The 859088-nt window shown below is 38.1% G+C and overlaps 13 protein-coding genes across 25 annotated transcripts; 6 read left to right on the top strand and 7 right to left on the bottom strand.

The window, feature by feature from the left end:
- Positions 1–31040: 31040 nt before the first annotated feature.
- On the bottom strand, positions 31041–47347 carry LOC106084678 (F-box only protein 33). Its single transcript, XM_013248553.2, has 8 exons — positions 47228–47347; positions 46139–46616; positions 36929–37084; positions 36766–36870; positions 36133–36637; positions 35994–36068; positions 31829–32065; positions 31041–31758 (listed from the first exon to the last, which is right to left on the bottom strand). Exons 2-8 carry the CDS (start codon positions 46276–46278, stop codon positions 31618–31620), a joined length of 1359 nt encoding a protein of 452 aa, XP_013104007.2. The 5' UTR covers positions 46279–46616; positions 47228–47347; the 3' UTR covers positions 31041–31617.
- A 2011-nt stretch (positions 47348–49358) lies between these two features.
- On the bottom strand, positions 49359–57885 carry LOC106084677 (serine incorporator 3). 3 transcript variants are annotated; one of them, XM_013248551.2, is made up of 7 exons: positions 57708–57885; positions 56921–57476; positions 54026–54135; positions 53778–53961; positions 53389–53595; positions 50016–50166; positions 49359–49941 (listed from the first exon to the last, which is right to left on the bottom strand). In XM_013248551.2, exons 1-7 carry the CDS (start codon positions 57741–57743, stop codon positions 49803–49805), a joined length of 1383 nt encoding a protein of 460 aa, XP_013104005.1. In that variant the 5' UTR covers positions 57744–57885; the 3' UTR covers positions 49359–49802. The 3 variants fall into 3 exon arrangements, with proteins under 3 accessions (XP_013104005.1, XP_013104006.1, XP_013104004.1); XM_013248552.2 differs by having other exon boundaries at positions 50016–50154; XM_013248550.2 differs by having other exon boundaries at positions 50016–50175; positions 57708–57884.
- Positions 57886–63374: 5489 nt separating this feature from the next.
- On the top strand, positions 63375–64423 carry LOC106084682 (probable prefoldin subunit 2). Its single transcript, XM_013248557.2, has 2 exons — positions 63375–63587; positions 63658–64423. Exons 1-2 carry the CDS (start codon positions 63457–63459, stop codon positions 63956–63958), a joined length of 432 nt encoding a protein of 143 aa, XP_013104011.1. The 5' UTR covers positions 63375–63456; the 3' UTR covers positions 63959–64423.
- Positions 64424–65615: 1192 nt separating this feature from the next.
- On the top strand, positions 65616–67779 carry LOC106084675 (tyrosine--tRNA ligase, cytoplasmic). The gene is made up of 4 exons (XM_013248547.2): positions 65616–66038; positions 66112–66917; positions 66982–67308; positions 67370–67779. The coding sequence occupies exons 1-4, from the start codon at positions 65838–65840 to the stop codon at positions 67614–67616; spliced, it is 1581 nt and encodes a 526-aa protein (XP_013104001.2). The 5' UTR covers positions 65616–65837; the 3' UTR covers positions 67617–67779.
- Positions 67780–69848: 2069 nt separating this feature from the next.
- LOC106084676 (probable glutamate--tRNA ligase, mitochondrial) lies at positions 69849–72351 on the bottom strand. Of its 3 annotated transcripts, none has more exons than XM_013248548.2 (9): positions 72206–72351; positions 71911–72151; positions 71436–71846; positions 71271–71378; positions 70938–71055; positions 70720–70880; positions 70508–70656; positions 70296–70444; positions 69849–70239 (listed from the first exon to the last, which is right to left on the bottom strand). In XM_013248548.2, exons 1-9 carry the CDS (start codon positions 72309–72311, stop codon positions 70111–70113), a joined length of 1572 nt encoding a protein of 523 aa, XP_013104002.2. In that variant the 5' UTR covers positions 72312–72351; the 3' UTR covers positions 69849–70110. The 3 variants fall into 3 exon arrangements, with proteins under 3 accessions (XP_013104002.2, XP_013104003.2, XP_059216498.1); XM_013248549.2 differs by having other exon boundaries at positions 72237–72321; XM_059360515.1 differs by having other exon boundaries at positions 70720–71055.
- Positions 72352–73072: 721 nt separating this feature from the next.
- LOC106084671 (elongation factor-like GTPase 1) lies at positions 73073–678796 on the top strand. The gene is made up of 6 exons (XM_059360514.1): positions 73073–74178; positions 74240–74906; positions 75532–76598; positions 76667–76780; positions 604415–604599; positions 678265–678796. Exons 1-6 carry the CDS (start codon positions 73257–73259, stop codon positions 678451–678453), a joined length of 3144 nt encoding a protein of 1047 aa, XP_059216497.1. The 5' UTR covers positions 73073–73256; the 3' UTR covers positions 678454–678796.
- On the bottom strand, positions 80504–277465 carry LOC106084686 (uncharacterized). Its single transcript, XM_013248563.2, has 5 exons — positions 275148–277465; positions 118938–119089; positions 110818–110896; positions 86122–86272; positions 80504–81562 (listed from the first exon to the last, which is right to left on the bottom strand). Exons 1-5 carry the CDS (start codon positions 276609–276611, stop codon positions 80751–80753), a joined length of 2658 nt encoding a protein of 885 aa, XP_013104017.2. The 5' UTR covers positions 276612–277465; the 3' UTR covers positions 80504–80750.
- LOC106091327 (uncharacterized) lies at positions 473051–473822 on the top strand. The gene is made up of 2 exons (XM_013257811.2): positions 473051–473157; positions 473228–473822. Exons 1-2 carry the CDS (start codon positions 473107–473109, stop codon positions 473798–473800), a joined length of 624 nt encoding a protein of 207 aa, XP_013113265.2. The 5' UTR covers positions 473051–473106; the 3' UTR covers positions 473801–473822.
- On the bottom strand, positions 485192–486045 carry LOC106091325 (uncharacterized). The gene is made up of 2 exons (XM_013257810.2): positions 485906–486045; positions 485192–485837 (listed from the first exon to the last, which is right to left on the bottom strand). The coding sequence occupies exons 1-2, from the start codon at positions 485951–485953 to the stop codon at positions 485307–485309; spliced, it is 579 nt and encodes a 192-aa protein (XP_013113264.2). The 5' UTR covers positions 485954–486045; the 3' UTR covers positions 485192–485306.
- Positions 490908–491659, top strand: LOC106091328 (uncharacterized). Its single transcript, XM_013257812.2, has 2 exons — positions 490908–491039; positions 491105–491659. The coding sequence occupies exons 1-2, from the start codon at positions 490965–490967 to the stop codon at positions 491618–491620; spliced, it is 591 nt and encodes a 196-aa protein (XP_013113266.2). The 5' UTR covers positions 490908–490964; the 3' UTR covers positions 491621–491659.
- Positions 500674–593049, bottom strand: LOC106091329 (protein giant-lens). 5 transcript variants are annotated; one of them, XM_059360516.1, is made up of 5 exons: positions 591583–593049; positions 583943–585232; positions 505033–505688; positions 504745–504916; positions 500674–501967 (listed from the first exon to the last, which is right to left on the bottom strand). In XM_059360516.1, exons 2-5 carry the CDS (start codon positions 584522–584524, stop codon positions 501755–501757), a joined length of 1623 nt encoding a protein of 540 aa, XP_059216499.1. In that variant the 5' UTR covers positions 584525–585232; positions 591583–593049; the 3' UTR covers positions 500674–501754. The 5 variants fall into 5 exon arrangements, with proteins under 5 accessions (XP_059216499.1, XP_059216502.1, XP_059216500.1 ...); XM_059360519.1 differs by having other exon boundaries at positions 591730–593049; XM_059360517.1 differs by having other exon boundaries at positions 592619–593049.
- A 4892-nt stretch (positions 678797–683688) lies between the features above and the next one.
- On the bottom strand, positions 683689–809640 carry LOC106091324 (proton-coupled folate transporter). Of its 5 annotated transcripts, none has more exons than XM_059360779.1 (6): positions 794006–794200; positions 793103–793244; positions 789517–790314; positions 684513–684851; positions 684060–684394; positions 683689–683994 (listed from the first exon to the last, which is right to left on the bottom strand). In XM_059360779.1, the coding sequence occupies exons 2-6, from the start codon at positions 793118–793120 to the stop codon at positions 683847–683849; spliced, it is 1638 nt and encodes a 545-aa protein (XP_059216762.1). In that variant the 5' UTR covers positions 793121–793244; positions 794006–794200; the 3' UTR covers positions 683689–683846. The 5 variants fall into 5 exon arrangements, with proteins under 5 accessions (XP_059216762.1, XP_059216763.1, XP_059216764.1 ...); XM_059360780.1 differs by having other exon boundaries at positions 793103–793155; XM_059360781.1 differs by lacking the exons at positions 793103–793244; positions 794006–794200 and adding an exon at positions 809266–809640.
- Positions 809641–823391: 13751 nt separating this feature from the next.
- On the top strand, positions 823392–853755 carry LOC106093459 (protein scarlet). Its single transcript, XM_059363479.1, has 7 exons — positions 823392–823875; positions 844141–844190; positions 844289–844425; positions 845823–846788; positions 846850–847091; positions 849040–849140; positions 853548–853755. Exons 1-7 carry the CDS (start codon positions 823505–823507, stop codon positions 853721–853723), a joined length of 2043 nt encoding a protein of 680 aa, XP_059219462.1. The 5' UTR covers positions 823392–823504; the 3' UTR covers positions 853724–853755.
- Positions 853756–859088: the final 5333 nt, after the last annotated feature.

Here is an 859088-nt window from a genome sequence, read left to right as displayed (position 1 = left end):
TCCATGTACTCTTGTAATCAGGGTACAGGTCGCGTTTGTTGTCCGATTTTCATAAAATTTTTGGTCCAAGGACGAACGCTATTGATTTTGAAAACATGATTTTGAAAACACGCTCCACTCCGCATGGAGCGGAGTGGAGCGTGGAGCGGAGTGTATGTACCATAGGATAAGTGGTACATACACTTATTTAGCCATTCCATTTGCATCACATCGAAATATCAATTTCCAAAACTATATAAGTTGATATATTCTTGATCGTCGTAAAATTTTAAAGCGATTTAACGATGTCCGTGTGTCTTTTCGTCCGCCTGTCCGTCAATTGTAATCATGGTACAGCCTTCCAAAAAATTTTTAAATTGAGCTGAAATTTGGCACAAATTCGTATTTCATCCATACACAGGCTTGTTCTTAATAAGGCTAAATGGTACCATATTTGGGTATAGTTGCTGTATAGACCTAATAAGAGCCTTGAGCCCAATGAAGGCGCATTTATCAGCCGATTTTGCATCGATGAACTTGATTAATTTTTTGACGATGAAGCTCCTTCAAGGGTCAGTGTTTATCGATCCAGGACCAGTGTTTATCGATCCAGGACCAGTGTTTATCAAGGTCGTAGTTCACTCCAAGACGAATGTCGTAAAGTTCGTCCAAAATCAGTTGTTGTTCCAAAAACCATTGATACTGCCCGGACAACCTAGAGTCTTAAAATTTTTCCCACGATTTCGTTACCACCTCAGCTCTAACCATTTCAAATTTCAAGAAGATATCGGGTAGAGATATCTCTTTGAAGGCATATTTTTTACGATTTTTTTTTTTTTTTTGTTTTCTCCCACTGTGCATCGGTGTATGTGGTCATTTTTTTTTTTTGAAGGAAGAAGCCACCACTCAATACTTATCTCAAAAATTTCATATCAGATTTGTGATTCAATCTCAAAGAACTTTAATTTAAGTCCCAGATTTTCCATATCAGCCTATATGAGCGTTTGGGTGGTTTTTAGGGGTTAGGGCACCTTCCCCGACTCTCCCTTCATTACAAATTTGCGTATTGTGCTCCCAAATACCTTTTATATGGGTCACATATAACCCGGTCAATGTGAGTATTGGAGACGTAACGTATAACTCAGTTTCGTGTTCTATTTTAAAATACCTTTTATTTGAGCCCCATATTGCAATGGTCAGCAAATATGTTCTATTTGGGGAGTGTTATGGGAGTGGGGTGGTGCCATAGACGCTTTTTCCCGAATTTTGATATCAGATTCGTGCCCTACTCCCAAAAACCTTTCATTTGAGCCCCATATTGCCATGGACCATAAATTTGTCCTCTTTTGGTGGAGGGGCGGCCCCCCAAAAACTTGGTCTCTCATTTGATTATCAGATTCGTATTTTACTCGCAAATATCTTTTATTTGAGCTCCATATTGCCATGGCCGATAAGTATGTACGACTTGGGGTAGATTCGTATTTTACTTTCAAATATCTTCTATTTGAGGCCCATGTTGCCATGGTCGATAAGTATGTCCGATTAAGGATCAGGGTGGTCCCCCAAATACTTGCTCCCACGATTGGATATCGAATACGTTGTCTACTATTAAATACCTTTCATTTGAGTCCCATAATTGTCGTGATTGGTCTATATATATATATGGCGGGTTTTGAGGTGGGGCAGCCCCCCTAGGTACCCCACCCAAAATTTTTGTTTTAAGGAAACTATGATAGAGCACACACAATTTCGCTTAAATTGCACCGACCATCTCTGAGATCTGGTGAAATCGGGGTAAGGGGAGGGTCCGCCCCCTTAAGATATCAAAAAATGTAGTACCCTATTTTCAAATTTTCAATTTCAAATTTCAAGAAAAATCGGTTGAGCCGTTTTTGAGTCTATACGTAACAGACAAACAAACAAACACAAATTGATTTTTATACATAAGAATTCATTTTATTTGCAAGACCTTAAATGCTTTGCTTATCATTTGTAATTTGTCCCCTGCCATATTTCTAGAACATTAGATTACGTGAAAAAAGCAAATATTAAAACCTATCTAAACAAAAATCCATTTTATTGGCATTTGGCGTCAACTGCCGTGCTAATGGTATCCTGGCGCCACAATGTCTTCTTGGTTTGTTGTCATAAACTTTATAACAAACACCATAAGAACGAACAACAGTTGTCTGCCCAAAGTGGTCGTAAAAACCCAAAATACAAAAAAACAACATCTCTAAATAATGCCACCTAAATCGCCACCTGAAATATTTCACAACAAATTTGAGGGAGCAACGGATTTACCCAAACCTTCACCTTTATGCATCGTTTATAATGAAATGATGGCGGCTTTGTATTACAAAATTATGTAATACCACATGATAGAGATAAAAAGCGAGGGAGAGCGAGAGCATAAAATTCTAATGTTTCTCTTTTTGCCAAGAACTAAAATATTATAGGAGCTTTTTTTCAAAAGTCCTTGAACCCCTGACCTTGCTGCGTTTAAACATCCTGTATACACAAATGCGTTGAGGCAAGGAAAAGCTACGTGTTCAGCTGTCTTATGTAATGGTAAACAAAAACAATAACAGAGCCTGATGGTGGTGACCAGGAAATATGCGTTACGTCAGAGCAAAAGTTAGCACAACCCGCATTACTTATAGATGTACGAATGTATATGCCAGCCCCAACAGATGGGATTTAGTTAAACCGTAGTTTAGAATAACGTTATTCACAAAGTAAATACCAGCACAATACTCCCTCGTATTTTAACTTCGTCAAGGCCATACACCACATCATGACCGCCTACTGAAAAAGTTAAAGAAAAATGGTCAGATTAGCATTTAATTGATTTCTTTTATATATTCTTATGTATTTAGCACAGTTCTTGGAAGTGATAGCAAAATGACATGTACAAAATTTCAGCCAAATCCGATAATAGTTGCGGCCTCTAGAGGCTCAAGAAGTCAAAACCCAAGATCGGAATATATTGGAATCTATATCAGGTTATGGACTGATTTAGACCATATTTCGCACAGTTGTTAGATGTCATTTCTCAACGATATGTGCGAAATTTCAACCAAATCGGATAACAATTACGCCCTCTAGAAGCTCAAGAAGTCAAATCGGGAGATCGGTTTATATGACAGCTATATCAGGTTATGAACTGATTTAGACCACACTTGGCACAGTTATTAGAAGTTATTATTCAACTATATGTGCAAAATTTCAGCCCAATCGGATATGAAATGCGCCCTCTAGAGGCTCAAGAAGTCAAACTATATCAGGTTTTGAACCAATTTGAACCATACTATGTACAGTTGTTGGAAGTGATATCAAAACACCACGTTCAAAATTACAGCCAAATCGGATAAGAATTGCGCCGTCTAGCGGCTCAAGAAATCAAGACCCAAGATCGGGTTATATGGTAGCTATATCGGGTTATGAACCGATTTGAACCATACTTAACGCAGTTGTTGGAAGAACTGTTTTAGACCACACTTGGCACAGTTATTAGAAGTTATTCTTTAACTATTGCATATGTGCAAAATTTCAGCTTATATGGTAGCTATATCGGGTTATGAACCGATTTGAACCATACTTAACGCAGTTGTTGGAAGAACTGATTTAGACCACAATTGGCACAGTTATTAGAAGTTATTCTTCAACTATATATGCAAAATTTTAGCCAAATCGGACGAGATTGGATATGAAATGCGCCCTCTAGAGGCTCAAGAAGTCAAGAACCAAGATCGGTTTATATGGAAGCTATATCAAAACAAAGACCGATTTGAGCCATACTTAGCGCAGTTGTTGGAAGTAATACCAAAACACCACGTGCAAAATTTCAGTCAAATCGGATGAGAATTGCGTCCTGTATGGGCTCAAGAAGTCAAGATCCAAGATCGGTTTATATGGAAGCTATATCAGGTTTTGAACCGATTTGAACCATACTAAGTACAGTTGTTGGAAGTGATACCAAAACACCAGGTGCAAAATTTCAGTCAAATCGGACGAGAATTGCGCCCTCTAGAGGTTCAAATAGTCAAGACCCAAGATCGGTTTATATGGCAGCTATATCAAAACATGGACCGATTTGGCCCATTTACAATCCTAACCGACCTACATTGTTAAAAAGTATTTGCGCAAAATTTTAAGCGCCTAGATTTACGCCTTCGAAAGTTAGCGTGCTTTCGACAGTCAGACGGACGGACGGACATGGCTAGTTCGACTTAAAATATCATGACGATCAAGAATATATATACTTTATGGGTCTTAGACGCATATTTCGAGTTGTTACAAACGGAATGACGAAATAAGTAAACCCCCATCCTATAGTGGAGGGTATAAAAACATGTCATCAATAGAGATGGACGATACCTTTTGGGTATTTACCCAGTAAATGGGGTAAATTGGGTAAATATCCGGGTATTTACCCATTTATACCCAAAAGCTGGGTATTTATAATTTTGCAGATATCTTTGGTATAAAAACATTTTTTGATGTTTTCGCATTCTTTGTATTTAAACCTGATTTCATTTTCTGATCCCATAAAATCGGATTTTCGTTATATGTACCCGCTATATAGACCGATTTCTAGACTTAAAGTCTTGAGGCAATGAATTCTGGTAGACCCCTACCCATTTCTGTGAAGTGTGGTTTAGATCGGACTATATTTGGATATAGCTGCCCTATAGACTGACCATCCGATCTCCCGATATAGGGTATTGAGGTCATAAAAGATCCATTCAATGAAATTTGTCATAGTCTGTTCTGATAGACCCCTACCCATTCCTGTAAAATGTGGTCCAGATCGGACCCTATTTGGATATAGCTGCCATATAGACCGATCTCCCGATATAGAGTATTGAGCCCATAGGACCAGCATTTTTCATCCGAGTTTGATTTCTTGAGGTCGAGTTAGAAATGAGATATGTCAATGCAGTTTGGATTGGCGTGCAAGTGCAAGAATGAAACTAAAGGGTGATTTTTTAGCTATTATCTTTTTGGCAACACTGGTTTAAACAACTCACGCACGTTTCGTGTTTTGTTTGACTGTCAAAAATGTTCAGTTTGGACTATATTTAACCATGAATCGTCTTTTAAACGTACAAAGCTTGCAAATTATTAAATTTTATTATCAAAATGCGTGCTCTGTTAAGAAAGCTCATCGCGCACTTCCCCCATTCCATCGACGAAGCTCATTTTCGGCTCAATGGGTACGTAAATAAGCAGAATTGTCCATTTTGGAGGGTATTGCAAGAGCTACCAAATGCATTCAGAAAAAGTCACAGTTTGGTGCGGAGATAGGCTGGTGGCAACATTGGACCGTACTTCTTCAAAGATGGTGCGAATCGTAACGTAGACTATTAGAATATTTTTGTTTCGCTATGTCAAATGTCAATGGACGCATTGGAAGAACATATTGGTTGCCCAAAAAGTAATTGCGGATTTTTTAAAAGAAAGTAAATGCATTTTTAATAAAACTTAGAATGAACTTTAATCAAATATACTTTTTTTACACTTTTTTTCTAAAACAAGCAAATAACAGCTGATAACTGACAGAAGAAAGAATGCAATAACAGAGTCACAAGCTGTGAAAATATTTGTCAACGCCGACTATATGAAAAATCCGCAATTATTTTTTGGGCAACCCAATATTAAAGCATTTATTTATTCATGAGATACTGGCCGAAATGTTGGAAAGAGTATGCCAAAATTGAACAAAACGGATGGATCATTTCAGGCGGGTTTTTTTTTAACTTTTCTAAGTTCATAAAAAATCCATATCCGTCTGTCTGTCTGCAAGCCCTAATATTTGTCCGATTTGGCTGAAATTTTGCATTTAGTGTTCTGTTATGACTTTCAACATCTGTGCGAAGTACCGTCCAAATCGGTGTGTAATCTGATATAGCTCCCATATAAACCGATTTCCAGATTTGACTTCTTGAGTCCTTACAAGCCGCAATATTTGTCCGACTTGGCTGAAATTTTGCATGTAGTATTCTGTTATGACTTTCAACAACTCTGCCTAATACGGTCTAAATCGGTTAAGATCTCTCTAGATTTGACTTCTTGAGCCCTTAGAAGGCGCAATTTTTGTCCGATTTGCCAGAAACTTTGCATGTAGTATTCTGTTATAACTTCCAACAACTGTGTCTAGTACGGTCCAAATCGGTCAAGAACCTGATATAGCCCCCATATAAACCGATCTCCCGATTTGACTTCTAGAGTCCTTTGAGATCGCAATATTTGTCCAATTTGGCTGATATTTTGCAGGTGATATTCCGTTGTGACTTCCAACAACTCTGCCTAGTACGGTCCGAATCGGTCAAGAACCTGATATAGCTCCAATATAAAACTCACGATTTCACTTCATGAGCCCCTGGAAACCGAAGTTTTTTTTTGATTTGACTGAAATTTTGCACATGTGTTCTGTTATGACTTCCAACAACTGTGCCAAGTTTGGCCCAAATCGGTGTATAACCAGATATTACTTTCTTATTTACTTTAATTGGCTATGACAGAATATTTGTTCCAGTAGCCGAACGTAGAATAGTGTTCCAAGCGCCTTGTTCTTCTGCGCCCATTCTAAAATCTCTGACACTAAATTTCGAGGTGTCTCCCACCACTTTCCATCGGGCTTTTGGTCTGTGTCCGTGTTTGCCTTCAAAAGACTTCTTTGCTGGAGCTTCTCTATCTATTCTGAGGATATGACCTAGCCAACGCAGTTGTTGTATTTTGATACGTGTAACTATGCTATCGTCGTCATACACCTCGTGGTTCATACGTCGCCTATATTTTCCATTATCGCAAACTGGTCCATATATTTTACGAAGAATGTTTCTCTTAAGTCCAAAATACCATCCAAAGTACCGTCTCTTTGCCAGTATTATTCTTCGCTTAATCTCAAAACTGGTGTCATTCGTTTCGGTTATGGCGATGACGAGGTAGATAAAGTTACTAACTGTCTCAAAGTTGTGGTTCCCAACTTTCTCCATTTTGTTTATCTGCTCAGTGGTGCAATGCTTTTTGGGAGTTGAAACCATCCATTTCGTCCTATCTCCATTTACTGCCAGACCCATTTTCACTGACTCTGTTTCGATTCTTTCAAAGGCTGCAGTTACTACTTCCGGTGACCGACCTATGATGTCGATGTCGTCGACATAGGCGAGTATCATGTGTTCTCTTGTGATTAGTGTGCCATAACCAGATATAGCTCCCTTATTTTAGCAGTATTCATGGTGGTGGGTTCCCAAGATTCGGCCCGGCCAAACTTAGCACGCTTTAACTTGTTAATTGTAAGGTACTTGATTTATTTATTTATATATAAATATATATATATATATATATATATATATATAATTCATTCAGAATTCATGGTGGTGGGTTCCCAAGATTCGGCCCGGCCAAACTTAGCACGCTTTAACTTGTTAATTGTAAGGTACTTGATTTATTTATTATATATATATATATATATATATATATATATATATATATATATATATATATATATATATATATATATATATATATATATATATATATATATATATATATATATATATATATTTATATACATATATATATATATATATATATATATATATATATATATATATGGGGGTATACTAATTTTGTCATTCCGTTTGAAACACCTCCAAATACACGTCTAAGACCCCATAAAGTATACATATTCTTGATCGTCATGACATTTTAAGTCCATCTACCCATGTCCGTCCGTCCGACTTTTTACTTTCGAGGGAGTGAAGCTTGAAATTTTCCACAAATACTTCATATTGGTGTAGGTCGGTTGGTTTTGTAAATGGGCCAAATCGGTCCATGTTTCGATACAGCTGCTAAATAAATCGATTTTGGGTCTTGACTTCTTGAGCTCCCAGAGGGCGTAATTCTTATCCGATTTCGCTGAAATTTTGCACTTATCATTTTGGTATGACATCCAACAACCGTTGAATGGACTGTGGTTATGGATATGGTTGCCATATAAACCTAACTTGGGTCTTGACTTCTTGAGCTTCTAGAGGGCTCAATTCTTATGCCATTTCGCTAAAATTTTATACATATCCTTTTGATATGACATCCAGCCACTATGCAAAGTATGGTCCAAATCAGTCCATGTTGTTGTTGTAGCCACATTTTCATGTGGAGGTGGCGATACTCGTCATACTGCTGATGTGAGCAAGAACGTTCCGGTCCAAAAGATCGATCGCCGCGGGAACAATGTGGCCATTGGTTATTTAAAGGCACCAAAAACTCGCCTCGCCATATCGAACATCATGGGCCGGTGCGGCCCGGCCTCCCACTGAGACTCTCCACCATGGTAGTTAGTAGCACCAGATTTCAACATAAAAATATACAAAAAGCCACATGGCTGTCACCCGATCAAAACACGAGGAACCAAATTGATAACGTTGTAGTAGATGGAAGGCATTCATCCGGCGTGTTAGATGTACGATCGATCCGTGGAGCGAATATAGATTCCGATCATTTCCTTGTTGCAGCAAAAGTTCGCACTCGTTTGAACATGGCGAAGAAAGTACGATCTGACACTGCACGGAAGCTGGACAGTGAAAAGCTGTAAACACAACAGATGACAGCGGCATACTCCACTCGACTGACCCAATTGCTTGATGAAAGCACTTTACCGTTGATTGTCCGCGACTGTCGTTGCAGCTACTCTATACGCAACCTGTGAACGCTTAGCTTCTTATGACAGCAATGAACACCACACAGACCGGACCTCAATGTTCCAGCCTGTGTGTTGCTCATAGCTATGCCATAACCTGATATAGCCGCCATATAAATCGGTCTCCATATTTGACTTCGGTCTTCCATATTTGACGGCGAAATTCTTATCCAATTTGGCTGAAATTTTGCATGTGTCGTTCTGGCATGACTTTCAACAACTATGTCAAGTATGGTTTAAATAGGTTCTTAACCTGATATATTGGGTTGCCCAAAAAGTAATTGCGGATTTTTTAAAAGAAAGTAAATGCATTTTTAATAAAACTTAGAATGAACTTTAATCAAATATACTTTTTTACACTTTTTTTCTAAAGCAAGCTAAACGTAACAGCTGATAACTGACAGAAGAAAGAATGCAATTACAAAGTCACAAGCTGTGAAAAAATTTGTCAACGCCGACTATATGAAAAATCCGCAATTACTTTTTGGGCAACGCAATAGCTGCCATATAAACCGATCTCCCAAATTTGAATTTCTGAGCCTCTTGAGGGAGCAATTATTACCCGATTTGCCTTAAATTTAGGAGTTGATATTTTGGAGGGGCCTGCCAAGAGGCGCCCTGACCACCTAGGGCCTTGAAATTTTACCCACAATTTTGCGCTAACACCTCAGCTCTAACTTTTCCTAATTTCAAAGAGATATCTAGTCCCATTCTCACACACCATATTTTTAATTAGTTTTTTTTTTTTGATTTTCTCCCACTGTAAGTCGGTTCTGAATTTGCAGACTCTAAGAAAATAAAACAACTGTTTAATTTTGAATCTTTTCCAATTTATTATGTTTGACTTTTCGAAAAAATGTTCTTTCGTTTGTTTTGTTTTTACTACATTATTATATTATTAAGGATTATTAATTATAATAATAGTCATAATAATAATAATAATAATGATGATGACATAGTTTTGAATTTCATGTATGCTTCTTGAATCATTAGTAACATTTAGTAATTGTGTTTAATTAGTTGATAATATATACTAATAATTTTTTGTATTGGTTTTTTTTTCACCATTAAAAAAAAGGGATAAAGCAAAAAAAAAAAATTTATTGCTAGACATTTGTTTTATTAAGCATTTAAAATAAAAAATAAAAAATCGTAGGAAAATGAATAATTTCATACATTTTTGTTAATAGTTAGCATTATCTATGATACAGACAGACATGCAGCAAATGTATGCTTTGATTTGTTTTGTTGTATTTTTTTAAATAATTTGTTTTTCTTTTAAGATTATATTGGTATATGGCAAAATTGTTATATAATTTGATTATTCATTAAGACCTTTTACATTTGCTTATATGGAGACTACTAAATTTTACATTTTATGTACTCGTAGTGTTTTTGTTTAAATTTTAAAGAGTGTCTTATCATCTCTCTGAATGATTGTGGACAGTTTGAAGAAGAAAGAAGACATTCATAGTTGGTTTGTTTTTGTTGTGTTGTTGTTGCTGTTGTGGTTGTTTTTGTTTTTGTCTTAAGAGATGCAATTGTGGCTAATAACACTAATTACCATAATAATTGTTTTTTTTTAATATATTTTTTTATTACCATTATAAGAATAATATGCTGTTATTAGCAGTACGGAGTAGAGTATATATTACGAATAGTAAGTAAGTAAGTAAATATTTGCTAAGAGAATAACTCGTTTTGATGTTTTAAAACAATTTTCTTTGTTTGTTTGTTTGTTGGTTGGTTGATTGGTTTCTTAAACACTTCATTTGCATTTTCTTTTTTGCTTCTTGGTTTGTTTTACTTGTTGTTTCTTTTCTTATACATAAGGAGCGATTGTTTATAGGCATTTTGTTTGTAATTGTTTTGTTTTTTTTGTTTGGTTGTTTGTTTGATTGTTAATATGTTGTTGTTACATATAGTATTCTTTTTTTTAAATATCATATATTATGCATAAGAATGTTATATACCTTATATCCAAAATGATAAACTTTTTAAGTTATATAAAAAAATTTTTACTTAGCCAAAAAATCTGCTGTCTAGAGTATGTTTGTTCTATTTCATATTTCTATAGTTTGGCAAATAAATAATGAATGTCAAAATTTCGAATTTGCATACAAAGTCGGACTCCTAGACTGAAAGGAAACACTTCATAGACGGAATGAAATCTTACATTAATGCAATGAAATTTGTCATTGTTTTGGAACCAGCAGTAAAGCTTCATTGCATCAATGAAACAAGTTTCATTCAATCAATAGAAAATAATTTATTTTCTTTTAAAGATCTTTTCTAATAATAATTTCTTTGATATTTGTTTGAGAAACTGAGATTTGCCCAATCTGATAGAGGAAGAAAGTTAATATATTTTAGAAGACGGAGTCTGAACGACATTTTTATATTAGCAACATACATCTTTGGAATAATCTAGCACACGATATTCAATGCATCAGCAACAAGATTACATTTAAAAAACGGCTTATTCAATTGTTCTCATAGTTAACGGATATAAGTGTCTCAATTAATTAAATTTAAACATGTAAAAGCGTGCAAAGTTCGACCGGGCCGAATCTTATATACCCTGCACCATAGATCGCATTTGTCGAGTTCTTTTCACGATATCTCTTTTTAGGCAAACAAAGGATAGAAGTAAAGAATTGCTATAATATTGGAGCTATATCAAGTTATGATGCGATTTGGACCATAACTGAATTGAATGTTGGAGACCATAGTTGAAGTCAATTTCAGATAATATGAGTAGGAATTGCGTCCTTTAGGGGCTCAAGAAGTGAAATAGGGAGATCGATTTATATGGGTTGTTGTTGTTATTGTTGTAAACACATTTCACCTGGAGGTGACGATCCTCGTCAAGCTTCTGTAGGTGAACAACCTTGTTCGAGCCCAAAGGACCGACCGCCGCAGGAACAGGTTGGCCATTGGTTATTTAAAGGCGCCAATAACTCGCCTTGTAATATCGAGCATCGTAGGCACTCAGTATTTGTGCAAGAGCCGTTGCCACCCGACCTCTCACTGAGACTCTCCACTTGATACCGCTGATTGTGTGCGACTGCAGTTACAGCTACTCAGGTTGGAGCATTCCACTATCCGCAATGGATGGATGGATGCGCCGGATAGCTTGCAGCTACCAGATCGGTCTATATGGCAGTTATATCAGGTTATGGATCGATTTGAAACATATTTGGCACAGTTGTTAGAAGTCGTAACAGAACACGTCATGCGAAATTTCAGCCATATCGGACTAGAATTGCGCCCTCTAGTGGCTCAAGAAGTCATGAATCAAGATCGTTTTATATGACGGCTATATTAGGTTATGGACCGAGTTAAACCATACTTAGCACAGTTGTTGGAAGTCATTATTTAACCCGTCGTGCAAATTTCAGCCAAATTGGAAGGGAATTGCACCCTCTAGACGCTCAAGAAGTCAAGACCCCAAGGATGTAGTGCTTATAGATATTCGTCTTAAATCTTTGGATGTCAAAGTGGGTTGGAAAAACATTAGCCGGAAGTCTATTCCACATACGAACGGTTCGGGCAAAATTAGAATTCTCTCTATAATGCATTATGCGGTCCGCTGGCCAATCAATAACATCGGGTGTAAGTTCCAGGAATGTCTAGTATTCCTGACCTGACATACATCCTTACATCAGGAATAAGAAGACGAATATCAGACGAACACACACCATGAAAGTACCGATAGAACAGTGCCAAATAACCCACATTGCGACGATGAAGGGAGGCAATAGAGTTGGATATCCCACTGTACCCAATTAACGCCATTGCTCTCCTCTGTACACGGTCCAATAGCTTGAAGCTCCAGCCCATACATGTGAGTTGTACTCCATTTTCGGCCTTATGAAAGTGGTGTAGATGTTGAGAAGATCAGACGGAGCGAAGTAATTCTTACACCGTTTATGGAAGCCTAAACACTTGAATGCTTCTTTTGACACTTCAAATACGTGTTTAGCCCAACAGACATCATTTTGTATTTTCATGCCCAGAACATCAAGAGCTTCTGATTGCTCAACATCTACACCGTTGATAGATAAAGATGATCGTAATGGGTCAGCGAATCATTTGTGTGACAACAAGCAGCAATGAGACTTCCGTTCATTAAAATCTACTCGATTCATTCGACCCCACTCAGAAATGGCCAGCAAATCCTGACAGAGTGTTACGTTCATAATTCGCCTACTGTCTTCAATCTTTCGAAGACTCGGCCTATGGTCGACTGACAGAGATTACTGTCACCTGCAAATGAATAGATCAGATTCGATGTCTGACCCAACAGATCGTTAATGAAAATAAGAAAAAGAGAGGGGGAAAGGACGGAGACCTGGGGTACACCTGCGGTCAATTTATGAGAACCCATCTACAACAACTCTTATAGTGCGATCTTTGAGCGCAATTTAAGAACCCTAAGCTTCATCAATTGAATTGGCTATATCGCAAGCTTAGCATAGCTTGAAAGTTAAAGAGAGTTAATTGTTCTTTTATATATTTCTAAAATCCCAAGCCATTTGTATTTGAGCTGTTACAGTTGTTGAGTTATAAGTCTCTTAAAGAGATGAGAGAAAGAGATGCAATAGACAGCGCAAGTTAAAAAAAAAAAACATGAAATGAAAATTATTTTGTTTTAACTGTATGCCATATTTTTATGCATAATATATGATACTACAAAAAAATTTTATAAGTGTATGTATATATACAATCTTCGATTTATACCTACTTGTTGTTTGCTTATATTTTAAAGTAGTTGTTGAATAACCTTTCACATTATTTTCCCTATAAATTATGTATGTACAGCTTTAAACTTTCCTTCAATTTGCTTTATATTTCCCTGCTATGAGTTTTGGATAACAATTTTTGGATGTTACTGTTATTTGTTGTTGTTTTTTTGTAATAATAATTGTTCTTTAAGAATACATACGATACAATTGTTTTTAAATATGAGATGTTTGTTTGTTGGTTGGTTTGTTGTTCTTTTAATATGTATATAATAGCAACAATTTGTTGGTTTTTGGGGGTTTTGTTTTTGTGATTTTATTGATGTTTCACATGCTTATTAACATTGTTGTTGTTGTTGTTGTTGTAATTTAATATCACAGTTTTTGTTTTTTGTAAAGGATCCTCATTATTGAGATTTCATTTCAAAAGAGAAGCCCATTTGTATTCTTAGGTGTTTTTCTTTACATTTTCTTCTTCTTATAATTGTTGTTGTTGTTCTCAACATAGTTGTTATGTTTTTGTTTAAGTTTAGAAAATACATATTACATAATAGTCGTTCATACAATTTCTTCTCCTTTGAGTTTTGTTTTCGTTTTCTTCTTTTTTTCTTTGTAAAAAATGTTGTTTGGATATTTTTACATAAGACAAGTGTTTTTTTTTTTTTTTGTAGTATACAGTTCTAGTTTCAACTTGATTGTTTTATTTGAAGTTATAAAAGGAGTAGCTAGTAGGTTTTTTTGTTAAAATTATATGCTCTATAAGAAATAAATAAAGAATAATTTAGCACAATAACAAAATTATGGAAGTTTCAATTATTTTATTAATTGATTCAGTTGAAAGAATGATTGATGCAATTGAAAGAATGATTGATCCAATTGAAAAAATAATTGATCCAATTGAAAGAATGATTGATCCAATTGAAAGAATGATTGATGCAATTGAAAGAATGATTGATGCAATTGAAAGAATGATTGATCCAATTGAAAGATTGATTGGTCCAACTGAAAGAATGAAAAAATTATTGATTGAAAAAATTATTGATTCAACTGAAAAAAATTATCCAATAGAAAAAATGATTGATCCAATTGAAAGAATGATTGATCCAATTGAAAGAATGATTGATCCAATTGAAAGAATGATTGATCCAATTGAAAGAATGATTGATCCAACTGAAAAAATTATTGATGCAATTGAAAGAATGGTTGATCCAATAAAAAAATGATTGATCCAATTGAAAGAATGAAAAAATTATTGATTTAACTGAAAAAAATTATCCAATTGAAAAAATGATTGATCCAATTGAAAGAATGATTGATCCAATTGAAAAAAAAAATGGATCCAATTGAAAAAATTATTGATGCAATTGAATTAATGGTTGATCAAATTGAAGAAATGATTGATCCAATTAAAAAAAGGTTTGATTCAATTGAAGGAATGATTGATGCAATTGAAAGAATGATTGATCTAATTGAAAAAAAGGATTGATCCAATTGAAAGAATGATTGATCCAATTTAAAAAATGATTGATCCAATTGAAAGAATGATTGATGCAATTGAAAAAATGATTGATCCAAATGAAAAAATGATTGATCCAAATGAAAAAATGATTGATCCAATTGAAAAAATGATTGATGCAATTGAAGGAATGGTTGATCCAATTGAAAAAGTGAAAAAATTAATAATTTCTTAATTGATCTAATTACAAAATGAGTGTTTTTCAAATACTTCTTTAATACTTTAACTCTTAAGCAAGGCTACCCCAAAAATAAATTCAAAATTTTGAATGTATCTAGAACCAATACTTGCTCATCACAGATGTTAGTTAGATATAAGTATGTAGTATATAGGTGTCCTTTTAAACACTTGCTCATTATTTCTATTTGTAGTTCAAATAGCGTTGTGATTATTAAATGTTAGCCCTCTTTTGTTAGCTTGAGGTTTACAACAAAATAAATTCTTAACTTTTCAAAAGAAAAAAATTCTTTATAACATTTCTGAATTTATCTAGCAAATTAAAAAAAAAAAAAACAAAATATTAACATTTTTTGTTTGTTTTTCAATAAAACTATGTAGTTTTTTTTTTTTTTGGTTTGTAAAAATATTGTTCTTGTGTTTTTGTCTATGTGGAATGAATAAAAATAAATGGCATTCAGTACTAAAAGTAAACAAATTTCCAGATTTAATTTTTTTGGATAACAATTTTTTTTTGAGATGATTTTTATGATCGTTGTTTTTAAATATTCTAAAAAATGTGTGTGTTTTATAGGTTGTTATTATAATTCCACGTTTATTTAGAAAAACAATTTTTACATTGATATTTATGGCATTCAAGTTTATTATGATCTTTGATATAGGGTTGGTTTTTCAACTTTGATCACAAGGATATTCATTGTGTTTAAATTAAAAAAAAAAGGAAAAGAGGTTATAATGAGAAGAGTCTGCTTGGGTTTTCCTTTTTATCTGAAATAATTATTTTTTTTTCAGGAGTTGATTTTTTTTACTTCAGACAAAATATTAAAGCGTTAATTTTTTATTTTTTTTAAATGCCTGTATAACATTTTTTATATAATCTGTAGAATGTGTAGTAACATATGATAAATAATTAAAAAAATATATATAGAAAGAAACGTATGCATACAAATAATACATATTGCAAATTTTGCCCATGAATGAAATTCCACTAAGGAACAGTGACAACTTCTCACATATCAATGAGTGCAGTCCGAATCAAGTTAAGGCTCAATGATAACCGAGTCCGAACGGCGTATTGCAGTGCGACACTTCTTTGGAGAGAAGTTTTACATGACATAGTAGCTCACAAATGTTGCCAGCATTAGAAGGAGAAAACCACCGCTGAATATTTTTTCTGATGGTCTCGCCGGGATTCGAACCCAGGCGTTCAGCGTTATAGGCGGACATACTAACCTCTGCGCTACGGAGGCCTCCAAACAAACCATATTAGCTCTTTTTTATACCCACCGCCATAGGATACTAATCTAGTCAATCCGATTGTAACACATTGAAATATATATCTGAGAGCTTGACTTGTATGACATGTGGTTTCAACCAGACGGTGCCACATGCCACACGCGTAACAATGGAGGCTTAGGCGAAAGGTTAAAATTTTCTTCGATGCCCATTTTTTTTGGGTCCAAGAGTATTTTCCCTCTACCAAGGAAGGAAAATATTCCAGCCTAAAATCATTGTAGGAATAAAAACAGAATCTGTTTTCTTTCTGCCTTTGGAGAGACTAAGTGTAGTGAACTCTGGCAGATTTAAAAAGTTCCACAGGCTGGAACTTTGAACCCCCACTTGTGTGGTGTTCACGGGAAGCTTAGGTGAGCGCTACCGTGCGCGTCCACAGGTTGCGGATAGTGGAAAGCTTGGTTTTTATGCGGAGTAGCTGCAAATTTCCACTCGAAAGCGCTGACTGCGGTTTTAGTTAGGGGTCAGATGGCACTGACTCTTACTGAGTGCCTATGATACTCGAAATGACAAAGCTAGTTATTGGCGCCTTTAAATAACCAATGGCCAACGTCAGCGTCTGTTCTTAGGTTAGAGGCGGCTGGAGGCGATCGTCGGATCTTGGAGCAAACGGCACGCGACACCCAGGGATACATGTGCAATCCAACAAAACTAATGCGGGGCGCTGGGGCAGTAACTCGCTCTCGTGAAATTACAATTACTCTGAGTAATAATAAAAATAAGTATAAAAAAACGGACCCCCCTAACGTTGATGACATACGAAAACGAGAAAAGCCCATGATTTGCGGATCTGCACAAGGTTTCAGACAAGGAGACAGCCTTTAGTGTGATCTCTTTAATATTCTGCTAGAGAAGATCATATGAGATGCAGATGTGAATACATATGGTGGATTAAGGTGTGAGGGTGCCCTTCGCTTCATGTCTATCGTGTACACTCATTTTTAATGTGGCTTGCTGCTGTTCTCTGCTGTCAACTAGAGACCATGTCTTTAACTTACAAATCAAATCATGCTCTTCCAACGTAATCTAGCCTAACCATCATGCCTTCTATCGCAATAATGTTCCATAATCCTTGGTGTATATAATTATGCCTATTTGTATTCATACGTTAATTTGCGATGGGTACATACAATAAAATTAAAAACATAAAATTACTAATCTATAACAACACTCTTATGCTTAGATTCTTCTAAATTTTTGGCTTGTGATGCTAAACCAGATCACCTAAATTGTTGCCATCCCCTATACATTGCACAACATCAGTCATGTCATTCTGTTTTAATCGCCATTGGTCTTGCAACGTTATTTGCGTAATTTGTTGTTGTTGTTGTTCTTGTAATTTAAGCCTAGCTTTTCTTGTTAATTGGTTGTTGTAAGTTTTTTAATTGGTTGGTTGATTTGTTTGTTTGTTTGTTGTTGTTGTTGTGCATTTTCAGTCTTACATTGCATTGAAAAATTTCTATTCCTTAAGCTGTTGTTGCAATTATTTTGGTTTAACCAAATTCTGCTATTATAAATATTTGTGTTTTTGTTCTTGTTGTTGTTGTTGTTGTTTTTGATTCCCTATGTGTTTCATTTAATTTTCAGTTGTTGCTTTTCCAATAATTTTAACCTTTTATTTAAGAGTACAACTTCTTGTTTTTCATTTGGGTTTTTTTTTAAAGGGAGTGTTCGGTTGTACTTTGTTTGTTGTTGTTGTAGGTTTTTCGTTTTTGCTAAGAAAGAAATACTTTAAGTTGTTCAGGTACAATGGTGTTGTTGTTGTTGTTTCTTGTTATAATTAATTTACGTTGCTGCAGTTGTTGTTGTTGTTTAAAAATATACATAGATTCCCTATATCATGCAACAAATAACGTTGTTAGATTGTTTTTAATATCGTTTTGAGATCGTATTTTGTATGGATTTTTACAAAAACAAAGAAAAATTGCATTGCCGTACGGTTTTTTTTCTGCCTTGAAGTAGACAATTTGCTCTCTCGATAACTCGCTCTTTGTACAATTTGCTCTCTGAGTAATATTTGACAACTTGTCCCCTTCATATTAGGGCACCTACACATGTTCAGTTTTTCTTGTAGGTTTAGTGCTTTCGTTATTCCTGTGCTCCCTCCAAACATTTGGAAGTGACTTTCTCACTCCCTCCCAGAATAGTCACTTTTTAGGTCCTTTTGTATGATAGTTTGTAGAGATTTCAAGATTTACAACAACAAAATACATTACTGTCGGAATTCTATCATTCATGTTTCGCTAATTAGTTTCTCATAAACAACTGTTATTGCTACAAATTTAAAAATAGATTTTTTGTTGTTGTTTTGGACGCTAACTCAAAAAACCCCAAACAAGAGAATGTATGTTAACTTAGCCCTATTTAGTCACTCATGGGTATATATCGCCAAGTGGCACGTTTTCTCCCGTACCGAGACACTAATTAGAGTAAAAAATGATATAGCCTGAGATTGTTTCCAACTTCCTTGAGTGCAGATTTAGTGACTCGCACGATAGAAAATGTTTGGAGGGCTACTGGTAATAAACAGAGGAAAAAAACAAAATAGCAACGTTGTTGTAGTTGTAGCAGTGTGTTGTACACTATGGCAACGTGTGTTGTTATAGCTGTCATAATACGAGACACAGTTTGGCCAAGCATTTGTGGTTAAACTTCCTGTCTTCAGATTAAACTAGAGGTTGTCATCGGGAAATCCCGTCCCGGGAATTCCCCCATTTCCCGTCCATTTTACATTACCGACTCTGATCCCGGGAATTCCCGGGAAAAATCAACTGAAAAACAGCCATAGCTAATGAAAAACTATAGTTTTGTTAACAGCTGATGCCGGCTACTGATACAGATAGTGTGTATAGGAACGTTTTACCCAGGAAGCGAAGAGGATACCGCAAAACCAATCCCTGACAAAGGTATATGTTGGCCTCTTGGTCAGAATGAAGTTCAAGTAGCAGTACCCGACTGAAGAACAACAAGGCAGCAGGAGCCGATGGGTTGCCCGCTGGACTATTTAAGACCGGAGCGATACTGATAAGGCGTATGCATAAGCTTGTCTGCGCGATCTGGTTAGAAGAATGCATACCCGACGATTGAAATCTCAGCATACTGTGCACGGGAGTACACAAGAAAGGAGACAAAACGGGATGTGACACGAAACTAGTGGGATACGCTGATGATGTGGCGCTCGTTGTCAACCAACCCACAGCTCCTGTAATAGAAATAGTGGTTAAGGACTACGTGTCAAGAATTCTCAGGTGGCTTACATCAAAAAGGCTGACGCTGGCTGCAGAGAAAACAGAAGTCATTCTTATAACGCAGAGGTGTAGATTGGTGGATGGGCACATTATAGCCAAAGAAAAAAACCTTAAACTTAGGAGTTATGTTAGATAGCAAATTGTCATTGGAACCACATGTTGCTGAGATCACCGAGAAAGCATGAAGTACATTAAGAAAACTAATTAGGATTATGCCCAATCTAAGAGGTTCAAGTCAGACAATTAGGAGGTTGATAACCACGGTTGCTATACGCTGCGCCAATCTTTTTCGATGCCATAGCAAACAACAAGATAGTATCAAATTTGTTGAAAATAGTACATCGAACGTATTCACTAAGGGTTACGTCTGCATATCGCACGAAATCGAACTGCATTATCGGTACTTGCGGAGATACCAGCAGTGCCACTTATTCTAGAGGAGAGAAAATACATATACGATCAGCGAAAAACCCTAACTGGCGAATACAGTAAAAGAGACAATTCAAGGCAGATACACCTTTCGCATCATCTCATGCATTGAAACGTAGTATGTGAAATTTCTTGAAAGGTAGAAGAAAGTGTAAACACACAACATTGGGAAAGTATTGGGTATAACCCCAATTTACCTACGCTAACTGACATGGGTATACAAGACGTGATGGCTAAGATGATGGAAACACATGAGAAGTGGACCGGGGACCGAATTACCGCATACGTGAACGATTAAAATCGTTCGTAATCTCTCTGTTGTGAATTATGTATCTTTTTATTGAACGGGACTTTTTAAATTTTAAGATCGCGAATGTTTAAATCAATTATTATTAATAAGAACATTGACAAAAAATAAGATATACAAGTGCTATTACTTTTATTAAATACGAGTTGAAATTTCATTGGATATGAAAGTGCACTCGATCACGTATGCGGTAATTCGGCCCCAGGTACGTAGCCTACATCCACGATGTAATGGCAGGAAAAAAGCCTTACCAAGGAGTTCGAACACCCGGAGTAATGCGAAAGCGGTCCCAGGTTGGCAGTTCCAGCATAGGACCACTATTGATAGTGCGCTTTCATTACGTCCATTGAAAAAAACTGAATTATTATTCAGTGGATTAATATTTTTCAAATTTGAATCCTCCAAATCACAATCTGAATCTGATTCTTGCTAAACTAGTGGAGGAGGGTTTATGGGGTCATATGATTTGCCGGCCATTCGCCAAAATTCGGCAAAAGGGCCTTACATCTTAAAAAAAATCAAATTTTGCCAAATAACCGTCCATGAACTCCATACGCCTTTTTGGAAAAAGAGCCGCAGACTCAATGTTTTTATTTTTTTTTTGAAAATAGCGCTGGAGGTGAAAAATGTTGTCAATAAAATCGCGCAAAATTGTTCCTCTTTTCATTAATAATGTAATAAGGCTTTTCCGCGCATTTTTTGATTTTTTGGATAAATTCTTCCAAAATGTGGCTCCAAATTTTAAAAGGCCCTATCCCCAACACAATTTGTGACAATTTTTAATTTACTTTTTTGTCATATTCGGACTTCATATTCGTGTTCCTGGGGTAATTTTAAGGGAACGCTTTTTTACCTTCCCTTACCCTAATTTTCAGAAGCGCCAGATCTCTGAGATGGGTGGTGCGATTTAAACGAAATTTTGTTTGTTCTCTTTAAATAACCTAAAACCAAAAAATTGGTATTCAAGTTTTGGGTCGGATGCCTAAGGGGACCGCCCCCACCAAAACCTACGAAACATATATATAGACCAATTATGTCAGTTTGGGATTCACATAAAATGTATTTGAGAGTAGAAAACGAATCAGGTGTCCAATTTTGGGAATAAGTGTTTAGGGGTCCGGCCCCTCCAAATCGGACGTATTTACCTATCGTGGCAATATGGGGCTCAAATGAAAAGTATTTGGCAGTAGAGCATGAGTTTTGATGCTTTGGAGTCTTTCGAAGCTAGTTGTCCTATTCGAGAAAGGAAATCAGTTCAGGAAAAACCCTGGATGAACGGAGACATTCGCAACATTGGGAAAGAGGTTCGCAGACTTTATAACAAGACAAAGCACTTTAGTCATGTTTTCTCTTAGCCAATTTAATTAAAGCAAAGACTTTAACAAATAGTTTAAAGAGAGTATAACAGAAAATTTTTGTTTTTTTTTTCTATATTGCTATTTAGTTCAAGTTAAAGAACTTTGCTATAACTGTCTTACTTATGCTTTTATACAAGTTAACACCAGACACCTTCTCAAGTGCAAAAGTCGTTGGAAAAGAGAATCGAAATAAAGTAAATGATTGAATGCTGACAATATGTCTGCACATTAAGCGTGTGGAACTGCCGTTCCCATAAAATAGTATAGCGAACGGATTCCCGGAATTATATGAGGCGGTCAAGTGCATAGTTTTTAAGAAATTATAAGAATTGTAATAATTATACAGTCAGTTCTACTTTTCAAGTTGATCAATAAAGAAGAAAGATCGCTACCAAAAAAAAAAAAATTTTTTTTTTCAATAAAAATCAACTTTAAAAAAGTTGATTCACACATTGTTCAAATACACTCTATTTAAATTGTGGTTAAACCACCATAAACTTTTGGTAGTTGGTTAACAGTAGGGCAATGTTTAATTTTCTTTGCTTGGTAAAAAAATTCGTACTGCATATTTCTTTCTTCATATTTCATTCTATGGGGGATTGCTTTTCATAAATATCACAATAGCACACACACACTCTCTCATGCATTCTTGTATTTTTTTCTTTTTTTAATTTAATTTCTTATAAAAAATACTTTTCCAACATTTCTTTTTGACATATAATAATTAGCATACTTCTGGTTGTAGCGTTCCATATAAAAAGAAAACATGGAATTGTTTTAATGTGTGTTTTTTTCCTTCTTTATATGATTTTTGGTTCCATAGATTTTACCTTCTGTGTTGGTTATCATCAGATTTATGTTGTTTTCGTTTCGTAAATCATAATATATAACAAATAAAAAATCATTTAATAATGCCTTTATGCATAAATCACAATGTTTTAATTTTCCAACATAACAAGGATGCCTTAAGTTTTGAGCTTGTTTTTGATTTTTTTTTTTGTTTGTTTAATGATGGCTTTTATTTGAGCTAAAACCAAAAAATATTACATTTATCTCATAGTTAATTCTATGGTGGTAGATGATTATTTTTTTATATCGTATATGCTATGCTATGTTGAGTTTCCAAAAAAAAAAAAAAGAAATCTTAGATGTTGATTGCACAGGAAGTTTATTACTAAATAAAGCCTAGTACTGACTTCGATTGTGCGGAAAATGTTGCTAAACCTCAATTAATTTTTGAAATCTTACAATTTTTTCAACAGTGTTGCAAATTTGTTTAATTGTAACTTTTTTGTTTAATTTAACTTGGTAGAAAACAGCTGTATGTTGACATCATTGTTATTATATGATAAAGGTTTAGTATTGAACAGTAGTTGGATTTTTGAAGCACTATCCCACAGACCATATAGCATTATGGATCTGACAACTCCAGTATATACCCAGTGCATGACACGCGGTTTAAGCCTCCCCAACTTCTGCTAATAGCTCTCCTGCAGGTGTCTAAGGCAAGAGTTGCCTTTCTCTCCTTTTCCAAAAGGTTGGTGTTGGAGTTCAATTTCCTGTCCAACAAAACACCCAGATAGTGTGTGCTTTCAGTAAATGGCGCATTCTCTGCTCCCAAGGAAACAGGTGCCACTGCAGGAAACTTGTATCTCTTGCTGAGATTGTTTGACGTGTAAAGCGTTGTTTTGGTAGAAAATAGTTGTATGTTGACATCATTGTTATCATATGAATTCATTTTTGAAATCTCACAATGTTTCCAACACTGTTGCAAATTTGTTTAATTGCAACTTTTTTGTTTGACGTGTAAAGCGTTGTTTTGGAAGAAAACAGTTGTATGTTTACATCATTGTAATCATATGATAAAGGTTTAGTATTGAACAGTAGTTGGATTTTTGAAGCACTAGGCCACAGACCATATAGCATTATGGATCTGACAACTGCAGTATATACCCAGTGCATGACACGCGGTTGCAAAAGGTTGGAGTTGGAGTTCAATTTCCTGTCCAACAAAACACCTAGATAGTGTGTGCTTTTAGTAAATGGAACATTCTCTGCCCCCAAGGAAACAGGTGTCACTGCAGGAAACTTGTATTGTATCTCTTACTGAGAAGAACTACTTCTGTCTTGCACGGATTTACACCTAGACCACTTCGCTGTTGCACGTAGAGTTTCCTGAACGTATATCTCTTAGAGTGCTGGGAAACTTTCCCCTAACCGCAATTGCTACGTCGTTAGCATACGCGACCACTTTTACACCTTTTTCTTCCAGAAACAATAAAATATTGTTAATGGCTATATTCCAAAGTAGACGATACAGTACACCTCCCCGAGGTGTTCCCAGGCCTGTCGTAATGCTTCTTGTAGTAAGTGGGTTAGGTTAGGTAAGAGTGGCAGTTCTTTACAGACTCAGACAATTTCAATGATACCACAGTAGCGACAGACCAAGGCTTCTGGCGGGAATCGAACCCATGACCCCTGCACTGGTAATCCAAGTACGCTACCAACTCGGCTACCGGGGCGGCCTTTAGTAAGTAAGTTGTTAATAAACTTTCTTACGATAATGTTCATGATGGAGAAAGTAAAAGATATTGTTGTGGTGCTGATATCGGGGGCAACGAGGAGTGCTCCAAGAGCAGTACTGAATGTGATACTTAATCTGAGACCTTTGCACTTGTACATGGAGGGCGTTGCGTTGGGTACAGTCTTTTGACTAAGAGAGCGTCAGGAACTCGCGCTCTTCGGATTTCGGCATTCATTTGTTCTGCGGTAGGCCGATGGCGTGGGACGACTACGTAGCATTGACATTGCCGGACTGATCTTTCTTAGATGGCGACTTTGAGGTAGCTTTGGGCTAGCTAGCTCTGGTCCCGCTATATACACGGATTGGTCCAAGTTGAATGAGGATGCTGGAGCAGAGGTTTTTTTTCTGAATTCCTAGGGATTAGACTTCTGGTCGGGTAAAGTGTCTTTCATATCCCTACTATCTTTACACAAAAAAGTAATACAAAATGATTTCTTTTGTATTACTTTACTTAGTACTGCTTATTTGTAAAAACTTGGTAGTAATTTCGCAAAAGTTTTTTTTATAGGGCGTTTTGACAGCTGTTCGCACGAAAACTTGAAGTCAGTACTAGGCTTAAGGAAAAGAAGAGAAATGGAAGAAGAACTTTGCAAACTAAATCATGTGTAATGGTGTTATGTTTAAAAACAAAATTAATTATTATTATATAGAATGTATAAACTAAAACAAAGCCGTCGTTATTTAGCTTGTTTCATTACGATACACTGTTGAAACACTTGCGGAGTTGTATTTGATCTTATTATAAATAGTAATAATATTAACAAACAAATTTAAAATTTGCTGATTGCTATAACAAAATAAAACAAGTAAAAAGGCGTTAAGTTCGACCGGGCCGAACTTTGGATACCCACCACCTCAGGTATATATGTGAACCACCTTTCGTCAATATCCGTTGAAAAATTAAAGCCTTATGCCCCATAGCAGCTATATCGAAATATGTTCCGATTTGGACCAAATACTAATAAGTGCAAGTCATTGTTCAATTGTGTATAACAAAATATTGGTATTTTTGGTAGCTATATCTAATAATAAACCAATCTGAACCATATACGACACGGATGTCGAAAGGCCTAACATAAGTCACTGTGTCAAATTTCAGTGAAATCGGATTATAAATGCGCCTTTTATGGGGCCAAGACTCTAAATCGAGATATCGGTCTATATGGCAGCTATATCCATATCTAAATCAATTTGGTCCAAGTTGACGAAAAATGTCCAAGGGCCTAACACAACTTACTGTCCCAAATTTCGGCGATATTGGACAATAAATGCGCCTTTTACGGCCCCAAAACCTTAAATCGAGGAATCGGTCTGTATGGCAACTGTATACAAATCTGGACCGATCTGAGCCAAATTGAAGAAGCATGACGAGTGGCTTAACATAACTCAATGTCCCGAATTTCAGCAAAATCGGATAATAAATGTGGAGTTTATGGGCCTAAGACCTTAAATCGGCGGATAGGTCTATATGGCAGCTATATCCAAATCTGGATCAATCTAGGCCAAATCGCAGAAAGATATCGAGAGGCCTAACACAACTTACTGTCTCAAATTTCGGTGACAGGAGAATAAATGGGCCCAAAACCTTAAAAGTGAGAGCTCAGTCTATATGGCAGCTATATTCAAATCTGGACCGATCTGGGCCAAATTTAAGAACGATGTCGCAGGGCCTAATACAACTCACTGTACCAAATTTCAGCTAAATCGGATAATAAATGCGCCTTTTATTGGCCTAAGACCCTAAATTGGCGGATCGGTCTATATGGGGGCTATATCAAGATAAAGTCTTATATAGCCCATCTTCCAACTTAACCTGCTTATGGACAAAAAAAGAATCTATGCAAAACTTCAGCTCAATATCTCTATTTTTAAAGACTGTAGCGTGATCTCAACAGACAGACGGACAGACATGGCTAGATCGTCTTAGATTTTTACGCTGATCAAGTATTTATATACTTTATAGGGTTGGAAAGGGATATTTCGATGTGTTGCAAACGGAATGACAAAATGAATATACCCCCATCCTTCGGTGGTGGGTATAATGACAGTTAAATGGAGAGCGATTTTAACGTTTGAGATTATAAGAGAGCGAGAGGAATCCAGTATTAAGAGCTTGTTTTTGCCTAAGTTGTTTTATACATTTTATGGTTTTTTGCATATGTATTGGTATTTTTTGTTCTTTTCTTATGTATGTAATAGTTCTAACAAGAAGTTTTCATTTGCTAAAATAATTGTTTATTGCTCTTGATCATTTCCTTCAAAGTTTAAAGTGGTCTTTCTCTACTACCTCTCTGCGTGGTGTGTTGTTGTTGTAGTTTTGTTTGTTTATTCGTTTTTTGTTTTTGTTTCTATGTAAGATGGCTTTCATTTTTAATCACAGTTTGATGTTTTTGCTTGTTTTTGTAATTAGTTGTTGTTGTTGTTGATTTTTTTTTAATACAAATTTAGTTTGTTTTTGTTGCATTTGTTTGTTTGTTGGTTGGTTGTTTTCTTTTATTTGTTTTTTTTTATAGCAGGTTTCACAATTTCGCCGTTGTACGCCACAATTTGTGAAGTGCTTAAGTCTTTTCTTCATAATACATTTCTTACAAAGCTCAAATGTTGCTGGCTGTTTGTTTTGTTCTTGTAGCAACATTTGGCCCCTGGGTTTTGTTTTGTTATTCAGGGAAGGGTTTGTTGCTTGAGGAATTTTTCATTGTTTGTTTTTGTTTTTGTTTCTTTTAATAAAATTCTATTATCTAAGGTGTTAGTTACTATTGCTAAAAAAAAGGATTATTTATGTGTAATAGAGTGTTTCTATTTTCTATTTTCTGAGTGTAATAAAGTAATGATTTGTATAAAAAATTAAAATATTTTTTTTTATTATTTTCATAATGAGGACTGCGTTCGTTTGCAAATTTTATCGAAGCTTTATTGGTTTGTTGATTTTATCTGATCAAGTCCATTATTGGTTTGTTTTTGCCATAAATATATGTATGTATACCTTTTTAAGCATCATTTTTGTTTCTTTTCATTAGAATCCAGTTCTTGTTGTATCACACAATGCCAATAGAAAATTGCATTTTTATAAAGTTCAAGGAATGGACTTGTTCAGTTCTTAAAGTTTTCTTTATCAGTTGACATTTCTTGTAGGTTTTGTACACAATCTTATAGCCTTCAATGAATTTCAAGTTAGTTAATGTGATAATAATATATATCAACTTTGAAAAAGTCAACGTTTTGCATTGTTACCAAACACAGTCGTAGACTGGAACCCGCAAGGACAGCGAGGAAAGGGCCGTTCGAAAAACACATGGATCCGCTGTACGAAAAGAGAGTTGGAATCAATCCATATATCGTGCAATCAAGCCAAGTGTTTGGCCAACGATAGAGCTCGATGAAGAGACCTTGTCGATGCTCTATGTTCACACTCAACAATTTACTTTATATATTTAGGATATACCGGTCGCCTCTCTGCCTCCGATGGTACATCCAATGTCAAGATGTAATTGTATCGCAATTTTAATAGCTGTAGCTCTATCCGTACAAAATGAACATTTTGAAAATTTTAGTGCCTAAATGTACGATTAAAAAAAAAAACTCTAGTCGGCCGATAAATACTGTCAAGAAGTAACCATACGCAATTTTGAGGTCTTTAGCTTAATCCGTAAATAAAGTACCATTTTGTACGTTTTAGTACCTAAATGTACAAAAATCAAAACAATCTTCCGATCATCCGTTACATACTGCCAAGATGTAGCTGTATCTCTAATGTCACAGATGCAATTCAGTCTGTAAATAAAGTTCCACTTTGTACATTTTAGTAACAAAATGAACGAATATCTGAAAAAGCATCTGGTCACTCGGTACATAGTGCCTAGATGTAACTGTATTCAAAATTTCAGAACTATAGCTCAATGAAGGTGCCATATTGTACGTTTTAGTACCAAAATGTGCGAAAATCAACAAAATCTTCTAGTCGTCCGGTACATACTGCCAAATACGGTACTAAACGTAAGTTTTCTCCGTTTCCATTATATTTTTCATACTTTTTCTATCTACCCTCTTTATTTCGCAACAACAATTATTCAAATTTCGAAGTTCTAGCTCTACCCGTTCGCTCCATGCAAAGTTCACCTATTTCGTACCATTTTGTTTTGGCATCCGAATTAAGTTTGCCATAGTGTAAGTATATTCCAAAATTTAACGCTCTACTAACAAACAAGGTACCAAAAAGTACCAATTGCGGTACTAAACGTACTAGTTTTCAAACTTCCGGTACTATTTTGGGCAATTTTCGTCACCAAATCTTATTTTTTTTTTCGAGACGCTCTTTAATTTGAGCCCACAATCATAATTCTAGCCCATCCGTTCGCGCTGGGTAAAAAGTCAACATATCGTACTTTTTAAGTACCTAAACGTACGAATATCACAAAACCCCGTCTTATCGCGCGCCTGTGACCCAAGACCAACATTCGTGCCAAATTTCATGACTCTAGCTTTAGCCGTTTACGTTGGAAGTTGATCAGTTAGTTAGTCAATCAATCACGCGTTTTTATATACAGAGATAAAATTTCCTCGAAATTGGACAACTGAATCGAGGTTCAGGCGTAAAAGGTTAAAATTGTGTCTTTAAAAATATTTATTGTAATTTGTGCATAGAAAAAACGTTAGGAAAATGTTGTTAGGAATAGATATGCTTAATGAAGACTTTAAAAATATTTATGCAAAATTTAAACTTGTGGTAAAAAAAAATTGTTAGATTGTCTTTAGAGAGTTTTTCGCTGAAAGTTAATCCTTAAAAAAAATCATTAAAGTGTAGTCATTAGAAAAAATTTAATAATTTTTTTTATAAAAATTTTATCAATTTTTGTTTGTTTCTCTTTCGAGACGAGCTCAATGATCGGAGATGCAAATGGAAAAGGGGAAAGCCAAAGATAGCAACACACACCAACCACTATGGGACGCGTTTCGTCTTTGGTTAGAAAACTTTTCAACCATATTAGGTATGATGGCTTCAAAGGCCTTGCGTTGGTATGTTGTATTTGAATCGTATTAATAGCGAAAACGCATACAATTACCTCATTAACCACGCTCGACAACACTGCTTATTAGCTGTACTTTTCCCAATGCATATATTTTTGTGTAATGGCAGACATTCTTTCTGTGACAAATTACACTTCTTCCGCAGTACACATGATTTTTTGTGCATCTGTTGGAAGTTGTATTGATGGCTTCGAACGCTAAGACAACGGCAATGGCTGTCGCTGGTGTTCCGTGTGCCCAGGTTCGAATCCTGGCAGGGCTCTGCCGAATTTTTCATTTCACAAGTTTTTTTTTTTGCCTGTTATGGCGAAGATCATGAAATTTTTACAATTTTTGTTTGTTTCTCTTTCGATACAAAAAAAAAACTTGTAAAATGAAAAATTTGGCAGAGCCCGGTCAGGATTCGAACCTGGGCACACGGTACAACAGCGGGAGCCATTGCCGTTGTCTTAGCCATCGTTCGAAGCCATCAATACAACTTCCAACAGATGCACAAAAATCATGTGTAGTACGGAAGAAGTGTAATTTGTCACAGAAAGAATGTCTGTCATTACACAAAAATACATGCATTTGAAAAATGAAAAATTTTGTTTTTAGAAAGAAATTTAAAAAAAAGTGGGTCCGGCCCGTACTGATGTTTTGTCATAAGAGAACATTACGCTGAAATTTTGTCTCCAGAAAAATATCATTAAATTTTTTTTGAGAAAAAAATTGCATTAAAATTTTGTTTTTACTAAGAAATTCATTTCAAGTTTGTCCTTAAGAAAAATAATTTTAGGGCGGCCTCAGCAAAATGTTGTCTTTGTAGCATATTATAATTATGAATTATGGCAGCCGGTTGTACGTACCGGATTGACCCGATGAAGTTCTTCATCGGCAAGGGCTGCCGCCTCGGTGTATAACACTGCTACAACAACAACAACATGAAATTTTGTCATTATAAAAAATGTTTATGAGAATTTTGTTTAGAATAAATTAAATAAAATTTTTTCCTTTAAACAAAATCATTTGGGGGGGGGGGGGGGGGGCAAGGGCCGGAGCTGCGTCCCTGGTTCCAGCCTATGTGGTTCTCATGGTTGCAGTGAGTACTGTAAGTGCCTAAGCCAAAAATTCTATGCATACCCTGGCAGTGTAGGTGCACCCACTATCTGCGCCGCCGTGAAATAGAATCACACCTGGATATCGTATGGATAGTAATGTTAACCACTATTATTTGCGGCTTTGATACAAGGACCGGGGAGGTGGGGCTCCGGCCCGAGGGCCCCACCCCCTACTGGCTACGTCCCTGGTTACAGCCTATACTCACTTAACCACTAACGTTAACCACTATTATTTGTGGCTTTGATGCAAGGACTGTGCATTTGATATTTGAATTTCATTTTTATTAAACGTTTGCTGTTACACCATGTAACAAGATCTGTGTTTCTGTTTGTGTATGTTTTTACACCTTTTTACCAAGAAACCGACCAATATACCGTCAAAATTTGAACAGCCCTTTAATGACATGGTTCCACTTGCAATGCTTGTTTCTGGATTCTGTTTTGAAATTCGTATAGGCTACTCGTAGGTTAGATATAAATACACAGAATTTTCCATATAATGTCAAAAGATAAAGAAACTTATTTTTGTTTTGATTCAAATTTAAATAGAAATAAGAAAAAAAAAAAACATGTATATTGTATATATAGACTTAAAACCCAAACATGTTTATATAATTTAAGAAGGGGAAAAAATTAATTAAAAATATATCACTGTCATGCGATTTGTTGTTTTTTGTTTTTGTGTTTTTTCCTAAAACATAATATAACAATATTTACCCATTTTGTTTTAAAGTTAATTCTTACAAAATTTCTTGTGATTTTTTTCTTGGTTAAAAATCTTGCTGTTTTTTTTTTTTTTGTTTGGTGCTGCATTTCACAGATGTCGATGAGATTTAGTATAAGGATCAGCAGGCTCACGTTCACGTACACTTTGCATGACTATTCGCTGTTGTATGGTATGGTGAGTGACGCTTTGTTGTAGCTGTAATGGGATTTCCGCTTAACTTGTTCATAATTATTGGATTAATGTGTATGCGTGTAATAGAATTGTAGAGATGATTAGTTTTAGTAAAGAACTAATGGCTTTCTTTGTGTAAAATTTCCATTTTTTTGTGTTAAGATGTTTCTATAGTTTATCTGCTTCATTTTGTTGCTGCTGCTGTTGTTGTTGTTGTTGTTGTTGTTTTATATTCTTTTTTTGTTTCGTTTCTAATTAGAAATATCACGTCTTATGAGATCGAAGACATATTCATCACGCACATCATCAGCGACTGGCATATAGCCAAGGGCTGGATGCATATTATTGAGATTAAATGGTTCCCATTTTTGGCCTAATAATGTATTGATTTCCTGTGAATTAAAGTTCACATATAGTTGATCATCATATTTATATTTGAATAGTGGTAAACCGAAACTCTACCTCAATAAATGAATCCATGCTGGCTTCATTGGGAGTGCTGTCAATCATAGATACCTCTAAACGTTTTAAGGTACGTCCGCGTAGACGCGAAATGCCCACTATATTATGGGGATCCAACACGTAGCCATGTATGACGATTTCTTCTAGGTTTTTGCAGCGCCATGACATCATTACAAGTGGATCCTGGCCGGTACGTAAAAATAAGTCCATTGTATTATTATCGGAATGTTTATAGGCCTGCGAAATAAAAAAAAAAACAGAAATATACTCATTTATTAAAAAACAGAAAGAAACTAGACGTTAATAAAACCCCGGGCCCGTACGGCATATCAAAAAGTGTTCTTCGATCCTCGCTCGTCCATTATGCAACCTTTTTAACCTTGCCTATCGTGCGGGAGTCTTCTCGGCGCGTTGGTAGGTTGCGAACGTTCAGCCAATATCCAAGAAGGGTGAGGCAAACAACCCTGCGAATTATATGCCAATTGCGATATGCTCCGCTCTCTTCAAGGTTAATCACCATCTTGTGAGGTATTTAGAGTCTAATGGGCATCTTAGCGACCAACAGTATGGATTCCGCAGAAATCGCTTTACGGGCGACCTCATGGCACTTCTGTCGGAACGTTAGAGACGCTCAATCTACCAGTTTGGCGAGAGTAAGGTTGTGGCTCTGGATATCTCCAAAGCATTTGATAGGGTCTGGCACGGTGGACTACTATCAAAGCTTGTCGCAAGGGTGAGGCAAACAACCCTGCGAATTATCGGCCAATTACGATATGTTCCGCTCTCCCCAAGGTCATGGAGAGCATGGTTAATCACCATCATGTGAGGTATTTAGAGTCTAATGGCCTTTTTAGCGACCAACAGTATGGGTTGCGCAGAAATCGCTTTACGGGCGACCTCATGGCACTTCTGTCGGAACGTTGGAGTCGCTCAAACCACCAGTTTGGTGAGAGTAAGGTTGTGGCTCTGGATATCTCCATGGCATTTGATAGACTCTGGCACGGCGCACTACTATCAAAGCTTGTCGCATTTGATGTCGGTAATAGCTTCGTTCGATTTATTTCGCTTTCTCAGAGATCGCACTATTCGAGTCGTTAAGATGGGTTCTCATCCAATGAGCATAAATTGACCACAGGGGTATCCCAAGGCTCTGTTCTTTCTCCTTCTCTTTTTCTTATTTCCATCAACGATCTTTTGGGTCAGACATCGAATCTGATCTTCCCATTTGCGTATGACAGTAATCTCTGTCATTCGTACTCATTCGACCATAGGCCGAGTCTTCGAGAGATTGAGGACAAGAGGCGGGTTATGGACGATACACTCTGCCTGGATTTGCTGGCCATTTTTGAGTGGGGTCGAATGAGTCGAGTGGATTTTAATGCACGGAAGACTCAGTGCTGTTTGTTGTCACACAAACGATTCACTGACCCATTACGACCATCTTTGTCTATCAACGGTGTAGATGTTGAGCAATCAGAATCTCTTGATGTTCTGGGCATGAAAATACAAAGTGAGGTCCGTTGGGCTAAACATGTATTTGAAGTGTCAAAAGAAGCATTCAAGTGTTTAGGCTTTCTTAAACGGCGTAAGAATTACTTCGCTCCGTCTGATCTTCTTAACATCAACACCACTTTCATATGGCCGAAAATTTGAGTACAACTCACATGTATGGGCTGGATCTTCAAAATCATCCCTGGAGCTATTGGACCGTGTACAGAGGAGAGTGATAGCCAACTTTATTGCCTCCCTTCATCATCGTCGCAAAGTGGGTTGTTTGTTTGGCGCTGTTTTATCGGTACTTTCATGGTGTGTGTTCGTCTGATATTCGTCTTCTTATTACTGATCAGGGATACAAGACATTCCAGGAACTCACATCTGTTTGTAATTGATTGGCCAGCGGACCACACAGTGCATTATATAGAGAATTCTTATTTCGCCCGAACCGTTTGTATGTGGAATCGACTTCCGGCTAATGTTTTTCCCAACCACTTTGACATACAAAGATTTAAGGCAAATGTCAATAAGCACTACATCCAATTTCGTGCTCTACTCCCAAATACCTATTATTTGAGCCCCATATTACTGTGGTCGGTAAATATGCCCGATTTAGGGGTGTTTTGAGGATGGGGCAGCTCCCCAAACACTTCACTCCATATTTGAATATCAGATTCGTTTTCCATTCTCAAATACCTTTCATTTGAGTGTCATATTGTCGTGATTGGCCTCTAAATATATTTTCTGGGTTTTGGGGTTGGGGCAGCCCCCCTAGGTACCCCATCCGAAATTCGCAAACCAAATTTTTGGTTTTAGAAAAGAGAAAAAAATGTTCGCTTGAATTGCACCACCCGATCTATAAATCGGACTATAACCTGATATAGCTCCCATTTAAACCGATCTCCCGATTTGACTTCTTGAGCCCCTGGAAGTCTTAATTTTCATCCGATTTTGCTGAAATTTTGCATGTATGGTTCTGTTATGACTTTAACCAACTGTGTCGATTATTGTTCAAATCGGTTTATAACCAAATAAAGCTCCCATATTTTAACAGAATACAAGTCCGGCCGAACTCAGCACGCTTTTACTTGATATATATAAGATTTTCTCGAAATTTTATTTTCTAGAAAATTTCATCGAAATTTGATGTGGTTTATGTGGCAATTGTATCATAGATGCATTTTCGCTGTTAATACGATTCAAATGCAACATACCAACGCACGGCCCTTGAAGCCATCACACCTAATATGGTTGAAAAGTCTTCTAACCAAAGACGAAACGCGTCCCATAGTGGTTGGTGTGTGTTGCTATTGGGTTGCCCAAAAAGTAATTGCGGATTTTTTAAAAGAAAGTAAATGCAATTTTAATAAAACTTAGAATGAACTTTAATCAAATATAATTTTTTACACTTTTTTTCTAAAGCAAGCTAAAAGTAACAGCTGAAAACTGACAGAAGAAAGAATGCTACAGAGTCACAAGCTATGAAAAAATTTGTCAACGCTGACTATATGAAAAATCCGCAATTACTTTTTGGGCAACCCAATATCTTTGGCTTTCCTTTTCCATTTGCATCTCCGATCATCCGAAAGAGAAACAAACAAAAATTGTGAAATTTAATCGTCAATATTTTATTTTCATCGAAAATTTCGTCGAAATTTAATTTTCAACGAAAATTTCTTCGAATTTCGATGTTCACGAGGCTATTACTGAAAGAAAGTAAGAACGAGGTCAGTATAGATATTATACGACTACGAGCTCACTTATAGCATGTGTAGGGCAAGATGATGAGACGTTGGAGCATTTCCTTTGTCATTGCCCGGATTTCGTGTCTAACAGATACCGGTACTTAGGTGGGGACACAATAGCCGATATGAACCAACTTAGAGGAGTGGCATGGAAAATAATTAAGGATTTTGTAAGTAGCACGGAAGTCCTAACTTAGATTTTCTTTTTCGAGGTAGCTTTTTTTTGTATTTAGAGTGCATAACAAGCCAATTACTAGCTTAGGTCTATGTCCAAAGAGGCATGAGCGGATAAATATCTGCACCATCTTTTCAACCAAAAGTAACATTCGATTGGTCATTCAGCTCGACTAAAATACACACATGTATGATTAATTTGTAAAGAAAATTTCGTCGAAATAAGATATTTGAAGACATTTGATTTTCAGAGAAAATTTGTCGATTTTTGATTTTTATGGTTGAAATTTTAATTTTCGTCGAAATTTGTTGGACGAAGAGCAGCATTTCGAAAATAAGTCATCAATTAAAATCCTGTGAAAACGTTAAGACAACACCCTAAAACACTATACCAAAAGGTCAACTATGCGCCTAGAAATCAGAAATTTGATTTTGTAGATTTTGTGCAAGAGCTTTTACAAATCTTCTTCTTCTTTAATTGGCTATGACAGAATGTTTGTTCCACTAGCCGAACGTAGAATAGCGTTCCAAACGCCTTGATCTTCTGCGCTCATTCTAAAATCTCTGACACCAAGTTTCGAGGTGTCCCCCACCACTTCATATTTCCAAAGGGCTTTTGGTCTTGCCGGTTTGGTCTTCAAAAGACTGCTTTGGTGGAGCTTCTTCATTCATTCTGACAACATGAGCTTGCTTTTACATATATTTGGTGAAAAAACCCGTTGTAGGTTTAAGCTTCACAGAACATTACTTACGGAATCAATCCATTGTATACTTTTCAAAGTGGCACTGTTATTAAGTGATATCCAGTCCAATGCTTCAACGTTCATCTAGGAAAGATCAATATTTTAATATATAACTCATTGCAAACATGTATATGTTTAGTATACTTACGTAATCACAAAACAATACTCTTAAATGTGTTATGGGCATATTCTGTCGCAATATGCGCAATTGAAGCACTTCAACGGCTTCAAAGGCATACACGAGTGTTACAATCAACTCGAGATTTGTAAAATTAGCCGAAAATTCGGCCCATGCTCTTTCAGATATGCCGGCATGATGACGATCCAAACCATGAACACAAATCAAGAATTTCTTTAGAGGCAAAAATTTCAATACATGCAAAAGCTCTTCGTTGAGAGTATCATAATCGAGTGAGAGCACTTGCAGTGATGAACATTTCTGTAGGAGGCTATTTTCCATTGGAAACATGGGATAGTGACTAGGATCATATTTGATGGAGGCCAATGTTAGCTGTTTTAGGTCTTGAGGCCGGCTCAAAGATTTCAGGAAGTCTAAACCATAGTATGTTAAAGCTTCAATTGCACCTAAATCCAAAATAATGCAAGAGGTCTTCTTGCGATTTAAAAATACTTTCAATGGTTCAACAAATAGTCTGGAAAAAGTGGGAAGAAAATCAACAAAATTAGTCAAAAACAAAATCAAATCCAGAAAATATACCAGCCATAGACTTACTGAATTGCTAAAACATGATTTAAGTACAAAATTTCATTTTTTACTTACTGTTCTATATCGACTAGACCTTCTTCGCTGATATCACCCGGTGGCATTAAACCAACATTATTCGTTTGAAAACGTAAACCTTGTAAATTATCACATCGTGCAATTCTTTAAAGTGTATATAAAAATGAATCAAAGAAGACGTTAGAAGTTACAAAATAATTACCTATATAAGATGCGTCGTATTTTTTCAATGTGGAACACATTTATAAAATCAAAAATTATAATAAGCTCCTTCGTCAGATTGTAGAGAGTATGGCGGAAAAATTTACACTGACGATCGTTGTCAATATTAAGTTTAAGTTTAAAATTTACAAAGAATCTGAAAAGATATGAAACAAAGATTTCGTATAGATGATTATGTAGATATGTAATCTTATATATAAAAATCAGATGGATCAGAATAAAAATCACAGATGGTGCATAATGATGCGACGTGGTGAAAAAAGGGTCATACATTTTTTGATATCTGAAGGGGGAGCGGACCCTCCCCCTTATCCTAATATTCAGAAACGCCAGATCTCGGAGATGGGTGATGCGATTTTGTGTGCTCTCTTATAGTAACCTAAAAACAAAAATTTGGTATTCAAATTTCGGATGGGGTACCTGGGGGGACGCCCCACCCCGCAAAACCTACAAAATATATATAGACCAATCACGACAATATGGAACTCAAATGAAAGGTATTTAATATTAGAAAACGTATCTGATATCCAATTGTCGGACTAAGTGTTTGGGGGACCACCCCAACCCCCAAAACACCCATAAATCGGACATATTAACCCACCATGGCAATATGGGACTCAAATGAAAGTATTGGGTTGCCCAAAAAGTAATTGCGGATTTTTTAAAAGAAAGTAAATGCATTTTTAATAAGCTTAGAATGAACTTTAATCAAATATACTTTTTTTACACTTTTTTCTAAAGCAAGCTAAAAGTCACAGCTGATAACTGACAGAAGAAAGAATGCAATTACAGAGTCACAAGCTGTGAAAAAATTTGTCAACGCCGACTATATGAAAAATCCGCAATTACTTTTTGGGCAACCCAATAGAATACGAATTTGCTATCCAAATGTGGGACCAAGTTTCTGGGGGACAATTTGGGACTTCAAGACATTGGAGCTCGATATTGATTGGCGTTTTTGGGGCCCATACCCCAAACCGGACATATTTGCTGACTTTTGCAATAATGGACTTAAATGAAAGGTATTTGAGATTAGAAAACGAATTTGATTTTAAATTTCGAGGCCAATGCCAATGTGGGGTTGAAATAAATGAGCTTAGTGTTTGGGGGATCACCCCACTCCCCAAAACACCCCTAGATCGGGCATATTTACCGACCATGTCAATGTGGGGCTCATATAGAATTGATAACCACTTCCGGGACTAATTTTCTGGGGGTCTACCGCTTTCCCAAAATAGACCACAAATAGCAATTATTTACTCACCATCGCAATATGGGGTTCAAATAAAGGTATTTGGGATTTGAATACGAATATCCAACTGTGGGACCATGTATTTGGGGCACCGCTCTTTCCCCAAAAACCCCCCAAAGGTTAAAAATTTGCCGACCATGCCATTACGTGGCTCAAATGAAAGGTATTTGAAGCTGGGAAAACTAATTTGATAACCAATTTTGGGGGCAAATGTTTGGGGGATGCCTTATCCTATATACTCTACTTAAACCAATGGCAATATGGGGTTTAAATAAATGGTATTTGAGACAAAAACACGATGCTGACATTTTATTGAGGGCCAAGTGTCTAGGGGACCACGTCACCACCGTAAACACTCCTAAATCGGACATCATGAGAATATCGGGCGGAAATAAAGTCATTTTAGAAAGACTTTGTGGGCCAGTAAAGATCGTATGGAATTCAGATAAAGGCACTTATATAGTAATATTGTTAGTCAAGCGATATGTATATAAATACTTTTTTCGTAGCATGGCCACAAGGTCACAATTTATAAAAAATTCGACATCAAATGTTGTATAAAAGTGATAAAACATCCATTGCTGTCACGAGAAGCTTAGCTGCGAGCTACCACAGGTTGCGGATAGTAGAATGCCCCATACGGAGTAGCTGCAACGGCAGTCGCTGAAAATCAGCGATATCGAGCGCAGAGTCTCAATGAGAGGTCGGGTGGCACCGGCTCTTGCACAAATACTGAATGCCTATGATGTTCGATATGACAAGGCGAGTTATTGGCGCCTTTAAATAACCAATGGCCCGCGCCAATTGGTCCTTTAGACCGAAACGAGAACTTGCTCACCCACAGGAGCTTGACGAGGATCGCCACCTGCACATGAAAATGTGGCTACAACAACAACTCATGCAATCCTATGAAAGTCGGTTGTACGTATCGGATTGGCCCGATTGAGTCTTTGATCGGCAAGAGTTGCCGCCTCAGCGTACAACACACCGCTACAACAACCCATGGCAATGCCATGGCAGCCGGTTGTACGTACCGGATAGACCCGATGGAGTCCTTCATGGGCAAGGGCTGCTACAACAACAACCTTAGGTCATTGTGTGTTGCTCTAACAATTAACAAAGTGTAGGAAAGAGCATACATATTCAAATAATGTGTACCGCAGTGCGGTGAAAAAGGGGATGGAATGAAATCCGAGTGCAAACAAGAAAGAAATGATGCTAAAACTAACCTTTCTCTTAAATAAGGGTACCAAAGCTAGCCTTTCTCTTAAGAAAGAGTACCAAAACTAAGCTTTCTCTTAAGGAAGGTTACTAAAACTACCCTTTCTCTTAGAAATGGGTACTAAAACTACCCCTTCTCTTAGAACTAGGTACAAAAACCACCCTTTCTCTTTGGAAGGGGTACAACAAACATCTTTTCTTTAAGAGAAGGGAACTAAAACTACCCGTTCCCAAGAGAAAGGGTACTCAAACTACCCTTTCTCTTGAGAAAGTTACTAAAACTACCCTTCTTATTGGGAAATGGTACTAAAATTACCTTTTCTCTTATGAAAGGATACTGAAACTACTTTTCTCTTGTCAAAGAACAAACATTGCTCTTGGGAAAGGGTACTAAAGCAACCCTTTCTCGCAGAAAAGGAAACTAAAACTGGATTTTCTCGAGATAAAGGTTACTAAAACTACCCATTCTCTTAAGAAAGGGTACCAAAACTATCCGTTCTCTCAAGAGAAAGGGTACCAAAACTACCCTTTCTCTTAGGAAAGGGTACTAAAACTACTCTTTGTCTTGGACAAGGGTACTAAAACCACTCTTTCTTTTAGGAAAGGGTACTCAAACTACCTTTTTCTTAGGAAAGGTTACTCAAGAGAAAGGGTACTCAAACTACCCTTTCTCTTGGGAATGTTACTAAAACTGTCCTTTTTATTGAGAAAAACTACAAAAACAACTAAACTACGCTTTCTCTTGGGAAAGAGACTAGAACTACCATTTCTCTTGGAAAATGGAACTAAAATTAGCATTTCTTAGGAAAGGGTACTAAAACCACCCTTCCCTTGGGAATATTACTAAAAGTACCCTTTTAATTGGGAACGGCTACTAAAACAACTAAACTATTCTTTCTCTTAGGAAAGGGTACTAAAACAACCCTTGCTCTTGGGAAAGTGTACTGACGGGCAAAAAGTTTTAAGCCTAGTACTGGCTTCGACTTTTGGCGCGAACAACAACTGTCAAAACGCATTTAAAAAAATGGCGACGAAGGAAATGCCGAACCATCCGTAGAAGTGGTACTGATATACTAAAGGGTGATTTTTTTGAGGTTAGGATTTTCATGCATTAGTATTTGACAGATCACGTGGGATTTCAGACATGGTGTCAAAGAGAAAGATGCTCAGTATGCTTTGACATTTCATCATGAATAGACTTACTAACGATCAACGCTTGCAAATCATTGAATTTTATTACCAAAATCAGTGTTCGGTTCGAAATGTGTTCAAATTTTGACAAATTTTGTTCAGCGATGAGGCTCATTTCTGGTTGAATGGCTACGTAAATAAGCAAAATTGCCGCATTTGGGGTGAAGAGCAACCAGAAGCCGTTCAAGAACTGCCCATGCATCCCGAAAAATGCACTGTTTGGTGTGGTTTGTACGCTGGTGGAATCATTGGACCGTATTTTTTCAAAGATGCTGTTGGACGCAACGTTACGGTGAATGAACACATTTCGAACCGAACACTGATTTTGGTAATAAAATTCAATGATTTGCAAGCGTTGCTCGTTAGTAAGTCTATTCATGATGAAATGTCAAAGCATACTGAGAATCTTTCTCTTTGACACCATGTCTGAAATCCCACGTGATCTGTCAAATACTAATGCATGAAAATCCAAACCTCAAAAAAAATCACCCTTTAGTATGCTGAAGAAAATTCTGGAGGGCTACAGATTCTTTGGGGGTGGCTGAACCCCCCCCAAAAAATAGCAGCTTGTAAAGGCTCAATAAGTCACATCTGGAGATCGGTTTATATGGGAGCTATACCAGGTTCTAGATCGATTTGGACCGTAATTGACACAGTTGTTGGTAGACGTACGTAACACCATATGCAAAATTTTAACAAAATTGAACAAAAATTGCGTCATGTAATGGCTCAATAAGTCAAATCGGGAAATCGGTTTATATGGGAGCTATATCAGTTTATACACCGATTTGGACCGTAATTGGCACAGTTGTTGGAAGTCGTACATAACACTATATGCAAAATTTTAGCCAAATCGGACTAAAATTGCGGCTTGTAAGGGCTCAAGAAGTCAAATCGGGAGATCGGTTATATGGGAGCTATGAAAGGTTATAGACCGATTTGAGCCGTACTTAGCAAATATTGGAAGTCATAACAGAACACTATATGCAATTAGAGCCAAATCGGACAAAAATTGCGGCTTGTAAAGGCTCAATATGTCAAATCGAGAGATCGGTTTATATGGGAGCTATATAAGGTTATAGACCGATTTGGACCGTACTTGGCACAGTTGTTGGAAATCATAACAAAACATCATGCATTTTAGACAAATCGGACAAAAATTGCGGCTTTCAGCGGCTCAAGAAGTCAAATGGGCTATACCACCCACGTTTAGATATAGCTGCCATATAAATCGATCTGGGATCTTGACTTCTTGAGCCCCTAGAGGGCACAACTCTTATCCGATTTGTCAGAAATGTTCGTGAAGTGTTTTATTATTATATTATCCAATTTAGCGGAAATTTTGCACGTGATGTTTTGTTATGACTTCCCACAACTATGTTAAGAATAGTTCAATTCGGTCCATAACCTGACATAGTTGCCATATAAACCAATCTGAGGTCTTGACTTGTTGAGCCACAAGAGTGCGCAATTATTATCCGATTTGGCGGAAATTTTGCACGTGGTGTTAAGTTATGACTTCCAACAACTGTGTTAAGAATAGTTCAAATCCGCCCATAACCTGACATAGCTGCCTTATAAACCGATCTGGGGGTCTTGATTTCTTGAGCCACTAGAGGGCGCAATTATTATCCGATTTGGCTGAAATTTTGCATGAGGTGGTTTTTTTATGATTTTCAACAACTGTGCTAAGAATAGTTGCAATCGGTCAATAACTTGATATAGCTGCCATATAAACCGATCTGAGGTCTTGACTTGTTGAGCCACTAGACGGCACAATTATTATCCAATTTAGGTGAAATTTTGCATGAGATGTTTTGTAATGACTTTCAACTGATGTGCTTAGTATGGTTCAAATCGTTCCATATCCTGGTATAACTGTCATCTAAACCGATCTGGGGTCTTGACTTGCTCTGCAGGGAGCAATTCCTATCCGATTATAAAATAAAAATATAAAAGAATATAGTCTATTATTCCTTCCATACCATCCCAGAAAATCCGTGAAAATTAAAAAAAAAAATCGGTTAGCCGTTTTTGAGTCTATACGCAAAAAACAAACAAACACACATTGCCTTAAAAATTTTGGTATATCTAGTTAAAATTAAGAAACAAATTGTAAGTCATTTCTTTGTTCCCATCATCGACATAAGTCTTTACTTGTTTTTGCGCATTTGTCAACAAATTCATTAATGGCATCATCATCACCACCACCATCATCATCATCGAAAAAGTCGTCTAATTGTCTTGTATCAAATATTGGTGTTTATTAGGGATGATCGAAATTTTTTAAGTGTTTCCTCATTTTCTAGACAGGGGGTTTCAATTGTAGTTTAAAAAATAAGTCCTGGAAGATGTTATTGATTTAATTTATAAATTTGCTGACTTCTTAAGCAATCGAGAATATAAATTTCAAAAACAAAAAAAATTAAACAGTTTTCTTAAACTTGAAGAAGGCATAGGCTATAAAAATATATTCCTTACCTATGGTCATAGTTTTTCCATTACGAAAATTATATGTTGAACATTACAAGTGGTGTTTCACATCCCGATATAAATAAACGTTAGTCAACGAATGTATGTAACAAAATAAAACAGCCATAAAAACATGAATGACCTTGAAATATAAACAAAAGCACACGTACAAGAAAATTACGACTACAAAGACATATTACCGCACATACTTGTCTGCAATGACAAGATTGTGGTTGGGGGGGGGGGGGGGGATGTAGTGTGTTAAAAGTGAATGAATGAAAGAGAAATTTGTTTAGAAAAGAATTACAAGTTTAGCAACCAGCTGCTTGCTGCCCGTTGTCTGTTAGTTTTGGAATACAATTTTCGTTAAAAAAAATTACGATATTTGAATTTAAAATGCTGATATTTAAAAAATTTTATAACAACACAATGTTTTATAACAGTTGAAATTGGGTTCGGGTCTTTTAGACATCATAGTCATTTAATTCAAAAACGCAAAAAATGGACCTATGATATGAAGAAAATATTTTTCGAAACTTTTGGTAATTGCTATAGCTACATTTGTATGTAGAGGTAGCGATCCTCGTCCAACTTCCTAGGTGAACCATCTTATTCCGGTTCATTGAACCAATCGCCGCGGAAACGGTATCACCATAAAGGCGCCAATATCTCGCCTTGTCATATTAAGCATCATAGACACTCAGTATTTAAGCAAGAGCAGGTGCCGTCCGACCACACACTGAGACTCTACTCGCTATCGCAAATTTTCCACTACTGCAGTTGTAGAATGGAGCATTCCATTATCCGCAAGCTGTGCACACGTCAGGTAGCTATCAGCTTAGCTCCTCGTGTTTACGATAATCACCATACAGACTGAAGCTCAAAGTTCCTGTCTGTGTGGTGCTCATAGCTATCTCGTTGCTATCCTAATGTAACGGTACAAAGAATACCTACAAACCAATCCACCACTTTTCCACAGCGATCGATCCCATGGGCCAGACCTATCTTGCTCACCTATGGGAGCTAGACGAGGATCACCACCTTCATATGCGAATTTTTGTGATGACGATAAAGTCAAAGAATAAGTCTAAAGAATATTGAGGCAGCAGAAGCCGATGGATTGATAGTAAAGCTGTTTAAGACCAGATGCGTTATGGCGATATAGTGTAATACATCAACCTGAATTGATTGGTAGGGTGATGACTGTTTGACTTTTTTCCTCAAAAATAATATGAACTTTTGCCTATTAATAACTAAAACTATGTTTATTCTATTTAAATATTGAAAAAGGTCACGCACAAACAACTTTTGTGAAACATTTTTAGTTTTTTCTTTCTTTTTAAACATAAAAATCCAAAACTGGTAAAAGTGTGGTGGCTTATAACCTTTGCGAAAAGCCACATAACCAATGAACAAAATTAGACATTGATCATAGAAATCCATGAGCATCTCTCGTATTTATGTAAAATTAAATGAAGGTATCTCCTTTTGAATTGAATATACAGTGGTGGTCATATAAATAGGTACACCGTTTTTAATTTTGAAAAATTTACGTTTTATTGAAATTAAATAATAAAAACATAATTTTTCATTAGCAATTCCATACATCATGATCAGGCAAATGTGGATTTAAAAAAATATGGGCGAAAAAGTTGCTGAGTTTTTAAAACAAGAAAAACTATTTTTAACACCACATTTCTTCCCGAGACAATAACAAATTCGTAATGGCTATAATTCTAATTTGTGGAGACAGTACACTTCTTTGAGTTGCCCATGCTAACCACCTGTGTAGTTAATCTATAGATATCATGGTTACGGTAACACGTAATTCTCTTATACCCACCATAGAATGGGGATATTCTAATTTTGTCGTTCTGTTTGTAAAACCTGAGACCCCATAAAGTATATATTGGGTTGCCCAAAAAGTAATTGCGGATTTTTTAAAAGAAAGTAAATGCATTTTTAATAAAACATAGAATGAACTTTAATCAAATATACTTTTTTACACCTTTTTTCTAAAGCAAGCTTAAAGTAACAGCTGATAACTGACAGAAGAAAGAATGCAATTACAGAGTCACAAGCTGTGAAAAAAATTGTCAACGCCGACTATATGACAAATCCGCAATTACTTTTTGGGCAACCCAATATAATCTTGATCGTCATGTCATTTTAAGTCGATCCAGCCATGTCCGTCCGTCTGTCTGTCGAAAGCACTTTTTATTAGTGTAGGTCGGTTGGGATTGTAAATGGGCCAAATCGGTCCATGTTTTGATATAGCTGCCATATAAACCGATCTTGGGTCTTGACTTCTTGAGCCTCTAGAGGGAGCAATTCTCGTCCAATTTGAATGACATTTTGCACGTGGTGTTTTGGTATCACTTCCAACAACTGCGCTAAGTATGGTTCAAATCGGTCTATGTTTTGATATAGTTGCCATATAAACCTATCTTGGGTTTTAACTTCTTCAGCCTCTAGAGGGCGCAATTCTCGTCCGATTTGACTGAAATTTTGCACGTAGTGTTTTGGTATCACTTCCAACAACCGTGTTTAGTATGATTCAAATCGGTTCATAACCTGATATAGCTGCCATATAAACCGATCTAGGATCTCGACTTCTTGAGCCTCTAGAGGGCGCAATTGTCATTCGATTTGGCTGAAATTTACAACGAATTATTTCATGACCTTCAACATAACTGTCTAACATGGTCTGAATCGATCAATAGCTTGATACAGATCCCATTAAACCTATCTCTCAATTCATTTGTGGTCCAAATCGGACTATAACTTGTTTTAAACTGTAATCCTATACATTTTATATTAAGTGTGCATTTCTGCGCTTGCTATAGGTTCAAGTGTATGGGTATATTATAAACATTCAATCACTCAAACGATTTTCAAGTTTTTTCATTTTCCATGTAACCATACATTGATCACAAACGAAATTTAGTTTTACTACACTTTTGCATAACAGGTGCTATGTGATTAATTGCAAGCTAGATAAATAAATAAATCTAACTATATTAAAATGTCTTAAAATCATTATATCCAACTTACCTCTTTTGGAATATTACACTACGCCAATGCTTACAGCTTTGGCTGGCATTTAGACGATCATGTGGCTCCAAGTATTCGTATATCTGGCCAAGTACCAATGATGGCAGTTCTTCCCATTTTGCCGAGGTACGACGATTCATATCCAACAGCGAGGACAAAGGGTTGTTACACACACTTTCCGGAAGCTTTCAGGCTGCCAGCCGAGTTAGTTCAATCGAAACCCGTAAAGCTTGCTGTTGTGTGCAAGAGCACACAATCGTGCAAAATAGCTGCTGCAATATATTGTTGTAATAAGCTGTGCTTAAAATAAACAAGTTCTTTTTTTGTGGATGGAACAGCCAAAGTTTTTCTTTGCTTTTAGACGTTTTAATCTTAAGTTTCGGTATACATATATAGTAATTCGCCTCAAAGATCTTCTTTCAATGTATCTTTATTCGTTTATTGTTAAATGATTTTGTAGTAGTTTTTAGACCTTTTTCTAAAGTGAAGTACAAACGTATGTATATAGCATTTGTTGTTGTGTTTTGTTGACCAGAGGTGACAGATTTAAAAAACAATGCAATTTTTTAACACCTCCAACAAAATACAATGCAAAAAGCAACAGCGTCGCAGTATTAAGCCAGAACACACAGCAGCGCAGCAGCAGCAGTAGCACCAGTTGTGACGTGAATATTGACAGGTCGTGGTTGTTGCCAAACAGAAACGTCACAGTAAAAGTTGTTTTTGTTTGTTGTTATTTTTGTGTTTTTTTTTTTGTTGGTCGTTTCAGCCCCAAGCCCCACAAACAGCAGGAACAAAAATTATATGTATTTACGCATATATTCGTATACACATATATGAATACAGCACAGTCAGCAATCAATTGATGTTTTTTAATTGTTATTTTTCCAATAGAAAACGTTTGCCAGATATTGAAAAAGCAGGAGACAAAGACAAATGTTTTAAGAATTATTAGCAATATATATAAATTTTTACTATTAAGTATAGAGAAAAAGTTTTTTGGTTTTCATTTTTTTACAAAAAATTTCGATTCATTATTAATTTTGTCTTCTTTGTTCAAAAAGGCAATGTCACCTTTATTTGCCATACCTTTCATTTGTTTTTGTTTGTTGTTAATAGACTTGTCTTGTAGTCTTTTGTTTTTTTGAGTAATATTAACTTTCTTCAAATTAAAAATTTACTTGTTTCGTGTCGTATTGGGTTTGTTGTGATGTGAGTATCGAGAGTGAATAGGAAATCGATAAGATATTAAACGATTTTTTTTATAAGCGATTACCAAAAAAACGATAGTCCAACAAAATCGCACAATAGGGGTGTCGATGCAGAATTTATAAGAAGTTAAAAAGTTGTGGTCATTATACATTTATCGATATCATGCAACAACTTCTAATTGCATTGTTTGGCTTTGCACGGTTTACAACTAAAATAAAACAACTACACTTACATGCCATATAGCACATCTGAATTGTACTATTTCTGTGTTAAATTTTAGTCCTATACAGTGCAAGTCAGATGTTCTGGATAGTTCAAAGTTGTACTGGTAAGTTAACGATATGAGGCGATGACAGATAATAAGAAATAATTAATCGTTATTTGCGCTATATGGTAGTCAAATAAAACAGCATATATGGGACAACAAAATGTCATTCAATCAAACCTTCCACAGAAAGAAAAATGTTAATGTTAATAAATGTCATAACATTTATGAACAAAATGTTTAAATACGTCCCAATGAAACTTTTCATAAATCTCAATTCAATGGAACATGTCAAAAACTATAAAATTTGTGCAAATTTGAAAATCTGCATCTGTTATAATCTTCTCCAACAGGATATTAAAGAGATCAAACGATAGGCTGTCTCATTGTCTGAATCCTCGGTTTGGTATTAAATGGTTCGGAGAGACGCGGATCAGCAAGTGTCATTCTGCAGAGTCTTATTAATCACAGACATGGCTTGAAATACCTTTGAACGTAAAGGAATATTGAAGGCGGCTTTGCAGTCAACAAAGAGATGGGAGGTATTGATTTGTCCTTCTCGGGTCTTTTCCAGAATTTGGCGAATATCTGGTCGAGGTTGGATTTACCAGGTCTAAACCCACATTGATAGGGCCCAATTATCTCATTGACTTTAGGTTTTAATCTTTCACACAGTACGGTTATATCTGCCTTGTACTTCTCTAATACATCTGCCAGCGCGTATACTGCACCTTCTCTATAAAGAGTGCGGACATGCCAGGTGCAGATCCGCAAATCATGCTGCTTTTTTCGTTTGCGTGGGTCGTCAACGTTGGTGGGGTCCGTTTTTACTATTCCTTTGTTTTTCATAGTAGTTCTATGTTTTCCGGGGGCGGGTTACAGGCCCAGCGCCCCAACCGCATGGGTTTGTGGGATTGCATGTATCCCTCGTTGTGGCGAGCCACTTGCTCCAAGATCCGAAGCTCGCCGCCAGCCGCCCCTAACCTGGGAACAGACGCTGATATTGGCCATTGGTTATTTGAAGGCGCCAATAACTTGCCTTGTCATTTCGAGTATCATTGGCACTCAGTATTTAATTAAGAGCCAGTGCCACCTGACTCCTCACTGAGATTCTCCTCTCGAAAATCGCTGACTGCCCGCGACCGCATTTGCAGCTACTCCACATAAAAACGGAGCTTTCCACCATCTGCAACCTGTGCAGGCGCCCGGTAGCTTTCAGCTAAGCTTCCCGTGATAACGATGGGCACCACACAAGTCGGAGCTCAAAGTTCCAGCCTGTGTGGTGCTCATAGTCATCTCGTATCGGCCGAGATACGAGATGATGATGACTATCGGCCGGTACACTACCTGGTAATTATGTCATGATACTCATAAAATGTTTTCAGCCACTTTTCCATCTATTTGTGCCACTTGTTCAAAAATACAACTATGTAGCGATTAGCTATTGTTTGTCGTCCAACAAATCGCATAAAAATGCTCAATTTTTCGAAAAAAGTTTTTTTATGTTTATGAAATATATCACTTAAGTATTTAAATACCCACCACCGTAAGCAAACATTTATTCGAAAACCTACAAATACATGTTCTGTAGATCGTAGATCGATTTTGTGAAGTCCGTTCCGTCCGTCCAAATTTGAATTTGGGTTTTTGGTCACGAAAAGTCTCGACCTAAAATATAAGACTGATTTAGTGGTGGGAATCTATATATATATTCCACCCAGTACAATATGCGACTCAAATATATATATTTTTATATATAATTTTATATATTTAGAATTTAAAAACAAAAGTGAAAACAAATAAATATACAAAGTTACTAATAAATTTTAATATTATTGAGAATTTCTGTGGATTTCACAAACTATCATAGCTTTATCTTTAGTACTGTATATTTAGTACAGTATTGGACTACAAGAATTTGATTTCCACCATATATTAGAGTTATTAGAAAAAATTAAGTGTTTCCATACACATATTTATATATTGTATTTTTATTATTATATACTACGATATATGTAAGCAAAGTGGCTTGACTTGAAGTATTTTTAATTATAATCCATTGATAATAATATCCTTGTGTATGGTATATTTGTTTATGTTTATGTTAATGTCGTATTATAATAATACTCGTTAGAGCTATAATTTGGAATTAAACCACATCTATTTGCTCGAAACTTAACTAGCTTACTAATTGAATTCTCGATTGGTTAGTATGGCGGGTGCTACTAAACTCCAACCATATATGAATATACCCATCCAGCTGGAAATTATCTTTATCCACATGGAGGCAGCATTGGCATTAAATAATTCAATGTCTGAATTTGGCCTGAAATTTACATACATAGATGTTATATAAGCAATTAATTGTTCCAAAAACGAGTTAGAAGAACGTCTACTTACTTGTACCAATTAGTCAAAGTCATCATCACATACAGTGAAGCGCATACAAAGACTATATGGAACATGGACCATGAATATGTCACTCCTTCGGATTCGTTATCTGCATCGGTTTTGCCATTGCCACCACCTGTCTCTGCATCTGATAAAACTTCTGTTAAAACTATTATTGTTAGCATTACATCAAGTTTACGTTAAAATATTATACATCAATTTAATTTTGTTTTGTTTAGTAGATTGTGAAGAGGTTGGCAAAGTGTATTGTAGTGGCGAGTTGTCGTATTTTATCACCATAATATCACAAAAGTATATATTTACATAAAGAAATGATAAAAGAAAGAAATAATGTTGTTAGTAACAAATGACCAAAAAATTGTATTGCTAAATCAATGAATGCCATGAAATTGTATAAACTTTGGAAAAAAAGTGCAATCAATGTTAACTCAAACATTTAAAAGCTAGACAAGAAAAGCGCTAAGTTCGGCCGAGTCGAATCTTGTCAACCCACCACCATGGATTCTGATAAAATATGGGAGCTATCTTTAGTTATAGACCGAATTTGACCGTCCTGGGCGCAGTTGTTTGGAGTCATAACAGAACACTATATGTAAAATTTCAGCTAAATCGGATAAAAATCCCGGCTTGTAAGGGCTCAAGAAGTCAAATCGGGAAATCGGTTTATATGGGAGCTATATCAGGTTATACACCGATTTGGACCGTACATGGCTCCGTTGTTGGGAGTCATAACAGCATATTATGTGCAAAATTTCAGCCAAATAGGATGAAAATTGAGTCTTCCAGGGGCCCAAGAAGTCAAATCGGGAGATCGGTTTATATGGGAGTTATATCGGTCCAATTTGGACCGTACTTGACACAGTTATTGCAAGTCATAACAGAGCACAGTTTCAGCCAAATCGGACGAAAATTGTGGCTTCCATGGGTTCAAAAAGTCAAATCCGGAGGTCGGTCTATATGGGAGCTATATCCAAATCTGAACCGATATAAAGTATATGTGCAAAATTTCAAGCGGCTACCTCGGCCGCTATCGTGATTTCGTCAGACGGACGGATGTGGCTAGTTCGAGTCAGAGTTTCCAGACGATCAAGAATATATATACTTTACTAACCGAACATGGCCCGCTCCGCTGCGCCTTTTTTAACTCCCTAATATCTTTTTAGGGTGGAGACACTTCGCCCTAAATGCGGATGTCGAATTCGTGCCATCGTAGCCTATGACGCAGACCGCGTTCGAATCTTCCGAGAACATCGGACAAAGCGGTGTTAATCCCCCCTTTAATGTTCGCGACATTTCACAGTTAAAATGCCATGCATGGTCATTAAAAAGAGAGGTGTCGCACTGCGAGACACCGTTCGGACATGGGTATAAAAAAAGGTCCCTACCATTGAGTTTAAACTTGAATCGGAAAACACTCATTGATGTGTGAGAATTTGCCCCTTCTCGATTCCTGGTGGTTATGTTCTTACTTAGGGTAATGTTCTCATTAGGGGAAGAATGGCACCTCAGACATTTCGACTCAAATATGGATATTAAATTCGTGCTGCACTTTCAAATCCCTTTAATTTGAGCCCCATACTGCCATGGCCGGTAAAAATGAACCGTTTGGAGGGTGTTTTGGGGCTGGGGCGGCCACCGACACTTTGCACTGAAAATAGATATCAAATTCGTTCTTTATTCCCAACGGAAATGAAGTTCAGTTTAGGGGGTACTTTAGGGCGTACCCCAAAACACTTGGCTCCAAAATTGGATATCAAATTCGTTTTCTACTCTCAAATACCTTTCATTTGAGTCACATATTGTCATAATGGGTCAAATAAAACATTTGACGTATCTTTAGGAGGAAAAGCGACACCTAGACTTGAACGAAAATTTTAATGTCATATTCGTAATTTAATCCCTAATACCTAATATAGCCATGATCGGCCAATATGCCCATTTGTGGGTGGGCGACCCATAATGTTATATGCCATATTTGTAATCTACTGTCTAATACTTTTCATTTGAGTCCCATATTGACATGAACTTCGAATATATCTGTTTAGATAAGTTTTGGGTTTGGGGGATCCGCTGGGTACTTGGACCCAAATTTTAATACCATATTCGTTTTCTGGCTTCCAATACCTTCCATTTAATACTCCTATTGTGCCCATCGGACCACTTTCGGATATGGGTGGCGTTTTTGGGGTAAAGGGGAGGGTCCGCCTCCACCCGATATCTAAAAATTATATAGCCTATGTTTCCTTCCAGACAAACGTACACAATCTATGAACATTTTAAGAAACATTCGGTTCAGCCAATTATCATACTGTCATAATGGGTCTAATGGCGTTTTGGAGGGGTGGCGATCTGATTTTGTATGCAAGATATGAAATCTTATATGAAATATTGTCCCGATCGGTCCACTCTTGATTTTGGGTTGTATTTTGGGCTAAGGGGGAGGGTCCGTCCCCCTTCCGATACCGAAAAATTATATAGCCAATGTTTCCTTCCAGACTAACCTACACAATATGCGAACATTTCGAGAAAATCGCTTCTGCCGTTTTTCAAAGTATAAGGAACAAACAAACCGGGTCCCATATATCCGTGATTGGCTAAAGTGTTTCTCTTGGGCGTTTTTGTGGGGGTGGGTTGATCCCCTACACTTTGACATGTATTTGTATGCCAGATTTGTTATCTACTCCCGCATACTTTTCATTTGATACCCACATTGTGCTTATCGGTCCACTTTTGATTTTAGGTGATGTTTTTGGGATAATGGTGGAGGGTCCACCCCCTTCCGCCTATTCCTATTTCCTGACCATATTCGTAATCCACTCCCAAATACCTTTCATTTGAGTACCATATTGTCATGATCGTCAAATAAACCTATTTTAAGCGGTCCCCAGGTACTTGGACCCAACTTTTATTATGAAATTCGTACTCTACTCTTGAATACCTTTCATCCATACTGTCCCGATCGTTCCACTTTTATTTTTGGGTAGTACTTTTGAGGCAAGGGAGGACCCACTCCCTGCCGATATCAAAAATTTATATAGCCTATGTTCCCTTCAACATAATCGGTTCAGCCGTTTTTGAGTCTATACGGAACAAACAAACACAAATTGAATTTTATATGTAAGATGGGATCCTAGATCAATATTTCGAGGTGTTACAAACGGAATGACCAGATTAGTATACCCCCATCCAATGGTGGTGGGTATTTAAAAGGAGTCGAATATAGTGCTTGGCAGGATTAATATGAGTTAATTATAAATGTATGTTCAAGAACGTGAAAATTAGTATGAGTTAGTTATTAATGTATGTTCAATGAACGTCGTGACATAAGCTTTAAGCAAGTGTTATAAGCGCAAGAAATTACCTCTTTTTTCGCCATCATTGTTGATTTTTGAGACCTCAACAGCTGAACTAATGCAATTGTATAGAATGCAAAGCATCCAAACAATTAGGCCAATAATGTTGGTGGTATCAAAGGTTACCTTTGAATGTGGTGTAGGAGGGGCCACTGTGCTGGTGACACTGGCATTGCCTTCAATAATTCCAAACATGCCGGGATTGCATATCTTTTCTGTTAACAAAGACAAAAATATTTTCGAAATAAAATCATAATTTTTTTACAAAATTATTGGTGTGTTTCATTTTAGTCCTATCTAGTGCAAAGTTGTTATCGATAACATATAATAACAAACGATTAATCGGCATTTGCACTATATAGTACTGAAATAAAACACAGCATATATCAAAAACAACCTGGATTATTGGCTACAGCAGACCAAGTCAAATAAATTGTGTACATTGTCACCAATGAGCTTTGCAATAGACCCGACTGAGGCAATCGCTCTTGCACCGCTGGCAATACAGATAAAATGCTAATCATAATGCACAAAATCAAATTGATTGAAATGAAAAACTTGTTCAAGCCGCATCCATCGCTCTAAAAGAATAAATATTTTTTTAAAATTAGATAGTAGACAGATGTATCAAAAAAGTCAACTTACATGCGTGAAATATACATAAAGTAGTGAAATTCCAGTAATCGACAAACCATAACTTAATAGAGTTACGAATACCAATGCATAGTAGTAACCACGATTGTTTTCAGCACTATCTAAAAAGGCAATTATAGAATTTATATTAAAATTGGTTGTTGTAGCAGAGTGTTGGTTTCTATGGGAGCTATATCAGGTTTAAGACCGATTCAGACCAAATTTCGCACGTATATTAGGGGTCATAGATGAAATGATTGTGCAAAATGTCAACAAAATCGAATAGGAATTACGCCCTCTATAGGCTCAAGAAGTTAAATCGGGAAATCGGTTTATATGGGAGCTATACCAACTTAAAGACCGATTCAGACCATATTTAGCGCGTATATTAGAGATAATAGATGCAATGACTGTGCAAATTTTTAACAAAATCGAATAAGAATTATGCCCTCTAGAGGCTCAAGATGTAAAATCGGGAGATAGGTTTATATGGGAGCTATATTAAGTTATACACAGATTCAGGGCAAACTATTGGGAGTCATACAAGAAATCATTGGGACTATATTGGGAGTCATACAAGAAATCATTGTGCAAAATTTCAACCAATTCAGATAAGAATTGCGCCCTCTAGAGTCTGTTTATATGAATTGGGCCCTCTAGAGGCTCAAGAAGTCAAGACTCAAGTTCGGTTTAAATGGCAACTATATCAGGTTATGAACCGATTTGAACCATACTAAGCATAGTTGTTGGAAGTGATACCAAAACGAGAATTGCGCCCTCTAGAGGCTCAAGAAGTCAAGACCCAAGATCGGTTTATATGGTAAGGGTTACCGCCTCAACACACTCTTACAACAACAACAAACAATTCGTAATTCAACATTTTTTGGTTTTAATTGAAATAATGATTGATTTTTATATGAAGATAAAATTCTTCTATTGAAAAAATTTTCAAAAAATTCAATGACCATTAGATTCAAAATTATTTTAGATTCAATTAAGAAATTTAATTGAATCCATAATTGAAAATGGCAAAAATATCAATCACGACTGTAATTGAAAACAAAAATAATAATCAATTAAAAAAAAAAATATTGAATCAATTAATATATTCCAATAGGATTTATTTCATGTACTCGACCTATGTTTGAATTATTAATTTTTTAATCGAAAACAATTTTATTTTCAATTAAATTTTTAAATGAAAAATTTTTTGCGATATTTTTTTTTCTGTGTATATAAAGATTCCGCCGGGGCCTAGCGCCTTGTAGCATTTGACGTTGCCAATGGCGTTTATTCGTGTTACATTGTAATGGTTGACCATCGAATTTGAGATTACGCATTGGGTGAATGGCTCCCCTTCTTGCTCTTTTTATCTCGAAATTCTATCGTGACTTTACAGTACCTCACAAATGTTGTCAGCATTGGGAGGCGGAAATTTGTCTGATGTACCCGCCAGGATTCGAATCCAGGCTTTCAGTGTCATAGGCGAACATTCTAAGCTCTGCGCCACGGTGACAAATCATACAGAAAGAGAAAGAGAGAGAGAGAGAGGGAGAGTGAATATCACTTTGTACGATTTCCTGACTTCAACAGCGAGAAAACTCTACCCAATATCAAAAAATTGGGAATTACAATACAAGAGTCGCCAGAGATAGAATGTTGGTCAGGTAGTTAACCTCCGACACATTCAAATTTCTTAGCATCAATTAAAAATTTAATTGAAAATAAAATCGTTTCGATAACTTATTTATATCGGCACTTAAGTTCTCAAACGCTCTGTCTAGCTACTCAGCAACTTGTAGATCTAAGGTGGTTTTATTTAACTGAAGTAGCAATTGGTGTGGTAACTGAAGCCGTTCCAATCGGATTTCTTTTGATTGATAAATTTAAAACCAATAAAATGTCGGACTGCTAGGATACACCATTTAACAAACCAGCTGGCGCAATAGATAAAATCCAAAACTACCGTGACGTGTTTTAAAGTCTCCCAGTACGATTTCAGAAAGCGATTATAGACGGACAACAGGCGACTGACAAGCTTATAGCCTGAGGCACAACTACCAACCGATACACGGTCTCTATCACGACGTACGTCTACCCCCATACATTTCAGGAGTGGGTCATTAACCCGAATCGCCGTGGCAACACACAAATTTTAATGAGTTTTTCCAGTTTTTTAACTATGAAATTACGAGGGATAGACATTAAGATGTATGTCTGCATGTTTTTGATAGGTCAGAAGTGCGCCTTTGCAACAAGTGGTCTTTTGTCAGGGTTGGAATCATTCATTTTGAAACTTACCATAAAGTTTCAAGGCGATTCAGGTTGTCAAGAGCAGGCATTACCTCACCTCCCCTGTATTACACCTATAAACTCAATACCTCTATTCTTAGATAGCAAATTGTAACGGTCTTAATGGCAATTGCCCTTTCGAGGGTGTTCGAAGACAGACAACACCTTTTTCTCCTAGGAAAATGTTGATAGTTTTTTAAAGGCATGACAATTATTTGGCTATTGTCTTTCTTGAAAGGGTACTTTTCCAGGGCCCATTTCCCATATCTCCTTATATATATTTCCACATTGTCTTGAAAAGGTATTCATTTTGTCAACAATCTGTATTTCAATCTGCTAATTTTGAACTACGTCTAATTTCTTTATACTTTTTACCTGAGTAGAATTTCAGTCTTTGAGGGTTCAAAAAGTTCAAATGTCAAATCTTAACAAATTTTGGCATTTAAAAAGATTTTGGATGTTAAAAAACCATTTCGTATGTTAGAGTATTTTTACGACTATTGCCAATACCCTTTTCTGCATATTGTATACTGCGTTACGTATTCACTTAGCGTTGATAAGCATATACATGTGTATATTATTTTTCCATATTATTTTATATACCTATATACTTACCAATCCAATTTTCTGCCAATGAATGAGCAAAATCCACAATTATTATCAGTTGAACAAGAATAAATGCCAGACCACCTATAAGACCGACCCACATCATTGCCGGTCCAAATGAACCATCTGGAATGAAAATTGCTCCAATTGTTGCGCCCAGACAGATTAAGAATTTAAGTCCCCAAAACTCATTTTGTATATGAGAACGAGGATCCCTTGAAGTCTTCACCCCCAGCATTATTAAAGCCATAAGCATAAAGAAGCACGCCAAACCGAAACATATGCGATATACTGCCATATAACCCAGAGCATATTCACAATCCAACTGTAAGGAACCTCCCGAAAAGACATCGATGGCTTTTGAACTGGTAGATGAAGTGGAATTAATACAGAAAGGCAGTTTCTTTAAAGTTCCTTGAAGGCCAGGCGACAGAGCTATTGCTCCCAAGATAGTGCCCACAAGCAACATGAAAGCATACATGAAACGGGAAGAAGTTGAATTTTTGCATGATGGACAGGCGCTACAGCACATGGAAGCTGCTGTTCCCGTACAACACAAGGCACACTGAAAAGAAAGAGATACACAGTAGTAGCATGAATACTTGTTGTCACTGACTCATCTTCACTTTGAGTGAGATGTAATTTAATTATACTGTCATTTTAACTGAGTTATATTAAGCACTTATTGATTTTTTCTTGTCTTTGTCTTTTTATTGTTATGACGCAAAACAGATACATTCTGTATTGACATATGCTACAAATTTTCTTAATGTATTTTTTCTTTTCCATTTCTTACCTGTGCCGCGGAGCATAAACCCAGAACTGCTCCCATTCTTTAGATATTTTTAATGCCCTTTAAGTATGGAAATATGGGTTGATGTCTGTAAACGAACTACGAACAATATTTTAAGTACTTTGCTGCTGATGATCCAATGAAAATCGGGAATAAATAATACACACAAAACAGAAAATTTAATCAGCTGTTTTGGAAATGACATATCCAATGTTGTCAAACAGCAGAAATTGGCCATGATATAGCGTACACACATGACAAAAAACTAATTCTTATGCGGAGGTTACACGGTACATCACACTTATTCGTCGTGATTACTTGTTGACATTTTTTGCCAAAATAATACATAGATTTCTTTCTTCAGGGGCAAGGCGGATTTAAAAAGGTGGTCTCACGCGTACAGCTGTTACCAGCCGGTCAGGTTTGACGGTATTAAAATGATAGATTTTTGTTTGACTTCTCTTTGTTGTTATCTTCTTTCTCGCTTATTCTCTGCTTATGTACCCACACGCACACAAATTTGTTTGCGTGTGTTGGCAAAACGACGATCAGCTTGATGGCAAGATGGCGGATTGCACCAATTATTTGTGGTTGTTGCATGACATAACTACCACGTACATCTTGGGTTGTTGTACAAAGGAAACCACCTTCAATTGTATCGTTCCTTACTTTACTTTAATTGACTATGAAAAAACATTTGTTCCACTAGCCGAACGTAGAATAGTGTTCCAAGCGCCTCGATCTACTGCGCTCATTTTAAAATCTCTGACACATAGTTTCGAAATGTCTACCACCGCTTGATCTTTCCATCGGGCATTTGGTCTTCCCGGTTTGCCACAGAGTTTGCCTTCAAAAGACTGCTTTGCTGGAGCTTCTTCATCCATTCCGACAACATGACCTAGCCAACGCAGCCGTTGTATTTTGATGCGTGTAACTATGCTATCGTCGCCATACAGTTCATACAGCTCGTGGTTCATACGTCGCCTATATTCTCCAGTTTGCGGTCCATATATTTTACGAAGGATCATTCTCTCCAATGCTTCAGAACCATAGAACAGCACGGGTAAAATTAGTGTCTTGTATAGTGTAATCTTCGTCTGTCGAGAGGTGTCCTTGTTTCTAAACTGCTTACTTAGTCCAAAGTAACATCTGTTTGCCAGTATTATTCTTCGCTTAATCTCAAAACTGGTGTCATTTGTTTCGGGTACGTTGGTGCCGAGGTAGATAAAGTTACTGACTATCTCAAAGTTGTGGTTCCCAACACTCTCCATTGTCCTTATCTGCTCGCTTGCGAAGGCCTTTTGGGAGTTGAAATCATCCATTTCGTCTTATCTCCATTTACGGACAGACCCATTTTCACTGACTCTCTTTCGATTCTTTCAAAGGGTCTTTTCCGAGATTTGGCGCAGTGTGAATATCTGGTCCAGAGTGGAATTACTAGGTCTAAAGCCACATTGAAAGACCCAATTATCTCATTGACTTTAGGTTTTAATCTTTCACACAGTACGCTCGAGAGTATCTTGTATGCGATGGGGAGGAGGCTTATTCATCTGTAGTTGGCACATTCCGTCTTGCCTCCTTCCTTTTGTACGGGACATAGTATGCTGAAGTTCCAATCATCGGGTATGCGTTCTTCTAGAAAGATTGCGCAGATAAGCTGATGCATACGCCTTATCAGCGTAAATCAGCTGACGGTAGTCTTAAATCCCGATTTTATTCATATGAGCAAAATAGTTGCGACATGTCACTGCGCCAATACAAATTTCGCTTTAATTAATTTCATCGAATATTCATATAGGCGCGTATTTATAAGAAAAAGTACAATATACATGAGAATACGTTCTATTTGTATTTGATGTATTTACATAAGGAAAGTCTTAAAGATACAGAAAGTGACAACATATGTGTAAAAAACAAGTCGTGTAATAGCGCCTTGATCGTATAGTTTACAAAAACCTGGCATATTGTAATTTCAATACGCTCATAGATAAATTATATATAGATAAAGAATTTGAACTTCGCACATAGACTCCTTGGTGGCATTTGTGAATATAGATAAAACCCCGTTTATACTATTCAATAAATCCGGATTAAGGCTCTCGTCAGCTGATTTCATAAAGGGAAAACAAATGATCGAGCCATTAAATCCGGATTTACAGAGCAGTGTAAACGGGGTTTAGGTTAGAATTATTATAAATATGCATTATTTCCTTTCCCGTGAAGGAATCTATGGCGTAATGCACGTATATAGAGTTTCGGCAGTCGTAGCTTCCAATATTTCTTCCCTTTTTGCTGTAAATTTGATTTTTTTAATCTTTTCGACAGAGCTGCTTGCTTTGAAGAAAAATAAAATATACACCATTCCGTGCAGTATAGACCTATCTCGCCTGCGCTTGACGCTAGTAACCCATACATGGAATGTATGGGGGTAGCAGTCAGGTCTGGTACTGCCGAGATAGAGATATACAACGTGTATATACCGCCGGTTGGCAGCTGTGCCCCGATTAATGGCCAGGCCTACATCCCCGACATAAGTGGGTTGCTATCTGGCCATGGTCGTCTGGTTCTGGGGGATTTCAATGCACATCACTCGTCATGGCATTCTCCCCTAGGCAACGACCAGCGTTGCATAGCTTTGGCAGAGCAGATAGATAGCTCCACGTTTTGCACGGTGAATGAGGATGCCCCCACTAGGATTACGAGGAGGTGCAGCAGCTCGCCAGACATCTCAATCGCATCCCCTGATCTCCTGAGTGACGTATCCTGGCAAGCCGTCATCTCTTTGGGGTCAGACCACCACCCCATAATCCTCACCATCGACCGACCACCCGACTTCATAACCTCTGAGCGCCGAACGTTCATCAACTACAAGAAGGCCAATTGGACTGGCTTCAGAGAGTATACCAATCGCCGCTTCAATGAACTGCCACCCCCCTCTGATGTGCTTGTGGCCGAGAGGAAATTCCGAGACATCATCAACGCAGCAGCCGCTCGCTTTATACCAGCCGGTCGAATACCGCAAGTGCGACCCAATTTCCCGGCGCAAGCAGTGGTACTCGCAGACGAGCGTGATGGGATTCGTGCTATGGACCCCGCTAACCCCAGAATCAGCGAGCTGAATCTGGAAATAAATAGGGTAGTCAACGAACATAAGCGGAATTTGTGGCTGGAACACTTGGAGCAATGTAACTTAGGCACCGGTGCAGGCAAATTGTGGGCCACTGTTAAGTCTCTCTCGAACCCCGGTAGACGGGACGACAGGACCTCAGTCACTTTTGGCGAGTTAACCGTGACTGATCCGAAGAGATGCGCCAGGTTGTTCAACCGTCAATTTATCGTGCATCCCGAGAGAGACAGGGCAAGGAGGAGAGCCATTCGCCGCATTCGTGGTCTCCGAGCCGATGAACAGCCATCACAATTTATCGTGGGCGAAGTTACGAATGTCATCCGTGGCGCCAAATCTTCCAAGGCGTTGGGCCCCGACGGAATCTCTACATTGATGCTGAAGAATCTGGATTTACCTGGAGTTGAGTACCTTACCACTGTCCTTAACCTGTCATTGAACACTCTTATAGTTCCCGATGTCTGGAAAATGGGCAGAGTGATCCCGCTACTGAAGCCTGGTAAAGACCCGAGTTTTGGGGAGTCGTACAGACCGATCTCCCTTCTCTCACCAGTGGCTAAGACGCTTGAGGCATTACTCCTCCCGAGCCTCGTAGGAGAATTTCCATTCGCCGAGCATCAACACGGATTTCGGAGACTGCACAGCACAACAACAGCTTTGCATGCCATCACCACACACATTTGCCGTGGCTTCAATCAACCCAGGCCATGTGATAGGACGGTCCTCGTGGCATTGGACCTATCGAAGGCATTCGACACGGTCAGCCATGCCAAATTATTTGAGGACATCGCCAACACGTCCCTCCAGCCAGGCCTTAAACGTTGGGTCGCGAATTATCTGTGTGGCCGCCAGTCATTTGTGGAATTTAGGGATAAGAAGTCAAAACACCGTAGAGTGAAACAGGGAGTTCCCCAAGGCGGGGTGATATCTCCGGCTCTGTTTAACCTCTACCTATCCTCCATCCCACCTCCTCCAGACGGCATAGAGATCGTATCATATGCGGACGACTGTACGATCTTGGCATCAGGCCCCCCACCCATTGATGACATCTGCGATAGGTTGAACGTCTACCTCAACGAGCTTGCCTCATATTTCGCTGCAAGAAATCTGAAGATATCCGCCACCAAATCTTCAGCCACACTGTTCACTACAAATACGCGTGAGGTGAATTCTGAGCTGACTGTGATGGTCGATGGAGAATTGATTCCGACCATCAAGTGTCCCAAAATACTTGGCGTCACATTTGACAGCTCCTACACTTTCTCCCCACATGCCACAGCAATCTGCAATAAAGTCAAAAGTAGAAACAAGGTCCTCAAGTCACTCGCTGGCAGCACTTGGGGTGCAGACAAAGAAACCTTGTTGACCACGTACAAAGCAATTGGCCGGTCTGTGGTAAGTTATGCAGCGCCAGTGTGGTCACGTCAGCTTTGTGAACGCAGTGGAATAATATTCAGATCTGTCAGAATGCCGCCCTCCGAACTGCGACGGGCTGCCTCCTTAGTTCTCATGTGGACCACCTCCACCAGGAGACAAAGATCCTACCAGTGCGAAGACATAACTACATGCTGTCTAAGCAATACCTTTTGGGCTGTTATCGCAGAAATCATCCAAATCATCATCTTGTGGATAGATACCCACCGCCCAGAAGCCTTAAGGTAGATCTACATGATCTAGAGCGTGAGGTCCAGCGCTACAAGAGAGAACCTCTAGATCAAGCGGCATATCAAGCGGGTCTGAACAACATTCATGCAGACACGGTAGCAGACGCGTTAACTGGCTACCGGGTGAATGTAGTCCTTGGAGAACGACCGCCACCCATTGCACCCGAAGAAATCGACCTCCCCCGGCAAACCAGAGTGATTCTGGCTCAATTACGTTCCGGCAGATGCAGCCGCCTCAATTCCCACAGAGCTAGGATTGATGCCGACGTGCAAGATGTATGTCCCGACTGTAACCAGGGACCGCACGATACACGTCACCTGTTTAACTGTCCGGCCAGACCCACTCGACTCAGACCCAGATCCCTGTGGACGCACCCCATCTTAGTCGCGGAGTTCCTGGGTCTTGACACTCAACAGAATCAAGCAGACGAAAGATAGTACACAATAAACTGCTACAACAACAACAAAAATAAAATAATTGTCCACACCTATAAGCTTGGCATTTGCTGTAAAATTTTGAGAGCACAACAATTTCTCTGTTATTTCTATGCTCTGCTCTTTGTACCATAACATAATTACCAGGTAGTGTACCGTAAACAGCTGAGTACAATTTTTTCTCGTAAAATGCACTATCTGTCTGCATTAAAGTTAAGAACCATAACACACACAAACATCGCAAAATGGCGCTAACTAGTCCATACACAAAATCAGCGTTGCACTAATGACTGATTTTGACGGTGCACTCAATATTTTGTTGTTGGGCAACTGCCACTACCTGTAAATTAATATATTTTGCTTTGTACGCTCTTATTTAAGTTCAAGCCTCATTGACATGTGCGCGGCATCCGTCGGTCTGGCAACACTGGTTTCTTTATGACAATTGATTCATTGTCTCAAAAGGAAAATAATTTGTATTTCTGATCTGCTGTACGTCTTACATCTGTTATAAATTTTTGGAAATACAATGAGTGGCGACCAGGTAAAGGAGTCCAAAATGAACGAAAAAGTTGTGGCCGAATTTCAACAGCTCCGCAACGAGCAAAGAAATCTCGTTAATAATCTGAACACTCTGGAAATGGATATTAAAGAGCACAAGTGAGTCTGCCTGTTGTAAACATAACATAACCTCAATGTTTATCTTATCCTGGGCCTCTTCCTTTGGCAGAACTGTGATAGATACTCTGAAAACTGTGGATCCCGATCGAAAATGTTTCCGTCTCATCGGTGGCGTACTCTGTGAGCGAACTGTTAAAGAAGTTTTACCTCAACTAATAGAGAATAAAGATTTCATCGAGAAGACCATAGCATTAGTCACTGAAGATTTGACCAAGAAGGGCCAACAAATTAACAAATTCAAAGAGGAACACAACATTAGAATAAGAGGCGAACAATTGCCCGGCGAAACATCAAAAACACAATCAGATGAAAATAAGGCAGAAAATCGCAATGTCTTAGTTTCCAACTGAATAAACAAATTCTCGGATAAACACAACAATACAAAATTCAAACGAATGAAGGGATTTGTTAAAAAACTAATTATAAATTTCATAACGACAAAGAGCAGGCCTGGATGCCTTCGTTTTTTCTGTTCTGAATTGTACTCAACAAGTTCTGGTACTGTTGCCAATTTATCCCTTTAGTGGACTAGTTCGTTCTGTAATACATCGATCGAGGTGATAAAGCCACAACAAGAACAACTCATTAATTAACAATATTTTTATAAATTACATAGTATTTAATCCTTTCCCTTCGGTCGTCTTTGGTGACCTCTTATGTACACTAATATGTAAAAGTAATATTAGTTGAAATAAAAACCAAAAACATCCTCATGTCTCCTCTTACCGAGTTAAAATGTCGAAACAGGGTACTTAGTTTCCCTTTAGTAATTTAATTTTAAGCTTTATTTAATAAAACTAAAATACTTAACACAATCGAATGGGATTTTGAGAGCAAATTATGCGTGGCATAATAGATTTTATAAAGCAAAGATGTTATTTGGAGTAAATCGACGCTTAGTTTGCATGAATTAAATTCGTGCATAGAGAAGATAAATCAAAGAGTAATAAGATGCAGATGAGAATTGGAAAACATTTCCCGCAAGTATTGGTCTTTGTTAATAGTGGAAAGGAAGATACTTAAAACTTATTTCTGTCAAAGGCATTTATTTTGTACGGCGTAACCAGGTGAACATACCTCACCGGATGCAAAAGGATGGCTTGTTTGTGCATCACAGCCGCACTGAGGACAACACCATCTGATGCACTGAATTTAATGCTACATCTCGTGGCTACCCAAATTGCAGCGACCTCCGCCGTGAGGTTAAGGGAGCTTTCGCATTGGTCATGGTGGCTATGGACACTGTATAATCTTTGATACAATATCCGATGTTCCAGGCAGTGTGGATTACACATTACCTGAGCCGCTTTTTGATAAAAATTACTGTACCACTATTCCTGATAGAACCGATGGGAACTAAGATATCCCTGGTAACAGAAGTGACATAGACTTCTATACGGATGGTTTGGTTGCTTTGTACGATGCCTAAGTTACATTGCTCTACGAGTTTCATCCACAAATTCCGCTTATGTTCGTTGACTACCATATTTATTTCCAGATTCAGCTCGCTGATTTTGGGGTTAGTGGGGTCCATACAACGAATCTCATGCACTCCATGTAGGGGTCACACTGCGAGGGAGGCGCAGGCGAGATGGGTCCATATTGCACGGAATGGTGTATCACAAAGGCTTCTAATGTTTTTTAAATGGCTGTTCGCTACTCACCAAGATGTGCTGTCTGAGGCAATGGATTAGCGTATTTTCACATCTTCTATAATGAAGGTTACAATCGAGGTTGTCTAGCATCTAGCATCCATGCCCTACGTGTTTACCTCAGGAAATTTGGTGTGTTTTAAATAAAATAAACGGTTAATCGGATACTAAATAAAACAAACCAATTGGCAACACCGCCTGCGTGTGGCATTTATGACAGCTGTTTTACAAAATCAGTGTTGCCAGTAGATTAAGCTTAAGCGAAGTTATAACATCTTTCCACAATTGCTTTGTTATCATAAATAAATAAAAATCTTATCTCTAACCATTGATTTCATTTATACCATTAATTTAATATCTCTCGTCGGTTTGTTATATACCCTTATCTGATGAAGTTATAAATTTTAGGTCTATTTAGTCCGTTTTGTACAAAACCTTCTGGCAACACCGTTTAAGTGCATTTCTTTAGTCATTCCTTTCGCTATAGCTGTCCACGTTTTCAGAAGTTGTTGGTCGGCCAGTGGTCCGCATAGATCTTCATATTTTGAACTGTTTAACAAAAGAAAAACGCGACAAAATGAGCGACCTATCTCTGGAGCAGAAGAAATCTCTAATAACCCGCAATCTCCAAGAAGTTTTGGGCGAAGACAAACTTAACTCAATCCTAAAGGAGAGGGATTTAAAGATTTACTGGGGCACTGCAACAACTGGTCAACCACATGTGGCTTATTTTGTGCCTATGTCAAAAATTGCCGACTTCCTTAAGGCAGGATGTGAGGTAACTATTTAAGTGGGATTAGGCCCAAAAGTGTGGTCGTGGCATATTGATTTTCTCTGCGTCTCTATATTAGGTCACTATTCTTTTTGCCGATCTTCATGCCTACTTGGATAATATGAAAGCTCCTTGGTCTCTGTTACAATTGCGCACACAATATTACGAAGCGGTAATTAAGGCAATGTTATCTTCCATTGGGGTGCCACTGGACAAATTGAAATTTGTGAAGGGCACCGACTATCAGCTGTCGAGGGAATACACACTGGATGTGTATAAACTTTCGTCGGTGGTAACACAGCACGATGCCAAAAAAGCTGGTGCTGAAGTTGTTAAACAAGTCGAATATCCTCTGCTTTCGGGTCTTCTGTATCCCGGACTTCAGGCTTTGGATGAGGAATACCTCAAAGTTGATGCTCAATTTGGTGGAGTAGATCAAAGAAAGATTTTTACATTCTCGGAAAAATATTTGCCCCAATTGGGCTATGAAAAGCGTATACATTTGATGAACCCCATGGTGCCCGGTTTGGCAGGTGGTAAAATGTCCTCCTCAGAAATAGATTCCAAAATAGATTTACTCGATTCGCCCGCAAATGTCAAAAAGAAGTTGAAGAAAGCTTTCTGCGAGCCGGGCAATGTGGCCGATAATGGTTTATTGTCTTTTGTCAAGCACGTTCTATTCTCTCTGTTCAAGGAGGGTGAGGGTTTCGAAATCAACCGCTCCCCAGAGAATGGTGGAGATATGACATTCAATAACTATGCAGATTTAGAGCAATATTTTGCTGAAAGCAAACTACATCCGGGAGATCTTAAAGCAGCTGTTGAGAAATATATCAACAAACTATTGGAGCCCATACGCAAAGAATTTGAGAAACCTGAATTGCAGTAAGTTTAAATATAGGAATATAGGAAAGTTAGCATACCATGTATCTATACTCTCTTTGATTAGAAAATTGTGTGCAGCTGCTTATCCTCCTCCAGCTAAAACGAAAGGACCAGTACCGGCCAATGCTGGCGCTCCCGAAGAGGATGGTCCACAGCGTTTGGATATCCGTGTGGGCAAAGTCATTGAGGTGCAACGTCACCCTGATGCTGATACATTGTACGTTTTGAAAATTGATTTGGCAGAAGATCAACCACGCACCATTATCAGTGGTTTGGTTAAATTTGTGACTGTCGAAGAACTTGATCAACGTTTGGTAGCAGTTTTGTGCAATCTTAAACCTTCCAAAATGCGTGGCATACTTTCTGAAGGCATGGTTTTGTGTACTTCAAAGTGAGTTTAAACATTTTTTTTGGCTTATGCTACGATGCAGTACAAACATTTTCACTTACAGCGAAGACCACACAGTGGTGGAACCCATTATTGTTCCTGCATCTGCAGCTCCAGGCAGTCGTTTGGCATTCGAAGGCTACAGTGGCCAACCTGATGAACAATTAAATCCCAAGAAAAAGGTTTGGGAAAAACTATCAGTCGATCTTAAGACAAATGGCGAAGGTGTTGCTGTGTGGAAGGACAACTTCTTATTAACACCCGAAGGGGAAAAACTTACAAGCAAATTAGCTAATTGTTGTATTAAATAGATTTCATGGCTTCGAAAAACACAAGTCGGCCGGGGCATTTAATTTATTTAATTTTTTTTTTCTAATTTATTTTTTTAACTCATTTACAAGTACGCACGAGTATGTTGCCTATAAATAACGATCAAAGGTTAATAAAATAACTGCCTTACAAAAGCCTTTTAAAGAGTATTAAATATTATTTATTTTTGTCAAGGTAGTTTGATAAGCGCCATCGAGGAGAAAATTGTGGAGATCAGTATGTAGCCCAAAGTTCTTAGTTATGTGCATAATGAGTTTTACAAGCCTTGTGCATTTTGTAGAAACAATATCCCCAATTCACTGAACGAAAAACTTTGGGAAAACAACCTGTAGCAGTTCGTAGAGCAGCATTCAAAGCCAAAATTGGTGCTGCATTGTTTACCACCGATCAATTGTTTAATAAGCAGTCAGCAAAGTTTTTTTTTTTCATCCCAAGGGCTGCTGGCAAGCGATTTTAGGGCCTTGTTTTTACCCCTGCATTTGCGAAGGCTGCTTAATGTAACACCAAGTTTAATGGAATAGTTGGAAATCGTTACACTCACTCTCACATTCAGTTGGCAATTATTGAATAACTAGCCGAACCGGGTCCGCTCCGCTGTGCCTTCTTTAACTCTGTAATATCTTTTTAGGTTGGGGACACTTCACCCTGAATGCGGATATCGAATTAGTGCCATTGTAGCCTATGACGCATAACGCGTTCGAATCCTGGCGAGAACATCGAACAAAGCGGTGTTTATCCCCTCTTAATATTAGCGACATTTGCGAGGTACAATGCCATGCATGGTCATTTAAAAAATTTTCCCCAAAGAGATGTCGCACTGCGGGACGCTGTTCGGACTCGGCTATAAAAAAGGATCCTTATCATTGAATTTAAACTTGAATCGGGTACTTGGACGTACATTTTAATACCATATTCGTTTTCTGCTCGCCAATACCTTTCATTTGATACGCTTATTGTACCCATCAGACCACTTTCGGATATGGGTGGCGTTTTTGGGGTAAGGGGAAGGGTCCGCCTCCACCCAATATCTATCAATCTATGAAAATTTTAAGAAAATCGGTTCAGCAAAGTATCATATAGTCATAATGGGTCTAATGGCGTTTTTGAGGGGTGGTTTGACCCCTTATATTTCGATCTGATTTTGTATGCCATATTCGAAATCTAATCCCGAATATCTTTCATTTGAGCATCATTATATTGAAATGAACGTCCAATATGTCTGTTTGGGGGAATTTTGGAGTTCGGGCGGCGCGATGGGTACTTAAACACAAATTTTGATACCATATTCGTATTCTATTCTCCAATACCTTTCATTTGATACCTATATTGTCCCGATTGGTCCACTTTTGATTTTGGATTGTGTTTGTGGCATGAGGGGGAGGGTCCGTCCCCCTTCCGATACCGAAAAATTATATAGCCTATGTTTCCTTCCAGACCAACCTACACAATATGCGAAAATTTCGAGAAAATCGGTTCTGCCGTTTTTCAGTCTATACGGAACAAACAAAACGAGTCCCATATATCCGTTATTGGCTAATGTGCCCATTTTGGGCGTGGTTGTGGGGGTGGGGTGACCCCCTATACTTCGAAATGAATTTGTATGCCACATTCGTTATCTACGTCCGCATACTTTTCATTTGATACCCATATTGTCATGATCGCCATACAAAACTATTTTAAGGGGTTTTGGTGCTGGGGCGGCCCCCAGGTACTTGGACCCAACTTTTATTATGAAATTCGTACTATACTCTTGAATATATTTAATTTGAATCTCATATTGTCCCGATCGTTCCACTTTTAATTTTGGGTAGTACTTTTGGAGTAAGGGGGAGGGTCCGCCCCCCTTCCGATATAAAAAAATTATAAAGCCTGTTCTTCCCTCCTGCCCATATCTGTAATCTACTCCCGAATATGTTTCATTTGAGTCCCATATTGTCATGATCGTCCAATAAACCTATTTTAGGGGGTTTTGGGGTTGGGGCGGCCCCCCAGTTACATAGACCCTTTTAGTTGAGACCCATACTGTCCCGATCGGTCCACTTTTATTTTTGGGTACTGCTTTTGGGGTAAGGGGGAGAGTCCGCCCCCTTCTGATATCCAAAAATTATATAGCCAATGTTTCCTTCCAGACCAACCTACATAATCTGTGAAAATTTCAAGGTAATCGGTTCAGCCTTTTTTGAGTCTATACGGAACAAACAAACAAACACAAATTGAATTTTATGTATAAGATATGGCTTAAGATTTGGTGGCAGATTTACTTATTTATTTGCTCAAATATTAGCCAAGTCCTCAGAACTTATTTGACTAATGGATGTAGTCCATTAGTCAAATAAAGTTAACAAATTATAAAAAAATTTTTCTTAATACAAATATTTAATAATGGATGAATTTCACGTAAAAGCTTGGCTCCAATCTAGTGTTGTACATCGTTTTCATGATAAACAACTTGAAGCTATAACCAAAATAATACTTTTAGCCTATTCTATCTCCTTTCTTCATATTCCTTCCATCGGCATCTCCCAGAACTACAGCATCAGAGAGTCTTTGCAGTGTAACACGTTTACCTAAAATTTCCATCATTTCAGCAACACCAGGGCCCTCCTAAAATTCAAAGAATTAGAAATATTTTGTATAAAATACCGTGAAATCCTATTTACCTTTAAGCCACTTAAGGCAGACCTTAAGCACTTCATAAGAGTGGGGAACTTAACATTGTTTTGTTGGCAATAATTCTTCAGTACACTATTTAAATGATCCTTTTCAAACTCTTCTTTCTCCAAGGACTCGATAAGTGTTCCCATTTGTTCTAAAAATAATTTGATCAAATTTTCTTTGAACCGCCTTATATTTTGTGGTCTATTTCATCTACCTTTTGTAATAGCCTCTATTTTATAGCTTGTTGGCTTTACCCAAAGGAAACTTAATTTTGGTGCTGTCAAATCTTTGATAAATGTCAGGCGCTTAGATGACCATTTGAGAATGTTTAATATGTGTGTAGAATTAAGATCTAAATTAGTTCTAAAAAAATACAAAATTTTGCAAACAACTTCTATGGAATGAAAATGTTTTGACAAAACCTACTCTGTGGGATAAGTTGTTTTCACTAAATGTTGTACATTTTCAACCAATGCCTCTGTTGAATCTTCTGAGTTCAGTAAATCTATTATTTGCAAGCGATTAAATTCATCCAGAAGATCTGGATTGAGGCGACTTGGATGGGAATTTACATTTTCAATGGTAAACTGTTGATGAAGTTTATTAAAAGTTAACAAAGTTAAAGTCTTACAAGAAATGTATACCTTTTCTGATAGTTCCCCTAAAGAGTACACTTTTAGTTTTGTAAACTGTTCATGGGGGAAACCTCCGCCAGCTGACACCACATAGTTAAGAAGTGCTGTTGGAAAATAGCCCTTTTCTCTGAAACAAAAAATATATTATTAGGGGAATGTATAAAAGCGGAAGCGTAAAGCAAAATGCATCTGGAACAGTGGAGGGCAAATACACACGCACTATTGCACCTATATGTGTACCTTGTGCACAAAACATAAGCCCATGGGCTTGAGAAGAATAGAATCTTGTGGTGTTACAAATGACGCAAATTTTATAAACTCATCCTTAGGTTAAGGGATTACCTGAAACTCTTTATGCCAATATCACCCTGACGCTTGCTCAGTTTAGTGCCATCAGCATTTACCAAAAGAGGGAGATGACCAAACTTTGGGGGTTCCCAACCAAATGCCCTGTAAGAAAATTTTTACTAAATCCTTGCAAATTGCTTGTGGTATTGCTTACCCTACCTATATAAAAGTAAATGCTTTGTTGTTGATATTTGCCATTCAACACCACGAAAAACATGAGTAATAGCCATCATGTGGTCATCCACTACATTGGCAAAGTGATAGGTAGGAAATTGATCTGATTTCATAATAACAGGATCACCTTCATTTTGGCTAACATTATGATGAACAGGACCATAAATCAAATCATTTAAAGGCTCTTCATAGTCATTTAATTTGAAGCGTATACAGAAAGGAGCAGACTTTCCTAAAAGCTCCGCAATTTGTTTTTGGGAAAGATGGCGACATTTATTGTCATACTTGGGAACTTGTCTTGTGCGCAAGGCTTCTTTTCTTAGTAATTCCAGCCTTCTTTCCGTACAGAAACAGCGATAGGCGGAACCATTCTGCAACAAGGTTTCAACATGATCTCTGAAAAAAAAAAATAATGAGCAAAACAAATACCAAGGAAAATAACACAAAAATGTCTACATACAAATATAATTTTGTTCTTTGGCTTTGTATATAAGGGCCGTAGGATCCTTTAACTTTGGAGCCTGGTCCCTCATCGATTTCTATGCCAGCCCATTGCAAATCTTCAATAAGGCTTTCCATGGCTCCTGGCACAAGACGAGTTTGATCTGTGTCCTCAATGCGCAGCAGAAATTTTCCATTTTGATGTCTGGCATACAAATAATTGTACAATGCCGTACGTAGTCCTCCCAAATGCAAATGCCCTTTGAATATCACACGGTTATTTATTAGCAATTTAAGATATTTTCCATACTTACCCGTTGGGCTTGGAGCAAATCGTACTCTTACCTGGGTGGAGGCATATCTTTGGTAAACAATTTGTTTTATAAAACGTAGACTAATTGAATTTTTAAGTGATAACATAATATTTGGCAAACAATGGTACAATCGAAGAATTTTTAATAACAATAATCAGCTGTTTAAGTTATTGAAAATGAGAACAGTTTCATTTGCCGATTACATTCACAATAGCGGACAATCGCCATTCACAATATATGACCAAAAGAAACGGTTTACGGTTGCTTCCAAAAATAAGCAGTAGTAAGTAGTTTTTTAACTTATGTTAGAAAAAGTACGTCTTATGCATAGTGTGATTATTTATAGGCCTGATGGCTTCGCATTGCATGAAATGAAATAAATAAATAAATAAAATATGATATCGAGGCGGATTTAAAAAGGTGGTCTTACGCGAACAGCAGTTAACAGCCTGCCAGATTTGACTGTATTAAGATGTCAAATTTTTGGTTGCATTTTCTTTGTTGTTAACTTTTTTCTGGCATATTCTCTGCCCATGTTCGCACACGTATACAGACGCGCACACAAATTTCTTTGTATGTGTCGGCAAAATGTCGATCAGCTTGATGACAAAATGGCGGATTGCACCACATGATTTGTGGTTGTTGTACGAATGAGACCACCTTTAATTGTTTCGCCATGTGGGCTTCATCAAGTTTTGTGAATATGGACGATATTGTTTTGCCATATTTCCTCATGTGTGTATGACCCTTTTTTTCATAGTTTCTTATTGGAACCTCCCCTATGTTACGAAACAGCTGATGGCTAATAAGAAGCGAAACTGTTCCCCTCAATTTTGTTTATGTCTTATTGTGACTGATTGCGAATTTCACAATTTCAGTAAACAAAACAATCAACACGTGCAAACAAGAGCTTTATTTTCATTCCGGACTAAATTCGCGGCAAATTTACTTCGCGTTGTTGATTTTTTCGGGCGCGTTTCGAGTTTTTTTCTACCGTCGATTTTTGGTAAAACATTTTATTGTGCTTGCTAGTGTTAATTATTCGAAAAAAATGCCGGTCGTAGATCCTTCAAATTTAGTCAAACTGCAGAAAAACATTGAACTTGTGCGAAACATTTGCATTTTAGCCCATGTCGACCATGGGAAGACCACCTTGGCTGATTCATTGGTGGCCAGTAATGGTATTATCTCTCAACGTATGGCTGGAAAACTGCGTTACTTGGACAATCGTCAAGATGAGCAGGAGCGTGGCATCACCATGAAGAGCAGCAGCATTTCTTTATACTATCAAAGTTTGGGCAATAATGCAAAGGACTTTCTCATAAATCTTATTGACTCGCCTGGCCATGTGGACTTTTCCAGTGAGGTGTCTACTGCGGTGCGTTTATGTGATGGTGCCATTGTTGTGGTTGATGTGGTAGAGGGTGTTTGTCCTCAAACACGGGCCTGTTTGCAGCAAGTCTATGTCGAACAATTGAAACCGGTTTTGGTGCTCAACAAAATCGATCGTCTGATTATGGAGAAGCAAATGACACCTTTAGATGCCTATTTTCATATACTACAGGTGCTGGAGCAAGTCAATGCTGTATTGGGTAGCATATTTGCTTCAGATGTCCTGGCAAAAGAGGACATAACGCACAAAGATAATTACGAGTCGGCCTTGGAAGAAAGTGATGACTCCACTCTGTATTTTACACCGGCATCGGGAAATGTTGTGTTCTGTTCGGCCTACGATGGCTGGGCATTTGGAGTACGGGAATTCGCTGTTACATATGCCGAGAGATTGGAAATGTCGGTGCAAGATTTGGAACAAGTTTTGTGGGGTGACTATTACTATCATGCAAAGAAAAAGTGTGCCTTGCCGGGGGCTCAGGAAAAGGCCAAGAAGCCCATGTTTGTACAATTCATATTGGACAACATTTTCAGTCTATACGATACCATTGCGATACGTAAGGATAAGGATAAGATACCAGGTTAGTGGTGGAGTTTTTTCTTGTCATCAAATCACCATCATCAAGTTTGGCTTAATTTCAGTTATTGCCGAAAAATTGGGCATCAAGCTACAAGCCCGGGATCTGCGAGCTGGCGATGCCAAAGGTCAAATTAAAACTGTGCTAGGACAATGGCTACCCATTGATCGCTGTATATTGGAAATGGTTGTTCGCCATGTACCTGCGCCCAACACCATAAGCGATGAACGCGCTCAACGTCTCCTCTATCCCGAAAATGTAGATCTCAATACATATCCCCCCGAATCGTTGGCCTTGAAAGAGGAATTTAAACGTTGTGAAGCCAGTTCCGAAAATGTTGTTGTCTTTGTATCGAAAATGACTCCGGTTCATGTGCAAAGTTTGCCTCAAAATAAACCTAAACGCTTAACGGAAGAAGAACTACAAACGCGGCGCGATGAAGTGCGTAAACGCATTGAGGAACGTAAACAATTGGCCACTCAAATGGCGGAAGGGGTAGAAAATATTACCACAGGTGTGGAGCAAATGTCTGTGAAAGAAATGCAGCAAGCTGAGGAGAAGGAGGAGGAGGCACAGCGCAAAGCTGATGGGACTAAGGCTGAAGAAGAAAAATTGGAAGAAGAAAAATCCGATTTTGTGTTTGTAGCCTTTGCCCGTGTTTTCAGTGGAACCCTAAGGAAAGGCATGAAATTGTATAATCTGGCACCAAAACATGATCCCAGAAATGAAGAGTGAGTATGCTTTCAAAGGATCTAAGGTCCTCTTTAGTTGTTGTTGTTGTAGTCACATTTTCGTGTGGAGGTGGCAATCCTCGTCAAGCTCCTGTAGGTGAGAAAGCTCATTTCGGTCCAAAGGAGCGATCGCCGCGGGAACAGAGTGGTCATTGGTTATTTAAAGGCGCCAATAAAGCGCCTTATAGGCATTCGGTATTTGTGTAAGACCCAGTGCCGCCCGACCTTTCACTGAGGCTCTCCGCTGGATACCGCTGATTGTCCGCGACTGCAGTTGCGGCAACGTGTGGATGCGCTTCCAGCTAAGCTTCTCGTGACAGCAATGAACACCCCCCAGATCGGAGCTCAGTGTTCCTGCCTATGTGGAACATTGGGGTCCACCCTGTGGATGCGCCCGGTAGCTCTCAACTAAGCTTCTCGCGACAGCAATGAACACCACACAGATCGGACCTCAATGTTCCAGCCTGTGTGGTGCCCACAGATATCCCGTGCCAGGACTTTCCTCTCTAGTGTTTTCTGTTTCCTATATTGCGGTCAAAGCAGTTTGATTTTGGCCTTTATATCTATTTTTTGGATTGTTTTTGAAATATTTTAAATTTTTCATTTATTTCTTTTTAAATTTCAGCTCCATTTCCTTGGCCTCCCCCCATATTAGTGAAGTTACTGTTGGCGATTTGTATCTTTTTATGGGTGGTGAATTGCAAGCCCTGGATGAAGTACCCGCCGGAAACATAGTTGGCATTGGTGGTCTGGATAAAGACATTTTAAAATCGGGCACCTTAAGCAGCACCATGTATTGCACTTCCTTTAGTGAAATGAGCATTATGGCTACACCCATATTCCGAGTGGCAATTGAGCCCGTCAATCCCTTAGACACAGGGAAATTAATCAAGGGTCTGAAACTACTTAACCAAGCTGATGCTTGTGTCCAAGTTTCGGTCGAACCCACGGGGGAACATGTTATCGCTACCCTGGGAGAAGTTCATGTTGAGAAATGTGTCCATGACCTGCAGGAAAACTATGCAAAAATTAAAGTGAATGTCTCCAAACCCATAGTATCATTCCGAGAAACAGTGGTACCCGAGGCCACAGTGGATATGGTAAACGAGGCCATTGTCAAGACATCGGAAGACAAGGATATTGCCAAGAAAATTGCCACCATACAAACCCTTAATAAATTATCCAATATACGCGTCATTGCTTTGCCTTTGCCCCAAGCTGTGGTTGATATCTTGGAGAAATATCAAACATTCTTCAAGGAATTATCCCTAAGCTCTGCCTCAAAATCTTCGAATTCTTCGGAAAAATTTAGAAATTTGCAACAACAAATTAAGTCACAACTGGTAGCAGCCTTGAAGGAATTCGATGCTCAAGGCTTGACAAATTTACCAGCTGCACAGCTGGTGGATCGTATATGGTCCTTGGGACCTCGCCATTGTGGTCCAAATATTCTGCTTAATCTGACAGACTATGAACATCCTCGCATTTGGTGGGACTTGCCTAAAACTAATGAGGAAACGGTGGACGATGTTCGTCGTGATTACAACAGCTCATTTGTAAATGGTTTTCAATTGACCACCTCCGCAGGACCTTTGTGTGAAGAACCTATGCAGGGTGTTTGCTTTATGGTTCTTGAATGGTCAGTGGATACCAGCGAAGATTTGAATTCGAAGGCTTATGGACCTTTTTCAGGTATGTTTGGATAGTTTGGTATTTTTTCTACAGCTACTAAACTATAGGAAATTTTTGTCTTCTTTTAGGTCAAGTTTTAACTGCCTCCAAGGAGATATGTCGTCAAGCGTTCCAGAATCAACCTCAACGTTTAGTCAGCCCCATGTACAGCTGTAACATTGTGGTGAATGCTGAAGTATTAGGTAAGTGTACTCTTTTTGTAGTTTTTACTAAAGTCGTATTGAATATATGGGCAATATATGGAGGCCATCGTAGCGCAGTGGTTGACAGAGGTTCAATCCCTGCGTGAAATCGGAATAATTTTCAACGGTGGTTATGCCCTTACTAACACTTGTAACATTTGTAAGGTATCCTGCCATGTTCAAACTTTTCTACTAAGTGGTGTCGCTAGGAGGCACGTCGTTCGGACTCGGCATATGTCCCTTATCATTGAGTTTAAACTTACATCGGACTGTATTACTCATTGGTATGATAGAAGTAATTTTTGTTCTTTAATGGACTGATCATGGAAAATTTAGTTCTTGTTGTTGTTGTAGCAGTTTTTTGTGTTCTATCTTTCAACTGCTTGATTCTGTTGAGTCCAGATCCAGGAACTCTGCGACTAAGATGGGGAGGCGTCCAGAGGGTTCTGGGTCTGAGTCGAGTGGGTCTGGCTGGGGAGTTAAACAGGTGACGTGTGGTCTCTAGTCACAATGGCGACATACATCTTGCAAGTCGGCATCAATCCTTGCACTGTAGGAGTTGAGGCAGCTGCATCTGCCGGAACGTAATTGAGTCAAAACTACTCTAGTTTGCCGGGGGATGTCAAGGAATTGTTTCATTCTAAATGTAGATTCCCAGGCCCACTCTCGCCCCTAGCTTTGATCCATCCGTGTAACATGATCTTTCAGATGGCAATACTAGGGTTCCGTCAATCCAAGTCTGTGGCGCTGGCAGCAGTGCCTCGCACTCGACTTCAAGGTCCATCTCAGGTATCCGATCGTCGCCTTGATTATACTGCCATGAGCGATGGTATGAGCTGCTCCCATCTTTAATCCATTCTCCCACCGCCTTAAATCTCATAGCCGAAATAAAGCTAGCCCCTTGCAATTTTGCACAAATACTTCTTATTAGTGTAGGTCGGTTGTGATTGTAAATGAGCCAAATCGATCCATGTTTTGATATAGCTGCCATATAACCGATCTTGGGTCTTGACTTCTTAAGCCTCTAGAGGGCGCAATTCAAATCCGATTTGACCGAAATTTTGCACGTAGTGTTTTGATATCGCTTCCAACAAATGTGCTAAGTATGGTTCTGTTCATAACCTGATATAGCTGCCATATAAACCGATCTTGGGTCTTGACTTCTAGAACGTGTAGAGGGAGCAATTCTTATCCTATTAGGCTGAATTTTTGCATGAAGTATTTTGTTATAACTTGCAACAATTGTGCGATATGGTCGAAATCGACCTACAGCCTGGTATAGCTTCCATATAAAGAGAACTTGGATCACGACTTCTAGAGCCACTAGAGGGCGCAATTCTCATCCGACTTGTCTGAAAGTTTGCATGAGATGTTTTAGTAAGACTTCCAATAACTGTGCAAAGTATGGTTCAAATCGGTTCATAACCTGATATAGCTGCCATATAAACCGATCTTGGGTCTCGACTTCTTAAACGTCTAGAGGGACCAATTCTTATCCTATTAGGCTGAAATTTTGCATGAAATATTGTGTTATGACTTGCAACAACTGTGCGAATTGTGGTCGAAATTCGTCTACAACCTGGTAAAGCTGCCATATAAACCGACCTTGGATCTTGAGTTCTAAAGCCTCTATAGGGCGCAATTCTTATCCGATTTGACTGAAATTTCGCACGTGGTGTTTTGATATCAGTTCAAGCATCTGTGCTAAGTATAGTTCAAATCCGTTTATAACCTGATGTAGCTGCCATTTAAACCGGTCTTAGATCTCGACTTCTTGAGCCAACTGTGTGTGTAAGTATGGTTTAAATCGGTTCATAACCTGATATAGCTGCCATAAAAACTGATCTTGGATCTCGACTTCTTGAGCCGCTAGAGGGCGCATTTCTCATCCGATTTGGGCTGAAATTTTACATGAGATGTTTTGTTATGGCTCTCAATAACTGTGCTAAGTATGATTTAAATCGGTTTATAACCTGATACAGCTGCCATATAAACCAATCTGGGATCTGAACTTCTTGAGCCTCTAGAGGGCGCAATTTTTTTCCCATTAGGCTTAAATTTTGCACGAAGTATTTTATTATGTATTGCAAGAACTGTGCGAATTATGATCGAAATCGGTCCATAACCTGATATAGCTGCCATATAAAACGATCTGGGATCTTGACTTCTTGAGTCTCTAGAGGTCGCAATTATTATCTGATTTGTGTAAAATTTTGTACAACGGCTTCTCCCATGACCTTTAGCATACGTGTCCAATATGGTCTGAAACGATCTATAGCTTGATACAGCTCCCATATAAACCGATCTCCCGATATGGCTTCTTGAGCCGCAAGGCGCAATTCTTATCCGAATGGAGTGAAAAATTACACAATGACTTCTACAATGTTCAGCATTCAATTCATTTATGGTCCGACTATAACTTGATATAGCTCCAATGCATAAAAGTTCTTATTCATTATTCTATGTTTGTCTAGAAAGAGATACCGCGCAAAGAACTCGACAAATGCGATCCATGGTGGAGGGTATATAAGATTCGGTGCGGCCGAACTTAGCATGCTCTTGTTACTATTCCTTACACGTACACTGAGGAATAGTAACAAGAGCATGCTTAGTTCGGCGGGGCCGAATCTTATATACCCTCCACCATGGATCGCATTTGGACGCACCCCATCTTGGTCGCAGAGGTCCTGGGTCTTGATACTCAACAGAGTCAAGCAGTCAACAAAAGATAGAACACAATAAACTGCTACAACAACGACAACAACAACAACTATTCCTTATTGTTTCTCATAGTTTTCCGGGGGCTGGTTACTGGCCCAGCGCTTCAACCGCATGGGTTTTGTGGGATTGCCGCACATGTATCCCTCGTTGTTGCGAGCCGCTTGCTCCAAGATCCGACGCTCGCCTCCAGCCGCCTCTAAACTTCTATCATTTGTTTAAAATAATGTAAAAATCTAGAATCAATTTTTATTGCATTTTTATTAAAAAAAAATCATCACTATATATAAATAATTTATTTATTAGACAAACCAATTGATTTTTTTGTTGAGGGAAATTTTGCCACTTTGCTTAATGCTTAACTGCGTTGAAGACCAATAGATATTAAATTATTACCTAATAAATGCCGCTTAGAAATATTTTAAAATAATTTCAAAATTTTAAATTTTGTCTACTTTCAATGGGGGAGGCATCCGATTGCCCCTGCATAGACGATGTATGTGTAAATGTGTGTGTGTGTTTTTATATATATATGCATAAATTACAATTAATTTTTTTTTTTAATAATAGTTTTTAATAAATAGCTAATTAGAATTAAGAACTAGACAATTATATATAGTACTTGTGTTAATTTAATTGATTTATATATTTTATTTTGATTTTTATCGATTTAAATGCACACAAATGAAATTGAACAAACGAATTAATTAAATAATTTAGCAGTGTTTTTGTTGTTGATTTTGCATATCCTGAAATCTACAGAAAAATGTGGCTACTATGATTGTGGGGAAAAAAATAATAAAAACAAATTATTTAATTAATTCATTGTTGAATAAATAATTTAGTATTTTTATATGGTGATGTATTTTGTTTTTACAAAACAAAATACCACACATGTAATTGCTTACAAGGTAACTTATAATTAGAGAGAGAGAGAGTGTGTGTGTGTGTGTGTATAAGAACATCCTCTGAAGGACATTTCCCATGGAGAGTGTATGTTATGCAAAAGAAAAATTAATATCATTTATTGTCTTGTCTTGTCCTGTTCTCTTTCGTTTTCAGTCGCTGTATTTTGAATTCAATTACATATCAAATTTTGCAAAAATTATACGAGTATATATATAAATTTAAAAAAAAAAATAATATCTTAATTTTGTTGCCTCTTACAGTAGTTGGAAAGGAAAATCTATTTTATTACTACCTACACCCCTGTGTCTATCTAGTACATAGTATGTCTAGTGTTGCCCCTTACTTAGTCCCACACCAAGGTTCGCTCGAACTCCAAGACACGATCCCAAGGGAATTCCGGCATATCATCGCTTTCTCCCTCAATTGTGTTCTCAGCTAAGGAACGTTTCTCACGTTTCAGCTCCTCGGCCACTTTAGTGGTATCCTCACTCAATGTGGTTCTGGCCACCTCCTCACTGGTTTGTGTTGAGGTATTGATTAGCAATTTATTATCGATTTCCGTGGCTGCTTCTATGTTATCGGCGCCTTCTCTTTCATTGTTGCGTCCATAACTGCCGCCGGGGAAATTATTTATGGATACCGGTTCGGGTCTATAGTTTTGTTTGTTACTGCTGCTAAAACTAGAGCTGCCTATACTTTCGGGACGATTTAAGTACTGATAGTTGGCCTGTGATCCAAAGGAATCAGATCCATGATAATTGCTGCTTGTAGCCGAATTGAAGCCGGCCAGTGAGGATTGCGATCCCGACGAGGAGGAGGAGGACGACGACGACGAAGAAGATATGCCTCCATATGAAGGTCTACCATAGGTGTCTTTAGAACCTCCATACTGTTGAGAGGAAGAACCTCCATACTGTTGAGCTGAAGAGCCTCCATACTGTTGAGACGAAGAACCTCCCCCTACATTACTATTCGATTGTTGACCATAGGAAGTCTGTGATCCCGGTCTGTAGAAGGGTTTTTGAAGTTGATAACGTTTTGGTGGTTGTGCCGAGGGCTTGCGTACCGAATATCCTGGTTTTACACACATCATGCCAAAGACCCGAATGCCGGGTACACTGGCATACGTAGGTTGATCATGAGCCATGGGACCCTCTGTAAAGAGAGAAAGGTAAAATTTTTGAAAAACAGAAATCGATGGCAAAGGATGATTTTTTAAAGAAATATCAAAACAAAACATGTAAACACATACTTAGTTCGGCCGTGCCGAATCTTATATACCCTCCACCATGGATCGGATTTGTGGAGTTTTTTTTCCCGGTGTCTCTTTTTTTTATCCAAACAATGGAAAGGATAGGATATGCTATTGGGGAATGTTGGAGACCATAGTAAAAGTCATTGTGTAAAATTTCAGCCAAAATTTCACCCAAATCAGATAATAATTGCGACCTCTGGTGGCTCAAGGAGTCAATACTCCTGATCGGTTTATATGATAGCTATATCAGGTTATGGACCGATTTAAACCATACTTAGCACAGTTGTTGAAAGTCATAACGAAACACGTCATGCTAAATTTCAGTGAAATCGGATAATAATTGCGCCCCCTAAAGGCTAAAGAAGTCTAGACCCCAGATCGGTTTATATGACAGCTATATCAGGTTATTGACCGATTTCACCCATACTTGCATAGTTGTTGAAAATCATTACAAACTCATACAAAATCTCAGCCAAATCGGATAAGAATTACGTCCTCTGGTGGCTCAAGAAGTCAAAATTCAAGGTCGGTTTATATGGCTGCTATATTAGGTCATGGACCGATTTGAACTATACTTAGCACAGTCATTACGAAAGACCTCATGCAAAATTTAAGCCAAATTGGATAGGATTTGCGCCATCTAGTGGCTCATGAAGTCAAGACTCCAGATCGGTTTTTATGGCAGCTATATCAGGTTATGGACCGATTTGAACCATACTTGGCACAGTTGTTGAAAGTCATAACAAAACAACTCATACAAAATCTCAGCCAATTAGGATAAGAATTGATTCCTCCAGTGGCTCAAGAAGTCAACATTCAAGATCGGTTTGTATGACTGCTATTTCAGGTTATGGACCGATTTGAACCATACTTGGCACAGTGCTTGGAAATCATAACAAAACACATGCAAAATTTTAGCCCAACCGTATAAAAATTGAGACCTCTAGATCCAAGATCAGTTTATATGGCAGCTATATCAGGTTATGGACTGATATGGCCCATTTACAATCACAACCGACCTACACCTATAAGAAGTATTTGTGCAAAATTTCAAGTTGTTAGCTTTACTTCTTCGAGTTTTAGTGTGCTTTCGACAGACAGACGGACGTACGGATAGATCGACTTAAAATGTCATGACGATCAAAAATATATATCCCTTATGGGGTCTGAGACGAATATTTCGAGGAGTTACAAACAGAATGACGAAATCAGTATACCCCCATCCCATGGTGCAGGCAATAACAAGCAAACACGTACTAAGTTTGGCCGTGCAGATCTATAGATACCCACCACAGTGGATCCCGGATCTCCTAAGCGACTCACAGTCGGTTACAACCGAAACAATCTAGTACAATTATGCCGTGTGAAGACCGATAGAGATATCTCTTTGAAATTTGGAATGGTTAGAGCTGAGGTCAAGCGAAATTGTGCGCAAAATTTCAAGGCACTGGGTTGTACGGGCGCCTTTTGGCAGGCCCCTAAATTGGTCACCTCCGTATTTCGAAAATTTGTTGGGGCTGTCAAATCTTTGTTTGTGGTCCTGTTTCTAATTTTTTTGCTGGATAATTTGGGAATAGTACCATAAACGAAGATTTGGCAGCCCCAACATATTTTTGAAATACAGAGATGACCAACTTTAGGTTCCTGCCAAAAAAGCGCCCGGACAACCAAGGGGGTTGAAATTTCGCAGACCATCTCGCTAGCACCTCAGCTTTAAACATTCCTAATTTCCATCCGTTCACACACGGCATATTTTTTACTATTTTTTTTTTCGATTATCTCCGACGTATTCTGGCAAGCAGTCATTTGATTGGGACCAGACCACCTCCCCAACGAACGACCACCCGACTTCTTAACCTCCGAGCGCCGGATGTTTATCAATCAGAATAAGGGCGATTCGGTAGGCTTCAGGAGTACACCAATCGCCGCTTCAGTGAGCTGACAGACCGCTCAAATGTGCTAGATGTGGAGAAGTTTTATACCAGCTGCTCGAATATCCCAAGTGCGGCCCCATTTCCCGGTACTTACCAAAATTCAAAGAGATTTCTCCACCCGTTCTCACACGGCATATCGAAAAAACTAGTAAATTTTTCGATTTTCTCCCACTGTGTAAAGTATCCTGCAAGCAGTAATTTCTTTGGGATCAGACCACCTCTAATTCACTATCGACCAACCACCCGATCTCTGAGCGCCGGACGTTTATCAATCAGAAAAAGGCCGATTGAGTCCGCTTCAGAGTCTACAACAATAGCCGCTTCAGTGAGCTGACATCCCGCTCAACTGTGCTAGTTGCCGAGAGGCTTTATACCAGCTGATCGAATACCCCAAGTGCGGCCCAATTTCCTGGTACTCGCAGACAAGCGCGATGGAATTCGTTGCACGGACTCCACTAGCCCCCCTAGCAATTAGCGAGCTGGAACGGTATTCAACGAACATAAGCGGCATTTGTGGGTGGAACACTTGGAGCAATGTAACTTAAGTACCGGTTTAGGCAAATTGTGATCTGCTGTTATGCCACTCTCAAAGTCAGATGGAAGGGATAACAGGACCTCAATCATTTTGCCGACATTACTGTGACTGACCCAAAGAGATGAGTCAGGTTATTCAACCGTCAATTTATTGAGCATCTCGATAGTGACAGGGCTAGGAGGAGAGCCATTCGTCGTATCCATGATCTCCAACCCGAAAGACAGCCATCACAATTTACCGTGGGCGAAGTTACGAATGTCATCCGTAGCGTCAAGTTATCCAAGTACAGCTGGCAACATATCGATGGCGCTATCGATATTATCGATATATTATTTTTTTATCTAAATATCGATTGATATTTTTCCTATCGATACTATCGGCAAAGTTACATTTTTGCAAAATGGAACAAAAATAAGCAATCCGCCACTGCGCGCAATTTTCAACCGATTGGGCTAAAATTTTGTACAATGATTTCTCTCATGACTTCCAACTGACTTTTATTCGGTCTGTGCATTGATATTGCTTCTATATAAATCGATCGAAAAAATAGGTGATGGGAAATAAACGATAATATCGATACTATCGATATTTATTATTAGAAATATCAAAAATATCGAAGTGATGTAGTGATAATCGATAGTTTGCCAGCCCCACCCCAGGAATTTTTCTCCAAATTTGGCCCCCAAATAATTGGTTCGATTCGTGTTCCCCTATGTCCATTTGGGAGAGTTGTTTTGTGGGAAGGGCGGGCCTTCAAGGACTTTTCCTTAAATTTGGATAACCAATTCGTACTCCACTATTCTCGACAATTTTTCATTTAAGTCTCAAATTGTTCCATTCGGCCTACAGATATTTGGTTTCCACTATAAATATTATTAGATTCGAACTCTAAATCGAAAGAACTTTCATTTGAATTGATTGGTCTAAATTACAGTGAGGTGGACCGCCTCGCCCAAAAATCTGTATGTAAACATGCCCGTTTGCGTAGGGCTTTCCTTGAGGTGGCTTAACCACTAATTTTCATAACAAATTCTCAAATAACGAAACATATACACAACACTCAATAGTTACTTAAATAAAGGGTGATTTTTTTGAGGTTAGGATTTTCATGCATTAGTATTTGACAGATCACGTGGGATTTCAGACATGGTGTCAAAGAGAAAGATGCTCAGTATGCTTTGACATTTCATCATGAATAGACTTACTAACGAGCAACGCTTGCAAATCATTGAATTTTATTACCAAAATCAGTGTTCGGTTCGAAATGTGTTCAAATTTTCACAAATTTTGTTCAGCGATGAGGCTCATTTCTGGTTGAATGGCTACGTAAATAAGCAAAATTGCCGCATTTGGAGTGAAGAGCAACCAGAAGCCGTTCAAGAACTGCCCATGCATCCCGAAAAATGCACTGTTTGGTGTGGTTTGTACGCTGGTGGAATCATTGGACCGTATTTTTTCAAAGATGCTGTTGGACGCAACGTTACGGTGAATGAACACATTTCGAACCGAACACTGATTTTGGTAATAAAATTCAATGATTTGCAAGCGTTGCTCGTTAGTAAGTCTATTCATGATGAAATGTCAAAGCATACTGAGCATCTTTCTCTTTGACACCATGTCTGAAATCCCACGTGATCTGTCAAATACTAATGCATGAAAATCCTAACCTCAAAAAAATCACCCTTTAGATATGACGCCCTTCTAAACCAATCACCCAATTTGAATACTTAAGCCCCGTAACTTTTAATTTTTGCAAGGAAGTTCTTTGCAATTTGATTTATTTTCTATGAAAACCACATTCTTTGAAAACTTTTGCGATTTCTCGTTACGGTAAATTTGGAAAATATTTTCCCACACGAATTTGTGAAATACCAAAGAGTATCACTTTTTTTTAAACAGCTTTCATGGATAATCTAAGCCTAACTCCCAGCTAGACTCTTAGAATGTGCTGTAAAAGTGAATATGTAGACTCACAAAATCTAACACTTACCCATTTTAAAATGATCCGGACATCTGCATATGACCAAATAATGCGATTTGCCAGTACGTGTGTTCTGCAACGCCAACAGCGACCAGTCTTTGGGTGAACGACACTCGCGCATTTCTGTGGTAGCCTCACAGGTTTTGGCCAAAGTTATAGCCTGCAATGAAAGAGAGACGGAGGGGAAAAGGAAATAAAACAAAATGTGGAAATTTAATATTTTGCAGTCATGTCACACACACACACACACAAACAGCCATACATACAATGTAACATAAGTTTAGAAAACAAAAAAGCTACAAAAACAACAAATAAGCGAGCAGTACGATAAGATGAACGTCATGTCATTCGTCTGTTCAGAGTTTCGGGGACAAAAGTGAAATTAACATGACAGCTTCTGTTGTGTCTGCCAGTTTGGTTGACTTGACTTGGCTTTGTTTTGCGTTGTCTTCGAACGATCGGTTTAAGAAGAAGCTTATCTGAGAGATTTTGCAATTATCGCTATACCTATCATAGAGCACTATAATCGTAGCATCTAGATACTTGTTGGGCATAATAAGAGTGCACAGTGCATGGGAGCATGTAATGTTTAATTAATAGCTGAAATGATGGAAATCATTTTGTTATTGTCTAACCGCTTCAGTGCATTCTTTTGATCTGTTTTCCTTTCCTATAGACTGAAGAATATATTTACTTAATCACGTTTGGAAATATTGATCGTAGATCTTGCTTATCATGACACTGTAACTCTATGTAGCGATGTGGGTCCCAACGAATAAAGCTATCCCCTCCAAATTGTGGACAAATATTGGGTTGCCCAAAAAGAAATTGCGGATTTTTAAAAAAAAAAAGTAAATGCATTTTTAATAAAACTTAGAATGAACTTTAATCAAATATACTTTTTTTACACTTTTTTTCTAAAGCAAGCTAAAAGTAACAGCTGATAACTGACAGAAGAAAGAATGCAATTACAAAAAAATTTGTCAACGCCGACTATATGAAAAATCCGCAATTACTTTTTGGGCAACCCAATATCTTGCAGTGATGTAGGTCGGATCATGTTAAGACCATAGACCATGTTGAGTTATTTTCCCATGAAATCGATTTAGCTATTGAGCTCTTTGATATTTTAAAGGGTGACTTTTTAAGAGCTATAGGAAAGTTTTTCGGAGAAAAAAGCACATGAAATTCAGAAAAATTCATGAAATCTTTATTTGAGCCGATAGTATGGTCCATACAATTTAATGTTTGAAGTATATTTCATGTGATTGCGTCTCAAATGGTCCATCCGTTTAGTCCAATTTTGGCATACTATTTCCAACATTTCGGACGGTTGTCTTCCAAGCGGGCTTGTCTGTATAGATCTGAGCTTAAACAACGCCCCACAAAATTGCACGATCTAGGCGGTCAATTGATCGCTCCCGAACGTGAAATAAAATGTTCATCGAACTCGCCTCTCAAAAAGCCCATTGTTACGCGTGCCGTGTGGCATGTGGCAACGTCTTGTTGAAACCACATGTCATGCAAGTAAAGCTCTTGCATTTTGGACAGAAAAAAGTTGTATTTCACCAGAATGTAGCGCTCACCATTCATAGTTACCTGACGATTCGCATCATCTTTGAAAAAGTACGGTCCAATGATGCCACCAGCCCATAAACCGCACCAAACTGTGACTTTTTCTGGATGCATGGGTAGCTCTTGCAATGCTTCTGGCTGATCTCCACTCCAAAATCGACAATTCTGTTTATTTACGTACCCATTGAGCGCCCGATGAACTTTCTTAACAGAGCACACATTTTGATAATAAAATGCAATAATTTGCAAGCGCTGCTAGTTTGTTAGACGATTTATGGTTAAATTATAGACTAAATTGAAGATTTGTGACAGTGAAACAAAACACGAAACGTGTGTGAGCTGTTTAAACAAGTGTTGCCAAAAAGATGATAGCTAAAAAATCACCCTTTATATCTTCTTATTCATCTTGAGAATCTAAGTCGATTAAGAACCGTCCCTCCGTCTGTCAAATGCACGCTAACTTTCGAAGGAATAAAGTCCGGCGCTTGAAATTGCGCACAAATACTTCATATTAGTGTAGGTTGGTTGGGATTGTATTGAGCCATATCGGCTCATTTTTTGATATATCTGCCATATAAACCGATCCTGCATTTTGACTTCTTGGCCCTCTAGAGGGCACAACTCTTATACGATTTGTATTAAATTTTGCATGAAGTGTTTTGTTAGGACTTCCAACAACTGTGTGAAGTATGGTCCAAATCGGTATATAACCTCGTATAGCTCCCCTATAAATCGATCTCGGATAATGACTTCTTGAGTCGCTAGAGGGTACAATTCTTATCCGATTTTTATTCAATTTTGCATGAGGTGTTTTGTTATGACTTCTTACAACTGTGCGCAGAGGTTAGCATGTCCGCCTATGGCGTTGAACGCCTGGGTTCGAATTCTGGTGGGACCATCAGAAAAAATAATTTTTCAGCGTTGGTTTTACCCTTCTAAAGCTGGTAACATTTGTGAGGTACTATGCCATGTAAAAATTTCTCTCCAAAGATGTTTCGCACTGTGGAACATCATTCGGACTCGGCTATAAAAAGAAGGCCCCTTATCATTGAGCTTAAACGTTAATCGTGCACTCAGTGATATGTGAGATGTTTATCCCTGTTCCTTAGTGGAATGTTTATCGGCAATATTTGCATCCTGGATCATGACTTCTTGAGTCGCTAGAGGGCGCAGTTATTATCCGATTTGGTTAAAATTTAGCCTGAAGTGTTTCATTTTGATTTTCAACGACTATGGCAAGTACGGCCATAATCTGTTCATTACCTAATATACGCTAGAGGCGTCGTTATTAAACGATTCGGCTGAAATTTTGCATGAAGTTTTTTGTTTTTATTTTCAACGACTATGGCAAGTACGGCCTTAATCTGTTCATTACCTGATATAGCTCTCATATAAACCTATCTCCCGCTTATATTTGTACAACGACTTCTTCTTTCATGACCCCAAACATACGTGCCAAATATGATCTGAATCGGCCCATAAACTGCTATATCCCCCATATAAACCGATCTCCCGATTTTACTTCTAAGGGCTCTTTAGGGCAGAATTCTTATCGGATAGTTTCCAACATTTAAACCAAATATCGTCCAATTCGGTCCATAATCTGATATAGCTCCTTTAACTTAGCATTTCTTATCCATTATCCTTTGTTTGCCTATAGATACCGGGCAAAGAACTTGACAAATGCGATCCTTAGTGGAATGTGCTCTTTCCATTCAAATGTTCAAAAAGTTTCAAAACAAATGCGAATCAGCTCAAGCCATTCAAAATTTCAAAAGGGTAACCCTATCCGTTCTTAAATGGAAGATTTTTGACTAGTTTCGATTTCATACCATAGTGTGTCTGACCTCATACCCCGCTGGGCTCCGGGGTATGAGGACTTTGTTCTTTTCTTCTCTTGTGGTCGCGAGTCCTTTAACGACACTTCTTACTTTAAATCTTCCGTACGTTTTTTTGCTCACCCTTCCACATAATTTTATGTCTATCCTATCCTTGCGCCAACCCTCACCCTATGCCTATGCCTACGTCTACACTAGCACTACCACTAAACTACCACTTCCTCTACACTTCCACTACCACTACCACTACCACTACCGGAACCGGAACCGCATTTACCCGGAAGTTGTTCACCACATTTGCTACCGCGTCTGCATGAATGTTGTCTAGACCCGCTTGATCTTGAGGTTCTTTCTAGTAGCGCTGAACCTCTCGCTGTAGATGATTTAGATCCACCTTAAGGCTTCTGGGTGATGAATACCTATTAACAAGATGATGATTTGGATGATCCCTGCGATTACAACCCAGAACGTATTGCTTGGTAGGATCGCATTGGTAGGATCTTTGTCTCCCGATGTAGTTGGCCCACGTGAGAACTAAAGAGACAGCCTGTCGCAGTTCGAAGAGCGGCATTCTGACAGATCTGAATATAATTCCACTGTGTGTCACATAGCTGACAAGATCACACTTGTGTTGCATAAGTGTTACCACAGACCGGCCAATTGCCTTGTACGTGGTCAAAAGGGTTTCTTTGTCAGCTCCCCAAGTGCTAGCGGTAAGAGACTTGAGGACCTTATTTCTACTTTTGACTTTATCCCAATTTATGTGGTATGTGGGAAGAATGTGTAAGAGCTGTCAAATGGCGAACTTAAAGGTTGGAATCGTTTCTCCATCGAGCTTCACATTCAACATTCATTCGTATTTGTAGAGAACAATGTGGCTGAAGATTTGGTGGCAGATATCTTCATATCTCTTGCAGCGAAATCAGAGGCAAGTTTGTTCAGGTAGATGTTTTACCTATCTGGGAGCCTGATGTCATGATCGTACAATCGTCTACATATGATACGATATCTATACCGTTTGGATAATAGGTAGAGATTAAACAGTGCTGGAGATATTGCCCCGCCTTAGGGAAGTCCCAAGGCGTGGTCTTTTCAATCATTCACTTGGTTACAAATCCTGGCAGCATTTTTTGAGTCCTTCGTTTTTCTTCTGACTAGTGCTGATGAAATTTGTGAGAGCCACATATATTTAAGGCCACCGCGGCGCAGAGGTAAGAATGTCCGACTATGACGCTGAACGCCTGGGTTCGAATCCTGGCGAGACCATCAGAAAAAATTTTCAGCGGTGGTTTTCCCCTCCTAATGCTGGCAACATTCCTGAGGTACTATGTCATGTAAAACTTCTCTCCAAAGAGGTGTCGCACTGCGGCACGCCGTTCGGAGGTCCCTTATCATTAAGCTTTAACTTGAATCGGACTGCACTCATTGATATGTGAGATGGGCAAATTTTGCATTTTTGGTTATCCCCTTACTAATGCTGGCTACATTTGTAAGGTATCCTGCCATGTGAAAACTTCTCAACCAAGTGTTGTCGCTATGCGGCACGTCGTTCGGACTCGGCATGAAAAAGGAGGCCCCTTATCGTTGAGCTTAAAACTTAAATCGGACTGCACTCATTGACTGAGAGAAGTATCCCCTGTTCCTTAATTGAATGTTTATTGAAAAATTTTATTTATTACATATATATGTAAAACATCTCGACGAAGAGATGTCGCTTAGCGGCAAATGGTTCTCTCATTAACATATAAGAGAAGTCTCTCTGTTCTTAATGGGATAGTCGTGCCAAAATTTGTATTTCTTGCAGAAAATTGGTATAGTTTTCATGAGTGTCCTTCAGTATCCTTTTTGGCAACACTGTGCGTTGACATTACTTTTGTGAGCTGTTGTTATTTAAAAGCTCATGTCCCATCAGCATTATCATTGTAACGTAGCAGTTGTCGTTGTATATGGTCACGTTTTGATAACGATCGCTTGGATATCATCTAGCTCGATTTTGTATTGGTGAGATGAGATGAGTTGAGACGCATTTCTAAAGTTGAAGGCTTAAATGTCATTAAAAATACCGCTAATCACGATTTTAGCCACTAACTTGGCCTGGGCGCTTCATTCGCTTTTAGTGTACGTATGGTGGTGATTGCTTGCCTACCCAGCAAGTAAGCGGCTGTCTGTCTGTCTTTCTACTAGGATGATATCTAGTTTGTTTGGCCAAAAACCTTAACTTTATTATTTGGCTTTTGATATGGGTTTGTGTGTAGTGTGTGGTTGGTTAGCTGGTGGCCTTTGTTGTTAACCACAAACGTTGCCAAAAGCATTCATTACATTCAGATTCTAACATATCCATCCAAACATCCATCCATCCATCTGTCTTTCTATCTATTCTGCCGCCAGGGGCAGTCAGCAGGATGTCTGATTTAGCAGCCCAAAACTAAACTCAGTGTATGTTTCTATTGATTTGCAAAATCTCTTTATGGAGCTTCAATGGATGGTTTTTGTTTTTTGTGGTTTGGCTACCTTTTCACCTCTTTTTTTTTTTGGCTTTGCTTTGCTATGTTCGTAACTTGGGGGTCATTTTGGCTGATTTAATTCACTTTGTTACATTTTGTAAGCGAGTACGGTGTACTAAGAGTTTTCCATGCATTTTCCTTTTAAGGCCTAGAATTGCCTTTGACAAACGGTAGACTTTGAATTGTCATTAATAGCTTAACAAATTGGCGTTTTTGTCTGTCAGTTTACACTTTTTGCCTGCTCGGCTACCAGCAGCAGGCCATGTATGCCCCAGAACATGTTCATGCCATGCCAAAGTATCTAACTGTCTACACTCGTCCAAAACTATTTGGCCTCAAATCACAATGTCTGTCTGTCAGTCTATGCGTCCGTCCGTCCTTGCGTTTGTTCCAGCCATAGTCTGCTGTTGTTTGGCTATTTGGTTTCGTTGTTGGCCCATTCCGCAGTAGTCTGTCTTATTTATGTGTCTATTATGGCTTTTAGCCATATAATTAATGCCAAAACACATACTGGCTAAATCCGTTTTAAAGGATAGCAGCAAGAAACACAACAGGAGGGTGGTTAGAATTCAGTAACCCCCACTCCCCCCCCCCCCCCCCATGGATTTGCATTGAGCTTTTTGGCCATTGTTGGTTGTTTTCATCGCCTCCATGTGATGGTATTAGATCTAATACCTAACGGTTGTTAAGTGTGCTATAATTAGATCCTGTTTCTGCTACACAATCAGCAGCATTCGCCTCTTATCTCATGTTGAACCAGGTCATAGTTATGGCAACACTCAACAGTGCTTAAACATTTCCAAGAAAATAATGCAATATTAAGTTTTTGGTTTTGCCAAAGAAAATTGGTGTTAAAGTGAAGTAATTTGTCATGTAATTTAATGAGGGGAAGAAAAAGGCTTTCCTCGCTTCAACAAAAGGATTTAGTCGTCTTGGTGAACAAATGAAGTTAAATGGCATGGCGGGAAACTAATTTTGCAATTGTTTGCCGTTGTATCCTGAAATTGGATTTTTCTTGGAATTTAAAATCTAAGAAAATCACGTCGAAATTTGAGTTTGATGGAAAATTTAGCAATATTTGGTTTCTAAGGAAAATTTAATTTTCATAGATCGCGGCCTGTATAGGCAAATACGCGCAACATTCATATCGGCAAGATTTAATAAAAAAACCAGTAAGGAAAGGCAAAAGTCGGGCGGAGCCGACTATATAATACCCTACACCACTTGGTGTACATAGTACTTTTAATGTGTAGAACTTATCTCGAAATCTAGTCTGACTCTAATTTGGATACCTATTGAAATTTCAAATAGAACCTTGTAAGATTATAAGATTAAAAGACTATATCGGACAAAAGATATATATGGGAGCTATGTCTTAGTCTCGACCGATTTGTATGAAATTTTGCATTCGCATTGGGACTTTAAATAAAACAACTCGCGCTAAATTTTGTAGAAACCGGGCCAAAATTGTGCCTACTACAGCCTTTAAAGTCCAAATCGGATGAAAGATATATGTGGGAGGTATATCTAAATCGGAACCGATTTTTATGAAATTTTACACAGATATGAAGACATCAAATAAAGCACCCCGTGCCAAGTTTGGTAAAGATCAGACCAACATTGTGTCCGCTACAGCCTTAAAAGGCCTTTTCGGATAAAAGGTATATATGGGTGCTATATCTAAATTTGAACCGATTTTTATGAAACTATGCAGTCGTATTAAAATTTCAAAGAAAACACTTCGTGTAAAATTATGTAAAGATCGGACCAAAATTGTGGCTGCTATAGCCATAAAATTTCATATCGGATGAAAGTTATATATGGGAGCTGTATCTAAATCTGGACGGATTTTGCCGAAATTTTTGGGCGGACCCTCCCCCATACCCAAATTTTCAAAAACGCCAGATCTCGGAGATGCGTGTACCGATTTAAGCGAAATTGTGTACGCTATCTTATGGTACTCAAAAAAACGAAATTGGTATAAAATCTATTGGTCAAATAACCTGGGGGGACGCCCCATCCCAAAACCCACCCGAACGGACATTTTTACCGATTGGGATAATATGGGTATCAAATGAAAGGTATTTAAGAGTAGAGTACGAACTTGTTATGCAAATTTCGCTCAAAGGGTGCGGCCCCCCCCCCCCCAAAAAAAAACCTCAATAGGACTCTTTCACCGCTTTGGGCAATATGGGTATCAAATGATAGGTATTTAAAAGCAGAGTACAAATCTGAAATAAAAATGTATTCCTTGGTGTCTGAAGGGATAAATTTTTATTTCAGAGTCCCCACCCCCCCAAAACCCCCCGTACGCACATGTTTACCGATTGCGACAATATGGGTATCAAACGAAGGGTATTTACGGGTAGGGTACGAACTTGGTATTCAAATTTCGCCCAAAGTGTATAGGGCGTCCTCCACCCCCAACTGGACTCGTTCACGGATTTGGGCAATTTGGATATCTAATGAAAAGTATTTAAAAGTATAGTAAAAAGCTGATATAAAAATGTATTCCTTGGTGTCTGAGGCGCCCCTACCCCCCAAAAAGTAAAGAAGATTGCGGATATGGGCAAGAGGGAAGAACAGGCTTTATAATTTTTTGGTATCAGAAAGGGGGGCGGACCCTCCCCTTAATCCCAAAAACACCACCCAAAATCAATAGTGGGCCGATCGGTACAATATGGGTATCAAATGAAAGGTATTGGAGAGTAGAATATGAATATGGTGACTTGAGTCTTAATACCCATCGGGCCGCCCTTACCCCAAAACTCCCCCAAACAGGCATATTGGACGTTCATGTCAATATGGGTCTCAAATCAATGGTATTCGGCTCGGTAGATTACGAAGCTGGCATATAAAATCAGATCGAGGCATGGAGGGTCACCCTAACCTCCAAAAACGCCCCCAATGTGAACCAATCATGACTAAATTGGATTCGGTTTGTTGTTTGTTCCGTAGACTCAAAATCGGCTGAGCCGATTTTCGTAAAGTTTTCGCAGAATGGTCTGGAAGGAATTATTGGAATTATGGGGGGACCCTCCCTCTTACAGATAGGCACAATATGTGTATCAAATGAAAGGTATTGGAGACTGGAAAACGAATATCGTCCAATATTTAAGTCCAAGTATCCAGTGGGCCGCCCCAACCCCAAAACTCCTCTAAACAGATATATTCGACGTTCATATCAATATGGGACTCAAGTGAAAAGTATTCGGCAGTAGATTACAAATATGGCATAACAAATTAATTACAAATAATGGGAGGTCGCCCACCCCCAAATGGGCACATAAGCCGATCATGGCTATATGGGACTCAGATGAAAGGTATTTGGGAGTAGATTACGAATATGACATTTAAATTCGCGTTCAAATAGGTAAATTGATCCATCATGACATAATGGAATTGGGAGTAGAACACGAATCTGATATCCAATTTTGGAGCCAACTGTTTGGCCTAAAACACCCCATAAACTGAACACATTTCCAGCTATGGCAATATGGAGTTCAAATCTACGGTATTTGGGAGAAAAGAACGAGTTTGATATCCACTTTCAGGGCAAAGTCCCGGAAGCGTCTCCAGCTCCTAAGCACCCTTCAAGGGGTTAACCTTTCGAGGGGTTCATATTTACAGGCCATGGCAATATGGGGCTCAAATTAAAGGGATTTGGAAGTGCAGCACGAATTTGATATCCACATTTGATTCGTAATATCTGAGGTGCCATTCGTCCCCTTAAAAATACTTCTCACTACCCTAATTTTTAAAAACATCAGATCTCGGAGATCAGATGAGTCTCTAAAAACGAAACATGTTTCTATTGTTGGGATCAGGTGCCTTGGGGACCGCCCAAAACCAGCCAAATGGATACACGAGACTTTAGAGCTCAAACGAAAGGTGCTTGAGAGAAGAGCCATGAAGAGCCATATTTTTGGGGGAGCCAACATACCTTCCTAATCGGACGTATTTACCGTCCATTGCAATATGTGACTTATATAAAAGCTATTGGGCAGTAGAGTACAAAATTGATACTAATTTTTGGGACAAACACCCTGGGGTCGACTCCACCCTCAAACAGAACTTATTTACCGATCATGCCGATATGGAGCTCATATAAAATGTATATGAAAGTAGAGCACGAAGCTTATTTTTATTTTAAGGGCCAAGTGTCTGGGTGACCATCCCACCCCCGAAATATCCCGTAACCAGGAAATATGTAGCAAAGTGCTAATATAGGGCTCAAAAGAAAGGCATTTGGGAGTAGAGTAAAATTTTGCCCATGACCCGAGCAGGGGCAAATTTCTCACACATCAATCAGTGCTTTACGATACAAGTTTAACGCAATGATAAGGAACCTTTTTTAATAGCCAAGTCCGAACGGTGTGCCGCAGTGTAGTGTAGACGGACGGACATAGTTCACGATGGTGCCGATAAGATAAAGACACCCAATTATCGAAACGCGTCCACCAGTGGGGTGACATGTGTGCTGTCTTGCCTGAGAACTGGCAATTTCTTTTTTTCAAGACTCATTTAACAATCTCTCCTTTGGGTGTTGCATTCGCTTGGTCATTAAGCTCGACTTGAAAAACAATCAAACAGAAATTGAGTCGCATGACAGGCTGTTAAAAAGCCAAACAGAAGAAACAAAACATATTTCGACAAAATTTTCTTAAAAAAATATTTCGACAAAATTTTCCTAAAACTAAAATGATGACAACATTTTTTTTAAATTTTTTTTTTTTTTTTAATTTTTCCAAGCTTTATTTAGAAAAGAAAATCGTCGAAATTTTATTCTAGAAAATTGATTTAAAATTTAAATAAAAAAAAAATATTGGACATTAAAAGAACACATTTTTTAAATTGAATTTTCATAGACCGTAGCCTGAATAGACAACAAACGCATGCGCGCCTTTAATTGCCACACAAGTCTTCACTTGCCAGTCCATTTAAATTGCACATTTCAAACATTTTTAAGATATTTTTCTTGTTGTGGCTTCACTGCCATTACACCGCTTAGAAATTAAGAAATTATAGACTTTGTTCAACTACAAAATATTTGCAGTGAGCAAAGTTCTCACTAACTACCACTCCCCTTTTCTACTTTTCAACTAGCTTTTGACCCTTTGAATATTTCATTTTGAAACGTCATCACATCTGCTCTGCTTGCTCTTGCAACATCAGTGTTTTCTTTTATAACTCAATTTCAAAGCAAGAAAATGGAATGACAGTCAGACAGACGCCCAAAGTCTAAAGGGTCAACATATACATATGTTAGCGTTGATCTATTACACCACATACTTTGTAAGGCTTACTCACTCCTGCGTATGTTAGTTATGACCATGGACGATTACGATTCCTGGCTGATAGGAATGCATGCTGCTTATATGTGATGCAAACATGTAACACAAATGCTTAGAAAATCCTAACCAAAAGTATGATTTGAAAAAATAAAACATCCAAAGCTGTTAGTTCGAGTAACCATACCCTCCAGAGGGTAACCTTTAAGTAGTACAGAGTGAAGTAGAAAAAAAAAAACAAAAACAATGAAATTGTGAAAAAGTGGAAGCTCTATACTTAAATCATGACTAGGATGTCATGACATGATATAGTTATGGAATCGTTGCTTACTAAAGGTATGCTATTCTCGCAATGCTTTTAGGCAAAGCAAAAACTAGAGAAAGAGCATACACTGTGAAACTTTTGCCTAAGGTAAAGTTGTGAACTGATAAATAAATGTATATGCCAGGCCGAATCTTATATTCCCCTCCACCATGGATCGATCGCATTTGTCGAGTTCTTTTCCCGGCATCTCTTCTTAGGCAAAAAAGGATATAAGAAAAGATTTGCTCTGCTATTAGAGCGATATCTAGATATGGTCCGGTTAGGACCACAATTAAATTATATGTTGGAGACCTGTGTAAAATGTCAGTCAATTCGAATAAGAATTGCGCCCTTTGGGGGTTCAAGAAGTAAAATAGAGAGATCGATTTATAGGGGAGCTGTATCGGCCTATAGACCGATTCAGATCATAATTAACACGTATGTTGATGGTCATGAGAGGATCCGTCGTACAAAATTTCAGGCAAATCGGATAATAATTGCGACCTCTAGAGGCTCAAGAAGTCAGGACCCAAGATCGGTTTAAATGACAGCTATATCAGGTTATGAACCGATTTGAACCTTATTTGACACAATAGTTGAAAGTAAGAATAAAATACGTCATGCTAAATTTCAGCCAAATCGGATAGGAATTGCGCCCTCTAGAAACTAAAGAAGTCAAGTCCCCAGATCTGTTTATATGACAGCTATATCAGGTTATGAACCACTTTGAACCATATTTGGCACAGTTGGTGGATATCATAACAAAATACTTCTTGCAAAAATTCATTCAAATCGGATAAGAATTGCGCCCTCTAGAGGCTCAAGAAGTCAAGACCCAAGATCGGTTTATATGACAGCGATATCAGGTTATGGACCGATTTGAACCATGCTTGGCACAGTTGTTGGATATCATAACAAAACACGTCGTGCAAAATTTCATTCCGATCGGATAAGAGTTGCGCACTCTAGAGGCTCAAGAAGTCAAGACCCAAGATCGGTTTATATGGCAGCTATATCAAAACATGGACCGATATGGCCCATTTACAATACCAACCGACGTATGAGAAGTATTTGAGCAAAATTTCAAGCGGCTAGTTTTTCTCCTTCGGAAGTTAGCATGCTTTCGACAGACAGAAGGACGGACATGGCTAGATAAATTTTGCCCCATGAACATTCCACTAAGGAACAGAGGTATGGGGCCTCCTTTTTAATGCCGAGTCCGAACAGCGCACAATGTTTGCCAAAATCGAAAATGAAAACAGTTATGAATTTTTTTACTAATCTTTAAAAAAAAAACTCCATTTTGTAAGAAATTTTTTTCCGGCTCCTTTTTGGAAACAGGACTAAAAACTCCTTTAAATGAGGATTCTAGCTTGTCAAAATATTCTACAAAATTTTTTCCGGAAAATTCTACTTTAGTCCCCTGAATACACCAAAACCCAAAACTTAACATAAACACCGGAAATCAGCAAAACCGAAAACACAATTCAGGGATAAAGTCGTAAGTCGTAAGTAAACGCTTTTAATAGGCTTAAGAACTCAAAGATTGGTTTATATGAGAGAGTCATATTAGATGTCACTGTGCACAATTTTAGCCAAATCGGATATTAATAGCGCCCTCTGGAGCCTAAACATGATAAATGGGGGAGATCGGTTTATATGGGAGCTAAATCAGCTTATAGACCGATTTGGACCATACTTATGGTAGTTATTGAGCCTCTTAGCCGATGTCATCAAGGGTGATTTTTTAAGAGCTATAGGAAAGTTTTTCAAAAAAAAACACAAAAAATTGAGAAAACTGCATGAAGGAGGCCACCGTAGCGCAGAGGGTAGCATGTCCGCCTATGACGCTGAACGCCTGGGTTCGAATCCTGGCGAGACTACCATAAAAAATTTTCATCGGTGGAAAAAGTATGCCAAAATTGGACAAAGCGGATAAAGCATTTTAGGCGCAGTCTCGGTCATCATATGTACCGTACTATCGATTCAAGTAAATATTTCATCCAAATGCAAATTTTGCCCATGAACATTCCACTAAGGGGCAAACTTCTCACATATCAATGACTGCAATGACCGATTGAAGTTTAAGCTCAAGGATAAGGAGCCTCCTTTTTAAACGAGTCCCAACGGCGTGCCTCAGTGCGATACCTCTTTGGAGAGAAGTATTTCCCCTGTTAAGGGGATAACTACCGTTAAAAAATTTTTTTTCTGATGTTTACGCCGGGATTTGAACCCAGACGTTTGGTGTCATAGGCGGACATGCTTGCCTCCACGCCACGGTGGTAAACATTTACAGAATTTAAATTTCAGCGAAATTTTCTAAAAAAATTAATTTTGACGATTAGTATTTTTCCAAAAAAAAAAAATTAGTTGTTTTGAAAATTTTTCAATAAAAAAATTTGATAAACAAAATTTGCATAAAACAAATTAAAAAAAAAAAAAATATAAAAAAAATTAAAAAAAACTAAAAACATTTTTAAGAAAAAAAATTTTTCAAAAAAAAATATTTTGAAAATTTTTCAAAAAAAAATATTTTGAAAAATTTTCAATAAAAAAAAATTATAAACAAATTTTTATAAAAAAATCAAAAAATTTTTACAAAAAAATTTGTCAAAAAATTTTATAAAAAAAGTTGTTGTTGGCGGAATTTTTAAAAAATTGATTTTAAAAAAATTTGTTGTAATTTTTTGAGTTTTTTGTATGTTTTGGTTGGATAGGTTGTTTGTTTGGCTCAACCGATTATCTAGAAATTTTTAAAGATTGTGTAGGTTAATCTGAAAGGAGCAAAAGACTATATAATTTTTGAAATTGGTAGCGGGGCGGACCCTCCCCCTTACCTCAACAGCACTGTTTATTCATAAGTGTTCCGATCGGGACAATATAGGACTAAACTGAAAGGTATTCGGGAATGGGTTACAAGTGCGATATTAAAAATTGGGTTCAAGTACCTAGGAGGCAGCCCCGAGCCCAAAATACCGTTCAAAATAAAAAAGGACCAAGCGAGATATTATGGTACTCAAATGAAAGATATTCGAGAGTAGAGTATAAATGCGATATTAAAAATTAGGTTCACGGACCTAGGTGGCAGCCCCGAGCCTAAAACTGCCCCAAATAGGCATAAAGGACGATCATGTCAATATGGAACTCAAATGAAAAGTATTCGGGAATAAATTATGAATATGAAATTCAAAAGTCCAAGCAAGGGGGGCCACCCTACCCCCCCTAAACCCTTCCCAAAATGGGAAGATAAACCCATCATAGGAATATGGGGTTCAAACCAAAACCGTTCTAAAATTACCACTCAAAAGGGGAACGGTCGGAACAATATGGTACTCAAATGAAAGATATTCGGGAATAGAGTACAAATACGATATTAAAAATTGGGTTCAAGTAGCTTGGTGCCCGCCCCTAATCCAAAACCGTCCCAAGTAGCCATATAGGACGATCATGTCAATATGGGACTTAAATGAAAGGCATTCGGGAGTAGACTACGAGTATGACATTGAAAATGTGGCCCAAAGTAAGGGGGGGAGGTCGCCCCAACTCCCTAAACCTCACACCAACCCCCCACCACACTGCACCGCAATTACCACATTGAGTGGTAGATGCTTAAGAAGTCAAATTTGAAGATCAGTTTTTATTCCAGCTATATCAGGTCAGATCTGAAGATCGGTTTTTATCACAGCTATATCAGGTTATGAACCGATTTAGATGATAGTAAGTTGTTGGAAATCAAACCAAAACACTTAATTTCAGCCAAATCGGTTAAGAATTGCGTCCTCTAGAAGCTCAAGAAGTCAAGATCCAGAATCGGTTTATATGGTAGGTTATATGAGGTTGTGAATCGATTCAGACCGTACTGGGCACAGTTGTTGGAAATAAAAAGAAAACAATTCATTCGGCCAATTCGGTTAAGAATTGCGTCCTCTAGACGCTCAAGAAGTCAAGATCCGAGATTGTTTTATATGGCAACTATATGAGGTTATGAACCGATTTGGGTCGTTCTTGGGACAGTTCTTGGAAATCAAAACCAAACATTTTGTACAAAAGTTTATCCAAATCGGATACGAATTTGGCCCTCTTAAAGCTCAAGAAGTCAAGATCAGAGATCGGTTTATACGGTAGCTATATGAGGTTATGAACCGACAGAAACGAAGCACAGAACATTTCATGCGAAATTTCAGCCAAATCGGATTAGAATTAAGCCCTCTAGAGGCTCAAGAAATCAATATTCGAAATCGATATAAAATGCAGCTATATAAGAAAATGGACCGCTATGGCCCATTTACAATCCCTACCTAACTATTGTACATTAATAAGAAGCGTTTGTGCAAAATTTCAAGCGCCTAGATAAACTACTTCGAAAGCTAGCGTGTTTGCTTTCGACATACGGACGGACATGGCTAATTCGACCCAGAAAGTCAAAAAGATCGAGAATGTATAAGCTTTTTTGGGTCTCTGACCAAAATTTCAATGTGTTACAAACGGAATGACGAAATTACTATACCCCTCATCCTATAATGGATGGTATAAAAATTGGTATACAAATTCGGGGTTAAATGTGTGTGGGGGCCACTTCAAACCCAAAACCTGTTAAAGACTAATCACGGCAATATGGGACAAATCTGAAAAGCAATTTTGAAGGGTCGAAGGCTGCCATACCCCAAAAATGGACATGTAGACCAAACCTGAAAATATGAGTTAATCAAATTACTGGTATTTAGGATATAACGAATCATGGAATTATTTGGGTACGAATCTGGCATTCAAATCGAATCTATTATCTTCTTATATATAAAAATCAATTTGTGTTTGTTTGTATGTTTGTGTGTTCCTTATAGACTCAGAAACGGCTGAACCGATTTTCTTGAAATTTTCACAGATGGTGCATAATGACCCCGTGGTGAAAATAGGGTACTACATTTTTTGATATCTGAAGGGGGGATGGACCCTCCCCCTTACCCTAATTTTTAGAAACGCCAGATCTCGGAGATGGGTGGTGCGATTTAAGCAAAATTTCGTGTGTTCTCATATAGTACCCTAAAAATAAAAATTTGGTATCCAAATTTTGGATGGGGTACCTAGGGGGCTGCCCCACCCTAAAACCTACCAAACATATATTTCGACATATCACGGCAATATGGGACTCAAATGAAAGGTATTTAGGATAAGAAAACGTATCTAATATCCAATTGTCGGACCAAGTGCTAGGGGGACCACCCCAAGCCCCAAAACACCCCTAAATCAGACATATTTACCGACCATGGCAATATAAGACTCAAATGAAAGGTATTTGCGAGTAGAATACGAATCTAATATCCAAATGTGGGACCACGTTTCTGGGGGTCCCCCCCTTTCCCAAAACACCCCCCAAGCAGGACTTATTTACTGACCATGGCAATATGGGGCTTAAATAAAAGGTATTTGAATGAAGAGTACGAATCTGCGAAATATGGGACCAAGTTTTTGGGGGCCGCCTCTCCCCAAAAACATCTCCCAAAGGGGACAAATTTACGACCATAGCAATATGGGGCTCAAATTAAAGGTCTTTGGGAGTAAAGCACGAATTTGATATCAATATTCGGGAAAAGTGTCTATGGGGCCACCCCACGCCCACAACACCACCCAAATAGTAAGCATTTTTGGACTATTGCAATATGAGGCTCAAATAAGAGGGTTTTTAAAGTAGAATACGAATCCGATATATATTTTCAAGGCCAACTCACTGAGTGGCCGCCCATCCCCCAAAACACCCCCCAAGCCGGTCATGTTTGCCGTCTATGGAAATATGGGGCTCAATGTGGCTCAATGTGGGAGTAGACCACGTATCTGATATCAACATTAAGGGCCAACTGTCTAGCGGACGTCCCACCACCATAACAACCCCCAAATAGGACGTATTTGCTCACCAAGACAATTTGGGTCTTAAAGAGAGTGGAACTAAATATTCATAGTTTTTAGGGCCAATACCCCAAACCGGACATATTTGCTGACTTTTGCAATAAGGAGTTTCAATGAGATTAGAAAACGAATTTGATATCCAATTTTGAGGGCAATGACAATATGGGGTTCAAATAAATGATATATAGATATATGAGAATAGACAACATTGCTGATATATTTTCCGGGCTTAGTGTTTGGGGGACCACCCCAATCGCCAAAACACCCCTAAATCGGGCATATTTACCTACCATGTCATTGTGGAGTTAAAATGAAAGGTAATGGGGGGTAGAGCAAGAATTGATACCCATTTTCGCAAGAAGTGAGATCTAAAACAGCAATTTTTTAGTGACCATCGCAATATGGGGCTTAAATAAAGGTATTTGAGAGTAGAATACGAATTTGATATCCAAATAAAGGACCATGTATTTAGGGCATCACCCCTTTCCCAAAATACCCCTAAAGGGAAAAAATTTTCAAACATGCCAATATGTGGCTCAAATAAAAGGTATTTGAGATTAGAAAACGAATTTGATAACCTATTTTGGGGCCATGTGTTTGGGGGACGCCTCATCCTGTAAACTCCTCTTAAGCCAATGGCAATATGGGGTTTAAATAAATGATATTTGAGAGAAGAGCACGATGCTGATATTTTCTCAGGGCCAAGTGCCTGGTGGACCACCTCCCCCGCTAAAACACTACTAAATCAGACATCATGAGAATATCGGGCTAAAATGAAGTATTTTAAGAATGGAGTACACCTTACATCCAAATTTAAATTCGTGGACCAATAAAGATCATATGGGATTCAGATAAAGGCACTTATATTGTTAAACTGTTAGTCAAGCGATATACTATTTTCGTAGCATGGTATTTCACTAAAAGATCTTCAATTGTCGAAAATAAATATTCCAAAGAAACTTTTGTTTCATATAAAGTAAAAGAAGGCGCAGCTGAGCGGGCCCGGGTCAGCTATTAGTAAATATAAAAAAAAAATTGATTTATACTTGCTGTCCTGTGTTTTGGGTTTTATGCTTAGGAATGAAAATGACATTTGCGTCCCTCCATCCCCCAAGTATGTATATACGACATGCCGATACAAGTTGAGTACATCTCCCTAAGTTAGGGAGTCATTCAACTGGTGATACATTATCACACCCTGGTGATTTAAATGAGTCGAATATATGATTCGCCACAAGATTTCTGGACTCTGCCTCAATTTTTCTAGCATTTCTGTTCTTACTCAATTTTTCTATCGTATTTTTTTTTTTACTTTTGAGTGCAACACATAATTTTCCCTTTATCCAATGCCCGCATTCGAAGTTCACCCCACAGTTAAGTTATGCTATAATAAAACATCATTTCATGCCCTCCAATGCTTCTAATATGTATGTATTTCAGCTATGATGTTGCACAATTATATAGGGGGGTTTTGCTGTCAAAGATCAGCAAAGCAAAGCGGAATATGTGCAGAAACCAACAGCAACGGGTTTTCTCCAATGCAGCCGCATGACAGTTCAAAGTGGAACCACAAGAATCAAGAATTCCAGATATCCAGCTAGCTTTTAAGCCATAGCATCATCACAAAGCCAAGCAACGGCATCCGTCCGTCCATCGTTCCATGGGTTGGTTGTCTTCCTCTTGGCCACAAATAGCAATTTAATGGATGAAATGGCAAGCATAACAGCAGCTATGACTTAACCATGATGCCATTCTTACCGAACTAAATAAGTGTTCATTTGATAATTGACTTATTCTTCCAAACAACCAAGCAACTATTCATGGCAATCTTCAGCCATTTCTGCTTGTGTCCAACATGAGCTTTATCTTCATTTTCGTTTTGCTATGGTCATGAAGTTGCCAAGAATGTATTTGCAATTTGCAGTGCATTCTATGGACGCTACTGTGGTCCAATGGTTCTAGATGTCATACTACTGCTGGCTTTATCCCTCCCTGCTCCTTTACAAATTTGCCTTAGCTCATTCCTAAGTCGATTGTTTTGTTCCTAGCTTGTCTTTCCTTCATTCCCGACTATCAATCTTAAATCCAAAGGCGAAGGCGGGAGATGGTGTATGTGAAAGGACAGACAGATGGATGTACGGAGAGAGGGAGGCACGGACATAAGACATATCTTTCCTTGTTGCTTGAGATTGCTCTTGTTCATATTAGTTTCAAATTTATTTTATATCAACTATTTAGTCTCCTTTTGTTTTTTTTTTTTGGTTCTTTTTTTTTTTGTTTCCTCTGAAAATTGAACATCTGTTCTACTCTGTTGCCTTCATCTCTAACAAATGTTATGGAACCGCTTGTAACATTTTATTTTGACAGTTCCTTCCAAAGACGATGTGGTAGGAAGCTTAGGAAAATCTAACCAATTTTTTATTTTTGTCGACTTTTGTTGAAAGAGTGGCACAAAATGGAAAAACTCTTTCATTGAAGTACAAGGATTATGCGAAAGAACGTTTAGATTGAGTTGGATATTATTTGCTATGCTCATCTGTGCCACATATCAATCGCATTTTTTACTTATGGTCTGTCATTATGTTGGATATAAATTTAGTTGAGAACTGATACCTAAACTACTGGGAAAGCATGGGGAGTTCAATCAAAATGATAGGAGATAGTTTTCTTTAGAAATGATGTGATGGGAGGGTTGAATAACAGACACAAATGTATAAAAAAAGGATAAAAGGGTCTTTCTCACTCTTTTTTTTGTCAGTTTAGTTTTCTTTTTTTATAAATCGAGGTATCGATTGAAATCTGTTAAAACCTATCTGGCCGAATTTTTTACATGGTGGTAAGAGGACATCTTATATGGTTTCGAGGCAGTGGTACTAGTGAAAGAAGACGAGACAGTACTTGGAGTTTTCGAGAGAAAGATTTTTCTTAAAATGTATGGACCAGTTTGCGTTAGTGGAGAATATAGGCGTCGTATGAACCACGAGCTGTATGACGACGATAGCACAGTTGCCGAAAAATGCAAATTTTGCCCATGTACATTCCACTAAGGAACAGGGGCAAACTTCTCACACATCAATGAGTGCAGTCCGTTTCAAGCTCCTTTTTATAGTCGAGTCCGAACGGCGTGCCGCAGTGCGACACCTCTTTGGAGAGAAGTTTTACATGGCATAGTACCTCACAAATGTTGCCGGCATTAGGAGGGGAAAACCATCGTTGAAAATTTTTTTTTTTGATGTTCTCGTCAGGATTTGAACCCAGGCATTCAGCGTCATAGGCCGACATGCTAGCCTCTGCGCTACGGTGGCCTTCATAGTTACACGTATAAAAATACAATGGCTGCGTTAGCTAGGTAGTGTTGTCAGAATGGATGAAGAAGAATCATCAAATCAGTTAGGTTAGAGTGGCAGTCTATTTTCTAAACTGATTCACTTAGACTATTTTAGTCTATTGTGATACCACAGAAGCGACGTATCAAGCCTCCGGTAGGAATCGAATCTACGACACTCTCACTGGTAATCCGAATAAGCCACCAACTCACCTACCAGGGTTACATACCAAATAAACAGGATAAAAAATCAACCACTGGCGTCAATTTAACAACACAATATTGAAGCATTTATCGTGAAAAACTGGCCGATAGTGCGGGACACACATAAAGAAGGTGTTCTCTAGTCTCTCCTTCTTCGATGTCCTGCGAATAGACTGAAGGTTGCAGAAGCTGTGCTGCAAAAGTCGTTGTTGGCAACCTTCAGTCTGTCAGCATGTTTTCCGATTAGACAGTGACCTGTCATAACAGGCACAATGACTGAGACGTGTTCTAGCCAATGAGGGCAAAGCGGTTAACCTCTTCTAGTCATGATTCGGTCAAATAGTTTTGGAATGCCCATTGCCGCCTCTTTGTGACCATCTATCATTCGTTGTCCTTCGGGCCTGGTGGGATGTTTAGGATAGTTTCTAGTCTGGCACCATGCAGGCTGGAACATTGAGCTCTAAATTCTGTGGTGTTCATTGCTGTCACAAGAAGGTTCACAGGTTACGGATAGTGGAATGCTCCATACGGAGTAGCGGCAACGTCAGTCACGGACAATCACCGGTATCCAGCGGAGAGTCTCAGTGCGAGGCTGTGCGGCACCGGCTCCTGCACAAATACTGAGTGCCTATGATGTTCGATATGACAAGGCGAGTTATTGGCGCCTTTAAATAGCCAATGGCTAACCTGTTGCCGCGGCGATCGGTCCTTTGGACCCGAACGAGTTTGCTCACCTACATGAGCTTGACGAGGTTCGCCATCTCCACACTAAAATTTGGCTATAACAACAACAGTCAACTAAGCTACAATGCATCGAATGCTCAAGTCCCGCTATTTGCATTGGGAAATTAGACTCAAGGTTTCGTTTGTTCTCCAGTGGAATTGCAAATGCAAACCTATGAAAACTTTTTCATTAGATAACATTTTGTTAAGATTTTGTCTTTAGAGAATATTTTATAGAAATTTTGTCGTTAGAGAAAATTTCATGAAAATTTGGTCTTTAGAGAAAATTTCATGGAAATTTGATCTTTAGAGAAAATTTCATGGAAATTTGATCTTTAGAGAAAATTTCATGGGAATTTAGTCTTTAGACTAATGGAAATCAGTCTAGGACACATAGTTTTGGAGATACAGCATATTTAAAGTTTTCATAGCAAAAATTGAAATTTTTACGTATTTTCGATGAAATTTTGAATATTTTTGATGGAGTCACGAAATAAGCACCATTTCCCTCTATGACGCATAGTTAAGGAGATACAGCCATTTTAAAGTTTTCTTAGTGAAATTTCGATTTTGATGAATTTTTGACAAATTTTTAATTTTTTTGGCGGAGCCTTGAATTAATACCCATTTCAATCTATGACGCATAGTTTGGGAGATACAGCCAATTTAAAGTTTTCATAGTAAAAATTCGAATTTTGATGGATTTTCAATGAAAATTTTCATTGTTGAAGGAGCCATGAAATAAAGCCCATTTCCATAGTTAAGGATATACAACCAATTTAAAGTGTTTTTAGTGAAATTTAGATTTTTGGTAGATTTTTGATGAAATTTTGAAATTTTTGATGGAGTCTCGAATTGAGGCCTATTTCAGTCTAGGACGCATAGTTTGAGAGTTAAGCCATTTTAAAGATTTCTAAGTGAAAATTCGAATTTCGATGGATTTTCAATGAATTTTTCATTTTTGATGGAGTCACGGATTAAAGCCCATTTCCCTCTAGAACGCATAGTTAAGGAGATACAACCAATTTAAAGTGTTTTTAGTGAAATTTAGATTTTTGATGAAATTTTGGAGCCATTTTAAAGTTTTCATAGTAAAAATGTTGATGGATTTTCAATGAAATTCTTCATTTTTGATGGAGCCATGAAATAAAGCCCATTTTCCTCTATGACGCATAGTTAAGGAGATACAACCAATTTAAAGAGTTTTTAGTGAAATTTAGATTTTTGGTGGATTTTTGATGAAATTTTGAATTTTTTGATAGAGTCACGAATTGAGGCCTATTTCATTCTAGGACGTATAGTTTGGGAGTTAAGCCATTTTAATGTTTTCTAAGTGAAAATTCGAATTTCGATGGATTTTCGATGAAATTTGGAATTTTTGATGGAGTCACGAATTAAAGCCCATTTCCCTCCATACTTAAAGAGATACAGCCAATTTAAAGTTTTCTTTGAAATCTCGATTTGTAGTGGATTTTTGATGAAATTTGGAATTTTTCGATGGAGTCACGAAACAAGGACCATTTCTCTCTAGGACTCATAGTTAAGGAGATACAGCCAATTTAAAGTTATCTTAGTAAAATTTAAATTTTTAAGGGATTTTTGGTCGAATTTTTCGGTGGAGTCACGAATTAGGCCCATTTCCCTCTTGGACGTATAGTTTGGGAGATACAGCCAAATTGAAGTTTTCATAGTAAAAATTCGAATTTTGTTGGCATTTTGATGAAATTTTAAATTTTTTGATGAAGTCACGCATTGAGGCCTATTTCAGTCTAGGACGAATAGTTTGGGAGATAAAGCCATTCAAAAGTTTTTAAAGTGAAAATTCGAATTTTAATGGATTTTCGATGAAATTGTGAATTTTTGATGGTGTCACGAATTGAGGCCCATTTGCCTCTAGGAAGCATAGTAAAGGAGATACAGCCAATTTAAAGTTTTCACAGTGAAATTTAAATTTTTGTTGGATTTTTGGTAAAATTTTAAATTTTTTGGCGGAGTCACGAATTGAGTCCCATTTCCCTCTAGGACGCATAGTTAAGGAGATACAGCCAATTTAAAGTTTTAATAGTGATATTTAAATTTTTGATTGATTTTTGGTCAAATTTTGAATTTTTGGCGGAGTCACGAATTGAGGCCCATTTCCCTCTAGGACGCATAGTTAAGAAGATACAGCCTATTTAAATAAAGTTTTCTTGGTGAAATTTGAATTTTTGATGGATTTTTGGGAGATACAGCCAAATTAAAGAATTCATAGTAAAAATTCTAATTTTGATGGCTTTTTGATGGAGCCACGAATTAAAGCCCATTTCTCTCTATGACGCATATTTAAGCAGATACAGCCAATTTAAAGTTTTCATAGTAAAATTCGAATTTTTGATGAATTTTTGGTCAAATTTTAAATTTTTTGATAGAGTCACAAATTAAGCCCCATTTACCTCTAGGACGCATAGTTTAGGAGATACATCCAGTTTAAGTATTCATAGATAATATAGATAAAATTTCCAGGAAATTTTATCTTTAGAGAGCAGAAATCATCGGTTAAGAAATGCGTCCTCTGTAGGCTCAAGGAGTAAAGTCGGGAGCCGGGAGACAGATTATAGACTGATTCGGAACATATTAAATACATCTGTTGAAAGCAATGGGAAAAGTCATTGCCCAAAATTTCAGAAAAAATAAAATCGGGAGATAGGTTTATGTGGGAACTACATCGAAACATTTACCGATTTGCCCCATTCACAATCCAATCAGAAATTTTCCATGAGTAGTTATGTATAGGACTGCTGTTGTCTATGTAGAATTCTGTTCAGCTATAATCGTTGATGTCTTGCACTTCACAAGCTCTCAGGGCAAATTTTTCCCGCGATTTTAATGAAAAGTTGATTGATTAAAGTTGATTTCTATTTCTATACATTGAATGGAATTCAACATGATGGGTAATATTAGACTAATCAAAGTTCAGTTCTTATAGCCTCATGTTACTCCGTTTCCATGACTTTTAAAGTTGCTGTTCTTAAATCTTGCATTCTGTTTTTGTTACACTTACCTTTTTCTTGCCATCTCCTACCAGTTTTGTTGTATGTTGATCATCTTCATTCAAACTAGCCGAACAGGGATCCCGATATCTGCAGGACATCATGTCATGAAAAGAAACAAAAGAGAAAACAAACACCAAAATAGCAAGTGAAAGGCATTAAATTTGATTAAGCAAAAAAACAAACAAATAAAACTTCAATGTAAACAACACGGACCAGGCCAATAAAGCCATTCATAAATAATTTCAATATTGTATTAATAAAATTAATAAATTCCTTTTAGGCTGGCAATGCACTTTCCATGCTCATGCCATTAGCCAACTAATCCTCCATTGCCCAGATAATCAAGCAATAGTAAATAAAATGAACCATAAACATAACCGCAAAGCATTTGAAAGGAGTTTGAAAACAAATCACAATCACCCATTATATTGAAGAGACGTGATTCCATCACTTTGAGGTTGTTGTTGCTGTTGCCGTTGCCGTTGTTGTTTCTGAATCTGATGGTGGGATAAATCTATTCATCCATACCATCATCCATCCATCATTTTGAGTGCCTCTGACTGAATGTCTGTCCCTGTATGTGCGTTTGTTTTGTCCGTCTGTCTGCCCGTCTGTCTGTTTGTCTATATGGTTTGTTCGTTTATATGCGGTAAACCAACGTATTCATCATCGGTGGGGAGCAAACCTCCAACTACCAACAGTGAACAAACGCATCATCAGACTTTCAATTTACTGTAAAACAAAATCTGTGGTTTTGTAAATCCTCTCAACACATTTTCAACGATCCGAGGGGGACGAGAGTGAGGTATAGAAGTAGGAGGGCTTTTATGGCCTCCTAGAATATGATGAGGAGGCTTGAAATGTTTGAACAAAGAATTGGATTGGTTTTAAAGCTTCAAATGGAATAATAGTGGGTAGGAGGTTTATTTGTTCGCTTAGTAGTCTTTTGAGCGGAATAAATGGTTTCCGTTTAAATCCAAAGTTGATGCTATTGAAGATTATTGTCATTTTACACCTATATATGATAGATTTTGTTAGAGTATCTCCTTCAGATGCAGGATTTTCAACACCAACAGAATCTCTTAAGGTTAACATGCAATTAGTTGTTTTAGTTATTTTTGAGAAAATATTTAAACTGCAATCTTTTAGGGAGACTCAAAATCATTTAAGAACTAAAGGGTGATTTTTTGGCTATCATCTTGTTCACAACACTGGTTTAAACAGCTCACGCACGGTACGTGTTTTGTTTCACTGTCAAACATCTTCAGTTGGGTCTATAATGAATCGTCTTACACACGTACAACGCTGGCGAATTATTGAATTTCATTCAAAATGCGTGCTCTGTTAAGAAAGTTTATTATTCTTCCGTTGAGCGACGTAGCTCATTTTTGGCTCAATGGGTATGTAAATAAGCAGAATTGTCGATTTTGGAGTGAAGATCAGCCAGAAGCATTACAAGAGCTACCAATGCATCCAGAATAAGTAAAAGCGTGCTAAGTTCGGCCGGGCCGTATCTTATATACTCTCCACTATGGATCGCATTTGTCGAGTTCTTTTCCCGGCATCTCTTCTTAGGCAAAAAAAAGGCTAAAAGAAAAGATTTGCTCTGCTATTAGAGTGATATCAAGATATTGTCCTGGTTGGACCACAATTAAATTATATGTTGGTGCAAAATTGCAAATTTTGCCCATGAACATTCCACTAAGGAACAGGGGCAAATGAGTTCAGTCCGAATCAAGTTTAAGATCAATGACAAGGGGCCTCCTTTTTATAGCCGAGTCCGAACGGCGTGCCGCAGTGCGACACCTCTTTGGAGAGAAGTTTTACATGACATAGTACCTCACAAATGTTGCCAGCATTAGGAGGGGAAAACCACCGCTGAAAATTTTTTCTGATGGTCTCGCCAGGATTCGAACCCAGGCGTTCAGCGTCATAGGCGGACATGCTAACCTCTGCGCTACTGTGGACTTATATGTTGGTGACCTGTGTAAAGTGTCAGCCAAGTCGAATAAGAATTACGCCCTTTGGAGGCTCAAGAAGTAAAATAGAGAGATGGATTTATGTGGGAGCTGTATCAGGCTATAGACCGATTCAGACCATAATAAACACGTATGTTGATGGTCATGAGAGGATCCGTCGTACAAAATTTCAGGCAAATCGGATAATAATTGCGACCTCTAGAGGTTCAAGAAGTCAAGATCCCAGATCGGTTTGTATGGCAGCTATATCAGGTTATGAACCGATTTGAACCTTACTTGGCACAGTTGTTGGATATCATAACAAAATACTTCGTGCAAAAATTCATTCAAACCGGATAAGAATTGCGCCCTCTAGAGGCTCAAGAAGTCAAGACCCAAGATCGGTTTATATGGCAGCTATATCAAAACATGGACCGATATGGCCCATTTACAATCCCAACCGACCTACACTAATAAGAAGTATTTGTGCAAAATTTCAAGCGGCTAGCTTTACTCCTTCGAAAGTTAGCGTGCTTTCGACAGACAGACGGACGGACAGACGGACTGACATGGCTAGATCGTCATAAAATGTCAAGACGATCATGAATATATATACTTTATGGGGTCTCAGATGAATATTTCAAGTAGTTACAAACAGAATGACAAAATTAATATACTCCCATCCTATGGTAGAGGGTATAACAAATCATAGTTTGGTACGGCTTATGGGTTGGTGGCATCATTGGAGCGTACTTCTTCAAAGCTTATGCGAATAGTAACTAACTGTGAATGGTGAGCGCTACCGTGAGATGATGTCCAACTTTTGTGTGTCCAAAATGCAAGAGTTTGACTTGCATGACATATGGTTTCAACAAGACATGTGGTTTCAATCCATTTCCGGCAGATCTCTTTCCCGCTACTTACGACATCCAGAAATTCAAAGCAACACATTAAATTATATGGACCATACTAACGCTCCAACTAAAGATTTCATGCGTTTTTTTCATGAATTTTATGTGCACAGGGAATGGAAACTCAATACAACCTAACGAACAGGAACCCGACGATGGAACTATTACCGACTTTATAGAGATTCGGAAGACTAGGATAGCCAAAGAACCTAATACAATGACATAAGGCAGTGTTGTCAATGCAATCTAAAGAACAGGGAGCAGACGATGGGAAAAAGTGCAACATAAGGACCATACAACAGGTTCAGAGAGCATGTTGTCTTGGCATAGGCGGAGCGATGAGGACCACGCCCACTAGGGCACTGAAATCTATTCTAAATATTCGACCCATTGACATACAGATTAAGTGTGAGGCAGCCACTGCGCCTATGAGACTAAGACGATGGGAGAATGGATTGAGGATAGGACCAGCCCATACCATCGCGGTATAAGCGAGGCGACAATAGGAAAACTGGGAGGAGGGGAAGAGGTTTCCGATCGGATACCTTAGATAAAACTAGAGGTAGAATGCAAGGCACTGCTGCCAGCGGCACACTCTTGGATTGGTGGAACCCTAGTATTGCCATATGGAAGATCATGTTACACGGATGATTCAAAGCTAGGGGACAGAATGGGCCTGGGGGTCTACATTGAGAACCCAGGGTCTGAGATCTGTTTTAGACTGCCTGACCATAATACGGTCCTACAGGCGGAGATTTGGGCGATCACGGAATGCGTGTGGTGGTGTGGTGCTAACGCGAGGACGCCGAGTGTTAACTTCTTTACGGATGGCCTCAAGGGCAATAACAACCAGGGCTGTAAAGTCACCGACAGTCTTGGAGTGTAGGAAGGAGATTAAAGCTTTCTCTGAGGATGCCAAAATCCGCATCCTTTAGGTGCCGGGCCATAACAGAGTAAGGGGGAATGAGTAAGCAGATGATTTGGCCGTCAATAAACTTGGTTAACATTTCGGGTCGACACACTCCGAGTTAAGGGCGTGGATTAGACGTGGGCTATCGGTAGGATGGCGAAAATCCTTTGAGGGGATCCAGATCGTAAGAAGACAAAGCTGTTACTGAAAGGAAGTGAGAAGGAGGTCAGTATAGCTATTGGTATCATAACGGGACACATAGGACTAACAGCTCACTTATGTAAAATCGGTGCGGTAGTGATAGCATCTGGAAGGCATGCGGGGAAAATGCCCGGCTTTCCAACAGAAACCGGCACTTAGGCGGGGTTACAATACAAGACATGAACCAACTTAGGGGCGTGGCATGGAAAACAATGAAGGATTTTGTAAGTAGCACGGAATTCCTAAATTAGATTTTCTTTTACGAGATTAGTTTTTTTAGTATTTGGAGCGCTCAATAAACCGTTTACTGGCTTAGGTGTATGTTCATAGTGGCATAACATCCGCATCATCTTTTCAACCTATCCTATGTGTTTTTTTGTAAATCTATACATATGCAAATGCAAATTTTGCCCATGAACATTCCACTAAGGAACAGGAGCAAACTTCTCACATATCAATGAGTGATAAGGGGCCTTCTTCTTATAGCTGAGTCCGAACGGCGTGCCGCAGTGCGACACCTCTTTGGAGAGAAGTTTTACGTGGCATAGTATCTCACAAATGTTGCCAGCCTAAGCCTAATGGAGGGGAAAACCACCGCTAAAAATTGTTTTCTGATGGTCTTGCCAGGATTCGAACCTAGGCGTTCAGCGTCATAGGCGGTCATGCTCTGCGCTACGGGGAAATAAAGTACGTCAATAAAGTGGAAATATGCCTCAAAAAATTTATCCCACAATTAAATTTTAAAAGTTTGGATTTACGTACCCTAATACCAAATTGGCCCCAATAACTGACTGAAAAAGGCCCCAAAAGGCGAAAATAGGCCCCAATAGTTGTTTTCGTTCTTCACGCTCCCCCAAAAAAGGGGCATATTTTCATTTTAGTTCTGGGGCAAAATTGTATACCGCACTTTCAAATGCTCTTCATATGGGTCCCGTACCGTCCCGGTCCGCTAACATGTCCTCTCGGCGGCCTAAAATAGGGGCACTTTTTGTACCCATCACCCAAGGACGAGGGGGTATATTTATTTTGTCATTCCGTTTGCAACAAATCGAAATATCCATTCGCGACCCTATAAAGTTTATTTATTCTTGATCATCGTAAAAATTTAAGTCCATCTAGCCATGTCCGTCCGTCTGTCTTTCTATTGAAATCACGTTGCAGTCTTTAAAATAGAGATATTGAGCTAAAATTTTGCACAGATTCTTTTTTTTTGTCCATAGACAGATTAAGTTTGAATATGAGGTATATCGGACTATATCTTGATATAGCCTCAATATAGACCGATCTGCCGATTTTGGGTCTTAGGCTCATAAAAGGCAAATTTATTATACGATTTTGCTGAAGGTTGATGGGCCACTCGACCTTCTTCTTCAATTTAGCCTGGATCGGTCCAGATTTGGATATAGCTGCCATATAGCCCGATCTCCCGATTTAAGGGTTTGGATACATAAAAAGCGCATTTATTGTCCGATTTTGCTAAAATTTGGGACAGTGAGTTGTGTTAGGCCCTTCGACATTTTTTTTTAATTTGGCCAAGATCGGTCCAGATTTGGATGTAGGTGCTCGATATAAGGTCTTGGACCCATTTGTTGTCCGATTTCGCTGATGTTAAGGACATTGAGTTGTGTTAGACCCCCCGATATCCTTTTTGAAGACGGTCCAGATCAGTTCAGATTTTTATATTGCTGCCATATAGACCGATATCTCGATTTAAGGTCTTGGCCCCATAAAAAGCGCATATGTTAGGCTTTTTGATTTCCGAGTCCTATATTTGGATATAGCTGGCAAAAAGACCAATACTGAACCAAAATTGAACTGTGACTTGTATTTATTAGTCCACTAAATGTTCGTGCCAAATTTGGTCCGATTCGGACTATATTTCAACAAAGCTGCTATGGATGCATAAATAATGCATTATTCACCGGATTATGACGAAAGGTGGTTTACATATGTACCCGATATGGTGGGTATCAAAAGATCGGCTCGCCCGAACTTAATGCCTTTTCATACCCACCACCATAGGATGGGGATATACCTATCTAGTCATTCCGTTTGTAACACCTCGAAATATTGCTCTAGGACCCCATAAAGTATATATAATCTTTATCGTCTGGACATCCTGGGTCAATCTAGCCATGTCTGTCCGTCTGTCGGCATCACAATAGCAGTCGAACGCGAGAAGCTAGGCGCTTGAAATTTTGCACAGATACATAATATTGATGAAGTTCGTTGGGGATTGCAAATAGGCCATCGGCCGGTTGAGATTTGGATATAGCTCCCTTATAAACCGATCTCCCGATTTGACTTCTTGAGCCCTTAAAAGCCGCAATTTTTGTCCGGTTTGGCTGAAATTGAGAATGTAGTGTTCTGTTATGACTTCCAACAACAGTGACAAGTACGGTCCAAATCGGTCTATAACCAGATGTAGTACCCATGTAAACCGATCTCCCGATTTGACTTCTTGAGCCCCTGAAAACTGCAATTTTTAACCGATTTGGCTGAAATTTTGCATGTAGTTTTCTGTTATGACTTCCAATAACTGTGTCAAATACGGTCCAAATCGGTCTATAACCTGATATAGCTCCCATATAAACCGATCTCCCGATTTGACTTCTTGAGCCCTTACAAGCTGCAATTTTTGTCCAGTTTGGCTGATATTGAGAATGTAGTGTTCTATTATGACTTCCAACAACTGTGCCAAGTACGGTCCAAATCGGTCAAAAACCTGATATAGCTCCCATATAAACCGATCTCCCGATTTGACTTCTTGAGCCCTTAAAAGCCGTAATTTTCGTCCGGTTTAGCTGAAATTGAGAATGTAGTGTTCTGTTATGACTTCCAACAACTGTGCCAAGTACAGTCCAAATCGGTCTATAACCTTCCAACAACTGTGCCAAGTACAGTCCAAATCGGTCTATAACCTAATATAGCTCCCATATAAACCGATCTCCCGATTTGACTTCTTGAGCCCTTACGGGGCGCAATTTTTGTCCGATTTGGCTGAAATTTTTCATGTGGTATTCTTTTGTGACTTTCAACAACTGTACTAAGTACGGTCCAAATGGGTCTATAACCTGATTTAGTTCCCATATATACCGATCTCCCGATTTGACTTCTTGAGCCCCTGGAAGCTGCAATTTTTGTCCGATTTGGCTGAATTTTTGCATATAGTGTTCTGTTATGACTTCCAACAACTGTGTCAAATACGGTCCAAATCGGTCTATAACCTGATATAGCTCCCATATAAACCGATCTCCCAATTTGACTTCTTGAGCCCTTACGAGGCGCAATTTTTGTCCGATTTGGCTGAAATTTTGCACGTGGTATTCTTTTATGACTTCCAACAACTGTGCCAAGTACGGTTTAAATCGGTGTAGAACCTGATATAGCTCCCATATAAACCGATCTCCCTATTTGACATCTTTAACCCCTTACAAGCGGCAATATTTTCCATTTGGCTGAAATTTTGCACGTGACGTTCCGTTATGACTTCCAACAACTGTGCCAAGCTCCCATATATACCGATCTCCCGATTTGACTTCTTGAGCCCTTCCAAGCCGCAATTTTTGTCCGATTTGGCTGAAATTTCGCATGCGGTGTTCTGTTGCGACTTTCAATAACTGTGCCAAATAGGTTCTAAATCAGTCTATAACCAGATACAGCTCCCATAAAGGTCTCTCGATCATCCTTGTTTGTTTCCTAGAAGCTTTAATTTCTGCTGGTTTGACAGAAGTTTGTCATGTAAAATAAAATTATGCCCTTCAACTAAATTTATTTTTTATAAATTTTTGCAGAATCCATGGTGGTGGGTTCCCAAGATTCACTCCGACCGAACTTCGCTTTAACTTGTTTTACCTAGGTTATGTAAGGTACGATGAAGTTCGATGAGACTGAAACAATTGTGACATCACAGGTGGCCACAGACCACAGCCTCTGGTGAAAATTGAAACCAGCATCCCGACCCCTGGATTGATAATCCGAGCATGCTACCAACTCAGCTTTTCTGCTCTAACAATCCTGCCAAAATATGTCCCAAGATAAGCCTTTATCTAAAGAAATTTCAAAAAAAAAAATTTTTTCGTCAACACGGGCTCTCCCTCGTATTGACAAGTTTTCTTTATATGGCCTAATCGGCAAACAAAACTTACCTTGATGGACACGCACACAGCGGTTGGGTGTAATTCAGACGCACATAGACCGCATTGCAGACCTGTTGAATGGCACATTCGGGCAGCAAGTAAATGTGTTGATTGTGTGGATAGTAGTGATATTTTGTAGGTTTTGCACCACTTATTGGCTTCTGCAATGAAAGTGAGAAGAAAGACCAAATGAAAATAAAAACGTCAATGCACATTGCAACAATGAAAGGAAAAGTTAATAAAGGAGAGAAGAAAAAAAAACTGAACTAAACTGGACTGGACTTTAATAATAAAATTTCCCTCGTCCATTGAGGTATGACAGGCGATTGATTGAATTGGCTTTTTATTAACTCTTCTATTTTTTTATTTTTAAATTTTTAATAAACTTTTGTTTACGTTGGTTGTTATATTTTTTTTTGCTTTACCCATTCTCCAGTGACTTCACAGTGAGTGACCAACTACGATGGTGGATCAATTTTCATTTTCAATTTTCCAACTAAGATTCCATTGTTACTGGTGGCTGCCACCAAAGAAATTATTTGCTAAAGTGTGTCGCTGGTGTTTGAGTTTTTCATAGTCGATATGAAATACCATGAATTGCAAGGTTTTTATTTAATTTTCTTTGCAGGACTTTATAAGGTCGGGCATTGTTATTGAACTGTGTAAACGACCACCCATATTAACAAAAATGTCCATATTTTTTCCTAAAATCAATCGATAAACGAAATTTTTAATGGAAACATACATTTCGTGGAAAATTTTATTTGCAAATTAATTGTTGATGGCAGTTTGAAAGAACAATCTCGATGAAATTGTTGTATACAAGTTATCAATTAAAAAGTAGAACAAGAAACAAGTAAAAACGCTTAAAATGTCCCGTGCCGAATGTACACAGATTTAGGTTACGTTGAAAAGAGGGTGCAGATATTAATCCGCCCCATACCTAAGCCAGTAATTGGCGTTTTGTGGACTCTAAATACTTAAAAAAGCAACCTCGAAAAAGAAAAATCTATGTTAGGAATTCCGTGCTACTTACAAAATTCTTAACTGTTTTCCATGCCCCGCCCCTAAGTTGGTTCATGTCTGGTATTGTAACCCCACCTAAGTGGAAATGCTCCAGGGTCTCATCACCTTCATCGCATGCCCTACACATGCTATCACTTGCCGCACCGATTTTACATAAGTGAGCTCGTAGTCCTATGTGTCCCGTAATGATACCAATAGCTATACTGTGCTCTTTCTTACTTCTTTTCAGTAATAGCCTCGTCTTCTCATGATCTGGATTCTCCCATAGGATTTTTGCCGTCCTACCGACCGTTTCGCTGTTGCACAATGTTGCATGCCCATTCGTCACCCACGCTTTTTACTCGTACTGCGTCGACCCGAACTAAGTTTATTGACGGCAGTTCTCTGGCCTTCACCGGCAACTCGTCTGCCTTTTCATTCCCCCTTTACTCCGTAATGGCCCAGCACCCAAACCATGCGGATTTTGCCATCCTCAGAGAAGGCGTTAATCACCTTCTTACACTGCAAGACTCTCCGTCACCTTACCCTCCTTCTTACGCTGCAAGACTCTCCGTGACCTTGCCGTCCTGGCTGTTATTGCCCTTATGGTAATTTTACTGTCCGCAAAGATGTTCACACTCGACGTTCTAGCGTTAGCACCACACCACTCACGCATTCCGTGATCGCCCGGACCTTCGCCTGCAAGGCCGTATTATGGTCAGTCAGTCTAAAACAGATCTCAGTCCCTGGGTTCTCAATGAACACCCCCAGGCCCACTCTGTCCTCTAGCTTTGATCCATCCGTGTAAAATGATCTTCCAGATGGCAATAACTATGCCGCTGGCAGCAGTGCCTCGCACTCGACCTCAAGGTTCAGCTCAGTTATCCGATCGGAAACCTCTTTCCTTCCTTCCAGCTTTCCTATCGTTGCCTCGATTATACCGCGTTGGTATGAGCTGCTCCCATCCTCAATCCATTCTTCCATCGCCTTAAGTCTCATAGCCGCATTGGCTGCCTGACACTTAATTTGTATGTCAATGGGTGGGGTATCTAGAATTATCCCTAGTGAGCGTATTCCTCATCGCTCTGCCTATGCCAAGACAACATGTTCTCCGAACCTGTTATATGGTCCTTAAGTTGCACTTTTTCTTCATAACACTTCACTAAACTACTGAGGTGTATGTTAGTATCGGTCTAATCACGCTCATGTAGAGCCAGTGGACTATCCTCGAATTCAGGCCCCATTTCGAGCCTACGGCCCGTCTACATAATGCCCAATATCTGTGAGCCTTCTCAGTACGCTCCTGAATGTGACACTTCTAATTAAGTTTCCTGTCCAAGTATTTGACCTTGTCTGATATCGCAGTCGTCTTTTTGAGGAAACGTGGTGCGTTGAATTGTCCCACCTTCGTCTTCCTCGTGAACAGGCAGATTTCAGTCTTCTCTGGGTTAACATTGAGACCTCTGGGTCTAGCCCAGTCATATGTCATATGCAAGACCCTTTCGGCCCTTCTGCATAGCTGGTTCGGATGCTTACCTCTTAGGAGTTTTAAAACATCGTCTGTGTAGCAGACGGGCTCAAATCCCTACTCAGTCAGCATCCGTAATAGGTCAATTATGGTGCTCACCCATAGGAGTGGCGATTAAATGCCCCCTGTGGCGTGCCTTGTGCCACTTTCCCCCTTACATATATGCCATTGGACACACAATTTCTCCACCTGTTCCTTAGCATATGGTTTATCCTGTCCCTAAGGACTGGGTCCACCCGGTATTGGTCTAAGGATTGGATCACTGCGTCGGTCCGCACATTGTTAAAAGCCACCTCGATGTCAGTGCACACCGCCAGTGTTTGTACGTTTCTGCATCGAAGGTTTTGTTTATGCACAATCTAGTGCAGGGCAGTCTTCACCGACCTTCCCTTGACATAGGCATGTTGTTTGTATTTAAGCAGTTCGCTGGATGTCCTACTCTTTATCAGGGTATTCACAATACTTTCCATGGTTTTGATTAGAAAGGATGTAAGGCTTACAAGTCTGTAGGCTTTTGGTGTCGCATAACTTGCCTTGCCGGGCTTAGGTGTAAATACCACCCTTGCCTTCTGCCAGGCTTTCGGAGTACACGCAAGTCCCAGGGATGTTGTGAAAATATTGGCCAGGTGGGGCTCCAAATAGTCTGCCTCTTTCTGTAGTAACGCCGGAAATATTCCATCAGGTCCGGGTGATTTAAATGGTTTGAAGCTCCTCAAGGATTACCTCAAGGATTATGAACCTTCGATCAACCTCATTATTTCAAGATTCCGGTGTCTCTGTGAGTCCCGTCGTATCCTGTGGAAAATGGGTTTTCATCAAAAGCCTCAACATGTCCTCCGTTATCTCTGCTTTCACTCCTATGTCGTCTACTAAAGTTTCAGTTTGGACATGGGTTTTTGAGAGAAACTTTTTTATTTTGGCGGCGTCATTAACGTTATCGACCTGTTCGCAGAAAAGCTTCTAGGAGGCACGTTTTGCCACTCTGCTTATCTTATCCCTGTATCCCTAGAGGCCACCGTAGCGCAGAGGTTAGCATGTCCGCCTATGACGCTGAGCGCTTGGGTTCGAATCCTGGCGAGAACATAAGAAAATGTTCATGGGTGGTTATCCCCTCCTAATGCTGGCGACATATAGGTGCTACTGTACCATTCTTCTTCACAAAGAGGTATCGCACTGCTGAACGCCGTTCGGACTCGGCTATAAAAAGATGGCCCCTTATCATTGAGCTAAAAAACTTGAATCCGTCAGCGCTCATTGATATGTGAGAAGCTTGCCCCTGTTCATGGCAAAATTGCATTCCTTGAGCCGTGTGTAATACACATCGAAATAACCTTCCGCTTTTTTCGACGTTCTCTGTTAAAAAGTCTGCCGACTTCTTTCCCAATATTGCGAATCTCCCCGGTCATCCAGGGTTTTTCTTGGGCTGATTTCCTTTCCCGAAGAGGACAACTATCTTACGACCACCAGTACAGTCGTAATCCTGTTGACATTTTCGTCAATGTCTTTTATGCTTGCACAATCTACATTGTCTTGCCCAAGTCTTCTTCTGAGTAGCCTTCCGAATTGTAGCCAGTTGGTTTTCAACTTATTCCGGAAGCTTATCGGATTCGCTGTTGGCCGTGCTACTCTAATGTAACGATGATCAGAGAAAGAGTGTTCCATGGAGATCATCCTATCCTGAACCTCATCGATTAGATTTTCCGAACATATCGTCACATATAATACCTCCTCCCTAATCCTATTAACAAAGGCAGCGGTGTTATCAATGTTGAGTGTTATTAGGTCGCTAATATTCAAGAACTCCACCAGGGCTTGGCCCCGTGTATTGGTGTTTGTAGTACCCCACGAAATGTGAGAGTTCGCGTCGCACCCTATTAGTACCTCATTTCCTATGGGTTTTGTTTTCCTCACCAGCACTTGCAGCTGCTATGTGGGTGGCGGTGTCAGAGAGTCGAAACGCAGAGGGAGGGAAGAGACCAAGGATATAGTTTCAAAGCGCCTAGCTGCGCTGATCCGCATATAACATTAACATCGTGCCAGGAAACTTTGATGCCAAGATACACACAAAAGTATAATTCATTGCCCCCAAACGCACTTTTCAACATCTAAACTTCTTTTATGAGAAACGTTGTGACTTTGTTTACCATAAAATTGCAAGAATTTGTGACGAATACAAAGGGCTGGAATTTCTTGATGGAGCAAAATACTGACGAAACAATTAAGCGCTGCACAGTGGGATAAAATCGAAAAAAAAAATAGTAAAAAATATGCCCTGTTAGGACGGGAAGAGATTACTTTACTTTTTACTTAAATTTGCTGAGATATAACGTTTGCCCCATTAGCCGAACTCAGAATACCCTTCCAAGCGCCTCGATCTTCTGTGCTCCTTCTATAATCTATGACACCAAGTTTCGAGGTGTCTCTCACCACTTGATCTTTTCATTGGGTCGCCCCGGTTTGCGTGTACCACCGTGTTTGCCTTTAAAAGACTTCTTTGCTGGTCCTTCTTCATCCATTCGGACAACATGACCTAGACTTATATATATATATATATAAATATATTATGAAGAATCTTTCTCTCAAACACTCCAAACATTGCCTCGTCTGCTTTCACAAGTATCCATGCCTCAGAACCACATGACAACACGGGTAGTATCAGTGTCCTGTATAGTGTGATCTTCGTCTGTCGAAAGGTGGCCTTGTTTCTGAATTGCTTACTTAGTTCAAATAAGCAACTGTTTCACAGTATTATTCTTCGCTTTATTTCAAAACTGGTGTTATATGTTTCATTTACGGAGCTGCCGAGATGGATAAAGTTGCTGATTATCTCAATGTTGTGGTTTCCCACTTTCCCCCTTTTTATACCCTCTATCATAGGATGGGGTATACTAATTTCTTCATTCTATGTTTAATTCCTCGAAATATTCGTCAACAAGACCAACATACTGCTCTCCTCTGTACACGGTGCAGTAGCTCCAGGGATCTCTCTGGATGTCAAAGTGGGTGGGAAAAACATTAGCCGGAAGTCGATTCCACATACAAACGGTTCGGGCGAAATAAGAATTCTCTCTATAATGCATTGTGCGGTCCGCTGGCCAATCAATTACAAACGGGTGTGAGTTCCTGGAATGTCTAGTATCCCTGACAAACATCCTTACATCAGGAATAAGAAGACGAATATCAGACGAACACTCACCATGAAAGAACCGATAGAAGAACAAAGGAGGCAATAGAGATGGATATCCTACTGTCTTCAATCAACGTCATCGCTCTCCTCTGTACACGGTGCAATAGCTCCAGGGATGATTTAGAAGTTGCAGCCCATACATGTGAGTTGTACTCCATTTTCGGCCTTATGAAAGTGGTGTAAATGTTAAGAAGATCGGACGGAGTGAAGTAATTCTTACACAGTTTAAGAAAGTCTAAACACTTGAATGCTTCTTTTGACACTTCAAACACATGTTTAGACCAACGGACATCACTTTGTATTTTCATGCCCAGAACATCAAGAGTTTCTGATTGCTCAACATCTATACCGTTCATAGACAAAGATGATCGTGATGGGTCAGCAAATCGTTTGTATGACAACAAGCAGCACTGAGTCTTCCGTTCACTAAAATCTACTCGATTCGTTCGACCCCACTCAGAAATGGCCAGCAAATCCAAATAGAGTGTATCATCCATAACCCCCTTCTTGTCCTCAATTTCTCGAACACTTTACCTATGGTCGAATGAGTACGAATAACAGAGATTACTGTCATCCGCAAATGAGTAGATCGGATTCGATGTCTGACCTACCAGATCGTTGATAAAATAAGAAAAAGAGAAGGAGAAAGAACAGAGCCCTGGGGTACAGCTACGGTCAATTTATGCTCATTGGATGAGAACCCATTTACAACCACTCGTATAATGCGATCTCTGAGAAAGCTGGAAATAAATCGAACGAAGCCATTACCGACACCAAATGCGACAAGCTTCGATAGTAGAGCACCGTGGTAGACCTTGTATATCCAGAGCCACAACCTTACTCTCACCAAACTGGTGGATTGAGCGACTCCAACTTTCCGACAGAAGTGCCATAAGGTCACCCGTAGAGCGATTTCTGCGGAACCCATACCCTTAGAACCCTTAGAAAGCCATTAGACTCTAAATACCCCACAAGATGGTGATTAACCATGCTCTCCATAACCTTGGAGAGAGCGGAGCATATTGCCGATAATTCGCAGGGTTGTTTGGCCGATAATTCGCAGGGTTGTTTGTCTTACCCTTCTTGGGTATTGGCTGAATGTTCGCAAACTTCCAACGCGCCGGGAAGACTCCCGCACGGTAGGCAAGGTTGAAAAGGTTGCGTTATGATCGAGCAAGCGTCGAAGAACACCTGCTCAAAGCAAGTGTTGATATATGCCATCCAGGCCCGGGGACTTTTTTACTTCTAGATTCTCAAGAACCCTTTTAACTCCACGGGTTCAAATAAATATCTGGGGTCATGACACCAGATACATTTTCGATTAAGGGGAGTGGTTGATTGCTATCCGGGTGGGGAAGAGTTCCCTGCAAATATATCAGCCAACAGGTTAGCCTTATCAACCGGGTCAGTGAACGTTTGATCATCCTTAACGAGAGTTGGAATAGATGAAGAATTACCCTTTACCCTTTTCACGAACGCGCCTAAGCATATTATCCGTTTTGCAATTATTATCCGATTCGGCTCAAATTTTACACAAAGACTTCTACTGGGGTCTCCAACCTTCAATTGAACATATCGGAATGTATAGGAAATGTTGAAATATCTTTGTAGGTGTAATTTGTCCTTCTCGGGTCTTTTGTAGGATTTAGCGCAGTGTGAATATCTGGCCTAGGGTGGAATTACCAGGCCTAAAGCCGCATTTATAGGACCCAATTATCTCATTGACATTAGGTATTAATCTTTCACACAGTACGGGGAGGAGACTTATTCCTCTGTAGTTGGCACATTCTGTCTAGTCTCTTTTCTTGTGTACAGGTCATATTGGGTTGCCCAAAAAGTAATTGCGGATTTTTTAAAAGAAAGTAAATGCATTTTTAATAAAACTTAGAATGAACTTTAATCAAATATACTTTTTTTACACTTTTTTTCTAAAGCAAGCTAAAAGTAACAGTTGATAACTGACAGAAGAAAGAATGCAATTACAGAGTCACAAGCTGTGAAAAAATTTGTCAACGCCGACTATATGAAAAATCCGCAATTACTTTTTTGGCAACCCAATAGTATGCTGAGGTTCCGATCATTGGGTTTGCTTTCTTCTAGCCAGATTGCGCAGACAAACTGATGCATACGCCTTAGCCTCCGGTCTTAAATAGTTAAACGGGCAACCCGTCGGCTCCTGCTGCCTTGTTGTTCTTCATTCGGGTCACAGCTACTTGGACCTCATTCTGACTAGGAGGTAAACATTCTATACCACCTCATTCTGACTAGGAGATAAACATTCTATACTAGGAGGTAAACATTCTATTGCACCATCAGGGATTGGTTCTGCGGTATCCTCTACGCCGCCATCGTCGGACAATAGCATTCATAGCGTCATACTAAGTTCAATATTTCCCAAATTTAGTTCATTTTAACTAGTGTTGAGGTTTAAAATTTTTATTTTGATAAATATTTTGATTTCTTGCAAACGGATTGGCGATATTAGAATACCCCATCCAAAGGTGGAGGGTATACAAATAATTCTTTTTAAGCTTAAATAAGGCACTTAATTTTTGTGATGTTCTAACAGAGTTCAACTGTCTTTTTCTTTACAGGTAAGCAGACTATTTTGAACATATCGTTACTTTTCAAGCCTTCAACTGTGAGTACATCAAATTTAAATGCCAATGTATTCAAACCAGCTGACCTCAAGGGATTCTTTCAACCCTAGAATGGCTTTTTGAAAATAGATTGTACTTTAAATATTGCAGACGTTTTTAGAAATTTAATTTTTCATGCAACTAAAGAGATCTGAATTTCACTAATAATGTTGATACGTTTGGTTTTCCCCATCAAAATCATTTTCCTAGACCAATGGTCTATGCTAAGTCATATTTAATTTTTCAACCCACAAATTTTCTTTGGTCACTCTCCTGAAGTGCAGGGGAAAGTACTTTAGGTACTTCAGCAATATGACTGATTCCCGGTGATGTACAACATTCACTGTTAAAAGCAGACTTTTACTTTTTGGTGTATAAGACAAATGTGTGTCATACACGAATTATTTTAACATCAGCACCGCCACCACCATCATCATCCTCATCATCATTAATTTCAACTCTCAAGGATCGTTGAGAAGTGGGATGAAGTCTCGTTAAGTGCATCATTCACTTTTACTGCAATACGTAAAAATGGATGTTGCGTTGTGCTGCCGCTGTTGCAGCTTTTGATTCTGCTACATCATCCGCACTGGAGTAGTGAGACACACAAAAACTTCGCTAATGTCACATATTCGCGGAGAAAACATCACGAATTGCATATTTAAGTGACGTTAGAGCTGAAGAGTTACTTTGACTGTTAATATGGCTCTGTGCCACATGCAAAGGTTAAAGTTCATGCCAAGCTAACTGAGGGGAAATAAATGGCTTCCTTCACTTACCCATGCTGGCTGTTGTTGGATTGCATTGAAACGTACAACTCGTTTTGGAACATAAAAGGGGGCTTGGAAGTTGTGACAGAGATGGGGCGAGTCTTGGCAAGTTATCGCGCACAACTGTTTTGTGCTCTAACGATGTTGCTAATGTGTAAACAGATACTAGAGTTACTCCTACTCCTACTCCATTCTTTCTTTTTATTTGTCGATAGGAAAAACAAAAGTTGTTTTTAGGGAGTGTTTTTTTTTTTGTTTTTAAGAGGAGACTTTTAAAGAAAGGTAGGTTTTCAAGGTTGCGAACTTATTCAGTCCTTTACAGGACCATCTAAAAATATCGCCTTATGCATTGTCAGGCAAAATGACTCACGTTGGTTGACCTCTGCATAATTCATACGATGAGAGGGGTTTCCAAGACAGAACTCTTGGAATTGTGGTTTAACTGAATTAAACCCTTTAGAGATGGTAGGACACCTCACAAATGTAGCCAGCATTAGGAAGGGGATAACTACCGTTGAAGAATTTTTTCAGATGTTCTTTCCAGAAATGGAACAAATGCGTTCAGTGTTATAGGTGGACTTGCTAACCTCTGCTCGTTTCTAGCTCTAATATATATGACGTTACCGTAATGTTTTCTTTACCGACAGACTTATGTTGTGCGTGGGTCTTAGAAACTGTTATCAGTCAACATTCACTACTTCTAAAATATTCGTCAATCCTAGAATAGTTCAGGTTGAAGGGGAAGCCTGCAATCGGACTCACATAGAAATGGGTACAAAACTTAAGCTTTCCCTAAGGAATGTGGGCAAAAACTACCCTTTCTCCAGGGAAAGGGCACAAAGACTACCCTTTCTCTAAGGAAAGGGTACAAAAACTACGCTTTCTCTTAGGAAAGGGTACAAAAACTACCCTTTCCCCAAAGAAAGGGTAACAAAACTACCCATTCCCTAAAGAAAGAGTAGTAAAACTACCCATTCCCTTTGCCTAAGGAGAGGGTACTAAAACTACCCTTTCTCAAACGAAAGGGTACCAAAAATACACTTTCCCAAAGGAAAGGTATTAAAATTACCCTTTTCCTAAGGAAAGGGTATTTAAACTACCCTTCGGTATGGAAAGGGTACTAAAACTACCATTTTCCCAAGGAAAGGGTATTCAAACTACCCTTCCGTATGGGAAGGGTACTAAAACTACCATTTTCCTAAGGAAAGGGTATTAAAACTACCCTTCCGTATGGAAACGGTACTAAAATTACCCTTTCCGTATGGCAAGGGTACTAAAAATATCCTTTCTGTATTGAAAGGGTGCTAAAACTACCCTTTCCTTTAGAAAAGAGTACCAAAACTACCCTTTCCGTACATTATGGGTACTAAAACTACCCTTTTCGTATGGAAAGGGTACTAAAAGTACCGATTCCCTAAGGAGAAGTTAGTAAAGCTACCCATTCCCTAAGGAAAGGGTAGTGAAATACCCATTGCCTAAGGAACAGATACTAAAACTACACATTCCCTTAGGAAAGGGTACTAAAACTACCCATTTCCTAAGGAAAGGGTAGTAAAACTACCCATTCACTAAGGAAAGAGTAGTAAAACTACCCATTCCCTAGGGAAAGGGAGGTAAAACTACCCATTCCCTAAGGAAAGGGTATTAATACTACCCATTTCCTAAGGAAAGGGTACTAATACTACCCATTTCCTAAGGAAAGGGTAGTAAAACTACTCATTCCCAAAGGAAAGGGTAGTAAAACTACCCATTCCCTAAGGAAAGGGAGGTAAAACTACCCATTCCCTATGGAAAGGGTAGTAACACTACACATTCCCTAAGGAAAGGGTAGTGAAACTACCCATTCCCTAAGGAAAGGGTAGCAAAAATACCCATTCCCTAAGGAAAAGGTAGTAAAACTTCCCATTCCCCAAGGAAAGGGTAGTAAAACAACCTATTCTCTAAGGAAAAGGTAGTAAAACTACCCATTTACCAAGGAAATGGTAGTAAAATTATCCATTCTCTAAGAAAGGGGTAGTAAAACTACCCATTCTCCAAGCCAATGGTAGTAATACTACCCATTCCCTTTGCCTAAATAAAGGGTACTAAAACTCCACTTTCCCTTAGGAAAGTGTAATAAATTCCCCTTTCTCCCAAGGAAAGGCGATTAAAAATGTTCTTAAACTATTCTTTCCCTAAGGAGGGGGTAGTAAAACTACCTTTCCCCAATGAAAGGGTAGTAAAACTACCTTTTCTTTAATGACCAACCGACCTACACTAATAAGGGTACTAAAACTCTCCTTTCCCTAAGGGAACGGTACTAAAACTGCTCCTTCCCAAAGGGAATGGTAATTGTACTAAATCTGCTCCTTCCTTAAGGGTAATGGGACTTAAACTTCTACTTCCGTAAGGAAAGGGTACTACAACTACCCTTTCCCTTGTACCTTTTCTCTAAGGAAAAGGTGCTAAATTTCCTAAAGGTACCCTTTCCTTAAGGAACGTGTACTAAAACTACCCTATATCTAAGGAAAGGGTACTAAAACTCCCCTTTCCCTAAAGGAACAGTCCTAAAACTTCTCTAAGGAAAAGGTGCTAAAACTGCCTCTTCCCTAGGAAAGGGTGCTAAAACTGCCTCTTCCCTAGGTAAGGGTACTAAAACTACCGTTTCCGTAAGGAAGTGGTACTAAAATTACCCTTGCCCCAAGGGAAGGGTACGAACAATAACTTTTCCGGTAGGGAAATGTACTAAAAAAACCCCTGCCTTAGGTACAGGTACTAAAACTACCCCTTACCTACGGAAAGTGTACTAATACTACCCTTTCTCTAAGGAAAGGTTACTGAAACTACCCCTTCGCTAAGGAAAGGGTACGAAAACTTCGGTGGTTATCCTCTCCCAAAGCTGTTAGTTACTATGACATAAAAAAACTTCTCCCCAATAATTTGTTGCACTGCGGCACGTCGTCCGGACTCGGCTAGAAAAACGAGGCCTCTTATCAGTGAGCTTGAACGTGATTCAGACAGCACTCACTGATATGTGAAAAGTTTTCCCCTGTTCCTTAATGGAATGTTCATGGGCAAATTTGCTTTTTTACTCATGCCATATATAGGGGAGCCAGTAAGTTATGAGATTTATTAATTTCAAGGCTGTCTTCTACTGAATCTACAGTAGTATAACAACTTAAATTTTCTTTCCCACCCTGCTACCATAAACATGTGATATGACACCTCTTCATAAACCATTCCGCTTTGACAGTTTATGCTTTTACATGAAGTTTAAGACTGACATTTGCATCGCATCTTCTTTTAAGATGCAATTTTCATTTTGACGTTGATGATGAAGCTAAGAAAACCAAAGTTTAAAATCGTGATACTTCGTTTCTTATCTTAAGGAAAATTGGGTAAAGAAACTTGATAAAGATTTAAGATTCCATATTATATTTAGTAGATACCTTGATGTTAATGAGGTGAAACTATTATAAGAATACAACAAACAGAGATCAATAAACTCTGTAATTCATTAACAACTAAAGGGTAGAAAAATAGCCAAATATGGAGTTGTCTTTACAGAAGATCAGAAATGTTCTTTTTTTTATTTAAAAAAAAAAAAAATGCAGTAAAATGATTTTTGAAAAGTTATCTTCAACGAATTTTTCTCTCAAGTCATAGCTTAAAGGTAAGGTTAGCTTTAGGTGGCAGTCTGCCATCAGACTCACTTTGACGTTTTCGTCCATTGTGATACCACAGGAATAGAATAAGGAAGATGCCTTCTAGTTCCTACCGTTGAACTATCGCTTTAAAAAGCCCAGTAGCTTGCGAATGTTCACATCCGCTAAATCTGAAAGGTTCTGAAAGAAATGAGAACCTAAAGCGGAACTCCTTCTAACTGCTAGTGCGGGACATACACACAGAAGGTGTTCTATAGTCTTTTCTTCCTCGATGTCCCTACGGTCGTTGCTGGCAACCTTCAGTCTGTCAACATGTTTTCCGATTAGACAGTGACCTGTCATGACGGACACAATGACTGAGATGACTGTTCTAGCCAATGACAGCAAAGCAGTAGATCTCTTCAAGTCTAGATGAGGCTACATAGTTTTGTGACCATCTATCATTCGTTGCCCTTCGGGCCTGGTCCTGGAAACTTAGCTTACATGTCGCCAAAGGCATACCCACAGATTCCAGTGTCCCTGGAGTGTGTAAGGTAGTTTCTAGTCTCGCAAGCTCGTCTGCTTTAGAATTCCCGAGGATATCTCTGTGGCCCGGCACCCAGAACAGGTGAATTTTGAACTGTTCAGCCATCTCGTTGAGAGATCTGCGATAGTCGAGGGTGGTTTTTTTTTTTTTGTTCAGAAATACATTCTCCAGGGTTTTAATGGCTGCCTGGCTGTCTGAGAAGATATTTATGTCAATCGTCGTAATGACATATGATATCTTAGCCATTCCACACCTCCCTAATTGCAAGGATCTCTGCTTGATACACACTGCAGTGGTCGGGTAACCTCTTCGATATGACCAGTTCTATATCTTTAGAGTACACCCCAAAGCCCACCTGGTCGTTTAGTTTGGAACCCTTCGTATAGAAGTCTATGTAACTTCTGTTACCAGAGATATCGCAGTTCCAATCGGTTCTATCAGGAATAGTGGTACAGTAATTTTTATCAAAAAGCTGCTCAGGTAGGATGTGATCCACACTGCCTGGAACATCGGATATTGTATCAAGTATAACACAGTGTCCGTGGCCGCCACATGAGCAATGAGAAAGCTCCCTTAACCTCACGCCAGTGCTTCCAGCAATTTGTCTAGCAAAAATGTCCAGAGGCATAAGATGTAGCATTGAATTGTGTGCTTTAGATGGTGTTGTCCTCAGTGCGGCTGTGATGCACAAACAAGCCATCCTTTGGACCCGGTTAAGTATTGAGCAGTAGGTGTATTTTTGAAGCACCGTCCACCAGGTCACTACACCATATTGCATATAGGGTTTGACAACTGCAGTATATACCCAATGCATGACACGCAATCTAAATCCCCAACTTTTGCCAATGGCTCACTTGCAGGTGTATAGGGCAAGAGTGGTCTTGAGCAGTTGGTTGATTTTGAAGCACCGTCCACCAGATCACTACACCATATAGGTCGTTATAGGTCTGACAAATGCAGTATATACCCGATGCATGACACGCGGTCTAAATCCCCAACTTTTGCCAATGGCTCTCTTGCAGGTGTATAGGGCAAGAGTGGCCTTGAGCAGCTGGTTGATTTTGAAGCACCGTCCACCAGATCACTACACCATATAGCATAATAGGTCTGACAGCTTGTATCTCCTGCTGAAAATAACTACTTCTGTTTAGCTTATAAATCAACATCAATTTGTATATCGTTATCTTTCTGTCTGTAAAAAATACAATTGCAACTTTTCCAACTCTTCATTCAACATATTGTTGAACATGCCATTCTTTGGTAAAACTTTATTTAATTTTAATACTCTTAATCACCAGCAAAAAAGTAAGCAAATCCTCTCTCTCTTCGTCACCCTCTTTATTGCTGGTAATGTGGAAATTGACAAAATAAATCTGATTAATTGCTACTTTACGGCATACAACAACTCCCCAGCATACAATATCTCATTAGATGTCATTCGAAATAGTTTCAAATCGATTCGCATCGCATCTGAATCGCTTCAGATTTCAATATGTAAATTATTGGCCGTCATCCACGTTCGAAAGGAATGCGATACCGCCACACCGCGCAAAGGCACACGCCAATTCAGAGGCTATTTAACAGCGTTTGCAGCACGAAACGAAATGAGGCTAAATTGTAATGGTATTTAATCCATTTCAAAGAGAAAGCTCTTCAAATCACCAATGCAGAGACCCATAACAACGGAAATTTTCTATAATAGTTGTTATAATTTTCTTTTGTAATTTAAATAAAGATCGAATTGAATAGAATGTTGAAAGAAATATAGCAACCACAGGCAACAATGGTTGCTAATCGACATTTTAAGTAGTGGTGATGGTCTGATTAATGCTACAACAAGAATAGAGAGCTTAAGAACATAGTCGCATGGAATTTCCAATTTTAACGGTATGCCCGTTGTTTGCTGGCTGCTAAATGACCAACCTCATTTAGGTGATTGGTCATGCAGTAATTGTCTGTTTAAATTGAAATGATGACTTTTACTGTTGTAATGGTTTCTTGGAGGTAAGGAATCTCAAAAATGTCATTTTAATGCGTAGACTTTAGATTAATTTTTGAGCCAAACTAAGGGAAAAGTTAGGTTATAGTTGGAGTCTGTATTTCAATAAACATTAACCAGTCCAAAGTGTTATGGGACGAGATCGGAAGGTGTGTCCATTTGAATAAAAAAAAGCCAAAATATTGGTTAATGCTCACATTAAAAAAAATCAAGTAAAAGGGTGCTAAGTTCGGCCGGGCCGAATCTTGGGAACCCACCACCATGGATTCTCCTAAAATATGGCAGCTATATCTAGTTATAGACCGAATTGGACCGTACTAGGCACAGTTGTTGAGAGTCATTACAGAACACCATATGCAAAATTTCAGCCAAATAGATCAAAAATGGCGGGGCCCAAGAAGTCAAATTAAGAGATCGGTTTATATGGAAGCTATATCAGTTTATAGACGGATTTGAACCATACTTGGCACATTTGGTGGAAGTCATAACGCAACACTATGTGCAAAGTTTCAGCCAAATCGGATGAAAACTGAGGCTTCTTTACGCATTCGAACGCTATCATGATTTCTACAGACGGGCACGGCTAGATCGACTCAGAACGTCGAGTCGATCATGAATATATATATTTTATGGGGTCTTAGAAGAATATTTCGAGGTTTGACTCGGTATGACTGGATAAGTATCCATCCTATGGTGCTGGATATAAAAAGAGATAATTGTCACAAAATATGGATCCAAATGAACCATTGGAAAGAAACCGAATTTATGAAAAAGTAAAAAAGGCGTTAAATTCGGCCGGATACCCACCACCTCGGGTATATATGTAAACCACCTTTCGTCATAGTCCGGTGCATAATTTATGCCCCCATATCAGCTATATCGAAATATTCTATGATTTTGACCAAATTCGGCACGGACATTGAGTGGTCTAATAAGTACAAGTCAAATGCAAATTTTGCCCATGAACATTCCACTAAGGTACAGGGGCAAACTTCTCACATGTCAATGACTGCAATGACCGATTCAAGTTTTAAGCTCAATGATAAGGGGCCTCCTTTTTATAGCCGAGTCCGAACGGCATGCCGCATTGCGACACCACTTTGAAGAGAAGTTTTACATGGCAAAGTACCTCACAAATGTTGCCAGCATTAGGAGGAGAAAACCAGCGCCTTTTTAAAGCCGAGTCCGAACGGCGTGCCGCAGAGCGACACCTCTTTGGAGAGAAGTTTTACATGGCATAGTACCTCACAAATGTTGCCAGCATTAGGAGGAGAAAACCAGCGCTGAAAATTTTTTCTGATGCTCTCGCCAGGGTTCGAACCCAGGCGTTCAGCGTCATAGGCGGACATGCTAACCTCTGCGCTACGGTGGCCTCCAATATAGTACAAAAATAAGTACAAGTCATTGTTAAATTTTGTCGAACAAATTTATTGGTCTTTTTGGTTTCTATATTCAAATATAGACCGATCTGAACCATATGCGACACGGATGTCGAAAAGCCTAACATATGTCAACAAAATCGGATTATAAATGGACTTTAATGGGGCCAAGACTTTAAATCGAGTGATCGGTCTATATGGCAGCTATATCCAAATCTGAACCGGTTTGTGGCAAATCGAAGAGGGATGTTGAAGGGCCTAAGACAAAATGGGTCTTTTATGGACGCAAGACCTTCAATGGAGAGATCGGTCTGTAAGGCAGCTATATCCAAATCTGGACCGACCTGGGCCAAATTGAATAAAGATGTCGAAGGGCCCAACACAACTCACTGTTCCAAATTTCGGCGACATCGGACAATAAATGGGCCTTTTATGGGCAAAAGACTTTAAATCCAGAAATCGGTCTATATGGAAGCTATATGTACGGATCGGGGTCAAATTGAAGAAGTATGTCGAGTGGCCTAACGCAACTTACTATCCCTAATTTCGGCGACATCGGACAATAAATGAGCCTTTTATAGGCCCAAAACCTTAAATCGAGAAATCGGTTTATATGGCAGCTATATTCAAACCTGGATTAATCCAGGCCCAATTTGCCGAATGACATCGAGGGGCCTAACAGAACTCACTGTCCCAAATTTCGTCGACATCGGACAATAAATGCGCCTTTTATGGGCCTAACACTACTCACTGTCCCAAATTTCAGCAAAATCGGATAATAAAGGGTGATTTTTTTGAGGTTAGGATTTTCATGCATTAGTATTTGATAGATCACGTGGGATTTCAGACATGGTGTCAAAGAGAAAGATGCTCAGTATGCTTTGACATTTCATCATGAATAGACTTACTAACGAGCAACGCTTGCAAATCATTGAATTTTATTACCAAAATCAGTGTTCGGTTCGAAATGTGTTCAAATTTTGACAAATTTTGTTCAGCGATGAGGCTCATTTCTGGTTGAATGGCTACGTAAATAAGCAAAATTGCCGCATTTGGAGTGAAGAGCAACCAGAAGCCGTTCAAGAACTGCCCATGCATCCCGAAAAATGCACTGTTTGGTGTGGTTTGTACGCTGGTGGAATCATTGGACCGTATTTTTTCAAAGATGCTGTTGGACGCAACGTTACGGTGAATGAACACATTTCGAACCGAACACTGATTTTGGTAATAAAATTCAATGATTTGCAAGCGTTGCTCGTTAGTAAGTCTATTCATGATGAAATGTCAAAGCATACTGAGCATCTTTCTCTTTGACACCATGTCTGAAATCCCACGTGATCTGTCAAATACTAATGCATGAAAATCCTAACCTCAAAAAAATCACCCTTTAAATGTGGCTTTTATGGACCTATGACCCTAAATCTGCGGATCGGTCTATATGGGGGCTATATTTAGATATAGTCCGATATAGCCCGTCTTCGAACTTAACCTGTTTATGGACAAAAAAAAAAAAAAATCTGTGCAAGGTTTCAGCTCAATATCTCTATTTTTAAAGACTCTGGCGTGATTTCAAAAGACAGACGGACGGACATGGCTAGATCGTCGTAGATTTTTACGCTGATCCTGAATATATATACCTTATAGGGTCGGAAATGTATATTTCGATGTGTTGCAAACGGAATGACAAAGTGAATATACCCCCCTCCTTCGGTGGTGGGTATAAAACCTTGAGCTCAAGATACCAAAGACTCGGTTTTCAAAAACCGAACTGATCACCCTAGTATAGTTATATAAATAAATTTAGCCCTATTCAACGATTTGATTTATTCAAGTTCTGCAAACCTTCAAAATCATGCAGACATGACCTAAGTGAGGATTTTTTAGCACAATCAATGATAATGGGTACAAATGATTCATTCCGATGGAGTTTGGGCGTTTCAATTTGTTTTTTATAGCCTCCACCATAGGATGGGGGTATATTATTTCGTCATTCTGTTTGTAACACTCGAAATATGCGTCTGAGACCCCATAAAGTATATATATTTTTGATCGTCATGTCATTTTAAGTCGATCTAGCCGTACGTACTAGTACGATTCAAATCGGTTCCTAATCTGGTATAGCTGTCATATAAACCGATCTTGGATCTTGACTTCTTGAGCCAATAGAGTGCGCAATTCTCATCCGATGTGGTTGACATTTTCCATGAGGTGTTTTGTTATGACTTCCAATAACTGTGTTAAGTATGGCGTAAATCGGTATAGAACCTAATATAGCTGCCATATAAACCGATCTGGGATCTTGACTTCTTGAACCTCTAGTTTTTTTTATTTTTTTTACTTCTATGGGTATCTTCCAGCTAAGAATGGCTTAAAGCCTTATGCTTATATCATGGAAATTTCATTGGTACATGATTGGATGGTTGAATGGATCTAGTTCCCCTTCAAATTTAAATGATTTCTAACATAATGACCTGATGAGAGCTATCAGCCACTGTTTGTTTATTTTTCCCATCCATTACCAGTCGTTTACGCTTGAACAGAGACCATGAAAATGAAGTTGATGGAATGGTGTAAGATTAGTACAAAATGTCGGATGATGCATTGCAGATCAAACACTATGCGTTGATTACTCTTTATGTTTATTTTTAACTCAGTTTCGCTTTCATTTCTTTATGAGAGCTAATTTCCTCTTTCCTTCCCCTCGATTAAAAAAAAAAGTGAAAAAGAAAAAAATTATAAAATTTTGTTTAATAGATAAAAATAGCCACGAGCAGTGACAATTGCCGTTGGTTGGTGTTGTTGTAGTTTTTGTCAAGAAACAAATTGTCTTGAGATTCTTTCCCCATTTCACTTTTGTGGCAATTTGCTCTCTCATCCATGCCACCACTTTCACATTATTATGGTAATTTTCGTTTGTTTTTGTTTTATTTCTTCTGAGTGTTTGTCACTTTTTCTTTCGCTTGGATTTGGATTTAAGGCCTTTGTTTTCTTTAGCTTTGGGATTGGAAATTTGCCACTTCTTGTATTGTGTTTTTTTTTTCTCGGCTTCAAACTGGCTTCAACCATTGCTATTTAATTGTCGGTGTTGTGTTTTTTTTTTTCTTCTTAATTAGATATGTTCTGGTCGGTTTTATTAGTAGTTTTTAGGTTTCTGGTCTGGTTTCCCCTTGGGTGTACAAAAACAAGTGAATGGGCCAATTACATGATGGATGATAATGATTTTCGATTTAGGACTCCACCACAAATGGCTTCAATTAATGCCTAATTGAATTAATGCGTAAAATTTTATTGTTCGGATTTATTTTCTATTGTTCGACGAATAGGTGATGGATGGAATGTTAGATCGGGGTGGGTTAGCTGGGGCGTATTATAATGCAAATGAAAGTAAAACCTTTTAGCTATGGAATGTTATTTTATGCAACACAGACTCTTGGTAATGTTTGATGCGCTTATGAACTCAAAGTATTGATGAAATAGTCTTAATGAATAGTCTTTATCCGCCCCATGTCATTATGGACATACTCATAGTATGTCTCAGTAATCGGCTTGTTCTAAATACTAAAAAAAGTAACCTCGAAAAAGAAAATCGAGGTTGGGAATTCCGTGCTACTTACAAAATCCTTAATTGTTTTTCATGCCACACCCCTAAGTTGGTTCAGGTCTAGTATAGTGTCCCGACTTAAGTGCCGGTATCTGTTAGACGCGAAAGCCGGGCAATGACAAAGGAAATGCTTCAACGTCTCATCATCTTTCCCGCATGCCCTACACATGTTATCACTTGCCGCACCGATTTTACATAAGTGAGCTCGTTGTCCCATGTGTCCCGTCATGATACCTAAAGCTATACTGACCTCTTTCTTACCACCTTTCAGCAATAGCCTCGTCCTCTCACGATCTATGGCCCCCATATGATTTTCGCCATCCTACCGACCGTTTCGCTATTCCACAAGGTTACATGCGCATTCGTCGCCCACGCCCTCAACTCGGTGCGTCGATCCGAAAGGCTTGGGGCTAATCAAGTTTATTGGTGGCAGCTCTCTGGCCTTTACCGCCAAATCGTCTGCTTTCTCATTACCTGTTACTCCGCTATGGCTCGGCACCCAAACGATGCCGATCGCGCCATTCTCAGAGAAGACGTTAATCTCCTTCTTAGATTTCAAACCTATTCGTGATCTTATCGTCCTGGTTGTTATCACCCTTATGACCTGTTCATACTCCACGTCCTCGCGTTAACACCACACCACCTCACGCATTCCGTGATCGCCCGGATCTCCGCATTATGGTCAGGCAATCTAAAACAGATCTCAGTCCCTGGGTTTTCAATGTAGAACCCCAGGCCCACTCTGTTCTCTAGCTTTGATCCATCCGTGTAACATGATCTTTCAGATGGCAATACTAGGGTTCCGTCAATCCAAGAGTGTGCCGCTGGCAGTAGTACCTAGCATTCGACCTCAAGTGTCGTCTCAGTATCCGATTGGAAACCTGTGCTATTCCTTCTAGGTTTTCTATCGTCGCCTCCATTACACCGCTATGGTATGAGCTGCTGCTATCCTCAATCCATTCTCCCATCGCTTTAAGTCTCATAGCATTCCGGGATCATCCGGATCTCCGCCTGTAGGACCGTTTTAAGATAAGGCAATCTAAAAAAGATCTCAGTCCCTGGGTTCTCAGAGTAGAACCCCAGGCCCACTCTGTTCTCGAGCTTTGATCCATCCATGTAACATTATCTTCCAGATGGCATTACTAAGGTTGCGTCAATCCAAGACTGTGCCGCTGGCAGCAGTGCCTCGCATTCGACCTCAAGTGTCGTCTCAGGTATCCGATCGGAAACCTCTCCTATTCCTTCCAGGTTTCCGATTATATCGAGGCGACGATAGGCTGCTCCTATCCTCAACTCATTCTCCCATTGTTTTAAGTCTCATGGCAACAGTGGCTGCCTCGTTCTCAATCTGTATGTCTATGGATCGGATATCTAAAAAGTCTCTAGGGCCCTAGTGGGCGTGGTCCTCATCGCCTATACCAATACGACATGTTCTCTGAACCTGTTGTATTATCCTCATGTTGTTTTCTCCATCGCAGTCCTCCAAACTACTGAGACGTAAGTAAGTAGTGGTCTTTTCACGTCACTGTAGAGCCAGTGTATTATCCTCGGATTCAGGTCCCATTTCGAGCCTAAAGCCCGTCCACCTAGTGCCCAATATCTTTGGGCCTTCTATGCATGCTCCTGAATGTGACACTTCCAGTTCAGTTTCCTGTCAAAGATCACTCCTAACTATTTGGCCTTGTCAGATATCGAAATCGTTTTGTCGAGGAAACTTGCTGCTTCTAAATGGCCCACCTTCGTGATCCTTGTGAACAGGCAGATTTCACTCTTCTCTTGGTTAACATTGAGACCCCTAGGTCTAGCCCAGTCGTGTGCTATCTGCAATACATTTTCGGTCCTTCTGCATAGCTGGTTCGAATCCTTACCCCTTAGAAGTATTATAACATCGTCTGCATGACAGACTGGTTCAAATCCCTCCTCAGTCATTGTCCGTAATAGGTCATTTAAGGTGGTCGCCCATAGGAGTGGCGATAAAATGCCCGCTGTTTGCCGCTTTCTCCCTTGTATTTCTGTCATGGGACACACAATTTTAACCACCTGTTCCTTATCATATGGTTTATCCAGTCTCTAAGCACCCCGTCTACCTGATACTGAACTAAGGATTGGATCAGTGTGTCGGTCCGCACATTATTAAAAGCCCCTCGAAGTCAATGCATACCGCCAGTGTTTATACGTTTTGGCATCGAAGGGTTCTTCTATTTTATGCACAACTTCGGGCAGTGTCCAATGACATTCCCTGTTTTTATCTGTTTTAAATGTTCTTCTCTTTATCATTGTGTCCACAATACGTTCCATGGTTTTGAGTAGAAAGGACGTAAGGCTTATAGGTCTGTAGGCCTTTGGTGTCGCAAAACTTGCGTTGCCGGGCTTACGTATAAATACCACCCTTGCCTACTGCCGGGCTTTCGGAGTATATGCAAGTCCTAGGCACGCTGTGAAAATAGTGGCCACATGGGGCGCCAGATAGTACGCCTCCTTCTGTAGTAACGCCGGAAATATTCCATCAGGTCCGGTTGACTTAAATGGTTTGAATCTCCTCAAGGAATGCTTCACCATAAATTCTGTAATGATAAGCCTTCGATCAACCTCATTATTCCAGGATTCCGGTGTCTCCATGAGTATTTTCGTATCCTGTGGAAAGTGGGTTTTCATCAAATGCCTCAACATGGCCTCTTGTCTTTGCTTTCACCCCCATATGGTTTACTAACGTTGCGCTTGTTGCTAAAGTTAGTATAACATAGAATATAGGAACGCAGTTGCAAGCATATTTCATGTGTCCAAGGGCACCAAAACTATATTCTTGACTTCTTCCTAATTTCGGACTCCAATAAGTGTGAAGTTAATAATCTTGCAAATTGCAAATTTTGCCCATGAAAATTCCACTAAGGAACAGGGGCAAACTTCTCACATATCAATGAGTGCAGCCGATTCAAGTTTAAGCTTAATGATAAGGGGTCTCCTTTTTATAGCCGAGTCCGAACAGCATGCCGCAGTGCGACACCTCTTATTAAAGGGTAACTCGTCAACAAATATTCACTGAAATGATTGGTGAAAATTGTTTTTTTTTTGCCAGAAACCAACCAACCACTCCCCTGTAATTGATGGGGTGTTTAGTTCGATGCCTCAGACATTCTTTCGAACAAAAAGGATTCTTGCGGATCTGGAAGTAAATAAAGGTATTTGGGAGTAAAATACAAATCTGATATCCACTTTAGGGATCAAGTGCACGAGGAGGGACCACAATATCCGCGAAATATCCCATGACCGGAACATTAACCAACTACTGAAATATGGGACCCACTCAAGTGGGAGTAAAATACAAATCTGACACACAATTTTGTAGATCATGTAAACTAACCATGACAGTAAGGGGTTCAAATGAATTGTGTTTAGGCGAAGAATACGAAAACGAATGAAATTTTGACTTAATCTATTATAAAGGTTTTTCCCGTAGGGACTTTGCAACTATGAATTTATTTCATGAACGGACTCTTAGACTTATCTTTGAACTATCACTAAACTCAACATTATCATCATGGTAAAGTAAACGAACGAACAATCTCTGCAAATCATAAGAATTTACCAACGAAATTCGGTATCGGTAACTGTTACTTTAAGAGCAAAATCAAAACAAAATCATCTTTAATGACGTAGCTCATTTTTGGCTTAATGCGTTTGCTGGTTTGTTTAATGGTTTAGTGTCGCTTACGAATAATATTGTTGTTATATGTTGGCTTGCAAATAGTGCCCTTTAACAACAAATTTTTACTTTGGGTCGTTGAGATTCTAAATATATTGTTGCAGGAAAGTTAACAAATTTTGTCGTCGATTTTTCGGCAAAAGGTGTTGGTTTTCAAAATTATTTTTATCTGTATATTTTCATACATATGACACTCGTTTATATGACAACTTTATTCGAATTCGTTTATATGACAACTTTATTAAAATTTGTGTCTAATAATTGAATTCAAAACCCACTATGCCTTAGTGCAGTCGAAAATTGAATGTGGTTCACTGCTTCTTTTGCCATTCCTCCTTTCTACTCTGAAGTTCACCTTGTGACAACTATGAAGTTACTGCTTCTTTATTAGATTGAGATTCTAAATATATTGTTGCAGGAAAGTTAACAAATTTTGTCGTCGATTTTTCGACAAAAATTGTTGGTTTTCAAAATTATTTTTATCTGTATATTTTCATACATATGACACTCGTTTATATGACAACTTTATTCGAATTCGTTTATATGACAACTTTATTAAAATTTGTGTCTAATAATTGATTTCTAAACCCACTATGCCTTAGTGCAGTCGAAAACTGAATGTGGTTCACTGCTTCTTTTGCCATTCCTCCTTTCTACTCTGAAGTTCACCTTGTGACAACTATGAAGTTGCTGCTTCATTATAAGCTTCTATTCTATGATTTTTCTTCTTCCAAGCCTCTAACATAACTCATCCATTTTGTTTGGGGCGTTTATGTTCCCTGATTGCTTTTTACTGAACCATTGCTGCGTAGGTTTTGCTAAAGTGTCTATTTTTCAAAATTTACAGTTACCCCATAAGTTTTCCAATATTTGCCATTGCAACTCATATACCAATGGGTACGCATCTCTATGGCAACAAAAAGTGGTTATGAACTACATAAACGCTTTAAACCAGTCAAGCATGAAAGAATGTTGCAATATTGCATTTTTTCTCCATTTCGATGTAATCAAGCCAGCCAACTACTAGCAGCAAATCAACCAGGGGAGCCTGCCATCAATGTCATCATCATTTCTAATGTGCGTTCTATTAATTATTGGCTTAAAAATAGAATTTGCTGCTGGAGATGCTAGAGGGTCTTTGCAATCAGAGGCAGTTTGAATATGATAGGCCATGCTATTACAGTTGCACGATGTTGCCATACTTTTCTTCTTGTTGTGGCAAGTGTGTGCCTGTGTGTCCGTCCACATGATGATGACCATCAGTTTTAGACCAGTCAGCTTAGGAGTGAAGACGACAGGCCTGACATCAAATTCGAAATATTATGGAAATTAACTGAATTGAAACACTTGTCAAGTGGCTTGTCTTCCTAGAGTCTCGACATGTTTGTACTTTATTTCGGAGGCGTTCAGTTAAGTCCACTTCAATAGCATGTGGTTGGTGTTGGTTGTGGTTGAGCCGCCACATATCGGTCACAAAGCTTAAGGCTTTGTAATATGTGCGTGCTATCATCGTCATCATCATCACCACCATCACCTTCATCTGCAGTAGTTGAGGTCAGAGTTGCCACAGAGAAAATTGTTCATAAAAAAACAAAATTTGTGAAGAAAAGAACAAAAGTTGTGCAGAAACTCCGTGGTGAACAAGTCAATTGTCGCAATAAAGCCATAAACCCAAACATCGGCGATGTTTAGAAATATTGGAAAATCGAAAGATAAAACAAGTAAAAGTTCGACCGAGCCGAATCTTATATACCCTCCACCATGGATCGATTTTGTCAAGTTCATTGGCCGATAACTCTTTATAGACAAACAAAGGATAATGGATAAGAAATTGCCATGCTATTTCAGCTATACCAAGTTATGAACCGATTGGGGCCAAAAATTGCGTCCTATAGTGGCCCAAGAAATAAAATTGGGCGATAGTAACCTAAAAACAAAAATTTGGTATCCGATGGGGTACATAGGCCCCCCCATGCCCCACCCGTAAAAACTATGAAATATATATATGGACCAATCACGACAATATGGGATTTAAATTAATGGTATTTAAGAGTAGCAAATATATCTGATTTCCAATTGTGGGACCAAGAGTTTGGAGGACCACCCCAACGGCCAAAACACCCCTAAAACATTTTTATCGACCATGGCAATATGGAACTCGAGTGAAAGGTATTCACAAGTAGAATATGAATCTGACATCCAAAGTTGGACAATCTAGAGGTCCATTCCTTCCCCGAAACACCCCCAATCTGGGCTTTTTTACTGACCACTGGCAATATGGGGTTCAAATAAAAGGTATTTAGGTGTAGAATACGAATCTGATATTAAAATGTGCGACCAAGTGGTTGGGGAGCCGCCCCTCCCAAACAACAGCCTCCAATGAGGACAAATTTACGACATAGCAATATGGGTCTTTAGTAGTAAATTACAAATCTGATATCAATATTCGGGACAAAGTGTCTGTGAGGACACCCCACCCACCAAACCGAATATGTTTGGCGACTATAGAGATTTGGGGCTCAAATGAAAGGTATTTGAAGTAGACCACGTATCTGAAATCAACATTTGGGTCCAACTGTTTGGGGGACGTCCCACCCCCACAACGACGCCCCTATAGGACGAATTTGCTTACCATGACAATTTGGGTCTTAAAGAGAGTGGAGCTGGATACTGATTGTTTTTAGGGCCCATACACATACCGGACAAATTTACTGACTTTTGCAAAAAGGGGTTTAAATGAAAGGAAGAATGTGGGACCAAATGGTTGGGGAGCCGCCCCTCCCAAACAACACCACTCAATGAGGACAAATTTACGACCATAGCAATATGGGGCTCAAATGAAAGGTCTTTAGTAGTAAATCACGAATCTGATATCAATATTCGGGACAAAGTGCCTGTGAGGGGCCACCCCACCCCTCAAACCGAATATGTTTGGCGACTATGGAGATTTGGGGCTCGAATGAAAGGTATTTGAAGTAGACCACGTATCTGAAATCAACATTCGGGTCCAACTGTTTGGGGGGACGTCCCACCCCCACAACGGCGCCCCTATAGGACGTATTTGCTTACCATGACAATTTGGGTCTTAAAGGGAGTGGAGCTGGATACTGATTGTTTTTAGGGCCCATATACACACCGGACTAATTTACTGACTTTTGCAAAATAGGGGTTTAAATGAAAGGAATTTAAGATTAGAAAACGAATTTGATATCCAGTTTTGAAGCCAATTGCAATATGGGGTTCAGATAAATGATATTTGGGGTTCAGTACGATGGTGATATATTTTCAGGGCTAAGTGTTTGGGGGACCACCCCACTCCCCAAAACACCCCTATATCGGACATAATTACCGACCATGCCAAATTAAAGGTATTGGGGAGTAGAGCACAAAATTGATACCCACTTTCGGAACATATTTTCTGGGGGTCTAACCCTTCCCCAAAACATTTGCAGATCATGGCAATGTGGGGCTCAAATTGCAGGTATTTGTGTCACGAAATTCATACCCACTTTCGGGAGTCCACACTGGGGGTCCCCACCACCCTACCGACTCCTAAAATACCCATGGAATTATCGAGCTCAAATAAAGTCTTTTAAGAATGGAGTACATCTAACAACCAAACTTAAATGACCCTCCGAGCGAATTTATAAACCAATAAATATAATTTGGGATTCAGATATTAAAAATTTTGTTTGGTAAGGTTGATAATAGGGCGCTGATAATTATCCGCCCCATGTCAAGCCAGTAGTCGGCTTGTTGTGTGTTCTCAATACTAAAAAGTAAGTACGAAAAGGAAAATCTAAGTCAAGAACTCCGTTACTTACAAAATCCTTAAGTTGGTTCATGTCTGGTATTGTGTCCAGTTCATGTCTGGTATTGTGTCATGTCTGGTTTTGTGTCCCCACCTGTGTGCCAGTGCCAGTGTCTGATAGCCGCGAAAGCCGGGTAATGACAGAAGAATTCTCCAATGTCTCGTCATCTTCCCCACATGCCCTACGCATGCTATCACTTACCGCACCGATTTTACATAAGTGAGCTAAGAGTCCTATGTGTCCCGTTGTGATATCGAAAGCTATACTGACCTCTTTCGTACATCCTTTTCGTAATAGCTTCGTCTTTTCACCATCCGGCTCGGAATTTTGTCAAGATTTGATTTTTGTACCGGCCCGCTTCACAGAACCTTATTTCATTCTCTTATACCTCTTGTTTGAGCCCCATATTGCTATGGTTGCTAGATATGTCCGGGTTGGAAGTACTTTGGGGATTGGCTTCCCGCTCATACACATACTTTTGAATATAGCTGTAGGACTCGTGCTCTACTCTGAAATACTCATTATTTTTGGGCCCCATATTACTATGGTCAATAAATAAGTCCTGTATGTTGGGTGTTTTGAGTTTGGGGTAAAGTTCCAGACACTAAATCCCTAAACCAATATAAGATTCGTACTCCATTTACGTTTAATTTGAGCACTATATTTGCATGGTCGGTAATATGTCTAATTTGGAGGAGGGGTGGCCCCCATACGACATTGCATATCAGAATCGTTTTCTATCCTCAAATACTATTCGCTTGAGATCCATATTGTCATGATTGGACTAAATATCCCTGTGGCGGGCTTTTTGGTTGGGGCGGTCCCCCTAGTCACCCCACCTAAATTTTACATACCAACTTTATGTTTATATGCTACTATAAGAGATCAAAATACATTTTGATGCAATCGCTCTACCTATCTCTAAGGTCTTGGGATTTCGAAAATTAAGTTAAGGGGGAGGGTCCGACCCCCTTCGGACATCACAAGTCCATCTCTGAAAATGTTGTTAATAAATCACAAATTTGACCTTTTAATTCTTCAAAGCGAACAAAAAAACTTGTATGTAGGAGTGAAAAAGATAGGAAGACAATTAATAGAACCATATATGAAGTAAAAAAATTGAAATGTTTGTCGATTGGTGAAACCAACGTTGCATTGAAAAAATAGTGGAGAATACTTTCACGTTAGTAAGTGCTGCCTGGTACAGGGTACACTATGCGGAACATACATACAGACAAATAAACACAGCGTGATTTTTATACCCTCCACCATAAAATGGGGGCTATTCTGATTTCGTCATTCCGTTTGTTACACTTTGAAAACTGAGACCCAACAAAGTCTACACATTCTTGATCGTCTTGAAGTAGTGAAGCACAACTTCTTTGAGGGTAGGTCAGTTGGAATTGTAAATGGACCTATTCGGTCCATGTTTTTGATACAGTTGCCATATAAACCGATACTGGATCTTGACTTCTTAAGCCTCTCGAAGGCGCAGTTATTATTGTAAATGCTCCTAATCTGTCCACGTTTTTGAGACAGTTGCCATATAAACCGATCCTGGATTTTGACTTCTTGAGTCTCACGAGGGCGCAGTTCTTATTTAATTTGGCCGCAGTGTTATTTTAACTTCCAACAACTGTACCTTGTATGGTCCAAGTCGGTTAGTTACCTGATATAGCTCCCATGTAAATCAATTTCGGATCTTGACATCTTGAGCCGCTAGAGGGCGCAATTTTTATGCAATTTGGCTAAACATTCGCACGAAGTTCGTTGTTTAAGCTTACAACAACTTGCCTTCTATGGTCCAAGTCGGTTAATTACCTGACATAGCTCCCATATAAACTAATCTCGGATCTTGACATCTTAAGATCATGGGGGCGGGGGCAATTATTATCTAATTTTGCTAAAATTTTTCATGAAATATCTTGTTTTAAGTTCCAGTGACTGTGCCAAGTATGGTCCAAATCGGTTCATTATCTGATCTAGCTCCCATTTAAACCAATCTCGGATCCTGACATTTTGAACCGCTAGAGGGCGCAATTATTATCCGATTTGGCTGAATTTTTGCATGAAGTGCTTTGTTTTGACTTCCAAGAACTGCCAAGAATGGTTTAAATCGTTTCATAACCTGATGTAGCTCCCTTATAAACCGATCTCTCGATTATATATCTTGAGCCTCTAGAGGGCGCAATTCTTATCCGATTTGACTGAAACTTTGTACAACGAATTATTCATTGACTTTAAAATTAAGAATTAAATATGGTCCGAATGTGTCCATAACCTGATATACATAGCTTCCATATAAACAGATCTCCCGAATTTGATTCTTCATCCGATTTGGTTGAAATTATGCTCAATGAATCCCACTTTGGTCTCCAACAGCCAAACTAAGTATGGCCCCCATCGGTTTATAACTTGGTATGGCGCCAGCAGCATAGCAATTCTTATCCACTATCCTTTCTTTGCCTATAAAGAGATATCTGGCAAAGAACTCGACAAATGGGATTCATGGTAGAGAGTATATAAGAATCGACCCGGCTGAACTTAGCACGCTTTTACTTGTTAAGATGTTCCCCAAATTTTAGTTGTATAGACAATATTGCAAAACTTTATAATTTACAAAACATTTTGTATTGTAGTGAAAATTAAATGGCCCGGTGTTCAGTGATACATCCTTAAGTGTTTGCGACCCGCTTTTGCCATGGTCCAAATTTAAAAACAAAAACTTAACTCTAAAAATCTTTTAAAATTTTTCTTAAGTTTCGTATTCCACTTTCAAAAACCTTTCGTTTGACTCCCTTATTGTCCCAATCGGCTTACATCTCCGTTTATTGTTAGTTTATGGGGTTAGGTAGCCCCCTGGTACTTGACCCCAAATTTTTATATAAGTTTCGTATTATGATTCCGAATGTCTTTCGTTCGAATTCCATATTGACCTTTTAGTCAACATTTCGGTTTGGGCGTGCTTTTTAGGGGTGGTACGACCCCCTGACACTTGGTGGAAAATTTTTATAACAAGCTCATACTCTACTCGTAAATACTTTTCATTTGATACCCATATTGTCCCAATCGGAAAACATGCCCGTTTGGCTGGGTTTTGCGGTGGGGCGTCCCCCCAGATTATTTGACCACAAAATATTTCTTACTAACTTTATGTTTTTGGGTTGCCATTAGAAGGCACACCAAATTTCGCTTAAATTGTTGCAACCTTGTCCAAAATCTGGCGTTTTTTACAATTAGGGTAAGGGGAGGGTCCGTCCCCCACCCCTAAATTTTGCAAAAATTTTATTTATACAAAAAATTTTGCCTATATATTATTTTTAAATTTTTATGTGCATCTGTTAAGGCTGTTCAACGAATTTAATTTTCTATAATTTTTACAATTGTTTTAAAGTGGCAACCCTGGCAGTTGCTTCATTTAGTTGAGGTCTCCTATCATCATATGTTGTTTGAGGTTTGAGGTCCATTATCTTGGTGTCTTGCCTGGGAATTGTGTACGCAGAGTGTTTTCTTTTAATTTGTCTAATTTTGTGGCCTAGTCCATGTAGTGTTGTTGCTGCAAGCCAACATGCAACATGATGTGGTTTTTGGAAGCGGACGATGGGGTTGCCTTACATGGACCATCCATCACCTATTATGCCACGCATTTTCTAGGTTACCATCGTCGTCGTCATCGTCATCATCGTCCCACTCAAAAACAGAACAGGCCAGGTTACTGGTGTTGACGACAATGATCATGGCGATTTTCCTAATGATGTTTAAGTGATTATGTAGAACAAGAGGCCGCCGCAACATCATCAACATGCATGTTAGCTATGTGGCAACATCTACTTAGACGATGATTATGATGATAATGGTCATGCCACCCCACAACCACCTCCATCGTTGCCACCATTTGAGACAACATGAAAGTAGTTCATCTAAAACCAGTTAATGAATGCATAACACACTCCACAAACATTCTTCCATTATACGCCTGCTCTGCTTGTCCGTTTTCATCTCCATCTCATCATCATGGGAGTGCTTTGTATGGAGTGTTGCACACGAGTGAAGCAGGTGTTTTTTTTTTCATAAATCCTCAAAACAAATAGAAATCTGAAAGTCAATGGGAAGAAAATATTTGTTGGTAGATTTGTCAGTTTTTTTTTAAATATGCAAATGCCTGTGGAGTGTCGTCTAAGAGGAGGGGAGTGGGAAGCGAAGCGTCTACTGAAGTAGTTTAGAAGAAAGATCACTACGATATTCGCGTTCTACACGGGACATGAGAGGGCATGTGGGGAGGACGAAGAGAATTCGGAGCACTCTCTTACCCATGCACAGCTTTTGCGAAAGTAAGGTTCTAACGGTTACTTTCTTACTGTATCACTGTGGGGCGAGAGAGAATGAAAGGAAGAGACTGTCGCAAAATATTTAAAATCTATTTAGAGAAACACCCCTCGGTAAGGCGAAGCGTCTACTGAAGTAGTATAGAAAAAAGATCACCACGATATTCGTGTTCTACACGGGACATGAGAGGACCACTCGACTGTGGAACACTTTGTATGCCCAAGTTCGGTCTTTGTGAGAGAAAGATTCCATTAACTGGGATCGGACATAATACTGAATTGAACTATCTAAGGTGTCTATCACCAAAGGATGGGGTTGTACTAATCTAGTCATTCCGTTTGTGTGTTACAAACGGAATGACTAGATTAATATATTATATAATATATTTATCTGTGACCTGATGAAGTATATATATATATATTTGATCACCTCTATATTCCAAGTCGAGAAAACTACCCTTCCCTTCCCTTTACCAATGTAAAGGGTACTAAAACTACCCTTCCCCAATGTATACGACACTAAAACTACCCTAACCCGATGTAAGCGGTACTAAAACTACCCTTTCTCAAAGGAAGGGGTACCAGAACTACCGTTTCTCACAGGAAAGGGTGCTTAAACTACCCTTTGCCAATGTAAAGGGTACCAAAACTACCCTTTTCCAAAGTGAGGGATACTAACAATATCTTTTTCCAAAGTAAAGGGTACTCAAGCTATCCTTCCGCAAAGAAAATGGTAGAAAACTAGGGTAATAAACTTACCCTTTCCCAAAGGAGAGGGTACTAAAACTACCCTTTCTCAAAGGAAAGGGCTCTAAAACCACCCTTTCCCAAAGGAGAGGGTACTAAAACTACCCTTTCCCAATGGAAAGGGTACTATAACTACCCTTTCGCAATGGAAAGGGTACTATAACTACCCTTTCGCAAAGAAAAGGGTAGAAACACTACCCTTTCGCAAAGAAAAGGGTAAAAACACTACCCTTTCGCAAAGAAAAGGGTAAAAACACTACCCTTTCACAAAGGCAAGGATACTAAAACTACCCTTTCCCAAAGGAAAGGCTGCTTAAGCTACCCTCTTCCAAAGGACATGGTGAGTAAACTACCCTTTCCCAAAGGAAAGGTTACTAAAGCCATCCTTTTCCAATGGAATGGGTACCAAAAACCACCCTTTAGTAAAACTTTCCTTTCCCAAATCACGGGGCACTTAAACCATCCTTGGTAAAAGCAAAGGGTACCACAACTACTTTTTCCGAAAGGCAAGGGTACCAAAACTACCCCTTCCTAAAGGAATAGGTACTAAAACTACCCTTTCCAAAATTAAGGGGTTCTAAGTCTTCTCTTTTTAAAGTAAAGGGTATTGAACCTAAAATTTTCCAAAGTTAAGGGTACTGGAACTACATTTTCCGAAAGGCAAGGGCAACAGAACTACTCCTTCCCAAAGGAATAGATACTAAAACTTACCTTTTCCAAAGGAAATGATACTAAAACTACCCTTCCTTTGGGAAAGCTAATAAAATTATCCTTTCCCAAAGGGAAGGGTACTAAAACCACACTTTCTCAAATGCAAGGGCTCTAAAACTACCCTTTCCCAAAGGAAACGGTGCCTTTCCCAAATTAAAGGGTACTAAAACTACCCTTTACCAAAGGAAAGAGTACCCAAAGAGTTCCCAAAGGAAAGGGTACTAAAACTACCCTTTCCCAAAAGAAAGGGTACTCTCTCCTTTTCTAAAGGAGAGGGTACGAAATCTACCCTTTTTCCAAATGAAAGGGTTACCTTTTTTTGCAAGGAAAGGGTACTAAAGCTACCCTTTCTTCAAAAAAGGGTATTAAAGCTATCGTTTTTCCAAAGGAAAGGGTACTTAAACTACCCTACTACCCAACTTCTACCAAAGGAAAGGATACTACAGCTACCCCTTCCCAAACGAAAGGTTAAAAAACTTTCCCAAAGGAAAATGCACTGAATCTACCATTTCTCAAATGAAAGGGGCACTAAAACTTTCCCAAAGGAAAGCTTACTTAAGTTACAGTTTTCAAAAGGAAAGGGTGCTAAAACTATTCTCACCCAAAGGAAGGGGTACTATTGGGTTGCCCAAAAGTAATTGCGGATTTTTCATATAGTCGGCGTTGACAAATTTTTTCGCAGCTTGTGACTCTGTAATTGCATTCTTTCTTCTGTCAGTTATCAGCTGTTACTTTTAGCTTGCTTTAGAAAAAAGTGTAAAAAAGTATATTTGATTAAAGTTCATTCTAAGTTTTATTAAAAATGCATTTACTTTCTTTTAAAAAATCCGCAATTACTTTTTGGGCAACCCAATAAAAGCACCCTTTCCCAAAGGAATGGGTAATAAAACAAACCCTTGCCAATGGAAAAGGTACTATAACTACCCTTTCCCAAAGGCTAGGGTACTAAACCTACCCTTTCCCAAAGGCAAGGGTACTAAACCTACCCTTTCCCAAAGGCAAGGGTACTAAACCTACCCTTTCCCAAAGGCAAGGGTACTAAAAGTAACCCTTCCCAATGAAAAGGGTACTAAAACTACCATGTCCCAATTGGAAAAGGTACTAAAACTACCCCTTCCCAACGGCCTGGGTATTAAAACTAACCCTTCCAATAAAAAGAGTACTAAAACTACCCTTTTCCAAAAGGAAAGGGTACTAAAATTTCCCTTTTCCAAAGAAGTGGTACTAAAACTACCCTTTTTTCAAATTGAAGGGTACTAAAAATAGCCTTTCCCAATGGAAAGGGTACTAAAACTAGCCTTTCCCAATGGAAAGGGTACTAAAACTAGCCTTTCCCAATGGAAAGGGTACTAAAACTAGCCTTTCCCAATGGAAAGGGTACTAAAACTACCCTTTCCCAATGGAAAGGGTACTAAAACTACCCTTTCCCAATGGAAAAGGTCTAAAAATTACCCTTTCTAACGGAAAAACTAACCTTTCTCAATGGAGATTGTACGAAAATTACCTTTTCCTTTGGAAAAGGTACTAAAACTATCCTCTTCCACAGGAATGAGTACTAAAACTACTCTTTACCAAATAAGATTGTACTAAATCTACCCTTTCCCAAAGTAAAGGGTACTAAAAATGCCCTTTCCCTAAGGAAAGGGTACTAAAACTTTCCTTTCCCAAGCAAAACGGTACTAAAACTACCCTTTGCCAAAGGAAAGGGTACTAAAACTACCCTTTGCCAAAGCAAATAGTTCCAAAACTACCCTTTCCCATAAGAAAGGAAACTAAAACTTAACCATAGGAAAGGGTAGTTTTAGTTTCGTACTACTACTCTTTTTGAAGGTAAAGGGTATTAAAACTTCCCTTTCCTAAAAGGAATGGGTACTAAAACTACCCCTTCCCAAATAAGTTTGTACTAAATCTACCCTTTCCCAAAAGGAAAGGGTACTAACCCAACCCTTCCCAAAAATGGTACTAAAACTACCCTTTCCCAAGTAAAGGATACTAAAACTTCCCTTTTCCAAGGAAAACGGTACTAAAACTACCCTTTCCCAATAGAAGCGGTCCTAAAACTATCCTTTCCCAAAGCATAGGGTACTAGAAGTATTTCCCAAAGGGTACTTAAACTACCCCTCTAAAGGAAAGGGTACTAAATCTACCCTTTCCCAATGGAAGCGGTCCTAAAACAACCCCTCCAAAGGAAAGGGTACTAAATCTACTCTTTCCCCATGGAAGCGGTCCTAAAACTATCCTTTCCCAAAGTATAGGGTACTAGAACTATTTCCCAAAGTAAAGGGTACCTAAACTACCCCTCCAAAGGAAAGGGTACTAAAACTAGCCTTTCCCAATGGAAGCGGTCTTGAAACTACTCTTTCCCAAAGGAAAAGATAATGAAACGACCCTTCCCAAAGGCGAGGGTACTAAAACTACCTTTTCTCAAAGAAAGTGATACTTTAAGTACCCATTCCCAAAGAATAGGGTACTAAAACTGCCCTTTTGCATAGAAAATGTTACTAAAACTACCCTCTTCTAAAGGAAATGGTTCTATAGCTTCACTTTCCCCAAAACAGGTTTTAGCACCCTTTTTGGTGCTAAAGGAAACGGTACTAAAATTACCCTTTCCCAAAGCAAAGGGTTTTAAATCTACAAAAGGGTACTAAAACTGCCCTTTCTAAAGGAAAGGGTACTTCAACGCCACTTTCCCTAAGGAAAATAACCCTTTTCCCATGGAAAGGGTACATAAACTCCACTTTTACTAAGAAAGGGGTACTGAAACTACCCCTTCAATGAAAGTGGCACTGAAACTACCTTTTCTCAATGCCAAGGGTACTAGAACAAACCTTTTCTTACGGAAAGAGTTCTAAAGCTACCCTTTCCCAAGGAATAGGGTACCAAAACTACATTTTCGCATAGAAAGGATTCCTACAACTATCCTCATCCAAAGGAAAGTGTACTAAAGCTTCGCTTTCCCCAAAAAAAAGGGTACTAAAACTACATTTTCCCAAAGTAAAAGGCTTTAAAACTACCTTTTCCCAAAGGAAAGGGTACCTAAACTACCCTATCTTAAAGAAAGGGTACTAAAACTACACTTTCCCTCAGCAAAGGTCACTAAAACTACCCTTTCCTAAAGGAAAGTATACTAAAGCTGCCCTTTCCCTACATATTTTCGTCCTTCTCTATATTCTAAGTCTGTGCTACTGTCGAAATCACCATAGCGGTTGAACGTAGCGAACTTGAAATTTTGCACTGATTGTTCTTATTGATGCAGGTCTTTAGGTATTGCAAATGGGGAATGAAGATTCAAATTTGGATATATAGCTTTCATATATGGTGATCCTTCGATGTCAGTAAAAGGTTATTCGCAAAAAATCAAGCAAATTGAAAAAGCTTTTTATATATTTTTCTATAATTTCGAACTATATTTGAATATTATTTCTTCAACATCTATTATCAATGATTAATAGCTTTCATAAATGTGGTTAAAATTGAAAATTAAAATGAAATGAACATTTAAATTAAAGTCAAAAGTTAATTGCAATATTTTCCATTTACCTGTGGAGGTATTTTCATATCCAATCTTATTTTTTAATATTTTTGTTTTGTTTTGTTTTTGATCCCTCAATAATTCCCCAGAGATTGGGAAATGTACGCATGGAATTCCAATTATTTGTATCTTTTGTTTTTGTAATGATTTCTTTGCTGGTGCTTGCCCCACCCCAATTCGCAATTTTCCATTAAAGCTCAAGACCTTTGGAGATTTATATCAGTGATACCAACGAATTCTTTCTTACCTGCAAAAAGAAAACAAAGAGAGAAGAAGAAAAATCACAATTAATTATTGGTTTCTTCCCACAATAGTTGTTTTACATAAAAAAACACACATTTCTCAAGTTTATGGCCAAATGAAACTAAGAGAAACAACAGCTCAAGATGAAAATTAATCAACTTTCACTGAAACTAAGATTTTCATGCTGACGACGTTTATATCTGGGCTTTGGCTTGTACTGCCATCGCTCATAATTATCCATATAATCAGGGAATTAAAATTTGATTTGCTTTTCATGTCGTCTGCAGTAGAGACGTTTATGGTAAGACTTCATAATTGGTAAGGGGGTATAAGTTACACTTGGGATGGGGATGGGGAGTCTACCGAATTATGTTCTCCTTTCAGGGAAAATGGGATCGTTTGAGGCGTATCTTTGAAACGCCTCCTAATGGTGCTGCAGCAACAACTGGAACTGGAAATTCACTTTTGTGTTATCCCATACACTGCCATCCATTCATAGCTGACAACCTGCATTTTCAAACAGCGGCATCTGATAGTTTTGTTCTTTATCTTAATAACATACTATTATGTTAAGGAATTTTTCTATTTACTTTGAATTAACTCTGGGAAAAGATTAAACAAACCAGAATTCTATTCTGCCTTAGATTTGAAGTACACTTGACTCATCTGTTGATGTCATGGTTTCTGGGTATTGCAAAATGAAAGGAATTTTGCGATAAGCATAAAGAGTTGGACAATGGACAATAATGGAAGAGTTCAATATCATAGCTATTGTGAAGTTTTCATTATTTAGAGAGAAATATTTTGATTTGTTATGAAAACTGAATTAGAATTTGATAAGAGATTTAATTAAGATTTGAAAAAAAACTGTCACTGAAACGACAGGACCCACAGAAATGGCCCACTCGATCAATTTGTATGATGTTTTTTTTTAGAAGGGAATCTACATTAGCAAAAGAAACAGGAATTACATGGACATGGTAGTAAGTTTGCTAAACTTCATTTTAAAAACAACTCTAAACCCCAAATGATTATAAGTTGTGGTATGAGTGCAGTATGCCGTAATAGGTGAGCGGTATGCTAAATCCATACCATAACAGTTATACAGGCCGACTTACTTAAACCGAAACCTTTCGGGTCGACGATGTATGAGTTAAGGGCGTGGGCGATGAACGCGCATGTAACACTGTGGAACAGCGAAACGGTCGGTAGGACGACTAAAATCTTATGGGAGATCCGCATCATGAGAAGACGAGGCTTGGGAACCAACCACCATGGATTCTGGTAAAATATGGGTTTATATCAGGTTATAGATCGATTTGGACCGTACTTGGCTCAGTTGTTGAGAGTCTTGAGCCGATCTGGCTCAAGAAATCAAATCGCCAGATCGGTTTATATGGGAGATATAGCTGGTTTTTGACGGATTTGGAACGTACTTGGCACAGTTGTTGAAAGTCATAACAGAACATTATGTGCCAAATTGCAGCCAAATCGGATGAAAATTTAGTGTTCCAGGGGCTCAAGAAGTCAAATCGGGAGATCGGTTTATATGGGAGCTATATAAGGTTATAGACCGATTTGGACTGTACTTGGCTCAGTTGTTGAGAGTCATAACAGAACACAATGTGCCAAATTTCAGCCAAATCGGATGAAAATTGAGGCTTCCAGGAGCTCAAGAAGTGAAATCGGGAGATCGGTTTATATGGGAGCTATATCAGGTTCTTGACCGATTTAAACTGTACTTGACACAGTTGTTGGAAGTCATAATAGAGCACAATGTGCAAAATTAAGCCGCGTTTATTATCCGATTTCGGTAAAATTTGTAACATGGAGTTGATTTGGGTCTCCCGGCATTCGACCCCAATATGGTCCAGATCGGACCATATTAAGATACATCTGCCATCCAGACCGATCGGCCACTTTAGGGTCTTAAATCAATAAAAGCCGGATTTTTACCCGATTTCGCTGAAATATGAAACAGTGAGTTGCTGTGGGTCATAAGAGAAGTCGTGATTGCGACCTCTAGAGGCTCGAGAAGTCAAGATCCCACATCGGTTTATGTGGCAGCTATATCAGGTTCTGGACCAACTAAAATTATATTTGACACAGTTGTTGGAAGTCATAACAAACCACTTCTTGCAAAGTTTCAGCCAAATCGGATTAGAATTGCGCCCTCTAGAGGCTCAAGAAGTCAAGATCCCAGATCCGTTTATATGGCAGCTATATCAGGTTATGCACCGAGTTTCACCATACTGAGCACAGTTGTTGGAGGTGATACCAAAACACTACGTTCACTTAAATCGGACGAGAATTGCGCCCTCTAGAGGCTGAAGAAGTCAAGACCCAAGATCGGTTTACATCTTGGACCGATTTGAACCAAACTTAGCGCAGTTGTTGGAAGTGATGCCAAAACACCACGTGCAAAATTTCAGTCAAATCGTACGAGAATTGCGCCCTCTAGAGGCTCAAGAAGCCAAGACTCAAGATCGGTTTATATGGCAGCTATATCAGGTTATGGACCGATTTGAGCCATACTTGGAACAGTTGTTGGATATCATAACAAAACACATCATGTAAAATTTCATTCCAATCGGATAAGAATTGCACACTCTAGGAAGTCAAGACCCAAGATCGGTTTATATGGCAGCTATATCAAAACATGGACCGATATGGCCCATTTGCAATCCCAACCGATCTACACTAATAAGAAGTATTTGCGCAAAATTCAAGCGGCTAGCTTTACTCCTTCGAAAGTTAGCGTGCTTTCGACAGACAGACGGACGGACTTGGCTAGATCGATATAAAATATCACGAAGATCAAGAATATATATACTTTATGGGGCTTAGACGAATAATTCGAGTAGTTACAATCAGAATGACGAAATTAGTATACCCTCATCCTTTGGTGGAGGTTATAAAAATTTTCAGTTGTGGTTTTGCCCTCCTAATACTGGCAACATTTGTGAGGTACTATACCACACACTGTGGCACAGTGGCACGCGGTTCGTTCTGGGCTTTATAAAGGAGACTTCTTACCATTGAGCTTAAAAACTTGAAACGGACTGCACTCTGTGATATGTGAGTAGTTTGCTCCTGTTCCTTAGTGGAATATTCAAGGCCAAAATTTGCATTTGCATTCGAGTTGCTGTGGCCTTCCCGTCATCCGACCCGAATACGGTCCATATTTCGATATAGAACGATCTGCCCATTTAGGGTGCCAATTTCATAACTGCTGCATTGAGTAACCAATTTCGCTGAAACTGAAAACAGCCTCCCGACATCCAAACTGCAAAATATTCAAATCAAACCATATTTTGATATAGCTGTTATATAGACCGATCTGCCGATTTTCGGCCTCTAAAAGCCTCACTTTTAATGCCGGATTTCGCTGAAATTTAGAACAGTGAATTGTACTAGGTCTCCTGTTGTTTGAACCACAAATGGTCTTCATAGGACCATATTGCGATTTAGCTCCCATATATATATTGACTGATTTGCCGACATTGGGTCTAAAATCCGTATCAGGCGCATTTATTTTTCGTTTTCGCTGAAATTTGAATCGTTGAATTGGTTTGGGCCTCCCGGCATTTGACCCCCAACTTGGTCCAGATGGGACCATATTTAGAGAGAGGGGGAAGTTTGTCCCTGTTGCTTAATGGAATGTTCTTGGGGTAGTTTGAATTTACCAGTTCGGACCACATTTGAATATAACGGAAATATAGACCATTCCTACAAAGCCGCCTTTGATACTCCTTTACGTTCAAAGGTATTTCAAGCCATGTCTGAGTTTGGTATCCCTGCAAAATTAATAAGATTCTGCATGATGACACTTGCTGATACGCGTTCTTCAGTAAGAATAGAAAAGTTTCTCTCCGAACCATTTAATACCAAACGAGGTTTCAGACAAGGAAACAGTCTATCGTGTGATCTCTTTTATATTTTGCTGGAGAAGATTATACGAGATGCAGATGTGAATAGATATGACACACTAATCACAAGAGAACACATGCTACTCGCCTATGCCGACGACATCGATATCATAGGTCGGTCAACGGAAGTAGTAACTGCAGCCTTTGAAAGAATCGAAAGAGAGTCAGTGAAAATGGGTCTGGCAGTAAATGGAAATAAGACGAATTGGATGGTTTCAACTCCCAAAACACCTTGTACAACTGATCAGATGAAGAAAATGGAGAAAGTTGGAAACTACATCTTTGAGATAGTCAGCAACCGTCGTAACCGAAACGTTTGACACCAGTTTTGAAATAAATAAAGCTGAGAATAATACTGGCAGACAGATGCTACTTTGGATTGAGTAAGCAGTTAAGAAACAGGGCCACCTCTCTACAGACGAAGATTACACTATACACTACACTGATACTACCCGTGTTGTCATATGGTTCTGAGGCATGGGTACTTGTGAAAGCGCATGGGGGAGTGCTTGGAGTGTTTGAGAGAAAGATTCTTCGTAAAATATATGGAACAGTTGAACCATGAGCTGTATGACGACGATAGCATAGTTACACGCATCAAAATACAACGGCTGCGTTGGCTAGGTCATGTTGTCGGAATGGATGAAGAAGCTCCAGCAAAGAAGTCTTTTGAAGGCAAACACGGTGGTACACGCAGACCGGGAAGACCAAAAGCCCGATGGAAAGATCAAGTTGTGGATGACACCTCGAAACTTGGTGTCAGAGATTTTAGAAGGAGCGCAGAAGATGGAGGCGCTTGGAACGCTATTCTACGTTCGGCTAGTGGAACAAATATTCTGTCATAGCCAATTAAAGACAAAGAAAGACCGTTCCTCCAATTTAGGGTCTTAATACCATAAAAAACGGATTTTTTTGCCCGATTTCGCTGAAACTGTGACTTGTATAAGAGTTCTCGGATATAGCTATGGATATGGTAGTGAGGTGATAATAAAATGAGATGATGAATATATCAATGGTGGTGGGTTCCAAAGGTCGGCACCGCCGAAAAAGATTTTCAAAATAGTTTCATTAGTTTCAATTATCCAAAAGCGTCTTGGCTATAACAAGTGATAATCTTTTATTACACCTTAACAGTCGTTCCATTATTAATAAATATCCTCTAACATTCCTAGCAGCACTGCATTTAAATTCACTATAAGGTCTGTGGACAGTTCTTCTTCGCCCAAATTACCCATTAATGTGAAGAGATTCTTCATGTCTACTCGAAAGAAATGATTGATCAAACTTTCATGCATTCTAGTCGAAGTGAGCTACAAAAACTCTTAGCTTCACTTAACCTTAATGACTTATATTAAATTTTCTCCCCTCTCCTTTGTCATGCAATCAAACATCTTCACCCTAAGGGAAACTACTATCATATGTTAGAAAATTGTTTTTCTACTTCAGAGCTTTGTAATTAAGTTTTAATTTCTTAATGTACGACTACTACGACCAACATTCATGACCATCATCAGGGACAGAATCCACTTGACCAAGATCAATGGAAGTTTTAGATTTCCCCTTTTTCCCTTCTCGTAATGTTTGGTCTTTAATGTCAAGAAAAACTTTACACTTTTCCTTGAAAACAGTTGAGTTTTGTGAAAAAAAAGTCATAATGTCTTCTTTTGTTGCTTTTTGCTCTTCTCTGTGTTCTAAAATCAAACGGAAATGCAGTGCAACATGCATCGTTTGTCTAATGTGCCATTTGTGAGTTGTAAGTCCGGACCCATAATCAAGTCATGTCATGTCATATTGCCCTCATTGAATGGAATTTACTATTAATTTCAAAATAATTGTTTTCCGGGTAATTATTAGGTTTATTACACGCTTCAAGTTTATCATCTGGCAACATTAAATGAAATCGGAGACAATCAAAATGAGAAGATAACTAAGGAGGAGTTTGGAAAAGAGAAGAAGATAATACAGGTCATTTGTTGATCATAAATTGATTTTCATAGAACTTATTCTCGAATTTTGTATTTCATAGTCGATGACCTAGATCCGAAATAATCAGAAAAAAGTATATATACATTAGGGTGGGGTGATTTGAAAATCTTAAGAAGCATTTTGCTCTTCTGATTCTTGGGAATTTTTTAAGCAAAAAAGTTCACTATACCATTTTTTGAATATTTGACTTTTGAGATTTTTTTCCTTCCATACTAATCGCCCCATCCCTATAAAATATATAATTTTTTCATACAAAATTTTGCATGAACTTGATTTTCCTACACAATTTTTTTTTGAAATTCTTAAGGAGCCTTTTGCGTTTCTGATTATTGGGATTTTATTGACCATTATTGACCACTAGACCATTGTTTGGGTATTTTGACCTTTAAGATTTTTTCCCTCTATACTAATTGCCCCACCCTTATATATATATATATTTAATTTTTTCATTGAAAATTTTGTATAAACTTGATTTTCCTAGACAATTTTTTTCTAGTTTGGATTGCAAAGAAAATCTTAACTATAAATATTTATAGAATTTTGCCTTAAAAATGTATTTTAATAGAAAACTAGCTGAACCGGGCGCTCCGCTGCTCCTTCTTTTACAATAATGAAATAAAACTTCCCTTTGAATAATTATTTCGACAATTAAAGAGCTTTTGGTGGTGTGGAGCCTTAGAAACCTGGTCCCGGATATGAATTTCATGCCCTACTCCCCAATACCTTTCATTTGAGCCCCTCATTGACATGGTCGATAAATATGTTTGATTTGGGGTGTTTAAAGAGAGGGGAGGTCCCCCAAATGCTTAGCCCTAAAAACAAATCATCATCGTGCTCTACTCCCAAATATAATCTATTTGAACACCATATTGCCATTGGCCTCAAAATTGGATAACAAATTCGTTTTCTAATCTTAGAAACCCTTACTTTAATCCCCTTATTGCAAAAGTCAGTAAATATGTACGGTTTGGGGTATGGACCCCAGAAACTGGCAATATCGAGCCCCCTTTAAGACCCAAATTGTCATGGTGAGCAAATACATCCTCTTTGGGGGTTGTTATGGGGTTGAAAATCCCTTAGACAGTTGATCCCGAATGTTGATATCAGATTCGTGGTCAACTCTTAAATACCTTTCAGTTAAGCAGCATATTTCCATAGTGGGCAAACATGTCAGGTTTGGAGCCACTCAGTTACTTGACCCTAAAAATATATGTATGTCAGTTTCGTGTTCTAATCTAAATACCTCTTGTTTGAGGTTAGCAAATACGCTCTATTGGGGTGGTGTTTTGGGGGTGTGGTGGTCCCATAGACACTTTTTCTCAAATTTGATTCGTGCTTTACTCCCAAAGACCTTTCATTTGAGCCCCATATTGCTATGGTCGTAAATTTTTCCGCTTTGGGGGTGCTTTTGGAAAGTGGTGGCCCCAAACACTTGGTCCCACATTTAGATATCAGATTCGTATTCTACTCGCAAAAGCCTTTTATTTGAGACCCATATTGCCATGGTCGGTAAGTAAGTCCGATTTAGGCATGTTTTGGGGTTTGGGGTGGTCCCCCAAACACTTGGTCCGACAATTGGATTTCATATTACAAATTTGGAAATTTTGCCCATGAACATTCCATTAGGGACCAGGGCAAACTTCCACATATCAATGAGTGCAGTCCGGTTCAAGTTTAAGCTCAATGATAAGGGGCCTCCTTTTTAAAGACCAGTCCGAACGTCGTGTCGTAGTGCGACACCTCTTTGAGAGAAGTTTTTCCATGGCATAGAACCTCAAAAATGTTGCCAGCATTAGGAGGGGAAAACCACCGCAGAAAATTTTTTTCTGATGGTCTCGCCAGGAGTTGAACTCAGGCGTTCAGCGTCATAGGCGGACATGCAAACTTCTGCGCTACGGTGGATTGGATTTAATATACGTGTTCTAATCTTAAATACCTTTCATTTGAGCCCCATATTGTCGTGATTGGTTTATATATATATATATACATTTGGTAGGTTTTGGGGGTGGGGCGGCCCCCTTAGGTATCCCATCCGAAATTTGAATACCCAATTTTTATTTTTAGGTTACTCTAAGAGAGCACACGAAATTTCACTTAAATCGCACCACCCATATCCAAGATCTGGCGTATCTGAATATTATGATAAGGGGGAGCGTCCGCCCCCCCTTCAGATATTAAAAAATGTAGTACACTATTTTCACCACGGGATCATTATGCATCAATCCGTTTAGCCGTTTTAGTCTATAAGGAACACACAACCAAACAAACACAAATGGATTTTTATACCCTCGACTCTACGATATTGATTCGTCATTCCGTTTGCAACAACTCGAAATATGCATCTAAGACCCCATAGAGTATATATATTCTTGATCGTCATGACATTTTGAGTTGATCTAGCCATGTCCGTCCGTCCATCTGTCGAAAACACGCTAACTTTCGAAGGAGTAAAACTAGACGCTTGAAATTTTGCACAAACACTTCTTATAAGTGTAGGTCGGTTGGGATTGTAAAGGGGCCAAATCGGTCCATGTTTTAATATAGCTGCCATATAAACCGATCTTGGGTCTTGACATCTTGAGCCACTAGAGGGCACAATTCTCATCCGATTTGGCTGGAATTTTGACTTCCAACAACTGTGCTTAGTATGGTTGAAATCGGTTTATAACTTGATATAGCTGCCATTTAAACTGATCTTGGGTCTTAACTTCTTGAGCCAATAGAGGGCGCATTTCTCATCCGAATTGGCTGAAATTTTGCATGAAGTATTTTGTTATGACTTTCAACAACTGTGCTTAGTATAATTGACTTCGGTTCTTTACTTGAAATAGCTGCCATAGAAACGGATCTTGGGTCTTGACTTCTTGACTTCTTGAACATCTAAAGGGGCCCAATTCTTATCCGATTCGGTTGAAATTTTGCATGAAGTGTTTTGTTATGACTTCCAACAACTGTGCTAAATATGGTTGAAATCGGTTTATAACTTGATATAGCTGCATTATAAACCGATCTTGGGTCTTGACTTCTTGAGCCACTAGAGGGCGCAATTCTCATCCGATTTGGTTGAAATTTAGCATGAAGTGTTTTGTTATGACTTTCAACAACTGTGCCAAATATGGATCAAACCTGTCTACAACCTGATATAGCTGCCATATGAACCGATCTTGGATCTTGACTTCTTGAACCACCAGAGGGCGCAATTCTTATCCGATATGGCTGAAATTTAGCATGAAGTATTTTGTTATAATTTTCAACAACTGTGCCAAATATGGATCAAACCAGTCTACAACCTGATATAGCTGCCATATAAACCGATCTTGGATCTTGACTTCTTGAGCCAATAGAGGGCGCAATTCTCATCCGATTTGGCTGAAATTTTGCATGAAGTATTTTGTTATGACTTTCAACAACTGTGCCAATTATGGATCAAACCAGTCTACAACCTGATATAGCTGCCATATGAGCCGATCTTGGATCTTGACTTCTTGAACCACTAGAGGGCGCAATTCTTCTCCGATGTGGTTGAAATTTAGCATGAAGTATTTTGTTGTGACTTTGAACAACAATGCCAAATATGGATCAAATAGGTCGACAATCTGATATAGCTGCCATATAAGCCGATCTTGGATCTTGACTTCTTGAACCACTGGAGGGCCCATTCTTATCCGATGTAGCTGAAATTTAGCATGAAGTATTTTGTTATGACTTCCAACAACTGCGATTGATATGGTTCAAATCGATACATAACCTAATATAGCTGCCATATAAACCAATCTGGAATCGTGACTTCTAAAGCCTCTTGACGGCGCAATCCTTATCCGATTTGGCTGAAATTTTGTACAACAGCCTTCAACATACGTGTCCAATATGGTCTTAATCGATCTATAGCCAGATACAGCTCCCATATAAACCGATCTCCCGAATATGCTTCTTGAGGCCCTACAATGCGCAATTCTTGTCAAATATACTTTTTTACACTTTTTTTCTAAAGCAAGCTAAAATTAACAGCTGATAACTGACAGAAGAAAGAATGCAATCACAGAGTCACAAGCTGTGAAAAAATTTGTCAACGCCGACTATATGAAAAATCCGCAATTACTTTTTGGGCAACCCAATAAATTTAATTGAAAAAAACAGTTTTGTTTCCTCCAGCATAATTTATGACTCTTACAACATTGTATCCTCAAAATACATATTAATTTTCTTTTATTACGCCTAACGGAAAGTTCTGTGATGGCTATAATATTTTTTGCGCAATCAATTAACAGCGAAAACAGTTAGAATAAATGTTCTGCCATGCCATGGTGGTATTCAACCAATTTTTGATGCCCCCAAGGTGCAAATGTAACAAAACGACTGACAATCAGCAAACTACCAATCGAATGGTCAGGGCCATGGCAAAATGTGCATCATTGTATCCAATTTAGTGCATATGGGCTGTGTTAAATGCGACGGTTGCGTATAGGTACACTGAAAAAAATGTTAATGATAATGCAAATTTGCCCATGACAATTCCAAAGGAACAGGCCAAACTTTTCGCATATCAATGAATGCTGTCTGTTTCAAGTTTCAGCTCAACTCTATAGCCGAGTCCGCCTATTTATAGTCGAGTCCGAAAGACGTGCCGCATTGCAGCACCTCTTTGAAGAGAAGTTTTCACATGGCTGCCATAGCATTTTTTCAAAAGCCTCCAGCATGCTGGAGGTGATAACCACCGCTGAATTTTTTTTTCTAATGTTCTCGCCAAGATTCGAACCCAGACTTTCAACGTCATAGCAGGACATGGTAACCTCCTGTACTAGGGTGGCCTTCCACTATGACACTAAATTCAAGTTTTGCTCTATAAATTCAGAAGTTTCTGGCAGATTGCTTAGACTAAATTGCGCATAATTTTCAGGTTAAATCCTTTGACATTGCGGACCTCTAGCAAGAGTTCGTTTAGGCAGTTTCCATTTTCACTTAGGTTAGGTTAGATTGAAAATAGGGTACGGATATTAATGCCATTATGGACATACGGCTAAGCGATTAAACGATCTCAACTAACCTCAAAAAAGATAATCTAAGTCAGGAATTCCCTGCTATTTATAAAATCTTCAATTGTTAGCCATACTACGTCCCTGAGTTGGTTCATTTTCATTTTTATGCAGAATTTAAATTTGTGACAAAATTTACAACGAATTTGCCGCAAAAAGTGTCCGCAATCGATCATTCAGTTAAAAGTTACACAGGTTAGAAATCAAAAAATGTGAAAAAAAGAGAAGCCCGGACAACATTGGGCCTTAAATATTGCGTATGATCTCGTCTACCATTTAAAATTCCAATGTTTTTTTCTGTTCTCGCCCACTGTGCAAGGGGTCATCATCTTCCCCGCATGCTCTTAACATGCTATCACTTGCCGCACCGAGTTTGAATAAACGAGCTCGTAGTCCTATGTGTCTCTTTATGATACCAAAAGCTATACTGATCGCCTGCTTACTTGGTTGGCGTTATAGCCTCGTCTTCTCACGATCCGAATCTCCCCAAAGGATTTTCGTCATCCAACCGACCGTTTCGCTGTTCCACAATGTGCAAGGTCTCATCATCTTTCCTGCATGCCCTAGACATGCTAATACTAGCTGCACCGATTCTGCATATGCGAGCTCGTAGTTCTACGTGTCCCATTATGATACCGAAAGCTGTACTGACCTCCTGCTTACTTGCTTTCAGTAATAGCCTCGTCTTGTCACGATCCGGATCTTCCATAGAATTTTCGTTCTCCTACCGACCGTTTCGCTATTCCACAGGGTTTCATGCGCATTCGTCGGCAACGCCCTTAACTCGGACTGCGGGTTAACCAGAAGGCCTTCACTGCCACATAGCCTGCTCTTCTATTCCTCCTTACTCCGCTTTGGCCCGGCAACCAAACGATGCAGAACGTGCCATCCTCAGAAAAGGGGAAAATACATCGTTTCAATGTTTATGACAAATAACGTAGGTCGACGGCCTAGTACCAGTGTTAACATAGAATAATAATTGATATGATTTAGTTTAGAAACTTTGTCCCAGGTCGTCCATGGCTCCAGAATTATGACAATATGAATCTTGCCCTTGCTGATTTTCTCCATCAGAGTGTGTGTAGTTGCCTCTCTCCGGTGGAGGTTTATTTGGATGACCTCAATCATTGGTCCTATAGTAAATATACATTTTGGGAGTGGGTGATGGTCTCATCTTTTGCTCCCTTTTTTTTATGCTGCATTAGATTTCTTGTAACTGCACTGCCTTAATGTTTCAGTATTAGGTTTTTTGCCTATCCTAGTCTTCTGACTCTTGAGAACGTCGGTAATGGTTCCATTATCGGGTCGTTAGGATGTATTGAGTCTCCCATCTCTGCACTGCTCTATGTTCTAATATTAGGATCTTTACGTGTCATTGAGCTTAAACTTTAATCGGACTGCACTCATTGATATGTGAGAAGTTTGCCCCCGTTCCTTAGTGGAATGTTCATTGGCAAAATTTGCATTTTGCTTATCCTGATGTTTCGTGTCTAGAGTAAATGGGTTTCTTGGTATTAGGTAATGGTCTCATCGTCAGCTCACTGTTCTTTAGGCTGCATTGGGTTTCCTGTCATTGTCCTAGTTTTCCCAATTGCGAAAAATTCGATAATGGTCTCATCGTCTTCTCCCTGATTTTTAGGCTGCGTTACGTTTTTTGTCACTGCACTGTCTGATATTTCAATATTAGGATCTTTGCCTAATCCTAGTCTTCCGAATCTTGAGAAAGTCGGTAATGGTTCCATCGTTGGTTCCCTGTTCTTTATGCCGTAATAAGTCTCCCGTCCCTGCACTGCCCCATGTTCGAATATTAGGATCTTTGCATATCCTAGCTTTCCAAGACTTGAGAAAATGGGCATCTTGGGGGTAGGTGATGCTCTCACTGTCGGCTCCCTGTTCTTTAGGCTGCATTGAGTTTCCTGAGTTTTCCCTGAACTGCCTGGTGTTCCAATATTAGGATCTTTGCCTAATCCTGGTCTTTCGAATCTTGAGAAAGGCGGTAGTTTAGGCTGTAATGAGTCTCCCGTCCCTGCACTGCCTCATGTTCGAATATTAGGATCTTTGCCTTATCCTGGTCTTTCGAATCTTGAAAAACGCGGTAGTGGTTCTATCGTTGGTTCCCTGTTCATTAGGCTATAAGTAGTCTCCCGTCCCTGCACTGCCCATGTTCCAATATTTGGATCTTTGCCTATCCTAGCTTTCCAAGTCTTGAGAAAATGGGCATCTTGATGGTGATGTTCTCACTGTCGGCTCACTGTTCTTAAGACTGCATTAAGCTTCCCGTCCCTGCACTGCCTGTTGTTCCAATATTAGGATCTTTGCCTAATCCTGGTCTCTCGAATCTTGAGAAAGTCGGTAGTAGTTCCACCGTTGGTTCCCTGTTCATTAGGCCGTAATTAGTCTCCCGTCCCTGCACTGCCCCATGTTCCCATATTAGGATCTTTGCCTATTCTAGCTTTCCAAGTCTTGAGAAAATGGGCATCTTGGGGGTAAGGGATGTTCTCACTGTCGGCTTCCTGTTTTTTAGGCTGCATTGAGTTTCCCGTCCCTGAACTGTCTGGTGTTCCAGTATGTGGAACAGTTCAGCCAAATGCGATGAAAATTGAGGCCTTCAGGGGCTCAAGAAGTCGAATCGGGGGATTGGTTTATATGGGAGCTATATCCTAATCTGCTCATTTGCAATGTCCAACGACCTACATCAATATTAAGTATCTGTGCAAAATTTCAAGCGACTACCATTGCGCGTTCGACCTCTATCGTGATTTCGACAGACGGACGGACATGGCTAGTTCGAGTCAGAATGTCGAGACGACCAAGAATATATATACTTTATGGGGTCCTAGATCAAAATTTCCAGGATTGACTAGATTAGTATAGAAAGGAGGTTTCTTGTCATTGAGCTTAAACTTGAATCGTCGGAAGTTTGTCCCTGTTTCCAAGATCTTATCTCATAAGTCTTGTTTCAAACAATCTGAGCCTATATTTGAGGACAATATTCTCAAAAGGGAAAGTTCCCGTGAAATTTTTTGTGAAGACGAAATTTTCGTAGTTTTTTCGCTAAAGACAAAGTATCCAAAAATGTCATGTAAAGAGACATTTCTAAGAAATTTTTCAAGAAATGACAAAAATTTTTTGTTCAGTGCTTCATACAAAGTTGTCATTATAAACCACAAATGGCATGGCTAACACCACTGATAATGTCGACTATGACTATGACTATGCTGCTGACTGGCAATGATTTTGATGCAGAAGAGATGCACTGACATGCCAAATGAGTATGGGAGATGTAGCGGAAATGCCATGCATATATTCTACAACACCAACATCAATCCCAAATGAAGTCGACGATGATAATTACTATTTAAAATGTGGTTTTGTACCCACCATCACCACCATAACAAATCAATCAAATTCAAACTCGGACTACTGGTGGAAATTCCAAATGCAACAGCCGGTGGTGGTGCTGGTGCTGATTTTGATACGATACTGATGCCGAATCAACAGTAAAGTCCAAATCAAACGAAATCATTGTAATTAAAGAGAAACATGGGTAATACATAATTGATCCATAGAATTTCATGTCTGCAATAATTGGGGTTTGATACACAGGCAGGGGGGATTGCAGATGGATTTTGAAGCCCAACATGCAACAAAATGTTGCTATGTTATAAAGCTGCTGTTGATGTGGAGCACTGGTGCAGTAGGTCTTTGGTGCATAATGAATCATAATTAAGATGTACATCATAATTAATGAGAATTTAAATAAAGACATTCACTGGGCAATGCATATGATGTGTGTGTGTGTAATGTGATGATGATGGCCAAAGATGTTTGACTCCTTAGAGCCGGTGGGGAATGTAAGGTATTATAACCATAAAATTAAAAATGTTTAGACATTAAATGGTAGAAATAATTTGATTAACATTCTTTAATGTGTGGAATACTCATTCAGGGGAAAACATCGATTGACATACACACGAGTCGCTATGCAGATGGGCACATTAATTTATATGACAGAAAAATTTTGCCAAATGGATTTTTCTTGACTTGTTAACGCACCAAATTTTCTTATTGGGAACCTTTTTTTATATTCGCGAATTTAGTCAGTGATCGTGGGAGCCAAATTTCTAGAGTATGCGAATGCAATGGAACATGGAATGGAAATCATGTCATTTAGAAATTAGTAACATGTTGTGTTTTGCCCGACAGTGGGCAAACGCCTAACTTTAATTTACTTGGCTGTGGCGGAACATTTGTTTCGCTAGCCGAACACAAAACAGATTTTCTAGCACCACTTCTGCGTTTCTTCTCCAACTTCTATAACTCGGCCAGAACTAGAAACAGTTCATACCATCGGATACCAGATAAGACGATGCGAGAATGGATAGGGGATAGAAGCAGGTTATACCATTGCGGTATAATCGAGGCGACGATGGGAAACCTAATGGACCACGCCCACTAGATCACTGGAGACTATTCAATATGTCCAACCTGTCTATGGGATGTCCAACCGCGAGGATCCACTGCGGCTATAAGACTTAAGGCCATGGGAAAATGTATAGACGATAGCAGCAGTTCATACCATCGCGGTATAATCTAGGCGACGATGGGAAACCTAGAAGGAATGGACCACGCCCACTAGGGCACTGGAGAATATTCAATATGTCCAACCCATAGACACACCATGACGATCCACTGCGGCTATAAGACTCAAGGCCATGGGAGAATGTATAGACAATAGGACCACTTCATACCATCGCGTTATAATCGAGGCGATGATAGGAAATCTGGATGGAATATAAGAGGTTTCCAATCGGATATCTGAGACGACACTTGAGGTCCAGTGTGATGCACTGCTGCCAGCGGCACCGTCTTGGATTGACGAAACCATGAAGAAGATCATGAAGATCATGCTGCGCAAATCGATCAAAGCTCGAGGACACAGCGGACCTAGAGGTCTACATTGATAATCCAAGGACTAAGATCTGTTTTAGACTGCCTGCAGGAAGAGATCCGGGCGATCACGGAATGCTTGAGGTGGTGTGGTGTTAACGCGAAAACGTCGAGTTTAAACATCTTAATGGACAGTAAACTGGCCATCAGGGCAATAACAACCAATACGGTAACGAACAGTCTTGGAATGTAAGAAGGAGATCAATGCCTTCTCTGAGAATGGCTGGCAAGATCCGCACACAGCGAAGTAAAGGGGAACAGCGAAGTAAAGAGGAATAAAAGAGCAGACGATTAGTGAAGGCCTGAGGACTTCCATCAATAAACTTGGTGAACCTGAAGCCTTTCGGCTCGACGCAGTCCGAGTTAAAGACGTGGGCGACGACCGTACATCTAACACTGGAACAGCGTAACGGTCGCTAAAACGACGAAATCCTATGAGAAGATCTGGATTGTGAGAAATCGAGGCTATTACTGTAAGGAAGTGTGGAAAGGTGTTAGATTAGCATTCAGTATAATAACGGGACACATAGGACTACAAGCTCACCTAGGCAATATCGGTGCGGCAAGTGATAGCATGTGTAGCCGTGCTTTCGCGGCTAACAGACACCGGCTTTTAGGTGGGGACACCATACAGACATGAACCAACATTGGGGCGTGGTATGGAAAACAATTAGGGTCTTTGTTAGTAGCAGCGAATTACTGAATTAGGTTATCTTTAGTATCTGGGGCGCACAACAAGCCGATTACTGGCTAAGGTGTATGTCCATAGTGGCATGGAGCGGATGAATATTCACATCCCCTTTTCAACCTAACCTAACTTTACCAACAGTTTCCCCAATAAGCAGGTACTTCAACTAACGTGTCCCGGAAAAAAGGGCAAAAAGCTAACTCTTCCCCAAAGAAACGATACCAAAAAATAGTAGAAAAACTAACCTTTTTCTCAAGAAATAGGAATACAAAATCTAAGCTTTCCCCATGGAAGGGTACAAATACTAGCCTTTACCCAGGAAAAATGTAAAGAACTAACTTTTTCCCCAAAAAAGAGTAAAAAACTACCCCTTTCCACAAGAAAAGGGTACAAAACTATTCCCCAAGAAAAGGGTACAAAAACTACCCTTTCCCCACGGAAAGATTACAAAAGAGTACTAAAACTTGCTTTTCTGAAAGAAAAGGGTACTTTAACTGCCCTTTCCCAAACGAAATTGTACTAGAACTACCCTCTCCCAAAGGAGGGGAAAGTGTACTAAAACTACAAAGGAATCGAAAGGGTACTAAAGCTACCCTTTCCCAGAGTACTGAAACTACCCTTTCGCAAAGAAAAGGTAACCATAACTACCTTTCTCAAAGGCAAGGTTAACAAAACTACCTTTCCCAAAAGCAAAGGTACTAAAAATAGCCTTTCCCAAGAGAAAGGGTACTTTAACTACCATTTCCAAAAGGGAAGAGTACCAAAACTTCCCTTTCCCAAAGAAAAGGGTACTAAATCTTCCCAATACCAAAGGAAATGGTACTAAAACTACACTTTCCCAAAGGTAAGGAAAGGGTACTAAATCTACCCTTTCTCAAAGGAAAGGGTACCAAAACTACCCTTTCCCAAAAGAACGGGTGCTAAACTACACTTTCGCAGAGAAAAGGGTACTAAAACTGCCCTTTCTCCAAGGAAATTGTACTAAACTACCCTTTCGCAGAGAAAATGGTACTAAAGCTGCCCTTTCTCCAAGGAAATTGTACTAAAACTACCTTTTCCCAAAGGGAAGGGTACTAAAGCTTCCCTTTCCCAAAGAAAAGGGTACAAAAACTTCCCTTCCCCAAAAGAAAGGGTACTACATCTACCCATTCCCAAAGGAAAGGTTACTAAAATTACCCTTTCCCAAAGGAAATGACACTAAGACTACCCTTTCCCAAAGGAAATGACACTAAGACTACCCTTTCTCAAAGGAAAGTGTGCTAAAACTACCCTTTTCCAAAGGAAAGAGTATTAAAACTTCCCTTTTTCAAAGGAAAGGGTACAAACTAAACTAAAACTACCCTTCCCATAGAAATGAGTACTAATGTTACCCTTTCTCAATGGAATGGGCACTAAAACTACCCTTTCCCGTAGGAAAGGGTACTAAAAACACCCTTCCCCAAAGTAAAGGACACTAAAACGACCCTTTCGCAAAGGAAAGTTTACTAAAACTACCCTTCCAAAAAGAAAGGGTACTAAAATTTCCCAATGGAAAGGGTACTAAAACTACCTTTTCCCCTTCGAATGGGTACTAAAATAAAAATTTCCTAAAGAAAAGGTTACTAAAACTACCCTTTCCCAAAGGAACGGGTACTAAACTACCCTTTCGCAGAGAAAAGGGTACTAAAATTGCCCTTTCTCCAAGAAAATTTTGCTAAAACTACCCTTTCCCAAAGAAAAGGATACTAAAACTACCCTTTCCCAAAGGAAAGGGTACTAAAACTACCCTTTCTCCAAGGAAATTGTACTAAAATTACCCCTTTTTAAAGGAAAGGGTACAAAACTACCCTTTCTCAAAGTAAAGTATAGTAGAACTTTCCCAAAGGAAAGGATACTAAAACTGTCCCAGTGAAAGGGTACTAAACCTTTCCTTTTTGAAACGGAAGTCTTAGTGCCCTCTCCTTTGAAAAAGGATAGTTTTAGTACCATTTCCTTTGAGAAAGGGTAGTTTCAGTAGCCTTTCCCAAAAGTAAAGGTGATAAAACTGCCCTTTCCTAAAGACCAAGTGTAATAAAACTACCCTTTTCCAAAAGAAAAGGATACAAAAACTACCCTTTCCCAAAGGACACGGTACTAAACCTTTCCCAAAGGAAAGGATACTAAACCTTTTCCAAATGAAATGGTACTAAAACTTATCATTCTCAAAGGAGAGATTGGTAAACCTACCCTTTCCCAAAGGGAGGTGTGCTAAAACTACCATTTCTCAAAGGAAATGGTACGAAAACTACACTTTTTCAAAGGAAATGGTACTAAAACTACATTTGCTCAAAGAAGTACAAAGGCTAACATTTCCCAAAGGAAAGGGTACTAGAACTACCCATTCCCCTTTGAGAGACTTTGTGCGGTTCGGTCGCTTTCGGATCACCAAATTGTATATTGTGCATAGTAAATTTTCTATTTTTATTACTGTTCTTTCTCTACAAGTGAAGTGCTCTCGTTGTTTTACAAAAGAGCTCTTTTTCGAAACTTGAATTGAAAAGAAGTTAAAGCAAAATGCCCCGCGCTGCCAAACCTTTGGCGCGCCCAATGGGGAGAAAAACTTTAAAAAGACAAAAATGTCGTTCAGTGCCTTTAAATATTGATTTCATTGGTGCAACATCTTCATCTTATAACAGATATGATGAACTGTCCAGCGTTGAGGACATGGATGAACCCTACGAATCTAACATAAATACGGTAGAAAGTCCGTACAAACCCCCTCCGATCGTAACTGATATTAACGTTCCACTACGAGAGATTCAGCATTTATTGGGCAACGACTGCATCTTTAAACGTACTTCGATTGGCGTGAAAGTCTTTCCCCAAACTAAAGATAAGTTTAAATTTTGTGTCGAAGCATTAAAAGAAGCTAAAATAGAATTTCACACCTTTAATGCAAAGGAAGACAAATTATACACCACTTTTATCTACGGCTTACCACGGATAAAGACTGATGATATCATTGCCGAGTTACGCACTTATAACTTATCACCTACGTCTGTGGAAGAAGTAAAAACTCGATACAGTTCTGAAAACGACGCCGTCTACAGAGTTAAATTTGAATGCAAGTCATTTACTCCAAGCTCGTTAAATAGCATTAAGGCTATATCCAATGTCATTATTACTTGGAGAAAGCAGAGACCCAAGAATGGTAACAAGCCAACTCAGTGTTGGAACTGCTTAATGTACGGTCATGGTGGACAACACTGCAACCGTAAACCTGCATGCATGACTTGTGCCAATCACCATCCAACGAAAGATTGCCCCTTTACGCAACACAACAAGAAACCAGCAGTATTCACTTGCTTTAATTGCCGAAAGCAGGGATATGAAAGAACCGATCATTCGGCAAACGACGTAAACTGTCCACTTCGCTCTCACTATTTGGAAGTTAGAGCAAAGGTAACCGCTGCACCTAGAAATAGAAATACGAGACCTCAACGGACTAACAACAACCACATGTCAACACCTGCAGCCCCCGCTCGGCATACCGCAATCGGCAATGCATCCCAACAGCGTGGGAACAGTTCTTATGCTGGAGTGACACGCAATATGAACAGTGATCTCTTTGATATTGATGAGCTGTTCAACATTTTCTCATCTGCTCTTGATGAACTAAGTCATTGTACAACAAAAATTCAACAGATACAAGTAATAATGTCTCTTATAAAGTACGCCCATGACATTCGATAACTCGTCGCAACTCAATTTACTTCACTGGAACGCTAATGGCATTACTACTTACACTCTTCAAAGACAACTAGAGAATCTCTTAACAGCCAAAGACATACACATTGCATGCTTAAATGAAACCTTTCTCAAAGAGAATCACAAGACTTATTTTAGAAATTATTTTGTTTATCGCAACGATAGATTAGGATGTAGAGGGGGAGGGGTAGCCCTTTTGGTTCGTAAAGGCCTTAATCATTCGCTGCTTCCAATAACAAAAACTACTATAGTTGAAAACATATCTGTGGATATTATAATAAACAGAACACACGTTATAGTCACCTCAGCATACTCCCCCAAATTCAGCAGGAATTTTCGTAATGACATTTCAGCCTTAACACCATGCAGCAGGGATTTTATTGTTCTTGGTGACCTCAACGCCAAACATGTTTCATGGAATTGTCGAAATAATAACACATCTGGTCTTGTGTTGAACGATTTGCAGCAAAATTCAAATTTCTTCGTATATTATCCTTTAAACCACACACTATACCCCCACCAAGCAAACAGACACGCATCCACTGTAGACATTGCACTAAGTAACGTTACGGTTCCACTTAGGTTGGAAACTTTGGACTACGAACTGCCGTCAGACCACCGTCCGATTGTATGCTCAATACAATGCCCGTCTATTCTTTCTAATGATTCAAATGCTCATTCGAATAAGAAAACTAATTGGAAAAGATTTAAAAATATAATAGATAGAAGCATCGGCTCATCTATGACCATATACACCAGCAAAGAGTCAATTGATCATGAAATTGAAAATTTTAAAAATCTTCTTATCTCTGCGAGGAACAATTCTACAATTTCGACTGTAGTCAATAGAAGCTGCTCCTTGCCAAATCATATCTTGCGTTTGATTGGGCAGCGAAAAAAGTATAAAAGGAAAGAACAACGCTCAAATAGTGCCCAGCAGATTCTCTTTTACAAACAATGTGTGAGTTTTCTCTCGCATTCTATAAACAAAAGAATCAACGATGAAAGAAATAGGAAATGGAGCAGCCTATTAGAAAATCTGAGACCAGGAGACAAAAAATTTTGGAGTCTAAGTCGCTCATTAAGAGGTAAACGCCGCCAAAACATTTCCCATTTAATGGAAAATAACATTAAAGTTATCACCGACCCTGAGAAAGCGGAACTACTGGCAAAAACTTTCATTAAATCTCATACATTAACCTTAAATTATTCTGACCCAATAGATTCAACTGTGGAATCTGCCGTTGCTAATATTTTGATTGAACCTCCAAACAGTGAGGATATAGTTCCGGCAGTTATGCCTGAAATTTCCTTTATTCTATCATCATTAAAAACTTCAAAGGCACCAGGATTTGACGATATATCTAACTCTATGCTAAAAAATCTTCCCATTAAAGGTGTCAAACTATTGACTAACTTATTTAACAGCTGCATTTCACTGAATTACTTTCCAAAAGATTTCAAAAAAGCTAAAATTATTCCGATTCGTAAACCGAACAAACCAATCCATAATGCCTGCAGCTACAGACCCATTAGTCTTCTGAGTAACATTGGGAAGATATTTGAAAAAATAATATTTAACAGACTGAGGGAATTTACTGCAATGCATAATACCATAACTGAAAAACAGTTTGGTTTTAAAAAAGGCCATAATACGGTTCATCAGGTTGGCAGAATTAAAAACAGAATTACAACAAACAAACGTTTGAAGAAATCTACAGGAGTAGTTCTATTGGACATAGAGAAAGCATTCGACACCGTGTGGCATAGGGGCCTCCTCTACAAATTACTGTCTGCAAATATTCCAAGATATATTTGGAAAATCGTCGCAGATTTTTTAACCAATAGGTCTTTTGCTGTTTCAATAAATACGAGTACCTCCTCGTTTAAGAATTTACCGGCTGGGTTACCTCAAGGCTCCATACTTTCCCCCATTCTTTACTCTCTATATACGTCTGATTTTGTACCGCCTAGAGAGGTAGATGTTGCATACTATGCGGATGATACTGCCCTCATATCCACAAGTAAACTGACCAGTGCCTTGCTCAAGAAAATGGAAAGAAGTTTTATTGCTTGCAGTAAATATTTCTATAAATGGCGAATTAAAATTAATGATCAAAAAACGCAAAGCATAATTTTTCCATGGAACAAATCACCCAAAAGAGTCCCATCAAGACAGCTACTGTTAAACAACAACTCTATAACCATTCAGGACGAGGTTAAATATCTTGGTGTGATACTGGACAAAAAGTTAACCTTTCGGCAACATATCGAAAAGTCCTGTGAAAAGGCTGTTAAAGCCTTTAGAGCTTTATGGCCTTTGCTAAACAGACGTTCATTACTAAGTCACAAAAATAAAAATCTGATATATAAATGCGTTATTAGACCTATCATTTCATTTGCATCACCCATTTGGTGCAAAGCTGCAAATACACACCTTAAACGTCTACAGATCATCCAAAATAAATGCTTGAAAATGATTAATAACAAACCATGGCATCACCCCACCACACATTTACATAGGGAGACTGGATATGAACTATTTTCCTCATTTATACGAAGACTCAATGAAAACTACTTCGAAAAACTATCAAATACTCCTTATGAAATACTAAGAGAGTGTAATGAAATATCTTAGATAATAAACGTAATTTACCAAACTAAAAATATAGTTAATAGATAACTATTTTATGAATAATTATCCTATACTCTATATTTTTAATTTTGTTTGATATCTCCTTTAATAAAATTTCATATGAGGTTTTTTCGAATCCTTTTTGCCTTAAAATGATCAATTGTAAAAGTAACATAAATATTAAAGTAACTCAATTGTTGAAATATCATACTGATAAAACTCAAACATTAGCCTATAAGTATCTTACCCTAGAGATAAAAAATGTTAATTTTGGATAAATAAAACTGAAACTGAAACTGAAACTACCCATTCCCAAAAGAAAGGGCGCTAGAACTACCCTTTTCCAAAGGAGATGGTACCTAAACTACCCTTTCCCAAAGGAAAGGTTACCAAATCTACCCTTTCCCAAAGGAAACGGTATTTAAACTACCCTTTCCCAGGGGAGAGGGTACTAAGACATTCGTTTCCCAAAGGAAAGGGTACTAAAACTACCCTTTCTCGAAGGAAAAGTTGATAAAACTACACTTTCTCAAAGGAAAGTGTACAAAAACAACCCTTTTCCAAAGGACATGGTACTAAGCGTTTCCCAAAGGAAAGGATACTAAACCTTTCCCAAATGGAAAGGTGCTAAAACTACTTTTTCCCAAAGTAAAGATTACTACAATAAAACTACCCTTTCCCAAAGTTAAGGGTGCTAAAACTATCCTTTCCCAAAGGAAAGATTAGTAAAAATACCCTTTCGAAAAGGGAAGGGTACTAAAACCATTCTCTCTTAAAGGAAAGATTACTAAATCCACCCTTTCCCAAAGGCAAGGGTACTTAAACTACCCTTTCTCAAAGGAAAGGGTACCAAAACTACCCTTTCTCTAAGGAAAGTGTACTAAAACTGCCATTCCCAAGTTGTGGGTACTTAGTATACCCTTTCCCACAGCGATGGGCAGTTGTTATACCCTTTCTCAATGGCATGGAATGGCAAGTTCGTTTACCCTTTCGCACAGGAATGGGTACTTGTTATACCCTTTCCCACATAAATGGGTACTTAGTTTACCCTTACTGAAAGAAATGGATGCTAAGTGCATACCCTAACTGTTTCGTATACTGCCATTTTCCAAACAATGTTGATGTTTCTGACATCCTATGCTTTAATAGGATATACCCCAAATTAATTTTTTGATTAAATTTGCTAAAGTTTTTTGCATTTCCTAGAGAAAGCCTGAATTTAATACCTTACATATGTGGCTTAGTGCAAGAACGATAGAAGAACCCAATATTCCAATTACTTCTCTACAGTTTTTTTTTATTCACAGAGCTATTAATAATGAAATTCGCCCTCCCCATGGCATAGCGATAATTTAAGTTTTATTTTGAAACCAACGATCCAATGTTGTCGTCCACCAAAGAAGCAACCAACCAACTAACCAATCGTTTGGGGTTATTGCGGTGCCAACACCATAGTCGGTTGCTAGCTGTTTTTTTTTTGTCCTTTTGTTTGGACCTCTTTTGGTATGGTGCGCGTTCAACCACATAAAAATACTGCATCTTCTGCATCCTGCATCCTTGTTTGCATGGAACAGAGTGTTGTAGTCGTTGTCGACAAACATCGATTTATTTGTGTGTGAATTTTTTGCTTTACTTAATCAACACTCGGGATATTTTCTTTCAATATATTTTCCTTTGCAGTTTTTTGGTTTCGGTGAGTCTCAAAGAGGGGAAATTGATACTTTTCATAGAGAGAGAGAGAGAGAGAAAATGAATGAAAAGAGAAAATGGAAAATTGAAAATATTTCTATAAGATTAAAGAAACTAGAATAGAATACTTTGTAAAATGATATTGACATTATAGAGGAGCTAGAGGACAAAGTCAAAGGTAAACAAAACCCCAAAGAGGATATTAATCAGGGGATTGAGGGTATAAGATAAGCAACTTTTTGTTATTAAAATTTTATTAGGATCGAGTTTAAATTGTTGAAAACCAAGTTTGAGGAAAATTTGTCAATTGCATGCAGAGTCTTATTAACATCGTAAGCAGTAGAAGTTTGTGGCCCCCTCTTTGTTTTCCTTAAGTGGAATTGTCTTCAGCTAGCCTTAAATGTTTCCAATCCACATCAATTGTTGACTATCACTAATTGATGGCCCATAATAAAGATGATGGTGATGGAAATAAATCTGACACCAGCTGTCCATAAAAATGTTGTAACATGGTAACCTTTCCTTGGCATTTATGGCGTCCGTGATTGCAATGCTTGTTGCTACCTTGTCTCAGGGACCAGCATATGCACCAAAAGCACTCAAAGTGGCAACTTAATCACAGGCCATTTCTTATGAATGTCTTAGTGCAAATGATCCTTTCTTCGTTTTTGCTTAGCCCCAAACACTTTATGGGAGAGGTAACTTTGTTTTTTTTTTTTTGTTATTAATGTTCGATGATCACGTTCCATAAGGTGTTAGTTGCTATGGCGTTGTACACTGCCAGTGATGTGATGATGCTGATGGTGATGGTGATTTTTCCCAACCCACTTCGAAAAGGTGTTAATGTAAACATTTCGATGTGTTCAAGAAAAATTACCCCATTTTAGCATCACCATTTACAGCAAAAGAATTTATGGCTTAAATGGCTGGTTGTCCGGCTGTTACTGGCCAAGCAACGTTGACAATCAAATGGGAGTTTACCTCATAAAAACTGCTTAGGCCGTTTCCGTTTGTTTTTTTGCCTATTTTTGATATTGATTGCAGAAAAACTTAGGAGTTTGGCATGCAAAAGCTTCCATTGTACCTTCTGGTGCTTTGTGGTTGGAAACTATAAATACGTTAATGGTTAGTACGCAAATCTCATATTTGTCTCTATTATACATCTTTTCATCGCAAAGGCCTAAAGTGATCAAGCAATGACCATAGAGTTGTTGAAGGATTTCCTTTTTTACATCAGGCAGCAAAGCAAAAGATAATTAAAGCAAGTAAACACCTAGACCTTAAATAGGGAGGGAGGTATATATGACAGCTATATCGAAATATGATGGACCAATTTGGACCATATAGGGCACTCATGTCGAAGAGCCTAACACAGTTCGCTATAACAAAATTCTGCGAAATCGGACAATAAATGCGCCTATTATGGGCCCAAGACCGAGGATCGAGAGATGGCTCTATATGACAGCTATATCAAAATCTGGACCGATCTTAACCGTACTGAGAACGAATGCCGAGAGGCCTTCCAGAATCCACTGCGATAAATTTCAGCGATATCGGTTAATAAATTCACCTTTTCTGGGCCTTAAACCTTTAATCGGAAGATCGGTCCATATGAAAGCTATATCCAAATCTGAACCGATTTTGGCCATATTAAACAGGGATGTTGAAAAGCCCAATTCTTCGAATTCGGGTAATAAATGCGCCTATTATGGGCTCAAGATCTTAAATCGAGAGATCGGTCTATATGGCAGCTATATCAAAATCTGGACCGATCTTAAACATACTGGGTACAAATGTTGAGGGGCCTTACAGAACCCATTGTGATAAATTTCAGCGACATCGGTTAATAAATTCACCTTTTATGGGCCCAAAACCATAAATCGGAATATCGATATATATGGCAGCTATATCCAAATCTGGACCGATCCAGGCCATATTAAACAGTGATGTTGAAGAGCCTTATTCAGCTCGCTGTTCCAAATTTCTTTGAATTCGGTTAATAAATGCATGGTGTAAGAACTCAAATCGGGAGATCGGTCTATATGGCAGCTATATTGAAATATGGACCAATCTGGACCATATAAGGCACGGATGTTGAAGAGCCTAACACAGCTCGCTATACCAATATTCTGCGAAATCGGACAATAAATGGGCCTATTATGGGCCCAAGACCTTAAATCGGGAGATCGGTCTATGTGACAGCTATATCAAAATCTGGACCGATTTTAACCATACTCGGTACGAATGTTGAGGGGCCTTACAGAACTCATTGTGATAAATTGCAGCGATATCGGTTAACAAAGTCACCTTTTATGGACCTAAAACCTTAATTCGGAAGATCAGTATATATGACAGCTATATCCAAATCTGAACCGATCTGGGCCATATTAAACAGGGATGTTGAAAATCTCAATTCAGCTCGCTATACCAATATTCTGCGAAATCGGACAATAAATGGGCCTATTATGGGCCCAAGACCTTAAATCGGGAGATCGGTCTATATGACATGTATATCAAAATCTGGACCGATCTTAATCATACTCGGTGCGAATGTCGAGACGCCTTACAGAACGATTTGTGATAAATTTCAGCGATATCGGGTAATAAATTCACCTTTTATGGGCCCAAAACCTTAAATCGGATTATCGATATATATGACAGCTATATCCAAATATGAACCGTTCTAGGCCATATTACCAGGGATGATGAACAGTCGAGTTCAGCTCGCTGTGTCAAATTTCAACCAATTCTGTTAATAAGTGCGCCTTTTATGGGTGCAAGAACTTAAATCGGGAGATCGGTCTATATGGGGCCATATCCAGATCTAGTCTGATATAAAGCATCTTGGAACTTAACCTGCCAAAAATAGGGCCTGTGCAAAGTTGCATTTCAATATCTCTTTATTTTTTTAGCTTCAAACGGATTGGTACAGGCGTCACAACAACCTCGGAAGGTGTTGCCAAGATACGGGACATGAGTTTGGTTGTGGATTTGTAGCTTATCAGAGTCTGAATAACCTTGTCTCTATATTTACTCCGGAGGCTACCGCAGCGCAGAGGTTAGCATGTCCGCCTATGACGCTGAACGCCTGGGTTCGAGTCTTGGCGAGACCATCAAAAAAAAATGGTCATTGGTGATTTTCCCCTCCTAATGCTGGCAGTATTTGTGAGGTACTATGCCATGTAAAACTTCTCTCCAAAGAGGTGTCGCACTGCGGCACGCCGTTCGGACTCTGCTGTAAAAAGGAGACCCCTTATCATTGAGCTGAATCGGACTGCACTCATTGATATGTGAGAAGTTTGCCCCCGATGCTCTCCCACTGTTCAACGCCTATATTTTCCATTAGCGCTATGCAAATGCATATTTACCCATGAACATTCCATTAAGGAATAGGGACAAACTTCTCACATATCAATGAGTGCAATCCGATTCAGCTCAATGATAAGGGGCATCCTTTTCTAGCCGAGTCCGAACGGCGCAGTGCGACAGCTCTTTTGGAGAGAAGTTTTTACATGGCAGAGTATCTGTAAATGGAACATTCTCTTCACCCAAGGAGACAGGTTCCACTGTAGGCAACTTGTATCTCCTGCTGAAAAGAACTACTTCTGTCTTGCACGGATTTATACCTAGACCACTTTCGGTAGCCCATTTTGCTGTTGCACATAGAGCTTCCTGAAGTATATCTCTTAGAGTGCTGGCAAACTTTTCCCTAACCGCTATTGCCAAGTCATCAGCATACGCGACCACTTTTACGCCTTTTTCTTCCAGAGACAATAATATATTGTTAATGGCTATAGTCCAAAGTAGAGGAGACAGTACACTTCCTGGAGTTGTTCCTCTGCTGACTCATCTTTTAAGATCCACAGATTCCAAGCCTGCCGTAATTTATCTTTTAGTAAGTAAGTTATTAATAAACTTTCTTACGGTAGAGTTGATCTCCCTCTATGTAGCCGACTGGAACGTGTAGGCCTGTTTCAGTGGATTTGTCTTTATTATATGCATGCTGCCGCCGCGACAGGCGATCTCCAGGGATATTTGCCCTAAGATATGTTTCTATCAACCTATCATGAGCTTTCAGAGCCTCCGCATATATTTTACAAAGAATATTTCTCTCAAACACTCCAAGCACTGCCTCGTATGCGTGCAAGACTACCAAACATAAGATTATGAGTACAATCCTTTGCGGCACCAAAATTATTAAATATAAGTAATAGTAGAGTGACAGAGGAAAACCCGAGAGCAGCAGTACAACGAACGAGACAAAGCAGCGCGAGCCGTACAAAGAAAACAAAAAAACCACCAACCAAAGCAAAGCACATGCGGTAGCGCTGTTTTAGATGATTTTTTGCTTTGCTTTTGGATATATTGTTGTTGTTATATGTTGGCTTGCAAAGATTGCCTTTCAACAACAAATTTGTACTGTGAGCCGTTGAGATTCAAAAAAATTGTTGCAGGAAAATTAACATTTTTCGTAGTTGTTTTTTCGACCCAAGTTGTTGTTTTCAAAATTATTCTTTTCTGTGTATAGACAAATGATTTTCAAAAAACTTTTCCACATTAACTTATTTATTTCTTCTCTTTTCCAGGTAAGTTTTTCAATGAATAACCGATTATTTTTCGTAAGTATTCCATAAGTCATATAACTTTGTTTTTAAGCTAGACATTTAGAAATATTCAGGTGTTGAGGTATATATTCTAAAATATTTTTTGTCAAAAGAGTTTCCAAGTTATTGCTCGATGGTTATTTTCTACTTTTGACTTAGGTCAGATTGAAAAGAGGGTGGGGATATTAATCCGGCCCATGTCACTATGGATATACACCTAAGCCAGTAATCGGCTTGTCGTGGGCTCTAAAGTCTAAATAAGTAAGCTCGAAAAAGCAAATCTAAGTCAGGAATTCAAAATTCCTAATTATTTTCCATAACACGCCCTTAACTTGGTTCATATGCCGGTGTCTATTAGCCGCGAAAGCCTGGCAATGACGTACTCCCTCTTCGTTTCTTTACAAAAGCTTCGCTGACTTGGCATTCCTCATCGCTTAAGCCACTTACCCTAGTCTAAATCTAAATTATTTAGCCTAGGCTAAGTACTACAAAGACATATCAAGTCGATTCGATAGACCATGAACCTCTAGCATCCTTCTTGTGACCATTACACTTATAGAGATGTTCAACATTGCCTATGCAAAATGCTTAATGCTCTATGAATGATCAGTTCAATGGTGAATTGATGAGGTGTTCTGTAACTCTCGTACCATTTTTATCAAGATGATGTTTTTTGTTGTTGCTGTGGTTGTTATTGCCGAGCTGATGGGACTAGCGATAGTGTTAGAGGTGTAGGCCACAACCATGGTGTTGTGTTTTTTTTTTTTTTTTTTGTCTTTGGTTTAGGCTTAGTGGTGTCTTAATATATCTTGTACAACTTTGAGCATGTTTGATGACCATGACTATTGTTGGAGCAAAAAGCTTTTGTGCATACCAAATGTGGTCAAGGAAAGCAAAACGCACCATTACTGGTGCCGCCAAGTAACCCAGTCCTGCTGAACATGTTAAATTTGAGATGTTTGATAATGCTGACCATGACTATGTCCACAAAAAGAACAAAAAAAAAACAGCACACACAACAACGCCAAGCATTACTTGGACTTTGTGTATATGATGGTCTCTCTTTTCGCCTATCATTATGACTTAAAGGATTAAAATCGCCATCACATGTAATACAAGGACCAGGGATTAGGCAGAAATTACAAACATTTATTCCGATCCATATATGTAAGTAACACCCAAACAGCATGAAAAGTTTCGTGATTCTAATTATACTATGTATTGGAATAACCCAGCAAACATTTTTGGGGGGAAATTAGTAAAGTAAGAAAAATTAGAAAAATAATGAAAAATCAAAAAGTTCAATAATAAAAAGAATAATAAATTAAATTTTAAGAAAACAATAAATTACAAAAAAAGGAAAAAAAAACAAAGAATAAATTAAAAAAAAAAAATAAAATAAATAAAAATAATAAGAAATACAAATTTAAAAAAAGGTATTAATAAATCAAACATAAATAAATAAATTAAAAAAAATAATATAAAATAAAATATAATTATAAAATAAAATATAATAATAAAATAAAATAAAATAAAATAAAATAAAATAAAATAAAATAAAATAAAATAAAATAAAATAAAATAAAATAAAATAAAATAAAATAAAATAAAATAAAATAAAATAAAATAAAATAAAATAAAATAAAATAAAATAAAATAAAATAAAATAAAGTAATATAAAATAAAATAAAATAAAATGAATTAAAATAAAATAAAATAAAATAAAATAAATTAAACTAAAATAAAATAAAATAAAATAAAATAAAATAAAATAAAATAAAATAAAATAAAATAAAATAAAATAAAATAAAGTAATATAAAATAAAATAAAATAAAATGAATTAAAATAAAATAAAATAAAATAAATTAAACTAAAATAAAATATAATAAAATAAAATAATATAAACAAAATAAAATAATAAAATAAAATAAAAAAAAATTAGAAAAATAAAAATAATAAATGAATAAAAAAAATAGAAAAATAAAAATAATAAATGAATAAAAAAAAATTTTAAGTATAACTTGATAAAAAAATAAATAAATTAAAAATAAAAAAAGCGAAAAAAAAAATATAAAAAAACTAAAAATTTTAAAAAATTACAAAAAATAAAAAACATATCTTATATATAAAAATCAATTGTGTTTGTTTGCCAGTTTGTTTGTGTGTTCATTATAGACTCAAAAACGGCTGAACCGATTTTCTTGAAAATTTCTCAGATGGTGTATAATGATCCCCTGGCGAAAATAGGGTGCTAAATTTTTTGATATCTGAAGGGGGGGCGGACAAGGGGGAGCCCTTGCCATTATTTTCAGAAACGCCAGATCTCGGAGACGGGTGGTGCGATTTAAGCGAAGTTAAGTGTGCTCTCTTTTATGGTTACCTAAGAACAAAAATTTGGTATCCAAATTTCAGATGGGGTACCTAAGGGGACCGCCCCACCCATAAAACCTACCAATCACCACAACATGGAAGGTATTTAAGATTAGAAAACGTATCTGATATCCAATTGTCGGACTAAGTGATTGGGAGACCACCCCAACCCCCAAAACACCTCTAAATCGGAAATATTTACCGACCATGGCAATAGGGGACTCAAATGAAAGTTATTTGCGAGTAGAATACGAATCTGCTATCTAAATGTGGGACCAAGTTTATGGGGGTCCACCCCTCCCCAAAAACACACCACAAACAGGACAAATTTACAACCATAGCAATATGGCGCTCAAGTAAAAGGTATTTGAGGGTAAAATAAAAATCTGATATTCAAATGTGGGACCAAGTTTTTGTGGGGTCGCCCCTCCCCAAAAACACCCCCCAAAGAGGACAAACTTACCGACCATAGCAATATGGGGCTCAAATGAAAGGTATTTGGGAGCCAAACACGAATATGATATCAATATTCGGAAAAACGGGTGTATGGGGCCACCCCACCCCCTTCTCACCACCCCAATAGTACGTATTTGCTGACCATTGCAATATGGGGCTCATATAAGAGGTATTTTAGAGTATAACACGAAGCTGATATATATTTTCATGGGCAAGTCACTGACTGGCCGCCCCATCCCCCAAACACCCCCCAAACCGGACATGTTTGCTGACTATGGAAATATGGTGCTCCAATGAAAGGTATTTGGAAGTAGACCACGTCTCTGATATCAACATTCGGAACCAACTGTCTAGGGGGCATCCCACCCCCATAACAACCTTCATATAGAACGTATTTGCTCACCATGACAATTTGGGTCTTAAAGAGAGTGGAGCTCGATACTGATTGTTTTAAGGTCCCATTCCCAAACCGGACATATGTACTGACTTTTGCAACAAGGGGTTTAAATGAAAGGTATTTGAGATTAGAAAACGAATTTGATATGCAGTTTTGAGGCCAATGGCAATATGGGGTTCAAATAAACGATATTAGAGAACAGATCATGATGCTGATATATTTTAAGGGCTAAGTGTTTGGGGGACCACCCCGCTCCCAAAAACACCCTTAAATCGGACATATTTACCGATCATGTCAATGTACGGCTCAAATGAAAGGTATTGGGGAGTAGAGCACGAAATTGATACCCACATTCGGAACAAATTTTCTGGAGGTTTATCCCTTCCCCAAAACATCTCACAAACAGCAATTATTTACTGACCATCGCAATATGGGGCTAAAATAAAGATATTTGGGAAGCGAAAACGAATCTCTAGGTGTCGAAAATTAATGTTTAGAGGATAATTTGGTTCCATATAAAGATCACGCAGGGGAGCGGGCCCGGTTAAGCTAGTAAAATGCAAAATGCAAATTTTGCCCATGAACATTCCACTAAGGAACAAGGGTAAACTGTGAGAATCAATGAGAGCAGTCCGATTCAAGTTTAAGCTCAATGATAAGTGGCCTCCTTTTTATAGCCGAGTTCGAACGGCGTGCTGCAATGCGACACCTCTTTGGAGAAAAGTTTTTACATGGCATAGTTCCTCACAAATGTTGCCAGCATTAGGAGTAGAAAACAGCTCAAAATTATTTTCTGATGGTCCCGCCAGGATTCGAACCCAGGCGTTGAGCGTCGTAGGCGGACATGCTAAGCTCTGCGCTACGGTTGCCTTAAGCTAATAAAAAATAAAAAACAAGTAAAAGCGCGCTAAGTTCGTCCTGCCGAATCTTATATACCCTTCACTATGGATCGCATTTGACCAGTTTTTGGCCCGCAATTTCTTTTTAGGCAAACAAAGGATAATGGATAGGAATTGCTATGCCATTGGAGCCTTATCGAGTTATGGTCCAATTCGGACCATAATTGAATTTAATTTTAAATACCATAGTAGAAGTCATTGTGTAAAATTTCAGCCAATTTTGATAAGAATTGCGCCCTCTAGAGGCGTAAGAGTAATAATCGGGAGATCGGTTTATATGGGAGCTATATCAAATTTTAAGTCGATTAAGACTATGCGTAGGATAGTCGTTGCGAGACAAAAGAAAACACTTTACGCAAAACTTCAGCCTGATCGGATAATGAATTCGCCCTCTAGAGGCTCAAGAAGTCGAGATCCGAAATTGGTTTATATGGCAGCTGTATCAGAGAGGGAGGTCGGTAGATGTGTTGGCTATATCCGATTAAGGACCGATTCAGACCATATTTGGTGCGCATGTTAAAGGTCCCTGGAGAAGTCGTTGTACAAAATTTCAGCCAAATCGGAGAGGAATTGCGCGCTCTATAGGCTCATGAAGTATAATCGGGAGATCATTTTATATGGAAGCTATATCAGGTTATTTAGCGATTTGGACCATAAATGGGCCATATCGGTCCATGTTTTGATATAGCTGCCATATAAACCGATCCTGTGTCTTGACTTCTTGAGCTTCTATAGGGCGCGATTATTAGCCGATTTAGACGTAATTTTGCACTTGGTGTTTTGGTATCACTTCCAACAACTGTGCTAAGTATGGTTAAAATCGGTACACAATCTGATATAGCTGCCATATAAACCGATCCTTGGTCTTGACTTCTTGAGCTTCCCTAGGGCGCAATTCTAAACCGATCTCCCGATTAGATTTCTTGAGCTTCTCGAGGGCGCAATATTTATCCAATTTGGTTGACATTTTACACTGGTCGTTTTAGTTTGACTTTCAACCACTGTGCCAAATATGGTCTATATCGGTTGATAACCTGATATAACTGCCATAGAAACTGATCTCCCAATTTTACACTCTGAGCCACTGGAGGGCGCAATATTTACTCGATTTGCCTGAAATGTTGGAGGTGGCTTCTATCGGTCAATAACTTGACCAATATATGTATGTAGTGAAGAACTTGGCCTAAGCGATCCATGGTGGAGGGTATATAAGATTCGGCCCGGCCAAACTTAGCAGGCTTTTACTTGTTACAATTGTATTGTTTGATGCATTATAACAGTAGGTTCTGGGATTCCTCTGTAGGCACCCTTACGAGGACAACATTCCTTCCTAATGTGCTGCAGATGTTACCATATTCAAATAACGTTGCCATATTGAACGATCATTTGATTTAAGATCTTGGGTTCAAAATCGACAAACGTGACAAATTTGATCCCGGTCGGATTATTTTTGGATATAGCTGCCATATAGACTAATCATCTGATTTATTCAGGTATGAGGCTGATAAAAGCGAATATTTGACTAGACATGAACAATTTTTTGGCTTATTTTCCAACAAAATTTTGGCATTTTTGTTTTTGCATAAAACTGCCTCGATCTCGAAAGTGTAGCACCACTTTAACAGATACGTTCACTGTAACTCCAATTGTTTTCAGAGAATAAAGACAGTCTTTGATTAGTTTCATATTTCAAAACCTTACCAAAATGTTTACTGGGTTATATATCTCATCATTAATTCGCCGCTTGTTAACTTCAACAAACTCACGCTGGTGTGTGAGTAGAAGGTTACACAAGAGCCTTTCATTTTCGTTTTCTCCTCAATTTATCTCGAAATGTCCAAATGTAAGAAGGGCACAAAATCGATTGTCAGCTTTGTGCTGAATTCTTGAAAGATTAAGTTGTACATTAATCGTGCGAATACATTGCAAAGGATGGTTTTGTAGATGGGACGAATCCAACTCTTCTACCACTCGTTAATTGAAGAAGTTTCACCACATTCTTTGCCATACATTGTATTTGATGTTTGGGTTGTATGTGAAGGAAATAAATTGATTGTTTTCCCAATACTCCATGAAAGATGGATGAATGACCACTTGATTGGATACCATTGGAATTGTATTGAGGGTGTTTTTGTTGCAGTGCTTTTTTTTAGTTTTTTTTTTTTTTGAAACGCTAACTAAAAAAATGTATGTGGAATCCTAAATTAAATAAAAGTTGATTAGTGCTGCCTTGGGTGATTTTTCTCACCCCAAACTTTGAGGAAAGTTATGGATTACTTGATTTTTTTCTGCGTGTGGGCTGAACATCATGGTGTTAGGTCATGGGGAGTGGGAAAATAAGACGAGAGCTTAAGGATATTATAAATAAAATAGTACAAAAATTTTCTCTAAGGACAAAATTTCTATGAAATTTTCTCTGAAGACTAAATTCTATGAAATTTTCTCTGAAGACTAAATTCTATGAAATTTTCTCTAAAGACAAAATTTCTGTGAAATTTTCTCTAAAGACAAAATTTCTGTGAAATTTTCTCTAAAGACAAAATTTCTGTGAAATTTTCTCTAAAGACAAAATTTCTATGAAATTTTCTCTAAAGACAAAATTTCTATGAAATTTTCTCTAAAGACAAAATTTCTATGAAATTTTCTCTAAAGACAAAATTTCTATGAAATTTGCTCTAAAGACAAAATTTCTATGAAATTTTCTCCATTTTCCATGAAAATTTCTCTAAGGACAAAATTTCCATGAAATTTTCTCTAAGGACAAAATTTCCATGAAATCTTCTCTAAAGACAAAATTTCTATGAAATCTTCTCTAAAGACAAAATTTCTATGAAATTTTCTTTAAAGACAAAATTTCTATGAAATTTTCTTTAAAGACAAAATTTCTATGAAATTTTCTCTAAAGACAAAATTTCTATGAAATTTTCTCTAAAGACAAAATTTCTATGAAATTTTCTCTAAAGACAAAATTTCTATGAAATTTTCTCTAAAGACAAAATTTCTATGAAATTTTCTCTAAAGACAAAATTTCTATGAAATATTCTCTAAAGACAAAATTTCTATGAAATTTTCTCTAAAGACAAAATTTCTATGAAATTTTCTCTAAAGACAAAATTTCTATGAAATTTTCTCTAAAGACAAAATTTCTACGAAATTTTCTCTAAAGACAAAATTTCTATGAAATTTTCTCTAAAGACAAAATTTCTATGAAATTTTCTATAAAGACAAAATTTCTATGAAATTTTCTATAAAGACAAAATTTCTATGAAATTTTCTCTAAAGACAAAATTTCTATGAAATTTTCTCTAAAGACAAAATTTCTATGAAATTTTCTCTAAAGACAAAATTTCTATGAAATTTTCTCTAAAGACAAAATTTCTATGAAATTTTCTCTAAAGACAAAATTTCTATGAAATTTTCTCTAAAGACAAAATTTCTATGAAATTTTCTCTAAAGACAAAATTTCTATGAAATTTTCTCTAAAGACAAAATTTCTATGAAATTTTCTCTAAAGACAAAATTTCTATGAAATTTTCTCGATATTTCTAAAAAACTCCCATGAAAAACTTCCAAAAGGAACAAATGCAAATTTTCGCGATACCAATGGTCAAGGAGGACTTGGATACCCTGCAGTCCAGTTTATACTATCATGTCGTTTAATAATTTCCCCTGAGAACGGCATCCACTTTGCTGAAAATTTTATATTTTGGTAGATTTGAGAACATAAGCCATTTGTGACTTATTGCTGAGGTACCCTAGCACCTCGTTCGCGACACCGATGGTCTGGGAGACAATGTGTTTCTATGGTAGCATTGAGTATATATATTCTTGATCGTCATAAGATTTTAAGTCGATCTAGCCATGCCCGTCTGTCTGTCCGTCCGTCCGTCTGTCTGTCGAAAGCACGCTAACTTTCGAGAGAGTAAAGCAAGGCGCCTAAAATTTTGCACAAATATTTCTTATTAGTGTAGGTCAGTTGGGATTGTAAAAGGGCCATATCCATATTAACCTATCTTGGATATTGACTTCTTGAGCAACTGGAGGGCGCAATTTAGCTGAAATTTTGCATGAGGTGTTTTGTTATGATTTCCAGCAACTCAATTAAGTATGGTTGAAATCGGTCAATAACCTGAAATAGCTGTCACATAAACCGATCTGGGATCTTGACTTCTTGAGCCAATAGAGGTTTTATCCGATTTGGCTGAAATTTTTCATGAGGTGGTTTGTTATGACTTCCAATAAGTGTGCTAATTAAGACGCAAATCGGTCCATAACCTAAAACCTGTCGTATAAACCGATCTGGGATCTTGACTTCTTGAGCCACTAGAGGGCGCAATTTTTATCAGATTTGGCTGAAATTCGGCATGAAGTGTTTGGTTATGACTTTCAACAACTGTGCTAAGTATGGTTCAAATCGGCCTATTACCTGATATAGCTGCCATACAAACCGATCTGAGATCTTGATTTCTTCAGCCGCTAGAGGGCGCTATTTTTATCCGATTTGGTTGAAATTCGACATGACGTTTGGTTATGACTTTCAACAACTGTGCTTAGTATGGTTCAAATCGGCCCATTACCTGATATAGCTGCCATATAAACCGATCTGGGATCATGACTTCTTGAGCCACTAGAGGGCGCAATTTTTATCCTATTATGACTTTACTTTTATTAAATATGGTTTAAAATTTAGTAAATATGGTTTAAATTGGTCCATAACCTGATATAGCTGTTATATAAACCGATCTGGGGTCTTTATTTCTTCAGCCTCTAGAGGGCGCCATATAAACCGATCTCCCTATTTTACTCTTGAGACCCTAAAGGGCGCAATTCTTTTTTTTGGATTTGGCTGATATTTCACACAACGACTACTATGGTTTCCAATATTCATTTCAATTATGGCCTGAATCGGACCATAACTTGATATAGCTCCAATGGCATAGCGATTCTTTTATCCTTTGTTTGCCTAAAAAGAGATACCGGGAAAAGAACTCGGCAAATGCGATCCATGGTGGAGGGTATATAAGATTCGGCCTAGTCCAACTTAAAACGGTTTTACTTTCTATTTATGTTTTATTTGATTTTAGTTTAGAGTTTATTTTATTTTGAGTATTTCGTTTCATTTTATTTTATTTTATTTTATTTAATTTTATTTAATTTTATTTAATTTTATTTAATTTTATTTAATTTTATTTAATTTTATTTAATTTTATTTAATTTTATTTAATTTTATTTAATTTTATTTTATTTTATTTTATTTTATTTTATTTTATTTTATTTTATTTTATTTTATTTTATTTTATTTTATTTTATTTTATTTTATTTTATTTTATTTTATTTTATTTTATTTTATTTTATTTTATTTTATTTTATTTTATTTTATTTTATTTTATTTTATTTTATTTTATTTTATTTTATTTTGTTTAATTTTATTTATCGGTGTCTCTTAGAATCACGCTACAGTCTTTAAAAATAGAGATATTAAGCTGAAACTTTGCAGAGATTTTTCTTTTGTCCATAGGCAGATTGAGTTCGAAGATTGGCTTTATCGGACTACATCTTGATATAGCTTTCATATAGACCGATCTGCCGATTTAAGGTCTTAAACTCATAAAAACCACATTTATTATCCGATTTTGCCGAAACTTGAGACAGTGAGTTGTGTTAGGCCCATCGACATCCTTCTTAAATTTGGATCAGATTGGTCCAAATTTAGATATACCTGCCATATAGACCAATCTCTCGATTTGAGGACTTAGGCCCATAAAAGCCACATTTATTATCCGATTTCGCCAAAATTAGGGACAGTGAGTTGCGTTAGTCCCTTCGACATCCTTCTTTAATTTTGACCAGATTGGTCCAAAGTTAGATATAGCTGCCATATGAGCCAATCTCCCGATTTAAGGTCTTAGGCCCATAAAAGGCGCATTTATTGTCCGCTTTTGCGGAAATTTGCGACAATATGTGGAATTAAGCCTTTTGACATCCTTACTTTATTTGACCCAGATCGGTCCAGTTTTGGATATAGCTGCCATATAGACCAATCTCTCGATTTGAGGTCTTAGGCCCATAAAAGCCACATTTATTATCCGATTTCGCCAAAATTAGAGACAGTGAGTTGCGTTAGTCCCTTCGACATCATTCTTAAATTTGGACCAGATTGGTCCAAAGTTAGATATAGGTCTTAGGCCCATAAAAGGCGCATTTATTGTCCGCTTTTGCGGAAATTTGGGACAATGCGTGGAATTAAGCCTTTTGACATCCTTTCTTTATTTGACCCAGATCGGTCCAGTTTTGGATATAGCTCCCATATAGTCCGATCTCTCGATTTAAGGTCTTGGGCCCATTAAAGACGCATTTATTATTCGATTTCACTGAAATTTGGGACAGTGAGCGGTGTTAAGCCCTTCGATATCCTCCTTGAAGATGGCCCTGATCGGTCCAGATTTGGATATAGCTGCCATATAGACCGACCTCTCGATTTAATATCTTGGGCCCCATTAAAGGCGCCTTTATTATCTGATTTCGCTGAAATTTGAGACAGTGACTTATGTTAGGTTTTTCGACATCCGTGTCCTATATGGTTCAAATCAATATTGAACCAAAATTGAACATTGTATTTATCAAAATCAGTGCCGAATTTGGTCCAAATCGGACCATATTTCGGTATAGCTGCTATGGGTGCATAAATTATGCATTTTTCACCGCATTATGATCAAAAGTGGTATATACCCGAGGTGGTGGGTATCCAAAATTCGGCCCAGTATTAGTATAATTTTTTCCCTCTTTCAAACCAACATATAGCCATACGAAAGAAAATAAATTCTCATAATAGGCCATCATGGTAAACAATGAAGTGGAGATTTTTATTTTACCGCATAAATGAATATACAAATTTGGCCATATCCACAATCTGCATCCTTCCTCACTCACTTGCTCGTTGGCTCGGTTTTGTGCATAGTCAGTTCCCCAAAGTAGTTAGTGTCGTCTATCATTTTGTGAAGCCTTTAAAAGAAAGATTCCAACAAATGGTGGAAAAGGCGGTTTATTTTCATTTTAAATTTGTTTTTCTTTTTTTTTGGTTACTTATTCAAAAGTAGAAATCCATAATTTCAGAGTTTTGGCATAAATTTATACAAATCGCAATTTGATTGATGGCGTTTTGTTCAATGTTCTGGCCACCACTTGGTTGTTTATTTTTTCCACAAAAAAAAAATTGAAAGTCAACTCGGCGCATAGAGAGCACTGGTAGCAGTGGGGTAGTTAGTTTAATGCATGCCAAACGAACTGTTGCTTCTGTAAAATCAGAAGATTTATATGCACCAGCAACCGTGGTATACATTTAGTGGATGGCTAGTGGTAACAGCTATGATCAATGCAGAATGTCCAATATTTGTAAATAGGCTACTGGCTGGAGATGCTTCACTTTGGGGGAACCATTCAGGTCAATTTGTAAACCATGGATGTTTAGAGAATCATACTTACTCACATATTTTAAGTTGGTATTTACCTGAAAGATAGAAGAAATGAAAGGTTATAAGTACTCGAAAAACGTTGATAAAAAATCTAAAAAAATTCTAAAAATCTTATAAGCCGTGAAAATTTAAAATCTCTAAAAGCCAATTTTTGTGAAATTTTTTATATAAAATGTTTGCTGTTCATTTGTTTTTTGGCTTTGTTACAGCCGATCACGTGCATCACTTTCACATCTAAGTGTATTTGAGTCTAGCTTTAATGACCAAGCCAATGCTACTCAACACTTTTAAATTAAAATTTCGACAAAATTTTCTATGTAAATCACATTTTGATGAAATTTTCTATGAAAATTCAATTTCCATGAAATCTTTATATATAACAAATAAAAGCGTGCTAAGTTCGGCCGTGCCGAATATTATATACCCCCAACATGGATCGCATTTGTCGAGTTCTTTTCTCGGTATCTCTTTTTAGGCAAAAAAAGGATAAAAGAAAAAAAATTACTATGCTATTGGAGCTATATCAAGATATGGACCATAATTTGATTTGAATGTTGGAGATAAAATTTCAGCCAAATCAAAAGAATTGCGCTCTTTAGGGGCTCAAGAAGTAAAATGCGGAAATTGGTTTATAAGGGAGCTGTATCAGGCTATAGACCGATTCAAAACATATTTGACACGTATGTTGAAGGAACGTGGGAAAAGCCGTTGTACAAAATTTCAACCAAATCGGATGATAATCGCGCCCTCTACAGGCTCAAGAAGTCAAGATCCCAGATCGATTTGTATGGCAGTTATATCAGGTTATAGACCGATTTGAACCATTTACGGCACAGTTGTTGAACAGCATAACAAAACAAGTCATCCAATATTTCAGCCAAATCGGATAAGAATTGTGCCCTCTAGTGGCTCAAGAAGTCAAGATTCAAGATCGGTTTATATGGCAGCCATAACAGGTTATAGACCGATTGCAACCATACTTAACGCAGTTGTTGGAAGTCGTAATAAAACACCTCTTGTAAACTTTCAGTCAAATCGGATAAGAATTGCGCCATCTAGAGGCTCAACAAGCCAAAAACTCAGATCTGTTTATATAACAGCTATATCAGGTTATGGAGCGATTTCAACCATACTTAGCCCAGTTGCTGAAAATCATAACAAAACAAGTCATCCAATATTTCAGCCAAATCGGATAGGAAGTGCGCCCTCTAGCGACTCAAAAAGTCAAGACCCCTGATCTGTCTATATAACAGCTATATCATGTTATGAACCGATTTCAACCATACTAAGCACATTTTTTGGAAGTCATAACAAAACACCTCATGCAAATTTTCAGTTAAATCGGATAGAAATTGCGCCCTCCAGAGGCTCAAGAAGTCAAGATCCAAGATCGGTTTATATGACAGCTATATCGAAAAATTGACCGATATGGCCCATTTACAATTCCAACTGAAGTATTTGTGCAAAATTTCAAGTGTCTAGCTTTACTCCTTCAAAAGTTAGCGTGCTTTCGACCGACAAAAAGGACGAACATCGCCTTAAATGTCATGACGATCAAGAATATATATACTTTTTGGGGTCCTAGACAAATATTTCGACGGAATGACGAAACTGGTATAAACCCATCCTATGGTGGAGGGTATAAAAATCAAATTGTATTTGTTTGTTGTTTGGTTTGTTTTTATACCCACCACCATGGGATGAGGGTATACTAACCTTGTCATTCCGTTTGCACACCTCGAAATATTGATCTGCGACCCCTAAAGAATATATATTCTGGATCGTCTCGACATTCTGATTCCATCTAGCCATGTCCGTCCGTCCGTCTGTCGAAATCACAATAGCGGTTGAACTCGTAAAGCTAGCGCCTGAAATTTTACACAGATACTTACTATTGATGTAGGTTTTTTGGGAATTACAAATGGGCCATATCGGTTCAGATTTGGATATAGCTCTCATATAAACCGATCTCCTGATTTTACTTCTTGAGACCCTGGAAGCCACATTTTGTGTCCGATTTGGCTTAAATTTAGCACATAGTGTTCTGTTATTGCTTCCAAGAACTGTGCCAACTACGGTCCAAATCGGTCTATAACCTAAAATAGCTCCCATATAAACTGATCTTCCTATTTAACTTCTTAAGCCCCTGGAAGCCACAAATTTAGTCAGATTTGGCTGAAATTGTGCATGTGGTGTTCCGTTGTGGCTTCCAACAACTATGGCAAGTACGGTCCAAATCGGTCTGTAACCTGATATAGCTCCCATATAAACCGATCTCCCGATTTGTCTTCTTGAGCCCCTGAGAGCCACAAATTTCGTCCGATTTGGCTGAAATTTTGCACATAGTGTTCTCTTATGCCTTCTAACAATTGTGTAAAGTACGGTCCAAATCGGTCTATAACCTTATATAGGTCCCATATAAACCGATCTCCCGACTTGACTTCTTGGGCCCTCACAACCCACAATGTTTGTCCAATTTAGTGTTCTGTGACTACTTCCAACAACTGTGCCTAGTACAGTCCAAATCAGTCAATAACCTGATATAGCTCCCATGTAAATCAGTCTCTCGATTATCCTTGTTCGGTTCCTAGAAGCTTTTATTTTGCTAATTTGACAGAAGTTTGTTATGTAGAATAAAATTATGCCCATCAACTAAATTTAGTTTTTATAAATTTTTAGCAGAATCCATTGTGGTGGGTTCCAAGGATTCGACCCAACCAAACTTAGCACGCTTTTACTTGTTTTGTCTGTACCGTATAGACTCAAAAATGGCAGAACCGAGTTTTTTTGAAATTTTCACAGATGACGCATAATGATTCTGTGGTGCAAATGTGGTACTCAAATTTTTTGATATTGGAAATGGGGGCGGACCCTCCCCCTTACCCTAATTTCCAGAAAAGCCAGATCGCGGAGATGGGTGCTGCGATTTAAGCGAAATTTTGTGTGCCCTCCTATAGCAACCTAAAAACACAAATTTGGTACCCAAATTTCGGATCGAGTGACTGGGGGGGCCGCCCTACCCCCAAAGCCCATCAAATATATATATAAACCAATATGGGACTCAAATGAGAGGTATTTAAGAGTAGAAAAAGTATACGATATCCAATTGTGGGGCCAAGTATTTGGTAGACCACCCTAGACCCCAAAACACCCCTAAATCGGACATATTTATTGTCCATGCCAATATGGGGCTAAAATTAAAGGTAGTTGGGAGTAGAGCACGAAATTGGTACCCACTTTCGGAACCAAGTTTCTGGGGGTACAACTCTTCCCAAAAACAAACCCCTGAACTGGGCTAATTTACTGATTATGGCAATGTGGGGCTCAAATAAAAGGTATTTGAGTGTGGAATACGAATTTATTTTCTAAGTGTGGGATTTGGGGGGTCTCCCCTCCCCAAAACACCCACGAAAAGTACAAATTTACCAACCATAGCAATATGGGGCTCAAATGAAAGGTATTTGGGTGCAGAGCATAAATGTGGTGAGCACATTTGGGAAAAGTGTCTATGGGGCCACCCCACCCTCATAACTCCACCCATATAGGAAGTATTTGCTGACCACTGCGGGCTCAAATAAAAGATATTTTAGAGTAGACATTGAATCGGATATACATTTTCAGAGCCAATTCACTGAATGACCGCCCTATACCCCAAAACACACCCCCTTCCCCAGAGCCGTCTATAGAATTATGGGGCTCAAATTAAGGGTATTTGGGAGTAGAGCTCGAATCTGAAATCAATATTCACACTCATAATAACCAATAAAAAGTATGTATTTGCTCACCATTACAATTTAGGACTCAAAGAGAGTGCAGCACGATGTTGATAGTTTTTAGGGCCCACCCCTCAAACCGGACATATTTTCTGAGTATTGCAATAAGAAATCCAATTTTGGGCCATGTGTTTGGGGGACACCTCATCCCATAAACCCTCTTAAACCAATGGCAGTATGGGGTTCAAATAAATCATATTTGAGGGTAGAGGGGCCACCGTGGCGCAGAGGGTAGGAGGACACCGTGGCGCAGAGGGTAGGAGGCCACCGTGGCGCAGAGGTTAGCATGTCCGCCTATGACACTGAACGTCTGGGTTCGAAACCTGGCGAGACCATCAGAAAAAAAATTTTCCCCTCCTTATGCTGGCAACATTTGTGAGGTACTATGCCATGTAAAACTTCTCTCCAAAGAGGTGTCGCACTGCGGCACGCCGTTCGGACTCGGCTATAAAAAGGAGGACCCTTATCATTAAGCTTAAACTTGAATCGGACTGCACTCATTGATATATCTGTTCCTTAGTGGAATGTTCATGGGCAAAATTTGAAAATTTTTGGGTAGACCATGATGCTTATATGATTTCCGGGCTCCTCCCGTACCCCCACCACCATCGAATATATTTACCGAACATGGTCAAATGGGGCTCAAATGAAAGTATAGCTCGAAATTGATACCCACTTTCGGGACCAAGTTTCTGGGGGTCCACCCCAAAATTTTTTTTGACTAAACTTGCTTTGGAGATCATTTTTAAAGCAATTTTTCCCCCCAAAATCACTATCCATTCATTTGAAATAAATCCTTTACTTTCTCTTCACTATTGTCAAACCTGTGCTACTTTATGCACGCACTGCTGTTGTATTTTTGAGGTGGGGTACAACGATCATTGGCTTATTCCATAATTCTGCATAAACAAAGAGGCAAATAAGTTTTGACCATAAAAAGCTGTGCATGGCCATTTTTATCTGCCGAAACGGCCGCCGTGGTACTTTGCATTTTCACATTTCCATCTTTAGGTTTTTTATGTGTGTTTTTTTTTCTGTTGACTTTTGTTGTCGTTGTTTGAGGCTGTCATACAATGTGCGCATAAAATTTAACATTTATGAGATTGCATCTGACCCTAAAAAGACCAAGGGGGGGGGGGGACATGGCCCCTCTGTGACCATGGCCATGGCAATGACAATGTGTCCATCCAACGCCAAACTCCTACATGTGGAAATGCCGTCGTTTAAGTGGCAGCATTGGTGTTGGCGTTGGCGGTGTTGAGTTGGTGGCATTGGTGGAAGTAAAGCCGGTTACGTTTTTTGGACTGCTGCATACTGGCATTTAAAATGTGGCCCCATAACAACAAACAAATGAAAATATTATTTATGAGGAAAAACTTGCATTGAGAAATTGGAATTGTGACCAGCATTTGCGAAATGTTTTTTTTTTACCCAAAATAAATACCAATAGTAGGCAAAGGCAAAGGATGCTGCCACTTGGTAAGCCCCTATTTTTCTGCAAACTGTGAAGAGACATTCTAGTCACATTCAAATTATAAATAAAAATGCCACAATGAAGGAAATGAATTTGGCTTAAGTATTTTCTTCAATACAGCAAGAAAACATTGCAGCAGCATGGGGGATTGTTGTAGGAATAATAAAATCTTTGATTAGCAATTATAATCCTTGCACTCAAAGAGAGGTCAAGGCACAAAAAATATTCCAAGCACACAACTACGCAATACAAAATGATTTGAAAAATATTTTCAAAGAATTTTTAACATGCTTATCTGAGATTCATTTCAATAATTGATTTTCTTTTTCGTAGATATTTTTGTAGATGATGAAATTTTTGAATAATTTTTTAAAAGATAAAGAATTTATATTTACCAGCTGGACAGGGCCCGCTCCCCTGCGCCTTCTTTCACTCTCTTATTTTATGTGAGCTCTTTACTAATACGGTCAGGAAATAAGTCCTGTTTGGGGGGTGCTGGTATGTCCTTTTAAATATTTTGCCCCTATGTGGATATCATATAGGTGCTCTACTCCCAAATACCTTTCGTTTTGGCATTATATTGCTATGGTGGGTAAATATATCCATAACTAGCCGAACTGAGCCCGCTCCGCTGCGCCTTCTTTAACTCTCTAAAATCTTTTTAGGGTGGGAAACTTTGTCACGAATGCAGATATGACGCTGAAGTCGTTCCAATCCTGACGCGTACATCAGACAAAGAGCTGTTTATCACCTCTTAATGTTGGCGACACTTGCGAGGTACAATGCATGGTCATTTAAAAAATTTTCCCCAAAGAGTTACACTGCGGGACGCCGTTCAGGATCGGCTATAAAAAAAGGTACCTAATCAATGAATAGGAAAGCACTCATTGATGTGTGAGAATTTACCCCTTTTCGGTTCTTGGTGGTAATGTTCTTCCTAAGGGTAATGTTATCATTAGTGAAGGAATGGCACCTCAGACAATTCGACTCAAATATAGATATCAAATTCGTGCTGCACTGCCAAGTCCCTTTAATTTGAGCCCCATATTGCCATGGCCGGTAGATATGAACCGTTTGGAGGGTGTGTTTTGGGGCTGGGGCGGCCACCGGCACTTTGCACTGAAAATAGATTTCAAATTCGTTCTTTATTCCCAAAACACTTGGCTCCAACATTGGATATCAAATGTGTTTTCTACTCTCAAATACCTTTCATTTGAGTTCCATATTGTCGTAATGGGTCAAATAACTCATTTAACGTATCTTTAGAAGAAAAATAGCCACCTAGATTTGAACGCAAATTTTAATGTCATATTCGTAATCTACTCCCTAATACCTTTCATTTGAGTCCCATATAGCCATGGTCGGCTAATATGCCCATTTGGGGATATTTGGCGGAGGGCGACCTCCCATAGTACTTTTCATTTGAGTCCCATATTGACATGAACTTTGAATATATCTGTTTAGAGGAGTTTTTGGGGTTGGGGGAGAGGGGGGGGGGGGTACCCGCTGGGTTCTTGGACCCAAATTTTAATACCATATTCGTTTTCTGGTCTCCAATACCTTTCATTTGTTACCCTTGTTGTGCCCATCGGACCACTTTCGGATATGGGATGCGTTTTTGGGGTAAGGGGGAGGGTCCGCCTCCACCCGATATATAAAAATTATATAGCTTAGGTTTCCTTCCAGACAAACGTTCACAATCTATGAAATTTTTAAGAAAATCGGTTCAGCCAAGTATCATATAGTCATAATGGGTCTAATGGCGTTTTTGAGGGGTGACGTCACCCCCAACACTTCGGTCTAATTTTCTTTGTTAGATTCGAAATCTACTCCCGAATACCTTGCATTTGAGCCCCATGTTGAAACGAACATCCAATATGTCTGTTTGAGGGAGTTTTGGGGTTGCGGCCGCCCGATGGGTACTTAGACTCAAATTTAAATACCACATTCGTATTCTACTCTCCAATACCTTTCATTTGATACCCATTTTGTCCCGATCGGTCCACTTTTGATTTTGGAATGTGTTTTTGGCTTAAGGGGCAGGGTCCGTCCCCCTTCCGATACAAAAAATAGCCTTTGTTTCCTTCCAGACTAACATGCACAATATGCGAAAATTTCGAGAAAATCGGTTCTGCCGTTTTTCAGGCTATACGGAACAAACAAGCCGAGCCCCATATATCCGTGATTGGCGAATGTGTCCATTTGGGGTGTTTTTGTGGGGGTGGAGTGACCTATACTTCGACATGAACTTGTATGCCAGATTCGTTATCTACTCCCGCATACTTTTCATTTGATACCCATATTGTTCTTATCTTTGCACTTTTGAATTTGGGTGATGTTTTTGGGGTAACGGTGGAGGGTCCGCTCCCTACCGTTATCAATAAATTATAAAGCCTATTCATACTTCCTTACCATATTCGTAATATACTCCCGAATACCTATCATTTGAGTCCCATATTGTCATGATCGTCAAATAAACCTATTTTAGGGGGTTTTGGGGCTGGGGCGGCCCCCCAGATACTTGGACCCAATTTTTATTACTTAATTCGTACTCTACTCTTGAATACCTTTCATTTGAATCCCATATTGTCCCGATCGGTCCACTTTTATTTTTGGGTAGTAGTTTAGGGTAAGGGGAGATTCCGCCCCCCTCCCGATATCAAAAAATTATATAGTCTATGTTTCCTTCCAGACCAACCTACACAATCTGTGAAAATTTCAAGGAAATCGGTTCAGCCGTTTTTGAGTCTATACGGAACAAACAAACAAACCGACAAACAAACAAACACAAATTTATTTTTATATATTGGGTTGCCCAAAAAGTAATTGCGGATTTTTCATATAGTCGGCGTTGACAAATTTTTTCACAGCTTGTGACTCTGTAATTGCATTCTTTCTTCTGTCAGTTATCAGCTGTTACTTTTAGCTTGCTTCAGAAAAAAAGTGTAAAAAAGTATATTTGTTTAAAGTTCATTCTAAGTTTTATTAAAAATGCATTTACTTTCTTTTAAAAAATCCGCAATTACTTTTTGGGCAACCCAATATAAGAAGATGGGGGTGTTTTTCGGGGTGAGGTGAACTCCCAAGTATCCGATTCGTACTCTAGTCTCAAATACCTTTCATTTGAGCCTAATATTGTCATTATGGGATTAAATTTCCATTTTGCGGGCTTTGGAGGTGTGTCGGCCGCCTTAGACATCTCACATTTATAGCCCCCATATAGACCGATCTGCCGATTTAAGGTCTAAGGCTCAACAAACCCACATTTATTATCCAATTTCACGGAAATTTGGGACAATGAGTTGTGTTTGGCCACTCGACATCCTTCTTTTGGCCCAGATCGGTCCAGATTTGGATATAGCTGTCATATAGACCGATCTCTCGATTTAAGGTCTTGCTCCCAATAAACCTACATTTACTCTCCGATTTCGGTAAAATTTGGTACATTGAGTTGTGTTAGACCTCTCGACATCCTTGTTCAATACGGCTCAAATCAGATTTAGATATAGCTACCATATAGACCGATCTCTTGATTTAAGGTCTTGGGCCCATAAAAGGTGCGTTTGTTGTCCGATTTCGCTAAAATTTGGGATGTTACAGAACATGAAAGAACATTTGTCGCATTAGCCAAAACTTTAATAGCGTTCCAAGTGCCTCGATCTTCTGCACTCATTCTAAAATCTCTGACACCAAGTTTCGTGGTGTCTCCCACCACTTGTTCGTTCTATCGGGCTTTTGGGTGTCCCGATTTGCGTGTACCACCGTGTATGCCTTCAAGAGACTTCTTAGCTTCAGCTTTTTCTTGCATTCTGACAATATTATCTAACCAATGCAACCGCTGTATTTTGATGCTTGTAACTATGGCATGCGTCGTCATGCAGCTCGTGGTTCATACGACGCCTGTATTGTCCATAAGGCAAACTGGTTCATATATTTTACGAAAAATCGTTCTCTCAAAGTCGCTAAGCACTGCCTCGTCTGCTTTCACAAATGCCCATGCTTCGGAACCATATTACAACACGTTTTCTTTTAGTTTCTTTTATAGTGCAATCTTCGTCTGTCGTGAGATGGCCTTGCTTCTAAACTGCTTGCTTAAACCAAAGCAGAATCTGTTTTCCAGTATTCTTCTTCGCTTTATGTCATTCGTTTCGGTTACGGCGGTGCCGAAGTCGATATAGTTGTTGACTATCTCAAAGCTGTTGTTCCCAACTTACACCATTTTCTTTATTTGCTAGGATGTACTCTTCTCCGAATCATCTTAGACTTAGGGTATTCATACTCTACTTCTTCATACCTATAATTTGATACCCATATTGTCCCAATCCTTAAACATGCCCGTTTGGGTAGGACGCTCCCCCCAACGTTTGTGCTTATTATTTCTTTTTTTTTTTCTTTTAACAATTATATGTTAAATTTTGCTAAAATCAGTGTGACTCTCTGTGAGTTTTGGCTTACAGAAGGTAATGGGGTGGTCCGCCATTATTTTCATAGAATAATACCCATATTGTCCCAATCGTTCCCGTTCGGGTTGGACGTTCCCCCCAACGTTTGTGCCTATTTTTTCTTTTAACAATTATATGATGATTTGGCTTATAGAAGATAATGGGGTGGTCCGCCATTATTTTTAGAGAATAATACCCAAATTGTCCCAATCGGTAAACATGCCCGTTTGGATAGGACGTTCCCCCCAACGTTTGTACCTACTCTTTCTTTCTATCTGTAAGATCTGGCTTATAGAAGGTAATGGGGTGGTCCGCCATTATTTTCAGAGAAATACTCTCTGTTTTTTATTTTCACAGAAAGAATCCAACTTTTATTTTATAGCTATTTTAGTGTTACCACCCAATCGAATCCAACACAAGACCTGTTTTGGCTTTTTGGTAAGAAATTGAAGATTTTCGTTATATGTTTTGTTATTTCATAAAGACTACATTGACAAGATATCCATTAAATGTGGGTTGCCAATAGCAAACATCATCAATGCACTTTTGGCATGTATTTTTAAAATTTCCAAAGAAACCCAAAATCATTTTTCATATCTCTTGTCATTTTTGTTTTCCTTTTTCATGCGAAATAAGGGGTGTGTATAAATATTGCATCTCTCCCATTTGACTTTCCTTTCCGTCTGTCCTTGAGGAGTATTTTGTGCTGTCACTTCTTGTTTTTTTTTTGGGTGGGATGAGCTGCCACAAAGTTTTGGCCAAAGAAGGCGTTAACCTGTAGCTCTATAATTTTTCCCACTTCGTTGCATTCGGTATTTCAATAACGATGATGATGCTGCAGCTAACATCCTCAGTGTGAGTGTGTGTTTTTTTTCGGGAAGAAGAGCAACCAGTATTTTGCAATGAGAAAATATGTTTTTTTTTCTACATTTTCCCTAGCTTGAGTTTCAATAAGTTTCATGTTAACATTCAATTACAACTTTCGCCTTGGAAAAACTGCAATGCCAGTGTGCCACACAAGTCGCAGGTGTGTATGTTGAGCTTTGCTCAGAAAAAATTGATGTTTTCCTTATGGAACTTTGTCATTTGAAATTGAAAACTTCGAAGGGTATAAGGATTCTAAAGGTGACATGCAATCGTTGCAGTATTTAGAGCGTTTTGTTTGAGGAATAATGGCAGAAAAAAGAGTGTGTTCTTTAGTTTCAGGAACAAATGAGGAGAAATGTGAAGATTTATGGATTGTCTTTCAAAGTCTAAAGAAGCGTAAGGAAACGCTGTCAATAGTTTTGCTGATATGTTGAGATGTAAAATGTTCTAAGAGAAATACTATGATATTTTATTGAATTAATCGGGATATTGTCGAAATAATTCACTTAGTTTGGTATTACAAAACGTGTGTTTTTGTAGTAGCAAAATTTAGACAACTTCATCCTTTGGAAAATTTCTCTGAAATTTGTCTTTAGAGAAAGTTTCACTGAAATTTTGTTTTTAGAGAAAATTTGACTGAAAATTTTCTTTCTTTCTGTGGGGAAAATTTCATTGAAATTTTGTCTATTGAGAAAATATAGTTAATGGGGTTTTAGACCAATATTTCGATGAGTTACAAACGGAATGTCGAAGTTAGTATACTCCTAAATCTGCCTTTGAGAACAGCAAAAAATTCACAAAATAGTTTTTTTTAATTTTTGATTTCCAAACTGCATAATTTTTCACTAAATAATCGGCTTTGGACCCTCTTTGCGGTAAGCTCTTTCTTAATGTTGTCGCCCATCCAAATCATGCTTCAAAATGAAAATAAAACCACAAATGCCTTGGAGGCCATCGTAGCGCAGAGGTTAGCATGTCCGCCTATGACGCTGAACGCCTGGGCTCGAATCCAGGCGAGACCATCAGAGAAAAAATTTCAGCAGTGGTTTCCCCTCCTAATGATGGCAACATTTGTGAGGTACTACGCCATGTAAAACTTCTCTCCAAAGAGGTGTCGCACTGCGGCACCCCGTTCGCACTCGGCTATAAAAAGGAGGCCCCTTATCATTGAGCTTAAAACTTGAATCGGACTGCACTCATTGATATGTAAGAAGTTTGCCCCTGTTCCTTAGTGGAATGTTCATGGGCAAAATTTGCATTTTTTTGCCTCGGTAAATCGTAAAATGCCATCCTGCATCCCCAAAAATTAAAAAAAAGAAGAAAAATCGAAAACCACCGAGTCCTCAAGAGATTTTGTAGACCTCAAGCGGACTGTTTTGCAGAGATTTTCACTATGTAGCAAATCTAAAAATCGGACTATAAAAGTAGATTTGGCAGCCCGAATAAATTTTCGAAATGTCTCGGTGATCAGTTTTAGAGTCCTGTTAAGATTCGCTGGGACCACCAAGGCCTTTAACATTTTTCCCATGATCTTCTTAACATCTCACCTCAAACTTTTCAAAATTTCAAAGAGTTTTTCTTACTCCTTCTCAAACGGCAGCTATTACTAGTTTTCTTCTAGATTCTGCTCTACATTGAGGTGTAGCATAAACTTCCAGTGGGCAATACCAAAGTTCCAAGTTCCGAAGTGTTGTCTTAGGTATCCGAACTTAGACCTCTTCCATGCCATCCGAGTTTCTGATCGACGCCTCGATTCCTCTTTAGTCTCATAGCTGCAGTGGCGGCCTAACACTTAATCTGCATGTCTATGGGTCGGACATCTAGAATTGTCTCCAGTGCCCCAGTAAGCGTTGTTCTCATCGCCACGCCTATGCCATGACAACATGTTCTCTAAACCTGTACTAATGGTTTTTCTTCATCGCTGTCCACCACACTACTCAGGCAGAAGTTAGTATTTATCCAATTAAGCATTTGCAGATTCAATTGACTCGTATGTAAGCCCTTTTCGAACCTACGGCTCATTCATCAGTGAACATTTCAGTAGGCTCCTGAATGTGACACTTCCAATTCAGTTTCCTGCTCAAAATAATTCAAAAGTGAGGGAATGTTGACCCCTTGTTTGCGGACGCGAATGTGATGTTGACAGATCAAGAGCATGATAGATGAATTTGGCCAATGTCAATTTGAAGACTTGGGTCTGAAGACGGCGTTCCAAGAAATCTTCGATTTTCAAACCCCAAAAGATAATCGAGCTTCATGCGAGTCTCACCCAAGACACTAATACAAACCAAACGACGCAACAAAGCGTTGCCTTGGAAAAATCTCTTTTCATCTTTCTCTTCCAAAGTTAACAATTCACTGGGAGCTTTGCGGATTTTAGCCAAAGCAATGCAAAGACCATAGTTGAAGAAACGCGGCGCTACAAATTGGGCTACCTTCGCATTGTGGGATAGAAAAGAAAAAAACTATTAAAAAATTCGCCGTATTAAAACGAGTAGAGATATCTCTTTAAATGGTTATAGCGGAGGTGCTAACAAGATCATGTGCAACATTTTAAGGCCCTGGGTGGTCTGTGCGCTTATTTGCTGGCACCTAAACTTGGCTACCTCGGGTTTCGAATACTTGTTGCGCAGACCCCTAGGTCTACCCCAGTCGTATCCCATCTCCAAGATCCTATCGGCCTGTTCACACAGCCCATTCGGATTTGACCCCTTGGAAGTACTATAACATCATCTGCTTAACATGTGGGTTCAAATAAAAGGCCTGCAAGTGCAAGTGACCATTCATTAGTAACTGTTTTTGCTGAACTCGTAAACGCTGAACCCACATCTTGTTGCATTTTCATTTTCAAAAGATGAACTGATCACACAAATCGTTATTGTGTCTGTCTCATATAAAAAAGACCTATGCGTATGTGTATACGAATTTAAACATGCTTTTGTAAAATCAACCACCTTGCCTTTGTACGAATTTTGTACTACGAAAGCAGACGACAAGAAAAATACTTTGTCTGAAGCATAATATACCCGAATACATGAATTGTACAACGTGCACTTACTGACATCTGAATCAATCTCTCTTTTACATTTATTTGCCTCCTTGTCTTCGTGTTTTGTTATCGGTTTAACTCAGTTTTTAATTGTCTTATACAATGTTGTATTTATCCACCTGGATCTTAGAATATGATTTATCCAGTTCAGGATTGGATCACTCTGATCGGTTACATTGTAAAATCCCATTCGATTTCAATTCAAACCGCCAACGTATATGTGCACAACATCCTAGAGGGTGGCCTCTTCCGATGTCCTCTTCTTATGTCGGTCGTTACATTGGAAAAAGTCTTTTCGAAATCAATGCATACCGCCAATGTATGTACAATGCACAAGGCGGGCTCCTCCGATCACCCCTTCACGTAGGCTAAACAATTCGTTGAATGTCCCACTACGCTGCAAGGTTTTGAGTATAAACGACGTATAGGTCTATAGGCTTGGGTACAAACGCAACCCCTGCCTGCTGCCATGCAATTTCCTCTCTCTTTCTATCTTCAATTTGATATGCATGGTAGGATTATAATTCAATTTTGATACCGGTCAATGTACGAAATCGACGACATACGTTTACTCGACACCACATGTACTCATCATTTTCCGTAACGCTTGTATGTGTTTTGTCATATGTATACCTGGACTTTAAAGCACAGAAAATGTTTGTAAATATGTAGATGGTGTTGTGTACCAAGCGTTGTCAGTATATGAACATCTGAGTACAGTTTCGTTCACAAAAAATTACATTTATGCTTATCTGACAACATCTGTTTACCAATGGGGGCAACATTGGCAATGCCGTGGCAGATTTCTTTTGTATGGATTAGCCATCATGTAGCCCCTTATTTAACAGGGGAATATCTTGCAATTGCTCATACATATCATAGTAGGTGAAGAAAATAGTCTCAAAACAAGTAAAAGCATGCTAAATTCGTCCGGGCCGAATCTTGGGAACCCATCACCATGGATGGGAGTTATATCTGGATTTAGACCGATTTGGACCGTACTTGGCACAGTTGTTGAGAGTCTTAACATAAAATTTCAGCCAAATCAAATAAAAATCGCGGCTTGTAAGGGCTCAAGAATTCAAATCGGGCGATCGGTTTATATGGGAGCTATATCATATTCTTGACCGATTTCGATCGTATTTGGCACAGTTGTTGTATAACAGAACACTATGTGCAAAATTACAGCCAAATCGGATGAAAATTGAGGCTTCCAGGGGCTCAAGAAGTCAAATCGGGAGATCGGGTTATATGGAAGCTACATATATCGGGTTATATGGAATATTCTTGATTGTCATGACATTTTAAGTCAATCTAGCCATGTCTGTCCATCTGTACGTCCATCCATCCGTCTGTCTGTCGAAAGCACGCTAACTTTCGCCCTCTAGTGGCTTTTGCGCACTCTAGTGGCTCTTGCGCCCTCTAGTGGCTCTTGCGCCCTCTAGTGGCTCTTGCGCCCTCTAGTGGCTCTTGCGCCCTCTAGTGGCTTTTGCGCCCTCTAGTGGCTCTTGACTTCTTGATCCACTAGAGGGCTCAATTTTTATCCGATTAAAATTTTGCACAAAGTGTTTTGTTATGGTTTCCTACAATTGTGCCAAGTGTGGTTGAAATAGGTCTATAACTTATATAGCGCTGAACAACGGCTTCTCCTATAGCTTCCAACATACGTGTCAAATATGGTCTAAATCGGTCTATAGCCTGTTGCTGCTCCCATCCAAACCTACTCCCTATTTTACTTCTTGATCCCCTAAAGGGGGCTGAAATTTCACACAATGATTTCTACTATGGTGTCCAACATTAATTTCTATTATGGTCCGAATGGGACCAGAACTTGTTTTTTTTTTAAAGATGTTTCCCTTCTGATCCATTAACGCCCACAACTCCTTCAAAGCTTTGTCGTGTATACCGGCGATCCACACGAATTGCATTATAACTCCCCTATTCACTTTGTCTTTCCTTTTGCAATTTATTTCTTCATCATATCGCACAGTTGTTTCCACTTGCCTTTGTGGGCTCTATTTTAATGCTTGTCCCTGTTAAAGGCAGCTCAAGTGTTTACACTGAAGTTTATCACATGCTTGAGAGGATTGTCAAGTCAATAGCATTTAACGCAACGACTGCAATACGGTATGAAGCCGAGGCACTTTAGCACGTTTTTTTCCGCTCAACTACTTGCAGTGTAATGAGGCATGCAGCAGAGGGCGTTAGTGTGAATGAGTTACGTTATTTAATTCATTTCAGTTAATTTTATGGAAAACGGTTCGTGATTTGCGGTAATTATGACATAATTAACAAAAGTCATTTGTTCACATCATTTTCATATGTCTGTTTAACTCTTTTTTTTTAACGAAGAAATCTTGAAATGCAAATCTTTTTCTTTGAGTAAAATTGCTGAGAAATTTTTTTGCATTATGTGTTTTTTGGAGAAAATCTTATTGGAATGATTTTTTAAGAGACATTTTATTAAAATTTTGTTTTAAGGTAAAATTTTTATGAAATTTTTTCGATAACGAAAATTTTACTTATATTTACAAAACTTGCAACGTAAATGTTGATCATATTCGAATTTATGTAAATTTTTATCGCTTTGCAAATGTTTGTTACTATTTTTATACCCACCACCATAGGATGGGGCCACCGTAGCGCAGAGGTTAGCATGACCGCCTATAACGCTGTACGCCTGGGCTCAAATCCTGGCGAGACCATCATAAAATTTTCAGCGCTGGTTATCCTCTCCTAATGCTGGCGACATTCGTGAGATACAATGCCATGTAAAAACTTCTCCTCGAAAGAGGTGTCGCACTGCGACTCGGTTGTAAAAAGGAGGTCCCTTATTATTGAGTTTAAACTTGAATCGGACTGCACTCATTCACATGTGAGAAGTTTACCCCTTAATGGAATGTTCATGGGCAAATTTGCATTTTACCATAGAATGGGGGTTTACTAACCTAGTCATTCCATTTGTAACAGCTCGAAATATTGATCTAGGGCCCCATAAAGTATATATATATTCTTGATCGTCTCGACATTCAGAGTCGAACTAGCCATGTCCATCCGTCCATCTGTCGACATCACAATAGCGGCCGAAGGCATAAAGCAAGCCGCTTGAAATTTTGCACAGATACCTTATATTGACGTAAGTCGTTGGGGATTGCAAATGGGCCTTGTCGGTTCAGATTGCGATATAGCTCCCGTATAAACCGATCTCCCGATTTGACTTCTTAAGCCCATGGAAGCCACAAATCGGACAAAAATTGTCCGATTTGGCTGAAATTTTGCACATAGTGTTCTGTTATGACTTCCAACAACTGTGCCAAGTACGATCCAAATCAGTCTATAACCTGATATAGCTCCCATATGAACCGATCTCCCGATTTGACTTCTTGAGCCTATGGAAGCCACAATTTTCATCCGATTTGGCTGAAATTTTGCACAAAGTGTTCTGTTATGACTTCCAACAACTGTGCTAAGTACGGTCCAAATGGGTCAAGAACCCGATATAGTTGCCATATAAACCGATCTCACGATTTCACTTCTTGAGCCCCTGAATGCCTCAATTTTCATCCGATTTGGCTGAAATTTTGCATCTGGTGCTCCGTTATGACTTCCAAAAGCGGAGCCAAGTATGATCGAAATTGGTCTATAATCTGATATAGCTCCCATATAAACCGATCTCCCGATTTGACTTCTTGAGCCCATGGAAGCCACAATTTTCCTCCGATTTGGCAAAAATTTTGCACAAAGTGTTTTGTTATGACTTCCAACAACTGTGCTATGTACGGTCCAAATAGGTCAAGAACCCGATATAGTTACCAATAAACCGATCTTCTGATTTTACTTCTTGAGCTCCTGGAAGCCTTAATTTTCATCCGATTTGGCTGAAATTTTTTGTTATGACTTTCAACAACTGTGCCTAGTACGGTCCAAATCGGTCTATAACCTGATATAGCTCCCATATAAACCGATCTCCCGATTTCACTTCTTGAGTCTCTTGAAGCCTTAATTTTTATCCGATTTAGAATGAAATTTTGTACATGGTGTTCTGCTATGACTCCCAACAACTATGCTAAGTACGGATCAAATCGGTCAAGAACATGATATAGCTCCCATATAAACAGATCTCCCGATTTGACTTCTTGAGCGCTTACAAGTCGCGATTTTTTCCCACTTGGCTGAAATTTTGCATATAGTGTTCTGTTATGATTCTCAACAACTATGCCAAATACGGTCCAGTTCGGTCTATAACTAGATATAGCTCCCATATTTTAGCAGAATCCATAGTGGTGTGTTTCCAAGCTTCGGCACGGCCGAATTTAGCACGTTTTTTACTTGTTTAAGATTATTATGCATGTTTGAATACTTATCATACTTTCCACCAAAGGATAGGGTTATACTAATTTCGTCATTGTTTTTGTAACACCTCGAAATTTGTGTCTAAGACCCCATAAAGTATATATATTTTTGATCATCATGACATTTTAAGTCGATCTTGCCATGTCCGTCCGTCTGACCGTCCGTCCGTCTGTATGTCGAAAACATGCTAACTTTCGAAGGGGTAAAGCTAGGCGCTTGAAATTTTGCACAAACCATAACCTGGTATAGCTGCCATAGAAACCGATGTGGGATCTTGACTTGTTGAGCCGCTAGAGGGCGCATTTCTCACCAGATGTGGCTTTAATTCTGCATGAGGTATTTTGTTATGATTTCCAACAACTGTGTTTAGTATGGCGCAAATCGGCACATAACCTGATATAGCTGCCATATAAACCGATCTTGGGTCTTGACTTCTTGAGCCTCTAGGGGGCGCATTTCTCACCCGATTCGGCTCAGATTTTGCATGAGGTATTTCATTGTGACTTCCAACAACTGTGTTTAGTATGGCGCAAATCGGTCCATAACCTGGTAAAGCTGCCATATAAACCCATCTTGGGTCTTGATTTCTTGAGCCTCTAGAGGGCGCAATTCTAGTCCGATTTGACTGAAATTTTGCAAGTGTTATCGTGGTATCACTTCCAACAACTGTGCTAAGTATGGTTCAAATCATCCCATAACCTGGTATTGCTGTCATATAAGCCGATCTTGGGTATTGACTTCTTGAGCCTCTAGAGGGCGCAATTATCAACCGATGTGGCTGAAATTTTGTATGAGGTATTTTGTTATGACTTCCAACAACTGTGCTTAGTATGGCGCAAATCGGCCTGTAACCTGATGTAGCTGCCATATAAACCGATCTTGGATCTTTACTTCTTGAGCCGCTAGAGGGCGCAATACTTCTCCCATGACCTTCAACATTCGTGTCCAATATGGTCTAAATCGATCTTTAACTTGATACAGCTCCCATATGATCCGATCTTCCGATTTTGCTTCTTGAGCCCCTACAAGGTGCAATTCTTATCCAAATGGACATATTGGGTTGCCCAAAAAGTAATTGCGGATTTTTTAAAAGAAAGTAAATGCATTTTTAATAAATCTTAAAATGAACTTTAATCAAATATACTTTTTTTACACTTTTTTTCTAGGGCAAGCTAAAAGTAACAGCTGATAACTGACAGAAGAAAGAATGCAATTACAGAGTCACAAGCTGTGAAAAAATTTGTCAACGCCGACTATATGAAAAATCCGCAATTACTTTTTGGGCAACCCAATATATGTTACACAATGTTCAGCATTCAATTCATTTATGATACGAATCGGACTATTACTTGATATAGGTCCAATAGCATAACAGTTCTTATTCATTATTCGCAAAAAACTCGACAAATGCTATCCATGGTGGGGGTAAAAGATTCGGTCCGGCCAAACTTAGCACCCTCTTACATGTTTTTTACTTCTTGTTTGTTTTCTTTCTCAAGACAAAATTGATAAACCTTTCTTAGTGCACGCCCACATTGTGTACTCATATCTCGGTTATGATTCCACCTCATTTGAGGGTCAATAAAGTATTCATCTCACGTTTCTACCTGACTAAAGCAGCTAAATACTGATCTCCATAACAAATTGCTACCGTTTGCTTTTGTTCTTTTCGGCTTGTATTTGGGTTAAAAATTGTTCATATGTTTCACTTTCTATTTTTTTACACTGTTTTCTATGAGCCAGAAGAGCGCTTTTCCTTTCGTTTCATTGTCACTTTTTTGTTTACAAGAAACAGAGGCAGAGAAAGACAGTGTGCGTTAAGCACATAATTTTAAATATATAAAAATTGGTTGCTGTTTCCATTCCCCTTGAAGTTTTTTTTTTCATTTTCATGGGTTTATTTGTAAGTTTATTTTTGTAAATTTTCCCAATTCTCGGCGTGTAGAGCCATCAAACGAAGAAAAAACATCAAAAAAGACAAGCAACCACAAATTTCTTCAGAGCACTTCTCTATTGTCTCCAGTTCATAGAGAAGCAAAGGAAGTAGAATTTAGATGGTGTAGGTGTAGTAGAAAAAAAAAACCTTGGGGAAAATAGCCCAGCTTTGTTTTGATGGCCTCTTCATATTTGTGTTTCATTTGAGTAAAAAAAAAAAAAAAATCATGGCCATCAAAAGAAAACCCATCAAAACAATATAAGCCCACCATAATTCAAAGTGTTTGTCTTAACATTGAAATTGAAAATTAAATTTACTCCAATAGTTTGCCATACAAGACGAAAAGAGCTTAACAGTGATGCCAGAGTTTTGATGAGAATACGGAATGACGGTGTATTCCGGTATATTCCGGTATATTCCTTAATGGAATGCCCATGGGCAAATTTGCATTGGTGTATTCCAAGGGCTTTCAGTGTTGTGTTGTAAGGAAGTTCTCTGAATCTTGAGAATCGTGCTGAGGGCAAGCACTTGAGGATTGACTGTTCGCCACCGGAAATTGAGCAGCGAGAAATGGTTACAGTTTTGGCCGAAGATTGTGTAAGTGATGGCTTGGGGTTTTTTTTTTGCAAAGTCCAAAACAGGTTTGTCAAAATCGTTATCTACAACAAATTCTAAGAACTTTTGCCCAATAAACCATGGATCTTAAATCAAAATCGGAATTCCGCTTTTTAACAATGCTTGTCGTGGAGAATCCGCTCCTGGCATAGTTATCCCCCTTCTCATATCCCACGCATTCCGCCACACACTCCGCCACACACTTCGCCACACACTCCGCCACACACTTCGCCACACACTCCGCCACACACTCCGCCACACACTCCGCCACACACTTCGCCACACACTCCGCCACACACTTCGCCACACACTCCGCCACACTCTCCGCCACACACTCCGCCACACACTCCGCCACACACTCTGCCACGCACTCTGCCACGCACTCTGCCACGCACTCCTCCACGCACCTCGACTTCATCGTTCTTGAATTCAAGTCCTTGAGGGCAGCCATACTGTCCACATATATCCTGAGTTTCGAAGATGGCTCCTTTGTGGGCAACCTAATGGCCACACCTCTGCGTGTAAGATCGCCCATTCGTCCGGCATTCTAACTGACATTCCCATGTCGAGTGTCTCCGATTAAACCTCCAGTCCCGTTCCTGACTCCCTTCTGGAGCCGTCAGCGAAGACCAAGGGGGTCATCCAATGTTGAGGATTCCCTCCTGGCATTCTCCTCCGCCTTCTCATTTCCCAGAGTACCGATGTGTCCGTTAATCCAGGCTAACACAACGTCATGAGCCAGGAGTCCGTTCAGATAACCCAAACAATACGCCACGCACTTCCACTTCATAGTCTTTGAATTCAAGACCTTCAGGGCCGCAATAAATCCTGATTTTCGAAGCTGGCTGGTCCATACTACGGATCTCCTTTGCGGCCAACGTAATGCCACACATCTCTGACTGAAACAGACTGCCGCACTCGTCCGGCAGTCTAACTGGCATACCGATGTCGAGTGTCTCTGAGTAAACCCCCAGTCCCGTCCTGACTCCCTTCTGGAGCCGTCATCGAAAGCCAAGGAGTCAACCAACGTTGAAGATTCCCTCCTGGCATTCTCCTCTGCCTTCTCATTTCCCAGAGTACCGATGTGTCCGTGACTCCAGCCCAACACAACGTCATGAGCCAGGAATCCGTTTAGAGCCCCAAACACACTTCCACGCACTTCAAACTCATCCTTCTTGAATTTAAGGCCTTGAGGGCCGCCATACAGCCCACTTATATCTTGAGTTTTAAAGGTGGCATGTCCATCCTCCGGATCTCCTTTGCGGCCAACGTAATGCCACAGACCTCTACCTGAAATACCGCTAACTCTTCCGGCAGTCTAACCGATGCCGATGTCGTTTATCTCCTAGTAGAACCCCAGTCCCATCGCTGAATCCATCCTGGAGCCGCCAGTGATGACCTAGGTCTTATCCAACTCAAACACAGCATCCGCCTCACACTCCTCCCTTCTGGTAAAGCGAATCGGGCTTGGCGACATGTCGACTGAGACTCTGCTCAACCTCCTGTATCATTGGCCTCCAGAATGGTGTAGTGACTGCCTCCGCCAGCCAGCTGCTGGATAGTGCCTATAAAAAAAACCATCTCCACTGGTTTCCGCGATATTCAACTGGCCACGCCACAGGGGCGCATTTTATCACCACTCCTATAGGTGACCACCATATATGACCTATTACGGATGCCGACTGAGAAGGGAGGGAAGCCGTCTGCTACGAAAACGATGTTATAACGCTTTTAAGAGGTAAGGATCCGAATCAGCTTTGGCGAAGGATCGAAAGGGTCTTGCAGATGGCATGCGACTGTGCTAGACCCAGAGGACTTAATGTCAACCCAGAGAAGACAGAAATATGCCTGTTTATGAGAAAGACGAATGTGGGCCAAGTTGACGCACCACGTTTCCTCAATAGAAGGATTTCAATATTTGACAAGGTCAAATACTTAGAAACGATCTTGGACAGGAAACTTATGTTAGACACTATGTAGACGACCGTGGGCTCGAAATGGGGCTTGAATTCGAGGATAGTACACTCGGTCTGGAGATTGGGCAAAGGATAGGAGCAGGTCATACCATATTGGTATAATAGAAGCGGCGATAGGAAACCCTGATGGATTAGAAGAGGTGTCCGAACGGATGACACTTGAGGTGCAAGACACTGCTGCCAGAGGCACCAGGGCTACGGAGTGTAGCTCTCGACTCCGCCCTCGGATCGGAGTCGGAGTATTAAGCCGAAACTGATGATACTTGAGGTGCAAGACACAGCTGCCAGAGGCACCAGGGGTCCAGCTCTCGACTCCGACCTCGGAGTCTATGACGGAGTCGGAGTATAAAGCCGGAGTTGGAGAGCGGTTGAGAGTCGGGGCTAACGTGCTCAACTCCGAACCAAACTCCGACTCCGGCTCAATAGTTCGACTCCGACTTCGACTACGGCCTCAAAACCTCAACTCCTGTCGACTCCGCAGCCCTGAGAGGCAAAGTCTTGGATTGACGGAACTCTGGTATTGCCATCATGGAGATCATGCTATACAGACAGAGCATGATCTCCCTCAAAGCTAGAGGCCAGTGTGAGACTGGAGGTCTACATTGAGGACCCAAGGACTGAGATATGATTTCGACTGCTGACCATAATACGATCCTGCAGACAGAGATCCGGGCGATTACGGACTGCGTGAGGTGGACGCAAGGATGTCGAGTGTGTACAACTTTACGCGTAGCAAACTGGCCATCAGGGCAATAACAACCAGGACAGTAAAGTCACGAACAGTCTTGTACATTAACGCCTTCTCCGAGGGTGGCATCGTTTGGGTGCCGGGTCATAGCGGAGTAAGTGGGCATTAAAGAGCAGATGATTAGGCAGTGAAGGCGAGAGGACTGCCGTCAATAAACTTGGTTAATTTGAAAACTTTCAGATCCACGCAGTTCGAGTTAAGAGAGTGCGCGACGAATGCACATGCAACACTTTGGAATAGCGAAGCAGTCGGTTGAACGACTAAAATCCTATGGGGCGATCCGAATCGTGAGCAGACGAGGCTATTACTGAAAGAAAGTACGAAGGAGATCAGTATAGCTTTCGGTATTATAAGGGGACACATAGGACTACAGGCTCACTTATATAAAATCAGTGCGGCAAGTGATAGCGTGTGTTGGGCATGCGGGGAAGATGATGCGACGTTGGAGCATTTGCTATGTCATTGCCCGGCTTTCGCCGATAAAAGGCACCTGTACTTAGGTGGAGACACAATATCAGACACGAACCAACTTAGGGGCGTGTTGTGGAAAACAATTCAGGATTTTGTAAGTAGCACGGAATTCCGAACTTAGACTTTCTTTTTCAAGGTTACTTTTTAGTATTTAGAACGCACAACAAGCCGATTACTGGCTTAGGTATATGTCCATAGTGGCTTGGGGCGGATCCGTACCCTCTTTTCAACCTAACCCAACCTCGCTGATGAGTCTTCGATCAACCTCATAAGCTCCGATGTATCCGTATTTGCTTTTATAACTTGACGAAATTGACGTTCTTAATGTTTGCCATTAGTTTTTTTAATATCTGGCAACTCTGCGTCCGTCAGACACAGACACCACAAACCCAAAACTCTAACACCACGACCTAAAGCACTTGGGAATAGATTTTCCTAAAGCCTTATCCCTCTTTAATCGCTCTTCCTACTTCACTTCCTAGGCTTTCGACCATTATTCATTGGCGGCGACTAAATGATGCCATGAAAATAGAAAGCATTTCGAATGGCTGTTGTATTGCAAAAAAAAAAAAAGAAACATGGAAACAATAAAAAGAAAATCTAGATAAACAATGAAATGGAGAAAAAAATATTGAAAATTTAAGCCAAGAAAATCTACACGAAATAATGTTCAGCAGCAGTGGCGGCAACAAGATGCTGAACTTGGTGGATGTGTAGCACCATACCAATGCTCTCAGTTGCTGTGCGGCATGGTCTTGGACTTGTTCAATGGCATTGGCATAATTGATACGATTTCCGGTCAAGAAATGAAAACAAATTATGCACTATATTAGATAGATGGTGATAGCGCCAGACAGCTAGGTCAACATGATACCACAGATAGTTAGAAAGTGGTGCAAAATTAAGGCGAAAGGTCGCGAGAAAAAGTAAGCCTAATTGATATATATGGAGAGTTTTGCGACCATTAAGTCCAAGTTTCTGCAGTATGAAAATGTGAGCAGTCACTTTCAAAGTTTTGTTAATTGTGTTTTATCGAAAGTAAGAGAAATATGTGGAATGACGTCGCTTTAGTTCGCGTGTCCTAGGTTCGCACCAAGGGGAAAACAGAAAGCTCCATGATGGTACGCATAGCTTGTTGGTCTAAGGTAGTGTTGTATAAAGAAAGGCTATTATTAATTGGAACTCACCGTGGGGCAGAGGTTAGCATGTCCGTTTATGACGCTGAATGCCTGGGTTCAAATCCTGCCGAGAATAACAGAAACATGAAGCAAAATCGTGAGATCGGTTTATATGAGAGCTGTTTCAAGCTATAGATCCATTCAGACCATATTGTACACGTATGTTGAAGGCCATGGGAGAAGCCGTTGTACAAAATTTGTGCCAAGTCAGATGAGAATTGCGCTCTCTAGAAGCTCAAGATCCCAGATTGGTTTATATGGCAGCTATATCAGGGTATCGACCGATTTGAACGATACTTCGCATAAATGTTGAAAGTGATACCAAACCACTATGTGCAAAATTTCAGTCAAATTGGATGAGAATTGCGTCCTCTAGTGGCTCAAGAAGTCAAGACCCAAGATCGGTTTATATAGCAGCTATATCAGGTCATGGACCGATTTGAACCATACTTCGCACAGTTGTTGGAAGTCATAGCGAAATACGTCGTGTAAAATTTCATTCCCATCGGATAGGAATTGCGCCCTCTAGAGGCTCAAGAAGTCAAGACCCAAAATCGGTTTATATGGCAGCTATACCATGCTATGGACCGATTTGAACCATACTTAGCACAGTTGTTGGAAGTCATAGCGAAACACGTCGTGTAAGATTTCATTCCCATCGGATATGAATTCCGGCCTCTAGAGGCTCAAGGTTATGGACCGATTTGAACCGGACGGACATGGCTAGTTCGACTTAAAATGTCACGACGGTCAAGAATATATATACTTTATGGGGTCTTAGACGCATATTTCGTGGTGTTACAAACAGAATGACGAAATTAGTATACCACCATCCTATGGTGGAGGGTATACAAATTTTGTAAATTAGTGTGTCTTAACAAAAAAGGGGTTACAAATGATTTTGGAAAAAATCGGTTCAGATTAAGATATAGCTCCCTTATATATCTTTTACCCGATATTTACTATTATGGCTCTAGAAGCCATATCTTTGCACCGGTCTGTTTCAAAATTTCTACGAGATATTCTATTCGATACAAAACACCTGTGCGAAATTTCATCAAAATCGCATCAGATTTAGATTCGGACAAACCATGCTCCTAACCAGAGAAACGTAAATGGAATGCAAGTAAGTCGATAAGAAATTGCAAATCGCTGATTGAACTGACAGATAATGGATATGTTTCTTCTAGTAGTGATATTGATGAGAAGGTCAGCATACTGTTGACCAAGCTATATGAATCTGTTGGTGGATCAGGTAAAAGAAAATTTTTTGAAAGTAAAAACAGATGGTTCGACGCTCAGTGTGAGGCAGCAAGGCGATGAGTGCTTGCGAAGCTTTTGGGTTGCCCAAAAAGTAATTGCGGATTTTTTAAAAGAAAGTAAATTCATTTTTAATAGAACTTAGAATGAACTTTAATCAAATATATTTTTTTTTTAAAGCAAGCTAAAAGTAACAGCTGATAACTGACAGAAGAAAGAATGCAATTACAGAGTCAAAAGCTGTGAAAAAATTTGTCAACGCCGATTATATAAAAAATCCGCAATTACTTTTTGGGCAACCCAATAGGTCTCTATATCGTAGATATGATTTTCGATCTACCGAAAGCAGTATGTGGAAAGTAAGAAGTCTTACAGGAAGTCTTATGTGAACGAAAAAAACTATCTTTGGTGAGTTCAGACATTGATAAATTGAATAAGGTGAGATATTCGGCCCACTGGTGGAGGCTAGCCAATGTTTTAAGGAACCAACCCCTTAGAATTGGCAGCAATTTGAACGCATGCTCGTTTTAAAGACCATTTTTGTAACCTCTTGGCTGAGGATGTACAAGAAGCCAATATTTTCTGGGCAACACCCAACTTTATTGATCCCTTTTTAGACTCTCCTTTGGAAATGAGAGAACTGCTATTGGTATTTAGAGACGCATAGCTTACCAAGGCTCCAGGTTTCGATAGCAACCCTTTCAAGTTCTACAAATATGCGCCGAATGTATTTCTTCAGCAGGTTTTTTAAACTTTTCAATTTTATTTATCTACGAGAATCTATTCCCGTGACGTTCCGTTGATCCATTGATCCCAATCCCGTTCCGTAGATCCAGATCCCAACTTTATTGATCCCTTTTTAGACTCTCATTTGGAAATGAGAGAACTGCTATGGGTATTGAGAGACGCATAGCTTAACAAGGCTCCAGGTTTCGATAGAATCCCTTTCGAGTTCTACAAATATGCACCGGATATATTTCTTCAGCAGGTTTTTTTAAACTTTTCAATTTTATTTATCTACGAGAATCTATTCCCGTGCCGTTCCGTAGTTCCATTATTATACCTCTGCACAAGAAAGACGACGTTAATGATGCATCCAACTATGGGGGTCTATCGCTTTTGGACACTCTGTATAAACTCCAATTGCAAATTTGCCCATGAACATTTCACTAAGGAACTGGGGCATACTTCTCACATATCAATGAGAGCTGTCCGATTCAATTTTAAACTCAATGATAAGGGACTCCTTTTTATAGCCGAGTCCGAACGGCGTGCCGCAGTACGCACCTCTTTGGGGAGAAGTTTTTACAAAGTACCTCACAAATGTTGCTAGCATTAGGAGGGGACTACTACCGCTGAAAAATTGTCGCATGTTCCTGCTGGGATTTGAACCCAGGCGTTCAGCGTCATAGGCGGACATGCTAAACTCTGCGCTACGGGGTATTTTACTCAGCAGGATTGATAGTTGGGTAAGCCATAAGGGTGTGATGAATGAGTTCCAGGCTGAATTTCGGAAAGGTTACTCGACCCTGGATAATATTTTTACTCCAACGCAACTGGTACACATAAATTTCAACATAGGAAGAAAAAGTTAAGCATTTTTTGTTGATTTTTCGGCCGCATTCAATAGGATTCCGAGTAACTCTTTATTCTATAAACTAACTGTCATGGACCTCTCAACGAAAATGGTAGGGCTACTTCAAATGATTTATAAGGACAATATCAATAAGGTGTGGAAGGGTAGTCTTTTTTCGGATAGTTTCGTGGTGACTCAGGTAGTCAGACAGGGTTGCCTGTGGAGCCCCTTTCTGTTCTCACAAAGAACTGCCGTCCGGTTTGGTTATTGAGAATATCGAAATCAAGCTGCTTACGTACCCAGACGACATAGTCCTGTTGGCCGATTCTCCTTTACAGCTGGAGAACATCATAGATGCTCTCCGAAGTTATTGCTTGAAAGGGACTATGGAGGTGAAGCTATAACTAAATCCAAGACTGTGATTTTTAGAAGGGGCAACCGAATCGACAGAAGTTAGCAATGGTCATATGGATCTCATTCCATAGAGTTAGTCAATGAATATAAGTACCTCGGGATTAACCCCACAATATCATTCAAGAAACATCTTGATAATAAATTAGAGGCATCTAAGTTAGCAATAGCGTAACGACAGAATTCAACTTTCGAAGAAAGAGAAGAAAATTTTCAATACGGCAGCAAAGTCGATTTTATTCTACGGTGCTCAGGTCTGGGGGTTCGAATGTTATGAACAAACGGAGAAACTTTAAAGATTTTTGATTAAGAAGATCCTATAATAATACCCCAAATTATATGGTTCATCTTGAGGCTGGTCTTCCCAGTATGTATTCTGAAACACTTAAAATGCACTTCAATTATATGGCGAAGGTACTCCCAATGCCCAAATGCCTCAGTATAGTACTTTACTTTACTTCAATTGGCTATGACAGAATATTTGTTCCACCGGCCAAGCGTAGAATAGCGTTCCAAGCGCCTTGATCTTCTGCGATCATTCTAAAATCTCTGACTTCAAGTTTCGAGGCGTCTGTCCTCACCACTTTATCTTTCCATCGGACTTTTGGTCTTGCCGGCTTGCGTGTACCACCGTGTTTGCCTTCAAAAGACTTCTTTGCTGAAGATTCTTCATCCATTCTGACGAGTAGCATGTGTTCTCTTGTGAGTAGTGGGCCATTTGCATCCGGTATAATCTTCTCCAGTAGAATATTAAAGAGATCACACGATAGGCTGTCTCCTTGTCTGAAACCTCGTTTGGTATTAAATGCTTCCAAGAGATTCATTCCTATTCTTACTGAGGAACGCTAATCAGCAAGTGTCATCCTGCAGAGTCTTCTTAATTTTGCTGGGATACCAATCTCAGACATGGCTTGAAATACCTATGAACGTAAAGGAGTATCTAAAGCGGCTTTGTAGTCAACAAAGAGATGGTAGGTGGTGGTTTGTCCTTCTCGGGTCTTTTCCAGGATTTGGCGCAGTGTGCATATCTGGTCCAGGGTGGATTTACCAGGTCTAAAGCCGCATTCATAGGGCCCAATTATCTCAAATTACCAGTTTTGTTAGTTATTCCCTGCCTGTGTGTCGGTCCACAAACACATACCAAGGAATTGTAGAGTCGACGAGTTTGCAAGTCTAGGCAACATCTTACTGATTCCGGAGGAACTGAATCTTTGGTGATGCCTTTAGCGACATTCGCAAGTTATAAGGCTTCTGTGTGAGAACTACAGGAGAAATTCCACCTACCAAATACTCATGCTGCATACAAATATAGATTCTGTCCAAGAACCCATCGAATTTAAAACCGAAGGAGTTTTAATTATACTGACCTCTACAATGCAGAGTGATGTTCATATGTCTTAATTTTGCCAGTTTCATTTACCTACTTACCTAATCCCTATTTGAAAGTGAACCTTTTCGCATTTAAACTTCTTGGCTGGGATTCGCCTTAACCTCTTTAAACCATCATTTTGGCAAATTAAAAATCTCACATTAAATCTATGCCATATAATTTGTAGCACTTTTCCCAATTTGCTTTTTTACTGTATTCTGTGTGTTTTGTGTTTCTCTTTTATTAGAAAATTTTGTTACTTGTTTTCCATGACTACTATACATCGACCCTTCCCTTCTCCCCTCCTGCCAAACAATTACCATAAAACCATGTCGAGCCGACAATAACAAACATGTGTTTTACTTTCAATTCATGCCTTATTGATTTTCTGGGTTATGCTTGAGATCACTGAGACACTCTGTCACTCCAACTCTAAATTTCGGAACAAGACAGTGTATCTCTGTCTGTCTCTTTATGGTCTATACCCAGGCTCGATGGTTTACTTCAAACAGCTTTTTCGTTTTCTGTTCCCAGCTATTGGTCTATATAAAGAGACTGAACATATGAACCATCATTGAGGGAATTGACTGAATGTTTCCATATTACTTGGTCTTCGATGTCTTCTAAGTACACAGGTGGGGATGGCAATATGGTAGTTAGTATTTGCCTTTTTATTTCAAGTATATCTTTGGAGAAGAAGTACCTTGTTTTATTAGTTTCTATTACAGCACACAGTGGAATGAAAATTTGAAAAAAAAAGTGTTTGAAGAAATTTTTTTATACCCTCCACACATAGGATGGGGGTATACTAATTTTGTCATTCCGTTTGTAACACCTCGAAATATGCGTCTGAGACCCCATAAAGTCTACATATTCTTGATCGTCATGACATTTTAAGTCGATCAAGCTAAATTTTTCCGTTTCTCCGTCCGTCTGCTGAAGGCACGATAACTTTTGAAGGAGTGCAGCTAGCCGCTTGAAATTTTGCATTCTTCTTATTAATGTAGGTCGGTTGAGATAGTAGATGAGACCACGTCGGTTCAAGTTTAGATGTAGCTCCCATATAAACCGATCTCCCGATCGCCTCTGGAGAGCGTAATTCTTATCCGTTTTAAAATTTTGCACAATAACATGGTCTATGACATTCAACAGATGCACCCAAGTATGGTCCGAATCGGTCTATAGCTTGGAATAGTTCTCCCGATTATACTTCTTGAGCCTCTAAAAGGGGCAATTCTAAATCAATTTGTCTGAAATTTTGCACAATGACTTCTACTTCCTCCAACATCCAAACCAAGTATGGCCCGAATCCGTCCAAAATCCAATATATTGGGTTGCCTAAAAAGTAATTGCGGATTTTTTAAAAGAAAGTAAATGTAAAACTTAGAATGAACTTTAATCAAATATATAATTGCCATTTTGTTCGATAACCCTTTGCCATCTTCCTGGCAAATTTAGTATTCCACGCTCATAGAACTTCTGGCCTTTATCTGCAAAAAAGTGAACCAAGTGCGATTTTATAGCCTCATCATTGCCGAAAGTTTTACCATTTAAGGAGTTCTGCAAAGATCGAAATAAATGGTAGTCTGATGGTGCAAGGTCAGGGCTATATGGTGGATGCATCAAAAGTTCCCAGCCAAGCTCACTCAGTTTTTGGCGAGTGACCAAAGATGTGTGCGGTCTAGCGTTGTCCTGGTGGAATATGACACCTCTACGATTGACCAATTCTGGTCGCTTCTCCTTGATGGCTGTATTCAATTTGTCCAATTGTTGACAGTAACCATTCGAATTAATCGTTAGGTTCCTTGGAAGCAACTCAAAATATACCACACCCTTCCAATCCCACCAAACAGACAGCATAACCTTCTTTTGGTGGATATCAGCCTTTGAAGTGGTTTGAGCTGGTTCACCATGCTTGGACCATGATCGTTTTCGACTAACGTTGTTGTAAACAATCCATTTTTCATCTCCAGTTATGATTCGTTTTAAAAACGGATCGAATTCATTGCGTTTAAGGTGCATATCACAAGCGTTGATTCGGCTTGTTAAATGAATTTCTTTCAATACATGTGGTACCCATATTAAAATTGACGCCAAACAAACAAATGTAAACAAAATTTCGCGCACTTTTTTTCTAAAGCAAGCTAAAAGTAACAGCTGATAACTGACAGAAGAAAGAATGCAATTACAGAGTCACAAGCCGTTGAAAAAATTTGTCAACGCCGACTATATTACTACTATATTACCGACAATTACTTTTTGGGCAACCCAATATATTCTTGATCGTCTGGACATTCTAAGTCGATTTAGCCCTGCCGTTCGTCTGTCGAAAGCACCCTAACGTTCGAAGGAGTAAAGCTAGGCGCTTATAATTTTGCACAAATAATTCATATTAGTGTAGGTCGGAAATCAGATTATAAATGGGCCATATCGGTCCATGTTTTGGTATAGCTGTCATATAAACCGATCTTGGATCGCGACTTCTTAAGCCACTAGAGGGTGCAATTCTTATCTGATTTCGCTGAAATTTAGAGTGAGGTGTTTCGTTTTGATTTTCAACAATTGCGCTATGTACGATTCAAATCTGTCCATAACTTGATACAGCGGTCAACGGTAAACCGATCTGGGAGCTTGACTTCTAGAGCCGCTAGAGGGCGCAATTATTATCCAATTTGGCTGAAACTTCGCATGAAGTGTTTTGGTCTAAATTGGTTCCCATATAAACTTATTTCGGAACTCGACTTCTTGAGCCGCCAGAGGGCGCAATTATTACTTGATTTGGCTAAAATTTTGCATGAGGTGTTTTGTTTTAACACCCAACAACTTTGCTAAGTATGGTTCAAATTGGTTCATAACCTGATGTAGCTCCTATATAATTCGATCTCGGATTTTGACTTCCTGAGCCGCTAGAGGGCGCAATTATTAATCGATTTGGCTGAAATTTTGGATGAGGTGTTTTGTTTTAACTTCGTTCAACTGTGCCAAGTTTGGTCCAATTATCTGATACAGCTCCCATATAGACCGCTGGGAGGCGCATTTCTTTTTCGATTTGGCTGATTTTCAACAACTGCGCTATGTAAGGTCCATGATTATCAACAACTGCGCTATGTACGGTTCAAATCGTATAAACCGATTTGGGAGCTTGACTTCTAGAGCCGCTAGAGGGCGCAAATATTACCCTACTTGGCTCAAACTTTGCATGAAGTGTTTTGTTATAACTTCGAATGACTGTGCCAAGTATGGTCTAAATCGGTTCATAACCTGATATAGCTGCCATAGAAACCGATCTTGGATTTTGACATCTTGAGCCACTAGAGAGCGCAATTATTATCCGATTTAGCTGAAATTTTGCATGAAGTATTTTGTTTTAAATTTCATCATCTGTGCCAAGTATTGTCTAAATTGGTTCATAATCTGATATAGCTTCCATATAAACCGATCTCGGAGCTTGATTTCTTGAGCCGCTAGGGGGCGCAATTATTACACGATTTGGCTGAATTTTCACATGATGTATTTTGTTATGACTTCCAACAACTGTGCCAAGTATGGTCTTAATCGGTTCAAACCGGCCGAACCAAGCACGCTTTTACTTGTTTTTTTTTTTGTTTGATTTATTTTTATTGTTTTTTTATTGTTGTTTGTTTTACTTAAATTTATTTTATTTAGTTTTTTTTTGTTTTATTTTATTTTATTTTTTTTTTATTTTACTTTATTTTATTTTATTTTATTTTATTTTATTTTATTTTATTTTATTTTATTTTATTTTATTTTATTTTATTTTATTTTATTTTATTTTATTTTATTTTATTTTATTTTATTTTATTTTATTTTATTTTATTTTATTTTATTTTATTTTATTTTATTTTATTTTATATTATTTTATTTTATTTTGTTTTTTATTTTATTTTGTTTTTTTATTTTATTTTGTTTTTTATTTTATTTCATTTTATTTTATTTTATTTAATTTTATTATATTTTCTTTTATTTTATATTAATTTTTTTTATTTTATTTTATTTAATTTTTTTTACTTTACATTATTTTATTTTGTTTTATTTTATTTTATTTTATTTTATTTTATTTTATTTTATTTTATTTTATTTTATTTTATTTTATTTTATTTTATTTTATTTTATTTTATTTTATTTTATTTTATTTTTTTTTATTTTATTTTATTTTATTTTATTTTATTTTATTTTATTTTATTTTATTTTATTTTATTTTGTTTTGTTTTATTTTATTTTTTTTATTTTTTTATTTTATTTTATTTTGTTTTATTTTTTTTATTTTATTTTGTTTTTTATTTTATTTTATTTTGTTTTATTTTATTTGGTTTTTTATTTTATTTTATTTTATTTTTTATTTAATTTAATTTATTTTGTTTTTTATTTAATTTTATTTTTTATTTTTTTTTGTTTATTTTATTTCAATTTTATTTTATTTTTTATTTTATTTTAGTCTATTTTATTTTTTTATTATTTTATTTTGCAAATTTTTTAATTTTTTTTAATACATTTTGTTTATAATCGATTTTCAGATAAGAGTTTGGCTTTTTGATAACACTGTACCTTCTTTCGATTTAACTCACCATCGAAATGCAAATTGAAGCTGTAATTGTATCTACGATTTCCAAAAGTACCTTCAATTGTGTCTATAGACATAAAATTTCCATGCACACCGACAAACAGCAGACAGACCGTCATCGTTTGGTTGCTCCACAACAATGATGGCGTTGTCGTACAAGTACTCGTAGTACTCACCGCTACTGCTCGTACTTTTTGGTAATTGCTAACGCTTTTTTTTCGCTTTTGCTGAACATAATAAGCCAAAGAAAAATTTCCATTTGGCCAATGTTGTTTGGTTCAATTGTTGTTGTCAAACATAAACAGCAAGTACATTTAACATAACAACGGCAACAAAAGCAACAACAACACGGCTACTGACTTCCTAAAACATATCAATTCAATTCCAACCATGGACCGTGAGCCAATTGAAATGCCATGAAAGCGATATAGTCGAGGAAGGGCAAACCCACTTTTCTCCCAGAGAAGTTTTTTTTTAAGTTCTATTTCTATTGAAACAACAACAACACAACAACAGCAACAAAATTGCAAAAACCAAGTACAAAATCTAAAATGAAATTTTTACAAAATGCTAAGCTAGAAATGTGCAAAAATTTGCTTTGCTTTATGAATGCTGTGCACGTTCTAAAATTAGTTTACAAATCCATTTCATGTTCGGATACATAGCCCTAATGGAAGCAATGCCATACCATGGATGGATGGATGGATGGATAAATGTGTACTTGGATTTTGTTCGCATTGTTGGTTGTGTTGTTGGCCGCTTGTTATTTGAAATTCCATGTTGCTCATGAATCGTCAAAGTAACACGGCCATGTTGTGCTAAGCAATGCTAGATGTTGTTGATCGCAAAACCGATAACCTTGTTATGGTCTAAAAATTTCCAAAAATCATAACGAATGAGTACTTTTTCTAGGGAAATTTAGAGTTCTGGACATTTGTGTGGTGATTTTTTCCCTAAGCTCATGTGTTTTAGAACATGGACAGAGCACAATACTGACAATGTTCCACTCCTGAATCTTCATTAGTTTCGAAAATAAGAATTTATAAAATGGCTTAAAGATTGAAAGATCACAGATACAGCACTTGCTCGAGACGCTTTATACCATCTGGATTTTGCACTGATCAGAAGGATTTAAAAATGTCCTCATCCTTAGTGGGGGGTTTTTGGCAAATTCTGCCCATTCACCTCAAAACTTTACATTTCCGGAGTCTAAGATATCAATGTTTTTAGGCCTATAGGTAAAAAAGTTGATATGGTCAGATCCAATTATATCTGGCATCAGATACAATTATATCTCATCCCAGATATATTTGGATCTGACCATATCAATTTTTATTACTCGGAATATTGTAAATTTGCCCATGGACATTACATTAAGAAACAGAAAATAGAAAGACATTTCTTATTGATATAAGAGCGCCAACCGATTTAAGTTTGAGCTCAATCATAGCGGACAACAGTATCTCGTAATCGACATCAAGTGTCGCCTCAGTTATCCGATCAAAAAACTGTTTCAAACTAACCAGGTTTTTATCATCGCTTCGATTATTCCGCGATCTGTTTTCCATGCACTCGTCAATCACCTCAAGTCCCATAGTCCAAGTGATTGCCTTGTACCTAATCTGTATGTGTGTGGGTCGAACATCTAGAACATCCCCAGTCTGAGCGTCATTGAGGACCCAGGGACTGAGTTCTATTTACGGCTGCCTGAGCACAGAACATCTTTTAGTTTGAATATCTTTACGGACAGTAAATTAATCATTATCTGCGGTAATTCTTGGAGTGTAAGAAGGAGATTAAAGCCTTTTCTAAGGATGGCACGATCCGCATCGTATCGATACCGCTCATCGGCTTTAAGTGCCAGAGGATTTGTATCTATAAACTTTGTAGATGCGAAGCCTTTTAGAGCGACGCTGTCCGAGTTAGGGGCGTGGGCGATTAGCGCGCATAAAGCACTGTCTCTAGCTGGCCCGATGTGTTTCGATACACCCTAAAATGACCTTTTGACAAGAGATTGTTTTTTATACCCACCACCATAGGATGGGGGTATACTAATCTAGTCATTCCGTTTGTAATACATCGAAATATTCGTCTAAGGCCCCATACAGTATATATATTGTCGATCGTCTCGACGTTATGAGTCGATCTAGCTATGTCCGACTCTCAAAATCACAATAACGGTCGAACTCGTAAAGCAAGCCGCTTGATATTTTACACATATACTTAATATTAATGTAGGTCGTTGGGGATTGCAAATGGGCCATATCGGTTCAGATTTGGGTACAGCTCCCACATAAACCGATCTCCCGATTTAACTTCTTGTTCCTGTGGAAGACAAAATGTGGTGTTCTATTATGACTTCCAACAACTGTGCAAAGTACGGTCCGAATCGGTTTATAACCTGATATAGCTCCCATAGAAACCGATCTCCCGATTTGAATCCTTGAGCCCTTGCAAATGCAAATTTTGCCCATGAACATTCCACTAAGGAACAGGGCCAAACTTCGCACATATCAATGAGTGCAATCCGATTCAAGTTTTATGCTCAATGATAAGGGGCCTCCTTTTTATAGCCGAGTCCGAACGGCGCGCCGCAGTGCGACACCTCTTTGGAGTGAAGTTTTACATGGCATAGTACCTCACAAATGTTGCCAGCATTAGGAGGGGAAAACCTCGGCTGACAATTTTTTCTGATGGTCGCGCCGGGATTTGAACCCAGGCGTTCAGCGTCATAGTCGGACGTGCTAACCTCTACGCTGCGGTATCCTCCTCCTCCTTGAGCCCTTACAAGTCGCAATGTTGGTCCGATTTGGCTGAAATTTTGCATATAGTGTTCCGTTATGACTTTCAACAACTGTGCCACGTACGGCCCAAATCAGTCTATAACCTGATATAGCTCCCATATAAAACGATCTCCTGATTTGACTCCTTGAGCCCCTAGAAACCGCAATTTTTGTCCGATGTGGCTGCAATTTTGCACATGATATTCTGTTATGACTCCCAACAACGGCCTATAACCTGATGTAGGTTCCATATAAACCGATTTCCCGATTTGACCATATAGACGGATTTGCCGATTAGGTTAGGTTGAAAATAGAGTGCGAATATTAATCCGCTCCATGCCACTATGGGCATACACCTAAGCCAGTAATCGGCTTGTTGTGCGCTCTAAATACAAAAAATTAACCTCGAAAAAAAAAAGATCTAAGTTATGAATACGTCTACTTACAAAATCCCAATTTGATTGCCATAGCACGCCAGGCCACCGTAGCGCAGAGGTTAGCATGTCCGCCTATGACGCTGAACGCCTGGGTTCGAATCCTGGCAAGACCATCAGAAAATAATTTCAACGGTGGTTTCCCCTCCTAATGCTGGCAACATTTTTGAGGTACTATGCCATGTAAAATTTCTCTCCAAAGAGATGTCGCACTGCGGCATGCCGTTCGGACTCGACTATAAAAAGGAGGCCCCTTATCATTGAGCTTAAAATCGAATCGGACTGCACTCATTGATATGTGAGAAGTTGGCCCCTGTTCCTTAGTGGAATGTGCATTGAGAAAATTTGCAATTTTTACACACAATTAATCCACCTGTTCCTTAGCAGAAAGTTTATCCAGTCTCTAAGGACCGGGTCCTCCCGGTACTGTTCTAAAGATTGGATCAGTGTGTCGCTCATTGTTAAAAGCCCCCTCGATGTAAATCCATACCGCCAGTGTGTACGTTTTGACATCGAAAAATGTCTCTATTTTATGCACAACCTCGTGCAGGGCAGTTTCCATCGACCTTCCCTTGACATAGCCATGCTGTTTGTATTTGAGCAGTTCGCTGGATGTCCAACTCTTTCTCATGGTGTCCACAATACGTTCCATGGTTTTGAGTAGAAGAAATTTAAGGCTTGTAGGTCTGTAGGCCTTTGGTGTCGCATAACTTGCCTTGCTGGGCTTGGGAATAAATACCACTCTTGCCTCCTGTCAGGCTTTCGTAATATATGCAAGTCCTAGGCACGCTGTGAAAATTCTGGCGAGATGAGGCGCCAGATAGTCTGCCTCTTTCTGGAGTAACGCCGGAAATATTCCATCAGGTCCGGATGACTTCAATGGGTTGAAGCTCCTCAAGGTTTCCTTCACCATAAATTCCGTAATTATAAACCTTCGATTAACATCATTATGCCAAGATTCCGGTGTCTCCGTGAGTCCCGTTGTATCCTGTGGGAAAATGGGTTTTCATCAAAAGCCTCAACATGTCCTCCATTGTCTCTGATCTCATTCACATGTCGTTTACTAACATTTCAGTTTGGACATGGGTTTTTGAGACAAACTTTTTTATCTTGGCGACGTCATACGCTATCGACCTGTTCGCAGAAAAGCTTCCAGGAGCACGTTTTGCCGCTCTGTTATCTTATTGTATTCCTTGAGCCATGTGTAACACACATCCCAATTAACATCTGTTAAAAAGTCTGCGAACCTCTTTCCCAATATTGCGAATCTCCCCCTGATCATCCAGGGTTTTTCTTGGGCTGATTTCCTTTCCCGAAGAGGACAACTATCTTCGAAGGACCCCACCAATGCAGTCGTAACCCTGTTGACATTTTCGTCAATATCTTCTAAGCTTGTACAATCTAATTAATCTTGCCCAAGTCTTCTTCTGATTAGCTTTCCGAATTTTGTCCAGTTGGATTCGGCGCTCGCCATGCTATTCTAAAGCCAGTGTAGCGATGGTCAGAGAATGAGTGTTCCATGGAGAGTTCCATGGAGGCTGTATTGAGTTTTCATTCCCTGTACTGCCTGATGTTTCAATACGAGGATCTTTGTGGACATAGCTTTATCAGCTAGTGAATGATGACCCAATCTACTACAAAACTGTTTAAATAAATGGCTATAATGATGACTCTTCTTGTCATAAACATTAAGGCACAGCATAAACGATATTGCCATTATAAGTTTTATAGCAATTTCGTGTTGAATTGTCTGCCGCAGATCCCAAACCACTTAACACTAATCTACCAATATTTCATCTTCAAATAACTCTATAACATAAAGTATGATAAAGAAAAATAATGCTAGACTTATTATCATTACTTTTAACAGCTAAATTAGCAATTCAGCTTTGATTTTGTATTTGCACTACTGACACAGTTTTAGCCATACGAACATATTTTTATGTTTCATACCGTAGTTAAGACAAATGATGATGTTTTCATTAATTTTTGATAAAAAAAACCCCCTCCAATGAGTGAATGGGGCTGGAGATGGAGGGATAAATGGTTTGGCAAGAACAACAAACAAAACAAAAAAAAAAAAAAAACGTAATTTAAAAATTCTTTACATAGTTGTTATGTTAGTTTATGATGGCCTACCGGTCTGCTTGCCTCTCAACAACTGAGACATAACAGCAAAAAAGAAACGTTGAAGTTTGAACAATAAACGCCATTATTAAGCTCTCAGTTGAGAACTCAGACTTTGGTTTCTTGGATTGGCTGTGATTTTCTTTTCACTAGCATGTTCCTAATCTCCATAATTAGTCTTCTTTTTCTGTTTATGTTTTTGGGGAGGGCCTCTAACTGCTTTGACCAGACCATTAAAACTAATGTGCGGTGTTAACTTGTCTAAATCGAAATGTCTTTGGTTATCTTCCCTCGCTGTTGGTGAGTAACAACTCTTGCTTGGCTAGTCTTCTGCTTTTATCTAACCATTCGGCGATCCATCCATTCAACCATCCATCATTTTAACAGATCCCATGAATTATGTTAATATTTAACGGTTTTAAGAACATTAATTAAATACGATATCCATTTGCAGAATGAGCAATGGTTTTGAAAAAAAGACATGACATTCTTTAACCAGCACACTACAGAAAAGGGGTGGCATAGTTGTTTTGTTATTCAGTTTGTAGAACCATTGCAATTAATGTACGATGCAAATGCAAATTTTGCCCATGAACATTCCACTAAGGAACAGGGCCAAACTTCTCACATATCAATGAGAGCTGTCCGATTCAATTTTAAACTCAATGATAAGGGACCTCCTTTTTATAGCCGAGTCCGAACGGCGTGCCGCTGTGCGACACCTCTTTGGAGAGAAGTTTTACATGGCATAGTACCTCGCAAATGTTGCCAGCATTAGGAGGGAAAAACTACAGCTGAAAATTTTTTTCTAATGGTCACGCCAGGATTTGAACCCAGGCGTTCAGCGTCATAGGCGGACATGGTAACCTCTGCGCTACGGTGGTAGCATACGTTAATGTACGATATTATATGGAAATTTAAAATAACTCATAATGTATAGGGCAATGTTGAATATAGGCCTTGGATGGACATGCATGTCCGTCCGTCTAAAGGTCAATATATGTATTATAGACAAAATGGTTAACACCGTAGAATATTTTTCTAACGTTTTTATAAAGACTAATCTTCCCCAATAATTAATTTTAACGATTCGTAGTTGTTGTTCGTTTTTAAGCTTCTCCCTTATGGAAATGGCAGAGTATACTGAACACTTTTCACTTTCTCAGAAGACGTTTGCATACAATTATCAGCGCTGGGCTGCCTCCCCGAAAAACTTTACCCATTAACAATTTTAGTATAAAACAAGTAAGAGCGTGCTTAGTTCGGCCGGGCCGAATCCGCCATGGATCGCATTTGTCGAATATTGAATAAGAACTGTTATGCTATTGGAGCTATATCAAGTTATAGTCCGATTCGGACCATAAATGAATTGAATGTTGAACATTGTAGAAGGTATTTTTGTAATATTTCAGTTCATTCGGATAAGAATTCTAAATTGTAGGGTCTAAAGAAGCAAAATCGGGAGATCGGTTTATATGGAGGTATATCAGGTTATAGGCCGATTTGGACCGTTCTTGCCACAGTTCTTGAAAGTCATAACAGAACATTACATGCAAAATTTCAGCCAAATCGGGCAAACATTGCGGCTTGTAAAAGTTCAAGAAGTCAAATCGGGAGATCGGTTTATATGGGAGCTATATCAGGTTATATACCGATTTGGACAGTACATGGCACAGTTGTTGGAAATCATAATAGAACACAACATGCAAAATCGAGCAAAAATTGCGGCATCCAGGGGCTCCAGAAGTCGAATCGTGAGATATATTTATATGGAAGCTAAATATATCAGGTTATTGAGCGATTTGGACCGTACTTGGCACAGTTGTTAGAATTGCGGCTTCCATAGGCTTAAGAAGTCAAATCGGCAGATCGGTTTATATGGGAGCTATATCGAAATCTTTACCGATATGGCCCATTCCCCCAACGGCCTACGTCAATATTTAGTATCGGTGCAAAATTTCAAGCGGCTAGCTTTACGCGTTCGACCGCTATCGTGATTTCGACAGACGGACATGGCTAGATAGATTCAGAACGACGAGACGATCCAGAATGGATATAGTAGCATCGGTGACAGTATGCAACCCTGCGTCACTCCTTTATCCATCCCGAAAGGTCGGCTCTCTTTCCCATTAAAGCGGACTGCAACTTCAGCATTCCTATACAGCTCCCTAATTAGTGCCACGATTTTTTGAGTGATGCCTTTATTCAACAGCGTGCCACACATTGAAGTTCTCGAAACTATGTCAAACGCACGTTCGAAGTCGATTCATAAAAGGTATATGGAAAATACATTGCAGAAGAAGACTTGCCCTCACTTTATTTATTGCGTTTAGCTATGTAATCCCCATCCAGTGTTTACACTGGAAGGGAGGAGGTCACACTTCTTTGAGATTGTGGCCATGATCCCCTTCTTCCATTCAGTGGGGACAGTGTTTGTATCCCAGGCCTCTCCGATTATTGGGGTGATCGCTTGAGCTACGTAACAGTTCATCAGGTATACGTATTATCAGGGCCGGCCCATACAGCTCACAGTTCAGCGGGTATATTGATAGGGCCGGCTGATTTACTATTTTTGAGTGAGAACAGAACGCACATGGGTGGGGCCGCAGATATATCCCTGCGTGGGTTTCGGGGCACAGGGTGAGCTTACGTCCTCGGTTGCTGGTCCTTTCGGAGCTGAAGAAACCGTGCCATCGCTCTAATTGCTGTTCGGGTGTTGTTAATTCCGATCCGTTTTCATCTTTTATTATTGCCGTTGTCCTTATATTCTTGCCGCTCATTTTTTTTTTGCCACGTAGACACCACACATATTTCCAATATTAGATGCATTTTTTGACGTGCTCTGCCAGCATATTCAAATATATTCGCGAACTAGGCGTTTGCCCAGCGAGGCAGAGACGCGATATTCAGTTCTGGCCGCGATTTTAGTGACACTTGATGTTGCCCCTAGCCGAGCGTTGCGTAGACGTTTCCGGTGTTTTATTTCCTCTATAGTTTAGTTGCTAATCCATGGTTTTTTGGATCGTCGAGCAATGGCTATGATAGAGGTGGCCGTCTCCGTACATGCTGCTGTTATGTCGGCCAATGTATGGGTGTTATTTTGCAGCTTCTTCGTTAATGTGGCCTTGCATTCGCGCGCTGTTTCGGGATCTTTCAGGTTTAAGAGGTTGAACTTCGTGCTTTTTGTTTGATACTTTATCACGATGGCTGGGCGTAGACATAGAGTGGCAGACTAAGAGCATGTGGTCACTATCGATGTCGGCTTCTCGTCTAGTTTTCTCATCCATCGGCGAATCCAGAAAGAGGTTGCTGATAAGTACATGGTCGATTTGATTACGGGTGTTTCCATCTGGTGATTCCCAAGTATATTTGTGTATATTTTTATGGGGGAATTTTGTGCCTCCAAAAAAGAGCCGGTTTCTTGCGCAGAAATCAACCAATCTGTCGCCATTGTCATTCCTGATATCGCCAAGTCCTTGCATTCCCATGATTGATTGTGAATTATTGTTGTTATTGCCCACCTTGGCATTAAAATCTTCCGTAGTAAGTTTAATGTCTCCTTTTGGTAAAGAGCGTGTCACTGAATCGAGTTGGGAGTAGAATTGATTCTTTACTTCGTCGTCATCGGAGTTCGGTTGGCGCTTAGCATTGCGCAATGCGGAATTTTACGCAAATTTGAATTTAAGCTTGCCGTCATGATGCGTTTAAATGTAACATTGTTGTTATTGTTGTAGCCACATTTCATGTGCTCAAGCTCATATAGGTGAGCAAGCTCGTTCCGGTCCAAAGCACCGATCGCCGCAGGAATAGGGTGGCCATTAGTTATTTAAAGGCGCCAATAACTCGCCTTGTCATATCGAGCATCATAGGCACCCAGTATTTGTGCAAGAGCCAATGTCATCCGGCTCCTCACTGAGACTCTCCGCTTGATACCGCTGACTGTGCGCGATTGTCGTTCCAGCTACTCCGTATGGAGCTTTCTACTATCCGCAACCTGTGGAGGCGCGCGGTAGCTCGCAGCTAGGCTTCTCGTGACAACAATGAACGCCACACAGATCGGACCTCAATGTTCCAGCCTTTGTGGTACTCACAGCTAACCCGTGCTGGTGATATAACATTGTATGATAGAAGAGCTCACTTTGCTTTTGGCGACAATGAAAGACCGAACCCATTTATTCGATGGATTTCATTGCCTGAAATAATTAAATGGTAGCCACCTTGAAGATCCAGTTTCGTATTTCGGAGGATGAGGAGAAAGTTCTGACATTCCATGTTCTAATCATAAACCGTGTTTTGAATCCATAGATCGTCATCAGGGGGTTGGCAGTTCCATTATTTATTGTTGATGTTTCTGTAATCGTGATTTTTTCAGATGGATGGCGGATAGGCCTAGTACTGGGGCTGCCAGCGACCCACTAGGTCGGCTGAAAGAATTTGCGGGCGCCGCGGTTGGCCATTTCCTTTGGCTCATCCGCTGCCGACCCTATTGCACGAACCCATCGTGATCGTATTCGTATCCATGCAAATGGTTCAGCGGTGGAGGTCACTCTAGCGCGAGGTTAGCATGTCCGCCTACGACGCTGAACGCCTGGGTTCGAATCCTGGCGAGACCATCAGAAAAAAATTTCAGCGATGGTTTCCCCTCCTAATGCTGGCAACATTTATGAGGTATTATGCCATGTAAAACTTCTCTTCGAAGAGATGTCGCACTGCCGTTCGACCTCGGCTATAAAAAAAGGAGGCCCCTTATCATTGAGCTTAAACTTGTATCGGACTGCAATCATTGATATGTCAGAAGTTTGCCGCTGTTCTTTAGTGGAATGTTCATGGGTAAAATTTGCATTTTGTACATGACCAAAGCGTTAGAGAAATCATACAAATATTGATTCTGGTGCCCCACCAAAGAGTTGGTTGGATCTTCAAGAGCGAGAGAGATCAGCGATGTTCCAAATGAAAATGTGATGGTAGTTGTGAGATACCCTCTTTGAAATTTTCTCTCTTACTACTTTACTTGAATCGGACTGCACTCATTGAGATGTTTGTCCCAGTTCCTTAGTGGAATGTTCATGGGCAAATTTGCAATTTTTCCAAGCGGGTCACCCCCTGCTTGTGCCAACTTGTTGGTTCGTTCCGCATATTTTATTTCTGCGTATAGCGTCCGATGGGAGAAGTAGCATGGAACTCCGCCTACCGTCTTCATAAAGGCTGATCTTTCGCAACAATTAATTTCAACGATTTGTAATCGTTGCTCGTTTTTAAGCTTCTCCCTAATGGAAATGGCAGAGTATACTGAATACTTTTCACTTTCACAGAAGTCGTTTGCACACAACTATCAACCAGTACTGCCACCACGAAAAAGTTTACTCGTAAAATATCAACCTTATTTATAGAGAATTATTTTACAGGCCTATTTCATAACACTGTTTCGCAATATGAACTTCAGTACTGTCTTCAACGGTCAATATATTTATTGCACCCAAAATTGTTACTAGGGTGCATAGTTTTTCTGTAGTTTTCACAAACACTGATCTATCCCTATAATAAATTTTTACTATTTGCAGTAGTTGTTCGTCTGCATGCTGCTCCATGATGAAATGGCAGAGTATACTGAACACTTTTCACTCTCACAGAAGACGTTTGCATCCAATTATCAACCAGTGCAGCCACCCAAAAACACTTTACTTACAAAAATCACCTGTTAGTATAAAAAATATTTTACTTGCCCATTTCATATCACTATTTCCCAATATATACTTTAGTCTTGTCTTCAACGTTGAATATATCTATTGCACCCAAAATAGTTACTATGGTACAATATTTTTCTAAAGTTTTCATAAAGACTGATCTTTGGCAATAATAAATTTAAACGATTTTCAGTCTTTGCTGGTTTTTAAGCTTCTCCCTAACGGAAATCGTAGAGTATATTGAATACTTTCTACTTTCACAGAAGTCGTTTGCACACAAATATCAAATAGTACTGTCTTTCGGGAAAACTTTACTCATAAAAAATCACCTTTAAGTATAGACAAATTTTCTACAGGTCCATTTTATAACACTATTTTCCAATATGAACTTCATACATAATGGTTGCTATGGTTCAATATTTTTCTATCGTCTTCATAAGGACTGACCTTTCCCAATAAAAAATGTTAACTATTTGCAGTTGTTGCGCTTTTTGAGCATCCCCATGACGAAATGGCAGGGTATACGGAACACTTTTAATTTTCACAGAAAACGTTTGCACACGATTATGAACCAGTGCTACCTTCCCACAAAACTTTACTCATAAAAAAATCACCTTTTAGTATAAAACATTAGTTTACAGAGTCATTTCATAATAATATTTTCCAATAGGAACTTTCGTCCAGTTTTCAACGTTCAATATATTGATTGCACACAAAATGGCTACTATCGTCAATATTTAGCTATCGTCTTCGTAAAGACTGATCTTTTCCAATAATAAATTTCAACGATTTGCAGTCGTTGTTCGTCTGTAAGCTGCTCCATGATGAAATGGCAGAGTATATTGAACACGTTTCACTTTCACAGAAGACATTTGCTCACCAATATCAACCAGTGCTGCCTCCCGAAAAATTTTACTCATAAAAATCACCTTTTGCTATCGAAAATTATTTTATACATTTATTTCATAACTCTTTTTGCCAATGTAAACTTAAGTGCTGTATTCAACGTTCAATATATCTATTGCAACCAAAATGGTTACTATGGTACAATATTTTTCTAACGTTTTTATACAGACTGATCTTTGCTAATAATAAATTTGAACGATTTGCAGTCTTTGCTGGTTTTTAAGCTTCTCCCTAATGGAAATGGCAGAGTATATTGAATACTTTTCACTTTCACAGAAGTCGTTTGCACACAATTATCAACCAGTGCAGCCCCTCCGGAAAACTTTACTCATTAACGGTCAACCTTATGTAAAGAGAATTATTGTACAGACCCATTTCATAACACTATTTTCCAATAGGAACTTTCGTCCAGTTTTCAATGGTCAATATGTTGATTGCACACAAAATGCTTACTATCGTCAATATCAGTCTTCATAAAGACTGATCTTTTCCTATAATAAATTTCAACGATTTTCAGTGTTTGTTTGTCTGTAAGTTGCTCCATGATGAAATGACAGAGTATACTGAATACTTTTCACTTTCACAGAAGTCGTTTGCACACAACTATCAACCAGTACTGCCAAAATCACTTTTTAGTGTAGAAAATTATTGTACAGACCCATTTCATAACACTATTTTCCAATATGAACTTCAGTTCTGCATAGTACATTTGTGCTGTAGTACATAATAGAGTCAGCTTTGATTGAATGATACTCCTATTATACAGTTTTTGTTAAAATCTCAAAACAATATATCCCTTCACACCTTAGTGCGAATGTATCATGCTGTGTGGTATTTTTTCGTTCTTGGCTCTTTTTCATGGCTTAGTTCTTTTTGTGGTCTAACTAGGAAGCTTTTGACGAAGCCTCAGATTTAATTTATGTGTGTTTGTGCAAAACAAAGCCTTAAAACAATGCAAGAAACATGTTATTTATGCTTTTTACACTTCAGAAGCTTTTAACAATTTGTCCGAGTTGTCCACTAGAATTTCGCCTAGAGAGGTTAGAAGAGATTTATTGTTGCATCCATTCGTAGCTCTTGTGTGTGGTGTGGATAATAAATCTTTTTTGCTTTTTTTTTGAGGATTTTCATAAGCCACCATTGACAGTTTCAACAAACAGAAAATCTATCAAGACAGCATTAAGGAAACAGTGGGACATGATGAAATGACCTACATACAGTGAGAGTGTGGAAAAAGGGTGTTTATGATGGTCAAGGGTATGAACTTTTGAATGAAAATAAAATTTTTAGTTATTAGAAGAGTGTAACATTTTCAGAAACTGAAAGGTTTGTTTTGCATTGCACGCTTTATACTCACTGAGGTCATTAGTTTGCCATGCTGCCTTTGAGAAATTCAAAAACATAAACATACCTGAAAAAAGAAAGTACATATTAAAATTATGAAGTCAAATGTATTTTTAGATTTAACGCATCATTATGGAGAAACTATTAAGTGTTAAATCATTTAATAACTTTCCTTAAAGTTAATTCGAGACACAAATATATGTTTGACATTTACATTTTACATTTTTTTCTTTAGTTGAAGGATTTCGGTAATGATTTCAAGCTAAAGTAGCAAGAAAAAATTAATTGATTTAATCATTTTTTTAATTAAACCTGAACTTTTTCTATTACGATTGTAATTGCACTTCGTGTCATTTTCAATTAAGAAATGAATTGATTCAATAATATTTGAATTGGATCTGAACTTTTTTCAATTAACATTGTGATTGAAATTTTTGTCATTTTCAAATAAAACATTGGTTGATTTAATTATATTTTTTTAATTGAATCTTACAAAATTTTATATATAAATGTGATTAAAAAAGGTTTTCTTTTTATACCCACCACCATGGGATGGGGGTATACTAATCTATTATATATATTCTGGTTCGTCCCGACATTCTGATTCGATCTAGCTATTTCCGTCCGTCCTTCCGTCTTTCGAAGTCACGATAGCGGTTGAACGCGTAAAGCTACCCGCTTGAAATTTTGCACAGATACTTAATATTGATGTAGGTCGTTGGGGCTTGCAAAAGGGCCAGATTTAGATAAAGGTCCCGATTTGACTTCTTGAGCCCCTGGAAGCTGCATTTTTTGTCCGATTTGGCTGAAATTTTGCACATGGTGTTCTGTGATGACTTTCAAGAACTGTGCTAAGTACTGTCCAAATCGGTCAGGAAGCTGATATAGCTCCCATATAAACCGAACTCCCGATATGACTTCTTGAGCCTCTGGAAGCCTCAATTTTTATAAAATTTGGCTGTTATGACTTCCAAGAACTCTGCCACGTATGGTCCAAATCGGTTCATAATATGATATAGCTCCCATATAAACCGATCTCCTGCTTGGAGGAGTTTTGGGGTTATTGCGACTTCCTGGGTACTTGGACCCAATTTCTAATGCCATATTCGAATTCTTATCCTCATTACCTTTCATTTGATACCCATATTGTGCCAATCGGCCAACTTTTGATTTTGGGTAGTGTTTTTGGAGTAACGGGGGAGGGTGCGCTCCCTTCCGATTTCGAAAAATTATATAGCCTATGTTTCATTTCAGGCCAGCCTACACAATCTGTGAAAATTTCGAGAAAATCGGTTCTGCTGGTTTTGAGTCTATACGGAATAAACAAACAAACAGAGTCCCATATAGTCGTGATTGGCAAATATGCCCATTTGGGTCATTTTTGGGGGAGTGGGGTAACCCTCTATACTTCGACCTGATTTTGTATGCTAGATTCGTCATCTACTCCTGAATATCATTCATTTGAGTCCCATATTGTTATGAACGTTCAATTTGTCTGCTTGGAGGAGTTTTGGGGTTAGGGCGACTTCCTAGGTACTTGGACCCGATTTTGAATACCATATTCGAATTCTAATTTTCATTACCTTTCATTTGATACCCATGTTGTTCCGATTGGTCCACTTTTGATTTTGGGTGGTATTTTTTGCGGTAAGGGGGAGGGTGCGCCCCCTTCCGAGTTCAACAAATTATAAAGTCTACTCCTCCTTCCTGACCATATCCGCAATCATTTGAGTCCCATATTGTCATGATCGTCCAATAAACCTATTTTAGGGGTTTTTGGGGTTGGGAAAGCCCCGCAGTTCCATGGACTCAATCTCATATATAAAAATGAATTTGTGCTTGTTTGTTGGTTTGTTTGTTCCACATTCAGGCTTAAAAACAGCTGAAACAATTTTCTTGAAGTTTTCATAGATGGTGCATAATGATCCCGTGGTGAAAATATGGTACTACATTTCTTGATATCTGAAGGGGGGCGGACTTTCCCCCTTACCCTAATTTTCAAAAACGCTAAATCTCGGAGATGGGTGGTGCGATCTAGGCGAAATTTTGTGTGCCCTCTTATAGTAAACTAAAAACAAAAATTTGGTATCTTAATTTCGGATGGGGTACCTATGGGGTACCACCCCCAAAACCTACTAAATATATATATTGACCAATCACGACAATATGGGACTCAAATGAAAGGTATTTATGATTAAAAATCTTATCTGATATCCAATTGTCGGACCAAGTTTCTGGGGGTCCATTCCTTCCCCAAAACACTCCCAAACAGGACTTATTTGCTGTCCATGGCAATATGGGTCACAAATAAAAAGTATTTGAGTGTAGAATACAAATCTGGTATTCAAATGTGCGACCAAGGGTTTGGCGGGCCGCCCCTTCCCAAAAAACTCCCAAACAAGGCAAATTTACAACCATAGCAATATGGGTCGCAAATGAAAGGTCTCATATCAATATTCGGGAAAAAGTGTCTACGGGGCCACCATACCCCCATAATATAATCTATTTAGGATGTATTTGTTGACAATTGCAATATGGGGTTCAATTGAGAGGTATTTTGGAGTAGAACACGAATCTGATTGGATCACGGATTGGCCGACCCATCCCCCAAAACACCCCCAATCCGAACATGGAAATATGGCGCTCAAATGAAAGGTAATTGGGAGAAGACCACGAATCTGATATCAACATTCGGAACCAAATGTCTAGGGGACGTCCCACCCCCATAACAACCCCCAAGTAGGACGTATTTGCTCGCCTTGACAAATTGGGGTCTTAAAGAAAGTGGAGATCGATAGTTTTTAGGGACCATACCCCATACCGGACATATTTGCTTTCTTTTGCAATAAGGGATAAAAGGTATTTGAGATTAGAGAACGAATTGGATATCCAATTTTGAGGTCAATGGCAATATGGGGTTTAAAAAATGATATTTGAGAGTAGAGCACGATGCTGAATTATTTTCATGCCTTAGTGTTTGTGGGACCACCCCACTCCCCCAAAACACACCTAAATCGGACATATTTACCGACCAGGTCAGTGTGGGGCTCAAATAAATTTGCCACTTCCGCGACCAATGTTCTAAGGGTCTACCCCTTCCCCAAAACAAACATCAATTATTTACTGACCATCGCAATATGAGGCTCAAATAAAGGTATTTAGGAGTAGAATACGAATCTGATAACCAAATGTGGGACCATGGATTTGGGCACTACCTTTTCCCCCAAACACCCCACAAATAGTACAAATTCACTGACTATGGCAATATGTGGCTAAAGTAAAAGGTATTTGAGATTAGAAAACGAATTTGATAACCAATTTTGTGGCCAAGTGTTGGGGTGACCCCATAAACTCTTCCTAAAATAATGGCAACATGGGGTTTATATAAATGGTATGATATATTAGAGTAGAGCACGATGCTGATATTTTTTTTTCAGGGCTAAGTGTTTGGGGGATCACCTTAACTCCGTGAAAACCGCTAAATCGGACATTCGTATTTACCGATCATGGCAAAATTGGGACTGAAATGAAAGGCATTTGGGAGTAGAGCACGAAATTCATACCTAATTTCAGGACCAGGTCTCTGAGGGTCCACACCACCCATTAAATCCTCCAACCACATCCCTGGGGGCCTTTTTAATATTTTTTTCGTTGTCTAATCAATTTCATGAGATCATATTCAATGCTTTCTATTCAAAGAAAACCATTAGGCAAGTGTGGCTGTTGTCAAAACACTTTGACTGGCATGGTGGATCGTGATTTCTGGCACGCCATTTATCTTTATCAACACTTTTGTCAAATTGATGAAGGTGCTCTACATACCCAATGACTATTGAGTACGTTGTAGAGCACGCTTTTGTTTTGAAACAGGGCTCAATAAGTCCACTAGCTCTCCCAAGCGCAGTAAGAGAGCAGAATGGCGTATTTTCCACTTTTCCGTTACAAACCACTAATCATCAATGCTTCGAACAACAAACCACATCGACATTGCCAAACTATTTTTGTTGTGCTCTTGAACATTCATTGAGTGTCACTGCAAGTGCTGTTTGTGCTTAGGCCACATGGACTTTTTTTGAAAAGCTTTTTCTAGTTTTTGTGTCTACAGAAAACTTATAGAAAAATTTGTTTCGCTGCTTCCCTTTTGTGCTCTTTAATCTTTTTGGAATTTGCCATAATATTCTTTAGCATGTTTGTCAATCACTTGAAGGATGCTTTGAACTCTTTTCCAAAGATGGAAAAATTCTCTCAAAATACTTTCCATCTTGCAAAATGAAAGATTTATTTTAACAAAATATTAAGACGGACTCGCCCAACACAGTATGGATTTCCTTCCTCTGGAATGAAATGCAAACATTCAATTGCAATTCTCTGGGTATGGTATTTTTCTAACTAGATGCCCAGCCCATTTTTCTCCACCTCATTTCCTTAGTTACATGGTAAAGAAAAACACAAAGAAATTTTTCATCTGCCCTCAAGTGCTGGCGGTATAATTTACTAAAGCAGCTTCATGTTGTCATGCCATGACATCTTCATCGTCTTCCCTGGCAAGGGACTGCAATTTGTTCCCTTAGCCAGAGATTGGTTATAAAGCCAAGTCAAACAGAGACGAACAGCGAGACAAGAAGACGGACACTCACTGCCTTTCATGTCACTCATTTGTGCTTAGCTTGGATGATGGAGAATGCATTTCAATGCCATTGTTTTTGCCTCAGCTTCATTTCTTTGGAGAGAAGGTGGGGTTCTTCATTTTCATCATAGAAAAGTCTATGAAAAAATCTTTAGTTTCTATTGTTCTCCTACCTAGCACAGATTTAACGATGAGGGGTTTCTGAGATTCTATCTTAATATGTGATTTGAAGTTTTTAGTTTTGTCTTCTTTCGTCCGATTAAGCCATCATGATGTACTTTTTTGATGGTTTCTGCGATGTATGATCCAATTATCAAATATTTGAGTTAGTTTTCTTTCACTCTGCTCCACGTTTAAGTTTAGTTTCTGTATGTCTTTATTATGCAAATTAAATAGTCAAATATCTATTCCTCATTCCTTTTGGAAACCATGCCTTTATTAATGGCATGTTATGGGAACAAACAAAAATTAACTGTACCCTTAGCAGTTTTGTTCATTTAAGAAACCACAACAATGGTCAAAAGGTTGTGCTAAGGCGGTGACATTGATGTACCACTTGGAATATCGAAAAGGTTTTGTGACCATTGTATTATGTGGCTGATTTTATTAAGGCGACACAAAATGGTATCGATACAAAAGCTATATAAAAAAATACACCATATCAGGTGTCGTATTGGCATGAACCATGTCAATGATTTGAAATAAATCCCCCTGCAAGGTTTTTAAAAGTTTTGTAACACTTTCAATGTCTAATATGTCATGAGGTGGCGACGTTCTGTAGGTGGTCCATGAAATAAGACATTAGCAACGACATTCAATCATTCTACGATTTCGACCGGAGCCAAACGAAATTGCTTTGGCCCAGTGAAATCGGCTACGCGAAAAAAATGCATTTAATAATTACATAAACCTAATACAATTCACAAGTTTTGTAAAGACGAAATTACAGTGAAATTTTCTCCAATTTCAGTGAAATTTTCTCCAAAGACAAAATTTCAGTTAAATTTTCTCTAAAGACAAAATTTCAGTGAAATTTTCTCTAAAGACAAAATTTCAGTGAAATTTTCTCTAAAGACAAAATTTCAGTGAAATTTTCTCTAAAGACAAAATTTCAGTGAAATTTTCTCTAAAGACAAAATTTCAGTGAAATTTTCTCTAAAGACAAAATTTCAGTGAAATTTTCTCTAAAGACAAAATTTCAGTGAAATTTTCTCTAAAGACAAAATTTCAGTGAAATTTTCTCTAAAGACAAAATTTCAGTGAAATTTTCTCTAAAGACAAAATTTCAGTGAAATTTTCTCTAAAGACAAAATTTCAGTGAAATTTTCTCTAAAGACAAAATTTCAGTGAAATTTTATCTAAAGACAAAATTTCAGTGAAATTTTATCTAAAGACAAAATTTCAGTGAAATTTTCTCTAAAGACAAAATTTCAGTGAAATTTTCTCTAAAGACAAAATTTCAGTGAAATTTTCTCTAAAGACAAAATTTCAGTGAAATTTTCTCTAAAGACAAAATTTCAGTGAAATTTTCTCTAAAGACAAAATTTCAGTGAAATTTTCTCTAAAGACAAAATTTCAGTGAAATTTTCTCTAAAGACAAAATTTCAGTGAAATTTTCTCTAAAGACAAAATTTCAGTGAAATTTTCTCTAAAGACAAAATTTCAGTGAAATTTTCTCTAAAGACAAAATTTCAGTGAAATTTTCTCTAAAGACAAAATTTCAGTGAAATTTTCTCTAAAGACAAAATGTCAGTGAAATTTTCTCTAAAGACAAAATGTCAGTGAAATTTTCTCTAAAGACAAAATTTCAGTGAAATTTTCTCTAAAGACAAAATTTCAGTGAAATTTTCTCTAAAGACAAAATTTCAGTGAAATTTTCTCTAAAGACAAAATTTCAGTGAAATTTTCTCTAAAGACAAAATTTCAGTGAAATTTTCTCTAAAGACAAAATTTCAGTGAAATTTTCTCTAATGACAAAATTTCAGTGAAATTTTCTCTAAAGACAAAATTTCAGTGAAATTTTCTCTAAAGACAAAATTTCAGTGAAATTTTCTCTAAAGACAAAATTTCAGTGAAATTTTCTCTAAAGACAAAATTTCAGTGAAATTTTCTCTAAAGACAAAATTTCAGTGAAATTTTCTCTAAAGACAAAATTTCAGTGAAATTTTCTCTAAAGACAAAATTTCAGTGAAATTTTCTCTAAAGACAAAATTTCAGTGAAATTTTCTCTAAAGACAAAATTTCAGTGAAATTTTCTCTAAAGACAAAATTTCAGTGAAATCTTTTCTAAAGACAAAATTTCAGTGAAATTTTCTCTAAAGACAAAATAGACGTAGACGTGTGATCTCTACTTTATTCTACACTCTACTCTACACTCTACTCTACACTCTACTCTACACTCTACTCTACACTCTACTCTACACTCTACTCTACACTCTACTCTACACTCTACTCTACACTCTACTCTACACTCTACTCTACTCTCTACTCTACACTCTACTCTACACTCTACTCTACACTCTTCTCTACACTATACTCTACACTCTTCTCTACACTCTACTCTCTACTCTAGTAGAGAGTAGAGTGTAGAAAAGGGAGGCTCGATTTTCACCGTAGACGTGTGATCTCTACTTTACTCTACACTCTACTCTACACTATACTCTACACTCTACTCTACACTCTACTCTACACTCCACTCTACGCTCTCTACTCTACACTCTACTCTACACTCTACTCTACACTCTACTCTACACTCTACTCTACACTATACTCTACACTCTACTCTACACTCTACTCTACACTCTACTCTACACTCTACTCTACACTCTATTCTGCACTCTACTCTCTACTCTACTCTACACTCTACACTACACTCTACTCTACACTCTCTTCTACACTATACTCTACACTCTACTCTGCACTCTACTCTCTACTCTACTCTACACTCTACTCTACACTCTACTCTACACTCTACTCTACACTCTACTCTACACTCTACTCTACACTCTACTCTACACTATACTCTACACTCTACTCTACACTCTACTCTACTCTACACTCTACTCTACACTCTACTCTACACTCTACTCTACACTCTACTCTACACTCTACTCTACACTCTACTCTACACTCTACTCTACACTCTACTCTACACTCTACTCTACTCTCTACTCTACACGCTACTCTACACTCTACTCCACTGAGATTTTCTACAATTATGGCATTAGCCTCAACGTCTTTGTCTGTCATAAGTTCAAACTGAAATCTCTAGTTTTTGCAGTTCCCCTTTTCTTAATTCTTTTCAAAATAAAGTTAAATATTTTGTGCTTTTACTACAAATATTGGGTTATCTTTATATCTCTTTGATTAAATTAATTTATTTTTTTCATTATTTCTTATAAGGAAGGAATATGCTTTCATATTGAGTCAACAAACATAATTTGCCAGTCAGTGTGAAATTTTCTCCCAACCATTCATCAAATATCATTCATACCACAGCATCTTTTTATTCCAAACCCTCGAAGCAAATATTTAACGACTCTTTCTCCCACATATCTGCCTTTCAATTTTGTCACATTCGAATTAATTAAATCTTCCAACATCAGCGAAATAATTTTGATTGACAATCTCCCGTTGGTTTTTGTTTTTCTTAATTCCAGTGATGAATGTTTTCTGTCAAAAACTTCTCATTGCCAGGGGCAAAGATTAAAATCTGTTAAAGACCACTTAAGAAAAAGTGTCCAATCAAATTAACGGCTTTATTTCGTTATTTTGCTAAATTAATTAACGATATTCAATGCCTTTTCTTCTTAATCATCTCTGTAAGAGATTCGTTTGATTTTTATACTGAAAAAATGTTTTTGTCATTTATTTGTGTGTTTTTTTTTTCAGGTAAGTGTGAAGTATTTGTGTCAACCAGGCTGTCTAGTTAGCTGGCTGGCTGGCTGCCTTCCATCTTTTTGGGCCCATTTGAGAGGAAGGGGTGTGTGTGTGTGATGTAGCGGTCGTGTCTCCTAATGAACGTGAGTAAAATCAATTCTAAAACCTGCTAAATCCAAATTGGCTAGAATATCTAAGACTCGATTGACACACGGGATGGACAGACAAAACGCTGAGGCAAAGATGATGGTTGACTCTTCAGCGTCTATGTCTTCAGTAGGTTTTTGTTGGGAGTAATGACACAGAAAAAATTATGTGCTTGTTTTCCTAAAGAAGGTTGAGATTTCAGATTTCTTTATCTGATTTTTACACCTTTCTTCATAGGCATGAGATTCGAATAGGGCTGCGGAGTCGAGGTTTTGAAAATGGAGTCAAAGTGTTAGAATTTTCCAGAGCCCTAGCTGGGTTCGCAGCTGAGCAAGTTCCTCGGGCCTAAGTCTAGGTCTGAGTTCGCAGCTCTAGTTTCGTTTACTCTGTTTTACTCTCCATGCTTCCTTGCGTTGAGACTTCCTGGATCATCAGTGTCTCCACGACCTCCTTTGGATTTTTAATGTCAACATTTTTATTAAATATTTTCAACATTACCATTTTTGCCTAAACTTTTCCAGAGTTAAATATGAAACAGAACAAGCAAAAGCGTGCCAAGTTCGGTCGGGCCGAATCGAGGGAACCCATCTGCTTATAGACCGGCATGGACCGTATTTGGCACAGTTGTTGAGAGTCAACAGAATTCTATATGCAAAATTTCAGCCGTATCGGACAAAAATTGCGGCTTACAAGGGCTCAAGAAATCAAATCAGGAAATCGGTTTATATGGGAGCTTTTTCATGTTCTTGACCGATTTGGATCGCACTTGGCACAGTTGTTGGGAGTCATAACAGAATACCATGTGCAAAATTTCTGCCAAATCGGATAAAAATCACGACTTGTAGGGGCTCAAGAAGTCAAATCGGAAGATCGGTTTATATGGGAGCTATATCTGGTTCTTGGCCGATTTGTACCGTACTTGGCACAGTTGTTGGAAGTCATAACTGAACACTATGTGCAAAATTTCAGCCAAATCGGAATGGTGGCTTCCAGGGGCCCAAAAAGTCAAGTCGGGAGATCGGTCTATATGGGAGCTATATCCAAATATGAACTGATATGGCTCATTTGCTATCCCCAACGACCTACATCAGTACTAAGTATCTGTCCAAAATTTCAAGCCTCTAGCTTTACGCGTTCGACCGCTATCGTGATTTCGACAGACGGACGGAAATGGCTTGTTCGGCCCAGAATGTCGAGACGATCAAGAATATATATAATTTACTAGCCGAACCGGGCCCGCTCCCTTGTGCCTTCTTTAACTCTCTAATATCTTTTTAGGGAGGGGACACTTCGCCCTAAATGCGGATATCGAATTCGTGCCATTGTAGCCTATGACACTAATCGCGTTCGAATCCTATCAAGAACATCGGCCAAAGCGGTGTTTATCCCCTCTTACTGTTGGCGACATTTGCGAGGTACAATGCCATGCATGGTCATTTAAAAAATTTTCCCCAAGGAGTTACACTGCGGGACGCCGTTCAGGATCGCCTATAAAAAAAAGGTCCCTAATCATTGAGTTTAAACTTGAATTGGAAAGCACTCATTGATGTGTGAGAATTTACCCCTTCTCGGTTCATGGTAATAATGTTCTTCCTAAGGGTAATGTTATCATTAGGGAAGGGATGGCACCTCAGACAATTCGACTCAAATATAGATATCATAATGGGTCAAAAAAACCATTTGACGTATCTTTGAAGGAAAAATTTTTGAATGCAAATTTTAATGTCATATTTGTAATCTACTCCCTAGTACCTTTCATTTGAGTCTCATATAGCCGTGGTCGGCTAATATGCCCATTGGGGGTATTTGGGGGTGGGCGACCTCCCATTACTTAGACCTAATGTTTTATGGCATATTTGTATTGGACTGCCTAATACTTTTCATTCCCATTCCCAGTCCCATATCGACATGAATATCGAATGTATCTGTTTAGAGGAGTTTGGGGTTGGGGGCCGGCTGGGTACTTGGATCCAAATTTTAATACCATTTTCGTTTTCTGGTCTCCAACACCTTTCATTTGATACCCTTATTATGCCCATCGGACCACTTTCGGATATGGGTGGCTTTTTTGGGGTAAGGAGGAGGATCCGCCTCCAACCGATATCTAAAAATTATACAGCCTGTGTTTCCTTCCCGACAAACGTACACAATCTATGAAAATTTTAAGAAAATCGGTTCAGTCATGCATCATATAGTCATAATGGGGCTAAGGGCGTTTTTGAGAGGTGGCATGACCCCCTACACTTCGTTTTGATTTAGTATACCAGATTCGTAATCTACACCTGAATACCTTTTATTTGAGCCCCCTATTGAAATAAACGTCTAATATGTCTGCTGGGGGAGTTTTGGGACGGCCCGATGGGTACTTAGATTCAAATTTTAATACCATATTCGTTTCTAATCTTCAATTCCTTTCATTTGATACCTATATTGTTCCGATCGATCCATTTTTGATTTTGGGTTGTGTTTTTGACATAAGGGGGAGGGTCCGTCCCCCTTCCTATACCGACAAATTATATAGCCTTTGTTTCCTTCCAGACCAACGTACACAATAAGCGAAAATTTCGAGAACAAGAAAACCGAGTGCCATTTATCCGTGATTGGCTAATGTGCCCATTTTGGGCATTTCTGTGGAGGTGGGGGGTTGATCCCCTATACTTCGACATGAATTTGTATGCCAGATTCGTTATCTACTCCCGCATACTTTTCAATTGATACCTTTATGGTCCCCTTATCGGTCCACTTTTAATTTTGAGTGATGTTTTTGGGGTAAAGGTGGAGGGTCCACCCCTTCAGTTATTAATAAATTATAAAGCCTATCCCTACTTCCTGACCATATTCGTAATCTGCTCCCGAATACCTTTCATTTGAGTATCATATTGTCATGATTGTCAACAAAATCCTATTTTAAGGGGTTTTGGGGCTAGGGCGGCCCTCCAGATACTTGGACCCAACTTTTATTATGAAATTCGTGCTCTACTCTCAAATACCTACCATTTGAATCCCAAAGTGTCCCGATTGGTCCACTTTTATTTTTGGGTAGTACTTTTGGGGTAAGGGGGAGGGTCCGCCCCCCTTCTGATATCAAAAAATTATATAGCCTATGTTTCCTTCCAGACCAACCTACACAATCTGTGAAAATTTCGAGGTAATCGGTTCAGCTATTTTTGAGTCTATACGCAACAAACATACAAACAAACACAAATTAAATTTTATATATATGATGGGGTCCTAGATTAATATTTCCAGGTGTTACAAACGGAATGACTAGATTAGTATACCCCCTTCCTATGGTGGTGTGTATCAAAATGTTTCAGCTCAAAACCGCTTAGACGCAATAATTTTTCAACGTGTACCCCAGCTTGGCTTCATTTATTATTTCTTTGCTCTTCAGGCTCGGCTAATGTTCAACATAATCAACTGTCAGCTATGAATCGTTTTTATTGGATTTCTTACATTTCTGCACAGATGAGTATACCTTTTACGTTGTGGCGCGTCGATTTTAGCCTTAGCCAAAGGCGTTCGAATTTTAGCCTTAGCCAAAGGCGTCCATCAGCGTCTAGGCATGTTTTTGAGTTTGTGCCCAAATGGTGCAATTATTATTGGCCATAAGACATGGGGCCATCATCATCATAGGCACTAAGCCTTACAATGTGCAACAACAAGAATAACAACAGCATAAAAGTGATTCAAAGAACATTGAGCTCTCATTGAAGCCAAACACCCGGGCCTAGTCATTATTTATTTCTGCGCCATTTCTGGCTGCACGATTCGAGTCAACTTCATTGGAAGTTTTTTCTTGTGCTTTTCCTCATTGTTTTTTTTTTCTGGGCTTTCTTCTTGCTAACACTTTTCCAAAGAAATTGTCGTCTGACATGTCTAAAAGTTGTGACTGAGGTGAGCAATGGCTCAAGAAAAGGGTGTTCGTAAGGGATTTAGTTTTGCAAGTGATAGGAAGAGTGGAAGGGTGCAAACTGTGTCAGTAAAGGACTTATAGAGCTTATTTCCAAAATTTTTATACCCACCACCAAAGGATGGGGGTATACTAATCTAGCCATTCCGTTTGTAACACCTCGAAATATTGCTCTAGGACTCCACAAAGTATATATATTCTGGATCGTCTCGACATCCTGAGTCGAACTTCCCATGTCCGTCCGTCTACCGAAATCTCGATAGGGGTCGAACGCATAAAGCTAGCCGCTTGAAATTTTGCACAGATGCTTAATATTGATATAGGTCGTTGGGGATTGGAAATAGGCCATATCGCTTCAGATTTGAATGTAGCTCCCATATAAACTGATCTCCCGATTTGATTTCTGAAGCCCCTGGAAGCAGCAATTTTTGTCCGATTTGGCTGAAATTGCGCATGTGGTGTTTCTTTTATGGCTTTCAACAACTGTGCCAAGTACGGTTCAAATCGGTGCATAACCTGATATAGCTCCTGTATAAACCGATCTGCCGTTTTGACTTCTTGAGTCCTTTCAGGATAACGATATCAATAAATTATAAAGCCTACTTCCTGACCATATTCGTAATCTACTCCCGAATACCTTTCATTTGAGTCCCATATTGTCATGATTATCAAATAAACTTATTTTTAGAGGTTTTGGGGCTGGGGCGGCCCCTAGGTACTTGGACCCAACTTTTATTATGAAATTAGTACTCTACTCTTGAATTCCTTTCATTTGAATCCCATAATGTCCCGATCGGTTCACTTTTATTTTTAGGTAGTACTTTTGTGGTAAGGGGAGGGCACGCCCCCACCCGATATCCAAAAATTACATAACCTATGTTTCCTTCCAGACCAACCTGGAAGTTGCAATTTTTGTCCGATTTGGCTGAAATTTTGCACGTGGTGTTCCTTTATGGCTTTCAAAAATTGTGCTAAGTACGGTTCAAATCGGTCTATAACCTGGTATAGCTCCTATATAAACCGATCGCCCGATTTGACTTCACGAGCCTTTACAAGCCGCAAATTTGGCTGAAATTTTCATGTAGTGTTTCGTTATGACTTCCAACATCTGTACGCTCCAAATTAGTCTTTAACCTAATATAGCTCCCATGTAAACCGGTCTCTCGATCATCCTTGTTCGGTTCCCAGAATTTTTGCTGCTTTGCCTGACAGAAGTTTGGTATGTAAAATAAAATTATGCCCTACAACTTAATTTATTTCGTATAATTTTTTTGCAGAATCCATGGGTGGGTGGGTTCCCAAGATACTGCCAAAGTCCATCACTCCTAAAATGACATATTTCTTCCTTAAGAAATATTCAAGAAATAATTTTTCATGTTTATAACTAAAAACAAGCTATATAATCAATTGAAGGTGCTTGGCTTCAATGACAACAAAAACAATGCGGAAAAAGTTTGACATGCAACACCAAAAGCCACAAAATATCTCAGAGACAATATTACCAGGAAAAGGAGGAAAAAAAGTAGAATTCAAACTCCAGCAAAGTTGCACAAACACACCACACAATAGAACAAAACTAGAAAAGTATGAACAAACAAAAAATCAGTCGAATGCCAAGTGGTGCCACCAAGTTTTAGTGTTGCGGTGTTGCGGCAGTGCCATGAGATGGTGGTGTGGGGTTTAATGCGATGACTGCGACTGCGACTGCGACTACGACGATTTATAGGTCAGTAGTAACAAATTTGCCATAAAAATGTAGGCGATAGATGCCATGGCCAAGCGAACACGTTTGCAAAGGCAATGCGCTTCTTCGCTGCATAACAATTGCACCTCTGAAATCCATACAAACCAAGCCGAGCACAAGATTTGAACACAGTTTGCTTAGCTTTGCTTTGGTAAAGAACAAAAAAGACTCCACCAAAATAGGGGGAGAAGAAAATTGAGTTATTAAATCCAAAAAAAGAAATATCAACAACATCGATTTGTGTTGGCGGTGGAGAGAACAAGCAACAGTTGTGCCTTGCCATCCACCACATCATCCAAGATCTGCCATAATGATGTGCCATGAAATGCCATGCTGCAGCAGCCACTGACCATCATCATTGACCACATCCTTTTGTATTACTAAATTGGTCACTGGTTTGGTTTGGTTTGTTTGCCCGAAATGCTTTCGACTTTTCGACATATTTTCTGGTGATTTTTGCCTAACCCCCAAAAGCATTTTTGTCGTCTTTCTCTTATGAATTAAAGATGATTATCCCATTGGACATTTTCGTTTAGGTTACTTGGTTATTGGTTAAGCCAAGACTTTTATGGTCATTTGGCCAAAAAGAGGCGGAAAAGAAATCAAGCCAGCCACAAAACTTATATTCATTTAGAAATTCCTTTTTTTCCTTCTCAGCTTATTGCCTGATAATAAATGGGTAGGTGATATTTGTGGCCATATTGCTTGCGGCAAAGCCTCGAAACATGTTTTTGGGATTTGGATTTTTCTTTTGAGGTCACAAAAAGTTGTAAGACTGCATGATAACGAAACAAACAAACGAAAAAAAAATATCTTAGAGGCCATGCATTGTCAGATTCACTGAAATCTGCAATCATTTCCATACTCTGACCTGAGATGAAATTTTTTAAGGAAAAACTTTTTGGGTATAGCAGTTTATTCAAATGCAATCTTTTGTAGAATCTGCAAGAACGTTAGTCAAAGTATGCAATTTATTTTTAAATGCTTAGTTTCACACTTTGAAACTACATTTTCTATATTTTATGTACCTAGAGCTGGCAAGCTATCGATAATCCTAACAATCGATATTTTCGATATTTCTTATAATAAATATCGATAGTATCGATATCATCATTAATTTCCCATTGCAAATTGCAAATTTTGTCCATGAACATTCCACTAAGGAACAGGGGCCAACTTCTCACATATCAATGAGTCCATTCCGATTCAAGTTTAAGCTCAATGATAAGGGGCCTCCTTATTATAGCCGAGTCCGAACGGCGTGCCGCAGTGCGACACCTCTTTGGATAGAAGTTTTACATGGCATAGTACCTCACAAATGTTGCCAGCATTAGGAGGGGAAAACCACCGCTGAAAATTTTTCTAATAGTCTCGCCAGGATTCGAACCCAGGCGTTCAGCGTCATAGGCGGACATGCTAACCTCTGCGCTACGGTGACCTCCTTAATTTCCCATCACCTATATTTAAAACGAAAATGAGAAGTAACAAGTAAAAGCGTGCTAGGTTCGGCTAGGTCGAATCTTTTATGCCCTCCACCATGGATTGCATTTGTCAAGTTCTTGAAAAATACCAGTCATAGAAAAACACCAACTCCAAAATTTCAGGCAAATCGAGTAATAATTGCGCCCTCTATAGGCTCAAAAAGTCAAATTGGGAGATCGGTTTATATGGCAGCTATATCAGTTTATATACCGATTTAGACCATACTTAGAACAGTTGTTGCAAGTCATACCAAAACGACATATGCAAAATTTCAACCATATTGGATAAGAATTTCGCCCTCTAAAAGCCCAAGAAGTCTAATCGGAAGATTGGTTTATATGGCGGCTATATCAGGATATAGAATGATTGAGATCATACTTAACACAGTTGTTGCAAGTCAAAATAAAACACTTCATGCAAAATTTCGAACAAATCGGATAAGAATTGCGCCCTCTAGAGGCTCAAGAAATCTGTTCGGGAGATCGGTTTATATGGCGACTATATCAGGTTATGGACTGATATAGACTATACTTGGCACAGTTGTTGAAAGTCATATCAGAATACTTCGTGCACAATTTCAGCCAAATCGGAAAAGAATTGCGCCCTCTAGTGGCTCAAGAAGTCAAGGTCCAAGATAGGTTTATATGGCAGTTATATCAGGTTATGAACCGATTTGAACCATACTTGGCACAGTTGTTGGATATCATAACAAAACACATTGTGCAATATTTCATTCTAATTGGATAAGAATTGCGCCCTCTAGAAGCTCAGGGAACCACCGTGGTGGTTATATCGAGGGGCGTACTTTGTACTAAATTTCGGCGAAATCGGACAATAAATACGCTATTTATGGTGCCATGACTTTAAATCGAGAGATCGGACTATATAGCAGCTCTATCCAAATGTGGGCCAAATTGAAGAAAGTTATCCAAGGGCCTAACATAACTAACTGTCCCGAATTTCAGCGAAATCGGACAATAAATGTGCCTTTTATGGGCCCAATGCGCCAATGGGCCCTTAAATCGAGAGATCGGTCTATATGGCAGCTCTATCCAAATCTGGGCCAAATTGAAGAAGAAAGTCGAGTGGCTTAGAACAACTTACTGTCTCAAATTTGTGGCTTTTATGGGACTAAGACCTTAAATCGGCAGATCGGTCTATATCGAGGGCTATATCAAGATATAGTCTGATATAGCCCAACTTCGAACTTAACCCGTCTATGGACAAAAAAGAATCTGTGCAAAGTTTCAGCTCAGTACCTCTATTTCTAAAGACTAGTATGTTTCCAACAGATAGAAGAAAAGAAGGACGGACATGGCTAGATCGTCTTAGATTAGATATGGTCAAAAACTTTAGGGTCTATTTGCATGTTGGTGTTTGGGGTGATATTATGAAAACACACTGCAAATCAAAATTTGACCCTAATTTAATATTGGGGCGTAAATTGCATTTATTTATTTTTTTTTTTTTGGGTGCATTTGTTTTGGGGTAATTTTTCGTAATAAAAAAAACACCCCAAATTTGGGGCCTTTTTTCATTTTCGATTTGAGGCGCAAGTTTATAGGGCACACTGTGATGGTGCCATATTGTTGCAATCAGTAAATATGTCGGTTTAGGTGTGTTTTGGGGTAAGGCCTTCCCCATGGATATTTGACCCCAAAGTTTTATACCAATATTGTGTTTTTGTGGGTTACCATAAGGCACTTTTTTCACCGGGCGTCCAAACTGTACCATCTGTGAAAATTTTATGAAAATTAGTTTAGCCGCTTTTGAATCTACTCGGAACAAAGCAACAAAGCGCTACGCTTTCATTTTTATGCAATAGATGCCTTTCAGTATAACCCTGGGTTATATGGCTAATATCTGTCGACTGTTACCCTGCTAAACTTGAATGTGCATCGGGTATTTTCTTCTAGGTGAGTGATAGCGTCTTGCACTTTCAGTGAGAATGCTCTCTCAAAACAATAATGGGTGATTGCAACAAATCGGCCGAAATCTTTGTCACTTGATCAAACCATCATTTCATTAAGATCAGACCACTTCCTCTGACCATTGAATATTCTTAGCCTTTGAATGCCGGACTAACGCTGGAATGGCTTCAGATAGTGCTCCACGTTCACAAAATTTCAACCTAATCGGTGGACAAATCCAATTCACGATGATGGAATGAGGTCTGTACAGCAAACCCTTACTAAGGGCTTAGAGTCTAAACTTATTTAAGGGCGTTTTTTATATGTCCTAAAAAGAAGGTGTAGAGACTACAGACTTGTTCGGTTCCTAGAAGCTTTCATATTTGTCTGGTTTGATAGAAATTTTGTGTCAATTTTTGGCAGAACCCATGGTGGTAGGTACCCAAGATTCGGCCTGGCCGGTCATAGGAAGTTTTTTCTTGTTTTCATTAAACGCAGCAGTTCGCTAATTACAATGGCCTGGAACTAGGAATCCAGGAATTTATTTTTCGTTTCACCATTCCCCTTACCATCACTAAGGCCAACACAAAAAACTGCCTATTTGTGGTTGTTTAGACCTATTTTTCTGTTTTTTTTTTTTTTTCTGCGACACCCAGACCCATTAATTACTAGTTTTCCTAAGTTATGTGGTCGTTATCCTAAAGTACTTGGCCATGTCTTTATCGCAGTAAAATGTCACCATCCATCACTTAAACATGCTCTTGATTAGTACAATTTAGCATGTATGAAGCGTTGCCATCATCAATAAAAGCCAGAAAAGTAGAAAAATCCTTCATTATATACGAAGCACCAAAAAATCAGTACCAAAAATAGAAACCTCAATTCACCAACAATGGTTGGCTGGTTGTCGTTGTAGTCTATGCTTCGCTACAAAGCAGCAAATAGTCAGTGATAACGCATCAGAAGAGTTTGTCGTACTTCAACGGGCCGACAGACAGACAGCCAGATCGACGGACGGACGGACGACAAACAAGGAAACCAAAAGTAATCATTCCCATAGCAATAAATCGAACTTGTGAGCTGCATTTTATATTCCAAAGTTATTAGAGCACCTCGAATGTCAAGTGGATAGGTACGTACCATGGCTGCACGCCGCCACAAGCCACGGAATTGAACTACGGCGACCAGCGACAACCAGATTTGCCAAGCAAAAACACCCAACGGTGCATTCTATGACAGGTGAGCTGTGTAGGCAAAAAAAAATGAATGGCAACACAAACTAAAATCGAACATGGAACTTGGGACACCCAAGCATGAAGAAAACCCCTGCAACCTAATGGTGGCAGCTCGAAATGAAGATGGAGACGATTGCTGCACTGTAGTGGTAGTAGACTAACCGTGAATACCTAACCCGACTGGTAGTGCAACTTATGACAACAACGCCACTTGTTAGTGTTGTGCCTTTTAACTGTTCTGTTCTATTTTCTTTTTGCTCTTTGGATTTGCTTTTTTAAACATTTGATGGCACAACGTGCTCTTCTTCAGATGTTGATATTATGACACTGAGAGATAAAAATTCACAAAAAAAAAACAATTAAAAAATATTTTTTTGCAAAATTTGAATTTGATAGAAAAATTTTCACAAAGTTGCTGAATTTATAAAATTTGTTTAAAAAATCGATTTTCAATGAATATTCCGCTAAAATTTCATTGTCATAAAAGAATTTCAAAAAAAGTTAGTTTGGCTTGATTTTCCTAGCAAGCCTCTTCAAAATTGGATTTTTCATAGAAAAACTTCAATTAAATTTGGTTTGGAAGAAAATCTCGTCGCATTTTTAACTTTGGAGAAAATTTTCCCAACTTGATTTTCATAAAAGGTTTAAAAACACAACTAAAAGCACTTTAAGTTCGGCTGGGCCGATTCTTATATACCCTCCACCATGGATCGCATTTGCCAAGTTCTTTGGACGGTTTTTCTATGCCCATGCGCATTCCATCAAAGAACAGGGGCAAACTTCTCACATATCACAGTGTGATCTCCGATCTCACTTTAAGCTAAATGATAAGGGGCATCCTTTGTAAAGCCGAGTCCGAACGACGTGCTTTAGTGCTTGCTGCAGTGCGACACCTCTTTGGGTAGATGTTTTTACATGGCTTCTATGCTTGGCATATCACCTCACAAATGTCGCCAGCATTAGAAGGATACAACCACCGCTGACACTGTTTCCTAATGTTCTCACCAGTATAATATAGAAGTATAGTCGGCAGATCGGTGCATATGGGAGCTACAATGGGTTTTAAACAGCTTCGAACCATATTAAGCCCATCGGTAAGTGGTCATATGAAGGTCATCGTGTTAAATTTTAGCCAAATGTCATAAGAGTTGCGCCCTCTATAGGCTCAAGAAGTATATTCGGGAGTTATAGGTCAAAGGAAAAGTCATCAGCTAAATGGGATAATAATTGCGCCCTCTATATGCTGAAGAAGTATAATCGGGAAATCGGTTCATATGGGAGCTAGATCAGGTTTCGAACGATTCGAACAATATATAAGACATCTGTTGGAGGTCGTAGAAATAGTCAGCATGCAAAATTTCAGCCAAATCGGATAGGAATTGCGCCCTCTATAGGCCGAAGAAGTAAAGTCGGGAGATCGATTTACATGGAAGCTATATCAGGTTGGAGGTCATAGGAAAATTCACCGAAAAAACTGAAAATTTTTTTCAGTTACATTGGATAAGAATTGCGCCCTCTATAGGCCGAAGAAGTAAAATCGGGACATCAATTTGTATGGGAGTTATATCAGGTTTTGGAGCGCTTAGTTTCATACTCGATATGTCTGTTGGAGGTTATAGAAAATGTCATCGTGCAACATTTTAGCCAAATCGGTTAAGAATTGCGCCCTCTATAGGTCGAAGAAGTAAAATCGTGAGATCGGTTTATATGGGAGGGAGCTTTATCAGGTTTTGGACCGCTTAGTTTCATACTTGATATGTCTGTTGGAGGTCATAGAAAATGTCATCGTGCAAAATTTTAGCCAAATCGGATCAGAATTGCGCCCTCTAGAGGCTCAAAAAGTAAAATCGGGACATCGGTTCATATGGGATCTACATCAGGTTTTGGACCGATTAGATTCATACTTGACAGCTCTGTTGGAGGTCATAGGAAAAGTCATCGTGCAAAATTTCTGCCAAATTGGTTAAGAATTGCGCCCTCTAGAGGCTCAAAAAGTAAAATCTGGACATCGGTTTAATATGGGAGCTATATTAGGTTTTGGACCGCTTAGATTCATACGTGATATGTCTGTTGGAGATCAAGGAAAAGTCATCGTGCAAAATTTCAGCAGAATCCAATAAGGATTGCGCCCCCTATAGGGCCAGGAAATAAAATCGGGACATCGTTTTATATGGGAGTTATATCAGGTTTTGGACCGCTTGGATTCATACTTGATGTGTCTGTTCGAGGTCATAGGAAAAGTCATCGTGCAAAATTGCAGCAGAATCCAATAAGGATTGCGCCCTTTATAGAGTGAAGAAGTGAAATCGAGACATCGGTTTATTTGGGAGCTATATCAGGTTTTGGATCGATTAGATTCATACTTGATGTGTCTGTTCGAGGTCATAGGAAAAGTCATCGTGCAAAATTTCAGCAGAATCCAATAAGGATTGCGCCCTTTATAGAGTGAAGAAGTGAAATCGAGACATCGGTTTATTTGGGAGCTTTATCAGGTTTTGGATCGATTAGATTCATACTTGACACCTCTGTTGGAGGTCATAGGAAAAAACATTGTGAAAAATTTCAGCCAAATCGGTTAAAAATTGCGCCCTCTATATGTTCAAGAAATAAATAACTGGAGATGGGTTCATATGGAAGCTATATTCAGGTTTGCACCGCTTAGATTCATGCTTGATTTGTCTGTTGGAGGTCGTAGAAAAAGTCATAGTTCAAAATTTCAGCAAAATCGGATAAAAATTGCGCCCTCTATAGGCCGATAAAGTAAAATCGGGAGATCGGTTCATATTGGAGCTACATCAGGTTTTGAACCGGTTACATTCATACTTGACACCTCTGTTGGAGATCATAGGAAAAGTCATCGAGAAAAATGTCAGCAGAATTGAAAAAGGATTGCGCCCTCTATAGGGTCAAGAAATGAAGTTGGAAGATCGGTTTATATGGGAGCTATAATAAGTTTTGGAAAATTTTGTCAAAATTTGATTTTCATAAAAAATCTCGCCGAAACTTGATTTTCATTGAAAATATTCTTAAAATTTTATTTTTATAGAAAATATCGTCGAAAATGGATTTTCGTACAAAATTTCGTCGATATATTATTTTCACGCAACATTTTGTAAAATTTTGCTTTTCACATAAAATCTCTCGAGATTTTTTATTTATTGTTTGGATTTGCACTTCATTTTATTTTGGTCGCGATTTTGCAGAATTTTTGTTTGCATAGAACTTTTTTTTCCATAAAAAATATCGCAGATATTTGATTTTCTAGAAAATTTCGTCGAAAGTTGATTTTCGTTAGAAATATTCGTCGAAATTTAATTTACATAGAAGATCTTGTTCAAATTTTATTTGCCTAGAAAATTTTGATAGATCTTGATTTTTGTAGAAAATCTCGTCGAAATTTTCTTTGAAAATCTCGTCGAATTTTTCTTAAAAAATCTCGTCGAAATTATATGTTTACAAAAAATTTTCATCAAAATTAGATTTTGTTAGAAATGCTTGTTGAACTTTTATTTGCATAGAAATTCTCGACAAAATTTATTTGCATAGAAAATTCCGTTTAATATCGATTTAATTAGAAAATCTAGGGAAACTGGTCGAAAATTCCTTTCAAATTTTGATTTTGATAAAAATAGTTATCGAAGTTTTGTTTGCATAGAAAGTCTCGTCGAAAGTTTATTTTCCTAAAAAATTTCGTCGAAATTTGATTTTAACACAAAATTTCGTTCAAATTTTGATTTTCTTAACGAAACTGGTGGGGATTTTATTTTTTGGAAAATTTCTACTAGAATTTAGTTTCGTAGAATATGGCCTTATAACTAATTTTCATAGAAAGTCTTGTTGACATTTAATTATCATAAAAAATTACCTCTACACTGGATTTTCATAGCTGAAATGACATGAAAATTTGATGTTGCCAGTTTTACTTCTCCTTAAACATTTTCTATGTGTAAAACTGTTACATATCCCCAGCCATAGCCTCCCGCTTGAGAATAGTCTTCATAATGGAAAGATAGTTACATGCGAGAGCAAGCATGTATGGAACGAGCAGTAAGTAGTGGTGGTAGCTGCTGAAGCAACAGTAGCGTGCATTGAAGCATTCAACCATCGTAAGTGGTGCTTGCCATTCACTGATGTTGGAGGTAAAAGTGGTGGCGGCAATAGCAACAGCAACAACGAACCACAATGTCGCCCTCTAGCTGTGGCAAATAGTATTTGCCGTTTCGTTTCATTTGCAATGTCAGTCTCTCTATGCGTCTGTCTGTCTGTCCGTTCGTCTTTATGGCCAACCAATTGTCATAAAATTGTTGTCACATAAGAAATGAAAATGTCATCATTCAATAACAAAGATGAAATTCCACACATGGGTCCATCTCAACCTACCACCCTTCAACTAGTAACCAGGAAACTATTAAAGAGGTCTACAATGTGGTTAAATGCTTTGTGGGTGACGCAGAGAAGTGCTAACTTTGGTTCTGGACTTCGAAAAAATTTAATTTGGAAGAAATTTGTTTTATGAAAGTCAACATTTTATCCCTCCCCCTTACCCCAAAATTTCAAAAACGCCAGATCTCGGAGATAGGTGCACCGAAGTTTTGTATACCACCTTATTGTACTACCTCAAAACAAACAAATCGGGTATAAAGTTTTGAGGTAAAAAAACATGGGGGGACGCCCCATCCCGAACGGGCATGTTTACCGATTGGGACAATATGGGCATCAAATGAAAGGTATTTAAGAGTAGAGTACGAACTTGCTATACAAATTTCACATAAAGTGCTCGGGGAGGTCCCCCAACCCCCCAAAAACCCCCCAATTGGACACTTTCAACGCTTTGGTCAATATGGGTATCAAATGAAAGGTATTCAAAAGTATAGTTACAAATCTGACATAAAAATGTATTCCTTGGTGTCTAAGGGACCTTCCCACCTCCTGAAACCCCCCCAGCAGGATGTATTGACCCATTGCTACAATATGGATATCAAATGAAAGGTTTTTAAAAGTAGAGTAAGAATCAGATATTAAATTTATTCCTTGGTGTCTGAGGCGCCTTCCCACCTCCAAAATCCTCATATTTAACGATTGCGACAATATGGATATCAAATGATAGGTATTTGGAAGTTGAGTACACATTTGTTATAGGAATTTGGTCCAAGGTGTCTACGGAGCCTCCCCAACCTTAAAAACCCCCAAAACGGGCATGAATGTCCAACGTCACAAAATGGGGGCCGGATGAAAGTTCTTTGGGAGTTTACAACGAATATGGTATACATATTTGGCAGAGTCTTAAATAGGACTTGTAGTTCGATCGGGATGAAATTTTCTATGAAAACAAAACAAACGGACCCTCCCCCTTACCCCAATTTTCAGAAACGCCAGATCTCGGAGATGAGTGGTGCGATTTAAGCGAACTTTTGTGTGCTCTCTTATAATAACCTACAGACAAAAAATTGGTATCCCAATTTCGGATGGGGTACCTAGGAGGGGCGCCCCACCCCAAAACCTACCAAATATATGTGTACACCAATCACGACAATATGGGACTCAAATTAAAGGTATTTGCCAGTAGAATACGATTATGATATCCAAAGTTAAGACCTAGAGTTTGGGGGACTACTCCAACCCCCAAAACACCCCTAAATCGGACATATTTACCGACCATGGCAATATGGGACTCAAATTAAAGGTATTTGTGAGTAGAATACAGATCTGATTTTCAAATGTGGGATCGAGTTTCTGGGGGTCAACCCCTTCCCCAAACCACCCCCAAACAGGACTTATTTACTGACCATGGTAATATGGGTCTTAAATAAAGGGTATTTGCGTGTAGTTCACGAATCTAATATCCAAATGTGGGATCAAGTTACTGGGGGTCCACCCCTTCCCCAAAGCACCACCAAATAGGACATATTTACGGCCATAGCAATATGGGGCTCAAATGAAAAGTCTTTGGGAGTAAAGCGATCATCAATGTTCGCGAAAAAGTGTCTATGGGGCCACCCCACCCCCATAACATTGCCCCTGATGAAAGGTATTTGAGATTAGAAAACGAATTTGATAACCAATTTTGGGGTCAATTGTTTGGGGGACGCCCCATTTCATAAACTCACCATAAACCAATGACAATATGGGGTTCAAATAAATGGTATTTGAGAGAAGAGCAAGATGCGGATATTTTTTTCAGGCCAAGTGTCTGGGGACCAACTCACCCCGAAAACACCCATAAATCGGACATACATATTTACTGGTCATGGCAATATGGGAGTGGTATTTGGGAAAGGTATTTAGGAGTAGATTACGAAATTCATACCCATTTGCGGGACCAATATATTTTTCTGAAAATCAAATTTCGACGCAATTTTTTTTGAAAATCTATAAAAATTTCGGCAAAATTTCAGGGAATATCAAATTGTGGCGAAATTTTCCGTGAAAATCATATTTTGACGAAATTTTCTATGAAAATCATTTTTTGACGCAATTTTTTATGTTAAGCATATTTGGACCAAATTTTCTATGAAAATCAAATTGCATCGAAATTTTCTATGAAAAGCAAATTTCGACGAAATTTTTGAAAATTACAATTTAACAAAATTTTCTATGAAAATCAGTTTGTATGTAAAACAAATTTCGACCACATTTTCTATGAAAATGAAATTTCAACAAAATTCTCTACAAAAAAATTTCGACAAATTGTGTGTACATAAAATTTCGACGAAATTTTCTATGAAAATAAAATTTCAACAAAATTTTCTACAAAATAATGTCGATGAATTGTCTGTACATAAAATTTCGACGAAATTTTCAAAAAAAATAAAAATTCTACAAAATTACCATAAAAATACAATTTCGACATTTTTTTATAAAAAGAAAATTTTTATGACACCAACATTTCTGCAAAACTTTCTACAAAAATCAAATTTTGGCGAAATTTTTTATTAAATTAAAATTTCGACGAAATTTTTGTGAAAATCAATTTTTTTTGTCACAAAATTATTTCATTTTGTTGTTGGATTCATCCAGCTAAGACCAATAGTCTTTATATATTTTTTGTTGTTTGTATTTCATACAATAGAAAAACGAAACCCTTTTGAGGGTTTTTGTTGTGGCGTTTTAAATGTAATGTAATGTAAAAATAGGGGTGGCCTGCAATGATCGTGATTTCGTCCTTTGCCAGATGTCTCATCAGATTGTTATGCCACCAAACGATTACATGCTTCCATCTACTCACTAATTAGTGAGCAGTGCAATGGTAGAAGCATGTCCTTCGAATGAAACGTAGAAATTTTCTATGAAAATGAAATTTTTGACCAATTGAAGTATAAAACTAAAATTTCATTTTTTTTTTTTTTTTTTTTTTTTTTTTTGAAAGTCGAATTTTGAGTAAGTAATTTTTTTTTAAATATTTTTTAGAAGTCAGATTTGAAGATTTCTTTCTAATTTCCTATAACAATCAGACATTGGTAATATTTCCTAAAGAAAAAATTGTATTCAATTCTCTCCTAATTTTGTGAAGTTTTTTGTAATTTTTTGTAGATCTTAACTCTTTTAGTTTTCTTTTCACGAAAGGTTTGCCCAACCTGTTTAATTTAGGCATCTGTTTTTATGTGATTTTTTCTGGCACTTTTCGTTCCGTTTCTCTTTGGTGTCCCTTTACAGCTAAATCTTCCTTGATTACTTTTGGTTTGTATTGCAATATTTCTCTTAGATTTCTTATTAGAATAGATCGAATGGAGTGAACCGGCATGATGGTTGATTGCAAAATATCAAAGTAAAAATATTTTCATAGATGTTCGTTGCATGAATTGCCGTAGAAAATTGCATTGGCAAAACCATGTGTACACTATGCTGGAAATTTGATTAAGCCATCAAATGTGACTAAAACTTTTCTGAATATGCACAGAGATATTCAAAGCAAACCTTTTAGCTTTAGAGCAAAGGGTTTTCTCGAAATTTTTTTAGTGAAGGCTTATCGTTGAACATAATTGCAGAAAAAAAAATGGGGTGTTAGAAAATTTTGTTAAATTCTAGCGTAGTCGTTTATTATTACGTAAAGCATTGGCATACTAAATTTCCCATTTTGTGAATTTAAAAAAAGACCACTTTACCGCTATTTGTTTTATTTTTATTAAATTTCATCGAATTTTGTCTTTACGAAAACCACGCTCGACAATCCTGTGTCTATTAGCTGTACTTTTTCCCAATGCATGTATTTTTATGTAATGACAAACTTAGTTCACTGCGACAATTACTATGATTCTATGCATCTGTTGGAAATTGTATTGATGCTTCGAACTCTAGACAACGGCAACGGCTCTCGCTGTTGCTCCGTTTGCCCAGGTTCGAATCCCGGCCGGGATCTGCCTAATTTTTTCTTTTCTTTTCAAATGGAAAAAAGTCTGTCGTTACACAAAAACACATGCATTGGGAAAAAGTACAGCTATAGACAGTCATTGGAATTGAATTTCAATGAAATTTTTTTTTTTAAATTTGAGTTTAATGAAAATTTTTTTTTAAATTTGATTTTAATACATTTTGTTTTTGAAATTTGATTTTCGTACATTTTAGATTTTTGCAGAAAATATTTTCAAAATTTAATTTTCGTAGAATATCTTGTCGAAAATTGATTTTTATGAAATATCTTTTGGAAATTTTATTTTCATAAAAAATATCCTAAATATTTGGTCGGCATCGAATTTTTATTTTTATGCAAAGTTTCGTCGAAATTGGATTTTAATTAAAATTTTTGTCAAAGTTTGTATTTCATAGAAAATCTATGCAAATTTAGATTTTTATAGAAAATCAAGGCAAATTTTAATTTTCATAGAAAATCTAGTCGAATATTGATTGAAATTGGGCCGAGTCCAAACCCGCGCCGTAGTGCGACACCTCTTTTGCAGAGAAGTTTTACATTTTACTCACAAATGTTGCCAGCATTAGGAGGGAAAACCACCGCTGAAAATTTTTTCCGAAAAATTTTCGCCAGGATTCGAACCCAGCTGTTCAGCGTCATAGGCGGACATGCTAACCTCTGCGCTACGGTGACTATAATTGCACCATATAAAACTCCGAAACATAGGTAGTTGCGAACGCAAATGAAATGGTACTTGGAGTGTTTGAAACAAATATGCTTTGTAAAATATGGCTAGGTCACGTTGCCAGAATGGATGAAGAAGTTTTACATGGCATAGTACCTCACAAATGTTGCCAGCATTAGGGAGGGAAAACCACTGCTAAAAATAATTTTCTGATGGTATCGCCAGGATTTGAACCCAGGCGTTCAGCGTCATCGGCGGACATGCCAACCTCTGCGCTACGGTGGGCTAAATTTGATTTTCATTAAAACTTTTGTTGTCGTTTGATTTTCATGAAAAATATCCTAAAAATTTAATTTCATAGAAAATCTAGTCGAAATTTGATTTTCTACGAAATTTCATCGAATTTTCGTCAAAATTTGATTTTCATACGAAATCGAAGTTTGATTTTCATAGAAAATATTCTAAAAATTTGATTTTTATAGAAAGTCTAGTCGAAATTTGATATTCATCGAAAATCTCCTCGAATTTAGATTTTGCATTAAAACTATTGTTTTAGTTTGATTTGCATAGAAAATCTAGTCGAATTTTGATTTTCTAGAAAATTTTATCAAATTCTTATTTTTTTTAGGAAAATTTCGTGGAAATTTGATTTTAATCAAAAATCTCGTCGAAATTAGATTTTAATAGAAAATCTGGTCGAAATTTGATTTTCATCAAAAATCTAGTCGAATTTTGACTTTCTAGAAAATTTTATCACATTTTTATTTTTAGAAAAATTTTCTTGGAAATGTGATTTTCATCGAAAATCTCGTCGATGTTAGATTTTCATTAAAACTATTGTTTTAGTTTGATTTTCATAGAAAATCTAGTCGAAATTTGATTTTCATAGAAAATCTGATCGAAATTCGATTTTCATGGAATTTTGATTTTCATGGAAAAACTAGTCGAATTTTGATTTTCATAGAAAATCTAGTCGAATTTTGATTTTCATGGAAAATCTGGTCGAATTTTGATTTTCGTAAAAATATAGTGGATTTTTGATTTTCTAGAAAATTTCTTCGAATTTTTATTTTTATGGAAAATTTAGGCGAAATTGGATTTTCATAGAAAATCTTGTCGAAATTGGATTTTCATTAAAACTTTTGTTGAAGTTTGATTTTCATAAAAAATATTCTAAAAATGTTTGTTTCATAGCAAATCTAGTCGAAATTTGATTTTCATAGAAAATCTCGTCGTAATTAGATTTTCATAGAAAATCTCGTCGTAATTAGATTTTCATAGAAAATCTCGTCGATATTAAATTTTCTAGAAAACTTCATTGAATATTTTATTCATCGAATTTTTATTCTTGTGGAAAATTTTTATTCTTGTGGAAAATTTTGTCGAAATTTGATTTTCATCGAAAATCTCGTCGAAATTAGATTTTCATTAAAACTATTTTTTTATTATCTAGTCGAAATTTGATTTTCATAGAAAATCTCGTCGAAATTTGATTTTCATAGAAAATCTAGTCGAATTTTGGTTTTCATGGAAAATCTAGTCGAATTTTGGTTTTCATGGAAAATCTAGTCCAATTTTGATTTTCATAGAAACTATATTCGAATTTTGATTTTCATAGAAAATCTAGTCGAATTTTAATTTTCTAGAAAATTTAATCAAAATTTTAATTTTAGGAAAATTTCGTGGAAATTTGATATTCATTAAAAATCTCGTCGAAATTAGATTTTCATTAAAACTATTGTTTTAGTTTGATATTCATTGAAAATCTAGTCGAAATTTGATTTTCATAGAAAATTTCGTCGAAATTTGATTTTCATAGAAAATTTCGTCGAAATTTGATTTTCATAGAAAATCTAGTCGAAATTTGATTTTCATAGAAAATCTCGTCAAAATTTGATTTTTATAGAAAATTTCGTCGAAATTTAATTTTCATAGAAAATTTCGTCAAAATTTGATTTTCAAAGAAAATTTCGTCGAAATTTGATTTTCATAGAAATCTCGTCGAAATTTGATTTTCATAGAAAATTTCGTTGAAATTTGATTTTCATAGTAAATCTCGTCGAAATTTGATTTTCATAGAAAATTTCGTCGAAATTTGATTTTCGTAGAAAATCTTGTCGAAATTGGATTTTCATTAAAATTTTCGTCGAAGTTTGATTTTCATAGAAAATATCGTAACAATTTATGGTTTTCCTAGAAAATCTCGTCGAAATTTGATTCTCTAGATCCTATAAATCAGATTTTCGTGGAAAATATAGTCAAAATTTGATTTTCATAGAAAATCTCGTCGAAATTTGATTTTCATAGAAAATCTCGTCGAAATTTGATTTTCATAGAAAATCTCATCAAAATAGGGTTTTTTTTAGTCCAAATTTGATTTTCATTTAAATTAACGTTGAAATTTGATTTTCATAGAAAAACTTGTCGAAATTAGATTTTCATAGAAAATCCTGTCGAAATTTGATTTTCTTAGAACATTCGAGAAAAAAAAAGTGGACACAGTTTGATGACCACATTCCAAGACTCGGCAACTTTGTGTTCAAACTTAAATCCTGTATTCTTCGAAAGGATTCATTTTTGAATTGTTTTGAGCTGAGAGTTCTGATATCTGATATCCTTGAAAAATCCTTGGTTCTTGGTAAAATCCTTTTGTGTTTTCTTTCAAATCTTTTCTTCTCTCTCTCTCTCTCTCTCTCTCTTTTTTACCTTATCTTTTGTTACAATGCCACTCTGTAGTCCTTGTTTCTGTAGCTGCTGCGTCTGCTGTTGCTGTTGATAGAATTCCTCGCGGCCATTGTTATTCAAACTATCGATGATGGCTGATGTATTGACATGAGCATCATAGGCTATGTCCTGATTATTATTATTGGCCAAGGAGGATCCATAGCTGTTGGCCGATGGCAATGAAGTGGATGCAGACAAAGAGGCCATATTGTTAACCGGATTAATGCTGGCATAAGATGTGGAGGAGGGAGCCGCCACTGGAGTACTCGATGAGGCATACTTATCCATGGCGGGTGAGGCGGATTTTACAGGTGTCGATTGATAGGCAGCCTGTGGCATGACTGGTGACTGGGCCAAGGGTTTTTGAGAGATTTTCGTATAGCCAGCTGCCGAGGATGAGGAGGAGGGTTGTGTTACAGCCGACGAGGGAGCATGAGAAGTTTTGTGTTTGTTGGCGGTGGTGGTTTTTGTGTGCGAGTTGGCAGCTGAGGTGGAAGGCCTACGTTTGCTGCCCTGACCTTTGGTCGAAGTGTGGCTAGGCCTTTTGGTGGCTCGAGTTTTGGATATCTTGCTGCTGGTGGTCAAAGTTCTTTGACTACCAATGGTGGTGCTGAGTGTGGCCATGGTTTCTGTATCATCAACTGCTGCGGTAATGCCCACATTATTGGAACGAGCTGCTACAAACTCTTCTTGGGGATCCGTGGTATCTGTGGAGGGTTCCAAGGTGGTTATATCATATTCGTCTGTTTCTAGAGGCAAACTGGTAGCCGTCTCGGCTTTTGCTTCTTCATCCACCTCGGTTTCCAAATTCATTTCTGTGGTGGTGGGAAAGTCTTGCAATTGGGCCGAAGTTTGTGAGGTGGTCACTGCTGCCTGGGCCGCTGCCAATTTATCCATGGAATTTTGCAATTGCAATAAAGTGGTCTCATCCAATACCAGAGTGGGTTCGGTGTTATATTCCTCCTCCTCCTCCTGCTCTTGCTGCTGATCCAGGGGGCTAAAGGCATCCGTGATATCGGTGGGTATTTGTGTAGAATTTTCCTCCTCATTGCTGGTAGTTAAGGTTTTGTCAGTAGTTTGACTTCTGCTGGCATTGGCCTGCAGCTTCTCATTGATATCGAGGGTTTCCTTAAGCCTTGCCACTCTTTCCACAATCCTTTCGAGCATATCCTTTTGCGACTCGGGCAAATTCTTGGTATCCAAGGTCAAGAGTTTGTTGTATTTTTCAATATTTTGTTTGACTGTCTCAATATCCGCTTGAGTTTTTGAATCGCCAGCCACCAATGAGGAAGAGGAACGTTCCTCGTTTGGCTGATAGTAGGTGCGGGCCCTGCGATTACCATAGCCCACCAATTCAATGACTCCGGGATAATTATCCCCATAGGCGATAGATGAGGTTACCATTACAAAGAGTAGAAATGATCGCAGGAGGTGTTCATAACCCATTTTGAATCACAGAATTTTTTTTTGTTTATTTCTTGAAAGTGCACAAATTTTTGCAAGGTTTTCAATTTTTCGGAATTTTTTCCAAAACTTTTTTTGGTTTTGTTTTAGAATTATTTTTTTTTTACATAAAATTTTTGTTCAAATTTTTTTGTTTAAAATATTTTTTTTTAAGATTTCAATTTTTTTGATTTTTTCTTTTTTGCTTTCTTAGACTTGTTTCAATTTGTAATTCTGTTCTTTAGGTTATGAATGTCAGCTAACTGTTTTTTCGTTCGTTTTCGACTTTGTTGTTCTTGGCGTTGCTGGTTGGTTGCCTGGTTGGGGTATTGTGGTCGTTTTAAGTTGTTTAACTGAAGCACTAGTTAATAAACCAATTTTCTTGTTTTAGCCTTCTCACTAGTCACAACACTCTGTGGCTCTTCTTAGTGGCCTTCGTTTAGAGACAACTTTGCGTTTTAAACGAGATTCTACAACTGCGACTCGACTAGCCGCTGATAGTGATGGTGGAGCGCCCGAAGAAAGTTCAAGTTTGCTGTTAAGCCAATTTCACGAACCGTTAACGCGCTTGAGAGTTTTCCAAAATCAAGGCAAAATCAGAACGAAACGAGACGAGATAATACAAAGAAACAAAAAAAAAACGAAACACAGAGTTGATCTGCTGCTGCTGCTGCACTCACTCACTTAAGTGAAAGAACGGCCTTATTAACTTGACGACTTAAAAACGGGGGGATCGATGAGAAGCAGTGCTAAGCTGAGCTAGAGTTAGACGAGACGTTTTGTAAGCGAAGTGTACAACGTTAGACTTGTAAATGGTAGCACCGCCGTGGTACAAATGTTTTGGGTTTTAATTTTGCAGCGTCTTTTAAAAATTTTTCCTCCAACCTCAAAATCTCAACATACAGGCATAACACCCAACTCAATACCGCCACCAGTCAAACAAGCAGCCACCATCACCACACTACCACCTCGCCGCACCAAGCCTAGTTAGATTCGATGCCACCATATTTCCTTACAACTTTTTCCCAAGTTCATGGCTTTAGCTGAGCTCCACACAACGTTAGCGGCTTTAAGCCAAGCTCGTTTGTTGTACCAACCACTTACAATCAGCATGACCATGAGGCGGCACTAAGCTGGCAACTGTTCGCTTCCAACATGTTGGCTTGCCTTACTTTCTTCTGGTTGTAACTCAGATGGCTTCAGAGAAACTTTCTTTTTCTCTTTTCATGCCTGATTCTCTTTGAATTTGTTTTTCTTCCACTCTTCTCTTTTTGTTTGGAGCACTTGTGTTTTGCGATCATCTGTGTGTGGGGGCCCTATAAGTTTTTGCAACATTGGCATTGGCTTTACTGCAATGAGTGTTTTTGCACAGTAGTTGTGTTGTGTATAGATTTTTTTCAAAATTCTTTATTTTATAGAAAACAAACCGGGCCTGCTCCGCAGCGCCCTCTTTAAAGCTCTTATACCTTTTATTTAAGCCCTTTATTGCAACGGTCGATTTAAAAGTCCTGTTTTGGTAGAGTTTTGCGATGGGGACATTTCGCCCGAATTCGTATGATTGATGCGCAGAGCTCTATTCTACTCATTTATACTTTTCTTTGGACTCCTACATTGTAGTGGGTAAATATGTCCTGTTGGGGTTGTATTTTGTGAGTGAAGGTGTCCACCCAGACACCCAGGCCCTTAAAGTTAATATAAGCTTCGTCCCATACTCTCAAATATTTGTTATATGAGCCCCATGTTACCATAGTCGGTATATAAGTCCTGTTTATTGGAGCCCCATATTGTCGTTATTGGTCTATATATCCATTTATATATATATCCAATATGTAAGGGTTGGAGAGCGTTTTGGGGCTGTGGCTTTTTACTCCCAAAAACCTTTCATTTAAGCCCCATATTGATTTATTGGAGAAATAAGTTCAGTTGGGTTGCTTAAGGGTTTATCCACAAACACTTGGCCACAAAACTCTATTCCTTTTCTACTCTCAAATACCTTTCATTTGAGTCCCATATTGTCATGATAGGTCAAATAACTTATGTGAGGTGATTTAAGGAGGTTAGGCGCCACCTTGATGCCATACAACAAATTTTAATGTAATTTTCCTAATCTACTCTCAAATTGCTGTCATTTGAGTCCCATATAGGCATGTTCGGCTGATATGCCCTTGGGGGTTTTGGAGGAGGGGAAAAAACCACCCATTGCATGGACTTCATCTTTTTTGTCATATGCGCAGTCTACTGCCGAATGCCTTTGATTGGAGTCCTATACATGAACGTCCAATATGTCTGTTTGGGGGAGTTTTGGGGTTGAGGCGGCCCTCTGGATACTTGGACTCAAATTTTAAGACCATTTTCGTATTTTACTCTCTAATAAAGGGTGATTTTTTTGAGGTTAAGATTTTCATGCGTTAGTGTTTGACAGATCACGTGGGATTTCAGACATGGTGTCAAAGAGAAAGATGCTCAGTATGCTTTGACATTTCATCATGAATAGACTTACTAACGAGCAACGCTTGCAAATCATTGAATTTTATTACCAAAATCAGTGTTCGGTTCGAAATGTGTTCAAATTTTGACAAATTTTGTTCAGCGATGAGGCTCATTTCTGGTTGAATGGCTACGTAAATAAGCAAAATTGCCGCATTTGGAGTGAAGAGCAACCAGAAGCCGTTCAAGAACTGCCCATGCATCCCGAAAAATGCACTGTTTGGTGTGGTTTGTACGCTGGTGGGATCATTGGACCGTATTTTTTCAAAGATGCTGTTGGACGCAACGTTACGGTGAATGAACACATTTCGAACCGAACACTGATTTTGGTAATAAAATTCAATGATTTGCAAGCGTTGCTCGTTAGTAAGTCTATTCATGATGAAATGTCAAAGCATACTGAGCATCTTTCTCTTTGACACCATGTCTGAAATCCCACGTGATCTGTCAAATACTAATGCATGAAAATCCTAACCTCAAAAAAATCACCCTTTACCTTTTTTTTTTGGGGGAGGGGGGTAATGTAACCCCCTACACTTGGATCTGATTTTGTATGCCAGATTGGTAATTTACTCCCGCATAGCTTTCATTTCAGTCCCATAATGATATGGATGTTGAATTTGTCTGCTTTTAAAAATTTTGGGTCCCAGTACTTGGACCCAATTTTTAATACCACATTCGGGTTCTACTCTTCAATACCCTTCATTTGATATCCATATTGTTCTGATCGGTCCACTTTTAATTTTGGGTGGAGTTTTTTGGGTAACGTGGGAGGGTTCCGATATCAACAAATTATAAAACATATTCATTCTTCCTGACTATATTCATAATCTACTCCTGACTACTTTTCATTTGAGTCCCATTTTAGGGTGTTTTGGGGTTAGGGAGGCCCCCCAGTGACTTGGACCTAATTTTTATTATGAAATTCGTAGTCTACTCCTATATACCTTTCATTTGAGTCCCATATTGTCCTGATCGGTATACTTTTATTTTTGGATAATACTTTGGGGGTAAGGGGGAGGGTCCGCCTCCCTCCGATATCAAAAAATTATATGGCCTATGTTTCCTGTGAAAATTTCAAGGTAATCGGTTCAAACGTTTTTGATCTATACGGAATAAACACAAATTAATTTTTATGTATAAGAATGTCAGGTTTCAGACCTACTACTTAGGTTAAAGATCTAAGGTAAAGTCACTGTGCAAAATTTTAGCCAATTGGATAACGATTACGCCTTCTAGAGGGTCAAGAAGTCTAGTCGGGATATCGGTTTATATGGCAGCTAAATCAGGTTATGAACCGGAGCGTTGGAGCATTCTTGGGACAGTCAATATCCGAGATTGGTTTATATGGCAGCTATATCAAAACATGGACCGATATGGCCCATTTACAATCCCAACCGACCTTTACTATTATAAAGTATTTCTGCTAAATTTCGAAGCTTCTGCATTTCTGATCATATTTCTAACAGTCGAATTCATCAATGTATGTCGAAATCTGTTGTGTTTTTGACAAGTTGAATATTATGACAAATCTGAAGGATTTTATTTTGTACTAGCCAACCCAAGCACGGTCTGATGTGCCGTCTAGAATACACGACGGAATAAAAATTTACTTTTATTTATAATCCAAACTTCTAGGTCTCATATGTGTATTTTGACTTCAACTTTGATGGCATGCGCAATTTTCGGTTGAACGCAGTGCATATTTCAAAAAGTTGAAATTGTGCAACCACACAGGTACTTAGCCCTAATGTTTTTTTTTTTCATTTATTATTTGTAGGATTCGTCTCCTCCTCCTATGACCTTCCATTCATTCCCATACGCTTTAGAAAAAACCAACAACAATTTGCAATGCTTCTTTTTTTTAGTTGATCACGCAGTCCACCAATCATATATTTCTTAGTTATGCCTACATGCCAAATTTCAGACCTCTAGCTCCATCTATGAAGAAAGTTCCAATTTTGTGAGAATGGTGAAAACATCATTTAGTCACCCATCATATATTTCTTAGCTGTACCTACATGCAAAATTTCAGATCTCTAGGTCCACATCATTTAGTGAAACATAATTTAGTCACCCATCATATATTTCTTAGCTGTACCTACATAAAAAAATTTCAGATTTCTAGGTCCACTTGAACAGAAAGTACCAAATGGTACCAAAATGTACGAATTTTTCATAGAATAGCTGTATCTACATGCAAAATTTCAGTCCTCACGATCCATCTGAACAGAATTCGAACGAATTTTGAATAAATAATTAAGACGCCCATCATGTACTTCTAAATTTGACCTACATGCCAAAATTCGGACGTCTTTCGCCATTAATAAATAAAGTACCAAATAATACTTATTTTGGTACCAAAATATTGGAATTGTGAAAAAATCATATTGGGTTGCCCAAAAAGTAATTGCGGATTTTTTAAAAGAAAGTAAATGCATTTTTAATAAAACTTAGAATGAACTTTAATCAAATATACTTTTTTACACTTTTTTTCTAAAGCAAGCTAATAGTAACAGCTGATAACTGACAGAAGAAAGAATGCAATTACAGAGTCACAAGCTGTAAAAAATTTGTCAACGCCGACTATATAAAAAATCCGCAATTACTTTTTGGGCAACCCATTATTTATGAAAGTTTTACCTACATGCCCATTTTGAGACCTCTAGCTCTATCTGCACAAAAAGTAAGAAAAGGTACCAATTTTGGTACCAATTTTGGTACCAAAATGTACGAATTTTCAATAAATCAAAGTAATTCATGATATATTTCCTAGTTGTACCTACATGCCAAATTTCAGACCTCTGGCTCCATCCGTAAAGAAAGTACCAAATGGTACCAATTGTTGTACTAAACGTACGTTTTCTCCCGTTACCAGTTCTATTTTTCCATTTATACTCTTCACCCTCATCCTATTGTACCAGATGCCTTTTAAGTCAAATTTTAAAATTCTATCTCAATCCATCCGCCCTGTACAAAGTTCATCCATTTTAGTACCTAAATGTCACCCAATTCAGGTTGCCAAAGTGTATCTAAGTTCCAAAATTCAGAACTCTAGTTTAATTTTTTCACCAATTAAGATTGCCAAAGCTTAACTAAGTTCCCAAATTCAGACCTCTAATTTAACTTATTAAGAAAGTACCAAATAGTACCGATTGAGGTACTGAACGTACCATTTCTCCCACTTCCAGGACGATTTTCCATTTTTTTTTTATCAAATCTTATTTTTTCGTGACGCTCTTTAATTTGAGCCAACGAACATAATTCTAGCCCTCTTCGTTCGTGCTTTGTATAAATATGTACTATTTCGTACTTTTTGGTACAAATTTTTTTGAAGGTCAAATGTTCAGAATGGGATCCAAGTAACAGTGACCCGGCTAAAGAACAACAAGGCAGCAGGAGCCGACGGGTTACTCTCTGAACTATTTAAGACCGGAGGCTGTCGCCTCTGATAAGACGTATGCATCAGCTTATCTGCGCAATCTGGCTAGAGAAATCATACCCGATGATTGGAACCTCAGCATACTATGTCCCGAACACAAGAAAGGAGACAAGACGGAATGTGCCAACTACAGAGGAATAAGTCTCCTCCTCATCCCATACAAGATACACTCGAGCGTACTGTGTGAAAGATTAAAACCTAAAGTCAATGAGATAATTGGGCCCTATCAATGCGACTTTAGACCTGGTAAATCCACCCTGGACCAGATATTCACACTGCGCCAAAACCTGGAAAAGACCCGAAAAGGACAAATCAACACCTACCATCTCTTTGTTGACCACAAAGCCGCTTTCGATACCCCATTACGTTCAAAGGTATTTCAAGCCATGTCTGAAATTGGTATCCCTTCAAAATAAATAAGACTCTGCTGGATGACACTTGCTGATACGCGTTTCTCAGTAAGAATAGGAAAAAATCTCTCCGAACCATTTAATACTGAATGAGGTTTCAAACAAGGAGACAGCCTATCGTGTGATCTCTTTCATATCCTGCTGGAGAATATTATGCAAGATGCAGATGTGAATAGACATGGCACACTAATCACAAGAGAACACATGCTACTCGCCTATGCCTACGATATCGACATCAGTCGGGTCGCCTTTGAAAGAATAGAAAGGGAGTCAGTGAAAATGGGTCTGGCAGTAAATGGAGATAAGACGAAATGGATACTTTCAACTCCCAAAACGCCTTGTACAACCGAGCAGATAAAGAAAATGGAGTAAGTTGGGAACCACAACTTTGAGATAGTCAGTAACTTTATCCACCTCGGCACCGGCACCACACAGATGCTACTTTGGACTAAGTAGCCAGTTTAGAAACAAGGCCACCTTTCGATAGACGAAGATTATACTATACAGGACACTGATACTACCCGTGTTGTTACATGGTTCCGAGGCATGGGTACTTGTGAAAGCAGATGAGGCAGTATTTAAGAAAAGGATTCTGAACCAGTTTGCGATAATGGAGAATTTAGACGACGTATGAACCACGAGCTGTATGAGCTGTGTGACGATGATAGCATAGTTACACACATCAAAATACAACGGCTGCGTTGGCTAGGTCATCTTCACAGAATGGATGAAGAAACTCCAGCAAAGAAGTCTTTTGAAAACAAACACGGTGGTACACGCAAACCGGGAAGACCAAAAGCCCGATGGAAAGATCAAGTGATGGAAGACACCTCGAAACTTGTTGTCAGAGATTTTAGAATGAGCGCAGAAGATCGAGGCGCTTGGAACGCTATACTACTGTTCTGTCATAGCCAACTAAAGTAAGTAAAAGCAAATGTTCATGCAATATTGAATGTATGCCGGTCCCACTTATGCTTAAGGTTGTCTCAGTCTCTCGATAGCATACATGGCAATCATGCAATGTCAGTTGGCGCGCAGCATCAATGGTTTTTGGAACAACAACTGATTTTGGACGAACTTCACGAAATTCGTCTTGGAGAAAACTACGACCTCGGTTGAATTCACCATGCCATCGATAAACACTTGTCTTTGATGGAGCTTCATCACCAAAAATTGAATTAAGTTCATCGATGCACTGTTGTTGAGTTAATCCACATCGAAAGTTGTAAAAAATAATCGCACGAAAATGCTCACGATTTCATTCTATTTTGTGGGCCAGATGAATCAATACAAATACCGCTTGTATGTCAAAACGTTCTGAGTATGTGTAAACTGAAAAATGTCAAGCTTTACGATAGAACTGTCAGTTGACAGATTGCAACATAAGGGTTGTTCAATCCCGAAATATATAAGAGGCAACCCTCGTAATATTGCAATCTTAAGATAAACTTCCAAGAAGAAATGAAACGACTTTATGTTCGGGTAATTCTTCTACAAGATCCTCAAGTCTGGCAAAGATTTCTAAGAACTGTGCGATGTGGTTCTCCATCGGCTGACTTTCATTCAATCGTTTCGTTGATAGTTGCCGGAGGAGACTTACCCGGGTAGTTAGATTCGATTTCTCATGCCTTGTTTTCAAAGCATACCAATATTCTTTTGCTTTAGTAAACTGCCTTATGTGAATTTTCTGGGAATTCTCAATTGATAAACCAATGACAGCACGAGCTTTGCAATCCTTTACTTTCCAAGCTGCATCAGGGTTCGCTGATGCATCATCCCTAACATGATTCCACAACTATCTTTCCAATTGAACCATATCTACATAAAATTTCCAGGAATAGTAATTTGAAGAATTTAGCTTAGGGAAAGATAATTTCGAATCCATTGTCTGTTAATCTAGAAATCCTTTTCGTCACATATTTAATTTGAAACTATCCTTTTTTATGGAGGGCCCATAACTTATTATTGGTTTCTAAGAAGTAAAGAAAATATCACAAAAAATTAAGTCGAAGCGGCACGTGTTTCAATTCAAGAGTTTTATACAGACAGAAAAAAAATTATTGAAGAAAAAATTATGATGCTGCAAAAGCTTACTACGTTAAAAACTAAAAGTATAAGTTTATATAAAAGCAGAATGTAGTTGTACAAGTAGTATGCACATTTAACAAGAATGGCACATATATACCTTCCTCATATTTCAATATCATAGTTCTTAATTTAAAATTCCAATGTTGTCTACTTCGATTCATTCCTCTATCATGGCCATACTCATTCACACGTCAAACCATTATTCGGGCCGTCTAATCAAATTAATGAGCTAGGCAAGAAATCTGCAGACTTTTATCTAAAAAAGAGTTATTTTCGTTTTAAAATACAGCAACATTGTGCTAAAGGTACCTGTTGTACCTGTTCTTGCTGCTCCATATCACTTGTACTGTATTGTTGCTGTTAATGTTTTTCTCTCTATTCATTGCATTTATAATAAAATTCCTGTAAGAAAAAATTGTTTGGTATGCTGCATGCATAGTATTCTACCGGTATTAACATGGTATAGGTTGCAACACTAAGTACTAATCCATTAGTTTGCGCTACTTATGCCAAACCAATATTGTAGTCATCGGCTTAAGCCTGGGTTTGTTTTTAGCATCTGCAGAGTATCGGTCCCTAGAAGTATGAGATTCATAGGTGTTCGTGTGGTTGCTGTTTTTTTGTGTGTTAAGCTGCATGAGGAGTATTTAAGAAGTAATCTTCATGTTCTATTATTTAATGATGCTGTTACTGTATGTTAACCTTCTGACTGGGTCTATGTTTGTTTACATGGAAAACAGATGACACTATGTGGACTTGAGTTTTCTTGCATAATTCTTTTATTTCATAGTTTTTTTTATGTTCTTTATTTAATCTGAATATCTCTTTTGGGGCTTCAGCTTGATATTGCTCAGCTTCAAACCATTAAGTTCTATGCTTTCTTTCAACTAATGACAGAGCGAATAACTTGTCATTAAAGCTTTTTTCATGGATTGCGATTTATTGGATCGCAAATGGACTAAGGTACTTCACATACCCATAAATAGTGAGTAGATTTTGAAACATAGCTCCCTAGTTTTAATGCTCCCTAAAGCACAACAAAAACATATTCACCAATGCTAAAACAACCGTTGTAAAGCTTAACATTAGAAAGCCCAGATCACGGTTAGCCCTTGAGCAAAGTTATGCGTCGAAGTCGCCTGAGTTTTTTTTTTTGGTTCGATGGCAACCATCTTGAATATCGGTGACCGAATAACTTCTCTGGGTCAGTTCAGGATAGGGTTCAGAAGTTCTGACTTGCACATCCCAAACATCTGCTTCCCTCGTTTTGTGGCAATACGAAGATAGAAGTGTGAGGAGGTATGGTAGTTGCATTAAGGGTGCATAGGTTCATACAGATTTCTCCGAGGAATATATCGATCAGAACGAAACGTCGAAGTGTCGGAGAGAAATCGGAACGAATTCGTTCCGTTTTCGAAATGAAATCTGAAACAAAACCTTGGAAAATTCGGAAAGGTTAATTTCTTCCCGAAACTTCGTAAAGAATTCTGAAGTAATTTCGTATTGAAATCGGACGTACTTTCCGATAGTTCGTAAAGAATTTTGAACGATTTCGAAATGAAATCGGATGTTCCTTCCGTAACTTTGTAAAGAATTTTGAACGATTTCGGAAGTAATTTCAAATTGAAATCGGATGTTGCTGACGAAACTTCGTAAAAAATTCTAAACGATTTCAGAAGCAATTTCGTATAGAAATCGGAGGTACCTTCTAAAACTTCGTAAAGAATTCTGAACAATTTCGGAAGTATTTTCGTATTGAAATCGGACGTACCTTCCGAATCTTCGTAAAGAATTCTGAACGATTTCGGAAGTACCCAAAAAGTAATTGCGGATTTTTCATATAGTCGGCATTGACAGAATTTTTCACAGTTTATGACTCTGTAATCGCATTCTTTCTTCTGTCAGTTATCAGCTGCTACTTTTAGCTTGCTTTAGAAAAAAGTGTATTTGATTAAAGTTCATTCTAAGTTTTATTAAAAATGCATTTACTTTCTTTTAAAAAATCCGCAATTACTTTTTTACCAATATTACGTAAACATTTTCAAATCTTTCAGAAATAAGCTCAAAATTGACTCCAAAGATCCAACAGCTGCGGTGACGATATCGGACCGTAGCATGTTATCGGCCCTTCCTATAGGTCTTGGTGCCTTGGCACCTGCAGTCGAGAGTAATGGTTCAAGCTCCGGCGTTACTGTAGAAGAAGACCGACTATTTGGCGCCCCATCTGGCAACTATTTTCAAAGCGTGCCTACGACTTGCATACATATATATATAATCCAAAAGTTTTTTTGGAGGCATGCCACAGGAGTCATTTTATTTATAATTCTTTTATACTTCTTATAGGGGGTAAGGATCCGAACCGGCTAGGTGTATGTCCACAGCAGCATGGGGTGGATTAATGTCCGCAGCCTTTTTATACCCACCACCGAAGGATGTGGGTATATTATTTTTATTATTCCGTTTGCAACTCATCGAAATATTCATTTCGGACCCTATATAAAGAATATATATAATTGCTCGTCGCAAAAATCTAAGACGATCTAGTCCTGTCCGCCCGTCTGTCTGTTGAAATCACGCTACAGTCTTTAAAAATAGAGATATTGAGTTGAAACTTTGCACGGATTCTTTTTTTGTTGTTTTAGACCAGTCGACATCCTTGTTCTATTTGGTCCAGATTTGGATATACCTGCCATATAGACCGATATCTCCATTTAAGGTTTCGGGCCCATAAAAAGCGCATTTATTGACCGATTTTACCAAAATTTGGGACAATTGGTTGTGTTAAGTTCTTCGACATTTTTGCGCAATTTGGTCCAACTCGGTCCAGATTTGGATATAGCTGTCATGTAGACCGATATGTCGATTTAGGCTCTTAGGCCCATAAAATGCACATTTATTATCCGATTTTGCTGAAATTTGGGACAGTGAGTTGTGTTAAATAACTCACTGTCCCATTTTAATTTGGCCTAGATCGTCTTAGACCCCATAAAGTATATATATTCTCGATCGTCTCATCGTTCTGAATCCATCTAGCCATGTCCGCCCACCCGTCTGTCGAAATCACGATAGATGTCGAAGGCGTAAAGCTAGCCGCATGAAATTTTGCACAAATACTTAATCTCGATGTAAGTCGTTGGGGATAGCAAATGGGCCATATCGGTTCAGATTTAGATATAGCTCCCATATAAACCGATCTCCCGATTTGACTTCTTGAACCCCTGGAAGCCGCAATTTTTATCCGATTTGGCTGAAATTTTGCACGTTGTGTTATGACTTCCAACAACTGTGCCAAGAACGGTCTAAATGGGTCATTAACACCTGGAAGCCGCAATTTTTGTCCGTTGTAGATGAAATTTTGCACGTGGTATTCTTTTATTACTTTTAACAACTGAATGAAGTAAGTTAATAAATTGGTCTATAACTTGATATAGCTCCCATATAAACCGATCTCCTGATTTCACTTCTTGAGCCCCTGGAAGCTGCAATTTTTGTCATATTTCGCTGAAATTTTGCACGTAGTGTTCTGTTATGACATCCAACAACTGTGCCAAGTACGGTCCGAATTGGTATATAACCCGATATAGCTACCATATAAAACGATCTCCCGATTTGACTTCTTGAGCCCCTGGAACCAGCAATTTTGTCCCATTTGGCTGAAATTTTGCATGTAGTGTTCTGTTACGACTTCCAACAACTATGTCAATTACGGCCAAAATCAGTCTATAACCTGATATAGCTCCCATTTAAACCGGTCTCTTTGCAGGTTTGACAGAAGTTTGGTATGTTGAATAAAATTATGCCCCACAACTTAATTTATTTCGTATAATTGTTTAGCAGAATCCATGGTGATGGGTTCCCAAGATTCGGCCAGGCCGAACTATGACAACAAAATCAACAACATCAAAGACTTCGTGCAGAATTCATCCCAAACTGTCGGTAGAAAAATTAAAAAAAAAACATTCGACTAGACGTTCAGACATCGTTCAGAATTCTTTCAGAACTGTCGGAACAAAAATTCCTTCAGATTAACAGAAAAAAATCTTTCCGAATTGTCGGAAGAAAAATTCAAAAAGAACCCCATACGAAAAGACGGTCAGAAATCGTTTTGAGTTCTTTCAGAACTGTTGGCAAAAAATTCCTTCAGACAAAGAGTGCAGAAATCGTTCAGAATTCCTTCCGAACAATTGGAAGAAAAATTAAAAAAAAACCCTCACACGAAAAGATCAGAAATCGTTCAGAATTCTTTCAGAACTGTCGGAACGAAAATTCCTTCAGACAAACAGTGCAGAAACCCATAAGAAAAGACGGTCAGAAATAGTTTAGAATTCTTTAAGAACAGTCGAGATAAAAGTTCCTTCAGAAATCCTTCGGAATCCCTTCGGAACAGTCGGAAGAAAAATTAAAAAAAAACCCATACGAATTCAGAATTCTTCAGAACTGTCGGACAGACAGACTGTCGAACAGAATTCGGAACGAATTCAATAAGATCTTGTGGGAAGACTTTAGAATTTGCTCAGGTTTATCTGACAGAAGACATTTGATTTGCTGGGTTGCTTGTTCGGGTATTACTGCCCCACATAGAAATACAATTTAGTATTTTCAACTGTTTTAGTGTGCCCATCACTGATATAGATTTCCTCTGAAGAAGTTATCTTAAAACTGAAATCTGTCACTAGTTTTTGCACAGTATTACATTATTCGTCTACATTACATCTCGTTTGCACTCTTCTACTGCCACCTGTCCATATTGCAACAGTGTATATGTTGCATGTTGTTCTTTTCCGATTTGTTTGCTTTTCTTTTTTCATTAAGACAATGTGGGAAAATTAGATTTTAATTTGGTTGGAATGTTTTGTTGTTTTTGTTTGTTTTTTTTTTCCTCTCTTCATTTTATGTTTGTTTGCCCCATTCACAGCAAGGTCTTTCTTTAACCTACGACAATGCAATGAACGAACAAGTTTTCTCTACTGAATGGCTAATCCCATATAGGAAGCGATGTTAGTCGAAACTAACAAATAAATTATTCGTTTATAAAAGAATGAGTTCTCTAACACGCCGAATAGAAGAAGCACAGCCTAATGGAATATTTTCAATTACATGAAATCCCGCATTCAGCACTACCAGATGTTAATGGATTAATGTGGCCCATGTGTAGAGATTTGATGATCCTCAAATAGGTAGTTGTTGGGTAAAGGCAACACATTAGGAAATGGGTTGAAAGAGTAATTAATGATGTGAGCTGTTAGCTTTGAGGATATCATATGCTCTGACTATTGATACAATTTTAAGTTGCCTAAGTTTGTATGGTTTTGTTCAAAGTGAATGTTGATATCTGCAGAGAATAAAAGTAGGAATTTTGCTACTGCTTTTCTAAGTTTGAGGAGGTTAATTTGGCCCGACAGCCATTAGTCAGTGCTCGAAGGATTGCTGTGAACAGAAGGCGGTCTACTGTGGCGATTGGTAAAGGCAATAAATATTTACCACATCCTTACATGTGTTGTGGAGCCTTTGGAGGTAACAAAGCAAAAGGTGTTCAATATTGGTGGAAGCTAAATTTGAAAAGTTTGTATTTTAGCACCATACTAGCTAATTGACATTCAAAATAATAGTACTTCATTTGAGTATAACACTTTCGTATAACAATGTAACACTTTAGTATAACACATCTGAAAAAAAGGATACAATGCCGCTGACTTGAATGCCAAACACAGATGAGGAACACAGACAACTTTTATGTTAGTATAACACTTTGCAAAGTAGTATAACACTAGTATAATAATATAACACTTTCATATAGAAGTATAACACTTTTGTATAAAAGTACAACACATTTGAAAAAAAAATATAACACTTGATAAATAAGAAATTAAGCTCAAGTATTGCTAAATCTTCTTATCTTCATATATATATAACAAGTAAAAGCATGCTAAGTTCGGCCGGGCCTAATCTTGGGTACCCACCGCCATTAATTCTGCAAAAAATTTATACAAAGTAAATTTAGTAGAAGGCATAATTTATTCTACACCGAACAAGGATGATCGAGAGCCCGATTTACATAGGAGCTGTATCAGGTTATAGACTGATTTGGATCGAATTTGGCACAGTTGATGAAAGTCGTAACAGAACACCACATGCAAAATTTTAGCCAAATCGGACAAAAATTGCATCTTGTAAGGGCTCAAGAAGTCAATTTGGAAGAACGGTTTATATGGGAGCTTTATCAGGTTATAGACCGATTTGAACCATACTTGGCACAGTCGTTGGAAGTCATAACAGAACACTACATGTAAAATTTCAACCGATTCGGACGAAAATTATGGTTTGTAAGGGCTCAAGAAGTCAAATAAGGGGATCGGTTTATATGGGAGCTATATCAGGTTATAGACCGATTTGGACCGAACTAGGCACAGTTGTTGAAAGTCACAACACAATATCACGTGGAAAATTTCAGCCAACTCGCACAAAACTTGCGGCTCCAGCAGTCAAATCGGGAGATCGGTGTATATGGGGCTATATCAGATTATTGACCGATTTGGACGGTACTTGGTGCAGTTGTTGGAAGTCTTAACAGAACACTACCTGTAAAATTTCAACCAAATCGGAATAAAATTGTGGCTTCAAGGGGCTCAAGAAGTCAAATCGGGAGATCGGTTTATATGGGAGCTATATCTAAATCTGACACGATATGGCCCATTTTGCAACCCCCAACGACCTACTTCAATATTAAGTATCTGTGCAAAATTTTAAGCGGCTAGCTTTACTCGTCCGACCGTGATCTCGACAGACGAACGGACGAACATGGCTAGATCGACTTAGAGCGTCGATCAAGAATATATATAGCGTTTGGGATCTTAGACGAATATTTCGAGGTGTTCCAAACGGAATGATATCATCCCTACATGGAGTGCATGGGGATAACAGTCAGGTCCGTTACTGGCAAGATACAACGTGCACATACCACCGTTTGGTGGCTGTGTCCCAATAATTGACCAAGCTTACAAGCGCTACATAAGTGGGCTACTGTCTAGCCATAATAGTCTGGTTCTAGGAGACTTTAATGCGCATCACATTTCATGGCATTCACCCCTAGGTAACGACCAGCGGGTCAGAGGTTGGGAGAGCAAATTGAAGGCTCCACGTTTTGCACGGTGAATGAGGATGCCCCTACTAGGATTACGAGGAGGTGTAGCAGCTCGCCATAAATTTCCTTTGCATCCCCTGAATGACGTAACCTGGCAAGCCGTAATTTCTTTGCGATCAGACCACCTCTCCATAATTCTCACCATCGACCGACCACCCGACTTAATAACCTCTGATCGCCGGACATTTATCAATCAAAAGAAAGCTGATTGGGCCGGCTTCAGTGTACTGACACCCCCCTCAAATATGTTAAGTGCCGAGAGGAAATTCCGAGACATAATAAACGCTTTATACCTGCCGGTCGAATACCCAAGGTGCGGCCCAATTTCCTGGCTGAGTCAGTGGTACTCGCAGACGAGCGTGATAGGATTCATTGTACGGATTCCACTAACCCCAGAATCAGCGAGCTGAAACTGGCTGGAACACTTGGAGCAATGTAACTTAGGTACCGGTTTAGGCAAGCTATCTGTGGTCTACTATTAAGCCACTCTCGAAGCCCGGAAGACGACGGGATGACAGGACCTCAGTCACTTTTGCCGACATAATTGCGACTGATACGAAGAGATGCGTCAGATTGTTCAACCGGCAATTTATTGTCCATCCCAAGAATGACAGGGCAAGGAGGAGAGCCATTCGTCGTATCCGTGGTCTCCGAGTCGATGGACTGCCATCATTTCCTTTGCATCCCCTGATCTCCTGAGTGACGTGTCCTGGCAAGCCGTCATCTCTTTGGTGTCAGACCACCTCGCCATAATTCTCACCATCGACCGACCATCCGGCTTCATAACCTCTGAACGCCGGACGTTTATCAATCAGAAGAATGCGGATTGGGCTGGCTTCAGAGAGTACACCAATCGCCGCTTCAGTGAGCTGACACCCCCCTCGGAGGTGCTATTTTCCGAGAGGAAATTCCGAGACATCATTAACGCAGCCGCCGCTGGCTTTATACCAACCGGTTGAACTCCCCAAGTGCGACCCAATTTCTCGGCCTAGGCGGTGGTACTCGCAGACCAGCGTGATGGGACTCGTTGTACGGAACCCACTAACCCCTGAATCTGGAAATAATGCAACTTAGGTGCCGGTTTAGACAATCTTACACTTGTTTTTGTACTGTTTATAGATTTTACTTATCACATAAAGCAAATATTATTTATCTTTTTTATTTTATTGCAGGTAAGTCGCTGGGAAATATTAACACTGCTCTAAACACAATTGTAAGTACTTTAATAGCAAAGCTATTTGTCTCAGTTTCCAGTTGGTTGTTTTTACCACTTTTAAGGGAATTTTACTTACTTTAATTGGCTATGAGAGAACATTTGTTCCACTAGCCGAACGTAGAATAGCGTTCCAAGCGCCTCGATCTTCTGCGCTAATTCTAAAATATCTGACACCAAGCTTCGAGATGTCTCCCACCACTTGATCTTTCCATCGGTCTTTTGATCTTCCCGGTTTGCATGTACTACCGTGTTTGCCTTCAAAAGACTTCTTTGCTGGAGTTTCTTCATCCATTCTGACAACATGACCTAACCAACGCAGTAACTATGTTATCGTCGTCATACAGCTCATACAGCTCGTGGTTCATATGTCGCCTATATTCTCCCTAAAGGCAAACTGGCCCATATATTTTACGAAGAATTTTTCTCTCAAATACTCCAAGCACTGCCTCGTATGCTTTTACAAGTACCCATGCCTCAGAATCATATAACAGCACGGGTAGTATCAGTGTCTTGTATAGTGTGATCTTCGTCTGTCGAAAGGTGGCCTTGTTCTTAAACTGCTTACTTAGTCCAAAGTAGCATCTGGTTGCCAGTATTATTCTTCGCTTAATCTCAAAACTGGTGTCATTCGTTTCGGTTATGGCGGTGCCGAGGTAGATAACGTTGCTGACTATCTCAAAGTTGTGGTTCCCAACTTTTTCCATTTTCTTTATCCGCTCCGTTGTGCAAGGCTTTTTGGGAGTTGAATCCATCCATTTCGTCTTACCTCCATTTACTGCCAGACCCATTTTCACTGACTCTCTTTCGATTCTTTTAAAGGCAGCAGTTTCTACTTCCCGTGACCGACCTATGATGTCGATGTCGTCGGCGTAGGCGAGTAGCTTATGTTCGTCATATCTATTCACATCTGCATCTCGTAAAATCTTATACAGCAGGATCTTAAAAAGGTCACACGATAGGCTGTCTCCTTGTCTGAAACCTCATTTGGTATTAAATGGTTCGGAGAGATTCATTCCTGTTCCTACTGAGGAACGCGTATCAGCAAGTGTCATCCTGCAGAGTCTTATTAATTTTGCAGGGATACCAATCTCAGACATGGCTCGAAATACCTTTGCACATAAAGGGGTATCGAAAGCGGCTTTGTAGTTAACAAAGAGATGGTAGGTGTTAATTTGTCCTTCTTGGGTCTTTTCCAGGATTTGGCGCAGTGTGAATATCTAGTCCAGGGTGGATTTACCAGGTCTAAAGCCACATTGATAGCGCCCAATTATCTCATTGACTTTAGGTTTTAATCTTTCACACAGTACGCTCGAGAGTATGTTATGTGCGATGGGGAGGAGACTTATTCCTCCGTAGTTGGCACATTCCGTCTTGTCTCCTTTCTTGTGTACGGGACATAGTATGCTGAGGTTCCAATCATCGGGTATGCGTTCTTCTAGCCAGATTGCGCAGATAAGCTGATGCATACGCCTTATCAGCGTGTCGCCTCCGGTCTTAAATAGTTCAGCGGGTAACCCGTCGGCTCCTGCTGCCTTGTTGTTCTTTAGTCGGGTCACTGCTATTTGCACCTCATTCTATACCATCATCATTGATTGATTCTACGGTATCCTCTTCGCTGCCAACGTCGGACACTAGCAGTTGGGTAAAATGTTCTTTCCATATCCTCAGCATGCTATCTGTGTCAGTTACCAGATTTTCTTCTTTGTCTCTTCAGGAGGATGTCCCTGCACCATAGCCATCGGTTTGATGTTTAATTCTTTGGTAGAATTTCCGGAATTTATTCTGACTCCTGTACATCTCAATTCGCTCACACTCTCGTCTTTCCATTTCCTTTTTCTTTCTGTGGAATAGACGTTTCTCCTCTCTCCTTTTCTCCCCATTCCTCTACTTCATCTGCCGCCTTTCTACTGATTGCAGGGTTTCTCTTTATGCCGCATTCTTGGCTTCAGTAGCATCTTGACACTCTTGGTCGTACCATGGGTTTCTTGGAGGAGGCTTCCGGTACCCAAGTACGGATTTCGCGACTTTTTCCATGGAATGGAAAAATAGTTTGCCACTGCTCCATTATATCATCGGACCAAGGAGTGCTTTCCTCAAGCAGTTGGGTCAGTCTAATCGACTATGCCGCAGCCATCAGTTGTGATTGCAGATTTTCAATGTCCGGCTTCCGTGCAGTGTCAGACCGTACTTTCCTCGCGATGTTCAAACGGGTGCGAACCATAGCTGCAGCAAGGTAGTGATCCCAATCTATATTCGCTCCACGGATCGATCGTACATCTAACACGCTGTATGAATGCCTTCCATCTATCACAACGTGATCAATTTGGTTCCTCGTGTTTTGATCGCCTGACAGCCATGTGGCTTTGTGAATATTTTTATGTTTAAATCTGGTGCTACTAACTGCCATGTTTCTTGACGCGGCGAAATCTATCAGCCTCAACCCATTACTGGACGTTATCTCGTGGAGGCTAAACTTTCCGTCTGTTGGACCTAAAATGTCTTCTTCGCATTAAAATCTCCCAGAACGATTTTAATATCATGGGCAGAACAGCGGTCACATTCTCTCTCTTTAGGCGCTCGTAGAAAATATCTGTGGTCTGCTCGTCCTTGTCTTCCGTCGGGACATGGGCACAAATAAGGCTGATGTTAAAGAATTTGGCTATTATGCGGATTGTGGCTAGCCTCTCGTCCAACGAAGTAAAGCTGGAGACAAGGTGTTTCAGTCTCCGACTAACCACAAATCCACACCCAAATTCATGGCTCGTGTTATGGCAGCTATAGTATATTTCGTCACCGTTTGGTGTTGCAGCGATGCCATTCCCAGTCCATGACACTTCCTGTAAGGCGGTAATATCTGCCTTGTACTTCTCTAATACATCCGCCAAGGCGTATGCTGTACCTTCTCTTTAAAGAGTGCGGGCATATTCCAGGTGCAGATCCGCACATCATGGTTCTTTTTTCGTTTGCGTTGGTCTTCAACGTTTCAGGGGTCCCTTTTTACTATTCCTTTGTTTCTCATAGTCTTCCGGGGACGGGTTACTGGCCCAGCGCCCCAACCGCATAGGTTTTTTGGGATTGCACATGTATCTCTCGCGCCGCTAGCTTCAAGATCTAACGCTCGCCTTCAGCCACCCCTAACCTGGGAACAGACGCTGATGTTGGCCATTGGCTATTTGAACGCGCCAATAACTCTCCTTGTCATCACAAATATCATTGCCACTTAGTATTTAATTAAGAGCCAGTGCCACCTGACTCCTCACTGAGACTCTCCTCTTGCAAATCGCAGACTGCCCGCGGCCGTATTTGCAGCTACTCTGCCTTAAAAACGAATCTTTCCACCATCCGCAACCTGTGGACGCGCCCGATAGCTTTCAGCTCAGCTTCCCGAGGTAACGGTGGGTAAATGTGTCCGACTTAGGGATGTTTTGGCGAATGGGGTGGTCGCCCAAACACTTTGCTCTGAAGAAATATCGGCATTGTGTTTTATTCTCAAATATCTTTTATTTGAACCCAATATTACCATTGTTTTAAGGGGGCCAAATACTTTGCCCCAAAATTGGATATCAAATTCGTTTTCCAATCACAAATATCATTCACTTGAGCCCCTTATTGTAAGAGTCAGCAAATATGTCCGTTTTAGGGGTGGGGTTGTTTTGGGCGATGAGGCGACCACTAAGTGGTTTGGCTCTGAAAATATATATTAGGTTTGTGTTCTGCTTTAAAATACCTTATATTTGAGCCCCATATTGCCCTTGTCGATAAAAATGTTCGATTTAGGGGTGTTTTGGAGGGTGGGGTGGCCCCACAGACTCTTTTCCCCCAAAGTTGATATCAGATTCGTGCTCTCATCCCAAAGACCTTTCATTTGAGCTCCATATTGCTATGGTCTGTAAATTTGTCCTCTATGGTGGGTGTTTTGGTGGAGGGGCGGGTTTTTGGAGTGGGGAGGACCCCCTAGGAACCCTACCGGAAATTTGGATCCCAAATTTATTTTTTTTTTTTGGCTACTATAAGAGGGCAAACATTTTGTTTAAATCGCACCACCCATCTTCGAGATCTGGCGTTTCTGAAAATTTGGGTAAGGGGGAGGGTCCGCCCCCCCCTCATTGTTTTTAGAACAAAAACAAAAAACCTATGCTTAAACTCCTGCGCATGTTCATTCGCTGCTCTCTCAAACACGCCTGAAACAAGGAGAATAATAATAAGTGTGACTTCCTGTCAACGCTACAGTGAAGGGCTGGCCATCCCATGCATGCATTATATGCATATCAAATGAGGAACACCAAAAACGTACTACCTTATTGTAGTATAACACTTCAACATATATTCTTAATTCTTCTACAATGAGTTCTTTTTACACTCTCTTGAGAAATTTCCTTCAAAAAGCCTTCTTCCTAGAAAATCCCATCATCTCAAGACTCTCACCATTTGTGGTAAAATGTTTACCATACATAAATATTTGCAACACTGCGGATGTGCAACACACATTAGTAACAATTTAGCATTTGTGCAGCATTAGTGATTGTTGCAGCAACCATAGCGACAACATGGTAAAATTACCACCACAGGCCACAATGAGATCAAGATGTACAATGCTGCCAGTCAGAGCTCACTACACGAAAAGACAAAAGAAGAAATCTCTTAAAGAACAAGTACATGTTTGTGCAGCCAGCCATCCACCCCAGGTTTAAGGAATAAAAATGCCGCAGACTGTGTAAACAAACCAAACAACCAGCCATCCAGTCAAGAATCAGACAAAATGCTTGCCAAAAGTTGTAGCAACCTGGCGAAAAAACATGAAACTGCCAAGCAGCAATGCCAATGTAATGCGGCAATAATGAAAATCTAACCCAATCGAAGTAGTTTTGAATACAGGAAACTATAGAAGAAGAGAAAAGATTCTCTAAATACACTCTGATAACCAAAAAAAGAAAAAAAAAAAAACTTATTTGAGGCTGCCTCACTCAATCCTATATTTAAAGATCACCTGAATTTAAAAAAATTTTCTGACAAAACTTAAAAAAATTTTTTAATGTTTCCTGAACATTTAAACCTCATATTTTTTACAGTGTATGTTTTTAGACCTACTTAGATTGCGGCCAAACTTTAATTCTGGCACTTATCAGTTGTGACGCAGGTATTTGAGTACAAGTGGAAATTGCCTAGTATTCCAATAAACCCCATTCAGCGGCCTCAAAGAAGACTGCAAAGCTTGAGAGTTTAGGATGTTTTAAGTAATTTTGTTGAAATCAGCTTTCGTTTATTTGTGGTGGTGTTGATGATATTCCTAGGTTGGATTTAGTGAAAATGTTTAAAAGTTTGGAAACTTTGTCCTTATATCCGTGTGTATGTCTTTCTGTGATAATATGCTTACTTACTTATGTGGCCAGACCATTAGATCCATTATTCGAACATAAAAGAGATTTTCAAGCCACTCGATCACCCCATAGTTCTCCAAAAGTAAAGTTTTTATTTCTAAATTTTAACGTGCCAACGTCGTCATATACACACAGATCAGAATAATTTTGAAAAACAATAACTTTGGTCGAAAAAACCACTACGAAAATTGTTAATTTTCCTACAACAATTTATCTCAACAACCCAAAGAACAAATTTGTTGTTGAAAGGCACTCTTTGCAAGCCAACATATAACAACAACAACAATATATCCATAAGCAAGGCAAAAAACCATCTAATCAGCCAACTCAAGTGCTTTGCTTCGGGTGGTGGTATTTTTGTTTTCTTTGTTCGGCTCGCGCTGCTTTGTCTCTTTCATTGTACTGCTCCTCTCGCGTCACTCTCTACTATTACCCTTAAAAACAAATTTTAATTTTTTTTCAGTCAGCCAACACGCAGGGGATGTCCCCTATGAATGCAGTGCATTGCGTTGGCGAGAGGAGATTACGAATTGGAGGGGGGGAATAGGATATGGTGCCTATTGGCATTTGTCTTAAATCCTTGGATGTCAAAGTGGGTGGGAAAAACATTAGCCGGAAGTCGATTCCACATACGAACGGTTCGGGCGAAATAAGAATTCTCTCTATAATGCATAGTACGGTGCGCTGGCCAATCAATAACAAACGGGTATGAGTTCCTGGAATGTCTAGTGTACCTGACATTCATCCTTACATCAGGAATAAGAAGACTAACACCAGACAAACACACACCATGAAAGTTCCGATAAGAAAGTGCCAAACAACCCACATTGCGATAATGATGAAGGGAGGCAATAAAGTTGGATACCCCACTGTCCCCGATCGCTCTACTCTGTACACGGTCCAGTAGCTCCAGGGATAATTTTGAAGCTCCAGCCCACACATGTGAGTTGTACTCCATTTTCGGTCTAATGAAAGTGGTGAAGATGTTGAGAAGATCAGACGGAGTGAAGAAATTCTTACACCGTTTAAGGAAGCCTAAACACTTGAATCCTTCTTGGGAAACTTAAAATACATGTTTAGCCCAACGGACATCATTTTGTATTTTCATGCCCAGGACATCAAGAGCTTTTGATTGCTCAACATCTACACCGTTGATAGACAAAGACGATCGTAATGGGTCAGCGAATCGTTTGTGTGACAACAAGCAGCACTGAATCTTCCGTGCATTCAAATCTACTCACTCAGAAATGGCTAGCAAATCCTGGGCAGAGTGTATCGTCCATAACCCGCCTCTTGTCCTCAATCTCTCGAAGACTCGGCCTATGGTCGAATGAGTACGAAGGACAGAGATTACTGTCATCCGCAAATTAGTATTTCGGATTCGATGTCTGACCCAACAGATCGTTGATGAAAATTGGAAAAAGAGAAGGAGACAGAACAGAGTACTGGGGTACACCAGCGGTCAATTTGTGCTCATTGGATGAGAACCCATCTATAACGACTCGAATAGTGCGATCTCTGAGAAAACTCGAAATAAATCGAACGAAGCCATTACCGACACCAAATGCGACACTCACCAAACTGGTGGATTGAGAGACTCCAACATTCCGACAGAAGTGCCATGAGGATTTCTGCGGAACCCATACTGTTGGTCGCTGAGAAGGCCATTAGACTCTAAATACCTCACAAGATGGTGATTAACCATGCTCTCCATGACCTTGGAGAGAGCGGGGCATACAGCACATGGCCAATAATTCGCAGGGTTGTTTGCCTCACCCTTCTTGGGTACGTTGGCTGAACGTTCGCAACCTTCCAACGCGCCGGGAAGACTCCCGCACGGTAGGCAAGTTTAAAAAGTTTGGACGAGCGAGCGTCGAAGAACACTTGCGTAAGACAGTTTTTGGAAGCCATAACACAACAAAATGTGCAAAACTTTAGCCAAACCGAACAAAAATTGCTGCTTCCTGGGGCTTAGGAAGTCAAATCGGAAGAACTTTTTATGTGGGAGCTATAGCCAAATCTGAACCGCTATGGCCCATTTGCAATCCCCGACGACATACATCAATAGTAAGTATGTATGCAAAATCTGTGCAAGCGGCTAGCTTTACGCGTCCGACCGCTATCGTGATTTCGGCAGACGGACATGGCTAGATCGACTCAGAATATACAGGGTGGCTGATGAAAGCCGCTACCAAAAAAAAATGTAATAACTTTTTTTCTATTTAATAATAATAATTTAATAATTAATTTAATTAATTAATTAATTAATTTAATTAATAATAATTTAATAATTAATTTAATAATTTAATTTAACATGAATAAAAGAAAAATGTATTCCATACACCGAAAAAAAAATGTAGCAATATTCATCATTGTAGCAATATTCATCAGCCACCCTGTAGATCTTAGATCAATATTTCGAGGTGTTTTTGTGGTGGGTCTACAAATTATTGAAAATTTTTTGAATTTAAAAACTTAATTGAAATTTGCGAAATTTCCTAAATGTCAATTAATTTTTTTAATTGAATCAATTAAGATTTTTATAGAATATATGCAAATATGTTATATTAACATTTTTGGGGAACGCGCGCCGTATAAGCCGCACACTCGATTTCGATGGAATATGGTTCACATATGTAAAACTCCTGGAACACATATTTGAGGTTTATGTTTGCGTCCTTGATCGCCCCTTAGTAACGAACACCTCCGAGGGGTTTTCCAAAAATGCAACGGAAAATATGTAAATTGCAAATTTTGCCCATGAACATTCCACTAAGGAACAGGGGCAAACTTTTCACATATCAATGAGTGCAGTCCGATTCAAGTTTAAGCTCAATGATAAATTGCATCCGGGCCTAGTCAAGACCGAACGGCGTGCCGCAGTGCGACACCTTTTTGGAGAGTAGTTTTACATGGCATAGTACTTCACAAATGTTGCCAGCATTAGGAGGGGAAAAACACCGTTGAAAATTTTTTCTGATGGTCTCGCCAGGATTCGATCGTTCAGGCGTTTAGCGTCATGCTAACCTCTGCGCTACTGTGGCCTCCTAGTGCTTCCCTTATTATAAAGGAAAGATGTCCATCATGAAGAAGTTAAAGTTTGTAGGCATCAACACTACCGTAAGAAAGTTTATTAATAACTTACTTACTAAAAAATGCATTACGGCAGGCTTGGGATCTGTGGATCTGAAAAGAAGGGTCAATAGAGAAACTCCTCAAGAAGGTGTACTGTCTCCTCTACTTTGGACTATAGCCATTAACAATATACTATTGTCTCTGGAAGAAACAGGTGTAAAAGTGGTCGCGTATGCCGATGACGTGGCTATTGCGGTTAGGGGAAGTTTGCCAGCACTCTAAGAGATATACTTTAGGAAGCTCTATGTGCAACAGCAAAGTGGGCTACCGAAAGTGGTATAGGTGTAAATCCGTGTAACACAAAGGTAGTTCTTTTCAGCAGAAGATACAAGTTGCCTACAGTGGAATCTGTCTCCTTGGGTGGAGTGAATGTTCCATTTACAGAAAGCGCAAAATACCTGGGTGTTTTGCTGGACAGGAAATTGAACATGAAATCCAACATTTTGGAAAGGGCAAGAAAGGCCACTCTTGCCCTATACACCTGCAAGAGAGCCATTGGCAAAAGTTGGGGGTTTAGACCGCGTGTCATGCATTGCGTATATACTGCAGTTGTCAGACCTATAATGCTGTATGGTGTTGTCGTCTGGTGGACGGTGCTTCAAAAGTCCGCCTACTGTTCAATACTCAACCGGACCCAAAGGATAGCTTGATTGTGCATCACAACCGCACTGAGGGCGACACCATCTGATGCAATGAATTTAATGCAACATCTAATGCCTCTGGACATTGTGGCTAAACAAATTGCAGCGGCCACTGCCGTGGGTGCTAAGGGGTCTTTGCCATTGGTCATGAGGCAACTACGGACACTGTGTTTCAGGCAGTGTGGATTACACCCTACCTGCGCCGCTTTTCATAAAAATTACTATACCACTATTCCGTTTGGAACTTCTATATCCCTGGTATTAAAAGTAACATAGATTTCTACACGGATGGTTCCAAACTAGACGACCAGGTGGGCTTTGGGGTGTACTCTGAAAATCTAGAACTGGTCATATCGAAAAAGTTATCCGACCACCGCAGTGAGATCGTTGGAATTAAAGAAGTAATGGAATGGCAAAGATATAATGTCATAACGACGATTGGCATAAAAATCATCTCAGACAGCCAGGCAGCCATTAAATCCTTGGAGAACGTATTTCTGAACACTAAAACCGCCCTCGATTGTCGCAGATCTCTCAACGAGATGGCTGAACAGTTCAAAATTCACCTGTTCTGGGTGCCGGGCCACAGAGATATCCCAAGGAATGGTAAAGCGGATGAGCTTGCGAGACTAGGAACCACCCTACACATTCCAAGTCCACTGGAATCTGTGGGTATGCCTCGAGCGACATGTAAGCTAAATTTTCAGGACCTGGCCCGCAGCGCAAAGAATGATAGATGGTCACAAAATGGGGGTTGTGAGCGTTCCAAAACTATGTGGCCTAATCTAGACTTAGAGAGGTCTACCGCTTCACTGGCTAGAACAGGTGTCTCGGTCATTGTGTCCGTCATGACAGGTCACTGTCTAATCGGAAAACATGCTGATAGACCGAACGTTGTCAGCAACAACTTTTGCCGAAGCTGTGAGGATATCGAAGAAGAAGAGACTATAGAACACCTTCTGTGTATGTGTCCCGCACTGACAGTCAGAAGGAGTTCCACTTTAGGTTCTCATTTCATTAAAAACTTGTCTGACTTAGCGGATGTGAACATTCGCAAGTTACTGGGCATTTTCAAGCAATCTGGATGGTTCAACGGTAGTAACTTGAAGGTATCTTCCTTCTGCTGTTCCTGTGGTATCACAATGGATGAAAACGTTTGAGTGGGTCTGATGGCAGATTGCCACTTAAACCTGATCTAACCTAACCTCGTTAAGTGAAGACAACATAAGTTGCTTTTTATACCCTCCACCATGCAATGGGGTATACTAATTTCGACATTCTGTTTATCGCTCATGGCAATATTGATTTGAGATTTGACAATCTAAGTAGATGTAGCCATATACGTGCACTAAAATTGTCTAAGAGAGTATATTAAGAAAACCGACTGCCACTCGATCTAACTTAACCTAACCTAGGCATGTCCGCCCTCGAAACTTAAAACTATGACTTCCACTATGGTCTCCAACTTCCAAATCAAGTATGGTCCGAATAAGTCCATAATCTGATATAGCTCCAATGACATAGCAGTTCTGATCCATTAGCTTTTGCTTGCCTATAAAGAGATAACGGCCGAACTTGGCACGTTTTTACTTGTTAACATCTTTATACCCTTCACCATAGGATGGGGGCATACTAATTTCGTTATTCTGTTTGGAATACCTCATAATATGCGTCTTGATTGTCATGTCATTTTAAGTCGATCTAGCCATGTTCGTCCGTCCGTCTGTCTGTCGAAAGCACGCTAAATTTCGAAGGAGTAAAGCTAGGCGCTTGAAATTTTGCACAAATACTTTTTATTAGTGTAGGTCGGTTGGGATTGTAAATGGGTCAAATCTGTCCTCAATTCTCATCCGATTTGGCTGAAATTTTGCATGAGGTGTTTTGTTATCACTTCCAATAACTGTGCTAAGTATGGCGCAAATCAGTACTTAACCTAATATAGCTGCCATATAAACCGATCTGGGATCTTGACTTCTTGAGCCTCTAGAGGTCGCAATTCTCATCCGATTTGACTGAAATTTTGCACCTGGTGTTTTGGTATCACTTCCAACAACTGTGCTGAGTATGGCGTAAATCGGTACATAACCTGATAATGCTGCCATAAAAACCGATCTGGAATCTTGACTCCTTGAGCCTCTAGAGGGCGCAATTCTCATCCGATTTGGCTGAAATTTAGCATGAGGTGTTTCGCTAACACTTCCAACAATTGTGCTAAGTATGGCGCAAATCAGTACTTAACTTTATATAGTTGCCATATAAACCGATCTGGGTCTTGACTTCTTGAGCCTCTAGAGGGCGCAATTCTCATCCGATTTGGCAAAAATTTTGTACAACGGCATCTTTCATGACCTTCAACATTCGTGTCTAATATGATCTATAGCTTGATACAGCTCCCATATAAACCGATCTCCCGATTTTGCTTTTTGAGCCTCTACAAGGCGCAATTCTTATGCGAATGGAAATTCATAAAACACAATGACTTCTACAATGTTCAGCATTCAATTAATTTATGGTCCGAATCGGACTATAACCTGATATAGCCCCAATAGCATAACAGTTCATATTCAATATTCTTTGTTTGCCTAAAAAGAGATACCGCGCAAAGAACTCGACAAATGCGATCCATGGTGGAGGGTATATAAGATTCGGTCCGACCGAACATAGCACCCTTTTACTTGTTTTAAGTCATTTTAACTTGAATGAACGTGCATGATGAACAACTTTTATTTATGTCCTTGCTATTAATTGCTACTTTTTTTCCCTACTCTCTACCTTCTCTGCCACTGTGTTATATTTATGCTACTTTTATTGGCTGTTACTCTGTGATTTTTAGTCATTAATGGCGGTGAGGTTTACCAGATTATGGGCTATGTCAAAGAAGACACAGCATAAAATGGCATTTATTGCTTGTGATGCTTTTGCTAGTATTGTGGCTATTTTTCCTGGGTCATGTTGTACCTCTGGTACTCTACTACGAGTACTGCTTAGCTCATTGGATACTACCCCGTATAAACACACGGGAGATGCAAATGTTGTTGCACCTTAAAATATGGCTTGATAATATTTTTCTGGGATTTAAGCTTTGCTGATTTTCTCTTCTGCCAATAGCTTTGTTTCTGAGGCCAGCTATTGCTGGCTGCTCCCGGTGTGGATACAATTCTATGGTGGTGGCTAAAAACAGAGCGAAAAAACAACGGCATAGCAGCAGCAACTAAGTAAATTACAGCAAGTATTTGTGGCAACAACACCACAACGATACCAAAGCGGAGAAACAAAAAAAGTCCTCAGCAACAACTTAAACTCATTTCACGTTAAGGTGAACACGAACAAAAATTGCAAAAAATGTGTTCCGGATCCGCAAGAAGCTTATGATGGCTAAACCCAGCCAAGATAAAACACTAAAACACACAAAATCTAAAAAAGTAGAAATGGCAAAAGTTGGGCTGAGACGATGTTTTGATACCCTACACCATGGGCAACAATTTTTTGGACTTGGTCAGGGGGATGGAAATTCGAAATAAGGAGCATGATATTATATCAGAAAGAAAACAAGTAAAAAAGGCGTTAAGTTCGGCTGGGCCGAACTTTGGATACCCACCACCTCGGGTATATATGTAAACCACCTTTCGTCATAATCCGGTAAAAAGTGCATAATTTATGCCCTCATAGCAGCTATATCGAAATATGGTCCGATTTGGGCCAAATTCGGAACGGACGTTAAGTGGTCTAATAAGAACAATACATTGTTCATGTTTTGGTAGCTATATCCAAATAAAGACCGATCTGGACCATATACGACACGAATATCGAAAAGCCTAACATAAGTCACTATGTAAAAATTCGTCGAAATCGGACAATAAATGCGCCTTTTATGGGCCCAAAACCTTAAATCGAGAGATCGTTCTATATGGCAGCTATATCCAAATCTGGACCGATCAGGGCCAAATTGAAGAATAATGTCCAAAATTTCGGCGACATCGATCAATAAATGCGCCTTTTATGGGCCCTAAACCTTAAATCGAGAGATCGATCTTTATGGCAGCAATATACAAATCTGGACCGATCTATCCCAAATTGAAGGAGAATCTCGAAGGGCCTAACACAACTCACTGTCCCAAATTTGGACAAAATCGGGCAATAAATGCGGCTTTTAAGGGGCCAGGACCTTTAATCGAGAGAACGGTCTATATTACAGCTATATCCAAATCTGGACCGATCGAGGCCAAATAGAAGCAGGATGGCGAAACACAACTTACTGTTCCAAATTTTAGGAAAATCGAATAATAAATGTGGCTTTTATGGGCCAAAATTCTTAAATCGACGGATCGGTTTCTTTGGAGGCTATATCAAGATATAGCCCAGTCCGTCTGTTGAAATCACGAGAGCGGTCGAACGCGTAAAGCTAGCCACTTCAAATTTTGCACAGATACTTACAATTTATGTAGATTGATAGATGGACCATATCGGTTCAGATTTAGATATATCTCCCATATTTAAGCGATCTTCCGATTTGAATTCTTAAGCCCCTGGAGGTCGCAATATTTGTCCGATTTGGCTCAATTTATGCACATAGTGTTTTGTTATGACTTTCAACAACTGTGACAAGTAGGGTCCAAATCGATCTATAAACTGTTATAGCTCCAGTATAAACCGATCTGCCGTTTTGACTTCTTGAGCCCTTATAAGCCTCAATTTTTGTCCGATTTTGGTGAAATTTTGCATTTGGTGTTCTGTTATGACTTTCAACAACTGTGCCTAGTACGGTCCGAAACGATCTATAACCTGATATAGCTTCCATATAAACCGATCTCCCGATTTGACTTCATGAGCCCTTCCAAGCCCCAATTTTTGTCCGATTCGGCTTAAAATTTGCATGTGGTGTTCCGTTATGAATTCCAACAACTGTGCCAAGTACGGTTCGAATGGGTCTACAACCTGATATAGCTCCCATACAAAACGATCTCCCGATTTGACTTCATGAGCTCTTACAAGCCGCAATTTTTGTCCGATTTCGCTGAAAATTTTGCTTGAAGTGTTCTGCTTAACTGTGTCAAATACGGTCCAAATCAGTCTACATCCTTATATAGCTCCCCTATAAACCGGTCTCTCGGACTTAAGTGAAAGGTATTTGGGAGTAGATTACTAATCTGAGATTACTACTTTGAGTTTTCAGAAAAAGTGGTCAAAGATTCCTGAGGCTACCACTGAGCTTGCTTAGTTCGGCCGGGCCGATATTTATATACCCTTCACCATGGATCACATTTGTCGAGTTCGTTGCACGGTATCTCATTTTAGACAAACAAAGAATAATGAATACGAACTGTTATGCTATTGGAGCTATATCAAGTTATAGTCCGATTCGGACCATTAATGAATTGAATGCTGAGCATTGTAGAAGTCACTGTGCAATATTTCAGTCCATTCGGATAAGAATTGCTCCTTGTAGGTGCTCGAAAAGCAAAATCGGGAGATCGGTTTATATGGAAGCTGTACCAAGCTATAGGTCATATTAGACACGAATGTTGAAGGTCATGAAAGAAGCCGTTGCACAAAATTTCTGCCAAATCGGATGAAAATTGCGCCCTCTAGAGGCTCAAGATGTCAAGATCAAAGATCGGTTTATATGGCAGCTATACCAGGTTTTGGACCAGCTATGCCAGGTTATGCCAAGTCGGATGAGAATTGCGCCCTCTAGAGGCTCAAGATGTCAAGATCAAAGATCGGTTTATATGGCAGCTATACCAGGTTATGGACCGATTTGATCCATGCTTCGCACATTTGTTGGAATCATAACAAAAAATCTCATGCAAAATTTCACTCATATCGGGGGAAAATTGCGCCCTCTAGAGGCTCAAGAAGTCAAGATCTCAGATCGATTTATGTGGCAGCTATATCAGGTTATATACAGATTTGCGGCATACTTTACACAGTTGTTGGAGTCACAACAAAATACTGCGTGCAAAATTTTAGCCTATTAGGATAAGAATTGCGCCCTCTAGAGGCCGAAGAAGTCAAGATCCATGATCGGCTTATATGGCAGCTGTATCAGGTTATGAACCATACTTAGTAAAGTTATTGAAAGAGATACCAAAACACCATATGCAAAATTACAGCCCTATTGGATAAGAATTGAGCCATCTTGAAGCTGAGGAAGTCAAGACCCAAGATCGGTTTATATGGCAGCTATATTAAAACATGCACCGATTTGGCCCATTTACAATCCCAACCGACCTACACTAATAAAAAGTATTTGTGCAAAATTTCAAGCGCCTAGCTTTACTCCTTCGAAAGTTAGCGTGCTCTCGACAGACAGACGGACATGGCTAGATCGACTTAAAATGTCATGACGATCAAGAATATATATATCCTCTATGTGATCCTAGACGCATATTTCGAGGTGCTAAAAACAGAATGACGAAATTAGTATACCCCCATCCTATGGTGGAGGGTATAAAAGTTGTATGGCAGCCATGCAAATCTTCTACCTGAACAAATCGCGCCATTCAGACTTGGCTATAAAAAGTTTCCTCATCATTGAGTTTACCCCTGTTCATTAATGGGATGTTCATGGGCATGACCCTTGAAAAAGTCCTAAGCTTTTTGTTAGAATCCAAGTTAACTTTGGGTAAGAGTCAATGAGCGGCAACTCTTGTTAGAGTCTTTTCTGGAACATTTTACGTTCTTGGTCTGGGGGATGGAAAATTCCTAGTAAGGTGGTTGATATAAGCTCTGAAAAGGATTACCTCAATTGGATTTAGAGCTATCAGACTAAAGTGTTAAGGGCCGTAGTACAACCTAAATAGAAGATGCAAAAGCAAAGCAAATTTTGCCCATGAACATTCCACTAAGAAACAGGGGCAAACTTCTCACATATCAATGAGTGGAGTCCGATTCAAATTTTAAGCTCAATGATAAGGGGCATGCTTTTTATAGCCGAGTCCGAACGGCGTGCCGCAGTGCGACACCTCTTTGGGGAGAAGTTTAACATGGCATAGTACCTCACAAATGTTGCCAGCATTAGGAGGGGAAAACCACCGCTGAAAATTTGTTCTGATGGTCTCGCCAGGATTCGAACCCAGGCATTCAGCGTCATAGGCGTACATGCAAACCATTGCGTTACGGTAGCCTCCCCGGTAGAAGATGAATTGTACCCAATTTTGAATTTAACTTATATCAGAAATGGGTGGATTAAATTTTAGCAAATTTTGTGTCTTAATAGTAATTCAAAAGCATAAGTCACATGTTTAAATTTGGTGCTTAGAACATAGGGGGAACGCCCCACCCCAAAACCCACAAAAGCGGGCACATAATCCAATCGGTACAATATAGGGTTTAAATTAAAGGTGTTTCAGAGTCAAGTTTAAATCTATGGTGCAAGTGTCAAAAGGCCCCCCCCGACACGGGAATATAGACCCATCGGTTCAATATATGGGACTGAAATGAAAGTTATTTGGGACTACGGTACAAATCTGATATACAAATACCCTGAAAAAAAGTTTTAAGCCATTGTTTAGCGGCATAGCATCCACCGAACTCTGGCGCTCTGCTTCAATGATGGGTTCAACTGTCTATATTTCGATATGTGACAAACATAACGACAAAATTAATCTGCCACCAATCGTCAGATGAAAATGCAAACCAAAAAACCTTTGAATTTGCCAAACTATAACAAAAAAAAGCTGGAGTTCAAGTTCGTTGAGCAATGCTTCACCAATGATGCTGCATCGCCCCATCTCTTACATTATGGCCCTCCGAAGCCCATTACCTGTAGTTTGTTTGGATGCAACATCAGCTTCAAAGTTTGGCAAATACAAAATGACTTTTGGAGGCTGCTAATGAAGATCATGATCTCTAAAAGGTGATGATGAATACCAAACATCTGAGGCAGCAACTGTAGCTATTTTGCTATATCTGTTGTTTGCAACAACGTTGCACCATGGCATTACTTTTGTTTGAGATAATGACACACGGGCCAACAAAACAAAGGCAAAATATGCAAAAAGAAAAACTGGGCTCTGTAGAAAGTTAATCAAACTTCAGAAAAAAAATGTTTGTACAGCTTCTTCTTCTGTCTTCGTGTCTTGGGCTCTGCTCCTCCTTTTGCCAGTTGCATGCCTCTAGGTATTGCAACAAACAATTTTTTTTTTTAGTTTCTCTCGCGAGTTAAAAATGCAGAAGTGGTAGTCAATATCAGCGCCTAATTGTAGTAACACGAAGAATGGCAACACACATCATTTTTAACGATCAAACATTTCCATTGTCAATATCCAGCGCATTAAAGGCCATTAAAAATCAATTTTGGGGCTAATTTTAAAATTTTGCGAAGCTGATCACTTTTGTGGTGAGTAATCGTTTAAATTTTTTTTTATTAACCCAAATTTTTAAGATGTTTATCGGGCTGAAGAAAGGTTTTTTAAGTTAAGCTGCGTTGTATCTATGTCTGTCCGTCACTTGTGATAAGGCTTTCAATTTAGCTATCAACCTTAAATTTGGAATAGTAAGTTGAGGGGAGGAGGGCATCGTAGTCCAAAGGATAGCATGTTCACCTATGACGCTAAACGCCAGGGTTCGCTACATGAGAGCTATATCTAAATCTGAACCGACATTTACCAAGATTGATAGCATTTGTCTTTGGGCTAATACAATGACATATCCAAATTTTTATGATGATTGGATAATAAATGCGATCTCCTTCTTAGTTACAAGAAAACGATAGACGGAAGTGGACAGACGGACATCACTAAGCGGAATCAACAAGAATTTGTGAGTCGAACTACTAATTTTATCACAGCCCTAGTAGTGGAGCAGGGTACAGTTTCTGGTTTTGTAATAAATTCCATTAAATTAATGTTCCATAGATACAGGAGATAATGTATGTCGCCTAAACTACCGCGTATCAAGTCACGTTTCCATAACAATTGTAACCAGAATACTGTCCTGTATTTTTTAGATACAGGAGTCACCGCTTGTATGCTTGTCCGCGTTCACTCCAACGTCTAGTTGAGCAGAAGCCACGTAAGAATTAAGACCCATTCCATTTCTATAAATAGAAAAAACAAGTAAAAAGGCGTTAAGTTCGGCTGGGCCGAACTTTGGATACCCACCACCTCGGGTATATATGTAAACCACTTTTCGTCAAAATCCCGTGAAAAATACAAACCTTATGCCCCATAGCAGCCATATCGAATGTTACGATTTGGACCAAATACTTATAACTACAAGTCATTGTTCAATTGTGTATAACAAAATATTGGTCTTTTAAGTAGCTATATCTAAAAATAAACCGATCTATGTCGAAAAGCCTAACATAGGTCACTGTGTCAAATTTCAGTGAAATCGGATTATAAATGTGCCTTTTATGTGGCCAAGACTTTAAATCGAGATATCGGTCTATATGGCAGCTATATCCAAATCTGGACCTATTTGGGCCAAGTTTCAGAAAAGTGTCGAAGAGCCTTACACAAATCACTGTCCCAAATTTCGGCGAAATCCGATAATAAATGTGCTTTTGATGGACCGAAAACCTTAAATCGAGAAATCGGTCTATATGGCAGCTATACCCAAATGTGCACCGATCTGAGCCCAATTGAAAAAGGGCGTCAAAGGGCCTAACACAACTCACTGTCCCAATTTTTGACAAAATCGGACAATATATGAGCCTTTTATGGACCCAAAGCCTTAAATCGAGAGATCGGTCTATATGGCAGCTATATTCAAATCACGACCGATTTGAGCCAAATTAAAGAGGGGTGTCGAAGGGCCTAACACAACTCACTGTCCCAAATTTCAGCGACATCGGACAATAAATGCGCCTTTTATGGGCCCAAAACCTTAAATCGAGAGATCTGTCTATATGGCAGCTATATCCAAATGTGAACCGATCAGGGCCAAATTGAAGAAAGATGTCGAAGGCCCTAATACAACTCACTGTTCCAAATTTTGGCAAAATCGGATAATAAATGTGGCTTTTATGGGCCAAAGACCTTAATTTGAAAGATCGGTCTATATGGCAGCTATAACCAAATCTGGACCTTTTTGGGCCAAGTTACAGAAAAATGTCGAAGAGCCTAACAATACTCACTGTCCCAAATTTTGGCAAAATCGGATAATAAATGTGGCTTTTAAGGGCCAAAGACCATAAATCGAGAGATCTGTCTATATGGCTGCTTTATCCAAATTTGCACCGATCTGGCCTAAATTGATGAAAGATGTCTAAGAGCCTAACACTACTCACTGTCCCAAATTTTGACAAAATCGGATTATAAATTAGCCTTTTATGGGCCAAAGACTTAAAACGAAAAATCAATCTATATGGCAGCTATATCCAAATCTGAACCGATCAGGGCCCAATTGAAGAAGGATGTCGAAGGCCCTAAAACAACTCACTGATCTAAATTTCAGCGAAATCGGATAATAAATGTGGCTTTTATGGGCCTAAGACCCTAATCGGCGGATGGGTCTTTATGGGGGCTATATCAAGATATAGTCCGATGTAGCCCATCTTCGAACTTAACCTGCTTGTGAACCAAAAAAAGAATCTGTGCAAAGTTTCAGCTCAATATCTATATTTTTAAAGATTGTATCGTGATTTCAACAGACAGACGGACGGACATGGCTAGATCGTCTTAGATTTTTACGCTGATCAAGAATATATAGGGTCGAAAATGGATATTTCGATGTGTTGCAAACGGAATGACAAAATGAATATTCCAGGAACAGGCGATACTTCTCTCATATCAATGATTGCTGTCCAATTACGCTTTTAGCTTAATGAAAGGTTAGGTTCGGTTAGGTTGAAAAGAGGGTGCAGATATTAATCCGTCCCGTGCCACTATGGACATATACCTAGCTAGCAATCGGTTTGTTGTACGCTCTAAATACAAAAAAAAGTAACCTCGAAAAAGAAAATCTAAGTTGGGAATTCCGTGCTACTAACAAAATCCTTAATTGCTTTCCATGCCACTCCCCTAAGTTGGTTCATGTCTGGTATAGTGTCACTACTTAAGTGCCCATGTCTGTTAGCAGCGAAAGCCGGGCAATCACAAAGGAAATGCTCCAACGTCTCATCATCTTCCCCGCATGCCCTACACATGCTATCACTTGCCGCACCGATTTTATAGTCCTGTGAGCTCGTAGTCCTGTGTATACTGACCTTCTTCTTACGTCCTTTCAGTAATAGTCTAGTCTTCTCACGATCTGGAACTCCCCAAAGGATTTTCGCTGTCCTACCGACCGTTTCATCGCCCACGTTCTTGACTCAGACTGTGTCGACTCGGGTTAACCAAATTTATTGACGGCAGACGTCTAGCCTTCATTGCCATAGCATCTGCTCTTTCATTCCCCTTACTCCGTTATGGCCCGGCACCCAGAGGATGCGGATTTTGCCATATTCAGATTAGGTATTAATCTCATTACACTGCAAAACTGCTCGTGACCTTACCCTCCAGGTTGTTATTGCCCTAATGGCCAGATTACTGTCCGTAATGATGTTCACAGTCGACGTCCTCGCGTTAGCACCACACCACCTCACGCATTCCATGATCGCACGGATCTCCGCCAGCAGGACCGGCAGGCGGAGATCCGGTCCGGTGCCTGAAACAGTCTGAGATCTGTTTCAGACTGTTCCAGGCAGTCTAAAACAGATCTCAGTCCCTGGGTTCTCAATGTAAACCCCCAGGCTCACTGTCCTCTAGCTTTGATCCATCCCTTTAACATGATCTTCTAGATGACAGTACTAGGATGCCGTCAATCCAAGACTGTGCCGCTGGCAGCAGTGCCTCGCACTCGACCTCAAGGTTCATCTCAGGTATTCGATTGAAAACCTCTTCCCTTCCAGGTTACCTATCGTCGCCTCGATTATACCGCGATGGTTTGAACTGCTCCCATCTATTCTCCCACCACCTTAAGTCTCATAGCCGCAGTGGCTGACTCACTTAATCTATATGTCGATGGGTCAGATATCTAGAATAGTCTCCAGTGCCCTAGTGGGGTTTCTGACTAAGATTTTCTTTTTCGAGCTTACTTTTTAGTATTTAGAGTGCACAACAAGCCAATTACTGGATGTTTATAGTGGCATGGGGCGGATTAATATCCGCACCCTCTTTTCAACCTTACTTAGGCATACCAAAGTACAACAGTTGCGTTGTTGTCAGAAAGAATTAAGTAGCTTCAGCAAAGAAGTCTTTGAAGGCGTTTGCGGATGACACACGCAATCCGGAACGACCAAAAGCCCGATGGAAAGATCAAGCGGTGAAAGACTTCTCGAACGTGTTGCCAGAGATTTTAAAAGGAGCGCAGAAGATCGATGCGCTTGGAACGCTATTCGTTAGGCCAATGGAGCAAATGTTCTGTCTTAGTTGATTAACGAAAAAAGTATGCAAATGCAAAGTTTGCCCATGAACATTGCACTAAGGAACAGGGGGCAAACTTCTCACATATCAATGAGTGCAGTCCGATTCAAGTAAAGTTAAAATAGTAAAAGAGAGAAAATTTCAAAGAGGGTATCTCACAACTACCATCACATTTTCATTTTGAACATCGCTGAACTCTCTCAGTCTTGATCATGAAGATCCAATCAGATCGTCACCTGTTTAACTGCCCAGCCAGACCCACTCGACTTAGACCCTGGTCCTTCTGCCCGCACCCCATCTTAGTCGCAGAGTTGCTGGATCTGGACACTCAACAGAATCAAGCAGACGAAAGATAGAACACAACAAACTGCTACAGCAACAAGATTTAACTTAACGTCTATGGGAGGTGGTTAGCTAACCACAAAATAGTGATTTCGATGGCTTTGATAACAGATCAGTAAATACTTAGACAACATACACATAATTGTGTCTTAGCACAGGAACAATCTTTGTGTCCTGATGGATGTGGTCCACAATTAAGAAGATACTCAAACATTTTGTTTACTTTTAGGTGTTTGAGTTCGCCAACAGTAGTCGGTTATGCAATATATAATTTCAATATACATATTTGTGTCTTAGCACAGGAAAAATGTTTGTCTCCTTATGAATGATGTGGTCCACAACTAAGTAGATACTCAAACATTTTGTTTACTTTGAGGTGTTTGAGTTAACCAACAATAGTCGGTTGTGCAATATACATAATTGTGTCTTCGCACAGGAACAATCTTTGTCTCCTAATGGATGTGATCCACAACTAAGTAGATACTCAAACATTTTGTTTACTTTGAGGTGTTTGAGTTCGCCAACAATAGTCGGTTGTGCAATACGAACCTTCTTTGAATATCAAAAATTCATTAAATGTCTAAAATCTCTACTTGCATTCACCTTTTAACAATTTTCGATGTTTCACTCCACTATGCTCACATTTATGAGCATTAAGTCGTATGGTTCTATTATTATTCTAGGAGTCTCCATGCCTGGCTCCAGGCATTGGCTGCATTACGGTCATGTACTCCTAATATTTTTTTATAGCTCATGATTATTTACAAATAAGTATCGCTTTCATAACTTCCGGGCATATTTGTTTGTGGCAGGTTTTTCAGGTGTCTTCTTTTTGTGGTCCCCCCCCCCCAAAAAAAAAACGAACAACGAAATACGCTCGTTAAATGTTCTTACCACATTTGTTGTATACATATACAAGCAGTTGTTTGTGTGTAACCAATAACTGTAGCTTGTTAAATAATACTAAAAACAATAACAACGGCAGCAATTATAATTGTAAGAATAACAAGTCAACAAGTCACCTAGACAAAGTGTAACACAAAGACAAAGATTTTTTTACGGAGCGAGGTAGTGAAGTGGAGGAAAATGAAGTCAGATTTTCTTTTCCTTGTAAAACGATATTAAATCATATTCCCATTTTCTTGAATGCCGCTATTTTTAGAGCTACATGCGTCCGTCATATGTGTCATTGAACCATCTGAGCTAAGAACTCCCCGCAAGCTTTGAAAGCTAAGGCATCGCCAACATATAAGCTGAAGTTGCAGGGGCAAAGGGAAGACAAAACACCGAAAAAAAAATCCAGAAAAACAATTAACATATGCTTCGAGCGAAAAACGGTGCAACAACCTAAATTTTTATAAGCCAACAAAGAACCGACACCAAGAACAGCTTCTATCACCGCATGCTAGGCGGCGGCATAGTGGCAAAGTGGGGGACTCATAATAGGCCATAAAACATCAAACCCAGCCAAAAGGCACAAAAAGTCAAGCCACTCAATGGGCGATCATCTGAAAGACTACTAAGAACAAATGAGCAAACAAAACAAACCAAAATATAATGAAATAGAATGAAAATTACTTGGGAAAGTGGCAAAACCACTTAAGTCGTTTAAAGAATATTGGAGCAGAGACAGACAGAAGTATTCATAATCTCATCGTGAAATCTTATCGAAAGTTAATGGGAAACAGTGTTTTAAATAAAAGCCACAAATCGCAGCTTTGCCTTTTGGTATGGAAAATTTTCAAAGAATTTTTCTATAAATTTTAAATTGAACAACATTTTCTATAAAAAAAATATGTTTGGTCAATTTTTTTTTTTAAATCCATTTTTGGTCAATTATTGTGTGAAACTGAAATTTTGTGATTCTTCGAACATATTCTAACTCGAGATCAGTTTCAAAGCTTTCTATACAAAGAAGAGCATAGTAAAGAACTTATAAAAGTTAGGCAAGTGTGTTCTGTTATTCAAAACACATTGACTGTCATATTGGATTGCGATTTCTGATACATTTTCATTCACACCTTCTTCATCAACACTTTAGTGAAATTGGCGTTCTTCATTCTTACTGAGCTTAGGAGAGCTAGAGGACCTATTTAGCCCTGTTTTAAAACAAAAGCGTGCTCTACACCATACTCAATAGTCGTTGGGTGTGTAGAGCACCTTTATCAATTTGAAATCGTGATCCACCATGCCAGTCAAAATGTTTTCAAAAACAGCACACACTTGCCTAACTTTTATAGGTCATCCAGCAAACTGCTCAAACACAAAGAGCATACTTACGTTAAGGGAAGGTCGGTGGGGACTGTCCTGTACAAGGTTGTGCATAAAATTGAAAAATCCTTCAATGCCAAAACGTACACACTGGCGGTATGCATTGACATCGAGTGGGCTTTTAACCATGTGCGGACCGACACCCTGATCCACTCCTTAGACTAGTATCGGGAGGACCCGGCCCTTAGAAACTACATAAACCATATGCTAAGGAACAGGTGGATAAATTGTGTGTCCCATGGCATAAATAAAAGGGAGAAAGTGACACAAGGCAAGCCATAGGGGGCCATTTTATTGCCACTCCTATGGGTGTCCACCATAAATGACCTATTACGGATGCTGATTGAGGAGGGATTTGAACTTGTTATAATTCTTCTTAGGTTCAAGGATCCGAACTAGCTATGCATAAGGTCCAAAAGGTCATGCAGATGGCCAGCGACTGCGCTAGTTCCAGGGGTCTCAATGTTAACCCAGAGAAGGCTGAAATCTGCCTGTTCACGAGGTAGACGATGGTGGACCAATATGACGCAACACATTTCCTCAATGGAACAATTTCGATATCTGACAAGGTCAAATACTTTGGTGTGATTTTAGACAACAAATTAAATTGGAAGTGCCACATTCAGGAGCGCACCGGGAAGGCTCACAGATGTTGGGCACTATGTAGATGGGCAGTAGGTTCGAAATGGGAATAAGACCAATACTTTGTTACGCCTCAGTAGCTTGGTGGACTGCGGCGGAGAGAAAGTGCAACGTAAGAATAATACAACAGGTTCAGAGAACCTGTTGTCTTGGCATAGGCGGAGCGATGAGGACCACGCCCACTAGGCCGCTGGAGACTATCAGACCCACAGACATACAGATTAAGTGCAAGGCAGGAAGTGAGACTATTTGACTTAAAGCGATGGGAGAATGGATTGAGAATAGGTGTAGCTCAAACCAACGCGGTACAATCGAGGCAACGATAGGAAACTTGGAAGGAATGGAAGAGGTTTCCGATCGGATACCTGAGACGACATTTAAGGTCGAGTGCGAGGCACTGCTGCCAGGGGGAAAGTCTTGGATTGATCGTATTGCTATCGGGAAGATCATGTTGCACGGATGGATCAAAGCTAAAGGACAGAGTGGGCCTGGGGGTCTACACTGAGAACCCAAGGACTAAAATCTGTTTAAAACTACCTGACCATAATTCGGTCCTAAAGACCGAGATACGGGCGATCACGGAATGCGTGAGGCGGTGTGTTACTAACGCTAAGACGTCGAGTGTGAACATCATTACCGACAGTAAAATTGCCATTAGGGCAATAACAATCAGGACGGTAAGGTCACGAACAGTCTTGGAATATAAAAGGGAAATTAACGCCTTCTTTGAGGATGGCACGATCCGCATCGTTTGGGAGCCGGGCCATAGCAGAGTAACTGGAAATGAGAAATCAGACGATTTGTCAGTGAATGCAAGAGAACTGCCGTCAATAAACTTGGTTAACCCGAAGCCTTTCGGGTCGACGCAGTCCGAGTTAAGGGAGTGGGCGGATAATGGATGGAACAGTGAAATGGATGGTAGGACGGTGAAAATCCTATGGGGAGGTACAGATCGTAAGGGTAGGACGGAAATCCTATGGGGAGATCCAGATCGTGAAAAGACGAGGCTATTACTGAAAGGAATTAAGAAAGGAAGAAGGACGGCGAAAATCTTATGGGGAGATCCAGATCGTCAGAAGACAAGGCTATTACTGAAAGGAAGTAAGAAGGAGGTCAGTATAGCTTTCTGTATCATAATGGGACACATAGGACTACGAGCTTACTTATGCAAAATCGGTACGGCAAGTGATTGCATGTTTAGGGCATGTGGGGAAGATGATGAGACGTCTAACAGACACCGGCACTTATGTGGTGACACAATATCAAATATGAACCAACTTAGCGGCGTGGCATGGAAAACAATTAAGGAATTTTTAAGTAGCACCGTATTCCTAACTTAGATTTCGATTTTCGAGGTTACTTTTTTAGTATTTAAGCCGCACAACAAGCCGATTACTGGCTAAGGTGTATATTCATAGTGGCATGGTAAGGATTAATATCCGAGCCCCCTTTTCAACCTAACCTAAGAGAGCGCAAACAGACAAACCAAACGAACCGGCTCGTCGCTGTGCGGTATGTCAATGTAGCATTTACGTTGACATTCGATGAATTTTTAAGTTCACAACAAAAATGGTTTGGCAATATTGAAGTGTTTGTTGTTAGCTTTGTAAGTAAGGCTTTCTTCTCTCATACATTACAAGAAATTAAGGTTTTCATAGCATATTATTTTTAAGAGATTAACATTTGCCACCACAGGCTTATCCCTTTAGCCATTGTACAACATTTCTTCCTGTGTCCACCTCGTCTTCTATTTGTCAGTGATTTTCAAGGTTATTTTCTTTAAATTTCGTTTCAAACCCATTGAAAAAAATTGGGCATTATACTTCTATGACTTCAATCTTCAACTCATTTATGTGACCACAGTTCTTTAACCACATTAACACCTCATCAACCGCTTTTTATGGTCCCCTCCTATTAGTTTTTTTTTTTCATAAAACGCAGAAGGAGTTGAGATACCATCAAAATGATGACAATTGCATGAAGCCACAAGTGCCTTGAGGATTCATAAAAGGTTTCTACACTCAAGGTAGAGAGAGTAATTAAAAATTCCCAAATTAAAACAATAACCTGTGTGATAAGAACACCAAAGATTGAGTGACAAATAATAAAAAGAGGCAACACCACAACACATTTAGAACACAATAAAAAAGGCACCTTAAAAAGCCATAAAAAGGAAAAAATTCAACACATTTCCCAAAGAACCCACAGAGACAAAAGAGCCTTAAGAAGGAAAGCTGTAAACGATTAAAATTCACAGGAACTGTAACCAAAGCATTTGCTAATGTAATTACATTACAAGCAGCCAAACATAAGAAGGAAAGAGCTGCCAACAAGTTATACTCTCACACTCTCTCACTTTGTCCGTTTCCGGTAATTCTGTAATCTCATCAAAAATCCAATTATTTCATTTATTTCTGTTTTTATGATTATTCACGCATTGCGATATACGCAAATGTGGTTGATGGTGGTGGAACAACCTAAGGGCTAATCTACCGGTCTATTAGAAACATTTTTCATAGAAATATTTCACAAACTAATTCTCTTTTAAATTTTCAATAAAAATTAAATTTTGATAAAATTTTCTACGAAAATAAAATTTTTTCTGTTTACACTCTTCCATTTTGATCTTTAAAATCGTTTTGTGATTCAAAGAATTGCATAGCAAAGAACTTATAGAAGTTTTGTAAGAGTGTGTTGATGTCAAAACACTTTGACTGGCATAATGGACACAACGACTATTGAGTATGGTGTAGAGCACGCTTTTGTTCTGAAACAGGGCTCTATATATAGTAGAAAGGGAATTGAAAAGTTTAATTTCCACTATTCCTACACAAACTAAGCATCAATGCTTAGAACGAGAAATCACATCAACATTGCCAAACTCATTTTTATTGTACACTTGAACATTTTTCCAAAGACAGCGCTTTTTTGACAAAATTTTCTATTTTAAAAAAGAATTTTTTTTTTTACAAAATCTATATATCAAGTAAAAGCGTGCTAAGTTCGGTCGGGCTGAATCTTATATGCCCTCCACCATGGATGGCATTTGTCAAGATCATCGCCGATTATCTCTTTATTGTTACGCTATTGGAGCTACATCAGCTTATGAACCTATGCAGGCCATTCTTGTCTTAGATGTTGGAGACCACAGTAGATACCATTATGTAAAATTTCATCAAAATCGGATTGGATACGCCCTCTAGAGGCTTAATAATTTAAATTGGCATATCGGTTTATATGGGAGCTATATCAGGTTATGGACTGATTCAGACAATATTTGGCACGTTATAGGTTCAGTGACTGTGCAAAATTTCAGTAAAATCGGATAACAATTACGCCGCCTAGAGGCTCAAGAAGTAAAATCGGGATATCTTATATATGTTTGTTTGTTCCCTATAGACTCAAAAACGGCTGAACCGATTACTTTGAAATGTTCACGGATTGTGTAGGTTGGCCTGGAAGGAAGCATAGGCTATATAATTTTTTGATATCGGGAAGGGGGGGACCCTCCCCCTTATCCCAAAGGTACTACCCAAAAATAAAAATGGGCTGATCAGGACAATATGAGATTCAATTGAAAGGTATTCAAGAGTAGAGTACGAATTTCATAATAAAGGTTGGGTGCAAGAACCTGGGGGCCGCCCCAGCCCCAAAACCCCTTAAAATAGGTTTATTTGACGATCATGACAATATGGGACTCAAATGAAAGGTATTCGGGAGAGGATTACGAATATGGTCAGGAAGTAGGAATAGGCTTTATAATTTATTAATGACGGAAGGGGGCGGACCCTCCAAAATCAAAAGTGGACCGATAAGGACAATATGGGAATCAAATGAAAAGTAAGCGTGAGTAAATAACGAATCTGCCATACAAATTCCAGTCGAAGTATAGAGGGTCACCCTACCCCCACAAAAACGTCAAAAATGGCCACATTACCCAATCACGGATATATGGGACTCGGTTTGTTTGTTCCGTATAGACGTTCATTTCAAAATGAGGCTCAAATGAAATGTATTCGGGAGTAGATTTCGAATCTGGCATACAAAATCAGATCGAAGTAAACGTCATTAGACCCATCATGACTATATGATACTTGTCTGAACCAAATTTCTTAAAATTTTCATAGATTGTGTACGTTTAAACTGAACATAATTTCCGTTGGGAATAGAGAACAAATTTGATATGTAATTGCAAGTGCCGTTGGCCGCCCAGCCCCGAAACACCCTTCAAACGGTTCATATTTTCCGGCCATGGCAATATGTGGCTCAAATTTAAGGGATTTTGAAATGCAGCACGAATTTGATATTCATATTTGAGTCGAAATGTCAGAGGTACCGCCCCTCTCCTAATGAGAACATTACCCTAAGGAAGAACATTACCACCGGGAACCGAGAAGGGGAAAATTCTCACACATCAATGTAATAGTCGTGGACAGACGGCACGTCAATGTATTCGCGGGCTCAGCGGCTTTTATATCTGAACGACAAAGGCGAGGTGGTGGCTATTTTTATTTTCAGAGACGTGATTCACTCACGGCACGGATATGGCACTAAGTCGGTGTGATGATCGTAGGCAGATGGCACGTGGATGTATTCGCGGGCTCAGCGGCTCTTATATCCGAAGGACAAAGGCGAGGTGCTTGCTAGGTTGGTTTCAGAGCCGAGATTCACTCACGGCGTGGGACGGCTCGAGATTACGGGGTGACGGATCGCGTGTTCACTGGCTCATCGGGTCCTATGCCTAGTGGACACCGGGCAAAACGCTGGCGACTATGCTAATCTACAGGCTCAGCATACTAAAGTCCTTTTTCACTCCACTTTCCTGAATACTGCCGCGATTACTCTTCACACTTCACTGTCACTTTTCAAGCCGGCTTTGCCCTTTTTATACTCCTCGGTATAACGGTAACTTGTTTACACAAAATTCCTCTGATGCTACAGCCAGTGTTTATTTGCTGCCCACATTTTTCAATGCTTGTCGTCTATATTCCCGTCGACAATTGCATACTGCAAATTTTGCCCATGAACATCCCACTAAGGAACAGCGGCAAACTTCTCACATATCAATAGCCGAGTTCGAATGGCGTGCTGCAGTGCGACACCTCTTTGGAGAGAAGTTTAAGTTTTACATGGCATAGTACCTCACAAATGTTGCCAACATAAGGAAATTTTTAAACCCTCGGCCATAGGATGGGGGTATACTAATTTCGTCATTCTGTTTTTAACTACTCGAAATATTCGTCTGAGACCCCATAAAGTATATATATAGTCTTGATCGTCGTGACATTTTATGTCGGTCTAGCCATGTCCGTCTGTCTGTCCGTCCGTCTGTCTGTCCGTCCGTCCGTCTGTCTGTCCGTCCGTCCGTCTGTCTGTCGAAAGCACGCTAACTTTCGAAGCAGTAAAGCTAGCCGCTTGAAATTTTGCAGAAATACTTCTTATTAGTGCAGGCCGGTTGGGATTGTAAATGGGCCATATCGGTCCATGTTTTGATATAGCTGCCATATAAACCGATCTTGGGTTTTGGCTTCTTGAGCCTCTAGAGGGCGCAATTCTTATCCGATTGGAATGAAATTTTGCACGAAGTATTTTGTTATGATATCTAACGACTGTGCTGAGTATGGTTCAAATCGGTCCATAACCTGATATAGTTGTCATATAAACCGATATGGTATCTTGACTTCTTGAGCCTCTAGAGGTCGCAATTATTATCCGATTTGCCTGCAATCGACGGATGCTCTCATGGCCATCAGAGTTCGTGTTTATTATGGTCTGAATCGGTCTATGGCCTGATACAGCTCCCATATAAATCGATCTCTCTATTTCACTTCTTGAGCCCATTAAGTGCGCAATGCTTATTCGAATTGGCTGACATTTTACACAGGTCTCCAACATATAATTTAATTGTGGTCCAAACCGGACCTTAGCTTGATATCGCTCTAATAGCAGAGCAAATCTTTTCTTTCATCCTTTTTTTTAGCCTAAGAAGAGATGCTGGGAAAAGAACTCGACAAATGCGGGTATATACGATTCGGCCCGGCCGAACTTGCACTTTTACTTGTTTTCTGATGGTCTCGCCAGGATTCGAACCCAGGCGTTAAGCGTCATAAGCGGACATGCTAACCTCTGCGCTACGGTAGCCCTTTCGACAATTACCATGAGTGTTTTGCTGTTGCTACACAAAACTGGTCAATGCTTAGGCAAAATACAAAATAGACTTACTACGCTAAATTAAGCTTCGCTGCAAAACAGACTAAGTTCCATAATTCAAAAGTATTTCATTTTAATTAAATAATTCAGTTGACCAGATGGCACCACGTGCGTTGCACTACCACTGGATATGTGGGTAGGAAAATGAGCTTCGCGATTTTCCTAGTCACAGTGGTGTTATATTTTTCATATCACGTCATTTCCCTGTGTCTCCTTCGAGTCGGAGCAGAGCTCAGGGTATATCATCATCATATTTTTCGCTTATTCTTGCTTTTTCCATTTGATCTTTTTTTAACCAGGTTTAGCTCTGGTTATCCTGTCGTGTGCAAGAAACGTCCCCATAACTGTCGCTCTTCTAGGTCACCTACCCAATGTTACCAATCTCCTTGGGCAGGCGGTTTCCTGTGGTGATTTCCTTTCTGGAATCGGACTGCTATCTTCGATAGCCACCACTATGACGGTTGGAGTTGTATCCTACAGTTTTAAAGCTCAACATTTTCTCATTTTTGGCCCCCCTTACCTACAGCCAAATCATAAATCCATTCACAACCTTGCTCGCATTACATAGCTGCACCAGTCTAGATGGTGTGAATCCAAATGAGATGATATGATGACCAAAACTGGTGGAAAAATGTTAACCTCCATAATGATGTTGTAAAATGAGTTTTTAACAACGTCATTAGATGCAATGCAAATGCTTTGATAACGAGCCTCCCAAAACAAGGTAAAGTCGTATTGCGCCAACTAATTGTAATGCTAATTGTTTGCATGCTCAAGAAGTCCACCATGCGAGGAACTCAGCTCCCTGTACATCAGAATATGGTTGGGGGGGGGGGGGGGAAGGAAAAAAAAAACTTGTCCACTAATCATGCTGAAGACAAATTGTCCGTAACAGTAGTTGTAACAGGCATTTCCTATGTTTGCCACATCTGCTGAATGCGTTTTATGGCCGCCTAACTACCTAATGTACATAGGCCCACGTCCACTTGTCCCAGTCAGGTGAGTTGGTGCGATATGCAAAGTGATGCAATGTATTCTGCTTGAAGACACATTGACTGACGTTGATGGTAAATTCACTTTGAACACTTGCTGGCCACACACTCTAGGCAAGCAATCTTTGAATGATATTTCATAGAATCTCTTTTGGTGAATCAGTAATCATGTGCCATCTTTGTAGACATTAAGTGACCAGTAGTGAACTTCCATTTGGCCAGTTAAGGAATGAGTGATGTGATGGTTGTTGTTGGTTGGCCGTGTCACAATGTTTTGTGGTTTTTGCAAAAAGGGTAATGGGGGTATGATGAAAAAGAAAACTATGTAACATTTGTAAAAGTTTTATGAAAATTTAAAGAAAATTAAAATTTTTTACATAGAAAATTTATTCAAAATTCTATTTCTACAAAGATTCCGTAACAATTTTGATTCGGAAGAAAATTTTTTCGATGCTTAATTTTTATACCAATAGCAAAACGAAATCACCTCAAAGGAAAATTGTGACAAAATTTTATATTGGGTTGCCCAAAAAGTAATTGCGGATTTTTTAAAAGAAAGTAAATGCATTTTTAATAAAACTTAGAATGAACTTTAATCAAATATACTTTTTTTACACTTTTTTTTCTAAAGCAAGCTAAAAGTTACAGCTGATAACTGACAGAAGAAAGAATGCAATTACAGAGTCACAAGCTGTGAAAAAATTTGTCAACGCCGACTATATGAAAAATCCGCAATTACTTTTTGGGCAACCCAATATAAGAAAACAAGTAAAAGTGGCGGGCGGGCTGAATCTTATATATCCTCCACCATGGATCGCATTGTTCAGTTCTTTGAATGACTATTTATATATGAGCTATATCACATACTGGAAAAATATCACCTCCAAAAATTTCAGGCAAATCGAGTTACAATTGCGCCCTCTAGAGGCTCCAGAAGTCAAATTCAGATATCGGTGTATATGGCAGCTATATCAGATTATGAACCGATTTAGACCATACTAGGCATAGTTGTTTGAAGTCATACCAAAGCAAAATGTGCAAAATTTCAGGCAAATCGAATAATAATTGCGCCCTCTAGAGGCTCAAGAAGTCAAATCGGGAGATAGGCTTATATGGCCGTTATATCAGATTATGAACCGATTTAGACCATACTTAGCACAGTTGGAAGTCTTACCAAAACAAAATGTGCAAAATTTCAGGCAAATCGAGTAATAATTGCGCCCTCTGGAGGCTCAAGAAGTCAAATCGGGACATTGGTTTATATGACAGCTATATAGGTTTATGAACCAATTTAGACCATATTTGGCACAGTTGTTGTAGTTCATACAAAAACTACATGTGCAAAATTTCAGCCAAATTGGGTAAGAAATGAGCCATCTGAAAGATCAAGAGTTGAGATCAGGAGATCGATATAGGCTAGGTTTGCTTCCAAAGAGGGTTTGATATGAATCTGACCCATGGCACTATGGACATACAACTAAGCCAGTAATCGGCTTGTTGTGCTCTCTAAAAACTAAAAAGTAAACTCAAACAAAAAATTAAAGTTAGGAATTCCTTGCTACTTACAAAATCCTTAAATGTTCTCCATACCACTCGCCTATGTTGGCTCATGTCTGGCATCGTGTCCCCACCTAAGTACCGGTGCCTGTTAGCCGCGAAAGCCGAGCAATGACATAGGAAATGCTCCAACGTCTCATCATCTTCCCCGCATACCCATCTATCCATGCCATGCTATCACTTGCCGCACCAATTTTACATAAGTGAGCTCTTAGTCCGGTGTGTCCCGTTATGACACCGTTAAGCTAAACTGACCTCCTTCTTACTTCCTTTCAGTAATAGCCTCATGTTCTCACGAGCTGGATCCCCCCATAGGATTTTCGCCGTCCTACCTACCGTTTCGCTGTTTCAGTGGCACACTCTTGGCATGCGCATTCATCGCCCACGCTCACAACTCGGTTTACGTCGACCCGAAAGGCTTCGGGTTAACCAAGTTTATTGACGACAGTCCCGTGGCCTTCGCAGCCAAATTCGTCTGCTTTCTCATTCTCAGTTACTCCGTTATGGCCCGGCATCCAAACGATGCGGATCGTGCTATCCTCAGAGAAGGCCTTAGTCTCCTTCTGACATTCCAAGTCTGTTCGTGATCTTACGGTCCTGGTTGTTAGTGCCCTTATGGTCTGTTTACTGTCTGTGAAGGTGTTCATACTCGACGTCCTCGCGTTAACACCACACCACCTCACGCATTCCATGATTGCCGGATCTCCGCTTGCAGGACCGTATTATGGTCAGGCAGTCGACAACAGATCTCAGTCCCTGGGTTCTCAATATAGACCCCCAGACCCACTCTCTCCTCTAGCTTGGATCCATCGGTGTAGCATGATCTTCCAGATGGCAATATTAGGGTTCCGTCAAACAAAGACTGTGCCGCTGGCAGCAGTGCCTCGCACTCGACCTCATGGTTCATCTCATGTATCCCATAGGAAACCTCTTTCCTTCCTTTCAGGTTTTCTATAGTCGCCTCGATTATAACGCGATGGTTTGAGCTGCTCCCATCCTCAATCCATTCTCCCATTGCCTTAAGTCTCATAGCCGCAGTGACGGCCTCACACTTAACCTGTATGTCAAGGGGTCGGATATATAGATTAGTCTCCAGTGCCCTAGTGGACGTGGTCCTCATCGCTTCGACTATGCCAAGACAACATATTCTCTGAACCTGTTGTATGGTCCTTATGTTGCAGTTTTTCTCCACAGCAGTCCACCAAACTACTGAGGCGTAATTAGGTATTGGTCTTATCAAGCTCCTGTAGAGCCAGTGGACGGCCTGTCTACATAGTGCCCATCATCTAAGAGCCTTCTGGGTACGCTCCTGAATGTGACACTTCCAATTCAGTTTTTAAAACTGAATTTGAACTCCTCATCGTATAAACAACATGCAAATAGCTATTAAATTCGACTTTTCCGAATGTTCACTACAAGCTGAGTAATGACAAAGGAAAAACTCCAACGTCTCATCATCTTCCCCACATGCCCTACCTATGCTATCACTTGCCGCAGCGATTTTACACCAGTGAGCACATAGTCCTGTGTCGCGTTATGGCACCAAAAGCGATATAAAGGGTGATTTTTTAGATATTATCTTTTTGGCAACACCAGTTTAAACTGCTCATGCACATTTCGTGTTTTGTTTCACTATCAAACATCTTCAGTGTGGTCTATAATTTAACCATAAACCGTCTAGCAAACAAACAACGCTAGCAAATTATTGAATTTTATTGTCAAAATGCCAGCTCTGTTAAGAAAGTTCCTCGCGCTCTTCTTCCATTTTATGGTCAAAGCTCATTTTTGGCTCAATGGATACATAACAGAGCAGAATTGTCGATTTTCAAGTAATTAGCCAGAAGCATTGCAAGAGCTACCAATGCATCCAGAAAAAGTCACAGTTTGGTGCGGTTTATGGGCTGGTGGCGTCATTGGACCGTACTTCTTTAAAGATGATGCGAATCGTAACGTAACTGTATATGGTCGGCTATAAAAAGGAGGCCCCTTATCATTGAGTTTAAGCTTAAATCGGAATGCACTCCTTGATGTGTCAGAAGTTTGCTGGTTCCGCTCCGCTGCGCCTTCTTTAACTCTCTAATATCTTTTTAGGGTGGGGACACTTCGCCCTGAATGTGGATATCGAATTCGTGCCATTGTAGACTATGACGCTCAACGCGTTCGAATCCTGGCGAAAACATCAGACAAAGTGATGTTTATCGTCTCTTAATGTTGCCATCATTTGCGAGGTACAATGCCATGCATGGTCATTTAAAAAAATGTTCCCCAAAGAGGTGTCGCACTGCGGGACGCCGTTCGGATTCGGCTCTAAAAAAAGGTCCCTTATCATTGAGTTTAAACTAGAATCAGAAAGCACTCATTGATATGTGAGAATTTGCCCCTTCTTGGTTCCTTCCTTAGAGTGATGTTCTCATTAGGGGAGGAATGGCACCTCAGACATTTCGACTCAAATATGGATACCAAATTCGTGCTGCACTTCCAAAGCCCTTTAATTTGAGCCCCATATTGCCATGGCCGGTAAATATGAACCGTTTAGAGGGTGTTTTGGGGTTGGGGCGGCCACCGGTACTTTGCATTGAAATTAGATATCAAATTCGTTCTTTATTCCCAACGGAAATTAAGTTCAAAATTGGATATCAAATTCGTTTTCTACTCTCAAATACCATTCATTTGTGTCCCATATTGTCATAATGGGTAAAATAACCCATTTGACGTATCTTTAGGAGGAAAAGCGCCACCTAGACTTGAACACAAATTTTAATGTCATATTCGTAATCTACTTCCTAATACCTTTCATTTGAGTCCCATATTGACATGAACTTTGAATATATCTGTTTAGAGGAGTTTTGGGGTTTGGGGGAGGGGAGGGGAGGGCCCGCTGGGTACTTGAACCCAAATTTTAATACCATATTCGTTTTCTGGTCTCCGATGCCTTTCATTTGATACCCTTATTGTGCCTATCGGACCACTTTTGGATATGCATGGCGTTTTTGCGATAAAGGGGAGGGACCGCCTTCACCAGATATCTAAAAATTATATAGCCTATGTTTCCTTCCAGACAAACCTACAAAATCTATGAAAATTTTAAGAAATTCGGTTCAGCCAAGTATCGTATAGTCGTAATGGGTCTAATGGCATTTTTGAAGGGTGGCATGACCCCCTATACTTCGATCTAATTTTGTATGCCAGATTCGAAATCTATCCCCCAATACCTTTCAGTTGAGCCCCATATTGAAATATATATGTTTGGGGCAGTTTTGGGGTTTGGGCGGCCCGATGAGTACTTAGACTCAAATTTTTTATACCATATTCGTATTCTACTCTTCAATACCTGTCATTTGATACCTATATTGTACCGATCGGTCCACTTTTGATTTAGGGTTGTGTTTTTGGCACAAGGGGGAGGGTCCGTCCCCCTTCCGATACCAAAAAATGATATAGCCTATGTTTCCTTTCAGACCAACCTACACCAAATGCAAAAATTTCGAGAAAATCGGTTCTGCCGTTTTTCAGTCTATACGGAACAAACAAACCGAGTGCCATATATCCGTGTTGGGCTAATGTGCCCATTTTGGGCGTTTTTGTGGGGTTGGGGTGACCCCCTATACTTCGACTTGAATTTGTATGCCAGATTTATTATCTACTTCCGCATTATTTTCATTTGATACCCATATTGTCTCGATCGATCCACTTTTGATTTAGGGTTGTGTTTTGCACAAGGGGGAGGGTCCGTCCCCCTTCCGATACCAAAAAATTATATAGCCTATGTTTCCTTCCAGACCAACCTACACAATATGCGAAAATTTCGAGAAAATCGGTTCTGCCGTTTTTCAGTCTCTACGGAACAAACAAACCGAGTGCCATATATCCGGCTAATGTGCCCATTTTGGGCCCCTATACTTCGACATGAATTTGTATGCCAGATTCGTTATCTACACCCGCATAATTTTCATTTGATACCCATATTGTGCTTAGCGGTCCACTTTTGATTTTGGGTGGGTTTTTTGGGGTAACCGTGGAGGGTCCGCCCCTTCCGTTATCAATAAATTATAAAGCCTATTCCTAATTCCTTATCATATTCGTAATCTACTCCCGAATACCTTTCATTTGAGTCCCATATTGTCATGATCGTCAAAAAAAAACCTAGTTTTAGGGCTGGGGCGGCCCCCAGTTACTTGGACCCTACTTTTATTACTTAATTCGTACTCTACTCTTGAATACCTTTCTTTTGAATCCCATTTTGTCCCAATCGGTCCACTTTTATTTTTAGGTAGTACTTTTGGAGTAAGGGGGGGAGGGTCCGCCCCCCCTCCCGATACCAAAAAATTGTATAGCCTATGTTTCCTTCTAGACAAACCTACACAATCTGGGAAAATTTCAAGGTAATCGATTCAGCCGTTTTTGAGTCTATAGGGAACAAACAAACAAATTCCTCTTCTATCCCTGAAAAAATAAACTTCTACTCCCAAGTGTTGGTGTTGGTGTTGATGTTGATGTTCATATTGGTGGCTAATGCTCACAACTAATCCATTGAGATTAGTATCACAAAGCCGGCTTTACACATGCTTTGATTTTATAGCCTCTGGATTCATCATCATTGTCCATAGCCCATGAGGGGGAGAGATAACTCAGAATGATGGTCAATGGTCATCTACATCGTCATCATTCAAGTGAATGATAATAATTATGGACATGTTGGTATAAATTTCCGACAAAAAGTCTTACAACTGCCATGGTAGATAACAGAGCTTTTGACTCCCCTTTAGTTCAAGGTATGGCGGACGCGTGCCTCATTCATTCATGGCCAAATTGTACATCTGACCATGCTTGATCGATCGGCTAATAACTCTTGAGGTTGTAGTTATTTTTATTGGCTTAATTGTTGTGTGTCGGTCGACCAAAGATCTATGCGGTTGATCTCCAAAGGCCATAGAATAAAGCGGGGCAATACTTTCCACGAGGCCTTTGTAATGAAATTCCAAGTTATGATAGTGGAGGAGGGAATTGGCCACCATTGGCCCATCCATGTTTGTCTTTCTTTTGTGGTGGCCAATTTTGCTGTCTTCCTCGTTCCTTGCTTGGGAGATAAGCACACCTAGCCATTCTATGAATTTCTATTGGCCGCCTGCATGGAGATAAGAAAAAAAATGCAACGTTTATTTTATGGTCAGCTTCTCGTTTTCTTTGGCATGCCGTTGCATTTGGCCGCCATTAGATGTCTTCATCCCTGGGGCAGTGGCAATAACAATAATTGCGATATTGCCGCCGATAGAAGCAATTTTTTTCCGATACAGCTTAAAATATACAAAAACACATTTAATAATTCTTTGGCGCTCAGCATGTGGTTTCCGGTTTGAATTATTAAATTTCTTGCCAAGGAGCACATTGAGGAAAATTTTTCATTGTTTTCTCAGAAGTATGCCTACAAAATGGCATGGTCTATGACTTTAAGAGGTTGGTGAGAGAATACATTAAAGATTCAACAGAAGTAGATACAGCTACTGATCAATTTTTCACTATCTTATCTGATGGCCCAAAGAGGTCTTTAACACATATTCCTCTCATTCCTTTGCAATGTTACACAATCGCTTAGTCGATGCTAACTCTATGTTCTACAAAAACTTTCCATAATTTTCCATTTATGCCACAATGTAGCTTAGAAACTCCGTTCTTCTTAAAGACGAATCGATTATGCCACAACAAGAAAATCTGCTACACAAAATTATATCATGGGCTTATGCAAATTAACGCATATTTCTGCTAGTCATTGTTTCCTGGCACACATGTCTGTCCGTTCGTTCATTTGGTTTCGGCCTTAACATCCACTCAAGATTATAATCTGTCTACTGTCCAACCGTCCGTCTGTAAATCTTAGTTTTGAGTTCTACTCAAGTCTATAATCTTTGGCAAACAGAAGGTTTCAGTTTGTGCTATTCCCATGTGTATTTATCTTCTCTCTAAGGCTTTCCTTGGTAAGGAACAGAAAACAGTTTTAATGATACAATGATTGATTTTTTCTGTTTCTTTTAAATATTCTTTGGTCTGATCTTTGACTGGTGTATGTGTTATCTATTGCTGAAAATGTTAAGAATCTTAGAAATCTCTATGAACATGTGTGCTGTAAGGAGAACAGTTTATCGAGCACTCTACATGGGGCAAGAAGTTGTTCACATCCGCTGGTTAGGCAAGACTTTAAAGAAATGAGAGCCTATAAAGGAACTCCTCCTGAGAGACTAAACAATTAAAAGCGTGCTAAGTTCGGCCATGGATCGCATATGTCAAGTTCTTTGAATGACTTTTTCAAATAGAACAAGTAAAAAGGCGTTAAGTTCGGCCGGGCCGAACTTTGGATACCCACCACCTCGGGTATATATGTAAACCACCTTTCATCAACATCCGGTGAAAATTGCATACCTTATGTCCCATAGCAGTTATATGGAAATATGTTTCGATTTGGACCAAATACTAATAAGTACAAGTCATTGTTCAAAATTGTATAACAAAATATTGGTCTTTTTAGTAGCTATATCTAAAAATAAACCGATCTGAACCATATACAACATGGATGTCGAAAAGCCAAATTTAAGTCAATGTGTCAAATTTCAGTTAAATCGGATTATAAATTCGTCTTTTTTGGGGCCAAGACTTTAAATCGAGGTATCGGTCTATATGGCAGCTACAATATATCCAAATCTTGATCGATTTGAGTGAAATTGAAGAAGGATGTCGAAGGCCCCAACACAACTCACTGTCCCAAATTGCGGCGACATCGGACAATCAATGCGCTTTTTCTGGCCCCAAAACCTAAAACCGAGAGATCGGTCTATATGGCAGCTATATACAAATCTTGACCGATCTGTGCCATAATGCAGAACTATGTCATGAGGTTTAACCTAACTCAATGTCCCAAATTTCGGCGACATCGGACAATAAATGCGCCTTTTATGGGCAAAAAACCTTAAATCGAGAGATCGGTCTATATTGCAGCTATATCCAAATCTGGACCGATCTGAGCCAAATTGACGAAGGATATCGAGGAGCCTAACATAACCCACTGTCCCAAATTTCAGCTAAATCGGATAATTAATGTGGCTTTTATGGGCCTAAGACCCTAAATGGGAGGATCGGTCTATATGGCAGCTATATCCAAATCTTGACCGATCTGAGCCAAATTGACGAAGGATGTCGAGGGGCCTAGCACAACTCACTGTCTTAAATTTCAGTAAAATCGGATAATAAATGTGGTTTTTATGGGCCTAAAACCCTAAATCGGAGGATCGGTCTTTATGGCAGCTATATCCAAATCTCAACCGATCTGGGCCAAATTAGCGAAGGATGTCGAAGGGCCTAACACAACTCGCTGTTTCAAATTTCAGCAAAATCGGATAATAAATGTGGCTTTTATGGGCCTAAGACCCTAAATCGGAGGATCGGTCTATATGGGGACTATATCAAGGTATAGTCCGATATAGCTCATCTTCGAACTTAACCTGCTTAGGGACAAAAAAAGACTCTGTGCAAAATTTCAGCTCAATATCTCTATTTTTGAAGACTGTAGCGTGATTTCAACAGACAGACGGACGGACATGTCTAGATCGTCTTAGATTTTTACGCTGATCAAGAATATATATACTTTATAGGGTCGGAAATTGATATTTCGATGTGTTCTTCGGTGGTGGGTATTACGCCCTTCAGAGGCCCAAAAAGTCAAACTGGGAAATCGGTTTATATGGCAGCTATATCAGCTTATATACCGATTTAGACCATACTTGGAACAGTTGTTGGAAGTTATACAAAAACGACATATGCAAAATGTCAACCATATTGGATAATAATTGCGCCCTCTAGAAGCCCAAGAAACCTTATCAAGAGATTGTTTTGTATGGCGGCTATATGAGAATATGGACTGATTCGACCATACTTGATACAGTTGTTGGACGTCAAAATAAAACACTTCGTGTGAAATTTCAGCCAAATCGGGTAAGAATTGCGACCTCTAGAAGCTTCAAAAGTCAGGACCCAAGTTCGGCTTATATGGCAGTTATATCAGGTTATGAACCGATTTGAACCATAATTAGCACAGTTCTTGGAGGTCATAACGAAATACGTCATGTAAAATTTCAGCCAAATCGGATAGGAAATGCGCCCTCTAGAGGCTCAAGAAATCTAATCGGGAGATCGGTTTATATGGCAGTTATATCAGCTTATGGACCGATTTGAACCATACTTAGCACGGTTGTTGGAAGTCATAATAAAGTACTTCCTGCAAAATTTCAGCCAAATGGGATAAGAATTGCGCCCTCTAGAAGTCAAGACCCCAGATCGGTTTATATGGCAGCTATATCAGGTTTTCAACCGATTTGAACCATACTTAGCACAGTTGTTGGAAGTCATAACGAAACACGTCATGAAAAATTTCAGCCAAATCGAATAGGAATTGCGCCCTATAGAAGCTCAAGAAGTCTAATCGGGATATCGGTTTATATGATAGCTATATGTGGTTATGGACCGATTTGAACCACACTTAGCACAGTTATTGGAAGTGATAACAGCTATATCTGGTTATGGACCGATTTGAACCATACTTATCAAGCATACTTGATCAAGTCTCTGTGACAAGTTTGGCTAAGACTAAAGGCTTGGCATCCTACGGGGCCATGGCCGTCTTATTCAAGATTGGGAAGACAAGGATAGGCAAATATCCTCGTATTGAGCCATCAGTTATTGCAGTGACGCCTAACGAACAGGGGACCGACAACGAGATTATCACCCACTTTCTCATATTCGGAAGGATAATTAATACCAAAACATCAGGCAGTACAGGAGCGAGAGACCCAACACAGCCTAACGAACAGGGACCCGACGACGGATTTCTCGCGTTTAGGAAGACTAGGATGGATAAAGATTCTAATGCTGAAACATCAGGCAGCGCAGGGACAGAGAACTCAATGCCGCCTAACGCACAGGGAGCTGACGATTAGACCATAACCTACTCCCAAGAAGCCCATTTGCTGAAGATTTGAAAGACTAGTATAGCCAAGGATCCTTATATTGGAACATCAGGCAGTGCAGGGACGGTAGACTCAATACAGCCTAACGAATAGGGAATCGATGATGGAACCATTACCCACTTTCTCAAGATTCGGAAGACTAGGATGGGCAAATATGCTTATATTAAAATATTAGCCAGTGCAGTGACGGGAAACTCAATGCAGCCTAAAGAATAGGGAGCAGACGATCACCCACTCCCAAGAACCTCATCTAATGGAGGACCAATGATTAAGCTCCACCAGAGCGAAACAGCTATTCACGCTCTGATGAAGAAAATCAGCAAGGGTAAGATTCGTATTGTCTTAATTCAGGAGCCATGGACGATCAGGAACAAAGTTTCTGGACTGAACCCTATCAACTACCAATTACTCTATGCTAACACTGGTACTCGGCCAAGGACCTGCGTTATTTGTCATGCAATTTTGAATTTAATATTTTCCCTAGAGTTGTCAAAGTCGGATGCAACAGTGATGAGACAGGGAGACGGTGGAGCATATCTGGCATCACTTCATCTGCCTTTCGACTCTCCGACACCGCCAGCCACGTCGGAGCTGCAACGGCTGGTGAGGAAAGCAAAACCGACAGGAAACGATGTACTAATAGGGAGCGATGCAAACTCTTACCACATTTCGTGGGGTAGTACCATCATTAATAAGCGGGTCCCAGCCCTGACGGAATTCTTGAATACTAACGACCTAATAGCACTTAATATTGGTAACACCGCTACCAGATTTGGATATAGCTCCCATATATATCCATCGCTGAATTGACACTTATGTGGCCGTAGTCAAAACAATTTTCGAAAGATCTGTTCGAAAAAAGTCGGTTCACATTTAGATATAACTCTCATATGCCTATACCTATTGTACGAATTACTAACTGTAGGGTAGGTGTAAAAAAAGGCAAATTTGTCCATGAACATTCCACTAAGAAACTGGGGCAAACTTCTCACATATCAATGAGTGCAGTCCGATTCAAATTTAAGCTCAATGTTAAAGAGCCTCCTTTTTATAACCGAGTTCGAACAGCGTGCCGCAGTGCGACACCTCTTTGGAGAGAAGTTTTGCATGGCATAGTACCTCACAAATGTTGCCAGCATTGGGAGGGAAAGACTACCGCCGGAAATTTTTTCTGATGATATCGCCTGGATTCGAACCCAGGCGTTCAGCGTCATAGGCGGACTTGCTAACCTCTGCACTACGGTGGGTATAATATAATCGGCTTCGCCCGACTTTAGCCTTTCGTTATTGGTTTAAAATTTCATTTTTTTCCTGTAGAGTTTCTGTTGATCGGTGCATTTGTCGTTCTTTTTAATGGTGTTGGCACATTCAATGGTCTGCATAGTCGTACCGATTATTGCATTGCTAGAATTTTACTGTTTTCCACTTCACCTTCTTCTTACACAAGTATTAATATGCTTGATCAGTTATATAATCAATTACTAAGGAAAAACAGATTGAAATAAAAAGCAACGCAAACAACAATCTCAGCATCGGGAGAGCTGTTGTGCACTTTACTATCATATGGGACATTTTGTATATTTTCCTTAAAAAAAATAGAAAGAAATAAAAACGTGCTAAGCTTGCCCTGGCCGAATCTTGGGAACCCACCACCATGGATTCTGCTAAAAATTTACACAAAATAATTTTAGTTTAACGGCATAATTGTATTCTACATTCCAAACTTCTACCAGCAAAATTTAAAGCTTCTGGGAACTGAATAAGGATGATCGAGAAACCGGTTTACATAGGAGCTAAATCAGGTTATAGACCGATTTGGACCGTATTTGGCACAGTTGGTGGAAGTAATAGTAGAAGACCGCATGCATAATTTCAGCCAAATCGGACGAAAATTGCGGCTTGTAAGGGCTCAAGAAATCAAATCGGAAGATCGGTTTATATGGGAGCTATATCCAAATCTGAACCGATCTAAGTCAAATTGCAGAAAGATGTCGAGGGGCCTACCACAACTCACTGTCCCAAATTTCTTTTATTGGGCCAAGACATACAATAAAATCGAGAGATCGGCCTATATTGCAGTTATATCTTAATCTGAACCGATATGGGCCAAATTAGATTAGGTTCTCGAAGGGCTTAACACAACTCACTGTTCCAAATTTCGGCGAAATCGGGCAATAAATGCGCCTTTGATAGGCCCAAGACCTTAAATCGAGAGATCGGTCTATATGACAACTATATCCAAATCTGGACCGATCTGAACCAAACTGGAAAAAGATTTCGAAAGGCTTAACACAACTCACTGTCCCAAATTTTGGCGAAATCGGACAATAAATTCGCCTTTAATGGTCCCAAGACTTTAAATCGAGTGATTGGTCTATATGGCAGCTATATCCAAATCTGGACCGATCTGGTCCGAAGTGAAGAAGGATGTCGGGTAGCCTAACATACTTCACTGTCCCAAATTTTGGCGAAATCGGACTATAAATGCGTCATTTATGTGCCCAAGACCTTACATCGAGGGTTCGATCTATATGGCAGCTATATCCAAATCTGGAGCAATCTGGGCCAAATTGAAGAAGGATGTCGATGGGCCTAACACAACTCACTGTCACAAATTTCGGCGAAATCCGACAATAAATGCACCTTCCATGGGCCCAATACTTTTAATCGAGGGATCGGTCTATATGGCAGCTATATCCAAATCTGGACCAATCTGGCCAAATTGTATTTTCCTACCAGACCACCCAAGAGAGTTATTGAGTAGTTCATGACAATCAATTCTGCGCTTGATTCCCATATTGTGATGATCATTGTCTGAGTCTTCTCAGGGTTGTGAAGGTGTGGCTTACAATTGGCCAAAATGTGTTTACTCTCTAATATATTTGAGTACCGTATTATAATGATAGGTCTAGGTTAGGTTTGGTTGAAAAGTGGGTACAGATATTAATCCGCCCCATGCCACTATGGACATACACCTAAGCCAGTAATCGGCTTGTTGTGGGCTCTAAAAACTATAAAGTAACCTCTAAAAAGAAAATTTTAAGTTAGGAATTCCATGCTACTTACAAAATCCTTAATTGTTTTCAATACCACTCCCCTTAGTTGGTTCATGACTGATACTATGTCTCCACCTAAGTGCCGGTATCTGTTAAACGCGAAAGCCGGGCAATGACAAAGGAAATGCTCCAACGTCTCATCATCTTCCCCGCATGCCCTACACGATTTTACATAAGTAAGCTCGTAGTCCTATGTGTCCCGTTATCATATCGATAGCTATACTGACCTCCTTCTTGCTTCCTTTCAGTAATAGCCTCGTCTTCTCCCGATCTAGATCCCCCCATTGGATTTTCGCCGTTCTACCGACCGTTTCGCTGTTTCACAATGTTGCATGCATATTAGTCGCCAATTTAACGCCCCATGGGGCGTTAAATTGGCCTACGCACCTCGTTTCCCCAATAAGACGATTTCGATATCTGACAAGGTGATCTTGGACAGGAAACTGAATTGGAAGTGTCACATTCAGGAGCATACTGAGAAGTTTCACAGATGTTGGGCACTATGTAGACAGGTCGTAGGCTCGAAATGGGGCCTGAATCCGAGGATAGGTCTATATATACGTTTAAAGGTTCGTGCGATGAAAGGTGTCCACTTCTCTTCGGATATCAGTATAATACTCTTCACCAAATTACCTCTTTTTTTAACATTATTGGTCAATGTGTCTGATTTTGGAGTTAATGGGTTGCTCAAAGATAATTTTGTTTGAGTCCTTATCGTTCTATTGGATGGGGCGGCCCCAACTTCAATTTTTTTATGAAAAAATTCATAAATCAACCAATGTGAATTCTTCTTTGCTTGCCATGCAATGCCTCATATTGAAATGAATGGCCCCAGAATATACAGCTTGGCCAGCAAACGTGTAACACTTTCTGCAGTAAATTACCTCTGATGCTGGTTTACTCTGGCTGACCAACAGCGACAAAAGACCTCTCTGTAAGTTTACAAACCTCCATGCAATGCAAGTGATGCCATCGAACAGGTTGAACCAACAAAGAAAAACTGTAACACTGTATGAATTTGAAACAAATAACCTAACTCTTCCATAATCATTCGATGGAGGATCGTAATGGTGATGGTGGTGGCAATGCAAAATCCTAATAAAAACGTACACCAACTCAACAAACAATCCAAATTGTATTTTATTAAACTAATTTCGAAGACAGGATGACATTTATTATTGAAAATAATAGTAGCTACACACAATCCATGGCAATGGTGAAAAGAAAAAGTTTGTCCATAATGACACAAATGTGTTATAAACTACTGAACGATATATAAAATCGTTTAAATTCCTTTCTTATGATTTTAAGCAGTTGGTTAGAGATAAGTATGTGTAAATGAATATGCAAGAGTGTAACATGTGTTGTCAGGGGGTCAGTTAGATATTGTATTTGTTCTTTACAGAATAAGTGGAGTTTTCTTATGAAGAAATGGCTCTGAATCAAACCTGGAGAAATGGCTCTGAATCAAACTTGAAGGAATTTTAGCATAAAACGATTAGGATTCAAATGTGGTTAAAATTTCCCTGACAATAATATTGCGATTTGACTTCATCATTTCTAAAAGTAAAAGAAGTTCATTTGGAATTTATGTTGTTTCCTAAATCTGAGTTTTTTAATCGGTACTATTATGAGTTTAGTAGCTGTGATTTTAATTTGTTTAATCATTGCATTGCGAATATTGATTGGCCTAATATTCTTCTGAATCCTTCTGTGGAAGATTGTTACTCCAGCTTTGTTAACATCATTAATTCGTATTTTCATGATTTCCGGCGTACTGCGAATAATGGAATACATAAATTGCCATGTTATAAGCCAGGGCTAAAAATGTTAAACAAAAAAATTGAGAAATAAATATCATAAGCTTTATAGATCGGCAAATGATAATGAAAACAAAAGGCTTTATAATCACTATTCCCGTGAGTTTATGTTCCTTAATAAATTTCATTATAAGCAATATTTGCGTGATTTTAATGGTAAGATTGTAAGTAATCCAAACTTTGGGATTTTGTTAAATCAATTAAAACTTCTAGAGATTACCCAGAAGTTATTCACTTGAATGGTTACTCCACTAGTACGACTTTCGAATTAGTAAATTTATTTGCATATTTTTTGTAAATCGAACTTTAACAGGAGTGCAGACTCTGTTTCGTTAGAGTTCTTGAATTCAGTTGATTCGTGCATTGACTTTGGCTTTATACAATTAGACGTAGATGATATCTATCAGGGTATTATGGAATTCAAAAGTTCCCATAAACTTGATATTGATATGAACATCCTTTTAAAGAACATAGCCCCTTCAATATGTTCGCCATTAAGTGCAATCTTCTTATATGTAAAAATCAATTTGTGTTTGTTTGTGTGTTCCTTATAGACTTAGAAACGGCTGAACCGATTTTCTATAATGATAATGAAAATAGGGCACTAAATTTTTTGATATCTGAAGGGGGAGCGGACCCTCCCCCTTATCCTAATTTTCAGAAACGCCAGATCTCGGAGATGGGTGGTGCGATTTAAGCGAAATTTTGTGTGCTCTCTTATAGTTACCTACGAACAAAAATTTGGTATACGAATTTCGGATGGGGTACCTAGGGGGGCCGCCCTACTCTTATATACGCCAATCACGACAATATGGGACTCAAATGAAAGGTATGTAAGATTAGAAAACGTATCTGATATCCAATTGTCAGACCAAGTGTTTTGGGGACCACCGACCATGGCAATATGGGACTCAAATGAAAGGTATTTGCGAGTAAAAAACGAATCTGAAATCAAAATTTGGGATAAAGTTTCTGGGGGGTCCACCCCTTCCCCAAAACACCCCTCAAGCAGGACTTATATACTGACCATGGCAATATGGATGCAGATGTGGGACCAAGTGTCCCATCCCCGAGAACATACTCCAAAGAAGACAAATTTGTAACCATAGCAATATGGGACTCAAACGAAAGGTCTTTGGAAGTAAATAATGTGTCATGTGAGAATAACATCTCATGGTCAGTGTTGCCACTCAAGAAAATTGTATTCTACCAAAATTTAAGAAAAATCTACCAAAAAATAAAAAAAAAAATATTCTAGAAGCTAAAATGCTATTTTTCTAAGCCCTCCACCGACGAGTTGGCCAATTGACCATTCCATTTGCAGCCCATCAAATGATATGTTTAGCAACCTGTGCGTCCGTCTGTTTGTCGAAATCAAATCCTAAAGTTGAACGATGGCCTATATCTTGATATTACACCCTATATACCGATCTCCCCATAAGAAATCTTGAGTTCATAAATTTCCGATTTAAGTCTTTCAGCCCAAACCATTTAAGTCTTTCAGCCCAACCATTGTCGACGTTACAGTGAACCCCTTAATATCTAAATATGAACTGGATTTAACTTTATTTGTATGCACCTGGCCAATATCCCTATTTTCCGCTTTTTTTTTTGGCCAAGAATTAATGAAATTTGGAAGAGATCTCTCTACAGTCGTACCATTTACAGTCAATATCATAACTTCGCCCCTTTTTCCTGAATTTTGAAGCGGTGGGACCCCTTGGAATTCAATTCTCTTCCTAATGAAATTAGAAATATTGATTGAATTTCTATTTTTAAGTTCGGCTGGGCCGAATCTTATATACCCTCCACTATGGATCGCATTTGTCGAGTTCTATGCGCGATATCTCTTTTTAGGCAAACAAAGAATATTGAATAAGAACTATATCCTATATGCTATAGGAGCTATATCAAGTTATAGTCCGATTCGGACCATAAATTAATGCTGAACATTGTAGAAGTCATTGTGTAATATTTCAGTTCATTCGGATAAGAATTGTGCCTTGTAGGGGCTCAAGAAGCAAAATCGGGAGATAGGTTTATATGGGAGCTGTATCAAGCTTGTGATTGATTCAGACCATATTAGGCACGTATGTTGAAGGTAATGAGAGAAGCCATTGTACAAAATTTCTGCCAAATCGGATAAGAGTATCGCCCTCTAGAGGCTCAAGAAGTCATGATCCCAGATCGATTTATATGGCTGGTATATCAGGTTATGTACCGATTGGCCCCATACTTAGCACAGTTATTGGAAGTCATAACAAAACACCTTATGCAAAATTTTAACCAAATCGGATGAGAATTGCGCGCTCTATTGGCTCAAGAAATCAAGATCCAAGATCGGTTTATATGACAGCTGTATCAAAACATGGACCGATTTGGCCCATTTACAATCCCATCCGACCTACACTAATAAGAAGTGTTTGTGCAAAATGTCAAGCGGCTAGCTTTACTGCTTCGAAAGTTAGAGTGCTTTCGACAGACAGACGGACGGATGGACAGACGAACGGACATGGCTAGATCGACTTAAAATGACATAACGATGAAGAAAATATATACTTTATGGGGTCTCAGACGCATATTTCGAGGTGTTACAAACAGAATGACTAATTTAGTATACCCCCATCCTATGGCGGAGGGTATAAAAAGAAAAAAATTAAAGAGTACTTAATTCTTAATATGGAAACACTTCTCATGTATTCATAAAATACTAATAATTTTTTTTTTTGATTATTTGAGTTGTATTATGTTTAATAATTCTCATTTATTTGTTAATTTAAATTTATATTTCTTTCACTTGTTTCAATTGATATATTTTCTTCTCATTTCAGGTATGTTGGCTAAAATTAATGATTAATGGTAAGAAACAATGAAATTTATTACTCCGTGCATCGAATTACTGAAAATAGTGTAAGACAGAGTAAGAACGGTCATACGAAATTTCCTATATCCACCACCACCACCACCTTGGTTTTGTTCAAAAACTAAAAAGCAACCTCAAAAAGACAAAAATAGAAAAAATCCTTAATTGTTTTCCATACCAGTCCATTGTTTTGACCAGTCATCGGTCTTGTCCACGTGCAATTTGTCGAGCTACTGAACACAGTAGAGGGGATGGCCAGGGCGGCGTCAGTGGCGAGGTGGGTCACGGTAGATGGTTGCCGGACAGCAAAGGCGCTATAGCCGGCCATCAACCGGAGGAGGGAGAGTACTTTGACAGGGATCATAACCGGACACTTTGCCATAGGTCGCATGGGGAAACGGCGCAATGACTTCTGTAGGAGTTGTCTCGATGAGGAGGACTATTGAGCACTTGCTGTGTTTCAGTCCGGGTCTTCAGAGACGTAGGCTCTCCTTTCTGGAGAGCCGTTTCTTCTGTGATCTGGGTGACCTTTCGACCGTACCTTCACCTCCCACTTGGGTTTCCCCACTCCTCCAGTCTTTTTCTTTTTATTTGCGTATAACCTCTAGTACGAGGTCCCATATTTTCTTTTTTCTTCCCACAATGGGCCAAACTGGCCTCCGAGTGAACTCACCTTTGGTGGGCGACCCATTCAACCTAACCTTACCTAACCTTCCATACCACTCCCCTAAGTTGGTTCATGCCTCGCGAAAGCCAGGCAATGACATAGGAAATGGTCCACCGTCTCATCATTTTCCCCACATGACCTACATATGCTATCACTTGCCGCACGGGACGCATAGGGTCCGTTATGATACCGAAAGCTATACTGACCTCCTTCTTACTTCCTTTCAGTAATAGTCTCGTCCTTTCACGATCTGGATCCCGCCATAGGATTTTCGCCGTTGTACCGACTATTTCGCTGTTCCATAGGGTTACATGGCACTCAAGGCCTTATATCGAACTGCGTAGATATTGAGCAGTAGGTAGATTTTTGAAGCGCCGTCCACCGGACCACAACACCATATAGCATAATAGGTCTGACAACTGCAGTATATACCCAATGCATGACACGCGGTCTTAGCCAAGCCTCCAACTTTTGCCAACCTGAGCCGCTTTTTGATAAAAATTACTGTACCAATATTCCTGATAGAACCGATTGGAACTAGCGACAGGACCATGACAACGAATAATAGATGGTCACAAAGAGGGGGCTGTGAGCATTGAGGTCTACTGCATTTTTGTCATTGGCTGGGAGAGACGTTACAGTCATTGTGTCCGTCATGACAGTTCACCGTCTGATCGGAAAACATGCTGACAGACTGAAGGTTGCCAGCAACGACCTTTCCTCAAGCTGTCAGGACATCGAAGAAGAAGAGATTATAGAACACCTTCTGTGTGTGTGTCCCGAACTAGCAGTCAGATGGAATTCCACTTTAGGTTCTCATTTTGAGAACCTGTCTGATCTAGCGGATGTGAACATTCACAAGTTATTGGAATTTTTAAAGCGATCTGGATGGTTCAATGGTAGGAACTAAAAGGCATCTTCCTTCTTTTGTTCCTGTGGTATCACAATGGACGATAACGCCTAAGTGAGTCTGGTGGCAGACTGCCACTTAAACCTAACCACCTAACCCAGGCACGCTGTGAAAATATTGGCCAGATGTGATGCCAGATAGTCGGCCTGCTTTTGTAGTAACTATGGAAATATTCCACCAGGTCCGGGTGACTTAAATGGTTTGAAGCTTCTCAAGGTCTCCTTGACCATAAATTCTGTTGTGATTAGCCTACGATTAAGTCCCGTGAGTCCCGATCGTGAGTCCCGTTGTATCCTGTGGGAAATGGGTTTTCATCAAAAGTCTCAACATGTCCTCCGTTGTCTGGTTCTGTGTCCCTGTGTCTCTCCCATGTCATCTACTAAAGTTTCAGTTTGGAGAGGGGTTTTTGAGAGAAACTTTTTTATCTTGGCTGCGTCATTAACGCTATCGATTTTGCAGAAATGCATGCAAGGAGGCATGTTTTGCCGCTCTGGTAATCTTATTGTATTCCTTGGGCCGTGTGTAGTAAACGTCCCAGTAAACTTCCACTTTTTTAAGATGTACTCTGTTATAAAAAGTCTGCGGACCTCTTTCCCAATACTGCGTATCTCCTCGGTCATCCAGGGTTTTCTTGGGCTGAGTTCCTTTTCCGAAGAGGACAACTATCTTCGAAAGACCCCCACCGGTGCAGTCGTTATCCTGTTGAAAAAGTCCTCAATGTCTTCTATGCTTGGACAATCTAAATTATCTTGCCCAAGACTTCTTCTGAGTAGTCTACCGAATTTTGGCCAGCTGGTTTTTAACTTTTTACCCAAGCTTATCGGATTCGGCGCTGGCCATGCTATTCCAATTAGCTAATTTCACTAGGTCTATATATAGATCAGAGTTTTTTTTTGTTTTTGTCTTTACTCATGAGGAAAAAATTTGAAGTAGTCTCATAGTTGGTTAACTTCACAAACAACATTCGAAACCAATCGACTGCCATTTGACTGTTGTGTGACTCTGTGGCCGGCCATGTCATTGACTTTGAATGACAACGTTTTGATGGCGATTTTATATCACCGCATAAATCATATCGAAGCCATTGTCATTCATTGATGAAAAAGAAAACTGCCTCGAGGCACGGAAACTATTGAAGAGAGTTGTTTTGATGTTTTCAAATCAAGCGAATATCATTGTTGCGCATGCCTCCCAGAGGCATTACAAAATGTCACCCACCGCATATCAGTCATTGAATCGTGCAAAATTCCAAATCATTGACTACATTCCATCCATCCCTTGTGCCGCAATCGAAGCTCACTGTTCAAGTAACCGTGCGTGTATTTAATGAAGTCGTGTGAATTTGTCCAATTTCCCGCCCCATCCCCCTGTTTTCTTCCCTTTTGAGCAGAAATATTTTTCTGTGTGATTGGTTTTTTTGCAATTTCTTGTAAATATTTTTTTCTTCAGTTTTCTTTTGCCTTATTGTGGTTGTGCTTATTTTTGTTAATCATCCCAAAGTGGGTCAATAGTTTTATTTTATTATGATCATCGTGGTATTTAGACGTGGTCGTCAATGCCTTTGCTGTATTTTTGTTTTATGACTGAGACTTAAAGACATTTTACTGCAAATGCTTTAATGAGAAGAAAAATTTCTTTGAATATGACATTCGATCGTCATCATGATGATGATGATGATCCTACTCGGTATCAGCACCAGTCTCCAATTTGAGGTGATCCTCAGTTGTTGCGCTTGGAACAGAGGCGGCTTTTGATACTTAAAGCCACAATAAAGTTTTGGTGGTAGTTACTCATACTCTTACATACATCTTGATCACGTATATCACAGCCTAAATGTGCATAGATTGAATGATGTATCTTGAGGATATGCTGCAGGGTAGTAATCTAGGCACAGTGAACTACCTCGCACAGTGACAGCACTGCTAACGTTTTTTTTTATAGAAAATTTCGAAATTTTTTCTATGGAATAAAATTATCCTTTGAATATTTATTTTCAACAATTAAAGCGCTTTAAGTGAAATAAGGAGAAAATAGGGTACTACATTTTTTGAAATCTGAAGGGGGGGCGGACCCTCCCCCTTACCCTAATTTTCTGAAACGCCAGATCTCGGAGATGGGTGGTGTGATTTAAGCGAAATTTTGTGTACTCTCATATAGCAACCTAAAAATAAAAAATTGGTATCCAAATTTCGGATGGTGTACCTAGGGGGGCCGCCCCCTACCCTAAAACCTACCAAACATATTTTTAGACCAACCACGACAATATGGGACTCAAATGAAAGGTATTTAGGATAAGAAAACGTATCTGATATCCAATTGTTGGATCAAGTGTTAGGGGGACCACCCCAACCCCCAAAACACCCCTAAATCGGACATATTTACCGACCATGGAAATATGGGACTCAAATGATAGGTATTTGCGAGTGGAATACGAATCTAATATTCAAATGTACGACCACATTTCTGGGGCTCCATCCCTTCCCCAAAACACCCCCCAAACAGGACTTATTTACTGATCATGGGTATGTGGGGCTTAAAAAAAGGTATTTTAGTGTGGAATACGAATCTGATATCTAAAGGTGGGATCAAGTGTTTGGGGGCCGCCTCTTCCCAAAAACATCCTCCAAAGGGGACAAATTTACGACCATAGCAATATGGGGCTCAAATGAAAGGTCTTTGGGAGTAAAGCACGAATCTGATATCAATATTCCGGAAAAGTGTCTATGGGGCCACCCCACCCCCATAATACTACTCATATAGGACGTATTTGCTGACCATTGCAATATGGGGCTCAAATGAGAGGTCTTTAAGAGAAGAACACGAATCTGATATATACTTTCAAAGCGAAGTCAAGGGCTAAGTGCTTGGCGACCCTGACTTCGCCTTGAAAGTATATATCAGATTCGTGTTCTTCACTTAAAGACCTCTCATTTGAGCCCCATATTGCAATCGTCAGCAATTACGTCCAATATGAGTAGTATTATGGGGGTGGGGTGGCCCCATAGACACTTTTCCGGAATATTGATATCAGATTCGTGCTTTACTCCCAAAGACCTTTCATTTGAGCCCCATATTGCTATGGTCGTAAATTTGTCCTCTTTGGAGGATGTTTTGTCGGAGGGGTGGCCCCAAACACTTGGTCCCACCTTTGGATATCAGATTCGTATTCAACAATCAAGTGCCTTTTATTTAAGCCCCATATTCCCATGATCAGTAAATAAGTCCTGTTTGGGGGGTGTTTTCGGGAACAGGTAGCCCCCCGAAATTTGGTCCAATGTTTGGATATCAGATTCGTATTCTTCTCGCAAATACCTCTCATTTGAGTCCCATATTGCCATGGTCGGTAAATATGTCCGATTTAGGGGTGTCTCGAACGGTCCCCTTTTAATTTTGAGCGGTATTTTGGGGCAGTTTTGGCCCAAATTTTAATATTAAATTCCTGCTCTACTCCCGCATACCTTTCATTTAAGTCCCATATTGTCCCGACCGGTTCACTTTTCATGTTGCGCGGTGCTATTGTGGTAAGGGGGAGGGTCCGCCCCGCTTCTGATATCAAAAATTGTATAGCCTATTGCTACTTCTAGATCAACCTACACATCTGTTAAAATTTCAAGAAAATCGGTTAAGCCGTTTTTGATTCAAATTCATATTTTTATACCCTCCACCACAGGATGGCGGTATACTAATTTCGTCATCCCGTTTGTAACACCTCGTAATATGCGTCTAAGACCCCATAAAGTATATATATTCTTGATCGTCGTGCCATTTTAAGTCGATCTAGCCATGTCCGTCCGTCCGTCTGTCTGCCGAAAGCACGCTAAGTTTCGAAAGAGTAAAGCTAGCCGCTTGAAATTTTGCACAAATATTTTTTTTTTTCAGTGTAGGTCGGTTGGGATTGTAAATGGGCCATAACGGTCCATGTTATGATATAGCTGCCATATAAACCCATCTTGGATCTTGACTTCTTGAGCCGCTGGAGGGCGCAATTCTCATCCGATTTGGCTGAAATTTAGGATGAAGTGTTTTATTATGATTTCCAACAACTGTGCTAAGAATGGCGCAAATCGGTACATAACCTGATATAGCTGCCATATAAACCGATCTGGGATCTTGACTTTTTGAGCCTCTAGAGGGGGCAATTCTCATCCGATTTGGCTGAAATTTTGCACGTGGTGTTTTATTATGATTTCCAACAACTGTGCTAAGAACGGCGCAAATCAGTACATAACCTGATATAGCTGCCATATAAACCGATCTTGGATCTTGACTTTTTGAGCCTCTAGAGGGCGCAATTCTCATCCGATTTGGCAGAAATTAGAAATTATAGTAGAACGGCCTCTGCCATGACCTTTAACATACTTGTCCAAACGATCAATAGCTTGATACAGCTCCCATATAAACCGATTTAACGATTTTGCTACTTAAGCCCCTACAAGGCGCAATTCTTATATGCGATCCATAGTGGGGGGTATATACGATTCGGCCCGGTCGAACTATGCACGCTCTATCTTGTTATATTATATTTTATGTTGATTTTGTCAACATTTTATTTTAAAAGAAAATTGTGTCAAAATTTGTCTTTTATAAATTATTTTGTTAAATTTTTATTGTAATAAAAATTTGGCCAGTTTCTGTTTTTGTAGAAATTTTTTTATTAAAAGCTCTTTAAACATTTTGGCCACTGTGCAGTTGAGTCAAAACGTGTCTAAATATTTGTACATCATAAAATCAAAGCTGACTAGCTTCACGTTTGATTAATTCCTTATAACGCCAAGTTTGTTGTTATTTCCTGGGCTTTTGTTTTTATGAGGTTCCTCATACTTTTACTGCAGAAAATTGCCGTTTTTTTTCCTACGTGCTGTGTTTTTAGCCGCAATGAAAAGTTTTCTATGATTCTCAGGCTACTTCATCTGGAGGCGATGCACTGCCTTTCAAAGATCGCATCTCATCATCACAACTGACTGCTGACATGCCATCAACCTTTCCAATGCAGTGGCTGACTGCAGAGATCTAATGCCTACCCTTGGTGCCGTCCATCACCACCATCTTCAGCATTATCCGATAGGGGCGATGGGTTGATCTTCCTTTTGATTTTATAATGTGCGGTTTTAGCTACAAATGCCATTTCTTTTTTTTTTTATTTCGAGGCATTTTTCTGCCATTAATAAAACGTATTTCTGATGTTTCACCATCGAGCGACCCCACTCTCTCCCTCTCCCTCTCTCTCTCGCTGTCTATCTTGCAATGGCATAAATTTATGAGGTGTTGATTTCACGTATCCAAATGAAATGAAACTTCATTGTCATCATCGTCATCATCAAAGTCTTTGGCAACTCCAGTATGGCATTGTTGTCTTTTATGTGGAGAAAATGTTATGTGCTGAGTTTTTCAAGGGCCTTGACACTCAGTTGGCGGCTTAGTGCAGTTTTCACCCTGCTTCATGCTTAAAACCGCAATGACATCGATTTTCTGCCAGAATTTTCCTTAGACTTGACTGATCTGTGTTGCATTTTGCCGCAAAAAACCCAAAGACTTTTACATTATGCCGCTTTTTTTATTTTTGGTTTAAATATCTGGCATTAACTGGCGGAAAATTACTATTCTGAAGTGAAAGAATTTTTTTCCTCCAAAAAAAAGAAAAAAACTGTACAGGAGAAAGAGATTTCAATGTGATTGATGAACTGATTATTTGGTAATTAAAAATAAGGCATTACTTTCTTTTACCTCTTGGCAATACGCGTAAATGGCACCATACGTGGTAACTACGTATTGCTGATTTTAGCAAATAATTCTGATCGATTTCTATTCTGCGGCCAGAAGATACAACATTTAAGACTCGCCTCCTTTGAAACCAGATTACTAACGAAAATCATATTCGCCACATAGAGCAAGACTTGCTGACTGATCGGCAAACTTTTTAGTTGATCAGTACACCATGCAATCTAACACTCTTACGAAATTCGACACTGTGCATCCTTTAGACTCATAAAAGGCATTTCCTCAAGGAGTCAAAGATCCTTTGCGTGTATAGACAAAATATTAAGCGAGAGTTCCATTCAAGCCTTTTCCGAAATCTAGAGGATATGGTAACGGAAGTGGTAAATTGAGAAAAAGTCGTTCAAAGAATGAATAGTTTTTTAGGTCTATGCATAAAAAGTCCATTGCTCTTGATGAAAAACTATGGTTCAGCATTATTCAATCGCAAACGTACAACAATCTTTCAGGCCTGCTCACCTAGAATGTCTAATGGGCCTTTGCCGAAAATCGAAATGTGTCGCCAAATAGCGAAGGTTATGTCCTATCCTCCGATTTTGTTTTTCTATTAAAGGAAAATCTTCGTTCCCACAGCTCAACTCGAAAGAAAAGTTGATAGAACAGTTTAAGTTTAACCAATATCTGCAGTATTTTAGCTTAGGTTGTAGTCAGTGGCAGTCCAAAATCCAATCCATAGTCCATTGTTATAAAAACAGAACAAAACTTTTAATGGGAATCGAAACATCGAGCACTTGTAACCCAAGTTCGATACCAACTTTAGTAAAACGAAATTCATAGCAGAAAATAATTAATGTGGATGTCTTTGTCAAATTTCATTGTACTGGACATGCTAGCTAATACTATATTCAGACCAAATCTGTTTTGAGCAAACGACACGATTTCCCTTTATAATGCTCTGAAAACGACTCGTTTGCCACAAAAACGAGTCATTCGAAAAATGCGATTTCCAAAACATCTCAACTAGTGTGAACTCAAAGAGGGTTGTGAAGAGAAGAGGGTTTAGAGTATAAGAGGGTTAAGAGGATTAAAAGGAGAAAATGGTAAAGAGGAGAAGAGGGTTAAGAGGATAAGACGGATAAGAGGAGAAGACGGATAAGAGGAGAAGACTGATAAGACAGATAAGAGGAAAACGGGTAAAAAGGATTAAAAGGAGAAGAGCGTTAACAGGAGAAGAAGGTTAAGAGGAGAAGACGGATAAGAGGAGAAGACGGTTAAAAGGAGAAGAGGATTAAAAGGAGAAGACGGATAAGAGGAGAAACGGGTTAAGAGGAGAAAAGGGTAAAGAATAAACAACATTAACAGGAGAAGAGGGTTAAGAGGATAAGACGGATAAGAGGAGAAGACGGATAAGAGGAGAAGACGGATAAGAAGAGAGGACAATTAAGAGGTGAAGAGGGTTAATAGAAGAAGAGGTTTAAGAGGAGAAGAGGTTTAAGATGAGAAGAGGGTTAAGAGGAGAAGAGGGTTGAGAGGAGAAGAGGGTAAGAGGAGAAGAGGGTTAAGAGGAGAAGACGGATAAGAGGAGAAGACGGATAAGAGGAGAAGACGGATAAGATGAGAAGCGGGTTTAGATGAGAAGCGGGTTAAGAGGGGAAGAGTTTTAAAAGGAGAAAAGAGTACAGAGGAGAAGAAGATTAACCGGAGAAGAGGGTTAAGAGCAGAAGGGGAGTAAGAGGAGAAGAGGGTTAAGAAAAGGCGAGGTTTAGGAGAAGAGGTTTAAGAGGAGAAGAGGTTTAAGAGGAGAAGAGGGTTTAGAGGAGAAGAGGGTTAAGAGTAGAAGAGGGTTAAAAGGAGAAGAGGATTAAAAGGAGAAGACGGATAAGAGGAGAAAACGGATAAGAGGAGAAAACGGATAAGAGGAGAAAACGGATAAGAGGAGAAGACGGATAAGAGGAGAAGCGGATTAAAACGAGAAAAGGGTAAAGAGGAGAAGAGGATTAACAGATGAAGAGGGTTAAGAAGATAAGACGGATAAGAGGAGAAGAGGGATAAGTGGAGAAGACGATTAAGAGGAGAAAACGAGAAAAAGAGGTTTAAGAGAAGAAGAGGTTTAAGAGGAGAAGAGGGTTAAAAGGAGAAGAGGGTTAAGAGTGTTAAGAGTGTTAAGAGATGAAGAAGAGAGAAAGGAATCGATAGGTAAGAAAAGAGGTGGAGGGATGAGGAGATAAAAGGAGAGAGAGGGGATGAAAGGGAAGAGGAGATGGTAGAGGAGAGGGATGGATAGGGGACAGGAGAAGAGGGGATAGGGGCCAATAGAAGAGATGAGAAGAAAGGATGGGGGACAGGAGAAGAGATTATGGGGTCAGGAGAAGAGGGGATAGGAGAGAAGATAAGATAGGGGAGAAAATAAGATAGGGGAGAAAATAAGATAGGGGAGAAAATAAGATAGGGGAGAAGATAAGATAGGGGAGAAGAGGGGATAGGGGAGAAGAGGGGATAGGGGAGAAAATAAGATAGGGGAGAAGATAGGATAGGGGAGAGGAGATGATAGGGGAGAAGAGAGGATAGGTAAGAGGAGAAGATAAGGGAGAAGAGAGTATAGGTTGATGGAGAAGAGAGGATAGGTAAGAGGAGAAGATAGGGGAGAAGAGAGGATAGAAAAGAGGTGAGGAGAGGATAGATACAGTATAGGGGAGAGGAGAGGATACGGATAGGGGAGAGGAGAGGATAGGGGAGAGGAGAGGATAGGGGAATGGATAGGGGAGTGGATAAGGGAGTGGATGGGGAAGTGGATAGGTAAGAGAATTGGGAAGAGGATAAGGTAAAGGATACGGCAGGATTCTGAAATCCCTTGGCTGGAGCTAATTCTGGTAATAGTTTGGTTGACCCATCTATGACCAGTCCAGCACAGTGATAATTTTAAGGGCCAAATTTCTCCTATCTGAAACGGAATTTGAATATGATTGTGACTGATTCTGAAAGGCCTTGACAGGAGCTAATTCTGGTATAATCTTGATATACCCATCTATAGCCAGTCCACTGCAATTGATTTTTAGAAATGGGTTGTATAGGTGGTTAAGATATTTATTTTGCCTCGAGGTGTTTGGGTATTATTTAGCATTTTGCGATGGTAGATTCATTGTTATGCTACGTAGCGCAGAGGTTAGCATGTCCGCCTATGATGCTGAACGCCTGGGCTTGAATCCTGGCGATACCATGAGAAAAAATTTTCAGCGGTGGTTTTCCCCTCCTAATTCTGGCAACATTTGTGAAGTACAATGCCATGTAAAACTTCTCTCCAAAGAGTTGTCGCACTTCGGCACGCCGTTCGGACTCGTCTATAAAAAGGAGGCCCCTTATCATTGAGCTTAAACTTGAATCGGACTGCACTCATTGACATGTGAGAAGTTTGCACCTGTTCCTTAGTGGAATGTTCATGGGCAAAATTTGCATTTGCAGATTCATTCTTATACAGCAGTTTTAGAAATTTTAGAACAAGAAATTGTTTAAAATTAATTTTTTATTAAAAAGCCCAAAATCGAATCAATTAACATAGCTCTGTTAATCAAGGAACATAGCCCTGTTAAAATGTCAGGTTCGTGACTTGGCTAAGTTATATTTAGATTTATCTTCGTGGACATGGAGAGGAGAGCTGATGGATCTCAGCATGCTGAGAAAGGAGAACGCGTTCGACCACAGTCCTATTCTAAATGCAGAGGGTACACCGTAAAAGATCTCGAACTACCAGTCGTCGGTCTTCATTGATGGCGTCAAGGTGAAGCCAGGGACAGAATTGACGGTCTACTCCGAGATACTCGATATTGGTTTATCGTTTGCCTTGGCAGATGAATGTAGGGCCTTTCTGGCAGAGATCTGAGTTTGTATACCATGAAGACAATTGTACCAACTTTAGCACCATTTTCATCCACAGATAAACATGTTAAAGAAAATCATACACCTAGTTGATGTGTCACTCTACTGGCACAATTCTGTGAATCAACAGATCCCAAAATTTCGTAGCAAGAAACTCTAATTTGTTTTATCAGATTTTAGTGATATTTGGACGCTAGATATAATTGTTGGAGTTGTTATCTGCTTTAACAATGCTATCGTATTAATTGATTTGGGAAAGATTTTAACTTTTTGTTGTACTTTCAAGAGAACAGGCATTATATGAGAACATCTGAAAGTCAATTTACACACATCACATTCTGTTTTCTTAAACTTTTAACTAGCAAGTGTTTTTTCAATGATTTCATAAAAGATGACAATGTCTGTCTTGTATTGTGGATTTATAAGTCACTCAATGAAGTGTCATGCAACTAATTCCATTATAAAGAAAAACTACTACTGATGCGGACATCATTTCACAACAAGAAGGTTCAACAACCCATAAGTCCGAAAATGAAAAAAAAGACATACAAAATTCTTGTCTTTTATGTCATAACAAAGTCAAGTTCATGATCTGTAATGTTTTGGAGTATTTTTTTATTGTTTTTGTTTGCAGTGAGTTTTTTGTCATATTCGATGGTGTAGCTGCTGAAGTATGTGTTGTGGGAAATGCTACAATTCTGGTATTATCCAATCATAACATACTGTAAAAGTGACAAGGTGGAAAAATTTTTGTTTTTGGAGTAGCTTAAGAAAATTATTACAGTTTTGAGAAAATTTCTCCGCTTCTTCTAAGTGAGTAGCTTTTTTTTGGGATGTTATTCACAACTGGTAGAAGATTTTGGTATTTGGTGGGAATATCTTGGTAAAAAAGTAGCAGGGCGGACCCTCCCCCTTACCCCAATTTTCAGAAATGCCAGATCTTCGGAGATGTGTGGTGCGATTTAAGCGAAATTTTGTGTGCTCTCATATAGTAACCTACAAACAAAAATTTGGTATCCAAATTTCGGATGGGGTACTTAGGGGGGCCGCCCCACCCAAAAACCTACCAAACATATATTTAGACCAATCACGACAATATGGGACTCATATGAAAGATATTTAAGATAAGAAAACGTATCTGATATCCAAGTGTCGGACTAAGTGTAAGAGGGATCACCCCAACCCCCAAAACACCCCTAAATCGGACATATTTACCGACCATGGCAATATCCGACTCAAATGAAAGGTATTTGCTAGTAGAATACGAATCTAGTATCAAAATGTGGTACCACGTTTCTGGGTACCACATTTGGTCCACCACTTCCCCAAAACACCCTCCAAACAGGACCATGGCAATATGGGGCTTAAATAAAAGCTATTTGAGTGTAGATCACGAATCTGATATCCAGATGTGGGACCAAGTGTTTGAGGGACCGCCCATACCCGAGAACATCCCCCAAAGAAGAAAAATTTACGACCAAAGCAATATGGGGCTCAATTGAAAGGCCTTTGGAAGTAAAGCACAAATCTGATATCAATGTTCGGGAAAAGTGTCTTTGGGGCCACCCCACCCCCATAACACCACCCAAATAGGAAGTAATTGCTGACCATTGCAATATGAGGCTCAAATAAGAGGTACTTTAGAGTAGAACACGAATCTGATATATATTTTCAAAGCCAAATCACTGAGTGGTCACCCCATCCCCCAAAACACCCCCCAAACCGGTAATGTTTGTCGACTATGGAAAAATGAAGCTCAAATGGAGGGTATTTGGGAGTAGACATGAATCTGGCATCAACATTCGGGACCAACTGTCTAGGGGACTTCCCACCACCATAACAACCCCCAAGTAGGACGTATTTGCTCACCAAGACAATTTGGGTCTTCAAGACAGTGGAGCTCGATATTCATAGTTTTTAGGGCCCATACCCCAAATGGGACATTTTTGCTGGCTTTTTCAATAAAAGTGAATGGGATTTGAGATTAGAAAAGGAATTTGATATCCAATTTTGAGGCCAGTGGCAATATGGGGTACAAATTTTTGAGGGCTTAGCGTTTAGTGGGACCACCCCACTCCCCAAAACACCCCTAAATCGGGCATATTTACCGACCACATTAATGTAAGGCTTAAATGAGAGGTATTGGGGGGCAGAGCAAGAATTGATACCCACTTTCGGGACCAATTTTTGGGGGTCTACCCCTCTCCCAAAATACCCCACAAACAGCTATTTTTTACTGACTATCGCAATACGGGGCTCAAATAAAGGTATTTGGGAGTAGAATACGCATTTGATATTCAAATGTAGGACCATGTATTTAGGGCATCACCCCTTCCCCAAAACACCCCCCAAAGGTTAAAAATTTTTCGACCATGCCAATTTGTGACTCAAATGGAAGGTATTTGAGATTAGAAAACGAATTTGATAACCAATTTTGGGTGTTTGGGGGACGCCTTATCGTCTAAACTCCCCTCAAAACCAATGGCAATATGGGGTTTAAATAAATCGTATTTCAGAGAGAAGAGCACGACGCTGATATTTTTTCAGGGCCAAGTGTCTGGGCGACCGCCTCACCCCCGAAAACACCCCTAAATCAGACATCATAAGAATATCTGGCTGAAATAAAGTATTTTAAGAATGGAGTACACCTTACATCCAAACTTGGGGCTCAAATGAAAGGTTTTCGGGGGTAGATTTCGAATCTGGCATACAAAATCAGATCGAAGTATTGACCCTCTATGGAGTACACCTTCCATCCAAACTTGGGGCTCAAATGAAAGGTATTCGGGGGTAGATTTCGAATCTGGCATACAAAATCAGATCGAAGTATAGGGGGTCACGCCAACCCTCAAAAACGCTATTGGACCCATTATGACTATATGATGCATGGCTGAAGCGATTTTCTTAAAATTTTCATAGATTGTGTACGTTTGTCTGGAGGGAAACATTGGCTATAAAATTTTTAAATATCGGGTGGAGGCGGACTGTTAGTTTACGTCCATGAATTACGAATAGTTTCGACTTTGATGGGTTCATGCAAAGTTTATTATTTTTTGCCAGTTATAAACTTGATTCAAATCATACGCAGATACGCATTTTTGAACATCGCTTATTTTTGTATCGCTTATAGCTGCAGAATCAGCATACATTTGTGTTTTACACAGTAGACCTCTTCAAGTCTAGATGAGGCCACATAGTTTTGGAATGCTCACAGCCCCCTCTTGTTGACCATCTATCATTCGTTGCCTTTCGGGTCTGGTCCTGAAAACTTAGCTTACATGTCGATAGAGGCATGCCCACCAATTCCAGTGTCCCACGATAGAGTTGAAAATTTAAGTTATATAGGGTATTAAATCAGGTAGTAATAGCCTCAGAAAGCGTGGATCAATTTCATCTAATCCCATATCATTGGATTTAATTTTGTGAATGCTTTCGAAAACCTCATTCCCATCTACACAGCGAAAAGTTAATGGATTCTCAATTGATGGAGTGCATACATAGTTGTTCATATATTTCCGAAATTGATTCCACAAGTTCAATATTAACGAAACGTTAAGCTCATTCAATTCAACATTCGAATTGTTTAGATGTTCAGTTCTATCTCCGATTCCAATGTTACGAATTTTCCTCCATTTGCATTTGGTGTCTACAGCAGTTTGAAATTTGTTTTGAAAATAGGTCGCTTTTGCTGTGCCAGTCTTCCTGGCAGATTTGTAGTGACTGTGTAAGAAAGGAGTTTTAAAACGTTTCTAATCAATATTTCAATATTTTTAAAATCACGATAGGTTTTAGTTTGATTTAGTTTTTTAACATTGCAGTCATATGTTAGAAAAATTAAATCGTGTTAAGAAAATCCATAAGCAGATAACTGATTATATAACAATACCTTAGACTTTTGACTCACGTAAAACAGATCGAGCAGACTTGAAAATGTGCTTGTGAAAAGTGTAGGAACAGTTGTGTTAGTCAAAAAGAATCCAAGTGATTCCATGGAATTTGTAAGAGTATTTTCAACCGGAATATTGCTATTGAAGTCACCAGTAAAGACAATGCCATTGTAAAGGGTGATTTTTTTGAGGTTAGGATTTTCATGCATTAGTATTTGACAGATCACGTGGGATTTCAGACATGGTGTCAAAGAGAAAGATGCTCAGTATGCTTTGACATTTCATCATGAATAGACTTACTAACGAGCAACGCTTGCAAATCATTGAATTTTATTACCAAAATCAGTGTTCGGTTCGAAATGTGTTCATTCACCGTAACGTTGCGTCCAACAGCATCTTTGAAAAAATACGGTTCAATGATTCCATGAAAATCCTAACCTCAAAAAAATCACCCTTTAGTTCAAAAGTACAGGTTTTATGTTCTCTAACATATCAGTATATTCAACATTATTTCGTGGACGATAAACACAACCTAGTGTGGATACCTCAACCAGTATATACTCTATTTTGCTTTCAGGTAGCGATTTAAGTATTGTCATACAGTTTAAATAATTGTTTATATATATGGCAATATCCTTACCGTTTGAATGCCGATCTGCTCGGAGAATTTTGTTACCAGGAATTGTGTAAATGGAGTCCTTTATTTCGGGATGGAACCAAATCTCAGATACACATATGACGTCAATTGTTGGATTAACGAAAGTATAAGAAAGTTCATCCATTTTGTTTTTCAAGCTCTAAGCATTTATGTGTACAATATTTAAGCCAACATTTTGATGAGTTAATACGTTTAGCATGTTTCTTACATTGTCTCTGGAGTTGCCCAAAACTTCAAAAAGACATAGTATGAAAAATTTCATAAGCAGGGAATAAGTAATGACATTTTCAAGGATTAGAGCTTCATAGAAAGTACGGAATATGCAATAAAACAATTTAAATAAAAGGTGTATACAAATTTCAGTAGGATGCCACCGTAGCGCAGTGGTTAGCATGTCCACCTATGACGCTGAACGCCTGGGTTCGAATTCTGACTGGACAATCAGAAAAAAAAATTTTTAGCGATGGTTTTCCCCTCCTAATGCTGCCAACATTTGTGAGGTACTATGCCATGTAAAGAGATGTCGCACTTCGTCACGCCATTCGGACTCGGCTATAAAAAGGAGGCCCCTTATCATTGAGCTTAAAACTTCAATCGAAATGGGCTCATTGATATGTGAGAAGTTTGCCCCTGTTCCCTAGTGGAATGTTCATGGGTAAAATTAGCAATTTGCATAAAAATATCAGTTTATCCTTTTTACCGTAACTCATCCATTGCAATGTTATCATCTTGTTCAGCACTTGAACCAAAATGTTGCTCAAGATTCTCTATCAGAATTGGAGAGTCAGTTTTAGAGAGTTTGACATGAACCAATCCATGTATAGTAAAAACCGAATCAGGATGCCTTTGTTTCTTTAACTGCAACGCATTTTGAAAAATCTTATAACTATTATTGGTTAAATTTTCATTCACGTAGAATGGTTTATCAAGACCAGCATGCTTTAAAGTTAAATTGGATTTATTAGATTTTCTAAACATGGCTATCAGTTTTGTGTGATCGTTTAACATTAGTCAGCTTTAATTCAAAGATGTGAATAATATGGAGCGAAAAATGGATAAAGTACCTATTACGGGTTTTTTGCCAAATATTTTGTTTGATATTAAAATGGAGAACAGTGATACTTAAAACTTTGTATTCATTTTAAGACATTTTAGAAAATAATTGACATAATTAATGTTTTTTGTGTACTTAAAACATGAAAAGGTTTGCCCCTTTTCCATTGCACTAAAATTTAAATAGATTAAAAACAATAGTTAAATGTAAATTGATAAAAAGAATAAAATGTCTTATACGGTATTCCACAAGCTGCAAAATATATTATTGTTTATAATCCATTAAAAAATTTAAAAACCTTTATTTAACGAGAAAGGAAGTGAGAAATATGTTAAAAAAACGGGTTATGTTAGTTTCGAAATACTTGAAAAAAAAGTTAAAATAAATATTGACCTATTACGTCTACTATTCATTATTCTGCTGCAGCCCACAATAAACTTGTTTATTTGATCGCGGAAGTAATCGGACAAATATTAGTTGAAACAAATTCGAATTAAGAAAAGTAAAGAGGATATACTCCCCAGTTCCTTAGTGGAAGGTTCCTGGGCAAAGTCTGCATCTTCAAACAGGATATACACATAGTCCATAAAGTCTGCGTTCATGTGACAATTTCTTTTTTAATGATTAAAAAACAACATAAAAAAATAATAAATAAAGTTAAGTTTTGTTGTATATGTTGTTTCTTTATATTTCTTAAATTAGAAAACAAAAACAAAAATACAAGTTTGCTTTTGCTTTTTTGTTCCAATGGTTCTTTTGTCTCATAAGAAGAAATTATGACAACCAAAAAGTCTGCATTCACTTTGTTTACTTCGAAAGTACCGTTACTTTTTATGAAGCTTGTTTATATTTTTGATCAGTTTCAGTTCATTATCATAACAAGTGATAGTGGACAAAGCTTTAGAAATATTGGTGGAACAGTTGGAAGAACGTATCCAGCGTCCAGCGCGTAATTAAGAATTACAAAGAAACCGGCATTATAACTTCAAAGCCTCGGCCTGGGCGTCCAAAAAAAATTATCCGTTAGAGAAGGGCGCAAAGTGATTACTATGGCAAGCAACAACCCTCGTATAACATCAACCAAAATTGTTGAAAATATTAAAATAATGTAAAAAAAAAGCATCTGTGCCGAAACTGCCAAAAAATATTACATAGACCTGAATTTCATGGAAGAGTTGCTCGAAGAAGCCGTATATTTCAGTCATAAACAGACAAAAGCGGATTGCATTCGCCAATACTTTCATCAATAAGCCTCCTGAATTCTGGAAACAAATTATTTTCTCCGACGAGAGCAAATTCTGTATTTTTGGCATTAAAGTTCGGCAAATAGTGTGGCGCAAGTCCGGGACTGAGGTGGAAAAACAAAATTTAGTTGGAACGGTGAAGCACGGTGGTGGTGGAGTTATAGTGTGGGGGTGTATGGCTGGTCAATTAGAATTTATTGAGTCCAAAATGGATAAATGGGGTTATCTCAATATTTTGAAAAAAAAATTTAAACCAAGTGCTGCTAAACTAGGGTTAGCAACGACATTTTGGTTCCAACAAGATAACGATCCAAAGCATACATCGGAGGTTGTTAGGCTTTGGCTTCTATATAACACTCCAAAGCAGCTTAAAACACCACCCCAATCGCCAGATCTCAACCCCATTGAGCATCTTTGGGATTTATTAGAGAAAAAAATTCGTCAGCACGTTATAACCAGCAAGGTGATGTTACGAAGTGTCATGCAGACAGAATGGGCGAAAATAACATCTGTTATTGTGTTTAAATAACTCTTTTGTTTATTTTTAATTACTGCACGCAGACTTTGTGGTGCTTATATTTAATTGTTATCATATTTAAATCGCTCTAGAGTGAAAGTGCTTAACCGAACTTAGAATTTTGTTTTTGTTTTTTAATGTTAGGAATATGAAGAAAAAATATATGTAAAAGAGTTGATTTGATTTATAATTTTATTTTGTGTTCTTTAACCAATCATAAAAGTTTGTCAGGTGAACGCAGACTATGGGCTATGTGTATATAACATTTTACGTTAAATTCCGTAAGTGATATAAGTAAATATGATTATAAAAATTGGCATCTTGAAAATAGTGTGGACCTGCACAATCTAAATCAAATTGATACTGTGAGTAGCAGCATATCTATGAAACTTCTTAAAATGGCGGTATTCCTAACTTAGATTTTCTTTTTCGAGGTTACTTACCTATGTATGTTCGTTAACTTATTAAAGTACAAATTTTAAAAAATTTCATTCCTTTTCGTAGGCGCTTATTTTTGTGATTTAGTTAAATTTTGACCAAATAGAAAGCCATATTTTACAAGACAATTGTACATCTTAATTTAATCATAGAAAAGATTTAAAACATTTTATTTCAATTATAAATTTCATATGAGTTAATATTGTCATACACGATTGTACATATGGTGATGTACAGAATGAAAAAAAAAATATTTGGCCAAGTTATCGCTAAACTAGGCAGAAGTTCAAATGATTTCGATATTTTTAACAAAAACATCGACTAAAATCGAATACAAATACCTTAAGCGCTATATGAAGTTTAGTCGTTCAGTTCGTTGCAGTCCTTTTTCACTTAGCAGTACAATTGGAGAACTCTGATAAAATGGACTTCGTATGTATTACGCACTCCACATATATTTCCCTTCTTATTAGAAACATCAATTTAGACTGTTCTTCAAATAGTTTTTTTCTAGTCTTAGATTTTGTTTAAATTATCGATGAATTTTCTACTTCGTTATTTGTTGGTATTTGTAATAATCAAAGGATGTTTCTTTCACTTTTATTTTTTTAGGGAATTTAAAACGGATTTTATAAAATGATCGCAACATATTTGAATTATGACATATCGCGGTTTTATTTTGTTCTTTTGCCAGGACTTGGCCAAAGAGCTAGCTCTCCATTGTGCAAATGTTATGCTCCCTATTGAAGACACCGAATACTGCATTTATCAGTGGCAAGCTTCAATCAATATATATTCTTGGAGCCAGAGTCCAGGATATACTATTTTGGACATTAAACGTTTTTAAAGCCAGCAGTCATCGTTCGATATCATACCCAGAATGGCTATACAGAAAGGCTTCCGCGATGGGGACAATTGAACGTCAATGACATCGAATTCAATCTTAATGTGTAAAAGCTTTGCATAAAGAAAACTCCTTTTCGTTTTTGTATCGAACTTTCTGTAATATCCACAAAAATCGTGTTCCAGCTCATTTTTAGGAGAAGTTTCCTTTTGAGTTGCGTTACTTGCAGCAGCTGCTTAGAATGCAAGTGCACCTCTTGCGGAATTTTCGCACACTCGATTAATTTATGATAGTTTTTATCTTTTGACATCTTTACCAAATCAAAGAAATTGTTCTTGTTCTATCTAAACTGGGAGTTTCCTCAGCCTTCAGATTTCTTGCGGCTTCTTTAGACAAAACTTTTGGTTGTTGCCAAGCTTGTCGAGACGTTTTGACCGGGTATATAATTTTCGATCCCTCCAGTTTGAAGCTCGCATATATCTTATTTCTTGCTTGGCAATTGTCCGTCTCGATCTCCGTTATAGGTGTTTTCTTGTTTTTAAAGAGTGTCCAATATCCATCTTCGAGGAGAAAACTATGTTTTCACGCTTAAATTTGGCATTTATATTTGTTGCATCCATCATTTTCCAAAACACAATTTGAGTGTAGATTTAATGTTTTTAAATTTCAAACACAATTTTTTGGCGAACAATTTATATATTGTTTATTTTTCTACAAGTTTTTTAACCAAAAATCTTCGATATATTCTAAATACTGTTCCGCAAAAGATCCAAGAAGTTTAATAATGTTAGCTTCTTTGGCCAAAATTTCTCCATTTTTTTTTGTTTTGTTTTTTTTTGTTATTTAGTACCACATGGGGTTTACGTTTATTTCTAATCGATTTCATTTCCGCTGCTAATGATTCCGGTTTAGTTATTTCATTTATGTCTTGTAGAAACTTTTGTAGAAACATTCTCCAGGGTACTTAAATTAATTTTTGTGGTGGACGGAAAATATAACATATTCAAGGTATTTAAGAACAATTCGGGGGTTTCAGGTCTCTGTCAATTTAAGTCGATTGTAGAAGCAGCTACAACTTCATCAGACACAAATGCAAATTTGCCCATGAACATTCCATTTAGGAACAGGGATTCAAGTTTAAGCTCAATGATGAGGGGCCTACTTCTTATAGCCGAGTCCGAACGCCGCACTGCAGTGCGACGCCTCTTTGGGGAAAATTTTTTACATGGCATAGTACCTCACAATTTAGTACCTCAAAATGCAAGCATTAGGAGGGGATAATCATCGCTTAAAATATTTTTCTAGTGTTCTCGCCAGGATTCATTCAGTGTCGTAGGCGGACATGCTAACCTTTGTGCTACGATGACCTCAGACACATCTACCTCTGGCTGCCAACAGAAATGCTATCAAATTCCATATGCATTACAGAATTGTTATCAAATTACATTGCAGAAGCAGGTACCACATTATCAGACACAACTATTGCAGTAAATGGATCAATTTGGTGTGTATACTGCTAACAAAATTGCTATCAGATTCCGTATGCAAAATTTTAATGTCATGGTCTTAAGACGCGCGTAGTTGTGATTTAAGCTTTTGTCCTTCGTCAAGCTGTTCGGGCACAGGCAATTTTTTTCTTGTTTTAATTCCAAAATCTTCACTATTTCATTAAATTGGGCAACTTAATTTTTTTTTGAAAGTTTTTTTTTTTTTTGTCTCAAGGAAGCATGTCCGACATCCTGAAAATAACAATATAAACTATTAAAAAAGTGAAAATCGTTTGGTATGAAGGAAACTTGATTAAATCTTGTGAAATTATTGCCCCTCAGCTGCCAATAAGAGAGTAAGGCGATTAATCTATCTCTGTATTTTCGACAAATCGAAGAATGAGACTTGAACTTACCAATTTAATGTTTTCATAATTTTTAAAAGGATAAACCTAAACAAACACGCGGATTGGTTTGTCAACAACACAATTGTTGAGAAACCAGAGAGGATTCTCTCACTAGTCCCAAAATACGCACTACCACACACACAAACCAAATCAGACAAATCTGAACAAATTCTTAAGTTATTCGATAAGATCTTACCGAATTCGTTCTGTTGGACATTCTGTTCTGTTCCGACAGTTCTGAAAGAATTCTAAACGATTTCTGGGCGTCTTTTCGTATGAGGTATGTTTGAATTTTTCTGCCAATACTTCGGAAAGAATTCTGAGCGATTTCTGCACTGTTTGTGCAGAATGAATTTTTGTTCCAACAGTTCTGAAAGAAACTATTTCTGAACGTATTTTCGTATGGTTTTTTTTTTTTAATTTTTCTTCGGACAGTTCGGAATGAATTCTGAACGAAGTCTTTGATGTTGTTGATTTTGTTGTTGTATATTTTTGAACATATAAGGGTTGAATTTAGTCCTAAAAAATGCAGTTTTAGAGAGGGAAAAGAAGAAAAAGAAAGATTTTATTGTTGTCTTCATTAGGTTAGGTTGGAAAAGGGTGCGCAATGGACATACACCTGGCTGTTTCGGATCCTTACCCTTAGAAGTATTACAACATCGTGTTTGTAGTAGACAGGTAAAATTCCTCCCCAGTTTGCATCCGTAATAGGTCATTTACGGTGGCCATCCATACGAGTGGCAATAGAGTACCCCCGTTGCGTGCCTCCAACCAGACTTTCAGAGGATATGTAAGTCATTGCAAGCTGTGAAAATAGTGGCCAGATAGGGCACCAGATAGTCGACCTTCTTCTGTAGTAACGCCGTAGCTTAAAGCATTTCTCTCGACTACAGGTGCCAAGGCACCCAGACCTATATAGAAGGGCGGACAACATGCCGACGGTCCGCAGCTATTGGATCCTTGAAGTCACTTTTGAGTCTATTCCTAAAAGACTTGAACATTTTTCGTAATAGGTAGTACCTATTCCGAGATAGAGATATTTTTCTGTGCTCACAGTTACCTATCTTTATTTGTTTTCCATTATGTGCGTCAATGAAAAAAATCAATTCAGTTTGTTGATTGATCTCTGTACAAAGTTTCGGAAAGTACATCCGATTTCACTACGACATTACTTCCGAAATCGTCCAGAACTCTTTACGAAGTTTCGGAATGATCATTACTTCCGAAATCGTTCAGAATTCTTTACGAAGTTTCGCAAGAAATTTGCCACGGGTTTTTTTTCGAAACCGGACCGAATTCGTTCCGATTTCCCTCCAAAACTTCAATATTTCGTTCCGAAATCATATCAACCACTTCTTAGAACTTTCGTAACGATTTCGGATTCGAAGTTCGTAAAGATTTCGTTAAACAGAGGAAAGATATGCCTTTGGAATCTCCTGCTTCTCCCGTCATTGCAGACATCATCATGGAGGAATTATTAGACGAATCTATAAACAGGATGAACAAAAGCCCAATAAACCTGACGAAATTTGTTGATGACTTATTCGCAATAGTAAAGAAAAAGGGCGTAAATAGTACGGTAGAAACATTAAATGAACATAAAATCCAAATGAAATTCACGTAGAAATTAGAGGAATTGGAAGTCATAACAAAACACTTCATGCAAAAATTAAGCCAAATCGGATAAGAATTGCGTCTTCTAGGAGCTCAAGAAGTTCATATCCAAGATCGGTTTATATGGCAGCTATATCAGGTTATGGACCGATTTTAACCATACTTAGCGCAGTTGTTGGATCGATAGGGCAGATTTACAATCCCAACCGACCTACACCGATAAGAAGTACTTGTGCAAAATTTCGAGCACCTTGCTTTACTCCTTCGAAAGTTAAAGGGTTTTCGACAAACGGACGGACGAATCAAAGTCCTGCACAAGTCCATTCATTTTTGCTTTCAAGACACACAAGCATAGAATATTTTAAGAACTGAACTCTTCGTTTAAAAATTCAACATTGTATGAGACAATGGAGAACTGAATTAAACAGATAACAAGATACGAAGACAACGAGATGAGTCAATGCAAAGAGAGATTGATTGAAATTTTAAGAAGTGCACGTTGTACAATGCTTGAATTCGGACAAAGTTTTTCTTGTCGTCTGCTTTCGTAGTAGGAAATTTATTTAAAAGTAACGTGGTTGATCTGCAAAACATTGGTTAACACACACACACACATACGAATAAGTTTTTTATATAAGACAGACACAACAACGATTTGTGTGATTAGTTCATCTTTTGAAAATGACAGCGAGACGCTTTCATATGATGTAGTGTGCAGCGAGTTATTTCTCACATGAATTCGAGATAAAAATACTACCAAGCACTGAATGGGGGTTATTTTTTCGAGATTATCTACTCAAAAGCATGCCTTTCCTCTTCATTAGACTTGAAATATAACAACGTCTGGATTCAGCGCTCACGAGTTGAGCAAAAACTGTTACCATTGAATGGTCCTGTGCAGGCCTTCGATGCGAATAATTCCCAGCAAATGCATATCAGTGACAAGTTCTTCTGTCGGCATGTTCGCCGTTGGAGTGTTTCCTTGAGAAATGTGTATGCATCAGCCGTTCTGGTGTTGCGCACTACTTTTTTAATTTTTTGCATCTTTCCTTGTTTCTGATTTAAGTTCTTAGATTTTTTTTTCATTTATAGTGCTGTTTGTGTTGTTTGCCAAGTATGTGACATCTTGTAACATTACAACATGGCTAAAATTATCAAAATTCATTATGACTCTTGAGTTCATGACAAGCCAGAGGCGTTCTAAAGACACCAAATGGCAAGGAACGTCTTGGAAAAGTGCACAAACACTTGCTTGGGTTTGTTATGAATTTGTGTCCGGTTTCCTGAGTTGATTCAGTGGTAGGTTGACATCCTGACATAACATGACAACTTGTGTTCAACTCAACTGTTAACAAGACCCAAACCAAGCAATCGATAAAAACCAACAGAACAGGGGGGGCTGTTCTCCCCAAGTAAAGTAACTGTCTGATGGACCAGAGAATTCCAATAACAGTGACAAAGAAATGATTTGAAAATGAAATAAATAAATGCTCCTTCTGTTTTGTTGTTTTTTGATAACTGTCACACCAGCTGCTTGACTGACTGGCTGCATGGCTGGTAAAACATTTAATTAAGAATCATGACAAAACAACCCGAAACCATGACACTTGGGTTTATTTGTGTTTTTCCAGCTTTGTGACAACAAAGCGCTTTCGGACTTCGGCTCTTGGTGGGCAATAATGTCCATGATGTGGCAGATGAGATTTGTTTTGGATAGGTGTTGGAACGATGATGCTATGTGGAGTGTTTCGTGGTGATGTTTGGAGTTGCCAATTTTGTTGTGAGTTTCACCAAAATCTTCAGGTAAATTTCAAAGAAAATTTAATTTCGATTAATTTTATGAAAATCAACTGCCCCTGGATGCGTAAGGATACTCATCTCGACAGATCGAACGTATCATGTGAGGATGAACTCCTAGCGAACTCACAAGACGAGGCTTACACAAATGGTGGTGGAAATTCTGAATCCTGACTATGGATTCCGGTTCCTGCAGATAAATCTCCACCATTGTAAGCCCGCTTAAGCGGCACTGAAGGTCCTTCCGATGGCAGCAGGATTTGAGGTTATTCTTATCCAGGAAACATGGGTGTGTAGGGGAATGGTTCGTGCACTAAGAATTCCAGGATTTAAACTACTCAAGGTTAAGGGGAATGAAAGATACAGAGGCTGTATTTTTCCAAAGAGTTGACTAAATGTTTTCTTTCTTCCTTCGTTAAGCACTGAGCGAGCCTTGAAATTCATTAGTCTCATTATTGCCGGGCTTTTCTATATATGGCACACGAATCAAAGATACAGCCTTCAAGCCTTAAGTTGCTAGTTGGAACCGCTTCTGCGGGGCAAAAGCCACCAGGGTACCACACGATTGGAACGTCTATAAAGCTGAGTTAAGCTAATACAAGGACGAACTACAAAAGGATCAGAACAAATACCGGGTGGAATGCTGCAGCGCCGAGGAGGAAACATCTGGACCTCTAGGCTAAGAAAGATCCTATCCTCGAAAACTATTACGCTAAGAAATACTCTCGACGATGGGTTTTTATACCCACCACCATAAAATGCGGGTATACTAATCTAGTCATTCCGTTTGTAACACCTCGAAATATTGATTATAGATCCCACAAAATACATATATTCTTGATCGTCTCGACATTCTGGGTCGATCTTGCCATGTCCATCGTTCGAAATCACGATAGCGGTCGCACGCATAAAGCTAGCCGCTTTAAATTTTGCACAGATACTTACTATTGATGTAGGTCGTTAGGGATTGCAAATGGCCATATCGGTTTAGATTTTGATATAGCTATCATATAAACCGATCTCCCCATTGGACTTTTGAGACCCTGGAAGCAGCAATTTTTGTCCGATTTGGCTAAAATTTTGCAGATAGTGTTCTGTTATGACTTTGACCAACAACTGTACCAAGACGGTCTAAATCGGTCTATAACCTGATATAGCTCCCATATAAACCGATTTTGGATTTGACTTCTTGAGCCCTTACAAGCCGCCATTTTTTTTGGCGATTTGGCTGAAATTTGGTATGTTGTGTTCTGTTACGACTTCCAACAACAATGGCAAGTATGGGCCAAATCAGTCTATAAACTGATATAGCTTCCATATAAACCGGTCCGTCAATCATCCTTGTTCGGTTCCTAGAAGCTTTAATTTTTGCTGGTTTGACAGAAGTTTGGTATGTCGATTATAACTATGCCCTTCAACTAAATTTAGTTTGTATACATTTTTAGCAGAATCCATGGTAGTGGGTTTCAAAGATGCGGCCCGGTCGAATTTACACGCTTTTACTTCTTGTTTAGTTCATTAGGGAGTGGAATAATCAATAACGGCTTTGTACTAAAATCAATAACGGTCTAGTGCTAAAACCAATAACTGATTGGTATTAAAACCAATACCAGTTCGGTAATAAGGCTATTACCAAACGGTACTAATCATTTTATGTTTCCATACCATCCGGTATTTTTATTCCACTATTCGGTGTTGCTTTCCTATCAATACCGTATGGAATTGAAATGAGCACATTTGGTATCAACTTTTCTCTGGGTGTAGTCAAGCGATATACACACACCGTTTTCGTAGCATGGAATTTCACTAAAAGCTCTTTAACTGTCGAAAATAAATATTCAAAGGATAATTTTGTTCCATATAATGTAAAAGAAGACGCAACGCGTAATTTTATATTAAAATCAAATTTCGATGAATTTCTCTATGTAAAAAAATTTTGGCAAAATTTTCTATAGAAATCAAATTTGGACAAAATTTTCCATGGAAATCAAATTTCAATGAACTTTTATATAAATAACCAAATATGACCAAGTTGTGTATGAAAGCCCAGTTTCGAGGTATTTCCAATTTTTAGTGGCAACACTATTTATGATCACCACTAAACTCATCACAATGGGATGCAATGGTGATGAGATGTTCTTTGTATATAGAAATTACATTTGCCATAGCCTAAGCACAAGCATTTGGACAATTTAAGCAAAAGTTGCCTCAAGAGATGATGCTGAGAAAACAGGATTAAATCAATTTGATTTTTTTTGTGAAGTGATGTGATTTGGACATATCATTTCCATGATGACAAACATCATTGCGATGTGATTCCATGATGATGATGAGATGCACACTCATTTCCAAGAGTGGTCTTAGGTCGATGAATTGTCATGAAATTTTATTTGTCTGACATTGTGGCTTTGAGAACAAAGGAAATTGTGTCGTCTTTCGATGATACATGCGATGAATTGTTGATTTGTGTTTAAGAACAAAAACAAAAAAAGTAGCTAATTTTCGGAAAACATGAGAGCAGAAAGGTATTTGTCAGATATCAAAGCAATTGAAATGAAAAGGAGAAATTGTAAGCCAAGTATTCACTTGTGGTCTCAAATAAGATAATCAATCTAAAATAGTATCGATTGAAGAGGTTAAGGATAAGTTATGAGTAGGTCAAGTGGGAAAAATTGCAATTTTTTGCCCATGAACATTCTGTTAAGGAACGGGGGAAAACTTATAGTCTGTGATATGTTATGTGAAAAATGGGTTAAGGTAGATAATTTAGACTATATTAAGAAAAAAAACACACACACACAACCTTTCCAATCTCCAACCAGTTACTTGATAAGCGACTTTAGTTTTTTATAGCTTAAAGTTTTGAGCTTTGTACAAATAAACTTTTATATTGCGAAAATACCATGGCAACATTATCCTGTGTTCTATACTTGTGCCTCATTATTCAATTTCTCATTTTATAACCCACCCCATAAATGAATGAAAACCTTTCAATGATCTGTCCAAATGTGTTCGAAATCATGTCTGGTAAACTTTCAACCATGAATAAATTATGTTTTCACACTTAATTTCCAATGAAATTTCATCGCCAGACATTAAGTATGATGGTGGTGATGGTAATTATGTTGTTGGCAGTGGTGTTAGTCTGAAGACGACGACATTGAAGTCAAAGTCGACAAAGTGGCTGAGGATAGTTAGTAGCCACCATCATGATCATAACAAATTTAACGCTTGAGTTGCATGTTCTTGTTGGAAGCTCAAGCAGAACAAATTTTTTAATTGGGACAATGATGTCCAGTTTTTTCGGTGTTTGTTGTCTTCGTTTGTAAACAGACGAATGAGCAATGCCTTTCCCTTATTTAATGGAGTTGTCTTCATAGTCGTCATTGGCGAAATGTTGACACGCTCAGTTGTTGTATTATTTTTTATTCAATTTTAGCCCAATCGAAGGAAAAATATTGGCCATGCAACACTTGATGATGTGCTGCATCATGTTTTCCCCCCACTCACCCCCTTGCTGCAGAGACCACAATGCAATGAAATGCCAAGGCGATGCTGTTGAAAATGAAGATGAAGATATTGGACACTAACTTATCTTCCCCATTGCAATTTCATGCTGTGCTTACTCAGTGTGGCATCTTGTCCACTTTGTTTTTCTTGTGCGCAACAGCAAAAAGTGTGTTTGTGGCAGTCATCGAGCATTGGCTGCAAAAAAGTGTTGGCGGTTAAATTGGACAAGAAAAAACACATTAAAATTCCCCATTGCCAATGTTATAAGACCTCGATCTCCCTCATACCCACTTTGGTCATTTTGCCATCATGCATCATTCAATTCTTGCAATCATTCAACCAAGAAGCAGTTCATCACAAGAGCATAGCGAATGACACCAAAAATAAATTAAAATGAAATAAGAAGAAAAAATTAGCGGCGAAAATTGAAAACGTCCATTATGGCAACAGCATCGGCATTTACTACTGTAGGAAAGTTGTAACATGTAAATGATGTAGTTATGAGCATTAAGCTTCCCTCTCATTTCACATACAAGCTGGGTATCTTTTCCCTTTTATGTACAAGCTGGGTATCTTTTCCCTTTTATGCCAAAGAGCATATTAAATTGAAAGTTGTATACCCACCGCCATAGAATGGGGGTATACTAACTTCGTCATTGCGTTTGTAACACATCGAAATGATGGTTTAAGACCCCCCGTGATATGACTTCAATGACATGGCAATTTATATCCATTATCCTTTGTTTGCCTAAAACGAGGCACTGGGCAAAGAATTTGACAAATTCGATCCATGGTGGAGGATATATAAGATTCGGCCCGGCTGATTTTACTTGTTTTTTACTTGGGGTGTAATCTAGTCATTCCGTCTGTAACACCTCGAGCTATTGATCTGCGATCCTATAAAGTATATATATTGTGGATCGTCTCGACATTCTCAGTCGATCTAGCCATGTCTGTCCATCCGTCTGTCGAAATGACGATATCGGTCGAACGCGTAAAGCTAGCCACTTGAAATTTTGCACAGATACGTAGTATTGATGTAGGTTGTTGGGGTTTGCTAGTAGACCATATCGGTTCACATTGGGATATAGCTTCTTTATAAACCTATCTGCCGTTTTGACTCTTTGAGCCCCTGGAAGCCGCAATTTTCGTCCGATTTGACTAAAATCTTGCACATGGTTTTCTGTTATGACTTCCACCAGCTGTGCCAAGTACGGTCCAAATCGGTGTATAATCTGATATAGTTCCCAAGTAAACCGATCTCCCGATTTGACTTCTTGAGCCCTTACAAGCCGCAATTTTTGTTCGATTTGGCTGAAATTCTGCATATGGTGTTTTGTTGTGACTTGCAACAACTGTGCTTAGTACGGTTCAACTCGGTCTATAAACTGATAAAGCTCCCATATGAAACGATCGTCCGATTTGACTTCTTGTGCCTTAGGCTAGCATTAGGAGGTCGTTATGACCCCTTAAAAATGTTTTTTTCTGATATTCTCGCCAGGGTTTGAACGTAGGCGTTCAGAGCTATAGGCGGACAGGCTAACCTCTGCGCTACGGTGGTCTGCATTTTCTTATTGTCTCTTTCATGTGTGATGTGATGTTGTTGTCAGAATGAATGACGAAGCTCCAGCAATGAAGTCTTTTGAAGGCGATCACGGTCGTACAAACGCGATAGAAAGACATCTCGAAACCTGGTGTCAAAGATTTTAGAAGAGGCTCAGACGGTCGAGGGGCGTGATAAGCTATTCTATGTAATGGATGTATGTCTAGGTAATGGAATATGTCTATGTAATGTATGGTCCACATACGACAATATTTAGATATAGCTGGCATATAGACTGATCTGCTGATTTAGGGTCTGAAGCCTTTGAAAATCGCGATTTCGTCGAAGCTTAGAATAATGAGTGCTTTTAGACCCCTTGAAATCTATGCCAAATATGGTACCAATCCGACTATCACATAGACCATATAGACCGATCTCCTCATAAAGAGTCTTAAAGCCATAGCATAATAATCTTCTAAGAGAATGGATGGTTTTGCGAAACATATTGACATTTTTACATATTATCTTAGGAATTTAACCTTTATTTACACTAACGTTCGAAGTCAAAAATGTATGCTCACATTATGCTAATGGACTAATGAAGTTAGTTGATGTGTTGATAAAAGCAAAGTTAATTTGCGGATCACCATAATGCGTGCCAGAATAATGTCGAATATAATGGGCATAACTTACTTAATAACTCTTAATTTAAATCCAAAAACTAAAAGTTTGCATTTAAACATAAACGTTCCAAATTATAAACAACAAACATAATTACCTCAAAAAAAATCCACGTGTATGGGATTTAATATTGTTGTTCTATAAATAAGTTTGAGCGCTATATGCTCAATTATAAAAAATCTCCTTTTCCAAATTTGCCCATAAACATTCCATTAAGGAACATAGAAGGAATGAGTGCTGTCCGATTCAAGTGTAAGCTCAATGAGAAAAAGCCTGCTTTTTATTTATAACCGTGCCGCAGTGCGATTCTCTCTTGGTGAAGAAGTTTTTACATGGCAATGTACCTCACAAATGTCGCCAACATTATGAGGGGATAACCAACGCTTAACATTTTTTTATGATGTTCTCGCCAGGAATCGAACCCAGGCGATGAGCGTCATAGGCGGATATGCTAACCTCTGCTCTATGGTGGGGGATCTCACTGCCTCCTATTCAGGCAACAGAATGCAACAGCTGTCAGCTCGTTGCATGAATCTAAATCCAGGGTCAAGTTCCTTTTGATTGGGAAGCCCACAAGCGAATCACTCTCCAAATTGCAACTATCTGTAGAGCATTGATGTGGGTGGATACTTTGCCCGGAGTTCCGGAGGTTCCTGGAGAATTTATCGGTGACCGGAGTACTTTCGGTCTCCTTCCAAAGAACGATGTCATCTCCTCCGTTGCTATGTTAGTAGATGTCTTCACTTTAATTGTCTTCCAACTTAGAGCTGTAATCTGTGTCAAAAAGTGTAATCGCCTTTTATGTTAACCCCGAGGGCCCTTTGCATGCAGTGAGGTTAATATGAGGGTTGACACTAGTCTATGTTGGTACATGTGTTCATAACCAGGTCGATCATTAATCTGGATATCGTGTGAATAGAACCTACATTGCCAATGGTTATGAGGCACAAAGCGTTCCCTAAGGCCTGTCAGGAATTAAGCGGGACGGAAGCAGCGGTAGCATCCATTTCGTGCGAGATGTCAAAAATGCAAATTTGCCCATGAATATTCCATAAAGGAACAGGGGTAAACTTTTCAACTTCTCAAAGCGTGCTGTCCGATTCAGGTGTAAGCTCAATGAGAAGGGTCCTCCTTTTTCAAACCCCTTTAAGGAGAAGTTTCTATATGCCTGCCTTATCAATTGTCACAGTACCTTACAAATATCGCCAGCATTAGCAGGAGATAACTATCGCTGAAAAATGTCTGACTTTCTCGCTAGGATTCGAACCCACGCATTAAGCGTCATAGGTAGACATTTTAACCTCGGCGTTACGGTAGCCTCCACTCATACAAACATAGATGGGAACCCACCACCATGGATTCTGTTAAAATATGGGGCTATATCTAGGTATAGACTGAATTGGATCGTACTTGGTGCAGTTGTTGAGAGTCATATCAGGACACAATATGCAAAATTTCGTCCAAATCGGATAAAAATCGCGGCTTGTAAGAGCTCAAGAAGTCAAATCGGGAGCTATATCATGTTATTGACCGATTTGATCTCTACTTGGCACAGTTGTTGAGAGTCATAACAGAACACCATGCAAAAAATGTCACCCAATTCAGATGAAAATTGTGGCTTCCAGGGGCTCAAGAAGTCAAATCGGGAGACCGGTTTATATGGAATCTATATCAGGTTATACACAGATTTAAACCGTACTTGGAACAGTTGTTGGAAGTCAAGATAGAACATTATGGGCAAAATTTCAGCCATATTGGAGAAAAATTGAGGCTTCCAGGGGCTCAGGAAATAAAATCAGGTTATAGACCTCTGTGGACCGTATTTGGCTCCGTTATTGGAAGCCATAACAGAACACTATGTGCAAAATTTAAGCCATATCGGACAAAAACTGGCTTCCAGGGGTTCAAGAAGTCAAATCAGGAGATAGGTTTATAGGAGTATATAAACCGCTTTGCACCGTGCTTGGGAGAGTTGTTGGAAGTCACGACAAACCCTATGTGCAAAATTTTAGGCAAATCGGACGAAAAATGCTGCTTCCAGGGGCTCAAGAAGTTAAATCGGGAGATGGGTTTGTATGGGAACTAAATCTGAACCGATATAGCCCATTTACAATGCCCAACGATCAACATCAATAAGAGGTATCTGTGCGAAATATGAAGCGGCTAGCTTTACGCGTTCAAACGCTATCGTGACAGACGGACGGATGGACGGACATGGCAAGTTCGTTTCAAAATGTCGAGACGGTCCAGAATACATATGGGGACCGGGTATACTTTTCATGGACCATCAAGGAGTAATTTCAATTTGAAAGTGAAAAAGGGACCGCAGGGACCTTCTGAGCCTCCTTCTTGAACTTAATGCCTTTTTTCTTCTTACGTATATATTGCTATGGACTTTCCAGTGCATATGTTATATGGGATCAAGTGCCTGTAGGTCGACTAAGATAGTATGTGATCATGTGTTTTTGGCTACACCGCCCTAATAAAACACTATTTTGACCAAACAGAACTATTTAGAACTCAAATAAAGAGGTCTATGAGAGAAGAGTACGAAAATCCATCTGCCCATATCCAAACATACATGTATGCCTATAGGGGAAAAATAGGACTCCACTTGAAATTTTTTAAGTAATTTTTTAAATATTTTATTTTTTTATGAAAATACTCAATGAAACTTTGCTAATAATATTTTTTTCTTTTCCATTTTAGGTAAGAGCAGTATACAGTTGTTGGTCAAATAAATGCAGTGAAATTCGTAAGTTTAACGACTTTTTTTACTTTTACATATAAAACGTTGGTATAAAAAAGTTTTTTTTTTTTTGGTCCATCTCTTTTCAAATTTGAAAATTTCAGTATTGTGTAGATATTTTTAATCATTGTCACATTCTAGTACGCTGCAAATATAAAATATAAGTATTATACACCCACCGTAGGATGATTTCAATTGTTTTGTGAACCTTCGAAATATTGATTTGTTTGTATGTATGTGTAAAGTGTGTATGTATGTATAAAGTTAATCTGTCGAAATCAACGATAGTCGTCCGCTATCCGCTTAAAATTTTGCACAGATACTCAAACTCATTGGGCTATATCGGCTTAGATGTAGATATAATTCTCTTATAATGGTATTTCGATTTGATTTATTTGAGTCCCTTAAAGTCTACCTGTGTACGAGATCGTTCAGGAATTTAGCATGGGAAGTACTTTTATACCCTCCTATTTTGTTGGTATGTGAAGTACTAAATTTATGCCTTCCAACCAGGAATGCGGAGTCGTTGTTTTTTGAGGCCAAAGTCGAAGTCAGAATTCGGGTTGGAATTGGCCATGGTAGTCTTTTTACTCAAGACTCCCTCTTCGAGGGTCAGACTCCGTAATCCTGCTTCTAACACTCAATAATTATACGAAAAAATTTGATATCTCAAGTTCATTTATGCCATCCAACACCAGCAGAAAAAGTTTTTCATTTTCAAGTTTTATGCCTGTTAGGGCAAAGATCATTAAATTTTACAATTTTTGTTTGTTTCTCTTTCGAGACGAGTTCAATGATTGGTGATTTTCTTTGCAAATGGAAAAGGAAAGCCAGAGATCGCAAAACACACCAACCACTATGGAACGCGTTTCGTCTTTGGTTAGAAGGCGTTTCAACCATATTAGGTGTGACGGCTTCAAGGGCCTCTTATTGCGAAAACGCCTCTATGATACAAATACCACATTAACCACGCCCGACAACCCTGTCTATTAGCTTACTTTTCCCAATGCATGCGTTTTCGTGTATTGACCGAATTTTCGTCTGCAACAGTTACACTTCTTCCATGGTATGCACATGATTCTGTGCAACTGTAGGAAGTTGTATTGATGGCTTCGAACGCTTGACAACGGCATGGCGAAATTTGAACCCAATTAAAAACTACCTAACAAGCTTTCAGGTACGCACTTGTTAGAAAGTACTTCATTTACAGACCAATACAAAAAGGTACCTGTTACGGTATATTTTATAGTGCCAAATAAACATAATCCAAGGATCAGTTAAGGAGTGAAAGCTGGCGCTACTGGTAGTGAAACCATGGAGTTGAACAATTCAAAATTATTTGACCTGTTTAGAAAGTCAACCACGCAAAAATTGTTTGCCGAAGCTGCATTAAAAGAACTCGGTAGCATATACGAAAATATTGGCAGACGCCAAAGTATAAAAACAAAACATTGTCTGAACTACATAAAAATTAAAAGAAAATGGATCAAATCTTATCGAACCACTCAAAAACTTCAACTCAAACTATCAGGACGGGCTTAAGGGATACCCACTGCATCGATTGGAAAAGCAAAAGGAAGACCAAAAACGAGTATGGAGAATTTTCCAGTTTACGCAAGAGAGATGAGACTTACAGATGCCACCACTAAATTGACCATGCCGCAATTATCGGAAGCGCTGTCTATCAAATATAGAAAGGACAAATAAAAAGTTAGATCGCAGATTGCTAAATTTGTTGCTGAGCAAGCCCAAAGCATTTAAAAATGATTAGAGAAAGCATTCTCACGCCTCCTAATACACCCAGTAAAAAGTATAGTTTGGAAGAAGCCTTGGCCTTTTTTATGGACCTAGTATTTTCCAAAGAAAAATTTGACATCGTTACTGAAGTCTCTGCGAAAACCAGCCTGCAGGATCCTTTGGACCATAATTCAAAACGGCTGCTGGAGTGTCTTTCTGAAAATGAAGTGGCGACTCTTCCCGATAAACTTACATTGATCAGTGAATGGGAATGACGATGGATCATCAGGACACGGCATTTATAAGCAAAGGAAATTTTCCAATGAAAAAAATCGGGAAAACTCATAAGTGCAACGGCGAAGGACATTGAACATTGGAGAAGGGAAATATATTGAATGCAGCTACGAGTTCCATCTGAGCATGGAGGAACAACCTCATCATTGTCATGTCCAATTTGTAAAAAGAGTCATAAGAACTTCGGTCGTTTGCATACGAAGATACGGTGCATGGAGTTCTTGCCAAAAATTGGCGTATAACCTACCACAAAAAGAAGAAAACTTCCATGAAAATACATCAACTATGTAGACGGGCAGTAGGCTTGAAATGGGGCCTGAATCCGAGGATAGTCCACAGTCTCTGCAGGATCGTGATTAGACCAATACTTACTTACGCCTCTCCAACTTAGGAGAGTGGTATTGAAAACAATTAAGGATTTTGTAAGTTGCAATTCCTAACTTAAAATTTTCATTCGTAGGGGTTACTTTATAGTTTTTAGAGCGCAGTGTGTTTTAGAGCAGGTGTATGTCCATAGTGGCATGGGGCGGATTAATATCTGCACCTTCTTTTCAACCTAACCTACCCCACCGTATAATGCTTCGTCTTTTGTTTGTTATACATTGAAATATTGATTTGTCTTGATATTCTTAATCGATTTAGCTATGTCCGCCCTTTAATCTATCTGCTTAAAATTTTGCGGAGATACTTAATTTTCATTGGGCCATATCAGTTCAGATTTAAATTTATTTTCTTTGTAATGGTCCTGCGATTCAACTTGTTAAGCCCCTAGAAGCCTGTGTTTGTACCTTCCTCTTTTGTTTGTATGTGAAGTACTACTTTTATGCCTTCCAACCAGTACTGTGGAGCCAATAGTAGTCATGGTTTTGAGGCCGAAGTCGTAGTTCGGTTCGGAGTTAAGCATGCTTGGCGTGAATACTGCTTTATACTCTGACTCCGACTTCGAGGGTCAATGTCCTTAGCCCTGTTTCCAACACCCAATTACCAAAAAGTAATTGCGGATTTTTCATATAGTCGGCGTTGACAAATTTTTTCACAGCTTGTGACTCTGTAATTGCATTCTTTCTTCTGTCAGCTGTTACTTTTAGCTTGCTTTAGAAAAAAAGTGTAAAAAAGTATATTTGATTAAAGTTCATTCTAAGTTTTATTAAAAATGCATTTACTTTCTTTTAAAAAATCCGCAATTACTTTTTGGGCAACCCAATACATGATTGATCAAAAATTTGGTATCTCAAGTTCGTTTAAGTCGTCCAACATCCATTCAAAATAACTTTTGTCAATATTTTTTTCTGTGTAGTGCTATGCCCCAGTTAATAACATAAAATTATTCAAATAATTTTTTTCACAAGAATCCATTTATTTCGGTGCAAACATACAGTCCTGTTGCGGATTTCGAAAACGCAAACGAAAGATTTTCTTTGAATTTTTTTGTGCAAACCTTGTCACATAATACCTCGAATGCATACTTTAATCAAATTTCCAGCAAGTCAGAGGGACCTCAAGTGATTTCAAACCTTAAAAGTATAAGGCTCGAAAAATATACATAAAACATGGTTTTGCGTTCTGCGAATTCGAAACCGGAACCGGAACAGATCTGATATACAACATCTATACAATGTGATTGGGGAGGTGTTTGTTACATCTTTCTATACATAATTACGATAGAAATGTATTTGACGGGTTACGATGGTCAAACCAATAGGTTATCATCCAACGAAGTTTCTTATGTATGATATATCTCGTGTTGACCTTGTAGCTGCCAGCTGGTAAAAAGTTAAAATACGGATTATATGGAAGTGCAAATTTACGAAAGATCACATATTCATCCTAGAAGACAACAATGCGTATTAAAGAAATGCAGTAATGTTCAAATGATCATCTCTCGCACTTACATCGAATGGGCAGGTATGATTCAAATTGGATGTATGTTTGACATACTTGTACATGTTGTTGAAAACCGGATGCTTTGCTGGATTCTCAAGGAATTTGCAAATATCGACAGTGATGTTTATGGGAAATCCCTGGTATGTTGAATATTTGCGAAAAAATTCCACCATGAGCTGGAAAGAGAAACATTTTTACATAGATTTGAAATAAAGCCTGTATCGCCATTTATAAGGGCCTATGTATACATCATGGTTACATCGATTATCTTACCTTTACATCCCTATTTGGCCGGTGCAAAACTGTCATGTTGACAAAATTTTCAGTTCGTACCCGGCTTACTGCTTTCAGAATGCATTGATTGAATTTACAAAATGCCGGATCTAAGCATTCACATCGAACATTTGTTAATTTGGCATTGATTCCATCCTAAGGTGTAAAAATGAAAGAAATTTAAGTTCAATTGAAAAGAAATGAACAAAAGGTGTTTGAAAAAAAAACTCATTTGATGACGACTCTGCTTTCAAATCTGCTCCTTGTATGTCCCATGTCTATACAGAGAAGATGATATATACGCACTGGCAGATGTACTAGAGAATTATAAGACTGGAGAATTTCTCTGGTCCAATAATCGGAAAAATGCGGCAAACTCTCATCAACTGACCTAATTGCCTAAAGAATGCCCCCCTTGTTACGATATAGTGAAGCAATGCCAAACCATTGCTTAAGCTACAGGAAACAGCACAAAATCCCTATTTGGGTAGGACAAACGCCTACACTCACAGAAAGAAAAATTTGCTGATAATAGGAAATACAGCTGCTTATACAGAAGTAGTTGTGCTGTTATAGCAACATGTTTGCAATTTCACACCAGCAGGACGGAGGCGAGTAACCTTCTTTGTGTTTGTTTGTTCCATATAGACTCAAAAACGGCTGAATCGATTACCTTGAAATGTTCATAGATTGTGTAGGTTGATCTGGTGTTTTTCGTATGAGGGGGGCGGACTCTTCCCCCCATGCCAAAAACACCACCCAGAATCGAAAATGAAGCGATCGGGATAATATGTGTATCAAATGAAAGGTAATACAGAGTAGGTTTGTGTTTGTTTGTAGGTTTGTTTGTTTGTTTGTGTGTTCCGTATAGACTCATAAACGGCTGAACCGATTTTCTTGAAATGTTCACAGATAGTGCATAATAATCCCGTGGTGAAAATAGGGTACTATATTTTTTGATATCTGAAGGGTGGGCGGACCCTCCCCATTACCCTATTTTTTAGAAACGCAGATCTCGGAGATGGGTGGTGCGATTTATGCGAAATTTTGTGCGCTCTCATATAGTACCCTAAAAATAAAAATTTGGTATCCAAATTTCGGATGGGGTACCGCCCCACCCTAAATCTACCAAACATTTATTTAGACCAATCACGACTCAATTGAAAGGTATTTAGGATAAGAAAACGTATCTGATATCCAATTGTCGGACCAAGTGTTTGGGGGACCACCCCAACCCCCAAAACACCCCTAAATCGGACATATTTACCGACCATGGCAATATGGGACTTAAATGAAACGTATTTGCGAGTAAAATATGAATCTGATATTAAAAGTTGGGACAAAGTTTCTGGGAGTCCACCCCTTCCTCAAACAGGACTCATTTACTGACCAAGGCAATATGGGCCTTAAGTAAAAGGTATTTGAGTGTAGAATACGAATCTTATATCCAGGTGTGGGACCAAGTGTTTAAGGGGCCGCCCATCCCCCACAAATGACAAATTTACGACAATAGCAATATGGGGCTCAAATGAAAGGTCTTTGGAAGTAAAGAACTAATCCGATATCGATGTTCGGGAAAAGTGTCTATGGGGCCACCCCCATAGACCCACCCAAATAGGAAGTATTTGCTGACCAATGCAATATAAGGCTTAAATAAGAGTAGAACACGAATCGGATATACATTTTTAAAGCCAAGTCATTTAGTGGCCGCTCATCCCCCAAGACTCCCCCCGAACCGGTCATGTTTGCCGTCTATGGAAAAATTTAGCTCAAATGAAAGGTATTTGGGAGTAGACCATGAATCTGACATCCACATTCGGGACCAACTGTCTAGGGGACGTTCCACCTCCATAACAAACCCCATATAGGACGTATTTGCTTACCAAGACAATTTGGGTCTTCAAGACAGTGGAGCTCGATATCCATAGTTTTTAGGGCCCATACCCCAAACCGGACATATTTGCTGGCTTTTTCAATAAGAGGGTATTTGAGATTAGAAAACGAATTTTATATCCAATTTTGAGGCCAATGGTAATATGGGGTTCAAATATATGAGAATAGAGCACGTTGCTGGTACTTTTTCAGGGCTAAGTGACTCCCAAAACACCCCTAAATTGGGCATATTTACCAACCATGTCAATGGGGGTAAAATAGAAGAAATAGGGGGTAGAGCAAGAATTGATGCCCACTCTTGGGACCAATTTTCTGGGGGTCTACCCCTTTCCCAAAATACCCCACAAACAGTAATTTTTTACTGACCATCGCAATATGGGGCTCAAATAAAGGTATTTGGGAGTAGAATACAAATTTGATATCCAAATGTAGCATCATGTATTTAAGGCATCACCCCTTCCCCAAAACACCCCCCAAAGGTTAAACATTTTTCGACCATGCCAATATGTGGATCAAATGAAAGGTATTTGAGATTAGAAAACGAAAATTTGATAACCAATTTTGGGACAATGTGTTTTGAGGACGCCTGGGGTTTAAATAAATGGTTTTGATAGAAGAGCACGATGCTGATGTTTTTTCAGAGCCAAGCGTCTGGGGGACCACCTCACCCCCGAAAATACCCCTAAATCAGACATCATGAGAATATCGGGCTGAAATAAAGTATTTTAAGAGTGGAGTACACCTTACATCCAAACTTAAATTCGTAGACCAATAAAGATCATATGGGATTCAGATGAAGGCACTTATTTGTTAAACTTAGTTAGTTAGTCAAGCGATATATAATTTTCGTAGCATGGTATTTCACTAAAAGCTCCTTAATAAAATAAAATACTCAAAGGAAAATTTTGCTCCATATAAAGTAAAAGAAGGCGCAGCGGTGCGGACCCGGTTCATCTATTGGGTTGCACAAAAAGTAATTGCGGATTTTTCAAATTTTTTTCACAGCTTGTGACTCTGTAATTGCATTCTTTCTTCTGTCAGTTATCAGCTGTTACTTTTAGCTTGCTTTAGAAAAAAGTGTAAAAAAAGTATATTTGATTAAAGTTCATTCTAAGTTTTATTAAAAATGCATTTACTTTCTTTAAAAAAATCCGCAATTACTTTTTGGGCAACCCAATAGTATGATAATAGAATTTGAGTCTAAGTACCCATCGGGCCGCCCCAACCCCAAACAGACATATTGGACGTTCATACTACTATATGGGACTCGGTTTGTTTGTTTGTTCGGTATAGACTCAAAAACGGTTGAACCGATTACCTTGACATTTTCATAGATTGTGTAGGTTGGTCTTGAATTAAACAAAGGCTACATAACATACGTTATCCAAAACCAACCGATAGGCACCATATGAGTACAAAATAAAAGGTATTGGAGACTAGAAAACGAATATCGTATTAAAATTTGGGTTCAAGTACCCAGCGGGCCGCCTCAACCTCAAAACTCCTCTAAATAGATATATATATATTCGATGTTCATGTCCATATGGGACTTGACAAATCTGGAGAAAATACATAATTAATATTATTATGACAAATAACGCAGGTCCTCGGTCCAGTGTTAGCATAGTGTAATTGGTAGTTGAAACTTTGTCCCTGGTCGTTCATGGCTCCTGAATTAAGGCAATATGAAACTTGCCCTTGCTGATTTTCTCCATCTGAGCACGAATAGCTGTCTCGTTCCGGTGGAGGTTTATCTAGATGGACTCAATAATTGGTCCTCCATTAGAAGTGCTTATTGGGAGTGGGTGATAGTCTCATCGTCTACTCCCTGTTCTTTAGGCTGCATTGAGTTTCCCGCCATTAGGATCTTTGTCTATTCTAGTTTTCCAAATCTTGAGAAGGTCTGTAATGGTTCCATCACCGGTCCCTGTGCGTTAAGCTGTATTGAGTCTACCGTCTCTGCACTGCCTGATGTTTTAATATTAGGATCTTTACCTATACTTCCAATTCTTGAGTGAATGGGCTTCTTGAGAATAGGTTATGGTCTCATTGTGGGCTCCTTTTGCGTTAGGCGGCATTGAGTTCTCTGTCACTGCACTGCCTGATGTTTCAACATTAGGATCTTTGTCCACCCTTTTCTTCCTAATCTCGACAAAGTCGTTGATGGTTCTGTCGTCGGGTCCCTGTTCGTTAGGCTGTGTTTGGTCTCTCGCCTCTGCACTGCCTGAAGTTTTAGTATATGGATCTTTGCTTGTCCTAGTCTTCCCAATATTGAGAGAGTCGGTGATTGTCTCGTCGTCGGCCCCCTGTCCGTTAGGCGGTATCGAGTGTCCCGCCATTGCAAAGCCTGATGGCTTAATATGAGGATATTTGCCTATCCTAGACTTTCCAATCTTGAAAAAGACTTCCATGGCTCCGTAGTATGCCATGCCTTTAGTCTTAGCACAACATGTCACTAAGACACAAGGGAATTCCTCCCTCCTTCTCCTCCCTGTGGAAAACCTCCCATTTCTCCATGATGTCTGATGGCTTAATATGAGAATGTTTGCCTATCCTGGACTACCCAATCTTAAAAAAGACTTCCATGGCCTCGTAGTATGCCGTGCCTTTAGTCTTAGCACAACTTGTCAAGGAGACACAAGGGAATTCCTCCTTCCTTCTCCTCCCTGTGGAAAACCTCCCATTTCTCCACGACCAAATCATGGTTTTGCTTGTTTAAGACTTCTATCATGCGTTCCATCGCGATTTCGCCACTCACATTCTTGATGAAGGCCATCGCCTTTGTGAGCTGTGGGATGTCCATCTTTCTCACAAGATCGAGCTTTGCGCCCCAGGGAGAGTGGATACTTCCAAAGAGCTTGTTGACTGTATCAATACATTCCGCTGACGCTATGCGCAGCGTTACAATGTCTCCTCTATACTCGCTGCTCATAATTCGTACAGATGGCCCCCCTTCAGAGTTCAACACATGTTCGATCACCTGTTCGTTTACCAAATGGCTCACCTAGGACCGACGATCTGGTGGAATCCTACTAGATGCACAACCGATATCAATGACTGCACAAGTCATCTCTGTTGTGCTTCCTTGCCATTCCGGCGCAAGAGGGCGGCTCCTTACCTTTCTCAGCGACCATCTTCCCCTTCTGTGATGTCTATGGCATCCTTTCGGAAGTCACAGTCCTCCATGAGGACTCAGTGGCCTTCCTTAATTGCTGTTCCGACTTTGCCTCTCTCCACTGGACACTGTCTGGTGTCTCCATTGCGGGCGAGGCTGGCTTGGTCTTCCCAGAGTAGTTGAAAGCGGGGAGCTCTTATTCTTCTTCAGCATTTTAGCAATGTTATGCTCTTCGGGAGATCTGATTCTCTTTCCAGCTTCCGTAGAAGTGCTTGGAATGTCAGTTCTATCTCTTCCAGCTTTCTGCACTTTCTCCCGATTGCGTTGCCCGTACACACTCTTCTCTCTCCTTCGTTGTGCACCGGATCGCTTTTTTGGTCTGCTTGTGAGCTTAGTAAAGCCATCGCTCACTTCTGCCGTCATCCCGCTATCCTTATCTTTCGATTTGGCTGTGATGACTGTTTCGTTGACACTGTCGCCGTCTGAATCGGAAACACCACCTTTACTTAAAGGTTGGGCAGGAATTGTGCATCACTCTCTGGTTTATCCGTCTCTGCCTCATTTGTTAATCTGGCGACTGGTTGGGCGGTTGAAGCATTACTCTCGACTATAGGTGCCAAGGCACCCACACTTCTAGTAGGGGAGGACAACATGCTACTGTCTGATGGCACCACCGCTGCTGTTGGGTCTTTGGAGTCCATTTTGGGTCTTTAAAATTTTTGAGCTTTAAAATTTTTCATAATAGCGATTACGGATTTTTTTCTTCGAAGAGCGAAATGAAAACTTGTTCGCTCCACTCAACATTTACTGAATTTTATGTTAGTTTTTACGTATTTCCACAAAACTAGGGCTAAAAATTTTTTGCACCAAACCATATTTGTAGGCGTCTCCACAACCAGTTTACTAAAAATGCTTAATTGGACGTTTCAATTTTAAGCACTCAATTTTAGCCTTTATTCATTTCCAAGTCTTTATCTTACAAATTAACTAAGTTAGATAATATTCAGAGCTTACCTTTATGTCGATTTCGCCATTCTCCTGTCCACACCCAGGGTAAACACAGGATGTCAGTAAGGTAACGAACAAAAAATAACGCAACGATAACATTTCTATTTGAGTATGGTTGGTAAATTACTGACAAGTTTTGCCTTTGAAAACAAAAATTTCTACTCTCGATAATTAGCCAAATAGTTTGGAATAGTTGGACTAATTGCTCCATATAATATCGCTGTGCAACCATTAAAGTTTTGTTTTGTTTTCTATTCGAATAATCAAGTCAATGACACTATTTTGGCAAATTGGCATAATGCATAAACAAAAATTGTAAAAACTAAAAATTTTCCATAAGAAATTAAAAGTGGCAGAGAAAAAAACAGAATTTAAAAAAAATACATTTTATAGAATACTAGCCGAACCGGGCCCGCTCCGCTGCCCCTTCTTTAACTCTCTAATATATTTTAAGGGTAGGGGCACTTCGCCCTGAATGTGAATAACTCGTGCCATTGCATCATATGTCCGCCTATGACCCTTAATTGTCGTGATTGGTCTTTATATCCATTTGGCGGGTTTTGGGCGGCCCCCGAGAAGCCTATCGTCTTGTTGGTGACGATAAGATTCGTTGGATTTGGTTAAAAAGAGGGTGCATATATTAATCTGCCCCATGCCACTATAGACATACACCTAAGCCAGTAATCGGCTTATTGTGCGCTCTAAAAACTAAAAAGTTACCTCGAAGAAAAAAATTTAAATTTTTGGGAAATCCCTCAACGTCTCATCATTTTCCCCACATGCCCTACACATGCTATCACTTGCCGCACCCATGTTGCATAAGTGAGCTCGTAGTTCTATGTGTCCCGTTATGACACCAAAAGCTATACTGACCTCCTTATTACTTCCTTTCAGTAATTTCGCCGTCCTACCGACTGTTTCGCTGTTCCACAGTCTTAAATGTTTGTTGCCCACGCGCTTAAATCGGACCGCGTCGACCCAAAAGGCTTCGGGTTAACCAAGTTCATCGACGGCAGTCCTCTGGCCTTCACAGCCAAATCGTCTGCCCTTTCATTCCCCCTTACTTCGGTATGGCCCAGCACCCAAACTATGCTGATTGTGCCATTCTCAGAGAAGGCTTTAATCTCCTTCTTACACTCCTTGGTGACTGTTAGGTTAGGTCATGTTTAAGTGGCATTCTGCCATCAGACTGTAAGAGTGCAAAAAAATTTCGAACGAATCGCATCACCAATCTCCGAAGTCTGGTGTTTTCAAAAATTAGGTTAATGAAGTGCTTTTTAGGGGAGCGATGGCAGTTCAGACATTTCGACTCAGATATAGATATCAAATTCATGCAACGCTCCCAAATTCCCTTAATTTGAGACCCACATATCCATCGTCGGTAAATATGAACCGTTTGCAGGGTATTTTGGGGCTGGGGCGGCCACCGTTACTTTGCCCTGAAAAAAGATATCAAATTCGTTCTTTACCTCCCAATACCGCTGATTTGAGCTCCAATTTGCCACATTCGAATATGGAGTTCTGTTTAGGGGGTGACGCCCTAAGGCCCCCCGTAAATTGAATTTCATATCCCCCCAAGCACTTGGCTCCAAGATTGGGTCCCATATTGTTATAATTTGACGTATTTTTTAGGAGGAAAAGCGCCACCTGGACTTGAACGCAAATTTTAATGTCACATTCGTAATCTACTCCTAAATACCTTTCATTTGAGTCTCATATAGCCATGGTCGGCTAATATGCCCATTTGGGGATATGTGGGGGTGGGTCGACCTCCCATTACTTTGACCTAATTTTTTATGCCATATTTGTAATCTAATGCCGAATACTTTTCATTTGAGTCCCATATTGATAGGGATGTCAAATATATCTGTATAGAGGAGTTTAGGGTTGGGGCGGCCCGCTGAGTACTTGGACCAAAATTTTAATACGATATTCGCTTTCTAGTCTCCAATACTTTTTATTTGATAACCATATTGTGCCCATCGGTCTACTTTTGGTTTTGGGTGGCGTTTTTTGGGTTAAGGGAAAGGGTCCGCCCCCATCCTATATCTAAAAATGATGTAGCCTGTACTTCCTTCCGGACAAACTTACATAATCTGTGAAAATTGTAAGAAGATAGTTTTAGGCGTTTTTTATTCTACGGAACAAACAAAAAAGCCAAGTCCCATATATGCCCATTTAAGACATTTTTGGGAATACCTTTCTTTTGAGGCGCATATTGACATGAACGTCCAATATGTCTGTTTGGGGGAATTTCGGAGTTGGGGCGGCCCGATGGGTACTTAGACCCAAATTTGAATACCATATTCGTATTCTATTTGCCAATGCCTCTCACTTGATACCCATATTGTCCCGATCGATTCACTTTTGACTTTGGGTGGTGTTTTTGGGTAACGGGGGAGGATCCTTCCCCTTCCGAAATCAACAAATTATAAAGCTTATTTCTCCTTCCTCAACATATTTGCAATCTACTCCCGAATACTTTTCATTTGATTCCCATATTGTCATGATCGTTCAAAAAACCCTATTTTAGGGGGTTTTGGGGTTGGGGCGGCCCCCCAGATACTTGTACCCAATTTTTAATATGAAATCCTTACTATACTCCTGAATACTTTTCATTTGAGTCCCATATTGTGCCGATCGGTCCACTTTTGATTTTGGGTGGTGTTTTTGGCATAAAGGGGAGGGTCCGCCCCTCTTCCGACATCAACAAATTATAAAACCTATTTCCCCTTCCTGACCATAAATATAAAGCCTTTTTTTTCTTCCTGGCCATATTCGTAATCTACTTCCGAGTACCTTGCATTTGAGTCCCATATTGTCATGCTCATCCAATAAACCTATTTTAGGGGGTCGGGGCGGCCCGATGGGTACTTAAACCCAAATTTTAATACCATATTCGTATTCTTATTTCTCAATACCTTTCACTTGATACCCACATTGTTCCGATCGGTCCAATTTTGATTTTGGATGGTGTTTTCGGGTAACGGGGGAGGGTCCTCCCCCTTCTGAAATTAACAAATTATAAAGCTTATTTCTCCTTCCTAACCATATTGGCAATCTACTCCCGAATACCTTTCATTTGAGTCCCATATTGTCATGATTGTTCAAAAAACCTATTTTAGGGGGTTTTGGGGTTGGGGCGGCACCCCAGTTACTTGTACCCAATTTTTAATAAGAATCCGTACTCTACTCCTAAATACCTTTCATTTGAGTCCCATATTGTGTTTTTGGCATAAAGGGGAGGGTCCGCCCCTCTTCCGACATCAAGAAGTTATTAAATCTATTTCCCCTCCCAGACCATATTTATAAAGCCTATTTCTTCTTCCTGGCCATATTCGTAATCGACTTCCGAGTACCTTGCATTTGAGTCCCTCATTGTCATGCTCATCCAATAAACCTATTTAAGGGGGTCGGGGCGGCCCTCCAGTTACATGGACCCATTTTTTAATAAGAATTTTTTAATAAGAAATCCGTTTTTGAGTCTATACGGAACAAACACAAATTCATTTTTATATGTAAGATTTTTTAAAACAAATAATTTTTTTAAAAAATTAAAATTATTTCATTTAAAACAATTTTCATAAAAAATTCTTTGTTTGTACTTTTGAACAAATTAACAATTTGCCAAAAATTCGATTTGTGCGAAAATTTCAAGGTTAAGAGTTCATGGAAAGATCGGTCTACTATTAGGCATGGCAAACCCATATCAACCGGAAAGCATCTTTCACCACATTTTACCGCGCATTTTATAATTATTTTATGATTATGCCAAAAACAAAAATTAGTGCAAATTGTTAAGGATAAACAAATCATCATAATTTTGCACATTTGTAGCATGAATTTCAAAATTTGGTATAATTATTATAAGTGTGTGAGTTTTAAATTGGAGTAGTTAATAACAAGTTAATAAACAAATTCGGATAATCCTCATTTACTGTATGACTTTTCTAGAAAAGCTAAAGAGATCATCTAGGGTTTACTTGTTCAGCTAGACTGAATTAAAGGCTTTTCGTATATATGAAGGCTTTTTTCTGGCATGCTTACAATCCCGAATCATTTTTTACATACAACCTTCAGCATGTTTCCCAATTTGTAATTTTAATTGCACCCGCACAACAAGAATATAAAATTTTTATAATAAAAGTACGGATAGGTTAGGTTAGGTTTAAGTATCTTCTGTGGACGAAAACGTCCATTGTGATACCACAGGAACAGAAGAAGGAAGATGCCTTCCAATTCCTACCGTTGAAGCATCCAGATCGCTTTAAAAAGCCCCATAACTTAACACATCCGCTAAATCAGACAGGTTCTCAAAGAAATGAGACCCTAAAGTGGAACTCCTTTGGACTGCTAGTGCGGAACACACACACAGAAGGTGTTCTATAGTCTCTTCTTCTTCGATGTCCTCACAGCTTCTGCAAAAGTCGTTACTGGCAACCTTTAGTCTGTCAGCATGTTTTCCGATTAGACAGTGACCTGTCATGACGGACACAATGACTGAGCCGTACGGTTAATTTCTCCAACAATTTTACATAGTTTACACTAAGGTTAGGTTAGGTTGAAAAGAGGGTGCAGATAATAATCCGCTCCATGGACATAAACCTAAGCCAGTAATCGGCTTGTTGTGCGCTCTAAACACAAAAAAAGTAACCTCTAAAAAGAAAATTTTGAGTTAAGAATTCCGTGCTACTTACAAGATCCTTAATTGTTTTCAATACCACTCTCCTAAGTTGGTTCATGTCTGGTATTGTGTCTCCACCTAAATGCCAGTATCTGTTAGATGCGAAAGCCGGGCAATGACAAAGGAAATGCTCCAATGTCTCATCATCTTTCATGCATGCCCTACACATGCTATCACTTGCCGCACCGATTTTACATAAGTGAGCTTGTAGTCCTATGTGTCCCGTTATGATACCAATAGCTATACTGAGCTCCTTCTTACCTCCTTTCATTAATAGCCTCGACTTCTCACGATCTGGATCCCCCCATAGGATTTTCGCCGTTTTACCGACTGTTTGTTGTTCCACAATGTTGCCTGAGTGTTCGTCGCCTCACGTAACTCGAACTGCGTCGTCCCGAAAGGCTTTGGGTTAACCAAGTTTATTGACAGCAGTCCGCTGGCCTTCACCGCCAAATCGTCTGCCCTTTCATTTTCCCTTACTCCATTATGGCCCGGCACACAAACGATGCAGATTTTGCCATCCTATGAGAAGGCGTCAATCTCCTCCTTACACTGCAAGACTGTTCGTGACCTTTCCGTCCTGGTTGTTATTGCCCTTATGGCAATTTTATTGTCGGTAAAGATGTTCATACTGGACGTCCTCGCGTTAGCACCACACCACTTCACGCATTCCGTGATCGCCCGGATCTCCGCCTGCAGGACCGTATTATGGTCAGGCAGTCTAAGACAGACCCCAGTCCCCGGGTTCTCTATGTAGACCCCCAGGCCCACTCTGTTTTCTAGTTTTGATCCATCTGTGTAACATGAACTAGGGTTCCAAGAATGTGCCGATGGCAGCAGTGCCTCGCATTCATCATCAAGGTTTATCTCAAGAATCCGATTGGAAACCTCTTGCAGGTTTCCTATGCTATTCCTTCCAGGTTTCCTATCGTCGCCTCGATTATACCGCAATGGTATGCGCTGCTCCCATCCTCAATCCATTCTCCAATCGCCTTAAGTGGCTGCAGTGGCTGCCTCACACTTAATCTGTAGGTCAATGAGTCGGATATCTAGAATAGTCTCCAGTGCCTTAGTGGACTTGGTCCTCATCGCTCCGCCTATGGCAAGAGAACATGTTCTCTGAACATGTTCTCTGAACCTGTTGTATGGTCCTTATATTGCACTTTTTCTCCATAGCAGTCCACCAAACTACTGAGGCGTAAGTAAGTATTGGTCTAATCACGCTTCCGTAGAGCCAGTGGACTATCCTCGTATTAAGGCCCCATTTCGGCCCGTCTACATAGTGCCCAACATCTGTAAGCCTTCTCAGTACGCTCCTCAATGTGACACTTCCAATTCAGTTTTCTGCCCAAGATCTCACCTAAGTATTTGACCTTGTCAGGTATCGAAATTGTTTTATTGAGGACACTTGGTGCGTCAAATTGACCCATCTTCGTCTTCCTCGTGAACAGGCATATTTCAGTCTTCTCTGGGTTAACATTGAGACCTCTGGTTCTAGTCACATGGCATATGCAAGACTCTTTCGGTTCTTTTGCATAGCTCGTTCGGATCCTTACCCCTTAGAAGTATTATAACATCGTTTGTAAAACAGATGGTCTCAAATCCCTCCTCAGTCAGCATCCGTAATAGGTCATTTATAGTGTTCACCCATAGGAGTGGCGATAAAGTGCCCCCCTGTGGCTTGTCTTGTGCCACTTTCTCCCTCATATTTTTGTTATGGGACACACAATTTATCCACCATATTCCTAAGAATATGGTTTATCCCGTCTCTAAGGACCGGGTCCACCCGGTCCTGGTCTAAGGATTGGATCAGTATGTCAGTCCGCCTATTGTTAAAAGCCCCCTCGATGTCAATACATACCCCACGGCGTACGTTTTGGCATCGAAGGATTCTTCTATGTTATGCACAACCTCGTGCAGGGCAGTCTCCACCGACCTTCCTTTGACATAGGCAGGGTGTCCACAATACGTTCCGTGGTTTTGATTGCAAAGGACGTAAAGTTTATAGGTCTGTAGGCCTTTGATGTCGCATTACTTGCCGGGCTTGCTTATAAACACCACCCTTGCCTCCTGCCAGGCTTTCGGAGTATATGCAAGTCCTAGGCACGCTGTGAAAGTAGTTGCAGATGAGGCGCCAATTAGTCTGCCTCTTTTTGTAGTAACGCCGGAAATATTCCATCAGGTCCGGGTGACTTAAATGATTTGAAGCTCCTTAAGGATTCCTTCACCATAAATTCCGTTATGATAAGCCTTCGATCAACCTCATTATTCCAAAATTTCGGTGTCTCCGTGAGTCTCGTCGTATCCTGTGGAAAATGGGTTTTCATCAAAAGCCTCAACATGTCCTCCATTGTCTCTGCTCACACTCTCATGTCGTCTACTAAAGTTTCACTTTGGACATGGGTTTTTGGGAGAACCTTTTTTGCCTTGGCGGCGTCATTAACGCTATGGACCTGTTCGCAGAATAGCTTCCAGGAGGCACGTTTTGCCGCTCTGGTAATCTTATTGTGTTCCTTGAGCCGTGTGTAATACACATCCCATTAAACTTTCGCTTTTTTACGAAGTGCTCTGTTGAAAAGTCTGCGGACCTCTTTCCCAATATTGTGAATCTCCCCGGTCATCCAGGGTTTTTCTTGGACTGATTTCCTTTCCCGAAGAGGAGAACTATCTTCGAAGGACCCCAACGCAGCAGTCGTAATCCTGTTGACATTTTCATATGCTTAGACAATCTAAATTATCTTGCCCAAGTCTTCTTCTGAGTAGTCTTCCGAATTTTGTCCAGTTGGTTTTCAACTTATTTCGGAAGCTTATCGAATTTGGCCCTGGCCTTGCTATTCCAAACCTAATGTAGCCATGGTCAGAGAAAGAGTGTTCCATGGAGATCCTCCAATCCTGAACTTCATCGATTAGATTTTCCGAACATATTTTCACATCTAATACCTCCTCCCTAATTATATTAACAAAGTTAGCGATGTTATTATTAAGTATTAAGTTTTTTTAGGTCGTTAGTATTCAAGAACTCTGCCAGGGTTTGGCCACGCTTATTGGTGTTGGTACTGTCCCACGTAATGTGGGGAGAGTTCTGATCGCACCCTATTAGTACCTCATTTTCTGTCTGCTTTTGCTTTTCTCACCACCCGTTGCAGCTCCGACGTGGGTGGCAATGTCGGAGAGTCGAAAGGCAGATAACGTGATGCCAGGTATTGTCCACCGTCTCCCTTCTCACCACTGTTGCAACCGACGTTGACAACTCTGAAAATTTTATGACAAATAACTCAGGTTCTCGGCCGAGTACTAGTGTTAGCAAAGAATAGTTGGTAGTTGATATGGTTCAGTCCAGAAACTTTTTTCCGGGTCGTCCATGGCTCCTGAATTAAGGCAATATGAGTCTTTCCCTTGCTGATTTTCTCCATCAGAGCGTGTGTAGCAGTCTTGCTCCAGTGGAGGTTTATGTGGATTACCTCAACCTTAGATCCTCCAGTAGATGGGCTTCTCAGAAGTAGGTGATTATCTCATTGTCTGCTCCATGTTCTTTGATTGACATGAGCATTAACATACAAATTTTGCCCAAGAACATTCCACCAAATAATAGGGGCAAACTTGTCATATATCAACGAGAGCAGTCTGATTCCAGTTAAAGCTCAACGATAAGGGGCCTCCTTTTTATATATATATCACAGGGGCAGAGTACGAACAGCGTGCCGCAGTGCGACACCTCTTTGGAGAGAAGTTTTTGCATGACATAGAACCTCAAAAATTTTGCCAGCATTAGGAGGTGAAAACCCCTGATGAAAATTTTTTTTCTGATGTTCTCGCCAGGATTCGAACCCATGTGTTCAGCGTCATAGGCGGACATGCTAACCTCTATGCTACGATGGCCTCCGAACCCATAGTATGGGTCATGCAATGTAAAGTTTGAAGATCATTCTATTCTAATGTTGACCGTGACTGCGCCTCAAATGGTCCATCCGATTAGTCCAATTTTGGCATACTCTTTCCAACATTTCGGCCGTTATCTCACGAATCAATGCTTGAATGTTGTCTTTCAGTGCGCCAATTGTGGCGGGCTTGTCTGTATAGGCATAGCCCCACAAAAAATAGTCTAAAAGCGTTAAATCGCACGATCTAGGCGGCTAATTGACCGGTCCCGAACGTGAAATAAAATGTTCAATGAACTTACCTCTCACTAAGTCCATTGTTTCACGTGCTGTGTGGCATTTGGCATCGTCTTGCTAAAAACCACATGTCATGCAAGTCAAGCTCTTGCATTTTGGGCAAAAAAAAGTTGGATATCAACTTACGGTAGTGCTCACCATTCACAGTTATGTTATGTCATCTTTGAAGAAGTACGTTCCAATAATGCCACCAGCCCATGAACCGACCCAACCTGTGACCTTTTCTGAATATGCATATGTGTGCTGTTTAAACCAGTGTTGTCAAAAAGATAATAGCTAAAAAAATCACCCTATATTTAAATGCTCTGACACTTATAATACTAATTAGGTTTTTCTAAAGAAACTTTTAATGGAGCCAAGCAGAATTGGAAGATTTTATTCAAGAATTGCTAGTTCAGCCAGGCAGAAATAAAATATATTTACAAAAAATTTTATATATCTTTAGTGAATTTGTGTATATATAGAACTTGTTCATAAATTTGTATCAATAATGAATACTTCTACGTTTAACGCTTCCGTCTTGTTCTTATTACCATAAGAGTATAGGTGTTTACGCTAAATTTAATTTCTTCTTCATCTTAAGTAAAAGTCAGCATTTGTAGGGAAGCTATTTCCGCTTAAGCGAGACTATAAAGGTAATTAGGAACATGGACTATTTCTATACCCACCACCGAAGGTTGGGGGTATATTCATTTTGTCATTCCGTTTGCAACACATCGAAATTGCCATTTCCGACCCTATAAAGTGTAAATATTCTTGATCGTCATAAAAATCTAAGACGATCTAGCCATGTCGTACGTCTGTTGAAATCACGCTACCATCTTTAAAAATAGAGATATTGAGCTGAAACTTTGCACAGATTCCTTTTTTGTCCATAGGCAGGTAAAGTTCGAAGATGGGATTTATAGGACTATATCTTGATATAGCCCTCATATAGACCGATCCGCCGTTTAAGTGTCTTAGGCCCATAAAAGCCACATTTATTATCCGATTTTGCTGAAATTTGCGACAGTGAGTTGTGTTAGGCCACTCGACATATTTCTTCAATTTGGCCTAGATCGGTCCAGATTTGGATATAGCTGCATATAGACCGATTTCTCGATTTTAGGTCTTGGGCCCATAAGAGGCGTATTTATTGTCCGATTTTGGCAAATTTTGGGACAGTGAGTTAAGTTAAGCCCCTTGACATTCTTCTGCAATATGACAAAGATCGGTCCAGGTTTGGATATACAATAGCTGCCATATAGACCGATCTCTCGATTTAAGGTTTTGAGCTCATAAAAGGAGCATTTATTGTCCGATGTCGCCGAAATTTGGGACAGTGAGTTGTGTTAGGACCTTCGACATCCTTCTACAATTTGGTTCAGATCGGTCCAGATTTGGATATAGCTGCCATATATTCCGATCTCTCGATTTAAGGTCTTGGGCCCATAAAAGGCGTATTTATTGTCCGACGTCGTCGAAATTTGGGACAGTGGGTTGTGTTAGGACCTTCGACATCTTTCTTCAATTTGGCATAAATCGGTCCAGATTTGGATATAGTTGCCATATATACCGATCTCTTGATTTAAGGGCCATAAAAGGCGCATTTATTGTCTAATTTTGCCAACATTTGGGACAGTGGGTTTTGTTAGGCCCCTTGACATCCTTCTTCAATTTGGCCCAGATCGATCCAGATTTGGATATAGCAGCCATATATACCGATCTCTTGATTTAAGGTTTTGGAGCCATATTAGGCGCGTTTATTGTTTTATGTCGCCGAAATTTGGGACAGTGAGTTATGTTGGGCCTTTCGGCATTCTCCTTTAAATTGGTCCAGATCGGTACAGATTTGGATATAGCTGCCATATAGACCGATCTTTCGATTTAAAGTTTTGAGCCCAGAAAGGGGTATTTAATGTCCGATATCGCCGAAATTTGGGACAGTGGGTGTTGTTAAGCCCTTTGACATCCTTCTTCAATTTGGCTCAGATCGGTTATGATTTGGATATAGCTGCCATATAGACCGATCTCTCGATTTAAGGTTTTGAGCTTACAAAAGGAGCATTTATTGTTCGATTTCGCCGAAATTTGGGACAGTATGTTAGGTTATGCCCCTCGACATACTTCTGCAATATGGCACAGATCGGTCCTGGTTTGGATATAGCTGCCATATAAATCTATATTTTTTTTTTACACAATTGAACGATGACTTGTACTTATTAGTATTTAGACCAAATTGGAACATATTTCCATGTTGCTACTATGGGGCAGTGTGGATTACACCCTACCTGGGGCGCTTTTTGATAAAAATTACTGTACCACTATTCCTGATAGAACCGATTGGTAGTACTATATCTCTGGTAACAGAAGTTACATAGACTTCTATACTGATGGTTCCAAACTAAACGACCAGGTGGGTTTTGGGGTGTACCACTGCAGTTTGTATCAAGCAGGGATCCTTGCAATTAAGGAAGTGATAGAATGGCTAAGATATTATGTCATTGCGACGATTGCCATACATATTTTCTCAGAGAGCCAGGCAGCCATTAAATCCCTGGATTACGTATTTCTGAACACAAAAACCGTTTTCGACTGTTGCAGATCTCTCAACGAGATGGGTGAACAGTTCAAAATTCTGGGTGCCGGGCCACAAAAATATCCTAGGGAATTCTAAAGCGGACGAGCTTGCGGGACTAGGAACTACCTTACACACTCCAGGGGCACTAGAGTCTGTGGGTATGCCTCTAGCGACATGTAAGCTAGGATTACAGGACCAGGCCCGAAGGGCAACGAATGATAGATGGTCAGAAAGAGGGAGCTGTGAGCATTCCAAAACTATGTGGCCTAGTCTAGACTTGAAGAGGTCTATTGCTTTGCTGTCATTGGCTGGAAGAAACGTCTCACTCATTGTGTCCGTCATGATAGGTCACAATGACTGAGAAATCGGAAAACATGCTGACAGACTGAAGGTTGCCAGCAACGACTTTTGCAGAAGCTGTAGGGACATCGAGGAAGAAGAGACTATATAACACCTTCTCTGTGTGTGTCCCGCACTAGTAGTTAGAGGGAGTTCCGCTTTAGGTTCTCATTTCTTTGAGAACCTGCGGATGTGAACATTTGCAAGTTATTGGGCGTTTTAAAGCGATCTGAATGGTTCCACGGTAGGAACTGTTCTGTTCCTGTGGTATCTTCTGTTCCTGTGGTATCGCAATGGATGAAAACGTTTTAGTGAGTCTGATGGCAGACTGCCACTTAAACCTAACCCAACCAAACCTACTATGGGGCATAAGGTATGCATTTTTCACTGGATTTTTACAAAAGGTGGTTTACCTATATACCCGAGATGGTGGGTATCCAAAGTTCGACCCGGCCGAACTTGACGCCTTTTTACTTGTTCTTTGTTATTCTTGATGGTAAAATCTGTCCACCCCAAAAGAAGTTTCGTAATACATATGAAGCAAACTTTCGCAGACAACATTTTAACGCACATTTGCATTAGAGCAGTGAATGGCGAACAAAGCAAAATAGATAATGAATCTTGATAAAAATTATAATTTATGGCTAAAAGCTAGCAGAACAAATGCAGTAGCCTGATAGCATAAAGAAATTCTGAGTTTAGTGCAAATGCGGTGTGTTCTTTCGCACCAAACTGTGATTTCTAGATAAATGCAGTCTCGTAGTTGCTCCTTTGCTCATTACTTAGACTGCTGTAGGCTCTTCAAAACTACAAAAGGAAGTTTTAAATTAGGAGGTTCTTTCAAATTTTAGAAAAGTATGGATGTTAAACAATGTAAAATTGGTGACTAATAATGATCGTAGAGATTTGAATACTTTCACATTGAAACTGTATAGATCGCACAAAAAGAGTAACATATTGCCCAAATATCATTTGTAACGCCTTAGAATATAATTAGGAACGTGGGTAAAAGCTGGCCACATAACAAACTACTCAGCTAAAGCCCTATGTGTTTTATTTTCTCTATATTTCCTAGTCTTAAAGTGTCTTAAGTTGAAGTTTGTGCAGCCATTTAGGAGAAAATTCTCACGAAATTGGGTGGCAAGAAGGCCAAGATACCCAAAGAAGGTAATGGAGGAAAACATGCGAATGCATTGCGGTTTGTTTTTATTTTTCTCTGGGATTTTTCATTTATTTATCTATCTGTCTTGGAATTACAGAGGAAATCAAACCAAACCGAAGTCCAATTTGTGAATGAACAAACAACAGAAATAGTTTTTAGACTCAAAACCACAAACAAATATTTCCAAGCATAGGGCAGGGGATAACGTTTGCTGTTATCGCAAGTACACAGCAGCACCGTGTTTGGAAGTGAGGCCAAAGGGAACTTAAATCTTATCTCAAAAGTCTTAGAATTGTTGTAAAGTGGGGCTTAGCAACGGGTCTGGGGACATGACATGCCTTTAGTTAAACTCCTGACCTGATAAAATATTTGCTGTGTTGCTACAGCAAGAAGCGGACTAACTGGCATCCCATCTGACTGTTAAACTCTCAGCGTAGTTGGGACTTACATATACTCCGAAAGCCGGGAAATAGGCAAAGTTGGTGTTTCTACACTGAAACAAAAGTGGTTCCAAAATTTAAGATTTTTCCTGAAACGAGCCAAAGAATCAAAAATTTAAAATAAAGATGCCATCTTTAAATTTTATTTCCTATTTGCTAACGGACATGGGCGCCCCGGTAGCCGAGTTGGAGGCGTGATTGGATTTCCCGTGCAGGGGTCTTGGGTTCGATTCCCGCCAGAAGCCTTGGTCTGTCGCTACTGTGGTATCAGAATGGACTTAAAATTGTCTAAATGAGTCTGTAAAGGACTGCCACTCTTACCCAACCTAACCTAACGGACATGCAAAATTGCAAATTTTGCCCATGAACATTCCCCTAAGAAACAGGGGCAAACTTCTCTCATATCAATGAGTGCAGTCCGATTCAAGTTTAAGCTCAATGATAAGGAGGCCTTTAATGTCAACGGAAATGACCATCCGTTTAAAATTTTGGTCGCTGATTAAGGATTAAACATTTAAAGACCTATTTGTAAGGCTATTTTGTGTCTTTAAATACGGTTCACTGTTGTCTTGTCCCAAGGTCAATTTCCCAACTTTTAACGATATTTTGACCTTCATTTTAAATTTTTTCTTTAATAATAAGACGCTAAGTTAAGGATTTATTAAACTTCTATTTTAAATAAATAAGTAAAAGCGTGATAAGTTCGTCTGGGCCGAATCTTGGGTACCCAACATCATGAATTCCGCTAAAAATGTGCCCTTATTAACTGAATTTGTATTTAAATTGTTTTGGCCTCAAGAAGTCATATCGGGATATCGGTACTTAGAGGGGCCTATATCACCATATTGACCGATTCGGATAAAACTTGGCACTGATGTTGTAAGTCATAAAATAAGTTTTTGTCCAAATTTCATCGTAATCAGGTGAAAATGAAGGCTTCTAAGCGCTCAAGAAGTCAAATCCAGAGTTGGGTTTATATGGGCTCTATATCAGGTTATAGATCGATTCGGATCATACTTGGCATGGATGTTGAAAGTCATAACTCCAGTCTCTTTTTCGAATTTCAGTCAAATCGTATGAAAGTTGAAGCTTCTAAGGGCTCAAGAAGTCAAATCCGGGGATCGGTTTATATGGGGGCTATATCAGGTTATAGACCGATTCGTATCATACTTGGCATATATGTTGAAAGTCATAACGTAAGTTTTTATTAAAAATTTCGGCCAAATTGGATGAAAATTGAGGCTTCGAAGGGCTCAAGAAGTCAAATCCGAGGATCGGTTTATATGGGGGCTATATCTGTTTATAGACCAATTCGGATAATACTTTACAAGGATGTTGGCCTTGTAAAGCCTTTGTTCCAAATTTCAGCCAAATCGGATGAAAATTGAGGCTTCTAAAGGCTCAAGAAATCTAATCCGGGCATCGGTTTATATGGGGACTACATCTGTTTATAGACCGATTCGGAGCATACGTGGCATAGATGATGAAGGTCATAAGAAAAGTCCTTGTTCCAAATTTCAGCCTAATCGGATGAAAATTAAGGCTTCTAAAGGCTCAAGAAGTCAAATCCGGCGATCGGTTTATATGGGGGCTATATCTGTTTATAGACCGATTCGGATCATACTTGGCATGGATATTGGAAGTCATAACACAAGTCCTTGGTCCAAATTTCAGCCAAATAGGATGAAAATTAAGGCTTCTAGGGCTCAAGAAGTAAAATCCAGGGATCGGTTAATATGGGGGCTATATCTGTTTACAAACCGATTCGGATTATACTTGGCATGGATGTTGGAAGTCAGAACTCGAGCCTTCGTTCCGAATTTGAACCATATTGGATGAAAATTGAGGATTCTAAGAACTCAAGAATTCAAATCCGGGGATCGGTTTATATGGGGGCTACATCTGTTTATAGACCGATTCGGAGCATACGTGTCATAGATGATGAAGGTCATAACTTCAGCCTTTGTACCAAATTTCAGCCAAATCGGATGAAAATTGAGGCTTCTAAGGGCTCTTGAAGTCAAATCTGGGGATGGGTTTATATGGGTTTATATCGCTCTCCGTTGAACCCGGTCAAGTAGCTCCAAGGATGATTTTGGAGCTCCTGCCCATATAAGAGAGTTATATTCTATCCTCGGCCTGATGTAGGTAGCATAGATATTGAGAAGATCAGAAGAGCTGAAATTTTTACTGCACCGCTTAAGAGACCCCTTTCAACATTTCCAATACGTTTTTTGACCAACGGACATCACATTGTATCTTTTTGCCCAGAACATCAAGATCATCAGACTGCTCAATATCTATACTTCTGTCTTCTGTGCGTTAAATTCTACTCTGTTCATTCTACCCCACTCGGAAGTGGTCAAAAACTTCTGGGAAAGCGTCTCATCCACAATGCACCTCCTGTCCACAACTTCCTGAGGACTGGGCCTATGAATATGAATGACACAGACTACTGTCATCGGCAAATGAGTAGACTAGATTCGTAGTCTGATCCAATAGATCGTCTATGAAAATAAGAAAAAGGGAAGGAGAAAGTACAGAGGCCTGGGGTACACCTGCGGTCAATGTATACACATTGGATCGGAACCCATCTACAACAACTCGTATAGTCCGATCTCTGAGAGAGCTGGATATAAATCGAACAAAGTTATTACCGAATCCAAAAGCGACAAGCTTTGATAAAAGTGCACTGTGCTTGACCCTATCAAATGCCTTGGTGATATCAAGAGCCACGACCTTACTCTCACCAAACCGGTGGATAGAGCGACTCCATCACTCCGACAAAAATGCCATTAGATCTCCCGTAGAGCGATTTCTGCGGAACCCATACTGTTGGTCGCAAAGAAGGCCATTGGACCCCAGGTATCTCACAAGATGTTGGTTAACCATACTCACCATAACCTTGGAGTGTGCGGAGCATTACGCAATTGGCCGGTAATTCGCAGAGTTGTTCGCCCTATTTATTAACGTCGAGATCCGCAAGCTGGTTCAAGCTTCACTTAATATGCATCTACAATATGTCCTCTTTACAAAGAAGAAGAAAAGGTTACGGTATTTAAGATTTTTTTTATCTATGAAGAGTAATCAATGAAAATACTTTTTTTGAACAAAAAAAAGTGAAAAAAATTAAGCTTTTTTTTTTTACTGTGCTAATTACATTCAAAATCTGTGTACAACCTGATATAGCTCCCATATAAACTGATCTCCCGATTTGACATCGTGAACCCCTGGAAGCCTCATTTTTCATCCGATTTGGCTGAAATTTTGCTTATAGTGTTCTGTAAAGACTCCCAACAATTGTGCTATGAACGGTTCGAATCGGTCAAGAACCTGATATAGCTCCCATATAATCGATCTCCCGATTTGACTTCTTGAGATCCTGGAAGCCGCAATTTTGTCCGATTTGGCTGAAGTTTTGCATATAGTGTTCTGTCATGACTCTCAACAACTGTGCCAAGTACGGTTCATGTCGGTCTATAACCACATATAGTTCCCATATTTTAGCAGAATCCATGGTGGTGGGATCCCAAGATTCAGCCCGGCTGAACTTAGCACACTTTTACTTGCTAGTATTTAGAGTGCAAAACAAGCCGAATACTGTCTTAGATGTATGCCCATAGTGCCGTAGGGCGAATTATTGGGTTGCCCAAAAGTAATTGCGGATTTTTCATATAGTCGGCGTTGACAAATTTTTTCACAGCTTGTGACTCTGTAATTGCATTCTTTCTTCTGTCAGTTATCAGGTGTTACTTTTAGCTTGCTTTAGAAAAAAAAGTGTAAAAAAAGTACATTTGATTAAAGTTCATTCTAAGTTTTATTAAAAATGCATTTACTTTCTTTTAAAAAATCCGCAATTACTTTTTGGGCAACCCAATAATATTCTCACCCTCTTTTCAACCTAACCTAAAGGAGGTTTTCTGACGAATTCTATCAGTGACAGTACCCTACGATTTTTTTTTTTCAATATTTTCCTTGTTCCGAACACTATGTCACTGTAAAAGTGTGGGACAATCAAAACCAAAACATTTTTCTCCAATTTGGAAACAAATACGGAAATTAGGTCAAGAAAAACACTTTCATTTATGCCCTCTTCTTCAAATGGAAAAACACAATGTAGGCAAAAAAAAACAACCAGAAAATATTCACAACCATTGCCAATGGCATAAAAACAGTAACACTGGCTTACAATTGTTTTTAAAGGAATACTTATTTGGTGGTTGAATGTACCAGGTCATTTGATTTTCTAGCCGAATTTGGAAGTAATTTCCAAGCGTCTGGATATTTTTAACTTAATTAATCATAACAAAATTCAATGTTGCCTTAGTCCGATGAAGGGTCATTCGTGTAAGCCAGACTGTATAAAGTTGGCAACACCCAATTATTATATCCTCTACCATAGGATGGGGGGTATACTAATTTCGTCATTCCGTTTGTAACACCTCGAAATATGCTTCTAAGACCCCATAAAGTGTATATATTCTTGATCGTCATGACATTTTATGTCGATCTAGCCATGTTCGTCTCTCCGTCCGTCCGTTCGTCTGTCAAAAGTACGCTAACTTTCGAAGGAGTAAAGCTAGCCGCTTATCTAGTTTTTCAGTCTATACGGAACAAACAAAACAAAACAAAAAAATATCTGTAATTGGCTAATGTGCCCATTTTGGGCGTTTTTGTGGGGGTGGTGTGACCCCCTATACTTCGACATGAATTTGCATGCCAGATTCGTTATCTACTCCCGCATACTTTTCAATTGATATGGATATATGGGTGTCCATATCGGTCCACTTTACATTTTGGGTGGTGTGTTTGGGGTAACGGTGGCGGGACCGCCCCTTCCGTTATCAATAAATTATAAAGCCTATTCCTACTTTCTGATCATATTCGTAAACTACTCCCGAATACCTTTCGTTTGAGTCCCATATTGTCATGATGGTCAAATAAACCTATTTTATGGAGTTTTGGGGCTGGGGCGGCCGTCCAGGTACTTGGACCCAATTTTTATTATGAAATTCGTATTCTACTCTTGAATATCTTTCATTTGAATCCCATATTGTCCCGATCGGTCCACTTTTATTTTTGGATAGTACTTTTGCGGTAAGGGGGAGGGCCCGCCCCTCCCGATATCTAAAAATTATATAGCCTATGTTTCCTTCCAGACCAACCTACACAATCTGTGAAAATTTCAAGGTAATCGGTTCAGCCGTTTTTGAGTCTATACGGAACAAACAAACAAACAAACAAACCGACAAACAAACACAAATTGAATTTGGTCGGTTGGGATTATAAATGAGCCAAATCGGTTCATATTTTAATATAGCTGTCATATAAACCGATCTTGGGTCTTGACTTGTTGAGCCTCTAGAGGGCGCAATTTGTATCCGATTTGGCTGAAATTTTGTTATGGCCTCCAACAACTGTGCTAAGTATGGTTCAAATCGACCCAAAACCTAATATAGCTGTCATATTAACCGATCTTGGATCTTGACTTCTTTAACCACAAGAAGGCGCAATTCATATGCGATTTGGTTGAAATTTTGCATGAAGTTGTTTGTTATGGCTTCCAACAGCTGTGCTATGTAAGGATCAAATCGGGGAATAACCTGATATAGCTGCCATATAAAACGATCTTGGGTCTTGATTTCCTGAGCCAATAGAGGGCGCAATTCTCATCCGATTTGGCTAAAATTTTGCATGAAGTTATTTGTAATGGCCTCCAACAACTGTGCTAAGTATGGTTCAAATCAAGCCATAACCTGATATAGCTGCCATATAAACCGATCTTGGGTCTTGACTTCTTTAACCACAAGAGGGCGCAATTCATATGCGATTTGGTTGAAATTTTGCATGAAGTTGTTTGTTATGGCTTCCTGTGCTATGTAAGAATTAAATCGGAGAATAACTTGATATAGCTGCCAAATAAAACGATCTTGAGTCTTGATTTCTTGAGCCTATAGAGGGCGCAATTCATATCCGATGTGGCAGAAATTTTGCATGTGGTGTTCTGTTATGACTTCCCATAACTGTGTTAGGTACGGATCAAATCGGTTCATAACCTGATATAGCTGCCATATAAAACGATCTTGGATCTTGACTTCTTGAGCCAATAAAGGGCGCAATTCATATCCGACGTGGCTGAAAATTTGCATGAGATATTTTTTTATGACTTTCAACAACTGTGCTAAGTATGATTCAAATCGGCCCATAACCTAATATAGCTGCCATATTAATCGATCTTGGATCGTGACTTCTTTAGCCACAAGAGGGCGCAATTCTTATCCGATTTTGTTGAAATTTTGTACAATGGCATGACCTTCAATATGCATCTCCTATATGGTCTTAACTGATCTATAGCCTGATATAGCTCCCATATATGGTTCAAATCGGCCCATAACCTAATCTAGCTACCATATTAACCGATCTTGGATCTTGACTTCTTTAGCCACAAGAGGTCGCAATTCTTATCCGATTTTGCTAAAATTTTGTACAACGGCTTCTCCCATAACCTTCAAAATGCATATCCAATATGGTCTTAATCGATCTATAGCCTGATACAGCTCCCATATAAACGGATCTCCCGATTATGGTTCTTGTGCCCTCACAAGGCGCAATTCTTATCCGAATGGACTGAAATATTACACAATGACTTTTACTATGATCTTCAACATTCAATTCACTTATGGTCCAACTCGGACTAGGTTAGGTTAGGTTAGGTTGAAAAGAGGGTATCGATGTTAACCCCCGCCATGCCACTATTGACATACATCTACGCCAGTAATCGGCTTGTTGTGCGGTCTAAAAAGTAACTCGAAAAAGAAAATTTAAGTTAGGAATTCCGTGCTACTTACAAAACCCTAAATTGTTTTCAATCCCACTCCCCAAAGTTGGTTCATGTCTGGTATTGTGTCTCCACCTAAGTGCCGGTATCTGTTAGACGCGAAAGCCGGGCAATGACAAAGGAAATGCTCCAATGTCTCATCATTTTCCCCGATTCCCCTTCACATGCTATCACTTGCCGAACCGATTTTACATTAGAGAGCTCGTGGTGCTTTGTGTCCCGTTATGATACCAATAGCTATACTGGCCACCTCCTTCTTACTTCTTTTCAGTAATAGCCTCATCTTCTCACGATCTGGACCACCCATAGGATTTTCGCCGTCCTACCGACCGTTTCGCTGTTCCACAATGTTGCTTGCGCATTCGTCGCCCACTTCCTTAACTCGAACTGCGTCGACCCTAAAGGGTTTGGGTTAACCAAGTTTATTGACGGCAGTCCTCTGGCCTTTACCGCCAAATCGTCTGCCCTTTCATTTCCCCTCACTCCGGACTATAACTTGATATATCCTCAATATCATCCATAATTCTTATTCATTATTCTTTGTTTGCTTAAAAAGAGATACCGCGCAAGGAAGGCGACAAATGCGGTCCATGGTGGAGCCTATATAAGATTGGGCCTGGCCGAACTTTGTACGCTCTCACTTGTTTTAATTATTAAAAGCCAGCACTGCAAGGAATCTTGTTCTTGTTATACAAAATTCCACTTAAATTTTAGTCTGTTGTTATTGCAGCTGCCAATGTGGAAAAATATTTCCCCAACCACCAGATTATGCCAACCTGAGCAAGTGAAATTTTGTTTTTTTTTTTTTCAAATTGAGCATAACATTAATTTTTGTCTTTTTTTCGCTTCTCCCTATAGCCAACCTACCAAAGTTACAAAAAAAGATCAACAATATATCTTAATTAAATTTCTCTAGTGTTTATTCTTGAACTTTTTCTACTTGAAAATTATTTTTTTTCCCGCCTCTCAGCTTCATTTATCATTGCTCAACGATGGGTTTGTTTTGCGGTTGACTGCCTGGGTAAGTCTCGCCCTCCTACCCCCCACCATTGCGCTAGCTTTGCTTGGGGCTGTAGTAAAAGTCCAAGCTGATTTTCGCCAGCAATCTGCAGTAGCAGCACCTTTATGCAAATTGGCTTTGTCATTTGATGCCTTTTGTCTTTGACAGCTGAAGTTGGGAGCATTTTATGGATCATCGATCTCACACCGAGTCAATCATCACATCAGATATGCCATTGACACCTCACAAACCACAGACAGTTTTTGAGGCTGAGAAAATAACTCGATACACAAAAAAAAAAACCCTCATCTATGGCCTCAGATGGCTTAAAAGGCAAACGAAACATTGGTAACTGCCTGCATGGCAGTAGACCACAACTATTGCAGTTGGCAATATGTGGGAGTTTATTTGCCTTTTGCTACCATTCAAATCTGGCCATTGGCATTCTTTGATATGGGACAAAGATAGCAAGCAGGGATAGCCTTTTTCTCAAGACTCGCTGGTTTGTTGAGGGGAATTTGCATTGGCAGGGAATTTGTTTTGGCTAGGTCACATTGAATTTATTATACATTGCTAATGACTAAGCAAGGAATTACAAATTCAATGAGGGCTGGTTCGCTTTATTCCTAAAAATGGCCAAGACGAGCGAACCGGTTGCCTTTTTTGCGTAAGTGTCCTTCGGGGAACTACTGAACGAAGAAGAAAGGATGCTCAGTGCGGTAGCGATATTATCATGGGAATCTATACCTTTGTACAGCATTGTCATGATACTCTGGTTAACTGGGATGGGACGGACGAACTCTGACAGATGTAATAACCGGACCCTGCCCAATAAGCCCTGTAGAAGTGTGTATATGGTGAAATGCGATTTTGGCCACGAACATTTCAATATGTGGGAGGCCACCGTAGCGCAGAAGTTAGCATGTCCGCCTATGACGCTGAACGCCTGGGTTCGAATCCTGGCGAGACCATCAGAAAACAATTTTCAGCGGTGGTTTTCCCCTCCTAATAATGGTAACATTTGTGTGGTACTATGCCATGAAAAACTTCTCTTCAAAGAGGTGTCGCACGGCGTCACGCCGTTCGGACTCGGCTATAAAAAGGAGGCCCCTTATCATTGAGCTTAAACTTGAAGACTGCACTCATTGATATGTGAGATGTTTGCCTCTATTCCTTAGTGGAATGTTCATAGGCAAAATTTGCAATTTACATTTCATAAGGAACAGCGGAAAGGATTCTTTCCTTTCAATGATTGCTGTACGAACGAAATACTAGCTCTTTTTATACCCACCACCATAGGATGGGGGTATACTAATTTAGTCATTCCGTTTGTAATACCTTGAATTATTCGTCTAAGACCCCATAAAGTAAATATATTCGTGATGGTTTGGACTTTCTGAGTTGATCTAGCCATGTCCGTCCGTCCGTCTGTCGAAATCACTATAGCGGTCGAACGCGTAAATCTTGTCGCTTAAAATTTTGCACAGATAATTCATATTGATGTAGGTCATTGGGGATTGCAAATGGACCATATCGGTTTAGATTTGTATATAGCTCCCATATAAACCGATCTCCCGATTTGACTTCTTGAGCTACTGGAAGCTGCAATTTTTGTCCGATTTGGCTGAAATTTTGCTCATAGGGTTCTGTTATGACTTCCAACAAATGTGCCAAGTACGGTCCAAATCGGTAGAGAACCTGATAAAGCTCCCATATAAACCGATCTCACGATTTGATTTCTTGAGACCTGGAAGCCTCAATTTTCATCCGATTTGGCTGAAATTTTACACATTGTGTTCGGTTGTGACTCTCAATAACAGCGGTCTCTCAACGATCCAAATCGGTCTATAACCTGATATAGCTCCCATATAAACCGATCTCCCGATTTGACTTCTTGAGCTTCTGGAAGCTGCAATTTTTGTCCGATGTGGCTGAAATTTTGTTCATATTGTTCCGTTATGATTCCAAACAACTGTGCCAGGTACGGTCCAAATCGGAAGAGAACCTGATATAGCTACCGACTAGACTTCTTAAAACCTTGAAAGCCTCAATTTTCATCCGATTTGGCTGAATCTCCCGATTTGACTTCTTGAGGCTTTGGAAGACTCAATTTTCATCCAATTTGGCTGAAAATTTGCTCATAGGGTTCTGTTATGACTCTCAACAACAGCGCCAAGTACGGTCCAAATCGGTCTATAACCTGATATAGCTCCCATATAAACCGATCTCCTGATTTGACTTCTTGAGCTACTGGATGCTGCAATTTTTATCCGATTTGGCTAAAATTTTGCTCATAGGGTTCCGTTATGACTCTCAATAACTGTGCTAAGTACGGTCCAAATCGGTAGAGAATCTGATATAGCTCCCATATAAACCGATCTCCCGATTTGACTTCTTGAGCCCCTGAAAGCCTCAATTTTCATCCGATTTGGCTGAAATTTTGCTCATAGGGTTCCGTTATGACTCTCAATAACTGTGCTAAGTACGGTCCAAGTCGGTAGAGAACCTGATAAAGCTCCCATATAAACCGATCTCCCGATTTGACTTCTTGAGCCCCTGGAAGCCTCAATTTTCATCCGATTTGGCTGAAATTTTGCTCATAGGGTTCCGTTATGACTCTCAATAACTGTGCTAAGTACGGTCCACATCGGTCTATAACCTGTTATAGCTCCCATATAAACGATTTGACTAAAATTTTGCATGTAGTGTTCTGTTACGATTTCTAAAAATAGTGTCAAGTACGGTACAAATCGGTCTATAACCTGATATAACTCCCATATAAACCCATCTACCGATTTGTTTTCTTGAGCCCTTACAAGCCGCAATTTTTGTTCGATTTGGCTGAAATTTTGCATGCTTTTTGATCATCTTAAAATTTGGTACCGGCATGTTTTTCGTCCTAGAGACGAAGCCTATTGAAATTGGAAAAAATCGGTTCAGATTTGGATATAGCTCCCATATATATGTTTGCAGCAATATTGCAATAAAATAGTCATTTGTTAACCGATTCTCTCGAAGTTTGGCAGGAAGGATTTTCTCTTGACGCTCGACATCACTGGTGAATTTCATAGAAATCGGTTCAGATTTAGATATAGCTGCCATATATTGGGTTGCCCAAAAAGTAATTGCGGATTTTTTTCAAAGAAAGTAAATGCATTTTTAATAAGACTTAGAATGAACTTTAATCAAATGTACTTTTTTTACACTTTTTTTTCTAAAGCAAACTAAAAGTAACAGCTGATAACTGACAGAAGAAAGAATGCAATTACAGAGTCACAAGCTGTGAAAAAATTTTTCAGCGCCGACTATATAAAAAATCCGCAATTACTTTTTGGGCAACCCAATATGTATATCGTCTGATTTTAACTTCTAGCGCCACAGCAATCGCATAAATTGACCCAGCTTGGAATATTTTTGCACAGCACTTTCCTCGACGACTACCACAACATCTGAGAAGTTTGCTCGAAAGCGGTTCAAGTGTAGCTGTCATATAAATATTCGTCCGATTTTGGGAACTATTGCAGTAAAGTGTTTATTTATAAACCGATTCTCTCGTAATTTGGCAGAAGAGATGTTCTTACAACTTTTGACATTAATAATGAAATTTCATAGAAATCGGTTCAGATTTTTATATAGCTGTCATATATGTAAATCGCCCGATGTTCACTTTTAGAGCCACTGCAAGCACATTTTTTGACCAATCTTTCCAAAATTTTGCACAACACTTGCCTTGACGACTACCACAATTCTGAGAAGATATTTGCTCGTTTGAAACAGAGTCTGAGTTGGCGTTTCGCTTAGTGGCACCTCTTCGTAATAAAGTTTTACGCAGGGATTCGGAGCAGAGTGGAGTGGAGCGAGGAGCGAAGCGGTGCAGACCTAATTTTGGCGGAGCGAGATTTTTTGAACCCGGAGCGGAGCGGTTTTCAATCTCAAAATGCGCTCCGTAAAACAAAAATCTTTAAATTAACATTTTTATAGGTAGTTTATTCACCGTGGCGCGCCCCGGTAACCGACATGATAACGTGCTTGGATTACCAGTGCAGGGGTCGTGGGTTCGATTCCCGCCAGAAGCCTTGGTCTGTCGTTACTGTGGTATTACAATGGACTTAAAATTGTCTAAGTGAGTCTTTTAAAGATTGCCACTCTTACCTAACCTACCCCATATTCACCGTAGCGCAGAGGTTAGCATGTCCGCCTGCGATGTTGAACGCCTGGGTTCGAATCCTACAGGAACATCAGAAAAATTTTCAGCAGTGGTTATCCCCTGCTAAAGCTGTCGGCACACCGTTCGGACTCGGCTATATAAAGGAGGTCCCTTATCAGTGAGCTTAAAATTGAATCGGATAGCACTCATTGATTTGTGAGAAGTTTGCCCCAGTTCCTTAATGGAATATTCATGGGTAAATATGCATTTGCATATTCATTTAGTCATTCCGTTTGCACACATCAAAATTTCCGACCGAACAAAGAGAATATATGCGTTATCATCGTAAAATTCTAAAGCGATTCAATTATGTCGGTGTTTATCCGCATGTCCGCTTTTACTGAAACATAAATAGTCAATTTAAATATAAAGAAGCGGGAGCGGAGCGGAAGCAGGAGCGGAAAAAAGGTACACGGCCCGGATCCCTGTCTCCTCAGTTCCTCAAAAATGTCGCCAGCTCATATGTAGCCGAGTTGGTCGGAATATGTAGCCGAGTTGGTTGGAATACCAGTACGCAGGTCGTGGGTTCGATTTCCATTAGACGCTTTGGTCGCTCGCTACTGTGGTTTAAGTGAGTTTCCAAACGGACTGTCACTATAACCCAACCCAGCTTAGGGGATAACCGATTGCTTTGGCACAATTGCATCCTCCCGCAAAGACAAACAATGAAGTGTTGTAACAGACACATATATTGTGCTAAGGATATGAAAAGTCCGTCCAACTTTTTGTGTCCGTGTGTTGTTATCACGCTACAGCTTTCAAAAATTGATATATTGAATTTGTATTTCTTCCATATGCAGGTTCTTCGGTGGGTTCATCTTAGCCCCTCGACATACTTGCCAAATATTGTCCGAATCGGACTTTATTTAGGTTTAGCTGCAATATAGGCCGATCTGCCGGTATAGGATCTTAAGGCCACAACGTCCTCACCCCAAAAAAAACACTCCAACACCATATTTTTACCGCTTTGGGCAATTCGGGTATCAAATGGAAGGTTTTAAAAATTAGAGTACTAATCTGACATACAATTTTGTTCCTTGGTGTCTGAAGAGCCTCACCACCCTTCAAACTCCCCCAGCAGAACATATTTGCCGATTGGGACAATATGGATATCAAATAATAGGCATTTAAAAGTAGAATAAAGAGCTGATATAAAAGTTTGTTCTTTGTGTCTGATGCCATTTCAAATCGCTAAATAGTTTGATTGGTTTTTTTTTTTTGGTAGAAATCTCACACCAAACGGTGCCATGCTGGAGGCAACACGATTTTCCACAGAACATCGATATCCAGCCTTTGTTTTCGTCACAAATTCTTGGAATTTTGTTGCAAACGAAGTCTCAACGTTTATCGTAAAAGAAATTTACTTGTCGAAAAGTTCGTTTATGGCAAACGAATTATTTTTTTTGCTTGTAGGAGCCCTCAACCAAGAATTTCTTTAAAACTAAATTACAGTTTAGCTTAAAGATTTAAAGGCCTCAAAATTTTACTAAATCCATGCTGTTATGGTTTCGCTAATATTCTCTTTTCAATCCTAGTAGTTAAATGAACATTTTTTAAACATATGCTTGCACTGCTCAAAACTTTTTCGTTGGCAAAAAATATCAAACGCCAATGTTTTGTGTTTTTTTTTTGTTTTTATATGCATGTGTGAAAATGCGTGTGACACTTTGACACAATTTTGTAGCTGGAAAAGCGCTTTTTTATTCAATAAACTTTTAGTGACACACACTACTGCACGTATGCATGATAAGCCTTCTATTGAGGTTCGCCTTGTATTTTCACAACAATTTCCATGCGAAATAAAACTAATTTTGAGTGTGAATAACACAACAGCATATCACAAAGGTACCAACTTGCCCTGCTGCATATAAAGGGCAATTTAGAAAGTGTGTACGATAAAGTTTGTGCAAAGTTTTATAGAGTGTTTCAAAAAAGGACGAAAACATTGAAAATTAGAAAATAAAGTGGATTTTAGTTGAAAATTTTACACAATGCTGGTGAACAAAGTGAAAAATAAAACAATGGGGAAAATTGGAAAATAAAATAGTTTAACACGTAAACGCTTTTAAGAAGAAGCAAGTAAAAAGGCATTACGTTCGACATATTTCAGGGAAAAATGCATAATTTATCAACCCATAGCAGCTATATCGAAAAATGGTCCTATTTGGATCAAATTTGGCACGGACATTAAGTGGTCTAATAAGTAACTGTTCAATTTCCCAGAACAAAATGTGAACCATATAGGACACGGATGTCGAAAAGCCTGACAATAGTCACTGTATCAAATTTCAGCGTAATCGGATAATAAATGCGTCTTTTATGGCCCCAAAGCCTTAAATCGCGAGATTAGTTTATATGGCAGCTATATCGGCTTATATGGCAGCTATATCCGATCTGGAACAAATTGCAAAGGGATGTCGAAGGGTCTAACACAACTGACTGCCCCAAATTTTGGCGAAATCGGACAATTAATGCGCCTTTTATGGGTCTACAAAATTAAATCGAGGTCAATATGGTAGCTATATCGAAATCTGAACCGATCTGAGTCAAATTGTAGAGAGATGTCGAGGGGCCTAACACAACGAAATCGGAAAATAAATGCGCCTTTTATAGACCTAAGACCATAATTCGAGAGGTCGGTCTATGTGGCAGCTATATTCAAATCTGGACCGATCTGAACCAAACTGAAAAAAAAGTCGAAGGGCTTAACACAACTCACAGTCCCAAATTTTAGCAAAATCGGATGACAAATGCGCCTTTTATGGGGCCAAGACTTTAAATCGAGAGATCGGTCTATATGGCAGCTATATCCAAATCTGGACCGATATGGGCCAAATTAGAAAAGGTTGTCGAAGGGCTTAACAAAATTCACTGTCCTAAATTTCAGCGAAATCTGACAATAAATGCCCCTTTTATGGGCCCAAAAGCTTAAATCGAGAGATCGGTCTATATGGCAGCTATAACCAAATCTAGACCGATCTGGGCCAAATTGAAGAAGAATGTCGAGTAGCCAAACATAACTCACTGTCGCAAATTTCGGCGAAGTTGGACAATAAATGCGCCTTTTATGGGCCAAAACATTAAATCGAGAGATCGGTCAATGTGGCAGCTATATCCAAATCTGAACCGATCTGGGCCAACTCGAAGAAGGATGTCGAAGGGCCTAACTCAACTCACTGTCCCAAATTTCAACAAAATCGGACAATAAATGTGGCTTTAATGGGCCCAAGGTCTTAAAACTGGCAGATTGGTCTATATGGAGGCTATATCAAAATATAATCCCATATAGCCCATATTCGAACTTAACCTATCTATGGACAAAAAAAATATCCGTGCAAAACTTCAGCTCAATATCTCTATTTTTAAAGACTGTAGCGTGATTTCAACAGACACACGGGCAGACGGACAGGCATTGCTAGATAGTCTTAGATTTTTACGACGATCCAGAATATATGTACTATATAGGGTCGGAAATGGATATTTCGATGTGCTGCAAACGGATTCACAAAATGAATATACCCTCATCATTCGTTGGAGGGTATAAAAATCGGAGGAATCGCACTGCCCATCTGCGAGTTCTGGCGTTTTTATGTGCACCATCATAGGATGAGAGTGTAGTTATCTAGTAATTCCGTTTGTAACATCCCGAAATATTGATCTAGGACCCCTTAAAGTATATATATTCTTGACCGACCGTCCGTCTGTCGAAATCGCGATAGCTGTCGAACGCGTAAAGCTAGTCGCTTGAAATTTTGCACAGATATTTTATATTGATGTAGGTCATTGGGGATTGCAAATGGGCCATATCAGTTCAGATTTGCATATAGCTGCCATATAATCCGATCTGCCGAATTGACTTCTTGAGCCCTCACAAGTCGCGATTTTTGTTCGATTTGGCTGAAATTTTGCATGCGGTGTTCTGTTATGGCAGTGAACTGTGCCCAGTTCGGTCCAAATCGGTCAAGAACCTTATATAGCTCCCATATAAATCGGTCTACCGATTTGACTTCTTAAGCCACTGGAAGTCACAATTTTTGTCTGATTTGGCTAAAATTTTGCATATAGTGTTCTGTTACGGCTTTCAGCAACTGTGCCAAGTACGGTCCGAATCGGTTTATAACCTGATTTAGCTCCCATATAAACCGATCTCACGATTTGACTTCTTGGGCCCCTGGAAGCCGCAATTTTTATCCGGTTTGGCTGAAATTGTATATGCGGTGTTCTGTTACAACTTTCAACAACTTTGCCAAGAACGGTTTAAACCGATCTGTAACCAGATATAGCTCCCCTATAAACCGATCTCCCGATTTGACTTCTTGAGCCCTTACAAGCCGCGATTTTTGTCCGATTTGGCTGAAATTTTGTATGCGGTCTTCTGTTATGGCTGTGAACTGTGCCCACTTCGGTCCAAAGCGGTCAAGAATCTGTTATAGATGCCAATTTGCCCTGCAAATAGCCATCAAATTCGTTCTTAAGTCCCAAATACCTTTCATTTGAGGCCCATATTGCCATGGTCGGAAAAATGTTTCAGTTTACGTTGGTGCTTTGGGGGTGCATCCAAACACTTGGCCCCAAACTGAATATTAGACTCATTTTCTACTCTCAAATACCTTTCATTTGAATCCCGTACAGACATGATCGGCTAATATGCCTATTTGGAGGGCTCTTTGATGGTGCGGCTAACCCCCAATTACTTGAACCTCATTTTTTATGTCCTATTTGTAATTTACTCCCAAATAACTTTCGTTTGAGTCCCATTTTCATACGTACTTGCACGATGTTTGTTTGGGGAAATTTTGGGGTTGGGTTGGCCCTCTGGGTACTTGGACCCATTTTTTAATACCATATTCGTGTTCTACTCTCCAATACCTTTTATTTGATACCTATATTGTTCCGATCGGTCCACTTTCAATTTGAGTGCTCTTTTTGGGGTAACGGGGGAGGGTCCGCTCCCCCTTCTGATATCAACAAAATATACAACCTATTGCTCCTTTCAGACCATATTCATTATCTACTCCTGAATAGCTTTCATTTGAGTCCCATATTCTCATGGTCGTCCAAACTGCCTATTGGAGGTGTTTAGAGGACGGGGCGGCCCCCTAGGTACATGGACCCAATTTTTATACCCTCCACCATAGGATAGGGGTATACTAATTTCGTCATTCCGTATGTAACACCTCGAAATATTCGTCTAAAACTCCATATCTTGGTCGTCATGACATTTTATGTCGATCTAGCCCTGTCCGTCTGCCTTCCCATCCGTCTGTCTGTCTATCGAAAGCACGCTAACTTTCGAAGGAGTAAACCTAAGCGCTTGGCACATCTTTGATATCAAAATTAAGATGAATTGCTCAGAGTTAAGCTTTCATCATCTCTTGCTTAGTCAACCCCCCATGCACCTAGAACTAATAGCTGCCTGCTGTAATGCAAAATGAACAAAAAAATCTATGGGCAGTGGTTTTGCCTTAAGGCGGTCATTATGGCCCACTTCGAAGTTGACAAATTGTAGTGTGTCAGTTACGTGTCTGCTAGCCGCCGGATGACTTTCTTCTCAGAGATGATTTATTACAACGATATCATTAAAAATTTAACACCACTCTCATTATAAATAAATATTTATTATATTAGTACACAGCACAATCAAAACAAGACCAAGAAAAAAAAAAGAAAAACAAAGAAATGACCACAAGACCAAGGCTAAGACTCGGACTCTTCTGAACTGCAAAAGTACGATGGACAGACAACAATCATTGGCCCATTTTAACTATTTGCGAGTTTTATTTTCTTATAGAAGCACTGCCATATAAATAGTCTTGGGTAAGAGGTGGGACCAATGGACGCCTAGTGGTCGCTATGTTGCTCTGTTGTGCGGCTATCATGGTTTAATGTTGTTGTACTTAGTTGGAGTTGTAATGTAACTAATTTCAATTTCCGGGAACAAATGAAAGTTGTCGTCGCCGTTGTCGTATTCTTTTGTCTTTGGTTTTGCTTTTGTGGGGAAGGTTTTTTTGTCGACCACGGGGACCCAGCACATACAGACACAGTGGATTGAGATGAAACAAGTAAAAGCTAATTGCCGCTGGTAAGGGCTAAAGAAGTCAAATCGAGAGATCGGTTTATATGGGAGCTATATCAGGTTATCGACCGATTTGGACCGTACTAGACACAGTTGTTGGAAGTCAGAATAGAACACCATGTGCAAAATTTTTGCCAAATCAGACAAAAATTGCGACTAGTAGGGGCTGAAGAAGTCAAATCGACAGATCGGTTTATATGGGAGCTATATCAATTTATAGACCGATTTGGACCGTACTTAGCACAGTTGTTGGAAGTCATAACAAAACACTATGTTCAAAATTTCAGCCAAATCGGATTGAAATTGCCGCTTGTAAGGGCTCAAGAAGTCAAATCGGCAGATCGGTTTATATGGGAGCTAGATCAGGTTATAGACCGATTTTGGCCGTACTTGGCACAGTTATTGAAAGTCATAACAGAACACCACATTCAAAATTTCAGCCAAATCGGATTAAAATTGCTGCTTGTAAGGGCTCAAGAAGTCAAATCGGCAGATCGGTTTATATGGGAGCTATATCTAAATCTGAACCGATATGGCCCATTTGCAATCCCCAATGACCTACATCAATATTAATTATCTGTGCAAAATTTCAAACTGCTAGCTTTACGCATTCGACCGCTGTCGTGATTTCAACAGACGGACGGACGGACATGGCTAGATCGAATCAGAATGTCGAGACGATCCAGAATATATACACTTTATGGGGTCGCAGATCAATATTTCGAGGTGTTACAAACGGAATAACTAGGTTAGTATACCCCCATCCTATGGTGGTGGGTATAAAAAAGTCTATAGAAACAAAATTTCAAGAAATTTTTCTGTAAAATAAAAATGTGGACGAAATTTTCACAGATTGTGTAGGTTAGTCTGGAAGGTAACATAGGCTATATAAGTTTTTGATATCGGAAGGGGGGCGGACCCTCCCCCTTTTCCTAAAAGTACTGCTTAAAAATAAAAGTTGACCAATCGAAACAATATTAGACTCGAATGAAATGTATCCAGAAATAGACTACGAATTTCATATTTAAAATTGGATCTAAGTAACTGGGGGGCCGCCCCAACCTCAAAACCCCCTAAAATAGACTTATTGGACGATCATGCCAATGTGGGTCTCAAATTAATGGTATTCGGGAGTAGATTACGAATATGGTCAGGAAGGAGGAATAGGCTATACAATTTGTTGATATCGGCAGGTGGCGGACCCTCCCCTGTTACCCCAAAAACACCACCAAATATCAAAAGTGAACCGATAGGGCCAATATGTGTATGTATCAAATGAAAGGTATTGGAGAGCAGAATAGGAATATGGTAATCAAATTTGTGTCTTCGGCCCGCCCCAACACCAAAACTCCCCCAAATAGACAAATTGGATGTTCGTGTCAATACGAGGCTTAAATGAAAGGCATTCGAGAGTAGATTACAAATCTGGCTTACAAAATCAGATCGAAGTATAGGGGGTCACCCCATCCCCCCAAAAACGCCTCAAATGGGCATATGACCCATTATGACTATATGGGACGCGATTTGTTTGTTTGTTCCGTAAGATCAAAAACAGCTGAACCGATTTTTTTAAAATTTTAACAGCTTGTGTAGGTTTGTCTGGAAGGAATGATATAGTTTTAGATATCGGATGGGGCGTTCCCTTCCCCTTACCCCTTAAAGGCCAAGCAAAAGCAAAAGTGGACCGATAGGCACAATATGGGTATCAATTGAAAGGTATCGGACTAGGAAACCAATATCGTATTAAAATTTGGGTCCAAGTACCCAGCGGTCCGCCCCAACCCCAAACAGATATACTAGACGTTCATGTCAATATGGGACTCAAATGAAAGGTATTCGGCAGTAGGTTACAAATATGGCATAAAAAATAAGGTCCAAGTAATGGGAGGTCGCCCCAACCCCAAATACCCACAAATGGGTATATTAGCCGACCATTGCTATATGGGACTTATATGAAAGGCATTTGGCAGTAGATTACGAATAAGACATATTTCCCATAGAAACAAAATTTGGACGAAATTTTACATAGAAACAAAATTCGGACGAAATATTCTATGGAAACCATATTTCGACGAAATTTTCTTAGAAACAAAGTTTCGACGAAATTTTTCATAGAAACAAAATTTGGACGAAATTTTCTATAGAAACAAAATTTAGACGAAATTTTCTATAGAAACCAAATTTCCACGAAATTTTCTACGGAAACAAAATTTGGACGAAATTTTCAATAGAAACAAAATTTGGACAAAATTTTCTATGGAAATAAAATTTCAAAAAATTTTCCAAAAAAATGGATGAAATTTTCTACAGAAACAAAATTTGGACGAAACTTTCTATGGAAACAAAATGTAAACGAAATTTTCTATAGAAACGAAATTAGGACGAAATTCTCTATAGAATCAAAATTTCGACGAAATTTTCTATAGGAATAAAATTTTGACGAAATTTAATATAAAAAAGAAAAATTTCGACGGAATTTTCTATAGAAAAAATAAATTTGGAGGAAATGGGGAAAAAAATGTATACGAAATTTTTTATAGATACAAAATTTGAACGAAATTTTCAATAGAAAAATAATTAAGACGAAAATTCCTGTAGAAAAAATTGTTATGAATTTTTCTACAGAAACAGAATTTGGACGAAATTTTCTATAGAAACAAAATTTTGACGAAATGTTCTTAGAAACAAAATTTCGACGAAATTTTCTGTAGAAACTAAATGTCGACGAAATTTTCTACAGAAACTGGTTTCGATAAAATTTTCTATTGAAACCAAATTTCGACGAAATTTCCTATACACAATCAAAATTTTCTATGGAAACAAAATTTCGGCGAAATTTTCTGTAGAATCAAAAATATGTCGAAATGTTCTATAGAAACAAAATTTCGACGAAAATTTTCTATGCAAAAAAAATTGACCAGATTTTCTATATATCTATATATATCTTTACGTAATTTTCCCAGAAGACTCAAAAATGGCTGAACCGATTATCATGAAATTTTCACAGATTGGCCTCCCGCTAAAAGTTTGTGATATCCGCACGGGGGCGGGCCCTCCCCCTGCCCGATTTTCCAAAAACGCCACATTTTGAAAATGGGTGCATTGGCTTAAGCTAAATTTTGTATGCTATGGTAATCCAAAAGCACAAAATTGTTATACAATTTTGGGGTCGAATATCGGTGGGGGACGCCCTACCCCAAACCCCCTCAAACGGACATGTTAACCGATTGGGACGAAATGGGTATCAAATGAAAGGTATTTAAGAGTAGATTGAAAGAAATTGATTTAAAAATTCGACTCCAAGTGTTAGGGAACCGCGCCACCCTCATAAATCGCAAAAAAATGGCATATTTCCCGATTTCAGGACAAGTCACAGCGTCGCGCCACTCCCAAAAACCACCCCCAAACTGAACATGCAGGCCGATCGAGGTAACACGGAACTCAAACAAAAGGTACTTGAGAGTAGAATACGAAACTTGTATAAAAACTTGGGGTTAATTCCCAAAAGGGTCGCCCCAAGCCAAAAATTTGGCCGACGGAACAATATAGAATTCAAACGAAAAATACTTGAGAGTAGAATACGAAACTTTATAAAAATTTGGGTCAATTCCTGGGGGGTTGACCCACCCCAAAATTATGCCTCAAATGAACATGTAAACCAAATGGGACAATATGGGATTCTTATGAAAGGTATTTGAGAGTTAAATGCGTATTAAAATTATTTTCAAATTTGGACCATGTCAAAAGGGGCCCGCCAGCATGAAAGTTTCTATAGAAACAAAATTTGATTTAATTTTTTTTAAAGAAAAACATTTTGACGAAACTTTAGTAGAAACAAAATGTCGGCAAAAGTTTTTAAAAAAAATCCAGCAATGGAATTTCAAAACAAAATGTGGACGCACTTTTTTATAGAGACAAAATTTGTTTGTTTTCAGGGAATTTTCTATAGAAATAAAATAATTTTTTTTTATTAATTTAAATGGTAAACATATTCTTAAATAAAATTTCTGCAAATCACTGTTTATGTTTCTTTATCTATGTACCCATATATACTTACCACCAACAAGATGACCATAGCACTCCATGTAAGATAACATAACTTACTCACCCCACCCCTCTGGCTGCTTATCACAAAGGAGAATAAGCCAAACCCCTTCCAAATCCAAAATAATGCTTAAGAATCGACATTGGCTTTTGTTTAGCATCTATCTCCTCTGCTTTTATTTTTTTGCACTGGCTTGTCTTTTGCTAAGATCTGGAAAAAATAGAAAGTAACGATTAGGTCTGCAAATACTTCTTATTTTGTAGCGTTGTAGCATTTTTTCTGGGATTTTTCGGTGGGGTTTGTGTATTGCTAGTTCAACGTTGCCTAATGAATGCTTAGCCAGCCTTTGATCATCAGACAAAGAAAACAAAATATGTTTTTTTATTTCGTTCGTGGTATTTCGTTGACTACAACCAACCAGCCACCACCACCACCAGCTACAAGGAGATGAGACAGAAACAGAAGAAGCAAAAACAAATTCCAAGATGCTAAGATTAATCTAGGCTTAAGCACCAAACAAACTGGGTATAAATACCGAGTAACAAATTGTTACAACGCAACTCGCCAAGCCATTTTGGCGATAAGCAAGGGCGTGGAAATTCAAATGTTTGGGAAGGGGGGTTTGTTATATGTAGCAGTGTATTTGATGATATTTTTTTTGTTACAGAAAATTTTGTCAATTATTTGTTTTTGTAGAAGACTAGCTAACCCGGGTCCGCTCCGCTGCACCTTCTTTTACTTTATATGGAGCAAAATTTTCCTTTGAATATATATTTTTGACAATTAAGGAGTTTTTAGTGAAATACCATGCTACGAAAATAGAATATCGCTTGACAAACAGTTTAACAATGTAAGTGCCTTTATCTGAATCCCAGCTTTATTGGTCTACGAATTTAAGTTTGGATGTAAGGTGTACTCCATTCTTAAAATACTTTATTTCAGCCCGATATTCTCATAATAACTGATTTAGGGGTGTTTGCGGGGGTAAGGTGGCCCCAGACACTTGGCCCTGAAAAAAAATATAAGCATCGTGCTCTTCTTTAAAATACCATTTATTTAAACCCCATATTGCCATTGGTTTTGAGGGGAGTTTAGACCATAAGGCGTCCCCCAAACACATGGCCCCAAACACATTGCCCCAAAATAGGTTATCAAATTCGTTTTCTAATCTCTTTGTGGGGTATTTTGGGAAAGGGGTAGACCCCCAGAAAGTTGGTCTCGAAAGTGGGTACCAGTTCTTGCTTTACCCCCCAATTCTTTAGCCTTTAGTCCCACTCTCTTTAAGACCCAAATTATTTTGGTGAGCAAATGCGTCCTATTTGGGGCTTGATATGGTGGTGGGACGTCCCATAGATAGTTGGTCCCTTATGTTGATATCAGATACGTGGTCTCTTCCTAAATACCTTTCATTCGAGCCCCATATTTCCATAGTCGGCAAACATGACCGGCTTGGGGGTGTTTTTGGGGATGGGCGGCCACTCAGTGAGTTGGCCTTGAAAATATATATCGGATTCGTGTTCTACTCTAAAAGGGTGAGGGTGGGGTGGCCCCAATAGACACTTTTCCCGAATATTGATATCAGATTCATGCTTTACTCCCAAAGACTTTTCATTTGAGCCCCATATTGCTATGGCGGCAAATTTGTCCCCTTGGGGGGATGTTTTTGAGAGAGGCGGCCCCCTAAACACTTGGTCACTTATTTGGATGTCAGATTCGTATTCTACATTTAAATACCTTTTACTTAAGCCCCATATCCCTATGGTCAGTAAATAAGTCCTGTTTGGGGGGTGTTTTGAGGTAGGGGTGGTCCCCAGAAACGTGGTCCCACATTTGGATATTAGATTCGTATTCTATTCGCAAATACCTTTCATTTGAGTCCCATATTGCCATGGTCGATAAATATGTCGGATTTTGGGGTGTTTTGGGGGTTGGGGTGGTCCCCCTAACACATGGTGCGACAATTGGATATCAGATACCTTCTCTTATCCTAAATACCTTTCATTTGAGTCCCATATTTTCGTGATTGGTCTAAATATATATTGTAGGTTTTTGGTAGGTTTTTGGGTGGGGCGGCCCCCCTACGTACCCTATCCGAAATTTGGATACCAAATTTTTATTTTTAGGGTACTATATGAGAGCACACAAAATTTCGCTTAAATCGCACCACCCATCACCGAGATCTGGCGTTTCTGAAAATTAGGGTAAGAGGGACCTTTCGTTTGAGCTCTATGTTATTGGAATTGGTCGATATATCAGTTTGACGGGTTTTGGGCGGCCTCCGAGGCACGCGACCTCAAAAATAGAAAATATATTTTGTTTTGGTGAATATGAGAGAGCAAAAAAAAAATTCGAACGAGTTCCATTACCAATCTCCGAGGTCTGGTGTTTTTTTTTTGGAAAATTATGGTAATGAGAAGTGCTTTTTATGAAAAGGATGGCACCTCAGACATTTCGACTCAAATATGGATATCAAATTCGTGCTGCACTCTTAAATCCCTTCAATTTGAGCCCTATATTGCCATGGTCGGTAAATATGAACGGTTTGGTGGGTGTTTTGAGGCTGGGGCGGCCATCATTAACACCCAAATACCGATGATTTGAGCTCCATATTGCCTTAGTCGGAAATGAAGTTCAGTTTAGGGGGTGCTTAAGGGCGTATCTCCAAACACTTGGCTCCTAAATTGGATATCAAATTCTTTTTCTACTCCTAAATACCTTTCATTTGAGTCCCATATTGTCATAATGGGTCGATCAACCTATTTGAGGGTAAACATTGTACATCAATGAATGCAGTTCGATTCAAAATTAAGCTCAATGATAAGGGGCCTCCTTTTTATAGCCGAGTCCGAACGGCGTGCCGCAGTGCGACATCTCTTTGGAGAGAAGTTTTACATGGCATCACAAATGTTGCCAGCATTAGGAGGGGAAAACCACCGCTAAAAATTTTTTCTGATGGTCCCGCCAGGACTCGAACCCAGGCGTTCAGCGTCATAGGCGGACATGCTAACCTCTGCGATATGGTGGCCTCCATATATTATTTTTAATTTTTTTTTTTTGGTAGAATAGGTGGAAGAAGATTGCCCTCTGACGCGTCCTTTCATTTGAGTACAATATATTCTCGATCGTCCTACATGAGAGTTTGGTGTTGTTTTTATACGCTGAAGAGGATCGGTCCCCCCGACATTAAAACCCGAAAAAGCGAGATGCATTCCCTGCTGTACGGCAGAACGGCTGAACGTGACCCAGATTCTTGAAACCTTATATCAACATTAGATTAGAACTCTACTGACATAGACCTTTTTTTTAAATTTATTTATAGTCCCGCTCGAACTACACGTTTTATTGAAGGGTATTAAGTGGGTGAGCCGGTCCCAGACTCTATCTCAAATATGTATACCAAATTCATAGTCAACTCCCAAAGACCTTTCATTTGATGCCCATTTTGTGACGTTGGACATTCATGCCCGTTTAAGGGGTTTTGGGGTTGAAAAGGCTCCGTAGACACCTTGGACCAACTTCTTATAACATTTTGTGACGTTGGACATGTATACTCAACATCCAAAAACCTTTCATTTGATATCCATATTGTCCCAATGGGTAAATATGTCCTGTTGAGGGGTTTTTGGGGGTTGGGGAGGCGCCTCCGATACGAAGGAATAATTTTTTATATCAGATTGTTATTCTGTTGTTGTTGTCGTAGCCACATTTTCATGTGGAGGTGGCAATCCTCGTCAAGCTCCTGTAGGGTAACCATTGGTTATTTAAAAACGCCAATAACTGGCCTTACCATATCAAGCATCATTGGTGCAAGAGCCGGTGACGCCCGGCCATTCACTGAGACTCTCCACTCGATGCCGTTGATTGTCCGCGACTGCCGTTGCTGCTACTCCGTATATAGCATTCCACTATCAGCAACTGGTGGAAGCGCCTACCTTCCGTTTGATACGCATATTGTCCCAATCGGTTATCATGTTCGTACGGGAGAGATTTGGAGGGTAGGGAGGTAAATTAGTATATCAGATTTGTACTCAACTTTTAAAAACCTTTCATTTGATAACCATATTGCCCAAAGCGGTAAAAGAGTCCTGTTGGGTGGTTTTTTCGGGCTGGGGGACCCCTCGAAAGCTTTGGGCGAAATTTATATACCAAGTTCGTGCTGTACTCTTAAATACCTTTCGTTTGATACCCATATTCTCGCAATCGGTGAACATGTCCGCTCGGGTGGGTTTTGGGATGGGGCGTCCCCCAGGTTATTTGACCTCAAAATTTTATACCAATTTCATGTTTTTGGGGTAGCATAAGGTGGAATACAAAATTTCGATTTAATCGGTGCACCCATCTCCGAGATCTGGCGTTTTTGAAAATTAAGGTAAGGGGGAGTGTCCGCTCCCGTTCGGATATCAAAAAATGTAGTACCCCATTTTCGCCGGGGACCAAAACTCTACCATCTGTGAAAATTTCATGAAAATCGGTTCAGCCCTTTTTGAATCTATACGGAACAGACAAACTAACAAACAAACACAAAATAATTTTTTTACCCTCCACCATAGGATGGGGGTATACTAATTTCGTCATCCTGTTTGTAACTCCTCGAAATATCATCTCAGACCCCATAAAGTGTGTATATTCTTGATCGTCATGACATTTTATGTCGATCTAGCCATATCTGTCCGTCCGTCCGTACATCTGTTCGCTCGTGTGTCCGTCCGTCCGTCTGTCCGTCCGTCCGTCTGTCTGTCGAAAGCTCGCTAAATTTCTTTCACAAATACTTCATATAGGTGTAGGTCGGTTAGGATTGTAGATGGATCATATCGGTCCATGTTTTGATATTGCTGCCATATAAGCCGATTTCTTATCCGATTTGGTTGAAATTTTGCATGAGGTGTTTTGTTATGATTTCCAACAACTGTGTATATGGTTCAAATTGGTCCATAACCTGATATAGCTGTCATATAAGTCGATCTTGGAACTTGACTTCTTGATCCACTAGAGGGCGCAATTCTTATCCGATTTGGCTGAAAGTTTGCGTGAAGTGTTTTGTTATGACTTCCAACAACTGTGCCATGTACGGTTCAAATCGGGCCATAAACCGATCTTTGATCTTGACTTCTTGAGCCACTAGAGGGCGCAATTTTTATCCGATTTGGCTGAAACTTTGCATGAGGTGTTTTGTTATGACATGTAGGGGTGAAATCGGAGCACAACCTGACATAGCTATCATATAAATCATCTTGACTTCTTGAGCCTTTAGGGGGTTTAAATCCTAAATTTTGACTTCTTGAGCCTTTAGGGGGTTTAAAACCTAAATTTTGCATGACGTGTTTCGTTATTACTTTCAATAACTAGGCAAAGTATGGTTCAAATCGGCCTATAAACTGATATAGCTGCCATATAAACCGATCTGGGATCTTGACTTCTTAAACCTCTATAGGAATTTTACATTACAGCTTCTCCCATGACCTTCAACATACGTGTCAAATATGATCTTAATGATCTATAGCCTGATACAGCTCCTTCTATAACACGATCTCCCTATTTTACTTTTTTAACCCCCAAAAGGGCGCGATTTGGTTGAATTTTTGACTTCTTCTATGGTCTCCAACATCCATTCCATTATGGTCCGAATCGGAACTTGATGTAGCTCCAAAAGCGTAGCCAATCCTTTTTTTTATCCTTTCCTTTCCTCAAAAGAGACACCAGGAAAAGATCTCGACAAATTCGAACTATGGTGGTGGGTATATAAGATTCGGCCCGATCAAACTTAGCACGCTTTTACTTGTTATATATAAGATTTTGCCCAAATTAATTTTTGTAGAATCCTTGTCAAAATTTGATAAAAATGAAAATTTAGTCAAATATTCATTTTTAAAAGACATGGCAAACAATTCGATAAAATTTGTTTTTTTTTACAAAAATTTTGATTTTTTTATAGAAATTTTTGTATCTTTTAGTCACCCCACACCCCTTCCACTTCCACACCCATGATTATTTGCTGACCATCTAGCAACTTAACTATCTATCCCGCAACAGAATACTGAATCGCTAAACACACCCTAAAGGGGCGATTAAAGAGCGCAAAAGCCAAACCGAAAATCACCATTCATGTTATGAAGATGAAATCGCCAGTTAGCCATCTGAAGATCATGCCGCTTTGCATGTCTGCTTCACTAAAAAGTTTCAGTTATGGTGGGTACTGCCCTTATGTGTATGCTGGTGGGGCGGTTGGCTTCTGGGCCAAAATTGGGGGAAATAAAATTGAAAGTTGTTTGGGATCATCATCTTACAACAGTAACATCAGGCAATAATAATCATCTAATTGGGGGATTGTTTCTGTTTGTGCTTGTATGGGGAATTGGCACTACTTTCCTTGGTTAACTGCCTCCCTGCCTTGCCTACCTACCAGTTTACTTAGAAAGTCTGCCCATATTCTCGGGGTTTGGGGGGATGGAGGGCATCTTCCTTATTTTGCATAATCCAATGAGTGAGGAATGCCTTTCACCCAACTAAAGCCAATGAGATGTGGGACTCACGCGATTTGAAGTTTAACCATAATTGCCCAATATTATGTGGGAAAGAAATAATGAATTTTATTGATCAATTTAATTATTATATGCTTATCATTAAAATCATGTTAACTTTCATTTTAGCTTGCATGCTATTTTTTAAAAAAATGCCTTTTTTTCGTGCAAGCTATTTTTATAACAATGCCAACAATTTGTTAAAGGAAATAAAAAAAAAGCAAAACTTAATCACCATTATTTAAATATTATTATTAAAAATAGTATTCGATAGATTATATATTGGCCTGGCAGAAGAAAATAGAATTTTAAGCTTGGCCCATATAGGGGTAACTTCAGATTCGCCACTTATGTCGTATGATTGAATGCACAAAGCAAACCTTTGTACCAAATTTCTCTGCGATATCTTTTCAAGTCTGCATCGTGAAGAGGAGATACTGGCGTATGGAGAGGCATCAAAATGATGGACACGATCTTTGTATATTACGGAGCCGGAAATTGACTTTTCGATGTCTGCACAGCTTCGACATCTGCCACGTGACGAAATCTCCCATGCGCTACAGCACACAGTGGGAGAAAATCGAAAAAAATTGGTGAAAAGTCTGCCATTTGGGAAGGGATAGAGATAATTCTTTGAAATTTGAAAGGGTGTTATCGAGATCATGTGCAAAGTGTGAAGGCCGTAGGTGGTCGGGGCACCTTTTGAGAGGCTCCCAAAATTGGCTATCAAAAGGTGTTATCGAGATTATGTGCAAAGTGTGAAGGCCGTTGGTGGTACGGGCGCCTCTTGGCAGGCCACCAAAATTTGTTTACCTCGGCATTTCGAAAAATTGATCGGGGCTGCCAAATCTTCATTTGTGGTCAGATTTTCAAAATACTCGATAAAGCTCAAAAAGCCTCCATCTCCACTTGCTGCGGAGATATACGAACGCTGCACCTCAATTCATATAATCCCTTGTCAGCGCCAAAAAGTGCATTGGTTTAGCACTAAATTGTAATACTCAGCGGGAGAAGGTCAACGAAAGGTCAACTGGTACCATAGGTTAGGTTAAAAAGAGGGTGCAGATATTAATCCGCCCCATGCTACTATGGACATACACTTAAGCCAGTAATCGGCTTGTTGTGAGCTCTAAAAACTATAAAGTAACCTCTTAAAAGTAAATTTTAAGTTAGGAACTCCGTGCTACTTACAAAATCCTTAATTGTTTTCTCTGCCACTTCCCAAAAATTGGTTCATGTCTGGTATTGTGTCCCCACCTAAGTACCGGTATCTGTTAGACGCGAAAGCCGGGCAATGACAAAGGAAAAGCTCCAACGTCTTATCATCTTCCCCGCATGCCATACACATGCTATCACTTGCCGCACCGATTTTAAATAAGGGAGCTCGTAGTCCTATGTGTCCCATTATGATACCAATAGCTATACTGACCTCCTTCTTGCTTCCTTTCAGTAATAGCCTCGTCTTTCCACGATCTGGATCCCCCCATAAGTTAGATGCGTATTCGTCGCCCATTACCTTAACTCGGACTGCGTCGACCCGAAAGGCTTTGGGTTTACCGAGTTTATTGACGACAGTCCTCTGGCCTGCACCACCAAATCGTCTGCCCTTTCATTTTCCCTTACGCCGTTATGGCCCAGCATCCAAACGATGCGGATTTTGCCATCCTCAGAGAATGCGTTAATCTCCTTCTTACACTGCAAGACTGTTCGTGACCTGACCGTGCTGGTTGTTATCGCCATTATGGCAATTTTACTGTCGGTAAAGATGTTCACACCCGACGTCCTCGCATTAGCACCACACCACTTCACACATTCCGTGATCGCCCGGATCATCGCCTGCCTGACCTTTGGACAGGAAACTGACCATATGGTCAGGCAGTCTTAAACAGATCTCAGTCCCTGGATTTTCAATGTAGACCCCCAGGCCCACTCTGTCCTCTAGCTTTGATCCATCCGTGTAACATGATCTTCCAGATGGCAATAATAGGGTCACTACACGCCCTTAACTCGGACTCCGTCGACCCGAAAGGCTTCGGGTTAACCTATTTTAATGACGGCAGTTCTTTGGCCTTCACCGCTAAAAGTACCGGACCTTAGTACATTAAAATCGGTTCAGAAATGCCTTCACAAGCAAGAAAATAAGAGAACAGCCTTTGCGAAAATTCCAAAAAAAAAATTTATTAGTCGAATTTCTTTTATACTAAAGGTAGTGATTTTTTAAGAGCTTTTATTTGAATTGATAGTACTGTCAATATAATTCAATGTTTGAAGATTATTTTATGCTAATGTTGACAGTGAGGCGCAGCTCAAATGGTCCATCCGCTTGGTCCAATTTTGGCATACTCTTTCCAACATTTCGGCCGGTATCTTACGTATAAATGCTTAAATGTTGTCTTCAAATGCGTCAATTGAAGCGGGCCACAAAAAATAGTCTAAAAGCGTTAAATCGCACGATCTAGGCGGCCAATTGAACAGTCCCGAACGTGAAATAAATTTTTCACCGCCTCTCGCCTCTCAATAAGTCCATTGTTACGCGTGCTGTGTGGCATGTGGCACCGTCTTGTTGAAACCACATGTCATGCAAGTCAAGCTCTTGCATTTGGGCAAAAAATCGCTCACCATTCACAGTTACGTTACGATTCGCATCATCTTTGAAGAAGTACGGTCCAATGATGCCACCAGCCCATAAACCGCACCAAACTGTGACTTTTTCTGGATGCATGGGTAGCTCTTGCAATGCTCCTGGCTGATCTTCACTTCAAAATGGACAATTCTGCTTACTTACGTACCTATTGAGCCAAAAATGAGCTTCGTCGCTCAAGAAGAAGAAGCGCGTGATGAACTTTCTTAACAGAGCACGCATTTTGAAAGCACGCTAACTGTCGAAGGAGTAAGCTAGGCGCTTGAAATTTTGCACAAATACTTTATATTAGTGTAGGTCGGTTGGGAGTGTAAATGGGCCATCTCGGTCCATGTTTTTATATAGCTGCTATATAAACCGATCTGGGGTCTTGACTTCTTGAGCCTGTAGAGGGCGCAAATCCTATCAGATTTGTCTGAAAATTTGCACGACATGTTTTGCTATGACTTCCAATAACTGTGCCAAGTATGGTTTATATCGGTCCATAACCTGTTATAGCTGCCATATAAACCGAACTTGGATCTTGACTTCTTGAGCCACTAGAGCGCGCAATCATGACGTGTTTTGTCATGATTTCTAACAACTGCGCCAAATATTGTTCAAATTAGTCTATAACCTGATATAAAAATTGCAAATTTTGCTCATGAACATTCCACTAAGGAACAGGGGCAAACTTCTCACCTATCAATGAGTGCAGTCCGAAGCTCAATGATAAGGGGCCTCTTTTTTAAAGCCGATTCCGAACGGCGTGCCGCAGTGCGTCACGCAGAGGTTAGCATGTCCGCCTATGACGCTGAATGTCTGGGTTCGAATCCTGACGAAACCATCAGAAAAATTTTCAGCGGTGGTTTTTCCCCTCCTAATGCTGGCAACATTTGTGAGGTACTATGCCATGTAAAACTTCTCTCCAAAAAGGTGTCGCACTGCGGCACTCCCTTCGGACTCGCCTATAAAAATGAGGCCCCTTATCGTTGAGCTTAAATCTGAATCGGACTGCACTCCTTGATATGTGAGAAGTTTTGCCCCTGTTCCTTGGTGGAATGTTCATGGGCAAAATTTGTAATTTTACTTGTTGAGTATCTATTATACTACCGTTAAGTATCTATTATACTTCTATTTAGTATCCTTTATACTATATTTAGGTAAAAATTCCTAAACATAATGAAAAACATCTTTCAATAAAGGAAATGCTCCCATAATAAGTTGGCGATTTGCAAGCCCTACCAAGCATACATCTTGCCTTGGTGGCTTTGATACAAAACTGTATACAAAACTTCTCATGTACTTTCCATTAAAGTACAGTATCTCCTCTCATATAAATGAGTACAAAGCGATTAAAGTTTAAGCTTAATGATAAGGGACCTCATTTTTTATGCCGAGCCCGAACGGATAGCCGCACCAATTGATAGAGAAGTTTCAACATGGTAGGATACCTCACAAATATAGCCCGCATTAGGGATAAGGGGATAACCATAGCTGAAATGTTTTCTGATTTTCATGCTGGGATTTGATCCCAGGCATTCGGCGTCATAGGCAAACATACTAACCACAGTTGCCTCTATGATGTCACAATAGAGTGGAATGCCAATGTGTGCCTGCTTTCAGAAGTCAGCTTAACTTGGACTTTACTGATTACAATAACTTTACAGACACGCAAATAGATACGATACCCTGGACACCCTGACATTATATAAAAGGCAACGAAAGTGCTGTTTTTTTTATAAAAATGCAGATTTACATTAAATAGGAGCCCTTCATTTGTCATTACTTAAGTGTGAGATATTAAGTTTTGTCTATTTGTTCACCGCGATTTTTGTTTTCGGTTTTTCAAAAGTTATTTTTCATGTCTCATGCATTTGTTTATGCTGACAAAACAAAGTAACAATCTAAGCATAGCATTAAAATCAACAAAACAGCCACCTCACAATGTTTATTTCACTTTTTATTTGCATAACGTTGCGTTCTCATCAAACCAGACAATAATAAATATGCGAATGTTTTCAATCTTCTTGTGATAATCTTGCCAAAGACAATTTTGACAATCTTTGTCATGGTTAAGAGACCCCACCCTAAGTGGTCTTGGGTAAACTTGGCCCCAACACTTGTTACAGCTCAAATGGCAACAATAATTAATGAAGTCGCTTGAATTTTGCCGCCTGCAAAGAAGGTGTTAGGAGGATTTTATGGTGGTGGAAAGATAATGAAGACGCTGAGTGTGAAAGTTTTTAACAAGAACTCGCTAGAGAAATTTTATGTAATTTAGCCAAATAGAAAATTTGGCAAATATTAATAATCGGCTGTGACAGCTGGGGAGTAAATAAGACGAAAATGCTAGAAATTGGCAATTCCCACACTAAAGGAATTTAGGTTGTGGTGCAGAAAATCACACTCTAATAACAAAATAAAACCTTAGCCCCACCCATCAGAAGTAGTCGAAACCAGATTTAGGTTTAAGCGTTAAAGTCAGCTTTTTGTTTATTTGAAACTTAAAATCAAGTCTTTATATATTGGAAGACGGAGGGGTGGGGTTGGGTAATGAACTCATTCATTTCATTGTTGAGTTATCATGGAACAAATTGGCCTTTTCTTTTCACCTATTTCCTCTTTTGAATGGGCCACATATTTTTCGCCATTTACAAATTAAGCCATAAAACCAGACCATTTCCTTAATTCGTTTCACTTTAAGTGCCCAAGTACCTACAATACAAATAAAGCGAGAAAATTGTTTCCCTTTCCCCATCAGACAGACATTCCAAAGAAAAAATTGTCAAATTACCAAATATCCATCACGGTGTCTTTGTTGCAAGATGATGATGCTGATGATGATGGTGAGAGAGCAACGTCCCTCTTCCACTTTGGCTTTAGCTCCAAGGCAATGTCTTCATTATCATGCCATGAATTCATTTCGGCATGTCAACGTTCTAGTTTGCAACTTTGGTGGTCTTTATACTTTTTTTGGTTGGAATTTTCCAATTACCTTCTGCAGATGATGCGATGAAGCGCGTCTTTACTCTGCCACAGCATTGTAGTTAAGCCGAACATCAGTTCCAGCAATATCCTCATTATCAGTTTTAATTTCATTTCATATATTTTTTGTCCAAATATTATTTACAATCCAAAAACGGGAAAGGGTTAGACATTGGAAAGACATTTTTTTTAATTTTTTTCAAATGAAGGATATTAAAGAAGTATGAGTATAGCAGGGAAAACGGTTTTAACTCGGAGATACTGTAAAGGATTAAGTATCGAGTCCTTATACATGACCAAAGCGTTAGATTCTGGTGCCCCACCAAAGAGCGATGACGGAACCTAGTCTAGCTCTGACCTAGTATTGCCATCTGGAAGATTATGTTACACGGATGGATCAAAGCTGGAGGACAGAGTGAGCCTGGGGGTCTACATAGAAAACCCAGGGACTGAGATCTGTTTAACGACTGCCTGACCATAATACGCTCCTGCAGGTGGAGATCCGGGCGATCACGGAACGCGTGAGGTGGTGTGGTGCTAACGCGACGACGTCCAGTGTGAACATCTTTACGGACAGTAAAATTGCCATAAGGGCACTAACAACCAGAACAGTCATGCAGTGTAAGAAGGAGATTAACGCCTTCTCTGACGATGGCAAAATCCCCATTGTCTGGGTGCCGGGCCATAACGCAGTAAGTGGAAATGAAAGGGCAGACGATTTGGCGGTGAAGGCCAGAGGACTAGTGCCAATAAACTTGGTTAACCCGAAGCCTTACGGGTCGACGCACTCCATGCGACGCAATGAATGCGCATGCAACCCTGTGAAACAGCGAAACGGTCGGTAGGACGGCGAAAATCCTACGGGGTGATCCAGATCGTGAGAAGACGGAAAGGAAATAAGAAGTAGATCAGTATATCTATTTTGGTATCATGACGGAACACATAGGACTACGAGGTCACTTACGTAAAATTGGTGCGGCAAGTGTAGGGCATGCGGGAAAGATGATGAGACGTTGGAGCATTTCGTTGGTCATTGCTCGGCTTTCACTTCTAACAGATACCGGAACTTTTGTGGGGACACTATAACAGACATGAACCAACTTAGGGGAGTGGTATTGAAAACAATTAAGGATTTTGTAAGTTGCTCGGAATTCCTAAACTCGATTTTCTTTTTCGAGGTTAGTGTTCGAGTGGCCCGGGGGGGATTAGTATCTGCACCCTCGTTTCAACTTAACCTAACCTAACCATGTGCCTGTTAGATGGCTGCAGGTAGGGTAAAATCCTCATCGTAACGAGCCCATCACCATGTCATCGACCCGCCATTGCAGCGGCTGGTCGGGACTCTCACTAACAATCTAAGGTCGCGCTTAGACGTCCTCGTTCCTTGCCAACGCTGCAGCCCCCAGATCCAGCCCACTCTAAGTGTGCATATTTGCCTAAGTAGGCATTCACCATTCTAAAGAGGGGTGTACACCATAAGCGTCTGAACCACAGAGTCTAACCGCGGTCCAAACCAAGCCAGCTAGTAAGCCACTTCGTTCCCGCCACTCCTTGATGGTCCAAGATCCAGCAGAATCTGCCAGTTGCCCCCTAACTTCCGAATCGCTCCTAACGCCGCCAGATCCAGCCCACGCTAAGTGTGCATATTTCCTTAAGTAGGCATTCACCATTCCAAATCGCCAGCAAAGAGGAGTGTACACCATCGTCATCGCAATCACGGAGTCTAATCGCGATCCAAACCTTGTCAGCCGCTTCTTTCCCCCCACCCCTTGATGGCCCATGATCCAGCAGAATCTGCCAGCTGCCCCCTAACTTCCGAATCGCTCCTAGCATCTCCCGACAAGCCTTGACCTCATGTGAGCCGCTGCCAGGGTCTTCAGCGCCGCCTGATTGTCCACATAAATCGTAACAGTCTGAGTGGGCCGCCGCTCTTGATACAGGATCACATCCAAGGTCCTGAGGATCGCGAAAACCAAAGAATGGCGGGTTGCCCCCAGAGCAAAGCTCCATCCCCGGGAAGACGCCATCGAAGAAAGATTTGCACTCTACTTCACGTGACCTGCATCCAGGGTATTCAGCGCCGCCTGACTGTCCATCTTAATCGTAACAGGCCTTGAGGATCGCAAAAACCTTTGCCTGAAAGACACTGCAGCCATCCAGAAGTCAATGTGACTCCCTTATTCTTAGGAATTCAACAAAAGCCTCTGCCCGGTGCCCCCCTCCAGTTGGGACCCATCAGTGTATAAGGACCAAAGAAAAGCGGGACGACCCCACACCATAGCTCCTTCCACGGGTAGACAACCTCCAGGTCACCATCGAAGAAAGGTCCGCCCGGCACAAAATCCGTCGCGTCGCTAATTTCAAGTAGTCGTCCCACTCCAGCGTCCTTCCGCAGATCAAACGAATGCCCGAAATCCTAATAGCGTCATGACCCTGACTTCTTCAGTCTGAGGGTAGTCCTTAACGCCGCACACTCCACGTACAAGTGCAAAGCTCTTCGCTCCCGATATCAGCACTGCTGAAATACCTGGCACCTTCTCCAAGATTCCGCGAAGACGCAGCTTGTCGGGAGCCATTTGCCAGTTCAGGCAGCCATAGGTGAGGATCGGCCGAACCCCAGCATTGTAAATCTATCGACTTGCGCCCGGAACGGGATAGCTAGAAACAGGCTGGAACATTGAGGTCCCATCTGTGTGGTGTTCATTGATGTTACGAGAAGCTTAGCTGCAAGCTAGCGGGCGCGTAGCTGCAACGACAGTCGCGGATAATCAGCGGTATCGAGCGGAGAGTCTAAGTGAGATGCCGGGTGGCACCGGCTCTTGCACAAATACTGAGTGCCTATTATGCTCTATATGAAAAGGCGCGTTATTGCCGCCTTTAAATAACCAATAGCCACCCTGTTCCCGCGGCGATCGGTTCTTTGGCCAGGAACAATCTTGCTCATCTGTAGGAGTATAACGAGGATAAATGTTGTTGCAACAACAACAGCAACCGAGTTGCGATATCTGTACTGCGCATGCAGCCCCCTTTTGAATTCTCTTCAACGTTTCTTCCCCAGCTCAATTTCTGGTTAAGAATTACGCCCCGGTATATAGCCTTCGGATAGAGGGGCTGCTCCACTCCATCAAGGACCGGTTTCTTGAATTTTTCGTATCGCCTCTTTTTGCGTTAACAACACTAACTCCGTTTTCCTGGGGTTTATGCCAAGCCAAGCGACCGTCACCCAAAATTACAATGTCATCAGTATAAACAACCAATTTCACTTTTTCCTCCTCGAAGGACCTGAGAATCCCATTGATAACCAATAGCAACAAGGGTGTGTAACCAAAATATTACCGCCTTACAGGAAGTGCGATGGACTGGGAATGGCGTCACAACAATACCAAACGGTGACGAACTAGACTATAGCTGACAAAACACGAGGCATGAATTTGACTTTGGATTTGTGGTTAGTCGGAGACTGAAACACCTTGTCTCAAGCTTTATTTCGTTGGATGAGAGGCTAGCCACAATCCGCATAAAACATCAGCCTTATTTGTGCCCATGCCCCGACGGAAGACAAAGACGAGCAGACCAAGGATATTTTGTACGAGCGCCTGATATGACATTGCACGGAAGCTGGACATCGGAAAGCTACAAACACAACAGGTGGCAACAGCATTCTCCACTCGGCTGACCAAATTGCTTGAAGAAAGCACTCCCTGTTCCTATGGTATAGCAGCTCAATGGCAAACCATTGGCTACTCCATGGATAGGGCCGCAACCTGCGTACTTGGCTACCAAAAGCCTCACCCCATTGGCTACTCCATGGATAGGGCCGCAACCTGCGTACTTGGCTACCAAAAGCCTCACCCCTGAAACCCATGGTACGACAGCGAGTGCCTAAAAGCCAGCGAAGCCAAGAATGCGATGTATAGAGCGACCTTACATTCAGTAGCTACACGCCAGATGAAGAAGAGGTATGGGGAAAAAAGTAGAGAGGTAACACTTTCTCTTCTGCATGAAGAGGAAGAACGAAGTGAAGGCGTTAATCTTCTTCTTACACTGTTAGACTGTTCGTGACCTTATCTTCGTGGTGGTTATTGTGGGCGTTTTACTGTCCGTAAAGATGTTCACACTCGACGTCCTTATGTTGCACTTTTTCTCCATAGCAGTTCACCAAACTACTGAGGCGTAAGTAAGTATTGGTCTAATCACGCTTCTTTAGAGCCAGTGGACTATCCTCAGATTCAGACCCCATTTACATAGTGTCCAACATCTTCATAGTGCCCAACATCTGTGAGCTTTCTCAGTATGCTCCTGAATGTGACACTTCCAATTTAGTTTCCTATCCAAGATCACTCCTAAGTATTTGACCTTGTCAGATATCGAAATCGTTTTGTCGAGGAAACGTGGTGCGTCAAATTGGCCCACCTTCGCCTTCCTCGTGAACAGGCATATTTCAATCTTCTCATAAGCCATATGCAAAACCCTTTCGGTCCTTCTGCATAGCTGGTTCGGATAATACCCCTAAGAAGTATTATAACATGGTCTGCATAGCAGAGGGTTTCAAATCCGTCTTCATTCAGCATCCGTAATAGGTTATTTATGGTGGTCATCCAAAGGAGTGGCCAGTTCCCTAGCATATGGTTTATCCAGTCTCTAAGGACCCGGTCCACCCAGTGCTGGTCTAAGGATTGGATCAGTGTATCGGTCCACACATTGTTAAAAAAAAACCCCTCGATGTCAATGCAAACCGCGATAGCATGGTTGCATTGGCTAGATCATGTTGTCAGAATTGATGACGAAGCACCAGCTAAGAAGTCTTTTGAAGACGACGGGAAAGAGCAAAACTCCGATGGGGTAACCAAGTAGAGAGCGACTTCTCGAAACTGGATGTCAGAGATTCGAAAAGAAGCGCAGAAAATCAAGTCGCTTGGGAAACTATTCTACGTTCGGCTGCAGGATTAAATTTTCTCCTATTTTATTTATCCTCATTCCGTAGACCATCATGCCTCTGTGTAAAACCCTTAAGTTCACACACTCTTTCAATGCTGCCATCTTTAAGATAAAGCCTTCAATGAAAGTTGTTAATTATTTTTCTTTTTCATGCCATCAGCTTGTGTTTCGGACGGTTTCATGTTAATAAGTTGCAATTTTTGGGATGTTGACGTTGTTGGCGCTTGGTCGTGGCCATGGTGATGACAGTGGCAGTGGCGTTCAACCGCAACGAAAATCTTCTTAATACTTGACTCAGCGTATAGCACATTTATAGTTTGTCTTGGTGTTTTTTTTTTCTCCAACTTAATTTTAAGCGTAGCTGATGAGGTAAAAGTGATTTCAAGCATTTTTATCACCTTCGAATTTAATTCAATTATTTTGCGTTAAAGTGATGAAAGGTTTTAACAAAAACCGACCGACGCAGCTCTGAAAGTCTCAATCCATTATTAAGACGTATTGGCGTAATCATGGCTACATGACATTGATGGAACTCCATTGTGGCATGATGATGGGAAATATTGAAAGGCTTTGCTTTTGGTTAGTTTGAACGTTTTTTTCTTCTTTGTATTTTAAGGCATATCATGATGGAATATAATGTTGATGCAAAATTTTACTTTCGGTTAAGTGGTTTTTTACGTTTATAAGGAAAGTCGATATTTATATTTTTAACTATAACAACTAAAGCAAATAACTTTCGCTTGAAAATATTTTTTATTAAAAAAAAATTAATTAAATTTTTAATTCAAAGTGCTTGGTAGATTTTGTTTATATTCGAAAATTTTTACGGAGAACCTTTGTGGCCCAGAAGTGAACACATCCGCCAATGAGCGTTTGCCTTTTTTTTCCTTAATGTCTTGAAAATTGTATCCCATTTTGACTTCTGTGTCTTTCGAGTGAATGCCATGCAGCTCCACACAAATTTGGCTGTATTCCCAGAAATTCTCATTGGCAATTTCAGAGGGGAGACTAAACAAATTCTTGCATGGCAATACATTAAATTGAATTCAAATCAAATGGAATTCATTCATGTCACTTCATGGTGCTTTTTTCAAAATTTTATCTTTTTGAACTTTTCCCTGGGTGTTGCAGCCAAAGCAATGATTTATTATTCTCAACACTAATTTGTCTATTCTGTCTAACTGTTGCCACGACTAAGTTGTCTGACTCGCGTCTGTCTAGGGCAAAGCCCAAGCTAATTTATCTCAATTTAATGGCATTGAACAGCACGCCATGCCAAACTAACTTTGTCCCACATAACTAACAGAAGACAGTAACCAAACTTAGTGTAGTTATCAAAAGTTCTGTTTAATTTTATATTTTCACATTTTTCTTCTTACCTATTTCCATTGTATGTTTACAACGTAATCTATGGAGAATTGAAGCCATTGTTGGAGTAATAAGCGAAAAAAAAAGATATGCCACAGCAAACATTGGGAAACTAAATGTCGTTGCATTTTTGGGAACTTGTATTCAAAATGGTTCAAATTTTAAAATAATCTCTATTCGTATATTGCTCTCCAATACCTATCATTTGAATCCCATAATGTCTCTTTTGCTATACATGTCCATTTGGGGCATAATTTTGTGGTCAGGCGACCCCCCTGGAATTGACGCAACTTTTTGGGTTATGGCGAACACCCTTGTGCTTCAACCTAAATTTTCATATAAGTGTCCCTTTTGCTATACATGTCCATTTGGGGCATAATTTTGTGGTCAGGCGACCCCCCTGGAATTGACGCAACTTTTTGGGTTATGGCGAACACCCTTGTGCTTCAACCTAAATTTTCATATAAGTTTCGTATTTTACTTCCAATTACCTTTCATTTGGTACCCATATTGTCCCAATGGAAAAACATGTAATTTTGGGGCGGTTATTGTGGGTGGGGCGAACCCCCTGACACTTGGGCTCAAATTGTTATATCAAATTCGTGCTCCACTCTTAAATACCTTTCATTTGCTACCCATATTGTCCCAATCGCTAAACATGTCCGTTTGGATGGGTTTTGGGATGGGGCGTCCCCTCAGGTTATTAGACCCCAAAGTTTTATACCAATTTTTGGGTTACCATAAGGGAGGTAACCCAAAAACACAAAATTGGTATAAAACTTTCGCTTAAATCGATGCACCCATCTGTAACCCCTAATCCGAATTTTTTAAATTTGGGTTAGGGGGAGGGTCCGCTCCTCTCGTGGATATCATAAAATTAAGTACCCTATTTTCACTGGATATCAAACTCTAACATCTGTGGACATTTTATGAAAATCGGTTCAGCCGTTTCTGAATCTACTCGGAACAAAAAACAAAACGCAACACTTTAATTTTTATATAATAGACGAGTAAGAGGGTGACCAAACCTGTCACCGGGCCGAATCTTATATACCCTCCACCATAGATAGCGTTTGTAAAGTTCTTTGCCGGTATCTATAGGCAAAAACAAAGGATAAGGGGTAAAAATTGCTGTGCTATTGGACCTATATCAGGTTATGGACCGATTCGGACCATATTTGGCTTGGATGATGAAGGCCGTAGTAGAAATCACTGTGCAAAATTTCAGGGTAGACCTATTGGGACTCAAGACGTAAAATCAGAGGAAAGGGTAGTGTTAGTGTTAGGGGTACCCTTTCCTTTGAGAAAGGCTACCCTTTCCTTTGGGCAAGGATATTTTTAGTTCCTTTTCTTTTGGAAAGGTTAGTTATAGTAAACTTTCCTTTTTAAATGGGTAGCTTTAGTACCCTTTCCTTTTTAAAAGGGTAGTTTTAGTATCCTTTACTTTCTGAAAGGGTAGTTTTCTTAACCTTTCCTTTGGAAAAGGGTAGTTTTGGTACCCTTTTCTTTGGGAAAGGGTAGTTTTGGTATCCTTTTCTTTGGAAAAAGGTAGTTTTGGTATCATTTTCTTTGGAAAAAGATAGTTTTGGTATCCTTTTCTTTGAGAATGGTAGTTGTTTAAGTACCTTTTCCTTTGGAAAAGGGTAGTTGTAGGGTAGCTATAGTATCCTTTTTAAAAGGGTAGTTTTAGTACCCTTTCCTTTATAAAAGGGTAGTTTAAGTACCCTTTCCGTTGGGAAAGTTATTATTCCGTTTGCAACACATTGAAATATCAATTTCCGATCCTACAAAGTAGTTATATATCGGATTGTCGTAAAATTTTAAGACGATTTAACGATGTCCGTGTGTCTGTCCGTCTGTCCGTCCGTCTGTTGTAATCACTCTACAGTCTTCAAAAGTTGAGATACTGAGTTGAAATTCGGCACAGATACGTCTTTTGGTGACAGTGAGTAGTTTAAGGCTTCCCGACAACTGACCCAAATATGATCAAGATCGGACTATATTTAGATATAGCTACCATATGGACTGATCTCACGATAAAGTCTGATGGCCATAAAAGCTCTATTTTTTCCGATTTCGCTGAAATTGGGTTATTTTCAGCCTCCCGACTTCTGACCTAAATATGGATTAGATCGGTCCACATTTATATATAGCAGCAATATAGAACGATCTCCCGAGAAAGGGTCTGAAGAGCATAAAAGCTTTAGTTATTACACGATTTCGCTGAAATTTGAAACAGAGGGTTGTCTTAAACCTCCTGATATCTGACCTAAATCAAATTGGATCAAATCGGACTATATTTAGGTATAGCTGTCATATAGACCGATCTCCAGATAAAGGGTCTAAAGCCCATAAAAGCTTTGTTTACTAGTGGGTTATCCTAAGCCTCCCGACATCTGACCCATATATGGTTCAGATCGGACTATATTTAGATATAGCTGCCATATAGACCGATCTCCCGATGAAGGGTCTGAAGACCATAAAAGCTTTATTTATTACCCGATTTCGCTGAAATTTGCAACAGTGGGTTATTTTAAGCCTCCCGACATCTGACCTATATAGGGATTAGATCGGTTCATATTTAGATATAGCTGCCATATAGACCGATCTCCCGATAAAGGGTCTGAAGCCCATAAAAGCTTTATTTTTGAAGCGATTTTGCTGAAATTTGCAACAGTGGGTTATTTTAAGCCTGCCGAAATCTGTCCTAAATATGGATTTGATCGGTCATATAGACCGATATGCCGGTTAAGGATCTGAAGATCATAAAAGCTTTATCTATTACCCGATTTTGTTGAAATTTGATATACGAAATTCAACAGTGACTTATATTTATGAGATCACTTAATGTCCATGCCGAATTTGGGTGCATAAGTTATCCAATTTTCATCGGATTGGGACAAAAGGGGGTTTACATATATAGCCGAGGTGTTGGGTATCCAAAGTTCGGCCCGGTCGAACTTAATGCCTTTTTACTTGTTTTCCCTCATTTATTTGGCAAACATTATGGTTGCTAATCAGCACCTATTATTGCTTTCTTTAAACATTTTTTTACCTTACTAAGTCTGTTTACTAGAAAAGCTTTCTTTTTTTCGACAAAAATAACGTAACATCCCAAATTTTTTTTTAATTTTTAAAATTATTTATATTCATTTATTTGAATGGAATAATTGCAATAATTACAACAATTAAGTTTCCATATCACTGACTTGACACATATGCAATTATAGAGACAACCATTTTGCCATTTCATAGGGCGGAAGGAGGGGTTTGTTTTTGAAAATCTCAACGATATGAGTGAGCTTAGGAAAAAGTTCAAGTTGTGTTTTTGGCAAACTTCTGTTTCAGTCAATTGAATAAATATAAAATTCACTTTCTTCTCAAGTGTTATTCTTCAAAATCCAACAAGAAAACAAGTAAAAGTTGTATGTATTTCCCAAACGACGGACGACAATAAGCAAACAACAACGATGACTAATCACAAAAAATTTTAAGTTTTATTACTTCATCTCAGATAGAAAACACAAGAAATCACTTCACTTCACTTTCATTAACATAAAATTGTACCGAAATCATACAACAACCTAAACAAAAAAAAAAAAACAGAAAATTACACAAAAAAACCGAAAACAAAAAAAATACCAAACAAAATATGCCAAAGAAAAGTGCACGTATTCTATCTTACCGCAAGGCAGTAGGAGCCACAATAAAAAAAAAAAATTTGGTGGCAGCAACAGCGGCGAGCATAACAACCTGCCAACAAGCCAAGACATTCCGGGGTACATCATAAACACCATAATTTCCGAACTCATAATTATCTTCCATTATAAATCTGAACATGAGAATTAAGTTTTGATTAACAGCAGCAGCACCACCACCACCACCACCAACCAGCTCCAGCGAAGAGGAGAGAAAAAAAGAAAGAGTTTCACTTCCTGTTATTTAGGGGGGATTTTGGTATCCCAAAAAGGTTTGATGGGTAGGTACTTCAGAATGCAACATTGAAGGGTATAACAATTACAGACTTAACGTAAATACGAGTTGCCACAGCAGGTGTTGTATTCACAAAAAAACCCCAGATTTCAATCTAATGCAGTTGGTTGTCACTTTTGTTCGAGAGGGGGCGTTACATTTCCGTACATCTTGTGTTTTTTTTTTCTGCTTATTTCCACTTGTGCCCCATGTATTTGTTGAGCATATTATCATATATGGTACATAATTTGCACCTTTTTTTGTATCTCTTCATTGTTGGTCCATAATCGGTAATTATTAACACATTATCATCTTCATCATTCGTATCAGTAACGTGTGTTCATAAGCCGATTTTCTAAACAATGCTTAAATTAAGCAAACACGCGTATAAAAGGGTAATTTTTAATTATGCCCAGTTTGCCCCTGTAAAAACCCCGTGTAAATTAATGAATGAAATAATCATTCAAGCCCCACTGGAGGTGGTGAAACTTTTAATTGTATATTTCGAAATGCTATAAGAATTTTAAATCAAAAACAGAAAATTCAAAAAAAAAAAAAAAAACAAGTAAACGCGTGGTAAGTTCGGCCGGGCCGAATCTTATATACCCTCCACCATGGAGCGCATTTGTCGAGTTCTTTTCCCGACATCTCTTCTTAGGCAAAAAATGATATAAGAAAAGATTTGCTCTGCTATTTGAGCGATATGAAGATATAATCCGGTTTAGACCACAATTAAGTTATATGTTGGAGACCTGTGTAAAATGTCAGCCAATTCGAATAAGAATTGCGCCCTTTGGGGGCTCAAGAAGTAAAATAGAGAGATCGATTTATATGGGAGCTGTATCGGTGTTGATGGTCATGAGGTGATCCGTTGTACAAAATTTCAGGCAAATCGGATAATAATTGCGACCTCTAGAGGCTCAAGAAGTCAAGATCCCAGATCGGTTTATATGGCAGCTATATCAGGTTATGAACCGAATTGAATCATACTTAGCACAGTTATTGGATATCATAACAAAACACGTCGTGCAAAATGTCATCCCAATCGGATAAGAATTGCGAACTCTGGAGGCTCAAGAAGTCAAGACCCAAGATCGGTTTATATGGCAGCTATATCAAAACATGGTCCGATATGGCCCATATATAATACCAACTGACCCACACTAATAACAAGTATTTGTGCAAAATTTCAAGCGGCTAGCTTTACTCCTTCGGAAGTTAGCGTGCTTTCGACAGACAGACGGACGGACGGACAGACGGACGGACATGGCTAGATCGACTTAAAATGACATAGCGATCAATAATATATACTTTATGGGGTCTCAGTCCGTGGTCATTATTTTGATATAGCTGCCATATAAACCGATCTGGGATCTTGATTTCTTGAGCCGCTAGAGGGCGCAATTCTCATTCGATTTTGCTGACATTTTGCATGTGGTGTTTTGTTATGACCTCCAATAACTGTGCTAAGTATAGCGTAAATCGATACATAACCTGATATAGCTGCCATATAAGCAGATCTGGGATCTTGACTTCCTGAGCCGCTAGAGTGCGCAATTCTCATTCGATTTGACTGAAATTTTGAGTGAGGTGTTTTGTTATGACTTCCAATAACTGTGCTAAGATGGCGCAAATCGGTACTTAACCTGATGTAGCTGCCATATGAACCGATCTTGGATCTTGATTTCTTGAGTCGCTAGAGGGCGCAATTCTCATCCGATTTGGCAGAAATTTTGTACAACGGCTTCTCTCATGACCTTCAACATTCGTGTCTAATATGATCTAAATCGATCTATAGCTTGATACAGCTCCCATATAAAACGATCTTCCGATTTTGCTTTTTTTAGCCCCTACAAGGCGCAATACTTATCCGTATGGAAATAAACAAAGCACAATGACTTCTACAGTGTTCAGCATTCAGTTCATTTATGGTCCGAATCGTTCTATAACCAGATATAGCTTCAATAGCATAACAGTTCATATTCAATATTCTTTGTTTGCCTAAAAAGAGATACCGCGCAAAGAACTCGACAAATGCGATTCATGCTGGAGGGTATATAATATTCGGCCCGGCCGAACTTAGCACGCTTTTACTTGTTTGTTTTTCCTACTGTCGAGGAGAAAGGTAATCTTTATAAACCAATCATATATACGATGCTATATCAGGTTATAGACCTATTGGGACCGTACTTGGCCCAGTTGTTAAAAGTCATAACAGAACACCACAGGCAAAATGTCAGACAAATCGGACTCAAGAAGTTAAATCGGGAGATCGGCTTATATGGTAGCTATATCATGTTCTTGACCGATTCGGACCGTACTTGCCAAAGTTGTTAAAAGTTATAACAGAACACTATGAGCAAAATTTCAGCCAATTCGGATGAGAATTGCGGCTTCCAGGGGAAATCAGGGGAAATCAAGAAGTGAAATCAGGGGATAGGTTAATATGGGAGCTATATCAGTTTATAGACCCATTTGGACCGTACTTGGCATAGTTGTTAAAAGTCATAACAGAACCAATATGGCCCATTTGCAATCCCCAACGGCCTACATCCATAATAAATATTTGTGCTGTCAAGCGGCTAGCTTTACGCGTTCTACCGTTATCGTGATTTCGACAGATGGACGGACATACAGGGGTAAATCGACAAAAAACGTCGAGACGATCAAGAGTATATAAACTTTATGGGGTCTTAGACGAATATTTCGAGGTGTTACAAACGGAATGACTAGATTAGTATACCCCCATTCTTTGGTGGTGGGTATAACAATTCGGAGCACAACCAACAAAATAAGGAAGATTATTCTATGGAACCTAAGGCTGTAAAAGCAATCAAAACAAATTCCAAAATTCCGATAAAAAACAGTGTATTATAAGTTTGTGCATTTGTTTGCAACGCTAACAAGGGGAAGGGCTGGACCCATTGATAAGTATACCGATCGACTCAGAATCACTTTCGGATTCGATTTAGTCATGCCCGTCTGTGAGTCTATGTATTCTTGTAAACAAAGTGCAGGTCGTATTTGTTGTCCAATCATCACGAAATTTTGCACATGTCACTTTTTTGGCCCAAGGACAAACGCTATTGATTTTGGTAAAAATCGGTTCAGATTTAGATATAGCTCCCATGTATATGTATCGTCCGATTTGCACTTAAATGCCCGTAGTAACTACAATTTTTAATCGATCTGCACAAAATTTGGCACGGATTGTTTTGTTGCTGATTTTAACATACTTGCAAAATTTCATCAAAATCGGTACAGATTTGAATATAACTTCCATATATATGTATAGCTCGATTTGCACTTAAATGACCGTAGTGACTACAATTTTCAACCGATCTTTACAAAATTTGGCACGGTATGTTTTGTTACTAATCTTAACATAAGTGCAAGATTTCATTAAAATCGGTTCAGATTTGGATAAAGCTCCCATATGTATTCATCGTCGGATTTGCACTAACATGGCCGTATTAACAACAATTTTCAAAAAGTCGATTCAGATTAAGATAAAGCTCTCATATACATATATCTATTGAATTGATAATTTTTGGATAAGTGTAGGATATTATATAGTCGGCTTCGTCCGAATTTGACTTTTCGTTACTGGTTTTTATAAAGGCATATACTATTCATATGTACGGCCTGCACACCTAATATGGCTGATGAGTAATTCCAAACCAAATTTCGAAACGCGTCCCATAGTGGTTGGTGTGTGTTGAGATCTGGACTCTGCAGCCCTGATTTCAACCATTGATCCTGGAAAGTGTTTTATTGCATATAGTAAGAGGAAGTGTAGGAGACTGGTCCCGACTCAGCCTGTGTCCCATTGAAATGCAAAGAACAACTTTGTGTATTTAGATGGCCCAATTCGTAGCTCATGATTTTTCCATGGTCTATGCCAAGTATGGTCCATATTTCGGTCTATTATTTGGCAGAGCTATTTAACTTGAACACCCACAGGGCAAAAATTGCATTTGGTTATTAAAAGTTCTGCACATGAACTTTTATTATGACAGTTTTTTTTTTTTCTTTTTTAGTTTGTAATTTGGTTTTGGTTCTTTTACAGAAATAAATTATTTTTTTAAGTTTCTAATTCAGTGAAATTGTTTATTTTTTATTTTCAGGTAAGTGTTTCTATTGCAACCATTAACTAAAATGTTTCATCACTGGCAGGTAAATTACTTTTATATGTTTTTATGCTATTATCCTTATTATACCCACCACCATAAGATGGGGATAGATTAGTATATCATTCCATTTGTAACACCTCGAAATATTGATCTAGGACCCCATATAGACTTGATCGTCTCGACGTTCTGAGTCGATCCAGCCATGTCCGTCCGTCCGTCTTTGAAATAACGATAGCGGTCGAAGGTGTAAAGCTAGCCGCTAGAAATTTAGCACATACAATGGGTCATATCGGTTTATAGCTCCCATATAAACCGATCTCCCGATTTGACTTCTCGAGCCCCCGGTTGCCGCAATTTTTTTCCGATTTGGCTGAAATTTTGCATGTGGTGTTCTATTATAACTTCTAACAACTGTGCGGAGTAATGTCCAAATCGGTCTATAATCTGATAAAGCTCCCATATAACCCAATTTGGCTGAAATAGTGTTCCGTCTTGACTTCCAACAACTGTGCCGAGTACGGTTCAAATCGGTCAAGAACATTATATAGCCCCATATAAACCCATCTCCCGATTTGACTTCTTGTGCCCTTAGAAGCCGCAATTTTCATCCGATTTGGCTGAAGTCTTGCACACAGTGTTCTGTTAGGACTTCCAACAACTCTGCCAAGAACGGTCTAAATCGGTCTATAACCTGACATAGCTCTCATATAAACCGATCTCCCGATTTGACTTCTTGAGCCCTTACAAGCCGCGATTTTTATCCGATTTCTGTTCTGTTAAGACTTTCAACAACTGTGCCAAGTACGGTCCAAATCGGTCTATAAGCAGATATAGCACCCATATTTTACCTGAATCCATGATGATGGGTTCCCAAAATTTGGTTCGGCCGAACTTACTTGTTATCCTATATTTTCATCCTTGGTTACACTTGTTTTTTACTAGCTTGTTCAAACATCATGGATTGGTATCCGATCTTCATGTAACCCATCAGCTCTTGCTGTCTTGATATAGCTCTTCCGGATCAATGCTATTAGACAACGATCAGGCTGAACTTCGTCATAATCGGCAATACTTTTCAATACCAACAGTCGTAATAGGCATTGTCTGTAAATCCTCAGCCCACTCCAACTATGCAAATATTGTATCCACCGGAAAGATTTACTGCTGCAAGAACGAGAAGAACGAGGGTTTTTCTTATATTTCATCCAGAGATATCTCTTTTGAGCTTCATTCCTATTTTTATACCCACCGCCGCAGGATGGGGGTATATTCCTTTTGTCATTCCGTTTGCATCACATCGAAAAATCCATTTCCGACCGTATAAATATTCTTGATCGTCGTAAAAATCGAAGACGATCTAGCCATGTCCGCCCGCCTGTCGTCTGTCTGTTGAAATCACGCTACAGTCTTTAAAAATAGATATATTGAGCTGAAACTTTGCACAGATCCTTTTTTTGTCCATACGCAAGTTAAGTTCGAAGATTGGATATATCGGACTATATCTTGATATAGCCCCCATATAGACCGATCCACCGATTTAAAGTCTAATGGACCATAGCCGCATTAATTATCCGATTTTGCTGAAATTTGGGAGAGTGAGTTGTGTTAGGCCCTTCGACATCCTTTTTCAATTTGGCTCAAATCGGTTCAGATTTGGACATAGCTGCCACATAGACCGGTCTGTCGAATTAAGGTCTTGGGCCCATAAAAGACGCATTTATTGTCCGATCTCGGCGAAATTTGGGACAGTGAGTTGTGTTGGACCCTTTGACATCCCTCTTCAATTTGATCCAGATCGGTCCACATTTGGATATAGCTGCCATATAGACCGGTCTCTCGATTAAAGGTATTGGGCCCATAAAAGACGCATTTATTATCCGATTTCGCCAGAAATTTGGGGCAGTGAGTTGTGTTAGACCCTTTGCCATCTTTCTGCAATTTGACTCAGATCGGTCCAGATTTGGATAAAGCTGCCATATAGACCGATCTCTCGATTAAAGGTATTGGGCCCATAAAAGAAGCATTTATTGTCCGATCTCGCCAGAAATTTGGGGCAGTGAGTTGTGTTAGGTCCTTCGACATCCTTCTTCAATGTGGCTCTGATCGTTTCAGATTTGAATATAGCTGCCATATAGACCGATCTCTCGATTTAAAGTCTTGGCCCCCTAAAAGGTGCATTTATTGTCCGATGTCGCCGAAATTTGGGACAGTGAGTTGTGTTGGACCCTTTGACATCCCTCTTAAATTTGGTCCAGATCGGTCCAGATTTGGATATAGCTGCCATCTCTCGATTTAAGGTCTTGGGCTCATAAAAGATGCATTTATTGTCCAATCTCGCCAGAAATTTGGGACAGTAAGTTGTGTTAAACCCTTTGACATCCCTCTTCAATTTGGTCCAGATCGGTCCAGATTTGGATATAGCTGTCATATAGACCTATCTCTCGATTTAAGTTCTTGGGCCTGTAAAAGACGCATTTACTGCCCGATGTCGCCGAAATTTGGGACAGTGAGTTGTGTTAGACCCTTTGCCATCTTTCTGCAATTTGACTCAGATCGGTCCAGATTTGGATATAGCTGCCATATAGACCTATCTCTCAATTTAAAGTCTTGGGGCATTTATTGTCCGATGTTGCCGAAATTTGGGATAGTGAGTTGTGTTGGACCCTTTGACATCCCTCTTCAATTTGGTCCTGATCGGTCCACATTTGGATATAGATGGCATATAGACCGATCTCTCGATTAAAAGTCTTGGCCACCTAAAAGGCGCATTTATAATTCGATTTCCCTGAAATTTGACACAGTGTTTTATGTTAGGCTTTTCGACATCAGTGTCTTGTATGGTTCTTATATGGATCGGTCTATATTTGGATATAGCTACCAAAAAGACCAATATTTTGTTTCACTCAATGTCTGTGGCGAATTTGGTCCAAATCGGACAATATTTTAATATAGCTGCTATGTGGGCATAAATTATGCATTTTCACCTGTTTATAACGAAAGGTGGTTTACATATCTGCCCAAGGTGGTGGGTATCCAAAGTTCGGCCCAGCCGAACTTAACGCCTTCTTACGTGTTTATGCTTTGATTCGCTAATAAACATTAGATAATTTCTTCCATTCGTTTTTCGTGGGTGCTTATCCCCTTACTAATGCTGGCTACATTTGTGAGGTTATCCTGCCATGTTAAAAATTCTCTATTAAGTGGTGTCGCTATGCGGCACGCCGTTCGGACTCAGCTAAAAATTAAAGAGTCCCCTTTTCATTGAGCTTAAACTTTAATAGGACTTCACTCATTGATATGAGAGAAGTATGCCCTGTTTATAATAGAATGTTATTGGGAAATTTAGTACTAGTAGTAGTAGTAGATTTCCTCATCGTTTTGTTGCAAGCACATCTTTTTGCATTCCCATTTTATCAGCTTGAGCAGTTCTCTGAGTATTCAGTTCCGTCGCCATGTAATGAAGTTGAAGTTTCCAATACTTCTGTCTTCTCTGAGTTTCCATAGCTCACCTAAAATTTACGTCAACACTGCTCTCCTTTAAAATGTTTAGAATTTATTGCCCACCAAAGTCATAACAACCATTTTCCATACCCTACTTCACAAAGCACTTAAAGTAAAATTTCCCTTTCATTTTCATGGTAATTTTAAAAATAAAATAAATGAGACACAACATCGTCGTCTTCAGCGCTTCATAATTATTATAATTTTGCAATAATTACCATTTTACAAGTAATTGGAAAGTCACATCATTTACTCGCTCACTGGCTTGCAATCTTCACTTGCACTTTCGGCTGGAGCAGAGCGCCCCAATGGCATTAATGAGCAAATGAGTGACTTAAACAAAACGTCTCCTGTACTCCCCGTGGCAATACCACCTCTAAAGGAAGCATTGAACCAGAAACTCGTACATCAACAAAGAGTCATCTAAACGCAACATGGAGTCGTGGTGGTGGTGGTGGTGGAACCAAAGTGTGATTGTTGAACCTTTTTAAAGTAAACATCAGACATCAACTCACTTACCATTTGAGGCGATAGATAGATGGATGGATGGATGGATGGTTGGTTGGTTGGTAGGATGGCAACACAAATTTCCCGAAACTTTTTTAAATCAACAGCAATTGTAAGTCAAGCGACAGATGAGGAGACAAAAGCGACAATGACGACGACAGTCTCTGAAGATGCATCCAAATGTGGTGCTGAATTGTTGTTAGTTAGTTAGTTTGGTTTGGATCAGAAGAGTCATCGCCATCACCATCACCATCATCCTCATCAACCCACCAACGATTTGGTTGCCGTTGAATTTTGCGGTGTTGCATCGAATGCATATTTAATGGCAACAATTGAACTTTCACTGAATTTTATACTTTTGTCGGTTGCGCTTTTCTAGGTTGTTTGTTTGGCTGGCTGGCTGGCTGTTGTTGTCGTCGTCGTGGCAAAGATGACTGACGGACTGACTCTAACTTTGACTTTGACTTTGTGTGCTGTGTTTGTTTTAGGCCACCGACTATTTTCTCACAACACATTAAGCCACACTTATGTGTGCCATCTGCCCGACAGTACTTGTGGCATATCAAGTTGATGGAATGACTGAATGACTGACTGATGCTTGAACTTCAAACCCATTTTGCAGCATCCATAGCCCCTAGCAGGGTTGTTCATTTCAGCCTTAGTTTTCATGGCATTCCATGAAACTCAATATTTTATCATCATTAAAAATATGTCGGTTTTCACACAGAACCTGAAACACATTTTGTTGACTATTGCAAATTTTTGCAAATATGGATTTATCTTGAATAGGTCAACATTATTTTCCATTTAGAAAAGTAGCACAAATCTATATATGGATGGCTTAAAAGGGCATAAAAGGGGCCAGACTCACTTTTTTGTTTTTTTAGGAAGACAAATGCAGTTTGCAGTTGGAGACCCTCTTTTAACGATTTCAACAAGACAGGGTCTGATGGCAATGGACACAATCTTACTGTACAAGTATACAGCTCTTAAAATTTTCTCCCCAAAAAATACATCCCAAATTTGAGCACCTATCTGTGAGGCACTCAACATTGTTTTATTGATGGCTGTTACAAAATCAGCAATATATCTCTATCTTGGAGGAGTTTTACAGAAAGGAAAGAGAAATGCATTGCATCATAGTGTTTCCAACTCTTTTAGACCAGTAAGTCTCTTCTCCTTCTCCACTTCAGATTTTTGTATAGAAGTCCAAACTCAGAATAGGAGGCTACCATGAACGGCTTTGACGCCTTTTCTGATTCCATTACAAATATTTTGGGGGATTTTCCGGGCAGTGAAATCGTTGACGCTGGGGATTTCAATGTCCACAACTCCTTCTGGCTTTCCCATTCGAGTCATACGACTCCTGAGGGCCGTGATTTCGACAGACGGACGGACATGGCTGGATAGAGTCAGAATGCCGAAACGATCCAGAATATATAAACTCTATATGGTTGCAGATCAATATTTCGAGGTCTTACAAACGAAATGACTAGATTAGTATACCCCCATACTATGGTGGTGGGTATGGGCCCCTCAGACACCAAGGAATACAGTTTTATGTCAGATTTGTACACTACGGTATCCTGTTGAGTGAAGTTTTTTAGGGTGGTGGATCCCCCCGTGATTGCTGACTGCCCTTATAACTCACTTAGTTTTACCAAAAATTTCATGTTCCTCATGGTATTCCCATAATAGGAAAACCATGATTGAAAGTTGGTTTATATTTTTTTACTCTTTACTTTTCATTATAGATCACATTTGTTTAAACTTTTAGTTAAATATGAGTGCCGTCACCACTTTCATTAACCTCTAATTTCACGCTAATAATTCTTTTTTGTCCCTGTTATCATAATTGTCGGTATATTTAAAGCTGTCTAAGTACCTTCTTTTTTATTCCATTGAAAATTTGCCTATCAAGATTTGGAGACTTTTGATTTCACATTGGCCTACTATCGTAGAGTAGTTCGTCATCAATCAAACTCCCACATAATGAACTTTCTTTGATTTCAACTGTAAATCAGAATCAAGGCAATATACCGGGGCCCTTTGTTTTTAACAAATAACAAAAGGAAAATAATTTTACACAAGCCCCTGAGCAGCCCCGCCATACAACCACCACACACTCGTATGCACACACACACACACTAAGGCACTCAACTATGGAAAATCATTGGAAAATTATTTGATTAAGATCTTTCACGATATGGTGAAGATGATTCTGGGATTTTTCCACAATATCATGAACTTTATTCATTTCGCATTGTTGGTGGTTCACAAGCGACACCGACCGTCTGACTGGCTGGCTGACACGACTTGGTCACCACAACAGCACCGAAGCAACCGACAGCGCTTTGCTGTTATCAACAATGGGAGTTGCCTCAGCCAGCGGACTGACTAACTGACTGGCTGGGTTGAAAGAAAATCAAAATGGATGAAAATCTTTGTGGTTTACATGGAAAGGCTGGCTATGGTGTTTGTGTTGGTATCCCTATCAAAAGTCATCCGAATGCCTTTTTTTTATTGATATTAACACTGTGAATGTAGCTGTGGCTAAGTGGGGATTTCCAGCACTCCTCTTAAGACCAAAAACCAAAAAACCCCGCCTCGCTGATAGTGAAATGGCAAAAGCATCAGATGCTGTAAACCAGGCTAATACGAGTACACTCTGAAAAAGGAAAAAACATTTGCTACTGTAGCATAAGCTTATCTGGGCGAAACTTTCTCTGAACTATATTTCCAGTGGACGACCCAAAAGAAGGCGCTAAATACGGGAAAAATGTATTTGATAGGGCGCATCCCCGATTTTTTTGTAATTTTTGCACCCCTCCTAATTTGGACCCCAGTAACACGATGGGGGCCAAGACCTCCCTTGGAGGGAAGTGCTCCGAACTAGTCAGTGTGAGTATCAAATAAAAGGAATTGTCGAGTAGAATATGAATGAGGAAAAACATGTCCAACAATTGGACCCGGTAAGAATTTAGGGGGTCTTGAGAATTATGAACCCTATTAACACAGGCAATATGGGTAGATTACGAATATGGAAGAAAATGTTGCCTATCAAGATTCTACAATAGTTATAGACCGAATTGGGCCGTACTCGGCCCAGTTATTAAGAGTTCAGCCAAATCCGATAAAAATCGCGGCTTGTAAGGGCTCAAGAAGTCAGATTGGGAGATCGGTTTATATGGGAGCTATATGATGTTCTTGACCGTTTTGAACCGTAATTGCACAGTTGGTGGGAGTCATAACAGAACACCATGTACAAAATTTAAACCAAATCGGATCAAAATTACGGCTTCCAGGGACTCAAAATTCAAATCGGGAGATCGGTTTATATGGGAGCTATATCAGATTATACACAGATTTAAACCATACTTGGCTCAGTCTTTGGGGGTCAAAATAGAACACTATGTGAAAAATTTCAGCCAAATCGGATGAAAATTGAGGCTTCAAGGGGTTCAAGAATTCACATCGGTTTATATAGAAGCTATATCAGGTTCTTGGCCGATTTGGACCGTACTTGGCATAGCTATTGAAAGTCATAACAGAACACTATGAGCAACATTTCAATCAAATCGGACAACATTTAAGCCAAATCGAACTAACATTGTGGCTTCCATGGGCTCAAGAAATCAAATCGGGAGATCGGTTTACATGGGAGCTATATCAGGTTCTCGACCTATTTGGACGGTACCTGGCATAGTTGTTGAAAGTCATAACAGAACACTAAGTGTAAAATTTCAGCCAAATCGAACAAAAATTTTTGGCTTCCGGGGGCTCAAGTAGTCAAATCGGGAGATCGGTTTATATGGAAGCTATATCAGGTAATAGGCCGATTAAAACCGTACTTGGCACAGTTGTTGGAAATCATAATAGAACACTATGTGCAAAATTTCATAAATCGGACAAAAATTGTGGCTTCCAGGGGCTCACGAAGTCAAATCGGGAGATCGGTTTTTGGGAGCTATATATATATATGGGAGCTATATATCCAAATCTGGACAAATCTGGCTCATTTGCAATTCGCAACGACCTACATCAATATAAAGTATTTGTGCAAAATTTTAAGCGGCTAGCTCTACGCGTTCGACCGCTATCGTGATTTCGACAGACGGACGGACGGACATAGCTAGTTCGAATCAGAATTTCGAGACGATCAAGAATATATATATATACTTTATGGGGTTCTACATCAATATTTCGAGGTGTTACAAACGGAATGACTAGATTTGTATACCCCCATCCTATGGTGGTGGGTATAAAAAAAAGATGTGGCACTTGTTTGGTGATCCTTGAAAAAGGGCCTCAGGCGAACAATTTTTCAAAAAATCTCACTTTTTTTTAGAAAAAATTTTTATATTTTTTAAATATGGTCTTGTTTGCAAAATGAAGGAAAATCGAATGATTTTTTTTTAAAAATTTTTATAAATTTTTTTTTTTTTTTTTTTGGAAAAATGATGGAGTATCTCCGCTGGCGAAAAATGTTTCAAAATAATCGCCCTAATTTTTTTTTTAATTTGTTTCCTTTTTTTCTTTAAAGATCTTTTATTGCTTATTTTTTTTTTGCATATCTATAGTAATCTACTCTTTAAAACCTTTTATTTGATACCCATTTTGTCTAAGTTAACAAAGTTCAAAATTCTCAAGACCTCGGAGGTCCTTCCCGGGTCCAATTTTTAGAGATATTTTTGAATATTCGTATTGTACTCGTTAGTACCTTTCATTTGATACTCATATTGTCTAGGTTTAGTGGGGTTCAAAATTCTCAAGACCCCGTAGGTTCTTCCCGGGTCCAATTTTTGGACATGTTCGTTATCTGCATATTGATTATCTACTTGAGAATACCTTTCATTTGATACCCATATTGTCTAGGTCGGACCATTTCCCGCAAAGGGGGGAATTTTGGCCCCTAGGGGGGTCCATAGGCCTTTGCCCCCAAAAAGGACTTCAGATTTGTTTTCGTGAGGTCAACCCATATCTACATATCAAATTTCAGTGAAATCGGAGGTGCGCCCTAAAAAGTGCATTTTTGCCCTAAATATTGGGTTGCCCAAAAAGTAATTGCGGATTTTTTAAAAGAAATTAAATTCATTTTTAATAAAACTTAGAATGAACTTAAATCAAATATACTTTTTTTCTAAAGCAAGCTAAAAGTAACAGCTGATAACTGACAGAAGAAAGAATGCAATTACAGAGTCACAAGCTGTGAAAAAATTTGTCAACGCCGACTATATGAAAAATCCGCAATTACTTTTACATCCTTACATCAGGAATAAGAAGACGATTATCAGACGAACAGAAATCATGAAAGTACCAATAGAAAAGCGCCAAACAACCCACATTGCGACGATGTTCAAGGGAGGCAATAGAGTTGGCTACCCTACTGTCCCCAATCAATGCCATCCCTCTCCTCTGTACACGGTCCATTAGCTCCTGGGATGATTCTGAAGCTCCAGCTGTACTTCATTTTCGGCCTTATGAAAGTGGTATAGATGTTAAGAAGATCAGAAGGAGTGAAGTAATTCACACGTTTAAGGAAGCCTAAGCACTTAAATGCTTCTTTCGACATTTCAAATACATGTTTAGCCAAACGGACATCACTTTGTATTTTCATGCCCAGAACTTCAAGAGCTTCTGATTGCTCAATATCTATACCCTTGATAGACAAAGATGATCGTAATGAGTTTGTGTGACAACAAACAGCATTGAGTCTTTTGTGCATTAGGATGTACTCGATTCATTCGGCCCCACTCAGAAATGGCCAGAAAATCCAGGCATAGTGCATCGTCCATAACCCGCCTCTTGTCCTTAATTTCTTAAAGACTCGACCTATGGTCGAATGAGTACGAATGACGGAGATTACTGTTACCTGCAAATGAGTAGATCGGATTCGCTGTCTGGGTCAACAGATCGTTGATGAAAAGACAGAGCCCTGGGGTACACCTGCGGTAAATTTATGCTCATTAGATGAGAACCCATCTATAACGACTCGTATAGTTCGATCTCTGAGAAAGCTCGAAATAAATCGAACGCAGCCATTACCGACACTAAATGCGACAACTTTTGGTAGTAGTGCACCGTGCCAGAACCTATCAAATGACTTGGAGATATGCAGAGCCACATCCTTACTCTGATGGATTGAGCGACTCCAACGTTCCAACATTAATGCCATGAGGTCGCCCGTAGAGCGATTTCTCTGGAACCCATATGTTGTTGGTAGCTAAGAAGGCCATTAGTCTCTAACGAGATGGTGATTAACCATGCTCTCCATAACCTTGGAGAGAGCGGAGCATATCGCAATTGGCGATATGCCAATCTCAACGCGCCGGGAAAACTCCCGCACGGTAGGCAAGGTTGAAAAGGTTGCCTAATGGACGAGCGAGCATTGAAGAAAACTTGCGTAAGACAAGTGTCCGCGCCCGGGGATTTATTTACGTCTAGATTCTCAAGAAACCTGTTAACTCCACGAGTTTGAAAAAAATATCTGGAGCATGACGCCAGAATCATTTTCGATTAAAGGGAATGGTTGATTGTTATCCGGCAGGGAAGAGTTCCAAGACTAACTTTCTTTCACTTTTTTCTCTCAGTGTTCCCATCCAGCATCAGTATCGCCATTCTCATCGCTGCCACCACCATGTGATGATGATGGCTTAATTGTGTTATTAGCAGATTTTAAGATTTCTGCCCCCTGATAAGCTGAAAAGCCACAACAAAAAGGCTTTTTAGGCCAGCCAGTCTATCAGCCAACATACAACCGGCCACCATTCCAATTTCGACAATAGCTCTCGCACAATAAATGAAATGCCATGGCTTTTTGTTCTACTTAAAGTAATTTTTTTACGATTTTATTATTTTACACTGCTTTCATTGTTGTCTTTATTAAATTTTGTTTTTTTTCTCACTCTTCTTCTTTGTAAGCTTTGTTAGGCTATAAAAACTAAATTAGCCGCCCCTTAAGTAAGTATTCGCTTTGTAAGGCTGTAAAACTAAATTAGCCGCCCTTAACTTTAATTTGGGGAATGGGAAAAATATTTTCGTTTCCCTTTTCTAATGGAAGAGGATTTCCTCCAATACTACGCGTGTACGAGTAGTGCAAGTGCAAATGCTTTCTGGTTGTTATTTTTTATTGGGCCATGGAGTATGAAGATCGGATGTGACTTATTCTAGAACCCTATATAGTTTCGGAATAATGAGTGAAGGGGGTGGAATGCAAAATTTTTTTATAAAATTTTTGCATCATTTGGCAAAAATGATAATTTGACTTCTAGGAATAAAAAAAATTACAAATAAATATCAAGTAAGAGCGGCTGGGCCGAATCTTGGGTACCCACCACCATGGATTCCACTTAAAATGTACCCTTATTAACTGAATTTGTATTATTTTGGCCTCAAGAAGTCATATCGGGATATCGGTACATAGGGGGCCTATATCACCATAGAGGCCCCCCCCTGCCACCGCAGCGCAGAGGTTAGCATGTCCGCCTATGGCGCTGAACGCCTGGGTTCAAATCCTGGCGAGACCATCATAAAATTTTCAGCGGTGGTTATCCCCTTCTAATGCTGGCGACATTCGTGAGGTACAATGTCATGTAAATAATTCTCCTCAAAAGAGATGTCGCACTGCGGCACGCCGTCCGGACTCGGCTATAAAAAGGAGGTCCCTTATCATTGAGCTTAAACTTGAATCGGACTGCACTCATTTATATGTGAGAAGTTTGCCCCTGTTCCTTAATGGAATGTTCATGGGCAAATTTGCATATCACCATATTGAGAGATTCGGATAAAACACTGACACTGACGTTGTAAGTCATGAGATAGGGGTTTGGGCCAAATTTCAGCCAAATCAGGTGAAAATTTAGGTTTCTAATGGCTGAAGAAGTCAAATTGGAGGATTGGTTTATAGGGGGGCTATATCTGTTTATAGATCGATTCGGATCATACTTGGCAAACCGGATGAAAATTTAGACTTAGACTTTATTTAGACTTTAAAGATCGGTTTATATGGGAGCTATATCAGGTTATAAACCGATTCAAACCGCACTTGGCACAGTTGTTGGAAGTCATAATAGAACACTATGTGCAAAATTTCAGCCAAATCAGACAAACATTGTGGCTTCCAGGGTCTCAAGAAGTCACATCGGGGGATCGGTTTATATGGGAGCTATATCCAGATTTGAACCGATATGGCCCATTTGGAATCTCCAAATACCAACATCAATACTAAGTATCTGTGCAAAATTTCAAGCGGCTTACTTTCAAATTTCAGCCAAATCGCACCACAATTTCCGTTTCCAGGGGCTCAAGGAGTCAAATCGGGGATCGGTTTATATGGGAGCTATATCAGGTTATAGACCGATTGGAACGGTACTTCGCACGTTTGTTGCTGCAAGTCGTAACAGAACACAGCGTGCAAATTTTTAACTCAATCGAATAGCTTAGGTTAGGTTGAAAAGAGGGTGTGGATATTAATCCGCCCCATGCCACTATTGACACACACCTGGGCCAGTAATCGGCTTGTTGTGCGCTCTAAAAACTAAAAAGTAATCTCGAAAAAGAAAATTTTAAGTCAGAAATTCCGTGCTACTTACAAAACCCTTAATTTTCTTCCATAGCACTGCCCTAAGTTGGTTCATATCTGGTATTGTGTCCCCACCTAAGTGCCGGTATATGTTAAACGCGAAAGCCGGGCAATGGCATAGGAAATGCTTCAACGTCTCATCATCTTCCCCGCATGCCCTACTCATGCCATCACTTGCCGCATCGATTTTGCATAAGTGAGCTCGTAGCGCCGTTATGATACTAACACCTCCTTCTTACTTTCTCTCAGTAATTGCCTCGTCTTCTGTCGATCTGGATCTCCCCATAGCGAAACGTCCTACCGACTGTTTCGCTGTTCCACAAGGTTGCATGAGCATTTGTCGCCCACGCCCTTCATTCGGACTACGTCGAACCGAAAGGTTTCGTCAAATTTATTGCAGGCAGTCATTTGGTCTTCACTGCCAAATCGTCTGTTTTGTCATTCTCAGTTACTCTGCTATGGCACGGCACTCAAACGATGCGGATCGTGCTATTCTCAGAGAAGGCGTTAGTTTTCTTCTTACACTGCAAGACTGTTCGTGACCTTACCGTCCTGGTTGTTAGTACCCTAATGGCCGTTTTACTGTCCGTAAAGATGTTCATACTCGACATCCTCGCGTTAAAACCACACTACCTCACCCATTCTGTGATCGCCCGGATCTACGCCTGCAGGACCGTTTAATGGTCAGACAGTCAACAAAAAATCTCAGTCCTTGGGTTCTCAAAGTAGACCCCCAGGCCCACTCGGTCGTCTAGCTTTGATCCATCCATGTAACATGATCACCCGGATCTCCGCCTGCAGGAGCGTATTAAGGTCAGGCAGTCGTTAAACAGATCTCAGGCCCTGGGTTCTCAAAGTAGACCCCCAGGCCCACTCTCTCCTCGAGCTTTGATCCATCCATCTAACATGATCTCCCAGATGGCATTACTAGGGTTCCGTCAGTCCAAGACTGTGCCGCTGGCCGCAGTGACTCGCACTCAACCTCAAGGGTCGTCTCAGGTTTCCGATTGGAAACTCTTTCCCTTCCTTCCAGGTTTCCTATAGTCGCCTCGTTTATACCGCGATGGGCCCCATCCCATTCTCATTCCATTCTACCATCATCTTAAGTTTCCTTGAGCTTAGATCCATCCATGTAACATGATCTTCCATTACTAGGATTCCGTCAGTCCGAGACTGTGCTACTGGCAGCAGTGACCCGCACTCTATTTCATGTGTCGTCTCAGGTTTCCGATCGGAAACCTTTTCACTTCCTTCCAGGTTTCCTATCTTCGCCTACATTATACCACGATGGTATGAGCTGCTCCCATCCTCAATCCATTCTCCCATCGCATTAAGTCTCATAGCCTCAGTGGCTGCGCCATACATAGTCTGTTTGTCTATGGGTCGGATAGCTAGAATAGAGTCCAGTTCCCTGGTGGACAACATATTCTCTGAACCTTTTGTATGGTCTTTACGTTGCACTTTTTTTCATAGCAGTCCACCAAACTACTGAGGCGTAAGAAAGTATCAGTCTTATCAGTGGCCAGTGGACCATCCTCGGATTCAGGCCCCATTTCGAGCCTAGGGCCCTTCTATATAGTGCCCAACATCTATGAGTCTTCTCAGTACGCTACTGAATGTGACACTTCGAATTCAGTTTTCTGTCCAAGATCTCACCGAAGTATTTGACCTTGCCAGACATCGAAATCGTTTTATTGAGGACACATGGTGCGTCACATTTACCCACCTTCGTCTTCCTCGTGAACAGGCATATTTCAGTCTTCTCTGGGTTAACATTGAGACCCATGTGCTTAGTCCAGTCATATGCTATATTCAAGACCCTTTTAGCCCTTCTGCATGGCTGGTTCGAATCCTTACCCCCTAGAAGTATTATAACATCGTCTGAGTAGCAGTTGGGTTCAAATCCCTTCTTAGTCAGCATCCGTAATAGGTCATTGATAAAATGCCCCCCTATGGCGTGCCCTGTGCCACTTTCTCCCTTATATTTATGTCATAGGACCCGCAATTTTCACCTGTACTTTAGCAAATAACTTACCCAGTCCGATCCACCCGGTAGTGGTTTACGGTTTGGATCAATGTGTCGGTCCGCACATTGTGAAAAGCCACTCGATGTCAATGCAAACAGCTAATGTGTACGTCTTGGCATCGAAGGATTCTCCCTTGAAAAAGGCATGCTGTTTCCTCTAATCTTAAATAAAATCTCATCATACAGCAAAACTCTGTTGTATAAAGTCCTCTTATCCTTCTCTAATGAGTATTCAACAAGGATTCTACGCCTGCACTACGTTTCTATCCGGCAGGTCAATTTAGGAGTTTGTTCATTTGTTTGATGACTTTTTGATTTTGTTTTTCTCAACAAATACCAAATACCCTTCTGTTGAGGATAAACCGCGTGGCTCTGAACCTATCGAAGGCATTCGACACGGTCAGCCATGCCAAACTATTTGAGGACATCATCAACACGTCCCTCCAGCCAGGCCTGAAACGTTGGATCGCGAATTTTCTGTGTGGTCACCAGTCATTTGTGGAATTTAGGAGAAGAAGTCGAAAAACCATAGAGTGAAACAGGGAGTTCCCCAAGGCGGAAAGATATCTCCAGCACTGTTTTACCACTACCTATCCTCCATTCCACCTCCTCCAGACGAGATATGCAGTCGATTGTACGGTCATGGTATTAGGCCCCCCACCTATTGTTGATATCTGCGATAGGTTGAACATCTACCTCAACGAACTTACCCCACAAGAAATCTGAAGATATCTGCCGACCTGACTTTGATGGTCGATGGAGAAATACTTCCGACCTTCAAGTATCCCAGAATACTGGGCGTCACATTTGACAGCTCTTATATATTCTCCCCACATGCCACAGCAATTTGCGATAGAATCAAAAGCAGAAACAAGGTCCTCAAGTCACTTGCCGGCAGCGCTTGGGGTGGAGACAAAGAAGCCTAATTGACCACGTACAAGCAATTGGCCGGTCTGTGGCAAGTTATGCAGCGCCAGTGTGGTCTCGTCAGTTCTGTGACACGCAGTGGAATAATATTCAAATCTGTCAGAAAGCCGCCCTCCGAACTGCGACGGGCTGTCTCCTCAGTTTTCATGTGGACTAGTGCGAAGACATAACTATTGTACATGCTGTCGAAGCAATACCTTTTAGGCTGTTGTCGCAGAGAACATCCAAATCATCATCTTGTGGATAGATATCTACCGCCGAGAAGCCTTAAGGTAGATGTACATGATCTAGAGCGTGAGGTTCAGCGCTACAAGAGAGAACCTCTAGATCAAGCGGCACATCAAGCGGGTCTAGACAACATTCATGCAGACACGGTAGCAGACACGGTAAATAGCTACCGGATGAATGTAGTCCTTGGAGAACGACCTCCTCCTATTGCACCTGAAGAAATTGACCTCCCTCGGCAAACCAGAGTAGGTCTGGTTCAATTACACAGCCACCTCAACTCCCACAGAGCAAGGATTGATGCCGACGTGTAAGATGTATAACCCGATTGTGACCAGGGACCACACGATACATGCCACCTGTTTTACTGCCCCGCCAGACCCACTCGACTCAAACCCAGATCCCTCTGGATGCACCTCATGTTAGTCGCAGAGTTCCTATATCTTGACACTCATCAGAATCAAGCAGACGAAAGATAGAACACAACACACTGCTACAAAAACAACAACAACCCTTCAGTTGAGTCCTTTATTGATATGTACGTCCAATATGTCTGTTTGGGGGGAGTTTTTGGGTTGAAGCGGCCTATTGGGTACTTGAACCCAATTTTTTATATTCATCCATATCAGTTCACTTTTGATTTTGGGTGGTGTTTTTGGGGTGACCTCCCCTGTCACCCCAAAAACACCGCCCCCCTTTCGATATCAACAAATTATGTACCCTATTCATCCTTCCTGACCATATTCGTAATCTATTCCCGAACACATTTCATTTGAGTCCCATATTGTGATGATCGTCTAACATGTGAGGTTCTTGACGTTGAGTCGGCCCCCCCCCCGTTGCTTGAAACCAATTTTTAATATAAAATTCATACCCTAGCCCTGAATTATTTTCATCTGAGTCCCATATTATCCCCATCGGGCCACTTTTATTTTTGGGTCGTACTTCTGGGGTAAGGGGAGGGTCCGCTCCCCTTTCGATATCAAAACATTATAAAAACTATTGTTCCAGACCATTCCCCACAATCTGTCAAAATTTCAAGCTGGACAGGGACAGCTGGGCAGGGCCCGCTCCGCTGCCTCTTCGTTTACTCTCTTATTTTATCTGAGGCCTATACTGGCACGGTCAGGAAATAAGTTCTGTTTTGTGTTGCTGGTACGGTCTTTCAGATATTTCTCCACAAAGTGAAAATAATTTTTCGTGCTCTATTCCCAAACACCTTTCATTTGAGCCTATATTGCTAAGATTGGTAAATATATTCGTTATGGGGGTATTTTTCGTGCTCTATTCTAGTGCTCTTTCATTTCAGCCCCATATTGTCATTTCGTGATGTATATTTCCATTTGGTGTGCCTTGGAGGTGGTGCAGCCCCCTAGATATCCCACCCTAAATAAGGACACCAAATTTCTGTTTTTAAGTCATTATAAACACACTTAATTTCGCTTAGATCGCCCCACCCAGGAGGGGCCGCCGATTAAATTTTGGGTGTTAGATCTACATCATTCTCTTGTTATTGGTGGTGGATTAGAGTTGCCAAACCCTTTGCCCCGAAAGTGGATATCAGATTCATACTCTACTCCCAAAAACCACATTTGAGCTACATATTGCTATAGTCGGTATATATGTGTGGTTTAGGAGGAGTTTATAAGGTGAGACGTCACTAAAACACTTGGCCATAAAACAGATCTCAGATTGGAGACACTTTTGTCATAATCCACAAATAGGTCCAGTTCGAGGTGTAGGGTGGGGCGGCCACCCACGTACTTTGCTCTGAAAATATATCAGTATCGTGCTCTACTCTTAAATTTCTTCCATTTGAGCCCCAATTGCAATTGGCTTAGGGAGAGTCTATGGGGTGAGAGGACCCCCAAACACTTGACCTCAAAATTTGATATCAAATTCGTTTTCTACTCTCAATTGCCATGGCTGGTTTGAGGGGAGTTTTGGGGGCAGATCCTGAAATAATATCAGCATTGTGCTAGAGCATGATTTTGTTTGAGCCTTATAATGTGAGACATTTTGAAGGGGCTTTCAAGTTATTCGGGGCAACGGGTCTCGTTCAGATCCACACACATATTTTTATACCCTCCACTATAGGATGAGGGGCATACTACAATAATTTCGTCATTCTGTTTGTAAATACTCGAAATATTCGTATGAGACCCCATAAAGTATATATATTCTTGATCGTCGCGACATTTTATGTCGATCTAGCCATGTCCGTCCGTCTGTCTGTCGAAAGCACGCTAACTTCCGAAGGAGTAGCCGCTTGAAATTTTGCACAAATACTTCTTATTAGTGTAGGTCGGTTGGTATTGTAAATGGGCCATATCGGTCCATGTTTTGATATAGCTGCCATATAAACCGATCTTGGGTCTTGACATCTTGAGCCTCTAGAGTGCGCAATTCTTATCCGATTGGTATGAAATTTTGCACGACGTGTTTTGTTATGATATCCAACAACTGTGCCAAGTGTGGTTCAAATTGGTCTATAACCTGATATAGCTGCCATATAAACCGATATTGGGTCTTGACTTCTTGAGCCTCTAGAGGGCGCAATTCTCATCCGATTTGACTGAAATTTTGCACATAGTGTTTCAGTATCACTGCTAACAACTGTCCTAAGTATGGTTCAATTCGGTCCATTACCTGGTATAGCTGTCATATAAACCGATCTTGAGTCTTCTTGAGCCTCTAGAGTGCGCAATTCTTATCTGATTAGAATGAAATTTTGCACCACGTGTTTTGTTATGATATCCAACAACTGTGCCTAGTATGGTTCAAATCGGTCCATAACCTGATGTAGCTGCCATATAAACCGATCTTCGGTCTTGACTTCTTGAGCCTCTAGAGAGCGCAATTCTTATCCGATTTGCCTGATATTTTGTACGACGGATCCTCTCATGACCATCAACATACGTGTTTATTATGGTCTGAATCGGTCTATAGCCCAATACAGCTCCCATATAAATCGATCCCTCTATTTCACTTTTTGAGCTCCCAAAAGGCGCAATTCTTATTCGAATTGGCTGACATTTTACACAGGTCTCCAACATATAATTTAATTGTGATCCAAACCGGATCATATCTTGATATCGCTCTAATAGCAGAGCAAATCTTTTCTTATATCATTTTTTGCCTAAGAAGCGATGCCGGAAAAAGAACTGACAAATGCGCTCCATGGTGGAGGGTATATAAGATTCGGCCCGGACGAACTTAGCACGCTTTTACTTGTTTGTTGTATTGGTTATCTACATTCAGAATCATATTTCAAAACTACCACTTGGGATACCACAGTTTTAAAGATCCGTAGGTTCTTCTGTTCCCATCCCAATTTGAGGGTTAAAAGTGGACTCTACTGCCAAATGCCTTTTATTGCTGTTCTATTCTATTGGGTTGCCCAAAAAGTAATTGCGGATTTTTCATATAGTCGGCGTTGACAAATTTTTTCACAGCTTGTGACTCTGTAATTGCATTCTTTCTTCTGTTAGTTATCAGCTGTTACTTTTAGCTTGCTTTAGAAAAAAAGTGTAAAAAAAGGTTTTTTGATTAAAATTCATTCTAAGTTTTATTAAAAATGCATTTACTTTCTTTTAAAAAATTCGCAATTACTTTTTTGGCAACCCAATATCTTTTATTTTTAATTCCTTTTTTTTTTTTGAAAGGGGGAATCCTCAGACACCAATGAATAAATTTGTATGTCAGATTTATACTCTACTTTTAAATAACTTTCATTTGATACCCATATTACCCAAAGCGGTGAAAGAGTCCTGCTGGGGGTTTTTTTTAGGGGTGGGGGACCCCCCCAAACACTTTTGATGAAATTCGGATACCAATTTCGTACTCTTCTCTTAAATACCTTTCATTTGATACCCATATTGTCCTAATCGGTAAACATGTCCATCCGGGTGGGTTTTGGGATGGGGCGTCCCTCCAGGTTATTTCGTGTATTTGGGGTACCATAAGGTGGCATACAAAATATCACTTAAATCGGTGCACGCATCTCCGATGTCTGGCATTTTTGAAAATTGGGGTATGGAGAGACCCTCCCCCATATCCCCCTTCGGATATCAAAAAATTGAGTACCCTATTTTCACCGGGGGCCCAAACTCTCCCATCTGTGAAAATTTCATGAAAATCGGTTCAGTCGTTTTTGAGACTATGTGGAACAGACAAACAAACTAACAATCAAACAAACAAACAAAGCGCAACAATTTAATTTTTATATAACAAAGATATAATAGATCGATGGATATAGATATAACCGATAAGGGCCGATCCGCCGTTTTGCCTGAAAAAGGCCAATTTATTTCCCAATTTCGTCTATCCTTCCCGAATATTTGATTAATGGTAAAGTGATTATAAAATTTAGCAGAAAAGAACATAATGCGCTTTTAATTCCAATTAATTTATTTAAATTTAAGCGATTATTCAATATTCCCAATAGTTTTTTTATAGCCCAGTACTTTTTGTCATGAAATTGTTTATATTACTCATCATATTCGATAGCAATATTCAATTCATTCATTCAACGTTTCATTCAACAAAATTTCACAACAATACCTCTTGCCCAGCCTATCCTATTGAGACTTTATTTAGCTGCTTGTGTAGTGGCATCAGCCAATTTTTTGTTACCTGTAAAACCACAGTAAGATGAGTTATTTTAGTTTTTGTTCTTTCTTGGGAAAAAGTATAGCTCAATGCGTCATCCAGTTGATTTTAGCCGAGTGTTCTAGATACGTGACCCATTGTTTATTTCAATGAGAGTGTGCGATTGAAACTTGCTCTCTTTGAGGTATGTGCTGCACAATGGGCTGCAGTTTGCTAAAATTGAAAATTGTTGCAAGGTGATGAAAGCTACCCCCAAAGGAATTAGTCTGCTGATATAAAATTAAAAATCTTAAAATTTTAAATGAATCCATACAAAATTGTTGAACTTCTAAACATCAATTGAGGTATTTGTTGTACACTATAAAAAAAATAGCAAATTGTAGAAAAGTGGAAAAAATTATATAATATGCTTGCTAAATTGAAAGATAAGATGGAATATAATTTTTTTTACAATATTTATGAAATTTTTAAGCTTTTTCCCCCTCTGTTCTCTAGCTTTGCTCTATGCGTGTAACATGATCTTCCAGATGGCAATACTAGGGTTCCGTCAATCCAAGACTGTGCCATTGGCACCAGTGCCTCGCACTCGACCTCAAGTGTTGTCTCAGGTATACGATCGGAAACCTCTTCCATTCCTTCCAGGTTTCCTATCGTCGCCTCGATTATACATCGATGGTATGACCTGCTCCTATCCTCTAACCATTCTCCTATTGCCTAAAGTCTCATAGCCGCAATGGCTATGACGAAAAACGTCTAAGTGAGTCAGCATGTCCGCTTATGACGCTGAACACCTAGGTTCGAATCCCGGCTGTTACATCAGAAAATCAAATTTCAGCGGTGGTTATCCCCTCCTAATGCTGGCGACATTTGTGAGGTACTATGCTATGTTAAATCTTCTGCCCAAAGAGGTGTCGCACTGTGGCACGCTATTCGGACTCGGTTCTAATAATGAGGACCATTTTCATTGAGATTAAAATTTGAATCGGATAGCACGGATAATTAAAAAGGTTATTGACCGATTTGGACCGTACTAAGCACAGTTATTGATAATTGTTCAACGTGCAAAATTTCAATGAAATCGAACAAAATTTGCGGCTTTTAAGGGCTCAAGAAGACAAATCGGGAGATCGGTTTATATGGGAGCTATATCAGGTTATAGACCGATTTAAACCATACTTGACACGTATGTTGAAGGTCATAGGAGAAGCTGTTGTACAAAATTTCAGCATAATCGGCTAATAAATACGCCCTCTAGAGGCTCAAGAAGTCAAGATCCCAGATCGGTTTATGTGGCAGCTATATCAGGTTATGGACCGATTTGAACCATACTTAACACAGTTGTTGGAAGTGTTAGCGAAACACGTCATGCCAAATTTCAGCCAAATTGGCTAGGAACTGCGCCCTCTAGAGTGTCAAGAAGTCAAGACCCCAGATCGGTTTATATGGCAACTATATCAGGCTATGGACCAATTTGAACCATACTTAGCACAGTTGTTGGAAGTCATAGCGAAACACGTCATGCCAAATTTCAGCCAAATTGGCTAGGAACTGCGCCCTCTAGAGTGTCAAGAAGTCAAGATCCCAGATCGGTTTATGTAACAGCTATATCAGGTTATGGACCGATTTGAACCATACTTAACCCAGTTGTTAGAAGCGTTAGCAAAACACGTCATGCCGAATTTCTGCCAAATCGGATAGGAATTGCGCCCTCTAGAGGCTCAAGAAGTCAAGACCCCAGATCGGTTTATATGGCAACTATATCAGGCTATGGACCGATTTGAACCATACATAGCACAATTGTTGGAAGTGTTAGCGAAACACGTCATGCCGAATTTCTGCCAAATCGGATAGGAATTGCGCCCTTTAGAGGATCAAGAAGTCAAGATTCCAGATCTGTTTACATGACAGTTATATTAGGTTATAGACTGATTTCAACTATACTGAGCACAGTTGTTGGAAATATTAACAAAACACCTCATGCCGAATTTCAGCCAAATCGGATAAGAATTGCGCCCTCTAGTGGCTCAAGAAGTCAAAATCGGTTTATATGGCAGCTATATCAAAGCATGAACCGATATGGCCCATTAACAATCCCAACCGTCCTAAACTAATAAGAAGTGTTTATGCAAAATTTCAGCGTCTAGCCTTACTCCTTCGAAAATTAGCAGACAGACGGACAGACTCTTGGCTAGATCAACTTAGAATGTCATGACGATCGAGAATATATTTACTTTATGGGGTCTTAGATAAATATTTCGAGGAGTTACAAACAGAATGACGAAATTAGTGTACCCCCATCCTATGGTGGAGGGTATAAAAACATAGGGTATTGAAGCAAGTTTTTTCGTTAAACTTTTTTTCAATCGATAAAAAAACTTTTTTTAATCAAAAATTCAAAAGATAAAATTTTTTCACTTTTTTTTACTTCCAAGCTGCATAACTTTTAACTGAATAATCAGATATGGACATTTTTTACGCTATTGTCGTTGTAAATTTTGTCACGAACCGGTGGAGATATTCCATACCTCAAGCGCATTTTTTTGTAAGAGTTTTTGTGCACTATCTAGCAAAAACAAAATGGGACCACAAATGAAGATTTGCCAGCCTGAACAGTTTTTCGAAATGCCGAGTTGACCAATTTTAGGGGCCTGCCAAGAGGCGTCCGCACTACCTAGGGCCTTTGATTTTGATGATGTCGTCAACACCTCCGCTCCAACCAGAGTTATCTCCATACGTTCCCAAATGGCATATTTTTTACTAGTTTTTTTTTCACCCACTGTGGGTCGGGGCGATCCCCTTAGTGTCCCCTTAACCTTAAAAATTGGATACCCAATTCGTATTTTTGGATTACAATAAAAATGCAGCCAAAACTTTGTAAAAATTGTTGAATCATCTACAATACAAGATACGGCTATTTTGATATGAAAGAGGGTTCACTCTCCCTTAAAAAGAAAAGAAATAAACACAAATTGATTTCATTATCTTCTTTAAACATTTTTTACTTTGTTTGCTCTTTTGTTATGTCTCATATTCAACATTTGTTACCATACATCCCACTGTGCCAGATAAGAGCATCATTCACTTACAGCATGTTAAATAAGCAAAGGTTTAAAATTACTCAGAGCGAATGCTTTGTCATAAGTTGTCAGTTTTAAAGCGAATGAACAGTCACAACACAACCAGCCAGTTGAACACTGCAACGGAAAATGGCGCTTAAAAATTTGTTTGTACTTTCTATTGCCGCATTAGTAATTCATGTAAGTTTCTGCATATGAAATCACTATCAAATGCCAGTTTCACTAAAAGCAAGGCCCTTCAAACTTATAGACAAGTTATGCTGCTCCCACTTCAGAACCCTCCCAGCCAAGTTATGTTCCCTTTGAATCACGCAACGTGGATGAGTTAGCCAAATATTTGCTAGACATAACCATCCACAGATATGATGCCAAAGCGCCAATTGTCGAAACTCAAATAAGACATTTTATGGATGCCCTGGATATGTTGATTGCCGAATCAGCCGATGATAGTGTACAGCTTAACAACTACAAGAGAGTGCTGGAGGCCGCCAAGACTACTCTGAAAGCCATAAAGGAAGATTCTGAAAAATGTGGCCTGTATTTGGTCACAATGTCTAAGCTGCATCGTGTCACCAGTCTGGTTGAGGAATTGAAGGGTGCACTTTTGTGGAATTTTTGGACATTATCGAATATTGATGAGAGAACATTGTTTGTCACTCTAGGCCATCATGTGCATAATTTAGAGGAATACAAAAAATCAAAGAAGTTCTTCGCAGAAAATTCACAACTTGCCACAGAAGCCAAAGAGAAGGCTGAACAATTTGTCAATGAAAATTGTCCCAATTATAAATCGCATTATACAGACGCAGCCATATCTCATTAAAGTGATTCATATGAAAAAAAAAAATTAAAACAGTGTTTGAAACCTGAAAGGTATAATTTAAAAGAAAATCAAAGCTATTTTCATATTAAAGAACGAAAAGTGAAAAATGGTTAAAAATGGAACCCGGTCACAAAATTTCTACCTATGCTCTTAAAATTTAATATCTTCAGATCTGCCATTGTTGTAAGGGTACTTGTATGTTGTATCTTCATTATACCCTCCACCATAAGCTGGCGGTATACTTATTTCGTCATTCCGTCTGTAACACCTCGATACATTCGTCTAAGACCCCATAAGGGTCGTTGATCGTGCCATTTTAAGGCGATCTTGCCATATCCATCCGTCTGTCCGGCGAAAGCACACTAACTTTCGAAGTAGTAAATCTAGGCGCTTGAAATTTTGCACAAATACTTTTTATTTGTGTTGGGATTGTAATTGGGCATATCGGTCCACTTTTGATATAGCTGACATATAAACCGATCTTGGATCTTGATTTCTTGAGTCACTACAGGGCCTAATTCTCATTCGATTTGGCTGAAATTTAGCAGGAAGTGTTTTGGTATGACTTCCAGTAACTGTGCTAAGTATGGTACAAATCGGTTAATAACCTGATATAGCTGCCATATAAACCGATCTTGGAACTTGACTTCTTGAGCCTCTAGAGGGCGCAATTCTTATCCCGTTTGGCTGAAGTTTTCAATGACTTGTTTTGGTATGACTTCCAACAACTGTGCTAAGTATGGTTCAAATCGGTTTATATCCTGATATAGACGCCATATAAACCGTTCTTGGAACTAAAGGGCGCAATTCTTATCCGCGCCCAATTTTTATGGCTGCTATATAAGCGGACCTATAGCTCAATCTGAACAGAAAGTACCAAATGGTACCAAAATGTACGAATTTTTAATAGAGTAATTAGTCGCCCATCATATATATCTTAGTTATACCTATATGCCAAATTCTGGACCTATAGCTCTATCTGAGCATAAAGTACAAAAAAGTATACATTTTGGTACCAAAATGTAGGAATTTTGAATAGATCATTTATTCATCCATCATTTATTTCTTAGTTGTACCAGTATGCCAAATTTCGGACCTCTAGCTCCATCTTTAAAAAATGGGTACCATATAGTACCAATTTTGGTTCCCAAATGTTCGAAAAAATTTCAGACCTCTAGGTCCATCTGCACTGAAAGTACAAAACGGTACCAAATGGTGCGAACAAATCAGCATTAGGATGCGAACAAGTCAGCGTTAGGATGCGAACAAGTCAGTGTTAGGATGCGGACGAGTCGTGTTTGGATGCAAACGAATCAGAGTAACGACAAGTCATCATCGGGATGTGGACGAGCCTCCATAGGATGTGGATGAGCCTCGTTAGGATGTGAACGAATCAGCTTTAGGATGTGAACAAGTTATTGGTGGGACGCAGACGAGTTACGTTAGTATGCAACACCGTATGGTACAAAAACAATACCAGATGGTATGGATGAAACATAAAATGGTTAGGACTGTGTGGTACTAGCCTTATTACCGAATTGGTATTGGTTTCAATACCAATCTATTATTGGTTTTAGCACCAGTCCATTATTGGTTTTAGTACCAAACCTTTATTGATTATTCCACCCCTAATGAACTAAACAAAGAAACTATTGAAAATAGTTTTAATCTAATTTTATTTCGATTATTTTTGTTTGTTACACCATGACCAACCACAATGCTTTATATTCGTCAATTGATTCTATATCCATTGATCCCTTAAAGTGGTTTTTATATAAATATACCAACATAACATCTTTTTTCACGCAAAACTATCATGTTGTTGATGTAGGATGTCTTTAGAATTTGTACAATTTTCATTTTCAATAGCACTTCTGGCGCGATGACAAGAATACAAATGTGACGCTGCCAATTCTTAATATCGTTCATTGTCGGGTATTGAATTGATACCAAACGGTATTAAAAGTCTTTGCCAATGACGCGAACAAAATAATACCAGACGGTATTAGCAAAGTACCGTCATTTGTCTAACAGTGCACTCGGTCGGATAGATTCGATATTCGGTAAATTTCTTCGGCATTCGGACAGGTCGAAACTGTTCAACTTTTTGGCTGTTAAGGATTCGGCTAGTATTCTGATTGTCTGATATTCGGTTGTCTTCCGGCAGAAGGCTTTTTTTTATGCGTCCACCATTGGTCTCACCGCTGTAGTCTGGAATAATAAGAGCAGATTTAGGGGAGGGGGTATGTAATGTGGTCTGGATGCGAACGAATCAGAGATAGGATGCGATCAAGTCAGCGTCATGATGCGGAAGAGCCGCGTTAGGATGAGAATAAATCCGCGTTAGGTGCGGACGAGTCGCGTTAGGATGCAAACGAATCAGAATTAGTATGCGAACCCATTATCGGTGAGACGCCGATGAGTTACGTTAGGATGTGAACAAATCAGCATTAGGATGCGAACGAGTTGCGTAAGGATGCTGAGGAGCCGCGTTAGGATGCAAACAAATCAGCATTTGGATGCAAATAATTCATCGGTGGGATGCAGACGAGTTACGTTAGGACGCAGTCTAGTCGCGTTAGGATGCGGACAAGTCGCGTTAGGATGCGAAAGAATCGTTAGGATGCAGACGAGTCGCGTGAGGATGCTAACGGATTGTGTTAGTTGGTGATGAAATCCTTAGGGACTTTCTGACTGCGGACTATGCCACACGTCTTACTAACATTAAGTAGCAATTGCAACATGAATCAAGTGAGAATTATATAGCACCTATGCAATACTAATCTTGCCATACCGTTTGTAACACCTCCAAATATTGATCTTCGACCCTGAAAATTATATATTTTCTTGATCGTCTTGCATTCAAAGTTCATCCATGTGTCGCAATTAAGACAGCTGTCGAACGAATAAAGATATCCGCTTGAAGTTTTACATAGAGACTTCTTACTGATGCCATTGAAATTTGTTAGTGACCCATATTTCTGAACTATATTTCCAAATTTGACATCATATCTTAAAATTCATAACAAATGATGGGAACCATTGACGAAAACTTGCCGGAGTCTTCATATCACAACCAATTTATATTATCTGGAAAGATAACACCCATATCAGTTTTTTAAGCTAAAAAAGACTTTTTGGCCTATCTGCTTGTACCAATTTCAAATAATGTAAAAATAAACTCAAATAATGATGCAATATCAAAATTTTATGTTATTATTTATCTGATTGGTGTGATGTAGAGCATCTTCAATTCAAGTTACAATTCCGATTGATTTTAACAAAACAAAGCCCAGTCAACTTTTCAGTGGTGTCAGCTGACATAGCCATTTAAAATATCCGTTTAAAGTTGACAGCCAAAAAGTACTTTGTGACCCACCTTTGTTGAAATAAACTAAACGAATAAACGAAGAATGGGAAAAAATTGGACCACCATAATGATGACAACTCCCGAAATCCATTTATGGGCCATGATTTGTGAATCTGCGTCTACAAGGCAGCATATGCAATGATTAATGTTTAGAAAAGTCCAAGACGACACTGATTGAAAAAGCTCTCACCCCAATACCGAAAGGTGATGAATTGTACTACAGCTGGCATGATCCACAGCCAAACTGTGAATTTAAAGTTAGTGGGAGACTAAAACACATTATCTTCAGATGTTCAGTAAAGGTCAAATGCAACATCATTTTCATATTTGCCCATGCCCCATTAGAAGGCAAAGACGTTCAGACCAGCAATATGTGAGAACATACCACTTCTTTCCCTATCATGATTTTAAAATCATGCAAGAGGATTTTACTGCTAAAATGGGAAGGAAAAATGAATATCTTTGGTCCAACGATTATAAGAACCAGACTCTACGAAAAGACGTCCGAAAAAAATACTTGAGGCTAACTGACGTGGCAGTGTCATAGTACTTTTAGTACCAGATTTTATCTGTCGCAGATTTTACCTTCCTAAAATTCTGTGCCCCAATTCAAAAGCGAACAACGCAATTGAGCATATTATGATAGATGTAAAGCATTCATCCAGTGTTAAGGATGTATGCCCGATCCAAGGAGCGAACGCCGATTCGGATTATTATCATGCTGCAGTGAAGGTTCTCACCCCTCTAAGCGTAGCGAGAAACGTACGTAGCTGGACGTGGAAAAGCTTCAAACTCAACAGCAGCCACGGCGTACTCCACTCGTAATATAGCGGCCAATAACAAACATATTCGGTCTCCGAGGTATATGTACGTAATTCAAAGACAACAACATCTGGACTCACAGGATCCTGAATTTAACTCCCTTTGCGTTAAATTCGGGATTGGAACACATATACTGCACATAGGATTTCTATATAGAAGTCCAAAGGGAGGCTGCCATGAAGGGCTTTGACTGATTCCATTACAAATATTTTGGAGTATTTTCTGGCCAGTGAAATCGTTATCGCTGGGAACTGCAATGTCCACAACTACTCCTGTCTTTCCCATTCGAGCCATACGACTCCTGAGGGCCAATACGTTGAGCTTTCCGCTGAACCTAATGGTTTGGCGCAACCAGTAAACGAACCGACACATATCGAATGTGTCCAAGGGCACCCCAAAAATAATACTTTTGACCTTCTCTTGACTTCACACCCAAAGTATGAAGTTAATACTTTTGCACCTCTTGGTAACTCAGATCACTGCATTGTTTCAGCATCTTTTTCGTATTCTGCTCTTTGTACTGTTTCCTCCCCAGACCCGAAGCGGTCAATATTTTTATACGAAAACGCACGTTGGGCTAATGGATTCTTTCAGCATTTTAATTGAAAACTACTTTTTCGATATCGAAAGAGGTGACACTCAGGAACTGGCGCTTGGATAAAAATGCCAATACTGAACTGCTGCGCAAGCAGGCAAAATCTTCGTGTGCCAAAGTTCTTAGGCGCTAAAAATTTCTTTACGAAAAGCGCCTATGTACTAAAGTTCTTCGAGGAAGTAAGAGCTTTGGGTCGTTCGTGGAATGGATAAAGAGTAGTTCTTCATCTATCCCAACTTTTGTTAGGGATGATCAAACGTTCCCTGATCCGGTTGATTAGGCTAATCTTTTGGCTGATATATTTGCAGGGAACTTTTCCCTGCCGGACAGCAATCAACCACTCCCCTCAATCAAAAATGTATCTGGCCCCAAATATTTTTTCGAACTCGTGGAGTTGAAAGGGTTCATGAGAATCTAGACTTAAATAAATCCCCGGGTTATGATGGCACATCAACACTTGCCTTGCGCAAGTGTCCTTCGGCGCTTACTCGTCATTACGCAACCTTGCCTACTGTGCGGAAGTCTTCCCGGCGCATTGAAAGGTTGCGAACGTTCAGCGAAAAATCCTGCGAATTACCGGCCAATTGCGATATGCTCCGCTCTCTCCAAGGTTACGAAGAGCATGGTTAATCACCATCTTGTGAGGTATTGAAAGTCTAATGCCTTTTTTGGCGACCAACAGTAGGGGTTCCGCAGAAATCGCTCTACGGGCAATCTCATGGCATTTCTGTCGCAACGTTAGAGTAGCTCAATCTACCAGTTTGGTGAGCTTAAGTTTGTGGCTCTGGATATCTCCAAGGTATTTGATAAGGTTTGGCAAGATGCATTACTATGAAAGGTTGTCACATTTGGTGTCGGTAATGGCTTCGTTCGATTTATTTCGAGCTTTCTCAGAGATCGCACTATACGAGTCGTTATAGATGGGTTCTCATCCAATGAGCATAAAATGACCGCAGGTATACCGCAGGGCTCTGTCCTTTTTCCTTCTCTTTTTCTTATTTTCATCAACGATCTGTTCTAGGATTACTTCACTTCTTCTGATCTTCATAACAACTATACCACTTCCATAAGGCCGAAAATGGAGTGCAACTCAAAATCGTCCCTGGAGTTTCTAGATCGCGTACAGAGCAGAGCGATTACGTTGATTGGGAACAGTAGGGTATCCAACTGTATTGCCTCCCTTGAATATCGTCGCTATGTGGGTTGTTTGACGCTGTTCTATCGGTACTTTTATGGTGTGCGTTCATCTGATATTCGTCTTCTGATTCCTGATGTAGGGATGTTTGTGAGATATACTAGACATTCCAAGAACTCACTCCCGTTTGTAATTGATTGGCCATCGGACAATGCGTTAGAGAGAGATTTCTTATTTTGCTCCGAAATATACATACTTTGTAGATTCGGAAATGGACATTTCGATGTCTTGCAAACGGAATGACTATATGAATATACCCCCAATCCTATCCTATGGTGGTGGGTAAAAGAAAAAAAAAAACTAGACTCCATAGAGCAAAGGAGTTGCTACGCTTGCATGAAGGTGGGTAATTTCAGTACACAATATCTCTGACGAGAAATTTTTTCCCAACTGAGCAATATTTAAACTCCCAAAATGATGGTGTTTACTTAACCGGGCACCTACGACAATGGTTAACGAAAGTAGTTTCCCTTCTCACGTGGTGGTTTGTGGAGCTATGATTGCCATTGACCGCCATCGTATTCATCGAGCCTGGCTTTAAAGTCGATGCAACTTATAATAAGGAAAACCATTTTAGGAAACTACTTTGGAGCCATGGATACCCACACATTCCTTCAGTAGGCCATGGACATACCAAAAAGACTTGGAACCGTCACATAATGCACATATATACTAAGGATGGCTAAAAATCATCCGCACTGTGGTTATCCTATTCGCCAGATCCCAATCGAATTGACTTTTCTATTTAGGACATTTTAGAGAGCAAGGTTAGGTTTAATGGGTTGTTCACTGGTTGGCTCATTGTGATACCGTAGAAAGAAGGAGAAGAAGAAGATGTGAGACCTCGGCCCATATCCAGAGGTTATACACAAATAACAGTAGCAAAAGCCCTATCTCTTACGCAAACACTTTTGTGCCTTTGTTGGATCCTCTGTCACTCTCTGTCGGAATCATCCGTACCTCCCAGAGGTACGTTCACAAGATCACCCATATCGCACAAAAACCGCCTCTTCAGAAAAGGGAGCCTGCGTCCCTGCAGATCCTGACATGTTAAGAGCAAGTGCTCGTTAGTCTGCTCCTCATCCTAATCAAGACAACTTCTGCCGAAGTCATTGTGTGGTTTTCCCATTTGGCACAGCTTCCGGTTATGACCCCTGTTAAGATACTCTACTTTACTTTACTTTAATTGGCTATGACAGAATATTTGTTCCACTAGCCGAACGTAGAATAGCGTTCCAAGCGCCTCGATCTTCTGCGCTCATTCTAAAATCTCTGACACCAAGTTTCGCGGTGTCTCCCACAACTTGATCTTTCCATCGGGCTTTTGGTCTTCAAAAAACTTCTTTGCTGGATCTTCTTCATCCATTCTGACAACATGACCTAGCCAACGCAGCCGTTGTATTTAGATGCGTGTAACTATGCTATCGTCGTCATAGAGCTCGCGGTTCATACGTCGCCTATATTCCCGGTTAACGCAAACTGGTCCATATATTTTACGAAGAATCTTTCTCTCAAATACTCCAAGCACTGCCTCATCTGCTTTCACAAGTACCCATGCTTCAGATACTCTGTGACCTCTTATCGAACACCAGTAACTCCTTCGTCCTCCATCCGTGGTAAGTATGGTTTAAATCGGCCTACAACCCGATGTAGCTCCCCCGAGAGTAACGACTTCATCCTCCATCCGTGGTGCGTATGGTCTAAATCGGCCTACAACCCGATAAACCTTCCCCGCCATGCACCCTATGGCACAGTGTCCTGTTATGAGACCTGTTAAGGTACTCATCGACCTCTTATCGAAAGCCAGCAACTCCCTCGTCCTCCTTCGGTCGATGCTAGACCAGAGCGCCCTGGCAGTGCGGCAACCATCCCCTCTTGCCATCGATGCCGCTCTGGCCATCTCATCTACTATGTGCAGTAGCTCGTCAAATGGCACGTCGGCAAAACCGCCCGGCGCAGACGACCCCTCTTGGCCCACTCGTCCGCCCCCTCATTTTCTGGAATTCCCTCATATCTGGGAACCCATTTCAACGTCACATCGTAGACCCGGAGCCTATCCAGGGACTTCTTACAACTGAGGTCGAGGTGCGACCTCACCATACTCGAACACAAAGACCATGAACGACGCCTCATAAATCCTGAGGTTTGATATTGGTAAATCCCTTAACAGAATTTCTCTTGCGGCTACAGTCATGACACAGACCTCTGCCTGAAAGACCGCACACTCGTCCAGCAGTCTCAGAGACATATCAGTGAAGATCGAGATTTTATCTTCCTCAAACACAGCATTCACCGTCCATTTATTTCTTCCGGAAAAACGAATGCTGAATGTGTTTATCCCAATCGCTACCGGTGCCAGGTAGTCGGACAGCTTCCTCAGTCTACTCTACGCATACATAACATGTAAAAAGGAACTGTGAGCGTAACTGACCTCCTTCGGCATACCAAGCTCCCTCAGCCTATGCGCGACCTTGGCGGCGCACATCCGAATATAGGCCTCAATGGGCTGCATATCTAGCATCGCTTCCATAACTGGCAGCATCGCTTCAACAACTGGCCGCATTGCTTCCACAACTGGCAGCATCGCTTCCACGTGCAGGTACCGTTGTGACTCCGATACAGGCCAGTCTTTGGAATTTCTCGAATTCGTTCGCATAAGCGATTATCTTCGTGGCAACTCCACCGAAATCCAACGGGATTTCATTTATCACGAGGTTCCACAGAATCCACACAATCTCCCAGGATCGCATTAATAATCTTGCTACAAAGCATATTACAAACCATACCACAGAACGAAATTGGGTGAATCCCCGTGCGGTCCAATGCGGAGACTATTGATCCTATCTTCACTTTATTGAACAGGACCGGCCGACTTAAATGGCCGGAAAATGAGGCATGCGTGTTGTAGGCCGCTAAATTTTTTCGGCGTCAGTCTCTTTCTCGCCTTGAGGTCTTTCAGTCTTTCCAATGTTTTGAGCAAAAACGATGAAAGACAAATGGGTCCATAATCCTTTCGTCCTACAGTTGCTTATTTTTCCCGCCTAGGGTATAAATATCACCATGACATTCCTCCATGCCCTTGGCATGTAGGATAATACCGGTCTCGCCCGGAAAAACCGTTCTAGCCAAGGTGACTCCAAAGGACTTCTGCAGCAATGTCACTCACACTTTCTTCTCCTCGTCAACGATTTCCCCGATGAGGTCATCCGTCAATGCCGCATATGTAGATGTTGCAGTGCATCTTAATCGCCAACCTCTTCGTGGCCGCCTGGAAAATGCGTCAGAATTTCCAGCGTCTCCAGACAACTCTCGGTGTAAGTCCCGTCCTACTTCCTCAGGAAGCTAGGCGTGCTAGGATCCTTCGAAAGCGCAACCTAGATGCCTCACTAGTTCTTTACAATTTTCCACAAAATTTTGCCCAGAAACTCGTCTTCGCCCTCCTCGTCTCTTTATTGAACTTGCAACGGGCCTCACAATATTCGTCCTGGCTCTCTGCCGTGTTCTCTCTTTGGCCTTATTGAAAAGCATCCTGTTCCCCAGTCTGAGTACCTTCAGCTTCGTTGACCACCACAACTGGCTGGCTTTACGCGGCGGAACATGCCTACAAAAAGACCTCGTTCAGGCAGTCCATGACAAGACCCAATGCGGCCTTGTCATGTATAGCTTCCGTGTATCTTCGTCCATTTTCGAAAATTATATACTAATTTTTGAAACGATTTTGCACGAGGAGTTCTCTTATAAGTCTTGACATTATTGGCGAATTTCATCGAAATCGGTTCAGATTTGGATATAGCTCCCATATATATGTTCGTCCGATTTGTACTAAAATTGCAATTATATCGTCATTTGTAAACAGATTCTCACGAAATTTTGCACCAGCGATTCTCTTATAACTCTCGAAATTATTGGTGAATTTAATCGAAATCGGTTCAGATTTATATATAGCTCCCATATATATGTTCGTCCGATTTGTACTAAAATTGCAATTATATCGTTTTTTGTAAACCGATTCTCTCGAAATTTTGCACGAGGGATATTCTTATAAGTCTTGACATTGTTGGTAAATTTTATAGAAATCGGTTCAGATTTGGATATAGCTTCCATATATATGTTCGTCCGATTTGGACTAAAATTCCAAATATATCGTCATTTGTAAAGAGATTCTCACAAAATTTTGTACGAGGGGTCCACTTATAAGTCTCGACATTTTTGGGTTACTTCATCGAAATCGGTTCAGATTTAGATATAGCTCCCATATATATGTTCGTCCGTTTTAGACTAAAATTGCAATTATATCAGTATTTGTAAACCGATTCTCACTAAATTTTGCGCGAGAGGTTCTCTTATAAGTCTCGACTTTATTGGTGAATTTAATCGAAATCGGTTCAGATTTAGATATAGCTTCCATATATATGTTCATCCGATTTACACTAAAATTGCAATTATATCGTCATTTGTAAACCGATTCTCTCGAAATTTTGCACGAGGGGTTTTCTAATAAGTCTTGACATTGTTGGTAAATTTCATAGAAATCGGTTCAGATTTGGATATAGCTCCCATATATATGTTCGTCCGATTAGGGCTAAAATTGCAATTATATCGTCATTTGTGAACCGATTCTCACGAAATTTTGCACTAGTGATTTTCTTATAGCTCTCGAAATTATTCGTGAATTTCATGGAAATCGGTTCAGGCTTGGATATAGCTTCCATATATATGTTCGTCCGATTTGGACTAAAATTGCAAATATATCGTCATTTGTAAAGAGATTCTCACAAAATTTTGTACGAGGGGTTCTCTTATAAGTCTCGACATTTTTGGGTTATTTCATCGAAATCGGTTCAGATTTAGTTATAGCTCCCATATATATGTTCATCCGATTTGGACTAAAATTGAAATTATATCGTCAGTTGTAAACCAATTCTCACGAAATTTTGCACGAGGGGTTCTCTTATAACTCTCCAAATAATTGGTGTATTTCATGGAAATCGGATCAGATTTAGATATAGCTCCCTTATATATGTTCGTCCGATTTCAACTAGTATTGTAATAATTTGGTCATTTGTTAACCGATTCTCACGAAAATTGGCAAAAAGGATTCCCTTATGACTCCCGGTATTGCTAATGAATTTAATATAAATCGGTTCAGATTTAGATATAGCTCCCAAATATATGTATCTCCCGATTTTCACTTTTAAGGCCTTTGCTAACCCTTTTATCAATCGATCTTCTCAAAATTTGCACCACGATTTACTCTATGGCTCCTGGAGTATGTACGGATTTTGATCGAAATTTAAATTTAAGCAAATTTTTAATTCGACGACTTCTCAGCCTGCATATGCAATGTGGTGTAGGGTATCAAAAGGTCAGCTTCACCCGACTATAGCCCATCCTTACTTGTGTTTTTTTTTTTAAATATTCAACTTTATTCTTTTTTTTTTTGTATAAATATTCAACTTCACAAAGTCTCTCTATCAGCCAACTTCACAGTTTGCCAGTTTTTTCTATCCTAAAAACACACTCACTAATGTATTTCATTCATAAAAATACCCAAATTACACTTTTGATTTGCCTTACGGGTGTACTTTTCATCATATTCCAACTGTAGGCTACGATTGTCACGGGTAAATTTACGTATGACATCATGTGTTGCCTCAGCACTCTTCTCATAGGCTTCCAGCTGATCGACAAACATTTTGAAATGATTGTACCAGTGTATGGCCACATCCTCATTGTTGGTGGCCAAAATGACACGAGAAATGACGGGCGACATAAACTGGAATACATTGCGTACACCGCATTGGAATTTGTGACGCTTGAATAGATCCATGTATTTTTCGGTGAAATCTTGGGCTCTTGTATAGATTTGTAATTTTTTACTATCGCCATCGGAGACTTTGTTCTTGGCCAATTTGATTTGTTCCAGCATTTCGTCCAACTCATCTTCCATGGGCTGAGCTCGGTTATCGAAATAATAGAATTTATTTGTCAGAACATAGTCGACCAGTTCATCGGTGGTGGCTGGTGTTAGCATTGACACTGAAGCAGCTGTGGTCTGAGTAATTTAAGGAAATCTTATTTTATTTGAGGAAATGTCAATGGAAATTCGTTGTTGTAACACACCTGCTGCCCCATTATTACGGCGATTAAAATGATTGTCCACATTTTCATTTTTTTCCAAATCTTTTTCTTTTCCTATTTTGAGACGTATCTATGGCTGGGCGCAATGACAAACGTACACTGTTCTAGTCTAGATTTTGTTTTCAATTTTGAAGTCCACAAGTTTTCTTTTAATTATACATCGCCTGCATCGTGTATTGTAGCATTTTTTATTTGTTTTTCTGCTTTGATTAATTTAATAAACTTGAGGAGATGGCCTTGAACGTTGATTCATTTAAGACGCTGCTGTGTTAAAGGCATTGCGAGAGCATCTTTTTAGTTGGGGGATTCTCAAAACAATCAAATCGAGCTATGATGGATGCGTGAGCGAAATGGCGGAATTCATGTTTTCTGCAAAATTTTAATGCGTATTTCCTTAGATTAGTCACTACTTTTAGAGACAGCACCTTCGATACAATCTACAGTGCTTTACACTAGGTTGGAAGTTTTTCCCTAATCATAACGGGTTGTATGTTTCGATGTGAGTTTTTGGAAAAGACAAGTAGTTCGAATGGGTTTACGAACTTTATGCGTTACGACCTTTATGCTAAATAATAACAAACAACGGATGAAATCTTAAGTCCTCGATCCTGATTTGCGAACCTGAGAGGAATATTTTTGGCTCATTTCGCCAAATCATACCAATTTTCAATTTTGTTGAATACTCATAAACTGCCTGCATAAAGTGAAGTGGAATTTTGGAAAAAAAAACCCCAATCTTCTGTTGGATTCCAACTATCAATTTTGTAAATGAAGAAAGTACAATCCGAGGAAATATTAAGATACAGAGTTTTAAATCGATGAAACAACAAAGCCATTTAGCTGATTCTGTAAATTAAAAAAATCTAATGAAGACTCTGAACTCTTTTTCAAAAATCATAACTGATTTTAATCTTATTTTTGATTTAATCACATTGCCTTGGTTTGATTCCACGATATATGGGTAGATTCCACCAAGTCGTACAGCGGATCCATGTGTTTTTCGGGCTCTCCCTCCCTCGCTATATATATATTTGGTAGGTTTTGGGGGTGGGGCGCCCCTCCCATTTTTGTTTATAGGTTACTATAAGAGAGCTCACAAAATTTCGCTTAAATCGCACGATGCATCTCTGAGATCTGGCGTTTCTGAAAATTAGGGTAAGGGGGAGGATCCGCCCTCCTTCAGATATCAAAAAGTAGTACCCTATTTTCACCATGGGATCATTATGCACCATTTGTGAAAATTTCAAGAAAATCGATTCAGCCGCGTCTGAGTCTATAAAGAACACACAAACAAACAAACCTACAAACAAACACAAATTGATTTTTATATATAAGATTGTATAGAATATTGTGTAGGGTATCTGGTCAACATTCCCTATATGGCCCAATCTGGCAACAAAAAGGTTTAGAGGGATGCCAAAACACATTGTTTCAAATTTCATCAAAATCGAATGAAAAATGCTCGTTTTATGGGCTCAATACTCTATTTCGGGAGATCGGTCTATATGACAGCTATTTCCAAATATGGTCCGATCTGGTCGATATTTAACAAAAGGGTTTAGAGGGGTACCGGAATTCTCTGTGCCAAATTTCATCGAAATAGGATGAACAAGTTAAAAGCCGTAAAGTTCGGTCGGGCCGAACTTTGGATACACACCACCTCCGGTATATAAGTAAAATACTTTTCGTGAACATCCTGTAAAAAATGCCTTATGCCTCATAGCAGCTGTATCGAAATTTGTTCCGATTTGATCCAAATAATAAGTACAAGTCATTGTTCAATTGTGTATAACAAACTATTGGTCTTTTTAGTAGCTATATCTAAAAATGAACCGATCTGAACCATATAAGACACGGATGTCGAAAAGCCTAACAAAATCGGTTTATAAATATGCCCATTTATGGGGGCAAGACTTTAAATCGATATATCGATATATATCCAAATCTGGACCGATTTGGGCCAAGTTGCAAAAAATTTTCGTAAAGCCTATCACAACTCACTGTCCCAAATTTCGGCGAAATCGTACAATAAATACGCCTTTTATGGCCCCATAACCTTAAATCGAGAGATTGGTCTATATGGCAGCTATATCCAAATCTGGACCGATCTGGGCCAAATTGAAGAAGGATGTCGAAGGGAATAACACAACTCACTGTCCCAAATTTCAGCAAAATCGTATAATAATAGTGGCTTTTATGGGCGAAAGACCCTAAATCGGCGGATCGGTTTTTATGGCAGCTATATCAAAATCCGGACCGATCTGTGCGATATTGCAGAAATATGTCGAGGGGCTTAACATTACTCACTGTCCCAAATTTCGGCAACATCGGATAATAAATGCGCCTTTTATGGGCCCAAAGTCTTAAATCGAGAGATCGGTCTATATGGCAGCTATATCCAAATCCGGACCGATCTGTGCCATATTGCAGAAGTATGTCTAGGGGCTTAACACAACTCACTGTCCCAAATTTCGTAGAAATCGTACAATAAATACGCCTTTTGTGGCCCCATAACCTTAAATCGAGAGATCGGTCTATATGGCAGCTATATCCAAATCTGGACCGATTTGGGCTAAATTGAACAAGGATGTCGAAGGGCCTAACACAACCCACTGTCCTAAATTTCAGCAAAATCGTATAATAAAAGTGGCTTTTATGGCGGATCGGTCTATATGGCAGCTATATCCAAATCCGGACCGATCTATCCCATATTGCAGAGTATGTCCAGGGGCTTAACACAAATCACTGTCCCGAATTTCGGAGAAATCGTACAATAAATACGCTTTTTATGGTCCCATAACCTTAAATTGAGAGATCGGTCTATATGGCAGCTATATCCAAATCTGGACCGATCTGGGCCAAATTGAATAACGATGTCGAAAGGTCCCACACAACTCACTGTCCCAAATTTCAACAAAATCGGATAATAAATGTGGCTTTTATGGGCCTAAGACCCTAAATTGGCGGATCGGTCTATATGGCAGCTATATCCAAATCTAGACCGATCTGGGCCAAATTGAAGAAGGATGTCGAAGGGAATAACACAACTCACTGTCCCAAATTTCGGCAATATTGGACAATAATTGCACCTTTTATGGGCCCAAGGCCTTAAATCGAGAGATCGGTCTATATGGCAGCCATATCCAAATCTGGACTGATCTGGGCCAAATTGAAAAAGGATATCGAAGGGCCCAACAGAACTCACTGTCCCAAATTTTGGCAAAATCGGATAATGAATGTGGCTTTTATGGGCTTAAGACCCTAAATCGGCCGATCGGTCTTTATGGCAGCTATATCCAAATCCGGACCGATCTGTGCCATATTGCAGAAGTATGTCGAGGAGTTTAACACAACTCACTGTCCCAAATTTCGGCAGCATCGGACAATAAGTGCGCCTTTTATGGGCCCAAAGCTTTTAATCGAGAGATCGGTCTATATGTCAGCTATATATGGGTATGTATGACAGCCATTTATCGAAATATGGTCCGATCTGTACCACATTTGGCAGATATGGTCAGGGGTTAACTGTGCCAAATTTCATCGAATTCGGGTTATAAATGAATCTTTTATGGCCTCAATACCTTATATCGGGAGATCGGATGGTCGGTCTAAGGGCAGCTATATCCAAATATAGTCCGATCCGAACCGCACTTCACAGAAATTAATAGGGGTCTACCAGAACTCACTGTGCCAAATTTCATCGAAATCGGGGGAAAAATTACCCATTTATTGCCTCAAGACCGATCGGTCTATACAGCTGCTATATGGAACAAAAATTCAATTTAATGAGATCAGATGACCAGGTTTATATAGAAAGAACACGAGATCATCAAACATTTTTTGAAAAATTGTTTTATACTCAAGATAGCTGCAAAATTATAAATACCCAGCTTTTGAGTATAAATGGGTAAATACCCGGGTATTGTCCAATTTAACGGATAAATACCTTTTGGGTATTTACCCACCGCCCATCTCTACCCATAACGAAGTAAAGCACTGTTGTAAAGATAATAAAAAACCGCTAAACTCAAAGGTTCAAAGAAGAATTCTGAAACATATAGTGAATTCAAAATGCGGTGGTTTTCGCCTCCTATTGCTGGCAACATTTGTGAGGTACTATGCCATGTAAAACTTCTCTCCAAAGAGGTGTCGCATTGCGGCACGCCGTTCGCCTAAAAAACTTGAATCGGACTGCACTCATTGATATGTGAGAAGTTTGCCCCTGTTCCTTGGTTGAATGTTCATGGGCAAAATTTGTATTTGTAGTGAATTCAAAATAAACGTTATCTATTCAATTGGGGGAGCTTCCTTAAGGTCCATACCTAATTTGATCTATCACAACTTTTCTCCTGTTCAATTGTTCCTTCATTTCGAAGATTTATTTAAAAACCAACTTAATTTTCCATTCATATATTTACTTTCCTCTTCCATTTCAACAATCCATTTCGTAGTTAACGTTCATCACTTTTGTCTGAATAGCTGCTGATAACAATTAATTCCAATCCCACTCACATATACCTACAGATTTTGAAATAAAAGTGATAACTCTTATCAATATTGGCATAAAGGTTTGCCAAAAGTCTATATTGAAGGTCAGCCTAGCATATGATTGGCATATATTTATAATTTGGCATTGTTGTAAATAGACTTTTAATAACATCTGGCATATGGAGGAGCACTGACCAGATGATTTGGGGGTATTCATATTTACATGATGAAGCCAACAGTGAGAGAGATCTAACCAGTAGATGTTTCCATTCTGGGTAAACAGCAATATGTCTGATAGTCATGACATATTGCTGTTGTATACCATGAACAAATGATGAATGAATGAATGAATGTTGCTGCTGTATATAATCAATTTTTGTTTGTATGTCAAGAGATTAAACATGGAAAGGCAAATTAGATTATGATTTGTCTCAATTCAGTGGCGTCACACAATCTAATGTCTGAATGTCTAATGCGAGGCATAAAACGTTGGAATGTGCGCTTCACATGGTAGTGGGATTTTAGCAGCCTTCATAAAATAATCCAACTAGAGATGGAATTGAAAAAATACCCAACAACTCAAATGCGAGTATTTACAATTGTTTTTACATTTGGCATCATCATTAAGGTAAAATGGAGAATTTAACAAAATGAAAAAAATTCCTCATACGTACTCCTTATTCAAAAGTTTAGTTTACTCTCGGCCAACCAGTGGCTTTGGATCCACCCTTAACTGAAGATCCCAAAACCGTTGATGATATTGTAAAATATTTTGTTCAAAACACCAAATTGACTTACGATTATCGATCTCCCGCCATAACTGAAGAGGTGCAGAAAATTCTTCATTATCTGCATGGAAAGAATTCTGAAACGAGAAAAAAGTATCTCAAACTGGAGGGCATGTTGCAACAGTTCCAGGCAAGAATCAAAAAATTCACCAACAATTGTGGCATCAATGATGTACTCATGATCTTGGCTCCTGGCATAGTGCGAGAGTTTACCAACACCAATGATGCAGAGCTCCTGGCATTATCGGAATCCTTTCGCAGTCTGGTGCAAATGAATGAAGTCGATAGGCAGGTGAGAGCTGTTAAGAAAATGGAAGATTTTATGAAAGGCAAACAGCATTCGGATGTGCTGCAGTTTCATACTAAATATGTGGCTTGGGAAAGGGCACACTGTTATGGTGTATCGGTGTGGGATGAGTAATGGTAGGCTTAAGTTAAACATGAAACATAATAAAATTGTTTTTTTCTAAATATTGGTTTCTTTGTAGATGCAACATGTTTTATAGAAAACATGATAAATGTTGTTGAAGTTTTTTTTTATTGGGAATTTCGATTTGTAGTCTGATAATCTTCATTCATTAAAAAAATTGGTTTGTGAAAGTTATCCCTCATTGGTAGAAGCTTACGAACTACAAGCAACTCAATAAAATTGTCAGCATTGGTTTGCTTCATTCAATTCTTCAGGAGACTTGTTTCAAACGCAACTTGCTTGGGATTCACACAACAACCCGCTTCCCTATGTTTAAAGGCATTCAGCCAAAAGCTTGGAAATTTAATCTCAGAAGTCATTCTTGTTTCCTGATGTTACTACTAATGAAGAATGAATATATTGCGATAACCCCAAGCGCAAATAGTCAAATGTAGGGTTGCAGAGTCTTGGAGTCGGACTCGAGAAAAACTATATCGACTCCGACTCCGGACAAAATAAAGAGTAAAGTAATTCTTACATCGTTTAAGGGAATTTGAGAATAGAGCAAAAATTTGCCCAGGAACCGAGCAGGGGCAAACTTATCACACATTAGTAAATGTTTTCCGATTGAAGTAGAGTTTATCAATGATAAGGGGCCTCCTTTTTAAAGCCTAGTCCGAACGGCATGCCAGAGAGCGACATCTCTTTGGAGAGAAGTTTTACATGGCATAGTTCCTCACAAATTTTGCCAGTTTTAGGACGGAAAAACCACCGCTGAAAATGTTTTTCTAATGGTCTCGCCAGGATTCGAAGCCAGGTGTGCAGCGTCATAGGCGGACATGCGAACCTCTGCGCTACGGTGGCATCGCGAAGAATATTGGTTTGAATTACTCTTAATACCAGCGGTTGCATCGAGTCAATATGCGGGAGATGCGGTCAATCTCTTAAGAACATAAGAGTAGACACATTCTTCCTTTGAGACCACAATAGTATTGTGGTCTCACCACCACCAAAGGATGGGGGTTTATTCATGTTGTCATTCCGTTTGCAACACGTCGAAATATCCCTTTTCAGCGTTAAAATCTAAGACGATCTAGTCATGTCCGTCTGTATGTTGAAATCACGCTACAGTCTTTAAAATAGACATATTGAGCTGAAACTTTGCGCAGATTCCTTTTTTTTTTTTTGTCCATAAGCAGGTTAAGTTCGAAGATGGGCCATATCGGACTCTTATCTTGATATAGCCCCCATATAGACCGATCCGCTGATTTGGGGTCTTAGGTCCATAAAAGCCACATTTATTATCCGATTTCGCCGAAATTTGGGACAGTGAGTTATGATAGGCCCTTCTACATCGTTCTTCAATTTGGTTCAGATCACTTAGATCGGTTCAGATTTGGAAAAAGCTGTCATATAGACCGATAGCTCGATTTAAAGTTTTGGGCCCCTAAAAGGTGCATATAGTGTCCGATTTCGCTGAAATTTAGGACAGTGAGTTGTGTTAGGTCCTTCGACAGCCCCCTTAAAGTTGGTCCAGATCGGTACAGATTTGGGTATAGCTGTCATATAGACCGATCCTTTGATATAAGGTTTTGGGCCCATAAAAGTCGCATTTATTGTTCGATTTCGCCGAAATTTGGGACAGTGAGTTGCGTTAGGGCTTTCGACAGCCCTCTTCAATTTGGGTCAGATCGCTTCAGATTTGGATATAGCTGCCATATAGACCGATCTCTCGATTTAAGGTTTTGGACCCACAAAAGTCGCACTTATTGTCCGATTTCGCCGAAATTGTGGACAGTGAGTTGCGTTAGGCTTTTTGGAGTTTTTCTGCAATATGGTACAGATCAGTCCAGATTTGGATATAGCTGCCATATAGACCGATCTCTCTATTTAAGGTTTTGGGCCAATAAAATGTGCATTTATTGTCCAATGTAGCCGATATTTGGGACAATAAGTTGTGAAAGGATCTTCGAGATCCTTCTTCAATTTTACTCAGATCAGTCCAGATTTGGATATAGCTGCCATATAGACCGATCTCTCGATTTAAGGTTTTGGGTCCATAAAAGGCTCATTTATTGTCCGATGTCGCCGAAATTTGGGACAGTGAGTTGCGTTAGGCTGTTTGACAACTTTCTTCCATTTGGCCCAGATCGGTCCAGATTTGGATATAGCTGCCATATAGACCGATCTCTCGATTTAAGGGTTTTGGCCCATAAAAGGCGCATTTATTGTCCGATATCGCCGAAAATTGGGACAGTGAGTTGCGTTGGGCTCTTTGCCAACTTTCTGCAATTTGGTACAGATCAGTCTCGATTTGGATATAGCTGCCATATAGACCGATCTCTTGATTTAAGGTCTTGGGCCCATAAAAGGCGCATTTATTATCCGATTTCGCCGAAAATTGGGACAGTGAGTTGCGTTGGGCTCTTTGACAACTTTCTGCAATTTGGTACAGATCAGTCCAGATTTGGATATAGCTGCCATATAGACCGATCTCTCGATATAAAGTTTTGGGCCCATAAAGGTCGCATTTATTGTCCGATTTCGCCGAAATTTGGAACAGTGAGTAGTTTTAGGCCACTCGACATCTTTCTGCAATATGGCACAGATCGGTTCAGATTTGGATATAGACCGATCTCTCGATTTAAGGTCTTAGGCCCATAAAATGCGCATTTATAGTCCGATTTCGCCGAAATTCGAGACAGTGAGTTGTGTTAGGCCCTTCGACAGCCCTTTTTAATTTGGCCCAAATCGATTCAGATTTGCATGTGGCTGCCATATAGACAGATCTCTCTATTTAAGGTCTTGGCCGCATTAAAAGGCACATTTATAATCCGATTTCGCTGAAATTTGGGACAGCGAGTTGTGTTGAGCCCATCGATATACTTCTTCAATTTGGCCCAGATCGGTCCAGATTTGTATATATCTGCCATATAGGCCGATCTCTCGATTAAAGGTCTTGGCCCCATAAAAAGCACATTTATATTCTGATTTCGCTAAAATTTGACACATCGACTTATGTTAGGCTCTTCGACATCCGTGTTGTGTATTGTTCAGATCGGTCTATATTTGGATATGGCTACCAAAAAGACAAAGATTTTGCTCTACAGAATTGAACAATGACTTGTACGTATTAGACCACTCAATATCCGTGTCGAATTTGGTCCAAATCGGACCATATTTCGATAAAGCTTCAATGGGGGCATAAATTATGCATTTTTCACCGAATAGTGACTAAATGTGGTTAACTACATATATACCCGAGGTGGTGGGTATCTGAAGTTCGGCCCGGCCGAACTTAATACCTTTTTACTTGTTTCTTTTGGGAGAGGAATGTTGGCCAGCCGATTCGCCATGATGATTGCTGACTTAAGCTGAACTAAATTTTTAAAAAAATTCTTTAAAAATTGTCTTTCAATATTTTTATTTTTATATTTATAATGTTAAAAAAATGTCTAACTAAAAAATTTGTTACTCAAACTCAATTTATTTTTCTTTCAGGTAAGGCCATCAATTCTATTCATATTTGTACAAAATGACAAACAAAAAGGTAAATATGTTAAATATAGTAAACATATTTTAAACTGTATCACTTCTTATAACCAATGTCATCGAATGACTTGAAAATGTTTCGGCCCTTAAATCGGTTTTTATACCATTGATGTTCCCAATCGCATTTATGCATTTTTTTCAACATCTCCCCTACTGATTCCTGTCCATGCAATGTGTGTGTGTAGGTTCCCCAAAATTTCCCTTCAAAGAAATACTTTCCATTTTGTTTTCAATGTCTTCTTATTGTGTAACCACAATAGAAAATATTTCGTAATAACATTACACTGTGTTTTTTTTTTCATTAAACCTTTCAAGCAAAACTTGAAAGTCCAAAACGCAGTACAGTGACATCTATGGTGATGACCCAACAAAATCGAATACAAATAAGAAGATGACATGGAATTGTCCATTGAACCAAATACACCTGAATTACACTTGGCTTTTGTATAGAAGACAGCAGAATCATTTCAATGTTCAGTAATACTTTTATAGGCTTGTCATGTAATTTCCATAAAGAAAAAAAACCGGCACTTAAATCTCCTCCAATGTGAGACATGCAGCCGTCAACCCTATGCGGGGCCGGTGAACAATAAAAGCGCATGCGTGCATTCGGATGTTATGCTCTCAATAGATTTATCGTATCACAATGTGATGCAGTGCCACACGGTGATGATGTGGCACATTTCCTCTTGAACTCAACACAAAAGAGGTGGTGAAGCGAAAAGTATGTACATTTGACCCATTGAATGCCACATTGTGTTGTAGATAAAATGTTGATATTTTGAGTGCATTGAGATGCCTACATAAGCATTTTGTTAAATCGTTTATCATTTGCTTTGTCTACATTATTATTTGTGTTATCGTGAAGGAAAGTCCAAGCGTGAGTTATTCCACATGAACTTTTGAATGCTTCTGGGCCTCATTTGCAAGAAAAGGTGCATCGTTTTTGCTCCTTATTGTGTAAGCGTTAAATGAAATGCAGTTAAAATGGTTAATTTTGAAAAATAAATTTGTTGTTGAAAGTCATAACAGAACACAACATGCTCAATTTCCGCCAAATCGGACAAAAATTACGGCTTGTAAGGGCTCAAGAAGTCAAATCGGGAGATGGGTTTATATGGAAGCTATATCAAATTATAGACCGATTTGGACCGTACTTTGCACAGTTGTTGAAAGTCATAACAGAACACCGCATGTTAAATTTCAGCCAAATCGGACAAAAATTGCGGCTTGTAAGGGCTCAAGAAGTCAAATCGGGAGATGGGTTTATATGGGAGCTATATCAGGTTATAAGCCGATTCGGACCGTACTAGGCACAGTTGTTGGAAGGCATAACAGAACACCACATGCGAAATTTCAGCCAAATCGGACAAAAATTGCGGCTTGTAAGGGCTCAAGAAGTCAAATCGGGAGATCGGTTTATATAGGAGATATATCATGTTATAGACCGATTTGGACCGTACTTGGCACAGTTGTTAGAAGTCATAACAAAACATTTCGTGCAAAATTTCAGTCGAATCGGACAAAAATTTCGGCTTCCAGGGGCTCAAGAAGTCATATCGGGATATCGGTTTATATGGGAGCTATATCAGGTTATAGACCGATTTTGGCCGTATTTAACACAGTTGTTAAAATTCATAAAAGAACATCACGTGCAAAATTTCAGCCAAATCAGACGAAAAATGCGGCTTCCAGGGGCTCAAGAAGTCAAATCGGGAGATCGGTTTATATGGGAGCTATATCAGGTTATAGACCGATTTGGGCCGTACTAGGCCCGGTTGTTGGAAGTCATAACAGAACACTTCATGCAAAATTTCAGCCGAATCGGACAAAAATTGCGGCCTGTAAAAGATCAAGAAGTCAAATCGGGAGATCGGTTTATATGGGAGCTATATCAGGTTATAGACCGATTCGGACAGTACTAGGCACAGTTGTTGGAAGGCATAACAGAACACCACGTGCGAAATTTCAGCCAAATCGGATAAAAACTGCGGCTTAAAAGGGCTTATGATATCAAATCGGGAGATCGGTTTATATGGGAGCTATGTCAGGTTATAGACCGATTTAGACCTCACTGAGTACAGTTGTCGGGAATCATAACAGTTTACTACATGCAAAATTTCAGCCAAATCGGATGAAATTTGCCCTTTCTAGAGACTCAAGAACTCAAATCGGGAGATCGGTTTATATGGGAGCTATATCAGGTTATCGACCGATTCGAACCGTACTTGGCACAGTTGTTGGAAGTTTTAAAAGAACACCCCTTGCGAAATTTCAGCCAAATCGGATAAAAACTGCAGCTTGTAAGGGATCAAGAAGTCAAATCGGGAGATCGGTTTATTTGGGAGCTATAACCAAATCGGTACCGATATGGCCAATTTGCAATCTCCAACCACCTACATCAATACTTAGTATCTGTGCAAAATTTCAAGCGGCTAGCTTTACGCCTTCGACCGCTATCGTGATTTCGACTGACGGATGGACGAACATGGCTAGATCGTCTCAGAACGTCGAGACTATCAAGAATATATAAACTTTATGGGGTCTTAGACGAATATATCGAGGTGAATGACTAGATAAGTATTCTGAATGACTAGATAAGTATACCCCCATCCTATGGTGGTTGGGGAAAAAAATGACAAAATATATCGTTGATATTTCAATGGGAAAATATAAACCTCTGACTACTCAATTCGCAAATAGATTAATAAAATTTAAGTGTTATGGGTATCTGATGTAGTTTTGGTTTTTGGAAAAGAGGAGTCTCTGCAGCATGATTTATAAGTTTCAGAACAATTAGTCGGCTCTCAGAGTCATTTCATAAATGTTAGGTTAGATTGGGTGCCCGTTGTTTAACAAGCGTCGTCAATATGCGGCACATTTCATCAATGAATTTTTTAAATTTTTTGTGTTTATTTTTTTGAAAAACTTTCCTATAACTCTTAAAAAATTGCCCAGCGTATGTGCGGATTAATTTAATCGCTAAATATGTATATATATTTAAGGGCTTTCTAATGAAAAATTACATATTATATATATAACTTTTAGGAAAAACGCAAAAATGGATTGGTTCCATGTTGACCAACGACACCTGTTTGCCACTATATGTAACTCAAATATAACTGAACATTGGGTTCCATTTTTTACTAGTGACATCTGGCATTCAAAAGACGCAATTGGTGTACACTATATCATATTTATAGCAAGAAACAGCAATGTGATCGTATTAAATTACGTTATAATTTTACGGTCAGCGTAGACACAAACCGAAGTTAGTGATCAGAATATATCTAAATACATCATACTATAGCATGCTTTTAGGCTGTAATGATAATGCATGTGCTCCTTACACGATATAATTTTTTTAAACAAGTCATTGGCTATTGAAATTCTAAAAAAAAAACTTATAAAGATATCTTAATAAGGCCGACGTGCCGCAGAGGTTAGCTTGTTCGCCTTTGACGCCGAACGCCTGGGTTCAAATCCCGGCGTGAACATCAACAAAAATTTCAGCGATGATTATCCACATACTAATGCTGGATCGGTTTATATGGGAGCTATGTCAGGTTATAGACCGATTTGGATCGTACTTGGTGTAGTTGTTGGAAGTCCAGGGGCTCAAGAAGTCATACCGTGAGATCGTTCTATATGGGAACTATGTATGGTTATAGACCGATTTAGACCGTACTTGGCACAGTTGTTAGAAGTCATGAAAGAACATCACGTGCAAAATTTCAGCCAAATCAGACAAAAATTGCGGCTTCCACGGGCTCAAGAAGTCATATCGGGAGATACGTTTACATGGGAGCTATATCAGGTTAAAGACCGATTCGGACCGTACTAAGCACAGTTGTTGGAAGTTATAAAAGAACATCACATGCAAAATTTCAGCTAAATCAGAAAAAATTGCGGCTTCCAGGGGCTCAAGAAGTCATATCGTGAGATCGGTTTATGTGGGAGCTATATCAGGTCTTCAACTGAGCGAAATCTACTAGAGCACCGCACGATTGGGACATCTATAAGGCTGAGCTAAGAAAATATAAGCTCGAGCTGAGAAATCCTCCTTAGCCTAGAGGCCTCCGATGTGTTCTCCAAGTAGCTGCAGAATTCTACCCAGGATTTGTTCTGAGCCTTTTTCAGCAGCTCGCCCTTATATTTTCTTAGCTTAGCTATATAGATGTCCCAATAATGTGGTGCTCTTGTGGCTTTTGCTCTGTTGAAGACCTGATATAGCTCCCATATAAACCGATCTCCCGATATGACTTCTTGAGCCCATGGAAACCGCAATTTTTGTCTAATCTGGCTGAAATTGTACACGTGGTATTCTTTTATGACCTTTAACAACTGTGTTAAGTACGGCCTAAATCGGTCTATAACCTGATATAGCTCCCATATAAACCGATCTCACGATATGACTTCTTGAGCCCCTGGAAGCCTCAATTTTCGTTCGATTTGGCTGAAATTGAGCATGTAGTGTTCTTTTGTGACTTTCACCAACTGTACCAAATACGGTCCAAATCGGTCTATAGCCTGATATAGCTCCCATATAAACCAATCTCCCGATTTGACTTCTTGAGCCCCTGGAAGCCTTAATTTTCGTTCGATTTGGCTGAAATTGAGCATGTAGTGTTCTTTTGTGACTTCCAACAACTGTGGCAGGTACGGTCCAAATCGGTCTATAACTTGATATAGCTCCCATATAAACCGATCTCCCGATTTGACTTTTTGAGCCCATGGAAACCGCAATTTTCGTCCGATTTGGCTGACATTTTGCACGTGATGTTCTTTTATGACTTTCACCAACTGTACCAAGTACGGTGCAAATCGGTCTATAACCTGATATAGCTCCCATATAAACCGATCTCCTAATTTGACTTCTTGAGCCCCTGGAAGCCGCAATTTTTGTCTAATTTGGCTGAAATTTTGCACGTGACGTTCTTTTATGACTTCCAACAACCGTGTTAAGTACGGCCCAAATCGCTCTATAACCTGATATAGCTCCCATATAAACCGATCTCCCGATTTGACTTCTTTAGTCCTTACAAGCCGCAATTTTAGTCCAATTTGGCTGAAATTTTGCATGTGATGTTATTTTATGACTTCCAACAACTGTGTCAAGTACGGCCCAAATCGCTCTATAACCTGATATAGCTCCCATATAAACCGATCTCCCGATTTGACTTCTTGAGCCCCTGGAAGCCGCAATTTTCGTCTGATTTGGCTGAAATTTTGCATTTTTTGCATTTTATGGCTTTCAACATCTGTGCCAAGTGCGGTCTAAATCGGTCTATAATCTGATACAGCTCCCATGTAAACCTGTCTCTCGATCATCCTTGTTAGCTGGTTTGACAGAAGTTTGGTAGGTAGAATACCATTATGCTCTACAACGTAATTTATTTTGCTGAAATCTTTAGCAGAATCCATGGTGGTGAATTGCCAAGATTCGGTCCGGCCCAGTTCGATTTTTATACTTACTTATTTTCTCTCTGCTTCTAGCTCTAAATAAAAGATCATTTAATTTTGGATAGATTTTTATGTATATGTGTGTGTGTGTGTGTTTTTATTTTGGCACTCGTGGAGTTTTTAAAGTTTAAAGGGGAAGATTTCGTTTTTCATATTTGTTTGCTTGTTTGTTTGTTTGTTTTAGTGTTACAATTACAAATAGGTTTCTATACATGGTTGTTGGTTTTTTTTGTTTTCTCTTCTACTTGTTTCGTTAGTTTATATTATTTGTTATATTTACTCATATATATATGTATATATAATTATATGTACAAGGATAATAAATATTTGTTGTTGTGGTATGTGTGTGTGTGTATATGTGTATTTTTACCTTTAAAAATTTTAGTTTTGTGCAATAGTTGTTTAATTAGATTTAAAATTAGACTTCTACTAAGTTTTGTTGTTGTAGTTTGTTTTTGTTTTTGTTTTCATGTTTTTTTCTTTTGTTGTATGTTGGTATAGATTTATTTATATATAATATATGTCGAACTTAAATTTACAAAACTTACACTTAAAGAAATTTTGGTTTTCTCATAGTTTGAATGTGTCGTTGCTGCTTCTTTAGGTTCTTTGCTTAGTTCATCTGTATTGGCTGTATTTACTTCGTATTTCTTTAGGATTGAGACTCTAATGGCTCAGTCGTAAAAAAAATCCTATTTTTAATAATAATAAGTTATAGAAATAATGTTAGCATTTATGTTATTTTGTTTTCTTTTCCTTTAGCATTATAATTAACTTAAACAATATTTTGAACCTGTTCAAAATTGTTTCATTTCATATTTCGTTTTTGTTTTTCTTTGTGTAGCCCTAGTAGTCCATGTCCGGTCCATTGTCCGTATTGTCCACTTTTGGGTTGTTTGTATAACTTAGAACAAAATTAAAAAAAAATAAAAAAAAAAATAAAATAATTAATAAAATAAATCCCTATAACTTAAATAATGTCTATGACAACAATGTAGCGATTTTCTCTGAAAAAATCATCCTCATGCGCGCGTTACTCTATATAACAACAAAAAAACTGCGAATGCTACTCCCACTGCTAACTGCCTCAGCCTCCTGCTTCTTCTCCTCCTCCTCTTCCTCCCCAACTCATTAGTCATTGACCATACAATAGCCAGAGTAGGTTTGGATATTATCCTCCAGAAATGTCTCACCGGCTATAACACCCGATTGCGTATGATGGCTGGGACAGTGATGACCCTTGGGACACTGACACAGTGCATTGATGTTGACCTCATCTATGAACTCTTGGCGTTTTCTCACTGTGAATAATTTGCACGGTTGTTTGCGTTGGCATCGTAGACGCTGCAAGACAAAAGAAAAACAAGCACTTCTCTTAATAAGTTGTCAAAATATTTGGCTTAAGGATATTTTATGGCAATTGAAATGAGATAAAAAAGAAGCAGAAAAAAAGCTTAGCAGTTTGCAAAAGCAAAACAGTTTGAGAACAAAAAATATTTTGGAAAATTAAACAAGTAAAAAGGCGTCAGGTTCGGCCAGGCCAAACTTTGGAGACCCACCACCTCGGGTATATAATACGTAAACCACCTTTCGTCAAAATCTGGAGAACAATGCTTACCTTATGGTAGCTATATCTAAAAATAAACCAAACTGAACCATATACGACACGGATGTCGAAAAGCCTAACATAAGTCACTGTGTCAAATTTCAGTGAAATCGGATTATAAATGCGCCTTTTATGGCCCCAAAACATTAAATCGAGAGATCGGTCTATATGGCAGCGATCAGAGCCAAATTGAAGAAGGATGTCGAAGGGCCTAACACATCTCACTGTCTCAAATTTCGGCGACATCGGACCATAAATGCGTCTTTTATGGGCCCAAAACCTTAAACCAAGAGATCGTTCTATATGGCAGCTATATTCAAATCTGGACCGATCTGGGCCAAATTGAAGAAAGATGTCGATGGGCTTAACTTAACTCACTGTCCCAAATTTCGGCGACATCGGACCATAAATGCGCCGTTTATGGGCCCAAAACCTTAAACCAAGAGATCGGTCTATATGGTAGCTATATTCAAATCTGGACCGATCTGGGCCAAATTGAAGAAAGATGTCGAGGGGCTTAACTTAACTCACTGTCCCAAATTTTGGTGACATCGGACCATAAATGTGGCTTTTATGGGCCTAAGACCCTAAATCGTGAGATCGGTCTATATGGCAGCTATATTCAAATCTGAAACGATCTGGGCCAAATTGAAGATGGATATCGAAGATCCTAACACAACTCACTGTCCCAAATATCGGCGCCATCGCATAATAAATACGCCTTTAATGGGCGCAAAACCGCAAATAGATAGATCGGCCTATATGGCAGCTATATTCAAATCTGGACCGATCTGGGCTAAATTGAAAAAGGATGTCGAAGGGGCAAACACAACTCACTGTTCCAAATTTCGGCGTCATCGCACAATAAATGCGCCTTTTATGGACCCAAAACCGCAAATAGATAGATCGGCCTATATGGCAGCTATATTCAAATCTGGACCGATCTGGGCCAAATTGAACAAGGATGTCGAAGGGTCTAACACAACCCACTGTCCTAAATTTCAGCAAAATCGTATAATAAAAGTGGCTTTTATGGGCGAAAGACCCTAAATCGGCGGATCGGTCTTTATGGCAGCTATATCAAAATCCGGACCGATCTGTGCCATATTGCAGAAATATGTCGAGGGGCTTAACATTACTCACTGTCCCAAATTTCGGCAACATCGGATAATAAATGCGCCTTTTATGGGCCCAAAGTCTTAAATCTAGAGATCGGTCTATATGGCAGCTATATCCAAATCCGGACCGATCTGGGCTAAATTGAAAAAGGATGTCGAAGGGGCAAACACAACTCACTGTCCCAAATTTCGACGACATCGGACCATAAATGTGGCTTTTATGGGGCTAAGACCCTAAATCGTGAGATCGGTCTATATGGCAGCTTTATCCAAATCTGGACCGATCTGAGCCAAATTGAAGAGGGATGTCGAAGGGCCTATCACAACACCCAGCCACAAATTTCGGCGACATCGGACAATAAATGCGCCTTTTATAGGCCCAAAACCTTAAATGGAGAGATCGGTCTATATGACAGCTATATCCAAATCTGGACCGATCTGGGCCACATTGAAGAAGGATATCAAGGGGCCTAACACAACTCATTGTTCCAAATTTCGGCGACATCGGACCATAAATGTGGCTTTTATGGGCCCAAAACCTTAAATCGAGATATCGGTCTATATGGCAGCTATATTCAAATATGGACCGATCCAAGCCAAATTGAAGAAGGATGTCGAAGGGCCTAACACATCTCACTGTTCCAAATTTCGGCGACATCGTACCATAAATGTGGCTTTTATGGGCATAAGACCCTAAATCGAAAGATCGGTCTATATGGCAGCAATATTCAAATCTAGACCGATCTGGGCCAAATTGAAGAAGGATGTCGAATGGCCTAACACAACTCACTGTCTCAAATTTCACCAAAGTCGGATAATAAATGTGGCTTTTATGGGCCTAAGACCCTAAATCGGCGGATCGGTCTATATGGGGGCTATATCAAGATATAGTCCCATAAAGCCCATCTTCGATCTTTACCTGCCTATGGACAAAAAAGGAATCTGTGCAAAGTTTCAGCTCAATATCTCTATTTTTCAAGACTGTAGCGTGATTTCAATAGAAAGACGGACGGACATGGCTAGATCATCTTAGATTTTTACGCTGATCAAGAATATATATCAACTTTATAGGGTCGGAAATGGATATTTCGATGTGTTGCAAACGGAATGACATTACCACCGAAGGATGGTGGTGGGTATATGCTTTCTCTATATGCAAAAAAAAACTTTTCTCCCCTATAGGGCGGGAAGGTGTACTATATGTCTATGGTGGCATAGGGCGTTTTAGTATCCACATTCTCTTTTCAACCTTACCTAACCTTACAGCCTCTTATTTAAACTAAATATGAGCTAAACTTTGTTTTCACTAGAAACTGAATGTGGTGATGCTGTTTTCATTCTCATACATAATGCACTTTGGTTTTTTTTTGTGATGACAAAATTTTGGCAAAACTTACCGTTAGAGGGGAACACGCAAACAAATATTTATAGCCACCATTGCCATCATCGGAGGGTTCTCGCTTTGTCAAATAAGTTACCGAGTTCTTGGGACAACGACAATGAACAATTTGTTCGGTGGTATTTGCCTCAGCCGAAGTTGTTAATGTCCAGGTGTAATCACGGAAATGCCTAAGATTATATAGAGGAAAAAGGAAATAAATCTGTTGCTAATGAAAAGTAAAACAACCCCCCCCCCCCCCCCCCCCAAATCTCTTGCCCTTCTCTCTTTGTCTACAAAAACTTACCTACAAACCGGCAGCCTGTGTACAGGCTGGCACATTTTGTAGTGCCTTGTTTTGTCGGCTATGGTGTGACCATCCTCCACCCCCAAGCCACTGGGACAGCCTCCAATATAGGATATTTTCTCCCCATGACCACCACCACCACCACCACCACCCATGTGACCCGAATGTCTCATATGCGGTGAATTGGTATACAAATGCTGCCGTTTCATGGCCATATGGGGAGGAAATTCATTATCATTAATTTCTTGCGAATAAAAGAGGGGCGTATTATCCTCAGCATCTGCCAAAGCGGAATTGGTCTCCTCGTGCATAACATAATCGTGGGGCAGATTCAGATCATCCTCATAGACGGCACCTAATTTATGCATTAATTTCTTCAAGTGCAAATTATCATATTTTTTATTGCCCACAAAGCTGGCATCCACCAGCAAATGTTGATGCATAAGTTTGGAATGTTCATAGTAGGTGTGATATTTTTCAGAATTATGATTCGCATGTGCTGCTGCCGCATCCTTATGATGATGGTGTATGACTATCTCGGGGGCTCGATTGACGGCGGGACAACGGCATTGGCGCTCAATCCAGGGTGTCTCGTACAAATCAATTTTCGAGCATACAGCATTGGGAGCACAAATGGGCAGGTCATCTTCAGAGTTCTGTAAAAGCAAGGAAACATCAAATGAGGGGTTTTAGTGTTTTTTTCTTGGTGTTTTTTACCTTTAACTTGAAAGAGAATTTTAAAAATCCATTTAAATTGTATAGAAGTTTTTATTTACACACATACATACACACACTCTTTCTCTCTCTCTCTCTCTCTCTCGCACGCTCTCTTGGTTTGTTTAACATGTCCAGGACATGTTGGTTGTACTACCTCTGTGGTGTTTAGTATGCAAATATAATCAATTTTTTGTTGTTGTTGCTGCTGCTGCTGCTGATGATTTTTTAATTCAACTGACAATTTTCTAATAAAAGCTGAATGCCAAATCCAAGCGAAACTTGACAGGGGACTAATTTAAGTGTTTGTTTGTTGAATCTTGTATGCTGGTATACTTGATATGATGTTGGCAAGCAACCAAACCTCGGGCATCCCTCTAACCAAGTTTTCACATATGAAGCTAGAGGTGTGTGTGCGTGTGTGTGTGTGTGATTGTGAGTTTTGCAGAATTACACCTATTCAAAAGTATGCTATTTGCTCTTACATTTGAGAAACTTACTATTTGCCCATAATACTTGTTTGCATGTGTTTGTATGTTCTGTCCATTAATTTGCATATCTAAGGGATACTTATTTTACATATCCCCTTTAAGGGTACTTAGCCGACAGGGTAGTAACATAAACATTGACCCCCTCTGACCGACCCCATGGCCTTGTCGTGAGCGGTTGTGCAACAGTGGTGGTATGGTGTGAGTCGGTCGTAAAGTGTCAAATAAATGGAGAAAATCTCTTGAATGTTTTTCTCAGATAGACGGGCCATGTCTTGGTTAAAGGGATTTTTAGAAATCTTTAACTGTCATCTCTTTGGTTGCTGTCGTTGTCGTCTGTGCTTGGGGTTATAGTTGAAGTTGAAATGTGTCCCATAAGCTGTAGAATGCCATAATGGTCATACATATAAGATTGGGATATATGAATTTTAGGTACCATAATGTATGGGCTTTTGAAGGCTTCTTGGTGGTGTTTGCAAAATTTTTGTTTATTTAAATATTTGCAGAAACAGATTAAAGGAAAATATCCTATTACAAAGGAGGGGAAGAAGAAGATAAAGATGAAAGACAGTGGGGATGTTGTTAGAGAAAATATTGTGGAGCATTTTTTGCTAAAAAAAAAAATGTCTTAGAAATTTTGAAAAATTTTTTAGGAATTTTGAAAAATTTCTTAGGAATTTTGAAAAATTTCTTAGGAATTTAGAAAAATTTCTTAGGAAATTTGAAAAATTTCTTAGGAAATTTGAAAAATTTCTTAGAAATTTTGTCTTTAGAGAAAATACTTTTCTTTTGAGTCACATATTGACATGGACGTCGAATATATCTTCGTAGAGGAGTTTTGGGGTTGGGGCGGCCCGCTGGGTAGGTACTTCAATCCAAAATTCAATACGATATTAATTTTCTAGTCTCCATCACCATTCATTTGATAGCCATATTATGCCTATCAGTCCTCTTTTGGTTTTGGGTGGCGTTTTTGGTGTATGCTTATCTTCCGTTGTTTTTCCCATTCAGAGATTTAAGACAAATGTCAATAAACACTATATCCTTTCCCCCCCTAATTCCCAACTCCCAATTTCCCTTCGCCAACGTAATGCACTGCATTCATGGGGGACATCCCCTGCATGTGGGTTGATAGGAAAAAAAACATCTGAAGAAAATGGCGAACTCTAGAGGCTCAAGAAGTCAAGATCCCAGATCGGTTTGTATGGCAGCTATATCAGGTTATGTACCATGGTGTGTAATCGGTAAATATATCCGTTTAAAGGGTGTTTGGGCGGTGGGTCGGGTTTCAAGATACCCTAGGCTAAATTTTGTATCAGATTCGTACTCTTCTTCCAATTAACTTTCGTTTGATACCCATATTAGTAAGCAATCTGCCGATTGCATGTAATTTTTCGTTGTTTAGGGAGTGAGGCGGGCTCTCCTACAACTGGGGTAAAATACCTTTCATTTGGGGTAAAATACCTTTCCTAAATACCTTTCATTTGACACCCATATTGCCCCAATCGGTAAATATCTAATTTTGGGCTGTTTTTGGGGGGTGAACCGGGCCTCGGACACTTGACGCCAGATTTTTATATCAAATTCCCACTCTACTCCTAAACACCTTTCATTTGACACCCATATTCCCCTAATTGGTAAACATGTCCGTTTGAGTGGATTTTGGGGAGGAGCGTCCCCCCCGGGTTATCTAACCCCAAAGTTTTATACCAATTTTGTGTTCCCATAAGTGGGAACTCCTAAACACCTTTCATTTGATACCCATATTCCCCCAATTGGTAAACATGTCCGTTTGAGTGGATTTTGGGGAGGGACGTCCCCCCCGGGTTATCTAACCCCAAAGTTTTATCCCAATTTATCCCAGTTCCCATAAGTGGGAACTCCTAAACACCTTTCATTTGATACCCATATTCCCCCAATTGGTAAATATGTCCGTTTGAGTGGATTTTGGGGAGGGGCGTCCCCCCGGGTTATCTAACCCCAAAGTTTTATACCAATTTTGTGTTTTTGGGTTCCCATAAGTGGGAAGTCCGAAGAGGGTCGGACCGAAGAGGCGGACCGAAGGGAGGCGGACCGAAGAGGCGGACCGAAGGGAGGCGGACCGAAGGAGGCCGGACCGAAGGAGGCCGGACCGAAGGAGGCCGGACCGAAGGAGGCCGCACCGAAGGAGGCCGGACCGAAGGAGGCCGCACCGAAGGAGGCCGGACCGAAGGAGGCAGCACCGAAGGAGGCCGGACCGAAGGGAGGCGGACCAAACTCCACGAGTTTAAAAAACTAGCTGGGGCATGACACCAGATACATTTTCGATTAAGGGGAGTGGTTGATTGCTATCCGGCAAGCCTTTTGCTATCTGTTTGTTGCTTTTTGCATTTTTATATTTTCTTTCAAATAGCATTTAATATTTATTTAGGATGTTTAAACTTGTATTAAATTATTATTTTTTATTTCTATTAGTTTTTTTTCCACTGTCAACAAATATCTCTATAAAATATGTGCACCATTCTTGGCAGTTTCTTTCCCATGGCATAGCAATTCCAAGCAATAAAATGCCATTAAAAACAACGTAGAAAAAAAAACGAAATATTTAACAACAGTTTGACCAAAGGTCTATCTTCAATATTTTCAACTATTACAGTAGATCCGAATCAACAACAGCAGCAACTATACCAGGAAAACACTTCACCAATTCCATGGAATTGACAACAATGATATGTGGCAAAAAAAAGGACTAACATGAAAGGGTTTATCAAAAGGTTCATTGGGCACAGTCCCTCTTTGGAAAAGAAAAAAGAAAAACTAAAATCTAATCAAAGGAATTTAAATTAAAGAATAACAAAAATGAAATTATATATTAACAAGAAAATAAATCTAAATAGCACAAGAAGAGGCCATTTTGGAGATGGCCTCTTCTTGTGCGGGGAACCCAGATGTTCATGTTCCAGTGAGGCAGGCCTTTGTGGCCAGCCAATGCTTGAGGCTGATGAGTAACAATGATTAAATTTTGGCCTGCCCCACAAAGTGTAAATCCCAATCATTGACCATTGACGGCTGACTAGATAGCAAAAGAGAAATGATTGCATTTGAGATGGGGCATCAGGCCTCATCATCTTAAAATGAAAACTGAAACTGTAGTTTGAAGGTAGCTACCGTTTTGGTATTTGGACAGACAGCAGGCTGAAAGTCAAATAAAAACACAAATCACACATTGGATATCTAAAAGGCCTGCGATAGCAACATTAAATGAAATATTTGAAGAATCGAAACCCAACAAAAAAAAGCAACTCCAAACCCCAACACATTCGTTTCCTTATTATCTTCATCATCAATGTGATGGTCATCGTTGCCAATGGGCCACCAAATTAAATTGAAAATATCCAAAAAAAAAACAAAAAAAAACATTGACGGGTTTACTTTGGGTTTCGATTTTTTTTTTGATATTTTTGTATGTATGCTCTTGGACCGTTGCAGCTTCATTGGGTGCTTTGGTTTTGATACTCATCCCGTTTCTCTGTTTCATTTTTCGAGGGCATATGTTAATGATGGCCATTATATTGGTTGGAACGTAACACCAGTAGCATCAGCCTCACCATCAGCAACAGCCTCACCAGCAAGCAGCACAAGATGTTTGTTGCCTTGTGTTTGCTTCGCTCCCGTCAAACATACAGAAATACTTCTGGCCAAACAAATGCCAGTGGCAATTTTTAGGGGGTTGGAGAGTGTTAAGCACAGGGCCTTATTAAAAGCGTAAATGACTCCATTTTTTAAGATTCTTTCACTAAAAACAATTTTTTTCTACAAAATTTTCCATGAAAACCCAAATTTCTAAAAAAAAAAATTCTCAAAAAAAAATTTTAAGCAAGAAGACATTTTTACAAAATTTTGCCTAGGTACAAACACTTCTCTAAGGACAAAATTTAAAAGAAATTTTCTTTAAAGACAAAATTTCTAAGAAATTTTCACCAAAGACAAATTTTAAAAAATTTTCTCTAACGAAAAAATTTCTAAAAAATTTTCTCTTAAGAAAAAATTTCTAAAAAATTTTTAAAAAATGTTCTCTAAAGAAAAAATTTCTAAAAAATTTTCTCTAAGAAAAAATTTCTAAAAAATTTTCTCTAAAGAAAAAATTTCTGAAAAATTTTCTCTAGAAAATAAATTTTTAAAAAATTTACTCAAAAGAATAAATTCTAAAAAATTGTCTCTAAAGAAAAAATTTCAAAGAAATTTTCTTTAAAAAAACAATTTTCAGGAAATTTTCCCTAAACACAAAATTTCAAAAAAAAAATTTCTCTAAACAAAAAATTTCTAAGAAATTTTCTCTAAACACAAAATTTCTAAAAAATTTTCCGTAAACACGAAATTTCAAAAAAAAATTTTCTCTAAACACAGAATTTCTAAGAAATTTTCTCTTAAGACAAAATTTCTAAGAAATTTCCTCTAAAGGGAAAATTTCAAAACAAAATTTTTCGAAAGACAACATTTTTCTCAAAGAAGAAAATTTCTATGAAATGTTGTTCTCAAAAAAATTTTCTTAGAAATTTGGGAAAAATTCTTCGAACATTTTTTTTTGGAAAATTTTCTTAGATATTTTGCCCACAGGGAAAATTTCTTTAATATCCGTCTTTAGAGAAAATTTAGTACTTGGGAAGAATTTCCTAAAAAATGTTCTCCTGGAAACATTTTCGAAAGACAACATTTTTCTCAAAGAAGAAAATTTCTATGAAATGTTGTTCTCAAGGAAATTTTCTTAGAAATTTGGGAAAAATTCTTCGAACATTTTTTTTTGGAAAATTTTCTTAGATATTTTGCCCACAGGGAAAATTTCTTTAATATCCGTCCTTAGAGAAAATTTAGTACTTGGGAAAAATTTCCTAAAAAATGTTCTCCTGGGAGTAATTTTATTTCGAAACTTGCAGTACCCGGCCCGTTCTGCCGCGCCTTCATTAGCACAACGCGAAAAATAAGTTTCTTACTTGCAACCATATGTAACTCCCCAGTACAATTTGTTTATCTATTACCAAATACCTTTTATTGAACCCCACATAGCCATGATTGACAAATATTCACATTTTGGTAGGTGTTTTGAGGTGAGGTAGGCAACCTCCTACCACTTGAACCTCAATTTTAATACCAAATTCGTAAATCTTTTACTTGAGTCCCATATTGTCATGATGGTCTAATATGCCCACATGGAACAGTTATGGTTGTGGGGCGCCCCCTTGGTAACTACACTCTTATCTCGAATACCTTTTATTGGTGTCCCAAATGGTCCCGAACGGTCCACTTTTGATTTTGAGCGGTACTTTTGATGCGGTTTTGGGCTTGGGGCGGCGTCCTAGATACTTGGATTCAATTACTGAAATCATATTCATACTCTTCCCGAATACTATTCATTTGAGTCCCATCTTGTGTCGATTGGTCCACTTTGATTTTGGGCGGGTTTGGGCTTGAGACGGCTCACTAGGTACTTGGACCCAATTGAAAATATCATATTCATACTCTACTCTCGAATCCTCAAAATGGAATCCCATATGGTCTTGATGGATCCACTTTTGATTTTGGGCGGTACTTTTTATAAGGTTTTGGGCTTAGGCCGGCTTCCTAAATGCATGGATTAAATTTTTGGCATCATATTCGTATTCTACTCCCGAATACCATTCATTTGAGTTCCATCTTGTGCCGTTCGGTCCACTTTTAATTATAGCCGGTACTCTTGGGGCGACGCCCTAGTTACTTGGATCCAATTTTTAACACCATATTCGTATTCTTCTACCGAAAACCTTTCATTTGAGTCCCATACTGTCCCAATCTGTCCATTTTGATTTTTGGCAGTACTTTTGGGGTGGTTTTTGGCTTGGAACGGCTTGCTAAGTACTTAGACCCAATATTTATATATCATATTCATACCCTACGCCCAAATACCTCTAATTTGAGTCTCATATTGTCCCGATCGATCAATTTTTGATTTTGGGCTGTACTTTTGTGGCTGTTTTGAGCCTGGGGCGGCCTTCTAGGTACTTTTTCCCAATTTCTAATATCATATTCGTATTTAAATCCCAAATACCTCTGATTTGAGTCCCATATAGTCCCGATCGGTCAAATTTTGATTTTGGGCTATACTTTTGTGGCTGTTTTGAGCCTGGGGCGGCCTCCTAGGTACTTGTACCCAATTTGTAGTACCATATTCGTATTTAAATCCCAAATACTTTTCATATCCGCCCCATATTGTCCCAATCGGTAGATATGTCCTGTTGGGGGTGGGGAGGCCCCTCAGTTACAAAGGAATACATTTTTATGATAGATTTATACACTACTTTTAAATACCTTCATTTGATACTCATATTGCCCAAAGCGGTAAAAGTGTCCTGTTTGGAGTTGTTTTTGGGGGTGGGGGACCCCCCGACTCTTAGTGTGACATTTTTATGCCAAGTTTGTACACTACTCTTGAATACCTTTCATTTGATACCCATATTGTCCCAATCGATAAACATGTCCGTTCGGGTGTCCGAATTTCTAAGAAATTTTCTCTCAAGACAAAATTTCAATAAAATTTTTCGTGGCCCTATTTTCGAAAGGCCTTCATTCCATTCTTGTCCACTGCAATAAAAATCCTATATGCATGTCTTTGTTTATAAGCCATAAACCAAACACACACACACACTCATATGTCTGTCTGTCTCACATCGTGTCTGCTGTTAAGTATAGTAATTTTATAAAAAAAAATCAAAAAAAAAAAATTTATACCAACAAAAAAAAACAAGACGTTAACAACAGCAGCCAAAACACTAAAGAAATGAAATGAATTTCTTTCGTCTGTAGCCAACATTTATTTGCTCTTGGTCACTTTACTTGGCTTGTCTTTCCATCTGTCTGTCCGTCCGCCCGTCCGTCTGTCTGTCTAACCAGCAGCTACTGGTGTTTACATTAATTCCACTAATGGCACTTAAGTTGACCATTATCTGCATCAGCATCAGCAGCATCGTCATCATGATCTTCATCAGCATATGAAACACCAGTTGGAAAAAAAAACTCATCATTTGGTTGAGGCTATAAAACTCAGACACCACAGATTTACTCCGTTCGGCAGTAGCATTTTCTACACCATCATCACATATTTCCACATAAAGTTCCGGTTTTTTTTCTACTTCTTCTTTTACTCCTTTTCCCTAATTCTGTGGTTTATTTTAATGAAAAATGCTAAGTTTTATATGTATATGGAGAATATGTGTTTTATGTGCTTAAATTTTTAAAACATTGGAAAAATCAATTATCAAACGAATTAATTTTCAAAGAAGAACTAATGAAGTTTTGTGGAGAAATTGGTTTGGAAAACAAGTAAGAGCGTGCTAAGTTCGGCCGGGACGAATCTTGGGAACCCACCAACATGGATTCTACTAAAATATGGGAGCTATATCTGGTTATAGACCGACATGGACCGTACTTGGCACAGTTGTTGAGAGTCATAACGGAATACTATGTGCGAAATTTTAGCCAAATCGGATGAAAATCGAGGCTTGTAAGAGCTCAAGAAGTCAAATCGGGAGATCGGTTTATATGTGAGCTATATCAGGTTATAGACCGATTTTGGCCGTACTTGGCTCCGTTGTTGGGAGTCAAAGCAGAATAGTATCGGACAAAAAATTGAGGTTTCCAGGGGCTCAAAAAGTCAAATCGAAAGATCGGTTTATACGGGAGCTATATCCAAATCTGAACCGATATGGCCCATTTGCAATCTTCAACGACCTACATCAACATTAAGTATCTGTGCAAAATTTCAAGCGGCTAGCTTTACGCGTTCGACCGCGATCGACAGACCGTGATTTCGACAGACGGACGGACGGACATGGCTAGTTCGAATCAGAATTTCGAAACGATCAAGAATATATATTGTTCCGATCGGTCCACTTTTATTTTTGGGGGAGGGTACTCCCCCCTTCTGATATCATAAAATTATATCGCCTATGTTTCGTTCCAGACCAACCTTGACCAACCACCTTTGAAAATTTTTTCTGATGGTCTCGCTAGGATTCGAACCCAGGCGTTTAGCGTCATAGGCGGACATGCTAACCTCTGCGCGCGGTGGCCTCCCAACCAACCTACACAATCTGCAAAAATTTCAAGGTAATCGGTTTAGCCCTTTTTGAAATGAAACACAGATTCATTTTTATATTTATAGATGGGGTCCTAGATCAATATTTCGAGGTGTTACAAACGAAATGATTATAGATATATAGTATACCCCCATCCTATGGCGGTGGGTATACAAATTTTATTGCATTTAAATTCAGCCAAAGAAAAAGAATTTTGTAGCACCATAAAATTATGAAATTTCTAAATAGAATTTGGGGAAAAACCAAATTTTGGCAAAATTTGTTTTGAAATTCAAATTTTTATAAAGTTTCCGACAGAAATTTTAAAATTTTTTTTAAAAATTTTATAAAAATGTTTGAAAATTTTATAAATTATATAATTTATAAAAATTATAAAATTTTTAAAAATTTTATAAAAAATTTATAAAAATTTAAAAATCAAATTTTGACCAAATGTGTTATGAAATTCAAATTTTTATAAAGATTCCTACAGAAATTTTAAAAATTTTTTTAAAAAAATTTTATAAAAATTTTTAAAAAATTTCTAAAAATTTTATAAAAATTTTTAAAAAATTTCTAAAAATTTAAACAAAATTTCTAAAAATAAATTCTTACAAAATGTCCTGCATAAATAATAATTAAAAAAGCAAAATCCATTGAAATGAAGTTTTGCCGAATGACATTCTTACAAACTGTCCTACATAAATGAAAATTAAAAAAAAAAGTCATTAAACATTTTTCCATACCTTCCCTCACAAACTTCTTAAATGGCCAGTCACTTTTAATATAACCAGGAGCTATTTTTTGTTTTGTTTAGATTGAATGTGTATATTTAGGATTTCCCCCATATTCAATATAATCTCAGACCTTGTGTTCTTTCCCATAGTCGAAATGGAATAATTCTATGAAAAATAAGCCAATCAATAATTGTTTGCTAATTGTATTGTTTTCATTGCAAGTTTCGATTACTCAACAAGAAGAAAAAAAGTTTTCTCACAATAATTGCCATGGTTTTGTTGGTTTCTGAGTAAATTCGTTTCGTTTCGTTTTGTTTTTTTATTATTGCAGTGCATGTTTGCTGCCAGCATAGAAATGTTTATTTAAACGGATATCCGGTAGTTTTTTTTTTTTTATTTTCTGCCACTACTGTTGCTGCTGTTATTGGGGTTCTTTGATTTTTCTTTCCTTTTGTGCCCTAACAGATTATTAATGCTGCTGCTGCCCATAGTGTTGGCTAAAGTGGTGCCTGCATCATCTGGGACCAGTTAGTTAGTCAAGCAACAACCAATCATCGTCATCATCAATGTTTATGGCAAACTTTTTCATTAACATTTTGTGGTATTTGTCTCATGTCCGTCGAAGATGATTCTGAATGAAGATGATGATGGCTGTGGTGAGGCTACTGCAAATAAGATAATGCACTTAAAAAAACAAGAATGAGCTGCTTGATAAATTTTCCCAAAAAAAGGAAATTTCGATAAAAATTTTCTTAGGTTAGGTTGAAAAGAGGGTGCAGATATTAATCCGCTCCATGGCATTATGGACAAACACCTATGCCAGTATCTTGAAAAAAAAAAAAATCTAAATTAGGAATTTAGTGCTACTTACAAAATCCTTAATTGTTTTCCACGCCGCTCCCCTAACTTGGTTCATGTCTGGTATAGTGTCCCCACCTAAGTGCCGGTATCTGTTAGACGCGAAAGCCGAGCAATGACAAAGGATAGGCTCCAACGTCTAATCATCTTCTCCGCATGCCCTAAACATGCTATCACTTGTCGCACCGATTTAACATTAATGAGCTCGTAGTCCTATGTAACCCGTTATGATTCCAATAGCTATACTGACCTCCTTCTTGCTTCCTTTCACTAATAGCCACTTTTGCTATAGAAATGATTACCTTGAAATTTTCACAGATTATGTAGGTTGGTCTGGAAGGAAACATAAGCTATATAATATTTTGATATCGGGAGGGGGGCGGACCCTTCCCCTTACCCGCAAAGTACTACCCGAAAATAAAAGTAGACCGATCGGGACAATATGGGATTCAAATGAAAGGTATTCACAAGTAGAGTAAGAATTTTATAATAAAAGTTGGGTCCAAGTACCTAGGGGGCCGCCCAGCCTTAAAACCCCTTAAAATAGGGTTACTTAGCGATTATGACAATATGGGACTCAAATGACAGGTATTCAGGAGTAGATTACGAATATGGTCAGGAAATAGGAATAGACTTTATAATTTATTGATATCGCAAGGGGGGCGGACCCTCCACCAGTTCCCCAAAAACACCACCCAAAATCAAAAGTGGACCGATAAGGACAATATGGGTATTAAATGAAAAGTATGCGGGAGTAGATAACGAATCTCGCATACAAATTCATGTCGAAGTATAGGGGATCACTCCATCAAAAAAAAAAAACGCCCAAAATGGGCACATTAGCCAATTACGGATATGTGGGTCTCGTTTGGTTTGTTACGTATAGACTGAAAAACGGCAGAACCGATTTTCTCGAAATTTTCGTATATTGTGTAGTTTGGTCTAGAAGGAAACATAGGCTTTATATTTTTTCGGCACCGGAAGGGGGACGCACCCTCCCCCTTATGCCAAAAACACAACCCAAAATCAAAAGTGGGCTGATGGGGACAATATAGGTATCATATGAAAGGTATTGGAGAATAGAATACGAATAGGCCGCCCCAAACCCAAAACTCCCCCAAACAGACATATTGGACGTTCATTTCAATATGGGGTTCAAGTGAAAGGTATTCGGGAGTAGATTTCGGATCTGGCATACAAAATCAGATCGAAGTATAGGGGGTCAAACCACCACTGAAAAATTTTTCTGATGATCTCGCCAAGACGCGTTCAGCGTCACAGGCGGACATGCTAACCTCTGCGCTACGGTAAATTGCAAATATTGCTCATGAACATTCCACTAAGGAACAGGGGCACACTTCTCACATATCAATGGGTGCAGTCCGTTTAAGTTTAAGATAAGGGGCCTCCTTTTCATAGCCGAGTCCGAACGGCGTGCCACAGTGCGACACCTCTTTGGAGAGAAGTTTTACATGGCATGGTGCCTCACAAATGTTGCCAGCATTAGGAGGGGAAAACCACCACTGAAAATTTTTTCTGATGGTCTCGTCAGGATACGAACCCAGGCGTTTAGCGTCATATGCGGACATGCTAACCTCTGTGCTACGGTGGCCTCCTGAATGTTTCTATAGTTATAGAAAATGTTTAACATTTCCTTTTCCTAGGAAATGACTTCAGCTAAACCATTTTTCTGAGTGTTTTATGAATAATGATGGACGAGATACGAAAACTTTAGCTCAATGCAGGAAATTTACTATGATATAAGTTTTGTTGTTCTTCACTATGTTGTTTTTGGCTTATTGATTGCATGTTGTTATTATTTTTTTTTTCTATAAGTTTGATCGATTCGGGTCTTCCTCTGGCCAAGAAGCAATGCAAGTGCGTGTCAAAAACTTTAACAATTTACTATACTCGACCAGACATAGTTTTCTTAACCCTTGAAAATGTATAAACTCTCCAAGAAAAGCCATGTAAAATTATATGCTATAAATTTAGAGAGTTATTTCAACTAAAACTCCTATGGAAGTAGAAAAGCCCCCTTCAACAGTAATTACATTGAACGCCCTTAAGGAGAGGAAATAAGAAATTTTCTTAATATCATTACATTATTGGAAATCGTGGAAGATGATACCACCTTAGCGTAAAGATATGGGAAATCTGCTTGAAAGTGCTGTAACGAATGTTGGTTGGCTAGAATATTGATGATCTCCCCTAATGATCATCAGTGGTCCAGAGACAATCAGAGTTCACAACGCACATCCAACTTAGTTGTTGTTGTTGATCATGATCTTCGTGTCAGTTTATCAAGATGAGCTAATAACATTGGAATGTGCCGCTTTGCTGAAGAAATTGTGTTGTTATGATCTCGTTGGTTTTTTTGGTTTATTTACTTTTTCCTGCTGTGGTCACGTTATAATGTTGTGGTCACCTAAAGGGTTAAGCAATGTGTTAAACACATTTTGAGTGACCACAAAAATGTGTGCGGAATAGATTGAAAATAAAGAATAATTCTTAAATATTTTCAGAAGTTCTATATATGTGAATATTGTCAAAACTTTAGTGAGGCATTTGAGAAGAAGTAGGCCATCAGTAGTTGATAGCTATCGTGTATCATTTTTTTATGAAAATGTATTCCAGTTGTTATTAAAATGTGCAAGAGTCGTTGTCAACTTTGCATTAGTCGTTGTCAAGATTGCTCCCCCGTTCACAGGTGACTGCGCATTATTGGGCGTTGTCAAAATTTGCCTCAGTTATTGTCAAATTGTGACACAATTGTTATCAAGATGTGCACACCTGATGGAAGGTTTTTATTTTTTTCACGCCAAAGCCACTGTAAATTTGATGACATTTGTGGTTAATCTGAACCGAATACATGTTTTACAGTGCAATTACTGCCAATTCATGTGATTGATATTTTGAGGAGTTTGGTGCTTTCATATAGTACGCCAATTTAAGAAATATACGTTCTAAGCCAAATATCTCTAATGAAAATATTTTCCAAAGTTCTTATTTAAGCGCCCCATTTTTAATATTATAATGTACTATGTATTGAGATATGTTTTCGAAAAATTCTTTTCATTTTTATACCCTACACCACTACTGTGTTACAGGGTATTATAACTTAGTGAATTTGATTGTAACACCCAAAAGGAAGAGAGATTGATAAGTATACCGATCGACTCAAAATCACTTTCTGATTCGATTTGTCCGTCTGTCCATGTTAATTTGTGTACAAAGTACAGGTCGCAATTTTCAACCGATCGTCTTCAAATTTGGTACAGGCTAGTTTTTTGGATATCAATGAGTGCTGTCCGACTCAAGTATTAAGTTCAATGATAAGGGAGCTCCTTTTATAGTCGAGTCCGAATGGTGTACCGCATGGTGACCCTTTTTTGGGAAGAAATTTTTACATAGCAATTACCTCACGAATGTTGCCAGCATTGGGAGGGGATAACCAAAGCTGAAAATTTGTCTGATGTTCTCGCCAGGATTCGAACCCTGGCGTTCGGCGTCATAGGTGGACATGCTAACCTATCTGTGGCCTCCATATTTATAATAATTCATTAAAAATCATGGTGTTCCAAACTATTGTAAATCTTTAAATGATAGGGTGCCCTAGAGGATGAGGGATACCAGTCATAGCAGAACACCACTTGCAAAATTTCAGCCAAATGGGTTCTTGACCGATTTTTGACAGTGAGTTTGATTAGGCCACTTAACACACTTCTTTAGCTTGGCCCAGATCGGTCCAGATTTAGATATAGCTGCCATATAGTCCGATCTCTCGATGTATGGTCCTGGGTCCTTAAAAGGCGCATTTATTGTCCGCTTTTGCCAAAATTTGGAACAGTGAGTTTTGTTGGGCCCTTCGATATCATTCTTTAATTTTGCCCAGATCGGTCCAGATTTGGATATAGCTGCCATATAGACCGATCTCTCGATTTAAAGTCTGGGCCCATAAAAAGCGCATTTATAACCCGATTTCGCTGAAATTTGGGACAGTAAGTTGTGTTAGGCCCCTCGCCATCCGAATTTAATTTGGCCCAGATCTGTCCAAACTTGAATATAGTTGCCATATAGACCGATCTCTCGATTTAGGGTCTAAGGTCCATAAAATGCGCATTTATTGTCCGATTTCGCTAAAATTTGAAACAGTGAGTTGTGTTAGGGCCTTGGACATCCTTCATCAATTTGACAAGGATCGGTCCAGATTTGGATATAGCTGCCATAGACACCAATCACTCGATTTAAGGTCTTGGGCCCATAAAAGGCGAATTTGTTTAGGTGGTTTACATATATACTCTAGGTGTTGCGTATCCAAAGTTCGGCCTTTTATTTGTTTGTTTCCCATTTTTTACTGTTCTCTTAAAAAATTTCTTAAATTTCTTTTAAATTATGACAAACCAACCTTTTTTCAACTACTGCAGAACTCTTTGAACTACCATGCCATGGATAGGCACAGAAACTTAAAAAGGAATGCAAAGCATTGAACACCCAAATTCATTTGGTCCTATCGAATTGACTCCAATTTTAAAGGAAAAATCCAAATTTGCTCCTCGTTTTTTTTTTTGCTGATGTGTTTTTGATAGGTTCTGAAGCATTCTTCAAGTACTTTAGGGTGGATTAATTTGTTATTCGACAATGCGGATATTAAAATCGGAATCTACAACGAATTCTAGGAAATTTTGCGCAAGTAACCAAGGGCCTAAAATCGAAATTAAGCTTCCGGTTTTTAACGACAAACGTCCGATAGGGAAGGAAACAAGGACAGACGGACATAGCCAAAAAAACTTCAGCAGTTTAGTCTGGACGTAAAAGTTAAATTAGCTATGGAAGGACTTTGTCGTTAAAAGGTGGAAGTTCGAAGACCTACAATTGGTTACTTGGTAAATTTCTCATAGTATTTATGGTAGACTTCGATTTTGATAACCGCTTGGTGAGTTATCCCACCCTAATGTACATGTCTGCATGAATTATTCAGGTGGTTGATTAAAAAGTGACCTAAGTCAATTTGGCATTAAACAAAAAAAAATTTTCCTTAAGACAAATATAAAACCTAAAGACCTTCGATAGCCTTACTAAGTCATTAAGAATTTCCTATAGAAATTAAATTTTGAAAAAATTTCGCGAATTTTATTTGAAAAAAATACTAAAATACGCGAAAAAATTTCCTATAGAATTAGACTTGTTTTTATATTCGCTTATTTTAGTCGAGTATCAAAACATAACGGTTGCTTTGGCTAGGTCGTATTGTCAGATTAGATGAAGAAGCTCCAGCAACGACGTCTTTTGAAGGCGATCGCGGTAGTACACGCAAACCGGGAAGACCAAAAGCCCGATGGAAAGATCAAGTAGTGGGAGACATTTTGAAACTTGGTGTCAGAGATTTTAGAATGAGCGCAGAAGTTCGAGGCGCTTAGAACGCTATTCTACGTTCGGAAAATGAGACAAAAAATCTGTCATATTCATTTAAAGTAGAGAATTTTAGTCGTGTAGAATGACCAATCGAATGTTACACAAAAAGGGGAGATGGTTAAATGATTAAAAATTTGACGAAATTGGCAAATTTTTTCAGATAAATCAGGACACAGATACCACACCGCTGGTGGATGCGTTTCGATTATTGGTTAGATAATCATTTCAACAATATCGTGGATCAAAATTTCCTCTAGAAGTGAAATTTTGACAAAATTTTTCACAAAAATGATATTTTGACAAAGTTTCCTATAGAAATGAATTTTTGACAAAGTTTCCTATAGAAATGAATTTTTGACAAAATTTCCTATAGAAATAAAATGTTGACAAAATTTCTTACAGAAATGAAATTTTGACAAAATTTCCTATAGAAATGAAATTGTGGCAAAATTTCCTATAGAAATGAAATTTTGATAAAAATTTCCTATAGAAATGAAATTTTGACAAAATTTCCTATAGAAATAAAATGTTGACAAAATTTCTTACAGAAATGAAATTTTGACAAAATTTCCTATAGAAATAAAATTTTGACAAAATTTCTTATAGATGTAAAATTTTGACAAAATTTCTTATAGATGTTAAAATTTTGAAAAAATTTCATTTGAAATGAAAAATAAAATTTCTTTGTATAAAAAGTTCCTTTAGAAAATAAGGGGAGATTACTAAACGAATTTTGAAGAAAAGAAACTTGTCAATTTTTTTCAGGCAAATCAGGAGAGAGATACCACACCACTGGTGAACGCGTTTTGACTATTGGTTGGTTAGATAATCACTAACTATAGTGGATCAAAATTTTCTATAGAAATGAAATTTTGAAAAAATTTCCTATAGAAATCAAATTTTGACAAAATTTCCTATAGAAAAGAAATTTGGACAAAATTTCAAGAAAAGAAATTGCCAAATTTTTCATACAAATCAGGACACAGTTACCACACCACTGGCGGACGCGTTTCGATTATTGGTGAGATAATCATTTTCAACACTATCGTGGATCAAAATTTCCTATAGAAATGAAATTTTGACAAAATTCCCTATAGAAATGAAATTTTGACAAAATTTCCTATAGAAATGAAATTTTGACAAAATTTCCTTTAGAAATGAAATTTTGACAAAATTTCCTTTAGAAATGAAATTTTGACAAAATTTCCTATAGAAATGAAATTTTGACAAAATTTCCTACAGAAATGAAATTTTAACAAAATTTCCTATAGAAATGACATTTTGACAAAATTTCATAAAAAATCATATTTGGAGAAATTTTTTAAAAAATTTGAATTGGCCTTTGATCTTTTCACCCAATTCCATATTTAAAGTGATATAAACCATTTCTTCATAAATCTCTTCACTTCTCTGTCAATATTCCTTTGCCAAAGTTTGACTTGTTGTGTTACAGCAATCCTACCTACCCAAAATATCATTTCACCATTTTACTTGTAAAGTATCCCCTGTTATCCTGGTTCGTTTACATCATGATGAATTCGCCTTAAATGAACGAGTGGGTCATATATTGGTTGTGTACCAAAGGTGGACTTGTGTGTGTGCGTGTTTTTTTTATGAAATTTCTCCAATTTACTCTTGTTAAATGTTTTAAAGCTTAAATAACCCAGTAAAGCTCAAATTACATTGAGAATTCCCATTGAAGTCAAAACAAGTAAAAATAACAGGGGGAGAGTTGCAGCAAACATCAACAGAAATGAAAAAAAAAACATAATTTATAAAAACCTGATTCACTTCCAATGAACATGGACTCGAATGAAAAGGAAATGTAAACATTACAGGCAGACAGTAAAGGGGGAAAAAATTATAACAGGTGGGCCATATAACGAATCCATTTCGTATTTTTTGAAAGAAATGCATAAGAACCCATTTCGGGTTTAAATCTCCAGTATTTTTTGCTGGATGAAAAAAGAACCTAAAAACCACTATCATGGAAACAGCTAAACGTATTGGTATGTTGACTTAAAACCTGGTCGTAGAGACACTGATGACACATAACACAAATGATAGTAGGTTAGGTGAGATGATAGCGGCAGTTCATTATAGACTCACTCGGACATTTGGTGGTCCATTACGATACAACAGTTACGATAGATAGGGTTTGATTCCTGGCAAGAATATGAAATTAGTTTTTAATGATGACTATCTCCCCACTTAACCTTGTTAAGCTTCTGAGGTACGCCTTTGGGGTTCGGGGCTATGAGAGGTCTCTTGCCATCTAGGAAAAACTTTAAGTTGTTGTGAGAGGTCTCCCCGTTACTTCTTAATGGTGTAAAAAGTTTTGAAATCTTTTTGTTTAGTAAAATAGAACCCAAATTTATTCTGCTTTTCCTTTTCCTCACCTTTTCAAATTTCCCAAACTTGTACTGTTGTTTTGATTTCATCTTTTGTCATTCGACTGCAATTTGATTTTGTAGCCTTCACAAACGGAAAAAAACAAAAGTTACTACTCTGCCCTTTACTCTAACCGCCTTTCCCTCTCACTCTCTCTTTTTCCCTCTCTTTGTCTGTACCCCCCGTATATGCAAACCATAGCTACATGCACTTTTGGTATGTTGCCGTTTTTGCTCTACAGTTGAATATGCAGCATGAGTTTGCCAGTGGCAGCAGCATGGTTGGCTTAATGTAAACAATTCCAAATTCCTTTGCGAATATTAGCCACTCAGTCGTCAATCCTCCCTCTTGGCTTTGGCTTGGCTTACACAAAACGCCAAACTTGACTATGCATAATGCAGTCAGTCGTCCATCCGTTGGAACACAAGACCATAAGGCAATAAGAGATGAGTACAATGGCAGCGGCGACATTGAGAATGACTACGACAACATTAACATCGACAATAAGTTAAAACTTCCGGTACTCTTCACAAACACACACACACACACACAGATGAAATAAAAAGAATCTCAGGAATTTCTAAGAGACTAAAGATAGCAACAGCTATGGCAGCAGCAGTAGCTAAGTATCTCAAACATCAAGGCAAACAACCAGTTAGTTGTCCAACATAGACATCATTTACAAAAGGGCCTGTATAAGAATGATGAGGGGAAGTGAGGAGGTAGGGAGGAAGATTGGAATCTCTTAAAGGGATGGGAAATAGAATGATTACAAGGTACAAAGTCAAATTACCAATAGCACCAAAGGGAACATTTGTTCGATTTTTTGGTTTACATAGAAAGCTTTGTGTAAATCTGGTTTTCGTAGGAAATTTCGTCAAATGGCAAATTTTGATTTGATTTTCATTGCAAAATTTATCAACATTCTCAAAGAAGTGAAGGAAAAATCAATGAGCAAGATAAGAGAACCAAGTGGGCCAAAATCGGGCCCTCATAGACCAGAGCTTCGCTTAGTCAGCCTTTTCAGGCTTCTAATATAGAAAAGGATAAACTTTCCAAAAGGAAATCAAGGCAAGGAAAGTGGTGTTCACTCAGTTCTTATCCTATGTCTTCTACTCGAGACACTGAAAATGGTGCTCGACCGTCTTCAATTATTCCTTAGCACTACAAAGTCCGCCTCCCCATGTGTCCGGCAAAACGTCAAAGACTTTACGTGCATTGATCAGTCAGAACTCCTAGCAACAGTCCAAAGTTATGCTTTCTGAGCCCCAGGATAAGGAATGTTCCATGAAATGCTGTCAGGTATTTACCCATCCTGCAACCTAAGGCATCATCCCATGCCATATTGGCGCTGTTATTGTAGAAAGTATCCACCCTACCAAGAAGCTCGGAAGACTAAGGGTTCACTGAATCCATAGCATGATCGGCGGACGAGGGAATTGCTGACGTTCGATAAGAGCTCGATGAGTACTTTGACAGAGATCATAACCGGACACTGCGCCATAGGCCGCATGGCGGCGCGCATAATATTTCTTTATCCCCGATTTTACCTGCTAAAGATATTTATTTGTTATCGATACTTATTTGTAACCGATAATCATATGTTGTCAATTCTTATTTTTATCGATAGTTTTTTGTTGTGGATTTATATTTATTATCGATATTTGTTTGCTGTCGATACAATATCGATACCTAATTGTCACGATACTTATTTGTATTTTACTTTTTAAGAAAACTACTTTTGTGGTTTCAAATTTTGTCAATTTGAAATTCGAAGAAAATTTTATCAAAATTTGATTTTCATAAAATGCCGCCAAAACTTGAGTCTCTTTTTAACTACCTGCCAATCTCGGTCTCACATGATCCGTCGCAAGAGCCTTCAGCACCGTCTGACTATTCACAGCCAGATCGAGCAGTCGCTTCTGCATCGATATCGTCATTAGAAAATTTCTTCGGACGAGGTTTTTATGTAAAATTTCAGCGAAATTTGTCTTCTTTAAAAAAGTTTGTCTAAATTCGATGTTTAATGAAAATTTGGTCAAAACTTGATTTTCGTCAAAATTTTATTTTCGCAAAATTTGTTTGAAATTTAACTCCTTAAAAAATGTTGGGGAAAATTCATTCTATCTGAAAATTTATCGATTCTTATTTTTTATCGGTAATTCTTTTTTTCCGATACTTATCTGGTATCGATACTTATTTGCATCGATGCTTACTTGTAACCGATAATCATTTTTGTCAATTCTGTTTTTTATCGATAATTGTTTTCCGTCCACATACATTTGGACATATTTGCTATCGATACTTATTTGATATCGAGTCTATTTTTTTATCAATACTTATTTGTTATCGATATTTTACTTTCAAAGCCAAATTGTTAAAAATCGGTAATCTGTTTGAAACCTATTGCGTATAGAAATTTGTTTGTTACCGATACCTTTTGGTTATCGATATTTATTTTTATTGATATTTATTTGTTGTCGATATATATTTGTTATAAATTTTTATTTTTATTTATATTTATTTGCTATCGATATTTATTTGTTATAAATATTTATTTTTTATCGATATTTATTCGTTATAAAATTTTTTTTTATATCGATGTTTATTTGTTATCAATATTTATTTTTTATCGATATTTATTTGTTATCGATATATATTTGTTATCGATATTAATTTTTTATCCATAATTGTATCTTATTGATAATTGTTTGTTATCGATATTTCTTTTATATCGATAATTATTTGTTATATATGTTTATTTTTTATCGATATTTATTTGTTATCAATATTTATTTTACATTGATATTTATTTGTTATCAATATTTATTTTATATCGATATATTTTTTTATCGATATCTATTTTTTTATCGATATCTATTTTTTATCGTTATTTATCTTTTTATCGATATTTATCTTTTTATCGATATTTATTTGTTATCGATATTAATTTTTTTATCAATACTTGTCTCTTATTGATACTTATTTGTTATCGATAGTTTACTTTTTACTAAAATTTTCTAAAATTAGATTTCTGTACTGAATTTCTACACCTTTAAGGTACTTCTAAAAATATCTTAAAAATAGTACCAATTCAACGAACATGTCATCTCCATTACCAACTACATGCCCAAGAATTCCGTTGTTATCGTTGCTTTTGTTGTTGCTGTTGAGTTATTCAATCATTCATGGGTATTATTCTTACATTCGTTTACTTCCCCTCTAACATTCAGGGAGTTTTGAGCTTAAGTCTGTTTACCAAGAAGGAGTTTTTTCTTTAATGAAAGAGTGAATGAATGCTTGCAATAGACGAGCTGATTGAAAGGCTGTGACAATTTTTGTTTTTTTTTTTTTGCAAATATGCGGCTGCCATTGTTATTACTCTGCAGTGACTGAGGAAGCAGTGAAGCCTTGTAATCTTCTGGAAGCTCTTCCTTTGTATTGTTTAAACACGACTTGTTAACAGAATTTCCGTTTACCCATACCCCAAACTAAATCAGCCGAGGGAATCTTAACGAAATTCAACCTACCTACCTACTTGCGTCCTTAACTCCCACTCATCAATTAATGAATGAATGGATGAGGGAGTATGGGGAGTGAAGTGTATGGCAAGTCCATGTTATGCTGTGAGCATAGTTGGCAGTTTTTTTGTTTTGCTGTTGTTCTTGTTGTCACAAAGTTGTATTTCAAGTGCAAAATCACGTTTCATCTTAAGAAGCTTTTGACATAGAAATTTGCTTTCGAATAATTCAGTATTTGCCTTTGACTTATTGGGAATGTTTGCAAGGGAGTACTCTGCGATCTTACCAGGGGACTAAGCATAGGCAATGAAATGTTAAGTCGTTGAAATATCGATTGAGGGGAAAGGATATTTTATGTGGTGAGTATGGTGGTGGACTGATTTAGATGCTATAATTTGTATACCCTCCACTATATAATGGTGGGAAATGACCATTGTGTTTTTCCATTCTAGATGGTGTTGCAAGCAGAGTACATAACCTAAGCCAGTTAGCCAGTCAATAGGACATAGCTTCGACTGGTGTTAAATTGTCAGACTCTTGCGATTTAAAAATTTTTGATAGCCCAAAGAATTTATGACACAGACACAACTTTCTTAACAATCCTAGTCATTCCGTTTGTAACACCTCGAAATATTCGTCTAAGACCCCATAAAGTATATATAATCTTGATCGTCTCGACGCTCTTAGACGATCTAGCCATGTCCGTCTGTCTAAATCACGATAGCGTTCGAACGCGTAGAGCTAGCCGCTTGAAATTTTGCACAGATACTTTATAGTGATGTAGGTCATTGGGGATTGCTAATGGGCCATATTGGTCCATATTTAGATATTGCTCCCATATAAACCGATCTCCCGATTTGACTTCTTGAGTCCTTGCAAGCCGCAATTTTTGTCCGATTTGGTCGAAATTTTGCATGTATTATTCTGCTGTGACTATGTGACTGTGACTCCAACAACTATGCCTAGTACGGTCCAAATTGGTCTATAATCTGATATAGCTCTCTTATAAACCGATCTCCCGATTTGACTTCTTGAACCCTTGCAAGCCGCAATTTTTGTCCGATTTGGTTCAAATTTTGCATACGGTGTTGTGCTACGATATCCAACAACTGTGTCAAATATGGTCCAAATCAGTCTTTAACCTGATATAGCTCTCATGTTAACCGGTCTTTCTATCATCATTGTTCGGTTCCTAGAAGCTTAAATTTTTGCTGATTTGACAAAAGTTTGGTATGTTTATTTTGCATAAATTATTCATAGCAGAATCCATGGTGGTGGGTTCTCAAGATTCGGCCCGGCCGAACTTAGCACGCTGTTACTTGTTTTTTTTCTACTCTTTCGGCATTAATGGGTTTAATTTCTAGCAATGACCTCTTAAGCGGTTAATGTGTTTCTAAGTTATCATTAAATATTCTACATTAATTTCTCCTCATAACTTCAAGACATAATCATGTTTGAAGTAAAAATGCTCTTGAATATAACCAACCAAACACTGAGGTCTTGCACTTGATTTATGTACAAAGGAAGTGACATGTTTTCTCATTAAATGGTTCAACACCAGGCAACAACAGCCACAACTATGCCACCACCACCATCACCACCAATAACACAAAAGAAATGGGGAAAAAGATTTATGAGCCGGAAGTAAAATCGTGTCTAATTCTCACGACTTTAAGTGGCTTAAGAGGTATTGGCTTTCTCTCTCTATCTCCCACTCTCTCTCTCTCTCTCTTGTTTACACTCTCTGACCCATATGATTCTGTGAGTGCATGTTTTAAGGTTTTCCGTTACTGTTGCTCCCCTTGAATATCTTACCAAGGTAAGGAATTTGAAGAGATTTCTGGAATTTTGATTTCGTGACTTGATTCTTTAGTTTTTTTCCTTGTGTAGTGGAGCATCAATTTACACGTATGTATGTCCGCTGTGGCTGTTGCATCTTCCTCTTTTATTTTTTTTTTATTTATGTTTGAGCAGGGGAGTTTTGTCAACAACAAAACGGAAGTTATTCTCATCCGCATACTGAAATATGCATTTACTTCCGGATTTTAGAAATCTTTGTGTAGTGTCTTTGTGTTGTTTTGGCTACTTGCCCCAGAGCTGTTTATACATGCCGGACAGTTGTGATTCCTTCCTTTTGGCCTTTTCAATTGTTTGTTTTTTATTTGTTTTTAAAGTGATTATAAATTCTTTAGTTGTTGTTGTTGTGGTCTTATGCTCAGCAATTCATGTCTCATATCTAAGTGTTTCTGTTTGTGTCTCGATCCTTAAGGAACAAACACTAAACTAAATACTTCCGCTTTTTCACTTCCGGATTTAAAACTACAAAGTATAGGAAATAAACATAACTACAACAATAACAACAGCAATAACACAAACCAGAAACTCATAAAAGGAATAGGGAATTTTTACTGCAACACAGCTGTAATAATGCTATGCTCTCTGTATAGAATGTTAGAAAGAGAGAGAGAGAGAGCCATCTAACATCTATACAAAAAGGCTGACTGGCCATGAAAAACGGAAGTAATTTCATGAGTTTGTCATGCCATACAAAGCATACAACGACTACAACGGCTAAGGCACAGCAACCCAAAACTCAGGAAGACAACATCAACATCAGCAGGAGAGCAGCATAAAATATTATCTAATTTGCACTTGCCGTTGAGGGTCATAAAGCAAGCGGAAGGCGGAAGTAAACATAATCATGTGGTTTTCAAAGTGTTCCCAATTCTCCTCCCATCACTGATTTTTCTGCTGCCTGGATGGTAAAGTTTTTGCTTGTGTGTTGGTATATGTGCGTGTGCCTGTAACTACCTGTTGTTGCCCATTGTGGCAGGTTTTGTTCAATTCTTCTTCTTCTTGATCATCAACTCTAAGCTGTGTTGTTGTATCCTGACCTAAATTTCACAAAGTTGGTTATTTTTGCCAAGTGTCCTTTGAAATCACGGTTGTTGATGGCAACAAACCTGCTAGGGGCTCTCTTTGGAAATCCATTTTTTGTAAGTGTCAAAAAAAAAACGGTTAAAGAAAACCGAAAAACCGGCTTAAAGTTCTAGCCAATTTATGGTGTTGGAAACACTGGTACGGGAGTCCATATTAAGTTCCTTGGAACTCAAGGCAGTCAATAGGCTTCTGGAATAGGTGACGTGTCTTTTGGGTGGAGGTATCTTGAGGGCATTGGAGACTAAGTCGATGCGTGGACCATCAGATGGAGCTATGGGCTCTGGCTTAGTTTCTCCGGCTCTGAGGTTATAGAATTATTTCGAACCTTGGGTAAGGCCATTCCCGCTGCTTCAAGAACTACCGAGGCATAAGGCGGTCGAGCGCCTAGTCAGAAATGAATCGAAGATGTGCGTCAATCGCGATACTGATTCAGTAAAACCTCCTTTGTGCGAGATTTTTTTTTTTAAGGACCTTTTCTATGAAAACCACGCGAATGCGAAGTGGATTGACGTCTTGTAGAGCAGTGTGACCAATGTGGAACAGGACGTCTTCAATGCCGGCTCTGAAGAAGTATGACCTCGAATAGAAGTCCTGTAAGTTTTCAAGTTTGTTTATTTTTCTTAGCATTGATGATTAGTTTGTATCGGAAAAGTGAAAAGTAAGGCTTTCTTCTCCCTAACGGCACTAAGGAGAGTTAGAGCACTTATTGAGACAGAAAACCTGCCATACATCGTACTCAATTGTCGTTGGGTATGTAGAGCACCTTAATCAATTTGACAAAGGTGTTGATCAAGATACATGGCGTATCAGAAATCACGATCCACCATGCCAGTTTAAGTGTTTTGAAAAACAGCACACACATGCCTAACTTTTGTAAGTTCTTTGCTATGCTATTCTTTGAATAGAAAGCATTGAAGATGATCACGTGCTGGAATATGTTCGAAAAATCACGAGTTTTCAAATACAGCCAAAATTTGTTACAATATTTTTTTTTTAGTAACATAGACTCAAAGAAGGAAATATTCTATAGGGAATTCTACAAAAATTCATTCAGCATTGAAAAACGGTACTTAGAAACATATAATGAAAATATCGGTCAATTTGGGCAAACAATTTTTTGCATTATTTAAATTTTTTTTGCTTGAATTTATATGGTACTCTTTTCGTGTTAGGGCATGCAAGTAATATTAAACTTCATTTTAGACCAATGGCTTGAAAGAACGAAATATTCTACATCAAATTTCACAATAAGTCTCAAAATAGACCATATATGTAGATATATTACATTTTAGGAAAATCAAAGCATAAAGCTGGCTTCTTCTTGTGGAAGTTTTTATAGAGTTTTGTAGATGTCACTTTAGCATGTTTTCGAATTTGGTTAAATTTTCCCATAATATTCCATTCTAGATGTTTAGCGTCAAAGAAAGAAATATTCTTCATCGAATTTGACTATGAGTCACTGAAGAAACGAAATCTGTCAGTAAAATACATATCATTAAAATAATGAAATCAATTTAAAAAAAAGTCTAAAATTTTTTAAATTTTTTACTTAAATTTCTGTTCTATAGTTTTCGAATTGTTACATGTAAACAATATGAGACTTAGTTTAAGACGAATGACGCCAAAAGAAAAAGTATTCCACATCAAATTTCCTTATGAGTCTCGGAATAGACTACTTTTGTAGATATAATACATTATAAGAAAATTAAAATATAAAGATGGGAATTCCTTAAGCAAATTGAAAAATGACATCTTTAAAGGTTAATTCATCAAGTTTTAGAATCAAGTTGAAAACTCCCTCTATATTAGATATTAGGACCATGGCTTCAAAGAAAGAAATGTTCTACATCAGATTTCACTATGGGTCACCAAAGAAACGGAATCTGTCAAAATCATATTTTTCAATAAAATAATGCCAACCTCAATGAAAACTTCAAAATGAGACAGTATCTCAACAGTTTCCTAAAAATTTAAAATTTTCCACCAACTTGCATTGTTCTTATCCTCTAAAAACCGTATCAAAAATGTATCGGGTTTTTAACAACTATAATTCCCTTTTTTATATCAAAGGCACTCCAAAAAAACGTACCCAATCTCTTCCACAAACCTTTAGAATTTTCATCCTGCCTTGTCCTTTAAGTAGTGGTAGCAGTAGTAGTAGTTTGCGTAAATTCTGTTTTCTTAGAAGTCTTTCATTCCCCTCTGATGACAAATAACGCAAAGTAAAGCCGCTGCAAGCATGATATAAATCCTCTCAAAGATCCTGGCAACAATGAATAAAAACGAAAATAAAGTCTGTAAACTCCTTAAGGTTGTTTTGGACTACCAACTCCTTACCCAGCTGGCTTGCTTGCTCGCCGGCTTTGTGTGGCAGGCTCTCTTACATGGTATATATGTTTTATTATGCTTATTATGTGCGTTTTACATATGTCGGAAGACACAAACAGCGGCCTTAAGCAGAAGGGGGCAGGCGTTTTATTTTTCGCCAGGACGACGAGGAAGAAGAAAAGACGCGTAATAAGACTACAGGATATCAACATAGAATGCTTTACAATAACAGCTCACTGTTTTATTTTTTTTTTTTCACGAAATTCTTTGCCCTCGTTTAACATATGAAACACATGTTCCCCCCGCCTCTCTTTGTGCTCTAAGCGTGGGAATCTCTTTGGAGGATGTTTTTCTTTGCTCCAGGCAGGCATACAGGTTAAGACACTAAGTCCCTTGTTTTGTTGTTTCCAGCTATGTCAAAGGAAGGGTTGGGCTTTGTAACTCCTTCAGTTCAATTCATTTAGTGGTAGTAGATTTGATAAAACTAATTTGGATTTATCGCCAGGAAGAGTGTGTACTCTTACAATGTAAACGTTGACTTCCTGTTTGAAAGTTTTTGATTCTAGAAAAACACCTGGTGTTGTGTTCTTCAAGGGATTTGAACTGATATCAAATAAAACATGAAAATACCATGGCAAAAGGCGTGGAGATATGTATGGGATTAATTTAAATTTTCAATAAGTATAACAACGTAACCAATCTTAATTTTGTAAAAACCCTGTTATGGCCTATTTTGTTTATCGAAAATCAATTTCTATGGCAACTGCTAACATATGGAATTCAAAATAAGTAAAAGCATGCAAAGTGCGGCCGGGCCAAATCTTGGGAACGCACCAAACCAACAAAAATTAATGGTTCTAGGAACCGAACAAGGATAATCGAGAGATCGGTTTATATGGGAGCTATATCGGGTTACAGACCGATTTGGACCGTACTTGGCACAGTGGTTGGAAGTCATAACGGATCACTATATGCAAAATTTCAGCCAAATCGTAAAAAACTGAGGCTTCCAGGGACTCAAGAAGTCAAATCGGGAGATCGGCGTATATGGGAGCTATATCGGGCTATTGATTTCTTTGGACCGTACTTAACATAGTTGTTGCAAATCATAACAGAACATTACATGCAAAATTTTAGCCAAATCGGACAAAAATTGCGGCTTCCAGGGGCTCAAGAAGTCAAATCGGGAGATCGGCTTATATGGGAGCTATATCAGGTTCTTGACCGTACTTGGCACATCTGTTGAAAGTCATAACAGAACACTACATGCAAAATTTCAGCCAAATTGGACAAAAATTGCGGCTTCCAGGGACTCAAGAAGTCAAATCGGGAGATCGGTTTATATGGGAGCTATATCGGGTTATAGACCAATATGCACCGTACTTGGCACAGTTGTTGGAAGTCATAACAGAACACTACATGCGAAATTTCAGCCAAATTGGACAAAAATTGCGGCTTCCAGGGGCTCAAGAAGTCAAATCGGGAGATCGGTTTATATGGAAGCAATATCGGGTTATAGATCGATTGAGATCGTACTTGGCACAGTTGTTGAATGTCATAACAGAACACTACATGCAAAATTTCAGCCAAATCGGATAAAAATTGCGGCTTCCAGGGTCTCTCTTGTCTATTTGCACCCTTTTTATTTTGATCTTATAAAGCTTTTCCCGATTTTCGAACATGTTCTAGCTCGAGATCATCTTCAATGCTTTCTATTCAAAGAATAGCATAGCAAAGAACTCATGAAAGTTTAGCAAGTTTTTGCTGTTATTCAAATCACATTGTATGTATCTTCCATGTATCTTCATCAACATTTCACATTGATTAAGGTGCTCTACATACCCAACGACTATTGAGTACGGTGTAGAGCACCCTTTTGTTTTGAAACAAGGCTCAATAGATCCTTTTGCTCTCCTTGGCGCATTAAGAGAGAGAAATCCTCACTATCCACTATTCCGATACAAACTATTCATCAATGTTAAAACAACAAACACATCAACATTGCAAATGACCATTGCAAATTTGCTCAATTCGCCAAATTTTCATAACATCAACTTAATTTTAAGGAATCAACCACAAAAATGTAAATACAGGGTGGCTGATGAAAGCCGCTACCAAAAAAAAATGTAATAACTTTTTTTCTATTTAATAATAATAATTTAATAATTAATTTAATTAATTAATTAATTAATTTAATTAATAATAATTTAATAATTAATTTAATAATTTAATTTAACATGAATAAAAGAAAAATGTATTCCATACACCGAAAAAAAAATGTAGCAATATTCATCATTGTAGCAATATTCATCAGCCACCCTGTATATTTTTTAATTTTTTGTATTTATATTTTATTTCAGGTATGACCCTTATTGAACTATTTGGAAAATAATTCTCGCAGAATTTGTAAGTAATTTGAACTCCTCATCATATCAACAACATGCAAATAACTATTAAATCCCACACGTCCGAATGTCCACAAGAAGCTGCATCCCCCAAGTTCTTTAATAAATTAACATTTGTTTAATAGAAACCAAAAGAATTTAGGTCCTAACTGAAGTCAATAAGGAATCATTTTATGTCCTTCACTATGGCATGGGGGTACACTTACATCGTCATTCCGTTTGTAACAAATCGAAATATTGGTCTAGGTTAGGTTAGGTAAGAGTGACAGTCCTTTACAGACTCACATAGAATATTTTAAGTCCATTGTGATACCACAATAGCGAAAGAGAAAATTTTAAGTTAGGAATTTCCATACCACTCCCCTATGTTGGTTCATATCTGGTACCGTGTCCTCAACTAAATACAGGTTCCTGTTAGCCGCGAAAGCCAGACACTGACATAGGAAATGCTTCAACGTCTTATCATCTTCCCCACATTCCCCCCACATTCATCCACATGCTATCACTTGCCGCACCGATTTTCCATAAGTGAGGTCTTAGTCCTATGTGTCCCGTTATGACATCAAAAGCTGCACTGACCTCCTTCATACATTCTTCCAGCAATAGCCTCGTCCTCTCACGATCCGTATCACCTCAAAGGACTTACGCCGTCCTACCGACCGTTTCACTATTCCAAAGTCTACATAGTGCCCAACATCTTTGAGCCTTCTCAGTACGCTTTTGAATGTGACAGTTCCAATTAAGTTTTCCATCCACGATCACACCCAAGTATTTGACCTTGTCAGATATCGAAATCGTTTTATTGAGGAAATTTGTTGCGTCAAATTGGTCCACCTTTGACTTCATCGTGAACAGGCATATTTCAGTCTTCCCTGGGTTGACCCAGTGGTCTAGCCCAGTCATATGCCATTTGCAAGATCTTTTCAGCCCTTCTGCATAGCTAGTTCGGATCCTTACCCCTACGAAGTATTATAACATCGTCGGCATAATAGACGGGTTCAAATCCCTCCTCAGTCAGCATCCGTAATATTGGGTTGCCCAAAAGTAATTGCGGATTTTTCATATAGTCGGCGTTGACAAATTTTTTCACAGCTTGTGACTCTGTAATTGCGTTCTTTCTTCTATCAGTTATCAGCTGTTACTTTTAGCTTGCTTTTGAAAAAAAGTGTAAAAAAAGTATATTTGATTAAAGTTCATTCTAAGTTTTATTAAAAATGCATTTACTTTCTTTTAAAAAACCCGCAATTACTTTTTGGGCAACCTAATAGTTTATTTATGGTGGTCACCCAAAGGAGTGGCGATAAAATGCCACCTGTGACGTGCCTTGTGCGACTTTCTCCCTTATATTTATGGCATATGGTTAATGCAGTCTCTTAGAACCCGGTCCACCCGGTACTGAACTAAATATTGGATCAGTGTGTCGGTCCGCAAATTATTATAACGGGACGCGAAAGTGGGTAAATTGGTCGCGAAAGTGGGTATAAATTCTTGATCTACCCCTCAATACCTTTAATTTAAGCCCCACATTGACATGGTCGGTAAATATGCCCGATTTAGGGGTGTTTTGGGGATAGGGGTGGTCCACTAAACACTTAACCCGGATAATATATCAGCAACATGCTCTATTCTTATACAACTATATATGATTTATTTGAACCCTATATTGCAATTGGCCTCAAAATAGGATATCAAATTCGTTTTCTAATCTCATTTAAACTCTTTATTGCAAAAGTCAGCAAATATATTCGGTTTGGGGTATTGGCCCTAACAACTTTAAATATTTAGTTCCACTCTCTTTAAGACCCAAATTGTCTTGGTGAGCAAATACGTTCTTATTGGGGGTTGTTTTATGGTGGTGGGACGTCCCCTTGACAGTTGGTTCCTAATGTTGTTATCATATACGTGGTCTACTCCAAAATACCTTTAATTTGAGCCCCATATTTCCATAGTCAGCTTGGGGGGTGTTTTGGGGGATGGGCGGCCACTCAGTGAGTTGGCCTTGAGCGCTAGGGGGTGGTCCCCCTAGCGCTTGGTCCGACAATTGGATATCAGATACGTTTTCTTATCCTAAATACCTTTCATTTGAGCCCATATTGTCATGATTGGTCTAAATATATGTTTGGTAGGTTTTAGGGTGGGGCAGCCCCCTTAGGTACCCCACCCAAAATTTGGATACCAAATTTTTATTTTTAGGATACTATATGAGAACACACAAAATTTCGCTTAAATCGTACCACCCATCGCCGAGATCTGGCGTTTCTGAAATTAGAGTAAGGGGGAGGGTTGGCTCCCCCTTCAGATATAAAAAAATGTGGTACCCTATTTTCACCACGGGATCATTATGGACCATCTGTGCAAATTTCAAGAAAATCGGTTCTGCCGTTTCCGAGTCTATAAGGAACACACAAACAAACATTCAAACAAACACAAATTGATTTTAATGTATAAGATGCGTACAAAGAAAATACCCGTCCAACATCATATGCTTCAGTCTTAGCACAACCTTGGCGTCATAATTGCCAATAGTGACCTCAATAGGTAAAATTTTCAGAATTTCTCTCAGACCAACCTGTGCTGTAGATCTCAGCAATTAATTTTTCAAACAAACATTACCTTTTTATACCCTCCACCATAGGATGGGGGTATACTAATTTCGTCATTTTGTTTGTAACAACTCGAAATATGCGTCTGAGGCCCCAGAAGTATATATATTCTTGATCGTCATGCCATTTTAAGTCGATCTAGCCATGTCCGTCCGTCTGTCTGTCGAAAGCACGCTAACTTTCGAAGGAGTAAAGCTAGCCGCTTGAAATTTTGCACAAATACTTTTTATTAGTGTAGGTCGGTTGGTATTGTAAATGGGCCAAATCGGTCCATGTTTTGATATAGCTGCCACATAAACCGATCTGGGGTCTTGACTTCTTTAGCCTCTAGAGGGCGCAATTCCCGTCCGATTTGAATGAAATTTTGCACGTGGTGTTTTGGTATCACTTCCAACAACTGTGCAATGTACGATTCAAATCGGTTCATAATCTGGTATAGCTGTCATATAAACCGATCTTAGATCTTGACTTCTTGAGCCAATAGAGCGCGCAATTCTCATCCGATTTGGCTGAAATTTTGTACAGCGGCTTCTCTCATGATCTTCAACACACGTGTCTAATATGGTCGGAATCGATCAATAGCTTGATACAGCTCCCATATGAACCTATCTGCCGATTTTGCTCTTGAGCCCCTACAAGACGCAATTCTCATCTGAATGAACTGAAATATTACACAACGACTTCTACAATGTTCAGCATTCATTTATGGTCCGAATCGGACTATAATTTGATATAGCTCCAATAGCATAAGAGTTCTTATTCTATATTCTTTGTTTGCCTAAAAAGTGATACCGCGCATAGAACTCGACAAATGCGATCCATGGTGGAGGGTATATAAGATTCGGCCAGGCCGAACTTAGTACGCTCTTAGTTGTTTTAACTTAACTTTTAATTTTACATGTGTATTTACATTTGCCTTTTTGCTTTGATAGAAACTTGATAGCTGCTCATTTTGTCATTTCCTCGAACTCAACATTAGGGCCACTCACAAATTTTTTCAAGAAACTTGTTGGTGTTTTTCTTTTTTGAAAATAACTGTCAATTCACCATCTTTTGCATCAAATAGAATTCCGTGAAATCAATAAAGCTTTTCCAACTTTTTCAAATAAAAATAATAAAAAAATTCAAATAGGCTCATCTATCAATAGAAACCTGATAAAAAAAAGACCTCTACCTTTACTATGGTAATTTTCTAGAAAAAAACATGATTTCCCATCCATATCCCCATACCCATTCACATGAAGAAATACACAAAAAAAAAAACAAGAAATTATCTGCTTGTCGCTCCATTGGCAATGATGAGAAGAACATTAGGCCCAAGTGAAAGCAACAACATGACAATGGAAATCCAAATCTTCTCATAGACACTCACTCACTTCCGCTACTTCCGGTACATTTTTTTTTGTATTTCCAGTCATCAAGAAATCTTAAGATAAGAAAAAAAAGCATCGACAACAACAAGGAAGGCAAAAGCATTTAACACTCACGCTTACACATATTTTCTCCAAAACTGAATGGTTGGTATGGCAAAGACCAGAATGTTGATGCGATTGGAATCGATAGATGGAAATTTATGTTTTTTTTTTTTTTTTTGGAATATTTGCTTCAACAAAAGGCAAGCAACAACAGCTTTAATGACCTTAAATGGGAAAATATGTAAACTAATCTCAACAGACGCCTACTCATCTTAGTAACTAGCACTCACGCATTGCCGACTGCCCATGCGCATGCGTAGCAGCTTGTCCGTCCGTCTATGGATGGCTACATAGGCTGGTTGCAGCACATTGCATAAATATGTAACAGGGCTAGAGACCTGTTTGCCAGTTCAACAACTGGCTAACCTTTAGAAATCAATTTAATATTTTTTTTTTTGGAAGGAAAGGCAACAAAACCCTCATAGTCATCACCAACATCATCAATACCTATTGTTGTGGACTCAGCAGGTAGTTTTTATTCTTTTTCTATTTTTCTTGAGATATTAGCAGATCGCACCATTGTAGTTAACTGCACTTGCTGGCCATGCGTTAAGATGGAGGCCAGCAGCAGGCTGCCCTCATGCAAGAAATTTCGAAAGGGCGCATGTGTGCCATACGCTTAGCATGGCCACCACCAAAACTAGAGGGAAACCAGTAGATGAGACATGAGACTTGGACATTTTCGCCTAAATCGATTAAAAATTGTACCATCCAAGCGCTGAAGGTATATCAGATTTTGAAACGATTCGTATGATGCTTGCAAGCCAAACAGAACCCTAACAGAACACCGCCAGCAAAATTTCAGCCAAATCGGACAAAAAATGCAGCTTGTAAGGGCTCAAGAGGTCAAATTGGGAGATTGGTTTATATGGGAGCTATATCGGGTTATAGACCGTACTTGGCACAGTTGTTGGAAGTGATAGCAGAACACCACATGCAAAATTTCAATCAAATCGGACAAAAATTGCGGCTTCCAGGGTCTCAAGAAGTTAAATCGGGAGATCGGTTCACATGGGAGCTATATCAGGTTATAGACCGATTTGGACTGTACTTGGCACAGCTGTTGGAAGTCGTAACAGAACACCACATGCAAAATTTTAGGCAAGTCGGACAAAAATTGCGGCTTCCAGGGGCTCAAGAAATCAAATTGGGGGATCGGTTTATATGGGAGCTATATCAGGTTATAGACCGTTTTGGACCGTACTTGGCACAGTTGTTGGAAGTGATAGCAGAACACCACATGCAAAATTTCAATCAAATCGGACTAAATTTGCGGCTTGTAAGGACTCAAGAGGCCAAATTGGCAGATTGGTTTATATGGGAGCTATGTCAGGTTATAGACCGATTTGGACCGTACACGGCACAGCTGTTGGAAGTCATAACAGAACACCACATGCAAAATTTCAGCCCAATCAGACAAAAATTGCGACTTTTAAGGGCTCAAGAAGTCAAATCGGGAGATCGGTATATGTGGCAGATATATCAGGTTCTTGACCGATTTGGACCGTACTTGGCACATCTGTTGAAAGTCATAACAGAACACTATATGCAAAATTTCAGCCAAATCAGATAAAAATTGCGGCTTGTAAGGGCTCAAGAAGTCAAATCGCCAGATTGGTTTATATGGGAGCTATATCTAAATCTGAACCGATATGGCCCATTTGCGATCCCCGACGATCGACATCAATATTAAGTATCTGTGCAAAATTTCAAGCAGCTAGCATTTCGCGTTCGATCTCTATCGTGATTTTGATAGACGGACGGACGGACATGGCCAGATCGACTCAGAACGTCGAGACAATCAAAAGTATATTTACTCTATGGGGTCTTAGACGAATATTTCGAGGTGTTACAAACGGAATGACTAGATTAGCATACCCCCATCTTATGGTGGTGGATATAAGAAGTTGCTTAAATACCTTATTGTTCGCCTTTTGTCCACTCTCTTACTTGGTGACTTGTCGATGTGTACTTTCAAAACGCCATTACATGTGTTTTCTTTTTTTGCCCAGTTTTTCATAATTAGTTAAGTTTTCCTGTTATTTTCGCAAAAGTTGAATTTTGTTCCAAATTAAAAATTTTAACTAATTATATGGTAATTCTTGAACGCTTAAAAACTTGAAATTATATTTTTTCCCCAATTTCGTTCTTCTCCTGTTTTCAACGCCATTTTACTTAATCTTATATGGCATCCCTATTTCAACCATGGTACCTTACTACAACCAGTAGATTATTGGACATGATTTTGGTATAGCCCCTAAACTAACGCCCCCTCTTTGCTTGGCTCGACTAGGCTTCTTAAGACCATGTCTTCCCCACTCTTTGTAAAACATATTTTTGTGTAAATCGATAGTGATCACAGCGTACATTCCGTCCATACCTAGATTTCCCATTCCATCTCACCTCATCTTATTGTGGTTGGCAGAACTAAGGCAACTCAGTAAGAGTGGTGAGGTCTTGCCTCAGTCTCTTTGTATAGTGGTATGTTTACATGTGCGCTTGCTCGCATGTATGTGTGTAGGTGTAAAGGTGCCATCTGTTTGTGATCTTCAGTTCCGGTTCTCATTTAGGGAATGCATTGAAATGCATTGCCTTTTTGAAGGCTGAAGGTTGTGTCTGTCCAAAAACCTTTGGTTTTATTGTTTATCTGTCAGTTGGCCCGTCTATTTAGGCTATTGTTTGGCTATAGAAAATTGATGTCATTGATATTGCCATGTCACACAAATACGCAGCTCACACATAGACAGCACTTTACTGCCATACAGATGCGCAATCCCCGAATGAGATTCCACATGATTTATGATTCAACTGCAACAACAAAAGATGATGCTGCATATGCTGGCTGGCTGGCTGGCAGGTTGGCTCTGTATGGGCTGTCTGGCTGGCAGGTTTGTAGGTTGTCTGAACAGAATGTTTATTTTCAATGTGTTTTTTTTTCTTCTTCTGTTTTTTGGGGGAACAGGTGTTTTTCCTCTTCATTGAGAAGGGAGAAGAGATTATTTGAAATGTTCATCTAGTGTTTGGGAAACAGCTCTAGGCTTTGGGATTGTCTTACATTGCATTGCTCACACATAGTGGGTGCAGTTTTTATAGAAGCTGAGAATGTTTGGCAATTCGTTTTTTTGTTCGAGTTTGAGAGTATTAGGGAGGAACAAAATTATAACAAACAAAGTAAATGCATTGATTCATATTCAAACCGTTTCAAAAATCTCTGCAAATTGGCTTCATTTAAATGTTTTGAGAATAGGTCGATTTTATACTAAACAACAATAGCGTGCTGGGCCGAATCTTGGGAACCCACCACCATGGATTCTGCTACAAATTTATAAAAAATTAATTTAGTTGTAGGGCACAATTCTTTGTTAAACCAGAAAAAATGAAAGCTGCTTGGAACCGAACAAGGATGATCGAGAGAAACCGGTTTATATGGAAGCTATATCAGTTTATAGACCGATTTAGGCCGTACTTGGCAAAGTTGTTGGAAGTCATAACAAAACACCTCATGCAAAATTTCAGCCAATTCGGACAAAAACGACCTACATCAATATTAAGTATCTTTGCACAATTTCAAGCGGCTAGCTTTACGCGTTCTGGAGGCCAATGTAACGCAGAGGTTAGCATGTCCGCCTGGGTTCGAATCCTAGAGAGAACATCATGATCATTTTCGGCGGTGGTTATCCCCTGCTAATGCTGGTGACATTTTTGAGGTATCGTACCATTTGGTATGGCAGCCATGTAAAAACTTGTCCCCAAAGAGGTGTCGCACTGCGGCACGCCGTTCTGACTCTGCTATAAAAACGAGGAACTTGAATCGGACAGCACTCATTGATATGTGAGAAGTTTGCCCCTGTTCTTTAATGGAATGTTCATGGGCAAATTTTGCAGATTTTTGCATTAGCAGCTTTAAGCGTTCGACCGCTTTCGTGATTTCGACAGACGGACGGACGGACAGACATGTCAAGATCGACTCAGAACGTCCAGACGATCAAGAATATATATATGGGTAAGGTTTAAGTGGCAGTCTGCCATCAGACTCACTTAGATGTTTTCGTCCATTGTGATACCACAGGAACAAAAGAAGGAAGATGCCTTCTGGTTCCTGCCGTTGAACCATCCAGATCGCTTTAAAAAGTCCAATAACTTACGAATGTTCACATCCGCTAAATCAGACAGACAGACACACACACACACAGAAGGTGTTCTATAGTCTCTACTTCTTCGATGTCCTCACAGCTTCTGCAAAAGTCAATGCTGGCAACCTTCAGTCTGTCAGCGTGTTTTCCTATTAGACAGTGACCTATCATGACGGACACAATGACCAGCCAATGACAGCAAAGTGCTAGACTACTTCAAGTCTAGATGAGGCCACATAGTTTTGGAATGCTCACAGCCCCCTCTATGTGATCATCTATAATTCATTGTCCTTCGGGCCTGGTCCTGAAAACTTAGCTTTCATGTCGCTAGAGGCATACCCACAGATTCCAGTATCCCTGGAATGTGTAGGGTAGTTCCTAGTATCGCAAGCTCGTCCGCTTTACAATTCCCTTAAATGTCTCTGTGGCCCGGCATCCAGAATGGGTGAATTTTGAACTATTCAGCCATCTCGTTGAGAAATATGCGACAGTCGAGGAAGGTTTTTGTGTTCAGAAATATGTTCTCCAGGGATTTAGTGGCTGTCTGAGTAGATATTTATGCCAATCGTCGTAATGACATTATATCTCAGCCGCTCTATCACTTCCTTAATTTCAAGGATCTTTGCCTGATACACACTGCAGTGGTCGGGTAACCTTTTCGATATGACCAGTTCTAGATCTTTAGAGTACACCCCAAAGCCCATCTGGTCGTTTAGTTTGGAACCAGCCTTATAGAAGTCAATGTAACTTCTGTTACCAGGGATATCGTAGTTCCAATCGGTTCTATCAGGAATAGTAGTACAGTACTTTTTATCAAAAAGCGGCTGTAATCCACACTGCCTAGATCATCGGATATTGTATCAAGGATAATACGGTGTCTGCCACATGACCAATAAAAAAGCTGCCTTAATCTCACGGCAGTGGTCGCTGCAATTTGTCTAGCCACAATATCCAGAGGCATAAGATGTAGCATTAAATTCAGTGCATCAGATGGTGTCGTCCTCAGTGCGGCTGTAATGCACAAACAAGCCATCCTTTGGATCCGATTAAGTATTGAACAGTAGGTGGATTTTTGAAGCCCCGTCCACCAGACCACAACACCATATAGCACTATAGGTCTGACAACTGCAGTATCTGACAACTGGCCAGTGCATGACACGCGGTCTAAAGCCCCAACTTTTGCCAATGGCTCTCTTGCAGGTGTATAGGGCAAGTGTTGCCTTTCTTGCCCTTTCCAAAATATTGGATTTGATGTTCAATTTCCTGTTCAGCAAAATACCCAGGTATTTTGCGCTTTCTGTAAATGAAATATATACTTTATGTGGTCTTAGATAAAAATTTCGAGGTGTTAGAAACGGAAGGACTAGATTAGTATACCCCCCTCCTATGGTGGTGGGTATAAAGATTTTCCAAAAAAAGCATATAAATATTTAAAAAAAAAAAAATTTAAAAATAATCTATGAGATTCCGATTGAGTACAATGTAGAGCACTCTATTGTTTTGAAACAGGGCGCAATAAGTCCTAGGAGAGTTGGAGGACTTATTGAGCGTGCTCTACACCATACTCGATAGTTTTGGGGTATGTAGGGTACCTTAATCAATTTGACAAGGTGTATCAGAAACCAGGATCCACCAAGCCAGTCAAAGTGTTTTGAATAAGGCCAGTTAGACGACTTATTGAGCGTGCTCTACACCATACTCGATAGTCTTTGGGTATGTAGGGCACCTTAATCAATTTGACAAGGTGTTGTTGAAGACACATGGTTTATCAGAAATCATGATCCACCAAGCCAATCAAAGTGTTTTGAATAATAACACACACTTGCTCAAATTTTTAAAGTTCTTTGCTATGCTAGTTGTTTGAATATGATCTCGAGCTAGAAGATGTTCGAAAAATCGCAAACATTTTTTGTTTTTATTTTATTTAAAATAAAAATATTTGTTGGTGGATAGAAATCCCAGTTTAACTTTATCTTTACATTTTTCTGTCTATCGAATGTTGTTTTCGGAATTTCCTGCTCACACTGTGCCTCAACAGGTGGGCAATTATTTTATTTGAGATTTTTGTTAAATACTTATCGCTTCTTCCTGCTGAAGAAGTTTCCCACTAAATAAGTGAGAAATTGCTTTGCGTTGGTATTTTTTATAAATCTTTCAACAAGTACTTATGGGAAACACTTTTGTACACAATTAAACTAAACTAAACTAAAATTTGTTTGGTTCTTCCCTAGGAATGTTTAAGTGCTCTGAGAATTAAACATTGAAAAAATAGGATTTTTGTTGTTAAAGTTTTACAGCAAAATGAGCATTGTCTAGTGGCTAAACAATTTTAATTTTTATTTCTCACTCTCTAGGTTTATAAGTGTCTGTCTGTCTATCTTTTTAGTTTGGTCTATATACAACTACTAGTAACACTTAACCCCAAAAAATTATGACTTCCGATCTCTTGAAATCCAATTATAAACATTCATGTAACAAGGAATGTTGCTACGTATGCACATCCTCATCATTTGTTGCATTGCTAGCTACATGTGTCTGCACATCACATCCACACAACATCCGCATTATGGTGTGTTGTCAAAATGCCATAATACCGGCAATACTTCTATAGCTGCTACAGAAAAATCCAAAGAGATTCCAAGCATTTTTCTAAAAATCTTTAGTAACGTAGCTTTAATCTTTAACAAAAAATTGTAAACAAACAACAGAAAATTTTGGAAAAACGTTCTTAAACTCTTAGGAAAAGAATTTCACATGAAAATAAAAAAACAGTAAAAGTGATAAACTAGCTAAGCAGACAGGTACACTGAGAAAATTTGTAACAAAAGTGGAGGCATATGAATTAAACTGGAAGAATGGAAAATTAAAAAGTTTGTTGTTATACAAACAATATTTAAGCCAGCATATTCAACTTAAGAAGCCAACTGCTTCAAAAGTAATCGCTATAAATACAAGCATCTACTATTCCTTTTGAATAGCTTTGAGGCCTTCTAAACACTTTTTATTTGAGTGTATGAGCATAGCTGTGGAAGTAGTTTTCAATTTTGAGCCATGAAATACAGGTAATAATAGCCATTTCATACATATATACATCCAAGAGCATCGCTACTACCACCTGCATCACCTCATCTCCAGCACCATCACCATCTTTAAAGCCTCATAGTCTTCATAGTCATTCAGTAAAGTCAGTAGAATGCCAAACTGTAGAAAATTGTACTTCCGCATTATTTCCGTTTAGGAATGAATGAATGAAAGGTGAATGTTAGAGACATACTGGGAAGCAAAAAAGAAAAGACTAAAACAGAACACTAAACTTCAACAGCAAACGGAAAGATGTCCATAAACGGCTGACACATGAAGCAACAAGTGGATGTACCACTGCTACATTTGGATGAGCAAAGCAGTGGTAGTGGATCAATCTCGTAGTGAGCACCATAGCACACATATGAATGTGTCGGATATGGAGAAAAAGACTATCACTCCACATATGGGAGATGTAACAGAGTTTGAAAAAAGGCTTTAAAATTTAAGTAAATGGGAGATATAAAAAGAAGATGACTTTAAAGAACACGTGGGGCTCCCCGGTAGCCGATTTGGTAGCGTGCTTGAATTACCAGTGCAGGGGTCGTGGGTTCGATTCCCGCTAGAAGCTTTGGTCTGTCGCTACTGTGGTATCACAATGGAGCTAAAATTGTCTGAGTGAGTCTGTAAAGGACTGCCACTCTTACCTTAACACAAAATTGTGGTGTTTTTTGAAAATGTTGGGGATTTGATCTTCCAAATGGATAGAGGATAAGGGGATGCTTAAGTTCATTTTATAATGGAATATGTAAAAGCGTGCTAATGGATCGCATTTGTTGAGTTCTTCCTGGTATCTCTTTTTAGACCAACTAAGGATTATGAAAATAATTGCTACGCTATTGGAGCTGTATCAAGTTATGGTCCGATTCGGACCATAATCGATTTCAATGTTGGAGACCAAGTATAAGTCATTGTATAAAATTGTAACCAATTCGAATATGAATTGTAACCTTGAAGGGCTCAAGGAGTAAAATAGGGAGATCGGTTTTTATGGCAGTTATAAAATGTTATGGACCGATTTAAGCCATATTTGGAACAGTTATTGCAAGTCATAACAAAACTCATCATGCAATTGGATAAGAAATGCGCCCTCTAAAGGCTCAAAAAGTCAAGATTCAAGATCGGTTTATATGGTAGCTGTATCAGGTTATGGATCGATTTGAACCATACTTAGCAGAATTTATAACAAATCACATCAAACAAAATTGGATAAGAATTGGATTATAGCGGAGCTGTATCAGGCTAAACACCGATTCAGACCATATTTGACACGTATGTTGTAGGTCATTGGAGAAACCGGAGAAACCAAATCGGATAATAATTGCGCCCTCTGGAGGCTCAAGAAGTCAAGATTCAAGATCGGTTTATATGGCAGCTATATATCAGGTTATGGATCGATTTGAACTATATTTGGCACAGTTATTACAAGTCATAACAAAACACAGCATGCAACATTTTAGCCATATTGGATAAGAATTGCGCCCTCTAATGGCTCAAAAAGTCAAGATCCAAGATCGGCTTATATGGCAGCTATATCAGGTTATAGACCGATTTGAACCACACTTAGCACAGTTCTTGGAAGTCATACCAAAACACTTCGTGCAAACTTTCAGGCAAATCGGATAAGAATTGCGCCTTCTAGTGGTTCAAGAAGTCAAGATCCAGGATCGGTTTATATGGCAGCTATATGAAAACATGGACCGATATGGCGCATTTACAATCCCAACCCCTACACCCTTAAGTGTTTGTAGTCCCCTTTCGACATGGTCCAAATTTGTCGGAGAACCGGGCGATACGGAATGCGTGTGGAGGTGTGGTGTTCACACGAGGACGTCGAGTGTGAACATCTTTACGGACAGTAAACTGGCCATTAGGGCAATAACAACCAAGACTGTAAGGTCACGAACAGTCTTGCAGTGTAAGAAGGAGATCAACGCCTTCTCTGAGGATGCCATGATCCGCATCATTGGGGTGCCGGGCCACAGCGCAGCAAATGGGTGTGAAAGAAAGGACGATTTGGCAGTGAAGGCCAGAGGGCTGCCGTCAATAAACTTGGTTAACCCGAAGCCTTCGGTTGGACGCAGTTCGCATTGAGGGCGTGGTCGATAGACGCCCTTAATGCATGGAACAGCGAAACGGTCGATAGGACGACAAAAATCTTATGGAGAGATCCGGATCGCGAAAAAGCGAGGCTATTACAAAAAGAAGAAGGAGGTTAGTAAAGCTTTCGTTATCATAACGGGACATAAAGGACTACAAGCTCACTTATGTAAAATCGGTGCGCCAAGTGATAGCATGTGTAGGGCATGCGGGGAAGGTGATCAAACGTTGGACGATTTCTTATGTAATTGCCCAGCTTTCGCGACTAACAGACGACGGCACTTAGGTGGGGACACAATACCGGACATGAACCAACTAAGGGGCGTGGTATGGAAAACTATTAAGGATTTTGTAAGTAGCTCGGAATTCTTAACTCATATGTTTTTAGATTACTTTGTAGTATTTAGAGCGCACAACAATTCACCCGACGTATATGTCCATAATGTCATGGGGCGGATTAATATCCGCACCTTCTTTTCAACCTAAATGAAAAGATTCGACAGAGCCCGGCCGAGATTCGAACCTGGGTACACGGAGCAACAGCGAGAGCCGTTGCCGTTTTCTAGCGTTCGAAGCTATCAATACATCTTTCAACAGATGCACAGAATCATGTGCACCATGGAAGTAGTGTAATTGTCGCAGAAACAAAGCCTGTCATTACACGAAAAACACATGCATTGGAGAAAAGTACAGCTAATAGACAGTGCTGTTGAGCGTGGTTAATGTTGTGATTGTATCATAGAGGCGTTTTCGCAATAAATAAGATTCAAATATAACACACTAACGTACCGCCTTTGAAGCCATCATCTAATATGGTTGAAAAGTCTTCTAACAAAAGACGAAACGCCCCCCATAGTGGTTGGTGTTTGTTGCTATCTCTGGCTTTCCTTTTCCATTTGCAAAGAAAATCTCTGATCATTGAGCTCGTCTCGAAAGAGAAACAAACAACAATTACCTATTTTAATTTTTCGATTCTCCACGTTTCCTTTCTGGTTTTAATGACAAAGTCTAACTAACGAATAATTTAGTAATCAAATAGTCGATAGAACAAGCAACTTATCGAATTATCGATTTATTGAATATTCGGTTTGCTGAATAATTGACATTGATTAATTGATTGAATTGAAATAATTGATTTAATAAATAATCGGTTTACTGAATAATCGACTTATTGAAAAGCTGGAGTAATTGATTTATAGAATAATCGAATTATAGAGTAATCGACTTTTTGAGTAATAAATTTATAGAGTAATCAACTTATAGAGTAATCGTTTTATTGAGTAATAAATTTATCGAGTAGTCAATTTGTCAAGTAATCGATTTATAGAGTAATCGATTTATAGAGTAATCAATTTATAGAGTAATCGACTTTTTGAGTAATCAATTCATCGAATAGTCATTTTGTCAAGTAATCGATTTACAGAGTAATCAATTTATCGAGTAATCGATTTGTGGAAAGTGAAGTATATGATTTATCTAATAATGGTATAAATGCTCTTGGAAAGTTTTTCTACTTTAGTTTTTATATTCTCCATGTTACCTTTCAGGGTTTATTGACGAGTTCCGTTTATCGAATAATGTAGTCAACTGCAGGAAAATGCTTTTTCAATCCTTTCTCCATGTTATTGACATAATCAATTTATTGAATAATAAATTTACCGAATAATGAATTTATAAAATAATCAATTTATCGAATAAATGATTTTGCAAATAATCGATTTATCGAAAAAATGGCATTCGAAAGATCACCGAAGCGCATAGGTTAGCATGTACGCCTGTGACGCCGAAAGCTTGGGTTCGAATCCTGACGAGATAACCAGAAAATAATGTTCAGCGTCGGTATTCTCCTCCTAATGCCGGCGTTATTTGTGGAGTTCTAGTCATGTACAAACTTCTTCCCTTCTCCCTTCTAATTCCTTCTTCGGTTATAAAAAGGAGGTCCCTCATCATTAAGCCAAAAATTGAATCGAACAGCATTCATTGATATGTGAGAAGTTTGCCCTTGTTCCTTAATCGAATGTTCAAAAGCAATTTCGCATTTGTTCGCTAAGGTCATTCTCTCGCTTTATTGACCCAATCGATTTATCGTTCGAATAATCAACCTTTGGCCATTTTTTCCACAGCGATATTGTGGCCCTTTCCAACATGTTTTAGATAACTTGTTCCTTTGGATATTCCGTTTTAAAACATTTAAAGCTGTATAGTATTTCATTTTGTACTTTTTTTTTAATGTTTGAAATCATCCTTAAAAAATCCCATAGCAAAAAAGATATTAATTTCAAAAGTTTCCGAATTTGTGATTAGCTGGAATGGTACAAAAAACGATTTAATGAACCAAAGGACGATGGGGAGTTTATGTGACTGTGATTATCAGTGTTTTGTGATAAGGCTTCTTACATATGAGAGTACCTTGCCTCAAGCGAATTGGTTTTGGTAATTTTAGCCCTTGTGAGGACTAAAGCAACTGAACTCAATAAATACCTAGAAACCATACATGTTGCTGGTATACCAGTCATTCAAAGAATTGTAGACCTTTAAGGCATCTTTGTTTTTTTTTTTTTTTGAACAAAGACTACAATTTGCAGTTGAGTCAAGGCTTAAACTTTAGATAATAGTCTTGTTGTACAACTCTTGTCTCATTAATGAGTTGGTTAGTTGTTGATTCTCAGTCAATTTAGTCATTCAATTCTTAGTGCAACTTTTCATTTTCATTCAACTTCAGTTGAACTGCATCCAATTGCGGTCATTCACAACCTTAGTGCACTTCATTCATTAGCCCCTTCCACCACATCAATTTGATGCACTTGTTCTTCATGGTGCCCCATTGGCAATCCATTCATTGATAACTGCTTGTTACCATCAATGAATGATTTGTATGCTCATACACATTGGGCATGAATGAAGTGTCGTGGCTCGTAGTAGCCATCAGTCAGTCGACTATGTCAACGCCATATTTGGGGAGTTAAGTTTAAAAAACCATGCTTAAAAAGGCTACATCTGCCTGCTATTGGCGTTTTCATGTGCCTCTGAAACGTTTGCTATACTGCCATTCGCTTTCCGGTCACTTGTTACTTGTACTCGTTTATTTTACTCATTTAAGATGCCAAGCCAACATTGGGGTTTTTTTTTTGTTTCGGTTTTTCGCAGCTCAATTTGCTGCCATTTCACATTTTAAGGCTGTTAAATGGCAAATGCTCTTAACTGCAACAACATTTACACAGAGAAGAGAAGCCCAACGGCGAGCAGCGATGACTACAAACGATTGTTAAAAATGCTGTTACTCGATGACTTTTAAAGTATTGACATAAAATGGTGAACAAAAAACACAGCAAACTTAAGTAAGGGGAAGGATTCCAAGTTAGTTAAAGGAATCTTTAGATGAAAGATAATATATTTGAAATTGTCAATATTTGCAGTAATCTGTTTTAGTCCTATCCAGTGCAAGTCAGATGTTTTGGATAGAATATCAGTGCAAAATAGCACTTATCGATATCATGCTATAACAGATAATAAGAACCAATTAATCGTGATTTGCACTATATAGAACCAAAATAAAACACAGCAATTAATATTTCCAAATCGATTCATGGAATTAGACAAAAATCGAATAATCGATTTGTCAAATAGAAACAACTATGGAGTTATCAATTTATGTAATAATCGATACATGCTATAATCAATTTTTTTAATTATCCTTTTATCGATTTTTAGAGTAATCGATTACTAAATAATTGTTGTGGGAAATTAACGATAGTCGTATATTCGATTGATTTATTCAATTTATTGATTAACCGACTTATAGAATAACCATTTTACCGAATTGTTTATTTATCAATCAATTTATCAAATGATCGATTCATCGAACAGTTCAAGTAGTTTCTCGAATAGTCGATTTATCGAATAGCCGATTCAACGAAAATCAGATTCAACCAATAGTCTATTTATCACGGCCATCGTAGCGCAGAGGTTAGCATGTCCGCCTATGACGCTGAACGCCTGGATCCGAATCCTGGCGTGAACATCAGAACAAATTTTCAGCCGTGGTTATTCTCTCCTGGGTTAGGTTAGGTAAGAGTGGCAGTCCTTTACATTCTTACTTAGACAAATTATGTCCATTGTGATACTACAGTAGCGACAGACCAAGGTTTCTTGCGGGAATCAAACCCACAACCCCTGCAATGGTAATCCAAGCACGCTACCAACTCAGCTACCGGAGCGCCCTATTCCCTCCTAATGCTGGTGACATTTTTGAGGCACTATGCCGTGTTAAAACTTCTCCCCAAAGACGTGCTCTGTGGCACTCTGTTCGGACTCAAGTATAAAAAGGAGGTTCCTTATCATTGAGGTTTAAATTTGAATCGGACAGCACTCAGTGATATGTGAGAAGTTTGCCCCTGTTCCTTAGTGGAATGTTCTTGGACAAATGTGCATGTGCTATTTATCAAACAGTTGATTTGTGGAGTAATCGAATTATCGATTAATCGGAAGGATTAGGGAAGGACTTGTCAATAATTTAAAATAAATTCATCGAATTAGAAAAAAATAGAATTGTCGATTTGTCAAATAATAGAATTATGGAACTATGGATTTATGAAATAATCGACAAGTGGGATAAACAAATTTTTGAATAAACCATTTATCGTTTTTTAGGATTGTTTTTATGGAATAATTGTTTTTCGAATAAACGATTGTTATATATTCGATTGATTGTTTTGTAGATAAACCGACTTTGAGAGAAATCATTTTGTGAATAATCAATTTTTCGAATATTTTATTTATCAATCAATTTATCAAATGATCGATTCATCGTAAAATTGACCAAATAATGGGAGGTCGCCCACCACCAAATACCCCCAAATGGGAATTTTAGCCGACCATGGCTATATGGGACTCAAATGAAAGGTATTAACACCCTCCAAGCGGTTCATATTTACCGGCCATGTCAATATGGGGCTCAAATTAAAGGGATTTGGAAGTGCAGCACGAATTTGATATCCATATTTGAGCCGAAATGTTTGAGGTACCATCTCTCCCCTAAAAAGCAATTATGATTACCCTAATTTTTAAAAACACCAGGAACCTAGCAGGGGCAATCTTCTCACATTCCGTTTCAATTTTAAACTCCATGATAAGGGACCTTTTTTTATAGACGAGTCTGAATGGCGTCCCGCCGTGTGACACCTCTTTAGGGAACATTTTTTTAAAGGCCATGCATGGCATTGTATATAGCAAATGTTGCCAACATTAAGAGGGGATAACCACCGCTTTATCCGAAGTTCTCGCTAGGATTCGAACGAAATATAGCAAACGATCGCTTCATCGAACAGTCCATTTATCAAATAGTCGATGTATTGAATAGTCGTTTTATCGAACAGTTGATTTCTTGAATAGGTGATCTATTAAATAGTCGATTAATCGAATAGTCGATTAATCAAATAGTCGATTAATCGAATACTCGATAAATCAAATAGGTGATTAATCGAATAATCGATTTATCGAATCTTCGTTTTATCAAATAGTTACTTTATTGATATGTCTAATAATAAATTTGGTAAATGGTCGCTTCATCGAACAGTCGATGTATCGAATAGTCGTTTTTCCAAGTAGCTGATTAGGTTATCTATCACATAGTCGATGGTCGCTTCATCGAACAGTCGATGTATCGAATAGTCGTTTTTTCGAGTAGCTGATTAGGTTATCTATCACATAGTCGATTAGTCGAATAGTTAATATCGATTAATCGAATAATCCATTTATGGAATATTTGTTTATCAAATATTCGCTTTATCGAATAGTCTCGATTAGTCTAATAATAAATATAACAAATGGTCGCTTTATCAAACAATCGATTTATAAAATAGTCGATTTATCGAATACTCAGTTTACAGAACAGTCGTTTTATTGAATAGTTATTTATCGAATATTTGATTTAACATATAGTCGATCTATTAATTAGTGCATTTATCGATTTGTTGCCAAAATGAACAGGCGGTTTATCTAATAGTCTAATTATCAAATAGTCTATTTATCGAACAGTAATTTTATCTAATAAGTGACTTAATTAATAGTCAAATAGTCGATTTACCAAAGACTCATTGTAACGAAGTCGTTTAAACGAATAGTCGGTTTATCAAATTGTCGGTATATCAACTATTTGATTTATCGAATATGTCAAATGTCGATTTGTCAAATAATAAATAAAACACATGATCGATTTATCGAACGATTTATCAAACACTAGCCGAACATTCCATTTACTGAATAGTCGATCTATCGAAAATTCTTTTTATCGAATAGTGGATTTATCGAATAGTTGATGTAACGAACAGTCGATTTAACGAATAGTCGATTAAACCAAGTGTCGATTCAACGAATAATCGATTTATCTAACAATCTGTTTACCGAATAGTCGATTTATCGAATACTTCACTTTAATTGGCTATGACTGAACATGTATTCCACTAACCGCACGTAGAATAGCTTTCCAATCACCTCAAACTTCTGCGCCCATTCAAAAATCTCGGACACCAAGCTTCTAGGTGTCTTCCAACACTTGATCTCTCTATCGGGCTTTTGGTTGTCCCGGTTTACGTGTACCACCATGTTTGCCTTCAAAAGACTTCTTTGCAGAAGCTTCTTCAGCCATTCTGACAACATGACCTAACTAACGCAGCCGTTGTATTTTGATACGTGTAACTATGCTTACAGCTCGTAGTTCATACGACGCCTATATTCTCCAGTAGCGCGAAGTGGTCCGCTCTCAAACACTCCAAGCACTGCCTCGTTTGCTTTCATTAATCGATTGGCATCGATATATTAGTTTATCGAATAATCAGCTTTTTTATTATTCGATCTAGAGAAATGCTTTTTGGCTTTAGATCTGTAATAGACACAATTGATTTATCAATTCAACTGTTTATCGAACCACCGATAATCGATCTTTAACGATGATTTTTCGTTTGATTTAAGGGTTTTAAGCACAATTTGTCAACTACAAACTGTCGTTTGCTTCTGTGGATTCCTTCTCAAATGACTGCTGGTTTTTAGCTGACCATCTTTCCCCACTGTTCCATGTTGCAGCACCACAAAACCAAAAAAGAACAAGTTCCGATTTTGTGAATGCCATGTAGGCAACGCAAAAAAAGAAGCGTAAATGCCATACGCGTATCCATGATACCACAGCAGAAATCGAGAATGAAACTCAGTTGGTGAAGCAGAGGGAAAGATCTACACTTGCTCACGCAATGTATTTGCTAAGGAAAGAGGAGCATATTATGGTGTGAACAGAGGCCAAAGGATTGAAGGGGGGGCCAACTTTGTTATCAATGAATTGCTTTTTTCCGTTGAGGATGTGGCAAGATCATTAATTGTGACGATCAACAAGTTAGCTGGTGCTGGTGCTGATTGGTGTTGTAGAGTCGGCAGCAGACATCAGGCGTCTGGTGGCAGGCGGCTATATTGGTGCTGCAACACTGGTGTTCTTGTTGGTGGCAAAGTTGTTGTATTTGTTGTTTGGTTGGTATTGTGTCGAGATTGTGTGTTTTCTGGTATGGTTGGTATGGCATTCGTCGCAACATGGCCAACACACAAACCGCATTGATGATGTTTTCCTTTTTGCCTTGGCTACGGCATAGAGCAAAAAAATAACACACACACAAAACAACAGCAACAGTTGTTTGGGAAAGCCTTTGGTTAAATGTGGTTGAGTTTGTGGTGTGAAACTGCAAAACAGTGGATCAATTTTTTTTAGAGATTTTCCTCAACATTAGTTTTTCTATGAAAGTGATAGAAAATTTCGGGAAAATGTTGCTAAAATAAAATTCCATGGCGAACTTAGGTGTATGCCCATATTGGCATGGGGCGGATTAATATCCGAAACCTCTGTTGAATCTAACCTAGCCTAAATTGTCCAGGAAATAAATTTCGTCAATATTGTATGTGGCTTACTTTTGTAAGGGATATTGGAGTTTCATTTTGTCGCCATTTATTTCGGTTGCACTGTCCTTCCTGCAGCATATTGAACACTTTCTGCATGCAGTAGCCTTTAAAAGTGGCTGAGGCACGAGTGGATCTGGTTGCTGTGCCGCTCTCTATGCTCATACAACATCCAATTGTTGGTTGTAACCTGTTTTTGTTGCAAAATCACGGTGCGGATGTTATTGCTGCCGTTTTTCTGTTGCTGCTTGCTGCTTATGATGATGTGGTTCTTCCTTCGCCCAATACAGAGCTACTACTCCTGCTGATTACACTTTCCTCAGTCTTGGTGGTTTTGTTGCTGCCTATATGAACGGTTTTTTTCTGCTGCTGCTTCTTCTGGTATTGTGGTCGTAGCAATGGTGATGGTGAATGCAATTTTTATGAATGGATTTCTTGTTTTGTTGACAAAAGTGGTTTTGGTACGTTTCCGTTAAAATCCACTTAAAATGTTGGCTGTGCCATAGTAAATGCAGTAACCTAGACTGCAACATTTGTGGTGCTGCGATCTATGCTCAAGATGGTTTATGGATACGTACACCAACTAACAACCACTTTTGCGGTAGCATCCTCAGCATTGGCAGAAACAAAACCGAAAAAAAATAAATAATGTCAAGTTTTGCTCATTCATTTTTTTTTTTTTAATATTTGCTAACGAATGACAAGGTGACATTTGGCGTTATTTCATATGTACGTAGTAGGTACTTGCCAAAGCAGAATCTCTAGAAGATATACGGAAATGTTATTCTGCCATGCTGCAGACATTTCAAATTGGAAATTTTAGCTTTTGTATGTCACGGACAGATAATTATAGAACACACCTGTGAAAGAACAACAACTCGAAATCGAATTGATTTGATTTCCTTGCAGAAAGGAATTGCAAAACGGTGTTTTCTTCCGGAAACGGAAAGATGAACTTTATGGCAATCACCACAGGTTGTAGTTTGTTGATATTTTGTTTTCATAGTGAAAACGGTTAAACATGATAAAGAAGATGGATAGTGAAAACGGCAAAAGAATGTTTATCTGAAATCTAATCGTAGACAGAATCTGCTCTTTTAGTAAAAAAACTTGCTGCTTCACTAAAGATCAACTCAAAAACAAGTAAAAAGGTATTGAGTTCGGCCAGGCCGAACTTTGGATACCCACCACCTCGGGTATTTATGTAAACCCCCTTTCGTCGCAACCAGGTGAAAATTGGATAACATGTGCACCCAAATTTGGCATGGACATTGAGTGGTCTAGTAAATATAAGTCATTGTTGAATTTGGTATTTCAAATTTCAACAAAATCGGGTAATAAATTATAGGCTTCAGACCCTTTATCAGGAGATCGGTCTATATGGCAGCCATATCTAAAAATAGTCCGATCTAAACCATATTTAGATTCTATGTTGGGAGGCTTTAAACCACTCACCGTTTCAAATTTCAACGAAATCGGTTAAAAATATAGCTTTTATGGGCTTCAGACGCTTTATTGGCAGATCGTTCTATATGGCAGCTATTTTTAAATATAGTCCGATTTAATCCATATTAAGGTCAGGTGTCGGGAGGCCTAAAGCTACTCACTGTTTCAAATGTCAGCGAAATCGGATAAAAAATACAGCTTTTATGGGCTTCAGACCCATTATCGGCAGATCGGTCTATATTCCTGCTATATCTAAATATAGTCCGATTTGAACCATATTTAGGTCCTATGTTGGGAGGCTCAAAAAAACTAACTGTTTCAAATTTCAGCGAAATCGGTTAAAAAAAATATAGCTTTTATGGGCTTCGGAACCTTAAGCGGGAGATAGGTCTATATGGCAGCTATATCTAAATATAGTCCGATCTGAACCATATTTGGTTCCTATGTTAGGAGGCTTAAAACTACTCACCGTTTCAAATTTCAGCAAAATCGGTTTAAAAAAATATAGCTTTTATGGGCTTCAGACCCATTATCGGCAGATCGGTCTATGTAGCAGATATATCCAAATATGGTCCGATTTGGCCCGTTCAAGAACTTATCCGGCGTGTATAAAATGGATGTATTTGTGCCAAATTTCAGCTCAATATCTCAATTTTTGAAGGCTGTTGAGTGATTACAACAAACGGACGGACAGACGGATAGACGTACAGACACACGGACATCGTTAAATCGTCTTAGAATTTTTCGTCGATCCGAAATTTATATACCTTGTAGGGTCGGAAATTGATATTTCGAGGTGTTGCAAGCGGATTGACTAAATGAATATACCCCCTATCCTACGGTGGTGGGTATGGTTAGGTTAGGTAAGAGTGGCAGTCCTTTACAAACTCACTCAGACAAATTTAGCTCCATTGCGATACCACAGTAGCGACAGACCAAGGCTTCTGGCGGAAATCGAACCCATGACCCCTGCACTGGTAATTCAAGCACACTACCAACTCGGCTACCGGTGGTGTGTATAATAAGGTATAATATTTACAAATAGACGTTTCTTCGGATATATGAAATTTTCCATTCTCTTCATATAAAACTCACTCAAAGCTGTTCTGGGCTATGCTTAGCCCACCCCCCTGACACCTTTCTGTGCTTATGATAAGTGGTACCTTTAGATGTATTGTTTCTGAATGTGTCGTCCTCCTATGAGATGCTCAGACAGGCCTCCCCTTGAATTCAGTTGAGTTTTGAACAATAGTTGGATTTCTAAAGTGCTGTCCACCAGACCACAACACCTTGTACCAAGTGTCACAAATGCACTCAACTGTTAGCGTATGAAACACCGTTTAACTGATCCATGGTTAAATGTTTTCCGGGTCACCCCCTAAGATTTCCACCACCGTAGCGCAGAGGTTAGCATATCCCCCTGTGATGTTGAAAGCCTGAGTTCGAATCCTGACGGGAACATTATAAAAAAGGCTATCAGCGATGGTTCACTCCTCCTAATGTTGGCGACATTTATGAGGTGCTGTACCATTTGGTATGGCAGCCATGTAAAAACTTCTCCCCAAAAAAGGTGTCACACTGCGGCACCCCATTCGGACTCGGCTATAAAAAGGATATCCATTATCATTCAGCCTACAACTTGAATCGTACAGCACTCATTTTTATGTGAGAAGTTTTCCTTAGTGGAATGTTCTTAGACGTAATTTGCATTTGCATATACCTCATCAACTTTGCTTACCTTCAATTTAAATGTTTAGCAATTTTGTGCCCTTATTGACCTTACATTTGCAAGCAATACGCAACGGGTGTGGCAACTCTTAAATATTTGTACATATTTCTCTCTCATGCCTTTTTCCGCATACCATTACCGCAATTATAAGTCGTAATACTACAACACTACTACTAATGATGTTGTTTAACATTGTAAACAAGCAAGCAACTACCCATTCATTCATGGATTCATTCCTCTTTTTTTGGTGAATGGTCCCTCCTTGGAATTATTCACCCATTTCGATAAAATTTCCCCACCGTTTAGGTTACTACTCCTGCTCTTTCCTTTCGCCAGGGCATAAGCTGACAATTGATTGTCGAACTTGGCTCACTCTCACGAATGTGTATTTGGGATGATGTTTTTGGCTGAGCTGTATATGTTAGTGAAGAGGGTGATGAGAGAATGCCAAAGGGGTACAAAATGATGATGCCAAAACAATAACACACCATACCACCTTAGGCATAATACTCTCGCACTCAGCCAGCCATAGGTTCCTTCACCCTGCAAACATTTTTGATGGCCTAACAATCTTCCGCGAATCTTCTAGACAAGTGTTACGTTCGCGGACGAGCTCGTCTAAGAGTTGTAGACGATTCCCCACTCGTGAGGAGTTGTGCCCTTAAGACGAAGAGTGATCCGGGAATCTTCTGGAAGAATGTTCCACGAATCTTCCACATTAGTTACTAAAGATTAAGTCAGAAGAGTCTTGGAAGTTCTTAGAATCTTGAGGAATCATGTGGACGAGTTACAAAAGAGTGTTTTGGAAGATTTATAAAATACTCTTCTGAAAGTGTTGCGCATTACTCTCCTGGACGATCTTAAAATCGAGCAAGAACCGTGTGGACGAGTAACCAATAATACTCTCGCAGTCATAGGTTCCTTTAGTCTGCAAACATATTTGATCTTCCGCAAATCTTCTAGATTAAGGTTACGTTCGAGGACGAGCTTTTCTAAGAGTCGTGGACGATGCCCAGTGGAGAGGAGTCGCGTCCTCTAGACGAATCTCCTGGAAAAGTGTTCCTGGAATCTTCCACAGGAGTTACTAAAGATTAAGGCAAAAGAGTCTTGGAAGATCTTAGAATCGCACAAGAATCGTGTGGACGAGTATTTTGGAAGATTTAGAAAATACTCTTCTGGAAGTGTTGCGCATTACTCTCCTGGACGATCTTCTAGGAAGATCTTAAAATCGCGCAGGCATCGTGTGGAAGAGTAAGAAGTGAGTTTTTTGGAAGATTTTAAAAATACTCTTCAGGAAGTGTTGCGCATTACTTCTTGGACGATCTTCTTGGAAGATCTTAGAATCGCGCAAGAATCGTGTGGACGAGCAACAAATGAGTGTTTCGGAAGATTTATAAAATACTCTTCTGAAAGTGTTGCGCAAACTAGGTAACAACTTAAATTTTATACCCTCCACCATGGGGGGTATACTAATTTCGTCCTTCCGTTTGTGACACCTCGAAATATGCGTCTAAGACCCCATAAAGCATATATATTCTTGATCGTCATGACATTTTAAGCCGATATTGCCATGTCTGTCCGTCTGTCAAAAGCACGCTAACTTTCGAAGGAATAAAGCTAGCTGCTTGAAATTTTTCAAAAATACTTCTTATTAATGTAAGTCGGTTGGGATTGTAAATGGGTCAAATCGGTCCATGTTTTGATATAGCTGCCATATAAACCGATCTGGGGTCTTGACTTCTTGATCCTCCCGAGGGCGCAATTTCTATTCGACGTGGCTGAAATTTTGCTTGAGGTGTTTTGTTATAACTTTCAATAACTGTGCCAAATATGGTCCAAATCGGTTCATAACCTGATATAGCTGCCATTTAAACCTATCTTGGGTCTTGACTTCTTGAGCCACTAGAGGGCGCAATTCTCATCCGATTTGGCTGACATTTGGCATGAAGTGTTTTGTTATGACTTCCAACAACTGTGTTAAGTATGGTTGTAATCGGTTTATAACCTGATATAGCTGCCATGTAAACCAGTCTTGGATCCTGACTTCATGAACCACTAGAGGGCGCAATTCTTATCCGATTTGGCTGAAATTTAGCAGGAAGTATTTTGTTATGACTTCCAATAACTGTGATAAATATGGTTCAAATCGATACATAACCTGATATAGCTGCCATATAAACCGATCTGAGATCTTGACTTCTAAAGCCTCTAGAGGGAGTAATTTGGCTGAAATTTTGTACAACGGCTCCTCTCATGACCTTCATCATATGTGTCCATTATGGTCTTTATCGATCTATAGCCTGATGCAGCTCCCATATACACCAATCTCCCGAATTTGCATCTTGAGCCCCTACAAGGCGCAATTCTTACCCGAATGGACTGAAATATTACCCAATGAATCGGACCACAATTTGATATAGCTCCAATAGCATAGCAATTCTTTTCTTTAATCCCTTCTTTGCCCAAAAAGAGCTACCGGGAAAAGAACTCGACAAATGCGAAGAGAAGGGTATATAAGATTCGGCCCGGCCGAACTGAGCACACTTTTACTTGTTTTTATTAGTCGTCATGCTAATTACCAATCATCATATAAACCAAGTGAGAATTCTGTTTGGTGTTGTGGCAGATGTCCACTCAAAACAAAACATGGAATAAACGCACCGGGCATGAAAACAAAAACAATCGCTAAAAGTTAACTCAGGCGATGTATAAACAAATCTTCTGGACGATTATAACACAATGGTGAGCGCAATAATCGTCGCGAATAGTTGTTATGGATTGTCCTATGATAACCTAGAAGAGTCTTCCACGAGTCATACGGACGATTATAACGCAATGGGTTGTAAGAGAATTGTCGCGAAGAGTTGCTAAGACTTCCGCACACGCAATGGATTGTCCTACGATAAATTGAAGAGTCCATCACGAGTCATATGGACGATTATAAGGCAATGGGTTGTAAGAGAATCACCGCGAAGGGTTGCTAAAACTTCCGCACACGCAATGTATTGTCCTATGATAACCTAGAAGAGTCTTTCACGAGGGATGCAAGGGATTGCCCAAAGATATCCTAGAAGAGTGTTTCACGAGTCATAGGGTCGATTATAACGCAATGATTTGCGCAATAATCGTCGCGAAGAGTTGCTTAAACTTCCGCAATGGATAACCTAGAAGAGTATTTCACGAGTCATACGGCCGATTATAACGCAATGGGTTGTAAGAGAATCGTCGCGAACAGTTGCTTAGACTTCCGCACACGCAATAGATAGTCCTATGATAACCTAGAAGAGTCTTTCACGAGTCATACGGACGATTATAACGCAATGGGTTGTAAGAGAAACGTGGCGAAAAGTTACTAAAACATCCGCACGCGCAATAGATTGCCCAATGACATCGTAGAAGAGTATTTCGCAACACATACGGAAGAACAATTGCATCAAAATCTTCCAGACGATTGTTTTTTTTTTTTCAACGCGGGGACGAACGATCTTCCAAAATTATGAAAAAATGTTTGTTGGGTTCATTCATTCATTCAGGCACTCACACTTACGCGTCTATAGGTGTGTAGTAGTATGGCATGGCAAACAGAAAATAGTTTCTCATGCTTAAAAGCGTTAAACATTAAGTTCCGGTATTTAAATTCGTGTCTAAACAAATGATTTGGAAACATAAACAATTTGTTTTCTTTGGCATTTTGTATGGTTCATTCTCTGGTTGTTGTATGTATTTGTCTTCTTCTTCTGCTTCTTCAGTGCTGTTTTTTGTTTTGTTGGTCTTTACGATACACTACGATCAACTCTGCGACAACAACAACTACCATCATCATCACCATCAACGGGGAATGGTCGAGATGAATGAATGACGATGGAGTGACTGACTGACTAACTGAATGGCCAGCGAGTAAAAATGTATGAATGAAATAGTAAAAACAAAGCCCCGCACACTCGTAACTCTTGGTCATGCGTCCAGTGTTCGCTTGTCCATAGCTCACTGAGTGAGCGGTCGGTGATCGGTGGTGCTCAGCGATGGGTGTCTAGTTTGGCGGTTTCGCCTATTCTGTTGTTGCTGTTTTTTTTTTATGAATGAATGAAAAACGGCATGAATGAATGAAAAATAATGAATGAACGCATGTATTGCTAGCGGTATAAATTGATGGATGGATATATAGCTGGATGTTTGTTTAGAGTGAAAAACAAATTTTGAAGAAGAAGAAGAAGAAGAAAAAAACGGTCAAGTTATGGTAACATGGCAAAAGTTTAAATAATGAAAAAAAAAAAATATGCCTACAATATACAATGGAAATGTATGAATGGGATGGAATGGCATGCAATATATAACAAATATGTAAATACACACATACATGTATAACAATAAAGCGGAATTGTAAACAAATGTTTATGTTTGTGTATGCAATTACTCATACACATGCTTCTTTCACCCATATGCAAGTTTTTTCGGTATGATTAAGCAGATGTCCAGAGTGATGGTAAACATTCATTATCTGGATCACATATTTGTGTCATGGTTGACACAAATTTAATCCTGCAAAAATTGGAATACAGTGGATGGGGGTATACTAATCTAGTCATTCCGTTTGTAACACCTCGATATAATGATCTAGGACCCCATATCGTGTCTATATATTCTGGATCGTCTCGACATTCTGAGCGAACTAGCTAGCCATGTCCGTCGGTCGGTCGATAGCGGTCGAACGCGTAAATTTTACACAGATACTTAACATTGATGTAGATCATTGGGGATTGCAAATGGACCATATCGGTTCCGATTTGGATATTGCTCCCATATGTAGTATATTGTTATAACTTGCAACAACTGTGCAATGTACGGTCCAAATCGGTCAAGAACTTGATATAGCTCCCATATAAAACTATCTCCCGATTTGACTTCCTGAGCCCTTGGAAACCTCAATTTTCATCCGATTTACCTTAAATTTTGCATTCGGTATTCTGTTCTAACTTCCAACAATTGTGCCAAGTACGGTTCAAATTTGTTTATAACCTGATATAGCTCCTATATAAGCCGATCTCCCGATTTGACTTCTTGAGCCCCTGGAAGCCTCAATTTTCATACTATTTTGGCTGAAAGTTTTCACATAATGTTCTGTTATGACTTCCAACAACTATGCCTAGTACGGTTTAAATCGGTCAAAAAGCTGATATAGCTCCCATATAAACCGAACTCCCGATTTGACTTCTTGAGCCCTTACAAGTCGCAATTTTTGTCCAATTTAATTGAAATTTTGCATATAGTGTTCTGTTATGACTCTCAACAACTGTGCCAAGTACGGTCCAAATCGATCAAGAACTTGGTATAGCTCCCATTAACACCGATCTCCCGATTCGACTTCTTGAGCCCCTGGAAGCCTCAATTTTCATCCGATTTAACTGAAATTTTGCATTCGGTGTTCTGTTTTAACTTCCAACAATTGTGCCAGGTACAGTTCAAAATTGTGTATACTCCTATATAGCTCTCATTTAAACCGATTTCCCGATTTGACTTCTTGAGCCCCTGGAAGCCTTACTTTTCATGCGATTTGGCTGAAAAATTTCACATAATGTTCTGTTATGACGTCCAACAACTATGTCTGGTACGGTTTAAATCAGTCAAAAACCTGATGTAGCTCCCAAAGAAACCGATCTCCCGTATCGACTTTTGGAGTCCTTACAAGTCGCAGTTTTTGTCCGATATTGCTGAAATTTTGCACGTGGTCTTCATTGTGACTTTCAACAACTGTGCCAAGTACAGTACGAATCGGTCTAAAACCTGATATAGGACCCATATAAACCGATCTCCCGATTTGACTTCTTACCCTCTTACAAGCCGCAAGTTTTGACTGAAATTTTGCATGCGATGTTCTGTTGCGACTTCCAACAACTGAAGGCCAAACTTTGGCCTTCACCGCCAAATCGTCTGCCATTTCATTCCCTCCTACTCCGTTATGGCCCGGCACCCAAACGATGCGGATCGAGCCATCCTCAGAGAAGGCGTTAATCTCCTTCTTACACTGCAAGACTGTTCGTGACCTTACCGTTCTGGTTGTTATTGCCCTTATGGCCATTTTACTGTCCCTAAAGATGTTCACACTCGACACTCGTCGCGTTAGCACCACACCACCTCATACATTCCGTGTTCGCCCGGATCTTCAACTGTAAGATCGTATTATGGTCAGACAGTCTAAAACAGATCTCAGTCCTTGCGTTCTCAAAGTAGACCCCCAGGCTCACTCTGTCCACTAGCTTTCATCCATCCGTGTAACATCATCTTCGAGATGGCATTACTAGGGTTCTGTCAGTCCAAGACTGTGCCGCTGCCAACAGTGCCTCGCATTCGACCTCAAGTGTCGTTTCAGGTATCCAATCGGAAACTTCTTCCCTTTTTTCCAGGTTTCCTATCATCACCTCGATTATACTGCGATGGTATGAGCTGCTCCCATCCACAATCCATTCTCCCATCGTCTTAAGTCTCATAGCTGCAGTGGCTGCAAATTTTGGAAATGCAAACTTTGCCCATGAACACTCCACTAAGGAACAGGGGAAAACTTCTCACATATCAATGAGTGCAGTCCGATTCAAGTTTAACTCAATGATAAGGGGTCTCCTTTTTATAGTGGAGTGCATGCCGCAGTGCGACACCTCTTTGGAGAGAAGTTTTATATGGCATAGTACCACACAAATGTTGCCAGCATTAGGAGGATTCGCCAGGATTCGAACCCACGCGTTCAGCTTCATAGGCGAACATGCTAGCCTCTGCGCTACGGTGGCCTCCGCAGTGCCTGCCTCATTCTTAACCTGTATGTCAATGGGTCCAATATCTCGAATAGTCTGCAGTCCCCTAGTGGGTGTGGTTCTCATCGCTCCGCCTATGCCAAAACAACATGTTCTCTGAACCTGTTGTATGGTCCTTTTGTTGCACATTTTCTCCATAGCAGTCCTGTACCCCATTTCGAGCCTACGGCCCGTCTACATCTTTGAGCCTTCTCAGTACGCTCTTGAATGTGACAGTTCCAATTAAGTTTCCCATTCACGATCACTCCCAAGTATTTGACCTTGTCAGATTTTCATTGAGGAAACGTGGTGCGTCAAATTGGCCCACCTTCGTCTTCCTCGTGAACAGGCATATTTCAGTCTTCTCTGGGTTAAAATTGAGATCCCTAGGTCTAACCCAGTCATATGCCATATGCAAGACCCTTTCGGCCCTTCTGCATAGCTGATTCGGATTCATACCCCTAAGAAGTATAATAACATTGTCGGCTTCAAGTCCCTCCTCAGTCAGCATCCGTAATAGGTCATTTATGGTGGTCACCCAAAGGAGTGGCGATAAAATGTCCCCCTTTGGCGTGCCCTCCCTTATATTTATGTCATGGCACCTTCAATTTATCCACCTGGACCCTCAATTTATCCACAGTCTCCACCGACCTACCCTTGACATAGGCATGCCGTTTGTATTTGAGCAATACGCTGGATGGACGGTTTTGAGTAGAAAGAACGTAAGGCTTATTGGTCTGTAGGTCTTTGGCTTTGTGGGCTTAGGTAAGTGAACCACCACCGCCATATCATTTCTCCCACTCTGTATTTGGTCTACCTATGCTCTGCTCTCGAATGGAGAGTTTCAGTTTCACACTGGCTTGCCAGAATTGCAGAGCGGCCGCTATCCGATGGTTGAACTGAGCATCCAAACAAAGGGTAAGGGTGGACCAGGTCCACCCGGTACTGGTCTAAGGATAGAATCAATGTGTCGATTCGCACATTGTTAAACGTCCACTCGTAGTCAATGCAATGTCTTGGCATTGAAGAATTCTTCTATTTTATGCACCACCTGCCTCCTGCCAGGCTTTCGGTCGGAGTCCCATGCATGCTGTGAAATAATGGCTGACGTAGCACCAGATAGTCGGTCTCCTTTTGTAGTAACGCAGGAAATATTCCATCAGGTCCAGGTGGTTTAAATGCTTTGAAGCTCCTCAAGGCTTCCTTGACCATAAAGTGCGATAGATTAGAATTAGAGTTCCGAAAGATTTGAAAATTTTGCCAAAATTTACTTTCTAAGGAAATTTTGTCCAAATTAATTTTTTTATGAAATTTTTACATGATTTCATCCCCAAACCAATCGCACTTTTCAATCTTTTGATAACTTTTGGTATATTGATGTCGTATATGTATGCATCTTTAATATGCTTGTCCTTGTCGTTGGTTTCGCTTAAAATAAATTTTATTGGCTCTGACGTATTGAACTTTGTTCCAATTATTACAACCAACCATTGTGCAACAACACAAGTACAACAATAATTTGCAGTTACATTCATACACTAAAAGTTGTTTAATTTTTCTCTCTATTACTCATTGGGGACTGCCACAGCCACTGCGACTTGGCCATCAGAAAAGATCAAAGTTCAATTTGATGTTTCATAGTTTTTATTGATCTTTATTGGCTTCCAGGGAATATACAAATCCATCCATAGGGGCCCTCATCATCATTATTATCATACAAGAGAATAATCTGCAAACACATGTCATATTTGAAAAGAAGAGGAGCAGCAGCAGCAACATGTGAATGATGATGATGGAGGTGAGGCTTCTAAAGAAACCGCCATCATCAAATAATGTGGAAAAGGAGACACACTCCGACATATCGAAATGATAATTTCCTTAATTCCATTGAAATTACAACAAAATATCAAGAATGACGGAAGCCCCAACCGACACCCCATTCAGTTTTTTTCTTTTTTTCGTTAAAAACCTTCATCAGCTAAAAGTGGAAGTAGTATTTTTGGAGATATCCACCCCAGACCCAAGCAAAATAGAAAGGAAGAACAAAACAAAATCATACAAATTCTTACAAACCAAAAGCTGAAGAAGAAAAAAGAAATTCAACAGTTTGCCGTTGCCATAGCGCTTTGAGATTATTATCACTTCCGTTATAATTAAATTGATCTTTCACTTAACCTTGGCATCACTCATCTCTCGCACATCCATCCATCCATCCATTCATCCATTTATAAGCAAGTCAAAGCCCACAAACAAACAAACACGTCGGCAAATGGAGCCAAAGCTTGGAGCATGGAGTGAAGTGGAGTGCCACCACTGCCACTCACTGCTCCGCATGCCGGAGAGGGGGTTAGTTAGTTAATCTTAATGGCTCGTTGTTGTAAGAATACTTTTTCAAGTCCGTCATCACCCCTTTATTCATTCATTCATTCCGACAGACAGACAGACAGTCACTCATTCATATAACATTCGTCGTCGTCATATTCAACCTAACCCCAAGAACAACAGCCCCACTTTGTAACACTCTCAACCGCTTAGCAGTGGTGATGGTAAGTGTAATTGTTCCAAATGAAAAATTTTATGTATCATTGCAAAATGTTAACACTTGTAAAGTGTAAAGTGTTGATGTGATCAAAAATAATGGCAAGAAGGGCAAACAAATTGTCGTGTGTGTGGGTTTGAGAAGGGCCTTTTGAAAAGGAAATTTATCCAAAATTTCCATGGAAAATTTTGTGAAATTTTTCTTTCACAAAACTTTTTTCACTTGGTGCGTTTTTAAGAGAAATTGTATCAAAATTTAATTTTTAAGGGAAATTTTGGCAAAATTTAATTTTTAATGGAAATTTTGTCAAAATTTCATTTCTAGGGAAATATTTTCAAAATTTTTATTTCTAAGGGAAATTTTGTCAAAATTTAATTTTCAAGGGAAATTTACACAAAAATTTCATTTTAATAAGAAATTTTGTCAAAAATTTCATTTCTATGGGAATTTTTGTCAAAATTTAATTTCTATGGGAAATTTCATTTCTGAGGGAAATTTTTTCAAAATTTCATTTCTATGGGAAATTTTGGCAAAATTTAATTTTCAAGGCAAATTATGTCAAAATTAAATTTTTAAGGGATATATTGACAAAATTTCATTTCTGAGGGAAATTTAATTTTTAATAGGAAATTTTGTCAAAATTTCTTATATATGGGAATTTTTGTGGAAAATTTTGTCAATCTTTCATTTCTATGGGACATTTTGTCAAACTTTCATTTCTATGGGAATTTTTGTCACAATTTCATATCTATGGGAAATTTTATCAAAAAATTAATTTCTATGGAAATTTTGTCCAAATTTCTTTTCTAAGGGTAATTTTGTCATAATTTCATATCTATGGGAAATTTTGTTTCAATTTCATTTCTATGGGAAATTTTGTCAAAATTTTATTTCTGAGGGAAGTTTTGACAAAATTTAATTTCTGAGGGATGTTTTGTCAAAATTTCATTTCTGAGGGATGTGTTGTCGAAATTTCATTTCTAAGGGAAATTTTGTCAAAATTTCATTCTATGAGAAATTTAATTTCTTTGGGAAATTTTGTCAAAATTTCATTTCTAAGGGAAATTTTGTCAAAATTTTATTTCCGAGGGAAATTTTGTCAAAATTTTATTTCAAAATTTCATTTCTAAGGGAAATTTTGTCAAAATTTAATTTTTAAGAGAAATTTGGCACAATTCGTTATCGAAGGGAAATTTTGTCAAACTTTCATTGCAACAAAAAAGGCCTCCTCCTTTTTAGGGCCTCAATAGTCGCACAAGCCTAAAACCACCATCCACCCACTCCTATTAAAATGTTGTTGACAATGACGATGGCGACAGCAGCATCGTTTTCAAGATGACAATGCTGAGGATGCTCGTAATACTCTCCTTAGCAGTTAGTGTCAGCGATGTTGGTGTTTAGTGGCATCGTTGATGCGTTTGGTGATGACGTTATAATTCACCCATCTGTTGCAGACATTTGTTGTTGGCGATAATATTTAGCAAATTTTCATGATATGACTGTTCGTTCTTATTGTTTTGTTGTTGTTGTTGTATATTTGTATTTGCGAGTATGAGTGCTTATTTTGAGGCGAACTTAACTTGTGATTAACACCATCATACAGATGTCACGAAAACACGTCCGTATATTATTATGGTTGGGTAAAACGCAAAATGAGTTAAATGGAGAATATTTTACACTTTGGCAAACGTTTTTATAAGGAAATTAATTTTAACAAAATTTCCCATGAAACTTAAATGTTGAGAAAATTTCCTATAGAAATGAAATTTTCAAAAAATTGCTTATACAAAGAAAATTTTGACAAAATTTTTTATAGACATGAAATTTTGACAAAATTTCCTATAAAAATGAAATTTTGATAAAATTTCCTATAAAAATGAAATTTTGGCAAAATTTCCTATAAAAATGAAATTTTGACAAAATATCCTATAAAAATGAAATTTTGAAAAAAATTGCTATAATAATGAAATTTTGACAAAATTTCTTGTAGGAATGAAATTTTGACAAAATTTCCTATAAAAATGAAATTTTGACAAAATTTCCTATAAAAATGAAATTTTGACAAAATTAACTATAAAAATGAAAATTTGACAAAATTTCCTATAAAAATGAAATTTTGACAAAATTTCCTATAAAAATGGAATTTTAACAAAAATTCCTATAAAAATGAAATTATGACAAAATATCCTAGTAAAATTCAATTTTGACAAAATTTCCTATAAAAATGAAATTTTGACAAAATTTCCTAGAAAAATGAAATTTTGACAAAATTTCCTAGAAAAATGGAATTTTGACGAAATTTCCAATGAAAATGAAATGTTGACAAAATTTTCTATAAAAATGAAAATTTGACAAAATTACCTATAACAATGAAAATCTGACAAAATTTCCTATACAAATTAAAATTTTTACCAAATTTCTTTAAAAATTGAATTTTGACAAAATTCTCCATTAAAATTAAATTTTGACAAAATTTTCCATTAAAATGAAATTTTGTCAAATTTTTCCAACAATATGGAATTTTTACAAAATTTCCCATAAAAATCAAATTTTAACAAATTTTTCCATAGAAATGAAATTTTGAAAACTTTTTCTAAAGGAATGACATGTCTGTCATGTCATGTCTCCTTTTGAAGTGATCCCCACCAGTAGATCTTTGTGGTAAAATCATACCAGGAATTCCATGTGGTTAATAAAATTAAAAAAAAAAACTTCATGGCAACCGATACATCGAATGTTTAATAATTTGTTCGCCACCATCATAATCTCGTATGTCGCTCCATCGTCATCAAGCCTCCAAACCTATCTACCCCCTACCAACCACCTACGATTCGCACATAAAATAGTGCAAAAAAAAACAAGTTTATTGTCTATTAAAGATGCATCAGCGTCGTCATAGACATCGACACCATCCTCAATTGGATGCACAAATTATGATTATTAGTCTAGTGGGCCACATGGGTGAAGGCCCAAAGTAGGGGAGTCGCAAATAGGCCGTCAGGGCAGTAGAAATTATTGTATGAAGGAATGGTTTTTAAGGGAAGGGGAATTTATGTTCAAGCAGCAACTGCATGCCACAAACAGCTACAACAACAACAAGAATAATAATACGACACAACTCATTAGAGCCTCAATAAAATTTTCACCGATTGAACATTTAACTGGCGCGTACATTTCCGTTCAATTGAGACTTGGACAACGAATCGTTTTGGTTTTATTGCCGCATGGGGCTCATATTGCAAATAAATAATAATAATGGAGATAATGGCATAGCTAAAGCTATAACAACACCAACAATAACAACAACAACAACTTCAATAAAGAACAAGACGCCGTCGCAGTCGCAGTCTCAGTCATCAGCATTGCTACCATCATTATAAACCATTGAGTGAGCGAGAGAGTGAAAGAGAGCAAGAGAGTTCTGATATTAATGAGCACTATATTGTTGTTGTTGTTTATTCGATTTTGCCAACAACCATAATTTATAATGGCACAATAAAATTGCGACATTATCCATTATTACTGTTGCAAGCTGCATAAATGCAGTAACAGCGACGTCAGCCGCAACAACAACAGCAGACTCTCTATAACATGGCATGCTGTCGCTGCAACTGTAGCTGCCTGCTATTGCTTCTTCTTTTGTGCTGTCGCTTTATTTGTGGTCATAGTTATGCTTATCGCCAATGTTATTGCTGTTGTGTGCCTGTGAGTGAGTGAGGGTGTGTGTGTGTGCCTGTGAGTGAGTGAGGGTGTGTGTGTGTGTGCCTGTGTTTGTAGGAATATTTATTGATTGGCTTTTATAAGACTTCTTATGAAAGATATAGGAAAAAAAATAAGTAAGCGACACATTAAGCATGCGCGCATGCCATAGCATCGTTTAATGTGCAACATCAGACAGACAAATGCACATACCTATGACTTAGGTACAGGGTGGTTCGAAAATTGAGGGTAAAATAAATTCAGTCTACTATTGCTGAAGAAATTACACTTAATCAAACTAAGGTGTAGGAGTAGGAGAGGGGCAGAGACAATGCTTACTTAAATAAAATAAATCATTCATGTGATCCCCATGATAATTGGCATACAAATGTTTTCCCAACCAAAACTTTAGTCGTTCCTACTTTTTCTTTTATTCATTGAGTTGGCCTGATTAATTTGTAGTACATTTTTTGCCAACTGTTTATAAGCTTGTGATCATATAAACCTTCTAGGTAGTCGTCATTCACCATTTAGTCGTCTCCATAGCAAAGTGGTTCAATAGTAGTAATTACTCGGTATGTCTGTCTGTCTGTCCCTGCTACTACACTTCAGTGGAGAAACAAGTTTTGCAAAAAAATACAACATCAACATAGATTGGTGTACGAGACTATAAACATGACTGACAGGGAATGTTTGCCGATTTGCAAGGCATTCATGTATACGACATATTGAATGAACAGCAGCAATGCAGTGCATTGATTTTCAAAAGGCTTAAGACTTGAATGAACCTTTGGTGCGAATGTGAAGCATTGAAGTGTTGTAGTTATTCTAAAGATCCTTCGAGTGAGTGTCGGTTTTGTGATAGAAAGAAGGTGTTGGATTGACAAATGATTATAGTGCAAAGGATTTCCAGTAGGGAGTGGCGAATGTTTTTGCGTTGTAAGAAAAACAAAATGAATGCAGATGTCTTAATAACTCTTTTTGAAATTTCCAGAAAAAAGTGTCCTTAAAAAATTAAAAATAAATTCTGCCTTGCGAAAATCCCCAAAATACCCATTTTGGGCAAAAATAGTTTCCACATCGGCAGTTTTAGTATATTTCCTGTGAAGGCTACAAATATTGTTAAGTGCAAAATTATTATCGGACAGCACTCATTTATTTGTGAGAAGTTTGCCCCAGTTCCTTAATGGAATGTTCATGGGCATAGTTGCAGATGATGGGTTATTTGCAATAATGTTGTCATTTGTCAACCGTAGTTATTACAGTTCGAACATATTTGCTCGAAATTTTATACGGATTGTTTAGTAACTCATCCGACAACATCCGCCGACAACCATCAAAATTAGTTCAGAATGGATATAGCTCCAACTTTGTACTTAAACCGTAAGTGTAGAGTATTATACCGCCCGACTCTGCCTTTGCTTACTGATTTATATTTTGTTTTTGCTTTTCATATGATTTATTTAGATTCCATTCTAGGATATTTTCCTGTTATAGACCATTTCGTTCAATGCTTTCTATTCAAAGAATAGCACAGCAAAGAACTTTCAAAAGTAAGGCAAAATGTGTGATGTTGCTCAAAAGCATTTGACCGGCTTTCTGTATCGCAATTTCTGATTCATCAGTGAGTGTGATATAAATTAATTATATATATTTTTTTTAATTTTAATTGAATTAAAATAAATTTTTTATTTTATTTTCTTTTATTTTTTTTTTGTATTATTTTATTTGATTTTATTTTATTTTGTTTTTTTTTTTTATTTTAGTTTTAGTTTTATTATATTTTATTTTCTTTTATTATATTTTCTTTTATTTTATATTAACTTCGTTTATTTTATTACATTTTATTTTATTTTATTTTATTTTATTTTATTTTATTTTTTTTGTTTTATTTTATTTTATTTTTTTTGTTTTATTTTATTTTACTTTACATTATTTTATTTTTGTATTTTATTTTAATTTTTTTACTTTACATTATTTTATTTTATTTTATTTTTATTTTATTTTATTTTATTTTATTTTATTTTATTTTATTTTATTTTATTTTATTTTATTTTATTTTATTTTATTTTATTTTATTTTATTTTATTTTATTTTATTTTTATTTTATTTTATTTTATTTTATTTTTTTTTTTATTTTATTTTATTTTATTTTATTTTACTTTATTTTATTTTATTTTATTTTATTTTATTTTATTTTATTTTATTTTATTTTATTTTATTTTATTTTTTATTTTATTTTATTTTAGTTTTGATTTATTTTATTTTATTGTATTTTATTTTATTTTATTTTATTTTATTTTATTTTATTTTAATTTATTTTATTTTATTTTATTTTAATTTATTTTATTTTATTTTATTTTATTTTATTTTATTATATTTTCTTTTATTTTATATTAATTTCTTTTATTTTATTTTTTATTTTATTGTATTATTACTTTACATTGTTTTATTTTATTTTATTTTATTTTTTTTTTTATTTTATTTTTATTTTATTTTATTTTATTTTATTTTGTTTTATTTTATTTTATTTTATTTTATTTTATTTTATTTTATTTTATTTTATTTTATTTTATTTTAGTTTTACTTTATTTTATTTTATTATATTTTCTTTTATTTTATATTAATTTCTTTTATTTTATTTTATTTTTTATTTTATTTTATTTTATTTTATTATTTTTTATTTTATATTATTTTATTTTATTTTATATTATTTTATTTTATTTTATTTTTATTTTATTTTATTTTTATTTTTTTTATTTTATTTTATTTTAGTTTTATTTTATTTTAGTTTTATTTTATTTTATTTTGTTTTATTTTATTTTATTTTATTTTATTTTATTTTATTTTATTTTATTTTATTTTATATTATTTTATTTTATTTTATTATATTTTCTTTTATTTAATTTTTTTTTACTTTACATTATTTCATTTTATTTTGTTTTATTTTATTTTATTTTATTTTATTTTATTTTATTTTATTTTAGTTTTCTTTTATTTTACTTTATTTTATTTTATTTTGTTTTAATTTAATTTGATTTAATCTAATATATTTTATTTATTTTTTTTTACTTTACATTATTTTATTTTGTTTTATTTTATTTATACCGCCTGCATTTCTATATACACCGCTTCTATGATATAAGCCTATTCAATTTTTTTTTATCATTTTGTCCTAATAATAATGTTTTATGTTAAGACAATCTATATAATTTAGCGCTTTTTGTGCAATGTGTTATTTTTTACACCTGACTTTTTAAGTTGTTTGTTTTTGTTGTTGTTGTTGCTTGTAGCACAAATTTCAAGGAACAGCTTTAGCTAGCAAAACCAGCTACAAAAGCTTAACAACCATAATAATGATAATAACAATAGTTATAAAACAAAATGCACTTTGTATACTGACACATTGATAAGTTTTTTTATTGTTTTTTTTCGCTCGTAACTGCAGACGTTATTTTTTCTTATGCAGCCCACGCTAAAAGTAAAACGAAATGAAAAATGTAAAAAAAAAACAGTCATTGCTAAAGGAATTGGCACAGATTTCAATTCTTTGCTTAAACACCTGCCGCAGGGAGTAGAGAAAAATTGGAGAGTTAAGCCTGAGGTTATGCAATGATCATATAAATCATCATCATAGTAATGATATATGGTGTTGAAGTATGGTGGACGGTAATCTAAAACTCCGAAGGCCACTGTAGCGCAGGGGTTAGCATGTCCGCCTATGACTATGAACGCCTGGGTTCGAATCCTGGCGAGACCATCAGAAAAAAAATTTCAGCGGTGGTTTTCCCCTCCTAATGCTGGCAACATTTGTGGGGTACTATGCCATGTAAAACTTCTCTCCAAAGAGATGTCGCACTGTGGCACGCCGTTCGGACTCGGCTACAAAAAAGGAGGCCCCATAGCATTGTGCTTTAACTTGAATCGGGCCGCACTCATTGATAGGTGAGAAGTTTGCCCCTGTTCCTTAGTGGAATGTTCAGGGGTAAAATTTGCATTTGATATCTGTAACTCCACATCAGGAAAAATTAATGTTAGTCTACTTGTATTGCCCTTAGCCGGACTTCTGATCACTTGTGGTTAGATTTACCTGTAGCAGAGTAATTTGTAAAAGTGTTTTATTTGTTTTTTCCCGGTCTTCGAACAAATTCCCCAGGTCTGCAAAATTGGCGTTGAAGTTTCGCTACCAAAACCTGCTGAAGGCATGAATATACTCAAATTTTTCCGTGAACATTTCATTTAGCAGCAACAAAAAGACTTTCTGATATCAATGAGGACTGTTCAATTCAAGTTTAAGATCAATTGCCGTGTTCTAACGGAGTGTCGCCTTTTGCCCATAGCCACTCACTGTAGTTCCAGTTCCCTCTTAACACTCTACCCATTTACTTGTGCCTCAGTTTGTTTGTTTCTTTGTAGCCCCAACAAAAAGAAACTCAACATTAGAACGATCCAATCAAAACAACCTCTGGAATGTTGTTTTGCAAATAAATCATGTTATTTCTTTAGATCGTTATTGGTTCTAAAAATAGACAAAAACATCATTATAATCTAATCTTAAATGCAAAACGGAACAAAAACAAACACAACAGCAACTAAAACAAAAAAAAAAAAAACAAAATAAATAAATAATACAATGCTATTGGCATTATTTGGTATGTATTAATACGGGCCGCTCAATCGGCCGTCCGTCCATCCATTCATACCAACATCCCTCCACTCAACCATTCTTCATTCATTGGTAGGCAGGCAGAAAATTATAGAGACAGCCTTTCAGACAACCTTTCGCAAAAGCAACCAAACGAAAAAGTGAGCATTAAAACATATGCCCAACTTTGTTGTTGATAATATTTTCATTGTTCATACCCATATCATTGGGCCAGAAACCCGAAAAAAGGCGAAGACGAAACGTAAAAAAAACTTCTTAAATAAAAACCAAGCCAACACTCATAATAACTCTGTGGATTATTTGTATTTGTATGGGAGTGAAATGCCGAAAAGGCCCATTGAGAATTCACCAGAGCAACAAAGTCAAGTCAATATTCAATATTTTCCAATTTATATTCGCAATGAAAATTTGGTCCCCTTTAAAAATGCCAAGTAGGGGGGTGGAGGGGGAGGACCATTGGTATATGTATGTGCTGTTGGTTAATTGGTTGATGGTATCTTCTACACAAAGAAAAAGGATTCTAGGTTAGGTAAGAGTGGCAGCCTATTTCCAAACAGACTCACTTGGACAAGCCAGGCATTCAGTGTCATAGGCGGAAATGCTAACCTGGCAGGAGACTAGGGTAGTAATTATACCCAAGCCTGGAAAGGGCGCCAAAAGCCTACAGACCTAAAGGGTGATTTTTTTGAGGTTAGGATTTTCATGCATTAGTATTTGACAGATCACGTGGGATTTCAGACATGGTGTCAAAGAGAAAGATGCTCAGTATGCTTTGACATTTCAACATGAATAGACTTACTAACGAGCAACGCTTGCAAATCATTGAATTTTATTACCAAAATCAGTGTTCGGTTCGAAATGTGTTCAAATTTTGACAAATTTTGTTCAGCGATGAGGCTCATTTCTGGTTGAATGGCTACGTAAATAAGCAAAATTGCCGCATTTGGAGTGAAGAGCAACCAGAAGCCGTTCAAGAACTGCCCATGCATCCCGAAAAATGCACTGTTTGGTGTGGTTTGTACGCTGGTGGAATCATTGGACCGTATTTTTTCAAAGATGCTGTTGGACGCAACGTTACGGTGAATGAACACATTTCGAACCGAACACTGATTTTGGTAATAAAATTCAATGATTTGCAAGCGTTGCTCGTTAGTAAGTCTATTCATGATGAAATGTCAAAGCATACTGAGCATCTTTCTCTTTGACACCATGTCTGAAATCCCACGTGATCTGTCAAATACTAATGCATGAAAATCCTAACCTCAAAAAAATCACCCTTTATAAGCCTTACGTCCTTTTTACTCAAAACTGGGGAGCGTATTGTGGACACCATGATAAAGAGTAGCATATCCAGGGAATTGCTCAAAAATAAACAGCATGCCCATGTCAAGGGAATATCAGTGGCGATAGCCCTGCAGGAGGTTGTGCATTAAAGAAAAGAATCCTTCGATGCCAAGACGTAAACATTGGCTGCATGCATTGCCATCGAGGGGGCCTTTAACAATGTGCAGACCCACACACTGATCCATACCTAGGACCAGTGCCGCGAGGAATAGGTCTTTAGAGACTGGATTAACCATATGCTAAGGCACAAGTGGATGAACTATGGGTCCCATGACATAAATATAAGGGTAAAGGAGAAACTGGGCGCGTCACAGAGGAGCATTTCATTGCCACTCCTATTATTACGGGATTTGAAACCGTCTGGTACGCTGATGTTGCTGTAATGGTAGCATGACATAAGGCCCAAATGCAATAGAGCCCCAAACGGAAAATTAAATAAGACCCCAATCTTGTAAACGTGAAACACAAAGTTCGATTATTGGGGTTTAGGTTAGATTGAAACGGGGGTGCAGATATTTTATAGCCACTCCTATTATTACGAGATTTGAAGCCGTCTGCAACACGGATGTTGTTATAATGGTGGCTTGACATAAGGCGCCAATGCAATAGAGCCCCAAACGGAAAATTAAATAAGACCCCAATCTTGTAAACGTGAAACACAAAGAATGAATATTGGGGTTTAGGTTAGGTTGAAACGGGGTGCAGATATTAATCCGCCCCATGCCACTATGGACATACATCTAAGGCAGTAATCTGCTTGTTATGCGCTCTAAAGACTAAAAAGGCCCCAATGCAGTAGAGCCCTAAACGGAAAATTAAATAAGACCCCAATATTTTAAACGTGAAACACAATGAATGATTATTGGGGTTTAGGTTAGGTTGAAACGGGGGTGCAGATATTAATCTGCCCCATGCCACTATGGACATACACCTAAGGCAGTAATTGGCTTAATGAGCGCTCTAAAGACAAAAAAGTAAACTCGAAAAAGAAAATTTTAAGTACGGCCGGATCGGTCGGATAACTATGAGCACCACACAGACTGGAACTTTGAGCTCCGACATGTGTGGTGTCCATCGTTACCACGGGAAGCATAGCTGAAAGCTACCGGCCGCATCCACAGGTTGCGGATGGTGAAAAGCTCTGTTTGCGGAGTAGCTGCAAATGCGGCCACGGGCAGTCAGCGATTTTTGAGAGGAGAGTCTCAATGAGGAGTCAGGTGGCACTGGCTTTTAATTAAATACTAAGTGCCAATGGTACTCGAGATAACGAGGCGAGTTATTGGAGCCTTCAAATAACCAATGGCCAACATCAGCGTCTGTTCTCAGGTTAGGGGCGGCTGGAGGCGAGCCTCGGATCTTGGAGCAAGCGGCTCGCCACAACGAGGGATGCATGTGCAATCCCACAAAACCCATGCGGCGCAGACACAGATACTACCCGTGTTGTTATATGGTTCTGAGGCATGGGTACTTGTGAAAGCAACTGAGGCAGTGCTTGGAGTATTTGAGAGAAAGATTCTTCATAAAATATATGGACCAGTTTGCTTTAATGGAGAATATAGGCGACGTATGATCCCTAAGCTGTATGACGACGAGAGCATAGTTACACGCATTAAAATACAACGGCTGCCTTGGCTAGGTCATGTTGTCAGAATGGATGAAGAAGCTCCGGCAAAGAAGTCTTTTGAGGTCAAACAAGGTGGTACACGCAAACCGCGAAGATCAAAGCCCGATGTGATCTTTCCATCGGGCTTTTGATCTTCCCGATACGCGTGTACCACCGTGTTTGACCTCAAAAGACTTCTTTGCTGGAGCTTCTTCATCCATTCTGACAACATGACCTAGCCATGGTGGGAGACACCTCGAAACTTGGCGTCAGAGATTTTAGAATGAGCGCAGAAGATCGAGGCGCTTGGAACGCTATTCTACGTTCGGCCAGTGGAACAAATATTCTGTCCTAGCCAATAAAATTAAAGTAAGCAAATAACATCGAGTAGCTCTCATTATTTGTGCTGCGAGAGACCGTCCTCCCACCGAAAATTGAGAAATCTTATTTTATGACGTGTTTCAGAAAAAATTGGACAATTTTTTTCTTAATTTTGACGATTTTTCTTGAAAAACACCTGGCAGCACTGATTGGGAGTAACAATTCCTTAATTTCAAGTAAAATATATTTCTCCAAAGGAAAATTTTCCTGAAAAATTTGCAAAATTTGTAATCTTTGGTATAGTTAGTACAGATCTATTTTGGTTGTTTAGCCTTCTTAAATTTCTCTTCAAAATGTGTCTCTTTGCAGTAAGCCGTTAGAAAATAGTAACTTATCAATAAATTTCCTTCAATTTAGTTAATTTTAACTATCACATTTTCTAAGTGTACCACATACTATTTATTCATTTCATTCACATGATTGTAGTGTTCGTGGCTTGTTATTTTTCTTCTTTCCAAAAAGAGGCAAAATTTTCATTAAATACTCAAGCTCAATGTATGCGAGCATATTTCCCCAATAGTGTATAGAGGCATTTCGGCTTCCAGCATCGCCATCATCATCATCATTTTCATAAAAAATTCATATGGATTCAATGAAATATGAAATGTGTTGGAAGCAAAAATTTTTCATTCATACCAACCCCCCACAATCAATGATTATTGTTGTGGTTATTGGATGAGACTACATTTGAAAATTGCTTAACCCCCATTTGTTCGGTCCTACATGAAACATTGAACAGATATCATGATTAATATATGAAATTTTTTTTTGCTATTGCCATCAAATATTCTTAATTGTTTTTCCTTTTTTGTTTATTTCCATTTCGGCGTTTGGGTAATGTTTTCCTGAAAAGTTTTTGGTCACATTACCAAAATTGTTGGGCAATTGCAATTGAAAAATGACAAAATTGTCATGAATTGTTATTTGGGAAATTGTTAAATATGTGTATCAATTTTCAAGGCACTTTAGTAAATGGGAATTTAATTTTCCGAGTAGTCAAGCTTAATATGAAGCAATCTTTGGCAAGAGAAAATTCTTCCATTGGCTGCCTAGATCGTGCGATTTAACGCCTTAAGACTATATTTTGTAGAGCTATGTGAAAGCTCATGCCTATGCAGACAAGCTCGCTTCAATTGACGCATTGGAAGACAACATTGAAGCATTAATTCATGAGATACCGTCCGATATGTTGGAAAGAGTATGCCAAAAATTAACTAAGCAGGCAGTGAACATTTGAGGCGCAATCACAGCCTGTAACAAAATTTAAACAAAAATTAACATGAACAGAAGGACAGACGGACAGACGGACGAACATAGCTAAGTCAAATCAGAATGTGTTTCTGAATCGGGCGGTATGCTTGTTAATGGGTTAATCTCTCTTCCTTGTAAGACAGTAGTGGTGTAGGGTATGCAAATATTCAAAACTTGCACACGTTTTTCCGTACTCACCTTAAGACGTCACACGAAACATCTTATGCTGAATTTTGTAAGGATCGGAGCAAAATTGTGGATACTATAGACGTAAAAGCCATTTCGGATAAAACATATAAAGGGTGATTTTTTTGAGGTTAGGATTTTCATGCATTAGTATTTGACAGATCACGTGGGATTTCAGACATGGTGTCAAAGAGAAAGATGCTCAGTATGCTTTGACATTTCATCATGAATAGACTTACTAACGAGCAACGCTTGCAAATCATAGAATTTTATTACCAAAATCAGTGTTCAAGCCATATGAAACTTCTTTTTCGGAATGCATTGGTAACTCATGTTCAGCATGTGGCTGTTCTTCATCTCAAATGCGACAATTTTCCGATTGAACACAATTTTTTGAAAGAAAAAACGGTAGATTTCTATCGAGCTACGCCACTGAGTACGAAATTTGATAATAATCCCAGCAACGAAATCGGTTAAAAAATAAAGCTTTTATGGGCTTTAGACCCTTTATTGGCAAATCGCTCTATATGGCAGATATATCTTAATATAGTCCGATCTGAACCATATTCAGGTCAGACGTCGGGAGGCTTAAACTTACTCACCTTTAAAATTTCAGCGAAATCGGTAAAAAAATACAGATTTTATGGGCTTCAGACCCTTTTTCGGCAGATCGGTCTATATGGCAGCTATATCTGAATATAGTCCGATCTGAACCATATTTGAGTCCTATGTTGAGAGGTCTGAAACAACTCACTGTTTCAAATTTTAGCGAAATCGGTTGAAAAATTAAGCGTTTATGGGCTTCAGACCCTTTATCGGCAGATCGGTCTATATGGCAGCTATATCTAAATATAGTCCGATCTGAACTATATTCAGGTCAGATGTCGGGAGGCTTAAAATAACTCACCGTTTCAAATTTCAGCGAAATCGGTTAAAAAAAAAAGCTTTTATGGGCTTCAGGCCCTTTATCGGCAGATCGGTCTATATGGCAGCTATATCTAAATAGAGTCCGACCAGAACCATATTCAGGTCAGATATCGGTAGGCTTAAGCTTAATCACTTTTTCAAATTTCAGCGAAATCGGTTGAAAAATAATGCTTTTATGGGCTTCAGGGCCTTTATCGGCAGATCGGTCTATAGGACGGCTATATCTAAATATAGTCCGATCTGAACCATATTCAGGTCAGATGTCGGGATGCCTTAACGTACTCACAGTTTCAAATTTCAGCGAAATCGGTTGAAAAATAATGCTTTTATGGGCTTCAGACCCTTAATCGGGAGATCGGTCTATATGGCAGCTATATCCAAAAATGGTCCGATGTGGTCCGTTCCAGAACTTAACCATCGTGCATCAAAAAGTCGTATCTGTGCCAAATTTCAGCACAATATCTCAATTTTTGAAGGCTCTAGAGTGATTACAACAGGCGGACAGACAAACAGATAGACGGACTGACACACGAATATCGTTAAATCGGTCTTAGAATTTTACGACGATCCGAAATATATATACCTTGTAGGGTCGGAATTTGATATTTCGATGTGTTGCAAACGCTATGACTAAATGAATATACCCCCTATCCCATGGTGGTGGGTATAATAAAAACAAATGCAATCCCTTGCTGCTGATACCCATTTGCAGCAGCAAAGTATGGCACCCAACCAACAACAACAACAACAGCCAAAGACCATCAAATGGGTTATAAATTATCAAACAATTTGCCAGAGATCACATTGGGGGTCAAAGTTATAACACAACGAAGAGAGAGAGAGGAGCAGAAGCAAACAAAAACAGAAAAATTAAATGGATCTGTTTTTTAATTAAATACAAAAATAACAAAATAAAAAAAAAAAAACAACGAACGACAACAAGAACATCAATGAAAAGAGTCGTAAAAAAACAGCAGCAAAAATAACAAAAGAAAGAAAAAAAAACAAAATAAAATAAAACAACAACAAGCCCCTATATTAAACAGCAACAACATTTCTGTTGGAGCCATCGTAAAGATGGGTTGTTGTTACTGTCGCTGTCGCTGTTTCTGTTTCTGCTGCTGTCAGAATTCATGGGATACTTACACCGACTTGATACAGAATCCTCACATCCTTTGGGGCACGATTGGCCATAGCACCGCCGGCTATGCTGCCTGAAGCTCCAGCACCTGAGCTTGGTGGTAATTTATGATTTCCTGTTTGATCGTGATGGCTTTTTTGCTGTAGCATATCCAACATTTGTCGCGATCTCCTGCGATCTAATTGATTTGTTGTTGTTGAGCTTGTTGTTGCTATCGTCGTCGCAGTGGCACCACCATCAGCCGCCGCCGCCGCCGTCCCTGTTAATGTGGCGGCTGCTGCATCTTGCAAGGAGGTTAACATCTTCAATTCTGGCTCCTCAAATATTGGCGGCGACTGATGCTGTCGATGGCCATTGTCGTCGCCAATATGCGGCATTAATGGCTTATGCATGTTGCTGCTGAGACTGCTGCCACCTGAGAGGAAATGCTGTTGACCATTGATGGTGGAATATTCCAGATTCTTATGCTTCAAATCACTGCCACCTGCTGCGTTGGGAGTCAGCTCGTAGACCTCCAATGGCAGGCGCGTGCTATGGCAGGCGATTATGATGTGTGCGGCCAACACAAATATTGTTAAACTTAACATTTTCTGTTGTTGACTGAATGTTGCTGTTGCTGGCAAGTGCTGAAGCAAGTGAAGCTTGTGCCAAGCGTTGTTTGTTTATTGCGCAAGAAGACCACCTCCCTGACTTGGAAGATTGTGCTGTTCTGTTGAGATTTGTGTGTGTTTTTTTTTAGATATAATTTTTTTTTTTTTTTTTTTGGTTTCAATTCACTCCTAGACAGCTGGCTGGTTCTTTGTTCCCAAGTGTGAGTGGAGTGCTGCCAGTGAAGTGTATAATTGACACTTTCAATTGTAGCCAACTGTTGTTGCTGCTGCCGCTTCTAGTAGAGGTACTTCTACTATTGCTGATTGCTGTTGCTATTAACTCGTAGTTGTACACCTTGAGCTTTTCTGTTTTGTTTGTTTTTTTATTTGGCTTTGTAACAAAAATTAAATTTTAAAACAAAAAAACATCAACCCCATAGCATACAAATATTTATTCTGTTGATTGTTCCACTGTGTTGATTCTGTCGTTTTCGTTGTTCTTTTTTTGTTTGCCAAAATTTTCTTAGCCACAACAAAAAGTTTTTTTTTGTTTTTGGTTTTTGTTTCAGTTTTCTGGTAATACTTGAGTTTTCTTTTATTTTGTTACAAAATTTGATTCTACAGGGACATTATTGTTGAATCTTATGTTATTTCATTATGTTAGTCAATTTTGCATTTTATCATAGAATATTTGGTTAGCTGTAACTGAAGGTTCAAAAAAAAAAAAAAATATTAGAACAATACATTCAGTCATACCTTAAAAGGACAATGCATAGTAAAATTTAACGATTATTAGGTTCAGTGGCCTTTTGACCCTTACGAAAGACTCATGAACACAGATGTCTTTGACTAGACCAGCTTAGAATAACACCACACCAACTTTAGTTGGAAGTGACCTATTGACCTATTCGGATGACCTGGGCTACAAAAACGACTATGGGCTGTTTTGAAAATTTTAAACCATTGGAACGGTGTGGGAATAGAACTTGAACTTAAGTTTTTAGAAATCTTAAATCATACAAAACGAAGTAAAAATATGCTTAGTATGGCCGAGCTACATCTTGGGAACCCACCACCATAGATTCTGCTAAAAATTTACACAATACAAATTTAGCGCATGATTTTGGTCTACACACAAATTTTCTGCCCAACCAGGTCATAATTAAAGCTTCTAGCAACCGAGCAAGCATAATTGAGAGATCGTTTTATATGGGAACTATATCAGGTTAAAAACCGATTTGAACCTAGGTTAGATTAGGTTTAAGTGGGAGTCTGCCATCAGACTCACTTAGACGTTTTCGTCCAATGTGATACCACAGGAACAGAAGAAGGAAGATGCCTTTTAGTTCCTACCGTTTAACCATGCAGATCGGTTGAAAAAGCCCAATAACTTGTGAATGTTCACATCCGCTAAATTAAAGAGGTTCCCAAAGAAATGAGAACCTAAAGGGGAACTCCTTCTGACTGCTAGTGCGCGACACACACACACTGAAGGTGTTCCATAGTCTCCCATGCGGTTGGGAAAATCCGCATCGTTGGGTTGCCGGGCCATAATGGAGTAAGGGGAAATGAAAGGGCAGACGATGTGGCTGTGAAGGCCAGAGAACTTGGTTAAGCCGAAGCCTTTCGGGTCGACGCAGTCCGAGTTAAGCTCGTGATCGACAAATGCGCATGCAACAATGTGGAACAGAGAAACGGTGGGTAGGAAGGCGAAAATCCTATGGGGAGATCCAGATCGTGAGAAGACGAGGCTATTATTGAAAGAAAGCAAAAAGGTGGTCAGTATAGCTATTGGTATCACAACGGGACACATAGGACTACGAGCTCACTTATGTAAAATCGGTGCGGCAAGTGTTGGCATGTCTAGGCCATGCGGGAAAATGATGAGACGTTGGAGCATTTCCTTTGTCATTGCCCGGCTTTGGCGTCTAACTGATACCGGCACTTAAGATGGGGACACAACACCAGACATGAACAACTTAGGGGAGTGGCATGGAAAGCAATTAAGGATTTTGTAAGTTGCACGGAATTCCTAACTTAAAAATATCTGTTAAGAGGTTACTTTGTAGTTTTTAGAACGCACAACAAGCCGATTACTGGCTTAGGTGTATGTCCATAGCGGCATGGGGCGAATTAATATCTGCACCCTGTTTTCAACCTAACCTAGTCTCTTCTTCTTCGATGTCCTCACTTCTGCTTCTGCAAAAATCGTTGCTCGCAACCTTCAGTTTGTCAGCATGTTTTCCGATTAGACAGTGGCCTGTCATGACGGACACAATGACTGAGACAAAGCAGTAGACCTCTTCAAGTCTAGATTAGGCCACATAGTCTATAAATTATAATTTGTTGTCCTTTGGGCCAGGTCCTGAAAATTTAGCTTACATGTCGCTAGAAGCATACCCACAGATTACAGCATCCCTGGAATGTGTGGGGTAGTTCCTAGTCTCGCAAGCTCGTCCGCTTTACATTCCCTGGGATATCTCTGTGGCCCTTCAAGTCTAGATTAGGCCATATAGTTTGGGAATGCTCACAGCCCCCTTTTTGTGACCATCTATCAATCGTTGCGCTTCGGGCCTGGTCCTGAAAATTTAGCTTACATGTTGCTAGAAGCATACCAACAGATTCCAGTATCCCTGGAATGTGTAGGGTAGTTCCTAATGTCGCAAGCTCATCCGCTTTACATTCCCTGGGATATCTCTGTGGCCCTTCTAGTCTAGATTAGGCCATATAGTTTTGGAATTCTCTTAGCCCCTTCTATGTGACAATCTATCATTCGTTGTCCTTCTAGCCTGGCCCTGAAAACTTAGCGTACATGTCGCCCGAGGCATACCCACAGATTCCGGTATCCCTGGCATGTATAGGTTAGTTCCTAGTTTCGCAAGCTCATCCGCTTTACTGTTCCCTGGGATATCACTGTGGCCCGGCACCCAGAACAGATGAATTTTGAACTGTTCAGCCACCTCGTTGAAAGATCTGCGACAATCGAGGGCAGTTTTTGTGTTCAGAAATAGATTCTCCAGGGATTTAATGGCTGACTGGCTATCTGAGAAGATATTTATGCCAATCATCGTAATGACATTATATCTTAGCCATCCCACCACTTCCTTAATTGCAAGGATTTCTGTTTGATAAACAATGCAGTGGTCGTGTAATCTATGCGATATGACCAGTTCTAGATCTTTAGAGTACACCCCAAAGCCCACCTGGTCGTTTAGTTTGGAACCATAACTATAGAAGTCTATGTAACTTCTGGTATATCGTTGTTCCAATCGGTACTATCAGGAATAGTGGCACAGTAATTTCTATCAAAATAAGGCTCAGGTAGGGTGAAATCCACACTACCTACAATTTGGGTAGCCATAATTTCCAGAGGTATAAGGTGTACCATTGAATGCATCAGACGGTGTCGTCCTCAGTGCTGCTGTGATGCACAAACAAACCATCCTTTGGATCTGGCTAAGTATTGAACAATAGGTGGACTTTTGAAGCGCCGTCCACCAGACCACAACACCATATAGCACGCGGAGCAAAGATGTCCTCTCTTCGATATGAGCCCAAAGCCCACCTGGTCGTTTAGTTTGGAACCATCCGTATAGAAGTCTATGCAACTTCTGTTACCAGGGATATCGTAGGTCCAATCGGTTCTATCAGGAATATTTGTACAGTAATTTTTATCAAAAAGCAGCTCAGTTAGGGTGTAATCCACAATGCCTGGAACATCCGCTATTGTATTAAGGATAACACAGTGTCCGTAGCCGCCACCTAACCAAAGAGAAAGCTTCCTTAGCCGCACAGCAGTGGCCGCAGCAATTTGTCTAGCCACAATGTCCAGAGGCATAAGATGTAGCATTACATTCAGTGCATCAGATGGTGTCGTCCTCAGTGCTGCTGTGATGCACAAACAAGCCAGCGATATAGGGTAGGGGTTATACTAATCTAGTCATTTCGTTTGCAACAACTTCAAATATTCGACTAAGACCCCATAAAGTATATAAACCATTGGTCTTCTCGACATTCTGAGTCGATTTAGCCATGTCCATCCGTTCGTCTGTCGAAATCACCATAGAGGTAAAACGCGAAAGGCTAGCCGCTTAAAACTTTGCACAGATACTTAATATCGATGTTGGTCATTGGGGATTGCAAATGGGCCATATCGGTTCATATTTAGATATAGCTCCCATATAAACCGATCTTCCGATTTAACTTCTTGAGTACTTACACGCCGCAATTTTTGTCCGATTTGGCTAAAATTTTGTATGAAGTGTTCTGTAATAACTTCCAACAACGGTCCGCTCCAAAACGGTCTATAACCTGATATAACTCCCATATAAACCGATATCCCGATTTGACTTCTTGAGCCCCTGGAAGCCGTAATTTTTTTCCGATGTCGATTTGGAGACTAACTTTGACCGAAATGAGTATTTTTGGGATTTTTGCAGAAAAATTCGGGCAGAATTTAGTTTTAGTGGTTTAAAGACACCTTTATCTGCAAAAATCAAAAAGATATATAAAAATATCTCAATGTTTTTTACTTAGATTTTTTTTCAAAGAAAAAAACTTGTAGGGACTTTTGAGCTCAATCCAGCAAAATTTTTAAAAGCAGACCACAAATGAAGATTTGGCAGCCCAAACAATTTTGTCGACTTTTTGAACCACTAGAGGGCGCCATTCTTAATCGATTTGGCTGAAATTTTGCATGAGCTGTTTTGTTATGATTTCCAACAACTGTGTTCGGTATGTTTGAAATCAGTCAATAACCAGATATAGCTGTCATATAAACCAATCTAGGGTCTTGAATTCTTGAACCTCTAGAGGGCGCAATTCCTATCCGATTTGGCTGAAATTTAGCATGAAGTGTTCAGTTATGACTAACAACTAATATACTTAGTATAGATCAAATCGGTCCATAACCTGATTTAGCTGCCATATAAACCCATCTTGAATGTGGAATTCTTGAGTCACTAGAGGGCGCAATTCTTATCCGATTTGGCTGAAATTTTGCATGAGGTTTTTTGTTAGGATTTCCAACAACTGTGCCAAATGTGTTTCAAATCGCAACATTACCTGATATAGCTGTCATAAAAACAGATCTGGGATCTTGACTTCTTAAGCCACTAGAGGTCGCAATTATTATCCGATTTGGCTGAGGCCACCGTAGCGCAGAGATGTTCGCCTATGACGCTGAACGCATGGGTTAAAATCCTGGCGAGACCATCAGAAAATATTTTCAGCGGTGGCGTTCCCCTCCTAATGCTGGCCACGTTTGTAAGGTAATATGCCATATAAAACTTCCCTCCAAAGAGGTGTTGCACTGCGGCACGCCATTCGGACTTGGCTATAGAAAGGAGGCCCCTTATCATTGAGCTTAAACTTGAATCGGACTGCACTCACTGATAGGTGTGAAGTTTGCCCCTGTTCCTTAGTGGATGGAGTTCATGGGCAAACGTTGCAATTTTTGATTGAAATTTTGTCCAACAGCTTCTCCCATGACAGTAAAGATACGTGTCAAATATAGTTTGAATCGGTCTATGGCCTAATACAGCTTCCATATAAACCGATTTCCCTATTTTACCTCTTGAGCCTGTAAAGGACGCAATTTTTCGAATTGGCTGAAATTTTACATAATGACATCTGCTATGGTGTCCAACATTCAATTCGATTATGGTCCGAATCGGACCATAACTTGATATAGCTCAAATAGCATAGCAATTATTTTCTTTAATCATTTGTTGGCCTAAAAAGAGATACCGGGAAAAGAGTTCGACAAATGCGATCCCTGATGGAGGGTATATAAGATTCGGCCCGGCTGATCTTATACCGCTTTTACTTGTTATCATTCATATCTTAGGAGCTCTACCAATTCTCTCATGTTCAATCCCATGGCAGCCGGTTGTATGTACCGGATTGACCCGATGAATTCCTTCATCGGCAAGGGCTGCCGCTTCAGTGTACCACACACTGCTACTACAACAACAACAACCAATGTTGTTGGCTCTTGGCCTTAAGAATTTGATCGATGTTTATACGCGACCACATCAAGAAATTTGCTTATATATATGGAGTTCTACTAAAAGTACTCTACTGATATTTTTGGCCGTTGGTTCAAAGATTTTATTTCTGGACCTGTGCCTTATGTTTAGATTCGGCCTAATGTTCGAACTCGGCTACACATAGAAGTTACTCCATTCCTAAGCAGCTCTACTGATATTTTTGGCCGTTGGTTCAAAGATTTTATTTCTGGACCTGTGCCTTATGTTTAGATTCGGCCTAATGTTCGCACTCGGCTACACATAAAAGTCACTCCATTCCTAAGCAGCTCTACAGATATTTTCGGCCTTTGGTTCAGATTCGGCTATACAAAGAAGTTCTCTGATATATTAGCATCTCAACCAAAAGTGTTGGTTTTTGGCCAACAGATATCGATTCTGAACCTCTTCTTGCCGTTCAAACTAGGCTATACAAAGTAGTGGTTTTATATCTTAGCAGCTCTACCAAAACTGTTGGCCCTTAGCCTAAGTATTCCTATTATAGGCCACTGCCCACCGTTCAAACTAGGCTACACAACAAGGGTTTCTCATATCTTTACAGCCTCACCGAATTTGAAAGCTTTTGCCCCAAAGATTCCGATTTTGATCACTACCCGCCATTCAGACTCAACTACACAAAGAAAATTCTCTCATATCTAAGTGGCTTTCCCGAAATTGTTTGCTTGTGGGCCAAGCATTCTGATTCTCTGGGCCACTGTCCGCCTTTCATACTCGGCAACAAAAATCAATTCCGTTAAAAAATCCTAAGTGGGGTGTGGTGTTATTCTTTGAAGAAAAGTTTTCAAGAAGGTTTCACTTAAAAAAAAATTAACTTTGAAGGTAAAATTGTTGTTTTAAATCTGTTTTAATTTTTTTTTATTTAATTTTCGCCATTTTACAATCAAATTTCTGTGATTTTCCTTGATTTTTTTTTTAATTTTTTTCTTATTTTTTTCCTCAATTTTCTCATGCTTTTTGATACTTGTTTGTTGTTGTTTTTGTTTGGTTTTTTTTTCTGTCGAATCTCACATATTTTCACTTTAAGCTGGTTTCTGAAGTTTTCAACAACTCTTGGTTGTTGTTGCTGTTGTGGTTTATTATTGTTGTAGTCGATTCGTTACATTTGGTTTTCGATTTGATTCGATTCATGAAAATTCCACAAATACTCGAACTCACATTTGTACTCCCCACCAACACCACCATCACCACTACTACCAACGACAACTTGTTTGATGAAGTTTAGGTTTGTGTAGTTGTTGTTGTTGTAAATCCATCAAAATATGTAGTTGTTTTTGTTTAGTTCGTAAATTCATTGATGCTGATCTGTGTGTGGTGATTGCCTGCCTGTGACAGAGGGGAAGCTGGGGTAATGGTAGGCTCTGCCAAATACCTAACTAAAGCTTGTTGTCGTCGTTGCCACAACTTTGTTTTGTGTTTTGTGTTTTTTTTTTTTGGTTTTCAGATCGACGTCTTATTTATGTATGTTTCTTCGTTCGACGTTTTTGCGGCTTCTCTCACTGGCCTTTGTTGTTGTACTGGAGGGTATTTTGTTAACAAATTCATTCATAAAACCAAATTCATTCATTCATTAAAACACAGCGTAAAAGTCGCTGAGTCTTCGCTGTTTTGTGAGGCTTTTTTTCGCTTTGCATTTCAAACATATTTGCGCTGAGCGCGCGCACTCAATTACACCAGTTTAACTCTCTCTCTATCTCTCTTTCTTTCTCTGTCTGCGAGAGGTAGGTGGAGGAGAGACCCAATCAATTGCTAGTGCTGTATGGGTGTGGGCCAACTACAGGGCCTAGCCGCCGAGCCACCTTTGAGAGTTTGCTGAATTGCTACGAGTGCGCCGCTAGTATTTTGCGATATAAGAGCGCGAACGTGCAAAGCAGCCAAGTAGTCAAACCAAACCAAACAGGCAAAAAAAAAAAAACAAAACGACAACAACAGCAACACAAAAAAATACCACTCTAGTGTTTATTCTAAACGACGACAATATTGTTTGGCTTCAAAATTCACATTTACAATTCGTTTTATTTTTTTAATTTGTTGTTTAAATATTTACATTCTTGAATTTCTGCCCCTTGTGTTTGCCTTTTGGTTTTCTTTATGATTTTTGTAATTTTTTTTATTTTTTGGTTTAATTTTGCCAATATTTACATTTGATTTTTATGGGCTTATAATTTTTTTTTTTCATTATTATCTTAGATAAACAACGCGCGGTAATAAACACCAAAATCAATGAAAATTAATTGAGCTCGATGGGAGGCTACGCGCGTTGTGAGACGTACACTCGTCGGTCGATTCGCGTTATGGGGAAAAAATAAAGCGCGATTGATAAACGTAAGAAAACTGCATACAATACAAACAAGCTACAAAAAAAAAACACGTCTTACATTTACGGGGGCAACACGTTTTTCCGTTAAACAAAAATCTTTTTTTTTGTTTTGTTTACTGTTTACTGATGGTTTTTACTACCAACTCATGTGACGTTACTTTTCAAACTGATCGCATCAACTGAAATGTATTGAAATTTTTACACAGTACAAACAAGTTGTTTATGTCACACACATACACACACACAAGCGCAGAAATCTGCTCTCTTCCAGATATCCATGCTCTCCCAGAAACACTCTCCATCAAGTGTGTGTGTTATATTTTTATGGAAAAACTTGAATGGAAACCAATACCATCGAATATCGATTATTTGTGATAGCGTAGGTACATGTGTATGTATGGCTGTATGTTTCGATAGGTTTCTCACCTGTTCGCTCTCTGCAGCAGTTGTTCTTGTTCTCTCTTGCCCTTTGATATATTTGCAGCTCACAAAGTGTGTAAAGTGCTATGGTTGGTTATTGGGTTTAACTCTCAGTTGCTTCCACTTCCACTCTGGGATATGAATGGACCATATGTGTGTATGGGTTATGTGTGTGTGTGTGGTGTGTGTGTGTAACAAAATATCTGATAGATAAAAAATGTATGTTTTGAAGCACCAATTTTTAAAGTTGCATTATTAGTGTTGCCATTGTGCACATCATATTTTGCATATGCGGCATTTTTATGCCATGTCCCAATTAAAATGGTATTTATTTTTCTCAAGTTCAACATGTCTGTCATTGCTCTTTTACTTGAATGAATATTTGTTATAGTTTTCCATTAACACAAATAGAACAAGTAAAAGCGTGCTAAGTTCGGCCGGGCCGAATCTTATATACCCTTCACCATGGATCGCATTTGACAAGTTCTTTGAATGAGTTGAAAAACTCAGAAAAATAACAGTCATAGAAAAACATCACCACCAAAATTTTAGGCAAATTGAGTAATAATTTCGCCCTCCAGAGGCTCAAAAAGTCCAACTGAGAGATCGGTTTATGTGGGTGCTCTATCAGTTTTTATACCGATTTAGACCATACTTGGAACAGTTGTTGGAACTCATACCAAAATGCAAATTTTACCCATGAACATTCCACTAAGGAACATGGGAAAACTTCTCACATATCAATGAGTGCAGTCCGATTCAAGTTTATGCTTAATGATAAGGGGCCTCCTTTTTATAGCCGAGTCCGAACGGCGTGCCGCAGTGCGACACCTCTTTGGAGAGAAGTTTTACATGGCATAGTACCTCACAAATGTTGCCAGCATTGGGAGGGGAAAACCACCGCTGAAAAAGTTTTTCTCATGGTCTCGCCATGTTTCGAACCCAGGCGTTCAGCGTCATAGGCGGACATGCTAACCACTGCGCTACGGTGGCCTCCATACCAAAATGGCATATGCAAAATTTCAACCATATGGGATTAGAACTTCGCCCTCTAGAAGCCCAAGAAGTCTAATCGGGAGATCAGTTTATGTGGCGGCTATATCAGGAAATGGACTGATTTCGACCATACTTGACACAGTTATTGGAAGTCATACCACAACACTTCACGCAAATTTTCAGTCAAAGCGATTTAGAATTGCGCTCTCTAGAAGCTCTGGAAGTCAAGACCCAAGAACGGTTTCTATGGTAGTAATATCAGGTTTTATACCGATTTAGACAATACTTGGAACAGTTGTTGGAAGTTTTACCAAAATGACATATGCAAAATTTTAACCAAATCGGGAGATTGGTTTATATGGCGGCTATATCAGGATATGGACTGATTGAGCCCATATTTGACACGGTCGTTGGAAGTCAAAATAAAACACTTTATGCAAAATTTCGGCCCAATCGGATAAGAATTGCGGCTTCTAGAGGCTCAGTAAGTCTAATCGGGAGGTAGGTTTATATGGCGGCTATATCAGGTTATGGGCTGATTTAGACTTTACATGTCACAGTTGTTGGAAGTCATACCACAACACTTCATGCAAATTTTCAGCCAAAGCGGATAAGAGTTGCGTCCTCAAGAAGCTCTGGAAGTCAAGACCCAAGGTCGGTTTCTATGGCAGCTAAATCAGGTTATGGACCGATATGAACCGTACTAAGCATAATTATTGAATGTCATACCAAACCAAAATGTGCAAAATTTTATCCAAATCGGATGAGAATTGCGCCCTCTAGAGGCCCAAGAAGTCAAATCGGGAGATCGGTATATATGGCGGCTTTATCAGGTTATAAACTGATTTAGACTATACTAAGCACAGTTGTTGTGAGTCGTACCACAAACCACGTGTAAAATTTCAGACAAATCTGATAAGCTCTAGAAGTCAAGCTCTAGAAGTCAAGATCCATGGTCGGTTTATATGGCGGCTATATCAGGTTATCAACCGATTAAGACCATACTTGGCACAGTTATTGGAAGTGATACCAAAACACCATGTTAACAATTTAAGCCAAATCGGATAAGAATTGCGCCCTCTAGAAGCTCAAGAAGTTAAGAACCTAGATCGAGTATATGGCAGCTATATCAAAACATGGACCGATTGGCCCCTTCTATGGGGGCGGATTTTTTTTAGACTTTAGAACTGTACAGTCTTTCATTCAGATGTCTGTGCCATTACAGTAATCGCAAGAGAAATTCTGGCGAGGGATTTACCGCACTCAAAACTCAGGATTTGTGTGGACAAAATGGCGGCACTCAAGGCCTTGGGGTCGAGGATGGTGAGGTCGAGGATGGTGAGGTCAAGATGCATGGAGGATTGTTTGAAATGTCTGGATAGGCTCCGGGTCCACGATGTGACGCTGACATGGGCTCCTGGACATGAGGGGATTCCAGGAAATTAGAGGGCGTACCAGCACTGGTCTTACCTACGTGCCATTTGTCTAGCTACTGCACACAGAAGAGGAGATGGCCAGAGAGGCGTCGCTGGCCAGATGGGACTCGGTAGATGGTTGCCGGACTGCTAGCATGCTCTGACCAGTCATCGAGCGGAGGCGGACGAGGGAGTTGCTGGCATTCGATGGAAAGTCCATGAGTACCTTAACAGGGGGCATAACCGGGTACTGTGCCATAGGTCACATGGCGGCGTTCATGGGAATACCGCACAATGACTTCTGCAGGAGTTGCTTCAATGGGAAGAAGACTATCGAGCACTTGCTGTGTTCTTGTCCGGGTCTGCAGGGACATAGGCAGTCCTTTCTGGGGATCCGTTTCTTCTTAGATCTGGGTAAACTTGCGAAAGTACAGGATGGTTCCGACGGGGGGTGTCATAAGCTCCGGCGTGTATAACTTCTAGTCCGAGGTCTAAAATCTTCTTTCTCTTCCCTTTCCTTCTAGGGTACCACAATGGGCCAAACTGGCCTCCGAGTGAACTCACCTACGGTGGGCAACCCACTCAACCTTACCTTACTTAAATTTAAAACTTGAATGGGGATATACCATGATCATATTTGTCCGTGATTCGAAAAAGAATAGATGTTGGGGATCATAATGGACATCTTCGTGCTAAAGGTCAGCCACATGGGATAAGAATTGCGCCTTCTACAGAAGCTGCTATATGGGTTTGTGGCCACACTAAGTGTTCCAGGGCAATCCGACATTTCCATTGGAAAATTTGACATTTTCTAGGATAATCGTACTCAGAAAGTTTTGAAACACAACCATCATTTGTGTTGTATTACAGTGATTTGAAAAAATAAATTTTGCAAAAAAAAAGTGGAATTAAATCGTGAACATACAACCATTTTTCACAACTTTCGACTTGGATCGTTTGGGTGCCAGGACGTAGTGGTGTAAAGAGGAATGAAAGATCAGACGATTTGGCAGTGAAGGCCAGAGGATTATCGTCAATAAACTTTGTTAACCCAAATCCTTTCGGGTCGACGCAGTGCGAGTTGAGGGCGTGGTCGACGAACGCTAGAACGATGAACATGTAACACTGTGGAACATCGAAACGGTCGGTAGGACGGCGAAAATCCTATGTTGTTATCAGGATCGTGCGAAGACAAAGCTATTACTTAAAGGAAGTAAGAAGGAGATCAGTATAGCTTTCGGCGTCTTAACGGGACATATAGGACTATGAGCTCACTTACGCAAAGTCGGTGCGGCAAGTGTTGGCATGTGTAAGACATATGGGGAAGATGATGAGACGTTGGAGCGTTTGTTATGTCATTGCCCGGCTTTCGCGTTTAACAGACGCCGGCACTTAGGTGGGGACACAATACCACACATGAATCAACCTAGGGGAGTTTAATTGATTGGGTGCAAAATTGCTTAACAGTGTTCTGCTAACCAAGGACTGTTAAGTCAGTGGTTTGTGTCTTTACTAATTAAATTCGAAATTTATCTTCACTTACATTGAGAAATAGCAGGTAAAGGTGACATTGACAGGTCAATGGGGCAAAGAACTGTGAAATTTGAGTAAAAGCCTCTTATAAAGGTATCGCCAGATTTTAGGCATTTCGAAGTTTTAGCCACTCAATCAATTTGGCAGCAAGTTGTTCGATCTTGCTAAAATAACTCATAATTCTAAACTTTTACCCTCTGTTTCAATTACTTAACTTTGGCAACTCTGACTTGCTTGAGTTGGTTAAGAACGCATCGTACTTATGAATGGAATGAAGCATTTGACATTTACAGCATCTTGTATGAATTTGTCTTATCCATTCACTCTCCAAAGGCCACTTATCTACATGAGATATTTCCATTCTCTCTCTGTCTCTCTCAGAGAACACACACACACATACAACTTTAAAGATAGTTTACTCTCTGAAATGACTTTGTATGAGTTAAGGTTGTTGTTGGATGTAAGGCAGCTTCAGGTGTTTTTTCTTTAATTTCTTCATGGTACTCCTGCCTATAAATCAGTGTAAATCTGTGTCGGTATATGTGTGTGAATGTTTGTTTGTGTCTCCTTTGCCGTTGCCACATCTGTGTATTTGTATGGTTACCTGTACGTCTGTCTGTCTGTCTGTCTCTTCTAAAGTCTGTAGTCTTCACAGATGTTGCTGATGAAATGGACGACTGTCTGACCGGTCACTTGTATGCCATGCTTCCTCTTTACCTAATTGTTGATGCTGTTGTTGTTGTTGGCGGCGACCAATGAAGCTGCGACTGCCTTTGTGTTGTGGTTGCAGCAGCCGCGCTGTCATTGTCGTGATATTAAGCCAAGATTTATCGATCATCACTGTAAATCTTCATTCTTAACGGATTTTTGAAATTAGCATTTAACCAAAAAATAAGGAGAAAAAAAAAACACTTTGCACACACAATTCTATACAGAGGAAAAACAAAAGAGCATAGCTTACGAAACACCACAGCAGTCACAAATTCAATCTTGGTTTTAGTCGAAAGGAAACCACGGATTATATTTCAATGCCAATTAAAACCAAGAAACAATTAGTGTTTGAAATCTGGTATTAGTCAAACTTAAGACGAAATCATTTGCAATGCCATACAGTTTTTCTAACAGATTCACTTTTAGGTTTTCTTTTTCAGATGGTAATTTTTTCTGTTGAAATCCAAAGATGAAAATCTCTTAATAAATGTCATTGCCATATTATTTACCTTATGGAAATGTGTTCTATGTAGCCTATATTCCGAGATAGGATTCTAAATGAAAAATCTAATTTTTTCTAGGTTAAAATCAAATATCAGATATGAAATAAACAAGTAAATAGGCTTTAAGTTCGGGCGGACCGAACTTTGGATACCCACCACCTCGTGTAAACCACCTTTCGTCATAGTCTGGTGAAAAATGCATGTGCCCCCATAGCAGCTATATCGAAATATGGTCCGATTTGGATCAAATTCGGCACGGAAATTGAGTGGTCTAATAAGTACCAGTCATTTTGTAGAACAGAATCTTAAATCGAGAGATCGGTCTATATGACAGCTATATCGAAATCTGCACCGATCTGAGCCAAATTGAAAAAGAATGTCGACGGGCCAAACACAACTCGCTGTCCCAAATTTCGGCGACATCAGACAATTAGTGCGCCTTTTATGGGCCCAAAACCTTTAATCGAGAGTTCGGTCTATATGTCAGCTATATCCAAATCTAGACCGAACTATGCCATATTGCAGAAGTATGACGAGGGGCTTAACTTAACTCACTGTCCCAAATTTCGGCAAAATCAGACGATAAATGTGCCTTTTATGGACCCAAAACCTTATATCGAGAGATCGGTCTACATGGCAGCTATATCCAAATCTGAACCAATCTGAGCCAAATTGAAGAGGGCTGTGGAAGGGCCTAACACAACTCGCTGTCCCAAATTTCGGCGACATCGGACAATAAATGCGCCTTTTATGGGCCCAAAACCTTAAATCGAGAGATCGGTCTATATGGCAGCTATATCCAAATCTGGACCGATCAGGGCCAAATTGAAGAAGGTTGTTGACTGGCCTAACACAACTCCCTCTCCCAAATTTCAGCAAAATCGGATGTGGCTTTTATGGACCTAAGACCCTAAAGTGGCGGATCGGTTTATATGGGGGCTATATCAAGATATAGTCCGGTATATCCAATCTTCCTGTCTGTGGACAAAAAACGAATCTGTGCAAAGTTTCAGCTCATTATCTCTATTTTCAAAGTCTGTAGAGTGATTTAAACACACGGAAACAGACAGACGGACCAACAACTGTGCCAAGTACGGTCCAAATCGGCCAATAACCTGGTATAGCTCCCAAATAAACCTATGTCCAGATTTGACTTCTTGGGTTCTAACAAGTCGCAATTTTTGACCTTTGGCTAAAAATTTGCATGTAGTGATCTGTTATGACTTTCAACAACTGTTCCAAATATGATCCAAATCGGTCTAGAACCTGATATAGCTTCCGTACAAACCGATCTCCCGATTTGACTACTGCAGCCCCTGTAAGCAGCAATTGTTATCCGATTTGGCTGAAATTATGGACGTAGTGTCCTGTTATGACCTCCAACAATCGTGCCAAATACTATCCAAATCGATCAATTACCTGATGTAGCTCCTATATAAACCGATCTTCCGATTAGTCTCCTAGAAGCTTCAATTATTGTCTGCATTGGCAAAAATATTGTACGTCAACTGCAACTAAGTTCGCTTGTGTAAGATTTTAGTAGAATCCATGGTGGTGGGTTCCCAAGATTCGGCCTGGCCGAACTTAGCACATTCTTACTTAGGTTAGGTTGAAAAGAGGGTGTAGATATTAATCCACCCCATGCCACATACACCTAAGCCAGCAATCGGCTTGTTGTGCACTCTAAACACTATAAAGTAACCTCTAAAATTTTAAGTTCGGAATTCCGTGCTGCTTACAAAATCCTTAATTGTGATCAATACCACCTCTTTAAGTTGGTTCATGTTGTTGTTGTTGTAGCAGTGTGTTGTACACTGAGGCGTTGGTTGGTTCATGTCAGGTATAGTGTCTCCACCTAAGTCCCGGTATCTGTTAGATGCGAAAGTCGGGCAATGTGTAAGAAAATGCTCCAACGTCTCATCATCTTCCCCACATGCACTACACATGCCATCACTTGCAGCACCGATTTTTCATAAGTGAGCTCCTAGTCCTATGTGTCCCGTTATGATACCGATAGCTATACTGACCTCCTTCTTACTTCCTTTCAGTAATAGCCTCTTCTTCTCACAATCTGGATCCCCCCATAGGATTTTCAACGTCCTACCTACCGTTTCGCTGTTCACAATGTTGCATGCGCATTCGTCGCCCACTCCCTTAACTTGGACTGCGTCCACCCGAAAGACTTGGGGTTAACCAAGTTTATTGACGGCAGTCCTCTGGCCTTCACCGCCAAATAATCTGCCCTTTCATTCCCCCTTACTCCGTTATGGCCCGGCAACCAAACGATGTGGATCGTGTCATCCTCAGAGAAGGCGTTAATCTCCTTCTTACACTGCAAGACTGTTCGTAACCTTACCGTCCTGGTTGTTATTGCCCTTAAGCATTTTTACTGTCTGTAAAAATGTTCACACTCTTCGTCCTCGCGTTAGCACCACACCACTTCACACATTCCGTGATCGCCCGGATCTCCGCCTGCAGGACCGTATAATGGTCAGGCAGTCTTCAACAGATCACAGTCCCTGGCTTCTCAATGTAGACCCCCAGGCCTACTCTGTCCTCTAGCTTTGATCCATTCGTGTAACATGAACTTCCAGATGGCAACACTAGGGTTCCGTCATTCCAAGACTGTGCCGATGGCAGCAGTGCCTCGCACTCGACTTCAAGGTTCATCTCAGGTATCCGATCGGAATAGTCTCCCCTTACTTCAAGGTTTCCTATCGTAGCCTCGATTATACCACGATCTTATGAGCTGTTCCCACCCTTGATCCATTCTCTCATCACCTTAAGTCTCATAGCCGCAGTGGCTGCCTCACACTTAATCTGTATGTCAATGGGTCCCATATCAAGAAAAGTCTCCAGTGCCCTAGTGGGCTTGGTACTCATCGTTCCGCCTATGCCAAGACAACATGTTCTCTGAACCTCTTGTATGGTCCTTATGTTGCACTTTTCTCCCATAGCAGTCCACCAAACTACTGAGGCGTAAGTTAGTATTGGTCTAATCACGCTCCTGTAGAGCCAGTGAAATATCCTCGTACTAAGGCCCCATTTCGAGCCTACGGCCCGTCTACATAGTGCCCAACACCTATGAGTCTTCTCAGTACGTTCGTGAATGTGACACTACCAATTCAGTTTCCTGTCCAAGATCACTGTTCAATCACTGTTCCTGTCCAAGATCACAGTGGCTGCCTCACACTTAATCTGTATGTCAATGGGTCTCATATCAAGAAAAGTCTCCAGTGTCCTAGTGGGCGTGGTAATCACCGCTCCGCCTATGCCAAAACAACATTTCCTCTGAACCTCTTGTATGGTCCTTATGTTGCACATTTCCCCCATAGCAGTCCACAAAACTACTGAGACGTAAGTGGGTATTGGTCTTATCACGCTCCTGTAGATGCCAGTGGACTATCCTCAGATTCAGGCCCCATTTCGAGACTACGGCCCGTCGACGCTCGGGAATGTGACACTACCAATTCAGTTTCCTGTCCAAGATCACTCCTAAATATTCGACCTTGTCTGATATCAAAATCGTCTTATTGCGGAATCGTGGTGCATTAAATTGGCCCACCTTTGTCTTCCTCGTGAATGGATCTTCAGTCTTCTCTGGGTTAACATTGAGGCCTCTGGGTCTAGCCCAGTCATATACCATATGTAAGACCCTTTTGGTCCTTCGGCATAGCTCGTTTGGATCCTTACCTCTGAGAAGTATTATAACATCGTTTGCGTAGCAGGCGGGTTCGAATCCTTCCTCAGTCAGCATCCGTAATAGGTCATTTATGGTGGTCACCTATAGGAGTGGAGATAAAATGCCCCCCCCTGTGGCGTGCCTTGTGCCACTCTCGCCCTTATATTTGTGCCATGGGACACACAATTTATTCACCTGTTCCTAAGCATATAGGTTATCCAGTCTCTAAGGACCGGGACCACTCTTTTCTGGTATAAGGATTGTATCAGTGTGTCGGTCCGCACTTTGTTAAAAGCCCCCTCGATGTTAATGCATACCGCCAGGGTGTACATTTTGGCATCGAAGGATTCTTCTATTTTATGCAGAACCTCTTGCAGGGCCGTCTTCAGCAACCTTCCCTAGACATAGGCTTGCTGTTTGTATTTGAGCAGTTGGCTGGATGCCCTGTTCTTTATCATGGTGTCCACAATACGTTCCATGGTTTTGAGTAGAAAGGACGTAAGGCTTAAGGGTCTGTAGGCCTTTGGTGTCGCATAACTTGCCTAGCCGGGCTTGGGTATACCTACCACCCTTGCCTTCTGCCAGGCTTTCGGAGTATATGCAAGTCCTAGGCACGCTGTGAAAATGTTGGCCAGATAAGGCGCCAGATAGTCTGCCTGTTTTTGTATTAACGCCGGAAATATTCCATCAGGTCCGGGTGACTTAAATGGTTTGAAGCTCCTCCAGGATTCCTTCTGCATAAATTCCGTAATTGTAAACCTTCGATCAACGTCATAATTCCAAGATTCCGGTGTCTTCGTGAGTCCCGTCGTATTCTGAGTAAAATGGGTTTTCATCAAAAGCCTCAACATGTCCTCCGTTGTCCCTGCTCTCACTTCCATGACGTCTATTAAAGTTTCAGTTCGGACATGGGGTTTAGAGAGAAACTTTTTTATCTTGGCGGTGTCATTAACGTTATCGACCTGTTCGCAGAAAAGCTTCCAGGAGGCACGATTTGCCGCTCTGGTAAAAAAAATGCAAATGCAAATTTTGCCCATGAACATTCCAATAAGGAACAGGGGCAAACTTCTCACATATCAATGAGTGCAGTCCGATTCAAGTTTTAAGCTCAATGATAAGGGGCCTCCTTTTAAAAGCCGAGTCCGAACGGCGTGCCGCAGTGCGACACCTCTTTGGAGAGAAGTTTTACATAGCATAGTACCTCACAAATGTTGCCAGCATTAGGAGGGGAAAACCACCACTGAAAATTTTTATGGGCGGACATGCTAACCTCTGCGCTACGATGGCCTCCAATCCTCTTTCCCAATATTGCAAATCTCCCCGGTCATCCAGGGTTTTTCTTGGGCTGATTTCCTTTCCCGAAGAGCAGAACTATCTTCGAAGGATCCCACCGCTGCAGTCGTAATCCTTGTTGACATTTCCGTCAATGCCTTCTATGCTTGGACAATCTCACGTACTTCCCACTTTGGCATTGCTGCTTTAAATGCATAACCACTTTAATGTAGTTTTATGATATACAAATCCTTGATGGAATTTCAAATAATTATCTCTCCTTAAGATTTTATTTTTGTTTAAAGTCTGAAAACTCAAATAAAACTCGGTTTTTAATTTTGCAAAATGAATGCAATATGATACGAAATAAATGTAAGGAACATAAAATAATCTTCCTTTCAGGCAGTAGTATAAGGGCTTCATATGGGAAGGACGGACATGTTGGACCAGCCATAGTGCTCCAAAGAACAAATAAAAGATTGGAGCACAGTTGCCATGGTATGAGGCAAGATAAAACTGTCTTGCATCCTATGTCAAGTCGTTTAGTTCTGAAATGTTTGGCGTGTGCTTAAAGCGCGTGCGCACAATACCCCGACCTTAACCATTGCTATGGCTTAGCATCGAAATGACTGTGGACCAAACAAAACAACAAGACTTTGTTAACATTCAGACTTTCTTGGTGTGGAGACAAAATGATGATGAGGAGAACTTGCTATGCCTTACTAAAGAGGAAAATTTGATTGATTATCATTTTTGGTTAAAGATTTTATTTTTAAAAAGTAAAATGTTTATTGTTTTACAATGCACCACTGGAGTTGCTATACTGTTTTGATAGCCACTTTAGGTGATTTTCTAAATTTGCAGCTTTTTGTCATTTCTATATTCCAATATTACTAACCACAATTAAATCATATTCATTAGACTAATTTCCTTTTTATCTTTCTCTTTTTTCTTCTACACCCACCCATCTTCACCCCACATCATTGTGCAGGTAAAATGTATGCTGTTATTGGCAGACGTCATGGCAAGATTCTGTCTGGTGATCTTACCCAAGGTTCGGGTAACTTTTCCGTTGTGGCCATACTACCGGTAATTGAGTCATTTAACTTTGCCCAAGAGATACGCAAACAAACATCAGGGCTGGCTTGTCCCCAACTAATGTTCAGTCACTGGGAGGTAAGTGTATGCCATTCGAATAATTATTAATCTATCGCAGTAGTTGGTCGTCTATGAAACCCACTCATCCCACTTCATTTTTGGTGTAAGTTAGGCAAATATTTTACTGCCTGCCTCTGTTGGGCACAGCAGGATAAGCAATTAAAGTCAATTTGTTGTTCCCATGGCTGGCTATGAATGAACATAAAAGTGGTGATTTCTATCGCATAGTTCATAATACTTACAATCTTTGATAATTCTTTTATTATTTGTATACCCACCACCGAAGGATGGGGGGTATATTCATTTTGTCATTCCGTTTGCAACACATCGAAATATCCATTTCCAACCCTATCTTATATTGGGTTGCCCAAAAAGTAATTGCGGATTTTTCATATAGTCGGCATTGACAAATTTTTTCACAGCTTGTGACTCTGTAATTGCATTCTTTCTTCTGTCAGTTATCAGCTGTTACTTTTAGCTTGCTTTAGAAAAAAGGTGTAAAAAAGTATATTTGATTAAAGTTCATTCTAAGTTTTATTAAAAATACATTTACTTTCTTTTAAAAAATCCGCAATTACTTTTTGGGCAACCAATATATAAAATTCAATTTGTGTTTGTTTGTTTGTCGGTTTGTTTGTTCCGTATAGACTCAAAAACGTCTGAACCGATTACCTTGAAATTTTCGTTTCTCGAAGGAAACATAGGCTTTATAATTTTTTGATATCGGAAGGGGGGGCGGACCCTCCCCTCTACCCAAAAAGTACTATCCAAAAATAAAAGTCGAGCGATCGGGACAATATGGGATTCAAATGAAAGGTATTCAAGAGAATAGTACGAATTTCGTAATAAAAGTTGGGTCCAAGTCCCTGGGGGGCCGCCCCAGCCCCAAAACCTCTGAAAATGGGTTTATTTGACGATCTTGACAATATGGGACTCAAATGAAATGTATTCGAGAGTAGATTACGAATATGGTCAGGAAGAAGAAATATGCTTTATAATTTGTTGATATAGGAAGGGGGCGGACCCTTCTCGTTACCCCAAAAATACCATCCAAAATCACAAGTGCACCGATAAAGGCAATATGAATATCAAATTAAGGGTATTGAAGAGTAGAATACGAATATGGTATTAAAAATTGTGTCCAAGTACCCAGGAAGTTGCCCTAATAAAATATGGGTCCAAGTACCTGGGGGGTCGCCCCAGCCCCAAAACCCCTTAAAATAGGTTTATGTGACTATCATAATAATATGGGACTCAAATGAAAGGTATTCGAGAGTAGATTACGAATATGGTCAGAAAGAAGAAATATGCTTTATAATTTGTTGATATCCGAAGGGGCGGACCCTTCCCGTTACCCTAAAAATGCCACCCAAAATCACAAGTGGACCGATAAAGACAATATGGATATCAAATGAAAGGTATTGAAGAGTAGAATACGAAAATTGTGTCCAAGTACCCAGGAAGTCGCCCTAACCCCAAAATGTCTAAAAACAGACAAATTGATCGTCCATATCAATATGGGGCTTAAATGAAAGGTATTCGAGAGTACATTACGAATCTGGCATACAAAATCAAATCGAAGTGAAGGGGGTCACCCCATCCCTAATAACTCCCTAAATGGGCATATGACCCATCATGACTATATGAGACTCGGTTTGTTTATTTGTTCCGTAGAATCGAAAAAAGGAAACATAGCTTATATAATTTTTAGATATCGGATGGTGGCTGACCCTCCCCCTTACACCAAAAACGCCATCCCAAGCCAAAAGAGGACTGTTGGGCACAATATGGGTATCAAATGAAAGGTATGGGAGACTAGAAAAAGAATATCGCATTAAATTTTGGGTCCAAGTACCCAGCGGGCCGCCCCAACCCAAAAACACCTCTAAACAGAATTATTCGACGTTCTTACCAATATGGGACTCAAATGAAAAGTATGCGGCAGTAGATTACAAATATGGCATAAAAAACTTAGGTTCAAGCAATGGGTGGTCGCCTTACCCCCAAAATACCCCCAAATGGGCATATCAGCCGACCATGGCTCTATAAAGGATTCAAATGAAAGATATTTGGGAGTAGATTAAAAATATGACATTAACATTTGCGTTCAAGTTCTTTTCCTCCTAAAAATATGTTCAATAGATTATTTGACCCATTTTGACTAAATGGGACTCAAATTAAAGTTATTTGAGAGAAGAAAACGAATTTGATATCCAATTTTGGGGGTACACCCTAAATCTAAGGGGTGAACTTTATTTCCGACTATAGCAATATGGAGCTCGAATCATCGATATTTGGGAGTAAAGAACGAATTTGGTATCTATTTTCAGAGCAAAGTGCCGGTGGCCTCCCCAGCCCCATAACACCCTCCAAACGGTTCATTCTTATCGATCATGACAAAATGGCATTCAAAATAAAGGGATTTAAGGGTGGACATGAATTTGATATCCATATTTGAGTCGAAATATCTCCCCTAAAAAGCACTTCTCATTACCCTAATTTCAAAAATACCATTTCTAGGAGATTGGTAATGTGATTAGTTCGAAATTTTTTGCACTCTAACAATCACCAAATCATCCGCGGGGACAGCCCAATACCCGCCAAATGGATATATAGACCACCCACGGCAATATGAGCCATGTGTTTAGGGAGCCGCCCAACCCCAAAAATACCTCACTATTATGGGAATGGGAATTTATTGATTTTTGGGAAATTTATATTCATTTTCGGGACATAGACCCTGGGGTCCACCCCCACTTTCAAACACAACTTATTTACCAACAATGCCATTATGGGACTGGTACGAAATGTATCTGAAAGTAGAGCACGAATCTTATATTTACTTTGATGGCCAAGTGACCACTCCCGAAATACCCCCTAAACCCGAAATATTTACCAATACAGTAATATGGGGCTCAAAAGAAAGGCATTTGAGAGTAGAGTAAAAATTTGCCCAGGATTGGGGTGGTCCCCCAAACACTAAGCCCGGAAAATATATCAGCAACGTGCTCTATTCTCATATATCTATATATCATTTATTTGAACCCCATGTTGCCATTGGCCTCAAAATTGGATATCAATTTCGTTTTCTAATCTCATTTAAACTCCTTATTGCAAAAGTCAGCAAACCATAAATATTTAGTTCCACTCTCTTTAAGATCCAAATTGTCTTGGTGAGCAAATACGTCCTATTTGGGGGTTGTTATGGTGGTGGGACGTCCCCTAGACTGTTGGTCCCTAATGTTGATATCAGATACGTGGTCTACTCCCAAATACCTTTAATTTGAGCCCCCCATGACCGGCTTGGGGGTGTTTTGGGGTATGGGCGGCCACTCAATGTGTTGGCCTTGAAAATATATATCGGATTCGTCTTCCACTCTAAAAGCCCTCTTATTTGAGCCTTATATTGCAATATCAGCAAATACTTGCTATTGGGTGGTGTTGTGGAGGTGGGGTGGCCCAATAGACATTTTTCCCGCGTATTGATATCAGATTCGAGCTTTACTCCCAAAGACCTTTCATTTCAGCCCCATATTGCCATGGTCGTAAATTTGCTCCCTTTTGGGGATATTTTTTTGGGCAGAGGTGGCCCCCCAAACACTTGGTCCCATATTTGGATATCAGATTCTAATTCTACACTCAAATACATTTTATTAAAGCCCCATATTCCCATGTTCAGTAAATAAGTCCGGTTTGGGGGGTGTTTTGGGGAAGGGGAGGACCCCCAGAAACGTGGTCCCACATTTGGATATCAGATTCGTATTCTATTTTTCCATGAATTGAGATATTTTTATGATATTTGAAATGTATAGAGAGGTGTTTGTTAGACGATATGCAAAATTTTAGGGCCCTAGAGAGTCTGGACTCTATTCGTGGACCCTCTGACTAAGTCATCCTCTACCAATTTTAGTTTACGGTACAAAATGTTCATTTGTTGTAAAGTGTTTCTCAAGCTTTATATGCCAAATATCTCTAATTGTTGTAGAGATACTTCACTTACAAACTTATTTTTTTTTCGATTTTTTACCGATTCTGACTTTGTATTTTGTGGCTTGCGAAGACATTTTAGAATAGATTCTAGATAGCTTACAAAATTGACAATTATTGTGCTGTATGGTATTGGGATATACTTCTCTTCAGTCAGAAGTTGTGAGGGTTAGATAGAAATCTTCTTTTAAAGCACTTTCTAGAAATAAAAAAATTTGAAAATCGGACCATAAATGCGCTTTGGCAGCCCGAGCGAAATTTTGTAGGGCCGAGGTGACCAACTTTGAAGGCCCACCAATGGGCTATCGGGCTTTGACCTGATAATATCCCGGCTATAACCATATATAATTTCGTGACCACCATATATGATGGCCTATTTTTTGCTTGCGCAACATATGAAGCGTCTGTGTGACACGGAATTGCTGCGACTGTCCTTGGACGAAAGAAGATCCTCTCATGTCAGAGGGTGACAATGCTGGCTTGCTTGCCTGTGTGTAGGACTGTTTCGACAGATGCACTACAGGTTTGATTTACTCGTAAGTTGCATGGCCGTTCTGCTTCCGAGCAGGCAGATGGGGATGTTAGGCGGCTTCTCCTTTTCGAGCATTTTGATGATAGGTGGAAAACTAAAACGGTGGCAATGGTCGGGTGACTTACGAATTTATTCGTGACGCGACGTTCGTACGAGACCGCCCGGACTTTGGCTTCGGCCTGGGCTTCATACCGACGGGACATGGCCTTTAATGCATTTTTAGTGTGGGAGATCTGAGGACTGGAGGCATGTACTGACTGAATGCCCGTATTATGGAGACATTAGAGATTAAGGCGCGATGGGAATTAGCGAGGCGGTGTGGGATTTCAGTAGGGCGCTTGAAGCTGAGACGACTGTTGCAAGGCTGGCCACCTTTTCCCGGAAAGTATTTATTAGAAGACGGACAAGACTTAGTGGAGGCATGGATACACGCTAGTTATCCATGACGAGGTGTTGCTGTGCTGGTGCGACCGAGTGATTTGGTGCTGCGCATGATCTGGCCTGGCACTTGCCTTGCCCATATTGATGCTGAGGCGTTTGCCCATCGTTGTGGCCGCGTAGATTGTAGAGTCATATTGGAGCGTATATGTGTGGCGTAGTCTGTGGGAACTGCCGTGTCCTGTCTGTGTTTGTGTATATCGTCCTGATGTATGTGGTTTTGGTGCATACTTTCATATGCTGGCTTTAGGTCGGCTTAGGGCGATTTCTTTCTTCCAACTGGTAGTAGTCTTTTAAGGCTACAAAGTCTGACAGGAGACCTTAATCTGGTACCACAGGTGTCGGTAGCCTCGTGAACTTCGCTTTCATGCTGACAACGGAGAGGCCCCAGGGGGGAGCAACGTGGTGGCTATGGTTTGTACCCAAATCGCGGGTAGATCATAAGCTTGCATTTTCAAGCGTGACCCATAGATCGGAAGAAGTCGTAGGTAGTGCTCCGCTCCTAACCAAGGAGGTGAACACGTCCAAATACGTGGGTTCAAATTGGTACTCACACATGGGTTACCACATGTGAGGTCGTTGATAGACGCATTGTATTCACCCTTAGGCCTTGGGCCTCGCCGGTGTGAGCCGTGATGGCAGGCATCTGCGTCAAACACCACATTCGTATGCGGTGTGCCGCAGTGCGACACCTCTTTGGGGAGACATGACATCTATGCATGGGTGCTATACCTCACAAATGTCGCTGGCTTCAAGAGGACAAAACCACCGCTGGATAATATGTTCTCACGAGGGTTTGAACCCTTGAATTCAGCGTCATTGGCGGAAATACTATCCTTTGCGCTTCGTTGGCCTCCTCCAAATAAATCCCCTTCACGTTACTTCGTGGTTGCCATAGATGATGTTGATAAGTAAGACTTTACACTAGTAACCAGTGATATGGTCGACGAGAAAGTGGAGTTTTCTATGCTTTTTACTCCATGATGTTTCCTGCTCAACATTGTCCATCACCCAACCGAACCGAAACATGGTGATTTTAAATAACGGAAGGGTTTGGCCTTAAACTCAACAGCTTGACTCTACAGCTTTAGTAAGTGATTGTTAGCAACTTTAATATCGTAGAGCGGATATTCCTTTCATTAGTCTCACAGACTGATTTAATTTGAGGTTGAAACTGTTGTTGTCCGTCTGTCGCCCTATGCCTTAACTTGTTATGTTTCCACTTTTGGTTTGCGGCTTCTGTATTCAGGGCTAACCATTCACATTGTTTTTGTTTTGTTCAGTTCTCTGTTTGTCTTAACTTTGACTGGGTTCTTATGATTTGTGGTGTTTGTTCGCATTTGGATTGCAATGTTTTTGTGGTCAAGTAAGACGTGTGTCTGGGGATGTTGTGGTTTTAATCAATCAATTTCTTTATGCTGGTGTTCCACTAAAAACGTGCGAGGCAATTGAATGTAACAACAGTTGAGTCAAGAAAAGACAAAGTGCTGGGAAAATTATGGATCTATAGAGAGGAAAAGAAAATTAAGGGTAGGTGTACATATTAGAAAAATATGACAAAGTTGCTGGTTTATTCATGTGTTCTCTTGTAGTTATGTATTGGGTTGCCCAAAAAGTAATTGCGGATTTTTTAAAAGAAAGTATATGCATTTTTAATAAAACTTAGAATGAACTTTAATCAAATATACTTTTTTTACACTTTTTTTCTAAAGCAAGCTAAAAGTAACAGCTGATAACTGACAGAAGAAAGAATGCAATTACAGAGTCACAAGCTGTGAAAAAATTTGTCAACTCCGACTATATGAAAAATCCGCAATTACTTTTAGGCCAACCCAATAGTTTCCCTCCATACATCAACAATCGCTTCCAGGGTGTACATTTGGTCCTTAAGCGAGTCTTAAACTCATATTTCGAGTTATTATTAAGTGTTATTGAGGTGCTAACAGTTTCCTTAGTTGCTTAAACCTTTAATTTTTACAAATTCCTTTCTTCACACCAAAACTCCTTGACATTTCCATTGTGGCTCTTGCTTGGTAACAAACATTGTGCTACAAATCCCAACAAAGAAGTCTTACAAACTCAAACTTAACACCAATTGACTTTTTTTTGTATTTAAAATTCTTAGGCATAAGGTTATGAATAGTTTGCCTGCCTTATGCTGCCCCAGCTGTTCTGGCTGTTCCTGCTGCTATTGTTGCTGAGATTTTGGTCTGCACTGACTAACATAGTTTGTGGTCCAGAAATATGAAGTAGCTACACAGATACGTGCTAAGTTTGGCCGGGCCGAATCTTATATACCCTCCAACATGGATCGCATCTGTCGAGTTCTTTGCACAGTATCTCTTTTTAGGCAAGCATAGAATAATGAATAAGGACGGAGGAGGAGGAGGAGCTATATCAAGTTATAGTCCGATGCGGGGCTCAAGTAGCAAAATCGGGGGATCGGTTTATATGGAAGCTGTACCAAGCTATAGATCTATTCAGACCATATTGTACACGCATATCGAAGGCCATGAGAGAAGCCGTTGTACAAAATTTGTGCCAAATCGGATGAGACTTGCTCTCTCTAGAGGCTCAAGAAGTCAAGATCCCAGATCGGTTTATATGGCAGCCATATCAAGTTATGGACCGATTTGAACCATATACACAGTTGTTGGAAGTGATATCAAAACACCACGGTCAAGAATTGCGCCCTCTAGAGGCTCAAGAAGTCAAGATCCAAGATCGGTTTATATGGCAGCTATATCAAAACATGGACCGATTTGGCTCATTTACAATCCCAACCGACCTACACTAATAAGAAGTATTTGTGCAAAATTTCAAGCGGGCAGCTTTATTCCTTCAAAAGTTAGTGTGCTTTCGACAGAGAGACGGACGGACAGACGGACGGACGGACATGGCTAGATCGACTTAAAATGTCACGACGATCAAGAATATATACAGTTTATGGGGTCTAAGGCGCATATTTCGAGGTGTTACAAACAGAATGACGAAATTAGTATACCACCATCCTATGGTGGAGGATATAAAAACAGATACATAAACATATCCATGAGTTGGCCTTAGGGAAGACAAGACATTTCATTGGTTGGTCAAGAATGCAAGAAACCCTAAAACCCAAAACAAACTTGGCCACAACCATATTTTTCTGTTTTTGAGTTTTTACAAGTTTTTGACTTTCGATTCCTTTCGGGCAATAGGAGTATGGTTGGTCTGTTGCGTCGAAGAAGAGTTCGTTTATAAAAGTTTTTGTGGCAGCAACCTTGTGTTTTATTTGTGTCACAGAAGTTAAAGGTAGGAAAGTAAATATGTGCTCAGTTTGACCAGGACGTATCTTGGGAACTCATTGCCATGCAAATTTGCCCATGAACATTCCATTAAGGAACAGAGGCAAACTTCCCACATATCACTGACTGCTGTCCGATTCAACTTTAAGCTCAACGATAAGAGGCCTCTTTTTTATGGCCGATTCCAAACAGCATGTCACAGTGCGACACTTCTTTGGGGAGAATTTTTTACTTGGCAAGATACCTCACAAATGTAGCCAGCATTAGTAAGGGAATAAACCTGAAATTTTTTTTGATATTCTCGACAGGATTCGAACTTAAGTGTTCAGCGTCATAGGCGGGCATGTTACCCTCTGCGCTACGATGGCTACCAGCAGACAACATACTACGGCTTAAAATCAGTGTTGTTTCTTATAACAAAGAGAAAAATTTCATTTTGATGTTGTTGCTCAAAAACTAAAGAAGAATTTTATAGGATGCTAGCTGAACCGGGCCTGCTCCGCTGCGCCTTCTTTTACTTTATATGGCACAAAATTATCCTTTTAATATTTATTTACCATGCACGGGATAGCTATGAGCACCACACTGTCTTGAGTATTGAGGTCCAATCTGTGTGGGGTTCATTGCTGCCACGAGATGCTTAGCTGCGAGGTACCCGGTTGTCCACAGGTTGAGGATAGTGGAATGCTCCATATAGAGTAGTTGCAACGGCTGTTGCTGACAATCAACGGTATCGAGGGGAAAATCTCAGTGAGAGGCCGGGCGGCATCGGCTCATGCACAAATACTGAGTACCTATGATGCTCTGTATGACAAAGCGAGTTGTTGGCGCCATTAAATAACCAATGCCCATCATGATCGCGCTGTGATCGGTCCTTTGGACCGGAACGAACTTGCTCACCTACAGGAGCTTGACAAGAATCGCTACCTCTAAGAAAATGTGGAGGTAGCGATGTACTCCACTCTTAATAGACTTTATTTGAGCCTGATATTCTCATGATCTTCGATTTAGAGGTGTTTTCGGGGCTGAGGTGGTCCCCCAGGCACATGGCTCTGAAAAAACTATAAGCATCGTGCTCTACTCTCAAATACCATTTATTTAAACCTCATATTGCCATTGGATTAAGGACATTTTAGGGGACGAGGCGTCCCCCAACACTTGGTCGAAAAATTGGTTATCAAATTCGTTTTCTAGTCCCCAGTACCTTTCATTTGAGCCACATATGGCCATGGTCGGTAAATTTGTACTCTTTGGGGGGTGTTTTGGGGAAGAGACGGTGCTCCAAATACATGGTCCCATATATGGATATCAGATTCGTATTCTACTCCCAAATACCTTTATTTGAGCCCCATATTGCGATGGTCAAGGAAAGGGGTATACCCACAGAAAATTGGTCCCGAAAGTGGGTATCAATTTCGTGCTCTACTTCTCAATAAGTAAAAGGGTGGACCCCCAGAAACTTGGTCCCACATTTAAATATCAGACTTGTATTCTACTTGCAAATATCTTTCATTTGAGTCCCATATTACCATGGTTGGTAAATATGTTTGATTTAGTGGTGTTTTGGAGGTTGGGGTGGTCCCTCTAACACTTGGTCCGACAATTGGATATCAGATACGTTTTCCTATTCTAAATACTTTTCATTTGAGTCCCATTGGTCTTGATTGGTCTAAATAGATATTTGGTGGATTTTAGGGTGGGGCACCCCCCTACGTACCCCATCCGAAAACAAATGTACCAAATACGGTCCAAAGCGGTCAAGAACCTAATATAGCTCCCAAGTAAACCGATCTCCCGATTTGACTTCATGAGTCCTTACAAACCACAATTATTTTCCGATTAGGCTGAAATTTTGCATGCAATGTTTTGTTATGACTACCAACAACTGCGACAACTACGACCCAAATCAGCGTATAACCTGATATAGCTCCCATATAAACCGATCTGCCGATTTGACTTCTTTAGCCCCTCTTGGCCGTAAACTTGGTCCAATTTGTCTGCCAAGTATGGTCCGAATCGGTCTGTAACCTGATATAGCTCCCATATAAACCGATCTCCCGACTTGACTTCTTGAGTCCTTACAAGCCACAAATTTTGTCCGATTATGCGGAAATGTTCTGCTACGACTTCCAACAACTGTGCCAAATACGGCCAAAATCAGTCTAGAACCTGATATATTACCCATCTTAACCGGTCTCTCGATCATCCTTATTCGGTTCCTAGGTGGTTTAATTTTTGCTGTTTTGACAGAAGTTTGGTATATAGAATAAAATTATGCCCTACAAATGAATTTATTTTTAATAAATTTTTAGTAGAATCCATTGGGGTGGGTTCCCAAGATTCGGCCCGAACTTGGCATGCTTTTAGTTGCATTAAACTAGTCCAAACGCGCCCGCTCTTCTGCGCCTTCTTCCACTCTCATATATCTTTTTCTTTGAGCCTTATATTCCTGCAGGGGGTACTGATAGGGTTCCACAGTCCCTTAGACATGTCGCCCTGAACGTGGGTATCACATTCGTTTTCTACTCCTCAATTCCTTTCACTTGAGCCCCATAAATGCATAGTCGCTACATATGTCCGAATGGGAAGGTGTTTTGGGGGTGGTTGGCCAACCAAATGCTTGGTCTCGACAATTGATGATACATTTGTGACCCTTGTTGTAGTGGTCGGTAATAAGTCTAGTTTGGTGGTGGGGCACACCCCCATGCACTTGGTCTTGTGATCTACTCTCAATTACTTTTCATTTGATCCTCATATTACCATAGTCGGTAAATATATCCCGTTTGGGGGTTTTTTCTGGGTGGAGTAGTCCACAAATTATTTCACCCTAAAAGTGGATACCAGACTTAACTTCTGCTCTAAATTAACTTTCATTTAAGTTCCATTTAGTGTTGATCGGTATATATTTCGGTTCGGTGAGGAGTGGTCCCCTCAGGTACCCAACCCCAAATTTGGTTACCAAATTTTTGTTTTTAGGTCGCTAAAAGCGTGCAAACAAAATTTCGCTTGAATTCCTAGTGAATTTTTATACACTGTGCAGCATAGTATGATGGTTATGCCATCATTGACCACTGAAAAAGAATGACCTTGTGTTTGTTTGTATGTTGTTGTTGGCATTGCTGTTGTTGGTATTGTTATTTGTTCTGATTTCCTGTTTGTTGTATTCCCAAGTTTTGTTTTAAAAATTCTACGCTCTTCTTTTTCCCCCCTTTGACACAATCTGTGGAGAGTTTTAGTTGCTTATATTCTTGTTGTTGCTATTCACTTTCCCAATGAGTTTGATTCGCATGAGTTTGTTGCTCTTTACTCTTGTCGCCTGTGGTGGTGTTGGTGTTGCTCGAGTTCTGTATGTAGTTATTGTTGTTATTGGTATTTTGGTTTAAATTGTTCATTCTATTGGCAACTATCAATCAAATTTATTGTGTGTTTCGTTTTTCAACGTTCTTACGATACACTCACTCTCCGGCAATGGGGTCTTTTGTGGCAGGGTGTTGTTGTTGGACAGTTCAATTAATTTGTTGTTTGTTTTGTATTTTTTATTTGTTTTGAATTTTTTTGTGTTTTTTTTTTTTTGCTTTTTAGTGCTCTGTTAACTTGTCCCATTCTCCGTTTGTTAATGAGAAAACTTCCGGCCATTATTGTTGTCTGTCTGTCTGACTGTCTGTCCGTCCATCTATTTATCTGTGTGCCGTTTCCTCTCCATTCTTTTGAGACAATTTCGTCGTCTCTTGTCACCAACGTTTTTCTGTGGTCCAATCGTGAATTACAACGAGAGGCTTACAACAGAATGAATGGAAAAGAATGGTAAAGTAATCTGTGTAATTTTGTTTCATTAGATGAGATTACATGACGGAAAGGGAAGAAGACCGCCTAACACAGTGACTGTGTCGAGAGGAAGTAGTTGTTCGGTGTTGAATATGCAGAGAGAAAGCAGGACATCATAAATAAACGTATTTCCTTGATATTAAAACAAGTAAAAAGGCATTAAGTTCCTCTACCGTCACAATCCGATGAAAATTGGATAACTTATGCACCCAAATACGGCACGGGCATTGCGTGGTCTTAAAAATATAAGTCACTGTTGAATTTTCAAACTTCAGCAAAGTCAGGTAATAAATAAAGCTTTTTTCGAGCTTTAGACCCTTAACCGGCATATCGGTCTATATGACAGCTATATCTAAATACAGTCCTATTTGTACCATATTTGGGTCGGATGGCGGGTGGCCTAAAACTACTCACTGTTTAAAGTTTCAGTGGAATTGGATAAAAAAATAATGCTTTTATAGGCATCAGACCGTTTATCGGGAGATCGGTCTATCGTTTTGAGAAGGATGTCGAGAAATTTGGGAGAGTCCCTTGATCAAGGGCCGTCATTCCTATAAATGACCACTAGCCATGAATTGGTGATGCCTTCCGTCCTTCGACTTCAGACCCTTTATCGGGAGATCGGTCTATAGGACAGCTATATCTAAATACAATCCGATCCAAACCATATTTGGGACGGACGTTGGGAGACCTAAAGCTACTCACTGTTTCAAATTTCAAATCGAAATCGGTTAAAAAATAAAGCTTTTATGGGCTTCAGACCCTTTATAGAGAGATCGGTCTATATGGCAGCTATATCTAAATATAGTTCGATCTGATCTATATTTGGGTCAGATGTTGGTAGGCCTAAAACTACTCACAGAATTAGGCTCTAATATTAAAAGTGATCCGATTAATATATCTATTGACCTTGCAAGCGTGGCAGATTAAGGCTTGCATATTTGATTTTTGTGGTAAACAAAACCATCTAAGTTTTACTCGGATGTACACCTAAACCACTGCACGTGGCCCAGGTATCCGGTGACTTTAGGGCCTTAGGTCCCAACCTTTGATCCCTATGTGGTCAAGACTGACAAGTAGCTTGTTGGTTCCAGTTATGGTCATCCCACTCAGTGCAGTGTTCTGCACCATGATAGCTATACAGTCCATGAAGTACAACTGCACGCCAAAGTTACCCAGAACGTAATCTATCGCCGAGGAACTGACGTTATTGAAGACACCATATATGTTCAGGAAGGTGGCCAGTGTGTACTGCCTATATTCTAAGGACTTCTCAATGATCCTAACATCCTCATGCAAGGCTGTATCCGTTGAGCGTTCCTTTAGTTAGGTATGTTGGGAGGTGGGTATGTTGCCCGAACCATCTATCTTTTCTCAAATATACCCATTAGCTAGCCTTTCTAGCGTCTTTAGCAGACATGATGAAAGACTTATCGTTCGAAAGTCCTGTGCATTTTCCTGCCTTGGGTATTAAGACCACCTTTACATGTCTCCAGCTCAAAGTTATGTAATTGAGGAATAGGCACATTTTATAAATGAACGCTAACCATGGGTTGATGATGCTTACCGCCCCTTTTTTTAGCATCCTTGGTGTAATGCCATCCGGTTTCTGGGATTTGTAAGGTGAAAGATATTTATAGTCCACTATCATGCCGATCACGTTGTTCTTTACTTGAGTTGATGTGGTTCGCACTTCAGTGGCCTCAACCGCGTATCAGAAAAGCCGTTTTAAGGAGGATGTCGAGAAATTCGGTGTAGATTCACTTGATCAAGGGCCGTCATTCCTATAATGCCATCCGGCCCTGAGATGTGGAAGGTGCAAAGCTATTTAAGTTCAGAATTCCTTATCTGGCCTAGCCATCTTGCCGATCTCTATGTTCTCAATCTGAGTTGGGAAAACATCGACCCTGTCATTCCCCTCGGTATACCGTCTGTGGCTCAGGACTTTGAATCTTACACGCGTACGGCCTAAATTCCAAACCGCCGCCTAATAAATTTTGTACATGGCCCCTGTCTGTAACCGGACTTTGATATCGAGTTTGCATCACTAAATTCACTTCCATTCCATTTTACTAATCTAGTCTTTCCTTTTGTAACACCTCGAAATATTGATCGGTGTCCCCATAAAGTTTATATATCCTTGATCGTCTTGACATTCTAACTCGATTTAGCTATGTCCGTCCATCCTTCGACGGTCAGACCCGTCGGTCTGTGAAAATCACGATAGCAGTCGAAAGCGTAAAGCTAGCCACTTGAAATTTTGCACAGATACTTCTTATGGATGTTATTGTTGTTGTTGTTGTAACTACATTTCTATGTAGAGGAGGCGATCCTCGACCAGCTCCATGGCTGACCAAGCGGTAACGTTATAGCCATTGGTTATTTAAAGGCGCCAATAACTCACCTTATCATATCGAGTATCATTGGCACTCAGTATTTAAGCAAGAGCTGGCGCCACCCGACTTCTCACTGAGACTCTCCACTCGATATGGCGGATTGTCCGCGACTGCAGTTTCAGCTACTTTGTATATGGAGTATCTCTCTATCCGCAACCTGTAAACGTGGCTACATCTAAAGGTGGAAATCTCAGCTGAGAGCTACCGGCTCAGCTGAGATTTCCAATCTGTGTTGTGCTCATAGTTATCTCGTGCTGGGATGATGAAAAGATTTGGATTTAGCTCCCATATTTAGTGTTCGATTTGAATTATTAGGTCCCTAGAAGCCGCAAACTATGAAATGAAGTGTTCTGTTACGTCTTCCAACCACTGTGACAAGTACGGTCCAAATCCGTTAGCTCCCATATAAACCGATCTCCCAATTTGACTTCCTGAGCCCTTACAAGGCGCAATTTTTGTCCGATTTGGCCGAAATTTTGAAATGTAGTGTTCTGTTACGACTTCCAGAATCCGTGCCAAGGACGGTCCCACTCAGTCTTGACCCTAATATAGCTCCCATACAAACAGATCTTCCGATTTGACTTTTTTAACCTCTAGAAGCCAACAACTGTGACAAATACCATCCAAATCAGCTAGCTCCCATATAAACCGATCTCCCGATTTGACTTCTTAAGCCCTTACAAGCCGCAAATTTTTGTCCGATTTGGCCGAAATTTTGAAATGGAGTGTTCTGTTACGACTTCCAAAAACCGTGCCAAGGACGGTCCCACTCAGTCTTGAGCCTGATATAGCTCCCATACAAACAGATCATCCGATTAATTTTTAGCCTCTAGAAGCCACAGTTTTTGTCCGATTGAGCTGAAATTTTTCAAGTAGTCTTCTATTCGAACTACCAACAATCTTGCCAGGTATCGTTCGAATCGGTCTATAACCTGATATAGGTCCCACATAAACCAATCTGCCGATTAGACATAGTGAGCCTCTAGAAGCCGCAATTGTTATACAATTGGGCTGAAATTCTGCGTTTTCTTCGTTGCGACTTCTAACAATCTTTCCAAGTATGATCTAACTCGGTTTATAATTTAAAATTTTTCCTAATTTGGTCGGTAGCAATTTTTAGCAGAATCTACGGCGTAGGGTTCCCGAGATTCGACACGCAAACAATTTGAGATATTTCACCAACTTTATTATCGGCTTGAAGTACAATCCTGTCGGCCAGGTCCATATCTTACAATTCGATCATAAATAATCAGTGAGAATGGTGCGATAGCGTTGTCCATTTACGGTAACGTGAGGATTGGCATTGTCGATGTATGACCCAATGGCTCCGCCGGCATGCAAACCGCCTCAAACAGTTATTTTTTTGCAGATGAAGTGTTGATTCTTGAAACGTATGTCGATTTTTGTTCACATGCAGGTTAAGTTCGAAGATGGACTATATCGGACTATATTTTGATATAGCCCCCATATAGACTGTTCCTCCGATTTAAGGTCTTAGGCCCATAAAGGCCACATTTATTATGCAATTTTGCCAACATTTGGGACAGTGGGTTATGTTAGGTCCCTCGACATCCTTCTTCAATTTGGCCCAGATCGGTTCAGATTTGGATATAGCTGCCATATAGACCGATCTCTCGATTCAAGGTCTTGGGCCCATAAAAGACGAATTTATAGTCCGATATCGGCAAAATTTGGGACAGTGAGATGTGTTAGGCTCTTCGACATTTTTCTGCAATTTGGTCTAGATCGGGTTAGATTTGAATATATTGTAGCTGCCATATAGACCGATCTCTCGATTTAAGTTCTTGGGCTCATAATAGGCGCATATATTTTCCGATTTCTCCAAAATTTGGGACGGTGAGATCAGTAAGGTTCTTCGACATCTTTGTGCAATTTGGCTCAGATCGGTCTAGATTTGGATTTAGCTGCCATATAGACCGATCTCTCGATTTAAGGTCTTGGGCCCTTAAAAGGCGCACTTGTTGTCCGATGTCGTCGAAATTTGGGACAGTGAATTGTGTTAGAGCCTTCGACATCCTTCTTCAATTTTGCTCAGATTGGTCCAGATTCGAATATAGCTGCCATATAGACCGATCTCTCGATGTAAGGTCTTGGGTCCATAAAAGGGGCATTTATTGTCCAATTTCATCGAAATTTGGGACAGTGAGTTGTGTTAGGCCTCTCGGCATCTCTTTTCAATTTGGCCTAGATCGGTTAAGATTTGAATATAGCTGCCATATAGACCGATCTCTCGATTTTAGGTTTTGGACCCATAAAAGGCGTATTTATTGTGCGATTTCGTCGAAATTTGGAACACTTAGTTGTGTTCAATTTGGCCCAGATCGGTTCAGATTTTAATATAGCTGTCATATAGACTGATCTTCCTATTTTAAGTCTTGGCCCCATTAAAAGCGCTTTACTTACTTTAATTGGCTATGGCAGAACATAGCCCAACATAGAATAGCCCTCCAAGCGCCTCGATCTTCTGTGCTCATTCTAAAATCTCTGACACCAAGTTTCGAGGTGTCACCCACCACTTGATCTTTCCTTCGGGCTTTAGGTCTACACGGTTAGCGTGTACCATCGTGTTTGCCTTCAAAAGACTTCTTTGCTGGGGCTTTTTCATTCATTCTGACAACATGACCTAGCCAACGCAGCCGTTGTATTTCGGTTCATGTAATTATGCTATAGTCGGCATACAGCTTATACAGCACGTGCTTCATACGTCGCCTATATTCTCCATTAACGCAAACTGGTCCATATATTTTAAGAATAATCTTTCTCTCAAATACTCCAAGCACTGCCTCATTAGCTTTCACAAGTACTCATGCTTCAGAACCATATAACAACACGGGTAGTATCAGTGTCGTATGTGTAGTGTAATCTTCGTCTGTCGAGAAGTGACCTTGTTTTTAAACTGCTTACTTAGTCCAAAGTAGCATCTGTTTGCCAGAATTATTCTTCGCTTTATCGCAAAACTGGTATCATTCGTTTCGATTACGGCGGTGCCAAGGTAGATGTAAAGTTACTGATTATCTCAAAGTTGTGGTTCCCAACATTATCCATTTATAAAAGGCGCATTTATAATCCGATTGCTCTGAAATTGGACACAGTGACTTCTGTTAGGCTTTTCGACATCCATATCGTATATGGTTCAGATCGGTCTATATTTGGATATAGCTACCAAGAAGATCAATATTTTGTTCTACAAAATTGTACAATGACTTGTACAGTGTGCAATGACCACTCAATGTCCGTACCGAATTTGGTCCACATCGGACCATTTTTCGATATAGCTGCTATGGGGGCATAAATTATGCATTATTCACCGGATTATGATGAAAGGTGGCTTACGCATATTCCTGAGGTCGTGGATATCCAAACGAACTTCACACCTTTTTACTTGTTTTTAAACATTTTTTCTGGAGCTGTCACACAGCGCAAACATTAACACAAAATTCCTACATCCCGCTGGCATTTTTAGAGATTTTATAAACGACAACTGTATGTGTGGGTCGCTCCTGAAAAATACGATATACATTTTTCGTTTGATATTATTCTCCTTGCTAAATTTTGCCAACAAATTGCCCAACTATTCCCAAAAAACACTCCTACCTTAGTTTTTTTGTTATACTTTTATAACAGCTAAACAAAATCGTATAAATTTTCATTTGTAGACCACAATTGCATTGCAAACTACAGACTACAAATTTGAAAGCAAAACTCAGTTATTTAGATTGCTTTCAATTAAATTGCAATTAACTGCCCACCATCATGCTGGTTACCAAACGTACACGGGCTAATCTTTTCAGAGTCATGGAGAGACCACCATGCATTCATACGGAGACAAACTGGCGCAGCAACAGACGGACGGACATGTTTTATACACTTTGATTTATTAGTGTCAACGCAGCTCATTTTCCCACAAAATCATGACAGACAATTTCAAACACTTTAATGCGTACAATTGCAAATGATATGATTTAACAAAAACAAAAAAAAGTTGCATGTGCAAACTACGACAGTAAGTGGCAACTATATCACTGTTACCAAAAACAATGGTATACGTATGTTTGTTCAAGCTACAATAGTAAACATTAACAATTAACAACCCAATAAAGCGGCATCAACCCACAAAGTTTTCAGTTGAGATCATACTGCAAACTTTTGAAAGTTTATCTGATGATATGGTGGCAGCTATGTGTAGTGCATGCTGAACCCTTGAAACAGTGAAACAGACAACCAGGCAAGCTGCCTACCACTTACAACGACATATCATCATTTGCCATGAATCTGCCCCAAAACTCCCCCCACACACACAAACATATACAAAAAAAAATATAAAACCCACTGCAATGGGAAACTGCATTTAATATGCCAAACTTAAACTCGTATGAAACATTTCTAATGGAGATATACCAGAAAATACCAGGGAACGCGAATATTTGATATGAAAATTTTCCCTTATTTCCAAAAAGATGAAATCTCAACAAAATGTTGTTGTTATACGATTTTTATACCCACCACTTCAAAAAAGGAGGGTACACCCAGAAAAAAGTTGATACCAAACGTGCTCATTTCAATGCCATACGGTATTGATAGTAAAGCAACACCGTATGGTACAAAAACAATACCGGATGGTATGCATGAAATATAAAATGATTAATACCGTTTGGTATTAGCCTTATTACCGAACTGGTATTGGTTTTAATACCAGTCGGTTAGCACCAGACCGTTTAGTACCAAACCGTTATTGATTATTCAACCCCATAATGAATCAAAAAGAAAACATTGAAAATAATTTTAATCTAATTTTATTTCTATTATTAATGCTAATAATTATAACAAGTTAAAGCGTGCTTAGTTCGGCCGGGCCGAATCTTATAAACCCTCCACCATGGATCGCATTTGTCGAGTTCTTTACCCGCCATCTCTTCTTAGGCAAAAAAAGGTTTTAAGAAAATATTTGCTCTGCTTTTAGAGCGATATCAAGATATGGTCCGGTTTGGACCACAATTAAATTATATGTTGGAGACCTGTGTAAAATGTCAGCCCATTCGAATAAAAATTGCGCCCTTTGGGGGTTCAAGAAGTAAAATAAAGAGATCGATTTATATGGGAGCTGTATCAGGCTAAAGACCGATTCAGACCATAATAAACACGTATGTTGATGGTCATGAGAGGATCCGTCGTACAAAATTTCAGGCAAATCGGCTAATAATTGCGACCTCTAGAGGCTCAAGAAGTCAAGATCCCAGATCGGTTTATATGGCAGCTATATCAGGTTATGAACCGATTTGAACCTTATTTGACACAGTTGTTGAAAGCAAGAATAAAATACGTCATGCAAAATTTCAGCCAAATCGGATAGGAATTGCGCCCTCTAGAAGCTCAAGAAGTCAAGTCCCCAGATCTGTTTATATGACAGCTATATTAGGTTATGAACCGATTTTAACCATACCTGGCACAGTTGTTGGATATCTTAGCAAAATACTTCGTGCAAAAACTCTTTTAAATCGGATAAGAATTGCGCCCCCTAGAGGCTCAATAAGTCAAGACCCAAGATCGGGTTATATGGCAGCTATATCAGGTTATGAAGCGATCCAAACCAAACTTGGCACAGTTGTTGGATATCATATCAAAACACGCCGTGGAAAATTTCATTCCAATAAGAATTGCGCACTCTAGAGACTCAAAAAGTCAAGACCCAAGATCGGTTTATATGGCAGCTATATCAAAATATGGACCGATATGGCCCATTTACAATCCCAACCGACCTACACTAATAAGAAGTATTTTGTACAAAATTTCAAGTGGCTAGCTTTACTCCTTCGAAAGTTAGCGTGCTTTCGACAGACAGCCGGACGGACGGACGGACAGACATGGGTAGATCGACATAAAATGTCACGACGATCAAGAATATATATACTTTATGGGGTCTCAGACGAATATTTCGAGTAGTTCCAAACAGAATGACGAAATTAGTGTACCCCCCTCCAATGGTTGAGGATATAAAAAGTAATGTTACTCCGTGACCAACCTCAATTCTTTGTATTGAGCAATTGATTGCATATCCTTTGATTCCCAGAAGTGGTTTTCATATGAATACACTGCGTTTTGGTAACCTCTAAAGTTTTTTGTTCAAATTTCATCATTATTGGCTCAATACTCTTATATCGGGAGATCGGTCTATATGGCAACTATATTCAAATATGGTCCCATCTGGGCCACATTTGACAGTAATGGCTAGGGGTCTACCAGAACGCACTGTGCCAAATTTCATCGAATTCCGGTAATAAATGGATCTTTTATGGCCTTAATACCCTAGATCGGGCGGTTGGTCTATAGGGCAGCTATATCCAAATATAGTCCGATCTAAACCACACTTCACAGAAATGGCTAGGGGTCTAGCAGAACTTACTGTCCCAAATTTCATCGAAATTGGAAGAAAATTCAATTCTTAAAAACCTCCTTTGTCTGGTATTGAATTTGATGCCAAATGGTATTAAAAATCTTTGCCAATGACGCGAACAATCAAATACCAGGCGGCATTGGTAAAGTACCGTCATTTTTCTATCAGTGTATACTACTCTAGTCATTCTGTTTTTAATACCTCGAAAGAATGATCTGTTGATCGTTTTGATATTCCAAGTCGATATAGCCATGTCCATCTATCCGTCTGTAGAAATCTCTATAACGGCTGAAGGTGTAAAGTTAGCCGCTGGAAATTTTGCACAGATTCTTTTTTATTGCTGTAGGTCTTGGGAGATTGCAAATGGGCCACATCGGCTCAGATTTCCTAGAAGACCCCATTATTATCCGATCGGGCTGAAACTTTGCAAATAATGTTCTGTTACGACAATCAACAATAGGGATTCGTATGTTCCAAATCGGTGTATAACCTCTAGATCAGGTTAGAGGTTATACACCAATAACCAATCTCTCGTTTTGATTTCTTGAGCTCTTAAAAGTCAAAATGTTTAACCGATTGAGCTGACATTTTGTAGTAGAGATCTACTATGACTTCAAATTAACGCGCCAAATCGGGGTATAACTTGATATAGATCCCATATTAATCGACCTCCCGACTTGACTTTACCCTTCCTGATGGGAGCCGCAATTGTTATCTGATTTATCTGAAATTTGCACAGTTTTCTGTTACGACTTCCAATAACCATAGTAAGTACGGTCCAAAACGGTTTATAATCTGATATAGCTCCCAGCTTCTGCTAAATTCGCTGCTGGCAACCTTCAGGCTGTCCGCATGTTTTTCGATTAGGTAGTGACCTGTCATGACGGAAACAATGACTGAGATGTCTGTTCTAGCCAGTGACAGCAAAGCGGTAGACCTCTTCAAGTCTAGATTAGGCCACATAGTTTTGAAATGCTCACATCCGCCCTCGTTGTGACCAACTTGGACCAGGCCCCAAGAACAACGTCAGCTTTGTCTCCTGGATCGCTGCGACCAATATAAAAACCACCGACAAATAAAAACCACAATCTCATCGATCTTGCCACGGAGACCGTTGCAGTTTAGTTGCAAAAATTACACACTTCCCGGCATTGGCCTGGCAATGTAGGGGCTGAGATGCTGTCGTTGCGTGTATTGCTGCACGGGAATGGTCGGGGAGGTCACATAGTCCGACGACGAGGACGCAGAAGGCGATGATGAGAACGCACAGCACCTTGCAACATGTCCAGTATGACTAAACTCCCGCAGTGAAGTGAGCGCATAGCAAGATTGGAAATGTACCCACTCCATGTACCGGTTACACCTCACCGACACCGACCGATGATGGAGGCGGTTCTGGCAAACCGAACAGAACCAGGGCCCGGGGTTCTTTTCAATCCCGACACGGACTAGAAGCGTGCGGAGAAGGTACTCCGTGATGTGCCCCTCCTATGACAAAAAAAAAGGCGAACACGTACTCTGAGGCGGCAGCCCTTGCCGATGAGGAGTTCCATCGGGTCAATCCGGTGCGTACAACTGGCTGCCATGGGAGTGCCCCATATCTGGTGATGCGCATTAGCATCACTTTCTACAATGAGGCTCTTCTTCCCTTCGGCTTCAACCAGGTTTGAAGCATTCCAAAACTATGTGGCCTAATCTAGACTTCAAGAGGTATTTTGCTTTGCTGTCATTGGCTAGAACAGACGTCTCAGTCATTGTGTCCGTCATGACAAGTCACTGTCTAATCGGAAAACATGCTGACTGACTGAAGGTTGCCAGCAACGACTTTTGCAGAAGCTGTAGGGACATCGAGAAAGAAGAAACATGCTCACTGACTGAAGGTTGCCAGCAACTACTTTTGCAGAAGCTGTAGGGACATCGAGAAAAAAGAAACATGCTGACAGACTGAAGGATGGTTCAACGGTAGGAACTAGAAGGCATCTTCCTTCTTCTGTTCCTGTGGTATCATAATGGACGAAAACGGCTAAGTGAGTCTGATGACAGACTGCCCACAGACTTACCCGGTAATGTGACTTTTTGCTGGGACCTATTTTCACTTCTTAAAAAAAATCACATTAAAATATCTTTGTGAACTTTTGTCTATAAAATGTCTCATATTGTTTTGTTTTGTAACGTACATTCATATTTCTATGTAAATTAACTAACAAAGTTGTAACTCCATTGTTGTTCATTGTGATTTCAAGAGATTTTGTGTTTGCACACGCACTCAGACGTAACGCATTCACTCAGACAGACAGACGGACAAACCCACGGACAGACATCCATACAGACAGCCTGAATAAGATAGACACGGGCAGAGAAATGCATACTGACGAACTTGTAACGCAGGCCCAAAGCATAATTAACTTAACGAAACCGCATTTTAATAAACATTTATTTATACTCGTACACGCATGAATTGTCAGAAAACAGCACCCCAATGTACCACGAACGTCGTCACACTATCACTTGACAGTTGAATAATACGCGCTGCGCTGCGCCGCGCGTCTTCGCATATGCATGCAGTCACAGACAGCCAGCCAGCCATACAGTAGGACGGACACACACACAGGCATTTTGACAATTGAAACAGTTATACGCTCATTTGAACAGTAACAATGCGCGTCTTTCTTTACCTGTCTGTCTGACCGTCCGTCCGTCCCTCCGCCTGTCTGGCTGACTATGTTACCTATACAACCGAAAACGAAAAAAAAATAGTACTACGTCTGACATGTGCGAGAGCGCGATACACGCTTGTCTATTTGAATTAATGTAAATGCATATCTATCCGGAATCATCCATAGGTAAGTTAGTAGGCTGCAATGGGTTATTAAATATGGCCATTACTAATGTGAAATTAACGGATATCTGGAAATTGCTTAGCTCTTATTTTTGAGGCGAATTAGATGAGTTCCAAGAATTATGTCCCGGAGACTTTCATAATATGATGGTTTGTTCAAAAATCAAGAACGAATTGTCAACTACCCAGTTTTGTAGATTGGGGTACAGCACCTTCAAATGTTTGCATGCATAATGGGTCCTTTGGTCGAGAAAGCTAGACTTTCCTCGAAGACCCTCAGATGAGTAACGGTGCATTTCTACCAAATGTATAGCAAACCCTGTTTTAAATAAAAAAGTCATCTGTTAAGGAAGGGTAGTAGTTGCCATATTTTTTGAAAAGTGGAATTACTGTAGTCACTTGGGGTTCGCAACATTCGTATGACTAGAAAAATTTTGTAATATTGAATAGTCCTGGAATCAAGGAAGTAATTCCCTTCCCAAAATTTTTGTGTAAGATATCCCTTGTCTAGGTTAGGTTAGGTTGAAAAATACGCGTCTAGCAACCCCCATTACTAGCCGCTTCACTCGGAGTCCACTATGTTAACCCAAACAGAAGGAACAAGAGAAGAAGATGAAGAAAAATGTTATAAACATACACCACAGAACGATACAAGACATCAAATAAAGACAGAAAGACAAAAAACGCCTAAGACAAGAAGGCGAGGAAAAAGCGAGCTAAGTTCGGCCGGGCCGAATCTTATGTACCCTACACCAAGGATCGCATTTGTCAAGTTCTTTGAATGACTTTTTCAAATCGAAAAACACCAGTCATAGAAAAACACCACCTCCAAAATTTCAGGCAAATCGAGTAATAATTGCGCCCTCTAGAGGCTCAAAAAGTTAAACTGGGAAATCAGTTTATATGGCAGCTATATCAGGCTATATACCGATTTAGACCATACTTGGAACTGCTATTGCAATCATAACAAAACGACATATGCAAAATTTCAACCATATTGGATAAGAATTGCGCCCTCTAGAAGCCCAAGAAGTCTAATCGGGAGATCGGTTTATATGGCGGCTATATAAGGAAATGGACTGATTTACACCATACTTGACACAGTTGTTGGAAATCAACATAAAACATTTCATGCAAACTTTCGGATAATTGGATAAGAATTGCGACCTCTATCAATCAGATCAAGAAGTCAAGACCCAAGATCGGTTTATATGGCAGCTATATCAGCAGCATATATATCAACCGATTTCAACTATACTTAGCACAGTTGTTAGAAGTCATAACGAAACCTGTCAGCCAAATCCGACAGGAATAACGCCCTCTAGAGGTTCAAGAAGTCTAATCGGAAGATTTGTTTATATGGCGGCTATATCAGGAAATGCACTGATTTAGACTATACTTGACACAGTTGTTGGGAGTCATACTAGAACACTTCATGCAAAATTAGGCCAAATTGGATAAGAATTGCGCCCTCTAGAAGCTCTAGAAGTCAAAACCCAAGGTCGGTAAAAGTGGCAGCTATATCAGGTTATCAACCGATTTAGACCATACTTGGCACAATAGTCGGAAGTGATAACAAAACACTACGTGTAAAATTTCAGCCAAATCGGATAAGAATTGTGCCCTCTACGAGCTCAAGATGTCAAGACCCAAGGTCGGTTTATATGGCAGCTGTATCAAAATATTGACCGATATGGCTCATTTACGATCCCAATCGACCTACACTTATAAAAAGTATTTGTGCAAAATTCGAAATTTTAGCGTGCTTTCGACAGATGGACGGACGGACGAACAGACGGACGGACGGACGAACAGACGGACGGACGGACGAACAGACGGACGGACGGACATGGACATGGCTAGATCGCCGGACATAGCTAGATTGACTTAAAATGTCATGACGATCAAGAATATATGTACTGTATGGGGTCTTAGATGCATATTTCGAGGTGTTACAAACGGAATCATGAAATAAGTATATCTTTGGTGGAGGGTATAAAACATACCGTCGAAGGTATGGTCCTGTCAGCCAATTCAGGCCTCTACAGAATTCCAAAAGTGACAAGAGGGTTAAGAGCCTGTGGGTAATACAAGCTCGCAAAGACTTGTTCATCCATTATCCTGCGTCCTCTCCTCGCAGTTGCGGGGCAGTGACGCAACAGGTACTCCGTCGTCTCGTACTCCCCCTCGTCATCCCACATACTGTAGAAATCTGCCTTTCCCTATACCCAACGCGAAGTCATAGACCTGTCGTTGCATTGACCAGTTAGACTCCTATAACAGCCCTAAGTCATGCTTTCCCGGCCCTAGGATAACCGACGTCCTCTTCGTGAAATACTAGGCTACAGGGTCTTTCACACCCTACAAATTCAAAATTGTCACAAGTGGGTTAAGAGCCTGTAGGTAATCCAAGCTCCGAAAGGCGTGGTCAACCATTAGCCTGTGTCTTCTGCTCGTAGTTGCGGGGCAGTAACACAACAGGTGCTCGAACGTCTCCAACTCCAACTCCTCCTCGTCATCGCACATACTGCAGAAGTCTGCCTCTCCTTGCAACGAACAGTTAGACTCGCGAAAATACTCGGACAAAAGGTCTTTCACACCCTATAATTCCAAATTGTGACAAGAGGGTTAATAGTCTTTACGTAATCCAAGCTCAGAAAGACGTGTTCACCCATTAGCCTGTGTCTTCTGCTCACAATTGCGGGGCAGTGACACAACAGGTGTTTCAGCTCCTCCTCGTCTTCGCACATCCTGCAAAAAAATGCCTCTCTCTGTACCCAACGCTAAGTCATAGACCTGACGTTCCAATAACCAGTCAGAACTCCTACTAGCAGTTCTTAATCACATTTTCTCGGCCCCAGGATATGCGGCGTCCTCTTTCGCGAAATACTCGGCCACAGGCGCTTTGACATCCTGTAGCCTACAACACCAGATCATGCCTTATTCGCGCAGTCATCATCAAGGGCGTCCACCCTGCCAAGATCCTCGCAAAGTACAGGGTTTCACTTATTCCATAGCAAGATCTGCGGCAATCCGCGATTCATTCCTGGCCAGCTCGTCTGCCACTTTGTTGCCCGCCACACCTTATGGCCTGGGAACCATCAAAGCCTGACAGCCTTTCCTAGCTTCGAAGATGCTCTTTTCATCTTCTAACCAGTTTCGACCTCACGCGGCTGACGCCAGAACCTTCAGTACCGCCTGACTATCAAAGTCATTTCGTGCTTGTCTGATTGGGCCGTCGCTTTCGCATCAACATCGTTAACCATTGCCTTAAGAATCGCGAATAGCTCCGCCTGAAACACGCTGCGCCTTTCCAGAAGTCTGTAAGACTCCCTGAATTCCAAGGAATTCAATGAGGACTCCTGCTCCAGTTCCGGGAAGGGAGGGTGCCCCAAACCCAGAGATCCCTTTTCAGGAGGCGATTTCTAACCAACAAGTAAGGACTCCCCCGGTATATAATCGCGCCACATACTGCATTGTGCCACGCGACAACACCATGCCCTTGCAGAACAGAAGAATGATCCTAGTCAGAGGAGTGCCATCTACCTGACCCCCTCAGTCCCATGGCGACCATTGTTCCCACATAGCTAACATATAGGTGCAAAGGCATAAGATCGAGAATGGCATTCAGCGCTTCTATCGGGTCACTTCTCCTTGCCCCAGAGACCAGCATTGCCGCGGTACCCTGTACGTTGTCGATCATCTTGCAAAGTTAAGAGCTTTGTGCCACGGTTATTAAGAGCTTTGTGCCACCGTCCCTGGCCTCACTACCCAATTCCTTCCTATCGAGTTGCGCCACGAGTAGAACGCATTCAGTCCACTTTTAACCCTTTCTTCGACGTTTCTTCTCCAACTTAGCTTCTGGACAAGAATCTTGCCCAAGAATTTTGGCCATCGGAGAGAGCGGTAGCTCCACCCCATCCAGGACAGGTCCAAGAACCAATTATGACTTTCAACAACTATACTAAGTAAAGTCCAAATCGGTTTATAACCTGGTATAGCTCCCATGTAAATCGACCTCCCGATTTGACTCCTTGAGCCCATACAAGCCGCAATTTTTGTTCGATTTGGCTGAAATTTTGCATGCGGTATTCTGTTACGACTTCTAACAACTGTGACAAGAACGGTCCAAATCAGTCTATAACCTGATATAGCTCCCATATAAACCGGTCTCTCGCTTTTAAATTTTGATTTCGAAAATCATGTTGGCTAGGGTGGAAAGAAATTCTGGAACTTCAAGCACTTGGCTTAACGCTCATTTGAGTATCTGGACTCAATAACTAAGGGAAGCAATGTGCTTAGCCTGAATCAGCTTTGAAGATGGAACTATAAGCTAATCTCTCTTACGCGGTCTTTTTTTACGAACTATTGGGTTGCCCAAAAAGTAATTGCAGATTTTTCATATAGTCGACGTTGACAAATTTTTTCACAGCTTGTGACTCTGTAATTGCATTCTTTCTTCTGTCCGTTATCAGCTGATACTTTTAGCTTGCTTTAGAAAAAAAGTGTAAAAAAAAGTATATTTGATTAAAGTTCATTCTAAGCTTTATTAAAAATGCATTTACTTTCTTTTAAAAAATCCGCAATTACTTTTTGGGCAACCCAATACTTAACCCTTTTCGAAAAAATGGCCAATGTTTAAGTCAAGATTCATGCCGATTATCGACCCATACCCTTCAATGTATACTAATCTCCTGATTTGACTTCTTACGGATCTACAGGGACAATTTTCAATTCAAATAATAAAAAAATTGTTACTAATGTTATTGTAGTAGCCTCAAATTTCCGAAAGGGAAATGGCCATAAATGATCGGATCGATTGCGTTATGTAAACTCGACTGTTGTGGGGAAAAATTTATGGTTATTTCTTGTTACAATGTCCCATTATCTTGTTTGGTTTAAGAGAGATTGTGCAGATTCGACCAGTCATCATAGGATAAAAAGGGATAACAAACCGATCTTCTGACCTAAATTCTTCAGCCCCTAGAAGCTTTCACCACTAGAAGCCTCAATTAATGACACCAGAAAGGGGTAAAATTGCCATTGTGTTCTTCGTAGATTTTTCCTGGGAACCTTTTTAAGATATCAGTCTTTAAGAATTCCATATCCATAGAGCTGTGTTTAGTACAATCCAAATTTCTAAAATTGTCCCTTCTTCCAATTCACACCAATTCCCCAGAAATGTGCTACTGTGCTTTCAGTTAGTTTTAAATAAAAATAATGAAAACAAACACTTCACTAGGCAAACATGAGTTGTAGGTAACGAACAATGTTTGCCCCAAGTCAGATTGCCCCTGGTGTACGGAGTAGTGTGGAGTTGATGTTGTTACTGTAACTGGCACTGGCACTGGCACTATCGTTGTTGATGTTGTTTTTGCTTTTACCAGTTTCAGTTACTTTTAAGAATCAACCGCGTGTAGGTGGAGTTGTCACGTGCTTTACGTTTTACGCGAACATATCACCAACAGTACAATGACAATGGTGGTGATAATGATGTTGTTCATCATTATCGTGTTATGCCACATAAAGTAAGACAGAAGAGGTAAGGCAACAGCTATAACACGATAGTAGCAAAATAAAAAAATAAAAATATAAACGATACCAAATTGCAAGCAATTTTGAAACTGGGGTATAATTGGGGAGCAGTTGAAATATAAGTACGAGTAAGTGTATATATGTATGAATTATATTTTGCTGTAAGAGTTGATTTTGATATACAAATTTATTTGAAAGAGTGAAAACCAAGCCTATCAATTTGTTTGTATGATTTCTTAAAATTTTTGTTTTTTTTTTAACAACAAATAAAAGCATGCTAAGTTAGGCTGGGCCGAATCTTGCGAACCCACCACCATGGATTCTGCTAAAATATGGGAACCATATCTGGTTATAGACCGACTCGCACCGTACTTGGTACAGTTGTTGAGAGTCATAACAGAACACTATATGCAAAATTTCAGCCAAATCGGATAAAAGTCGCGGTTTGTAAGGGCTCAAGAAGGCAAATCCACTGAAATAGCCCTTCAGGACCTAGTCGGCTACATAGAGGGTTCTCCCGCTGTCAAGGAATATACAATGGTAGCATTTCTTGACATTGAAAGTGCGCTCAATAATGTAAAACCGACGTCAATCATGAAGGAGTTGGAGTTTCTAGGCATCAACTCTACCGTAAGAAAGTTTATTAATAACTTACTAAAAGATGCATTACTGCAGGTTTGGGATCTGTGGATCTAGAAAGATGGGTCAGCAGAGGAACACCTCAAGGAGGTGTACTGCCTCCTCTACCATGGAATATACTCAAATGCAAATGCAAAGTTTGCCCATGAACATTACGCTAAGGGACAGGGGCAAACTTCTCACATATCAATGAGTGCAGTCCGATTTAAGTTTAAGCTCAATGAAAAGGGGCCTCCCTTTTGTAGCCGAGTCCGAACGGCGTGCCGCAGTGCGACACCTCTTTGGTGAGAAGTTTTACTTGGCATAGTACCTCACAAATGTTGCCAGCATTAGGAGGGGAAAACCTTCGCTGAATTTTTGTTTCTAATGGTCTCGCCAGGATTCGAACCCAGGCGTTCAGCGTCATAGGCGGACATGCTAACCTCTGCGCTACGGTGGCCTCCAATAACCATTAACAATATATTATTGTCTATGGAAGAAGAAGGCCTAAAAGTGGTCGCGTATGCTGATGACGTGGCTATTGCGGTTAGGGGAAAGTTTCCCTGCACTCTAAGAGATGTACAGGAAGCTCTACGTGCAACAACAAAGTGGGCTACCGAGAGTGGTCTAGGTATAAATCCGTGCAAGACAGAAGTTGTTCTTTTCAGCAGGAGATAAAAGTTGCCTACCGTGGAACCTGTCTCCTTGGGAGAAGAAAATGTTCCATTTACAGAAAGCGCAAAATACCTGAGTGTTTTGCTGGACAGGAAATTGAACTTCAACATTTTGGAAAGGCCACTCTTGCCCTATACAACTTCAAGAGTGCCATTGGCAAAAGTTGGGGGTTAAGACCGCGTGTCATGCATTAGGTATATACTGCTGTTGATAGGCCTATAAAGCTATATGGTGTTGTGGTCTGGTGGACGGCGCTTCAAAAGTCCGCCTACTGCTCAATACTTTACCGGATCCAAAGGATGGCTTAATTGTGCATCACAGCCGCACTGAGGACGACACCATCTGATGCACGGAATTTAATGCTACACCTTATGCCTCTGGACATTGTGGCTACCCAAATTGCAGCGACCACTGCCGTGAAGTTAAGGGAGCTTCCTCATGTGGCGGCTACCGATACTGTGTTATCCTTATAACATTGTCCGATGTTCCATACAGTATGGATTACACCCTACCTGAGTCGCTTTTTGATAAAATTGATTGTACCACTATTCCTGATAGAACCGATTGGAGCTACGATATCCCTGGTAACAGAAGTTGCATAGACTTCTATACGGATGGTTCCATACTAAACGACCAGGTGGGCTTTGGGGTGTACTCTAAAGATCTAGAACTGGTCATATCGACCACTGCAGTGAGTATCAATCAGAGATCCTTGCAATTAAGGAAGTGGTGGAATGGCTAAGATATAATGTCAATACGACGATTGGCAGAAATATCTTCTCAAACAGCCAGGCAGCCATTAAATCCCTGGAGAACGTATCTCTGAACATAAAAATCTTTCCCGACTATCGCTGATCTCTCAAGGAGATGGCTGAACAGTTCAAAATTCACCTGTACTAGGTGCCGGGCTACAGAGATATCCCAGGGAATTGTAAAGCGGATGAGTAGGCGAGACTACGAACTACTCTACACATTCCAGGGATACTGGAGTCTTTGCGCCGTACTAAGCACAGTTTTTGGAAGTCATAACAGAACACTATGTGTAAAATATCAGCGAAATTGGACAAGAATTGCTGCTTCCAGGCTCAAGAAGTCAAGATCGGTTTATATGGGAGCTATATCCAAATCTGAACCGATATGGCCCATTTGCAATCCCCAACGACCTACACCAATATTAAGTATCTTTGCAAAATTTCGTTATCGTGATTTCGACAGCCGGATGGAAGGACGGATATGGCTGGTTCGATTTAGAATGTCCTTGATCAATATTTCGAGGTGTTACAAACGGGAGGCCACCGTAGCGCAGAGGTTAGCATGAACGCCTGGGTTCGATTCCTGGCAAAACCATCAAAAAAATTTTTTAACGGTGGTTTTCCCCTCCTAATGCTGACAACATATGTGAGGTACTTTGCCATGTGAAACTTCTCTCCAAAGAGGTGTCGCACTGCGGCACGCCGTTCGGACTCGGCTATAAAAAGGAGGCCCCTTATCATTGAACTTAAAACTTGAATCGGACTGCACTCATTGATACGTGAGAAGTTTGCCCCTGTTCCTTAGTGGAATGTACTATGGTCTCCAACATCCAAACTAAGTATGACCTGAGTCAATTCACAATTTGATACAGCTTCAGTAGCATAGCAATTATAATCCATTATGCTTTGTTTACCTATAAAGAGATACCGGGCAAAAACTTGACAAATGCGAACCATGGTGGAGCTTAGAATACTTTGTTTGTCATTTGTTTCGGTTACGTCGGTGCCGAGTATCTCAATAGTAAATATAAGTTCTCAGCTGTTCATTTTCGTTATCAACTCGGATTTATAGGTCTTGATTTGTCTTTCTAAGGTGTTAATATCTGATCTATGGTGGATTTAAAGCTACACTGGCAGGGCCCTATAAGTTCGTTGACTTTAATCTTTCACATAGTACGCTCGATAGCATCTTGTCTGCGATGGGGAGGAGACTTATTTCTCGGTAGTTGCCACATACCATTTTATCCCCTAACTTGTGTACGGGATATAGTATGCTGGGGTTCCAATCATTGGATATGCGTTCTTCTAGGCAGATTGTGCAGACGAGCTGATGCATATGCCTTATCAGCGTGTCGCCTGCGGATTTAAATAGTTCAGTCGGCAGCCCATCGGCCCCTGCTGCCTTATTGTTTTCCAGTCGGGCTGCTGCTACTTGGACCTCGTTCTGACTAGGTGGTACACATTCTATACCATCATCAAAAATTGGTTATGTGGTATCCTTTTCGCCGCCATCGTGGGACGCGAGCAGCTGGAAAAAGTGTTCTTTCCGTTCTATCTGTATCAGTTACCAGTTTTACTTCTTTGATTCTGCGGGAGGAGTTACCTTTACCCAAGTCATCGGTTTGATGTTTAATTTCTTGGTAGAATTTTTGGACTTAATTCCGGCTCCTGAACATCTCGATTAACTCACACTTATGTCTTTCCATTAACTTCTTCTTCTTGTGAGAGAGAAGTTTTTCCTCTCTTTTCTCCCGATACCGCTTCTTCATTTGGCGAAGAATCGGTATCGGGGAAAAAGAAGAGGGGAAAAACGTCTCTCCCACAAGAAGAAGAAGGAAATGAAAAGACATGAGTGTGAGCTAATCGAGCCTTGCTACTGACTGTAAGATTGCTCTGTATGCCGCATTCTTGGCTTCAGTAGGTTTTTGGCACTCCTGGTCGTACCATGGGTTCCTTGGGGGAGGTTCTTGGTACCCGAATACGGATGTTGCGGTTCTTTCCAAGGAGTGGGCAATAGTTTTCCATTGCGCTGCTTTACTGTCGGGACTGGTTGTGCTCTTCTTTAAGCTATTGGGTCCGCCGACTGAAGTGTGCCTTTGCCACCTGTTGTGTTTGAAGCTCTACAATGTCTAGGGTGAGATGGTACGTTTCTCGCCACATTAATATGAGTGCAAACTTTATCTGCAACAAGGTAATGATCCGTATCGATGTTCGACCCACTGATCGATCATGCATCTACCATGCTGATTGAATGCCTTCCATCCATCACAACATTATCTATTTGGCTCGTCTTGTTTTGATCGGGTGACAGCCGTTCGGCCTTGTGAATCCTTCTAGATTGGAATCTGGTGCTGCTAAAGTCTAAATTTTTCGACTGTTGGGCCAAAGATATTTTCCTTCCTTATTTTCGCATTAAAATCTTCTAGACCGGGACGGCGGTCATTCTAGGTGCTCGTAGAAAATATCCTTGGTCTGTTCGTCCTTGCCTTCGGTCGGGACATGGGCGCAAAAGACGCTGATGTTGAAGAATTTGGCCTTTATGCGGATTGTGGCTAACCTCTCATATAACGGATGAAACCTAGGGACAAGGTGTTTCAGTCTCCGACTAACCACAAATCCACAGCTAAATTCATTTCCGAGCCATCGCTTTTCCTGTATGGCGGTAATGTCTGCCCTGTATTTCTCCAATACATCCGCCAGTTCGTATACTGCACTCTCTCTATAAAAAGTGCGGGGATTCCAGATGCAGATACCCAAGTTATGGTTCTTAAAATGTTTGCAGGGGATCGTCAACATAGGGGGATATGTTTTTAATCTTCTTTTTTTTTCAAACTAATCTCTTCAAGTTTTCCTTGTGATGTGCTACTAATCCGAAGCCCCTACCCATGTTTTTTCCTTCTAGGGGTGTACTCGTGGCATATAAAAGCTCATACCTTTAATGAATGTTAAAGGTAGCTACCCAGGTGAAACCGCGGGGAGGTTTGTGTCCACATTTGAGATGAAGGCCAAGATAAGCCTGGATTTTGCCATGTTTAAACCAATCAAAAACGTGTTAGGTTTCCAATGTCCCCAAGTCAAAATCAAAAATATCTTTAACATTTTTGTCTTTTTTTTCAAAATTTCATCAAAATTTTGTTATAATGGATATTTCATAAAATCTGTTAATTTTTCACTATCCTTTGCACGATGCATTAAAGTGAGTGTACAAGTGCATCAACCAGCCAAATGTCATTGTACCTTGTTGTCCACAGAAAAACAACATCCTAAAAACAAAGCAAATCAAAATGGGAACAGACACTTGTCTGAAAAGTGTAATCTATCCTTTAACCTGTGCCTGCTGCGCTCAAATCCCTTTTTTCTGGGTTGGTTGCCTTTATCTTCAAAAATATTTAGAAAGCGGCCAAATGGTCAACAAGTGTTCCCTTGAATGCATCATCATCATCAGCTGCTATCAGTTGTCGCTGTTGCATGTCCATGAGTTGTCCGTCCATCCGTCTGTCTCTGTTCGTCCACTCATCCATTCATCCGTCCTTGCTAAGTGTGCCCGAGAGGAGAAGTTTGTGGTCATAGTGCTGAACACATGAGGATCGTCTGGAGAGGTCGATTGATCGGTCGACTGGTTGGTTGACTTGCTTGCTTCTTCAATGTCGTCTGGTGGTAATTTTAGACTTTAAATCTGTTTGGAGTTATGTTCTCTGTTTTTAATTATAATTTTTTTTTTAAACTTCTCATATTTCAAAATGATAAATTGTATTTCTTAAACATTGGGGTGGTCAGCCAACGTGCTAGTTGGGATTTAAAAAATTGTTTTGAATATTTTTCAGGGGGTAGTTGAATAATTATTTTTATTAACTTTAAAGATGTTAACCATCATTGCGATTCTTTTTGATGTTATGATAATTTATTTGGGGTATTAGATAATCGGAAAATAGTTTAGTTTTTAATTATATTTTCTGTTTAACTGGCCACTCTATTTTCATATGTTTTAGTTTGCACCTCTTCATAAAATACAGCCATAAAATTCAAAATACAAACCTCAAATTTTCAAAAAACCGCAGAAAACAACGACGTTTTTGTGCACAATGGGCCACTATAGCGAAAATTAATAAAATTTGGTAAAATGCTGTCCTTGGAAACAAATTTGAAATTTTCTACGTACGTACGTAAATAAGCTACCAATGCATCCAGAAAAAGTGACAGTTTGGTGCGGTTTATAGATTGGTGGCATCATTGGACCGTACTTCTTCAAAGATGAACGCGAATCATAACGTAACTGCGAATGGTGGGCAGTACCGTAAGATGATATTCAACTTTTTTTTGCCCAAAATGCAAGAGCTTGACTTGCATGACATGAGGTTTCAACAAGACGGTGCCACATGCCACACAGCATGCTTAACAATGAACTTATTTAGAGGCGAGTTCGGTAAACGTTGTATTTCACGTTCGGAACCGGTCAATTTGCCGCCTAGATCGTGCGATTTAACGCCTTTAGACTATTTTTTGTGGGGCTGTGTTCAAGTTCATGCCTATAAAGACAAGCCCGCTTCAATTGACGCATTGGAGCCGAAATGTGGAGAGTATGCCAAATTTTAACTAAGCGGATTAACCATTTGAGGCGCAGTCACGGTTAACATTTGCATGAAATAATCTTCAAACATTAAATTATATGGACCGTACTGTCGATGGGGCCACTGTAGCGCAGAGGTTAGCATGTCCGTCTATGACGCTGAACGCCTGGGTTCAAATCCTGGCGAGACCATAGGAAAAAAAAACTTTTTCAGCGGGGGTTTTTCCCTCCCAATGCTAGCAACATTTGTGAGGTACTATGCCATGTAAAACTTCCCTCCAAAGAGGTATCGCACTGCGGCACGCCGTTCGGACTCAGCTATAAAAAGGAGGCCCCTTATCATTGAGCTTTAACTTGAATCGGACTGTTCTCATTGATATGTGAGAAGTTTGCCCCTGTTCCTTAGTGGAATGTTCATGGGCAAAATTTGGAATTTTATTTACTATCGATTCAAGTAAAGATTTCATGAATATTTCTGAATTTTTGTGTTTTTTTTTGAAAAACTTTCCTGTAGCTCTTAAAAAATTACCCTTTATATTCATGATAGCTGTAACATTTTTAGTCGATCTAGCCAAGTCCGTCCGTTCGTCTGTGGAAAGCACGCTTACTGTCGAAGGAATGAAGTTAGGCGCTTGAAAATTTGCATAAATACTTACTTTTAGTGTAGGTCGGTTGGGTTTGCATTGCCCATTTGCAATCCCATCGGCCCATATTTAAATATAGCTCCGATTTTATTTCTTGAGCTTCTAGAGGTCGTAATTCTAGTTCGCTTTGGCTGAAATTATGCCCACCACCATTGGTAACACCTCGAAGTATTGGGGTGTATATATTCTTGATCGTCTTGATTTTTTAAGTCTATCCAGCCATGTCCGTCCGTTTGTCCGTCTGCGGAAAGTACGCTAACTTTGAAAGAAGCAAAGCTAGGCACTTGACATTTTGTACAAATACTTCCCGTTAGTGTAGGTCGGTTGGGGTTGCAAGTGGGCCATATCAATTCATATGTAGATATAGCTTCCATATAAATCGATTTCCAGATTTTACATCATGAGCCGTAATTCTTATGCGATGTCTGAAATTTTGCACAGTGACTTCTCCAATGACCTCAAACTTACGTGCCAAGTATGGATCAAATCGGTCCAGAACCTGATATAGCTCCCATAAAAACCGATCTCCTGGTTTGACTTCTTGACTCCACCATAGAGAAGTCTTGTCTTTTGAAAAAATATCGTAAAATTTTCCTTCGGCCAAAATTTCGTGAAATTATGTCTTTAGAGAAAATTTCGTGAAATTTTGTCTTTAGAGAAAATTTCGTGAAATTTTGTCTTTAGAGAAAATATCGTGAAATTTTGTCTTTAGAGAAAATTTCGTGAAATTTTGTCTTTAGAGAAAATTTCGTGAAATTTTGTCTTTAGAGAAAATTTCGTGAAATTCTGTCTTTAGAGAAAATATCGTGAAATTTTGTCTTTAGAGAAAATTTCGTGAAATTTTGTCTTTAGAGAAAATTTCGTGAAATTTTGTCTTTAGAGAAAATTTTCAAAAATTTTGTTTTTTGAGAAAAATTCGTGAAAGTTTGTCCTTTAAGAAAATTTCGTAAAATTTTTCTTATGAGATAATTTTGTGAAGTTTTGTTTTTAGAGAAGGTTAGATTAGGTTGAGTGGGTTGCTCAGTAAAGGCAAGTTTATACGGACGCCAGTCTGGCCCATTGTGATATCCTAGAAAGAAAGGGAAGAGAAAGAAGATGTGAGACCTCGGACTAGATGTTATACACGAATAAACGAAAAAAGGGAGGAGTTGAGAACCTGAGCGGGGGATGAAGAAATACCCATCCCCACGCAAGCACGGATGTACCTACGCCGGAGCTTATGGCACCCTCCTTCGGAACCAACCGAAATCGGAACAACGACAAATCTCAGGAGACCTACCAGAGGTACATTCGCAAGTTCACCCAGATCACAGAAGAAACGGCTTCCCAGAAAAGAGATCTTACGTCCCTGCATACCCGGATATGAACACAGCCAGGGCTCAATAGAGGAGCAATATACTATTGGCCGCATGGCAATACTGCACAATTACTTTTGTAGCAGTTGCCTCTAAAACAGGCACAGTGCCCGGTTATGACCCCTGTTAAGGTACTCATCGACCTCTTATCGAACGCCAGCAACTGCCTCGTCCTCCTCTGGTCGATGACCGGCCAGAGCACCTTTGCAGTCCGGCAACCATCTACCGAGTCCCATCCCGCCACCGCAGCCGTCCTGGCCATACCCTCTACTGTGTTCAGTAGCTCTACAAATGTCACGTAGGCAAGACCGGTGGTTGGTCCACCGGGCGCAGACGAATACCTCCTGGCGCACTTATCCGCCCTCTTATTCCCTGGAAACCCTTCATGTCCAGAACCCCATGTCAGCGTCACATAGTGGCCCCGGAACCTATCCAGGGACTCCAAACAATCCGCCAAGGATCACGACCTCATCATCCTCGATCCCAAAGCCTTGAGCGCCGTCATGCTGTCCACATAAATTCTGAGTTTTGAGGGCGGTTAATCCCTTACCAGAATTTCCCCTGCGGCTACTGCAATGGCACAGACCTCTGGCTGAAAGACCTTACACTCGTCCGGCAGTCTCAGAGACATACCGATAATGAATGCGTCAGAGTAGACCCACTATCCAGTCCCTCACTCCATCTTGGAGCCATCGTTATAGATCGAGGTCTCATTCTCTTCAAGTACAGCATTCGCTCTCCATTCGTTCCTATTAGGAAAATGAATGGCAAATGCCCTCACTCCAGTAGGCACTGGTGCCAGGTAGTCGGAGATCCTCCTCAGTCTACCTTCCATATCCATAACACCCAGAATCGAACTGTGGCCGCAACCATCCTCCTTCAGCATGCCGAGCTCCCTCAGCCTAAGCGCGACCTTGGCCGCGCAGTTCCGAATATAGACCTCAATGGGCTTCATATCCAGCATCGCCTCGAGGGCTGCCTGCGTCACGGATCTCAGTGCCTGTGACTCCTTCGTCGGAGTCACAGGGGCACTGGACCTTCTCGAACTCCCTCGCACCCGTCCTCTTATCTACGCCTTCAATGCTCCACAGGGGGGAAAATTAGAGAAAATTTTGTGAAATTTTTCGCAAAATTTTTTCTTAAGAGAAGATTTCGTGAAATTTTGTCTTTAGAGAAATTTACGAAAATTTTGTAAAATTTTGTGTTTAGAGAAAATTTGGTGACATTTTGTCTCTAGAGAAAATTTCGTTAAAATTTGTCTTTGGAGAACATTGCGTGAAATTTAGCCATTAGAGAAAATTTCGTTAAATTTTGTCTTCTGTGAAAATTTCGTGAAACTTGGTCTTAGAAAAAAATTAGTGAAAATTTTTAAGAAAAAATTTCATAAAAATTGTGTTTTTGGAGAAAAGACATTTTGGTCTTTTGAAAAAAATTTGTATTTTGTATTTAGAAAAATTTCCACCAAATTTTGTCTTTAGAAAAAATTTCGCAATATTTTTTATTGAGCATAATTTTTACCAAATGTTGTCGTTAGAAAAAATTTTCTTAAAATTTTGTCATTAGAAAAATTTTTTGTAAAATTTGTCTTTAGAAAAACTTTCGTAAAATTTTGTCTTTAGAGAAAATTATGTGAAATTTCGTCTTTAGAGAAAATTTTGTGAAAAATGCAGAAAAATTTTGTATTTTGGTGTTATTTGAGCTGCCTTTAAGCGCAACTAAGCCCATAGTGCTTCCCATCCCCTGAATATGGTAACTAAAATGCAGTAGCTGACCAACCAATCGGCCTACTCGTAAACATATCATACATCCATCTATCCATCCATCCATCCATCCATCAGGGGGCACTCAGTTCCAGCCAGGGCACAATGCGACGACGCACCTAAATACCGTACACTGACAATGATGACAATGATCCTCTTAACGATAAAGACCAAAAATCATCTCCAAAGAAAACAACCCAATAAACAGTAGAGAGTAACAGGCAACGGCCAACCGCCGAAAACAAGAAACAAACGCACTTTTAAAGAATAGCACCAAAAACAAAATCATCTTACTTACGCTGGAGGAGCACAAATCAAAAAAAGCAACTCTAGTAAAGGCCTCCAAAAAACAAACAACAGCAGAGAACTAAATTTTTAAAAGACCTCAAAAACAAAAGTGGTTTACATTTAGTTTTCCTCCGCTGTTGTTTGTGTCGCACTTTTGTTGTTTTCTTGGTCATTTTGTTTGGTGTGATGCCATGACGGTGTATGGGCATTTTTGACTACCGTATTGCGCCTTCAAATGTATCTCAACCTCGGGGTTTGTTGAACATTTGTGGTCATGGTGTTAGCACATCAAAAATTCTGTAATTCAAACAAATAGAGAGACCATGGTGCATGTCTTATTTTCGGTTAGACCACTAGATTTAGATTTCCAACTAAAGGGTGATTTTTTGGGAGATATAAGAAAGTTTAAAAAAAAAACACACATAAAATGCAGAAAAATTTATACAATTTTTTATTTGAATCGATATTATTTGGGTGAAACGTTGCATGTGGTGTTCCGTTGTGACTTTCAACAACTGTGCCAAGTACGGTCTGGATCGCTCTATAACCTGATATAGCTCCCATATAAACCGATCTCCCGATTTGAGCTCTTGAGTACTTACAAGCTGCAATTTTTGTCCGATTAGACTGAAATTGTTTGCGGTGTTCTGCTTCGACTTATAACAACTGTGCCAAATTCGGTCCGAATCATAACTGAATTGGACCGTGTAAACCGGACTCTCGATCATCATTGTTCGGTTCCTAAAAGCATTAATTTTTGTGCTGGCTTGACAGAAGTTTGGTATGTAGAATAAAACAAGTAAGAGCGTGCTAAGTTCGGCCGGGCCGAAACTTATATACCCTCCACCATTAATCGCATTTGTCGAGTTCTATGCGCGGTATCTCTTTTTAGACAAACATAGAATATTGAATAAGAACTGTTATCCTATTGGAGCTTTATCAAGTTATAGTCCGATTCGGACCATAATTGAATGCTGATTGACATTGTAGAAGTCATTGTGTAATATTTCAGTTCATTTGGATAAGAATTGCGCCTTGTAAGGGCTCAAGAAGCAAAATCGGGAGATACGTTTATATGGGAGCTGTATCAAGCTATTGATTGATTCAGACCATACTAGACACGTATGTTGAAGGTCATGAGAGAAGGCCTTGTACAAAATTACAGCCAAATCGGATGAGAATAGCGCCCTCTAGAGGTTCGAGAAATCAAGATCCCAGATCGGTTTATATGGCAGCTATATCAGGTTCTATATCGACTTACGCCATACTTAGCACAGTTATTGGAAGTCATAACAAAACAAGGCTCAAGAAGTCAAGATCCAAGATCGGTTTATATGACAGCTATACCAGATTATGAACCGATTTGAATCATACTTGGCACAGTTGTTGAAAGTAATACCAAAACACTACGTGCAAAATTTTAGTTAAATCGGACGATAATTGCGCCCTCTAGAAGCTCAAGAAGTCAAGACTCAAGATCGGTTTATATGGCAGCTATATCAGGTTATGAACCGATTTGAACCATACTTGGCGCAGTTGTTGGATATCATAACAAAACACGTCGTGCAAAATTTCATTCCAATCGGATAAGAATTGCGCACTCTAGAGGCTCAAGAAGTCAAGACCCAACATCGGTTTATATGGCAGCTATATCAGGTTATCGACCGATTTGAACCATATTTGGCACAATTGTTGGATATCATAACAAAACACGTCGTGCAAAATTTCATTCTGATCGGATAAGAATTGCGCACTCTAGAGGCTCAAGAAGTCAAGACCCAAGATCGGTTTATATGGCAGCTATATCAGGTTATGGACCGATTTGAACCATACTTGGCACAGTTGTTGGATATCATAACAAAACACGTCGTGCAAAATTTCATTCTGATCGGATAAGAATTGCGCACGCTAGAGGCTCAAGAAGTCAAGACCCAAGATCGGTTTATATGGCAGCTATATCAGGTTATGGACCGATTTAAATCATACTTAACACAATTGTTGGATATCATAACAAAATACGTCGTGCAAAATTTCATACCAATCGGATAAGATTTGCGCCTTCTAGAGGTTCAAGAAGTCAAGACCCAAGATCGGTTAATATGGCAGCTATATCAAAACATGGACCGATATGGCCCATTTACAATACCAACCGGCCTACACTAATAAGAAGTATTTGTGCAAAATTTCAAGCGGCTAGCTCTACTCCTTCGGAAGTTAGCGTGCTTTCGACAGACAGACGGACAGACGGACGGACATGGCTAGATCGACATAAAATTTCGCGACGATCAAAAATATATATACTTTATGGGGTCTAAGACGAAAATTTTCGAGTAGTTACAAACAGAATGACGAAATTAGTATACCCCCCATCCTATGGTGAAGGCTATAATTATGCCCTTCAACTACATGTATTTTGTATACGTATTAAGCAGAATCCATGGTGGTGGGTTACCAAGATTCGGCCCGACCGAACTTAGCACTCTTTAACTTGTTCTTCATTATATACAAATTCAATTCGATGCTATAGTTTATTAACACTGCTGTAACTTGCATCATAACTGATGGTTGTATAATGCGACTGCTCACTGACTCCCTGACTACCAAGAATTTCTGTATGTAGATGATTATGGGATTGTGTGGTAAATGGGAGACTGTGGTTTTGTATTTAGCTTGTGTTTACCTTAAGAAGATTATGCTGCCGTCTTACGTATTTGCACAGTGTTTAAAACTCAGATACCAGAGAAAGGTGTTATTTGGCTACATTCAGAACAGGTAACTCAGTCAGGGAGTTATGAGAAATGTGAATGAACATCCTAATTAAAATTTGGTAGTGTCTTTTGTTTGCTTATACACTTTTGCTTTTATAATCGTATAAACAGACTAAAAATACCATTATTTATTATTCCATAAACCTTATAATACCATAGTCAAAGTTTGCCTTCATAAAAGTGTTGCAGTGTTTGTCTTCACAACCCAACAGATTTATACACTGTAATCGCAATCTGCCAGATGCATAACCAGCAGCAGTAGCAGTAACTATGGCATAGCCACCATTTTCAGTTATGTAGCTCCATATGTGGCTACTGGTGTTACTCTTGTTCGTTTATTTGTTGTATAATGGTCGGGGTTATTATTTTTTGTTTTTGTTTTTCGTTTGTGCTGCGGTCGTTGCTGTGAATTTGTGATACTCCAGAACTCCTTCATATCGCATGGCTTTGGGAGGTAGAGTTTAAGCAAGGGTCAGGCGTAATATAAGAGCAACCTTTTGAGAGATCTGCAAAACATGAAACACATTTCTACTTGCCATTACTGCGGTTATGTGTTTATTAAGAAGAGCTTTAGCGCGTTCCACAGAAATCGCCAAGCCACGGCCAGTTACGTTCTTGATGCTGTTTGTTTTTTTTTCTAGAATTTCATGCCTGAAACCTCAAAAAAGTTGAACAAAGGCACGTTCTTCTCTGGAGGGGCACAGTGGTTGTGGTTAATATATATTTATATATATATATTTTTTTTTTTTTTGAAATGTGACTGAGGTTTAAGAAGCAAATTTTCACCTGCACAAAATACACTCGAAGAAACCTGAAGCTTAAAATAAGTTAAACAAATTTTTTTTTATTTAGAGCTCGCAAAATATCGGAGGAATTATCGATACTGTCGATATTTTATGTTTTGTCTGAATATCGATTGATATTTTTCCTATCAGTACTATGGCAAAGTTAAATTTTATGCAAAATTTAAAAAAAAAAACTAAGCCATCCGACACTGAAGATACATTGCGCCTATAGAGGGCGCAATTTTCATTCGATTAGGCTTAAATTTTATATTGGGCTGCCCAAAAAGTAATTGCGGATTTTTTAAAAGAAAGTAAATGCATTTTTAATGAAACTCAGAATGAACTTTAATCAAATATACTTTTTTTAAACTCTTTTTCTAAAGCATGCTAAAAGTAACAGCTGATAACTGACAGAAGAAAGAATGCAATTACAGAGTCACAAGCTGTGAAAAAATTTGTCAACGCCGACTATATGAAAAATCCGCAATTACTTTTTGGGCAACCCAATACAATGATTTCTCTCATGACTTTCAACTGACGTTATAAAATTTGGTTGGGAAATTATGGAAATTTAACGATAGTATCGATATTTATTATTAGAAATATCGAATATTGTGATTATCGATTATTATGCTCTACACCCATGCGCTTAATGTTTTCAGGTAGAATGCTGTACGGCTTATTGGTCTATACGCCTATGGTACCGCATTGCCTTGGCTCCTGTCATGCTTTCAGAATTACTAGACCATCGTGGGGGCTACCGTGGCGTAAGGGTTATAACGCCGAACGTCTAGGTTCAAATTCCGGCTTGAACATTAAAAAATGTTCAGTTATAGTTATCCCCTTATTAATGCTGACAACATTTGTGAGATATCCTGGCTTGTTAAAATGTATCCTTCAAGTGGTGTCGCTAGGCAACTCAGCGTTCAGACTCGTTATAAAAATGAAGGTCCCTCATCGTTGAGATTAAACTTTAATCGGACTGCACTGATTGATATGATAGAAGTATCTCCTGTTCGTTATTGTAATGTTCATGGAAAATTTAGTAGTAAATTTAATTAGACATGCCGAAAGGGAGAATTCCATTATGACTAAAGCTGGCAAATTATTGATGATCGCCACATTTTTCGATATTTCTAGTAGTAAATATCGATAGTGTCGATACTATCTTTAATTTCCCATTAACTATATTTCAAACAAAAATGAGAAGCAAATAAGTAAGAATCTTATATAACCTCCACCATGGTTCGCATTTGTCGAATTCTTTTCGCGGTGTCTGTTTCAAGGCAACAAAACATAATGGTTAAGAATTGTTATGCTATTGGAGATATATCAAGTTATAGTCCGAAGTAGAAGTCATTGGGTAATATTTCAGTCCATTCCGATAAGAATTGTGCCTTGTAGGGGCTCAAGAAGCATAATCGGAGGATCCGTTTATATAGGAGCGATTAAGACCATATTGGACACGTATGTTGAAGGTCATGGGAGAAGCAGTGGTAAAAAATGTCAGCAAAATCGGATAAGAACTGCGCCCACTAGAAGCATAAGAGGCCAAGATCCCAGATGGGTTTATATGACAGCTATATCAGGTTATGTACCGATTAGAACTATATTTATCGCAGTTGCCGGAAGTCATTACAAAACACTTCATGCTGAATTTCAGCCAAATCGGTTGAGAATTACGCCCACTATTGGCTCAAGAAGCCAAGATCCAAGATCGATATGACAGCTATATCAGGTTATGGACCGTACTAGGCACAGATACAAAACACTTCATGGAAAATTTCAGCAATATCGGATGGGAATTGTGCCCTCTAGTGGCTCAAGAAGTCAAGATCCAAGACCGGTATATACAACAGCTATATCAGGTTATGGACCGATTTGGACCGTACTATGCACAGTTGTTGGAAGCCATAACAAAACACTTTATGCAAAATTTCAGCCATATCGGATGAGAATTGCGACCTCTAGCGGCAGCCATACCAAAACATAAACCGATTTGGCCCATTTACAATCCTAACCGACCTACATTATTAGGAAGTTTTTGTGCGAAATTTCAAACGTCTAGCTTTACTCCTTCGAAAGTTAGCGTGCTTTCGACAGACGGACGGACGAACAGGGCTAGATCGACTTAAAATGACATGACGATGTAGAATATATGTACTTTACGGGGTCTTAGACGCTTATTTCGAGGTGTTACAAACGGAATGAGAAAATTGGAATACCCCTTCAACGCACAGACCGAATAAAACCAAATTCAATAAAGTCAGTTGGCAGTCATGAAAGAAATCATTATTCAAAATTTTAGCCCAATCGAATGAAAATAGCGCCCTCTATAGGCGCAATGTGTGTTGTAGGATACATTCAGTGTCAGTTCGCATATTTTTGCTAAATTTTCCAAAAAATTTTATATTTAGCGATAATATCGATAGGAAGGAAGGGCAAAGTCGGGCGGTGCCGACTTTATAATACCCTACACCTACCCTATAAGTACAATTTGGGAGCTATATCCAATGAACCAATTGGACCTCGACGGATGTTTTCTGATGGGTTATTTAACCATCCCTATCGAATTTCGACCAAATATGCACAAACTAAAATAACTACGTTTGACATATGACAACATTATTGCAAATTATCCAAAATCTGACGAACATATATATGGGAGCTTTATCTTAATCTGAACCGATTCCGAGCAAACTTCTCAGATATTGTGGTAGTCATCGGGGAAAGCGTTGTGCAAAATTTTTGGCAACATTGGTCAATAAATGCGCTTGCAGTGGCTCTAGAAGTGAAAATCGGGCAATATACATGTATGGCAACTATATCTAAATCTGAACCGATTTCTATGAAATTCACCAGTAGTGTCGAATGTCATAAGAAAATTCTTCGTGGCAAATTACGAGAGAATCGGTTAACAAATAAGCATTTTATTGCAATATTTCTAAAATCGGACGAACATATATATGGGAGCTATATTTTAATTTGAACCGATTTCGAGCAAACTTCTCAGCAGGCTTCGTCTTTAGGTCGAAAGACATGCCTGTATCAAATTTTAAGACGATGGAATGAAAACTGCGATCTGTATTTTGTATACAAATTAACGTGGGCAGACGGAGAGACTGACGGGCATTGCTGAATCGAATCAGAAAGTGATTCTCAGTCGATCGGTATACTTATCAATAAGTCTGTCTCTCTTCCTTCTGGATGTTACAAACAACTGCACAAAGTTTTAATACCCTGGACCACAGTAGTGGTGTAGAGTATAAATAGCAATCGATGTTGAGGCAAAAACATTAAATATCGATAGTGCCATCTATATTTTGCCAGCTAATTTTGAAACTTTTCAGAGTGTAAGCATTAAAATGCATATTAGAGCATCACCATTACCACGTCACTGTTATCCTTGAATTCCCGTTCAGCATATTTGTTGAAGTGCAGATTTTAATGTACTACTCGCTTGGAAAGGCTAATGAAAGTTGAGTTTATAATCGTATGTCCACAGAACAACATGGAAACCCATGGAAGACTCTGGCTGTTTGCCCAGTAGGCATGGAGAAAACTGTTTTGCATGCGCAACTGCCCGTGCCACAGGTAGAGACCCACAAACAATACCCCTCCCCTGCTGGCCAACATGAACAGCAAATAAGTTTTAAATCAGATAACAGGCTTCCTACTATTCCTTCAACTTGCGAAGCAATTGTGTGGGAGTACATAGTATAGTGGGCATGTTGCATTCGCCATCCATAGACGACAACACAACAACATGACAGTTTGACGGAACCGTAACTTTGGAGAATGTTGACAAGATATTCGATAGAAACAAAAAAAACCAAACTTTGGCTTACAAAAACAAACGTAGAAGAACAATTTTTTGGGGGGCTGTCGTTATTTGTTTGTCAACAAACAACACCCCCATCCACCCCAACACCAACGTCGTCCAAAACGAACAATGGATAAGGTTGACTAAAGCTCCAATCTGGGCTATTTGCTTAGCATCATGGCATGAATGTAACACCCTGTATGCACTGCCAACAAGTGTTGCCTGCCTTTGTTGTAGTTGCAGTTGTTGTTGTTGTTCAGCTCAGTGCTCTGTTATAATGCCTTTATTTTTTTTATGTTGTTATTGCTGTTGTTACAGTAAGAACCTCTTTTGATTGTTTAATGTACTCGTGTGTTCATTTGTTCTTGATCTCGTTGTTGTTGTTGTTACTATAGTTGTTGTTCGTATTTAAGTATTCTTTTCATAATCTCCTCACTCACCTGTATTTGCTTTTGGTTGTTTCTTCACTACATATGCTTCATTAAAAGTACATACAACAATATTGCCAGATTGCTGGGAATATAAAGGAAGAAAATTTTATTGGGGAGACTGGTTCAAGAGTAGGGAAATTAGAAACAATTTTTATGATGATTAGGTTTGGAATTAAACCGTCTTTGACACACTTAGACGTTTAAGTTCTTTGTGATAACACAAGAGATGGTAGATTACCTTCTAGTTTCTACCTATCTCCTAGTAGAAGTCATTGTTTGATATTTCAGTCCATTCGGATAAAAATTGCGCCTTGCGGGGGCTCAAGAAGCAGAATCGGGAGATCGATTTGCATGGGAGCTGTATCAGGCTAAACATTTATTAAGACCATATTGGTATGTTGAAGATCATGGGAGAAGCCGTTGTACAAAATTTCAGCTAAATCGGATAAGAACTATCCGGTTTAAGAAAAAGATAGCAGTTATATCATGTTATGGATATGACAGCTATATCAAAACATGGACTGATATATACAAAATCGGATGAGAATTGCACCGCCTATTGACTCAAGAAGTCAAGATCCGAGATCGGTATATATGGCAGCTATATCAAAACATAGGCCGACTTAAACCATACTTAGCACAGTTGCTGGATGTTGTAACTGAACACTTCATGCAAAATCAGCGAAATCGGATAAGAATTGCGCCTTCTATTGGCTCAAGAAGTCAAGACCAAAGTTCGGTTTAGATGGCAGCTATATCACGTTATGGACCGATTTGAACCATACTTTACACAGTCGTTGGAAGTCATTACAAACAATTTCATGCAAAATTTCAGTCAAATCGGATAAGAATTCCGCCCTCTATTGGTTCAAGAAGTCAGGATCCAAGATCGGTATATATGGAAGCTATATCAAAACATAAACCGATTTAAACCATACTTAGCACAGTTGTTGGAAGTCAGAACAGAACACTACATGTAAATCTTCAGCGAAATCGGATAAGAATTGCGGCCTCTAGGTAGTGAATCGGTTCAAAACCCTATATAGCTGCCATATAAACCGATATAGGGTCTTGACTTTTTGGGCTCTTAGAGGGCGCAATTCTTTTCCGATTTGGCTGTAATTTTGCACGTGGTGTTTTAGTATTACTTCCAACAACTGTGCTAAGTGTGGTTTAAATCGGTTCATTACATGATATAGTTGCTATATAAACCAATCTGGTATCTTGACTTCTTTAGCCTCTAGAGGGCGCAATTCTCATCCAATTTTTTACAACAACTTCTCCAATGACCTTCTATCTACGAGTTCAATATGGTCTGAATCGATCTATAGCTCAATACAGCTCCCATATAAATCAATCTTCCGATTTTGCTTCTTGAGCGCCTACAAAGCGCAATTCTTATCCGAAGGGACTGAAATACTACAATATTCAGCATTGAACTCATTTATAGTCCGAATCGGACTATAACTTGCTATATGTCCAATAGCATAACAATTCCTCTTCATTAATCTTTGTTTGCCTAAAAAGAGATACCACGCAAAGAACTCGACAAATGCGATCCATGGTGGAGGGTACATAAGATTCGGCCCGGCCGAACTTAGAACGCTCTTACTTGTTTTCTTCTAGTGAGTTGCTACTGACTGCAGGATAACGGCATACTTGGTTTCAATAAATCAGAACCGATTTTAATGAAATTTGACAGAGGCTTCCAGATAAGTATAACAAATTTCGTGCAAATCGGTTGAAAATTGTAGTAACTACACCCTCATTTCATCACAGCCACATTGGAGGTGCAGGGTACAGTTTGTGATTTTGTAATAAATTCCATATAAATGTATACTTAGTTTATCAATTTCATGCTAGGAACTAAAATACTCAACTGGATTCCTTAGAAAGCACTACATCCAACTTTGGACATTGTGGCGGCACGGGTTATCGTTAACCGATTGCTATAATATTTCGTATTTTTCTTAATGTGATCCGAAGAACAACAATGGAGGATATGCGTTCCTCCATTTCCAAAAAAAAAAATCCTTCTATGGCATGAGACACATATGAAGTGCCTTTATACCACATGTCATCTGTTGTTATGACGCCACCTATCATGGTCCTTAAATCATCTTCGGCTCTCGTTTTTTTCTTTTCTTCGTTTAGCCCATCTAATTCGCAACTGTGGCAACACTGTCTCATTCCTTTTTTGTTTGTAGTTCTTTCTTTATTTTGTTGCTGCTGTTGAAATGACATCGCGCGCGCACCGCACTTAACACAGCAACGGTGCGATAATAATCTCGAGCGTATTTCGGTAGCTACTGCTGCGTAAATTACACTTGAAATCATGACAACAACAACAACGTGCTTTGATTTTTTTATAGCGCTCTTCTGTGGAGCTCTGCTACCACTGAGCCGCTGTATGCTGGTGTTTTGTTCGGCACGGTTGGACGGTACGCTACGGTTTTCTTTTTTTTTTGGCTTTGTTTATTTCGGTTGATGGTTGTACGTCCGTCTGTTGGTTGGTTCAATCCCTAATCTGTTTATGTCACGTTTTGTATTCTTTTCATATCGCAAAGCTGTCGTTTTTTTTCCTTTTTGTTTAATTTTGCTGTTGTTGTTGTGATTCTTTATATTTTTGTTAATAATGTTGGTTACTTGGCTGGGTTGGCTGGTGAGGAGATTCTTTCGTTCGTTTTTTAACTGTTTTGTTGAATTTGAAAATATCAGAAAGGAAAAACAACAACAACAGAAATGGAAGTTTGAAACGGCATGAGGTGTATGGTGTGCTATGTATACAGATCAGCGATCTGATGCGACGAATAGTTGCGCTTGACAAGCGATACAAGAGATGCAACTTGCATATGTGCGATCATAATAATAAAGGAGCAATGTGTTCAAAAATTGTTTTATTTTCTTACTATAATTTTTTACGAATTAGATCAAAATTGTTAAAAATAATTAAAATTTTTTAAAGGTATTTAATCAGTTGATGTTAGAAACTGGAATCACTGCAGGAAGAATGACTTCTAGTTTCTACCCTTTAATCAACCAGATTACTTTAAAAATACCAATTATAGCCGAATCTCCAAATACGCTGATTAAGAGATGTCTTCAAAGAAAAGAAATAATCAAGTTTACTAACGCAGAACAGGTTCAGGAAATATGTTATCTTGGCATAGGCGGAGCGATGAGGACCACGTCTGCTAGGGCACTGGAGACTATTCTAGATATCGAAAAGATTGACATACAGATTAAGTGTGAGGCAGCCACTGTGGCTATGAGACTTAAGGCGATTGGAGAATGGATTGAGGTTGGGAGCAGCTCATACCATCGCGGTATAATCGAGGCGACGATAGGAAAACCTGGAAGGAGACGACGCTTGAGTCGAGTGCGAGGCACTGCTGCCAGACTGTGCTTGGACTGACAGAACCCTAGTATTGTCATCTGGGAGATCATGTTACACGGATGGATCAAAGTTAGAGGACAGAGTGGGCCTGGGGGTTTACATTGAGAACACAGGGACTGAGATCTGTTTCAGACTGCCTGACCATAACACGATCTTGCAGGCGGAGATCCGGGCGATCATGGAATGCGTGAGGTGGTGTGGTGCTAACGCAAGGACGTCGAGTGTGAACACCTTTACGGACAGTAAAATGAACATAAGGGTAATAACAACCAGGACGGTATGGTCACTAACAGTCTTGCAGTGTAAGAAGGTTATTACCTCCTTTTCTTAGGATGACACAATCCGCATTGTTTGGGTGCCGGGCCATAACGCAGTAAGGGGTAATGAAAGAGCAGACGATTTGGCAGTGAAGACCAGAGGACTGCCGTCAATAAAGTTGGTTAACCCGAAGCCTTTCAGGTCGACGCAGTCCGAATTGAGGGTGTGAGTGACGAACGCATGTAACACTGTGGAACAGCGAAACAGTCGGTAGGACGGCGAAAATCTTGTGGGGTGATCCGGATCGTCAAAAAAAGAGGCTATTACTGAAAGGAATTAAAATTGAGGTCAGTATAAATTTTAGTATCATAAATGGACACATAGGACTACGAGCTCACTTATGCAAAATCGGTGCGGCAAGTGTTATCATGTGTAAGGCATGTGGGGAAGATGATGAGAGCATTTCCTTTCCCAGCTTTCGCGGCTAAAAGATTACCGGTACTAAGGTGGGGGCACAATACCAGACAAGAATCAACTTAGGTGAGTGGTATGGAAAACAATTCAAAATTTTGTAAGTAGGGTGGAATTCCTAACATATTATTTTTCTTTTTCGAGGTTTGTTTTTTAGTTTTTAAAGCGCACAACAAGCCGATTACTGGCTTAGGTGTATGTCTATAGTGGCATGGGGCAGATTAATATCCGCACCCTCTTTTCAACCTAACCTAAGACAGAACACGCACACGACAGATGTTCGGGATAATACTTACAACTTCTTCAGAAATCATATCTTGCAACATTTAGTCTATCAGCATGTTTCCCATATTAACAATCAGCCGAAATGTCTGGCTGAAACTTCTGTTTTAGCCAACGGCGGCAAGTTTATAGACATGTTCCGTTTTAAATTTCTATTCAAGGCCATATATCCTCAGACCTTTGGGCCTCATCTCGAAGAATTCGAGGTTTGAAATCTTGTTGAGATAACTACGATAAGCATGATCTGTTATCGGATTTAGATATACGTTTTTCAGAACCTTTAAGTCAGTCCTATATCCAGTCAAACCCACAACCTTGCGGTGATTTTTCGTGGCACGAAATTCAGAAGCATTAAGTCTAAAATTAAAATTGAATATTGAACAATAGGTGGATTTAGTACAAAATCCACCAGATCACGACACCATTTAGTATTGTAGGCCTAACAAAGGTTTTAAGCAGCCAATGTTAAACACGCTGTTGAAGTTCCCGCCGATTAGCAATAGTTTTCTAGAGGGTGTATAGGGAAAGCGTTGACTTTTCATTTCATTTTTCAACTCAACTTGCTTTTAGCAAAATCCCAAGAATCTTGCATTTTCGTAAACGGAACGTCCTCTCCTACCATGGAGATACGTGAGAATGTGGGTAAAATGTAACTTTGCCCATGAACATTCCATTAAGGAACAGGGGTAAACTTCTCACATATCAATGAGTGCAGTTCCATTCAAGTTTAAGTTCAATGATAAGGAACCTCCTTCTTATGGCTGAGTCTGGACGGCGTGCCGTAGTGTGACACCTTGAGAAGTTTTTACATGGCATAGTAACCATGAATGGCGCCAACATGAATATTTTATGATGGTCTCGCCAGGATTTGAACCCATGCGTTCAGCGTCATGCTTACCTCTGCGTTACGGTAGCCACCTAATAGAGCTCCCATATAAACCGATCTCGGTAGCTATGGGAGCTATACCAGGTTATAGACCGATTTAGACCGTATTTGGCACAGTTGTTGGAAGTCAAAACAAAACATTACGTGTGAAAAGAAACCATTTTGGGTATTATTCATCAAAAAATTAAATTTCATTGTTGCAAAAATGTTACTTAATACATTCAATACTGTACTGTAAAGTGGACTAAATGTAGATGCGTCTTAAATGTAATGTTTATAAATTGATTTGATTCTGTGAGGAGATATGTGAAGTAAAATATTGGCATTTTTTTGCAAAAAAAACTGAGAAAATCCTTCGAGTTTTCAAAACGCAAGATTGAGACCCCAACTTTACAAGTGGTCCCTTATAAAATGGAAAACTATTTTTTTGCCATCCAAGGATTGAGGTCTCTACAGCCATTTTACTAAAAATTACAATATTTCTCCAGTGTAGTGATTTTGGGCATTCCGGTCAAAAGATTTGGGTAAAATTTATACTCATTTTGCGAGAATTGAAGACAATGTTTATGATGCGTGTCCCGATTCTAGCCCAGAGATCATTCCACACACGTCACCTTATCGTATGTCGAGTCAATCTCTTTCGACTTACTCACTTCAGACGTGACCTGCCCAAGTTTTAAAGTTCCCATTCCGTAGATCTGAATATCTAACTGAACCGAGTAAATAAATTAAGGATCACGACAAAGTACTGTTAAAATAACAACACAAAAACCCGATTGACATGGGATGAAATCCTCTACTGTGACTTATCAGTTGGGGAAAGTTTAGGGAATCTTATTAAAGTTGGCTGAAAAGTTTACTCTAGGCCTAAATCCTTATAAAAAAGAATTGCTTTTTTAAACCCACCACCATAGTGTCATTCCGTTTGTAATACCTCGAAATATTCGTCTAAGACCCCATAAAGACCCCAATCTAGCCATGTCTGTCCGTCCGTCTGCCGAAATCACGATAGCGGTCGAACGCGTAAAGCTTACCCCTTAAAACCTGAAACTCTGTACAGATACTTGATATTGATGTAGGTCGTTGGGGATTGCAAATGGGCCATATCGGTTCAGATTTCGATATAGCTCCCATATAAACCGATCTCCCGATTTAACTTCATGCGCTCCTGGAAGCCACAATTTTTGTCTGATTTGGCTGAAATTTTACATGTGGTGTTCCGTTACGTCTTCCAACAACTGTGCCAAGTACGGCCCAAATCGGTCTATAATCTTATATACCTCCCATGTAAACTTTTCTCCCGATTTGAGTTCTTGAGCCCTTACAAGAGCAATTTTCATCCGATTTGGCTGAAATTTTGCAAGTAGTGTTCTGTTTTGATTTCCTACAACTGTGCCAAGGACAGTCAAAATCTGTCTATAACCTGATATAGCTCCCATATAAACCGATCTCCCGATTTGACTTCTTGTGTCAGATTTGACAGAAATTTTGCATGTAATGTTCTTTTATGACTTTCGACAACTGTGCCAAGTTTGGTCCAAATCGTTCTTTAACCTGATATAGCTGCCAGATAAGCCGATCTCCCGATTTGACTTCTTGAGACCTCATAAGCCGCAATTTTTGTCCGATTTGACTGAAATTTTACATGTAATGTTCTTTTATGACTTTCGACAACTGTGCCATGTTTGTTCCAAATCGTTCTTTAACCTGATATAGCAGCCAGATAAACCGATCTCCCGAATTGACTTCTTGAGCCCTTACAAGCCGCATTTTTTGTCAGATTTGGCAGAAATTTTGCATGTGGTGTTCCGTTACGACTTCCAACAACTGTGCCAAGTACGGCCCAAATCGGTCTATAACCTTATATACCTCCCATGTAAACGTTTCTCCCGATTTGAGTTCTTGAGCCCTTATAAGCCACAATTTGGTTCGGAATTGGCTGAAATTTTCATGCGGTGTTCCGTTATGACTCCAACAACTATGATAAGCACTGTCTATAACCTCATATTACTCCTATGTAAACCGGTCTCTCGATCATCCTTGTTCGATTCCTAGAAGCTTTTAATTTTTCCTGGTTTGACAGAAGTTTGGTATATAGAATAAAATTATTTTAATCAGAATCCATGGTTTTGGGTTTCCAAGCCCGACCAAACATACCATGTTTTTTCTTATTAAAGCTTAGTTAAAACGGCGCTCCTCTGCGCGAAACCCCTCAATTCCCACTAGAGGCTTAGTTGAGCCTCTACTGTAGAATCGCATGTATCTGGACATACCTAGTATGTCGCCGGTAGTATGTGGAGATAACCACCGCCGAAATTTGTATACCTTCCACCATAGGATTGGGGTAAACTAACTTCGTCATACCGTCCATCCGTGTCTGTATGTCAAAAGCTGGACATACCTTGTATGGTATGCCATTACCATTAGTCTGATGTTTAATTTTCGGTGTTTTCTGATCGCCTCGATTTGTTTACACATAGATACATAGTCTACATGGGCATTTCTCTCCTATCCATTTCTCGCAATCTCTCCACTTTACACCACTTGTTGCTAGTGATTGCTGAATTTAACTTTTTGAAACATATCTATCTATCTTTTTGAAACATTGCTTGGCTAATCGCAGCCAGTTTTTAAATTGCCACCTACAGCTTTTGCAGCACTTTTAGGACAGATACATAAACTGCTGAGAAAAAAATTTTTTTTAAGAACTACGTTTGTGTGTTACTTTAACGCTGAAATTCTATACCCATGCAGGGCTATCTCACATTCAAATGTCTATTTCATCTCACACCCTTTTAGCCCAAATTTCGCCAAATATTCTGAGTCTTAGTCCACTTTAGTGACATTTAAATCAACGCCTGTTTAACATTGTAGAAAAACAAGACTGTTTGTAGGAGCGGAGCAGAGTGCTGTGCCGATTTTAATTCCCTTTGGGTTTTGATGTCAAACAGTATTAGTCCTATCTGTTATAAACTTCCAATTTATTGACATTTTTAGGGTAGCAGTGATTCGTTGACACCGGATGTAGGTCCCGAAATAAAATCCAAAAACAGCGCAGCAAACAACAAGGCATCACAAAATGAGCTCATTGTCAGGCATTCTCCTTTTTTTGCAATATTTTCTGTTTTGTTTTTTATCTTTCTTGGCTAGCGCTCCAATGAAGCAAACAACAAGCAGCAACTTTGTTTTCTGTCAGTTAACCAAAACCCTTTTCAAAAGGTGTAAAATTTTAGAGCTCATTTGTACGCATCACCAAAAACCATCACAAGACGACGTTGAAGTCGATGAGGATTCAACGACAAAAATAAAACAACAACAATAAGGATGATGTCGATGATGGTGATGCCAATGCCACTCATTGCCACAGCCCCAAACACAGTCCAAACCCTGCTTCTCTTCTATAGAGCCAATGCGAGTTGCTGGTGCATGCTTAGCCAATATTTGTTGGCAGGTAGTTATACGAGTATGTAATTTTTAGGAACATTGAAGGTACCTCTATGGCAGAGAAATGACAATCCAGGCCAGTTGCCAATGACTAAGGTCATCAATATTGATGGCGAAAACCCGGTGGAGCGGTTTTTTTTGTTATCCTTATTGAAATGAAATTTTCGCAAGAAAATTTTTCAATTTTTCGAAAATTTTCCAATTTTGCCCATTAAACTTCCATTAAGAAACAGGGAGAAAACTTCTCACATATCAATTAGTGATGTACGATTCAAGTTTATGCCCAATGATAAGGAACTTGCTTTTGATCCCGAATAGGAACGGCGTGCCCTCTTTCGAGAAACGTTGTTACATGGCTTCTATGCGTGGCATAGTACCAAACAGATGTCACCGGCATTACGTGGGTATAACCACCGCAATATCAGGTTTATAACCTGATATAGCTCCCACATAAACCGATTTCCCGATTTTACTTCTTGAGATCCTATATGGCGCAATTCTTATTTGATTTGGCTGAAATGTTGCACCATGACTTCTTCTAAGGCGTCCAACACACGTGTCAAGTATGGTCTCATTCGGTCTAAACCCTGATATAGCTTCCATGTAAACCGATCTCCCGATTATACTTCAGGAGCCTATAGAGATCTTAATTCGTATTCTATTTTGATGAAATTTTGCACATTGACTTTCCCTATGACCTTCAACATACTTGTCAAATATAGTCTTAATAGGTCTACAACTTGATATAGCTCCCTTAAACCGATTTCCCCATTTTACTTCTTGAGACCCTATATGGCGCAGTTCTTATTCGATTAGGCTGAAATTTGCACAATGACTACTCCAAATTGGAAATAAGTCCACAACTTACCAGTTGATCGGAGCGATACAAAATTTTCTCGACTTTTGTAGAGGAGGACATAGGCTTTCAGGAAAATGGAAAATGTTGGTCTGTATCTTCAATACGGGGTGGGATACTGAGTTTCAAAGTTGACCCCTTTCCACTTGTTCAACCTTCAAGGAGCTACAACTTTTGATTTACTGAATCGATTTGCATGATTTAGGATTCTGGAGAAAGAATTGGGGAGATCTAAAAAAAAACATGCATAATAGCAGCGTTGCCGTTTTGGGCTTTTTCTACCAAATTTGGACGAGGTCACCCTGCGGCTGTCGAAGAAGGCGAGGTAACTAGGCATAATCCTCGATTCAAAACCGTCCTGGAAGAGGAACACCTAGGAAAGAAGCCGTTAGGCACTGTGCGCTTTTTACTCCTGCAGGAGGATGTTCGGTAGGAAGTGGGGGGTAATTCCCAAGATGATTTATTGGATGTATACAGCCATCGTGTGACCAGTACTGGCCTATGAAGCACTAATATGGGGGGACGCCGTAGGGAAGAGGACGCTCAGATAAAATACGAGAGTGAAAGAAGGCGCGGGTCCTGTCCAGTTATTTATTGTATTGTATTGCGGATTTTTTAAAAGAAAGTAAATAAATTTTTAATAAAACTTAGAATGAACTTTAATCAAATATACTTTTTTTACATTTTTTTTTCTAAAGCAAGCTAAAAGTAACAGCTGATAACTGACGGAAGAAAGAATGCAATTACAGAGTCACAAGCTGTGAAAAAATTTGTCAACGCCGACTATATGAAAAATCCGCAATTACTTTTTTGGCAACCCAATATATATGAAAATAATGCTAAAAACCAAATTCATAAGCAACCGGTTTTTTGTGCGGACCCTATGCTGAACAAGGCTCTTCTCTCTGGCCGTGCTGATTTTGTGGCTGGCTTTGGTATGTTCATTTGACAGTGATTGTTGTGTTTTATGCGCGTGTAAACAAGCTAAGAACGATAACGATCTCCTGCTATTCCTTTAGCCTTTTTGTTCATTTTTTTCTGGGTCTTATTTTGCTTTGAGTTTTTTTTTTTTTGCGCCAACCAACGTTTCTGCGTTTTAGGCGCGCAATTTTTGATTTTTTTCCTTTTTTTTTTTTAGAAAACAACACTGGTTAGAGAGGCAGCCTGGTGTTGCCCTTAGAGTTCGTGGCATGAAATCGTTTATGAAACACTGTAGAAATTAGTTTCTTGAATTTTCTGAATGAAGAGCAATGGAAGGAAGCAGCAGCAGCAGCATCAAGCCGAGATTTCACAAAATTAGTGGCAGCTGGCCTGATGTTTCCAACTCTGAAGCGATAAACATGAAAACGACGGCCATGGCAATGACGATGGTGGTGATGATGGTGTTGACGATGCCATAGGCAGCAGCAAGGATTCGCCAGAAATTGCGCAGTATCTTTAGGTTTCGCGATACAAAGTACGAGGCAGAACATGTTGCTGATGCAGTCACTTAAGTTTGTGTGTCTGTTTGTTTGTCTGTCTCTTCGAGGGAACCCAAGCACATTTGTTTAGGGTTTTCTGTCTGTTTGCAATGGGATTTTTTCTTAAATGGGTTTTGTTTTTCTTGTTGTTTTTTCACATTCAGTTTCTCCTGCTGACATTGTTGTGGCTATTGGAGTTTTGTTTTTTTTTATTTAATTTTTTTTGTTGGCTTGTATTCCCCATATTTTGCGCCTGATAAATGGCAGACATTCTGGTGTCTTCGATTTTTTTGGCTCCATGGTGAAAAAGGGTCACAAAACGCGCATGCGTAACTTTAGCAATGAAACTACATAAAGTTTTTTCAGCTTTTGAATGTGGAGATAACTTTGGCAATGAAACACAGAGAGTTTCTTTTCTGCTTTTGAAGGTGGAGATAATTTTCGAAACCAACAAATGTTCAAATATCATTCAAAGAAATTTCGCCAAAGAAATTATATTCAGGAAAATTTCAAAAAATTTATAATTTGGAAAAATTTGATTTTCATAGAAATTTTCGTCAAAAATTTAGTAAAAAGTTTTCTGTTTTATACTTAAAGTTGTGGACAAAATTAGCCAACGATTTGATTTTGATAAAACATTTGATTCATCAAAATTAATTTTTTTGCAACAATTTTCGTAAAAATTTTTATTTGTTTAAAAATCTTCGAAAAATTTCGACCTTGTTTAAAATTTTGTAAAATTTTGTCACAATTAGATTTTCATTTCCCAGCCCACACGGGATAACTATGAGCACCACAAAGGCTGGAACTTTGAGCTCTGTGGTGTCCATCGTTATCACGGGAAGCTTAGCTGAAAGCTGTTGGACGCGTCCAGAGGTTGCGGATAATGGAAAGCTTAGTTTTTATGCGGAGTAGTACCAAATGCGGCCGTGGGCAGTCAGCGATTTTCGAGAGAAGAGTTTCAGTGAGGAGTCAGGTGGCACTGGCTCTTAATTAAATACTGAGAGCCAATGATACTCGAGATGGCACGTAGAGTCATTGGCGTCTTCAAATAGCCAATGACCAACATCAGTGTCTGTTGCCAGGTTAGGGGTGGCTGAATGCGAGCGTCGGATCTTGTTTCACAAAGCCCATGCGTTTGGGGCGCTGGGCTAGTAACCTGGCCCCGGAAAATTATGAGAAACAAAGGAATATTAAAAACGGACCCCCCAACGTTGACGACCCACGACAAACGAAAAAAGGACCATTATTTGTGGATCTGCAGCTGGAATGTCCGCACTCTGCCATAACACGAGGCATGAATTTGGCTGTGGATTTGTGGTTAGTCGGAGATTGAAACACCTTGTCTCCAGCTTTATTCCGGTGGATGAGAGGCTAGCCACAATCCGCATAAAGGCCATGCCGACGGACGACCAAGCCACATGGCTGTCACCCGATCAAAACACGAGGAACCAAATTGATCACGTTGTGATAGATGGAAGGCATTCATCCAGCGTGCTCGATGTACTACCGATCCATGGAGCGAATATAGATTCGGATCCTTACCTTGTTGCAGCAAAGGTTAGCACCCGTTTGAAGATGAAGGAGAGGTATCGGGAGAAAAAGAGAGAGGAGAAACGTCTATCCCGCAGAAAGAAAACGGAAATGGGAAGACGTGAATGTGAGCAAATTGAGATGTTCAGAAGTCGGAATGAAGTACGGAAATGCTACCAAAGAATTAAACATCATATCAATGGCTTTGGTGCAGAGTCAATGAAGGAAATCTGGTAACTTATACATATAGCATGCTGAGGTTATGGAAAGAACATTTTACCCAACTGTTAGTGTTCGACGTTGGCGGTGAAGAGGATACCGCAGAACCAATCAATGATGATAGTAGAGAATGTTTACCTTCTAGTCAAAATGAGGTCCAGGTAGCAATGACCCGACTAAAGAACAACAAGGCAGCCGGAGCCGACGGCTTACCCTGTGAACTATTTAAGAGGAGGCGACATTCTGATAAAGCGTATGCATCAGCTTATCTGCGCAATCTGGCTAGAAGAACGCATACCCGATGATTGGAACCTCAGCATACTATGTCCCGTACACAAAAAAGGAGACAAGATGGAATGTGCCAACTACAGAGGAATAAGCCTCCTCCCCACCGCATACAAGATACTCTCGAACGTACTGTGTGAAAGATTAAAACCTAAAGTCAATGAGATAGTTGGGCCCTATCAATGCGGCCCTTTAGACCTGATAAATGGGCTATATCGCACTATATCTTATAGTAGCCCTCATATAGACCGATCCGCCGATGTAAGGTCTTAGGCCCATAAAAGCCACATTTTATATCCGATTTTGCTGACACTTGAGACAGTGAGTTGTGTTAGGCCACTTGACATCCTTTTTAATTTGGCCCAGATCGGTCCTGATTTGGATATAGCTGCCATATGGCCCGATCTCTCGATTTAAGCTTTTGGGCCCATTAAAGGCGCATTTATTGTCCGATGTCGTCGAAATTTGAGACAGTGAGTTGTGTTAGGACCCTCGACAACTTTCTTTCTTTCTCTCTCGATTTAAGGTTTTAGGCCCAGAAAATCCACGTTTATTTTCCGATTTTGCTGAAATTTTAGACGGTGAGTTGTGTTAGGCCTCTCGGCATCTTTCTTTAGTTTGGCCCAGAGCAGTCCAGATTTGGATATAGCTGCCATTCAGACCGAAATCTTGATTTAAGGTTTTAGACCCATAAAAGATGCATTTATAATCCGATTTCGCTGAAATTTGATGTTTGAAATCGATTGATATTTGGATATAGCTACCAAAAGACCAATATTTAGTTCTAAAAAATTTAACAATGACTTGTACCTTTTTTTTCGTAGAAAATTTTGCATTTTTAGATTTTCGTACAAAGTTTTATCTAAATTAGATTTTCGTAGAAAATTTTGATAGAACATTTATTTCACCAAAATCAATTTCCTTGGCAGACAATTTCTTAAACATTTTTTTATTGGTTTAGAAAATTTCGAGAAAAAAATTAGCCTTTGTTCAAAATTTTGTTAAAATTATTTTTTTTAAAGAAAATTTTATTAAACTTTGGTTTTCATTGAAAATTTTGTCAACATTAGATTGTCCTAGAAAAGTTTGTTAATATAATATGGCTGTATTTTTTTAAATTAGATTCTCATGTTAAGTTTCTTTATATTTTATTATTTTACTTGAAAAAATTCCTCAAATTTCATTTTGCGTCATACCTCAAAAAAAACATCATCACCCCTTCCCCTTAAACACCCTTTAAGTGTGGCATACGTGTAAATTTTATGGGTTCATACATAAAAACGTGAATAGATTTCACTGTGAATGGCATGAAATGGAATACCCTCAACATCACTATGCTGTGCGTTGTGAAGTGTGTTGGAAGCGTTTCGTTGAAGCGCAAATAAATTTGTTGTTCTTCTGATTGGCATCATGCTGTTAAAATCCAGCAAAGCATACCTTATTGCATTTATGCCTTTTTATCAGCCAACCAAGGTACTTTACTACTCGTGCATATAGTATTCCCCCGCAAAGAAGCACAAAGCAAAAAAAAAAAAAACAAAAAAAAACAACCCAGAAACAGGAACAAAAGGAACTCAAGGAGCTGAAGTGCTCTTGTTTTTGTTTTGTACTCTCCTGCCATTCAAAACAAAGAAATCAAAAACTCTTAAAACTCCCACAAAAGACCCTTTTTGGAGCGAAGATTTCATTATCGACATATCATATGCACGCACCATTTTATTGTCCTGCCTTTTGGTACATTCTACGAAGCATCGAAATGCCACTAAACTCACAAAATAATTTTTGTATAATGAAAAAAAAAAAATGAACGTCATTGAGGAGGCCCAATGGCGGTGAATGGACGATGACGTCGACGACTATATTACCTCTGCGAAATTCAACCATCACTGCTTGGACCTGAAGACAATGCTTGAGGCCATAATATGTGTGTGATTGTGCCGATGATGGTGGGAGTTTGGTGCGTGTTTTATCACGTAGTGACTCTCTTCAACATCCTGCAGGACATTTCTTCAAATTCCTTTTGGAATTTATTCAATAGAAATAAAATACACAAAAACCAATTGAATCAATTTGATGTAGAATTCATTAAAAATTTATTTATAGGGAATTTGCTGGAGTTTTGTTATTTCTTCGGCCTGGTATTTGGGCTACAGCAATTTTAGATAAGGCCGCTTAACAAAAAAAGAAATAAAATTAGAATCATTTTGGAAATGGTTCTTATCACATATCCATTAGGGTATGAGCTTAGGATAGGTTAGGTTGTAGATGCAGTCTGAAATCCACAATAGCATTGGACTAAAGCCTTTGATGGGGAACTAAACCCATGACCCGCGCATTGGTCTCTCCAGCTAGTTACCAACACAGCTGAAACGGCATAACAATGAGCACCACACAGATTAGAATTTTCAGCTTCGTTATTTTGGAAAGCTCAACGGACAGCTAGTGGGCGTGTCCACATCCTGCTCATGGTAGAAAGCTATATAAACTGCAAATGCAGTCGTGGACCATCAGCGGTTTCAAGAGGAGAATCTCCATAAAGGAGCTGGGTGCCACTGGCTCTTGCTTAAATACTGAGTGCCTATGATACTTGAAAGGAATTGGGACAGCTAGTTTACTTCTGCGAAACACCAATCATTCAGTCCAAAAAATGAGTTTTTACATATTGAGAGAATTAACAGGCATTACGTTCGGTCGGTCCAAACTTTGGATACCCACCACCTCGGATATATATGTAAATCACCTTACGTCATAATCCTGTACAAAACGGATTATTTATGCACCCATAGCAGTTATATCGAAATATGGTCCAATTTGGAACAAATTCGGCGCAGACATTGAGTGATCTAATAAATACAAGTAACGGTTAAATTTTGGTCTTTTTGGCAGCTATATCCAAATATTGACCGATCTGAATCATGTAAAACACGGATGTCGAAAAGCCTAACTTAAGTCACTGTATCAAATTTCAGCGAAATCGGATAATAAATACGCCTTTTATGGGAGCAAGACCTCAAATCAAGAGATCGGTCTATATGACAGCCATATCCAAATCTGGACCGATCTGGGCCGTCTTCAAGAAGGATGTCGAGTGGCCTTACATAGCTCACTGTCTCAAATTTCAGCAAAATCAAATAATAATTGTGGCTTTTATGGGCCTACGACTTTGTATTGGCAGATCGGTCTATGTGGGGGCTATTAAATATCGATCTAGGATCCCTTGTCCCTTGTGACTGTCTTGACATTCTAAGTCGATCGAGCCATGTCCGTCCGTCCGTCGAAATCACTGTAGTGGTCGAACGCGTAGAGCTAGCCGCTTGAAATTTTGCACAAATACTTTATATTGATGTAGGTCGTTGGGGAATGCATATGGGCTATATCGGTTCCGATTTGGATATATCTCCCATATAAACCGATCTCCCGATTTGACTTCTTGATCCCTTATAAGCCACAATGCTTATCAGATTTGGCTAAAATTTTGCACATAGTATTCTGTTATGACTCACAACAATGGAGCCAAGTACGGACCATCAGTCAAATTTTCAGCAGACCATCAGTCAAATTTTCCTAATGCTGGCGACATTTGTGAGGTACTATTGCCTCGTTCCTTAATGGAGTGTTCATGGGCAAATTTGCAATTTGCACAAAGATAAAATTTTGCTGAATTGTAATGAAATGTAATGAAATTAGTAAAAACAAAATTTTAATAAAATTTTTTCTATTTTTAATGATATTTTTCTAGAGAACAAAACTTCAACACGGGTGGGACCCAATTCAAAAATCTCTTTAAAAAAAAAAATATTAAATTATTTCTAAAGACTACATTTTAATGAATTTTTTTAAGGACTAAATTTCAGCGAAAATTTCTCTAAAGACAACCTAACCACGAGATTATTATTTGTTAAAACCAAAATGTTAACTTTTTTATCTTTTTGTCATGCTTAAACAAACAACATTTTTCAAAAAAAAATTTTATAGAAAAATTTCAATAAATACTTTTAAAGACAAAATTTTAACCCATAATGCCTGACCCTCGATTCCGTTGTCCGATTTTGATGAAATTTTATCTCTATACATAAAAGAGACGCATGATTGACTGATCAATACACAGCCCAAACTGCTAAAGCTAGAGTTAGAAATTTGGCCCGAATGTGGGTCTTAGGTCGTAGGCCTGCTTTAAGAGGGTGTTTTCTTATATTCGTTCGTTTAGGTACTAAAAAGTGTGAAATGGCGACTATATACCCAGCGAGAACGGATGGGGCTAGAATTATGATTTTGAAATTAAAGAGCGTCTCGAAAAATTAGGTTGGGTGACAAAAATTTCCCAAAATAGTACCGGAAGTGAGAAAAATGGTATGTTTAGTACCGCAATTGGTGCTTTTTGGAACCTTTTTGGAAAAAATGAGTGGAGTGGAATAAAAAGTACTTAAGTGCTGTAATTGGTACTATTTAGTACTTTCTTTAAAGATTAAGCTACAGATCTGAAATTTGGGATACAGGCTCATCTTGGTAGTATGTACCGGACAACTAAAAGATTTTGTTGATGGTCGCACATTTTGGTATTACAACGTACAATATGGCACCTCCTTTACGGATTAAACTACAGCTCTGAAATTTGGAATACAGTTACATCTAGGCGGTTTATAAACCGAGCGGCTAGAAGATTTCTTGAAATTTGTAGATTTAGGTACTAAAACGTACAAAATGGTACTTTATTTACGGATTGAGCTAAAGATTTCAAAATTGCGATACAGTTATACCTTGACAGTATTTATCAGCCGACTAGAGGTTTGTTTTTTTAATTCGTACATTTAGGCACTAGAACTTTCAAAATATTCTTTCTTTACGGATAAGGCTAAAGCTATTAAAATTGTGATACAGTTACACCTTGATATTGGGTGTACCATCGGGGGCAGCGAAGCGACCGGGCATATGCTTATATTGACGTAGCATTTTTTTAAAATATTTTGAATTTTAAAAACTTTTGAAAATGGATTTATTGATTGTGGCATAAAATAGAATCTGCTGTCAAAAGAAATAGGATTAGTGCCATAAGTTTATTTTTTTATAGAAACCACCAAATGCAACAAGACACTTAAACGGATTCCAGAAATCTCACTCCAAAGAATTTTGAGAAATTTTTTCGTTAGATTTTTGCCGACTTTTGATAAGCAAATTTCCCCCAAAACATGATGGGAAAAATTATTGTAATTGTTGATCCCCCCCCCCATTAAATCCTGTCTACGTGCCTGGCTCCCATACAAACCGATCTCCCGATTTAATTTCTTGAGCCCATGGAAGCCACAATTTTCTTCCGATTTGGCTGAAATTTCGAACCTAGTGTTCTGTTATGACTTCCAACAACTGTGTCAAGTACGGTCCGGTGTATCGGTGTATAACCTGATATAGCTCCCATATAAACCGATCTCCCGATTTTACTTCTTGAGCCCCTGGAAGTCTCAATTTTTATCTGATTTGGTTGCAATTTTGCACATAGTATTCTGGTATGGCTCCCAACAACGGAGCCAAGTACGGTTCAAATAGGTCCATAAATTGATATAGCTTCCATTTAAAATGGATCTCCCGATTTGACTTCCTGAGCCCCTGGAAGTCGCAATTTTTGTCCGATTGTCTTTAATTTTGCACATAGTATTCTATTTTGGCTTCCAACAACTGTGCCAAGTACGGTTTAAATCTGAGAATAACCTGATATAGATCGCATATCCGATCTTTCGATTTGACTTCTTGAGCCCCTAAAAGCCGAAATTTTGTTCTACAAAATTGAACTGTGTCTTGTATTTATTAGACCACTCAATATCCGTGCCGAATTTTGTTCAAATCAGACCAGATTTGGTTATAGCTGCTATGGGCGCATAGATTATGCATTTTCACCGGATTATGGCGAAAGGTGGTTTATATATATACCGAGGTGGTGTGTATCTGGCCCCGCCGAACTTAATGAATGAAATGTGGCCTTCAAATATATCCCATTCCTTGTCCTTAAAAACACCATTTAGCAAATCTATAAATTTGGTGGCGATTATTAGGAATCTTATTTCATAACATCACAGTTTCTCAAGGACAATGGAAACTAAAGCATAGTGATTGCAAAAGAAGCGTCTAGCGCCTTTGGCTTACCAAGGCTTTTTGACGTCATTGCCGTGTTAGCACAAAAAACACCTTGACGTACTTCTGAAATGAATACAAATTCTTGTGACAACATCCTGCTGTGGCGATATCCTTGCTATTAAACAGCAACAATAACAACAACAGCATCAGCCTACAAGCCATTGGCAAATATTGTTAAAAATCACGTAGACTAATCCCACAATGATTGTTGGACAAAGGCATTGCCACTTGAAATGAACACTTGAGAAATTGCCAAATCCACTCACTGGCTCATTGTGAGGAGGCGCAAAAGATAAATACCGCAAACTGTGATCCCTTTCCTAAAATGACTTAAGGAAATCGCCAGCACAAGAGCAAACACAACAATAACAACCAATGCTACCGCTAGGATTCAAGAAATATTTCACTTTAAAACAAATCCATTTTCTTTCGAAATTCATGTCTGCCTTTTTGGTCTTCTTTCACACTTTGTTTCATTAATAATTTTTTAAAGCCACTTTATGTTGTGCTCTGTGCTCCTCTCTCCTCTTTTATGCCTGCTCACTTTAGCTAGCTGGCAAGAAGCGATATTGATATCCTGCTGTTCCTGGTGTTGTGCTAAGGCAAATTTCCGCTTAAGGGCGTCATCGTATTTATTCCTTGTGAAAGGACCATTTGCAGTTGCATTCATTGTTCTTTTTGAGTTCCTCACGGGTAAAAGAGAATTTGTCATGGTACTTGAGATTAAATTCATTATTTACTTGCATAAGCAAGAGACAATGATGCTCATTGGAAGAAGGTGGCTGATGTACACCATGACGTGGGATACGTGGGTGGCCTGAAGAGTTCAGGTTCGTATCAGTTTTGGCAGGAATACCATACTCATACAGGGCTTATAATACCTTTGCATATATAAGGCAACCCAAGATGGGTTTGTTGTCAGAAAATATTCTCGGATGTATTCCAGGATTTGGCGCAGTGTAAATACCTGGTCCATGTTGGATTTACCAGGTCTAAAGCTACACAGATAGGGCCCATTTATTTTGTTGCCCTCAGACTTTAATCTTTCACACATTACGCTCGATAGTATCTTGTTTACGTTGGGGAGGAGGGTTATTCCTCTGTAGTTGGCTCATACCATATTGCCCCTTCCTTGTGTACGGGGTATAGAATGCCAAGTTTCCAATCATTGGGTATACGTTCTTCTAGCCAGATTGCGCAGACAAGCTAATGCATACGCTTTATCCGTGTGTTGCCTCCTGTCTTAAACAGTCCAACCGGCAACCAATCGGCTCCTGCTGCCTTATTGTTTTTCAGCCGGGTTACTGCTACGTGCAGGGCGCCCCGGTAGACGAGTTGGTAGCGTGCTTGGATTACCAGGGCAGGGGTCGTGGTTTCGATTCCTGCCAGAAGCCTTGGTCTGTCGCTACTTGTGGTATCACAATGGACTCAAATAGTCTAAGCTGACCTACTGCTACGTGCACCTCTATGTGACTGGGTGGTACACATTTTGCATCATCATCAGGGATTGGCTTTGCGGTATACTTCTGGCCACCGTCATCGGATACCAGCTGCTGAGAAAAGAGTTCTTTTCATATCCTCAGGCACTATCTGTATCAGTTACCAGATTTCTTTCTTTGTCTCTGCAGGAGGATGCACCTATCCCAAAGCCATCGATTTGATGTTTAACTCTTTGATAGAGTTTTCGGACTTCATGTTGGCTCTTTTCCATTTCCTGCTTCTTTTTGCTGAAGATACGTTTCTGCCCTCTCCTTTTCTCCCGATACCTCTCCTTCGCCTGGCGCGTTGCTACTGACTGTAAAGTTGTCCTATATGCCTGCTTCGGCTTCAGTAGCTTTTTCACACTCCCGGTCGGCGTTTCTCCTCTCTCTATTTCTCCCGATACCTCTCCTTCGCCTGGCATTGCTGCTGACTGTAAAGTTGTCCTGTATGCCACATTCTTGGCTTCAGCAGCTTTTTGAAACTCCTGGTCGTACCATGGGTTCCTTGGGGGAGGCTTTTGGTACCCAAATACGGATGTTGCGTCTTTTTCCGTGGAGTGGGCAATGATTTGCCATTGCGCTGCTATACTATCGGGACATGGAGTGCTTTCTTCAAGCAATTGGGTCAGCCGAGTGGACTATGCCGTTGCCACCTGTTGTGTTTGCAGCTTTCCTTGCAGATTGCAGGTTCCGTGCAGGGTCGGATCGTACGTTTATCGCCACACTAACGCGAGTGCGAACCTTTGCTGCAACAGGGTAATCGATGTTGGAACCTCAGATCGATCGTACATCTAACACGCTGGTTGAATGCCTTCCATCTTTTACAACATGATCTGTTTGGTTTATCTTGTTTTGATTGTGGTTGTCACCCAATCATGTGTATCCTTCGATGTTGGTGTTGGTGCTGCAAATTACCATATCCTTTGCCGCGGCGAAGTCTATTAGCCTCAATCTATTATCGAAAGTTTCTGCGTGTAGGCTTAATTTTCCGACTGTTAGGCCATAGGTGTTTTCCTTCCCTATTTTCGTATTAAAATCTACCAGAACGATTTTAATATCATGGTCGGGACAGCGGTCATATTCGCTTTCCAGGCGCTCGTAGAAAATATCCTTGGTCTCTTCCATCCTTCTCTTGCAATGGGGCATGGGCGGAAAGAAGGTTGATGTTGAAGAATTTGGCGTTTATGCGGATTTTGGCTAGCCTCTCATCCACCGGAGTAAAGCTGGAGACAAGGTGATTCAGTCTTCAGGCGAAGAACAAATCCACAGCCAATTTCATGCCTCGTTTCATGGCGCCTATAATAATATAGGGCGTTACCTTTCAATGTTATTGTGGAGCCCTTGCCGAGCCATCGCACTTCCTGTATGGCGGTAATATCTGCCCCGTGCTTCTCCATTACATCCGCCCGTGAGCATACTGCATCCTCTCCATAAAGAGAACGGCCTTAAAACGTTTGCGGGGGTCTCTGGCTTTTCGCTTCCATAACAGGCAAAAAACTTGAAAATTAAAAAATCCGGCAGAGGCCTGCCGGGATTCGAATCTAGGTACACGAAACAACACCGAGAGACGTTGCCGTTGTCTAGCATTCGAAGCCATCAATACAACTTCCAACAGATGCACAGAATCATGTGTACCACGGAAGTAGTGTAATGTCACAGAAAAAAAAGTCTGTCATTACACAAAAACACATGCATTGGGAAAGGCACAGCTAATAGACAGGGTTGTCGAGCGTGGTTAATGTGGTAATTATATCATAGAGGCTTTTTCGCAATTAATTCGATTCAAATACTACATACCAACGCACGGCCCATGAAGCCATCACACCTAATATGGGTGAAAAGTCTTCTAACCAAAGACGAAACACGCGTCCCATAGTGGTTGGTGTGTGTTGCTATCTCTGGCTTCCTTTTTTTCTCAAGAGTATAGCCCATGGAAAATTTCGATTTTCGACAATCTAAATATTTTTGGATTTCCATTCAGAAGTGCAGTACATGCCTCAATTTTAATAACTTAACCGAAAACTTCACTGCTTTCGTTGAAAAAAAAACTGCAAAAAACCCAAAAATATTCGTCGTAAAATTTTAAAGCAATCATTTCTGTACAGCAAATTCATAGAAATCCAACTTTTGATTTTTTGTGATTTTTTTCGTAAGGATATAGCCCATTGAAAAATTTGATTTTCGACAACCTAATAAATTTTTGATTTCCATTCCAAAGTGCGATATATGCCTCAAATATATTGAATAAAGCGAAAATTTCATTGTCTTTCTTTAAAATAGACGAAAAAAAAACAAAATAATTTCTTAAAATTTTAATATATTTTGTGGCATGGGGCGGGTTGACTTTGACATCTTCTTTTCAACCTAACATAACCTAACCTTATATATTTTATGAAAATTCAACTCCGAAAAAGCTATAACTACCCCATATATGCGAATTTCATCAAATTTATTTGTAGAGTTAGGCAGTTAAGTTTTGTTGTTAATAGCATTGACTGGTTTCCTATATCGCGATTTCGTTTAGAACCACAACCAGACTCATCAGTAGGATCTGTCAATGGTAAAAGTTTACTCCGAAAATGCTATAACTCCCTCGTCAAACTTTGAAAACCCGAAAGCATCCCTGGGACACTACAAGCAAGCATTTCTTGGAAATTCTTGGAATTCGAGCTTTATTATTTTTTGTAAATTTTTTTCTTAAGGGTAAACCCATAGAAAACTTCGATTTTAAAACAATCGAAAAATTTTTTCGGATTTCCATTTCGCAGTGCAGTACATGCCTCAAGTTTATTGATTTAATCAAAAACTTAAATGTTTTAGTTGAAAAAAGGCAAAAATTTTCATCGTAAAATTTTACTCCGAAAATTGGATAACTCCCTCAAATCTTCGTATTGCGAAAATCCGAAAAAATCAATTTCTTAAAAATCGAACTTTTAATTTTTGGTGACACTTCTTAAAATAGAAAATTTCGATTTTCGACAATCAAAATTTTTTCTCGGATTTCCATTTCACAGGGCAGTACATGTCTCAGTTTTACTGATTTAACCAAAATCGTAACTGTTTTCGATGAAAAAAGACAAAATTTTCATCGTAAAATTTTACACCAAAAATGCTATAACTTCCTCAAATCGTCATATTTCGCCAAGCTGAAAGCATCCCTGAATTTGTGGGACCACAAGCAATCAGTTCTCTATAACAAATTCTTAGAAATCGAACTTTTAATTTTTTGTGAAATTGTGTCTTAACGGTATATCCCATAGAAAATGTCGATTATGGACAATCCAAAAATTTTTCGGATTTACATTCAGAAGTGCACTAAATGCCTTAATTTTCATTTTTAAATCAAAAACTTTACTGCTTTCATTGAAAAAATGCAAAATAATCCAAAAATAATCGTCGCAAAATGTTGGAGCACCACAAGCAATAATTTCCTTATAACAAATTCTTAGAAATCAAACTTTTAATTTTTTGTGAATTGTATTAGGCCCGTCGACATCTCTCTTCAATTTGGCCCAGCTCGGTTCAAATTTGGATATAGCTGCCTTATAGAGCGATCTCTCGATTTATGGTTTTGGGCGCATAAAAGACGCATTTATTATCCGATTTCGCCGAAATTTGCGACAGTAAGTTGTCTTAGGCCCTCAGACATCTCTCTTCAATTTGGCCTAGCTCGGTTCAGAATTGATTATAGCTGCCTTATAGACCGATCTCTCGATTTTGGGTTTGAGCTCATAAAAGACGCATTTATTATCCGATTTCGCCGAAATTTGCGACAGTGAGTTGTATTAGGCCCGTCGACACTTTTCTGCAATTTCGCCCAGATCGGTCCATACTTGGATATAGGTGCCATATAGACCGGTTTCTTGATTTAAGTTTCTGTTCCCATAAACGACGCATTTATTGTCCGATTTCGCTGAAATTTGGGACAGCGAATTGTGTTAGGCCCCTCAAAATTTTTCTGCAATTTGGCCCAGATCGGTCTAGATTTGGATATAGCTGCCTTATAGACCGATCTCCCGATTTATGGTTTTGGGCGCATAAAAGACGCATTTATTGTCCGATTTCGCCGAAATTTTAAACACTGAGTTGTTTTAGGGCCCCCGACATCCTTTTTCAATTTGGCTCAGATCGGCCCAGATTTGAATATAGCTGCTATATATACCGATCACTCGATTTAAGGTCCTGGGCGCATAAAGGACGCATTTATTATCCGATTTCACCGAAATTTGGGACAGTGAGTTGTATTAGGCCCGTCGACATCTCTCTTCAATTTGGCCTAGCTCGGTTCAGAATTGATTATAGCTGCCTTATAGACCGATCTCTCGATTTACGGTTTTGGGCACATAAAAGACACATTTATTATCCGATTTCGCCGAAATTTCCGACAGTGAGTTGTCTTAGGCCCTTCGACATCACTCTTCAATTTGGCCTAGCTAGGTTCAGATTTGGTTATAGCTGCCTTATAGACCGATCTTTCCCAAAACCATAGGGCGCATAAAAGACGCATTTTTTATCCGATTTCGCCGAAATTTGCGACAGTTGTGTTATGTTCTTCGGTAGCTTTCTGCAATTTGGCACAACTCGGTTCAGATTTGGATATAGCTGCCATATAGACCGATCTCTCGATTTAAGGTCTTGGCATGTAAGGTCTTGGTGCATTTATAAACCGATTTCACTGAAATGTCACACAGTGACTTGTGTTAGGCTTTTTGATATCCGGGTCGTATATGGTTTAGATCGGTCTATATTTGGACTTATTTTTTAAAAAGACCAATATTTTATTCTACAAAATTGAGCATTGTCTTGTACTTATTAGACCACCCAATGTCCGTGGCGAATTTGGTCCAAATCAGACCATGTTTCGATATAGCTGCTCTGGGGGCTCATTTTTGTTGTTAATGGTGTTCATTTTTCAATGGATTATGACGAAAAGTGGTTTACATATGTAGCCGATGTGATGAGTATCCAAAGTTCGGCCGGGCCGAACTTATCGCCTGTTTACTTGTTAGCATACTGCATTCTTTTAACATATCTGCATATTTGTTAGCATATGGATATGTAAAATATGCAAAACTTAAGTAGCCGAAAACGATTTTATTTAGATCAAAAATCGTTTGTGTGACATCGGGACTTCCATACGTTCATCAGTTCTTCATATATGCTTTTGCATAAAATCCGATCCCCACTCATCACATAGCTTGCACATTTTCACAGTTCTATAACATTTTATCAAATTCAAATTTCTATTTTGTTTTGGTTCCTTTACAGGTAATTGACATCGATCCCTTCTGGGTTCCCACAACGGAGGAGGAATTTACGCATTATGGTGAAAAGGCAGATTCAGCTAATCGTGCTAAACTTTACATGGACAGCGTACGACGCCGCAAGGGTTTATATGTGGATGAAAAAGTAGTCGAACATGCTGAAAAACAGCGAACTCTAAGCAAAAAGAAATAGAAATGCATTCAACTCAGAAATTGCATATGAAGGAAAATTAAATCAGCAGTATAATAGATAATATGAAAAAAAAAAACATACATCCGATATTGGTTTGAAAGCTTAAATTGAAGACTTTTTCAATTTGTATGAAATTTAATTGGCATATTGCATATTGCTGCCTTAATTGAATATATTTGCTTTCAAATAACTAATATTAGACTATTGCTTTTAAATTGTTGTTGATTTAGTTGTTGGCATGTGAACTAACTTAAATAAATGAAGCCAGCATTCAACTAATGCATATTTTATTTGTTGAAAAGAATTATTGTCCAAATTGTAATTTATTTGAAAAGTTCTTCGGATGGTTTTTTTATGGTGTAAAATGCAGATATTGACATAATATGATGATGTTTGTATTGTAAAATAATATAATTTAATAATTTTAATAAAGACAATTGTCATACAAACTATAAGAAAAAAAAAACAAAGGCTGATCAAAGCCTACTACATCATAAACCACACCATTGGATGGATGTATGTTGTAGTTGTAGTATGTTACTACTAATTTTAACCCATTCACAAGGGTATGGACAGGTAAATATTCACAAATACAGCTGTCTTACCAAATGTTTGGCTTAAGTTATTTGAAAAAGTTGATACGTAGAATCTTTAGGCTTTTGTTTTCCCATAGAAAAAAACAGGCAGGATGAGATATAATTGTCGATTTTCGATTTTGGAATGCAGATCAGCCAGAAGCATTGCAAGAGCTACCAATGTATCCAGAAAAAGTCACACTTTGGTGCGGTTTATGGGCTGGTGGCATCATTGGACCGTACTTCTTCAAAGATAAAGCTGAATGGTGAGATGATATTGATCTGCCGTGAGATGATATTGATCTTTTATTTTGCCCAAAATGCAAGAGCTTGAGCACATGTCATGGTTTCAACAAGACGATGACTTACTGAGAGGCGAATTCGGTAAACATTTTATTTCACGTTCGGGACCGCTCAATTGGCCATCTAAATACTATTATTAACGCCTTTAGACTATTAGGATACCGCAGAACCAATCAATAATGATGGTATAGAATGTTTACCTCCTAGGCAGAATGAGGTCCAATTAGCAGTGACCCGAATAAAGAACAACAGGGCAGTAGGAGCCGACGGTTTACCCGCTGAACTATTTAAGGCCGTAGGCGACAGGCTGATAAGGCATATGCGTCAACTTATCTGCGCAATCCGGCTAGAAGAACGCATACCCGATGATTGGAACCTCAGCATACTATGTCCCGTACACAAGAAAGGAGACAAGACTGAATGTTCCAAGTACAGAGGAATAAGTCTACCCCCCATCGGATGCAAGATACTCTCGAGCGTCCTGTGTGAAAAATTAAAACCTAAAGTTAATGAGACAATTGGGCCTTATCAATGCGGCGTTAGACCTGGTAAATCCACCCTGTACCAGATATTCATACCGCGTCAAATCCTGGAAAAAACCCGAGAAGGACCAATCAACACCTACCAGCTTTTTGTTGACTACAAAGCCGCTTTCGATACCCCTTTATGTTCAAAGGTATTCCAAGACATGTCTGAGTTTGGTATACCTGCAAAATTAACAAGACTCTGCAGGATGACACTTGCTGATGCAAGTTCCTCATTAAGAATAGGAAAGAATCTCTAATACCAAACTAGGTTTCAGACAAGGAGACAGCCTATCGTGTGATCTCTTTAATATCCTGCTGGAGAAGATTGAATAGAAGCAGATGTGAATAGATACGGCACACTCACTAATCACAAGAGAACACATGCTACTCGCCTATGCTGACGACATCGACATCATAGGTCGGTCACCTGAAGTAGTAACTGCAGCCTTTAAAAGAATCGAAAGAGAGTCAGTCAAAATGAGTCTGACAGTAAATGGAGATAAGACGAAATGGATGGTTTCAACTTCCGTCTTGTACAACCGAGCAGATAAAGAAAATGGAGAAAGTTGGGAACCAAAATTTTGAGAAAGTGAGTAACTTTCGCCGTAACCGAAACGAATGACACCAGTCTTGAGATAAAGGGAAGAATAATAGTGGCAAACAGATGCTACTTTGAATTAAGTAAGCAGTTTAGAAACAAGGCCACCTCTCGACAGACGAAGATTACACTATACAAGACACTGATATCACCCGTGTTGTTATATGGTTCTGAGGCATGGGTACTTGTGAAAGTAGAAGAGGCAGTGCTTGGAGTATTTGAGAGAAAGATCCTTCGTAAAATATATGGACCTGTTTGCGTTAATGGAGAATATAGGCGACTTATGAACCACGAGCAGTATGAGCTGTTTGACGACGATAGCATAGTTACACGAATCAAAATACAACCTAGCTGCGTTGGCTAGGTCATGTTGTCAGAGTGGATGAAGAAGCTCCAGCAAAGAAGTCTTTTGAAGGCAAACACGATGGTACACGCAAACCGGGTAGACCAAAAGCCCAATGGAAAGATCAAGTGGTGGGAGACACCTCGAAACTTGGTGTCAGAGATTTTAGAATGAGTGCAGAAGATCGAGACGCTTGGAACACCATTCTACGTTCGGCCAGTGAAACAAATGTTCTGTCATAGCCAATTGAAGTAAAGTAAGGCCATTTTTTGTGGGGCTTTGTTAATTAATCATGTGTATACAGACAATCCCGCTTCAATTGACGCATTGGAAGACAACATTGAAGCATTCTTGAGACCCTTTGCACATAGTGTTCTGTTATGATTTCCAACAACTGAGCCAAGTACGGTCTAAATCGGCCTGATATAGCTCCCATATAAATCGATCTCCCGATTTGACTTCTTGAGCATCCGTTAGCATCAATTTTCATCCGATTAGGCTGAAATTTTGCACAAAGTGTTCTGATATGATTTCCAACAACTGAGCCAAGTACGGTTCAAAGCGGTCTAGAACCAGGTATAGCAGCCATATTTTAGCAGAATCATGGTGGTGGGTTCCCAAGATTCGGCCCGACCGAACGTTTTTACGTTTTACTTTCCTATAGCTCTTAAAAAATCGCCCTTTATATGTATATTCTTTAAAATTTTAAAATAAATTATGCTTATTGAAAAGGATGAGAAGTTCAATTTAATGTTGTAACAGAATTCAAACTCGATTCGATTTTCGCATAACTGCATTATGGTTTTGTATTTTGATCTGTTATACTCGTTTTTATAAATAAAACAAAAAATTACTTATGGGAATTGTTGTTTACGCACATTTGAATACCTTCCTTGGAAATTCTTGTTGTTTTTTTTTTTGTTACCTGGCAGCTATTTGTGTTTTGCTTTAATGATTTTTGTCATTGTAGATACCAAAGTTTTTGGACTTAAGGCGAAACTTTAAAAATTGTCACTTTCCGAGTTTCCATGGCAGTCGGTTGTACGTACTGGATCGACCTGATGATGTCCTTCATCGGCAAGAGGTGCCGCCTTAGGATATGCTGCTACAACAATAACAACGTGTGTTTTAGTTCCCATCATGGTATCACTATAACAAATTACATTTTATTTGAATAAGGTGGCCAGCTTTTCTCCAGATATTTACTTTCGTATGGGAAATTCTGTGACATAACTCATCCCTATTGTTATCGAGTCACATCTTCCTTGAGAGTAGGATAGCAGCTTATGGTCCATCCATTATTGATCTACCCCTTCCGTTTCATATATGGACTTAGAGGTAAGTACTACGACACTTCCTACTTACATGAGTCAAGCCTGTGCTATAATTCCGTAAGGAGTTGTGTATCAGAATTATGAAGGTGTGAAGAGTATTAGACGTATTCTAAAGTTTCATAGCGCCCATTTCGTATCTTTACATTAACAACCAGTAAGGAAAGGCAAAAGTCGGGCGGTGCCCACTTTATAATACCCTACACCTGTAACTGTAATAAAGACGGTTCACAAATGACAACATTATTGCAAATTACCCAAAACCTGACTAACATATTGTATATATGGAAGCTATATTTCATTCTGAGCCGATTTCGAGCAAACTTCTCAGATAATGTGGTACTCGTCGAGAAAAGCGTTGTTCAAAATTTTGGGAAAATTGGTCAATAATTGCGCTTGCAGTGCCTCTAGTGGTGAAAATCGGGCGATATACATATTTGGCAGCTATATCTAAATCTGAGCCGATTTCTATGAAGTTCACCTGTAATGTCGAGAGTCATAAGAAAATCCTTCCTGCCAAATTTCGAGAGAATCGGTTGACAAATACGCACTTTATTGCAATATTTCTCAAAGTCGGACGAACATATATATGGGAGCTACATCTAAATCTGAACCGATTTCGAGCAAACTTCTCAGATACTGTGACAGTCGTCGAGGAAATCGTTGTGCAAAATTTTGGTAAGATGGGCCAATAAATGCGGTTGCAGTGGCTCTAGTAGTAAAAATCGAGAGATATACATATATGGAAGCTATATCTAAATCTGTACCGATTTCTATGAAATTCACCACTAATATCGAGAGTCGTAAGAAAATCCTTCCTGCCAAATTACGAGAGAATCGGTTAACAAAGTACCATATTATTGCATTATTACTGCAAATCGGACGAACATATATAAGGTGAGATATATCCAAATCTGACCTATTTTTTCCAATTTCAATAGGCTTCGTATCTAGGACAGACGGACAGACAGACGGACATAGCTAAATCGAATCAGAAAGTGATTCTGAGTCGATCGGTATACTTATCAATGGGTCTATCTCTCTTCCTTTTGGGTGTTACAACCAACTACACTAAGTTATAATACCCTGTACCACAGTAGTGGTGTAGGGTATAATAATTTTTAAAGCACCCTTTAACTAAAATCTACCCTTCCTTACCTTTTCTTGGTTCGTTGCTTGCATAAATAATTTTGCCGTTATAATTATTAATATAAATCGATTTTATTGCAAATATTATAAAAATGTAAAAACCAATTAGCAGCCACCTATTTCTAGCTTAAATATTAGTTATAACTCCATTTGTAAATCGTTTGTAATCATTTTCGATCATTTTTATTTAGAAACTTAAGAAATACTGTCTTATATTGTAATTTTGTAGAAATACAACCGGAAATATAATTTTTATTTTTTTTTAGGATAATATTGGGTTGCCCAAAAAGTAATTGCGGATTTTTTAAAAGAAAGTAAATGCATTTTTAATAAAACTTAGAATGAACTTTAATCAAATATACTTTTTTTACACTTTTTTTCTAAAGCAAGCTAAAAGTAACAGAATTACAGAGTCACAAGCTGTGAAAAAATTTGTCAACGCCGACTATATGAAAAATCCGCACTTTGGGCAACCCAATATATAACAAATAAACCATTTGATATAAGTTTATAGAATCTTTTCTGAAGACAATTAGCGTTTTTGTGGTTGGTTAATATATTCGGTAATCATCCCTGACTGCTTTCGATGGCATTTTTATTCACTGTTTCATTGGAAGCAGTATCCAAAGCTGCTGGATCCCTTATAATAGCCTGTTCCGTCTCAGAGACCTCTGGTACTTCCAGGGAATTATTGCCCAATATTATGTGTATAGATCTGGCAAGAAAAAAGAGAAATTTTATTTTCAAAATTATCATGACACAGCGTAGGAAAAGACTAACAATATCAATACGAATACCGCCATTTGAGTGGCTATGGTCAGTAGGAAAACACCACCACCTCCTTTGCCATCATCGTTCAATGTGGCACGATAGACTTGAGAATAGCATACGCCACTTATAAATGGCACTGCATTATCGCATACTGAAAGCAAGGCAAAGACTTTGCCTCTCTCCGAGAGAGGTACAATCTTGGATGTCATTGAACGAATCATAGGTCCAACTATAGGTCCCAGACTGCATATTATGGCGCCGGCATAGAACATCTGGCCAGTGTTAGCGAAGTAGTAAAACAGGCGAGCTATGGCATGGGCCCAAGCACCAACGAAAATTATGGTCTAACATAGGGGAAAAAACAAAAATAATATTTCAAAAAGGAGCTCCAGCAACCGCTAGGATGTCGTTAAGTTTTGCTCAAATATTGTTAAGTGAGCCTTTAAATGTCTTCTATTTTACCGTATCGCGCCAATTCAGTGCTTTATTCATTATAGGCACTCCCAGCAACATGGCCACAACAAAGGCCGATGATTTAACAGTTTTAAAAGTACTGTAAACATCAACGCCCCATTGAAACTTGAAGGCGGTGTACATATACAAGTATTGTCCCTCATCTCTTTGGAATGTGTACAGTGCCATACAAATGAGAAGCACTATTAGAAAGCTTCTACGACTACCGGGTCGTTTTTTGACCAGCACACTCACAGAATCAACAACATGCTGTTTGTTGAAGAATTCTGGGAAAAATCCACAGCAGCCAAGTTCACGCAAAGAACGCTGTTTCTCGGTTGTTTGCCACTGAAAGAAAGAGAAGAGCAAGAAAAAAAATTATAAAAAAAATTGTCTCTGGAAAAAAAACTTAAAATTAGAAGTTCGAATTTCGAAAATTTCAAAGCATTCCGCAATTCGAAATTCGAAGACAATTCGTCGAATAAACAGAATTACTTGAAATTTCACATTTTATATTTTTGCCATTTTTTTTTACCAAAGGCTACCCCCTTGTGAAAATCGTCCGTAATGGTGCTGGATGAAGCAATACTGTAAAGTTTTCTATGAAAAACATCGCAAGAACCAAATTTTTTTGGGCGTAAAAATTCAAAGTCGTTCTCCAGGCATAAAACCACTGTAACTTCTTCGTTTTTTCGAATTTCGAAAATTTTAAAGCATTCCGCAATTCGAAATTCGAAGACAATTCGTCGAATAAACACAATTATTTAAAATTTCGAATTTTATATTTTTGCCATTTTTTTTAGCAAAGGCTACCCCCTTGTGAAAATTTTCAATTTTTGATGCGAAAAAATTTTTCGAGTTGAGTATACAGTATTGAAGATTATGGCGAAATATTCGCTGTAGTGCAACTCCTATGTTTTTTCTTCAAAAAACTAGCTCAAAATTGCATTCTTCATATCCGAATAAATAGAAAAAATTCCAGGTTAGTTTGAAATTTCTGTAACTTCCTTAGTTTTGCGAACTTCAATGTTCTGAGGACACCGTTGGATTCGTGAAGAAAAACTCTTTTCGTAATGGTGCTGGATGAAGCAATACTGTAAAGTTTTCTATGAAAAACATCGCAAGAACCAAATTTTTTTGGGCGTAAAAATTCAAAGTCGTTCTCCAGGCATAAAACCACTGTAACTTCTTCGTTTTTTCGAATTTCGAAAATTTTAAAGCATTCCGCAATTCGAAATTCGAAGACAATTCGTCGAATAAACACAATTATTTAAAATTTCGAATTTTATATTTTTGCCATTTTTTTAGCAAAGGCTACCCCCTTGTGAAAATTTTCAATTTTTGATGCGAAAACATTTTTCGAGTTGAGTATACAGTATTGAAGATTATGGCGAAATATTCGCTGTAGTGCAACTCCTATGTTTTTTCTTCACAAAACTAGCTCAAAATTGCATTCTTCATATCCGAATAAATAGAAAAAATTCCAGGTTAGTTTGAAATTTCTGTAACTTCCTTAGTTTTGCGAACTTCAATGTTCTGAGGACACCGTTGGATTCGTGAAGAAAAACTCTTTTCGTAATGGTGCTGGATGAAGCAATACTGTAAAGTTTTCTATGAAAAGCATCGCAAGAACCACATTTTTTTGGGCGTAAAAATTCAAAGTCGTTCTCCAGGCATAAAACCACTGTAACTTCTTCGTTTTTTCGAATTTCGAAAATTTTAAAGCATTCCGCAATTCGAAATTCGAAGACAATTCGTCGAATAAACACAATTATTTAAAATTTCGAATTTTATATTTTTGGCATTTTTTTAGCAAAGGCTACCCCCTTGTGAAAATTTTCAATTTTTGATGCGAAAAAATTTTTCGAGTTGAGTATACAGTATTGAAGATTATGGCGAAATATTCGCTGTAGTGCAACTCCTATGTTTTTTCTTCAAAAAACTAGCTCAAAATTGCATTCTTCATATCCGAATAAATAGAAAAAATTCCAGGTTAGTTTGAAATTTCTGTAACTCCCTTAGTTTTGCGAACTTCAATGTTCTGAGGACACCGTTGGATTCGTGAAGAAAAACTCTTTCCGTAATGGTGCTGGATGAAGCAATACTGTAAAGTTTTCTATGAAAAACATCGCAAGAACCAAATTTTTTGGGCATAAAAATTCAAAGTCGTTCTCCAGGCATAAAACCACTGTAACTTCTTCGTTTTTTCGAATTTCGAAAATTTTAAAGCATTCCGCAATTCGAAATTCGAAGACAATTCGTCGAATAAACACAATTATTTAAAATTTCGAATTTTATATTTTTGGCATTTTTTTAGCAAAGGCTACCCCCTTGTGAAAATTTTCAATTTTTGATGCGAAAAAATTTTTCGAGTTGAGTATACAGTATTGAAGATTATGGCGAAATATTCGCTTTAGTGCAACTCCTATGTTTTTTCTTCAAAAAACTAGCTCAAAATTGCATTATTCATATCCGAATAAATAGAAAAAATTCCAGGTTAGTTTGAAATTTCTGTAACTTCCTTAGTTTTTCGAACTTCAATGTTCTGAGGTAACCGTTGGATTCGTGAAGAAAAACTCTTTTCGTAATGTTGCTGGATGAAGCAATACTGTAAAGTTTTCTATGAAAAACATCGCAAGAGCCAAATTTTTTTGGGCGTAAAAATTCAAAGTCGTTCTCCAGGCATAAAACCACTGTAACTTCTTCGTTTTTTCGAATTTCGAAAATTTTAAAGCATTCCGCAATTCGAAATTCGAAGACAATTCGTCGAATAAACACAATTATTTTAAATTTCGAATTTTATATTTTTGCCATTTTTTTAGCAAAGGCTACCCCCTTGTGAAAATTTTCAATTTTTGATGCGAAAAAATTTTTCGAGTTGAGTATACAGTATTGAAGATTATGGCGAAATATTCGCTGTAGTGCAACTCCTATGTTTTTTCTTCAAAAAACTAGCTCAAAATTGCATTCTTCATATCCGAATAAATAGAAAAAATTCCAGGTTAGTTTGAAATTTCTGTAACTCCCTTAGTTTTGCGAACTTCAATGTTCTGAGGACACCGTTGGATTCGTGAAGAAAAACTCTTTCCGTAATGGTGCTGGATGAAGCAATACTGTAAAGTTTTCTATGAAAAACATCGCAAGAACCAAATTTTTTTGGGCGTTAAAATTCAAAGTCGTTCTCCAGGCATAAAACCACTGTAACTTCTTCGTTTTTTCGAATTTCGAAAATTTTAAAGCATTCCGCAATTCGAAATTCGAAGACAATTCGTCGAATAAACACAATTATTTAAAATTTCGAATTTTATATTTTTGCCATTTTTTTAGCAAAGGCCACCCCCTTGTGAAAATTTTCAATTTTTGATGCGAAAAAATTTTTCGAGTTGAGTATACAGTATTGAAGATTATGGCGAAATATTCGCTGTAGTGCAACTCCTATGTTTTTTCTTCAAAAAACTAGCTCAAAATTGCATTCTTCATATCCGAATAAATAGAAAAAATTCCAGGTTAGTTTGAAATTTCTGTAACTTCCTTAGTTTTTCGAACTTCAATGTTCTGAGGTAACCGTTGGATTCGTGAAGAAAAACTCTTTTCGTAATGTTGCTGGATGAAGCAATACTGTAAAGTTTTCTATGAAAAACATCGCAAGAGCCAAATTTTTTTGGGCGTAAAAATTCAAAGTCGTTCTCCAGGCATAAAACCACTGTAACTTCTTCGTTTTTTCGAATTTCGAAAATTTTAAAGCATTCCGCAATTCGAAATTCGAAGACAATTCGTCGAATAAACACAATTATTTTAAATTTCGAATTTTATATTTTTGCCATTTTTTTAGCAAAGGCTACCCCCTTGTGAAAATTTTCAATTTTTGATGCGAAAAAATTTTTCGAGTTGAGTATACAGTATTGAAGATTATGGCGAAATATTCGCTGTAGTGCAACTCCTATGTTTTTTCTTCAAAAAACTAGCTCAAAATTGCATTCTTCATATCCGAATAAATAGAAAAAATTCCAGGTTAGTTTGAAATTTCTGTAACTCCCTTAGTTTTGCGAACTTCAATGTTCTGAGGACACCGTTGGATTCGTGAAGAAAAACTCTTTCCGTAATGGTGCTGGATGAAGCAATACTGTAAAGTTTTCTATGAAAAACATCGCAAGAACCAAATTTTTTTGGGCGTTAAAATTCAAAGTCGTTCTCCAGGCATAAAACCACTGTAACTTCTTCGTTTTTTCGAATTTCGAAAATTTTAAAGCATTCCGCAATTCGAAATTCGAAGACAATTCGTCGAATAAACACAATTATTTAAAATTTCGAATTTTATATTTTTGCCATTTTTTTAGCAAAGGCCACCCCCTTGTGAAAATTTTCAATTTTTGATGCGAAAAAATTTTTCGAGTTGAGTATACAGTATTGAAGATTATGGCGAAATATTCGCTGTAGTGCAACTCCTATGTTTTTTCTTCAAAAAACTAGCTCAAAATTGCATTCTTCATATCCGAATAAATAGAAAAAATTCCAGGTTAGTTTGAAATTTCTGTAACTTCCTTAGTTTTTCGAACTTCAATGTTCTGAGGTAACCGTTGGATTCGTGAAGAAAAACTCTTTTCGTAATGTTGCTGGATGAAGCAATACTGTAAAGTTTTCTATGAAAAACATCGCAAGAGCCAAATTTTTTTGGGCGTAAAAATTCAAAGTCGTTCTCCAGGCATAAAACCACTGTAACTTCTTCGTTTTTTCGAATTTCGAAAATTTTAAAGCATTCCGCAATTCGAAATTCGAAGACAATTCGTCGAATAAACACAATTATTTTAAATTTCGAATTTTATATTTTTGCCATTTTTTTAGCAAAGGCTACCCCCTTGTGAAAATTTTCAATTTTTGATGCGAAAAAATTTTTCGAGTTGAGTATACAGTATTGAAGATTATGGCGAAATATTCGCTGTAGTGCAACTCCTATGTTTTTTCTTCAAAAAACTAGCTCAAAATTGCATTCTTCATATCCGAATAAATAGAAAAAATTCCAGGTTAGTTTGAAATTTCTGTAACTCCCTTAGTTTTGCGAACTTCAATGTTCTGAGGACACCGTTGGATTCGTGAAGAAAAACTCTTTCCGTAATGGTGCTGGATGAAGCAATACTGTAAAGTTTTCTATGAAAAACATCGCAAGAACCAAATTTTTTTGGGCGTTAAAATTCAAAGTCGTTCTCCAGGCATAAAACCACTGTAACTTCTTCGTTTTTTCGAATTTCGAAAATTTTAAAGCATTCCGCAATTCGAAATTCGAAGACAATTCGTCGAATAAACACAATTATTTAAAATTTCGAATTTTATATTTTTGCCATTTTTTTAGCAAAGGCTACCCCCTTGTGAAAATTTTCAATATTTGATACGAAAAAATTTTTCGAGTTGAGTATACAGTATTGAAGATTATGGCGAAATATTCGCTGTAGTGCAACTCCTATGTTTTTTCTTCAAAAAACTAGCTCAAAATTGCATTCTTCATATCCGAATAAATAGAAAAAATTCCAGGTTAGTTTGAAATTTCTGTAACTCCCTTAGTTTTGCGAACTTCAATGTTCTGAGGACACCGTTGGATTCGTGAAGAAAAACTCTTTCCGTAATGGTGCTGGATGAAGCAATACTGTAAAGTTTTCTATGAAAAACATCGCAAGAACCAAATTTTTTTGGGCGTAAAAATGCAAAGTCGTTCTCCAGGCATAAAACCACTGTAACTTCTTCGTTTTTTCGAATTTCGAAAATTTTAAAGCATTCCGCAATTCGAAATTCGAAGACAATTCGTCGAATAAACACAATTATTTAAAATTTCGAATTTTATATTTTTGCCATTTTTTTAGCAAAGGCTACCCCCTTGTGAAAATATTCAATTTTTGATGCAAAAAAATTTTTCGAGTTGAGTATACAGTATTGAAGATTATGGCGAAATATTCGCTGTAGTGCAACTCCTATGTTTTTTTTTCAAAAAACTAGCTCAAAATTGCATTATTCATATCCGAATAAATAGAAAAAATTCCAGGTTAGTTTGAAATTTCTGTAACTTCCTTAGTTTTGCGAACTTCAATGTTCTGAGGACACCGTTGGATTCGTGAAGAAAAACTCTTTTCGTAATGATGCTGGATGAAGCAATACTGTAAAGTTTTCTATGAAAAACATCGCAAGAACCAAATTTTTTTGGGCGTAAAAATGCAAAGTCGTTCTCCAGGCATAAAACCACTGTAACTTCTTCGTTTTTTCGAATTTCGAAAATTTTAAAGCATTCCGCAATTCGAAATTCGAAGACAATTCGTCGAATAAACACAATTATTTAAAATTTCGAATTTTATATTTTTGGCATTTTTTTAGCAAAGGCTACCCCCTTGTGAAAATTTTCAATTTTTGATGCGAAAAAATTTTTCGAGTTGAGTATACAGTATTGAAGATTATGGCGAAATATTCGCTGTAGTGCAACTCCTATGTTTTTTTTTTTCAAAAAACTAGCTCAAAATTGCATTATTCATATCCGAATAAATAGAAAAAATTCCAGGTTAGTTTGAAATTTCTGTAACTCCCTTAGTTTTGCGAACTTCAATGTTCTGAGGACACCGTTGGATTCGTGAAGAAAAACTCTTTCCGTAATGGTGCTGGATGAAGCAATACTGTAAAGTTTTCTATGAAAAACATCGCAAGAACCAAATTTTTTTGGGCGTAAAAATTCAAAGCCGTTCTCCAGGCATAAAACCACTGTAACTTCTTCGTTTTTTCGAATTTCGAAAATTTTAAAGCATTCCGCAATTCGAAATTCGAAGACAATTCGTCGAATAAACACAATTATTTAAAATTTCGAATTTTATATTTTTGCCATTTTTTTAGCAAAGGGTACCCCCTTGTGAAAATTTTCAATTTTTGATGCGAAAAAATTTTTCGAGTTGAGTATACAGTATTGAAGATTATGGCGAAATATTCGCTGTAGTGCAACTCCTATGTTTTTTCTTCAAAAAACTAGCTCAAAATTGCATTCTTCATATCCGAATAAATAGAAAAAATTCCAGGTTAGTTTGAAATTTCTGTAACTCCTTTAGTTTTGCGAACTTCAATGTTCTGAGGACACCGTTGGATTCGTGAAGAAAAACTCTTTCCGTAATGGTGCTGGATGAAGCAATACTGTAAAGTTTTCTATGAAAAACATCGCAAGAACCAAATTTTTTTGGGCGTTAAAATTCAAAGTCGTTCTCCAGGCATAAAACCACTGTAACTTCTTCGTTTTTTCGAATTTCGAAAATTTTAAAGCATTCCGCAATTCGAAATTCGAAGACAATTCGTCGAATAAACACAATTATTTAAAATTTCGAATTTTATATTTTTGCCATTTTTTTAGCAAAGGCCACCCCCTTGTGAAAATTTTCAATTTTTGATGCGAAAAAATTTTTCGAGTTGAGTATACAGTATTGAAGATTATGGCGAAATATTCGCTGTAGTGCAACTCCTATGTTTTTTCTTCAAAAAACTAGCTCAAAATTGCATTCTTCATATCCGAATAAATAGAAAAAATTCCAGGTTAGTTTGAAATTTCTGTAACTTCCTTAGTTTTTCGAACTTCAATGTTCTGAGGTAACCGTTGGATTCGTGAAGAAAAACTCTTTTCGTAATGTTGCTGGATGAAGCAATACTGTAAAGTTTTCTATGAAAAACATCGCAAGAGCCAAATTTTTTTGGGCGTAAAAATTCAAAGTCGTTCTCCAGGCATAAAACCACTGTAACTTCTTCGTTTTTTCGAATTTCGAAAATTTTAAAGCATTCCGCAATTCGAAATTCGAAGACAATTCGTCGAATAAACACAATTATTTTAAATTTCGAATTTTATATTTTTGCCATTTTTTTAGCAAAGGCTACCCCCTTGTGAAAATTTTCAATTTTTGATGCGAAAAAATTTTTCGAGTTGAGTATACAGTATTGAAGATTATGGCGAAATATTCGCTGTAGTGCAACTCCTATGTTTTTTCTTCAAAAAACTAGCTCAAAATTGCATTCTTCATATCCGAATAAATAGAAAAAATTCCAGGTTAGTTTGAAATTTCTGTAACTCCCTTAGTTTTGCGAACTTCAATGTTCTGAGGACACCGTTGGATTCGTGAAGAAAAACTCTTTCCGTAATGGTGCTGGATGAAGCAATACTGTAAAGTTTTCTATGAAAAACATCGCAAGAACCAAATTTTTTTGGGCGTTAAAATTCAAAGTCGTTCTCCAGGCATAAAACCACTGTAACTTCTTCGTTTTTTCGAATTTCGAAAATTTTAAAGCATTCCGCAATTCGAAATTCGAAGACAATTCGTCGAATAAACACAATTATTTAAAATTTCGAATTTTATATTTTTGCCATTTTTTTAGCAAAGGCTACCCCCTTGTGAAAATATTCAATTTTTGATGCAAAAAAATTTTTCGAGTTGAGTATACAGTATTGAAGATTATGGCGAAATATTCGCTGTAGTGCAACTCCTATGTTTTTTTTTTCAAAAAACTAGCTCAAAATTGCATTATTCATATCCGAATAAATAGAAAAAATTCCAGGTTAGTTTGAAATTTCTGTAACTTCCTTAGTTTTGCGAACTTCAATGTTCTGAGGACACCGTTGGATTCGTGAAGAAAAACTCTTTTCGTAATGATGCTGGATGAAGCAATACTGTAAAGTTTTCTATGAAAAACATCGCAAGAACCAAATTTTTTTGGGCGTAAAAATGCAAAGTCGTTCTCCAGGCATAAAACCACTGTAACTTCTTCGTTTTTTCGAATTTCGAAAATTTTAAAGCATTCCGCAATTCGAAATTCGAAGACAATTCGTCGAATAAACACAATTATTTTAAATTTCGAATTTTATATTTTTGCCATTTTTTTAGCAAAGGCTACCCCCTTGTGAAAATTTTCAATTTTTGATGCGAAAAAATTTTTCGAGTTGAGTATACAGTATTGAAGATTATGGCGAAATATTCGCTGTAGTGCAACTCCTATGTTTTTTTTTTTCAAAAAACTAGCTCAAAATTGCATTATTCATATCCGAATAAATAGAAAAAATTCCAGGTTAGTTTGAAATTTCTGTAACTCCCTTAGTTTTGCGAACTTCAATGTTCTGAGGACACCGTTGGATTCGTGAAGAAAAACTCTTTCCGTAATGGTGCTGGATGAAGCAATACTGTAAAGTTTTCTATGAAAAACATCGCAAGAACCAAATTTTTTTGGGCGTAAAAATTCAAAGCCGTTCTCCAGGCATAAAACCACTGTAACTTCTTCGTTTTTTCGAATTTCGAAAATTTTAAAGCATTCCGCAATTCGAAATTCGAAGACAATTCGTCGAATAAACACAATTATTTAAAATTTCGAATTTTATATTTTTGCCATTTTTTTAGCAAAGGGTACCCCCTTGTGAAAATTTTCAATTTTTGATGCGAAAAAATTTTTCGAGTTGAGTATACAGTATTGAAGATTATGGCGAAATATTCGCTGTAGTGCAACTCCTATGTTTTTTCTTCAAAAAACTAGCTCAAAATTGCATTCTTCATATCCGAATAAATAGAAAAAATTCCAGGTTAGTTTGAAATTTCTGTAACTCCTTTAGTTTTGCGAACTTCAATGTTCTGAGGACACCGTTGGATTCGTGAAGAAAAACTCTTTCCGTAATGGTGCTGGATGAAGCAATACTGTAAAGTTTTCTATGAAAAACATCGCAAGAACCAAATTTTTTTGGGCGTAAAAATTCAAAGCCGTTCTCCAGGCATAAAACCACTGTAACTTCTTCGTTTTTTCGAATTTCGAAAATTTTAAAGCATTCCGCAATTCGAAATTCGAAGACAATTCGTCGAATAAACACAATTATTTAAAATTTCGAATTTTATATTTTTGCCATTTTTTTTAGCAAAGGCTACCCCCTTGTGAAAATTTTCAATTTTTGATGCGAAAAAATTTTTCGAGTTGAGTATACAGTATTGAAGATTATGGCGAAATATTCGCTTTAGTGCGACTCCTATGTTTTTTCTTCAAAAAACTAGCTCAAAATTGCATTATTCATATCCGAATAAATAGAAAAAATTCCAGGTTAGTTTGAACTTTCTGTAACTTCCCTAGTTTTTCGAATTTCAATGTTCTGAGGACACCGTTGGATTCGTGAAGAAAAACTCTTTTCGTAATGGTGCTGGATGAAGCAATACTGTAAAGTTTTCTATGAAAAACATCGCAAGAACCAAATTTTTTTGGGCGTAAAAATTCAAAGTCGTTCTCCAGGCATAAAACCACTGTAACTTCTTCGTTTTTTCGAATTTCGAAAATTTTAAAGCATTCCGCAATTCGAAATTCGAAGACAATTCGTCGAATAAACACAATTATTTAAAATTTCGAATTTTATATTTTTGCCATTTTTTTAGCAAAATTTTCAATTTTTGATGCGAAAAAATTTTTCGAGTTGAGTATACAGTATTGAAGATTATGGCGAAATATTCGCTGTAGTGCAACTCCTATGTTTTTTCTTCAAAAAACTAGCTCAAAATTGCATTCTTCATATCCGAATAAATAGAAAAAATTCCAGGTTAGTTTGAAATTTCTGTAACTTGCTTAGTTTTGCGAACTTCAATGTTCTGAGGACACCGTTGGATTCGTGAAGAAAAACTCTTTCCGTAATGGTGCTGGATGAAGCAATACTGTAAAGTTTTCTATGAAAAACATCGCAAGAACCAAATTTTTTTGGGCGTAAAAATTCAAAGTCGTTCTCCAGGCATAAAACCACTGTAACTTCTTCGTTTTTTCGAATTTCGAAAATTTTAAAGCATTCCGCAATTCGAAATTCGAAGACAATTCGAATAAACACAATTATTTAAAATTTCGAATTTTATATTTTTGCCATTTTTTTAGCAAAGGCTACCCCCTTGTGAAAATTTTCAATTTTTGATGCGAAAAAATTTTTCGAGTTGAGTATACAGTATTGAAGATTATGGCGAAATATTCGCTGTAGTGCAACTCCTATGTTTTTTCTTCAAAAAACTAGCTCAAAATTGCATTATTCATATCCGAATAAATAGAAAAAATTCCAGGTTAGTTTGAAATTTCTGTAACTTCCTTAGTTTTGCGAACTTCAATGTTCTGAGGACACCGTTGGATTCGTGAAGAAAAACTCTTTTCGTAATGGTGCTGGATGAAGCAATACTGTAAAGATTTCTATGAAAAACATCGCAAGAACCAAATTTTTTTGGGCGTAAAAATTCAAAGTCGTTCTCCAGGCATAAAACCACTGTAACTTCTTCGTTTTTTCGAATTTCGAAAATTTTAAAGCATTCCGCAATTCGAAATTCGAAGACAATTCGTCGAATAAACACAATTATTTAAAATTTCGAATTTTATATTTTTGCCATTTTTTTAGCAAATTGTGAAAATTTTCAATTTTTGATGCGAAAAAATTTTTCGAGTTGAGTATACAGTATTGAAGATTATGGCGAAATATTCGCTTTAGTGCAACTCCTATGTTTTTTCTTCAAAAAACTAGCTCAAAATTGCATTATTCATAACCGAATAAATAGAAAAAATTCCAGGTTAGTTTGAAATTTCTGTAACTTCCTTAGTTTTGCGAACTTCAATGTTCTGAGGACACCGTTGGATTCGTGAAGAAAAACTCTTTCCGTAATGGTGCTGGATGAAGCAATACTGTAAAGTTTTCTATGAAAAACATCGCAAGAACCAAATTTTTTTGGGCGTAAAAATTCAAAGTCGTTCTCCACGCATAAAACCACTGTAACTTCTTCGTTTTTTCGAATTTCGAAAATTTTAAAGCATTCCGCAATTCGAAATTCGAAGACAATTCGTCGAATAAACACAATTATTTAAAATTTCGAATTTTATATTTTTGGCATTTTTTTAGCAAAGGCTACCCCCTTGTGAAAATTTTCAATTTTTGATGCGAAAAAATTTTTCGAGTTGAGTATACAGTATTGAAGATTATGGCGAAATATTCGCTGTAGTGCAACTCCTATGTTTTTTTTTTTTCAAAAAACTAGCTCAAAATTGCATTCTTCATATCCGAATAAATAGAAAAAATTCCAGGTTAGTTTGAAATTTCTGTAACTCCCTTAGTTTTGCGAACTTCAATGTTCTGAGGACACCGTTGGATTCGTGAAGAAAAACTCTTTCCGTAATGGTGCTGGATGAAGCAATACTGTAAAGTTTTCTATGAAAAACATCGCAAGAACCTAATTTTTTTGGGCGTAAAAATTCAAAGCCGTTCTCCAGGCATAAAACCACTGTAACTTCTTCGTTTTTTCGAATTTCGAAAATTTTAAAGCATTCCGCAATTCGAAATTCGAAGACAATTCGTCGAATAAACACAATTATTTAAAATTTCGAATTTTATATTTTTGCCATTTTTTTAGCAAAGGGTACCCCCTTGTGAAAATTTTCAATTTTTGATGCGAAAAAATTTTTCGAGTTGAGTATACAGTATTGAAGATTATGGCGAAATATTCGCTGTAGTGCAACTCCTATGTTTTTTCTTCAAAAAACTAGCTCAAAATTGCATTCTTCATATCCGAATAAATAGAAAAAATTCCAGGTTAGTTTGAAATTTCTGTAACTCCCTTAGTTTTACGAACTTCAATGTTCTGAGGACACCGTTGGATTCGTGAAGAAAAACTCTTTCCGTAATGGTGCTGGATGAAGCAATACTGTAAAGTTTTCTATGAAAAACATCGCAAGAACCAAATTTTTTTGGGCGTAAAAATTCAAAGCCGTTCTCCAGGCATAAAACCACTGTAACTTCTTCGTTTTTTCGAATTTCGAAAATTTTAAAGCATTCCGCAATTCGAAATTCGAAGACAATTCGTCGAATAAACACAATTATTTAAAATTTCGAATTTTATATTTTTGCCATTTTTTTAGCAAATTGTGAAAATTTTCAATTTTTGATGCGAAAAAATTTTTCGAGTTGAGTATACAGTATTGAAGATTATGGCGAAATATTTGCTTTAGTGCAACTCCTATGTTTTTTCTTCAAAAAACTAGCTCAAAATTGCATTATTCATAACCGAATAAATAGAAAAAATTCCAGGTTAGTTTGAAATTTCTGTAACTCCCTTAGTTTTGCGAACTTCAATGTTCTGAGGACACCGTTGGATTCGTGAAGAAAAACTCTTTCCGTAATGGTGCTGGATGAAGCAATACTGTAAAGTTTTCTATGAAAAACATCGCAAGAACCAAATTTTTTTGGGCGAAAAAATTTAAAGTCGTTCTCCAGGCATAAAACCACTGTAACTTCTTCGTTTTTTCGAATTTCGAAAATTTGAAAGCATTCCGCAATTCGAAATTCGAAGACAATTCGTCGAATAAACACAATTATTTAAAATTTCGAATTTTATATTTTTGCCATTTTTTTAGCAAAATTTTCAATTTTTGATGCGAAAAAATTTTTCGAGTTGAGTATACAGTATTGAAGATTATGGCGAAATATTCGCTGTAGTGCAACTCCTATGTTTTTTCTTCAAAAAACTAGCTCAAAATTGCATTCTTCATATCCGAATAAATAGAAAAAATTCCAGGTTAGTTTGAAATTTCTGTAACTTGCTTAGTTTTGCGAACTTCAATGTTCTGAGGACACCGTTGGATTCGTGAAGAAAAACTCTTTCCGTAATGGTGCTGGATGAAGCAATACTGTAAAGTTTTCTATGAAAAACATCGCAAGAACCAAATTTTTTTGGGCGTAAAAATTCAAAGTCGTTCTCCAGGCATAAAACCACTGTAACTTCTTCGTTTTTTCGAATTTCGAAAATTTTAAAGCATTCCGCAATTCGAAATTCGAAGACAATTCGAATAAACACAATTATTTAAAATTTCGAATTTTATATTTTTGCCATTTTTTTAGCAAAGGCTACCCCCTTGTGAAAATTTTCAATTTTTGATGCGAAAAAATTTTTCGAGTTGAGTATACAGTATTGAAGATTATGGCGAAATATTCGCTGTAGTGCAACTCCTATGTTTTTTTTCAAAAAACTAGCTCAAAATTGCATTATTCATATCCGAATAAATAGAAAAAATTCCAGGTTAGTTTGAAATTTCTGTAACTCCCTTAGTTTTGCGAACTTCAATGTTCTGAGGACGTAAAAATTCAAAGTCGTTCTCCACGCATAAAACCACTGTAACTTCTTCGTTTTTTCGAATTTCGAAAATTTTAAAGCATTCCGCAATTCGAAATTCGAAGACAATTCGTCGAATAAACACAATTATTTAAAATTTCGAATTTTATATTTTTGGCATTTTTTTAGCAAAGGCTACCCCCTTGTGAAAATTTTCAATTTTTGATGCGAAAAAATTTTTCGAGTTGAGTATACAGTATTGAAGATTATGGCGAAATATTCGCTGTAGTGCAACTCCTATGTTTTTTTTTCAAAAAACTAGCTCAAAATTGCATTCTTCATATCCGAATAAATAGAAAAAATTCCAGGTTAGTTTGAAATTTCTGTAACTCCCTTAGTTTTGCGAACTTCAATGTTCTGAGGACACCGTTGGATTCGTGAAGAAAAACTCTTTCCGTAATGGTGCTGGATGAAGCAATACTGTAAAGTTTTCTATGAAAAACATCGCAAGAACCAAATTTTTTTGGGCGTAAAAATTCAAAGCCGTTGAAAATTTTCAATTTTTGATGCGAAAAAATTTTTCGAGTTGAGTATACAGTATTGAAGATTATGGCGAAATATTCGCTGTAGTGCAACTCCTATGTTTTTTCTTCAAAAAACTAGCTCAAAATTGCATTCTTCATATCCGAATAAATAGAAAAAATTCCAGGTTAGTTTGAAATTTCTGTAACTCCCTTAGTTTTGCGAACTTCAATGTTCTGAGGACACCGTTGGATTCGTGAAGAAAAACTCTTTTCGTAATGGTGCTGGATGAAGCAATACTGTAAAGTTTTCTATGAAAAACATCGCAAGAACCAAATTTTTTTGGGCGTAAAAATGCAAAGTCGTTCTCCAGGCATAAAACCACTGTAACTTCTTCGTTTTTTCGAATTTCGAAAATTTTAAAGCATTCCGCAATTCGAAATTCGAAGACAATTCGTCGAATAAACACAATTATTTAAAATTTCGAATTTTATATTTTTGGCATTTTTTTAGCAAAGGCTACCCCCTTGTAAAAATTTTCAATTTTTGATGCGAAAAAATTTTTCGAGTTGAGTATACAGTATCGATGATTATGGCGAAATATTCGCTGTAGTGCAACTCCTATGTTTTTTCTTCAAAAAACTAGCTCAAAATTGCATTCTTCATATCCGAATAAATAGAAAAAATTCCAGGTTAGTTTGAAATTTCTGTAACTCCCTTAGTTTTGCGAACTTCAATGTTCTGAGGACACCGTTGGATTCGTGAAGAAAAACTCTTTCCGTAATGGTGCTGGATGAAGCAATACTGTAAAGTTTTCTATGAAAAACATCGCAAGAACCAAATTTTTTTGGGCGTAAAAATTCAAAGCCGTTCTCCAGGCATAAAACCACTGTAACTTCTTCGTTTTTTCGAATTTCGAAAATTTTAAAGCATTCCGCAATTCGAAATTCGAAGACAATTCGTCGAATAAACACAATTATTTAAAATTTCGAATTTTATATTTTTGGCATTTTTTTAGCAAAGGCTACCCCCTTGTGAAAATTTTCAATTTTTGATGCGAAAAAATTTTTCGAGTTGAGTATACAGTATTGAAGATTATGGCGAAATATTCGCTTTAGTGCGACTCCTATGTTTTTTCTTCAAAAAACTAGCTCAAAATTGCATTATTCATATCCGAATAAATAGAAAAAATTCCAGGTTAGTTTGAAATTTCTGTAACTTCCCTAGTTTTTCGAATTTCAATGTTCTGAGGACACCGTTGGATTCGTGAAGAAAAACTCTTTTCGTAATGGTGCTGGATGAAGCAATACTGTAAAGTTTTCTATGAAAAACATCGCAAGAACCAAATTTTTTTGGGCGTAAAAATTCAAAGTCGTTCTCCAGGCATAAAACCACTGTAACTTCTTCGTTTTTTCGAATTTCGAAAATTTTAAAGCATTCCGCAATTCGAAATTCGAAGACAATTCGTCGAATAAACACAATTATTTAAAATTTCGAATTTTATATTTTTGCAATTTTTTTAGCAAATTGTGAAAATTTTCAATTTTTGATGCGAAAAAATTTTTCGAGTTGAGTATACAGTATTGAAGATTATGGCGAAATATTCGCTGTAGTGCAACTCCTATGTTTTTTCTTCAAAAAACTAGCTCAAAATTGCATTCTTCATATCCGAATAAATAGAAAAAATTCCAGGTTAGTTTGAAATTTCTGTAACTTGCTTAGTTTTGCGAACTTCAATGTTCTGAGGACACCGTTGGATTCGTGAAGAAAAACTCTTTCCGTAATGGTGCTGGATGAAGCAATACTGTAAAGTTTTCTATGAAAAACATCGCAAGAACCAAATTTTTTTGGGCGTAAAAATTCAAAGTCGTTCTCCAGGCATAAAACCACTGTAACTTCTTCGTTTTTTCGAATTTCGAAAATTTTAAAGCATTCCGCAATTCGAAATTCGAAGACAATTCGAATAAACACAATTATTAAAAATTTCGAATTTTATATTTTTGGCATTTTTTTAGCAAAGGCTACCCCCTTGTGAAAATTTTCAATTTTTGATGCGAAAAAATTTTTCGAGTTGAGTATACAGTATTGAAGATTATGGCGAAATATTCGCTGTAGTGCAACTCCTATGTTTTTTCTTCAAAAAACTAGCTCAAAATTGCATTATTCATATCCGAATAAATAGAAAAAATTCCAGGTTAGTTTGAAATTTCTGTAACTTCCTTAGTTTTGCGAACTTCAATGTTCTGAGGACACCGTTGGATTCGTGAAGAAAAACTCTTTTCGTAATGGTGCTGGATGAAGCAATACTGTAAAGATTTCTATGAAAAACATCGCAAGAACCAAATTTTTTTGGGCGTAAAAATTCAAAGTCGTTCTCCAGGCATAAAACCACTGTAACTTCTTCGTTTTTTCGAATTTCGAAAATTTTAAAGCATTCCGCAATTCGAAATTCGAAGACAATTCGTCGAATAAACACAATTATTTAAAATTTCGAATTTTATATTTTTGCCATTTTTTTAGCAAATTGTGAAAATTTTCAATTTTTGATGCGAAAAAATTTTTCGAGTTGAGTATACAGTATTGAAGATTATGGCGAAATATTCGCTGTAGTGCAACTCCTATGTTTTTTTTTTCAAAAAACTAGCTCAAAATTGCATTCTTCATATCCGAATAAATAGAAAAAATTCCAGGTTAGTTTGAAATTTCTGTAACTCCCTTAGTTTTGCGAACTTCAATGTTCTGAGGACACCGTTGGATTCGTGAAGAAAAACTCTTTCCGTAATGGTGCTGGATGAAGCAATACTGTAAAGTTTTCTATGAAAAACATCGCAAGAACCAAATTTTTTTGGGCGTAAAAATTCAAAGCCGTTCTCCAGGCATAAAACCACTGTAACTTCTTCGTTTTTTCGAATTTCGAAAATTTTAAAGCATTCCGCAATTCGAAATTCGAAGACAATTCGTCGAATAAACACAATTATTTAAAATTTCGAATTTTATATTTTTGCCATTTTTTTAGCAAAGGGTACCCCCTTGTGAAAATTTTCAATTTTTGATGCGAAAAAATTTTTCGAGTTGAGTATACAGTATTGAAGATTATGGCGAAATATTCGCTGTAGTGCAACTCCTATGTTTTTTCTTCAAAAAACTAGCTCAAAATTGCATTCTTCATATCCGAATAAATAGAAAAAATTCCAGGTTAGTTTGAAATTTCTGTAACTCCCTTAGTTTTGCGAACTTCAATGTTCTGAGGACACCGTTGGATTCGTGAAGAAAAACTCTTTCCGTAATGGTGCTGGATGAAGCAATACTGTAAAGTTTTCTATGAAAAACATCGCAAGAACCAAATTTTTTTGGGCGTAAAAATTCAAAGCCGTTCTCCAGGCATAAAACCACTGTAACTCCTTCGTTTTTTCGAATTTCGAAAATTTTAAAGCATTCCGCAATTCGAAATTCGAAGACAATTCGTCGAATAAACACAATTATTTAAAATTTCGAATTTTATATTTTTGGCATTTTTTTAGCAAAGGCTACCCCCTTGTGAAAATTTTCAATTTTTGATGCGAAAAAATTTTTCGAGTTGAGTATACAGTATTGAAGATTATGGCGAAATATTCGCTTTAGTGCGACTCCTATGTTTTTTCTTCAAAAAACTAGCTCAAAATTGCATTATTCATATCCGAATAAATAGAAAAAATTCCAGGTTAGTTTGAAATTTCTGTAACTTCCCTAGTTTTTCGAATTTCAATGTTCTGAGGACACCGTTGGATTCGTGAAGAAAAACTCTTTTCGTAATGGTGCTGGATGAAGCAATACTGTAAAGTTTTCTATGAAAAACATCGCAAGAACCAAATTTTTTTGGGCGTAAAAATTCAAAGTCGTTCTCCAGGCATAAAACCACTGTAACTTCTTCGTTTTTTCGAATTTCGAAAATTTTAAAGCATTCCGCAATTCGAAATTCGAAGACAATTCGTCGAATAAACACAATTATTTAAAATTTCGAATTTTATATTTTTGCCATTTTTTTAGCAAAATTTTCAATTTTTGATGCGAAAAAATTTTTCGAGTTGAGTATACAGTATTGAAGATTATGGCGAAATATTCGCTGTAGTGCAACTCCTATGTTTTTTCTTCAAAAAACTAGCTCAAAATTGCATTATTCATATCCGAATAAATAGAAAAAATTCCAGGTTAGTTTGAAATTTCTGTAACTTGCTTAGTTTTGCGAACTTCAATGTTCTGAGGACACCGTTGGATTCGTGAAGAAAAACTCTTTCCGTAATGGTGCTGGATGAAGCAATACTGTAAAGTTTTCTATGAAAAACATCGCAAGAACCAAATTTTTTTGGGCGTAAAAATTCAAAGTCGTTCTCCAGGCATAAAACCACTGTAACTTCTTCGTTTTTTCGAATTTCGAAAATTTTAAAGCATTCCGCAATTCGAAATTCGAAGACAATTCGAATAAACACAATTATTTAAAATTTCGAATTTTATATTTTTGCCATGTTTTTAGCAAAGGCTACCCCCTTGTGAAAATTTTCAATTTTTGATGCGAAAAAATTTTTCGAGTTGAGTATACAGTATTGAAGATTATGGCGAAATATTCGCTGTAGTGCAACTCCTATGTTTTTTCTTCAAAAAACTAGCTCAAAATTGCATTATTCATATCCGAATAAATAGAAAAAATTCCAGGTTAGTTTGAAATTTCTGTAACTTCCTTAGTTTTGCGAACTTCAATGTTCTGAGGACACCGTTGGATTCGTGAAGAAAAACTCTTTTCGTAATGGTGCTGGATGAAGCAATACTGTAAAGATTTCTATGAAAAACATCGCAAGAACCAAATTTTTTTGGGCGTAAAAATTCAAAGTCGTTCTCCAGGCATAAAACCACTGTAACTTCTTCGTTTTTTCGAATTTCGAAAATTTTAAAGCATTCCGCAATTCGAAATTCGAAGACAATTCGTCGAATAAACACAATTATTTAAAATTTCGAATTTTATATTTTTGCCATTTTTTTAGCAAATTGTGAAAATTTTCAATTTTTGATGCGAAAAAATTTTTCGAGTTGAGTATACAGTATTGAAGATTATGGCGAAATATTCGCTTTAGTGCAACTCCTATGTTTTTTCTTCAAAAAACTAGCTCAAAATTGCATTATTCATATCCGAATAAATAGAAAAAATTCCAGGTTAGTTTGAAATTTCTGTAACTTCCTTAGTTTTTCGAACTTCAATGTTCTGAGGTAACCGTTGGATTCGTGAAGAAAAACTCTTTTCGTAATGTTGCTGGATGAAGCAATACTGTAAAGTTTTCTATGAAAAACATCGCAAGAGCCAAATTTTTTTGGGCGTAAAAATTCAAAGTCGTTCTCCAGGCATAAAACCACTGTAACTTCTTCGTTTTTTCGAATTTCGAAAATTTTAAAGCATTCCGCAATTCGAAATTCGAAGACAATTCGTCGAATAAACACAATTATTTAAAATTTCGAATTTTATATTTTTGCCATTTTTTTTAGCAAAGGCTACCCCCTTGTGAAAATTTTCAATTTTTGATGCGAAAAAATTTTTCGAGTTGAGTATACAGTATTGAAGATTATGGCGAAATATTCGCTGTAGTGCAACTCCTATGTTTTTTCTTCAAAAAACTAGCTCAAAATTGCATTCTTCATATCCGAATAAATAGAAAAAATTCCAGGTTAGTTTGAAATTTCTGTAACTCCCTTAGTTTTGCGAACTTCAATGTTCTGAGGACACCGTTGGATTCGTGAAGAAAAACTCTTTCCGTAATGGTGCTGGATGAAGCAATACTGTAAAGTTTTCTATGAAAACATCGCAAGAACCAAATTTTTTTGGGCGTTAAAATTCAAAGTCGTTCTCCAGGCATAAAACCACTGTAACTTCTTCGTTTTTTCGAATTTCGAAAATTTTAAAGCATTCCGCAATTCGAAATTCGAAGACAATTCGTCGAATAAACACAATTATTTAAAATTTCGAATTTTATATTTTTGCCATTTTTTTAGCAAAGGCCACCCCCTTGTGAAAATTTTCAATATTTGATACGAAAAAATTTTTCGAGTTGAGTATACAATATTGAAGATTATGGCGAAATATTCGCTGTAGTGCAACTCCTATGTTTTTTCTTCAAAAAACTAGCTCAAAATTGCATTCTTCATATCTGAATAAATAGAAAAAATTCCAGGTTAGTTTGAAATTTCTGTAACTCCCTTAGTTTTGCGAACTTCAATGTTCTGAGGACACCGTTGGATTCGTGAAGAAAAACTCTTTCCGTAATGGTGCTGGATGAAGCAATACTGTAAAGTTTTCTATGAAAAACATCGCAAGAACCAAATTTTTTTGGGCGTAAAAATGCAAAGTCGTTCTCCAGGCATAAAACCACTGTAACTTCTTCGTTTTTTCGAATTTCGAAAATTTTAAAGCATTCCGCAATTCGAAATTCGAAGACAATTCGTCGAATAAACACAATTATTTAAAATTTCGAATTTTATATTTTTGCCATTTTTTTAGCAAAGGCTACCCCCTTGTGAAAATATTCAATTTTTGATGCAAAAAAATTTTTCGAGTTGAGTATACAGTATTGAAGATTATGGCGAAATATTCGCTGTAGTGCAACTCCTATGTTTTTTTTTTCAAAAAACTAGCTCAAAATTGCATTATTCATATCCGAATAAATAGAAAAAATTCCAGGTTAGTTTGAAATTTCTGTAACTTCCTTAGTTTTGCGAACTTCAATGTTCTGAGGACACCGTTGGATTCGTGAAGAAAAACTCTTTTCGTAATGATGCTGGATGAAGCAATACTGTAAAGTTTTCTATGAAAAACATCGCAAGAACCAAATTTTTTTGGGCGTAAAAATGCAAAGTCGTTCTCCAGGCATAAAACCACTGTAACTTCTTCGTTTTTTCGAATTTCGAAAATTTTAAAGCATTCCGCAATTCGAAATTCGAAGACAATTCGTCGAATAAACACAATTATTTAAAATTTCGAATTTTATATTTTTGGCATTTTTTTAGCAAAAAAAAAAAAATTTTCAATTTTTGATGCGAAAAAATTTTTCGAGTTGAGTATACAGTATTGAAGATTATGGCGAAATATTCGCTGTAGTGCAACTCCTATGTTTTTTTTTTTCAAAAAACTAGCTCAAAATTGCATTATTCATATCCGAATAAATAGAAAAAATTCCAGGTTAGTTTGAAATTTCTGTAACTCCCTTAGTTTTGCGAACTTCAATGTTCTGAGGACACCGTTGGATTCGTGAAGAAAAACTCTTTCCGTAATGGTGCTGGATGAAGCAATACTGTAAAGTTTTCTATGAAAAACATCGCAAGAACCAAATTTTTTTGGGCGTAAAAATTCAAAGCCGTTCTCCAGGCATAAAACCACTGTAACTTCTTCGTTTTTTCGAATTTCGAAAATTTTAAAGCATTCCGCAATTCGAAATTCGAAGACAATTCGTCGAATAAACACAATTATTTAAAATTTCGAATTTTATATTTTTGCCATTTTTTTAGCAAAGGGTACCCCCTTGTGAAAATTTTCAATTTTTGATGCGAAAAAATTTTTCGAGTTGAGTATACAGTATTGAAGATTATGGCGAAATATTCGCTGTAGTGCAACTCCTATGTTTTTTCTTCAAAAAACTAGCTCAAAATTGCATTCTTCATATCCGAATAAATAGAAAAAATTCCAGGTTAGTTTGAAATTTCTGTAACTCCTTTAGTTTTGCGAACTTCAATGTTCTGAGGACACCGTTGGATTCGTGAAGAAAAACTCTTTCCGTAATGGTGCTGGATGAAGCAATACTGTAAAGTTTTCTATGAAAAACATCGGAAGAACCAAATTTTTTTGGGCGTTAAAATTCAAAGTCGTTCTCCAGGCATAAAACCACTGTAACTTCTTCGTTTTTTCGAATTTCGAAAATTTTAAAGCATTCCGCAATTCGAAATTCGAAGACAATTCGTCGAATAAACACAATTATTTAAAATTTCGAATTTTATATTTTTGCCATTTTTTTAGCAAAGGCCACCCCCTTGTGAAAATTTTCAATTTTTGATGCGAAAAAATTTTTCGAGTTGAGTATACAGTATTGAAGATTATGGCGAAATATTCGCTGTAGTGCAACTCCTATGTTTTTTCTTCAAAAAACTAGCTCAAAATTGCATTCTTCATATCCGAATAAATAGAAAAAATTCCAGGTTAGTTTGAAATTTCTGTAACTTCCTTAGTTTTTCGAACTTCAATGTTCTGAGGTAACCGTTGGATTCGTGAAGAAAAACTCTTTTCGTAATGTTGCTGGATGAAGCAATACTGTAAAGTTTTCTATGAAAAACATCGCAAGAGCCAAATTTTTTTGGGCGTAAAAATTCAAAGTCGTTCTCCAGGCATAAAACCACTGTAACTTCTTCGTTTTTTCGAATTTCGAAAATTTTAAAGCATTCCGCAATTCGAAATTCGAAGACAATTCGTCGAATAAACACAATTATTTTAAATTTCGAATTTTATATTTTTGCCATTTTTTTAGCAAAGGCTACCCCCTTGTGAAAATTTTCAATTTTTGATGCGAAAAAATTTTTCGAGTTGAGTATACAGTATTGAAGATTATGGCGAAATATTCGCTGTAGTGCAACTCCTATGTTTTTTCTTCAAAAAACTAGCTCAAAATTGCATTCTTCATATCCGAATAAATAGAAAAAATTCCAGGTTAGTTTGAAATTTCTGTAACTCCCTTAGTTTTGCGAACTTCAATGTTCTGAGGACACCGTTGGATTCGTGAAGAAAAACTCTTTCCGTAATGGTGCTGGATGAAGCAATACTGTAAAGTTTTCTATGAAAAACATCGCAAGAACCAAATTTTTTTGGGCGTAAAAATTCAAAGCCGTTCTCCAGGCATAAAACCACTGTAACTTCTTCGTTTTTTCGAATTTCGAAAATTTTAAAGCATTCCGCAATTCGAAATTCGAAGACAATTCGTCGAATAAACACAATTATTTAAAATTTCGAATTTTATATTTTTGGCATTTTTTTAGCAAAGGCTACCCCCTTGTGAAAATTTTCAATTTTTGATGCGAAAAAATTTTTCGAGTTGAGTATACAGTATTGAAGATTATGGCGAAATATTCGCTGTAGTGCAACTCCTATGTTTTTTCTTCAAAAAACTAGCTCAAAATTGCATTCTTCATATCCGAATAAATAGAAAAAATTCCAGGTTAGTTTGAAATTTCTGTAACTCCCTTAGTTTTGCGAACTTCAATGTTCTGAGGACACCGTTGGATTCGTGAAGAAAAACTCTTTCCGTAATGGTGCTGGATGAAGCAATACTGTAAAGTTTTCTATGAAAAACATCGCAAGAACCAAATTTTTTTGGGCGTAAAAATTCAAAGCCGTTCTCCAGGCATAAAACCACTGTAACTTCTTCGTTTTTTCGAATTTCGAAAATTTTAAAGCATTCCGCAATTCGAAATTCGAAGACAATTCGTCGAATAAACACAATTATTTAAAATTTCGAATTTTATATTTTTGCCATTTTTTTAGCAAAATTTTCAATTTTTGATGCGAAAAAATTTTTCGAGTTGAGTATACAGTATTGAAGATTATGGCGAAATATTCGCTGTAGTGCAACTCCTATGTTTTTTCTTCAAAAAACTAGCTCAAAATTGCATTATTCATATCCGAATAAATAGAAAAAATTCCAGGTTAGTTTGAAATTTCTGTAACTTGCTTAGTTTTGCGAACTTCAATGTTCTGAGGACACCGTTGGATTCGTGAAGAAAAACTCTTTCCGTAATGGTGCTGGATGAAGCAATACTGTAAAGTTTTCTATGAAAAACATCGCAAGAACCAAATTTTTTTGGGCGTAAAAATTCAAAGTCGTTCTCCAGGCATAAAACCACTGTAACTTCTTCGTTTTTTCGAATTTCGAAAATTTTAAAGCATTCCGCAATTCGAAATTCGAAGACAATTCGAATAAACACAATTATTTAAAATTTCGAATTTTATATTTTTGCCATGTTTTTAGCAAAGGCTACCCCCTTGTGAAAATTTTCAATTTTTGATGCGAAAAAATTTTTCGAGTTGAGTATACAGTATTGAAGATTATGGCGAAATATTCGCTGTAGTGCAACTCCTATGTTTTTTCTTCAAAAAACTAGCTCAAAATTGCATTATTCATATCCGAATAAATAGAAAAAATTCCAGGTTAGTTTGAAATTTCTGTAACTTCCTTAGTTTTGCGAACTTCAATGTTCTGAGGACACCGTTGGATTCGTGAAGAAAAACTCTTTTCGTAATGGTGCTGGATGAAGCAATACTGTAAAGATTTCTATGAAAAACATCGCAAGAACCAAATTTTTTTGGGCGTAAAAATTCAAAGTCGTTCTCCAGGCATAAAACCACTGTAACTTCTTCGTTTTTTCGAATTTCGAAAATTTTAAAGCATTCCGCAATTCGAAATTCGAAGACAATTCGTCGAATAAACACAATTATTTAAAATTTCGAATTTTATATTTTTGCCATTTTTTTAGCAAATTGTGAAAATTTTCAATTTTTGATGCGAAAAAATTTTTCGAGTTGAGTATACAGTATTGAAGATTATGGCGAAATATTCGCTTTAGTGCAACTCCTATGTTTTTTCTTCAAAAAACTAGCTCAAAATTGCATTATTCATATCCGAATAAATAGAAAAAATTCCAGGTTAGTTTGAAATTTCTGTAACTTCCTTAGTTTTTCGAACTTCAATGTTCTGAGGTAACCGTTGGATTCGTGAAGAAAAACTCTTTTCGTAATGTTGCTGGATGAAGCAATACTGTAAAGTTTTCTATGAAAAACATCGCAAGAGCCAAATTTTTTTGGGCGTAAAAATTCAAAGTCGTTCTCCAGGCATAAAACCACTGTAACTTCTTCGTTTTTTCGAATTTCGAAAATTTTAAAGCATTCCGCAATTCGAAATTCGAAGACAATTCGTCGAATAAACACAATTATTTAAAATTTCGAATTTTATATTTTTGCCATTTTTTTTAGCAAAGGCTACCCCCTTGTGAAAATTTTCAATTTTTGATGCGAAAAAATTTTTCGAGTTGAGTATACAGTATTGAAGATTATGGCGAAATATTCGCTGTAGTGCAACTCCTATGTTTTTTCTTCAAAAAACTAGCTCAAAATTGCATTCTTCATATCCGAATAAATAGAAAAAATTCCAGGTTAGTTTGAAATTTCTGTAACTCCCTTAGTTTTGCGAACTTCAATGTTCTGAGGACACCGTTGGATTCGTGAAGAAAAACTCTTTCCGTAATGGTGCTGGATGAAGCAATACTGTAAAGTTTTCTATGAAAAACATCGCAAGAACCAAATTTTTTTGGGCGTTAAAATTCAAAGTCGTTCTCCAGGCATAAAACCACTGTAACTTCTTCGTTTTTTCGAATTTCGAAAATTTTAAAGCATTCCGCAATTCGAAATTCGAAGACAATTCGTCGAATAAACACAATTATTTAAAATTTCGAATTTTATATTTTTGCCATTTTTTTAGCAAAGGCCACCCCCTTGTGAAAATTTTCAATATTTGATACGAAAAAATTTTTCGAGTTGAGTATACAATATTGAAGATTATGGCGAAATATTCGCTGTAGTGCAACTCCTATGTTTTTTCTTCAAAAAACTAGCTCAAAATTGCATTCTTCATATCTGAATAAATAGAAAAAATTCCAGGTTAGTTTGAAATTTCTGTAACTCCCTTAGTTTTGCGAACTTCAATGTTCTGAGGACACCGTTGGATTCGTGAAGAAAAACTCTTTCCGTAATGGTGCTGGATGAAGCAATACTGTAAAGTTTTCTATGAAAAACATCGCAAGAACCAAATTTTTTTGGGCGTAAAAATTCAAAGTCGTTCTCCAGGCATAAAACCACTGTAACTTCTTCGTTTTTTCGAATTTCGAAAATTTTAAAGCATTCCGCAATTCGAAATTCGAAGACAATTCGTCGAATAAACACAATTATTTTAAATTTCGAATTTTATATTTTTGCCATTTTTTTAGCAAAGGCTACCCCCTTGTGAAAATTTTCAATTTTTGATGCGAAAAAATTTTTCGAGTTGAGTATACAGTATTGAAGATTATGGCGAAATATTTGCTTTAGTGCAACTCCTACGTTTTTTCTTCAAAAAACTAGCTCAAAATTGCATTCTTCATATCCGAATAAATAGAAAAAATTCCAGGTTAGTTTGAAATTTCTGTAACTCCCATAGTTTTGCGAACTTCAATGTTCTGAGGACACCGTTGGATTCGTGAAGAAAAACTCTTTCCGTAATGGTGCTGGATGAAGCAATACTGTAAAGTTTTCTATGAAAAACATCGCAAGAACCAAATTTTTTTGGGCGTAAAAATTCAAAGTCGTTCTCCAGGCATAAAACCACTGTAACTTCTTCGTTTTTTCGAATTTCGAAAATTTTAAAGCATTCCGCAATTCGAAATTCAAAGACAATTCGTCGAATAAACACAATTATTTAAAATTTCGAATTTTATATTTTTGCCATTTTTTTTAGCAAAGGCTACCCCCTTGTGAAAATTTTCAATTTTTGATGCGAAAAAATTTTTCGAGTTGAGTATACAGTATTGAAGATTATGGCGAAATATTCGCTGTAGTGCAACTCCTATGTTTTTTTTTCAAAAAACTAGCTCAAAATTGCATTATTCATATCCGAATAAATAGAAAAAATTCCAGGTTAGTTTGAAATTTCTGTAACTCCCTTAGTTTTGCGAACTTCAATGTTCTGAGGACACCGTTGGATTCGTGAAGAAAAACTCTTTCCGTAATGGTGCTGGATGAAGCAATACTGTAAAGTTTTCTATGAAAAACATCGCAAGAACCAAATTTTTTGGGCGTAAAAATTCAAAGCCGTTCTCCAGGCATAAAACCACTGTAACTTCTTCGTTTTTTCGAATTTCGAAAATTTTAAAGCATTCCGCAATTCGAAATTCGAAGACAATTCGTCGAATAAACGCAATTATTTAAAATTTCGAATTTTATATTTTTGCCATTTTTTTAGCAAGGCTACCCCCTTGTGAAAATTTTCAATTTTTGATGCGAAAAAATTTTTCGAGTTGAGTATACAGTATTGAAGATTATGGCGAAATATTCGCTGTAGTGCAACTCCTATGTTTTTTTTTTCAAAAAACTAGCTCAAAATTGCATTCTTCATATCCGAATAAATAGAAAAAATTCCAGGTTAGTTTGAAATTTCTGTAACTCCCTTAGTTTTGCGAACTTCAATGTTCTGAGGACACCGTTGGATTCGTGAAGAAAAACTCTTTCCGTAATGGTGCTGGATGAAGCAATACTGTAAAGTTTTCTATGAAAAACATCGCAAGAACCAAATTTTTTTGGGCGTAAAAATTCAAAGCCGTTCTCCAGGCATAAAACCACTGTAACTTCATCGTTTTTTCGAATTTCGAAAATTTTAAAGCATTCCGCAATTCGAAATTCGAAGACAATTCGTCGAATAAACACAATTATTTAAAATTTCGAATTTTATATTTTTGCCATTTTTTTAGCAAAGGGTACCCCCTTGTGAAAATTTTCAATTTTTGATGCGAAAAAATTTTTCGAGTTGAGTATACAGTATTGAAGATTATGGCGAAATATTCGCTGTAGTGCAACTCCTATGTTTTTTCTTCAAAAAACTAGCTCAAAATTGCATTCTTCATATCCGAATAAATAGAAAAAATTCCAGGTTACTTTGAAATTTCTGTAACTCCCTTAGTTTTGCGAACTTCAATGTTCTGAGGACACCGTTGGATTCGTGAAGAAAAACTCTTTCCGTAATGGTGCTGGATGAAGCAATACTGTAAAGTTTTCTATGAAAAACATCGCAAGAACCAAATTTTTTTGGGCGTAAAAATTCAAAGCCGTTCTCCAGGCATAAAACCACTGTAACTTCTTCGTTTTTTCGAATTTCGAAAATTTTAAAGCATTCCGCAATTCGAAATTCGAAGACAATTCGTCGAATAAACACAATTATTTAAAATTTCGAATTTTATATTTTTGGCATTTTTTTTAGCAAAGGCTACCCCCTTGTGAAAATTTTCAATTTTTGATGCGAAAAAATTTTTCGAGTTGAGTATACAGTATTGAAGATTATGGCGAAATATTCGCTTTAGTGCGACTCCTATGTTTTTTCTTCAAAAAACTAGCTCAAAATTGCATTATTCATATCCGAATAAATAGAAAAAATTCCAGGTTAGTTTGAAATTTCTGTAACTTCCCTAGTTTTTCGAATTTCAATGTTCTGAGGACACCGTTGGATTCGTGAAGAAAAACTCTTTTCGTAATGGTGCTGGATGAAGCAATACTGTAAAGTTTTCTATGAAAAACATCGCAAGAACCAAATTTTTTTGGGCGTAAAAATTCAAAGTCGTTCTCCAGGCATAAAACCACTGTAACTTCTTCGTTTTTTCGAATTTCGAAAATTTTAAAGCATTCCGCAATTCGAAATTCGAAGACAATTCGTCGAATAAACACAATTATTTAAAATTTCGAATTTTATATTTTTGCCATTTTTTTAGCAAAGGGTACCCCCTTGTGAAAATTTTCAATTTTTGATGCGAAAAAATTTTTCGAGTTGAGTATACAGTATTGAAGATTATGGCGAAATATTCGCTGTAGTGCAACTCCTATGTTTTTTCTTCAAAAAACTAGCTCAAAATTGCATTCTTCATATCCGAATAAATAGAAAAAATTCCAGGTTAGTTTGAAATTTCTGTAACTTGCTTAGTTTTGCGAACTTCAATGTTCTGAGGACACCGTTGGATTCGTGAAGAAAAACTCTTTCCGTAATGGTGCTGGATGAAGCAATACTGTAAAGTTTTCTATGAAAAACATCGCAAGAACCAAATTTTTTTGGGCGTAAAAATTCAAAGTCGTTCTCCAGGCATAAAACCACTGTAACTTCTTCGTTTTTTCGAATTTCGAAAATTTTAAAGCATTCCGCAATTCGAAATTCGAAGACAATTCGAATAAACACAATTATTTAAAATTTCGAATTTTATATTTTTGCCATTTTTTTAGCAAAGGCTACCCCCTTGTGAAAATTTTCAATTTTTGATGCGAAAAAATTTTTCGAGTTGAGTATACAGTATTGAAGATTATGGCGAAATATTCGCTGTAGTGCAACTCCTATGTTTTTTCTTCAAAAAACTAGCTCAAAATTGCATTATTCATATCCGAATAAATAGAAAAAATTCCAGGTTAGTTTGAAATTTCTGTAACTTCCTTAGTTTTGCGAACTTCAATGTTCTGAGGACACCGTTGGATTCGTGAAGAAAAACTCTTTTCGTAATGGTGCTGGATGAAGCAATACTGTAAAGATTTCTATGAAAAACATCGCAAGAACCAAATTTTTTTGGGCGTAAAAATTCAAAGTCGTTCTCCAGGCATAAAACCACTGTAACTTCTTCGTTTTTTCGAATTTCGAAAATTTTAAAGCATTCCGCAATTCGAAATTCGAAGACAATTCGTCGAATAAACACAATTATTTAAAATTTCGAATTTTATATTTTTGCCATTTTTTTAGCAAATTGTGAAAATTTTCAATTTTTGATGCGAAAAAATTTTTCGAGTTGAGTATACAGTATTGAAGATTATGGCGAAATATTCGCTTTAGTGCAACTCCTATGTTTTTTCTTCAAAAAACTAGCTCAAAATTGCATTATTCATAACCGAATAAATAGAAAAAATTCCAGGTTAGTTTGAAATTTCTGTAACTTCCTTAGTTTTTCGAACTTCAATGTTCTGAGGACACCGTTGGATTCGTGAAGAAAAACTCTTTTCGTAATGGTGCTGGATGAAGCAATACTGTAAAGTTTTCTATGAAAAACATCGCAAGAACCAAATTTTTTTGGGCGTAAAAATTCAAAGTCGTTCTCCAGACATAAAACCACTGTAACTTCTTCGTTTTTTCGAATTTCGAAAATTTTAAAGCATTCCGCAATTCGAAATTCGAAGACAATTCGTCGAATAAACACAATTATTTAAAATTTCGAATTTTATATTTTTGCCATTTTTTTAGCAAAGGCTACCCCCTTGTGAAAATTTTCAATTTTTGATGCGAAAAAATTTTTCGAGTTGAGTATACAGTATTGAAGATTATGGCGAAATATTCGCTGTAGTGCAACTCCTATGTTTTTTCTTCAAAAAACTAGCTCAAAATTGCATTATTCATATCCGAATAAATAGAAAAAATTCCAGGTTAGTTTGAAATTTCTGTAACTTCCTTAGTTTTGCGAACTTCAATGTTCTGAGGACACCGTTGGATTCGTGAAGAAAAACTCTTTTCGTAATGGTGCTGGATGAAGCAATACTGTAAAGATTTCTATGAAAAACATCGCAAGAACCAAATTTTTTTGGGCGTAAAAATTCAAAGTCGTTCTCCAGGCATAAAACCACTGTAACTTCTTCGTTTTTTCGAATTTCGAAAATTTTAAAGCATTCCGCAATTCGAAATTCGAAGACAATTCGTAGAATAAACACAATTATTTAAAATTTCGAATTTTATATTTTTGCCATTTTTTTAGCAAATTGTGAAAATTTTCAATTTTTGATGCGAAAAAATTTTTCGAGTTGAGTATACAGTATTGAAGATTATGGCGAAATATTCGCTGTAGTGCAACTCCTGTGTTTTTTCTTCAAAAAACTAGCTCAAAATTGCATTATTCATATCCGAATAAATAGAAAAAATTCCAGGTTAGTTTGAAATTTCTGTAACTTCCTTAGTTTTGCGAACTTCAATGTTCTGAGGACACCGTTGGATTCGTGAAGAAAAACTCTTTTCGTAATGGTGCTGGATGAAGCAATACTGTAAAGATTTCTATGAAAAACATCGCAAGAACCAAATTTTTTTGGGCGTAAAAATTCAAAGTCGTTCTCCAGGCATAAAACCACTGTAACTTCTTCGTTTTTTCGAATTTCGAAAATTTTAAAGCATTCCGCAATTCGAAATTCGAAGACAATTCGTAGAATAAACACAATTATTTAAAATTTCGAATTTTATATTTTTGCCATTTTTTTAGCAAAGGCTACCCCCTTGTGAAAATTTTCAATTTTTGATGCGAAAAAATTTTTCGAGTTGAGTATACAGTATTGAAGATTATGGCGAAATATTTGCTTTAGTGCAACTCCTACGTTTTTTCTTCAAAAAACTAGCTCAAAATTGCATTCTTCATATCCGAATAAATAGAAAAAATTCCAGGTTAGTTTGAAATTTCTGTAACTCCCATAGTTTTGCGAACTTCAATGTTCTGAGGACACCGTTGGATTCGTGAAGAAAAACTCTTTCCGTAATGGTGCTGGATGAAGCAATACTGTAAAGTTTTCTATGAAAAACATCGCAAGAACCAAATTTTTTTGGGCGTAAAAATTCAAAGTCGTTCTCCACGCATAAAACCACTGTAACTTCTTCGTTTTTTCGAATTTCGAAAATTTTAAAGCATTCCGCAATTCGAAATTCGAAGACAATTCGTCGAATAAACACAATTATTTAAAATTTCGAATTTTATATTTTTGCCATTTTTTTAGCAAAGGCTACCCCCTTGTGAAAATATTCAATTTTTGATGCGAAAAAATTTTTCGAGTTGAGTATACAGTATTGAAGATTATGGCGAAATATTCGCTGTAGTGCAACTCCTATGTTTTTTTTTCAAAAAACTAGCTCAAAATTGCATTATTCATATCCGAATAAATAGAAAAAATTCCAGGTTAGTTTGAAATTTCTGTAACTCCCTTAGTTTTGCGAACTTCAATGTTCTGAGGACACCGTTGGATTCGTGAAGAAAAACTCTTTCCGTAATGGTGCTGGATGAAGCAATACTGTAAAGTTTTCTATGAAAAACATCGCAAGAACCAAATTTTTTTGGGCGTAAAAATTCAAAGCCGTTCTCCAGGCATAAAACCACTGTAACTTCTTCGTTTTTTCGAATTTCGAAAATTTTAAAGCATTCCGCAATTCGAAATTCGAAGACAATTCGTCGAATAAACACAATTATTTAAAATTTCGAATTTTATATTTTTGCCATTTTTTTAGCAAAGGGTACCCCCTTGTGAAAATTTTCAATTTTTGATGCGAAAAAATTTTTCGAGTTGAGTATACAGTATTGAAGATTATGGCGAAATATTCGCTGTAGTGCAACTCCTATGTTTTTTCTTCAAAAAACTAGCTCAAAATTGCATTCTTCATATCCGAATAAATAGAAAAAATTCCAGGTTAGTTTGAAATTTCTGTAACTCCCTTAGTTTTGCGAACTTCAATGTTCTGAGGACACCGTTGGATTCGTGAAGAAAAACTCTTTCCGTAATGGTGCTGGATGAAGCAATACTGTAAAGTTTTCTATGAAAAACATCGCAAGAACCAAATTTTTTTGGGCGTAAAAATTCAAAGCCGTTCTCCAGGCATAAAACCACTGTAACTTCTTCGTTTTTTCGAATTTCGAAAATTTTAAAGCATTCCGCAATTCGAAATTCGAAGACAATTCGTCGAATAAACACAATTATTTAAAATTTCGAATTTTATATTTTTGGCATTTTTTTTAGCAAAGGCTACCCCCTTGTGAAAATTTTAAATTTTTGATGCGAAAAAATTTTTCGAGTTGAGTATACAGTATTGAAGATTATGGCGAAATATTCGCTTTAGTGCGACTCCTATGTTTTTTCTTCAAAAAACTAGCTCAAAATTGCATTATTCATATCCGAATAAATAGAAAAAATTCCAGGTTAGTTTGAAATTTCTGTAACTTCCCTAGTTTTTCGAATTTCAATGTTCTGAGGACACCGTTGGATTCGTGAAGAAAAACTCTTTTCGTAATGGTGCTGGATGAAGCAATACTGTAAAGTTTTCTATGAAAAACATCGCAAGAACCAAATTTTTTTGGGCGTAAAAATTCAAAGTCGTTCTCCAGGCATAAAACCACTGTAACTTCTTCGTTTTTTCGAATTTCGAAAATTTTAAAGCATTTCGCAATTCGAAATTCGAAGACAATTCGTCGAATAAACACAATTATTTAAAATTTCGAATTTTATATTTTTGCCATTTTTTTAGCAAAATTTTCAATTTTTGATGCGAAAAAATTTTTCGAGTTGAGTATACAGTATTGAAGATTATGGCGAAATATTCGCTGTAGTGCAACTCCTATGTTTTTTCTTCAAAAAACTAGCTCAAAATTGCATTCTTCATATCCGAATAAATAGAAAAAATTCCAGGTTAGTTTGAAATTTCTGTAACTTGCTTAGTTTTGCGAACTTCAATGTTCTGAGGACACCGTTGGATTCGTGAAGAAAAACTCTTTCCGTAATGGTGCTGGATGAAGCAATACTGTAAAGTTTTCTATGAAAAACATCGCAAGAACCAAATTTTTTTGGGCGTAAAAATTCAAAGTCGTTCTCCAGGCATAAAACCACTGTAACTTCTTCGTTTTTTCGAATTTCGAAAATTTTAAAGCATTACGCAATTCGAAATTCGAAGACAATTCGAATAAACACAATTATTTAAAATTTCGAATTTTATATTTTTGCCATTTTTTTAGCAAAGGCTACCCCCTTGTGAAAATTTTCAATTTTTGATGCGAAAAAATTTTTCGAGTTGAGTATACAGTATTGAAGATTATGGCGAAATATTCGCTGTAGTGCAACTCCTATGTTTTTTCTTCAAAAAACTAGCTCAAAATTGCATTATTCATATCCGAATAAATAGAAAAAATTCCAGGTTAGTTTGAAATTTCTGTAACTTCCTTAGTTTTGCGAACTTCAATGTTCTGAGGACACCGTTGGATTCGTGAAGAAAAACTCTTTTCGTAATGGTGCTGGATGAAGCAATACTGTAAAGATTTCTATGAAAAACATCGCAAGAACCAAATTTTTTTGGGCGTAAAAATTCAAAGTCGTTCTCCAGGCATAAAACCACTGTAACTTCTTCGTTTTTTCGAATTTCGAAAATTTTAAAGCATTCCGCAATTCGAAATTCGAAGACAATTCGTCGAATAAACACAATTATTTAAAATTTCGAATTTTATATTTTTGCCATTTTTTTAGCAAATTGTGAAAATTTTCAATTTTTGATGCGAAAAAATTTTTCGAGTTGAGTATACAGTATTGAAGATTATGGCGAAATATTCGCTTTAGTGCAACTCCTATGTTTTTTCTTCAAAAAACTAGCTCAAAATTGCATTATTCATAACCGAATAAATAGAAAAAATTCCAGGTTAGTTTGAAATTTCTGTAACTTCCTTAGTTTTTCGAACTTCAATGTTCTGAGGACACCGTTGGATTCGTGAAGAAAAACTCTTTTCGTAATGGTGCTGGATGAAGCAATACTGTAAAGTTTTCTATGAAAAACATCGCAAGAACCAAATTTTTTTGGGCGTAAAAATTCAAAGTCGTTCTCCAGACATAAAACCACTGTAACTTCTTCGTTTTTTCGAATTTCGAAAATTTTAAAGCATTCCGCAATTCGAAATTCGAAGACAATTCGTCGAATAAACACAATTATTTAAAATTTCGAATTTTATATTTTTGCCATTTTTTTAGCAAAGGCTACCCCCTTGTGAAAATTTTCAATTTTTGATGCGAAAAAATTTTTCGAGTTGAGTATACAGTATTGAAGATTATGGCGAAATATTCGCTGTAGTGCAACTCCTATGTTTTTTCTTCAAAAAACTAGCTCAAAATTGCATTATTCATATCCGAATAAATAGAAAAAATTCCAGGTTAGTTTGAAATTTCTGTAACTTCCTTAGTTTTGCGAACTTCAATGTTCTGAGGACACCGTTGGATTCGTGAAGAAAAACTCTTTTCGTAATGGTGCTGGATGAAGCAATACTGTAAAGATTTCTATGAAAAACATCGCAAGAACCAAATTTTTTTGGGCGTAAAAATTCAAAGTCGTTCTCCAGGCATAAAACCACTGTAACTTCTTCGTTTTTTCGAATTTCGAAAATTTTAAAGCATTCCGCAATTCGAAATTCGAAGACAATTCGTCGAATAAACACAATTATTTAAAATTTCGAATTTTATATTTTTGCCATTTTTTTAGCAAATTGTGAAAATTTTCAATTTTTGATGCGAAAAAATTTTTCGAGTTGAGTATACAGTATTGAAGATTATGGCGAAATATTCGCTTTAGTGCAACTCCTATGTTTTTTCTTCAAAAAACTAGCTCAAAATTGCATTATTCATATCCGAATAAATAGAAAAAATTCCAGGTTAGTTTGAAATTTCTGTAACTTCCCTAGTTTTTCGAATTTCAATGTTCTGAGGACACCGTTGGATTCGTGAAGAAAAACTCTTTTCGTAATGGTGCTGGATGAAGCAATACTGTAAAGTTTTCTATGAAAAACATCGCAAGAACCAAATTTTTTTGGGCGTAAAAATTCAAAGTCGTTCTCCAGGCATAAAACCACTGTAACTTCTTCGTTTTTTCGAATTTCGAAAATTTTAAAGCATTTCGCAATTCGAAATTCGAAGACAATTCGTCGAATAAACACAATTATTTAAAATTTCGAATTTTATATTTTTGCCATTTTTTTAGCAAAATTTTCAATTTTTGATGCGAAAAAATTTTTCGAGTTGAGTATACAGTATTGAAGATTATGGCGAAATATTCGCTGTAGTGCAACTCCTATGTTTTTTCTTCAAAAAACTAGCTCAAAATTGCATTCTTCATATCCGAATAAATAGAAAAAATTCCAGGTTAGTTTGAAATTTCTGTAACTCCCTTAGTTTTGCGAACTTCAATGTTCTGAGGACACCGTTGGATTCGTGAAGAAAAACTCTTTCCGTAATGGTGCTGGATGAAGCAATACTGTAAAGTTTTCTATGAAAAACATCGCAAGAACCAAATTTTTTTGGGCGTAAAAATTCAAAGTCGTTCTCCAGGCATAAAACCACTGTAACTTCTTCGTTTTTTCGAATTTCGAAAATTTTAAAGCATTACGCAATTCGAAATTCGAAGACAATTCGAATAAACACAATTATTTAAAATTTCGAATTTTATATTTTTGCCATTTTTTTAGCAAAGGCTACCCCCTTGTGAAAATTTTCAATTTTTGATGCGAAAAAATTTTTCGAGTTGAGTATACAGTATTGAAGATTATGGCGAAATATTCGCTGTAGTGCAACTCCTATGTTTTTTCTTCAAAAAACTAGCTCAAAATTGCATTATTCATATCCGAATAAATAGAAAAAATTCCAGGTTAGTTTGAAATTTCTGTAACTTCCTTAGTTTTGCGAACTTCAATGTTCTGAGGACACCGTTGGATTCGTGAAGAAAAACTCTTTTCGTAATGGTGCTGGATGAAGCAATACTGTAAAGATTTCTATGAAAAACATCGCAAGAACCAAATTTTTTTGGGCGTAAAAATTCAAAGTCGTTCTCCAGGCATAAAACCACTGTAACTTCTTCGTTTTTTCGAATTTCGAAAATTTTAAAGCATTTCGCAATTCGAAATTCGAAGACAATTCGTCGAATAAACACAATTATTTAAAATTTCGAATTTTATATTTTTGCCATTTTTTTAGCAAAATTTTCAATTTTTGATGCGAAAAAATTTTTCGAGTTGAGTATACAGTATTGAAGATTATGGCGAAATATTCGCTGTAGTGCAACTCCTATGTTTTTTCTTCAAAAAACTAGCTCAAAATTGCATTCTTCATATCCGAATAAATAGAAAAAATTCCAGGTTAGTTTGAAATTTCTGTAACTTGCTTAGTTTTGCGAACTTCAATGTTCTGAGGACACCGTTGGATTCGTGAAGAAAAACTCTTTCCGTAATGGTGCTGGATGAAGCAATACTGTAAAGTTTTCTATGAAAAACATCGCAAGAACCAAATTTTTTTGGGCGTAAAAATTCAAAGTCGTTCTCCAGGCATAAAACCACTGTAACTTCTTCGTTTTTTCGAATTTCGAAAATTTTAAAGCATTACGCAATTCGAAATTCGAAGACAATTCGAATAAACACAATTATTTAAAATTTCGAATTTTATATTTTTGCCATTTTTTTAGCAAAGGCTACCCCCTTGTGAAAATTTTCAATTTTTGATGCGAAAAAATTTTTCGAGTTGAGTATACAGTATTGAAGATTATGGCGAAATATTCGCTGTAGTGCAACTCCTATGTTTTTTCTTCAAAAAACTAGCTCAAAATTGCATTATTCATATCCGAATAAATAGAAAAAATTCCAGGTTAGTTTGAAATTTCTGTAACTTCCTTAGTTTTGCGAACTTCAATGTTCTGAGGACACCGTTGGATTCGTGAAGAAAAACTCTTTTCGTAATGGTGCTGGATGAAGCAATACTGTAAAGATTTCTATGAAAAACATCGCAAGAACCAAATTTTTTTGGGCGTAAAAATTCAAAGTCGTTCTCCAGGCATAAAACCACTGTAACTTCTTCGTTTTTTCGAATTTCGAAAATTTTAAAGCATTCCGCAATTCGAAATTCGAAGACAATTCGTCGAATAAACACAATTATTTAAAATTTCGAATTTTATATTTTTGCCATTTTTTTAGCAAATTGTGAAAATTTTCAATTTTTGATGCGAAAAAATTTTTCGAGTTGAGTATACAGTATTGAAGATTATGGCGAAATATTCGCTTTAGTGCAACTCCTATGTTTTTTCTTCAAAAAACTAGCTCAAAATTGCATTATTCATAACCGAATAAATAGAAAAAATTCCAGGTTAGTTTGAAATTTCTGTAACTTCCTTAGTTTTTCGAACTTCAATGTTCTGAGGACACCGTTGGATTCGTGAAGAAAAACTCTTTTCGTAATGGTGCTGGATGAAGCAATACTGTAAAGTTTTCTATGAAAAACATCGCAAGAACCAAATTTTTTTGGGCGTAAAAATTCAAAGTCGTTCTCCAGACATAAAACCACTGTAACTTCTTCGTTTTTTCGAATTTCGAAAATTTTAAAGCATTCCGCAATTCGAAATTCGAAGACAATTCGTCGAATAAACACAATTATTTAAAATTTCGAATTTTATATTTTTGCCATTTTTTTAGCAAAGGCTACCCCCTTGTGAAAATTTTCAATTTTTGATGCGAAAAAATTTTTCGAGTTGAGTATACAGTATTGAAGATTATGGCGAAATATTCGCTGTAGTGCAACTCCTATGTTTTTTCTTCAAAAAACTAGCTCAAAATTGCATTATTCATATCCGAATAAATAGAAAAAATTCCAGGTTAGTTTGAAATTTCTGTAACTTCCTTAGTTTTGCGAACTTCAATGTTCTGAGGACACCGTTGGATTCGTGAAGAAAAACTCTTTTCGTAATGGTGCTGGATGAAGCAATACTGTAAAGATTTCTATGAAAAACATCGCAAGAACCAAATTTTTTTGGGCGTAAAAATTCAAAGTCGTTCTCCAGGCATAAAACCACTGTAACTTCTTCGTTTTTTCGAATTTCGAAAATTTTAAAGCATTCCGCAATTCGAAATTCGAAGACAATTCGTAGAATAAACACAATTATTTAAAATTTCGAATTTTATATTTTTGCCATTTTTTTAGCAAATTGTGAAAATTTTCAATTTTTGATGCGAAAAAATTTTTCGAGTTGAGTATACAGTATTGAAGATTATGGCGAAATATTCGCTGTAGTGCAACTCCTATGTTTTTTCTTCAAAAAACTAGCTCAAAATTGCATTATTCATATCCGAATAAATAGAAAAAATTCCAGGTTAGTTTGAAATTTCTGTAACTTCCTTAGTTTTGCGAACTTCAATGTTCTGAGGACACCGTTGGATTCGTGAAGAAAAACTCTTTTCGTAATGGTGCTGGATGAAGCAATACTGTAAAGATTTCTATGAAAAACATCGCAAGAACCAAATTTTTTTGGGCGTAAAAATTCAAAGTCGTTCTCCAGGCATAAAACCACTGTAACTTCTTCGTTTTTTCGAATTTCGAAAATTTTAAAGCATTCCGCAATTCGAAATTCGAAGACAATTCGTCGAATAAACACAATTATTTAAATTTTCGAATTTTATATTTTTGCCATTTTTTTAGCAAATTGTGAAAATTTTCAATTTTTGATGCGAAAAAATTTTTCGAGTTGAGTATACAGTATTGAAGATTATGGCGAAATATTCGCTTTAGTGCAACTCCTATGTTTTTTCTTCAAAAAACTAGCTCAAAATTGCATTATTCATAACCGAATAAATAGAAAAAATTCCAGGTTAGTTTGAAATTTCTGTAACTTCCTTAGTTTTTCGAACTTCAATGTTCTGAGGACACCGTTGGATTCGTGAAGAAAAACTCTTTTCGTAATGGTGCTGGATGAAGCAATACTGTAAAGTTTTCTATGAAAAACATCGCAAGAACCAAATTTTTTTGGGCATAAAAATTCAAAGTCGTTCTCCAGACATAAAACCACTGTAACTTCTTCGTTTTTTCGAATTTCGAAAATTTTAAAGCATTACGCAATTCGAAATTCGAAGACAATTCGAATAAACACAATTATTTAAAATTTCGAATTTTATATTTTTGCCATTTTTTTAGCAAAGGCTACCCCCTTGTGAAAATTTTCAATTTTTGATGCGAAAAAATTTTTCGAGTTGAGTATACAGTATTGAAGATTATGGCGAAATATTCGCTGTAGTGCAACTCCTATGTTTTTTCTTCAAAAAACTAGCTCAAAATTGCATTATTCATATCCGAATAAATAGAAAAAATTCCAGGTTAGTTTGAAATTTCTGTAACTTCCTTAGTTTTGCGAACTTCAATGTTCTGAGGACACCGTTGGATTCGTGAAGAAAAACTCTTTTCGTAATGGTGCTGGATGAAGCAATACTGTAAAGATTTCTATGAAAAACATCGCAAGAACCAAATTTTTTTGGGCGTAAAAATTCAAAGTCGTTCTCCAGGCATAAAACCACTGTAACTTCTTCGTTTTTTCGAATTTCGAAAATTTTAAAGCATTCCGCAATTCGAAATTCGAAGACAATTCGTCGAATAAACACAATTATTTAAAATTTCGAATTTTATATTTTTGCCATTTTTTTAGCAAATTGTGAAAATTTTCAATTTTTGATGCGAAAAAATTTTTCGAGTTGAGTATACAGTATTGAAGATTATGGCGAAATATTCGCTTTAGTGCAACTCCTATGTTTTTTCTTCAAAAAACTAGCTCAAAATTGCATTATTCATATCCGAATAAATAGAAAAAATTCCAGGTTAGTTTGAAATTTCTGTAACTTCCTTAGTTTTGCGAACTTCAATGTTCTGAGGACACCGTTGGATTCGTGAAGAAAAACTCTTTTCGTAATGGTGCTGGATGAAGCAATACTGTAAAGATTTCTATGAAAAACATCGCAAGAACCAAATTTTTTTGGGCGTAAAAATTCAAAGTCGTTCTCCAGGCATAAAACCACTGTAACTTCTTCGTTTTTTCGAATTTCGAAAATTTTAAAGCATTCCGCAATTCGAAATTCGAAGACAATTCGTCGAATAAACACAATTATTTAAAATTTCGAATTTTATATTTTTGCCATTTTTTTAGCAAATTGTGAAAATTTTCAATTTTTGATGCGAAAAAATTTTTCGAGTTGAGTATACAGTATTGAAGATTATGGCGAAATATTCGCTTTAGTGCAACTCCTATGTTTTTTCTTCAAAAAACTAGCTCAAAATTGCATTATTCATAACCGAATAAATAGAAAAAATTCCAGGTTAGTTTGAAATTTCTGTAACTTCCTTAGTTTTTCGAACTTCAATGTTCTGAGGACACCGTTGGATTCGTGAAGAAAAACTCTTTTCGTAATGGTGCTGGATGAAGCAATACTGTAAAGTTTTCTATGAAAAACATCGCAAGAACCAAATTTTTTTGGGCATAAAAATTCAAAGTCGTTCTCCAGACATAAAACCACTGTAACTTCTTCGTTTTTTCGAATTTCGAAAATTTTAAAGCATTCCGCAATTCGAAATTCGAAGACAATTCGTCGAATAAACACAATTATTTAAAATTTCGAATTTTATATTTTTGCCATTTTTTTAGCAAAGGCTACCCCCTTGTGAAAATTTTCAATTTTTGATGCGAAAAAATTTTTCGAGTTGAGTATACAGTATTGAAGATTATGGCGAAATATTCGCTGTAGTGCAACTCCTATGTTTTTTCTTCAAAAAACTAGCTCAAAATTGCATTCTTCATATCCGAATAAATAGAAAAAATTCCAGGTTAGTTGTAAATTTCTGTAACTTCCTTAGTTTTGAGAACTTCAATGTTCTGAGGACACCGTTGGATTCGTGAAGAAAAACTCTTTTCGTAATGGTGCTGGATGAAGCAATACTGTAAAGTTTTCTATGAAAAACATCGCAAGAACCAAATTTTTTTGGGCGTAAAAATTCAAAGTCGTTCTCCAGGCATAAAACCACTGTAACTTCTTCGTTTTTTCGAATTTCGAAAATTTTAAAGCATTCCGCAATTCGAAATTCAAAGACAATTCGTCGAATAAACAAAATTATTTAAAATTTCGAATTTTATATTTTTGCCATTTTTTTAGCAAAATTTTCAATTTTTGATGCGAAAAAATTTTTCGAGTTGAGTATACAGTATTGAAGATTATGGCGAAATATTCGCTGTAGTGCAACTCCTATGTTTTTTCTTCAAAAAACTAGCTCAAAATTGCATTCTTCATATCCGAATAAATAGAAAAAATTCCAGGTTAGTTTGAAATTTCTGTAACTTGCTTAGTTTTGCGAACTTCAATGTTCTGAGGACACCGTTGGATTCGTGAAGAAAAACTCTTTTCGTAATGGTGCTGGATGAAGCAATACTGTAAAGTTTTCTATGAAAAACATCGCAAGAACCAAATTTTTTTGGGCGTAAAAATTCAAAGTCGTTCTCCAGGCATAAAACCACTGTAACTTCTTCGTTTTTTCGAATTTCGAAAATTTTAAAGCATTCCGCAATTCGAAATTCGAAGACAATTCGTCGAATAAACACAATTATTTAAAATTTCGAATTTTATATTTTTGCCATTTTTTGTGAAAATTTTCAATTTTTGATGCGAAAAAATTTTTCGAGTTGAGTATACAGTATTGAAGATTATGGCGAAATATTCGCTGTAGTGCAACTCCTATGTTTTTTCTTCAAAAAACTAGCTCAAAATTGCATTCTTCATATCCGAATAAATAGAAAAAATTCCAGGTTAGTTTGAAATTTCTGTAACTTCCTTAGTTTTGCGAACTTCAATGTTCTGAGGACACCGTTGGATTCGTGAAGAAAAACTCTTTTCGTAATGGTGCTGGATGAAGCAATACTGTAAAGTTTTCTATTAAAAACATCGCAAGAACCAAATTTTTTTGGGCGTAAAAATTCAAAGTCTTTCTCCAGGCATAAAACCACTGTAACTTCTTCGTTTTTTCGAATTTCGAAAATTTTAAAGCATTCCGCAATTCGAAATTCGAAGACAATTCGTCGAATAAACACAATTATTTAAAATTTCGAATTTTATATTTTTGCCATTTTTTTTAGCAAAGGCTACCCCCTTGTGAAAATTTTCAATTTTTGATGCGAAAAAATTTTTCGAGTTGAGTATACAGTATTGAAGATTATGGCGAAATATTCGCTGTAGTGCAACTCCTATGTTTTTTCTTCAAAAAACTAGCTCAAAATTGCATTATTCATATCCGAATAAATAGAAAAAATTCCAGGTTAGTTTGAAATTTCTGTAACTTCCTTAGTTTTGCGAACTTCAATGTTCTGAGGACACCGTTGGATTCGTGAAGAAAAACTCTTTTCGTAATGGTGCTGGATGAAGCAATACTGTAAAGTTTTCTATGAAAAACATCGCAAGAACCAAATTTTTTTGGGCGTAAAAATTCAAAGTCGTTCTCCAGGCATAAAACCACTGTAACTTCTTCGTTTTTTCGAATTTCGAAAATTTTAAAGCATTCCGCAATTCGAAATTCGAAGACAATTCGTCGAATAAACACAATTATTTAAAATTTCGAATTTTATATTTTTGGCATTTTTTTTAGCAAAGGCTACCCCCTTGTGAAAATTTTCAATTTTTGATGCGAAAAAATTTTTCGAGTTGAGTATACAGTATTGAAGATTATGGCGAAATATTTGCTTTAGTGCAACTCCTACGTTTTTTTCTTCAAAAAACTAGCTCAAAATTGCATTCTTCATATCCGAATAAATAGAAAAAATTCCAGGTTAGTTTGAAATTTCTGTAACTCCCTTAGTTTTGCGAACTTCAATGTTCTGAGGACACCGTTGGATTCGTGAAGAAAAACTCTTTCCGTAATGGTGCTGGATGAAGCAATACTGTAAAGTTTTCTATGAAAAACATCGCAAGAACCAAATTTTTTTGGGCGTAAAAATTCAAAGTCGTTCTCCAGGCATAAAACCACTGTAACTTCTTCGTTTTTTCGAATTTCGAAAATTTTAAAGCATTCCGCAATTCGAAATTCGAAGACAATTCGTCGAATAAACACAATTATTTAAAATTTCGAATTTTATATTTTTGGCATTTTTTTAGCAAAGGCTACCCCCTTGTGAAAATTTTCAATTTTTGATGCGAAAAAATTTTTCGAGTTGAGTATACAGTATTGAAGATTATGGCGAAATATTCGCTGTAGTGCAACTCCTATGTTTTTTCTTCAAAAAACTAGCTCAAAATTGCATTCTTCATATCCGAATAAATAGAAAAAATTCCAGGTTAGTTTGAAATTTCTGTAACTCCCTTAGTTTTGCGAACTTCAATGTTCTGAGGACACCGTTGGATTCGTGAAGAAAAACTCTTTTCGTAATGTTGCTGGATAAAGCAATACTGTAAAGTTTTCTATGAAAAACATCGCAAGAGCCAAATTTTTTTGGGCGTAAAAATTCAAAGTCGTTCTCCAGGCATAAAACCACTGTAACTTCTTCGTTTTTTCGAATTTCGAAAATTTTAAAGCATTCCGCAATTCGAAATTCGAAGACAATTCGTCGAATAAACACAATTATTTTAAATTTCGAATTTTATATTTTTGCCATTTTTTTAGCAAAGGCTACCCCCTTGTGAAAATTTTCAATATTTGATACGAAAAAATTTTTCGAGTTGAGTATACAGTATTGAAGATTATGGCGAAATATTCGCTGTAGTGCAACTCCTATGTTTTTTCTTCAAAAAACTAGCTCAAAATTGCATTCTTCATATCCGAATAAATAGAAAAAATTCCAGGTTAGTTTGAAATTTCTGTAACTCCCTTAGTTTTGCGAACTTCAATGTTCTGAGGACACCGTTGGATTCGTGAAGAAAAACTCTTTCCGTAATGGTGCTGGATGAAGCAATACTGTAAAGTTTTCTATGAAAAACATCGCAAGAACCAAATTTTTTTGGGCGTAAAAATTCAAAGTCGTTCTCCAGGCATAAAACCACTGTAACTTCTTCGTTTTTTCGAATTTCGAAAATTTTAAAGCATTCCGCAATTCGAAATTCGAAGACAATTCGTCGAATAAACACAATTATTTAAAATTTCGAATTTTATATTTTTGCCATTTTTTTAGCAAAGGCTACCCCCTTGTGAAAATTTTCAATTTTTGATGCGAAAAAATTTTTCGAGTTGAGTATACAGTATTGAAGATTATGGCGAAATATTCGCTTTAGTGCAACTCCTATGTTTTTTCTTCAAAAAACTAGCTCAAAATTGCATTATTCATATCCGAATAAATAGAAAAAATTCCAGGTTAGTTTGAAATTTCTGTAACTTCCTTAGTTTTTCGATCTTCAATGTTCTGAGGTAACCGTTGGATTCGTGAAGAAAAACTCTTTTCGTAATGTTGCTGGATGAAGCAATACTGTAAAGTTTTCTATGAAAAACATCGCAAGAGCCAAATTTTTTTGGGCGTAAAAATTCAAAGTCGTTCTCCAGGCATAAAACCACTGTAACTTCTTCGTTTTTTCGAATTTCGAAAATTTTAAAGCATTCCGCAATTCGAAATTCGAAGACAATTCGTCGAATAAACAGAATTATTTTAAATTTCGAATTTTATATTTTTGCCATTTTTTTAGCAAAGGCTACCACCTTGTGAAAATTTTCAATTTTTGATGCGAAAAAATTTTTCGAGTTGAGTATACAGTATTGAAGATTATGGCGAAATATTCGCTGTAGTGCAACTCCTATGTTTTTTCTTCAAAAAACTAGCTCAAAATTGCATTCTTCATATCCGAATAAATAGAAAAAATTCCAGGTTAGTTTGAAATTTCTGTAACTCCCTTAGTTTTGCGAACTTCAATGTTCTGAGGACACCGTTGGATTCGTGAAGAAAAACTCTTTCCGTAATGGTGCTGGATGAAGCAATACTGTAAAGTTTTCTATGAAAAACATCGCAAGAACCAAATTTTTTTGGGCGTTAAAATTCAAAGTCGTTCTCCAGGCATAAAACCACTGTAACTTCTTCGTTTTTTCGAATTTCGAAAATTTTAAAGCATTCCGCAATTCGAAATTCGAAGACAATTCGTCGAATAAACACAATTATTTAAAATTTCGAATTTTATATTTTTGCCATTTTTTTAGCAAAGGCCACCCCCTTGTGAAAATTTTCAATATTTGATACGAAAAAATTTTTCGAGTTGAGTATACAGTATTGAAGATTATGGCGAAATATTCGCTGTAGTGCAACTCCTATGTTTTTTCTTCAAAAAACTAGCTCAAAATTGCATTCTTCATATCTGAATAAATAGAAAAAATTCCAGGTTAGTTTGAAATTTCTGTAACTCCCTTAGTTTTGCGAACTTCAATGTTCTGAGGACACCGTTGGATTCGTGAAGAAAAACTCTTTCCGTAATGGTGCTGGATGAAGCAATACTGTAAAGTTTTCTATGAAAAACATCGCAAGAACCAAATTTTTTTGGGCGTAAAAATTCAAAGTCGTTCTCCAGGCATAAAACCACTGTAACTTCTTCGTTTTTTCGAATTTCGAAAATTTTAAAGCATTCCGCAATTCGAAATTCGAAGACAATTCGTCGAATAAACACAATTATTTAAAATTTCGAATTTTATATTTTTGCCATTTTTTTAGCAAAGGCTACCCCCTTGTGAAAATTTTCAATATTTGATACGAAAAAATTTTTCGAGTTGAGTATACAGTATTGAAGATTATGGCGAAATATTCGCTGTAGTGCAACTCCTATGTTTTTTCTTCAAAAAACTAGCTCAAAATTGCATTCTTCATATCCGAATAAATAGAAAAAATTCCAGGTTAGTTTGAAATTTATGTAACTCCCTTAGTTTTGCGAACTTCAATGTTCTGAGGACACCGTTGGATTCGTGAAGAAAAACTCTTTCCGTAATGGTGCTGGATGAAGCAATACTGTAAAGTTTTCTATGAAAAACATCGCAAGAACCAAATTTTTTTGGGCGTAAAAATTCAAAGTCGTTCTCCAGGCATAAAACCACTGTAACTTCTTCGTTTTTTCGAATTTCGAAAATTTTAAAGCATTCCGCAATTCGAAATTCGAAGACAATTCGTCGAATAAACACAATTATTTTAAATTTCGAATTTTATATTTTTGCCATTTTTTTAGCAAGGCTACCCCCTTGTGAAAATTTTCAATTTTTGATGCGAAAAAATTTTTCGAGTTGAGTATACAGTATTGAAGATTATGGCGAAATATTTGCTTTAGTGCAACTCCTACGTTTTTTCTTCAAAAAACTAGCTCAAAATTGCATTCTTCATATCCGAATAAATAGAAAAAATTCCAGGTTAGTTTGAAATTTCTGTAACTCCCTTAGTTTTGCGAACTTCAATGTTCTGAGGACACCGTTGGATTCGTGAAGAAAAACTCTTTCCGTAATGGTGCTGGATGAAGCAATACTGTAAAGTTTTCTATGAAAAACATCGCAAGAACCAAATTTTTTTGGGCGTAAAAATTCAAAGTCGTTCTCCAGGCATAAAACCACTGTAACTTCTTCGTTTTTTCGAATTTCGAAAATTTTAAAGCATTCCGCAATTCGAAATTCGAAGACAATTCGTCGAATAAACACAATTATTTAAAATTTCGAATTTTATATTTTTGGCATTTTTTTAGCAAAGGCTACCCCCTTGTGAAAATTTTCAATTTTTGATGCGAAAAAATTTTTCGAGTTGAGTATACAGTATTGAAGATTATGGCGAAATATTCGCTGTAGTGCAACTCCTATGTTTTTTCTTCAAAAAACTAGCTCAAAATTGCATTCTTCATATCCGAATAAATAGAAAAAATTCCAGGTTAGTTTGAAATTTCTGTAACTCCCTTAGTTTTGCGAACTTCAATGTTCTGAGGACACCGTTGGATTCGTAAAGAAAAACTCTTTCCGTAATGGTGCTGGATGAAGCAATACTGTAAAGTTTTCTATGAAAAACATCGCAAGAACCAAATTTTTTTGGGCGTTAAAATTCAAAGTCGTTCTCCAGGCATAAAACCACTGTAACTTCTTCGTTTTTTCGAATTTCGAAAATTTTAAAGCATTCCGCAATTCGAAATTCGAAGACAATTCGTCGAATAAACACAATTATTTAAAATTTCGAATTTTATATTTTTGCCATTTTTTTAGCAAAGGCCACCCCCTTGTGAAAATTTTCAATATTTGATACGAAAAAATTTTTCGAGTTGAGTATACAGTATTGAAGATTATGGCGAAATATTCGCTGTAGTGCAACTCCTATGTTTTTTCTTCAAAAAACTAGCTCAAAATTGCATTCTTCATATCTGAATAAATAGAAAAAATTCCAGGTTAGTTTGAAATTTCTGTAACTCCCTTAGTTTTGCGAACTTCAATGTTCTGAGGACACCGTTGGATTCGTGAAGAAAAACTCTTTCCGTAATGGTGCTGGATGAAGCAATACTGTAAAGTTTTCTATGAAAAACATCGCAAGAACCAAATTTTTTTGGGCGTAAAAATTCAAAGTCGTTCTCCAGGCATAAAACCACTGTAACTTCTTCGTTTTTTCGAATTTCGAAAATTTTAAAGCATTCCGCAATTCGAAATTCGAAGACAATTCGTCGAATAAACACAATTATTTAAAATTTCGAATTTTATATTTTTGGCATTTTTTTAGCAAAGGCTACCCCCTTGTGAAAATTTTCAATTTTTGATGCGAAAAAATTTTTCGAGTTGAGTATACAGTATTGAAGATTATGGCGAAATATTTGCTTTAGTGCAACTCCTACGTTTTTTCTTCAAAAAACTAGCTCAAAATTGCATTCTTCATATCCGAATAAATAGAAAAAATTCCAGGTTAGTTTGAAATTTCTGTAACTCCCTTAGTTTTGCGAACTTCAATGTTCTGAGGACACCGTTGGATTCGTGAAGAAAAACTCTTTCCGTAATGGTGCTGGATGAAGCAATACTGTAAAGTTTTCTATGAAAAACATCGCAAGAACCAAATTTTTTTGGGCGTAAAAATTCAAAGTCGTTCTCCAGGCATAAAACCACTGTAACTTCTTCGTTTTTTCGAATTTCGAAAATTTTAAAGCATTCCGCAATTCGAAATTCGAAGACAATTCGTCGAATAAACACAATTATTTAAAATTTCGAATTTTATATTTTTGCCATTTTTTTAGCAAAGGCTACCCCCTTGTGAAAATATTCAATTTTTGATGCGAAAAAATTTTTCGAGTTGAGTATACAGTATTGAAGATTATGGCGAAATATTCGCTGTAGTGCAACTCCTATGTTTTTTTTTTTCAAAAAACTAGCTCAAAATTGCATTATTCATATCCGAATAAATAGAAAAAATTCCAGGTTAGTTTGAAATTTATGTAACTCCCTTAGTTTTGCGAACTTCAATGTTCTGAGGACACCGTTGGATTCGTGAAGAAAAACTCTTTCCGTAATGGTGCTGGATGAAGCAATACTGTAAAGTTTTCTATGAAAAACATCGCAAGAACCAAATTTTTTTGGGCGTAAAAATTCAAAGTCGTTCTCCAGGCATAAAACCACTGTAACTTCTTCGTTTTTTCGAATTTCGAAAATTTTAAAGCATTCCGCAATTCGAAATTCGAAGACAATTCGTCGAATAAACACAATTATTTTAAATTTCGAATTTTATATTTTTGCCATTTTTTTAGCAAGGCTACCCCCTTGTGAAAATTTTCAATTTTTGATGCGAAAAAATTTTTCGAGTTGAGTATACAGTATTGAAGATTATGGCGAAATATTTGCTTTAGTGCAACTCCTACGTTTTTTCTTCAAAAAACTAGCTCAAAATTGCATTCTTCATATCCGAATAAATAGAAAAAATTCCAGGTTAGTTTGAAATTTCTGTAACTCCCTTAGTTTTGCGAACTTCAATGTTCTGAGGACACCGTTGAATTCGTGAAGAAAAACTCTTTCCGTAATGGTGCTGGATGAAGCAATACTGTAAAGTTTTCTATGAAAAACATCGCAAGAACCAAATTTTTTTGGGCGTAAAAATTCAAAGTCGTTCTCCAGGCATAAAACCACTGTAACTTCTTCGTTTTTTCGAATTTCGAAAATTTTAAAGCATTCCGCAATTCGAAATTCGAAGACAATTCGTCGAATAAACACAATTATTTAAAATTTCGAATTTTATATTTTTGGCATTTTTTTAGCAAAGGCTACCCCCTTGTGAAAATTTTCAATTTTTGATGCGAAAAAATTTTTCGAGTTGAGTATACAGTATTGAAGATTATGGCGAAATATTCGCTGTAGTGCAACTCCTATGTTTTTTCTTCAAAAAACTAGCTCAAAATTGCATTCTTCATATCCGAATAAATAGAAAAAATTCCAGGTTAGTTTGAAATTTCTGTAACTCCCTTAGTTTTGCGAACTTCAATGTTCTGAGGACACCGTTGGATTCGTGAAGAAAAACTCTTTCCGTAATGGTGCTGGATGAAGCAATACTGTAAAGTTTTCTATGAAAAACATCGCAAGAACCAAATTTTTTTGGGCGTAAAAATTCAAAGCCGTTCTCCAGGCATAAAACCACTGTAACTTCTTCGTTTTTTCGAATTTCGAAAATTTTAAAGCATTCCGCAATTCGAAATTCGAAGACAATTCGTCGAATAAACACAATTATTTAAAATTTCGAATTTTATATTTTTGGCATTTTTTTAGCAAAGGCTACCCCCTTGTGAAAATTTTCAATTTTTGATGCGAAAAAATTTTTCGAGTTGAGTATACAGTATTGAAGATTATGGCGAAATATTCGCTGTAGTGCAACTCCTATGTTTTTTCTTCAAAAAACTAGCTCAAAATTGCATTCTTCATATCCGAATAAATAGAAAAAATTCCAGGTTAGTTTGAAATTTCTGTAACTCCCTTAGTTTTGCGAACTTCAATGTTCTGAGGACACCGTTGGATTCGTGAAGAAAAACTCTTTCCGTAATGGTGCTGGATGAAGCAATACTGTAAAGTTTTCTATGAAAAACATCGCAAGAACCAAATTTTTTTGGGCGTAAAAATTCAAAGCCGTTCTCCAGGCATAAAACCACTGTAACTTCTTCGTTTTTTCGAATTTCGAAAATTTTAAAGCATTCCGCAATTCGAAATTCGAAGACAATTCGTCGAATAAACACAATTATTTAAAATTTCGAATTTTATATTTTTGGCATTTTTTTAGCAAAGGCTACCCCCTTGTAAAAATTTTCAATTTTTGATGCGAAAAAATTTTTCGAGTTGAGTATACAGTATTGAAGATTATGGCGAAATATTCGCTGTAGTGCAACTCCTATGTTTTTTCTTCAAAAAACTAGCTCAAAATTGCATTCTTCATATCCGAATAAATAGAAAAAATTCCAGGTTAGTTTGAAATTTCTGTAACTCCCTTAGTTTTGCGAACTTCAATGTTCTGAGGACACCGTTGGATTTGTGAAGAAAAACTCTTTCCGTAATGGTGCTGGATGAAGCAATACTGTAAAGTTTTCTATGAAAAACATCGCAAGAACCAAATTTTTTTGGGCGTAAAAATTCAAAGCCGTTCTCCAGGCATAAAACCACTGTAACTTCTTCGTTTTTTCGAATTTCGAAAATTTTAAAGCATTCCGCAATTCGAAATTCGAAGACAATTCGTCGAATAAACACAATTATTTAAAATTTCGAATTTTATATTTTTGGCATTTTTTTAGCAAAGGCTACCCCCTTGTGAAAATTTTCAATTTTTGATGCGAAAAAATTTTTCGAGTTGAGTATACAGTATTGAAGATTATGGCGAAATATTCGCTGTAGTGCAACTCCTATGTTTTTTCTTCAAAAAACTAGCTCAAAATTGCATTCTTCATATCCGAATAAATAGAAAAAATTCCAGGTTAGTTTGAAATTTCTGTAACTCCCTTAGTTTTGCGAACTTCAATGTTCTGAGGACACCGTTGGATTCGTGAAGAAAAACTCTTTCCGTAATGGTGCTGGATGAAGCAATACTGTAAAGTTTTCTATGAAAAACATCGCAAGAACCAAATTTTTTTGGGCGTAAAAATTCAAAGCCGTTCTCCAGGCATAAAACCACTGTAACTTCTTCGTTTTTTCGAATTTCGAAAATTTTAAAGCATTCCGCAATTCGAAATTCGAAGACAATTCGTCGAATAAACACAATTATTTAAAATTTCGAATTTTATATTTTTGGCATTTTTTTAGCAAAGGCTACCCCCTTGTGAAAATTTTCAATTTTTGATGCGAAAAAATTTTTCGAGTTGAGTATACAGTATTGAAGATTATGGCGAAATATTCGCTGTAGTGCAACTCCTATGTTTTTTCTTCAAAAAACTAGCTCAAAATTGCATTCTTCATATCCGAATAAATAGAAAAAATTCCAGGTTAGTTTGAAATTTCTGTAACTCCCTTAGTTTTGCGAACTTCAATGTTCTGAGGACACCGTTGGATTCGTGAAGAAAAACTCTTTCCGTAATGGTGCTGGATGAAGCAATACTGTAAAGTTTTCTATGAAAAACATCGCAAGAACCAAATTTTTTTGGGCGTAAAAATTCAAAGCCGTTCTCCAGGCATAAAACCACTGTAACTTCTTCGTTTTTTCGAATTTCGAAAATTTTAAAGCATTCCGCAATTCGAAATTCGAAGACAATTCGTCGAATAAACACAATTATTTAAAATTTCGAATTTTATATTTTTGGCATTTTTTTAGCAAAGGCTACCCCCTTGTAAAAATTTTCAATTTTTGATGCGAAAAAATTTTTCGAGTTGAGTATACAGTATTGAAGATTATGGCGAAATATTCGCTGTAGTGCAACTCCTATGTTTTTTCTTCAAAAAACTAGCTCAAAATTGCATTCTTCATATCCGAATAAATAGAAAAAATTCCAGGTTAGTTTGAAATTTCTGTAACTCCCTTAGTTTTGCGAACTTCAATGTTCTGAGGACACCGTTGGATTTGTGAAGAAAAACTCTTTCCGTAATGGTGCTGGATGAAGCAATACTGTAAAGTTTTCTATGAAAAACATCGCAAGAACCAAATTTTTTTGGGCGTAAAAATTCAAAGCCGTTCTCCAGGCATAAAACCACTGTAACTTCTTCGTTTTTTCGAATTTCGAAAATTTTAAAGCATTCCGCAATTCGAAATTCGAAGACAATTCGTCGAATAAACACAATTATTTAAAATTTCGAATTTTATATTTTTGGCATTTTTTTAGCAAAGGCTACCCCCTTGTGAAAATTTTCAATTTTTGATGCGAAAAAATTTTTCGAGTTGAGTATACAGTATTGAAGATTATGGCGAAATATTCGCTGTAGTGCAACTCCTATGTTTTTTCTTCAAAAAACTAGCTCAAAATTGCATTCTTCATATCCGAATAAATAGAAAAAATTCCAGGTTAGTTTGAAATTTCTGTAACTCCCTTAGTTTTGCGAACTTCAATGTTCTGAGGACACCGTTGGATTCGTGAAGAAAAACTCTTTCCGTAATGGTGCTGGATGAAGCAATACTGTAAAGTTTTCTATGAAAAACATCGCAAGAACCAAATTTTTTTGGGCGTAAAAATTCAAAGCCGTTCTCCAGGCATAAAACCACTGTAACTTCTTCGTTTTTTCGAATTTCGAAAATTTTAAAGCATTCCGCAATTCGAAATTCGAAGACAATTCGTCGAATAAACACAATTATTTAAAATTTCGAATTTTATATTTTTGGCATTTTTTTAGCAAAGGCCCCCTTGTGAAAATTTTCAATTTTTGATGCGAAAAAATTTTTCGAGTTGAGTATACAGTATTGAAGATTATGGCGAAATATTCGCTTTAGTGCGACTCCTATGTTTTTTCTTCAAAAAACTAGCTCAAAATTGCATTATTCATATCCGAATAAATAGAAAAAATTCCAGGTTAGTTTGAAATTTCTGTAACTTCCCTAGTTTTTCGAATTTCAATGTTCTGAAGACACCGTTGGATTCGTGAAGAAAAACTCTTTTCGTAATGGTGCTGGATGAAGCAATACTGTAAAGTTTTCTATGAAAAACATCGCAAGAACCAAATTTTTTTGGGCGTAAAAATTCAAAGTCGTTCTCCAGGCATAAAACCACTGTAACTTCTTCGTTTTTTCGAATTTCGAAAATTTTAAAGCATTCCGCAATTCGAAATTCGAAGACAATTCGTCGAATAAACACAATTATTTAAAATTTCGAATTTTATATTTTTGCCATTTTTTTAGCAAAATTTTCAATTTTTGATGCGAAAAAATTTTTCGAGTTGAGTATATAGTATTGAAGATTATGGCGAAATATTCGCTGTAGTGCAACTCCTATGTTTTTTCTTCAAAAAACTAGCTCAAAATTGCATTCTTCATATCCGAATAAATAGAAAAAATTCCAGGTTAGTTTGAAGTTTCTGTAACTTGCTTAGTTTTGCGAACTTCAATGTTCTGAGGACACCGTTGGATTCGTGAAGAAAAACTCTTTCCGTAATGGTGCTGGATGAAGCAATACTGTAAAGTTTTCTATGAAAAACATCGCAAGAACCAAATTTTTTTGGGCGTAAAAATTCAAAGCCGTTCTCCAGGCATAAAACCACTGTAACTTCTTCGTTTTTTCTAATTTCGAAAATTTTAAAGCATTCCGCAATTCGAAATTCGAAGACAATTCGTCGAATAAACACAATTATTTAAAATTTCGAATTTTATATTTTTGGCATTTTTTTAGCAAAGGCTACCCCCTTGTGAAAATTTTCAATTTTTGATGCGAAAAAATTTTTCGAGTTGAGTATACAGTATTGAAGATTATGGCGAAATATTCGCTTTAGTGCGACTCCTATGTTTTTTCTTCAAAAAACTAGCTCAAAATTGCATTATTCATATCCGAATAAATAGAAAAAATTCCAGGTTAGTTTGAAATTTCTGTAACTTCCCTAGTTTTTCGAATTTCAATGTTCTGAGGACACCGTTGGATTCGTGAAGAAAAACTCTTTTCGTAATGGTGCTGGATGAAGCAATACTGTAAAGTTTTCTATGAAAAACATCGCAAGAACCAAATTTTTTTGGGCGTAAAAATTCAAAGCCGTTCTCCAGGCATAAAACCACTGTAACTTCTTCGTTTTTTCGAATTTCGAAAATTTTAAAGCATTCCGCAATTCGAAATTCGAAGACAATTCGTCGAATAAACACAATTATTTAAAATTTCGAATTTTATATTTTTGGCATTTTTTTAGCAAAGGCTACCCCCTTGTGAAAATTTTCAATTTTTGATGCGAAAAAATTTTTCGAGTTGAGTATACAGTATTGAAGATTATGGCGAAATATTCGCTGTAGTGCAACTCCTATGTTTTTTCTTCAAAAAACTAGCTCAAAATTGCATTCTTCATATCCGAATAAATAGAAAAAATTCCAGGTTAGTTTGAAATTTCTGTAACTCCCTTAGTTTTGCGAACTTCAATGTTCTGAGGACACCGTTGGATTCGTGAAGAAAAACTCTTTCCGTAATGGTGCTGGATGAAGCAATACTGTAAAGTTTTCTATGAAAAACATCGCAAGAACCAAATTTTTTTGGGCGTAAAAATTCAAAGCCGTTCTCCAGGCATAAAACCACTGTAACTTCTTCGTTTTTTCGAATTTCGAAAATTTTAAAGCATTCCGCAATTCGAAATTCGAAGACAATTCGTCGAATAAACACAATTATTTAAAATTTCGAATTTTATATTTTTGGCATTTTTTTAGCAAAGGCTACCCCCTTGTGAAAATTTTCAATTTTTGATGCGAAAAAATTTTTCGAGTTGAGTATACAGTATTGAAGATTATGGCGAAATATTCGCTTTAGTGCGACTCCTATGTTTTTTCTTCAAAAAACTAGCTCAAAATTGCATTATTCATATCCGAATAAATAGAAAAAATTCCAGGTTAGTTTGAAATTTCTGTAACTTCCCTAGTTTTTCGAATTTCAATGTTCTGAGGACACCGTTGGATTCGTGAAGAAAAACTCTTTTCGTAATGGTGCTGGATGAAGCAATACTGTAAAGTTTTCTATGAAAAACATCGCAAGAACCAAATTTTTTTGGGCGTAAAAATTCAAAGTCGTTCTCCAGGCATAAAACCACTGTAACTTCTTCGTTTTTTCGAATTTCGAAAATTTTAAAGCATTCCGCAATTCGAAATTCGAAGACAATTCGTCGAATAAACACAATTATTTAAAATTTCGAATTTTATATTTTTGCCATTTTTTTAGCAAAATTTTAAATTTTTGATGCGAAAAAATTTTTCGAGTTGAGTATACAGTATTGAAGATTATGGCGAAATATTCGCTGTAGTGCAACTCCTATGTTTTTTCTTCAAAAAACTAGCTCAAAATTGCATTCTTAATATCCGAATAAATAGAAAAAATTCCAGGTTAGTTTGAAATTTCTGTAACTTGCTTAGTTTTGCGAACTTCAATGTTCTGAGGACACCGTTGGATTCGTGAAGAAAAACTCTTTCCGTAATGGTGCTGGATGAAGCAATACTGTAAAGTTTTCTATGAAAAACATCGCAAGAACCAAATTTTTTTGGGCGTAAAAATTCAAAGTCGTTCTCCAGGCATAAAACCACTGTAACTTCTTCGTTTTTTCGAATTTCGAAAATTTTAAAGCATTCCGCAATTCGAAATTCGAAGACAATTCGTCGAATAAACACAATTATTTAAAATTTCGAATTTTATATTTTTGCCATTTTTTTAGCAAAGGCTACCCCCTTGTGAAAATTTTCAATTTTTGATGCGAAAAAATTTTTCGAGTTGAGTATACAGTATTGAAGATTATGGCGAAATATTCGCTGTAGTGCAACTCCTATGTTTTTTCTTCAAAAAACTAGCTCAAAATTGCATTATTCATATCCGAATAAATAGAAAAAATTCCAGGTTAGTTTGAAATTTCTGTAACTTGCTTAGTTTTGCGAACTTCAATGTTCTGAGGACACCGTTGGATTCGTGAAGAAAAACTCTTTCCGTAATGGTGCTGGATGAAGCAATACTGTAAAGTTTTCTATGAAAAACATCGCAAGAACCAAATTTTTTTGGGCGTAAAAATTCAAAGTCGTTCTCCAGGCATAAAACCACTGTAACTTCTTCGTTTTTTCGAATTTCGAAAATTTTAAAGCATTCCGCAATTCGAAATTCGAAGACAATTCGTCGAATAAACACAATTATTTAAAATTTCGAATTTTATATTTTTGCCATTTTTTTAGCAAAGGCTACCCCCTTGTGAAAATTTTCAATTTTTGATGCGAAAAAATTTTTCGAGTTGAGTATACAGTATTGAAGATTATGGCGAAATATTCGCTGTAGTGCAACTCCTATGTTTTTTCTTCAAAAAACTAGCTCAAAATTGCATTATTCATATCCGAATAAATAGAAAAAATTCCAGGTTAGTTTGAAATTTCTGTAACTTCCTTAGTTTTGCGAACTTCAATGTTCTGAGGACACCGTTGGATTCGTGAAGAAAAACTCTTTTCGTAATGGTGCTGGATGAAGCAATACTGTAAAGATTTCTATGAAAAACATCGCAAGAACCAAATTTTTTTGGGCGTAAAAATTCAAAGTCGTTCTCCAGGCATAAAACCACTGTAACTTCTTCGTTTTTTCGAATTTCGAAAATTTTAAAGCATTCCGCAATTCGAAATTCGAAGACAATTCGTCGAATAAACACAATTATTTAAAATTTCGAATTTTATATTTTTGCCATTTTTTTAGCAAATTGTGAAAATTTTCAATTTTTGATGCGAAAAAATTTTTCGAGTTGAGTATACAGTATTGAAGATTATGGCGAAATATTCGCTTTAGTGCAACTCCTATGTTTTTTCTTCAAAAAACTAGCTCAAAATTGCATTATTCATAACCGAATAAATAGAAAAAATTCCAGGTTAGTTTGAAATTTCTGTAACTTCCTTAGTTTTTCGAACTTCAATGTTCTGAGGACACCGTTGGATTCGTGAAGAAAAACTCTTTTCGTAATGGTGCTGGATGAAGCAATACTGTAAAGTTTTCTATGAAAAACATCGCAAGAACCAAATTTTTTTGGGCGTAAAAATTCAAAGTCGTTCTCCAGACATAAAACCACTGTAACTTCTTCGTTTTTTCGAATTTCGAAAATTTTAAAGCATTCCGCAATTCGAAATTCGAAGACAATTCGTCGAATAAACACAATTATTTAAAATTTCGAATTTTATATTTTTGGCATTTTTTTAGCAAAGGCTACCCCCTTGTGAAAATTTTCAATTTTTGATGCGAAAAAATTTTTCGAGTTGAGTATACAGTATTGAAGATTATGGCGAAATATTCGCTGTAGTGCAACTCCTATGTTTTTTCTTCAAAAAACTAGCTCAAAATTGCATTCTTCATATCCGAATAAATAGAAAAAAATCCAGGTTAGTTTGATATTTCTGTAACTCCCTTAGTTTTGCGAACTTCAATGTTCTGAGGACACCGTTGGATTCGTGAAGAAAAACTCTTTCCGTAATGGTGCTGGATGAAGCAATACTGTAAAGTTTTCTATGAAAAACATCGCAAGAACCAAATTTTTTTGGGCGTAAAAATTCAAAGTCGTTCTCCAGGCATAAAACCACTGTAACTTCTTCGTTTTTTCGAATTTCGAAAATTTTAAAGCATTCCGCAATTCGAAATTCGAAGACAATTCGTCGAATAAACACAATTATTTAAAATTTCGAATTTTATATTTTTGCCATTTTTTTAGCAAAATTTTCAATTTTTGATGCGAAAAAATTTTTCGAGTTGAGTATACAGTATTGAAGATTATGGCGAAATATTCGCTGTAGTGCAACTCCTATGTTTTTTCTTCAAAAAACTAGCTCAAAATTGCATTCTTCATATCCGAATAAATAGAAAAAATTCCAGGTTAGTTTGAAATTTCTGTAACTTGCTTAGTTTTGCGAACTTCAATGTTCTGAGGACACCGTTGGATTCGTGAAGAAAAACTCTTTCCGTAATGGTGCTGGATGAAGCAATACTGTAAAGTTTTCTATGAAAAACATCGCAAGAACCAAATTTTTTTGGGCGTAAAAATTCAAAGTCGTTCTCCAGGCATAAAACCACTGTAACTTCTTCGTTTTTTCGAATTTCGAAAATTTTAAAGCATTCCGCAATTCGAAATTCGAAGACAATTCGTCGAATAAACACAATTATTTAAAATTTCGAATTTTATATTTTTGCCATTTTTTTAGCAAAATTTTCAATTTTTGATGCGAAAAAATTTTTCGAGTTGAGTATACAGTATTGAAGATTATGGCGAAATATTCGCTGTAGTGCAACTCCTATGTTTTTTCTTCAAAAAACCAGCTCAAAATTGCATTATTCATATCCGAATAAATAGAAAAAATTCCAGGTTAGTTTGAAATTTCTGTAACTTCCTTAGTTTTGCGAACTTCAATGTTCTGAGGACACCGTTGGATTTGTGAAGAAAAACTCTTTTCGTAATGGTGCTGGATGAAGCAATACTGTAAAGTTTTCTATGAAAAACATAGCAAGAACCAAATTTTTTTGGGCGTAAAAATTCAAAGTCGTTCTCCAGACATAAAACCACTGTAACTTCTTCGTTTTTTCGAATTTCGAAAATTTTAAAGCATTCCGCAATTCGAAATTCGAAGACAATTCGTCGAATAAACACAATTATTTAAAATTTCGAATTTTATATTTTTGGCATTTTTTTAGCAAATTTTCAATTTTTGATGCGAAAAAATTTTTCGAGTTGAGTATACAGTATTGAAGATTATGGCGAAATATTCGCTGTAGTGCAACTCCTATGTTTTTTCTTCAAAAAACTAGCTCAAAATTGCATTATTCATATCCGAATAAATAGAAAAAATTCCAGGTTAGTTTGAAATTTCTGTAACTTCCTTAGTTTTGCGAACTTCAATGTTCTGAGGACACCGTTGGATTCGTGAAGAAAAACTCTTTTCGTAATGGTGCTGGATGAAGCAATACTGTAAAGTTTTCTATGAAAAACATCGCAAGAACCAAATTTTTTTGGGCGTAAAAATTCAAAGTCGTTCTCCAGACATAAAACCACTGTAACTTCTTCGTTTTTTCGAATTTCGAAAATTTTAAAGCATTCCGCAATTCGAAATTCGAAGACAATTCGTCGAATAAACACAATTATTTAAAATTTCGAATTTTATATTTTTGGCATTTTTTTAGCAAAGGCTACCCCCTTGTGAAAATTTTCAATTTTTGATGCGAAAAAATTTTTCGAGTTGAGTATACAGTATTGAAGATTATGGCGAAATATTCGCTGTAGTGCAACTCCTATGTTTTTTCTTCAAAAAACTAGCTCAAAATTGCATTATTCATATCCGAATAAATAGAAAATATTCCAGGTTAGTTTGAAATTTCTGTAACTCCCTTAGTTTTGCGAACTTCAATGTTCTGAGGACACCGTTGGATTCGTGAAGAAAAACTCTTTTCGTAATGGTGCTGGATGAAGCAATACTGTAAAGTTTTCTATGAAAAACATCGCAAGAACCAAATTTTTTTGGGCGTAAAAATTCAAAGTCGTTCTCCAGGCATAAAACCACTGTAACTTCTTCGTTTTTTCGAATTTCGAAAATTTTAAAGCATTCCGCAATTCGAAATTCGAAGACAATTCGTCGAATAAACACAATTATTTAAAATTTCGAATTTTATATTTTTGGCATTTTTTTAGCAAAGGCTACGCCCTTGTGAAAATTTTCAATTTTTGATGCGAAAAAATTTTTCGAGTTGAGTATACAGTATTGAAGATTATGGCGAAATATTCGCTGTAGTGCAACTCCTATGTTTTTTCTTCAAAAAACTAGCTCAAAATTGCATTATTCATATCCGAATAAATAGAAAAAATTCCAGGTTAGTTTGAAATTTCTGTAACTCCCTTAGTTTTGCGAACTTCAATGTTCTGAGGACACCGTTGGATTCGTGAAGAAAAACTCTTTTCGTAATGGTGCTGGATGAAGCAATACTGTAAAGTTTTCTATGAAAAACATCGCAAGAACCAAATTTTTTTGGGCGTAAAAATTCAAAGTCGTTCTCCAGGCATAAAACCACTGTAACTTCTTCGTTTTTTCGAATTTCGAAAATTTTAAAGCATTCCGCAATTCGAAATTCGAAGACAATTCGTCGAATAAACAGAATTATTTAAAATTTCGAATTTTATATTTTTGCCATTTTTTTAGCAAAGGCTACCCCCTTGTGAAAATTTTCAATTTTTGATGCGAAAAAATTTTTCGAGTTGAGTATACAGTATTGAAGATTATGGCGAAATATTCGCTTTAGTGCAACTCCTATGTTTTTTCTTCAAAAAACTAGCTCAAAATTGCATTCTTCATATCCGAATAAATAGAAAAAATTCCAGGTTAGTTTGAAATTTCTGTAACTTCCTTAGTTTTGCGAACTTCAATGTTCTGAGGACACCGTTGGATTTGTGAAGAAAAACTCTTTTCGTAATGGTGCTGGATGAAGCAATACTGTAAAGTTTTCTATGAAAAACATCGCAAGAACCAAATTTTTTTGGGCGTAAAAATTCAAAGTCGTTCTCCAGACATAAAACCACTGTAACTTCTTCGTTTTTTCGAATTTCGAAAATTTTAAAGCATTCCGCAATTCGAAATTCGAAGACAATTCGTCGAATAAACAGAATTATTTAAAATTTCGAATTTTATATTTTTGCCATTTTTTTAGCAAAGGCTACCCCCTTGTGAAAATTTTCAATTTTTGATGCGAAAAAATTTTTCGAGTTGAGTATACAGTATTGAAGATTATGCCGAAATATTCGCTTTAGTGCAACTCCTATGTTTTTTCTTCAAAAAACTAGCTCAAAATTGCATTATTCATATCCGAATAAATAGAAAAAATTCCAGGTTAGTTTGAAATTTCTGTAACTTCCTTAGTTTTGCGAACTTCAATGTTCTGAGGACACCGTTGGATTTGTGAAGAAAAACTCTTTTCGTAATGGTGCTGGATGAAGCAATACTGTAAAGTTTTCTATGAAAAACATCGCAAGAACCAAATTTTTTTGGGCGTAAAAATTCAAAGTCGTTCTCCAGACATAAAACCACTGTAACTTCTTCGTTTTTTCGAATTTCGAAAATTTTAAAGCATTCCGCAATTCGAAATTCGAAGACAATTCGTCGAATAAACAGAATTATTTAAAATTTCGAATTTTATATTTTTGGCATTTTGAAAATTTTCAATTTTTGATGCGAAAAAATTTTTCGAGTTGAGTATACAGTATTGAAGATTATGGCGAAATATTCGCTTTAGTGCAACTCCTATGTTTTTTCTTCAAAAAGCTAGCTCAAAATTGCATTATTCATATCCGAATAAATAGAAAAAATTCCAGGTTAGTTTGAAATTTCTGTAACTTCCTTAGTTTTGCGAACTTCAATGTTCTGAGGACACCGTTGGATTTGTGAAGAAAAACTCTTTTCGTAATGGTGCTGGATGAAGCAATACTGTAAAGTTTTCTATGAAAAACATCGCAAGAACCAAATTTTTTTGGGCGTAAAAATTCAAAGTCGTTCTCCAGGCATAAAACCACTGTAACTTCTTCGTTTTTTTCGAATTTCGAAAATTTTAAAGCATTCCGCAATTCGAAATTCGAAGACAATTCGTCGAATAAACACAATTATTTAAAATTTCGAATTTTATATTTTTGGCATTTTTTTAGCAAAAAAAATTTTCAATTTTTGATGCGAAAAAATTTTTCGAGTTGAGTATACAGTATTGAAGATTATGGCGAAATATTCGCTGTAGTGCAACTCCTATGTTTTTTCTTCAAAAAACTAGCTCAAAATTGCATTCTTCATATCCGAATAAATAGAAAAAATTCCAGGTTAGTTTGAAATTTCTGTAACTCCCTTAGTTTTGCGAACTTCAATGTTCTGAGGACACCGTTGGATTCGTGAAGAAAAACTCTTTCCGTAATGGTCCTAGATGAAGCAATACTGTAAAGTTTTCTATGAAAAACATCGCAAGAACCAAATTTTTTTGGGCGTAAAAATTCAAAGTCGTTCTCCAGGCATAAAACCACTGTAACTTCTTCGTTTTTTCGAATTTCGAAAATTTTAAAGCATTCCGCAATTCGAAATTCGAAGACAATTCGTCGAATAAACACAATTATTTAAAATTTCGAATTTTATATTTTTGGCATTTTTTTTAGCAAAGGCTACCCCCTTGTGAAAATTTTCAATTTTGATGCGAAACAATTTTTCGAGTTGAGTATACAGTATTGAAGATTATGGCGAAATATTCGCTTTAGTGCAACTCCTATGTTTTTTCTTCAAAAAACTAGCTCAAAATTGCATTATTCATATCCGAATAAATAGAAAAAATTCCAGGTTAGTTTGAAATTTCTGTAACTTGCTTAGTTTTGCGAACTTCAATGTTCTGAGGACACCGTTGGATTCGTGAAGAAAAACTCTTTCCGTAATGGTGCTGGATGAAGCAATACTGTAAAGTTTTCTATGAAAAACATCGCAAGAACCAAATTTTTTTGGGCGTAAAAATTCAAAGTCGTTCTCCAGGCATAAAACCACTGTAACTTCTTCGTTTTTTCGAATTTCGAAAATTTTAAAGCATTCCGCAATTCGAAATTCGAAGACAATTCGTCGAATAAACACAATTATTTAAAATTTTCGAATTTTATATTTTTGGCATTTTGAAAATTTTCAATTTTTGATGCGAAAAAATTTTTCGAGTAGAGTATACAGTATTGAAGATTATGGCGAAATATTCGCTTTAGTGCAACTCCTATGTTTTTTCTTAAAAAAACTAGCTCAAAATTGCATTATTCATATCCGAATAAATAGAAAAAATTCCAGGTTAGTTTGAAATTTCTGTAACTTCCTTAGTTTTGCGAACTTCAATGTTCTGAGGACACCGTTGGATTTGTGAAGAAAAACTCTTTTCGTAATGGTGCTGGATGAAGCAATACTGTAAAGTTTTCTATGAAAAACATCGCAAGAACCAAATTTTTTTGGGCGTAAAAATTCAAAGTCGTTCTCCAGGCATAAAACCACTGTAACTTCTTCGTTTTTTCGAATTTCGAAAATTTTAAAGCATTCCGCAATTCGAAATTCGAAGACAATTCGTCGAATAAACACAATTATTTAAAATTTCGAATTTTATATTTTTGCCATTTTTTTAGCAAAGGCTACCCCCTTGTGAAAATTTTCAATTTTTGATGCGAAAAAATTTTTCGAGTTGAGTATACAGTATTGAAGATTATGGCGAAATATTCGCTTTGGTGCAACTCCTATGTTTTTTCTTCAAAAAACTAGCTCAAAATTGCATTATTCATATCCGAATAAATAGAAAAAATTCCAGGTTAGTTTGAAATTTCTGTAACTTCCTTAGTTTTGCGAACTTCAATGTTCTGAGGACACCGTTGGATTCGTGAAGAAAAACTCTTTTCGTAATGGTGTTGGATGAAGCAATACTGTAAAGTTTTCTATGAAAAACATCGCAAGAACCAAATTTTTTTGGGCGTAAAAATTCAAAGTCGTTCTCCAGGCATAAAACCACTGTAACTTCTTCGTTTTTTCGAATTTCGAAAATTTTAAAGCATTCCGCAATTCGAAATTCGAAGACAATTCGTCGAATAAACACAATTATTTAAAATTTCGAATTTTATATTTTTGCCATTTTTTTAGCAAAGGCTACCCCCTTGTGAAAATTTTCAAATTTTGATGCGAAAAAATTTTTCGAGTTGAGTATACAGTATTGAAGATTATGGCGAAATATTCGCTGTAGTGCAACTCCTATGTTTTTTCTTCAAAAAACTAGCTCAAAATTGCATTCTTCATATCCGAATAAATAGAAAAAATTCCAGGTTAGTTTGAAATTTCTGTAACTCCCTTAGTTTTGCGAACTTCAATGTTCTGAGGACACCGTTGGATTCGTGAAGAAAAACTCTTTCCGTAATGGTGCTAGATGAAGCAATACTGTAAAGTTTTCTATGAAAAACATCGCAAGAACCAAATTTTTTTGGGCGTAAAAATTCAAAGTCGTTCTCCAGGCATAAAACCACTGTAACTTCTTCGTTTTTTCGAATTTCGAAAATTTTAAAGCATTCCGCAATTCGAAATTCGAAGACAATTCGTCGAATAAACACAATTATTTAAAATTTCGAATTTTATATTTTTGGCATTTTTTTTAGCAAAGGCTACCCCCTTGTGAAAATTTTCAATTTTGATGCGAAACAATTTTTCGAGTTGAGTATACAGTATTGAAGATTATGGCGAAATATTCGCTGTAGTGCAACTCCTATGTTTTTTCTTCAAAAAACTAGCTCAAAATTGCATTATTCATATCCGAATAAATAGAAAAAATTCCAGGTTAGTTTGAAATTTCTGTAACTTGCTTAGTTTTGCGAACTTCAATGTTCTGAGGACACCGTTGGATTCGTGAAGAAAAACTCTTTCCGTAATGGTGCTGGATGAAGCAATACTGTAAAGTTTTCTATGAAAAACATCGCAAGAACCAAATTTTTTTGGGCGTAAAAATTCAAAGTCGTTCTCCAGACATAAAACCACTGTAACTTCTTCGTTTTTTCGAATTTCGAAAATTTTAAAGCATTGCGCAATTCGAAATTCGAAGACAATTCGTCGAATAAACACAATTATTTAAAATTTCGAATTTTATATTTTTGCCATTTTTTTAGCAAAGGCTACCCCCTTGTGAAAATTTTCAATTTTTGATGCGAAAAAATTTTTCGAGTTGAGTATACAGTATTGAAGATTATGGCGAAATATTCGCTTTGGTGCAACTCCTATGTTTTTTCTTCAAAAAACTAGCTCAAAATTGCATTATTCATATCCAAGACAATTCGTCGAATAAACACAATTATTTAAAATTTCGAATTTTATATTTTTGCCATTTTTTTAGCAAAGGCTACCCCCTTGTGAAAATTTTCAAATTTTGATGCGAAAAAATTTTTCGAGTTGAGTATACAGTATTGAAGATTATGGCGAAATATTCGCTGTAGTGCAACTCCTATGTTTTTTCTTCAAAAAACTAGCTCAAAATTGCATTCTTCATATCCGAATAAATAGAAAAAATTCCAGGTTAGTTTGAAATTTCTGTAACTCCCTTAGTTTTGCGAACTTCAATGTTCTGAGGACACCGTTGGATTCGTGAAGAAAAACTCTTTCCGTAATGGTGCTAGATGAAGCAATACTGTAAAGTTTTCTATGAAAAACATCGCAAGAACCAAATTTTTTTGGGCGTAAAAATTCAAAGTCGTTCTCCAGGCATAAAACCACTGTAACTTCTTCGTTTTTTCGAATTTCGAAAATTTTAAAGCATTCCGCAATTCGAAATTCGAAGACAATTCGTCGAATAAACACAATTATTTAAAATTTCGAATTTTATATTTTTGGCATTTTTTTTAGCAAAGGCTACCCCCTTGTGAAAATTTTCAATTTTGATGCGAAACAATTTTTCGAGTTGAGTATACAGTATTGAAGATTATGGCGAAATATTCGCTGTAGTGCAACTCCTATGTTTTTTCTTCAAAAAACTAGCTCAAAATTGCATTATTCATATCCGAATAAATAGAAAAAATTCCAGGTTAGTTTGAAATTTCTGTAACTTGCTTAGTTTTGCGAACTTCAATGTTCTGAGGACACCGTTGGATTCGTGAAGAAAAACTCTTTCCGTAATGGTGCTGGATGAAGCAATACTGTAAAGTTTTCTATGAAAAACATCGCAAGAACCAAATTTTTTTGGGCGTAAAAATTCAAAGTCGTTCTCCAGACATAAAACCACTGTAACTTCTTCGTTTTTTCGAATTTCGAAAATTTTAAAGCATTGCGCAATTCGAAATTCGAAGACAATTCGTCGAATAAACACAATTATTTAAAATTTCGAATTTTATATTTTTGCCATTTTTTTAGCAAAGGCTACCCCCTTGTGAAAATTTTCAATTTTTGATGCGAAAAAATTTTTCGAGTTGAGTATACAGTATTGAAGATTATGGCGAAATATTCGCTGTAGTGCAACTCCTATGTTTTTTCTTCAAAAAACTAGCTCAAAATTGCATTCTTCATATCCGAATAAATAGAAAAAATTCCAGGTTAGTTTGAAATTTCTGTAACTTCCTTAGTTTTGCGAACTTCAATGTTCTGAGGACACCGTTGGATTCGTGAAGAAAAACTCTTTTCGTAATGGTGCTGGATGAAGAAATACTGTAAAGTTTTCTATGAAAAACATCGCAAGAACCAAATTTTTTTGGGCGTAAAAATTCAAAGTCGTTCTCCAGGCATAAAACCACTGTAACTTCTTCGTTTTTTCGAATTTCGAAAATTTTAAAGCATTCCGCAATTCGAAATTCGAAGACAATTCGTCGAATAAACACAATTATTTAAAATTTCGAATTTTATATTTTTGCCATTTTTTTAGCAAAGGCTACCCCCTTGTGAAAATTTTCAATTTTGATGCGAAACAATTTTTCGAGTTGAGTATACAGTATTGAAGATTATGGCGAAATATTCGCTTTAGTGCAACTCCTATGTTTTTTCTTCAAAAAACTAGCTCAAAATTGCATTATTCATATCCGAATAAATAGAAAAAATTCCAGGTTAGTTTGAAATTTCTGTAACTTGCTTAGTTTTGCGAACTTCAATGTTCTGAGGACACCGTTGGATTCGTGAAGAAAAACTCTTTTCGTAATGGTGCTGGATGAAGCAATACTGTAAAGTTTTCTAAGAAAAACATCGCAAGAAACAAATTTTTTTGGGCGTAAAAATTCAAAGTCGTTCTCCAGGCATAAAACCACTGTAACTTCTTCGTTTTTTCGAATTTCGAAAATTTTTAAGCATTGCGCAATTCGAAATTCGAAGACAATTCGTCGAATAAACACAATTATTTAAAATTTCGAATTTTATATTTTTGCCATTTTTTTAGCAAAGGCTACCCCCCTGTGAAAATTTTCAATTTTTGATGCGAAAAAATTTTTCGAGTTGAGTATACAGTATTGAAGATTATGGCGAAATATTCGCTGTAGTGCAACTCCTATGTTTTTTCTTCAAAAAACTAGCTCAAAATTGCATTATTCATATCCGAATAAATAGAAAAAATTCCAGGTTAGTTTGAAATTTCTGTAACTTCCTTAGTTTTGCGAACTTCAATGTTCTGAGGACACCGTTGGATTCGTGAAGAAAAACTCTTTTCGTAATGGTGCTGGTTCGAGTTGAGTATACAGTATTGAAGATTATGGCGAAATATTCGCTGTAGTGCAACTCCTATGTTTTTTCTTCAAAAAACTAGCTCAGAATTGCATTATTCATATCCGAATAAATAGAAAAAATTCCAGGTTAGTTTGAAATTTCTGTAACTTCCTTAGTTTTGCGAACTTCAATGTTCTGAGGACACCGTTGGATTCGTGAAGAAAAACTCTTTTCGTAATGGTGCTGGATGAAGCAATACTGTAAAGTTTTCTATGAAAAACGTCGCAAGAACCAAATTTTTTTGGGCGTAAAAATTCAAAGTCGTTCTCCAGGCATAAAACCACTGTAACTTCTTCGTTTTTTCGAATTTCGAAAATTTTAAAGCATTCCGCAATTCGAAATTCGAAGACAATTCGTCGAATAAACAGAATTATTTAAAATTTCGAATTTTATATTTTTGCCATTTTTTTAGCAAAGGCTACCCCCCTGTGAAATTTTTCAATTTTTGATGCGAAAAAATTTTTCGAGTTGAGTATACAGTATTGAAGATTATGGCGAAATATTCGCTTTAGTGCAACTCCTACGTTTTTTCTTCAAAAACCTAGCTCAAAATTGCATTCTTCATATCCGAATAAATAGAAAAAAATCCAGGTTAGTTTGAAATTTCTGTAACTCTCTTAGTTTTGCGAACTTCAATGTTCTGAGGACACCGTTGGATTCGTGAAGAAAAACTCTTTTCGTAATGGTGCTGGATGAAGCAATACTGTAAAGTTTTCTATGAAAAACATCGCAAGAACCAAATTTTTTTGGGCGTAAAAATTCAAAGTCGTTCTCCAGGCATAAAACCACTGTAACTTCTTCGTTTTTTCGAATTTCGAAAATTTTTAAGCATTGCGTAATTCGAAATTCGAAGACAATTCGTCGAATAAACACAATTATTTAAAATTTCGAATTTTATATTTTTGCCATTTTTTTAGCAAAGGCTACCCCCCTGTGAAAATTTTCAATTTTTGATGCGAAAAAATTTTTCGAGTTGAGTATACAGTATTGAAGATTATGGCGAAATATTCGCTGTAGTGCAACTCCTATGTTTTTTCTTCAAAAAACTAGCTCAAAATTGCATTATTCATATCCGAATAAATAGAAAAAATTCCAGGTTAGTTTGAAATTTCTGTAACTTCCTTAGTTTTGCGAACTTCAATGTTTTGAGGACACCGTTGGATTCGTGAAGAAAAACTCTTTTCGTAATGGTGCTGGATGAAGCAATACTGTAAAGTTTTCTATGAAAAACATCGCAAGAACCAAATTTTTTGGGCGTAAAAATTCAAAGTCGTTCTCCAGGCATAAAACCACTGTAACTTCTTCGTTTTTTCGAATTTCGAAAAATTTAAAGCATTGCGCAATTCGAAATTCGAAGACAATTCGTCGATAAACACAATTATTTAAAATTTCGAATTTTATATTTTTGCCATTTTTTTAGCAAAGGCTACCCCCTTGTGAAAATTTTCAATTTTTGATGCGAAAAAATTTTTCGAGTTGAGTATACAGTATTGAAGATTATGGCGAAATATTCGCTTTGGTGCAACTCCTATGTTTTTTCTTCAAAAAACTAGCTCAAAATTGCATTATTCATATCCGAATAAATAGAAAAAATTCCAGGTTAGTTTGAAATTTCTGTAACTTCCTTAGTTTTGCGAACTTCAATGTTCTGAGGACACCGTTGGATTCGTGAAGAAAAACTCTTTTCGTAATGGTGCTGGATGAAGCAATACTGTAAAGTTTTCTATGAAAAACATCGCAAGAACCAAATTTTTTTGGGCGTAAAAATTCAAAGTCGTTCTCCAGGCATAAAACCACTGTAACTTCTTCGTTTTTTCGAATTTCGAAAATTTTAAAGCATTCCGCAATTCGAAATTCGAAGACAATTCGTCGAATAAACAGAATTATTTAAAATTTCGAATTTTATATTTTTGCCATTTTTTTAGCAAAGGCTACCCCCTTGTGAAAATTTTCAATTTTTGATGCGAAAAAATTTTTCGAGTTGAGTATACAGTATTGAAGATTATGGCGAAATATTCGCTTTAGTGCAACTCCTACGTTTTTTCTTCAAAAACCTAGCTCAAAATTGCATTCTTCATATCCGAATAAATAGAAAAAAATCCAGGTTAGTTTGAAATTTCTGTAACTCCCTTAGTTTTGCGAACTTCAATGTTCTGAGGACACCGTTGGATTCGTGAAGAAAAACTCTTTCTGTAATGGTGCTGGATGAAGCAATACTGTAAAGTTTTCTATGAAAAACATCGCAAGAACCAAATTTTTTTGGAAATGGAAAAAAATCCAGGTTAGTTTGAAATTTCTGTAACTCCCTTAGTTTTGCGAACTTCAATGTTCTGAGGACACCGTTGGATTCGTGAAGAAAAACTCTTTCCGTAATGGTGCTGGATGAAGCAATACTGTAAAGTTTTCTATGAAAAACATCGCAAGAACCAAATTTTTTTGGGCGTAAAAATTCAAAGTCGTTCTCCAGGCATAAAACCACTGTAACTTCTTCGTTTTTTCGAATTTCGAAAATTTTAAAGCATTCCGCAATTCGAAATTCGAAGACAATTCGTCGAATAAACACAATTATTTAAAATTTCGAATTTTATATTTTTGGAATTTTTTTTAGCAAAGGCTACCCCCTTGTGAAAATTTTCAATTTTTGATGCGAAAAAATTTTTCGAGTTGAGTATACAGTATTGAAGATTATGGCGAAATATTCGCTTTAGTGCAACTCCTACGTTTTTTCTTCAAAAAACTAGCTCAAAATTGCATTATTCATATCCGAATAAATAGAAAAAATTCCAGGTTAGTTTGAAATTTCTGTAACTTCCTTAGTTTTGCAAACTTCAATGTTCTGAGGACACCGTTGGATTCGTGAAGAAAAACTCTTTTCGTAATGGAGCTGGATGAAGCAATACTGTAAAGTTTTCTATGAAAAACATCGCAAGAACCAAATTTTTTTGGGCGTAAAAATTCAAAGTCGTTCTCCAGGCATAAAACCACTGTAACTTCTTCGTTTTTTCGAATTTCGAAAATTTTAAAGCATTCCGCAATTCGAAATTCGAAGACAATTCGTCGAATAAACACAATTATTTAAAATTTCGAATTTTATATTTTTGGGCGTAAAAATTCAAAGTCGTTCTCCAGGCATAAAACCACTGTAACTTCTTCGTTTTTTCGAATTTCGAAAATTTTAAAGCATTCCGCAATTCGAAATTCGAAGACAATTCGTCGAATAAACAGAATTATTTAAAATTTCGAATTTTATATTTTTGCCATTTTTTTAGCAAAGGCTACCCCCCTGTGAAATTTTTCAATTTTTGATGCGAAAAAATTTTTCGAGTTGAGTATACAGTATTGAAGATTATGGCGAAATATTCGCTTTAGTGCAACTCCTACGTTTTTTCTTCAAAAACCTAGCTCAAAATTGCATTCTTCATATCCGAATAAATAGAAAAAAATCCAGGTTAGTTTGAAATTTCTGTAACTCCCTTAGTTTTGCGAACTTCAATGTTCTGAGGACACCGTTGGATTCGTGAAGAAAAACTCTTTTCGTAATGGTGCTGGATGAAGCAATACTGTAAAGTTTTCTATGAAAAACATCGCAAGAACCAAATTTTTTTGGGCGTAAAAATTCAAAGTCGTTCTCCAGGCATAAAACCACTGTAACTTCTTCGTTTTTTCGAATTTCGAAAATTTTTAAGCATTGCGTAATTCGAAATTCGAAGACAATTCGTCGAATAAACACAATTATTTAAAATTTCGAATTTTATATTTTTGCCATTTTTTTAGCAAAGGCTACCCCCCTGTGAAAATTTTCAATTTTTGATGCGAAAAAATTTTTCGAGTTGAGTATACAGTATTGAAGATTATGGCGAAATATTCGCTGTAGTGCAACTCCTATGTTTTTTCTTCAAAAAACTAGCTCAAAATTGCATTATTCATATCCGAATAAATAGAAAAAATTCCAGGTTAGTTTGAAATTTCTGTAACTTCCTTAGTTTTGCGAACTTCAATGTTTTGAGGACACCGTTGGATTCGTGAAGAAAAACTCTTTTCGTAATGGTGCTGGATGAAGCAATACTGTAAAGTTTTCTATGAAAAACATCGCAAGAACCAAATTTTTTGGGCGTAAAAATTCAAAGTCGTTCTCCAGGCATAAAACCACTGTAACTTCTTCGTTTTTTCGAATTTCGAAAAATTTAAAGCATTGCGCAATTCGAAATTCGAAGACAATTCGTCGATAAACACAATTATTTAAAATTTCGAATTTTATATTTTTGCCATTTTTTTAGCAAAGGCTACCCCCTTGTGAAAATTTTCAATTTTTGATGCGAAAAAATTTTTCGAGTTGAGTATACAGTATTGAAGATTATGGCGAAATATTCGCTTTGGTGCAACTCCTATGTTTTTTCTTCAAAAAACTAGCTCAAAATTGCATTATTCATATCCGAATAAATAGAAAAAATTCCAGGTTAGTTTGAAATTTCTGTAACTTCCTTAGTTTTGCGAACTTCAATGTTCTGAGGACACCGTTGGATTCGTGAAGAAAAACTCTTTTCGTAATGGTGCTGGATGAAGCAATACTGTAAAGTTTTCTATGAAAAACATCGCAAGAACCAAATTTTTTGGGCGTAAAAATTCAAAGTCGTTCTCCAGGCATAAAACCACTGTAACTTCTTCGTTTTTTCGAATTTCGAAAAATTTAAAGCATTGCGCAATTCGAAATTCGAAGACAATTCGTCGATAAACACAATTATTTAAAATTTCGAATTTTATATTTTTGCCATTTTTTTAGCAAAGGCTACCCCCTTGTGAAAATTTTCAATTTTTGATGCGAAAAAATTTTTCGAGTTGAGTATACAGTATTGAAGATTATGGCGAAATATTCGCTTTGGTGCAACTCCTATGTTTTTTCTTCAAAAAACTAGCTCAAAATTGCATTATTCATATCCGAATAAATAGAAAAAATTCCAGGTTAGTTTGAAATTTCTGTAACTTCCTTAGTTTTGCGAACTTCAATGTTCTGAGGACACCGTTGGATTCGTGAAGAAAAACTCTTTTCGTAATGGTGCTGGATGAAGCAATACTGTAAAGTTTTCTATGAAAAACATCGCAAGAACCAAATTTTTTTGGGCGTAAAAATTCAAAGTCGTTCTCCAGGCATAAAACCACTGTAACTTCTTCGTTTTTTCGAATTTCGAAAATTTTAAAGCATTCCGCAATTCGAAATTCGAAGACAATTCGTCGAATAAACAGAATTATTTAAAATTTCGAATTTTATATTTTTGCCATTTTTTTAGCAAAGGCTACCCCCTTGTGAAAATTTTCAATTTTTGATGCGAAAAAATTTTTCGAGTTGAGTATACAGTATTGAAGATTATGGCGAAATATTCGCTTTAGTGCAACTCCTACGTTTTTTCTTCAAAAACCTAGCTCAAAATTGCATTCTTCATATCCGAATAAATAGAAAAAAATCCAGGTTAGTTTGAAATTTCTGTAACTCCCTTAGTTTTGCGAACTTCAATGTTCTGAGGACACCGTTGGATTCGTGAAGAAAAACTCTTTCTGTAATGGTGCTGGATGAAGCAATACTGTAAAGTTTTCTATGAAAAACATCGCAAGAACCAAATTTTTTTGGAAATGGAAAAAAATCCAGGTTAGTTTGAAATTTTTGTAACTTCCTTAGTTTTGCGAACTTCAATGTTCTGAGGACACCGTTGGATTCGTGAAGAAAAACTCTTTTCGTAATGGTGCTGGATGAAGCAATACTGTAAAGTTTTCTATGAAAAACATCGCAAGAACCAAATTTTTTTGGGCGTAAAAATTCAAAGTCGTTCTCCAGGCATAAAACCACTGTAACTTCTTCGTTTTTTCGAATTTCGAAAATTTTAAAGCATTCCGCAATTCGAAATTCGAAGACAATTCGTCGAATAAACACAATTATTTAAAATTTCGAATTTTATATTTTTGGCATTTTTTTAGCAAAGGCTACCCCCTTGTGAAAATTTTCAATTTTTGATGCGAAAAAATTTTTCGAGTTGAGTATACAGTATTGAAGATTATGGCGAAATATTCGCTGTAGTGCAACTCCTATGTTTTTTCTTTAAAAAACTAGCTCAAAATTGCATTCTTCATATCCGAATAAATAGAAAAAATTCCAGGTTAGTTTGAAATTTCTGTAACTCCCTTAGTTTTGCGAACTTCAATGTTCTGAGGACACCGTTGGATTCGTGAAGAAAAACTCTTTCCGTAATGGTGCTGGATGAAGCAATACTGTAAAGTTTTCTATGAAAAACATCGCAAGAACCAAATTTTTTTGGGCGTAAAAATTCAAAGTCGTTCTCCAGGCATAAAACCACTGTAACTTCTTCGTTTTTTCGAATTTCGAAAATTTTAAAGCATTCCGCAATTCGAAATTCGAAGACAATTCGTCGAATAAACACAATTATTTAAAATTTCGAATTTTATATTTTTGCCATTTTTTTAGCAAAGGCTACCCCCTTGTGAAAATTTTCAATTTTTGATGCGAAAAAATTTTTCGAGTTGAGTATACAGTATTGAAGATTATGGCGAAATATTCGCTGTAGTGCAACTCCTATGTTTTTTCTTCAAAAAACTAGCTCAAAATTGCATTCTTCATATCCGAATAAATAGAAAAAATTCCAGGTTAGTTTGATATTTCTGTAACTCCCTTAGTTTTTCGAACTTCAATGTTCTGAGGACACCGTTGGATTCGTGAAGAAAAACTCTTTCCGTAATGGTGCTGGATGAAGCAATACTGTAAAGTTTTCTATGAAAAACATCGCAAGAACCAAATTTTTTTGGGCGTAAAAATTCAAAGTCGTTCTCCAGGCATAAAACCACTGTAACTTCTTCGTTTTTTCGAATTTCGAAAATTTTAAAGCATTCCGCAATTCGAAATTCGAAGACAATTCGTCGAATAAACACAATTATTTAAAATTTCGAATTTTATATTTTTGGCATTTTTTTAGCAAAGGCTACCCCCTTGTGAAAATTTTCAATTTTTGATGCGAAAAAATTTTTCGAGTTGAGTATACAGTATTGAAGATTATGGCGAAATATTCGCTGTAGTGCAACTCCTATGTTTTTTCTTCAAAAAACTAGCTCAAAATTGCATTCTTCATATCCGAATAAATAGAAAAAATTCCAGGTTAGTTTGATATTTCTGTAACTCCCTTAGTTTTGCGAACTTCAATGTTCTGAGGACACCGTTGGATTCGTGAAGAAATACTCTTTCCGTAATGGTGCTGGATGAAGCAATACTGTAAAGTTTTCTATGAAAAACATCGCAAGAACCAAATTTTTTTGGGCGTAAAAATTCAAAGTCGTTCTCCAGGCATAAAACCACTGTAACTTCTTCGTTTTTTCGAATTTCGAAAATTTTAAAGCATTCCGCAATTCGAAATTCGAAGACAATTCGTCGAATAAACACAATTATTTAAAATTTCGAATTTTATATTTTTGGCATTTTTTTAGCAAAGGCTACCCCCTTGTGAAAATTTTCAATTTTTGATGCGAAAAAATTTTTCGAGTTGAGTATACAGTATTGAAGATTATGGCGAAATATTCGCTGTAGTGCAACTCCTATGTTTTTTCTTCAAAAAACTAGCTCAAAATTGCATTATTCATATCCGAATAAATAGAAAAAAATCCAGGTTAGTTTGAAATTTCTGTAACTTCCTTAGTTTTGCGAACTTCAATGTTCTGAGGACACCGTTGGATTTGTGAAGAAAAACTTTTTCCGTAATGGTGCTGGATGAAGCAATACTGTAAAGTTTTCTATGAAAAACATCGCAAGAACCAAATTTTTTTGGGCGTAAAAATTCAAAGTCGTTCTCCAGACATAAAACCACTGTAACTTCTTCGTTTTTTCGAATTTCGAAAATTTTAAAGCATTCCGCAATTCGAAATTCGAAGACAATTCGTCGAATAAACACAATTATTTAAAATTTCGAATTTTATATTTTTGGCATTTTTTTAGCAAAGGCTACCCCCTTGTGAAAATTTTCAATTTTTGATGCGAAAAAATTTTTCGAGTTGAGTATACAGTATTGAAGATTATGGCGAAATATTCGCTTTAGTGCAACTCCTATGTTTTTTCTTCAAAAAACTAGCTCAAAATTGCATTATTCATATCCGAATAAATAGAAAAAATTCCAGGTTAGTTTGAAATTTCTGTAACTTCCTTAGTTTTGCGAACTTCAATGTTCTGAGGACACCGTTGGATTCGTGAAGAAAAACTCTTTTCGTAATGGTGCTGGATGAAGCAATACTGTAAAGTTTTCTATGAAAAACATCGCAAGAACCAAATTTTTTTGGGCGTAAAAATTCAAAGTCGTTCTCCAGGCATAAAACCACTGTAACTTCTTCGTTTTTTCGAATTTCGAAAATTTTAAAGCATTCCGCAATTCGAAATTCGAAGACAATTCGAATAAACACAATTATTTAAAATTTCGAATTTTATATTTTTGGCATTTTTTTAGCAAAGGCTACCCCCTTGTGAAAATTTTCAATTTTTGATGCGAAAAAATTTTTCGAGTTGAGTATACAGTATTGAAGATTATGGCGAAATATTCGCTGTAGTGCAACTCCTATGTTTTTTCTTCAAAAAACCAGCTCAAAATTGCATTATTCATATCCGAATAAATAGAAAAAATTCCAGGTTAGTTTGAAATTTCTGTAACTTCCTTAGTTTTGCGAACTTCAATGTTCTGAGGACACCGTTGGATTTGTGAAGAAAAACTTTTTTCGTAATGGTGCTGGATGAAGCAATACTGTAAAGTTTTCTATGAAAAACATCGCAAGAACCAAATTTTTTTGGGCGTAAAAATTCAAAGTCGTTCTCCAGGCATAAAACCACTGTAACTTCTTCGTTTTTTCGAATTTCGAAAATTTTAAAGCATTCCGCAATTCGAAATTCGAAGACAATTCGTCGAATAAACACAATTATTTAAAATTTCGAATTTTATATTTTTGCCATTTTTTTAGCAAAGGCTACCCCCTTGTGAAAATTTTCAATTTTTGATGCGAAAAAATTTTTCGAGTTGAGTATACAGTATTGAAGATTATGGCGAAATATTCGCTGTAGTGCAACTCCTATGTTTTTTCTTCAAAAAACTAGCTCAAAATTGCATTCTTCATATCCGAATAAATAGAAAAAATTCCAGGTTAGTTTGAAATTTCTGTAACTCCCTTAGTTTTGCGAACTTCAATGTTCTGAGGACACCGTTGGATTCGTGAAGAAAAACTCTTTCCGTAATGGTGCTGGATGAAGCAATACTGTAAAGTTTTCTATGAAAAACATCGCAAGAACCAAATTTTTTTGGGCGTAAAAATTCAAAGTCGTTCTCCAGGCATAAAACCACTGTAACTTCTTCGTTTTTTCGAATTTCGAAAATTTTAAAGCATTCCGCAATTCGAAATTCGAAGACAATTCGTCGAATAAACACAATTATTTAAAATTTCGAATTTTATATTTTTGGCATTTTTTTAGCAAAGGCTACCCCCTTGTGAAAATTTTCAATTTTTGATGCGAAAAAATTTTTCGAGTTGAGTATACAGTATTGAAGATTATGGCGAAATATTCGCTGTAGTGCAACTCCTATGTTTTTTCTTCAAAAAACTAGCTCAAAATTGCATTCTTCATATCCGAATAAATAGAAAAAATTCCAGGTTAGTTTGATATTTCTGTAACTCCCTTAGTTTTGCGAACTTCAATGTTCTGAGGACACCGTTGGATTCGTGAAGAAATACTCTTTCCGTAATGGTGCTGGATGAAGCAATACTGTAAAGTTTTCTATGAAAAACATCGCAAGAACCAAATTTTTTTGGGCGTAAAAATTCAAAGTCGTTCTCCAGGCATAAAACCACTGTAACTTCTTCGTTTTTTCGAATTTCGAAAATTTTAAAGCATTCCGCAATTCGAAATTCGAAGACAATTCGTCGAATAAACACAATTATTTAAAATTTCGAATTTTATATTTTTGGCATTTTTTTAGCAAAGGCTACCCCCTTGTGAAAATTTTCAATTTTTGATGCGAAAAAATTTTTCGAGTTGAGTATACAGTATTGAAGATTATGGCGAAATATTCGCTGTAGTGCAACTCCTATGTTTTTTCTTCAAAAAACTAGCTCAAAATTGCATTATTCATATCCGAATAAATAGAAAAAAATCCAGGTTAGTTTGAAATTTCTGTAACTTCCTTAGTTTTGCGAACTTCAATGTTCTGAGGACACCGTTGGATTTGTGAAGAAAAACTTTTTCCGTAATGGTGCTGGATGAAGCAATACTGTAAAGTTTTCTATGAAAAACATCGCAAGAACCAAATTTTTTTGGGCGTAAAAATTCAAAGTCGTTCTCCAGACATAAAACCACTGTAACTTCTTCGTTTTTTCGAATTTCGAAAATTTTAAAGCATTCCGCAATTCGAAATTCGAAGACAATTCGTCGAATAAACACAATTATTTAAAATTTCGAATTTTATATTTTTGGCATTTTTTTAGCAAAGGCTACCCCCTTGTGAAAATTTTCAATTTTTGATGCGAAAAAATTTTTCGAGTTGAGTATACAGTATTGAAGATTATGGCGAAATATTCGCTTTAGTGCAACTCCTATGTTTTTTCTTCAAAAAACTAGCTCAAAATTGCATTATTCATATCCGAATAAATAGAAAAAATTCCAGGTTAGTTTGAAATTTCTGTAACTTCCTTAGTTTTGCGAACTTCAATGTTCTGAGGACACCGTTGGATTCGTGAAGAAAAACTCTTTTCGTAATGGTGCTGGATGAAGCAATACTGTAAAGTTTTCTATGAAAAACATCGCAAGAACCAAATTTTTTTGGGCGTAAAAATTCAAAGTCGTTCTCCAGGCATAAAACCACTGTAACTTCTTCGTTTTTTCGAATTTCGAAAATTTTAAAGCATTCCGCAATTCGAAATTCGAAGACAATTCGAATAAACACAATTATTTAAAATTTCGAATTTTATATTTTTGGCATTTTTTTAGCAAAGGCTACCCCCTTGTGAAAATTTTCAATTTTTGATGCGAAAAAATTTTTCGAGTTGAGTATACAGTATTGAAGATTATGGCGAAATATTCGCTGTAGTGCAACTCCTATGTTTTTTCTTCAAAAAACCAGCTCAAAATTGCATTATTCATATCCGAATAAATAGAAAAAATTCCAGGTTAGTTTGAAATTTCTGTAACTTCCTTAGTTTTGCGAACTTCAATGTTCTGAGGACACCGTTGGATTTGTGAAGAAAAACTTTTTTCGTAATGGTGCTGGATGAAGCAATACTGTAAAGTTTTCTATGAAAAACATCGCAAGAACCAAATTTTTTTGGGCGTAAAAATTCAAAGTCGTTCTCCAGGCATAAAACCACTGTAACTTCTTCGTTTTTTCGAATTTCGAAAATTTTAAAGCATTCCGCAATTCGAAATTCGAAGACAATTCGTCGAATAAACACAATTATTTAAAATTTCGAATTTTATATTTTTGCCATTTTTTTAGCAAAGGCTACCCCCTTGTGAAAATTTTCAATTTTTGATGCGAAAAAATTTTTCGAGTTGAGTATACAGTATTGAAGATTATGGCGAAATATTCGCTGTAGTGCAACTCCTATGTTTTTTCTTCAAAAAACTAGCTCAAAATTGCATTCTTCATATCCGAATAAATAGAAAAAATTCCAGGTTAGTTTGAAATTTCTGTAACTCCCTTAGTTTTGCGAACTTCAATGTTCTGAGGACACCGTTGGATTCGTGAAGAAAAACTCTTTCCGTAATGGTGCTAGATGAAGCAATACTGTAAAGTTTTCTATGAAAAACATCGCAAGAACCAAATTTTTTTGGGCGTAAAAATTCAAAGTCGTTCTCCAGGCATAAAACCACTGTAACTTCTTCGTTTTTTCGAATTTCGAAAATTTTAAAGCATTCCGCAATTCGAAATTCGAAGACAATTCGTCGAATAAACACAATTATTTAAAATTTCGAATTTTATATTTTTGGCATTTTTTTTAGCAAAGGCTACCCCCTTGTGAAAATTTTCAATTTTGATGCGAAACAATTTTTCGAGTTGAGTATACAGTATTGAAGATTATGGCGAAATATTCGCTGTAGTGCAACTCCTATGTTTTTTCTTCAAAAAACTAGCTCAAAATTGCATTCTTCATATCCGAATAAATAGAAAAAATTCCAGGTTAGTTTGAAATTTCTGTAACTTGCTTAGTTTTGCGAACTTCAATGTTCTGAGGACACCGTTGGATTCGTGAAGAAAAACTCTTTCCGTAATGGTGCTGGATGAAGCAATACTGTAAAGTTTTCTATGAAAAACATCGCAAGAACCAAATTTTTTTGGGCGTAAAAATTCAAAGTCGTTCTCCAGACATAAAACCACTGTAACTTCTTCGTTTTTTCGAATTTCGAAAATTTTAAAGCATTCCGCAATTCGAAATTCGAAGACAATTCGTCGAATAAACACAATTATTTAAAATTTCGAATTTTATATTTTTGGCATTTTTTTTAGCAAAGGCTACCCCCTTGTGAAAATTTTCAATTTTTGATGCGAAAAAATTTTTCGAGTTGAGTATACAGTATTGAAGATTATGGCGAAATATTCGCTGTAGTGCAACTCCTATGTTTTTTCTTCAAAAAACTAGCTCAAAATTGCATTCTTCATATCCGAATAAATAGAAAAAATTCCAGGTTAGTTTGATATTTCTGTAACTCCCTTAGTTTTGCGAACTTCAATGTTCTGAGGACACCGTTGGATTCGTGAAGAAAAACTCTTTCCGTAATGGTGCTGGATGAAGCAATACTGTAAAGTTTTCTATGAAAAACATCGCAAGAACCAAATTTTTTTGGGCGTAAAAATTCAAAGTCGTTCTCCAGGCATAAAACCACTGTAACTTCTTCGTTTTTTCGAATTTCGAAAATTTTAAAGCATTCCGCAATTCGAAATTCGAAGACAATTCGTCGAATAAACACAATTATTTAAAATTTCGAATTTTATATTTTTGCCATTTTTTTAGCAAAGGCTACCCCCCTTGTGAAAATTTTCAATTTTTGATGCGGAAAAATTTTTCGAGTTGAGTATACAGTATTGAAGATTATGGGGAAATATTCGCTTTAGTGCAACTCCTATGTTTTTTCTTCAAAAACCTAGCTCAAAATTGCATTCTTCATATCCGAATAAATAGAAAAAAATCCAGGTTAGTTTGAAATTTCTGTAACTCCCTTAGTTTTGCGAACTTCAATGTTCTGAGGACACCGTTGGATTCGTGAAGAAAAACTCTTTTCGTAATGGTGCTGGATGAAGCAATACTGTAAAGTTTTCTATGAAAAACATCGCAAGAACCAAATTTTTTTGGGCGTAAAAATTCAAAGTCGTTCTCCAGGCATAAAACCACTGTAACTTCTTCGTTTTTTCGAATTTCGAAAATTTTAAAGCATTCCGCAATTCGAGATTCGAAGACAATTCGTCGAATAAACACAATTATTTAAAATTTCGAATTTTATATTTTTGCCATTTTTTTAGCAAAGGCTACCCCCTTGTGAAAATTTTCAATTTTTGATGCGAAAAAATTTTTCGAGTTGAGTATACAGTATTGAAGATTATGGCGAAATATTCGCTTTAGTGCAACTCCTACGTTTTTTCTTCAAAAACCTAGCTCAAAATTGCATTCTTCATATCCGAATAAATAGAAAAAAATCCAGGTTAGTTTGGAATTTCTGTAACTCCCTTAGTTTTGCGAACTTCAATGTTCTGAGGACACCGTTGGATTCGTGAAGAAAAACTCTTTTCGTAATGGTGCTGGATGAAGCAATACTGTAAAGTTTTCTATGAAAAACATCGCAAGAACCAAATTTTTTTGGGCGTAAAAATTCAAAGTCGTTCTCCAGGCATAAAACCACTGTAACTTCTTCGTTTTTTCGAATTTCGAAAATTTTAAAGCATTCCGCAATTCGAAATTCGAAGACAATTCGTCGAATAAACACAATTATTTAAAATTTCGAATTTTATATTTTTGCCATTTTTTTAGCAAAGGCTACCCCCCTTGTGAAAATTTTCAATTTTTGATGCGAAAAAATTTTTCGAGTTGAGTATACAGTATTGAAGATTATGGCGAAATATTCGCTTTAGTGCAACTCCTACGTTTTTTCTTCAAAAACCTAGCTCAAAATTGCATTCTTCATATCCGAATAAATAGAAAAAAATCCAGGTTAGTTTGAAATTTCTGTAACTTCCTTAGTTTTGCGAACTTCAATGTTCTGAGGACACCGTTGGATTCGTGAAGAAAAACTCTTTTCGTAATGGTGCTGGATGAAGCAATACTGTAAAGTTTTCTATGAAAAACATCGCAAGAACCAAATTTTTTTGGGCGTAAAAATTCAAAGTCGTTCTCCAGGCATAAAACCACTGTAACTTCTTCGTTTTTTCGAATTTCGAAAATTTTAAAGCATTCCGCAATTCGAAATTCGAAGACAATTCGTCGAATAAACACAATTATTTAAAATTTCGAATTTTATATTTTTGCCATTTTTTTAGCAAAGGCTACCCCCTTGTGAAAATTTTCAATTTTTGATGCGAAAAAATTTTTCGAGTTGAGTATACAGTATTGAAGATTATGGCGAAATATTCGCTGTAGTGCAACTCCTATGTTTTTTCTTCAAAAAACTAGCTCAAAATTGCATTCTTCATATCCGAATAAATAGAAAAAATTCCAGGTTAGTTTGATATTTCTGTAACTCCCTTAGTTTTGCGAACTTCAATGTTCTGAGGACACCGTTGGATTCGTGAAGAAATACTCTTTCCGTAATGGTGCTGGATGAAGCAATACTGTAAAGTTTTCTATGAAAAACATCGCAAGAACCAAATTTTTTTGGGCGTAAAAATTCAAAGTCGTTCTCCAGGCATAAAACCACTGTAACTTCTTCGTTTTTTCGAATTTCGAAAATTTTAAAGCATTCCGCAATTCGAAATTCGAAGACAATTCGTCGAATAAACACAATTATTTAAAATTTCGAATTTTATATTTTTGGCATTGTTTTAGCAAAGGCTACCCCCTTGTGAAAATTTTCAATTTTTGATGCGAAAAAATTTTTCGAGTTGAGTGTACAGTATTGAAGATTATGGCGAAATATCCGCTGTAGTGCAACTCCTATGTTTTTTCTTCAAAAAACTAGCTCAAAATTGCATTATTCATATCCGAATAAATAGAAAAAATTCCAGGTTAGTTTGAAATTTCTGTAACTTCCTTAGTTTTGCGAACTTCAAAGTTCTGAGGACACCGTTGGATTTGTGAAGAAAAACTTTTTTCGTAATGGTGCTGGATGAAGCAATACTGTAAAGTTTTCTATGAAAAACATCGCAAGAACCAAATTTTTTTGGGCGTAAAAATTCAAAGTCGTTCTCCAGACATAAAACCACTGTAACTTCTTCGTTTTTTCGAATTTCGAAAATTTTAAAGCATTCCGCAATTCGAAATTCGAAGACAATTCGTCGAATAAACACAATTATTTAAAATTTCGAATTTTATATTTTTGGCATTTTTTTTAGCAAAGGCTACCCCCTTGTGAAAATTTTCAATTTTTGATGCGAAAAAATTTTTCGAGTTGAGTATACAGTATTGAAGATTATGGCGAAATATTCGCTGTAGTGCAACTCCTATGTTTTTTCTTCAAAAAACTAGCTCAAAATTGCATTCTTCATATCCGAATAAATAGAAAAAAATCCAGGTTAGTTTGAAATTTCTGTAACTCCCTTAGTTTTGCGAACTTCAATGTTCTGAGGACACCGTTGGATTCGTGAAGAAAAACTCTTTTCGTAATGGTGCTGGATGAAGCAATACTGTAAAGTTTTCTATGAAAAACATCGCAAGAACCAAATTTTTTTGGGCGTAAAAATTCAAAGTCGTTCTCCAGGCATAAAACCACTGTAACTTCTTCGTTTTTTCGAATTTCGAAAATTTTAAAGCATTCCGCAATTCGAGATTCGAAGACAATTCGTCGAATAAACACAATTATTTAAAATTTCGAATTTTATATTTTTGCCATTTTTTTAGCAAAGGCTACCCCCTTGTGAAAATTTTCAATTTTTGATGCGAAAAAATTTTTCGAGTTGAGTATACAGTATTGAAGATTATGGCGAAATATTCGCTGTAGTGCAACTCCTATGTTTTTTCTTCAAAAAACTAGCTCAAAATTGCATTATTCATATCTGAATAAATAGAAAAAATTCCAGGTTAGTTTGATATTTCTGTAACTCCCTTAGTTTTGCGAACTTCAATGTTCTGAGGACACCGTTGGATTCGTGAAGAAATACTCTTTCCGTAATGGTGCTGGATGAAGCAATACTGTAAAGTTTTCTATGAAAAACATCGCAAGAACCAAATTTTTTTGGGCGTAAAAATTCAAAGTCGTTCTCCAGGCATAAAACCACTGTAACTTCTTCGTTTTTTCGAATTTCGAAAATTTTAAAGCATTCCGCAATTCGAAATTCGAAGACAATTCGTCGAATAAACACAATTATTTAAAATTTCGAATTTTATATTTTTGGCATTTTTTTAGCAAAGGCTACCCCCTTGTGAAAATTTTCAATTTTTGATGCGAAAAAATTTTTCGAGTTGAGTATACAGTATTGAAGATTATGGCGAAATATTCGCTGTAGTGCAACTCCTATGTTTTTTCTTCAAAAAACTAGCTCAAAATTGCATTATTCATATCCGAATAAATAGAAAAAATTCCAGGTTAGTTTGAAATTTCTGTAACTTCCTTAGTTTTGCGAACTTCAAAGTTCTGAGGACACCGTTGGATTTGTGAAGAAAAACTTTTTTCGTAATGGTGCTGGATGAAGCAATACTGTAAAGTTTTCTATGAAAAACATCGCAAGAACCAAATTTTTTTGGGCGTAAAAATTCAAAGTCGTTCTCCAGGCATAAAACCACTGTAACTTCTTCGTTTTTTCGAATTTCGAAAATTTTAAAGCATTCCGCAATTCGAAATTCGAAGACAATTCGTCGAATAAACACAATTATTTAAAATTTCGAATTTTATATTTTTGGCATTTTTTTAGCAAAGGCTACCCCCTTGTGAAAATTTTCAATTTTTGATGCGAAAACATTTTTCGAGTTGAGTATACAGTATTGAAGATTATGGCGAAATATTCGCTTTAGTGCAACTCCTATGTTTTTTCTTCAAAAAACTAGCTCAAAATTGCATTATTCATATCCGAATAAATAGAAAAAATTCCAGGTTAGTTTGAAATTTCTGTAACTTCCTTAGTTTTGGGAACTTCAATGTTCTGAGGACACCGTTGGATTCGTGAAGAAAAACTCTTTTCGTAATGGTGCTGGATGAAGCAATACTGTAAAGTTTTCTATGAAAAACATCGCAAGAACCAAATTTTTTTGGGCGTAAAAATTCAAAGTCGTTCTCCAGGCATAAAACCACTGTAACTTCTTCGTTTTTTCGAATTTCGAAAATTTTAAAGCATTCCGCAATTCGAAATTCGAAGACAATTCGTCGAATAAACACAATTGTTTAAAATTTCGAATTTTATATTTTTGCCATTTTTTTAGCAAAGGCTACCCCCTTGTGAAAATTTTCAATTTTTGATGCGAAAAAATTTTTCGAGTTGAGTATACAGTATTGAAGATTATGGCGAAATATTCGCTGTAGTGCAACTCCTATGTTTTTTCTTCAAAAAACTAGCTCAAAATTGCATTCTTCATATCCGAATAAATAGAAAAAATTCCAGGTTAGTTTGATATTTCTGTAACTCCCTTAGTTTTGCGAACTTCAATGTTCTGAGGACACCGTTGGATTCGTGAAGAAAAACTCTTTCCGTAATGGTGCTGGATGAAGCAATACTGTAAAGTTTTCTATGAAAAACATCGCAAGAACCAAATTTTTTTGGGCGTAAAAATTCAAAGTCGTTCTCCAGGCATAAAACCACTGTAACTTCTTCGTTTTTTCGAATTTCGAAAATTTTAAAGCATTCCGCAATTCGAAATTCGAAGACAATTCGTCGAATAAACACAATTATTTAAAATTTCGAATTTTATATTTTTGCCATTTTTTTAGCAAAGGCTACCCCCCTTGTGAAAATTTTCAATTTTTGATGCGGAAAAATTTTTCGAGTTGAGTATACAGTATTGAAGATTATGGGGAAATATTCGCTTTAGTGCAACTCCTATGTTTTTTCTTCAAAAACCTAGCTCAAAATTGCATTCTTCATATCCGAATAAATAGAAAAAAATCCAGGTTAGTTTGAAATTTCTGTAACTCCCTTAGTTTTGCGAACTTCAATGTTCTGAGGACACCGTTGGATTCGTGAAGAAAAACTCTTTTCGTAATGGTGCTGGATGAAGCAATACTGTAAAGTTTTCTATGAAAAACATCGCAAGAACCAAATTTTTTTGGGCGTAAAAATTCAAAGTCGTTCTCCAGGCATAAAACCACTGTAACTTCTTCGTTTTTTCGAATTTCGAAAATTTTAAAGCATTCCGCAATTCGAAATTCGAAGACAATTCGTCGAATAAACACAATTGTTTAAAATTTCGAATTTTATATTTTTGCCATTTTTTTAGCAAAGGCTACCCCCTTGTGAAAATTTTCAATTTTTGATGCGAAAAAATTTTTCGAGTTGAGTATACAGTATTGAAGATTATGGCGAAATATTCGCTGTAGTGCAACTCCTATGTTTTTTCTTCAAAAAACTAGCTCAAAATTGCATTCTTCATATCCGAATAAATAGAAAAAATTCCAGGTTAGTTTGATATTTCTGTAACTCCCTTAGTTTTGCGAACTTCAATGTTCTGAGGACACCGTTGGATTCGTGAAGAAAAACTCTTTCCGTAATGGTGCTGGATGAAGCAATACTGTAAAGTTTTCTATGAAAAACATCGCAAGAACCAAATTTTTTTGGGCGTAAAAATTCAAAGTCGTTCTCCAGGCATAAAACCACTGTAACTTCTTCGTTTTTTCGAATTTCGAAAATTTTAAAGCATTCCGCAATTCGAAATTCGAAGACAATTCGTCGAATAAACACAATTATTTAAAATTTCGAATTTTATATTTTTGCCATTTTTTTAGCAAAGGCTACCCCCTTGTGAAAATTTTCAATTTTTGATGCGAAAAAATTTTTCGAGTTGAGTATACAGTATTGAAGATTATGGCGAAATATTCGCTGTAGTGCAACTCCTATGTTTTTTCTTCAAAAAACTAGCTCAAAATTGCATTCTTCATATCCGAATAAATAGAAAAAATTCCAGGTTAGTTTGATATTTCTGTAACTCCCTTAGTTTTGCGAACTTCAATGTTCTGAGGACACCGTTGGATTCGTGAAGAAATACTCTTTCCGTAATGGTGCTGGATGAAGCAATACTGTAAAGTTTTCTATGAAAAACATCGCAAGAACCAAATTTTTTTGGGCGTAAAAATTCAAAGTCGTTCTCCAGGCATAAAACCACTGTAACTTCTTCGTTTTTTCGAATTTCGAAAATTTTAAAGCATTCCGCAATTCGAAATTCGAAGACAATTCGTCGAATAAACACAATTATTTAAAATTTCGAATTTTATATTTTTGGCATTGTTTTAGCAAAGGCTACCCCCTTGTGAAAATTTTCAATTTTTGATGCGAAAAAATTTTTCGAGTTGAGTGTACAGTATTGAAGATTATGGCGAAATATCCGCTGTAGTGCAACTCCTATGTTTTTTCTTCAAAAAACTAGCTCAAAATTGCATTATTCATATCCGAATAAATAGAAAAAATTCCAGGTTAGTTTGAAATTTCTGTAACTTCCTTAGTTTTGCGAACTTCAAAGTTCTGAGGACACCGTTGGATTTGTGAAGAAAAACTTTTTTCGTAATGGTGCTGGATGAAGCAATACTGTAAAGTTTTCTATGAAAAACATCGCAAGAACCAAATTTTTTTGGGCGTAAAAATTCAAAGTCGTTCTCCAGACATAAAACCACTGTAACTTCTTCGTTTTTTCGAATTTCGAAAATTTTAAAGCATTCCGCAATTCGAAATTCGAAGACAATTCGTCGAATAAACACAATTATTTAAAATTTCGAATTTTATATTTTTGGCATTTTTTTTAGCAAAGGCTACCCCCTTGTGAAAATTTTCAATTTTTGATGCGAAAAAATTTTTCGAGTTGAGTATACAGTATTGAAGATTATGGCGAAATATTCGCTGTAGTGCAACTCCTATGTTTTTTCTTCAAAAAACTAGCTCAAAATTGCATTCTTCATATCCGAATAAATAGAAAAAAATCCAGGTTAGTTTGAAATTTCTGTAACTCCCTTAGTTTTGCGAACTTCAATGTTCTGAGGACACCGTTGGATTCGTGAAGAAAAACTCTTTTCGTAATGGTGCTGGATGAAGCAATACTGTAAAGTTTTCTATGAAAAACATCGCAAGAACCAAATTTTTTTGGGCGTAAAAATTCAAAGTCGTTCTCCAGGCATAAAACCACTGTAACTTCTTCGTTTTTTCGAATTTCGAAAATTTTAAAGCATTCCGCAATTCGAGATTCGAAGACAATTCGTCGAATAAACACAATTATTTAAAATTTCGAATTTTATATTTTTGCCATTTTTTTAGCAAAGGCTACCCCCTTGTGAAAATTTTCAATTTTTGATGCGAAAAAATTTTTCGAGTTGAGTATACAGTATTGAAGATTATGGCGAAATATTCGCTGTAGTGCAACTCCTATGTTTTTTCTTCAAAAAACTAGCTCAAAATTGCATTATTCATATCTGAATAAATAGAAAAAATTCCAGGTTAGTTTGATATTTCTGTAACTCCCTTAGTTTTGCGAACTTCAATGTTCTGAGGACACCGTTGGATTCGTGAAGAAATACTCTTTCCGTAATGGTGCTGGATGAAGCAATACTGTAAAGTTTTCTATGAAAAACATCGCAAGAACCAAATTTTTTTGGGCGTAAAAATTCAAAGTCGTTCTCCAGGCATAAAACCACTGTAACTTCTTCGTTTTTTCGAATTTCGAAAATTTTAAAGCATTCCGCAATTCGAAATTCGAAGACAATTCGTCGAATAAACACAATTATTTAAAATTTCGAATTTTATATTTTTGGCATTTTTTTAGCAAAGGCTACCCCCTTGTGAAAATTTTCAATTTTTGATGCGAAAAAATTTTTCGAGTTGAGTATACAGTATTGAAGATTATGGCGAAATATTCGCTGTAGTGCAACTCCTATGTTTTTTCTTCAAAAAACTAGCTCAAAATTGCATTATTCATATCCGAATAAATAGAAAAAATTCCAGGTTAGTTTGAAATTTCTGTAACTTCCTTAGTTTTGCGAACTTCAAAGTTCTGAGGACACCGTTGGATTTGTGAAGAAAAACTTTTTTCGTAATGGTGCTGGATGAAGCAATACTGTAAAGTTTTCTATGAAAAACATCGCAAGAACCAAATTTTTTTGGGCGTAAAAATTCAAAGTCGTTCTCCAGGCATAAAACCACTGTAACTTCTTCGTTTTTTCGAATTTCGAAAATTTTAAAGCATTCCGCAATTCGAAATTCGAAGACAATTCGTCGAATAAACACAATTATTTAAAATTTCGAATTTTATATTTTTGGCATTTTTTTAGCAAAGGCTACCCCCTTGTGAAAATTTTCAATTTTTGATGCGAAAACATTTTTCGAGTTGAGTATACAGTATTGAAGATTATGGCGAAATATTCGCTTTAGTGCAACTCCTATGTTTTTTCTTCAAAAAACTAGCTCAAAATTGCATTATTCATATCCGAATAAATAGAAAAAATTCCAGGTTAGTTTGAAATTTCTGTAACTTCCTTAGTTTTGGGAACTTCAATGTTCTGAGGACACCGTTGGATTCGTGAAGAAAAACTCTTTTCGTAATGGTGCTGGATGAAGCAATACTGTAAAGTTTTCTATGAAAAACATCGCAAGAACCAAATTTTTTTGGGCGTAAAAATTCAAAGTCGTTCTCCAGGCATAAAACCACTGTAACTTCTTCGTTTTTTCGAATTTCGAAAATTTTAAAGCATTCCGCAATTCGAAATTCGAAGACAATTCGTCGAATAAACACAATTGTTTAAAATTTCGAATTTTATATTTTTGCCATTTTTTTAGCAAAGGCTACCCCCTTGTGAAAATTTTCAATTTTTGATGCGAAAAAATTTTTCGAGTTGAGTATACAGTATTGAAGATTATGGCGAAATATTCGCTGTAGTGCAACTCCTATGTTTTTTCTTCAAAAAACTAGCTCAAAATTGCATTCTTCATATCCGAATAAATAGAAAAAATTCCAGGTTAGTTTGATATTTCTGTAACTCCCTTAGTTTTGCGAACTTCAATGTTCTGAGGACACCGTTGGATTCGTGAAGAAAAACTCTTTCCGTAATGGTGCTGGATGAAGCAATACTGTAAAGTTTTCTATGAAAAACATCGCAAGAACCAAATTTTTTTGGGCGTAAAAATTCAAAGTCGTTCTCCAGGCATAAAACCACTGTAACTTCTTCGTTTTTTCGAATTTCGAAAATTTTAAAGCATTCCGCAATTCGAAATTCGAAGACAATTCGTCGAATAAACACAATTATTTAAAATTTCGAATTTTATATTTTTGCCATTTTTTTAGCAAAGGCTACCCCCCTTGTGAAAATTTTCAATTTTTGATGCGGAAAAATTTTTCGAGTTGAGTATACAGTATTGAAGATTATGGGGAAATATTCGCTTTAGTGCAACTCCTATGTTTTTTCTTCAAAAACCTAGCTCAAAATTGCATTCTTCATATCCGAATAAATAGAAAAAAATCCAGGTTAGTTTGAAATTTCTGTAACTCCCTTAGTTTTGCGAACTTCAATGTTCTGAGGACACCGTTGGATTCGTGAAGAAAAACTCTTTTCGTAATGGTGCTGGATGAAGCAATACTGTAAAGTTTTCTATGAAAAACATCGCAAGAACCAAATTTTTTTGGGCGTAAAAATTCAAAGTCGTTCTCCAGGCATAAAACCACTGTAACTTCTTCGTTTTTTCGAATTTCGAAAATTTTAAAGCATTCCGCAATTCGAGATTCGAAGACAATTCGTCGAATAAACACAATTATTTAAAATTTCGAATTTTATATTTTTGCCATTTTTTTAGCAAAGGCTACCCCCTTGTGAAAATTTTCAATTTTTGATGCGAAAAAATTTTTCGAGTTGAGTATACAGTATTGAAGATTATGGCGAAATATTCGCTGTAGTGCAACTCCTATGTTTTTTCTTCAAAAAACTAGCTCAAAATTGCATTATTCATATCTGAATAAATAGAAAAAATTCCAGGTTAGTTTGATATTTCTGTAACTCCCTTAGTTTTGCGAACTTCAATGTTCTGAGGACACCGTTGGATTCGTGAAGAAATACTCTTTCCGTAATGGTGCTGGATGAAGCAATACTGTAAAGTTTTCTATGAAAAACATCGCAAGAACCAAATTTTTTTGGGCGTAAAAATTCAAAGTCGTTCTCCAGGCATAAAACCACTGTAACTTCTTCGTTTTTTCGAATTTCGAAAATTTTAAAGCATTCCGCAATTCGAAATTCGAAGACAATTCGTCGAATAAACACAATTATTTAAAATTTCGAATTTTATATTTTTGGCATTTTTTTAGCAAAGGCTACCCCCTTGTGAAAATTTTCAATTTTTGATGCGAAAAAATTTTTCGAGTTGAGTATACAGTATTGAAGATTATGGCGAAATATTCGCTGTAGTGCAACTCCTATGTTTTTTCTTCAAAAAACTAGCTCAAAATTGCATTATTCATATCCGAATAAATAGAAAAAATTCCAGGTTAGTTTGAAATTTCTGTAACTTCCTTAGTTTTGCGAACTTCAAAGTTCTGAGGACACCGTTGGATTTGTGAAGAAAAACTTTTTTCGTAATGGTGCTGGATGAAGCAATACTGTAAAGTTTTCTATGAAAAACATCGCAAGAACCAAATTTTTTTGGGCGTAAAAATTCAAAGTCGTTCTCCAGGCATAAAACCACTGTAACTTCTTCGTTTTTTCGAATTTCGAAAATTTTAAAGCATTCCGCAATTCGAAATTCGAAGACAATTCGTCGAATAAACACAATTATTTAAAATTTCGAATTTTATATTTTTGGCATTTTTTTAGCAAAGGCTACCCCCTTGTGAAAATTTTCAATTTTTGATGCGAAAACATTTTTCGAGTTGAGTATACAGTATTGAAGATTATGGCGAAATATTCGCTTTAGTGCAACTCCTATGTTTTTTCTTCAAAAAACTAGCTCAAAATTGCATTATTCATATCCGAATAAATAGAAAAAATTCCAGGTTAGTTTGAAATTTCTGTAACTTCCTTAGTTTTGGGAACTTCAATGTTCTGAGGACACCGTTGGATTCGTGAAGAAAAACTCTTTTCGTAATGGTGCTGGATGAAGCAATACTGTAAAGTTTTCTATGAAAAACATCGCAAGAACCAAATTTTTTTGGGCGTAAAAATTCAAAGTCGTTCTCCAGGCATAAAACCACTGTAACTTCTTCGTTTTTTCGAATTTCGAAAATTTTAAAGCATTCCGCAATTCGAAATTCGAAGACAATTCGTCGAATAAACACAATTGTTTAAAATTTCGAATTTTATATTTTTGCCATTTTTTTAGCAAAGGCTACCCCCTTGTGAAAATTTTCAATTTTTGATGCGAAAAAATTTTTCGAGTTGAGTATACAGTATTGAAGATTATGGCGAAATATTCGCTGTAGTGCAACTCCTATGTTTTTTCTTCAAAAAACCAGCTCAAAATTGCATTATTCATATCCGAATAAATAGAAAAAATTCCAGGTTAGTTTGAAATTTCTGTAACTTGCTTAGTTTTGCGAACTTCAATGTTCTGAGGACACCGTTGGATTTGTGAAGAAAAACTCTTTTCGTAATGGTGCTGGATGAAGCAATACTGTAAAGTTTTCTATGAAGAACATCGCAAGAACCAAATTTTTTTGGGCGTAAAAATTCAAAGTCGTTCTCCAGACATAAAACCACTGTAACTTCTTCGTTTTTTCGAATTTCGAAAATTTTAAAGCATTCCGCAATTCGAAATTCGAAGACAATTCGTCGAATAAACACAATTATTTAAAATTTCGAATTTTATATTTTTGGCATTTTTTTAGCAAAGGCTACCCCCTTGTGAAAATTTTCAATTTTTGATGCGAAAAAATTTTTCGAGTTGAGTATACAGTATTGAAGATTATGGCGAAATATTCGCTGTAGTGCAACTCCTATGTTTTTTCTTCAAAAAACTAGCTCAAAATTGCATTCTTCATATCCGAATAAATAGAAAAAATTCCAGGTTAGTTTGAAATTTCTGTAACTCCCTTAGTTTTGCGAACTTCAATGTTCTGAGGACACCGTTGGATTCGTGAAGAAAAACTCTTTTCGTAATGGTGCTGGATGAAGCAATACTGTAAAGTTTTCTATGAAAAACATCGCAAGAACCAAATTTTTTTGGGCGTAAAAATTCAAAGTCGTTCTCCAGACATAAAACCACTGTAACTTCTTCGTTTTTTCGAATTTCGAAAATTTTAAAGCATTCCGCAATTCGAAATTCGAAGACAATTCGTCGAATAAACACAATTATTTAAAATTTCGAATTTTATATTTTTGCCATTTTTTTAGCAAAGGCTACCCCCTTGTGAAAATTTTTCTATGAAGAACATCGCAAGAACCAAATTTTTTTGGGCGTAAAAATTCAAAGTCGTTCTCCAGACATAAAACCACTGTAACTTCTTCGTTTTTTCGAATTTCGAAAATTTTAAAGCATTCCGCAATTCGAAATTCGAAGACAATTCGTCGAATAAACACAATTATTTAAAATTTCGAATTTTATATTTTTGGCATTTTTTTAGCAAAGGCTACCCCCTTGTGAAAATTTTCAATTTTTGATGCGAAAAAATTTTTCGAGTTGAGTATACAGTATTGAAGATTATGGCGAAATATTCGCTGTAGTGCAACTCCTATGTTTTTTCTTCAAAAAACTAGCTCAAAATTGCATTCTTCATATCCGAATAAATAGAAAAAATTCCAGGTTAGTTTGAAATTTCTGTAACTCCCTTAGTTTTGCGAACTTCAATGTTCTGAGGACACCGTTGGATTCGTGAAGAAAAACTCTTTTCGTAATGGTGCTGGATGAAGCAATACTGTAAAGTTTTCTATGAAAAACATCGCAAGAACCAAATTTTTTTGGGCGTAAAAATTCAAAGTCGTTCTCCAGGCATAAAACCACTGTAACTTCTTCGTTTTTTCGAATTTCGAAAATTTTAAAGCATTCCGCAATTCGAAATTCGAAGACAATTCGTCGAATAAACACAATTATTTAAAATTTCGAATTTTATATTTTTGGCATTTTTTTAGCAAAGGCTACCCCCTTGTGAAAATTTTCAATTTTTCATGCGAAAAAATTTTTCGAGTTGAGTATACAGTATTGAAGATTATGGCGAAATATTCGCTGTAGTGCAACTCCTATGTTTTTTCTTCAAAAAACTAGCTCAAAATTGCATTCTTCATATCCGAATAAATAGAAAAAATTCCAGGTTAGTTTGAAATTTCTGTAACTCCCTTAGTTTTGCGAACTTCAATGTTCTGAGGACACCGTTGGATTCGTGAAGAAAAACTCTTTTCGTAATGGTGCTGGATGAAGCAATACTGTAAAGTTTTCTATGAAAAACATCGCAAGAACCAAATTTTTTTGGGCGTAAAAATTCAAAGTCGTTCTCCAGACATAAAACCACTGTAACTTCTTCGTTTTTTCGAATTTCGAAAATTTTAAAGCATTCCGCAATTCGAAATTCGAAGACAATTCGTCGAATAAACACAATTATTTAAAATTTCGAATTTTATATTTTTGCCATTTTTTTAGCAAAGGCTACCCCCTTGTGAAAATTTTCAATTTTTGATGCGAAAAAATTTTTCGAGTTGAGTATACTGTATTGAAGATTATGGCGAAATATTCGCTGTAGTGCAACTCCTATGTTTTTTCTTCAAAAAACTAGCTCAAAATTGCATTATTCATATCCGAATAAATAGAAAAAATTCCAGGTTAGTTTGAAATTTCTGTAACTTCCTTAGTTTTGCGAACTTCAAAGTTCTGAGGACACCGTTGGATTTGTGAAGAAAAACTTTTTTCGTAATGGTGCTGGATGAAGCAATACTGTAAAGTTTTCTATGAAAAACATCGCAAGAACCAAATTTTTTTGGGCGTAAAAATTCAAAGTCGTTCTCCAGACATAAAACCACTGTAACTTCTTCGTTTTTTCGAATTTCGAAAATTTTAAAGCATTCCGCAATTCGAAATTCGAAGACAATTCGTCGAATAAACACAATTATTTAAAATTTCGAATTTTATATTTTTGGCATTTTTTTAGCAAAGGCTACCCCCTTGTGAAAATTTTCAATTTTTGATGCGAAAAAATTTTTCGAGTTGAGTATACAGTATTGAAGATTATGGCGAAATATTCGCTTTAGTGCAACTCCTATGTTTTTTCTTCAAAAAACTAGCTCAAAATTGCATTATTCATATCCGAATAAATAGAAAAAATTCCAGGTTAGTTTGAAATTTCTGTAACTTCCTTAGTTTTGCGAACTTCAATGTTCTGAGGACACCGTTGGATTCGTGAAGAAAAACTCTTTTCGTAATGGTGCTGGATGAAGCAATACTGTAAAGTTTTCTATGAAAAACATCGCAAGAACCAAATTTTTTTGGGCGTAAAAATTCAAAGTCGTTCTCCAGGCATAAAACCACTGTAACTTCTTCGTTTTTTCGAATTTCGAAAATTTTAAAGCATTCCGCAATTCGAAATTCGAAGACAATTCGTCGAATAAACACAATTGTTTAAAATTTCGAATTTTATATTTTTGCCATTTTTTTAGCAAAGGCTACCCCCTTGTGAAAATTTTCAATTTTTGATGCGAAAAAATTTTTCGAGTTGAGTATACAGTATTGAAGATTATGGCGAAATATTCGCTTTGGTGCAACTCCTATGTTTTTTCTTCAAAAAACTAGCTCAAAATTGCATTATTCATACCCGAATAAATAGAAAAAATTCCAGGTTAGTTTGAAATTTCTGTAACTTGCTTAGTTTTGCGAACTTCAATGTTCTGAGGACACCGTTGGATTCGTGAAGAAAAACTCTTTTCGTAATGGTGCTGGATGAAGCAATACTGTAAAGTTTTCTATGAAAAACATCGCAAGAACCAAATTTTTTTGGGCGTAAAAATTCAAAGTCGTTCTCCAGGCATAAAACCACTGTAACTTCTTCGTTTTTTCAAATTTCGAAAATTTTAAAGCTTTCCGCAATTCGAAATTCGAAGACAATTCGTCGAATAAACACAATTATTTAAAATTTCGAATTTTATATTTTTGCCATTTTTTTAGCAAAGGCTACCCCCTTGTGAAAATTTTCAATTTTTGATGCGAAAAAATTTTTCGAGTTGAGTATACAGTATTGAAGATTATGGCGAAATATTCGCTTTAGTGCAACTCCTATGTTTTTTCTTCAGAAAACTAGCTCAAAATTACATTATTCATATCCGAATAAATAGAAAAAATTCCAGGTTAGTTTGAAATTTCTGTAACTTCCTTAGTTTTGCGAACTTCAATGTCCTGAGGACACCGTTGGATTCGTGAAGAAAAACTCTTTTCGTAATGGTGCTGGATGAGGAAATACTGTAAAGTTTTCTATGAAAAACATCGCAAGAACCAAATTTTTTTGGGCGTAAAAATTCAAAGTCGTTCTCCAGGCATAAAACCACTGTAACTTCTTCGTTTTTTCGAATTTCGAAAATTTTAAAGCATTGCGCAATTCGAAATTCGAAGACAATTCGTCGAATAAACACAATTATTTAAAATTTCGAATTTTATATTTTTGCCATTTTTTTAGCAAAGGCTACCCCCTTGTGAAAATTTTCAATTTTTGATGCGAAAAAATTTTTCGAATTGAGTATACAGTATTGAAGATTATGGCGAAATATTCGCTGTAGTGCAACTCCTATGTTTTTTCTTCAAAAAACTAGCTCAAAATTGCATTATTCATATCCGAATAAATAGAAAAAATTCCAGGTTAGTTTGAAATTTCTGTAACTTCCTTAGTTTTGCGAACTTCAATGTTCTGAGGACACCGTTGGATTCGTGAAGAAAAACTCTTTTCGTAATGGTGCTGGATGAAGCAATACTGTAAAGTTTTCTATGAAAAACATCGCAAGAACCAAATTTTTTTGGGCGTAAAAATTCAAAGTCGTTCTCCAGGCATAAAACCACTGTAACTTCTTCGGTTTTTCGAATTTGGAAAATTTTAAAGCATTCCGCAATTCGAAATTCGAAGACAATTCGTCGAATAAACACAATTATTTAAAATTTCGAATTTTATATTTTTGCCATTTTTTTAGCAAAGGCTACCCCCTTGTGAAAATTTTCAATTTTTGATGCGAAAAAATTTTTCGAGTTGAGTATACAGTATTGAAGATTATGGCGAAATATTCGCTTTGGTGCAACTCCTATGTTTTTTCTTCAAAAAACTAGCTCAAAATTGCATTATTCATATCCGAATAAATAGAAAAAATTCCAGGTTAGTTTGAAATTTCTGTAACTTCCTTAGTTTTGCGAACTTCAATGTTCTGAGGACACCGTTGGATTCGTGAAGAAAAACTCTTTTCGTAATGGTGCTGGATGAAGAAATACTGTAAAGTTTTCTATGAAAAACATCGCAAGAACCAAATTTTTTTGGGCGTAAAAATTCAAAGTCGTTCTCCAGGCATAAAACCACTGTAACTTCTTCGTTTTTTCGAATTTCGAAAATTTTAAAGCATTCCGCAATTCGAAATTCGAAGACAATTCGTCGAATAAACACAATTATTTAAAATTTCGAATTTTATATTTTTGGCATTTTTTTAGCAAAGGTTACCCCCTTGTGAAAATTTTCAATTTTTGATGCGAAAAAATTTTTCGAGTTGAGTATACAGTATTGAAGATTATGGTGAAATATTCGCTGTAGTGCAACTCCTATGTTTTTTCTTCAAAAAACTAGCTCAAAATTGCATTCTTCATATCCGAATAAATAGAAAAAATTCCAGGTTAGTTTGAAATTTCTGTAACTTCCTTAGTTTTGCGAACTTCAATGTTCTGAGGACACCGTTGGATTCGTGAAGAAAAACTCTTTTCGTAATGGTGCTGGATGAAGCAATACTGTAAAGTTTTCTATGAAAAACATCGCAAGAACCAAATTTTTTTGGGCGTAAAAATTCAAAGTCGTTCTCCAGGCATAAAACCACTGTAACTTCTTCGTTTTTTCGAATTTCGAAAATTTTAAAGCATTCCGCAATTCGAAATTCGAAGACAATTCGTCGAATAAACACAATTATTTAAAATTTCGAATTTTATATTTTTGCCATTTTTTTAGCAAAGGTTACCCCCTTGTGAAAATTTTCAATTTTTGATGCGAAAAAATTTTTCGAGTTGAGTATACAGTATTGAAGATTATGGCGAAATATTCGCTTTAGTGCAACTCCTATGTTTTTTCTTCAAAAAACTACCTCAAAATTGCATTATTCATATCCGAATAAATAGAAAAAATTCAGGTTAGTTTGAAATTTCTGTAACTTCCTTAGTTTTGCGAACTTCAATGTTCTGAGGACACCGTTGGATTCGTGAAGAAAAACTCTTTTCGTAATGGTGCTGGATGAAGCAATACTGTAAAGTTTTCTATGAAAAACATCGCAAGAACCAAATTTTTTTGGGCGTAAAAATTCAAAGTCGTTCTCCAGGCATAAAACCACTGTAACTTCTTCGTTTTTTCGAATTTCGAAAATTTTAAAGCATTCCGCAATTCGAAATTCGAAGACAATTCGTCGAATAAACAGAATTATTTAAAATTTCGAATTTTATATTTTTGCCATTTTTTTAGCAAAGGCTACCCCCTTGTGAAAATTTTCAATTTTTGATGCGAAAAAATTTTTCGAGTTGAGTATACAGTATTGAAGATTATGGCGAAATATTCGCTTTAGTGCAACTCCTACGTTTTTTTCTTCAAAAACCTAGCTCAAAATTGCATTCTTCATATCCGAATAAATAGAAAAAAATCCAGGTTAGTTTGAAATTTCTGTAACTCCCTTAATTTTGCGAACTTCAATGTTCTGAGGACACCGTTGGATTCGTGAAGAAAAACTCTTTTCGTAATGGTGCTGGATGAAGCAATACTGTAAAGTTTTCTATGAAAAACATCGCAAGAACCAAATTTTTTTGGAAATGGAAAAAAATCCAGGTTAGTTTGAAATTTCTGTAACTTCCTTAGTTTTGCGAACTTCAATGTTCTGAGGACACCGTTGGATTCGTGAAGAAAAACTCTTTTCGTAATGGTGCTGGATGAAGCAATACTGTAAAGTTTTCTATGAAAAACATCGCAAGAACCAAATTTTTTTGGGCGTAAAAATTCAAAGTCGTTCTCCAGGCATAAAACCACTGTAACTTCTTCGTTTTTTCGAATTTCGAAAATTTTAAAGCATTCCGCAATTCGAAATTCGAAGACAATTCGTCGAGTAAACACAATTATTTAAAATTTCGAATTTTATATTTTTGCCATTTTTTTAGCAAAGGTTACCCCCTTGTGAAAATTTTCAATTTTTGATGCGAAAAAATTTTTCGAGTTGAGTATACAGTATTGAAGATTATGGCGAAATATTCGCTGTAGTGCAACTCCTATGTTTTTTCTTCAAAAAACTAGCTCAAAATTGCATTATTCATATCCGAATAAATAGAAAAAATTCCAGGTTAGTTTGAAATTTCTGTAACTTCCTTAGTTTTGCGAACTTCAATGTTCTGAGGACACCGTTGGATTCGTGAAGAAAAACTCTTTTCGGAATGGTGCTGGATGAAGCAATACTGTAAAGTTTTCTATGAAAAACATCGCAAGAACCAAATTTTTTTGGGCGTAAAAATTCAAAATCGTTCTCCAGGCATAAAACCACTCCAACTTCTTCGTTTTTTCGAATTTCGAAAATTTTAAAGCTTTCCGCAATTCGAAATTCGAAGACAATTCGTCGAATAAACAGAATTATTTAAAATTTCGAATTTTATATTTTTGCCATTTTTTTAGCAAAGGTTACCCCTTTGTGAAAATTTTCAATTTTTGATGCGAAAAAATTTTTCGAGTTGAGTATACAGTATTGAAGATTATGGCGAAATATTCGCTGTAGTGCAACTCCTATGTTTTTTCTTCAAAAAACTAGCTCAAAATTGCATTCTTCATATCCGAATAAATAGCAAAAATTCCAGGTTAGTTTGAAATTTCTGTAACTTCCTTAGTTTTGCGAACTTCAATGTTCTGAGGACACCGTTGGATTCGTGAAGAAAAACTCTTTTCGTAATGGTGCTGGATGAAGCAATACTGTAAAGTTTTCTATGAAAAACATCGCAAGAACCAAATTTTTTTGGGCGTAAAAATTCAAAGTCGTTCTCCAGGCATAAAACCACTGTAACTTCTTCGTTTTTTCGAATTTCGAAAATTCTAAAGCATTCCGCAATTCGAAATTCGAAGACAATTCGTCGAATAAACAGAATTATTTAAAATTTCGAATTTTATATTTTTGCCATTTTTTTTTAGCAAAGGTTACCACCCCCTTGTGAAAATTTTCAATTTTTGATGCGAAAAAATTTTTCGAGTTGAGTATACAGTATTGAAGATTATGGCGAAATATTCGCTGTAGTGCAACTCCTATGTTTTTTCTTCAAAAAACTAGCTCAAAATTGCATTATTCATATCCGAATAAATAGAAAAAATTCAGGTTAGTTTGAAATTTCTGTAACTTCCTTAGTTTTGCGAACTTCAAGGTTCTGAGGACACCGTTGGATTCGTGAAGAAAAACTCTTTTCGTAATGGTGCTGGATGAAGCAATACTGTAAAGTTTTCTATGAAAAACATCGCAAGAACCAAATTTTTTTGGGCGTAAAAAAATAAACAGAATTATTTAAAATTTCGAATTTTATATTTTTGCCATTTTTTTAGCAAAGGCTACCCCCTTGTGAAAATTTTCAATTTTTGATGCGAAAAAATTTTTCGAGTTGAGTATACAGTATTGAAGATTATGGCGAAATATTCGCTGTAGTGCAACTCCTATGTTTTTTCTTCAAAAAACTAGCTCAAAATTGCATTATTCATATTCGAATAAATAGAAAAAATTCCAGGTTAGTTTGAAATTTCTGTAACTTCCTTAGTTTTGCGAACTTCAATGTTCTGAGGACACCGTTGGATTCGTGAAGAAAAACTCTTTTCGTAATGGTGCTGGATGAAGCAATACTGTAAAGTTTTCTATGAAAAACATCGCAAGAACCAAATTTTTTTGGGCGTAAAAATTCAAAGTCGTTCTCCAGGCATAAAACCACTGTAACTTCTTCGTTTTTTTGAATTTCGAAAATTTTAAAGCATTCCGCAATTCGAAATTCGAAGATAATTCGTCGAATAAACAGAATTATTTAAAATTTCGAATTTTATATTTTTGGCATTTTTTTTAGCAGAGGCTACCCCCTTGTGAAAATTTTCAATTTTTGATGCGAAAAAATGTTTCGAGTTGAGTATACAGTATTGAAGATTATGGCGAAATATTCGCTGTAGTGCAACTCCTATGTTTTTTCTTCAAAAAACTAGCTCAAAATTGCATTATTCATATCCGAATAAATAGAAAAAATTCCAGGTTAGTTTGAAATTTCTGTAACTTCCTTAGTTTTGCGAACTTCAATGTTCTGAGGACACCGTTGGATTCGTGAAGAAAAACTCTTTTCGTAATGGTGCTGGATGAAGCAATACTGTAAAGTTTTCTATGAAAAACATCGCAAGAACCAAATTTTTTTGGGCGTAAAAATTCAAAGTCGTTCTCCAGGCATAAAACCACTGTAACTTCTTCGTTTTTTCGAATTTCGAAAATTTTAAAGCATTCCGCAATTCGAAATTCGAAGACAATCCGTCAAATAAACAGAAATATTTGAAATTTCGAATTTTATATTTTTGCCATTTTTTTAGCAAAGGCTACCCCCTTGTGAAAATTTTCAATTTTTGATGCGAAAAAATGTTTCGAGTTGAATATACAGTATTGAAGACTATGGCGAAATATTCGCTGTAGTGCAACTCTTATGTTTTTTCTTCAAAACACTAGCTCAAAATTGCATTATTCATATCCGAATAAATAGAAAAAATTCCAGGTTAGTTTGAAATTTCTATAACTCCCATAGTTTTGCGAACTTCAATGTTCTGAGGACACCGTTGGATTCGTGAAGAAAAACTCTTTCCGTAATGGTGCTGGATGAAGCAATACTGTAAAGTTTACTATGAAAAACATCGCAAGAACCAAATTTTTTAGAAATGGAAAAAAATCCAGGTTAGTTTGAAATTTCTATAACTTCCTTAGTTTTGCGAACTTCAATGTTCTGAGGACACCGTTGGATTCATGAAGAAAATCTCTTTCCGTAATGGTGCTGGATGAAGCAATACTGTAAAGTTTTCTATGAAAAACATCGCAAGAACCAAATTTTTTTGGGCGTAAAAATTCAAAGTCGTTCTCCAGGCATAAAACCACTGTAACTTCTTCGTTTTTTCGAATTTCGAAAATTTTAAAGCATTCCGCAATTCGAAATTCGAAGACAATTCGTCGAATAAACAGAATTATTTAAAATTTCGAATTTTATATTTTTGGCATTTTTTTAGCAAAGACTACCCCCTTGTGAAAATTTTCAATTTTTGATGCGAAAAAATTTTTCGAGTTGAGTATACAGTATTGAAGATTATGGCGAAATATTCGCTGTAGTGCAACTCCTATGTTTTTTCTTCAAAAAACTAGCTCAGAATTGCATTATTCATATCCGAATAAATAGAAAAAATTCCAGGTTAGTTTGAAATTTCTGTAACTTCCTTAGTTTTGCGAACTTCAATGTTCTGAGGACACCGTTGGATTCGTGAAGAAAAACTCTTTCCGTAATGGTGCTGGATGAAGCAATACTGTAAAGTTTTCTATGAAAAACATCGCAAGAACCAAATTTTTTTGGGCGTAAAAATTCAAAGTCGTTCTCCAGGCATAAAACCACTGTAACTTCTTCGTTTTTTCGAATTTCGAACATTTTAAAGCATTCCGCAATTCGAAATTCGAAGACAATTCGTCGAATAAACACAATTATTTAAAATTTCGAATTTTATATTTTTGCCATTTTTTTTAGCAAAGGCTACCTTGTGAAAATTTTCAATTTTTGATGCGAAACAGTTTTTCGAGTTAAGTATACAGTATTGAAGATTATGGCGAAATATTCGCTTTAGTGCAACTCCTTTGTTTTTTTCCTAAAACAACTAGTTTAAAATTGCATTATTCATATTCGAATAAATGGAAAAAAATCCATATGAGATTGAAATCTCTGTAACTTCCTTAATTTTGCGAACTTCAATATTCTTAGGACACCGTTGGATTCATGAAGAAAATCTCTTTCCGTAATGGTGCTGGATGAAGCAATACTGTACAGTTTTCTATGAACAAACATCGCAAAAACTAAATTTTGTTGGGCGTAAAAATTCAAAGTCGAAATTGGATTATTCATATAACAGTTATATTTAATGTGGTCCGATATACATCATATTCGGGTTGGATGTCTAGGCACTTAGTGCAACTCATAGTTTAAAATTTTAGCAAAATCGAAGAATAAATGCGTTTTCTGTGGTCTTTAGATCTTAAAGGTGAAGTTCGGTCTATATTGAAACTGTATCTAAATATAGCCCCGCCTGGATATTTTTCGGAACAGATGTTGGAAGTCTTAATACAACTCAACTTGCTAATTTCCCCATGAACATTCCATTAAGGAACAGAGACAAACTTCTCACATATCAATGAGTGCTGTCCTATTCAAGTTTTAAGCTCAATGATAAAGGGCCTCCTTTTTATAGCTGAGTCCGAACGGCGAGCCGCAGTGCGACACCTCTTTGTGGAGAAGTTTTTAGATTGCCGCCATACCAAATGGTACAGTACCTCCCAAAAGTCGCCAGCATTAGGAGGAGATAACCACCGCTGAGTATTTTCATGATGTTCTCGCCAGGATTCGAACCCAAGCGTTTAGCGTCATAGGCGGACATGCTAACCTCTGCGCTACGGTGGCCTCCTTAATACAATTTACTGTTCCAAATTTCACCGAAGTTGGGTAATAAATGCGGCTTAAGAACCTAAACGCCAGATCGGTCTATATGACAGCTATATCCAAATATAGCCCGATGTGGCCCATTCAAGAAATTTAACTGGGTGTAGAAGAAATACGAGTCCGCGCAGAATTTCAACTTAATTTTGCAATTTTTAAAGTACTGGGCCTGATAACAACTGAACGACAGACACACGGACATCGTCAAATCGTCTTAAAATTTTACTACGAATCGAAATATATATACTTTGTATGGTCGGAAATGGATATGTCCATGTGTTATAAACGGAATGACTAAATGAATATACCCCCTATCCCACGATGTTGGGTAAAAAAAAAACTTGGAGGGTATGAAGTTGCTGTAACTTTCTTACATTTCAAAATTCCGGAAACGTCCTTGGATACGAGAAGGAAAGCTCTTTCTATATGAGTGCTTAATTGAGAAAAAAATCATTTGCTTTTGCCGAAAAGGAATACCACTTTCTAATGTCATACATCACATCTTCCAACTTCTAAAATCTGAAATATTTTCATATATTTTTAACCAATGTTTTTTACTCACCTTTAGGGCAAAGAATGTATAAACTATTGCCGCAGCCAATAGAGATGCATTGAGGGTAAACATGTTTGCATAGGAATGATTGAATTGATTGTAGAACAGATAGGAACCCAAAGCCACCCCAGTGGGCATGGCACTTAGATAGCAAACATCTAAAATTGTCACCCTCATTGTACGATTTCTTAAGGAAGAGATATCCGATATGTAGGCAAAGCATGAGGCAAATATGGCAACATCAGCTCCCGTCAGGGCACTGGGCAAAGTAGCCGTGTATAGAATGTATTCCACCGGCCAAGACTTCATGCGAGCATTGACCACAATCATCACAGAATAGATGAATTTACCCACCAAGCCCATTAGCAAGGGCAGCTTTCTTCCCCTTCGATCGGAGAATGAGCCCAAAAATAGGGCCAAAATAATGGGAAATATATGCGCCGATATGGATTCCCATTGCAAGAACCACGCAGTGGTTAATTGAACCTGTTTTTTGTATTCAGCATTTTCACTGTCTTTTATGTGATCACAGATTTCGGCTGATAAATTATTATTGACTCGGCAGGCCTTTTGAAGGAAAAAATCTTGTTCCACCACAGAAGTGATCATGAAGGCAAACATGTACAGGAACATTGTGGGTTCCACTGAGATTTCTTTGTACCATGGCGAAAATATGGCTCTGTTGAAGCGAGTGTATTTGCTTTCCTCCTCTGGTGGAGGGTGTGCCTGTTCTGCCGTTGCAATTTCATTTTCTTTTTCCTCAAGTCCCATCTCTGAGTTGGTCAATAATAGTGTTGTTATATTCTCCTGAAAATAGGCAATAATTTTATGTTTGGATATATGATTTGTGGCTGATAGTACAGTGTGATATGATAATGCTGAGCTGATAAAGTCGCAATTTATAGCAAAATAAAAGACGAGTTTTTTTGCTAACAAAATAAGCCGAGTTGGTCGATAATGGCGTTATTATATTCTCCTGAAAATAGGCAATACTTTTATGCTTAGTTATATTATTTGTGGCTGATAGTAGTGTGAAATGATAATGCTGAGCTGTTAAAATGGCAAAATAAAAAACGAGTTTTTTTGCTAACAAAACAAGCTGAGTTGTCGATAATGGCGTTATCACATTCTCCTGAAAATAGGTAATATTGTAGTTTTATGTTTGGATACATGATTTGTAGCTGATAGTACAGAGTGAAATGACAATGCTGAGCTGATAAAATGGCAAAACAAAAGATGATTTTTTTTTCTAACAAAATAAAACCTTGGAGTCTTAAGGCACTATTACACGGTATGTATGCATCTTAAAACATGCTTAATTTAGCACACGTAGATTTGTATATGTTATGTGAAAACAAAAGAAACTAACATACGAAAATCACTTTTCAAAATAGCACATGTAATTCTGACAAAAACTAAAGAAATCAGCCGCTTTTTTTTCAGTCTAATGAAAGTCACCCCAAATTAAATTGTTTTCAAAATTTTACGATTTAACCATCATTCTCACAACTTAAACAATTTTTACGCAAAAAATTCTGATTTGCTCACATTTTTAAGTTATGTCAAACGAAAATTACATACACTGATAGAAAAAAGACGTAGTAAAATCAGGCACGTTGTCATCACCATACACAGACGTTGTTGGAAATATTGTTAACAAGCGTGTATGAGTTTGTGAACACGCGTTGCTGTTTCATACAACGACCGTTGTGAACATCATCCCTACAAATGTGTATGTATACAAACCTTAAGTCCAAATGAATCTCAGAACATTGTACGTAGGCGGCTGTGGTGCAATGTGTTAGAGTGTTTGTAAACATTCAATGGAATGGAAGGAACATAGTGCCAATACTCAGATACGTACACATAACTGTTTTGCAATCTTTTAAAAACTGTGAACTAGACGTTGTCAGAATGTGAATGGGGGTGGACGTTTCATTCAATAAACTGTTGATCTGATAACATCTGTGTGTTGACTAACTTTTATAAACGAATGTGCTCACATTGTCAACGCCGTGCTTGATTTTTTCTATGGGTGTCGAGAAGAATAATCGATATGACATTCCAAGTCGTTTTATCTCTACCCGCACGTGTTTTAAAGTCGCGATAGCGAAGAAATGATGCTTGATGCTCTAGGAATTTGCACAAATGATATAGGTCATTGGGAGTTTGAAAATGGGCTATATCGATTCAGATTTGCACATAGCTTCCATACAAAATGCACTAATACTGAGTGCCTATGGCGCTCGATATGACAAGGCGCCTTTAGATAACCAATTGGGGCCTTTAGATAACCAATGGCCAACCTGTTCCCGCGGCGATCGGTCGTTTGGACCGCAACGAGCTTGCTTGCCTACAGGAGCTTGACGAGGATCGCCCCCTCTACATGAAAATGGTCCTACAACAACAAAATGAACCTTAGATTTAACTTCTTTGAGGCTTTGTAAACCTTAATTTTAAGCCGGTTATGTTTAACGAAACGAGCTTTCACTCAATATAATAGACTTGTGTTGAAAGAATAACATTTGCACTATTTTTCCTAATCCTAGCTAACACAATTTTCTTGAAACATGCTATCCCTATTGATTTCGAAAAAATCCCCTATTGCGATACATTTTTATCCTCCACATGGTAAACCCTATCAACCGAATGATGTACAAAGTGTTGCGATGACAATAATAACCCAGATAAGTAAAAACGTGTTAAGTTCGGCCGTGCCGAACTTTGGATACCCACCACCAAGAATAAATTAACCATCTTATTTTATAACAACTCCACTACCACATCTATAGTAATATGCAATTGGGCGCTGGTTTGGATCATATTTGATTAAGGTTCCGAGAACTTTAATACAAGTCACAGTTTCAGCGAAATCGGCCAACAAATCCGCTTTTTACCGAATTCAGAGTCTAAGAGTGGAAAATTTATATGGCAGCTATATAAAAATATATTCTGATTTGGACCATAGGCTGGTCCGTTGACGGGAGACTTTTTACATATCCTTGCGAAATCGGGTAATTTATGTAGTTTTTTATGGGCTTAAGATCCCACATCGGCAGATCAATCTATTATATGACAGCTATATCTAAAGGCAACTCACTGATACAAATTTCAGAGAAATCGCAAAAAAATGCGGTTTTTACCGCCTCAAGACCCTTAATCACCAGATCGGTCTACATGGCATCTAAATACAGTCCAATCTAAACCATATTTGGGTCGGATTTCGAAAGTCTTAAGGCAACTCACTGATACGGGTTCAAGACCCTAAATCACCAGACCGGTCTATATGGCAGCTATATCCACAATTTAACCTGCGTTTAAAAGAAATACGAGTCTGGGCAAAATTTCAACTTCATATCTAAATTAAAGACTGTAGCGTGATTACAACTGACGAACACACGGACGGACAGACACACGGACATAGTTAAATCGCCTTAAAATTGTTCGATGATCCGAAATTTATATACTTTGTAAGATCGAAAATGGATATTTCAATGTGTTGCAAACGGAATGACTAAATGAATATACCCCCTTTCCTATGGTGGTGGGTAAAAAAGTACAATAACAAATATATATTTGGGTGTGTGAAACTTACTCTTAATAGGGGATCCATTGTGATTTGATTCTCATGTTCCTTGTCGCCTCTCCCTTTCAAAATAATCGTCAATAGCACAATTGTCAAATAAAAGTAAATTCAAATAAACAAACAACAAAACAGCACCAAATCTTCGAAATTACTTAAAATTCACAGGCAAAAAGAATAATTGTCTGCTTGGCCAAATGGTAAGGGGGTGCGAAGCTCGTTCGTGGTTGTTGATTGGAACCAGTTATGAGAGAGATTTTTATACCCTCCACATGAGGATGAGGGTATACTTATTTCGTCATTCTGTTTGTAACTCCTCGAAATATTCGTCTAAGAACCCATAAAGTGTATATATTCTTGATCGTCATGACATTCTAAGTCGATATAGCCATGTCCGTTCGTCCGTCTGTCTGTCGAAAGCACTCTAACTTTCGAAGAAGAAAAGCTAGCCGCTTGAAATTTTGCATAAATACTTCTTACTACTGTAGGTCGGTTGGTATTGTACATGGGCCATATCGGTTCATATTTTGATATAGCTGCCATATAAACCGATCTTGGATCTTGACTTCTTGAGCCACTAGAGGGCGCAATTCTTATACGATTTGGCCGAAATTCATGTTTTGTTATGACTTCCACCAACTGTGCTAAGTATGGTTTAAATTGGTCCATAGGCTGATATAGCTGCCACATAAACCGATCTCCTTATTTTACTTCTTGAGACCCTGAAGGGCGCAATTCTTCTTCGACAATGACTTCTACTATGGTCTCCAACTTAGAATTCAGTCCGATTCGACCCATAACTTGATATAGCCCCAATAGCAAAGCAATTCTTTTCGTTTATCTTTTGTTTGCCTAAAAAGAGATACCTGGAAAAGAACTCGAGATTCGGGCCGGCCGAACTTAGCACGCTCTTACTTGTTGGTTTTATTTTTTCTTCTGCGAATTATTGATTATTCAAAACACTTTTTGTAAGCTGGCAAACAACTGTTTAACAGAGGGGCATATTGTTACATTATGTATATCAATTTTAAAATGTTTAACACTTGATTTGTTTTATGTAATATTTTATTCACAATCTTCAATGCCGCAACATTTCTGTCATGTTAAACAAAACGAACTGTGCTGCATGCCATATGGGCCAGCTTGCTGTTTCTATAGTGAAACAAAAATGAGAGAGAAAAGAGAGAACAGTGTTGCCCATATGTCAGTTATTTCAAAATTAAAATAAAACGTTTTGGTGGTCGGTCTAAAGCTTAGTGCTGACTTCATTCCCGCGAAAATGCCTATTAAATCATTGCCGAATCCGGTTTTTTCCACCAGAGCAGAAAAAAGTAAAACAACAACACACAGCAAAGATAACAGCGTTAAATCAGAATTGATTGGAGCTCAATTTCAAGAGTGTTTAATTGCATTTGCCATTAATTGAGAAGAAATTTATACTGATATTTTGCTCATAGAATTCAGTACCACTTTAAGTGAAAATATCAAAGTGAAGTCATATGTTAACGTTGAGATATGGGGAAAAAATACAAAAAATACAAAAAACGATTTTTTATGATTTTAAGAGAAGGTAAAAATTTTATTTTTTCGAAAGAAGATTCTCAACAAAATTTATTTACGAAAGTTGATGTAAATAATACGTAGATTCAAATATAAAATAACACCTTACAATTTTTTTCAAAATATTTATTAAAATAAGAATACGTTTTGCCAAGAATTTTTAGACCAATTCTGATCATACAAAGGCATGGATGTTGAAAGTCATAACACAAGTCTTTGTTCCAAATGTCAGCCAAATCGGATGTAAATTGAGGCTTCTTAGGACTCAAGAAATCAAATTCGGGGATCGATTTATATGGGGGCTAATCTGTTCATAGACCGATTCGAATCATACTTGGCTCGGAAGTTGGAAGTCTAACGTAAGTCTTTGTTCCAAATTTCAGCCCAATCGGATGAAAAATTGAGGCTTCTAAGGGATCAAGAAGACAAATTGTGGGATCGGTTTATATGGAGGCTATATTCAAATCTGAACCAATTTTGATGAAATCTTGCAGATATGTTACGATTGGTAACAAAACAATCCGCGCCAAATGTTGTGCAGATCGGTTGAAAATTTTAGAAACTACGGCCATTAAAATGCAAATCGGGCTATACATATATATGGGGGCTATATCTAAATCTGAACCGATTTTGGTGAAATCTTGCAGATATGTTAAGGCCAGTAGCGAAGCAATCCGTGCCAAATTTTGTGCAGATCGGTTGAAAATTTTAGAAACTACGGTCTTTTATGTGCAAATCGGGCGATACATATATATGGGAGCTATATCTAAATCTGAACCGATTTTGATGAAATCTTGCAGATATCTTAAGATCAGTGACAAACCGATTCGTACCAAATTTTGTGCATATCGGTTGAAAATTGTAGCAACTACGGCTAATTAAGTGCAAATCGGGCTATACATATATATGGGAGCTATATCCAAATCTTAACCGATTTTGATGAAATCTTTTAGATATGTTAAGACCAGTAACAAACTGATTCGTGCCAAATTTTGTGCATATCGGTTGAAAATTGCAGTTACTACGGCGATACATATATATGGATGCTATATGTAAATCTGAACCGATTTTGATGAAATCTTTCAGATATGTTAAGACCATTAACAAAACAATCCGTGCCAAATTTTGTGCAGATCGGTTGAATATTGTAGTTACTACGACCATTTATGTGCCAATCGGGCGATACATATAGGTGAGGGCTATATCAAAATCTGAATCGATTTTTACCAAAATTAGTAGCGTTCGTCCTTGATCAAAATTTCGTGACGATTGGACAACAAATACGACCTGTACCTTGATTACAAGAATACATGGACTCACTGGCAGAAAGATGGGCAAAGCTAAATCTAATCAGCTAAATCATTCTAAGCCGATGGGTATACTTATCTTCTCCTTCTTAGCGCTGCAAACAAATGCACAAAGTTATAATACCCTGTACCACAGTGGTGGTGTAGGGTATAAAAAAACTAGTTTTGGTATGGAAACAAAAACATTTAATTGCTGTCAAATTCCGCTCGCTGAACAATTACAAATTTCCGCCACTATTCTGAAAGCAGAATAGAATAACAACTCTTAAAGGCTTGTTGAGCAGGGATGCCAACATAGTACTTTTCGCACTATATTTGTTGCTTTTAGGTCACCAAACGAAAAAAGGGCACTAAGTGGACGCGTTTTACATATTTATTTTTTTGTGTAAATTTGAGGTTTTTGCCGTCGCTTTTTGTCACGGACAACATTGAGTAGCCTATTTGAGTTAAAATACATTTCTCCACAAATATTCCATAAAGGAATAGGGGATATGTATTTCTTTCATATCAATGAGTGCAGTTCAATTAAAATTTTTCCCTAATGATCAGCGACCACTTTTGCCTAGTCCGCACGAAGGGCAGCTAACGAGACGTCTTTGTAGACAAGTTTTAAATGGCTGAATACATCACAAATGTTGCCAACATCAAAAGGGGAAATTTTCAACTGAACATGTTTTCTAAGGGTCCACTCGGTATCTGAAACTCATCGTTCTGATGGGTCGAACACAACAACAGCTAGCAGCTCAAAACAAAAACATTCAATGGGAATGTTAATTCGTTAACTTGTTGTGATTTTCTGGGTTTTTGACTTATTCCAAGATACGACAGCAAATATTTTTCGTTGAAATTGCCAAAAATTTGAGTTAGTTCTTTTTTACGCTTTTTACCATTTTAGTTACGCTTTTGGCTGTTCAATGATGGCATCACTGTTGCTGAGTGTCAATACTTGTACTACATCAACCGTAATAAAAGATTTTCTCTTAGGCAGAGTCGTATTTGCCAACGCTCTCTCATACACCCATGTATATTCTCTTGTACATTTGTTCAAGTTTTTTCTAATAAGCACAAAAAGGGGGATTGTTTTATGTTCTTCTCAGCTTTACATGATTTATGTATTTATTAGGGTTGGTACTCTATTCGGCTTTTCACGTGAACAACTGTTGAACACCATATAGAAAAATCGTATACGCTAAAAACATGTGAAATAATGCCTTTGTACGATAGTATAAGCCAAAGGAGCTCTTTAAAACAATTAATCCTAATATTATATGAATGTAAGATTGAGTTAGTACAACAAATTTCATGTAACTATACTTGAAAAAAATTATATTTTGTTAATATTTTGTTCGCAACACTTCCGAAAGCTGAACGGAATACTCAGCTTTAGGGTTGGTATTCTAGTTTGCTTTCGGAATAGTCGCTCAAATGTTTAATTGTATCGCGGGCGAAATTTGACAGCAATAATTTATTTTCATTCCAAAATACGTCACTGTTTCAAATTGCAGGTAAATCGGGTAATAAATAAAGCTTTTATGGGCTTCAGGCCCTTTATCGGCAGGTCGTTCTCTATGACAGCTATACCTAAATATAGTCCGATCTGAACCATATTTAGGTCCTATTTTGGGAGGTCTAAAACTACTCACTATTTCAAAAATCAGCGAAATCGGTTAGAAAATAAAGCTTCTATGGGCTTTAGACCCTTTATCGGAAGATCGGTCTATATGGCAGCTATATCTAAATATTGTCCGATCAGAACCATATTTGGGTCCAATGTTGAGAGGCGTAAAACTACCCACTTTTTCAAATTTCAGTGAAATCGGTTAGAAAATAAAGCTTTTGTGGGCTTCGGACCCTTTATCGGCAGGTCGGTCTATATGACGGCTATATCTAAGTATGGTCCAATCTGAACCATATTTAGGCCCTTTGCTGGGAAGCCTAAAACTACTCACTATTTCAAATTTAAGCGAAATCGGTTAGAAAATAAAGCTTCTATGGGCTTCAGATCCTTTATCTGCAGGTGGGTCTCTATGACAGCTATATCTAAATATAGTCCGATCTAAACCATATTAAGGTCGAATGTTGGGAGGCCTTAACCTACTCACTCTTTCAAATTTAAGCGAAATCGGTTAAAAAATAAAGCTTCTATGGGCTTCAGACCCTTTAGCGGAAGATCCGTCTATATGACAGATATATCTAAATATTGTCCAATCAGAACCATATTTGGGTCCAATGTTGAGAGGCCTAAAACTACCCACTTTTTCAAATTTCAGTGAAATCGGTTAGAAAATAAAGCTTTTATGGGCTTCGGACCCTTTATCGGCAGGTCGGTCTATATGACGGCTAAATCTAAGTATGGTCCGATCTGAACCATATTTAGGCCCTTTGCTGGGAAGCCTTAAACTACTCACTGTTTCAAATTTCAGCGAAATCGGCTAAAAAACAAAGCTTTTATGGGCTTCAGATCCTTTATCTGCAGGTCGGTCTCTATGACAGCTATATCTAAATATAGTCCAATCTAAACCATATTAAGGTCGAATGTTGGGAGGCCTTAACCTACTCACTGTTTCAAATTGCAGCGAAATCGGATAATAAATAAAGTTTTTATGGGCTTCGGATCCTTTATCGGCAGGTCGGTCTCTATGACAGTTGTACCAAAATAGATCAATTAATCACCTATCATATTCAGACCCCCAGCTCCACCCATTAAGAATGTACCAAATGGTACCAATTTTGGTGCCAAAATGTGCGAATGGTGAATAGATCATTTAGCCACCCACCATATATTTCTTAGTTGTACCTACATGCCAAATTGCAAACCCCAAGTTCCATCTGAAGGGAAAGTACTAAATGGTACCAATTTTGGTACCAAAATGTATGAATTTTGTTTACATCATTTATTCATCCATCATTTATTTCTTAGTTGTACCTACATGCCAAATTTCGAACCTCTAGTTACATCTATAAAGAAAATACCAAATAGTACCAATTTTGGTACCAAAATGTTCGAATTTTGAAAAAATCATTTAGTCGCCCATCATATATTTCTAAGCTTTACATAGCTCCATATGTACGGCTGTACATACATGCAAAATTTTAGATCTCTAGCTCCATCTGAACAGAAAGTACCAAATGGTACAAATTTTGGTACCAAAATGTACCCACCATATATTTCTTAGTTGTACCTACATGCCAAATTTCAGACCTCAAGTTCCATCTGAACGGAAAGTACAAAATGGTACCAATTTTGGTACCAAAATGTACGAATTTTGTTTACATTATTTATTCATCCATCATTTATTTCTTAGTTGTAACTACATGCCAAATTTCGAACCTCTAGTTAAATCTATAAAGAAAATACCAAATAGTACAAATTTTGGTACCAAAATGTTCGGATTTTGAAAAAATCATTTAGTCGCCCATCATATATTTCTATGCTTTACATAGCTCCATGTGTACGGTTGTACCTACATGCAAAATTTCAGATCTCTAGCTCCATCTCAACAGAAAGTACCAAATGGTAAAAATTTTTGTATCAAAATGCACGAATTGTAAAAATATCAAAGTTGTTGCCAAAGTTCAGACCTCAAATGGTACCAATAGCGGTACTAAACGTTTGTTTCCTCCCTTTATTAGTACTATTTTTTCATTTCACCCTCATTATTTTGTCTTTTAATCAAATTTCAAAAGTCTAGCTCTATCCATCCACAAAGTTTACCCATTTTGTACATTTTTGGTACTTTTTTTAGTACATAATATGACAGCTATATCCAAATATTGTCCGATCTGGACGATATTCAACAAAACGGTTTAGAAGGGTACCAAAACTAGCTGTGCCAAATTTCATCGAAATAGGATGAAAAGTGCTCCTTTTATTGGCTCATTACACTATATCGGGAGATCGGTCTATATGGCAGTTATATCCAAATATGGTCCGACCACATTTGACAGGAATGGGTAGGGGTCCACCGGAACACACTGTGCCAAATTTCATCGAATTCGGGTAATATATGGATCTTATATGGCCTCAATAGCCTATATCGGGAGATTGATCGGTCGGTCTATAGGGCAGCTATATCCAAATATAGTTTGACCTGAACAGCACTTCACAGAAATGGGAACGAGTCCACCAGAACTCACTGTGCCAAATTTCGTCGAATTCGGATGAAAAATGTCTAATTTATTGCCTCAAGACTTTAAGCCGGAAGATCGGTCTATATAGCGGCTATATATAACTAAAATCTGACTTTATGAAATCAGAAGATCAGTTTTATATACAAAGGATACGAAATCAACAAAAAATGTTTGCAAAATGTTTTTATACCCAAGATATCTGCAAAATTGCAAATACCCAAAAAAGGTATTTATTGGGTATTTACCCAATAAATATCCAAGCGTTGGGTATTTACCGGGTAGAAAACCATCTCTATCAATGACAAGGGAGCTCCTTTTTACAGCCAAGTTCGAACGGCGTGGCGCAGTGAGACACCTCTTTAGAGAGAAGTTTTTACAATACATGGCATAGTACCTCAGAAATGTTGTCAGCGTTAGGAGGGGAAAACCACCGCTGAAAAATTTTCTGATGGTTGCGCCAGGATTCGAACCCAGGCGCCAGGATTCGAACCCAGATACCACAAGTCATCAGTCTGGATGTATGCATTTGAAGAGATTGCACACATCATATAAGTGGTATTGTTATCAACACGAAATTTTGAAAAAAGGAGAATTGAAGGGACTTTGGGACTAGACGAGGCTAGCGACTAAACCAATTATTTAATTTACAGAACAGTCGCTTTATAACCCCTTCAACTATTATCATTTCCACTTTTGCACTCGGCCCCAATCCATTGAGTTTGGTTAACTAGTGTTTTTTTTCGATTATTAGTGGTATTTTTTTTTTATATTTTCACTTTTATAGACTTTTTACCCAACATTTTACAATTCTTTAAATGACACCAATTTGTTTCAAAGAGATCAGACAGATACATACTGTTCGCTGAACCTTAACAGTTGCAATTTATTCCTGTGTTTTAATTGTTCTTATCAGTTTTAAGATAAATACATATGTATTTAAATCGCAGCATTGGCTAAATCCATAGTGGGTGAATGTTTAACGACTGATAAAATTTAAATAAATATTTAATTGTTTGTGTTTATTAAAAAATACAGCCCAGCAAAAATACTCATTAATTTGATAGGTAACAATGATAGATGTAAAATCCTTCAAGAAGAGGTTTTTATAAAATGTTCATGCTTAATACAGAAATAGAATGATGCCGATTGAAAAATATTCATCTCCTTCAAGTAAAAGCGCGATTCAGAAATTGCGATACAGCAAGCCGGTCAAATACTTTTAAAGTTCTTTGCTGTGTTGTTCTTTGAATAGAAAGCATTGAACGAAATGTTCTATAGCCGGATGGTGCAGAGAACGGCCTCGTCATTCATCCCAGGCTTTGGCACAGTAGATGCCCGACGGTCTCCAAATCCTCGTCTTTTCCACAGGCCCTGCATAATCCTCATGGTGCCGAGCCCATCGCCATGTTTGCGACCTGAAATCGCAGTAGCTGGTCAAGACTACTACTAACAATCCAAAGTCTAGCTTGCCCAAGGACAATCGACGTCCTCGTTTCGGAGAACTTCGGTCACAGGGCCTTGGTAAACATGCTTATTGGCCATACCTGGTAAAAGTGTACTGTTGGGTGGCCTTGGTAACCATGCATATTGCCCATAGAGGTTAAAGTGTACTATTGGGTAGTGTCTTTGGGGGTGGGGGACCCGCCGACACTAAGGATGACATGTTTATGCCAAGTGCGTTCTTTACTCTTCAATACCTTTCATTTGATGCCTCCAGCGCCAGAACACGCCAAATCACCAAATGCCTAGTAGGCGTCCACCTTCCCAAATAGCTAGCGCAGAGTGAAGTCGCACTCACAGATTCCATCAGCGATTCAAACCTGGCTCGTCGGCCGCTTTGTTCCCGCCAGCCTTTGAAAGCCTTGAACACATCACAATCTTAGACCACCCCCAAAAGTCCAAAGCGCTCCTTGCATTTGCCAACAAGTCTCGACTTTAGACGATCCTCAGCCAGGGTGTTCAGCGCCGCCTGACTGTGTACATAAATTGTGACAGTCTAAGAGGGCCACTGTTTCTGACTCCGAATCATATCCAAGGCTCTGAGAACCGCAAAACCCTAGGCCTGAAGGACACTGCTCCCATTCATATGTTAGTGGGACTTCCTAATTTCTAGGAATTCCACAAAGACCCCTGCGACGGTGCCCTCAAACAGCTTGGACCCATCCATATAAACAAAAGGGGCCCAACAAGTGTGGGACGGCTCCAGGCCAAACTCCCTCCGCGAGAAGACAACCACCAGATCGTCTTCGAAGAAATATCCACCCGGCACATAGCCCGCCTCGTCGCCATTGCAACGTAGTCGTCCCACAACAGCGGCCTTCCGCAGAACAAACGATTACTCGATACCCGATGAGCGTCCCTAACTCACTCAGATTCTAGGAATTCAGCAAAACCCCCTGCGCCGGTGCCCCCATATAGCTCTTACAGTCTAAAAGGGCCACTCTTTCTGACTCCGAATCGTATCCAAGGTTCTGAGAACCGCAAAACACTAAGCCTGAAGGACACTGCACCCATCTAGAAGTTTATGTGACTTCCTAATTACTAGGAATTCTAAAAAGACCATTACGACGGTGCTCACAGCTTGGACCCATCCATATAAACAGGGGCCCAAGAAGTCCGGGATGGCCCCAGCCCAAAACTCCCTACGCGAAAAGACAACCACCAGATCGCGTTTCCAATGCAGCATAGACATCCCACAACAGCGGCCTTCCGCAGAACAAACGAATACTCGAAACCTGAAGAGATATTTCTACCCGTTCTCACACGGCATATCTGAGAATGGGTAGAGATATCTCTTAGAAATTTGAAAAAACCGAAGTGACCGAAGGGGCCTGCCAAAAGTCGCCCGGACAACCTGATGCCTTGAAATTTTGAACACGAACTCGCTAGCACCTCAGCTCTGAGACCATTCCAAATTTCAAAGAAATATCTCTAACCGTTCTCAGACGGCATATTTTTTAGTAATTATAACCACCACCATAGGATGAGGGTATACTAATCCGTTTGTAACACCTCGAAATATTGATCTAAGACCCCATAAAGTATATATGCTTGATCATCTCGACATCCTGAGTTGATATAGCCATGTCCGTCCGTCTGTCGAAATACCGATAGCGGCCGAAAGCGTAAAGCTGTTATGACTCTCAACAACTGTGCCAACTACGGTCTAAATCGGTCTATAACCAGATATAGCTCTCATATTTTAGCAGAATCCATGATTCGGAACTTAGCAGAACTTAGCACGCTTTTACTTGTTTGTTTTTTTTTTTGCTTCTGCCCCACTATGTGACGGTCGGTCTAACTACAGCAATGTCCATCCAGTGGACCCTCCCTGGCCTAGTCTGCAACTCCAATATATCGAGTTGTGACATTAGTTAAGTGCATTTAGCCCACGTTTGATTCTCTCCTCAACGTTTCTTCTCCCGTTCAATTTCCCAGGTATTTAGCCTCCCGAAAGAGCGGCAGTTTCACTCCATTAACTACCGATCCCCTGAACTCGTCATAGTTCCTGCTTCTTGTAAACAACAGCAGCTCAGTCTTTTCGGAGTTTATGCCAAGCCCATTGACTCTCGTCCATCTAGACAGCTTCCTTAGCGCGCCCAGAAGGATATACGTGATACTGGAGAGAAAGCGACGGCCCATCAAAATGACGACGTCATCAGCATAGGTAACTACGTTCACTCTTATCTCCTCGAAGGAACTGAGAATCCCATTAATAACCAAGAGCCACAAGAGAGGGGATAGAACGCCTCCCTGCGGTGTATCCCTGGTCGCACCGAGCCCTCAGCCGATGATGCATTAATTATTCCGCCCTTCAGTATAATATCAATCCAGTTCACCAGCGGAAAGGGGAATGGAATTAGAGTAGAGGGAATGGACCCCAATTCCATTTTATTAAGTGCAAGTTTGCCCATGAATACCCCTTCTAATATATTCAAGAAGGCCGTCAAAGTGAAGTTGACTGTCCCCCTCTACGTAACCCATCACGCCGTGTGGGCGTACTTATACTGTGTAAACAAAAAGAACAATGAAGCTTTTTGTTTATTTTTTTGTTTGCAGCAGCAAATATAATTTTGCCGATGAACATTTTATTAAGGTACAGGGACACACTTCTCAAGTATGAATGAGTTCAGTCCTCAGCGGTGGCAAAATTATTAAAATTTGTTTTTAAGGGTAATAGTAGAGAGAGTGACAGAAGAAAACCCGAGTGCAGCAGTAAACGAACAAGAACTAGCGGGCGCTGAACAAAGACAATAAAACTAACCACCAACCACTTACATCGAAGCTGTGCAGCAAAGCGAGCACATGTGTGGGGTCGTTGGTAAAATGGTTGTTTGTTTTGCTTTTGAAGAATAGCTGTATTTTATTTAAGTATATATAGTGCAATTCAATGAAATTTATATGAATATGACATTTATCCAGGGCAACGAAGTTTTGGATAAATTACCAATGCAGGCTTATGTCAAACATTTGTCGTCAGGATTGCCATGATATGTTTTCAACAAATAAGTGTATATTCTCCTAAAAGCTCTAATATACGTGCCAAATATGGTCGGCACGTAGAGGGGATAATTCTTACCCGAAATCCTGTAACCTTTAACATAAGTGAAAAATATGGTCTGAATCGGTCCATTATCTGATATAGCTCCCATATAAATCGATACCCCGATTTCACTTCTTGATCCTCTAGAACACGTAAATCTTATCCGATTTGGTTGAAATGTAGCAAAGTGACTCTTTCTGTGAGCTTTAATATATCATCCGATTACGCTGACATTTTGTATAATGACGTTTTTTTATGACATTCAACAAATGTGCTGAGTATGGTCTGAATTTGTCCAAAACCTGATATAGCTCCCACAAAAACCAATACCCCGATAATACTTCTTGACCCTCTAGAGGGCGCAATTCTGAATTGAAAAAGTTGAAATTTGGCATCTACTACGGTCTCCAACATTCATTGTATGTATGGCCCGAATTGGTTCATAACCTGATATAGCTTCAATAGCATAGCGATTCTTATCCATTATCCTTTGATTGCCTATAAAGGGATATCGGGCAAAGAATGTGATAAATGCGATCCCTTTAAAACGCATTGGTTTTAATGGATTTTCATTAAAATTTTTAAATTTTAAGATGGAGTCACGTATGAAGCCTCATTTCCCTCTGGGACGTATAGTAAAGGAGATACAGCCATTTTAAGTTTTCATAGTGAAGTTTGGGTTTTTAATGGATTTGTGATGAAAATCTTGAATTTTATGATGGAGTCACGAATTGAGGCCCATTTCCCTCTAGGACGCATAGTTAAGAAGGTACAACCATTTTAAGTTTTTATGGTGAAGTTTTGAATGCATTTATGATGAAATTTTAAATTTTATGATGGAGTTACGAATTAGGGACCATTTCTCTCTTGGATGAATAGTTGAGGAGATACAGGCATTTTATGTTTTCATAGTGAAGTTTAGATTTTTAATGGATTTGTGATCAAATTTTGAATTTTATGATGGAGTCACGAATTGAGGTGCATTTCCTTCTAAGATGAATAGTTTAGGAGATACAGCCATTGTAAAGTTTTCAAACTGAAATGTTGATTTTTAATAGATTTTCAATAAAATTTAAAATTTTAGTTGAATTTTTTGATGTAGTCTTTAGAACGCATAGTTTAGGAGATACAGCCATTTTAAGTTTTCATAGTAAAATTGTTAATGAACTTTCAATATCATTTTGAGTTTTTAATGGAGTCACGAATTCAGGCCCATTTCCATCTAGGATGTATAGTTTAGGAGATACAGCAATTTTAAAATTTCATAGTGTAATTTCGTTTTTTAATGGATTTGTGATGACATTTTGAATTTTTCGTTGGAGTCACGAACTATGTTTCATTTCCCTCTAGGACGCAGTTTAGGAGATGTGAGTTAAGTTTTCAAACTAAAATGTCGTTGTTTAATAGATTTTCAATAAAATTCGAAATTTGTTGATGGATTCAACATCATGGTAACTAGGTATGGTTTTCTACACCGATAAACAGGGAGGGTTATCCTCTGAGAAGGACAAAGATGTTAGGGAAATGAAAAATCATGTACTTTTTTGTCCAGTAAAAAAAAAACAACAACCCTACACCACTACTGTGGTACAGGGTATTATAACTTAGTGAATTTTATTGTTACACCCTGTAGGAAGAGGGAAAGGAAGACCCATTGATATGTATACCGATCGACTCAGAATCACTCTCTGATTCGATTTATCTATGTCCGTCTGTTTGTCTGTCCGTCCATGTTAATTTGTATACAAAGTACAGGTCGCAATTTTCATCCGATCGTCTTAAAATTTTGCACAAGCAATTTTTTGGGCCTAGAAACGAAGCCTTTTGAAATTGTAAAAAATCGGTTCAGATTTGCATGTAGCTTTAATATATATGTTCGTCCGAATTGGACTAAAATTGCAATTATGTCGTCATTTGTTAACCAATTCTGACGAAATTTTGCAAGAGGGGTTCTCTTACTAGTCTCGACATTATTGGTTAATTTCATAGAAATCGGTTAAAATTTGGATGTAGCTTCTATATACATGTTCGTCCGAATTGGACTATAATTTATTTGTAGACCGATTCTCACGCAATTTTGCACGAGTGATTCTATTATAAATCTCGACATTATTGGCGAATTTCATAGAAATCGGTTTAGATTAAGATATAGCTCCCTTATATATGTTCGTCCGATTTGGACCAAACTTGCAATTATATCATCATTTGTAAACCGATTCTCATGAAATTTTGCAAGAGGGGTTCTCTTAAAAGTCATTCGACATTATTGGCGATTTTTATAGAAATCGGTTTAGATTTAGATACAGCTCCCTTATATATGTTCGGGCGATTGGACTTGTATTGCAATAATTTGGTCATATGTTAACCGATTCACATGAAAATTGGCACACCTTATGACTCCCGGTATTGCTATTGAATTTAATAGAATCGGTTCAAATTTAGATATAGCTTCCATAGATATTTTCGTCCGATTTTGAATAATACTCAATAATTTTGTAACTTGTTAACCGATCTTTACAAAATTTGGCACGAAGTTGTCTCTTATAACTCTTCTGATGACTGATGAATTTCATGTTCTTGATCGTCATGACATTTTAAGTTGATCTAGCCATGTTCGTCCGTCTGTCTGTCGAAAGCACGCTAACTTTCGAAGGAGTAAAGCTAGCCGCTTAAATTTTTTGCACTAATATAAGTGTAGGTCGGTTGTGATTGTAAATGGTCCACATCGGTCCATGCTTTGATATGGCTGCCATATAAACCTATCTTGGATCTTGACTTCTTGAGCCACTAGAGGGCACAATTCTTATCCGATTTCGCTGAAATTTCGCATGAAGTGTTTTATTGTGACTTCCAACAACTTTGCTGAGTATGGTTAAAATCGGTCCATAACGGGATATAGCTGTCATATAAACCTATCTGGGGTCTTGACTTCTTGAGTGTCTAGAGGGCCCAATTTTTATGCGATTTCGCTGAAATTTCGCACAACGTGTTTTGGTATGACTTCCAACAACTGTGCTGAGTATGGTTGAAATCGGTCCATAACGGGATATTGCTGTCACATGAACCTATCCTGAATCTTGACTTCTTGAGCGTTTAGAGGGCCCAGTTTTTATGCGATTTGGCTGAAATTTTGCACGACGTGTTTTGGTATGATTTCCAACAACTGTGCTGAGTCCATAACGGGATATAGCTGTCATATTAACCTATCTGGGGTCTTGACTTCTCTGGAGGGCCCAATTTCTATGCGATTTGGCTGAAATTTTGCACGAAGTGCTTTGTTATGACTTTCAATAACTGTGCCAATCGATCCATAATCTGATATAGCTGCCATATAAACGGATCTTGAATCTTGATTTCTTGAGCCACTAGAGGGCGCAATTCTTATCCGATTTGGCTGAAATTTCGCATAACTTGTTTTGTTATGACTTTCAATAACTGTGCGAAATATGGTTGCAATCGATCTATAATCTGATATAGCTGCCATATAAACGGATCTTGAATCTTGATTTCTTGAGCCACTAGAGGGCGCAATTCTTATCCGATTTGGCTGAAATTTCTCATAACTTGTTTTGTTATGACTTTCAATAACTGTGCGAAATATGGTTCAATTCGATCCATAATCTGATATAGCTGCCATATAAACCAATCTGGGATCTTGACTTCTTGAGCCACTAGAGGGCGCAATTCTTATCCGATTTGGCTGAAATTTTGTACAACAGCTTCTCCCATCACCTTAAACATATGTGTTAAATATTATCCGAATCGGTCTATAACCTGATACAGCTTCCATATTATCCGATGTCTCCATTTTACTTCTTGAGCCCCTTAGGGGGCTCAATTGGCTGAAATTTTACACAATGACTTCTACTATGGTCTACAACAATCAAATCAATTATGGTCAAAAACGGACCATAACTTGATATAGCTCCAATATTATAGCAATTCTTTTGCTTTTATCCTTTGTTTGCCTAAAAAAAGATATCGGGAAAAGTACTCAATAAATGCGATCTATGGTGGAGGGTATATAAGATTCGGCCCGACCGAACTTAGCACGCTTTTACTTGTTCTCTTTTAAGGGCTTTGCTAAGGCATTTATCTATCGATTTTCTCAAAAATTATGCCCAACGATTGACGTCTTTTGATCGAAATTCTCCATATCAAATTTAAGCAAATTTTAAATTCGACGATTTAGCCTGCATATTCAATGTGGTGTAGGGTATCAAAGGGTCGACTTCGACTGACTTTAGCCCGTCCGTACTTGTTTTAACTAGTAACAACAATTGCGAATATTGAATCAACAAATTGGTTGTTATGTCCTATGTTCTGTTCAAAATTACGAGTGATTTCTATTTTCGAGATAAATATCTTTAATTTCCTTCATTGCAACATTGTATTTCTATCATTATGATCTAAATATTTGAGATTAGTGCTGCAATCTCTTAAGGCAACTCATTAAGTGAATGCAGACCATGCAGCGCATTGCCGTCGTCAATTGTTGGTTTACTGATAACCGAAAACACGCTTTTTGAAATGTCATTCAAATTGCCTGGCTAATCCATTTATTTTTAACATTTTAGGTGAAGTGCTCTTTCCTGATGAGGAGATGGAAACGATAATGAAACTGTTATACTCACTTGATATTTATTTTAGGAGTCAATGTTGTTGGCGCACTTTAATCTTTATTTTTGGTATATTAGTTGTTAGTTTCGTATGGTATTGAATTTCGTTATTTTCACATGCTTTATAATTTGGATTTTAGCGATTCAACACTTTTTTTTTAATGAACTACACGTACTTAAGTTTTAAGCACATTGTACTTTAGGATATTTTGTTTTGCTATATCCTATATCGAAGGGTATCTAATTTCCACCGTTTCCCTTTCTCACACAACTAACAGAAGCATTGTTAGCTACGTTCTTATGGAATATTCTTCACAATATGCGATAATGCGACACCATTACGACAACATTATTCACTGTTCGCCGGTTTTGAACTGAAATGATATTGAATGAATTGCATGCACATATGCGAAGTTATTGTTGATTAAAATACAAATTGACATTGAATGTAGCTATGAATTCTACGTATAAGAGCTTGCTCTTATCAGTTGCTTTAGGCGTTAAAGATTAGCGAAATAAGAAAGCCACTAATTATCAATTCACGTTTTTAAGAAGAACACTGAAAAAAATTAATTTTTTTGAACTTTGTTCAATTCTTGAATTTAAACTTACTAGACAATCAATTTCGGCAAACATTTTATTAGTAAAGGAATTTAAGTTTATATTTGATGCCGGAAATTTTTTTAAAATTTTAGTTCAATAATGAGTTTTACCTACCTTTTACAGGAAATCTATATTGTCCCGATCGATTAAAATTTTAGTTCAATAATTAGTTTTACCTACCTTTTACAGGAAATCTATATTGTTCCGGCCATTTTATCTGCAAATACGCTCGTGGGGATTTCTGGAGCTGAGTCGACATTTTAGAAATTTAACTTAGCCCATTTAAGGCAGATTGAGCAGACAAGCTGATGCTAAATTCTTTTTTGGAATTTTGCAAATTCGAAATCCTTGCTTTAACTATAGGCTCGTTGGAGAATGCAATGATTTGCCATTACGCCACTTATCATCAGTGTAAGGATATTAATCCTCAAGCAGTTGGGTCGGTCGAGTACGATATGCCATTGTCATAGACGGGTGTTCCAATAATCCTAAGATATAGCTACATTCAATGCCAATTTGTATTTTAATCAACAATAACTTCGCATATGTGCATGCAATTCATTCAATATCATTTCAGTTCCAAACCGGCGAACAGTGAATAATGTTGTCGTAATGGTGTCGCATTATCGCATATTGTGAAGAATATTCCATAAGAACGTAGCATACAGATGAGAGCAAAAGTTGTCATCAGTTTTGTGGGCAAATATGAAAGACTTGAAATATGGATTCTGCCAAAAAACAAACAAGTAACAAGTAAAAAGGTGTTAAGTTCGACCGGGCCGAACTTTGGATACCCACAACCTCGGGTATATATGTAAACCACCTTTCGTCAAAATCCGGTGAAAAATGCATACCTTATGCCCCATAGCAGCTATAACGAAATATATTCCGATTTTGACCAAATACTAATAAGTAAAGAATGATCAACTTTGACTCTTGAAAGCGAGCGTCATTCTGTGTTGCCACATGTGTTTTTAGTCGTCAAAGTTAAAAATTGCAAAAAAAAAATATCCCATCATTGAGCTCGCCTCGAAAGAGAAACGAACGAAAACTGTAAAATTTAATGATCTTTGCCCTAAAAGGCAAAAAGAAAAATTGAAAATGATTCGAACCTGGGCACACGGAGCTGCAGCGAGAGCCGTCGTCTAGTGTTCGAAGCCATCAATACAACTTCCAACAGATGCACAAAATCATGTGCATACCCTGGGAGTAGTGTAATTGTTGTAGACAAAAAATCTGTCATTACACCAAAACGCATGCATTGGGAAAAGTACAGCTAATCGACAGGGTTGTCGAGTGTGATTAATATATTTATTGCGTTTTCACAATAAATACGACACAAAAGCAACATTTTCTTAAAGCCTTCACACCTAATGTGGTTGAAAAGTCTTCCAACCAATGATGAAACTCGTCATTGCGAGCTCTAGCTTTCCTTTTCCATTTGCAAGGAAAAATCTCCGATCATTGAGCTCGTCTCGAAAGAGAAACAAACAAAAGTTAAAAAACTCAAAGCGTGCTAAGTTCGGCCGGGCCGAATCTTGGGAATCTACCACCAGGGATTCAGTTAAAATATGGAAGCTATATCTGGTTATAGACCGATTTGGACGGTACTTGGCACAGTTGTCATATCAGAACACTACAGGCAAAATTTTAGCCAAATGGGATAAAAATCGATATTGTGCAATTATGTATAACAAAATATTGATCTTTTTAGATCTAGATCTAAAAATAAACCGATATACGACACGCATGTTGTCGAACAGCCTTGAATAAGTCACTGTGTCAAATTTCAGTGAAATCGGACAATAAATGCGCCTTTTACAGAGTCAAGACTTTAAAACGAGATATCGGTCTAAATGGCAGCTATATCCAAATCTGGACGGATCTGAGCCAAAGAAGAAGAATGTAAAAGAGCTCAATGCAACTCACTGCCCCAAATTTCGGCGATATCGGACAATGAATGCGCCTTTTATGGGCCAAAAACCTTAAATCGAGATATTGGTCTATATGGCAGCTATACTCAAATCTGGACCGATCTAGGCCAAATTGCAGAAAGATGTCGAAGGCCCTAACACAACTCACTGTTCCAAATGTTGGCCACATTAGACAATAAATGCACCTTCTATGGGCCCAAAACCGTAAATCGAGAGATCGGTCTATATGTCGGAGGGCCTAACACAACTCACTGTCTCAAATGTTGGCAAAATCGGACAATAAATGCAACTCTTATGGGTCCAAAACCTTAAATCTAGAAATCGGTCTCCATGGCAGCTATATCCAAATCTGGACCGATCTGGGCCAAAGTGAAGAAAGATGTTGAAGGGCCTAACACGATTTACTGGCCCAAATTTCAGCAAAATCGGATAATAAATTTGGCTTTTATGGGCCTAAGACCCTAAATCGGCGGATCGGTCCATATGGGGGCTATATCAAGATATAGTCCGATATAGTCTATCTTCGAAAATAACCTGGTTATGGGTAAGAAAAGAATCTGTGCAAAATTTCAGCTCAATATCTCAATTTTTAAAGACTGTAGCGTGATTTTAACAGACAGGCGGACGGACACGGGTAGATCGTTTAGATTTTTATACTGATCAAGAATATATATACTTTATACGGTCAGAAATGGATATTTTGATGTGGTGCAAACGGAATAACAAAATGAATATACCCCCATCCTTCGGTGGTGGGTATAAAAAGGCATTAAGTTCGGCCGGGCTTGGTATGGAATTTGAAAGTCATAACACTAGTCTTTGATTCAAATTTCAAGAAGTCAAAACCGGGGCACGGGTTATATGGGGGCTATATCAGTTTAGAGACCGACTAGAATCGTACTTGGCATGGAAGTTGAAAGTCATAACACTAGTCATTGTTTCTAATTTCAGCCAAATCGGATGGAAATTGATGTCAAATCCGGGGATCGGTTTATATTGGACCTATATCTGTTTATAGACCGATTCGGATCACACTTGGCATGGAAATTGGAAGTCATAACACATGTCGTGAATTCGACAGATGGACTGGCGGACATGGCTATCTCGACTCAGAATGTTGAGATGATCCAGAACATTTATATTTTATGAGGTAGCAGATCAATATTTCGAGGTGTTTCAAACGGAATGCTTAGGTTAGTATAGCCCTATCCTATGGTGGTGGGTATTAAAAACTATAAACAGACTTTCAGCACAGAAAGGATTTGCGGACAGACGGACATGGCTAAGCCGAATCAGGAGATATTTTTGAGTCAAACTACACATTTTATCACAGCTACTGTAGTGGTGCAGAGTAAAGTTTGTGTTTTTTTTAATAAATTTAATATAAGTGTGTACTTACTTTACAAATTTTATGCTATGAGCTAAAATACTCAACTGGATTCCTTAAAAAGCACTACATTCAACTTTGGACGTCGTGGCGGCACAGGTTATCGTTAAACGATAACCATAATATTTCGTAGTTTACATATTGCAAACAAAAGGCAAAAAAGTGGAGGGTATGCGCTTCAAAAAAGAAATACTTTTTGTTTTTGGGGACACTCTACTGCACATATTTTGTACATTTCTCTGTGTTGTATGATAAATCGAAAGAACTGCAGTACCACATTTTTTTAAATTTATCTGTCGGTAATAAAGTGCAACGATCCTCTGCGGTGCTTGTCTCTGCTAATATTTGTTGGTTGAAATAGGGTGATGCAGTTGTTGGTTGTTTGGCAATATAATTTGGCACCCTGTTATGTGAAATAATTTAAATTTGGTGTTGAAATTTAACGATTTCGAATTTTTTATCAGATCTTATGACTGATCATACGTGTATCTATAGAAAAAATTCATCTCAGCAAGAACAAATTCACCTATGCCTATTATGTCACCCTGTTACGCAAAGAACATTTAATTTGAGCTGCGTACCTGAAGGAGAAATTTTCGGCAACGATACCGGTAACGAAAATTTCATTTGGGATATCTCCATGCATTTCTTATGGCAACGAAAATTTCGCCAGAGGTGCATACTGCGCTTTAGTTGTAAAATTACCTTGACAATTTTGTAGACATTGCGAGTGTTTAAAGAAACCTATGGTACTCGGTTTTATGTTTTAAAATTGTCCTATGGAAATCTTCAGGAGCTATCGCTTAAAGGTCGAAACAGCATGAGCGCGCTGAGCTCTGTTTTTGATCGTCGTATTGAAAAAATGCAACTTGCACACAAATCCCACAAAAGCAACGCGGAAATGTTAAAAAATGGTTAACTTTGACTCTCGAAAGCGAGCGTCATTCTGTGCTGTCACACGTGTTTTTAGTTGTATAACATGATATAGCTCCCATATAAACCGATCTCCCGATATGACTTCTTGAGCGCCTGAGAGCCACAATTTTTGTCCGATTTGGCTGACATTTTGCAAAAAATGTTTTATTATGACTTCAAACAACTGTGCCAAGAACGGTCCAAATTGGTCTATAACCTAATATAGCTCCCATATAAACCCATCTCCCGATTTGACTTCTTGAGCCCCTGGAAGCCGCAATTTTCATCCGATTTGCCCGAAATTTTGCATTTGTGTATTCTGTCATTACTTCCAATAGCTGTGCTAAGTACAGTCCGAATCGGTCTATAACCTGATATAGCTTCCATATAAACCGATCTCCCGATATGACTTCTTGAGCCCTTACAAGCCGCAATTTTTGTCCGATTTGGCTGAAATTCCGACTTCCAACAGCTGTGCCAAGTACGGTCCAAATCAGTCTATAACCTGATATAGCTGCCACATAAACCGATCTCCCGATTTGACATCTTTAGCCCCTGATAGCCACATTAGTTCTGTTGTGACTTCCAACAACTGTGCCAAGTACGGTCAAAAGAACCATAAGATTATGCCTTTTAACAAAATTTATTTTGTATAAAATTTTAGCCGAATCCATGGTGGTGGGTTCCCAAGACTCGGCCCGGCCGAACTTAGCACGCTTTTACTTGTGTGAAATTTGTTTGCGGAGTTGCATTTTTAAACGCGACACTCCTCAACGCACTCATTTTGTTTAGGCCTTTAGTGTTTTGTGACCGTTTCCTTCTGCGAGAGGAACATCCAGCAGAACCTACTCCGTTTGTGATGATCCCTGCGGAATCATAGAAAACCCCGAATTCTGGTTCTATTCCGTATTTTGAAACCGATTCCTCCATTTGCAAGCTTCCGTGAGGTTTAAACAAACAAATGGCTGTACTAGTGTGAGTAGCTTGGCCTATCTATGTTACGAGAGTAGAGTTATGCTAGTTACGTTGTAGGTAGTAGTGTCCAATGCGGTAATGTGGGCAGTAGTACACACGCATCGCCCATGTTGTCCGTCTAGGTCTGGAAAGTGCAAAAATGTTGCAATGCAATTGTAATGATCTACTCAGCAAGATTGATTAAATCGTAGACTTCATGAATTGAGAGATGAGAGAGAGGTTGCGGGCAGCCAAGAAACATAAAGGAGTAACAAAGTGGAGAGGGTTCACAGACAAGTCTTCTTTTTGTTTGAAACCACACCAAATCCGAGCAACAAAGTGAAGAGTGTTCAAAGAAAAGTCTTCTTTTTTGTTTGAAACCACACCAAATCCAAATTAAAATTGCATTATCAGTTATAAAGTCATTATGTTCCAGAATACTAGGTTCAAGCTCGTAGTATTTGCTTACCTTGTACTCTCATATATATCGAAAAATTGCTGTATGAAATGGGCAGACAAAAGCAAAGCAATGGATTTCAAGGAGTAAACCAGAAAAATGGGTGTGATCCGATCTGAAAGCTCGTCAGTACATTGACCCAGTTAACTGTGCTTGGTTGGGTCATTCTCAATAAACACTTCCAACCGTTAGGCATAAACTTAACTATGTTGCCTTTATAAGACGCGTGATTTACTCCGGTTCCCTACAAGCATCAATCAATTCATTCGCACCACCATCAGTCAGCAAGCAAATAAATAGCCAAAGCATAGTTAAATGCCATGCCAAGCCACAACACCGACAACATTCCCATTGAAGGAAATTCGACACTCCACTGTCTGTGCGCTGTGTCATGTTGCAGCAAATGGGAGGCTTCTTTTGCTATGGGCCATTTTGGTTTCCTCTTTACTTGTTGCTCATGAAGCTCTTGCGGGCGGCGGTGGGTTGTTTCTTTACCGCCTTGGGATTTTGCGCTCTTTTTCTTGCGTTACATTTTTGCACTTTTGTGGTTTTTTTCCACTACAACGTCAACTTCATTCAATACTCGTACATTTATGTTCCTTTGGTTTTGCGTGTGTGTGTGTGTGTGTGTTTGGAAATTGTCAACAATGTTTTTTGTTTACATTCGACGCGAATTACACATTGCACAAATATAAGAATTAACGATGCGGTTTACTTGGATGACACTTTTGCTCATTTTCTGCTCCCTCCCTATTTTGCTGGCCCTTTGAGAGCTGATTACAGGGTTTACTTTGGTTGAGAAAACTAAAGTCAAGAGCTCTTTTATTTTGATTTTATACCCTCCACCATAGGATGGGAGTATACTAATTTCGTCATTCCGTTTTCAAGACATCGAAATGTTGACCTGATGTCCAATAAAATATATATATGTATATTCTTGATCATCTTGACCTCAAAAGTCGATCTAGCCATGTCTGTCCGTCTGCCTGCCTGTCAAAATCATGCTAATTTTCGAAGGAATATAGCTAGGTGCTTGAAATTTTGCACAAATACTTATTATAAGTGTAGGTCGGTTGGGATTGGAAATTTGCCATATCGGTCTATGTTTTGATATAGCTGTCATATAGACCGATCTTGGATCTTGACTTCTTGAGCCACTAGAGGGCGCAATTCTTATTGGATTTGGCTGAAGTCTTGTTTAAGGAGTTTTATTTTGACTTGCATCCACTGTGCTAAGTACGGTCCAAATCGGTTCATATCCTAATATAGCTGGCACGTAAACGGATCTCGGGTCTTAATTTCGTGAGCCTCTAGAGTGTGCAATTATTATCCGATTTCGCTGAAATTTTGTAAGATGTGTTTTGTTTTGACTTCCAATGACTAAGTCAAGTATGGTCTAAATCGGTTCATAACTTGATATAGCTTCCATATAACACGATCTCCCAATTTTATGTTTTAGCTCCAGGGAAATTTCAATGAAATGTTTTTTAAAACCAAATTTTTATGAAATTGTTCCTAAAGACAACATTTTTATGAAATTTTTCCTAAAGACAACATTTTTTATGAAATTTTTCCTGAAGGCAAAATGTTTATGAAATTTTTCCTAAAAACAAAATTTCGACGAAACTTTTTTAAAAACAAAATTTTTTAATGAAATTTTTTCTAAAGACCACATTTCAATTAAATTTGTTCTAAAGACCACATTTTAATGAAATTTTTTCTAAAGACCACATTTCAATGAAATTTGTTCTATAGACCACATTTCAATGAAATTTGTTCTAAAGACCACGTTTCAATGAAATTTTTTCTAAAGACCACATTTCAATGAAATTTTTTCTAAAACCAAAATTTCAATAAAATTTTTTGTAAAGTCAATATTTCAAAGAAATTTTTCTAAAGACAAAACATCAAAGAAATTTTTTCTAAATACTTCATTTCAATAAACTTTTTTCTAAAGAAAAAATTTCAGTGCATTTTTTTTCAGAAACCAAATTTCTAATAAATTCTTTTAAAGACAAATCTTCAATTAAATATTTTCTAAAACTAAAATTTCAATAAAATTTTTTCTTAAGACAAAATTTCAATGAATTTTTGTGTTAAGCTCATCCGGGCCGAATCTTGGGATCCCACCACCATGTATGATGCTAAAAATTTATACAAAATGAGTTTAGTTGAAGGGCTCACAAAAACAAATCGGGAGATCGGTTTATATGGGAGCTATATCAGGTTATAGACCGATTTGAAACGTAGTTAGCACAGTTGTTGGAAGTCACTAGAGAACACTTTGTGCAAGGTTTCAGCCAAATGGGACAAACAAGTATATATGTATATTCTTGATCATCTTGACCTCAAAAGTCGATCTAGCCATGTCTGTCCGTCTGCCTGCCTGTCAAAATCATGCTAATTTTCGAAGGAATATAGCTAGGTGCTTGAAATTTTGCACAAATACTTATTATAAGTGTAGGTCGGTTGGGATTGGAAATTTGCCATATCGGTCTATGTTTTGATATAGCTGTCATATAGACCGATCTTGGATCTTGACTTCTTGAGCCACTAGAGGGCGCAATTCTTATTGGATTTGGCTGAAGTCTTGTTTAAGGAGTTTTATTTTGACTTGCATCAACTGTGCTAAGTACGGTCCAAATCGGTTCATATCCTAATATAGCTGGCACGTAAACGGATCTCGGGTCTTAATTTCGTGAGCCTCTAGAGTGTGCAATTATTATCCGATTTCGCTGAAATTTTGTAAGATGTGTTTTGTTTTGACTTCCAATGACTAAGTCAAGTATGGTCTAAATCGGTTCATAACTTGATATAGCTTCCATATAACACGATCTCCCAATTTTATGTTTTAGCTCCAGGGAAATTTCAATGAAATGTTTTTTAAAACCAAATTTTTATGAAATTGTTCCTAAAGACAACATTTTTATGAAATTTTTCCTAAAGACAACATTTTTTATGAAATTTTTCCTGAAGGCAAAATGTTTATGAAATTTTTCCTAAAAACAAAATTTCGACGAAACTTTTTTAAAAACAAAATTTTTTAATGAAATTTTTTCTAAAGACCACATTTCAATTAAATTTGTTCTAAAGACCACATTTTAATGAAATTTTTTCTAAAGACCACATTTCAATGAAATTTGTTCTATAGACCACATTTCAATGAAATTTGTTCTAAAGACCACGTTTCAATGAAATTTTTTCTAAAGACCACATTTCAATGAAATTTTTTCTAAAACCAAAATTTCAATAAAATTTTTTGTAAAGTCAATATTTCAAAGAAATTTTTCTAAAGACAAAACATCAAAGAAATTTTTTCTAAATACTTCATTTCAATAAACTTTTTTCTAAAGAAAAAATTTCAGTGCATTTTTTTTCAGAAACCAAATTTCTAATAAATTCTTTTAAAGACAAATCTTCAATTAAATATTTTCTAAAACTAAAATTTCAATAAAATTTTTTCTTAAGACAAAATTTCAATGAATTTTTGTGTTAAGCTCATCCGGGCCGAATCTTGGGATCCCACCACCATGTATGATGCTAAAAATTTATACAAAATGAGTTTAGTTGAAGGGCTCACAAAAACAAATCGGGAGATCGGTTTATATGGGAGCTATATCAGGTTATAGACCGATTTGAAACGTAGTTAGCACAGTTGTTGGAAGTCACTAGAGAACACTTTGTGCAAGGTTTCAGCCAAATGGGACAAACAAGTGCTAAAGAAGTCTAATCGGGAGATCGATTTATATGGGAGCTATATCAGGTTATAGACCGATTTGTACAGAACTTGGCACAATTGTTGAAAGTCACAAGAGAACACTTCGTGCAAGGTTTCAACCAAATCGGACAAAAATTGTGACTTGTAAGTGATCAAGAAGTCAAATCGGGAGATCGGTTTATATGAGAGCTAAACCCAAATCCGAACCGATATGACCCATTTACAATCCTCAACGACCTACATTGATATTAAGTATCTCTGCAAAATTTCAAGCGGCTAGCTTTACGCGTTCGACCGCTATCGTGATTTCGAAAGATGAACGGACAAACATGATTAGATCGACTCAGAACATCGATACGATCAAGAATATATACTATATGGGGTCTTGGACGATTATTTTGAGGTATTACAAACGAAATAAATAGATTAGTATATCCCTTGCTATGGTGGTGGTTATAATGAAAAATTACAAAATTTCAAGGAACATTTTCAAAGACAGAGTTTCAATGAATTTTGTTTTGAGACAATTTCAATAATTTTTTTCAAAGACAAAATTTTAATAAAATGTTTTAAAACAAAGGGCCTAATACAACCCACTGTTCCAATTTTCGGTGAAATCGGACAATAATTACGCCTTTTAGGGGCCCAAAACCTTAAATCGAGAGATTGGTCTATACGGTAGCTGTATCTAAATCTGGACCGATCTGGGCCAAATTGCAGGAATATGTCAAAGAGCCTGACACAATTCACTGCCTAAGGACGTAAAAACAATCGAACCCACGATAGACATTTTGATAGATGACATTTTGCATAGATACTTTATATTGATGTAGGTCATTAGCAATTGCAAAAGGGCCGTATCGGTTCAGATTTAGAACCGAGCCAAGTACGGTCGAAATTGGTCTATAACCTGATATAGCTCCCATATAAACCGATCTCCCAATTTGATTTCTTGAGCCCCTGGAAGCCTCAATTTTCATCCGATTTGGCTGAAATTTTCTTCATGTTATGACTGAGCCCAAGATTCGGACCGGCCGACCTTAGCACGCTTTTACTTGTTACGACTGTCAAGACCCTATCCCTATAAAAACAGTAAAATTTAATACTAAAAATATATACCAACATTATATTGTAAACAATTTTTAGAATTTAATTATCTTTTTTTGTTGAAACATTTTCTTTTACTGGCGGATATGCTAGAATGCGCACTGTAGCCGGCCTGATTCAGCTAGTTTCAATTAAAATTTGAATTAATTAGTGTTAATTTTTATCAGAATGTTGGTGGTTACCCAAGACTAGACCCGGCCGAAGCTAAAGTGTGTTTTTATACTCTCCATCATGGAGGTGTATTAATTTCATCATTATGTTTGCAACACCTTGAAATATGCATCTAAGACCCCATGAAGTATATATGTATTCTGGATCGTCATGACATTTTAAGTCGATTTAGCCATGTCCGTCTGTCGAAAGCACGCTAACTTTCGAAGGACTTGGCGAAGGAGCTAGGCACTTGAAATTTCGCATAAATACTTCTTATTAGTGTAGGTCAGTTGGGACTGTAAATGGGTCAAATCAGTATATGTTTTGATGTAGCTGCCATATAAACCGATCTTGACTTCTTGAGCCTCTGGAGGGCGCAATTCTTATCCGATTTGGCTGAAATTGTGCACCTATTGTTGAGGAACAACTTTTAACAACTGTGTCAAGTATGGTCTAAATTAGCCCATAATCTGATGTAGTCGCCATATAAACCGATCTTGGGTCTTGAATTCTCGAGCCTCTAGAGGGCCTGATTCGTATCCGATTTGGCTGAAATTTTGAACGTGGTGTTTTGGAATCACTTCTGGTATAGTACATATCGGTAAACAACTTCATGTAGCTCATATAAAGGGTGATTTTTTTGAGGTTAGGATTTTCATGCATTAGTATTTGACAGATCACGTGGGATTTCAGACATGGTGTCAAAGAGAAAGATGCTCAGTATGCTTTGACATTTCATCATGAATAGACTTACTAACGAGCAACGCTTGCAAATCATTGAATTTTATTACCAAAATCAGTGTTCGGTTCGAAATGTGTTCATTCACCGTAACGTTGCGTCCAACAGCATCTTTGAAAAAATACGGTCCAATGATTCCACCAGCGTACAAACCACACCAAACAGTGCATTTTTCGGGATGCATGGGCAGTTCTTGAACGGCTTCTGGTTGCTCTTCACTCCAAATGCGGCAATTTTGCTTATTTACGTAGCCATTCAACCAGAAATGAGCCTCATCGCTGAAAGGTGAATGAACACATTTCGAACCGAACACTGATTTTGAATAGACTTACTAACGAGCAACGCTTGCAAATCATTGAATTTTATTACCAAAATCAGTGTTCGGTTCGAAATGTGTTCATTCACCTTTCAGCGATGAGGCTCATTTCTGGTTGAATGGCTACGTAAATAAGCAAAATTGCCGCATTTGGAGTGAAGAGCAACCAGAAGCCGTTCAAGAACTGCCCATGCATCCCGAAAAATGCACTGTTTGGTGTGGTTTGTACGCTGGTGGAATCATTGGACCGTATTTTTTCAAAGATGCTGTTGGACGCAACGTTACGGTGAATGAACACATTTCGAACCGAACACTGATTTTGGTAATAAAATTCAATGATTTGCAAGCGTTGCTCGTTAGTAAGTCTATTCATGATGAAATGTCAAAGCATACTGAGCATCTTTCTCTTTGACACCATGTCTGAAATCCCACGTGATCTGTCAAATACTAATGCATGAAAATCCTAACCTCAAAAAAATCACCTTTTATATATATATTGAAAAAGTCATTCAAAGAACTTGACTAATGCAATCCATGGTGGAGGGTATATAAGATTCACCCCGGCCGAACTTAGCACTCTTTTACTTATTTTTAGCTATTATCTTTTTGGCAACATTGGTTTTAACAGCTCACGCACGTTTCGTTTTCAATTTAGTCTACAATTTAACCATGAATCGTCTTACAAAGGCACAACGCATGCAAATTATTGAATGATATTATCAAAACTCGTGCTCTGTAAAGAAAGTTCATTGCGTGCTTCTTGTCGATCAGCGACGAAGTTCAATTTTTGCGCAGAATTGTCGATTTTGGAGTGAAGATCAGTCAGAAGTATTGCAAGAGCTACCAATGCATCCATAAAAAGTCACAGCTTGGTGCGGTTTATAGGCTGGTGGCTTCACTGGACCGCACTTCCTCAAACATGATGCGAACCGTAACGTAACTGTGTATTGTGAGCGAGCACTACCGTGAGATGATATCCAACTTTTGTTTTGACCAAAATGCAAGAGCTTGACTTGCATGATATGTGGTTTCAACAAGACCACCGTCCACACAGCACGCGCAAGTATGGGGAACATTTTATTACACCGACGTGACCGGTTAATTGGCAGCCTAGATCGTGCGATTTAACGCCCATAGACTATTTTTTGTGGTGCTATATTAAAGCTCATGTCCATACAGACAATCCCGCTTCAATTGACGCATTGGAACACAATATTGAAGCACATATTTGTGAGATACTGGCCGAAATGTTGAAAAGGGTATGGCAAAATTGGACTAAGCGTATGGACTATTTGAAGCGCAATCGCGGTCAACATTTGCATGAAATAATCTTCAAACATTAAATTATATGAACAGTACTATCGATTCAAATAAAGATTTCATGCATTTTTCTGAATAGTTTGGTTTTTTTTTTGAAAAACTTTCCTATAACTCTTAAAAAATCACCCTTGAGTTTCAGGTTAGCAATTGTTTAATATAATTAACCAAATGATATGGCCACCTACTATATAGAAAAGTTAAAAATCCAACCAATTCACTCAATAGTTACAATTCACACACACACACACACGCGCGCTCTCATATATGCTTTAGCTAACAAGCAACATTGCCACAAATCGCAGCGCCATAACAAACATCACATCTAATACTAAAGACAAGTAAGGGGAAAACTGTCTCAGATTAAAAGGTACATTGCTATCAATGAGAACCACAAATACAGCTGCAGACAGCAAAGCGTTTACCTTCCATCAGAGAACTGTAGCTGCTTAAAGTTTAGTTGAGGATGAATTTTGTCCCTCTTGAAGAGGTTTTCTCCCCCAACGATGCAAATGCAAAACAGTTTCTCGCCAACCTTAAAGCCAATAAGTTCGTTAGACGCTTAGTCTTAAAAAAAGAACCAAGAAAAAAAGCGGTGGAAAAACAGATAAGTGAATCTAAAAACAAAAGATAAAAAAGAAAAAATAAATAAAAATGAGTAATGAAGAAAGTTTAATAGAAATGGAGGATCCCCTCCATAGCTTGGAGCACCATGAAATGAGTGCTTTAAATGTTAATAGAGGTAGTAGTGCAAGTGGAAGTGCTTATGGCGGTGCAGTCGGTGGTGGCGTTGGTGGTGGAAGTGAACACTCGAAACGCAACAGTTCGGAACGCAGTCTACCTTTGCGCAGCTACAGCAAATGGTCCCCCTCCGAACAGGGGGCCACTTTGGTTTGGCGCGATTTGTGTGTTTATACCGCCGGCCAGAATGGTTCATCGCCTAGTTTGTATAACATGAAAAGGATCATCAATAATTCAACGGGTGCTGTGCAACCGGGAAACTTAATGGCTTTGATGGGCTCAAGGTGTGTGATAATGTTTGCTTGAGTGTCAACGGAAGATTGATGACAATTTACAGAAATTGGTTGCAACTCAATTTAAAAAATTCCTAAGTAATGAAGTGGAGTGAGTTAATTGACTTACAGATCTTTTTATACCCACCACAGTAGGATAGGGGGTGTATTCATTTAGTCATTCCGTTTGCAACACATCGAAATATCTATTATCGACTCCACAAAGTCTATATATTTCGGATCGTCGTAAAATTCGAAGACGATTTAATGATGTCCGTGTGTCTGTCCGTCTGTCCGTCCATCTCTTGTAATCACTCTACAGCCTTAAAAAATTGAGATATTGAGCTGAAATTTGGCACAGATACGTCTTTTTCCATATCGTACCATATTTGGATATATCTGCTATATAGACCGATCTGCCGATAAAGGGGCTAATGACCATAAATGCTTTATTTTATATCCGACTAGCTGACCCGGGCCCGCTCCGATGCGCCTTCTTTTACTTTATATGGAACAAACGTTTCCTTGGAACAAACGTTACCCTGCTAACATGACTAACAGTTTAACAATATAAGTGTCTTTATCTGAATCCCATATGATCTTTATTGGTATACGAATTTAAGTTTCGATATAAGGTGTATTCCATTCTCAAAATACTTCATTTCAGCCCGATATTCTCATGATGTCTGATCTAGTGGTGTTTTCGGGGGAGAGGAAACGGGAAAATTGGTCCCGAAAATGGGTATCAATTCTTGCTCTACCCCCCAATACCTTTCATTTAAGCTCCACATTGACATGGTCGGTAAATATGCCCGATTTAGGGGTGTTTTGGGGATTGGGGTGGTCCTCCAAACACTAAGCCCGGAAAATATTTCAGCAACGTGCTCTATTTTCATATATCTATATATCATTTATTTGAACCCCTTATTGTCATTGCCCTAAAAATTGGATATCAAGTTCGTTTTCTAATCCCATTTAAACTCATTATTGCAAAAGTCAGCAAATATGTCCGGTTTGGGGTATTGGCCCTAAAAACTAAGAATATTTAGTTCCACTCTCTTTAAGACAAAAAATGTCTCGTTGAGCAAATACGTCCTATTTGGGGGTTGTTATGGTGGTGGGACGTCCGCTAGACAGTTGGCGCCTAATGTTGATAGATAGATAGATGTGTGGTCTACTCCCAAATACCTTTCATTTTAGGCCCATATTTCCATAGTCGGCAAACATGACCGGCTTGGGGGGTGTTTTGTTTTGGGGCGGACACTCAATGAGTTGGCCTTGAAAATATATATCGGATTCGTGTTCCACTTCAAAAACACTCTTATTTGAGCCTCATATTTCAATAGTCAGAAAATACTTACTATTTGGGTGGTGTTGTGGGGGTGGCGTGGCCGCGTAGACACTTTTCCCGAATATTGATATCAAATTCGTGCTTTACTCCCAAAGACCTTTTATTTCAGCCCCATATTGCTATGGTCGTAAATTTGTCCCCTTTGGGGGATGTTTTTGGTGAGAGGCGGCCCCCCAAAACACTTGGTTCCATATTTGGATATCCGATTCGTATTTTACATTCAAACACCTTTTATTTAAGCCCCATATTCCCATGGTCAGTAAATAAGTCCTGCTTGGGGGTGTTTTGGGAAAGGGGTGGACCCCAAGAAACGTGGTCCCACATTTGGATATCAGATTCGTATTCTACTCTCAAATACCTTTTATTTAAGCCCCATCTTCCCATGGTCAGTAAATAAGTCCTGCTTGGGGGTGTTTTGGGAAAGGGGCGAACCCCCAGAAACGTGGTCCCACATTTGGATACAAGATTCGTATTTGAGTCCCATAATGCCATGATCGGTAAATATGTCCGATTTAGGGGTGTTTTGGGGCTTGGGGTGGTCTCCCTTACACTTGACCCGACAATTGAATATCAGATACGTTTTCTTATCCTAAATACCTTTATTTGAGTCTCATATTGTCGTGATTGGTCTAAAAATATGTTTGGTAGGTTTTAGGGTGGGGCAGCCTCCCTTGGTACCCCATCCGAAATTTGGATACCAAATTTTTATTTTTAGGTTACTATATGAGAGCACACAAAATTTCGCTTAAATTGCACAGCCCATCTTCGAGATCTGGCGTTTCTGAAAATTAGGGTAAGGGGGAGGGTCGAGCCGCCCTTCAGATATCAAAAACTGTAGTACCCTATTTTCACCACAGGGTCATTATGCACCATCTGTGAAAATTTCAAGAAAATCGGTTCAGCCGTTTCTGAGACTATAAGGAACACACAAACATACAAACAAACACAAATTGATTTTTATATATAAGATTTCGCTGAAACTTAAAACAGTGAGTAGTTATAGGCTTCCCGATATCTGACTCAAATACGATTCAGATCGGACTATATTTAGATATAGCTGCCATATATACCGATCTGCCGATAAAGGGTCTAAAGCCCATAAAAACCTTTTTTTTTATCCGATTTCGCTGAAATTTGAAAGGTGAGTAGTTTCAGGCCTCTCAACATAGGACCCAAATATGGTTCAGATCGGACCATATGTAGATATACACTGATCTGCCGATAAAGGGTCTGATGCCCATACGAGCATTATTTTTTTCAGATTTCAATGAAATTTGAAACAATGAGTAGTTTTAGGCCTCCCGATATCTGACCTTGATATGGATTAAATCAGACTATATTTAGGGTCTTAAGCCCATAAAAGCTTTATTTTTTAACCGACTTCGCTAAAATTTTAAATAGTGAGTTATTTTTAGCCTCCTGATACCCAACCTAAATATGGTTAACAACGGACTATATTTAGATATAGCTGCCATATAGACCGATCTGCCCATAAGGGGTCTGAAGACCATTAAAGCTTTATTTATTACCCAATTTTGCTAAAATTTGAAATAGTGAGTTGTTTTGTGCCCCTCGATATACGAGCTTAATATGGTTGAGGTCGGACTATATTTAGATATAGCTGACATATATACCGATCTACCGATAAAGGGTCTGAAGCCCATAGAAGCTTTATTTTTATCCGATTTGGCTAAAATTTTAAATACAAAATTCAACAGTGACCTTTATTTAGTAGACCATTCAATGTCCGTGCCGAATTTAGGTGCATAAGTTATCCAATTTTCCCCGGATTGTGACGAAAGGGGGTTTACATACATACCCGGGGTGGTGGGTATGCAAAGTTGGGCCCGGCCGCACTTAGTGCCTTTTTAATTGTTTTTAACATGAATGGATTATTTTTTATACCCTATACCACCACTGTGGTATAGGGTATTATAGATTTGTGCATTTGTTTGCAACGCTATGAAGGATAAGAGCTAGATCCATTGATAAGTATACCGGTCGACTCAGAATCACTTTCTCATTCGATTTAGCCATGTCCGTCTGTCCATGTATTCTTGTAATCAAAGTGCAGGTCGTATTTGTTGTCCAATCATCACGAAATTTTGCACACATCAGTTTTTTGTCCCAAGGACGAACGCTATTGATTTTGATAAAAATCGGTTTAGATTTAGATATCGCCCGATTTGCACTTAAATAGCGGTAGTAAGTAAAATTTTCGACCGATCTGCACAAAATTTCGCACCGATTGTTTTGCTACTGATTTTAACATATTTGCAAAATTTCATCAAAATCGGTTTAGATTTAGATATAGCTCCCATATATATGTATCGCCCGATTTGCACTTAAATGGCCATAGTAGCTACAATTTTCAACCGATCTGTATAAAACTTGGCAGGGACTGTTTCGTTACTGATCTTAACATATCTGCTAATTTTCATTAAAATCGGTTCAGATTTAGATATAGCTCCCATATATATGTATCGCCCGATTTGCACTTAAATACCGGTAGTAGCTACAATTTTCAACCGATCTGCACAAAACTTGACACGGACTGTTTCGTTACTGATCTTAACATATTTGCAATATTTCATTAAAATCGGTTCAGATTTAAATATAGCTCCCATATATATGTATTGCCCGATTTGCACTTTAATTGCCATAGTAGCTACAATTTTCAACCGATCTGTATAAAACTTGGCACGGACTGTTTCGTAACTGATTTTAACATATCTGCTAGATTTCATCAAAATCGGTTCAGACTAAGATATAGCTCCCATATATATGTATCGCCCGATTTGCACTTAAATGGCGGTAGTAGCTAAAATGTTCAACCGATCTGCACAAAATTTTGCATGGATAGTTTTGCTACTGATCTTAACATATGTGCTAGATTTCATCAAAATCGGTTCAGATTTGGATATAGCTCCAATATATATGTATCGCCCGATTTGCACTTAAATGGCGGTAGTAGCTAAAATGTTCAACCGATCTGCACAAAATTTTGCATGGGTAGTTTTGCTACTGATCTTAACATATGTGCTAGATTTCATCAAAATTGGTTCAGATTTGGATATAGCTCCAATATATATGTATCGCCCGATTTGCACTTAAATGGCCGTAGTAGCTAAAATTTTCAACCGATCTGCACAAAATTTTGCACGGATTGTTTTGCTACTGATCTTAATATATCTGCTAATTTTCATTAAAATCGGTTCAGACTTAGATATAGCTCCCATATATATGTATCGCCCGATTTGCACTTAAATGGCCGTAGTAACGACAATTTTCAACCGATCTGCAAAAAAATTTGGCACGGACTGTTTTGCTACTGATTTTAACATATTTGCAACATTTCATCATAATCGGTTCAGATTTAGATATAGCTCCCATATATATGTATTGCCCGATTTGCACTTAAATGGCCATAGTAGCTACAATTTTCAACCGATCTGTACAAAATTTGGCACAGATTGTTTTGCTACTGATCTTAACATATCTGCTAGGTTTCATCAAAATCGGTTCAAATTTGGATGTAGCACCCATACATATTTATAGCCGGATCTGCACTTATGTGGCCGTAATAACAACAATTTTCAAACGATCTGTTTAATTGTTGGTTCAGATTTAGATATAGCTCTCATATACATCTATATTTATATTTTGCTCGAATTTATAATTGAAGGGTAGGTGTAGGGTATTATATAGTCGGCTCCGTCCGACTTTTGCCTTTCCTTTTCTTGGAGTTTTTTCCTAATTTGGAGTTTTTCTGCAAAATTACAAACTCAACTACTGGGGCAATTCTCTATCCAGTTAATTTATGTATGTACAAAATATATACAGATAGCATTTCTGTTCATTTGTTCGGCATAGACCTATTGAAAGAAATCAACTGAGATTTAGATATAGCTTATATTAGATGTAACTAACATATCGTTTGGATATAGCCTCCATATACACACATGTACCACATGCAACTTTGTTGCACCGATGGGTTCCATTTGGCTATCTAGACTATGATATGTAATTCAATAAAATGTGATATCTAAGATACCAAGTCATTTAATCATTTGAACGAGTACTTTATTTGTAACAAATCAGAATCATTGTCAACCGTATTGTCAAGAAAACTAAATTTCCGTTACATTTCATTTAGTACATAATTCTTCATTCCACTTCATTACATTACCATTGGCCTATAGGAACTTCTATATGAGAAGGGATTGATGGAAATCGATATTGTGATAGTTTTTTCAATTCAATGTGTCATGTATTTTGAGTTCATTTACATTTCTATTTGCAGTTTACATATGTAGATGATATACGCCAATGGTCTGCCTACGGTTTGTTTACCCTGCACAAAGAGAAAGTGGCAAATACACACCTTTATAATTAGAATGGGGCATACACAGTAAAAATAGAAAATTCTTACTTAGTGATGTATATAGTAAAGGCAAATCTACTGAAACCGCCCTTCACGACCTAGTCGGCTACATAGAGGGTTCTTTCGTTGTCAAGGAATATACAATGGTAGCGGTTCTGGACATAGAAGGTGCTTTCAATAATGTGAAACCGATGTTAATCATGAAGGAGTTGGAGTTTCTAGACATTAACTCTATCGTAAGAAAGTTTATTTAAAATTACTTACTAAAAGATGCTTTATGGCAGGCTTGAAATCTGTGGATCTAAAATGATGGGTCAGCAGAGGAACACTTCAAGCAGGTGTAATGTCTCCTCTTCTTAGGAATATAGCCATTAATAGCCAATATATTATTGTCTTCCGAAGAAAAAGCCGTAAAAGTGGTCGCTTATGTTGATGACCTGGCTATAGCGGTTAGGCGAAAGTTTCTCAGCACTCTAAGAGATATACTTCAGGAAGCTCTACGTGCAACAGCAAAGTGGACTACCGAAGTGGTCTAGGTATATATCCGTGCCGGACAGAAGAAGTTCTTTTCAACAGGAGATACAAGTTGCCTACAGTGGAACTTGTCTTCTTGGGTGAAGAGAATGTTCCCTTTACAGAAAGCGCAAAATACCTGGGTGTTTTGCTGGACAGGAAATTGAACTTCAACTCCAACATTTCGGCAAGGGCAAGAAAGGCCAATCTTGCCAAGAGAGTCATTGGCAAAAGTTGGGGTTTGGAGCGCGTGTCAGGCATTGGGTATATACTGCAGTTGTCAGACCTATAATGCTAAATGGTGTTGTGGGCTGTTGGATGGCGCTTCAAAAGTCCGCCTACTGCTCAATACCTAACCGGATCCAAAGGATGGTACATCACAGCCTCACTGAGGACGACACCATCTGATACACTGAATTGAAATCTACATCTTATGCCTCTGAACATTGTGGCTACCCAAATTGCAGCGAACACTGCCGTGAGAATAAGGGAGCTTTCTCATTGGTCATGTGTCGGCTACGGACACTGTGTTATCCTTGATACAATATCCAATGTTCCAGGTAGTGTAGATTACACCCTACCTTAGCCGCTTTTTGATAAGAATTACTGTACCAGTATTCCTGATAGAACCGATTGGAACTTCGATATCCCTGGTAACAGAAGTTACATAGACTGCTATGCGGATGGTTCCAAACTAAACGACCAGATGGGCTTTGGGGTGTACTCTAAAGATCTAGAACTGGTCATATCGAAGAGGTCACCCGACCACTGCAGTGTGTATCAAGTAGAGATCCTTGCAATTAAGGAAGTGGTGGAATGACTAAGATATAATGCCATTACCACAATTGGGATAAATATCTTCTCAGACAGACAGGCAACCATTAAATCCCTGGAGAATGTATTTCTGAACACAAAAACCGCCCTCGATTGTAGCAGATCTCTCAACGAGATGGCTGAATAATTCAAAATTCACCTCTTCTGGGTGCCGGGAAACAGATATATCCCTGGGAATTGTAAAGCGGATGAGCTTGCGAGACTAGGAACTACCCTACTTATTCCGGGCATACTAAAATCTGTATGCCGCTAGCGACATGTAAGCTAAGTTTTCAGGTTCATGCCCTAAGGAAAACGAATGATAGATGGTCACAAAGAGGGGGCTGTGAGCATTCCAAAACTATGTGGACTAATCTAGACTTGAAGGGCCACAGAGATATCCCAGGAAATTGTGAAGCGGACGAGCTTGCGAGACTAGGAACTACCCTACACATTCCAGGGATACTGGAATCTGTGGGTACGCCTCTAGCAACATGTAAGCTATGTTTTCAGGATCAGGCCTGAAGGACAACGAATAATAGATGTTAACAAAGAGGGGACTGTAAGCATTCCAAAACTATGTGGCCTAATCTAGACTTGAAGAGGTCTACTGCTTTGCTGTCATTGGCTAGAATAGACGTCTCAGTCATTGTGTCCGTCATGACAGGTCTGACTGTCTAATCGGAAAACATGCTGACAGACTGAAGGTTGCCAGCAACGACTTTTGCAGAAGCTGTGACGAGATCGAAGAAGAAGATACTATAGAACGCCTTCTGTGTCCCGCACTAGCAGTCAGAAGGAGTTCCACTTTAGGTTCTCATTTCTTTGAGAACTTGGCTGATTAAGCGGATGTGAACATTCGCAAGTAACTGGGCTTTTTAAAACGATCTGGATAGTTCAACGGTTCTTTCTTCTGTTCCTGTGGTATCACAATGGACGAAAACGTCTAAGTTAGTCTGATGGCAGACTGCCACTTAAACATAACCTAACCTACTGGGTTGCCCAAAAAGTAATTGCGGATTTTTCATATAGTCGGCGTTGACAAATTTTTTCACAGCTTGTGACTCTGTAATTGCATTTTTTCTTCTGTCAGTTAACAGCAGTTACTTTTAGCTTGCTTTAGAAAAAAAGTGTAAAAAAAGTATATTTGATTAAAGTTCATTCTAAGTTTTATTAAAAATGCATTTACTTTCTTTTAAAAAATCCGCAATTACTTTTTGGGCAACCCAATACATAGTGATGCGGAAAGAAGTGGACAGGGGCAAGTATATGGCCTGTTTAAATCATGTTTTGCCCTATCAAAATGGAGGTATTGAACTGAAATTTGGGAAACATGCAAGTAAAGTTCTTGAACAGACCCTATTTGGGCATAACTCCCATGAAAAACCGCATTTATTATCCGATTTTGACTAAGGCTTTGGCCAAGGGTGGGGATACATGGGGAAGAGCTTCCCTATGTTCACACTGAAACTATGCACAGATTCTTCTTTTTTTTTGTCTATAAGCAAGTTAAGTTCGAAGATGGGCTATAACGGACTATATCTTGATATAGCCTCCATATAGATCGATCAGCCGATTTAAGGCCTTAGGCCAATAAAAGCCACATTTATTATCCGATTTTGCTGCATTTGAAACAGTGAGATGTGTTATGCCACTCAACATCCTTCTTCAGTTTGGCCCTGATCGGTCCAGATTTGGATACAGCATGTTTGGATATAACTGCCATAAAGACCGATCTCTCGATTTAAGGTTTTGGGCCCATAAAAGGTGTATTTATTGTCCGATTTCGTCGAAATTTGGACAGTGAGTTGTGTTAAGTCCTTCAACATTCCCCTTCAATTTGGCCCAGATCGGTTCAGATATGGATATAGCTGCCAGATTTCTCGATTTAAAGTCTTGGCCCCCATAAAAGGCGCATTTATAATCCGATTTCGCTGAAATTTGGCACAGTGTTTTATGTTAGGCTTTTCGGCATTCGTGTCGTATATGGTACTGATCGGTCTATATTTGGATTTAGCTACCAAAAAGACCAATATTTTATTGTACAAAATTGAACAATGACTTGTATTTATTGGACCACTCAATGTCCTTGCCGAACTTGGTCCAAATCGGACCATATTTCGATATTTTGGGTTGCCCAAAAAGTAATTGCGGATTTTTTAAAAGAAAGTAAATACATTTTTACTAAAACTTAGAATGAACATTAAGCAAATATACTTTTTTACACTTTTTTTCCAAAGCAAGCTAAAAGTAACAGCTAATAACTGACAGAAGAAAGAATGCAATTACAGAATCACAAGCTGTGAAAAAATTTGTCAACGCCGACTATATGAAAAATCCGCAATTACTTTTTGGGCAACCATCTATTGGGTTGCCCAAAGTTGCTATGAAGGCATAAATTATAAATTTTTCACCAGATTATGACGAAAGGTGGTTTACATATACAATCTAGGTGGTGGGAATCTTAAGTTCGGCCCGGCCGAACTTAATGCATTTTACTTGTTTATCTATAAGTCTGTTGCTTCTAACTACCATGTTTTTATCGCGGCGAAGTCTATTAGCCTCAGTTCATTGTCGGACATTATATAGTGGAGGCAAAACTTCCAAACTGTTAGACCAAAGATATTTTCCTTTCTTCCAAAAACCGTGCCACGTAGGTCCACAACCTGATATAGCTCCCATTAGGGCCTATCTCCCAATTTGACATAGCGAGTCTCTAGAGGTACAACACTGCCGCACTTTTGTTTTGTTTTTTTTTTCAAACTCCAAAAACATTAGAAGTGCAAGCATAATCTGTGTTAAAACGATTGCAGTGTTCTACAAATAAAATGATAAGATAATGAGACAATGGCATAGTTATCAAACATTTTCTTCTTTCTTTGGGACTATAGTTCCTATGCTCTTGCACACATTGTACACATGAGAAGACATGGAGTATATCTCTGAAGCATTTAAATCATTTTATTACAATTCTTTTTAAAAATGAGAAATTTGGTACCCGTATTATAAAAATGCCAGACATGGTCTTTGATAAGGGTTTGTTATTTACACAACTAGTTTTTTGTGGATTATATTGGGTTGCCCAAAAAGTAATTGCGGATTTTTCATATAGTAGGCGTTGACAAATTTTTTCACAGCTTGTTACAGAGTTCTTTCTTCTGTCAGTTATCAGCTGTTACTTTTAGCTTGCTTTAGAAAAAAAGTGTAAAAAAGTATATTTGACTAAAGTTCATTCTAAGTTTTATTAAAAATGCATTTACTTTCTTTTAAAAAATCCGCAATTACTTTTTGGGCAACCCAATATTTCCTTGCGTTTTTATTATTTCACACCAAAAGAAATACAACTCTTTTGTTGGATGCTTTATGATATGGATTGACCCAGAAATGATTTTGGTTTTGTGGAACACTATTTTTAAACACTACACTACTGCTATATACAGGAGGCAACCGCAGCGCAGAGGTTAGCATGTCCACCTACGACGCTGAACGCCTGGGTTCGAATCCTCGAATCGAGCCCATCAGAAAAAAATTTCAACGGGAACTTAGATCCACTGGGTAGATCCATCCATGCCACTTCAACTCATGTTTCATTCAATAATTTTTAGTTGTTTTGAAGCTTTCGATCACGTTCACATTTTCTTTGGTTATCTGAACCCATTTTCATTCTGATTGTCTATCGCTCATCATTTCATCCATACATCAGTTGCTTAATGACGATACATTGTAGTGTAACCACAATTATATTAAAGTTTCAGTAGACTAGCAGCATTTACACTTCATTGCAAACAGCTGGTAATAATTTTACATGGTTGTCAGTGGTATGTGTAATTGTACCTTACACCATAGGAATTGCAAAATCTACTTAAAGAAATTTGTTCCTCCAAAGAGCAAAACATTTGAAGCAACAGATTTTGCCGACATATCTATTGGGTTGCCCAAAAAGTAATTGCGGATTTTTCATATAGTCGGCGTTGACAAATTTTTTCACAGCTTGTGACTCTGCAATTGTATTCTTTCTTCTGTCAGTTATCAGCTGTTACTTTTAGCTTGCTTTAGAAAAAAGGTGTAAAAAAGTATATTTGATTAAAGTTCATTCTAAGTTTTATTAAAAATGCATTTACTTTCTTTTAAAAAATCCGCAATTACTTTTTGGGCAACCCAATATTTTACGATTTACGAAGCCATTTGTGGTTCGATATTCATTTTGATGCATGTTTTGGATTAATGAAAAAATTTACAATGACTTTGTTTATGTCAACAATCGACGCAGACATCCAGTGTACCGTCCCCGGCCTCAGCCCCCACCTTGATCCTATCGAGTTGCAACAGAAGTAGAGCGCATTCAGTCTCCTTTTTATCCTTTCTTCGGCGTTTCTTCTTCAACTTAGTTTCTGGTCAAGAATCACGTTCAAGTATTTTGCCTGCGAAGAGAGCGGTAGCTCCACCTCATCCAGGACAGGTCCCTTAGAAACACCCAGCTTTCTCCTCTTGGTGAAAGGGCCAGTTATGTCCAGCCCTTTGGCTCTCGCTCTTCCGGACAGCTGTAGTAAAGAAAAAATGGCCACCCAACATGATGATAACAACGACCTTCACCCTCTCATTCTCGAAAGACTTCAGAATCCCATTGATCACCAAAAGCCACAATAGAGAAGATAAAACTACTTCTTGCGGAGTTTATCTTCTCACAATCTCCCCTTACCGAGCCCTCTGCCAGTGATGCGTTGATAATCCAGTCTTTCAGCATCGTATCAACCCAATTTGCGAAAAGAGGGGGGACCTCCACATCCACAAGAGTGCCATGTATGCACTCCAACTTCACTTTAATAAAAGCCCCTTCTAAGTCCAAGAAGGCCTCCAAAGTGAATTTGCCCACACCCAAATTCCCCTCGATGTAGCCAACCACATCATGAAAGGCACTATCAACCGACCGACTCTTAGTGTACGCATGCTAAAAGCCACATACCAGTGAAGGGCCAATACGGTCCCTAATACATATTTCAATAAGTCTCTCCAAAGTCTTCAAATTGAAGGATGAGAGGCTTATTTGTCTGTAGTCCTTATATAGAGAATGGCTCAGTTTTCCCGCTTTCGGGATAAAAACCAGCCTATCCTCCCGCCATGCAGTCGTTTAATAGCCCAGATAAACTGCAAAAATGCAAATTTGCCCATGATCATTCCATTAAGCAACAGGGGCAAACTTCTCACATATCAATGAGTGCAGGCCGATTCAAGTTTTAAGCTCAATGATAAGGGACCTCCTTTTTATAGCAGAGACCGAACGGCGTGCCGCAGTGCGACACCTCTTTTGAAGAGAAGTTTTTACATGGCATAGTACCTCACAAATGTTGCCAGTATTGGGAGGAGAAAACCACCGATAAAATTGTTTTCTGATGGCATTAACAGGCGATCAGCTATCACCATCAATCGATTTCGCTGATATTTGGCACTGGGAGCCTTGTTAGGCTCTTCGAAACCGAACTGAAAATGGTCCAGATCGGACAATATTTGGATATAGACCGATCGCATTAAGCCATTAACAGTCGCATTTATTATCCGATTTCGCGGAAATCTGGTACAAAGAGTTTTATTAGATCTGTCGATATCCGACCTGAATATGGTTTATATCGGGCCATATTTTCATTTTTCCCATACAAGCCTTAATTATTATCCGATTTCAGTGAGCTTTATAGCTCTCTTTGATATCCTCAACACATATGGACCAGATCGGACAATATTTGGATATAGCTGTCATATAGACCGATCTGACGATTTAAGGTCTTAAGCGTATAGCAGCATTAATTACGCTGAAATTGAGAATAATGAGTTGGACAAGACCTCCTGATATTCGAACCGGATATGGCCTAGATCGGACCATATTTGGACATACTCGTAGCTACCATCAGTGTTGCCACTCAAGAAAATTATTTCCTACTAAAATTTAGGAAAAATCAAATCAATCCAAAAATGCCGTATATTTTTTTTTATAACCACCACCAAAGAATTGGCATTTTGCCATTCTATTTGCAACACATCAAGTTATATATTTTCAACTCTATATACTATTGGGTTGCCCAAAAAGTAATTGCGGATTTTTCATATAGTCGGCGTTGACAAATTTTTTCACAGCTTGTGACTCTGTAATTGCATTCTTTCTTCTGTCAGTTATCAGCTGTTACTTTTAGATTGCTTTAGAAAAAAAAAGTGTAAAAAAGTATATTTGATTAAAGTTCATTCTAAGTTTTATAAAAAATTCATTTACTTTCTTTTAAAAAATCCGCAATTACTTTTTGGGGAACCCAATAGATCGTCGCTATATTCATACACAATTTACACATGCCCTACAGCCTTTAGTTTAAAGACGGACTATATATTGATATAGCACAGATCTCCCGATAAGAAATCTTGACTTGATAAATGTCGTGTTTTTGCCACGATTTCAACGAATAACTGTGCCGAGTTTGGAAAAGGCGATGTCCGTCCCGATTTAAGGGCTTGAGCACATATATACGCTTTACTACCCACTTTCGATGTTTTAGTGAATTACATGGACCGTGCGTACCAGATTGACCCGATTAAGTCCTTCATCGGTAAGGTTTCCGCCTCAGTGTACAAGACACTGCTATAACAGCAACAATGAACTTCAGAACAATTTCAGAGAAGCAGTGAAACGCCTTGTAACAGTAATTGGCCCCTCGCATCCATGGTTTTATAAAGAAATCTATCAAAAATTAAGGTCAGCCTACCAACATGCCAAGCGAATAAAAACCTATCAATTTTGGTAGAAACCTATCAAAAACGGCAACACTGGCTATCATATAGACTGATGTACCCATTTAGGGTCTTAAGCCCATAAAAGTCTTCTTGATTTCAAGGTTTCGTAGAAATTTCAGACTAATCCAGATCGGCCCAGTTATATTTAAATAGGTGGCGTGAATTCAAAGTTCGGCACAACCGAAGTTAATGCGTTTTCCTTGTAATTTTTATAACCTCCACCGAAGGATGGGGAGTATATACATTCCGTTTGCAACACATCGAAATATCGATTTCCGACCTTATAAAGTTTATATATTCTTAATCGTCGTTAAACTCTAAGACGATCTAGCTATGCCCCTTCGTCTGTCTATTGAAATAACGCCTACAGTCTTTAAAAATAGAGATATTCAGCTAAAATTTTGCACAGATTCATTAAATGTCCATAAGTAGGTTAAGTTTGATGATGGACTATATCGGACTACATCTTGACATAGTCCCCATATAGAGCGATCTGCTGATTTAAAGTCTTAGACCCATTAAAGCTTCATTTATTATCCAATTTCGCTGAAATTTGTGACAGTGATTTGTGTTAGGCCTCTTGACATGCTTGTTCAATACGGTTCAGATTGGTCCACATTGAGATATATCCATCGTTCTCTAGATTAAGGGTCTTGGGCCCATAAAATGTGCATTTAAATGTGCGACGTCCTTATTTAATTTGAATCAGATCGGTCCAGATAGAGAAATCTCTCGAAATCTCCCGATCTCTCGATTTAGGGTCTTGGGCCCATTTTTGACGCATTTTTTTTGTCCAAATTCACTGAAATTTGGTATAGCGAGTTGTGGTAGGCTCCTCGACATCCCTGTTCAATTCAATACGGCCATTATCGGTTGAGATTTGGATATAGCTGTCATATATATACTGATTTCCCGATTTAAGGATTTAGGCTGTAAAAGGTGAATTTTTTAACCGATTTTGCTGAAATTAAGCATAATGGGGATACAGCTGTCATATACATATACCGATCTCCCGTTTTAAGTTCTTAGGCCCATAAGGGGTGAATTTTACAATGAGTTTTGTTAGACCCTTAAATAGCCATCTTAAGTATGGTGGAGATCAGACTATATTTAGATATAGTTTCTATGGATTCATATATGTTGTATTTTTCAACGTATTATGACGAAAGGCGGTTAATATATATATCCGTGGTGGTGGGTTTCCAAAGTTCTGCCCGGCCGAACTTTATGACTTCTTACTTGTTAACATCGGTATTGGGAAGAAGTAGCAAAAATCTGCTCTCTGGCTACATAAAGAGAAATATGCTCGATAATCATTTACCCTGAACTTTTGGGTTCTAACTCCGTCTGTCTGTCCGTCCGTCCGTCTGTCTGTCGAAAGCTTGCTAACTTTCGAAGGAGTAAAGCCGCTTGAAATTTTGCACAAATACTTCTTATTAGTATAGGTCGGTTAGGATTGTAAATGGGCCATATCGTTCCACGATTTTATATAGCTGCCATATAAACAGATCTGGGGATTTGAATTTTTGAGCCTCTAGAGTGCGCAATTCTTATCCGATTGGAATGAAATTTTGCACGACGTGTTTTTTTATGATACCCAAAAACTGTGCCAAGTATGGTTAAAATCGATTCATAACCTGATATAGCTGTCATATAAACAGATCTGGGGACTTGACTTCTTGAGTTTCTAGAGGGCGCAATTCCTATCCGATTTGGTTGAAATTTCGCATGACGTATTTTATTATGAATTTTAACAACTGTGTCAATTAAGGTTCAAATCGGTTCAGAGCCTGATATAGCAGCCATATAAACCGATCTGGGATCTTGACTTTTTGAGCATCTAGAGGTCGCAGTTATTATCCGATTTGCCTGAAATTTTGTACGACGGATCCTCTCATGACCATCAACGTACGTGTTTATTATGGTCTGAATCGGTCTATAGCCTGATACAGCTCCCTTATACAGCGCCCCCAAAGGGCGCAATTCTTATTCGAATTGGCTGCCCATTTACACAGGTCTCCAACATATAATTTAATTGTGGTCCAAACCGGACCATATCTTGATATCGCTAGCACAGCAAATCTTTTCTTATATTCTTTTTTGCCTAAGAAGAGATGCCGGGAACAGAACTCGACAGATGCGATCCATGGTGGAGGGTATACAAGATCCAGCCCGGCCGAACTTAGAACGCTTTTACTTGTTTTTGTATAATATTTTTTTTTTTTAACAAAACTCTATTGTCATCCATAAACTATAAAATGTATGCAATAGAGTCTTATGAGATATTTCATTTGAATCCACTTTTGAACTAAAAATCTAGTCGGCCTAATAGTGAACCAACTCATCATTAGATAAGCTTAACCGTATGTATAAACAAAGCATCACGTGCTGCAACATTGTTGTAAGGTGTAAATTAATAAATATGAGTTATTTAAATAAAATCATTATGAAGTACGAGGGTGGTCTCAAAAGTAGTCGATCTAACAAATTTGGTCAGCTAATCTATTACTTAACATAATCTTCTTTAAGCTCTCGATACTCTATTCCCAGAATATTTTAATAGCTTCGATACCCTGTTCGTAGCAAGATTTGTCTGCAAATTTGCCCATGAACATTCCATTAGGGACAGGGGCAAATTTCTCACATATCAATGAGTGCTGCCCTATTCAAGTTTTAATCTCAATGATAGCGGGTCTCCTTTTACAGCCGAGTCCGAATGGCGTACTGCAGTGCGGCACCTCTTTACATGGCATAGTACCTCACAAATATCGCCAGCATAACGAGATGAAAACCACGGCTGATAATTTTTTTCTGATGGTCTCGCCAGGAATCGAACACAGGGGTTCAGCGTCATAGGCGGACATGCTAACCTCTGCGCTACGGTGGCAAGAATTGTCTAGCTCCCCAAAATAGCCATCGACTGCAACTTCCACCTCTTCATAACTGGCAAACCTTTTACCGCCGATAAATGTTTTAATCTAAAATGTAACCTAAGGGATCTAAAATTTAACATCGCAATGGTGGATTCGTGAACTGCAGCATTATCTTAATAAAACAACACTTTTCTGAAATTTCATAACAGAAACACTGTATTAAGTCAGCACAGTACTTGCCATTGGCCAGTACTTGTCTCAGAGGTTGGCATATCCGCCAATGACGCTGGACGCTTTGGTTCGAATCCTGGCGAGAACATCCCCTGCTAATGTTGGCGACATTTATGAGGTACTATGCCATGTAAAAATTTCTCCTCTAAGAGTTGTCGCACTGCGTTATGTCTTTCGGACTCGGCTATAAGAAGGAGCCTCCTTATCAATGAGTTTAAAACTTGAATCAGACAGTACATACCGATATGTGAGAAGTTTGCCCCTGTTCATGCGCAAATTCAAATTTATTTGCAAATTGTATTTGCAGAACTGGCCATTGAAAGTGTTTCCTTTTTGAGGATAATCAATAATAAGTAAAAGCGTGCTAAGTTCGGCCGGGCCGAATCGTGGGAACCCACCACCATGGATTCTGCTAAAAATTTTTACAAAATATATTTAGTTGAAAGACATAAATTTATTCTACAATACATACCAAATTTCTGCCACACCAACAAAAATTAAAACTTCTACGAACCGAACAGGGATAATCGAAAGAACGGTTAACATTGGAGCTGCATCAGGTTAAAGACCGATTTGGACCGTAATAGGCACATTTGTTGGAGGTCGTAACAGAACAATACGTGCAAAATTTTAACCAAATCGGACAAAAAATGTGACTTCCAGGGGCTCGAGAAGGTAAATCGGGAGATCGGTATATATGGGAGCTATATCAAGTTATACACCGATTTGGACCTTACTTGCCACAGTTGTTGAAAGTCGTAACAGAGAACTACATGCAAAATTTCAGCCAAATCCGACGGCTTGTAAGAGCTCAACAAGTCAAATTCGGAGATCGATATATATGGGAGCTATATCAAGTTATACACCGAAGTGGACCTTACATGCCACAGTTGTTGGAAGTCGTAACAAAAAACTACATGCAAAATTTCAGCCAAATCGGACAAAAATAGTTGCTTGTAAAAGCTCAAGAAGTCATATCCGGAGATCGTTTTATATGGGAGCTATATCACGTTATAGACCGATTTGGACCGTACTCAAAACAGCTGTTGAGAGTTATAACAGAACACTAAGTGCAATATTTTATCCAAATCGGAAAAAATAGATGCTTGTAAAAGCTCAAGAAGTCATATCCGGAGATCGGTTTATATGGGAGCTATATCTATTGTAAATCTGAACCGATATGGCCCATTTATAATCCCCAATGACCTACAACGATATTAAGTCTCTGTGCAAAATTTCAAGCGACTATCTTTACGCGTTCGACCTCTATCTTGATTTCTACAGACGAACGGACGGACGGACATGGCTAGATTTGATTGCTTGAGGCCCTGGAAGCCGCAATACTTTCCCAATTTGGCTGAAATGTTGCACATAGTGTTCTGTTATGACTTCAAACAAATGTGCCACGGACGGTTCAAATCGGTCGTTCTAAACCGATATCCCGATTTGACTTCTTGAGCCCCTACAACAACTGTGCCAAGTACGGTTCAAATCGGTCTATAACCATATGTAGCTCCCATATTTTAGCAGATTCCATGGTGGTGGGTTCCCAAGATCCGGTCCGAACTTAGCACGCTTGTACTTGTTGTAATGATTGAACTGAGTCATTTCAAAAGAAAGTCTTGTATATATCGGTGAACATTGTTTCCTCATTTACAAATTCACAGAGATCAGTTACTTCTAAGTGCTTCAATAAACAAGTAAAAAGGCGTTAAGTTCGGCCCGGCCGAACTTTGGATAATTGCATACCTTATGTCTCATAGCAGTTATATCGAAATATCTTCCGATTTGGACCAAGTACTAATAAGTACTTGGAGGGCACCGTAGCGCAGAGGTTAGCATGTCCGCCTATGACGCTGAACGCCTGGGTTCGAATCCTGGCGAGACCATCAGAAAAAATTTTCAGCGGTGGTTTTCCCCTCCTAATGCTGGCATCATTTGTGAGGTACTATGCCATGTAAAACTTCTCTCCAAACAGGTGTCGCACTGCGGCACGTCATTGTTCAATTGTGCAAATCTGCACCGATTTGGGCTAAGTTGCAGAAAAATTTCGAAGAGTCTAACACAACGCACTGTCCCAAATTTCAGCGAAATCTGACAATAAATGCGCCTTCTATGGCCCCAAAACCTAAAACCGAGAGATCGGTCTATATGGCAGCTATATCCAAATCTGCACCGATCTGGGCCAAAGTGAAGACAAATGTCGAAGGGCCTAAGACAACTCACTTTCCCAAATTTCAGCAAAATCGGATAATAAATGTGGCTTTTAAGGGCCTAGAACCTTAAACCGGAGGATCGGTATATATAACAGCTATATCCAAATCTGGGCCAAATTAACGAAGGACGTCGAAGGGCCTGACACAACTCACTATCTTACATTTCAACACAATCGGATAATAAATGTGGCTTTTATGGGCCTAAGACCCTAAAATCTAAATCGGCCGATCGGTCTATATGGCAGCTATATCCAAATCTGGACCGATCTGAGCCAAATTGACGAAGGACGTTGAAGGGCCTAAGACAACTCACTGTCCCAAATTTCAGCAAAATCGGATAATAAATGTGGCTTTTATGGGCCTAAGACCCTAAATCGGAGGATCGGTCTATATGGCAGCTATATCCAAATTTGAATCGATCTGGCCCAAATTGACGTACGATGTCGAAGGGCCTCACACAACTCATTGTCCCGAATTTCAGCAAAATCGGATAATAAATGTGGGTTTTATGGGCCTAAGACCCTAAATCGGAGGATCGGTCTATATGGCAGCTATATCCAAATTTGAATCGATCTGGCCCAAATTGACGTAGGATGTGGAAAGGCCTCACACAACTCATTGCCCCAAATTTCAGCAAAATCGGATAATAAATGTGGCCTAAGACCCTAAATCGGCCGATCGGTCTATATGGGGCTATATCAAGTTATAGTCCGATATAGCCCATCTTCGAACTTAACCTGCTTATGAACAAAAAAAGAACCTGTGCAAAATTTCAGCTCAATATCTCTATTTTTAAAGACTGAAGCGTAATTTCAACAGACAGACGGATGGACATGTCTAGATCGTCTTAGATTTTTATGCTGATCAATAATATATATACTTTATAGGGTCGGAAATGGATATTTCGATGTGTTGCAAACGGAATGACAAAATGAATATACCCCCATCCTTCGGTGGTGGGTATAAAAAACTAAACACCGTGGCGGCTTGAAGCTTGAAACATATGATTTGAAAAGATTATTTTCATACTACTACCGCCATCTATATGTCAGGTCGTTAACTTTTGGGGCCGCCCTCGAATTAAGAAATTGCTCCTGCTAACATTTTATTTTATTTTCTTTACAGCGGTTCCGGCAAAACCACCCTGATGTCTGTGCTTGCATATCGTCAGGCGGGTAAATAAAATTCTTTCAATTTGATTAGATAAGGCATTAGATTGCCATTTTAGTACAGCGATGTGAACTTTAACGAATTATGGTCTATTTGTCCTTAGCTGGAACGGTAGTTCAAGGTGACATCCTTATCAATGGTAGGCGCATTGGCCCATTCATGCATCGCATAAGTGGTTTTGTTTACCAAGACGATCGATTTAATGGATATTTGACCGTTTCGGAGCATATGTATTTTTCGGTAAGGTGAATATTTTATTATATGTATATTTTGTTGTTTTAAATATTTGTATACCCTCTAGCATGGGATTAGTCAGTTAGTCATTGCTATAGAAACGCATTGAAAAAATTATTTGAGATGAGTATGATGCTCTTACTTTAATTGTATCTTACTAAAATGTATTTCTCTAGCCGAACGTAATTGAGCCAGAACTACTCTGGTTTGCCGGGTGAGGTCAATTTCTTCAGGCGCAATGGAAGGCGGTAGTTCTCCAAAGACTGCATTCACCCGCATCTGCTACCGCATCTGCTACCGTGTCTGCATGAATGTTGTCTAGACCTTCTTGATATGCCGCTTGATCTAGAGGTTCTCTCAGGTAGCGCTGTTCCTCACGCCCTAGATCATGTAGTTCTACCTCAAGGCTCTGAGCAGAGTTTTCGTGTTAATCTTTTGCGTGTTCTATTACGGTCGCCTTCAAAAGACTTCTTTGCTGGAGCTTCTTCATCATTCCAATTCTTCTGTTCTGCGGGGAGATGGTGTTCCCCGTGGCGACAAGCTAAACACGGCACGGCTGATTATATACCAGGAGAGTTCTTCATTGTTAATGGCTTGGAAGTTGTTTTCCCGAAAAGGGATCTCTGGGTTGGGATTCCCCGCCCTTCGCGGTACCCTCTGTATACACCGATGGGTTTAAATTGGATGGGGTCACTAAAGCAAGATTTTTCATTGAATTCCTTGGAATCAGGTATTTTTATAAAATTCTGGATGGATTCTGCGTCTTTCAAGCGAAGTCTTCGCTATACTGAAGACACTGGAGCGGCAGCCCCATCAGATCGTCACAATATACGTGGACAGTCAGGCGGTGCTGAAGGCTCAGGGGCCTGCAGAGAGTTTTTTCGAATCATGAGAAAGGCTATAAGGCTATCCAGGGTGCCATCAAGGTATGGCGGGGAAAGAATTGACCGATGAGCTGGCCGGGAATGGATCGATGATTGCCGCAGATGTCGCTATAGAATCAGTGAGACCTCCACTATGCAAGCTTCTTGGTAGAATGGACACCTTCTACGATGACTGAGCGAACAAGGCGTGGGCTACTGCTGTAGGTTATAGGGTATCAAAGGCCCTGTGGCCGAGTATTTCGCGAAACAGGACGTCGCTTATGCTGGGGCTGAGAAACCAAGACTTAAGACTGCTAATAGGAGTCCTGATTGTTCATTGCAACGTCAGGCCTTTGACGTTACACTAGGTTCAGGGAGAGGCAGACTTCTGCAGGATGTGCGAAGTTGCTGGCTATCTCATAGTTGTAGTTCTCAACTTTCTCCATTTCCTTTATCTGCTGGTGTTTACAGAGCTTTGTGGGATTTGATATAATGCACTTTCTCTTATCTCCATTTATTGGTTTTTTGTTTCTTCCTCAGGCTCACTTACGTTTGGATCGTCGTGTTGGCAAACTGGAACGTAAAATGATCATTCAAGATCTACTGGAACGCACTGGACTAATGGCAGCTGCCAACTCACGCATAGGTTCGGGTGATGACAAAAAAGTCCTTTCCGGTGGTGAACGCAAACGTTTGGCTTTTGCAGTCGAGTTACTTAATGATCCGGTGATTTTGTTTTGTGATGAGCCCACCACTGGCCTGGACTCGTACAGTGCTCAACAATTGGTGCAAACCCTCTATGAATTGGCCAAAAAGGGAACGACAATCTTGTGCACCATACATCAGCCCTCGTCACAATTGTTCGATATGTTCAATAATGTGCTACTGCTGGCCGATGGCAGGGTGGCCTTTACAGGTTCGCCACAAAATGCCTTGGAATTCTTTGCTGAACATGGTTATCCTTGTCCTGAGGCCTATAATCCTGCAGATTTTCTTATAGGGGTCTTGGCCACCGATCCTGGCTATGAACAGGCCTCTCAGAGATCGGCTCAATATATATGCGATTTATTTGCAGTCAGCTCGGCTGCCAAGCAGAGAGATATGTTGGTGAATTTGGAAATACACATGGCCGAAACGGGCGATTATCCCTTTGACACTGAAGTCGAGGATTTCAAATCGGCCTTTTGGGGTAAGAAAATCCTAATCTTATGGTACAGATACACATTGAGCCTGCTAAGGGATCCCACCTTGCAATGGATGAGATTTTTGCAGAAAATAGCCATGGCCATTATCATTGGCCTGTGTTTTGCCGGCACCACCCAGTTGGACCAAATGGGTGTTCAGGCTGTTCAGGGGGCGCTGTTTGTTATGATCTCCGAGAATACCTTCAATCCCATGTACACGGTGCTCAATGTCTTTCCACAAGGATTTCCCCTGTTTATGCGCGAGACGCGTGCGGGTACTTATTCCACGGCCCAATATTACATAGGCACCATTGCGGCCATGGTAAGCAGCAGTGAAAACTCTCCCATACAAGAGCAACACAATAACTATTTTTCGGTTTCAGTTACCTGGCATGGTCCTGGAGCCTTTTGTATTCGTTATCATTTGTTATTTTGTGGCCGGACTGCGCCCGACATTTTTTGCATTTCTGATTACTGCCATTGCCGTTGTCCTGGTGATGAATGTATCAACGGCATGCGGTTGCTTTTTCTCGACAGCTTTCAATTCGTTGCCATTTGCCATGGCATATTTGGTTCCCATTGACTACATAATCATGATCACCTCTGGCATTTTCATACAAATTAGGTAAGCATATACATTTTCCAGTCAAACAATGGCCATCATATGCATGGGAAAGGCATCAAATTGCACCTGTAATACTTTAATATAGAAGTTTATAATACCCTATACCACCATTGGGCTACAGGGTAATATAAGTTTGTGCATTTGTTTGCAACGCTAAGGAAAAGAAGAGCTAGACCCATTGATAGGTACACCGATCACTTTCTGATTTGATTTAGCCATGTCCGTCTGTCAGTCCATGTATTTTTGTAATCAAGGTAAAAAAATGCTAATTTCACCCATGAACATTCCACTAAGGAACAGGGGCAAACTTCTCACCTATCAATGAGTGCAGCCCGATTCAAGTTTAAGCTCGATGATAGGGGCCTCCTTTTTATAGACGAGCCCGAACGGCGTACCGCAGTGCGACACCTGTTTGGAGTGAAGTTTTTACTTAGCACCCATAAATGTTGCCAGCATTAGGAGGGGAAAGCCACGGCTAAACATTTTTTCTGATGCTCTCGCCAGGATTCGAACCCAGAACTTCAGCGTCATAGGCTGACATGCTAACCTCTGAGCTACGGTGGCCTTGTAATCAAGGTACAGGTCGTATTTGTTGTCCAATCGTCACGAAATTTTGCAAATGTCACTTTTTTGCCTCATGGACGAACGCTATTGATTTTGGTAAAAATCGGTTCAGATTTAGATATAGCTCCCATATATTGTATATGTACCGCCCGATTTCCACTTTAATGGCCTCAGTAACTATAATTTTCAACCGATCTGCACAAAATTCGGCATGGATTGTTTTGTTACTGATCTTAACATATCTGCAAGATTTAATCAAAATCGGTTAAGATTTGGATATAGCTCCCGTATATATGTATCGCCCGATTTGCGCTTAAATGGTCATAGTAACTACAATTTTCAACTGATCTGCACAGAATTAGGTACCGATTGTTTAGTTACTGAATACAACATATCTGCAAGTTTTCTTCAAAGTCGGTTCAGATTTGGATATAGCTCCCATTTTATGTATCGCCCGATTTCCACTTAAATGGTCGTAGTTACTACAATTTTGAACTGACCTGTACAGAATTTGGTACGGATTGTTTTGTTATTGATCTTAACATATATGCAAGATTTCATCAAAATCGGTTCAGATTTAGATATAGCTCCCATATGTACTCTTATATCTACATATCTTAACTTATTTGCAAGATTTCATCAAAATCGGTTCAGATTTAGATATATCTCCCATATATATACATCTCCCGATTTCCACTTAAATGGTCGTAGTAACAACAATTTTTAACCGATCTGCTCCAAATTTGGCATGGCTTGTTATGTTCTTAACATATCTGCAAGATTTCATCAAAATCGGTTCAGATTTAGATATAGCTTCCATATATATGTATCGCCCGATTTCCACTTAATTGCCCGTAGTAACTACAATTTTCAACTGATCAGCACCAAACTTGGCACGGTTTGTTTTGTTACTGATCTTAACGTATCTGCAAGATTTCATCAAAATCGGTTCAGTGGATTTGCACTCCAATGGCCATTTGTTTGTTACAGATCTTGACGTGTCTGCAAGATTTCCTTAAAATCGGTTCAGATTTGGATATAGTTCCCATATATATTTATCGCCGGATTTGCGGATCGATATATTCTCGACATTGCTATATTCCTCAATGCCTTCATTTATTTTGTCGATTTTTATACCATTGAATTTTGATTCCTCCCTAATCACACCAAATGTGTTCCAGAGAGGTTCGAAAATTCCCTTTACGCATATTCGTTATATAAACCATTTCCCTGATTTCTTGAGCCTCTACAAGAATATATTCTTTAATGCGACCAATTAATATTATGACCCTTTTCATTTTGCATATGAAAGAGCTGGGACAAATTTTGCATTTTATTATCCTTAATATCCTTTTTTTATTATAATTGCTTTAATTAATTACAGCACCTTGCCTTGGGCATTTTATTGGACACAATTTCTTTCTTGGATGCTGTATGCTAACGAGGCAATGACAATTGCCCAATGGTCTGGAATACAAAATATCAGTAAGTATAATTTGAGTTTTCATTAAATACGAGTGCGCACTTATTAATAAAAAAAAGGGAAAATACATTAAAAGGATATGCAGCATGTTGTTGTCAAAGACAGTCCCTTTTCACAATTATTGCGATATTTCACATACATGTAATTATGCAATGTAATTTGTATGCTACTGCTGTTATAACTGGGTCGGTAGAGAACCCCTTCAAGAGGTGTTCTGTCTCCACTACGGCAAATTTGCCCATGAACATTCCATTAAGGAACTGGGGCAAACTGTTCACTTTTCACATTGAGTGCTGTCCGATTCAATATTAACGGCGTGCCGCAGTGCGACACCTCTTTGGGGAGAGGTTTTTACATGGCAAAGTACCTCACAAATGTCGCCAGCATTAGCAGGGGATAACCACCGCTGAAAAATTTTTAGATGTTCCTGCCAGGATACGAACCCAGGCGTACAGCATCATAGGAGGACATGCTAACCTCAGCGCCACGGTGGCCTCCGACTGTCCCCACTACTGTGGAATGTACTTATGAATATGTGTTGTTGTCTCTAAAAGAGAATGATCTGAAAATGGTCTTGGAAAGGAAGATCAGAGCCATTTTTAAGGGATAGTTTAGGGACATTTTCCTAGAAGCTCCGCGTACGACAGCGCCTGAAACAAAAATGTTTTTTTCAGTAAGAGATACAAGGTACCCATTGTCGCATTTGTATTACTTGGGGAAAATAGTGCTCCATTTACTTTGCCATATACACCTTCAAGAGGACTATTGAGACGTGTGTCATGTGCCGGGTAGTTGACAAGAAGTGTTATCAATTCAAACCACCACCCAGCTAGACCCACTCCCCTCAGACTCAGATCCCTCTAAACGCACCCCATCTTAGTTCCTGATTTCCTGGATCTGGATAATCGACAAAATCAAGCAGACGAAAGATAGACCATGATACACTGCTGTAACAACAACAACAACCACCTTTGGTTTTGTGTGACATTTTTTTATTGATTTGAAAAATATATGGAATTAATCGAAAATTCAAACTCTATTCACTTTTACTTGATATGACCACCTTTTGCTTTGACTATTGCTCTGAATTGATCAAAAAATTGGCAAGCTGCACGAATGTAATCTGCCGGTATTTTAGCTCATTCGCGGATAATGACTCTCGTCAGCTCATCCATACTGGTATTTTTTTATACTCATCACCATAGGATGGGGGTATACTAATCTAGTCATTCCGTTGGTTACACCTCGAAAAATTGATTTGCGAGCCCATAAAGATAGCATATTTTTGATGGGCTTGATTTTTGAAGTCGGGATAATCAAGTACGTCCATTCGTCTATGGAAATCACGATAAGGACTGAATACGAAAGGAGAGCCTCATTCAAGGGTCAGGTGGCACTGACTTTTATCCAAATGCTAAATGCCAATTAGAAGTATGCACGTGATTCCTGAGGGAGGTCCAAATCTAATCACTTGATCGTGCACGAGCGTGATTGATTTAAAATTCGTCGTGTGTATCGCGACTCACATGAAAATCACCAACCAAGAGATATCGCTACTCATAACAAAATCACGACTTGGGGTTGGTACCCCATTCTACTTTCGGAAAAGTCTCCAAAATCTTTAGAAGTTTCGCGAGCGAAATTTGACAGCAACCAAATATTTTTGTTTCCATATCAAAACGCGTTTTTTTCTGCACTTGTTTTCTATATAATTTTTTCGGAAATAAATAAAAGAAGTAAAAGGGTGTTAATTTCGACCGGGCCGAATCTTGGAAACCTACCACCTTGGATTCTGCTATAAATTTATATAAAACAAATTTAGTTGAAGGCCAAATCAGCAAAAATTAAAGCTTCTAGGAACCAAGCAGGGATGATCGAAAGACCGGCTTACATGGGAGCTATATCAGGTCATAGACTGATCGAACAGAAATTGCTGCTTGTAAGGACTCAAGAAGTCAAATCGGGAGATCGTTTTATAGGGGAGCTATATCATGTTGTAGATAGATACTGGCCACTGTTGTTGAAAGTCGTAGCAAAACACTACATGCGAAATTTCAGCCAAATCGGACAAAAATTGCGGTTTGTAAGGGATCAAGAAATCAAATCGGCAGCTCGGTTTATATGGGAGGTATATCAGGTTATAGACCGATTTGGACCGTACTTGGCACAGTTGTTGGAAGTCTTAGCAGAACACTGCGTATGAAATTTCAGCCAAATCGGACTAAAATTGCGGCTTGCAGGGGCTCAAGAAGTCAAATCGGGAGATCGGTTTATATGGGAGCTATATCTGAATCTGAATCAATATGTTCCAATTACAATCCTCAATGATCTACATCAATATAAAGTTTTAGTGTAATATTTCAAACGGCTAGCTCTACGCGTTCGACCACTATCGTAATTTCGACAGACGGACGGGCGGTGCTAAGCTATTGGATCTATGCCAAGGTATGGTTCATTTCAGACCATAACCGAATTGAATATTGGAGACCATTGTGTAAAATTTCAACCAAATCTAGGTTAAGGACCGATTTGAACCATACTTAGCACAGTTGTTGAAGGTCATAACAAAACACGTCATCAAAATTTCAGCCAAATCGGATAGGATTTGCCCCAAGTAGAGGCTCAGGAAGTCAATACCCCAGATCGGTTTATATGGCAGCTATAACAGGCTATAGACCGATATTAACCCCACACTTAGCGAAGCTGTTGAAAGACATAACAAAACACCTCATGCAAAATTTCAGCTAAATCGGATAATAATTGCGCCCTCTAGTGGCTCGGACATATTTACCGACCATGACAATTTGGGACTCAAATGAAAGGTATGGGCGAGTGAAATACGAATGTGATATCAAATTTAGCACAAAGTTTCTGGGGGTCCACCCCTTCCCCAAAACACCCCTCAACAAATAAAATAAAATAAAAGGTATTTGAGTGTAAAATACGAATCTGATATCCAGATGTGGGACTACGTGTTTGAGGGGCCGTCCATCCCCGAGAATATTCCCCAAAGAAGACAAATTTACGACCATAGCAATATGGGACTCAAATGAAAGGAAGTAAAGCACGAATCTGATATCAATGTTCTGGAAAAGTGTCTATGGGGCCACCCCATCCCATAACATCACCCAAATAGGAAGTATTTGCTTACCATTGCAATATGAGCCTCAAATAAGAGGTATTCTAGAGTAGAACACGAATCTGAAATATATTTTCAAGGCAAAATCCCTGAGTGGCCGCCCCATCCCCCCAAAACATTCCCGGTCATGTTTGCCGACTATGGAAAAATGAAGCTGAAATGAAGGGTATTTGGGAGAAGACCATGAATCTGACATCAACATTCGGGACCAACTGTCTAGGGGACGTCCCACCACTACAACAACCCCCAAGCAGGACGTATTTGCTCACCAAGACTATTTGGGTCTTCAAGATAGTGGAGCTCGATGTTCATAGTTTTTAGGGTCAATACCCCAAACCGGACATATTTGCTGACTTTTTCAATAAGGGGTTTAAGTGAATGGTATTTGAGATTGAAAACGAATTTGATATCTAATTTTGAGGCCAATGGCAATATGGGGTTCAAATATATGAGAATAGAGCACATTGCTGATATATTTTAAGGGCTTAGTGATTGGGGGACCATCCCACTCCCCATAACACCCCTAAATCGGGCATATTTATCGACCAAGTCAGTGTGGGGCTTAAATGAAAAGAATTGGGGGTAGAGCAAGAATTGATACCCACTTTCGGGACCAGTTTTCTGGGGTTCTACCCCTTTCCCAAAATACCCTACAAACAGCAATTTTTTTACTGAACATCGCAATATGGGGCTTAAATAAAGGTATTTGGGAGTAGAATACGAATTTGATATCCAAATGTAGGACCATGGATTTAAGGCATCACCGCTTCCCCAAAACACCCCAAAGAGTAAAAATTTTTCGACCATGCCAATATGTGGCTCAAATGAAAGGTATTTGAGATTAGAAAACAAATTTGATAACCAATTTTGGGACCATGTGTTTGGGGGACGCCTCGTCCTGTAAACTCCCCTCAAAACCAATGGCAATATGGGCTTTAAATTAATGGTAGTAGAGAGAAGAGCACGATGCTGATATTTTTTCAGGGCCAAGTGTAAGGGGGACCATTTCACCTGCTTTTTTGTATTTTCTCTTTCAGTAGAGGGAAAATACTGAAAACATCCTTCGGGACACTTGTTGATGTTTCTTTCCGTTTGGGCTGCATCTTTTGATGTACATTATTATGAAAATATATTTCAGAGAAAAAAAATGACAGTAAACAAATACTTACCTTCACCATATATTTCAATGCTTTTTTTATGCAAATAAGTGCCATTAATCGTTGACTACTTGCCTGTGTTTGTTTTAATTTTTTCCGTTTTTTCATTTCAGCATGCTTCGAGGAAAGTGAAGAATTGCCATGCTTCCATAATGGCACGGATGTCCTGAACAAATACAGCTTCAATGAGAAAAACCTTTACATTAATCTTTTGGCCATGTTTGGCATTTATCTTGCCTTTCACATTATGGGCTACTATTGCCTGTGGCGGAGGGCACGTAAAATTTAAAAGAAAAAAATAAAGTAAAAAAAATTAAATAAAAAAAATAAAATAAAAAAGTAAAAAAAATGACAAGTAAAATATGAAGGTCTATTTAAGTTAACATTTATGTTTATAATAGAGAGGTAGTGAATACAACAGGACGTTGAAGGAGGGGTCATATACGCTTTCAGAAAATCATATATTCCTGTTTCACACTTCCTTCAACGCAAAGTACCACCATTGTGTCAGACGCCTCTCGAGAAATGTACAAAATATGCTATTTTATATTTGGTGTCTAATTTATAGCAGACATTTATCACACAGTATATCAAAATAAATATTCCTGACATTTTTTGTAATGCTCTCTCTTTCTTTTAGTCTTCAGTGTTAACATGATTTTTGAAATGGAAATATTTGCCTTTTATCGCCTCGGCGTTGGAAAACAAAAATTTTCATCATATTACACAGCGATGGTTTGGGCAGCGCTGAGTACACTGAAAGGGTGGTTGATGTATGCAATGTTTATGGTAAAGGTCTTCTATAATTTGAATAGGAATATTTTATATAATTAAGACACAAATAACATGTATCATAACTGTTATTAATTATCCAGCTGTCTTTTAATAAAATAATTTTTTTGGTAAAAATTTTTTGATTATATATGTATCAGAAATGACGTAAGTCCGCCTTAAACAAATTCTAAATATAAACCAGTGAGGAAAGGCAAAAGTCCGGTGAAGCCTATTATACGAGGGTTGACTTTTATATTTCGAAATTGGACAACCCTTGTGTTGCAGTCTGTAAACTGACAGCACCACACAGGCTGCAAGTTTGAACTTTGACTTGGAGGTGTCCATCGGGAAGAATAGCTGTAAGCTACCGGGCGCCTTCACATGTTGGGGATAGTGGAAAGCTCAAATTTAATGCGGAGTACCTGCAAATGCAGTCTCAGGTAGTCAGCGATTTTCGAGAGAAGAGTTTCAGAGAGGAGTCAAGCGGCACTGGATCTTAATTAAATACTGAGTGCCAATGATACTCCAGAAGACAAGGCGAGTTATTGGAGCCTTCAAATAACCAATGGCCAAAATCAGCGTCTGTTCCCAGGTTAGGTGTGGCTGGAGGAGAACGTCAGATCTCGAAGCAAGCGGCTCGCGAGAACGAGGGATATATATGCGATCCCACAAAACCCATGCGGTTGGTGCGCGGGTTACTTGCCCAGGCCGAATCTCCACCATGGATCGCATTGGTCCAGTTTTATGCGCGATATCTCTTTTTAGGCAAACAAAGAATATTGAATAAGAACTGTTAACAAATGACAATTTTATTGCAGTATTACTGCAAATCGGACGAACATATATATGGGAGCTATATCTCAATCTGAACCGATTTTTTCCAATTTCAATAGGCTTCGCCTCTAGGCCGAAGAACAAGCCCACACCAAATTTGAAGACGATCGGATGAAAATTGCGACCTGTAGTTTGTACACAAATTAACATGGACAGACGGACAGACAGACAGACAGACATAACTAAATCGAATCAGAAAGTGATTCTGAGTCGATCGGTATACTTATCAATGGGTCTATCTCTCTTCCTTTTGGGTGTTACAAACTAATTCACTAAGTTATAATACCCTGTACCACAGTAGTGGTGTAGGGTATAAAAATGGTATTTGAGCGAAGAGCACGATGCTGATATTTTTCCACGGCCAAGTGTCTGGTGGTCCCCCAGACTCACCCCCGAAAACACGCCCAAAATCAGACCTCATGAGAATATCGGGCTGAAATAAAATATTTTAAGAATGGAGTACATCTTACATCCAAACTTAAATTCGAAGACCAATAAAGATCATATGGGATTCAGATAAAGGCATTTATATTGTTAAACTGTTTGTCAAGCGATTTACTATTTTTGTACCATGGTATTTCAATAAAAGCTCTTTAATTGTCGAAAATATATAGTGCAAGGAAAATTTTGTTCCATATAATGTAAAAGAAGGCACAGCGGAGCGGGCCCGGTCCAGCTAGTTTTAAATAAAAATTCATCAAAAATACGATACAGGCATATGAGGTTGTAAAAAAGTCATCATCCTAAAAAGTTAACTTAAAATCGAATTCACTTAAATTGATGCATATCAATTTTTGTTGAACTTCTATAACTCATAAATGCAACTAGGTTTCCAAAGTTCCTGATGGTCAAACTATAGCAAAACTTAACTTCTTCTTAGTCGTCAAACTCTTACTCACCTCTTCAGAATTTCCATACAGTTCCACACAAGCTGGTAAAATTTTCAAATATAATTTTATTTAATTTTTCACTTTCAATTAAAACAATCAGCAACATTTATTTTTATTGCATTTTTGTTCGTAAATTTTATAATTTGGTTTGTGTTTTTTTTTTTGCTTTAGCATCATACATTTATTAAACATTAAATATGGTCAATTAAAAAAAAATAATTATTAAAAAAATCCCAAATCATAATGAACTTCAAAGGCAATATAGACATGTACATAAGAACAAAATGTATATTAGAAATACTTTGATTTGGTTGTTGATATACCAAAAGCTACAATAGATGTGTTTTTATAAAATGAGAAATTGAATAACATGTATGAATAGGCGGTTAAAACTCAATGGAGTTTTTCAAAATACAGGTTTGGGGGAACTTTTTAACCCTCCGATGAGTGAGAAAGTCCCTGGGGATCTTTTTGCCTTTTCAAACTGAAATTACTCCTACTTCGACCACTACAACCCACCCCAAAGTTACTCTGTATTCCAAGAGTATTTTGTTGCGCATCTTTTGGAAAAAAATCAAGCCGATCGGATCATTACTTTAGGAATTATTGAGGTTTTAGTGAGCAAAGTACGCGGACGTGTGAATAGGTCCGTATGGACCTTGTACTGAATTTCACTAATAAATGCATGATTTGGGCATCATTATAATTTTTTTTATTGTTTCAACACATAATTTACTTACGAATGAAAGTTACTATATTGGTAAAGATGGCACCCAATGGAGTAAAAAAGCACCACCAACATCACTCACTCGTTGTCATAACGTGGTCGACTTCAGAAGAAAGAAACCAGGACCAACAGGAAATAAACACGACCGCTATACAATAATGCGTTCAATCATGACAGAGGAAATAATATACATAGTGCTACGTGAAACAAATCGTAAAGGCAGGGAGGTTATAGCTGCATGGAATTTGGCGAATCCCACGAAGAAAAAGGAGTGGAAGCCAGTGACAGTGAAAGAGTTTGACGCCTTTATAGCTATTCTCTTGTATGCTGGACTCACAAGATCAAACCATGAACCAGCTATGGAATTATGGGACGTGTTGCCCAATATACAAGCGTTGTCGTACGATCGCTTCATGTGTATAAAGCAAATTTATTCGATTCGACAATGGAAACACTCGACAACAGCGACTCATTAACAGCAAAACTGCGGCTATTGACGACATTTGGGAAATGTTGCAACATAACTTGGCAGCAGCTTACACTCCTCATGAAGCACTAACAGTTGATGAGCAGTTGTTCCCTTACAGAGGCCGCACCCGTTTCACACAATATATTCTGTCAAAGCCAGCTAAGTATGGTTTGAAAGTATGGTGGTTATGCGACTCACAGAGTTATTATCCTGTGAAGGGAATGATATATTCTGGAAAACTGCCAAACCAACAACGGGAGATAAACCAAGGGCAGAACGTAGTGCTGGATCTTGTGGAAAAATATTTTGATGCTGGCCGTACTATATACGCGGATAATTTCTTTACCACTCTTGACTTGGCGCGTATTTTGTTGAGGGGTAAGACCGCATATGTTGGTACAGTGCGCTACAACAAAAGATTCATTCCACAGGAGTTCAAGAAGAACCCGAAGCGCACCATCAATAGAACATTATTTGGGTTCAACGAGGGGGATATATCGTTATGCTCATACGTGCCGAAAAAAAATAAAGTGGTGAACGTGCTCTCCACAATGCACTACACCTGCCTCGTTGACGAGCAAACGGAGAAGCGGAAGCCCTATGCCATATTAGATTACAACGCCAACAAATGCGGCATTGATACCATGAATCAAATGCTAGGCACTTACAGCTGCAAAAGAGCAACACAACGATGGCCCTTGGCCATGTTTTATAATATGTTGGACGTCGCTGCATTGGCTGCTTTTACGATTTACAACGAAATGAAGCCTATATATAGGAGTGACAGATGGCGGTCGTTCTTGTTACTGCAAACAAAACAATTGGCCACACCAAATATCGAAGAACGTGCCCTGAACAACCATATAACCTCCTATCCAAGGATATGCAATGCGATGGAAACATTCGATGTCAGGGTAAGAAAACATCTTCAAATTGGAGAATAGAATATATATTTATTTGTTTTCAGTTATTACCAAGACCGATGGAAGACCGTCGTTTGCGGCTAGGTCAAGTAGGCCGTCATGTAGGCTTTGCCGTTCTGAGTACGGGCGGCAGCGGAAAACGCGGGCATACTGCTTCGGCTGCGGCAACGCTGTTTGCGGAGAACATAGCACACTTTTACATCGCTGCAACACTTGCGCACAGGACAGGGGACAAGAAGTACATGCTCAACAACAATAATTTTAAATTTTTTTTTATAATAGTCTTAAGAAAATTCAAGCAAAAAAAAAAAAATTAAAAAAATTGAGAAAATAATTTTTGTATGTAGAATTTAGTTATAAACAATAAAAACAAAACAAAAAATCAAAAAAAAAAATTTATATTAAAAAAAAAACATGATTTACAAAAAAGGTCCGTAGGGACCTTTTCACACGGCCGTGAAGTTCAGAACTGTCACTCATCGGAGGGTTAAAAGTGATAAGTTCTGTTTGTTTCTCTATCGAGACGAGCTCAATGATCGGTGAGGCAAATGGAAAAGGAAAGCCAAAGAAAGCAACACCCACCAACCACTATGGGACGCGTTTCGTATTTGGTTAGAAGACTTTTCAACCATATTAGGTGTGATGGGCCTTGCGTTGGTATATTGTATTTGAATCGTATTAATAGCGAAAACGCATCTATGATACAATTAGCACATTAACCTAGCTCGGCAAGCCTGCCTATTAGCTGTACTTTTCCCAATGCATGTATTTTTGTGTAATGACTGACATTCTGTGTGTGGCAAATTACACTTCTTCCATACTACACATGATTTTTGTTCACCTGTTGGAAGTTGTATTGATGGCTTCGAACGCTAAGACAACGGCAATGGCTCTCGCTGTTGCTCCGTATTGCCCAGGTTCGAATCCTGACCAGGCTCTGCCATGCATTGGGAAAAGTACAGCTAATAAGCAGGGTTGTCAAGCTTGGTTAATGTGATAATTGCATCATAGATGCGTTTTCGCTATCAATACGATTC

This window comes from Stomoxys calcitrans, chromosome 1 (assembly GCF_963082655.1).
Source record: "Stomoxys calcitrans chromosome 1, idStoCalc2.1, whole genome shotgun sequence".
In the NCBI taxonomy this organism is placed as follows: domain Eukaryota; kingdom Metazoa; phylum Arthropoda; class Insecta; order Diptera; family Muscidae; genus Stomoxys; species Stomoxys calcitrans.
This window is presented reverse-complemented; position numbering and strand designations above follow the sequence as displayed.

Bases quoted from the DNA above. Each gene is read 5' to 3' on its own strand.
- LOC106084678 (XM_013248553.2), bottom strand. From the start codon at position 46,278: ATGAATCGTCGTACCTCGGCAAAATGGGAAGAACTGCCATCATTGGTA. The intron at 37,085-46,138 runs GTAAGTTGGATA...ATATCTTTTCAG, and splicing joins AGTGTAATATTCCAAAAGAG to ATTCTTTGTAAATTTTAAAC. The intron at 32,066-35,993 runs GTAAGTAATGTT...TTTATTTCGCAG, and splicing joins GTATACAATGGATTGATTCC to GCCTATAAACATTCCGATAA.
- LOC106084677 (XM_013248550.2), bottom strand. From the start codon at position 57,743: ATGGGAGCAGTTCTGGGTTTATGCTCCGCGGCACAG. The intron at 53,962-54,025 runs GTAAGTTGACTT...TTATTCTTTTAG, and splicing joins TTTATGTATATTTCACGCAT to AGCGATGGATGCGGCTTGAA. The intron at 49,942-50,015 runs GTAAGTAGACGT...TGTAAATTTCAG, and splicing joins ACTTTGACTAATTGGTACAA to GCCAAATTCAGACATTGAAT.
- LOC106084682 (XM_013248557.2), top strand. From the start codon at position 63,457: ATGAGTGGCGACCAGGTAAAGGAGTCCAAAATGAACGAAAAAGTTGTG. The intron at 63,588-63,657 runs GTGAGTCTGCCT...TTCCTTTGGCAG, and splicing joins ATGGATATTAAAGAGCACAA to AACTGTGATAGATACTCTGA.
- LOC106084675 (XM_013248547.2), top strand. From the start codon at position 65,838: ATGAGCGACCTATCTCTGGAGCAGAAGAAATCTCTAATAACCCGCAAT. The intron at 66,918-66,981 runs GTAAGTTTAAAT...CTCTTTGATTAG, and splicing joins TTTGAGAAACCTGAATTGCA to AAAATTGTGTGCAGCTGCTT. The intron at 67,309-67,369 runs GTGAGTTTAAAC...TTTCACTTACAG, and splicing joins ATGGTTTTGTGTACTTCAAA to CGAAGACCACACAGTGGTGG.
- LOC106084676 (XM_059360515.1), bottom strand. From the start codon at position 72,311: ATGTTATCACTTAAAAATTCAATTAGTCTACGTTTTATAAAACAAATT. The intron at 71,379-71,435 runs GTAGGGTAAGCA...ATTTTCTTACAG, and splicing joins AAGCATTTACTTTTATATAG to GGCATTTGGTTGGGAACCCC. The intron at 70,240-70,295 runs GTAAATAGGATT...TTTGAATTTTAG, and splicing joins CTGCCTTAAGTGGCTTAAAG to GAGGGCCCTGGTGTTGCTGA.
- LOC106084671 (XM_059360514.1), top strand. From the start codon at position 73,257: ATGCCGGTCGTAGATCCTTCAAATTTAGTCAAACTGCAGAAAAACATT. The intron at 76,781-604,414 runs GTAAGTGTACTC...ATCATTGTGCAG, and splicing joins GGTGAATGCTGAAGTATTAG to GTAAAATGTATGCTGTTATT. The intron at 604,600-678,264 runs GTAAGTGTATGC...GTTCCTTTACAG, and splicing joins TAATGTTCAGTCACTGGGAG to GTAATTGACATCGATCCCTT.
- LOC106084686 (XM_013248563.2), bottom strand. From the start codon at position 276,611: ATGGGTTATGAACACCTCCTGCGATCATTTCTACTCTTTGTAATGGTA. The intron at 119,090-275,147 runs GTAAAAAAGAGA...CTTTCATTGCAG, and splicing joins GCATTGTAACAAAAGATAAG to AAGCCAATAAGTGGTGCAAA. The intron at 86,273-110,817 runs GTAAGTGTAACA...CTTTCATTGCAG, and splicing joins TAGGAGATGGCAAGAAAAAG to GCTATAACTTTGGCCAAAAC.
- LOC106091327 (XM_013257811.2), top strand. From the start codon at position 473,107: ATGGCGCTTAAAAATTTGTTTGTACTTTCTATTGCCGCATTAGTAATT. The intron at 473,158-473,227 runs GTAAGTTTCTGC...TCAAACTTATAG, and splicing joins TTGCCGCATTAGTAATTCAT to ACAAGTTATGCTGCTCCCAC.
- LOC106091325 (XM_013257810.2), bottom strand. From the start codon at position 485,953: ATGAAAATGTGGACAATCATTTTAATCGCCGTAATAATGGGGCAGCAG. The intron at 485,838-485,905 runs GTGTGTTACAAC...TAAATTACTCAG, and splicing joins CCGTAATAATGGGGCAGCAG to ACCACAGCTGCTTCAGTGTC.
- LOC106091328 (XM_013257812.2), top strand. From the start codon at position 490,965: ATGGAATTGAAAAAATACCCAACAACTCAAATGCGAGTATTTACAATT. The intron at 491,040-491,104 runs GTAAAATGGAGA...TCAAAAGTTTAG, and splicing joins CATTTGGCATCATCATTAAG to TTTACTCTCGGCCAACCAGT.
- LOC106091329 (XM_059360516.1), bottom strand. From the start codon at position 584,524: ATGTTAAGTTTAACAATATTTGTGTTGGCCGCACACATCATAATCGCC. The intron at 505,689-583,942 runs GTAAGTATCCCA...TTGCTTTTACAG, and splicing joins GGATTCTGTATCAAGTCGGT to AACTCTGAAGATGACCTGCC. The intron at 501,968-504,744 runs GTAAGTTTTGCC...TTTGTCTTGCAG, and splicing joins TTGCGTGTTCCCCTCTAACG to CGTCTACGATGCCAACGCAA.
- LOC106091324 (XM_059360779.1), bottom strand. The intron at 684,852-789,516 runs GTGAGTAAAAAA...TCTTTCTTTCAG, and splicing joins ATACATTCTTTGCCCTAAAG to TGGCAAACAACCGAGAAACA. The intron at 683,995-684,059 runs GTTAGTCTTTTC...TTTTCTTGCCAG, and splicing joins GCGGTATTCGTATTGATATT to ATCTATACACATAATATTGG.
- LOC106093459 (XM_059363479.1), top strand. From the start codon at position 823,505: ATGAGTAATGAAGAAAGTTTAATAGAAATGGAGGATCCCCTCCATAGC. The intron at 847,092-849,039 runs GTAAGCATATAC...AATTAATTACAG, and splicing joins GGCATTTTCATACAAATTAG to CACCTTGCCTTGGGCATTTT. The intron at 849,141-853,547 runs GTAAGTATAATT...TTTTCATTTCAG, and splicing joins GTCTGGAATACAAAATATCA to CATGCTTCGAGGAAAGTGAA.